The sequence below is a fragment of the Schistocerca gregaria genome, chromosome 3 (assembly GCF_023897955.1).
Source record: "Schistocerca gregaria isolate iqSchGreg1 chromosome 3, iqSchGreg1.2, whole genome shotgun sequence".
Classification (NCBI taxonomy): domain Eukaryota; kingdom Metazoa; phylum Arthropoda; class Insecta; order Orthoptera; family Acrididae; genus Schistocerca; species Schistocerca gregaria.
This window is the reverse complement of record NC_064922.1, coordinates 564,508,000-565,477,519: the sequence shown is the minus strand read 5'-3', so window position 1 is coordinate 565,477,519 and position 969,520 is coordinate 564,508,000. Positions and strand designations below refer to the sequence as shown.

Below are 969,520 nucleotides of genomic sequence, written 5' to 3'. Positions count from 1 at the left end.
TAATCAGTGGTACGGATTTCCAACTGAGCGTCTACGAAAAGAAACTGACAACTGTATTTCCACACTTAAGAGTACTCCAATTATTTTCCATGACAGGCAACCATCGTACGTGATTTCATGCCGAATCAGTTGATGTCTTCGTGCTTTATCAGAGCGTCATTTTTTTACTTAATTACTCGTTTATATTTCTACCTCTTATTTAAAGAAGGAGCATCCGATCCATGTCAAAATAAATACATATCTGAGTGATATGATCGTCTGACCGATAACAGCAAGGCAGGCATTATGCAGCACACTATTAACAAGTGGAATATAAATTTTCTAGGGCTACTAAATCTCCTAAACGTCTTTTGGTCGAGCAACCCACCGACGCACAGAACGTTATTCCAGTTTCAAAAGAAAACTTACAGCGTTAGAAAATCACAAATACCAATACCTAGCATTAGGCACACACAGCAGTTTGAAGTCCAGTAATCGACTGGAGTCAACTGATAATGAAGACAGCCCTTTCCTAACAGAAGATTGAAGTACCAAGCATAATATGAAAAAAATAGTCTAGAGACTTTAAGTGGACAGAAGATATCCATCACAGCATGAGGCAACATGTCAGGTATCAACCAGTGTGTTTAACCTACCTACCAGCCCGCTTTGGTAGCTCGGTTCGATCCTCGCCCGGATCGGAGACTTTCTCCGTTCGGAGACTTAACGTTGTGTTTTCCTTACACTCGTGACGTCATAATTGACTTTGCTGTTGAGATGGTTGAAAGGGCACGGCCCTAAAGCCAATTAACTGGGAAAAAACTTCTCCACCACAGTCACGATGCTCTAAAACTATTAAACCTTTTATTCTTCATTTATGACCCTCTTTTTTACTTTAACTGCTTTAATTAATAAGTGCTTATGGGCATTTAATTTAATAACACTCTGGAGTAGACACAACTGCGACGAGGAATTATAAGACCGTGATGGAGTTGGGGAACCCTTGTGCTGCATGAGTGGTCAGCTGTAGTTCACGTCCCGCAGAGATTAGTCAGAGTTGAGGCAAATGTGCTGGGATCCCTCTTCATAGGCTCCCAGTTACAACACGACTGATATCAGTACATTCAGGGACCTGGTAAGTACCTTTACATCAACAGTCAGCTTATGAAGCCAATGTGACACACTGCAAAGCCTATTGTAACGATGCTATATTCTTGAAAGTTACTTAAATTAACTTAACTTGGTCTGGAGTTCATTTGATGAAAGAATATAACAGTTTCCAACTTCACAAAATTTATTGAACTACATCCTCTTCACGTTAACAAAACACTGACTGACATATTTCACAGACCTCTTTGACTGACTGACAAAACTCAACTCAACAACCAACTTCAAATAACCCATTATTAATTTTGTACAATTCTGATGTTACAATTAAAGTTTACAAAACGTAAAGAAACTAATATTACAGCCAAATAAGGTATAAAATACAATATCGTATTACATAATTTTTTATAGTATCATCACTAGTTTTAAATATGAAAGTCGATCTGAACTTTAACTGCAACAATGTCTCCTGTATTATTTTAGTTACATAATTTATTACAGTTTTGATTTGGTTGCTAAATTCAGTGACAGTACAAATCTCGTGCTTTATCCGACTGCATACGAGAAAGTTACAAATAAGGCCTCAAATTCTGAAAATCGTAAAGTTGTGTGATGTAAACAATTGGAGACTTAATAATAAATGTAATTACAAAGGATATTAATTACAGAGGAGGACATAAAAATATAAAATAAATGAAAATACATCACTTGGTAATAATTTTTAAGTCGTTTCTCAAGATAATGAGGTTCTCTCTGTCAACCCACCAATCAACTGCAATTAAGGTGCCATGCCACTTATCACAACATTTCCACAGCCTCGTAACATTTAGTACCTAATACCTCTTACTTCAACTTCTCAACTAGGTTTTTCATTTGGAACCTATACATAATTTTGTAAATGACCACAATCCATAGACAATTACGTTAATATACGTTTTTCCAGAATAAAAAACTGTATTTTGGCAAATTGAACTGAAAATGCATCCAAGACACACATAAAAGTCTCCAGGAAGCACTGAATCGTCCGAAAACCACCCGGATGCATAACAGGTGGTATCAGACATTTCATATTAATCTAAGCGGAGGCTGTACCGTTATACTTTGTAGTGGTCCATTGTGTTATTGGACAAACAATTCTGCAGCAGGACGCTATAGACAAATAAAAGGGTCCACAGGATCTGTCAGTCCCTGTCTGTGGCCATCACATTTGTAGGACGACAGCAGACCTATAAAGGGGTCCATATGTGTCTCTTCTATTAACTGTATGCAGTAGCCTGTTCCAGTCCCAGGCGGTTTCAGAAGCTTGTTCTTATTAATGAAAACTTTGCCATTATCTACTGATTAATCCGTTGGCCACGTAAAAATTGGAAAAGGAACTTTAGCCAGCTGTTCATCTCAGATATTTCCAGAAAAGTTTAAGATATTGTAAATCTGTTTTTAGTCATATGAATTCGACTTTTCATGGCTTCACTAATCACAAAGACATCGGTATCAACTTCGCTTTTTCAGAGAGAATTATAGTATTGTATTAACTAAACGAAACACTTTTTACCTTATTTCACAACAATTTTTTTTTTTTGTACGACCTGATTTTCGGGCTATAAGTCCGTTTTCTAGTAAACAACTGATCCCAAACTGGCAGCCAAGCGTAAATAAACACATGTAACTTTCTTAATCTATCAATTGTCGATTCATGCTATTAAAAGTTATCGTCGAGAACTATTTTGACCGAGTTACATTTGTATTTTACAACTTTGTGGCTTTCATTAGAACAACGTTACAGTAACTTTAAATAAACTTAACCTGGAGTAGAACTATGTGCACAGAAATCAGTATTTCTACGAGTATCTGTTTAGAATGAGGATTCCAAGGCTCTTCTCCTGTGTAGAAGTTGTAAAACTATCTAAAACGTGCGAGTAATTGTTCTGAGTCATTCATTCGACAGTAAATCTGGGGATACACACATCGGAATTTTTAGTTTATAATATTTCTAAATGAGTCGACATTCCACCCTTTTCCTCTCTATTTAGGACTTCCGTATGTGGTATATTTTGTGGTTCTGGTTTAAACAATGTTCTTCAAAGGGTTTACTAATCTCCAGCTTCTATGGTGTTCTCCACGCTTAGTACAGGTTGACCCCCCAGTCTGTTCTATGTAACAGGACTTACACTCTTGGCAAATGATCTTATAAACCCCACTTTTCATGTTGGCAGATTATTTATCGTTTGAACTGCAGAAACATTTGCCTTATGACTGTGGAACGTAGGCATATACAGATAACTTCTTTGCCTTTACAATGTTGCTTCTCCTATTACAAATGTTACCCTTGAAAGACACATTTCACTATTTTCCCTTGGGTATGTATTGTTCAGTGGATACAGTAGGGACCTGGCTTGCTTCTTCAGTTTTGCTTGCAGATTTGTGGGGCAAAGTTTGCACACTTAATGCTTTAAGTGTCCCCACAAACGATAAATCGGGCGACTTTGGCATGGCGATGTCTTCTCGTGAAGAGAGAAGACGTCTAGGAAACAGCTCTCGCAAAATTTCTTGAGGATGCTGAGAAGTGTGACCTGTGGCTTCTTACTTTTCACGGTCCCCAACAAACTGCTTTAACTTAGGTCGGAGGCAGATCTCTATCAAGTGACAGTAGCGAGGAACTAACCGTTACCGTTCCGCCATCTTCTTCGAAAAAATACGGACCCCATCACCAAATTCAACAACGACGCACCAAACTGTCGCACGATGGCTGTGAAGTGGTCGTTGGTGAAGTTCCTGTGGGTTTTCTGTTGCCCTCCAGAGGAAATTTTGTTTATTTGTAGTACGTAACAAGCGGAAGATATCAAAACAGCGCCGCTCTAGTACGCGTCACGTTTGTCGGCGGTGTTAGTTCGAGGTCGGCCAGTAGGTTTTCTTTTCAGCGCAGAAGCTAATGCTTTAAAGTTTTATACCCAAACTAGAATAGTTTGCTATTAGGAACAGAATCAGATCGGCCAAATTCGAACCGAATGTGAAATGCTCGCTGAGCAGTAATCATTGAAACACCATTACCAACATACTCCTCCAACAAATGCACGGTGCTCATGTAACCAAGCCATTGCACCTACAGGAATACCGCTGTCAATCGGTACCGCCCCCACATCAGTAGCCGCACCACAGCTCAAAACAGCTGCCTCTACAAATAAAAGAGGTCTTACTGCCGGACCTGTATTTAAATTCTTTCTTTGTAGCTTTTGGTTTTATTGTATTAAATTCCTGGTCTTAGTCTTCTTGAGATAAGGGGGGTAGAAGGGAGTCGGTGGATCATGTGGTGAGATGCTGCTTGCCTGTAAGCCTTTGGGTGCAGAGAGGAAGTTGGTATGAATGTGTCAGTAAGGGGGTCATTTTGGTAAATTTTCAATTTATGTTTGCTGTAGTAATTTCAGCTCCTAGTGTTGTAATTTCGAAGAAATAGCAGAATTTAGGATTTAGCTTTTTTGAATATGAAACTAGTTGCTAAATTATAAAGATATTCGTCTTGTTACTACCCGACTACGATACACCTGCACTTGTCCTCCCGTGGCCGTTATCGGAAACTTTAGAGTAAAAGTGGTGACTAACGTAAGTTCATTGCACTGTGAATGATTTCAAGACGGCCACGAATGTACTCGTGTCCTTGTAAAATATCAAGATAAAAACTCACGATAAGCCGACTGAAGCGCCCTCACTGTACAATAATTTTGTGGTCAACTAATATATGATTCGATATGACAGTGCCTACGTTATTCCGAAAGAACATGCATGCATGTCCGAACAAACAGGCACTGCGGTAACTACAGCCGTTATGAAATACAAGAAATGTGTTCGTAGTTGCGATCATGAAAAACCATCAGCTGCATAATGGGATGACGACAATGAAAATTTGTGCCGAACCGGATCTCGAACCCGCATTTCCCGCTTATCCCAAGCGGTCGTCTTACTATTTTTTCTTTAGTTGTGGGAATTTTTTATTTTTATTTATTTATTTTTAAATATATTTGTAATTTGTATTTGCCTTATACCACATTGAAAATAAATGTACCTAGCATCGTATCGTACTCTGAGTAAACAAAACAAATATCTCGGTACTCCTACACCGAGGTAATATATATGCGGGGAAAAGAAAACGTGCTTCGCACACGATTCAAAAGAGTGTGTCGGTACTCTCCTGACGCTTTATCATCCAGGTACGTCTTCATGCATGTCGTATGTTATTCCAGCGATAATCGAGCATGTTCTTGTCATCTCAGTCAGATGGCTATCTTCTCCTACCTTTTAATGATACAGCTGCTTGGAGGGTCGCTTAGGGCAATCCCTAAGTAATTAGAAAAAATATTGTCCATATTTTGGGTTCCGTACAATCTTGCAATGAGATCCAGAAGTCCATCGTGAAATAAGTTTGTACCGCATGCCCATGGACCCACGTGACTGGGTTGGTTTCGCTACGCGGGAGATACTGTTCATCCGGAAATAGTAAAAGCCGAGGTGTGATGTGATCCGGAGTCAACCGTAGAAGATACGACAAAATTTGTCGGACCAGGCGCCTTACATCTTCGACCGCGCCACTTGTGAGACGGTGCATGTGCGTTTATGGTACTCCGCAGTCGGTATATAGAGGCGAGTCCGCCACATTTGTCTTGTGGAGGCGTGATCTGGTGATCTGTTTACCGTTGACTGTGATGTACCGTGTGGATCGCCCGCCCAGTTGGCCGTGCGATCTAACGCACGGCTTTCAGGGCGGGAAGGAGTGCCTGGTCCCCGGCACGAATCCGCCAGGCGGATTTGTGTCGAGGTCGAGGTCCAGTGAACCGGCCAGTCTGTGGATCGTTTTTAGGCGGTTTTCCATCTGCCTCGGCGAATGAGGGTTGGCTCCCCTTATTCCGCCTCAGCTACACTATGTAGGCGATTGCTGCGCAAACAAGTTCTCCACGTACGCGTACACCACCATTACTCTAGCACGCAGACATAGGGGCTACACTCGTCTGGTGTGAGACGTTCCCTGGGGGTCCACCGGGGGCCGAACCGCACAGTAATCCTGGGTTCGGTGTGGGGCGGCGGAGGGGTGAAGTGGACTGCGGTAGTCGTCGTGGGGTTGTGGACCACTGCGGCTGCGTCGGGGACGGAGCCTCTTCGTCGTTTCTAGGTCCCCGGTTAACATACAATAAAATACAATACAATACCATGTGGATAGGACTTCTGTATCCAGTGAAACCGAGAGTGCGTCCGCCACACCACCTTCCAACAAACCTGAAGGTTTTTGGCCTGCCCGATGTTTGGTGGGCGCCTCTGCTGTAGGACGCGACATATATCCCGCGCCGACGCCTGTTTCGTCGGTGGTACTGTATACGAACATAACTGTGTTCAATGTAAAAGTGCCCGAAGTAGTAGAAGGATGGGATATGTCTTGCGTCGTCAGTCGAGGTATAGGGGAGGAAGGAGCTAAGGACTCCAGCAACAAACCTGTCAAACTTTCCGAGTGGTGGCGCCACAGCTTGATGTGCGAGCTGACAAACAGGGCCACCGTTCTGTCGTGGACATGGACTAGGCCAACACCTCCCCTATCTGGGGGAAGGGTCAACGACTCATAACTGACTTTGAAGAGGATGCCTGTACTGACCTAGGCTCCGGATACCGCTAATAGACGTCGAGCCATCAGGAACAGTATTGGAAGGACACGCGCCATTTGCGGAAGGCGCACTGCTAGGTAAACATTGATGAAGTGCGTCCGTTGAAGAACGTCGAGGGCCAATAGACGAAGGTTGAAGATCTGGACCCGAATTTTTTGTAATAAGCGGCGGTAGTTAAGGGCAGCAGTACGCCGTATGTCGGCGTGAAACTATTCGGAGACATTTGATAGTGACACTAAAAGCTGTAGGGGTCGATAAAGGCCGGGGTCAACTTATGGCCATGGCGACCGATTTGGTGACGTTGAGACAGCTGCCGGAATCCACACCATATGTGGTAACCCATTCTAGTGCGTTGGTGACGTCGTCACGATTGCGGAGTACGTGAACTAGGTCGCCTGCTTACGCTGTACAGCGAAATGTGACGTCACGTAAGGTGAGACTGGTGAGGCGCTGGTGGAGGCCACGGAGGGCGGTTCCAGTGCCAGAGCGTGGAGTAAGGTCGACAGGGGGCAGCCTTGACGCACCGATCTGAAAATCGGGAGGCACTGCGTGAGACGCCCGTTAACGAGCACCTTTCGAAGTCGCCCCTCGGAGGAGGCGCATCACGAAGTCTGTGAATTGCTGTGGGTACTGCATGTGTTGGAGAATGGACGTTAGGTACGCATGATCCACTCTATCGAAAGTTTGGCTAAAATCTAGTGATGACAGCGCTTCGGGGATGCGGCGTGCCCTAGCGCTAGTGCTAGCATGTTACGGTATCGACACAGTGCTGTGTGGGTGTTATTGATACCCCCTATGGAAGTCTGATCTCGTGAAATGATGTGAGGCAGGGTCAGTCGTATACGGTTTCGTAATAGTCTGGTGAATATCTTCATGTCGCAGTTGACGAGTGTTAGCGAGCGGTAATTATGTATTCGGGCCGCACCTTTAGGTTTGTGAACCGCTATAATTATTCCTTCTGCGAAGGCCGCGGGGAGCGGCACTGTCATATTGGGAGAAAGTAAATACTGGAAAGTTCTATAAAACTCCACAGGGAGCTTTTCGGGCAGGAGACTTGTTCACCGCTCCCTTACCAATGGCGTCGATAACTTTGTCTTCCGTAATGTCGTTCAATAATTCAGTTTGTAAATCCTGTGGGACAATGCCATAAACCAGTAGGGTCGGAACATTGAGATGATTAAAGTGTGTAATGGCCGAAGAAGGCTGCACCAATATCGTGTTGTGTGGTGTGGTGACGGCGTCCGCAGTGGTGATGGTCTGCATCAGCGCAGGTCTTCGCAGTTTACTTTCTCGAATGAGGTGGTACATTGTGGGTCGTTCTGTTGCGAGTCTGTCATGTATACACGTTCGAACGATCATTCTTTCGAGGTGTCGGCGCCTATGGGCTACGATCTGTACCGTCATCTGTTTCTCCGGTGTGGGTGGCAAGGGGGCACATTTGCGAAGGACGGTGAAATAAAAATCGAGGGTCTGCCGCTTCCAAGCAGCGGTCTGACGACCATACGTAATAAGGTCCTCCGTAGGGTCGGCTTGGGGCAGTTTAATCACCAACTGATCGATGTACGTCGGACTCACGAACTCCATGTGTCCTCGATGGCGCGTTGACAATCTGGAGAAGCAAGATGAGGAAGGTGACGGCACATACATAGGCTTCTTGATCAGAAAAGACTACCGCCCACACCTCCGCGTCGCTCACTATTGCTGCGCGAGAGCAGGAGACATAAATCCTATCGATGCGACTAGACGAGTGATTCGTGAAATGAGTGTATCCCGGTAGATCTCCTCAGACATGTTCCCATGTATCTACCAGCTGGAGATCACTGATGAGTGTCCCAAATTCGGGGCACGGTGAATGGCGAGGCAGGTGATCTTTAGGTGCTTGGGTGTTATTGAAATCGTCCCCTAATACCAAGTCATCGTGCCTACCCTGAAAAAGCGGTGCTACTACTTCTGCGAAGAAGAGCGATCGGTAGCGACGGGGATTCATTCCGGAAGGGAAGTACACATTGATAAAATGGACGCCTGGCACCGTTACGGGCATTCCTCTAGCGTCGGGGAGATGTCGTACTTCGTCCGCCTCGACGCCCTCACTGAGGAGAACTGCGACTCCACTGTTAGTTAGCAATGCGTGGGACACATGAGCCGTATAACGACACATACCACGGAAATCGGCGACGGAGATTTCTTGGAGACAGACAATGTCAACGTCTGCTGCATTGAGCATGTCTTGGAGCAGCGACAACTTCGTACGAGTCCGAATGGTGTTAATGTTGGTGGTCGCTAAGCAACAGGTTTGGAGATCGTCTCCTGCAATGGGGGCCGCCGTCAGCGTCGCCTTAAAAGTTGGAGCCTGTGATCTGCATGCCGCGTCCGTGCCGTCATCTGTTGCTACTCGGGAGGGGCCGAGGTGTGGGAGGAGAGACCCCTCTCCTCATCCACTACAGTGGCCGTAGAATAGTCTTACATGTCGTCCGCACAAGGTCCGTAAGTTAAGAGTGGCTGCGGTAAAATACTTGTGAGCTGAATGAGCAAGGGTGAATACGTAGTTGCTTCTGGTCGGGTATCAGTGGCGGGCGCTTTTGCTTGTGATCTTTTTGCCCGAGAAAGCGGGAACAGGTGTGCCGAAATGAGAGAAAGTGAGTGGTGAGGGCGATCCTGTGTCATCCATTTTTATCGTCTCGTCGGTCGTCCGGAAGTCAACTGGCGAAGACGGCCGCTGGAGGCAATCGTCTGAGGATGTGCGATGTCGCTTTTTATGTTCCTTGGGTGATCTTTGTTTGCGAACTTCGGTTTCTGTCTCCGAAAGAGTATGTGGTTCCCACATCGCATCCCCCTCTGGGAGAAAAGCAGAGGTCGGTACAACCCTAGTGACGAGTTCCATTCTTTCGTCAGAATCTTCTTGTAGCGTCGATGGGCGGCTTTCTGCAATCTCTGTGGACTCCGTAATGATGTTGCTTACTCCAGGACTGGCGACGGTTCTGCATTCTAACGCTTCCTGTCTTGCTGGTGGTCTTTCGTCTGTCATGACGGTCGATCGTGTGACCCCTGCGAAATTGAGGGGGAGGGCCGTGAGCGTATGAGATGGTGCCTGATCACTTAATGGCATTTGTGCAACCCGATGTAGAAAACACGCCCAGTGTAAATGAGCCTCCTGTCCGCAACCAGAACAAGTACGAGGGTATCCATCGCACATTACGACTGTTCGACATCCACCTATGACTAAGTAGGATGGCACGTGTTCCTTTAATTCAATTTTGACTTGTCTGACGCCGTTGAGGACCTTGTATGTCTCGAAGGTGCTCCATTTTTCTGTCACGTGGCTAATTACCGTCCCGTACGAGCGGAAAGCTGCGGCAACTACGTCCGGCGGCACTTCGAACGGAAGTTAGAAAACTCTTAGTGCGCGTAATCCTAGACCTACATGGTCAGCGGTAACCGCCCAGACATGACTATGGAAGTGTTTGAACTTGAGGATGATACACCTGTTAACTATGGTAATGGTTCTACTCTTCTTCCTGCCAGAACCTTGAAAGAAAGGTGCACATCAAGCAATGAATGGATTTATAAGAGAGGGAACTAGGGTATAAAGATCGTTAAATTGTAACTCCGCGTCATTTTATTAACGTCAAGATACGCACTTACTCTACCGGTCATGAAAACTTGGCTCTGAGCACTATGGGTCTGCTGAGGTCGTCAGTCCCCTAGAACTTAGAACTACTTAAACCTAACCAACCTAAGGACATCACACACACCCATGCCCGAGGTAGGATTCGAACCTGTGACCGTAGAGGTCGCGCAGTTTCACACTGTAGCGCCTAGAATCGCTCGGCCACTCCGGCCGGCTTGAAAACTGATATATACTCTATTTCAATGTACAGACACATCGTACAAACTAAATAGATCAATCAAATTGCTATTTGCTCTCTGTCATTAAACATAACACAATACGGTTCCGATTTTAGCCTCTTCGAAGTATTCACCCTTTGCCCCGATAACAGCTGCTCAAGCTCTTGGTACTCTGGAGACAGCATTTTGTAGTGTTTTTGCAGATACTGCAATCCAACACGTCTGTAAACTGTTCCATAGATATTCCACATTAGATAATTTCAGTTTTCTGGTCTGCCTGTCAAGCTATCGCATAAGAATTCAATGGGATTTAAGTCACGTTACTGACCTTGCCCAAAGCATATTCTTCTGTTCCCCACACTTCTCTTTTGTTTTGACATATCGTCTGCACAATGTAGACGCGTGTTTTGGATTCTTGTCCTGCTGCAGAGTAACCGTATACATATATATATATATATATATATATATATATATATATAGCTTCGAGATAAAAAACAGTAACAAAGGCAGATGTTCCCGAAACAGCACATTTCAGTGGTATTCGAAATTCAATTGCGCATAAAAATACATACTTCGTAAAATTTTATGTGAGAAATATTTTAAATAATTTTGCTAGAAGACACATAATTTATCACTATTCCTTGTCACATTTCTTAAATCTAGTGCGTTATCAAATTATGAGAACGCAGTTTGAATGACCTTCATAAACGTATTGCGTAGTGAATAATCTTCACTACACGTGCTATCTCGAAAACTGAATGGGGAATCGCTTATTTATGGTGTGAATGGCTGGCAGAATGAACACAACAGTCTTCAGTTCAAAAAATGGTTCAAATGGCTCGGAGCACTATGAGACTTTAACATCTTAGGTCATCAGTCACCTAGAACTTAGAACTACTTAAACCTAACTAACCTAAGCACATCACACACATCCACGCCCGAGGCAGGATTCGAACCTGCGACCGTAGCAGTCACGCGGTTCCGGACTGATGCACCTAGAACCGCACGGCCATCGCGGCCGGCCAGTCTTCAGTCATTGGCCTCATCTTGTTTAAAGCAGAGCGCTTATACAGCTCGGAAATTTAAGTGAAGTAATTGACAATGAAATGTTGAAAGTAATGTCAACTGTTCGCTCTCATTTGCAACAACGTGTGCTGGATTTAGTGATATCTTTACGAGTGATAGAAGAATACTATTCTGTCAAAAATACGGGAAATCAGTTAATGCAGACCAGCGATTTCAAGTCTTGCAAAACTTACAAGGTAGTAAACACATAATGGCCGCTTCAAGTACAGCTTCTAGACAAATTCTTTTAGGTGAAACAGCTTCTTCTTCACATACCCCAGTTTCGGAAAGTTCCGCATATAACATAGATTTCAGCAACATTTTTCCTTTATATAAATTGAGAAGTCCAATGATCGGAAATTTTCTTACAAAAATACTCGAATTTTGAAGCACCAGAAGAATCAACATTAAGAAAATAGTATGTCGTTGCCTGTTACGAAGAAATGATGAGAAATATTAGAGAAGAATGTGAAAATAAATAAATAAATGTGGGTAAGCACTGACGAATCACCAAACTGTAGCAGTCGGAAAGCAGGAAATTTTGTGGTAGGTGTGTTAGAAATAGTGAAGCAGTTTCCAAGCCGTGTTTTCTTTAGCATGTAAAGAAATATCAGCATCGAATCATGTAATTATGGTTCGCTTATTCATGGAATCTCAGCAGTTGTTATGATGAACAGGGTGAAATTTGACACTGTATTACTCTTACTTACGGATGCTGCTCTATATAAGGAGAAGACAGCCGAACCATTTCTGTAAGCTTCCCACACACTATACAGGTAGAAACGAAACGTGAGCGCATACGTACGTACGAGGGTAATCCCAGAAGTAAGGTCTCCTATTTTTTTATAAGTACATAGAGCTGTTTATCTTTACAATGGCTCTGAGCACTATGGGACTTAACATCTGAGGTCATCAGTCCCCTAGAACTTAGAACTACTTAAACCTAACTAACCTAAGGACATCACACACACCCATGCCCGAAGCAGAATTCGAACCTGCAACCGTAGCAGTCACGCGGTTCCGGACTGAAGCATTTAGAACCGCGCGGCCACCGCAGCCGGCTATCTTTACAATGGTTTAATCAGTTTACAGCTTAAACATTTAGCTATTTTTCGACATAATCATCATTTCTGTCGATGCATTTTCGTAGACGCTGTGGCAGTTTTTGTATGCACATGCCGTACCAGCTCGCCTCCATGCTGTTCAGAAAGTTACGAACGTTTTATTTCACCTCGACGTCGGAGTTGAATCGCTTTCCGTTCTTTTAACCTAGAGAACAGGTGATAATCACTGGGGGCCAAGTCAGGACTATAGGGTGGGTGGGTGATTATGTTCCACTGAAACTGTTGCAGGAGATCAACGGTTTGCCGTGCGATATATGGGGGAGCGTTGTAATGGAGAATGTGTACGCCCTTGCTCAACATTCCTCTTCTCCGGTTCTGAAATGCCCGTTTGAGTTTTTTCAGAGTCTCAGAGTACCTGTCAGCGTTAATTGTAGTCCCAGCGATTCAGCTCTGACGACGAGGTGAAAGAAGAGGTTCATAACTTTCTGAACAGCATGGAGGCGAGCTGGTAGGACATGGGCATACAAAAACTGCCACAGCGTCTACAGAAATGCATCGACAGATATGGTGATTATGTCAAAAAATAGCTTAATATTCAAGCTGTAAACTGAAGTAAACCGTTGTTGAAATAAACAGGTCTATGTACTTATAAAAAAATAGGTGTCCTCACTTGTGGGATTACCCTCGTACATTATAACCTGAAGTGGACAAACAGATCTCAGATAGCAAAAAGTTGTTTGTGGAGATCTGACATGAAATGGTTTGTACGGAGCCAAAAATCCGGATCTTGCACTTCCACCTAGACCCATAGTTACTCATTGTTGAACATGATTGTAAGCAGCAGTGTATTATGCGACTAGTTTTGAAAATTTTAAATCCATGATTGCTGAACTAAATGACGATGATACTTCTTCAACCAAAATTCTTCAGAACTTACTCAATGACAGTAAACTAAAAATTAGTTGTCTTGCGTATCTGTAGATGTGAGTTTTTTGTTTAACTCTATCAAAATATTAGAAACATCAGCCAGCTTGTTAACTAAGACAGTTAATGAAGTGCATGACACTGAGAAAGCAATTAATTCACACAAAGATCCAAACTGGAATCTATTAAACAGAAATTTAAAAGTATTGGAAAAAATGGTGGATCGCCAAGTTTTTGGAAACGGAAGTGAAATTGAAAATATGTTTGACAGTGAGATTCGTTTGCTGAAACGATGACCATCATCATGTGATGTACCCTTCTCCCAGTACTGTGCACTGTTTCGAGACAGTCGACATCGGTTTGTGATGGAAAAGTGTGAAGAAAGTTTTCGTGGTTGATGGGAAAAGCGATTTTTTCAATCTTCCACTGCGTCAACATGATTTTTGAATGACTTTTTAACATAGGTACTTGCATTTTTTAAACATTGAAACAAAACATTTTTGCATTTTTATGCATGTTTTTTTTATATTTTCCTGCATAAAAATAAAATTAAAAAGATTTGTAGCACACCATAATCCGTTCCCTAGTTATCGGCACTTTGCGATATCCTCCCTTCTTTAATGTTCCATTGATTCTCATTAGATTACCGACTTTGTCACCCGTAGAACATTCCCACATCATGACCGGCCCTCCACGATGCTTCACCATTGACATCACACACTGACTCTTCTTGCGTTCTCCACGAAGTCAACGAACAAAACTTCGATTCGTCCTCGAACAACACTTGGACCATTGCTGCAGGCTCCAGTTTTTTGTTTCTGAGCCTGCTGCAATCTTTTCAGCATATTTTGTTTGCGCAATAAAGGTTTTTTGTCCGCTAAACACCCCTTTAAACCTTGTTCACAGCAGACGGCGTTGCATTGTTGAGACAGAGATTGGAACTGCTCGCATACCACTAATTTCCTCACGAATTCCAGGTGCTGCTCGAGTCCCCTGTGTTTACTCTATGCTCATATGGAACAATCTTTCCTGTATGGTGTTACTCGGGGTATTCCAGATCGTGTAACAACTTGAATTCGCACCAGTTTGCTTGAATTGCTACAACGTATACTCCAGGGCAGATTGGGCAAAGCCAACTTTTGTTGCTACTGTCTTACTAGAACTGATACAGAGCAACAATTACATCATGCTTTTCAATTCCAGTCTGCTGCTTCCATCCCATTAGGAAATAATGTGTTAAGAACCTGATCACTTAAACAAACACATTGCTCGATGCACACAATGTACTATCAACCAATGCGGACTGATGGCTACACAGACAGCAGAAGGATGAGGTCTATTCGAATGGAACCGTCTTAGGAAAAGACACGTCAGTGTTGTTGTGGACACTCATCAATGCCCCTCTAGGCCAACAACCAAATACACAACAGAAGAGCTTAGTCTTTGTTTCATCATCAGGATGGGAATACGATAGAATATTCAGAACGAAATCCCTGTCTTAATCACAAATCCATAGTTGTGATAGGTGATCGAAAACATTTGATTGTTAGTATACAGTACAAAATTACGTCAGCAACAGCAACAAATAAGAAGCACAAACATATGAACTCGTAGACACTTCCCTAAAATTCCATTTATGTCATCAGTTGTTGGAAATGCTCACTGTTTACTGCAATACTTGTTTGGAGACGCCGAGTTAAGGAATTATGGACAGACTGAAGAAATTCATATGATACCATTGGACTTGCTGCACTGATGTTCGAAATCCTTTTGAGACGTCGGAATATGTGCACATACTTCATCTTTCATTTTATCCCAGAGAAAAAAATCCAGTGGCGTGTAATTACGCCAAAGTGCAGACCAACTGATGAGGCCTTCACGGCATATCTAGTGACCATAAAAGGTCTGGGTGAGAGCATCCTTAGGCACAAGCGAGTAGTGAGTATCCTAGAACCACATACATCTACGTATTTAAAATGCTACTTCCTCTAGGAGAGCCGACAGGTAAGAATCTCTGTGTATCTTTTACCTAGTAAGGTTTCTTCAATGAAGTAACGAACAAATACGTAGTCTCCATTTGTCGTACACCAAACGTTCACACTTCACTGCCAGTGACATTCAAGCTGCCTCAGCCAGTACGGATCGTCAGCATTGCATTAAACCGTACTTGAAGTGGTGAGTTTCAAAACCTGCCACGTGACAATTTCGGTAATGCTGAGTTCTTGCGTGCCAACTCAGTATAATTACGCTACTGGCCATTAAATTTGCTACACCAAGAAGAAATGTAGATGATAAAGGGTATTCATTGGACAAATATACTAGAACTGACATGTGATTACATTTTGACGCAATTTGGGTGCATAGATCCTGAGAAATCTATACCCAGAACAACACTTCTGTGGCCGTAATAACGGCCTTGATACGCCTGGCCATTGAATCACAGAGCTTGGATGGCGTGTACAGGTACAGCTGCCCATGCAGCTTCAACACGATACCACAGTTCATCAAGAGTAGTGACTGGCGTATTGTGACGAGCCAGTTGTTCGGCCACCATTGACCAGACGTTTTCAATTAGTGAGAGATCTGGATAATGTACTGGCCAGGGCAGCAGTCGAGCATTTCCTGTATGCAGAAAGGCCCCGCACAGGACTATCAACATGCGGTCGTGCATTATCCTGCTGAAATGCAGGGTTTCGCAGGGATCGAATGAAGGGTAGAGCCACGGGTCGTAACACATCTGAAATGTAACGTCCACTATTCAAAGTGCCGTCAATGCGAACAAGAGGTGACCGAGACGTGTAATCAGTGGCACATCATACAATCACGCCGGGTGATACGCCAGTATGGTGATGACGAATACACGCTTCCAACGTGCGTTCACCGCGATGTCGCCAAACACGGATGCGACCATCATGATATTGTAAACAGAACCTGGATTCATCCGAAAAAATCACGTTTTGCCATTTGTGCACCCAGGTTCGTCGTTTAGTGCACCATCGCAGGCGCTCCTGTCTGTCATGCAGCGTCGAGGGTAACCGCAGCCATGGTCTCCGAGCTGATAGTCCATGCTGCTGCAAACGTCATCGAACTGTTCGTGCAGATGGTTGTTGTCTTGCAAACGTCCCCATATGTTGACTTAGGGATCGAGACGTGTCTGCACGATACGTTACAGTCATGCGGATAAGATGCCGGTCATCTCGACTGCTAGTGATACGAGGCCGTTGGGATCCAGCACGGCGTTCCGTATTACCCCCCTGAACCCACCGATTCCATATTCTGCTAACAGTCATTGGATCTCGACCAACGCGAGCAGCAATGTCCCGATACGATAAACCGCAATCGCGATAGGCTTCAAATCCGACCTTTATCAAAGTCGGAAACGTGATGGTACGCATTTCTCCTCCTTACACGAGGCATCACAACAACTTTTCACCAGGCAACGCCGGTCAACTGCTGTTTGTGTATGAGAAATCGGTTGGAAACTTACCTCGTGTCATCACGTTGTATGTGTCGCCACCGGCGCCAACCTTGTGTGAAAGCTCTGAAAAGATAATCATTTGCATATCACAGCGTCTTCTTCCAGTCGGTTAAATTTCGCGTCTGTAGCCCGTCATCTTTGTGGTGTAGCAATTTTAATTGCCAGTACCGTAGTTTATACTGATAATCATCAGTATCAGACTCTACCACGTGCTAAAAAGTAATGTTGTATAAGTCGGACACTTGCTGTAATATAAGTCTTTGTATGTTGGGACTAGTTTCAAGTTTTGCAACGTGAACAGAAGGATTTCATTTTTTTCCCTCAAACGTACCAATCACAATGCTTCGCGCCAGGTCGTACCACACTCGCTGTCTTGCTTCTAAGATATTAGAGCAAGCATCAGTCAATGTTTTGTGAGCTGTAATTGTGAGTACTGAGTGTGTTGACAGCCAAGATGGTGATTTCGGGAACTGCTACACAACGCAGCCCAGCCGAAGCGACAACCATATCCTAAAGAAATGCAAAACAAGGGCTTCTATGCGCCCAAGCCAATTGCCAAATTGGCACTCCTGCTGCAGAGGCAAACTTGGCTGACGTTCAAAAACTGTTGGTGAAGCATTTTGGTGTGCAGTGGGAAAATGATACTCGTCTTCAGTGCTATAAATACGTGACGGGAAACAGCCAACTGATTCGAAATGTGGATAGAGGTGTGGATGATGAAATATATGAACAAAGATCTGCAGACGAGAAAACTGACAACGGGCAAATAAAATACACAAAACACTTGGCAATAATAGTTTCAGATCTTCGAATATTCTCGATACTTTTGGAGATTACTAATGAAAATTAATTCACCAAATCTGAACTTTGTTAGTAAAACAGCATTAGGCAACGAATGACTAGAACAGGGGAAAGAAACACAATAGAAGATGAATGGATAGCTTTAAGACATGAAATAGTGAAAGCCACTAGGCTCAAAGAAGTAAAAAGAAAAAGGAAAGCCTAATAGACATTCTTGGATAACACAAGAGGTACTGAGTTTAATTGTTGAAAGGAGAAAATATAAAAATGCAGCAAAGGGAGAAGGCGAAAGGCAACACAAACGTCTAAAAAATGAGATTGACCAGAAGTGCAAAATGGCTAAGCAGGAATGACTACAGGACAAATGCAAGGATTCAGAAGCACATTTCACTAGGGGAAATATATGCTGAAGAACCAGAGAAACCGGTACAGGCATGCGTATTGAAATATAGAGATATGTAAACAGGCAGAATACGGCTCAGCGGTCGGCAACGCCTATATAAAATAAGTGTCTGGAACAATTGTTAGATCAGTTACTGCTGCTATAATAGCAGGTTATCAAGATTTAAGGGGAATAGGATGTCAAACGGGCCGATTTGGTGCAGGAGAGGCGTCACAGAACATTTTAACTTCCACTCTCTGTAATTTTACAAATATATTCATAAAACTTTGTCAGCATAAACAGGAAGGATTCAGGTTTCACACTCATAGCAGTGGAAGTTCAAAAACGTAACAAAATAGTGTTTTCTTGCATGTGAAATTTCAACATTTTTTTACTTACTATTGGCTGCATTTGTTGCTACAGGCACACTTTTCTTCATAAGTATGAGTATAGAATTTTCCAAATCTATTAAAAATTGTGGTACAAATTCAGATAATTAAATCTAAAATTTGACTTTTTCTAAATATGAAATTTAAAACGTAGCAGATCATTTATTTTCTCATAAATTAAATAAATTCTAGAGTTTCGAACACCTGTAAGTATGGTTTGTATACCGTGCAAAATTTATCGAAGAATTTCTCTTACTTATGAAGAAAACTGTACCTATAGCAACAAATGCTACCAATAGTAAGTGAAAAAATTATGAAATCTCACATATAAAAAATTTATTTTGTTAGTTTTTGAACTTCCACTGCTATGAGTCTGAATCCTGAATCTTTTCTGGTCATGCTGACAAAGTTTTATGAATTTATTTGTAAAAGTATAGGCAGTGGAAATTAAAATGTCCTGTGATACCTCTCCAGCTCTAAGTCGCCCCGTTTGACGTCCTACCCCCCTTAAGTGAGTCTGAACGTGGTGTTAACACCGGCGCATGGCGATGGAACACAGCATCTCCGAGGTAGCGATGAAGTGGGGATTCTCCCGTACGACCATTTCACGTGTGCACCGTGAATATCAGGAATCTGGAAAAACATCAAATCTCCGACATCGTTGCGACCGAAAAAAGATCCTGCAAGAACGGGACCAAAGACGGCTGAAGAGAATTGTTCAACATGAAAGAAGTGCAGCCCTTCCGAAAATTGCAGCAGATTTCAATGATGGGCCATCAACAAACGTCAGCGTGCGAACCATTCAACGAAACATCATCGGAATGGGCTTTCAGCGCCGAAGTTCCAATCGTGAACTCTTGATGATTGCACGACACAAAGCTTTACTCCTGGCCTGGGCCCGTCAACACCGTCAGTGGACTGTTTGCAAACATGTTGCCTGGTTGGACGAGTCTCGTTTCAAATTGTATAGAGCGGACGGACGTGTACGGGTACGGAGACAACTTCATGAATTCACGGACCCTGCATGTCAGGAGGAGACTGTTCAAGCTGGTGGAGGCTCTATAATGGTGTGGGGCGTGTGAAATTGATGTGATATGGTACCCCTGATACGCCTAGATACGACTCTGATAGGTGACACGTACGTAAGCATCCTGTCTGATTGCCTGCAACCATTCATGTTCATTGTGCATTCCGACGGACTAGGGCAATTCCAGCAAGACAATGTGACACCTCACACGTCCAGAACTGCTACAGAGTGGCTCCACGAACACTCTTCTGAGTTTAAACATTTCCGCTGGCCACGAAACTCCCCATATAATTACATTATTGAGCATATCTGGGATGCCTTGCAACGTGCTGTTCAGAAGAGATCTCCACCCCCTCGTACTCTTACGGATTTATAGACACCCTGCAGGATTCATGGTGGCAATTCCCTCCAGCACTACTTTAGACATTAGACGAGGCCATGCCACGTCGTGTTGCGGCACTTCTGTGCGTTCGGGGAGGCTCTACATAATATTCGGCAGGTGTACCGGTTTCTTTGCCTCTTCATTGTAGATACAGCCTAGAAAAAAATTAATAAGGCCTTTAGAGGAAAGAGAAGCAGCTGTATGAATATCAAGAGCTCAGGTGGAAAACCGATCTTAGTCAAAAAAGGAAAAGCTGAAATATGGAAGGAGTATACAGAGGGCCTATACAAGGGAAATGAACCTGAAACCAATATTATAAAAAGGGAAAAAGACGTAGATGAGAATGAGATGAGACATTTGATACTGCGAGAAGAATTTGATAGAGCACTGAAGAACCTAGGTCGAAACAAAGCCCCAGAAGTACACGCATTCCATCAGAACTACTGATGGCCGTAACAAAATTATTCCATTCGCTGTGCAAGATGTATGAGACAGGCGAAATAACCTCAGACTTCAGGGATAGCGTAATAATTGCAATTTCTAAGAAAGCAGGTGCTGGCAAGCATGAGAATGAACGAACTATTATTTTAATAAGTCGTGGTTACAAAGTACTAATACGAATTCCTTACAGAAGATTGGAAAAAACTGGTAGAAGCTGACCATGGGAAAGACCAGTCTGGATTTAGGACAAACGTAGGGATACGTGAAGCGAACTGACCCAATGTCTTACTTTAGACCATAGATTAAGGAAAGGTAAACCTACGTTTATAGCATTTGTAGACTTAAAGAAAGCTTTCGATGATGTTAACTGGAATACTTTGAAATTCTGAAGGCAGCTGCGGTAAAATACATGGAGCGAAAGGTTATTTACAACTTACACAGAAACCATAATTATGGCAGATATAAGAGTCGAGGGCCATGAAGGGGCATCAGTGGTTGAAAAAGGAGTGAGACAGGATCGTAGCTTATCCCCGATGTTATTCAATCTGTACTTTGAGCAAGTAGTAAAGGACACCAAAGTAATATTTGGGGTAGAAATTGAAACACAGAGAGAAGAAATAAAAACTTTGAGATTTCCCGATGACATCGTAATTCTGTCAGAGACAGCAAAGTATTTGGAAGAGCAGTTAAACGAAATGGACAATATCTTGAAAGGAGGATATAAGATGAACATCACCAAAAGCAAAACGAGAATAATGTAGTAGAATTATATCAGGTGATGCTGAGGGAATTAGATTAAGAAATGACACACTAAAAGTGGACGATGAATTTTGCTATGTGGGCAGCAAAATAGCTAATGATGGCTGAAGTGCAAAGGATATAAAATGTACACTACAATGGCAACAAAAGCGTTTCTGAAGAAGAGTGATTTGTTAACATCGTATATAGATTTAAGTGTTAGGAGACCTTTTCTGAAGATATTTTTCTGTTGTATAGGCATGTATGATAGTGTAACGTGGACGATAAACAATTAAGAAACAAGAATAGAGTAGACGCTTTTGAAATATGGTGCTACAGAAGAATACTGAAGATTAGATGGGTATATAACGTAACTAATGAGCAGGTACTGAACAGAACTCATGAGGCAAGAAATTTGTGGCACAATCAGACCAGAAGAAGGGATCCATTGGTAGGACACATTCTGAGACATCAAGGGGTCACCAGTTTAGTACTGGAAGGAAGTGTGGGTGCGTAAAAATAGTAGAGGGTAACGGCAGGAAGTGAGGGTGCGTAAAAATAGTAGAGGGAAACCAAGAGATGAGTACAGTAAGCAGATTCGGAAGGATGTAGGTGGCAGTAATTGTTTGGAGACAAAGAGGCTTGGACGGGATAGAGTAGTATGGAGAGCTGCATCAAACCAGTCTTCGGACTGAAGACCACAACAACAATTAAAAAAAGTATAGATGATAAACCTTTATATCACTATTCTTAAAATGTTAAGAAAGTTACTGGCAGATATTTCAACGCACCCCATCACTTACTACTTTCAGCTTCCGTGGTTTGGTAAGTTAGCTTGATCAAAGAAATTTCTTTGAAGAAACAACTTATTGTCTTGATGTATCAGAACTGAGCGAAAAAATTTCTTGTGTTTCGCGCTGATGAATCTGCTGGTGAAGTGACGTATGATACGGATGGAAAACGCAAACACAGCTGGGCTGACTTATGCCAGAGGCACTCGCAGTTTCTTTGAAGTCAGCATGAGAGTTATGAGTAGCAGTTGCCTTAACATCTTTTTTCGTTCTCTTCGGTCGTTGGAGACTTGTTCTTAGCTTCCGTTTAGTATTCCAGTTCTCTACCAATTACAGTTTTCACCCTTTCGCTGAGCTGCCATTCTTGTTGGACACCGTCTGTCGGGCTACCTTTGTGTGCACAACTATTCTCTTCGCTTTCTCTATACAGAAGAAGCACATCTAGTTTCTTTTAATTGTGAAAGATATTTATATCTTCGAAGTAACCAGTAGTAGACGTACGGGAACGACAGAGACAGACAACATTTCCTATGTGCCCCTTCGATATCGGTACAGCAACAGTGCAACAAATTGTCTTCTCCCTATCCGATGTGGCATTCATTTATTTGCATCTGAAATCACAAACTTTTGCAAAAGACAGCAACCGGCTTCATGTTGAAAACAGATAAATTCCAGTTTCTAAATATTGTAATTATACTGAATCTAGTAGCTGAAAAACAAAACGCCGTTGAACTCGTCTGTTTTTAGAATTACGACGTGAGCAGCAGAAACTGCTATAGATCCATGTTAAAAGCGATGTTGATATCGATATCTCTGTAAGTAATCAATCTATATACAAGGTGGACCATTTTAATAAATAATGGGAAACAACTCGGGATGAAGATGAGATGCACAAAATTATTTTAGATAGAAGCTGTAGGTGGCCTAGATGATCACGCATTTCTACATCCGGCCGTGACCTTTAACGTGATTTTCGAAGTGATTGTGATGCTAAAGCGATTTTTTCTTTAAATGGAAACCCTAATATTTGAAGCAAGATTTAAAAAGAGTGGCAAATTTCACGCTTGTGGACTGAAATAGTGTGTGAAAGTTTTTTTTTAAAAATGTGGTGCTGTTAGCAAAGGCACTCTCATTGGTCGTCTGCTACCACAGCCTATTCACGCCAGATTTCGTGGCCCTGTCCTAACGGATACGTTGGTCGTACGTCCCATATTGATTTCTGCAGTTACGTTATGTCACGAAGTGTTGCTTGTCTGTTAGCACTGACAACTCTACACAAACGCCGCTGCTCTAGATCGTAAACTGTTCGAACTGTTAAATTTGTGTCCAAACCGTGCCCTAATGATGCCGAGGCTGCATGCCGTCGCCCCACATTATGTAATCAAAAGTATCCGGACCCCCAAAAACAGCCGACCAGGGTGCCCCAGCGGTTCTAGGCGCTACAGTCTGGAACCGCGCGACCGCTATGGTCGTACGTTCGAATCCTGCCTCGGGCATGGATGTGTGTGATGTCCTTAGGTTAGTTAGATTTAAGTAGTTCTAAGTTCTAGGGGATTGATGACCTCAGAAGTTAAGTCCCATAGTGCTCAGAGCCATTTTTTTGAACCCCCAAAAACATACGTTTTTCGTATTAGGTGATTGTGCTGCCACCTACTGCCAGGTACTCCATGTCAGCGACCTCAGTAGTCATTAGACGTGAGAGAGCACAATTGTGCGCTCCGCGGAACTCACGGACTTCGAACGTGGTCAGGTGATTGGGTGTCACTTGTGACATAAGTCTGTACGAGGGATTTCCGGACTCCTAAACATCCCCAGGTCCATTATTACCGATGTGATAGTGAAGTGGAAATGGAAAGGGATACGTACAGCACAAAAGCGTACAGGCCGACCTCGTCTGTTTACTGACAGACACCGCCGACAGTTGAAGAGGGTCGTAATGTGTAATAGGCAGACATCTATACAGACCATCACACTGTAATTGCAAACTGCGTCAGGTTCCACTGCAAGCACTATGACAGTTAGGCGGAAGGTAAGAAAAATTGGATTTCATGGGCGAGCGGCTGCTCATAAGCCACACATCTTGCCGGTAAATGCCAAACGACACCTCGCTTCTTGTAAGGAGCGTAAATATTGGACGGTTGAACAGTGGAGTGGAGTGGAGCGATGAATCACGGTACACAATGTGGCGATCCGATGGCAGGGTGTGGGTATGGCGAATGCCCGGTGAACATCATCTACCAGCATGTGTAGCGCCAACAGTAAAACTCGGAGGCGGTGGTGTTTTGGTGTGGTGGTGTTTTTCATGGAGAGGGCTTGCACCCCTTGTTGTTTTGCGTGGCGCTATCACAGCACAGGCCGACATAGCTATTTTAAGCACCTTCGTGCTACCCATTTATGAAGAAAAATTCTGAGATGGCGATTGCATCTTTCAAGGGTGGGCCAACACCATATTGAATTCCAGCATTACCGATGGAGAGCACCACGAACTTGTAAGTCATTTTCAGTCAGGTATCCGGATACTTTTGATCACATAGTGTATATAGGCCTCTGGACCGTACACGGCGCATGCGCCGCCCGACGAGATTGTTGCCCCAAGACTGGACTGGTGGCGCCGCCGTTAGTAGAACACTGGCGCCAACTATTTTTTGCAATCAAAGACTATCTTCAAACACTCAGGCCTTCCGCACCAAAGAACTTTGTATTTTGAAGCAAGATAGTACAGGGTTCCACTTCCTGCTATGAAGAAAACCCTTGTCTTTATTAATCAAATTGTCTGCCAACCAAATTTCAATTGTCTCTTTACAGATACTGTCCCAATACTGGCAACTATCAGCGTATCATCAAATTTTATCCTGCGACCCTCATTTACACAATGTCCGCTGCCGCTGATATTTCAGGCTGTTGTAGCCTTATTACACTCCTGGAAATTGAAATAAGAACACCGTGAATTCATTGTCCCAGGAAGGGGAAACTTTATTGACACATTCCTGGGGTCAGATACATCACATGATCACACTGACAGAACCACAGGCACATAGACACAGGCAACAGAGCATGCACAATGTCGGCACTAGTACAGTGTATATCCACCTTTCGGAGCAATGCAGGCTGCTATTCTCCCATGGAGACGATCGTAGAGATGCTGGATGTAGTCCTGTGGAACGGCTTGCCATGCCATTTCCACCTGGCGCCTCAGTTGGACCAGCGTTCGTGCTGGACGTGCAGACCGCGTGAGACGACGCTTCATCCAGTCCCAAACATCCTCAATGGGGGAGAGATCCGGAGATCTTGCTGGCCAGGGTAGTTGACTTACACCTTCTAGAGCACGTTGGGTGGCACGGGATACATGCGGACGTGCATTGTCCTGTTGGAACAGCAAGTTCCCTTGCCGGTCTAGGAATGTTAGAACGATGGGTTCGATGACGGTTTGGATGTACCGTGCACTATTCAGTGTCTCCTCGACGATCACCAGAGGTGTACGGCCAGTGTAGGAGATCGCTCCCCACACCATGATGCCGGGTGTTGGCCCTGTGTGCCTCGGTCGTATGCAGTCCTGATTGTGGCGCTCACCTGCACGGCGCCAAACACGCATACGACCATCATTGGCACCAAGGCAGAAGCGACTCTCATCGCTGAAGACGACATGTCTCCATTCGTCCCTCCATTCACGCCTGTCGCGACACCACTGGTGGCGGGATGCACGATGTTGGGGCGTGAGCGGAAGACGGCCTAACAGTGTGCGGGACCGTAGCCCAGCTTCATGGAGACGGTTGCGAATGGTCCTCGCCGATACCCCAGGAGCAACAGTGTCCCTAATTTGCTGGGAAGTGGCGGTGCGGTCCCCTACGGCACTGCGTAGGATCCTACGGTCTTGGCGTGCATCCGTGCGTCGCTGCGGTCCGGTCCCAGGTCGACGGGCACGTGCACCTTCCGCCGACCACTGGCGACAACATCGATGTACTGTGGAGACCTCACGCCCCACGTGTTGAGCAATTCGGCGGTACGTCCACCCGGCCTCCCGCATGCCCACTATACGCCCTCGTCCGTCAACTGCACATACGGTTCACGTCCACCCTGTCGCGGCATGCTACCAGTGTTAAAGACTGCGATGGAGCTCCGTATGCCACGGCAAACTGGCTGACACTGACGGCGGCGGTGCACAAATGCTGCGCAGCTAGCGCCATTAGACGGCCAACACCGCGGTTCCTGGTGTGTCCGCTGTGCCGTGCGTGTGATCATTGCTTGTACAGCCCTCTCGCAGTGTCCAGAGCAAGTATGGTGGGTCTGACACACCGGTGTCAATGTGTTCTTTTTTCCATTTCCAGGAGTGTATTCAAGACAGGTGGGTGGTTCACCACAGTCACATTTGCAGAGAATCTAAAAATCCTGGGAGGAAGCAGCTTCTTACAGAAGCGCTACAAGTGGTTGCAAGAAATATCCAACTAAAATGTCTGCATTCTGATTAGCTGAACGGACTAAATCTAAATAATCTTGCGGATCGGTTTGGAGCTCGCGAAATGAGTTGACGACTGGCAGCCCTCATGAACTGTAAAAGTCGCGAGCCCTCTGGGTCGGGCGTGGTGTTGCCGTAGTGTATTTCAGAAGTCGGTAGAGGCTGATCCTTTTCGATCAGCCGAGTTATTTTATGCAGTATAGAAAATTGAGACATTCCGTAAGTCGATTCCCCTGCGCTGGCATGGATTTCCCTTTGAATCATTCCAGTTTTCTAACAGAGTGTTGCCGTTTAATGAATGTGCAGACGTTCGGTAGGCAGAGACTTCTATATAAGATTGTACAGCCAAGTAGTTAGATGTCCGATGGTGTTTATAGGGTGAGATGGACTTTAAGGTTTTCATTGAAGCCAGTGAACAGTATTAACTTCCGTGCAAATTTGAGTGTGATATTTTGTCACATTTTCCGTCATGATAATGAACGGTATTCTGATTTTGTTGTTGTGGACATTAGTGTCAGAAGTTGCTAGGAGCCAGTGGGAAGCGGTGTACCAAATATTAGTGGTGTAGATATTTCAGCTTAGCGGTCGGATCTTGGAATTTTCCAGAGACTAGTTAGATAACTACAGGATTTGTAATCATTAACTTCGCAGTAGTGAAAAGTTTAACGCTGTGTCGTGGTTTAACGCTGTGTCGTGGATCAGAGTCAGGCTGGCGACTCTTCCTTAGGCTCACTTTATCTGTGCACCAGTGCTACATTCTAAGGGTTGTGTCTTTGAATAGTAATCAAAACTTCCTGGGTCCCGTGTTCAATTCCAGCACAGCCTATACAGGGTTATTAAAAAGTATAGACCCAATTTCATTTGTACTTCATGAAGTATTTGCTGTACATGAACAGTCTACATTCATTTAAAGGAGTAAGATTCAATTTAAAAAAAAAAGCCTGTTGTAAAATACATCTTATGAATTTTCGATAAGCCGAGGAAACAGCCATAGTTCCATCATGTCCAGACATGTTATTCTACTTACAATGTTTTCGACAAAAAAGACTGACCTAGTTTGTTGAAACTGCTTAAACCAGTGACTTATGCTTTTCCTAGCTGGTGATTCGGTGCCAAATCGGAGACGAAATGCCTGCTTCACTGTAACTGCGACTCACTTCTTGAAAACTCAAGAACGCAGGAAACCTGCTGCAAAGAATCCATCTTACTCACAACTGCGTATTGGCGCGAGTAACTAGTGGCCGTTTGCGCAACTAGTGGTCAACGAAACAAAACTTTCGTCGTTTTAACTGGGTCCTTCTTTCTGTATAACAATATTCATCAGCAATGGTGGCCGAAGGCTTCTGGCATAAGTTTACCCTCATCAGCCAACGGTCTTGTTAAAGAGAGCGAAGGAGTGAAGAAAGGTTCGGGGCACTACATTACCTTTGGTATGGGAAACTGCCCCTTAAAGGAGGAAAATCAGAAATTGCCAGCGGCATAAGGATGCAGAAGATAATGGAAATTACTGTATTAAAGATACATGATGTACATCAAAGGGACGTGTGGCCTCTTGTTGGAAAAGCGTCATTACAAGAAATTTCGGATTAGTCCTCCATTCTGATCTCCGGGAGCATACTGCATCAGAAAAAGACTGAGTAACCTAAGGAAAAAGTAGCGCTCTGCAAGTCCGAGAGTGGTGTGTCAGAAGCCTGAATGTGGCAGGGAAGCTAGAAAATCTGAAAAAGAAAATGCAAAGCGTCAGTTTACATATAGTGGACGTCAGTCAAGCGAAATGGTACGAAGGTAACGATTTCTGCTCGGGCAGATGTAGGGTAATATCTAGAACAGCAGAAAATGGAGTAACGGTAGTGAGATTTATCGTGAATAGTAAGATAGGGCAGAGAGTGAGTTACGTTGACAATTCAGTGATGGGATAGTTCTCATCAGAATTGACAGAAAACCAACACAACAACAATAGTTTATGTACACATACCGATGTCATAAGCAGAAGATGATGAGGTAGAGAAAGCATACGCTGAACGGGTAATTGAGCACCGCTATTTAAAGGGAGATGTAAATGTAACAGCGTTGGAAGACTAGAATTGTAGGATAGGGCATGTAAGACAGATTTTACAGGAGAAAATGGGCTCAGTAGCAGGAATGAAAGAGGAGTAAGAAGACTGGGTTCTGCAGTAAATTTCGTCTAGTAATAGTGAATACGCTGTTAAAAAATCACAAGAGGAGGATTTATACTTGGAAACAGCCTGGATACATAAGAGTAGACTAGCTGGATTATGTCATAGAGATTCCATCTGATACTGGATTGTGAAGCGAGTCCAGGGGAAGATATGGATGAATCATAATATAGTCATGATGACAGGTAGGCTAAAATTCTTTAGAAAATCGTCAAGAAAAGTCAACTAGTAAGGATGTGGGGTACTGAATTATCGAAGAATGATGATGTGTGTTTGATGTTCTCTGATGCTGTAGCTACTGTGTAATGAATACCACAGTAGGCAGTACAGTTGAAGAGGAATGGACGTCCCTAAAAACATCAACCACGGAAGTTTGAAGGAGAAATATAATACCAAAGAAAGTAACTGCAGAGAAACTTCGGGTGACAGAAGAAATATTTCAGCTGGTCGAAGAAAGAAAAAACTTCAAGAATACAGGTATATACGGCATAAGTCCCTTAGGAATGTAATCAACAGGAAGGGCAAGGAAGCCAACTCCAAACGGCTGCATGAAAAATGTGGAGAAGTTGAAAATCAACTGGTCGTCACAAGGACAAATTCAGCATATATAAATATCAAAATAAATTTGGGGAAAATTTGAAGCAAGGGCGTCACCATTAAGACCTCAAAAAGACTTCTACTGTTAAAGGCTGATTAAAGAGCAGATAGCTGGAAAGAATACACTGGAGATCCCAGCGAGCGGGGGAACTCTCAGAAGCTAGGGGATTCAATAATAGAGTTTTACATAGTTTCTAGGGACTTGGGACCAAACAAGGTAGGGGGTAAAGACAACATTCCGTCGGAAATTTTAAAATCGTTGAGGCAAGAGGCAACCAAGAGGCTATTCAAATTAATGTGTAGGCTTTACGAGTATGTAGACTTTTGGAAGAAGATAGTCCACGCTATGCCGAAACTGCTGAATGCGGATAAATGCGAGAACTATCGCACAATCAGCTTAGCAGCTCGTGCATTCTAACTGCTGACGAGACTAATATATAGAAGAATGGGAAAAATTGTGCGTCTGTTAAATGACCTTAGTTTGGCTTTGGAAAAGGCAAGGACACCAGAGAAGGAACTGTTGCATAGTGTTTTCTATAGGAGAAACAAGACACCAGAAATATCGAGACATTTTCTTAGTCTTTGTTAACCTAGAAAAAGAATTAGCCATCCTAACATGGTGTGAGATGTTTGAAATTCTCTGAAAAATACTTTTACACTACTGGAAAAGGCTAGTAATACATGATATGTAAATGTACCAAGAAGGAGCTTTGAGAATGGGAGACAGCTAGAGAAATGCTCGGATTAAAAATGACGCTACACAGGTTTTTACTCTTCCTCCCTTACTGTTCAATCATTACACAGAAGAAGCAATAAAGGAAATAAAAGAAAGTTTCAGGAACGGTTCAAGGAGAAGGAAATCAATGATGAGATTCGTCTATGACGTAGTTGTTCTATGTAAAAGTGAGAAAGAATTACGAGATCCAGTAAATGATAGCTAGTCTAATAAGCACAGAGTATGGGCCTGAGAGTATGCCAAAGAAAGGCGAAAGCAATAAGGAGAAGCAGAATTGAGATTAGCTGAAAAATTAACATAAAATCTGCATACGATCTAATAGACGAAGTACAGGGATTCGGCTATTTTGAAAGCGAAATGGGTGACGGACGAAGCACGGACAATACAGGGTGATTCAACAGTCATGTCCCATGGGATATACTATACATCGTTGATTCAACAACCTTGGCCCATGGGAGAAAGTCGTATTCAGGGATACGAAAGGAACGATCATTGGGAGCAAAAAAGTGTAGTATACATTGGTTATAAGACGCATATCTTAAGAGCTTTGAGCACTTTTTCATCTCCGCTACTGTGAAACACGTCTCTTCTACCGAACAAATTCTCATAGCTCTTAAGGTATCCATTTTAGAGACCATGCTTACTAATTTTTTTTTTGTTTTTTTTGTTTTGGTCCATGGAGAATGTATGTCTGGAGCACAACATTGTACGGAGGTGAATCATGGACCTCGGGAAAACCAGAAGAGAACAGAATAGAAGCATTTGAGACTTATTGTTCCAGTAAATGCTGAAAATTAAGTAGACTGATAAGATAATAAATGAGGAGGTCTCAAACAGGATAGGTGACAAAATGAACATACGGAAAATACTGACTAGGAAATGGGACGGGATGGTAGAACATGTGTTAAGACATCAGTGAATAACTTCCGGGGTACTAGGAGTCGGAGAGCGACGGCATGAAACCAGTCAGAAGACGACTAAGAAAAGGACAGCATTACCCGTCTTAGACATACGTCGTGCCATCATCATATGGAAGGTCTGCTTGTGCCGTGTCGTCCACACAGCGACTAACTTCGATTAATTTGCAAAATCGACTTTGAACCAAACTGATAACGGTAAGCAGATAAGGAACAGCAAACTTAATCAACGTATTCGTGTGACCGGAAATGTGTGAACGTGTCTAACTGATAAAACTTGATTGAATACGACACCGTTACACACCGATAACTGAAGAGTCACAAAAGACATCGGACCTTTATCCCAAATTGTTGTGCAATGCGAACTGACAAATACTTGCCTCGTATTGCAGGAACGATACCTTTTCATCATTCACATTATTTTTCTTTCTTAATTGGGTCTATATGAACCCAAACACGAGTTGCTATACAAAACACCACAACTTCAACAGAAAAGAAAGAATACTGCTGACGTTACCTTGAGATCGTTAATCGACGTATTAATGCGCGAGCTTTTTTTTTTTTAACACGGAATTGTTTAATTACACTGCAGTTACTTTATCAAAATTTAGCAGCTTGGTGACATAGACGCATTTTACCATAATGATGTTCACCGGAAATATACCGAAGTCTATTTACCAGACATCGTCTGCAGCAAATTCTTATAACGCAATCTGAGATAAAACTAACGTGGTATCTCTAACAGAATCACCTCTTCCGTGCCAAACAGCATATACACCCAACTTGTGCTTATCGCACACCACACCCTGATAGCTATGAATCGAGGCAATCAGACAGATACTGTATTTATTTATTTCCGAAATGTATTCGGCTAAGTACTATAGTAGCAAAGTAACAAAAGTACAGTCATGTTCTTGTTGCGACCCTCAGTCCAGAGACTGGTTTGCTGCAGTTCTCCATGCTACTCTATCCTGTGCCAAGCTTCTTCATCTCCCATTACCTACTGCAACCTACATCCTTCTGAATCTGCTTAGTGTATTCATCTCTTGGTCTCCCTCTACGATTTTTGCCCTTCACGCTTCCCTCCAATACTAAATTAATGATTCCTTGATGCCTTAGAACGTGTCCTACCAACCGATCCGTCCCTCTAGTAAATTTGTAGCACAAATTTATCTTCTCCCCAGTTTTACTCTGTACCTCTTCATTAGTTACGTGGTCCACCCATCTAATATTCAGCATTCTTCTGTAGCACCACACTTCGAAAGCTTCTATTCTCTTCTGTTCTAAACTATTTATCGTCCATGTTCCACTTCCATACATGGCTACACTCCACACAAAAATACTTTCAGAAAAGACTTCCTGACACTTAAATCTATACTCGATGTTAACAAATTTCTCTTCTGTAGAAACGCTTTCCTTGCCATATCCAGTCTACATTTTATATCTTCTCTACTTCGACCGTCATCAGTTATTTTGCTTCTCAAATAGGAAAACTCATCTGCTATTTTAAGTTCTTATTTCCTAATCTAATTTCCTCAGCATCACCTTATTTAATTCGACTACATTCCATTATCCTCGTTTTGCTTTTGTTGATTTCCATCTTATATCCTCCCTTCAAGATGCTGTCCATTCCTTTCAACTGCTCTTCCAGGTCCTTTGCTGTCTCTGACAGAATTACAGTCTCATCGGTAAACCTCAAAGTTCTCATTTCTTCTCCATGTATTTCAATTCCTACTCCAAATTTTTCTTTTGTTTCCTTTACTGCTTGATCAATGTACAGATTGAATAACATTGGGGATAGGCTACAGCTCTGTCTCACTCTCATCCCAACCACTGCCTCCATTTCACGCCCTTCGACTCTTATAACTGCCATCTGGTTTCTGTACAAATTGTAAATATACTTTCTGTCCCTGTATTTGACCCCTGCGTCGTTTAGAATTTGAAAGAGAATGTTCCAGTCAACATTGTCAAAAGCTTTCTCTAAGTCTACAAATGCTAAAAACCTTTCCGTAATCTATCTTCTAAGATAAGTCATAGGGTCAGTATAGCCTCGCGTATTCCATCATTTCTACAGAATTCAAACTGATCTTCCACGAGATCGGCTTCTACCAGGTTTTCCATTCGTCTGTAAAGAATTCGTGCTAGTATTTTGCAGCCGTGAGTTATCAAACTGTTAGTTTGGTAATTTTCACGCCTGACAACACCTGCTTTCTTTGGGATTGGAATTATTAAATTCTTCTTGAAGTCTGAGGGTATTTCGCCTGTCTCATACATCTTGCTCACCAGATGGTAGAGTTTTGTCATGGCTGGCTCTACCAACGCTATCGGTAGTTCTAAAGGAATGTTGTGTACTCCCGGGAGCTCGTTTCGACTTAGGTCTTTCAATGCTCTGTCAAATTCTTCACCCAGTATCATATATCCTATTTCACCGTCATCTACGTCCTCTACCATTTCCATAATATTGCTCTCAAGTACATAGCCCTCGTATAGACCCTCTATATACTCCTTCCATCTTTCTGCTATCCCTTCTTTGCTTAGAACTGGTTTTCCATCTGAGTTCTTGATCAAGAGATCAAGTACAGTCGTATGGAATATAAAAAAAAGTTATGATTAGATTGAGAATTTCTTTGCAGGGAGAACGCAGCACTTTATCTCAGATGGAGACATATCGACAGACGTAGAAGTAACTCCATGCATGCCTCAAGGGCGTCTATTCGTGTTGCCATATTAATGGCTTGGCCGAAAATATTAAAAGTAACCTCACACTCATTACAAATGCTGTAATTATCTGTAAAGAATTACTATCAGAAAATACATCTGCACAAATATTCAGGTAGATCTTGATAAGATATCGTAGTGGTCCAAAAATTGGCAGCTAGCTTTAAATGTACAGAACTGTAAAATCGTACACTTCACAAATCGCAGAAAAGGAGAATCCTACGATTAAAAATCTGATTATTCACCACTAGAATGTCAGGTCTACGGTTGGAGACTAGATCGGGGCCAGTGGTAGTCGCTGTGGTGTTTCTGTACTGTCTATAGGTTCGTCATGCAAAAGTTTCGCGGAGAGAATGGAATTATACTTTCACGTAGCCAATGGAAGTCGTGAAAGAGAATTTCTAGAATCGAAATAAAACTAATTATCTTCTTCGCTGTTGTCATCAATATTTGACTATTTTTTCCGAATATGTCACGAATCACGAGTTTGTGGTTAAGTTGGGACCTAATAGCATTTTTTTTAAAAATGCTGCTTGCTCCTCTCGCAGTAATTACGTTTATAATCTTCGTTGTCACAAATACTTTATTCTTTTGTCCGAGTACGTCACGAATCACATGGTTGTAGTTATAATGAAATGTGACAGTGAAACGTCCCCTTTGGAAAATTATGAATTACTGTTCTGGTAAAATTCGACGTTATTTGATACATAGACAGCTGACAAAAACTGAACGTACTCAGACGTTTCTCATTTTATTTATTCTGATCATCAATAAACACAATGTTTTATGCGCAACGCAATCTGACTTTCAATAATCTCTACAAAAGAATAGCCCTGACTAACAATAACTTATACATTTCATGAATCACTCACCTCACATAAATCTTCGTTACCCGAACTACTGCAATACAGCGAGCGGAAATACAGTCAGCTAAATAAAAGGCTGTAACTACGGAAGACACTAACTACTGATAGGCATAGTTAGCAAACGAAAGATTTTGATAGAGAACAAACAATATATTTACCTTAATAATGTTCCAAAGTTCATGATACCCAGTCTTAGAAATTTCCTCTTTCTGACGGACACACGTCCATATCGTCCGCTCTCAAAACTCTGGCATCTCTGTCCTCACATCCACCACTGCTGTCGGCTCACCTCCAACAGCGCAACGCTACGCGCTATTCACATCCAACTGTCCAACACGACACAAGCGAATATTCCAACAATGAGTCCAACCAACCACAGACTGCACACAACACAGTCAGTGATTTTAATACAGAGCGCTACGTGGCGTTACCAACATAAAATCCTAAACAGCCTACTTACAACAGTTTGCTTGTGAGCTGTAGGAGCAAACGAATGTGACAGCAAAGTTACCTAGCTGTGGTGACAGATTAATCTCTAGCTTTGCTCGGGGCCTAGATTATGTTGTTGGATGGTGACAGTTTTACTCGCAGAAATTAAAGTAGTAATCTGTGTTGTCAGCATTCTTTTTTCTTCCAAATATTTCACGAATCACGAGGATGGGGTTAGATTGGGACCAGATAGCATAGTTTACATCAAATAGATAATCCTTATTGTCAAAATAATTGCCTGTTTCTTCCTAATGTGTGACGACTTCGAAAGTTGTGATATGTCGATGTGAAAATTATTCCTTCAAAACACGTCGTCTGTCTGCTGCTATCTCATTGGCAGCATAGACTCAGCTGCACACACACCCTCTTTCCTTCATTTTACACTCACAGCGAGCGCTGACGATACCCTGCACCGAACACCTAAGCACACCACTTGAATCAGTCAACTCATACAAACAGCTTAACAAAGAGGAATGATCACATAAGATAGATCCTAAATGAAGTGGGTGGTGGTATTCGATTCTCTGGCAAGATGCTAGGAAAATGCAAACAGTCTACAAAGAAGACTGCATACAAATATCTTGAACATCCCATCATAGAATAATGCTCAAGTGTGCGAGACCTGTACCAAATGGGAGTAGCAGCGGATATTAAATAAAGGAAAGAAGGGCAGCACGAATGGCCACATATTTGTTATATTCGAGGTAGAATCCCTCAGAAATGCCGAAAAAGCTGAATTGGCAGATGCTTCGAGATAAACGCCATCTATTCGGCGAACGCTGATTAGCAGACTTTCAAATGGTTCAAATGGCTCTTGAGCACTATGGGACTTAATTTCTGAGGTCATCAGTCCCCTAGAACTTAGAACTACTTAAACCTAGCTAATCTAAGGAATCACACACATCCATGCCCGAGGCAGGATTCGAACCTGCGACCGTAGCGGTCGTGCGGTTCCAGACTGTAGCGCCTAGAACCGTTCGGCCACACTGACCGGCAACAGAGTTTCAAAATCCAGTATTAAGTGAAGAGTCTATAAATACACTTAACCCCCTACATACTGCTCCCGTAGGGACCGTAAAGACTAATTAAAGGACCCACCAAGGGTTTTAAACAGTCATTCTTCCCGTGTCCCGCACAGGGTTGGGGCGAGGAGGTACCTGCCGCGCATTTCACAGTTGTTCGCAGAGTATGTGCATGGAACTGAAAGACATAAACGGCGGGGCTCTTGAGTGGTTTCTCAGGAAACGACGTGTAGAAATGCTTTGAGTAGTGAAAGGTTACAATAGTGCCCACCATCTTACAATAAATTTTTCTGGCAGGCCGCAAGTATATTTTTGTAGTCTGCTACCACTCAGTTGATCGAGACGTTGGAAGTTATCGCAGCGTGAGGACAAAGCAGAGCACTAATGCATTACAATAAATAGTTGCTTTGTAACGCGAACAGTCAGTAACATTTTTGGTAAACCTTGAAGCATGACGGCTGCTAGCGTGCAGACAGGTTCCAGGTGGCCCGCTTGGAATAAATGGAAGGTTAGTTTCTGAAGAGAGTTTATATTTCACTATCGGGGTCAACCCAAGAACAGGTACAGCCCGTCGGCTTTGACCAATGACGTCATAAATTGCAACACTTGATGTATCACAGATTTAACAGCAAAGACGAATGTTGAAAAACAAAGATATGCAGGACAGAGAAAATAGGTGGTAGACATGTATCACGCACATTCATTTTAACAAATGTTAAGTATATCGCTTCTTTGAGTCCTAGTATCCTAGCTTTCAGTTGACCTATATAGCTCAACTGAAGAATTGGATATTAGAGCAAAAAATAAAGAAAGAAAGAGGAAGTAACCCAAAGACTGGTATCTTACACAGGTCACACCAATACTCAAGAAAGATATTAGGAGTAATCCAGTAAATTACAGGCCCATATCATTAACGTCGATATGCAGTAGGACTTTGGAGCATATATTGTGTTCGAACATTATGAATTACCTTGAATGAAACGCTATCCCATACTTCAGTAATCCCCACTATCGTATATGTATCCCATCGATCTTCAGCTCCAGCATAAGCTGTTCGTCCGTCCTTGTCACTGTCGATGCTGCTGTACCGAAATGGATTCCACCCGTCAGCTTTAACCATAGAGTAAATATCTCTGGAGTGAGCATTGCGTTCTGCGCATGTTGTCAACATTAAACCAGGACTGTCACGTGTTTTCCGGACTTCGCTGTGCGTGTGTGCTTTCCGCACAATTTGAAGCTTACAAACAAGCGCTTCCTCTCGTAAATTTGCTAGCGGAACAGGAAAGGGAATGCTTAGTTGTTTTAGCAAATACTATCCTCCATGCATTTATCAGTGACTTGTAGATTATGTATATAGATTTGAAATACGGGAGACAGATAAATTCAATAGAGTGGGAGTCTGTAATTGTCTTCGTATAATATGTGTATCCAAACCTTTTTGTTTACTATAAAGTTACAGTAGGAGACCATGTTAAGCGTGTTTAGGACATGGAGAATGATTATGTGTGATTTATATTTTAGTTTCCCGAAGAATGAACAACGAGTAAAGATGTGGGTCCAGAAAATGAGGAGGAATAATTTTGTCTCCTTAAAATATTCCAAAGTATGTTCAAAACACTTTGAAGAGGAATGTTTAGACAGAGACAAATTTGGACGTGTGTCACTGAAGATAGATGTTGTACCAACTATTTTTAATTTTCCACAGCATCTACTACCAATTTCTGCATTCAGCTTAAATACATTTTCTGTACAAATCGAGTGAAAAACTCAATAGTGTACCTAATCGAAGTACACATTCATCTTCTTTGGTGTATTTTGCCTTCAATTTTCTTTCTTCGTCATTTGATTAAGAAGCGTAAAATATTAGTAAACATGTACCCAAACTCTTTCATTTGTGTCACTTTCCACTTCCCTTAATGGTGCTATATGAGTTGAGTGTTACATGACCAACTGTATTTGCTTTACAGTATATTTATTCTCCGATCGCCTCTCTCCCCCCCCCCCCCCCCCACCTTCTTATTCAGTCTATTATTTATTTAATAAACTGGGAGCAAGTACTTAAAATGCGTTAAATAAACACTTCAAAGTGTCACCAGTAAGAAAAATTGTGCTTTAGGTCGCAAAAACGAGAACATAAATAAGCATGAAATAGCAGAAAAAAGGACGAATTAGCAGAGATATAATCGCTAGTGTGTGCAACGTCAGTGTTTTCCGGACACTTACTAAAGTACTAGCGTACTGTCAAGCCGTTTTGCGTGACTATCACTGCAAAAATGTACGTCAGGCTCTGTAATACTACCAAAAATCGAGTGCATCTGAACTGTGACACCTATCGCAAAGAAGCAGAATGCAATATCACTTGCCCTTAAAAGTTACATAGCTGATTTATTCCCGGTATTAAATGGATACTGTTAAAATGTTTGCGCAACATATATAAATAATCCACGACACGTACGAAAAGAATCCGTCTGTACTAGGAATGTAGTAACATTCGAAATATACAGGGCGCTATACGGACAAACACACGACGTCCCGAGAACACGTGACCAGGCCAGCTATGTATGTTGACAACACAAAATCTGTTCTGCGCATGTGAATGCTCACTCCAGAGATTTTTACTCCATGGCTTTGACCAGTGATATCATACAGGATCCAAAGATGGAAAACACACAAGTTTGCAAAATGGCGAGCCACATTCGTCAATGTTTCCATGGTGCCGAAAAACAGGGCGTTCTGGTTAAATATTCGAGAACATAAAATGTAATATCTTGAGACTTAATTGAGGCATTTATTGGTGGTTTGCCTCTACGAGTATAGTAACTCAAACTGTTTTCTGTTTGCTTGCAGCAGTTGATACCGCGTACGCATGTGCATAACTGCTTTGTTCACGTAAACACGCGTTAGTAGCCTTGTGGACTCCACAGCATAAGGTGTTTTGTGTGCTTTCTCTCGCGGAGCTTAAGTCTGTTAAACAGGTACGACGAGCCTACACTTTGCAAACTGACTACGTTTCTACTTACGTAACAGTCTAGGAATGGGACAAGCGGTTTCGGGAAACTAAGGTTTTGTTACTATTGAATTAATCCGCACGTCCTTCCAGTGGAACCCTTGCAAGCCAATCTGACAACAAGTAGACAGACCTGCACCATCACATTAGTGCAGCTATCGCTAATGTTACGTCTGCAATACCGCAAAACACTCCGAAGTAAGTGGAATACAGATTAGATAACTGTCGCGTTACTAATGGTGCGTATGTCGAAGTTTATTAGGCGTGTAATAATATTTTCAGTTACCACACTTGTAGAAGCATACCATCGATAAATATCTCAATTACTTCTCAAATTATTACATTTATATATGTTTAACCGAAACACCCTGTGTAATCATGAATTATAGAATTCCCGGAATTCTTGATAATAAATATAGAAACCAATGGGACAACCATGGGAGAATGGCATTCTTGGCTTTTTGGATGGCGAGAAACTAATGTATAACGTATCGACATCAGATTCACGGTAATAGTGAAATATAGGAAACGCAACAGGAACAGGATATAGCTACAGATCACGAAAACTAACAAAACACATATCGACAACCTGATTTGACCTACATATCGAACTTGAATGATCGATACCGATGCAGAATACTAAAAGAAATTACAGTACGTCCTAATAGAAAATAACAAAAAGTAGTATCGACAACCTGAGTTGTTCTATGTAACTGAAGTAGTCATGGCGATGACAAAAAAATCCTAGGAGAAATAACACTATACAATTACCGAAAATTCACGAAAAGTAACGAAACAATGTATCTGACTAGACCGTGAGTGCACTTTAGAAAATAAAAGAATACATTGAAACTGACACGATATACGACGTAAAAACAAGAATACAGCAAGAAATAGAATACAGCAATAAAAGAAAAGATACAAACGTAGCGCAAATAACGATCACAGTTTACGCCATTTACTAAGACAAGCACAGATAACATTTTCTAACCACCCACTGACATCGTAAACACGTGACGTCTACATGGTGTTGTGGCTAAAAGCTGGGAATTCGATTCGTACGCTAGATTTGATTCCTCAAGTGTTCATGCAATATAAAGATCGACAATTAACAAGTAAGGTAACATTGTTCTTGTGAAATTGCACTATATTGTTCAATGATCGTTTCTAAGGACTGCACTGTTCACACGTAACCTATACACATGAATCTGAGACACTATCACAGTCAAACCACTCAAGTCAACTGATTGCCCATTTCTGAGCCTAATTATGATCTTACTGGTTCAAGCCACGTGGCGCATAGTCAATCCCAATTCTCATCTTTACGCGCCAGCCGCCACCACATGCAGGCTAAAAAAAATGCAATGCTAACGACGCTAATGCAATTATGGATATGGACAAGATGATATGTAGTTTATATTCCTCACAGACATATTTTCAAATTGTGAAGAAATTTTGAAAAATAAAACCCTTTAGAGTGGGATGGCAAGAAAGATCCTGTACCGAGGGTGATCCACAACCAAGGGAAAAAATTGAGTAATGACAAAGAAAACTCACGAACAACTCTTAGTACACTTGGCTTTTCAATCTTACGTTAATAAGCTCTCGTATTCGTTATGTAGTCTCCGTTTGCAAAAGATTCCGGATTAGACCCCTACTCATGTCTCTGGGAGGATACTGTCAAGGTGGATGTGCACATGAGGAAAAGATGAAATAACCAACAAAGAATAACAGTTTCCGAGTAGGTGCATGGTATGTCAGAAATTTGAACGTAGTAGGAAAGCGAGAAAATTAAAAGGGAAATGCAAAGGCTCAGTCCAGATACAGGGTGGTCATTGAAGTGAAATGGAAATAAGATAAGGTTTTATGGTAAGACGAATGCAGGGTAATAGCAACAGGAGCATGAAATGGTTTAACGGGGATAGGATTCTTTATGAACGGAAAATTAGGACACAGAGTGAGCTTCTATGAACAGTTCAACAATAGAATTGTTCTCATCAGATCTGACAGCAAACCAAAGCCAAAAACGATAATTCGTGCATACATGCCGACAGCGCACGCAGAAGATGAAGATACAGAGAACGTGTATGAGGATATTGAACGGGTAATTCAGTACTCAAAGGGAAATGAAAACATAATAATCATGGGAGACTGAAATGCGGTAGCAGGGGAAGGAATAGAAGAAAGGGCTGTTGGAGAATACAGACTAAGCAATAGAAATGAGAGAGGAGAAAGACAAACTGAGTTCTGCAATAAGTATCGGGTGGTAATAGCGAATATTCGGTTCTGGAATCACAAAAGGGGGAAGAATACTTGGGAACGACTTGGGACCACATGTAGGTACAAACGGGATTACATCATGGTCAGACAGAGATACCGAAATCAGATACTGGATTGCAAGGCGTACCCAGGAGCTGATATAGATCAGATCATAATTTAGTAATGATGAAGAGTAGACTGAAGTTTAAAAGAATCGTTCGGAAAGGTCAGTGTGGAAGGAAATGGAATACTGAAGTAATGAGGAATGATGCGATGCGTTTGAAGCTCGCTTAGGCTATGGATACTGCGATATGATATACCACAGTAGGTGGTTCAGTTGAAGATGGGTGTACATCTGTAAAAAGGGCAATCACAGACGCTGGACAGTCAGACGCAGGTACTAGCAAGGTAATCCAGATGAAAACTTGGGTAACAAAGGAAATACTTCAGTTGGTCGATGAATGGAGGAGTGCTAAAATGTTCAGGGAAAAACAGGAATACAGCAATGTAAATCAGTTAGGAATGAAATAACTAGAGAGCTAAATGGCTGTAGGAAAAATGTGGAGAAACTGGAAAGAATACGATCATCGGAAGGAATGACTCAGCTGACAGAAAAGTAAAAACATTAACAGTTCTGTGGTAATTCTCCTGGTAAATGCAGAGGAAAGAGCAGATAAATAAAAGAGTACATTGAAGGTCTCTGTGAGGTTGAGGACTTATCCGATGACTTGATAGAAGAAGAAACTGTAGTATAAAGTAGACACAGGGGATCCAGTGTTAGAATCAGAATTTAAAAAAGCTGTGGAAGACTTGAGATCAAATAAAGCAGATGGGCATACAATATTCAACTGGAATTTCTAAAATCATTGAGGGAAACAGCAACCAAGCAACTACTCAGTTTGATGTGTAGAATTAGACTTGGTACGTACCATCAGACTTTCCGAAAAATATTATCCCTACGGTTTCGAAGATAGTAAGGGCAGATGAATCTTAAAATTAGTGAACAATCAGTTTAATATCTCATACGTAGTAGCTGCTAACAAGAATAAGATACAGAACACTATACAGAAGAATATGCAGAAGAATGGAAAAGCAAATTGAGGATTTGTTGGACGACGATCAGTTTGGCTTTAGGAAAGGTAAAGATACCGAAGGGCAGTTCTCGTTTTGCGATTGATAATGAAAGCTAAACTGAAAAAAACTAAGATACGCTCAGAGGATTTGTTAACATACAAAAAGCAATGTGAACTGGTGCGAGATGTTCGCAGTTCTGAGAAAAATAGGTGTAAGCTGTGGGGAAAACCGAGTGGCATACAATATGTACAAGAATCAAGAGGGAGTAATAAGACTGGAACACCAAGAATAAAGTGCTCGGATTGAAATGGGTGTAAGACAGGGATGCAGTCTTTCGTGCCTGCTGTTCAACCTATACATCGAAGAAGCAATTGAAATAAGATAAAGTTTCAAGAGCGTAATTAAAATTCAAGGTGAAAGGATATCAATGATACGATTCGCTGATGACATTGGTATCCTGAGTGAAAGTGAAGAATAATTACAGGATCTGCTGAATGGAATGAACAGTCGAATGAGTGCAGAATATGGTTTGAGAGTAAATCGAAGGAAGACGAAAGTAATGAGAAACAGCAGTAACGAGAACAGCGAGAAACTTAACACCAGGATTGATGGTCAGGAAGTAGATGAAATTAAGAAATTCTGTTACCTAGGCAGTAAAATAACTCATGACGGACAAAGCAAGGAGGACATAAAAACCAAATTAGCACAGGCAAAAAGAACATTCCTGACCAAGGCAAATCTGCTGGTTTCAAACATAGGGCTTAATATGAGGAAGAAATTTCTGAGAATGGAAATCTGGAACACAGCATTGCATGGTAACGAATCATGGACAGCAAAAAAAGCAGAAATGTGAATCGAAACATTTGACACATAGTGCTTTAGAAAAGTATTGAAATTCAGATGGATTGATAAGATATGTAAAGAAGGGATTATTCGCAGAATCGGTGAAGGAAGGAATATAGGGAAAACACTGACAATAAGAAGGGAGAAATGGTAGGAGAAGCCTGTATGTTAAGGCATCATGGAATAACCTCAGTGGTACTAGAGGGAACTGTAGACGGTAAAAACCGTAGGGGAAGACACAGATAATAATACATCCCGCAGGTAATTGAGGACGTAGAGTGCAAGTGCTACTCTGAGATGAAGAGGTTGGCACAGGAGAGAAATTCATGGCAGGCCGTGTCAAACCACTCAGAAGACTCGAGAAGGTCTTTCAACCCAGAAATAAAAAAATGTGCATGAATAAGAAATTAAGGCAATGCTTTACATAATATACAAAAGAACATTTCTTAAACTCTAATAACCTCCAGTGTGGCTGCACAACTTAAAATAAAAAAAGTAGAAAAACCAAAAAAATTTAGGTAGATACGAAATTTCTTAACATAAGCACAAAATATACGAGGAAATAATAACATAGCTGGAAACAAACACCATTCTGACATCACAGATAATAACACATATTATACAGGCAGAACAAATGTCTAAAAACATTTTTTTTACGTAAAATCTCACAGCGCTAACACATGTAAATCCTACGTGTAAAAATAACAGCAAAAATTTTGTAACTAGATAAGAATGTCACACTCCTGATATACACAGTTCATACAGTCACAAAATCAGAAAGAAAAGCCTACCACCACACTATGTGTGTACCTAACATACGACTCATAATGGCATATGCACACACACTTTCACTATTGTACCACACCTGAGGGGTACAATGATCTTGACGTTGTAGCCCCAAAGTCATGCGTCGATGAAACTAGATGTGCACCAACTGCTACCCTTGAAGTCTCCACTCCAGCATAATTCTGGATCGCAGTGATGTGCCCCAAGAGGCCATGTAAAAACATATGGCGCCTCGTAAGTGACTGATCTATCTTACAACCTAGAAGAACACAAAGGAGATCTAACCAGCTGTATTATCGTTACATCAGTAAACGTACAAATAATCCACAAGTAAATGATACATATCCAGAGAAAGTAAGACGGCAATCAATATACTGACGTCGTTGCTGCCATCATCTACTACACTTTAACAGCTCGAGATCTATGAGATTAAAGAAAAGATCAATATTAGTGTGAAACACATTCAATTTCTGCATGACAGAGCTATCAAGTGGCCTGTTACTAAAATAAAGCCAGATAAGATTTCAGGGAACATGAGTCTCAACATTGGACAAGCATTATACTTCACAAAATGTAACACACAATATACAACACACAAGTAAATGTGTTAACATTCTTTGAAATATAAAAAAAACACAGTTTTAACCTTACTTCACATGATATGCAAGTAATGACATTAATCCAAGTGATAAATGGAATAATTTGATTGTATATGTAGAACCTTTCTTGAAACAAACTAAAATTCCTCAGATCAGTCATCCTTATAATACGGCTTAATATTCTCAACATGCTGCTTCACTTTGCCTGATTTGGCAACTTCTAGTTCTGCAATATTTGGGCATTTTCGAGTTTCGTCATACATCTGGCAGAGTTTCACTTTTGCCTTGATTAGCACTGTATCGTTTACTTCATTGTAACCAGATGAATGATCCGGTCATGGAACTCCTTTCTCAGGTTTGCTTTTTCTTTCAATATCTGCATATGTTATTGTATATTGTCTTCCCATACCTACTTTGTATTTGGAACATCTGTGATGATCTCAGCTAATGACTTTCCTTGTCCTCTGTTTCATAAAATTTACAGGCGGATGCCAGTAGATGCATGTGAGATACTTTTGAGCTAACTTTCAAAGTTCTTTATATGTTCTTTCCATCAGCTACGCTTGTGATGGCAATATGTCCTATACATGCAGTTACTCTTCTGCGTCATTCTTTCTGCGGAATTTGATGCACGCCTGTACTTCACTATCGATATTTATCCCATATTACTGTGATGTAGATTTTTTTCTCATTTTTTGGAATTATGGACCATTGTCAGTAATTACTCTTTAGTTTCCAAATATTTGTAACATAATGATTCACAGTCTGTGTCACCGTCACCTTACTGGTAGCCCTTAATTGTGTACACAATATTATGTATTTAGATATTATTACAGTACTGTAATTATCTGGGTGAAATTTCTCCATGCTTTAGCAAAGGTCCCATTGAGTCAATGGCAACTATATCTTTAATTCCCTACGATACACGTGGAAGCATTGGGCCTTGATACCTGACTGTTGTCGTTTCTGTGATTCTGTGTGCATCACATGTATGCAGTACCTTTTGAACTTTACTACTCACACTAAAAAATGTACATTCTTTTCTGTCTTCCAACACACATATCAGTGCCAAAATGTAAATTGCTAATGTGGGAGTAGTAGAATAATTCTTCTACTGCATGCTCAATTTATACATTTTCGCCTCTCCAGTTTCGACTCATCTACACGTCTGTACAAAATGTGTCAAATACTGTTTGTTAAATTTGTCCTGGCTTGCACAATTTCAATGTCAGATACAAGTTTTGTTTATATTCTGTGTTATTTATTAAGTTCCTCACGCAAGTTTCATGCAGTAAACCTCTCATCACATCAGTTCTCGACTCTTTTCCTTGTGGTTCATTCACATTAATATCTTCACTATCGTGTGACATTCTTAATAAAGTATCTGGCACAACGTTTCGATATCAAACTCAAGTTATTGTAACACAAGAGCCTATCTCGTCAGTCTGCTGTGATGCAATTAACTCTTAAGTGCGAAAGATAGCACCTTGCGGTGGATCACCACTTTCCTAACTCTGCCTGGCAGATAGTACCTGAACTTAGTAAATCCCCAAAACATTGGTAGTGCTTCTCATTCTCTAATTATAGAGTGGTATTCCCATTTCGTTAAAGCTCGACTTACAAAAGCTACGTTTCTCTTTTCAATATTAGCATTACACAATTAAGCCTTCATAGCGTCAAATCTTCACTTATAATCTTCATTCACTACCACAGTGCTTTGTACCTTAGTAAGTTCAACAAAAGTGTACCTTCCAGTGACTGGTCCTTTATGAATTTCGCGTAGAATCTGCACAAACCAAGAAACTCTCTTAATTGCGTGTTGCAGTGGAGTGAATAAAAGTCGTGTATAGCTTACAATTTTGCTTCATCTGGTTCATGTCCGTTTTCACTAATCACATGACCCAGGAAGCGAATTTTGCCCTTTCTGTCTTTCCTTTTTTATGTTCTCCGTTACACCTGTTCTCTCAAATACAGATAAAGCTCTCTCTAATATGTCCTTGTGTTCTTCTGACTTCCAGTATGTCATCAACATAACAGTTAACTTTTCTTAAAAATTGTTCACCCAGTCGCTTGTCCAGTGATCTGATGAAGGATAAACTCAAAATATTCAGGCAATTGGCAAAAAGCAGTATTAATAAATTTTGCCTATATATATAAAGGCAATATGTTGTGTTGACTCCTTATGTAACGGTCACTACCGATAACTGCACTTCAGATCAATGAAGCTAAATACTTTCGTTGCATGAAACTTTTGAAGGAACTCTGCATAGTTGTGTGTCATTGTGGCAATATCATTCTGTTTCCTAGTCGAGGGTCTAATACTACTCCGATGTCACCATTTTATTCTCTATGACAAATGAAGGAGTGTTGTGTTGGCTTCCTGATCTTATCCACTTCGGTGGATAAGCAAAAGAAAGAGATGCAAGAGTCGCCTGAATTGTTAAATCTTACAAAAAAGAGTTTCACTGCATTGTACGTGGTATGCTAAAAATTAGGAAAATTCCAAAACTGTTTCAGCGGCAGTGTACTCGCGAACGTACGTCCAGTAGAAATGGCAAAAGCGTTTGGTTATGATGACGCCGCGGAACACTTTAAAACATAGTAAAAAGTCGAGTTCTTCAAATGGAAACTAGCATAAAAAAGAAACTAAACAATTTATTTGCAGCCTGTCGCTGCAGTTCTTTTTGTGTAGAAGAGAGTACCAGTACTGATCGAACAGATATAGACAATTATCAATTTTTATCCACCTTTGTACATGAGTATGTGCTTTAGTTCTGTTATTCATAAGAACAGGTTTGGGTGTTTTTAACGCAGTTAAAAAGTCTGTTGACAAAATCAGTGGTTTTGAAAAGTGCTCTGCAATTTATACCTGTGGTGCACCAGCTGCGGTCCGTAGCAAAAATGGCTTTGTGAGTCAATTAAGAAAAAACGGAAAATTTCTTAACTTCCCATTGCATTATGCATCAGGAAGCGCCATGCGAGAAAAGCGTCAGGATGTTGTCCGCAGTAAAAGATGTAACGAAAATTACGAATATAATGAGGAAATCGATGACTGTCTTAGGGAAAATTTAAACAATTTATTGAAGAAGTTGGTGCGATATACGGTGACATTTTGCTTGATTCCGAAATTTGTTGGGTGTGTGCAGAAAATACGTAGCTTTTTCTGCACTCAGAAAATAGCTTTTCAAGTTTTTGAATGCAAAAGTAAAATCGGAAGCAGCAGAATCTGAAAATAAGTTGAAAGATTCCCTTTTTTAATCGAAGTTAGCGCTTTTAATTGTTGATCAAGTCTCCAATGTATTCCAAACTCATTTAAAATCAATAGAGCAAGTATCATTTTCTGTAATAGTCCAACGAAAATTAGTCATATAAGTGTACACTCGACAAAATGATCCGTTCATGCAACCCAGCACAGAGATGCAGCAATTTTTGTAGTCATGCCATAGGACCGGTAAACAAAACTAGCAGACTTCGTTAATCAAATGAAATCTTTTTCTCAGATTAATATACATATGTGGAAGTACATATTCTTCAATGATGTGCATTAAATCTGCTTAGGGTAACGCAGACACCAATAAATCGCGAGATTCGTTTCGCTACAATTGAAACTGAAATTATTGTAGACTCTAAAGTAAATATTTAAATATCTCGTTAATGTAAGTAAAAGAATTTGAGACAAATAACCAAATACTAATCAAAGTTTTGGCAGCTTATGCGTTATGACTTCTACATGTAGGGAGTTCCTAGGGCTCACGAACCTCGATCACTGACCTGTAATTGGCTATCGTGGTTGCGGATAGGCCGTGCCGACAACAAACGAGGCTAACTGGAGGGGAAAGCTCTCGACGGAAAGGAATGACTCAAGAACCACTCTTTTCCAGGCCTTCTTTAGGGAATCGCCAATCTCCTTTTTGCTCAACATAATTTCCGACATTTGAAATAGTGACCAGAAGGCTAGTGACTTCATCGAATCACTTGAAGCCAGTGAAGGTACTGCCTTGGTCTTTACTTTCTCCATCAGCACAGTTACTGGAATAGATATTCCATCACAGGTAGCATCTCTTACGGTTCTCTCACTTTCATTTTCGGTTTCCATTCGTTTGTGAGGTTAAAAAAATTCGCGATATCGGCCATTCTTTCATTTTATTCACTAAGCTTTTATGCCGGGTACTTATAATTAAACTTTTCCTATGTTACACGTTAGAACACGGAAACTAATTACCGTACGAGGACCAAACTTGGTAGCATTAATGTCAAGGACATGGGGAAGAGAAATAATGCAGAATCAATTCAATTGAAACACTTTTAATGTGCTGCTACTGTACATCATACCGTTATATACCGGTACGTTACTGATACAAAAGGGGCTCTATATGGTGCCCGTCAGTGTCCAGAAGAGTCTGAAAGCGCAAGATTGCATTCTGCGCAGCATAACGAAGCATGTCCTTAGGTATGCTGGCTACTTCTCTGGGTATGCTGCGCTTCAGGTCAGCACATGTGTGAATGTTCCCCTGGTAAACCCTGTCCTTCAGATAGCCCCACAAACAGAAGTCACAGAGAGTGAGATCAGGTTATGGTGCCTGCCAAGCATTTGGAAACGACCGGCTGACAATTGATCATTTCCAAATGTGTTTCGGAGAAGCAGGTGAACTTCACGAGCTATGTGCGGTGCGGCCCCATCTTGCATGAAAACTGTTGACTAGAATGCGTCTCTCTCTTGTAGGGCACAATCACTGTCTTCTATCTTCCAGTATTTACTACTTTTTCTTCTCTTTCTCACTCCACCTCTCTCAGCACAAAAAAGCGCGACTATGTTCGCATGCCAAAATTATTGGGAAAATTTTTATAGGTGCTGAGTAACGTAGATTGAGGCAGCTGGTACTCACTTTTCAATCAGAGTCTTTAAAGTAGGAGCATTTTCGCCTTTTATTGTACTCTGATACGAGCATTTTACCGCTGGTTCCCTTCTTTCCCGCCTTACAGAAGGGCATGTCACTCATATAAAAAGAAATCTATGGGTCAGTGAAATTTTGACAGTTTTCTGATGTGAAACGGAAGTAACGCAAAACTAGGTTTACGCTACAGAACACATTTTACGTACACAAAAATTTTCATACTACAATATGGGGTTCCCAGAATTATTCTGATGATATTGCAAACACTCTGCAGTACACTTCTCCGTGCTACGTGACTCTGTAAACTACGATTTTGCCTCACACTGGATATTCTGTGTATCGATAACTTTAAACCGATTGAAAACTCAAATATGTGTAAATTATTAGTTCCTCTGAGAACGTTGAAAAGATATTATAGATTATGTAGAGTTGATGTTGTAAACTCTCTTCCCCTCACCCCCTCCCCTCCTCTCCCCACGCTTCCCACTTTCGCAAATTTAAAACATACAAAATAAATGGGACTGTTCACATCACAATGACATATTTTTTTGTGGCGAATTAGCGTGCGTCCGTTTTTCGACCTTAAACTGCGCCCTGACGCTGTGCCAACTTTCATCAAAATCGAAACTTATTGGACGATGGGGATCGTTGTAGTTATCAGACCGTGCTAAAATTTTGCACGTATTATTTTAAGGTTGACTGAAACAAAATATGAAGGTAGTACCTAAACGTTTAGAAAGTTGAAAAATAAGGGCCACCATAATGCAGATGTGGGTGTACACAAATGAGTCCCGTTTCATAGATGACGATCGGTAACTGGAAGTATTTTGCAAGTACCAAATTTTCAGCCTCGGTACCGTTTCTTTTGTGACAAACTTCGAAATGATATTTTCTGGTAAACTGTTCATTCGCTGTCATCGAGTTAAACCCTGTTTACACATGCAACGAAAACCACACTGACCAGTCAGTTGGCCTGTGAAAACACCTTATAGGCTCCTGTCATGTCAGCTGGCCCGATAGTCAGAAAATTTGAAAGACGTTTAACTTGTTGTCCCCATGTACTTTTTATCACCTCCATCCAAGAGACTGAGCAACTTCTTTTAGTGGATCTGCTCTCATTCTGCTTTCATTTGTTTTTGTGTACCTGAAAAGTTAGCTTCTTGCTGACAAATGGGTTTTGTCTTCAACTATGTAAAAAAAACCTTAGCAAAGAGGCAAAAGTTCTTAAACTTTGTGGCGGGAATCTCATTCTAGCGTTCAGCAGTTCCTTAGTATCACTTATTTATCACTCAGTATCATAGCACTATTTCAAATGACGCAATATATTCCAAAAAATGTTGTAATGGAGAGTATGGACAGGATGAGGTTCATTTTAGTGCAAAACACTCAATATTGTAAGGGTATTTTAATTTCAGTATCATGATAATAACGAAGTGGAAGCAGAAAATTTATTTGTGTCTTCTGAGTTTTAAAGTTTCTCTTGACCTAATTAAACTCCCATGTAAATATAGTAATATTCCTGTCGAAACAGTCACTGAATGACGACTGTTCTGCACAGCAGTACAATGTTTGCTTACATAATTATGCAAAGGAAATATTATATTTACAGCACCTCTGACTATCAAAGCCATGACTAACTCCAAAAATGAAAACCCTCAGAGTACTGTAAAATAAAATAGGATTTTACACAACAACTTAGAAATTGTGTCATTAGGAAAGCAGTAAGAATACCACAGTGGCAATTAAGAGGTCCCAAGTTGACAGATATATCAGTATTATTAGTACGAGGGTAATCGCAAAAGTAAGGTCTCCTATTTTTTAATAGGTATGTAGACCTGTTTATTTCTACAATGGTTTACATCAATTAATAGCTTGAACATTTGGCTATTTTCGACATAATCACCATTTCTGTCGGTGAATTTTTGTCGACGCTGTGGCAGTTTTTGTATGCCCATGTCATACGAGCTCGCCGCCATGCTGTTTAGAAAGTTATGAACCTCTTCTTTCTCCTCGTCGTCGGGGCTGAATCGCTGGGACCACAATTAACGCTGACAGGTACTCTGAGACTCTGAAAAAACTCAAATGGGTATTTCAGAACCGGAGAAGAGGAATGTTGAGCAAGGGCGTACACATTCTCCATGGCAACGCTCCCCCACACATTGCACGACAAACCGTTGATCTCCTGCAACAGTTTCAGTGGAACATAATCACCCACCCACCCTACAGTCCTGACTTGGCGCCCAGTGAGTATCACCTGTTTTCTAGGTTAAAATAACATTCGGCCGGAAAGCGATTCAGCTCCGGCGACGATGTGAAAGAAGAGGTTCATAACTTTCTGAATAGCTTGGCGGCTAGCTGGTATGACATGGGCATACTAAAACTGCCACAGCGTCTACAAAAATGCCTCGAAGTAAATTGTGATTATGTTGAAAAATGGCTAAATGTTCAAGCTGTAAATTGGTGCAAAACCATTGTAGAAATAAACAGATCTATGTACTTATAAAAAAATAGGACATCTTACTTTTGGGATTACCCCCGTAACTTAATCAGCATACGTGTCTCTGAATTCAAAAGTAATTTTATTCTTCATTTAGTTTTCGAACGACACCATATTCTTATTTGTATTAGCTTTTTTGACACCCAAAAACAATTTATATGAGAAATCCATTTTTGTAGCTAATATTTGTGCTACTATTTCGTTTCGTTAGCTCTTGAGCTAAGGTTGAGAGTTGTAACAACTCTTTGATAATGAAGAAGTGTATCTATTTATTGAAATGATCTTGTAAAGTGTCAGAGATATTAAAACGGTCTATTAAAACATGACTTCACTCAGTGTGAGAAGTGAACATGTACTATCAGAATTTACTTGCTTCCAATGAATGTGGCTATGATATAAGACGTATCTGGTGACATGATGACACTACATTACAATTTTCGTTTCCAGATGGCTCAAAAATATTGGATCTTTGGGTGTTTCAGCAATTGCAATAGTGTCCTTAAGGAAACAGACTAAGTGACTATTCCAGTTTCCAAATAATGAGTACAAGGCAGTTGCATGGTCTATGGCTATTCTAAGGAAAAACTGGACGTTTTCAAAATACTCAGTTCTGTGCATCAAACATTCTGAAGAAAATGGCATAAGTGGTGTAGACTTTCTTGAGACTGTAAAGGAAATGTTCAAGAATTTCCTAGGAATAGGTATCAATTCAAACCGAGTTCAATACCAAGAACAAAAGTCATGGGATGCCACCTAATATCGTGTCGGACCTCCTTTTGCCCTGGATAGTGCAGCACCCCGACTTGGCATGGACTCAACAAGTCGTTGGAAGACCCATTCAGAAATACTGGTCCAAGCTGACTCTGTAGCCATCCGTAGTTACGAAAGTATTGCCAGTAAATGATTTTGTCGACGAACTTGGTGCGAGGTAATGACAGAAATTTGGTATTCTCGGCAGACTCTTGACGCTGTGGATCTCCGAATATTGAATTCTCTAACGATATCCGAAACGAAATGTTCCGTTTCTCCAGTTCCAACTACGAATCCACGTTCAAAGTCTGTTAGTTACCGTCATGCGGCCATAATCGAGTAGAAAACCTTTTCACATGAATCAGCTGAGCACGAATGACAGCTCCGCCAATTCCCTGGCCTTTTATATCTTTCGTACGCGATGCAACCGCCATATATATATGTATATATCGCTACTCCATTTCCTCTGTCACCTCCGCGTATAGGAAATGTCACCTTGTAGCTACTGGAGAATCAGTGGGCATATGCTGTGATGTTAAGTTCAAGGCGCTGTCAGCACTCTACTTTCATGTACCAGCTTTTCTACTGACTGTTTTGGTAAGTAGCACTCTAGTGCTTATATTCTATAAGGTTAATAGCAGCGAATACTGTGATGTGAACTGGAAAAGATGAAAACTAGTGCAGAGAAGTGGTTAAACACTAGTTTCTGTTTTGCTGTTTGCATATTTATACATCTGCAAAGAGGTATTAGAAGAAATGTATTGTACAAAGAGGTAGGTACATACGACGTAAAACACTTCTTACTCGGATTACGGCCTTCCTATACCATTTTGGGGCTAGAAGAACTAATTAGACTCCATTTATGAGTGAAGGCGGTCGAATATGTGTTGAGACCGGCAAACAATTTTAACACGAGATAATGTTTTAAAGTATTTCAACTCAATGAGATATGCGACTGAAAGAATATATGAATCAGTAGCCACAAATGCTGTGATGCTATAATAAACTTTATTGAAGTGAGGCGGACACCACATAATTTCGTATGATCTGAGAAATTTCCGTAGCGATCTGTCTTCTGTCAGCAGACACCTGGATAACAAAAAATAGTGAATGCAGAACCGCCGAAACGAAAGTTCCAACCTGATAGTTAAAGAAAATCAAGGTTAAGCTGAACGAAATATGTAACAACCTAAGGACACGGTTGCGTATCAAAGCAATTTTGCAACACCACTATAGATAGTTTCTTAACCCTCTTCCACAAGGTTGGGTGGGAAACTGATAGCCGGATCTATTTGCCTTGTGCACATGCCTGATGTAGCACAGGTCTCATCTCCGTCCAGTGCATCCTTCTTCTAGCTAGCCACGCTCACATAAATGAAATCCCACCCGGGTAGCATGTACCAGGGAACACCTGGTACATGCTACCCAGGTGAGATTCCATCCAACACTGTTGATAACGTCCTTCCAACCCACCTTGTGGACAGAGGGTTAATAATGCACGCATTCTCCTTTCTCTATTGTCAAATTAATAAAGTCGCATTATGTTTAAAAAGGAAAGAAAAAAGTTATGACTCGTTTCTCCAGGAGTTAAGGCTCACTAATTTTCGATCTAGGGCCTAGTTATGAAATGGCCTTGAAAAGTAACTGCTAATAGCTATAACACGATGTGGAAACTATAATCTACAATTGAATACAGACGTCGTAAATGTTATAACTTGATTACTTTAGTCAAAAGCGAAACTCAAGGAAGAAAGATTTTCTTGAATGAAAACAAAAACAAAGAGAACGCATAAATGAGGATGCTATTAGCTGGTCCGTCGCATAGAAAAAAAGACAATCCACATTTGCAGTTACTTGTTGGATTGCTTGCGTCGCCACACAGCCCTCCTCTGCAGAGCGAAGCTCCTGGAATGGAAGGACAGACTACTTGTGTCGAATTATCCTGTCAGCTCTGTGCGAATCAACACCGGAATCGGAGAGTGGGAGTGCTCGTTGAGAGAAGTGTGGATTTCTTCTGCGGCTGACTCCATTGTCGATGACGGGAGGGCGACGGTTGGAGGGTCTGATCGGCAAGGGGAAGACCTATAACAGCGGTAGCCAACCTGGTCCCCGTCGCTAGTAGTGTACGTTACATCTTTCAAGGTAGGCGGTACGCAGTAAAGATTTTAGAAACTTTTCATTAGATTTTCATATAATTTTGACAAAAAGTACACTGACGGAAAAAAGCACAGCGCCAAAAAAACAATTCATGTACGGTAATGAAATTTAGGGAGTACATTTGTCTAGATAACATATTTAAGTGATTAACACTGCAAGATCACAAGTTAATGAAAGCACGAGATACGACATGGCAAATGTAAAATGTAACTTTAATAACCGGTATAATCGCCAGAATGTTGAACGTAAGCATGCAAATGTGTTTTGCGGGTGCCGGATGTCAGTTTATGGGAAGGAGATCCATGCCCGTTGCACTTGGCCGTTCAGTACTGAGCCAGTTAATGCTGGTTGTGGGCCGGCCGGCGTGGCCGAGCGGTTCCAGGCGCTTCAGTCTGGAACCGCGCGACCGCTACGGTCGCAGGTTCGAATCCTGCCTCGGGCATGGATGTGTGTGACGTCATTAGGTTAGTTAGGTTTAAGTAGTTCTAAGTTCTAGGGGACTGATTACCTCAGGGATTAAGTCCTATAGTGCTCAGAGCCATTTTTGCTGGTTATGGATGACTGGAGTCGTCGTCCGATGATGTCACATATGTGCCCGATCAGAGACGGATCTGGTGATCGAGCCAGCCGAGGCAACATGTCGACTTTCGAAGAGCATGTTGGGTTACATAGCGGTATGTGGGCGACTGTTATCTCCCTGTAATGCCGTGAATGGCAGCATTACAGCTCAAATCACCAGATTCACGGTCAAATTTGCAGTGGGGGTGCGTGGGATAGCCACGAGACTGCTGCTGCTGTCATACGAAATCGCAGTCCAGAAAATAACTCCAGGTGTAGGTCCAGTGTGTCTAGCACGCAGACAGGGCGGTTTCTGGTCCTCAACTGACCTCCTTCCAACCATCACACGGCTACCACTTGCACCGAGGTAGAACCAGCTTTCCTCCACCCTGCCCTCCGATGACTTTCGCTTGATACCACTGAAGTCACAAATGGCGGTGGTTTGAGGCCAGTGGAATCCACGCTACAGCTGTCGTTGAAGTAGCCAATTTGTAACAGTTCGTTGCGCCGCTTTGGTGCCAACTGTTGCACAAATTGCTGCTGCGATGCAGTACGATGCACCAGAGTCATCCGCCGAATACGATGGTCTTCACTCTTGGTAGTGCCAAGTGGCCGTCCGGAGTCCAGTCTTTATGCAAGTGTACATTCTCACGACCACCGCTGCCAGCAATCAACTGCAGTGGCTAGATTCCTGCCAAGTGTTTCTGCACTACCGCAGAAGGAACATCCAGCTCATCGAAGCCCAGTTACAAGACCTCGTTTAAATTCAGTAAGGGATTGATAATGGCATTTTTGTCACCTTAAAGGCATTCTTGACAAACATCGACTCACCACGCCGACTCTCAAAGGTAACTGACGCTCACGGCCGTTACAGCAGGTACTTAAAGCATACCTGATTGCATCATCATAGTGACGCTACTAGCGCCACTCTCCTCCGACTGGTGCGAAATATGTCGCATGACTCCTTCTTGGTGTTGCGATTTTTCTCTGTCGGTGTATTTGGTAAGTACTTATTTCTATATTACACTACTGGCCATTAAAATTGCTACACCAAGAAGAAATGCAGATGATAAACGGGTATTCATTGGACAAATATATTATACTAGAACTGACATGTGACTACATTTTCGCGCAACTTGGGTGGATAGATCCTGAGAAATCAGTACCCAGAACAACCACCTCTGGCCGTAATAACGGCCTTGATACGCCTGGGCATTGAGTCAAACAGAGATTGGATGGCGTGCACAGGTACAGCTGCCTATGCAGTTTCAACACGATACTACAGTTCATCAAGAGTAGTGACAGGCGTATTGTGACGAGCCAGTTGCTCGGCCACCATTGACCAGACGTTTTCAATTGGTGAGAGATCCGGAGAATGTGCTGGCCAGGGCAGCAGTCGAAGACTTTCTGTATCCAGAAAGGCCTGTACAGGATCTGCAACATGTGGTCGTCCATAATCCTGCTGAAATGTAGGGTTTCGCAGGGATCGAATGAAGGGTAGTGACACGGGTGGTAACACATCTGAAATGTAACGTCCACTGTTCAAAGTGCCGTCAATGGGAACAAGAGGTGACCAAGACATGTAACCAATGACATCCCATCCATCACTCCGGGTGATACACAAGTATGGCGATGACGAATACATACTTCCAATGTGCGTTTACCGCGATGTCGCCAAACACGGATGCGGCCATCATGATGCTGTAAATAGAACTTAAATTCATCCGAAAAAATGACGTTTTGTCATTCGTGCACCCAGGTTCGTCGTTGAGTACATCATCGCAGGCACTCCTGCTGTGATGCACCGTCGAGGGTAACTGCAGCCATGGTCTCCGAGCTGATAGTCCATGCTGCTGCAAACGTCGTCGAGTTGTTGGTGCAGATGGTTGTTGTCTTGCAAACGTCCCCATCTGTTGACTCAGGGATCGAGACGTGGCTGCACGATCCGTTACGGCCATACGGATAACATGCCTGCCATCTCGACTGCTAGTAATACGAGGCAGTTGGGATCCAGCGCGGCGTTCCGTATTCCCCTCCTGAATCCACCGATTCCATATTCTGCTAACAGTCATTGGATCTCGACCAACGATAGCAGCAATGTCGCGATACGATAAACAGCAATCGCGATAGTCTACAATCAGACCTTTATCAAAGTCCGAAACGTGATGGTACGCATTTCTCCTCCTTACACGAGGCATCACAACAACGTTTCAGCAGGCAACGCCGGTAAACTCCTGTTTGTGTAAGACAAATTGGTCGGAAACTTTCCTCATGTCAGCACGTTGTAGGTGTCGCCACCGGCGCCAACCTTGTGTGAATGCACTGAAATGCTAATCATTTGCATATCACAGCATCTTCTTCCTGTCGGTTAAATTTCCCGTCTGTAGCCCTAGCGTTACGAGGGTTGTTAAACGCCAAAGAATCGGGTTTATGGTCCATGGAAGCAGTGAAGTGGCTTCGGAAACCTCGGTTGGGACAACCAGTGACCGCAGATGACGCCAAAAAGCGGAAGGTGCCTTGTCTCGAATAGTTTCACATTCCAGTATTTGTTGATTGCGGATATCCATCCGTCTGCGCCCTCGGTGAAGTACACAGTTCTTGTTTGTATATTTACCATCAGGAGGTGTGTTGCTCACCACACACAATAACTACAATAAAGATTGTTTGAGTCTAAAGCTCCAGAGGCGAAGACGAATTGCTTGTTATCATCTGAGATGCCACAGGCCTCGAAGGAAAGCTCAAGAAGTCGGAACCAAAGGTCAGATTGCTGCGGCATGTTCGGCGGTGAATAGAATTTACTACGCGGTGCGAAAGGCGCAATACAGCTTGGCGGCGAACTCTCTGCGAGTTGCAAATGCCACCAAGTGCCCAACACTTGCTCGGAGGTTAATACCGGTTGTGGATAAGTCTGAACGCCTCAAACACTTGATAAGCGTCTTGGTGACGTAGTTTCCATGTTAGTGGATGAACTATCTCGCTCTTGATTTGCTTATCGGTGGGTTACCACTTGTGGAAACTATAACCCATAACTGAATACAGACGTCGTAAATATTATATCTCATTACCTTAGTCGAACGCGAAAACAAACGAAAAAAAATACTATGGAGTGAAAACATGGAAATCTTACAAAGGCAAGGAGAACACGCAGGCAAAGATGCTGTTAGCTCGTCCGTCACATACACACAAAGATAGTCCACATTGTCAGTTACTTGTAGGTCTGTTTGCGTCGCCACAACGATGCAGTTTAGAAGTACACTCCTGGAAATGGAAAAAAGAACACATTGACACCGGTGCGTCAGACCCACCATACTTGCTCCGGACACTGCGAGAGGGCTGTACAAGCAATGATCACACGCACGGCACAGCGGACACACCAGGAACCGCGGTGTTGGCCGTCGAATGGCGCTAGCTGCGCAGCATTTGTGCACCGCCGCCGTCAGTGTCAGCCAGTTTGCCGTGGCATACGGAGCTCCATCGCAGTCTTTAACACTGGTAGCATGCCGCGACAGCGTGGACATGAACCGTATGTGCAGTTGACGGACTTTGAGCGAGGGCGTATAGTGGGCATGCGGGAGGCCGGGTGGACGTAGCGCCGAATTGCTCAACACGTGGGGCGTGAGGTCTCCACAGTACATCGATGTTGTCGCCAGTGGTCGGCGGAAGGTGCACGTGCCTGTCGACCTGGGACCGGACCGCAGCGACGCACGGATGCACGCCAAGACTGTAGGATCCTACGGAGTGCCGTAGGGGACCGCACCGCCACTTGCCAGCAAATTAGGGACACTGTTGCTCCTGGGGTATCGGCGAGGACCATTCGCAACCGTCTCCATGAAGCTGGGCTACGGTCCCGCACACCGTTAGGCCGTCTTCCGCTCACGCCCCAACATCGTGCATCCCGCCTCCAGTGGTATCGCGACAGGCGTGAATGGAGGGACGAATGGAGACGTGTCGTCTTTAGCGATGAGAGTCGCTTCTGCCTTGGTGCCAATGATGGTCGTATGCGTGTTTGGCGCCGTGCAGGTGAGCGCCACAATCAGGACTGCATACCACCGAGGCACACAGGGCCAACACCCGGCATCATGGTGTGGGGAGCGATCTCCTACACTGGCCGTACACCTCTGGTGATCGTCGAGGCGACACTGAATAGTGCACGGTATATCCAAACCGTCATCGAACCCATCGTTCTACCATTCCTAGACCGGCAAGGGAACTTGCTGTTCCAACAGGACAATGCACGTCCGCATGTATCCCGTGCCACCCAACGTGCTCTAGAAGGTGTAAGTCAACTACCCTGGCCAGCAAGATCTCCGGATCTGTACCCCATTGAGCATGTTTGGGACTGGATGAAGCGTCATCTCACGCGGTCTGCACGTCCAGCACGAACGCTGGTCCAACTGGGGCGCCAGGTGGAAATGGCATGGCAAGCCGTTCCACAGGACTACATCCAGCATCTCTACGATTGTCTCCATGGGAGAATAGCAGCCTGCATTGCTGCAAAAGGTGGATATACACTGTACTAGTGCCGACATTGTGCATGCTCTGTTGCCTGTGTCTATGTGCTGTGGTTCTGTCAGTGTGATCATGTGATGTATCTGACGCCAGGAATGTGTCAATAAAGTTTCCCCTTCCTGGGACAATGAATTCACGGTGTTCTTATTTCAATTTCCAGGAGTGTATATAATAAAAGCTTAGGAGAAAGTGATGTAATATGATATAGAAATCCTAACGACATAGTAGTCGTTTTTTAAATGTTTCACGTGACAGGATGGTAGTCTTTGGTTTACTTGAATGCTTGTGATGGTTACACTTCGCCTACCAACCACTGAACTTGTTCTGTTTCCATTTGGTGGAACGCAAAATCAACGACAACGAAACCAATATGTTAGTTTAGAAACTTTGTAAATTGTGTGCAGTGTTAATTATTTCCTTGTAAGATTTAACATTATGGAGATCCTATATACATCATCATATATATTATTTTTAACTTGTTTTGTCAGTACACCATATCCCCCGCATTACTTAATCAAATTAATGTTTCAGACATTGCTTCCTTAGGAACTTTATTTTTCGATAGAATCTTCTCTAATGGCAATACATGTCATCCAGCAGTATTTCAATGCCATTATCCTCCTAGTGTACTTTAGTGTACCTCCAGAAGTGCTGCAAAGTACCCATCTGCAGTCGCAATGGCCTCTTGCTTGGATGAAAATCACTGACCAGCAAGGAATTTCTTCAGTCCTGGAAACAGATAAACCTCCAAGGGAGGCAAATCTGGGGAATAGGGTGGATGTTATTGTGCAAATCCCCCAATTTCTCCATTTCCAATACACTTTTATGGGCATTTGCATTGTACTGATGGGAGATGATTTCTTTTCTCCTACAAGCCGAGCCTATTTTTACAAATTCTTGCATCCAGTTCCATTACAAGTTGATAGTAGTATTCTCCAGCTATCGTTTAACCTTTTTCAAGGTAGTTAATCAACAAAATTCTTTTCGCATTTCAAAACATTGACGCCATGATCTTTCCCACCAAAGTCATTGTCGTTGCCTTCTTCAGAGCTTCTGTCCACTGCATACACTGCTTTTTGGATTCAGATAGATAGTATTGAATCCTTGTTTCATGCACTGTCATGTTTCTACACAAATAGTCACTTATGTTTTTCTTAAAACACACCAACCATTTTTCAGAAAGTCTCGTGCAAATGTGTTTGCAACCTGCAGGCGGCATATGTGTCACCCATCTTGCGCAAAGTTTCTGCTTGGCACTTGATGAGCAACTCATCATACTTTAATTTTTGTAGGTACTTACCATTAGGGGAGTTATGAGCTCTCACACTCTAAAAGTTGTTAGGAATCGTAGATGGTTCAGTTTTGTTGGTAGAACTTGGTAAAATTTAACTGTAGTCACTCACTTAGAGCTGACTGATTCTACAACTGACAACATTCTGCCCCTACATCTGAGAATAATAAACAATTAATTGAACATTTATCCTCACATGTGTTGACTTGCATTCTTTGAAACTGGCCCTAAATCATAATTTTTAGAATTATTTGCAAGTGTTTTTGATGAACAATGTTTCCTGAACCCCTTTTTACATAGTGGATCCATAAACATTAAATAGTTGTCATCACATCTTGTTCAAATGCTGTGATAATATCGCTTAAGTTAATAAACATTATATTATTTTAAGCCCCAAGGTAGGAACAGAAGCAATACAAAGTTTCCTCTGACAAGTCTATTAATAATGCACTAAATCAAAATAGGTTGTAATTATAGTATATCATTATCAGATTTAAAGGATGTGAAATAGCATTAAATGCATTTCATCCATCTACTTGATCAGTTAAAAGTTCCATAAATGGCATTAATGATAGGCATTAAGATGTAGTGCATTCATTAATACAAAGCTCATAATTTATTAGGCATATGAAACTGTGAGTTAGTCTTGGATTTGTGCTACAATGATCGAATGGTTAAGGCTACCAATAGTAAAAAGCACAAACATAGAGTCAAGTTCCAATCTGGCACAAACTTTCATTGGTTGTGACATAATTATTACATTGCAGATTCAGAATTTCTTACTCGTTTTCACTGACATGATATAATGTCATATCATCTGTATCGATTTTATCGTCATTGGTCTATTCATTTAAATTTAGTGAATGTGTAGCTCAAGAGGAAGCAATTGCTCAGTAACTCACCTTACACATTTCTCCTGGCAGGATAACTATCCTTTTTGTCATCTTGTTTTTAAAAGTAAATATGAAAAATAAATCTTGAACCTTGATCTATTTTAGTATGAACATAGTTTTGAAGATACTTCAATTACATATGTGCCAATAACACTTAAAATAACGGCATAAATAGCAGGTTTCCAAGGCCTGATATTCTTTAGAGATGCAGGTCTTCAAAGTGCTAATGGGGTTGAGACACTTGATACCTTCTGCCTATGTAATGGCCTAATTGAAATAAAGATTTAATGACAAAAACGTTTTGAGGAATCACTCAGGCACCTGCAATAGACTCGTAAATCTAAAGGCTTATTTTATGTTTGTTTTGATATATATTTCCTTAAATGACAACAATATAAGGGAAAATATCAATCATTTTTTACGGTTATAGACTGTTTCCAGATTCAAACTTATCAAAAATGTAATATTTTCAGTAGTTTCTGATAATAACTCCTGTTTTCTGCAGTCCTGTAGCCTATTGTGCTTCGTGTCTTATTGATAGACTTATTCTAAGTAGATGTTAGTTACATGTACATAGTGAGTTACTGAAGAGTTACTTCAAATGAATATGTAAGAGACAGCAGAGGACTTGGAAGAGCAGCTGAATAGAATGAGTAATGGCTTGAAAAGAAGTTATAACATGAACAATGAAAGAAGACATTAAGAGTAGTTGATAAGTTTGGCTATTTGATAAGCAAAATAATTTATATTGGCCAAAGCAGAGAAGATATGAAATTCGAGGTAATAACAGCATGAATAGTGTTTCTGAAAAAGAGAAATTTGTTACCACTTAACATAACTTTGTCAGACAGTCTTATCTGAATGTATGTGTTTGGATGTAGCCTTGTATGAAAGTGTAAACTAGATGATAAATCAAGGAGAAGATGTGTGATTAGAAGCCGTCAGATGGTGTCCCAGAGAAGAAGTTAGAAATTTATATGAGTAGATTGACTACCTAATGAAGAGGTACTAAATCAAACTGGAAAGAAAAGAAATTTATGCCACAAAATGACTAATTAAAGGGATCGGTTAATAGTACACCCAAAGGAATCAACAAATCAATTGTTTGGTAACACAGGGCAGTGTGAGGTAAAATACCATAGAGCAGACCAAGATTCGAATATTTTAAGTAGGTTCCAGTAGATATAGATAGCAGTAGTTGTACAGAAATGGAGATGCAAGAACAGGATAGATGAGTATTGAGAACTGCATCAAACCTGTTTTCAGACTCGAGAAATTTAGCAATCAATATATAATTCCTGGACATATTGTTAGTGAATGCACACTCGACAGCAAAAAAAAAGGTGGTTCACCCTTGAGTTCCAGTGTGTAGGCCACACCTGGCTGTATGCAATCAACATACCATATTTCTGTTGCAGGTCCTGTAAACCCTGTGGTGTACAGTCATTTGACTATATCCAATAGGTACCACAAGATACTATAAACTACTAGAGAATGCTACTCTTTATGGCAATCAGTCCAGATATAAACCAATACCATCATGCAACAAATATTAGAAGACATATTATTAGAGTTGAGACAGTTCTTAATTCTTGTAAATTAAACTTCATTACAATAAGTGACACTTAGAAGTCTTATCACATCCATTAAATGTTATGACAAGTTATTGTTCATGATCCAAATTTGAGCCCACTGTAAATCAAATGAAGCTTGCGAGTCTGCGAGACTCAGCTAGGCACAAATAGGCATAAAATGTCGAAGTGTTCACCAGTAACAGTTTACAGGGCTGTATGTCCCAACATTGAAATAAATGAAGATGTGTTTAGCACTGTTCCTGGAAGCCAATGAAGCTTATATTGCCCCTGAGAAGTAACCACAAAACATATGTAATCAAGTGCAAAGCGCAAATGTGAACTGCCATGAAGTAAAGTTGTGGTGATGGATGGAAGGAGAACCCAGTACCCAACTGAATTGTTAACTAGTACAATCAGATATTAAATATGCTTACCAATAGTGTGATACTGGAATCTGAAACGACAGTACAAACAATTTTTTCTGCCCGAGGTTTGAACCAAGCACCTTCTGCTATTGTTGTATATCTATGAATAGACATGAAACATTATTGTTTCTTCATCAGTAGCGAGACATGCACAGGTTCGGTTAGAGGCAATGCAATGAATAGTTCTGAGCTGCCTGAAACTCCATCCTCGCACATATCATCGTTGCTAAAGTCACAAAAAAAGAGGTCAACTATCAAATTCTCTTCCACTAGTAGTTAGGATCGCGCTGTTTGTAAAGACTTGGAGGAGTTTGAAATCGTGAGAAAACAACGAAATGATGTGACAATATCATCTCAAATACAGAGATAAATTGGAATTGAAGTACGAATCCCAGTCCAGTACCAATATTTTCAAAATCTCAAGGTCTCTTTAAATAAGAAATGAAAGTTCTGTGACTATACGGGATGACTGGTTCATTTACTAAAATAACATTACTGGTGTAAGGAAACATACTACAGACAGAGTTTCTGACAGCCAAAACTAATCCACCTTTGTCCCAGTCGTTAGAGAATGGACATGTTTAATGCTGATTTGGAAACATGGCACAGTGATCCATTCCTTATTTGGCGTTACTGGAGGTGAAGAGGGTACGTTAGAGGCTGTTAAAAAGTGGTACTCCCAGTGGGAATCGAACCCATACCTTAACATTACAAGCTAGCATCAGTCGAACCAAGCACCGAATATCACATGTGTTAGCATAATGTTTTTGTCATAATGGGGTACGCAGCACGTGGTAAGAGAGGTGTTGACTTCCACTCGAGCTGTTGTGGTGTAGTAGCCAACGTCATACAGTTTGAACACAAAGCCATGATACCAAACTCATCCTTCCCCTTTCTTTTTTTTTCAACCATGTTTCGTATGTTTGGTAGGAGTATTGGTCTGACAGAAGGTCAGAGACAGTTCATCCATTTTATAACTTGCCAGTAATAGAAATTCTTGTGGAAACGTGTTTGTGAACGTTCGAAAATGGTTCAAATGGCTCTGAGCACTATGGGACTTAACATCTGAAACCATCAGTCCCCTAGAACTTTGAACTACTTAAACCTAACCAACCTAAGGACATCATACACATCCATACCCAAGGCAGCATTCGAACCTGCGACTGTAGCGGTCGCGCGGTTCCAGACTGAAGGGCCTAGAACCACTCTGCCACAGCGGGCGGCTGTGAAAGTTCTCCTGGGTATACGCCGTGGTAAGTTCAGTTTCAGAGCCATAAGCTAGCGGGCTCTTAATACAGACTGGCGTCCATGCATTGGGCATAGATCCTATGATCTCCAATCGACTTTTCTGCACTCGAATTAGCAAGTATAGCATTATGTAATGTTGGATATGATATAATACCATGGTTCACGTCCTATTTGGCCATTTTGTATGGTATGTTGTTATTAGCCAGCAGAGCAACATCCTTTGATTGGTATACCAGAGATACCCTACTTTCGCTGTTGGTACAAGGGTTTTCAATCTGGATGAAACCAATACCTCAATTGTACCATATAGGCTTCCAAAGGTAGTGGCACAAAAGGGAAGTAAACAGATTTCTCAAGCTACTAGTGGGGAATGTGGTGTCTTAGTGACCACCTGTTGCAAAATCAGTGCAGGTGGTACTTTCCTGCCCCCAGCAATGATATTTCATAGAGTACATTTTAAACAACATATGATAAGTAATGCACCAACAGGCACCCTGGGGTTAGCAACAAAGACTGGTAGGATGAATAGCGAATTTTTTGTCGATGTCATGAAACATTTCATCCACAAATCCAGAAGCAGCAAAGACAATCTTGAGCTTCTAATTTTAGACAATCATGAAAGCCATCTGTCAACTGATGTAATAGATGTAGCAAAAGCCAATCGGGTGATTATGCTAACTATACACCTTCATACCTCAAACAAACTGCAGTCTCTAGATGTAGGAGTGTTCTCTTCATTCAAGGGAACTTATTACTCAGCATTAAATTCAAAACTCCTACACAGGAAAGGCACTCCTCTCACTATTTATGATGTAGCTGCATGTGTCAAAATTGCTCATGACAGATCAATGACACCCACTAACATATATTTGGCTTTTAAGAAATGTGGAATATTTACATTTGATGAAGACATATTCACTGACGAAGACTTTATTGTCAGCGAAGTAACAGACAGGGTCGTGGAGGTAAACAGGACAACTTCAGATGTTAATTCTCTCCATCATATCAAGGATGCACAATCTGCAGGACAAGCCTCAGTCGATGTCAGCCTGTCAGAAAATCTGCAGCAAGCAGGACCATCTGCAGTACTTAACACCCAATTACCTTTTCCTAATGGAGTTTCTCCTGAAATAATTCTAGGGCATCCAAAAGTAGAGAACAGAAAGAAGAACAATAAACGTAAGAGAGGACGAAGTTTAATTGCAACTGAGACAGCGGAGAAAGATTTGTGCAAACTACAAAGCATCCAAATAAAAAGGTCAACCAGAAGCTTTATGAGCAGGAATCAGATGAATACGTTAGTGAGGCGCATTGTGAAGAGAGTGAAGGCAACGTGGATGGGTCTGGCGAATCTGAGTACAACTTTGAAGACTTGGACAAATTACCAGACACAGATAATTTCTTTTTGACCAAATTTGAACTGAAAAACAAGACACCAATTTTCTATATGGGGAAGATTTTGAAACCGAAGGATGACACAGGAGACTATCAGGTATCATTTTTGAGAAAAGTGAAAAAGTGGGATGGAAGTTTTATTTTCCTCAGGTAAGGGATGAAGCTTTTGTTCCAGCTAGCAACATACTTTACGTGTTCCCACGACCTGATTCTGATGGTGTGACAAAGAGACAAAAATCATATTTCAAATTTGGAATCAGCTTTCAGTCAATTGATGTTCGGTAATTCCATCATAAGTTACATGATTGTGTGCCTACAAATTTAATTATATGATTCACACGTGGAATATATGTAAACATTGTGTTTAAAGTACATTTACACTTACTTTGTATGCTAAATAGGTTCTTTCAAGGAACCTGTTTAAAGTGTGTCCCACATGTGGTGCACAATGAACCATTTACCAAATTTTCTTCAAAGGCATGCAAAAAAAAAAAAAACAATTAATGACAATGCAATCATATAAGGCCGTTTGATACTTCAATGTTTAAACTGTAACATCTGTAAATCACAATTCTGTAATAAAATTATTGGATGAGTAACAGAGTGAAATATTTTTTATGGTTCAATGTGCCCCACTCTCCCCTACGTTTGGTTTGAACTATCTGTCGATGTTTTGGAGTATTTCATTAGCTGTCTTTTCGATCTGAGGAGTGTGCAATTTTTTATTAATATATTTGTATTACCTGCAAAAAGAACACACTTTACATTTTCTGACGTCAGAAGATGTAAAGTGTGTTCTTTTTGCAGGTTGAACAACTCATTCTCTTCCACATAAGAACAACTACGTATATATTCTGAAATATAAAATTTTAGGATGTCTTACACTCAAAATTAACGCTCTAATACAATATGCCGAATATAAATTCATTTTGCTGTATTGCACTTAAATTAAATGTATGCTTTTGACGTTTTCCACATCCAAGAGACTAAATTCATACAATGTAAATTGTCAAAGGGTGAGTAATTCTTATCAGTGGATAGAACGTTAGATCATGGAGATAGGATAAATGTTGGGGTTCGATAAGTGTTTTCTGCGGATCGACCAGAGTACATTATTGTACTCGCTTTTCAACAACGCTGTTCATCTAAGTGAATAACCTCCTAATTAGATATAGATGGCTCAAAATAAATGAATAAAATAGCACAGTCGTACTAAAAGAGGGTACAAATGTGACAGGAGAGTACGCAAATGAAACTATAGCGACCAATGATTCATGTAACGTTAGTTATAAGAACGGTAACGATTAATACATTTAATTTTACAATTACTTAGACTTCTTGTAGTTCTTACGAAATCACGTGATCGGAGGAGCTTGTATTTACATGATAAGCTAAGAATTCCACTTATATCTGTGTTTTATCTGTGCGTATTGTGCACTTATGTATTGTTGCCTGGTCCTGCCATATGTTGGTTCTGTCGCTCAAACATTTATGTTAATGATCGCAGTGCCCTCGTGTCACAGGAAGGTCTATGGAACGAGTATTGTACATGCATAGGATAAACACGCGAGAACTTGTTGCTTGGGTATTGGCTACACTGAAGTGGGCGTGTGCGACACATTCTGAGAACATGTGTTTTGATTCATCAGGAAGAAGCGTAGGGCAATATTGCCACGGAGTGTTGACATTTGTGTTGTGTGTGCGTATTGTGTTTTACACCAATCTTGCCAAAGGTATGTGTGACAAAGCCTTCTGTGATGCGAAAGAGATTATTAACTCGCTCTGTTCTTTGTTAAGAACTTACGCAGATTGACATTCAGAACGAAACCGCGAAACTTGAACGTAATTGTTATGTACGTTCCGCGCAGGCTTATCAGATATTTTTTTATTGCTTCAGTAAATCTTGAGAAATCGTTCTTCTGTGTCCATTTAGTGTGCTGCATTATTCGTGAATTAAATTTTAAGAATCTCCCTTTACATTTTTTATCGTGCTTCAGAAATTATATGCATTTGTGATAGTTGGGAATAAAAATGTCAAAAGTCTGTCACGTTTCTGAGGAACAGAAGTATTTGCTCAGTAAACACTCTTTATTTAAATGATGTTCCAAAATTATGCTTTTTGTCTCAAAGAATTTCAGCTTTTCGTTTTCGATCCTGAAAATAAACTTAAAAAATATGTAGCTCTCTTTCTATTCCAATAACCGTTTCATTGTAAGTTTACAGCAATGTAATGCAATTGTTACATTTACAAATTTCACTCAGAATAATTAATCTGCAGAGAGCTGCGAGAAATTGGCTAGCATTTATGTTACAAAATGAGTCTGCAGTGTTGGTTAACGAACAATGCACCCTGCATGTGTACAATTTTTATACCCAAATATTAATTAGTGATTAATTTCTGACACCAACAGCAAACTATAAAACATGAGACATATCACCTACAGCAGATAAAATTGTATGAGAAACTGAGACAACACTTATTACTTTTTTTTTAATGAGAGGTTCAGTGTCTTTCTGTGTTAATGTGAAATTATTACTACTTGGTTGCTAGAAAATAATTTTATGTTTCTCTTTGATCATGTTAGATTACTTTTTCAAACTGATAGCATTCTTATTCATAACGTAGTTTTCAAATAAATTATTTTTAATGAGTCATTTCACTCTTATTTAACTGAAAACTAACACTTGAAAGACATAAATAAGGTTCACTACATCTAGAATATGCTCATCAATTTGAATTAGCCACACATGATAACTTGTCTTATACTGATAAAGTTGGTTTTCTAAATAATTTCAAGTTTTTGGTTCATATCGACGTCTGTACTGTGCAAACCACTGTGAGGTGCTTGGCAGATGGGACATCCAACTGTACAAGTTAGAGTGACACATTGAGTAAAAACTATTTTCCTTGTATACATCTGTTTGTAATAGTTCTGAAACAAGAGTAGTTTTAATAAATATTAACCCATGCATTTGTTGTTGATTATAGCTCAGAGATGCATAGTATGCCACTCTCAATTCTTTTCAGCAGAGATTTTACTTGTTTTGCTTCCCGGAATATGATTTAAAAAAGTAATAAATAAAAAGTGGTCCACAAAGATTATGTGATAGTAACGTGAATGCTTCATACATACAGACTGTTTTTAAATAAAAGTGAAGCACACTCGGTTTGTGAGTTGTGCAGTAGATACAATCTGTTTGAACTGTGCCCCTATCTCAGATGTGAAGTCCCACAGTGCTTAGAGCCATTTGAACTGTGCCCTTGAGGTACAAATGAAATTAGTGGTATTGTGTTTTGACGTCAACATCTTAGACGAAAGCACATATTTTTTTGTAGTGGGACTAAATTACTGTTTTTGTTTTGTTTTATGTATTACCGTAAATTCTGGCCAAAAGCTTGTACAGTTGACACGTTCCATATCCTGTGACACAATATCCTGTCACAATATGGATCACCGGAACTAGAGATAAATAAATAAGGGTAGTAAATTCTGTTCCCTAGAGGAAAAGCCTAGACTGGAAGCTGTAAAGTTGTACAAGAAAGCTACAGAAACAAAGAGTGTGAGGAAGGCGCAAGGGTGGGAAGGTAATAACCACGTCTCTCGCTTCCTATCACAATACTTTATTCATAATCAACTGTACAGCACGGGGTACAGATGGGAACTCATTCCCGGAAGTCAACCTACAAAGAACATCAATCGAAGATACTATACACGTATCATGTTTTGGCGTATCGATCCATGTGTCGACGCCACAAGTGAATAGAGAGACACAGTAAGGAAGGTGAGATTAAACATCAGCATTAGAATAACAGAGGAGTAGCCACCAAAAATCTTAAATGCTGGTGTTATTCAAAATTAGTAGTGAGGCAGGTAGCATTTGTTCAAGAGCAATCTTCAGAAATACAATATTGTAATGGAGTTACAGAAGTATAATGTAACAGGAAATGAAGGGTGTCAAGAAGGAAGGAGCCTTTTATTAAACTGCATGTAATGACTCACAAAGTACCTTCCATCATACAACCCGTACTTCTTCTTTCATATATTAATGATCTTTTAATATATCATATTGAGAAGTTCTTTTCTTTTTCTCATGATAGAGACATTGCAGTAAATAGCAAATCATCATTGGTATTCTCATAGACATGACCTCATAAACGATTCATGTGTAACTAAAGAAAGCATGAAATCCACCAAACAGTTCGAGAACATATGCAAAATGTATGAAAATGCTCAATTTCTACCTATTAATTACCTACAGAGATGCAGTTAAACAGAAAGGGAAAGAGACTTCTCAGCTCTAAAATTATGGAGACATTGATGGCAACAGTAGAACCAAGATTAACATGCCAACCACAAGTAATAGTACAACAACCACCACCAACTACCACAGTGAAACCATCAAAAACCACAGCAACAAAAAAACCAACTGTCAATATCACAAACAAAACCACCATCATCTGCTGATACAGCACAGCCCTCACAAGCGGCAGAAAAACCAGCATCGTCTGAAGCAAGACAATCCTCATCAGTTGTGGCAGGAACTGCAGATGTAGCATCATCTTAATCACCAGCAGAACCACCATCATCAGAGACAACAACAGAACCACTATCACAAGTGGTGGCAGCATCAACATTGCCAGAATCAGGGCTATCATCATCACATGAAGAAGCAACAACAGAAGAACCAACAATATCAACAGAAAAAAACAACAGTGGAAGAATCAATAGGTGCCACTCATAACAAGAGAAAAGCTTCACCACCATGCCATCTTAAAGGATTTTTTGGTAGAAACTGGGAGGAAAAAGCATTAAGATAAGTAATTAAAAAAGGTTGTGTCTTACCAGATTAGAGCAGTTAATTTTGATGACATCACATCTAGAATAGCAAATAATAATCTTATTGTGCATTTGAATATTGGAGGTTTATCAAGTAATCTGGTCAGTAAGCTTCATGACTTAGAAATATTTCTATACAGAACAAAATGGTCTGTAAAGGTTATTTGCTTAAGTGAACATTGGCTTAGAGACGAAAATATAAATTTATTGAACAAACTTACAGATTATGAAGTAGCAGCTAGCTTCTGTAGAGACAATTGGTATGGTTCATGTATTCTGGTTCATTCATCAGTAAAATACCAAATTAAGCAAAATTTCAATATTTTAAATGAAGAATGCATATTTGAGAGTTGCTGCATAGAACTTAAGGACTATAACATGCTGATATTCAGCATATATTGTACCCCTGGTTACTCAATCTCGTGCACTTTTCTGGCCAAACTTGAAAATTTACTCCACCCACTCAAAACTGAAAAGTTATGTAAAAAATTGTTGTTTTACTGATTTTAGTATACATGTGAGAAAAAATGACAAATTTGCCCCTAAGATGAACGAGCTGGTGTCCACACAAATGACAAGAATAGCTGCTTCGTCGGCATCCTGATAACATTGCTAGTAACTTAAATTACAGAGTAACAGAAAAATGTATAGTAAGCTTAGGGATCTCAGACCACAGTGCTCTATTAGTGTCATTACCTTGTGTTAGCCCAAAGCACACAAATAAGAAAATCAGAAATTTCAGACACAAAAATATAGAAATGTTTGTCTATAAAATCAACCTCATCTCATTACCATTTACTGCTAAGTCCTTAGTAAACAACAATTTCAATAACTTTCTGGAGCTCTTTTTGATGGTGTTCAATGAATGTTTTTCTTTTATAACTACAAAACTGACACACCTAAGGAGGATTCGTGGATAACGAGGGGTATTTGGATTTCGAGCATGAGGAAAACAGAACTTCATATGGAGGCGAAAGTCAATAGAGACCCTGAATTCTTAAATTATGTAAGGCAATACAAGAAAGTCTTTAATAAAGGTGTCAGACAATCCAAAAAATTAGCAAACAATAATTACATTTCATAAGCTAAAAATAAGTGTAAAGCAATATGGACTATTGTAAAGAATGAAATAGGTATCGAAAGAAAGCAGACAATGGAAACTTGAACTGATGGTTGAAGGTGAGACTGTTTGGGACACTACACAAATCTGTGAAGCACTTTACAGCCACTTCATAAATTCATGTAAAACTGATGATGTATTTTCACTGCCAAACGTGTACCCTGTTTCCAGTTTATGTAACCACACTAAATTTTAATTCACCCATATATCCTATTCTGAAGTAGCTGATATCATAAAGTCCTTGAAGAATTTAAATTCTGTAGGCTGGGTTGAAATTCCTACAAAAATAATAAAGGCAGTCACCCACAGTATTGCACATTCTCTGTCCCTTATAATGAATAAATCTTTCAAGGGAGGATGTTTTACTGATAGACTGAAGTATGCTGAAATACGACCCATTTACAAAAAAGGCAGACACGATGAAGTGAGTAATTATCTACTTGTCCCATTGTCATCAATATTTTCCAAAATACTTGAAAGAGCTACATGTAACCAGATAGTTAACTATAGTGATCTGCATAGCATTATCCAGAACAATGAGCATGGTTTCCAAAGAGGACACTGCACTGTGCAAGCCATTAATGAACTTATTACAAAAATTATTGCTAGTCTGGATAAAAATATGAATGTATTGGGCATATTTTATGAGCTAAATAAAGCCTTTGACACAGTAGATCACAGACTACAAGCATATGGTTCTAGTGAAAATTCACTGAGATTGATGTTATTTTACCTATTAAACAGGAAACAAAGATCAGTAATAGAAGAAACTGTTAAGAGATTCTTCTCAAGTTGGAAAAAGATAGAACAAGGTGTGCCACAAGGATCTATTCTTGGGCCAATATTGTTCTTGTATTATAAAAATGACTTGCTGACTAACATAAATTCAGACACTATTCGCTATCCGGATGTCTCTACAGCAATAGTCTGTTACAAGAAAAGTGGAAATTTAGTTAATAATCTTCAGCAGTCTTTGGCTGAAATTGAAGCCTGGGTGAGAAATAATGATCTGAAATTAAATCTAACAAAGAATCAAATCATTCACTTTACCACGAAACAAGCTGTACAGGATATACTAGAAATACCATATGAGGACAATCACCTTGCCACCACAAACTGTACCAAATTTCTAGGTGTAATGCTGAGCAAGAATTTGTCATGGACAGACAACGTAGATGCCATGTGTCACTGTCTAAATAGTCTAATATTTGCAATGAATGTTATAAGCAGTATAATAGAAACACCAGTCAAAAAAGTTGTATATCCTGCATATTTTGTATCTGTGATTAGATATGGTATAATTTTTTTTTTGAGGATCAGAAAAAACAAACTTAATGAGTGTCTTTAATCTACAGAAAAAAATCATTAGAGCCATGGCAGGTGCAGAAAAGACAGTCGTGCAGACCTCTGTTCAAGGCCCTTGATCTTATGGCTGTTCCTGGCCTCTATAGCCATGAGACAATTAAGTTTATAATAGAGGAAAATATTCCACGTGGGGAAAATATATATAAAAACAAAGATGCTTTAACTTACCAAATGAGAAAGTGTTGGTATGTTGATAGACACAACAAAAAACACACAAACACACAAATTTAAAGCTTTCCCAACCCAAGGTTGCTTCATTAGGAAAGAGGGAAGTAGAGGGAACTTTAAGCGTCTCATTTCCTAATCTAATTCCTTCAGCATCACCCAACTTAATTCGACTACATTCCATTGTCCTTATTTTGCTTTTGTTGATGTTCATCTTATATCCTCCTTTCAAGACACTGTCCATTCCGTTCTACTGCTCTTCCAAGTCCTTTGCTGTCTCTGACAGAATTACGTCATTGGCAAACCTCAAAGTTTTTATTTCTTCTCCCTGTATTTTAATACCTACTCAATTTTTTGTGCTTGCTCAATATACTGATTGAATAACATCGGGGAGAGGCTAAAACCCTGTCGCACTCCCTTCCCAACCACTGCTTCTCTTTTATGCCCCTTGACTCTTACAACTGCCATCTGGTTTCTGTACAAATTGTAAATAGCCTTTCGCTCCCTGTATTTCACCACTGCCACCTGTAGAATTTGAAGAGAGTATTCCATTCAACATTGTCAAAAGCTTTCTCTAAGTCTACAAACGCTAGAAACATAGGTTTGCCTTTCCTTAATCTTTCTTGTAAGATAAGTCATAGGGTCAGTGTTGCCTCACATGTTCCAACATTTCTATGGAATCCAAACTGATCTTCTCAGAGGTTGGCTTCTACCAGTTTTTCCATTTGTCTGTAAATAATTCGCATTAATATTTTGCAGCTGTGACTTATTAAACTGATAGTTCGGTAATTTTCACATCTGTCAACACCTGCTTTCTTTGGGATTGGAATTATTATATTCTTCTTGAAGTCTGAAGGTATTTCTCCTATCTCATACATCATGCTTACTAGATGGTAGAGTTTTGTTAGGCCTGGCTCTCCCAAGGCTGTCAGTAGTTCTAATGGAATGTTGTCTATTCCTGGGGTCTTGTTTTAACTTACGTCCTTTAGTGCTTTGTCAACCTCTTCACACAGTATCACATGTCCCATTTCATCTTCATCTACATCCTCTTTTATTTTCAAAACATTGTCCTCAAGTTCATCGCCCTTGTATAGACACTCTATATAACCCTTCCACCTTTCTGCTTTCCCTTCTTTGCTTAGGACTGGGTTTCCATCTGAGCTCTTGATATTCATACAAGTGGTTCTTTTTTCTCCAAAGCTCTTTAATTTTCCTGTACGCTGTATCTGTCTTACCCCTAGTGAGATAAGCCTCTACATCCTTACATTTGTCCTCCAGCCATCCCTGCTTAGCCATTTTGCACTTCCTGTCAATCTCATTCTTGAGACGTTTGTATTCCTTTTTGACTGCTTCATTTACTGCATTTTTATATTTCCTTCTTTCATCTATTAAATTCAATATTTCTTCTGTTACCCAAGGGTTTCTACTAGCCCTCGTCTTCTTACCTACTTGATCCTCTGCTGCCTTCACTACTTCATCCCTCAGAGCTACCCATTCTCCTTCTACTGTACTTCTTTCCCCCACTGCTGTCAATTGTTCCCTTATGCTCTCCCTGAAACTCTGCACAACCTCTGGTTTAGTCAGTTTATCCAGGTCCCATCTCCTTAAATTCCCACCTTTTTGCAGTTTCTTCAATTTTAATCTGCGGTTCATAACCAACAGATTGTGGTCAGAGTCCACATCTGCCCCTGGAAATGTCTTACAATTTAAAACCTGGTCCATAAATCTCTGTCTTACCATTATATAATCTATCTGATACCTTTTAGTATCTACAGGATTCTTCCATGTATGCAACCTTCTTTTATGATTCGTGAACCAAGTGTTAGCTATGATTAAGTTATGCTGTGTGCAAAATTCTGCCAGACGGCTTCCTCTTTCATTTCTTACCCCCAATCCATATTCACCTACTATGTTTCTTCGTCTCCCTTTACCTACTCTCGAGTTCCTGTCACCCATGACTATTAAAATTTCGTCTCCCTTCACTACCTGAATAATTTCTTTTATCTCATCATACATTTCTTAAATTTCTTCATCTTGGACTACTGTAGTAGGTGTGGGCCTCGTGTCTATCTTGGCCACTATAATACATTCACTATGCTGTTTGTAGTAGCTTACCCGCACTCCTATTTTTTTATTCATTATTAAACCTACTCCTGCATTACCTTTATTTGATTTTGTATTTATAACCCTGTATTCACCTGACCAAAAGTCTTGTTCCTCCTGCCACCGAACTTCACTAATTCCCACAATATCTAACTTTAACCTATCCATTTCCCTTTTTAAATTTTCTAACCTACCTGCTCGATTAAGGGATCTGACATTCCACACTCCGATCCGTAGAATGCCAGTTTTCTTTCTCCTGATAACGACGTCCTCTTGAGTAGTCCCCGCCCGGAGATCCGAATGGGATACTATTTTACCCAAGAGGACGCCATCAACATTTAACCATACAGTAAAGCTGCATGCCCTCGGAAAAAATGACAGCTGTAGTTTCCCCTTGCTTTCAGACGTTTGCAGTACCACCACAGCAAGGTCGTTTTGCTTAGTGTTACAAGGCCAGATCAGTCAATCATCCAGACTGTTGCCCCTGCAACTACTGAAAAGGCTGCTGCCCCTCTTCAGGAACCACACATTTATCTGGCCTCTCAACAGATACCCCTCCGTTGTCGTTGCACCTACGGTACGGCTATCTGTATCGTTGAGGCACGCAAGTCTCCCCATCAACGGCAAGGTCCATGGTTCATGGGGGTGGGGGGTACTTATTCTTAATTTTACTTTATTTACAATATGATTATTTTTAAGTCTTTTGTGGTATTTAAAATTACAAAATACCTGTAATTATTCTGTATACTTACAATTAAAAAGTAGCTTTAAACTGACAAGGCACCTATGTCCCAATCATCTGATTGTATATGACATGTTATGTGACAATAAAGTTTCTATTCTATTCTGTAGTGAATTCCCATGGCAGGAGCATACACCAGAATTGCTGGAACCCCTTTTTGTAATGCAAATACTGTCAATCGTATTCTATATCTTGGGATAACTCATCAAGCCAAGTCAGTCGTCCAGGTCCTCAAATATGTAATACACATTGTATGTTGTGTAAATTCAAGAACATATTACAGAAGCTTGTTCAAAGAACTGGGTGTACCAACAGCTTATTCTCAGTATATTTATTCCTTAATTAAATTTGCCACGAGCTCGGTACACAGAAGCACTGCAAAGGTTAAGAACAGTCATAGTAAATGACATTGTCATTTTGACCCAGATAGACATTCTCCATTCAGGAACATGCATTTTCTGTAGTCTGCAAGCAGTCTTAAAATTTTGAGCTACTGCTAATAAAGAGCGTAAATGATTCAATAGTGGATGGCTTCTTTAACTCTATTGATCAATTTCTTACCAAATCCAGTTCATATGCTTATGTTTAACTACACTACCTAACATGAATTCTGTGCAAGATTTGATTGTATCATGCATTCAGTGCAGTAATGAAGTATTTGTATCCAAGTCTTCCTAACTGTTTTTGCTTTTGACTGTGCTCGTCTACAGTAGGCATGTATTTAAAGTGTGCGCTGTAGAATGTATGCACTTGTTTACATTTTTAAATATACTTTTCCACATCCTTGAATAGTGTATCACTTAGTATTCACAGAAAGACATTTGCATATCAGTTCCTTTGGAAATATATGTTATGTATTTTTGTTTTTCTCGTGCATTTCACATGCTTGAGCGTCTGCTTACTATGGGTCTATGAAACAAACTGCATATTTAATATAATATGACAACCAAAGGAAATCTGTTCAGCAGAAATTAAACTTGTGTCCTTGGCAACTGATCCTACATAATAAAAGACTTTTTGCGTAGTAGAAAATAGTCAAACATTGTCTGTAAATGTCTTATATGAAGCCAGTTATAAATTGTGATGTAGTATGTGTCACTGTAGTACATAAGACTCCATTCACATCACAATGCTTATCTGAACTAACACAGGTAATAGATATCAACCAGTTAAGGATACACAATAGGAGGGACAACAGTTAATTGATCAGGTGTCATTAGAAGCTAAATATTGCTTTTAACCGAAAGCAAAACAGTTAACTGAAGATGTGACTAAATATGCCACACTCATAGAGTAATAATGATTTCCAGTGCTTTCCTGGATATTTGTATCAGTAAATACAGATATACATTGTATATGTAGTTACAGTGAGTGAAGTGCAGTTTGCAATACTGGCTGTAAGTATTAACTACTAACATAATGATAAGAGTGGCACATATTTGGAATGAAGGTTGTGATGACATACTTACTCATAGTAATTTAGGATGAGATGTGTGTTATGTGGTGAGGTGATACTTTGGTTGTGAGTTGGAAAAGCAAGTGCTAGTTTGATTATGTGTTGACGAAGTACCGTATACTTTGGTTGAGAGTAGGCAAGGCCAGCAAATAGATGTCAGGAGCAGCTTGGCTACAGTTAATAAGCAATTCAAGTAGTGATTCAGGAGAGCTTGTTCTGAGGTTATGCACACATTATAGATGGCTGCTATGTTGATGAAATCTCAGTTCAAAACAGGTAAACTGCATTGATATTCCCTCTTCACTCAAGTGTATCTCTATGAAAGCAAAACTCAGCAACTTCAACAAAAATATGAAGGAGTAGGCATTTAGCAAGTTCTGTGAAGACATTGTAAGGTTAAAGAAAATATAAACTTCTAAAATCAGTTCTAAAATATTGGAGCAGATGAGACCTGGTCACATAAAACTACCAGCAGACATTGAGTATATATAAACAAGGGTGCCACAACTTTTAACACATTAGTTTGACTCATGGGAATCTCACAGAAATGTTGAGAAACTTGAAAGTAAGTAGAAGAAGCTTGAAGGTAGATGCCCATTATCCTGGAAAACAGTACTTACAATGTTTCAAGAACAGGAATTTTGAAGAATCTAGAGATAGTCTTCATCTGCTTACATATCACCATTGTAGGACCCTGAAGATAGGTTAGTCAGCTATAGTGCACATAAAGGTATTTAAGAAATCATTTTTGTGCACACCGTATATGACTGGAGCAAGAAGAAATCTGTGTGGTACCACACTAAGTACTCACTGCCATGCAATTCACAGTAGTTTGCAGAGTGCATTTATAGATGTAACTATGCAGGTGTGTTGTACTTTTCTTAACATTACTTGGAAAACACAGAAATTTAACAGATAATACAGATGTTGATACAAGCAAATGTCATATTCCAGTATCACCATGCTCCCCACCCCCCTGTCACCCCATAAGGCACTCGCTGTTCTTTTTTGCATATGCAGTAGGCAAACGTGAAGCCCCACATAAGCTTTGCAGTGTGGTATTCTTAATTTTCTGTATCACAGCTCTAACCTCCGATTATGTTTTTATACTTCCTGTTGTGGCATTTGTGGCTAGAATAGCCCCCCCCCCCCCTCCCCAGTCCTCCCCCCATGAACCATGGACCTTGCCGTTGGTGGGGAGGCTTGCGTGCCTCAGCGATACAGATGGCCGTACCGTAGGTGCAACCACAACGGAGGGGTATCTGTTGAGAGGCCAGACAAACGTGTGGTTCCTGAAGAGGGGCAGCAGCCTTTTCAGTAGTTGCAGGGGCAACAGTCTGGATGATTGACTGATCTGGCCTTGCAACATTAACCAAAACGGCCTTGCTGTGCTGGTACTGCGAACGGCTGAAAGCAAGGGGAAACTACAGCCGTAATTTTTCCCGAGGACATGCAGCTTTACTGTATGATTAAATGATGATGGCATCCTCTTGGGTAAAATATTCCGGAGGTAAAATAGTCCCCCATTCGGATCTCCGGGCGGGGACTACTCGGAGGATGTCGTTATCAGGAGAAAGAAAACTGGCGTTCTACAGATCGGAGCGTGGAATGTCAGATCCCTTAATCGGGCAGGTAGGTTAGAAAATTTAAAAAGGGAAATGGATAGGTTAAAGTTAGATATAGTGGGAATTAGTGAAGTTCGGTGGCAGGAGGAACAAGACTTCTGGTCAGGTGACTACAGGGTTATAAACACAAAATCAAATAGGGGTAATGCAGGAGTAGGTTTAATAATGAATAGGAAAATAGGAATGCGGGTAAGCTACTACAAACAGCATAGTGAACGCATTATTGTGGCCAAGATAGATATGAAGCCCACACCTACTACAGTAGTACAAGTTTATATGCCAACTAGCTCTGCAGATGATGAAGAAATTGAAGAAATGTATGATGAAATAAAAGAAATTATTCAGATAGTGAAGGGAGACGAAAATTTAATAGTAATGGGTGACTGGAATTCGAGTGTAGGAAAAGGGAGAGAAGGAAACATAGTAGGTGAATATGGATTGGGGCTAAGAAATGAAAGAGGAAGCCGCCTAGTAGAATTTTGCACAGAGCACAACTTAATCATAGCTAACACTTGGTTTAAGAATCATGAAAGAAGGTTGTATACGTGGAAGAACCCTGGAGATACTAAAAGGTATCAGATAGATTATATAATGGTAAGACAGAGATTTAGGAACCAGGTTTTAAGTTGTAAGACATTTCCAGGGGCAGATGTGGACTCTGACCACAATCTATTGGTTATGACCTGTAGATTAAAACTGAAGAAACTGCAAAAATGTGGGAAATTAAGGAGATGGGACCTGGATAAACTGAAAGAACCAGAGGTTGTACAGAGTTTCAGAGAGAGCATAAGGGAACAATTGACAGGAATAGGGGAAAGAAATACAGTAGAAGAAGAATGGGTAGCTCTGAGGGATGTAGTAGTGAAGGCAGCAGAGGATAAAGTAGGTAGAAAGACGAGGGCTGCTAGAAATCCTTGGGTAACAGAAGAAATATTGAATTTAATTGATGAAAGGAGAAAATATAAAAATGCAGTAAATGAAGCAGGCAAAAAGGAATACAAACGTCTCAAAAATGAGATTGACAGGAAGTGCAAAATGGCTAAACAGGGATGGCTAGAGGACAAATGTAAGGATGTAGGAACTTATCTCACTAGGGGTAAGATAGATACTGCCTACAGGAAAATTAAAGAGACCTTAGGAGAGAAGAGAACCACGTGTATGAATATCAAGAGCTCAGATGGCAGCCCAGTTCTAAGCAAAGAAGGGAAGGCAGAAAGGTGGAAGGAGTATATAGAAGGTTTATACAAGGGCGATGTACTTGAGGACAATATTATAGAAATAGAAGAGGATGTAGATGAAGACGAAATGGGAGATACGATACTGCGTGAAGAGTTTGACAGAGCACTGAAAGACCTGAGTGGAAACAAGGCCCCCGGAGTAGACAACATTCCATTAGAACTACTGACGGCCTTGGGAGAGCCAGTCATGACAAAACTCTACCAGCTGGTGAGCAAGATGTATGAGACAGGCGAAATACCCTCAGACTTCAAGAAGAATATAATAATTCCAATCCCAAAGAAAGCAGGTGCTGACAGATGTGAAAATTACCGAACTATCAGTTTAATAAGCCACGGCTGCAAAATACTAACGCGAATTCTTTACAGACGAATGGAAAAACTGGTAGATGCAGACCTCGGGGAAGATCAGTTTGGATTCCGTCGAAATGTTGGAACACGTGAGGCAATACTGACCTTACGACTTATCTTAGAAGAAAGATTAAGAAAAGGCAAACCTACGTTTCTAGCATTTGTAGACTTAGAGAAAGCTTTTGACAATGTTGACTGGAATACTCTTTTTCAAATTCTAAAGGTGGCAGGGGTAAAATACAGGGAGCGAAAGGCTATTTACAATTTGTACAGAAACCAGATGGCAGACATAAAAGTCGAGGGGCATGAAAGGGAAGCAGTGGTTGGGAAAGGAGTGAGACAGGGTTGTAGCCTCTCCCCGATGTTATTCAATCTGTATATTGAGCAAGCAGTAAAGGAAACAAAAGAAAAATTTGGAGTAGGTATTAAAATTCATGGAGACGAAGTAAAAACTTTGAGGTTCGCCGATGACATTGTAATTCTGTCAGAGACGGCAAAGGACTTGGAAGAGCAGTTGAACGGAATGGACAGTGTCTTGAAAGGAGGATATAAGATGAACATCAACAAAAGCAAAACGAGGATAATGGAATGTAGTCCAATTAAATCGGGTGATGCTGAGGGAATTAGATTAGGAAATGAGACACTTAAAGTAGTAAAGGAGTTTTGCTATTTAGGAAGTAAAATAACTGATGATGGTCGAAGTAGAGAGGATATAAAATGTAGACTGGCAATGGCAAGGAAAGCGTTTCTGAAGAAGAGAAATTTGTTAACATCGAATATAGATTTATGTATCAGGAAGTCGTTTCTGAAAGTATTTGTTTGGAGTGTAGCCATGTATGGAAGTGAAACATGGACGATAACTAGTTTGGACAAGAAGAGAATAGAAGCTTTCGAAATGTGGTGCTACAGAAGAATACTGAAGATAAAGTGGATAGATCACGTAACTAATGAGGAGGTATTGAATAGGATTGGGGAGAAGAGAAGTTTGTGGCACAACTTGACTAGAAGAAGGGATCAGTTGGTAGGACATGTTTTGAGGCATCAAGGGATCACAAATTTAGCATTGGAGGGCAGCGTGGAGGGTAAAAATCGTAGAGGGAGACCGAGAGATGAGTACACTAAGCAGATTCAGAAGGATGTAGGTTGCAGTAGGTACTGGGAGATGAAGCAGCTTGCACAGGATAGAGTAGCATGGAGAGCTGCATCAAACCAGTCTCAGGACTGAAGACAACAACAACAACAACAACCTCCCCAGTAACTCCTGCGTGTCCTAAGGGATGACCTGTTGCTAGGGGAGCAGTCTCATTGACAGCTCGGCTATTATCCAGACAACCCTTTCTCCACCCCATCCTCATCATTCCAGGCTTACTCACTTAAGAGACCTTCTTAGAATTTGCTCTCCCCTTTGCTTGCTGTTCGGTGAAGGATGCCCTTACATGTTGCATAATCAGTCCACTTTGTGCAAATATATAGGGGATGATCAATAAGTTTCCATTTGAGGGTGTTGCTGCAGCGTATATGCATCTCAGAATCACTCCGATGCAGGTACATAGCCACAAATGCAGAAACATGAGCTATAGTGATGCTATTAGCAAATGTGTCCAAACAGTTGCGACTGCTGTTATTTTTTTTCTTCGCTGACATAGGACAAACATCGGTAGACATTCCACCAGAAAATGAATGCATGTGGGGAAGCATGTCTTGGTAAACACCATCATTGATGGATGGTGCACCAAGTTCTCTGTGGGTTGCAATTTGACACAAGATTCTAGGTGATATGGAAACCAGCCTCATCCATTACAGACAACAAGTGGGCAGCTGGTGATGCAATTAGGGCAGACCAGCGCATAACCATTCATATGGTAAACAAAGGGTCTTGGCATCAGCTTCCTTAGCATGCAACTCATTATCCAGAAGGAGTTAGGCCACCGTAAGGTCTCCAACCAGTGGATACAAGGGTGTTGAATATCAAACAAAAAGCAAACTGGATGGCTACTTATATATAGCACTTGCTCTCTTTCAATGCTTAAGGGAACACGTTCTTTGAGTGCAGTGTTGCAGGTGATAGAAGCTCGTGCCATAATTGGAAACTGGAGTCAAAAGTGTCGATGATGCAGTGGTGTCATCCATCATCCCAAATAGTTCAAGAGCCACCCATCTGCCCACTCTGTCGTTTGACTTATGGGACCGATTGCTTATTAATTTCAAGGAACCTGGTGTCTCCATCACCAGGGAATGGTATAGTGCAATGCTGGAGAAGTTACGGCATGCAGTTCAGGCAAAACTGACGTGGGCACCACTGCTTCATGATAACACACTTCCCAATATCCCAGAGTTCATAATGCAGAAGTTACACCAACTGAAGTGGAGACACTTGAGCACCTGCCCTATGAACCTAATCTCTCCTATGTGGTTGTCGTGCCTTCAGTCCCATGAAACAGGGCCTGAAGGGTTGACAGTTCTGTCATACGAGGATTTTCAGCAAACAGTTGTGGACTTCTACACACAGCAGGACATGATGTTTTACCAAATGGGTATCTTCAACCTAGTGTGTCAGTGGGATGATTGCCTCATTGTTCACGGCAATTTTGTGTGATTGGTGTACCAATTCTGGACTGAACAGCCTTCAAGTAGAAATTATTTGATCACCCCCTTATACGATAATGCATCTCTCATTGGAATTGTTTTTATGTTCACACATGAAATCCAGTGTGATAGAAAATTCATTTTAGATTCGTAAATGGGGATGAGGAAGAGGGAGTGTCATCATGTATGTCCACAGCTGTAGCCCCCCGCCTCAACAATGCAAGGATCACAATTTTGATGCCTGACTGCCAAACTCCATCTGTATATAGAGGAGTAGGTGCTTGTCAATCCAGGATTATGGGAAATGACTACTATTTCAGGTAACCTTTGCAGTGGTGGATTGGTGCTCATGAGGAGACCTTCTAATCGATGTGAGTGGCTTCAGCATGGATGACGCACAGTGAAACATATCAAGCTCACCCTTGCTAGTGGCCATGGTAATGTCACCATCTCAGCAGGAAAGAAACAGAATTTCAGTGCAGGGACTGATAACACTATAACATTCTAATTTTTAGTCATGCAGTGAGGCAGGAGCCAGGCAACAAGAAAAGGTGGTAGACAGTCCACCCAGTTATTGAACACTCCGGAACTGATGGAGAATCTTCTGCTACAACACAGTTATTATTTTTTGTGAAAATCTTGAGGATAAGTTCTGAGAAGTAGCTGCAATAGAGAAAAATGAGAAATGAAATTCTCTTCACTGAAACTCTTGACTGAAATGCTGAACAATTGCAGGCACTTTAGGTCCACAACAAGCTTGGAGATGTATCAGTCACCATTGCTCCTCATAACAAGGCCAACGTCGTTCAGGGTCTTATCTTCCACGGAGACCAAATTTTACAAACAGAGATAGAGCTGCACAGTAGTTCATATGAGATTTGGACACACGTCCTCCCACTGTACAATGGACATATCTGTGGGGCTTTCGGAATATCCTCACATAGGACAGACCTTGTGATCAACCCCATACTTATGTAAACCATCTTCCTTCTACTGTGTCCTATATTTAACAGTAAAAAGAGCACAAAATGCTGCACCAGTTTCCTCATCAAGACGCCAGGAAAATAATTAACGACTTTATCCTTCCAACAAGGCATCAAACTTTGCGAACATAGTGGTAAAATCTACATCCAAAACCACAAAGATGACAAGTTCTCAAATAACTCCAACTCCCAGTCCTAGTCACATGTGAAAGCACGTTGTCCAGTTGAGGGCTCCCATAGACTCCAGACCAGTAGCACTAGTGGTAATCACCACACTCGCAGCAAGACACACCTTGTTTCCCTTTGGCATCACCAGAGAGGAGAACACCTGGAAAGGACCCTCCCAAAACAAAAGAGGTTGTAATAAAGCTTGATCACCTTCATCTCCAAAGGCGAGAGAGGAAAATCCTCACAGAAGCAGAGACCTCCCAAGCACAAACAGAAAAAATCAAAAGTGAAACCTGATTTGATATTTTCCGTTAGCTTGCTCATATGATTTTCCTTCACGCTAGAGAGATAGTGGCATTATCGCAATCCTTAAGCCAGGCAAAAACCTAACTTCCAACAACAGGTTCTGATTGGTTAGACTCGCCTACATGCTCTGCAAACTACTTGAAAAGATGGCAGCCCAATGATAATGCTGGTTTCTTGGATCATGGAGCCTTTTGTCCTCCTAGCAATGTGGTTTCCGAGATGGCCGATCCATAATTAATAGTTTGATTAGGTTGGAAACTAATCTGACAAACTTTTTCTAAACACTACCCCATAAGAAATATGACACTGATTTGCACCATCACATTTTTACTCATCCTCCACAGCTGGCGCTCTCCCTGCTCCCTACCAATTTTTATTTTTCAATTTTTATCCATTGATTGTTTCACATTGGTGTTGGTATTTCACTGAATTCCTCAGTAGTCCAAGAGATGTTGTCCCTCAGGGTTCCATCTGAATATTAGACTCTTTCTTATTATTGTCAGTGTGCTTATCTGAGGCATGATTATTACTAGTTGAATACATTTACCAATGGGTCATTAGCCTCATTTGTACCAGTAGTTACCGCCACACTATATGTTGAAAACTTTTGCATTTGGTGTAGCTACCAATCTCCAGCCTTGGTAGAATGCCAGGAGCCATCCAAAGGACCTTCACTTGGACACTTTCTCATGGCTTTCAGTTTTCTCCCACAAAAATGCTTGTCATGACCCAGAACTTGTATTAGGTATCCAGAACTTGTACCTTTTTATGCAATCTCAATTTTTTGGGCTCGCTTTTGATAAAAAGTTGACATTTCTGCCACGTATGTGCCAGCTTAAATCAAGCTGCATGTGGAAGCCTGCCACTGGCTGCTTCCTTGCCCATTTCTCGTGGGCTCAAGCTATTCTACTTCATTCTATAATCTGGTCTTGTCTTGACTGGACTATAGTTACCAGTTTCACAGCTCATCGGCACCTTCAGCTTGGAAATCATAGTATCCAGTACTTAATTATGAATTAGGTCTGGCCTCTTGTGCCTTCTGGATTAATTTTGTAGGCAGTCTTGTCACTGAAGTGGAAGTCTTACTATTCAGTGCTAATGGCACCAACTCCTGCTCACTTATGCGATCACCATACGACAGTGTCCTAATCTTTGGGGTTATCAAATTCTTTTTTCATTTAGGGGGTGTCAACATCCTGACACTCACCCTTCAGGGGGCTCATGGTTCTTTTTTTGTGTGTGTGTGCATGGTGCACATGGGCCCTGAGTTATTGCAGCCCATTCTGTTTTTCTGGACTGCATTCCCTCAACTGCGCCCCTCTTCCCCATGCTCGCTCCTTCCCTTGTCCTTCCCTTGCCTTGGCTATCCATCTGGTTGCCTGTATTCCTTGCGGTTTTGTTCCTCTTTCCTGTTTTCTTTCATCCTTTTTGGCTTTTTTGTCTCCCCTTGGGGTTTGACCTCCACTTCTAAATTTTCTGTCTTCGGTGTGAACCATTTGCATTTGGGGAAGAACTCTCTCTCTCTCTAGCATCTACAGCACGGATTCCTCTCTCCTCCCTTCTTTCCCGTTCTCCTTCCTCATGGTAACCCCCCTCCGACCCACTAGATCACCAGCACGCGTAGCCAATACATATATTGGTGCTGTTATGTACCCATCTGGCTGAGTCGTCTGACAACACAGGGATCACACTACTGATACGTGAGCTGTTGCTTTCCCATGTATGCCAAGGAGTGCTTGTCATCCTGAAGAATCAGAATTGCTGGCAACAAACACCATGCCAGATGGCTGTTGCTGTGGCTGGGTGGCACCCAAGGGGAGAGCCCCTGATTGGAATGGGTGTTATCAGAGCAGATGCTTGGCACATGAAAAGTGTCACGCTGCAAAAATATGCCCATTCTCAAATGGACATCTCTTTGAGTGGTAAAGAATCATTGAATGCTGCTTCATATGACCCTGCAGCCTTTCCTTCCCTTCACCCCTACTGTCACTCCCCTCTTGCCTCACTCCTCACTCCTTCCCCCTTCCCTTTCCCCTTCCCACACTCTGGGAGGAGGGCCAGGCAGTCATTCCTTGCCTTGATGGCTTTATATTTATAGTAGGCTGGTTGTCATAATGTTCTGACTGATCAGTGTATTATGTTTTACTGTGAATAATTGTTGGGTAAGCATAGATTCAAGCATGTGTGCTTTGAGTAAACACAAGGGAAATGATTTTTTTATAGGCATGGTTCTAGAACATATATCAAAACAGTGGACTAAAAACCTTGCTGATAAAATGAGAAAAGTTGTACATTGTGATAGCTTATAAGAACAAAAATGGAAATAGCAGAGCCATGTTTCTTATAGTAACTTGTAAATTCTACCTACACTTGAGGCATGAAGTTCCCAATCCTCCAGACCTATCTGCGAACTAGATCGTAGATTGGCTTGATGCCATGATTAAGAAGTGGGAAGTCAAACCAGTTGTACCAATGCATTTAATTAAACTATAGCAAGTAGAGCAAGAAATATCTCGACTGTATTAGAGAAAAAAAATCTGAGATTTAAGTGGGAACAAGTAATGTTACTTATTCCCATAAGATATTAACAAGGACTGCCCAGTGCAAACCAGTGTAAATATAATCTATGTAAAATGGAGATGTTCTAGGATGATACGAAAGTGAAATTTGGGACAAATTTCTTGAAGAAAGGAGGATTTTTGTGCAGCAGTTGCAGCTCCCAGGTGCACATAAATTTTAAAGTTATTACTTGGTGCAGATGTCGGAGAATTGGATCTTGTTCATACTGTGTGTCTCAGTGGATATCTGGGGCACTCAAAGAGCGTGAGTGATGCAGAAGGCAGGGTGCTGCTCATAAAACATTTCCACACCAAGCTGAACCATAATCAGTGAGTGTAAACATGTAGTACGTCAACACCCAGTGTGTTATTCTGTGCCATGCAATAATAATAATAAAAATAATAATTTCATGTGACTTACTGGCATTGTGCAAGTCCTTCAAGTGGACACCACTTCAGTGACTTGCTTGCCCCTAACCTGCTCCAGTTATCCAGCCAGGGAAAGGAAACCTACAGTTTAATGTGGAATCCAAACAACATGTCATGGCAAATCCTCACATTATTGAAAGGTGAAGACTAGGTTAAAGCACAGGCTGAAGAACCATGGTCCAACGAGGATTTGATCCTGCGACCTCCTGGTTTCCAGTCAATAGCTTTACTACCAGACCACCTGGTCCGAGACCTTGTAATGTGGAGCCATAACATGTAAACTCTGAGCTCAGCTGCTCTATGGCATCCCAGTCTGACAAAAAGTGTGGAGGCAAGGGGAACTGACAATAATTGAATTACCACAATGAAGACAAAGCAATAATGAGAGAAAATAACTGCATCACCAGGCTTTGAGGTCCAACTTAAATATTACCATTCCAGAAGACTCAAGTCTCAGTGCCTGTTCATCCCATCTGCATCTCAGATTCCAACAGAATGACAGTCTTGCTAATTCCAGGATAACTTGTTTGGCAAATTGCTATCTGATGCCTGCTGCCGAGAGGAGACTTTGCATCCAAGATCACAACCATCCAGCTGTAGTGGAACTTAGCTGCTGTAAGCTGTGACTGCTTTTGGATCAATTCCCTGGCTTTTAAACAATGTAGATAGGCATGGGCATTCTGGTGAAGAACTGTAGCAAGTGATTGTATACAACCGCCTACATCTGGTATCGCCTCCCTCTCTGTAGGTAGTATCACCTCCTTGGCTGTATACTGGACTTCTGCATTCATGACAGCCACCATCCATGTTATGCTGTTGGCATATGCTTAAGCATATGTCCGTTTTCGAGAGCACTGGGGTGGTCCACATGAGTTATTGGCAAGCCACTGCAGGCTTGTGCCTACAGGCTTCTGTTTCAGATGCTAGCACTTCTCCTCTGGGTCCTGACATGTTGTAGTTGCAGCCAACAAATTGCTGTGTCCACTGCTCTTATCACACTCAAGTAAACAAATCGGCACACCTTCCTCTGCACTGGAAAAGCCACACTGAAAAACTGCAAGTAATAAATATGTTTCCAGACAAAGCTATTTCACTGACACCTTAGGGCATTTGACAGCCACCCGCACTGGCTCTCAAGCTTGGCCTTCTGGACCTATAGTAGTACCACCTCATCTGCCCACTTGGTATCATCTCATTTGTTCAGCCCCCATGCCCACTTAAAATCCTGGCGCAAGGGGTGACCGCTACAATGTTATTACAATTCAGTCAAATTTTTGCACAGTGTTGCTAACTCTAGATGAATTGTCCAATGTATGAGGGACTGAAACCACACTGTTTAACTCCTTAAACCTGCCAACCAATCACCTGCATTGTAGACTGGACTGTAGTGCAGGGGGCAGAGGGAGGTCTGGACCGTGATGTATTAGTGTGATTAATGAACGAATGAAAACAGCCCTGTGGATACTGTGCAGGATAGATGATCCAGTTAAATGCCTCTTACCAACAATGCCTGTCTTGGTAGCTGAATGGGCACATAAGTATAACACCTCAGTGACTTTTGCTGGTGCTGGCAGTGGTGTCACGAAGTAAGTTTAGCCCAATACTCACTTTGTGCCCTGCCTGTTGTGGATTGTTGCAATAGTATGGGCGACAGTTGATCCTCCCATTTTGTCATTATCTGGGAGAAAATGTGATCAATAGGCATGGAAACTGTGACATATGCTCTTACCATAACAGTATTTAGCATTGCTGCTTGCGGTAATCACACCCTGCACCGATTTTACTTGGACTATAGCAAACTTACTCACATATTTTGGCAATTTAACAAATCCATAGTTCAGACACACATTATTTGTCTGAAACTGTGTTTTCATCTTATAGCTAATTTCACAGTCTTAGTTTTCAATTTGGAGTAAATGGCCAAAGCCCCCTTACGTGAAGGATTTCAAAATTTTTCATTGAGAGCTCAAAGGTTTTCGTCATTTTTTAAGTAATGTCTTTCATTGAAATGTTAATCCTACATTTCTGAGAATTGACACTCTAGTTCAATAGATCAGACAGTACAAGGTATAGAGACTTCAAGAGATTAGGTATAGTCCTCAAGGAATTTCTTCCTAAAGAAAATTGTTCTAATTTCATGTAGAATTATTTTGAGAAGTAAATTTCATATAAAGCTCAGCTTTTTAGAGTTTATTCTCTGTTAGTTTCTTTGTGGGATGTGCAAAATATGGGTTTTAGGAAATGAGGGTTCTTGAAATAATAGGAGGCAAATTTTGCACCATAAATTTTTTCCTCTATATTTAGGTAATTTTAAACTCGTTATATATCTGAAAAGCCACCCTCGAAGCACGCCATTCATCAGAAACAGCATGTTTTCTGTATTAAACATGTTAACTTAGTTATTATATGTTTTCAGCTCTGGTCAAAATATCCAAAAATTGTTTATGCAAGTGTTCATTGCATTTCAAACATTGAGCACACAGAAAGCATACTGCATGTTGTTGCAGTAACACTCTCCTGCTCTGTACTGCTAGCTGTTTCTTTTGCATATCTTCAGATACCAATGAAAAAGAGCCCATGGTGCGTCAGTAGTAGTCTGGCAGGAGTGCACAAAAGTGAATGTGAAGGTCACGCTGTCATAAAAGGCACCAACAGGTATGCAGAAGAACTTCTGTGAAGTCTGGAAGGTAGGAGACACGAGGTACTGGCAGAATTGAAGCTGTGAGGGCGGGTCGTGAGTCATGCTTGGGTGGTTCAGTTGGTAGAACATTTGCCCGCGAAAGGCAAAGGTCCTGAGTACGAGTCTCAGTCTGGCACACAGTTTTAATTTGCCAGGAAGTTTCATATCAGCACACACTCTGCTGAAGAGTGAAAATCTCATTCAAGAAAAAGGATGTTGGAAGATCTCCTAAATTCATATGATGTGATGCAGACTGTGTTTGAGAACAGTAGCAGTAGCACAGAATATTTTTATTCATTCTTCTTAGATGGGCATTCTATTAGTAAAAGGATGAATGACCTTTCAGACCATGATGCACAAATTTTAACACTAAAAGGCTTTTTGTACTCAAACAACTGTTATATATAATTGCAAACTATGTAGAAAGCTAATCCAATGGCAATAGATAGTTTTCTAAACCTTATTAAGGAACAAGAGTGGCAGGATGTTTGTAGTGCCAATAGCATAGATGACAAATACAATGCTTTCCTTAACACATTTCTGATGCTCTTTGAAAGTTGCTTTCCATTAGAACATTCTAAACAGGGTACTAGCAGTAAAAGACAGCCTCAGTGGCTGACTAGAGAGATAAGGATATTGTGTAGAACGAAGTGAGAATAATATTACAATGTTAGAAGTAGCCACAATCGACCTGAAGTAGCCCATTTCAAACAGTATTGTAAGGTGCTTAAAATGATATTAAGAAGGCAAAGAGTATGTGGTATGCAAATAGAATAGCTAATTCACAGGATAAAGTTAAAACCATATGGTCAGTCATGAAGAAAGTGTCTGGTCAGCAGAACAAGGTCAACAATATAAACTGAGTTCGTAGTAAAAATATTTATATTACTGATATTTATATTTATAATATTTATATTCCAGCATCAGAATTTCATAGGGAGTTTCCCTACCCACCTTTCAGTGGGTGGGAAAGTCAGGACAGACATTGTTGCCGCAACATCCTCAACCCCAGCTTTCCCCTCGGTCCCGGCTTTCCCCTCGGTCCCGGCTTTCCCCTCGGTCCCGGCTTTCCCCTCGGTCCCGGCTTTCCCCTCGGTCCCGGCTTTCCCCTCGGTCCCGGCTTTCCCCTCGGTCCCGGCTTTCCCCTCGGTCCCGGCTTTCCCCTCGGACCCGGCTTTCCCCTCGGACCCGGCTTTCCCCTCGGTCCCGGCTTTCCCCTCGGTCCCGGCTTTCCCCTCGGTCCCGGCTTTCCCCTCGGTCCCGGCTTTCCCCTCGGTCCCGGCTTTCCCCTCGGTCCCGGCTTTCCCCTCGGTCCCGGCTTTCCCCTCGGTCCCGGCTTTCCCCTCGGTCCCGGCTTTCCCCTCGGTCCCGGCTTTCCCCTCGGTCCCGGCTTTCCCCTCGGTCCCGGCTTTCCCCTCGGTCCCGGCTTTCCCCTCGGTCCCGGCTTTCCCCTCGGTCCCGGCTTTCCCCTCGGTCCCGGCTTTCCCCTCGGTCCCGGCTTTCCCCTCGGTCCCGGCTTTCCCCTCGGTCCCGGCTTTCCCCTCGGTCCCGGCTTTACCCTCGGTCCCGGCTTTCCCCTCGGTCCCGGCTTTCCCCTCGGTCCCGGCTTTCCCCTCGGTCCCGGCTTTCCCCTCGGTCCCGGCTTTCCCCTCGGTCCCGGCTTTCCCCTCGGTCCCGGCTTTCCCCTCGCAGCTTTGGACTTTCCTTCCCCCCCCCCCCCCCCCACACACACAAACACACACACACACACACACACACACACACACACACACACACACACACACACCCTCGGAATCAGTCCCCGCTCCCCCTCACCCTTTGGACCCCATTCCCCCTTGTCTGGGATCTGGTTACCCTCCCACCCTTGGACCCAGTTATAACCACCCCCCCCCCCCCCCCCACCCCCAGATGTTTTTTCCTTCTAAATGTTGTTGGAAGGTGACTATTAAAAACCGTCAAGTAATATATAACATGCATGTTTGGCCATCAGCTGTTGTTTTAATTTAAAAACCAAATATCAACCAGTTTCAGTCACAGACCATCTTCTCAGATTAGGGTTAAAACACCTCAGTGTTGACGTTGTTGGACCCCGTACACCACTGTGGGGTTCGGCTTGCAACTGGCGCTTTCTGTACGAGCCCCATGGATAGTCTACTGGTGGAGGCCGGGGTTCCCCCGTTGCGGATTCACCGCCACCGACTGCTCGCTGACTATGCTGTCCATGTGCATTGCTCACCGGGCCATCCCAATCATCGCCTGCTTTTCCCTGCCAGGGTCCTCCCTCTGCCCGACCAGCGACCTAGGTCTGGGCTTTCCATTGCTGTCCGCGTCCAGTCCCTGCTGTCGGAACTGGGGTCGTTCCCTCTTCTGCCACCCTTCCGGGTCCGTGCACCCACGCCTCCCTGGTGTATGCCCCGGCCGTCCGTCCGCCTGGACTTGGCACGGGAACCCAAGGACTCGGTTCCGCATGTGGCCCTCCGTCGCCGTTTTCTTGCACTCCTCGCCTCATTTTCAGGCTGTGAGCCTGTCTACACTGATGGTTCCCTGGTGGATGGTCGTACTGCCTACGCTTTTGCTCACGCTGCCCCTGTTGAACAGTGCTCCTTGCCGGCTGGCTGCAGTATTTTTACTGCAGAGCTGGTGGCCATACTGCGCGCTCTTGAGCATATGCGTTCCTGCTCAGGTACGTCCATCGTCATCTGCAGTGACTCCCTGAGCAGCCTCCAGGCTATCGACCGCTGCTATACCTCTTCTCCTCTGGTATCCTTTATTCAGGAGTCTGTTTTTGCCATTACCCGCTCTGGTCATTTGGTGGTCTTTGTTTGGACGCCAGGTCACGTTGGCATCCCGGAGAACGAACGTGTCGACAGGCTGGCCAAAGGGGCGATCGACGCCCCCACTTTGGAGATCGGCCTCCCGGCTCGTGATCTGCAGCTGGCGTTGCGCCGTAAGGTGCTTGGGATGTGGCATGACGAGTGGCGTAGCCTGACTTCGCCAAATAAACTGTGGGCTGTTAAGGAGACGACCGATGCGTGGCGGTCCTCCCTGCAGGCTTCTCGCAGGGACTCTGTCATCCTGTGTCGGCTCCGCATCGGCCATACCTACCTGACGCATGGACATCTTTTGCATCAGGAGGATCCTCCCCTGTGTCAGTGCAGGTCCCGGTTGACGGTCGCCCACATTTTGTTGGAGTGTCCCCGACTGCGCACCCTCCGGCAGTCTTTTAATCTCCCGGGCACGTTGCCTTTGGTTTTAAGCGACGATGCCTCCATGGCTGACGACGTTTTAAATTTTATCCGTGGTAGTCCTTTTTATGGTTCCATTTAGGGGGGTCGTGCCCTTTTCCCTTTCTGTGTCTCTTGTCCTCGAGTCTCTCATTGGTTGCAGATTTTAGTGTGTATTCAGATGGTTGACTCTTTCCCTTTTTTTGTTCCCATGGTCAGTCAACCAGTCTCCGGCCCTCTTCTTTTCTTCTGTTTCTTTCTGTCCGGTGTTCGTCTGTACTCTTCTTGTCTCCAGCGTTCGCTGCCACATTGGTGTTCTTTCAGTGACTGGGGGGAGAGGCGTCTCCTCCCCCCTTGGGGTTTTACCTGCTCCGTAAATTTTCGTCTCGCCTGTTTTTGGAGTGAGGGACTGATGACCTTAGCTGTTTAGTCCCCCTTAAACATCCCAACAACCACCACCACCACCACCACCACCACCACCACCACAGTTCAAGCCACATCATCACATCTGGCATTGCTTAAATAATGGGCACATAGAGCATGTCATGAATTCCAGTATACCACACAAGACTATTAAAGGGAAAACAACTAATGGTATGCGAAACAAAGCAATACTGAAGAGAAGATCATTTTCCCTCCCCCCTCTCAGACCCAGTTAGCTGACTCCCCTGTCCTTGACCAGTTTCCACCACCCACCAGACCCACTTGCCCCTGCCCCCTTCCCCCTCTGATCAGGTTTCCTACAACCCTCGAACCCAGCTCTTCCCCCCCCCCCTCCCCCTCCGCAACACACACACACACACACACACGCACACACACACACACACACACACACACACACACACACACACACACACACACACACACTCATCTGTTTGCACTATCCCTCCCCTCCCCCACCCCCAACCCTAGTGTCCTTTTGCCATTGCTGAACCTAGCTTCCCCACCTCAATCTAAATTACAACCCCCTGCACCTACGCCCTCCTCCTCCCCAAACCCAGATTCTCCTAACCCCCTTTCCCCCTACCCCCAGATGCAGGTTCCTCTCCCCCAGAAGCATCTTGTCTCTGACTGTAGCTTTTCCCAAAGATTCCAATGATAGACATGTGTAATGCTTCTTCCTGTAAATGTACTTAATTTTTGGATGTAACCAGTGCACATTATTTAACATGTTCCAAAATAGGCTGTCTACTTAAAGGCTGAGGTATATTTGGAAAGAAAGAAACGCCTGTCATCAAGCAAGAGCACAAGTATTGTCTGGCAAAAAGCAATGTTCTATTGTAAGTGGAGTATATGGTAATTAAATTTTTTGTGGTATGCTGATATTTTGTGCTGTACTAGGACTTGACCTGAAGCTCTAACAGGCAATGGACCACCAATAGTACTATCCTGCATATGCCATGGGAAGTGTGAGAGTTTCAACTTGCTAGTTTTCTTCTTCCTCTTTCAAGTTCCAAAAATTTGCAATATTGATGAACTAATGACTGTGAGAAAAAGGAAATAGTATGACATATCCACAGTACCAAGGCTGTTTGTGAAGTTGGTCTATGAGGTGTTCATGAGTGACATGATTGGTAACTCACAACCCACAATGCAAGTATTCTGGCTATGAGTGAGTGCCAGTCACGTACACAATTTTAAAGAGGTGTAGAAATATTATGTTTAGTTCTGTTTGTTAATTTCAGTGTTTATTCCATAACATGCTAATTGAGGAATTAATGTACACAATAATTGTTATTTCAGATATGTCTTGATTCTCAGATAAGTGTGCTAATCTCAACAACATGGCAAAGTTTGTGCCAGGATCTGCATCTTCTCCGACAGCTGAAGTGGAGCTCAGTCTGTCATGCAGGTAAAAAAATTTTCTTAAGTTCTTACATATGTAAAAATAAGCATTTATCACTTACAGTGTTATTTTATAACTCTCTTTCCTTTAATAATAATAATAATAATAATAATAATAATAATAATATCAATAATAATACTTATTCAGCTTCAAGTAGCCCCCTGCGGGTCCGGGGTTGTAATAGGCCCAAGATATCCGTGCCTGTCGTAAGAGGTGACTAAAAGTAGTCCCACACTTTTTGGCCCTATAAGTTCAGGTCCCATTTTATGGTTTGATCTGCCACTTTCCAAATTCTACAGAAGTACAAGCCATATGGGGAAGGACGCCTTACGTGGTGCATGAGTTATCCATAGTGCCCTTAGATTTGATCTCCTGAACCTCTTGTTATGGCTTTGCATCTCCTCCTGCAATTCAACTATTTGGGCAAGGACACTTTCCGCAGTATGTCATTTTCTTCCATTGTCTCCTGTCCTCTTTTGCCCCCATGACTATAGGATTTCTCTGTACCCAATATCCAGCATTGTAGTCAGTCAGTTATGGTGGGGCCATCATGTACCCATTTGGTGCTAGCCCCCTGACAGCACAGGGATTGCACTGCTGATGCTGGGCTGTAAACTCCCCATGTATGCCAAGGATTAGATGCCTGTCTTCCTGGGGCATCAGGACTCCTGGCAACGGCCATCATACCAGGTGGTCTTTGCTGTGGCTGGGTGGCGCCCATGAGGAGAGCCCCTCATCGGAGTGGATGGCATCGGGGCAGATGATCCGCAATGAAGCAGACTAAATCATTTCTTGCTGGTGACCATACAGCACCATCAGTTTGTAAGAAGGGCAAGATCGAGTACAATACTGACAGATATGACCCTAAATCATTTCCCTCCCTCGCTGCACCATGGGAGGAATGTAAGGCTACAGAACGAAGAGTGCCATATTTGCCACGGTATTTGGTCTGTAGCAGAATGGAAGGGGCTCCTTTCTAGCTATGAAACCTCAGTTTTTTGTTGTACATCTTGATGATAAGTTTGGGGAAGTTACAGTGTTGTCCAAGATGAGAAGTAGTGCAGTCTTGATTCAGACAGCATCCCCAGCCCAATCCCGGGCATTTTGCACTTGTGACCAGCTGGGTGATATTCCTGTTTCCGTCACTCGACATTAGAGCTTCAACATTGTCCAGAGGATTATCTTCCATCGTGACCTCCTCTTGCAGTCTGATGACGAGCTGGGTGCCAATCTAGAGCGGTGGGGTGTTTATTTCGCCTGGTGTGTTTACATGGGACCAAAAGACAACAGGGTTGCTACCACTGCCTTCATCTTGGCCTTTGAGGGTGAAAAGGTCAAGGTGATGGTTTACCGCTGTGATGTTCAGCCATATGTCCCTTCCCCTATGTGGTACCTTAAGTGCTGGAAATTCGGGTATATGTTTCCCCGCTGCACTAACAACACCGCATGTAAAGACTGTGGATGTCCAGTGCATCCAGATACTCCCTGTGCGCCTGCTCCCACTTGTATCAACTGCAGAGAGCAGCACTCCCCTTGCTTGCCAGACTGCACAGTACTCCAAAAGGAGTGGAAAATCATGGCGTACGAGACCTTGGACCAGTTGACTTACCAAGAGGCTAAACATAAATTTGAATGCTTACACCCTGTTCGGTTGACATCCACATATGCTGCATGTACATTACCATCGTACCACAATCTGTGACAGGAACAGTGATCCCTCCGGGCCTCCAGAATACATCTTCCCCCTTGGTGGTAGGGGGAAAATCTCCTTCTGTTGCTCCCAAAGTACCTACTTTGGGAGCAAGCTCCCTCCCCCCCCCCCCAAAAAAAAAAAAAAAAATCAGAGAACATTGGTCCCCTCCCCCCAGCTGGACAAGCAACAGCCTCCTCTGGCTTCTCTCGTGTGGAAGGGGTCCCTTGGTATCCTCTCTCCCAAGGTCTCGACTAATGCCACTATGGACACTCGCCAGTGACTAAAGGAGCCAAAAGCTTTGGATGAAGAGCTTCACGGTATTCCTTCGTGACTGAAGCTCCTTTGGATAAGTCCTCCCAGCAAGCACCTAAAGAGAAGTGAGAGGGCAAGCAAACAAAGAAGTCTGCTAAGAAAAAGGACCCTCCGGTGGCCCCAACACCATCACTCCCTACCGATTCTGCACCTGCGGATGAGCTGGAGACTTCAGCATTCCCTGAGGACCTGGATCTTACTGATGCCGCATCCACAATAGTAGTGGATACAAATACTCATCAGTGGCAGTAGGTGACCCTGAGGCGTAACCTGCCTTCTTGTGTGCTTCATTTCTTAATAACAGCTCTAGTGGAATTGCTGCTGTTTTTTCCACCACCTGGCTGAGCTACGGTAACTGTTAAGCTTTACATGTGCTTTCTGCATTGCCCCACAGGAAACCTGGTTCCCAGCAATGCGGACCCGTGCCCTTCGTGGCTGTAGGGGATATTACAAGAACTGTATCGACTATAATAGAGTGTCAGGTGGAGTTTGTGTCTGTTCTGAACTCGATATGCAGTGAACTTGTGCCCCTTCAAACCTCTCTTGAAGCTGTGGCTGTCAGGATAAGGACAACGCAGAAAATAACTGTCTAAACGTATATCTTCCTCCAGATGGTGGAGTACCCGAACGCATTGGCGGCACTGATTGATCAACTCCGTAAACCTTTCCTACGTTTGGGAGGTTTTAACACCTGGAACCCCTTGTGGGGTGGCACAGTTCTTACTGGCCAAGGTAGAGATCTCGAAACTTTACTGTCTGAACTCGACCTCTGCCTCTTAAATACTGGGGCCTTCACACATTTCAGTGTGGCTCATGGCACTTACTCGGCCATTGATTTATCCCTCTGCAGTCCAGGACTTCTCCCATCTGTCCACTGGAGAGCCCACAATGACTTGTATGGTAGTGACCACTTTCCCAGCTTCCTGTCACTCCCCCAGTGCTATTCTCCTGGATGTCTATCATGATGGGCTTTAAACAAGGCAAACTGGGATGCTTTCATCTCTGCTGTCACTGTTGGATCACCCCCACATGGTACCATCGATGTGGTAGTTGAGCAGGTTACTAGACCGATCGTTTCTGCGATGGAAAACACGATCCATTGTTCTTTAGGGTGCCCCAGTGAAAGTCTGTACCTTGGAGCTCACCGGAAATTGCTGAGGCCATTAAAGAGCATTAGTGAGCTCTACATCAACATAAGTGGCACCCTTCCCTAGAGCACCTAACAGCTTTTAAATGGCCCCGTGCCCACATTTGCCAGCGTATAAAAAGATGGAAACAGGAGTGTTGGGAGAGGTACGTCTCGACCATTGAGTGCCATATGTCACCTTCCCAAGTCTGGACGAAGATCAGACGTGTTTGTGGGTACCATACCCCGACAGGTGTTACTGGCATTAACATCAATGGTGTGTTATATACCAACACAAACGCAATTGCCGAGCACTTCGTTGGGCACTATGCCTGATCTTCTGCATCAGAGAATTATACCCCAGCATTTTGCACCCTCAAACAGTGGGTGGAAAGGAAAGCCCTCTTGTTCACTGAACATCACAGTGAACCCTCTAATGCTCCATTTACAGAGTGGGAGCTCCTCAACGTCGTTGCACATTGTCCCAACACAGCTACTGGGCCAGATCGGATCCACAGTCAGATGATCAAATATCGACTACAAGCAACATCCCCTTCTCATCTTCAACTGGTGTGATTGCGTCTTTCCATCGCAATGGCGGGAGAGCACCATCATTCCAGTGCTCAAACCTGGTAAAAACATGCTTGATGTGGATAGCTATCGGCCCATCAGCCTTACCAACGTTCTTTGTAAGCTGTTAGAAAGTATGGTAAGTCGGCGATTGTGTTGGGGTCCTGGAGTTACATGGCTTGCTGGCTCCATGCTGGGGGCAGTTTCCGCCATTGATGCTCTACCATTGTTAATCTAATTTCCCTCGAGTCTGCCATCCGAACAGCCTTTCCCAGATACCAACAACTGGTTGCTCTCTTGTTAGATGTGCAAGAAGCTTTCGACATGACCTGGCAACATCCTTGCCACATTACATGAATGGGATCTCTGGGGCCCACTCTCGATTTTTATCCAAAATTTCCTATCACTCCGTGCTTTCCATGTCCAAGTTGGTGCCTCCCAAAGTCCCCCCCCCCCCATATCTAGGGGAATGGGGTCCTGCAGGGCTCTGTATTGAGTGTATCTCTATTTTTAGTGGCCATTAACGGTCGGGCCATTCGTCACACCTTCTCAGTATGCAGACGATTTCTGCATTTCGTACTGCTTCTCCAGTACTGGTGCTGACGAGTGGCACCTACAGGGAGCCATTCACAAGGTGCAGTTGTGTGTCATGCACTTCTGTCGGCATCATACCGTTCATCTGGAATCAGAACTTTACCTTAATGATAATCCGCTCACAGTAGTGGAGACATATTGATTCTTAGGACTGGTTTTCGATGCCCAATTGACATGACTTCCTCATCTTCATCAGCTGAAGCAGAAGTGCTGGCAGCACCTCAATGCCCTCCACTGCCTGAGCAATACCAACTGGGATGCAGATCGCTCTACGCTGCTGCAGCTCTACAGAGCCCTTGTTCAATCCTGCCTTGCCTATGGGAGTGTGGCTTATGGTTTGGCAGCACCCTCAGCATTGCATTTATTGGACCTAGTGCACCATTGTGGCTTTGGACTGGCAACAGGAGCTTTTAGGACGAGTCCAGGGACCAGCATCCTGGTGGAGGACAGAGATTCGTCATTGAAGGTTAGGTGTGCACAACTGCTTGCCAGTTATGTTGCACACATTTGTAGTTCTCCTGAGCATCAGAAATACCATCTCCTTTTCCCATCCACGGCTGTTCATCTCCAGCATTGGAGGCCCAGGTCAGGACTTAAGATTGCGGTTCGCGTCCGATCTCTTCTATCTGAAGTGGAGTCCTTGCCTTCACCACCTGTACTAGAGTTCCATTCACATACACCTCCATGGTGTACCTAGGCCGAAGCTTCGCCTGTACCTTTCTAATTGTCCTAAGGAGTCAGTTAACCCCGTGGCTCTCCACTGTCACTTCCTCTCGATTCTTGACATGTACCGGGACCATGAAGTGGTTTACACTGATGGCTCAATGGCTGATGGTCACGTTGGCTTCACATATGTTCATGGAGGACATATTGAACAGCACTCTTTGCCAGATGGCTGCAGTGTTTTCACTGCAGAGCTGGCAGCCATTTCTCGTGCTCTTGAGTGCTTCTGCTCATGCCCTGGTGAGTCATTTCTCCTCTGTACTGACTTCTCAAGCAGCCAAAAGCTATCGACCAGTGTTACCCGCGCCATCCTTTGGTAGCGACCATCCAGGAGTCTACATATGCCCTGGAATGGTCCAGTTGTTCCGTCGTGTTTGTGTGGACCCTAGGCCACGTCAGAATCCCAGGAAATGAACTTGCTGACAGGCTGGCCAAACAGGCTACATGGAAACCTCTTCTCGAGATTGGCATCCCTGTAACTGACCTGCGGTCATTATTATGCTGCAAGATTTTTCAGCGTTGGGAAACAGACTGGCATGATCTCAGTATGCACAACAAACTGCGTGCCCTTAAGGAGATTATGAACGTGTGGAAGACCTCCGTGTGGAAATCTCGCAGGGACCCTGTGGTTCTCTGCCGGCTCCACATTGGCCATACATGGCTAACAAATGGCTACCTCCTCCATCACAAGGACCTACCTCATTGTCACTGTGGCTCACATATGACTGTCATCCACATCTTGCTGGACTGCCCACTTTTAGCTGCTCTGCGGTGGACTTTTAACCTTCCCAGCACCCTACCTTCAGTGTTGGGTGACAGTGCCTCAACAGCAGATTTAGTTTTACGTTTTATTGTGACGGGGGTTTTTATCGTATCATCAAAGGGTGTGCATTTAGCCTTCTCTCTGATGTTGCCACCCTCCCTCCATTTTATTTCTGTCACACTTTCTTTGCATTTGTTTGTCTTGGTAGTCATCTTTTCCCTACGTGTGTTCATCTTGCCTTGTCTCTTTTGGGGTGGACATTTTAGTGTGCTGCAGAGTGGCTGGCTCATCCTCTTTTGTTATTGTGATCAGCCAGCCCAGACCATCTGCTCTAAGGTTTTGATACCTTCTGCTTTTCCTTGTGGTGTATGTTTTCCCCATTTTTTGTTCATCCCATTCATTTTCTTTTTAGGTGTGGTGGTGGGTGTTTCTGTACCTTTGAACCTTGCTTGCATCAGGAAAAAGGGACTGATGACCCTGTAGTTTGGTCCCTTTATACCCCAAAACATCCACCCTACCAATCAATTTCAAGCGATCAGTACAATCCCTACAATAATGCAGGTTCAGGACATGATTGATTTGATTTTGGCAGGTAAGCTAAAACAGCTTTGGTCCAGCCTGCCACTAACTGCACCGAAACTGAGTTTATTGTGTGGTTTCGCTTCCTGTATATCTAGTGAAGCCAACCAATGCCCTTAAATAGTGCAAGGAGTCCTTTTACCAGTTCTTTGTTGGACACAATTTCTTCAGGTCTAGTTGTCCTGAAAATTCTGTGTGTCTTGTTCTCCAATGCTGTGTATTTGAAGTTTAGGTGTGATGCAATTCCTTCACTCTCATCCTACATTTTTCCAATGTTTTAAGAATGATGGAGGACAGACTGCTTGGTCTCATATGCCCATTGTCTGTAGGTGTTGTTGTTTTTTAAATTCCCATGGCTGGTCATCAGTCCAACCATGAGTTTAATCTCTTTCCTTTTCAAGCCCAGAATTACAGAGTTTCTTTTAAAACATGACTTTAGCATTATTACCTTACCATGTTTTTATTTATAAACCTTTGTCCAGTATTCTTAGTGTTGTCTTCTAAGCCAGTTCCATAGTTCTAATTTGATCATAGCCTTGGTGATTGTCAGGACAGGTTCCGGTCCAATGAATGGATTCTTTGCCCCCTCCTGGCCAATCTGTTGGTTTGTTCATTGCCACTGATTACTGAGTGGCCAGGGACCCACAGTAGGTTTACCCTATTGCTTCACCATAGCTCCACCAGAGCCCTGTACATTATACAACAATCTTAGATCTTGTTGCAGGAGCTGCCAATGATTTCAGGGCTGCCTGGCTGTCTGAATAGATGTAGATGCTATGGTCCTTGTAGGACCTATGCATATTCTCCTCTGCACATGCCCTGATTGCAGTAATTTCAGCTTGGAATACCGAGGTCAGATGATGCCCTCAAGTCTTGGCTGAACCCCATACACCCCGGCCCCAGTGCCTTGGTCTGATGTTAACCCATCAGTGAACCAGACAATGTCCCCCGTACAGTGTTGAACTGTTTTTTCCCACTGCTCCCTGCTTCCAATTATTATATTGCTTGTTGAAGCAATTGGGAGTTGTTATATAATCAGCCGGCATTTCAGCATCCGTTTTTATCTTTACCTCACTCTCTGTTTTAGTGAGTGATTCTGGATATCCCAGTGAGATCCAGTTTTTACCAGTTTTGATTCTGCATGCTGCTCTTAATGTGGGGGGTCCATGTTAGTTTCTCATCTATGGTTACCCTTAGATATTTCACTATCCCCTTCACAGGTAGAGTTTTATTGAAAAGCTTTAGATTCCAACTTGAGTGTTGGATATGCTTTTTCATGAATGGTACCACAACAGTCTTATTAGGATTAACCCTTAGATCCTGTTTGATGCACCAGTCTTGCCCAATGTCCAGTGCACCTTATGCCATGTTCCTAACTGTGTCAGTAAATTTGCCAAGTACTACTATGACAAGGTCATCTGTGTATCCTTCTCAAAAGCATTGTGTGGAATTTAGTTCCTCAGTGAGTTCGTTCACCACTAGGTTCCACAATAGAGGGGACAAAACTCCCCCTTGTGGACAACCTCTAGTGGTGTTAATGCCCATCTTTTCATTCATCATGGTGGCCTCTACCTTCCTTCCACTAAGCTTGGTCCTAGTCAATCCACTAGGTCTTGCACCTCTGCTACCCTAACCATGGAATCGAAGGTTGTGTTACTAAAAGCCCCCTCAATGTCCAGGAAGATGCAGGGGGCTATTTCTTGAAGGTGAAGTGTTTTCTCCACACTCCCAGTGAGTTGATGGAGAGCTGTCTCACATGATTTACCTGGTTGATATGCATGTTGGTTTGAATGTAGAGGAGCCCTAGTTAGCCCCTTCTCCCCAACATGTACATTAACCAGTTTTTCCAATGTTTTAAGAATGATGGAGGACAGACTGCTTGGTCTCATATCCTTGGCCATGGTATGATCAATTCTCCCTAGCTTTGGAATAAAGACAACCTTTACTACCCTCTGGACATTGGGAATTATTCCTGCTGTTAGGCTAACCCTGAATAACCTGCACAGGACTCTTATAAGATTCACTCCCACCTGTTGCAGGAGAGCTGGAAAGATTCCATCTGGGGCAGGTGACTTGAACAGTTGGAATGTTCCCACCGGCCATTGGGTTTTACTGAAGTCGACACAATCCTTGGTCGATTCCCAGTCCTCTCTTTGAGCGCCTGAGAACCATTATCTCTCAGGGATTAAATTCTGGTCTATGTTATCCACCAGCGCATATTTAGAAAAGTGAGTTTTGAGGAGAAGTTCCAGTGTCTCATGTACTGTCTTTGTATATCCCCCATCCTCCTTCCTCAACATACCTCCTGGATTAGTTGGTACTCTAGTGAGGCTTTTGTGAAGTCTGGCTTGAGCAGCCGTGCTCTCCACTTCCTCACAGAATGCCTTCCAAGATGCCTCCTTTGCTTGTTTTAGTTGACAAGGACCTCAATATTTTCCCCATTGTCCTTTGCATCTCACAAGGTTAAACAGTCTTCGTATATGTTTTCTTTGAATTCCCAAGTTTTTATTGCACCAAGGCACACTCGTTATTTTTGAACTTCTTGGTTATTCAGCAGTTGTCCTGGTATGAGGTCACTATGACTGAGGTTACAGCTTCTGCTACTTCCTCAAACCCTATTGGATTCCTTATAAAGATATTAATTTCCGATAAGCTTAAGTCAAGGTCCCTCCTATATGTCTCCCAGCCTGTTTTCCTAGGATTCCTATATACAGTGGTCAGTCTGATTCCCATTTCAACCTAGAATTTAATATACATGTGGTCCGATGAGGATGGCTCTAATGCACATGCCATTGTTTGACATAGCTGCCCATCATCATGGAACCAAAGGTTATGTCAATTACTTCTTCCCTTCTGCAATTCCTCAATGTTGGTTTGTCGCAACTATTCAGGGCCTCCAAGTTGTTAGATAAGAGAAATTACAGAAAGGTACTCACCTCTATTGTTGGTGTCTTTGCTGCCCCACACTAAGTTGTGAGCATTGGCATCACATCCAACCAACAGTTGGTCACCTTGCCGATGGCAAGCTTCTGTCAGTCTCCTCACCTCCAAAGGAGGAGGAGAGCTGTCTTCATAAGGAAGGTCTGCTGAGGCCAAAATAATTTCCCTCATGACACCTTCCTCATGTTGCTGCATCCTGCCGGTCACCAGGTGCGTGGAACAGAAATTCATCATTGGAATGAAAGAAACTCCATTCCTCACATAGATGCATGTTCTGGAGTTTCTTAGATTTTGAGCATAAATTAGCTTATCTCCAGTGCCACAAAGGCCTGGTACACCCCCTTTATAAAGTAGGGATCTTCTAGCAGGGCCAAGTCCACTTCTTGTCTTCTCAGGCGACGTTTCTGGTCATCAGTGACCCCTTTTTGTGCTGCAGATTAATCTGCAGCATCTCAAGTCTCTGTCTTGCTGCCATCATTGCCTTTGAGGTCTTTGATTACCCTGAGGGCAATCTGCGAGAACCCTAAAAACAATTTCAGGTCTTGCTCTCGCATCGCCTTCAGGGACTTCTCTCCGACCTCCACCATGAGGGATCGTTCTTCTGGTACAGGCTTCTGGTTAATTACTCTCCAATCCTCTATCGAGACTTTCAGGTTCTGGACCTCTATTTTTTCGAATAGAGTCTTTGGAGAGACATCCTTAAGGATCTTTGGTACCCATGTTGATACCTTTGCAGTCTTAAGAAGCTCAGCTGCCGTCTTGACCAGCAGCTTCGCATCCTCTCACAGGGATATCATTGGCACCTTGTCCTTGAGCCATTCCGCTGTGGACATCGCAATCTAGATAGACCCTCCTGAAATTGGGTCCTGGATCAGTGTCCTCTCCTCCCCCCCCCCCCAAATCTTTTAAAAGAGGGCCATTTGTACAAGCTGCTCCTGCTTAGAGGTGATGCCTACCAGTGGATAGCCTTCTTGGATAACTGCCATCTTAAAAACTGAGACTGCAGTGCTATAGGTCTGTTTCCCTATTTCTTGCCTCGGCTTTTTTCTGGGCTCACTTATCCTGAGAGGAGGGAGTCTTGGATTCCTCCCTTATCCTCTTGTTACCTGTCTTCGACGCTGTAGATGTCTGCGTATCCCCTTCAACATGAGACAGTTTTTTTCTTGGTGGTCTTGGGCTCAAGGAAGTTGCCCGGTATCCCTGAGGCTCCATTTGCAACACATCTTCCCATGCGCCACGCACTCCTTGGCACGGATCGCATCACACCTTGGGTTGGGGAAGGGAACTGGGTAAGGACTAGGAGTGTATAAGGAAGACAGGGCGTTGTGGGACACTCTTAGTCTGATCCGTCAGCTTAGACCTTTCCAGCAGTAGGTCCTCTACCTGCAGCATAGCCCTCAGCTCCACACAGGTACACAAGCCTCTTCTCCACCCGCATGGACAGTGCTTCGCCAAGGTAGTGTCCCCTGGAGAGTTCAGGACATCATACACATTATTCTTCTGAATACCTTAGGTAATGATATTGAAGTTTACAGTTTAGAAACGGAAGTTTTGAGTTTAACAATAAATTTTACATTTTAATACATTTCAAATTTGCTAGTACATAAGCAACACTATTATAATTTTTTTTCAAAATTTATCATTAGATTGATTTTGAATCGCCAGATACTATGAGCTTGTAAAACTTGCAAAACAGAACATGTCTATTTATTTTTTGTTAAGAACAAGAATGCATGTAGAGAATAAAATGGATTTTCTGTTAAAATTCTTTGAAGCTGGTCTTTTAATTTGTTGACTGGAAAGACCGTGAGATTCTCAAAAAGGGCACTGGCTACCTGCACCCCTTCAAGAACTGCATTTTTTCATACAGTGCTGTTCTGTGGCTATTTGCATGGTATTTAAATTTTTGTCTAGTATTATGTGACACACAGTTTGGTTTGGATTCATTGTTTTCAGAGGAACACCTAATTTTGGAAACGAGCTATTGACACAGTTTGCTGGGTTTAGCTCCGTAAATAATTCTGAAAGTTATTTTCTGGATTGTCGGTAATGTAGTTAGGCTGATTTGTGCTGTTGCACACCACACTTCTGCATAGTTCAGATTCTATAAGAATGATGTTCAATTATATGCACTTTTCAACACATACATACAGAGTGTTTCAAAAATGACCGGTATATTTGAAACGGCAATACAAACTAAATGAGCAGCGATAGAAATACACCGTTTGTTGCAATATGCTTGGGACAACAGTACATTTTCAGGCAGACAAACTTTCGAAATTACAGTAGTTACAATTGTCAACAACAGATGGCGCTGCGGTCTGGGAAACTCTATAGTACGATATTTTCCACATATCCACCATGCATAGCAATAATATGGCGTAGTCTCTGAATGAAATTACCTGAAACCTTTGACAACGTGTCTGGCGGAATGGCTTCACATGCAGATGAGATGTAGTGCTTCAGCTGTTCAATTGTTTCTGAATTCTGGCGGTACACCTGGTCTTTCAAGTGTCCCCACCGAAAGAAGTCACAGGGGTTCATGTCTGGCGAATAGGGAGGCCAATACACGCCGCCTCCTGTATGTTTTGGATAGCCCAAAGCAATCACACGATCATCGAAATATTCATTCAGGAAATTAAAGACGTCGGCCGTGCGATGTGGCCGGGCACCATCTTGCATAAACCACTAGGTGTTCGCAGTGTCGTCTAAGGCAGTTTGTACCGCCACAAATTCACGAAGAATGTCCAGATAGCGTGATGCAGTAATCGTTTTGGATCTGAAAAATGGACCAATGATTCCTTTGGAAGAAATGGCGCCCCAGACCAGTACTTCTTGAGGATTCAGGGACGATGGGACTGCAACATGGGGCTTTTCGGTTCCCCATATGCGCCAGTTCTGTTTATTGACGAAGCCGTCCAGGTAAAAATAAGCTTTGTCAGTAAACCAAATGCTGCCCACAAGCATATTGCCGTCATCAGTCCTGTGCACTATATCGTTAGCGAATGTCTCTCGTGCAGCAATGGTAGCGGCGCTGAGGGGTTGCCGCGTTTGAATTTTGTATGGATAGAGGTGTAAACTCTGGTGCATGAGACGATACGTGGACGTTGGCGTCATTTGGACCACAGCTGCAACACGGCGAACGGAAACCCGAGGCCGCTGTTGGATCACCTGCTGCACTAGCTGCGCATTGCCCTCTGTGGTTGCCGTACGCGGTCGCCCTACCTTTCCAGCACATTCATCCGTCACGTTCCCAGTCCGTTGAAATTTTTCAAACAGATCCTTTATTGTATCGCTTTTCGGTCCTTTGGTTACAGTAAACCTCCGTTGAAAACTTTGTTTTGTTGCAACAACACTGTGTTCTAGGCGGTGGAATTCCAACACCAGAAAAATCCTCTGTTCTAAGGAATAAACCATGTTGTCCACAGCACACTTGCATGTTGTGAACAGCACACGCTTACAGCAGAAAGACGACGTACAGAATGGTGCACCCACAGACTGCGTTGTCTTCTATATCTTCCACATCACTTGCAGCACTATCTGTTGTTGAAAATTGTAACTACTGTAATTTTGAAAGTTTGTCTGCCTGAAAATGTACTGTTGTCCCAAGCATATTGCAACAAACGGTGTATTTCTATCGCTGCTCGTTTAGTTTTTATTGCCATTTCAAATACACCGGTCATTTTTGAAACACCCTGTATCTTTACAATGTTTGCTAATGATGTTTATATGTTTTTGGATAGCTTACAGGCTAAGTGATCTGTAGCCATGTGCCACTTGAGATTGATCTGGGTTGTGATTCTCACGAATTTTATCTACTTTTGCTTTGTTGTGATATCATACCCTGTGGATAATTTCATACTAAATATAGTTAGATATTTTTCATTGAAATACTGGACTATTTCATTTGTAACAGTGTTCTGCAGGACCACTACACTGTCCAATGCTTTGTCTTCGCACACAACACATTTGATGCTTTGTCTACATGCAGTACATATACTTTTTATAGAATTAGGAGAACAGTACTTCATACACGATTGTATATGCGCGATTGTATACCTGTCCCTTTTTCCCCCTAAGGTGAGTCTTTCCACTCCCGGGATTGGAATGACTCCTTACCCTCTCCCTTTAAACCCACATCCTTTCATCTTTCCCTCACCTTCCCTCTTTCCTGATGAAGCAACCTTGGGTTGCGAAAACTTGAATTTTGTGTGTGTGTTTGTGTTTGTTAGTGTCTCTATCAACATACCAACGCTTTCGTTTAGTAAGTAACATCATCTTTATTTTTAGATATATTTTTCCCACGTGGAATGTTTCCCTCTATTATATTCAAGTAAGAAATTGGTATGAATTGGATAACACTGCAGTAAGGAAACAAACCAAAAACATTTTATGTATGCTGGATGTGGAATTCCATGGCTGTTATTCACTTATTCATTTAAAATTAATTGGGCAAGACTACATTCAACTAGAAATACTTTTTAAGAAAGCAAACAGTGGAAAATTCAGGATGGAATCTAACAATGTTATGAAAAGGATAGTTGCTACTCACCATATAGCAAAGACGCTGAGTCGCAGATAGGCACAAGAAAAAGACTGTCACAAAACATTCTTTCAGCCAACAAGGCTTTTATGAAAACACACACACACACACACACACACACACACACACACACACACACACACACACACACCTACAGCCTCTGGCAGCTGAAGCCAGCTTTATTTTAATGTTATGACATTTAATAGGCCATTATGCCCATTTTCAGGTGACTATCCTTGTTTCACTGTGTGTCAGTATTGTCACCAGTATGTCATTTGCCCCTGTGCTGCTTAAGAATGTGTATGTAGTTTAATGCCAGTTTATGTGCTGTATCGATACATACATAATATACAAGAATGTGCTAACATGGTTTCAGTCGAAACCATAGCCACTGCATGATTTTTGTACACTTACACATTAGTTATAGTGAACAAAGTTTTGTTCCTATTTAATCCTTGTTCATTTTTGAGAGGAATCACAAAATGTTACAGGTTTTTTTCCACATTCAAAACATAAGACTTCCATAGATACTTAACAGTAACTAAATTTATTTCTATCAATTTAGGGACCTTTTGGACACCGATGTATTCTCAAAATCGGACCCAATGTGTGTCACTTACCTGAAGACGTATGAGACACAAGACTGGATTGAAGTGGGACGAACTGAGATGGTCAAGAATACATTAAACCCAGATTTTGTACGAAAGGTACTATAATGTTCTTGTTTTAGACCGACAAATCTCAACAGTTGTATGCCACACTTAGTCTGTAGTGAAGAATATCTTCAAGCAACTATAACAGTGATGTGAACTTCTTAAGAGTAAGTTTTTTGATTTTATTTACTACAACTGTTTTAACCATCATACTCATCTTCTTTCCTTCCTTATGATATATGGTATTCGTTAATTGTGAAAATCCATTCTAATTGAAACTTTATGTTAGAAGCTAATTGAGTTGTACAAACTGAACTGAGAGAGTCACTAGTTTTTTCTTTCATCTTCTGCCCCACTGTTTGGCCAAGTGATGTAGTCTTAGTTTCTTAATGCTAATGAATTTATTATTTCTGGTATTTGTCTGTTGCTATCTACTAAGTGGAAATATTTTGATGACTGAGTTTGTAATTTCACTTTGGACCATTATTTCCCGTAGGGAATATTTTGCAATGTAAATTTTGTACTAAAATTGTTCCTACACTATGATAAGTTTCGACCTGCTCAATCAACTCTGCTGAACTTTATGATCAGTTTATTACAGATGTGATCTTGCACTCAAAATATCATGTATGAGATCCAACACAAATTTGTGTTCATGCAAGCATGTTCAGTTAGTGATGACCACTTTCAAATTAGGATCCTGTGAATCCACATCACAGGTGTATGCATTTAGCTTTTAACTTGCCATGCTTGCCTGTTAGGCAGGCAAGCTGCCACACATTATCAGCAGAACAGGTGGGTTACTTTACTCCCATACAAACGAAGCTACGTCCAACCCAAGCAGGCTAATGGAATCTCGCTTGCCTGCCCATCCTCCTGCAGCACCACACTAAACAGCAATTTATTCTGTACACTTTCAGTGTAGTGTTGCAAGCAGCATTCCAAAGTTAATGAAAAGTCCTTTTTTACTCCTGTAGGGAATATGTTGCAATGTAAATTTTGTATCGCCATATAAGGCCCAATATAGCTATACAGGGTGTTACAAAAAGGTACTGCCAAACATTCAGGAAACATTCCTCACACAAAAATAAAGAAAAGATGTTATGTGGACATGTGTCCGGAAACACTTAATTTACATGTTAGAGCTCATTTTAGTTTTGTCAGTACGTACTATACTTCCTCGATTCACCGCCAGTTTCCCCAATTGAAGGAAGATAATGTTGACTTCGGTGCTTGTGTTGACATGCGACTCATTGCTCTACAGTACTATCATCAAGCACATCAGTGTGTAGCATCAACAGGTTAGTGTTCATCACGAACGTGGTTTTGCAGTCAGTGCAATGTTTACAAATGCAGAGTTGGCAGATGCCCATTTGATGTATGGATTAGCATGGGGCAATAGCCGTGGCGCGGTATGTTTGTATCGAGACAGATTTCCAGAACGAAGGTGTCCCGACAGGAAGACGTTCGAAGCAATTGATCGGCGTCTTAGGGAGCATGGAACATTCCAGCCTATGACTCGCGACTGGGGAAGACTTAGAACGTCGAGGACACCTGCAATGGACGAGGCAATTCTTAATGCAGTTGTCGATAACCCTAATGTCAACATCAGAGAGGTTGCTGCTGTCCAACGTAACGTTGACCACGTCACTGTAGGGAGAGTGCTACGGGAGAACCAGTTGTTTCCGTACCATGTACAGTGTGTGCAGGCACTATCAGCAGCTGATTGGCATCCACGTGTACACTTTTGCGAATGGTTCATCGAATAATGTGTCAATCCTCATTCCAGTACAAATGTTCTCTTTACGGATGAGCCTTCATTCCAACGTGATCAAATTGTAAATTTTCACAATCAACATGTGTGGGCTGACGAGAATCCGCACGCAATTGTGCAATCACCTCATTAACACAGATTTTCTGTGAACGTTTGGGCAGACATTGTTGGTGATGTCTTGATTGGGCCCTATGTTCTTCCACCTATGCTCAATGGAGCATGTTATCATGATTTCATACAGGATACTCTACCTGTGCTGCTAGAACATGTGCCTTTACAAGTACGACACAACATGTGGTTCATGCACGATGGAGCTACTGCACATTGCAGTCGAAGTGTTTGTACGCTTCTCAACAACAGATTCGGCGACCAATGGATTTGTAGAGGCGGACCAATTCCATGGCCTCCACGCTCTACTGACCTCAACCCTCTTGGCTTTTGTTTATGGGGGCATTTGAAAGCTCTTGTTTACGCAATCCCGGTACCAAATGTAGACTCTCTTCGTGCTCTTATTGTGGACGGCTGTGATACAATACGCCATTCTCCAGGGCTGCATCAGCGCATCAGGGATACCATGCGACAGAGGGTGGATGCATGTATCCTCACTAACGGAGGACATTTTGAACATTTCCTGTAACAAAGTGTTTGAAGTCACACTGGTACGTCCTGTTGCTGTGTGTTTCCATTCCATGATTAATGTGATTTGAAGAGAAGTAATAAAATGAGTTCTAACATGGAAAGTAAGCGTTTCCGGACACATGTCCACATAACATATTTTCTTTCTTTGTGTGTGAAGAATGTTTCCTGAAAGTTTGGCCGTACCTTTTTGTAACACCCTGTATTCATTTTGGTCCGTCCGGCTGGCCATGTGGTCCAATGCACTGCTTCGCGAGCGGGAAGGTGTGCCAATCCCCGGCACAAATCTGCCCGGCGGATTACTGTCGAGGTCCGGTGTGCCAGCCAGCCTGTGGATGGTTTTTTAGGCAGTTTTCCATCTGTCTCGGAAAGTGCATGCTGGTTCTCCTTATTCCACCTCAGTTACACTATGTCAGCAATTACTGTGCGATTTCTAGGTCCACAGTTCAATACATACATACATATTCATTTTGGGTCACTGTAGGCCAGAAAATGGTGGATTTTACTTGTCCTTTTTTTGTTTCGAGTGTTTTGGGCTTATTTATTTATATCCAAATGAATGGTCTTCTCTGCAACTTCACAACCTTTGACCTAGTAAACCTATTATTGGCTACTCTCAGTTCGAATCTTCATCAGGTCACATCAAATACATGTTTTTGTAGTAAGCACATCCAGTGTCTATTATACTGCAATGCCACCTAAGGTAAGGTTTTGGAAGTCTAGTTTCTGTAACCTTAGTATGTTATTTAAGCCATATATGACCACAGTTATACCAATTTTAATTACTTTCTCTAGAATGTGTTTTTTAGGTAAACTGAATTAATTCTAAGAGGCCAAAATAGTTCATTCTAAATTCCCCAAATGCATTTTAACGAACATTAAGTTCGTTTTTCATATTATGTTAATCTAATAAGTACTTGTTTGAAAGAACAAGCTTTTATTTCACACTGAGCTTTCTTCACACAATGTTGCATACCACCGGAATGTAGTTTTTAATACCCCCTCAACCCTTGTTTTTTCTATTTCATTAAATGTTTGCCCTAAATTTAGAAAGCCTGTATGCTGCTAGATAACCTTGAGTTCTTAGCACACATTCCAAAAAAACTTGTCAGTCACTAAGTGTTTGTCCTCTTCCAAAATATTTATGGAGTTAGGAAACAGCTGGTCAGATTTACGGATGCATCATAACATTTTCAAGATTTCTGAATGAGTGTTTAGTAATTTTTTACACAATTTGCATTACGAGACACCTACTAATTTATTTGAAAATGCCTCATAAACACACACAAACTTTTCTTCTGCTGAGCTTTGACTCTTTTACACGAATGGTATATATTCGATAATTCTTAATTTCTTCTCAGTCTCTTTTAAGTTTGGTTTGTTCATTTTGCAGCTCCCTCATTGTGATAAATGAGTTGCATTGAAACTAACTACCAAAACATACACCTGACTAGTCATGTTTCATTGACAGCAGAACCAGTTACCAGGTGCAGCAGGGTGAACAGGTCTCTTGAAGCTTGCCAGGCTTATCGAAACCCAAGTTGGCTCGCTTCAACGACTGGGCTCTAGTACCCTTGTACTCTTGTTTCTCTGGTGCAGAAAGTTGAGCTGCTTCAATCATTGCCGCAGAGCTAGGGGTAGACAGACTGGAAGGAGAATTTTTACACCTCTGGTCCGCATATGCCTACATTTGTTCCTTCGACTGTTCAGAACATATCTGCTTTTACTTTCTAAGAGGCTGTGCAAGAGCTTCACCATTTCTGCTTACCAGTGGAGCACAAGTGAGAACCTGTCTGTTTGAAAGTTCATTCATTGCCACCAAGGTGGTTGATTTTCAAGGAACCTCTCGCAGTCTACAGATGTAGTTAAACGAAGTCATTCACTAAGAGGTTGGGACGGAAAAAATCATTTTGTTTTATTGCCAATTTTGGTGTTACTTTGTGCCAATTTCAGTGTTCTTTGCCGAATCCTGATTTTTTTACTTTTATTTATTTATTTTGTACTAAATTCAAGGTTATTTTCTGATTATTTTGATGTTATTCTTTGGTATTTTCAGTGTTATTTTTTGCCAAATTCGATAAAATTATTCACCGAATTAGGTATTATTTTTGCCAAACGCAGTGCTACTTTCTTTCCTCCTCCTCCCCTCCCCCCTTCTAGATTCAGTGTTATTCTTTTTTTGTCAGATTTGGTCCTTTTTTTTTCTAAATTTTGTCATTTCTTGCCAGTCAATTGCTTCATGTCCTAATATAAATTTTTGTGTGTTTGTAGTGAAATCTAGTATTTTTATTGCCAAATTGGGTGGGTGTTTCGTTTTTTCCAATTTTGGTATTATTTGTTACATCACATCGTGATTTGTTATGGGAAATGAAATGCCATTTTTAGATTATACATAAACCCCAGCCTTTAGGGAAAAAAGGTAAAATGTAATTCAAACATTCAATAACCATCAGTTGGTAAACTTGTCCTCAGATTTACAGTATTCTTTTGTATGAGAAAAGGACAAATTTTATGATATTATGTAAAAATTACTGATTTTGCTTTATTTTGCAAAAACTGCCAGTTTTGCATTATTCTTCATGGTATCATTTTCACAAACTTTTTCACGTCCCCACTGATAGGTAGTATATATTTTGAACATAATGTAAAAAGCAGTTCAGGGTGGAAACGTGGTGGAATAAATAAATAGTTACCAATACTGGCATTTTATCAGGACATTTTCATCAATGTTCTGCAAGCCACCGTATGGTGCAGGGCAGAGGGTATCCTGTACCACTACTTGTCATTTCCTTTCCTGTTCCACTTGTAATTAGAGCAAGAGAAAAATGACTGCCTATATACTGCTGTCTTAACCCTAATTTCTCATGGATTAGCTTTGTGGTCCTCATGCACAATGTATTTTGGCAGCAGTAGAATCGTTCGGCAGTAAGCTTCAAATGCCGGTTCTGTAAATTTTCTCAATAGTGTTCTCAAAAAGAATGTCGGTTTCCCTCCAGAGATTCCCATTTGGGATCCCAAAGCACCTCCATAACACTTACGTGTTGTTCAAACCTTCTGGTAACAAATCTAGCAGCCCACTTCTGAATTGCTTCAATGTCTTCCTTCAATCCAACTTGGTATGTATCCCAAACACTCGAGTAGTACTCAAGAATAGGTCGCACCATCGTCCTATATGTGGTCTCCTTTACAGGTGAATCACTCTTTCCTAAAATTCTCCCAATAAACCAAAGTCGACCATTCACCTTCCGTACCAGAATTCTCACATGATCATTCTACCTCATATTGCTTTGCAATATTATGCCCAGATATTTAAATGACTTGACACTGTCAAGCAGGGCACCAGTAACACTGTATCCGAACATTACAGGTTTGATCTTCCTACTCACCTGCATTAACTTAAATTTTTCCACATTTAGAGCTATGTCGTCTTGCATCTTCCAACAATCACTCAATTTCAGCACCTTACTGTACACCATGGCATCATCAGCAAATAATCGCAGATTGCTGCCCAACCTGCCTGCCAAATAATTTATGTATGTACAACAGAGATTGACAGACGAGCAGTGCAGTAACAGACTGCAGAAAGAATTGTACAGTTGCAATTGCAGGTAGGAACCTGGAAGGCTTAAATGTCTCATCAACAACAAGACCATTAGAAAAAAGCTTCAGCTGAGATTGGACAAGGGTGGGGAAGGCAAACAACAATTTACTTTTCATAGGAACAAATGTGGCTTTCACCTTAAGCTACAGATGAAAACCACAAAAATTTAAATCTGGATGCCTTGGTTGAGACTTAAAACCTGTCCCTTACAGATTTCAGTCTTAAGCCTTATCTGCTGCAGTACACTTTTTGTTGATTGCTGTGGAAGTGTGCTACTGGTTCTTGAAACTTGAGCTTCTTGCAACATATCAGACCTTCAAGGAACTTACGGAAATTCAGCCAGATAATATCCTCAGGAACCACCTATATTCCAAATGTGAACGCATTGTCATTATCAAGTCACATATGCGAGAGTTTACTGTGTGTGATTCAGTGATTATAACAGAAGATATTGTGCAATGGAGAATGTATCTGTTACAAAAGTTGAATAAGAATACTTTGAAAATCTCTCCTTCTACCCCCCATCTCACCTCCTCTGCACACCCGTTTCTAGTTAATACAGCAAAAGACTGTCAAGTAATGTAATGATTAAATAATGAGTAACAAGATTAATAGTGTACTTTTATTATTGGCATTTAATTTTCATTAAATTTCTGTGATATCCAACGGTATGGAACTGGCATGGTGGTGGTGGTCCCATGTGTGTGTCATACATAGGGATATTAACTGAGCTTAGACTGGGAGCATTAATGAGAAAGAATGAATTTTCTTCCAATTTATTTATTTTGTTTTTGTTGTGAATGATAATTTAACGAACTTAACAAAAATTATAATAAGGTTTCTTCATAGTATGAAAGTTACTACTACTGTTGTTTTATATCACAGGTACATTTGACATACAGATTTGAGGAACAACAGTGGCTGAAGTTCGCTGTGTACGATATTGATACAGAATCACCCGACCTTGGAGAACATGATTTCTTAGGAGAATGTGAATGCACTCTAGGCCAGGTAAGGCAGTTATTTTTACTGGCTTGTCTAACTGCTAAGTGGATTTCTGGATGATTTAACTGAAGACGAGCAACAAAATTGAATCTTTGTAATAAATCAAAAGAGTCTGATAAAACTACTCTCTCTTCCTTCTGGTGGTAGTGCTGTAACACATGACCTATCTGAGCATAGTGCATGAAATAGGGGTTCCTTTGACATAGTGTATTTTCATTCATTGTGTGTGAACTGTACTGTTTGCTGGATTTTATGAGCATGGTCCATTTGTAGCTAGATAGAAAATTTCTCCCATTGGTCATCTGTCAGGATAGTTACTTAATGATGGGTTTAAGGGGCAAATTTTGCGCATGAAGCAATTGACTGGTTGTTACATCATGAAGATCAGTCATGTCAGTATAAGTACTGGTAATAGCAAAATGTGGCAGCTTCTTTCATTTACAAATTATAAACAGTGGTAAGTCATGCTTTGATGGAGCACATAGGAATGAGATGGCTACTCCGGGTAGCAGATGAACACTTATTACACATTATGCCTGTTGACACCAAGTCACCTGCCTGTCTTTGGGTTTGTATGCCATTCTGGATCTAATGAGTTTATTTTGCATTCTTTCCACGTATAATTCCTCCTGACAATGCCTAATTGTTTTAAATAAACAAATATTTCCTTGTGAACAGCAATGAGCCATTGACTGCTGGGCCTACTCAAATGATGTAATGGTAATATACTGGCTAAAAAAAAGGATAATTTTAATAGGAAATAGGAGGCAATGAAACTTAGTGACATACAAACAGTAGCTCTGCAGAACCGCTTGGCAGTTTTCTCTTTCACTAAATGAATTTTATTTCTGACAAGCATTGTCTCTGCTCGTCACATGTGTTACTTTGACCACGCCCCATTTCCTACAGTATTTGTGTCGCTCTCAGATGTTTGACCAGTCAGTCGGCAAGACTCAGCAAAGGAGTGCCTCTGAGGACATCCAGTGCAGTCCTGGATGAAATGCCAGGAACAGTAGAGTTTCTAGGACCATGACCTCGCATCTTGAAAGGCTTATCAGCAGTTATGCCGTCCAGTCATGAAAGCCTTCATTCTATGATTTAAAAAATTTAGAAAGCTGCTAGTGAGGTTATGGGTGAGCAGAAGGTACCAACCCACAATTAAAACAGAGAAATAAACTGTAAAATAGCCACAATATACAACCTATTAATGTAAGAAAACATGGAGCAGAACAGTGCTGACAATAAAACAGTCAATTGAAAACAGTGTAATTATCCAAGCAGAACAGAGATTTCGTTTTAATATATCTCCTCTAACCAGCATGTGACTAACTGTAAGCCTTTAAACAAATAGCTTAAAACATTAGATTATTAAAACCAGTCTAGCTCTGAAACAGAAATATTAAAAGCATTTACAATAAAACCAGTGGAACTAACTGATAGCTCAGCATGCAGAACTGTTTTAGAAATCATTTCTTTTCGTTATTAATACAACAGGAAGTGTAATAGCTAGTGATTGTGCAGTACACTGCTTATATTAAATGACAGTGCCTTGTAATCCCTTTGAAGAGAAATCATGACAATATGTCTGATGAATTTTTATTTATTTTAATAAAAAAAATTTAAACGATTGTATCTGGCTATATTAGAAACATGTTTATGCATCCAACACGCGATGCTCACCTTTATGAATGTGACTTTACAAACACACTTAGAATAGTTCCAAAACCTGTACCAATCATCAAAGACCGACATGCTGCAGATTGTAAGTGATGTCAAGTCAGTGCACACATTGATGGGTACACCAGCGGGCACTTCCTTCACTCGCTAGACATCATCTGTATCACACAAATCGTCAAATGATGCCAGATACACAGATCTATATCATTGTTAGAACAGATTAACCCTGAAAGTAGTAGTCTGTGGAACTTTACCACTACACCTGACAGGCTTGTAGTAGCTACAGTCAAAATTGTCACTATGTAACTTGCAGACATACAATCTCACTGTGGCACCACTAAACACAAGCTTAAACTCACAATAGCACAATAGCCAACTGAAGTCACTGGGGTTTAGCCATCAGATGGCCGGCTTAGACTGCAGGCAAGAGCCATGCTGCCTGTGACACGAAATCATATCATCTTCATGGAGCCACTGCAACGCTCAATTTTCGTATGGAAAGATATAACTGCTACTTGATTGTATGATATGTTTTATTACAGATTCAGGTTTTAACTGTAGGTCATTATCAAGTGTTACAAATGTCAAAAATCATCTGACTTATGTGGAACCCAAGTCGTCATTAAAATATATATCGTTGGGTATATAAGTCTGATGATTCATCAGTAAAAGTGAGAACATTTTTGTGATGTGTTAATTGGCTGGTGACATGCATAATTTAATATGATAAGGCTGTGAAATAAAATGAATGACCAAGTCACAGGTTAAGACTTCATTTCGCTATGTCTCAGCAGCAGCCAACATAAACATAAGGTGCTGTTGAGACACAGTGAAACGAATTCTAAATCTGTGATTTGGTCATCCATTTTATTTCACAGCCTTATTATGTAAATAAGTCATTCACATCAGCAGCCAGTTAACATGTCATAAAAATATTCTCGCTTTCACTTATGAGACATCAGGTTTATATGAACACGAGTGAGATGATTTTTGGTTTTGAAACTCTTGATAATGGCCTAAAGCTGAAATCTGGATTGTCTAATAAAGCATATCATACAGTCTAATGGTGGTTATATCTTTCTGTATGTTTTATATGACTGTAGCACCACATCAAGGAAAAATCGTCAGTGGTTCAACTTTACTGTTTTATTTAAAAGCAGTTGTCACAGAGCACACAAATATGGGAATCTGATCACAAAAATATAGTAAAGTAAATTGTTCTTAAAAGGTACCACCTACAGATCTGTGAATTTCTGTGGGCTGAGATTTGAGGAGATCAGGAAAATACATACAAAACAGTAACAAAAATGGAGGCAATCTTCTTGAAAGAGTACATCTGTGAAAGCAAAACCTGTTGCTTGTTACATTCAGTCCTGTGTTGTTCCACCCCTTGGGGATAATGTGCTTGAATGCTCCTCAGTATGCTGTCCATGAGGTGATGTAGGCATTGGCATTCACCTGCCCCATTCCTTGATAGAGGCCCTCCTAATGTCATGCAATGTGTGAAAATGATTAGTGCAATGACATGCTGCAAGTTTCAACCGGTCTCAAGCATTCCCAAATAGGTTTATGTGGGCTTACACTGCAGGCTATTCTATTCAGTTGATTTCTGATTCCTGGAGTAAGGTATTCATGATGTGAGCCAAGTTTGCTCATGTATTATCATCTTGAAAGATAAATTCATTGACAAAATGTTGACTGTAGGACATGTCAGTGGGCTGGTGGGTCCTGCCCTGAGACTGAAAACCCTCAAAGTACCCTCAGTAATAATGAGAAGAATCTGACATCAATACGTGTTACTGACCAGAGTATGACTGACTCACGTTATTCATTGAACTGATGGGACCAAGTGCTGCCTGAGATGTGCCTTGGGACTTCACATTCACACTCTTCTTTGAAGATCATCAGGTGCTGTATGAACATGCATTTGTTAGTGAACCTCCATTTATCCAGTTTCTAATCCAGATGTGCCTTGTCCACTTCATTTACACACCATGCTGCTGCTCAGAGAGGGATGGAAGGGGGGGAGGGTTATACCATTGTTCATAATGGTTGTAATACCTATTTCTACCTCTACATCTACATTTATACTCCGCAAGCCACCCAATAGTGTGTGACGGAGGGAACTTTACGTGCCACTGTCATTACCTCCCTTTTCTGTTCCAGTCGCGTATGGTTCGTGGGAAAAACGACTGTCTGAAAGCCTCTGTGCGCGCTTGAATCTCTCTAATTTTACATTCGTGATCTCCTCGGGAGGTATAAGTAGGGGGAAGCAATATATTCGATACGTTATCCAGAAACGCACCCTCTCGAAACCTGGCGAGCAAGCTACACTGCGATGCAGAGCGCCTCTCTTGCAGAGTCTGCCACTTGAGTTTACTAAACATCTCCGTAACGCTATCACGGATACCAAATAACCCTGTGACGAAACGCGCCGCTCTTCTTTGGATCTTCTCTATCTCCTCCGTCAACCCGATCTGGTACGGATCCCACACTGATGAGCAATACTCAAGTATAGGTCAAACGAGTGTTTTGTAAGCCACCTCCTTTGTTGATGGACTACATTTTCTAAGCACTCTCCCAATGAATCTCAACCTGGTACCCGCCTTACCAACAATTAATTTTATATGATCATTCCACTTCAAATCGTTCCGCACGCATACTCCCAGATATTTTACAGAAGTAACTGCTACCCGTGTTTGTTCCGCTATCATATAATCATACAATAAAGGATCCTTCTTTCTATGTATTCGCAATACATTACATTTGTCTATGTTTTGGGTCAGATGCCACTCCCTGCACCAAGTGCCTATCCACTGCAGATCTTCCTGCATTTCGCTACAATTTTCAAATGCTGCAACTTCTCTGTATACAACATCATCATCCGCGAAAAGCCGCATGGAACTTCCGATATTATCTATTAGGTTATTTATATATATTGTGAAAAGCAATGGTCCCATAACACTCCCCTGTGGCACACCAGAGGTTACTTTAACGTCTCTAGACATCTCACCATTGATAACAACATGCTGTGTTCTGTTTGCTAAAAACTCTTCAATCCAGCCACACAGCTGGTCTGATATTCCGTAGGCTGTTATTTTGTTTATCAGGCGACAGTGCGGAACTGTATCGAACGCCTTCCGGAAATCAAGGAAAATAGCATCTACCTGGGAGCCTGTATCTAATATTTTCTGGGTCTCATGAACAAATAAAGCGAGTTGGGTCTCACACGATCGCTGTTTCCGGAATCCATGTTGATTCCTACAGAGTAGATTCTGGGTTTCCAAAAACAACATGATACTCGAGCAAAAAACATGTTCTAAAATTCTACAACAGATCGACGTCAGAGATATAGGTCTATAGTTTCGCGCATCTGCTCGACGACCCTTCTTGAAGACTGGGACTACCTGTGCTCTTTTCCAATCATTTGGAACCTTCCGTTCCTCTAGAGACTTGCGGTATACGGCTGTTAGAAGGGGGGGCAAGTTCTTTCGCGTACTCTGTGTAGAATCGAATTGGTATCCCGTCAGGTCCAGTGGACTTTCCTCTTTTGAGTGATTGCAGTTGCTTTTCTTTTCCTTGGACACTTATTTCGATGTCAGCCATTTTTTTGTTTGTGCGAGGATTTAGAGAAGGAACTGCAGTGCGGTCTTCCTCTGTGAAACAGCTTTGGAAAAAGATGTTTAGTATTTCAGCTTTACGTATGTCATCCTCTGTTTCAATGCCATCATCATCCCGGAGTGTCTGGATATGCTGTTTCGAGCCACTTACTGATTTAACGTAAGACCAGAACTCCCTAAGATTTTCTGTCAAGTCGTTACATAGAATTTTACTTTTGAATTCACTGAACGCTTCACGCATAGCCCTCCTTATGCTAACTTTGACATCGTTTAGCTTCTGTTTGTCTGAGAGGTTTTGGCTGCGTTTAAACTTGGAGTGAAGCTCTCTTTGCTTTCGCAGTAGTTTTCTAACTTTGTTGTTGAACCACGGTGGGTTTTTCTCGTCCCTCAAATTTTACTCGGCACGTACCTGTCTAAAACGCATTTTACAATTGCCTTAAACTTTTTCCATAAACACTCAACATTGTCAGTGTCGGAACAGAAATTTTCATTTTGATCTGTTAGGTAGTCTGAAATCTGCCTTCTATTACTCTTGCTAAACAGATAAACCTTCCTCCTTTTTTTATAATCCTATTAACTTCCATATTCATGGATGCTGCAACGGCCTTATGATCACTGATTCCCTGTTCTGCACTTACAGAATCGAAAAGTTCGGGTCTATTTGTTATCAGTAGGTCCAAGACATTATCTCCACGAGTCGGTTCTCTGTTTAATTGCTCGAGGTAATTTTCGGATAGTGCATTCAGTATAATGTCACTCGATGCTCTGTTCCTACCACCCGTCCTAAACATTTGCGTGTCCCAGTCTATATCTGGTAAATTGAAATCTCCACCTATGACTATAATATGCTGAGAAAATTTATGTGAAATGTATTCCAAATTTTCTCTCAGTTGTTCTGCCACTAATGCTGCTGAGTCGGGAGGTCGGTATAAGGAGCCAATTATCAACCTAGCTCGGTTGTTGAGTGTAACCTCCATTCATAATATTCCACAGGACTATCCACTTCTACTTCATTACAGGATAAACTACTACTAACATCGACCAACACGCCACCACCGGTTGCATGTAATCTATCCTTTCTAAACACCATCTGTGCCTTTGTAAAAATTTCAGCAGAATTTATCTCTGGCTTCAGCCACTTTCTGTACCTACAACGATTTCAGCTTTGGTGCTTTCTATCAGTGCTTGAAGTCCTGGTACTTTACCAATGCAGCTTCGACATTTTACAATAACAATACCGATTGCTGCTTGGTCCCCGTATGTCCTGACTTTGCCCCGCACCCTTTGAGGCTGTTGCCCTTTCTGTACTTGCCCAAGGCCATCTAACCTAAAAAACCGCCCAGTCCACGCCACACAACCCCTGCTACCCGTGTAGCCGCTTGCTGTGTGTAGTGGACTCCTGACGTATCCAGTGGAACCCGAAACCCCACCACCCTATGGTGCAAGTCGAGGAATCTGCAGCCCACATGGTCGCAGAACCGTCTCAGCCTCTGATTCAGACCCTCCACTCGGCTCTGTACCAAAGGTCCGCAGTCAGTCCTGTCGACGATGCTGCAGATGGTGAGCTCTGCTTTCATCCCCCCAGCAAGACTGGCAGTCTTCACCAAATCAGATAGCCACCGGAAGCCAGAGAGGATTTCCTCCGATCCATAGCGAAACACATCATTGGTGCCGACATGAGCGACCACCTGCAGATGGGTACACCCTGTACCCTTCATGGCATCCGGAAGGACCCTTTCCACATCTGGAATGACTTCCCCCGGTATGCACACGGAATGCACATTGGTTTTCTTTCCCCTCTCTTGCTGCCATATCCCTAAGGGCCCCATTATGCGCCTGACGTTGGGGCTCCCAACTACCAGTAAGCCCACCCTCTGCGACTGCCCGAATCTTGCAGACTGAGGGGCAACCTCTGGAACAGGACAAGCGGCCATCTCCGGCCGAAGAACAGTATCAGCCGGAGACAGAGCCTGAAACTGGTTCGTCAGACAAACTGGAGAGGCCTTTCGTTCAGCCCTCCGGAATGTTTTTTGCCCCCTGCCACACCTAGAGACGACCTCCCACTCTACCACAGGTGAGGGATCAGCCTCAATGTGGGCAGTATCCCGGGCAGCCACAGTCGTAGTCCGATTGGGGGATGTGTGGGACGAGCTGGCCGTCCCTGACAAACCCCCATCCAGACTCCCACAGTGGTGCCCATTGGCAACAGCCTCAAGCTGTGTGACCGAAGCCAACACTGCCTGAAGCTGGGAGCGAAGGGATGCCAACTCAGCCTGCATCCGAACACAGCAGTTGCAGTCCCTAGTCATGCTAAAAACTGTTGTGTAAAGAACGTCTGAATTAATCTACAGAGATCACAAACAAATCGACACAAAATTTAAACGGTTATTAAAATACAAGATTGCCTAGTAAATGCAGTAATGTTGCTACTTGCGCACTGCTGACACATTGCTTGGCGGCGGAAGGAGACTACGCGATTTTACACTATTCAGGTACTAAAACACAATGCTACAACTCTCAAATACTATAATACGCCTGAAATGTATGAATTAAACAATGCAAGTACCAAAAACACGCAAAGAAATTAAGAATTAAACTATGTAACAAATGAGTGAGCTAGGAGTATATAACTTGCTGCTGCAGCTGCTTATCCAACGGTGGCAGGGAGCACACTGACTGTGACCAACCGACACTGGCCGTTCAAAACAAAAACAGAAGACAGACGACTATGCGAATTTACACTGTTCAGGTACTAAAACGCGATGCTACAACTCTCAAATACTATAATACGCCTGAAATTTATGAATTAAACAATGCAAGTACCAAAAACACACAAAGGAATTAATAATTAAACTATGTAAATGAGTGAGCTAGGAGTATGCGACTTGCTGCTGCTGCTTATCCAACGGCGGCAGGGATCCTGTGGAGATGGTTTTGTACTGTCTCAGCCAACACAACCCTCCCATATGCCTCCAAAATGGTGTACTGCAGTTCTGTTTCATTTTCCTTGGAATACCCACAAGCCATGTTTTGTCGGTAGTGGTATTACCTTTGTTGTTGACTGTGGGTGATTGCTAAGAGACAGATCTTCTCTCTCTCTCTCTCTCTCTCTCTCTCTCTCTCTCTCTCTCTCTCTCTCTCTATCTCTCTGTTTTTTTTTTTTTTTTTTTTTTTTGTTTTTTTTTTTAAATGGGAAAATAAGCCAACCTAGTTTTAAGTCCAGTTGTATGAGCTGGACAGAAATAGTGCGTCACCTTAGCAGTTGAATGTGTGCAAGATTTCAGTACTGTTTAAACCAATTCAGTGGGCAATGTTTGGTGCTTACAAGCTTTCTTGTCATAAAGTAACAGCAGGCACACTATCTGATCTTGAAGTGGCTCTTTGAGATCTGTTGGTAGACTCGACAGTGTATACAAGCTGCATTGTACTGTCCATGATTGGAAACACAGGATGCACTATTGAATTGCACTGTAGGTGCAGGTTTAATTTACGCCCATTTCACAGGTAATTGTACACTGTGATTTTTTGTTATCAAGCAAATATTGAGAATGCAGCTATGCAAGTGAAGTTACCATCACATCTCAGCAGCCATTTAGTATTGGCATATAGGCCTCAGATTACACTGTGTCTCCCTGGTACTACAGCTTATGTCATATCACACCACGTGATACTAGTAGAGTTCTGGAGCAAATGTCTATCAATCCCATCAGACATGATAGGTGATACTACACTATAGATATGCCTGTCTACACTTACACAAAGTGGATTCACTGCAAGCTGTGAAAAACAGGGCATCTCCATGTGGCAAGTCACGTGAGCTTGTCAACAAATGATTTAAGGCCAAGTGGCACTATGCACAACACCTGGATTTTTCATGTTATAACTGGACCTGTTTGGAATCTGAGTAAAATGGTGTCTTCCTGCCACAACTAACTTCTACTTTGGCAGATTGATATTCCATTCAGCTAAGGGATAGTTTGTCACCTTGTCTACAAATGATTTCCAGCGTGGTACAGTTGATTGTTTTCATTTGTAGTCCTGGGATTACAGATCAGTTACATGCATGAACAACTAAAAGGTAGTCATTCCACTTAAGGATGTTAAAAATATTGTGTTTGTAATTTTGGCATTTTTATCTTTCTTGGGCACTATGAAACCAAACGGTCACCAGATAAAGTACAGTAGAGTTAAAAATAAAGTTATGGAACTGTACAACTGAAAAAAAATAAGGGTACTTAGTCAGATGTTAAAGCCCATTCTACAACATTAAGTTCTGACATGCTGGAACATAGTTGTCAGCAGTCTGAATACAAATATTTATGATAGAATAAGTATATCTGCTCTTCCGCATACCTTGTGAGTGCTGAGTCATGTGGCAAGCACAATAAAAGCAGTCAGTCTGGATAAAAATAAAAATTATATCCACAGTATACACCAAAATGAATTGCTCGAGGAGCCAACATGTTTGTTGGCTTACAGTACCGACAGCAGTAAAATGACAAGGATGTAAATGCACAGTGTGTGTGAGCTTGCGAGTACAAAGATATTATTATGTGAAGTCGATATCATATGATTTGTAAAATGTGTACTCACAGTGAATCAATGCTATTGATGTATGTATGGTAATGTAAAAAGGAATGAAACAAGTAAAACTTTGATGTAGATTAAAAGTAGGTAATACCTTCATACATGAGTAATTGTACATTTAATCTTAACTGACATGTCATATGGTGAAAATGAAGCGACTTGCCTAGTCATGTTAAATAACACCTGTAACACGATCAAGAATCCTAAATCTAAACTAAAGGTAGAGGTTCACTTATGTAAAGCACATGCATACAATTTTACATGAGTGTAAAAGCTTGCTAGTGATGTGCCAGTATACATATGGAAATGGAAATGAAGTCCCATGCTTCTTGACAGAGCGTAGGGGAACGGTGCAGGAGACCTGAACCGCCGTAAAAGATGTGTACTCGCAGTGTGTCCTAATGGAGATGGTTTGCCGCTGGCTTCCTCCGACCGTAATGGGGATGAATGATGATGATGACGATGACACAACACCTAGTCATCTCAGGGCAGGTGAACATCCCTGACCCTGCCGGGAATCGAATTGGGACCCTGTGCTCGGGATGGGAGAACCCTACCATGAGACCACAAGCTGCGAACATTGTACATATACCCTGGAAGATTTAAAAATAGATAGTATTAGAAACAAGTGTAGCATGGCCAGGGATAAAGGCCAACAGTGCCCAAGTTCCAACTGTATCTAAAAATCACTGTCTTTTAAGATGTTCCAGAAGCAGTCTAAGAATATTCTATTTTTGAGTTCAGTGTGTTCATTCAAGGTATGTTCTGCATAGTTTCTAAACACGTAATAAATTTTGATCTTCACTAAGCAGTTAGGCTGTCTTTCCTTCCCATTGCTGTGAAGAATTTCTAAGAGTTATTGGTGCCATTCAACTTGTGTTTGATCACCTGAATATGGCTCCCAAAGATTGACAATTGTCACTGGTATTAATGTAATCTTTGAATTTAATGACAAAACTTCTACCTGTTTGTTGGATATGAAAGTTTTTGTATGCTTCACATTTAATTTTATAAACTCTGGGTATGTATATGTGTGGTTTTTTTTTTTATGTTGGGTACTGTGTCATGTGGCCTTACCTAACGTGTTGTTAGTATGGAAACTCATTCCTACATTGGCTAACAGACTAGCTATTCTTCTCAACACAGAACTGCTGTAGGGTAAAGACATACATTTAATTTTAACCTCTTTCTGTAAAGCAAGCTCATACCTGTCTTTGTTGTTGGAATAGTCATTATTGTATTGCGACCAAGTTAACACCATACAGTATGATATTGAGAGGTTCATCTGCACCTATCACCTATTTTTTAGCACTTACCGTATTTACTCGAATCTAAACTGCACTTTTTTCCCTTTTTTGTAATCCAAAAAACTGACTGCGGCTTAGATTAGAGTGCTAAGTAAGCGGAAGTTTTGAAAAATGTTAGTAGGTACTGCCACAACCAACTTCTGCCGTCGAATATATGTAGCGCTTCACAGGCATGTTTTACAGGCTCAAAGATAAATACTGGTGCCAAAACCTCTGCGTCAGTAAATAAATTTTTAAAAAAAGGTGGAAGACGAGCTTTTTTTCTCTGTCCCGAGTTTTGACCACAACATTTTCATACAGTATCCAATTAAGTAAATAGAAATTCCGTATTGTTCATCTCCAAATGTACCAGCCTTTCAAACATCCGTAGCAACAAAAATAAATTTCTTTACACAAAAATACCAAAAATGCACAAAGCTTTAGGATTGTTGTACGAGATGATATGCTGGATTTCATGTAGCGGCACCTATTGGTTCGTGGAATTTTGTGAAGTGCTTGTTGGTGTTGGTGCCATAATAAAGCACTTTCATTATAGTGCCAAATCCAAGAGAGGAGTTATTTCTTTTGGGGAACAAAGTTCTAATCGTGCTGCAGGTCTGCAATACGGGATTGATGAGAGCAACAGCAGGCGATGGCTTAGAGGGCCAAAGTGTGGCCGGTATCATGAACTAGAAGTGATTTTAAATAAATTTGTTGAGGAACAGCATCAAAAATTCTTGCCTGTGAACGCTGAAATTTTAAAAATTCAGGCACATTAAATTGCTAGAGAGCAAAAAATCTAAAATTTTAAGGCTAGTCGCAGCTGGATTAATCTGTTTATGAAGTGGTGGGGTTTTTCACTTCGGAGATAAACTTTAGTTGCACAGAAGCTGCCGAAAAATTATGAAGAAAACTTGTGAAATTTCAGCAGTTCATAATTAGGCAGCTCACAGAAAAGCAATACCTTCTTGGTCATATAGGAAATGCTGACCAAACTTCCGTATATTTTGACATGCCATCAAATTATAAGGATGATGTCAAAGGAAAGAAAGACATAAGTGTTCTGACATAAGTGGGTGAAAAACAACGGATGCCCGTCATGCTTGCTTGCACGGCAATTTACATAAATTATCCCCGTTCTTAGTTTTCAAGCGAAAGACTTTACCAAAATCGGAATTGTTTCCAAAAACTGTAACTGTACAAGCAAACGAATCTGGGTGTTTTTGGAGGACATGGTGCTGGAATGGATCAGGTGAGTGTGGAATCGTCATCCTGGTGCAATGCTTGGTTTACACAGACTATTGGTATTAGATGCATACGAAGGCCATACAACACCTGCAGTAAAACGAAAATTAGAGGAAAGCAAAACGGACTTGGCATTATTTACAGGCGGGATGACGTCAATTCTGCAGCCACTTGACGTCTGTTTGAATAAACCATTTAAGGACAAGCTTAAACTCATGTACACAGACTGGCTTTCAAAAAGTGTGGCTTTCAAAAAGCGACAGACAGCTGACACCAACAGGATGTGTAAAATGCGCAAGTTTGTTGCAAGGGTGCCAATGGATTTATGATGCATGTAAGTGTGTTCCGAATCAGACTGTGCAACAAGCATTTAAAAAATGTCCGCTATCCAATGCACTAGATGGTATGGAGGACGATGCTCTGTATGAAGAAATGAGCAACAAAGAATCGAATGATAGTGATTCAGAATCATGACAGATATTTTAAACATTTGGTATAAGATGTATGACAAACCAAATAAAATTTTGTTTTAAATTTCAGTGTTTAATTTCTAAGTTATTGTCATTATTTTTTTTAATAACTGTTGCTACTCTGCATTTGAAGTCATCACTAAAAATCTACTATGAAAATCTGACTTGCAAGAGTGTTTGGGATGTATGTCAATATGGCCAACTCTACGGTCTGAATTTTTTCCTACCTGTGACAAGAGATGGTTGCTACTAAGAACTTTTATGAATCGTGAATGACATGCAGTATTCTCTTCACCATAAGAATAATATGAATGTAAACATTCTGCCATGTATTCTTTCATGTTTTGCTGCTATCGCATTTAAATCCTGTCTGCCTAATAAACTATGAAGCTAGAGTGAGACAACAGCAAACGCGAAAGAATATACATATCATGTCATGTTTATATTCATATTATTCTTATGCTGAATAGTGATACAGTCAGAAATGAAGCAAGGCAACTGACTAGATTTTTAAATCGAAGATTAGTCTAATTTCTATTGAGAATGTAATGTACCAAAGGGGCGTCTGCAAAGATTTTCCGATGGACAAAAACTTGTGCTAAACTCTCGTTCAGAACATCTTCTATCATACGCAGTCTATTATTTGGTTCTTGTTGGTCGTTATCAAAGAAAGCAGCAGTGCAAGTAACAACAAATAGCAGTCTCTTAACAATGTTTCGCTAATGGGACAATTCCTCTCGTGTTTTTTTATCCTTTTTTTTTTTTTTTTTTTTTTTTTTTTTTTTTTTAAAAATCAGAATGTAACAAACAATGCATGACACAGTACAATGATGCATTTTCAGCTTAGAGTGACGTAAATACCTATAACAAAGAGAGCGGAACTTATTAGATCAAAGCAAAATAAGCAATCGATTCAACTCAGGTAAAGCACATGAAAAAGGAAGGGTACCTGTATAAGTACGGACGCCTGACACATAGCAGTGACTACCTGGTAAAGCTTACGACTCAAACCAAACTTCTGTAGCTGTATCTTCATCCATTCGACCTAAATTTTGTCTCGTGTTACAATGGACCAACTTTGTTTCGATTTGTAGATGCAGTCTAAAACTTTTCCCTCCCCTTGAATTTCAAGTCTAAAATTTCAGGTGCTGCTTAGATACAGGAAATTTTTTTCCCCTTCATTTCGAGTCTCATTTTTCAGGTGCGACTTAGATTTGAGTGCGGCTTAGATTCCAGTAAGTACGGTAACTTTCTGTGAGAATAGTCGCAGACATGAGCAGATTTCTCTGTTAGCTCATAAGGCTGTTCTTCAGAGTTTACGATGAGTTCATTATCGTTGGAATACAGTAGTTCTCAGACAATTAAATCTACATATTCCATCATCAAGATTAAGGAGGTATTAGTGAAAAGTCCCATATTAGAGGCAGCAAGAAAACCATGCTGAGAAGTATATTCAGATGAGGTCTGCAACAGCAAACAGCCTAGTCTGACAACTTCCTTTATGTCCTCAGATGCTTCCCCATAAATTACATGTTGTTATGGAAGACCATAGAAAGGGACAGAAGTGTAACAGGGCATTATATTTGCTTTTGTAGAACACTGTAAAGGCCTCTGCTGCTAATAGTATCAAAGTCCTTGTTTAGGTCAATAGCGACATTTTCCAATTCACAAAACATTCATGGCATTTTTTGTGTATCTGTCAGAGGGTAAATATCTTATTGTTCATAGACTGGTGCAAAATCCTCACGTGTCTCAGGGTAGATTAGTGCAGACAGAACCTTTTCCATTATTTGGCAAATTGACTTTGCTATGACCAGATGCTCTTCATGTTGTCAGGACTGGTTCTAGAACACTTTTTCACACAAGGGACTTATCATTTGGTGCCGTCTCCCCTTTTCCTTCATACATTTTCTTCCTTATGTGTTTTAGTGATATTACTCTGTTACTGTTGCATTTGTCCCTCTCCTTTACCTTTGTACACTGTTACTATGTGTACATTTTTCATATCGTGTTGTAATGTGTTTTGTTCACAACAGCTCACAGTAACTTGACAGAGGGGTTGTCACATATTTCAACTCCATTACCTCTGCAGGCATATTGCCACACACTGTGCAGTTTTCTCAGCTTTGATCCATAATGGATTACGCAAAGTTGACTATGAACAATGGGGTTGTCCAGTTCAAATGTTATGGGGACTGCTGATGTGTTATCAGTGCCTCATTTCTTATGCCATCTTGGATTAAAAGCAAGTCTAACGAAGTGTCGACCTTCATTGCGGCTCGATTTTTTGAGTGAGGAGCTTTATGTTTAGATCTTGGATTCATGATTCCTTCCTGGTGCTCTCCATTTGTATACCTGTGCTATATGGACTTGCAGAGATTTGTCTAGTGTTAGTTCACATTGTGTTAAATGAGACACTGAAAGTCTGCTTTAGCTTAATGTAACCAGATTCAGCGCAATCTGACTAATTTTAAGGGAGTAGTTTATTTTCCTTGAAGTAAGGGCATAGTATGTTTTGCAAACTAATCACTGTGATTCTTGACTTTTCTCCTGGAAGTATTGAGAGCCATTTGCATAATAGCCTCCTTCATCTGTAACCACATGCTCATCACTCTCTTTGCATAACACAGTGATGCAATATCAAGTTTTTACTTCAGTTTGATATTTGTAAAGGTTGTCATCTCAGGTGACTGAGCCATTGATTCTAACCTTGCCATATTTACTCCATACTGGGTGAATAATCTTTCATAACGTGAGCTTTGTTTCCTGTAAATTATGTAATCAAGCTTATACCTGTGACTTGAGTGCAGAAATTACAGTGACTATGTACAGCTATTTTCCTGAAATATGTGATAGTGATAGAGGGTGTACATAGAATGCAAACTTCAGGAAGTGCTAACCAGTCTTATTCTTCTTTCCAGTGTTGTAAGGTCTCATACATTTTGATCAGTTTTATGATTGTTACCAATTCCTGCATAGCAGTCACCACATTTTAGAAATCTGCCTCCCTTTTGATCTTTTATTAAACATTTCCATAAACTTGCATAGAAGATGTCAACGATTTCCAGTGGAACTTTCAAAATGAGTGTGTAAGTTAATATCCGTGTAATAGGAGCAGATGTTGTCATTAATCTCATGGGCAATAGCAAATCTAAAACACCTGTTGTGACTAGGTGCAGTCAACTAGGCACACCTCATACTTACCCCTTATTGTCCATTACATGTATAGTTATTCCCATACCACTTACTTTCTGTGTGAAGATGCAGTAGTTCTGATGGTGCAGGCCGTTTTTCTAGACATTGATCATCATGTGGGGATAGCAACAAGCTTTTTTTGATATTTCTCTTCCTGTTGAAGAAGTAATATTATTATTATTATTATTATTATTATTATTATTATTATTATTATTATTATTATTATTATTTGAAACTTCTTGACAGATGAAAACTGTATGCCGGACCAAGACTCGAACTCAGGACCTTTGCCTTTCATGGGAAAGTGCTCTACCAACTGAGCTACCAAAGCATGACTCACGACCTGCCCTCACAGCTTTACTTCTGCCAGTACCTCGTCTCCTACCTCCCAAACTTTACAAAAACTCTCCTGTGAACCTTACAGAACTAGCACTCCTAAAAGAAAGGATATTGCAGACATGTGGCTTAGCCACAGCCTGGGGGATGTTTCCAGAATGAGATTTTCACTCTGCAGCAGTGTGTGCACTGATATGAAACTTCCTGGCAGATTAATACTGTATGCCGGACTGAGTAAAGCTGTGAGGACGGGGGCATGAGCCGTGCTTGGGTAGATCAGTTGGTACAGCACTTGCCCGCGAAAGGCAAAGGTCCCAAGGTCGAGGCTCGGTCGAACACACACTTTTGATCTGCCAGGAAGTTTCATATCAGTGCACTCTCTGCTGGAGAGTGAAAATCTCATTCTTGATCATATTTTTTTTCTGTTGTTTTTGTTGATAGCTGCTAATAATGGTCATCATTTGATACCAACATAAAAATGTTTGGCACTCCACACACCTATAAAAGTGTCAGAAAAGAACTGGACTATCACCCAGTCAGTTGGGAACATCTGACTTGAGGTGAATAATAACTAACTGTTCACCTAGTAGCAAATAAAATAGAAAGAAACTTCCACATGGGGAAAAATATATTTAAAAACAAAGATTCCAAGACTTACCAAGCAGAACAGCGCCGGCAGACAGGCACAATGAACAAAACACACAAACACACACACACACAGAATTACTAGCTTTCGCAACCGATGGTTGCTTCTTCAGGAAGGAGAGGGAAAGACGAAAGGATGTGGATTTTAAGGGAGAGGGTAAGGAGTCATTCCAATTCCGGGAGCGGAAAGACACACACACACACACACACACACACATCCATGGATGGATGTGTGTGTGTGTGTGTGTGTGTGTGTGTGTGTGTGTGTGTGTGTGTGTACACCTGTCTTTTATTCCCCTAAGGGAAGTCTTTCCGCTCCCGGGATTGGAATGACTCCTTACCCTCTCCCTTAAAACCCACATCCTTTCGTCTTTCCCTCTCCTTCCTGAAGAAGCAACCATCGGTTGCGAAAGCTAGTAATTCTGTGTGTGTGTTTGTGTGTTTTGTTCATTGTGCCTGTCTGCCGGCGCTGTTCCGCTTGGTAAGTCTTGGAATCTTTGTTTTTAATATGTTCACCTAGTAGTGTAGACTGTGTTCCCACAAATAACTAATTATATTGAGAGTTGAGTAGCTTGCAGTAGTTACTGACACATTCATCTTAGACCCTAATGACTCCTAACAATACTCAGTATCTATTGCCCTCTCAGTATTGGTCGAACAGAATGATTCATTATTTCCACTGTTTCCGGTGAGGTGTCCACCAATAGCCTTGGATCAAGCTCCACATGACATACTACACTGTGTGATCAAAAGTATTTGGACACCCCCAAAAACATACCTGTTTTATATTAGGTGCATTGTGCTGCCACCTACTGCCAGGTACTCCATATCAGCGATTTCAGTAGTTGTTAGACGTTGTGAGAGAGCAAAATGAGGTGGTCCGCAGAACTCATGGACTGCGAACGTGGTCAGGTGATGGGTATCACTTGTGTCGTACATCTGTAGACAAGATTTCCACACTCGTAAACATCCCTCCCTTGGTCGACTGTTTCTGATGTGATAATGAAGTGGAAACATGAAGGGACACATGCAGTACAAAAGCGTACAGGCCGACCTCATCTGTTGACTGACAGAGGCCGCCAACAATTGAAGAGGGTCGTAATGTGTAATAGGCAGAGATCTATCCATACCATCACACAGGAACTCCAAACTGCATCAGGATCCACTGCAAGTACTAAGAAAGTTAGGCCAGAGGTAGGAAAACATGGATTTCATGGTCAAACTGCTGCTCATAAGCCACACATCACACCGGTAAATGCCAAAGAACACCTCTAAGGAGTGTAAACATTGTACAGTTGAACAGTGGAAAAACATTGTGTGGAGTGACAAATCATGGTACACAGTGTGGCGATCTGATGGCAGGGTGTGTGTATGGCGAATGCCCAGTGAATGTCATCTACCAGCATGTGTAGTGCCAAAAGTAAAATTTGGAGGCAGTGGTATTATGGTGTGGTCATGTTTTTCATGGAGGGGGCTTGCACCCCTTGTTGTTTTGCGTGACACTATCACAGCACAGGCCTACATTGATGATTTAAGCTCCTTCTTGCTTCGCACTGTTGAGCATTTAGAGGATGGCAATTGCATCTTTAACGCACTATCACTGTTTTAATATTAACATGTATGCTCATTTATTTTGGGAAAAAATATTATGTATTTAAACATTTCAAAGTCAATTGTCATTCCCATGCTCTCATTGTTGTTCTAATCTAATCTCCGACATCCATTACTTGCTAGCTCACAAGGCAGGTAGCAATATTAGTGAGGTGAGTGCATGCAGGCTTGTAAGAACAATGAAATTTCAGAATGTTTTTCAAACAAAGCAAAATTTTGTCATACCTTAAGAGGAGTACATTACTGAAAATATATGCAAACATTGACAGTGGTACTAAAAGTGTTAATATAGATTATGAATATAAAAAGAACACATGATGATGCTTACAAAGAAAATGATAGTGAATTTTTGGGGAATGAAAACTGTTGAGAAGTATTAACGTAGGAATGGGAGTGACAGTAATCTTGAAATTATATTTGTAAATTGTTTGCTTTATCACATTTTGAAAACTGGCGAAGGACTATCTGTGGCTGTTTGTATATAACAAAAACTTGGTAAAATGTACATTGGCTCAGAACTTCATAAACTTAGGGTGAAAAGCATGGAATGTGTATGTGTGAATAATGTGTGTTTAGCTAGTGATCATACAAAGAGAAAATATCTCATGGAATGCATAGAAATCATACGTACCTAGGAAATGCAGTACAGAAAAATGCATGCGTGCAAGTGAAATGTGGGGAAACTAATTATTAAAAAAGTAATTACAGTTGCTCCATTGTTCAGATCTGCATATGTAACAGTGTGAGGTAATGGCTGAATTGTAGCGCTCTGAAGATATTCTAAATTCGGATTTGGCATGGCCGCGGCTCGTTGACAGCCACATGATGCCAGACATTGGTCGGAGCGAGAGGGGTAGCCCCAGCATGTGGTCCAGTTCGACCGCGTGGTTGGGAATTCCATGTTGATGTGGTGCTGATGACTGTGCTTTGTGTCCATGAAGGAGATGTGTATGCTGGGAGTGCGAAAGATGGTGGAATTTGTGAAACCATAATGCAGACATTTCACAGCTCATGAAGAAATTAATAATAACCAGTGGAATCATGATACCTTAAAAAGAAACATGCACATTACCATTATCTGCACGACAATTCTGATGGTGTAATCAGCTTTTCAATATATTTCTTAGTTTAAAGTTTAGTATCTGACTGTAAATTATACAACTAACACCCAACAATGAATTTCCAAAATCTAAGCAGTTCATCCAATTTTGTCGATTGATGTGTCTTTAGAAAGCTATTAGTGTAATCCTAAATTGGTATGAATTACAGGCATGTAACTTGAATAATACATGAGTTATTGGAGGTCAAAGTGGCCGATTACTATTAATCGCGTCAGGCCACGAGTACTCCACAGTTACATGAAAAAACGGCAGCAACATGCTTATAAATATATTTATTCGTCTCTGTCTTTGCTTATATCCAATATATACTATTCATGAAGAAATTGGTCAAGTATTTACTGTGTTTTAGAAAGCACAGACACATTAGACTACTGGTCTTCTGTTGTTTCTTTTCTTTTGATATAAGTTTATTTGATTTGTTTGTAGATTTAATAATGTGTGTTAGAGCGTGTTTGTGGTTCAGCCATAGAAATATTTATTTAATTTCAAGTTCTTTAAATGTAAATCCAGTATTTTGTATGTGTTTCAATATGTTTGTGAGTGTGCATTGGCTTGGAGACATGGTGGGAGTGGTGTAGCCAATCACAGCGCTCTTTACTACGGTAGGTGACTATCCAAGAACGGAGAGTGTGTATGGAAGTGGGGGAAGAGCATTGAGTCGCAGAGAGGACATGGAGGGAGTGCTGCACGGGGAAGCAGCGACGTATAGTCACAGGAAAGACTTGGAGAGTGGAGCAGTTTTGCGCGTGGTTGTGGGATATAGAAATATTTCGTAGTGCCAGCTTGTGCACTTGTGAGGTTTCCATGGCTTTTGCATTGAAGACATTTTATGCATTTAGAAGTGACTATCTCGTGAGCTATGCTGTTGTTCATAACTAATTATGTGAAGTAGGTACCTGTTGTTTCCCTGTTATTCAACTTATAATTTATTCAATTGCTGGACCATCGACACCAATAAGTGTTTTTCAGTAATAAACGGCATTCTTAAAGGTACTTATGCTATCATACTCATCATTTAAAATAGTGCCTCCAGATTTTATTTAATTGCTATCTTTCATTTACAAATTCCTGTGTTACATTCAAAATTCGCAGTTGCCAATGATAGGAACCTTTGACCATTTGATTCATGTGTGTATTCATATTGTATACCATAGACTCGGCAATATTGGGCTTGTAATGCGGCAACTACGTATCCCAACCACTAGCCCACGAAACCAGCCATATCTTTTAATATTTCAACTCTGAGTCTGAGGGTATGTAGTTGAGGGTCACACCTCATCATTTTTAATTTTTCGAAAGCCCCTAACAGCTAAACAGGAATTATCATTCAGATCATATCCCATAGCAACTGAACTACATAAATTTAGTGGTTTATCAGTAGATAATATGCTTCATCCTGACCATTCATGCAGAAATATCATTATGTGTAGAGGAGAAGACAATCTTGCTCACTTCTGTGTAAAATAGGGTACAAACTGTAGTATTATAATGGATGAAAATAACACAAATCCCAATGAAACCTTTTTAATAGCACATGTATGTTTGTCTTTTGAGGGAGTTGCTTGCAATTATTTTTTCAATATTGTTGAACTGGAAAGTGGGGAAGGGGACGGTATTTTTGGTGCACTGTTTGCAGCTCTTGAAAAGTATAACATTAAGTAAAATGTACTAAAAATCCATCTCATAGGTATTGCAATAGATGGTGCATCAACAATGATTCCACCTTACACAGTCATAGTCACTCTACTATGTTATCATTTACATAAGGACTTCATTGTTGTGCATTCTTTGAATCATAAAACGGAACAAGCTGTCCATAATGTTATGAATAATGTGGTAGATGTGTATCATACACACTCATTTTTTGATTCCTTATTTTAATGTGTTCCCAAAGTCCCAAACATCAGAGACTAGTACAGGGTGTTTCAAAAAAATTATCCCTTGGCTATTATAACTAGGCCATGTTTTTCATGTACATTGGATTGCTTCACCCTTTAACATTGTTCAGGCTCTTACTGCAAGTCAGAGTTCTATTGTCCATCTATTTGAAAAACTGTGACATGATGCTTCCTGATCAGTTCTTGAGAGACCTAAATTTGACAGGTTGTTACAATATGTGATGAAGTAGTTGCTTATAATGAAATTATTTGTTCTTTATGAAACCCTAGAAGCTCTTAAAGTACTATCATTGTTTATGCAAAACAGAAACTCTTCAATCCGGAAAGCAAATAAGAAATTGACTTGGTTATAAAAACTCTTTAAACATAGCGCAAATGGCTCTTCATTCAAGTAAGAAGGTGGATTTTAAATTAAGTGAAAGCAAGTGAGCATCATTCATTAAAAATTTCCAAATCTATAGAGAAACTTCTCAATACATTCCCAATTAAGTGAAAGTACTCACAGAAAGATGCGTACATTATACCTATACCCATGGCTGAATGTGGATATGGATTTAGTCCCATGAATTTAACACTGACTAATCAGAGAAATCATTTGCAAATCCTGAAACTTTTGAATCTACTTTTTATTTAAGTAAGTGGATATCCACGGCATTGCTTCGATGCAGAAGAATTTACAGAAAGATGGATAAAGTTTCAACATCACACCCTTGGCAAACCAAATGGGAAATCCTTGAATCTTCAGAAGTCTCATTGATCTCATCTGTTGAGCTAAACTCTGTAAGGTAAAATGACAGGCATCTACTGTGGTACGATTCTGTAAATCAGTTTTATCCATAATGAGCTTCCAAGATACATCAAGTGGGCAACTACAAATTTTATGTAGGTAATTAACATGCATTACATATGAGAATAAGTGTGTAATATAGTTGCTATATCCATACATATTATAAAAATGTATGTATTGTTTAGGAATAAAGGAAATGAGTCATCAAAAGGGAAGGGCACTGCGTCATTGATAGGTACACAAACAAAAGGTACAGAACTTTGCTAGCTTTCGGAATGCACTTCCTTAGTCAAACGGAGAGCTGCATCAAACCAGTCTCAGGACTGAAGACCATAACAACAACAACATGGAAAAACACACACACACACACACACACACACACACACACACACTCACACTCCCCTGTCTCCCCGTATCATGCTTAGTCGACTGCCAGCTCTTTCCTGGCCCAAGTTTTACATCGGGGGCGGTTACAAGGGTAGGAGCCAAAGGGTAGGGAAGTTGGTTTGGGGATTTCATAGGGATGAACCAAGAAGTTACGAAGGTTAGGTGGACGGCGGAAAGACACTCTTGGGGGAGTGGGGACATGCAGTCTCTCATCCTTCATCAAAGACACCAACCACTTTCTCGAACGCCTGGAATCCTTACCCAATCTGTTACCCCCAGAAACCATCCTTGTAACCATTGACGCCACTTCCCTATACACAAATATCCTGCACGTCCAGGGCCTCGCTGCAATGGAGCACTTCTTTTCACGCCGATCACCTGCCACCCTACCTAAAACCTCTTTCCTCATTACCTTAGCCAGCTTCACCCTGACTCACAACTTCTTCACTTTCGAAGGCCAGACATACCAACAATTACAGGGAACAGCCATGGGTGCCAGGATGGCCCCCTCGTACGCCAACCTATTTATGAGTCGGTTAGAGGAAGGCTTCTTGATTACCCAAGCCTGCCAACCCAAAGTTTGGTACAGATTTATTAATGACATCTTCATGATCTGGACTCACAGTGAAGAACAACTCCAGAATTTCCTCTCCAACCTCAACTCCTTTGGTTCCATCAGATTCACCTGGTCAAATCGTATGCCACTTTCCTTGACGTTGACCTCCATCTGTCCAATGGCCAGCTTCACACATCCATCCGCATCAAACCCACCAACAAGCAACAGTATCTCCATTATGACAGCTGCCACCCATTCCACATCAAATGGTCCCTTCCCTACAGCCTAGGACTTTGTGGCAAATGAATCTCCTCCAGTCCGGAACCCCTGAACCATTACACCAACAACCTGAAAACAGCTTTCGCATCCCGCAACTACCCTCCTGACCTGGTACAGAAGCAAATAACCAGAGCCACTTCCTCATCCTCTCAAACCCAGAACCTCCCACAGAAGAACCCCAAAAGTGCCCCCCTTGTGACAGGATACTTTCCGGGACTGGATCAGACTCTGAATGTGGCTCTCTAGCAGGGATACGACTTCCTCAAATCCTGCCCCGAAATGAGATCCATCCTTCATGAAATCCTCCCCACTCCACCAAGAGTGTCTTTCTGCCGTCCACCTAACCTTCGTAACCTCTTGGTTCATCCCTATAAAATCCCCAAACCACCTTCCCTACCCTCTGGCTCCTACCCTTGTAGCCGCCCCCCATGTAAAACCTGTCCTATGCACCTTCCCACCACCACCTACTCCAGTCCTGTAACCCAGAAGGTGTACACGATCAAAGGCAGAGCCACGTGTGAAAGCACCCACATGATTTACCAACTTGAAGCTTTCTATATGGGAATGACCAGCAACTATGTGTCCATTCACATGAATGGTCACAGGCAGACAGTGTTTGTTGGTAATGAGGATCACCCTGTGGCTAAACATGCCTTGGTACACAGCCAGCACATCTTGGCACAGTGTTACACCGTCCGGGTTATCTGGATACTTCCCACTAACACCAACCTGTCAGAACTGCGGAGATGGGAACTTGCCCTTCAGTATATCCACTCTTCCCATTACCCACCAGGCCTCGACCTCCGCTAATTTCAAGTTGCCGCCGCTCATACCTCACCTGTCATTCAACATCATCTTTGCCTCTGTACTTCCGCCTCGACTGACATCTCTGCCCAAACTCGTTGCCTTTACAAATGTCTGCTTGTGTCTGTGTATGTGCGGTTTGGTGTGTGTGTGTGTGTGTGTGTGTGTGTGTGTGTGTGTGTGTGTGTGTGTGTGTGTGTGTGTGTGTTTACCTGTTCTTTTTTCCCCCTAAGGTAAGTATTTCCGCTCCCGGGATTAGAATGACTCCTTACCCTCTCCCTTAAAACCCACATCCTTTCGTCTTTCCCTCTCCTTCCCTCTTTCCTAATGAAACGACCGTTGGTTGCAAGAGCTTGAATTTTGTGTGTATGTTTGTGTGTCTCTCAACATGCTAGCGCTTTCGTTTGGCAAGTTACATCATCTTTGTTTTTAGATTAATTTTTCCCATGTGGAATGTTTCCCTCTAAAACTTTAAACATAATTTCAGCCCTCTATGAAACTTTTTCTCGCTGACAGCCCCCACAAAATGATGAAATGGAAAATGTTTAGCACTTATTACATTTTCGCTGTTCATGAAGTAAAACTGCTGCATCATGCATGACACTTAATTTTGTTATTTCTTTGCTGTGACTTCTGTTCACAACACACTTAGCAAACAGTATCCACATAAGCCTCTGAATGTGCATACAAAAATATACGATTGTACGATGCACAGTTCTGGAGAGGTGACGTCTTTTACTGAATTAATTAATATAGAGTAATGAAATTTTGGGAATACATTTGTCTAGGGAACATATTTAAAACATTATCATTGCAAGATCACAGGTTGATATAATTGTGAGATAAGCCTTGCAGATATGAAATGCTGGTACATTAATAAGCATTGTAACCACAGAATGTTGAATGCAAGTATGCAGATGGGCTTTCATTGTGTTGTACAGGTGCTGGATGTCAGGTTGTGGGATGGAGTTCCTTGCTTGTTGCACTTGGTCGATCAATACAGGGACAGTTAATGCTGTTTGAGGATGATGCTGAAGTTGTCTCCCACGATGTCCCACATGTGCTCGATTGAAGACAGATCTGATGATCGAGTGGCCCAAGAGAACTTGTGGGCACTCTGTAGAACATGCTGGGTTACAACTGTGGTATGTGGGGGAACATTATCCTGTCAGAAAATGCTCCCTGGAATGCATTTCATAAATGGTAGCACAACAGGTCAAATCACCAGTTTCATAGAAAAATTTGTAGCAAGGATGCATGGGATAACCACAGTGAAACCATAATTCCAAGTGTTGGTCCAGTGTTTCTAGAATACAGACAGGTTGGTTACAGTCCCTCAACTGACCTCCTCCTAACTAAAACATGGCATCACTGGCACTGAGTCAGAACTAGATTTCCTCATAAAAAGTAGCAGACCTCCTAGCTGACCTCCAATGAGCTCTCATATGACATCACTGAAACCATGGTTTGGGTTTAGTGGAATTCATGCTACAGGGCATCTGGCGCAGAGCTTTCATTGAAGTAACCAGTGTGTAAGAGTTCATTGTGTCAGTGTTGTGCCAACTGCTGTTCAGATTGCTACTGTTAATGCAGTATGATGCACTAGAGTCATACTCTGAACATGGACTGTCTTCCCTCTAGATAGTGCCATGTGCCAGAGCCCAGTCTTCTTGCAACCATACATTCTCATGACCACCACTGCCAGCAATCATGTTCAGTGTCTACATTCATGCCAAGTCTTTCTGCAGTGTCGCAGAAGGAACATCCAGGTTCTCATAGCCTTATTACACGACCTTGTCCAAACTCGGTGAAGTGTTGATAATGGGATCTTCGTTGCCTTAAAGGCATTCTTTACTAACATCAACTCACCATGTCTAATGTAAAAGGTAACTAATGCTCATGACCGTCACAGTGTGCATTTAAAACAAACCTGATTTGTATCCTCACAGTGGCACTATTAGCGGTGTGTGTGTGTGTGTGTGTGTGTGTGTGTGTGTGTGTGTGTGTGTGTGTGTGTGTGTGTGTGTGTTTTAAACTGTTGCTCAAATTGAAATAAGAACTTTGGCGGGAGTGGAGTTTTGGACTGGATAGACATTGACAAAAGAGAATCTGTATTCAAAGAAATATCAGATAACTGATAGTAGAAAGTCTGATAGGGCTACAGTAAGAACATCAACCACTAATAATGAATCCAATGAAGAATAAGAGTATAACTCAACAAACCAGATGTAATATGTGCTTTTACCACCTGGGGTGTCATAGTGTGTTAAAATGGCACACTGATTTGTTGCATCAGACCCATTATTTATAGTCAGATTCGATATCTGCTGATGGAAATTCTTGTTGTGGCCCTATCACCCTTTCTACTACCAGTCAGTCTGATATTTCTTTGACTACAGGTTCTTTATTGTCAATTTCTATCCAGTCCAAAACTACATCTCGCAGCAAAGTACATATTTTGGTGGAGTCTGTTTCTTCGTCATAGGCTTTTGGCCAGAGTTTTCACCATGGCTTCGGAAGAGTAGCAGGCTTAATTTTATTCCATGCTAAAGTGGTATCAAAATAGCATCTTTAATGTTAATTTTTTATTTTATTTATCAGCATTGTAGACTTGACTAGCAGCTAAGTTATGGTGTTTAACCATGTTGCAAAAAAGTGTCTGTATGTTCTGTAGCTGAATTTTAATCTTCTGATCAAAACTCCCCCCTTACACTAAGCTTCTGATTTTCCTAATGAGTTTTGAATTGGTATAGCGAACCAAAAGAACATACATTCAGTTTCTGACAACCCTATATCATCACAGAACTGTTTGCATTTTTCTGTAATCATAGGCCCAGTTAAAAGTTTTACTTCAGACCTTATGGCATAGATACACATGTACAAAATTTCATCCAACTGATCTAGTTTGGACTTAGTCAAAGTTTTTCATTATTCATAAAATAGAAAGAAACATTCCACATGGAAAAATATATTAAAAACAAAGATTCCATGACTTACCAAGCGAGAAAGTGCTGGTAGATAGGCACAATAAAATTACACACAAACACACACACAAAATTTCGAGCTTTCGAAGGAAAGAGGGAAGAAGAGAGAACGATGAAAGGATGTGGGTTTTAAGGGAGAGGGTAAGGAGTCATTCCAATCCCAGGAGCGGAAAGACTTACCTTAGGGGGGAAAAAAGATAGGTATATACTCGCGTAGACACACACACACACACACGCACACACACACACACACACACACACACACACACACACACACACACACACACACACACACACACACACATATCCATCCATACATACACAGACACAAGCAGACATATTTAAAGGCAAAGAGTTTGGGCAGAGATGTCAGTCGTGGCGGAAGTGTGGAGGCAAAGATGATGATGATGAATGACAGGTGAGGTATGAGTGGGGGTAACTAGAAATTAGCGGAGATTGAGGCCTGGTGGATAACGAGAAGAGAGGATATATTGAAGGGCAAGTTCCCTTCACCGGAGTTCGGATAGGTTGGTGTTGGTGGGAAGTATTCAAATAACCTGGACAGTGTAACACTGTGCCAAGATGTGCTGGCCGTGCACCAAGGCATGTTTAGCCACAGGGTGATCCTCATTACCAACAAACACTGTCTGCCTGTGTCCATTCATGCGAATGGACAGTTTGTTGCTGGTCATTCCCACATAGAAAGCGTCACAGTGTAGGCAGGTCAGTTGGTAAATCATGTGGGTGCTTTCACACGGGGCTCTGCCTTTGATCATGTACACCTTCCGGGTTACAGGACTGGAGTAGATGGTGGTGGGAGGGTTCATGGGACAGGTTTTACACTGGGGGCAGTTACAAGGATAGGAGCCAGAGGGTAGGGAAGGTGGTTTGGGGATTTCATAAGGATGAACCAAGAGGTTACGAAGGTTAGGTGGATGGCGGAAAGACACTCCGGAAAGACACTCTTGGTGGAGTGGGGAGGATTTCATGAAGGATGGATCTCATTTCAGGGCAGGATTTGAGGAAGTCGTATCCCTGCTGGAAAGCCACATCCCGATTCTGATCCAGTCCCGGGAAGTATCCTGTCCTTTTGGGGTCCTTCTGTGAGAGGTTCTGGGTTTGAGTGGATGAGGAAGTGGCTCTGGTTATTTGTTTCTGTACCAGGTCGGGAAGGTAGTTGCAGGATGCGAAAGCTGTTTTCAGGTTTTTGGTGTAGTGGTTCAGGTATTCAGGACTAGAGCAGATTCGTTTGCCACGAAGGCCTAGGCTGTAGGGAAGGGACCGTTTGATATGGAATGGGTGGCAGCTGTCATAATGGAGGTACTGTTGCTTGTTGGTGGGTTTAGTATGGACGGATGTGTGAATCTGGCCATTGGACAGATAGAGGTCAACATCAAGGAAAGTGGCATGGGATTTGGAGAAGGACCAGGTGAATCTGATGGAACTAAAGGAGTTGAGGTTGGAGAGGAAATTCTGGAGTGGTTCTTCACTGTGAGTCCAGATCAGGAACGTTTATTCAATAAATCTGTACCAAACTTTGGGTTGGCAGGCTTGGGTAAACAAGAAGGCTTCCTCTAAGCGACCCATAAATAGGTTGGCATACGAGGGGGCCATCCTGGTACCCATGGCTGTTCCCTTTAATTGTTGGTATGTCTGGCCTTCGAAAGTGAAGAAGTTGTGTGTCAGGATGAAGTTGGCTAAGGTGATGAGGAAAGAGGTTTTAGGTAGGGTGGCAGGTGATCGGCGTGAAAGGAAGTGCTCCATTGCAGCGAGGCCCTGGACATGCGGGATATTTGTGTATAGGGAAGTGGCATCAATGGTTTCCGGGGGTAACAGACTGGGTAAGGATTCCAAGCGTTCGAGAAAGTGGTTGGTGTCTTTGATGAAGGATGGGAGACTGCATGTAATGGGTTGAACCCAAACATCCCGGCCGCCCCATTGTAGCTGGTTACCAAGCCCCCACAGAACGTATCTCTGCCTACATAGATCAACACCTTCAACCCATTACATGCAGTCTCCCATCCTTCATCAAAGACACCAACCACTTTCTCGAACGCTTGGAATCCTTATCCAGACTGTTACCCACAGAAACCATCCTTGTAACCATTGATGCCACTTCCCTATACACAAATATCCCACACGTCCAGGGCCTCGCTGCAATGGAACACTTCCTTCCATGCCGATCACCTGCCACCCTGCCTAAAACCTCTTTCCTCATCACCTTATCCAGCTTCATCCTGACCCACAACTTCACTTTCGAAGGCCAGACATACCAACAATTAAAGGGAACAGCCGTGGGTGCCAGGATGGCCCCCTCGTATGCCAACCTATTTATGGGTCACTTAGAGGAAGGCTTCTTGGTTACCCAAGCCTGCCAACCCAAAGTTTGGTACAGATTTATTGATGACATCTTCATGATCTGGACTCACAGTGAAGAACAACTCCAGGATTTTCTACAGTCTAGGTCTTTGTGGCAAACGAATCTGCTCCAGTCCGGAACCACTGAACCATTACACCGATAACCTGAAATCAGCTTTCGCATCCCGCAACTACCGCCCCGACCTGGTACAGAAGCAAATAACCAGAGCCACTTCCTCATCCCCTCAAACCCAGAACCTCTCACAGAAGAACCCCAAAAGTGCCCCACTAGTGACAGGATACTTCCCTGGACTGGATCAGACTCTGAATGTGGCTCTCCAGCAGGGATACGACTTCCTCAAATCCTGCCCTGAAATGAGATCCATCCTTCATGAAATCCTCTCCACTCCACCAAGAGTGTTTTTCCGCCGTCCACCTAACCTTCGTAACCTCTTGGCTCATCCCTATGAAATCCCCAAACCACCTTCCCTACCCTCTGTCTCCTACCCTTGTAACAGCCCCCAGTGTAAAACCTGTCCCATGCACCCTCCCACCACCATCTACTCCAGTCCTATAACCCGGAAGGTGTACACGATCAAAGGCAGAGCCACGTGCGAAAGCGCCCATGTGATTTACCAACTGACCTGCCTACACTGTGACGCTTTCTATGTGGGAATGACCAGCAACAAACTGTCAATTCGCATGAATGGGCACAGGCAGACAGTGTTTGTTGGTAATGTGGATCACCCTGTGGCTAAACATGCCTTGGTGCACGGCCAGCACATCTTGGCACAGTGTTACACCGTCCGGGTTATCTGGATACTTCCCACTAACACCAACCTATTTGAACTCCGAAGATGGGAACTAGCCCTTCAATATATCCTCTCTTCCCGTTATCCACCAGGCCTCAATTTCCATTAATTTCAAGTTGCCGCCACTCATACCTCACCTGTCATTCATCATCATTTTTGCCTCTGCATTTCCGCCTCGACTGACATCTCTGCCCAAACTCTTTGCCTTTAAATATGTCTGCTTGTGTCTGTATATGTGTGGATGGGTACGTGTGTGTGTGTGTGTGTGTGTGTGTGTGGTGTGTGTGTGTGTGTGTGTGTGTGTGTGTGCGTGCGCGCGAGTGTATACCTTTCCTTTTTTCCCCCTAAGGTAAGTCTTCCCGCTCCCGGTATTGGAATGACTCCTTACCCTCTCCCTTAAAATCCACATCCTTTCATCTTTCCCTCTCTCCCTCTCCTTCTCTCTTTCCTGACGAAGCATCCGTGGGTTGCGAAAGCTCAAAATTTTGTATGTGTGTTTGTGTGTTTTTTTTAATTGTGCCTATCTACCAGCACTTTCCCACTTGGTTTTTCATTATTCAATTTCTTTTACTGCAACAGTTTGTGATGCAAACCTTTGAAGCTCGCCGTGGGGGGAAAAAAATGAATAGAAAAGGGCCTAGAACCAACCTTATATTCTCCCATTGTCTTATTTCTGTTCTCATCTTTCTCTCCCCAAATAAAGATGTCAAGCTTTTGTTGTATCATAAGTGTAACATGCCTATATTTCATGTTAATTTGTTTTGAGAGATGTTTGGTTAAGAAAACATTCCCGCAACAATACTCAGCACTGCTGTAATCATGGTATAGAAGAGCATTAATTGTGATTACACTTGAAAACACACTTTTTAATCACATAGATGATTTGTGCATGACAGAAGCTATCTGGCAAACAATTGCTGGCACTACATGGGTCAAAATTGTTGACCACTACAAAGTGCTACTGAGTGCCACCAAATGTGTCGGAAATATCCAGTATGTATGAAACAATACAAGGTTATTGAATGTGCAGGACTGTTGGAAGCTAGATATTATATATATAGTATATTACACTACCATAACAGTGAGCCGAATCATTTCATTGGCCACAAATATGTGTAACAGGAAACTTGTACCAACAGTTTGTTTCGTGCCCAGTGAATTCGATGTTTGAGGTACTACAACTTCATTTTGCCTGAGACGTGTTAAAAGACTACTGATTGTGCATCTATTTTAGTCTGAATTACCCAGTAGTGTACATAGACATTGTTCTGTTTTGGTCAGTGACAGAAATTCACAGTTGCGGATAAATTGTCGTTACATGTAATATACATATAATTCACTTTCAGGCGCACATGAAACAGCATCTTTGAACTGAAGAATAGGTTCCAAATCCCATCGTGGCTGTTGAAATTTAGGCTGCATGTGGTTCATTATGCAAAAGCTCACTGTGTTTTCCAAGGAAAAAAATATGGCCGATTTCTTCTATGTTCTTATTCAACTGAAGTAGAACTCAGTCATCCATTGCAGCAATGATGTTGAGATGTTAAACTGTAATCTTCTTGGAAGTCAAGATTAAGAAGAAAAATATTTCTGTTTCCCAGCATATTCTGACAAACTGCTGTAATAGAAGTCCATTTTTTCTGGTCTTATCAGATCAGGATATCCTTGTTTTCCACCAAAATATGTCAAACCACTTTCTTATTATACAAGATTTGAACATGCAGTAGTGTGTGCAAAAGCACATTGGAACATCCATTCTACTCTACAGCTTGGAATTGATAATAACTCAGGAGAACAAGCATTCTTTCAACACCATATTTAATGTCTATCAAATAACCCACACGTAAGACAAAGTTTAGAAAATGGAAATCTGTATCCACAGTCATCAAGATTAATTCATTTCTCTGTATGATGATTTTAAGGGTACATCTACAATTTTTTGTCAGGTATCATAAGTAAGTACAATGTTGGTGAATTGAGTTATGTGGTACTGTCTACTTTATAACACAATACCTTGAAAAAATTTAGTGTTAATATTGAATGAAAAAATGAGAAAGTGAAAAATAACCTTGAATCTGTGATCAGGACAGGGAAAAGGTCCAACCAAGTAGAGAGTTTTAAGTGAAAAACTTATAGTAAGTTTTGATGTCACACTTGCAACTTCCCTCTTGTTCTATCACCATCTCAACCTTGCTATGTCTTTCCCAGTTTCCCACCTTGCAATGGTATAGTTCGAAAAGTTCTGAAGGACAAAGGTTAGAAATAACTTATACTGAAACTCCATGTGAACAAGACTGGGACTCAAAATTGGACCGTTGTCTCGCGGATTGACTTGAAGCTTATATCTGCAGTAGCTTTTTCCTAATTTCCAAGTTCCTAAGAGACTCCTGTGGATCCCTTTCTGTAGTAGCATCCTTGGGAGAAAGGATGTGCTAAAATATGGTTTAGCCTATGTGAACTTCTCATGCTGTGGCAGAGTAGATACCATAATGATATTTGTTTAATGAGTTAACTGAAAGAAAAATGTAATATTCATATGTAAAACATGATGCTTACAAAGGAAATCTATTTGTTATTTTATATGGATTTAGTTCTGTCTGTTATTCACACAACTGGAAGAAAACTTTGTTTCTTTATTTGCTATTTTATATGGCGTTAGTTCTATTTGTTATTGGCACAACTGGAAGAAAACTTTGTGTCTTTATTTTTACAGGTAGTATCTGCTGGTCGCTTAGCTTTGCAGCTTCATCGTCCATCTTACACACGGGGACAGTTAATAGTATCTGTTGAAGAGCTTGCAACGTGTCGTGATGAAGTAATTTTACAGTTTTGTGGGCGTAATCTAGATCGTAAGGATTGGTTTGGCAGGTAAGAAAGCTGGCCTATATTTTCACAATTCTAACAAGTTGCAGCTTTAGAGGTGTAGTTTATCTCATGTATCATCCTCTAAGAATCGGAACAAAAGGAGGATTATACTAAAGTTGTTGAAATACACTGAAAATAATAAGCTAAAAGTTAAAGACTTAAAAATAAAATGTACTTAGTTAGCATTTTGAAAAGAGGACAGGTAGTTGAGAACACAAATTATAAGAGATCTAAGTGCTTGGTGGGGGGGGGGGGGGGGGGGGTGCAGGAAGAATCTCTACCGGGTGCCAATGTCAATGCTTCAGTCTTGTATGCTGCACCGACGCCCACCTCGTTTCCTCTCTCTCTCTCTCTCTCTCTCTCTCTCTCTCTCTCTCTCTCTCTCTCTCTCTCTCTCTCTCCCCCCCCCCCCTTCTCATTTGTGCCTGTATGCATACGCTTCTGTGGTGTTAACCTAAGTCCAGTTTGTTTTAAACATAGGATAAGTGGGTTCGGTCATTTTGGACAAGTCTGTAGCTATAGGTGTTTGTGAAATATGTGGTGCATCATTTTGACTTTCTAAAATGATACCAGAAAGTCCTCGTTATGATACAAATAGTGGGAGTAGTAAGAGTAACCAAGCGATTCAGGTGTCGAGCACTCAATAGCCACATAAACATGACTGAAATGTCTCTAAGATTTTGGACAATATTTTCCCTCGGTTCCCTTGGTTCTGGAGCCTGACTGTGGAGAGACATTGTGCTCGATGTAGTGTGGGTGGAAGGAAATTCAGGAGGAGGAGAAGGAAGGGGCAAAGAGGAAGACGAGTGACAACAAGGGAGGGAAAGCAGTAAGTGAAAGGTGATATAATTTGGTATCAGCATCTATTGGATATCATGCTATGTGAGGAACACCTCATCAATACAAAAATAAGACCTAGTGACTAACCAGTAGTATAGTATACAAAATTACTTGCCCTGAGCTTGATAAGCTTTATATTGCTCAATCAGGCAGAGTCATGGAAACTAGACTGGGCTTAACATGAATGCAGCTGGAGGTAGTAAAATTTTGACTCCACATTTGCTGAGCATGTACTGAATGACAGCCACAGCTACCATCCATAGCCCAATATCCCCCATTTAGCAAACAAGGGGCAAACACTTAATGTTTTGAAACCCTGGAAATCAGTAAAACATCTGTCCTACAGTCCTGATTTAATATTAAATAACCAGACACAGCTCAATACTTCTCCTCTTCTGTACATTATGTAATCCTCACATTTGTTCTTATTATTCCCACACTGTCAGTCTCATTCTGTTCCTCAATTTTTCTTGCATTTTTTTAAATTTTATAGTGATTGTATTCTCCATATTTTCTCTTGTTTTATACTATCTATATCTTTCATACAGTAAGTGAAATTCTTCAAGCTTGTGCATTTCCTGTTACAATTGTCAGTTCTATCTTGCGCTGTGTTCTACATTACCTCCCATTTATAATACCTCTTCCAGCTTATGTTAGTACTCTTGTCTTGTATTTATTTTGTGTTATTGTGAATGTTGTTTTAATTAAAAATTTTATGTAGGCTATTAAATTGTTACAACCTCGTCAGAATCAGGCACACTGTTGTGAAAGAATATGAAATAACAGAACCACCCCCATGGAATGCTTAATAATGCACAGAAAACTAAGGCTACCATATTTCTTCAAAATATTATAGGACTGAGTAACAGGGTAGATGATGTTCTTGCTTGGAAAATTTAGAGAGCTCTGAAAAAACTGGCATCCTGTGCCCATCTGAACACCACATAACCACAGTGTTAGATAAGTTACGTATAAAAGATTAAACTCTAGCAGCTTACTCATGCAGAACTAATATTTGAAAAGGAGGAGTGGCTGCATATATTAAGACAGAGCACAAGTTCAAAAACATTGAGACAAGTATATTTTGTAGTCATCAGCACACAGAAGTGTGTGCTTGTGAATGAATATTGAAAAATAATTCACTTTTAATTGTAATTGTATATAGACCAACAAGCAGTTGATAGTGGTGATTTCATTGTGGATTCTCTAAAGAAATCCGATTGGAAAAAGATCTGGAACCTTATTTGGATCCTACAATTTTATCTCAGTAATTAACATTCCAGCACAGGTGGATAGAGACAGTGTGACCCTACGTGATAATGTTTCCTTTGATGAAGCTCAAAGCATGAAAATAATTATTTGCCCAGTTACAAATGCTCTCTCTTATCATGATGCACAGTTAATTAGGACAAATAGCTTAGTGCCTGATGGTATGAATATTCCTCAGTGGAAATCAGGTAGAATAATTGATGACTTCAGGACAGATATTTTTAAGAACAGTCTAAAAAAGATCAAGTAAATGTATCTGTTGGCAAGTACAGGTAGTTGAACACTGCAAAAACTACTCGAGATTTCTCAGAAAAATTATTTCAAGGTCAAGGAACATGCACATAATGTTAGAAATCAGTAATTTCCACAACTGACTTAGGCTATATAGTATGCAGTAAAACAAGCAGCAGGGCAACCAGCCACAGAACTGGATGACAACTCTATTGAACTGAATGGAAGGGCTATAAACAATGAGTCACAGTTAGCAAATAAAAAAGTACCTCTTGTAAAATTCAGTCTTATGAGTGTATTACCAACTTCTCCTTCTAAAATTAAGAAAATTATACAGTCTCTCAAAAATAAAAGCTCATCTGGTTTTCATGGTGTTTCCAATAGAGTACTTGAGATTTGTTCCCATATAATAAGCCCAATGTTATCTGGAATGTGTAAGGCATTGCTAACTCAAAGTAGTTTTCCAGACAGACTAAAATATGTCGAAAATTGCATCTCCTCTTAGTGACAATAATGTCCTCAGCAAATCACAGTTTGGATTTCAGAGGAGTTGCTCTACTGAAAATGCCACATACATGTTCACTCTCCAAATTTTACAAGCATTAAATAATAAAATGGTTGGTATTTTCTGCAACCTGCGTAAGGCATGTGACTGTGTGAATCATAGTACTCTCTTTGATAATTTGAAGTTTTATGGGATTAATTGTGTAGCCAACCATTAAATGATCTTCCATCTGATATACAGCAAGCAATAGGAGACAATAATAGTATTGTAATCAATTCCAACGTTCATACAGTAACACAAGAAATGGTGAAAAATGTTCTTAAAGGTATCAATGACTGGTTTTCTGTGAAAGGTCTCACCCTCCATTTTAAAAAGACAAAACATGTTCAGTTCTTCGCATCCAGGGGTACTGCACCAATGGTAAGTGTAACACATGGTAAGAAGTAATAAATAGGATGGAAACTTCAAAATTCTTAAGTGTTCATATTGATGAGAATTTAAACTGGAGGAAGCAAATTTTGGAACCCCTAAAATAACTTAGTTGAGCCAAAACACATTAAGTTGCAGACAGGCCCAATTAATGGACACTTACATAAAGCTTAAGCCATGCCTTCATCAGTAAAAGAGAGAGACAAACCATTCATACACAGAAGCAAGCACACCTCATGCACATGACAGCCAACTCCAGCATATTGGGCCGTAATGCAACTATTACATCAGAGTGCAACTATCACGTGGGATGCTACCAGCACCCTGGAAGGGACGGAAAAGGAGAAGGGATAGTAGTGTGTGGGTGGGAAGAGAGACGAACGCTGTGTGGTGGAGGTACAAGGACTAAAATGCCAACAGGTGCAACATCAGGAGGTTGTGGGGCAGAGAGGTGGGTAAAAAAGGAGCAAAATAGGAGAGGAGCAGGGAAAGATGAGCAGATATGTTGGTAGAGGGTGGCAAATAAACAGGGTGGGAGTTCAGAACAAGGAGGTGGTGATATGACAAATGGGATGTAAACTGTTGGGTGGAGGGTTTTCGAACAGTATGTTACCATAGGTTGGGGCCGGGATAATTAATGGGGCAGAGAATGTGTTGTAAGGATAACTCCCATCTGCGCAGTTCAGAAAAGCTCGTGGTGGGTGGAAGGACACAGATGGCTCGGGTATTTAATTTTGCCTGTCTGCAACTTAACATGTCTTCTTTACGCCAAGCGACAATTTGTCTTTTACCTGTATTGTTGATACTCCTACCTGAAGTTTCCGTTGTTTAGTTCAGCCACATTTATACTTAGAATCATTGAAAATATTGGGGAGAGTCAGATCAGTAAGTTAACATATTTTGCATATTTTCTTTCACTAATGCCATACGGAAAATGTTCCCGTGGTAACATTTTCAAGAAAGAATGTCTTCATTGCTCAAAAACGTGCTGTAAGAAAATATGTGGTGCTCACTCAAAATCGTCTTGTAGACATCAGTTTAAGGAGCTTGCCATTCTGACTACTGCTTCACAATATGTTTATTCCCTCATGAGGTTTGTTGTAAATAATACACTTCAGTTCAAAAGGATCAGTGATGCACATAATTACAATACCAGAAGGAAAAATTACATTCATTACTCCACATTAAGGTTGTCTTAAAACGAAAAGGTGTGCACAGTGCTGCACCAAAAATTTTTGATCACTTACCCCAGTGACAGAAAATGTCTGTCAGACAGAAAAGTAAAATTTGGTAAGAAAGTGAAAAAGTTTCTCATTGACAACTCCTTCTGTTCCTACTGTTAAAAAGAATAATCTCTGTTATTATAATGTGTAAAAGGTGATGGGTAGGTAATTCACATCTGTAAATGTAAAATGGCTTGTTCCATGACATTAAAAGTATTATGCGTAATGAACAATGGAACATGAAGCTGTCCGTCTATCTAACTCTCTCTCTCTCTCTCTCTCTCTCTCTCTCTCTCTCTCTCTCTCTCTCTCTCTCTCTCTCTCTCACACACACACACACACACACACACACACACAAAATGGCTTTTATTCTGTGTACCCCACTCTTCATGGGTAGCATCTTTTTCAATGTTGTTCAACGGTATGGTACCCTCTTTGGTGCTTATATTCAGTTAAAGTCTGATGACAACCTTATAAGCCAAAAGCTGGCTAACAAAATAAATTAATACTGTAGAACATGTTTAAAATGAGTTCCTTGTAAACAGAGGCACAGTGTATGCCCTGTGTCAAGACTTTCTGTCACTCCACATAAATCCTGGAGTCATTCAGGTTCACAGTATTTTTTCTGACCAAGATTGCAAATGTAAGGCAGTTGATGGTTTAGAGGAGGTACTTCTCACCTCCCTTAAACAAAGTTCATACTCTCTTACTTCCATAAGATGGATCTTCTTAAACTCATTGGTCAATCCAAGTGTAGAATGGCCTGATGGAGACTGGCTGTGTAGAGCATTTTGGCATGTTTCATTTTGTGTTTTATAACACTCTCTTTTTGGTAGCTGCTTCTTTGTTGCTCTTGGCACTATGCAGAACTGTTTTGCTTTTCACCATAATGAAAGTAATGAGGGCTTTGCGTGTACTGTACATGCAAAGCAGATGAATGTGTGTGATTTGTTGGAACTATATATTTTATGGTTCAGCAACAGCACTCATTTGGCTATTTTTATCACTTGGAGCTCCTGAAATATTCTGTAGATTTAATTCCATGCTGTGTGATCACCAAAGTTATTGATGAAGAATTCTATAAGGAAGCAAGTAACTCCTGCTTCATGGGCTGGTTTGCTACACATTGCTGCCCTCTGTAAGCAAGAGTTTGGTGGCTACATTGCTAACACGTAAAACACCACAGCAGTTAGGGATGTATGGCCACTCTTTCAGGTGGAGGAGACCTGCCTTAACATATTCTGGCAGCTTTGGCAAGTCAGAAATTACAATAAAGGCACCAGTCTTTTGAAACTCCACTATTGATGCACTTCATCACGGTTCATACATCTGTTACACCTTTATCAGACCATTGCATCAGAAACTGCTTAATATCTGTGTCATATCATCATGGCAATAGACCACATTACTTGATTGAAGGGAATTATACTTTTCTGAGAAAAGAGGTTATTACCCTAGCCTCTGCACTTGGGCAGCGTATCAGCTTGTTCCTATTGGTAATGTCCCATTCCTTAGTCATTTCACTTAATTACACATTCGAGTACTCTCTGAGTATAAAAAGGAGACGCTTTTTTAAGTGTTCCTTCTTCCCTTTTAGAATTATAAACACGTTTTGGTAAAACTGTATCATGTTAATGTTTATATGTCAACATCATTGTTGATTGCTCTGGAGACTAGATTCTCAGGTTGTCTTCGATGGTTGGTAGTAGATACAGCCAGTAGCCCACTTAAGCCACTGGAGGGTTTTTGTTTTATGAAACATGAGCCATTTCCATCCAGTGACCAGTTAGGGAAATAAGAGTCCACTCAGTTAGGGTCCCAGTTGCCGGGGTAAACATTAAACAGCTTGTGTGTTGCATGTTCTGTTCCCTGATAAAGGCTGTCTCACTCAACAACCATACACACCATCAGCATGAAGCACACCTTGAGGATGAGGTAGAGGTATCTTTTTTAAAGGAAGTTTAGTCATCTCTGCGATCCAGGCAGTTACGCAAAGATGTCCGTTCCTTATAATAAACAATTGATGTGCAACATTCTGGTCACTAAAAATGCTCAGAGTTCATGGTTACAGAGGATTGGCAGTGCTGTGACCCCAACTCAGGAACCCTGGGTTCACCAAACCTGTACCCAGCCAACAAAGTCTAAGCTCCTCAAGGTGCTTGCCATTTGGCACAACTCACTAGCAGAGGCAGTGTGCATTACACCTCCCCTGTCCACCTTGACCCTCACTGTAACAGATGAATGGCGAGAAGTGGACCAGTTACTTGGCCTTTTTGTTATCTAGATCTGAAGCCCCTTTGTTTTTCTTTCTGAAAGCATGTTGGGATTTCCTGTGTATTGAACCGCAGCACAATATACAAAGAATCTTTGTTCCTATATTGTGGAAGTCAGTCCCCAGGAATTCAACAGCTCATGTGTGATTTGATCAACAGCAGGTTTTCATGCTTTTATCAATTCTAATGAATAGCTGTTTTAACATTTCACATAAAAAAGAATTTTATATGATATGTATGTTGTGGTCATGTTTTTTACTTACAATAATGAAAAGTTATAGAAAATGAGTTGTAACACTGACGTAAAGCAATCCTGGACCCATGAGCATATATATGACGAATGTCCCCTGAAAATTTGTACCTGTTTTTTTGTTATTCCCTGTCATCATCATCGTCATTCCCCACGTATTTCCATTTTATTTGATGGGTTGGCATAAACTTCCCTCCCTCCCTCCCTCGCTCACTCCAAATTACACTTTTAACTATTTGCTAATTGCTTGAAGTATGTAAGTGATTACTTTGTCAATAGAACCAGAATTGGAGACAACACTCCCAAGATATTTGAAACGACAGACCTTGTGTACCTGTTTTCCCTTTGTTTTGACTTGTCATGTTGGTTGCCCACATCTCTTTGACAGTTATCTCACTTCTCTCCCAGCTGAAGATGATACATATACTTTAGCAGCTTCTGCCCAGATGTTTATTTGTACTTGAAGGTCTAATTTAGAGGCATGCCACAGATACATATCATCAGCAATTAGCATGAATTTCAATTTTTTGCAACGCCAATTGTTTGATGTGCTTTTCTATGTATCTTTTTCATTATCTATGTCTGCATGTACAACTATAATCTGCAAACCAACATGAGGTGCACGGAAGAGGATACGTCTCATTTTACCAGTTACTAGGGTCTTTTCCTGTTCCATTCACATATGGAATGTGGGAAGAATGATTGTTTGATTGCCTCTGGGTCTGCAATGATTATTCTGATCTTATCCTAACAATCCCTACGTGAGCAATACGTAGGAGGTTGTAGTATATCCATAGAGAAATCATTTAAAGCCAGTTCTTGAAACTTTATCAACTGACTTTCTTGGAATAGTCTTCAAGAGCCTGCCAGTTCAGTTACTTCAGTATCTTTGTGGCATTCTCCCTCAGGTTAAACAAATCTATGACAATTTGTGTTGCCCTTTTCTGTATACGTTCAATAACCCCTGTTAGTCCTATCTGGTCTGGGTCCCACACACTTGAGCAATATTCTAGAACCGGTCACACGAGTAATTTGTAAGCAATCTCCTGTGCAGATTGATTGCACTTCCCCGGTATTCTAATAATAAACCAAATATTATCATCTGCTTTACCCATGACTGAACCTATGTGATCATTCCATTTCATATCCCTTCAGAGCATTACACCCAGGTATTTGTACAAGTTGCCCAATTCCAACAGAAGACTTATTGATATTATAGTTATAGGATACTCCATTTTTGTGTTTTGTGAAGTCGAAAATTTTAGATTTCTCAGCATTTAAAACAAGTTGCCAATCTCTGTGCCATGTTGAAATCTTTTCAAGATATGACTGAATATTTATGCAGCTTCTCTCAGATAGTACTTCATTATAGAGAACTGCCTCATCTGAAAAAGCGTAATTTTACTATTAATATTGTGTGCAAGATCATTAATATATAACAAGGGTCCAAACACACTTCCCTGGGGCACACCCAAAGTTACTTCTACATCTGATGATGACGCATCATCCAAGATAACCTGTTGTGTCCTCCACACTGAAAAGTCCTTAGTCCAATCATAAATTTCACTTGAGACCCCATATGATCAAACTTTTGACAATAAGCATAGATGCAGTACTGAATCAAATGCTTTTCAGAAATCAAGAAACACTGCATTTACTTGGCTGCCTTGATCCAAAGCTTTCAGTATGTCATAAGAAAAGTGCGAGTTGGGTTTCACATGATCAGTGTTTTCGAAATCCATGCTGGTTGGCATTGAGGAGCTCATTCCGCCAGGAATATTTTCTAAGATTCTACAACAAATTGGCATCAGTGATTGTGTACGGTAACTTTGTGGATTACTTCTCCTACCCTTCTTGTAGACAGATGTGACCTGTTCCTTTTTCCATGAACTGGGCATAGTTTTTGTTCAAGGGATCTACATTACATTATAGTCAAAGAGGGGATAACTTAGTCGCAAATTCAGTATAGAATGTGACAGGGATTCCATCAGGGCCTGGAACTTTGTTCAATTTTATTATTTCTATACAACCATGGTCCTTGGCGCTGGTGGGGAGGCGTGCCTGCCTCAGCGATACAGATGGCCGTACTGTAGGTGCAACCACAACGGAGGGGTATCTGTTGAGAGGCCAGACAAACCTCTGGTTCCTGAAGAGGGGCAGCAGCCTTTTCAGTAGTTGCACGGGCAAGAGTCTGGATGATTGACTGATCTGGCCTTGTAACAATAACCAAAATGGCCTTGCTGTGCTGGTACTGCTAACGGCTGAAAGCAAGGGGAAACTACAGCTGTAATTTTTCCCGAGGGCATGCAGCTTTACTGTATGGTTAAATGATGATGGGGTCCTCTTGGGTAAAATATTCCGGAGGTAAAATAGTCCCCCATTCGGATCTCCGGGCGGGGACTACTCAAGAGGACGTCGTTATCAGGAGAAAGAAAACTGGCATTCTACGGATTGGAGTGTGGAATGTCAGATCCCTTAATCGAGCAGGTAGGTTAGAAAATTTAAAAAGGGAAATGGATAGGTTAAAGTTAGATGTAGTGGGAATTAGTGAAGTTCGGTGGCAGGAGGAACAAGACTTTTGGTCAGGTGAATACAGGGTTATAAATACAAAATGAAATAGGGGTATTTCAGGAGTAGGTTTAGTAATGAATAAAAAAATAGGAGTGCGGGTAAGCTACTACAAACAGCATAGTAAACGCATTATTGTGGTGAAGATAGACAAGAAGCCCACGCCTACTACAATAGTACAAGTTTATATGTCAACTAGCTCTGCAGATGATGAAGAAATAGATGAAATGTATGATGAGATAAAAGAAATTATTCAGATAGTGAAGGGAGATGAAAATTTAATAGTCATGGGTGACTGGAATTCGAGTGTAGGAAAAGGGAGAGAAGGTAGGTGAATATGGATTAGGGGTAAGAAATGAAAGAGGAAGCCGCCTGGTAGAATTTTGTACAGAGCATAACTTAATCATAGCTAACACTTGGTTCATTAATCATCAAAGAAGGTTGTATACATGGAAGAATCCAGGAGATACTAAAAGGTATCAGATAGATTATATAATGATAAGACAGAGATTTAGGAACCAGGTTTTAAGTTGTAAGACATTTCCAGGGACAGATGTGGACTCTGACCACAATCTATTAGTTATGAACCGCAGATTAAAATTGAAGAAACTGCAAAAAGGTGGGAATTTAAGGAGATGGGACCTGGATAAACTGACTAAACCAGAGGTTGTGCAGAGTTTCAGGGAGAGCATAAGGGAACAATTGACAGCAGTGGGGGAAAGAAGTACAGTAGAAGAAGAATGGGTACCTCTGAGGGATGAAGTAGTGAAGGCAGCGGAGGATCAAGTAAGTAAAAAGACGAGGGCTAGTAGGAATCCTTGGGTAACAGAAGAAATATTGAATTTAATCGATGAAAGGAGGAAACAAAAACGCAGTAAATGAAGCAGTCAAAAAGGAATGCAAACGTCTCAAGAATGAGATCGACAGGAAGTGCAAAATGGCTAAGCATGGATGGCTAGAGGACAAATGTAAGGATGTAGAGGCTTATCTCAAAAAGACCTTTGGAGAAAAAAGAACCACTTGTATGAATATCAAGAGCTCAGATGGAAACCCAGTCCTAACCAAAGAAGGGAAAGCAGAAAGGTGGAAGGGAGTATATAGAGGGTCTACACAAGGGCAATGTACTTGAGGACAATATTATAGAAATGGAAGAGAATGTAGATGAAGATGAAATGGGAGATACGATACTGCGTGAAGAGTTTGACAGAGCACTGAAAGACCTGAGCCGAAACAAGGCCCTGGGAGTAGACAACATTCCATTAGAACTACTGACGGCCTAGGGAGAACCAGTCCTGACAAAACTCTATCATCTGGTGAGCAAAATGTATGAGACAGGTGAAGTATCCTCAAACTACAAGAAGAATATAATAATTCCAATCCCAGAGAAAGCAGGTGCTAACAGATGTGAAAATTACTGAACTATCAGTGTAATAAGTCACAGCTGCAAAATACTAATGCAAATTCTTTACAGATGAATGGGAAAACTGGTAGAAGCCGACCTCGGGAAAGATCAGTTTAGATTCCATAGAAATATTGGAACACATGAGGCAATTTTGACCTTACGACTTATCTTAGAAGAAAGATTAAGGAAAGGCAAACCTACATTTCTAGCATTTGTAGACTTAGAAGAGAAAGCTTTTGACAATGTTGCCTGGAATACACTCTTTCAAATTCTAAAGGTGGCAGGGGTAAAATACAGGGAGTGAAAGGCTATTTACAATTTGTACATAAACCAGATGGCAGTTATAAGAGTCGAGGGACATGAAAGGGAAGCAGTGGTTGGGAAGGGAGTAAGATAGGGTTGTAGCCTATCCCCAATGTTAACCAATCTGTATATTGAGCAAGCAGTAAAGGAAACAAAAGAAAAATTCGGAGTAGGTATTAAAATCCATGGAAAAGAAATAAAAACTTTGAGGTTCGCCGATGACATTGTAATTCTGTCAGAGACAGCAAAGGACTTGGAAGAGCAGTTGGACGGAATGGACAGTGTCTTGAAAGGAGGATATAAGATGAACATCAACAAACGCAAAACGAGGATAATGGAATGCAGTCAAATTAAATCGGATGATGCTGAGGGAATTAGATTAGGAAATGAGACACTTAAAGTAGTACAGGAGTTTTGCTATTTAGGAAGTAAAATAACTGACGATGGTCGAAGTAGAGAGGATATAAAATGTAGACTGGCAATGGCAAGGAAAGCGTTTCTGAAGAAGAGAAAGTTGTTAACATTGAATATAGATTTATGTATCAGGAAGTCGTGTCTGAAAGTATTTGTATGGAGTGTAGCCATGTATGGAAGTAAAACTTGAACAATAAATAGTTTGGACAGGAAGAGAATAGAAGCTTTTGAAATGTGATGCTACAGAAGAATGCTGAAGATTAGATGGGTATATCACATAACTAATGAGGAAGTATTGAATAGAATTGGAGAAAAGAGGAGTTTGTGGCCCAACTTGACGAGAAGAAGGGGCCGGTTGGTAGGACATGTTCTGAGGCATCAAGGGATCACAAATTTAGCATTGGAGGGCAGCGTGGAGGGTAAAAATCGTAGAGGGAGACCAAGAGATGAATACACTAAGCAGATTCAGAAGGATGTAGGTTGCAGTAGGTACTGGGAGATGAAGAAACTTACAGAGGATAGGGTAGCATGGAGAGCTGCATCAAACCAGTCTCAGGACTGAAGACCACAACAACAACAACATACATCCAGATGATTTTTATTGACAACCAGTTTCAGTCTTGTAATAGACCATCAGCACGTTCCCATAACATAATAAAAGACTCAAATGTGAACCTGAGTAACAGACACCACTACTGGAAAAACTGATGTAATGAAAGTGGCTTATTGTTGTGGTTTTTAGTGTGCTGGGTCATAATATGCAGCTTTAATCATATATATTTCATATACTGTTCCAATTAATGAAATACAAATTAGAAATTTTGGTAGCCGTGATTGTATTGGCTAAGAAATGTCATAACTGCTATGATAAGCTCTTGGGATACGCATCCTTTTGTGAAAGAAACTTGCGGATCTGAAAAAAAAAGGGAGCTACTTTGTGACAGCATTGCTCAAAGAAGAAGAATGTTTGAATTATTATTGTGAGAAGTCCCTTGTCAATCATAGCGAAAATGAAAGATTGGTTTATTGGAGGTTAAAAAGGGTATCATTTGAGTAGGTTGTTAGTATGTTGTGAAAAGGATTCACATTATATTTATGTTGTAGAGAACATGCAGGAAGGGGTCAAGAAATTAGACTGTTTTGATGAGCCTCAAAATTCACTTCTTAAACATTCATCTTACTTTATTCACTGAAAGTTTAGGTGATGTCTGTGAAGAACAAACAAAGTGTGTGTGTGTGTGTGTGTGTGTGTGTGTGTGTGTGTGTGTGTCAGAGTTTTCAGAAGCCAGTATCGGGGCTGCTGGAATATTGGTATGGTGGGAGACTGCTGTTGGTCAACTTGTGGAAACATGCAGTTCATCATAAAAAAGTAATATTAGATGCTTTAAAGAGAAGAGAGAAAATAAGATATAAGACAATGAACATATAATTCACATTGAAAAACTGAATTAATTTTCATTCCAAATAAGGTGTTTTGCTAATTTTCCAGTGTAAATTAGATGTTTTGCTAATTTCTCTACTTTATAATGAAGTCATGTTACGACAAATCTATGCATGATACAAGAAACTCAAATCAGATTTGGATTCAATACCCAAAAATTTGTTTGATCAAGTCTGACAATTTTTTTCCTCGTGTAATCAAGTGCCATCAAATTTGAGTGATGAGTTTTGAATTAATCTGTCAACTATAAAATTGCCGTGAGAATATCTGTAACGTGAAGCCCAGCTAATTACATTGATCAAAAGACTGCCATGATTAGCTGGGCTTCACAGTTTCAGATATGTACATGATAATTGTGTTGCTGACAGAGTAATTTTCTAAGAAAAAACTATCTATATTGAAACTTAACTTAACCTGTAAAACTGAGAATTCATATTTCATTGATCTACTACATTGTAAGGTGCAGAAAAGTACATTTTACTTTAATTGAATATGGCTAAAAAAGCTAGACAGATTAATGAGGTTGGAAACAAAACAGTCAAATTTATTTACTGTTATTATTTTTAGCTGTAAAAGTGGTGTAAAATTATTTTTATATCCATCCTTTGTGTTGATTTTCTTTGTTTTAGCTCTGACCCCTTTCTGGAGTTCCATAGAGTTGGAGAAAATGGCAGTTATCATGTAGTCCACAGGACAGAAGTGATAAAGTGGACATTGAATCCTAACTGGAAACCATTTGTAATGCCAGTTAGAACGTTGTGTGCTGCCGATATGGATCGCTCAATTAAAATTGTGTGCTACGACTGGAACCGCAGTGGGAGCCACAGCCTGATTGGTGAATTCTGTACAACACTACGAGAACTCTCAAATGGTCCAGGACCTGCCACTGTCTTCCACTGTATACATCCTCGCAAACAGGTAAGATGGAATATTGGCATTGAGATATAGTTCAAGAGTAAAAATAAATGTATATTTAATAGAAATTATTTTAGCTTTTTCTCTTAATGGTATTGCTGGGTAACTTGTGTGCCAGCTAATAAAAACTAAATGGTATGAGTTTTAAATGCTCAGGCATTTCTTTATTACTGAAACATTTTAAGAAACTACAGTACTGTATTTAGTCAATATCTTAGAAAATAAAATTTCAGAGTATTGCCTTTACAGTATTACTTCCAACAGAAAGTGTCACATACTTTGAGTTACATCAGAATTAATAATGATTGATTCTCTAGCTTTCCCCTTCATTCAGTAAAGCTTTGAATTGCATTTAAAACATTGTTTATGACTCTTCTCTAATGAGACTTAATTTGGAGTTGAAATGACTGCATATGTTGGCTGTAGGTCACATATTGGTGTGATTCCTGTTGAGTCTCTCAGTAGATGGGACTATGCTAGGTGTGACCTTCACCTCAACAGGAAAGGAAAGGGTAAACTAACTGGGCTAATAGCAGAAAATTTAAGGGGTGGTAAGCACTGTTATAACTGGTAAAATACCAATGGTTGTAGGTGTCACAGAAGCGCCTTTTTTAGGATAGGGGGGACAGAAAAAAGTGTGTTTTAAGAGGGGTTTGGATTGAAACAAATCTTCAGTTTCAGTTTGAGAAATGAAACAGCACAATTCTGGCATACTGCAATAGCACAAACAGTTGTTAGTTAAAAATTTTCAGCAACAAGCAGAAATTTTATTTCCATCCAATTTTATCTCAGTCAGTGTGAAGTGTCAGCTATCTTCATTGCATCAAAATATTCAAGGAGTAAGAAATAAAATTAATGAACCACTCTGCATTAATGAATTTGTCATAAAACCCAGCTGAATAATCTGCTCCTCTGAACATCATTTGACCACTGGTATAGTTGTGTTAAATGTATAGGACTTAGGTTAACATCTCACTTTTGTAGAGTAGTAGTGAAGAAAGGAGGAATTGCTGTATTTATCAGGAACTGTCATAAATTTAAGAACATAAATATTCAAAAATTTTATGTAGAGTGACATATGGAAGCATGTGCAACAAGTAGAATTTTGTGATATTTCCTCCACCATAGTAAGGTATTCTGAGCATCTACATATAACTTTAATCTGTTTATAAATTACCACATTTATCCAATTAAAAAACAAGGTTTTTTTCCTAAATTCGTCATTTGAAAATCATGGTGTCATCATATATTGGCAAATTAAACTATTGCAGCTGAGATCAACAAGTGTTTGATAGATTAATGTAGGGGTTGTCTTACATTTACAGTTGAAGCTTTGTCTGTTGAGGTTTCATACAAATTTATTTAGAAGAATTCCGAAGGTTAGGGCTTAGCATACAATACTTTTGTTTGAATACACTCGAGATTTCCTGACACGCCGAAGCGCTCAATATTATCGGTCTTGCTCGAACAATAACATGACATTTGACTCATGGCACTAGTGCAATGGATACATGAAAAAACCGTGAACTGGTAACTACAAAAATCCAATGCTCTGCATGAAAAAAATTAACAATTTTGTGAGGCATAAGAGGAAATAGCATTAAATTATATCAACTTACAGTCTTTTGTTGTATTTGAACAGGTTTACAACAAAAATTCTCTTACATGTATGGATACCCCACACTTACATTTATGTGCTGCTTTTTAAGTAAAGATACATTCAAAGGTGAAAAACTTGTATTTCAAAAGCCATTACTTGATTCTGAACCCAAGTCAGTTTATTTGGTTATTAAAAACAAAGGGGAGTTTGCAGATGAGAAAACTGTTCATGTATTAGAATACTGGGGATAAACGTTGCCAGCTTTTATCAGTCTTACAGTGAAATGTTGACTTTCAGATGAAACGAGAAAAGAAATTAATCCATAATTAAATGTCTAACAGTTGAAGCAAATCACATTAAACTGACTGCAGTTGTTACCACAAGAATAAAATACAGTGGAAAGGCCTGTTGTGGAAAAGCAAAAGTTTGAGATGTGGACTGAATCGGGATTATAATCTTTTATTTATGTATTAGTTACTGTTGTTACGTATGACTTGCACCCTAGAAGACGTTGCTGTCTGTGTCAAGCACAGCATTACGGAAGGCCTGAGGAGAAACAGTGACATCAGCTTGGCTGAGAAATATTGTGAGTATAGGGATGGGAGAGGTGAGTGGTCAGTGGATTTCATATGGGAATCTATACTGCATACTTTGGCTTGTTATAATCATTTTTAAAGTGCATTTTGCCTCAGTCCGTTTGTACCTGAAATCAAATTGATTTTAAAATTGGGCAAATATTCAGCAATAGTATACCTTTCTAAGGAGATACTAAAAATGTAGACTCGGGCCAGTGGCATATTTACATGTATCCCGCAGCATTGTTGCCAATGCTCACCTTGAGGTATGATTGGGAGCTATAAGAGGGGGGGGGGGGGGGGGTGTATCAGCTGCGGTTCTACACAGCCAACAAGAAGGTGACAGGCAGACGATATGTTTTTGTAGCAAAAGAAATTGTAAGATTCTCATGTCCACATAGAAGTGAAATATACTGTTTGTTTGGAAAAAAGACATCACAGCATATTCGGAAGAAACAACCAAATATTTGTGACAGTGAAGATACAAGTTTCATAAGAGTCCTGTTAGGGTGATGATTAAAAATGATGGTACAACAGATGACAGGCTAAACAAAAAAAAGACAGTGAAGATAAAAATAATGTAAACAATTTCTTTATGTAAACAATTTATTTTTGCTTATCTAAAAACAAAGATGATGTAACTTACCAAACGAAAGTGTTGGTATGTTGATAGACACACACACACACACACACACACACACACACACACACACACACACACACACACACACACACACACACACACACAAATTCAAGCTTTCGCAACCCATGGTTGCTTCATCAGGAAAGAGGGAAGGAGAGGGAAAGATGAAAGGATGAGGGTTTTAAGGGAGAGGGTATGGAGTCATTCCAATCCCGGTAGGGGAAAGACTTACCTTAGGGGGAAAAAAGGACAGGTACACACACACACACACACACACACACACACACACACACACACACACACACACACACACACATATATATATATATATATATATATATATATATATATCCGCACATATACAGACACGTGCAGGGGGGGGGGGTGGGGTGGGAGGGGGCAAGTGCTTGCTAATATGTTTTCTGCTCTGCCCCCACTACTCCCAATGTAGTTTGCCAGTTGCAGTGAGTCAGAGGAGAGGTAGGAGAATAATCAGCACCAGTTCTTCCCGCACTGCCCACAGTATTTTGGACATCAAACCCATGTGATGGCAGTGCGGTTGCAGTTTAACAAGCATTACAAGCACCCTTGGCAGTTGTATGCAGCCTAGACCTCTAATATTCAGGGTCTTTCACACAAATGTCATTTTGAGTGCCCCAAATGTGATAAACGCAAACTCGCTAATTTGGGATGTGATTGTCAGGGTAGCTCCTGATCATGAGTTTCAGACTAGGGTGTTGATGTTGTCCTATCCTTCTTTTGCTGACATTGCCCAAATAGCAGAATTGCATGAACTTAAAGCAGTTGCAAGGAAAGTACTTGCCATCTTGAAATTTCCATCATGGTTTGCTGCAAGGCATCATTCAACCCAAACACAAGAGCCTCCTGCTGATCAAACTCCAAATTAGGCACCACCTGTAGCTGCAATAGCACATCAGCATTTTCTAGCCTTTGATTTCAGCAGTCTATCTGGGTTGACTGTAGTATGTCTCTACATGGATCAAATGTGGCACAACTTTTTCCTCCTGTGTGATCGGCGTAGTGTTGTCCAGGGGTTCTCATACTTGCCACAGAGGAGCATGCATTACACTTGTTCAAGGCAATAGACAGGTGGCTCAATTCAGTGTGCATGGTAAATAGTTTCCAGTGCCCAGGATATCACCAGGTGGCCTCACCTCCCACCATGTCGCAGGATGTTGGAGCTGTTGATGTCAGTGCAGTGGCATCATGGGATTCACCCTCACTCATGCTGAGCTCAGTAGGTTCACACCACTTGCTCCATCATACTTCTCTTAAGTGGCATGTTTTGGGACCTCAGCATTATTCTGCTTATGCTTGTTGGGCGAGGCAGTGGTCCTGCCGCGATAGCCCTTTATAGCATATTCATGATGACTGCCTGCATGTGGAGGCCATGTTTGGAGTATGCAACAGTTTTTGACAGTTGACAGACTGTGAGTCAGTCATTGGACACCCTGTTGTTTTCATTGGACTTTGGAGTTGCCTTCAATGCCCCACATGAAACCCCTTGGCATATTTTGGTGACATTGTTGTGGATAGGTGGCCAGTCAAATTTCAGTTAGACACTGGAGCAACAGTCAGCATAATTAACTTAGATACATACAGGCTCTTGGTGCGTGGAGTTGCAACAGCTCCTCCATCACATTTTGTATTATAGTAAACAGTGAAGTCTTTTGCGGGGGCAATTCTCCATTCTGCACATTATAAGAATGTGGAATGGCAACTTACCTTGCTTGTGATCAATTCGTCATGGGCACATATTATCTTTGGGAACAACGTGTTTTCTGTTTTTGGCTTCCAGATTGTGGGCCAAGTCCATTTATTGTCTAAATCCATTCCTTTGAAAGACTTGGACTCCTTGCTGCATTCCTACAGCCCACTGTTTGAGAATACCTGGGCCAAGCAGAAAATTTTGAGGCATGTGTTTCTTTTAAGCTGTCGGTGGTACCCAATCCCCACCCCATATTCCCTTCACTGTGCAGGATCAGAACACCATTTCTCCTATTTTGTCGAGTTGGTGGACCACCCCTTTGGTATTGATTCAGAAGCCCAGCAGCACCATGTGCCTTTGTGGCAGTGTATCACAGATTCATATCCCATTCCATGGCAGGCAGAGTAGTTGGCAAAGTTGTTGGGGGGCAAGTGTTTTTCCTGTTCCGTCTTGTGTGATACTTACCTGCAGTTGCTGTCGACACGGTTTCTCCGACTTTTCTGGCCCTCAGCATCCCCTTTGAACTTTACCAGATTAATTGCTTGCCTTTTGGAATCTTGTATGTGCTAGGAATTTACCAATGGTTTTTGGGGCAGTTGATTCAGGACATTACCTGTTCTGTTAGTTACCTTGATGGCATTTGAGTCATGGGTCCTACTCAGGAGGAGCAGTTATGAAACATTCAGACAATTTTTCAATACCTTCCGGATAATGGCCTTCATTGCAGACTGGAGAAGTGTAGTTTTTTTTCCCTGAAATAACAGTTTTTATCATGCACATAGTAAAGATGGTCTTGTCTCCACAGACAACCACATAACCACATCTAGGCCATTGTCAACCTGCCAATGTCCAAGTACCTGAAAAAAGTACCCGTGTTTAGTGTTTTTTTTTGGGGGGGGGGGGGAGGAGGTGTAAGATTTTGTATTATGCTCAGTTCATTCCCCAGGCCACACACATTTTCCACCCTTTTAACTGGCTTCACCACAAGGGCGTTAAATTTGTGTGGTCTGTGGATTATCGACAGGCTTTTCTGTCTTTCTAGCAGCGTTTGTGCTTTGCTCCCTGTTTGGCTTCCTTTACACTGGGTAGACCATTAACCATGGCCTGTGACACCCCAGTATGACATTGGTGCTGTCCCATCAGACGCTGGACAGCACCGAACAGCCTATCATTTATGCATGAAAGACGCTTTATGCTGCAAAGCATACTCATTCACGTGTGGAAAAGGGGCACTAGCTAGTATGTTTGAGATCAAGAAGTTCCACATGTTCCTGTAAGAGGTGAAGTTCCTCCTCATCACTGACAACAAGCCATTGGTTTGCTTATTTGGCCCTCGTTCCAAGCTGCCAGGTAGGACTGCCCACCAGTTGCAGCATAGCCCCTCTTTCTCAGTAATTTTTATTACATCATTCATTACCTCACCACTGTCCAGCGTGCAAATGCTGATGCACTATTGCAGATACTGGTGGCACCCGATTTGTAGTTTGATCGGCAGGTGGCTCTTTTTTTTGTGTTGGATGATGCCTTGCAGCAAACCGTGATGGAATTTCCACTGACATAACACAAAGTCATGACCACCATGGCCACCAACATGTTTGTGTGGCTTTTCATTTCAGCAGTCCAGTTCAGTTGGCTGGAACATGTCTCTTTTGGTCTCTCATGCTTGCCACAGAGGAGCACGCATTGCACTTGTATGAAGGCAACAGCGCATCACCACTTCTGCTTTCCAGCGATTGATCGTGACATCGAACATCTGGGCCTTATCCATATAACCAGCCATCACTTCTGCTTTCCAGCAATTGATTGTGGCATCGATCATCTGGGGCTTGTCCATATAACCAGCCTTCACCACCATGCCAGATTTCTCCTTGGCCATTCCCAGGACATCCTTGGGACAGGGTGCACATTGATTTTGCCAGTCCCTCTTTGGGCAGAGTGTGGTTTTTGGTGATTGATGCATTGCCCAGTTTCCCAAGCTGTCCTCCATGTTGTCGACTGCCGTGGTTCACATGTTGTTGGTTACCTTACACATTGTGGGATCCACCGGGACCCTGCAGTTTGTGTTACGAGAGTTTGAGGACTTTTGCTTTCACAATGGTATCCAGCATCTGATTATTGCTCATTTCACCCATCTTCTAACATTGAAATGGAGTGATTCGTGCATACATTTAAGATGTAAATGATGAAGTCTGTGTTTGCCCCTTCCTGTATGGGTGCCTGTGGGGTGTCATGGTGGGCCACAAATGTCGGTAGCCATTTGTGGTGGATGTTGGTAAGGAGCAGTTGACCCACCATGCAAATCAGCTTTGCTTGCACCCTCTTGGTACATTACCACCATGGCCTGCTGGTCTGCTGAATGTCATGTTGGGTCATGATTTTGTTCTCGGTGAAGATTTCCACTAGCAGCAGTATGCTTCCCCACTGTCGCCCACTCCCTTGCTGTGCTGTCCTCCCGTTGCATGTAGTAGCAGCAGCCCCCAGTGAAGCTTGCACTGCACCTGCCAGTGTGGAGCCCATGGATTTCGGTCCTCTTTCTCTACCTCCCCCTCCCCCTCCCTCGGCAACGGAGGTGGTAAGCCAGTGAAACCTCATTGTTGCAGGTGCCCTTCCTCCTTTCCAGTGGAGCTGTCAGCATTGGATTTGCATCCTTTGATGTTAGTTTGCTGTTAGATTCACCAGGGGCCTCTCTAGTTCTGCACTGGAGGTCACATACCAAGCCCCATCATGTTTGGTCCGTGTGGCCTTTTCAGGGGAGAGAGATTTAATATCCACACCAGCAGGCATCACAATGGAGGCAGATGAGCTGACATGGGTAGTGCAGCAGGTTAGTGAATAAACCTGGCATAATGGTCCAAATGACAAATGACATGTAGGATGGGCAGACCCATCGATGGAAGTGGCCACCTGCGGGTGGCAGTAGGCCAGGTGGTTCAGTGCTTACTTGGAGTTCATGCGCCACGGCCCTCACTATGTGATTGTGCCCTGTGTTGTACTGAGTACTTAGTCATTAGCCATCCACACCAGTCAAATGCTGAGTTCTTCCTGTGCTCATTTCTGTGTGGGTTTGGAGTCTCTGCTTCCCACTCATGGGATTCTGGTCCCAGCCGCTAACGAGCAACCTTTGGCCCTCGAAGTATCCACACTGACTGTGTGGTGAACCAGTATTTTCATACTTGTGCAGATACTAAACTACTCAAACTGATAATTATGGTCAGTAGAACAGTTCATGGTGGGAGGGAACCTCCATGGTATACAATCACTGTAAAGAAACTTGTAAAGAAATAGAGATCACTGCATAATAGGTGTAAAACAAAGCTTAGGACTATAGATAGATTCAGAATGAATTATGTTTTGCTGTCAAGAGAGTAATGTGCGATGCCGTCAATGACTACCATAGCAGAATATTGTCAAATGAAATTTCACAAAATCCAAAGAAATTCTGGTTGTATGTATAGGCTGTTAGTGCCACCAAAGTTAGTGTCCACTACCTAGCGAAAGAAACAGGAACTGCAATTGTGGAGGAGCAAAGTAAAAGCCAAAAGGCTTAACTCCATTTTAAAATTTTCCTTTACAAAGGAAAACCCAGGAGAACTGTCCCAGTTTAATTCTCATACCACTGAAAAGATGAATGGGATAAGTATTAGTGTCAGTGATGTCGAGAAACAGCTGAAATCATTAAAATTGAACAAAGCTCCAGGCCCCAATGGAATCCTTGTCATATTCTATATTGAATTTGCAGCCGAGTTATGCCCTCATCTAGCTATAATCTATCGTAGCTCTCTCAAACAGAAAACCGTCCCCAGTTCTTGGAGAAAAGCACAGGTCACATCTGTCTACAAGAAGGGTAGTAGAAGTGAGCCATATCATTGACATCGATTTGTTGTAGAATCATAGAACGTCTGAGCTCAAATATAATAAGATGTCTTGAACAGAATCACCTCCTCAGTGCCACCCAGCAGGTATTTTGAAAACATCGATCGTGTGAAACCCAACTCACACTTTTCTCCTGTAGCATACTGAAAACTGTGGATCAAGGCAACCAGGTAGATTCAGTGTTTCTTGATTTCCAGAAAAGCATTTGCATCCATGCTTATTGTCAAAAGTGTGATCATGTGGGATATCAAGTGAAATTTGTGACTGGACTGAGGACTTTTCGGTATGGAGAACACAGCATGTTATCTTGGATGGAGAGTCATTGTCAGATGTAGAAGTAATTTCAGATGTGCCCCAGGGAAGTGTGTTGGGACACTTGCTGTTCATGTTATATATTAATGACCTTGCAGACAATATTATTAGTAAAATCAGGCTTTTTGCAGATGATAGAGTTATCTGTAATGAAGTACTATATGAGAGAAGCTGCATAAATGTTCAGTTAGATCTTGTTAAGATTTCAACATGGTGCAGAAACTGACAGCTTGCTAAATCTTCAGCAATTTGCTCTTCACAAAACAAAAAATGTGGTATCCCATGATTATAATATTAATGAGTCACTGTTGGAATCGGCCAACTCGTAGAAATACCTGTGTGTAACACTTTGTAGGGATATGAAATGGAATGATCACATAGTATCAGTCGTTGGTAAAGCAAGTGGTAGACTTCAATTATTTGGTAGAATACTGGAGAAGTGCAGAAGAGAGGAATAAAAATTGTAAAACAAATATACGAACATCTAGAATGAAGAAAGAATGCGAGGGGAGTGAACAGAAGTGGTAATAATACCAATTCATAACAAGGGTGACAAACAACAATGCAGGAACTGCAGAGGCATCTCATTAATTAGCACCACCTATAAAGTGTTCTACAAGATCCTCCAGAAAAAAATTAGAACCATATTTAAAAGAGATAATAAATGAGAACCTATGGGATTTATGAAGAATCATTCAATTACTAACCAGATATTAAAATTGAAATTAGCCATATCCAAATATTGGGAGTATAACAAAACAATGGCAATATTATTTGTTGATTTTAAGAAAGTATATCCAGACATAAGTTGTGGGAGGAAATACAGAAATTTGTAATACCGGAGAAGATTATAAATCTTGTGAAAGTGATGCTGAAAGTCTCAAAATGGGTATGAAAATGGATTAAGAATATTCCAAGCTATTTTACATAAAAACAGGAGTCAGGCAAGAAGATGAAGTATTGTAATAAAGGAGGCACTGGACACAGCAAGTGAAGCAGAAGAGGTAATTAAAATAGGAACAAAAATAAATATACTGGCCTTTGCAGATGATGTAGCACTAATCACTGAAAATCTGGATGACCTTAAAATACTGGCAAAGAGACTCTTTCAAAAAGCAAAGGAAGCTGGATTAGAAGTAAATGGTGAGAAAACAAAATTCATGAGGGTAGAAAGAAGTTACAGAACAAAAAGACAGGAAACTCTGCAGATCACCAACAGCATGTTTGAAGAAGTAGATGAGTTTGAATATCTGGGGGTAGTAGTAAACAACAAAAACAATGAGAAGCAAGAAATAGAGGTAAGGATCAAAGCCTCATCCAGAGCACCATACTCAGTTAACAAACTACTGTCACCTAAAATTTTTTCAAGGTGAACAGAAGTAAGAATGTATAAAACGATAATCAGACTAGTATTACTATATGAAGCAGAAATATGGAGAACAGATAAATAAACAGAGAGAAAGATAAAAGTTTTTGAAAATAAAATCCTGCATAAGATATTTCGACCAATCTATGAGGGAGGAGAATGGCAGAGAAGAAAGAACAGGGAGCTATACAGTTGTGGAAGCCAAGACAAGAAGACTAAGATGGGCCAGCCGTATCTATAGGAGAGAACAGAGAGAGAAGTCTCAGAGAATAAATTGTAAGGATGAAGACCTCCAGACAGGCCGAAAATGAGGTGGAGAGACCAGGTTGCCAAGGACCTCCAGGTACTAGGAGCAAGGAACGAAGATGCCGAAGACTGAATACTGTGGAAAAGGGCACTTGACAAGGCCAGAAACTGACTGCAGTTTGTGGGGCCAGGAGAGTAAGAAGAGTAAGGAAATAAGTTAAATGTTGTATCACTCTTTAAGTGGTGTGATAAGTCCTGGACTCTGTTGCTCCAGAGCTTAGAAAATAAAACAGGAGAGATGGATGTTCGTACATGAGTGTAAATGACGCATCACCCCTTACTCAGTCGCATCATATGCGGCATGGTACTGGTAATTGGCTGCTTGGGCAGCTAAATGCCAAAAGCATCCAGCCTGACCAAAGCAATACCCATTCCATCCCGGTGATTTCCATGTGATCACCAGGGCACCCTTTAGGGTAAATTCATCCAAAGTAAAAAAAGAAAATGCAGAGCTACAGAATAAATATAGTTACTGTAAAAACAGCTACTGCAGTGTGATTAAATTTGCTTGATAGTTAACGTCTGTTACTTGCTGCTACAGCTTTCCCACACCAGCTAATACTCAGTTATGAAATGGCGTTAACATGTTAACATGGAACACCTTGGCTGCCATGAGGTATGTCAGAAAAGCGAGATGCTCTTTAGACAGTTGATTTTAACTAACAACTGACTGAACTGCACAAGATGACATGTTTTGTAGCCCTGAATTTCAACTCGTGTCCTAAACTAACCACAGCCTTGTGATGTGCGATGTATATGAGAAAATGACAGTCAACAATCTGTGGAAAACTAAAATCATGATCGCTTTGTTCAAGGCGATTAAAGCTAATGTCTGTGAGCAAACTCAAGATAGAAAAAATTCAAATTTCAGCACTAAGAGCAAACTGTAATTTATCTTTCTCACTAGTTACCAGAAACTATCGGTACACTAACTACATGAGCTTCCATGTTACCAACTGATGAGCAATCCCATTGGCACATTGCTGCACATTATAGGTGACACAGGTAGATTCCAAATGAAAAAAATAATCATAGGAAAAAAATACAAGCAAATAAAAGACAACACAGTGATGAAAATGACATAACAAAGAAATAAAATTAAAAAAATTACTTTCAAATCAATTAATTGAATGAAAATAATGATCAGACACTTTTGATTAAATCCAAAAAAATTTTTAAAAAAATCTGTTATTTGACAAGATTTGAACCCATGACCTTTTACATATGAGGTATATGCCAACCATTACGCTACGACACGACACTACAGTTTGCAGGTATATTTATAACTTTGGTTCTCCGGTCGCAGTGATGAATTGCAGCCTTCAGAATTCAGCTTCACATAATATCATATGAAGCTTATCTAATGTAAGCCGATCTCTGTGATTATGATAAGTGTATATGTGATGTTGAATTGTTTCATGTTTGGAAGTGTCTGGTAGTGTTTGGTTAGTGCATTGGGTGAAACATAAGTATTAAATTAGCATCATTGTGTATGTATGTTGTTTTTGGTCTGTTTATAATGTATTATTAAATACAAAATAAAAGTGCCAGTCCCATGATCAAGATCCAAGCACATCAAGAAAGAATGCTGGACAAGGAATTGTACGTGAACTGACCAATTGTTGTGGTAGTCTGGCAACAGCAATCCATTTGGGCTTGATGTTGAGTGCTGTGAAGCATGTAAAATGTAAATGTCATGTGACTAGGGCCTCCCGTTGGGTAGACCGTTCACCAGGTGCAAGTCTTTTGATTTGACGCCACTTCAGCGACTTGTGCGTCGACGGGGATGAAATATGAAGTGTCAACAATCAAGAAATTTTAAATGGTCTCAGTATAACAAACTAATGCAGCTTGGACAAAGCCAAAGGTATTGAAAATGCATTTAGTGTCTTCCATCAAAACATAAGAAGCCATCTAAATAAAAAGAATGAACTTCTCATATCCATTTAGGAAAAGGAAAGGATGGAGGAAATTTTGGCAGACTTGTGCATATCAGAACACCAAATGCATATCATTTGAATTGAACAGTGTCATCTGGATGAATAAAAACTAAATCATACCACTGAAGAACCAAGAAGAAAAAGGGGAAGGGGTTTCATATTACGTACAAAATGGAACTAAGTCCCAGGACCATCAGCTTAGCAAATGTGCTCAATAGCTGTTTGAAAGCTGTGCCACAATAGTGGATCAGGTAACACTCAACCTTGTAGTACTGACAATTAACAGGTCACCAGCAGGAGATATCTTAAGCTTCATAAACTGGCTATAAATTGCTCTAATAAGGCTATGTAGATTTAATTGGAGAACCTTTTTTATGGAGATAGGCAAACCACCTCTAATGAAAGACCTAATCACTCCTTTCAAGCCTTTTAAAAGTGTTTGAGAAAGTGACGTATGATAGAATACTGATTTGTGTAACTGAGGAGAATTAACTGCCTCTCAGTTTGTCTTTTGTAAACTATTCTCCACAGAAAAATCAGTGCAAGACCTCCCAAATGAAATGCTAGCAGAGCTAAACAAGAAAAAATATCCGGTTGGTATATTCTGTGTCTTTCCCAAACACTTTGATTCACAAAATTGTACTTGGCAAACAAAAGCATTATCACATTAATGGCATCCACTTACATGAATAGAATATTATTGTCATAACTAAAGCAGAGTGTCACATTAACAGATTGTCTCTCAACCATGAAACTAATATCAGAAGGCAGTAGTTTCCAACTTTCATAAATGACCTTCCAGTGACTTTAAGGGATGGTTCAAAATTTGCAATAGTTGTTGATCATATAAGTATACTAATCAAGGGTCCAAACTCAGCCATAGCATACATAGCTTGGATGATACTTGGCAACACCTTCAATTGGTTCACTGGTAAGTGTGTAAGTTAAGTCTTAATCTATTCATGACTCATCTTATGCCATTTCAGGCCAGCAATAATGATCAGTTAACACCATAAGTAGACATTAATCATCATATGGTAAATGACATGCAGTGTCTGGGATTCCTAGGTGTCCAGCTACATCATCATCATCATCATTTAAGACTGATTGTGCCTTTCAGCATTCAGTCTGGAGCATAGTCCCCCTTATAAAATTCCTCCATGATCCCCTATTCCGTGCTAACATTGGTGCCTCTTCTGATGTTAAGACTATTACTTCAAAATCATTCTTAACCGAATCCAGGTACCTTCTCCTTGGTCTGCCCCGACTCCTCCTACCCTCTACTGCTGAACCCATGAGTCTCTTGGGTAATCTTGCTTCTCCCATGCATGTAACATGACCCCACCATCTAAGCCTATTCGCCCTGACTGTTACATCTGTAGAGTTCATTCCCAGTTTTTCTTCGATTTCCTCATTGCGGACACCCTCCTGCCATTGTTCCCATCTACTAGTACCTGCAGTCCTCCTAGCTACTTTCATACCCGTAACCCCAACCTTATTGATAAGGTACCCTGAATCCACCCAGCTTTCGCTCCCATACAACAAAGTTGGTCAAAAGATTGAACAGTGCACAGATAACTTAGTCTTGGTACTGACTTCCTTCTTGCAGAAGAGAGTAGATCGTAGCTGAGCACTCACTGCATTAGCTTTGCTACACCTCGCTTCCAGTTCTTTCACTATGTTTCCATCCTGTGAGAATATGCATCCCAATTACTTGAAACTGTCCACCTGTTCTAACTTAGTTCCTCCTATTTGGCACTCAATCCCTTTATATCTCTTTCCCACTGACATTACTTTCGTTTTGGAGATGCTAATCTCATACCGTAGTCCTTACATTTCTGATCTAGCTCTGAAATATTACTTTGCAAACTTTCAATAGAATCTGCCATCACAACTAAGTCATCCAAATATGCAAGACTGCTTATTTTGTGTTCACCTATCTTAACCTCACCCAGCCAGTCTATTGTTTTCAACATAAGCTCCATATATAATATGAACAACAGTGGAGACAGGTTGCAGCCTTGTCTTACCCCTGAAACTACTCTGAACCATGAACTCAATTTACTGTCAACTCTAACTGCTGCCTGACTATCCGTGTAAAGACCTTTAATTGCTTGCAAAAGTTTTGTCTCCTATTCCATAATCTCGTAGAACAGACAATAACTTCCTCCTAGGAACCCGGTCATATGCCTTTTCTAGATCTATAAAGCATAGATACAATTCCCTGTTCCATTCATAACACTTCTCCATTATTTGCCATAAGCTAAAGATCGGGTCCTGAAAACCTCTAAGAGGCCTAAACCCACACTGATTTTCATCCAATTTGTCCTCAACTAATCTCGCACTTTTCTTTCAACAATACCTGAGAAGATTTTACCCACAACACTGATTAAAGAGATACCTCTGTAGTTGTTACAATTTTTTCTGTTTCCATGTTTAAAGGTTGGAGTGATTACTGCTTTTGTCCAGTCTGATGGAACCTGTCCCGACTCCCAGGCCATTTCAATTATCCTGTGTAGCCATTTAAGACCTGACATTCCACTGTATTTGACGAGTTTCGGCTTAATTTCATCCACCCCAGCTGCTTTATTACACTGCAATCGATTGACCATTTTCACCACCTCCTCAAATGTGATCCTATTTCCATCATCATTCCTATCCCACTCTGCATCGAACTCTGATCGTATTTTCACCTACATTGAGCAACTCTTCAAAATATTCCCTCCATCTGCCCAAGGAATCCACAGGATTCACAAGCAGTTTTCCTGACCTGTGCAAAATACTTGACATTTCCTTCTTACCTCCCTTTCGAAGACTGCTAATTACACTCCAAAATGGTTTTCCAGCAGCTTGACCCAAAATCTCCAACCTGTTTCCAAAGTCTTCCCAAGATTTCTTCTTGGTTGCTGTAATTATCTGTTTGGCTTTGTTTGTTTCTTCAACATAACTTTCTCTGTCTACCTGAGTTCTGGTATGTAGCCATTTTTGATATGCCTTCTTTTTCCTTTTACAGGCTGCCTTGACTGTATCATTCTGCCAAGCTGTTTGCTTCATCCTACCTTTACACACTACTGTTCCAAGACATTCTTTAGCCACTTCTAGTATTGTGTCCCTGTACCTTGTCCATTTCTTTTCCAATGACTGTAATTGACTACATTCAACTAACTGGCACCTTTCTGAGATCATTGTTATGTACTTGTGCCTAATTTCCTTATCCTGAAGTTTCTCCACTCGTATCCTCCTACATATGGACCTGACCTCCTGCACTTTCGGCCTCACAATACCAATTTCGCTGCAGATTAAATAATGATCAGTGTCATCAAAGAATCCCCTGAATACACGTGTGTCCCTCACAGCCTTCCTGAATTCCTGATCTGTTATTATATAGTCAATGACAGATCTGGTTCCCCTGCCTTCCCAAGTATACCGGTGAATGTTCTTATGTTTAAAAAAGGAGTTTGTGATTACTAAGCCCATACTGGCACAGAAATCCAAGAGTTGTTTCCCGTTTCTATTGGCCTCCATATCCTCTCCAAATTTACCCATAACCTTTTCATACCCTTCTGTCCGATTTCCAATCCTGGCATTAAAATCACCCATGAGCAGAACACTGTCCTTGTCCTTTACTCTAACAACTACATCACTGAGTGCATCATAAAAACTATCTATCTTATCTTGATCTGTCCCTTCACAATGCGAATATACTGACACAATCCTAATTTTCTTGCTAGACACTGTCCAGCTACATAACAAGTTAAAATGGAGTCAGTACTTAGATAAATAGGTAAAGAAGCTCAGTTCAGTGTGTTTATACCTACAGATGCCTCTCTCATGTTATGGTGGCATAAGGACAAATTGTATGCTTGTTTTTGCATATTTTCTCTCCTGGTTGTCCAGATTGTTTATTCAGCAGAAGTAAGCAATAAGAGCATGGTGTACAGAAAATAACTACATGTTTTGTATGTTTTTAATGAACTTGGAATTCTTACAGTTGTTTCACAATTTGTTTAGTCAGTTACAGTTTTTGCCGCTAATAATAAAATTAGTTTCAACTGAATTGTGATTTACACAGTTAGAAACAGAAATAATGTTCATGTAAACTTTGTTCATTGCCTAGGGTTGAGAATGGAGTTAAATGCTCTGATGTGAAGGTATTCAGCAAGCTTCCATTTAACACAAAGCAAGAAATTTGGAATCCCTACCAGTTCAAAAGAAAGTTTTAAACATACCCATTAGCCACTCTTCATAAAAATTATCTGAATATCGAAGGATATGAAAAGTTTTGTTAGCTTCATGGTAAATAGGACTGTTTATTGCAGAGTTGCATGACAAGTAGTAATGTGCTGTAAATAAGGATGAAGAACACCATTGGGGTCAATTAATATTAAGCTACGAATAACAGATAAATGGCAACTGCACAGCGAAACTGAGGAGGCAACAGCTTTTTTCAAAGTAGTAGCTTTCTTCCTAATTGACTTGATTTAATTTAGCCATCGTGAGCATGAATAGCACTAATCACTATAGTAATATTTTGCTGTTAGTACAGTACATGGAGTAGGTTTCTGTGAGTTCCTCATCTTTCGTTAATACGTATGTTAACTCGTTCCAGATCCCTGAATGTTCTCCTCGTTGATGGTATCTATCAAAAATGATAAATGAATGAATGAAGCCAGATAAATTTTCCAAAATATGCTATTAACTTTCACAGAAACATGTGTAGTGTTTTTCCTGCTTTCACATTTTTATTCAATTTGACACAAATATTTAAACAATGGAAAGTACAGGTTCAAATATCAACAATAGTATGAAAGAATAGGTTGCTACTCAATTTAAAGATGACACACTCAGTAGCAGACAGGCATGACGAAACTACTGTTACGTGTAAGCTTTTAACCGAAGCCTTCTTCAGAAAAGAAAATGCACATACAAGCAAGCACACCTCACACACATGACACTCATCGCAACTATCTCTGGCCATATTGTGACTAAAACGTGTTCAGTGGGAGCAACAATCTAGAATGGGTGTGGGTAAGGGGGAGGGATAGCAGGGTAAATTGGATGAAGAGGAATTAATGCTGCCTGGCGGAGGTACTGGAGGTGGCAGGACATGGCACATCATCAGGAAGTTGTGGTTGAGGGAGAAAAGGGAAAAACAGAGAGCAGGAGAGGAGCAGAGAAGAGGGAAAGACAATTGGGTGCACTGGCAGAGAGCAGCACACGATGAGCGTGTGGGGAAGAGGACAGAGGGGACGGAAACAGTTGGGTGGAGAGAAGAGTGACAGTAGGTTGAGACCAGGATGATTTTGTGTGCAGGGATGATTACAATTATCAGCAGGAAGAATTTGAGGTATGAGATACTATACCAACAATCTGCAGGGTTAGGTAGCTGTGTGTTGTACATGGACAAGACTGTTGATACAGTGTGGCTTTGTATGTGTTCTGTTTGAAAGCTGTTGAAGAAACACAGGAAAGTAGAGAAAAAAGCGGATGCTGAGTAAACCAGCGACCAGCTGTCCCTATCCTTGCCACCCCTCCCCCCTCACCCAACTATTTCCACCCCCTCTATGTTGTCACCTCCTCACAGTTCACCTCTCCTCACACTTATTGTGCTCTCTACCAGTGCATCCAACAGTATTTCACCTTCTGCTACCCATTTTTCCTCCCTTCTTCCTCCCTTCTCCCTCCCTGTAGCCTCACAGCACTGATCCTGGCAGCCATGTTCTTCCACCTTCAGCCCTGCATGCTCCACCCGGCAGTGCTGATTCCTCTTCACCCAATCATACCCTACTATCCCTCCCCCTTCCCTACCCCATTCCAGATCACTGACCCCATTCAATATGTTTCAGTTGCACTCCGGCTGGAGCAGCTGGAGGTAGTGAATGTGTGTGTGTGTGTGTGTGTGTGTGTGTGTGTGTGCGCGTGTGTGTGTGTGTGTGTGTGAGAGAGAGAGAGAGAGAGAGAGAGAGAGAGAGAGAGAGAGAGAGAGAGAGAGAGAGAGAGAGAGAGGGGGGGGGGGGGGGGGGGGATTACACTTGGTTGTGTTAATGTGTGGGTTCTGAAGAACAGATTCGCTGAAAGCCTATATTCAACAGTCATTTCTTCATGCCTGTCTGCATCTCAATGTGACATCTTTACTGTAAGTAGCAACTATCCTCTTCTTCATATTGTGAACACCAGTATTTGCATCATGTGTAAAGACTAGTTTTCCCTTGGTAGCCAAAAACAGTGAATTATAGACACAATGTGAACACAGTAGTTTGGCCATAATCATACTCTGTGGAATGCTTATTGTAATTTCAGCATAATATTTACAATGAAACTACTATTTTACATGTTCGTTGGGTCTAGGCTTAAAAACCATAACACTGCAGTATAAGAACATAGAATCAAGTAAATTTTACTAGGAAGAAACATAAAACCAAGGAATTTTAGGATTGATCTTGTGGGTTTTTCACAGGGGCTATGAATTAATGATGTAGAATTGCGAAAAATGTAAAATCGGATAATTTGAAATCAAAGTATTACCCTTGTGTACAGAAATATAATTTTTTGGTGGCTACTGTTTTCAGTATATTTAGCAAACCATATTTAGATCTTCCAGTATGACAGCAGTAGAACTAATCACTTAGCATATTGTACATATGTTATATCAGACTGTTGTAGATCTGAATATGGTGTATTAAATAAACCAAATTGGTAATGACCAAAAGAATCTGAACTTGTGATTCTGACTGGCAATAAATAAATATTCTGAAACTTATTTAAGGCTGAAACTACATGCCAGGCCAGGATTCGAACCTGGAACCTTGCCTTGTGTCGAAACAAGGAATGACAATGATATTCTCCTAGGGAGATGTCTTTTTTAGCATTTTCTGTGGATCTCTCTGTGATAGACTTACAATCTTAATGTAAATTTCTGCATACTTTTTATGGTAATTAAACCAAGTATGTGCTGAATCAAATATTCCATAAACATTTATTATCTCTAATAGCAAAGAATGTAGTCTGTAAGTACCAAGACTTCTGTATCGCTGCTATTCTTTTGTTTACAATTGTTTAGAATTTTCATTATGAATGTTTAGAGTAGCCTTTTAGAAATTACTACACATCGCTAAGTGTCCCATTACTTCAGGGCTGACTGACAACCTTTTTCTCAAAATTTTTGAGAAATGATATGAGGAGACATACTGGCCAGTCAATATTGGCACTTGTGGAGTTGCCTGTCTTAAAGAAGGGCCTAATAATGGCGAACTACACCATTGTACCCGTAAATAAATAAATTGGAAATATGAAATTACCTCAGCTTTCAGAGTCCTAGAGGAATCTCCAGTATTGTGTTATAATTAAGAAGTAATGCAATTCTTTATTCTTTCTCATTCCTCAGGCAAAAAACCAGTCATACCAACATTCTGGAGAGGTGAGGCTTCTCCGTTATGAATACAAAAAAGTCTACTCTTTCCTTGATTATGTAAAAGAAGGAGGTACACAGCTGAATTGCACTATAGCCATAGATTTCACAGGTAAGAATGCAGCTGAGTAAATTGTTGCCTTGTTCTAGAGTGGGAATGAGAAATAATGTTCCCATGTGGTTTAATCTCATGTTAATAGAACGCTCAGATTTTGTTTTTTGGAAAGTGCATAACATACATGGCCTCCAAATAAAAACACAACAAGAATATCTGATCTGAAGAAGTACAAATAATCTGAAGTTCTTGTTGTCATAGATTCTGTTGTAATGCCACATGTTATAATGTCCAAGCAGACTTATTTAATAATTTACGTGACAAAAGATTTAATATCACTTAAAAAGGATACTTCAGAAATGTAAGCATGAAACAGTTTTTATGCTTTGCACAGGAACTCTGAATATTATATATTCTTCAGCTGATAAGGAAATAACGGAGGAAGGTGATAGTAGTAGTAGTAGTAGTAGTAGTTGTTGTTGTTGTTGTTGTTGTTGTTGTTGTCTTCAGTCCTGAGACTGGTTTGATGTAGCTCTCCATGCTACTCTATCCTGTGCAAGCTTCTTCATCTCCCAGTACCTACTGCAACCTACATCCTTATGAATCTGCTTATTGTATTCATCTCTTGGTCTCCCTCTACGATTTTTACCCTCCACGCTGCACTCCAATGCTAAATTTGTGATCCCTTGATGCCTCAGAACATGTCCTACCAACCGGTCCCTTCTTCTAGTCAAGTTGTGCCACAAACTTCTCCCCAATCCTATTCAATACCTCCTCATTAGTTACGTGATCTATCCACCTTATCTTCAGCATTCTTCTGTAACATCACATTTCAAAAGCTTCTATTCTCTTCTTGTCCAAACTAGTTATGGTCCATGTTTCACTTCCATACATGGCTACACTCCAAACAAATACTTTCAGAAACGACTTCCTGATACATAAATCTATATTCGATGTTAACAACTTTCTCTTCTTCAGAAACGCTTTCCTTGCCATTGCCAGTCTACATTTTATATCCTCTCTACTTCGACCATCATCAGTTATTTTACTTCCTAAATAGCAAAACTCCTGTACTACTTTAAGTGTCTCATTTCCTAATCTAATTCCCTCAGCATCACCCGATTTAATTTGACTGCATTCCGTTATCCTTGTTTTGCTTTTGTTAATGTTCATCTTATATCCTCCTTTCAAGACACTGTCCATTCCGTTCAACTGCTCTTCCAAGTCCTTTGCTGTCTCTGACAGAATTACAATATCATCTGCGAACCTCAAAGTTTTTACTTCTTCTCCATGAATTTTAATACCTACTCCAAATTTTTCTTTCGTTTCCTTTACTGCTTGCTCAATATACGGATTGAATAATATCGGGGAGAGGCTACAACCCTGTCTCACTCCTTTCCCAACCACTGCGTCCCTTTCATGCCCCTTGACTCTTATTACTGCCATCTGGTTTCTGTTCAAATTGTAAATAGCCTTTCGCTCCCTGTATTTTACCCCTGCCACCTTCAGAATTTGAAAGAGAGTATTCCAGTCAACATTGTCAAAAGCTTTCTCTAAGTCTACAAATGCTAGAAACGTAGGTTTGCCTTTTCTTAATCTTTCTTCTAAGTTAAGTCGTAAGGTCAGTATCGCCTCACGTGTTCCAACATTTCTACGAAATCCAAACTGATCTTCCCCGAGGTCAGCTTCTACTAGTTTTTCCATTCGTCTGTAAAGAATTCGTGTTAGTATTTTGCAGCTGTGGCTTATTAGACTGATTGTTCGGTAATTTTCACATCTGTCAGCACCTGCTTTCTTTGGGATTGGAATTATTATATTCTTCTTGTAGTTTGAGGATACTTCACCTGTCTCATACATTTTGCTCACCAGATGATAGAGTTTTGTCAGGACTGGTTCTCCCTAGGCCGTCAGTAGTTCTAATGGAATGTTGTCTACTCCCGGGGCCTTGTTTCAACTCAGGTCTTTCAGTGCTCTGTCAAACTCTTCACGCAGTATCTTATCTCCCATTTCGTCTTCATCTACATCCTCAAGTACATTGCCCTTGTATAAACCTTCTATATACTCTTTCCACGTTTCTGCCTTCCCTTCTTTGCTTAGAACTGGGTTGCCATCTGAGCTCTTGATATTCATACACGTGGTTCTCTTCTCTCCAAAGGTCTCTTTAATTTTCCTGTAGGCGGTATCTATCTTACCCCTAGTGAGATAAGCTTCTACATCCTGATATTTGTCCTCTAGCCATCCCTGCTTAGCCATTTTGTACTTCCTGTCGATCTCATTTTTGAGACGTTTGTATTCCTTTTTGCCTTCTTCATTTATTACATTTTTATATTTTCTCCTTTCATCAATTAAATTCAATATTTCTTCTGTTACCCAAGGATTTCTAGCAGCCCTCGTCTTTTTACCTACTTTATCCTCTGCTGCCTTCACGACTTCATCCCTCAGAGCTACCCATTCTTCTTCTACTGTGTTTCTTTCCCCCATTCCAGTCAATTGTTCCCTTATGCTCTCCTTGAAACTCTGTACAACCTCTGGTTCTTTCAGCTTATCCAGATCCCATGTCCTTAAATTCCCACCTTTTTGCAGTTTCTTCAATTTTAATCTGTGGTTCATAACCAATAGATTGTGGTCAGAGTCCACAGCTGCCCCTGGAAATGTCCTACAATTTAAAACCTGATTCCTAAATCTCTGCCTTACCATTATATAATCTATTCGATACCTTTTAGTATCTCCAGGATACAACCTTCTTTTATGATTCTTGAACCAAGTGTTAGCTATGATTAAGTTATGCTCTGTGCAAAATTTACCAGACGGCTTCCTCTTTCATTTCTTAGCCCCAATCCATAATCACTTACTATATTTCCTTCTCTCCCTTTACCTACTGACAAATTCCAGTCACCCATGACTATTAAATTTTCGTCTCCCTTCACTACCTGAAAAATTACTTTTATTTCATCATACATTTCATCAATTTCTTCATCATCTGCAGAGCTAGTTGGCATATAAACTTGTACTACTGTAGTAGGCATGGGCTTTGTGTCTATCTTGGCCACAATAATGCGTTCACTATGCTGTTTGTAGTAGCTTACCCGCATTCCTATTTTTTATTCATTGTTAAACCTACTCCTGCATTACCCTTATTTGATTTTGTATTTATAACCCTGTATTCACCTGACCAGAAGTCTTGTTCCTCCTGCCACCAAACTTCACTAATTCCCACTATATCTAACTTTAACCTATACATTTCCGTTTTTAAATTTTCTAACCTACCTGCCCGATTAAGGGATCTGACATTCCACGCTCCGATCCGTAGAACGCCAGTTTTCTTTCTCCTGATAACGACGTCCTCCTGAGGTGATAGTATAAATCGTAAATTTGAAGGTTGTATCACTGCCTTTAGTGTCTTCACATTACACCTGTTGTAAAGTTTAATGATACAAGCAAATTTTAGAACAGTACTGATAGAAAAAATCAAACTTTAGAATTGTACTGGTAGAAAACAGTTAATATCATTTATGAAGCATATTAAGCTTCATACTCACCTACAGAAAATGAATTATAGTGAATGTATTTGTGTGTTGATATTTTCTCCTGTTTGGGAATGTGTTTCATGTGTACAATTTTCTGTTTGTCATTCTTACTACAATTCAACAACTCTGCTTCATCCACTATTTATGATGGCGCAATCTTTCTGATAAAGTTTTATTTCAGTGCTGCTATTTTTATTTGTTTAGCATAGTCTTACAAGTCACATACTTTTCTTAAAACCTTTCACTGTTTTCATGTATCCTCTTATTGAACCTCTCAGTCATCTCTTTCCTTCATTAATGACATTTTTTTGGCCTGGTGCACGTCTTTCGCACAGTTGCTTCCTTCCTCCACATTTAAGCTTTCTTGTACATAGTTATTACACTTTCTGCCTTAAAATGTATGTTCTCTTGTAAGTATTCCCTGGGTGATCTGTAGTACATGCTATTCTAATGCATGTATTTATGAGTGCTACCAATTTGTAACTATTTAAAAGCTCAGCATATTGCTTTGCATGAAATTGATTGCAGCTGATACCTTAAATTTCTTGATTCCTTTAAGAAGAAATCCATATTTACTCATACCATTAGGAAATGGTTTTCAGACACTTGTACATTTCTGCTCTCATTTCTTTTTTACTTTCACGGTGAAATTAGTTTAGCATCAAGTGGTGAGTCACATTTAGTACTGTAAAGTATTCCTTAAATTTCATTTCATTTCATTTTTTAATAAATTTACGCTAACTATTGTTTCTCAGTGGTGCACAAATGGCCTAAGATCATTTTTTTCTTCACAGGAGGAACTTTATTGAGATCATCTCCTTGGTAAAGTATTTATTTCTGCTATTGATGTTTTAGAGAGCTTAAAGATGTTGCTGTTAGAGCTTTGTAGATGGTAGTTTAAATGCACTGAGTTGCATCTCTGGAGGTGGTTGTCTTGAGACGTAAACATGGTACTTTTCCTAAATAATTCCCATTTAACTGTAATTTTGTGGGATATATGCTATATACCTGTTGCCAAAAACAGTTTGTGTCGTCTGGAACTTCAGTTTCATGATATGTTGGTATCTCCCTTCTTGAATGGTGGCCACAGTAACAGTTTTATGAAATAATATACATTTTTGTCAATATTATATCTAAAAACAAAGAAGATGTAACTTACCATATGAAAGCGCTGCCAGGTTGATAGACACACAAACAAACACAAACATACACATAAAATTCAAGCTTTTGCAACCAACGGTTGCTTTATCAGGAAAGAGGGAAGGAGAGGGAAAGACGAAAGGATGTGGGTTTTAAGGGAGAGGGTAAGGAGTCATTCCAATCCCGGGAGCGGAAGTGAAGAAGTTGTGAGTCAGGATGAAGCTGGCTAAGGTAATGAGGAAAGAGGTTTTAGGTAGGGTGGCAGGTGATTGGTGTGAAAGAAAGTGCTCCATTGGAGGGAGGCCCTGGACGTGTGGAATATTTGTGTATAAGGAAGTGGCGTCAATGGTTACATGGATGGTTTCCAGGGGTAACAGATTTGGTAAGGATTCCAAGCGTTCGAGAAAATGGTTGGTGTCTTTGATGAAGGATGGTAGACTGCATGTCCCCACTCCACCAAGAGTGTCTTTCCGCCATCCACCTAACCTTCGTAACCTCTTAGTTCATCCCTATGAAATCCCCAAACCACCTCCCCTACCCTCTGGCTCCTACCCTTGTAACCGCCCCCAGTGTAAAACCTGTCCCATGCACCCTCCCACCACTACCTACTCCAGACCTGTAACGCGGAAGGTGTACACGATCAAAGGCAGAGCCACATGTGAAAGCACCCACGTGATTTACCAACTGACCTGCCTACACTGTGAAGCTTTCTATGTGGGAATGACCAGCAACAAACTGTCCATTCACATGAATGGACACAAGAAGACAGTGTTTGTTGGTAATGAGGATCACCCTGTGGCTAAACATGCCTTGGTGCACGGCCAGCACATCTTGGCACAGTGTTACACCGTCCGGGTTATCTGGATACTTCCCACTAACACCAACCTGTCAGAACTCCAGAGATGGGAACTTGCCCTTCAGTATATCCTCTCTTCCCGTTACCCACCAGGCCTCAATCTCCGCTAATTTCAAGTTGCCGCCGCTCATACCTCACCTGTCATTCAACATCTTTGCCTTTGTACTTTCGCCTCGACGGACATCTCTGCCCAAACTCTTTGCCTTTACAAATGTCGGCTTGTGTCTGTGTACGTGTGGATGGATATGTGTGTGTATGCGAGTGTATACCTGTCGTCCTATTCCCCTAAGGTAAGTCTTTCCGCTCCTGGGATTGGAATGACTCCTTACCCTCTCCCTTAAAACCCACATCCTTTCGTCTTTCCCTCTCCTTCCATCTTTCCTGGTGAAGCAATTGTTGGTTGCGAAAGCTTGAATTTTGCGTGTATGTTTGTGTTCGTTTGTGTGTCTATCAACCTGCCAGCGCTTTTGTTTGGTAAGTCACATCTTCTTCGTTTTTAGATATATTTTTCCTATGTTGAATGTTTCCCTCTATTATATTTTTGTCAATATTGTTTCATTTGAATCTTGGGAAAGTACACTCCGGGAAGCACAATATAAAATGAAATTTTGCTGTAATTTTACTGAAATGTTATGTTAATGCAGAAGTTTGTAGTACATGTTTACAGCCTAGCTGCATTACAATTGCAAGAAGTTTACTTATTATGTTGCTGCTGTCAGTGTTGTGAGTACACATTGGATTTCACCAGTTTTAAAAAGTCTTACACATTGGGAAACACACATACCTTTAACACATTCCACTGCTTCACTTCAACTGAGGAACAAGGAAGGAAAATGAGGTGTGGTCTAACACATTATTACAATGTTGTTGTTGTCTTCAGTCCTGAGACTGGTTTGATGCAGCTCTCCATGCTACTCTATCCTGTGCAAGCTGCTTCATCTCCCAGTACCTATTGCAACCTACATCCTTCTGAATCTGCTTAGTGTACTCATCTCTCGGTCTCCCTCTACGATTTTTACCCTCCACGCTGCCCTCCAGCGCTAAATTTGTGATCCCTTGATGCCTCAAAACATGTCCTACCAACCGATCCCTTCTTCTAGTCAAGTTGTGCCACAAACTTCTCTTCTCCCCAATCCTATTCAATACCTCCTCATTAGTTACGTGATCTATCCACCTTATCTTCAGTATTCTTCTGTAGCACCACATTTCGAAAGCTTCTATTCTCTTCTTGTCCAAACTAGTTATCGTCCATGTTTCACTTCCATACATGGCTACACTCCAAACAAATACTTTCAGAAACGACTTCCTGATACATAAATCTATATTCGATGTTAACAAATTTCTCTTCTTCAGAAACGCTTTCCTTGCCATTGCCAGTCTACATTTTATATCCTCTCTACTTCGACCATCATCAGTTATTTTACTTCCTAAATAGCAAAACTCCTTTACTACTTTAAGTGTCTCATTTCCTAATCTAATTCCCTCAGCATCACCCGATTTAATTTGACTACATTCCATTATCCTCGTTTTGCTTTTGTTAATGTTCATCTTATATCCTCCTTTCAAGACACTGTCCATTCCGTTCAACTGCTCTTCCAAGTCCTTTGCTGTCTCTGACAGAATTACAATGTCATCGGCGAACCTCAAAGTTTTTACTTCGTCTCCATGAATTTTAATACCTACTCCAAATTTTTCTTTTGTTTCCTTTACTGCTTGATCAATATACAGATTGAATAACATCGGGGAGAGGCTACAACCCTGTCTCACTCCTTTCCCAACCACTGCTTCCCTTTCATGCCCCTCGACTCTTATGACTGCCATCTGGTTTCTGTACAAATTATAAATAGCCTTTCGCTCCCTGTATTTTACCCCTGCCACCTTTAGAATTTGAAAAAGAGTATTCCAGTCAACATTGTCAAAAGCCTTCTCTAAGTCTACAAATGCTAGAAACGTAGGTTTGCCTTTTCTTAATCTTTCTTCTAAGGTAAGTCGTAAGGTCAGTATTGCCTCACGTGTTCCAACATTTCGACGGAATCCAAACTGATCCTCCCCGAGGTCTGCATCTACCAGTTTTTCCATTCGTCTGTAAAGAATTCGCGTTAGTATTTTGCAGCCGTGGCTTATTAAACTGATAGTTCGGTAATTTTCACATCTGTCAGCACCTGCTTTCTTTGGGATTGGAATTATTATATTCTTCTTGAAGTCTGAGGGTATTTCGCCTGTCTCATACATCTTGCTCACCAGCTGGTAGAGTTTTGTCATGACTGGCTCTCCCAAGGCCGTCAGTAGTTCTAATGGAATGTTGTCTACTCCGGGGGCCTTGTTTCGACTCAGGTCTTTCAGTGCTCTGTCAAACTCTTCACGCAGTATCGTATCTCCCATTTCGTCTTCATCTACATCCTCTTCTATTTCCATAATATTGTCCTCAAATACATCGCCCTTGTATAAACCTTCTATATACTCCTTCCACCTTTCTGCCTTCCCTTCTTTGCTTAGAACTGGGCTGCCATCTGAGCTCTTGATATTCATACACGTGGTTCTCTTCTCTCCAAAGGTCTCTTTAATTTTCCTGTAGGCAGTATCTACCTTACCCCTAGTGAGATAAGCTTCTACATCCTTACATTTGTCCTCTAGCCATCCCTGTTTAGCCATTTTGCACTTCCTGTCGATCTCATTTTTGAGACGTTTGTATTCCTTTTTGCCTGCTTCATTTACTGCATTTTTATATTTTCTCCTTTCATCAATTAAATTCAATATTTCTTCTGTTACCCAAGGATTTCTAGCAGCCCTCGTCTTTGTACCTACTTTATCCTCTGCTGCCTTCACTACTACATCCCTCAGAGCCACCCATTCTTCTTCTACTGTATTTCTTTCCCCTATTCCTGTCAATTGTTCCCTTATGCTCTCTTTGAAACTCTGTACAACCTCTGGTTCTTTCAGTTTATCCAGGTCCCATCTCCTTAATTTCCCACATTTTTGAAGTTTCTTCAGTTTTAATCTACAGGTCATAACCAATAGATTGTGGTCAGAGTCCACATCTGCCCCTGGAAATGTCTTACAACTTAAAACCTGGTTCCTAAATCTCTGTCTTACCATTATATAATCTATCTGATACCTTTTAGTATCTCCAGGGTTCTTCCACGTATACAACCTTCTTTCATGATTCTTAAACCAAGTGTTAGCTATGATTAAGTTGTGCTCTGTGCAAAATTCTACTAGGCGGCTTCCTCTTTCATTTCTTAGCCCCAATCCATATTCACCTACTATGTTTCCTTCTCTCCCTTTTCCTACACTCGAATTCCAGTCACCCATTACTATTAAATTTTCGTCTCCCTTCACTATCTGAATAATTTCTTTTATTTCATCGTACATTTCTTCAATTTCTTCATCATCTGCAGAGCTAGTTGGCATATAAACTTGTACTACTGTAGTAGGTGTGGGCTTCGTATCTATCTTGGCCACAATAATGCGTTCACTATGCTGTTTGTAGTAGCTTACCCGCATTCCTATTTTCCTATTCATTATTAAACCTACTCCTGCATTACCCCTATTTGATTTTGTGTTTATAACCCTGTAGTCACCTGACCAGAAGTCTTGTTCCTCCTGCCACCGAACCTCACTATTTCCCACTATATCTAACTTTAACCTATCCATTTCCCTTTTTAAATTTTCTAACCTACCTGCCCGATTAAGGGATCTGACATTCCACGCTCCGATCCGTAGAACGCCAGTTTTCTTTCTCCTGATAACGACATCCTCCTGAGTAGTCCCCGCCCGGAGATCCGAATGGGGGACTATTTTACCTCCGGAATATTTTACCCAAGAGGATGCCATTATCATTTAATCATACAGTAAAGCTGCATGTCCTCGGGAAAAATTACGGCTGTAGTTTCCCCTTGCTTTCAGCCGTTCGCAGTACAAGCACAGCAAGGCCGTTTTGGTTAATGTTGCAAGGCCAGATCAGTCAATCATCCAGACTGTTGCCCCTGCAACTACTGAAAAGGCTGCTGCCCCTCTTCAGGAACCACACGTTTGTCTGGCCTCTCAACAGATACCCCTCCGTTGTGGTTGCACCTACGGTACGGCCATCTGTATCGCTGAGGCACGCAAGCCTCCCCACCAACGGCAAGGTCCATGGTTCATGGGGGGAGGATTATTACAATATGCAAAGATAATTTTGGCAGTAAATTCCTATGAGAAGAATTGGTTAACCGTTTTGGAAAGGGTTATTTTGAGCTGAATTGTATTTGAGATTGAGGAATACTATTGTATGTCATCCTAAATAGTTGATGCACAATGATTTACACTCATCAGTCAGTAACTAAAATAATAAACTGTATTTGGTCTGTCATCATATGACATTTGTGTTTTGTGGAAATCTTGTATAGAATTAATCAGTCAGTTTGTACACATAAAGTGATGTTACATTGTTATACTATATGTAAACAGAAGAATCACTGCTAAAATTCAATACCAGAACCTTTTTTAGCAACAGTTCAGTAAGAAAAGTTGGAGAAAACCACATCAAATAATTACACAGTATGTATCTGCACTCTACTGTCGTAACAAAAGAGGTTAATTAGAAGTTCAGTAGTGCATCTGCCACACTTCCGCAAGCTTTCCTATTCTCTTTTCTGCAGACTCCATGGCTCTGTCTTTCAATGTGAAACTGCTCTTTAAACTTGTGTTTATGTTTTTCAGTGTCAGAATGTAGAAAGATATTTATGATAAATTTGTATCTTCCTTAATTGTCAAGTGTGTATGATGTGGAAACTTTTGAATAGATAGAAGATGTTACAAACTTATGCATCAACATAACAACACATGGCAGAATGTGATACGTAAAAACACATGAAAACTGTTACACAGTTTTTAGTTTTAATGGGTTTATTTGAGTTTTTGGTGTATGTCTGCTGAGTAGACATTTTAAGTATCTTTGTGTAGCTGTAACTGTGAGAGAGTTGTGTGTTATTTAGCTATAATGTAACTGGATAGGGAAAAAAATCTACTCACCTAGCTGCGGCAGGAGAACATGCATATGAAGGTACTAAAGTTTGAAGGCTTTTGGAACTGAAGTGTTGAATAGGAAGAAAGGGGGGAGGGGGTGAAGGAAAAGAACTCATGAGGTCTAGGGAAAGGGGTCAAGTTCAGAAAAGTCACCCAGAACCCCAGGTCAGGGGAGACTTGCCGGTCAGGATGAGAAGGAAAGACTGATTGTTGTGGACTGCTCTGGATGAGATTTGAAAATGTGAGACCTTAAAGATGTAAGATAGTGTAATATGCAATACAGAGATTACTGCCAAAACATCCTGCATGAGTTAAGGAGAGCAGAACACTAAGTGCTTTGTGCATTATCGAGGTGGGAGGGAAGCAGCAAAAAATAGACAGGTCAGAAATGAAAGATACAGAAAACAAAAAGGGAGTAAAGAAAGTAATAGTTACTGTGAAGATCTCCTGAGACCAAAGGAATTAACATAAGTTAAAGCCAGGTGGGTGGCAAGAACCAAGGTCATGTAGTGACAGTTTGCACCTGTGGAGTTCTGAGAAACTAGTGTATGGGGGAAGTATCCATAAGCATGTGTGGCTGAACATTGTTTCCATAACAGCTGGTAAATGACGTGTCATTTCACAGGTGGTTCACCCTTGGTAACATATAATTGCCAGGTACAGGGCTGATATAGGTGGTGGTAGGAGGGTGCATAGGGCAAGTATTACAGCAGGGACAGTCTCAGGGCTAGGAGCCATAGAGTATTGAGATAGGTGCAGAAGGAGCATAGGGTCTGACAAGGATATTATATAGATTGGGAGGTCGACAAAAAGCTATTCTAAGTGTGGTGGGCAAACTCTCGTACAGAATGGACCTCATTTCAGGGCATGATTTTAGGAAGTGACAGCTTTGTTGAAATAGCTGGATAGTATTGAGTGACAAGCGGGTACTCTTGAGTTGTTTTTTCGAGGGATCAGTAGGATCAAGATTGGATGTGATGGCCTGGGAAATCTGCCTTTGAACTAGGCTGATGGGGTAATTACATCCAGTGGACCTGTCTGCTTTTTTTCTATCCCTCTCCCACCTCTGTCACATACAGTGCTCTTAGCTTTGCACTCTTATTAACTCATGCTTGAAGTTTTGGCAGCAATCTCTGTCTTGCATATTAGGTATGTGAAGAGAGAATGGTGGTGTATTGCTGTGAAGATTGTGCATCTGAACAAACAGCCTTTGCATTCAAGCCAAACATATTTGTTTAGGTGCAAACTCTTTACAGCAATACTCAACCATTCTGACCTCGGCCTTCAGTGGACGTAATTACACCAACAGTCTAGTTCGAAATCAGGTTTCCCAGGCCATCATACCCAATCCTGGTGCTGCTGATCTACCAACCCCCCCCCCCCCCCCCGCAAAAAAAAAAAAAGAAGAAGAAGAAGAAGAAGAAGAAGGAGAGAGAGAGAGAGGAGTGCACCACTTGTCACTCAGTATTATCCTGGTCTTGACTGTATTAATTAGCTACTCTGCCAAGGTTATGGCTTCCTAAAATCATGCCCTAAAATGAGGTCCATTCTATCCAACATTTTGCCTACCCCACCTAGAACTGTTTTTTGGTTGCCCTCCCAACCTTTTTACTGCCCCCCTCCCACTTCTGTCACATACAGTGCTCTTAGCTTTCCACTCTTATTAACTCGTGCATGAAGTTTTGGGAGCAATCTCTGTCTTGCATATTACAGTGTCTTCCACCTTTAAGCTCTCAGGTTTTTAAATCTTGTCTGGTAAGTCTCTCCTGACCCAGGCTCCTGGGCAACTTTTCCAAACTGTAGTCCATTTCCTAGACTTCACCAGTACTCCTCCTTCACTCCTCTTCCTTCCCCTTCAACCCTTCTGCCAGAAAGAGGACCAACTGGCTCCAAAAGCTTGCAAACTTCAATACCTTTGTATGCATGTTCTCATGTCACTGCCGCCACTTGGGGAATAGGTCTTTTTATCTATCCACTTACATTATATATTCAAAAAGTGATTATATTCGGTTTTATTTAGTTAATAATTTGTGCCTGCCTCAAGTAAATTAACAATGTACTGGCAATTCTTCAATTTTTTTCATTTGTCACATTTGTTTGCTTATTAATTTAGTCATTGCATTATTATGCTGTCTGACAGAAGACTTCTTTCTTGAAGCACACGTGATTGTTGATTTAGCAATATTGACTTCAGTTCCGATAAAATCTTATTCCAACGTTCAAATATTTCATCTAAGAAGTTGATATTCTCATAAACATCACTCTGGGCATTGCATTTCAGTGGCTCTCATATGTAATTGTTTGTTTATTAAGCAAATACTAATTAGACACATTGCCACTCTTCTTAAAGATGGTATACCAATTAACAAACAAGTATAAATAATGCACAGTGAAGTACACACACTCACACACACACACACACACACACACACACACACACACACACACACACCTAATAGCAGTGACTGTTACATATACTTGCGAAAGGTGACCCTACTAATGACTAGAAGCAGGGTCCTTTATTACATTTTTGTACAGATTGAGAATATGAACAGAGCATATCCCAACATCCAGTGCAGACATTCATGCTGTGTGACTTTTAGTACTATAAAGTAACAGCCTTGATGACTTGATTTCAGGGGGACAAATACAAATTGATCGACCAATATGGATGGGCTGCTCACCAACCCTCATTGCAAATAACACAGTAACACATTGTTTGCCATTCACTGTAGTAAACACATTGCAGGTGACAGAAACACTGGTAAACGGCAATATGAAATGTATACTTCAGGTCCCTGTTGATAAGTACTAGTGGGAAGTTTGTAATTTGGGTCTGGCCAAGGCAGTAACCATTCTAGAGAATTGGAGCATCTGGGTTCGAGTCCCCATCTGGCACCAATCTTTAGCTCTCGCTATTGCATTCGTGCAGTGCCCTGTTCTTTTCGAAGACCTTACTTCCTTCCTATCTCTTTCCCACCCCATGCCCTTCTATTCCTTTCACCACAGCTGCTTTATTGTAAATGGTGTCTTAGAACAAACACGACGCATATCTTTGAACAGGTTGTGCCAATTGCCATCTCTGAGATTTAGAAATATTCGGGTCTGGATTGAGACTATTGTGTTCCTTAGATTTAGTTTTTCTAGCCCAGGTGGAGTGAGGAACTCGGGTATTGCCGTCAATCGATATAACATGGTTAGTTACTTCTACACCAGCACTTCATATTGCAAAGTTTGGCTAAATAGACAATAGCATGATCTTAATTATGTTATGAGTGTTGCAGTTCTTCAAATTTCCATGCTTGCTAAGAAAATTGGAGAGGAATTCCACCTTTCAACACAAAAATTGCTGAAACATGTATGGGTGAAAGCAAAACTATGTCACACGGAATAATATTTTGGGATAACTCACTACTTAGACAAAAAGTATTCACTGCTCAATAGAAATTGATTAGAATAATGTGTGCGGCTCATAGTTGCACATCTTGTAGGCATCTTTTTAAAACATTGGGAATTCTTACAACAGCCTCAAAGTACATTTACTCACTAATGAAATTTGTTCTCAATAACATGGACCAGTTTAACAACAACAGTGACATTCATGATCATAATACCAGAATAAAGAAAGACTTACACTATCCTTTACTCAACCTATCTTTGGCACAGAAAGGGTAAAATATGCTGCTATAATTTTTTTTGACAAATTACCAGATGAAATAAAGTGTCTGACAGACAGCAGTAATAGCTTCAAAAATAAATTGAAATCATATCTCCTTGACAACTCCTTCCATATCATAGATGAAGTCTTGCATAGGAATAAATAAAACTATAAATATAGTATATGACTGTTGTGCCTTTTAAGGGAATGGGGTAATAATAGAAATATTAAGCTTTATAATATATATATATATTTATTTCATGTGCACTTGAGATGTTCCACATCATAAATGGTTACCGTACTGTCCGATTGTTCAACGGAACACACAACCAACCAACCAACCAACTAACTAACTAAGACGGAATTCATCTCCAAGTATTGGCTTAGCGACACAGTTCCTTCGTCTTCTTGTCTAGGGGCAATAAATTAAAGAATTTTAAAATTAAAAAGGTCAGTGAAGTTGGAAGAGAAGTTAAATAAGAACAACTGGGTTATAGTACAGCTATCAGAAGCATGGCAAAAGAATTAAGACTAGATGAAATTAAAATTGGCACATGTTTTACTATAGAGGAATTTTAGTCTAGGATTTATAGTAAACAAAAAAATTATAAACAATTTACTGATATTGGAAGAATCTATGACAGAATAGCAAGACTTGTTTTAAAAATAAACAAAAGATATTTCAGGGCAATAATAATTCAGATCCATGAACAACATACTCACTTTCTGATGAACAGGTAGAAGACCTCTACAAAGAGTTACAGAAGCTGAAAGCTGATGAATGGCAGCAGATATCTTTTGATAATAGAGATTTTAATGCGGAAGTATGACCAAAAACTAAATAAGGTTCTTTATTGGGGAGCTCCAAATATGATAGACAAATAACAAAGATTGTCTGATACTATAGTTTGCTGAAATGAACAGCATATTTATTTGTAGCATATACTTCAAGAAGAAAATAATTGGAAAATGGTCATTGCAAGAATCAGTTGCAACTAGAAGGAATATTGACAATATTTTATGAAATGATAACAGAAATTGTACATGACTTAACAGCACTAATCCACTTTTGAATTGCAACTGATCACAGACTCTTTCATGTAGGATAAAAATAAGTCAACACTAGAACTTAACAGAACCAAAAGGCCAGAAGTTACAAATGTAGATTAAAATAAATAAAGTAAAGTCAGTGGTGCAAGCTTGTGACTGAGCTATGGCGTGATTGCGGATAGTGTACAGCCATTATTTGCTGGTACAGTAACTGATAACAGAGATAAAATTGTACAAGTAGTTATACATTTAAAAATATTTATATAGGTTACAGCATGAGTCAAAAACAAATACACTTAATAATGTTGAGTGCAGCTGCACCCAGTAGGACGAGGGGTGGTGGTGATGGGCTGCAAAGCCCAGTGGATACATTGCGGACCAAAAGAAATGCTTTATTCTATTTTAAACACATGTTGCATCATTAGCTAGATAAGTCAAACAAGTCTCACTGCGGTGACCCTCACAGGTGCTGGCTCATGGTCTTGCTTGCTTGCTTTTGTCCTGGTGAGTAGTTGCACTTACAAACACTCTGTGACGTCAACGAAAGGCCAACTGTCGACCAGCAGAGAATTACAAGCAAGCAACGATACATTCCTGCATGTCCTCTGGAGTTAAGGCATCCTCAAAGAAAAAAAATCCAAAGGATTTACATCTAGAAACCTAGCAGGCCAAGTAACTGTTCTATGGCTCACGATGTCGGCATGCTCCTTCTGTTGCAGCAGCGTCCCTCTGTGGAATGCTTTCTCCTGGCGACTCAATTCTGCATGCTTTTATTGCAGTGGTGCATGGAGACAGTTGTGCATGGGATGACCCACTGCACTCTGGCAAGAGTTTGATGGCGACAGGTGCGAATAGCAGGTCAGCAGTGCTGTTTCACCAACTCCTGCAAGGAACTCAGTTCTGGTGGTGTCTGGACCGACCTGGTCTCAAACTCGTGGCTGGAGCTGGCAATGCCCTGGCATGATGGTGGTGTTGCTGCTGGACTCCAAATGAATCTGCCTTAAAATTCAAACTTATTTTTATGGCTCTGAGGCACATTGTTAACTGAAACCTGCCCCCAGTCAGTTAGCTCACAAGTGTCTTGTCATGATGTGGTGACATCATCCTACCCACTTAGCTATTACTATTGCCTGGTGCAAGTTTTTGCTGAGCTTGGTTAGCCCAAAAAAGAATGCTTTTGTGCACATGTTATTCTGATCCACATTGTGCTATACTGTGCCTAGCAGCCTGCGATTGCTACTGCTGTACTTTACACAGCTTTGTTACCACTTCTTACTAATTTCACTGAAACTGGATAATGACACTACAATAATGAAAATAATGAAATTCCGGAACTAATGCCAGAGGAGATGTATCAAGCCATCCAAAATATGGAAAGTGAAGGTCACTGGGGATGGTGTTACAGTAGAAATAGTAATACAAAAGGTAGTTTCAACATCACTTGCGAAATGTCTTTGGAGGAAGAAAATCCTTGAAAACTAGAACAGTGTGATGATAGCTGTATTTCAGATAAAGGGAGACAAAAACTACTCTGTATCCATAAGACTCTTCCATGTAATGTATGTATGATATTTATGTGCACTATCATCAACAGCATAGGAAAAAAATATAGATTTTAACCTGGCAAAAGAAGTAGTTTGCTTTGGAGTGTATATAGCGCAATAGGCCAGTTGTAGCTCACAAACAAAATTATAAAATTCAGCCACGAGTATAAAATAACACACTACATGTGATTCATAGGGACTGAGATACATTTTAATTAAGTTGTACCCGAGATATATTTTGAGTAAGCTGTACTTTTTGTATCCCGCCTGGAAGGCGGTGCGTATGTCTGCTCATGTAAACTGAAGGGTAGGCCAATTGTAGGAAGCGAGTAGGAGCAAGTGAGGTAAAACTCTCGGTACAACTTTTTATGTAACAGTACATTCAATAGAGAATATTAGTCAGTGACATACGTAACTTTGCACTGAGGAGCACGTAGGTGCAAAGCCGGATGTATCAAAGCTCACAAAAGTTACACAGGCAAAATCTGTAGTAGTTCGCCCACTATGAACTAGAAACAATGTTGCTTGGTCGTCCACTCGGAATCAAATGGGTAGAATCTGGAGTGATGCTCGTAGAGCTGCACAGTGCCGGCTAAGAACTTGGCACAGTACTCACAGTTCTTGAGAAACAACACTTTGTTCAACCTGTGGTAGAATACTAAATAATATCTTGGCAATGCCACAGAGGCCATTAGATTTAATCAAGATAGTAAGAAATTCAGAATGAAAAAATGAGCCATGCAAGGATATTTTATACCATCACAGTTATTCACAGTAGTTTTTCTTCACTCTCCATGTCCGGTGCTCACAAATTATAAAACAAATTTATAGTTTTTTCTTGGACAGTTGTTATCATCAATGATGATAAAATTTAAGTTGTCACCACCCGCTTCAGTAAGAAGACTGGTTTGGTGTAGGCCTCCATGTTAGTCTGTCCTGAGCATTTCTGTATAACAACTGCATTCTACATCCATTTAAACCTGCTTACTGTATTCATCTCTTCACTTCCTCCTACATTTTTTAACCCCCACACTTCCTTCCATTACCAAATTGATGTTTCCTTGGATCCTATTAACTAATCCCTTGTTGTGCTCATGCTGTACAATAATTCCTCTCCGCCCATACCCCGATTTTATTCATTGTCTCCTCATTTGGTACTCAGTCTACCCATTTCATCTTCAGCATAATTCTGCAGTGTCACATTTCAAATGCTTCCATTTTCTTCATGTCTGAACTGTTTATTGTTCACATGTCATTTCTGTACAAGGCCTCGCTCAACAAAAATACCTCAGAAAAATCGAGCGAGGTGGCACAGTGGTTAGCACACTGGACTTGCATTCGGTAGGACAATGATTTGATCCCACATCCGGCCATCCTGACTTAGGTTTTCCTTGATTTCCCTAAATCGCTTCAGACAAATGCTGAGATGGTTTCTTTTACAGGGCATGGCCGACTTCCTTTCCCGTCCTTTCCTAATCCGATGAGACCGATGACCTCGCTGTTTGGTCTCTTCCCCCAAATCAACCCCAAACTTCAGAAAGGACTTATTAGTAGTTAAATTTATATTCAGTGCAAGTGAATTTGTCTTTTTGCATCTTTTTGTTACTTTTACTTTTGCCAGTTTGTATTTTATTTCTTTACTTCAACTGTCATCATTTATTTTGCTCCTCAAATAGTAAAACTTGTTGACTACTTGCAGTGTTTCTATTCCTAATATAATTCCCTCAGTACTGCATAATTTAATTTGACAATATTCTATTACCCTTATTTTATTGTTGTTTATATTTTAACATGTTTTTAAGACATATTGTTCAAGTCATTTGCCATCTCTGACAGAATTTCATCATTATTGGCAAACTGTAAGGTTTTTGCTTATTTTCCCAAACTTAAGTTCTTTTTCCCAAAATTTCTCCTTGATTTTCTTTATTGCTTGTTTACTGTATTGATTGAATAATGGTGGGAGTAAACTACAACCTAGTCTCACTCATTTCTCAATTACTTTTTCCCTTTCATGTCCCAACTCTTTAAGACTCTGCTTTCTATACAAATTGTAGATAACATTTCACTCTCTGTATCTCATCACAGTTGCCTTCAGAATATCAAATATTGTGTCCCACTCAACATTGTCAAAAGCTTTCTGTAATACTACAAATGCTATAAAGGTAGATTTGATTTCTTGGTTATGTCCTCTAATGTAAGCTTACCCCGATGTTACCATAAATGGTAAGTTATGTACCGATGTAAACACGATTGTTGAGCACTTTTGCTGAGCACTTTGCTCGAGCCTCTGCATCGGAGAATTACCCCCCAGCCTTTCGCACACTCAAACTGTGGCTGGAAGGAAATATCCTCTCATTCATTTCACGCTGCAGTGGATCCTACAACGCTCCTCGGTGCCCTTGCACATTGCCCCGACAATAGCTCCTAGGCCTGATCGCATCCACAGCCAGATGATTAAACATCTCTCATGTGACAACAAATGACATCTTCTCATCATCTTCAACCGGATCTGGTGCGATGGCGTCTTTCCATCACAATGGTGGGTGAGCACCATCAATCCTGTGCTCGAACCCGGTAAAAACCCGCTTGACGTGGATAGCTGTTGGCCCATCTGCCTCACCAACATTCTTTGTAAGCTGCTGGAACGTATGGTATGTCAGCGGTTGGGTTGGGTCCTGGAGTCACGTGACTTGCTGGCTCCATGTCAGGGCGGCTTCCGTCAGGTTCGCTCTACCACTGATAATCTTATGTCCATCTTGTGTGCCATCCGAACAGCCTTTTCCAGATGGCAGCACCTGATTGCTGTCTTTTTTTACTTACGTAAGGCATATGACACGACTTAGCAACAACATATCCTTGCCACATTGTATGAGTGGGTTTGCGGTGCCCACTCCCGATTTTTATCCAAAACTTCCTGTCGCTTTGTACTTTCCATGTTCAAGTTGATGACTCCCATAGTTCCATCCATACCCAGGAGAATGGAGTCCTGCAGGTCTCTGTATTGAGTGTCTCTCTATTTTTAGTGGCCATTAATGGTCTAGCAACAGCTGTTGGGCCCTCTGTCTCACCTTCTCTGTATGCAGATGACTTCTGCATTTTGTGTTGCTGCTCCAGTACTGTTGTTGCTGAGCGACACCTCCAGGGTGCCATCCACAAGGCGCAGTCACGGGATCTAGCCCACGGCTTCCAGTTTTCAGCTACAAATTCATATGTCATGCACTTCTGTCAGCATCGTACCGTTCATCTGGAAGCCGCACTTTATTTTAATGATGATCCACTCACTGAAGTGGAGACATATCAATTCCTAGGACTGGTTTTCAACACTCAATTGACTTGGCTCCCTCATCTTCATCAGCTTAAGCAGAAGTGCTGGCAGAACCTCAATGCCATCCATTGCTTGAGCAACACAATTTGGGGTGCAGATCACCATTCGCTGCTGCAGCTCTACAGAGTCCTTGTCCAATCCCAAATTGACTATGGGAGTGTGGTTTATGGTTCGGCAGCACCTTCAGAATTGCATTTACTCGACCCTGTGCACCACTGTGGGGTTTGATTAGCAACAGGAACTTTTATGATGATTCCAGTGACCAGCATCCTGGTGGAAGCTGGTGTCCCTCCACTGCAAATCAGATGTGCGCAACTGCTCACCAGTTATGCAGCACACATTCATAGTTCCCCTGAGCATCCGAATTACCATTTCCTTTTCCTGCAGTCCATCTCCCGCATCAGTGGCCCAAATCGGGGCTCACGATTGTGGTTCGCATGTGGTCCCTTCTCTCCAAACTGGAGTCCTTCCCCTTACCACCTCTACTTGCGGTCCGTTTACATATGCCTCCATGGTGTACGCCCTAGCTGCAGCTTCGTCTGGACCTTTTACATGGTCCTAAGGACTCTGTTAACCCCGCCACTCTCCGCTGTCAGTTCCTCTCGATTCTTGACATGTTCCAGCACTCTGAGGAGGTTTACAATGATGGCTCAATGTCTGATGGTCATGTAGGCTTTGCATATGTTCATGAAGAACATATTGAGTGGCACTCCTTGCCAGTTGACAATAGTGTTTTCACTGCGGAGCTGGCGGCCATGTCTCGTGCTCTTGAGCACATCCACTCATGCCCTGGCGAGTCATTTGTCCTGTGTACTGCCTCATTGAGTAGTGCTACTCTCACCACCGTCTGGTAGCATCGATTCAGGAGTCCATTTATGCTCTGGAACAGTCCGGCCATTCCGTGGTGTTTATGTGGACCTCAGGACATGTCAGAATCCCCAGCAACGAACTTGCCAACAGGATGGCCAAACAGGTGACGCAGAAAACACTTCTGGAAATAGGCTTCTCCGAAGATGACCTGCGTTCTGTCTTACACCGCAGGGTTTTCCGGCTTTGGGAGACGGAATGGCATAACAGCACGCACAACAAACTGTGTGTCATTAAGGAGTTTATGAATGTATGGAAGTCTTCCCTGCAGGCCTCTCACAGGGAATCAGTTGTCCTCTGCCGGCTGCGCATTGGCCATACATGGCTAACGCATTGTTACCTACTCCATCGCAAGCACTCACCTCAGTGTCGCTGTGGCTCCCAAATGACAGTCGTCCACCTCTTGCTGGTCTGCCCACTTTTAGCCACTCTGCGGCAGACTTTTAACTTTCCCACAGCAGCTTTAGTTTTACATTTTATCCATGAGAGTGGGTTTTATACTTCTATGTAGGTTGTAGCGCATGTCCTTTGTCCATGTCCTCCACCCTAGTGCTTTTAGTGTGGAGATTTTAATGTGTTGCAGAGTGGCTGGCTTTCCCTTTTTATTCTCGTGGTAGGTCAACCACTGTAATCTGATTTCATGTTTTACTACCTTTCATTTGTAGCGTGTCTCTGTTGTTTTCTTGTCCTCTTTTGTTCCTTTTAGTATTCATTGCCTTCCCTTCGTTCTTGTGGCTTTTCCTTTCTTTCCGTTTTGTGTTGTATGTTTTGTCCATTTAATTCTCAGCCTTGTGGCATTGTTTTATAAGGAACAAGGGACCGATGACCTCGTAGTTTGATCCCTTCTCCCGCCTTTAAACCAACCAACCAACCAACCAACCAAATACTTAGTACTTTCAACCTTCTTCAGTTGTTTCCTTCCAGTCCTTATTCTGCTAGTTGGTCTATCTTTCTTTCTAGTTATAATCAGGATCTCACATTTTTTGACATCAAATGTTATTCCAAACTGTCTCATAGTTTCTTCCCAAGCCTTCATTGTTTTTTCCCAAGCCACCAACTGTTCCTGAATCTCCTCCTCCCTGTTTCCGTGGATCATCAAGTCATCTGCTAACACCATTGCTTTCATCTTGTCTTCTCCAGCTTTTTCTGACACCTTAATATTTTTCTCCCCCAAAACCAGAATGTGGAGAAGAGGTGACAATGCACTGCCCAGTGTATATCTCCTCCACTCTGTTTGTTGTCTCTTTACCCACTCCCCTTCTCATGCTTCCTATACCTTTCTTTTACAGATGCTCTCAAATGCCTTTTCTATATTGAGAAGGTTTTATCCACATTCATAGTGGTGCTCCTGGAACTGTCTCACTGCAAATATAAGGTCGACAGTTGACCTGCCAGAGCTGAAGCCATGCTGTTTCTCTCTCAATTTGTTCTTGAGCCTTGTTCGGATTCTGCTCTTCAGAGTCTTTTCATATACTTTGGCACAGTGTGGTATCAATGTGACTCCTTTGTAGTTTCTACAATCCTTCCTATTTCCTTTCTTGAATATAGGAACAATTACTGCTATCTTGCAATCTTCTGTAGTCTTCTTCTCATTCCACATCATCAATAGTGCTCATTGCAACCAGAGATTACAGTGGTTTCAACAGTGAAACATAAATTGCAACAGCTTTATCTTCATAATAATGTACAATACATACTCCCGTGCAGTCTCTTGGTATCACATGCCCACTTCAGTGCACTACTGAGTGTAAATCCTTCTCTCTCTTAAACTTATTGATACACAATCTAATTTCCACTGCCTCGTTTATGTTTGAGTTCCAGTGGTTTGAAGTGGGGATTAAGTCTACGTCTAATCAAAAAGTAATTTGTGCTTATTTGTAAGACTCTGGTTGGCAGTAGCAGATTTTTATGGATTTCTGTATTTGATGTGCCATTTACATTCAATACTTTGCCAAGAAACAGCTCAAATAGACTGTTCCATGTAACTACTGCAACATTCACTAGGAGTAAAATAAACATCATTTACATCTGTGCAATTCCAGTGCTTCTACAGTCAGTTGCTTTCCCAGCAGAGACAGTGGATAATATTGTCAAAAGCTCAGATTTTCATAGAAAATATATGTGAAAATTGTATCAAGAACATTTAATCGAACAAGTTCGTTGTTATAGAATTCATGGCTGTATTTGCACTTGTTTGGATCATCACTGATCTCACTCAATTCGCAAAAAATATTTTATTGACATTTGTGACATTTTTTTGACATTAAAGTATTTTTTCCTTGTAGCACACACTCCACATTTATTAAGCCATTTCTCTGTTTGGTCATTCTGTGCTCACGTTTTTTCTGAAATTACATTTTTGGTGAGCATGTATATGCACATAAGAACTGTTTGCAGTACCTGTTGCTTGAAACAGCTTATCTGGTTATAATCAAACAACGGAAGGTTCAGGATGGAATAATAACCATATGGAAAGGGCAGTTTCCTACTCACTATGTGGAAGAGACATTGAGTTGGAGCCAGGAAATGTTGTTGTTGTTGTTGTTGTTGTTGTTGTTATGGTCTTCAGTGTGAGACTGGTTTCTACATCTACATCTACATGACTACTCTGCAATTCACATTTAAGTGCTTGGCAGAGGGTTCATCGAACCACAATCATACTATCTCTCTACCATTCCACTCCCTAACAGTGCGCGGGGAAAAACGAACACCTAAACCTTTCTGTTCGAGCTCTGATTTCTCGTATTTTATTTTGATGATCATTCCTATCTATAAAGGTTGGGCTCAACAAAATATTTTCGCATTCGGAAGAGAAAGTTGGTGACTGAAATTTCGTAAAAAGATCTCACCGCGACGAAAAACGTCTTTGCTGTAATGACTTCCATCCCAATTCGCGTATCATATCTGCCACACGCTCTCCCCTATTAAGTGATAATACAAAACGAGCTGCCATTTTTTGCACCCTTTCAATGTCCTCCGTCTATCCCACCTGGTAAGGAGCCCACACCGCGCAGCAATATTCTAACAGAGGACGAACGAGTGTAGTGTAAGCTGTCTCATTAGTGCACTTGTTGCATCTTCTAAGTGTTTAATGCAGCTCTCCATGCTACTCTATTCTGTGCAAGCTTCTTTATCTCCCAGTACCTACTGCAACCTGCATCCTTCTGAATCTGCTTAGTGTGTTGATATCTTGGTCTACCTCTATGATTTTTACCCTCCACGCTGCCCTCCAGTACTAAATTGGTGATCCCTTGATGCCTCAGAACATGTCCTACCAACCGATCCCTTCTTCTAGTCAAGTTGTGCCACAAACTGCTCTTGTCCCCAATTCTATTCAATACCTCCTCATTAGTTATGTGATCTACCCATCTAATCTTCAGCTTTCTTCTGTAGCACCACATTTCGAAAGCTTCTATTCTCGTCTTGTCTAAACTATTTATCATCCACGTTTCACTTCCATACATGGCTACACTCCATACAAATCCTTTCAGAAACGACTTTCTAACACTTAAATCAATACTCGATGTTAACAAATCTCTCTTCTTCAGAAACGCTTTCCTTGCCATTGCCAGTCTCTCTACTTCGACCATCATCAGTTATTTTGCTCCCCATATAGCAAAACTCGTGTGCTATTTTAAGTTCTCATTTCCTAATCTAATTCCCTCAGCATCACCCGACTTAATTGGGCTACATTCCATTATCCTTGTTTTGCTTTTCTTGATGTTCATCTTATACCCTCCTTTCAAGACACTGTCCATTCCGTTCAACTGCTCTTCCAAGTCCTTTGCTGTCTCTGACAGAATTACAATGTCATCGGCGAACCTCAAAGTTTTTATTTCTTCTCCATGGATTTTAATACCTACTCCGAACTTTTCTTTTGTTTCTTCTACTGCTTGCTCAATATACAGATGGAATAGCATTGGGGAGAGGCTACAGCCCTGTCTCACTCTCTTCCGAACCTCTGCTTCCCTTTCATGCCCCTCGACTCTTATAACTGTCCTCTGGTTTCTGTACAAATTGTAAATAGCCTTTCGCTCCCTGTATTTTACCCCTGCCACCTTCAGAATTTGAAAGAGAGTATTCTAGTCAACATTGTCAAAAACTTTCTCTAAGTCTACAAATGCTGGAAATGTGGGTTTGCCTTTCCTTAATCTTTCTTTTAAGATAAGTTGTAGGGTCAGTATTGCCTCATGTGTTCCAACATTTCTACGGAATCCAAACTGATCTTCCTTGAAGTTGCCTTCTACCAGTTTTTCCATTCGTCTGTAAAGAATTTGCATTAGTATTTTGCAGCTGTGACTTATTACACTGATAGTTCGGTAATTTTCACATCTGTCAACACCTGCTTTCTTTGGGATTGGAATTATTATATTCTTCTTGAAGTCTGAGGGAATTTCGGCTGTCTCATACATCTTGTTCACCAGATGGTAGGCTCTCACAAGGCTGTCAATAGTTCTAATGGAATGTTGTCTACTCCCGGGGCCTTGTTTCGACTTAGGTCTTTCAGTGCTTTGTCAAACTCTTCACGCAGTATCTCCCATTTCATCTTCATCTACATCCTATTCCATTCCCATAATATTTTCCTCTAGAACATCACCCCAGACCCTCTATATACTCCTTTCACCTTTCTGCTTTCCCTTCTTTGCTTAGGACTGGGTTTCCATCTGAGCTCTTGATATTCGTGCAAGTGGTTCTTATTTCTCCAAAGGTCTCCTTAAATTTCCTGTAGGCAGTATCTATCTTACCCCTAGTGATACATGCTCCTACATCCTTACATTTGTCCTCTAGCCATCCCTGCTTAGCCATTTTGCACTTCCCGTTGATCTCATTTCTGAGACGTTTGTATTCCTTTTTGCCTGCTTCACTTACTGCATTTTTGTATTTTCTCTTTTCATCATTTAAATTCAGTATCTCTTCTGTTACCCAAGGATTTCTATTAGCCCTTGTCTTCTTACCTACTTGATCCTCTGCTGCCTTCACTACTTCATCCCTGAGAGCTACCCATTCTCCTTCTATTGTACTTCTTTCCCCCACTGCTGTCAATTGTTCCCTTATGCTCTCCCTGAAACTCTGTACAATCTCTGGTTCTTTCAGTTTACACAGGTCCCATCTCCTTAAATTCCCACCTTTTTGCAGTTTCTTCAATTTTAATCTGTGGTTCATAACCAATAGATTGTGGTCAGAGTCCACAGCTGCCCTTGGAAATGTCTTACAATTTAAAACCTGGTTCCTAAATCTATGTCTTATCATTATATAATCTATCTGATACCTTTTAATATATCCAGGATTCTTCTATGTATGCAACCTTCTTTTATGATTCTTGAACCAAGTGTTAGCTATGATTAAGTTATGCTCTGTGCAAAATTCTACCCGGGGGCTTCCTCATTCATTTTTTAGCCCTAATCCATATTCACCTACTATGTTTCCTTCTCTTCCTTTTCCTACTGTCAAATGCCAGTCACCCATGACTATTAAATTTTCATCTCCCTTCACTACCTGAATAATTTATTTTGTCTCATCATACATTTCATCTATTTCTTCATCCTCTGCAGAGCTAGTTGGCATATAAACTTGTACTACTGTAGTAGGCATGGGCTTCGTGTCTATCTTGGCCACAATAATGCGTTCACTATGCTGTTTGTAGTAGCTTACTCGCACTCCTATTTTTTTTATTCATTATTAAACATACTCCTGAAATACCCCTATTTGATTTTGTATTTATAACCCTGTATTCACCTGACCAAAAGTCTTGTTCCTCCTGCCACCAAACTTCACTAATTCCCACTACATCTAACTTTAACCTATCCATTTCCCTTTTTAAATATTCTAACCTACCTACCCGATTAAGGGATCTTACATTCCACACTCCGATCCGTAGAATGCCGGTTTTCTTTCTCCTGATAACGATGTCCTGCTGAGTAGACCCCGTCCGGAGATCTGAATGGGGGACTATTTTACCTCCATAGTATTTTACCCAAGAGGACGCCATCATCATTTGACCATAGAGTAAAGATGCATGCCCTCGAGAAAAACTATGGTTGTAGTTTCCCCTTGCTTTCAGCCGTTCGCAGTACCAGCACAGCAAGGCCGTTTTGGTGAGTGTTACAAGGCCAGATCAGTCAATCATCCAGGATGTTGCTCCTGCAACTACTGAAATGGCTGCAACCCCTCTTCAGGAACCACACGTTTCTGTGGCCTCTCAACAGATACCCCTCCGTTGTGGTTGCACCTACGGTACGGCTATCTGTGTCATTGAGGCATGCAAGCCTCCCCACCAGTGGCAAGGTCCATGGTCCATGGGGGAGGATGGAGCCAGGAAATATGAAAAAGAATTCTAGAAGTATTCAGCCTTCTAACATAGTACTTCATCAGAGAAACAGAAAACTCACACACTCACACAAACGCAACTTACCCATAGGCAGCCATTGTCATCTCTGGGCGTGACGGTCTAACTACAGCTGGGGTGGGCAGTAGGGGAACGGAAGACGCAGGCACCAGGGCACCAGGGAGAGAGAGAGAGAGAGAGAGAGAGAGAGAGAGAGAGAGAGAGAGAGAGAGAGAGAGAGAGAGAGAGAGCATAGTACGGGTTGGGGGAAGATATAGTGCTGTCTGTGGGAGCATGCAGGGACATAATTGAGATAGAAGAGGGCTGCTAGGTGCAGCATTGGTTGGCTGTGTAAGGGGGAGGGGGGGGGGGAGTAGAGATGGGGAAAGAACAACTACATATGTGTGTTGAAACTATAGGAGTACCTGAGTGGAGAGGCAAGTGGAAGACAGGGACTAATAAAGATTGAGGGTAAGGGGATTACGGGAACAAAGGTAATGTTACAGGGAGAATTCCCACCTGTGCCGTTCAGAAAAGCTGGTGTTGGTAGGAAGAACCCAAGGGCACAGGATGTGAAGCAGCCAGTCAAGGACATCATGTTGGGCAACATGCTCAGCATTTTAGTGGTCTAACAATTGGGCGGTAGCTGTACATGCGGACAGACAACTTGTTAGTTGTCTTGCTCAAGTAGAATGCAGCACAGTGGTTGCAGCTAAGTTGGTAGAGCACATGGATGCATTCACAGGTCGCCCTGCCTTTGATGGGCTAGGAGTTTGCTATGACAGGACTGGAGTAGGTGGTAGTTGGAGGATGTTAAGAGACAGGCCGTGCGTATAGGTCTATTGCAGGGATATGAGCCACAAGGCACAGGGTTTGGAGCAGTTGTGGAATAGGGATGCACAAGGATATTGCATAGTTGAGTGGGTCGCAGAATACCACTATAGGAGACGTGGAGATGATATTTCTCATTTCAGGGCATAATGATAGATATTCAAAACCATGGTGGAGAATGTGATTCAACTGATCCAGTCCTGGGTGGTACTGATTTACAAGAGGAGTGCTTCTTTTTAGCAGGACAATGGGTCTGTGTGGTTGGTGGGTGACTGGGGTGACAAGACACTGGAGTGCAGGGTTGGGAGGGTACTTTTAGTCTGTGAAGGTCTCAGAGAGACACTTGTCACATTTGTAGAGGGATTGATTGCCACAATAGATGCAACAGTTGGCTAGGCTGTGTGGGCGGACTTCTTGGTGTGGAATGGATGGCAGCTGCCTAAGTAGAGGTATTGTTAGTGGTTGGTAGGTTTGAAGTGACAGAGGTACTGACATAGCCATCCTTGAGGTGAAGGTTATCATTGTTGTGGTGAGGAGAACTCGGTGAAATAAATGGGGAAAAAGCTATTGAGGCTCTAGAGAAATCTAATAGGGTGTCCTCACCTTTGGTCCAGGTAACGAAAATGTCAAGAATGAATCTGTTCCAGGTGAAGTGTTTGCGATTTTGGGTGGTAAGGAAGGATTCCTTCGGATTGGTCATAAACAGGCTAGCAGAGGATGGTGCCACAAAGGTGCTCATTGCTGGCCAACAGATTTGCTTGTAGATTATGTTCTCAAAGGCAAAGTAATTGGGTAATGATATGGTTTATCATGGTGACTAAGAAGGTGTTTGTAAGTTATGAGTCTATGAGGTGTTGGTAATGGTAATGTCCAGTAGAGTAAGGCCATGAGCATTGGGGATGTTAGTGTAGAAGGAGGTGGTATCGACTGTGACAAGCAGGGTGCTGGGTGATAAAGCAACAGGAATTGTGGAGAGACAGTGGAGGAAATAGACAATATCCTGTTCTACAATCCCAAATTCATACACCCCATCTCCCAGATTTAAATCTTTGCCCTCCAGGAATTAGAGCAGCATGCTAAGCTCAGTCTCAAGAAACTGTCCAGTCTGTTCACCTCCTACTCCCGTCACTGTGAAAGCCTCCATCCAACCTCCCCTGCCTCCCCTTATAGCCATCAGACCCTGTCTTGCAGAACTATTACGTTTGCCACACCCCAGAATCTCCCTCTCACCACTCTAAATAACCTGGAGTACAAACAAATCCACAACACTGTCATGGAACCTGTCTTCCAAAAGCCTCAGTCCCACAGAAATATCTGTCCTTTCCAAAGGCCCTATATAATTTAGTCATGCTGAGTGTTAAAGAGCTTCTCTCTTTCTCACAAACCAAATAGTGCAGAATCTTTTTTCTCCACTAATCCTACCACTGAAACTCTGTCCAAAACCAGTATTGGACCCTGCCTGACTCATTTTACTCATCCATCTAACTGTGATCCAGACCCACTGCCTCCAAACCATCCCCTGTTACCTATCTAGCATTTCCTAAAATTGAACCTCCTCACTATTATTCCCCAAATCCCTCAATGAGGTAACCAACCTCATATCCAAAGAAAAAACTGCAATGTCCCACCTAAAAACTGATACTGATGTTATAATATTATCTGCCGACAAAGATTCCGCTACTGTACTCAACTGCTATGGTCATGAACCTCAGGGATTGCCTGGTAGAAGAGCTCCACCAGGTGTCAGACATATCCACACACAAGCCCAGCCATTCCAGAAATCCATCACGATCTCCAGTCCCTCCTCAAATTCACAGGGCCATCCCAGAACAATTTCACTGAGTCTCTCTTTCTCTACACCCCCACCATTCCCTGTGCTTCCACTTGCTACATGCTTTCTAAGGCACATACTGCTAATCACCCAGGATTCTGCATTGTGGCTGGTTGCTGTGCCACCACAGAGAGACTCTAAACCCTTGCAGACTAACACATTCAACCTACTACCCATGGCCTACTCTTCTACATAAAAGACACTAACCTGCTCAACTACTGACTCTCCACAGTTTCTGTTCCTTCACCATCCAGTGCTCTACTTATTAAAGCCAATACCTCCCCCCTCTACACTAACATCCCCAGTCCCTGTGGCTTTTCCACTAATAGTCACAGTCTTTTCCAGTGCCCAACTAACTTCAAGCCTATAAGGTTCCATCTTGGTCACCATACCCGCCACTGTACTCTCAGCCACAGTCACGTCTTCTTTGGGGCATCACCTACAAATAAATCCATGGTACAGTGAATGATACCCACCTGGCACCATCCATTGCTAACCTTTTCACTGACAGTCTAGAGGAATTCATTGTAACCATTCAGAACCCATCACCTGGTTCATGTTATTGATGACATCTTGAATAACATTTATTTTGATGATTAAATTTTACTTACCATTTTCATAAAGTGTTGCCAGTATCAGCAACAATAGAAAACAATTCTTGGAGAATAACATTCACAGTCAAATGATAAAACTTATCTTTACAATGTATACAACAAAAGCAATCAATTTTATTCTTTAAGAATATGTGGTTCACCATTGCTTTCAGTCTTTGGTCTATTCCTGTTTATCCATTTTTCTCTGTAAAAAATTAATCAAAATACTCCAACTGGACAGTACCAAACATCTTCAAAATTTAGTTCATACCATTTATGTGCATCATGTAACATCCACAACTGAATCTTTCATCAAAGACTGATAGACGACATACCGGTCATATTGAATTCTTATATGATGTGTTGCACTACTGTAGGTGTAGCACTCACCACAGTACCATTTATTTACATCTGCAAAAGAGTTGTAGTTTCACTACTTTCAGTTTCAGGTATATTTGTGTTACTGTAATTTATTGCCTTCCCATGTGAATTTCACAAGTTTGCATAATCGTAAAATCTTTGCTTTGTGTCTAAACTGGGATACTTATTGTATTGATGATATTGGTGTGAGATGCAGTTCATTTTGTCTTCTTTACTGTTTATTTTGAGAATAATGGATCATTATTTCAGACTCATTGGTGAGGCAACATTATGATGATCTCAATCTATTAATCTCAACTTGTAATTAAGACTTAGTTTTTATTATTTGTAACATGTAACATAAAAGTACTCACTCCTGTGTCATCATTTGCAAAAACCCAATAAATCAATTTACTTATTTAACAAAATAACCTGATTTGTGTTTCATCAAACTTGGTTTGATGACATTGCACCAAACCAAGTGCTTACCACTTGAATTTATGAAACTTTCATCAAAGTAAATCAATGTCTTCCACCAAGAGAACATCATGGATTTTATGAAATTAATCTCAGCTATCTTAAGTAGTTATGTATTCACCAAAGTGAAGCAGTGGTTTTCCATCGAGCAACAAAATAAGTTATTTCTTTGCCTTACAATTAGCCTTCATGTATATGGCAAGAGGAACTAAACAGTTCTGTGCATTTCTGTCTTATTTAAGTGAATTTGCCATTAATGATGTCAAAAATCCTTTCACACTCTGAATGAGCATTGTCAATGATTCATCAGCTTGCTCTAATACACCTCACTTGTCAGCTTTACAGACTACCATTACCAAGTATTACATATATATTTTTGGTTTAAAGGAGGCCACTCACTGAAAGATGGGTACACACAAAAAGAAAGAAAACTTGCGAGTGATCGTTTTCGTGCTAAAGTAAAATGCAGGGGACGTAGAGGTGTGTGTGTGTGTGTGTGTGTGTGTGTGTGTGTGTGTGTGTGTGTGTGTGTGCGTGCTTTTGAGCAAGTGATTACCTTTAATCCAAAAATATTTAAATTCTACCAGAATTTTCCTACAGCATTAGAAATCAGTTATTATATAGTGTGTAGGTACAGTCAGAAACAATACTGTTTTATAATATCATAGGCCAATTAAAATCAAATATTTAATTTATTCATCAAAATTGTGACAGTAAAGTGCACTATTTTTCAGCAATAGCAGAGCTAATGAAAACACTTTCTATGACATTAATTCACATGATAACTGATCACACGCATACTTTCACAGGCACATTATTTCGCTCCTCTTTGGTAGACTTTCAACAACTATGTCCACTCAATGGCCATAAACAAAAATGTATTGGTGGGTATCAGTTATGTCACACCCAATACAAAGGCAACAGTTAATCTATGCCTTCCTATATGACTTAATGCTACCGTTTTAATTAATAGATCACATTAAAATACAAACTTATTACTTTCACATAAAAATTATCATCAGTATCCCCAAGATGTAAAATTTTCCTAACATAAAGTAATTTGTGGTGAAAAGCCCAACACTCTATTATTGGCATGTGTCTGTTGAATTGTCTGTGGTTGGTGGCTGTGAATTAGTTTGCCAGGGAAGCTCAGTTGTGTAGGTTGAATAATCCATATTAGAAGGCGTAACTAAGAAGTAAGTGCTATTATGGTTTTTTTTTTTTTTTTCTTTTGGATTCACCATCAGCATCCATGTGTACCATAGACGTAGAGCATTCTGAAAGAGATTGTTTCCTTACCTGCTATATTGTTCCTTCAAGAAACTATGTTACAAAGTTACCAGTTGCTCCTAGAGTAGGGAAGCTTGGCTGCTGGTTTATGTAGTCCATATCATCGGACATCATAGTAAAGGGTGGTTATAATTAAATATTTGCTACTTGAGAGGGCCCTCATGGAAAACGAGTGATCGTAGGACAGTGAAACTTTGTGGATACATTTGTAAAGACATGCAGAAGAGAAATAATGAATAAACTATTGAAAGAAACACATTTTAATATCAACATAGAAGAGTAACATTTCTTAATTGCATGCCATATTTACATTCCAGGTTTCAAGCATTGCTCAATGTGACAACTGTCTGCATCCACAACAGTCTAGAAGCTTGCATAGACACCATGTCACAATTTATCACAGCGCATTTTGAATCATGGTCCAGGGAATGTTCAGCTGTTGTGACACAACTTGTGTACTGCTTGAAGATCATACATTGCATCTGACATTCCCAGCCATGGCAACAGTAACTTCTTCAACAATTTGTGCCACAATTGAGTATTGGCCTCTTCCAGGAGCAATTTCCCAATCGCCATTTAAGTCAAACTTCTAAATCATGTTCTTCAGTCCCGGTGCACAAAGACGACCCCTCTGTATTCTTTAGTGTGTGAATACATGTGAAGAGCAGCAGCTCTGTTGCTTTTGTTTTAATAACCAGAACCATGTTGAGTGTATGCAACTGTAATGCGTGTGTTTCAACCCTATGTCACCATATCAGTGCCAGTACCTAACTGAAAAACTGTGACACAGTGTAAATCCTGTAGGGCATGGTATGAACACCATTCCTATAAAGTTGGGCACTCTTACAGTTAAAGTGTTCTGTCTACACTGGTTCAAGAAGCAAAAGTTCAATCATACCTGTGCTGTGTTTTTCACAAGCCTTAAGAGGGGATAATTCCACTTCACTGTTTGTAAGAGGCTTCTAGTTTTTTTCAAATTTTACACGTACTTGAACTCATTGGCAATTATTTCTTCTAATTGTTTTAAACTGTGACAATCTTCACTCTTGGAACCCACTGCAGAGTGACCTTTCCAACTGAACCATTTTACTATTCAGTTGTGTAGTAGCTTGATTAACTTGGGCCTTTGTGTCATCAACACTTATTTATTTGGACAAATTGAGTATTAATTTGATCTTTCATTTTATTAGAATAACAGTTCATTTGGCTACAGCTATCATTCATCTGATTTTGCATCTCTGTTTTCCAAACATCCTTTTGCAGTTACTCTAGCATTGTATTCCAATACAAAGACTTTCTCACAGCTAGGCTCACCTTTTACTGGTGATCTACACTCCCTGTACAGCTCCACAGCATTTGCTACAGTGGAACCAGATAAATTTGGCTTCCTTCATGGAAAAAGTCCGCTGTTGTATGAGTGTGCTGCTACTGTCGGCACACTGCGTAGCAGTCGTCTCCATAACACTGACACATGAGCTGTGCTTTGGCTCTCCCAGGCTACCCATTAGCAAATCGGCAATTCTAGTGGATGAGAGCCACTAGTTAGCAGTTCAGTGGTCAGCTGGTATGGTGGCTTGAATGCCGGAATTTCCTGACAAGTGCACAATATGGATTTCGTAAGCACCCTCTGCAGTTGATATCATGTTACTCTGCCATTCCACATTTGATCAATTTTCTGACGAAATGCCAGACTGTAGGTGCATTTTTTTGATTTAGAGAAGGCTTACGATAACTGCTTTTTAAATTGTTGTTTTCAGGAGGAGGGAGTGCCTCACGGCTCTGTGCTGTGTGTAGCCCTATTTGCCATAGTAATCAACCCTGTCATGGACTGTCTCCCACCAGGCATCTCAGACTGTCTTTTTCTCAATGACTTTGCATTCTGCAGCTCTCAATGGACCTGTTGAGTTAAGCAATGGCCCAACTGTCTTTACTCATGGAGCATTTACAATGGCTTCCACTTTTCCACTGAGAAAGCTATCTGTCTGAACTTTTGGCAACAATGGCGTTTCTTCCACCATCCTTACATCTCAGTTCTTTTGTTCTTCCATTTGTCAAAACTGCGAAAATCTTGGGGCTCACGTTCAATAGGAAACTCTGTTAGTCCCCCGATATACCTTATCTTACAGCACACTATATCCAATCTCTAAGTGCCGTACATGTTTTAAATGGTACTTCAATGGGAATGCTCATTTACTGGTCTGCATGACCATCCGTTTTACACTACCTCACCACAGTTTACCATCAAGAAATACATTTGGCCACTGGAGCATCCTACATTAGCCTAGTTATGAGTGTTTTCGCATATGCTACTAAACTACTGCTGTCATACTAACATGATGTTCTCCTCAGCAGCTACACATACCGCCTGTCCTCTATGCCCAACCATCCATCCTGTGCCTCATTTTTTCATGACTTCCTTAACTATCAGTACAGGATAAGTGCATCTTTTCTGTTACCTCCTGGAATTCACTTTTGCATACTGCTTTAAAAAGCTTAACTTTACATTACCTGCCAAGTTCCCAATGAGTGAGAGCCCTTCATTGCCTCTTTGCAGTTGGTAATAAACATTTTAGATACCAACCTTCTAGACCAGTGCTCAATTTTTACTGCAGAGCTTTTCGCCATGTGTCAGGTCATCCAGTTCATTCGATGACACAGGCTTCTCAATTGTGCATTATGTTCCAATTCCATTCTCTTAATTTCCGTCAGAGCCTCTGAGTACTATACACATACCACCCCTTTAGTACAACGAATCCATGAGTACCTCCACTCGCTCACTGATGGTGGAGTCAATCTGATGTTCATTTGGGTCCCCAGTCACATTGTAGTGTCGGTGAATGAAGTTGCCAATGGTGCTGCCAAGGCTGCAGTAGGACTACCTATGCCTTTTAGCTGTTCTGTTCCTTCAGATGAACTCTGTGTTGCTAAACATAGGAACATTGTGTCCCTCTGGTATGAATGCTGGTGTTCTTTACATGGGAACAAACTCCAGGAAATTAAACACCTCCCATTGGCTTGTATGACTTCCTCTCTCCCCGCTCGTCACAAGTAGGTACTTTAAGCTTGGCTGAGTATTGGGCACTGTTGTTTCAGTCACCATCATTTATTATGTGGAGGCCCCACACCACTCTGCTTACTGCAACCAGCTGTTGACAGTGCACCATTTTCTGACCCAATGTTGATTTTATAACGGTTTACATTTTAAAAGGCTGTTTGCCATTTGAATTATGATATATTTTAACAGACACAGCATGAGCAGTAGATCATGTTTACTTTTCGTTTGTCATAGTAATATGGTGAAGGAAATTTGATTTTCAGCTATTTGTGTACCCTCCTCAAAGGGGAAGGGATCGTTTTTAGCTATCCCTCTACTCCAACCAACTAGGCTATGAGTATATCGACTTCAGCTTCATCCGATAATTGATCATTTTAAGTTATGATATGTGTGCCTATGATCTCAGCTGCTCTGCACTCTAAAGAAGAAGCAGCAGCAGCAGCAGCAGCAGCAACAACAACAACAACAACAACAATTACACATTCTGGTATAGCTGTCACTGCTGTTGCCCCCCACCTACGTCATTGCTGTTGCCCCCCACCTACTATATGCATGTTGGCTTCCATCCTAGCTGTGCAGATTGAAAGGAGAAAAGATTCCTGTCTGTCTGTATTGAGCTGTCTGAAATCTTGCTTTATGTGCAGCCCTCACAAGGCAGCCTAGTTAGACCCGGTGCCCGCCCTCTCATTCTCACAAGGGATTACTGACATTTACCACTTTACATATACTTTTTCTCTTTAATAAAGTATTTCCTGGCTTGATGCTGTTTCATGGTACTCTTCAAAGCTCATATTGCAATTTATATTATAGTTAGAGGTATGACTTTATTATATCCTGGTAATGCGTAGCAAAAAAGCATAACGTCATAATTATTCTTCCTTTTTTGTGGATAATTTATGTATTGAATTTCTTGCTTTGACCACTCATTTAGAATGTTTTTAGTTCGTATGCACTGAATTAACACCAGTGGTCTCACAGATATGGATTTGTACAGTGGTCTTGTTGATTTGTTGCTAAGCTTGTTAGCACACAATTTATGCTTTGAAATTAAAGTAATGTTTTGGCATAAAATTATAAGTAAAGTTCACCTGTGCCTTTTTCCAAGAACTGGACACGATTTTTTGATCAAGGGATCTATGATAGATTATGGCTAGAAGAGGGGCTAACTCAGTCACAAATTCAGTATAGAATCTGACAGGGATTCCATTGGGCTCTGGAGTTTTGTTTGATTTCAATGATTTCAGCTGTTTCTCAACACTACTGACACAAGGACCAGCATGGATGTAATTAGCTGAAGACTGTGTGTGTATGGGGGGAGGGGGGGAGAGGTAGTGATTGACACTATGTGTAAATAACACCTTTAATAAAACAGCAATTTAGAATATTTTAAATCAGCACTGAAGTAAATGCAAAACAAATTGGATGAATAGAGTGGGGCAGACAGTGTGGGAAGGAAATTGAATAATTAGACACAATTCAAGTGAGGGGAAGCAATAAGTTGAGTTTGGCAGTTTAAAATTAAGCTTACATTTGAGGTGTCTTTTTAATAACTTCACATGGAGATTTATCAGTTATGAGTAAGAAACTTACATTGGAGTAATAAGCAGTACACAGCACCTATTTAACAATTCTGCAAAAGTTACATAATTGTCAGAGCTATCCTCAAAAGAAGAAAACCCATGAATGATGTAAAAGAAGAAAATTTGAAAGAAATACGTTTCATAGAAATGCAAAGAAAATTTATCCTCGTTATTAATTTGTTGAAATGCTTTTGACTTTCAAGACGTAACATTCATAACATTCCATGGCAAACTTTAACAACTGTTCATTTCTTGCTGCTTCAGCTTCCAATGGAGATCCACAGAGTCCAGACTCTTTGCATTATATATCATCAGTTGCACCAAACCAGTATGAGCAGGCACTGACAGCTGTTGGAGAGATAATTCAAGATTATGACAGTGATAAACTATTTCCTGTGCTTGGTTTTGGTGCTCGTATACCCCCTGATGGAAGGGTCTCCCATGAATTCTTTGTAAATATGCTTCCCAGTCCATTTTGCTCAGGAATTGCAGGTAAGCACCATATCATCCTTAATTAACAATGTTTTATTCAAACAATTTTGCTTGTTATTTTTAATTTATATTTTTAATTATTTATTTATCTAAGTTTATATGCATGGTTTTTGTAGGATAGATATGTAAGAGCCTAAAGGCAATTCACAATTTCTGTTTTGTGAGATTGTCCAAAATGTTTTCTAAGCAAGCTCTCATGAAACGCAAGGTACCTTTCTTCGAGCATCAACAATGTTGGAATTAAATGAGTAGCCCAGAAAGTTGCAAAAACAGCTAAGTGACCAAAAATTGAAAATTGAGTTAGAGGCACTTTCTTGTTCAGGTTTGCATGGTCTATATAATAATGCATCAATCAGGCTTCAAAAACAGTTGTAAGTATTTTAAAATAAGGTGCAAACACCACATGTGGGTGCAAAGATGGCTATGTTTTCTATGCTTTAGGTTGCAAAAGAGGCAGAGTCTTAAAGGATAATGGCCAACGACGAAGGGTACGGTTTGCAGAACTGGACATACCACCTTGTCACATGTAACACTTTCTAAAAATTCTGATTTTTAGCTACATGTGACAAATGTTTGGGTTGGCAGTAGTGGGTAGATTCTCGTGTGTTTTCGCTTCTGTTGCTGCATTGTAGGAAGGCAAGTGAAAGATGGAATTGTTATATGATAAAAAGACCTACCAGCACACGCGTTCCACCGTGTATTTTAAAACTACTATGTAGGCAAATTTATTGTAGCACAGTTCGAAATGGACAAGGATAATGAAGAGGAAATTTGTACTATACAAGTACATTTCAATGAACCCAATGACAATAGAGCTGAGATTAGCATTAATGATGAGAGGGAAGATGCCCCAAGAAACTCTACTTCCAGGAAGAGAAGATGCAATGTACAGCAATGGAAATGAAATGTCGAGAACTGGAAGAGGTAAGGAAGACCACTGCTTATAGTAGTATTTAAATATTCATTACAGGTTCTGTGTGTGTGTGTGTGTGTGTGTGTGTGTGTGTGTGTGTCCCAATTAACTATGTACCTTGTCGTTAGTGGGGAGGCTTGCATGCCTCAGCGATACAGATAGCGACCACAATGGAGGGGTATCTGTTGAGAGGCCAGACAAATGTGTGGTTCCTGAAGAGGGGCAGTAGCCTTTTCAGTAGTTGCAGGGGCAACAGTCTGAATGATTGACTGATCTGGTGATCTGGCCATGTAACACTAACCCAAACGGCCTTGCTGTGCTGGTACTGCGAACGGCTGAAAGCAAGGGGAAACTACAACCATAGTTTTTCCCGAGGGTATGCATCTTTACTGTATGGTCAAATGATGATGACGTCCTCTTGGGTAAAATATTCTGGAGGTAAAATAGTCCCCCATTCCGATCTCCGGGCAGGAACTACTCAGGAGGACGTTGTTATCAGGAGAAAGAATCCTGTCATTCTACAGATTGGAGCATGGAATGTCAGATCCCTTAATCGGGCAGGTTGGTTAGAAAATTTAAAAAGGGAATTGGATAGGTTAAAGTTAGATATAGTGGGAATTAGTGAAGTTCAGTTTGCAGGAGGAACAAGACTTTTGGTCAGGTGAATACAGGGCTATAAATACAAAATCAAATAGGGGTAATGCAGGAGTAGGTTTAATAATGAATAGGAAAATAGGAATGTGCGTAAACTACTACAAAAAGCATAGTGAACGCATTATTGTGGCCAAGATAGATACGAAGCACACGTCTACAACAGTAGTACAAATTTATATGCCAACTAGCTTCGCAGATGACAAAGAGATTGATGTAATGTATGATGAGATAAAAGAAATTATTCAGATAGTTAAGGATGGCAAAAATTTAATAGTCATGGGTGACTGGAGCTCAAGAGTAGGAATAGGAAGAGAAGGAAACGCAGTAGGTGAATATGGAATGAGAGTACGAAATGAAAGAGGAAGCCGCCTGGTAGAATTTTTTACAGAGCATAACTTAATCATAGCTAACACTTGGTTCAAGAATCATAAAAGAAGGTTTTATACATGGAAGAAGCCTGAAGATACTGGAAGGTTTCAGATAGATTATATAATGGTAAGACAGAGATTCAGGAACCAGGTTTCAAATTGTAAGACATTTCCAAGGGCAGATATGAACCCTGACCACAATCTATTGGTTATGAACCACAGATTAAAATTGAAGAAACTGCAAAAAGGTGGGAATTTAAGGAGATGGAACCTGGATAAACTGACTGAACCAGAGGTTTGCAGAGTTTCAGGGAGAGCATAAGGGAACAATTGACAGCAGTGGGGGAAAGAAGTACAGAAGAAGAAGAATGGGTAGCTCTGAGGGATGAAGTAGTGAAGGCAGCAGAGGATCAAGTAAGTAAAAAGACGAGGGCTAGCAGGAATCCTTGGGTAACAGAAGAAATATTGAATTTAATCGATGAAAGGAGAAAATATAAAAATGCAGTAAATGAAGCAGGCAAAAAGGAATACAAACGTCTCAAGAATGAGATCGACAGGAAGTGCAAAATGGCTAGGCAGGGATGGCTGGAGGACAAATGTAAGGATGTAGAGGCTTATCTCACTAGGGGTAAGACAGATACAGCGTACAGGAAAATTAAAGATCTTTGGAGAAAAAAGAACCACTTGTATGAATATCAAGAGCTCAGATGGAAACCCAGTCCTAAGCAAAGAAGGGAAAGCAGAAAGGTGGAAGGAGTGTATAGAGGGTCTACACAAGGGCAATGTACTTGAGGACAATATTATAGAAATGGAAGAGAATGTAGACGAAGATGAAATGGGAGATACGATACTGCGTGAAGAGTTTGACAGAGCACTGAAAGACCTGAGTCGAAACAAGGCCCCGGGAGTTGACAATATTCCATTAGAACTACTGATGGCCTAGGGAGAGCCAGTCCCAAAACTCTACCATTTAGTGAGCAAGATGTATGAGACATGTGAAATACCCTCAGACTTCAAGAAGAATATAATAATTCCAATTCCATGAAATCAGGTGTTGACAGATTTGAAAATTACCGAACTGTCAGATTAATAAACCATGGCTGCAAAATACTAACATGAATTGTTTACAGGCGAATGGAAAAACTGGTAAAAGGTGACCTTGGGGAAGATCAGTTTGAATTCCGTAGAAATTTTGGAACACGTGAGGCAATACTGACCCTACGACTTATCTTAGAAAATATATTAAGGAAAGGCAAACCTACATTTCTAGCATTTGTAGACTTAGAAAAAGATTTTGATAATGTTGACTTGAATACTCTCTTTCAAATTATTAAGGTGTCAGGGATCAAATACTGGGATCGAAAAGCTATTTACAATTTGTACAGAAACCAGATGGCAATTATAAGAGTCGAGGGGCATGAAAGGAAAGCAGTGGTTTCTGAAGGGAGTGAGACATGGTTGTAGCCCATCCCCGCTGTTATTCAATCTGTATATTGAGCAAGCAGTAAAAGAAATAAAAGAAAAATTCGGAGTAGGAATTAAAATCCATGGAGAAGAAATAAAAACTTTGAGGTTCACCAATGTCATTGTCTGTCAGAGACAGCAAAAATACCTGGAAGAGCAGCTGAACGGAATGGACAGGAGGATATAAGATGAACATCAACAAAAGCAAAATGAGGATAATGGAATGTAGTCGAATTAAATCACGTGCTGCTGTGGGAATTAGATTAGGAAATGAGGCACTTAAAGTAGTAAAAGAGTTTTGCTATTTGGGGAGCAAAATAAATTATGATGATCAAGGTAGAGAGGATATAAAATGTAGACTGGCAGTGGCAAGGGAGAGAATAGAGGCTTTCGGAATGTGGTGCTACAGAAGAATGCTGAAGATTAGATGGGTAGATCACATAACTAATGAGGAGGTACTGAATAGAATTGGAGAGAAGAGAAATTTGTGGCACAACTTGACTAGAAGAAGGGATCAGTTGGTAGGGCATATTCTGAGGTATCAAGGGATCACCAATTTAGTATTGGAGGGCAGCGTGGAGGGTAAAAATCGTAGAGGGAGACGAAGAGATGAAACACTAAACAGATTCAGAAGGATGTAGGTTGCAGTAGGTACTGGGAGATGAAGAAGCTTGCACAGGAAAGAGTAGCATGGAGAGCAGCATCAAACCAGTCTCTGGACTGAAGACAACAACAACAACAACATACAGGTTTAATGTTGCTGGAATTAAGGACCTAGCAACATTACCTAACCTTTTCTAGAACACATTTCTTGGAAATAGAAACACTGGACTTCTGATTGCATTGACATAAGACTACTATCAGTTGGTGTTCATTTTCATTTATCTGTAGATACCAACCGAAATGGTTTCCACATATGCCAAACTGTAAACATCCTGTTGGAAAGCTGAAATGTAAAGAATTCACTATGCATGACGTAAGATGGATCCATCAAAAATTTTATGAACAAAATAACTGAGAATGGTGGAGCAACTACATTTGACAGCATGTCACTGTGTCATCTCTTGAACATCTAGGCTTACAGGAGACGGAAGTATCAAGAAAGCAACTAACTACAGAGATTGTGCTCCCCCCCCCCCCCCCCCCCCCCCCAAAAAAAAAAAAAAATGAAGGAGTTTCTATAAGCATAAGGATTTGCAGAGCGGCTGTCATGGGGATTTTTCAGATCAAAAATATGAGACTCAACCAAATTTGTCAGAGTATAATGAACGGTTCCTCACCTGCAACTGCTGAAAGAAGAGGAGGTGACAGAAGAACAAAGTTGTACAAAGATAGCAAAAGTGCAGTTGTCAGATACATTGAATAATTCAAGCTGATTGAAAGTAACTATTCTAGAGAAAAAATGCTACATCACCAATATTTGCCTAGTGAATTAAATGTAAAAATAATGTGGGAAATGCTCCGTGACAAGCCTCCTGATCTGAACTTAAAGTATGACTACTACCAGAAAATATTCTGTAATAATTTTCTGCAATAATTTTAATATTGCCTTTGGAGCACCTTATATTGAAACATGCTCTACGTGCTCGTCCATACAAAGCATGATTTCCTTGGAAAATCAGCCAATGAAAAAGAAAAGTTTGGAACATCAGCTTACAGCTAACTAAGTTCAGAGCGATGTTTTTTTATGAAAGACTCAAGGAACACATAGAAGGTCAACTAATTTTAAGTTATAGTTGGTGGAAAAATGTAGTCCTTCTAAAAGTCCCAGATCAGGTGGCTTATTATCCCAGAGAGATGTACTTATATAATTTCATGGTTTGCCAAGGGTCCTTTATAAGCAGTTAGACAATGTGACCTCACATGTTTGGCTGGAGAAAAAATTTGCAAAGGGGTTGAATCATATTGCTTCACCTCTTCATCATCAACTGCTTAACACCAATTTACATGGTGTCGCCAAACTACACCTCTTTTTGGATGGATACGGTGGGCAAAACAAGAATACAATGATGGTTGGGATGGTGATGTACTGGCTCCTGTACGCTGCTCCAGTACATGTAGAGAACATTGAAGTGTGGTTCCCGATCGTCGGTCATTCTTTTATACCTGCTGATAGAGTTTTTGGAAACACGGAGAGAAAATTTTCAAAACTGAGCCTAATCGAAAACCCTGCAGTATACATTGGCATAATGGAAAAATTCGCCACAGTGGTGCATTTGGGGTTGGATGACTGCAACGTGAGAGACTGAAAGATCGCCACTGACGTCATCAAAGCTCCTGGCACTTCCAGATTCAAAAGTTGAAGAGAATTATCATGACGAAAACAGCAAACAGAAAATTATGTCTTGTGCAAGGAGAAGCAATCTTCAGTTTTGAAAGTGGAGAGCCGAAATCTGTTCTTAAAAGAGACAAACATATCATGAAATCCAAAATTATGGACATCAGGCAGCTCTTAGAACTACACCAGGGAGAGACATGGGCTGAGGAAGAAAAGATAAAATTCTACACTGATGTTTTTGAGCAGCAGAAGATAATGGAAACAGACGAATGTCAAAACGGCAAGGATGAAGGACCTGATTTTGAGCTCTTAGATGACGATGATTCCCCAAACATAGCTTAAACTCTGTGTACTTCATTTTACTTTGTAATTGTTTCTTTATAATATTTCATTTTTCCAAGATTTGTTACCAAAGATTTCTCACTTTCATGACTGGTGTTAAGACTGAATTCAGTGATTAAATCTGAGAAATATTAATATTGTACCTGGTAGTAGTTCGGGTTTAGTTTTTTTATATAAAGATTTCAATCTTTTTAAATATTTAAAATAAAACAGTATTTCAGCACTTTGTTTAATTGTCTTCCTTTCGCATTATTCTAGTATACTACTGTAGTCTACCATCTTACCAACGTATCCAAATAAATACCGGAATTAATTTTTTGGCAGGATTTGAAACAGACTGTGTTTCATCATGGCCGCTGATGCAGTTGCGAAAGTGGCTAACTGGCACCTTCGGTTGCAAGATGGGCTGAGTACAAAATTTTACATAATGATACTAATGAGGGGTTAATGTAGGATTATAGACACATTTATGATTTGGTCGCCTTTTTTTGACATCAACTGCTGTTGTAATATTTCTGTGAGAGCAAGGCTACGTTTTTCAGATTTTCCCGGAAATCTTATGAAATTGGCTTAGGTGCTTTTGCAACTGGGCTACTCAAATATCTGTTAGTGACAATTTTTCAATCGTTCTGTTACTATCTCTCACCAGACAAACAAGCCTTTGACCTTCTTTTTATATGCTTGATGTTTCCTGTTACTGTGACCCAATATAGATCACATACACTTAAGTAGTACCAATGAAACATATTGTGCTTTTTGCTGTAGTTGCTGGTGGATCTTTGTGTTTATTCCATTTCATATATCTGCGTATATGTACGGCATGTTTTAACTCCAGTTGTGACTCATTAATTCTGTAGCCAAAGGATACCACACTTCTATGTTTCATGAAGTGCACAAATTTGCATTTGTCTTCGTTGAGAGCAAGTTGGTAGTATTTGCATCAGTCTGATATTTTCTCATGATCTGGATATTACTGCAGTTTTCATCAGTTAGAATTTCCTCATTTATAATTACAATGCTCAAAAATTACTACCAATACTAATACTAATTAATGTATAACATGGTCCAATTACATGCCTCTTGAGAACACCAGACATGACTTCAGTATCAGTAGATGTCACTCTATCCAATTAACATGCTGTGCCACACCAATCAGAAAATTTTTGATCCAGTCGTAAACCTTGTGACATAGCAGGTGGTTTCTTCTTGTCTGTTATTTTTTCCCACTCTCATAAATAACATTTTTTTAAAAAAAATATCCTGTTTTCAATACATTTATCTATTGCAGTGCAACACTTGCAAAAAATCTCAAGATCTTATTTAGATTTTCTTTCAATTCAGTCTGTTGTTCAGATTATCACTTTGGTGGCTCTTCCCACACTGATGTAATTAATTGTGATCAAGGTCTCATAATTAGAAAATCCAATGAACTAATGTTAGTACTACATTCGCAACATACATAACCATGTGACCTAAGCAGTATATCTGAGAAAGGTGTGTCATACCACCAAAAAGTCTGGGGAGTCCCACTTTCCTTTAAACACTTAGAATTATCAAAAACTATTTAGTTGAAGAGATAATTTGCACTCAAGTTCATAAGTAGCCCCCATTTTCCGACCATAAACATTTTTAATGCCAGCAAACGAAAATGGAAACTGCAAATGTTACTGGAGGACCAAGAATTTAGAAGCAGTATATAATGGTTTGAATTCATATCATTGTAATGAATGTTGACATGTCATAGAGAATCAGTTTTTATTCAGAATTAATAGTCACAAATCAAAATATACATAGTTGCCGTTCAGTGGATGTGGTCTGCAGGCCACAAGCGTAGGACTATCAGCAAACCAACATTCTATTCAGCACCGTTCTTCCACAGGGGCGAGTGTCTTATTATGTGTCCTTGGATGGATATTGCGATTGAAACGAGTGATTGTTGGACACGGAGATGCTCATTCTGGACTTAAATAATCATACTCCATTGTAATCTTCTTTGATAAACTGTTACAGTATTGATTGCGAACATTGGCATTTTCATGTAAATATAAACTGTTTTTTGTGCCACTGGTCTGGGACTGTTAGGTGTTGTAGATGCTGATCTATTTCAGTGCCCAATATATTTTTGTAGTTGACAAACTGGTTAATAGAACTTACTGAAGACTAAATTTGAGTGTTAGTGCAGTCTAAATTACGATTTTGTAACATCTCTGAGCCATTGCCATCCTACACTCATTCAGACTTTCAGCTTAGCAGTGGTCAAGAGTGCTCCCAGGGAGAGACTATGACAATCAGTTCAGTGATGCTACAAGCTGGGTAAACATCTCAGAGGAATGTGTGTTGTTCAGAAAGTGTCAATCTAGTGCTGAATCAGAAACTTTTTGAAAATTTACAAATAGTTAATCACTAATTAACATGGTTTGCTCTATCCATGGCTCCTCATGGAGTTTGCAACTCTTTTGGAGCACTTGACTGGAAAACATGAGGTCCTTGGATTTTGTAGTACTGGTACTGTCCCTAGGGGTTCTGCAAGTGATGGTTGGGTACAGCTATGGTGAACCCAGAGTTTCCAAATTGTGGACTGGTCAGCCCCATCAGTACTATTATCATTGTAAACTCTTGACATACTTCAGCAGCCACCATGGAATGTGTTGGTGAAATGTGTTTTTTGCAGAGTGGCAGCTTTCATTTAACTCCTGGATCACAAGGATGGCACAAATCTGTATTTAAAAACATATATACTCAATCTCAGGATGTGCTTTGTGCCAGTGGGGGTGCTTAGCAGTTGAGTCAAAATAGTCACTAGAAGTCACCCTGTGAGAACCTCACAGTCTTCAGTTGATAAGGCTTACCAAGATAGATGGGGCTCTACGTGGGTGGAAAATATATGTGCTTGCCCATACAGGAAACATTTTTGGATCCTGATAAACACAAGAACAAATCTGTCAACAATATGGGTGGGCTTTTAGAGTGCCCACCTATAACTAAGAGTGTTTGAAAAAGAATCCATCTGGAAATGCATTAGGAAAATCAAACTTGATCGTGGTAATTGGACAGAAGTGTTGAACGTTTTTGTGGTAAAGGGAGTACAAAACCTGTCATAAAAGGGCACACTATCTGGGTGAATTACAATACATGTGGTAGTGAGAGGTTGAAGGTGGAAGTAGTATTCATCCATGGTATGTGCCATTCTGTACTTACTAACATTGTCATTCACCGTCAAGCTGTAGTTGTTCATGTGTACAGACTATTATGAATAATTGTGTTCGCTTGGTATCTCCCAACTTGTGAACCTGTGGATAATGGTGGTATCCTAACAACTCCTCAGTTCCTTTCTCCTCAGATATTTCACTGTAAGTCATATACAGTGGGCCTCTATGTGCACTTCCTCCAAGGTTGAGTAGTGAAGAGGTCCATCAAGGTGGCCACGTGGGATAGCTATGTAGTCTAAGGCACCATGTCACAGTTCGCTTGGCTGCCCCCACCTGGGGGTTTGAGTCCTCCCTCAGGCATGGGTGTGTGTGTTGTCTTTAGCGTAAGTTAGGTTAAGTAGTATTTAGGCCTAGGAACCGATGACGTCAGCAGTTTGGTCCCATAGTACCTTGCCACAAATTTCCAAATTTTTCCCTTGTGTCAAAAAATGTCTGCCTCCTCAATACAGGAAAGCAATACTCTTCACCACTGACATGGATAATCCTCAGCCATTGACCTTTCACTCTGCAGAGAACTCCCACTCCAGTGATCACTTTTCAGTTTATATCCACCTGACTGATATATCAGCTCCCATCACCCGACCACCTAAAAGGATGTATAACAGTAACAGCTGGACACTTTGCAGCAACTGGCCATATTTAAAGACCAATCCACCATGGTAGAGCATCATACTGCCATCAGCCACAGAGCTGCCAATGCTTGGATCCTGTAGTTAATTATTAAATATGGCAGCCTGCCAGTCCCGTGGCAGAGTAAATTGTACTGTTTAGCCAGCAGGGACAGGCAGGTGGGACTGCAAAAATACCATTGCAATCCATCTGCTGACATCCTCACAGCCATTCCCATCGCTCAAAGTTCGGTTCACTGTCAGAGAGAGCTGGAGACTCAGTGAGAAGAGTCACTGGGAAAGGTAATGTGTGCACAGTGGTTGTACTGGGCAATGCTCTTATCACTAAACCAAAGGCTGCAGCCCACATAATAGCAAAATACTAACAACAAATAACATCCGGTGCCAGTCAAGATGTCACCTTGCAATACTGATGGGAATTATTAGAGAGACCGCAATAAGCCTTTACATCCAGTGACCCCAAAATTAACATAAAGGGGGAGGCAGAATATCCATTATCTGTGACTCTAAACACATAATTTAGGAGGCCAGAGAACTTCTGTCAATTTTGGAACTGTTTTCATTGGTACTGTACATTCAAGAATTTAATTGCCCCGGGTAAGGTGTTAAAAAGGGTCTTCTTTGCTTTGGCAACACTTAATAGGAAAGTTTTTTGGCATTCAAAAGGCCGATTACATCACTTTGCAAAACAGTATTATCTGACAACTGTATGAATGGGGCTTCTGAGTTTGTTTTCCACTGTAGTGTAGTCTTCCTCTTAAGACAGTATCTTGGATTTAGAATTAACAGTTCATTCTTATTATTAGACCAACATAGTTAAGTTGTACATTCAGGCCCTAGACAAACCAACTGGTTTGGTCAGAATCCCACGTTATCCTCTGCTAGTATCGTCATCAGGTGTGTTTTGTAGCAGCATATCATCAGCAAATCACTATCCTGGTCATTGTCAAGTTTTCAATCTTTGAACTGCTACTGACCAATTGATTAGCTTCTCAGTTAGCGCCATGAGGCTGAGTGCACCTCGTATCAGTCCTGCCACCAGGAAAAATCCATGGCAGTAACAGGATTCGAACCCGGGTCCTCTGCAAAGAAATCAGCCATGCTGACAACTCAGCTACAGAGATGGTCTGTTAAACCAACATACCCAGTAGAACTGTGTTCCTCATGAGCTTCTTGCCTGTTCTATAATAGCCATTAACAGTATAGTGCCCATAGTTAGAGCTCTGCCTATTGCTACATTCTGTGGATGATATTTCAATGTTTTGCTTGTCTTTGTCTCAAGAGAACTGCTCAACAACTGTCTCTAACATCTAACATTTAGAATTCTAGAACCATGGACTAAAGCCCCAGCATTAAATAAACTCTGGGCTAAATTGCAAGCTTTAAATAAATATGCAGACATAAATTTTAATAATATACATCATATTTTTAATAAACCTGAACTATGATTGGGAGGATACTATTCTTAGTTTCTAGGAATTATTTAAGTTCCTGGTTCTCATCTTCAGTGACAAATATTCAGTCACAACTGGCCTATCTCTATACTGTATGTGTCTCAGCATAACTGTCCTACCCAAAGATCTGGGACTCTGTTCACCATGAGGATATTAGATTTGTGACAATAACCTTGAAGACAAGATCTATCCCCTGCTTTTGTGCTGAGGAAGTGTCCTCAAAGAGTCAACGGAAGCAAATTTTGTATTGTGGGCATCCACAGCTGTAGAGTTGAACCATGATAAGTAAGACCACTTAAGCTGTATGATAAATCCTTATTTCTGATCCAACAAGTTTCATGGCATTAGAGCAGTTATTAGTGCTTTGCTCGAATTAAGAAAGAAAGAAACCGTTTTGCCTCGTAAGGCAATCGATTGCAACAAATGTTGTATTGTGGACATCCACAGCTGTATAACTAAACCATAATGAATGAGAATGCTTCAGTTGTATACAAATTTTTGTTTCTGAACCAACTAGAGCCATATGTTGCTCTAAAACCATGAAACTAATTGGATCAAAAATAAAGATTCATCATACAGCTGAAGTGGTCTTATTCATCATGGTTCAGTTAACAAAAGTTATGCGTAGTGTAACATGCATGTAATGTTTAATCAGTCCCACAGCAGATCCTTCAGCAAAACACATACATTTAAATTGCAAAAAGGCTATCAAATTGTTTGAAATTAGAGTGAGGGAGCAACTTATTGAGTTCACTGTGGCAGACCTGAGTGATTTAACACATGGTTGGAACAGGTACTCTTCGTTGTTAGTAATGTGGCCCATGTTGTTTCTAAATTTGATAAAGTACAACATATCCTGCACACCACATTTTATTCGTAAGGAAACCTTTCTTTGCTTTTTGGTGAGTACATAATTTTGACTTGTTGACACTGATCTAAGCAGGATGATACTGTCAGCTCCTCAGTAGTTTCCTCTGACATCGTTTTTATGATTCTACTTCATGTTGAAACCAGCCTTTGGTGCAAAGCTCTATGCAATCCTAAAAGCAATCTTGAGGTGTAATTTACAGAGTAATGTTTTTGCCAGCTGTGATTCCTGAAGTTCCCTACAGCAAATTTACCTAGCAAGCAAAATGATGTAAAAAGTTCAAGATAGCATTCACGTAGTTTAAATGCAAGGGAAGGAAGTAACATTCTGCTGGATACCAGGGTATGTCGAAATCCAGTTAAATGAACATGCTGATATAGCAGCAAGGAGTGGAAATAATTTACTACTGTTTGTTATCCTAGTGGTTGATCCAGGATTTTGGTTTGGAAGGGACTGACCCAGCTGAGGATAGGCTTTATCAGGGTTAGCACTAAAAAAAGCATCCAGGATTTTATTTTGCTCTTTTAACACGTTTTAAATGATGATGAGACATGTTTTAAGGTTTTGAATGTTGTCCGACTCTTGCCTATGTTATTGGATTGCTTATTTTAATGTATATCATATTGACTGGCTCATTCTTTATGATTTTCCAACTTTATCTGAATCATAGTTTCACCATTTTGACAGCTTGTACATGTCTCTTTTAATTTAAAAATACTGTTACGTTTTTATTTCAACTAATTTTAACACCCACTATATAACTGCATGTGTTCGTGTATTAACTAGTTTGCACTTATACTCAAACTCATTCACTCTTTTCCCCATTTTTTATTAATGGTCAGTCAGCCACTTGTACCAGCAAAGTTGGACCTGGTGGTTTAGTACTAAAGCGTGTGCCTCAAAACTGGAATGCCACAGGATCGAATCCCTGTTGTCCCACGTAATATTTCAATCTGCCTTTAACCTAGCCTTCATATGTCAATGATATGAAGATGTACCAGAAATAACACACATGTAATTAAGATTTCCCGTTAAGCTTTAACTCCCCTTTTCCCAGTGTAATCACATTTAGTTAGATCCACACAAGTACCAAAGTGACTAATTCGAAGACTTGCACCAGCCCATTGAGACGTATAGAATAGCTGTTGTTACTACTACTACTACCACTACTGCAATACTAATACTATGTAGAGGGAAGTTCTGACTCTTTTCTTCAGCTAATTCAGTTTTCATTTGTCATTTTAAATCATGACTGATTATAGTTTTACCAAACTATGAGGAAACATACATTAATGTTCAGGTAAACATGCACACAATCATCTGTGGTTTTGTTCCCCACTGGAATTTACTGATATGCAACTGTTAAAGTGGCTTAGACTCATTCGTCAAGTGATGATTTCTTGGAATGATCGTAATTTAGCTTTTAGGGGAACCAATGATAAAACTACAACCCAACCATTTTAATAATGATTGCACTATTATTTTAATTTTTTTTATAGCTTAAGGTATCATCTTCTCCCTTCCCTAAAAGTCCGTGTGATTTTCGTATCTTAAAAGATGTCTGGTCAATTTCATTTTGAACATCCAACCATATAAGCTTGTTATAATTTTAGCACTGTAACAATAGTTTTTTTTTTCTTTTATAAAAATGCAATGGAGGGGATTAATTGCTTATTCATCCTCCAAACAAACAGTTCAGGTGATTTTTCTTCTGGCAACATATTGTATTAAACTGCTCTTCAATACTCATAACATCAGTCTTGCTTAAATGTTAGCCTTCTAGTGAGCACTATGAAACAGCCTCGACTTATGAAACCAGTGGAACAGGCAGTGTTGGTGTGAGTTGGGAAGGACAGGTCTTGCCACTAGTCTGCCCTCAAGATGTGGCCGTACCAAATCTCTCACACATTGTCATTGCTTTATTGTCTCGAGAAAGTGTTTATGTTTAATATGTATTCATACCATCACCATCACCACTTATCCATAGCACTCAAGAGATGGTCAGTTGAGTTTCACATAATAAGTGTTTTCAGAACCAGTGCTGATTTTAAGATAATTTTGAAAAGAAAAACAACATGAAAGGACAGGCACGAGTGCAACAGACTACATATGTAACATAATAAAATGACATACATTTGAAACTGATACTGGGTGTTTCAAAAATGGCTGGTATATTTGAAATGGCAATAAAAACTAAACGAGCAGCGATAGAAATACACCGTTTGTTGTAATATGCTTGGGACAACAGTACATTTTCAGGCGGACAAACTTTCGAAATTACAGTAGTTACAATTTTCAACAACAGATGGCGCTGCAAGTGATGTGAAAGCTATAGAAGATACCGCAGTCTGTGGGTGCGCCATTCTGTACGTCGTCTTTCTGCTGTAAGCGTGTGCTGTTCACAATGTGCAAGTGTGCTGTGGACAACATGGTTTATTCCTTAGAACAGAGGATTTTTCTGGTGTTGGAATTCCACCGCCTAGAACACAGTGTTGTTGCAACAAGACGAAGTTTTCAACAGAGGTTTAATGTAACCAAAGGACCGAAAAGCGATACAATAAAGGATCTGTTTGAAAAATTTCAACGGACTGGGAACGTGACGGATGAACGTGCTGGAAAGGTAGGGCGACCGCATACGGCAACCACAGAGGGCAAAGCGCAGCTAGCGCAGCAGGTGATCCAACAGCGGCCTCGGGTTTCCATTCACCGTGTTGCAGCTGCGGTCCAAATGACTCCAACGTCCACGTATCGTCTCATGCGCCAGAGTTTACATCTCTATCCATACAAAATTCAAACGCGGCAACCCCTCAGCGCCGCTACCATTGCTGCACGAGGGACATTCGCTAACGATATAGTGCACAGGTTTGATGATGGCGATAAGCATGTGGGCAGCATTTGATTTACTGACAAAGCTTAGTTTTACCTGGACGGCTTCGTCAATAAACAGAACTGGCGCATATGGGGAACCGAAAAGCCCCATGTTGCAGTCCCATCGTCACTGCATCCTCAAAAAGTACTGGTCAGGGCCGCCATTTCTTCCAAAGGAATCATTGGCCCATTTTTCAGATCCAAAACGATTACTGCGTCACGCTATCTGGACATTCTTCATGAATTTGTGGTGGTACAAACTGCCTTAGACGACACTGCGAACATCTCGTGGTTTATGCAAGATGGTGCCCGGCCACATCCCACGGCCGACGTCTTTAATTTCCTGAATGAATATTTCGATGATCGTGTGATTGCTTTGGGCTATCCGAAACATACAGGAGGCGGCGTGTATTGGCCTCCATGTCCGCCAGACATGAACCCCTGTGACTTCTTTCTGTGGGGACATTTGAAAGACCAGGTGTACCGCCAGAATCCAGAAACAATTGAACAGCTGAAGCAGTACATCTCATCTGCATGTGAAGCCATTCCGCCAGACACGTTGTCAAAGGTTTCAGGTAATTTCATTCAGAGACTACGCCACATTATTGCTGCGCATGGTGGATATGTGGAAAATATCGTACTATAGTTTCCCAGACCGCAGCGCCATCTGTTGTTGACAATTGTAACTACTGTAATTTCGAAAGTTTGTCTGCCTGAAAATGTACTGTTGTCCCAAGCATATTGCAACAAACGGTGTATTTCTATCGCTGCTCGTTTAGTTTGTATTGCCATTTCAAATATACCGGCCATTTTTGAAACACCCTGTAGAACTTCAACTTGTGAATTTTTTATTGAATTAATCTAATTTTTTGTCATTAGTATATATGAGTAATGTGTGAAGAATTATTTGGATAATTAATGTTCAGTCGAGTTAATGTACTTATTCAGCCATCCTGTATTTACATTGTGTATATGTTTGAATTTTCCAGTTTTTTAGACCAAAACCGATGAATTTTAGTTTCTGTGAAAATTTATTTCATTTCAGAAGATTCTTCATAATTTAAAAAGTGCAAGTATTTCTTTGAGTCCTTCATAACATTTAGTAACCACAGAACTGACAACACTCACATCTGATTTATCAAGCAATTTGTGCTGTTGTTAGGTATTTGAAAATTGTTAGCCATAAGATTGTCCTTCATTAAACTTATCTGCTCACTTTGTCTTCATATAGTCAGCTCCAAACATTCAACACAATAAACTGTGCTGATCATTCAAATTGTTTACAAACCCCTTAATTAATCTTGATGTACACTGCTAATTAATTATTATTACTAAAATTATTAAAATACACACACACACGCGCGCACACACACACACACACACACACACACACACACACACACACACACACACACACACACCACCACCACCACCAAGGTCTCTCTTAAACCATATTTACATCACTACATGCCACAAGACTCTCTCCATCCTGTATTTTGTGCTGTCAAGTCTTTGTTGATGTCTTCTGTTCTCAGTTTCTCAGTCTTGTTTATGTGCCTATTGACAACTGAATGCCTAAACTATAAGGTGTGTTATTACATTTACTCCTTCCATTATTTAAGTTCTGCGAAGGAATTCCCACTGCCATAACTTTCATATAAAATAAATTGACATTTTTTCTGTTAATACTTACTCCTTTGGGTTTGTGCTGATATAATACTTACAACCTTGTGAGACTACATCAGTGGGTATTCTAATAAAGTAAGAACTGCTGGTGACCCGTTGCTGAACCCTTATAGAGTCACTTATTGGCGTTATTTTGTAAGTAGCATTTATATTTGTTTTTCTGTTATGTTTTAGGCGTTTTGGAAGCTTATAAGAGTTGTATTAGACAAATTCAACTCTATGGGCCAACAAACTTCAGCCCAGTTATCAATCATGTTTCAAAATTTGCAGAAACATACTGTGATGGCTCACAGTATTTCATACTGTTAATAATCACAGACGGGGTAATCACAGACATGTTTCAAACAAAAAAGGTCAGTTTCATAACATAATAATATTATATGTAAGAAAAGTATAATCACTAAATTATTAAGGAGGTAAGATGTGAGATATTTGGTTTCCATCAGATTGACATTCAGAGAACAAATATGTTCTACATAATTTAACACATTTCATTATTTTTACACTGCTGTATTGTTCGATAAAACTGCAACTTAATAAGGAACATAAAACTGAAATGAAATACACAACATATTCCATGCAAATATGGGCTATGTAAGTTACTTTTTTTGGACAAACATGATAGCCTGTGCAGAAACTAAGATGTTATGATGAATCATGGAAACTCTATGGGAATATTGTTGGTGAAGAATGTGGGTAATTATTACTTACTCATTAGCTTTGTGTGGATAGTATGGTAGGCATTGTTAAAAATTAACAGAATTGAGGCAGTTGTGGTATTTTGGGAGGGACTCTTTTTTTGGGGTGGGAGGAGGGGGGGGGGGATACACTGTATAATGTGGCATTGAGTCACAGTTTAATCTGTGAGGTTCTTGTTGGACAAGTGGCAAGAGATTCAGTGGTAGTGGGCGTATATAGTCTATATATCAGGATTTGAGACTGCTAACAATAAGGGGCAAAGTTGGTGCCTACCAAATTGATCAAAGGTTTGTTTGAAACGTCTAATTTGGCTATTAGAAAGAATGCATCTTTCATGACTGCGATACTTTTTTACTGCTTATCAGAATTTTTTGTAATAGTTGCTATTTCACACAGTGGGATTCATAAACTGGCCACACTGTGCAACAAGTGTATCAAAAAATAAGGCAGTTTTGTAAAAATTTGAACAGGAGCAGAGAGTTAAATTCTGCTTTATCACATAGTGAAATTGCAGCCTGTATGGAGTGCAATCCTACTACAGTGATACTGGTCAAGTTTGAGTCTGGCAAGTGGTGTAGTTTGCATGGCAGGGTGGCGAATTGTAGAGATACTTCTTGAGTACTGAAATGACAATGAGGCAAAACTGCTGATCTGACATTTTATGCCCCAGAGGTTCATAAAGCATACTGGTTCGACACACAGTTATATTCTAAGATTTCAGTGAGTATTGTAGTTGACCCTGGCTACTCCAGATTGTGAACACATTCAGTAAGAATTCAAACGTCAAGGAAGTTGTCCCTCCCAAAGTAGTTCCTGTGGTTGCATCCACTGAGAGTGCGATTATCTAAATATTGCAACATATATTTCAAATTTCTTGTCTTCTCTTTTCTACTGAGGGCTATAAATTTCCAGGGAGCAATACATTTCCTGAACACATTGCAGCTTTGGTTAGTTATAGGTTGTTCGTGAAAACCCAGTAGCCAATAAAGAAGAAATATCTGGACTGTCGTTTCTCATGGACTCATTCAAAAGTTTGACCCCATTCCATGTGGAGGATATACTGTGCAGTGGCTTCAACAGAAATGAATTTTATTAAGTTGGTTTTTTTTTATTTAATTAAATAATTTTTGATGTCAACACAGACCATTTCTAATGATTCATTCATGGCTTTAAAATTTTTGCAAACAGGAGTGTAGATTCTCTACGAGAGAGATTCAAAGGTATAGGTATGACTGGAGCTCGTGTAGCTTGCATTTCTTCCTCCAGGATCATCATGCTGTGTAACCACTTGGGTCTTCACTACTGCCTGAGGAAATACTGTCTGCCAATATCTCCCCCCCCCCCCCCCCCCTTCCTCTTTCTCAGCAATTTCTTTTCTCTCCATTGTTTTTAAATGGTGGATTTAAGTGACTGTGCAGCTACCTGCTCTAAACATTGCAGAAACTGTTCTGGTGTTATAAATGGCCTAGAAAGGTGGCACTTTGGAAAAAAAACTCAAGTATAGAGGTGGTTTTCTTGTTTCTAAACAGCATGTTACAAAAATGCCCAAACAGAAGAAAATGTTAAAAAATTTGTGAAATTCTGCTTGAAAAGTGCCAATGGACCAAGTTAGGAATGAGGAGGAATGAGGAGGGATGCTGTGAAAAATGTATCTTGGATTTTGACTAACTAACAAAAAAGGTGTCATTCTGTTATTTGAAAGAATAGCTTCAAACTGACCCAGAATTTTTTCCCAAGATCATTACTGGTGACTACACTGCAATCAGAATTACTTTGAGACAGACACTTTGGCAGGGGTTCATAGTTGCTATAACCTGCAAAGGTCACACACATAATTTACTTTTTCATTCAGCTCATTCAGATTCACAAGTTATTCAGTACACAAAGATGAAACTGGCAACAGTGTGTCCTGTAAGAGGTGCACTATTTTTGAAATTTAGTTTTGTTTGTAGTAATAATATTTTAAGTTAACTCTGGGTAATTTTATGAGAATGCATTCCCTGATGACATTGCTAAATTTTTACTATTCTAGAAACTTTTTTATTTTAACATAGTCTTAAGAAGAAGAAAAACTTTATTTTCATCTGCCCAAACTGTAACTCTGTCACAGGTTCTAACATGAGATAATTTGGATTAAATTTGATGCATAATGCACCACTTCTGGATCAAGAGCTAAACAGCACCCGTTAGCTTTTATTGTGAGAAATATTGCTAGATTTTTAATTAACCTGTTGTTATATATCTTGAGCAGCTTACCTATTTCTAAGATAACAAAAAATTTAATTTCTGAGTGTTATTTAATGTGCAGAAATTTTATCATAAGCAAGCTGGTGAACGAAGAAGAGCAATACAAAAAAAGAACCTACCTCAATTGCTGTAATTATATTCAAATAGTGAGAGGGATTTCTTTTGTGGGGTAACGACTGAATTACTGAAATAAACTTCATTTGGCATCATCTGCTGTAATGGCCATATTATTAACATGTCAAAATGTACAGAAGTATAATGCACAACAAATAAAATACTGCATTAACACCTATGACTGTAAAATATGTAAACAAATAAAATAATCTGTTAATGTCTATGACTGTAAGAAAAGTAAACAAACAAAACCACAGTGCTCAACAAAAGTTCACAGAGGGCATCAAGCTGCATGAAACTGAAGTGTAATGCAGCAATGACGTATTGTTGTGGTGGGGATGTAAGTTTGTCAGCCACAGCTGGCTGCTGCAGCTACGGTTTTCATAACATTGCTTGATCTGTGCTTTGCCTCCCTCATGAACCACATCCCACTTCTTTCTTTGTAACTACAGACCTTAAATTAATTTTGAACAAATTGTAGTCATAGTGCTATTGTTATGAACCTGAAACCAAACCACCACCAAGTGATCAGAAGGTGTCACTGTCATCTCAACAAAAATTGTTTGTCTTTTCCATTTGGAGGTTATAAAAAGATTACAGAACAGTCTGCATCAAAAGGGTCACATTTTCTGTCAAATGGGGGACTGATATACCTAGCATGACAATAAATTTGTCTCCTAGCCTTCTCAGTGTACCAGGTTTTGGTCAACAGTGGCATGTCTCCCTGCCCTAAGTATGTATATGGACATGTAAAAAATCTACTCACAAAGCAGTGGCAGGATAAAACACACACACACAAACACAAAGCTTTAACTTTTACAAGCTTTTAGAGCCAATGGCTTCTTTTTCTGGCAGAAGAGTTGAAGGGGAAGGAAGTGGGGTGAAGGAAAAGGTCTGGATAGGTTTAGGGGAAGGGATGCAGTTCAGAAAAGTCACCCAGAACCCCAGGTCAGGGGAGACTTTCTGGAAGTGATGAGGAGGAAAGACATTGTTGGGGACTGCACAGATGAAATTTGAAAACCTTAGAGCTTAAAGTGGAAGACAGGATAATATACAAGACAGGGATTACCAATAAAACAGTCTGCACGAGTTAATAAGACAGAAAAGCTAAGTGTAGATAAAATAGAAAGAAACTTCCACATGGGAAAAATATATTAAAAACAAAGATACCAAGACTTACCAAGCGGGAATGCGCCGGTAGACAGGCACAATAAAATAACACACACACACACACACACACACACACACACACACACACACACACAAAATTTCAAGCTTTTGAAACCGGCGGCTGCTTCGTCAGGAAAGAGGGAAGGAAAAGGAAAGATAAAAGGATGTGGGTTTTAAGGGAAAGGGTAAGGAGTCATTCCAATCCTGGGAGCGGAAAGACTTATCGTAGGGGGAAAAAAGGATAGGTATATACTCGCGTACACACACACACACACACACACACACACACACACACACACACACATATCCATCCATACATACACAGACACAAGCAGACATATTTAAAGGCAAAGAGTTTGGGCAGAGATGTCAGTCGAGGTGGAAGTGTGGAGGCAAAGATGATGTTGAATGACAGGTGAGGTATGAGTGGCGGTGACTTGAAATTAGCAGAGATTGAGGCCTGGTGGATAACGAGAAGAGAGGACATATTGAAGGGCAAGTGCCCATCTCCGGAGTTCGGATAAGTTGGTGTTGGTGGGAAGTATCCAGATAACCCGGACGGTGTAACACTGTGCCAAGATGTGCTGGCCGTGCACCAAGGCATGTTTAGCCACAGGGTGATCCTCATTACCAACAAACACTGTCTGCCTGTGTCCATTCATGCGAGTGGACAGTTTGTTGCTGGTCATTTCCACATAGAAAGCGTCACAGTGTAGGCAGGTCAATTGGTAAATCACGTGGGTGCTTTCACACGTGGCTCTGCCTTTAATCGTGTACACCTTTCGGGTTACAGGACTGTACTTGGTGGTGGTGGGAGGGTGCATAGGACAGGTTTTACACCGGGGGCAGTTACAAGGGTAGGAGCCACAGGGTAGGGAAGGTGGTTTAGGGATTTCATAGGGATGAACCAAGAGGTTACGAAGGTTAGGTGGACGGTGGAAAGACACTCTTGGTGGAGTGGAGAGGATTTCATGAAAGATGGATCTCATTTCGGGGCAGGATTTTAGGAAGTCGTATCCCAGCTGGAGAGCCACATTCAGAGTCTGATCCAGTCCCGGGAAGTATCCTGTCACAAGTGGGGCACTTTTGGGGTTCTTCTGTGAGAGGTTCTGGGTTTGAGGGGATGAGGAAGTGGCTCTGGTTATTTGCTTCTGTACCAGGTCGGGAGGGTAGTTGCGGGATGCGAAAGCTGTTTTTAGGTTCTTGGTGTAATGGTCGAGGGATTCAGGACTGGAGCAGATTCGTTTGCCACGAAGGCCTAGGCTGTAGGGAATGGACCGTTTGGTATGGAATGGGTGGCAGCTGTCATAATGGAGGTACTGTTGCTTGTTGGTGGGTTTGATGTGGACGGATGTGTGAAGCTGGCCATTGGACAGATGGAGGTCAACATCAAGGAAAGTGGCATACGATTTGACCAGGTGAATCTGATGGAACCAAAGGAGTTGAGGTTTGAGAGGAAATTCTGGAGTTGTTCTTCACTGTGAGACCAGATCATGAAGATGTCATTAATAAATCTGTACCAAACTTTGGGTTGGCAGGCTTGGGTAACCAAGAAGGCTTCCTCTAAGCGACCCATAAATAGGTTGGCATACGAGGGGGCCATCCTGGTACCCATGGCTGTTCCCTTTAATTGTTGGTATGTCTGGCCTTCAAAAGTGAAGAAGATGTGGGTCAGGATGAAGCTGGCTAAGGTGATGAGGAAAGACGTTTTAGGTAGGGTGGCAGGTGATCGGCGTGAAAGGAAGTGCTCCATTGCAGCGAGGCCCTGGACATGCAGGATATTTGTGTATAGGGAAGTGGCATCAGCAGTTACAAGAATGGTTTCCGGGGGTAACAGACCGGGTAAGGATTCCAGGCGTTCGAGAAAGTGGTTGGTGTCTTTGATGAAGGATGGGAGACTGCATGTAATGGGTTGAAGGTGTTGATCTACGTAGGCAGAGATACGTTCTGTGGGGGCTTGGTAACCAGCTTCAATGGGGCAGCCAGGATGTTTGGGTTTGTGAATTTTAGGAGGTAGGTGGAAGGTAGGAGTGCGAGGTGTCGGTGGGGTCAGGAGTTTGATGGAGTCAAATGAAAGGTTTTGTAGGGGGCCTAAGGTTCTGAGGATTCCTTGAAGCGCCGCTTGGACATTAGCAATGGGATTACCTTGGCAAACTTTGTATGTAGAGTTGTCTGAAAGCTGACGCAGTCCCTCAGCCACATACCCCCGACGATCAAGAACCACGGTCGTGGAACCCTTGTCAGCCGGAAGAATGATGATGGATCGGTCAGCTTTCAGATCACGGATAGCCTGGGCTTCGGCTGTGGTGATGTTGGGAGTAGGATTAAGGTTTTTCAAGAAAGATTGAGAGGCAAGGCTGGAAGTGAGATATACCTGGAAGGTTTGGAGAGGGTGATTTTGAGGAAGAGGAGGTGGATCCCGCTGTGATGGAGGACGGATCTGTTCCAGGCCGGGTTCAATTCGGATAGTGTCTTGGGTAGTTGGATCATTAGGAGTGGGACCAGGATTATTTTTCTTCGTGGCAAAGTGATATTTCCAGCAGAGACTACGAGTGTAGGACAGTAAATCTTTGACAAGGGCAGTTTGGTTGAATCTGGGAGTGGGGCTGAAGGTGAGGCCTTTGGATAGTACAGAGGTTTCGGATTGGGAGATAGGTTTGGAGGAAAGGTTAACTACTGAATTGGGGTGTTGTGGTTCCAGATTGTGTTGACTAGAATTTTGAGGTGTTGGGGGGAGTGGAGCTGGAAGTGGGAGATTGAGTAGATGGGCGAGACTGGGTCTGTGTGCAATGAGAGGCGGTTGAGGTTTGTTGGAAAGGTTGTGGAGGGTGAGTGAGTTGCCTTTCCGGAGATGGAAAACCAGGAGATTGTATAGTTTTTTGAGGTGGAGGGTGGCATGCTGTTCTAATTTGTGGTTGGCCTGTAGGAGGATGCTATGAACAGCCGGTGTGGATGTGGGAGAGGAAAGATTGAGGACTTTGATTTGGGATAGTAGTTGACTGGTGTGTTCATTGGCCGAGTCAATGTATAGGTGAAGGACTAGGCGGGTGAGGGCTATGGATTGTGCAGCCTTGCCTCTCAATCTTTCTTCAAAATACCTTAATCCTACTCCCAACGTCACCACAGCTGAAGCCCAGGCTATCCGTGATCTGAAAGCTGACCGATCCATCATCATTCTTCCGGCTGACAAGGGTTCCACGACCATGGAGTATGTGGCTGAGGGACTGCGTCAGCTTTCAGACAACTGTACATACAATCAAGCCCAGAAGTGAGATGCATTCTGTCTGAGACTTTGCCCACCACACCTAGAACAGCTTTCGTCACCCTCACATTATACGCAATATACTTATCAGACCCTATGCTCCTTCTGCACTCATCTCCCTACCCTATTGCTCCCACCCCTCTGTCCATCACTGCAGCAAGACTTGCCCTATGCACCCTCCTACCACCACCTCTTTTGGCCCTGTACCTCGTAAAACACACACTATCAAAGGGAGGAGCAATTTGTGAAACGACGTCATGTATCAGCTGTTATATAAACACCCCGCTGTCAGCTAGGATGAATGGGCATAAGCAGAGTGTTTATATCAGCAACACACAATATCTTGTTGCAGAGCATGCTCTAAAACATGACAGTCACGAACTCAGTGCCTGTGTCGCTATATGTGCCATCTGGATTCTTCCCCTAGACACCTGAGTCTCAGTACTCCACAGATGGAAACTAGTGCTACAACATGTACTTGGTTCTGGGCACCATCCGGCCTTAATTTTTGTTAATTCCTTCCATTTCAGCATTGTTCACAGTAAGTACTCATTTCTTAACTGCACTTTAGTTTCCTACACCATTCATTTTCTGACCTGCCTATTTTTGCTGTACTGCCTCCCACCTCTGTTATATACAACACACTTAGCTTTTCTAAACAAAGATTCCAAGACTTACCAAGCGGGAAAGCACCAGTAGACAGGCACAATAAAACATCACACAAAATTTCGAGCTTTCGCAACCGGCGGCTGCTTCGTCAGGAAAGAGGGAAGGAAAAGGAAAGATGAAAGGATGTGGGTTTTAAGGGAGAGGGTAAGGAGTCATTCCAATCCCGGGAGCGGATAGACTTACCTTAGGGGGGAAAAAGGATAGGTATATACTCGCGTAGACACACACACACACACACACACACACACACACACACACACACACATCCATCCATACATACACAGACACAAGCAGACATATTTAAAGGCAAAGAGTTTGGGCAGAGATGTCAGTCGAGGTGGAAGTGTGGAGGCAAAGATGATGTTGAATGACAGGTGAGGTATGAGTGGCGGTGACTTGAAATTAGCAGAGATTGAGGCCTGGTGGATAACGAGAAGAGAGGACATATTGAAGGGCAAGTGCCCATCTCCGGAGTTCGGATAAGTTGGTGTTGGTGGGAAGTATCCAGATAACCCGGACGGTGTAACACTGTGCCAAGATGTGCTGGCCGTGCACCAAGGCATGTTTAGCCACAGTGTGATCCTCATTACCAACAAACACTGTCTGCCTGTGTCCATTCATGCGAATGGACAGTTTGTTGCTGGTCATTCCCACATAGAAAGCGTCACAGTGTAGGCAGGTCAATTGGTAAATCACGAGGGTGCTTTCACACGTGGCTCTGCCTTTGATCGTGTACACCTTCCGGGTTACAGGACTGGATTTGGTGGTGGTGGGAGGGTGCATAGGACAGGTTTTACATGGGGGGCGGCTACAAGGGTAGGAGCCACAGGGTAGGGAAGGTGGTTTGGGGATTTCATAGGGATGAACCAAGAGGTTACGAAGGTTAGGTGGACGGTGGAAAGACACTCTTGGTGGAGTGGGGAGGATTTCATGAAGGATGGATCTCATTTCCGGGCAGGATTTTAGGAAGTCGTATCCCAGCTGGAGAGCCACATTCAGAGTCTGATCCAGTCCCGGGAAGTATCCTGTCACAAGTGGGGCACTTTTGGAGTTCTTCTGTGAGAGGTTCTGGGTTTGAGGGGATGAGGAAGTGGCTCTGGTTATTTGCTTCTGTACCAGGTCGGGAGGGTAGTTGCGGGATGCGAAAGCTGTTTTCAGGTTCTTGGTATAATGGTCGAGGGATTCAGGACTGGAGCAGATTCGTTTGCCACGAAGGCCTAGGCTGTAGGGGAGGGACCGTTTGATATGGAATGGGTGGCAGCTGTCATAATGGAGGTACTGTTGCTTGTTGGTGGGTTTGATGTGGACGGATGTGTGAAGCTGGCCACTGGACAGATGGAGGTCAACGTCAAGGAAAGTGGCATGGGATTTGGAGTAGGACCAGGTGAATCTGATGGAACCAAAGGAGTTGAGGCTGGAGAGGAAATTCTGGAGTTGTTCTTCACTGTGAGACCAGATCATGAAGATGTCATCAATAAATCTGTACCAAACTTTGGGTTGGCAGGCTTGGGTAACCAAGAAGGCTTCCTCTAAGCGACCCATAAATAGATTGGCATACGAGGGGGCCATCCTGGTACCCATGGCTGTTCCCTTTAATTGTTGGTATGTCTGGCCTTCAAAAGTGAAGAAGTTGTGGGTCAGGATGAAGCTGGCTAAGGTGATGAGGAAAGACGTTTTAGGTAGGGTGGCAGGTGATCGGCGTGAAAGGAAGTGCTCCATTACAGCGAGGTCCTGGACGTGCGGGATATTTGTGTATAGGGAAGTGGCATCAATGGTTACAAGGATGGTTTCCGAGGGTAACAGACCGGGTAAGGATTCCAGGTGTTCGAGAAAGTGGTTGGTGTCTTTGATGAAGGATGGGAGACTGCATGTAATGGGTTGAAGGTGTTGATCTACGCACGCAGAGATACGTTCTGTGGGGGCTTGGTAACCAGCTACAATGGGGTGGCCAGGATGTTTGGATTTGTGAATTTTAGGAAGTAGGTAGAAGGTAGGAGTGCGAGGTGTCGGTGGGGTCAGGAGGCTGATGAAGTCAGGTGAGGTTTTGTAGGGGGCCTAAGGTTCTGAGGATTCCTTGAAGCTCCACCTGGACATCAGGAATGGGATTACCTTGGCAAACTTTGTATGTACAGTTGTCTGAAAGCTGACGCAGTCCCTCAGCCACATACTCCACGGTCGTGGAACCCTTGTCAGCCGGAAGAATGATGATGGATCGGTCAGCTTTCAGATCACGGATAGCCTGGGCTTCAGCTGTGGTGACGTTGGGAGTAGGATTAAGGTTTTTTGAAGAAAGATTGAGAGGCAAGGCTGCATAATCCATAGCCCTCACCCGCCTAGTCCTTCACCTATACATTGACTCAAGTCATGGCCTTGTCTAAGGAGCTGATTAATACATTCAAGATCAGGATAATACAGTGTGACAAGTGGTGTGCTCTGACTTTGTTGTTTGGAGGGATCAGCAGCAGCAGGATTGGATGTGTTCCTCCTAAAAACCTCAGGCCCCTCACAAAGACTTACACCTCAATCCATAGAACTTCTTATCCCACCCAAACCATACACCACACCTTTTGCCGTCTTCCTAAGATCCACAAACCCAATCATCCTGGCTGTCATATAGTTTCTGGCTTCAAAACACCATCAAAATGCATATCTGCCTTAACTGATCAACAGCTGTATCTCATAGTACAAAGACTTCCCTCCTATATTAAAGATACCAATTATTTCCTAGATTGTCTGAAATCCATGCCCGTCCTACTTCAACCACACACCTTGCTTGTCACCATTGATGCCATCTCCCTCTATATCAACATCCCCCACATACATAGCTGTCTGTCTGCTGCTGAATATTTCCTCATTCAACACCCACGTGTTCCTGAACCTGTGACATCCTTCTTGCTCACCATAATCAATTGTTTACTTACCAACAATTACTTGACCTTTGATAGGCAGACATCAGACATACAAACAGATCAGGGGTGTGGACATGGGAACCAGGATGGCTCTTGCTACGTCAACCTTTTCAAGGGTCACTTCGAAGGCCTTTCCTGAGATTCATAAGCTTCTAGCCCTCTGGTTTGGTTTAGATACATTGACGACATCTTTTCCAAATGGATTGATGGTGAGGCTGACCTGTTAAAATTGCTGTAATCTCTAAATACACTCTCCCAATTAAATTTCACATGGACCTATTCCGAATCCCATCCCACTTTTCTTGATGTTGATCTCATCCTCACAGAAGGCCAGCTATACAATTCCGTTTACATTAAAACTAGTAGAAAATAACAGTACTTATGTTTTGACAGTTGCCATTTTTCCTTGTCAAACATTCCCTCCCATACAGCCTTGGCATTTGAGGCAAACCCACTTGTTTGGATGCAGGCTCTTTACATTAATACACCATCACTCTCACCTCAGCCTTCACTCGATGGAATTATGCCAACAGCCTAGTTCAGAAGCAGATTTACCAGGCTGTCACATCCAGTCCTGGTGCTGTTGATCACTCCAAACACAATGTTGGATCACACCACTTTTTACCCTCTATTATCCTGGTCTTGAATATATCAATCACCTACATCGACAAGGCTGTGACTTCCTAAAATCAAGCCCTGGAATGAGATATATTCTGTCTGAGATTTTGCCCACCACACCTAGAATAGCTTTTCGTCACCCTCCCAATCTCTGCAATATCCTTGTCAGACCCCATGCTCCTTGTGTACCCATCTCCCTACCCTATTATTGCTCTAATACCTGTGACCGTCCCCACTGCATTCTTGTCCTATGCACCCTCCTACCACCACCTATTCCAGCCCTGTAACTGGTAAACCATATACTGTCAAAGTGAGAGCCACCTGTGGAACGACATGTCATATATCAGCTTTTATATGAACACTGGTCAGCCTTTTACATCGGCATGAGTACCATCCAGTTATCAGCCAGGATGAATGGGCATAGGCAGAGGGTTTATGCCTGCAACACACAATATCTTCATGCAGAGCATACTCTAAAACATGACAGTCATGACCTCGGTGCCTATATCGCAATACGCGCTGTCTGGATTCTTCCCCCCAGACACCAGTTTCTCAGAACTCCACAGACAGGAACTAGTGCTACAACATGTGCTTGGTTCTTGGCACCTCCCAGCCTTAATTAATGTTAATTCGTTCTATCTCAGCATTTGAACTCATTTCTTAACCCCACTTTAGTTTTTTACACCTTTTGTTTTCTGACCTGTTTATTTTTCACTGTCCTGCCTCCCACCTCTGTTACATACAATGCACTTAGCTTTCCACTCCTATTAAGTAGTGCATGATGCTTTAGTAGTAATCTCTGTCTTGCATATTACCCTGTCTTTCACTTTAAGCTTTAAGGTTTTCAAATCTTGTCTAGTGCTGTCCTCAACAATCAGTCTTTCCTTCTCATCCCGTCTGGTAAGTTTCTGATGGCCTGCGGTTTTGGGTGGCTTTTCTGAACTATACTCCTTCCTCTAAACCTCTCCAGTCCTTTTCCTTCGCCCTTCTTCCTTCCCCTTAAACTCTCCTGCCAGAAGAGGTGCCACTGGCTCCACACATTTGTAAAAGTTAAATCTTTTGGTGTGTGTGTTCTCCTGCCGCTGATTCGTGTGTTCTCCTGCCGCTGATTGCTGAGTAGAATTTTTATCTATCCATTTACATTACATTTTCAATAATTGATTACTTTCATTTGTGTGTGTGTGTGTGTGTGTGTGTGTGTGTGTGTGTGTGTGCGCGCGCGCGCGTGTGTGCGTGTGTGTGCGTGTGTGTGTGTGCGCGCGCGCGCGCGTGTGTGTTGTTGTCGTCCCCCCCCCCCTCCCCCCAAAATCTCTTCTTTCTGCAGTGATCTCTGTATAAATATCCTTCATGGAGAGTAATACTAATAACATTATTTATGTTGTATCTGACACTGTCAGCATTGTTGTTGGTTCAGTGATACACGCTGGTGCTGCATGCTGCAGACGTCTGAGAAAATACAGGAGCCTTATTGTCCATTCCATTATCCTCATCTTGCTTTTGTTGATTTTCACCTTATATGGTGTTTAACCAGCACCATAATGTCTGATAAAGCATACACTTATGTTAAATCATCTTCAACTGATTCATTCATTATATTTGTGGTCTTCACGTGAATGTATCATTTAAAACATTGGTGTTATCAGCCTCACTAGATTAAAATTCTTCCAAAATGTACCCCTGAGGTTTTGCACACAGACACCTCATTGGTTTTTAACATTCGCTGATACAGACTTCTCCATTGTTTCATTTTGCAGATTCTCTTTATACGTTGTGACCAAGTTTACACAGCATAAAATTGAAGTAAAGTGTTATTCATGTTACGTGTGTGCAAAATCTGCCTGTCTACTTGAGTATACTTCGATTTTCAAGGGCTTACCATAGACTGGGTAATATCCATAACATGGTAAATTTAACAGGTTCCTTGTTTCATGCTAATGAGACTACATATGAGAGAAGATCAATTAGATCCATCCATAGTTGTGTTGTTGTTGTTGGTGCTGTTGTGGTTTTCAGTCCAGAGACTTGGTTGATGCAGCTCTGCATACTACTGTATCCTTTGCAAGCTTCATCTCTGAGTAACTACTGCACCCTACGTCCTACTGAATCTGTTTAGTGTATTCATGCCTTGATCTCCCTCTATGATATTTATCCTCTGCGCTTCCCTCCAGTATTAAATTGATGATCCCTTGATGCCTCAGAGCATGTCCTACTAACCGATCCCTTCTAGTCAAGTTGTGCCACAAACTCCTCATCTCCCCAATTCTATTCAGTACCTCCTCATTAGTTATGTTATCTACGCATCTAATCTTCAGCATTCTTCTGTAGCACCACATTTTGAAAGCTTCTATTCTGTTCTTGTCCAAACTATTTATTGTCCATGTTTCACTTCCATACATGGCTACACTCCATACAGATACTTTAAGAAATGACTTCCCGACACTAAAATCTATACTTGATGTTAAAAAATTTCTTTTCTTCAGAAATGCTTTCCTTGCCATTGCCAGTCCACATTTTATATCCTCTCTACCTTGATCATCATCATTATTTTCCTCCCCAAATAGCAAAACTCTTTTACTACTTTAAGTGTCTCATTTCCTAATCTAATTCCCTCAGCATCACCCGATTTAATTTGACTGCATTCCATTATCCTCATTTTGCTGTTTTTGATATTCGTCTTATATCCTCCTCTCAAGACACTGTCCATTCTGTTCAGCCGCTCTTCCAGGTCCTTTACTGTCTCTGGCAAAATTTCAATGTCATCGGCAAACCTCCAAGTTTTTATTTCTTCTTTATGGATTTTAATTCCTACTCCGAATTTTTCTTTTGCTTCCTTTACTGCTTGCTCAGTATACAGATGAAATAACATCATGGATAGGGCTACATCCCTGGCTTACTCCTTTCTCAACTACTGCTTCCCTTCATTCCCCTCGACTCTTATGACTGCCATCTGATTTCTGTCCAAATTGTAAATAGCTTTTTGATCCCAGTATTTGACCCCCGACACCTTCAGAATTTGAAAGAGAGCATTCAAGTCAACATTATCAAAAGCTTTCTCTAAGTCTATAAATGCTAGAAACGTAGGTTTGCCTTTCCTTAAACTATCTTCTAAGATATGTCATGGGGTCAGTATTGCCTCAAATGTTCCAGTATTTTACAGAATTCAAAGTGATCCTCTTCGAGGTCGGCTTCTACCAGTTTTTCCATTTAGCTGTAAACAATTCATGTAGTATTTTGCAGCTGTGACTTATTAAACTGATAGTTCGGTAATTTTCACACCTGTCAACACATACTACGTTTGGGATTGGAATTATTATATTCTTCTTGAAGTCTGAGGGTATTTCTCCTGTCTCATTGCTCACTAGATGGTAGAGTTTTGTCAGGGCTGGCTCTCCCAAGGCTATCAGTAACTCTAATGGAATGTTGTCTATGCCCGGGGCGTTGTTTCGACTTCACGCAGTATCATATCTCCTACTTCATCATCATCTATGTCCTCTTCCATTTCCATGATCTTGCCCTCAAGTAAATTGCTCTTGTATAGACCCTCTATATACTCCTTCCACCTTTCTGACTTCCCTTCTTTGCTTAGAACTGGTTTTGCATCTCAGCTCTTGATATTCATACAAGTGTTTCTCTTTTCTTCAAAGGTCTCTTTATTTTTCCTGTAGGCAGTATCTATCTTACCTCTAGTGATATATGCCTCTACATCCTTAAATTTGTCCTCTAGCCATCCCCCTAAGGATTTCTACTAGCCCTCATCTTTTTACCTACTTTATCCTCTGATATCTTCACTATTTCATCTCTCAAAGCTACCCATTCTTCCTCTACTGTATTTACTCCCCCCATTCTTGTCAATCGTTCCCAAATGCTCTCTCTGAAACTCTCTACAACCTCTGGTTCTGTCTGTATACCCAGGTCCCATCTCCTTAAATTCCCACCTTTTTGCAGTTTCTTCACTTTTAATCTACAGTTCATAACCAATAGAGTCTGTCAGAGTTCACACCTGCCCTTGAATGTCTTACAATTTGAAACCTGGTTCCTAAATCCCTGTCTTACCATTATATAATGTATCTGAAACCTTCCAGGGTGCCGGCCACGGTGGTCTCGCGGTTCTAGGCGCGCAGTCCGGAACCGTGCAACTGCTAGGTCGCAGGTTTGAATCCTGCCTTGGGCATGTATGTGTGTGATGTCCTTAGGTTAGTTAGGTTTAAGTAGTTCTAAGTTCTAGGGGACCAATGACCACAAGCAGTTGAGTCCCATAGTGCTCAGAGCCATTTGAACCTTCCAGAGTCACCAGGCCTCTTCAATGTATACAAACTTCTTCCATAATTCTTGAACCAAGTGTTGGCTATGATTAAGTTATGCTGTGTGCAAAATTCTACCAGGCAGCTTCCTCTTTCATTCCTTACCCCCATTCCATATTCAGCTACTACTTTTCCTTCTCTACCTTTTCCTACTGTCAAATTCCAGTCACCCATGACTTAAATTTTCGTCTCCCTTCACTATCTGAATAATTTCTTTTCTCTCATCATACATTTCATCAATCTCTTTGTCATCTGCGGAGCTGGTTGGCATATAAATTTGTTCTACTGTGGTAGGAGTGGGCTTCGTGTCGATCTTGGTTGCAATAATGCATTCACTATGCTGTTTGTAGTAGCTTACCCATTTTTTTAATTCAGTATTAATACCCCTATTCGATTTTGTATTTATAACCCTGTATTCACCTGACCAGAAGTCTTGTTCCTCTTGCCACCGAAGTTCACTAATTCACACTATATCTAACTTTAACCTCTCTGTTTCCCTTTTTAAATTTTCTGACCTATTTTTAAATTTTCTGACCTATCTGCTCGATTAAAGGGCCTGACATTCCACGCTCCGATCTGCAGAACGCCAAGTTTCTTTCTTCTGATAACAACGTCCTCCTCAGTAGTCCCTGGTCGGAGATCTGAATGGGACACTATTTTACCTCCTGAATATTTTACCCAAGAGGATACCATCATCATTTAACCACACGGTAAAGCTGCATGCCCTTTGGAAAAATTATGGCTGAAGTTTCCCCTTGCTTTCAGCCATTCGCAGTACCAGCTCAGCAGGTCTGTTTTGGTTAATGTTACAAGGCCACATCACTCTGTCATCCAGACTGTTGCCCCTGCAAGTACTGCTGCCCCTCTTCAGGAACCACACGTTTGTCTAGCCGCTCCCTTGTGGTTGCACTTACGTACAGCTATCTGTATCACTGAGCCACACAAGCCTCCCCACCAACGGCAAAGCCATGGTTCATGGGAGAAGGTCCATCATTATACAAGTGTCAGGTGTTGACTGTTTAGGTTAAAGCTGTCACTGTTTTCTGGAACACATGATGTAATTGTGACTGTTTCCAGGAAATCATTCCATAAGCCACATAGGGAAAAAATTGTAGGGTAAATCAATTTTCTTCCAGCTTTATGTTTATTCTTCACGTAAAGCTGGAAGAAAAGTGATAGATGGATTTTAGCTCCATCTGCTACAGGGAACCAAAAACTACTAACATATTCAGTTATATTCCCTGTAAGTATTTTTCTAAATGGGTATACTAAAAGAATATACATGCAACAACTGTTTAATTGATTTACAATTCCGATTGGCTCTGTAGCTAAAAATGTAGATATTGCAAAATATGGATTATTATACATTATGTATATTTAATAATGTTGTAGAATATAACGTATTACTGTGTAGTCTCAAGGTTTTGTGACATTTCAGTGAATTTTTCAGCTCACCATTTAACCCTGCAGTATAATGTGTTTCAGATATAATTTCTTTTCAGGCAATTATCCATGCTTCATCTCTACCAATGTCAATCATTATTGTGGGTGTTGGGAATGCCGATTTCACAGCTATGAACGAGTTGGATGCTGATACGGTTCCACTCATGGTTAATGGTGTTAAGGCTGAGAGAGACATTGTGCAGTTTGTACCATTTCGAAATTTCCAAAGCATAAGGAATCCAACATTGGCAAAAGCATATCTTGCAAAAGAAGTGTTAGCTGAAATTCCTGACCAGGTAGTAGGTTTTATGAAGTCTCGAAACATAGCACCGAAGCCACGTCCTGCAATTGGGATTCCTACCGGTGATGTTGGTTCTGTTGTGCAATGACTGACCCTTGTTAACGTGCTCTTAAAGTTGTGCAGTCTTCTATCACTTAGGATAAGAATATCGTGAACATTTCATGGTATTTGTGAAATTTTTGTGAATCCATTGTCTGTGATTGTAGAACTACAGAGAAATAATCATTTCTTAGCTGAAATTATTGTCACTGAGCATAATCACAGTTTCTTTTAAATTAATAAATTTAGTATTACTTTCTAATAAACTGTATAAATCATTCCAGATAGAGATATAGGTCACAAGTATCTAAATTATTTATGGATTAATATGTCATAATATTAGTAACATCAAGATTAGGTATTTAATAAAATCAGAAATAATTTATGAGGAATATGTAGAACTCCAAAGAAATATGTGCTGTAATGATTCTTACTATTTAACACCATGACTTCAAATGTTTTGTAGATACAAAAACATATTCTTTTGAGACTGCTACTGTTTTTATACTCTTTGACTCTCTCTACTTGCTGCCTAGAGGACCAAAATGTTACCCGAAGAATGTATTTATATATTATATATGAACTTAATTCTGAGGTAAGTCATTGTAATGTCCATTTATATATGATGCGCATGTTTGGTATTACTTTAATATTCCCGATGTTCTGTACCATTTTCAAGTTCTGCCAGAACTGAACAGAGTATTGTGATGTGCTTTTAGTAAAATCTTAAATGTTACAACTAGAACTGTGAGTGAAAAATAACTACTTTCCATTATATAGCCAAAATAAGGCAGCCTTAGTTATTTTTCTCTCGGTAGCAAAATCTGCTTTGGTGGTACAATGATCCTGAATCATCATGCACAAATTCAAATTCTAATGAAACACTACTGCTAATTTCAGTAGATGTCCAGAAGTTCCTCTGTTCGTTTCTCTGATAAACATAACTGCCAGATAATGTGCCTTATGGCAAGGCATTCTAATCATGTTAACTTGAAAGCTGCACCAGGGCTTATACATTGCTTATCTCCATGAGCAATTACGAACAGCATGGCTATAAATTTGTATTGTGTTTTTATCATGTTATTGTTATGAAATGTTGTTCATTTATCTTTTATCATGCAGATTTATGATTGCTTGTATCTAAGGTACTCAGTGAGAAGTTGATATGTTTAGCTTATTATTGTACCTGCTCAGGTAATGCACTAAAATTTCTGAAGCACACTTAGATGCTATGCATATTATCAAGGAAGTGCTGAGAAGATGCAGTACCGCCATAGAGGAATATTTCCCAGATGGTTAGGAAAGGAACTGTGAAACTTGTAAGTCAGTTAAACTGTGTTTCATTATTATTGCTATTATTATTATTATTATTATTAATGTGCCATCAATAAGTGTGCCTTGAATGAAAATTACTCTTCATAAGCTGTACAAACGAACAGATATAAAGACATAAGAATCTGCTGAAAGTAATAGGTATGGGTATGACTATCTATTGTTTATTTAATTTGTGGTTTCTTTTATGGCAGAAAACGATAAAAGAAAAAGTGCCATAAGAAGAAGTATAACATACAAAAGAAATGTGACAAAGTATACCAAAGTGTTGTTTAGTTAATTTTAGCTTTTCATTGTAAATTATGCACCCACAAAGTTAAATTTCACAGCAAACAGTGCCTGTACATTGTGAAGTAAATGGTTGTGTTTATAACATATTTTGTGTGTTTACATTTGTCTAACTGATGCTGGTTGTACTAGATGTGCTGTTTACACACAACAACAGCCGAGAAAAAACACCAATAGGCTGTTTATTATTTGTAGTGTGAGATGTTATTGCTGAAAAATGAAGTGAATTATTGAATGACAGAGTGAAATACTCTGAAATGTTCACTACCTCTTTCTTGTTATGAGGGATGGTGTTATTATGATTATTATTATTATTATTATTATTATTATTATTATTATTATTTGATGGGAACTGTACAGATACAGCTGCTCAAACATAATGAAACTGGAGCTATTGTTGTGCTGTAGCAGTTCTTTTTTTGTGTTATTGAGTTATTAATAATATTATTTTCTCTATCTCCCCTCCTCACCGTTTTCTTGCATAACATACATCACAGGAGATCCAATCAATTTCATAAATCAATTTAATTATTTATGCAAGGATAGATCACCACTCACTACATAAATGGCACTCAGTGGCAAATGGGGCATGTAGAAAGGACAATAAATGATGAGCTTTTGGATAAAGTAATTTTTTAGAAGTTACTAGGTTGAGAGGCAGACTTTTCTAGAAATATATTGACCTTTCTAAATGCTTGTCTTTTGCTCAGTGCCTCTTCTTTTCAGAAAGTATTGATATATTCTCATATCCATAATTATACTCCATCTTGAGTTTCCTACTATCTCTAATGAAACTGGACTTCCCATCAGTAAAGGCTGTGTGACTGTATTATTGCTTTTATAGGTGAAAGAGAGAACAGATTCTTGCTTTTCGAGGAGGAAACTATCATTAAAAAGTATCATATGGCAAGCTGTATCTTTGTGAAACAGTGAAAAATGTATTTATTTGTGTGTCATTCAAACACAAATACACTGTTTCTCACTCTAGTAGTAAGGTCAATTTGATGTCTTAATATTAGAGCATAACCTAGGTATGCACATTACATTAATACTTGTTCTGTGGATCATATTCTGTTTCACCTGCTTCATTTACTGCATTTTTATATTTTCTCCTTCCATCAGTTAAATTCACTATCTCTTGTGTTACCCAAGGACTTCTACTAGCCCTCATCTTTTTACTTACTTGATCCTCTGCTGTTTTCAGTTTCCTACCTCTCAAAGCTACCCATTCTTCTTCTACTGTATTCCTGTGGCCTGTTCTTGTCCGTCATTTCCTAATGCTCCCTGTGAAACTCACTAAAACCACTGGTTCTTTCAGTTTATCCATGTCCCATTTTCTTAAATTCCTTCGTTTTTACAGTTTCTTCAGTTTCAATCTACATTTCAGAACCAGTAGATTGTGGTCAGAGTCCACATCTGCCCCTAGAAATGTCTTACAATTTAAAACCTGGTTCCTAAATGTCTGTCTAACCATTATATAATCAATCTGAAACTTTCTGGTGTCTCCAGATCTCTTTCACATCTTCTCTCATGGTTCTTAAACCAAGTGTTAGCTATGATTAAGTTATACTCTCTGCAAAATTCTACCAGGTGGCTTCCTCTTTCATTCCTTCCTGCAGTCCATATTTACTTACGATATTTCCTTCTCTTCCTTTTCCTACTGTCGAATTCCAGTCCCCCATGACTATTAAATTTTCATCTCCCTCAAGTGTCGGAATAATTTCTTGTATCTCATCACACATTTCTTCAATCTCTTTCAGCTGCAGAGCTAGTTGGCATATAAACTTGTACTTCTGTGGTGGGTGTGGGCTTCATGTCTGTCTTAGCTACAATAATGTCCTATTTGATTGCGTATTTATAACCCTATATTCACCTGACCAGAAGTTCTGTTCCTCCTGCTGCCGGACATCACCAATTCCCTCTATATCTAACTTTGACCTAATTACATTAAAAACAAAGATTCCAAGACTTACCAAGCGGGAAAGCGCCGGCAGACAGGCACATTAACAAAACACACAAACACAGAATTGCTAGCTTTCGCAACCGATGGTTGCTTCTTCAGGAAGGAGAGGGAAAGACGAAAGGATGTGGGTTTTAAGGGAGAGGGTAAGGAGTCATTCCAATCCCGGGAGCGGAAAGACTTCCCTTAGGGGAAAAAAAAGGACAGGTGTACACTCGCACACACATACACACACATATCCATCTGCACATACACATATTTAAATATGTCTGCTTGTGTCTGTGTATGTGCAGATGGATATGTGTGTGTATGTGTGTGCGAGTGTACACCTGTCCTTTTTTTTCCCCTAAGGGAAGTCTTTCCGCTCCCGGGATTGGAATGACTCCTTACCCTCTCCCTTAAAACCCACATCCTTTCGTCTTTCCCTCTCCTTCCTGAAGAAGCAACCATCGGTTGCGAAAGCTAGCATTCTGTGTGTGTGTGTGTTTGTGTGTTTTGTTAATGTGCCTGTCTGCCGGCGCTTTCCCGCTTGGTAAGTCTTGGAATCTTTGTTTTTAATATATTTTTCCCATGTGGAAGTTTCTTTCTATTTTATTTTGACCTAATTACAACGTATGTGGTGTTAAATTTGTTTTGTTTTTGTGCCTGTTGTGTTATCCTTAAACTACTTTGACTTGCTTTATTTCATAAATTACATAAATTATTCTCATCCATTCTGACAATGTAATCCATCTATAAATCATGACCCCCCCCCCCCCTCTGGTTGCAGTCAGTTCTGCATGAATATCTAGTTTGCCTATCATAAATAGGGAACTCTCATTCCAAGTGTGGCATAAATACCACAAATTGAAGGTGCAGAGAAGATTTTGTTGTAGCTATAAAGGGTGTTCAATAAAGACTGGCACTAATGCTTGTACAACAAATTATTGTATAAAATCACTCATACAGACTTGTGTCCCCCTCAAATTCTTCCCTCCAATGCAGTGCACTTGTCCCACCTCCTTTGCCATTTCCGGAAGATGTGGAGGATGGCATTCCTCACATCCTCTAAACGCTTTCACTGTGTTGGTCTCATTGTCAGTTTGATGTCCATGAAGATCCCTTTTGAAGCCACGTCAGAACATTAAGGTGGATGGGATATTGTAGAGATGCATTTTTGTGCCAGGAACTCTATAGCGCCGGCCGTTGTGGCCGAGCGGTTCTAGGTGGTTCAGTCCGGCACCACGCTGCTGCTACGGTCAGAGGTTTGGGCATGATGTGTGTGATGTCCTTAGGTTTAAGTAGTTCTAAGTCTAGGGGACTGATGACCTCAGATGTTAAGTCCCATAGTGCTCAGAGTCAATTGAACCATTTTGAACTCTATAGCAGCATTAGCAGCATGTGGCCTGGCATTGTTATGATGAAGCTCCCATTGTCCAATATATATGTAGGGGTGGAGGGGAGGGGGGAACACGCATGTGCCATCCCCTGGTAATCAGAATTGGTGACCATGACCTCGTTGGCTAAATTCTGTGTTTGTTGTTACTTTTGTGGTGGGGGTTGACCATGTGGCACTCATTCTGTACTGCTCCACTTCATCTCTAGGTCATAACAATATACCACTGTCTCACCAGTAGTGATGATTATTTGCCACCAAGCATCACTTTCATCCTCAATGCATTGTTTCCAATAGTGGCACACATCAATACAAGCCTGAGTTTGCTGTGGCTTAAGCAGTCGCAGTATCCACCATGTACACACCCAAGACATTTGCAAATGCTCTTTTAAATTTGTGCCAATGCTCTGATATCTCAAGTATGTGTGCAAGCTGTGTCACAATGAGATGTGAGTCATCACAAATAATGGCACCTGATCTATTGATTGTTGTTTCTGTTACAGCAGTAACAAGTGCAACTGCTCCTCCATGCAATTAAGCATTTTTCTGCCTATTTTGGAAAGCAGTATCTCAACAGAAACATGCTTGGCAAGGTATTGCAGAGTCCGCATAAGCTCTCTTCAGACTGTCATAGGTTTCAGTAGAAGTTTTCTTCAACAGAACACACAGCTTCATTGCAGAATGCAGTTAACAAAAATCAAGCATGACAATGTTTAGACCTGATTATGAAACACTTTCACTCTCACAGGGTGCCAGCACTTAACTGACAGAGCTATCACTGTAAAATTTGTAGTGACTGAGGGTTAGAATACATAGTTCAATGGCGCATGGACAGATGTGACAAGCAGGCACTTAATGGAAGGAAAAAAGACTTCAGTGCCAGTCTTTATGGAACATCCGTCATATGTAGACTTCTCATATTGGGACTTAATCTGATAGCTTGAAATGCTATATAATTTTTTTATTTGTTGCAGTTCCACAAAACAAATTAGAAAAACAGTTAGGTAAGGTACAAGTTTACCCCAAAAGTGTATAGAAATACTCTTCATTGGAAACAACTTCATTAGTTTTACTGTATTCTGTCATTGCACCAAAAACAAACTCTTATTTTTATGAACTGAATCTTTGTTTTCTGTGATGTTGCGTGTGTAAAAATGGTCTTGTTTGTCTATTATGCTGTAGTGTTATGCATCATTACTACCAAAATGTTAATATTCTCACTATCAGGGGAGCATTTTAAATGATACAACTACCGACCACAGGAAAAAAATTAACAGACTGAACAAAGTGAATGGCAATTTTATGTCATATGAATGTTCAACTATTAGAAAATTCAGTTTCAGGGTTGTACAGATTAGTTGTCATGCTTAGTATTGAGTGATATGATAACAATACATTCACCATGAAAATTTAATAGCTTATGATCTGAGTGATATGTGCTCTCCATACCACAAGCTCTTTCTTCGGCAGTGTTTGATAGATACAAGTATACATTACAGTGAATATAAGGTTTCACATATTTTATGTATTGTCTGATGATGATTATGGTTAGAAAGGTACAGAACGTTTGCAGTCTCCTCTTGATTACAAGATTTTCCTCTTCTTAATTTAGCATTAACATAACACTGTATTTTTGATTACAGAGTCATTGTTGCAATCCTGTGACGGATAATAGATAGCAGCAGTTACATACTAAAACAGTATTGTTGCTGGGGCGTAATGTTTCAGCCTATGTTTTGGCCTAGCAGTACTTGTTTTTACATGCCTTAACATTGAAACTGTAAAAAATATTAAATTGTCATAATGTTTTAGCAGCAGAAAATCGCTGAAAATCATAATTATGCTGAAGCTAGTTTGATATGATAGAATAATCTGTCCTGAAAATGAATGGCTGGTGGTTTTGACTTATTCTAATAGCCATTTCTTGCCTTTGCTACAAGAAGTGCTTCAATAGTTCAGTTTCATAATTCACAAATGTAACTGTTTCAGAATTAAGTGCAACTGGAGAACATGTTTCAGTTGTATATGGAAATATGCTGCTAATGCACACTCACAATGGTTGTATTCAAACTTTTCGTCAAAAAAACTAGGAGCAGGGTGTAATGTGGGAGTTGCGTGAGGTTAGGAATGGAGATATTCTTTTGTATGCTGAATTGCAATTCTCCGGTGCTGTTCATTTTTTGCTTAGTTCAGTTTATAGAATGTGAATGTAGTGTGAATGTGACTGGAAAAGCAGCACATGACCATTGAAAGGTATTCACACTTCTATTAACATTCACCTACATAATCAAAACATTGACAAAACTTTCAGCTTTGTGCTAAAATAGTGTCTTGTCTTATGCTGCCAGACAGTGCCACAGAGTACCTAAAAGTGTTACACACAAATCATCTATGCCTTTTTAACTGAAATAAATCCACCTGATGAGGGAGGTATAATCTTTCAAAACACTTAGTGGGAATAATAGTAATTATAGCTGGTTGCAGTAATTTGTATTTTCAATTAATATTAAGTCAGTAATAAATGACATTTAAAAAACAACTTAGAAAATATCAAGAGAAAAGCTAAAAAAATCACAGTCAAATCATTTCTATTTACGAATTCCTTGTACAAATGGCTAGCACTAGAGTGAATAGTCCTTAAAAAACTGTACAGTGTTTATATTCTTAAAGTACAAAATTGCTTTGATGCCTCTAAATACAGCAATAAAAGCTTTTTATACACAATGAAAGATTCCTATGAACATATGGGTTGTGCTCTGTACAAAAAGTAATTTAATAATAGCACTGCCATAAGCACAAGTGTGGTGAAGTGTCTTGCTTTTGTTGAATATGAGTGTTCTTAATGCACTGTGATACCCAAAAATTATATTATTTAAGCATAGTAATGCATTTAGTACTCTTCACTGAATCGTATTTTCTGTTGTGAAGATTTTTGTTGATAATGTTTCTAATATAGATCAGGAATGTAGTTAACATGCACTGGCGTGTAAAGATGGCAGAATGCTCTCGAGATGTATTTTGGTGAATGGAAAGTGGACTACTTTAGTAATTTTTCACTGTGTTCAGTGTTTTTGTTAAGAGGGCACAGAACATAACAAACATGGTTGCTGATGGAAATAGTGATAGTAGAGGAACTGCTCATCATGCACCAAATAGGGGTGGCACAGAGTAATAGGAACAAACATAGAAAAGATGAAACATTGCAGTCCAACTTTGAGGCTCACTTTCTGTATCACTTTTCATTGTAAATACCACATGCCACTTCCATTTTGTGATCAATCATCTATACTCACAGATTATGTGCCATCCTGGATTTCCCATCACTCTTAGTTTTTGCAGTCTTAGAAGAAACTGCATGTTTGGGAATAGTTGTCTCTATTTATTTCTCTGGTGCTTTTAGCATAAGAAAAATTGTAAAATTGAGCAAGTATGCTACACAGTTCCAAGTGTTTTGTATGGTGAAAAACTTATTTGATAGAGATGACTTTTTTTACTTTTTCAAATCAACTTTGAATTAAATCTTTATTATTCAGAGTAATTAAGTGTTGTTTACAAAGTAATGTTACATTTCAGTTAATATTTAAGCATTGATACATGTAAATCTAGTCAAAAACTTTGAAGAAGTGTTTGTTAGAAAAGTTGCTGGCTGTTATTATAGAATTTTTATTATACATGCATCTTGCACTTATTTGTTTCAATGAAATAATTCAGAAAATAGTATAAAATTAGTGTTTTTTTTTTTTTTTTTGCAGATACTGCATTTAGACTTACAATGTTTGTCATGTAATGTCATACTGAAATACCTACAGCTTTTTACTGGAAGTTGTGAAGTGCAGCAACCTAATCCAGAAACTTATTTCATATTTTCCCCTAGTATCCTGAACTCATTTCCGATTTGCTCAAAAAAAGGAACAGAAATCAAACAACAGCCAATGTAGAGTCATGGTTAGAACCCAAAGTGTTGCAGCAACACCTGATGAGGAGAGCCATTGTCACAATTTTGTCCTGTTACAGCAACAAATAAGTTCTCAAACATTAACAGTATTTCTCCTTACTCAGATTGCTGTGATTTGACATGGTTATTTTGGACCTGTAGTAGGCCTTCTGTCATTATTAGAATATTCATTAAATAAGTTATCGGTTGGTAGTTTGGCTTGCTTTGTAATAATAATTTCTATCTTTTCAAACTCCATCAGATAGTTTATTGTGGTAAACACAATGGCTCATACTCAAGGCGACAAATGAAACAAAGTTATTATGCAGTTTTTCGTAAACGAAATTTGTAATGCAGTTATTTATTTCAGTGTAGGTGCATTTGCAGCATTAAATTTTGTTCTCTCTTCAGTGACCACAGGCTTGGGAAAACTGTTGAATGCTGGTAATGATGTAGCTCTCCTGCATGTGTGTTTACTTGCTTACTACCCATTAACTTTTTATGATGGTCCTATATCACATTTCTTTGTTACTTTCAGAGTATATTTTACAAAATTGTTTCCATTTGCAAGAAAAGTGAATATTGCCATAAATTACAAAACTGTGTCATGGAGCTGCCCAGACAGTTGAACATTTGCCAGAATCAGATTTTCTCTTATCATCAAGTTTGATATTTTGAAACAACAAGAGACATTTCCTAAATGAAATTTGATAGCTTCCTTCCTCTCTGTCTGTGCACAAGTATGTTATTCTGTGTACTTTATTGAGACTAAACAATGCTTTTAAATGATATATGTGTGAAAAGAGATATATATATATATATATATATATTTTATGATTAAACTTTTTCATGACGTGTAATCTTTAATGACTGTTATGACCTGTTCACAATTTTTCTATTGTCACTAGTGTCTTGCAAAACTTCAAATGTGTACATTAATACTGAAAGTGCTGTTAACTAACTCACAAAAATATTTGCCATTGTTTGAACAGTACCATAACTTTGTTGTTGTTGTTTGGTCCTTACCTATCAGCCAGTAAGTGGTTTTTGTATGAATGTAATGTAAAATTCTGTTTTTTATATTAACAAATAAATCCTTCACAGCTACTTAACTAATGTGTTTTACAAAAATTATTTGTGTATAACTTGCATTGTGCTTCCTTTTTAAATGCAGATTAGAATTTTGTATACTCATGTTTTGTAATAATAAAGGCTATCAGAGACTTATTTCTGTGTTAAAACATACATTTCTTGAACAGGCATTGTGTGTAATGATGATTGAAAGCATTTGCATTGTTCAGACAGTTCATTATATCAGAAGAAAATTTTCCTGTGTTATGGATTTCATGGAAGACAGAAATCTGTTTATTCATAGAATGCCATAAGTTAAAAACTTTAGCATAAATTTCATTTAAAACTTACCTTCTTCCATCCTAGACCACATTTCTCAATTATTTTTGGAATTAATAAATTTAATTTCACTATACTAAATTAAAGTGCAAATATTCCATCAGAACTTTGCCAGCTATGACAAAATTCTTAAATTTGGTGTGCAAGACAGGTGAAATACCATCCAAGAATAATATGATATGCAATCTTTAATGACTTATGACCTGTTCATAATTTTTATATTGTCACTAGTGTCTTGCAAAACACTGAAAGTGCTGTTAACTGAAACTCACAAAAATATTCCAAAGAAAGTAGTTGCTGACAATTATCGAACTATCAGTTTTATAAACCATGTTGCAAAATAATTAAACAAATTCTTTACAGAAAAATGGGGAAACTGGTGGAAGCCAACCTGGGGGAAGATCAGTTTGGATTACAGAGAAATGTGGGAATACACGAGGCAATGCTGACCCTACAACTTAGAAGATAGGTTAAGGAAAGAAAAACCTACATTTATAGCATTTGTAGGCTTTTGACAGTGTTGACTGGAATGTTCTCTTTGAAATTCTGAATGTAGGGGTAAGACACAGGGAGCAAAAGACGATTTACTGCTTGTACGGAAACAAGTTGGCAGTTTTAAGAGTCGAGGGGTATGAAAGGGCAGCAGTGGTTGAGAAGAGAATGAGACAGGATTTTAGCCTATCCCTGATGTTATTAAATCTGTACATTGAACAAGCAGTAAAATAAACCAAAGAAAAATTTGGAGTAGTAATTAAACTTCAGGGAGAAGAAATAAATACTATGAGATTTACTGATGACATTGTAATTCTGTCAGAGACAGCAAAGTACTTGGAAAAGCTGTTGAACGAAATGGACAATGTCTTGAAAGGAGGATATAAGATGAACATCATCAAAAGTGAAATGAAGATAATGGAATGTAGTCAAATGAAATCAGGGGATGCTAAGGAAATTATTTTAGGAAATGAGACACTTAAAGTAGTTGGTGAGTTTGGTATCTGGGCAGCAAAATAAGTGATGACGGCCAAAGTAGAGGGGATATAAAATGCAGACTGGCAATGGGAAGAAAAGCATTTGTGAAGAAGAAAAATTTGTTAACATTGAATATAGAATTAAGTGTAAGTGTCTTTTCTGAAGATATTAGTATGGAGTGTTGCCATGTATGGAAGTGAAACATGGACGATAAACAATTTAGACAAAAGGAGAATAGAAGCTTTCAAAATGTGGTGCTACAGAAGAATGTTGAAGATTACATGGTTTGATCACATAACTAATGAGATGGTACTGAATAGAATTGGAGAGAAAAGAAATTTGTGGGACATCTTGAGCAAATGAATGGATTAGTTGATAGGACACAATTTGAAACATCAGGGGATCAGTAGTTTAGTATTACAGGAAAGTGTGTAGGGGTAAAAATTGTAGAGGGAGATCAAGAGGTGAATACAGTAAGCAACTTCAGATGGATGTAGGCTGCAGCAGTTATTCAGAGAGTAGCATGAAGACCACACCACCAACCAAGTGCAAATTAGTTTAGTCCCAGTCAGGCAACAGCACCAGAAGGAAACAATGGTTGGATGTGTGTTCTCTCTAAATAAATTTCCTCCTAAAGCTAAACCATTTTCTGCCCTTTATATGTGCCTGCCCACTGCATAGAACCTGTTCTGTCTGTTGGATAGTGTTCTACCTTCATATGCATATTTCTTACCTGTTCCTCATTATGTTTATCATTATTATTTAATATGTAACATTAATTATAAATGAAATATGGTTAAGTCCTTGAGTGTCAGGTAGGGGTTTTTGTTTCAGTGTGGTGAATGTGTGCTTCATCTGGAGTAGCCATTTTACTTAATAGTAATAGTAAGTATATACTAAGAAAACTCACTATATCTTTATATATGACACCATGATTAACTTAAGAATTACACTCACCATGGCCAGGTCTTCCCTTCAAATGGCAAAGTAACATTAATGTGAACAGTCACTTTGGAACTTTTAGTTACTTCCATAGGGAGGAAAGAGGAATAGTTTTGGGAAGGAAAGGCAGATCACTAATGTCCCAAATTTAAAGTGAGATAAAGATCTCTAGCAGGGTCACAAATTTAATATCCTGTGGTCAAGATGGTCTGTGAAATAAACTAAATTACAAATTATATGGCACCATAAACAGAAAGTTTACCAACAAAATCAGATTTTATAAAGGGATGTCAGCATATGTGTTGCATGTTGAGAGAAGAAAGAACAAGAGAGCTGTTGAAACAGTGGAAAAGCAGTTCCTGAGAACAGCAGCTTTGATGTACCCATGCAATTGAAGTAAGAAATGAAAACATCAAATAGGAATTTAAAATAAGTAAACATATAGAAGAAGACCACAGAGAGGAAAAGTAGCTAAGGGTATGATCATGTATTATAAATGGAAGGCAAAAGGTAGGCCAAAAGGCTTTGCTCTGCATACCAACAGATCAGAAGGATGTTGATGTTCGACATCCAAAGAAGAGGTGAGATAATGACTGTAGAATTCCTATTTGAATGAAATAGATTGCATATTTGCAAAAAGAAGAGGAAGAAAAGGCTATGAGAAGTTGGATAGCCAGTGGCCAACTACAGAGTGAAAAAATACATATGTATACAAAAGTTAAAAAATATGGAACAGTGTACTTGTTACTTTTGGTTAATAGTTGAGGTCTGCCAGCCAAATCAGCTCATGGTGTATACGTGGACAAGGAAAAAAATTCTCGGTTAAAAATATACTTTCTCCCAGGTGACAGAATGTTTTCCCTTATCAATCCTTTGAATGGTTATGGTTTTATACCCGGGGGTACAATATCCCAGCACTTTAAATAACGAAACTCAGGGAAAAAGACACGTTTTGGAAACATCTTTCATGTGCAGCAACGCTGCGTATTTTCGTATTACGAAAGTATTCACTGGAATTCCACCAAACACCGCATGTTACTTTCCGAATCATCGAAATCGAGATTTCGATGCGCTTTTGTAGCTCATGTCACGTAATCTCGCCAACCGATGACAGCGGATAATCAGAGCATAGTACACGTGTAGTCAGCCAACAGTAACATCACTGTTAAGTAGCACGAACACACAAATAGGGACAGTTAATAATTTGAATTAATATACATTGTGTTGCTACAAGAAAAGCAAAGTTTTCACATATAATATTATTCTCAAGCTGCAAGAGAAGCTAAGCTTTCGCATATACTGTTGATCTGTTTTGCACGTGTTATACTTTAAGATATATCACTCAAATGTGCCAGTAAATGTTTTAAAGATGACATAAATGTCTGAGGGTTCGAAATTCTTCTAAATGGCGCGTCATCAAGGAGTTGATTTTTAAATGAGAGTCAAACGCTCTGTGATTTAATAAATTCATAGTACATTCTTGCACATAGTTCAACTTACATAAAAGGATATTTACTTTCAAAGTAACGCTTTACAAACCACTATACGCAATATTTTCCCGCGACCTGTTAGAAATGGTTCGTTTCAGTAGTTGCCAGAAAGTGCAGATAACAGGCGACACCGCGCTTGGGTAGCTAAAGCTATCATGACGTAGGAAGCCCGTATGTACGTACGTGTAAAACATTGAAAGATCATACATTACGTCATAAAAGAACCAAGACATCAAAGGATACTGCAAGGGCATCGGAATTTCGTGAACAATATTAAAATGTTTACATTTAAAGTGGACATTCGTATGTCTGGATTCCCAATGATGTCGACCTTGACCCAATATTAAGCTCTTCAGTTTGGTTTTCGGGATGTAAATTTTCTTGGAGCACAAGTACCGTATTATATCATGTTTGGTTCTTTATTATGTCATAATGCCATCGCATCAAACAGTTGAAATTAGCCAGTACTGTGGAACTATTGTACAATTTATCTTGGCGGTTCCCGCATGCCCGCCCAGACGCGGGTGATTGCTGTGTTGCCAGCTGTACGCGCCAAGAGAAGCAGCGCCATAGTATAGTTCGCAAACTTACGTTTAGGGGGGAGCGCGCAGTTTATGAATTAAAGCCACCATGGCCACATTAACCCTTTCGTTGCTACAGAGACGTGCTCCCCCGCATTCCGCGATGTGCGCGATTTTGTCATCATTGCACTGCTTGCCTGTGCAGACACATGGTGTTTCGACTGCTTTGACACACTTTATCATTCGATTTCACAAAAACTATTTGGCCCAAAAATTTGATTTTTTTACACATCTTATTGACTGATACCTACCTACCCCCCCCCCCCACCCCTCCCCCCCCCCCAATAAATGAATTAATTTTGTTCTGAAGTTCAACACAGTTATTGTGCAGCTTTAGATGTAGTAAGCCATTGCACGAAATTTTGAAGAGTTTGCAGAGGTAAAAGTCCATAGCATATACTTTCCGTATAGTCGATTTAAGTTGTCACTAGAAATTTCACAAAATTGCATTCAAACGAATAAAATTCATGAATTAAGACACTTCGATATTGTTTTCAAATAAAGAAAAGATTTAGCACCAAACAAGGCTTGAACTCAGAATCTTTAGCTTAGCAGCCATACACTTTAAACATTACGCTAACACAGCTTTTGTTCAATTACTTTATTTATGACTGAAGGTTTCTAAAACTGAAGGCACTCGTCCGTGCTCTGCACTGCAATCAAGCTCTGGCAATGTCGTTCTCTGTTCATTGGACGACTGTGTTTTGTGACGTCAGATGCGCAGAACGAACCTAAACTCGGTTGTTGTTGTTGTTGTTGTCTTCAGTCCTGAGACTGGTTTGATGCAGCTCTCCATGCTACTCTATCCTGTGCAAGCTGCTTCATCTCCCAGTACCTACTGCAACCTACATCCTTCTGAATCTGCTTAGTGTACTCATCTCTTGGTCTCCCTCTACGATTTTTACTCTCCACGCTGCCCTCCAATGCTAAATTTGTGATCCCTTGATGCCTCAAAACATGTCCTACCAACCGATCCCTTCTTCTAGTCAAGTTGTGCCACAAACTTCTCTTCTCCCCAATCCTATTCAATACCTCCTCATTAGTTACGTGATCTATCCACCTTATCTTCAGTATTCTTCTGTAGCACCACATTTCGAAAGCTTCTATTCTCTTCTTGTCCAAACTAGTTATCGTCCATGTTTCACTTCCATACATGGCTACACTCCAAACAAATACTTTCAGAAACGACTTCCTGATACATAAATCTATATTCGATGTTAACAAATTTCTCTTCTTCAGAAACGCTTTCCTTGCCATTGCCAGTCTACATTTTATATCCTCTCTACTTCGACCATCATCAGTTATTTTACTTCCTAAATAGCAAAACTCCTTTACTACTTTAAGTGTCTCATTTCCTAATCTAATTCCCTCAGCATCACCCGATTTAATTTGACTACATTCCATTATCCTCGTTTTGCTTTTGTTAATGTTCATCTTATATCCTCCTTTCAAGACACTGTCCATTCCGTTCAACTGCTCTTCCAAGTCCTTTGCCGTCTCTGACAGAATTACAATGTCATCGGCGAACCTCAAAGTTTTTACTTCGTCTCCATGAATTTTAATACCTACTCCAAATTTTTCTTTTGTTTCCTTTACTGCTTGCTCAATATACAGATTGAATAACATCGGGGAGAGGCTACAACCCTGTCTCACTCCTTTCCCAACCACTGCTTCCCTTTCATGCCCCTCGACTCTTATTACTGCCATCTGGTTTCTGTACAAATTATAAATAGCCTTTCGCTCCCTGTATTTTACCCCTGCCACCTTTAGAATTTGAAAAAGAGTATTCCAGTCAACATTGTCAAAAGCTTTCTCTAAGTCTACAAATGCTAGAAACGTAGGTTTGCCTTTTCTTAATCTTTCTTCTAAGATAAGTCGTAAGGTCAGTATTGCCTCACGTGTTCCAACATTTCGACGGAATCCAAACTGATCCTCCCCGAGGTCTGCATCTACCAGTTTTTCCATTCGTCTGTAAAGAATTCGCGTTAGTATTTTGCAGCTGTGGCTTATTAAACTGATAGTTCGGTAATTTTCACATCTGTCAGCACCTGCTTTCTTTGGGATTGGAATTATTATATTCTTCTTGAAGTCTGAGGGTATTTCGCCTGTCTCATACATCTTGCTCACCAGCTGGTAGAGTTTTCTCAGGACTGTTTGTCCCAAGGCCGTCAGTAGTTCTAATGGAATGTTGTCTACTCCGGGGGCCTTGTTTCGACTCAGGTCTTTCAGTGCTCTGTCAAACTCTTCACGCAGTATCGTATCTCCCATTTCGTCTTCATCTACATCCTCTTCCATTTCCATAATATTGTCCTCAAGTACATCGCCCTTGTATAAACCTATATACTCCTTCCACCTTTCTGCCTTCCCTTCTTTGCTTAGAACTGGGCTGCCATCTGAGCTCTTGATATTCATACACGTGGTTGTCTTCTCTCCAAAGGTCTCTTTAATTTTCCTGTAGGCAGTATCTATCTTACCCCTAGTGAGATAAGCTTCTACATCCTTACATTTGTCCTCTAGCCATCCCTGTTTAGCCATTTTGCACTTCCTGTCGATCTCATTTTTGAGACGTTTGTATTCCTTTTTGCCTGCTTCATTTACTGCATTTTTATATTTTCTCCTTTCATCAATTAAATTCAATATTTCTTCTGTTACCCAAGGATTTCTAGCAGCCCTCGTCTTTGTACCTACTATCTGATACCTTTTAGTATCTCCAGGGTTCTTCCACGTATACAACCTTCTTTCATGATTCTTAAACCAAGTGTTAGCTATGATTAAGTTGTGCTCTGTGCAAAATTCTACTAGGCGGCTTCCTCTTTCATTTCTTAGCCCCAATCCATATTCACCTACTATGTTTCCTTCTCTTCCTTTTCCTACACTCGAATTCCAGTCACCCATTACTATTAAATTTTCGTCTCCCTTCACTATCTGAATAATTTCTTTTATTTCATCGTACATTTTTTCAATTTCTTCATCATCTGCAGAGCTAGTTGGCATATAAACTTGTACTACTGTAGTAGGTGTGGGCTTCGTATCTATCTTGGCCACAATAATGCGTTCACTATGCTGTTTGTAGTAGCTTACCCGCATTCCTATTTTCCTATTCATGATTAAACCTACTCCTGCATTACCCCTATTTGATTTTGTGTTTATAACCCTGTAGTCACCTGACCAGAAGTCTTGTTCCTCCTGCCACCGAACTTCACTAATTCCCACTATATCTAACTTTAACCTATCCATTTCCCTTTTTAAATTTTCTAACCTACCTGCCCGATTAAGGGATCTGACATTCCACGCTCCGATCCGTAGAACGCCAGTTTTCTTTCTCCTGATAACGACATCCTCCTGAGTAGTCCCCGCCCGGAGATCCGAATGGGGGACTATTTTACCTCCGGAATATTTTACCCAAGAGGATGCCATCGTCATTTAATCATACAGTAAAGCTGCATGTCCTCGGGAAAAATTACGGCTGTAGTTTCCCCTTGCTTTCAGCCGTTCGCAGTACCAGCACAGCAAGGCCGCTTTGGTTAATGTTGCAAGGCCAGATCAGTCAATCATCCAGACTGTTGCCCCTGCAACTACTGAAAAGGCTGCTGCCCCTCTTCAGGAACCACACGTTTGTCTGGCCTCTCAACAGATACCCCTCCGTTGTGGTTGCACCTACGGTACGGCCATCTGTATCGCTGAGGCACGCAAGCCTCCCCACCAACGGCAAATGACGCGCACTTTAAACATTTCGTTTCAAATACATTGACTGGCTCTGCGGAAAAGGTCAACAAAAGTCAAATTTCCTTAGTAAACATACAAAAATAACTTCGTTGTTCCGCAAGGCGATTAATTCTTGTCTGTCAGAAAGGTGGAAATAAAATTAATGACATATTTTAGCCTTTCGTAAATATGTGAATGTGTTTTAATTCATTCGATAGCTCCCGGCCACAGATATCAGCTTTGTTTTCATTTGAGGTGAGAGTAAACGAAGAGGAAACAGCAAAATCACTTAACATTTCTTTCTGCAAAAGAATCTATTACCTCATCAAAGTTCGTCACACATTTTGCTACATGAAAAATCGAAACGTCGTTATCTAATACTGAAAATGCCGTTAATACAAATAATACCCAATACTGGTGTAGTTTCTCGATCTGATTACGTCTGTTTTGTCACTGTCTGCTAGATAAAACAAAATAGGCCTTTCTAATACAGTTGCAATTTTGTAACACACCAAATAAACGAGACTGTTTCCGCCCAAATGGCCATTTTTGTAACACAACAGAATATAATCCATGAAGTAGCAATATCAAATGCCTATTAGGCCTACTACAAGCAAAAAGCTTTATGTTAGGAAATAGTTTCACATTTAATTCATACGCGCCAGCTTCTCAAGCATGAGATCGAAAAGTAGTATTATGAAATTTTTATATAAATATGGAATCGTCTTAATCTTCCATAGTTTGTGTGATGTCCTTGCTGCTTCTCCTTCGTCGTTCTAACAATTTTGTCACCACCGCTTCTGTAGCTACTCCTGCCATTGTCAAAATTTGTCAACCGATTAACTTCACTAACCCTGTCAGAATACAGGTTTAGTTATCCTGCGATGTATTTTCCGGATGGGCGTTATTACGTGTTCGAATAACACGTTTTCCGTGTTACTTCCGGACTATAACTTACGCGTCTCCTAGTCAGGGACTGTACAGCTGGTCTTACAAGTGTAGCGATCTGGCCAAAAATTTTCTGGCAAAATTTCATTTTCTTGGATACACCGAGAAGATAATACGTAATCTTTCTCACCTGTTATTCTTGTTAGCCGTTTATTTCCATTCTGGTAGTCTGAATCTATGGATTTCGCTAGTCATTATAACACTGATCATTCGCAAACCCAATCAACCACATAATCAGCGAGCGATTGGTATTCATCTGTTTACTCCCTCAGCTCGTATTGCCCCGCCCCCTTTTGTCTCCGGAAAGTTTATTTCTAGATGCGACGAGGATTCTCCTGACAGAGACACAACATACATTATGCATGCATTCAAGTCAACTTATGATTCATTCAGATATCAACTTAAAATGTGCTCAAAAATGTTCAAAAACCAACAGCGAAGCGTTTCAAAATCCCATGAATAATCGATAGACAAAAGTGCGCTGGATGCTAAGCGCTTTGTGAAACAAGTTTTTTTCCCTCGAGAATATTAATTTGGCGCCCCCTTCTTCTGGTAGCATCTAGCTGCTTGCTGCGACTGCTTGCACAGCCAACAGCTACATTCATGTAGCCAGAAGCAGAAGAATCTACTACTCATATGTAACAACTGCGCATGCGCATGAGCGTGCGCGTAACTGATAAAATATGCAAACAGTTGTGACTTCACGCTCATTGGAGGCAATTTGTTGTTATGAAGCAGTGCATAGTCTCCATAAAGCCTTTGACACATTTTCAATTGGCAGACGCTTGCATGAGCACTGTGCATCGTTGTTGTATATGGCGCATTTCCTTTGCAATTTAAGTTATTTTCGTTTATGTCTTATTGTTGAAGTATTATTCTGTAGTAACAGGATACAGTAATATCCTTTGTTAGAGTATCAGTTCTTACCAGTCACAATTACGAGAATTTAACTGAAAACTCAAACAATGAAAAATTCCCGGAATTCTAAAAATATCCCGGGTTTTTCTCGGTTTTCTCCCGGATGAAAAGATTCCCGGATCTCCCGGGTCGTATACACATTGGAGCTGTATACAGATGAATTTGGAATTTTAATTTTTGCATTGCTACAGAAGAATGCTTAAGATTAGATGGGTAGATCACATAACTAATGAGGAAGTATTGAATAGGATTGGGGAGAAGAGAAGTTTGTGGCACAACTTGACTAGAAGAAGGGATCAGTTGGTAGGACATGTTCTGAGGCATCAAGGTATCACCAATTTAGTATTGGAGGGCAGCGTGGAGAGTAAAAATCGTAGAGGGAGACCAAGAGATGAATACACTAAGCAGATTCAGAAAGATGTAGGTTGCAGTAGGTACTGGGAGATGATGAAGCTTGCACAGGATAGAGTGGCATGGAGAGCTGCATCAAACCAGTCTTAGGACTGAAGACCACAACAACAGCAGCAACAACAACAATTATAGCATCACTGGACTGAGTCTCTTTGGTATCTACATCTATACCCAGCAAGCAATCTTAAGGTGTGTGGTGGAGGTTACTTTGTGTAACATTGCCCCTTTTTGTGTTCTAGTCGCGTATGGCTCACAGGAAGAGTGATTGCTGGTAGCATTCATGTGGGCTTGAATCTCTCTAATTCTATCTTCATGATGTTTTCACAAAATATACTTGGAGAAAGCAATATGTGGGTTGACTCTTCTAGGACTGTACATTCTTGGAACCTTAGCAGTAGACCATAACATGATTGAGAACACGTCTCTTTCAGTGTCTGACACCTAAGTTGGGTGAGCATCTCTGTGATGTTTTCATGCTTACTAAATGAATCTGTGACAAAATGTGCTGCTCTTCTTTGGATCTTCACCATTTCCTCTCAGTCCTGTCTGTATGGCATAGATCCCATGACAGGCAATATTCAAATATTGGTTGAACGAGTGTTTTACAAGCTACTTCCATTGTTGATGGAGTAAATTTCCTGAGAATCCTTCCAATGAATCTCAGTCTAGCATCTGCCTTACTTGCGATTAATTTTGTGTTGTTGTTCCATTTCAAATCTCTACATGTGCATAGTCCTTGATGTTTTATGGAAGTAACTACTTGCAGTAATTGCTATGAAATTTTGTAATAGTACAATAAAGGATCTTTTTGTCTATGTATTCATGGTATGTTACACTTATTTTTAAGGTCAGTTGCTGCTCCATGCACCAAGCATCACTTCTCTGCAGGTCTTCCAGTGTTTTGGCATTTTCTTATTTTCACATCTGAAGACCACTTCTCCATTCAGAATGCCATTATGTGTTCTGTTTGCTAGAAACTCTTCGGTCCAGTTACATAATTGGCCTGATGTTTACTTCCTTAGGTGGCAGTGCAGAACTGTATTAGATGCCTTTTAGAAGTTAAGGAAATAGGTTCTACCAGGGTACCTGTATCTATTGCTTTCTGCATTGGAAGCAATATATTAAATGAGTCAACTGCCACCCTAAATAGTAAGTATTTGAGAAAAACTCCATAAAATTGTACTTGGTTAAATGTTGCTCATCTTTTGCCTCAATTTTTCAGTAAATTATCTGTGTTGTACAATTTTGTAGTTGTCTACTGATAAGAAATATACAATGAAACCTGGAAAACTGCCACAATTTGTAGTTTTAAGACATGCCTAATCAGTGCTCAAAACACCATAATGAAGTAATGCAAAAAACTTAATCATGATGATGATTTTAATGCTTTTTTTAAATTAGAAAGACCAGATTTAGCACTACATGAGACACAATGTATCAACATTACTTTCCACAAATTCCATTTAAATGAGAAGACTTGGGGGTGGTTACAATATATCTCTCAAATTAGGTGTTTACCCTAACTAATGCTAGTATTGTCATACTACCAGAATCTTTCACGTAACAGAAAACCTGCGCATCTAGGAAATAAAACACTACCAGCTGCATTTTTTTATTAATTGGCCCCTCACACTTAGGATACATACAGTTACACCCATGATTATGTATCATGGGGGAGTTAGTGATTTAATTTTTAGGGATTTGGAAACAGGTCCTCTGCTGAAGTGTGATCTGTGAAACAAGCACTTTCACTATCAGTTACTGTTCATTCAGATGACATAGTGGAACTATTGGAAACAAAGTGTAACTATTACTTTTTTTAAAAAAATATTTTTAGATTGCTCACTTTCTTGTTATATTTGTTGGCAACACATTAAAAAAATTTAGCACCAGTATGTGTAATTACTGTTTGATATTTGGAAAGATATATAATTTCGCTATGAAAACTGTTTTTTTGAAAATAGAATGCTACCTAATTTGCGCAAAACTGGTAGTTACAAACACTAAAAATCGTAACATGTAATAGCCCTAAAGAGGCAACAACATGTGCTTAACATCTCTACAATTTTCTGTAGGCTTACATTCAACTCTAAACATTATTTTCTAAATCAATAATGATTTAGACTACGCATATTGTACTAAGACCTTCATATTACTGTAAGCGAAGTTTATAAGCCAGAGGTCAGTTGAGCCTTCTTTGGGTGGAAATTTAATATTACATATAATATATTGGTAATATAGGGGCATTCATGTTAGACGTATACAAAAACATTTCTTTATATTTCAGTGCTTATTAATGTTTATAGGTTTATTTCTCCAGCAGTGTAAACAGGAACTCGAGACATTTTTATGTCCATTGGTACAGTTCAGTGTGGACACCATTTATAGCTCGACAGATATGCGAATGGCACTCCACTTCTCGCCACACATTCATAACCATGACAGTGTTACAGCCTCGCTGCAGCATAGATCTGTTTTCTCAGATCTACTAAATCTCAAATCCTTGTTCTGTATGCAGTGTCCCTGATAAAACCCCAGGCACTGAAGTCAGATCGGGAGACCAAAGGGGCCAGGATGTGGGGACCCCCCTCATCTTTCCCCTCTTCCAGTCAAATGCTAAGAAAACATCTCTTGGAGGATTGGGGGGGGGGTGTCAGTACCATTCGGTTGGAACATGTCATCGAGATGTGTGTGCCCTGTCACTGGTGTGCTTGTGCCTTGAGACTCAGTACTGTTCATGAAATGATGAGGATCACAGCTTGGAGATTGCACCTACTGACTGCATATTTACCCAACAAATAAAATATCAAGTTCTGAGGTGTGTGTAGCTGTAGGCTGAATACCCTTTATTGTGGCAAGGGTTTTTATACATTGTGGACAGCTATCCACGATGAAATCTCATTCACTTGTAATTATACTCATAATTATACTTTAAATAGAGAAAATTATAGAAATTACTACAAAGGAAAAAGAGGAAAAATAGCAAGTAAAAAATGTTTAGTTATTAATCATTATTTTATTTGCACTATCCTCCCATTTCTAATTTCGTTTTGTTTCTCAGTCGTTATGAACACATTGTGATATTCTGCCACTGGAAATTCATGGCAGTTTATACAGATATATATATGTACTTTTTTTTATCCATTGTCTATGTATTGTCCCTTTTCCTCTTATTACAAAACAGAATACATCTACATTTCAGAGTTTCAGCTCCATCCATTGGTTGTGTCTTTTAATTAAATATTTACAGTACTGAACAAAGTTTACAAAAATATATATTTCAAATGTGAACAGTAAATTCCATTCAGCTTGAGGCACTAGGCCAACAATAAAAGATTTGTTTGCAGTTATAAATAAAAAATTTATTGGTGTATCCCAAAATTCAGAATTTTGTTGGCATTAAATTACACTCAGGAACCATTAACATTTGTAACCAACCACAAAACAAAATACACACAAAGCATGTCAAAACATTACACTTAAGATACCCTCACAATGCTAATAACAAATGGGCATTTCTTCATATGCAATCTTCAGTTACATTATAATATGCAGGTTTGTGGGTGTGTGACTTACAATTTAGTATTGTCTGAGCTATGAGTAGTAGTGTGAAAGCATTGACATATAAGTACTTTCATAGTAATGACTGAAGTTTGTTACTGGAGAATGTTTGGATGGAACTGTGTATTTAAATAATAAAAAAATAATAAAAAAAACTGTTACAGTTGCACCATGCACCAGTACAAACCTTGAGCCAATTGTGTATATCCAAAAGGAAATGCAAGTTTCACTGCCATCCAGGGATGGCAGACTTAAAGTTCATACAGTAATTTCGGGGAATATGCAATTACAATGAAGATGATGCAAACTTTAACACTGCTCCTCATAAAGCAAATGGACTTCCAAGTTAAAAAATACAATCCTCGATTTTGTGTTTCACATATTCATTGTTCTCTGTTGCTAAGTAAACATAAAAACATCACCACTTGTTTCTTTTAAAAGCATTCTTAAAATCACATTTTACATACAATTAGAAAATACAAATAAAATAAAACTACCAGGAAGAATTCTGTACACATGGAGTATTTTAACTTATATGAAAGATGGATGATATGAGTGATTACACAGAAAATCACATTGATTTAGTGCAACTCATCATTCAGTAGTAATCTTCATGCACCAGTACATTTCTGTACTTACAATCCTAGCCTACATCATATTACTTTACAGTCCACAATTTCTGAGTATTTCAGAAACATCAACAAGTCACGTCACACTTGAGTCTTATGTGCAACTGTTAAAAATATACAGCCAAATATGTATTGTCAATCATCTGCAACAAGGTGGTTATTCTTGATTGAAGAGAGAAGTTAAATGAACATAAGCTGCTATTTTAAAATTTTAAATTTAATTAAATCTTATACCTCACATCCACACATTGATGAAAAGGGTAGAGAAGGGAGGACAAGGTTTGTCTGGGAAATAATGAAGAATGGTAATAAATAGTTTCAAAATGATACTTCCAATGAAGTCAATTTGACAACCTGACATATCCACATTTATACTTTTCTTTTTGTAAACAGGGACATTCTGGCAATACTCACTCACTCACTCTCATTCTTTCTTATCTTCTCTCTTCAAGCAAGTTGCACCATCAGCTCATATCATTGCCTTTTTGGTCCACAACTCTGATTTTATACCTGAGCTGGCTTCTGTGCACCAACAACCATCATGAGTTTCTGCGCAAGATGTGTTGCCGCTACTGCAAGAAAAAGGAGAAAATTAAGGATTTAGAGTAGCATACAGAGATGAGCCTTGGAGTTCAATTTTGAAACATATGATTGCTCTGTAGTAAATGTTTACATTTTCTTGCAATTGATCTGTATTAATTGCTTAAATGAGGGGCTTGATTATCAGTGGAAGTGAAGTTGTAAGACATCCTATTAAAAATTGGAAATTTTTCTAAAATACATTTTCACCTCATACTGAAACTGTGCAAAGCTGTGACTACCTGTTTTTTTCTTCTTCAGTGCAGGTGACAGAATATTCAGGTTAACCACAAAGTTTTGATCTTCCAAGGATATGCTAGTTTTGAATTAATATTGTCAGGTTTTATACAATTTTAGATGGTTCCTTGTCGTACAGACCAAGTGAGCTGCTTAATTTAATAATTTGTTTTTTAATAATGGATTTTAAATGTGTTAAGTATGCATATATAAAACTGTTGGACATTTTAATTTGTTGGGAACATTGTCAAACAGGTAGCAACAACTGTTAGAATACTTGTGTGTGTGTGTGTGTGTGTGTGTGTGTGTGTGTGTGTGTGTGTGTGTGTGTGTGTGTGGCGAAGATCTAAGTTATTGGGCTTTGACAACAATCATTACAAAGTGGCAGAAAAGAATAACTGACCATAAGAGTCACAGAGCAGCATGCTCATTACTTTGCCTGCATTTGGCTTGCCCATTCCTTTATTTCGTTTGTTTGTTTGTTTGTTTGAGGGTAAGGTCATGCATGCCCATTTCATAACCTTGGTTCGTCAAGAAGCAAAAAGGAACTATTCTTTAAACCCAATTTATGGATGGAAAGCGAACTAAGAACAATGAATTCCTCATGGAGAAAGGTCCATAAAATACACTGTAGAGACAGTGGAGGCCCCAAACCAAAGAGTAAATGCCCACATATTGCTAAGCTGAATAATAAAAAAAAAAAACCAAAACCACATTATAAATGGCGATGGCTAAAACAATGCCCAATATACAGTCTAGCTAAAATGATCTCCTCTCGGTAGAGGGTCTAATGAGGTTCACCAAGCCACTGGGAGAGGTTCAATTCCTCAGAGCTTGTTCCTTTGAAGAGAAGACCCGTGGTGGTGCCAAAATTACACCACCTTCTGGCAGACAGCAACACAGAGATGATCCAAAGGAATGAAAAACCTAGTGGACTGAGGTAGGAGGATTGCATGAAGTACTATCACTAAGTTCCACATGAAGGTTGAATCCAGAGTAGTTTCCTTAGGAAGTGAGTGAATTCCAAGAAGAATATGGGCCACTGCATTTAAGCCAAGGTGGTAAAAGGTTCCCACACATCAAGAACAATGGTAAGTAGCTTGAAGTTAAGCTGCCAGAGCAATAGCCCAAAGCCAACTCCGGGAGGTAACAGAGAAGGATAACGTGCTCCATACTAGGGTCAAGGAAGCCACCAAAGAATGAGGCGTATGATCGGTGGCCAGGCATGGCAGACAAATGGCATGTGTACCTGCTGAGAACATCATCATGTTGGTATGACAGCAGTAGTTCAGTAGCTTCTTTATTGAGGCTGTTGACCAGGCTCGTGTAAAAGTGCCAGTGGCCAATAGATTCCACGATGGTGGATTGTACGAGGTACATTCAAGTTCTAAGGCCTGCGATTTTTTTTTCTCCGGACTGGAAAGAGATAGAAACATGCGCATTGTTTTAAAATGAGGCCGCGTTCTTCATTGTCAATACGTCCCAGAGATGGCAGCATCATATGGCAGATGGAATTTTACCGCCAGCGGCAAGAATGAGAACTGTTTTAAATACTTAAAATGGCAACGTTTTGCGTACTTGAACAGCGTGCAATCATTCGTTTTCTGAATTTCTGTGGTGTGAAGCCAATTGAAATTCATCGACAGTTGAAGGAGACATGTGGTGATGGAGTTATGGATGTGACGAAAGTGCGTTCGTGGGTCCGACAGTTTAATGAAGGGGGAACATCGTGTGACAACAAACCGAAACAACCTCGGGCTCGCACAAGCCAGTCTGACGACATGATCGAGAAAGTGTAAAGAATTGTTTTGGGGGATCGCCGAATGACTGTTGAACAGATCGCCTCCAGAGTTGGCATTTCTGTGGGTTCTGTGCACACAATCCTGCATGACGACCTGAAAATGCAAAAAGTGTCATCCAGGTGGGTGCCACGGATGCTGACCGATAACTACATGGCTGCCCGTGTGGCATGTAGCCAAGCAATGTTGACGCGCAACGACAGCATGAATGGGACTTTCTTTTCATTGGTTGTGACAATGGACGAGACGTGGATGCCATTTTCCAATCCAGAAACAAAGCGCCAGTCAGCTCAATGGAAGCACACAGATTCACCTCCACCAAAGAAATTTCGGGTAACTGCCAGTGCTGAAAAAATGATGATGTCCATGTTCTGGGACAGCGAGGGCGTAATCCTTACCCATTGCGTTCCAAAGGGCACTACGGTAACAGGTGCTTCCTACGAAAATGTTTTGAAGAACAAATTCCTTCCTGCACTGCAACAAAAACATCTGGGAAAGGCTGCGTGTGTGCTGTTTCACCAAGACAACGCACCCGCACATCGAGCTAACGTTACACAACAGTTTCTTCGTGATAACAACTTTGAAGCGATTCCTAATGCTCCCCACATACCTGGCCTGGCTCCTAGTGACTTTTGGCTTTTCCCAACAATGAAAGACACTCTCCGTGGCCGCACATTCACCAGCCGTGCTGCTATTGCCTCAGCGATTTTCCAGTGGTCAAAACAGACTCCTAAAGAAGCCTTCGCCACTGCCATGGAATCATGGTGTCAACGTTGTGAAAAATGTGTACTTCTGCAGGGCGATTATGTTGAGAAGTAAAGCCAGTTTCGTCGATTTCGGGTGGGTAGTTAATTAGAAAAAAAATCGGAGGCCTTAGAACTTGAATGCACCTCGTATTAAGATGGTGTAAAATGGATTGGACATGCAGATGCATTAACAAAACACCTATAGTTTCAAACAAAGGAGGGTATCTCCTCTCTTAAAATTCTCTCTGAAGAAATTTGCTCTCTCCATTTAAAAGAGGCCTATGATCAAACAGTCATGTCCATAGCTCTCCCATGTCTTTAATTATTGCTGCCATTCAGACTCCACCCACAAAAACATTGCATCCATTACATTATTCCTGCTCATTCCATTCTTTTCCAGGCTGGCTACACTCAGTCAACCTGTAAATCAATTTTCATAGATCTGACTACTTTGCCTCCCAATGAATTTTCATCTGACACTTTCAGCCTGAATATCCCCACTGACATAATTATATAGGTCACTGTGGAAGCTTGTTAGAGATCATTTACAATGTGTAATTTGTAATACGTACTCCTTCAGTGCAGGATGATGATATCATCATACAATATGTGGTGTCCAGATTTTGTATGATGAGCAATGACAATTTTCAAACAATGATCTTGTCAGTATGTTTCCCAACTGGAGGTTATATAGTCAAAATCCTCCTTTTACTGGAGTTGTGGACAAGTTATTTTGTACACACATTGAGACACTGCCGTAGCCTTAAGTACCTACCTCTTAACACTAGATTGGCAGTGTTTCTGAAAATCATAAAATGCCATGAAATATTTTCATATTCGACTTGAACAAGTACTTTATTTTAGCTGATGTACAGTGTCAAAATTTTAACTTTACACACTTCCTCTAGCCCAGGCAAATAGAACAAATCGGATGCTTCTTTTGCATTATGTGTGGTCTAGAATGGACTTTAGGCAGCTTACAAAAGTACCATTTGTTCATGGGCAGTTTCTGAGAAAACCCCAAAGAAAATGATTTTTTTGGCACAGGAAAGGACCAACTGTGGGGATCGACACTTTTAAAATTACTACTCCTAGAAAATCCTTGAAATTTTTATCATATAGTCTTAAGACAATATTCTTGGGGAATTTTCAGTTTTTTTTAAATATCATTATCCATTACTTAGACACGTAATGTCCAATCTGAGGTGTAATTGTAGTTATAACTGGCATAGTGAACACATGGCAGTGGTTCTGAGGTCACCGAACTATGCTTTTAAATCACCATTTTGTCCACCAATAAAACTTTATGATACCCTGTCTCTCTACAATGGACACTAGACATCCATATAAATTTGCCTTAAGTGGCATTGCAGTGACAAAGAAGGGGTAAAAACGTTCTCAACATGCCTGAAAATAACTTAAAATGACTGTTGAAAGGTATGTAAAACTGGAATGATGGAAAAACCAGTAAAATATTTCTAACAGTTTTACTCTTAAGATAAAAGTAATAAGCCAGGCGTTTTCAATGAATTGGTATCAATGAGCAAAGTATCCAGAATCAATGGAAAGGAAACAATTTTGTGTTATCCTTATATTGTGCATAGTTATGCCAAAGTATGTAAATAAACTGTTAAAACTTTACTGACCTAAAGAATTTGTTTTTCAAAGCAGCACACCATGTTGTAATGGCAAAAAGAAGGAACCAGTAGGAAAATGCTCTTATTGGAGCACTAAAGGTGAATATCTGCCCCCTTATAAGACACTGACAGAAAACAGGGGAACCAGCTGCCTATGTTCTCATTATGCCTTCCTTACCAACAATGTAGCAGAGAGACAGCGTTGGCGGAGGAGAGAGGAGACAGCGATGGCGGAGGAGAGAGGAGACAGCGATGGCGGAGGAGAGAGGAGACAGCGATGGCAGAGGAGAGAGGAGACAGCGATGGCGGAGGAGAGAGGAGACAGCGATGGCGGAGGAGAGAGGAGACAGCGATGGCGGAGGAGAGAGGAGACAGCGATGGCGGAGGAGAGAGGAGACAGCGATGGCGGAGGAGAGAGGAGACAGCGATGGCGGAGGAGAGAGGAGACAGCGATGGCGGAGGAGAGAGGAGACAGCGATGGCGGAGGAGAGAGGAGACAGCGATGGCGGAGGAGAGAGGAGACAGCGATGGCGGAGGAGAGAGGAGACAGCGATGGCGGAGGAGAGAGGAGACAGCGATGGCGGAGGAGAGAGGAGACAGCGATGGCGGAGGAGAGAGGAGACAGCGATGGCGGAGGAGAGAGGAGACAGCGATGGCGGAGGAGAGAGGAGACAGCGATGGCGGAGGAGAGAGGAGACAGCGATGGCGGAGGAGAGAGGAGACAGCGATGGCGGAGGAGAGAGGAGACAGCGATGGCGGAGGAGAGAGGAGACAGCGATGGCGGAGGAGAGAGGAGACAGCGATGGCGGAGGAGAGAGGAGACAGCGATGGCGGAGGAGAGAGGAGACAGCGATGGCGGAGGAGAGAGGAGACAGCGATGGCGGAGGAGAGAGGAGACAGCGATGGCGGAGGAGAGAGGAGACAGCGATGGCGGAGGAGAGAGGAGACAGCGATGGCGGAGGAGAGAGGAGACAGCGATGGCGGAGGAGAGAGGAGACAGCGATGGCGGAGGAGAGAGGAGACAACGATGGCGGAGGAGAGAGGAGACAGTGCCAGTGGGAGAGAAAGAGGGGAGGCATGATGGTCTGTGATAGTGGTAGTAAAAGAGGAAGAGATGTATAGGCTTGGGAAGGGGGTGGGGGTAAGATCCTCCCAGACTGGCAAACTTTAATTCGTAGGTATAAGGGAGGGTGCATTTTGGACTGAATTTTAAACACATAGTTGTAGAGGGCAAAAAAAGTTGACTCCTCAGAATTTTTGAGCTTCTAAGGTTTGATGGAGATGGTGGCAGTTGGAAAGAAAGAATACATCAATGGGAGAAAGAGAAGACATAGGAAGGAGGGGAGGGGAGGGGGGGGGCAGATAGTGGCTGTGAGAAGAAACTGCTGACTATGAAGGCTTAAGTACACAGATAAATTGGGACAAAGGATTTAAAAGTATAATATCCATGTTAAAAGTGTGTGAATAAGTTCGTATGCCAAAAATTTTTGTGAGCTATGTAGAATGAGGATCGAGATTGAGGCAACTGGCTCCCCACCTTTCTATCAGAGTCTTTTAAAGAGGAACATCTTTGCTTTTCCACTGGTTATGTACTTCCTTATTTCAGCATGAAAATGCCTTACCTATGTATTGTTGCTCATGGTAACAAGTTTCATAAACTTTAGGCTTTCATACATTAACTTTTTATAGAAACCTCTAGACACATTTAGTGTACGTGGTCCATATCATACTTCCACTTATTCCACACCCAACTTCGTTGTTCTTTTAACCCAAGTCATTGGAATCTGCTAGATACACTTAGCATAGGTAATTTCAGTTTTACATACACATTTTCTGCACACGATTTTGTGGCACTTTACACAGTTGTTGCTGGCTCTGTTGCCTTTGGAGAGGCTGATATGGCACCTCAATTTTCTGCATGATTCTGGCCCCATATCCTCTTCTTATATCTGTTCTCCTTCCTGCTCTTTCATTCCCTCGAGTTCATCAGGTGCAGTATGACCTACTTCCTTTTAATTTTCTTGTTCGTTATTATTTTGTAGGTGATCCATGCATCTGCTGCCTTTGTATCCAACATGGAGTAGAAAACATGCATCGCCAATGTCCTACATGCAACATTTGTAGCATATTTATAGGTCATTTGATCTACCACGTCCACCTCATACAAAGTGTAGAATATTATCGTTTCCAGTTTTTTCTTTCTCTACTACTTTCGCATGTGGTGTACTCTGAAGTATGACATTTATACTTATCTTTCCTTGGTACACAGTCTTGGTGCAATCTGTGTTATACACTCTTGGTGCAGGATGTGATGGAGTGTATTTCAACATTTGGATTTCTTTTATCACATCAGGAATTTCATGACAGATCTTGTTCATTGTACCAATTAATGTTTTCTTTTCTTAGAGCTGCTTAGCAAGTTGAAGAGACGAGAAGTAGTTTTCTGGTATCACATTTCTTCCTTGATTTAGAAATAGTTCCATGAGACATAGAACAGTGTATTCTCAGAATGGATGCTTCTCTCTATGCATATCTTCTTCTCTGCGCTAAGGGAAAGCATTACACATACACTTTGTTCTCTACATGGGTAGCTACCAGAATTTGAGACCATATTTGTTGGGCATCTAATTGAGTGGCCTTGCATCTTGTTTCACTTGATGATAGATGCTCATCTGTGGTTAAATTTTCTTCAAGATTGTAAGAATGAACACTGCTTTCCATTAACTTTCCTCAAATTTCAGACAAAAGAACAAATTTGTTGGCTGGCAGCCATTAAGCTTGAATTGGTTTTTAATCAAAATGGAGAAATCTGAAGCTCTACAAATCTGTTCCTTGCTCTTCAACTTCAATGAAATCAGGCCCCTAATAATGTGGCCGAAGATCACCTGCAGACCTATCTTTTGTTCAAACAACAACAACATGAGTGTATGTGACAGTTATAAAATTTTTCAGTTTGTCACGTAAGATGGTCCAGTCATTGTTTATTACTACATTACGAGCATTTGATTCTGTGTGTGTCTTCATGAAGCATAGGACTGCTTCATCAAAAACAGGGTGGAATGCATTGATGATAGAGTTGTCTACTCATTGGCAAGTGTAAGTAGTGAGACCACCTCTCCCACTTAGTTCCATTCCTAGTGACCATCTTTGTAGAGGCATGCAAGTGGACCTGCTGCGGAAGGTGAGGTGAGAACTGGTGTAGATCAGTATTTGAATCCTGCTCTACTACTCCATCCTAATTCACAATGTCTTTATCTTCACTTGCCTCTGGTACAAAATCCTCATCTTGATCTGTGAAGTCAATTTCCTATTCAGCACTGGAATTCTCTAAGAGGTGTAACATTTCTTCATCACAAAGTCCACTCTTGAGCAACATGTTCAAACACAGCTTTCATCGACAAAGAGCATTACCTGGATGACTGAATGACACAATATAATCTGTGGCAGATGGAACTGTGCCTCTGCCAAGATGCAACAATAAGCAGCAACAAATCTGTATGATTACTAATTGTTTTAACTTCACTGTTGGATTATTTACATATATCCAGAAGAGAAATTACAGTGGTGTCAGATTGAGCTCTTCTGCCATTCTAAAAATGCCCAAGAAAATAAACATTTTGTAAATCTTAATACATCACCATAAAGAGCAGAAAAAATTAGGGCAAGTCATGTGATTTCCTGAATCAAGTACCAAAAAAATTGGATATGACAAAAGAAAAATGTATGACAGGGTCTTTTGATCCCATCCGCTGTTCTAGTGACTGGACTAGTCAAAGTTAAAAAACAGTATAGATCAACTAAGATAAAAAATTAATAGTGCCATCAGTACAATGAGGACTTAAGTATTCCTTGCCTTATAATTTGGTGAAAATATTTTACAGTATTTGACAGGCTCTGAATGTAGTAAATTGAAATTTAGCAACTACATGTAATCAGAAGTTCCTTGTGCATGTAGAACCACAGCAGCTTTGAGGACTACAAGCATCAATGGTTCTTTTATCTCTCCTTTCCACCTATTTCTTCATTCTATATAGAAGTTAAAAGTTGAAACAATATGGCTAATAAATGGATCACAATTTCACATTTTCTGATAAAAAATTTCATGTCTATTCACAACCATTACAAACATGTTATAATAAAACACTGATTTTACACTCCTGTAAATCAAGATAACATAAACAGCTTTAAAAAATTTTAAGTAGTAAATAAAATATGTCAACAGGCACTCTTCTAGTGTAAGACAGACAGACAGAGAGAGAGAGAGAGAGAGAGAGAGAGAGAGAGAGAGAAATATGGCACTTAGTTATTAAGATTATAATTATTTAAAGCAGCATCCAGTGGCATGGTTAAAAAGTATCAAAATTTATCACTGTAATTGCTATATGACTGAAACCAAGAGAGCTCATCAATATTGGTGATAACAGAAATCATCCAGATCTAAGCAATGTGTCATACCATCCACACACATCATCTTTGCCATTTTCAGTGGAGAGTATAAGAAACAAGCATCACTCTCCACAGTGAGAGTAATGGGAAGCAAAGAGTTAAGCACCACCATCATTGTAAAATATATACAGACCTATAAAATCAATGAAGCCTCCTGTAATAAAAGTTGCATTTTTCTCTCTAAGGAAGAACTGTGCCTGGAACCCTTTATATACACTCCTGGAAATTGAAATAAGAACACCATGAATTCATTGTCCCAGGAAGGGGAAACTTTATTGACACATTCCTGGGGTCAGATACATCACATGAGCACACTGACAGAACTACAGGCACATAGACACAGGCAACAGAGCATGCACAATGTCGGCACTAGTACAGTGTATATCCACCTTTCGCAGCAATGCAGGCTGCTATTCTCCCATGGAGACGATCGTAGAGATGCTGGATGTAGTCCTGTGGAGCGGCTTGCCATGCCATTTCCACCTGGCGCCTCAGTTGGACCAGCGTTCGTGCTGGACGTGCAGACCGCGTGAGACGACGCTTCATCCAGTCCCAAACATGCTCAATGGGGGACAGATCCGGAGATCTTGCTGGCCAGGGTAGTTGACTTACACTTTCTAGAGCACGTTGGGTGGCACGGGATACATGCAGACGTGCATTGTCCTGTTGGAACAGCAAGTTCCCTTGCCGGTCTAGGAATGGTAGAACGATGGGTTCGATGACGGTTTGGATGTACCGTGCACTATTCAGTGTCCCCTCGACGATCACCAGAGGTGTATGGCCAGTGTAGGAGATCGCTCCCCACACCATGATGCCGGGTGTTGGCCCTGTGTGCCTCTGTCATATGCAGTCCTGATTGTGGCGCTCACCTGCACTGCGCCAAACACGCATACAACCATCATTGGCACCAAGGCAGAAGCGACTCATCGCTGAAGACGACACGTCTCCATTCGTCCCTCCATTCACACCTGTCGCGACACCACTGGAGGCGAGCTGCACAATGTTGGGGCGTGAGCGGAAGACGGCCTAACGGTGTGCGGGACCGTAGCGCAGCTTCGTGGAGACGGTTGCGAATGGTCCTCGCCGATACCCCAGGAGCAACAGTGTCCCTAATTTGCTGGGAAGTGGCGGTGCGGTCCCCTACGGCACTGCGTAGGATCCTACGGTATTGGCATGCATCCGTGCGTCGCTGCGGTCCGGTCCCAGGTCGACGGGCACGTGCACCTTCCGCCGACCACTGGCGACAACATCGATGTACTGTGGAGACCTCACGCCCCACGTGTTGGTCAATTCGGCGGTACGTCTACCCGGCCTCCCGCATGCCCACTATACGCTCTCGCTCAAAGTCCGTCAACTGCACATACGGTTCACGTCCACGCTGTCGCGGCATGCTACCAGTGTTAAAGACTGCGATGGAGCTCCGTATGCCACGTCAAACTGGCTGAGATTGACGGTGGCGGTGCACAAATGCTGCGTACCTAGCGCCATTCGACGGCCAACACCGCGGTTCCTGGTGTGTCCGCTGTGCCGTGCGTGTGATCATTGCTTGTACAGCCCTCTCGCAGTGTCCGGAGCAAGTATGGTGGGTCTGACACACCGGTGTCAATGTGTTCTTTTTTCCATTTCCAGGAGTGTACAAAGAAATGGCCTGTGTACTTTCACACAATATTATGAAAACAATATATTGCTACTCACCACATAATGGAGATGTTCAGTCCGAGTCTGGCACAACAAAGAGACTGCTAAAGAAGTAAGCTTTCAGTCTTTTGGCCTTCTGAATATAAACAATACATACATACATACATGCACATTGCACATAAACACATGAATGTGTGTGTGTGTGTGTGTGTGTGTGTGTGTGTGTGTGTGTGTCAGGGAGGGGGGGGGGGGGGGTGAAAACTTACTTGTTTAGCAGTCTTTTCTTGTGCCTGTCTGTGACACAACATCTCCACTATACGACGAGCGGCAATCTATCATTTTCATAATACTGTCATTATTCCATCCTGGGTTTTCCAATGTTTTATTTTCACATAAAATATTCTGTTGGATTTACATGAGCATTAAAAGATACCACTATAGTTGCTAAATAATCACAGAAGTAAAAGGTTAGCAAGAGCTGGAACAAACACACTATTTTCCCAAGTATTCTATATGTATTAGTTCGGGACTAGGGATCTCAGAAGCGAAGAAAATGTGTGTGAATAGCACATCTTTTAGACTCTTCACATATTTATGAAAATCATTACTAAAATTATTTTATTCATTTATTTGTTCATTAAAGCAGCACTGGTGTTACCACATGGAGGAAATGGCATCAGAACCACAAGTAGTGTTTATTAACTTGCTGAGCCAAAAGCAATACATTAGTGTGCTGTACTTCAAGCTGTCTACTGTACTTCTATTCTAAAACACAAGCAGCCAGCATTAAGTCAGCAGTCAGGATGTAGTAATATCACTCTAATAAGAATTAGGTCAGTAAAAATGCCAGAAAGAGTAAGTGAATATGAACACATCTACAGATTCTCCTGTAACAAAGTTTAGTGCTTTGCTAGTGTTAGAAATAATAGGTGCCAGCACATCACCAAGTGCTCCCAAGTGTAGAAATTTTCATTACCTATACAAAGGTTGACAGAGAAAAGTGAAGAACAGATGGTGCTCCCATGCAGTAGTCACATTTTTCACTTTGTACTTTCCTTACAAAGAAAGAAAATTAATGTTAGTGGATAACAGAATGACTCAGTACTGGTCTGCTGAAATCACCTTAATTTGTAACTCAAAAGCAGGCTCACAACAGTTCATTCTGTTGTTCAGCTAGCTAACTTTGTTACTTTATTTATTCTACAATATGTTCATGGTGCACGATCTAAGCCTGATGTTACAGTTTAATGGTTTATGACAAGCTCAAGAGCATATTGAGAAATAAGTAGTAATTAAAGGTGTAAAAGAAATTTTGAGCCATTCTGTTGTATTAAGCAGAGATACATTAAGTGTTATCAAAAATGTGGAAATAAATTTTAAAAAAACCTTTGACTGTGGCCGAACAACAACCATGAGTTTTTGGAGGCAATGTGTTGCAGCACCTGGAAAAAGAAATAACCAGAAACATCTAACTTTCTTAGAAAAATTGAGAACTTAAAAAATTACGATGGCACAACTTAAAAATAAAGGAAGAGCCAATATACCATGAAATTAAATACTTTTAAGAACAAAAATCATAATATTAAGACATAGATGTTGGTACTTCATATGAACATAAAAAAAATTCCATAATATTCCCTCCCATCAGTCTGTCTTATGATACTGGCATGTTGCTCTAGAAGGCAACTACTACATTCAGCAACTTCTAGTTTTTCATATTTCCATGCCACTCCCATGAGAAAAAAGCACTAGTGACCATTCATGCTGCTCTTCTTTGTATATGTTAATATCTCTCTAAGTTTTACAGCGAATGTCAAATATATTCTGAAAGTACAGCATCTGGGAGCATTAAAGCAATCTCAAGTTCAGTGCTTCCCAATGAATTATTAGACTGTTCCACATGCTTATTAATTGAGATAAAGGTTATAATAAGAGAATGTGGTTGGGCGAGTGGCTACTATCTACAATTATGAGATGTAATTTGTTTGAAGTGCAAAATATTATGGTGATTTAAACCAACATCTTAGTTCACTATGAAATTATTCATTGCATGAATCATAACATCTATGCCAAAAAACCATTGACCCATTAGAAATTATTCATATGCCATAGGCACAAAAATTTGATTGCTTTAATTATGATAAGAGATCAATGAGGTATTTTTTGGATCAAGCTATTCACTCTTCATGTACTTCCAATAGATAACAGATAAATACTTGCTGGATATACACACACATAAAAAAAAAAAAAAGTTTTGCATCACCTTGGTTCCAGAACCTGTACAGAAAATTGGAAGAGAGACCAACATAAACATTATTTCCACCCTTTTTATTGCTCATGAAAACCACACATTGCATGTTGTACCACCATACAGCGAGACCTTTGGAGGTGGTGGTCCAGATTGGTGTACACAATTATACCTCTAATACCCAGCAGCACATTCTCTTGCATCGATGCATACCTGTATTCATTGTGGCATACTATCTACAAGTTCATCAGGGCACTGTTGGTCCAGATTGTCCCACTCCTCAACGGCAATTCGGCGTAGATCTCCGAGTGGTTCATGGGTCACATCATTCATGAACAGCTCTTTTCAATCTATACGAGGCAAGTTCAATAGTGTTCATGTCTGGAGTATGTACTGGTCACTCTAGTCAAGTGATGTCATACCCTGAAGGAAGTCATTCACAAGATGTGCACGATGGGGGCGCAAACTGTCATCCATGTAGACAAATGCCTCGCCAATATGCTCCTGACCAAGTTGCCTCCAAACACGTCTCCAACGATTGTCTGGTTAAGCATATGCAACACTCATTGGTGAAGAGAACATATGCCAATCCTGAGTGGTCCATTCGGCATGCTGCTGAGCCCATCTGGATCATGCCGCATAATGTCGTGATTGCAAAGATGGACATTGGGAGCGAAGTTGCACATAATGCAGCTTACTGCACACAATTTGAGTCATAATAAGATGTCCCACGGCTGCATCAAAAGCATTATTTAACATGGTGGCGTTGCTGTCAGGGTTCCTCTGAACCATATTCCATAGATAGTGGTCATCCACTGCAATTGTAGCCCTTGGGCAGCCTGAGCGAGGCATGTTAGCAACAGTTCCTGTCTGTCTGTATCTCCTCCATGTCCGAACAACATCCCTTTGGTTCACTCCAAGACACTTGGACATTTCCCTCGTTGAAAGCCTTTCCTGGCACAAAGTAACAATGTGGATGCAATCAAACTGCGGTATTGATCATCTAGGTATGGTTGAACTACAGACAACATGAGCCGTGTACCTCCTCTTCCTGGTGGAATGACTGGACTGATCGGCTGTCGGACCCCCTACATCTAATAGGTGTTGTTTACATCTTGGGGCGGGTTTAGTGACATTTCTGAACAGTAAAAGGGACTGTGTCTGTGATAGAATAGCCACAGTCAATGTCTATCTTCAGGAGTTCTGGGAACTGGGGTGATGCAACACTTTTTTTGTTGTGTATATTAAGTTTGTGTATAATATCATAGTGCTTCTGTTTTGCATGTGGGTATTCCAGATGCTATGGGCTTGTTTATTGAGTGTCGTTTTTTATTTGTGCTTCACTGTTGCTATTATTTGGCAGATAGTGAGTAGAGCTGTGGAAGCTAAAAAAATGGAGTGCCAAGTGAAGAAATCTGAATATTTCAAACATATTCTTCTGTCTGAGGTCAGTAGAGGGGTGACAGCAGCAGAGCCAGCAAGAAACATTTGCACTGTGTATGGGGATAATGCCATTGCACAAAGCATGGGAAGAAAATGGTTCTCTCATTTGAAGGAGGATTGTTTTGACATTAAAGACTCTCCACATTCAGGGAGACCTTCAGGGTTAGATGAAGATCACTTAAATGCATTAATCCACAATAATCCATGTCATTGTGCCTAAGAACTGGCAAATGAGATGAACTGTGATCATTTCACCATCATGCAAAATTTGCATGGAATGGGGATGGTTTAAAAGTTGGGAGTGTGGGTACCACATACTCTAAGCTAAAAACACAAAAATCAGCAGGTGGCCACATGTGTATTCCTGCTTGCTCATCATCAATTGGCTTGTGAACAACACCAACCATTTCTGCCCTGTATAATTACTGATGACAAAGATGTATGGGACAAGTCTTGCTTGTATCTAGTCCTATTGCAAGTATATGAGCCATGAAGCAAGGGGTTGGGAGCAGGGGTGGGAGAAGGATGGACAAGGATTTGTGTAGGTTCGGTGGGGTGTAGAATATCACTGGACTGGAGGAGTGGTGGGAAAGATATTGGGTAGTATATTCCTGATTTAAGAGCACGATGAGAGGTAGTCAAAACCCCGGCAGAGAATATGGTTCAGGTGGCCCAATCCTGGGTCATAATGGTCATGAGGGGACTGCTCCCTTGTGGCCAGACAATGGGAATGTGAGAGGAGATGACAGAGAGACAAGGCATGGGAGACCTTTTTCTGTACAAGGTTGGGAGGGTAGTTTTTGTTTTTGAAGGCTCTAGTGAACCTTTTGTTTATTTGGAAAGGGACTGCTCATCACTACAGATGGAACGACCACAGGGTGTCATCATTCTACCCTGGATTTTCCATTGTTCAACAATGTAATGAACTGAGAAGTCTATGAGATCTTTATCCAGCAACAGACAGCAAATGGATTACTGCTCCAATGACTTTTTCAGTGCACCTTCTCAAAAGTCTGAAGTCATTAATACAGTTCCCCTATGAATTATGCTCTTATTATTTCCTCTGTTGATTCATTAAGTTAATGTTTGTGTAAGCCTGCAACTAGCATGTCTTCTTTCCATTTTATTTTCCATATAGCAGCAACACACTGTACACTCCTGGTGGGTCTACTGGTAGTGTACAGCAGAATCAGGTTCTCCCTAAATATCTTTCTTAACTGTGTGTATTTTGCCCACCCATCATCATTTGCTGCCCTTCATCCATACGAATTTCTCCAGGACTACTTTTTCAGTGTCAGAATTATAAAGTCAATCATTTACTTTTTGGCTTAATTTTCATTATTGTCTTCTACTCTTAATTCTAACCTGCCTGTTTTAACAGCTGTCTCGTGAACCTAATGAGTGCTTTATTATGAGTTTTTTTTTCCCTCCTCCCCAAATGGGTTTCTCTATGTGCCTTAATTTGTCAAACAAATATACGATACTGTATATGATACAAGCTGAGCAACCTGCAACTCATCCCAATAAGTCTTAACCTGTCTATGTGCTTATCTCATTCAAGGTCTTCCTTAGAAGAATACACCACCTATATGAAGAGTGTAACAGCCATTGTGAAAGTTTTCGAGGAAAAGGAAATGATGATAAAAATGTAAGTAGGCTAACAAGCATGATTAAACACTTTGAACTTACCTAAAAATTTTTGTACTGGCTTTGGTTTATTCTTCCAATAGACAAATATCAGGTAAACAGGAACTGATGTGAGTATCATAAGACAGCCATAGCCTAGAATGTAAGAAAATAGTTTTAAGTGTCTCATGCCACAGAAACATTTTGCAAGAAAATATTTACTCACAAACAATTTCAAAACTATCTTTTCAAGAACTTTTCCAAGAAGAGATTTCAGCAACCTGCCATTAAACATCTAAGTAAAATGGTAATTCAGTCAGCCAGTAAAGCTTATCAACCAGTTCCATTGACAATTTAACATCCTTCAGAGCAAGCCACAGTGTCGATACAAAACATCCGTTCTTTTGATAATCTCATAACTATTCAACACATGAAAAATGAAAAATTAAAATGTCAAATTATCACTAATTGGATGCTACTGTGATGTACTTGGCATCAAGATCACAATATTTATTAACAAAACTTACTTTATGATACTAATTCAGTGACTAATTCAATCAAATAAACCATTCATTTTGTGTATCTCACAACAGAGAAGTATTTTAAGGAATTTGAAACAAGTTAAGAGTGTATTAACACAATAAAACAGCTATTAGAAATTAATAATAATTATCATTAAACTGCTATAAACTATTTCCATTTAAGCTTAGTTACATTTGGAGAAAAAAAACTTTTGTTTTATCGGCTGTAGAATTCTAATTATAGCTTAATGTCGACAAGATCGTATTGACATTTATTATAAAACAATAGTTATTTGTCTGCCAAAAGACTAAATGTATGTTTTTAATTAATGTTTCTGCTTGCCATGCAGTTATTGGGTGTTACCTATAAACAGTAAATTTTTACCAATATATAGTTGTCACAATGGACATCTTGTTTTGGCTATAAATTGCTTCAGTTCTGAAAGGCTACCAGACCCATAAATTAAAATAGAACCTGCAACCCTAATTTAAAATTATTTGCTTACTATTCTGCAAAATATTGCACCAGGCACAATGCAGCCCCCATGGCATATGCTTTTCTCAGGCACAGTAAGAGCTAGTTGCTGCAAATAAGCAGCTGGAAATCACTTTGATACTCTGAAGCAACTGGAAGGGGCTGTGAATGGGTGTGCTGGAAACAGAATCAGTCAATACTCATTCACTTGACAGAGTGGTGTCTCAATGGTAGGCCTATGCATCCTGTACAAGGGAGACAGGAAGCAGGGAGAACTCAGGGTGTTATACCCATCCCCCTATTTAACAAGTTCAAGATGCTGACTTGCACTGAAACTGAGCCTGTGAGATTCACTCCACCTGTTGCGAAATGTGCTGAGATCCATGTCAAGGGCTGCCAAATGCAAACTAGTAGGGTCTATTAACCATCAGCAGTTCAAACATATGGTGAATAATGGCACCTGTACACGCTGGGACAAACAATGAGCTGACAATCTGTAGTGATGTTCAGCCATGAAGTTATGATTTTTCTGAACTGGGGCAGAAACTTTATAGTAGAGCACCCTCTCCTTCAGTGTTTGAGTTATATTTTTTAAAACAACTCACAACTGCTGCTGGTTGAGAATTTTTGTGACTACAACAATAAATTTTCACTTTTTATTACATATTAACTAGTAACTTTCTGTTTCGTATGACATAAAATTAAACACGAGAAACAACCAGTAAAGACAACAGACAAGCAAGATAGTACAGGTTTCTTCAGTACTTAGGTCCCAGCATCTTTTTGTCTCTCTACAGCTTTACATGTCGTGCTTTCCTTCTTTGAAAGAATATATTAGCTCATCATAGTTTGTCTCATAGAAAGCTTTATTTCAGTGGCTATTCCTGACTCACTGGTGAATGCAGGTAGATTTTACTTATGTCAATTTGTTGAAGCTCTGCTCGTAGCTTGCAGATGTCACTGTAGGCATGTCCCCATTTCTCTGCAGGAAAGATTCTTTTCTAGATGCAACATGGATTTCCCTGGCAGAGAATCATGTCCACACTGCACGTGTCCAGAAATCAACTTAGGATGTGTTCAGAAACCAAGTGGGATGTGTTTCAAAATCAATTGAGTAATTGATAGAACAACTTGTGCTGGATGCTAGGCACTTTGCAAAACAAGGTTTTTTTCCTAAACTTGAATTTGGTGCCCCCTGAAATTGCTGTCCAGGATAGATACCCTTGTTTGTCCCCCACAGGAAGTCAGGTAGATGCAGTATTACTCAGTTTCTGAAAGGCATTTGACTCAGTACCACATCTACACTTATTATCAGAAGCACGATTGTAAGGGTTATCAAACAAACTTTGTGGCTGGACTGAGAATTTTATGGTTGGGAGGATGCAGCAATTTTTCTGGGATGGAGAGTCAGCAACAAATTTAGAAATAATTTCAGATGTACCCAGGGTAGTGTGTTGGGACAATTGCTGTCATGTCCTCATGGACACTATTTATAGTAACCTGAGACTTTTTGTAGATGATGCAGTTACCTATAATGAAGTACTGTCCAAAAGAAGCTACATAAATATTCAGTCAGATCTTGATAAGATTTTAAAGTGGTACAAAGACTAGCAAATTGTTTGAAATGTTCAGCAATGGAAATTGTGCACTTCACAAAAAATGAGAAATCATTGTACCCTTGTATTATAATATCAGTGAGTTACAACTGAAATCTAATAGTTGACTAATACCTGGGTACAACAATTTGTATGAATGTGAAAGGGAATGATCACACTGCCTCAGTTGTAGGTAAAGCAGGTAGCAGCCTGAAGTTCATAGGTAGAAGACTAGAAAAATGCCGTCTGAAAATGAGATTGCTTACAAATCACTTGTGTGACCCATCCTAGAATATTGCTCAAGTGTGTGGGACCCATATCAAATAGCTGAGACAGGGTTAGTGAACAGATACAACGAAGGGCAGGACTAATAGTCACAGATATTTGCGACCTTTGGGAGTGTGTCTCTAAGATGGTGAAAAATTTGAACTGGTAAACTCTTGAAGACAGACATAAACCACCCCACAAAAACCTACTTGGAAAGTTTCTAGAACCAACTGTAAATGATGAATCTAGTAATATATTACCCTATGTTCTCGTTGCATACAGATCATGAAGACAAGATTAGGCTAATTACAGTATGTTCAGAGGCATTTCAGCAACCATTCATCCTGTGAATGTAATGGGGAAAAAGTCCTAATAATAACTTTTACAATGTGATGTAACCTCTGTCAAGCACTTCATAATGGTCTGCAGCATATGGCTGTAGATGCATTACTCCACAAAACGGTAACAAGATAGCCCTTTTCTCTAAGTTAAACCTCCATTGTCACCATAGCTGTAAATACATTTAATACATTTACAAAATGTCTTCTCAGTTTTCCAAAGCAGAAAAAAATCATCATAGTAGATTTCCTTCCTATTCAGGCTGGAGCTGTTTAGGCCTCATGTTCACAAGTGAACTAATAAATTATATGGACTGTAGAAATGTACAGGGTGTAAACATGAACAAGGAAAAAAAAATTCTTGATTTTTCCCAGATTTCCCAGTTAAAAGTACACTTTCTCCCAGGTGGAAACACATTTTTTCCACGTTAAGTGACAGTACATTTTCCCTCAGAACTGCAAAACTTATCGGTCCTTAGAATGGTTATGGAGTTATACATGGGCATAAAATTTCCCGGCACTTTAGAAAATCAAATTTGGGAAAAAAAGACACGTTTTGGAATTATCTTTTATGTGCAGCTACATGTACACTGCATATTTTTGTATTACGAAAGTATACATTGGAATTCCACCAAACACTGCATGTTACTTTCCAAATCATTGAAATTATGGGTTGCTTTTGTAAGCCAGTCATAACTTATGTCATGTGATCTCGCCAGCCGATGGGATTGGATGCTCAGAGCACAGGATACGTGATGTAGTCAGCCAAGAGCAACATCAGTATTAAGTAGCACGAACACACAAACAGTGAGAGTTAATAGCTTAAATTAATATACATATGTTGCTACAAGAAACGGAAAGCTTTCACATATTATATTGGTCTCTAGGGTTGATAAGCTGCAAGAGAAGCTAAGCTTTTGCATATAATGTTGATCTTTTTTGTGCATGTTGCACTTTAAGATACATCACACAAATGTGCCAGTAAAATTTTTAATGACGTAAATGTCTGATCTTCAGGGTTTGAAACTCTTCTAAATGGCTCATCATCAAAGAGTTGATTTTTAAATGAGTGTCAAACGCTCTGTGATTTAAGAAATTCATGGTACATTCTCACACATAGTTCAACTTATGTAAAACGATACTTACTTTGAAAGTAATTCTTTTCAAACTACCATTTGCAATATTTTCCGATGACCTGTTAGATATAGATTTGTTTCAGCAGTTGCAGAAAGTGCAGATAACAGGCGACATCATGCTTGGGCAGCTAACATGGCAAAGGAAGCCCCTATGTAGGTATGTGTAAAACATTGAAAGATCATACATTGTGTCATAAAAGAAACAAGACATCAGAGGATACTCCAAGAGCATCAGAATTTCATGAACCATACTAAAATGTGCACATTTAAAGTGCATACTTAAAGTGCACATTCATATGTCCAGATTCCCAATGAAGTAGACCTCTACCTGATATTAAGCTTTTCAGTGTGGTTTTTGGGATGTAGATTTTCTTGGAGCATCAGTACTGTATTGGTTCTTTATTATGGCATAATGCCATATATGCTAGAAGATGAAAATGTATGCTTGAAATGCAGTGAAGAGTTGATACTAGCCTGTACTGTGGAAGTAAACATTTTGTTTCAAATACATTGTCTGCCTCTGCAAGAAAAGGTTAATAAAAGTGAAATTTCTTTAAAAAACAGACAAAAATAACTTCATTGCTGTGCAAGGGGATTAATGCTTGACTGTCAGAAAGGTGGAAATAAAATTAAAAATCTGAAACTAATAACATATTTTAGCCTTCCGTAATTATGTGAATGCATTTTAATTCACTTGATAGCTCCCGAGCACAGATATCTATTTTGTTTTCGTTTGACATGAGAGTAAACAAAGGGGAAACAGCAAAATCACTAAATTTAAACACGGATCACATGGTGGCTATCCACTATAACTCAGACTGCTCTGCGCACCAATCTACGATATTTGCTAACTGGGTCAATACTAAATAAAAAAAATCGAATTTTCAAAAATATGTTCACATCTTGTAGCACCCATCTTTCTGAAAAGTTGGGAACATAAAATATATGTTCCTGAGGAAATGTAAGACATGTTATTTCGTCTTAAGTGTGCCAAAGTGCAGTGCCACCCCTCATCATACAGCATTCTTCTATCGCACGTCACTGTATTTCGTTCTGTGGAATTGAAATATGTGTATTTTGTAATGGATGCCATCAAACAATATCCAGGACAGTGGAAATTTAAATGTCCTGTTGTGCCTCTCCTGCTCCCATTCTGCCAGTTTGACAGCCTGCCCCTCTTTTTTTAAAAAAAAAATAAATAAAATAAAATAAAATAAAATAAAAAAACCTTGCAATTAATAGCGGATGGGCTTATTTGTAATCAGGAGAACAAGAACTCTTCAGAAAATTTGCACTCTTTATTGCATATTACATAACAACTTGCTGTTTTGTGCGACATAAAGAATCTATTACAACGTCAAAGTTTGCCAAACGTTTTGCTACATGAAAAATCGAAATATCGTTATCTAATACTGAAAAAACTGTTAATACAAATAATACAGAAGACTGATCTGATTATGTCTATTTTGTCACTGCCTGCTAGATAAAACAAATTAAGCCTTTCTAATATTGCAACAATTTTGTAACACACGCCAAATAAACAAGGCTGTTTTGGCACAAATGGTCATTATTATAACACGACAGAATATAATTCATGAAGTACCAACATCAAATGCCTGGTAGGCCTACTACAAGCAAAATGCTTTATGTTAAGAAATAGTTTCACATTTCATTCATACACACCAGTTCCTCAAGCACGAGATCAAAAAGTAGTATAACGAAATTTTTATATAAATCATCTTACTCTTCCATAATTTGTGTGATGTCCCCATTTCTTCTCATTCCTCATTCTAACAAACAATCTTGTCATCACCAATTCTGTAGCTATTCCTGCCATTGTCAAAATTTGTTTGCCAATTAACTTCACTAACCCTTCCAGAATCACAGGTTTAGCTATCCTTCGAAATTCTCTGGTTAGGCGTTGTTATGTGTTCGTACAACACGTTTTCCATGTTACTTCCAGAATAGAACTTATGCGGCTGCTAGCCGAGGACTGTACGACTGGTCCTTGCTAGTGTAGCGATCTGGCCTATATTTTTCTGTCAAAATTTCATTTTCTTGAATACACCGAGAAGATAATACGTAATATTTCTCACCTGTTATTCCTGTTAGTCGTTTATTTCCACTCTGGTAGTCTGAATCTATGCATTTCGCTAAAATTATCACAATGCTGATCATCTGAAAACCCAATCAACCACATAATCAGACAGTGATTGCCATTCATCCGTTTGGCTTCACTCCACACAGCTCGTATAGCCCTGTCCCCTTTTTTCTGCAGAAAATTTATTTCTAGATGTGACAAGGATTGACCTGGCAGAGACATCACATACACTATGCATGTATCCAAAAATCAATTTATGATTCATTCAGAAATCAACTTAAAATGCATTCAAAAATGTTCAAAAACCTACAGGAATGAGTTTGAAAATCATATGAACTATCGATAGATTAACATGCGCTGGATGGTAGTCGCTTTGAGAAACAAGTTTTGTTTCCTCAAGAATATGAATTTGGCACCCCCTTCTCCCGGTAGCATCTAGCTGCCTGCACAGCCAACAGCCACATTCCTGTTGCCAGAAGCGGGAGAGTCTACTACTCAAATGCGACTCAACTGCACATGCACATGAGCCCACTCGTAAATGCTAAAACAAATCTAATGTAAACAGTTGTGACTTCACGCTGATTGGAGGCAATTTTTTTATGAAGCAGTGCATAGTCTTCGTAAAGCCTTTGACATATTTTGCTGTTGGCAGATGCTTGCATGAGCACTGTGTGTCTTTGTTTTATAAGGCACATTTCCTTTGCAATTTAAGTTATTTTCATTTTTTCTCTCATTAATGTTTTATTGTTGAAGTATTATTTTGCAGTAGTGGGATACAATAATATCCTTTGTTAGAATATCTGTTCCTACCATTCAAAATTATAAAAATTTAACAGAGAACTCGGACAATGAAAAATTCCCGGGTTTTTCCAGGTTTTCTCCCAGATGAAAAAATTCCCGGATCTCCCAGTTGTCCCGGGTCGTATACACCCTGAATGTATCATTATGACAATGGAGTCCATTTTAGAAAAAAATGGAAGTTGTACTCTTGAGGCTGCAGTTCAATTGCCAAACCACAAAGGGGTATCAACCTCAACATGATACCAATGCAACAAACATATGTGGGGAAACAACTCTGTTCAAAGTCAGCACTTTTGCTAACTCAAAATAATCTGCACTACATTGATGTGTTTAAAAACATTATTAATTGATTATGCTGTCTCAGAAGACAGAAATAACAGTGTACCAGTATAAATACGGAGATATTCAAAATATCGATGTAATAATTCCAAATTGCTCAATACATGCAGTTTCACACAAATGTAAAAGAGACTGAACTATTTTTCAATTCTGTAATTTTATTCATTATATTTGCTCTACATTAACTAATTCTACCTATTATTAAGATGGAAAATAATCTTGGTTAGAAAATAATGAGAAAAAATAAAATATTAATGACCCTCCAAATGTCTCATTACACTTACACACCACCTATCCATCTCCCCTCCTTCTTCTCCAATGGTAAAATTTGTTTCTAGATATAGACTGGTATTACCAGTGTTAATTTCACAGACATACATATTATGCAATTTCAAATAAGCAAAATGATCTACTAGAACCAGTGGTAGACATCAATTGGCCTGTCTGAAGAAGTGAGTAAATATGCAGAATGAAAAGTATGTGTAATGTTGCTCACAGTTCAGCTGAATAAAAACTTAAAAGTCAATTGCATTGATAAATTAGTAGAGAAACTCGGTTTGGCATATTTGGGAGTTTGAAACATTTTCTTGTGTTAACCCAAAAGCCAGAAGTTTACTCATTTTGCATACTTTCACATCCTGTTTTATGAAATCATCAGTTTTGGCTATGCACCTAATGTAACTAAAGTATTTATTCAGCAGAATCAAGCTGTATTGCACTGTACTGTATTTTTATATATCCACTCAATCATTCAATCTACAGCAGTGAATAACATGATACGGGAAAAATCAAGCAGATGATGACAAACACATATGCATACAACATTGTTACACATCATATACATCACACACAAGATATGTTGCACATGTTCTTATTCAGTCATTCAATACACAGAACTGTACAACATAATAAAGATCATATGGAAGCATAACACAATTTCACTTAGTATACAACATCTCGATTTATAGATCAAACTTAAGACAATACTTTATACTGTAGAAGCAATGCTTTGCTAACAGTGCTTTTTTTTTTTTTAATTTAGCTGGTTCTTGAATAATTGCTATTTCTTCTGGAAGATGGTTATGAAGTTTGATTCCCACACACACACAAAACAGTTACTGTACAGTTTGTATTGTTTTATTGTATTGTATGAAACTGGGGACCTAGAAATGACAGAGAGGCTTTGTCTCCGCCATAGCCCTCAGTGGTTCACAATCCCACAACAGGCTACAGCAGTCCACTCACCCAACTGCCACTCCACACTAAACCCAGGGTTATAACTGTACAGTATAGTTGAATGGGGAACTAGCCTCAACAATCTCTTCAAACTTGTGTCATGGTGATGACCATCCATGTTCTGGTCCAGGCTACTGATGTTTTGTTTAATAAAGCAGAGCAGCTCAAAAATGTATTGACTAGGAAGAGGCAATATGTTTAATTTTTTGAGGATTGGTTCATAGTTTTGCCTTTGATGCTTGTACAGGATTGTTCTAATTGTGGGGTTTTTTTCCCCTCCAATGTGAATAATTTCACTTACATGGTACTATAGCCCCAAAATATGATTCCATGACTCAGAAAAGAGCATGATACCTACAAGTTAATGTGCTAGTTTTTAGCTCATCCTTCACTGAGTGGGGTATAAAACAGACTTTGCTTAGTCAGAAACTAATCACATTAGTGTGGTCTTTCCATGTGAGCGTGTCCATCATGTGGATCACTAAAAATTTTGCCTCATTGGCAAATTCAACATTGCTGTCACTTAATGTTACTGTTGGAAGCTGGGGAGTTCTGTTCTGAATGGTGTGAAAAGTTAGGCATACTGTCTTTTTTGTTTTGAGGAGCAGTCAGTCTGATGCTAGCCATGAATGTTTGCTGTTTACTGCTGACTGGAAATATCCAGCTGTATTTGAGATAACTACATTTGCATTGTCAGAAAACAAAAAAGGCTTACTAGTGGATAGTATATTATTTGTTTTCACTAGTGGGTAAGATAGATGGGAGGTTGTTTATACAAAGAAGAAATACAAAAGAACCTAAAACTGAGCCCTTGGCACAGTATTTTTTATGACTTGGGTAGAGGAATGCACCACATTTTGGGTACCTGACTGATTTACTTCATTTATATGAACATACTGTGCTCAGTCATTAATATAACTACTGATCCAAATATGGGCAGTTCCCCTTCCCCCTCACCAATCCAATTTCTGCAATAGTGTGCTGTGAGTAAAAAAGAAAAAAGGGGGTCATACAATATTTTGTGTAATGTAATATCTTTTAATATCTTGTACAGACATCTTTTGTTAATCTGACACGTTCCACATCATTACAAAGTGTCGTATTCATTATCTATGGAACAAGTATTAATCTAATTAATCAAGAAAGACCTCAATAGCTGGGCATTTCTTGTTAAGCAGGTGTAGTGTAGAATCAAGGAATTCACATATTGCAACAGTAGTAGTTTTATTTTCTTGGAAACCATACTGAGCAGAAGAAAGAATGTTATTTTTTCTCTTAGAAATGAGTTTATTCTGGCAGCCATTGCATACTCAAATATTTTACTAAATACTGAGTGCACTGCAACTGGATGATAGTTGTCATGGTCTTTTTTAGGTCCCTTTTATGCATGGGTGTGATTTTTGCTGTATTAAGTTTTCTTGAAAATATTTTATCTGAAAATGAAGCATTTATTACATGAGGCAGCAGCTTAATGCTTCTTGGTCAGTAATTAATGTTGAATTTAGTTTAAGTTTAATGTTACTTATACTTTTCCTATTTCTATATTGTCATATGCTTTTGCTTTTATTATATGAAGACTTTAGAAGGATGTCATTTTGTAGTGTTTTAGGACCACTCACCACTTTTCTAAATATATATTTGTATGCAGTGAAATATTTCTTAAATTTTTCACTTTTGCCAAAGCTAGTCTGGCTGAGGGAGAAAAGCTCTTCCTCTTCACTGATGTTATGATACCAGCTGTGATCCAGTCAAAGGATGCTCTATTGTTACATATGGTTTTTGTTTTTAAGGAGAAATGATAGTTGAAATAGTAACACAAAATGTTTAAAAGAGTTCCAAATTTTTCATCTGCTGTTTGAGAGTGGTATACAGTCTCCTGTTTTCTCTTTGCATATGTGACAGAAAACCGAGTACATTGTTTTGACAGAAACTTCTACTTCATATTGCAATTATTTTGGGTTGACATTTAGAGTCTAGAAAGACTGTATGTATAATCAGTTCATAATGGTCAGAAAATCCCAGATTTATAGATCTAACAGGACAATCCATGTGGCTAATGAGTTGGACAAGAGTGCTTAAACTTTGACTAGCTACCCTAGTTGGGAATATGCCCTTCACATCAAAGTTGTAACAGTTCATAAAGTTATTAAAGTCAGATTGATCATCACCTTCTGTGAGGAAACTGATGTTAAAGTCACCACAGATTATGACTCTTGATGGTTTTCTTTTCATCACTTTTTCTAATACTGGTGTGAAATTTCTGTAAAAGGAGAGCAAGCTGCCTGAGAGAGATTTATAAACTGATATTACATGAACACTAATATCTTTGATTTCAATACCAGACAATTCTATGTCTTTCTCAACACAGTAGGAGATGCATATGCCCAGTGGAGTAGCCGCAATACTGTCTTTTACAAATATGCAATTTCCTCCACCTCTGAAGTTTTTCCTTGAAAACTGGTGCACTGGTTTGAATTGTGATAACACGACCAATTTTATTTTGAGAGACCTCAAAGTGTTCAGTAATATAGTTTTTGGCCATCTGATAATTCACTGTTGATGCTTGTTAAAAGTTCTAACTCATTTAGCTTATTCTTAAGTCCCAGCACATTCTGAAAATAGGTTTTTGGGGCAAGGATATATTTCATACTAGACAATACATTTCCATGAGAAGATTCTGGTATGGATTCACTACTTACAATTGAAGGTCTAGATTTATTTTCAGAATTGCTGGGAGACTCCACCTTAACTGAAGTTGTCACATTTTATCTTTTTTTGTGGAGGGGGGAGGGGGAGGAGGGATAAATGAAAAGCCCGTTTCTTGCAGGCCACCTTGGCCTTAAGTGGACACTTACTGTGGATTGTGTTTTTGGCCCACTGCTGTTGCTAGTACCTCTGCTGTTGGAGTCACTGGAGCTGATATTATTGCAGCTAGTGCCACTGCTGTTTGCTGGTACTTCTACTGGTGCTGCAACTGTTGAAGTCGTTGATGGAGCTGTTGGTGTCAGTGCTGCTGGTGGTGATGCTGCTGCAGTAATTACATGAAACTCCACATATGCTCTCCTTTCTTGTTTCTTTCACAGTAGTTGCTTCTGTTGATGGTGCCTCTTCAACATCAGGTTTTTGTGCAGAAACCACTTCTTCATTGGAGGGGGGTCAGTGAAGAAGCAGTCCTGTTTGATTTGTTTGATTCTGTTGCTGCATCCAATGCTGTCCTAAGTAGCAATATACCTGCTGATGATTCTCTATCTACTTCTGGTTGTGTTGCTGTTGTAGACTCGGCAGTTCTCGTCTGATGTCTTTCTGCAGATGCTGGGTCAGGCTTGACATATTAATGCTGATTTACTGGAGCATGCCAATAATGCATACCGTAAAATTTTGCAAAGATTTTCTTTTCCTTTGACACTAAGTGGAGCCCATGTTTTGTGTAGTCACTTCGTCTTCCTCAGATATTTGCATCCATTACAGTATCATGGTTATAGCATGACAGTCCTCATTATGTAGCTGCTCATTAGGGCAATTCTGTCATTCCATTCTGGTATGTCATGTCTATATACAATAGTGCATACAATCAATTTAGTGTGCATTATCTTTTTAAGAAAGTTTGTCATTGCCATTTTGAAGTCTGTGGTTGCATTCTTCACATCGTTTGTGCCACTTAAAATTATCAGACAGTCGCCTTTTTTAAAATATCTTGTTTTTCTCAATGTTACAAACCACAACCTTCAGCAAAGGTCACTGACAAAGCAAAGATTTCTGATTGTATGAACTGGTTCAGGATTCCTGCACAAAGCCAACCATGATTGTCTGATTCAAGGAGGATTTTTTGCTGTGTAGCTTCAAATCTTATTGTTTGTGGGCTTTGACATTACTGAACACTTTTGGTTACTTTTCCACAAACATGATTACAATGCAAACATGATTACAATGCTGTACTTAATAATCACTGTCACTTATTTGCTGGTACTTAGTCACAGAGCACTACTTAATTCTTCTCTTGATGTTTCTCAATTTGCACATAACATTATGTTCCGATTCCTTATGGATTTAATCAGGATATTCTGCAGGTGTGTGTTTGGTCTGAGGTTGGGTGATGAACTAGTGCTTGATTAGGATTCAGGATGGAGCTATGTATTCTAGTATGAAGTTCTTATACAAACTCCAACAGAAAATCTCTACAAATTCAAAAGGAAATAAAAGTTTTACCTCGTTAACCAATACTTCTACAAATTATCTGATTACGTACACTTGGCGATCGAAAATTCTGTTAGCTGTATGGAAAGTAATAATGTCCACTGAAAAGATCAGCATTTGACAGACCTATCTTTTAACAGATGAAGGTTTAGAAAACACCAGTGTAATCATGTAAGTATTAAGCTGTCAATAGGGGATACGGAGGACCTATTTAATAAAGCTGTTAAGCAGCATAAAGATACTTTATAATGACCCTGAGAGTTCTCCTTCTTGATGGGATCTTAGGAATGAGGAAAATTTTGTGTGCACATCAGAAAAGGGGGGGGGAGGGGGGGGGGGGAGGTTACTTTCAATTTTTGAAGTAAACTTCTAAATAATTATATAATTATATAAGTCAGCACAAGTAACAATAGAAACTTCTAAAGCTGAAAATATTTACCTGTCTCCACTGGACTTGCCAGCATTGGCACAATGGTTATGAATAAGCTGGCCAGGATGTAAATAATAGGGAAGAACAGGTTGACTTTGATCGGTCGAGCCAAGTTGGGCTGCGTCCATCGTAACCATGGGAGGCACAATACTGCTACACCAATACTCAACTGTAAAAGGCCATTAGATTAAGTTACTGACATTTATACAAATACAAACATAAGTATTAAAAATGAAAACATATTTGGAAGTATGCCAAAAGGTACATTCATTAAACTGCAAATTGTGAACATGAATATTCATGAAAGGTTATACTACAGTTCTGGTGAGTACATTCAAAACTCCCATCTTTAACAGTCAGTACAGTTTTTACAAGTATATTCCCCTACTTGATCTACACAAAGTGATGTTGAAAGACATGTGAACCAAAGCAGCAAGCTTCAGACTCTTGAAACACAAGAAAATAAACAGTCTGTGCTGCTCAGAGCAAACAGTGAAGCAAGGTATATGGAGTTTCTTGAGCATAACAGGAGAGATGATATACTGACTACAAATATAGATTACCCGGTTAAAAATACACTTTCTCCCGGATGAGAATACATTTTTTCCATGTTAAGTAACAGTATACATTTCCTCGAAACTGTAAAACTTATCAACCCTTTAAATGATTGCGGTTTTATATACCAGTGTAGAATTTCCCGGCACTTTGAAAAATGAAACTCAAAGGAAAAAACACGTTTTAGAAAGACGTCTGATGTGCAGCAACATGTACACTGCATATTTTTGTATTCCAGCAAACACCGCATGTTATTTTCCGAAGGATTGAAATCGAGATTGTGCGCATTTGTAAGCCGGTTGTAGCTCATGTCAAGTGATCTCGCCAGCCGATGACAGCGGATATTCAGATCATAGGACACGTGATGTAGTCAGCCAATAGCAACATTACTGTAAAGTATCGCAACCACACAAATAGGAAAAGGTAATGGTTTAAATTAATATACATATATACACACGCGAGACAGATGACGCTACCCATTACGCTAAACCAACATCCTTATTCATAGATATGTTGCTAATTGAAATTTAATTATAACAAATGTACCAAGAACAATGCGTTTTGGGTGGATCTTCAGTGTGTCGCTGCCTTCAAATAGTCTACTCTCATAATACGCAAGTTATAATAATTCTTTTGCCACGAATATGATGTTTCTCATCATTTTATTGGAACGAATCACTCAGTTAACAACGGGTTTTCCAGTGATTCTCAATTTGCTGGTGCTCAGAACCGACATTTGTAAATACAGGCTTGGAATGAATGCCAATATGGCGCCTCACAACTCTGCAACGAAGGGAGACGACGTGCTTGTGACGTAGGTAGAAACAGAATCGTTTCAGCAGTTGCCAGAGCGCGCCAAATAACAGGTGTCGCAGCGCTTGCACAGCTACGATGATGCAGGAAGCCCGTACGTTTGTACGTGTAAAATATTAAAAGATCTTACATTATGTCATAAAAGAAACAAGACAGAGGACACCCCAAGAGCATGGGAATTTTTTGAACTATATGAAAATGCATCATTCGGCTTAAAGTGCACATTCATATGTCCAGATTCAGATGTAAATTTTCCTGGAGTAACTGTACTGTATCATCTTATGTTTGGTTCTTTATTAAGGCATAATGCCGTACGTGCTAGAAGATGAAAAAGTGAACTTGAAATGCAGCAAACAGTTGACTCTAGCCAATAGTGTGGAATTAAATACTTAGTCTCAAATAAATTAACTGCCTCAGCAGATAAGATTAGTAAAAGTCAAATTTCTTTAACAAACCAACAAAAATAACTTCATTGTTCTGCAAGGCAATTAATGCTTGATGTCAGAAAGGTGGAAACAAAATAAAATCTGAAACTAATAATATATTTTAGCCTTCCGTAATTATGTGAATGTATTTTAATTCACTTGATAGCTCCCGGCCACAGAAGTCCGTTTCGTTTTGATTTGAAGTGAGAGCAATAAACGAAGAGGGAACAGCAAAATCACTTAACGTTAACGTAAACACGAGTCACATGGAGACTACCACCTCCCACTACAACTCTGAGTGCTCTGTAAATCAGGTCTGGATCTAGGATATTTCCGAACCGGGGCAATATTAGATAGTGGCACTCCCACCTCCCTTGAGCATTCAGGTAGGATGTCAAAAATTTAAAAATCAACTTTTCAAAAATATCTTCATTTAGTAGCACACATTTTTCTGAGGAGTCTGATACATAAAACATATGTATTCGAGGGAACATAAAGCATGTTATTTGGTCTTAAGTGTGGCAAAGTGCAGTGCCACGCCTCTCCACACAGCATTCTCCCATGGCACGTCTCTTGTATTTCGCTCTGTGGAATTCAAACGCCAGTGGAAATTAAAATGTCCTGTGGTGCCTGTCTTGCTCCCAGTCGGCTGGTTTGACACCCTGCTCCTCTTATTGACACCCTGCTCCTCTTATTGACACCCTGCTCCTCTTATTGACACCCTGCTCCTCTTATTGACACCCTGCTCCTCTTATTGACACCCTGCTCCTCTTATTGACACCCTGCTCCTCTTATTGACACCCTGCTCCTCTTATTGACACCCTGCTCCTCTTATTGACACCCTGCTCCTCTTATTGACACCCTGCTCCTCTTATTGACACCCTGCTCCTCTTATTGACACCCTGCTCCTCTTATTGACACCCTGCTCCTCTTATTGACACCCTGCTCCTCTTATTGACACCCTGCTCCTCTTATTGACACCCTGCTCCTCTTATTGACACCCTGCTCCTCTTATTGACACCCTGCTCCTCTTATTGACACCCTGCTCCTCTTATTGACACCCTGCTCCTCTTATTGACACCCTGCTCCTCTTATTGACACCCTGCTCCTCTTATTGACACCCTGCTCCTCTTATTGACACCCTGCTCCTCTTATTGACACCCTGCTCCTCTTATTGACACCCTGCTCCTCTTATTGACACCCTGCTCCTCTTATTGACACCCTGCTCCTCTTATTGACACCCTGCTCCTCTTATTGACACCCTGCTCCTCTTATTGACACCCTGCTCCTCTTATTGACACCCTGCTCCTCTTATTGACACCCTGCTCCTCTTATTGACACCCTGCTCCTCTTATTGACACCCTGCTCCTCTTATTGACACCCTGCTCCTCTTATTGACACCCTGCTCCTCTTATTGACACCCTGCTCCTCTTATTGACACCCTGCTCCTCTTATTGACACCCTGCTCCTCTTTAAAAAAGTGTCTCGGAATTAATACTGGCTGGGATTATTTGTAACCGGCATAACAAGAACTCTTCAGAAAATTTGCAGTCTTTACTGCCTATTAGCTAATAACTTGCTGATTTGTGTGACATAAAATTAAATATAGGATACATAAAACGAGTAAAGACAAGAGAGAAGCAAGACAATACACGTTTCTTCAATCGTTAAGTCCTAGCTTCTTTTCTCTCTAATCTTGCCACAGCTTTATATGGCATACTTTCCTTTCTGGGAAAGAATCTACTGCCTCATCAGAGTTCATCAACGTTTTGCTACATGAAAAAATGAAATGTCGTTGTCTAATACTAGAAAAGCTATTAATACAAATTGTACCCAAGACTGGTGTGGTTTCTCGATCTGATTACGTGTATTTTATTACTGCTATATAAAACAAAATAGGTTTGCCCAATATTGCAGCAGTTGTGACACACACCAAATAAACAAGACTGTTTTGGCACAAATGGTCATTTTTATAACACGATGAAACATAATTCATGAAGTACCAATATCAAATGCCTATTAGGTCTACTACAAGCAAAAACTTTTGTGTTAGGAAATAGTTTCACCTTTCATTCATACTCTCTAGCTTGTGAGGCATGAGATCGAAAAGTAGTAGTACTAAATTTTTAAATAAATTTCGAATCGTCATATTCTCCCTAATTTGTGTGAATCCCCGTTTCTTCTCCTTCCACTTTCTAACAAACAATCTTATCACTAATTCTGTAACTATACCTGCCAGTGTCATAACTTATTCGCTGGCTAATTTCGTCACTGGTTTAGTTATCCGGTTGGGCGTTATTAAGTGTTCGTACAACGCGTTTTCCATGCTACTCCCAGAATAGAATATTAGCGGCTGCTAGTCAGGGACTGTATAACTGGCCCTTAGCAGTGTAGCAGTCTGGCCAAAAACTTTGTCAAAATTTCATTTTCTTGGACATATGGAGGAGACAATACACAATCTTTGTTGCCTGTTAGTCGTTTTTTTTTTCCACTCTCTTAGTCTGAATCTATGGAATTCGCTAGTGGTTATAACAATGCCGATCATTTGCTAACCCAGTCAACCACAAACAGCGAGTGGCATTCATCCGTTCGGCTTTATTCAGCTCAGTTCGTATAGACCCGTCCCCATTTGTCAGCAGGAAATGTTATTTCTAGGTCGATGGGGATTCCCTTGGCAGAGACATCACGTACACTATGCACGCATTCAAAAATCAACTTATGATTCTTTCAGAAATTGACTTAGAATTTGTTCAAAAATGTTCAAAAACCAACAGGGATGCGTTGAAACTCATATGAGAAATCAATAGACCGACGTGCGCTGGGTGCTAGGGGCTTTGTGAAACAAGATTTTTCCTAAAAAAAAAATGAATTTGGCGCACCTACACCCCCCCCCCCCCCCCCCAAAAACTATCGCCAGGGGCAGATAACCCAGTTTGCCCCCACCCCCTAGTTCCGGGTTTGTTGCACATACATGAATCTGGTAGCTTAAGCGCATCAGTAAAATTTTTCTGAATAGCATCTGGCTGCTTGCTGCTACTGCTTATACAGCTAACTGCCACACTTCTGTAGCCACAAGCAGGAGAAGCTACTACTCATACGAGACTCAACTGCACATTCGGATAAGCTCGCTTGAAACTGCTCAAACAAATCTAATGTAAAGTTGTGATGTCACGCCCATCGGAGGTAATTTGTTGTTATGAAACACTGCATAGTCTTCCTAAAGGCTTTGACACATTTTGCTGTTGGCAGACGCTTGTAAGAGCACTGTGTTTTGTTGTTGTATATGGTGAATTTCCTTTGGAACTTAAATTTTAGTTTCGTTTCTTTTTCTCTTGTTCGTTTCTTATTGCTGCAGTATTATTCTGCAGTAGCGAGATACAGTAATATTCTTTGTTAGAGTATTGTTTCTTACCAGTTAAAGTTACAAAAACTTAACTGAAAACTAAAACAATGAAAAATTCCCCGGTTTTTCCCTGTTTTCTCCCGGATGAAAATATTCCCGGGTTTCTCCCGGTTGTCCAGGGTCGTATACACCCTGAATAACTAACCAGATGAAATGGTTAGTCTGCTACTCACCACATAGAGGACACACTAAGGCCCATTAGAATAAGATGTAGCACACACACAGTCTTCTTCCAATCTGTCAATGTGTCTTTCAGTCACTCAAAGCCTCCTCCATGCAGTAAGCAGTAATCAGTTCTGAACATGTTCTGTTATTCAAACTAAGATTTCTAATGCATTTGTTCTCACCATCGGTCTATTCTTCCTTTTAATTTTCTGTGTTAGTTCTTTCTTATTATGAAGGTGCAGTGTGGCTTCAGATGCTCGAGACTGCAGTCAAGCATGTGCGAGTTGTGTATGCGTATGCGTGTGTGTGTGTGTGTGTGTGTGTGTGTGTGTTAAAAATTGATGAAAGTTGTGGCCGAAAGCTTTATGTGAATGTCTTAATTGTGCCTGTCTGCAACTTGACATGTCTTCTTTATGGTAAGTAGCAATCTGTCTTTCCCTACATTGTTGATATTCCTACCTGGAGTTTCCATTGTTTGATAGACTGAATTTCATTGTCAAAAATATTTTGCTCTCATTTTCATATTGAGGAGGAAAACCTCTCCATGTCAAAGGCTCCAACAACATATAAGCAGTTATAGAGAGAAGTGGGATAACAGGGGCCATCTCATTCTCTGAAATTGTTTTGACAATGTCCTGTTACGTGATCCTATCCAGATCTGTATCTAGGGGAATAGCTGTTATACTCAATATACTCTACAACATAATATTTTATAGGCTATACCTCATATAAAAATTAAAGATGTGTAAAGTGCATATTAAGGTTGTTCTCACAGAATGTCAGTAAATCATTATATAGGGTGAACCCAAATTCCACCAAGAAAATTTCAGCAGTTGTTTGGAGATATTATCTGAATATTTTACTATGAGGAACCCATGGCCTCCAGTGGCACATTACCCCATTTGCCTTTGTCTCTGTGAAAATACCTAGATGACTGAAAATCCTGTAATAAGCAGTCACCAAAACATGCAACACAAAAAACAGAGTAATGCAACAGCGTGAGAAATCAAACAAAATGTCATTACTCTGTAATGAGCACCACAGACAACAGGTCCCTCATACCAAAATACTCAGAAATATCCCTGATCAACCTTCAAAATTTTGTCAGTGCAGTTCAGATTCACCCTACATCAGAGACTGAAATCAAGGTCTAATTAGAAGACAACTGTTTAAAGATTCACTTGTAAATGTGCAATACCATTGTCATCACTAATAATTGAAAAAATTAAATTTAAATATTGTGGCAACACAAGAAGAAAGTTGATGGATGTTTACAGGAAAGAAATTACAGTGCACTGTAAAGTACAACACACTCAGTCAGTGTAGAGTATTGTAAAAAGGAAATGCTATGGGTCACTGGTTATTACAAAATGGTTGGTCAAGCGAACCTCATGTTGAATGGATGTAATCTGTGAAATAAAGAAACTTCCACATGGGAAAAATATATTAAAAACAAAGATTCCAAGACTTACCAAGCGGGAAAGCGCCGGCAGACAGGCACATGAACAAAACACACAAACACACACACAGAATTACGAGCTTTCGCAACTGGCAGTTGCTTCGTCAGGAAAGAGGGAAGGAGAGGGAAAAATGAAAGGATGTGGGTTTTAAGAGAGAGGGTAAGGAGTCATTCCAATCCCGGGAGCGGAAAGACTTCCGTTAGGGGAAAAAAAAGGACAGGTGTACACTCGCACATGCACGCACGCACGCACGCACGCACTCACGCACTCACGCACGCACGCATATCCATCCGCACATACACAGACACAAGCAGACATATTTAAAGGCAAAGAGTAAGGGCCCTTACTCTTTGCCTTTAAATATGTCTGCTTGTGTCTGTGTATGTGCGGATGGATATGTGTGTGTGTGTGTGTGTGTGTGTGTGTGTGTGTGTGTGTGTGTGTGTGTGTGTGTGTGTGTGCGCGCGCGCGCGAGTGTACACCTGTCCTTTTTTTTCCCCTAAGGGAAGTCTTTCCGCTCCCGGGATTGGAATGACTCCTTACCCTCTCCCTGAAAACCCACATCCTTTCATTTTTCCCTCTCCTTCCCTCTTTCCTGACGAAGCAACTGCCAGTTGCGAAAGCTCGTAATTCTGTGTGTGTGTTTGTGTGTTTTGTTCATGTGCCTGTCTGCCGGCGCTTTCCCGCTTGGTAAGTCTTGGAATCTTTGTTTTTAATATTATATATAATATATATAAACACAAACAGAAATTTATGTAATGTATTCAATGAGAATGAAATTCATAATGATAATAATGGAGTAAACAGACTTAAGTTTGCTGATAAAATTAACAGAAATGAAAGCAGTATCTAAATATACATTCAAAATATTTTATAATATAAATATTGTAATAAATTTACCCAAGTTGCAAAGCCCACGTAGTTTATCAGAGCTCCAATGTCGGACACAGTCAAGTACAGCATTGACAGTAACGCCTGGAGAAAGAAGGAAAAAAAAGTAAGGGATAACATTATTAAAATAACATAGCTGAAAAACTATTTTACATTTAACAGTACATGTTGAATATATTTATTTATCACAGATAACATTGTCATCATACTCTAATCACACCATCAGCATCCACCAATCAGCAGACCAAATGGTCACTTGCAGTTTATGTTTGTCACAAAATGAATCCATGTTCTGTTTGGTCTGTCAGCATTTCTGCTCCTTCTTGTTCAGGATTCTGTGTGTGTGTGGGTTCGCCACTTGTTTGTAAGATTACATTCCTATAAGCTTCCAATGTTCCATAGTTATACAGATGTGGCGAACTGAATTAGCACCATATAGCTTTCACCCCTGTGATGGTGGGCAGTGTCATGCTATACACTCTGCAAGACATTCTTAGAGAGCCATCCTGATCCTTGACAACTCACCAGTCAACCACAACTTTCAGTGATTTGATGCAGCTTAGTCCAAAACCGCACACACATTGATCGATGATGCCACAGAAGTGCTCGAAATGATTTAAGTGTTGCACAACCAAATTGTTCACTGACTCCTGGTGCTTGTTATCTGGGTCCACTTACTTGTTCTGATGTAGAGAAAAGAAGCTGAGTGAGTATGACTCCAATGTTAAGGGTTGCATACATCAGCAATAAAGGCACCCATTATGCCATTATGGCTTCCTTCCTTCCCACTATAGTCCGATGGAAATGACGTGTGAGAATGGTGGCACTGTTGTCACTTTCTACTCATTAACACAGTCCCTCTTACTGAAGTGTGCAGCAGTGTAATAATAGCATTGACTTAATATGAAGCTGAGTACCCAGTCTTGGTGTTTTAGTGTAGCAGTGACAGGGGAAAAAAAAGATCAACTCTCAAGATTAGATGGTCTCTAATGAAGCTTTATTTTGTGGGACTGGAGGATGTAAGATGAAAATTAAGTGATTTAGCATCTAGCATTGCAAAGGTGGTGAACAGGAGGAAGAGTGATGTCTGGAAAAAGTCGCAAGGCACGAAGCAACATCAGCCATGTTCCTATAACCAAAAAGCAAGTTATACCTTACACCATTCAGTATGGTTCATGGTTCAGATTTCAAAAAGGTAGCATAAGGACTCCTATCTGTAGGAACTGAACTGGATTGGAAGTTGATTTGGAGGTTATACTAACTTGTCTGCTATGGTTAAGATTTGAGCCATTTCCAGTGCTTAGGCTATTAAAAAGGGGCTGATACTATGAGATACTGTTGCAGTTACCAATAAAACTGCCTCTTTTCAAACAGATAGTTGTATGTAAGGTTCATATTAACCCTTTGACTGCTGTGGAAGTGTCAACTCATCATGCCTCGCCATTCCCCTTGCGCACCTGACGTGTACACGCGTGGCCTTGGGTCTTCCCTACAGCGCTAAGGACGTGTTTATGTGACCTGCGCCACTGGCCTCCCCGCTGCTAGGGACGCATTTAGGCGCACTGAGTCACAGCTACCTGAGCACTACGAACATGTATACATGCATGCCTGTCTTTCTGCCCCGCTCTTCTGGTAGCTGTTCAATGGTCTGACTGTGTAGTTCGAGAGTGCATATATCTTTGTTGCTGTGTTCGCTCTTTGCAGAATTTGACTTAGGTTCCTGTATTTTCATCAGTTTTCTTGTTTTCTACAAGAGAAATGTCAAGTCACCGTGGTTGCACAGATAAAGAAATCCTGGATATGCTCACTAAGAGCAACAATGAGTGTGAATTATCTGACGTTTCTAACAGTGATGAGTCTTCAACAGAATCTTGAAGCTGTAGTCCTCAGCCTTTTACATCAGAGGGGAGAGCAAGAATTACAGTCAGCAGTTCCTCTGAATTAGAGGAATCCGAGGAATCAGACAGTGACAGTGAAATGGTTCAGAAGAGAGTGCACTTGAGTGACACATTTGACTGGAAAGAAACCGATTTCCAGCCATTGAACCATCACTTCAATGACAAGTTCAGCACACAAATGTCAATTAGATACTGACCCAAGCATTCTTTCATTTTTTGTGATATTTATGTCTCAAGAACTGTTGCAATTTATTGTAGACAAAACAAATCGTTTTTACGTTTACACCAGAGAAAATACTACAGAATCTGTGAATTCTTGACTGTCAAAGTAGAAAGACACTGGATTTGAGGAAATGTATTGTTTTGTTGCTGTTTGCCTTCTAATGGCACAAGTTAAGAAGTTAAAATTAAGTGATTATTGGTCCAGAGATACACTTTTGAACACACCAGTCTTCAGCAAAATTATATCCCAAGACCATTTTTGTCTACTTCCGAGAATGTTGCACTTTAGTAATAACTCTGCGAGTACTGGAGGTGACAGTCTATTTAAAATTAGGACATTGTTGACAAAGTTCATAAGACATTTCATAATTCATTTTGCCCACATCACAGGCTTTGTATAGATGAAAGTCTCTTGCTGTTCAAAGTTCGATTATCCTTTAAGAAATTTATTCCAACCAAGCAAAGTAGATTCAGAATAGAGACATTTGTACTGTGTGACTGTCAGGGTGGATATATATTAGATTTTATTGTATATACAGGGGCAACAACAGAGATTGCGTTCCACAATTTGGGAAACAGTGGCGACATAGTGGCAACTCTTGTGGGACCATATTTGGAACAGGGTCATATTCTATATGTTGATAACTGGTACACCAGCCCGAACCTGTTTCTTTGGCTTCACAACCATGGAACAGCTGCATGTGGCACTGTTTGTAAGAACAGGTGCAACATGCCAAAACTGCAGAAGAAATTAAAATGAGGAGAAACTGAGTTTAGGTCCACTGACAAGGTCCTTGCTATCAAGTGTGGTTCGATAAGAGAGAGAAGTACATGTTGACCATAAGTCACACAACACAAATGGTTGAAACAGAGAAGACTGACAGAAATACTGGTGAAAAAATAAATAAACTGCAATGTATTATAGATTACAATTCGAGTGGGTGGTCATTGTGACATGCAAAAAATGGCACTCGCAGAGTTTCACCTTTCTCTCGTAAGGGAGATTGTAGAAAAATATGCTACAGAATGGAGAAAAGCTGGCAGGGGAAGGCGCTACAATGACGAGAATTCTCTGCAATTCACAGGGAGACATTTTCCAACTGTTACCGTGAGTAAACATTTGCAGAAAAGTACGCTAATGCACAGATGCGTGGTTTGCACAGAACAGAAAGTGCACCAAGGAACTAGATACCAATGCAAAACTTGCAATGATCCATTATGTGTTGCACCCTGCTTTGAGACTTATCATACAAAGAAGCATTACTAATCATTGGGAACTAAACCTGAAAAAAATTATTGATGCTTCTGAATGAATTACTAAAAAAAGGCAAAAATATAAAAAAAAATATAAATCTATTTTTAACTTAGCCAGTGCCAGTCCAAAGCCAAGATCGACAAGAAGGATGGGAAATAGATGCAACATGTGTAAAATTATTCAAACGAAGCCTGACTTCTTCATATGTAGCTGTTTACTGGCAAATGAACGAACTTGGTGATTGAGATGGCGCAATATCTATACTGTGGTGAATGTAATTAGGCTGAGTACATTGTGCCAGTATAACAAAACCCATGCATTAATCTGCATATGATACATTTAAATTAACAACATGTAACATGGACAGTTATATTCTTTTATCCTTACTGAAGATTACATTTTGTCTACTTGTACAAAACATGTTTTCTATAACTGATTTAAATGCCTTCAATCAACGAGAAACGACATGCCAAAGTTAAAACTCTTTTTCTCAGTGCGATTTTTCTTGATACTTTGCCTCTGTTGTTAGCCAATATTGAAAATTAAACTCCTTTTTTTCTGGGGAGGGTGGGGGGCTTAAAATTTGTTGTTCAAATGAGACTGGCTTTGAAGCATTAATAGAAAATGGTATTTGAAAAAGAAGTATCTAATACACCCTGCTTTCATCTTTTCATAAAAATCAACATCTTTTCAACTAATTTGTAGATTACTGGAAAATAGCAGGGGAATAAAAAATTTTATTCCTTATCATTCTGCAGTCAATCTATTGCACCCCAAATTTCATTTTCATCATGCGTTCACACTACTAGACATGCGAACCCAAAGTTTACATTGTTTTTGGGCCTGATTTTTGTGCTCAACTTTCATTCCGGTTGTATAGCTTGGTGTGTTTTATGGAGCATAGTTTTCTAGCAAAATTGGAACTAAAATATCACATTTTTGACGTTTTTACAAAATCTTCAATTTTTTGCTTAATCGCAGCACAGGTAGACGGATTTCGCCTCAGGCTGTGGCACCTCAGTGCGCCAAGCAGGTGGCGTGCTTTCAGGATTAAACTATCTGCACGAAAATGTCTGTGTTCACTATTAGTGAAACATGGCATATGGATAACCTAGTAGTGTTTACTGCCCCATTTACCAATGAGGAAAAAACAGCTAATGTTTTATCAGAGCTCTGTAGCCATTTTGCTTGCTTACGAATTCCCGAGGACTTAATGAAGTCAGCACATTTTGTAACAGATCAGGATTTTAATATAGTTGCAGTTCTAAAGGACTTTGTTAGGCTTCCTTGCACTTGTCATTGTTTTAGCATTTTTCTTATACATACTTTTAAGTCACAGATTTTATCTACAGAGCCAGAACTAACCAGTTTAAGTGAGACATGCTCTTACAAAGAACTAGTGGCATGTTGTAAGAGCTGTGCATTCGAAGAGGCTCACAACATCACTCAAAGAAGATGTCCAAGTACAGTGAAAGACTTGGGTTAGACATGCTGGTTTCAGTACAGGATACTCTTATCAAGGTCAAGGAGTTGCTCCCACATAAGGAGTTAAGTAGATTTCATAACATAGATGAGTAGATCCTAAATGAGTTTATCAGGTCATTCAAAGATTCTAGTAATGATCCAAAGTGAGACAACTATCCAACTCTGTTTCGCACTCCTCGAGCAGTGTAACTTTCTGGATGATCACTTGAGCCCTAATGAATCAGGGATATGATGGCAGTACCTAAAATCAAGATGCAGAAGTTACATGAATGGTAGGAATGACAATATTAATCATCACAAAATCTTTCTTTCTCTCATATCATGATCTTTTGGTGCTGAGCACTCACTATGTGGATAATGTTTTCATAGAGGTTGGTGAGTCAGTAACTATATGGGACTATTAACATAGAGCATAATTAGTTGTCAATGTTGCTACAAATTGTAACCTTCATTCTGCCCATCTACTTACAGTTCACACAAAAGTACTTCAGGCCTATCTAAACTATCACATCTGTTGAAATTCCAGGAGTATGCAAGAGGTCTGGACCATATGGACAAACACTGAAGTATCATCATTGTACCTCTCAACTGCTGTTGCTGAGGAGAGTGCGGAGGCTGAAACATATTCTTGGATGATGGAAAGAACAAGAAAAAATAGTACCTTCTGTGGCACATATAAGGAGTGTAGTATATATTCCAGTCTTAACTCACTCTAGTGAGATCCTTATGTAATGGATAACACTTTATGGGTCACACTACACTGATCTATGAAGTTTGTGTGATTTAGATTAAATAATGTCACTACTATTCAGATCTTAAAGTAATATTATGATATGTTATTTGAATTTAATGATCCTTTCCAGTGCTCAAAGAGAGAGAGAGAGAGAGAGAGAGAGAGAGAGAGAGAGAGAGAGAGAGAGAGAGAGAGAGAGAGAGAGAGAGAGAGAGAGAGAGAGAAGCCTTTGTGGCACACCACTGTCTTTCAGAGATTCCTTAATCTGCTGATAACCAATGACATAGGTGTGTTCTTAAATGACATCAGGCTGATTTTCTAATCCACACAGCTTGGAATAGGCACATTCAAAGCTGTCTCTTCAGTTTCACATGGTAGAATAATATGTACAATACTAGTAGATAAGAGACTGTTAATGTATTATTTTGGCCTCGGGAAATTGCATGTATGGGATAATAATGAGTTGTGCAAGTTTTGCGAGCACTGCTGTAAAATTAGGCCATCCAAAAATTTCTAAGACTTATTTTATTCCTGACATATAAATGACATCAGTGTAGTAAAGACAGTGGCAGCTTAAAGTAACAACTTTAAACAACAGCTGCACATTTTACCAGTCTACTGTGAGCACGCACTGTTAAGGTGTAGTGTGTCAGTGTTGTCTTGTCACAAATCAGAATTGAGCAACATCTCTAGATCAAAAGTTCAAGTCATTCTCTGGAATGTTTTGAATAAGAGAAAAATGTGTGCAATGTTTGTCCTGCACACCCGAGCAAAAATGAAATATGCGTGCCTGCTATGACTTGATTGAAATGCAAAACATGGACAAATCTTTCCTGGAAAAAATCGTCAAGGGTGGCCTGACTTTATGTTATCAGTATGAACGTACCAAAAAATGACAAAGTGTAGAAATTCAACTGATGGATTGAAACTTTGATGAAATAACTGACATTCAAGCCAATTTGATGTGCAATTTGAACAACATCACATCACATGGTTGAGTGAATATTCTGTGCATTTTACCCATGTGGGAGTGGAGGTGGGGTTATGGGGAGATTATGTAGCACACTTTAGGAATTAAAATCATGCTGTTTCTCTATTTTTTTATTTATCCAGTGTAAAAACTTTTCGGATTCATTCATTCATTCATACATACATACATACATACATACATACATACATACATACATAGGCTGCAAGTTTGGATATGACATCATAGGACCCACTGCTCAGTTAAAATGAGTATACACAACTAATTTTTGAAATATTTATATTCTAAGGGGATTAGATTAATAAATGAGACACTATAAGTAATAGATGAGTTTTGCTGCTTGGCCACCAAAATAACTGTTAGCACAAACAGAGAGGATAGAAAAATACAGACTGATAATAGCAAGAGAAGCATTTCCGAAAGGGGCAATATCTAATAGAAATTTAAATGTTTGAAGTCTTTTCTGAGTGTATTTGTCAGAAGTGTAGAAATATATCAAAATGAAATGTGGATGATAAGCAGTTCAGACAAGAAGAGAATAGAAACTTTTGAAATGTGTTGCTACAGAAGAATGCTTAAGATTAGATTGGTAGATTGAGATTATATTGGTAGACTGAGTACTGAATTGCAATTATAACATAATTTGATATAAAGGAAAAGTCATTTTATAGGAAACAGTCTGAGGCATCAGGGAATTATCAAATTGGTAAGGAAGTGTGTGGGGTAAAAACTGTAGAGGGTCATATACAGTAAGAAGGTTCAAATGGATATAGGTTGCAGTAATTAGGCAGAGGTGAAGAGGCTTGTTGCATAGGATAGAGTAGCATGGAGAGATGCATCAAACTATTCTTGTGATTGAAGACAACAAGTGCAATTATAACAACACTCCACATGACAGTGGAAAAAAATGTCTTACCATACAGAGTACAGCTGGAGCAGGAGTCAGCTTTGATATTTGAATCATTGTTAAAATTTCTGGCATTTGTCCCTCACATGCCCCAGCGTAGAATAATCTGAAACATTAAAAAATAGGATTACTGTTTCTGAAATCTTTATAGCAATTGATAGTAACAGCCTGCAACCAAACTGAGGAAAATGTATTAATGCAAATATAGCATTTTTGTGTAGTCTTGTTTCAGCATACAACCACTTTGAAGAATTTAAGAATCTATTGGGGTATTCATTTATCTGACATTGCCAAAGTATCTACCTGGACAATAAATGTTATTGAATGATGATAGACTATCATATCACTGAATTTGGCATGGAGTAAGATACAATGTGTTATGGCAGGAATGCTGCAATCTTAGGCTCTCGTAATTGCAGACAAATCTTCTGACATATCCAAGATAGCCAAAAGTAGATGCCCAATTTATTCCTCCTGTGTCTACTCAATATTAATCAAGCTATCAGTTTTCATCCCAAAATATTTTGTTAAAGTATTAGTAATTTCTTAACTTTTTCTGCTAATTGCTCACACTTTTGCCAAGTCAGATTATTTGCAATAAATACAAAATTATTTCAATCCTTGTGAGACGAGACCTAAAGTGTACATCGCAAATTGGGAGTGTGTTAGCGCTTCAAATATAAACATAAAGAGTGAAAAATATGTGTAATCTACAGATCTCGCGGTTTGTATAGTATTCCTAAGTGTATTGTGTGTTACATTATCACAAAAATAGAGGAAAGGATGAAGTAGAAACAGTTAAACATAATGAAACAAATCAAGCAGCAAGTGCTCAGCAAAATAACCTTATGAATATAGCCAAGAATTACGAAAATGAACGAGAAGAGAGAGAGGTCAACAGGTGTAATTTTTGCTGTTGCAAGAGTGTTTGTTACGATATCAAGCTAGTTAAATTTGTATAAATTGTGGATGCAGCATAAATATAAATCATTTTATGTACTGGTACCAGTGAAAATCTTAGTACAGTTCTGAACTATATATTTAAAGTGCACAAATGAAATGGAAATGTAGACAGAACAGTGACAGTCTTCCAAGTATGTATCTGTCTGTCTGTCTGTCTGTCTGTCTGTCTGTCTGTCTGTCTGTCTGTCTGTCTGTCTGTCTCTCTCTCTCTCTCTCTCTCTCTCTCTCTCTCTCTCTCTCTCTCTCTCTCTCTCTCTCTCTCTCTCTCTCTCTCTGTGTGTGTGTGTGTGTGTGTGTGTGTGTGTGTGTGTGTGTGTGTGTGTGTGTGTGTGTGTCTCTGTTTTTTGTGAACCATAGCATGGAGAAGTAAACTACTATCGCCATGATGCGCGTTGTGTAAATTGGTCAGCAGAACAAAATAAACAGCTTGAAATTAAACAAATAGACAATAAAATAGTACAAGGAAATACTCGGGATGAAATTTCCTGACAATGAATGAAAGATGAAATTTTGCAAGTGGGTGCTCTAATTGTACATCTTGTTTGAATGCTCTAGAAGAACAATTAAACTATATGTGTGCAACAGATATTGTGTTGATTCATTCAGATGTCCAAAAATGTAGACCAAATTTGCAATGGAATTAGCATACCAGCAAGACAGGGTACAGACAAAACACTAGATCGCGTGTTTGAACAAGTACATTGTAAAAGCAGGGTGAACAATATAATCATGCCACAGTACTTGATGTAAACAGATTCCTAAGAAGACAAGATTTCACGTGCCAGGGATTGCATATAAACAAAAGAGGAACTATGCAGAGAATTAAAGTATGCAGTAACAACAAAAAAGCAGACCATGATCATGGGAAAAAATGTAGCAGTAACCGTCATGCAAGAAGTACAAAAATCCTCTATAGAATAAAAAAACCAGTAAAATGGAAAACTGGACCATCACATTCAAACAATGCAGTAGACCATGCTGAATCAATGAAAATAGAAACAAATGCAGCATTAAGAGCAGTACGGGAATCAACACACTGTAAAAAACAGGAAGATCACAATGTGTCAAGCGCAATAAAGGAACCATCACACACAGCACCACACAAAGATTGTGAAATACATCAAAGCATACAGCCAACAACTTCAGAAGGTGAACAAATAGAATGGAAACCAATGTGGACTTCACAGAGGGTATGAGCAGTTCCCCACTATTTAGCAAAAGATTGTTTATTCCACAGCCAACGAAAGAGAAGGACAAGATAAATAATAATGAATACAGCCTAGCCACATATCATGGTCTAACTACTGATATTCAGCAACCCAGAACTCATAAAGGGAAAAAAAGAACATTAAAATCTTGTACCAAAATATTCAGTACTTGGGCAACAGAAAACTTGAAGTGGAAGTGGTCCTGAATGAAACACAGCCAGATAAATTACACATCAGTGAGCATGGGCTAAATGAAGCAGAGCTTAGCAGCCTAATAATAAGAGACTGATTTGATTAAATATTTCTGTAGATCAAAACAAAGATGGAGGTGTCGCTACATACAATAAGAAAATTGGGAGTCTACAAGGTACTGAATACAGTAAAGATGTAATCCTTCCAGCTTGCATTGAAAAAGATTTTGAAATCACCAGCTTCACGAGAGAAGAGCTCAGAATTATCTGTGTATACAGGTCTCCAAGTGGTAATATTACATTTCTGAAAAACTAGAAAAATTATTACTGAAGATTAAAATGAATGATGATGTAATATGTGGAGACTTTAACATAGATATGGGTGAAGAATCAAAACCAAAACAAAAATTGAAAGAGACATTATTACAGTGTAACATGAAAACAATAACAGATGTACCTACAAGTATGACTGATCATAGTTAAACCATCGTTGATAACATTATCATAAATATTGAAAATAGTAAATGTGAAGCAAAAGTTCTACAGACAGCAATCTCTGAACATCGTGGGTTAATAATTCAGATCCACATAAACAGCAGCTCAAAAACAGAAGAAATGCAAGATAAGAAAGAAGTCGGGATTATCAATGTACAAAACATGAAAATCTTCAAAACACTGAGGAAAGAAGAATGGGCTGAAACAATACAAGCACTAGGTACAAATGAGAAGTATGATGCATTTCTTAACACACTAATGCATCACTTTCATACAGTCTTCCCCAAAGTAGCCTGTCAGAAAAAGCAAGGTCACAGAAATGGATTACAAAATAAATAACTGAACTCAGGACTTAAGTGAAGGAACTCAGACAAGCAGAGAATATGGAGACACACAAACAGTATCAGAAGAAGTACAGGCAATTAATAACAGAAGCAAAAGCCATTTCAGTAAACAGAGCCATAGCAAATTCAAATCAAAAAAGTAAAACAACATGGGATATAATCAACATTAAAAGATACAGCCAAAAAGTGTAAATGAAACTAAACGACAACTTTATAGATGCTGTTCAAAAGTTATAAGGGAAAACAGATCATCAATAGTCGAAGCATGCTAAAACACTTGGCCAGCCATCCCACTCAGTGTTCCTGGAACCAGTGACAAAAACAGAACTCATAAAAATAATCCAGAAATTAGAACCCAAGAAGTATGCAGGAGAAGATGAAGTATCAAATTATTTAATAAAACTTGTGAATGAAGAAATAATCAAACCTCTTTTGGGTGTTTGCAAACTGCTCATTTAGAGGAGTATTCCCAGAAAAATTAAAAGTGAGCAAAGTAGTACCAATATTTAAGAAAGGAGACAAAAAGGGTCCAAATAACTACAGATCAGTGTCTTTAATCTATAGTTTCTCAAAAATACTAGAGATGCTCATATATAGTAGGTTGACCACATTCCTGGAGAAAAACAGTATTTTGATTCGAGCACTACATGGTTTCCAAAATACTAAATGGTTTCCAAAATAAGGAATCTACAGAAACCACTATCTCAAGCCTCACAGAACTATCTCAAGCCTCACAGAATCCGTTATAGATGTGTTAGACAAAAGAAACTGTTTGCTATGTTCTGGGTTTGTATAAAGAGTTTGACACAATCACCCATACTACACTTATTGAAAAACTTTAAAGCTATGGTATTTGCGGGCATGCAAGTGGATAGAATCATACATCAGCAACAGAAAGTAGTATGTGGAAACAGAAACTGGATACAGATCTGAAATCAGAAATATTAAGTACGGAGTGTCTCAAGGATCTGTACTTGGCCCACTTCTATTCAACCTATTTGTAAACAATATTGATGTCACTGAGAAAGATAAAAAAATACTACATGCAGAATACAAGACACTAATGAATGTAGAAAAAAGTCTGGAAACACAGAAAAGAAGTGCATTTATGACAATAAATAACACTGCACAGTGGCTCATACAAAATAACTTCCTTTTAAACCTAAAAAAAGACATAATAAATGATGTGTGGTGTATATAAAAGTGTGTTTGGGGGAACAATAGAAAAGTTTTGGTTAAAATGACATTATTATTACCTTTTTTAAAATATGTATCTAAAAATTTGTAATACCTTGATGAAGTGAGCAGAATTCCATTAACAGCTCCAAAAGTGGATAATGCCACAAAGACTGGTATAGTCCATGCCATAAATCCAAATAAGCGGTTCGCAAAGGTCTGTTAAAAGAGAGCGCGTTTTAGTTTTAAAACACTTGTGACAGAAGAACTGAGCATATACAATGGAAAAAGATGTCTTTTACAACTAAACGCACCATGCTCACTCCAGAGACACAGAATTTTCTTTTTAACACCTATTGTTTACAGTCATCAAACTTTTTTTTTCATACAAAACAGCACTAACTGATCATTCTCCTAAAATAATCTGCAAGGAAGTTCAAAGAAGAGATAGTGCTTGTGTACAATAACAGAAACAACCACAATTCATCAATGATCATTTTATAGAATGATATAGACAAGTCACACAGGAATCATACTATTGAATATATGAAATCAATGCTTAACTATGTCAGGCAGAAAGAATTATGATTATATGCAGAATATAACATTTTGTAAGATTATACTTACCACAGCCACAGCTTCAGAGCCAAGGACTTCTTCTGGAGATAAAGTTGTGTAGAATGCTACGTTGGTCATGACATAGACAACAGTGACAAGCGTGCATGAAATTGCAATGGCCCGGGGCAAATTCCTTATAGGATCCTTCAGTTCTTCAATGATGAAATTCAGATAATTCCTATAAAGCAGAATAATGTTACTGGTTATAACAAATATTAAGACAAACAATAACTGTAAATTAAAATTAGACAGTATGTTGTAATCTGGTGCTTGAGTCTAAACTGTGTAAGAAGATTCCTGCCAGCTTGCAGCACTGTTGCCAGCTTTCAGCTGCAAAGTGCTAATGGTAGCAAGCAAAAACAGTAGCCATCTATGGGGCTGTGAAACACTGAGGTATTGCCATAGAGATGTTTGCAAAATCACATTACATTATTGGTTGAGGTAGGCCTGCAAAGCAGTGACAAGTAGCCCACTGTAACTGTCAGGGATCAACATATGCCAACTCACCTATAGTCAGGTCTATGTTCATAAGCTTCCTACAGATAAAAAAAGGATAATAGTTCTTACTCACAATTAGTTTTTATCTGATTTTTGCTATAAGTTCATATACCATGTAGTACAGATATATGTGTTAATATAATTTCTGGCTGATTAGCTGCACCAAAGAAACAACTTTCATCAAAGCATCATAGCATTCAAACTATAAAGAGCTCCAACAAACTTAAATAACATCTTGAGTTGTCAGTTTATATGACAGACTTCAGTTTTCATAAATTGATTTTCAAAAAGAATATATCATGGGTAATAAGTTTAAATTATGTGTAAATGTGCAAAGAAATGAAGAGATGTGAATAGAAATTTCGTCACTTTACAATTGTTGTACTCAATTTATGTAAGTTACCACTTACCATCCATTATATGCAAACAGCCCCGAATAGAATGACAGGGCCACAGATGTCACTTCTGATTTAGTATTTTCAAATGTGAAGTATTCTGTCTGGCCTAAAACAAATACATAAAAGAAAATTATATTCCCTCCAATACAAATAAGAGTTTTTTTCTTTCTTAAGTAACTACTGTGCATCCAATCTATTTAATGTTGCTAGATCTGACAGAAAATGCATTTTCCTACCAAACCAGAAATGATTTTTGTCATTAAAAAGAAAAGACTTCTTTGCTTACTAGCAGTGCTTACAGTAGTATTAAATCATGAAGGTTGAGAATATGATAAACAACATGATTATAGATGTCTTATGGTGTACATGCACAATTCATGTCTCATTTTTTGAAGTACAGTAAATGTGTTCATAAAGTCTTACTCATGAAAACTGTCATCATGAGAAGATATCTAACAATACAACTGTCTAATGAAGATATAAAAAAATTACTTATTAGACAAGATCTGGCACAGGGCACAGCAAGCTATCATTCATCTTAAGTGATTCTGTAATTTACCAAACAAAAAATGCTCTTGGTTTAGTGTCCATTTAATCCAAATTTTTGTTCATCTATTTTCCTCTTATGTAGAGGTTTATACTGTTTCAATTACTCAAAACAGGTATCTCTACTTACATGCTCTCAGTCTCAGTTTGTTTGACTTAAATTCAGTCCAATATCTTTTACCTGGTCAATTCCATAATTTCATTCATTATACATAGGTTTATTCATAAGTACCTCTGACATATGAAGATGACTGTGTAAAATCTACATGACATATGAGGTGTTATCCAGAATAGCCAAGAGTTTGACTGTAAAAGTCAGAAAACTAGACTTACATCCTAATGTCCTCTCTCACCTTCTAACTAGTCACATTAGGCATTTATTTAGTGGTCCCAGTGATGTTCAGTGTGTTCAGGATCTGTTGCAGTTCAACTTGCATGTTTTAAATTCAATCAATGCAATTTTCATCTTCAGGAACAGGTAGAAATCACACAGGTATAGGTCTTGTGAGTAGTGGCGGTGGGGGACCATTGTCTTTTTTTTTTTTTTTTGCTGGGAATTCCTTTATAGTGAGAAGAGGCGTGCGCAGATGTATTGTTATGGTGCACCAAACAGTCTTTCTTTTTCTGTAAATCTGGCAGTTATGCCAAATACTTTCCCTCAGTCACCTCAAAACCTCACAGTAAAACTGCCCATTGACAGTCTGACTAGGTGGACAAACTCCTTGTGCACTATTCCTTGAATGAAAATTTTTTTTAATAAAAGCATTGGTTTCATGTTGTGAACTTGACAAGCTGCTTTCAGCCTGGGAGAAGATGGCGTTTTCTGTTGCGACGAGTGCTGCTTCATTTCAGGGTCATAGCTATAGATCCAAGATTCATCACCTGTTATTACACTGGATAAGAATTCCGAGCACTCTTGAACTCTTTGTTACAGTTCAGTGCAAGACTGAATCCTGAGGGTTTGTTGATCGATGCTGAGAAGGAACAAACTTCACTGCAATTTGTCTCATGTTCAGTTCTTCAGCTAGAATTTATTGACATGTACCATAAGGCAGGCCAAGTCTGTGACAAACATTGTGAACTGTCTGCCTCTGGTCTTTGTGAATCACTCCATGTAATTTCATGGTCATTTGCGGTTTTGTTCAGATTGATCATCAACCAGAATGGGTAGCACCTTCTAGAAAAATGTCATATCAGTAAACAGAGCATTCCTACAGGTTTAGATTTGTAATACATGCCATGGTCTAACTTCAGAGTGCACCACTGAACATGTAAAATTACTGTGTATTGTCACAATGAGTTAATCATGCCTGCATATAGGCAAGCCAATGAAGAGATTTCCGTAGTGGGCTGCTGCTGTTGCACCTTTCCGAGCAATGAATTGTGGTCACGTATAGACTTTTCCCACATCGCCAATGGTCCCCATATTGAGCACCTGTAATGCGAGTTTAAGACTTAGAGAGATTCTCTATTCACTGACAGGTATTTTTGTATGTCTTTTAGTTTTCACACAGCTGTTTTCCATAAACTGGAGGTACTTATGTATAAGTTTGTAAAAGATGACAAATAAGTTGATGTGCAGAGTGCATGTAAGAAAAACAGTCAGAAAGTAAATGACTTTGGTTGGAGGATTAGTTCACTGCAAAAAGGGAGAGAAATTAGGATTTAATGCCCTGTGAATGATGGGATCATTAGAGACCTAACAGAAGTTCAGAATGGGGAAGAATGGAGACGGATATTGGCTGTGTGCCTCTCATAGGAACTGTCCCAGTTAGTTCAATGTAATCAATACATTTTTCAATGAGGTACTGTCCACTATCTGAAGAAGAAGAATTAATTTTTATGGTCATATAATCATGGTTGTCAGAGGAAACTGGCCATGGTCTATTCAAGGGAACCATTCATCTGGAAGGAAACCATGTAAAACATAAATCTGAAAAGGTCCCACTTCTTCCAGGTGGAAGTCCTGTACATCAATCACTATGTTTCATAAATACGAACTGTGTGAGAAAGTACATTTATGAAGATGTATGAAAACTAATGCTCAACAAGAACCAATACTGCTGTAGAGCACATATAATAGAAATAAGGTTCCCTTTCCTTCATAAGGGGAGAAAAAACAATTGGTTTTCCCCACCATTAAAAATTACATATGGATAACATTTACCACATTTTGCTTTTTTGAATCACTACCCCAAGTTTCAACATCAATTTCACTTGACAATCAGTCTCACTTGCTACATGACTTAATTGTAAAACACTATTGTTAAGTGCATTCAATGCTCTGCAACAAAAATAAACTTGACCAAATTTACAGAATTGAATATAATGACCTATATTTTCGAATTCTATTCTCAATTTAAATCCAGTTGCATGATATTGTCCCATATTTGAGTACATATGACCCAAGTGGGTCCACGCAGCTTCTGTCATTATGGCTGCTTCAGACCAGATACCGAAGCTGTAGAACATGGCCTTGTGGCAAGAATTACATGCTCAGAACTTCATTAGGTTTGCTGTGTTGCACTGTATACACATGAAGTAGTTAAATTGCTCAGGTGATCAACATGTTCATCTCATTTTATTGTAGCTTTTCAGTAATGCCCGGAATTCGTTGAACATAATCTCTTACGAGCAACGCATTATTCACAAGTACTAAACTCTTGAATATTCTGACTATCAAAATGCCAATTTAATTTTTAATTTTAGTCCTGTAGATACCATGTTCTGTTACCTCTTTCAAGTATGATGTCTTTTTAAGATTTTGCTTCATTTTTACATGTTTGTGTAACTTCCAACAATGTCACAACAATTCATTTTTTCAATGTTGACAAGAAAAAGCAATGCTCTAGGTGAAATTCAATTACATTTCTGAAGAATATTGCAGTAGCTCTAAGATGGTAACACAGCAATTTTCCTATATCAAAGAATGTGATTTCTTAAAGAAAAACATAGTCAGTTTAAATTAATTATCTATCCTTTTCATAATTTCAATTCAAACTTTCTATTAAGTCCTCCATTAACCTAGTTCATTTGATAACTCGCTTTACGCATGTCACACTACCAGAAAAAAGTTAGTACACCTGGAAATATGGCATCAATTTTTATCTGATGACAACATCTGCCACTTGGGGGATAGTAGATGTACTGATAATTGTTTCAACGTCGTCAGTTTATGGCTGTATTAGTGGTCATGCAGAAATTCTCACACCCATAGACGAGGTTCTGATGTACATGCTGCACAGTCGCCCACAACTATCGTCGTATTTTAAGGGAAGCAGTGGCAGATCATACAGCTACCACAGCACAGATAAGATGATGATGATGATGTCGTCGTCGTCGTCGTCGTCGTCGACGTTGTTTGGATTGTGGGGTACTCAACTGCGTGGTTATCAGCGCCCATACAAATTCTCAACCTTTGCTCTGTCTAATCTCGCCACTTGCATGAATGATGTTGATGAAATAATGAGGACAACACAAACACCCAGTCATGTCAAGGCAGGTGAAAATACCTGATCCCACCAGGAATCGAACCCAGAACCCCGTCCTCAGGAAGCGAGAACGTGACCACAAGACCACTAGCTGCAGACAGCACAGATAAGAGGGCTAGTGAGCCCTGATGTGTCAACATGAACAGTTATTAACAGTGGGACTATGGGCATGCTCACCTCTAGCCTGTCCACCATCGACATGCACAGCTCGACTTGTGCCATCAGACGATCACCTGGAAGATGGAAAGGCGCGGCATAGTCTTCAGTGAAAGTGATGGTCCTTTGCACGAACTATGTGGACCTGGTGAGCACTGTTTAGAAGAGTGCTTCCATACAGGACACTGGCCCAATCCCAGACCTTGCAGTCTAGGGTACAATAAGCTACAACTCTCGTTCAACTTTGGTGTTTCTTGAGGGGATGCCAACTAGCACTTGGTACGTAGAGAATATTGTTAGACCCATTGTTTTACTGTTCTTGAAGAATTGTCGTGAAACTCAATGTGCTCTGAAAGAGGTGCCAGCAACTTACCTGGCCAGCGCAGTCTCTGGACTTGTCTCCAATCGAGCACATACAGGATATGATGGAACAAGAAGCAATTCATGCGATATATCAACCTACAACTCTTACAGAACTACATGAAAAGGTCGAGCAGACATGGTATAACATATCCCAGGAGAGTATTCTCCGTCTGTACGATCGGCTGGATGCCAATTTGAGCACCGGGGAGGCTACACCGCGTACTAATATGGATGTTTCAGCATCGGTCGACACCTAATACCTCTGAACTGCTTGTGTTATTAATGTACAAATGTAATCATTTCATGTACTCCGCACCATTGTTGCAATAATAAATATTGAGGAACTGAAAACCTCTAAGTAGTACACTAATTTTTTTCTGACAGTGTACGTAATTTTTTTTATGTCATTTTATCAACATTTTCACGTCATTTTAGTATTAATTTTCCAGGTATTTGTAGATCTTAAAAATTCGGGCCCTGCAGTTACAGGTCATATTTCATATTCGTAAAGTAAATGAATTCTAACTAGGGGTAATTGCCCCCCTCCCACCACTGGCACCACCCCCTCCCCCTCCCGACCCAGCGAGTCACTGATTATATCGATGTGCAGCTCGATCACACAGGCGTTTTAACATCAGGCCGAAGTTTTTCTCCTCCTGGCGTTCGAAATAAACCACTATTTAGTCCAGCTGCTTTGTTCCCTCTGTATGTACCAATGTGTTCAGACTGCGACCCAATTTCTTCAGCTAAGCCACCATCACAGTCGTGACTGTCTGCAGACGAACAAATGGCCGTAATTTAGTAATCCGAAATCAAAAGGTAGCCAACGTCAGTGTCATTCCGCAAACAGTTATTTACGTCAACACTTGTGTCGGAGCGTCCTGAAATGTTTTAAAATGATGAACTCTTTCGTTATTCAGTGTACAAGTTACGTCAATGAACGTGCAGATGGCTGGTCATAGATTGTTCTTCCAGTCTGACACCGTCGAAATTCCAACTCCAAATCCAGTAGCATTGTTTTTCAAGAATTCTCCTTCGTCCATCCTATTCGGTGCACCATGAACACCAGCACCTTCTTTCCCTTTCAAGTCATTTTACACCCGCAACAAACGGGGCAATACAGCACTGTGCAACTTAACGTTAAGTCCAGAACTGAAACAGCCAGGATCCTTGTACAGTGGTTGGCTGTATCTTAAATGTAATGACTGTCGTCGACGATTGTTGCCGTTATTACTTCCAGAGTATCGAATGCTCTACAGTTATTTTACGAAACTTCCGGTTTAATGAGGGCCGGATAAACGAGGTTTCGCTGTAATTTTCACAGCCCGCACGACCATGGCACTAGCGTACTGTGTTGTCCCCGCAGGACATCAGCAGCTACACAGTTACAGAGAAATCTTATTCGCGAGAAATAACAAAATTTGGCGGAAACAGACGCGCGCGTACTGTCACAACATTCGAGAAACAAGAAGTGCCCACTATCTGGTAAGCTGGTGGTAGGTTGGTCAATTTAGCAATTGAAGGTCTGAAAGGCTTACTCGGTAAAGTGCGCTACCTAGCGGCGCTAACTGGCCGCTTCCTGCAAGGTCTGCGACCGCCTCCGCTCCACAAAGAGCTGCCAACAAACGCGGCTGGAAGTGGGAAGGAGGGCGGGAGAGCGGCAGGGACGATGGACGGGAAAACATCCCGACCTACTGTAGCGCTCCTGAGGGCTCCAGGACAATGGCCCAATCAGCTGCACTTATGCGCGTTGTGACTCACCGAGTGGCTGCCTAAGGAGACGTACATTACCTCAACAATTGAACAAAAATCTATGAGCATTGCTATTTCGGCTCATCTAAACTGTTCAGCTGGAAAGGTGCAAAAATAATCAGTTGCCGTAGGATTTTTTTGTATCAAATTTCCGCCATTTGATTGTAAATTGTTTGTTTATTTCACAATATCATGTTTTCAGCTTTATAGCCATTCTCAAGTGCATGCTGAAATATTACAATATATCTCACCTGCCTTTGACATGTCACTGTGCACAATGTCAGCCACATTATGTATCTTCACTATGCACTCACATCTTTAAATACGACAACTGATCTGTAAGTTGATGACATATCACAGACAGGTGAGATACATCGTAGCTTCTCAGAATGCACTTGAGAATGGCTATAAAGTCGAAATCATGACTGTGTGAAATAAAGTTTACAGTCATATGGTGGTAGTTTCTTTCAAACAATTCTACATGACTAGTTCCCGCACGAAGGAAAAAATCGTTAGTTGCCCTAGGGATTTCCAAACCGAACTTCGTTAACTTACTTCCACCTCACGTTATGTTCTAGCCCGTAAAAAAAACACTAGCTCGTCTTTGTTGTTGTTGTTATTATTCTTGTTCAGTCCGAGGACCGGTTGGATGAAGCTCACCACTCTACTATATCCCTTGAAAGCCTCTTCATCTCTGCGAAATTTCTGCAACCTAAGTACATTCGAACGCAGCAGAATACCATCCCCCTCTTCTGTCTACTTTCCTCTTCATTTCTGCGTATGTAGTGCTTCCCGCATCATTCATAATCTGCTGCGTGTATGACATCCTTGGTCGTCCCCAGCGATTCCTTCCCTCAATAGCTTCTCCTGACATTGTTTCAGTGATGGCACTGGGTCTTAAAATGTGCCCCAGGACGTTGTCGTCTTCTGTGGAGGCACATTCAGAGAGATCTGATTTCCTGTACACGTCTCAGCATCTTTTCATTGGTAGCTCTGTCTCTCCAGCTGATCTTTACTGTTCTGCTTCACCAATCCGCAGGGCATCTAGCTGTCTTCTCTCTTGTTTCCCTAGTGCCCAAGACTTCACACCCGTATAGGGCCACTCTCAAAACTAGTGCTTTCATAACCCGTTTCCTTATTTTAGTTCTTAAAAAAATTAAATGCAATTTTGACCTGCCGTATTCTGCACATAATTTCTTCCCGGTTTCTTCTATCCCTTGTAATCTTCCTTCCCGAATAGGCAAATTGCTCTATCATTTCCAGTTCCTCTCCTCCAATTCTTATTCTTAAAGGTTCATATTCTTCCTCAGCACGGCATACCGTTCTTTAATCTTTCCCGGTTCGATTCCCGGCGGGGTCAGGGAATTTTCTCTGCCTCGTGATGGCTGAGTGTTGTGTGATGTCCTTAGGTTAGGTAGGTGTAAGTAGTTCCAAGTTCTAGGGGACTGATGACCGTAGCTGTTAAGTCCCATAGTACTCAGAGCCATTTGAACCATTTTGAACCTTAATCTTTAGCTTGTTTGTTCTCATACCATACCGATTACAAAAAATACTTTCCACTGTACTGAGGATCTTCTCCAGATCTTCTTCTGTCTCCGTGACTACAATAGCATCCGTGTAAGCACGTCTACTTTCTCCCCATTAATTTTGCTTCCCACCTCAGCAGTCCAATGAACTTTGTCTATAACTTCCTGGATGTAAGCACTGACTACAATAGGTGAAAGAGCACATCCTTGTCTCACGACTTTTCTAATTTTTGCTTCTCGTTCCTGATGAAAATTTTTAATCACAGCCACTTCGTTCTTACAGAAGCTGTGTATCACCCGCGTGTCTAAAAAAGACTTGCTCTCTTCAGTACTCTGAACATCTCTTGTCGTGTCATGAATATCTTTTCTCCTCAGTTTGATTGAATAGCATCTCATTAGTTATCCAATCTACCCATCTGATCTTCAGCATTACTCTGTAGCACCTTTCAGAAACTTCTGATCTTCATGTCTGAACTGTTTAGTGTTCACATTTCACTCTCACACGAGACTACGCTTTAGACAAATACCTCCAGGAAATACTTCATAACACATTTACAATCGAAGTTAACAAATATATCATTTTTAGAAATGCTTCTCTTACTGTTCTACTCTGCATTTTATATCCTCTCTACTTCAGACACAGTCATATGCGTTGCTGTTCAAGCAAGAGAATTCATCCACTACTTTTAGTGTCTCATTTCCTAATATAGAGAGTATTTAAAGGCTTCAGATTTATAGCCTCTTAAACCAAGTAGCAAAGAGACATACACAGACAATGAACCCTGCTGACAAACGGCCCGAGAAGGCCGCAAACGTGTGAGCCTCCTGCAAGTGAGAGATGCCTAAGCTGCAGGCGCGCAATCCAGCCGGACTTCATCGTGGATATCACGCGCGTTTATACGTGTCAAGAAGAATTACGTACTGGAAGAAAGGAATGTTACGGATTTACGTCTCGTTGACAACAATGTAATTAGTGATGGAATAAACTAATTGATGAATGACAAGGAAGGAACTTTGCAATGCCTTTTTCATTGTAACCCTCCCAGTACGTGCTTCATGCGAGTTAAGGAGACTACGAAAATCTATATGTGGATAGCTGAACGGGGATTTCAACTACAGCCCTCCAGAATTCGAGTCCAGAGTCTTACCATCATGCCACGTTGCTTCCTATGTAATACAGACTCCAAATTCTAAAAGTCTGAAATTTATGGTTTGTTGAAAGTGCTTCTCTTCATTTCAGCCTGCTTTTACCATGTTAGATGGTTTCACGCACGAAGGCGGGGTTTATTCCTCTTATACAAAGACAGTACGTTCTTGGGGTCTATTTCAAACAACGATTCGTCAGAGAACCAGACACGGCTCAGTTTGAAATATTTCCCCCCAAGATGTGCTTACAAACAATTTATTCAGGTACACTGGTTCCACATTATTAACAGAATGTACCAAGGGATTCCGTGCATAAAAGACAACAAGAACCTGGCCGAAACCGATTGATTTGATATTCCGGGTTCTGGGGATATTTTTTGCAAGTTTACCGTTCTTGCTCCTCACAATTCGTAGAATCAGTTGAATGCATCACCTCTGTCTGTATCTTTTCCTGGAAAACTGTGTTCCATTGTTTGAAGAGCGTTGACTGTCTTAAAATAATACAGAGACAGCATTTTTAGCCTCACACTTTGGCTGTAAACTACTATCCTAGCAATATCTTTCCAAGTCACCCGTTCTTAGTAATCACGTTGCTGCGACATTACACCTGTTTTACTGAAACCGAAAGGAACGCCACCATACACCGAGGACTTCTTTAAGATATAATATTTCATTAATGCCCCAGTTATCATTCACACATTTTGCTGGCGCCTATATATATATATGATACCGGCTTCGACGTCCCCAGAGGTTATTTTCGTCATCAATGTACACTCGCTCTACGATGTCAATATGAGACACTCTACGTTACCTTAGGCAGCTAGTCAAACTATGAGATACCCATGGCGTACGATGATTGTCAGTGTCCTTCATAAAAATCTCTACCAATTTGTTTGTGATCTGTTTGGCAACAAATTCCTTGGAAAATAATGAATCGCGCCCTTGTATTGGATTTTGAGCGCAGAGCATGTTTCAGTTAACAGTGGCGCTACAAATCTTAGATTTTGCGACAAACTGCGTTTCTCGATAAAAACTTAGTGTTTCCCACCATCGCAGTCATCACCTTCAGTGATTGGCACTATTACTTCCATACTGATTTCATCACTGTGCTTCACGTATTTAGTTATAGACAGAACAGTGAACAAGTCCTTTCCCTTTCTTTTGCTCTGCCTTTATCCCGCATTGTGCGCAGGGTCAAGTAGGGATTTAGCATGGTTAATTTTAAGGGATGGCCGGATGCCCTTCCTGCAGCCACCCCATACCCCTTGGGACGGAATTAGTGTACCCCAGCTGTCTGCATCCAGCGTAAATTGTGAAAGAGAGTTTCAAATGTCTGCGAGTCGTGTAACTGAGGTGGGACTTGGGGACCAGCCTGGCATTCACCTAGTAGGATGTGGAAAACCGCCTAAAAACCACATCCAGGCTGGACGGCACACCGGCCGCCGACGTTAATCCGCCAGGCTGTTTCGATCCGGGGCCGGCGCGCCTACCCGAGACCAGGCGGGTACAGAACAGTGAATAAGTATCGGACAAAAATATGAAAACACAGAGAGAAATGCATGCTTGAACATAAGTGCACGTGGTAGCAAGTTGCAGGTTACGCTGTTACACCTTAACACGAATGGCACCTGTGCGGAGTCCTCATTACGTTGCACGTATCGGTCGTGGTCAGAACAGTGTCCTGTGTGGTACCTTATGTTGGAAGTAAGTGAATTCGAAAGTGGGCAACTAGTAGGTGTTCGTACGGTGGGTGCTTCCGTAACCAGAGTAGCCGAAGTGTTTTATGCCTCAAGAGGCACTGCACCGCACACAAGGAAAATAGAAAACACGAATCGAACGGGTGTGTGTGTTGAGCGATCGCGACAGACGCTCATTGAATACTGAGACAAAAAGTAAGGGGACGACAGCTGAAAAGTCACTGCGGAACTAAAAGTCACATTCGCGAATCCTGTCAGCGCCAAAACAACATAAAGGGAGCTCCAGAAGCTGAAAATGGCGGGGAGAGCTGGGAACTACAAAACCTGACGTCAGTAATGCAAATACCCGTATTATGAAAACGTAGTGCCGAATTGATAAAAGCTGGATTGTTATTCGGTCGAATGAGTCTCGTTTCGCACTGTTTCCAACTTCTGGCCGAGTTCACGTCCCAAGAGTGAAACGTTGCTGGGGCTCGGTGATGCTTTGGGCAGCCATATCGTGGTATTCTGCGAGATCGCATCACTGTCAAGGGTTATGATCCATATTGCCTGATCAGATTCATCACATGGCACAATGTGATGCTGTGGTCCAAGGCGACGCCTTTTCACACAGATCGCATCGTCCAAGACTTGTTTTGTGAGTACGAGGATAAATTGTCGCATCTCCCCTGGTCAGACCTCAGTCTTATTGAGCCTTTGTGGTCTACTCCGCAGAGAAGAGTGGGCGGTCGCTATCCATCTCCATAATCGTTACCTGAACTGTACACTATTTTGCAGGAAGAATGGTACAAGATTTTCTTGAAAACCATACAGGACGTACACCCCCGGTCAAAAGTTTTCGACGACCTGTCACAAACTACGGATTTGTGGTTAAAACAGAGATTTTGTTTCGAATACTGTATCATATCCCCATTCTGATAACAAAACAAGTATAAGCGCCTTTGTTGTGTATGTGGTTGTTGGCATAGAGCGGCACTGATGAGTATCCACAAGAACATTGTCGTGCCTTTACCTAAGACGGTACCATTTGAATAGCAATCATGCCTTCAGCTGCCTGTGTAGCAATCAGTTCACACTACTTCATAGTACGTTGTCTGATCTAGTAGTGTGTTTGTATACGTCATAAGTTTCATACCGTATTACCTGCTAATGTGACGGAAGCAGGAGACTGGAATTGAGAAACGTGATGTACTAGTAGCTCTGCGTCAGGAGGGCATTGCAAATTTCCTTCCATGTCATTCATCAATTACTCCGATATGGATCCCGAGTGACATCAAACATGGAAGATCAGTTCATGTGTGTACAGAGTAAACGTCATGGGACACTTACTGCACCTGAAATTCGCGAGAAAGTAAATTGCTTGCGAACAACTAATCTCAGTCTCAACAGTGCAACGCCGTCTGCGTGAACAAGGTTTAATGGGGTGCATTGCGAAATAAAGATTTCTTGGTCGCTAACAAAATAAGATGAAAAAACTACAGTGGGCACAGCAACATAAGAACTGGAAAGTGCGTCGATGGTACGAAGTGTTACTCACGGACGAATCCAAATTTGAAGAGAAATGTGAGGAATTGAAGAGTATGTCAGTCACATGAGTTAAATCCTAATGAAGTCTTAAGACTTGAACTTTACAGGGAGGTCAGAAAGCCGATATCATCTAATTTACAGACTTGTTGGCCTGCAATATCTGCAAAAACGCTATAATATCTGAATGGCAGGAGTTCGTGCAGATCTTTTGACGGCAAAGAATTGGTACTTTGTAGAGGCTAACATCAAGAAGCAAATTGTATTTTACTTAATGATAGTTGGTCTGCTTAATTTGTACGACGCGTCTACACATTTTCAGAGTATGTGACCGCATATGGCCTTCCTCAGATTGGCTACATGGTTCAAGTGGCTCTGAGCACTATGGCACTTAATTTCTGAGGTCATCAGTCCCCTAGAACTTAGAATTACTTAAACCTAACTAACCTAGGGACATCACACACATCCATGCCCGAGGCAGGATTCGAACCCGCGACCGTAGCGGTCACGCGGTGCCAGACTGTAGCGCCTCAGATTGTTTTGCTTATTAACAAAGCGGTCCCAGACACTGAAAAACTTTATTGACGGTTACAACAGCCGCAAAAGCCTGCGTTTACATGAAGTACACAGCTTTTATCATGTGAGATCGAAACTTTTGACTGGAAGCTATTTCGAATGCTAACGATTTTCCTACACCGTATTAGGCATGATAGTATGTTGTGTTTTTGGTGATTCCATATTTTTGTGCGTCCACTATTTAAAAGCTCAAGCCCTCGATTTCTATGATGAGGAGTTCGTAGTTTATTGCACTAATTCGTGAGAGACGCATTCAGAGTATTGGGGGCGACAGTGAAATTTGTGATTTCGGTGAAGATAGGGATGGGAGTGAAGGGAGGGGGGAGGGGGCAATCAGCCCACGCTCGCCTGAGGGGGTGGCAGCCGCGGTCCGTACTGACGAAACGTTGCGTCAGCCGCAGCAGCAGCCGCAGCGTGGGTGGAGAGGTGGGTGGCCGGCTTACGTCACCCCTCTGCTGTGCGCTCTCTGCCTCCCTAACGGAAGAAGGATGTTGGCGTGAGGAATCTTCAAGTGCAACACCCACTTTCGCCTCCATTTCGTGTCAGATCCGAATTTGACCTTTTATAATCCGAGAAGTAATCGAGAAACATTAATAAACTTGAAGTCAACGTAGTCCCATACTGAGGTAATGAGCGTAATGGAGCAGATGCAGTATCCTGTATCGCTGTTCGATGCAAGGATCTGCCAGAGGTGGTTCGCCGTTGCCTCCCTCCGACCTGTTATGAAGTGTCGAGTCGTGTGGATGAGTGATGAGCGCTTGTACCATAAGGTTTGTGTTGAATGGATGTAAGGAAGGAAGAGGATGAAACCCTGAGCAGGCAGGTAGCCCACTCTTCTCAAGTATCACTAAGGGGGCCGTAGGGCTTAATGTCCCCATCCGACGGACGGATCACAATCTAACAGTGGTATACACCATCAATTCATGAGACGTTACGCAGAAGTTTGGATTGTAATCCAGAACATTGGTGCCATCTCCCCTCCGCTTACTGAGAAATACTAGTAGTGAAAATTTTCCAGTACAGGATACGATGATGTTTCGGATTGTGGGACGCTCAACTGCGCTGTTATCAGCGCCCATACAAATTCCCAACCTTTGCTCAGTCCAATCTCGCCACTTTCATGAATGATGACGATGAGAACAACACAAACACCCAGTCATCTCGAGGCAGGTGAAAATCCCTGTCCCCGCCGGGAATCGAACACGGGACCCCCTGCTCGGGAAGCGAGAGCGCGACCGCGATACAGGATACGAACCGGTGTACCTCAGTTGACCACCACTGCACAGCTGTGCGTTACCGACCTCGGTATGGGGGCGAGTCGGCTAAATTTATGGTGTGTATTCTTTATTCCTACTGTTCACTTTCTACCACGGTATTGAAGATACATTTTAACAGGCGACCAACAACCTGTACAGTGTCACAAATCACTCATTCAAATGGCTCTGAGCACTATGCGACTTAACTTCTAAGGTCATCAGTCGCCTAGAACTAATTAAACTCAACTAACCTAAGGACATCACACACATCCATGCCTGAGGCAGCATTCGAACCTGCGACCGTAGCGGTCGCTCGCTTCCAGACTGTAGCGCCTAGAACCGCACAGCCACTCCGGCCGGCACGTATCACCCGTAACTCGAAATTAAGGTTATACGTACAGTACAATACAAGTACAACGACACATATAACTTTAATTTCGAGACATGAATATTAAGTGCAGTACAGTGCAAATTATTTAGACACAGACACATACAAAAGCATACATTCATGTTTGTTTTGTACACTTTAACGGCACTACATAATCTAATTTTCCATTTATTGTCGTCGACACACTATGCTCTGTTATGGCAAGCAGTGAAGTTAGAGTTACCGTCAACGACGACTTCTTTAGAAATGGAGGACAAGCTCAGATTGGACAAGGATGTGGAAGTAAATCAGACGTGTCCTTTTCGAAATCTGAGACCACAGGTAAGATGAATCTGAATGGCTATACGAGGATTTCAACTCCAGTAATCGCAAATGTGATCCCAGTGCTTCAATCACAGCACCACCTCTCTCAGTATAGTTTCTGTCATCTAGACAAGTTACCAAATGGGGAATGGAGGAGGAGGAGGAGGAGGAGGAGGAGGAGGAAGAAGAAGAGACAGAAGTAGCAGAGAAGCCTAGAGAATTAATAACAATAATAATATACTGCAAGAAGGAAGACTAGAGAGATGTGGCACTATTGGCGTCAATATGGAAGTCGTTTGATGGGATCTTTAGAATAGAAACCCGAATGACAATCATCTCGTAAACTTCTAAACTGCGAAGTGATCCACCACGTTTACTACGAAACTTAATTTGAACTTAGCTATCGCAACTGTCGAGGGCAGCAAAACGTTGGTAGCCATATGTGACAAAATCTTTACTGTCACGCTTTTGTATGAATCAGCTGCACAACGATTGGAATTCACGATATCCAGTTTTATGGCGCTATACGATAAGTTTATTGATTCGAAAAAAAGCGTTTGGGACCTGAAGACCACAAAATGAAGTGCCGAAACTGGCTGCTTTCAGGATGAAATAAAATATCTTAAAATGTACCGCTGTTGGTAAAGTTTATTGAATTGAAAAGTACGTACCAGCCGATGTTCGCTGGTCGCAATGGACCAACAGAAAAATCTTTTTTGTTGACTGTGACTATTTTATTGTTACATTTTGAGCCGAACTACGTCTTTCGATTGAACGCTGTTATAGTCACGTGTTCGCATGATATTGTGTGTCCATACTAAATTTACATTCATTGCTTTTCGCGTTTTTGTAGCAAAGGTATAACGCGCGCCTAAATGCTTCCAATTTAATTCCTCTACAAAAGTTGACATCGCCGCTCATGTTTAGGACAATCAAACCAGGGCATAAACTGAAGTAGGAAGATCGAATGGCTCTGAGCACTATGGGACTTAACTTCTGAGGTCATCAGTCCCCCAGAACTTAGAACTACTTAAACGTCACTAACCTAAGGACATCACACACATCCATGCCCGAGGCAGGATTCGAACCTGCGACTGTAGCAGTCGCGCGTTTCCGAACTGAAGCGTCTAGCACCGCTTGCCCACCGCGGCCGGCTAAGTAGGAAGAAAAATAAATATTAGGAAATTACATTTTTTTAACTTGTAAAGGTCGAGTAAAAAAATCCAAGATAGATCAATGTCTTCAAAAAGGTGTGCAACAAAGCTTCCTCGAAATGACTAAAATTTTAGAATAACCGCTCTCTTAGAAAACAGATTCTTTCTCCTATTAACCTCATTTAAAACATCGCATTTCGTGGCTCACAAAGTATCTGTGATATTTCTTCCCTATACGACTAAATGTCAACATCAAGGATACATTTTGTTCTCAGTTTTCTTGTAACAGCCAAATTCTTCAATAAGCTCGCTATGAAGTGAGTCAATGCATACAAATTCCTTTTTAGAGCGCACGGTCGTCTTTCTACACGTTGGACATCTTTCACGTGCGTAGTCAGACATGATTCTTCAGACTCTGTATAAAACGGCGTAGCACTTCACTGCAACGAGGTGATTATGCCAAATCAGTTGTTTAAGTAAGAATTCTCTCTACAAATATCACGCCCTGTGCACGCACAGTGGAAACCGAATGTCCAGTCTGACACGAATTCGACAAGAATTATTGTAGCAATTAACGTGTTCATAATCCGTTGAATGAATTCATGCTTAAACACTGGTTCGACAATGTTCTCGTTTGAATTCCCTCTTATACAAATGACTAAAAATTCTGTCCCTTTATGCACTTGGAAGACAGAGGTTTGGCGTTAAAACAGAAACACCAAAAACACACAACACTACCATGTCTAATACGGTGTAGAAAACCCGTTGGCATTCAAAACAGTTTCCAGTCGTCTCGCAAAGGGTAAGTACAGGTCCTGTATGGTGTTCAAGGGGCTTTTGTACAATTCTTCCTGCAAAATAGTGACAAATTCAAGTAACGGTAATGGAGGAGGATAGCGACCACTCACCCTTCTCTCCAAAGAAGACCACGAAGTTTCAATAAAACTGGTGATTGTGGTGGCCAGGGGAGATGTAAAAATGCATCCTCATGCTTACATAACCAGTCCTGGAAGATGCGAGTTGTATGAAGAGGAGCTCTGTCGTCTTTGACCACGGTACCACCACTGGGGAACGAGTATTGTACCATGGGATAGACCTGATGAGCAAAATGGTCACATAATCCTTGGCACTAATGTGACTCTGCACAGTACCTACGACACGGCTGTCCAAATCATTACTGGAATTCCAGGATGACGCAAACTGCCACTAGAGTGAAACAGATTCGACCAGATGACATTCTTCCATTGCTCCATTGACCAGGTTTATGGCTCCGGCACCAAATTTTCCCGTTACGCACATTTGCATTACGATGAGCGGTTCTGGAAGCCAGCTCGTCTGCAACTCCTTGCTTATGGAGATCCCTTCATGTTTTGGTGTTGACAGGGTTCGCAAGTGTGACACTTCAGTTCTGCACTGCAGTCCCCATATTTTCCCGACAATGATCGTCTCTCACGATCATTCAGCACACACTTTCTTCTGTGTTGCGACGTAGAGATTAATTCCGCTTTCCCTGTATGCGGTAGAAATATTCGATACGGTGCCTCTTGAAACACCAACGAAACTTTGGTTACTTTGGTAACGGAAGCACCCTACCATGAGCACAAACAATTTGCCCACGTTCGAATTCACTTAACTCAGACATAATGTGTTCACAACTGCTCAGAACACTGTTTTGACTACGACCAGCACTTGCAACGTCTGAGGGCACTGCAGAGGTACCGTTTGTTGTCAAATAAAACAGAGCAACCTGCAGGCTTGGTCAGCATGTGCATTGATGTTCGAGCATACATTTCTAGCGGTGTTTCAATTTTCGTCCAATCGCTGTACTTAAATAAGGCTGACACGATGAGTGCGTCTTTTTAATAGAAACGATTATGCACTGACGGACTTCATAGTGACACACACACACACACACACACACACACACACACACACACACACACACACACACAATAATATATATACAGGGTGTTACAAAAAGGTACGGCCAAACTTTCAGGAAACATTCCTCACACACAAATAAAGAAAAGATGTTATGTGGACATGTGTCCGGAAACGCGTAATTTCCATGTTAGAGCTCATTTTACTTTCGTCAGTATGTACTGTACTTCCTCGATTCACTGCCAGTTAGCTTAATTGAAGGAAGATAATGTTGACATCGGTGGTTGTGTTGACATGCGACTCGTTGCTCTACAGTACTAGCATCAAGAACATCAGTACTTAGCATCCACAGGTTAGTGTTCATCACGAACGTGGTTTTGCAGTCAGTGCAACGTTTACAAATGCGGAGTTGGCAGATGCCCATTTGATGTATGGATTAGCACGGGGCAATAGCCGTGGCGCGGTACGTTTGTATCGAGACATTTCCAGAACGAAGGTGTCCCGACAGGAAGACGTTCGAAGCAATTAATCGGCATCTTACGGAGCACGGAACATTCCAGCCTATGACTCGCGATTGAAGACCTAGAAGGACGAAGACACCTGCAATGGACGAGGCAATTCTTCGTGCAGTTGACGATAACCCTAATGTCAGCGTCAGAGAAGTATGCTTCTCAACAATGGATTTGGTGACCAATGGATTGGTAGAGGCGGACCAAGTCCATGGCCTTCACGCTCTCCTGACCTCAACCCTCTTGACTTTCATTTATGGGGGCATTTGAAAGCTCTTGTCTACGCAACCCCGGCACCAAATGTAGAGACTCTTCGTGCTCGTATTGTGGACTACTGTGATACAATACGCCATTCTCCAGGGCTGCATCAGCATATCAGGGATTCTATGCGACGGAGGGTGGATTCATGTATCCTCGACAACGGAGGACATTTTGAACATTTCCTGTAACGAAGTGTTTGAAGTCACGCTGGTACGTTCTGTTGCTGTGTGTTTCCAATCCATTATTAATGTGATTTGAAGAGAAGTAATAAAATGAGCTCTAACATGGAAAGTAAGCGTTTCCGGACACATGTCCACATAACATATTTTCTTTCTTTGTGTGTGAGGAATGTTTCCTGAAAGTTTGGCCGTACCTTTTTGTAACGCCCTGTATATTCAGGTGCGAGTAGGACCCAGGCGCTGAGCGTTCCGTACAAACTTAATTATGTACATAGAGAGTTCATACAGTCTAGGAATCGACACACACTAACATCTCTGCATGTTATCGACTTTGATAGTGGCACGACATCGATTCCGTGGATTCCAAGACTTTCGAGACTGTTTTAATATCATGTTTGACGTCGGATGACATGACGTCGCATGGCATGACATGGTATGATATAAATACAAATTTACAATTTTCGAATTTTTGTTTTGGTTGTACTCTGAAACCTTGCTTCTTATCAAATTTCATGATTCTAGGCCAATGGAAAGTAATCTATAGGTTTTGACGAGTATCAAAATATGTGTCATAAATGGCCTTATTTTATTATGGCTATTTTGAAGCTTACATTTATTACGTGGCCCTGGCACTATAAACCTCAGTGCGTGACATAAATTTCATCTTGATACGTCTATCCGTACTTGAGAAAAAGGGATTTTAACAGTCAGTTAGGCGGGCAGACAGACGGAGAGGCAAAGAAACTATCCTATAAGGGTTTCGTTTTTACCTATTGAGGTATGGAATTTTAAAAACTAATGTCTTTTACTCACACTGGTGCAGTACAAAGTTTTGGATACCTGTACTGTAGTAATGATATTTGCCCTACGGTAACTTACATTACTTTTCTCACAGTTGTACTTCACTCTCCATCTGAATAGCACAAGTTTAGGCATTATGGTATCAGGAGCCGCAGCTGTTGCCACCATTTTAAGTACTCTCTGCCATGACACCCTTCACGCTCACATGCAGTTTGAGGCATGACATACATAAGTAATGTACCTACGATTTATTAACAGGCTGTAAAGTGGTACACAACCCTACGAGGTTATCATTACTTATAGCTTGTAACTGCACCGTGACACAGCATAGAATATTTTTGAATACGTTCATGTTAACACATTTCCGATTCCATTGTTCATACTACTGTCATCTCTTTTATACTGGGTTGACCATTTCAATCCATAATGGGGAATAATTAGGGAGAGAGAGAAAATACAGCAAAATATTTTAGATAAAAGTTGTATGTGACAAAAAGGGTCACGTATTGCTGCCAATGGCCGTGACCTTGAACGTGGTTCTGCAAGTGATCTGGAGGTTAAAGTAATTTTTTAAAATGGAAACCCTAATATTTGATTCAAGATTTGAAAAGGCTAGCAAATTTTAGAATACATTATTCAAGGTCGTGGCTAGTTCAGTGAAGGTCAAATACGCAAATATGTTCTTAGTTCTGGTAGGGATTAACTTAGAACAGACGAGAGGTACAAACAACGAAAATACAATTTTACATACAAATTGGAAAGGGCATCCCGAGCAATGAGAGGCGAGGGGACTCACTCACTGACTTGTAAATCCACACAATCTACGTTTTATTTATGTTTGTTCTGTCTTGCAAATGCCACAGTAACATTTATAAGCTGTGATGTATTTATTTTTGCTCTTTCCAAATCCGACGCCACATATAGGGGTTTCCATGAAACAAAACTCAACTTTCGAATGACCTTCGATAAATACCTTTAAATCATGGTTACTGGTAGAGGTACTTGACCCCAAGTCCCCCTTCCAGACATCTAACATTCTATTTTGCTGTAACCCTTCTCTTTTCCGAGCTAATCGCTACCAGAACTAGAAACATATTTGCTTATTTGACCTTCATTGAACTAACTATTATCTTGAATAATGTATTATTTTATAAGTAAAATGTTTAGCTTCTTTCAAACTTTTAATCAAATATCAGGGTTCTCACTTTAAAATATTATTTTAACCTCCAAATCACTTCAAAAATCACGTTCAATGCCACGGCTGTTGGTAGCAATGCGCGGCCCTCTTTGCCACTTAACAGCTTTTATCTAAAACATTTTGTTGTATCTCAGCTCTATCCCGACTTATCCCCCATTATGGATTAAAATGGTCCACTCTGTATAACTAATGTGCTTATGATTTAGTAACAGGCTGTAAAGCAGTACAAAACCGTATAAAGTTCTGGTTGCTTACAGTTCCACCGTGATATGGTGTAGAATATATATTAGTACATTCATGTCAACACATTCCCGTGTCTATTGGTTATACTACTGATAGGTTGTATCACGTGTTTGTAGATGCTCGAAAGTGGCGTATCGCCGTAATTGCAATATTATAAAAACTTCTACAGCCTGAAGTGGAGATCGACGTCCTTCCGACAGTCCATACAGGCTGCGAACCATGTTGCAAGAGGTTACTGTGGCTGTTCATTAGAGAGGGTACTCACCTAGGCAGAGCTGGTAGCCGCCGGCTGCTATGATGACGAACAGCGCCAGAAGCTTGGCGTACGTGAACACGTCCTGCACGCGCGTCGCCCACTTCACGTCCCAGCAGTTGACGAACGTCAGCACCACTGAAACACGAGAAACACAAACCCACTGCCATCAGGTACGGAAACAGGGCACAGTAATTATCAGTCTGTTAAATATAGTGAAATGCTTTGGGACACACCGCGTTGACGATCAACAGCCGTATTCAACTAAGAATGAACTCGCGAACTGCAATTATACAGAATGGCGCAGTTATAAGTAACCCGCTTCCCCTTTGAATGCGAATGCAGTCTTCGAACTTCTGAAATAAAGGGAACAGTTACAACAATGAACAGTTTCACGCAATAATTGATTGTTGTCATTCTTCTGTCAGAATTTCAGTTTATTTTATCAGTGAAGTTAGACGTTTCTCATTGCCCTCTGCAAACTGACGTTCTCGATAGACGAAAGAATTGAAATTATGGAAGCATATGTAAAACAGGTTCTATACAGGAAACTCGCGAAATTTTAGGGGTCAAGTATTCGGACAGAGAACTACCAGCAACAAGAGAAATACAGCGTCTGCATAAAAACTGGAGCACCTACGGCAATGTGGAAAACTAAAAACGACAAACAATTCCTTCAGTTCGCATAGCAGATGTTATTACAGACTTTCGCCGAAGGATTTTTCAGAGCCCATACAAGTTTACATGCAATTACAATGAAATGAATACCCATGGCTGCATACAGGCGTTGATATAACTCAACGGGGCAGTTGAAAATGTGTGTCCCGACGGGACTCGAACCCGGAATCTCCTGCTTACATGGCAGACGCTCTATCCAACTTTTTTTTATAAAGGAACCACTTTTTTTCTCCTCATTTTGTTCGATGTTTTTCCATTGCATTTGTTCGGTGCAGGTGTTCCAGGACACCCGTTCAAGTTCAGTGTTGAGCCATTGACTCGATTTTTTATTACAGAGGGCAGCTAATTCTCTGACCGAACACGCTGAGCTACCGTGCTGACGTCCATCTGAGCCACCGAGGATGGTGCGACTGCATGGGCTTATCTCTGGCACGCAGGTGAGACCCACATTCGCAACTTATTGTCCCGCACTATATTCAAAGTGCCGCTGCCCATTATACTCATTACTCGCGGCTTTACTGCCGATTCCCGTAAAAGTTCGGGCACTGTTTGTGCATCTGCACAGAAGAATATGAGCCTTATATATATGTATAAGAAGATGGTATCTGTTCTGTCGGAAATGTCCGAAAGAACATATACCATCTTATATACATATAAAGTTTACATGTAAATTGGTCCAATAGGCGCATGTAAGGAGGAGGACTTAGTGGATATTGAAGAGTCTTAATTTGAAGCCATGTCGTGTGGCGGTTGTGCAGCAATTACAGGAGGAAGATAGTCGGAAACGTATAGATCACTGGACATGGTTTTTGAATAACCTCAACGATGGTTTGTTAGACCCTTCCCATTACAGCAAGAGTGAAGAAGCAAGATTTCATCTTTCCGGTCATGTGAATTTACAGAACACGGGGTACTGGGCAACGGAGAACCCTAATATTATGTGCCAGAAACCATGATGGGGAAAAAAAAAAATCTGCGGTGTAACAGGAACGCGCGTCATTGGGCCTATAATTTTTGACACTACCCTCAACACGGTTGCATATATGGCAATTTTTGATACATTCTGTGTTCAATGCACTGAATATGAAAGACAATACTGCTTCTTCCAGCAAGAGAGGACAACATACCACACATCATTCGAACTGTCAGCAAACATTTGTGGCCACCACGTTCGCCGCGTCTAACAACATGTGATTATTTCCTGCCGTGGAGTTGCTGCCATTGATATACGAACTTTACGCCGGGTGTATCTGAATATGCTTAGACGTGCTCAGCTGGCTATTGATGTTCAAGAGGCAAACTTTCAACATCTTTCATAAATGTATTTTTCACTGTATTTTCATTGTAAACAAATAGTAAGTCCATTTCAGCTCTTCGTTTCTATAATTTGACAGTATTTCGTTTATAATTACATAGGCTACTTTTATCTGCACCTCCCTGTAGTTCCGAATAAGCTGTAGTATATTTCAGAACAAATGAAGATTTGCGCCGGCCCCTGACTCGAACCCGGGTTTCTCGCTTTCGCGATTGGTCGTCTTAATGCGAGATTTGGACCGTTCCTGGAGGGGTGCTCGGATAGCCGAAGCGGTGAAGGTGACCGCTCGCGATATGCGGGAAATTTGAGTTTGAGTCCCGGTCGGGCACGAATTTCCGTTTGTTCTGAAATATTCTTAAGCTGATGAGGAGCTATAATCGCGGTTTTAAATTGTTAAATATACGGTTTCACTACGTAGGGCAGAGAGTTCTAGTCTTTAGTATACAGTTTGTATCACTTCAATGCGTTCTCAGTTAGTAACAATTTGTGCAAATCATCCTCGAGCTGTTAGCCCAACAATGGACTCCCTCCAGTCAGAGCTCTCAAAAAGAATCGCTTTATTAGAATTAATGGTCACTATAGCTCCTGTTCTAACTAAATTCTATCATAGGAGGGAGATCAAAACAACATAAGAATCTATGGCCAAACATTAACTTTCATGCCTCCTGTGAACTGTCGTAACTGCACTTACGTAAACGTATACTGTTTATGACGTCAGTCTCAAGCCAATTAAATCTTAATTCTCATAGTGAGCAAATATATTGCTGCCCCTTTTATATGCTGTAATGCCCTCAGGTACTTACTGTAAAGAATCTTTATTTAAAGCCAAGGATGTATTGTCCTCCAGATAGCACCTCATTAGCATACAGCATAAAAGCAATGTAAAATTCGTGAATACTCTGTTTTCCAATAAAACTGATGTACGACTTAATCTTGTTTGAACTCTGGACTTTTGCTCCATGTTTGCTCTCTCGAATGGACGTGGAGAGAAAGAGGTTCCGTAATACACTTAACAGTTGGAAATTCTCTTTGTTTCCATTCGTATTCATAATTATCATGATCCTGTTCTACTAACTGTGAACTATTTATACGTTTCCAGTTAATTAGGCCGTTGGAACTGGGTGGCTCGGTGACGCAACGATCGCGCGCGATCATCGCTCTGTCGAATGTACTTTTTCACAAATTGAGCCTGTAGTCTAATTTTACTTTTTTACGAAGTCCGAATCGTATTATTATTATGCGAGCCATTTGTTACATTGTAATTTAATATTAGCACGGTCCTGCATCACCAAGCTTTCCCACTTTCCAGCGATAACTTCAGCGCCTGGCTGTTACGATAATTTGAGCATCTCACGTAACGTAATACTATTCGACGCAGTAGGGGGCTGATTTTCTCACTGATATAAAAGTCTGCGTCTCTTTGCCCCTATTATTATAATACTTCTGCTGTTGTCATTGTGATGTGCCCACCTCTCCAACAGTTAACATTAACAAAAAAAACACTTCATCATTTCATATATTTCATTTTAGAAGGCTATGTTACATTGCTTAACTGTAAAGTTTGCCCAGTGATCTGTGCGTATATGCACAACTTAGAATATGCACTCTGATCACCCTATCGTGTTTTGTCAAAATTCCACTGTTACTCCTTCGGTAACAAAGAAAAAATTCTCTGTAAGACGTCTTGTAGTCCTTAAATAACAAACCCATCATTGTAGATGACGTATTCTTTCTGTTGTTAACATATTCTGCCACCTAGACGTACTCTTTGCTTACATTGGATAATAGTGCTCCGGCCGATGTGGCCGAGCGGTTCTAGGCGCTATAGTCTGGAAGCGCGCGACCGATACGGTCGCAGATTCAAATCCTGCCTAGGGCATGGATGTGTGTGATGTTCTTAGGTTAGTTTAGGTTTAAGTAGTTGTAAGTTCTAGGGAACTGATGACCTCAGAAGTCAAGTCTCATAGTGCTCAGAGCCATTTTTGATAGTAGTCCAAGGTCGGCATGGTTATGAGCTGATTTGACACGGTTAAGGTGTGGCCGTATACTGTTCCTGCTGCCACCCCGTTCCCGCATGACGGAATGTGTGTACCCTAACTGTCTGCCCGTAGTGTTACGCATGTGAAATTGAGGGTCTAACTAAACAGGAAATAAATTTTAAATTTTGCTTCTCACGCTTAAATACGTGGTGGAAAATTATGATTACTGTTATTTAGCTGTAATAATGAAATGCTACGCGAAACTAGAATGTGATCGTACTGTGTCTGATTCATAAATTGTTATCAAGAACATTTTATTTCGAATGATATGCTAAACAGAAAAAACATTTCATAATGTGTGTTAATAAATGTCTTTGATAAAGTAGGTCCACTCCAAGCCAAAGTTCCTTGTGATTTCGGCTTCTGGGATTTGAATAAGATCACTGAAAATGACTGACCGTGTCGACTATCAGGAAAATCATCGAACTACTTTAACCTTAAGTCGGAAACAGCAGATTACTTTTTCCGATATACATTGGGTACGTTAAATGTCGGTGAAGCCGACTCAGAACTGTCTCACAAAAACCTCGCCTTTAACATATGCCACTTGGCTCACAATATTTTTGAAATTAAGTTGTGGATGGCATCGCATAAATAATGCACATGACTTTGAACAACACTTTGCTTTCGTTTTAGATTTACAACATACGCTTACATTAATTCAGCAATGAACAGCAATCGGAACCAGAATAAAATTAAGAAGAGAGTAGTCACAAGCGAAAGTTTTATAAATATTTGCGAACTGTGTAACTAGTTAAGTTAAGGGGTGGCCTGATGCCTTTCGGCCACCACCTCGTTACCGCCCTCCCCCTCCCTTCCCATCTCGCCCCTTCCGCGGGACGGAATGTGTGTGTGGTGTGCCCCAGCTATCTACATGTTGGGGTTTTCAAGTAAAAGTGAGCGAAAGTTTTCTAAATGTTTGCGAATCGTGTGATTGGGGGCGAGACTTGGGTACCAGCCCGGTATTCACCTACTGGAATGTGGGAAACCGCCTAAAAACCACATCCAGGATTGTCGGTACACCGACCCTCATCGTCAGTCCGCTGGGCAGATTCGATCATGGGCCGTGACAACTCCCCGTCTTGAAGCGGTAGTTTAACGCGCGCGGCTACCCGGGCGGGTAGTTGAGATCTTTGCTTGTTGGGAAATAGTGATAACTTTGATTAGTGGGTAATCTTTACATTGTAAACAAAAATATTAAATATAAAGCACATGTCCAAAGCTACAACTGACTTGGAGAATTTGTGAAGTGATTACGTGCCACGGTTTTTTGTGCATTCTCCCAGAAACATGTAAGAAGAAAAAGTGAGGTGAAACGGCGTTCACTAAGGCAAAGGTAGGTGCACACAAGTCATCCAATTTATATATAAGCAACTGTAACATATCAGCATGTTTTTTATCATTTAGAAAAGTCATAAACACTGCAGATAAAGGAAGGCTAGCTGTGCAAATATTCGTATGCGGTGCAGGTGAAGACGAAATGTTACTGGACACTATGATACTGTGTTCAAGGAAGTGTGGCCATCTGAAAACGGGCTTTATAGCCCGAAAGCGGTCATGACAGCAAAATAAAGATTTTTAAGCGTTCGTTGCAGGTTGCGTTCTCTATAAACTATTCTTAATTGAATAACAGCAGTGTAGATCAAGTCCAGCATGGGAAAAATAACATTCCCGATAGTGTTCTTAAACATGTTTCATTCAGAACTATACTATCCTAGTCTTACTTAGACCCTCTATTTCCAGTTTTGGGCACTTTTTAAGCTGCCTCGTACAACTAAAAGACGTACAACTGGCAGACACAGACCCAAAAGTGTCGTTCTCACGGCCGGGACTAGAACTCGCGACCCCCACTTCGAGAGTTGTTCTATAGTCTCGAGACCTATGATTTTGGTCGATGAGGCCCACTGACTACGTTTATTAAGTTCATTAAATTCCCTTGATACCGCAGGTGCACAAGAACAGTGGTTCCTGGAGTTTCCGGACAGAAGATAATGCAGATCGTCAAAGGTATGGCTACGAAACGTAAGATGTTTATCACTAAGAGTACATTTTGATTCCACCAGAGATCGCAGTAAACTGCGATTTACGTTGGTGGCTCAAAATAATGTGGTTGTCTGAAGAAATTTGCACGTAAGCTACGTTGCGGCGGCATTCTCGTCTATTTTCGGATCACATGTTAACACGCAGAAGAGTCGTAATGGCGAAAACACGTTTTCCGCTATGAATGTAAGCGCAGGAACGGACTGCCGTCTGCGCACAGAGTTACGAGAGTTGCGAGCGTACAAATATTGTTTTGAGGTTGCTGTTTGTCGAGCTGTAAAACTAACATCTGTTTCAGTAGTTTGAGAAAGCTAACAGCTGGAAAGGCAGAGTGCTTACAGCGACACCTGGTACGTCAAAGGGACTGCGCAGATAAAGGGGCTCTTTTGTGAAACTACCATGAGAAATACGACAGAAACAATCCTGACACGTAGTAGAATGGCATTTTTCGTAAACCATGGAAAAACTATCCAACAGAAATTTATAGGGAGTGGCTGATATGGGTCAGTTGCTGCATTTTTAAACATAGGATTAGGAAATATTTTTTGCTGTTTTATGTTCGTAACTGAGACCACATTTTATGGTGTACACGTTTTCTTCTGAGCAATAATTGCTCTGATATTCTAAAAGTAACTTGGTAGTCAGTTCACAAATGGAAGAAAAGTATCACTGCGAAATTGGGTCACCATAGTTAAAATATGCTGTTTCCTATTACTATGCTTCAAACTGATAACATGAAAATTACATTGTTTAGCATCTAGAACCCAATCTCCCCTTCGAAAAAAGTCTATGACTCCCTGTGCAGTTACCCGGGTGATTATTTGCTTGAAAACCTTGTAGACCTAGAGTTTTTTGTAGCCACAGTTTCTATAGCGTGACCTGGTCCATGCTTCACAGTGATAGCTCGTACCTCTTTTTAGTAGAGGGAAATTATTGGGTGGTAATGTTGGTTTCTCTGTCTTATCCAATAGTGAAGGCGGCAGGAAACCTGACTAAACAATGCAATCCGTCCACACTCCCGACAAAGTTAGTCAAAAGATTTTGCAACATCTGACCACAGTGCAGAAGAACGAGTAGTTAACAGTTTCGCGAATTTGTACGAAATTCTGTCCTCCGTCTGGGGTAGAGAAGCAATGTATTGAATAAATGATTTAATTAAACCGGAAATAGCTGTCATTTGCAGGGGAAAACACACACACACACACACACACACACACACACACACACACACACACACACACACACACACACAGTAGTTCCTACCCCTTCAAACGCACAATGAAAACTCGCTCGAGACATTCAAAATTTGTGCCCCACTGGACAAAAAATGATGACCAAGTTGGGGGCGATAAAAAACACAGCGTCCCTCCGTGAGTAACCCGACCTGAGTTTACTACAAACGTAGGTTTTTTTACTTGAAAACTTGTGATACCAGATAAGGATGAAGTGCAAATTTCTTGTCGAGCACGTGGAGAATCTCGATGCACGTTCCGCAACTGTAGTATCGGTTTTTAATAACATGCCAGCGGTTGTTGCAGTTTTCTTTTTACTTTAAAAACCAACTCCTGTTTCGACTCCCAGGACAGTTATCCAGTGGCACATTTCAGGTGTTTTTTCGACTGCTTTGCAAGTGACCAGTTGTCAAACCATAAAAAGGTATAAAAGCAGGCCGACCTGTAGAAATCCACTTTCAAAATTAATGGTATTTCATGAGAGCAATCAAAACAAAATTGTAAACAAACTTCGTGTTATAATTTTTAGACCTAAAACAGAACGAACGTTGTATAACACTTACGGGTATAAATTGAAAACCACAGAAGATGATACATTGTTATCAAAACAGGTTTGGGTAACAGCAAAAAGAAAATTGAGTTTAAAAATCCCAAAAGTAAGTAACATGTTAATTGTAGGCAAAAACTTAGTTTTACGAACTGAATGCCATTCAATGTAACAAAACTTAAGAGATTAACAACAGAGATAATTGCCTCAGTAACGAACTTGCTAGCATTGTCCGCAATCCCAAGTTGGCTTCAACACCAGAGTACATTACTGCACATAGTTCCAAAGGGAGGTGGTATTCGTTGCTATCCTGTGATCTCCTAACTGAATTAGCCAGCTAGTTATAGTAGAACTTTCAGTTTAAATCTGTTGCGAAACCATCGTGGCACTTAGTATTTTTCACACATACAGACTAGTGTGATAAAAAATTCCTAGACTCTATTAGAATGAATTGTGGGTTTTGGATTTCTCTTTTCTCTAAGAGCTGTTTATGCTCACCTGAAGGGTTTTCGTAGTTCGCACGACACTTAAGTATGAGTAACATAGCATATTAACTAATCGATGGAAATAATGGAAGTACAGGATAATGTTGCCAGAGGTCTCCTAGTTGTCCAAAAAAGTTGGACGGGAGGTAAGAGTGACTATAGCGCCAAATGGAGCTGTCCCCGCAACACGAACGGGGAAAGACAGTGTGTTTCAATCAGTGAGCAGTCACGGTGCACAGTGGTAGTGTTCGTCATAACAACAAGGTCCGTAGGCAACAATCAGATGACTTCAAAGAGTGAGAATCATCGGGAAACGAGTTTGGCACAAGAGTTTGATGTGGAGGTCACCCACATTCACAATAGTAGCGCATGACTGCTACATTGTGCAATAGGCAAAAGGAGTCCCGCGTCAAACAGCGAGTGTAATTGTAGTCACATTTCATAGGAATGCAAGCCACGCAATTTCATGCTCCTTAGTGGCACGTTGACTGCTTGGGGAAACGGGGCACGGGTGGTCTCTTTGCCAGGCGATCAGTACATTGTGTTACACCCAAACATTGGCACTGTTGCGATGGTGCGAAGAGCATAGGGACTAGATCAACGAGGAGCGGATAGCGTGCTCTTCTCGGATGACAGCGGACACAGTCTGAGCAGCAGTTCTAGACATACCCTCGTATGGCGAGAGATAAAAACACGTAAAGCATCCACGAACATTGTCGAACATGATCGGATTTGGATTGTTTGGGGGAAGAGACCAAACATAGAGGTCATCGGTCTCATCGGATTAGGGAAGGATGGGGAAGGAAGTCAGCCATGCCCTTTCAAAGCAACCATCCCAGCATTTGCCTGGAGTGATTTAGGGAAATCACGGGAAACCTAAATCAGGATGGCTGGACGCGGGATTGAACCGTCGTCCTCCCGAATGAGAGTCCAGTGTGCTACCACTGCGCCACCTCGCTCAGTGAACATGATCGTTTAGATGGTCCAGGTATTATGATATGAGGAGGTATAATGTTGAATGAGCGTGCCGATCTCCAAATCTTTGAACACAATACACCCATTGGTCCATGTTGTTGTGGCAGTGTACTCCTTCCCGACGTGCGTCTTCTCAGGAGTGCATTTGGCTCAGACTATTTTTATAGATGACAGTACGCGACCACATCGAACTATGCGGATGGAGCAATTCTTGGAACGAAAGGAAATTTGGCGAATGGACTGGTCTGCCCATCCTCCCAACTTAAATCCGTTTGAGTACGTATGGGATGCGGTGGAGAGATGTATTGTCTATATGCACCAACCAGCATGCAGCAGCTGTCAGCCCCTCTGGTGGGGGGAATGGAACGCCCCCCATTCAGTGTAAGTCTTGTCTTTGAATAAAAGTCTCATTTATATTCGTCTCATTCCGTATTTCTCTCAGTTAGCTTCCATACTATTCTGTAGCAGTTCTTTCTAAGTTTCATCGAGCTACATGAGTTGGCAGTGACACGTCATACCAAAGCTACTGTCGTCCTTACGTTTTGCAAACCAGTGCATACCTATGTGTGTGACAGTTTTTTCTGTTCTCCTTTGGCACCAAATTCAGGTTGTGTAGTGAGTAAGAGCACTCTGATTACGTGGTTTCCTGAGATGTATTTCGAATTTGTTCTATTTTTAGTTTTTACTTCGAGCGTACTTACCGTTGTTCTCTTACTCGCTATAAATTTAATGGTGGTTGTATTCTAAGTTATGCTCACCTAAGGATAAAGAAGATGCAATGTTCGAACTTACATTTCGATATTACTTTTGATATTTATTACCGATAGTGAAAGTCGCTGCATGCTTGTAAGTAGTCAAGTATCTATTTCTCTCTTATGCAAAAATGGTTCAAATGGCTCTGAGCACTATGGGACTTAACATCTGAGGTCATCAGTCCCCTAGAACTTAGAACTACTTAAACCTAACTAACCTAAGGACATCACACACATCCATGCCCGTGGCAGGATTCGAACCTGCGAACGTAGCGGTCGCTCGGTTCCAGACTGAAACGGCTAGAAACGCTCAGCCACACCGGCCGGCTCTCTTCTGCAGTCGGAATGAATAGCCTAAAGATATTTTATGGCTGTGACTGATTCCTTTGAGACATTGTGAACGAACAATATTTGCTCTCTCGGTGCGTTATCTTGCTGAGAAAATCTATCTCCAGTCTTTACCCCACCACTGAAAGTTTTTGTGCTTTTCTTGGCAATTTTCCTACAGGAACTGTGAGCGATGGATGTTCTGCAAGAGACTTTTAATCTGAATGCCATACATGCTTAATAACAGGAATTGTTGTCCAATTACGGAGCAGAGCCTCCCAAGCAAGCTGGATACGTAATAAAAACTAACTGTTGAATATAACTCCGCATAGTGGGGCACAATTACCTGACGTACCGATGCTTAACCAAAAACGTATATCACTGTTTACTTCGCAGTTTACCAACCCCAGCATGAGGTGAAAGGTTTTTTTCGCCCAAACCTCTGTAGAACACGATAGTTACTAGTTCTGATAGTATTTCTCAAACCAAAGTCCCGCTACATTTATTTCTGCAAAGATTCCGCTCGATTTTCTTGCTGTCCGTTCAGAATTGAGAGAAATGGTTGCATTTAACTTGTCAGGCGGCTGATGGCCTGATTCTGATGCACTTTTTATGATGTGGTCGTAGCGTTTCTTCCAGGTGTTCCAGGTGCAGATCTTCTTATCTGAAGAAGGCGTCACACGGAGTCACAGAAGACTATACCTCTAAATACTTGAGCTGCTCTGCTACGACCGGAATATTCCCAGCAAGGTCTCATGCTTATCTGGCATTCTGGAAGAGGTTCAGTAACTGCTTCATGTAGACATCATCTTATAAAGATACAAGGACCGAAATATGGTAATTTCCAGATATTGCTAAGGGAGATCGCAATGACCAAGGATTAGAAGTCGAAAGGACCGAATAAAAGTACCAATACCAATGTTATCTTTTGGCGACCGTGGACTCCTCCAGAGTGTGATGGTATGTGGAATGTGTCTGCCCGCTTTCATGCTTAATGTCGCGTCCACCAGTTTCACAAAAGCTAATGCGACTTCTTTTAACAATAGGTCTGACGTCAGTGACACGGCATAAAGTATGACCAAACCCTAGGCCAGACAGTGACAGCGTTTTAAACAATGCGTAGTGACTTAACAGGCAACACGACGTCGAGAGCCGGTATCTCCCGTAAATAAGGAAAACACGGGACCGCCGAGATTTCCTGGATCCCCACCGCCTTCTGCTTCCTGTGACGCGGAAGCACGAGGCTGGTTGCCTAATCCACAGGGGCGCTGCGGCACTATTCAGTCGGCCGGGTGCTATATATCGCACGCCAATTTGCGGCCTTCGTGGCAAACGGAGCGGAGTAAATGTCGCTCCTGAGATTATATTGCATTCCTGATTTTTTAGGGTCACAATTTCGCAGTATTTAATTGAGAAGGTGTTCTTCAGGCTTATATGCGAGATAAGGCCGATTCTTACCGGACCGGCTGGTGGCTTTATTGTCAGGTGGTGGTGGTGGTGGTGGTGGTGGTGGTGGTGTGTTCACACTAGACAGGTCGTGAAGCCAACGTAACTTCGTTTAGCCCATTACCGAACGGTGAGAGTGAGATTATGAGATCCATTATACAAAAAGTAGGGATATAATTCAAGAATGATGGAACCAGAAATAGCAAAATGTCTTAATGGAAACTTCATAAAAGATGTTCTTGGCAAAAGATGAACTGCTAACCAGTGAAACAATAGGACTCTTGCCCAGACATTTCAAAATAGTCGTTTATTCGCCAGAGAAAGTAAACAAAGGAACACATCTAATAGTATTTAGAGTATGAAGAGTATGAAGATACGTGTCGATGACAGTGTCTCCAAAACATCAACGTCAGAAACTTCGTGCTGAGAAATCGCCAGAATGACGACCCGTGTGGTTCATGGCCTGTGTGAATTCAGCCATTTAAAATGCTTTGTGGAGTGTCTGAATCGACTTTTACACGCTGGTGCGTGACACAAGCCCACGTCGAGCAGTCGATCTTCACCAAACAGTCGCTCTGGTAGGATGGGCTTAACGTTATGAAGCAGGACGCTCCTACGAACAGGGGCTCTATAGACGCTGCCAAAGCACCAGTGGTAAGGATATCTGCAGAACAGAGCCCGTGCGTTACCGGTGCCAGCGTGGAAGTAATGTCTCCTTTAATGTCGCCAGCACCCACCATCGCGAGGTGAGAGGGGAGAAAAGGGAGGGATCCATTAGCAGCAGCTGCTGAGGGCGCTCTATCTCCGTGGCTGGTGCCCAACCAGCCTCGCCCACAAAGAGCCGGCCCGGCTGCCACAATGGCACCCTCCCTCTTTCTGCTGCTCCACTTCTTCCCGTCTACCTGCCTCAACACTTAAAAATTTCTAAATGGGACTGTTCACAAATGGGAAAACCAACATTCAATTTCTTTTGGTATATTTAATGCTTGGGTTCTGACTTCTAATTGTCCCATGTCAACAGATTACGTCTGTGTATGACTAATACACCTGTTTTTTTTTTAGAAAAAATGTTGATACTTTGTAAGAGTACTGTAATATCGCTGACCACCTCGGAATCGATAGTTGCTCGTTCTGAGAGTTCGGGGAGTGATTACTGTTCGTCAGCGCGATATCTTTAATCTCTTCACTTCCCGCGTCTCGTATACGACACACGAATCTGGTAACATTTGCCTGCGTACATAACCCATGTAACGCCAAAGATACATATGCCAATAGTTTTTCTCACCTTCTGCGATGCATCATGATCTGCCACAGAAAGTTTCAGCGCAATGATTACCAGTTATTGAAGTAGTTATCGTTTTCCTAACGTACGCAGTGGAAGAACCGCAAAACGATATCGAGATTCTGTAAGTGGGCGTTTTTATTCATTTATTCACGTCCTAACTATTTGGAACCGATGTTGTTTTATTATCAACAGACTCTTAATGGAATATTACCCCCCTTGTAGCATCAAGATAACATTTTTCAGTATTTTGCTGCACGAGTTTCACGTGTATCTCGTAAAAACGTTTTTCCCGCTTGTACATATTCAGCAGTAATTTGTGATTAAGTCTTGGCAATTTTATGTATTTTGAATAATAATAATAATAGTAATAATAGTTATAATAAAAGTCTAATGACTTGATTGAAGATAAAGTAGTTAAAAATTGTCCTTCGTATCAGAAGATCAGATGCGTTAAGAGTTTAAGAAACCATTCGGCTTTGATAGAAACCTATCAGAACTTGATGAAATGTCAAGCGATGCTGAGGGTGATGCACCTCTGCCCCGCCTATTGACACAGGATGTGTACCTTTGTAGTCTGGCGACGACTCAAACGTGACGGATCCACAACTACTTCTGCACATCGGCGAAGCAATCCTGCTTCACGCCATGCTGAAGTGTTTGAGCCCGAGCCACGTGCACCAGTTTCTGAAGAAGCAGTTTTCGAAGTGAACGACGATCACTCACCCCAGCAGTTCATAAAATACATCACAGCAGAGATTTTTTATTTCAACGTGAACAAACCCGATGCCATTCATACGTACTGTGAAGCCTCTAAACTCAACAGCTGATTAAATAAAGGTATTTTTGCAATCTCTATTTAGATGTCATACCGTCGCTATCTTAGAGTGCACGGAATGTCCTCTTCATGGAAGTATAGCTATTTTTTCCAAGTACAATGATGTAATTAAGTAATTTCTATGTACTGATTCTCTTTTCATGAATCCCTGCAGGATTCGTGGTGTCAATTTCCTGCTGCACTACTTCAGACATTAGTCGAGTCTATGCCACGTCGTGTATAAGCACTTCTGCGTGGTCGCGGGGGCCCTACACGATATTAGGCAGGTGTACCAGTTTCTTTGGATCTTCAGTGTGTGGAGTCAGTATATTACTCAACTCCATTTTTATAATTTGCTCTCCTTGCTTCTCAATGTGTGGTACACGACATCGTTTTTTGGAAAATCTAGCCAATATTTTTTTAAACACTAATATTTTTACTTAACCTTGTTGGTCAATGATTTACTGAAACAGAAATATTATAAGGATAAACATATTTCGCTGCTGGTAGGTCTGAAGTGGTTACGGATAAGTTAACATATACCAGCAGAGGTCACGTATGAACCATCTTGACTGTATGAGTCATCACAAGTCTCGCTTCCAGAACCATTGCTCCTATGAGCTCGTAAACAAAACGCGTAATTATACGTTTAGACGGGTAACCCGTGTTAGGAACCGTTAATATCTGTAGACGGTGAAAATATTTCTACAAACACCGGAGACTTGTAGAGTTTAAATGATAAATGCATTTCGCTAGTAATTTTATTGATACTGGTGGCGTTTATTAGTAGGGGGTGGTGAGAGTAGAGAAGAGGGCATCATAGGATGTGCAGCAGGAAAACGATGAGAATACAAAGAATGAAAATAATAAATTAATTTAAAAATGAAAGAAACTATGAATAAATGGTTAGCACGTTGAAGTAACTACATGTCAGAATTTCGCCGTTACTTTATCACAGCAGTCTACATCTTCTGTCATAGGTAACTCAAAACCTCACCTAAAGACAAAAAATTTAATCATGTCTTGGTGCTACTGTGCGCTTTTCGATGCAAAACAAGATGGCAAAATTGACGGAGAAGGTCTCTGTGGTGGAATTTGCAAGTAAAAGGATCGGAGAAGTTACATAGGTGCCGGAGTGGAAACTGCAAGAGCACGGGCCGTGGTCAGCCAAGCATGTCCAGGAACGCGAGACGTAGCTGTGGAACTTTTCTTTCGTCGCAGTGTCTCTATTTTGTTTTACACTTAGACCAGGTGAGCATGTCTGATCGGGTGAAACTGATTCCGCAACCGCAGCATGAGCTGAAAAAAACAGGGCATTAAGAAGTGAGAGGTTTGTTCGCCCAATGACGGGGTTTGGTGGATGTTTCGACTATTATTCAGGCTACGAGAAATGCCCAAGTGACATCTTTTGTGTCGAAAGGAAATGTAACTGTACTGATTTATTGACATTCCTTCCTGCACAAGCGTGAAAGCTGTTGTGCAAAAACGAAAGCCGTGAAAATTGTGCCTCTCTATGAAGTAGGCAGCCTATGTGACGTTTGTGCTTTGCTGGTTGCATAAGGTGCTTCCGTTTCTCGCATTACTGAACGATCCAAACTAGCACATGCCACACCTACCTCATACTGACTACAGACTTGGGAGCACTAGTTTGTAATTGGTCTGACTAAGTATTGTAGGTGCACCCCATTTCATATCGCATCTTAATTTTATGCTTTAGATATTTAAACTCTTACAATGTGATGGCTGGAGCTTTGGTAAGATGGTGCAGGGACAGTGAGCCCCTCAGTTGCCCGTGAGGATGAAGTCCATGCGGCAAACCGCTGCGCGAAGTTCATGTGTACAAAGAAAGCCCGTTATGAGGGGAGAACTCTATCTACTGCACACACTAGACGCAGCGTAAAGATAGTACCAGCAGCGCGAGGACAGGTACACACCTAGTTGAACTCTCACTGAGAGTGAAAAGTAGCATCGCTGCGTGCCCACAAAACGTTCTCTGGTTCGTAAGATGTCTTCAATTTTCAAAATCTTCTGTAAAACTAAACGTTTATCCTTTATGGATGCGGAACACTGCGGCTGCGGTGAATAAAGGTTTCAAGAAATTGCTGCAACCAATCGCCTTTTGTGATTCTCCAATTTTTATTCACCATGACCTGTTTCGGTTCATCACCAGATGATACATACACTGAAGAACCAATAGCTTAATAGCTTGTTTGTCCACTTTTGGAACGAAATACATCACTGATTCTGCTTATCAGGCATCCGACAGTTTGTGGCGCGCGCACACACACACACACACACACACACACACACACACACACACACACACACACACACACACATATATATATAGAGCGTGTGTGTGTGTGTGTGTGTGTGTGTGTGTGTGTGTGTTTTCCTGTTACATACGCATGGTGGACACTACAGTTGGAGAGAGATCCACTTAACGAGCATGCTATGTACGGAGTCAGTGTTGTAAGATGACTTTTTCGCTCGTTAAATATGACTTATAAGGTGTCGTACTAAAACTAAATACCTACATTATGGAATTTGCTGGGAGACAGAGTGCTAGGGAAACCACAGCACCTTTTCTCCAGAAAGACTGGTATCCTCTACGGTCAGTTTGAGTTTCGTACGTGTCGTAAACAAACTTCTCTCATAAAATTACATAATTTTACTTGCTTGAGAAAGTGGTGTGGCAACATACCGGTGATTATCAGTTATTCACGTATAGACGTATTTCATTGCCTCGAAACAGATGCGATCTGGTTTTCAGATGACGGAACGTTTATTCCGAAATCGATTACGTGTGCTTTATGCACAATCATCAGCAAAGTACAGCTTAAGTTTGCAACCTGTCTCTTAATAAAATTCTGCACCACAGACTGCGAGGAAGGACACTGCAGAAGTATTTATGGTCAACATTCCGCGTGACCGAGCGAGGCGATGCAGTGGTTAGCACAGTGAATTCGCATTCTGGATAAAAACGGTTCAAACCCGAGTCCGGCCTCCTTATGTAGGCTTCCCGTGATCTCACTGCCCATTTCGTATCGCATCTTAGTCTTCAGACAAATGTCGGAACGACCGCCTTCCTTCCCCAATCCAAAGGGACCGACGATCTCGTTGTTCGGCCCCCTCCCTTAAACCAACCAACCAACCAACCAACAAATCGGTTGCATCTACTGCCTTTGCTTGCCAAACCCTGGCGGTGAAAATTTCCCGAAAACCGCTGTTCAATCCCGCAACTTTCAGGTCGAACTCCGCCGCTTCGGCGTACGTTAGCAATGTCGGCAGAGAGGCGAGCATACACTTATCAGCCAGAACATTATGACCACCTACCGAATAGCCGGTATGTCGAACTTTGCTTCCAAGCCACGACGCATCGCCGCTGTTATCTGTGACAATCAGACCTTGGTACATTGCTGGAGGAAGTTGGTACCACATCCGCGCGCACATGCAGACACGCATAAACATGCAGACACGCATAAACGTGCGCGCGCACACACACACACACACACACACACACACACACACACACACACACACACACACACACACACCTAATTCCCGTAATTTTCAGAGAGGGGGCGATGAGCTCTGACGCCACGTTCAATCACATTCCAGATATGCTGGGAGACCAGCACGTCAACTGGAACTCACCACTGTGTTCCTCGAACAACTCCATAACACTCCTGGCTTGGTGAGATACCGCACTGTTTTGTTGAAAAATGCCCCTGAAGTCGGGAAACATGATCATCATGAAGGGGGTATACGTGGTCTGCAACCAGTGTACGATACTCTTCGGCCGTCATGGTTCCTTGCAGAATCTCCAGTGGTCCCATGGATATCCACATGAATGTTGCACGGAGCATAATGGAGCCGCCGGAAGCTTGTCTCCGTCTTGTACTACAGGCGTTAAGGAGCAGTTCCCCTGGAAGACTGCCGGCCGCGGTGGTCTCGCGGTTCTAGGCGCGCAGTCCGGAACCGTGCGACTACTACGGTCGCAGGTTCGAATCCTGCCTCGGGCATAGATGTGTGTGATGTCCTTAGGTTAGTTAGGTTTAAGTGGTTCTAAGTTCTAGGGGGACTGATGACCACAGCAGTTGAGTCCCATAGTGCTCAGAGCCAACCCTGGAAGACTACGGATTCACGCCCTCCGATCGGAGATGATGAAGGTATTCGGATTCATCAGACCATGTGAAGCTCTGCCACTGCGCCATCGTCTAGTGCGGATGATCACGTGCCCATTTCAGTTGTAGTTACCGATGTCATTGTTTAACATTGGCACGAACGTTGGTCGTCACGTGCGGAGGCCCATCGCTAGGAGTGTTTGGTGCACTGTGCGCTCAGGCACACTTCCGCTCTGTCCAGCATTAAAGTCTGACGTTAGTTTCGCCACAATTCGCCGCCTGTCCTGTTTTACCAATTTGCCCAACGTACTATTTCCGACATCTATAATGAGGCGTCGCTGCCCAATCCCACGACGTCTGGATGTGGTTTCTCTTTGATTTCACCACGTGTTGAAGACACTCACCATAGCACTCCTCGAACACCCGACAAGTCGTGCAGTTTCCCCCGAGCCATCACGATCAGCCCGAGGTAAAACGCAGATAGATCGCGCGACTTCCCCATTCTACAGACGGACAGTACACTCACTATACGGACGGTGCGTGTGTGACTAGCAGTCGTTCCTCCGCCAGGTGACACCGCTGTCGCCTGGTTTATATCGACGGTAGGTGGGCGGTCATAACATTCTGGCTGGCCAGTGTATTTTACATTAACAAAAGTTACAGAAGAAGCCACGCATTCAGGAAATGAAATGAAGAATTTGCGTGGTAATCGTCTGACACTTGAATGAGATTTTCACTGTGCAGCGGAGTGTGCGCTGATATGAAACCTCCTGGCAGATTAAAACTGTGTGCCCGACCGAGACTCGAACTCGGGACCTTTGCCTTTCGCGGGCAAGTGCTCTACCAACTGAGCTACCGAAGCACGACTCAAATCCGGTACTCACAGCTTTACTTCTGCCAGTATCCGTCTCCTACCTTCCAAACTTTACAGAAGCTCTTCTGCGAAACAGGAGTGCTAGTTCTGCAAGTTTCGCAGAAGAGCTTCTGTAAAGTTTGGAAGGTAGGAGACGGATACTGGCAGAAGTAAAACTGTGAGTACCGGACGTGACTCGTGCTTCGGTAGCTCAGTTGGTAGAGCACTTGCCCGCGAAAGGCAAAGGTCCCGAGTTCGAGTCTCGGTCGGGTACACAGTTTTAATCTGCCAGGAAGTTTCGTCTGACACTTGTTTTAACACGTGTTTGCGAAACAAGTTCGGTTACACTAGGTTACTGCTATCTTGTTTCTGTGGTAAACAAGTTATAGAGAGCCCAGACAGCAGCTATAAGCTTCGATGAGCATGGAAGGTGAGCAGTGACTGAGAAGGGAATGAGACAGGGTTGTAACGTATCCAAAATGTTATTTAATCTGTACACTGAGCAAGCACTAAAGTAAAACGATGAAAAATTTAGATAAGGTATTAAAACTTACGGAGAAGAAACAAAAGCAGAGGTTTTCGCAATGACGTTTTAATTCCTTCAGAGACAGCAAAGGACTTCGAAGTACAGTTGAAAGGAACTGACTGTCTAGGAAGGAGGATGTAAGATGAACATTAACAGAAGCAAAACAAATGTAATGGAATGTAGTCTAATTAAATGAGGCAGTGCTGATAAAATTAGATTAGGAAATGAGACACTAGAAGTGCTAGATGAGTTTTGCTCTTTGGGCAGTAGGATAATAGATGATGGCCGAAGTAGACAGGATACAAAATTAGGTTGCTAATGGCAAGAAAAGTGTTTCTGAAGAAGAAAAAAATGTTAGCATTTGTGTGTTAGGAAGCTCTTTTTTTTTTTAAAGTGAAGTGTTGAGTGTATACTTGTACAAAAATAAAACGTGGATGATAAACTGGACAGGCAAGAAGGGAATGGAAGCTTCTGAAATGTGCTGCAGAAGTATGCTATGTATGGATAGAACGCGTAACAGATGAGGAGGCACGGAATATAAATGGTGAAAAATGAAATTTGTGGCGTAACTCGACTAAAATATGGGACCGGTAGAAAGGACACATTCTGAGACATAAAGGAAACTATTGGAGGGGAGTATGTGTTGCCGGGAGGGGGGAGGGGGTGGTAAAGAGTGCAGAGGAAGGCTCAAATGGCTCTGAGCACTATGGGACGCAACTTCTAATGTCACCAGTCCCCTAGAACTTAGAACTACTTAAACCTAACTAACCTAAGGACAGTACACACATCCATGCCCGAGGCAGGGTTCGAACCTGCGACCGTAGCGGTTGCGCGGTTCCAAACTGTAGCGCCTAGAATCGCTCGGACACCCTGGCCGACTGCAGAGGAAGGCCAACAGACGAGTACAGTAAGCACATTCAAATGGATGTGGGTCACAGCAGTTATTCAGACATGAAGAGGCTTCCATAGGATGAAGTAGCGTGGGGAGATGCATCAATCGAGTCTTCGGATTGAAAACCACGACGGCGACGACAACTGGTAACGTAGAAAATAAAGCTATAAGATATTCACAAAAGACAATAGTGTCGTCACTGAACAGTTCTTGAGTACTGTTCATCAATGTGAGACCTTTAACGGTAAGATAAAGAGAAGATCCAACCATGAGCAGCTCGTTTCGTCAAGGGATCGTTTAGTTCGCGGGAGAGCGTTACAGAGATGCTTAAACTACTGTGGCATACGCTATACGAGAGGAGTGTCCTTCACGGACTGTTTACTTTCTCAACTTCGAGAGAGTATTTCCCGGGGAGAGTGGAACAGTGTATTGCTTCCTCTCAGCTACATCTCACGAAATGACCACAACAAGAAAAATTCGACAAATTAGAGCCAATACAGAGGCTTACCGACAGTCACTGCTCCCACACTTCATTCGCGAATGGAGCATGGAAAGAGGGAATCATCTAGTGGTATCAGAAGTACCCTCCACCACACACTGTCAGGTGATTTGCGGATTATATTTAGATGTAGATTCACAAAGTTATAAATGGAAGAAATATTATCAGAAATGTTTAAGAAGTCCTGTTGATCAACAAGAATGACCAATGAAGAAACAGGAAATAAACCATAAATGTAGCTTTACCAGAGCTGACGCCACTGTATTTGCCTATTAAGTTGCTTATCTGATCAGGTTACTGCTTTTATTGCACTATTTTCGTACCTTCTATTTTTTAGTGTCATCTGACATAGTTAATGTTCAAGCAACTGTGTTTCAGGGAAGAGTATCGGTGCGTGAGTAAACTGTAATCTTTTTTGACCTAGAAATTTCTCGTTTTGTTCTCTTTCCCAGCTCAGGAAATGGCATACTCTCATTACGACTGCTATATTTGGGTCCGTAGACGAAGCAGGGATTACCTTGTCTACAGTATAAAAGCTATCTTCTCTAGTCATTCTGTCGTGTAAAGCTGAATGTAGTCTCAGTAAGCCTACGCGTGCTTCGTTTGTCCACGAGCTAAAGGGGAACTGCCGTCGTGTTTACGTTGTGAAGAAGGGGATGGGTTATCGGCGTTGCGAGCATTCCGTGTGTAGCAGAAGCACATTTATGTCCTGTTGTAAGAGAGGAGAAGGCGTCTTGCAACAGGCGTCGGAATCTGCGTTGGACGTCCAGCCGGTCCTTCTCTGCAGCTCGATAAGCGATAATCAACCAAGCGACAGTGAACAGTTTGAAGATTCTATTTTTGCAAGGTTCTGCAGAGGTTCCTCCTCCACCATGACTGCAGGTCAGCACCGAAACCGCCGCTGTAACATTGAACCGCCTTAAATTTCCTGTGAACAGCGTGGCAACTACTTCAGTAGCTATTGTTGAAGTACAAATGTCTGATGAGCGCTAGTGGCCTTAGACTCGACTTCAGTATGTTAATGCCATAAGATCCTTGAACACTGTTAGGTTGCGGACACATCAATGGAAAAAGTATCTCCCAATATCCTTACTAGACTGTACTTATGTGGAATATAACTGAAGCATCAGTCCCAATGGAGAACATCTTTCAATGACAAACGATTTTCAGACCAACTACGGTTACCCGGCTGTCATCTTGTCTTCGTATTGTGATCATCTGTACCTAGGATTGGTCTTAGACCGTAGACGATAGGCCTATTGACCGTGCATGGCGTCATTAGTTTGAAACCAGCAACTCTATCAACTGACTAATGGTAGGCGACTTCTGTTCAGTTTCTCTTCATCTCAACTGTAGCAGTCTCAGTAAAGGTTTCTTTAATTACAATGGTGACATCTCGGCATCGTTTGTCTGCGCCCAAATAGCAGAGCTGCTGCATGGCCGTAGCAGTCAGCGTGGGGCAGGGCGACACACGTGTCGTTGCTGAAGCATTGGTTGCTCTTCGTGTTTTACTGTCGATGAAACGAATATCGCACCGCACTAGTTTGGGACTGTTCAGTCGAATGGACTCAAAAAATTGGGCTAGAATAATTTTATTTGTAACGGGAAATAAGCCGAAGACTGAGCAGTCTCGTGTGCTTCGTTTACGCTATGAGAACAACTGACTAATTTTATCTGGCGGCCCGCTTGAATTTGCGCGCGTAAGTGCCTGATAGGCTAAATTGAATGCTAATTAACTCGGAAACGGCTCAACATATTTAATTTTTTTCTTAACAATATTTCTCAGCACAACCGGCACTATAACATCTTTATTTGCTTTTCAAACTGTTTCTGGCCATCCTATAATATACCTGTATACAAGTGCAGTTGCTCACAGAGGTCCATTGTGGCTGTAATTATCGTTTGGCAACGAAACTTTATAGATATTCTAATGTGTTAATGCGGAACTGATTTACGGTACAAAAACTTAGTTTCAATTAAGCCCGTCAGTTGCAATTTTGGCGCTGTGAATGCAAGATTTATGTAACTGTTTCCATGTGTAATGGATTAGGAAGGGGACCTGGGCAGAAAAGGTCAAACAAGTGAGAAAGGCATAATATTGAGTTTATTACTACCCACCGCTTATACAATTTGTTCAGTATACGCAGCGGATACGTCGACGAGACGCTGCATCCATAAAACTATGTGATCAACAGTTGCTCGCGGCAGTTCCAGTGGAATCGGAGCAACATGTTCCTGTATACTGTCCATCAGATCAAGTACAGACCGTACGTGTCCATGGTAGACGCGTTCTTTTACGGTAGATGTCCCCTGGGCCAAAAGCCCCGTGGATTCAAATCAGGTGATCTTGCAGGCCATGCATATGGAAAATCTTTGGGAATAACACGTTTGAGGAAGGTTGCATTATGCAGATTTTTCATTGGACGAGCGAAATGAGGCGTTGCTCAATCTTGCTTGAAAACGGTGGTTTGCACACAGTTGGCGTTCTTCCAAAGCAGGTATCGAATGCTGTGGAAGGCGGTCTCGATAACGTGCAGGCGTCGCAGTATACCTGACAGTCACTCTAGGTGTTTTCTCTTCAAATCAGAACGGACCGAGAATAAAGTTGCTTGTGAATCCTCGCCACACAGTCACATGTGGCGAGTCCAATGGCTCTTCTTGTATAACGCGCGGTTTAACAGTATCCCCAATTCCGCAGTTCTTGGCCCATCACTCCATAGAACATTGCTCAGCCATATATCAACAACTTGATCCGTGCTAGAAGCAAAAGAGCAATTCAGAATGTTGCTGCGTACCTTGAGGTTCCAGTTGCTGCACCGTCTGAACTTGCGCGGCTGCCAGTGTAAAATAGACCACAAAACTTGCGGAACTGTTGACCGTGGGATGGACAATTCTCGTGCCAGTGCACATGTATTAGCATAACCCGGGGCACGTGCTGCATGGTTAGTTACTGAAACAGCAACCTCGTCAATTTCCATCGGGATAGGACGCCTTGCTCTTCCAGGTGTCACGTAAAACTCTTCCATGTTTTCGAATTTCATTATCATCATCTTTAAACCATTTAGTGATTTTACACTTCTCCCCAGACCTTTCAGTCGGCGACACACTCTCATTGCACCACCCTAATTGCTGCCGTTTAACATAAAACGGCTCCACTAACAGTGTACGGTCTCCCTTCTCGATAGCCATACTGTTCACTCACGTTATGGCATATCAAACGACAGAATAAATGTCACACAGTATGTAGCGCCACATTGTCCCTTAGTGGCCAAAATTGGAACTATTTTTTCCAGCCTATATCTGTTCCTCAGAAACGTATTAGCGTATCTACCAAATTTCGTTGCCTTACGATAAAAAATGTGTTACTAGCGCCTCCCGTCGGGTAGACCGCCGGGTGCAAGTCTTTTGGTTTGACACCACTTCGGCGACTTTCACGTCGATGAGGATGAAATGATGATGATTAGGACAACATAACATTCAGTCCCTGAGCGGAGAAAATCTCCGACCTAACCGGGAATCGAACCCGATCCCTTACGTTTGACATTCTGTCACGCTGACCACTTTTTTTTTGCATTTTGTTCGTTGTTGATCGTTGTGCTTGGTCGTTGCGGGCGTCGCGTGACATCCGTTCACGGTCGATTGTTGATCCTTCCACTCAGCTTTCTTATTACAGAGGGGCCAACCAGCTCTCTGACCAAACACGCTGAGCTACCGTGCCGGCAGTGGACAATAATTACGGCCCACACTGTCCCCCTCCCCGTCAGGAGTTACAGTTTGATCATAACCAGCCGGTATATACAAATGGATCAGTACAATGCGCTGCGCTTGCCACACTTCAAAAACATTGAAGATAGTGAAAAGTGACTAAAATCAGTGCCGAAAAGAAACTGTTACAGTAACATGGGCAGATGCTGTAGCACTCCAGAATCGAATGGACACAAATGCTGTTTCATCATAATCGCCTGCCTGATGGAAAGTCTTGTGAAGAAATACACCATACATGTTTTCTGTTTCGGTGTGCGTAGGCACATGGTCTGAATCTAATCAATGGCACTCAAGAAATCAACGATAATCTAGTTACTAGTATTAGTTGCATAAATAATGTTTAAGTGATTTGCGTCACTAATATATTTATGTCAAAAGGTTAATTATCTTCAGCTTTGTGGCTTTACAATACTTCCCGCTGCACTCACCAACGATAAAACTGTGCTTTTGTGGGATCATAATGATTTCTAGAAATATGCCAGGTTCCTGCAAGATTTCAGAGGGAAGCAACTGCCTCCTCTTGCAGAGGTCTATGTTTGTGGGTGAAGTCTACCCTGAGGCACAGACTTAACGCGAGGTTAAGCAGTTCCGGCGTGCAGCGCTGCCTAGCGCCCACGCGGTAGTGGAGTCGCGTGGCGGGGTTTGCCAGCCGCGGTGCATTGTGGGTGAATGGATGGCGCGCGTGCGCGGACGGCCGCGCCAGTCTGATGCAACAGACGGGCCAGGTTGCGCCCTGTCGACCGCTGCGGTGCGGCGTCGACAGTTCTTACATTGCCATTCCGCGGGCGGGCGCCGCACGTGCACAGCCCAGTGAACCATGCGAGACGCGCAGAGGGCGGCGAGCCAAAAGAATGTTCAAATAAGTTGCGGGAATACAGCCGGTTGATGTCGTCGATAGCTCCAAATCGGTTGTCGACGATGTCATCGAGCTGCATTCCCGTAAGTTACCTGAACACTTCATGCGTCTGGAAAAACTTAGGTCTCACAAAAGAATGTTGTCCCTAGGTTCCTGAAGCCTTACAAGACCGTCTTTCTGATAAAATCGTGTGCGTCGCTGAGGGTGAGCGTCATGCGTTAGCATTTAAATCAGCAGCCAACACGTCACTATTGGGTCGATGAGGTCAGTGACCAATTGACTGTGCCGAGTGTAGAGTTGTGAAAATGCCCCTCACACACGAATATTGGATCGGAGGAAATCTGCGCCAGGTCGCCCGATCTGTCTGTAGATCGCCTGTACGTGGACAAATTATATCCGCAGCGATCCATCACTGATCGATAGGAACTCCCAAGTAATCTGATGAATTACATGCGACGGATCGGAAGTGTATGGCATTATGGCTGCCCAGATGCAACGGCGTTTGTCCAATTTTTAAGATTGGCAGCGTCAATATCACGACATGCTGCAACGCCGCCCGCAAAATGTAGTCGAACTAAAGTATCCTGACGTACGGTGGCGTTTGGTGTGGAAGACTGTACACGATGCTATGCTTGATTCCGATGTTGTTTCCCCAATGGTACGTAGTCGTTAATGAGAAGCTGGTGACGCAAGAACGTCTTTACAATATCCACATGGCAGAATCTCCCAATTGTGTGGGTTGCAATACAGTAGATTCTGACGAGCACCGCCTCAGCTGTGGAGAGGCGGAACGGGTTTGGCACCTTGTGCAGCAGATGCTGGCTTATCTCTTGCGAGTTAGGCCGGAGCATATATCTGCACGCACGTTATTGTTTCCGGATGACACATTTTACTCTACGACTCGAACCAACTCTGTCACCTGGATACGTGGACATGCGGTCCATTACCTCTGTCGTGACGGACACAGGAACTTACTTGACTTCTGGCTCTATTTGCAAGAAAGACATCGTGCTATTTTCGGGCATACCAGATATGGACAATGCTTCGCAAACTACCTCTGGAGTGCCTTTCACAGCCCGCCGCGTAGCTGGAATGTTCCAGACAGTGGTAGATGAGGTCAGAACGAACTGCAAACGATCATATATTGAACAATCCTTATCAGTATGCGCAGTCGCTGGAAAGCCTAACTACGAAGTGGTGGCTTTATTTTCATGTTATTTATGTTTACTATCTTCGATGGTGTCCTTATTGTGTTTTAGTTTTCCAGGCTTGATTAACTATGACTGTTCGCACATTGATATCTATAAAAATAATAAAAATAAATAAAAACAATAAAAAACAAAAAATACCCCATTCCTTCCATCGTGTAAAAAAATAAAAAATAAAAAGTGACTTCTTCTGATCCAGCAATTCCGCTTTTAATGCTCCCGCCTCCCTTTTACTTGAGGGTCCGCCTGTCGTGATATCTAGTGGTCAGTTCTACATGACACAGTGGCGGAGTATTTATGGCCAGACACTGTATTACGTTGGTCCTCGGAGCTAGAAACTACAGTAACGCCCAGTAGTATTTTGACAAACATATTAATTGAATTAATTAAAAACAAATATGAATTACGAAAATCAGTAATTTATTCCATTGATGGATATTTAATGTTCTACAGAACAGTGGCCAAGTAGTCCTTGTTCGCAACATAATAGAGGGCCATTCTTTTTAATGAGGACAACGGTGACGCATATGTATTTCGATATTGTTAATAAAAAACATTTTGAACACGTAATTATCATCTACCGTGATTAGAAAATCAATATCTAGTGGGATATCGGTTGGATTTTATGACAGCCTCACACCGCGCCGGCACGGAGTCTACTAACTTTTGGAATCGATCCATCAGAATTCTGTCCCACTCATTTTTGAGAGCTTAAAAAGGAAAGAACTTTGACTTGAGCAGTCCAAAACCATGACTCTTTTGCGTTTTAAAAGAATCGCTAATGTACTTTGACTCATGCTTGGGATAGTTACCTTGTTGAAAATACCATCCAGCTGGCATGTGGAGTTAAACGTATAGTAGCATTTGAATCTTCAATACTTTTTCGTAAACGAACCGATTCAATTACCTTCAATTCGAATCAACGATCCAACTCCAGAGCGTGAAAAACATCCCCAAACCATCACACTGCCACGTCCATATTTGACCATGGGCATTTGGTACCGAAAGTCGTATCTTTTATTTCCAAGACGTCGAACATACTTAATATCATCAGAAGACATTAAATTAAATTTGCTCTCGTCACTCAACAGAATTTTAGACCAGTCTGAACTTGACCATGATCTGTGCCGTTATGCAAACGCATGTTGGGACTTACGGTCTTTCATAGATGCTAAAGAGTTTCAAGCGTCGTTTCACAGTGTAAACATTAATGTTGACGTTATATTTTTCTTTCAAGTCTCTTTGTATCGTTACAGCTGACTGACGATCGTCACTTCTTGATAACTTTTTATGGTATGATCGACTTCAGGAGACGTTTTTGGACGTTTATTACACAATTTTTCCCATGTGCTAACGACACTTAAAAATACGAACAACTTCGGTCTGTTTCAGTTCTTGGTTTAGAGCATTTATCACGGCGTTTCTAAAGTCACTGGATTATTCCTTACGTTTCGGGATATTGAAATGAGCACTGTAAGTAATATCTGTAGAAATCAGAACTAAGAAGCAAGTAACATCCACAAATTCACGGAACAAATTGGGTGGCAAAATACTTTTAACCTCTCTGAAAGTCGCATTCGTTCGTCAGCGCAAAGTGTAAACTAACAAGTCGCAACCTGACACCTCCAAATAATCGCTGTTCTACTACTCTTCACCATTCTCGAGACACTATCCGATAGTGTTTTATTTTAAGAGAAATAAAAGCGAATTTTATGTTCTCAAAATACTTTTAAGCTCTACTGTATGTATGGACGTTGATTTTATCAACATACTGCAGCAATATAAATGTAAGAAGTGTAAGCTGCTAGAATATCTGTAGCCTTTCTGGATTAAACAACTGTCACAAAATATAAATTTTTGATGTGTGAAATTCGGACATTGCGGATAGAAATAATTATCATTGCTTATAAAAGCGTAATAAATCATTTCACATGTGTTGTTGAGGAATCCTTCCTGCCAAACTAATATTTTTTTCATTATTCTTGTAGAAACGGTGAATTAAATTATTTTCAGTAAACAAATGCACATATTCACTGAAGAGCTGTAATTCTGTTGCTTGTAAAAAGAAGAAACTGTCAATACAGTGTTTCAAACTGGCTCTTACCCTTTCATTGGCTAGTAGTACAAACGATATCCACCCCATTAACATCGTGAATCAAGGAGACATTAGATTAACTATACTACTTTATGTGTAATGCTAATGTAAGTCGCTCAGTTGTTAAAGTGAGTGCAATGTTTCAGTTATAAATGCGAGAAACTTTACTGCCGGCGCCTCTTAGTATAGTGCATAATGTCACAAACTCTGCTTTTTTGCGCTGCATCACGTGACTTCGGCGTTGGTTTGGAACCTTATTACTATATGCACACATCAAAAATAGCTTTGCATCACCACGGTTCTGACAGTTTCGGAACCTGTACAGAAAATTGGAAAAGAGATCAACATAACCATCATTTCAGCCCTTTTTATTGCTCGTGAAAACCGCACATTGCATGTTATACCACCATACAGCATGACCTTCGGAGGTGGCGGTCCGGATTGCTGTACACACCGGTACCTCTAATACCCAGTAGCACGTCCTCTTGGATCAATGTATACCTGTATTCGTCGTGGCATACTATCCACAAGTTCATCAAGGCATTGTTGGTCCAGATTGTCCCACTCCTCAACGGCAGTTCGGCGTAGATCTCTTACAGTGATTGGTGGGTCACGTCGTCCATAATCAGCCATTCTCAATCTAACCCAGGCATGCCCGATAGGGTTCATGTCTGGAAAACATGCTGACCACTCTAGTCGAGTGATGTTGTTATCCTGAAGGAAGTCATTCACATGATGTGCACGATTGGGGGGGGGGGGGGGGGGGGGGAATTCTCGTCGATGAAGACGAATGCCTCGCCAATATGCTGCCCATATCGTTGCAGTGGCGGTCGGAGGATGGCATTCACGTATCGTACAGCCGTTACGGCGCCTTCCGTGACCACCAGCGGCGTACGTCGGCCCCACATAATGCCACCCCAAAACAGCAGGGAACCTCCACCTTGCTGCACTCGCTGGACAGTGTAAGGCGTTCAGGCTGACCGGGTTGCCTCCAGACACGCCTCCGATGATTGTCTGGTTGAAGGCATATGCGAAGAGAACGTGATGCCAAGCCTGAGCAGTCCATTCGGCATGTTGTTGGGCCCATCTGTACTGCTCTGCATGGTGTCGCGGTTGCAAAGATGAACCTCGCTATGGACGTCGGGAGTGAAGTTGAGCATCATGCAGCCTACTGCGCACAGTTTGAGTCGTAATACGGCGCTCTGTGGCTGCACGAAAAGCATTATTAAATATGGTGGCGTTGCTCAAAGCCATAATCCGCCGGTAGCAGTCATCCACTGCAGTAGTCTCCCTTGGGTGGCCCGAGCGAAGCATGTCAACAGTTACTGTCTCTCCTTATCTCAACATCGCTTTGGTTCAGCCCGAGAAGCCTGGACACTTCCCTTGATGAGAGACCTTCCTGTCACAAAGTAACAATGCGGACGCGATCGAACCGCGGTATTGACCGTCTAGGCATGGTTGATCCATAAACAACACGACCTGTGTACCTACTTCCTGGTGGAAAGACTGGAACTGATCGGTTGTCCGTCTAATAGACACTGCACATGCATGGTTGTTTATATCTTTGGGCGGGTTTGGTGACATCTCTGAACAGTCAGACGGGACTGTGTCTGTGATACAATATCCACAGTCAATGTCCTTCAGGAGTTCTGGAAACCGGGGTGAACATTTTTTTGATGTGTGTAGATATTAGTGTACTCGGTCTCTATGTATTTATGTTCCAAGATGTCTACAGTCGCGCTGTGCACCGACTCTAGCCGCAGCATTCGGCCGTCATAGATGGCGCAGTGATTAATGCTCTGGACTGGATCCTGGTGGAATGAGATTAAACCAACCTGATTTGAATTCCCAATGTTACCATAAAGATCATGTATTATGTTCGGTTTCTAAGCGTTTTCTCTGTGAGAGTTAACTCAAGAGAAACTATCAGATACGTCTACAGACCTTTCGTACCAACCTCGCCAAAGGATTAGCGTGAAGAGAGAGAGAGAGAGAGAGAGAGAGAGAGAGAGAGAGAGAGAGAGAGAGAGACTACGGGCTGATTATTTTTTCTATTTTTTCCTGCTTAGTGGATTTGCTCATGACGTAATTTACTAGCCAAGTTCAGCACCCACTCAAGAAACTGCAGTGCTTTTTAATGACAGGACAAACAAACAACACAACACACACACACACACACACACACACTGGCGCGCGCACGCACAGTCGGCGGACGTCCGGCATGATACACATCGAGAGGGGGAGCTCAAGTTTCCGGCGTATTTAATGGGCGGACGGAGAAATTTCGATACGTATCTCTCCACAGTGAAATATGTCATTCTGAAAACCAGTGTTTACTTCTTACACGTAGCGTGTGTCAAAACACTGACCATCATGTACACAGATGGAGACGCTATATCACAAAAAAAGAAAAAATACGAGTTTAAACGTGTTAACATTTAAACTATGCAGTAAAACAATAAAAAAAAGACGACGCATAACTAAGAAATTATCCGAATGGGACAGAAATCGGTATATGTGATCTGCATCTACACCGATACTCGCAAACCACCCTAGGTGCGTGCCGAAGGGCACACTGTACCACACCTACTCATTTCCCTTCTTGTTCTACTCGCAAATAGAACAAGAGAAAAACGACTATCTTACATGCCTCCGTGTGAGTTCTAATTTCTCGAATCTTATCTTCGTGGTGCTTAAACGCAGCCTATGTTGGTGGCAGTAGAATCGTTCAGCAGTCAGCTTCAGATACCGATTCTCTAAATTTTCTCAGTAGTGTTTCTCAAAAAAATCGTCAGCTTCCCATTTGAGTTCCCGAAGCATCTCTGTAACACATGTTTTTTGATCTTACAGGTAACAAATCTAGCAGCCCGCCCCTGAATTGCCTCTATGTCTTCCTTCAATCCGACCTGGTACGGATTTCGAACACACGGGCAGCACTCAAGAATAGATCGCACCGCATCCTATATGCGGTCTCCTTTGCAGGTGAACCGCTCTTTGCTAAAATTCGCCGAAAAAACGGAAGTCTACCCCACCACAGTTCTCACGTGATCGTTCTATTTCATATCGCTCTGCAACGTTACGCCCAGATATTTAAACGACTTGACTATACACTACAGGTTTGTTCTTCCTACTCATCCGTATTAACTTAAATTTCTTCCAAATTTAGTGCTAGCTGTCATTCATCACACCAACTAGAAATTTTGTCCAAATCGTCTTGTATCTTTCTACAATGACTTAACTTCGACACCTTACCGTACACAATAGAATCTTCAGCGAACAGCTGCAGATTGCCGCCCACCCTGTCCGCAAAATCATTTATGTATATAGATAACAACAGCTGTCCCATCACACATCCCTGGGACACTCCTTACGATACCGTCGTCTCTGACCAACACGCCGTCGAGGACAACATTCTGGGTTCTATTACTTAAGAAGTCTTCGAGCCACTCAAATATCCGTGAACTTATTCGATATGCTCATACCTTTGTTAACAGCTTGCAATGGAATACCGTGTCAAATGCTTTCCGGAAATCTAGAAATATGGAATCTGCCTGTCGCCCTTCATCCATGGTTCGCAGCATATCATGCGAGAAAAGGGAAAGACGAGTTTGGTACGAGCAATGCTTTGTAAAACCATTCTGATTCGTGGACATAAGCTTCTCCGTCTCAAGAAAGTTTATTATACTCTAACAGAAAATATGTTCAGGGATTCACTTACAAATAAACGAATGATTATAGTTCCAGAAAAACTGGATGATATATTCAAGACAAAGAGCTTCACAAATTGAGCAAGTCAATAACGCGCTGGTCCACCTCTGTCCTTTATGCGAGCACTTATTCCGTTTGGCATTGATGGGTAGGGTTCTTTAATGTTCTCTTCGGGGATATCGAGCCAAATTGTGTCCAATTGGCTCGGTAGATCATCAAAATACCGAGCTGCTTGGAACGCCCTGCCCTTAGTACTTGAAACGTTCTCAATAGAGGAGAGATCGTGGCCAAGGTAAAGTTTGGCAAGCACGAAGACCAGCTGTAGAAATGATTTTAGAATTAAAGCAATACAATGAAATGAATACCCTGAACTGCATACAGGCGTTGATTTACGTCAACGGGGACAGTTGAAAATGTGTGCCCCTGTTGGGACTCGAACCCGGGATCTCCTGCTTACATGGCAGACGCTCTATCCATTTTTTAAAAAATCTCATTTTGCTCTATATTGTTCGTTAAATTTGTTCGTGGCGGACGTCCGACGACACTCGTTCAGGTTGTTCGTTGATCCGTTTACTCAGTTTTTTTATTACAGAGGGTAGCTAAACCCTCTGACCGAACACGCTGAGCTACCGTGCCGGCTGCCTGAGCCACCGAGGACACAGAGGATAGTGCGACTGCAGGGATTTATCTCTGGCACGCCTCCCGTGAGACCCAACTTATTGTCCCGCACTATATTCATAGTGCCTCCGCCCATGGCACTCACATTACTCGCGGCTTTACCGATTCCCCTAAGAGCTCGGGCAATGTGCGCGCATCCGCACAGAAGACGGTCAAATGGCTGGTGAGCCTTTATATAGCTGTAGAAATTCTCGCCTTGTGCGGGCGGTAGTCATCTTGCTGAAATGTGGGGATGAAGGGTAACAAAACCTGGCGTACAGTGCCGTAGTCGTACCGCTGTGCTGTAACCGAAGGGTTGCTGCTGTGAAAAGAAATGCCGCCCCGGCCGTCACTCCCGGTTTTCGGGCAGCATGGCTGGCGGCAATCAGGTTGGTATCCCATCGCTATCTGGGACGACTCCAGACACATCTCTGGCGTTGAACCTCATTGACTGGAGCGTAATTGTCTTCAGTGATGAATCCCGATTCGATCCGAGACCTGATGACCAGCTAAGATGTGTCTGGAGACGCTATTCTTTCCCACAGACCATTCGTGAGCGGAACAGGAGTAGGGGATTGGTTGGTGCTCTCCACCATACGACGTAATGTGGCTTTTTGAATACAGATGTAGAAACAGAAAGGAAACACATCACTCTCCCACATTCTCTACATTTTGTGACGACGTAACGACTTAATAAGCAAATACACAAAGTGTATATCAAGTGTGGGTTATCCGTTCCTGCTTCAGTTTTGTGAATTGGTGTAGTTATGGATGGCCTGCATTTTATTGTGGAATTTGAATCACTGGGAACAACCAATTTTTTGCCCGCAAAAATTTTTGCTGAAATGAAAGTCAGGTCAAATGTATGACTGCGACACTACCTGCAAGTCTTTTGCTTCCATGACGAGCAAGCGAGATAAACACGTGGCAGTGTGGTACCAGAATAGTGTTAACGAGCGCGTTGCACCTATATATAGTGCAGCTCCGCAGAGTCTAGAGGAATATATATCCCAAGCTGATGCTAAGCAAAGCCGTAAGCCAAGTGAGCGTTGCATGGTGCGATCTGCATGAAGAACGCACCTTGCTTGCACAGCGTCGCTAAAGGTCATGGGCGGCAGAGGTAAGACGCTGGCGGGAGCGCAGAGCGGGCCATTAAGTGCTCGGGCTAAGTGCTCCGACGCAGTCCGCTGCCTTGTGCAAAGCGATCAATGTTCTCCGCATTTTGCATCACATCAACGTCTTAGCGGAGGAACCCTTCTAGGCTAAATGTACGTCGTTAAAAATGTACAAAGTAACAAGCATCTACCTCTTCACTCCGGAAGGCAGTCATTTTCTTCATTGTGGGCTACGCCACATCCGTATATTTATTAAAAGACGTTTTGAGTTTTCCACCTGTGCTCTTACTGAAGTAATAGCCGAGGTGTAGACCTTCAAAATGTCCTTTAACCTTACCATGTGTAGCAAAAGGTACACCCAAATCCTGTAGTTGTATCTTTTCCCCCTTTCCCGGTCCATTCACGATTAGCACATGGGAAGGGTGAAGATATACAGAGTAAGAATGAAAGTGATTGAGGTAACAGAACAGAGAACAATGACGCTTCACATCAAAACTGAGAACGACACAAAAGTAAGAAAAGAATTACACTGATGTGACAAAAAATCATGGCAAAGCGATATGCTCATATACAGATGGCAGTAGTATCCCGTACACAAGTTATAAAAGGACAGTGCTTTGGCGGAGCTGTCCTTTGAAGTCAGGTGATTCATGTGAAACGGTTTCCGACGTTATTATGGCCGGACGACGGGAATTAACAGACGTTAGACGCGGAATGGTAGTTGCAGCTAGACGCATGGGACATACCATTACGGAAATCATTAAGGAGTTCAATATTCCGATTTCCACAGGGTCAAGAGTGTGCCGAGAATATCAAATTTCAAGCTTTACCTCTCATCACGGACAACGCAGAGACCGACGGCCTTCACTAAACGAGTAAGAGCCGCGGCATCTGCGTACAGTTGTCAGTGTTAACAGACAGGCATCACTGCGTGAAATAACCGCAGAAATCAATGTGGGACATAACGACTAACGTATCGATTAGGACAGTGCGGCGAAATTTGGCATTAATGGGCTATCGCAGCAGACGTCCAAAGCGAATACCTTTGTTAGCAGCAGGACATCGCCTGCAGCGCCTCTCCTGGGCTCGTGAATAAATCGATTAGACCCTAGACGATTAGGAAACCGTTGCCCGGTCAGATGAGTGCCGAGTTTGACAGTAGGGTATGAGTGTGTCGCTGACCCCACGAAGCCATGGACCAAAGTTGTCAACAAGGCACTGTGGAAGCTGGTGGTGGCTTCATAATGCAAAATCGTGAGAGCCGTGTTTACATAGAACGAACTGGGTCCTCTATGTTCGGCTACTTGCAGCCTTTCACGGACTCCATTCCCCCAAACAACAATGAATGACAATGCGTCATGTCATCAGGTAGCAATTGTTCGCGATTGTTTTAAAGAACATTCTGGACAATTCGAGCGAATGGTGTGGCCACCCAGATTGCCCGACATGGATCACTTCGAACACTTATGGAACATAATCGCGAGGTCATTTTCTGCAAAAAAATTCTGCACCGGCAACACCTTAGCAATCATGGATCGCTTTAGAGGCAGAACGGCTCGACATTCCTGCAAGGGACTTCTAGCCACTTCGCCAGCCCTGTGACCGAGCGGTTCTAGGCTCGCGCCTGCTACGGTCGCAGGTTCGAATCCTGCCTCGGGCATGGATGTGTGTGATGTCCTTAGGTTAGTTAGGTTTAAGTAGTTTTAAGTTCTAGGGGACTGATGACCATAGATATTAAGTCCCATAGTGCTTAGAGCCATTTGAACAATTTTTTCTAGCCACTTGTTGAGTCCATGTCGTGTCGAGTTTCTGCAATTCCCCGGACAAAAGGAGGCCCGACGCGATACTAGGAGGTATCCCATATCACCCCAGTGTATTCCTACGGAGCAAAGTTAGAACAGATGAACGAAGCAGAATAGATAGAAGTAGTGTATTGGCTCAGGCAAAGCTTGCTTTCTTCCTTATGAAAGCCCTTGTGGTATCAGATATTGTTACGGAATTAGGAACGTATTCCTGCGAAGTACGCATCTGTAGCACGGCATTACAGGGAAGTGAAACGCTGTAAGAAATTTGGAGGAAAAAAAAACATTTGACATGTAATGCTGTGGAGGAATGTTTAAAACTAAATTCACGAAAGTATGAAAGCAAACAAAGGAGAGAATGAATGAGAAAATTGTGCGTGGTATAGCATCATAAGAAGGGACACGTTACTAACACATCTGTGACAGAGCGCGGCAATTACGAGGGCTGTCCAGAAAGTAAGAACCGATTGATCGCGAAATGGAAACCACAGTGAAAATCAGAAATGTTTTATCTGTAACAGTTAGCTACACCTTCCAGCTACTTCTCTACGTAGTCGCATTTGTCGCAGCGTTGTACCAACTGTCGAATACCCTCATTATAGAAGGCAGTCTCCAGTGCTTTCCGCCAATTCTCTGTTCTGGCCTACAGCTCGTTGTCTGAGCCAAAATGTTTTCATAGCCAGCGGTTCATGTGAGCAGAGATGAAACTCAGAGGGTGACCATTACGGCCTGTATTATGGGTAATCAAAAGTTTTCAACTGAAAACGGTGCAGGGGCATCTACATTGCCCTTGCAGAATGTGGCTGAGAATTGTCTTGAAGAAAAACCGCACGACCGTTATGTAATATTGGCTGCATAACTTCAGGCGAAATTTCTCACCAGGCCCTCGTACTTAGCGGGAGACACTAGTTTCTAGACATCTTTATGCGCTCACTGTGAGCTCAGAAATGAGAAGAGCGACGTGATGCTATCTAGGGTCATACTAAAGACACTGCCCAAAACACCTGTGCAAAGCTGTCGGATTTTCATAGTAGTTTCCATTTAGCGACTGATCGGAACTTACTTTCTGGACACATCTCGTACAAAAACATAGGAGAAGATTTACTTATTTATTCATTCTGTTACTGTTAGGACTATCAGTCCCACTGTTACATCCAGCCTGGCATTCTATACATTTTGCATAGCATTCAGTACTATACGAATGTTGAGAGTGACAGCTAAAATACATCATTAAAAAACATTTAGTTATTACTACAGGGTAAAAAAAAGGAAAAAATTAAGACAGTTTGCGTTCGTTCATGAGAAGTACAACAAGAGAGGCAAGTTACAGGAAGGTAGATTTAAACTGCGTGCGCTAACATCAATGGACTTAAGAAGAAGAAGAAAGAGAAAAAAAAATGTGATGAGACACAGTCCTCCTGCAGTGAGGGGAAAAGACAAAAAGCTTAAATGGGAGCATCTGCTTTACCGTCTGGGATGGGAAAACTGGCCATATTCGCTATATGTGTGGAAAACGTTATGAGAGTGGCAGAAGGAAGCGCCTCAAGTTCTTAAAAGCAACCTGCCAGAGGGACAATAGCATCATCAAACCAGAGTGACCGTAAAAAGAAAGGAAAAGAAAAAAATAAGACAATCGTTTCGGTTTCCATACACTGTCGATTTGGGGTTAGAGAGCTATAACTACCGTCACCTTCAGGTAGGCTAATAGTGCGTTATACTCGTAGAAGAAAGGGATTAATTTTTGAAAAAAAAAATCTATATCCACCTACACATTTGGGAGCCGCTACTCCCCGCCCCCCCTCTCTCTCTCTCTCTCTCTCTCTCTCTCTCTCTCTCTCTCTCTTATATATATATATATATATATATATATATATATATATATATATATATATATCGTACCACCATCACTGAGACTGCCGTAGGAGTTCATATTTCTGTAGCCCTACGTAGTGGGGTAGTGGTATAGACTGGTAGCGTAGCGCCTTGAGTTTACCGCAGATAAGAATATCGACCTTGTTATCAGAAAGGTCATACAGACAAACGACAGCTGCTGTTTTCAAATACAGGTCTGGCACTTTGCTGCAATGCCACCGTGCCTTGCGTTGTCCTGTTCTCGTGAAATCTGTATAGTACAGCGCGAACAATCTGGAAGCGCTTCTTGCCGTTTTAAGAGGCGATCATTGAGGTCTCGTGCTCTATCTGTGTATGGAAAGAGGGAGAGGACAAGCGGCGAGTAAGTACACCTTTTCAACGAGACACGAATTAGTGTGATATCGTGTTATGACACGCGATTAGACCGATTTCCGTGGTACATAGGCTGGTTGCTGTACTTAACAGGAAAGGTGCGCTCTACCACGAAGTGCTGTGACGTTATGGTAGCCTCCTATTTCTCGGGACAAGGCCGTCAGTAAACAACGCACGTAAGATCTGGTGAAGGAACTACAGGTTTCCTGGTACTTATCCACGTTGCATCACTCCCCTTCATCATCAGTTTTTTTTTTTTTTTTTTTTTTTTTTACATAACTTACGTTCCATAAAACTCTGTACGAAGTCCCCACACTAGAAAAGTGAATTTAATGAAAAGTACCATTCGAAAATCACAGTGTCTTTGATTGAGTATCAATAACATGAATGTATCGAGTGTGACAGGAACTGGAGTACTTTTACTTTGTACATAAAGCCGTACGATACTGTCGCCGGGGTATAACTTACAGCAGTGTTAGTATCTTACTGGAAATAATACCGCGTTTATTAGCACCTTTCGTTCGCGAACTTTCAGTGTTTTAAATACCGGCATCTAGTGTATACAATTGCTGACTAATGAGTGCTGACGGGGGACGTACGTGTGAGAGAGAGAGAGAGAGAGAGAGAGAGAGAGAGAGAGAGAGAGAGAGAGAGAGAGAGAAGCTCTGGCGAGTGTACTGGTAACGTTCGGCGTTTTCCTGAATGAGAATGGACCAATCAAGCAAGAAATTTTATCCATGTATCCATGTTAGCCTAATTTGGCCATAAATTGGCAGAGCGTGAAGATCAAAGGCCTCTGGTCGCCCGCTGTTATCATAAACAACAAAGAAGGCCGCAGAGCTTAATGGCCTATCCAAAAACGGTATCAGGAACAGCTGTGTGTTGTATACGCACTGCATAAGATACGGCGGGAGGTTTGTACTCGCAACGGGTGCGCATTCCGATAACAGAGCACCCCATTACCTGTCATTTCGTTTAGAGACCGTTTTAGTTGTCCACCGCTGAGATCCTACCTCGTTTCGTATGGTTAGAGTGTCACATCATACAAAAGAGCGGTACATCTCTTGTCTAGAGTAGAAGACTATACTTTTCGTTCCCAGGATAAAAAGTTCACGGTTAAAGTAGAATTAAAGTTCTCGCTGCAACTTAATCCAATAATTTCTCATCCAAGCACTCCGCCGCGAAAGACTTTCTAACCGTATTTTTCCACTCACTAACACCGAATATTCAGCGAGTTGTTCGGGCTATCACATCATTAGAATTGAGCACAAGTTCTGATATGGCAAGGGTGGGAAAGGAGAGCTATCGTATCCTTTTCAAAGGAAACATACTAATAATCTACTTATGCAACTTAGGGGTACAATAGAAAACCAGGACAGAGATGGTCTGGCTTTGATTTCAAGTCCTCCCGAACTCCATCTTGGTATGTATGATTTGTTATTGAGTGGTCATTAGAAAATAGAGGTACTTAGAAAGGCAGACTTTTCACAGATGCCTGAGCGACCCATTCTAACGAAAGCGACACACAGTTACGCGAAGAACGAACAGGCATTACCTAACGAGAGTCCAGCACACTGTGACCCACTAACGTGTCATTAGCTCAATGGCTGGCAAGGCCCGAGGACCGGGCCTCCCGGGTAGCGCAATTAAACGCATACGCACGCACAGAAACAATTAACGGGACGTAACTCGTAGTGATGGTCACCCACTGCACCCACTCGTCCATAGTGTCTTGGGAGCCTCTTCTGGTCGTCCTGAATGAAGAGGACGATGTAACTCAGTAACCTGTCTTAACTGGCACTTTTACCGGCAGCGAAACTGTTCAGACAGACCCGGAGGAACATCGGCCAAATTACTTGAAGTACAAGAGATTATTTTCTATCGACGTTTTCTGAACTAAAATGATATTATGGCATTATTGGCCGGGAGACCCCATCTGGACTTCTTCGCCCGCCTAGTGCAAGTATCGTGTGTCGACGATGATGAAATAATGGTAAAGACAAAACACGGCATCCAGACCCTGAGCGGATAAAACCTCCAATCTGGCCGGGAATCGAATACGGCTCCGCAGCATGACAATCAGACGCGCTGACCACTCAGGAACGGCGAGGGGGTCCTACGCGCATAATCGACCGCCATCCATATAGTCTCAAATCTTCAACTCCCATGGATATACTTGCCTTATTGTTGCCGTATCATCCAAGTTTGGATGTCTACGGCATCATGCAAGATCTGAGGCGATCTTCTAGGTTTGAATGATAAATAAATGCTTTATGTAACATTTGTTTTAAATCTCCATTTAAAAATTTTTATCCCCTGCGCACTAATATGGCCGCCATCAGTGTTGCCATCATAGCATTACTCAAGAATGAGAACACACTACCATCTCAAGTAATGCACAGCTGTAGCTGTCAAACCAACCGACTTCCGCCATCGTCACTCTGTCAGTAACTGCCGAGCTTCACCTGAGGCCACCTCTTTCGTGAAAGTGGTTTGCTACGTCAGTGTTTCGACGTCAGCCAAGCCACACGTCAGAATTACAAAATGCCTTCTGAGTCAAATTATCACTCTCAGTGAACCAAATTAGAATTCGGAGTCTCTTATAGATTGATGGTTCCGCTCGCATGCAGATCATATTTATTGCATATTGACTGGACTGGTTGACGCGAGTTGGAAGAAAAAGAAGGAAAACACAAAAAAGACGAAAATCGCTGCAAAACTCCAAAATAAAAACTGATCAAAATGTGGGCGATATACGTATCAAAATAATACAGTCAATTAATACAACTCATACCTGAAATTAGATTTTGTCAGTTTAAAGTATTTCGGGAACTGATTTATGTTTATCGATGTTCTAATAGCAATTAACTTATTGTCTTTTAGATGAAACAAGTTCCTGGTATGGAGCTATTTTGACCTAGTTCGTGTAAGCTATCCCCTATAAAAATTGCCATGTCACTACGAATAAGAGGGGGTTCCGGTTTCCAATAAACGTTAGTCGTCTGTGGGATAATTTGCAAAAAGGAGCCGAAAGTCCTAAACTTGAATCACAGGAAGAGAGCTGAAAAGTAAGCAGGAATTTTAAGAATTTTTATATTGTAGCCGAAAGTGGCCAGCACCATCTCTCGTTGTTTAGATTATGATAACAAGAAGTCTTGTGTCCGAAGGAATCTACTACATGTGGATGCTTACAATTAATCTTAGATTGATAAAAAGAGCGGAGACTTCAATTATGTTACAATACTATATAAATTTAGAGAACCAATACATCAGATGTGCTCGGTACTGCAAGCATAGGGGACAAGAAACCAAGATGGTCGTTCCATGTGAGAAATGGCATTTAATACATTTAAACAGTCATTTGTTTCCCCGTTTCATTGCCGAATCTACGATGGGCTTTCAATAACTAATGCAACAGTTTTCTCTCTGCAAATTTCGGTCCAAACAATGCAGAATGTTGTGGGACATCGTGGAATATTCCCGCTTCAGCCCCTATATTTCGACGAACTTCCGATACGTGGCTTTGCTACACGTAGCCTTCAAAATGGCAGTGTACTGGAGGTACGTTCCAAGCAGAGAGCTGTCGTTGCATTTATTTTGGCGGAAAACCAGAGCATCACAGGTATTTGTAGGCGCTTTTTATAATTCTACAGCAAGTCGCTGGGTGCGGTGTCTCATCAGCGCAACACGGTAGCACAAAAAATGGCTCTGAGCACTATGGGACTTAACTGCTGTGGTCATCAGTCCCCTAGAACTTAGAACTACTTAAACCTAACTAACCTAAGCACATCACACACATACATGCCCGAGGCAGGATTCGAACCTGCGACCGCAGCGGTCGCGCGGTTCCAGACTGTAGCGCCTAGAAGCGCTCGGCCACTCCGGTCTGCCAGCTCCTTATGCTCTGGGGAACATTCACATGCTATCCATGGGACTAATGGAGCTTGGGCAAAGAACCATGACGGTCGAGGAGTGTCATACACTGGTTGCAGACCACGTACTCCATGACGATTATATTTATCGAAGGCAGTGACATTTTTCAACAAGATAATGCGCCATCGCACAAGGCCAGGAGTGGGATGGAGTAGTTCCAGGAACACAGGTGGCGAGTTCCAATTGTTGTTTTGGCTCCCCAGGTCGCCAGATTCGAGCCCGATCAAACAATCTGGCATGTGGCTCAACATGGCACCAGACCTCATCGTCCTTTCCCCGCAAATTACGGGAATTAGTGTGTGTGTGTGTGTGTGTGTGTGTGTGTGTGTGTGTGTGTGTGTGTGTGTAGCTTCACTGCTCCCGTGCCACGACGCGCCTCCGTGTTATCCGTGCCAAATTTTGACATATCTATCATTAGGTAGGTGGTCAAATGTTCTGCAGTATCAGCGTACAGTTCATCCCAGTATGGTGGCGTAAAGCCGTCTCATTGAACGGATATTATGTAGGGTTTTGCAGCGAAACGAGTGGGGAATAATGTGGTGTACTGGAATCCTGACTAAAACTAATCTTCTTTCAAAAGAAAAAAATGTGTTGCATTATTTATTGAACGTGTCCCCCCCCCCCCCCCCCATATATTACTTAGCGTCCAACCACTCATGACGCTCAATCCCATTTACAGGTTGCCTGTTTGACGGCATTCAGGCACAATAAGATTTTGATTTTCAGTATTCCATATAATTACTAACCTAATTTTAAAATGTATTATGCTGTCATAATCTACTCTTCTTGAGTCATGAGTCTTCTGACTGATCTGATGCGGTCCACCACGAATTACTCACCTGTGCCGACCTCTTCATCTCAGAGTAGCACTTGCAAACTACGTCCTCAATTATTTGCTGGGTGTGTTCCAATCTCTACGTTCCTCTACAGTTTTTGCCCTGTACACTACCTCCAGTATCATGGAAGTCATTCTGTCTTAGATGTCCTATCGTCCTGTTCCTTATCTGTTTTCCACATATTTCTTTCCTCTTCAATTCTGCGCAGAACCACCTTATTTCTTACCTTCTCAGTCCACCCAGTTTTCAGCATACGTCTGTAACATCACATCTCAAATGCGTCGATTCTCTTTTGTTCCGGTTCTTCCACAGTCCATATGTCTACTCGTTACGAGATACAATCTTATTTTAAAGAATCAACAAATTAAAAAGAGTAATACAGGTAGAACTGCGTACACGTACTGAAGCAACGAAACTCACGCGTTCCAATTACCCAGACGACATTCATCCAGTCCTTCAGAATGAGAACATTTAACACTTCCAAAAAACTTGGAAAATAATTTCGAAACTTTTCTAAACTTTTTCGCTTACAACTTTAATGACAAACATTTAACATACTATAACTCATTTGTAAAGTTTTCAGACGTTTGAAGCTGTTTTATACATGAGAGTTCGAGTCTTTAAAGAATCGGGGATGGGTTTACTGGATACTTCTTTCACTGTTGGTTCAACATAGTCTTCGTTGTACACCATATTATCGGTTGTGAAGTGCGTACTGGAAGTTGATACTGGTGGCTACAAATAGTTATGCTATTATGTACGTCAGTAAGCGTGCGGCTTTCAACACAACCAAGCCATACTAACGAAGATCCGCCAGTACTTCCGACCACTACATTTCGCTGTACATGATTACTATTCTAGCAATGGCATTTATTACTTTCCGCAATTGTTAGAGCCGTTGAATATTCTATTTTCATCAAATTGTGCAGAATAACTCATTTCACAGATTTTCTCTATTTAAAAACTCAATGACACCAGATTATGCCTATCACTATTTATAGCCTGTTGACAGTTTTCAGCCACAGTGAGTGGAGGAAGCAAATGAGAGCGATGTAAATGAAGTCACGGAAACATGAGATGTTAAAGAAACAGCTGGCACCGGAGCATCGAATTCGTTCAAAACTGCGTAGCTAGCGCTGACATTGTTTCTGTCACACAAATGGAAAGAACAGCAGTGCGTTTACACAGCGTTTGACAATGAGAACAAACAGAGCATCAACAAAATCACTAAGTGTTCATTTGCCACATGGCAAAATTTACAGCACTTCTGAAACGAATATACCTTAACCAATACCATAATATTCTCTCAGGGAATTTATTCATTAGATTCTCGTTTTCACATATCTCCAACTCATGGTGATAGCGAAATTAATTTCATGCAGTTTTTTCCAGATGTGTTGTGAAAACGTGTCAGCTGAGCATATGCACGTTGTGTCCTGACTGAGTAATTTGATGGGTTTATAGTTTTCATACTTAATGAATTTGTCTAGAACTCGCAGACTGATGTACTTAAAGTTTCAGCATTATAACCAGATCCCAATTAGTTAACATAGGTGTACAATAATCAAACTATGGACTTGTTTTTTGTCCTATGGTACGAAACTCCTGAGGTAACCGGTCCCGAGGTTTACACACTACTTAATCTAACTTAAACTAACTTACGCCAAGGACAACACACACACACACACACACACACACACACACACACACACACACACACACACACACACACACACACACGCGACTGCAGTCTCAGGTAGCTGAAACCATACATTCTATTCATGGAGCAGAAGTTAACTTGACTCACAAATTCGACAAACCTATAGGCACTTGTCAGGGCCATTTGAAAAGTACTTTGACTGACGAAAACCAACATTTTGAAAGTATAGTAGTAGTTCAACATGTCTGCACACTCAGTTCAAGGCATCTCAGTGTTTCATCATTATCACAACACGCCGAATCTGAAACAGACCGTGTCATAGTTGCTACAGTTGTTTGTACAGACATCTGTGTTTATAAAGTTCAGCTCTTTGCTTAGCTGGTAAGTGAGATGAAAAGGAATTCTAGTAACTGGAGCTGTTCAACTAGTCACAACTAGCAACAAACTTAACAGAAATCAATAAAAATAAAATAAAAATGTTAGAAGCTTACAAACTATTTGGCACCACGCTCCCCGTTGCTCCTACGAGAAGTTCTAGCAGTCTCTCAATGGTTCAAATGGCTCTGAGAAATATGGAACTTAACATCTGTGGTCATCAGCCGCCAAAAACTTTGAACTACTTAAACCTAACTAACCTAAGGACATCACACACATCCATGCCCGAGGCAGGATTCGAACCTGCGACCGTAGCAGTCGCGCGGTTCCGGACAGAGCGCCTAGAACCGCTAGACCACCGCGGCCGGCAGCAGTCTCCCTCTCCCTCTCCCTCCCAAGTCTTTTGTTCACTTCGCATATTTACAAATGTGTCTGTGCGCTTCAACGAATTTTAATCCGTAAACTCAGCACGAGCTGCATTTCTATTGAAATGGATGTTTTACACATACATGAAGTTGATAACGTGCAAAGTCATATTTCAAAATGACATAAATTTAACACTCAGACTTCAGTGAGTTCGAAGAACTCTTGCCCTATCCATTTTTACTCTACATCAGTAGGTTAGTGTTTTAGATCCGCAAATCATTAATTTTTGAACATTTTAAAATGAAAGTTTGTTTTCCATTAAAAAGTATCTCTTTAATTTATTGTCTGATGGCGCCCTCCATCGCTTTTCATTGACATTACGTATATAAAATTTTATGCTCTATAGAACAAATCGAAACCGTATTTACTCTTCAGTTCTTACAGGTAACCTAAATGTAGAAAAGAAAAATGTCTAACGATTTAAATTTTTTTTCCATTTTGTAGCATATTCTACTTTACTGAGCATTTTTTAGAGCAGAGCTTATCAAAACTTGGTTCAATGCAATAATTTTTTTTATTAAAGCAGTTTTAATAGACCAAGTCCATTCAAATGTGGCAGTAACGCACGTCTTTTCTGTACTTCTGTTTCGAGTATTACAGTATGTAGAAATACATTATGTGAATGTACAAAAAAGTGTTTTAAACGTGAATTCTATTAACGCTCTCTCTCCCTACCGCTCCAGCAGAGTTCTCCTGAATTTCGAGAACCTCTGCTCTCTCTGAAGCCTGTAATCATACACGAGCAGCTGTGGACTTGTGAGGGAAAAGAGAGTGGAATCTTGGAAAACAAAAGTAATAGATGTCAACACATCTGTCACGTACATAATTAGTATCAACTTGCAGCTGCTGTAGCAATGTTAGGTGAAGTGTATGTGTGCATACTTTCTTTCCTGAACTTCCTTCTCATCACATAGATACAGATCTTTCACTGTGCAAGCAAACTCCATCCTTGGGCACGCCACCAAATATTCATTCGTCCGTGTTTCTTCGCATTCACACTGTTCATCTTCAGATCAGCCCCGCGTTGACCTGTTTCTTTACACTTTGTGACTCTTGTTCTTAATATATTCGGTGCTCTCCATGTATTATAATTAGGTCGGCCTCCTTGTGGAACTGTACTTTCGATAAAACTCTTCTTGGATCTGTTTTGTGGTTATACAATAACTGCCTTGGGTAAGCTTACTTTTTTTTTCCTTCTTTCTTTTTCACGTGCTACTTTTCGTCTGATATCTGGTTATGCTATGGCTGCAAGTCGGTAAATTTTGTGCACGGGTGCAAACTTCAGACATCCTGAAAGTGTCATTTAATGCGACGTGTACTTGTTTGGAGTTACAAGACTCCTCCCTTACTGGTGCCGCATTTTCTCCAGCTGTAAAACATTGCTGATGATGGAAGAACTTAAGACTGCGCTCACCATGTTGATCCAGTCCTTTACGTGTAATATTATTCCTGGTACATATTTTTTCTTAACGATGAATGCAGTATTTTTCAAATGGCATTTACTTCTTCATTTACTTCTAAGTATTTTCGATTGGTGCCATCAACTATTCTAACCCCTCTCCATTCTGTTTCCAACCTTCTTGCGGCTTCTGTGTTAAACAGGTAGAATGCGTATACTTGAGTTTTTCCTGGATTAGGTCGTAGATGATTTTCCTCTTAGTAGTTCCCCAAGACTTCCAAGGCCTCTGTCGTCTGCATACATGAATCTTATTTCTGGCTGACGTGACTGGTAATTTGAGTAAGTATTGCACAGAAGAAGGAATGTAACCTGTAAGTTACAGTGGTGGATGGCGTCTGACACGTATTTAAAAAACTAAAGATAAAGAAAAAAAAGAAAAAGAAAGAAAGAAAGAAAGAGAGAAAGAGAGAGAGAAAGAAAGAGAGAGCGAACAAAAATACAGCACTTCCGTTCCGGGGAAATGCTGGTCAAATCCCTCCCCATCAAAACAGAGTTTATAGTAACACAGTTTTAGGAACAAAACTGTACAAAAATTGCCCAAGGAGGTTGAAGATATAACATATTTAAACGCTCAGTTAAGAAATTACCTGTTAATGCTTAGTGAAGGCTTAGTAGGGGTTTGGTAATAAATTTAACAAAAATAATTTAATAAAACTCTCATTTCAAAACACACCATCGCACAACATTTTTCTTCTTTTTTTGGAAAACCTTATTCCAAAACTCTCCCTGAGCTCGACAATTCACTTGTCATGGAGGAATGCCGACTCAACTTTCAGCAACCAATTGGCACGTCGCAGTAAGCAAAATGGAAACCAAACATCTTTTCATGGTCCTGATGTCCACTGAGAGTGTGTGTAGTATTGCATAATAAAATAACGTGCATATATAGTGTGTGTGGTGATCTATATTGAGAAATGGATAAGAACTGTAACTTTAAAGTTATGTTAATTTTATTGCGAGAATGTATAATCAGAATAATACTTTGCACTAGGGAAAACCAAGTAATGAGCTTTTCCGTATATAGTAGCCTTGTACTCTAAAATCTTTAAATCTAAATTCAGCCAACCGTCATACAAGTGTACTAGTACAGTATCAGTTAATAAGTTAACACTGAGTTGTACAGCACCGCATTTCCCAGTTTGTTGCGAGTATAAAATTACATCTAATAGAAAGTAAGTGGTAATGTCCGTGATCAAAAAATTAGGTGCACTGCATAGGTGCCGAATTTATTGTTTTAAGCTGAACACACTTTTTAGAAGAGTAACCAGAAGTGAATTTAAGACTATTGTTTCAAACGATGATTCCTAATCAAGAAACAAACACAGTCTGCCCTTCTGTAGACAGTGATGATAGTCTTGATGGATTATCTAAGTTGGCCCTGATTATGAAGACCTTAGGACACATACAGAAGCAATAACGCAGCTGGATAGTAGAATAGTTTAATTGGAACACCAGGCGGAAACAACTACGGGCGAACTAATGGTGGTGAAACATCTGCATGACCCTGTTGTACATAAACGACATGCCAATCTGGCTCAAAATAAACGTACTATATCAGTGTATAAATCTCACTTTTTTCCGCCTACAGTATCAGTCAACAGTTATGTGAAAATAAGGAGTAATTTGTGCCTTTAACTGATGATAAATTTATCGCGTGTGTTTATGGCATTTATCCGAGTTTTTCTTTGTTCTGAATATCTGGATTACACGGATTACCCTGACATTCGACAGTCCCGAAGAGCTATAGTCCCACCAACTTTGGGTAATCGCCGTTCCACTATACTGCTAAAAGATACACAGAATTATTTACGTTTTTCACGGAGGAAAACCGGAAATTTCTGCCGTTGCTCAGCAACCAGGAATCTGAGAATGCAAATGATTGAATACGTGTTATAGCAAGGCACTCCTACAAGAGAGTGCTGACGAGTAGCCTGGCAGGGTCACAGCAATAACACGTTCGAAGGTCGTTTTCCGAGTTTTCGACAGTGACGCGTACGGGTTTATCGCGATATGAAGGCGCGAATATGACGCATGGCGTGCACCTGTTCCGCGGAACCATCCACAGGGACTCCCCGCCTGTGACGTCATGCGGCGCTAGGGCGCCAGGACCTGCCCCACGTCAAGGCTAGCCGCAGCAGCATCTCTGCTCAGCGCAGCGCAGCGCAGCGCGCTGCACGCGCTACGTACGTAGAAATGCAAGACCAGTATTTGACTTCGGCCGACGCAGCGTGATGTGATAGGCACGACAGCGGTTCTACAATTTTTTGGTAACTACAGATATTGGCAATATGAAAGCTCTGCATGGTAATGGGGGAAAACAGTAGAATGCTACCCGTATGTATGTTACTTTAAATTGCGAGGCATTGCAGCCAAATTTTTACGTTTTGATTGAAGTGAACCGCATTGGTTGTAAAATTCCCTTTTATTAAAAAATCACGGCCGGTTTCGCGTCCATTGACGACGCATCCCCAGGCGACAGAGATTCTTTATAACACCTCACAGTAGAAAGACAATTGCCTTAGAGCCACTTATCATTCATGTCAAGATGTTACCTTTCCACTATGATCTGTTAAAAAGAATCTCTTTCATCTGAGGCTGCGTCTTCCATTGACCTGAAACCAATAAGTTTACTCTTTTAAAGTAATTTGTTTATACATTAGAATGAATTCAATATTCGAATTCTTCGTCATCTTCATCACCACCATATTTCGAAGAGTTCACAATGTAGTGAACACTTCAGTAATGAATATTATAATCAATCATCGCAGACACACTTCCTACATCTACAATTCGTAAGCCGGTTTATGGTGCATGGCGGAACGAAATTGGGTGTGACTTTACGTCCTCCCCTTCCTCCTCCATCTCTTTGATGTTCCAATAGAGATTGCTGCACTGAAATAACGATTGTTCGTAAGCCTCGCAGTGATCTCCAATCTCCCTAATTGTACTTTGGTTATCTTTTCTCGAGATATAGGTAGGAGATCCATGGGCGTACCCAGCGACGGGAGGGGGGGGGGGGGGGGCAGCTGCCGCTTCCACCCCTAGAAGATATTCGAACTCGCTCGCAGACCCGAGAGTAATTTTTTCGTCTTGGGCACATTACTGTCGGCAGGGAAGTTTATAGAAATAATAAATTTAGCGATAAGCAATCCGCTCTGCTATTCGCAGGCATGTTACGTCGCCAAGGAACGGCGTATTCATTTGTAGGCAGTAAGGGATCATGACTATATGAAGTTTCTAACGAACAACATCGTTTCTCCTACCATATTTAAATGTAAAATGCTTTTCTGCTCCTAACTATTAATTTTTTAGTTACAGTTGACGCTAACTGTAGATTAATAGCAGTTGACGTGCAGGTTATGGGCGAGACATTTAGTGCAAGTGATTTATAAAACAATTTTTAGAACGTTCCACATAACTGGCCATCACCGAAAAAACTACCGGGCACTTCAGTAAAAGCCCCATTAGGGCTGCCTGAAGCCATTGCTCACTTGCATAATTTAATGAGTCCATTTTCTGGATTGTTACAAAGTGACGAAGAAAGATTATTTACCAAGAAATTATTGGCGCCTAGAGTGCTAGTGGAACGCACGTTCGGATTTTTGACGAGCAAGTTGCATATTCTCCCAAAGAAAAAAAAAACTCTCTTAGAACACGAAGGCATAGTTATTCTACGCATCTCCTCCTTTCACAACATATTAATCGATATAAGGTAGACCCAAAATCTCCCTTCAGTTTAGTTTTTACCAATACATAACCGATAACAGCGCTTTGAAGCATACTTTCAGAAGCAATCCACCATCCCAAAATGACAACGAATACTTGCGACGTTCGCTGGTAATACCATACATCGAATCATGTCATCATTAAATATACGATTTTCACCAGAAAATACACCTGCTTTTGCCCCAAATAAGCTACATGCCTTGAATATGGCCAATTCTAGTTTAACAGACTTCCTTAAAAGTCTAGGATTGTTTAAAACATCTTATGGTTTGAATGATATTGCCGGAGAACTGGAACTATGATACAATTTGTGGAGGAATCGGAATATAACTGAAGCTAAATTGAAGGATATGGAAGTCTTTGACCTGCTTAACGAGACCAATATCTTTTTCCCTAGCATGAAAAGAGCACTAAAAAATTTGAGCACTATTCCATGAACAACAGCGACGGTGGAACGCTCCTTCAGCACACTTCGAAGAGTGAAGACGTGGCTCAGAAGCACTATGGGAGAAGAAAGGCTCACAGGATTGTGCTTGATGAGCTACACCGCAGTTATGTAAAAGAAAACCGCGAGATGTTAGAGAAGAAAGTAATTGAGAAATTTGCGACAAATCCTAGAAGAAGTGTTGTATGTTGTCTCGAGCCCTTGTTTTCTGAGACTAGTATGACCTGCCCCCCCCCCCCCCTCCCCTCTCCCAGTTCAGATCCTGGGTACGTCCTTGAGGAGAACGCAATATATTGGTTGACTCTTCCAGGGTGTCAATGTTCAGTCTCGTAGCAACTACTTGACAGCCAGAAGATGCGACAAGCTCCTTTCCAAAAACATAACTTGATTTCATGAACATTGCTTTTTAGGTCCTCTTTTGTAGAAATTCGCGCGTGTTATACGGACATACTCAGATCACAGTCCCCAGTTGTAGTTCTGCGAAACCTGAGAAGTGTACTATAATTGCGAACTGTAAACTTAGTAAGCTGTATACAGGGTGTGTCCGTAAGAGCTTACAAAAATTTAACAGGACATAGAGGATACACTGAACAGTGCGACGTAAAGAACCTAGGGCCGAAGAAGCCAGCTTCAGGAGGTGTGGAAGTGAATTTGTCTACCACTTTGTCTAGCCTTAGTGTTTTCCAGCTTGAAACTTCCTGGCAGATTAAAACTGTGTGCCCGACCGAGACTCGAACTCGGGACCTTTGCCTTTCTCGGGCAAGTGCTACTGGCACAAGTAAAGCTGTGAGTACCGGGCTTGAGTCGTGCTTCGGTAGCTCAGATGATAGAGCACTTGCCCGCGAAAGGCAAAGGTCCCGAGTTCGAGTCTCGGTCGGGCACACAGTTTTAATCTGCCAGGAAGTTTCATATCAGCGCACACTCCGCTGCAGAGTGAAAATCTCATCCTGTTTTCCAACTTAATTACAACTAAAACGCGCACAAGTTTACACGTACTGTGCTGTTTATTTGCGTGTTCATTCTTATTTCTTACAAGGAAACAAGGAAGACGAGCTTGATTACTAGGAAATCATTATGCAGGTTTTGTTTTATGGGACCAAACTGCTGAAGTCATCGGTCGCTAAGCCTACATACTACTTAAGCTAACTTGAACTAACTTCCGCTATGGACAACACACACACAGCAATGCCCGAGGGAGGATTCGAACCTCCGACGCGGGGAGCCGCAAGAACGGTTACAAGGCGCCCCAGGTCGCGCGGCTACCCGCGCGCCAGGTTTTGTTTACTTTACTTGTCCATAACGTACCTCTGTTGTACTGTATTTACAATGTCCCGTGATGGAACCAGCTATGAATCAACGACAGACCCACTCATTACTCAGTGCTAATCACAGACGTACAGTACAATTCGATGGAGCAGTATTTCCTGGTCACTGCAGTGCAAGTGGAGGTCCTGCTCCATGTGCTGCGAGGTCATCTGACCTGGATCCCCTTGATTATTACCTATGGGAATATCTAGTCACTTGTATATGAGACCCCAGTGGATACGGAGATGGAATTAGTTGACACAACTGTAGCTGTCTGTGATGCGATTCGAAAAACACCAGGGTTATTTGTCAGGGTGCGTCGGAATCTTGTTCGCCTATGTTGTGCTTGCATTGAGGTTGATGGCCGTCAGTTTCAGCTCATTTTGTAAGATACGGTACAAATGGTACATTCATTGTGTCAGCGATTGTATTTGCAGTTAACTGCAACAAATTTCAATAAAAACGCACACAGTAAAGGGATTTTATTCCTATCAACTCCTGAATCTGACTTCTGCACCCTCAGGTTTCCAGCCTAAAATTGTTTAGTGGCGCATCTTCTATGTCCTGTTAAGCTTTTGCACGCTCTTACGAAATACTCTCTATAATGCATGCGTTTCTCCATAAGATGAGAAGTCTTACAATTATCAAGAATAACGCAGCTCCTCAAACAGTCAAAAGATGCTTAAAAATGTCATAATACAGGGAGAAAGCACATGTTAAAGCGAATTGTTTCCCGATGCACGTCGTGCGGAAAACAGAGAACTGAACGACTAATCTGGTGCACGGTGCACTGTCCCCGCTGCAGGTTGCCTGTCTAATGGATTCCGGAGGTAACAAAATTATCTCATAATATGCTCGTTGCGAGGCATGATTTATTTTATAGATTTAACACATAAGACAAGTATTACTGCTAGAAACTGTGAAAATGTTATGAGGCAGTGAAACTAACGGCGTGCAAATTACCCAGACTGTATTGATTCATTATTTGAGAATGGTAGTACTTAGCGATTTCCAAAGCGCACGCGCGCGTGCGTGCGTGTGTGTAAGCGCGAGAGGGGGGGGGGGGGGGGGGGAGGGAAAGGGGGGCCGGAGAGTCGAGCGGTTCTAGGCGCTACAGTCGGGAACCGCGACGGTCACAGGTTCGAATCCTGCCTCGGGCATGGATGTGTGTGATGTCCTTAGGTTAGATAGGTTTCAGTAGTTCTAAGTCTAGGAGACTGATGACCTCAGATGTTAAGTCCCGAAGTGCTCAGAGCCATTTGAACCATTTTTATACCGGGCTATGGGATTGCGGCAGTGTCACCCCACATTGCGGGTTGCCTGCATCTGGGGCAAGCGCACATTGAGGCAGTTACGTCATGGCTCAATCTATTGTTCTGCTTCATGTCAGCCTGTAACCTATTGTTATTCTCCACCACTTTATATGAAATTAATTAAATTGATAAATTTATTACCACTACCCCTCATGACGTCATGGGTTTTCCCGTCTGGCACATGGCCGCCGATACGAGCGCATTTTTCTTTGTTACCCTATCCTCTGGGAGATTCCCACCCCGCCCCCTCCGTCCCAGCCTATACGAGAGCGCTTTTGAATTTCGTGCGGTTTTGAAGGGGGTCTGGCGCACGTATTGTTTTGTTGCATGTCAGCGCCTTTCATACATAATTGACTAATTAATTAAGTACAGGTCTTACGAGCGACCCCATCAATACTTCCTGGCTGTCATTTAAATAGAATCATGCTCTCGACAATATATGACAAAGTTAAGTACTTTACACTTTACTGGGTACCTTTTCATTGGCATACTTATTTCCTGCCTCGCTCAGGATGTAGCCGAGCGTTCGCAATGTATGTCGGGCAGGGCAACTAGCGTGAAGCCACATGTTCATTGCGGAGCCTGTATTTCCCGTGGGCTTCGGCAGTCTATACTGTCCGATATTTAAGCCACGGCAGCGCCACAACAAGGTTAAGCCACTTTTACACGACCGACTTCCTGGTAGAAAGCGATTTTGTGCCTGCTTGTAAATCAGCAACCAACCATGACGTGAGTGTGTCTATAGCGCCAGTGATCTACAGGTTGTGCCGAGCTTGACGTTCTAAATTCCCAAGCACGCTGGACATTGTGCAAGCGGAGAAACATGGCTGCGTCTGACAGAATGAAAAGCTCACCTAGTGTGGCCGAAATCACTCCTATTATCCAAATGGATGTTTTGGTTTCGTCTCTCATTAATCTTTATTGATTGATTGTTTTCGTGACTCACTGAACAGTTACACGAAGTAGTTGTATTTTTTTTCCTAATAATGTTATCCTATAAGAGATGAAAAATCCGAAAGCAAAAAGGTATTTACGGTGTACAGAGAAAAGTCTACACTATACATAAATAAGAACGAAAACAAACTAGTTTTAATGAAAATTATCTCAGCAGCAAAGAAGTCAGGATTGTTTGACGAAAAAAATAATTTTCGCTCTCATTTGCCAATTTTACTTCCTTCTAGATATAGTTCGATGTTTTTGGTATATATTTTTTCAAGCAAATAAATGTGAATGCTTTCAAATATTTAGAAAACACTTCTCCAATTCTTTCACCTCTTAGGAGTGTGAAGAATTTACCATACGGCCTTTGACAAGAGCTTCTACTATTTACTCTACTTTGGTCATTAATAAACTATCATCATTGGTTGCTCCTACATTTAGTTACTTTAATTCGATTTTTTTTTCTTTTTAGGAACAATAGTCCCTCATAACCTCATTTTCAGAGTTCAGACTCCAAACTGCACATCAGGCACTTCTCACAACACAAACCATTTTGGCGCTGACGTGTAAACGAAAATGACTACTCGAAACTTGTTTCGAGTAGTCAACTGAGAGAATAAAGTCGATCGTGTAGAAGAGGCTTTAACAGGTGCGGGGGCGGCCGTCACCCGGACGGCCATATTGAGTGGGCGACCGCGATGGCCTGGCGTGGCGTGGCACCTGTCGCTTTACAGGACACTCCAATACATCAGCGGCCCACTCACCGCGACGAGGTATACTTGACCCCTCAAAAGTGCGGTGGTCGTATCAGTATCCGCGGTGCTGAGTGCTATTAGCGTTCGCTGATGTTATTACTTCAGGGAAACACCTCAGTTTGCGAATATTGCGAAATCATGAAGAAATAATCGCAAATGAATCAAATTAATCTACATACTACAATGCTACGGCACCAGTAAAAATACGCAGCCCTATATAACGAAATCTGAGTTACTGGATATTTCCTTTTTGTACCGATTGTAGTGAAAATTTACGTGTAATGGATCCTCCAGATGGTTTAGCATTTACTTCCACGAACGTGTAACTGAAGCGTGAGGTATGTACAATCGGCTCTTGCTAATAGAAACCATGAAAAATCGAATTCCTCGGGAAATCTGACTGTCTGGCCTTTTGAAAGAACTATATGAACCGAAGAAATAGTGTGTGTTTTTGTACATTCAATAAATCGAAGGGATTGTCATGACAGACTAGCTGCAAATCTCTGTATAAGAAAGGAAATTTCTAGACTTACTGATCACTGTCCAGCCCAAACCACTAAGGATAGAAACGTGAAATTTGAAGAGGGCGTTGAGTGTCAAACTGTAAGCGGCATTTAAGAAGGTATTTATCGAAATTCGTCTCCTAAGGGGGGTAAAATAAGGGATGAAAAGCTTTTTTACTAAAATGTTTCCTCAGTCAGACACGAAGCAGTACGTGTATCAACATTTTCGAAAAATTAATCCCTATAGGGGGGAAACAGTTGGTGAAAGTTTTTTGAAAATAAATCAATTAAAGAACCACTAAAGTACTTTTTAAATTAACACCTATGACAATTGGTATCTGGTTTCTCGGTGACTAATAAAAAAACCAAAAGGTGTGAAATAGGGAATTAAATGTTTTATGAAACTATTTCATTATGGAAACACTTTTAGAGCTGAAGCTACGAACACTTGGATTTAGTTTCTCGATTAGAAATAAAACATTACGTATTTCAGTGTTTCGGGAAATTCTACACCTAAGGGGGCGAAAGGTTTCTTGAAAGTATGACGCTATTAAGCTAATTTTGAAGCTACTGCTTCATCTACATAAAATTGATATTTGGTTGCTCAGTCAGATATTTAAAAAAAGTATAACAGTACTTTTGAAAATTCAACCCCTCAGAGGGTGAAATAGGGGATGGGATGGAAGGCTTTGCGAAAATATTTCATTTTTAACGTATTTTTGAAGCTAAATCTATGAACATTTGTATTTAGCTTCTCTATTAGAAGCAGAAAAATACCTATATCTTTTTTTTTTTGGAAATTCGACGTTTAAGGGGGATGAAAATTTTTATGAAAATATTTCCTTGTATGAAAACATTTTCAAAACTAAACCTATAAAAACTGGCATATTAAGACGAGCAACACATTCCTGAAAATTATTTTTCGTGCTGTTTTAAGTAAAATACCTAGTGGTAATCCTTATTTTCTTTCATAATAGCAGGAACGCACAGCTTTAACCATATTTCATTTTCTTTTGGCTCGACTATTCTTTAATCCAGAATTCACTCATTTTCTAACCCTACATAACATGTTGTATGGTCTACATTGTCGACAACATCTACATGTGTACACCACAAGCTACTGTACAGTCCGTGGAGGAGTGCATATCATACTAATAAACTGAAGGGGAAAAAAATCGCAACACCAAGAAGGAATTGTGCGGTATAAAGGAAAGTTGGTAGTCGTGTTTCTACGTTTGAAAGATGATGTCTATTCACATTTCGTGCCTGTCGCATAACAGTGGCAGTAGCTCCACTATGAGGATGCAAATCAGGTTTACTTTCAATACACACTGTAACAGCAGTGGGCGTCAATTACCTTTGAGAGTAGACGTGATGAGTTGATTTTGCTCGAGAATGCCTTTAAGGCGACAAAGACGCCATTATCAACACTTCACTGAGTCTGAAAGAGTCGTGTAACAGGGCTACGAGAAGCTGAATGTTTCTTTGCAATATTGCTTAAAGATTGGCATGATTGTAGCCCCTGTATGTGATTGGTGGCAGTGGAGGTCACGGGAATGTACGGTCGGAAGAAGACGGGCCCCGGTCGACGATGTGGCAATACCAAGAGGGAAGACTATCGTGTTCGGTGGATGCTCTGGCGCATCGTACTGCATCTGCAGCAGCAGTTTGAACTGCAGTTGGCATCACAACGACACAACAAACTGTTAGAAATCTGTTACTTACAGGACAGCTCCGAGACAAGCGCCCTCTATCTTGCGTTCCACTGGCCCGAAACCAGCGCCGTTTGTGACTTCAGTGGTGCCAAGCGAGCGCTCGCTAGATGGCAGGGTAGAGTGTGGTGTTTTCCGATGAAAGCCGGCTCTGCCTCTGTGCCAATGATGGCCGTGCGTTGATTAGGAGGCCAGTTGAAGGCCTGCAACCATCTTGTCTGTGCGCCAGCGTCGCTCATAACACGGAGTGGATATTCTGTCCACGTCGTTCTGCAGTTCCTTGGTAACGTCCACCCATAATACTGCCCTGTACTCAACAGCATCGTCAGCGAACAGTCTTAGTGTTGCTGATCCTATCTGATAAATCGTTATACAGGGTGTTACAAAAAGGTACGGCCAAACTTTCAGGAAACATTCCTCACACACAAAGAAAGAAAGTAGGTTATGTGGACATGTGTCCGGAAACGCTTACTTTCCATGTTAGAGCTCATTTTATTACTTCTCTTCAAATCACATTAATAATGGAATGGAAACACACAGCAACAGAACGTACCAGCGTGACTTCAAACACTTCGTTACAGGAAATGTTCAAAACGTCCTCCGTTGTCGAGGATACATGAATCCACCCTCCGTCGCATAGAGTCCCTTATGCGCTGATGCAGCTCTGGAGAATGGCGTATTGTATCACAGCCGTCCACAATACGAGCACGAAGAGTCTCTACATTTGGTACCGGGGTTGCGTAGACAAGAGCTTTCAAATGCCCCCATATATGAAAGTCAACAGGGTTGAGGCCAGGAGAGCGTGGAGGCCATGGAATTGGTCCATTTCTACCAATCCATCGGTCACCGAATCTATTGTTGAGAAGCGTACGAGCACTTCGACTGAAATGTGCAGGAGCTCTATCGTGCATGAACCACATGTTGTGTCGTACTTGTAAAGGCACATGTTCTAGCAGCACAGGTAGAGTATCCCGTATGAAATCATGATAACGTGCTCCATTGAGCGTAGGTGGAAGAACATGGTGCCCAATCGAGACATCACCAACAATGCCTGCTGAAAAATTCACAGAAAATCTGTGTTGATGATGTGATTGCACAGTTGCGTGCGGATTCTCGTCAGCCCACACATGCTGATTGTGAAAATTTACAATTTGATCACGTTGGAATGAAGCCTCATCCGTAAGGAGAACATTTGCACTGAAGTGAGGATTGACACATTGTTGGATGAACCATTCGCAGAAGTGTACCCGTGGAGGCCAATCCGCTGCTGATAGTGCGTGCACATGCTGTCATGGTATGGAAACAACTGGTTCTCCCGTAGCACTCTCCATACAGTGACGTGGTCAACGTTACCTTATACAGCAGCAACGTCTCTGACGATATTAGGGTTATCAACTGCACGATGAATTGCCTCGTCCATTGCAGGTGTCTTCGTCCTTCTAGGTCTTCAATCGCGAGTCATAGGCTGGAATGTTCCGTGCTCCCTAAGACGCCGATCAATTGCTTCGAACGTCTTCCTGTCAGGACACCTTCGTTCTGGAAATCTGTCTCGATACAAACGTACCGCGCCACGGCTATTGTCCCGTGCTAATCCATACATCAAATGGGCATCTGCCAACTCCGCATTTGTAAACATTGTACTGTCTGCAAAACCACGTTCGTGATGAACACGAACCTGTTGATGCTACGTACTGATGTGCTTGATGCTAGTACTGGAGAGCAATGAGTCGCATGTCAACACAAGCACCGAAGTCAACATTACCTTCCTTCAATAGGGCCAACTGGCGGTGAATCGAAGCGCAGTACATACTGACGAAACTAAAATGAGCTCTAACATGGAAATTAAGCGCTTCCGGACACACGTCCACTTAAAATCTTTTCTTTATTTGTGTATGAGGAATGTTTCCTGAAAGTTTGGCCGTACCTTTTTGTAACACCCTGTATATGTATACTGAGAACATTAGATGCCCTCTTACGCTTCACTGGGGCACACACGATGCTACTTTAGTTTTTCTACGACATTCGTCGTCCAGTATAATGCAATATTCAGAAATGTCGAATATCAGGTAGAGTGTTGAGCAGCTTTCGGAAATCAAGAAAGACGGAACCTACGCGTCCTCCCTGCAATTATTGTGCGCCCCAACTCGTGCCTGCGACATGCTGTAGTAAGAACAAGTTTGGAAAGCAGAATCTGCAGGACGACTGGTAGTATTTTTTGCCCGTTTGTCTGTCTGTTCAGTCTCACGCCCTGCGCCACCGGCTTCCAGCCAGACTGCGCTCTTTGTCGCCTTTTCATAGTGCCGCTAACGAACTGCCAACTGCCAGCTTCGCCGTGGGAACTAGAGGCACGGAAAACAAAGGAGACGTTTAGGTCTCTGGTACGACAGTTAGCCGTTACAGAAGCTGGTTAAAATTTCTCCGTTTCGCCCAAGTTTACTTTTTTATTTTTGGTAGTTTAGCACAATCAGCTTTTTCTTCACCGGTACTGCATGTACTAATTGCTTGAATTTTAATACCTAACTCCTGTAGCAGGGAAACACTTTTGTAAATCGAGCCTATATCAAAACTACGCCTAGTTGAAGTTAAGGGCATACAAGAACGTGTGAGATTTGCGCCCTGTACTTGGGGGCTCGGTGGTAAAGTAGCAGACTACTAATCCAAAGATCTGTGATTCGATCCCCGGCCAGTGCTCGCATTTTTGTCTATCACTTATCACTTTTCCACCTCTGGCAATGTTTGTTGATGTGGAAAATGCCACCTGTTACAGGGATTCGCAATGCACGCTAAACTGTAGGTCCCCCTAGAGCTGGCTGGATGAGTCAATTCAAAGGTTGGAGGAAGGTAACGACATATCACCTCCAACAGGACCATGCCTAGTAAAGGACTGTGGTGTACCAAACACTCACCGGTTGATGACTACTTTACACTATCCCCACTCACCAGAGGCGCGCTTCAGGGCAAGGAGCCCCTTGGGTAGAACCGAGCTTTTGCTTGCCTGACTCTCACCATTTACATTCGAGTACTGTCACAAGGGGGCAATGACCGAAGAGATGCAGGCTATTCCTCTTGAGTTCTTCCTTCCTCTACCTGCACATGTAAAATCCGGTACGACGTGAAAACATAGTTTTTGAAGTGACTTAGCACGGAGAAAGATGCTGCAAAGTGTCTCCGTAATCAGAAGTGTTCTGGAAAGTCCGTGTTTTGATACTGAAGCACACGTAAAATCTGGTCTGAGGTGTAAAATTATATATAGTTTTGTATTATTTTAATTTCACATAAGTATCGAAATTTTACTGGTCTGTAAAATTCTTTTCACATGAGTGACATGACCTGTGAACCAGCAGAGGAGAAGAGAAGCGAACCAGCGGAGGAGAAGAGAAGGGAACCAGCGGAGGAGAAGAGAAGGGAACCAGCGGAGGAGAAGAGAAGGGAACCAGCGGAGGAGAAGAGAAGGGAACCAGCGGAGGAGAAGAGAAGGGAACCCGCGGAGGAGAAGAGAAGGGAACCCGCGGAGGAGAAGAGAAGGGAACCCGCGGAGGAGAAGAGAAGGGAACCCGCGGAGGAGAAGGGAAGGGAACCCGCGGAGGAGAAGGGAAGGGAACCCGCGGAGGAGAAGGGAAGGGAACCCGCGGAGGAGAAGGGAAGGGAACCCGCGGAGGAGAAGAGAAGGGAACCCGCGGAGGAGAAGAGAAGGGAACCCGCGGAGGAGAAGAGAAGGGAACCCGCGGAGAAGTGCTCCTATTGGAGCATAAAAAAGGCGGATATGATCCTGTTTATTAAACAACTGAGTGAAAGTGGGGAACCAGCTGTCTCATTCCAACTTTTCCCAAAAATTTTGTCCTGCGAATATCTCTCACTTTTTTATTCTGATAGAGATGGAGATAATGCCAGTGGGAAAGAGACGGAAAAGTAATAAATACTGGAAGACAGTAGACAACGGCTGTGGTATAGAAAGAGCGAAGCAGGTAACGACAGTGTGAGGGGGGAAAAAGAGGGACACACTAAATATCAGAACGGAGCTGGTACAACTCTAACGTTGGCTTGCACACTTTACGAATCAATGCGCCGCTGTTACATCAGCGCTAGCCAGCTTCCCTCGTTCCCGTTGTAGTGTGGCACTGTGGCAGCTTCATACACGTCAACTCTTTCTCTCTTACTGAAACATGCAGGAATATAAGGGTAGTCGTGACTTACTGTTGGTGTGGAACACAACTACACGATATTACTGCTGTGAAGTCGCACTGAAGCCGAAATCAAAGGTTTAACAAAGCTGTGTTTTGTGAGAGAGTGGAGGATATACGATGAAAATTAAATTATGCGAAATGCACAATTACAAATTGTTCTATTAGAGAAGGAGTACTATCTGAAATAAGTAATACGCTATAACCTTTCCTTCAGACGAAAAACAAATTCCGTCCTTTGCAAACAGTATGGTTGTATTCTTGTTAATTGCACTTCCTCCATGAGAAAATACACGTTCTTTTTCAAACAAAAACTGGGCACAGAAGAACGTCGCTGTTATACCCTTGTGAAAGGAGAGCTCTATTTCTGTATTCATATGATCATGGCAACTTGCGATTTTGTTCTGACCGATTTGTGTAGTTTACCATTCATTTCTGTAATTTATTTTATAATTCAGGGGCTTATATCTCGAGTTCTATTGGTGACAGAAACGTAGGGTCAGGTGTTTTGGACAGCCCTTGAGCTAGGGACCATCTATATACCCAACAGAAGGCTCTCCATACTAATTATCCCACAGTACAGGGTCAAAGTTCAAATTTTACGGTGGTGGTGATTTACGGATTGATCTTCAGCCTCAGATCATGTTTTCTTTTACCGTTGTTACAAACTTGGCAACGACTCGAAATTGTATATACCTCAACGCTATTGTTAGACATTCTCCAAATAAATAGTAAATATTAAAATAAACTGACAATGGAATGGACATCACTGAAAAGGACAATCACATAAGCCGGCAAGAAAAGCATAGGCACAAAGAAGGTAACTGCGAAGAAGCCGTGGGTAACAGAAGAAATACTTCAGTTGATCGATGAAAGAAGGAAGTAAAAAAAAAAAAAATCAAGGACATTCCGGAGTGCAGAAATACAAGTCACTGAGGAATGAAATAAATATTATGTAATGCAGGAAAGCTAAGACGATATTGCTTCACGAAAAATGTGAAAAAATCCAAGAAGAAATGATTGGCGGAAATACTGACTCAGCATACAGGAAAATCAAAACAACCTTCGGTGACATTAGAAGCACCTTAAGAGCGCAACAGGAAATCCACTGTTAAATACAGAGGAGTGCAGATAGGTGGAAGGAGTACACTCCATCGGAATTTCTAAAATCATTGGAGGAAATGGCAACAAAACGACTATTCACGTTGATGTGAAGAACGTATGAGTCTGGCAACATACCATCTCCAGAATGAGATTTTCACTCTGCAGCGGAGTGTGCAAGGTTCGCAGGAGAGCTTCTGTAAAGTTGGAAGGTAGTAGACGGTGTACTGGTAGAAGTAAAGCTGTGAGGGTGGGGCGTGAGTCGTGCTTGGGTAGCTCAGTTGGTAGAGCACTTGCCCGCGAAAAGCAAAGGTCCCGAGTTCGAGTCGCGGTCCGGCACACAGTTTTAATCTGACAGGAAGCAACATACCATCTAATTTTCAGAAAAAAGTATCTTCTACACAATTCCGAAGGCTGCAAGATCTGATAGTGCGAGAATTATCGCACAATCAGTTAAAGAAAAATCAAGACACGTTCATAGAATTTGTCGATCTGGAAAAACCGTTCGACAATGTCAAATGGTGCAACATGTTCGAAATTCAGAAAAATAGGGGTAAGGTATAGGGAGAGACTGATAGTATATAATATGTACACGAGCAAAGAGGCAATAGTAAGAGTAAACGACCAAAAACGAATCGCTCGGACTGAAAAGGGCGTAAGATAGGGATGTAATCTTTTCCCCTACTGCTCGATACGTACATCGAAGAAGCAGTGATCGAAATAAATAGGTTCAGGAGTGGAATAAAAATTCAATGTGAAAGGATATCAATGATACGATTCGCTGATGACATTGCTATCCTGAGTGAAAGAGAAGAAGAATCACATGATATGCTGAATGGAATGAACAGTCTAATGAGTACAGAATATGGATTGAGAGTTAATCGAAGAAAGGCGAAAGTAATAAGTACCAGAAATGAGAACAGGGAGAAACTTATCAGGACTGGTGATCAGGAAGTAGATGACAAGGAATTCTGCTACCTAGGCAGAAAAATAACCAATGACGGATGGACCAAGGAGGACATCCAAAGAAGAGTAGGACTGGCAAAATGGGCATTCCTGCCCAAGATAAGTCTACTTGGATCAAACAAAGGCCTTAATCTGAGGAATACACTTCTCACAATGTACGTCGAACAACACAGTACGCTACTGAAACATAGACCGTGGGAAAACCGGAACAGAAGAGAATCGAAGCATTTGAGACGTAGTGCTAGAGACCAATGTTGAAAGTTAGGTACTGACAAGGTAAGGAAGAGGAGGTTCTGTGCAGAATCGGAGAGAATATCTATTAAGGCGTCAGGGAATGACTTCCACGGTACTAGAGGGACATGCAGAGGGCGAAAACTGAAGATGAAGACGGAGACTGGAATACCTTTACATCCAGCAAGTCACAGAAGACTTAAGTTGCGAGAGCTATTTTGAGATGAAGAGAGTGGCACAGCAGAGGGATTCCTGGCGGGCCGCATCAACCAGTCAGAAGACTGATGGCAAGAAAAAGCAGTCTTCTAATCCGCGATTCGTTTCTGGTGCCTAAAAACAATTTTTTGGATTTTTCTCAGGAAACGTCCATGTACTGAATGGATTTTTGGAAATTTGTGGTAAGATCCTGTGAGACGAAACTGCCGAGGTCATCGGTCCTTAAGCTTACACACTACTTAACCTAGCTTCACAAGGACAACACACACAACTATGCCCGACACAACTGACGGGGGGGGGAGCCGCGCGGACCGTGACAAGGCTCCATTTTATTCACTGGCACCGCGCGCGGCTGCCTGCATAAGCCCTTAAGAGGCACCGTATACCACATCTAATGCACAAAGAATCAACGGATTTGCTCCGTTGCATAATTAGTAACGCTAACCTTCTGTTAGGTATATAAATGGCCCATAGCCCATGGGCTATCCAAAACACTTGACCTTGCGTGTCTATCACCAATAGAACCCGAGGTATCAGCCAGGAAACATCTAATCGCACGCAAACCGACAACTTCCGGGAAACAGAACAGAAATGAATGTGGTCACGTTTTGAAACAGACTTAGAAGGACGGGACGACTAGACCAATGAATTCTTCTGTTTCTCTGGTCACGGTGGTGTCTTGATTGCGAAATGTGAGCACATCACCCGGAAGCGCAGCAGAATGGTGACTGATGGCTGCAGGCTGCAGAGATCGGCTCCAGCCGAGTATAGTAGTCGCGAGGCCGCTGGTGAAACAGCGATTTACGTCTGACACCAGCGGAGGTCTCAGGTGGCACGCGAGCTGTCTAAAAGCAGGGCGAGCCAGCCAAGGAGCTGCCCGCGGGCCGACGGCCGACTTTCCAGCGTCCACCGCTCTGCCGATCGCTCAGTCCTTCGCCGGGACCTCAGCCAACGGCGTGCAGCACAGTGGGGGGCGTGGCTCGCTGCTTTTGCACCGACAGAAGCGAAGGTCGACAAAGCGGACGCTGCACAGGGGGGGGGGGGGGGGGGGGGGGGGGGTTCGTTCCTCTTTTCCAGACACACGAAATGACCAAACAGGTCAATTCCAAGGCAGTTTCTAGCTGTGATCAACCTAACGGCAGTATTCAAGCGTGCAGTCATACAGAATTTCTAGCTATAAAAAGTATATGCCATCTTTTAAGTTACTCCGGTACCATTTTGTGAGGTACCACCTGTCTGCTCTTTTCGTCGTTTTCTTCCCCTTTATTTATTGAAGAGAAACACTCCTCGAAAGTCTCTCTTAGCTTTTGAAGCTCTGTCAGCCAACAATTAGTAGCAAAATTTTTGAGTCTTCATACTGATAACTTACTTCGATAGTTCAGAGAAAACCAAGTTCAGTTTCCTGTGCACGAGCAACAAACTAAAATGCATATTCCTTGCAAATAGAAGAATCGGCTGTCTCATATTCTAGAACCAATAATGAAACACAAAATGCGGGAGCAATTTTGTAAGTATTCATAATATTTCGTACATATTAATGAAACAAACTTTTTTCATCTTCGATTTATCACTCGTCTTAGCTATGTTTATCAGTTACAGAAACTGATAACTAAAGCAGGCGTGAACTTCGATGGTATGCATGTATTTACTTTCGGTGAAACACCCTACTAGCTAGCTAGGTACTTTTCAGGCCAACGGTGACACCCACGCAAAGGAAACATTTGAACTGAATGGAATGGTAGGCTAGATACACCAACAGTCATCTCTCTCATGTGGACAAGACCCGCGGCTGCTGTCAAAGCAGGAGGATTGTTTCGTATCCTACAGCACTACGTCTAAGAAATACATAAATTCAGGATGACAACGTGCCAATTTTTCGCCCCGAACTGTGCCGAGGGCAATTTTCCGAGATGAAGGTGTATCACTGTGCTGACTCAAGGACACATGCCTGTTTGTTACGGCAGTTATCTCTTGTGCAGTAAATATAGTTTTGAGTCAGTAGAGAAGATGGGTCGGACTTTATCGCTCCACAGTGAGTGGTGATTTATTTGTTTCGCGCTCCAGTGCACTTGCCCTCTAGAATCTATGTCACGAGGAGCTTTCGTACTCCACGGAAAATGGGGCATTGCAACCTGCTACAGAATTACGCCGGCCGGGGTGGCCGAGCGGTTTTAGGCGCTACAGTCTGGAATGGCGTGACCGCTACGGTTGCAGGTTCGAATCCTGCCCCGGGCATGGATGCGTGTGATGTCCTTAGATTAGTTAGGTTTGAGTAGTTCTAAGTTCTAGGGAGACTGATGACTTCAGATGTTAAGTCCCATAGTGCTCAGAGCCATTTGAACCATTTTTAACAGAATTACGAGGCAAGCAGTTACTCATTGTTTTAACGATGATAATTCTAAATTTTAGTCTTGGACTTATCTAGCTTGTCTCCAAAATGGATCAATGAAAACGCAACTATTGTCACTAGTAAATTTGTCTGGTGACTTTCAGTTCGTAGCAGCTGCCTTGTCGGGGCTCGGACGAGCGCACCACGTAGCGATACCTTGTTTTCCGCCCTCTACACGTCACACCGCGCCTCTGCGGAACTGAACTCGCGTCAATATCCCGCAAACGCATTTGTCCGCAGAACTGCTGCAGATCCATCTGTGGGCACTTCCACGTGGAATGCTACTGATTAATGATGAAACGAATTATTTGAATAAGGGCGACACCTCACTGATTAAGTCCAGTCGACGACCGGACAATTTGATACGTAGCACAAACTCTTGGCAGCTGAAGACTGGGAAAGGAAATCGGCAGTATTCTTCTCAAAGCAACCATCCCGTTTAAAATAAGTGCACTATACTTATTGTTTGTAGATCACTTGACTGCTGGACTCTCCACTTCTCAACTGTCAGAAAAATTAAGACTTCAGACTGCCAATGCTTTGCGTCTGAGTACTGCCACTAATGTTAATGTTGCGTTGTGATGTCCGTTAGTTACTTTATTGTTCCGAAGTCTAATAATGAAGCATTTTCTACCATAGTGCGGTAATTACATACAAGCCTGAGAAGGCATTTTCACGAGATATGTGATATATATGCCCCAGTTACACTGTCATAGATGCATGGTACAACATGTGCGTGTAGTTGGACTATGGGAGGAAGACGTTGTCCATACGCATTTCACAAACTTCAACTTCCACCAAATTTTGTCACGCGCTAATGCGTTTATTTGAAAAAGTAATAGGTAGCAATAATCTAATGATATAGTGATAGTAATGTTCTTTTAAAAGTAATTTACTTTCTTGACCGAAATACAATTTTACCTCTCAGGAAATTTAATTTCACCTCTAAAGGGTAATTACTCCCTAGTGACGGCTTTCGCGACCGGATACCATAGTTTATGATGAGTTTTCCGAGCTGTATGGCCTTGATCGAAGGAACTTCTCGGTTCTTTACGTTTCCTCGAGAGCTGCGCTGAGTTTTGCCGACTGACGAGTCGGACGTCGGAGAGCTATATGAATGCTGTTTCAAATAGGTTTGGTCAAGTTTGTATATGATCAGCAGAGATAATCTTTGTCAGAGATAAAACTTAAGTGTCGACTGTCGCCTGTCGAGGATAAAAACTTATCTATCGTTTCTGCAGAGCCACTGTCAAAATATAATTCAGTTTCATAGCTGCTTCTTTTCTGTTAAAATTATCACTACACTTATATATTTCATGTGATCATGTATAAACTCTACCATGCCCACTTTACACAGTATTCGTGTCACTCTCCGACGTCCGAATTGTCAGTCGGCAAGACTCATCATCGCCAGAGGCGACCCCGGAGTAGTCCAGCACAGCTCTGGAGGAAACAACAGGAACAGATACGGTTTCTTCGACCACGGCTATATGGCCTGGAAGATTCATCAGTAACCATTACCTCCAGCTTGGGATCCACTGATGTAGCTGGTACTGCAGCATCATTGTCGTAAGATCCAAAGAAAGCCCTCCCGCGGATAAGGCTTAAAATCCTGGTGATTAACTGCCACACCATTAGCAACATTGTCCCTAGAGTTTGAAGCACTCCTATGAAACAGCAGAGCTCAGACAGTACTAGGTACGGAAAGTTGGCTAAGAAACAAAATTTACGATAATAAGATTTTAGGGATGAATCGAAATATATCAAAAAACACAATCAAAAACGGTGCTATTGTATTACATTAGATAAGAATTCCAAATCAACTGGTACTGCAACTGGAGCTGCGTACGACATTGTTTATTCAAGCTCTAGTATCAAGGGTGAACATGAACTTATAATTTGACCTTTCTATCGACCGCCAGACTCTCCCTCAGACGAGACCGAAAACAAAAGAAAATCTCGCTGGAACGTTCATGTATTCCCCAATGATTAGTGAGTACGACACCATATTTTGCGAAACAATCCAAATATTTTCTCTGAAAATTACTTAGTAGTTCGGACCACAGTCAGTACGGAAATAATGTAAAAATTTTCGCAACATATTACATCTAATGGCAACGGGTAGACATAGCTCTTTGACGCAGTTGTAGCAACAATGAGTACCAAAGTACAAAGGGCACAATAAACAAGTACGAAATATTTCCGTATTCAGTAAATTGCACTGCTTGAAAATTGCTACAGAACAGTCGCCAATAGCTGCAGAACAACCTACTATTCCTGCAGAACAACATGCCATTGCTACGGAGCGCTCAACCAGTGACAGTAAAAGGAAAGGTATAGGGTGGGACGTGTTAATTTCAGCAAAGCCTGTTCACGAACGCTCTCTACGCATTCGACGTTCGCACAGTATGGCATTTGAAAAAGGTTATTTGATTAGTGCGTCATTCCGTGTGGTACAGGAACATGTCTGCGTGACATAATTTGAGTGCTTACGATCGTGGACGAGCAGTGGACGGCTTGAAGCCGGTCAAAGTATCACTACTGCGACCACAGTAATGAGTGCCAAATCGCGATTTAAAGAGGCTGCTGAAGCTGGAAATGCTATGCGAAAGCATGCTGGTGGTCGTACATGGACCACCACATCGTAAGAGGATCGATTCGTGGCCCAGGTGGCGAAAAGGAACAGACATTCACTCCTAAGCAGATCGCTGCCGACCTTGCAACCGCTACCGGTAACGTGCCCCAGCCAAGACCATTTTACGGTGATTAAATCAGGCTGGTTTGTATGCTCGGGATCCAATTGAATGCATTCCACTTCAGCCATGCCATCGTCGAAAAAGAGTTCGTTGGTTTAGGGAGCATGTTGGTTAGGGCCAGCAACAGTGGTATTCTCCAATGAATCCTGCTTCATTGTGGCAAGTGATTCTGACCAGTAGTTAGTGTGGCGAGAAGGGGAGGGGGAACACGTTACAAACCACAGAATGCTCATTAAAGTCATAGGCACTATGGTGTAGGTGGACATTAAGCACAATGGCCAAAAACCGCTGCGTAGTTTTATGCGAAGTAACGTTAGAGCACAGTAGTTTGCAAGGAGATCATTCTGGACAATGCCTGTCTACCTAGGGGCGCCATAGGTCCAAAGTTTTTGTTTAAGGATGACAATGCCAGCTCACACAGGACCGCTAAGTCGTCTCACACAATGAGAAGTGAAGATATTGATCATACGGGATGGCTTGTGTACTCCCGGGACCTAAAACATATACAGCATGCCTGGTATGCTCTTGGCATACCTGTTCCTCCATGAACAACCTCTCCCCGAACTGTGCAAGAAATGAAAACCGCCTTGATAGAGGAGTGGGACAATATTCTCCCAAAGACTCCTCAACTGCTCAGCAGCCAGCATGTATAACAGGTGCAAAATGTGCGTTAGTGCCTGAGGAGGAAAGATTCCTTACTGAGAGTCCGAGATCGACCTTTATGTTCGAAGTGTGAACTGTGTCAAACATGTACGTTGTTCATGTCTGTTGTCCTGCTGTTCAGTGTGGTTAAATCTATAAAATTTTTCGTTGTAAATGAACGACTCCACCTCTATTACGTATCTACTGTGTTTAACGTCGCCCATCGTTGCCTGTGATTATTCTTGTCCAACAGTGTCTTTGTTCCTTATAATTGTCAAGCAGTATAAAGAAATAGCAGTAACATATCTCAGTGAGGAACTCAAGACGTTTAGTTTTTACCGGGTGCGTGTAGAGAAGCTGTGGCTAGAGTTTAGGGGAAAGATTGGCCAAACATTCTATAGATTCTGGTGTAGTAGAACTTCGTGATGACAGGAATCCTCCAAGGTCTGAATAAAATTCTAAAGAAAACGCAACTACTGCGTAACAGGTGTAAAACCAAGGACTAGATATACAGACGCTAAATGAAACATGTTTTAAGAAGGAAAATCAAGAAGTACAGCACTAGCTTAATTCTCGCACAGCTCGAATACGAGTGAGATGCCAGTTACCGTCAGGGACGTTAAGAAACACCTGAAATCTCTTTAGAAGATCCTATGGCCCTATTCAGTCGCTAGCCGATTCTATTTATAATCTGCTGGTGAACGGGCTCCTTTGAACAATAACATACCGTAGATGCCCCGAACAAAGTACAGTGGCCACTGGTTTGAACAGAGTACAGGTCACACCTGTCCACAACAAGAGTAGCATAAATGAGCCACAAAATTACCATCCATTACCATTGGCATCTGCCAATTATAGAATCTTAGAACATACTTGGGCTCGAATGTAATAAATGAAATAAAACGAGGTTTCGTGTAACTAAACATACGGTGCTACGGTTAAAATCTTTCGCTGCACAATATTTTCAGTTGTTATTTTATGTAGTGTTACAAAATACTTACTGACACACAGCGCTCTAGAAGAAAAAAGAAAGCTGATGCCAAAGCATACGTGAACGATAAAACTGACGTCATCCTCTTCAGTTCTCCTGAAGACTCCATGTGTCTACGTTTCTGTTTCAGTTGCCCCACGTTACTCTCGTGTTTACAACGTTACACATCGAACTGCGAGTACCCAGATGTTTGCAAACTGTTCTATCGACGATCGTAGTTAGTTTATGTTGTTGCGCCAATAAGACCGCTGGACTCCTATGTCGCTGTAAAACAACTGCAGTGTGACAGGTGCATTCACAATAACAATTTACGCCATCATTACAGCATTATAACGCTATACATGCTTCCTAGTCATGTACATAGAACTAATGGAGTTTCATCGGTAAGGACCTAGCTTCTCTAAGAAACGTTAATTCTTATCTTCTCGAATAGCTACCCTTACTTGCACTTATTAGGAAGTCCCGGTATACTGTCTACAGTTATAACTGCCTGAAAGATCTGAAACTGAAATATTAGTGTAGGAAACTTATTTCAAATATTCCACCCGTTGAATGTGTCGGCCACAGATTAAGCGGTACTCACGATAGACACTGTGTGTCACCGTCCCTGTTGCCGCAGTAAGTACAGAAATTTGTTTTTCGACACAACTCGAGGTAATACTGACACACAATGGCGATTCATTCGTATCTTCTCGTTGCAGGATAGCAACGTCCACTACCTGCATCGGGTTACAAACATGAATATGTAATATTGTTAATAATTACAACCATTTTCCTCAGTTGCTAATTTCAGTTATGTTTTCTCAAAGAGATAAATCTTACGTACTATTTACTCTTGAGTACCATACGTGTTGCGTCTATTCATGTGGGACATCCCCAGTAGTGTATAATACATACAAAACTATTTGATTATAAATGTTTTGATATGAGATTTGTGGTGATTCTTTGGCAGTTTGAATCTACCTCTTTCTATTTGTAATTACGTGGTTGTTTTTTACTTACATTCGTTTTTGTTCACGCCTGTATCTGTCGTTCTATATGTGCCAAATGCATATTTAGTATACGTTTCTTCCAGTAAATGTTTTTCTGCACTTAACCTATACTGTAGTAAACTGCACATGCTTGCTCCGATCTTGGCCACATGATTTAGAGCTGATTGTGGGAGAGTGGAGTGAGGTGTTTGGGTGGGGATGGAGGAAGGATGGGTGGTGTGAGTGAGTGAGTGAGTTTTATCTTTTCTATTAATGTTATTTTTGAAGAATCAGTTTAGCCTAGATTGCTAGCAAGTCATTTTATTAATATGACCAGTTTCGACAGATCTAAGCGGTCATCATCGGATCTCGTAACATTATTAGTTGCACATGCTGCATTACTAGGTACTCGCCTCAAACCCTATTGCTCTTGAGTGCACAGTCTGTTTTCCTTGTGTGAAATGATGGAAAGGAGAGGACAAGAAATGCAGCGGCCATGTGAATGGCTAACATGTGTCCCACCATCGGTATTCGATCCTGCTGCTTGACGTTAGAGTAACTCAGTGAGTCAGAGAGGTTTAGTGACCATCACTACGGACGCAGAGGAGTAAATAAAAGGAAAATAGATCGTCGCCGAGAATTTAAGAGACGCTTGGGTGTTATCGGTATTTAAGGTCTGTCCAATTTGCTCTAATTGGAAAGGGATAACGAAGACGCCGGGTTTTTCACTTGTTACAGCAACGCGACTCGCGACCGTCTGGAGAAATTTCGCGAGCCTCCAGGGATCGTTATTAGAACAGCTTTTCTGGGAGCTGAGCGGATTGTGGAAGACCCCGGAGAGCTGCGGCAGAGATTACATGAATTAAAAAAAAAGGAGTAACAAGGAGCATCTTTGTGAGCAGAGTCTAAACTTTGACAAAGACTAAGTTTAGGGGATGTTCAAGACAAAGTAACTGTCGTTTATTAATTTATCAGTTACACTAAGTTTTGAAGTAGCAGTACGGGAAAAGCTGGGTAAAGTGACCACCCTAAGAAAAACGTTTTGTTTCATTTACCTTATTTGACATATAAGCATGTAGAATGTATCTTATTAAGCTGTGTAAATTCTAGAACCATAAAGAAGTTTTATTATTAATCAATACCTTGTTCTGTAGTAGAGAAGTGGACTTAAATGAATGTCTGCAAAATGGCCCTTTTTACCTTTTATCCGCCTGTGGCCACTTTGCCCTACCTGTTGGGCAAAGTCGCCACAGATGGATGAAAGGTAAAAAAGACCCAAAGAACAAGTTTAGGACACTTAACAGAAAGGAATTGCGAAATGAAGAACGTAGTCTACGCATTTACATAATGAAATTTATGTAAATTTGAGAAAAAATATTCAAACTTTTTAACAATTTACCAAATTATACAAAATGTTAATAGTTTTACTTTCCGAGTTACAGTGCATCATTTGTCATGAGATCAAAGTCAAATTAGTCTCATAAGTCACTTATCTCTACAATATCCACACACAAACATGTCATCTTCATCACGTCCTGCACATTCTTCATGAGCCCACAGTTTGCAATCAGGGCATCTAATCTAACCTTCATTGTCTTTAGATTTAGAGAAAGCCTCATTACAATAAAAACATTCAGTGTCCTTATCTTCCACGCTGTATTCGTCTTGCAGGATTGGGTGAATAAGGTGGGTGCGCAATAACTTCCCAACTAACTCCAGTGTAGTGTTTTTGTCAGTCTAGTAGAACACAGGCGGGCGTTATCGAGGAGTAGCAGTACTTCACGCGTTCTAACTGGTCATTGTTCTTGGACTGCTTCTGCAAGACGACTCAGTTGTTGACAATAAATGTGAGCAGCGACGTTTACGCTTCGGAAAAGCAATTCGTAGACCACCATACCGCCACTGTTCCAAAAGATGCTTAACACTGTCTTTTGTGGGTGGCAGCTGGTTTTTGCGTAGGGAGGTGCTGCTTTCTGGGCTCAATCATTCCTTTTTTCCCTTATTTTAGCATAAAGACACCATTTCTCGTCACCGGTAACGATACCCGGTAGAAACAATCGGTGGTGTTTAAGAGCCAGTTGATGACTAGCAAGCAGAGATGCACATGCGGCCACCCACTGATTTTTGTGATTTTGGCTGAGATCGTGAAGTACCCATACACCCTATTTTTGATTGTTCCCCACTGCATGCAACTGTCGGACGATGATGGAATGATCACAGTTCATCAGATTTCTCAGTTCTCGAGTACACGACGTGGATCATTGTGGATTAATGCGTTCGAACGATCTATTTCAAACCCCGAAGTTCTTCCTGAACGTGGAGAGACACAAACGTCAAAACAATCCTCCTTCGAACGAGAAAACCGTATCGTTGCCGTGGTCTGTTCAATGACATCATCCCCATAGACTACGCAAATGTTTCCGGCTGCTTCCACTGGTCTCACCCTCTACTGAAATCCAACAGTTCCAATTTTTCCACGTGGCACTCCATTTTCTAGTGTCCACTCACTAACTCCAAATAACAAAATTTAAACTCAAATAGCAACAAAGAACTTAAAAAAAACGACCATCGATAAATAAACTCATAGCAACGGGAATACCAATATTCACAACAAAAACTCTACGAACTTATGCAACAACCTAATAATACTTCATAAATGACTTTGCGCAGCTATCTGTATTTATATTCTTAGAATCTATGTACATACCTGAAATATGGGTCTGTGGGCTCGGAGCTCATTTATAGAACAATATGAACATTTAACAACCGTTTATACACCGAGAACTATTTTTTTGTGATACTTTTACTACGTCCATAGTCGATCGTGAGTGCCAGATAGCCTTACAACTGTAGTGAGCTGCGGCTGCACGCAGCGAAAAGCAGTAGTCCAGCTGTCTGAGCCGAGTGGTATCGCGTGCCAGTACTCTGCTGACAGCTAGTCCGAAGGCCACTATTCGGGAAGGGGTAGCGCAGGCAAACACAATGCAATGCTGCCGACGCCTGCTCATGACGCCGCGTAAATCAAAAGCAGTGGCGCGGTGACGCGTGGGCCGCGTGACGTCACCGGTCCCTCCCGTGACGTCACAGCATGGGTCGATAGCCGCCTCCCGGGGGAGGACGCACGCGCGCCTCGCGTATTAAAACAATTTACGATCGGCTGATTCTCTCTCCTCCCCCCCCCCCCTCCCCCGTGATCCGTGATGCAAACCTGCCAGATGGACAGATGTCTCGTCTGCGGGAACTCTATGGTACACTATTGTCTCCTCCAGAGATATAGACACACAGGGGATCTTGTGTTTCTCTTGCCGACCAAGGCGTCCTCGATACCATATCAAGGGAAGTTTTGTCGAGGTGAAACACTATTACTACTATTCGGGTCCCTGTGAATTATTCAACCAAGTTGCTCAAAAAGTGTGCAAAAACTTATTCTGCGCGTACTGGAGATATCAAAGATACGCCCGCAAGTTTTAGATACGGGTTGTGGACTCCGCGATCAGGCCCTGAAAACAGCGCTGTGCTGATCAACCACGGTGCCATCCTCTCACAATGACTTCAGTATGGACGCGTCGTAGGAGAGCGCGCACTCTACACATCATTACCCCCCCCCCCCCCCCCCCATCCATTGTCAGGTTTCACCCAAGTTTTCCTCAGCTGGCCGCACGAGCCTGAATGTGCCATATACCAGTCCTCCAGCCAAAGAAGATTCTCTGGTTTTACCAGGAATCGTCGCTGGGTCCTCCACTAGGAAGTCGGTTACGGAGGTAGATTCCCTTCGAACCAGACAAAGTATTATGCAAAAATGTGCAGAAATTCATTTCTATAGTATTGAAACAACAGCGTACAGTAAAGCAACTGAACAGTGGAAACGTCAAACGCTGTAAGGACAACGTAGTCAGGAGAATCAAGAAACAAAGCATCTATTTGTACGTAAGTGGTTTGTATCAAAAAAATTCAGAAGGTGTTCAAAAAAATAATGGGACAAACGAGAAAATAATTTATTAAGGACGTGATACGTGCCATATCTTGGAACTAACTGGTTCTAAGTGCCAATAATGAAGCTTTTGCTGCGAGGACCGTATATACTGAGACGCTATTTTTTATATGTGACAATACAAGCACAGAAATACATCAGTAAAGTCTTAATTGATAGAACTGCAGCGAACAAAAACCATTACCATTTTTTGAGCAATAAAATCAAATTCAAGAAAAAAAAACTCGCAGTATTGACTTCTGCCATTCTTGGCATCGGATGTTGCAAAGTTTATTGTAGATGTCCTTGTTACGTTCAAGAAGAAATGGAAACGTCAAATCATTGTCTTGCACATGATAAACATGGCTGGTTTTTCGGATGAAAATACAGCACGGCATACATCAGCAATGTTATTTCCTCATTTGAATACGTTGGCATTTTTCCATTCTTTTGTTTCAATGTAAGAATCTTTAACAGCTGTTTGGGACGGATGAGTATCAGACGCTTTGATAGTACCATAAGGGGTCTAGGAAAAAGTTTCCGTCCGAGTGCTAGAATCAGTAAGCCAATCAGACAAATTCACCGTGAGCATTGAGGCAATCACAACACAGACGCTCCAGGTTCGAAAACCCATTTGGTACAACACTGTGTCCTGGTGCGTGAAGAAGTCTACAACTGCTCGCTGCACATAATCGTCCCACAGGAATCTTAGACCCTTCAAACCCCGTTTTAAGGGACCGACGACGTGATGATCATATGGAGAGAGATCAGACGTGTAGGCTGGGTGCTCGCTTATCTCCCAGTGGAGCTGGCCTACTTCTCTGTTACCACTTTGTGTTATGGAGACGTGCGTGGGGACCAGCATAGAACTTTAAGCCAATCCCACAAAGGTGCTCCCCCATATGCGCTCTTCATTCTCCATTGGATGTCTACCGTATTTTCCTTTGACAGCCATGGAAGGAATAACAGCACGTTGGTCCTATCAGGGCACATTTGGCAATGACGTCGCCACAGATCACGTTTCCGTATTTACCGCACGCTCGTCGGAAAGACACTAACTCCACAGTGATTCCGTGTCTACATCTCGGTGCTTATATACCCGAACGCACTCGCACTACGTTGCATATATGCTGCAGCAACGTCTCCAAAAAGGAGTTTCTGACCGTCACTCCTACATTTCAAGATCTTACACGTCTGAATGAGAACAATCTTTCAGCGATATCTTTAAAATCAAAGAAGTCAGTTGAATGCCGTATAGTTACATGGAATGGTTTCATAGCTTTCGCTGATTCAACAGTCTTCTAAAATGAAATGCTTGAGCGTCATTATTGGCTGGGAGATCCCCTCTGTGGTTGCTTGGCTGCCTGGCACAAGTCTTTCTATTTGGCGCCACTTCGGCAACTTGTGCATTTTTGTGCTGAATACGAAATGATTAAGACAACACATCAGCCAGTTCCCGAGTGAAGGAAATATCCGACCCAGCCGGAAATCGAACCCCGCTATCTAGACAGTGAAGTTAATCACTAGACCACGGGCTGTGTAAATCGTGCAGAAGAAAGACCTTTCACACATGGCACTTAAAACTCCAGAGGGAAGCAGTGCTTGGCACAGATACCATGCACCGCCTAGTAGTTAATGTCAAAGATTTTCTCCATGATTTGGGTCTTGCAGCAAGCCTAGGGACATGCAACGCTGTACCTTGAACAGAATAGCTATAGAAACGCTTTCCTGATGACACTCAGAGCGGTTGACATTTCCGCTCTTCAACTGACTGGTATTTTCAGCAGTTGTGAATTGTCCACAATGTGAATTCGTACAAGATAATCCAAATATCCTCTGTCTTCTTCTACGGATGCATTAAATAGTCAGAACACAGCATGTTCGAGCCTATCAGACATCCCCAAATAATAACTAGGGCACTGGCGCGTTTCGATGAGCTGTTGATGAACCGCCCCACTGTTAGCAAATACCACTTCTTTAGCTAAATGCTTCACTAGAGTTATTTTACACAGTGGCTATCATGAACGAAGTAAAACTTCAACTTATTTTTTGTGCAGCCGAACAGCTTTCCGTGTGAAACATTTTACAAATGTATGCGTAAGCAGTTATCAGAACGGCCACTATTGGGCCACAGATCACCAATTCACTTATTCATGTACTGATGGAGGATGTTTGCCACAGTATCATGACGGCCATACATACAGTTTGAAGTAGCATAGTGGATACTTCACGAAGTAAACACACTTGTCAGATCTTTAACTGTGAAGTCCACATAGTAATATTTAACTAACCTTTACCCTACAGTTCTCCAGGTTAACCTTTTTACTGCTGTTGCCAGTGTTATCTAGGGTGGCTGAAGTTAATGACTGCCAGTAATTACATTCAATGCAGCGAAAAAATTAGTCCTATCTTCAGTGCGTCTCCTATGAGACGACAGATGAGCGAAACGCGTAGCGATGTTAGAAACTGTGAACACCGGAAAGCACTCTGCGCTACGCATTAGCTGGCGACACACGTCGCGTTGAACGACCGCGGAAAGTTTCGCGGGCCGCGGGTTGCGGTCATAAAAGGTGAATTTGGTTGAACACTCAGTCGACGTCGTCGCCATTAGGGACAGAGTACAAGCTTTAATCAGTCGTTTGGAAGTCAGCTTGCTTAGTATCTAAGATTTCACTAAAAAAGGAATCCACATTGCAGTTAATTATTTTGAATTCTGGTAACCAGTTTCGATCTACACGATCATCTGAAATACGTAACATTTATAATGTGTTACGTACGACAAAACTCACCGTTCTTAAAAGTTTAGGTAAAATCATGACATAAAATCGTGTCGTACCCAGAACACGTGGAGAGCTGACTCAGGGAGCCACTGTGTAGTATAGTCTGGTGTATATCACAAAATGCTAATCGGCTAGCCAAGGCTAAGCGTTACAAAGACGGGGCTGCGACCACCATTATGTTAGTTTTTAAAGTGGTTAAGTTTTGCCGTACATGATCCATTATAAATATTATACATTCACATCCTTTAGCCTGAAAGTGCATAATGTATTGCGATCTAGATTGTTCTTTGATAAAATACTGGCTTTTCACAACGGCTTCGCCGGCGTATGTGATTGACACATATACTGCACAAATCTCCTCCTCCACGTCCATCTCTTCCTCCCCTGTTTCTCTGTCCACCTCATACCCATCTCCTCGCGCCTCCCTCTCTTTGCACTGCTGTGCCCATCCACACGTATAGTCCCTGCACGGCATGCTGATACTACTACACCCCCCTTCTCTCTCTCTCTCTCTCTCTCTCTCTCTCTCTCTCTCTCTCTCACCATATCCTCTTCCACAATATCTCTCCATATCCTCCTCTACTCTCTCTTTGGAAATCCTCCTCCACCCTGTCTCTATCCAACCTCTCCCACCTCCTACCTCCGTCCATGCCCTCCCCTTCCCCTCACTTTGCACATCTCCTCCTCCTTCCCCTCAGTCTGCACATAACCTCCCCCCTCCTCTATCCTTAACAATCCACTCCAGCCCCCATCACACTGTCCATCCCTCCATCTATCCATTTCAACCTTTTCCCTGCTATGCCCATTAGCACCATCCTGCAAAACTGGTATACAAAGCAGACAATACTACCCCCACGACACAAATAACATACAGGCCAGTCTACACATCAGAGCTTGAAAAATATGTTTTGCTCGTGACGTAAAACCTGCCATGCCAAGCAGACCAATAAAGCAAGCTAATACTACTGCCGCTGAATATCCCCATTGGCAGGGCAGCCTACACTTTGGTCACTGGAAATCATTTCTTACCCCCTGACATTTAGGGTGCCCTGTAAAGCTCGTCAATAATGCAGCCTGACACTACTCCCACATAACATGTCTGTTTTGCAGGGCAGTCTACACATCAGGGACTGAAAAACCGTTTGTCTGTACATCAACTCCTATGGCGCTCTTAGCAAGATGTTATATTACTTCTGTGAAACCCCATAAAATATTTTATTTGTACAACCAGTTTCAGTTGTCTGACCATCATCAGATTCATAAAAGTATTCACACCATCATGTTAGGCAAAATATAAAATCGTTGTCATTAAGTAATAAAACCATCAATAAAACACTGATTCAATTTTTTAATATAAATTATGTCATTAATTCATTCAAACTGTTATATGAAGTATACTCATTCATGTTAAAACTGTAATTGACATTAAGACTTTCTAATTTTTTGGTGATGAGTCTTATTAATAATTTTGGACATCAGTGAGGAGCTACAACGATCATACATGACCTGTACAGAGATTGGCGTACCACTTGTAGCTATATAACACAGCATAAAAGATTCTGACAGGAGTTGGAGATGATTGTCACACCTTGCAGTTGAGAGGAACCCTTGCCTTCAGTGAATTCCGATTCATATCAACAAGGTTTTCGGTGAAAATTACCAGCAGAACTGTATGCAATGGACATTGGAACTTTATCACCTTGCAGAAGGCCATTCCTCATGTTGTTGTTGTTGTTGTTGTTGTTGTCTTCAGTCCTGAGACTGGTTTGATGCAGCTCTCCATGCTACTCTATCCTGTGCAAGCTTATTCATCTCCCAGTACCTACTGCAACCTACGTCCTTATGAATCTGCTTAGTGTAGTCATCTCTTGGTCACCCTCTACGACTTTTACCCTCCACACTGCCCTCCAATACTAAATTTGTGATCCCTTGATGCCTCAAAACAGGTCCTACCAACCGATCCCTTCTTCTAGTCAAGTTATGCCACAAACTTCTTCTCCCCAATCCTATTCAATACCTCCTCATTAGTTACGTGATCTATCCACCTTATCTTCAGCATTCTTCTGTAGCACCACATTTCGAAAGCTTCTATTCTCTTCTTGTCCAAACTAGTTATCGCCCATGTTTCACTTCCATACATGGCTACACTCCAAACAAATACTTTCAGAAACGACTTCCTGATACATAAATCTATATTCGATGTTAACAACTTTCTCTTCTTCAGAAACGCTTTCCTTGTCATTGCCAGTCTACATTTTATATCCTCCCTACTTCGACCATCATCAGTTATTTTACTTCCTAAATAGCAAAACTCCTGTACTACTTTAAGTGTCTCATTTCCTAATCTAATTCCCTCAGCATCACCCGATTTAATTTGACTGCATCCCATTATCCTCGTTTTGCTTTTGTTGATGTTCATCTTATATCCTTCTTTCATGACACTGTCCATTCCGTTCAACTGCTCTTCCAAGTCCTTTGCCGTCTCTGACAGAATTACAATATCATCGGCGAACCTCAAAGTTTTTACTTCTTCTCCATGAATTTTAATACCTACTCCAAATTTTTCTTTTGTTTCCTTTACTGCTTGCTCAATATACAGATTAAATAACATCGGGGAGAGGCTACAACCCTGTCTCACTCCTTTCCCAACCACTGCTTCCCTTTCATGCCCCTCGACTCTTATGACTGCCATCTGGTTTCTGTACAAATTGTAAATAGCCTTTCGCTCCCTGTATTTTACCCCTGCCAACTTTAGAATTGGAAAGAGAGTATTCCAGTCAACATTGTCAAAAGCTTTCTCTAAGTCTACAAATGCTAGAAACGTAGGTTTGTCTTTTCTTAATCTTTCTTCTAAGATAAGTCGTAAGGTCAGTATTGCCTCACGTGTTCCAACATTTCTACGGAATCCAAACTGATCCTCCCCGAGGTCCGCATCTACCAGTTTTTCCATTCGTTTGTAAAGAATTCGCGTTAGTAGTTTTCAGCCTTGGCTTATTAAACTGATAGTTCGGTAATTTTCACATCTGTCAACACCTACTTTTTTGGGATTGGAATTATTATATTCCATTTGAAGTCTGAGGGTATTTCGCCTGTCTCATACATCTTGCTCACCAGCTGGTAGAGTTTTGTCATGACTGGCTCTCCCAAGGCCGTCAGTAGTTCTAATGGAATGTTGTCTACTCCGGGGGCCTTGTTTCGACTCAGGTCTTTCAGTGCTCTGTCAAACTCTTCACGCAGTATCTTACCTCCCATTTCGTCTTCATCTACATCCTCTTCCATTTCCATAATATTGTCCTCAAGTACATTGCCCTTGTATAAACCTTCTATATACTCTTTCCACCTTTCTGCCTTCCCTTCTTTGCTTAGAACTGGGTTGCCATCTGAGCTCTTGATATTCATACACGTGGTTCTCTTCTCTCCAAAGGTCTCTTTAATTTTCCTATAGGCAGTATCTATCTTACCCCTAGTGAGATAAGCTTCTACATCCTTACATTTGTCCTCCAGCCATCCCTGCATAGCCATTTTGCACTTCCTGTCGATCTCATTTTTGAGACGTTTGTATTCCTTTTTGCCTGCTTCATTTACTGCATTTTTATATTTTCTCCTTTCATCAATTAAATTCAATATTTCTTCTGTCACCCAAGGATTTCTAGCAGCCCGCGTCTTTTTACCTACTTTATCCTCTGCTGCCTTCACCACTTCACCCCTCAGAGCTACCCATTCTTCTTCTACTGTGTTTCTTTCCCCCATTGCTGTCAATTGTTCCCTTATGCTCTCCTTGAAACTCTGTACAACCTCTGGTTCTTTCAGCTTATCCAGATCCCATATCCTTAAATTCCCACCTTTTTGCAGTTTCTTCAGTTTTAACCTACAGGTCATAACCAATAGATTGTGGTCAGAGTCCACATCTGCCCCTGTAAATGTCCTACAATTTAAAACCTGATTCCTAAATCTCTGCCTTACCATTACATAATCTATTTGATACCTTTTAGTATCTCCAGGATTGTTCCATGTATACAACCTCCTTTTATGATTCTTGAACCAAGTGTTAGTTATGATTAACTTGTGCTCTGTGCAAAATTCTACCAGACGGCTTCCTCTCATTTCTTAGCCCCAATCCATAATCACCTACTATGTTTCCATCTCTCCCTTTTCCTACTGACGAATTCCAGTCACCCATGACTATTAAATTTTCGTCTCCCTTCACTACCTGAATAATTTCTTTTATCTCATCATACATTTCATCAATTTCTTCATCATCTGCAGAACTAGTTGGCATATAAACTTGTACTACTGTAGTAGGCATGGGCTTTGTGTCTATCCTCATAGCAGCATGTAAAGCTAAATGTGGAGGCTTGTAGTGAGTGCATGGTGCACTTCAGGCCAGAGAAAATTCTCATCATTTCCGGTACTTTTCGGACCATTACTTTGCCCAACTCACTCAGGTTACTGTTAACAAGAACCATGGTGTTTATTTCAATATTCTTGGTGCCTACAAAGGTTTTCCCTTTCTTTCTGCGTGATTATCGCGCTGTGGCCACTCCCATCTTCCAATACAACAACAGCTGTGATCACAGGGTTACACACATACAGCCCTCTAATATCAATGATTGAAGAGCGCATGTAGTGTGTAATTTCATGTTTCTGAGGACTGTAGAAGGGAATTGGACCAATGGTGTCCCTTAAGCTCACTCCCTCACACAATGCCGAGAGGTTCGGACTTTAACGGGTGTCTCAACAGCTGAAACCATGATCTGCCTGACAATGGGAACACTTAGCGACTTCCAACAAACCCTACACATAATTTCAAATATTTTCTAAACTTTTTGCCTCGACACACCACACAAAATAATTAAAGAAAAAATGTATTGCTTATTACATTGTAGCTGTCCAACTGCAGCACAGGGTGTGAAAGTTTAATTTTTTGCTTCTTTATTATCAACTCAGTTCGAAACACATATTGTATACAATCCCTATAGTACCACTTAATGTGCGTGGAAAATTGTTTAACTGTACGACACATAGTTCACAGATGGCGAGATGCGTGAAAAACGCATTTAACTCTTTTATAAAACAATCAGACGTTCAAGCTGTTTTATACATGGGAAATCGATTCTTTAAAGAATCGAGGATGGCAGGGTTAGTGGTTACAACTAATTCAAGAGTTATCAGTTTCATAATTCACGCCCCGAACTATCAGTTTAGTAAGTCACAGCTGTAAAATACTAACTCGAGTTCTTTACAGACGAATGGAAAAACTGGTAGAAGCCGACCTCGGGGAAGATCAGTTTGGATTCCGTAGAAATGTTGGAACACGTGAGGCAATACTGACCCTACGGCTTATCTTAGAAGCTAGATTAAGAAAAGGCAAACCTACGTTTCTAGCATTTGTAGACTTACAGAAAGCTTTTGACAATGTTGACTAGAATACTCTCTTTCAAATTCTGAAGGTGTCAGGGGTAAAATACAGGGAGCGAAAGGCTATTTACAATTTGTACAGAAACCAGATGGCAGTTATAAGAGTAGAGGGACATGAAAGGGAAGCAGTGGTGGGGAAGGGAGTAAGACAGGGTTGTAGCCTATCCCCGATGTTATTCAACCTGTATATTGAGCAAGCAGTAAAGGAAACAAAAGAAAAATTCGGAGTAGGTATTAAAATCCATGGAGTAGAAATAAAAACTTTGAGGTTCGCCGATGACATCGTAATTCTGTCAGAGACAGCAAAGGACTTGGAAGAGCAGTTGAACGGAATGGATAGTGTCTTGAAAGGAGGATATAAGATGACCATCAACAAAAGCAAAACGAGGATAATGGAATGTAGTCGAATTAAGTCGGGTGATGCTGAGGGAATTAGATTAGGAAGTGAGACACTTAAAGTAGTGTATGAGTTTTGCTATTTGGGGAGCAAAATAACTGATGATGGTCGAAGTAGAGAGGATATTAAATGTAGACTGGCAATGGCAAGAAAAGCGTTTTTGAAGAAGAGAAGTTTGTTAACATCGAGTATAGATTTAAGTGTCAGGAAGTCATTTCTGAAAGTATTTGCATGGAGTGTAGCCATGTATGGAAGTGAAACATGGACAATAAACAATTTGGACAAGAAGAGAATAGAAGGTTTTGAAATGTGGTGCTACTGAAGAATGTTGAAGATTAAGTGGGTAGATCACACAACTAATGAGGAAGTATTGAATCGGATTGGGTAGAAGAGAAGTTTGTGGCACAACTTGACCAGAAGAAGGGATTGGTTGGTAGGACATGTTCTGAGGCATCAAGGGATCACCAATTTAGTATTGGAGGGCAGCGTGGAGGGTAAAAATCGTAGAGGGAGACCAAGAGATGAATACACTAAGCAGATTCAGAAGGACGTAGGTTGCAGTAGGTACTGGGAGATGAATAAGCTTGCACAGGATAGAGTAGCATGGAGAGCTGCATCAAACCAGTTCCAGGACTGAAGACCACAACAACAATTCACGCACTTATGCAAGAATCCTGCAACACTGCTTAATAGTTCAAGGAAGGATATCTTTCACGTACAAAAGCTCCAAACTGCATTTTTCTTATAAGATCATAAGATACCATGATAAGCTTGCTTACATTAAAGTTTTTATGACATTTGCACTCATTGCATGAAACCCAGAAATGTGAGCTCTTGAAACAGGAACTTCGTCGGTCGCTCTATTTTCTGCATCTGCATCTACATGTATACTCTGCAAACCACTTACATTTCTGTTCATTCCATTCATGTATGGAAGAATTATTGTTTAAATACCTCTGTGCGTGCAATAATTAATCAAATCTTGTCCTCACGTACCTATGTGAGCCACACGTGGGGGTTTGTAGTTTATTTCTAGTCATAATTTAAAGCCGATTTTTTAAACTTTCTTGTGAGGCTTTCTCGGGATAGTTTACGTCTATCTTCAAGAGCCTGCTAGTTCAGTTTCTTCAGTATCTCTGTGACGCTCTCCCACCGGTCAGACAAACCTGTAAACATTCGTGTTGCCCTTCACTTCTTTTGTTTTATATCCCTTGTTAGTTCTATTTCGTACAGGTCCCACACACTTGAGCAATGCTCTAGAATGGGTCGCACGAGTAATTTGTAAGCAATCTCCTTTATAAATGATTGCATTTCCCCAGCATTGTGCTAATAAACTGAAGTCTGCCACCTGTTTTATCTACCACTGAGCCTATGTGATCAATTCATTTCATATCCTATAAAGTGTTACTCTGAGGTATTTGTTCGAGTTGGCCGAATTGCAACCACGACTCATTGACATTATAATCATAGGATACTATGCTTTTCTGTTTGGGAAGTATACAGTTTTACATGTCTGAGCCGCGCGGGATTAGCCGAGCGGTCTTAGTCACTGCAGTCATGGACTGTTCGGCTGATACCGGCGGAGGTTCGAGTCCTCGCTCGGGCATGGGTGCGTGTGTGTTTGTCCTTAGGCTAATTTAGGTTAAGTAGTGTGTAAGATTAGGGACTGATGACCTTAGCAGTGAAGTCCCATAAGATTTCACACACATTTGAACATTTTTACATTTCTGAACAATTAAAGCAAGTTGGCAACCTTTGCACCACTTTGAAATCTTTTCAAGTTCTGACATATTTGTGCAGCTTCCTTCGGATTGTACATTATAGACAGTTTCATCACCTGCAGAAAGTCAGAGGTTGCAGTTAATATTGTCTGCAACCTGCTGCTTTACAGGACCAGGTAAGCGTGAAATTCGCCTTTTATTATTACCGTAATGCAGTGTATCAGTACCACAGCATTACTCTACAAATGATCGCAAAAAGTCTAGTATGGCAACAGTACAACTGCGTAATGTTTGCGTGATAAAGACGAGAAAACGGAATCCAATTCCACGATCTGTGCGACATTCTGCCACGGAGCCGCTTGTGCTGTGCTACACCAGCTGAACCTACAGGCAAACGACCCACATTTCGGACACCGCCAATTCCGCGCAGCGACCAGGGCGCCGGTGGCACCCCATTCACTCGCAATTTCCGCGATCGGAGGGCTCAACGTGGTGACAGGGACTGGCCGTGCCTCACTGTTTGTCTGCTTTCTGCAGAAGGCGAAGGAAGGTTCGCTGCCGTTACAGTACGGGCGACCCGAGGCGACAACAGCTGCAATCCCATTTCCCCGATAAAGTCAGTGAGCGCAATTTCATTTGCTCTACGGTGAATCTAGGGTTAGACTCCCAGCACGGTTGACTGTTCTATATACGGGATGAATAAGGACATCGACAAACGTCCAGAATTGTTCACGGATACTTCCAAATACTTTGGTATAAGGGACCCACTGCCTCCGGCAGCTCGTTGCTGAGCAATACTTTATTCGGTTTGTTATCCCAGTCATCCTTGCTTTTGTGAAAATAACTTCGCAGCAATGAAGCAGCACGAAATGAGCAATACGTAAAATGTACAACAAGGAGTAATGCAACATTCGTCAAATGAAACGCATACACTTTTTATCACAGTGTTCAATATGTTGTGTGAGGGTACCAATATAGGCACTTGACAATGTATTGTTGAAAATTTCGGCCACCATAATCGAGGCGGAGTGTACTGCGACGCACCACTGACTGTCTCACACACTCAAGAATTCCAGGGTCTGGTGTACTACTTCCGTGGCTGCGCAGATCCTAGCAACAAGGTCCGTGTGAATATCGGTCGGGGTCTCGTCAGTAAGCGAATGAACAAGTTTGTTTCTAAACAAGAAACACTGTACATAGCACCAGCATCTGCCCTGATGTGCACTCTTTTCAGGGCAAAACAGGCGCAAAGCAAATTTGGGCCAGAAAGCAAACGCAATGCAATAACTCTAACCAGCACCCAGAGACCGTCGCCGGCCCAAGTGGCCGAGCGGTTCTAGGCGCTACAGTCTGGAACCGTTCGACCGCTACGGTCGCGGGTTCGAATCCTGCCGTGGGCATGGATGTGTGTGATGAGCTTAGGTTAGTTAGGTCTAAGTAGTTCTAAGTTCTAGGGGACTGATGACCTCAGCAGTTAAGTCCCATAGTGCTCAGAGCCATTTGAATCTTTTTTTTTTGAGACCGTCTATCCTTTACACAAAAATACTCAGAACGTACCTCTGAATAACCACTGAAAGTTTGACCGTGGAGTTCTGTTTCACCCTTTAAAACAATGTAATCCATTGTTGACACGTTGTGGGGGCTACAATGTTCATTAAACTGTACGAAAAAAAAACATGCAGGACAACTGCTGAATCTTTCAGCTTTATAGCTTTCCCACAAACTTCTGATATTCCGCATCCTGACTCGTAGAGCGTTATCGCTGCGTTGGTCATTCAGTCTTTTTCTCATGATCACATACCCCTTTTGGCAGCCCAATGTAAATATCAATATATTTCTAGAATGAGATTTCCACTCTGCAGCGGAGTGTGCGCTGATATGAAACTTCCTGGCAGATTAAAACTGTGTGCCGGTCCGAGGCTCGAACTCAGGACCTTTGCCTTTTTCGGGCAAGCGCTCTACCAACTGAGCTACCCAAGCACGACTCACGCACGCCCCGTCCCCACAGCTTTACTTCCGCCAGTACCTCGTCTCCTACTTTGGTAGAGCCCGCGAAAGGCAAAGGTCCCGAGTTCGAGTCACGGTCCGACACACAGTTTTAATCTGCCAGGAAGTTTCATTTATATCCAAGTCAGTCACTATTCTATGAACTTCCATTTGCACTAGCAGAGGCGACGATGAAACCCGGGAACGAAAAAAGTAAACGGATTTTACTTATAAAGACGTCGTGTGACACAAATTATGGTCGTATAGTTAATTTTCAAGCTATAACTCAAAATGTATCACAATGTAAACGATTCACTTATGTTTCATTGACTGATGCCCTGCCCTATACCAGGCTCTAACGAGACGTATTCACGTCAAAAAAACGTACGAGGAAATGGAGTAAGAGTGATAAGAGTTGTGTGGAAATAAGATGTCGTGGGCGACAGAGACAATGCAAAAGCACTGTCCGGTATCCACGATGGATCAATAGAGATTGTGCAAAATGCTTGTCTGGAAATGCAGGTGAGGCCGTGACGGGGGTTCAAAATTGGGATGACTGTTCAAACCCGCGTCCGGACATCCTGATTCAGTTTTTCTGTGATTTCCCTAAATCGCTTCAGGCAAATGCCTTGATCGTTCCTTTGAAAGGGCACAGCCGATTTCCTTCGCATCCTTCCCTAAACCGATGTGACCGATGACCTCACTGTTTGGTCCCCATCCCCCAGGTCAACCAACCAACCGTTACGGGCGTGGTGAAGGGGGGGGGGGGGGAGGCAAAGGCTTGAAAATTCCGCATAGAGCGGCGAAATATGTCGAGCCGGCCCTGCATGCATAATCCGATGGTTATTTTGGCAATAAAAAATTGGTAATCAAATGTGTAAGTTAAAACTCACTCAAAATTTCTTTATTAATTTATGTAGAAGTCTTGTGAAATCAAATGATTATTTTAGACACATCTGATTAATTCAGCGTCAGTCGACTACGTGTTTCGACGGCTACAATCATAATCAAGAATAGGAAGAGTAATTTGACAAAGCTGGGTTTAGAGATGTAAAATACAGTGCAATTTTCTTTTTTTAAAGTTAGTATCTCATGTCGTCCTAATGTTCGGTTACACCCTACAAGTACAAGAGGTGCAGATGTTCGCTGCCTTCTGAAGCCGAAAATTACGCGTGCCTTTCACTATACCTCTGTCACACATTTTTATTTTTACAAAGAACAGCGCGTTTCGTCATGGGTTGGTTCAGAAAGCGTAACAATTTATAATTTCTATAAATCTAAACGTTTCGTTTTAAACTTTACCATGGCATTGTCTTCGAGAGATGACCAGTAACATAGAAACACGGGCTCAAAGGTCTATGTGCAACATAGACGATCTTTTGCCAGTCTTGTAAAACTCTTGAAAATAAAACATTTTTCATGCGACATCCTCTGTTTTGTGGGACAAAATCGCTTTTCCTTATAGAGCCTTGATAAGGTCAAAATTTCCGAGTCATTGACAATCGAATTTCGAGCATACGTCACAAAGAAGTATACATACCTCAGACTCCAACAACGAGGAAAACAATTCAACATTTAGTCTGAGAATTTTTTTCGTCAATGGAAAGGATTGTATTAATCATCGACAGAGAGTCAAATGTCGTCCATAAGTGTGTGAGTGTGTGAGTGTGTGAGAGAGAGAGAGAGAGAGAGAGAGAGAGAGAGAGAGAGAGAGAGAGAGAACAAATTTTCCCTCGATGGATGGATTCGGAGCTTCATTCCATTAAGTGGACGAAGTGTCACCCGAGGACGAGATGTCAGGGTTTGCAGGATGAAATTTTGTTAGTACCCTTGCTGTTCATTATGTATATTAGAGACTTAGCAGCCAATCGTGACCTAGGTTATGCAGTTATCTATATCGCAGTTCTGTTACATACAAAGTCAGATCTTGATAAGATTTCAAAATTATGCAAAAGTTGGTAACTTGCTTCAAAAGAACAGAAACGTAAAATTGTATGTTTCACGAAAGGCGGAAACTTGGTGTCATATGATTACAGTAAGGAAGCATCGCAACTGGAACCAGCCAATTTAAATTAATACCAGGTTGTAACCATTTGTGGCAATTGAAGTGGTATGAACACGTAGTCCCACTCGTAATTAAAGCAGGTTCAAATGGTTCAAACGGCTCTGAGCGCTATGGGACTCAACATCTATGGTCGTCAGTCCCCTAGAACTTAGAACTACTTAAACCTAACTAACCTAAGGACAGCACACAACACCCAGCCATCACAAGGCAGAGAAAATCCCTGACCCCGCCGGGAATCGAAGTTCACTAACAGAATACTGGGAAAATGCAATAAGTCTACGGAGACTAGGATAATATACCAGAGCGACTCTTCCGAGACTATACCTGGAGTATTGGGGGGGGGGGGGGGGGGGGGGTCAGCACCAACCATCACAGGTTTGTTTGACATGCGGAAGAGCATTAAGCAAACACGAATTGCCTGCAATTTTAACGTGTCAACTACCCCGCAAAGTCAGTTACAAAGTTCCAACACCAGTAGCAAGGAAAGAATCTAGGTGTATATACTTCTTGTCCATACGTATCGCTCCCGAAGAAAATTAGACTAATTACAGCATGCACAGTGGCACTTGAGCAGTCACGCCATAGGTGTTTGGAACAGAACGAAACCCTAGTCTGTGGTTCAAGTACCCTCTTCACAGGAATCTGCCGAGTATCTGTATAGCTGTTGCCAAATTTTGCACTCTCTGCGAAGCATTCCTCTCGGCGATGTCTGCAAATAGTTGGATTGTCCTTGAATCAGTAATATGCACTACATTATAAATTATCAAACTTACCAACGCGATGCTCTAGGAAACAAATCTCGTAACATTATTACACTGCCGTAAATAAAGAACTAAGCATCCAAAAGAGGAAAAGGTCTATTACAATCTTGCAGCAGTTTCACGCGGTGTTTACTTTGTTTTAAAGAATGCAAGGAATCTCTTGCACTTGTTTGCAACGTAACACGATAAGAAGCCTTGGGAACCTCGCATGCGAAACAGATCTGGAAGATCGTGGCACTTGTTTGTTCCTGTGTCGTTTGTTTCTCAGGCCATGTCCCTGAGCAAAGTCACCGCAAGGACTTTTGTTGGCACCGTTTGTCGTCCCGCCTGGCTCGTACTGCACGGGTCAGCGTATGTGCTTCGCGGATCCCTAGCTACGCGCCTCTGAATGGCTGTGTTACGTAATCGCTATGTGGCTTCCTGACGGCGGCGTCGCGGAGAACCTGTCTTACAGATGGAGGTAGCCTAGTGGTTACGGCTCTGGACGAGCGTTCTGGAGTAGCTGCGTTCAGACCCTGTCGTTCTATCCGAATGGCGTTTTCCAGAAATCGAATTTCTTTGAAAAGTACACTGTGTGTTTCACTATCGTTGTCCTATCAGAGCTTCTCTTCCACTTCTGATGGCCTCTGGCAAGAATATCTGGAACCCCCGCCGTTCCTTTTTGTAATCCAAAAATGGTTCAAATGGCTCTGAGCACTATGGGACTTGATTTAAAGGTCATCAGTCTCCTAGAACTTAGAACTACTAAAACCTAAGTAACCTAAGGACATCACACACATCCATGCCCGAGGCAGGATTCGAACCTACGACCGTAGCGGTCGCGCGGTTCCAGGCTGTAGCGCCTAGAACCGCATGGCCACTCCGGCCGGCTTTGTAATCGACTCCAAGCCTACAGGATTTCCGTAGATGCTGAATACCACTTCCAACGCAGTCTACCTAGGATCAGGAACCAAGGGTCGTGTGAAAATTTCGCTGCACATAGCATACAGATACTCAAGTCAGCCGACTGAAAATAATGTGATATCACTGTAAGGAAGCATGATTTACAGCTGTTACATATTTCTGATATTTACAATGTACCCGTTTTGTAATTGATTAATACTTTGCTGATACAACTGCTGCCACATGTTAGTAGATTACTTTGATGTATTTATCGCTTAACAGTCAAGACAAAGGTGTAGATGTTGTGCTTGTACATGCATGAGAGGAGCTGACTTATTACATAAGCTATTAGAGATTTCTTCCATCTCCTAATTACAAATTTTGTTAAACTGTAAGTATATCTTGATTTAATACAATCACTGAGTCTCATTCAGCGTGTGACAAAATATGACAACTTTTTGGTTGTTACGTAATATGTTTGTAAACATGTTATAATGAGTAACGTATTGATGTTTAATACTTACTTTACTTTACATGTGGCAAGGGCCTTATCAACCATACGCCTGCTCTATGAGCCTCTTCCACTTCTGCCTGTCCAATGCGCTGTTTGTCCAGTTGCTGTTGATGTTCATCCTAGTTGTGTCCTCCCGAATGTTATCCCGCCATCTGGTTCTGGGTCTCCCTCTTCCTCTCGTTCCATCTATTGTTCTGCTGAATGCCATTCTAGGTAGTCTATTCTCTGTCATTTTTGCTATATGGTCCGCCCACTTCAACCTTCTCCTCTTGAGCAGTTCGACGATGATAGGGTGTTTTTACAGCCCTCTTAATACTTCATTTCTTCTTATTCTCCATTCCATGTTATTTTCGTCGTATACAGGTGTTGATATTTAATACTCACATACTAAATATTGTAGTAAATAGTAAGTTTCATTCATTTACTGTTTTAAAAATAAACACGATCATGATTTATTTCTGTTTATTCTGTTCCAATCTTCGAATTTTCCATTGAAACGACGGATATTCTTTGTATCGCAACTGATTTATTCACAGCGGATTTATTAACAGCGGATTTATGAACAGAGAGCACCTTTGGAATGACTTCTTCACTCTGACACTGTCTGGATGCTATAAGACAACATGCTACCTTCAATCTGGCACTGTGCTTCGCTCTATTAATATAGATTATATCATAATATGTAAATCGGGTAATTTCCTGTACTCGGTAAGGTAATATATACTGTTGATCTAGACACAAATGTTTCGACTAATTATCTGTAATTAATGTTTTTCTTGCAAGTATAGGTCATATGGCGAATGTTTTCTGGATATTTGTTGACTGTGCTTGGTTTATGATTATTATGCCTAATTACGGTCTTTTTCAATACATATTAGTTCCTGAGTATGGTCTGTTTGACCGAACCTATTTGTTTTAATAAAGTGATATTCGAACAAATAGCACCGTCGGTGAAGCAAAGAAGTGTAGTAAATAAAACCATGCGACGGAGCCACTCATGGATATGATAGTAATGGACTTTCAAATTTACGACCTTAAGTTGCACATATTGTACTAGCCTCTGCAATCAATCTTGTGATAATCGCGACCGCTTTTGATGATAATGAATTAGGTTTTCTAAGTCATATCTGAATGGAACCTCAAATGGGACTAAGAGTAATAATTTAATTCAACGGCCATTGCCTGTGAACAGAGACGGTTCACAACAGTGAGATGGTCACCTTACGTCACATTCATTCGACAGTTTCACAGAACGGCGAACATTTATTAGAACCACTAAAATGTCCTGTAGGGGAAATGTGTGGAGAAGCAAATGAACAGCAGTGAAGCACGGATGCTCGGCTACGATGGAACGGTCTAGCTAGCGGCAAGGACACGTCCGCGGGGGAAAGGCGGTGTTTCATATCGCTTCGGCGTGACTCGGCCGTCAGCGCGTGCGGGGACAATAGACGCCCGCGGTCTGCAAAGCCCCCGTATCTGATCGCCTCCAGCAAGAACTGGCGAAAGTTCACTTCCGCGGACAACGGCATGGCGAACGGGAAAGTGCGAAACTCCCATTTTTGTGGAGTCTGCCGGCGCCAGACTGCGCAGAAGGTCGTCGACTCCGCTTTCTGTTACCCACCGGCAAAATGTCTCCCTGAAACTGCGTGTTTAAAGGCAAGTCTTCTATCATAATGCAAAAATTCGACGTCTAACGTCTCAGAGTTAACTGAATCAGGGCACCCAACAACCATGCTTAGCGGCATCTATTCACTGCAGCAAGTATTTTAATACGTGCGCATTTCAATGTGTGTGCCCCCGGGTGCTTCAGGCTTTCGTGAAACTCTTATTGCGTTATCGTTAAATGGTAAAAGTTATGGCGTGTGTGAAATTAAAACATGTTCATGATGATAGAAAGGTGGTCAACTGTCTAATCCTCTCGTGATAGAACTAATTAAAAATTCACATATTACTTTCAAAATTGGTTCTCTGCTTTTGGAACAGATACTGAGTGAGGCCATATTTCTAAATTTCGGTTGTTGATAGTTTTATAATCATTTTCAGCGGGATGTGTATGTTTCACTGGACTTTAGGAGGAATTAATTTGTACTGCAATGGCAAGACTACATACTCTCCACGCTGTAGTCTTCTACCCTGGACCTCCAGGTCTCTGGACTGTAGAGCATGTTCTACTGTTATCCTACACCTCTCCGCCAACGATAATCATCCGAATACATACAAATTCTGAAAGTTACAAGAATATAATGCAGGAAGCGGAAGAATATCTACACCCTGTATAGAAACGAAATTCAATTAAAAGAGCTGATGGACGTGAAGGGGAAGCGACAGTTGAAAAGTGAGAGAAACCGCGTTGTAGCCAATCGCTAATGTTATTCTGTCCGTACAATGAGCAAGCTGTAAAGGAAATCCATGAGAAACTTAGAAAGAGAACGAAATAAGAAGTCTGAAGTTCGCTCCTGATTAATTATGTCAGTGATATATGAATAAGAGGAACAGTCGAATGAATAGTCTCTCGAAAAGAGATCATCAGATGAACGTCGACGAAAGTGAAACAAGAGTAACGGAATGCAGTGTAATTTAATCTGGAAAGGGTGATGAAATGCGACATTAGAAAGTAGTAAATAAAAGTTCTTATTTCGGCAGCAGAATAACTGCCGAAGGCTGAGGCAAGGAGAACGTAAAACGTAGACTGGCAGTACCAAGGAAAGCGTTTGTAGAATGTCCGAATGTGTATGAATTCCTAAGGGACCAAACTGCTGAGGTCATCGGTCCCTAGACTGACACACTACATGATCTTACATACTCTAACTTATACTGAGAAGAACACAAACACCCATGCCCGAGGGAGGACTCTAACCTCCGGCGGGAAGGAAAGCGTTTCTGATGAAGATAAATTTAAGTGTTGGGAACTCTTTTGTAGGTTTATTTGTTAGCACTGGAACCTTATACAAAAATTTATGGACGATTAACAGTTCAGACTGGAGGAGAAGAGAGGCCTTCGAAATGTGGTACTACAGGAAAATGCTGAATATTAGATGTTATAACTTTTAAGACATGGGGAGGGGGGGGGGGGGGGAGGAAGGGAATTTATGGCACAACTTGAGTGAAAAATGTTACACATGCAGAGGTATTAAGGAATAAACAATTTGATAATGCAGGGATGTGTTGGAATAAAATATTTTAGGAGATAGTGGCTTGACTGTAGTACGAAGGTGCAATTGGATGTAGGTTGCAGTAACTATGCAGAGATGAAGACATTTGAGCAGCCCAGACTAGCATGGAAAGCTGTATCAACTGAGTCTTTGGACTGAAGACCACAACAACAATACTGAAAGATACAATGAGCATAGAAATACAGAACCCAAGATAGATCAACATTTTTACGACACTCTACGTGGCATATTAAATGCTTGTGTTGCTTCTCTGGGTAGTCACATTTGTTACCAAACAGTCTACTGTTCATGTCCACGTATACAACTCATTCAATAAGTGTGTTTCAGTTATTGCCATGTACCGCCACCATCTTGAGTAGTAGCGATAGAACAGACAGGTAAATTCTATCTCTGACCACGTCAAGGAAGAGAGAGAGAGAGAGAGAGAGAGAGAGAGAGAGAGAGAGAGCGCACCATCAGCACAAGGGCAACCTGGTTAACGTGGATTTGCGCTCTCAGCGCTCTCCAGCGGCCATTTTGGCAAGCAAACCGCATACTTCTTTTTTTTTTTTTTTTACGAAAATGGACGCGCTAAAATATCTGCGTTAACTGTGTTACCAATTGCGGCGAAGAGCGGAGAAAATCGTGAAGAAGATTTTGAACTCGTCGATGACTTTAACAGCGAATTGCTGGTAAAGGACCAGTACATAATGCTGCTCAACTGAATTTTCATCCCCTTTTCGGTTATAAATTGAATATCGTTAAGGTATAGTGTCTAAATGTCAGTTTACATATGCTTAATATACATTTTCTCGATGTTGCACTGACTACCAACATTCTGAAATAACCTACTGTAGATAGACAGATTTCAACATCGAGTTTCGTTTCGTAATTTCATTCGAATGAGAGTGTATATTTTTTCGAAACTACACACCATCATTAAAAAAGATATTTAACGGCAAGGTACAAAGGCAGAGATATATATATATTTCACAGAAAATTTCATGATAGCAAAAACTTCCAGCGTGTAATTTTTGTTTACGTTCAGATACAGACTGGCAGTCACGTTAAGATTTCTGGCCACTGGGGAAACATTCTAGTCGTTGCCCTTTGCAACAAGAATTGCGGCAAATACATTCTTTATAGCCGGCCGGTGTGGCCGAGCGGTTCTAGGCCCTTGAGTCTGGAACCGCGCAACCGCTACGGCTGCAGGTTCGAATCCTGCCTCGGGCATGGATGTTGGATGTGTGTGATGCCCTTAGCTTAGTTAGGTTTAAGTAGTTCTAAGTTCTAGGGGATTGATGACCTCAGATGTTAACTCGCATAGTGCTCAGAATCATTTGAAAATTATTTATAACAAAAATATTGACTTTTCAGATAATGCTTCTCTTAAATTAATATGAAGTTCCAGAATCTTTTAGAAAACAAAGATGAAAACAAAATTTGGGCGGGAGTAAAAGCGAACTTGCTACTTCTCTTCAAAACTTAAGAACACAGGAGGCAATCAACTGCTCTACAACTTCGACATAGCAGTTGGGTCCCCGTGAATGGCATACACTGTCTAAAGGGTGTATTTACAAATGCCATTTTTGGTATGCAAATAGCACCAAAAGGACGAGCTTTTGAAAAGTCTTCTTTGTGCCGCAGTATTGAAATGGTATACATTGAAATGGTATACTTTCGCAGCACACAAGTATAACACTAAAAACACGAACTACAAGAAGCCTTTAACTATCGATATGCCGTTTCCTGTCTTTTAATTATAACAAATCGAAGCTAAAAGACGCGATTTCGAGAATCGTAAATTTGATGATGCTTCGAAACAGCTTGTACTCGTACCACGTATTCTATCAGAAAGAAAAAGTACCAAATACGATGTTTAACGCCAAACAGTATCTGTGTTCTCATGGTGACGTGAAAGGATGTCGCATCTCATTGGCCACATTCCTCTCCAGGAGACAAAAATCTGACATGCCAGCTTCTTTAATTCACACTCCGCAGTGCATGGAGCCTGGAATTCCACGCTGTGACGTCACCAGCTCCTCGTCCACGTGTGTTTTCACGCCCCGTGAGAGGACGGCTTGAAGGGATGACGTAACGCCATTCCAGGGGGTACTGCGTCCGGTGGCGTGGGGTGAAAGACAGCGTCGGCACTGCGGCGGCTGATGCAAGAAGCTGGCGGCTTGCGGGAAGGTGGTGGGGGTGTCCGCGCTAGTGTGGAGGCGGTGGCCCGTGAAGGCGGCAGCGGTGTCCGGGGAAACCAGCGAGGAAAACCCGAGAACGCTTGGCTAAAAAAAGAACTCGGTAACGGGGCCTCAAAATCCCGACCAAAGAGTTAACGGAAAAAGTGAGATACCACCCCTAATCCAAAGCTTAGCATTTACTAATTCGTTCTTTTATATACTTAAAAACACACATTCGAATTCAATAAGATAATGTAGGTGCTGTGTAATGCATGCCTATATGTCTCAAAACCTGAGATGAGAAGTCTTGTATAAGCAGACTAGCGCCAAAATAGTAGAAGCCATCGTAACTTCTATCTGCTAATATGGCGCGTGGGTAATACCAAGGACCACCCTGGTATTGAATGAGGATAAACACAAGGTGCTGACATGATGTTTCGCGACTTTCCGTAATCGTCTACAGCTCTAGGAAGGTCGTGAAAGGTTGCAATATATCTTTTAAATGACTAACAAGAAGACAGAGGGAGAAGTACTGACAAGTTGTGAGGGCGAGTCGTGAGTACTGGCTGGGTACCTCAGTCGGTGGAGCATATGTCCGCGAAAGGCAAAGGTTGCAGGTTCGAGTCCTGATCCGGCACAATTTTAATCTGTCAGAAACTTTCGAATCATGTTGAACAGAGTACCTGTGAATAAGATAGCCAGTGTACTGATTCTCTAACATTTTCCACCGCATTCTCCCCATGATTACGAGATAAGTCTTGATATTAAATAATTGCTATGATGTCGGTAAATAACAGAGGCTTGTCAGAAATACTTTTAAGTTCGTCCGGTCGACTAGTAAATCTAAATCTCTCAATGATCAACATTCTTTGCTGCATGGCTCGCCTATTATTCAGAAACTAGACACAGGGCATTTTTGGATTGATTAGTAGCTATTCTGGCGTCACACTGGACTCTTAGCAGCGCGTACTGTTTGTGATGTGTGTGCACTCTAGTACAGCTTTCTAAGGCAGTAACCGCACATTATGTCCTCCACAGGTCCCATAATACCAGGTGCCGTTGTCATGGTATATGGCATCATGCCATGACTTACAGATACAATGATGGTAAGACCCTTGTGGCACCCTGTAACTTCGGTTATATTGTTCGTCGATTTGTCAGACGTAAGTGACCTTGAGACAGAAAAATCAGAAGGCACTGGACCTGACAGAGTATGCGAAAGAAAGCTTGTCCCTCTCCTAACAGCAGTGTACCTTAAGTCTCTGGAGGAACGAATGGTTCCTGACGATGGAAAAAAGCACAGGTAAATCCCACTTTCAAGAAGGGTCAGTGAACAGATGCACAAAACTGTAGGCAAATATCTATATTTTATAGAATTTTGGAGCGTATTTTATGCCCGCGTATTATGGTATTTCTGAAGACGGAATTCATCTCTGTAGGAACCAATACGGGTTCCGAAAACACCCAGCTCAGTTCCTGCACAGAAGCCAGAAATCGGTAGATATCGGCATGTAGGTAGTTGTCTTGTTCCTTGACTTCCGTAAGGAGTTCAAAACAGTTCGGCAGCGCCGTCTATGGACAAAATACGAGCGTACGACGGAACATCAGACCAAATGTTTGAGTGGATTTAAGATTATCTAGCAAACAGAAGCATGTAATTCTCAACGGAGAGAAGTCTTCAGACGTAAAAAAAGTAACGTAAAGCGTTCCCCAAGAGTGTCATATAAACTATGTGATCAAAAGTATCCAGACACCCCCAAAAACTTACGTTTTTCATATTAGGTGCATTGTGCAGCCACCTACTGCCAGATACTCCATATCAGCGACCTCAGTAATCGTTAGACTTCATGAGAGCAGAATGGTGCGCTCCGCGGAACTCACGGACTTCGAACGTAGTCAGGTAATTGGGTGTCACTTGTGTCGTACGTATGTATGCGAGATTTCCACACTCCCAAACATCTCTAGGTCCACTGTTTGCGATGTGATAGCGAAGTGGAAACGTGAAGGGACACGTACAGCACAATAGCGTACAGGCCGACCTAGTCTGTTGACTGACAAAGACCGCCGACACTTTAAGAGGGTCGTAATGTGTAATAGGCAGACATCTATCCAGACCATCACACAGGAATTCCAACCTGCGTCAGGATCCACTGCAACTACAATGACAGTTAGGTGGGAGGTGAGAAAACGTTAATTTCATAGTCGAGGGGCTGCTCATAAGCCACACATCGCGCCGGTAAATGCTAAAAGACGCCTCGCTTGCTGTACATAGCGTAAACACTGAACGGTTGAACAGTGGAAAAACATTATGTGGAGTGATGAATCACGGTACACAATGTGGCAATCCGATGGCAGGTTGTGTGTGTGGCGAATGGCCGGTGAACGTCGTCTGCCAGCGTGTGTAGTGGCAACAGCAAAATTCGGCGGCGGTGGTGTTATGGTGTGGTGTGGTCGTGTTTTTCATGGAGGGGACTTGCACCCATTCTTGTTTTGCGTGGCACTATCACGTCACCGGCCTAAAAACGTTCTTGCTTCCCATTTTTTGAAGAGAAATTCGGGGATGATGATTACATCTTTCAACACGATCGAGCACCTGTTCATAATACACGGCCTGTGACCGAGTGGTTACACGACAATAACATCCCTATAATGGACTGGCCTGCACAGAGTCCTGATATGAATCCTATAGATTTTCTCTGCCTCGTGACGACTGGGTGTTGTGTCATGTCCTTATGTTAGTTAGGTTTAAGTAGTTCTAAGTTCTAGGGGACTGATGACCATAGATGTTAAGTCCCATAGTGCTTAGAGCCATTTGAACCATTTTGAATCCCATATAACAACTTTGGGATATTTTGGAACGCCGAATTCGTGCCAGGTCTCACCGACCGATATAGATACCTCTCCACATACAACACTCCGTGAAGAATGGGCTGCCATTCCCCAAGAAACCTTCCAGCACGTGATTGAATGCATGCCTGCGAGAGCGAAAGTTGTCATCAAAGCTACGGGTGGGCCAACCCCATGTTGAATTCCAGCATTACCGATGGAGGGCGCCACGAACTTAAAAGTCATTTTCAGCCAGGTGTTCGGATACGTTTGACCACATAGTGTCGGCCAATTACTTTTCACAATGTGTATAAGTGACATATTGGACAACGTCGAAAGTTCCGTAGAGCATTTCGCGAGTGATACTGTTAGAGAGAGGAAGTTGCAACCCTGAAGATCGACGCTTGATGCAAGGAGTGCCAACGGACCCTCAGCAAAAATGTAACCAGTTGCGCATACATAGAGAGAAAGACCCATTTTTATAGGATTACACAACTGCAGAACAATCACTGGAAGCTGTTATTTCCAGAAAGTATATAGAAGTATGCCTTTTGAACTATTTAAATTGGAACGACCACATAAAACTAATCGTAGCAAAGACGTGTCCCAGACAGATTCATTGGATGAATGGAACAAAGGAGATAGCGTTCTTTCGACCAGTACTTAAATACTATTCGTGAGTGTGGGATCCATATAAGATAAGATTGATAAACGAAGTAGAAAAGATCCAAAGAACAGCAGCACGTTGCGTCACAGGTCCATTTACTAAGCTCAACAGCTGAGCGAACTCCAGTGGCAGACGATACAAGAGAGGCGTTCTGCATCACGGTTTGGTTTACGGTAAAAGTTCCGAGAGCGTACGTTCATAGAAGATTCAACAAATATATTGTTACCTCCTGCGCATATTTCGGAAAAATACAGTGAAGATAAAGAAGTGTAAAGGGGGAAATGATAGTGGTAAGCAAAGTTTACTCTACCGGACACCGCAAGCTGGCCTCCTGAGTGTAGATGTACACGACTAAATTGGTCTCGTTTTTAAGGGATTTTGAAATTATGTTTTAAGACAGACTATGGACCGATAGAGTGCATTGCTCTTAGGTAATAAATGCGTTAACTATAGTGACAGACTTCAGTAAAAGTACTTTTTGTGTATTAAAGTCCTACGTTTGTCGCAGTGATTAGTTTGTATGATGCCTGTGTAATAATATGTAGCAAATGCCTAACATGTATTTCTAAAAGGTCAGTCAATGTGCATTCCTGAGTCTGCTGCCAAGACATTTGAATGTTGGGTGCACAAATCTAAAGGTTATTTTGTGTTTCTCTCACAGACGTAAATGCGTCAGTTATCGGAAATGGCACAACCAATCAGTTACAGGGGTAAACACAGAAGAACATAGAACTCCAAACTGAGTGCGATTTCGTACAAAGTGCATGACCAGAGGTGTTTATAATGTCACCGGGAAGGGAAAAAAAAGTCCGAATGAAACGAGTATGAAACAAACTTGTTTAACATCTACCCGTGGAGTCAAGCTATTAAATATAAGGAATGATGAAGTTTGACAGCCAATCGTGGTAAAAGGAAGTCTAAGAGCGCTGGTCTGTCACTTCCAGACGGGAATCCAATTACGGAGCTGGAGCCGAGATGGGGAGGAGGGCACTGCCCTGCTATCCAGACGGCGTCCTTCTGGAACTCTCGCGGCGCAGTGAGGACTCGAAGGCGGATGGGAGAACAGCTCTCTCAGAGCTCCAGTGTTGTTTAACGGACGGCAGGGAACAGTGGACACTACTTCCAGGCCTCCTATTTTGTGTTTGGCACTTTGTAGGCTGAAATCGGCTCCTCGTTTTAAAATTATGCAACAATGTCTACAGCGAGTTACTTTTCAGCAGTTTGTGTTAGGGGGTCTAGAAAGTGACTACCTTTAAGTGAATATCTTTCTAATGAGAGCAAACCTGAACAGATTTTACTCATCTGCTGATACCTCGCTGGTAGGTATTCCACCCCATTCTTGAGTTACGTTAAGCGTTTAAGCCTACTACATGAAAAGCACAAGTTCATGTTATGGAAGTTAATGGATTCCGAGTCAGCAGATGCACTGGTGTGGTGTTAAATCTGACGTTGGTTGAAATGTATTTTTCTGAAATTTCAAATAAAACGTCTCGAAAAGCAGTTTACACACATTTCTTGTGACTCGCGAAAATGTCACGTAATAATCCAGCAGACCATCCCCGATTTGTACTTTAACTTTTTGCTGGTTCTTCCACCTGTGACATAGATTCAAGTATGTGCTAATTGCCAAGCTACATCGTACTGTCACGTTATGGAGTGGATGTTCGAATTAAGTATCCCTTATTTAAGTTTTCTCGTCCTCATGAACCACACCTCCTTATCGGAATCTCCCTGCGACACCATCTGTCATACCTGTGTACAAACGCTTCACGTTTTAATAAATTTTCTAGTAGTATACAACTTACTTCGTCCAAATAAAGCCAGTAGTTGTGACCAGAAATTTGAGTTCCGTGGTAAATGAAGAAAAACTGTAAACTTTAGGAAAGTGGAAAAGTAAATGCGTAGGGCTGTCGCTTATGTAGGCTGCAATAGTTCAAAAGAAAGCAACACCGCATGTTGATTGTCACGTTACTTTCTGTGTTAAATTTAATACAGATCACTGTTCTCTCACATTTAACGAGTGCTTTGTTCAGATTTTTGTCAGGTGAAAATCTGAAGCAGCTGTAGCACTGAAAACCACTTAGCTCCGGAACGAACAATTTCAAGTCTATCCGCCCATCGTTCACCCCTATCATGGCCCACGGTGCACCACACTTACCTCGGCGCCAGTTTTGGAAAGCGCCATTTTGCCATGGAAGATATACTTTAATCACGGTGGCATGCGAGCAATTCACTAGCCTAGGTGTTTCGGAAATACTTCCACCCCTTGCCCGAAAGCCAGTGATGTATCTTTCAGATAAATCGCTCCGTTTCCGGACGTTCGCCCGCGATAGCTGAGTCGTAAGCGGGACAGAATGTCTATCCTAAGGGCTCGGGTTCGATTCCCGGCTGGGTCGGAGACTCCACTTAGGGACTCGGTGTTGTGTTGTTCCGGCCGCGGTGGCCGAGCGGTTCTAGGCGCTTCAGTCCGGAACCCCGAGTTTACGACGGTCGCAGGTTCGAATCCTGCCTCGGGCATGGATGTGTGTGATGTCCTTAGGTTAGTCAGGATTAAGTAGTTCTAAGTTATAGGGGACTGATGACCATAGATGTTAAGTCCCATAGTGCTCAAAGCCATTTGAACCATCTATCTGGGACTGAGGGTGCAAACCCTTTAAACGCACCGTGGATGTCACTAAAGAGTATCACGGAATTCTCTGTCTCTCTTTCAGTAGCCAAATACTCTCTCACGTTAAAATTTTGCCCGCTAATGCTTCCAGGACTGACTGATGAAATTGCGAACGCCAATGCTACCACCGGCGGGATTAAAGACTGACCACTGCCATTCCACTAATGGGTCCTGCTAATAAGGTCAGCAGCAGTGGTGGAAACAGCGCGTAGTACACATAACAAAGGCCGAACTCCGCTAATGACGCTAATGGATGACAAACAAGCAGCAGGAAGGACCACGGCGACCAATCAATTTCCTCGAGCTCGCTCTCTGATACCAAAGCACGCACCGTTGTGTTCCGATGAAGCAACATAGGGAAAGTAGTTTCATAAAAGCCCCCGTAATGGAATACCCTCTTTATGTGCTCAGATAGCACCACAATAAGGTCCTTAGGAAAGAAAGTTCAACAAATATTCTCATCGCTTCTAACGTTTCAGTTGCCTGCTCTGGTTACAGCACACTGGGAACAAGTAAAAAGTCTAAATAGGTGAAAAAATATAAAGGAAAAGGGTAGTGGGTGGTAGGCAGAGTACGCAGAGGTGACAATTTAGATTACACTTTAAATTATGCTGCAACTAAATCAATGTATGTAATACAGTTACGTACATTACTGTAGCACGTAATAGGGCAACTACTATATAAATAACACTAAGAGTACCAGACAACTACAGAGAGGCGATAAACCTGTGGTAAACATTTGTACAACAGCTGAAACTACTCCACTGCGAAGTACGAAATTCGGCTTGCTCTTTTCACACATATATTGCGAACTGTAGACGAAGGGCCATAAAAGACTCCAGATTTCTAGAAAACATTTCACACGGGCCTCATTCCAGACTTAACGAATGTATGAGCATATGGTGTATGTTCCCAAATATCTGATCGCTCTAAGACTTCTCAAGTAACTGAAGTCGGCATGCTATCCTCGAAGGCGAGTGTTCACCAGAGACAAGGATATCGTCAGGAGTGCCCCCAGGGTAGTGTGACAGGACGGCTGTTATTTGGAATATACATAAACGATATGGCGGACGGAGTGGGAGCAACCTGCGCTCGTTTGCTGATGATGATGCTGTGGTGTCCGGGAAGGCTTCGTCGTTGAATGACTGTGGTAGACTGCAATATGGCTTACACGAAATTTCTAGTTGGTGTGATGAATGGCAGATAGCTCTCAATATCTAGAAACCCAAGTTAACGTGGATGAGTAGGAAAAACAATCCCGTAATGGTCGCATACAAAATTAGTTTATTACTTGACACAGTCACGTCGTTTACATATCTGTGCGTAGATTGTGGTAGAGAAAGCGAATCGTCGACTTTTGTTTTGTTGGGAGTTATTTGAGAAGTGTGGTTCATTAGTAAGGGAGACCCCAAATGGGGCGCTAGTGTGAACTATTCTTGAGTACTATTTGGAATCCGTATCAGGTTGTATTGAAGGAACACATGGAAGCAGTTCAAAGGCCGGCTGCCAGATTTGCTACTGGTAGGTTCGAACAACACGGAAGTGCAACGGGAATGCTTCGTGAACTCAAATGGGAATCCTTGGAGGGAAAACTTAAGTTCTTTTCGAGGAACACTGCTCAGAAAATTTAGAAAAGCGGATTTTGAAGCTGAATGCAGGAAGATTTTACTGCCGCCAACATACATTCGCTTAAGGACCACGAAAATAAGGTACGAGTAATCGGGGCTTATACGGAGACAGACAGACAGACAAACAGACAGTTGCTTTTCTCTCCATCTGTTTGCGAGTGGAACAGACTAGTAGTGCTACAGGGTACCCTCCGCTACGCACAGCACAACGGCTAATGGAGTATCTATGTAGATATAGATGAAATGAACCCCAACTCCGCTGACAACGTTTCTAAGATTAATGAAAGACATTTTCTGAGTATTTTGGTACAAATGCCTTTTGTCCCCTATCGGTCGCTACAGAGTAATAATTTAACTATGATTTACTCAGTCATTACTCTAATTGTTTTGATAACAGTGAAAAGGCATGTAAAATGCAATGGTACATCGCACAACACAAAACACCGAGTAACGCAACGCTGCTCGGACAAAAGAAGTGCACAGCTCAGCATAGCGTCGTGGCGACGCTCTTCCGCTTTACACACGGAATACGTGGACGAGGTGAATACCTATAACTTTTTCCGTCATTGTTTCATTGTGAAGTACATTACCACAAATCTGAAACAGAATAGAGCAGAGGTGTATTGCCGTTTCAGAGCGAAGGGTAAGGAGGTCACTGTCAAACAGCAAATAACATGAGTGAATGCCATAAGTTTCTTTTGAAATAAGAAACGAAGCGCACATCGTTGACATTTGACATGTTGTGCAGACACAAAGATAACTGCGGATAAGAAAAAAAGTTCAAATGTGTGTGAAATCTCATGGGACGGCTAAGGTCATCAGTCCCTAAGCTTACACACTACTTAACCTAAAACACACACACACACACACACACACACACACACACACACACACACACACGACCGGGGGAGGACTCTAACCTCCACCGAGACCAGCCGAACATGTGGATAAGAAACTGAACAATATGCTGTGATTGTGTAACAAAATATTGTAGAGCACTGGCGCCTTATATACCACACTACTCAGAAAATTTCCCGAAATAACCTTCGAAATTCAGTATAAGGTACTTTTGTTAGAAATTTTTTTTTTTTTTTTTTTAAATCATGAGTTTAATTTAATTTAGTCACGGCTGCGAATACTCGTCACTCTCCACCCTCTCCCACTATTCGCGTTTACTACTTCGTTTACATATTTTATGCTATGCTGTGGCGTTTGTACTCATAGACACTGGCCGGCCGCGGTGGCCGTGCGGTTCTAGGCGCTTCAGTCCGGAACCGCGGGACTGCTACGGTCGCAGGTTCGAATCTTGCCTCGGGCATGGATGTGTGTGATGTCCTTAGGTTAGTTAGGTTTAAGTAGTTCTAAGTCCTAGGGGACTGATGACCGTAGATGTTAAGTCCCATAGTGCTCTGAGCCATTCGAACCATATTCATAGACATTTCAGCTCCAAAATTTTCAGGCCTACGTTCTTTGTCAGAACAATTACTTATTGTTGTCGATGACGACGACGACGACGACGACGACGACGACGACGGCCTCGCATAAAGCAAACAGTGAATAAAGAAAATGTAAAATTTTCAAAGGTTGTTTTTATGATTCATAAGCATGACTTTTTATCCCAAACAGTGACAAAAGAATCTGTTAAAATTCTTCAGTTGTCCGAACTGTAATTATACTTATGTAACGGCCACTGAATACTATTTTTACTAAACCCGAGTATCAGTACTGCAATCCTTGTGAGATGCCAGAAAGGAAAATTTCAGCTCTGTCGTGTTCGGCAATACAGTTCGATGGAGGTTACGTAAGAATCAAACAGTAAATCACTGTTCAGATGTGCAATTGTCTTCGCACATGTTTACGATGACACTTGGATACAGGTGAGAATACCTGGTGTCCACAAGTGATACATTAAACTATGCTACGAGATGGTGTGTATCGTGAAAGCCACAGATGATTGACTAACATGTAATTTCACACGCACCTCTGTAACGCTGCCGTAATTTGGTATTACATTGCGTGGCGGCGCATCATCTGAAATCACTCCGTGTAGGAAAACCGTAAGAAAGAAGACAATGTTAAAATTTAACGCTTTGTCGACGTCGAGGCCATCAGACAAAGTCAATCTCATTTGGGACTAGAAATCGACTACAACTATTTTGAAGGATGTGAAGCGATTTGGAGAAAACGCGGAAACCTAAATATAGATGGTCGGCTGTGGATCTGAAATTTGACATCTTCCAATAAGCCGCCCCCCTTACAGTCAGCAGTTCATTTCGTGAGACGTATAATAGATCACTTCCGAGAAACGCATGATGACAGGGCAGAGGAATAGCAGGAGTTGATACTTAACTTGTTGATGGAAGAGGTGCTGTCGGGCAAAATTTATGACTCACTCTGAAGCGTAGTGTGCGCTGTTTTGAAATTTCCTCAGCTGTACCTTGGGTAGGCAATTGTCTTACTGGTTTAGCTATCAAAGCACGACTCACGACCTGCAGAATGTTTTGCGTGATCCTACAGGGCCTCGACGCAAATAATATATCTCACCTTCTTACAGCTTTAATCTGTCAGCACATTTTAAAGGAGTATAAAATCGACTGCAGCCTGAGAGATTCACTCTGAAAACAGCGGCTTAGACTATGGTTAAACAATTTGCCGTTCATATCCCTTTCTTCCCTTAGCAGTAGCCCAAAGGGTGCGTCAGAGATATTTTTGTCGTTCGGAAAGTAGGGAAAATGTGCTGGAAGAAGCCAAGCTGTCACATTTACTTTTACAGCATATAATGAAGCAAAAAAATGTGACAGGAATGGCTCAAATAAAAGTTTACACGGCTTACCAAAAAGTCTTGTGCAAAGTACTACAACAACTTAAAATACTGTACTTTAGGATATATCGTAAATGTGAGGACAGCATTTGATGACTCTTCAGGTATTCATTCACAGATGTTATGATGTTAATGTAAACGTTTATGCTGTTTCATAAATCATGAAAAAGCTTCTGACATTGCTCAACATAATAAACAGATACAAGTCTCACGCGAACCGGAGCTTGATGGTTGTGGCACCCGATAGATTGGAAATCTGTACTGGGACTAAAGTCCTCGTGTGCGTGTCGATGGTGATCTGTAAGAAGTATCGAATATGAAACGAGTTCATCAGGGCTGCATTCTCTCCCCATTAGTTTTCGATAAATATTGTGAAAAGGTTTTCCGATGGATAGAAAGTATCTAAGAGTGGCGGTTACTGGAGTTGTTATTAATATCATCAAATATACTGATGATACTCTTCCTTCCAAGCAGTCTGGAAGATATGGAAGAAAGACAGAGCACTGTTCCTAAAGAGAGCAATACCATGGGTTTACGCTTATACGTCAAGAAGACAATTGTCAGCAGAAACCGATATGAAATTCAAGGCACTTTTGCATTTTAAAGAACGAAAGCGTTTCGTTACATAGATATTTTGGGCGTAAAATCAAAGATAACTATGACTTCTCTGCTTCGCTGCACAATTGAACAGGCCAGAAGTTCTTTCCAGAAAATGAAGAAATTTCTGCCTAGCCTTGACTTAAGCCTAGTATTACACTTCACACCCTACTACCAGTACTTCGATACTACGTGTTCAGTATTCTACTCTATGGAGCTGAGTCATAGATACTTATCGCAGTGTAAGAAATTGGAAGGATTTTAAATGTGGTCCTATCGAAGAATATTAAGGTTACCATGTGGCATATGAACAAAGATTTAGAAATTGACAACACCATGAAGAGAAGAAAGCTATCGGTCTGGCCATATGTGTACCAACAAATAAAGCTTGTTGCTGTTAACAGTTCAAGGGAAGATCGACGGCAGACGTGGTTCAAGATTGAGGAATAACAGGTCACGTTAGCGGGAAGACGAAGTTATGAGGGGGGATTCAAAGTCGTGGCTGGATAGCTCAGCCGATAAAGGAATTGTTCGCGATAGCAAGGTTCTTCGGTAGTCGCGACGGGCATACAGTTTTAACCTGTCAAAATATCTCAGACCTACGGCCGTTTATGGAGAAGTAATAGCTTCAAGAAATTTATCGAAGATAATACTGACAGACTGTATTCAAACAAAGAAAAAGGAAGAAAACAGTTTTGCTATAGACATGCCATGTAACGGGAACGTTTTGAAGGAAGAAGCACGTGCATGAAGAAGTGGGTCAATTTTTTCTTAACACGTTGTGAGACCTTACAGTTACGGATAGACTGAACATTTATGCTTTTTAATAATCATTATCCAATAACAACAACGCTAACAACAACCATTACTACTACTACTACTACTACTACTACTACTACTACTAAGACGACGACAATAGTAATAGTAAAGTGATCGCTCAGACAAAACACTTAAGCAAGGTGTGTGTGGGTGGAATCCAACATCTCTGAGAAAGTAGCCTTTAAGTCAGGGTTCAAAAAAATTTGAAAGCCATGACCATTCACGGTATGGGGAAGCGACAAATAATTACCGTTCATAAATGCCAAGTACAAACGCTGCGTAACAATGATTGAGCTGAAGACTAACATGGTGCAGTGGGCTACGTAATCCATTACAACAACAACAACAACAACAATAATAATAATAATAATAATAATAATAATAATAATAATAAAGTTCTGCAATAATAATTTATCCGTGGGAGTGGATTATATTAAGAAATGTAGCAACCAGCCACTTTACGTATTTTTATTTTTGCTAATACGCGTTTTGTGCTTTCATCTATGTACAATCAGCGTAATACATCGCTACAACAGTTCGCGTGTTAAGATGTATTGCTTCTTATGTGTACTTACTTCCCACTATAAAAAAACTGAACTCCGTCCGAGCAGGCCATGGAGGCCCAACGGTACCGACCGGCCGCCGTGTCATCCTCAGCCCACAGGCGTCACTGGATGCGGGTTTGGAGGGGCACGCGGTCAGCACACCGCTCTCCTGGACGTATGGCAGTTTACGTGACCGGAGCCACTACTTCTCAATCAAGTAGCTCCTCAGTTTGTCTCACAAGGACTGAGTGCACCCCGCTTGGCAACAGCACTTAGCTTCGGTGATCTGACGGGAACCGATGTTACCACTGGGGCAAGGCCGTTGCCTACTTCCTGCTCTGCTTGTTGTTATCCGATTTCCGCGTTTGTAGATGTGGCACAAGCACTTTTCCACTTCTGTGTTGCTCAAAAACAGCCCTGTATCCGCCGTGTTGCAGACTGACATGGACATAATTTTCGAATTTAAGCAAAGATATCAGTCTGCAAAATAACGGATAATTGGCTGTTTCTGTGGAAGACAGACGTGGAAAAGTGTCTGTGCCACATCTATAAACGAAGAAATCGGAACAACGACAAACGGAGTGGATGCACATAACCAGCTGTACAATATAAATATGCAACCCGCGAAGTGTAGTAGCTAAACGAAAGTGTTATTTTGCACAGGGCAGCTGCTGCATCCAATTTGCGATGTTTTGACGATGGACATATTTTAAGCTAGCTGAAGAAGGATGAAAGCCCGAAAGATGTATTAACTTAAATAAAAATATATAAAAAGTGGCTGGTTGCTGTATTTTTAAAATAATAAACTTCTGACCAGGGCGTTTACTGGTAGAACAGATTTTCAACCTAAAACCAACACGAAAATATAAGGCAACACGGAAAACAGTCCAATCATTTGCACTTTTGTCGACTTTAACAAGGCTTTTGACTCGGCTGGCCTACATTCTGTTTTTGACTTTGTAGAAGGGCAGAGACTAAACGCAGAGAAAATAAAGCTCATCAAGTAACACTTACGAAGCCGAAGTCTAAAGTAAAATTTATGCGGGAAATATCAGAGCCCTTTGTAAAATAAGCCGGCTTTAGTCGACGGGATGGCCTGTTCTCATTCCTCTTTAATCTTATCTTAGGAACCTGCTCTACATGGACGAATGAAAGGTGGCAATAAAATGTGTCTCAGTTTTCGCAGACCAAATATTATAGAACCGTGGTTAGTAAAGGAAGCACGGAGTTCGATTACATAAACGCAAGAGAGGGTACGAGAGACAACAAAAAATAGTTGTTAACACAAACAAAGGTCAGGCATTAGAACAAGGAGACTGAACCTGAAGCTCCGTACGCGAGCGAAACTGACTGAACAGAAAAGGCGACCTCGAATATCTACTGATGAAGAGCGAAATGATTATGAGGAAAATACTTGACTCAGAAAAAAACGGACTGATACGGATTGAAATATCGTAAAGCAGGAGATAAAAAACGAAAATTAAATTTTTTTGGACATGATCGAAGACTCCCAACAGTGCGGCTTACACACAAGATTATGACATTTGTAGGAGAGCTAAAGAATATACCGCATATTCAGGAAGTTAAAAAGGGCGTGTAGAAAATTCGGATTACAGCAGCGGGAGCAGTAGACAAGAATCTCTTCAGCATGGAACGTCTTGGTTCTTTGCGACTTGTCATAACTAGGTCAAAAGAAGACTGAAAAATCCGTGGTCAAACCAAGATTCGGTCCTAGGACCTCTATTTACAGGAACCTGTACATTGCTACACTACCAGGCCTGACCTGCATGCACATAGCTCGTCACTAGGTTCCGATGAGTGAGTTTGCGAGCAACAACATATGTGACATATACAGCTATATCTTTAGTTTGCGTTGACTTATAAACTTAAAGGGACCGTCGACCTTAGTATGAGCCTACATTTCAGCTTGATACCTCTACCAGTTCCTGAGAAAAAGGGGCCTTGACGTGCGGACAACTAAGTGCTTCTATAAGGTTTCCTCTTTTTACCGATTGTGAAAAGGAACCCTAAAAAAGCAGTTTGGATTAAAAAGAGAAAAATACTACAAAAACATATGGGTATCTTGTGATGACGAATAAAAATACATCTTCTCCACAAAAAAAAAAAAAAAGAAATTCAGCGGTAGAGTTACCAGCTAATAAATAAGTGTGTGGCTCACTGGCCTGGTACAAGTCTTTCAAATGGATGCCACTTCAACAACGAGTGTGTTCCTATCTACCGCGTTATCCACCCGGGGAAAGCGGACATAGAGTTTAATGTGGAATCCGAACCACATGTCGTTTTTGGCACCTCCTCGCTTCGTTGAGAGGTGAGGGCTATGTTAAAACCCAAACTGAAAAAGCCAACATCTGCCCGATATTCGATCCAGCTATCCTCCGATTCCCAGTGAAGTGCTTCACCGTTAGACGTTCAGGCCCAACAATTACCAACTAAAAGCCATGAAGAAAACAGACAATATCTGGGCGAAAGACAGGAAGGAAAGAAAGAAACTCGTCGGAAAAAAATGCGGGGATACTGGGTTAATATTAAAACTCAAGCAAAGGAACTGTCGAAATAGCGTGATACACAACTGATCGGGCCAAGAACATTTGCGCTGACAAAGGGTAACGTTCCGGAACTTGGCGCCGCCAGCTGACGCAACACGGCTGCTCTGCGCTGGACTGTTGCGACAACCGGCAGACTAACGAGAACCAATCGCTCGCAATTGGATTTCTGTCCGTCCCTGTGAGGCACGCATAACTATCAACGCTGGCGGTGGACGACCGGGCCGGCTCCGACAGCAGCTTTGGCCTCGCTACTGGCGACCTCCGGGCGCGTTGCCTTCTCCGAGCTCCCACTGCCATCAACAGCGTCTGGACGCACACGTCCAAACACCACCCAGAAGTTCCAAATGAAGCTGCCGCCTTGCGCCACGTTACACAGCTTCACTCACGTGCTCCACTCTCGTGAGGAGAATCTACACATATTATACAACGTGATGTAATAACGTATGCATGTATGTTCCACATCTCCCCCTAAACCAATGGACCCATTTCAAAGAGACTTTGTACACACATCACTAATTGTCTGGAGATAATCACCGTGAGGGTAAGAACCACCTACCAGTCAGAGAGATGGGCGTGACGGATAAAGAGAAAAAGCTGTGTAGCCCATGACATGTGAAAATCCATACCTCATCCATCCAGTATTTGAAAATTAAAGAATTTACTGACTTTCAACAAACTTTAAACATCATTTCAGATATTTACGAAAATTTTTTTGCTGTTAACTTCCTCAAAATGATTAACGGAAAAGTCTATCGTCTTTTACATTTTCACTGTTTGAGCACGAAGCATGACGTTTAAATTTATCACTTCTTTACTACCAACTCTATTCGCAACACATTTAGCAACCAGTATTCACAAATGCCACAGAATGTACATACAAATGTATTTCATTGTACGACACATAGTTCAGGAAATACAACGTCCTAAACATTGAGCTGCATGAAAAAGAAATTGTAGGATGAAATTCGCTAGAGATACAGGTGAAATGTGTGTACAAATGCATGTCAAACATATATATATATATATATATATATATATATATATATATATATATATATATATATATATATATATATAAGAAATTTATTTGAGTGTATACCAGCAAATCCATGGCTAGGAAGTTCACCCTAAACCCCCGGAACGATTACAAGCAAAGTTTGTACACGTTATCTTCGACCTGGAAAGAAATGCTGTGGATGTGGGGATAAAGAGAGCGGGGTCGGGGGGGATCGAGGATCTAGACACACTGAAGGAGCTGGACTTAGAGGGGGTGTCAGAAAGCTGGAAAGAGGGAAGGGGTGATGGACTGATGAAAGACTGGAATAAATACATACCTGGGCAATGCCAGGTACTCACCTATTAAGGAATAAATTAGAACATTATTCTTTGGGTTCAGCAGCCAATTTGCCATGCAGTGATGACAGTGCAAAAGATGGCCTTATGAGATATTCAAATTTTCAAACAGGTCCCATTCTGGACTTAGCTTGGAGTGTACCATTTCTCGCCGCATCTGTTTGCTCATCGTCTGGATATTGTAAATGTCATAGCCGATTTCCGGTATCTGGGGACAGGCGGCCTTCGTCCAGCCTGGAGACGATGGGCCAGTCCTTCTAAATGGATTGTGGTCGGAGCACACTTTGCAAAGGGCGACAGATTTTCCCACGATGGCATGTGTTCATCAGCACCTGTTGGGGATAAACTTTTGAAAAGTTCTGGCAGCAAGCACTTCTTTGCAAAGGAGTCATCAGCGAGAACAGGAAATGGGCACTGACAAATTCCTGGACTCTGCATGTGATGTTGTTTTCGCGGTTGACAGATGTAAAAACCATTTTCGCGGAGCTGTTAGGAGCTCGTGAAATCGAAAAGTCGGCCGGCAACTCTCAGGTGTCTATGATTGAAGATGTGGGAATTATGAGAGGGAAGTGGCTTCTAAATGCTGTACATGTTACTGCATAAGTGTCAGACCAAGACATTGTGCAGAACAGCATTTCGCAATCGACGTCTCACGACACACTGGCGTGTCCCGAGATTTTTAATGTCTTCTAATCTTCTGCAGATAAATATCACGAAAGTAATTAAAAAGTGTACCAAAATATATAGAAATACAAATAGGTAAAATAAATTAAATATCTTTAAGAAACTGTACAGTAGAATGGACAGTAAACGTTCGCAATAGATTTCAGAGTTAATGAAGTGGTAAAGACTATATGGTATGCTACAAACGATGTAAAACAAGAGATACAAATGTAGAAAACTATAACTAAAACACTACAGCATAGTGGTAAGACCAGAATGTGGATGCTTAACGATTAACTATAAGCTGGGTGGAATGGAGACTTTTCACAGACGGATTATTGGAAAGATAATGGGTGCAACACAAATTATATATGATTGGAAAATGAGAAGTGACGAGAAGATATAAGAAAATATAGAGGACATATTAGGAGCAGTGGAAAGCTGGAAATTAATCTTCTTTGGATAGCTCTTCTGAATGAAGGAAAATAGAGTAACAAAACAAATATTCCCGTATTTCTACAAAAAAAATCGACAGTAGCATGGATTGCAGAAATAAAAGAATTAGGAAGATCATCGTCACTGAAGAATCGGAAACAGAAAGAAACCTTTCTGCGAATGAAATGCTAAATTTTGAAGGCTTTCAAGGCAGAAAAAATATAAAATTGGGAACAATGTGAACAGAACAAAGGGAAAGATAATATGGGAAGAGGATAAATACTGGCAATATGGGAAACAACAAAGAAAGGAGGGTAAGTGAAGGTCATAGTAGGTCAATATGAAGAAAAAAATTTTTGTGTTAACAAAAGGACGCTACATGATATACCCTCTACTTTTTTTTTGTTTATTGCATTTCGATGGCAGCTGGCAGCAGCGTAGTAGGCCGCTCTACAGCCTACAGAAAAGTTACAAAACATAATGAGAATATCAACAAACACTAAAAACAGGTGATAAACGCTGACATTGTAAAAAAACTGTAGAATGGCGGAAAGTTGTGGATGCAGACACACAGTGAGTAGACAGGCACAATTAAAAAAAAAAAAACACGGTGACAGTCTGGTTTCTGTTTGCACAAGATAATAAACACAACTAGCGACAGTATGGTGGCTCTTCGCAGCACTGACAAGGGACGCGCAAAACTGAACATTCACTTCAAACAGCACTACAGAGGCGACATGGCGACATATGGGGGCAGGGGATAGATCCAGACCGATGAGGGGGAAGAAAGGGTGGAGGCGAGGAAGAGAAGGGAAGCCAATGGAGGGAGAGGGCAAAGAAAAAGGGGGCAGGGAGGACGCAAGGAGGAGTGGAGGGGAAAGCAAAAGGATATGGTGGAGAGAAGGGAGAGAGAGTGTAGGCAGGGAAAAATGAAGGAAGATGGGGAGAGGGAGCCTGGGAAAGGACAGAGAGGGGGAGGGGGAGGTGAGGATCAGAGTTGATAGGAGGGATAAATGGAGGGAGGGAGGGCATCATCTGGAAGGGAGATTTGATGGAAGCCACCTTGGGAAAGGAGGTGGAGGATGTAGAGGTGTAGGGTAGGGGAGCAGGGGGGGACAATGGCGAAGGCACAGCAGAGGGCAGGAGTTGGAGAGGAGAGGAGAGGAGAGGAGAGGAGAGGAGAGGAGAGGAGCAACCAGGGGATGAGAAGGATCAAGTCAGTGAGAGGTGCAGAGGATGCAGATATGTCCGAGGAAAAGGAGCGGATGGGGGAAAGGAATCAGGTCGTGGAGAATCCACTTGGGGGATACCCTCTAAAGCCCATGATGGCTTTATCTTCTGTTACTTACTACTACTTCTATTCGAGATTACGCAGTTAGTTCACAGTTGAAACGTTTCTTCTGTTGTTTACCCTTACTACCTTTTTTTGTTTGAAGAATAATATGGTCACACTGCCAGGAGCCTTCCTTCCCTTGGCCATAATACCGATTAGGATAGTGTTTAAGTGCCATACACGCTTTTCCTGGGTGACATGACGTAGGCATCACCTTCCACTGAACTACAGACAGCAAAGTCTATCAGCAGCCAGCAGCAGCAGCAGCAGTCGAGTCCTCACGAGCGGCAGGGAAGGTTTCATGGCCATAGCAGTAAATGACTCCGGCCTTCACACCCTGCACCATGCCATATATCTTAGCCAACTGTCACTGTTTCAAGGTTTTTCCTCTTTTTGTGCAGTGCATGTCGTTAAGAAATAAGGCGGCACGACTTTCAAGTGCGTAACAAGGATGTCTCGTTGACGATCAGAGCGAGCTGGGTTTCACAAGGCCGTTGTTTGTGGAATACATGTTGATTCCTATGGAGGAGGTTTTCAATTTCTAGAAATGGCATACGGTTGTTGTTGTTGGTGGTGGTGGTGGTGGTGGTGGTGGTGGGCTTCAGTCCGAAGACTGGTTTGATGGAGTTCTACATGTCACTAAATTTGCGTAAGTCTCTTCATGTTCGCATAACTACTGCAACCTACATCCTTCTGAATCTGCTTACTATAATCGACTCTTTATCTCCCTCTATAATTTTTATCTTCCACACCTAACTCATCTACTAAATTGGTGATCCCTTGATCTCCCAGAACTAGTCCTATCATATGATCCCCAATTCTATTCAGTATCTCCTCATCAGTTAAGCGATCTACTTATCTAAGCTTTCTGCTATAGCACTAAAATTCAAAAGCTTGTATTCTTTTCTTGTCTAAACTGTTTATCGTTTATGTTTCACTTCCATATATGGCTACAGATTAAAAGAGGTGGAAGTCGTGCATTCTTTAAACTATCTTGGGTCAACCAGCCGTAGCACGGGAAACTGTGTAGATGAGATAAGATGAATCAGGCTCAGGCTTTTTGCTATGAAGAATAGAACCAAGATCTGGCAGAACAGACCAATAACGAATTCCACAAAGGTTAGGCTTCTTGAAAGACATTTTTTCCGTCTTCTATGATTGTGAAATATGGATCCTTAAAATCAAAGACATACAGCGCATCGATGTACACTCCTGGAAACAGAAAAAAGGACACATTGACACCGTTGTGTCAGACCCACCATACTTGCTCCGGACACTGCGAGAGGGCTGTACAAGCAATGATCACACGCACGGCACAGCGGACACACCAGGAACCGCGGTGTTGGCCGTCCAATGGCGCTAGCTGCGCAGCATTTGTGCACCGCCGCCGTCAGTGTCAGCCAGTTTGCCGTGGCATACGGAGCTCCATCGCAGTCTTTAACACTGGTAGCATGCCGCGACAGCGTGGACGTGAACAGTATGTGCAGTTGACGGACTTTGAGCGAGGGCGTATAGTGGGCATGCGGGAGGCCGGGTGGACGTACCGCCGAATTGCTCAACACGTGGGGCGTGAGGTCTCCACAGTACATCGATGTTGTCGCCAGTGGTCGGCGGAAGGTGCACGTGCCCGTCGACCTGGGACCGGACCGCAGCGACGCACGGATGCACGCCAAGACTGTAGGATCCTACGCAGTGCCGTAGGGGACCGCACCGCCACTTCCCAGCAAATTAGGGACACTGTTGCTCCTGGGGTATCGGCGAGGACCATTCGCAACCGTCTCCATGAAGCTGGGCTACGGTCCCGCACACCGTTAGGCCGTCTTCCGCTCATTCCCAACATCGTGCAGCCCGCCTCCAGTGGTGTCGCGTCAGGCGTGAATGGAGGGACGAATGGAGACGTGTCGTCTTCAGCGATGAGAGTCGCTTCTGCCTTGGTGCCAATGATGGTCGTATGCGTGTTTGCGCAGTGCAGGTGAGCGCCACAATCAGGACTGCATACGACCGAGGCACACAGGGCCAACACCAGGCATCATGGTGTGGGGAGCGATCTCCTACACTGGCCGTACACCTCTGGTGATCGTCGAGGGGACACTGAATAGTGCACGGTACATCCAAACCGTCATCGCTCCCATCGTTCTACCATTCCTAGACCGGCAAGGGAACTTGCTGTTCCAACAGGACAATGCACGTCCATATGTATCCCGTGCCACCCAACGTGCTCTAGAAGGTGTAAGTCAACTACCCTGGCCAGCAAGATCTCCGGATCTGTCCCCCATTGAGCATGTTTGGGACTGGATGAAGCGTCCTCTCACGCGATCTGCACGTCCAGCACGAACGCTGGTCCAGCTGAGGCGCCAGATGGAAATGGCATGGCAAGTCGTTCCACAGGACTACATCCAGCATCTCTACGATCGTCTCCATGGGAGAATAGCAGCCTGCATTGCTGCGAAAGGTGGATATACACTGTACTAGTGCCGACATTGTGCATGCTCTGTTGCCTGTGTCTATGTGCCTGTGGTTCTGTCAGTGTGCTCATGTGATGTATCTGACCCCAGGAATGTGTCAATAAAGTTTCCCCTTCCTGGGAAATGAATTCACGGTGTTCTTATTTCAATTTCCAGGAGTGTATCTGAACATAGGTGCTGACTCAGGACGCACCGCATAAAATGAACCGAAACAAGAACAAATGTGCCCATTATTGAGCAACTCAGTTGCTACAGGCGCCTATCTTTTCGTGTCAACCAAAAAGTTCTAGAGTTCCTTGGCCATAATGTCAGAAGCGATGGAAAAACCTTCGAGAAAATAATCATGGAAGAGAAGATCGAGTGCAAGAGATTGAGGGAAAGAGCACCGAACAGGCGGACTGATCAGGCTAAGATCTCTGGTCTACTTCAACAGTGAGACGACTTGATGATGATGATGACTGATGACATGACGTGCCCAGACAGATACATTCAGAAAAAAGAGTTCCTAACACTCAAATCTATATTCCATGTTTAATTTCTCTCCTTCAGAAACGCCTCCCTTTTCATTGCCATGTCATATTATGCTAGCATAATACAAGTTCCGAAATTCTAAAACAAACCGACGTCAGCGATACGGGTCTGTAGTGTTGCGCGCCTGTTCAACAACCAACTTCCTCAAAATATAAATAAATAAATGTCATTTTTTCCCATCATCAGGAACACTTCGCTGGTCCAGCGACCTCAGGGACACTGCTGCCAGCAGAGAAGCAAGTTCTTCCGCAAACTCTTACAGATGAAACAATTTAGTAAAAGTAAAACACCACTCACATATCACGCCTGAAGGCTGTTCGGACTTACTAACCGCCGGCCATAAATCAGAACAAGGCGCGATCTATGATCTTGGGGCCTGTGATCAGCATGTCGCCAGTCCCTCCAGCCCTTACTGCAGTAGATGAATCCTAATGATGCTGTTCCTTCTTCCTGATTTGGCCTCAAAAGAGCTGAGTGGACACCGCACCAGACCTCCATACTTCATTTTTAAAAAATCTTGAAGAGATGCCGGGAGTGGAAAACTGGTGTTTCTGCACCGAAGACAGCGACGCTAACCATTCGGCTACGAAGGCGGTCATGAACAATTATGGAAAACGGAATTTAGTATTTCGTCTTTCTCTGTCATCCTCCATTCCATTATGTGTAGAGAATGTCTGGACAGATGGTTTCGATCCGTTTACTGATTTAACGTAAGACCAAAACTCCCAGGTATTTATCGGATTATTCTAAAACGCTCAAAGACAAGTCTATGAAATTACCCCTTCTTTCACCCTCGTGCCTGTTCTGCGTTTCTAACGACCTCGTCGTCGACGGGGTGTTAAGCTCTAAATTTCTTTTTTCTTCCGAAAACACAGCGCAAGATACGTACATAAATTCAAAACGGCGAGACTACGTGTAGGTTTAGCGTTTCTCCAAGACTGTTTGTACTGCACAAGCAGCATTGGTTTAATTCAAACCATTCAGTTTTATACTGCAGATTAGACGTAGACGTAGATGTAGATATAGATGCTCGACATGTCTTCAATACGGAGAGTGCTTAAATCACTCTCATTTAAAAGTCTATCCATAACCGGCGTTCTACACGGAAGAGTTTACTTCCAAATTCCAATGGGAACGACGGACAACTTCCTTCGTGTTTCTAAATGGGAGGTGCTGTATCATCCGCCTTACAACACAAACTGAGGCCTAAGCGTATTTCATCTATCTCGCGGGATACGGAAATACTCGAAGGCAAACGAGAAGCTGCAGAAGAAGGCGATGAGCAGCCCCAGCAAAGAGGCACTATGACCGCTGTATAAAGACTGGTGCCCAACACCTCTGTCACATTCGCTCAGAATACGTATTTTCCTTGACCACAATTGCATATTATAAGTTAGTAGACACTTTGAAACAAAACAAATGTGAATAAGACTCGGTCACTGAAGATTCTGTAGGAATTTAATTTTGTATATAGATACGAACAATAATTTCGTGTGGCTCAATGGTCTGATACAAGTCTTTCTATTGGACGTCACTTCGACGACTTGCGTGTGCCTAACCTGCCCTAGTTATCCAACCGGGGAAATGGGACCTACACTTTAGCGTGGAGTCCGAAGTACATGTTTCTAGCGGCTCCTCACATTGTTGAGACACACGTAGGCTATGTTGCGGAATGCATGTTGATTCCTACGGAGATCTTTTTTTTTTAACGTGACTGTAAATCCGTGGTCCCACCGAGATGCGATCCCACGACTTTTCTATTCTCAGGCATGCACTTTACCATGTCAGGCCCGACAAATAAGTACATCATTCATCTATACGGTTTGTTGAGTGAGTTTACGAGCTTCGAACTTTATTGACTTAGAAGCTGAAATTATTTACGCCGCGAAAGGACCTTAGTGTTTGACAAATTTCAGCTCCATTTGTGCTCTCATGTGAAAAAAGGGGCAACGAAACAAGACAGGCAACTAAGTGATCCTGTAAGCGTTTCGTTTTTACCGACTGAGGTATGAACACTTAAAAACTGTTGAAACATCCGCTACCACGGAGATAATAGTTATTTGCGCCCAGAAAGCCCTAATATTGGCAAGGTTATGAGGGAGCTGTTATCGCTTACTTGCTAAGTACGATCGAAGAGTAATTTAGCAGATAGCATTGCCTGTACAAAAATTAACAGCGCTGCTTCCTTCTGCTTCACTCTCGGAACAGGTAATCCATGGAAAATAGACTTTTCGCACAGATCTTTTCAGAATCTTGATTGGATCCGTGTTGAATATTCATAACCAGTTTGAGATCGCTGATCTCGTGCTGTATCACAAAGGAGCGTAGATGGCAGCCTTAACTGAAACTCAGTGGCCTTCCACTCACTAGCAAGCCATTCGCCATTTGAACACTTGCGAGCTGGCGATGTTAGAAGGAAGGGCTGGAACGAGCATGTATCACAGACAGCAGACAGCAGACTTTCCAAATAAGAGTGTTTGATATACGCATCCTCCGTATTGAAAAGCAATTTGTCTCCATCGTCTAGCTCTTCAAGTCATAAAGGTGTGTGGCAGTGGGTACATCTGGTAATACTGAGTGTTCCCTTCCCTTCAGCGTTCCATTCACGAATGGCGCGAGGAAAGAATATTTGTCGGTAAGCCACCAAGTTAGCTCTAATTTCTTGGATTTTCTCGTTATAGTCATTTCGCGAGACGTATTTGGTAGTATATTGGCCGACTCTTCCCCGAACGGACATCTCGTGAGAAATCCACCGGTCTTCGTTGGATTTTTTTAAAATCTGTTGTTCTATTAATCTTAACTGACAAGGGTTCCAGAATGATGAGCAGTTCAAGACTGTCCAGCAATTGTCTTGTAAGCCACTTCTTTTGGGAATGAATTATATTTTCTTAAGATCCTTGCTGTCAATTTGAGCCTGCCATCTGAAGTTCTTACAATTTATTGCATGTGGCTATCACACTTTGGGTGGATCCGTACAGTTGCTTGCAGGTATTTCGCGGTGGTCACTATTTCAAGATACTTATCACTGACAGTGTAAACCTACATTTCTTCGTCTATTTATGCACAATATGTTACATTTATCTACGTTCAGGGTCTCTAGTACAATTCTCAGTACTCTGCAAATGTTCATGGAGTTCGTTACAGCCTTCTGTGCATGGAGCCTCCGGCGTTACCCATTAGAAACTATATCATTCATAAACAGTGTGATGATCCAATCGCAGTTCGACTTCTGAAATTACTTTTGCATTGAAGCTTCCCTTTCCATCCATCGTCGAAGATTTCGTGGCGTCTTACGAAGTCAAACTCGGGGACGCGACCATTAGGTAATATACGAGTGTGAGTGTGTGTGTGTGTGTGTGTGTGTGTGTGTGTGTGTGTGTGAGACAGAGACAGAGACAGAGAGAGAGAGAGAGAGAGAGAGAGAGAGAGACCAACTCTACCGATTTCAACCAACCATGGCAAACATATCCCTTACTGTCAGGCAACAATGAGCTGAGTTCATGAGATATGACATCACACACATTGAGAGGCATGAAAAACAGTCATACCATGCATTATGTTCAATTCAAGTTTATTATTTCGATACTAACGCTATTCGCATCACATTTCGCACACAGTATCCACATATGCCGCTAGATGTACCTACACAAATATATCATTTTACGACGTACAGAACAGGAGGGATGACGCCAAAGACTGGCATGCGTGAAAAAATTCCGCATCATTCATGAAATTTTAATACAATTATTCTTTACTATTACGACACCCGCCAGGCTAGCCGATCGCTCTGAAGCTTCCTGGACTCGGGTAGGCGCGCCGGCCCCTGATCGAATACGCCCGGCGGTTTAACGACGAGGGCCGGTGTGCCGGCCAGCCTGGATGTGGTTTTTAGGCGGTTTTCCACATCTCCCTAGGTGAATACCGGGCTGGTCCGCACGTCCCGCCTCAGTTACACGGCTCGCAGACATCTGAACACATTCGCACTATTCCATGGATTACACTAGTTGCAGACAGTTGGGGGTGCATCCGGCCACCCCTTCAACTAACATCGCCACATCCGATTACGCATGTCGACCCTGCGTATCCGCGGGAAAACGGCACAAACAAAACGAAAAAAAATTCTTTACTATTACGACACTCCTGTAGTCGAGTCACCTGGCAGTGACTGACAACTTTTATTCGAGAAGCCGCAAATCAGCTGCGCCCAGAGCGAAAACTATCCGGGATCTCTGTACGACCGTTTCATAATATCAAGCGTGTTCTCACGAATACATGGAAATTAAATTTTTTGGATATTACACTACAATCAATTCACTTTGTGTGTCCGTTTCTAACAGAAAATTGGCAAAATGTGTACCGAGGCAGTGCGGGATTCGTCAGCTAGCAGGCCTGTAATAATAACCATCTGTAAATGTACAGCCGGAGACCGATGGCGATCAGGGCTGGACTTGAGGTCCACGTGCGCGCTCCGGCCACGCAGCGGCCGCACGGCGGGGGCGAACTGCTGACTCGGCGGCACCGACCCTGCCCCCGCACAGACCGCAGCAGATTGGGTGGCGCGGCCGCAGTCAGCAGTGGCAACCGCACACCGCAGGCCACGCAGCGGCGGCGGCGGCGGCGGCGCGCTGCTGATAGGGAGCACAGGAAGAGGTCTCCAAGCAAGGGCTGCCTGTAAACACCTGTATGGCCTTCTGCACAAGTCGACGTTCCAGCACTTAAAGAAACCCAATGAAAAAGGACAGTTCGGGGAACTTTCAAAGAAAGAAAGGAAAATTCACACGAAAATTCTGAGATTTCAGGACAGTGATGGGATTTGGGAGAATAAGCTCTATAAGTACACCGTACAGACTACGGACAATGCGGATACGACAGTTGAAACATTATAGACACCTGGTCAGCATGGCCGGAAACCGACTGAGTACAAACGTTTAAATGTGTGTGAAATCCTATGGGACTTAACTAACCCTAAGCTTACACACTACTTAACCTAAATTATCCTAAGGGCAAACAAACAAACACACACACACACACACACACACACACACACACACACACACACACACACACACACACCCGAGGGAGGACTCGAACTTCCGCCGGGACCAGCCGCATAGTCCATGACTGCAGCGCCCCTGACCGCTCGGCTAAATCCCGCGCGGCCCGACTGAGTAAAAATATACTCAACTACCATAACGCCCACTGATTCGCACCCATAGACTACATTCTGCATGACTGTTTCGGTTTACTTTAATCGATTTTTTATGTCTTTTACAAATTACAAAACCTTCTAATTTTGTATCGCTAATTAAGGGCACAGTAGCATGGTCTTTCCCGAATGTACTGCTGGTAGTTGGGGGTCCAAAGTTTTTATTAATCACGCCTTTCGAGTTCTTGTGATATTGTCAGAGAAACTTTCATCCTCTTACATATTTCTTTACATCCAACCGAAAAGTGAAATACTAATTTTCATTGATTTAGCTTCACACTGTTTTTCATATGACTAAATATTTTCCTAATTTTCATCGTTTATTTCGTCCCTTTAGGGGTGGACTTTCCAAAAACATTGAAACACGCATCTTTTTTATTTGTAACCGAGAAATCAAATACCAGTTTTCATAGATGTAGCTTTAAAAATATTTTAGTAGTTCTTTTCTGTACGAGAAACCAAATACCAATTTTCGTATCTAGCTTCAAAAGCGCGGCAAAAATAATGCGAACACCTCTACTTATTTGGGAATGGTTTATTAATAAGGGACTGGACCCCCATTAGCCCATAATACAGCTGCGATTTCTCTTGGAATACTGGCATATGACGATTGTATAGTCTCCAGTGAAATGTTATGCCACTCTTCGATCAGAACCTCCTGTTACTCCTGCAGTGATGGCGGAGGCGGAAATCTGCTCCGGAGTCTGCACTCCAATATCGCCCATAAGCGTTCGATAATATTCAAGTCCAGCGACTGTGATGGCCAGGAAAGACGCTGCAGTTCAGTTGCATGCTCTTCATACCACGCTTGTACTGTCCTGGCTGTGTAAATGGGTGCTTTATCGTCCTGAAACATGGAACCGTTGTTGGGGGACAACATTTGCTTCTTGAGGTGCACCTGATCTCCTAAAGTGTTCACATAATCGTTGGCTGTATCACTGGCTTTGAGAGTAGTGAAGGGACCAGCAGAACACCATGATATGGCCGCCCGTACCATCACACTTCCACCTCCATGCTTACCCGTTGGAATTTAGCAATCAGGATTGTAGGCTTCTTTTGGCGTTCTCCAGACGTAAACCCGGCCAGGTGTCGAAGATAACGAAAACGTTGACTCGTCGAACCCTATTCAGTGTTTTCACCTGATCATCCGTCCAGGATTTATGCTCCTGACAAAGTTTTATGCTTCTTTGCGTTGCTTGTCGTCACTAATGGTTTCGGCGTAGCAGCTGGTCTATGAATATTCGCTTTATGGAGCTCTCGGCGGACAGTGTAGATAGATACGGGTTCTCTAAGATGGCTATTGAGCTCTGTAGTCACTTTAGCCATCGTAGTATTGTTTAGCGTACGACGATCTCTGTCATCTAGTTTTAATTTGCGCCCACTATTACGTTTACACGATGTCTTTCCATTTTTTGTGTAGGCTGTTGAAACAGTTGCTCTTGAAACATTCAATAAGTTGGCTATCTTGGTTACTGATGCTCTAGCTAATCGGGCCCCCACAATCTGCCCTCTTCGGAACACTCTTAGGTCTTTCATTGGAAGTCGACCTCGGCCTCTGAAAACAAATACGAAGTGTGCACTACTCGCAAACAACTTGCACTGATGCCTACTCCGTACTGAACTCGCACAGTCCAGTGCGACACGTGCCTTACCTGTGTTGTTGACCGTCAGACACTACCATCCCATTACTACCACTGTTCACACTATTTTGCCTATCCCCCAAAGTCTTCCACGCCTTATTTAAACCCTTAGGGATGAAATACCGAAAACCCCATCTTAAACGACGCCTACAGTATAAGATCACCAACCTCTGCCAATTTCCATGGTTTGGGCTGGGCGATGTTGAGTCAATCAGTCGGGACACTGCCTTTTATACACAGAGTTTCATCTCATCATTGAAGTTCACCTCAAGAGGGTAGAAGAGACCAAAAGAAACACATATGCAACTGGTATTACACTAGGGACGATCCAAAAGAAGGAAGAATTCAGATGTATGGTGAACTCCATGAAATAATTTGAAGAAAAACCGCTGAAAGGGGGGTCTTCACGTTTCTATTATCGCGAAATAGGAGAGAGAGTGTCACGGAGATAGCGAGTTGATATAGCAGTCATTAAAACAAGGGCGTTTTTCGTTGTGGCGATATCGTTTTAGGAAATTTCAGTCAACAACTTTCTCCTCTGGCTGTGAAAATGTTTTACTATAGCCGCTCTACACAGGGAGAAATTATTATCATAATAAGAGAAATCAGAGCTCGTACAAGAAGACTTAGGTGTTCATCTGTTATTATTTGTGTTCCGTCTTGAGCTTACTGCAGTTTAATTAAAGAGAATTACACCAGACGCGTTTCGCTTTTATCTATAAAGCATCTTAGTGATTATTCTGCAAATTGGGTACATACGTTTTTACATTTTTGGTTGTTTTATATTAAAAACAGCATTTTGTTTATAAAGTTGGTGTACAAGTTACTTACGGTGTTTCTTTACATATTCTCCAAACCTCTGCTTCTTCCCTCCTTGCTAGCAGCGGTTGATGCAACAGACTTCGGTTCACATATGCACTTGGCAGTTTTTGCCATTCTGCAGTATTTCTTGTGCTGTCTTATTTAGATTTCACTTTCGTAAATTGAACTGAAGTTGTGTGTTTCTCCCTCCGCACAATAACAGTGTTTTTGTCCGTTTGTTTTTGTTCATGTTGTGAATGTTACCATCCTGTGAAAGTTAGGTGTTCATTTTTGACCACGCTCTGTTAGAAAGTGGAAGGGTAGAGAAATAGTGTGAAGGCGTTTCAAAGGACCTTCTGTCAGGCATTAAAGCGCAAAATGCAGCGAAGTCATGTACATTTAGATGTACATTCCCGAGGAGGAAAGAAAGAAGTAAAAGAATGAAGGGATTCTGAGAAGAGAGGAAAGGAAAGGGTAACACCTTGTTCTACGTCTTCCATAGTTGGCCGTATTCGGAAGGGGAAATTTATTTTTACGTGTAGGCTGTTTTTCCTTTTTTCTGGAATGAAGAGTATTTCAGTTTAATAATAAAATCCGCCTGGTGTCTTGTCGATAGCATTTTCAAACACATTTCGAAGTCACAGTGGCGTCGTCACGACTTCGTTTCTTACTTCATCATGATGCCAACATGCTAGAAAAGCGTATGTGTAGAAATTATTCGGCCTTCTTAATTGAAATTTGACGAAATGTGTTAGAATACTGAATTACAGAAGAATATTTGTGGATTTTTGATAAACGCTTTCTGGTGTCTTGAAGTCGCAATGAAGGTCTTAACATAACTGCAGCCCTCATATCGAAACTGTAACACCGAAAAGTAGATACGTTGGCAAAGTGAAAACGCTATTGAAAATACGGTGGACAGATGACGTTATTGATCTGTCCACGACAGTTACAGTGCGATCTCCAGCATGTGGCCAGATGAGAAGCGTCGATGCCAGCCGAAAACCTGGATATCTGGATATCTGGAAATAATCACTTATTTACGTAAAAACAAGAAGTGAACTGTTTTATAATCCTTAAATGTACCATATCAAAACAAAACTGTATTATTTTAGATTCCGCTGAAGATGCCTTAAAGTAAAAGGCGAAACGTGTCTGGAACAAATTAAGGGGAGCCGGAGGTGGTCAAATCCAAAAAATTACAATTTTTTTGCTACCGAAAATTAATTGGAGCGTTCCTCTTTAATGTAAACTTTGAATTATTGTTCTACTCGCCCTAGAAGTGGAGTTATTACCATTTTCCCCACGCCTGCAGAGGAAATGGGCGGCCGCTGAATGCATCTAACACCCTCTCGTGACTTCCTGGCGAACTGCTTGGGATTTTCTCGGCCTGTTACGCATACAGCGCCTTAAGTTACGCATACAGCGAGTGTGCAAGGGTTGTAGTTGAAAAGTTGGAATGCATTGGGCATGTGCAAAAGAGTATGGGTGCACGGCTTCGAAGGTTCAAACAAACTTTGGGTTCAAAGTAAGCTCAGTGATGGAAAGACAATAGGAGGGAGAGGCAGGCTTACTGATAAGGCGATTGAACGTCTACAGAGATACAATGGGTATGCTATAAGGCAAAATACTAGTAATTTTAGTGACATGCGAAAAACAGTGTGGGCATTGTTCCTTCAAACTGCCTCTTCCAATGAATATCCTCAACACAGCCTGTGCCCAAAAGATTCCTGGTGCAAATATATTGCAAAAAATGACTATGATCACAAACATGGTTTGCCAGCAGCTGTAATAAATGCAATAAAACCAATTTTTCATGACTTAGCACAGCCAGAATTGTTACACAAATGTCTACACGGAAAGACGCAAATCCTAATGAGAGCGTAAACAATTTGATTTGGAAAGTGATTCCTAAAAGGGTGTTTGTAAGTATAAAAACACTGCACTTTGGCATTTATGATGCAATAGCAACCTGCAACCAAGGGAACAGTGTGAAGTGTGAAGTTCTGCAGGCATTAGGATTTACAGCTGGGGTGAACACTGTACGAGCACTAAGAAATATTGACAGAGAAAGGATAAGAGGAGCAGGAAGAAGAGAAAGGCATATGAAGTATGATGGAACAACAGGCCAGAAAAGAAGACAGAAGATGAAGCTTTTGGAGGATGAAGAAGAAAACCCTGATAATCCATCCTATAGTGCAGGAATGTATTCAGAAACTTTGATAGCCATTTCCCGTAAATTAGAATTTTTCGAATATAAGGAAGATTTTCTCAAAATTCACTCAAGCTAGAGAGATGGAATTTTTATACAGCACTCCTAGTGGTCAAACGTACATTGTAACACAGCCATCTGGCAATATGTTCAGTAGTTTCATTTCAGTTTAATTATAAAGCAATAATGTGTAAAAAAATTGGGTCATTAATAACAAAAATAATTGGAAGGAAACTAGAAAAGATGCTCCAAAATCCCTCAGTCACAACTGCAATACTGAACCACTCTATATGTAAAAAAAAAATTCAAATTTTTCTATTTGGTAATTTATTCATAAATGTTCCTCAAACTTAGTGATTTTAACATGGGCAGCATAGGCACCTCCGGCTCCCCTTAAGTACACTGCAGCAATAAAAAGGCGTTTTTATTTTCAAAACGAATATTTTTGTGGTTGCTGCGGTTGATGGCCGCACAAACATTCATCACAATGCTTTGCGCCGGCCGCGGTGGTGTCGCGGTTCAAGGCGCGCAGTCCGGAACCGTGCGACTGCTACGGTCGCAGGTTCGAATCCTGCCTCGGGCATGGATGTGTGTGATGTCCTTAGGTTAGTTAGGTTTAAGTAGTTCTAAGTTCTAGGGGACTAATAACCACAGCAGTTGAGTCCCATAGTGCTCAGAGCCATTTTTAAACAATGCTTTGCTCTTATACAGTAAACAGAATAAAACATTCCAATAACTTTATTTATTTGTAAATAACGTATCGTGGCACTAGAGAGAACCACCACTGGATTTTAGCTGTGTGTCGTATTCGCGTGCCCTTCGTGCGTCGCTATTATTGTGCCCACGATCAACTGCGGTGAATAGGCCACCCACACAACACTCCGGCGTAGCGATATTACAGGTCCCGGTGTGTAGCCTGATGGGAGTCACAACCTTCCCACGATTCGAGTGACTCCGGGGAGGAGCAGCAGCGGGTGACAGTGAATTCCGTGTTGTGATGCGCGCACCGACGTTCCGGGAAAATCAACTGACGCAACTGCGTTAGTATTCTCCGGTACCCTGGCCGGCTGTACGTGGTACTACGGCAAATTCTCTCCGCACCAAGACTATCCCAGTGACACTTTTATGCTTCTGCTAACTTGCTTACGTTAAGAGAGTGTCGTCCGACACACATGCACGTAACTAATAGTCCTACGTCGCTTTTGTCGATCTACTGTAGAACTAATTACGAAATCCTGGAAGACGAAAGTCACCTCTGTTGAAATGTACACAGATGCCGCAAATTGAAATCGCGTTGAAATTTATCATGAAATTCAGAGGACATGAGATAATGAAACCCAATGCTGTGCGGTGTTGCCTCAGAAAGGCTTTCTTTACTGTCGCCTAGTGAGCAAAATATAAAGTTATGGAATTCTGACTGCTATGTAACTGTGTACTGGACTTTGTTATACGTAAATGATCTGGTGAATAATGTAGGAAGCCTCGTGAGGTGGTTCGCAGATGATGCTATTGTCTATAGGAAAGAGGCAATTCCTTTATAATGAAAGAGCAAACCTTCATTAAACCGATTCGCGAATGTTTTTCGTTACTTTGGAATCCTTACCACATAAGGTTGATAGAAAAGAACCGAATAAGCGCGCACGTTCGTTTGTGAATTCGTTTAGTACTCCGTTGATAATGAGGGAAACCTATAGAAAAACTATCTCATATGGATGGTTAACGACAGTTTTTCTTCATACGCATCTCTCAGGAATGGAATAGAAATGGGAGAAACGATGGTGGTACCAGAAGTACCCACAGCCACACATCGTAGGCTGCCTTGTGGAGTGTAGATGTAAATATGGACTATACTCATAGCACGACTGCAGCCTTCATAGAAGGGCGAAAGATTAAGTTTTAACGACCCGTCGACTACAAACTCGACTTGGGGAAAGAAATGGACCGTGACCTTTCGAAGGAGCCGTCCCGGTATTCTCCTTAAGTGATTTAGAGAAATCACAGTAAAATCTATGTTGAGTTCTCTTTCACTTTTGTCACAAGTAGTGGTGTGTAGTTTAGTCTTTGCAACCGTATTCGGGTGCGCCTACCTATGCCATTATTCATGGCAGGCTGGTAGTTCAGAGATACCGCAGCGAATGAACGTATGTCCCAGACACGCAAGCACCGCAGTGGGAGGAACGCATTGCGTATCTTGCATTTCTTAGAAGAAAGATGATTTATCTGTCAAATACATTATTTTTTGTTTTATCATTCAAGTGGTAATAACGGCAGCACTCACTGCCCACCGGCAGCGAGTCCCCTCGCACTATACACTCGGAATTTCAGTGTATGACGCAGGAACCACACGTTTCCTGCGAACAGTTGCGTACAGCCTTTATCTGGGTGGCTAGAAGAAGGTTTTAACTACCGCTCTCCCGAATAAATGTCCGTTGTCTTACACCGGATGCACAGAAAATACTACTGTAGCGTTTGTAGGGCTGGAAGAGGTAGTAGGTACATCAGTTGCTAATTTTTTTCAAGGCGGAAAATCCATACTATATTATAAACGTGAAAGTAATTCTGTCTGTTACGTTGTCACGACTAAATCGCTGAACCGATATCCATGAAATTTGACGTGAGATAGTTTGAACCGGGATGACGAAAAAAATCAAGTAAAAATATTTACTCTTTGGAAAAGCTATTTACTCATTCACTTTTGAACTTTATCATATTTGTGAAAATGCTTTCTTTGGTTAATATGTTCGACGTAATATTATTCAAAGTAATCAATACAATGCTTATTCAATTCTCGACATATTTAATCCATACTTCCATACTAATACCAGCAGCCCTATTATTAACTGCGAAAGCAACTCACTCTGGTACATTTTCATAACTCTACTGCGTAAGTCATTCCGATGGTTTTTGGTATGTAGATTACTTGAAGCCTGAGGAAGACCATAGGCTACTTCAGACAGTTATATCGTTTTGAATGTTATTGACTTTTTTGAATATCTTACACGTGAGTGGTATGCAGACGACGCTGGTGCGATGGCCGGCGACTCCTAGTGTCTATAGATTATTCTGTGACAGCACAAATCCAGTGTTATTGTGCGCCTGGTTTATGATGTTTCTTTCCTACACGACGTGGCATAGCTGGAGAGTTTTGGTCGAGATACGACAATGAAATCCGACGGGAAGCCCGCGCAGCACATTAAAAAAATCTATTACTACAAGCCTCGTCGAAGTAACTCTGATTTAGTGCATAATTCTAAGAGAGCTCAACGTGCGAAAGTTACTGGAATCCAACAGACCTCAGAGCAATCTCTTGGATGCAGAACGACATGTAGTCTTCAGAGCTACAGAGACAATGGAACAGTTAGATGCCCGTCGCATTTTAGACACTGAGTGGCACGCGTCTCTTACAGCTTCCAAGACGCCTGAAGATTCACAACGACGCCATCATTTAAAGGCTGTACGACAGAGTGTCGACCTTTACATGTGGAAGGTGGGAGGTTTTTGGTGAGGCTGCATTTGATTGTGATCTATTAACTGACTAGAAAGAACAACGGAGACAGCTAAAAATGTGTGCCCCGCAGGGACTCGAACCCGGGATCTCCTGCTTACATGGCAGACGCTCTATCCATCTGAGCCACCGAGGGCACAGAGGATAGTGTGACTGCAGGGATTTATCCCTTGCACGCTCCCCTTGAGAGCCACATTCCCAACTTAATGTCCACGCACTACATTCGTAGTGCCCCTGCCCATTACACTCATTAGTCGCGGTAGACAATCTTATAGAGTCCCGTAAGAGTTCGAGCAATACGTGTGCATCCGCACAGGAGGAGGAGGTCATGGCCGGTTAACCTGAACTATATATGGAGATGGTATCTGTTCTTTCGGACGCAGGAGATCCCGGGTTAGAGTCCCGGTCGGGGCACACATTTTGAACTGTGCCCGTTGATGTATATCAACGCCTGTCGACAGCGTAAGGTCTTGATTTAATTATCATCTCTTTCTAAAGCTCTGCATGGTCACCGATGGTATCTGTTCTTTCGGACATGTCCGAAAGAACAGATACCATCTCCATATATTAAATACTTTAATCATAAATTAGTCACCACGGGACGATGGATCAAAATGTGGGCACCATAACGCAATAAAATGGAAGGGAGTGACGGCTGGTACGTGTTGGTCTGGTGGCAAAATCTCTCATCCAGTACTAAGTGAACCAGAGAAATTCCGAAAAATTCTAGTTCTGCACGAATGTAATGAATAGAAGCATTTTAAATAAAATTAGAGAATATAATGCATGCTTTCATATTCGACATATAGCGAAATAATAGAAAACCAATCATTTGTATCTACGTACTGGTAGAGCATACATTTTTATACATACGTGTCTACACCACTATATATTCAAACATCTCGTAAAATTACTAGCCTACCTATTCACCATCAGTCATCATGGCTGGCAACGCTGTGACCGAACGGTTCTAGGCGCTTCAAATAGCTCTGAGCACTATGGGACTTGACATCTTAGTTCATCAGTACCCTAGAAATTAGAACTACTTAAACCTAACTAACCTAAGGACATCACACACTCATCCACACCCGAGGCAGAATTCGAATCTGCGTCCGTAGCAGTCGCGCGGTTGCAGACTGAAGCGTCTAGACCCGCTCTGCCACCGCGGCCGGCCTAGGCGCTTCAGCCTGGAACTGCGCGACTGCTACGGTCGCAGGTTCGAATCCTGCCTCAGGTGTGGATGAGTTTGTGCTGTCCTTAGGTCAGTTAGGTTTAAGTAGTTTTAAGTTCTAAGGGACTGATGGCCTCAGATGTTAAGTCCCATAGTGCTCAGAGCCATTTGAACCACTAGTCATCATCATGACAAAACTATTGAGATGAGAGCGAAACAGCAGGTAACAAGTAGTACATTATAAAATGTACTCTTTTATGCCCGGAAACATCACTCTTAGTATAATAATGAAGGCTATTATCCTGTCGTCGAATGACTTTCTCGAGAAATCCTATGTTTCGTTCCCATCTGCAGATAACATCTTCAAGGGATGTTCTAGCTTCTATGAACATCTGATACAAAACGTGGCTCCCTAATGACTGAGTTGAAACATCAATTCCGTGTCCTCTCGGGCATACGAGGCGAACGAGATGACGCAGTTCCGTGAAGGGCCTACAGGAAACAAATATGTAATTGATAAGACAGTCACTAAAGGTCTTAAATTTTTCCTGTGCTATCTAGAGCTGACATGCATTTCAACAAGCAGTCAATAATTATTAAACTCGTCTGAATCAGTTACTTGCTCCCCGCCGAAGACTGCTGCTGGCTCTCTTAAGACCTGCAGTGTCACTTGCTGTGACGTACGCGCCACGGCCTGTCTTTCTCGTGGGCCTTGCGGAGCATAGGCGTGACGTCACATGTCTGCAAAACTCGAATGGAAATTGGCCGTTGTCGGTTGCTGTTATCGACGGTGTTTTCCTCTGTAGAGCGACAGCAATACCGGACCACAGCAAGTTACAGCGGCCAATTTGCATTCGAGTTCCGGAAACGTATGACGTCACGCCTGTGTTCGGCAACACGCGGAATCAAAATTTCATCTCTGTCACTAGGAAGCCAGGTTGTTTATCAGATTTCCACAGAAGCTACAGCATACCTTGAAGATGTGCTCCCCAGGCGGGTTGGAAACGTTCGGCTTTTCCAAGCAATTCTTTCGCCCAGAGCATAACAGCCCGGAATATTTTAATGTACGGAAAATGAATTATTTTCCGCTTCGATTCCCTAAAGACGAAAAGGGAACGAATACTATATATCTTCAGTGGAGGAAAAAAAAGCACGACTTGAACCTGTGCATTTAGCAAAATGGCTGTGAGCACTATGGGACTCAACTTCTGAGGTCGTAAGTCTCCTAGAACTTAGAACTACTTAAACCTAACTAACCTAAGGACAGCACACACATCCATGCCCGAGGCAGGATTCGAACCTGCGACCGTAGCGGTCCCGCGGTTCCAGACTGTAGCGCTTAGAACCGCACGGCCACTCCGGCCGGCTGCATTTAGCATTCAAAAACAAATTTCCTGCCACTGCTTGTATTTAGTAAAATGTTGCTTTTCAGTTTGTGAAAAAACTTTTCGATTGGTTGTTTTATCTACGTATTATTTTTTGTTTTCTGCACACTTCGTCATGCTGCTCTGAATGACGGGTTAGACAACGCCCGTGCGCGAGATTGGGACAGGGAGGGCAGACCCTCGCTGTGCGCTGTACCTTCAGCCGGCAGCGAGCTCTTGACAGGTTTACTATGAGCCAGTGACGACTGGAACCACCTGTTGCGGCGCTACGTACGGATGGGAAGATATCCCTCTGGAAGTTGCCGGCGGAGGGCGGAGTAGCGTGTGTGACGCAGAAACACTGTCGGTTGCTGTCCGGTAGTTTCTCAACTGAGGCCGCTATAGCATTACGCTTACAGAACTCCGCTGTAGAAGTGACCTGCAATTTAATCTTTGCGAAACAAAGCTGCTTTAAGTAAGAGTATACCGGACAACGTCTCTGAATGTGTCAACACAACGGAACGGAAGACGACGTCAACAGAACGTCTTTCCACTTAGACCAATACCCAATGGTGAAACAAAAAGTCGGAACATGCACTGTCGGAAAAAGGCAACACCCTCAAGCGCTGCGTTCAGTGGCGCCAGGGTATAGTATGTGCATAACTCAGGGGTTGATCCGTTTGTCATGGTCACCGGCACATGATTCTACATACACCACTGTGTACCAAGGGTTGCAGTTGGTCTTTACTATTGTCTTTACTCTTTATAATACCAACAGAATATCAAAATTTTCATTCAGTAGCAAGGACAGACTCCAACCTTCGCCGCATGGAAACACTGTGGGGAAGTATCTATTGGTCAGTCAAGCAGAGCTGTGGCAAAGAGATTATCTACACATGAGAGAAGATGGAGATTATGACAGAAAGATTCAACCTTAACCGGTCGTTTAATAACGTGAAAGTACTCGTATGATTATGCAGAATGTAAAACATCGCATTCTGTAAAGAAAAGTAGGAAGATGACCTTACTGGAAATAAGCACATGATACAATACATTCAAACTTATTTTCTTTTTTCTCCTTTAAGTTTTATAGTACGTTCAAAGTAAGTGGCAAATTATGACAGTTCATAACGAGCGAGTTGCCAGTGTTTGCTCGGAGCGTCAGTGGATATTTACAGTACAAATACAATGCGGCACGGAATCTTTCAGGTTCGCTTGATTGCGTGAACAGCAAGCCGCGAAAGCCGGCACTCTGCGATTTTTCTCAAACGATTTCAAAATAAACTATTTGCTAAAACTCTCATTCTCGCACATCTTCTAGTTCAATTTGTCAGCTTCAGGATGAACCACCTGTCATTTCGTTAATGGTCTTAGTGACTGCGATACTTTGATAGTAGGTGAAGTACTGCAAGAAATTCTTAGTTTGAAGAAAAAAAATGTATCGCTATGAATTAGCGTTTGGTGCGTGTTGGGTTGCATTTTGCTGCGTATTGAATGTAGATAATATGTCGAATTATTCTTTAAACTTGGAAGGATATCGCTGTCCGTTTCCAGCCTCGAGGAAATGAAATGCACGTAAAGCGGTGCGTCACGAACTCTTGCGTCAGTGAAAGAACTAGAATGTAATATTCATAAATTCCTCGTATCCCAAATTGTTTGAGACATCGAAACAAGGGTTTTGCAAATGATAGCGCGCAAAGACGGGCGTGTTTTGTTATACGAGTAACATGCAAAACTTCCATATCTAGCGCGATATTCAACCACCAAGACTTTTTTCAATGAAATAATATTATTGAAGGCCATCGATGGCTGGTGAAACGAGAACTGCTGTGGGTTTTGTAACAATCTAATCGAAGGAGTTACAAGTATTTTTATACTGAGAATGGGTTGTTTCGTAAACTACTGCTCTGACTTGAACTCAGTTGTTAGTTTAATAATAGATTATTTCAGAATTCTGCCGCAATTTCAACTGCATTAGAACGTTAACGAGATAAATATTAGTAAACTCTGCTGTGTTTGACAAAAGAAGCAGATTTTAACATGGCAACAAAAGTTACTTATTCCTCAAAACTCGTCACAGTCCTTCATGAATCAATGTGTCCTCAACTACCTTCTTGATATGGCTGACAACTTAAGACCAGTCCTGTCGTGCAACATCTGCAGTGGCTTCTTTTGTCAGCATTTCAGCCTCAGTGAGCGTAAACGTTTTGTTGTTTTTGTCCATGTTACTTTTACCTGGGTCCACACACTCCGTCGGGGAGCTTGATACGGAGGAAGCCTGATTAAACTGTTCTCTTTACTGCTCGCCTGTTCGTCGACGTGGTAGCGTGAAGTTTTGGCTTGTACAGCACTACAGGTTCCATTAACTTCGCCTTATACGTGTTAGGTTCAACTTTATCTCATTTCGTTGTACTCAGTGCAAATTATCCGCTTTCCTCCACTGCGTTGTTGGAGTTTTATGCATCACAACAGAGTGGTATGGCGTTTTGCCTATTACCATTGTCGAATTTCGAGGAGTGTTTTGCAGCATAACATCATACTCTCCGCTGGCAAACGTATTCTTGAATGACACTTTTATCACAAATCTTTTATTCTGATGTACCACATTGCTGTTATTAATGTAAGGCCACTACTGTTTACAATATCTGACGACTATAAAACACTTCAACGACCGAATATACGACTTAACAACGAGAGCTAACGAACGTTGATGCATCTCATATGCGCGGTACTGCTTAGTCACAGTGTGGTAACAGGGTGCTTTACCACCGGCTTGCCATTGCTATCACGTGGACAATGGCGTTACGACGCCCCTCCGGTGAGGTAGACGTCAAAAATAAGAACCAATTTTAACCGCACTATAGTTACCCACAGCATGGGCGTACCCAGCGAGGTGCAGGAGGGGGGGGACAGCTGCCGCCCCCCCCCCCCCCCCGAAGATATTCGCAGTTTTTCACTAGTTTACTGTTTTATTTAATAAGAAATGCTGCATGTGTTCTCGGATTGTGCAAGTGCGTTCTTGTATTTAAAATGTTTATTAAAAGCATTTCTCACTACCCCTCCCCCCCCCCCTACCCAATCAGATCCTGGGTACGCCCTTGACACACAGTAAGTTGAAATGGTAAATTCGAAATTATTTTTCATCAGTTTTCAAATTTTTTCACTTGAAAAACCGTTACTTTTTAAATTAATGTAATTATACCTGTGTGACAAAAATAAAAAATGTAATACTTTCCTCTGTAAACACTCCACGTCATTTTTGTATGTTTTGTACCTTCTGTGTAAATAATACCTGTGTAAGTCTAATGTCTGTGCAGAATGAGGGAGGGAAGGAATATGTCGGACAAGGAGAAGGGAAAGGGAAAGGATGATAGGACATCTGTTAAGAGATCAGGGGATGACTTCCATGGTATTAGAGACATAGAAGGCAAAAACTGCAGATGAAGGCAAGGATTGGAATACATCCAGCAAATAATTGAGGATGCAGATTGCAAGTGCTACTGTGGGATGAAAACGTTGGCACATGAGAGGAATTCAAGGTGGACCGCATCAAACCAGTTAGAAGACGACAGAAAGTTGCATGTTATTTTATCTGCGTTTGTGGCATTTAGTTGTTACCTGAAGATGGGTAAGAAGCTGAAAGCTGGTCTGTGGCCAAACAAAGTGTGTAATAAGTATAAGTGCAGATATTTTTATTGGTGACTGAGGACGGTGTACTAAACGACTTTGAAACAGTATTTATTTCATTTCCAGACTACTAATTCTAACTATTGCAAGTTTTATGTTTTTATGTTAGGTAGTAACTCCTAGTACATGTGGGAAGAGCAAACAAACTATTACCGCTTATTTTCGCCTAACAGAAGGTGAGGTGCTCAAGTGTGGAAGCAAAATGTTGCGTCTATAATGACAGGAGTAGTCCGTCTAGCCTGGTGCAGTAACGACTGACACCTGGTCCTAAAGTTTGTGATGTGTGGATGGGAGATTGTACGTCACACGGGAAAAACAACTAACTCACAGATGTGTGTACATTTTAAGATACCACATGTTAAAACATCTGCACCTATACTCGTTACGCGCTGTATAATTTCGCAGACAATTAGGAAGAGTTACTTTTGTAATATTATAAACATGTCTTTATAACTTTATTTATCTGCATAGCCGTGGGCTCTTATCCGCAAGCTTCAGCGCGTATCCGCTAATATGTCCGCATCCACCGTGTAACTACTCTCATTGTATTCTCTCTTTGAGAAGCTGAAGTCTGTTCGAAGATACAGCTAACGGCTAAACACTAGGAATCTGAAGATTAGTTTCCATACGCCGTGGTTGTTTCTACAGTGCATAATATGGGATGTCGAGGTTTCAAACTCTACGTTTTTAACGACCTCAGCTGTCTCCTGCGGCGAGATATGCATTCTATTTGCATATACGAATGTGAAGAAAAAAATATGGGGCCTTGGAAGATCTGGACCAAGCCGTCGATAAGGTTCGACCTCTGACCTGCATGTTGCGTTCGGAACTTGCGGCACCCGCGACACGACGTCAGGCATGTGCGATAAACACGCCGATCTGTCACGCAACACGGTCCGTGAGGCCTTGTAGCGCACATAGCCTCGCCAGAAGACGTCGTGCCACGAGTTGCACCTGGTTGTGGCACACGGTGAAGTCGTCGTGCGGTTACCGCCATCGTACGCTACTGGCCATTAAAATTGCTACACCAAGAAGAAATGCAGATGATAAACGGGTATTCATTGGACAAATGCATTATAGCAGAACTTACATGTGATTACAACCAACTCTGGCCGTAATAACGGCCTTCATACGCCTGGGCATTGAGTCAAACAGAGCTTGGATGGCGTGTACAGGTACAGCTGCCCATGCAGCTTCAACACGATACCACAGTTCATCAAGAGTAGTGACTGGCGTATTGTGACGAGCCAGTTGCTCGGCAACCATTCACCAGACGTTTTCAATTGGTGAGAGATCTGGAGAATCTGCTGGCCAGGGCAGCAGTCGAATATTTTCTGTATCCAGAAAGGCCCGTACAGGACCTGCAACATGCGGTCCTGCATTATCCTGCTGAAATGTAGGGTTTCGCAGGATCGAATGAAGGGTAGAGCCACGGGTCTTAACACATCCGAAATGTAACGTCCACTGTTCAAAGTGCCGTCAGTGCGAACAAGAAATGACCGAGACGTGTAGCCAATGGCACCCCATACCATCATGCCGGGTGATACGCCAGTATGGCCATGAAGAATACACGCTTCCAATATGCGTTGTTCGTGCAGATAGTTGTCTTGCAAACGTCCCCCTCTGTTGACTCAGGGATCGAGACGTGTCTGCACGATACGTTACAGCCATGCGGATAAGATGCCTGTCATCTCGACCGCTAGTGATACGAGGCATTTGGTATCCAGCACGACGTTCCGTATTATCCTCCTGAACCCACAGATTCCATATTCTGCTAACAGTCATTGGATCTCGACCAATGCGAGCAACAGTGTCGCGATATGATAAACCGCAATCGCGATAGGTTACAATCCGACCTTTATCAAAGTCGGAAACGTGATGGTACGCATTTCTCCTCCTTACACGAGGCATCACAACAACGTTTCACCAGGCATCGCCGGTCAAGTGCTGTTTGTGTATGAGAAATCTGTTGGAAATTTTCCTCATGTCAGCACACTGTAGGTGTCGCCACCGGCGCCAGCCTTGTGTGAATGTTCTGAAAACCCATTTACTTATCACGGCATCTTCTTCCTGTCGGTTAAATTTCGCGTCTGTAGCACGTCATCTTCGTGGTGCAGCAATTTTAATGGCCAGTAGTGTATATCTGGGATGCTGTTTCAGGACTCATTTCAGCGAGGTCACCGCGATTAACCGCACTATAGTTACCCACAGCATGGGCGTACCCAGCGAGGTGCAGGAGGGGGGGGACAGCTGCCGCCCCCCCCCCCCGAAGATATTCGCAGTTTTTCACTAGTTTACTGTTTTATTTAATAAGAAATGCTGCATGTGTTCTCGGATTGTGCAAGTGCGTTCTTGTATTTAAAATGTTTATTAAAAGCATTTCTCACTACCCCTCCCCCCCCCCTACCCAATCAGATCCTGGGTACGCCCTTGACACACAGTAAGTTGAAATGGTAAATTCGAAATTATTTTTCATCAGTTTTCAAATTTTTTCACTTGAAAAACCGTTACTTTTTAAATTAATGTAATTATACCTGTGTGACAAAAATAAAAAATGTAATACTTTCCTCTGTAAACACTCCACGTCATTTTTGTATGTTTTGTACCTTCTGTGTAAATAATACCTGTGTAAGTCTAATGTCTGTGCAGAATGAGGGAGGGAAGGAATATGTCGGACAAGGAGAAGGGAAAGGGAAAGGATGATAGGACATCTGTTAAGAGATCAGGGGATGACTTCCATGGTATTAGAGACATAGAAGGCAAAAACTGCAGATGAAGGCAAGGATTGGAATACATCCAGCAAATAATTGAGGATGCAGATTGCAAGTGCTACTGTGGGATGAAAACGTTGGCACATGAGAGGAATTCAAGGTGGACCGCATCAAACCAGTTAGAAGACGACAGAAAGTTGCATGTTATTTTATCTGCGTTTGTGGCATTTAGTTGTTACCTGAAGATGGGTAAGAAGCTGAAAGCTGGTCTGTGGCCAAACAAAGTGTGTAATAAGTATAAGTGCAGATATTTTTATTGGTGACTGAGGACGGTGTACTAAACGACTTTGAAACAGTATTTATTTCATTTCCAGACTACTAATTCTAACTATTGCAAGTTTTATGTTTTTATGTTAGGTAGTAACTCCTAGTACATGTGGGAAGAGCAAACAAACTATTACCGCTTATTTTCGCCTAACAGAAGGTGAGGTGCTCAAGTGTGGAAGCAAAATGTTGCGTCTATAATGACAGGAGTAGTCCGTCTAGCCTGGTGCAGTAACGACTGACACCTGGTCCTAAAGTTTGTGATGTGTGGATGGGAGATTGTACGTCACACGGGAAAAACAACTAACTCACAGATGTGTGTACATTTTAAGATACCACATGTTAAAACATCTGCACCTATACTCGTTACGCGCTGTATAATTTCGCAGACAATTAGGAAGAGTTACTTTTGTAATATTATAAACATGTCTTTATAACTTTATTTATCTGCATAGCCGTGGGCTCTTATCCGCAAGCTTCAGCGCGTATCCGCTAATATGTCCGCATCCACCGTGTAACTACTCTCATTGTATTCTCTCTTTGAGAAGCTGAAGTCTGTTCGAAGATACAGCTAACGGCTAAACACTAGGAATCTGAAGATTAGTTTCCATACGCCGTGGTTGTTTCTACAGTGCATAATATGGGATGTCGAGGTTTCAAACTCTACGTTTTTAACGACCTCAGCTGTCTCCTGCGGCGAGATATGCATTCTATTTGCATATACGAATGTGAAGAAAAAAATATGGGGCCTTGGAAGATCTGGACCAAGCCGTCGATAAGGTTCGACCTCTGACCTGCATGTTGCGTTCGGAACTTGCGGCACCCGCGACACGACGTCAGGCATGTGCGATAAACACGCCGATCTGTCACGCAACACGGTCCGTGAGGCCTTGTAGCGCACATAGCCTCGCCAGAAGACGTCGTGCCACGAGTTGCGCCTGGTTGTGGCACACGGTGAAGTCGTCGTGCGGTTACCGCCATCGTACGCTACTGGCCATTAAAATTGCTACACCAAGAAGAAATGCAGATGATAAACGGGTATTCATTGGACAAATGCATTATAGCAGAACTTACATGTGATTACAACCAACTCTGGCCGTAATAACGGCCTTCATACGCCTGGGCATTGAGTCAAACAGAGCTTGGATGGCGTGTACAGGTACAGCTGCCCATGCAGCTTCAACACGATACCACAGTTCATCAAGAGTAGTGACTGGCGTATTGTGATGAGCCAGTTGCTCGGCAACCATTCACCAGACGTTTTCAATTGGTGAGAGATCTGGAGAATCTGCTGGCCAGGGCAGCAGTCGAATATTTTCTGTATCCAGAAAGGCCCGTACAGGACCTGCAACATGCGGTCCTGCATTATCCTGCTGAAATGTAGGGTTTCGCAGGATCGAATGAAGGGTAGAGCCACGGGTCTTAACACATCCGAAATGTAACGTCCACTGTTCAAAGTGCCGCCAATGCGAACAAGAGATGATCGAGACGTGTAGCCAATGGCACCCCATACCATCATGCCGGGTGATACGCCAGTATGACCATGAAGAATACACGCTTCCAATATGCATTCACCGCGATGTCGCCAAACACGGATGTGACCATCATGATGCTGTAAACAGAACCTGGATTCATCCGAAAAAAATGACGTTTTGCCATTCGTTCAGCTAGGTTCGTCGTTGAGTACACCATCGCAGGCGCTCCTATCTTGATGCAGCGTCAAGTGTAACCGCAGCCATGGTCTCAGAGCTGATAGTCCATGCTGCTGCAAACGTCGTCAAACTGTTCGTGCAGATGGTGGTTGTCTTGCAAACGTCCACCTCTGTTGACTCAGGGATCGAGACGTGTCTGCACGATACGTTACAGACATGCGGATGCCTGTCATCTCGACCGCTAGTGATACGAGGCATTTGGTATCCAGCACGACGTTCCGTATTATCCTCCTGAACCCACAGATTCCATATTCTGCTAACAGTCATTGGATCTCGACCAATGCGAGCAACAGTGTCGCGATATGATAAACCGCAGTCGCGATAGGTTACAATCCGACCTTTATCAAAGTCGGAAACGTGATGGTACGCATTTCTCCTCCTTACACGAGGCATCACAACAACGTTTCACCAGGCATCGCCGGTCAAGTGCTGTTTGTGTATGAGAAATCTGTTGGAAACTTTCCTCATGTCAGCACACTGTAGGTGTCGCCACCGGCGCCAACCTTGTGTGAAAGCTCTGAAAAGCTAATCATTTGCATATCACAGCATCTTCTTCCTGTCGGTTAAATTTCGCGTCTGTAGCACGTCATCTTCGTGGTGCAGCAATTTTAATGGCCGGTAGTGTATATCTGGGATGCTGTTTCAGGACTCATTTCAGCGAGGTCACCGCGATGATGTTCCCGGCAGGCATGCTTTGGTAACCCCCTGCTTTATCACTGTCTTATTCCCATTTATTCTTTTCTATTTACACTTCCAAACATATCAAACTGCTGCCAGGTTAAATACCGAGTATAAACTTTTTCTCAGAGAAAAGTAGCTTCTTGCTTAATTTCTTCGACGATAAGTAGGTTACACATACACAGTGTGACGAAGTTCCAGAAAGAAGTTCGAACTTTGTCCAAAAGATGGCACTCTACGTGGATGCTGCTTTTAGTTGCCACTTGCGATTTTCAGTTGCGACAGTGATCGCAGCAGCAATACTATAAAGTTGTTATTGTGAAAATTGCGAGTTTTCAATCACTGTGAGTTTTAGCGCGTAGGTGATTTCTTTGCTCACCCTTGTTGTAGCTGAGATGTCGACACTACTGTGACAAGCGCGCGTGGTTCTGCTACTGAGAAGACCGCGCCAGCCCGCGGCAGAAGAGGCGGGTTGCATTCCTGAGCGTGGTCGAACCGTGGGTCGGGCTGGGTCTGCGGGCCCCGGAGGCAACCGCAGGTACAAAGCACGCGGGGCGAGGGATATCTCCAAGGTCGGCACTGCCACCGCGGAAGAGCCGTTCTCTCTGCTGGACAAAAGAGGCGAATAACGGAAAAGCGCGCTCCTTGGGCCGCGCGCGCGCACCCAGTAAGCGTCCTCACACGGGACGTGCCTCTCATCGTTCAGTGCGCCAGCCGAGGTTTCCATCGCGGTTGACATAACACACAAACTTTCCTCCTCAGTGTGAATTACACAGAGTACGCGAAGGAACATCCCCCCCCTTCTTGCAGCGGTGTACCGTAGGTCTCTAGAAGAGCGTAGCGCTCCAAAGTATTGGAAAAGGGCACAGGTCATTCCCGTTTACAAAAGGGACGTCGAACAGATGTGCAGAACTATAGACCTATATCTCTAACGTCGATCAGTTGTAGAATTTTGGAACCCGTATTATGTTCGAGTTTAATGACTTTTCTGGAGACTAGAAATCTACTCTGTAGGAATCAACATGGGTTTCGAAAAAGACGGTCGTGTGAAACCCAGCTCGCGCTATTCGTCTACGAGACTCAGAGGGCCTTAGACACGGGTTCACAGGTAGATGCCGTGTTTCTTGACTTCCGCAAGGCTTTTGACACAGTTGCCCACAGTCGTTTAATGAACAAAGTAAGAGCATACGGACTATCAGATAATTCCTAGATAACAGAACGCAGCATGTCATTCTCAATGGAGAGAAGTCTTTCGAAGTAAGAGTGATTTCAGGTGTGCCGCAGAGGAGTGTCATAGGACCGTTGCTATTCACAATGTACATAAATGACCTTGTGGATGACATCGGAAGTTCACTGCGGCTTTTTGCAGATGATGCTGTGGTGTATCGAAAGGTTGTAACAATGGAAAATTTTACTGAAATGCAGGAGGATCTGCAGCGAATTGACGCATGGTGCAGGGAATGGCAATTGAGTCGCAATATAGACAAGTGTAATGTGCTGCGAATACATAGAAAGATAGATACCTTATCATTTAGCTACAATATAGCAGGTCAGCAACTGGAAGCATTTAATTCCATAAACTATTTGGGAGTACGCATTAGGAGTGATTTAAAATGGAATGATCGTATGAAGTTGATCGTCGGTAAAGCAGATGCCAGACAGATTCATTGGAAGAATCCTAAGAAAATTCAATCCGAAAACAAAGGAAGTAGGATATAGTGCACTTGTTCGCCCACTGCTTGAATACTGTTCACTGGTGTCGGATCCGTACCAGGTAGGGTTGATAGAAGAGAGAAGATCCAACGGAAAGCAGAGCGCTCCGTTACAGGATCATTTAGTAATCGCGAAAGCGTTACGGAGATGATAGATAAGCTCCAGTGGAAGACCCTGCAGGAGCGACGCTCAGTAGCTCGGTACGAGCTTTTGTTGAAGTTTCGAGAACATACCTTCACCGACGAGTCAAGCAGTATATTGCTCCCTCCTACTTTTATCTCGCGAAGAGAGCAGAAGGTTAAAATCAGAGAGATTAGAGCCCACACAGAGGCATACCGACAATCCTTTTTTCCACGAACTGTAGGAGACTGGAATAGAAGGGAGAACAGATAAGGGTACTCAAGACACCCTCAGCCACACACCGTCAGGTGGCTTGCGGAGTATGGATGTAGATGTAGATTTGGGATGGCAACGCCCTCCAACGGCCGTTTTCCGATCCATCTGACTCGGGAATCACACAGTAGGTGTCCGAAAATGGACGGTCGAAAAATTCGTACGTTAACTTTATTAAAGCGCACATTCCCTACCTTGTCAGTATGCTAATCGCGTTGTTCTGTCGATAATATACATAGATAAAAATTCAGTATCCTATGGCAAAATGGAAATTTGCATGTCCAGTCACTAAAAACACCTTGCAACCATGGTTTCAACGTCGTCCGCGGAAAGATAGCGTACTAACGCAGCTACCAGAGCGCCAGCTGTGTGACTTAATAGGGAATGCCCTCAGCCAGAAGGCTCACTGTGGCACAGAAGTGTGAAGCAAGCAGACAACAGAGCCACGGAGATGCACTCGTGCTTCCTAAGGCCAACAGAGCGAGTTCCATTATGGATCGTGGGACGACGGTTGGCATGAACTTCTTGATGCAATAATTTACCAATAGCTGTATGATTTGTAGAAGTTTACTTTATTTTATGAACTTCTATGTGCTACCAGTTTCGGCATTACATTGATGCCATCTTCAGGCCCCACTCGTCATTGTCGTAAAATTGCTATACAAGGAAGGAGCCATATAACTGGATCCGTGAATCAATCGTCTTGCAACAGCTCTAATAAACTTCTACAAATCATATGGCTGTTGGTAAATTATTGCATCAAAGAGTTTTAAAGGGGTCAAATTGTAACCTTCCGAGTGGTGGGATGGTCATTTCGGAAAATTGGCACACCTCCTATTGGACGCGCTTGGTCAGCTGTGCAACGATGCTGGTATCAGTGGTCACTTGAACATTCTCACACCCGTGGATTACGTTCCGGAGGCCCACGCAACACGAACGCCCGCTAGGATCATCATATTGTAAGGGCATCAGTGGCAGATGGCAGATCAAACGGCTCAAGTGGCTCTGAGCACTATGGGACTTAACTTCTGAGGCCATGAGTCCCCTAGGAGCTATAACTTAGAACTACTTAAATCTAATTAACCTAAAGACATCACACACATCCATACCGGAGGCAGAGTGGCAGATCGTACAGATAGCACAGCACAGATAAGAGAGCTTGTGAGACCAGACTTGTCAACACAAACTGTTGCGAACCGGTTATTAGAAGTGGGACTACGAGCGCGTACACTTCTAACCCGTCTTCCAGTCTCGCCACAGCAACGACGTGCACAGCTCGACTAGTGCCACCAGAGGATCACTTGGAAGATAGAATGGCATGCCGTCGTCTTCACCACTGAAAACGGATTCTGCCTGCACGCAAGTGGTGGTCGTTTGCGCGTGGGACGCGTAGACCTGCTGAGAGCTCTCGCGTGGAGTGCATTCGTCCAAGACACACTGGCTAAAACTCTAATTCGCCTTTGGTGTTTCTGGAGAGGACGCTAACCAGCGCTGGGTGCGTGCGTAATGCTCTAGACCAGGGGTTCCCAACAAAATTTTCTCGAGGACCCCCTCATCGAGCATGAGTGCTACCTTGTCGTATCACAGTATCGAGTACCTAAAAAAGCCAAATTAAGAGTCTTTTTATACATTTTATATTTTTGTACTTAGAAAAAACATTGACATATTCATTTTTGAAAAAATATTGAGCTAAAAAGGTTTTTAACTTAGCCATCATTGTTATCGTTAAATTTTTAATTATTGCTCAAAATCTTTGTCTTCAAATCTGGGTGTTTAGTATAACAAATGCATTATCTTCCTCTTCATCTGTAGGCCTTTCTCATCTTAACGAACCACTTTTTAACCAACGGTCCATTTCTAACTACGTGAACTGTAGCTTCCAAAAAAACAACGCTTTACAAACACTACTGTTTTAATACAGAATATTGAATATGTAAGCACTGGAAATAAATGAACAATGGTTGATTGTCGTTTGAAATGAGATTTTCTGTGTAAATTGACTGCCAGTTATATGCAAAGAGCAGCGCGCGCTGTCTAACGGCACACAGCAGAACTATTTGCACCTACCTATTTTAGTTTTGTGCAAGAATGTGCTAGTGTCAGTTGGCTCTAGGAAGACGTTAGACGCAGAAGTTTGCGTTCGCTAAAGCTCTGCTCATGCAGGAAGCGGCCAAAATCTGTTACAACACGAAATATATTTAATATATTTTTTATTCTAATGGCATCTTACCGACCCCTTTGGCATAGCTCGCGGGCCCCTGGGGGTCCGCGACCCACCTGTTGGGACCACTGCTCTAGACAAATTGTTTATCCACTCTTGCAACAGGAAGGTAAGGTGTTGTTCCAGCAGGATAATGCTCGCCCACACACTGTCCGTGAAACACAAAGTGCTCTGCAAGACGTGCAGCAACTTCCCTGGCCGACGAGATGTGACACGTGAGACTCGTCAACCAACAATTCTTATAAAACTACGTGAACAGCTCGAGCAGGCGTGGCGTAACGTATCCCAGGACAGTGTTCGCCATCTGTAGGATCGACTGGATGCCACCGTCAGCACCTGCGTTGCCGCCCGTGGAGGCTTTACCACATATTAGTGTGTGGGTGTTTCAGGACGGATCGATACCTGATACCTTAGAACCGCTTCGACTATTGATGTGTAAATGCAATCATTTTATACACTCCATATACACTGTTGCAAAAATAAATCTTGCGTGAACTGGAAACCTGTAAGTGGATGTATTAACTTTTTCCGGAATTGCCCTCCAATAAATTTGCGGCTTTGACACCCGAGGTGAATAAGCTGTCTCGCAATTCGTTGCTCTATGTTTCTCGACATGTCCGCAAAATGGAACAAACTCACTCCTGAGACACAGCGCCCTTTTATTTACATAACTTCGAGTACTACAGAACATGCCCGCCCAGTTAGCCGATCGGTCTAATGCACGGCTTTCCTGAGTGGTAAGGAGCGCCTTTTCCCCGGCACGAATCCGCCCGGCGGACTTGTGTAGAGGTCCGGTCAGCCGTCTGTGGATGGTTTTTAGGCGGTTTTCAAAAATGGTTCAAATGGCTCTGAGCACTATGGGACTTAACATATATGGTCATCAGTCCCCTAGAACTTAGAACTACTTAAACCTAACTAACCTAAGGACATAACACCCAGCCATCACGAGGCAGAGAAAATCCCTGACCCCGCCAGGAATCGAACCCGGGAACCCGGGCGTGGGAAGCGAGAACGCTACCGCACGACCACGAGATGCGGGCTAGGCGGTTTTCCGGCTGCCTCGGCGAATGCGGGCTGGTTCCCCTTATTTTGCCTCAGCTACACTATGTTGGCTATTGCTGCGCAAACACTTTCTCCACATACGCGTACACCACCATTACTCTACCACGCAAACATAGATGTTACACTCGTCTGGTCAGATACGTTCCCTGCGTGGTCTACCGGCCGCCTAACCGCACAATGACCCTGGGTTCGGTGTGGGGCGGCGGAGGGGTGAAGTGGGCTGCGGTAGTCGTCGTGGAGTTGTGGACCACTGCGGCTGCGGCGGGGCCGGAGACTCTCCGTCGTTTCTAGGTCCCCGGTTAACATACAACCCAACACAGTACTACATAACACAATTGGTTTAAATTAAGACACTCTCGCAACCTTTCAGAAAACGCAAAAGTGAAGAATTAATTTTTGTCGTTATAGCAAGACGCGAACCTTCTACACTTCGTAGCTCTATCCACTACAATACGCTGAATCTGTATAACTTACCGCCACATCTTGCCTCGAAGAAAACTGCTTAGTGACGAATAGCCAACACGGATTTAGAAAACGTTCTTCTTGTGAAACACCACTAGCACTTTATTCTCAAGAAGTAATGAGGGCTGTCAGCAAGGGATTTGAGATTAATTCGGTATTTTTAAATTTTTGGAAGGATTTTGACACCCGTTCCTTACAAGTTACTTCTAATCTATTCTGTCTATGGAGTATCGTCTCAATTGTGTGACTGAATTAGTAATTTTCTGTCAGAAAGGTCACAGTTCGGTTTTATTCTATGACTATCTGTAAATTATTACGAAGTAATATCCGACGTACCCAGAGGAAGTGTTTTAGGCGTTCTGCTATTCTTGATCTACACAAACGACGTAGGAGGCTAACTGAGCAGCCCTCGATTGTTTGCACTTTATACTGTCATTTACCATCTTCTAAAAATCAACAGATGAACGAAACAAATTGCAAACTGATTTAGACGAGATACTTAAATGGTGTGAAAAGTGCCAATTGACCCTAAATAAGTGTAAAGTCATCCACAAGAGTACTAAAATAAATCCGTTACAGTTGGGTTACACGATAAATCACACAAATCTGTAGGCTGTAAACTCAGCTAAATACTTTGGAATAGATACTGTTTACACGACGCTTGTTCGGTAGCTTCTTCAGTATTGTTGCGCGGTGTGGGATCCACATCACGAAATAGGTCAAAGAGTGCTATGGATATAATACACGAATTAAGCTGCCATTGATTAAAACAAACGCAGCAGGAACTTCTCATGAAATTTCAATCACCAACTTTCTCCTCGGAGTGTGAAAATATTTTATCTGCTTCCCTCTACGTAGGGAGAAATTATCATCACAGCAAAAGAAATCAGAGCTCGCACGGAAAGATTTAAGTGTTCCTTCTTTCCTCGCGCTGATCTACAGTGGAGCGGTAGAGAAGTAGCTTTAAGGTGGTTCGACAAATAATCTGTCGTGCACCTAATTGTGAATTGCAGAGTAATCGTGTGGATGTAGATGTATACGTAGAATTATAACAAATAGAACCAAAAACAACGATTTAAAAAGATCCACAATGTACTGGTGGTTTGAAAAAGCATATATTCGCAAGTTCTAAAACCCATTAAACAAGAGGTTCAACTGAAAACTGCGAAATCCCATTTGGCATCTCTCAAGTTCTGCTTGTGACGTAGACTGCGATCTCATCTTTTATTGGCCACATGCCTCTCTACTAAACAAAAATTTGACTTTTCTTATTCAGTTCAAATGGTTCAAATGGCTCTAAGTACTATGGGACTTAACATCTGAGGTTATCAGTCCCCTAGAACTCAGAACTACTTAAACCTAACTAACCTAAGGACATCACACACATCCATGCCCAAGGCAGGATTCGAACCTGCGGCCATAGCAACAGCACGGTTCCGGACTGAAGTGCCTAGAACCACTCGGCCACAGCGGCCGGCTCCTATACAGTCTTTCACGCTACGGTGTGTTGTGGAACATGAAACTCAACGTTGTAATATCACAAAATTCGACCAGCTCCTCGTTCACAAACACTTTCTCATCCCTTGCGAGGACTCCTTTTAGTCCCTTTTACATGAAAACTGTCTCAGTCGGACTGCTATGGTCGCAGGTTCGAATCCTTCCTCGGGCATAGATGCATGTGAACTTAGGTTAGTTAGGTTTAAGTAGTTCTAAGTTCTACTGCTCAGAGCCATTTGAATCATCTGTCAAGCGAATGTATCGCGTATCGTACACGACAGAAATCGTGCATCGACTTTTACTTTTGGGGTCGTTCGAGATCGAAAACTGCGGTAGCCATTCTAGCAGACGTATTAAAGAAGTATCTCATAATATGTAACTTCGATTGGTACATTAATTGCTATTTTTGAGCTATTGCTGCCTTTTCTTTCCTTGAAATAATGCCAAGAGTAATGGAAGAAGTTTCCTTTTTTGAGTCGTCGTCTAACTGGTTTGATGCGGCTCGTCACGATTTCCTCTCCTGTGCCTTTACTAGTCTTCAGAGAGGTACTAGAAAGGTGAACCTATAGATAAATTAAGAGAAAACCAAATTTATATCTCTAAGCAAAAAAGATTATTTTAATATTGAATCACAAGTCAACTATAGGAACAATGCCAGCTCTGAAATACATAAACGAGAATAGTCCGCAAAGAAGTTCCGCCGTGGCCTTAAAAAACGCTACGGTCGCAGGTTCGAATCCTGGATGTGTGTGCTGTCCGTAGGTTAGTTAGGTTTAAGTAGCTCTTACTTCTAGGGGACTGACGACCTCAGAAGTTACGTCCGATAGTGCTCAGAGCCATTTGAACCTTAGAAAACGTCCGAAATTTAAACTACTGTTCAGAAAACTTAAGTTGTGAGTTACGATTTTGGGGAGGCGGGTGCCAACATGCAGGGCTTGTAACCCTTCCTTACATATCTGATCTTTTTTGAAACTAAAATTTTTTCGAACTGGCCATGAACAATTTCCCCATTTCACATGAAACCATCAATTCCCGTTTTGTAGTAGAGAAAATTAAATGAAAGACTAATAAGAGCCAATGGAATAGATTGGTGTTATATATGCAAAGTAGCACCAGGCTTTATTCAAAAAGTTTCTAACGAAAGTACCTTTTGTTTCACAACTATTATACAGGGTGTTACAAAAAGGTACCGCCCAACTTTCAGGAAACATTCCTCACACACAAAGAAAAGATATTATGTGGACATGTGTCCGGAAACGCTTAATTTCCATGTTAGAGTTCATTTTAGTTTCGTCCACCTACGCTCAATGGAGCACGTTATCGTGATTTCACACGGGATACTCTACCTGTGCTGCTAGAACATATGCCTTTACAAATACGACACAACATGTGGTTCATGAACGAAGGAGCTCCTGCACATTTCAGTCGAAGTGCTCGTACGCTTCTCAACAGATTCGGTTACCGATGGATTGGTAGAGGCGGACCAATTCCATGGCCTCCACGCTCTCCTGACCTCAACCCTCTTGACTTTCATTTATGGGGGCATTTGAAAGCTCTTGTCTACGCAACCCCGGTACCAAATGTAGAGACCCTTCGTGCTCGTATTGTGGACGGCTGTGATACAATACGTCATTCTCCAGGGCTGCATCAGCGCATCAGAGATTCCATGCGACGGAGGGTGGATGCATGTATCCTCGCTAACGGAGGACGTTTTGAACATTTCCTGTAACAAAGTGTTTGAATTCACGCTGGTACGTTCTGTTAGTGTGTGTTTCCATTCCATGATTAATGTGATTGAAGAGAAGTAATAAAATGAGCTCTAACAAGGAAAGTAAGCGTTTCCGGACACATGTCCACGTAACATATTTTCTTTCTTTGTGTGTGAGGAATGTTTCCTGAAAGTTTGGCCGTACCTTTTTGTAACACCCTGTATAAACCCAACGGACGTATTGTTTAAGTCTTTAGCGCTTGGGAGTGTTTGTGTTCGAGATTTTAGTGTCCCGAGGTTTCGTGTCTCCTAATTTCATGCACCACTGTGTGAAATAGTGAAATTCAGTGGAAGCCGGGCTAGTTAAAAGTAAATTTCTTTTCGTTTAATTTATTGTCAAAAGTATGAAAACTGACAGAACTGAGATAAATAACATCCAGCGAACATCTCAATCAGTTAAAAATCGATATCATTAATTCCAATTTAAGAACTTGTTGCCCAAGATACTACTCAGACATCACAAGGCAATTTGACTTGTGGTTATTGACCCTATCTGGACATTTATTGTCCAGCTAAAGTGTGACCATTCATAGTAGTGAATCATATCAAAGAAACTGTGTTAATAAAAATCGATTTAAGGAAAAGCTATAGTGTCCTACGAGTTCGAACAAAGTATCACGAGAAATGAACGTACATTGGATTATCTCTGGATGATGATAATAATAGTTTATTCCTCATTAATATTGAAGAGAAAAATGTTTTCGGACAAAACATCGTGCTGTGTCAAATGAATCGTGTGCCTTTTGAAGGAATTAATTTTGTATACATGTGCCACGCTGATCAAGGATATCAATTCATTTCGAAACTCGAATCGGCTGCCTAGTAACTGTTAATGAGCATCTTTGGTAGCAGCTGCTGAACAACGCAGACAGGCGATAGTAATAACTAGAATCTAAACTTATTAACGAAAGAGACTTTTAAAAAGGGTTATTTAACACTGAATACAGACTCAAATTAGGGGAAAAAGCGGACATTATCAACAAATAATGAATGCATAAACAAACACTGGTGTGTCGCCTCGCTTTCACGTATATCGACGAGGTGAAGAATTGTGGCTGAGCATAGAAAAAGGACATTAGACTTCCGCTGATCGTGGAAGTTTCCAGTAAGCAGCAATAGGAGGCGTTACGGGCGGGAACCTGAACACGAAATTCAAAGAAAAGCAACTTGGTACATAATAAACCTGTCACTTTCATTAGGATTAAAATGTTGGACGACGATGCAGTAATTTATTACTACGTAATTTGTCCGGTAAGTCTCAGCAAATCCTTTTAGAGTACAGAGTTGGAGAACACAGTGCTAGACTTACGACTAGGTGTCGCCGTTCGCGGCTGCTTTCGGTCTAGAACGTGACCTCGCCACGTGGCTGCCTGTGTGCCAGCCAGCTCTGGACTCCAGGGCGTGCCCCCCACCCCCGCCCCCGTGGTGACCCGATCGCCAGCAGAGGCTCGCCGAATTCCGCAGATGCCAGCGCGCCCCGGCAGCCCGTAATGAATTTGAGCCCACCCCCAGCGGCCGACGTAAAACGACTCCCCAGACGAGGGCGGCGGCTGGTCAGGCCGACAAAGAGCTGCCACTTGTCCTGCTTATACCACCCTTCCCACTGAGGATATTTCAATAAAGATGAGGAAACTTAACAGTACTCTAGGCTGGTTGACACATATACAAAAAATTAGCTTTAATTTTGGTTAACTTACTGTCTTGTCAGTAACAATACAAATACACCTAATATGCAATATTGTTTTCCTGCTTCTGTCACTATGTTACTAACGCACCGGTAAACAGTCACATTTCGATCGTTATTTGATTTATTGCAAGATCAGGCAAAGTCAAAACTTACAGAACTATAGTTGCTGTTGGCAATATACCCAAACCAGATCATATTTTCTGCACAAAGTAGTCCTCGTGGAAGCAGAGATTTGTTACAGTACGGTGAATAAAAGGTAATAAAGACTGCCTTGCTTTTTGGGTAGTTATCAGTTCTTTTAAAGTAGGTATGTAGAGTCTTTTAGTAGGTACAAAGCAAAGTAAGTATGTATTTCAGTAATGTCGGGCATATCTGTTACACAGGCAGCTTCATTCTGCGGCAGTGACTTAGTACAAACGCCCTGGCACCAGACAGAAAGACAGTTAGCCTGGTAACGCGCGACCCTTTTGTCTGGCGATGCGCCCTCCAGACGGGGGCAGACGCAAGAGGAGTCTGCCAAGGGACGCCGTCAATACCAGAGAGAGAGGGGGAGAGAGAGAGAGAGAGAGAGAGAGAGAGAGAGAGAGAGAGAGAGAGAGAGAGAGAGAGAGAGAGAGAGAGAGAGAGGGGGGGGGGTGGAGGAGGTACCAGAAAGACATTTTGCCTATGGAGAGGCATGGCTGACACATTACCACTTTTTATTTTAAAAACAGTTTTTTTTCAGTTCACGAATGATCAGTATTTGAAGATGCTGTGCGATGGCTGGAAAAAGTATCAACTCTTGGATTGGAAAGATCGAAACGTGACAGTTGACATTTACGAGCTGCAGCACAGTGAGTGTGGTACGATAACTTTGAAGTGGAAGAAGCTGCAATGAAGAACGTACAACTATAGCGGCGATGTTTCTCAAGCGGCAACCGCTTTTCATTTCCAGACTTCAGAATGTACAGTACCTGTACCTGTGTAGATAAGACTCTTTCACATACTACTTACTAAGCGCCTTGCAAAGCATTTGCAGAATTTACGACAAAGTATTTGAGAGTGCTTCCCAGCAGGGATGAGGTTTTCATCGATGTGGAGAGTGCAAGAATCCTGCTGAACCATAGACTTTGTAAATAATTTTATCAGACTGTGATGAAAAACCAATGTGCAGGAATCACATTAGTGCTAATTTTAGAATTTCTTCGCTTAGCCGTCTTCCACCTTTAACGAAGAAAAATGTTGGACGAAGTAAAATAATTGTCTTATGTCTGGAAAGCTTTTTATTTATGTAAAACGAAATCGAGGCTATAGAGTGGATATATGACGGACTCGAAAACGTTAAGTGGTAAACGCCCCAAGTAGTCATCAACGTCACAGAGAAAGATACCATAAGGAGTGCACCAATGAAGTGTTACAGGACCGCTCTTGCTCTTTGCGTAGCAAACGACCTGACGGATAGAATAAGCAGCAAACTGCAAGTCTACGCTAAGTTTGAGGAGGATACAGGATGACTTAGACAGTGTATCTATTTGGTGTGGTGAATGCCAACGCACTATAAATTTAGATAAAAAAAGAGTTTTATGCGAATGAGTAGGAAAAACCATCCTGCAGCTTTGTAATATAGTGTCAACGGTGCACTACTTTACACAGTTGCGTCCGTGAAATATCTAAGTGTAACGCTGCAGGGCGACGTGAAGTGGCAGGAGCACTTAATGGCTGTTGCAGGGAAAGCGAATAATCTACTTCAGTGTTTTGGAAGAGTTCTATGGAGGCGTACCTCATATAGGACTATAAAAGAGACCGCAGACGGAACAGATATGCGACCCAGTCGAGTGTTTGGGACTCCCATCAGCTCGGGTGAAATCTACATCTGCGTCTACATAGGTGCTCCGCAAATCTCATTTAAGTGCCTGGTGGAGGGATCATCGAACCACCTTCACAGTTCTCTATTATTCCAATCTCGTACAGGGCGCGGAAAGAACGAACACCTGTATCTTTCCGTGTGAGCTGATTTCATGGTGATCGTTTCTCCCTGTGTAGGTCGGCGTCAATAAAGTATTTCGCCATCGGAGGAGGAAGTTGGCGATTGGAATTTTGTGAGAAGATTCCCCCACAAAGTAACACGCTTTTGTTTTAATGATGTCCATCCCAAATCTTTTTATCATTTCAGTGACACTCCCCTCCCCCTCCCCCATATTTCTCGACAACACAATACGTGCTGCCACTGTTTAATCTTTATCGATGTACTCCGTCAGTCATCTGGTAAGGATTCCACAGCGCGCAGAAGTATTCTAAAAGAGAACGGAAAAGCGTAGTGTAGGCAGTCTCTTTAGTACATCTGTTACGCTCAACATTTTCTGTGTGTTCCCTCCAATTTAAGTTGTTCGTAATTGTAAGTAGTTGAATTTGCAGCCTTTAGACTTGACTGAATTATCGTGTAACCGGGGTTTAACGGATTCCTTTTAGCCCTCATGACGATTACCACACACTTTTCGTTATTTAGGACCAATTGCCAATTTTCGCACCATTCAGTATCTTTTCTAAATCTTTTTACAATTTATTTTGATCTTCTGATGACTTTACTAGTCGGTAAATGACGGCGTCATCTGAAAAACAATCTAAGACGGCTCCTCAGATTGTCTCCCACATCGTTTATATAGATAAGGAATAGTAAAGGGAGGGCCTATAACAATACTTGGGGAACGCCATAAATCGCCTCTGTTTTACTAAAAGACAAGGAAGCAATTTAGAGGCGTGTCGCTGTATATCTTACCGCTGGGCTCGGTCGACAGGCCTGTGTAACGGAAATGCTCTGCGATGCGGAGGAAGGGGGGGCGGGGGGGGGGGGGGGAGGAGGAGGAGAAGTTCTTTCCCCGAACCCGAAACTCTGGGTATGCCTGTAGAACCGCGACTTGCGACTGCCCGCAGCACGATCGTTCTGCCACCAACATCCATCTCGCATAAGAATCTGAAAACAAAAGAAATGTCGGCTAGTGCCGAAGCATGTACACAGTCTTTTTCCCTTGCTCCATTTGCCAGTGAAAGAGGGAAAGGAATGACTAGCATCCTTCGTCAGGCTGTTTATGATGGCTCGAGCACTGTATTTGTAGCTGTAGACGGAGTGAAGGCATAACAGTATAAAACTTTTGTATTTTGGAGGAGCAGTGCCAGAGTCGAGATGGTACAGCAGGACTGGGTACTCACTGATGCAGCACACGGCGAGCAGGCGGCCAGCGTCGTCCGGCGGATCGCACTCTGGGAAGAAGGGCTTGAGCACGTACACGCTGAACGTGAGCGCCACGATCGCCTGCGAGCAAGGCCGCACGATCATGCACTCGATCCACAGCCGCACGAACGCCAGAAACGGTCCGAACGTCTCCATGATGTACGCGTAGTCAGCGCCGCTCTTTGAGATCATGCAGCCCAGCTCGGCGTAGCAGTAGGCGCCCACCTGTCAACAACAACAAAAATCATGACGTCATTTAATCGCCGCCCGCCACCTTTAGTGCTGCGCTGTACGTAAGGCATCCTGCAAAACTGCGTGAACAACACAGCTTACACATACAGTGCGAGCTAAATAAACTTCAACTACTTTAATGGGTCATAACATTTGAACCAATCGTTTCACCGTATTCTTCGACGTTCTGTGAAGTGTATCCTCACCAGCATTGCTTATTTCGCGCGTAATAGCCTCAGGGAATTCTGCAGTTGTTCATGGTCTCTTCTTGTACATTAGGCTTTTAAAGATACCAAAAATGTTCAAATGTGTGTGAAATCTTATGGGACTTAACTGCTAAGGTCATCACTCCCTAAGCTTACACACTACTTAACCTAAATTATCCTAAGGACACACACACACACACACACACACACACACACACACATACACACACCCACACACCCGAGGGAGGATTCAAAACTCCGCATAGTCCATGACTGCACCGCTGTAGACCGCTCCGCTGTAGACCGCTCGGCTAATCCCGCGCGGCTTGAAGATACCCTCCACAAGAAAAAAAAAAAAAAAAAAGCCCAGCAAGCGCAGAATCATACAGGACAAAGGAGTTAATGCGCAGAAACGACAGTCAACTTGCCAACATGGAACGCTATTTCTGATTCTTCCAGAGCTACTAAAATCATTAAAACAACATTTTCCGTTTCCACGAGCTTTCCGAAGGAAATTATGACTCAATAAAGAAGTTCAGGTTTATAGGATCGCGCTGTACATTTGTTGAGGTTTCCTGGAAAACGTCAGTAGTAGTAGTAGTAGTAGTAATCGTTGTCTTCGGTTCTAAGGCTTGTTTCATGCAGCTCTCCACTTTAGTAAATCCTGTGCAAGCCTCATCTCTGCTAACTATTGCGATCTACGAGGCTGCAATAGCATTACGCTGTAGAAGTGACCTGCAATTTATTATCTGAGAAACAAAGCTGCTTTAAGTGATAAGAGTGTACTGGACCGGTTCTCTGAATTTGTCAACACAACGGAACGAAAGACGTCACCGTCAACACAACGTATTTCCACTTAGACCAATACCCAATGGTGAAGCAAAAAGTCAGATCTGCTGCACGCCAAATACGCCAGTTCTGCCCAGGGCGGACATTCACACAAGTAACGTAACTTGGAAATAATTAAATAAAGGAAACCTACGGACGATGGGGCAATAGCAGAGAAAATACTTGAGCAGAAGCTGTTAAAAAAGTGCGACCGGCGAAATGATGAAAGAAAGTACTTCGCCACGTCACATTGATACGAAAAGTAGTCTGATGTACTGGAAATCGCAAGTGGCAACTACAAGCAGCATCCACTGATCTGATGTACTGAAGTGCTTTAATTTTCTGCACCCGCAGCTTCGTCTGAATTTTTTTTTTAAGAAAGGCGTTTTGATCCACCAGCTTTACATACACAACGTTATTCTCAGTTATGATGATTGCTAAAACTGAAACCGGTTGAGAATAAAGGTGTACACGTACAGCTGGTGGCTCAAAATGCTTTTCTTCAAATGCTACTTAGGGTCAGTACCGCCATACCTGCTGCCGCTCGCTACCTCCCTGCTTGTGGCACGGTTCATTTTAAATAAGGATTACCAGAATGAGATTTTCACTCTGCGGCGGAGCGTTTGCTAATACGAAACTTCCTGGCAGATTAAAACTGTGTGCCGGACCGAGACTCGAACTCGGGACCTTCGCCTTTCGCCGTCAATTGCTCTACCGAGCTACCCAAGAACCCGGCACACAGTTTTAATCTACCAGAAAATTTCATATCACAGCTCGCTCCGCTGATAGTGAAAATATCATTCTGGAAACATCCTCCAGGCTGTCGTTAAGCCATGTCTCCATAATATCCTTTCTTCCAGAAGTGCTAGTTATGCAAGTTTCGCAGAAGAGCTTCTGTGAAGTTTGGAATGTAGGAGCCGAGGTACTGGCAGAATTGAAGCTGTGACGACGGGTCGTGAGTCGTACTTGGGTAGCTCAGTTAGTAGAGCACTTGCCCGCGATAGACAAAGATCACGAGTTCGAGTCTCGGTACGGCACACAACTTTAATCTGACAGGAAGTTTTATTGATTACCGATTTAGCGTGCTACTTGTTAACAATTTGACGTGAATGATCGGGAGTGGTTCTAAAGCAGTTACCTTTTCTTCAAGTACTTGACAGCTCCTCCCGCTGGAGGGCATGGGCGTGTATGTGTTAGTTTAAGTAGCGTGTAAATCTAGGAACCGATGACCTAAGCAGTTTGGTCCCTTAGGAATTCACACACAATTCAACACACACTTGACGGTCGTAAATATTTACCCACAAAATTACTGATTTTATCATTTCCTTATTCTGCAATGTCTACCAATTTGGTTCAGACACAAAGAGACGCAGATGGTTTAACTGAATTACTTCCTTTTATTAGTAGCAATAGTGGCAGTAGCCCGCAGGCTAGTTTTCGTGGAAGCCTATATTCTTGGGACCTGCATCTATCTAAATCTGCTAACAGCATTCAAGTCTACGTCTATAATTTTTAATCTCCTCGCTCCATGAACTTCGTTACTTTTGTTTGATATCTCAGGACGTTTCAATCAAATTCTGTTTAGGTTATAGAACTAAAATCTGCTACACGATTCGATTCTCTGACCTTTTCACTGTTACTCGACCCAACCATCCTCTTACACGTCAGCTACTGCCCTGGTATTGGATCCACGGAGACCTGCCGTTCTCTTCCACCCGTATTGTACCTTGTGCAGTGGGTTAGCTCCTCGGTAAACATGTTTCCGGCCGCCTCTAACAAATCTGGTTAGGAATCTTCAATGCTGACTCCACGCAATGCTTAGATATCTGTGTAGATCAGCTGCCGCCCTCCCTTATGCAAAATCCCAGGTTCTCAGAAAAAGAAACTATTTATTCAGGTACCTAACAGAGAGAAGCATCATGATTCCGGAGCTCATGGCCATACTATACAAGATACACCGATGAACCAAAACATTATAACCACCTGTTTAATGGCGTGTTCTTCCACTTTTAAAACACAGTACAACAGAGATTCTACTAGGCATGGATTCTGCAAGTTCTTGACAGAATTCCAGATGTATGTGGCACAGATATCTACGCACAGGTCAAGTAATTACGGAATGGTGGTTTAGGGTTACGCAGCTGGTGCACGATACGTGTTCGAATGGGTTCAGATCAGGCGCATCTGTTGCCCAAGACAATGTCAGTTCACTATATAACGCCCCTCAAACACCATAGAACGGAGATGATGGCGACGCTGCTGATGGAGATGGCGACGCTGCTGATGGAGATGGCGACGCTGATGATGGAGATGGCGACGCTGATGATGGAGATGGCGACGCTGATGATGGAGATGGCGACGCTGATGATGGAGATGGCGACGCTGATGATGGAGATGGCGACGCTGATGATGGAGATGGCGACGCTGATGATGGAGATGGCGACGCTGATGATGGAGATGGCGACGCTGATGATGGAGATGACGACGCTGATGATGGAGATGACGACGCTGATGGAGATGACGACGCTGATGATGGAGATGACGACGCTGATGATGGAGATGACGACGCTGATGATTGATTTGCGGGGCGCTCAACTGCGCTGTCTTCAGCACCCGTACACATGCCCAATCTGAACAGACAGTCCAATCTAGCCATTTTCATGAATGATGATGGAATGGTGAGGACAACACAAACACCCAGTCTCCGGGCAGAGAAAATCCCAATCCGGCCGGGAATCTAACTCGGGACCCCGTGATCCAGAGGCAGCAACGTCAGCCACTAGACCACTTGCTACGGACACACAGAATGATTCTGACCTTGCAACACAGACAGTAATCAGTTACCCTGCTGGAAGATGTCATCGCCTTAGGGGGAGACTTCAGATCTGAAGCGATGCATGTGATCCGCAACAATGTTCACGCTGTTCACTGTTGTCATGATGCCTTCGATTACCATCGCGGATCCCGTGGAAGCCCAACTCAATGTACCTTACGGCATCCCTCAACGACGGTGGCGCGGTGCATGTATCGTGCAACCCTTCGCCTGGATCGCGGCATGTAAGGACCCAACCGTCAACCTGGTGTAACTAGAAAAGCGATTCATTCGACAGGCGACACGTTTCTATTGATCCACAATGAAAACTCAGTTATGCTGTGCCCACTGCAATGATGACTGGCGATGTCGTTGGGTCTACACATGAACACGTAGGGGTCGTGTGATGTGAAGCTTCGTGTTCAACGAAGGCCTTTGGACAGTGTGCTCCGTAACACTTGTGCCTACAGAAGGACTCTTTCGTCAGATCTGCCACACATCACTACCTATCCTGGATTACACAGTGGGCAATCCTCCGACCTCTACAGTTTGTAATGAGACGTGGTCGTCCAATACCATACGGAAGGAATACTTGTTATTTCATCATCCTTCAGCTACCTTTCACAGGTGTTCACAACAGTAGTACTCGTAACAGGCGACCTGCTTCGGCGTTTCAGAGATTCTCATTTCCAGCCGCAGCGCCACAACAATGTTCCCTTTGGAACCTTCCTTCAATGGATTTCCGTATTAGGGGCCCGTATCTTCGCTATTGTGACTGTCAGTTCGTCTCTGTTCCGCTTACATTGTTTCCTTACTGTGTCTCGTGCCCTCAACACCACCGAGGCATTCAACTTCGCGGTGGACAGTGGTGATAATATTTTGGCTCATCAGTGGCTGTATCCATGGATAATAAGACCAGCTTCCTACGTCACACTCAGTAATACACTCGCTGTTCCAGAAAGTGTGGAAAAAAGGTCTTAAGCTCTTGTGATACGAAAAACTCACAGGATCATTCAAACTTTGGTATCGATACGTGAAGAAGGCAAACCTGTTGTCTTCGGTTTATAGCCATGAGACGCCACCTGTCTCGGAAAATGTTAAAATGGTTCAAGGGGCTCAAATGGCTATGAGCACTATGGGACTTAACATCTGTGGTCATCAGTCCCCTAGAACTTAGAACTACCTTAACGTAACTAACCTAAGGACATCACACACATCCATGCCCGATGCAGGATTCGAACCTGCGACCGTAGCGGTCATGCGATTCCAGACTGAAGCGCCTAGAAATGCACGGCCACACCGGCCGGCAGAAAATATTAAATGATGGCACTTTGCTATTGTCCTTCTTAACAAAAAGATACGAAAATCTCATTCTACAACTACTTTTAGTTGCACTCGAAAGCTGAAGTGAAGCTAACGCATGAACTACGTGCGACAACTCTTGTTTTGTGTAGGTGTTGATTTTTGGGCGTTAAATCAAGTCCTCCATTAAGCAGCAGAGTAACCGCGTCTTCAAACGTTTCTGTAAGGGTCACGTGAAAGGTTATCAGCCTCGCTCAGAGACGGAGTTGATGCCAATGAAATTTTATTTCTGGTATGTGGTACGTCTTGCTCAATATCGCATGTCAAGTGTTTATGGAATTTCTCTGTTTATAAATTGTTCCCTTTTTTATGAGTGTTGCGTGGGTGTCTGTACAGCGGAAGTAAAATAATGCATGACGGGCGAAGCACGGAGGGCAAAGCAGCAGTTTAGCACAGTCAGCGAGAACATTCCTCAAAGTCAGAAGCCTACTGGCATCAAACGTGGTCCTTAATATTTTTGAGAGAGAAATTGTCAGAAAGTACGTATGAGGCACGGTAAAAGTGAATCGTGGAGTGCGTGAAGACTGAAAAATAAAATGAAGTGAAGCGTTTGAGATGTTATGTTACAGAAGGATAGTGGAAATTAAGAGAGCTGATAAGAAATGAGATTTTGAGATGACTCGGCGAAGAAAGGACTATGCGTAACATAGAAGAGACAGGATCGTAGGGCATCAGAGAAAATCTTCCATGGTACTACAGGGAGCAGTCGACGGGAAAAAAAACATTGGGGGGGGGGGGGGGGGAAGAGGCAGAGGTGGGAGTATATACAACAAGTAGCTGAGTACATTGGATGGAAATGCTTCTCAAACTGTATGATGCAGAGAGTGGCACAGGAGGGGAAATTCTCACAAAGCGGCTAATAAACTCTCCATTACGCCAAGCAGAAACTCTCCTATGAGAACATTTTGTAAATGAAATTGCGAGCCTTTCTCCCTCGCCTTTAACGCTGAGTGTATGTGTAGGTAGGCCTGAGTGCAGACAGAAGTGGGGCGAGGGTTTCCAGTCCAGGCAGCTGCGCCCCCTTGACAGCGGCAGTCCCCCTGCCGCCATTATGTCGGTATCCTGCAGGACCCGCCTCCTTTATCCCTAGGGACGCCGCCGCTCCCCTCTCAAAATACCAGGTCAGCTAGCGACAGCGCGCATGCGCTCAGCAGAGGCGCGCTGCAGCACAAGAGTCCACTCTAGAGTAGCTACAGCCACAGCTCCTGCCTGTCGCGTCACTCTTGCCGTTACATGATTTCCCATCATCCAATTTACATATTTACACGCTGTTAATAATGATACTGTGCGGATGTGGCTGTGATCACGAACTGTAGTTATAAATTTTTTTCGTCGAGTATCTTGGGAGCTGCAAGAGATCGAAAGTCGTTGAAAAGAACGCAGTACTCCTGAATGAATTCCGGTTTCTATGAAAACTAAGTAATGCCATTGAAATTTGTTAACAGTATTTACGGCCAACTTGCACGGCGAGAGTCATTGTCCACCGAACGCCCGGAAATGCTCAACTTTTTACGGTCTAACTGCACTACGAAAGCCCTCGTCCACCACAATATAGATGGCCGCTTGAATGACCACCCTGCCGGAGTTGGCTGGTGCCCGTAGTGAGCTGCTGTATCGCCTTGTCTGTGCGATTGGCGGCGCCATGCAAATGAACTTCCACAGGGAAGGAGGGCTCCACCAGTGGTCGACATAACTCTTACATAGGAACTTGCACTGGTTCCAGTCCTTTTAACGTTCAAATCCTGGTTTTTCTTCTTTTATCATGAAACCTCTGTTCTGATATGAAGAAAATACGTTACGTTTTTTCACTTTTACCAATTTGTTTGATACACTGTCCAGTCACATTAATGTGACCTTCTCTTCAGAGCCTCACTGACAACTTTTTGCCGCGTCGACCACTGCGAGACGTGCTGCAAGAGAGTCGGTGAGGTACTGGAAGGTGCCGACAGGGATGTGAAACCATGCCGACTATAGTGCTGTGGTCAGCTGCGCTAAGTTTCTCGACAGGATCCCTGGTGCGAACAGCCCTATCGAGGGGATTTCACAGATTGACGATTGGGTTTTAATCCGGGGATATGGTGCCAGTGGAGTACGGAAAACTAATTCTGATGCTCCTCAAACCGCCCACGTGCACTGCTAGCTCGTGGATCCCATCCTGGCAAGTAAAAACAAACTACATGTCCTCAAGGACAGATGCATACTTGTGTCGATCCACTGTATCTTCCAGATTGATGAGATCTCTCAAGGAATGCCAGATCGGAAAGCTTCCTCGTCCGGCCTGGACCCTTCAGACGATTGTTGCAGGGTGTTTGCTTTGTGACGTTTCACGCCGTACACGCCAAAAGGCATCTGTCCGTTGGGGTATAAAACGTGATTCATCTGAGAAGGCCACCTGTCACCGCCTAGTGGGCGCCCAGTTGGGGCACTGACGAGCAAATTCCAGCCTTCGTCGCCAATGAAATGCAGTCAACACGGGTGCATGAACCAGGCGCCTGCCGCACAGGCCCATACGCAGCAAAGTTCTGAAAGTGTCGTTGAGGACACGCTGCTGGTAGTCCCTCGGTTCATCTGGGCAGTCAGCTCCTCAAAAGTTGCACGACTGTTCGCCCGTACATACCTCTGCAGATGATGTTCACCCCCGTGATCTATGGCACTTGGTACAGAACAGTTTCCTCCGGTCTGGTTTTGGATACTGACATTCTGCCATGCATAGTATACTTGAACCAAGGCAGCATGCGAAAAGTTTATACAAACTGAGCCGTTTCGGAAATGTTTCCAACCTTGAACGGAAACCCAATGCTGATGATGATTGGTTTGTGGGGCGTCAACTGCGCGGTCATTAGCGTCCGTTCGAAGTTCCAATTTTGGCACAGTCCAAATTTTACACAATCCATTCTAGCCACTGCTACGAATGATGATGATGAAATAATGAGGACAACACTAACACCCATTCCCCGGGCAGAGAAAATTTCCAACCCGACCGGGAATCGACCCCCTTTTGGACGTTAGGTAAACCGATCTGTTTATGGATTCCGTCAACAACTGCTCTGTTTAGCGCATCCCTCGCTACACGCGTTATATAGCCTCACATCTAGTCCTGCTACCTGCCTTCTGTGGGTGGTTATTGCACGTCGATGTTGAACATAGGAGATGGTCCCTTTAAAGTGGCCGGACCGCATACTACGTTAGCTATTTTATGATGTACACACCATTTTAAGTGTATTTTTCTTACTATAGAATTTTATATTGCGCACACCTTCCGCTCGGCAGTACTAGCATTCAGATGCGCAATCGTCAGTACGCAGCAAATTTCCATATTCCGAAGTCACATATGGGGGATGCGGACTGTAGCTCTAGGAGTTCTCTATAAAGGGTGAATCACCTAAAGCTTGCCCGACAAATATTGCGGAAATAGAAAGTGCTATTGATGTCAGATTTTTCACAAAACGGATTGGTAGTCAGAGCCAATAAACAGCCGGCTGGCCCGTTTTCTTCTCGGGAGAATTCCGTCAAATCTCATCAGTAGTCGCAAAAGGGACGAGAGCAGACGAATTCAAAGCATCTGTCATTGTCAATTAGCAATAACTCCAAAATTAATATAATAAATGGAAAAGTACGATAGAGAATGTGAAATGACACAAATACATTCTCTGAAGTCTTTGAATTTCCCTAACAGACACTTTGCCAGTGTCGATACGGACACAAGGGGAAAAAATTGTTGAGATTCTCGATTCTCTGGATGGAGTAACTACCTGTATACACAAATAAGTTTGTACGGAACCCTCGGACCGTGAGTCGTCTTCACACTTATCCGGTTTTTCAAATTGATTTCATGAGAAACCCAGTGTGCCGAGCTTCTCTGTGTGGTCGTAACTGTTGCCTGACGACATTGTTACCATGCGTCGTGGAGAACTGTTTCCAGAGGCAACAGGAGTGCTGTGAAGCCAACACTGCAGCTACCAGTATGTATAGTCAGGTTTAAAGTAGTTGACATTTAGTAGATAGCGCGCTGGACTGGAATAATAACCAAAGAGAGCCTGCCACTGACGACTCCCACACTGGTAGGAAAGGCACTTTGCCTGCCAATCTCAATGGACCGTTCCAAAAGGACTTTCGTTTGTTTTAAGTTTCACTTGGCTTAGGAAGTGCGACGAAAGTAGCCGAAAACGGAGTAGAAAGACACTGCAGTTTTACGCCATATATGAATTCCAGAATTTTTAAATGATCTTTGTAGGAGATACTCTGTAAACTTCATACAAAATAAATACTGACAAAATTGCGAAACAGCGACGTACTCCGAAGCTTATGCATATCAAACGCAATGCAATATGGAACTGTGGAAAGACTCGATGCCGAGCGAAGTAATCAAGTTAACGACACATTTCATTCCAATTAACCCCTCCCTGTTTGGAGAGCGCTGATGTTTCGGAACTGTTTGCTGAATTAATGATTAACCGCTTCAATTGCTAAAAAGACCTTTAGCTGACGACACGACTGGGCATGGCTTTAATATCAAAACAATTTTGTAGTAAAATCAGAAACTTACATTGTGAAAGTGTAAATTTGGTTCTTTCATGTCAAAGCCCAAACATTCATATTATGCAAGTTATTTATCTATTCATTATACCATTATGTACAACATCTTGTTCCATTTATAATGTCATTTTCATTTGACTGGGAAATAGCTTCAGTATAAAAGCCGAAGACGGTCATGGACGAAAATTAAGGACTTCCCAGCAGCTCGAGCGGTTATTCATCCCTGCAGTATTTCTGCACATTCAGTACTTTCCGAGACACACTGTGACGAGTTGGAAACTATTTCCCAGGCGGGAAAATTTCCGCCCGTTCCAGGAAAATTAACGTAATTCCGGCCCCAATTAAAATGAAGAGATTTTTAACATGTTTAGAGATAATGTACATTTATACCATGCGAATTTAAGATTTTTTTACGTGGTTTTTAAGCGTGGACTACAGCAGTTTCCTATCGGAGCGGAGGCAGGAGCACTGGGATTTCTGCGCGCAGACGGTATCTGTGGCGACGGCGACGCAATTTCGATTTAGAATAGATATGCACCTGACGTTTAAGGTCCAGGGTACTGATTGTTGATAACTGATCCTTTAGTTGTGCATAGGTGTCACAATCTAAATTGCACTCTCGAAACCAGGCTTTGGCAGATTTCTTATTAGACTGTTGGAAAGAGGTTTTGAAATTAATGAGAGTGACCTCTTTTTCTGTTAACCGGAATGGAGCTTTTTCGTGTCACTACAACGTCAAAAATTAATCCTTAGCCTCTTCTTGTCTGTACAAAGAGACAGTAGCCGAAAAATAAAAATTGGAATGTCTGAAACTGGGAAAAAAGACAGGACCTCTATACTGAGTAATGGTCCTGCCCGCTGCAGGGACGAGCAACACAGTACCAGCGAACGACCTTTATTTTTTCTACCTTTTTTGTGATTTCTTGAGAGCGCCTACAGAACATCAATTTCCTGCAGCGCCAGTATGGAAATGAATCCTCGGTCCGTATTGAGAACCACGGCAGTACCTTTATTACTCTAAGTAAACAAGCACGTACTCGGCAGACCGGTTTTTGCCTTAACTGCTGCGAAAATTGGCGAATGAAAAGTTACCGAGGCCGTCGCCTGTTCTGACGTAGTGGACGAGCCTCCGTGTTTCGCTGGTCAGGGAGGCGGTGTCTACGGCAGCCTTATGCCACGTAATCCTCATTACAAGTGTGAACCTCAGACGCTGGCGCACTATCACTCCATTTACTTGAAGTCAGTATTCGAAATGTTAGGGTGTTACGTATATTTTCGCTTGTCTCCCGCAAGTTTATGTTTCTAGAAAAAAGTGCTCTTTAAAAAAATTCGTGTAACCATGCCGAAAAGAACGAATTTTCTTTGAGAACCCCAACGTTTTAACCCATATGCAGAGGTCTGTAGAGAGATGGGGGAGGGGGTGGAAGAGGGGTTGTAACAGAGACGTCATCGACCATGTACCCTGGAGCTTGCCGTTGGTGGGGACGCTTGCGTGCCTCAGCGATACACATAGCCGTATCGTAGGTGCAACTACAACGGAGGGGTTTCTGTTTGAGAGGCCAAACAAACGTGTGGTTCTGGAAGAGGGGCAGCAGCCTTTTCAGTAGTTGCAGGGGCAACAGTCTGGATGATTGACTGATTTGGCCTCGTAACACTAACCAAAACGGCCTTGCAGTGCTGGTACTGCGAACGGCTGAAAGCAACGGGAAACTACAGCCGTAATTTTTCCCGAGGGCATGCATCTTTACTGTATGGTTAAATGATGATGGCGTCTTCTTGGGTAAAATATTCCGGAGGTAAAATAGTCCCCTATTCAGATCTCTGGGTGGCGACTACTCAGGAGGACATTGTTATCAGGAGAAAGAAAACTGACATTCTACGGATCAGAGCGTGGAATGTCAGATCCCTTAATCGGGCAGGCAGGTCAGAAAATTTAAAAAGGGAACTGGATAGGTTAAAGTTCGATATAGTGGGAATTAGTGAAGTTCGGTGGCAGGAGGAACAAGACTTTTGGTCAGGTGACTACAGGGTTATAAATACAAAATCAAATAGGGGTAATGCAGGAGTAGGTTTAATAATCAATAGGAAAATATGAATGCGGGTAGGTTACTACAAACAGCATAGTAAACGCATTATTGTGGCCAAGATAGATACGAAGCCCACGCCTACCACAGTAGTACAAGTTTATATGCCAACTAGCTCCACAGATGAAGAGATTGGTGAAATGCATGATGAGATAAAACAAATTATTCAGATAGTGAAGTGAGACGAAAATTTAATAGTCATGGCTGACAAAATCGATAGTAGAAAAAGAAAGAGAAGGAAACGAAGTAGGTGAATATGGAATGGGAGTAAGGAATGAAAGAGGAAGCCGCCTGCTAGAATTTTTGCACAGAGCATAACTTAATCAAAGCTAACACTTGGTACAAGAATCACGAAGGTTTTATACATGGAAAAAGCCTGTAGATACTGGAAGGTCTCAGATAGATTATATAATGGTAAGACAGAGATTCAGGAACCAGGTTTTAAATTGTAAGACATTTCCAGGGATAGATGTGGACTTTGACCACGATCTATTGGTTATGAACTGTAGATTAAAACTGAAGAAACTGCAAAAAGGTGGCTATTTAAGGAGATGGGACCTAGATAAACTGATTAAACCAGAGGTTGTACAGAGTTTCAGGGAGAGCATAAGGGAACGATTAGCAGCAGTGGGGGGAAAGAAGTACAGTAGAAGAAGAATGGGTAGCTTTGCGGGATGAAGTAGTGAAGGCAGCAGAGGATCAAGTAGGAAAAAAGACGAGGGCCAATAGAAATCCTTGGGTAACAGAAGAAATACTGAATTTAATTGACGAAAGGAGAAAATATAAAAATGCAGTAAATGAAGCAGGAAAAAAGGAATACAAACTTCTCAAAAATGTGATCGACAGGAAGTGCAAAATGGCTAAGCAGGGACGGCTAGAGGACAAATGTAAGGCTGTAGAGGCGCATATCACTAAGGGGTAAGATACACTCCTGGAAATTGAAATAAGAACACCTTGAATTCATTGTCCCAGGAAGGGGAAACTTTATTGACACATTCCTGGGGTCAGATACATCACATGATCAAACTGACAGAACCACAGACACATAGACACAGGCAAAAGAGCATGCACAATGTCGGCACTAGTACAGTGTATATCCACCTTTCGCAGCAATGCAGGCTGCTGTCTCCCATGGAGACGATCGTAGAGATGCTGGATGTAGTCCTGTGGAACGGCTTGCCATGCCATTTCCACCTGGCGCCTCAGTTGGACCAGCGTTCGTGCTGGACGTGCAGACCGCGTGAGACGACGCTTCATCCAGTCCCAAACATGCTCAATGGGGGACAGATGCGGAGATCTTGCTGGCCAGGGTAGTTGACTTACACCTTCTAGAGCACGTTGGGTGGCACGGGATACATGCGGACGTGCATTGTCCTGTTGGAAGAGCAAGTTCCCTTGTCGGTCTAGGAATGGTAGAACGATGGGTTCGATGACGGTTTGGATGTACCGTGCACTATTCAGTGTCCCCTCGACGATCACCAGAGGTGTACGGCCAGTGTAGGAGATCGTTCCCCACACCATGGTGCCGGGTGTTGTGCCTGTGTGCCTCGTTCGTATGCAGTCTTGATTGTGGCGCTCATCTGCACGGCGAAAAACACGCATACGACCATCGTTGGCACCAAGGCAGAAGCGACTCTCATCGCTGAAGACCACACATCTCCATTCGTCCCTCCATTCACGCCTGTCGCGACACCACTGGAGGCGGGCTGCACGATGTTGGGGCGTGAGCGGAAGACGGCCTAACGGTGCGCGGGACTGTAGCCCAGCTTCATGGAGACGGTTGCGAATGGTCCTCGCCGATACCATAGGAGCAACAGTGTCCCTAATTTGCTGGGAATTGGCGGTGCGGTCCCCTACGGCACTACGTAGGATCCTACGGTCTTGGCGTGCATCCGTGCGTCGCTGCGGTCCGGTGCCAGGTCGACGGGCACGTGCACCTTCCGCCGACCTTTGGCGACAACATCGATGTACTGTGGAGACCTCACGCCCCACATGTTGAGCAATTCGGCGGTACGTCCACCCGGCCTCCCACATGCCCGCTATACGCCCTCTCTCAACTGCACATACGATTCACGTCCACGCTGTCGCGGCATGCTACCAGTGTTAAAGACTGCGATGGAGCTTCGTATGCCACGGCAAACTGGCTGACACTGATGGCGGCGGTGCACAAATGTTGCGCAGCTAGCGCCATTCGACGGCCAACACCGCGGTTCCTGGTGTGTCCGCTGTGCCGTGCGTGTGATCATTGCTTTTACAGCCCTCTCGCAGTGTCCGGAGCAAGTATGATGGGTCTGACACGCCGGTGTCCATGTGTTCTTTTTTCCATTTCCAGGAGTGTAGATACCGCCTACAGGAAATTTAGAGACACCTTTGGAGAAAAGAGAACCACTTGCATGAATATCAATGAGCTCAGATGGAAACACAGTTCTAAGCAAAGAAAGGAAAGCAGAAAGGTGGAAGGAGTATAATGGGGGGGGGGGGGGGGGTGTCTATACAAGGGCGATGTTGTTGAGGACAATATTATAGACGTGGAAGGGGATGTAGATGTAGATGTAGATGAAGATGAAATAGGAGATATGATACTGCGTGAAGAGTTTGACAGAGCACTGAAAGACCTAAGTCGAAACAAGGCCACGGGAGTAGACAACATTCTATTAGAATTAGTGACAGCCTTGGGAGAAACAACCCGGACAAAACTACTACCTGGAGAGCAAGATGTATGAGACAGGCGTAATACCCTCATACTTGAAGAAGAATATAATAATTACAATCCCAAACAAAGCAGGTGTTGATAGATGTGAAAATTACCGAGCTATTAATTTAATAAGCCAAGGCTGAAAACTACTAACGCGAATTCTTTACAGACGAATGGAAAAACTGGTAGAAGCCGACCGCGGATAAGATCAGTTTGGATTCCGTAGAAATGTTGGAACACGTGAGGCAATACTGACGCTACGACTTATCTTAGAAGCTAGATTAAGGAAGGGCAAACCTACGTTTCTAGCATTTGTAGACTTAGAGAAAGCTTTTTATAATGTTGAATGGAATACTCTCTTTCAAATTTTGAAGGTGGCAGGGGTCAAACACAGGGAGCGAAATAATATTTACAATTTGTACAGAAACCAGATGGCAGTTATAAGAGCCGAGGGACATGAAAGGGAAGCAGTGGTTGGGAAGGGAGTGAGACATGGTTGTAGCCTATCCCTTATGTTATTCAATCTGTATATTGAGCAAGTAGTGATGGAAACAAAAGAAAAATTCGGAGTAGGTATTCAAATCCTGGAGAAGAAATAAAAACTTTGAGGTTTGCCGATGACATTGTAATTCTGTCAGAGACAGCAAAGGACTTGGAAGAGCAGTTAAACAGAATGAAAAGTGTCTTGAAAGGAGGATATTAGATGAAAATCAACAAAAGCAAAACGAGGATAATGGAATGTAGTCGAATTAAGTCGGGTGATGCTGAGGGGATTAGATTAGGAAATAAGAACTTAAAATAGCAGATGAGTTTTGCTATTTGGGGAGAAAAATAACTGATGATGGTCGAAGTAGACAGGATATAAAATGTAGACTGGCAATGGCAAGGAAATGGTTTCTGGATAAGAGAAATTTGTTTTCATCGAGTATAGATTCAAGTCCCACGAAGTCGTTACTGAAAGTATTTGTATGGAGTGTAGCCGTGTATGGAAGTGAAACATGGACGATAAATAGTTTGGACAAGAAGAGAATAGAAGCTTTCGAAATGTGGTGCTACAGAAGAATATTGAAGATTAAATGGGTATATCACATAACTAATGAGGAGAGAAGTTTGTGGTACAACTTGACTAGAGGAAGGGATCGGGTGGTAGGGCATATTCTGAGGTATCAAGGGATCACCAATTTAGTATTGGAGGGCAGCGTGGAGCGTAAAAACCGTAGAGGGAGACTAAGAGATGAATTCACTAAACATATTTAGAAGGATGTAGGTTGCAGTAGGTACTGGGAGATGAAGAAGCTTGGCACAGGATTGTTGCCGGCCGGTGTGGCCGTGCGGTTCTAGGCGCTTCAGTCTGGAACCGCGTGACCGCTACGGTCGCAGGTTCGACTCCTGCCTCGGGCATGGATGTGTGTGATGTCTTTAGGTTCGTTAGGTTTAAATAGTCCTAAGTTCTAGGGGACTGATGACCACAGAAGTAAAGTCCCATAGTGCTCAGAGCCATTTGAACCAGGATGGTTGCATGGAGAGCTGCACCAAACCAGTCTCTGGACTGAAAACAACAACAACCACCACTGGCTATATAACGGCTAACTGCTTTACTTCCAATAGTTAATTTTTCTAATGGAGGTTCTGTTTTCTAAAACTATATCATGGTGTTGGTACATGCGCAATCGTTTATTTTGTTAGCTTGAATCATATTCCATAGAGAGATTTTCTTTGCTAGGCTTGTTCAGTTTTATGTGGTACAAGAGCTGTGAATTTTTCGCGAAGTGCGTTTTCCTTATATTAGGCAGCAATTTTTGCGACAAACATTTATTCATACCGCCAATGTGATATTTATTTTGTGCACATCGCTTTTTCTTTAAGGTAGGTACTTGAATCTCAGTCCGCTTAATATTGTGAACCTTTTGCCATCTGTATACCTCTACGATTTAATCAACTTCGTCATTTTGCTTGCACTTTCCACCTTTCTATCAGCAAAGGCACTCGTCACTCATCATCGTCAGTAAACTTTAACAGTAAACGTTGACTGCGAGGCACATTGTGTGCCCATGGAAGCATTTTCCGCAATCACTTTCCATGTTTGCACAGCTGGGTGAGCTCACGCACTGCTGGAACCAGGCGTCGACCAGAGGCAGGGAGAAGGAATAGTAACGGTCATGGCCCTCCCACCCTTACTGTCCGCAAACAACATTTTACCTAGTTTTTCACATATCAGCTCCCAAGTCCCTCAGCTAATATTCAGAGAATAATAATTTCAAAAAACGGAAATGTATTTTATGAAAGAAGCTATGTTTGACACATGATACTGTTCAGTTGCTCGCCTGGAGGCTGGCCCCAATTGTTGAGTTTGCGGCGAGACCGGCTGCAAGGACCGTTCCAGCCACGTAAAGACAGACTCACTCAATCAATCAATCACCTCACTCACAGGATGACCACGCCTGCGGAAAAAAAAATCCGACCAACTAAGAGAGTCCACAGCTAGAATCCGCAACAACGTTCACACGCTGTGCATTTTTGCAGACCTTTATTTGCAGTCTTAGTACTCAGTGAAGTACTGGTGGATAGTGGTGAGCGCTCACTTTGATTTTATTTATACTAAAACTCTGTTATTGTTAGTAAAATCCTGAGCATCTGTCGTGCCTTAAAAGCAACGGTGACATCAAATTACATTGGGCGTGGGAGAGGGGGAGGTCGAGGACGAAGTAAGAAACTATCCCTCCGTCGAACCCAACCCTGGATCCTCGCTTACTAGGAAACAGATCGTGACTGCACCGTCGGAGATGAGCAAGTTACTTCTCGCTATGGCAGGGGCTGTTGTTCATTTCGTCGAGTAACAACAAAAGAAGTCATACATTCCCTATGCAGCTAAAAGGAAATGTGCTTACTTGGCGTCACGCCTTCGGAATTGCTGGAAGTTCTAGCTACGGGTTCTCCTCAATATAAGTTAGTGTTGCGAGAGGTTCTAGAATCAGAATTCTTGGAAATATATATGTATGCATGAGAGAGAGAGAAAGAGAGAGAGAGAGAGAGAGGGGGGGGAGGGAGGGGATAGGAGGTATGGTTGGAGGGTAGGGACAGGGGTATGGACTCATGTCAAAGAACTTTACGTATATACTGTCCGCTGGCTGGCGGAAATTAGAGACTGGAGGATCCAGCGATGTTGCGGAAATGTGTAGGGTGCGTGCGTGCAGCCCTTCATCACACTAGCAGCGGCGCGCCGTGGACCATAGCCCAGCAACTGCACAACCTCACTAACGTTGCGTTCTGATTCCAGCAATCTTCAGCGCAGTCACAAAAATGCGCTCCCTAAAAGCTCAGTTTTATTTGTAATTCACTTACATGTTGTGTCTCTCTCCGCATGAAACAGGCCGAAAGCGAGCCTGTACTGTCCGAGGAGGTAACAACTGTTGACGTCAAACGTCACATTTTCTACTTTTTTAGACACATGGTGTACGGTTTTGATACTTATGCCATTTCGAATAATTCAGCTTTACTGTACTGGGACATGGATGCATGAGCACGGTGCATGAACAGAAGATAAGATGCTTGACCATCGTCAATGTAATCAGTGGCGCGTTTGGTCGCCAGTCATTTGTGCAGAGCTGGGATATTCTTGTTAGAGATATTTTAGCGACCAGTTGAGTTTTAGAGAAGGAGATCTGATATATGTGAATCTGGGAAAATTTACTGGAATACTTTATTATGGAGATGACAACTTGTTTACAAAGCTACTTTATTGATTGTATTGATGCAGAACATCTTTGGAAGAATATTTCAAGGTAACCAATGCACAGCCAAGAATGAAATGTTTGTTTGGTATAATTATTTATGAGGGTAATCTTTGTCCCTTATATAACTAATAATATTCATGATTACTTTGATCTCTCTGTTTTCATTTTATGACAAATTGGGCAATTAGTTGAAATGTCTAATTTTTGTAATGAGAATTTCGTAATTGTTACAGTCTTCTTACGTTGTACGGTCTTTGACATTAACCAGAGTATAATTTTTCAAGAATGAGTTTCTTTTAAGTTTCATTCTTAATAATGTTTTGAATATTTTGTCGTGTGTGCATTTCACCTTACGCCACAAGCAGACAGATTGTTTCTGACAAGCAAATAAAAGTTTAGAGTAGATTATTTTTCTTTAGCTACTGCATCTGCCGATTTCAATTTGCTTTCGGCGACGTCAGTACACTACACACAAAACAGTGTGCTCAGTGTGAGGTAAGTTACTTTCATTTCAGGGCAGATCTCACTTTGGATTTTTGTGAGTAAACGGTACGTAGACAGAATTTTTAGATGTTGTGTTAAGTAGGCAGATTAATTCACAATGAACAGTGTGGGTTATCTGAAACAGTTATTTTCTACCGTCTTGACCAGTATTTTATTGTGCGGATCTTTCAAGTCAGATATTGTACTTCATGTTACGTAACTTTCAGAACGTACTGCAGTATTGATTTTCAGTTCAATAGTTTTCACTGAGTACATAATTAGTTTCTTTTGTGACAGATTCATTTTCATTATTTCAAATTCAGAATTTAATTAATATTTAAGTTTTTTTCACACCACTGTTCACATGCGCAACACAAGGTCAACTTAAACAGAGCGAAAGTTTTAAAAAAAAGAATATTCAATGTCTCATATGTAGATACCTTACACAGAAACCTTACAGAGGGAGTATACACTACCGTAACGGGAAAAAATCAACACAGGTACGAACAGGAGCAGAAACTTCTGCACAAAGAAGAATTAAGGAACATCATATGTACCCTTCCCCCTCCCCTTCCAACTCTATCTATCCATCTTTTCCTCACTCCGAAAAAGAAGGGACTACTAACTATGCAACTACATAAATGCAAAACCCCGGCTGCAGATTCCGTGTTAAGAGCGAAAATTTGAAATCCACGTATTATTTTCTTCGAGTTGTGTAGTTTGCTGAGGTCGTTTGCAAGTCTGTTGCAGCCTCTTTACGACTGACAAAGCTTTACATTGTACAAAGTATTGCGATCAGCGACAAATATCTTCAGAATGCTTGAATTGTACCATTACTGCCTGAGCGCATCATCAGGCAGCGTCGTTTTCTTGGCAAGTTTTACATTTGTGTCTTCATGAAAATCTCTCCTTTACAGAGAGAAGTTTTTCTTTTTCGACCCATGCTGATCCATTAGCTAAACAAAAAATTTTTAGTTTGAAAGTTGTAAGAGTTTTAAGGCGATTCTAGTTTCAAGCGCAATCGATCTTGTACTGTTAATACTAAAGTTATACCAAACTCCTCTGAAATGGTGTATTAGTAGTGGGTATGTCTCGCAGATCTACGCAACTGTGTAAGAATATATAATATCTACCAGACCTACTTATGACTACGAAATGTTCAGAATCGAAATACATGATTCCGAGACCCTTTAGAGAACAAAAATAAATACAAAAATGATATTGCTCGCGATGTTATAAACCATCGAAGTTACGAAATGATACAGCCCTTGGAAAAAAGATTTGTTAATTTTTGTGAAATTACGTTCTGCTTTATTTTGAGAAATTTAAGTTTATCTTTCACCAGAAAATATATATCTGAACTCTTAAGTATCTGTGCTGCCAGTACACTTGTGCCGGACAAAGGTCTCTGATTGGCCGGGATGAGGCTGGAGGCCGTTCCCTGGTCAGGTTTCTGTATCACTTCAGCTGTGTGCTTGTTTGCCACGCCACCTTGGACTGATGTATCCGATTTCGTCGCGGCGGCTGTCCTTGTCATATGCTAATCACCATCAGATAGGATATCCCTGTCTTCACATTCCAAGTCGCATATTCACGCTCAAAGAACTGAACGCACTACCCTTCCGCACTGTACTGCAATTATAAACGTCAACCTACGAAGCATTTTATAAGTAAAATAAGTTTTTCTTTAATTCATGTATAGCAGCTTCGATTGTCAAAACCATTTTTATATGGATTGACACGTAGATGTTGGTTTTATCCTGCACAGAGAGACTCTTTCGTAGGGATAAATAACGTTCTCCATCTACTTACGTCCTTTCAGCTACACATAAAAGTTGATGAAAAACATTTGGCTTTGGTTTGAAGACAGGTGACAGCTTTGGCATACGCTAATATCTGTACTGCTCTGATATCCATCACATATAGTGGAAGCATAATCACGTTACAACTCTGCACTAAGAGGTTAAAAAAATGGTGTTCGTGAAGAGGCTGAAAAGAATTTGCAGAGAATGTTTGACATTTAATTAATACAACACTGCGAATGGTACACACTAACATAATCTTACTGGACTGGGAGATGATAGGAGGGGGAGTGCGCAATAATATTTCGCAACATAACCTCACTGGAGTAATCAGCAAACATTTCTTTTGATCTTAACAGGAACGCGTGATGTAACAACCGTTATATAAATTACAGCTAGGCACCTGATGATAGCAGCACACTTCTGAAACGGGTGGTGCCAAATATTCCAGGATGGTCTGAAAAGTCCCCCACAGATTGCAGCAACAGGAGCCTGATTATTTTTCTTTCCCAGAATGAGAGTTTCAACACGCTGCGTTTGAATTTCTGAGGCATTCTGTCCAGAAGCTGACAGTAGGTAACACTCTGAAAAAGGTCAGATTCGTGAATTGTCGATAGTGGAGAAAAGTGAATACCGTCCAGTAATTAAGTTATTAAAAAACGCAGCTGCTCAATATAAACAAGGCCGTGAAAATGTCCGAGATGAGTCACCTGAAGGAAATCCAAAACTGCAGTCACACCACAATCGTCGAAAATGTGCACTTTATGATACTAAAAGATCAGTACACGAATGTGCATGAAACTGCACAGACTGCAAGGATTTCTAAACAACGTGTCGGCTTCATACTGCATGAAGAGTTGCGCTTGAGAAAGCTTTGGGCAAGATGGGTGCTATACCTGCTCACGGCAAACCGAATTCTCCCCTTCAGTTTCTGAATTTGGAGCGGTTCGGTTAAAACACAAGTGATTTTCTGAATCGTTAAGTGATAATGGTAGAAACATTGATTCACTACTACACATCATAATCAAAAGCCGGCCGCGGTGGTCTCGCGGTTCTAGGCGCGCAGTCCGGAACCGTGCGACTGCTACGGTCGCAGGTTCGAATCCTGCCTCGGGCATGGATGTGTGTGATGTCCTTAGGTTAGTTAGGTTTAAGTAGTTCTAAGTTCTAGGGGACTAATGACCACAGCAGTTGATTCCCATAGTGCTCAGAGCCATTTGAGCCATAATCAAAATAACAATCTAACCGGTGGCCAGTAATCGGTTCTTCAGCTCCAAACAGAGCGAAAATTATGTCGTCACCGGGAAAGGCCCTGGCACTGATATTTTGGGCTGCAGAAGGAATTCTGATAATTGACCATTTGCGAATTGATAAAAAGGCAACTGAGAAATATTATTCTAACATTCTAATGGATCCGAATGCAAAAATTCGAGGATAGAATCCTGGTATGGCGAAGGAAAAAATTTATCTTTGATCAACACAATGCAATCCTCCTTAGCACGAAAGTGTCTTGGCAGTTGACCGATTAAGGGACGGAAAATCCGCCATATTCGTCTGACTTGGCTCCCTCGGACTTCTCTATCTTCCCAAAACTAAAAAAGTCTTCCTTGCTGGTGACGTTTTTCCTTCAAGCGATTGCAGTTTACGAGTATTTTGAAGCAGTTCCGCAGACTTCTTACAGACAATGGAATAATGTTTCACAAAATGCGACTTAGTCGCGGATTAAATCAGTGATCCAGCAAGTGTAAAATAGATCCTTTTATTTTCGTCAGTGATCACAAAACTTTTGGTTCTTTGACTGTCGCTTTCGGTCAGCAAAACACCCAAAAACGAAAGACAACTAGTAGACAGTTTACATCCAAACACGATTTGTACCCAACACCTACTTTGCTTTATTTCATACCGTTTTAGGTCGTCTATTACTGAACGCCTCTTCTACGTGTATTTTCCCCCGTCTTTGACTAGTACAGAGTGCATTACGTATTAGATTTTCTTGCGTTGATCGTATTACTCTCTTGTTTGATTAGCCTTACATTAACAAGATAATCTTATTAAATGACTGGCAGAATGTTGTATTTTACTTTTCTTGGAACGGCATGTCGCAGGGCTACGCCAACAGAGGGCACTGACTACTTAGCTTAGTCTTGTTTTCATCCCTTTCGCTTCTTTCCTTAGCGACTTTATCAATTTTATATTTTATTAGCTCTGTAAGTTTGGTCATTTTAGTACAAAACAATTACATACCCAAGCACAAAGAGCTTCTCTTATCACTTAATCATTTCCTTTTTAACAATTTTAATTTTCTCTTTATGTGTGTATTTTAATCTGTTACATTTTATCACTACAATAACTTTAACACTTGGTAAGCCCAATATAGACTTTACCTATGTTATTCACGATTTTGTCGCATTCCGTACATTTTTATAATCGACGAATATGCGTAGACTTACAGTAGTGACATCTAACGAGAGTACGACACGAACATACGCTGTGGCTTCTGCACTGCAGTTTGGATGGACACTAGCGCTACTAACACTATGACTCTGCCGGCATTGTGGCTGAGTTTACACTATATTTCAAATATGTGCGACAATGCTAAGCTGACTGTGTGTATTTAGGGACGAAGGCACTTTGCCTTCAGTATATTAGGACATATAAAACAGGTATGCCTTGTCGTATTTAAAGAACATGTTTCTACGTGTATGTAAGCAATACTTTTCATTATCGCAAATTTTATTGTTTTAAGATGTGAAGTGTCTACTAGCTCTATTTCATTTTCAAATGTTTTGATGCTGGTTTGTAGGAATGATGTCACTGAAAACCCGCTGTATTAATTTTAAACGCGGTTGTATTTAAAAGTGAAAGATTTTTGGAAACAGAAATTCTGAGTTGCTCGTATCAGGCCGAGAACTTGTCAGACCACTCTCATATTAGAATTAAATTGTGACTGGAGCTAAGAATGTTTACATATGTAAAGTTGCTGACTTCATCCAAGTCCTCGCACTACTATGGGCGAAAGTATCAATGCTGTTACCACCAGTATCAGCAGCGGTGCAACTGTTACTTCGACGGATTGCGTCGCTGTAGTTTCAGTTATGTTTCGGCTATCGCTGAGAAGAGCGACTCCAGAGCACAGTAAATGAGAAAGCAGCTCTGGTGAATCACAGAATGGAGGCCCAAACCTCTCATCCGTGGCTGCACAGCTCCGGAGCACCTCGTCCTCTAAGCGTGCCCGTGCATCTCAGTGAAGACTTCTCGAGGCTGTGGCTGGCTGTCCGCCGCTCTCGCACGCGCCAGGGCTTTTTAATCGAGCCTCTGGGCGGGCTTTTGTGTGGGTCAGTCGATGCGCTCGCTGCGCCCCTCAGCCGATAGCGGCCGCTGCTGCTGGGCTCTCCTCGCGTCGAGAGGACCAGCTGTATCAGAACAGCGGCGCGACGCGCCACTAACGACGCACAGGGCAGTCGTTTGCCACTCCACAAACACTTGCCATCACCCAGGTGCTCACGCCCCCGGTACCGCCCGGGCACATTAGCTGCACCTTGTTGAACGCATTGGACTGGAGATTCACTGGGCCTGTCTGTATGCTTTCCTTCACTACCAGCTTTGAGGAAGATCAAGCAGTGAAATCAAATTGGAAATCGTCTGTTTCGATAATTCATTTCATCGAGAGAGGGTCATCAAGAAAATTGTTGAGGAAAATGGTTCAAATGGCTCTGAGCACAATGGGACTAAACATCTGGGATCATCAGTCCCCTTGGACTCAGAACTACTTAAACCTAACTAACCTAAGGACATCACACACATCCATGCCCGAGGCAGGATTCGAACCTGCGACCCTAGCGATCCCGCTGTTCCAGACTGAAGCGCCTAGAACCGCTCGGCCACTCTGGCCGGCTAATTGTTGAGGAACTACGTCTTAACTTCAAACGTTCTTTTTTAGACAGTCTGCACAATATTTCATGTTCTTTGGTACTGGCAGCGGCAGGAGAACACAGATATAAAGGTATTAAAGTCTGCAAGCTTTTGGAGCCTGTAAGATTCCTAGTTAAAGAAACACGCGTCAAACATTGCGATGGATGAAAGACTAATTTTTCTCATACCAAAGTGCAGATACCCGGACTATACTTTTGTTGTATTAGATAATGAGAACACTTAGCGAATTCCAACTAATTATAGTAATAATTTCAAACCTTTTCTAAACTTTTTCTCGCTTTCATGTTGAATATCAAATGTGTAATACATTTAATCATTTGTGAACTAATCAGGCGTTTGAGTCTGTTTTATATTTGGGTGTTCGATTACTTAATGGGCTGGGGGTTTGGCCGTTTACGATGCGATCCTAAACCAATATTTATTAAATATTTACCAATAGCTCTTAGCTGATCTTACATGCAATTTTTTTCTGTTCTTTGCAGTTAACCATAAATGATATTTCCTTGTAGACTACTGAAGACGTCTAAAACAACATGAAACATGTTCACTTAAAAACTTTATGAATTATAAGAGTATACAAGAATGAATATTAAGACTGTTTAAGATTTTCGCAAAATTTGAACTATGGCTGGAAGTAACAATTACCAAAGTGACAGACTGAAAACAAAGCACTCGTAACTATAAAAACAGGAAAAAATAAGGTGACATTATAAAAGGTATGGCAATTTTTACTGATGAATGAAATCTTCGCTGTCCAGTAGAGCGACAGATTGAATACCAGGTTACTGCACCGACACGAACATAGATACTACAAATGACTTACGCTTCGTTTGGTTCCGTCGGAACCACATTTTTTCGGGGCATTGCACGCTGTGCCGTAAACTTCCTTTCTTCCCTAATTCGATTCAGTATATCTACATCTACATCTACATGACTACTCTGCAATTCACATTTAAGTGCTTGGCAGAGGGTTCATCGAACCACAATCATACTATCTCTCTACTATTCCACTCCCGAACAGCGAGCGGGAAAAACGAACACCTAAACCTTTCTGTTCGATCTCTGATTTCTCTTATTTTATTTTGATGATCATTCCTACCTATGTAGGTTGGGCTCAACAAAATATTTTCGCATTCGGAAGAGAAAGTTGGTGACTGAAATTTCGTAAAAAGGTCTCGCCGCGACGAAAAACGTCTATGCTGTAATGACTTCCATCCCAACTCGTGTATCATATCTGCCACACTCTCTCCCCTATAACGCGATAATACAAAACGAGCTGCCCTTCTTTGCACCCTCTCGATGTCCTCCGTCAATCCCACCTGGTAAGGATCCCACACCGCGCAGCAATATTCTAACAGAGGACGAACGAGTGTAGTGTAAGCTGTCTCTTTAGTGGACTTGTTGCATCTTCTAAGTGTCCTGCCAATGAAACGCAACCTTTGGCTCGCCTTCCCGACAATATTATCTATGTGGTCCTTCCAACTGAAGTTGTTCGTAATTTTAACACCCAGGTACTTAGTTGAATTGACAGCCTTGAGAATTGTACTATTTATCGAGTAATCGAATTCCAACGGATTTCTTTTGGAACTCATGTGGATCATCTCACACTTTTCGTTATTTAGCGTCAACTGCCACCTGACACACCATACAGCAATCTTTTCTAAATCGCTTTGCAGCTGATACTGGTCTTCGGATGACCTTACTAGACGGTAAATTACAGCATCATCTGCGAACAGTCTAAGAGAACTGCTCAGATTGTCACCCAGGTCATTTATATAGATCAGGAACAGTAGAGGTCCCAGGACGCTTCCCTGGGGAACACCTGATATCACGTCAGTTTTACTCGATGATTTGCCGTCTATTACTACGAACTGCGACCTTCCTGACAGGAAATCACGAATCCAGTCGCACAACTGAGACGATACCCCATAGCTCCGCAGCTTGATTAGAAGTCGCTTGTGAGGAACGGTGTCAAAAGCTTTCCGGAAATCTAGAAATACGGAATCAACTTGAGATCCCCTGTCGATAGTGTCCATTACTTCGTGCGAATAAAGAACTAGCTGCGTTGCACAAGAGCGATGTTTTCTGAAGCCATGCTGATTACGTGTCAATAGATCGTTCCCTTCGAGGTGATTCATAATGTTTGAATACAGTATATGCTCCAAAACCCTACTGCAAACCGACGTCAATGATATAGGTCTGTAGTTAAATGGATTACTCCTACTACCCTTCTTGAACACTGGTGCGACCTGCGCAATTTTCCAATCTGTAGGTACAGATCTATCGGTGAGCGAGCGGTTGTATATGAGTGCTAAGTAGGGAGCTATAGTATCAGCGTAATCTGAAAGGAACCTAATCGGTATACAATCTGGACCTGAAGACTTACCCGTATCAAGCGATTTGAGTTGCTTCGCAACCCCTAAGGTATCTACTTCTAAGAAACTCATGCTAGCAGATGTTCGTGTTTCAAATTCTGGAATATTCCATTCGTCTTCCCTGGTGAATGAATTTCGGAAAACTGCGTTCAATAACTCCGTTTTAGCGGCACAGTCGTCGATAACAGTACCATCGGCACTGCGCAGCGAAGGTATTGACTGCGTCATGCCGCTTGTGTACTTTACATACGACCAGAATTTCTTCGGATTTTCTACCAAATTTCGAGACAATGTTTCGTTGTGGAACCTATTAAAGGCATCTCGCATCGAAGTACGTGCCAAATTTCGCGCGTCTGTAAATTTTAGCCCATCTTCAGGATTTCGCGTTCTTCTGAACTTCGCATGCTTTTTCCGTTGCCTCTGCAACAGCGTTCGGACCTTTTTTGTGTACCACGGGGGATCCGTTCCATCTCTTACCAATTTATGAGGTATGAATATCTCAATTGCTGTTGCTACTATATCTTTGAATTTGAGCCACATCTCGTCTACATTCGCATAGTCAGTCCGGAAGGAATGGAAATTGTCTTTTAGGAAGGCTTCTAGTGGCACTTCATCCGCTTTTTTAAATAAAATTATTTTGCGTTTGTTTCTGATGGATTTGGAAGAAATGGTATTGAGCCTAGCTACAATGACCTTGTGATCACTAATCCCTGTATCAGTCATGATGCTCTCTATCAGCTCTGGATTTTTGTGGCCAAGAGGTCAAGTGTGTTTTCGCAGCCATTTACAATTCGCGTGGGTTCGTGGACTAACTGCTCGAAATAATTTTCGGAGAATGCATTTAGGACAATCTCGGAAGACGTTTTGTGCCTACCACCAGTTTTGAACAAGTATTTTTGCCAACATACCGAGGGTAGGTTGAAGTCCCCACCAACTATAACCGTATGAGTGGGGTATTTGTTACGAGACTCAAACTTTCTCTGAACTGTTCCGCAACTGTATCATCGGAGTCTGGGGGTCGGTAGAAGGAGCCAATTATTAACTTAATTCGGCTGTTAAGTATAACCTCCACCCACACCAATTCGCACGGAGTGTCTACTTCGACTTCACTAAAAGATAAACCACTACTGACAGACAAACACACTCCACCACCAATTCTGCCTAATCTATCTTTCCTGAACACCGTCTGAGACTTCGTAAAAATTTCTGCAGAACTTATTTCAGCTTTAGCCAGCTTTCTGTACCTATAACGATATCAGCTTCTGTGCTTTCTATTCAGGGACTTTTCCAGCGCAACTACAACAATTTACAACTAAAATTCCGACTGTTCCTTGATCCAAGCACGTTCTGTAATTGCCAAGCACCCTTTGACATTGCAGCCCATCCCGCAATTTCCCGAGGTCTTCTAACCTAAAAAAACGCCCAGTCCACGCCACACAGCCTCCGCTACCCGTGTAGCCGCCAGCTGAGTGTAGTGAACTCCTGACCTATTCAGCGGAACCCGAAACCCCACCACCCTATGGCGCAAGTCTAGGAATCTGCAGCCAATACGGTCGCAAAACCGTCTGAGCCTCTGATTCAGACCCTCCACCCGGCTCTGCACCAAAGGTCCGCAGTCGGTTCTGTCAACGATGCTGCAGATGGTGAGCTCTGCCTTCATCTCGTAAGCAAGACTGGCAGCCTTTACCAAATCAGATAGCCGCTGGAATCCAGAGAGAATTTCCTCAGATCCAAAGCGACACACGTCATTAGTGCCGACATGTGCCACCACCTGCAGCTGGCTGCACCCTGTGCTCTTCATGGCATCCGGAAGGACCCTTTCCACATCAGGAATGACTCCTCCCGGAATGCACACGGAGTGCACACTGGATTTCTTCCCCTCCTTAGCCGCCGTATCCCTAAGGGGCCCCATTACGCGCCTAACATTGGAGCTCCCAACCCAGTACGTTGTTCTCGATTGCGAGCGTTGATCAGAAACAAGGAGATAGTCAGGAACGCCCCAAGGAATCTGACAGGTCCGCTCTGCTTCTCTGCCGGCGGGAGTGGCCGAGCGGTTCTAGGCGCTACAGTCTGGAGCCGCGCGACCGCTACGGTCGCAGGTTTGAATCCTCCCTCGAGCATGGATGTGTGTGGGTAGTTATCTGACCTACCCATCCAATCTTCAGTATTCTTCTGTAGCACCTCGTTTTAAAAGCTCCATTACTCTTCGCGTCTGCACAGTTTATTGCCAATGTTCCTCTTCCATATGAGGCAACACCACAGACAGCTTCAGACAAGGAAACATAACATTTAAAAAGATGATTGAAGCTTCGCGGCAAATTAAAATTTTATTTCGGACCGAGACTCGAACAAGAGACCTTTGCCATTCGTGGGCAATTGCTCTACCGACTTTAAAAATCTCATTTTGTTCGATACATTTGTTCGTTGCTGTCGTCCGCTCACAAATGTAGAAGTTCCTTGTTTATCCATTCACTTATTATTATTATTATTATTATTATTATTATTATTATTATTATTATTATTATTATTATTATTATTACAGAGGGGGCAACTAACCGAACTCAGACCTAGCCAAGCATGACTCACGACCCTTCCTCACAGTTCTACTTCCGCCAGTACCTTACTTCTTACCTTTCAACTTTCCGGAAAAGTTAACCACCTTCGATTTTTCTTAGAAACTTTTTTTTCCCCGTCATTAACAGTCTACAGTTTAAATCCTCTCTCTTTAGCCATGGTCAAGTATTTTGCTGCCTAGATAACAAACCCTGTCTACTACCTTTAGTGCGTTATTTCCTAACATATATTCCTAGATTTTCGGAAAGCGGTTCACATGGTGCTCCACTACATTCAACGAAGGTCCAACTATACCAATTAAGTTGCCCAGATATGTGAGTGGCTCGAAGACTAAGTAATACAACCCAGTACGTTGTTCTCGATTGCGAGCGTTGATCAGAAACAAGGAGATAGTCAGGAACGCCCCAAGGAATCTGACAGGTCCGCTCTGCTTCTCTGCCGGCGGGAGTGGCCGAGCGGTTCTAGGCGCTACAGTCTGGAGCCGCGCGACCGCTACGGTCGCAGGTTTGAATCCTCCCTCGAGCATGGATGTGTGTGGGTTGTCCTTAGGTTAGTTAGGTTAAAGAAGTTTTAAGTTCTAGGGGACTGATGACCTCAGCAATTAAGTCTAATAGTACTCAGAGCCATTTTTTCTTCTCTATACAGATTTATGATCTGACGGACAAGGTGAGTACCAATCTGTGGCTGTTTGCTGACGACGCTATGGTATATGAGAAAGTGTCCATCGTTGAGTGACGGTAGGAGAATAAATAAAGACTTGGACAAATTTACTACTTAGTGTGATAAACAGCAGCTAGCTCTACATGTAGAAAACTGCAAGTCAACGCATCTGAGTATGAAAAACAATTCCATGTTGTTCGAATAGAGCATTAGTAATGTGGTGCTTAACACGATCACGTCAATTAAATATCTAGGCGTGACCTGCAAAGCGATATGAAATGGAACGAGCACGTAAGGACTGCAGTAGGGAAGGCAAACGGTCGACTCAGGTTTATTGGGAGAATTTTACGGAAGTGAAGCTCTTGTATAAACGAGACAGCATACAGAACATGTCTGCGACCCATTCTAGAGTATTGCTCGAATGTCTGGAATTCCCACCAGGTCCGACAAAAGAAAGACATCGAAGCAGTTCAGAAGTGTGCTTATGGCTCTTGAGCTCAAATGGGAGACGACGTTCTTTTCACGAAACACTATTGAATAATTTTAGAAAATCGCAATTTGAAGTTGACTGCATAACGATTCTACTGCCGCCATCATACATTTAGCGCAAGACCTATATCATTGACGTCGGTTTGCAGTAGGGTTTTGGAGCATATACTGTATTCAAACATTATGAATCACCTCGAAGGGAACGATCTATTGACACGTAATCAGCATGGCTTCAGAAAACATCGCTCTTGTGCAACGCAGCTAGTTCTTTATTCGCACGAAGTAATGGACACTATCGACAGGGGATCTCAAGTTGATTCCGTATTTCTAGATTTCCGGAAAGCTTTTGACACCGTTCCTCACAAGCGACTTCTAATCAAGCTGCGGAGCTATGGGGTATCGTCTCAGTTGTGCGACTGGATTCGTGATTTCCTGTCAGGAAGGTCGCAGTTCGTAGTAATAGACGGCAAATCATCGAGTAAAACTGACGTGATATCAGGTGTTCCCCAGGGAAGCGTCCTGGGACCTCTACTGTTCCTGATCTATATAAATGACCTGGGTGACAATCTGAGCAGTTCTCTTAGACTGTTCGCAGATGATGCTGTAATTTACCGTCTAGTAAGGTCATCCGAAGACCAGTATCAGCTGCAAAGCGATTTAGAAAAGATTGCTGTATGGTGTGTCAGGTGGCAGTTGACGCTAAATAACGAAAAGTGTGAGATGATCCACATGAGTTCCAAAAGAAATCCGTTGGAATTCGATTACTCGATAAATAGTACAATTCTCAAGGCTGTCAATTCAACTAAGTACCTGGGTGTTAAAATTACGAACAACTTCAGTTGGAAGGACCACATAGATAATATTGTCGGGAAGGCGAGCCAAAGGTTGCGTTTCATTGGCAGGACACTTAGAAGATGCAACAAGTCCACTAAAGAGACAGCTTACACTACACTCGTTCGTCCTCTGTTAGAATATTGCTGCGCGGTGTGGGATCCTTACCAGGTGGGATTGACGGAGGACATCGAAAGGGTGCAAAAAAGGGCAGCTCGTTTTGTATTATCGCGTTATAGGGGAGAGAGTGTGGCAGATATGATACACGAGTTGGGATGGAAGTCATTACAGCATAGACGTTTTTCGTCGCGGCGAGACCTTTTTACGAAATTTCAGTCACCAACTTTCTCTTCCGAATGCGAAAATATTTTGTTGAGCCCAACCTACATAGGTAGGAATGATCATCAAAATAAAATAAGAGAAATCAGAGATCGAACAGAAAGGTTTAGGTGTTCGTTTTTCCCGCTCGCTGTTCGGGAGTGGAATAGTAGAGAGATAGTATGATTGTGGTTCGATGAACCCTCTGCCAAGCACTTAAATGTGAATTGCAGAGTAGTCATGTAGATGTAGATGTAGACCACGAAGTTTCTTCGCTCTGTTTGCGAGCAGAAAAGGAAATTAATAGTAATGGTACAAGTACCCTCCATTCTTGCATCATACGGTAGGTTGCCGAGCATGTACACAGATATAGATATAGAATGTAATTCCCTTAACATGGCGAAAACCGAAACAACTGCATTCCATTGCCTTTGATTGTTTGGAGCCCATCTTACCACCTGTCTAACAAGGAACACCTTGAGTGCCAATGATGATTAGACATTCGACGCCCCATATATTGTCTCCCATGCAGTCATAATATTGTGTCCTAATGGGAACAGGGTGCGGGGTGCGGGACTGGAGGTATCAAATGGTGAGCACAGCATGCAAAGTTGAACTGGTTAGTAGACGATAACTCACAACGGTGCTCCAGTGGTAGTGGTGTTGGTACAAAGCAGAGCAATGGCAACGACAAATAAAGTAAACATTGGATTGTATCTGGAACAACAGTTACCGAATTTGACATTTCGTCAGAAACGAAGCCAAAGAATATCGCAGTGTCAGTAAGAAGTGACGAATGAAATATTACCATTCCTGAGTCAATGGAATGTTTGGTGTACATTCTCGATTGTGCCAAAAATGTACGTGTGGAATGCAATGACGACGATAAGTGAAAGTGATACTGAAACAGGTGTCGAGCTATGTAGTTCATTATCCTTGTCGGACAGAGCCACAAATCACGTCTCCAGTGAAACTTAGTAAAGGAGCGGGTACTAAACGTAATTACATACTTGGAAGATCATCCGCAGCATAGTAAAAAAAAGCCAGTTACCAACAGATTTCGATAACGTCTGCAGCAATATGAGCGTGTAGTGCGTAAGAAAACTACGGATATTCAAGGGAGGACAAGGCGCACTTGTCAAAAAAACTGGTGTTTGAGCGTTGCAACGATGCTCGATACAATTTACATGACAGTGACCTACTACGTTATGCAGATCAAATACATAGAGTGATTTTAAGAGAAGCGGAGGATGAAAAAGTGTCAACTTCACGATATACATCAAACTGCGGAATCGGCCCGAAAATTTGTGAATGGGATAAACTTCTCACATCATTCAGTAAAGAAATTTGTTTTTAACTCCGACCAGGCAGGATTTGAGGATGAATGGAGTCCTGAAAATTAGGGGTACCAAGAGATTGTATCGAGATCAAATAAAACCAATGCCTTAATGCGTTCCTATACGATTATGCCGCCTGGCAATGTGTATGATAAATTGGCTGCATATTTGTTGTGCTGCTAGAAGTTGGAGTTGATCCGCACCCAATGATCCAATCTCGTGTGCGTTATCTTGCAAGGGCAGTTGGGAATATTTACGTCACAGCAAGGAAGAGGGGGAAAATGGGAGTAAGAGAACACGGCTATAATATGAGCACTGCTTTTGGCCAATAGCTGGTCAAAATAACTTGCTTTCGCTTGATCCCTAGTCTTCGTCTAAAAATCATACTCCTTTAGAGCAAGCTGTCTCTGAAAAGGACGTGACATTGCAGTTCATACCACCTGGAAGCATTGGAAAAAAAGCCTCTGAATGTTTGCTTTTCCGTGCCTATAAAACACATTATCCCTCTCCTTGCAGGATAACCAGTTTAACAATAAGCCCCACGACAGACTGTTTCGCACTCAGTTGCACGGCATCATTTTCTATCAGTTCTCGTCACCCCGTTATACCAATGTGTTTCTGTATCCGTTCTTGGAGAGTGGGCCGGCCGGCGTAGCCGAGCGGTTCTAGGCGCTTCAGTCTGGAACTGCGCGACCGCTACGCGGTCGCAGGTTCGAATCCTGCCTCTGGCATGGATATGTGTGATGTCCTTAGGTTAGTTAGGTTTAAGTAAAGGTTTAAGTAAAGTCTAGGGGACTGATGACCTCAGAAGTTAAGTCCCCATAGTGGTTCAAATGGCTCTGAGCACTATAGGACTTAACTTCTGAGGTCATCAGTCCCCTAGGACTTAGAACTACTTAAACCTAACTAACCTAAGGACATCACACACATCCATACCCGTGGCAGGATTCGAACCTGCGACTGTAATTGTCGCGCGGTTCCAGACTGTAGTTCCTAGAACTGCTCGGCCACCACGGCCAAGTCCCATAGTGCTTAGTCATTTACACCATTTTAAGAGTGGACGCCTAGCTGAACGTCCTGCACTGTAACTCTCAAGGAGTTCGCCTTCGACCTTGGTGATACGAACTTTTGTGATCACTGTGGCGCGGCATTTTTCATTCGGTATTGTTGGTGCAAGTGAGTGGTCTGTTTTGAACGTTTGTTGACTATTGACAATGTCCGTTTTGTCAAGTGTGCTACATATATCTCATGGAAGGTTAATACCTTCACCTCTTCGACACTCATTTTCTGTCGCCCTCTGATGCACATGGTATTAACCTGAACTTGTGACCTCGCACTCAAGAGCTTCCTAGTAAGTAGGAATAGGTTTTGCCGCAGTTCACACCTCTCCCTCCCTGACCCTGAGAAGTGTGTTGTGAGAGATTTTTGCGGTCGCCGCGGAAAGGCCTCCTTGGTTCCCTTCCGTAACGTCACAGTGGGCCGAGTGTCAGACCTGGGGCGACCCTGGCTGTCATTGACACAGTTGAGTGGACGGCGCCGCCGAGATGACGCAACGTACAACGTGGAGAGGCGTCCATACATAAACACACACACACACACACACACACACACACACACACACACACACACACACACACACACACACACACCGCGGTATCTGACAGGAAGACAGCTTGCGGTTACCACTGATAGGGCGTCGCCATATCTATAGGACACTTCCTGCGGCGCCGCTACAGGTTGTACTGTCAACGACACGCTTAACACGACACGGAAACAATTATCACTGACGTGTCAGACAAACATTGCCACGATATGGCTGTGGCTCACAATACAGATCCAGAGGACTGGACTTCGATCCCTGACCAGAACAACGATTTTCATCCGTCACTTGTTCCATTCACCTCTGGCTATGCCTGTTAATGTGAAGGTTGGTTGATTCGAAGGTCGGAAGAAGGCAAAGGCATGCCACAGGAAGAACGACAGTGGCTAGTGAAGCACTGCTGTTTCCAAATCAGCCTTCGGGTTTCTGCAGCCTAGAGTGCCCTGTTTCGAAACTTCCTCGCGGATTAAGAGGGACTCAAACCCGGACCCATGCCCTTCGTAGGCAATGCTCCAACCGGCTAAGAACTCCAGGCACAACTCAAGTCGCAACCTCACAACTCTGTGGCTAAACCATTTGTCCGCAGTATTCATTTTTCCAACGGTGCTATTCCGGCAAGGTGCGCGGGAGGGCTTATGTGAAGACTGGTAACTAGGAAACAAACGTGAGTGCAGGTATTGTGCCGTTTCTGGAAGGCTCAGTAGGTAAGAGCAGTGCCTGAATAAAGAAAAGTCTTGCATTTGAGTTCAGATCCGCCATAACTTTCAGGCTGATGAACACCTTTACTGTTTTAGTGTCTCAGGAGTTCAGTGAAATTGTTAACGAATACACTATGTGATCGAAAGTATCGGGACAGCCCTAAGTAATGCAGAATCGACCACTATATGTAATGAGACGAGGACTCCCCCGTAGTACTGTGTTGCAGCAGAGAACCAGTAACAGCAGGATCGGACGGCCGGAAGAGCTGAGTGAGTAGTGGACTAGTTCATTGGATGTCACCTGAGCAACAAATCCATCCGAGACATGTCAACCCTTCCAAAGCTGCCTACGTCGACTGTTGATGATGCTACACCAAGACCAAGCGGACCTCGTTTACTGACAGACGGGAACGTCAAGAATTGCTGGTGGCGGTTGTAATTAACAGCATAAAATTAGTGGAAGAAATCGCTTTTGAGTTCCAGAGTGCTGCCAGCAGGCCAGCTAGCACAGTGACTTTGCTTAGAGATTTAAAAGGAAAACTGCAGAACGACCGAGCAGCTCCTCATAAGCCTCACGTTTCTCCAGTCATTGCTTAGCGAAGCTTGAGGTGGTGTACAGAGCAATGAATCACGTCGTACCTTGTGGTAAGGATTCGGATCTGGCGAATGCCTGGAAAACTTTACTTGCCATCACGGGTAGTGCGAACAGTCAAATTACGTAGGTGGTGGTTTTACGGTTTTTTTTTTCTTGTTTGGTTTGTAGTCCCCCTGTTGCGCTTAAGAAAATGCTAAATGCTGAAAGGATATGAACACATGTTACAGTACTGTGTACCGAGTGCAGTAGAGGATAACTTCGGTGACGATTATTGTTTCAGCGTGACAATATGACCCTGTCAAAACAGCAACTGTGATACAACTATCTTAACAATAACATCCCTGAAAAGGACTGGGTTACCCAGAGTCCCTACCGAGTCAAATGGAACACCTTTGGCATGAGTCAGAACGTCGACTTCGTTCCAGACCGCAGCGCCCAACTCTCCTTGATTCCATGTCTTGAAGAATAATGGGCTTCCATTGCTCCACAGACTTTCAGACAACTCATTGAACGAGTCAGCAGGAGCGGTCAACCCATCACAAAAGCGAAGGGAGCATACACCCCACATTTATGTCAACTAATAGATGACCCCATACTTTTGATCAAACCATATATGTTAACAGCTCTAAACTGAAAGGAATTATTCGACGGAGATCGAATCAGTTAAGATGCAATGATATCAGTGTAAACCGTTTGGATACTCTGAGCATGCAATGTAATGAACATGCCCTGTCGACTCGAATTTCCTGCTTATCGCAAGCAGTCGCCGAAACCATTATCATCATTTGTATATATTCCCTACCCAGGCACTTGGTCGTAGTACTGTCTGGTGCCACTTGCGCATTGACATAGGTTTCACAGCACCTAGCGCGATCGGCGGTTTCGAAATGTTTTTTAAAAGTTTTTGTAACTTTTTGGAAAAATTGTTTGTTTTCTATATGTGTGGCGGAGTGTGCAAATTATCTCCCGTCTTTTGCTATTTCCAGTACGACACCTGAGGGTTGGCTTATAACAGTCCGAGACCGGTCGTGTGAAAATAAAGTAATTTACAACTGAAGCGATATTTTCAACCTCTGCTATGTTGCGAATGTTCTACCAACAAGATTGCTTGCAATAAAGAACTGTTGAAGAAAAAATGCGGTGCATTACTTTCTGAGCAACCCTCTTAGAATAATACTCGTGCCACTGAAAGACCCTCATACGGTGCTTTGAACAGAACATGAACTACTCTTTTTGCAAAGCCTTCCTCAAGCCAAATTTGTGCTGCGTAGTCAACGGGACGTTAAACTCTAATGTTCCTTTCCATCTGTCAGGTGCGTTTTGGAAAGCCCTCCACTCGCCGCCGTCTGTATGCGAAGGAAGAGCATGGCGCGTGGAGGCCCAGAAACTGTAGGACGACCAGATGTTCTATATTTGACGGCAGCCACGGGTGCGGCGACGTCCTTCCTGTAGGGAGGCGTGGCTGTCCGCTGGAGACTCTGCGGGCGGCCTTGGCGCGGCCACGTCCCAGAAGCGGTCGGGCACGAACCGGCCGACCAGCCCCCCATGGCTGCCGGTAGCCTTGCTCTTGGCACTCCCCGTACCAATTAGGACGTGGCGCTAGTTTCGAAATCTATGTATGTGCTACGAGCCTGCGTTACGTACGTGATCCAACAGTGCATCACCGGCCCGCTACTTTGCAGAGAAGTGCAGACGAGGGCTCTGCTGACCTTAGAACGTGTCAGCTGTGGGCGAACTGGCCTTTCAGCAAACATGTTGCTGACAGACGAACTACACTAGTACGTCGTGAAAATTACTACATGAAGATTAGTTTGATCGTTACTGTCCTTTACCTCACAGTCGTCTACTGGAGAGGGTTGGGTTGCTTGCGGGAGGAGACCAGAAAGCGAGGTCATCGGTCTCATCGGATTAGGGAACGAAATCGGCAGTGCCTTTTCAAAGGAACCATCCCAGCATTTGCCTGGAGCGATTTAGGGAAATTACGGAAAACCTAAATCTGGATGGCCGGACACGAGATTGAACCGTCGTCCTCCCGAATGCGAGTCTAGTATGCTAGCCACTGCGCCACCTCGCTCGGTGTCTACTGGAGAAGCTAAGAAATTAGTTCTTAGCATTCAACAAGAAAACCAGCACGTGTGTGTGTGTGTGTGTGTGTGTGTGTGTGTGTGTGTGTGTGTGTGTGTGTGTGTTCGTGCGCGCTATAATGAGAAATCTCTGTAGCCCTTATCGTCGATTCAATATCTCTTGTTAACTAGAGATAAAGGCAGGGGGCTGGCGGAGAAGATGGACAAATAGAGGGGGGAGGAGGAGATGGACAAAGGGGTGGGGGACAGAAGGACACTATGGCAATAGCAATGTGCGGCTGTTTGCTGATGATGCTGTGGTGTACGGGAAGGTGTCGTCGTTGAGTGACTGTACGAGGATACAAGACGACTTGGGCAGGATTTGTGATTGGTGTAAAGAATGGCAGCTAACTCTAAATATAGATACATGTAAATTAATGCAGATGAATAGGAAAAAGAATCCTGTAATGTTGGAAGACTCCGTTAGTAGTGTAGCGCCTGACAGTCACGTCGATTAAATATTTGGGCGTGACGTTGCAGAGCGATCTGAAGTGGGGCAAGCATGTAATGGCAGTTGTGGAGAAGACGGATAGTCGTCTTCTTTTCATTGGTAGAATTTTGGGGAGATGTGGTTCATCTGTAAAGGAGACCGCTTATAAAACACTAATACGACCTATTCTTGAGTACTGCTCGAGCGTTTGGGATCCCTATCAGGTCGGATTGAGGGAGGACATAGAAGCAATTCAGAGGCGGGCTGCTAGATTTGTTACTGGTAGGTTTGATCATCACGCGAGTGTTACGAAAATGCTTGAGGAACTTGAGTGGGAGTCTCTAGAGGAAAGAAGGCGTTCTTTTCGTGAATCTCTACTGAGGAAATTTAGAGAATCAGCATTTGAGGCTGACTGCAGTACAATTTTACTGCCGTCAACTTACATTTTGCGGAAAGACCACAAAGATAAGAGAGATTAGGGCTCGTACAGAGGCATATAGGCAGTCATTTTTTCCCTCGTTCTGTTTGGGAGTGGAACAGGGAGAGAAGACGCTAGTTGTGGTACGAAGTATCCTCCTCCACGCACCGTATGGTGGATTGCGGAGTGTGTATGTAGATGTAGATGTAGGGCGTATCTTTGATCCGCATACAAATTATCAACTGCGAGACATTGTCGGGTTCGCTATTAAAAAAAAAAAAATAGTACATTGGCACATGACAAGATGCTAGTACAAAATCCAAAGACCCAATCTTGCGGATAGTACCCTAGTAAATAATTTTTATTGAAAAACAAGGAACGAATTGAATTACATTCATAGCGATAACAAGGTTAACAAAATGGAAAATTTCATACAAAAATCACTTCACAAAGTATTCGTCCACTGACATTTTGAGCCTGGAAATCTTGTTCAAAATACAAAAATTTAGTGCGGGTTTCCCTTTGCTTGCAGTCGTTTGTGCATGGAGCTGACTAAGTCTGCTGTCACAGAGGTGGAATGTTGTCCCATTCTTCTTTAATGGCTCCTTTTAAGTACTTCTTGTGTCTCTTTTTCTGATGTTCTCTTCCAGTAATTTCAGAAAGTGTTCAGTGGGATTAATATCTGGACTCTAAGAACGAGTTGTTTCGGTGCAGTGTACAGGAGCGACATTCTCGTTTTTCTATCCGTATGCTTCGGGTAGTTGTCCTGTTGAACGATCTCATTTCCTTGGAGACATAATTTTTTGGCCTATCGTTTAGATTTAAAAGCTGTAATCTATCGTACCCTCTATAAAATCTAGATTTCCAACTCTCATACAACCCCACACCATCAGGGTACCACCACTGTGTTTCACCGTGGGCGCTTGGTTGTGAAGCAGCATCCCCGTCTTGTTCCTACGGCACACCATTCACCTGCCATCCGATCAAGTTACAGCAAGACGAACTTCACCAGAAATTATTATTTCTTATGTCTTCATTCGTGAAATTATGTTCCTGGCAAAATAAATACGCTATTACCGATTCTCTTCACCGACCGAATATATCTTGCGAGCTACTCTGCCATTATGTCCGTATTTTAAAATCAAACATGGCTGGGGGAGCAACTTAGGTTATGGCTACTTATTTAATGGACCTCCACAACATTATGCAATCATTGTGAAACACTGATCCTTCTGATGAGGACGTTTTTAAAAACGTAGAAACCTAAGTCAAAGGGTTTTCAATGAGCCTTCTACTATTACATCTGATTTGACTGTTTTTCACCTTTTGCTATAGGAATATCCGTACATCTTGCACGTATTTCTGTGTTAGCACATACCTCCTTGTCCCCTCGGCTCTAACTCTCCAGCCAACTTAGGAGCGCCAATTTTATGATTTTTCTTGATTTCCCTCACGTCTGCATCGGTCAGTGAAGGAGGGCGTCCGGTTCGTGACTGTTTTCTCAATGTTTCTGTTACGCGAGAGCGACCTGTTTTCGACTGAGTCATCGATATTGATCTACCGACTACTTGAGCTATCTTGTAATAGGATTTGCACTCATTATGCAAGCGTAGAATAATTTTTCTTTCTGTTTGAGTCGTCTCATTACCCTTACGGCCCATGTTACGTGCTGCACTGTCCCGGCGCCGCTCAAAAGAACAACAGTTAGCAGACTGCGTTGTGAACGGTTGATGCAAGCGTGTGTCGTGCATCAGCGTTAAGATTTCATCTCTGCGAGCGAATTTTAGGCGTGTTCATATGGTTGACGATTAGTTTATGAAGTACTGGTTATACTAAATTTTTTTGTTTTGTTGCCTTTGTTATCGCTGTGAATGTATTTTCTTACTTGTTTTTTAGTAAAAATATTTTATTAAGGTAATTTCCAAAGAAATTAGTTCTTATTTTCACTTTTCGGATTGTGTGTAAAGTGTTGCGTACAGTTGATATTTGTGTCACAGCGAAGGCTTGTCAGGAGATTTATGAGAGTAGATAATTTTAAAAGGAGAAACTTTTATGGCTATCCTGTCGCATATTTTTGGACAATCCTCCAGAGATTAGCACCATCATCCGCTCAGACTGAAAAAGGACGTAATGATGGAGGGGTTGATTTAATGGTTATAATAAGCTACTACAGTCAGAACGAAAATGAAGGAGATCCCCCACAGACGTTGAATGGGGTACTGGTAGTTAAAAGTTTGTGTAGAGTGTATCAGTATGTTATGTTTCTTGAAGCTCGCATCGAAAGATTCTGCTAAAAGACCTCAAGACTGTAGGCTCAGAACAGTATAGTGAAGCACATACATACTGGGTGTTTCCGTAACAGCGGGCAAAATTGTAACAGGATATAGAGAATGCTTCACTGAACAATTTGAGGTAGGAAACCTGGGGTCGGAGACGACAGATTAAGGAGATATGGAAGTAAACTTGCCTACCATTTTGTCCAAAATTACTGCTTTCCAGATTTTTTTGCAACTAATATGCATACAAGTTACAAGTACTTTGCTGTTTACTTACATGTACATCATTTCCTGAAAGGAAACAAGGGGCGACAAACCTGATTACTACGAAGCCATGATGCAGGTTTTGTTTACTTTTTGGTCCACAGGGTGGCTCTGTTGTATCGTACTTACGTTGTCCCATGACTGAATATGCTATGAATCAACGACAGACCCATTCATTACTCAGTGCTAATCATGGACGTGTAGTACAATATGATGGAGCAATACCGGTACCGGTACAGTTTTGCAGAATTTTCTGACATGCATCTTGTGTATGGGAAAGTAACTTGCAATGCTCTCCCAGCTGAAAGGCACTACAGGGAACGATTTTCTAACAGTCACCACGCATCGCGATGGGTGTCTACTTGTATCGATCGACGGATGGGGAAGACTGGTTCATTGGAAAGAAGAAAGGAACGTGTTGCAGCGGACCCCACTAAAAGTACTCGTGAAATGGGCGCTGTGGATGTCCGCAACCATCTCAGTGTTGTATTTCCTGATTGACGGATTGGAAAGGGAGCTTCCGTTCCATGGCCTGCGAGGTCATCTGACCTAAATCACCCTGGTTATTTCCTGTGCGGATATCTAAGTTTACTTGTGTGCGAGACCCCATTGTGTCAGTGATTGTATTTACTGTTAACTGTAACTAATGGAAATAAAGTACACAGTAATATGATTTTTTCCTATTATCTCCTTAAGACATGCAACAATGAAGCTTCCAGCAGTTACACATTAAACAAAGGTGTGTGCAGGGTTGCCAACTGCAGTTCATTCCAACACACCATTGGCACGATATTACGAATATTCCGGAATTTTTTGAAGACCTCTTAGTGTATGTGAATGCATACTGCTGTACATGCTGTACATGTTGCCCGCATGTGCAGTGCGTTTGACAATGTTAGCGTACATAACGTTTTAAGTAATTACGAATTTGCATTGGAACAGCGGAAACATGAATGGTCATTGAAGCGTAGTGTACTGGAAAGGCTCTCATTATCCATGGGGGAATCTATCAGTGTGAAAATAGCCACTTTACTTCAGAAACAACAATTCACTAATAACATTCGTGTTTTACATATATCAATTTTCAAACTTTTCAGCCAACTCTAGGAGATTCTTGAACACAAAAGTTCAACTGATGTCTACAGATAAAAAATAGCTTCATGTTGAGTAAAAAACGATGCTGTGGCTGTATATTTAAAGGGCACGACCTGTTCCGTGTTGTTAGTTACATCAGTAGAAGTCCGTTGCAATATGTCACTGGAGCACAGTTGATATTAAACTTGCCCCCAATTTCTAGAATTTCACTTTACTAGGGCCGTGCTTTATAAATATGCAACCATACAGCCATAGCGGTGTTTTTTACATAGCATCTTGGAGATTCATACGTCATAAAAAATAAGGTCCCGCTTATGGCAAGGCATTCCACTTAACTGCATGCCTGAGGGGTAGCGTATGTGGTTGTCCTACTGAAAACACACCAGTCAGCAGAAGGAATCCGTTCACAGGATGCCCACACTTTCTGCCAACAACAAATCTGACATTTGTGTGTCCAAGGAAGTTCTGTAAGGCGGGGCGGAGAGGAAAAGATATTCCACTTAGAAAAATAACGAGGTTTACCAGACGTAGGCTGGAACGACAGAAACAAACAGAATTCTCCCCGTTTACAAGCTTACACAGCCACAGCCTGCATATCGGAGTGCTCTAAGAGGCAGGCAAAAACGAAGGTGTGGAAGAATGCGTGGAAAATGTAACTGGGCATCTGGGAGGGATAAGTGACAGCTTGAGCAGTGCAGAAGAAAACTATTCGAAATCAGTTTCTGAAAGCCATATGAGTGACGTTTTACCATTAGCCTAACTTTTCCTCCCATATGGATCAGGAATTCTGGATGGATATCATCGAATCCAGGTGCCTTAAAAAGTTTGAGGTCCTTCAGTCCAGAGTCAATGTCTGAAGCTGTGAAGGGATGGGTATACTCAGATGAGGGAGATGCCTTCTTTTTCAGGTCACGAAGCTGTCGTCTGATATGTCTTATGTTTCTTGTCAGGAGGTACTCTTGAGGTAGAAATGATGTGGGAAGCAATTTGGTCTGGTGTTACTTCGGAATTTTTTCTGCATGCTGGTGCACTTCCTCCCAGTTTTCTCAGAAGACTCCATGCTTTCCTGCTCGAGTGGGTAAAGTCCATAGTTTTGAATGTTTCTGCCCATTTCTGCCTCCGAGACATGTCCAAGCTGGACAATAGTTCCGTAGCTATCTCTGGGTCACCACTTTGCTGGAAGTATTGGTACAGTGTTTCACTTTCCTCATTCCATCCTGGAACATATTCTTTTCGGTATATCGATGCAGGGATGCTGCCTGATCCAGCTTGTGACTGCGGGGCTCCATACCAGACTGTTCACCACATTGTCAGTGAATGCAGGATTCGAGCCTATCACGGACTTCCTGCTAGCAACTACAGATGCAGTGCGCTGGATTGAAGGACTGGATGTTCAGTTGTAAAGACAAACTTAAGTTTCTTGTGTGTCAATATGTACATATGTATATGTAATTTCATGATATGTCTTTATTAGCCATACGCTAAATAAAAATTAGGCTAACTGCAACATTCTCAGGAATTTAAGAGGCAAGCATATCTTCATCACACTGTGAACACTTTCTTCGGATTAAGCATAATACACTGATGAATTATTGTGTTGTGCAACTTTTTAAAGTCTGCATTACAGAACATGAGAATGTCAGACTACATTGCGAAAATAGTTAGCGTTTATATTGTATCGGTCCGTGGATGTCCGTGTACAATACCAACATGTGCGCGCGAAAATACTGCTTCTAATGGGTCATATCTCGTATTGTATTGATTAGCGATATAAAGGGTCAAGTGACCTGGATAACCCTTGGCCTAGCGACCATTTGTCTACCAATTGGGCATACTGTGCCGCGTCAAAATTTGAACGTTAGGCACTTCCTCCACCCCGGCAAATTAAGAAATCGCTGGTCTTCTTGCATTAGGTGTGGCCTAGAGTGAATCTTAGGCGGCCTATATTTGTTCATGGGCGCTTCCGGAAGAAACTCCGAAAAGTTTTGATTTTTGAGTACGGGAAGTGGAGGTGTGGAGTTGGTCACTTCCATAATTCTCATTAATAGCAGATCGTCCAAATTCTCTCATTTTCTGACGATGATATTCTCGAGGAACTTCCGAAACTTTGTTAGATATTAGTGACCGTTGCCAAGATACAGAGGTTCAAAGTTACCGTACTTACGCACGTAAAACATGCACGTAATGTCCGGTCTGAAGAGTACATATGGTTTTAACTGACGCAGTGAACAGATGGAAAGGATTCTAGGGTCATCGCAAGGATTCTGAGATCACCAAATTGGGCTTTAGTTACCATTTTTTCCACCAATCAAACGTTATCATGTGCTGTCTCTCTATAGTTTGTACTTCACGTGTATACACATACGCCAAAACTGGTACTGCAGTGACAAGAATCTGCTACAAATGGTCCTAAAATGCCTAAAAAACTTCACGTCACTGTAAAAAAATTATGTAAAACTAATAATATTTCTAATATTTTCGCCAATTTAAGACACATCATAAGCCAGGTATTTTCGATGAACTGCGATCGATGAGTAAAGTGTTCAGAACAAGAGAGCGGAGACAATAATGGAGGGAGAGACACACTAGCTTTAACACGTAGGTTATGGAGTGTGCATTTGGACCCGAAATTTTAAACTCAGGGGTACAGGAGAAAAAATGAGTTGGATCCTCCACCCCCATAACTTGTGAGCTCCCGAGGTATGGTGGAATGGGAAAGAGAGGTAAAAGGAGAGGGGAGGCAGTGGCAGTGGGACTTATTGTAAATCAGTGTCAGAGGGAGGAAAAGGAAACAGTGGGCAAGGGATTATATAGACACTGGTAGTAACATAGATCCTGAGTAGAAAGCCCAACTACGAAGAGAGGCTGGGTAAAAGGATGTAGGGTTGTGTGTGTTAAGAGAGCGTGAATGTGTTTGCATGCCGAAACGTTTGGTGAGGAAGGCGAAATGTGACAGCTTGTTCCTACTTTTTCATCAAACTCTTTTAATGATTAACATATCACCTTTTTTCTGCGCCGATAGGAACATTTTTCCGATGGTAACAAATAACTTCGTGGAATTTCAAGTATATTAGCCACTGAATAGCCTCTTTTTTTTAATTTTTGGAGTTTATATATTACAAGTAGTAACAGTAAATAAATTCACGCATACAAATACAACACGTATATTGTCGAGGCTTCTGTTTTTGCCGCTAGAGAACGCGAATATAGCGACTGGGAATGGGATGCCGTAAGCCACGTCCGACAACTTTACCGTCTGGCTGCCTGAATTGTCGATGCCTGTCATTCTTCTCACTGACTAAGTGAAATACTGGTTATCACGAGTACACAATTCAGTTTTGGTACGTGTAAATTATGACGTTGCCAAAGTCGTCAAAGCTTGTTGGTATTGTAGTTCTTAAATTAATTGCAGGACACATGAATATCTAAATTTTAACGAGCACTTTTTTCATATGGCATTTCTCTGAATTTTAGTTTCTTTGGAATTATGTTATAATGATGTTTTAAGCACCGGCAGAAATAAACTACAATATTAAAACATTTATATAAAACTTCCTGGTACATTAAAACTGTACACTGGGATTCGAAGTCAGGCCGGCCGGTGTGGCCGTGCGGTTGTAGGCACTTCAGTCTGGAACCACGTGACCGCTGCGGTCGCAGGTTCGAATCCGACCTCAGGCATGGATGTGTGTGAAGTCCTTAGGTTAGTTAGGTTTAAGTAGGTCTAAGTTCTAGGGGACTGATGACCTCAGATGTTAAGTCCCATAGTGCTCATAGCCATTTGAACCATTTAAAAAAAATTTTTTTTTTTGAAGTCGGGGCCTTAGTCTTCAGTGGGCAAGTGCTCTATCACTTCATTTCATATACTTTATTGTTATTTAATAATCTGCCACAGGCATCTGTGACATGTTTAAAAGTCGGGGTGATGGCAAGTTATATTTATTGTAAACTGGGCATGGATATTCTGTAGTAGACAAAACAAGAAAAGAAAAAAGAAATACTAGGTGGGGACGTCACTGTCGTACCCTTCTGCCGAACGGAGATACTTTAGATTAAGCATGGCATTAATTATGGACCCATCTGAAGAGAACGCTGGGTTCGCACCTGCTTGATTTAGCCACAAAGTAGTGAACACTAGTAAAATTGTATTTTTTCTCTTTGGTTCGTCCATTTCATTTTTCTTCTCCTATGACATTTCCTGCATTAAATATCACCAAGACTTATTTAACAATGGGTCGCTGAACTCTTAATTTACAATATATTATCGCTGACGGAATAATATTAAATATTGCAGGTGTAACCATTATTACAAAAGGCCACATATGATTGTGAAATGAGAATTTCATTGGTAACCAACGGTCCCATTTGACTACGCACTGCAGTGTATGCTAAGCATGAAACTTACGACTTCCTGAAACAGTGTACAGACCTGAAACTAAAACTTTAACAGCTTTCTTTCGAGGATAATATTCTTACTGATTAAACTATCCTCTTAGACGCTAAACAGACTAGAGTCACCCGAGGCTGTGACTGGCGGTCGAAGTCACTTTGCAACGGAAATGCCGTTTAAACTGATTATTTGACAGTGACAGAATTCCACAGGGAGCCAAATTATAGACTAGCGTTTCTACTGATCGAACTATTGAAACATGCAACGTTAAATGAAGTTGGACGTCTTTCCGTCAATCGGTTCCGTCCATTATCGTAAGGGATTCAAGAAAAAACAATTAAGGGTGTTGGCGTTGGTCGAAATTAGAAATGTAAGACAAGTTGCATGACAGAAAAAGGTAGGTATTTGCTGTTTTCGGCTATAGACAATTTCTCATTGTGTCAAAGGATGGCCATGTGAAGATGTTTGGGAGCAGAATGAATTCACCGAAACTCGGTGTGATCCATGAGGAGAAAATCGTGTAGAGGCACACCCTAGCCAAAAGAAGGAAGATGAAAATTATATGGAGGCTGTATCCATGGGAACCCCTTTATATAATTATAGTGTTTAGTACTCTTATGTCTAGCGTAAACAACTCTACTAAGGAACATGCACCATTCGCGAATGGAACACCCGTGCAGTAAAGATCTGCCAGATAAATATGAACCCGGGCGTAGACTCTTACAGTAGGATGAACAGAAACGTTGATGGCATTGTCTACTTAGGTCAATATTTGTTGCCTTCCAGTTCTTACAGTGAGAGGGGAACTGTTCTGTTAAACTCAGACGAGATTTAGTGAAACCTACGCCAATTTACTTTTAAGACCACAGAATAGAACGCATTTTGCTTTGCTTGCCAACTGAGGCTCAAATTTATCTCTGAGAAAGGGGCACTTAAGTTAGCGCGTCACGATGAGAAACGTTATGTGCCATAAATTTCAAGTAATGCCATAGTCTCATCTGCGCCTACTGCGTAGAGGTAATAAGGAATTCCAACTAGACGAAGCAGCGAGCTTTAAGAGCACTAATCCCAGTCTTCGGAATATTTATCAGCTGTGTACAAATAAATATATTTCATGGCATACAAATTGCTCTGGATGTGTCAACACGTCATTTCCTGCCGTTACACGCTTCGTCTATTTGCAAACGACATCTGTCAGATTGACACACAAACTATACACCGAGGTGACAACAGTCATGCGACAGCGATAAGCACACATACAGGTGGCGTAACATCGCACACGCGGGGTTTAAAAGGACTGCGCATTGGCGGAGTCTTAATTTGCACACAGGTGATCCAAGTGAAAAGGTTTCCGACGAGTAGTATCAGCGACACACCCGACTGAAACCAGCAAGCAAATCGGCAGTCGCCGAGCATTGTCTCCAGTGTAAACACGAAATCGAATACTTCAAGAGAGTAGTGCAAATACCCAGTTTCTGGGAAAGAGTAATTACGGGCATTTATAGAAATGAAGGTGTCAAATATAACAAACTGGGACGCAGGGTTCAACTGAAGAGACGTTAAGGATCCAGTACTCAGTTTATTAAGATCTAGTTAGCCATCTCGTCCACCAGAAAGTTGGAGAAAGTGGGTTACACGAAAACAAACAATGCGAGCTACGTAAGACAAACAACTGATCAGCAGTTACGGGCGTAGCGGGCGCCCGAAGTCTAGCTTGGACATAAACAGCAGCCCGACACCAACAATACTTTAAGTCTTCAGTCCAGGCAGCGACTACGCATATCAGAGCAGCTCGCAGCACCTGAACACAATGACTAGGTTAGCCGCCGAAATTTCGTGCAGAAAAATTGAAATATCTTTGCTGGAAACGAAATAACCCCGTTAATCAATCACGCCAAGAAAACCTGAGATATGACAAAGCAACCAACAATGTAAAATAGCGCAAGATCGGAACTTTCATGAAAATAGCTGAAAGCTACAGAGCGATGTACAGCATGTACAAGAAATAAGTGTAATATCAAGAAAAAGTGCTCAAATTACAAAAGATGTAAAACAGGGAAGCAAAGCAGCCTCCCTCCGTTATTTTCCAATATGTACAGCAAGGACCTAATGATGGAAATAGAGGAAAAGTTCAGGAGAGAGACAAAAATTCCGCATAAAAGATCGTCACTGATAAGAGTAGCTAATGACATCACTGTCCTAAGTGAAAGTGGACAACAGCTGCAGTATCTGTTGAACGGAGTGGTCTAATGATCACGGAAGGTGGATTCAGAGTAAACCGACGAAAGACTAAAGCAATGAGCAGTAGCAGAAATGAGATTAACGATGAATATAACATGAAAACTGGGGATGACGATATAGATGAAATGAAGGCATTGTTTTACTTTAGTACCAAAATGACATGGTGGACGAAGCACAGAGGGCATTCCTGACTTCATGAAATCTATTTGTATCGGCCTCATATTGAGGAAGAAATTTCTGAGAATGTGTTCAGAATGGTTCAAATGGCTCTGAGCACTATGGGACTTAACTACTGAGGTCACCAGTCCCCTATACTTAAAACTACTTTAACCTAAGGACATCACACACATTCATGCTCGAGGCAGGATTTGAACCTGCGACCGTAGCAGCCGCGTGGTTTCGGACTGAAGCACCTAGAACCGCTCGACCACAGCGGCCGGCCTGTAACCGCAAATAACTTGTTTAAGCACAATACTAACAATCGGTGGGGACAGATATTTCTGGGTTCATCTGTCAGTTAATTCATAAATTTCTGAAAAGGCGTAGAGTGGCAGAACATCTAGTGGCCGTTGGTTTCGAAAACCCACGCTAAGGGACACTTGTGTGGAAGGACACCGGGCTCTCAAACGGCACCACCCCAATAGAGCCAAACCCCAAGTTGGTTTTCCTTAAGCTGCATTTTACACCTTTCCAAACACTTGTCCAAGCCTGCGGATTGCCTGTGTAGTCCGAAATTGTGGACTGGTTAGCTACCATCTGTTTGTATCGAAAGTGTGTTTACGAGAATATATTTGATTTTCTTTCAGCTGTCTGTCATTGGTCTGTACTCTCCTCCGGGTCTTTTCAGTAACCAGGGAATGGAAATCCCTGCAGTGCTTGAAGAAGCATCAGACGCTGTCACAGCTCTGAGAGCAGCAGATCATCAGGTGGTGATCTGATGGTAGGGAAGAGGGTGACAGGAAGAACTCATTTACCTTCTTCATTTGTGTCCCTCCGAAGTCAAAAACAAAGCAAGGGAAGACAGAGACGAATATTTCCAACAAATAATTGAGAATTTGGTTGCATTCACTATTCTGAAATGAAGAGGTTGCCACAGGATAGACAGGAATTCGTTGCGGGCCACATCAAACCAGTCAGAAAACTGGTGTCTAAAAACCAGCTTCAATAATTCAATACAACGTTTATTCATAATGAAAAATTAGGTTTACTTTTCATGCCAGTGTCTTGTGGGTATTCTATTGTTCATAACTACCTCATGTTATGACAAGGCTGCAGACGAAGAAAATGGCAATCTAGTGGATTCAGCACCAAAAATGAAATTACAATAAGGTATTTGTTAACACAAATTAATCTAGCAACACTTGTTCGCTGTCCTGTGTTCTCAGTAGTCACAACAACCCCTAACCGAACTGTGTGCAATCTAAGAAATACATGTGTAACTAATTTTTATGATTTTCCGTATTTTTCCCAGTTTGCATATTGCTTTTAACGTACCTGTTGCTACCGCGGGAATGGCAGATTTTCAGTTCCATACAATGAAAGTGAAGTATAAAAAATACCGCGTAAATCAAACACGGTAGAAAAAGAGGCGTAAAATCCCTGAAACTGCAAAAAATGAAATAGCGCATAACTGGAATGTCAATCTCCGTGAGGGTCTTCGCGGACGATGCTGTTGTAAGCAGATAGGTCGCAAGCGCAGAATTTAGTATGGTGAAAGGGACGAATAGCTTGCAAAGGACTGACGATTAATGCAGCGGATGGCATCGGTCAATTACTCTCAAAACCAAATCTCCACTTTCAAACGCTAATTTCAAGTGAGCAACGATTTCTTTCTTTGTAAATACATCTATCCATTGCAGCCGTGACTCACTTTCCGAGACGGACATATGTAACAAGCAACAGCAATGTGCTGTAGCCGCGTGCGACATTGCACTGACGCGGCACATCTACAGTCATTTACACAGTCTCGTAGCTTCAACGACGGTACGTATTTCTGTGGCGAAGTGTAGAAACAAGTTTAAAACATCAGCCGCTTCTAACGGCGTGAGTCATGTGAACGAGGTGGGCTGTCGTGTACTGACGGGTACTTAATAGCGGACGCAGCTGTCCAGAAGTCGCGAAAGGCCGTTCGCGGGATTACGCAGGCGACCTTGCGGGTCCCAGCCACGCCTTCCGACCGGGTCGGTTACTTCTCAGACGGCAGGGTTGCCCCACCACGCATAACGGAGCGTTTACGACCGGAGAAAGTTCAAGAACGTAGCCACGTGCTGGCTTTTCCACCCGGCAACCGACGACTTGCCGATCCGCCTCGTTCTGCACACGACGCGAGCAAGGTCACCGTCCGGTAGACGGCAGGCGCTTGCACTGGAAAGCGCCGTGTTCCGAAATCAACCTTCACCAGCGAATTAACGGCCGCTGAAGTAGCAGAAATCGACGCGTTTACTGGCCTCGGCTGTCGATAGGATTTCTGAAAGAAACCAGCCGGAACTAAATCTTGCTTCTAACTGTATTATACTGGGTACAGTCACACGCACGTGCTTCTGCACCCTTGAATGTTGAGTACTGGTTTAAATCGTCTCCAAAATTTTAAAGTGAATCTGTTCTATTAAAAGAAGGTAGCACTATCCACTTCTGTATTAATATTTTTTTCGCCCAGAAAAACTGGAAAACGCTGACCTTTTAATAAATTCATTGCTGTGGTAGCTATAATGTAGAAGAAAAAATGAACCTATTCTCTCTGAGTTGGTATCACAGGCGTGAGGTACTTTGCCTCATAAAAACCTAAGTTTTTGGCTGCTCAGCCCAAGCTACGTATAAATTTAACAATTAGGTTACCCCCAAGTCAGCGTCGAGTAATCGTGGTTCTTGTTCCTGCGTATTTTTCATGTGCCTATCCTAAAGAAATATGCTTTTTATGTCGTGTTTTTGTAACAACCATCGACAGTAAAAACCGTTATACACCAATTATCTTTCATGGGGCATCAGTCCTCTCACTAGACTGATGCCACCCACGACGACTTCTATCCCTGTGCCACTTTCTTCGTCTCAGAGTAGCTCTAAGACCTGGCGTCCTTAATTATTTGTTCCATAACCAAGCTTACCATCCAACTATTCCTTCTACCTCTAACACTATGGAAGCCATTTCTTAACAAGTGTCCTGTCGTTCTGACCCCCCTTCTCAGTGTTTCGCGTATGTTCCTTTCTTCACCTATTCTGCAGTTCACCCCCGGTAGCTGAGTGGAAGCCGGCACGGTAGCTCAGCGTGTTCGGTCAGAGGGTTAACTGTCCTTTACAAAAGAGAGAGAGAGAGAGAGAGAGAGAGAGAGAGAGAGAGAGAGAGAAAGTGGTCAGCGCGGCAGATTATCAATCCTAAGGGCCCGGGTTCGATTCCCGGCTGGGTCGGAGATTTTCTCCGCTCAGGGACTGGGTGTTGTGTTGTCCTAATCATTTTTTTCATCCCCATAGACGCGCAAGTCGCCCAAGTGGCGTCAAATTAAAAGACTTGCACCAGGCGAGCGGTCTACCCGACGGGCGGCCCTCGTCACACATTTTACCCATTCTGCAGAGAACCTCCTCATTTACACTACTCGGTGTAAAAGTTGATCTGATTAAAATGGACCTGTGAAATAAAGTGCCAAAATATGATCACTGACTCATCTTCAGAATTTATATGTTCAATTGATAAACTCCTGCCTTTACCTTATCAGTTCACCTAATTTTTAACTTTCTTTGTAGCATCACGTCTCAAATGCTCAGATTCTCTTCTGTTCCTGATTTTTCCACTGTTCACGATTCACCGCCAAACAATGTGGAATTCAAATGTAAATTCTCAGAAATTTGTTCCTCAAATTAAGGCCTATGTCTGACGCTAGCGGACGTATTTTAGAGATTGTTGCTCCTATGGCTGTGTTACAAATTTTATGTCGTCCTTGCTTTGCACGTCATATGTTATTTTGCTTTTAAGATAGCAGAATTTCTCCACTTGTCTACTACGTGCTTCAGTTCTTTCGATGTAAAGTTTACGGATACTCTCCGTCCATATCCTGTGATCACTGGACTGTTTATTTTATTCAACAGGCCCTGTAGTTGTTACTCAATTTCACTTTTTCGGCGTATAGGTTGAAAAGTGTGGGTTAAGACTGCATCCTTGTCTTACGTCCTTTTTTATCGAAGCGTTTATCTTTGTCTTCGATTCTTATTGTTCTCTCCTGCCTCTTGCAAATAGCATACTACGCGTCTTCACTCACAGCTTATACACATTTTTTTCAGAGACTTTCGAATATCGTGCACCGCAATCGGTTAAATATTTTCTCTAAGTCTTCACTATTTAGTTCGTACGTTCCATGGTCAATTTGGGTCTCGTACGTGGAGTGTAGGATGTTTGATACGTGCGAAATTCTCTGACATCACGAAGAAAGCAGGTTCAAAAATGGTTCAAATGGCTCTGAGCACTTTGGGACTTAACTTCTGAGGTCATCAGTCCCCTAGAACTTAGAACAACTTAAACCTAACTAACCTAAGGACATCATTCACATCCATGCCCGAGGCAGGATTCGAACCTGCAACCGTAGCAGTAGCGCGGTTCAAGACTGTAGCGCCTAGAACCGCTCGCCCATCCTGGCCGGCCAAGAAAGCAGGTGCTGCCAAGTGTCAATATTACCGAACTATCAGTTTAATAAGTCATGGCTGCAAAATAGTACCACCAATTCTTTACATAAAGATGGTAAATCTAGTAATTTGGATTCCGGAGAAATGTGGGCTCACGCGAGGCAATACTGACACTACGACTTCTTTTAGAACATAGGTTAAGGAAAGGAGAACCTACCTTTATAGCATTTGTAGACAGAGAGAAAGTTTTTGTCAATGTTGACTGGAATAATCATTGAAATTTTTATGACAGTCGAGAGGCATGAATAGGGGCTGAGGAAATTAGATTAGGAAACTATGCGCAAAATAGTAGATAGATTTTGCTGTTTGAGCAATAATATAACTTATGATGGCCGAAACAGAGGATATAAAATGTAGACAGACAGGAAAAAGAAAAGCGTTTGCGAAGATGAGAAATCTGTTAACATAGAATACAGACTTTAGCGTTAGAATGTCTTTTCTGAAGGAATTTAGAGTGTAGCTTTGTCTGGAAGTGAAACGTGGACGATATACAGTTCAGACAATACGAGAACAGAAGCTTTCGAAATGTGGTGCTAGAGAAGATTGGTGAAGATTAGATTTGGATAGATCATATAACCAATAAGGAAGTAATGAACAGAATTGAGTAAGAAAGATATCTGTGGCATAACTTCACTAAAAGAAGAGCTAGATTGATGGGACACATTCTGGGACATAAAGGGATCACCAATTTAGTATTGTATGGAAGTGCGGCAGGTATAAACTATAGAGAGATACCAAGCGACAAATGCAGTGAGCAGGTTGCAAAGGATGTAGGTTGCAGTAATTTGCGGAGATGATGAAGCTTGCTCAGGACACAGTAACATGGAGAACAGCATCAAACCAGTTTTCGGATCAAAGACCACTACTACAATAGCATGTGCTGCAGAAATTTTTTGCACAACTTTATGTGATTTTACCACCGTCGTGAAGTGGTATAGCAGGGTACTGGTGGTTTCGGATATGCATCCTTTGAAGTTTTTTCACTGAATCCATTTAGATGTTATTGGTTTTTCAGACGTCAAATAATGAAATATGTATTCCGAACTGTAATATATGTTATATCAATAAAATCAACGAAATACAGTCTGAGGAAGTTGGTAATCTTTCAGATTACGAAGTACTGTTTTGTGTTACCAGCATGATGGGATATCGACTGTGTTAGCCCCTCATTGTTTTCTAGACGGAAAATTGCCATGCCCTGTCTCTGCTCGCCAACAAACATGTCTTGCATCTTTGTACGTAACATCATAAATCCAATTCCTATTCTGCAAGTGCTTCATGGTGAATTCACCACACATCTTTGAATGGGATAAACTGTGCGGTGAATAAGCACGCGCTCGAGTTGACAAGGGTGTTTTGTATTGTTTGAGGACGTCGCTGTGATTATGAAAACCCAACGTAATAATGAGAAAAGAAGCATCTCTCGAACAAGGTGTATTCATGAGTTCCAGCAAGATGAAAACACAAAGGCAACGTTTTAACTACTGACTTATCTTAAAATAAAGAAATCTCGCAGAAGTAGTATTTCGAAAGCATTTTTAATCAAGGTAGCAAAATTTCATCTTGAAAGTTAGCAAAATGTTGATAACCAATTCTATTCCGAATAGCCTCACAGCTACATGGATGTAATCGTCACACAAAACGAGTTAGTATAATTATGTGTCGACCTACGAGAATGTACTACCCAATCAGAATATTATTGCCCTTGGTCTCCAGATTATTTGAAGCTATCTCACTGAGAAATTGCTTCTGAAAGTTGGTTCTTTAGTGAGTAGTTAGCTTTATGTCTGCGGTAAGCAGGTGAATCGTCTACTAGCCAGGTTATGCGCTGACTGAGGAGAAGCAGACCGAAACGCCCACCCTCCCAGGTACAACAACATTGTGGTCCACTAATACTGTCACAACTTCAGTCACAATTTTATTACCTTTGCCATTGTGACGAAAAAGATGCTCTTTCATATGCTTCTGTTCGCCGATCTGCCACCAACGCGTCGAAACAGCACTACGCCACGTACTGTCAACATGGTCAATCTCGCTCAGATGTGGCTGTCGCGTCGGCTGCGGCGATCATATTGTGAGCTCGAGGACGAGCGACCTTGACCGCCGGCCGCCTGTGGAGAGCGGACGCAACAGCCTGTCTGCGCGTCGAACCGATGCGGAACAACGAAGGGACTGTCGTCTGCTCCAGTAGCAGGCAGAATCACAGACATCCCTCAGTCCTCTCCAATTGCCTGCTGCAGATAGCGTAAATTATCTGTACCGGACGAGGCAACAAAGACAAGCCACCCCAAATACATCTAAGAGCGAGTAAATACGAACATACCGTGGCGCTGTTCTCGCTAGGTTATAGTGGACATTAACTTCGGCAGTAAGCCCGGTATGTGGCCACCTGCCACCCCAAAAATGGTTTAAATCTAGGAAGAGTTATCTATGTACCAAATAGAACCTCACTGATACACTCTGACATGTCTGCAGAAAGAAAGGATCACGTACCTCAGTCTCTGGCTAACACCAACAAAGTCGCTCCGTGCTTTAGCGAACAGTGGACGACTTGGTAATATCTGCACATAATGCACACTGAAGCTGGAAGATCCCAAGAAAACACGTGTAGGTTGACTAGACACCTGCAAACTACCACGGACTTCTAACACTTGGACTATGCAAGGCTAATAGAAACGCAGTGCACGTGGCCGGCTTTTGGTTCAACAGAATACAACCTAATATACAGTATGATTCACCTGCCCCCAACGAGTCGTTTTATGCAACCCGCAATGTTACGTCTGTCGATAAACCACGCACGACCGTTTCATACTCTCTCGCTCGCTATGCACAAACTATTAGGCATGTAGAAAAAATGAACAGAACTTATCAGTACGAAATTTAATGTAGTTAAATTTTATACTGGGACACATTTTCGCTAGAAGTTTTCGAGATATTCAAGAAATACAATAAACACACACGAAATACAAGAAACACGCACAAAATACAGGAAACACGCACGAAATACAGGAAACACACACGAAATACAGGAAACACACACGAAATACAGGAAACACACACGAAATACAGGAAACACACACGAAATACAGGAAACACACACGAAATACAGGAAACACACACGAAATACAGGAAACACACACGAAATACAGGAAACACACACGAAATACAGGAAACACACACGAAATACAGGAAACACACACGAAATACAGGAAACACACACGAAATACAGGAAACACACACGAAATACAGGAAACACACACGAAATACAGGAAACACACACGAAAACAACGTTCAAACGCACCCTTCGTGACACTGCCTCCTATCACTGTACACAAATTTGCGACTGCACGAATTATTTCCCAAGTTCGACCTTTTTAGATAGTCATTGACTGGTTTTATTACGCCACCAATATAGTCCAGCACTTACAAATTGTAAAATTGATGTCTGTGTATATTTTACTTAAAAATTTTTGTGAATTTTAACCACAGAATATAAACAATTACATCGACATTTTCGTCAGGCCTTCTGACTATTTAACTACCGTGCTAGCAAGGGTTAAGTTTGGGTCGAATTTCCAACGTAATTAGTTTTAGCTTAACGTTTACGAAAGTTGTTTTGCGGTCATTACTCTCACGGGCTCGTTTAAATTAGTAGTGTTACGAAGCAGCCGACTATTTTTGTGGTGTAATAACCCAGTCAATAGACACAAAAATTGTCTAATACTGGGAATAGTTGGTGTAGTCAACAATTTTTTGTCACTACTAGGAGGGTGTACCATTAACAACTTACTAAAACTCTTAACTGGTGAGCGACGAGTGTCTGGTGGAGGTGCGCTTGGATGTCACGTTTGTATGTTATTCTTGAGTGAACCTAAAATCGTGGCCTACAGCGAAAATTTATCCCGGTACAAATTTTAACTGCATTGAATTTCTTTAAAAAATGCTGCTCGTTTTTAATATGAGTAATTCAAAATGTCTCATGAACGTTGCGGGTTGCACAGAACGATAGCGGTAGTCGCATCTGAAAATGGTTCAAATGGCTCTAAGCACTATGGGACTTAACATCTAAGGCCATCAGTCCTCTAAAACTTAGAACTACTTAAACCTAACTAATCTAAGGACATCACACACATCCATGCCTGAGGTAGGATTCGATCCTGCGACCGTAGCGGTCGCGCGGTTCCAGACTGAAGCACCTAGAACCAATCGGCCACAGAGGCCGGCTAGTCGCATCTGAACCACCCTGTATGTTTCCTATTATTACAGAATGTGCTTAGTGCTTGTGGCATGAGCAAATAAATAAAAGCAGTGAATGTAGCGAAATTTCTCGGGTCCAAAATATTTTTTAATTTTCTTAGTTTCTGAATTTGGACAACTTTTTTTAAAATGTAGCGATACACTATTTTCCATGGCGTTGGAAAGATTTTTGACTTCAGCAACATGTGTGGAAATTTATCAAACAGTAATAAGACAACATCGCCGTAGAGAGAAAAGGTCCCACAATCGTCTGCACTACTGTTCCGAAGGTAAGCAAACACTCAACTCACAGACGGTTCGTGTGTGTATTATTATTATGAATGCCATACTGAGTGCATTAAATTTTGACCTTCACCATTCCTACCTGATATAAAACGGTATCAGACAGGTAATATTACAAGGTGAATGTTATCAGGACTTATCACAGTACAAATCCGTGTTATACTACATGACTCCCGGAATGTTTCTAGTAGACCTCTTGCTATAATTTTTCACACATGAAAGTATAGAGATGCTAACTCAGTTAAAGAGCAGGCCATTTATATTTCCGGAAGACCCTATCCAAGGATCGAACTTTTCTATTAAGAAGGACCGCAATGATCTGTTATATTTATATAGGGTGATTCAGCTGCCCCTACCGATGGCAGGAAAAGTATCCAGACAGGCGAGGGCCACGTAATCGATGGCAATTCCCTCTCAGGGCTTTGGGCGACTGTTAGCAAACGGAATCGCCCTGTAAAAACTAGAAGTGAGGATTGGCCGTGAGTTACACGGAATTTTTGGACTAAGTTTCACCTTACTTTTGCCATACTTATCACATGTGCCATTTTTTTGTGTAATTAGCAGCGTAGTAATACAGCTCTTAGGTAAGTTTATTCCGGTTATAGTACCTGATTTTCCGTAAATGCTTCAGAAACGTTGCCTTATAAGTGACTTTCACCACAGGAAACAACGAAATCAACAGGAGATATCAAAACTGGAAATGTGACAATTAATGAGGTACAAAACACAGCGTAAAGATTAATGCAAAGACGGAAAAGTCGCAACACTATTGTACGACAAAAACGAAAGTCGGTGGGCATGGTTCTACATGAGAAAGATGATGTCTATTCCATTCTTTCGCCAGTCGCTTAAGCGTGGCTTTAGTAGTGCCACTGTGAGGATGCAAATCAGATTTGCTTTAAATGCACACTGTAACCGTCGTGAACGTTAGTTGCCTTTGACACTGGACGTGGTGAGCTGGTGTCACTCAAGAATGCCTTTAAGGTGACAAAGAAGCCATTATAGTAGCTCACTGAGTTCGGACGAGGTCGTGTAATAGGGCTAGGAGAAGCTCGATGTCCCTTCTGCGATATTGCAGGAAGACCTGGCAGCAATGTAACAACTGTACGTGACTGCTGCCAGCGTTGTGGTGGGAATGTGCGGTCGCAAGAAGACCGGGCTCCGGACGGACAAGTGATTCTAGCAGCAGTTGACAATACTTTGACAACTGTTACAAATGTTACTTCAAGAGCAGCACCGAACCAGGCGCCCTGCAGAGTGCATTCCACTGACCCCAAAACACCGCCATTTGAGACTTCAAAGGTGCCCAATAAGAGTTCACTGGAGGGCTAGGTGAAGGTCTGTTGTGTTTTCTGGTGAAAGCTGATTCTGCTTCGGTGATAATAATGGACCTGTGTTGGCTGAAAGAAGGCCAGCTGAGCCCCTGCAAACGGCCTCTCTGTGTGCTAGGCCATTGGGCCTACACCTGCAGTTAACGTCCCGGGCAAGGAGCACTCCCTTGGTGATCCCACACATCCTTACTGCAAATCTGTACATCAGTCGAGTAATTCGACCTGCTGTGCTGCCATTCATGAACAGCATTCCAGGGGATGTTTGCCGCACGAAAACGCTCGCCCATATACAGATGTAACTCAACAGTGTCGACATGTTGCCTTGGCCCAGATCTGTCTCCAGTTGAGCACAAATGGGACATCATTGGACGAAGACTCCAGCGTCATACACAAACGGCATTAACTGTCCTGTATTGGCCGACCAAGTGCGAAAGGCATGGAACTCAATCTCACAAACTGACATCCCGGAACCTGCAGGACCCAATGCTTGCATTCAACATTGGCAGTTACATGGTTATTAATGTACCAGCATTTCACGTTTCAAATGGCTTATCTATCTCTTACATTAACCTGTGATCTTGCAATATTAACCACTTAAATATGTTACCTACACAACTATTCCCCAAATTTTATTGCTCTAGGTTAATTAACTTTGGTGTTGCAATTTTTTTACGCCAGTGTATCTGACTCGCAGCCTAGATGTGCTAAAGCAGTTCATAAAAATAATTTGCATAGTAGATCTAAAGTGTCTTCGTATACTTCACCATTTATTCTGCGACATTTTGGCAATGTTCTTCACACCTCCAGAACGAACTGGTCACCAGTACCGTTCTGACGCATGGGGTGGCACATAAGAGGAATCAGTAGGAGCAGCTGACTCACCTAGCACTCCGGCACCATAGTGATTGCATTGTGTCCAGTGCCACTACTTCTAATCTCTGGCAGCATAACTGTTAGGAACTGTAGATACTTGTGACTGTTTATAGCCAGATCAATAAAAGAGACACCAATGACGCAATTCTCCAATGACCGCACCACAAGACACCGACCAAGGTGACAGTTTATCCTTTTCTCCCTGGCAGCAGGGATTTACAGCTGACCAGTAGACCATACTATCAAGACTGTAGGCTCTTTCAAACTGCGCAGAAAATAGTATATGGATCCATTAAAGAAGTGTGTCAATTCGGAGGTTACAAACTTAGAAAAAAAAATGTTTTCGGAAGAAATTTTGACACAGTGCCCGCTATAACTTAGCGAAAACCACACCTAGGTACATTTAATAGCTCTTGATATGTATATATGGGGTAGCTAGTCCTAGTTGCAATACAGTCTATAACATTTGCCAGTTAGGTATGATGTTCATTTCAACATTTATGTTGTCTTTCAAAACCGTAAAGGTTCTAAATTTGAGATGGCGGTAAAACGGTAGAAAACCAATATTTCAGGCAGTCTCGAATGAGCAATGCCAACCACACACATGTTTGAGGTGCTTTTGTTTCTAACCAGATAGCTACGTGCGGATCTACGTTATGGGCTCCACAGAAAAGCAGTTTTTTATCTTCTGTGCTTTGTCCTCAGTTGAGCTTATTGTTGTCGAAGGTGAAACATTACTTGTTGTTAAAGGGACGTGCTGATATGTATTTAACGTATAGTGCAGGAGGAGAGGGAAGAGAAGGAAGACGAAAAAAACGGGACGTGTATCCTTTGACATGTTGAGTACCTCGTGGTTGCGATATAGGACAGCCATCGTGATTAAGGGCCTTGTTGAAACCTTACAACCGCACGATGTTTGCTTCGGTAAGAACATGCCCAAAAGCTTCCCTCATCCCTACCTAATCTTAGCTCCTGCTTCGTATGTAAAGACCGAGTGAAGAATTAGCTCAACGAAACAGATAAAGAAAATACACACATTGTATACCCATAGGTGGCTGTCAAGCCACTGGTAACATGAGCTTCAAATCGGTGAAGTCACTACAACAATATCATTAGAGAGAAGAATGTACCAGCCAGAAAGTGCTCCTGTCGTAGCATATAAAGGCGTATAAGTTCCTCTTTAAAAGACTGACAAAAGTGGGGAACCAGTTGCTTCACTCCTTATTCCCACATCCTCATCAAAAATTTTGGCATGTGAACGTATTCGCGCTATTTTAAAACAGAGCATTCTAAATCATTTTACCCAGTCTCTCTTCCTAGATGAACCGTCATACTCAACGTCCCCCTTTCACTGTCAATGTCTATATACGTACCCGTATACATCCCTCCCCCTGCCTCCTATTCTCCGTCACTCTTCTTTTGTCTCCACCCTACCTCGGCACCTCAAAATTTTTTGGGTCCAGCTAATTGTTTTCCTCTACACACACGTGTTTAAAATTTCGGTCCAAAAAGCGTCCTCACTACATGTTAAAGCTCGCTGGTCTTTGAGGGTCAGGAACCCCCTCCCCCCTAATCCTATGGTTGGTTTCTACTCATCTGTATTTTTCATCTCTATGCTCCCAGGACTTCTAGCTCTATTCATCTCTCTTTCTATTTTTACTGAGTGTCACTGAGCACCAGCACCTCCTCGTATCCATCTCTCTTTCACTACCACTTCCTCTCTCCCAGCATCACTGTCTCCTTTCTCTTCCACTATTTATTTTCTCTCCCAACACTAAAAAGCGTGAATATGTTCGCATGCCAAAATGTTTGGTGAAGAAGACGGAATCCGTATTGAGCACCTGGTTCCCCACTTTTCTTTCAGAGTCCTTGAAAGAGGAGCACACTCGCCTTCTTTGTGCTCCGATAGGAGCATTTTTTCGCCGGTACAGCACGATATGCTGCTTATGTAAAACAAATTCTAGAGGTCAATAACCTTCCGACAGCTTATGTACATACTTCGACACATTTCTGTAATTTGAAACGTATAAACGTCGAAAATGTGCGCATAATACAAGGTTAACAGAAACTCGCTTGCTTTATATTTTTTCTGGTTACTTTGCTCATCGACCGCAATTAATCGAAAACGTCAGGCTGAAGACATATGTCTTAAAAAAGTACAAATGTTCATGGAAATATTTTACTGAATTTGCAGGCTTTCACACAATTTTTTAGTCATTTTAAGTTTTTTTTTTCTTTCTTAGCCTATCTTTCACTGCAGTACCATTTTCGGCATATTTGCTTAGGCATGATGTGCTCATTACACTGAGACAGCACGTCAAACATTCATTCAGTGGTGAAAACCGCCGACTAGAAACATAGTTTGGTGACCTCGTAACCCTTTGCGATTACCCTAGGACAATTGCCATGTGTTCACTACCCCAGTTAAAACTACACTTTTCCTCTGGATGTATATTTCATGCATTACGTTTGGTACCTTCTGGCTCTCGGTAGCGGATGATATCAAAAAAAGTTTTAGTGTTCCCGAGATCATCATCTCAAACATACGGAACAAATTTCGACGACTTGCCACTAATATAAATTAGACAAGTCCTCGTCCCAGCAAAAACCATCGTTTTTCAGATGTATCTTCATAATAGATCCATACTTTCGAAAACGGTTTGGTTCAAATGTTTCAAAAATGGCTCTGAGCACTATGGGACTTAACTACTGTGGTCATCAGTCCCCTAGAACTTAGAACTACTTAAACCTACCTAACCTAAGGACATCACACACATCCATGTCCGAGGCAGGATTCGAACCTGCGAGCGTAGCGGTCGCGCGGTTCATAGATTGTAGCGCCTAGAACCGCTCGGCCACTCTGGCCGGCACGAAAACGAGAAAATAACATTTTTAGATGAATATCTAAGGAATATTCAGTTAAAATTGGCCATTTTTGTGGCTATTTATTTGGAAACTTGAGGCCCACGGTGCAAAAACGGCTAAAACAGGTTACTGCGCTTTTTTTGTCTTTTGTTTCTTTTTATTAGTAGGGTAACTTTGCATCTTCGGATCTCGGTAAAAGATAATAATATCGACAAACATTTCGGAGTTCCCTGAGAACGTTGTCTGAAGAACATACGGTAAAAATTTCGATGATCTGCCATGAATATAAATTATAAAAATGGCCATCCCACTATTTGTTGTTTTCGTACCAAAAAATCTGAGTTCTTAGGAGGTTTCTCAGGAACCGTCTATGAACGAATGATGCTTTTATAAACCGCCTAAGGTCCACGCTACGCCGCACCTAATTCAAATGTTTAAATTCTGGTCCCCTCTTGGCTCTGTCATCGACAGAGTCCGACGCATGACCCTCTGATCGATTTGATTTTCGCGAGCGGCTTTCGGAACAGATTGGTACCGTGCACTGTCGTGCATACACCGAAGATTAAACTCGCGTATGAAGAGTTACTTTTATTCAGTTGATATATATATATATATATATATATATATATATATATATATATATATATATATATCGTCAACAAACAACTGACAGATCGATGAAGTCTGTAATTCAACCAGTCTGATTTTCAAACATGAGGCCATTGTTCCAGAAGCGATGCACGGCACGGCCACTGTCCGCCGCCTACGCTGCTACTGTACTTTCGCTGGTCGGCGTGGGAGGCCGCCTACCAACCTGGGCCCTCATTCCACCTCATCTTCCTCGTTCAAGTGGCGTTCGTCTAACAGACCTGCCAACGCTGTCTGCGTGCAGCGCCTTCCTCAGTACCTGTGCGTGCAGTGTGTCTACTCTCCAGCATTCTTTCTTGCTGCTGTCAAATCTTCCGTTTAGTATGGTAGTGGCGTGATGACCTCAACCCACAGAAAAAATAATTATCAAAATCTGAAATCTGAAGTCATCCAAAATTCTAGATGGAAAACCAAACTTTTTGTTATACTTCTCAGTTGGTCACGATCCCACTTTGTTTATGAACTGAAAACTCAGAAACTGCTCTGAAATCAACCTGAACCGACAAAATTGTGTATATATTCTCTGAAACTTCAAAGACATCTAAGAAAATATCTGACAGGAATTAGAAGAAGCGAAAAAATTTCGTGAATCACACACAATACTGTTATTAATTGCATGAAAATTAGGGGGTGGGGGGGGGGTGGGGTTCACCATACATCCACCCACTTTTGAGTATAACCAGTGTCTCTTAATACTACGACTCGCAGCAATACATTATCAAAAACTTATTACTGGGCAAACAGTCCCTACGTGATTTGACAGCTGACTTTCACAATTCACGCTCATGTCAGAAAATGCACCAATACGGGAACAGCAGCTTTTACGTTATTGGTCAGAACACAAGCAATTATGGCGTTCGCCGTAATTTTCGCGCGATGCCATCTTTCACGACAAAATACTCTTATTAGTCACTGTCATCTATCTAGTCTCATAACAATACATAAAACTACATAAAATAACTAAAATAATTTTGACATGCAAGGAGAATTAGTTCTATTGAGAGGAAGAAATTTATATTTACTAGTGTTTCAACAATGACTACAAGGCAACTTTTAATTCACTGATGGTAATTTTATTTTCGTTAGCAGAAAGCAAACAAACTAAACAAAGAATTTATTTGAATAGAGTCTAATTCTACTCTTTTAATAAAGAAAGAAAGTTTCTAGGTCAGGGGATAGCGTTCGCCGAAATCTCTTAACTTTTTGTTGTATACGAAGCGTTGCGTTGGGCAGCACGATGTCGGCGGGTTACGATGATGAGAGCAGGATACAGGCAGTTCTGCTGGTTAGTCTTCTCCGGCGAAACGCAAATAAAGTTCCGGCACAGCTGTATCATTAACCCCGAGGTGATTAACAAACCACAAGACCAGTATACGACCTTTGTTTAACATGTCCTTTCTTTCAAAGTACATTACATAGACATAGCTCGTTTTTACACTTTATAAACTGTCCGTGACGCTATGGTCCATAATTAAACAGTTCGTCACATTCATATAGTCTTAGCAATAAACACACAGTTCATAGAATTGTTCTCGTGTGTGAAGCACACCGTAAACAATGTCCACTCTCTTCTCGCATTTCAAACTTCGACAACGTCACTGAAAGTCATTTATATTGCACAGTTAATTAAAATCTTCACTTTCACTGCTTGATAGAATATGATAGACAACAGTGTCTCCAGAAGCCAAAGCTCTCACGTTCGAGTCCGGTCGGGCACACAGTTTTAATCGGCCCAGAACTTCCAAGTCATAGTACACTCCGTTGCAAAGTGAAAATTCATATATATTTTGTTAAGTAAGTGTGCTGTTTCCTGGCAGTTCATTTAAATTATCTAACTATTTACACTCGGTCGCGGGTTCGTATCCTGCCTCGGGCATGGATGTGTGTGATGTCCTTAGGTTAGTTAGGTTTAATTAATTCTAAGTTCTAGGCGACTGATTACCTCAGAAGTTAAGTCGCATAGTGCTCAGAGCCATTTGAACTATTTACACTTATGGTGTTGTCATTTATCACTTTCTTCTATTTTTCTATTATTTTCATGTGCGCATTGGGTCTTCTGCAAGAAGCACACATAGATTTCCAATTGATATTAGGTCACGGAAACAATTCATGACTGATTTCTAGACTACCATTAAAAATTAAAAATACTAATAAAAATAAAAACTGAAAAACCAAGAAGTGTTAAACTGCCTCGACCACCAACCTCCATCCTTTTCCGTCCTCACCCCAACGTAACACAACAAAAAACAACACCACACATCACTCTAGTTCACTCTCGCGCTCTACAGTTAACACGATTTATCAGTGAATTGTGCAGCTAGGGAGTAAGATTGACTAAAATATGCAAAATTTCACCATAGTATGAGCTCCAATTTATATTATTTTTTGTCTTGGCCGTTTCGTGAGATGTTCGAACATGTGGGAAGAAGTAATAAGCAGCTTGGAGAGTAGGCTCTGGAATTTCAATGGCATACCGATCCGTGATGTACATCTCATTTCTCGTAGAGTCTGTCCGTGAAGATATTTCTATGACGTTCTGATGCTTACTAAATGAGCCCGCAAAGAAATGCGCCGCACTTCTTTGAATTTTCTCTGTCCCTTTTATCAATATTGCCTGGTAAGGAACTCACACTGGCTAGCAATATTGAAGCACTGATCTTAGTTTTGTAAGCAACCTCTTCCGTGGTTGAGTTACATTTGCTTAGGACTCCACTTTAGTAGCTCAGGACTGATACTCTGATACTTTACTGTTTACAGTAATTTATCGCAGTACACTCCAAAAACAACCGCTCTTCTCTATTTACAAGCAATACATCCATATCTATTTTGAGAGTCAACTGCCATTCAAGGAGTCATCGCAGCGTTCGCCTGAATTAAGAGAAACCACGCAACACACTTATCGGGGAAACCAGAAGGAGATTTTAAATCTTCGCCCCTCTAAACCAGCCCAGAACTCTTCGACGGCTGTTTTTTCCTCTTATACTCCATTCCATCACCGCAGACACAGCCGCAGCGGTTTCTTAGCGTACTTCCTAACCACCGTTGTTTCCTGTCCTTCACATTTAGAGCGAGTTGTCTTTGCTCAGTACACTTTCAAAGGTCTTTTTTCAGTATCAGTCACATCCATCTAGAACGTATCATCTGTTGACAGTGGTTAATCTACAATTGAAGCTGCTGAGTGATCTGTCGGTTGGTGAGCTTCCAAGTCTCACACCTATAAGGAACCGTTTGTAAATGTTGACCACTACTCCAATCTTAGTCTTTGTAGAGAAGTAGCTATAGCACATTTTAACTGTGGCGTATGGTTACTGAATGAAAGTCAAATTGGGATGTTTAGCTCCAGATACCATCTGCGTCTATATGTTGTTTGAAACTACCCGCCGTGTGACATCAGTGTCACAACGTTAGAAGCATCGTGCTAGTCAACACTGCTGTCGAGCGTAGAATCCACAACAATCTCAGTCGTTATTGCGGAAGTGTTACAGAATGTCGATACAAATAACAGTTTATCGCTGTATAAAGAAAAGACTAATTTAAAGAGATTAAACTGACCTCTGTCTATAGAGAAATATAATTTTGACATCGGGAATCGAACCAAGGACCTCCGAGAAAACTTCTGTGACGCTTATCTCCTAGACTTCGAAGAGTTATCACGTCACGTGCCATTATGGGAATGAACACAGGCTGCTTCAATTCAATATAAAGATATGTCGGAACTTACGTCTCTCGATACTCTTCGCCTGTAATCAATTATCGGAAATACGTAAAACGTCCAAGAGATCCGGAAACATCTACTCAGAATTGCTGGCACACTATCAAGATGTTCATGTAAAACAACAGTATTTAACAATAGTGATTTATTGAGTGACGCAAATCAGTCTCATTCGCATAAGGGTTTAATGATTTTTCCTGACGGCAACTAGCGCTTGAAGCATTTCTGAAATACTCAAGGCAACAGTCGAGCATTGGTAAAATAGAAATGCGGGTTAATCTTGTACAGCTACCGACAAGTGTGGCAACCCTACGAATATTTTTTTATGATCCACATTCTCTTAGAAAATAAAGTTACGGGTGGAGGCTTGCGCCGTTGCTGTCGCCAGGTGAAACGGGGCAATTAATAAACAACCTTAACACTTGCAAATGAAGATAGCAACGAAAAGAAGAAGAAACAGACAACAGTGATATAGTACATTTGGCAGCATCTACGACTAGAAAACATGTTTTGCATCTTCGAGAGAGTAAACAGATCCAAGGGCAACTGGTCTCCAAGTAAACACCGAGTCAATACGACATGTACACACTTTGAATAAGCACATATTCTGCACTAAACCACGCACTGAAAATGAGACGATGCGATTTTACGCATCTGAAGTGCGAACTGAAAATTTGTGCCAGGGCCAAGATTAGAACCTGGAGTTCCTGCATTTGCGTGCAGTCGCCTTACACCATATTCAGTTTTTTTTATTATTTTTGGCCATCGGTGAAGTTCGTTATCATTCGAGCCGTCCAAAAATTACTAGTAAATTAATGTAGGTAACAAGGATTCTTGGACCAAAAGGATATCGGAACGCACCTCCTGGACGATTTAAAGTCGGAAAGTAACTTATCTATGCGGTCCAGCTACACCGGTCGTCCATACGCTGTGTTTTAATTACCGTTAAAGGTAAGTTGTAAGGCTAGGGTAACGTGAAAGAAAAGTGTTGCTGAGTGGCAGAACTAAGCTACAAGTGGGGGAACAGCTATTTACTAATATTTCTGATAAATGTTCTAGCAAGACTAACAGAGCATCACGCAGTAATTCGTCTCGCCGGTTAATTTCTGCTGGCCACACACGAGCCGATTTCCTCCTCGGGCCAGAATCGCTGGCCAGTTTCGTGGACATCTCTAACGGATTGGGCCAGCCGATCTGGGGTCCATTGCTTCCCACTAACGTTCAGGCCCTCTCTGTCGGATCTAGCTCTCTTATCTGCCCTTCCGCCAGCAGGCCGAGTCTGTGTGGGGTAAATCGGCAGATTTTCGCAATTCATCCGCGGATCCAGGACTTGTGCATCCACGACAAGCCAGAGATCACAGGCGACGGATTTCAGGAGTGCGAATGTATCTCACTGCAAGTACATTGTACAATGCGGCTTTTTATAGGCAATTTAATTATTGTAGTATATTTAAAAAAATGGTTTAAGTGGCTCTGAGCACTATGGGACTTAACATTTATGGTCATTAATCCCCTAGAACTTAGAACTGCTTAAACCTAACTAACCTAAGAACATCACACAACACCAAATATATTTTCGCACTTTGAAAGTAGTTTATATCTTCGAGAAAGCGTGTCGACGACGCTCGTACGAGAAATGTGGCGGTCGCCGGTTGTTTGTACCTTTGTAAAGAACTGTAAAACAATGGATATATGGGTAATGGCCTACAATAATTAACATAATACAAGCAACATGTTAATGGCGCACAGTACTATACTACACTCGTCCCCACTCTCTCCTTAAAGAGACACCCATCCTTCTGAGGCTATTTCTGAAACGACTGAAGGTATTTTAAATCAGTCTTTGCTGTCACCAAAAGCGTTTAGTTTTATTGGAATGAAGCATCATCAGTGATTTGTAATGAAACACATTTACAATCTGGCTCGTATTCTGCATCTAAAAACAGTTCTTTACAAAGTATTGTATCACTTACGATATATTATGTCCAATTTTCGCTCAATCAGAAAACGCTGTTTGCCCGTTTCTGAGGTATTGCCTCGTTTGGCACTGTTGTTCGTTTTTGTAACGCTTTTATCCACAGTTGGAATACTGTCTAACCACACAGCAAATAACTCCGCACCTCGTAAATGCCGACTTGCTTAATAGTAAGGCAACTGAAACTTCGTGGCAGATTAAAACTGTGTGCCGGACCGAGAATCGAGAAGCGAAGGTCCCGAGTTCGAGTCTCGGTCAGGCACACAGTTTTAATCTGCAGTTAGTTTCATATCAGCGCACACTCCGCTGCAGAGTGAAAATCTCATTCTGGATACAGGGGCTATATGTGTCAGTTTTCCCCGACAGTATAGCTGGGTAACTAGTCACCGTGAAAAGTTTAACATGTGGGCTTCTGTGACTTTTCAGACATTCCGACGGATCTGGCGCAATTATACTTCTCGGTTTTGCCGTCGGATCGTATTGTGTAAATCGCACGATATTTCATCGGTGCAACTGCTCGATATACAGTAGGTATTTACACAATACGATCCGACGGCAAACCCGAGAAGTATATTTGCTTGGGGGTTTTTGGTTTGTATGACTGCAAGTAATGAGATGATCACATGCGTTTTCTTTGTTACTTATGAGTGGATATGATACTATGCAGCACTATGTCGAGCTGGTGTTAGATTTTATGACTGTTTCTTTCTGTGTCCCATGTAAGTATAGCCGAAATGTGAAGCTCTACACTAGTTACGCATTGACAAAGGTCTGCTATGCAGCCACAGGCACATGTTTGAGCTCCACAATGAAAATCAACGAATACGGTAACGTTTCCGAGCAATTCTTCCATAAAAAGTATAGCACTTTCGTCTCATCGGACTAGCTTCGATGCTACGCCACTGTCAGCCATGCATTTGTCGGCTGCGTACACGTATAGTTAGCTATGAGCGTGTGGCGGTTTGTATGGAAGTCGAAGTAGATAGCTTTTATATCAGTCGCCGGAAGTTCTGCTGCACCTTTCTTTTTTGTGGGGTTTTCCTTACTTTCTGAAAAAAGTGTGTTTATTGCTGTAGGTGTCGATACAAATTTTTGACTATGGCTAAATAGCTCTAGTACCTTTTCACATTGGTGTTCAACGATTACAATTAGAGAAACGGCGGCTAGTATGGACCGGCAGGAAGTACGGTCCACTTTGTGTTTGTCAGTAGAGAGCGAACACATGCAAAGCTTGGAACAAGGCGCAGATATCACTTTGCCATTTGCTAGAAAACGAGTGATGTAGCTGTTCAGTTTGTGTCGCAATTTTGTTTTAGACTGTCGAAACTCGTGAGCAGGGCAATAGTGCAGTGTTCTACTGTCCGCAACACAGTAAATGAACATCTACTGTGCTGGAGTGAAGGTATGTAAATACAGTATATGCATAATTAAAAATGTGGACTGTACTTTTGTGCATGATACCTGACAAATCTTACGTAGCCCAGTGAGTTCTGTGTCATCCGGGAACTCTTCCGATTTGGAAAATTATTTTAGTTCCAGGCGATTCCGTTTTGAACGATTTTTAGTGTATAAGCGAATCTTTTCTTTGTTTTTAGGACACGATACCAACATACAAGTCGGAGCCTGTCAGTGAGCGTCGAAGGGAGTGGTCTGAGATTACAATGAAGTAAACGGTGTCAAGAGTTTTGGAAAGACCGGAAGTACTGCCACCGACCTTTTCAGTGTTCCTAGAACTAACTTGAAAAGGAGACTAAAATTATTTCCAAGGAATTAGTAGACATCTTTGACTCCTCAAACCGGTTTTTGAAACCAACATTGTTCGTGGGGATTTTTTTAAAAAATTTGGTCTAGTAAGGATTTGTTACATTACGATGAACATAGAATTTCTCTTTACTTTCGGCTTTGGAATTTAGCTAACTTGCGAAACCAAAATATTTTTTCCATTATAAAAGTTAACCTTTTGTTGCAAGTTTTTACTTTAACGTTTTGTTAACTTCTTACACATGAACGCATTACATTCGTTTGTGAATCACAAAACACCATTTTTATTATAAATGAACTGTATTATGTTGTATAGCCCATTCTGTTCGACACATATGAACATGTCTAATTCAAATGCCTATTTAGTCATTTTCATGATCAATTTTTATTTGTTAAACGTATCTAATTACACAAAATTGTGTCCACTATTATGAAAGATATGATTTAATTTTTAAAAGATAGACTGAAAGAAAATTAAATGATGGTAAATGTAATTTTGGATCCTCACACAGTATAAAGTTATCAGTAAAATCTTTCCCATATTTCAGGCTGTGATTATGGTAGTACTTTTGATACGGCTGGACAGATTGCATCTAAACTAAGATGATGGGTGTCGCTGCGATGTTCGAGTTTGTGGACCACTGGCCTACGGTGCCTCAGCACCTCTGACCCCGTCGACTGCTTCCGCTCCCAGACACCGTAGCTGGACCGGCCGACTTTCAATAGGCTGTATCAGATGGCGCCCCGGCATGAATGAGGCACCGTGACCTCGTCTACGCGGCCGGTTCGCCGCTCCAGTGACGGCCGGCGCAGAGCTGCCGTATCTGGGGGCCGGATTAACCCCCCCCCCCCCCCCCACCACCACCAGCCAAGATAAACACCGTCTGACGGGCGGTGATAGTGTAGAGAGCTGCGCCTGCCTCCCAGCGGAGGAAAAAGTGATTGCTTAAATGCCTCGGCGCCCGCTGTAATTAGCTCTGCCTCGTCTTCTTGATCACTACAAGAGCGATACGTAGTGAGTTAATATTCCTCTCTCAAAGCTAGACCCTGGAACTTTGTAAGTACGGTTTCGTGGGATAATTTGTATCTAGCTTCAAGGATTTTCAGCTTATAAGTAACGCACTCTTGTGGATTTGACACATATGTGTCAACATATATGCTGCTGCTCTTTCTATGTGTTGAATAACCCCTGTCAGTCCTGTTGGTACAGTCCGACACATGTTCTACATAGGATAGGTAGGACGAATATTTTTTTTAAGCAAGTCTAATTTTTAGACTCAACGCATTTCCACGGTATTCTACATAAGGAAAGATTTCTCAATTCTGGTCAAAAATTCTGCCTCGTCAGCATAATTATGCCTCGTTGGCATATTTTATCTCACATGTCCACACACAGCATTAGAAACACTCAAACATATTGATAAGCCCGCATCTCGTGGTCGTGCGGTAGTGTTCTTGCTTCCCACGCCCGGGTTCGATTCCCGGCGGGGTCAGGGATTTTCTCTGCCTCGTGATGGCTGGGTGTTGTGTGATGTCCTTAGGTTAGTTAGGTTTAAGTAGTTCTAAGTTCTAGGGGACTGATGACCATAGATGTTAAGTCCCATAGTGCTCAGAACCATTTGAACCATATTGATAATACTGTGGAGACATGTGAGAGAACATTTACTGATGAGACAGAATATTTGCTGATGAAACTACAATGTTAAATCAAAAGTATCCAGTTGAAAAGGGTCGTAATGCGTAATAAACAGACATCTATCCCGACCATTGCACAGGAATTCCAGACTGCATAAGGATCCACTGCAAGTACTACGACAGTTAGGCGGGAGGTGAGAAAACTAATTTCATGGTCGAGCGGCTGCTCATAAGCCACACATCACGCCGGTAAATGCCAAAGGACGCTTGGTGTAAGGAGCGTAAACATTGGACGATTGAACTGTGGGAAAACGTTGTGTGGAGTGACGAATCACGGTACATAATATGGCGATCCGATGGCAGGGTGTGGATATGGCGAATGCCCGGTGAACGTCACCTGCCATCGTGTGTAGTAAAATTGGGAGGTGGTGGTATTATGGTGTGGTCGTGTTTTTCATTGAGAGGCTTGCGCCCTTATTGTTTTGCGTGGCACAGCCCAGGCCTACAATGATGTTTAAAGCACCTTCTTGCTTCCCACTGTTGAAGAGCAATTTGGGGATGACGATTGCATCTTTCAACATGATCGAGCACCTGTTCATAATGCAAGGCCTGTGGCGGAGTGGTTACACGACTATAACATCCCTGTAATGGACTGGCCTGTACAGAGTCCTGACGTGAATCCTATAAAATGCCTTTGGGATGTTTTGGAACGCCGACTTCGTGTAAGGCCTCACCGACCGACATCGATACATCCTCTCAGTGCAGCACTCCGTGAAGAATGGGCTGCCAATCCCAAAGAAACCTTCCAGCAACTGACAGAACGTATGATTGCGAAAGTGGAAACTATCAGCAAGGCTAAGGTTGGGCCAACAGCACACTCAATTCCAGCAATACCGATGGAGGGCGCCACGAACTTTTCATCCAGGTGTCCGTATACTTTTGATGCCAGTGTATCAGGCTACTGCTGACACAGCAACTCATCCCTGCAACTAGGCAACCCAAATGCGCGTGTTGACTTAGTAGCTCTCTGACTGGTCTACCTTCAAGAAAATGCGACGTGGTTTAGAACGGGGAGCTTGGCTGGGGGTGGGAGGGAGGCTTGGCTCCTCTAGCGTGCTAGTCGTGTGGATTTATCCCAGAATCGGCACGGCATTCTTATTTCCTGCCATTGAGCAGAAAGAATGCCAGTTGCTGTACCTACCACTGAGTCTAAGTGATCGTTCCATTTCATATCGCTACAGATAGTTATGCCCAAATATTTGTATGAATTGATTGATTCAGTCGTGATTCACTGATATTGTGGGCATAGGATAGCATGTGTTTTTGTTTATAAACTACAGAATTTTACCCTTCTGAATATTTAAAACTGACTGCAAATCTTTGATCACATCTATAAAGCTCTGACTGAATATACGTGCAGTTTTTTTTTCGGTCAATACTTCACTGCCGATTACTGCATCATTTGCAGAAAGTCTGACGTTGGATGTTTGCGAGGTGATAGAACTTTGTGAGCGTACTGTTTAATTACTTTACGCCATAACTGATCATGTAAGTAGCGCGTTGACGCTTCTGATTTTATCTGAGAGCGTCGCCGCGGAGGTGGTCATTGCCCCAGCATGGGCACGAAGCAGTCACCATGAGTCGGGACCCGTGTGAGCAAGTAGACAGTGCCGCATCACAAAGTAAACAGCGTTATGCGAAAAATGGTGGGTATCTGTTAATGGTTTATTGCCTTGTGGTTTGAATCTCATGAAGAATCTGAAGAAAATATTTTTGTGGAACTGTAGTCTGTTGCCTAACAAATGGAGTGTTGTTTGCTTGCAGTACTTATATAAACGCGGACATGAATTATTCTCAAAATATTTGTGATTATCATTACGAAACTTCAGCAACATCAATATGTTATACTGTGGTTGAGTGTAGACTTACCGACTGTAAGAGACTGCAAAAATATTCTGTCAATCAAGAAATGAGGGCCGTTCAATAAGTAATTCAATACATTTTTATCGATATCTTGTTTTCATTCAGGATTTCAATATACCTTTTTATTCCCACTCTTTCGGCTGCAAAAGCCTATTTTTCATCATAATCTCACTTCAGTGTGACGCCCTTGTCAACTTACTGGGAGGATCTGTATGCCCGCTTGGTACTACTCGACTGGAGTCAACGTCTTGCTGTATCAACAACCTGCTGCCCTTGGAGTGTATCCTTCACTGGGCCAAAGATATGGACATCGGCAGGTGCGGGATCCAGATCGTAGATTGGATGAGGAGGAAATCATCACGCAACGTAGAGTGCAACGAATTATTTTCATTGAAGTATGTTTCAAAATATGAGCGAGTGGGTTTACGAGGTTATGTTATTCGGAACTTGCCTTGCTTACTACGTAATTAATCCTTGCTGTTGCAGCGAACGGCTGCAATTCACGTAGCGTTGAAAGTTGATTGACAAGAACTATGTCGTACTCTGGTCAGACATTAGTGAACATACAAAACGCACCTTAAATTTCATTTCGTCATTCACCATGCGTACGCCAATACCTTTCACTGTTCTGTTTTATTTCAGTTTCTCGATAGAACCTGTATTTTAAATGTCTCACTGTATTTGCCACACCATCGCTCTTCATGTGTCATGTGTCCGGCGTTCTGCGGGAACAATACCGGACAGGCAGGTTCTGATCGTTGCATATGCTCCGGCCCGTTAGCCTGAGTACAGAAGGCAGCTCATAGGTCTTATTTGAACTCTAAGATTTAGGAGCGGCGTTGGACGGGAGTCCTAGGATTTCGTTGCACCATTAGCAATTAAGACATATGTCCGTTGCAACTGCTTATATAGCGGTGTGTATAAAACCGAACTGAAACCGTAACAATGGCGTATCGATTGACAATTCAGACACTGTTGACGGACGTCATTACTGCGACTGGTTATTGCAGTCTGTGCATGCTGGAGAGATTGAATCTAATTTTTTTTCCATAATAAAGTAAGAACAGTCGACTAAGTTCTACGATGTCATCAGAAACACTTTAATACTGTGATGCCTTCGCGGCCCATGGGACGTGTGAAGTCTCACGCCGCCCGACAACTGCTACCAGCGCTGCACTTTGAAAGTACCTGAGTGCAGCGCCACCGCGAGTGACAGACAAGCAGTGTGGGATGTGACGGTGATGCGGCTGTAACTCGAGTAAGTATCGACGCCAATGGGTAGCCGCGGGAGAACACTAGTAGTGCAGCGTCGATCCACGGAAGGCGTGCAACGCAACCCAGTCTTGTTTACGTTCCGGAGGGTCTGGTTCCGAGAGTTGGCCAGCGAGCAGCGGCACTGCCTGGTCTCTTAGCAGGCGCCTGGGTAAACACACCAACAAGCTGACAAGCTGGGAAGAAGAGTGACGCTTGGATGCGGCTCCATATGTAAATGATGGGTGGGGCTAAGAGGCAGTCACTCTGTGGAGAGCTACCTCGGAAAGACAAGCAGGGAGTAACACAGACAGGTGCGAGCAGTACGGGCAGAGCTACATGTTCAGTACCGGCAGAGCTGCGAGTTCGCGTGGCCAGCAGTGGGTCTGCGTAGTGGAGTTCGGGCCTGAGCTAGAAACTAGCATGTTGTATACGCACAGTCACTTGTTCCGGGTGGGCTGTCGGTGCCTGGCGTCTCAGACCCAGGGGAGGCCATGACGACGAGCGGCGGAACATGAGGAGAGTACCGGGCCGATGGTGCTTGCGAAAACATCGGTTGTGCAGTGGCTTTCTATCTGGCTGTCGTTCACGTTCAAACTGTGCTAGCAATTGGGAGTTCATTGTTACCCTGTTTACTGTCGTTCCAGCAGTGAGGCAGCTGCAAGGCCTCAGAGTGGTTGAAATGCGTTTCAGTTGATGAAGGTTCAAAATGGTGCAAATGGCTCTGAGCACTATGGGACTCAACATCTGAGGTCATCAGTCCCCTAGAACTTATAACTCCGGCGGTTGATGACGGGTCATAAGAGATTGGGTTAGGGTTGCGCTCTTTTATTGTTGTGTTTTAATGGATTATCTATTTATACACAGGGTGTTTTTCGTTATATGGGACAAGGAAACTTTGGATGGAAACTCTTGCCTGAAACAGTCATGCAACGAGGCAACAGAGCATCCTGTTCATAAAAGACAAGGCCTGTCTATGGAGAAACTTGTTCCATCTCTCCACTGGTGATCGTGGCTATCACTCACGATCACTAAAAAACAACATTACGGATCCATCAGCATAAAAAATTGTTTGCTGCCGGATGTGTCGCCTAGTGCCTGTAACTTCGACGCTCCGAAGCATCGTCTGATGTCGTTCCCGGATACGGGTTCCCGTCCTCAATTCGTTCCTTAAGCCACCTATTATAAATGGTCGAAATTTGTCGGTATCCCTTTGTAACGTTCTGTACAACCAGGTGGCATAGAATTTTATTTTGCTGGACCTTACTGTCTTTTCTGTACTCTATAATAGTGTAAGGCCTGTTGTGCATTGCGTAAGTTATTTATTTCGTCCCGCCTTTACTTTATTGGTAGAATAATATTAATCTTAGAAGTTTGTTTGTCAGTTCTCATTTAATTTGTGAATTATATCCTGAACGTGTGTCCAGATATCACATTCCATTACGCTTCCTTCAAACTAGTAGAACTAATTAGTTGTTGGGTTGCCTTGCACTGTCTTTTCTTTAAGGTACATTTATTTTTAGGATCAGGAATTTTGCCGGGTTGGCGTTTTATGTTAGGTGTTAAGTTCAAGTGTATTCTTTGATTTGAGCGTAAATAATATAATTGTTTATGTCTTTTTTATTACAGCCATGTGCTCAGATTTGCTTTTTAAACTTTATAAGTATTTACGCTCCCACAAGCCACTTCAAACTCCTGAAGTTTCCTGCGACAGTATTATCGTATTTGCATTGACGGTATGTGCTCATGCATTGTCTTCCTGAAATAATAGATCCTTTCGGTAACCGTCAGTTCTTTGGAGACAGGTCGCAATAACTTTGTCATATACCTATAAGAAATTATGGCTTTGTGGAAAGCGATAGGCACAGTATTTAGTGATGCGCTGACTGCACACTACCGGTTTCCCATCAAAGAGAGGCTCTTCTTTCAATTTTTCTTTGGACAATGTCGATGGCACTAAGAGTTCATGCGCCCACAAAATCCAGCCATGCTTCGCCAGAGGAACAGAACATTTCAGAATCAACCTCTGTGAACTCCAGATCGTAATACCCATGGCGGATTCTCTGTAGGAAGTGTCTTCCACGCAGGGCCAAGGAGCATCGTGCCTGCACCCAGACGACAGAGGCGAAAAAGTTTCCCCTAATTCTTGGAAGAAGAGGGATTCTAGGAGGAGGTGATAAGTGTAGTGCCGATCTGATGGCTATTACTAAGAAATGTTGCAACGCTAGAGTACTGTAGCAAAATGAAGGACGTCTATAGAGAATTGATGACGGGAGCAAAAACTGGCAGTTGGCCCTGAACTTAAATGTATGTAACTTACTGCACATAAATAAGCGATTACATCCATTACTGCTGGATTACTCTACTGACGACAAATCACTGAAAACAGTACCTGTCGTAAAATACTTAAGAAAATTCACAGCACAATGCTATATTAATCTTTCTTTATCATTAGTACCGATTTCGGTAAAAGAGTAATATTAGACAAATATTACACATAGCCTGGAAAACCATATTTTAATTATAAACTCTTCCTAACAGTGCAACTTGTGCTTAAATTGCGGCAGTGTGAAGCGTTTATACTTAAAGTGTGGTTTTCCGGGGCAGTATGTGTCATAACATGTGAGTAATACACTGAGGTTACAAAAGTCATGGTATATCTCCTAATATCGGGTCGGGCCTCATTTCGTCCGGCGTGGTGCAGCACCTCGACGTACCCTGGACGCATCAAGTCATTGGAAGTCTCCTGCACAAACACCGACCCATGCTGCTTCTGCAGCCGTCCATAACTGCGAAAGTGTTCTAGAGTGCAGGATTTTGTGCACCAAATCACCTCTCGATTATGCCCCATAAATGTTCGATGGTATTCATGCCGGACATGGGGGCGGCCAAATCATTCGCTCGAACTGTCCAGAATGTTCTTCAAACCAATCGCGAACAATTGTGGCCCAGTGACATGGCGCGTTGCCATCCACAAAAAAATTCCATCATTGTTCAGGAACAAAACCCACGAACGGCTCCAAATGGTCCGCAGGTAGCCGTACACAACCATTTACATTTAGTGACCGGTTCAGTTGGAAAAGAGGACTCAGCCCATTCCATGTAAACACAGCGCACACATTATGGAGCCACCTACAGCTTACACAGTGCTTTGTTGACAAATATGGTCGATGGCTTCGTGGGGCCTGCGCCACACTGGAGCCCTGCCATCACCCCTTACCAACTGAAATCGGGACTCATCTGAACAGGCCACTTTTTTCAAGTAGAATGTTGACTTTGTAGAATGTTTGACTTTGTTGGAGCCACAACCTCCACTCTGCTTACACAAATTCATGACTATCAAAATGAAATCTTCGAATTTATTAAGTTTTGGAACGGATGAAAGTCGGATGCGGCCAAGTCGGGACTATGTAGAGGGTGATAGATGACAGCGAACTCAAAACGTCGGATTGCTGGAGATCTCTCACAGCAGTCGTGTGTAGTCTGGTATTGTCACGCTGAAAGAGAGGGTGCTCCATGTGAGAACGATCTCTCCAAATCCCCGCTTTCAGTTTTCTGTCTTCAGAAACTATTAGAGCACGCTGTTTCTCACGCACTGCCGTAATTACGTTACACACCGCCATGTTACACGCCGAAGTTCGGAGCATTCATGCAGCAGAAAGTTGCAACTTGCTTCAGCGAAGCGGGAAACTCGACCGAGTAATCTGCATGACATGTAATACCTCACTCGATATCGATAACACAAGTGTAAATTCAGAGGCTTTACTTTTCAGCACGTCCTCTTACATCACGCCTGTTGGTTCAAAATAGTTCAAATGGCTCTGAGCACTATGGGACTTAACTCCTGAGGTCATCAGTCCCCTAGAACTTAGAACTACTTAAACGTAACTAATCTAAGGACATCACACACATCCATGACCGAGGCAGGATTCGGACCTGCGACCGTAGCGGTCGCGCGGCTCCAGACTAGCGCCTAGAACCGATCAGCCTACATCTGTTGGAAGTCATCTTAAAAAGGTAGCGTAAAATACACAGCAGTAACTATCCAGAGAGACCCAAAGTGGAATGACCACTGAAAACTAATTACACAAAAGGCAGATGCCAGATTAAGATTCATTTGAGGAATCTCACGGAAATTTAATTTATCCCCAAAGTAGCAGCTTACAGAACATTAACCAGATTCGACATGTAAAGAAAGACAAAATCCAATAGACTTTGGCACGTTTCTCGACGGGAGCGTTTAATATGAGCGAGACTGTTAGGGAGGTGCTCAATAACTTGCAGCAGCAGACGCTAGACGCTGCTATAGAGGCGTTAAGCGTCACATGGAGGTTTACTGTTTAAGATGCGAAAGCGTGCATCTCAAGAACAGTCGGGCACCACGTTGCTTCCTCCTACATACGTCTAACGAAATGACTACAATGAGAAAAATCAAAGAAAGTAGCGGTTTGTCGATAGTCACTCTACCCGATCGCCATTCGAGAACGGAACACGCAAAAAGAGGGGGGGGGGGGGGGGAGAGAGAATCAGGTAGTGGTACGAGAAACACTCTCCACCACACAACATGAGGTGGCTTGCGAGGTGTCAGTGCAGATGAAACCGTTGATTTCTTCACAATTACATCAACTTCAGCAGCAGTGACACAGAAAATTACTGTTGGATTGGAAACATTCGCAACAAGAGGAAACTACCGTTTTTCTACATTTATTTTACACTTGGTGCAATGAATCACCATGTCAGGCTCACACTTATTGATCTGCCGCTCACAAATATTTACACACATTTGCCTAAAGATCAACGAAGATACTAGAGATGGCCCCTGCAAGCTCTTTCCTCGTACAGAAGACAAATTTTCAGATGAATTCTTTCCTTCTTTCCGCAGGCCGTAAGGACAAGATTAGCCTCTTCTGGACGCCAGCGGTGAGGTATGAGTCCGCCGGGAAGGCATTTACCTCTGAGTTCTGCCGCATAGCTAGCAGCAAGTCTCAGGTGTTCTCCAGAGATGGCGGTTAGACGCATTAGTCCTGCTGATGAGAGCTCCGCCGGTAGAGGTAGACACCCATTTTCTGTAACGAGATCCCTACTGGCTCTTAGGAACGTCTTTCCTGCGAAATCTTATACTCCTGCAGAAACCTTACTGCGGGCGACGACGTGGGGGCACAGGTTTGGGAGTCTGGTGCTGGTAGCGCGCAAAGAGAAGCGAGTGGAGGCATCTTCGGAACGTGTCCTCTTTGTCGAGATCCGAAACCTCGAAGATGCACAACCATCTACAAATGTGTTGAAATTTTGTACATGACTGGAGCAGCAACTGTAGGATGGAGTCTTCTTGCAGAAGTAGTAAACAGCCAATCAGTGACAAACTAGAAGGTTTATTAAAACTACTTTGCTTTGCTTGAAAGCAAGTTTATAAAACCGTCCCTGAAGGAAATGTTGTCAACCTAAACAAATTAACAGTGATAACATGTTACTTATTACGAATACAAAAAATCTAACATACTGGTACAATAAAAAGTACCCGAAAGGCGTCAGTCAAATACAAAGTTTCACCTCCATAATAACCAAAACACGCACAGCTTGGTATTTGTCACTTGGTATTTCCTCATCAATGTACAGCCAGTGCACAAGTGTCACGTAAGCAACGCTTGCGCTAAAGAAAGCTTATAGCAAGAGAGGGCATCACTAGTAAAAAAGGTTAGAAGTAACATCGGGACATTAAAAATCATACGTTTAGTTGTGAATATATTTAAATTAATAAAATGGCAAGAAATAATAAGTTACCATCTAAAACGGCCACTGTAGTAAAACCAGATTACTTCCAACTGAATAGTGCAAAAGGAGCAATAGGATGTCATTTTATTGATTTTAAATATACACGCAGATAAATATTTTTTATGCTATACTTTTAACTTTTTAAGTGAGTTCAGCATGAAGTTTAATTCACTATTGCGCAACGCCTTGCGAATAGAACGGTTGCCCTGTCTTGCCAGAAGCATGTTGTGCATGTTTTAATTATGGAGATGGTGTATTCTATGTCTGACTGAGGCCTTTTGGCTATACCTTAACGGACCGCTGCCACAACACGTAAGCTAGTAAGTCTGAATATTTTTTTTTATTCGGAACGACATATTGTTGATCTTTTGCAGATTCGAAGATGGCAATAGAGAATTGCTGAAATCGGTCATCTGTATGAAAAAATGGTTTTAGCGATCGCGGCAGTTTAAAGTTTGTTCGGTGTTCGTAGTTCTATAGATCGCCCGACGCTGCCAATGTCAGAAGTGAATATAGCTTGTGAATATTTCCTTCTGAAGAAGACGTTTTTATAAACGTTAAAGGTTCTAAAGGAATTTTAGTAAATCATTTTCCAACTGATTGGCTGTTTACTATTTCTACAAGATCTTCAAAAGTGGGTAAGAGACAAAAGTGGTACAAAAGTAAGCCAGGCGCGATTGTAAGCTGCCGATACAAATAAAACTTATGTCAAAAGGCATTATCAGCTGCCATTGCGGGATACTGTGCAAGTGTCCGCGCTCACAGGCTGCTACCGCAACTGCAGCACAAGCAACGGTACAAAGCGGAGTACACTTCAGTTGTTGAGGAACTTGCCATACCGTCTCTTTCTTTCGAAAGATCAGGGCCAACTTCCTTCCTCATCCTTCCCTAGTCCGATGAGACCGGTCACTTCGCCGTTTGGTCCCCGAATCAACCAACCAACCAACCAACCAACCAACATCGATGGGAGCATGAAGAATGTGCATGGGGCAGCATGTCCGTCGAAAACCACAGCTGTGGAATGGTGCGCCAAGTTCCGTGCTGCTTCATGATAACGCACGTGCCCATACTGCAAATGTCGTGGTGCAGAAGTTACTCCAACTCAAGTCCTTACTGGGCCTTCGGTCCCTTAAAAAGGGCCTTGACGAGCAGACGAGTCTTTTCGGACGAGGATGTGCAGCAGGCAGTCGCGGGTTTCTTCCCACAGCAGGACGCAGTGTTTTACCAAACGGATAACTTCCACCAGATGCATCGGCGGGATGAAAACCTCAATGCTCATTGCGATTTTGCCTGATTGGCATGCCGCTTCTGGACTGTACGGCCTTACAACGGAAACTATTTACCGCTCCTTATATTAAGTATATTTGATATATTGCAAAACATATATTATTATAATATTGCAGTATTTGTGTGTTAAATTTTGTAAGAAGTCACAAAATAACTTGAGAAATGGCTAGAGGGCTGAAACTAGTTGTGATCTGTTAAAATTATTACAGCAAATATAGAATATATGAAAAAATATTCATAGTAGTGATTGTTGTGTTAGCAATAATAATTTTTACTGTATTTTTAACCGTAAAGTTGCCATTTTAGATAAAATGTTTTTCAAAATATAATTTAAAAAGTCTTCTATAAATTATCAGGTAACAGGAAGTAATTCGGAGTAGGCGCAAATGAACAAACAATTGCAACATGTATGGTATTATAAAATTTCTCTAATATAAAATATGAAAGCCACTACCGATTAACTGTCGAAAAAACCTATTAAACGAAGTATCAAATCGACGAATGTTGTTGACGCAACTCAAAACACGTACTCATATTTTTAGCCTTCTGGAGTTCTTTACATATCGATATCGCGGAGCTGTGGCAGAGCTAGTCGCCACACAATTTTCTTTCATACAGTGGAAATACGTTTCGATCCTCCCCTGATTGACTGGTAAAAATTCAATCGGCATTTCAGATTCCATCCTTAATGCTTTTCTGAAAGCATAGATGGAAATGTTCTCAAATTTCTGGACCTGTGACATTGTACATTGGGCCATTATCCTCATGAGCGTGTCTTTCGTGACATATCAGCCCAATCCGTAACGTATATGCTTTGCTATCCGCAAGAAAATATGAGGGGACCGTATGGCGAGGAGCCATTTGTCCCTCAAGGTTTGTTTGCGTTTTCCTTCCGCGCCTAACCAATGAGGCACCACATCGTGCTCTTCCAGCAATGTGCCACTCTTTGAGAAATGGTTTTTCTCCAGGTCGGTGGTGCATGTGGCCCAGTTGTGTAATGTTGGTCCGCTGAGGGAGGTTAGTTTTGAGACTGTTTTTGAACCTCTTCTTCTCACTTCCAACATGTCGATTATCGTTAGTTCGGAGTAATACATTGTAACCATATGCCCAACCCACCGGAGCTTATGTTCAGCGCTATTATTGCTTTCGTTGCCTAGCAAATAACTTTCAAGAACTTTCTGAGATCAATGATCTCTACCACTCTAAAGTGTCGTCTCTAAGTTGTCTGCATCTCAGATTCGTACATGGGATTCTAAAGAACAACACTTCAATACACTTAGAAGCATACGGCAGTTGCTTATGTCACAGTTATTAAATACTTTGACACTTAGCCTTTCAAATATTGCTGTAGTATATCCCAGAGAAGGTCTAGGACCTCTACAGCACTATTGGTTCTCGTTGCATTGTTGGTAAACTTACACTAAGCAGAAGGTAGTGCAGGTGCTAGCTAGAACACAGTTTTCATCTTGTCGATTTTCAAGTCCCGACTTGGAATGTGCTTCGATGAATCCATTTACAACGGTGGTCTTCTTCGTCTTCTGAGTGTGTAAGTACCATGCCGTCGTCATCAGCCTACGGAAGCTTAATGTTTGATGTAACTGCAGTTTTCCATTTTGTCCTTAATTTTATTTTGGTTCAAAAATTTCTCATTCTAGTAATATGTTTGTTACTGTTTGAATTGGACGCTCAAATTGTAGAAAGATAGGGAAATCGACAGGAGAAGAAACGGAAAGGACAGTCGACAAGGGCAATTACAGACGGAGCATACTGTCACTAAAAACTTCGCTGGCGTTAAGCTATATTCTGTCGCTTACTAAAGACTGCTTGAGCTAGAGAGACTCACTATCTGGCTCCAGTTAATGTGTGGACACCCTTTTCTTTGTTTTCCAATGTGTTCTTGCTTTTAATCTGAACTTTTCTAAAATAGTTGAGACGAAGCACAGCATTTGCTGAGAATAGTCCAGGAAGGATCAAATCACCTAGAATGCAATGCAAAACGCGAATAAAGGATGGTGCAGAATGCTGTCTTCAGTTGGAACAAAATACTCAAAACTCAATGATAAATCTGAAGCCGTAAGGGCAAGACTCTTAATGGGCGGTGGAAACATACATGAGAACTCAGAACTGGAGCTCGGTTGAAAATCTCATTATATATCTCTTTCAGACTAGGAATATCTATGTTAGCTTTTCGTTGGTCTCCAGAAGGACATTCGGTTCCGTGAGCTCGCTCTCGCGGTGAAAGGTGTCGAAAATTGGAGGTCTAGCCCGTCTCCTTCAGTGGGCCACCGGTCGTGAGGAGGCAGCCTTCCCTTCCTCTGTTACAATTACCAGAGCCGTCAGACCACCGTGGCCGCGGAGAGTAATCATGTCAGGGACAAAGAAACTTGACGCCTTCTCTGTCTCCTCGCCGGCAACGGAAACTGACTGACAGGTCTTGGCATGTCTCGCCCGACAACGGGAGAAAAGGTAGTGACCGCGACATTGCACAGCTGCGTTTTGGCAAGACGGTAGTAATAATGTTTCATCAATGTTCCTGCGACAAAGAAGAGTAATTACTTTTCATAAGAATTAAGGGAAGGCACCAAATTCCCCCTCGACGTGTCTGCCTCGTCCGCGGGTTGTGGCTTGAAGTAAATTATCAGAAACTGAGTCCCTAAAAGGCAATCTACACACCAACACTACATCTGGGTGTTGATGCTACAAAGGTGCATCGGGTGATCGGGTGACCTTTAGCTCCTCGTACACCAGGAGAAGAAATAGAACAAAGAAGGCAAGCACTGACAGGTGTGAATATTTCATTGAAGTCCTTCTAGGAACTTCTGCGTAATCTTTTAAGACACACACAAAGTATTAAACCGACGGTTTGACCAGTTTAGGTCGGCCTTCCTCAAGCAAAGAATAATTAGCTGAGGAGTGCTTCAACATAGCTTTTTCTTTTTTTACGGTGGCTCTAGCCCACCAATGTTATATTTTTTACAGACTAGCCGAATACCCAGCATTGCCCACATACGTATTTATTCTAGTCTTCTATTAGTGTCTCCCCTCCTGTATCCCCTTCCCTGTCTTCCTCCCTCGCCCCCCTATCCCTCCTCCTCCTCCATCACTCTCCCTGTACTACTACTCCTGTGGCGTCCTTGTCCATTTCACCCTCTCTCATCTCTGTTCACTTTCTCCCCCTTGCTTTCTGTGTATCTCCTCCCTCCCCCCGTGGTTAAAATCGATCCCGCAAGTGTAACATACATTTAACATATTTCATATGTATTAATACATAAATTTCACTTGTGTCACTAGCAAATTTCGCCCTGCAGTTCAATTTTCACATGGCTCAATGTTTATGACATATCACCTGAACTATGTGTTACACACTGATAATTTTGCAGGTACATCGAGTGGTATAAGTGAATACTGTGTGCGAAACTTATTGGGAATGCAGTTTGTAGTAAAGAAGTAATAAATTAAAACGTAATTTTGTGGAAGTTGTCAGCAAGGAAAAAATTTCGTAAATGCTTAAAATTAAGTGTAAAAGTTGTTGCACATCACTAAGTGCTCTCACTCTCAAAGACTGGCTGAAAAGTCTGGGTAATCGTGCGTCATGGGCTACGCTCTCTCTCATCCCCAACCCCACCCCTTTGATCGGTAGGTGGTTCTTGTCCTCATAGCGATTCTTTCCAGACAGTGCTGCAAGTTTGGTTGAAATCGGTGCAACATATACACACCAGCGGAAAAATGCTCGTATCGGAGCACAGAAAAGGCGCATATGCTTCTGTTTATTAAAAGACTGACAATAAAGTGGGTCTCAGCTGCCTCATTCTACCTTTCTCCGCATTTTGAAAAAATTGTCCCAAAAATTTTGGCATGCGAAGATATTCGCGCTCATTTTAAGATGCAACTCATATCTCACTCCAACAAACTTCTAAAACTGTAACCCACAACTACAAGTCGATCGCTGTAAGTCGCTCATTCCCATCCACTCCCACTTGCCCATTCTCACTCACTCACTCACTCCATCTGATCGTGGTTATCTCTTTGTGATCCTCTGTCCCTGTCCCTTGTCTCTCAGCCAGTCTCCTCCGTTCTGTCCTCTTACTACCGTCTTCACTGTCTGTGTCTCCCTCGTGCTCTGTCTCACTCCTGCTATCTCATTCACTCCGTCCCACTGCTGCTGTCCCTTCTCACTGTCACTATCTCTGTCCCTCCACATCATTGCCAGAGGCTCTCTCATTATCACAAGCTTTCACCCACTTCCATTTTTTCCTTCTCTTTATTCCTCTTTCGCTAGCACTGCTATGTCACAATCCACTATGTTGCGTTGCCTTGTCCCTATCTTTCTCACGCAATACCTTTCCTTCGGTCTTTGCCTACTGTATTCCAGTAATTATTACTTCTCTGTCTCTTTCCAACTGCAACTGACTTCTCTTCTCAGCATAAAAAAGCGCGAATATGTTGGCATGAAAAAAATTTTAAAGGTACTGAGAAACGTAGGATGAGGCAGCTGGCATCTCACCTTTCAGTCTTAATAAACAGAAGCATATTCGCCTTCTTCGTCCTCCAACAGGAGCGTTTTCCCGCTGGTTCGCTTCTTTTCCCTGCTATAGCAGGGCATGTCACTCATAAGAAAAGAACTTCATGAGTGAGAAATTTTGATCCTTATGTGAAACTGGAATAACGCAAAACTACGTAATTTTACACCTCAGACCGTATTTTATTAGCACAAAAGTTTCGCATTGCTCGAGTACTATTGAAAGTTGCGAGCTCTATCTTCTTATCTCGTGTTTTCTACTGAAAATGTCGTGCTTGTACTTCAACTTTACTATTACAGAGATCGCCAAAACTTTATTCTTTTGTTATTGGTCCTGTGCGCAACAAATAACTTACTTGGCCTTTCTGCTGCCACTGCTTGATCTGCTGCATTCCATTAATTAACAAAAACGTAAAAACCTATTATTCATGCTGAGTGTAATGCATGTTCTGTACGCCGGCTCCTGCTGTAGCTGCTTAACAACTACATATAATTCAAGAGAAAGGGTTTGATCAAATCTAAACTGGATAAATGATGACCCAAACAAAAAACTATATTTTCAAAGCGATTCTTTCTCATTCAATTAACAAAATGCTAGAAGCTCTTTGAACAATCGCTTAGTTTGTAAATCTGCCACCAGTGACATTAAAGCAATATTACAAATTAATCAAACTCTTGAGACAGACTGAAATACTTCTCTATTGAATACATAGTGAAACAATTCCGTGACAATTACAAAATAAATCAATGACAAAAATCAATACTTGATCTAACAATGGTTTCCCTTAAGAAGTCAACTCCTACCATTATCAAAATTACCGTCTGCTGCTACGCACATACACAAACCCTTTTCTTTAAATTAAAAATCGCGCTGCCAATTATATTAAATTGGAACTAAATACCTAATCCTGTGTCGCTGCTGGCGGACACGGCAGTACGGCAACGACCCCTCGCACAACACACGTGCACATCAGAGCATGCGGGCTCCTACACTGGCTTCAAAACTGCTACCAGTTAATCCGTGCGCTGCGAGGCGCGACAACAATATCTTAGATTCCAGAGCTTTTGTATGCGCTGTAGCCAACCTTTACATCCTGAGAATATTGCCAACTCTCACTATAAAAAAAATGGGGTTCTCATATCTCCTGTGATGATAACGGGGACACATCATAGCATGTTTCTTTATAAACTACGTCTCACACCGGATTTTACATGTGTATTTTACCTGCACACCTAGGGTAACCTCTGTATCTCGGAAACGAATAAAGAAATCAAGAAAATTATCAGGACTCTCTGAGATCGGGATTTTAGAAATACATCACAATAATTTCAGCCATTTGCTGTGCATAGCCGGCTTGGAATCCGTGGCTCTATTTTGGGGTGCTTCTCTGGATCCGTCCATGAACTAAAAGGTGCCTCCATAAGACCCTTTAAGTAGCATCTTAGACCACATCTAATCCAACAAGAACCAACCGCAAGAAGTATGTACTATTCAAACTTTGACCATGTACTATAGGACAGTTACAAAAACTTCTCTTGGGCATACAAATGGACCCTGACCCAAGAGCTATCCAAAACATTTGATCCTACCTTTCTAACACGAACAGAATCCAAGATAAGCGCCCCGGAATGAAATACCGTTTTTATGGGCGGCGTTTTGTAACATCAGGTTGAGAATGCTGTTGCATGCGTACCGATAATTCATACTTACGTACGTACATCCATCCATCCATGTTTATAATATGTACGGTTTATTGGTCCTCGCATTGGTGGGTGTTAGGAGAGAGGGAGGCGATATATGGCAGGCCATTTGTGGGTTGCACGGCTTGCTGGCAATTGGTCACCTGCTACGACTGCGGCAGGCTTCCGAGGGCCTTGTTTCCCTGCCATTATATAGTTGAGCAGTAGCATGACGTCAGCCGATCGTGTCCAGTCATATAGCGACCGGCGACAGCTAGGACGCCGGAAGCCTGTAGCCGACTTTTTTGTTGTTGTCGTCAGGCTGCTTCAGGATTTCGATTCCTCTTATTTTGCGCGTGCGCATCCACAGCTGTCTTGCAAGTATTCCTGTTTTTTTAAACTCTTTGCTTAGAGAAAGACAGCTGCCACTTGTCTGAAACGTCACTTTTGTTTTAGTTTTTAAAATATTTTAGAAGTTCACGTGGCAGTACAACTAGGAGGATTTTAATGAGGCCGACACTGTCCGCGGAAGACTGCATGTTTCTATGAGGTGTGGAGACTATCGCACCATCGGGATCGTGGTAGAAAAATACAGACACCGATCGTCTACAGAAAAATAGAAAAGATTTCTGACATAAGGGAAAGATCAGTTTGATTTTCAGAGAAAGGTAAGAATACACGAATCAATATTAACCCTACGACTTACCTTATAGTCCGAATGAAAACCATGTATAGAATTTATGGATTTAGAAAATCATTTTGACAACACAACTCCAGTTAACTGTGTCGACCCCACAAACCGAAGTCTAATTTTGGTCTCGTGAAGTAGCCTCCTCTACACGTTGTCTTTGGCATCTTCTTCCATCGCTCCAAGTATCTTAAGATCCATGGCCACTTTGTCTCTCCACCTCAATTTAAGTCTGCCTGAAAGTCTTCGCGTTTCTTCTCTGGCACTTCTCCCAGTCTGGATCCCTCCTCTCGCCTGTACACAGGGCCACTCCATCTTGGTCTCATTGTCTTGGCTTGTGCAACAACAATTGGTTCACCCCTGGTCTTTCATCTTCTGCAGGATTTTATTTCCAAAAACCGACTTATTTCTGTATACGTATGCATTCTCCATATTTCTGACCCGTATAATATTACTGGTGTGATTATGTAAAGTTTTATTAGTCTTATTCTGGTTACTCATGAAAAAGAATTGTATGCCATTAATTTGTTGAGCGAATTTGTCGCTCTGGATGCAGCTTTCATCCTCGCTTCTTCTTATTTCAGATTATTTCTGTTGTTTACTACAACCCCCGAATATTTAAATTCAGCTGCTTCCCCAAACACCTACTTATCAGTCTGCATGATTTCCCGTCTTTTCATCTTTTAGTTTCTTTCTGCCCTCATGAATACTATTTTTTCGTCATTTACCTCTAATCCTACTTCCTTTCATTTTTAAATAGTATTCTTGCCAGTATGTTCAGATCATCTAGATTTTCAGTGATTAATACTACTTAATTTTCAACGGCCGGTACATTCATTTCTATTCGTATGCTAACTCCTTCTGCTTCGCTTGTTGAATTCAATTACGTTGAACAAGAGTGGTGATATTCCATCTCCTTGCCTAACTCCTTTCTATCTCAAAAGCCACGAAATGTTCTCCGTTCATCTTCACCATACCTTTCGAGCGTTCCAAGATAACTTTTACAAGATTAGTAATCTTCTTTGGCATCCTAAACTTCCGAATTTCTCTCACGTTTGTCCGTTTATGCTATCGTTAGACAACGAACAATATTGGCATTTTTGTTGTATTGCCAATGTTTTGATATGGCTTCTTTCAGTACAAGAATGTAATCGGCGGTGGACTGATATTCCTGGAAATTATGAAGTTGTCACGAATAAAATAAGCGGGGCGAAAGACTATTCGCAACTTGGACAGGTAACTGAGGACAGATTGAGACAGAAGTAACCTACCCCCACTTTGAGAAATAGAAGAAATTTTCTAAAGTAATACCAGTTCAGGGAAAATTAAATTTTATCGAAAACAGAGGTAGGCAATGGTGATAAGGAAATTTGGTCAAGAGAATTTGGAATGAAACGCTGAAATTAGTATCAAAGTTTTGTTGCTTCGGGAACAAAATAACTGACGATGGCCGGTATATGGTGTATATAAAATGCAATCTGGCAGTAAGAGAAGCTTTTCTAAAACGGTATATATGTTAACATATGAAATAAATTTAAGAGTATATATATATTCTCTGGACTTTTTTGCCTATGGAAGTGAAACATGAACGATGGACTTGCACCTCAGACTAACGTGAACACCTGCAGTAAACCATCTTCCGACCGAAGACTACAACAACAAAGACATTATTCAAGGTGTTGGCGAATCAAGAACATATTCAGGGAACATTTAACACAATTTCGCTTTAGCCACAAACGCATTTGTTTGTAACACTTTACTTGCCGTGCATACAAGCTTCTTCAAAGCACGCTTACGACTGTAGACAGATCAGAAATGTGGGTGTCTTAGCCTTTTGACGAGGCAGCGTAGTTTTAGATTGTTCACAAATACTTAATTTTGAAGTAGCTCTCAGACGATTGATTCATATACTAGAGTGGTTTGATACGCATAATTCCTTTGCAGGTGGTATGTAATTCAATGTGAAATGCGAAACGTTTTAAGTCTGAAGTGCCACAAACGAATTTTACGACCAGCAGAGTAGCCTATATTGAACCTCCGGATTTCTAGTTCGAAATACACTGAAGAGCCAAAGAAACTGGTACACCTGCCTAATATCTTGTAGGTCCCTGCCAGCACGCAGAAGTACAGCAACACGACTTGGCAAGGGCTCGACTAATATCTGAAGTAGTGCTGGAGGAAACTGACACCATGAATCCTGCAGGGCTGTCCATAAATATGTAAGAATACGAGGGGGTGGAGATATCTACTGAACAGCACGTTGCAAGGCATCCCATATATGCTCAACAATGTTCATGTCTGGGAAGTTTGGTACCTAGCGGAAGAGGATTCCTGGCGCCACTCTGCAGTAATTCTCGACATGTGGGCGGTCGCATTGTCCTGCTGGAATTGTCCAAGTCCGTCGCAACGCACAATGGACATGAATGGATGCATGTGATCAGGCAGGATGCTTACGTACGTGTCGCCTGTCTATACTTGTCATGTGTAAAAAAAAAAGTGCACACGCCCTCCGCCAGCTTGAACAGTCCCATTCTGAGATTCAGGGTCCATGGATTCATGAGGCTGTCTCGATACCCGTATAGGCCATCCCCTCGATGCAATCTGAAGTAGAACTCGTCCGATCAGGCAACATGTTTCCAGTCATCAACAGTCAAATGTCTGTGTTGATGGGGCCAGGCGAGGCGTAAAACTTTGTGTCGTGCAGTCGTCAAGGATACACGAGAGGGCCTTCGGCTCCGAAAGCCCATATCAATGATGTTTCGTTGCATGGTTCGCACGCTGACACTTGCTGATGGCCCAGCATTGAAATCTGCAGCAATTTACGGGAGTGTTGCACTTCTGTCACATTCAACGACTCTCTTCAGTCGCCGTAGGTTCCGTTCTTGTAGGATCTTTTTCGGCCACAGCGATGTCGGGGAACTGATGTTTTACCGGATTCCCGATATTCACGGTAAATCCGTGAAATGGCCGTACAGGCAAATCCCCGCTTCGTCCCTACCTCGAAGATGCTGTGTCCCACTGCTCGTGCGCCAATCACACCACCACGTTCATACTCATTTAAATGTTGGTAACCTGCCACTGTAGCATCAGTAACAGATCTAACAATTGCGCCCGACACTTGTTGTGTTATACAAGCGTTGCCGACCGCAGCACCGTATTCTGCCTGTTTATATGTCTCTGTATTTGAATACGTATGCCTATACTAGTTTCTTTGGCGCTTCAGTGTACAACCAACCTAGCCATCAAGGCAGGATTAGGATTGTAAAGATGGCACACCACTTTAACGTGTCTCATTGAGCTTTAACAGTATGTTTCTGTTTATTCAAAGAACAGTGCTGCACATCAATCTTAGCTATATTCCAATCCAATAACATTAATCACCGAAGTAACATTTTCATTAAGATAATCGCTGAACATTTCGCCTTATCGGAGAGACGGACTCGGACTGCTTCATATATGGAAACTACCGAGTACCAAAAGATTGGAGACTCTTGAAACTGTCAACTAACTAGAATTTCTGAGTTCTCATTACGCTGCTGTAAATCAAAGGCGCGTCCGCTTCCGTAGCCGAGTGGTTTAGGCGACAGACCCCTCAGGCGGGGGACTCGTGTTCGATTCCCGGTTGCCAGGGATTCGTTCTCGGCAGGAGGACTGGACCGGCATGCACTCAGCCTCGTGATGACAAGTGAGGAGCGTCCTGATCGAGAGGTAGCGGCTCCAAGGTCGGAAAGTCGATAACGGTCTTGAGTGCTGTGTGCTAACCCCGTGCCCCTCCATACCGAGCCCGATGATGAACACGGAGGGTGATATGGCGGTCGGTCGACTATCGCACGCTCTTTAGGGTTGATAGCGAGGGTTTCCTTTCCTCTTTTAAGCCACACGCGAGGCTTCTTAGCAAAACATTTCGCACCGTATATCGACGTCAGACAAAAGTACTATTTTACATCGCGTTAAGAAAATTAATATCTATCCAGAACACGTCACCAGTGATAAATACATCTAATCGAAACTGCGTATATTACTGTTCTAGCTTCTATCGTTACGAATGAGTTACACATACCATTTCCATGTTTACACATACAAGAAAATAAAGAAATATACCAAAGACGTTGTTTCAACTACAAGGCGAGCATGTCAAAGTAATGTAAGCGATTACCAAAATACCAGCTGCAGTGTTTATACCAACAAGGGGTTTAAGACTGGTTTAGTTACAATTACTGCAGTAGTTACTCATTTAGTGGATTAAAAGATGCTAGAAAGGACTGTCAACTTTTACATTGCTAAAACATCCGACTATGAGTGAGGGATGCAACTCAAGCTCTATATTTCTTCACAAGCGACAACTGATATTACGCCAGGAATGCAATGGGTGCCTTCAGTCGCAAAAGTAAACGCAGGTGTCACCACGCAGCACTCAGACGCGTATCTGCAGAGCTAAATGGACAGGTGTTCCAAATCGCCTGCCACCTGATACCAAAGCAGTCCTTACGGCGGCTGCAGCCAAAGCCGCGTTACACTAACTCAAAATCAATACTGACCTTCAGTGGGGCGACGCGACGATATGTAGGCGCGCACCCACCTTTCGACATTTTTATTATCTCTCCCAATTCCAAACGCGATGGAGTGCAGAAATACTGTCTGAAGTGTTGCGAACTCTCAGTACAAAGCCGCAACAATCTCACTTACGTCAATGGACGGCAAAAACGTCTAATTTCACTCGTGAATCATTTTGCTTTTAGAAAAAACAGTTTTTAAGTCAGGAAAAGGAAAGTATTTTCGTGATAATGGGTAATTTTGTGACTATTTTATTAACTCACCGCGACCACACCTACTGAGGAAGGACGCACCACTTCGGCTTTTATGTTCTTGGGATATCATTGTTGGGAGATATTGTTACCTATCTGCGCTCTACTGATCATCGTACAATTATCACGGAAACAACTTTACACCTACCACGCAGGCACCTATCAGTATTATGAAATTACCTGCCACAGCCTGTCCTACTTTATCATTTACAATTCCACTTCTAACATAAATGTTCATTTCTATTTGTAGTTTGTCCTGTTAGTATGATATATATATATATATATATATAAAACTAGAGGAAACGCTTTCATGTTAGAGAAAAAAACGTTGTAAATATAAATCTGTCACGAATATATCTCCCTTTCCCTTATTTCTCACGCTCCGTTAACAGGTAAAAATCAGGGAAATTGTGCCGGCTTAGCCATCTGTTGCTGTGCTGCAGTCACACTGATCTTGTGTTGCTCATCGCCTTTAGGCGACAGGATACATGGCTTCAGGAATTTCCTTCCTCCTCCTACCGGAAACCTTTTCTCAAATTTCTTTCTACCAGATGTATGGTAGCTCTTCAGGCTATTCACTGAGGTGACAAAAGTCATGGGGTACCTCCTAGTAATGTCAGGCCTCCTTTTGCCCGGCGTAGTGCAGCGACTCGAAGTGACATTGACTCAAGTCGTTTGAAGTCCCCTGCAGAAATATCGAGCCATGCTGTCTCTATAACTGTCCATAACTGTGAAAGTGTTGCTACGCAGGAACTGACCCCTCGGTTGTGTCCCATAAATGTTCGATGGGATTCATTTTGGGAGATCTGGGTGGCGAAATCATTCGCTTGAATTGCCCAGACTGTTTTTCAAACCAATCGCGAACAATTGTGGTCCAATAACAGGGTGCACTGTCATCCATAGAAATACCATCTGTTTGGTAACATCAAGTCCATGAATAGCTGAAAAGTAGACGAACATAACCATTTTCAGTCAATGTCCCATGTAAATACAAACACACCATTGCGGAGCCACCACCAGCTTCTTTGTGCCTCATTGACAACACTGGGCCAGGGTTTCCTAGGATCTAGAGCGCACTTAAAATCTAGCGCCAGTTCTTACCAACTGAAATCTGGGCTGGTCTGTCCAGGCCACGGCTTTCCACTCGTCTAGGGTCCACCCGGTAAAGTCACGTGCCCGAATGGTTCAAATGGCTCTGAGCACTATGGGACTTAACATCTTAGGTCATCAGTCCCCTAGAACTTAGAACTACTTAAACCTAATTAACCTAAGGACATCACACACATCCATGTGCGAGGCAGGATTCGAACCTGTGACCGTAGGAGTCGCGCGGTTCCGGACTGAAGCGCCTAGAACCGCTCGGCCACCGCGGCCGGCTCACGTGCTGTTAGCAAAGCCATTGTCGTCGGTCGTCTGCTGCCATTGTCCACTAACTCCAAATTTCTCCGCACTCTCCTAACGGATACGTTCGTGGCAATCCAGGATTGATTTCATCGGTTATTTCACGTAGTGTTGCTCGTCCAATAGCACTGACAATATGTCAACGCCTGTGCCCTCCCTCGTTAAGCGAAGTCCGTTGGCCACTGCGTTGTCAGTGCTGAGAGATAATGCCTGACATTATTCTCGGTAGATTTATTATTCTCGGCACACTCTTTACTCTGTGCCTCTCTGAATTTTTAAATTTCCGAAATGAATTGTCCCATGCGTTCAAGGTCTGCAGTTGCCTGGTTCATGCACCCCTACTGACTTCTGTTCATTGGCGACGAAGACTGAAATTTGAACGCCAGTATCGCAACGGGACGTCCAGAGTGTTGACCGGTGGCCTTTTCAGATCACGTTTATTGCTCCATTGGACTAATGGCCGTTAGCTTGTAAGGCGTAAAACGTATGAAATCATACAAGGAAGGAGCGTTATGGTCTGGGTATTGTTCCGTGGCATCCCCTGGTCGAGATTTCGTCATTCTGGAAGGCACAATGAATCAACACAAGTATGCATGGATCCTTGGATATCATGTCCAAACTTCATGCAGTTTTTCTTTGGGGCAACGGCATCTACCAACAGGACAATGCAACGAGTCACACAGTTCGCAGTGTATTTTCGTGGGTCGAGGAGCTGCAGGATGAGCTTACCGTACTCCTCTGGCCACAAAACTCTCCAGATTTAAACCCAAACGAGGATCTATGGGACGACCTCGATCGGGGTGCACGCGTCATGGATCCGTAACCGAAAACCTAGTGCAGCTGGTCACAGCACTGGCATCTGTAGGGCTTCACATCCCTGTCTCTACCTTCCAGAACGTCAATGACACTCTCCTGTACGTCTCGCAGTGGACCGCGCTGCAAAAGGATGTTATTCAGCCTTTTGATAGGTGGGTTGGACTGTGTCTATTCCTACATTCCTGTGTTATCTCTGGTTCTTGAAATTTTGGAAGTAGATTTTCGTGGAACGGCTTGCAGCTATCTTCAGGCATCTACCAATTCAGATTCATCATTACTGGCGGAAGTAAAGCTGTGAGGAGGGGGCGTGACTCGTGCTTGGGTAGCTCAGATGGTGGAGCACTTGCCCGCTAAAGGCAAAGGTCCCGAGTTCGAGTCTCGGTCCGGCACACAGTTTTAATCTGCCAGAAAGTTTCAGATTTGTCATTTATTTAGGCTTACCCTTTCTCTTTGTATAGGGACTGGCCTGGACCGCTGTAGAGACTTCAGGACTGGTTCTAAACGTCTCTGGAAAGTTTGTGTCACAGACTGTCACTCATCTTACTTACGATTGATCCTAACTAATCACCCCTTTCATATTCATACCAATTTTTATATCCAAATATTTGTATGAATTGTTTCCAGCAGCGCGGGATTAGCCGAGCGGTCTCAGGCGCTGCAGTCATGGACTGTGCGGCTGTTCCCGCCGGAGGTTCGAGTCCTCCCTCGAACATGGGTGTGTGTGTGTGTTTGTCCTTAGGATAATTTATAGGTTAGGTAGTGTGTAAGCCTAGGGACTGATGACTATAGCAGTTAATAAGTCCCATAAGATTTCACACTCATTTGAACATTTTTGATTTGTTTCCCATTTTGACTCACTGGTATTGTAGTCATAGGATGATGGTATTCTTCGTTTTTTGAAGTGCTCATTTTTACGTTGTTGGAGATTTAAAGCAAGTTAACAATCTATACAACACTTAAATCTTACCAAGATCTGACTGGATATTCGTGAAGCTTTTTTGATGGAGACACTTTATTATTGATAACTGCTTTATATGCGAAAAGTATGATTGCTATTATTATTGTCTGCAGTGTCATTAATATGTAACATGAACAGTAAAGGTCCCAACATTCCTGCATGGGTGCTACAGAGTTACTTCTGCATTTGTCCATGAGACTCCATATATATATATATATATATACTACGTTTACCCTATCAAGAAATCTTGAACGCAGTCAGAAATATTATTTTATTTCCTACGTGATCGTTCTTTCGTTAATCAGTTTTACGGAAGACAAGAAATACTACATTTACCCGACTGCCTTTATACATGGATTTCGGGATTTCATGTAAGAAAACCGCGATTTAGATTTCTCGTGGCTGATGTTTTTCCGTATTCCATGATCGTTGCCATGAAGGAGGTCACTGTATTCGCAGTCAGAATATTTTCTGACATTCTACGACAGGCAGATGTCAAAGATATTGAATAACAGTTTGTGAAATGCTTCTGCTACCCTTCTTGTAGACTGGTATCACATGGGCTTTCTTGCATCTACTGGACACAGTTTTCTTAGAGGATTCTTCAGTTTGATGGAAAGAGAGGCAACTCACCCATAACTTCTGTATCGGATCTCAGTAGCATTTCTTGGGGCACGTGTTCAAAGCGGATTTCGACCTCTATTCTGATCTCGTGCTGTGTCGACGAAACTTTAAACTCCGCCCTCACTGTAACTGCCCGGAGGAGAAAACTGGAATTTGTTTTCGACAGTTCTGGTGCGCTGGTAAATTCATCTTTACACACAGTATTTACTCGACTAGCAGCTTGCAAAAATCGAAAAGGAAGCCTTAAACCAGATATCTCAGAGTACATTCCGCACGTATAACCTGCTTCGTGTAGCGCAGTAATTCCTACATCGTAAATGAAAGAGGTTTCTGCTCAATCATATATAACTTCCAGGACGTCCTTCAAAACAAATGCATCACCTTCAACGTCGGACAAATTCTTTTCTTGCTCTCACATAATGACAATCTGTTTCACTTTGATTGCTAAGAAAAACAAAAAACGGGGAATAACTTTTGTAACTTGGTCCCTGAAGATGAGACACTGACACATTGACATACACAGTTGACCCATAAATGACTGGCAAAGAGGCCAGTCTCTGACAAGTTACAGCCGGCACAGTAGACACATTAGTCGGCGAGACAGTTTTTCCCTGAATTGACGATTCGTAACAAGTTATGGAATTCAGGAGAAACTGAGGAGCGTTTGTGGCATGTCTATGAGCTGAATCTTTCCGTAACGTACGATTAGGTAACCGAACAACTTTGATTATCGTCTATAGCTGCTGTTAAAATTTCTTTATTGAACCACTAGAGAATCTAAACTGATGTAAAGAAATTTTAACAGCACCTTTTGGAGGTAAATCATGACGTTCTTGAAGCACTTACGAACTTCTTAAAGTACCCTTATTTGTCTCAGTCGCAACAAATTTGCGTTCGGAGATCGAAGGTGCCTGTCTGTATATGACACTGTCATATATGGTGATGCGTAACACAAAAAAGGAACCAATATCTCTTGTCAGATCTTAGATTTCAATTTAGGACATGGAACGGCATTTGGGTCCAACGTCATTTGGCTTGTAGGTGTGCTTTTCATGGAAAGTCAATGTTTGTCAACTTTTCTACAGAATTATCTAGTCATGGTTCGTTAGCTGTACGAAAGACTAAATCCAAAGCACCCAGGTTCTATCCGCAATTGATACAAAGCTTTTGCTGTTAATCATAGCTTCTTCCACCTCCGGCCGAGGTATGTTGACGTCAAAAAATCATGTTTGGTCAGAGGTACGAAGAGTGCGGTAAATGTAGGTAGGTCCTCCTAACTGTGGTTACGGTCGGTCAGTTCGGTAGGACCATGCCTCGTCAAGCAGTGTGGCGTTCAAACAAACATTTAGATTAAGTACAACTTCACCTTATCTGAGATGCACATACGAGGGATTAAGAAATGGAATTATCATGTATAGTGCATGAATTAAGTGGCATACGTCGGTTAACGGGCAAGATACACGCTTCAGTCACATTAATATTAGACGTCAAAACTGTAATTACCAATCACAAAAAGCAGGTGGCAGCACTATAATTGAAGGGTATATAAAGTGTGTCGAGGGGGCTAATGCGGAAAACAGTGCAGTCGTATTTGTAATGCGAAAACGTACCAATCCCAAAGTACGCAAGGGTTGACAGATGTGATAATTACCGAACTATCAGTGTAATAAGTCACAGCTGCAAAATATTAACGCGAATTCTTTACAGATGAATGGAAAAACTGGTAGAAGCCAGATCACTTTAGATTCCGTAGAACTGTTGGAAAACGCAATACTGGCCCTACGACTTATCGTAGAAGAAAGATTAAGGAAAGGCAAACCAACGTTTCTAGCGTTTGTAGACTTAGAAAAGCTTTTGACAATCTTGACTGGAATACTGTCTTTCAAACTCTGAAGGTGGCAGGCGTAAAATAAAAGAACAAAAGGCTATTTACAATTTGTACAGCAAACAGATGGCAGTTATAAGAGTCGAGGAGCATGGAAGGGAAGCAGTGGTTGGGAAGGGAGTGAGACAGTGTTGTAGCCTCTCCCCGATGCTATTCAATCTGTATATTGATCAAGCAGTAAAGGACACAAAAAAGTTCGGAGTAGGCATTAAAATCCATGAAGAAGAAATAAAAACTTGGAGGTTCGCCGATGACATTGTAATTCTGTCAGAGACAGCAAAGGACTTGGAAGAGCAGTTGAATGGAATGGATAGTGTCTTGAAATGAGGATATAAGATGAACAACAACAAAAGCAAAACGAGTATAATGGAATGTAGTCGAATTAAGTCAGGTGATGCTGAGGGAATTAGATTAGGAAATGAGACACTTAAAGTAGTATATGGGTTTTGCTATTTGGGGAGCAAAATAACTGATGATGGTCGAAGTAGAGAGGATATATAATGTAGACTGGCAGTGGCAAGGAAATCGCTTCTGAATAAGAGGAATCTGTTAACATCGAGTATAGATTTAAGCGTCAGGAAGCCGTTTCTGAAAGTATTTGTATGGGGTGCACCCATGTATGGAAGTGAAACATGGACGACAAATAGTTTTAACAAGAAGAGAATAGAAGCTTTCGAAATGTGGTGCTACAGAAGAATGTTGAAGGTTAAATGGGTAGATCACATAACTAATGAGGAGAGAAGTTTGTGGTACAACTTGACTAGAAGAAGGGATCGGTTGGTAAGACATGTTCTGAGGCATCAAGGGATCACCAATTTAGTACTGGAGGGGAGCATGGAGGGTAAAAATCGTAGAGGGAGACCGAGAGATGAATACACTAAGCAGATTCAGAAGGATGTAGGTTGCAGTAGGTACTGGGAGATGAAGAGGCTTGCACAGGATAAAGTTGTATGGAGAGCTGCATCAAACCAGTCTCAGGACTGAAGACGACAACGACATCAACAACAACAGCGATTTATCTGACATCCAAAAGGGCATGATCATTGACTTGCGGGCCAAGGGTGGAACCATTTCCGAAATGGCTAAGTTTGTAAACCATTCGCGTGCAGCCGTCGTAGAAGTATACCGTCCCTAACTGAATGGATTTTTCTATCCAAAACAGGTACCGTGGCAACTGTGGTGCACCACGGGCTGTAGAGTCCGCATCTCGTGGCAGTGCGGTAGCGTTCTTGCTTCCCACGCCCTGGTTCGATTCCCGGCGGGGTCCGGGATTTTCTCTGCCTCGTGATGACTGACTGGGTGTTGTGTGATGTCCTTAGGTTAGATATAAGTATTTCTAAGTTCTAGGGCACTGATGACCACAGATGTTAAGTCCCATAGTGCTGTGAGCCATTTTTGAACGGGCCGTAAATGACAAAGGTGAACGACCGGTGAGGTGATGTGTACGCGCTAACAGACGTCCTGCTTTGACCAACAGCGCGTGTAATAGTCTCGTTGTCTTGGGCGTCTTGCCACGGCTCACCCCCCACCCCCAGCCCTTGACCAGCCGACCGCCCAACGAACCAAGGGGTTACCAACAATGCCTCCTCAAGGAGTGTTCAGAGAACGTTGCTGTGCATGGGCCTCAGCAGCGGGCCCCTGGTTCATGCATCCTTGCTGACCGTTTTTCATCGGCGACGAAGGCTGTAATTTGCACGCCAACGCCGCAACTGGACGTAAGCTGACAGGCGACAGGTAGCCTTTACAGTTGGATCACGTTGTGTGTTCCATCGGAGAGATGGCCGTGGCATGTATGGCGTGAAACGTTCGAAAGCAAACGCAAAGCCGGAGGATGGAGCGTTAGGTTCTGTAGAATGTTTTCGTGGCATTCCCTGGACAATCGCGTCATTCTGGAATGCAAAATGGCTCAACACATTTATGCATCTATCCTTGGGAACTATGTCCCCCTTACATGCTGTTTGTTTATCCTCTGCACGATGGCGTCTTCCAGCAGGGCAATACTACACCTAACAGCTCGAAGTGAACGTGCACGGTTCGAAGAGCAAAAAAGTTTACCATACTCCCCTGTCCACCAAACACTCCGAATTTAAACCCAATCAAGAGTCTGCGGGGGATCGATCGGACGGTTTGCGTCATGGATCCTCAACCGAGAAACCTAGCGCTGCTGGGCACGCCTCTTCAGTCTGTATGGCTACAAATCCCTGGTTGTACCTTCCAGAACCCAACTGATTCTCCTCCCGCACGTTTCGCGCTGCAAATGGTGGCTATTCAGGCTTTTTACAGTTGGTCACATTTATGCGACTGCGCAATGTATAAACTGCTGCCTATGCATGAAGACTTATCTGTAGAATGCTTCTGTGGCCTACACTTCATGCATACCATTAGCGAAACAATTAGAGTAACTTGTTACCAGGGATACCATCCTTGTCCTCCCAGTCCCCCAAGCCCCCCGATATCACCCCATTTCTTGATTAATACTCATTGCTGTTTCCCCTATTCGTTTACTGATAGCGTGACTTTGTTATAAAGTAAATACACAGTTCAACACTTTACGAAGTGCAGTTCAGAACCTGGAACAATAGAAAGTGCAGAGCAGAACAGAACTGCTTGCATCAACGAGGCGATTCCTTCTCATTGCTGCACTGCAGATCAATACAAAGTCGTAAGCGACAAACTCAAAATACGCTCTCTAGAGGCTCGTTGCATTGGCTCACTTGGTACAACGCGAGTGGTGCAATCTAACGACACAGCCGAATACTTTAATTACAATGGATGAGAGGGGCTGACACCCTACAGAATACGGATGGTGACTGTCTTCACCACTTGATCGGCCTGATCGCTGGGATATTCCACAAAACGTCTCTAAAGAAAGCTTCGAGAGAAACTAATCGCCTCACTAACAGTAGGTGCCTGAAACAAATACGTCAAATATTAGCTGGTAACGAAGAAAATGAAGCGAAACTCCGCGATCGAGCGACGTTGACCGGCCGCCGTATCGTCCTCTGTTATGCGGTGTCATCAGGACGCGGTTTGGAGGGACATGGGTTCGGTGCACGGCTCTCCCGACCGTTGTCCTCGTGTAGGCCTTGCAGCCGTTAACTTTGTGAGGTATCTCCTCAATTGGCATCCCGACGCTGAATGCGCCACCACCCAGTCCTCCCTCCGAGGAAAGATCCTTCGTAGTACCAAAATCGAATGCAGGTCCTTTGCAAGGCAGGCATCTGCAATGGTCACTCAGCTGCGGGGGCGGACACTGCCTGGTGCCAACTCCTGAAATATAGTCATCAATGACAACACGTTTCTAACGGCGCTTTCCTTGAAAAAAGATTACGTAATTCTGCCGAACCCCCGGTAGCATATCTTCTGGCGCACGGACTGGAGCAGCGCGCAGTTGTGCACCTGTTGCGGTTTGTATTTCTGTGACGTACTGCTTACGTTCGATTACGTGAACATGTTACTCCTATCATGTTAGCGTGCAGTAACGTAAACACGATTAGGCTTGCAATTCGTACAGAATGTCTAGCGCCGAGGGAACAACAGACACCGTCATGGCAAGTGCAATAATAGAAACAAAGGGCAACGCAGCTCTCATCATGCCTTAACTACAACACACGTTTCTTCGAAGAGCAGAAAAGTACTATTACAGCAATATTAAATAAGACGGCGGCAGCATGTGAAGTGTTTCTGAAGTATAGAACGCATGTTGCTAATTTAACTCTTTACCACTGAAATGTCTCACGGCGCATTGGGGAGGGGAGGGATTGGGCAACGGAAGATCTTTGAGGTTGTATGTATTTATTGTCGATGTATTTTTTCTCGTTTTCGAGAGACTCTTTATTATTAGTACAGCAATGTCCTTGCTGGAGAAAGATGTGAACTGTGGTCCCTTCAGTTGTTGCGTCAATAAAAAGGGCACATCTTGACACTCGCTCATAGAAACGATGTGATGCATTTTGGTGGACGCTCCGTAGTTTTGTGTAAACGGCCATCGTGGCTCTGTTTCGATAGGGGGATTAATGAATCCTCAAGAAGGAATTACCTGTTTGGTAGTGAAGCAGTCCTGAACCCTAAGGTAGGTTTGAATACAGCATTCCTTTACTAGGCACGCTGGAATGCCTTCGCCTTCATGTGGCTTTAAAACGGACCCTTGCAGAGAAAAGGATGACCTACACTTTAACGAGTGTTCCGAACCACGGTGCAACTTAGAATTTTTTCATACCAGTAAATAGTTGCACGAAATGAAAACAATGATGCAACATAAAATATCTAAGGCCAACTGGGAATCGAACCCTCGACTTCGGGATTGTAGTTCTCAAACTTATTCACTGAGCTAAGAACTATATCTACTTAGTGTGCATAATTTGCCATTTGTCTTAGTTTGAATTTTTAAGGCATCTTTTATGCCTCAAAATAATTTCCACAACTATTAGCAAAACTCTAAACTTGAGCTACTTAGAATGGAGTTTGATAACATCGCAATCCTGTCATGACGCTGACCCGTTTTTTAAGGGCGCGATGCAAGGTCTATTAATATTTAAGTGGTTAGCCCGTGAACTTTAACTTATTTTTGCGATATGTAACTGATGTAACTTTATATCCAAAAGAATATGCACCATTTCGTTCCTGCAGCTATTATGAATTAAGAAACAAAAAGAATTAAAGACATTAGCTGTCAGTGTGCATTGATTTCTTTCGGAAATGTCCGAAAGAACAAACACTACATATGTAATTACGGCGATGTCGTACTTGGGTAATTCGTGCGGTTGTGGCGTCCACTGTGTCCAGATGGTATAGTGGTCGGCGCACCCGCATAGTAAGCAGGAGACACTGGTTCGAATCCCAGTCCTGTACAAATTTTCAGCTTACCCCACTGGTATAAATCAATTCCCGTGGCAGCTAATTTCTTTAATTCCCTTGTGTTCTGCTGTAACTTTGATCTCTCGTTGTCGTCACCAGATAAAGACCAAGACAACTGTCGGACTTCAACACTTGCTAGAGTGACTTAGTAAATATACCATGTGCAAGAAAGCTCTCACTATATACTTGTGATTAATCTGCATATAATCTTGCTGTTAACAATTACCTTAACTTTTATGCTTTACAATTATACGCCTTCAAGCACACGCCACAAAGAAAGCTGAGATACAAATAAAAATAACGTGTATCAGGATTTTAACGTCTCATCGACGACCCGTCTTCACTGACAGGACTCGAAGTCGGATGTGAAGAGTATGGGAAGGAAATAAACAGCGTTCCTCTCCGTCTCCAGCATTTACGTTAATTGGTTTACGAAAACCGCTTAAAACCTAAATGTACGTGATGGTCTCCAACAAGAATAAAGTATCTTAACAACTGTACTACATCGCTAGATTTACAAGGGATACTTAGTCCACGACAGCATCGTCGTGACCACTTCTGACGGCAGACAAGCAGAGTTTCGTGCGTACGTTCGTCCGACTGCAGGGCTGGCAATGCAAATCGCTTCCTAACGTTGCGCATTTCGTAAAAAGAGCTACATTTCTTCGACTCATTTCAAGAGTTCCATGATAGTACCTACTCTTACTACAATGTGTTTAAGGGAAAATAGAAGATCTACATTTGCTGCGTAATTCATTTCGATGTCTATCGTATGATACTGAATTCTTATTATGATGATTTGTAATATTTATTAACATATCTTTCTTTCTGTAATTTCAGAAACACAGAGCTACAATTCGATGTGTCTCACGAACGTGTACAAAATCTAATAATCATTCTCCTCGGAGGCGTCCTCCCTTTGATTAATGACAAACGCAGACACCATTAACGAAGACACAGACAGCTTTTTAATGTCATTAACTAAATTTGTTGAGTAGTATGTGCACAAATGCACTTTCATATAAGGGAATGTTTTATTTACGTAGCATACTAGTCTTTCATTCGCGTCCCTAACGACCGGTGACAAACACAGTTTTGATATTTAGCACACTGTAGCCAACCGTGAGGACATCAAATTTAACAATAATTTAATTTTTCCTTTTATTTTCATAAACGTTTGTTTAGGTACATCAATTACAAGTATTGTTTGTCGTGGGGACATGACCCACATTTATATCAAACTGACGGAATCCTTTACTGAAAAAAATCATCAGCTCAATGTAAGTGTAATTTTACGTTCAGGCAACGGTATTAATTTAGCTTTTGTCTCCACTCATGCAGGGAAGCCCAAGTTTCAACATCGGAACCTAAGCTGCCTACACAGAGCACATTGCACTGAAGAGGATAGCCAGAGCTCTGAAGAGTCCATTGGCTGATATAACCATCAGGTCGGTAAACAAATTCATCGCAGTCACCTCATGGGTGTAAATGCAAAACCAAAGAATGAAATATATGCGATCCTTATCATAATTCGATACAAATAATCCATGCAAAATAAATGAAAAATTCTAATTGACTACTTCCGTATAAATAATTTATTTGTTCCATGAATTTGTGAGTTTTGTGTGTAACTTTTCTCTCTTTCTTATCATAATTGCAAGCCGTCGCAGAGGTGTCCAGCCACGGCCTAAACATGTTTGTTTGTCAGCTCAACATAATTGTCTTTGATATTCCAGTAAATACATGTTTATCATATCTTCGACTTCTGCCTCGTTCCGAGGTCAAATCAAATTCTCAGTGGAGTGGCTACGTTATGGTTTCTGGTTACATACGTGCTTCAGTTTGCACGCGATAGTTCACGATACCACGTGCGTGTCAGCTGAAATTAGTAAGTAAGAATTCTATTGTTCAGTGAATATTTGACACCTGCATTAGCGAAAGCTTCTCCATTCACATTTCCTTTTCAGGAAGCCTAACTTTTATAGCATGTCAAGAACGCACCGCTTTATTTCATCTGGTCAAAAATGGAGTAAAAAGTAATTATCGCAGCCGAATATCTAAAGGAAAAATAATTAACGTCTAGAAACATGTATAGCAAACTGCAAGAAGAAATTTGCGCTCGCAGCACGTTTAAAAAGAATATCAAGTCTTGCAAATTGTTGGTGCGAATGCAGATGTTCTTCCAATGATAGTAGAAGTTGATATACAGTAGCTTAAAAATTGGTACTTACCCGTAGTTTGGCATTAAAGATCATATCCATGCCATTTTCGTAAAATTAAACGTCTTGTTCCAACAACAGCAAGGTAAAAAGGATAAGCACATTACGATGAAAAAAAGCGTAGCACTTGAGATGCGAAGGTTAACACAAGACATTAAGAAAACATTAGACCGATTAATTGATCCACTATAATGCTTCGTGACTTTGATTTAATTACTTATTTAATTACTTGAAAAATATATGGTAAACACATTATTTATGCAGTTTTATGTATGCCAAGACGTCTTTCGTTTTTGTCCTCTCCCCCCCCCCCCCCCCAATCTTTATTTGATGTGGTACTTTTTGTATCTTCATCAGTGCAAAATTTGTGTCGACTGCGTTTTTCACTACAGCTGTCTGTACAAAATAACAATTCGCTTAGCTGCCACGTTTCCCTATAACATATTTACGTTCAGTTAGTAGTTAAGTTAGATGCAGTTTAATCGTTTAACTTTTATCTCCTTGCTTTCGCAATCATGCACAGCACAAACACTTTTAGCTACACCGATGCAGCGCAGCGGTCGTCCCGTGACCGATTTATGCGTTTGTTTGCATCTGAATGTCTTAAGTTGTTCACAAAGAGAATGATGCCACGTATCAGCGAAACTACGTAAATTCAAAATGGGGCGAACAAAAATTTTGTATTGATAAAGATATAAATGTATTCCCACACCTGAAGATGAGTGAAAGCCCGAAACGCCCCTCGGCATAAATGAAGCCTACAGGTAAAGTGTCTGTTTGCTGTACTATTTCAAGTAAGTACATTAAATAGTGACGAGGGACGACTTAATATTAGCTGTGAGTACAATTAAATCTGAATTTTGTGATTATGGTAAGAGTACAATTAAATCTGAATTGTATGATTATGGAAATAAATTACATAGGCGGGGGCATATATTTAGCTGTCTACGGGCACAGGCTCTGAGTACACATTTTCCCATCTCTGTATTGCCAGCGCGAGTGGGGCGTGTTTTGGCAGAGCGGCGTCTGCCGGCTAGCGAAGCAGGTGGCAGCAGGCGTGGCGCGGAGACTAGCGAGCACGTGGTCGCGGTCGGCGTAGCCGTAGCGTACTCACCATGGAGAAGACGCCCGAGGCGGTCCACACGATCAGCGACAGGTTCACCGAGCCGGTGTTCTTGAGTACGCCCGTGGGCGACACGAAGATGCCGGAGCCGATGATGCTGCCCACGATGACGGTGACGCCGTTGAGCAGCGACATCTTGGCTTTGAGGCGGATCTCACCGTCATCACCGCCGGCCGCCCCCAGCGCGGCCGCTTCCTCGGGGGCGGCATCTTTCATCTGAACCTCGTCGTAGCGCGCCTTGGGCGAAGGCATCCTACTCTCTTTCTCTCGGAGGACTGTACGTGTGTTTGTGTGAGAGAGTGGTCCTGCAGTTACGCGCGGGCAGAGCTACCAGCTGCGGTGTGCGGCTCGGCTCGGGACTGGAGAGATTTTGTGGCGCGTGCTTCCCGCTGCGCTGCCGCCGACAGACTGAACAACCCCTGCAGCCGTGGCGCGACGCCGCTAGCCCTCGCCGCTCAATGCGCGGTGCGCCCGCCCACCGCCAGAGGCGCCACAGGCCCCGCGCGACGCTCCACTGTCCTCGAGTCGCGGCAGCCGTGCGGCCACCCGGAGAGGAGCACGTTTCTAGTCGCCTTCCTCGCGGATATCGACATCTAAACTTCACAAGCCTCTACTCTGTGGCGGAGGCTGTTTCGCATACCACTGTTATTTCCCCTTCTCCACATTACATACCTACTATTCAGGCCACCTTACGGGAAGATACTTTCGGTACCATGATCATTCTATCTACGTCTACATACATGCTCCGCACACCACCACACTATGCATGGTGGAGGATGCCCTGTACCAATACTAGTGATTCTGTAACTGGGAAAAACGGTTATCTACATGCCTCCATATGAGCATAACTGAGTACAAGAACGTTAATCTATTAATCGATAATTAAGGAAGTTAACTTTTCGACTAACAGAGATTAATTTTAAGGAACTACAATGAACTCTTTAACTTCCGTTAACTTTCTTTGAGTCCGTTATTCGTTAGTGAGTTACCTACTCTTTATGACAAAAATGACGAGGCGCCGCCCGCGGAAATCATATTCTGACAATGTAGAGTTATGTAGGCTTTTGGGTACTCCTGGACGCGCGCGATTGAAGTAAACTATCGAGTGCGAGAGAAAATAATCAGGTCTTGGCTGTTTATTGCAGTTTGTTTACTGAGTTCGAGTTAAGTCTGCTTTTCGTTAGTGTATTGACTGTGGAGAGACTAAATCATGGAATCGAATTCTGTCTCTACAATTGATGAAATTTCGTGACCACATTTAAGTGATTACTTTTGTCTTCTATCCAGATCGGGAGAAAAAACAGCTTTCGATTGTAAACTGTGCTTGCCTAAAATATCAGTAATTGGGCATCACACCTCAAGCCTTAACTGGCACAACACTTAAGGAGAGCACACGAAGCGCTATATGTACAGTTAGCAGAAACAGGAAAGGCAGGGTCTGGTCGAGGAAAAAATAAATAAATAAAATTAAAAAAATGTCCGTCTTGGGCAATCAGATATAGACAGCTGAGCCAGTAGCAGTAATCTCGTTAAAAGGATGCGACAGAGGAGCACTAGAGACTTTTTCGACGTTGTAGCAACTGGCAGCGGTGCGTCTCAGGCTAGTTTGGACCAATACATCGTAAACGAACTAACGATTAACTTCCGGTAACTCTCATGTACAGTAACGCTTTCACGTTTAACGAAGTTAACTTTTTTACTAACGGATTAACGATTAGGTAAGTTAACGTTTTCATTAACGCTGGCCAACTATGTTTATGAGCCCCAATTTCTGGTATCTTATCTTCTCGGTCCTTATATGAAATGTATGCTGGCGGCAAAAGAATTGTTCTGCAGTCAGCTTCAAATGCCGGTCCTCTAAATTTTCTCAATAGTGTTCCTCGAAAAGAGCATTGTTCCTCCAGGTATTCCGATTTCAGTTCCTGAAGCATCTCCGTAACACTTGTGTGTTGTTCGTACTTACCTGTAACAAATCTAGCAGTCCGCTTCTGAATTGCTTCTATGTCTTCCTTTAATCTGACCTGGTGCGGATCTCAAACACTCGAACAATCTCAAGGGTAGGTCGCACTACCTCCTATATGCAATCCTCTTTACAGATGAACCACACGTTCACAAATTTCTCCCAATAAACCAAAGTCTACCATTCGTCTTTCCTGTTGCAATCCTCACATGCTCGTTGCATTTCATATTGCTTTGCAACGTTACGCCCACATAACGTAACTGTGTCTAGCTGTATCCGAACATTGTGGGTTTGTTTTTCCAACTCATGCGCATTAACTTACATTTTTCTACGTTTAGAGCTAGCTGCCATTCATCACACCAACTAGAAATTTTGTTTAAGTCATCTTGTATCCTCCTAAAGTCACTCAACTTCGACACCTTCCCATACACCACCGCATCATAGGCAAACAACCGCAGACTGCCGTTCATCCTCTCGGACAGATCCTTTATGTATACAGAAAATATAATGCTCCTATCACGCTTCCCTGAAGCACTTCTGATGAACACTCACCGTCGAGACAACATACTGGATTCTATTAGTTAGAAAGTTTCTAAACCACTCACATATCTGGAAAACTATTCCATGTTCTCATACATTTGTTAAGTCTACAGCGGGGCATCGTGTCAAATACTTTCGGGAAATCTAGAAATATGGAATATGCCTGTTGTCCTTAATACAGTTCACTCTGTAAGGGCAATCTGAGTTTTGCACGAGCGATGCTGATTCATGGACGTAAGCTTTTCATTGTCAGGAAAAATTACTATGTTCGAACTGAGATTCTGTTCAAGGATTCTGTAGAAAACCGATGTTAAGGATATTGGTCTGTAATTTGCCCTTCTTGTATACAGCAGTCGCCTGCGCTTTTTCCAGTCTCTTGGGTCTTGGCGCTGGGCGAGGGGTCCGCGATAAATGCAAGTCAAGTAAGCGGCCAGTGCAGCAGAGTATTGTTTGTAAAACCGAATTGGGATTTCATCCGTACCTGGCGATGTACTTGTTTTCAAATCTTTCACTTGTTTCTCTACGCCAAGGATACATTACTATGTCGCCCGTACGGGAGTCTGTTCGATGGTCAAATGACGGTATGTTTGTGCTATTCTCCTGCTTACTTAAAAGCGAAATTTAAAACTCCTGTTTTCTTTTTCCTATCATTACCACCATACCACATTGGTCAACGAGTGACTGGATGGAAGCCTTAGACCCGCTTAACGATTTTACATGGGACCAGAATTTTCTCGGGTTCTCAGCCAGATCTCTTGCTAAGGTATGACGGTGGTACTTCTTGTGTGGTCGCGCCTGGATCTTTTCACAGACGCCCGGATCTGTACTAACCTTCGCCTGTTGTCACTTGCGCGTTCTCTTTAGAACCGACAACGAAACAGCCTTCGCTTCCTCAAGATTTTCCAAATTTTCTTCCAACAGCCTTTGCTTCCTTGTTAAGCCAGGATGGGTCTGTTCTGTCCTTAGTCCACTTACGAGGCATATAGTTCTCCAGACCACGATTTGAAAATGAAGTCCCATGCTTCTTTACAAAGGGTAGGGGAACGATGCGGGAGACCCGCACCGCCTTACTAGGCTACGTCCTAATGGAGGTGGTTAGCCGTTGCCTTCCTACGACCGTAATGGAGATGAATGATGATGATGAAGACGACACAACAACACCCAGTCATCTCTAGGCAGGTAAAAATCCCAGACCCCGACGGGAATCGAACCCGGTTCCCCGTGCTCGGGAATCGAGAACGCCACCGCGAGACCACGAGTGGCGAACCAGACCACCATTTACGGCCTGTTTGAACTTTGTCCATGATACAAATAAAACAGTTTCTGCGTCAATCGCTTGTTTATTTTGCCACTACGCGTTTCGATGGTTCACACCATCAGTTTCAGGTGGAGAATTATTTATTTACATGGCTAGAGGCGGTAAACAGTACAAACGTCATTTCACAGTCGCAGACCAAGGCCAGTGTTAGTTATTCCGCGTCTTTTTCCAACGATAAAATTGTTTTTTTAGAGCCGCACTTTAGAGGTTAAAAAACATGTATTTCTGGCAGTGAATTGTAATTACGGGAACAGTAGAGTTGTAAAAAGTCTGCGTACTATTGTCTGATGTATGTCCTCTCCACTGCACATCACATTTGCACTGTCACATCATGTTTGTTTACATTGGATGCAGTGATTAAAGATTAATTGTTTTCTCCGCAAATATGTTCTTTTTATTTTTTAAATATAAGAATGGTCTGCTCCAGAATATTGACATCTGCACCAGTTATTATATTAGGTAGCTATATATACATTTAAAAAATATAAATAAGCTGCACCAGTGGATACAAAAATTGTTATGTACATAAATATGTTTTTCTCTTATCTTAAAAATGTGAATGGGTTGCACTTAAAATATAGATACGTGCACAGTTGAATTATTATATTAATTCCTTATGCACAAAAAGATTACAACGGATCTTGCTTATGTATTGTAGGTTGAAGTTATTGTGGGATGAGTGAGAGTGGTTATATTGATGGCTGTGCATTGAAATTATAAATCATCAGAATTCTTTAAGTACTTAGTCAAAACTTTCGAAAAAGTTGGTTGAGCCTGTTTCACTATTGCCTTTGAGTAGATGTTCCCCAAGTTTCTTTCTGCGTATGTAGATTTCTAGTTCTTCGTATAGAGACATTCTGTGTCCTTCGTTCAGTGCATGCAGTACTTCGTTTTCTACACTTCAAATGGATGTCCTGTACTTTTTATATGGGAGGCTATCGCAGATTTGTGTGGCGTGTTGTATCAGGAAGCGTTTACGGGTTCTTTGAATCTGGCGTGGAAGTTACAGAGCGTTTGATCTATGGACTGAGCTGGACATTCGCAACGCAAGATTTTATGTATGCCAGAGGATGAAGATTTATCTTCACTGCTTTTTAAGTTATGAAGAAGTCGTTGGCAAATTTTATTGTTTGTTTGCAAAGCAATTCTTGTTGTTTGTGTATTTTTTGGTTCTTTGCCGTTATTTTGTTCATTTTATTTTTTATTTTTTTTGACTAAAAAATAAAATTTAACTAAATTAGTGTGGGTTTTTACCTATTAGATGCAGCTATATTTTTGTGATTTTTATTTCATTCTGGATACCCTCATCACTTAGTGTCTGCACTCTTTAGCAACGCCAAGCATGTAAATAAGGAATTCTTCATCTGAAGACGATGGTGTGAGCCATCGAAATGCGTAGAGGCGAAATAAACAAGTGATTGAAGCAGAAACTCTTTGATCTGTATTTATCAACAGTCGCAGCCCTCATAATGCCGTCCCTTATGGACGAAATATTCGCTTGACCATGATTCCTCTACGTACATCTTAGTAGAACCAAGTGATGTCAGTTTATTGTCTACGTGCGATGCTTACAACTGCTTACCTGTTCTTTCTAGCGAAAACGCTTTCCTAGCCTTCTTGACTGATTTATTAACTGACACTGTGGATCTCTCCCCCCCCCCCCCCCTCCCACCCTTCCTCCCTTCCACCCTTTACACTTTTCCATTCGCAAATGGCGCATGAGAAGCACAATGATAAATCTGGTTATAAGCTCTAATTTCTCTTATTTCCTAGCAGAGGTCATTTTTCGAACATTTGTGGGAGGAGATAACACGCTATTCGACAGTTCTTGAAACGACGCTATCGAAATGTCAGTAGCAGTCAGATCTCCATGAGACATAACGCCTCCCTTGTAGCGGCTGCCACTAGAGTTTTTTGAGCATTTATGAAACAATCCCGTGATTAAGTGTTAGTATGCTCACTAAGGAACAGATTAAAACAGTAGGTTTGAGAGTGAAAATGAGAGATGAAAGACTTTTTTCTAAAAAAAACTGAATATTTGTTTGTACCCGACTCCCTGCACAGCTGGTTATGCGCTTTTGCTTGTTACCTTCTGTGTTTGATGATTTCTATGCAAGCGCAGAGCCCATTGGTGGACAGCAGTCAGTCGGGTGACGTGCGACCGCATAATATTGCAGTACGACGAAATGTACCGCGATAGCCGGTCGGAGTGGCCGAGCGGTTCTAGGCGCTACAGTCTGGAACCTCGCGACCGCTACGGTCGCAGGTTCGAATCCTGCCTCGGGCATGGATGTGTGTGATGTCCTTAGGTTAGTTAGGTTTAAGTAGTTCTAAGTTCTAGAGGACTGATGACCTGAGAAGTTAAGTTCCATAGTACTCAGAGTCATGTATCGCGATGTACGGCAATAAATCTTTGGACTTCCTTTTGAAAGCAAATAAGGCCGCAGGTTCTAAAAGGAGTGAAATAATGATTCATGTAAAAGTACGCGGTTGGCGCGCAGTCTCCGAGTCACCCAACTTATGCTTTAGAGCGGAAAATTAAATCTGAAACGGAAATTACAGGCACGTAAATAATCATGATAATGGAACAGGTATACTAAATAACCACAACCTCAATATCTGGTGAAATTAGGATAATTATTAGCAACTGATTAAGGACAAAAATTCTATAACTTTCATCAATGGTTGCCAGCTACAGAAAATGGTTCAGATGGCTCTAAGCACTCTGGGACTTAACATCTGAGGTCATCAGTCCGCTAGACTTAGAACTACTTAAACCTAACTAACCTAAGGACATCACACAATACGTGCCCGAGGCACGATTCGAACCTGCGACCGTAGCAACAGCGCGGTTCCGGACTGAAGCGCCTAGAACCGCTCGGTCACCACGGCCGGCGCCAGCCACAGAAAAGATGCAGATGAAGAAGACTTTTAGCCGAGCGGTCTGAGACGCTGCAGTCAGGGGTTGTGCGGCTGGTACCGGCGGAGGTTCGAGTCCTCCCTCGGGCGTGGGTGTGTGTGTTTGTCCTTAGGATAATTTAGGTTATGCAATGTGTCAGCTTAGGGACTGATGACCTTAGGAGTTAAGTCCCATAAGATTTCACACATATTTGAACATTTTTTTGAGGAAGACTTATTACACTCATTTGTTTAAGAAAACGACGAACGTTAATAACACGAAGCATTACATACACTGAGATGACGAATGTCATGGGATAGCGATATGCACATAAACAGATGGCGTTAGTGTCGTGTATACAAGGTAAAAAAGGGCACTGCGTTGGCGGAGCTGTCATTTGCAGCCAGATAATTTGTGTGAAAAGGTTTCCGACGCGATCATGGCCGCACGACGAGAATTGACAGACTCTGAACGCGAAATGGCAGTTGGAGCTAGGCACATGCGGCATATCATTCCGGAAATCGTTAGGAAATTCAGTGTTCCGAGATCCACAGTGTCAAGAGTATGCTTAGGAAACCAAATTTCAAGCATTTCCTTTCACCATCGGACAACGCAGTGGCCGACGACTTTCACTTAACGAACGAGAGCGACGGCGTTTGCGTTGAGTTGTCAGAGCTAACAATACTGCGTGAAGTAACGGCAGAAATCTATGTGGGAGTAAGACAGTGCGGCGAAATTTGGCGTTAGTGGGCTATGGCAGCAGATGATGACGCGACTGCCTTTGCTACCAGCATCTCAGTTGGATCCTAGACGACTGGAAAACCGTGGCATTAGCAGGTGAGTCCCGATTTCATTTGGTAAGAGCTGATGGAAGGGTTCAAGTGTGGCGCAGACCACACGAAGCCATGAGACCAGGATGTCAACAAGGCACTGTGCAAGCTGGTGGTGGCTCCGCAATTGTGTGGGCTGTGTTTACGTGGAGTGAACTGGCTCCTGTGGTCCACCTGAACCAATAATTGACTGGAAACGGTTATCTTCGGCTACTTGGAGACCATTTTCAGCCATTCAACGACGTAATTTTTATGGGTAACAATGCGCCTTGCCATCGGGCCACAATTGTTCGTGACTGATTCCAAAAAAGAAACAACATTCTCTAAAATTCGAGCGTATGATCTGGCCACCAAGATCGCCCGACATGAATTCAATCGAAAATTTATGCGATATAATCGAGTAGTCAGTTCGTACACAAAACCCAGCAGTGGCAACACTTTCGCAATTATGGACGGCTGTAGAGGCAGCACGGCTCAGTATTCCGAAGTCGAGCTGAGTTACTGCACTACGCCGGGCAGAACCAAGTCCGACACGATATTAGCAGGTATCCCACGTCATTTATCACCTCAGTATATATCAGTTTTACAGGAAAAATGTAAGAGACATCCTGGTGTGCAAAATGAAATCAACAAATGGAAATTTTGCAAGTGTGCTTTTATTTTGCCACAAAACAGTATAAACGGGTGATCGTAATGTAGAAAAAGTACAAAGAATTCAGAATGTAAGTAACTGGGACACGTATAACCGTACACAGGAATCTGTTACATAACGGTCGGATTTACGATTCCAGGTTTATGGCACCATTCGATAAGATTGTTATTACGATAATAGCGTATGGGACCTGAAGAAGGCAATATTGAGTTGCCGAAACGGGTAGCATTTGAGATATAAAATAAAATAAGCCAAAACATACGGCTGTTGGTAAAGCTTTTTGAATCAAGAAGTATACAAAAGTGTTCTTCGTTTTTTTTTTTCAAATTAACGGATTTGCACACACATCCCAACAACTGGTTAACCTGCTCAGTATGGAATGTGACCCACTCTGCCACCAGTACAGGCCTGAGAGCGAGGGGGCTTGCTGTAAATGATGTCAGCAGCCTCATGTCGAGGCAATAACGCCCATTCTTCCTGCAGAGCAGCTCACAGTCTTGGAGAGTGATTGGCGGATGCTGATGTGATGCAAGCTATCTCCCTAGTGCATCCCAGACATGTTCTGTGGGATTCAAATCGGGAAAGCAAGCTGGCCACGCCATGCGTTCAATATCTTCCGTTTCCAAGAAACCATCAACCACCCGTGCTCTATAAGGTCGACCATTATCGTCCCTCAATATGAAGTCTGGGTCCACAGTAGTTAAACCTTGACGATTCACTCGTACAAGTTCAAGAGAAGGGGTTCGAGTGGTAAACACAATCCCTGCCCACACCATTAGAGATCCTTCTCAATCTCACTCTCTTTCCACGATATTTGGTCCCAAAATCGTGTTCCACGTTCCCTGCAGATGTGAATCCATCGAGAATCACTCTCCAGACTAAATCGGGACTCATCTGTAAAAAGAAAGTTGGCCCACTGTTCGACCGCCCGGGTGACATCTGGATGACTCCACTATAGACGTTACCTTTTTTGAAGACGCGTCGTAGGTAGACATACAGCAAGTCTCCGACAAGGAAGGCCACTCTGCTGAAGCCTTCTGCACACCGTTTGCCTCGACACAACACGTCCAGTGGATGCTGCGAGCTCACATGCCAGTTGCCGTGCAGTACTAAGGCGGTAAGGTCGTGCCCTTACAGCCAAATGACGGTCCTCTCTTATGAAGTAGTCACAATGGGTCGGCCCTGCCCTGTTCTTCGGGATACAGTTTCGGTCTCTATAAACTGTCACTACGTTCGAGAAGCAACAGAATGATTCACACTAAGCCGTCGGGCCACATCAGTTTGCGATTGTCCTGCTTCCCTTCTTTCTATGACCCTTCACCGCAGAGAATTTGGTAGACATGTTCTTTGTGCCATACTACGCCGTCAGTGACTGCGCATTTACCAGGCAAACACTACCTTATTTCATAAATGATCTGACGTCATCGTTGGCATGGTTGTCCGTTGACCGGAATGACATCTCCCGTGGAAAACAACACCGTACGGACATCTGGGTGACAGTTTGGATGATTATATCGTGGATTAGACACTGGACGGGGAAATAACCGTTTTCGTTGCTTTAATTTTGGACACCAGTGCAGACAACAGCATCGTTGCGAACACTTAAAACTGTTGAAGAGTACGCGAAATCTATCGATTTTATACAGTTAAAAAAACGTGTTAGGTTCTGTCTGCTACGAAATCCTTAATCCAATCCCAAAACTGGTCCGACAATCTGTAACTTCGTATTTTCTTCATATGGCCCATGTTGTGTGACAGTACGCCTGTGCATGGGCTGCGATTTCTCTCATTTTTACCCCAGGCTCATTTTTTGAGCTGATTCAAGGATGAAGTAACATGTGGCATGACTCTTCTTGATATAACGCACCCTTAATGTACAACGACTCTGTAGTTGCGTCTGCTACTTGAACTGGATATATCTGTGACGCTCCCACGCTTATTAAACGAATTCGCGATGAACTGCAATGCTCTTCTTTGGCACTTCTCTTTCTATTCATCCTAGCTGGTAAGGGTTTCATACTAAAGAAATGGATAAATGAGCTTGTCAAGTCACCTTCTCCGAATTACATTTAACCTGATATTTCTCCAATATCTATCTATCGCTTGCGCCTTATCCCGCGATTACGCAGCGTCGGGCACGGTTAACCGGATTTGGCATGTTAATTTGAAGGGAAGGCCGGATGCCCTTCCTGCCGCCACCCCGTCCCCCAAGGACGAAATTAGTGTACCCCCAGCTGTCTGCGTCGAGTGTAGATCGTGAAATAGTGTGAATGTGTTTCAAATGTCTGTGACTCGTGTAACTGAGGAGGGACGTAGGGACCAGCCCGGTATTCACAAAGTAGGATGTGGAAAACCGCCGGAAAAACCACATCCAGGCTGGCCGGCACACCGGCCGCCGTCGTTATTCCGCCGAGCGGATTCGATCTGCGCCGGCGCGCCTTCCCGAGTCCAGGAAGCAGCGCCTTAGCGCTCTCGGCTATCCTGGCGGGTGAAATATTTCCAATATATTTAAATCTAATAAATCCTTTTCATTAGATCCAGTACATTTCCTTGCGAGTAGATTGTCTAACCGTCTGCTGTAAGTAATTGTTGGAATACATTCAAAACAAGTCACAAGAATCTTTGCCTCTTCTTCCGGTTCCAATGGCGGCCGAGCTGTTATCCCTAACTGTTTCCTATATTTTATTGTATCAATAACTTACATTAATATCTTGTTCAGTTCTATGAAAAGTACTGAATTCTGCACGCTGAATCTTATCATTATTTAACGATAATCCATTTATCTCGAATCATGTGTCGATGTATTCAAATGTATCCTTAACTGTTTTATCAGTAAAGGACTGGTAGTATTTCTTAGGAAACGACTGCAATAGAAATGGTCTCCATGGGTTTCTCTAATAAACACTGCACAGATAGTTACCTAAGAAATTATGAGTATGGAAATTACGACTATGACTTCGCACGCAACGTATAGTCGTTATACTAAGAAATTTGCCAGTGCATCTAGTAGACGTCCCCGTTATCTACCTTTAACGGAGAAATACTGTACAGCCAAGGCTTGGCTAATCGTCATATAATGAACTTCGGAGAGAATACCGTTGTTAAATGAGATATGGCATCCCACAAAAGCCCAGTCATACTGGAAATTACCACACCACTACCAAGCCCATTTATCAATTTAATTAGAACAGGACGCTACAGATAACCTTGGTTGTAATGGCAACATCCAAACAAATTACAGCTTTTAGTTGTTTAGATAAAAGTATAATTTATTTTTTCTTCATTTTACCATGATTACATTTTGTATGTACTATCTAGGAAAAAAGCACAAAACTTGTTGTAATTCAATTTACTCTTATATTTTTGCTCTACATCTACATCTACATCCATACTCCGCAAGCCACCTGACGGTGTGTGGCGGAGGGTACCCTGAGTACCTCTATCGGTTGCCCCTTCTATTCCAGTCTCGTATTGTACGCGGAAAGAAGGATTGTCGGTATGCTTCTGTGTGGGCTCTAATCTCTCTGATTTTATCCTCATGGTCTCTTCGCGAGATATACGTAGGAGGGAGCAATATACTGCTTGACTCTTCGGTGAAGGTATGTTCTCGAAACTTTAACAAAAGCCCGTACCGAGCTACTGAGCGTCTCTCCTGCAGAGTCTTCCACTGGAGTTTATCTATCATCTCCGTAACGCTTTCGCGATTACTAAATGATCCTGTAACGAAGCGCGCTGCTCTCCGTTGGATCTTCTCTATCTCCTCCATCAACCCTATCTGGTGCGGATCCCACACCGCTGAGCAGTATTCAAGCAGTGGGCGAACAAGCGTACTGTAACCTACTTCCTTTGTTGTCGGATTGCATTCCCTTAGGATTCTTCCAAAGAATCTCAGTCTGGCATCTGCTTTACCGACGATCAACTTTATATGATCATTCCATTTTAAATCATTCCTAATACGTACTCCCAGATAATTTATGGAATTAACTGCTTCCAGTTGCTGACCTGCTATTTTGTAGCTAAATCATAAGGGACCTATCTTTCTATATATTCGCATCACATTACACTTGTCTACATTGAGATTCAATTGCCATTCCGTGCACCATGCGTCAATTCGCTGCAGATCCTCCTGCATTTCAGTACAATTTTCCATTGTTGCAACCTCTCGATACACCACAGCATCATCTGCAAAAAGCCTCATTGAACTTCCGATGTCATCCACCAGGTCATTTATGTATATTGTGAATAGTACTTATTTCCGATTTCAAGTTGCATGGATACATAATACATATTCGCTTTATTCATTTTATTATAACATACACATTTTTGTGCTTATTCTTTATAAATTAATAGTTTTTGTAAATTACATTTCTGAGCGTCTGGTTAAATAACTATTTATTACTACATTTAGATATATACATGATAAAATATTTTTGTAGTTTCAATAGCCATTGTGTAAGACGTGTATATTTCTATTGTCTATTGTCAAATCAGAATTTATGAAAGATGTTTATATTTTATTAATAGGGTTAAGTAGGAATAATTAATATTTGTCCTGTTGGAAATAATAGTAGTAACAGGGAATGTCTGCACCAAAGTATTGTTGGCAAGAGAGACCGCAAATTGATATAATTTTAAAAAGGGTGGGAGAGACATCGTATGGATACATTTTAAGAAACGAGCGGGAAAGACCGCGCATTGATACATTTTGTAATGGTAGCAGGGATTGTCTGCACCAGAAAGCATTGTTGGCAGGAGAGACCGCACTTTAGCGTTCGTAGGAAGTCAGTAGTAAGCGAGATGTGAAGCGAGTTGGTAGCAGGTCTGAAGCGAGAGGTTGAGAGGAGTAGTGTGCCTGCCAGCCAGCAGCTATGATTTGCAAGAGATTATAAACGGGTGTACAGAGACATCAACTAACTATTATCATAAGAGGAACTAATATTATTGAATTATTTTCTTTGTGAAACTCAAGACTACTAAAGGTATGTTTGGGCAATGCTAGTTGTAAGATTATTGTAAAAAGTAAGTCCCATTTCAACGTTTCTAAAATCATTTCATTACCAACAGTAAATATCTGAAGCCTTTTCAAAATATAATTAATTTTTGCCAGCAATGTTGCATTACTGATTTTAATCCATCCCAAAAACCATCAACATAAAACTTTGCAAAAATTTTATTGTTGTCAAGAAAAAGTGTAACTATGAATTACGTAACTTCAGTCAAATTAATTAAAGAATAACGTCAGCTTTGCTATTAAAGAATAACGTCAGCTTTGGTAATAAATACAGCCACTTATTATGATAGCCCACCAGCAGTTAATAGAGTATAGTAAACCAGAGTAAGTATATCCATGTCGTAGTTCGATGTAGCAGTCAGATGGCGATCCAGTAACAGTAAAAAAGGTAAGGAACAGTTTTGGACTATTGCAGATAACGACTGAGGGCCACGACGACGACACATTCAATGTTTCGTCGAAAACATCAGGAAATCACTTTTAATAAGCAGCAATTAAATTTGTATGGGAAGATTGAGAAAAAGAATAAATTTCAAAGGGAAGCTTTCATTTGTTATTATTAAGCAAGAGACAGAAATACTAAGGAAAGGTTTCATAGGTTATTGTACAAGGGAAGGTTGCGTAACAACAAAGGAGACTTATAGAGGAGACGGGAAGGTTTCAATTGTAACAACTATAACGCTTTTGAATAAATTTAATATTGTCGGCCAGGGAGATCCCAATACTTTTAGGATGTTGGTAGTGCTGCGATTCGCATGTTAGCCACCTTTGACTACCCAATATATATACAACACATTGTCTGCAGTTTATATGATCTACGTACATAAATGCAATGACAATGAAAGTATGTGCGTTTTTATATGCAAATCCCTAGGCGTTTAAAGCAGAAAACAAAAGCTAGTGCAACAGATTTTACTACAGCGCAGTAGGCTTTACTGGTTCTTGAGTCATCTTGCGCCATTAAATGACACTATTCTGAGGCTCAATTTTCAGTTTTCCATTACTCTTCCGTACTGAAGAAATTAATTTTTACCATATTTCAGGTTCAACGTCGAACTTTAGGCATTCCCATAAGTGGCCGGACAAACAAGTTCTCAGATAGGATGGAAACTAAGGCGGAGGAACATGTTTAGTTAAGCATTAAGGATGTCAGTAACTGATAATTATGATGCTGATGTCATTGGTGGATTACCAACAAGCTGATGAAGTTTGAGGTGCAAATCAGGCACAGAAAATAGGTACAGGACTTGGTTTGGAAATCCCTATTCCTAATATAATCTTTTAATGTCGCACTTATAATTTTCAAATCGAATGGTGTTTCAGACGTGTCCTGGCTGTTGTACATTAGTTTTGCTACGAAGGGCAGTTTGCGGATGAGAAACGCGTGTATTAATGCGATAGACGTACCAATCGCACTAGCTTGTTTGTCAGACATGAAGCCAGAAGTTGATTACTAACTTCACCTACGCAATGTCTCTCTCAGTGGAATCCGAATATATGTTGTATCTTCGAACACACTTTCCCTAAGAAAACAAAAACCTTCACCGGAACCCGTTTCAGCAGCGTCTCTGCACAAAGAATAGGCTGCCAGAACAACCATCGCTATTTGAGCTCACTATTGACAGCAGATGTGCTTTTCGTAACGGTTCAAAATAGTTCAAATGGCTCTGAGCACTATGGAACTTATCTTCTGAGGTCATCAATCCCCTAGAACTTAGACTACTTAAACCTAACTAACCTAAGGACATCACATACATCCATGCCCGAAGCAGAATTAGAACCTGCGACCGCAGCAGTCGCGCGGTTCCAGACTGTAGCTTCTAGAACCGCTCGGCCACTCCGGCCGGCTTTCGTAACGGCAGACGATGGAGAAGCTCGCGTGACACACCACTCCATGTGATACGCACATTAACAACGGGAGTCAGTTCCACGAGGCGATGTATTTTTAGTCACCCATTATGTATGATCGCGGATCAGTATGCATTTCTTCGAATCCAAGCCCAAACTCGGTGTAGTTATCTCCGTAAGAGTGCTAAACGTCGTACCAGCCCGGCCTGTGTTACAAGCAGAGCATGCTTGCGCCGTTCCTTGCTCCAAGCCGAACGCTAAACAACTATTTATTTACTCAGGAGTCTGGAAGACGACAAAACAGCGAGTTATGATGTTTATTACAGCTGCAGTAACTAAAAACGTCAACAACTATGCCCCTAGAATTTACGCTTCTTTTTCTTGTCTGGAGCCGATACCTGCTCGTCACGACCATCTCTCTTACAACTGAGTTCTTCTAAAATACGCACCAATTGTTGACACTACGACTTAAAATGCTAGTTTGACTGCTGGTCTTTCAGTGGAAACAGAAGCAATTATAGACTTCGATATTGCCTTTTTGTACGCTCTTGAGCAATTTAATTAGAAAAAAACGCTACTGTGTTGGAGAAAAAGTGCTCCTTTTAGTGGTCAAGGCATCGACAAGACGATCACCACTGTGTTCACAAAGGCGATGTGAAGCACCAAGATGTCTAACTTTAGTGTACCATGAGATCCATTATTTACAGAAGTGACTTAATTGTTGTTGTTATTGTTGATGTTGTTGTGCTGTTCAGTCCGAAGACTGGTTTGTTGCAGCTCACCATGCTACACTATCCTGCACAACCCCTTTCATTTCCGAATAAGTGTTGCAACCTACACGATTTGAACCTGCTTGCTGTATTCATCTCTTGGTCTCCCTATAAAATTTTAGCCCCCACGCTTCCTCCTAGTGTTAAACTGATGGCCTTTTGTTGTTTCAGAATGTGTCCTATCACCTGATCCCTTCGTTTAGTCAAGTTGTGCCACAAATTTCTTTTCTCTCCAGTTCTATTCAGTACCTTCTCGTTAGTTACGTGATCTACCCATCTGTCTTCAGCATTTTTCTGTAGCATCACATTTTGAATGCTTCCATTATCTTGTAATCTGAACTGCTTATCGCCTAGGTTTCAGTTCTGCACAGGGCTACACTCCTACAAATACCTCCATAAAAGATTTCCTCACACTTAAATTTGAATTCGATGTTAGCAAATTACTCTTCTTTGGAAATGCTTTACTTGGTATTTCCACTCTGCATTTTATATCATCCCTACCCCGGCCGTCATCAGTTATTTTGCTGTTCAAAATACGAGACTCATCAACTACTTTTATTGTTTCGTTTCCTAAACTAATTCCCTTTGCATCGCTTGATTTAATTCGACTAACTCCATTACCACTGTTTTCTTTTTTGTTGCAGCTCAACTCATATCCTCCTCTCAAGGCAGTCCGTTCTGTTCAACTGGTCTTGGAAAGTCTTGCTACCTCTGTCACAATACTCGAAATACTATAATCAATAAGCCTCAGTTTTAATATCTTCTCTCTGAACTTTAACTTTTTCTCCCAATTTTTCTTTGGTTTACTTTACTGCTTGCTCAGAAGTACAGATTAAATAACATCAGCGATAGGCTACAACCCTGTCTGACTACCTTCTCAACTACTGCTTCTCTTTCATGTCTTTCGACTCCTATAAACTGCCGTCTGGCACTGTGCGGGCTGTGTACAACTTTTGGCTCCTTGTATTATAATCCTGCTACCTACAGAATTTCATAGAGCGTATTCGAGTTAGTATTGTGAAAAGCTTTCTATAAATTAACAAATGCTATAAAAACAAGTTTGTCTTTCTTTAACATGTCTTCTCAGATAAGTCACAGGGTCAGTATTGACTAGTGTATTTGCTACATTTCTCCGGAACCCAAGCTGATTTTTCTGGAGGTCGGCTTCTAACAGTTGTTCTATTCTTCTGTAAGTAATTCGTATCAATATTTGCAACGTTGACTTGTTAATCTGTAGTTCGATAATATTCACATCGGTCAGTACCATCCTTATTTCGAACAGGAAGCCTGATGGTATTTCGCCTGTCTCTTATTTCTTAGACACCAGGTGGAATGGTTTGGCCATCGCTGCTTGCTCCCAAGGATGGTAGTAGCTGAGGGAATGTCGTCTACTCCAGAAGCCGTCTCTTTTCTTAGGTTTTTCGGGTGCTGTGTCAAGTTCTCCTCGTGGTATCGTATCTCTCATCCCATCTTCATCTACTTCCTCTTCTCTTTCTATTCTATTAAGTTCAGTTCCGTTGTGCGTGGTACTGGTACTGTGTCAAACAACAACACTGAACTAGAAATTGTACCTCCAAAGATAGGTCAAATGAATGAACTCATACATATCGATCCAGACTAAATTCTTAGAGTCAGAAGCTGGGAGCGTTGATACAGCGTGTACAGTGTGATACATTGACCAGTTACATTAATGTCGCCAACTGTTAAAAGCACGCAAACCGCCCTCTGCAATGTGGACCGCTGCAAGACGTGCAGGAAGAGAGTCGATGAGGTTCTGGAAGGAACCGACAGGGATGTGGAGTCATAACGACTCTAGCGCCGTGGCTACTTGCGCTAGTTTTTCGGTCTAGGATCTACAGGTTCTCTATTGTGATTAAATCTGGGGAGTTTATGGCCAGGGGAGTACTGTTGAAACTTCCTCTTTGTAGGTATAGAATGACAGTGCTGGAAAAACTCTTATGTTATTTGATTTTCAAACAGTTGAGCAAAACGCAATGTACTCAGACAGTTTTCTCTTTACTTATTCTGATCATCACAAAACTCACACACAGTACTTTAGCGCAACGCAGTCTGACTTTCAATCATCCCTACAAAAGAATGGCCCTGACTAACAATAATCTATGTTGTTGTTGTTGTTGGTGTCTTCAGTCCTGAGACTGGTTTGATGCAGCTCTCCACCCTACTCTATCCTCTGCAAGCCTCTTCATCTCCCAGTACCTACTGCAACCTACATCCTTCTGAATCTACTTAGTGTATTTATCTCTTGGTCTCCCTCTACGATTTTTACCCTCCACGCTGCCCTCCAATGCTAAATTTGTGATCCCTTGATGCCTCAAAACATGTCCTACCAACCGATCCCTTCTTCTAGTTAAGTTGTGCCACAAACTTCTCTTCTCCTCAATCCTATTCAATACCTCCTCATTAGTTACGTGATCTACCCACCTTATCTTCAGCATTCTTCTGTAGCACCACATTTCGAAAGCTTCTATTCTCTTCTTGTCCAAACTAGTTATCGTCCATGTTCCACTTCCATACATGGCTACACTCCAAACAAATACTTTCAGAAACGACTTCCTGATACATAAATCTATATTCGATTTTGACAGAGAGCAAACAATTTATTTACCTTACATATATATATATATATATATATATATATATATATATATATATATATATATATATATATATATATATATATATATATATATATCAGTTCATGATATCCAGTCTTACAAATTTTCTTTTCCTGACAGACACACGTCCAGATCGTCCACTCATAGTAACCTCTCAAATCTCTGGCATCTCTCTCCCCACATCCACCACTGCTAGCGGCTCACTTCCAACTTCCCAACGCTATGCTCTGTTCACATCCAATTGCCTAGCACTACACAAGCGAATATTCCAACAATGAGTCCAACCAGCCACAGACTGCACACAGCGCAGTCAGCGATTTTCATACAGAGCACTACGTGGCGTTACCAACATAAAAACCTAAACAGCCTACTTACACTGTAAATTCAGCTAGATGCTCTTCGAACCACGAACATACCCTGCGAGCTGTGTGACACGTTGCCTTGTCCCGCTGGTAGATGCCAACACGCCGAGGAAAAACAAACTGCATGTTGGAGTGGAAATAGTCCTCAAGGCTAGATGCATAGTTGTGTATGTAGATCCATTGTGCCTTCCAGAATACACCACTCAAGGAGGCCACAAAAACGTTTCCCAGACCACAACGCTCCTTCAGCTGGCTTGGACACTTACGACGATTGATGTAGGGCCGTACACGCTAATGGCTATTTGTCCAATGGAGCATAAAAGGCGATTTATTTGAAAATGCCACTTACCGCCTCTCAGTGGAAGTTCAGTTGCTGCACTGGCGTGCAAATCAGAGCCTTCGTCGCCGATGAACAGCGTTCAGCATGGGTGCGTGAACCAACGCGCTCTGCGGAAGCTCTTATGCAGCAACGATCGCTGAAAGATTCTTGAGGATACGCTGTTTGCAGCCCCTTCGTTCGTGTAGGCGGCCAGTTGCTCAACAGTTGCTCGTCTGTTCGACTGTGCATATCTCCGGAGCTGTCGTTTACCCCTGTCATCTGTGGGCTGTGGTACGCCACATTTGCCGCGTCGTCAGTTTTGAATAGCGCCATTTTGCTGTGCACTGTATCCTTTAACCATGGCGGCACGTGAACAGTTTACAATCTTAGCCGTTTCGCAAATGCGTCCACCCGTGACACGAAAGCCAATGATCATGCGCTTTTGGATGACACATAAATCGGCAGGGGAGTGTCATAGGACCTTTGCTATTCACAATATACATGAATGACCTAGTGGATGACATCCGAAGTTCACTGAGGCTTTTTGCAGATGATGCTGTGGTGTATCGAGAGGTTGCAACAATGGAAAATTGTACTGAAATGCAGGAGGATCTGCAGCGAATTGACGCATGGTGCACGGAATGGCAATTGAATCTCAATGTAGACAAGTGTAATGGGATGCGAATACATAGAAAGATAGGTCCCTTACCATTTAGCTATAAAATAGCAGGTCAGCAACTGGAAGCAGTTAATTCCATAAATTATCTGGGAGTACGCATTAGGAGTGATTTAAAATGGAATGATCATATAAAGTTGATCGTCGGTAAAGCAGACGCCAGACTGAGATTCATTGGAAGAATCCTAAGGAAATGCAATCTGACAACAAAGGAAGTAGGTTACAGTACGCTTGTTCGCCCACTGCTTGAATACTGCTCAGCGGAGTGGGATCCGCACCAGATAGGGTTGATGGAGGAGATAGAGAAGATCCAACGGAGAGCAGCGCGCTTCTTTACAGGATCATTTAGTAATCGCGAAAGCGTTACGGAGATGATAGATAAACTCCAGTGGAAGACTCTGCAGGAGAGACGCTCAGTAGCTCGGTACGGGCTTTTGTTAAAGTTTCGAGAACATACCTTCACTGAAGAGTCAAGCAGTATATTGCTCCCTCCTACGTATATCTCGCGAAGAGACAATGAGGATAAAATCAGAGAGATTAGAGCCCACACAGAAGCATACCGACAATCCTTCTTTCCACGTACAATACGATACTGGAATAGAAGGGAGAACCGATAGAGGTACTCAGGGTACCCTCCGCCACACACCGTCAGGTGGCTTGCGGAGTATGGATGTAGATGTAGATGTAGATGTAGATCTCCGCATTACGACAACGACTGTACTGTTTTCAGCTTCCCCCTCCAGCACGCTTTGTATACCCTCCACTGCTGGCGTTTCCACCTCCCGCCCGTGAGTGGTTATTCCACGTTGACATCAAATATAGGCGGCGGTCACATTAATGTGTGTGTAATTGTTCTTAGGTCACTTTGGAAAAATGTTACTGTGAAGAACAAATAAGTATATTACAAATAAAGAGTGTCATAATTAATAGCGAGAACTGACAGGGTGAAAGTGTACCATAGTAGAAGAAAAACTTCCTAGCGTACATGGATCCGTTAACAATCCGTTCCTGAGATAATTTCGGATGTGTGGTTACGAGCCGCTACTGGCTTCAGTACCAAATACTGTCTTACTTAGAAGAAATGAATTTAAAAGATAAATTATTCGATTAAGTCCCATCGTCGTGGAAAGTGCTGCTGTGTGGGTGGTTTTCTTCTTTTCTTTTTTCTTTTGGAATGCTATGGAGTGGTGCTGAGAGATTATGGTCGTAAGCGGTGAAAGCAAGCTACCGAGATCTCCTGGCGAGTTTACGGGAATTTGTCAAGACGGAGCGCTGCAGGGAGCTTTTCCAAAGCGTGTTTTTGCTCAACGGTGCCTTCACTGCTCATTCTGCACAAGCCGGAGACACCCACGCTGCTTCTTTGGCCTTCCAAATTTGGCTCACTGCCCGCATTCTCCTAACATGGTACCTAGAAAATTCTTTCTGTTTTGTGGGATGCAGAAATTATGGCAGACATTTCCAGAATGGTAGAGGGGTCATTTTCTAGGGTGAACGTTACCTGAGCAACGAAAATGCAGACTTTAACAACTAAGGTCTCCGGCAAGACATCCATCGTTGGGAAAAGTGTATCACTTGAAAGCGTGAATAGGCAGAGGAGGACCAGTCTAGGTTTCATGGTCGCAGCTTCAGAGTTTCGAGGTGATAATTAAAACTTCGTGACCACCCCGCATACATAAAAATGTTACAGTCCTAAATTGTGTTCCCTGCCAATTCTATGAGCTTTTAATGTTATTATGTTGACATTTGAAGATAATCGTACTGAAATACATAGAGTACAAATAAGAACGTCCTTGAGACAGACTCGTCGAACAAAAAATTAAGTCACCTCAGTCGCACACACAGACGAATCGTTACATCTTTACAGATGATGCAGTCATCGAGTCACGTGCTCAGCCGCGCTTGCACTCCCTCGACGTGAGCAGGTGGCAGTAGCGTTCTGTGACTCGCGTTTCAAGCGGTCATTGTGCGTAAACGAAGGTAAAAGTAAGGGCGTGAGAGAGTGTCAAAAAAAGGGCTATAATGTTTGGCCGTGCCATGGCCACGAGGCGTGTGGAGTTGCTGGGTTTGATGGTGTTTCGCGGCGGGCTGATAAACGTGCACCTGTACACGAAACGTCACAATTATGGGCGGAGAAAGACCCTGGCTGGAAGAGACCGGAGACGCGTTTCACTGCTTGTGAATCAAAATCGCTTCCAAACCTTACATGAATTTCTGCAGGCAATGTAGGTCCATCCCAACATGTTAGCAAGAGAACATTGCGACGCGAACTGCACGCAATGCACGTTTTGAACCGATTACCTCGCAAGAGGCCATTGATACCCCTATTTTTCAATACGGCAACAGTAAAGTTCATCAGGCTCGACGAATAGGTGGCTGGTTTCCAGAACATTCCTCCACCCAATTACATCTCGACTGGCCTGCAAAATCGCGTGACTTCAACCTCATAGAAAATATGTTCGATATGTCGGAACAGCAGGTTAAATGCTGAAGTCAGCATCCCCTCAATTTGCTGGAACTGCGCTATCAAATTCACATCGAGTGGCTTAACCTCGATGCGGCGTGCTTACACAACCTTGCCGACTCACTTCCTAAATGAATCCAGGCAGTTATCAAGTCCAGGGACGGAATTAAACGGAATCAAATTATGTTTTTAATGGTTTATCTCGGGGTTACTAACTTTTTTTGTCCAGTGAGCTTATTAATAACCGAAAAACGCAATGCTAAATCTGGGCAGCTTACCTTATTCCTTACAGTTTTGGTTAAGTTATGGGAAAAAACATGTAAATGGAATAATGGAGACCGTTATGATATATAATTTTATCCACAATTATGTTACCAGATTATAACACTTATGTTCTTAAATTAAGAGAGCAACTCCTGCAAACTCACTTATTTTTCTAAAATAATTATTCAAATAGAAGTAAGTTTTTAATATACTATTCATTTTTAAATTGTACTAAAAAGTGTAAAATAACTCCTCGTAGCCCCATATACATTCCTAATCTCAAATAGTAATTAAAATTTGTTAGTTTTTAGTAGCTATGAAAACACTTGTAAATTTAAAACGAATAACATGGGGCACATGCAACAGATAATAGTAAGGAAGTGAAGTAGTCAGACATCAATTATGAGCTGTATGCGCCCCACGTTTTCCGTTTCAAATCTTAAAACTACTTTCATCGCTCCTAAAAATTCACAGACAGAAATTTTCGGGACTATCTGTATGAGGTTAGGAATTTGTATGAGGCTAGGAGCAATTATTTTACAGATTTTAGAACGGCTTAAAACTATGGTATATTAAAATTTTATTTTTATTGAAATAATTGTTTTCTGCTTTTTAGTCTCGTGCTTGTGAAATTGTTCAGTGGGTTTTAAACACTTTGGTGAAATTATAAGAGAGACCTGTATTAAGTTTCAGGTTTATTTCAGCGCCTTTCCCCTGATAACATCTGAAACAGAATACCTACCAACTAATAATATACATTTTGTGAACTTATTTTGTCCACGTAGATTTCTCTTTCATTTCGCGTGTTCATAATGTTTAGTGTGTAGAGTAGGATCTACAGGTTGACTTCAATATTTCATTTTATAACTCACAAGTAAGGAAGACAGAAACAGGTAGATTTGGGAACGTAGGCTAAGTTTACGCGTCGGTGTTTTCGGATAAAATGCTCTCGGATTTATTAATAAGTTTAGTTTTGAATGATCTCCAGCATTCGACAACTTCGTAGTCGTCAGGAGCTTACTTGAGCAACATGTTGTGCTGGTATTTTAACTAATATTGTGGTGCTGTTAGAATGTAACAGTGGTCCCAGCTGTGTCATGGTGTCGTCGTACAAAAGTAAAGGAATCTACATATGCTACCAGACAGAGATTAAGTCTCGGTATGTCCATCTCTTTTTTACAATGGTTGCGCGACTGGGTTGTTCTGTAGAGGATGTCAAATTAAACACCTTTCAGCCGTCAATTTCCAACTTTATTTTATTGGGCAACAAGATTCAGCGTTTTCCTACACCATCTTCAGACCCCTGACAGGCGTGTAGGAATAATCTACCTCGCTTGTGATCAAAACAGGGCCCAGGAATACTGGAATTAGTAGATATTTGTTACAGTGACCACTTCAACCATCACCTGCCTTTCCAAGTATACCTCCCATTTACATTTAAATAATACCAAGTATTACAGAGATTATTTCCATTAATTTCGAAAGAAAGCCATACAGTCGTTAGAAAACGTAAAGTCGAAAAACAAAAACAAAAAAAGTCAGACGCAACTGGACTCACAGTTAGATCCCTCCACCGTCTACATCTGTTCCGTAACGGATTGTCTCTACTCGCTACATTAAACTGCAGCTTCGTAATGTTTGATTTGGTGTCTTTTATGTTTAGTCTTCAATCGGTTTTAATTGTCGAAATGATTTATATTTAATTTACATTTAATTATAAAAAATCCTAATAAGAACGCACGTTCTTCATGTATCTTCAACGTGCCGTTGTCTTAGAACGGCTTACCGTCATCAGACATGAGTTATCCTCCTATCTATTTGCCATGCGTAGCGTCTTCATAGATTTCACATTTTAGTTGTGAACACTACTCTTGTTGCGTCGAGATGGTAAAGTCTGCACTGAGGTGACAAGTCATGGGATACCTCTCAATATCATGTCGAGCCTCATTTTCCAGGCGTAGTGCAGGAATTCGACGTGGCATGGCCTCAACACGTCGATGGAAGTATCCTGCAGAAATATTGGGCCACGCTGCCTCTATAGCCGTCCATAATTGCGAAAGTGTTGCCGGTGCAGGATTTTGTGCACGAACTGACCTCTCGATTATGTGCGACAAATGTTCAGTGGGATTCACATCGGTGTCCAGAAGGTTCTTCAAACCAATTGCGAACTGTTGTGGCCCGGTGACAATTCCATTGTTGTTTGGGAACATGAAGCCCATGAGTTGCTGTAAATGATCTATGAGAAGCCTAACTTAAGCATTTCCAATGATCCATTCAGTTGGACCAGAGGACCCACTTCTTTCCGTATAAGCAGAGCCCAGATCATTATGGAGCCACCACCAGCTTTCACAGTGCTTTGTTTACATTTTTGGTCCATGGCTTCATGGGATCTGCGCCACTCTCGAACCCTGCCATCAGCTCTTACCAACTGAAATCTGGACTCATCTGACCAGACCACGGTTTTCCAGTCATCTAGGGTTCAACCAATGTGGCCACGAGGGCAGGAGAGGCACTGCAGGTGATGTCGTGGTGTTGGCAAAGGCACTCGCGTCGGTTGTCTGCTCATTAACATCAAACTTCGCAGGTCTCTCCTAGCGGATACGTTCGTCCCACGTCCCATATTGATTTCTGCAGTTCTTTCACGCATTGTTGCTCGTTTGTGTGCACTGACAACTCCATGCAAACTCCGGTGCTCTCAGTCGTTACGTGAGAGGTAGTGCATGAAATTTGGCATTCTCGCCACGCTCTTGACAGTGTGGATCGCGGATTATTGAATTCCCTAACGATTTCCGAAATGTAATGTCTCATTCTTAATACTTATGCAAGGACATCACTGAGGTATCATGTAAACTTTAATTGCTTTCTGGCTGACCCATATGAATAATTCGCACTCTATCCTGATCAGTCACTGACGGGTGTCGGCACCTATAGCTGAACATTTCTGTTACTGTTTTAGTGGAATTAAAAAAAGTGGTTAAAAAAGTGGTCAGTGCGACGGATTGTCGTGCCAAGGGGCCCGGGTTCGATTCCCGGCAGGGTCGTAGATTTTCTCCGCTCAGGGACTGGATGTTGTATTGTCTTCATCATCATCATCATCATCATCATCATCTCATTCTCATCGACGCGCAAGTCGCCGAAGTGGTGTCAGTTCAAAAGACTTGCACCAGGCGACCGGTCTACCCGACGAGAGGCCCTAGCCAAAAGACATTTCCGTTTTTCATTGACAGGTAATACAGTAATGGAGAAATTAATAAATCCAAGTGTTTTTAATGAAAGGTATCACATTTTGAATAGCAATGTACGTACATTTGGTCTATATCACAGTCACTATGTAGTTGCACTCCATTGTCTGTAGGGACAAGACGGCCAGAACAATATGTTTTTGTACGTTTACGTAGATGTGCTAAAGCACCAATATTTTGATGGAAGTGAAGTAAGTCTCCAACAGAAAGGCGTTTCTGCAGTAACTCTTGCCGTTGATCATTGAATTTGTCCTGTATGTTCGCTCTGAGCTACTCAGTGTTGCTGGAGTCGAAGTTGTCTTTGTTCGTCATTTTGTCTGGCATTGCTTCTTCTTCGATCTATCATATGTTCCAGTAGTGTGGAACGCCCTCAACTTGGACATCCACCTCTGGGTTTGCATGTTATGCCCCGTGGCGTCGTGGAATCCTTGAAATACGGATGTAAAAAGTTAGCAGACATTTGAAAGTTTTTGTTTTTTTTGCAATTATTCATTTGTTAAGAAAAAATTGTAAGAAACGAACATTCCCGACAGTAAATGTATGTTTTACTTTTGCTGGTGATGATGATTAACGGAACTGGGGTTTGGAGAAGTGTACGTAACGTTGCAAACGCTGTAAAGTAATGAAAAATTAATTACGAAAATAAATATGCAGATTAGTAGTACTGAGGTTAGGAGAAGTGTAACGTAATGTTGCTGTAAAGTAATGACGAATTAAAAGATAAACAAATTCAGTTATCAACCTATATAAATAAAAATCAGTTACTGCATGTATGAAAGATCATCTGAGTACGGCTTGACCGATTTGGTTGATTTGTTGTACATTCGGATCGACATAGATTATTTATTTTTGTAATTTAGTACATATAGAAATACATGTATATGTATTAGATAGAGGGGAAATGTTGTTACCAAAACTGTAGAAAAGATTTTGACACATTTACTTCAAAGTTTTACACAATTCTCTACTGAACATTCAGACCCAAATGGACATAGAGAGAGGGAGGAAGAGATGGACAGATATATGGGGGAGGAGGTTACGCACAGATATGGGGGAGAAGGAAATGAATAGAGCCACTGAACATTCATATGGAAAGGAACACAGAGAGGGGCGAGAAGTTGGGACAAAGAGAGGAGGAAAGAAGTTATGCACAAGCAGATGGGGGAGGAGGAGATGGACGTAGAGAGAGGGGGAATGAGAACATGGGCAGAGAGAGGGTCGGGACAAGGAATTTATGATGTATATTCAATTCCTATACGTATTTAGAAATGTGAAGTATTGACGGTTTCGCTAGCTAAGCAATAAATGTAAATGGCACTTCCCTTTGATGATGAACGTTAGAGCAATTTGTGCAGAACACGACGCTTGCTCAAAGAAAGTAAACAACTCCAGCCGCTGTTGTGTAAGATTAGAGTAGCATATCAATAGATGTCATCTTCTATATTCTTTGCGTAAAGATCTATGACCGAAATCACATGACAGGCTATGCTTGCATAATGAATTTGAACAACTCCAACAGCTGTCGTGCATATTAGTCAAAAGATTTTTCAGCAGATGGCACCTTCTACATTGTTTTCATAGAAATATTTTCTAAACAAAAGTATTTTTAACGAAAACACTATCAACTTTTTTTACTGTTTTCGTCGTTAGTGGTGAACAAAATCTTAAAAATGATGTCTCAATCATTAAGTTGGTTTAGTAATACGGGAGATATGGCATACTGAGAAAAACCACAGTTTAGGGATAATATATATGATTACATTTCTCAGTATATAAGTTAAAAACTCTGACTTACGGAATTTTAAAACTAAATGAATAACTTTTTATTACTGCATTTAAGAAAAAAATCATACTCATATGAATTGCAGATATGTGCATCCACTTTATTTGAGTATAAAAAGTAATAAGCATTTACAGTACCAATGAAGTGGGCCCATTTTTCACAAGAAAAGTATCTTAATAAATAATGGTAGTTGGAACTTAATTAAAATAAAAATTCTCAATCTTCTCCTTGTTAGTATTATGTACACTAGACCAAACACTTTTAATATCTTCCTCGTTATGTAGGTATCCCTCTAGCTTTCTAGAAAACACCTTTTTCTTCATATCAGTTGGAAGATTACTGGACTATGTTCTGTTTTCTGGCTCCGTAACGGTGTTGGGATCACAGTTTAAAAGCCTGAATGAGCGACGTACATGACCATTAACTTATTGGCTGGCCGTGACAACATCATAATCTCGAGTAATCTAAGTGTTTATATTGTGATATGACCTCGAGGCACTGCTCTACCGTGAGATTCAACGGAGAGGGCTGACTTACGGAACTTAAAAACCAGAGCAAGTCCTTACGATCTTACAGCCACAGTACACAGCATACTTAAATGGTAATGGTAATGACGTATCTATTCTTCAATTTTCACTTTGTCACATAAAACGGAATTGTAAAAAGGACAGAGGTTTTTAAAACGAGCCAATTCAAGTGCTGACTCGAAAACACGGTTACCGTCACCTGTGATTTTCTATTTTGTTAAACGGATATGTGCTGTAGTGGACTCCAAGTAAAATGGCTGTCCCATTTTATGGGGGCATTCGAATTAGGATTAACGCTCAGCTTGAATGGAATTCATTTATTGGCCACACATGGAAACAAGAGTTTAAATGCTGGACTGCCAGGAGGACAAATAATTGTGCATTTTTAAAGGATACTCCATCCTATGCTTATCTTTTCTTAACTAAAGTGATTTGTGTAAAACCACACTTGGTGTGGAGCGTGGTACTTTATAAGACTGGAGTCTCATGATAACTCTTGCTCTTCTGTCCGAACTGGTGCGGCTCAGTCAGCTAGAATAATATTTCTCAGCGTATACGTGGCACACGTTACATTAATTAAGTTACTGCACATTTCATTTGTTTTTTGGATATTCTGGCCTGTACGTGTGCCCAAGGACAGTGCTGTAAGCAGTTATATGGTACTCTTATGCAGCAGGCTGTTAGTATAGTTTTAATTTTGTAACTTTTTGTCCTGTTAATATTTTGTAATATTAGCTGGGTCCGCTGGATAACAGTGTGCACCTTAGTTATCTCATGGCAATAGTTTTTACAATTATTAATGAATGTTATTGTTTTACATGTTTTAGTCAAAAAGTTTTAAATTAAGCACTGGGTTCTACACTGCGTTTTGTTGTAAGACGTACGCACAGCTATGTAAAGAGTACGTTGTGCAATAATGTTGTCACTTTATTAGGTTTACTGGGGAATTTGTAGTAATGTTAACCCATAAGTCGTGCTTTGAGTGGTCATATAGTAAGGAAGTTAAGGTCACTTAAGCAAATTGGTTTGAGGCTGTGTAATTTGTAGTAGTGCCAAACGCTAGTAATGTAATAATAAGCATCACAGTTGATAGCACAAACAAGTTAGTAACTCTGTAAACAGGACATCTGTCAAGCAGATGTATACACGGCGGTTGCAGTACCTCACAATCTGCCGCACATTATATCCAAACCAATGTTCAGAGGTGGATCCACCACACGTCACATCTGGGATGGGGAGCGAAGATGGACCAGTCATGTGTCTACATCTACATCTACATGACTACTCTGCAATTCACGTTTAAGTGCTTGGCAGAGGGTTCATCGAACCACAATCATACTATCTCTCTGTTATTCCACTCCCTAACAGCGCGCGGGAAAAACGAACACCTAAACCTTTCTGTTCGAGCTCTGATTTCTCTTATTTTATTTTGATGATCATTCCTACCTATGTAGGTTGGGCTCAACAAAATATTTTCACATTCGGAAGAGAAAGTTGACGACTGAAATTTCGTAAAAAGATCGCGCCGCGACGAAAAACGTCTTTGCTTAATGACTTCCATCCCAATTCGCGTATCATATCTGCCACACTCTCTCCCCTATTACGTGATAATACAAAACGAGCTGCCCTTTTTTGCACCCTTTCATGTCTGAAGATGTTTCTATGTTCGAAGCTGGGTCCACCAGTGGGAAGAGCAGATCTCGGGGGCCATCATGTCGAGTTTCCTACTCGATGAAGTTATCCGAGCTTCTTTAGTTCATAATTTTTCTCTGTTGAATAGTACAGTATAACGACAATAGACTCTTGGGGTGATAGACGTGAATGGACGCTGAGGAACGCCCATCTGCTTTGATGTTGAGTCTTCTTAATTTTCCCAATAAGAAACACCACTGCGGTGACCTTACATATCATACAGGCGCTGACCTTACATGTCATACACGATTGGTGCAACTACGACAACATATTCCCATTTCCACCTAATGGTCAAAACACGGACCTGTCACACTAACTCAGCTTAGCCTGTTCCTACACAGGTCGCAGAACGTGGTAGATACACCTCTCTCCAACTTCTGCTCTGTTGTGACTTAAATTGGAACAATCACATGCGCAAAGCTGCACAGATGGTAGGGCAGAATCTGAGGATCAGTTGTAAGATGCATAGGGAGTATCTATATCACCTTCGAATTTCGTCTGCAGAAAATGGCGCACAGTGCTCCCACACTGGCAGCAGCAGGAGCTTGATGGGTAAATTCAGCAAGAGACAATCAAAATGCTCCATTCATTCACAAGATGTCCTTTGTTCTGGGGCATAGGAAACTCAAGATACTGGTTTGAACAAGGTGGGGACAAGGTATCTATGGAAAGTTCTGGGAGTAACGTGATGCCTTCTTTGTTCATGTGTTCAAAGACAACTTGAAGCAGACGATCCATCACCGGTGGGATGCTGTCCTCATCCGCCATTGTGGCATTAGGACATCTCCAGACCAGTAGCTGTAGGACACCGAAAATTTCAGCCATTTTTCTCTTCTGTAGGGCAGTGCTTCGAATTCTGTTTGCATAATTGTTCTGATTTTCCCATCTATGTTTAGACAGTGCTCTGTTCCCAAACAAGAAGAATTCTTTTATGGTTACCCATGTTTTTGCAAGCACGCACAGACATGATACCGGCTTTTAGCGGCGAGAACATGAGTGAATGTTTACTGTTTTGGAGATGTATGTAGAAAGCAGGACTTTACGATTTCCAGGAAGAGTAACATAAGATGGGTGGGGTACCTGTTTAGGACCATCAGGCCATTCGGTGCTATTCTGGGTGTTCGTAAACAGGTCCTGTTAGGACAAGAATTTCCATGCATACAAGCTGAGCCAACATCGTAGCTCCTACAACAACAAAAGCGACCGTTAACCATTTCTGTGGCACTTTATGATTTCCAGGAAGGCTTGATATGTAATAGATGGATTGTCCTGTTAGGATCCTAGGAAGAATGCATCCTGTGTTCTTCTGGGATATTTTCGTAAGCCGGCCGCGGTGATCTAGCGGTTCTAGGCGCTTAGTCCGGAATCGCGCGACTGCTACGGTCGCAGGTTCGAATCCTGCCTCGGGCATGGATGTGTGTGATGTCCTTAGGTTAGTTAGGTTTAAGTAGTTCTACGTTCTAGGGGACTGATGACCATAGATGTTAAGTCCCATAGTGCTCAGAGCCATTTGAACCATTTTTTTAATATATTTTCGTAAACAGTTACTGAAAGCATTCTATAGGGTTCCAGAGGGAGAATTTTCTGTTATTTACATAGGCATGAGATGTCAGTATAACACTGACAACGTTTCAGCTGCATCTGATAGGGTTGGTCGATAGGCAAACAAACATCTCACTCTGCAATTAGGCTGGCACTGGATCCGCAGGTACAAAGGCGATGCATCAGCGCACTGGCAATAGTGGCCAGGTAAAGACGTGCATGGTCAGATGTGTCTCGCATGTGCGACAGGCTGGACCGGCGAGTTCACCCAATTCATCTGGTCATCATTCCACGTTGGACCACTGTAGGGAACAGATCGCTGTTATGTTGTGGCCAAATTTCTTAACGATAGTTGGAAGCGTTTTTATATGCTTTGAGTTTTGTGCACTGCATTATTTGGCTGTTTAAGCGTTGTGAGCGTGTTTGCAGAGCTTTGTGTATGCATTATTTTGACAATTTTACGCATAGTGAACATGTCTGTACATCAGTGTACTCGACTACTTCGGTAATTTACGAGCATTTTGGAAATCTGTAGGATATTTATTGTGCCCCAAAGCATGTCATGGCGAGTGTTTTGTATCAGCACTATAAATAAACCACATGAAATCCATCCCTAAATAAATTCTTCCAACTGCAAATAAATAAAGTACACTCCTTACTCCAGTAACTGGACCCAGACTGAGTCCTTTTGCCGCCATTTCTTTCCCAGACCGCCATCTTTGATTATGTCTTGGGATGGACGACAGTGTCCTCTGGTGGCGGTACTTTGTACTAGGTTAACTGGACTCCAGACCTCGTAGTGAACACACTGGATGGAGCTACTGCCTATGACAGCTCAAATTGTTTAAAGAAGCAATTCATGCAAAATATAGAATTACATCCATCCATTCCAGCAGCCCAGCACAGACTGAGTTCTCTTCCCTGCAATTCCAAGGCAGAGGTAGCCCAAGTGACCTTTTCCCCATCATTTTTTCACCAAAATTTTCCTGTCACTTTCTTGGGGAGGGGAGGGTGCTGGGTTAGTGGAGGTAGCTCAGTTGGCCTATTTTCCGGTCAAATATTTGAACTTGATGCTAGGACGCCTTTGGGACATTGCCGCATCTATCGCCGAAATCTTCGATCCGCCATTTTGAATAAATTTGGCTACAATGCAAAGTGGGGTCATATCCTTGTTGCTCTACTACTTGTAACTATTATTTAATGGCCAGTCTGAAACTAATACGATAGCCTGTGATTGTAACTGCCTCAGTCGAAACCACGGTGTATACTTGTACTGAAAGGCCTAGTGGAAATGAAATTTCTTTGAATGTGTGATCGTCTAATGTAACCTATTAATTGAATGCTTGCATGAGGTATACTTTTTTTGTCTTTTTAGCTGTTGTATGAAGTTAATATATGTTTGAAAGTGTTACCCTGGACTCATTTCACCCAGAACTCGCTCCACATCGTCCTGTGGTACAAAGTTTAACACAATAAGACAAGTATTGCAGTTAGAAACTGTCTCTTTGTTTTGAGGCAACGTAACTGACGGCATGAAAATACCGGTCTTTTATTCATTCAGTATTTGGGGATGAGAGCACTTAGTGACTTCCAACAAACTTTACGCATAATTTCAAATTTTACGAAACTCTTCCTATCACTCAAAATAATGGTAGGAAAACTTTTTATCTGTTACTCCATTTTCGCTGTTCATGCATTTAAACCTCAGCATCAGACATGTCGTTTAAATTATCACTTCTCTGCTAATAATCTTAACCGCACCGAGTGCGGTGGCGCAGTGGTTAGCATACGGGACTCGAATTCGGGAGGACGACAGTTCAAACCCACGTCCGGCCATCCGGATTTAGGTTTTCCGTGGTTTCCCTAAATCGCTTCAGGCAAATGCCGGAATGGTTCCTTTGAAAGGGCACGGCCAATTTCCTTCCCCATTCTTCCCTAATCTGAGTTTGTGATCCATCTCTAATGACCTCGATGTTGACGGGACGTTAAACACTAATCTGCCCCACCTCTTATTCGCAACGCAGTTGGCAGACGGTATTCACATATGACACTGAATGTACTTGAAAAATTATGTCATTGAACGAAACATAGTTCATTAGATATGACGCCATAAACGTTGAGATACGCGAGAAACTTGCTTTTGATTAAGATGGAGCGCAAATTACCCAGACCATATTCATCCAGTGTTTCATAATGATAGCACTTAGCGACATCCAACAGATTTCAAGCCTAACGTCAGAGCGTTTCTGAACTTTTCTCGCTTGCATGCTTAGAGTCAAATATTCAACATATTAACTTATCCGTAAAGTACATACAGGGATGTTCAATACTTTAAAGAATCGGGTATTATCTGGTTTTCTCTTACATCGGAATGACAGCCCTGCGATAACCGTACATGTGTGCTTCCTTGAAGTCATTTTTGCAACTGATTTATGTGTCGTAGTTCACTGTCGATTAATAAAATAAGTCATGAAGAGCTGAACGTAATGGCGAAACAGTTACCAAAATAGCTGATGAAACATTTAAACGAGCAAGCGTTAAATAGCCATTGACTTCGAACTGTAGAGAGATCTTTCGTGGGATATCAAGAAAATCGCTTCGATATACGAGTATCGCCTCTATCAAAGCACACAGGATACCTTCGATTTATCGCAACTTTTTCAAAGTACAGGACAATTAGCTCTATTCATCGAAAAAGTCGATTTATTAAGTTTTGAATCAGCAAGTCGACTGTAATTCTCTCTATGTTTCTGAGAGAAAAGTCGAACCTTTTTCCAGTGCTGAAATTATCATAGTATTTTCTTTACGCACACTAAAAATGTGGACCTGAACCGACGGATGAGTTACGCTAGTCCTCGACTGATATTATTTACCCTTCTCCGATATCACCCCAGTCTTATTTCGTTACAAACTGCTATTGCGCACTGGACACGTTAAGGCCTAGGAAGACACGAACCACGGACCGCCATCTGTCTGCTACTTAGGCGCAAACTCTCTCTCAGGAGCTCTTGAAGGACGGCCAGTTAGCATCGGTCAGCAGCGGTTACGCGGAAGCGATAAAGCCGACCGGGAACGCCACAGATACGTCTTTCCATCCGGGAACGGGCAGCGATTCCAAGTCTACGTCGTCCTCGTAATGTGTCAGGTAGTGGAGTGAGAGGGGGGCACAACGTGGCAGGCGGATACGGGATACAAAAAGACAGTAGTTAACAGTCATTCACAACGATCAGAAAATACACTCTTCGCTCTACCGACATAATCCGAACTCTTACGCGAAAGCACCACTGTGTGTGGGAACAGTGAGAGCCCCTAACAACAGCAGCCAGTGCGACAAATTGATATCATCTGACAAGTTAATCATGGGTTCAGTTTTAGCTACTTTCATGTTTAAAGGAAGTTTTTGCTCGATAAATCTTAATGATGTGGAACGGGTCATTTTGAAAATTAACTTGTAAACCTGACCACACGCCGAAAACTACAAGGCCTTTTTATTTATACACATGTGAGTCATTAATACCTACTCACCACTATTTACACGTTACAATAATAGAAATTTTTCTACGGAATAGGAGTAGTTGTCAAGAGAAAACATTTTCAGTTTGTATACAAATTTTATGTTCCTGTCTGTCAAACATTTTATATCACTAGGTAAGTTATCAAAAATTTTAGTTGCAGCATGGTGCACCCCTGTTTGGGCTAAAAGTAGCTTTAGTTCGGAGTAATGAATGTCATGTTACCTTCTGATATGGTAGTTGTATATTTCATTATTCCTTTTCAACTGTAACATACTTCACGATGGAATGAATATACTGTGAAGCAGTAGTCAGAATGCGGAACCCCTTAAACAGATGTCCGCAAGATGATCGCTGGTGAACACTACATGTAGTTTTACAGCACGTTTTTGAGCAACTAAGACTTTCTTTCTTGAAGATGAGTTACAACAGAACATTATTATATATGACATTATTGGATGAAAACATGCAAAATTTGTGGAGTTACTGATTTGCCTCCCCCCAAGATTAGCGACATTTTAAGTGCAAATGTGGCTGAACTAAGTTGTTTGAGGAGTTTCAAAAAGTTTCTTTTCCAATTTAAATTCTTATCAGTACGGGCACCTAAGAATTTTGAAGTTTCGACCCTTTTATTATTTCCTCACCATGTCTGACACGTATCATTGGCGCAGTACACCTAGGTGTCTTTTTAAAATTGAAGGTGAGACCATTTGTAGAAAACCATTCAATGACACTTTTGAGTACGTTTGTTCTGTTTCTGTATGTATGCTTGGATTGATTACAATGTTAGAGTCACCTGCGGAAAGAACTAATTATGCTTGTTGTATTTTAGATGGAACATTGTTTACATATATGAGGAACAATAGTGGACCTAAGATTGAGCCTTGGTACTCCACATACGTGATATATCCCCAGTCCCCGGGCTGCATTAATTGAATTAATAAGGACGTAATACTTCCTGCTTTCGTTTGGTTAGATGCGGGATTATCGTTTGGTTAGCTGTACCATCAATCCTTATTCTAACTAAAATATTGAACAGTATAATGGGACAGATCACAGCCCGCTCTGCTTCACCAACAAGGCAAGATGGATGGGAGAAAGGAACATTATAGGGCAAGGCAAGATGGATGGGAGAAAGGAACATTAGGGCTTTGATCTTCTCGACGACGATACCATCAACGCCGCAGCGCAAGCTCGGATTACGAAAAAAAAAAAAAAAAATCACCCACGTTCTTCTCAAAGGAAGCAGCCTGATATTTGCCTTACGTGATCTAGGGATCCATGGATAACCTAAGTTTGGATGACTGTCCTCACGAATGCGAATCCAGTTCGTGACCATTGCACCACCTCGCTCTCTAAGCCTCCGGGAGCTGTTCTGTCTCATTTCCTTTGCCTTGCTTCCTGCTTGTACCGTTTTTTTTTTATTATTTTGCTGTCGATATGTTAGTTCGGGATCTCAGGTAATGCCTGACATTATCTGTACGGCTAATACGGCTGCCTCGAACATTCATTGTGCCCAGGATGCAATTCTTTTGAGCAAGATGATGGAAGTATTTAGCATGTAGGTACCGGCTGGTGTGGGTTTTTCACAGACCTTGTGCTCCAGTTGCTGTTACGAGTCCTATAAATGAACAGCAAAGGAATCGCGCCATTACTTTTTTGTCCTCAAGTTTTCCTGTTATGGGTATTTGTATCACTGAGGTGAGATTTTGGAATTCTAGCTCGCCCAGCAATTCCCAGCACACATTGCTTTGGTGCTGACAAAGTTGGCGAATGCGATATTCAATTCTCCTGTGACGTTTGCAGTTGTCGTCTTAATTTTTCGCCACATTTCTCTTCAATGACCGTCTGTCACGATCACTCAACACCCACTTTCGTCCGTGTTGTTACTAAGCGGATGATATATTCCCGCTTTTCTTGTATGCGGTGCCTCTTAAAAAACTAAACACCTCGGCTACCTTGGCTACGGAAGCGCCCACCATAACAGCACAAACAATTTGTTCACTTTCGACTTCACTTGTATTCGACATAATTCACTCAAAACTACACAGAACGTTGTTCTGACCAGGGCTGACACTTGCACCGTATTGAGGGCATCCCAAGGTGCCAGTCGTGGTCAGATGCAACAACGCATCCTGCAGTCGTGCCTACCATCGGCCCTTATATGCAAGCACGCACTTGTCACCGGGTTTCCACATTTTAGTCCAAGCCTTCTATGTCTATCAAGCCTCGAAAGATCTCCGTGACGTTAATGTAACAAACGAAAACAGACAACGCTTTGTTCTTTGTTCTTGTTATGGTCTTGAACCCTTGATGTCTCAGAATGTGGCCTGTCAACCGATCCGTCCTTACAGTCAGGTCGTACCACAAATTTTTTTCTCCCCAGTTCTGTTCACTACCTCCTCATTAGTTACGTGAGCTACCCATCTAATCTTGAGCATTCTTCTATAGCGCCACATTCGAAAAGATTCTGTTCTCTTCTGATCCAAACTGTTTATCGTCCGTGTTTCACTTCCATATATGTTTGTACTCCATACAAAAACTTTCAGAAAATACTTCCTAACACTTAAAGCTGTATTCGATGTTAACAAATTGCTTTCCTTTTAATCGATTTTCTTGCAATTTCCATTCTACATTTTATATCCAATATACTCGCCCATCGCCGGCCGCGGTGGTCTCGCGGTACTAGGCGCGCAGTCCGGAACCGTGCGACCGCTACGGTCGCAGGTTCGAATCCTGCCTCGGGCATGGATGTGTGTGATGTCCTTAGATTAGTTAGGTTTAAGTAGTTCTAAGTTCTAGGGGACTAATGACCACAGCAGTTGAGTCCCATAGTGCTCAGAGCCATTTGAACCATTTTTTTTTTACTCGCCCATCATCAGTCATTTTGCTGCAAACTTTCTCGTCCCTAATCTAACTCCCTCAGCATCACCTGATTTAATTCGATTATATTTCATTAGCCTTATTTTGGTTTAGTCGGTGTTCATCCTTTCAAGACACTATCCATTCCGTTCAGCAGCTCTTCCATGTCTTTTGTTGTCTCTGACAGAATTACAATGTCATCAGAAAACTTCAGAGTTTTTATTTCTTGTTCCTGAACGTTGTATCCTACTCCATATTTTTCTTTAATTTCCTTTACTGCTTATGCGTGTACAGATTGAATATCATTAGCGACGGGTTACAATAATGTCTTATTCCGTTCTCAGCAACTCCTCCCTTTCATGGCCCTCTAATCCTATAACATCCGTCTGGCTTCTGTACAAGTCGTCAACAGCCTTTTGCTCCCTGTGTTTTATCCCTGCTACCGTCAATCAACAGTGTCAAAAGCGTTCTCAATTCCACAGATGCTATAAACACAGCTTTGCCTTTTCCGTAGCTAAGTCGTAGGGTCAGTATTGCCGCGCGTGTTCCTACATTTCTCCAAAATCCAAACTGATCTTCGCCGATGTCGGCTTCTACCAGTTTTTCCATCCTTGTGTAAGGAATTCGTTCTAGTATTTTACAGCCATGAGTAATTAAACTTATAGTTCGGAAATATTCACATCTTTCAACACCTGGTTTCTTTAGAATTGGAATTATTACATATTTTTTATGTCTGACGGTATTTTGCCTGTCTTTTTCATTGTGCACACTACATAGAAGAGTTCCGTTATGGCTGGCTCTTCCAAGGCTGTCAGTAGTTCTGACGGGACGTCATCTACGTCCAGGACCTTGTTACGATTTATGTCTTTCAGTGCTCTGTCGGCAGTATCATATCTCCCATCTCACCTTTGCCTACATACTCTTCCATCTGTATAATATTACCTTCATCTCTCTTGTATACACCCATTGCATACTCCTCCCACACTTCAGTTTTCCATCTGAGCTCTTGATATTCATACAGCTGCTTCTCCTTTCTCCAAAGGGAGTATCGTCACGAATACAGGGATGAGCGACCACAAGGCAGTTGTTGCTAGGCTGATTACCGTAACACGTACAACCATAAAAAAGAAACGCGAAGTGTATCTATTTTTAAAAAAATGCCGATAAAAATGCTCTTAACGCCTTTTTAAGATACAATCTTCACTCCTTCCGATACGATCATTAGAGCGTAGAAAAGACGTGGAACAATACAAAGATATAGTATCGACGGCAATCGAGAGATATATACCACATAAATTAATAAGTGATGGTACTGATCCCCGGTAGGGCCACAAAACGGGTCAGATCACTGTCGCAGAAGCACCGAAAAAAGCATGCTAAATTTAAAAGAACTCAAAATCCCCAAGATTGGCAAAGTTTTGCAGAAGCTCGAAATATAGCGCATACTTCAATGCGAGATGCTTTCAATCGAAATCTGGCAGAAAGCCCAAAGAGATTCTGGTCATACATAAGGCTACCACTGGCAAGATGCGATCACTACCTTCACTGTGCGTTAACAACGATGATATCATTGATGACAGTGCCAATAAAGCAGGTTTATTCAACACGGTTTTCCGAAACTCCTTCACCAAAGAAGACGAAGTAAATTTTCCTGAATTCCAATCAAGAACAACTCCCAAGATGAGAAACATAGAAGTAGATATCCTCGGTGTAGCAAAGCAGCTTAAATCACTTAATAAAGGCAAGGCCTCCGGTCCAAACTGTACACCAGTTAGGTTCCCTTCAAAGTACGTTGAAACATTTTTTCCACATTTAGCAATTATATACAACCACTCGCTCACAGAAAGTTCGTACTTAAAGACTGGAAACTTTCTCAAGTCACACCAATACCCAAAAATGGAAGTAGGACTAATGCGGTGAATTACAGGCCAATGTCAGTAACGTCGGTTTCCAGTAGGGGTTTGGAACATATACTGTGTTCGAACATTATGAACCTCCAAGAAATCGATTTATTGATACATAGTCCGCACGGTTTCAGAAAATATCGTTCTTGTGAAACACAACTAGCTCTTTATACTCATGAAGTAATGAGTGCTATCGACAGGGGATGTCATATTGATTCCATATTTTTAGATTACCAGAATACTTTCGAAACCGTTCCTCACAAGCGTCTTCTAACCAAACAGCTTGCCTACGGATTATCGCCTCAGTTGTGCGACTGGATTCGTGATTTCCTGTCAGATAGGTCACAGTTCGCAGTAATAGACGGAAAGTCATCGAGTAAAACAGAAGTAATATTCGGCGTTCCCCAAGGAAGTGTTATAGGCCCTGTATTGCTCCTGATCTATATTAACGACATAGCAGACAATCTGAGTAGCCGTCTTGGATTGTTTGCAGATGAAGCTGTCATTTACCGTCTTGTAAAGTCATCATATGAAGAAAACAAATTGCAAAGCGATTTAGATAATGTATCTGTATGGTGCGAAAAGAGACAATTAACTCTGAATAAAGAAAAGTGTGAATTTATTCACATGAGTACTAAAAAAAAAGAAACCTGAGTTTCTATTACGCGATAAGTCACACAAATCTGAAGGTTGTAAATTCAACTAAATACTTAGGGATCACAATCACAAATAACCTAAATTGGAACGATCACATAGATAATGTTGTGGGTAGAGCAAACCGAAGACTGCGATTCATTGGCAGGAAACTTAGAAGGTGCAACAGGTCTACTAAAGAGACTGCTTACACCACGCTTGTGCGCCCTATTCTGGAGTACTGCTGTGCGGTGTGGGATCCGTATCAGGTGAGACTGACGGATGATATCGAAAAGTGTAAAGAAGGGCAGCTCGTTTTGTATTACCGCGAAATATGGGAGATAGTGCTACAGACATGATACGTGAATTGGAGTGGCAATCATTAAAACAAAGGCGTTTTTCGTTGCAACGGGATCTTTTCATGAAATTTCAATCACCGGTTTTCTCCTCCGATTGCGGAATCAATCTGTTGGCACCCGCGCGCTGTTCGAGGGTGGAACGGTAGCGAGACAGCTTGAAGGTGGTTCATTGAACCCTCTGCCAGGGACTTTATTGTGAATAGCAGAGTAATCACGTAGATGTAGATACAGAAAGGCCTCTTTAATTTTCCTGTCTGCCAGTGAAATATGCATATGTTCAAATGGTACAAATGGCTCTGAGCACTATGGGGCTTCTGAGGTCATCAGTCCCCTAGAACTTAAAACTACTTAAACCTAACTAACCTAAGGACATCACACACATCCATGCCCGAGGCAGGGTTGGAACCTGCGACCGTAGCAGTTGCGCGGTTCCATACCCTAACGTATGTCCTTTACTGCTTGCTCACTGTACAGACTGAATAACATCGCAGATAAGCTACAACCGTGTCTCACTCCTTTCTCAACCACTGCTCATCCTTCATGTCCCTCGACTCTTTATCACTGCCGTTTGGTTTCTGTGCAAGTTGTGAATGGCCTATCGCTTCCTGTGCTTTCCTCTTGTTTCCTTCAGAATTTCAAAGAGAATACTCCACTCAAATTTGTTAAAAACTTTCTGAAAGTCTACAAACGCTATTTACGTTAAATAAAAATATTATTGTAATAAACGCATTGGATCCAATATATGTAGTATCATACGAGTTGCAGGCGGCGAAGTTCTCTGTGATATTGCGCAACATATGTATCACGACACTTATGGCTTTGGCAGACTAATGCTGAACATGTATTCCAGATGCATACAGACACGTGTGAAGTGCGTATCTCTGCACAAGTGGCTATTCGTGGGACTTGTTTTTCAGCGACTGTCTGCTTAACTCGGAGTGCTAAAACCAAGAGCCTTGTGGCGGGCTGAGAGGCGAGAAACCCTGTGCCAGATACGTCTTTCAGTGACAGCATTAACAGGTAGCACGTCGAACTGGCTGGTACGGAGTTTTCTTATTTACCCCTGTGGCTCATGGCGCAATGCAATCATTTGTAGCTGCCACCATTTTAACAATTTGTGTATCAAGCAACTTAATGTATAATTAAACGAGCGGTTTTAAAAGCTGCAGCAGTAGGGAAGGACAGCAAGTTATGAAATTTTATTTATTTTGCGTATCCAGCTTAGTAGGTAGAAGATATTAAATTCTTAGGAAATTTCGGGGTATGTAGGTTGCGGAAAATAGTACACAATGGTTGTAACCCGACTGGGCATCGAATCGAAATGAGCTTAGATGACCACCTAAAGCTGTTTCAACACTACGCTAGAGTTCATTAATCGTTGTGCTCGGCTAGTGCTGGATTGTCAGTTTCTAAGCAATCCATGTCATGCCCAGGTGGTTTCAGTGGGTGAGAGTTTTGGAGAAAGTACTGACCAGGGAAATAATCGAATAATGTCTGTATTGAGGTCCCACCACTGGCCTTGACACGTCAAAAATGTAGCGTTTACTCTGTAAATTACTGTCTATGTGGAACAGAGGTGATCGTGTTGTGTACACACACACCATCACGCCTGGTGCTGTCTCCGTATGACAATGACGAATGGAATCGAGAGATTTTAGTTCTCCTTAAAGCTTCCATCATGATGCTGAAGGCAGAAACGGGATTCGTCAGAGTGGTACCACTCCCACATCTAGTGCATTGGCGGCCAGTTATCATGTACTAACGTCAGGTGTGACTCATTGTCTAGGGGTAGCCGGCATGGAAGCTCAGCGTGTTCAGTCAGAGAGCAATCTCCTACAGGCACAAAAAAAAAAGTCCAAACGTCTTCGGTCATGGGTTCGAAATCCCCCCACCTCTCAAATTCTGAATAATTATCACTTCCGGCACAATAAGTTACCCTGATTCTGCCAACGGCCTCGTCAAAGAGGGCGGAGGAGCGGACAGAGGTTTCAGGCACTCTCCTGCCCGTGGGGTGAGAAACTGCCCCTAAAGGCGGAAGAATCAGCAATGATCAGCAGCATGAGGATGCAAGAGGGAATGGGAACGACTGCGTTAAAGACACATAATGTGTATCCATAGGCCACGTGGCTCGTAACTGAAAAAGTTTCATGATGATCTCTCCGTTGGCAAAAGATTCCGGAATAGTCCTCCATTCCGAGCTCCGGGAGAGGACTATCAAGGGAGAGGTGACCATGAGGAAAAGGCTGTGTAACCAACGAAAGGATAACGTTCTGTGAGTCGGGGCGTGGGATGCCAGAAGTTTGAACGTGTCAGGGAAGCTAGAAAACCTGAAAAGGGGAATGCTAAGCCTCAATCTACATATAGTGGAGGTCAGAGAAGTGAAGTGGAAAGGACACAAGGATTTCTGATGCGTATCGTATAACAATAACAGCAGCATAAAATGGTATAATGGGAGTAGGATTCGTTACAAATAGGAAGGTGGGCAGGGAGTGTGTTACTGTCAATAGTTCAGTGTGAAACGTCCCCTTAGAAAAACTATACGTTACTGTACTTAAGCTGACACACAATATTTCTTGGCGCAACGCAACCTGACTTTCAAAAATCCCAACAAAAGAATGGCCCTGACTAACAATAACCTACACCTTTCACAAATCAGTGACCTCACAAAAATCTTCGTTACTCGAACTATTGCAATACAGCGAGCGCCACTACTGCCAGCTAAATAAAAGATTCAAACTACTGAAGGCACTAACTACTGATAGGCATAGTTAGCAAATGAAAGATTTTGATACAGAACAAACAATGTATTTGCCTCAATAGTGCTCAAAAGTCATTAATGGCATCCAGTCTTACAAATTTACTGCCTCTGTCCAAAACTCCGCCATCTCACTCCCCACGTCCACCACTGCTGGCGGCTCACCTCCAACTGCGCAACGCTACGCGCTGTTAACAGCCAACAGCCCAACACTACAATAGCGAATATTACAACAATGCCACCTAGCCACAGACTGCACACAGCACAGCCAGTGATTTTCATTCAGAGCGCTACGTGGAGTTACCAATATAAAAACGTAGACAGCCTACTTACAAGTAAAAGGGTAGTTCTCATCAGATTCGACAGCAAACCAACACCGATGACGATAGTTCAGGTATTCATACCGCCGTAGCAAACTGAAGATGAAGAGATAAAATATATGAGAATACAAAACGGGTAATGTATTAGTTACAGGGAGATGAAAATCTAAAAGGGGGTCTGGAATGTGGTTGTAGGGGAAGGATTAGAGAAAAGAATATTTTCAACATTTCGCGGCCCTGTCAGCAACTGTATAAATATTAATTTTTATTTTTATTTTAATAACCAACAGCCTAAGTTGCAACGTTTACCTAGGTTTCAGTCGGGATAACCCAACCTTCTTCAGAATAAAAGTAACTACCGTTTGTCAATAGTGGACTTCGTCAAGCTAAAACTACAAATCCATAAATTATCGTCAGACTGTTTTATTCTGAAGAATGTTGGGTTATCCCGACTGAAACCTAGGTAAATATAGGTAAACGTTGCAACTGGGGCTGTTGGTAATTAAAATTAAAATTAAAATTAGTAGAGAAAAGAGTCACTGGAGAATTAAGTTTGGTACTAGGAATGAGAGAGGAGAAAGATTAATTAAGTTCCGTCATAAATTTGAGCTAGTAGTAGCGAATACTGTTATTCAAGAATCAAATGGGGAGGAGCTATACTTGGAAAAGATTTCAGTTATATTAGATAACGATCAGACAGAGATTCCGAAATCAGATACTGGATTGTAAGCCGTCCCTGAAGGTATAGACTCGGATCACAATGTATGAGTGACGAAGGGCAGGCTGAAATTTAAGAGACTAGTCAGAAAGAATCAATACACAAAGAAGCGGATACGGAAGTACTAAGGAATGACGAGATACACTTGAAGATCTCTATGGCTATATATACGGCAATAAGGAATAGCTCAGTAGACAGTACAGTTGAAGAGAAATGGACATCTCCAAAAAGAGCAATCACAGAAGTTGGAAAGAAACACATAGGTATAAAGAAGGTAACTGCGAAGAAACTGTGAGAACAGAAAAAATGTTTCAGTTGATCGATGAAAAAATGAAGTACAAAAATGTTCAGGGAAATTCAGGGATACAGAAACACAACTTACTGAGAAATGAAGCCGGCCGAAGTGGCCGTGAGGTTCTAGGCGCTGCAGTCACAGATCGCAGGTTCGAATCCTGCCTCGGGCATGGATGTGTGTGATGTCCTTAGGTTAGTTAGGTTTAACTAGTTCTAAGTTTAGGGGACTAATGACCTCAGAAGTTGAGTCCCATAGTGCTCAGAGCCATTTGAACCATTTTTTTGAGAAATGAAATAAACAGAAAGTGCAGGGAAACCAAGACGAAATCGCTGCACGAAATATGTGAAGACTTCGAAAAGTAATGATTGTCGGAAGGACAGACTCAGCAAACAGGAAAATCAAAGTAACCTTCGGTTAAATTGAAAGCAAAATGGCTCTGAGCACTATGGGACTCAACTGCTGTGGTCATTAGTCCCCTAGAACTTAGAACTACTTAAACCTAACTAACCTAAGGACATCACACACCTGCGACCGTAGCAGTCGCACGGTTCCGGACTGCGCGCCTAGAACCGCGAGACCACCGCGGCTGGCCAAATTGAAAGCAAAAGTGGTTCAACTGGCTCGGAGCACTATGCGACTTAACTTCTGAGGTCATCAGTCGCCTAGAACTTAGAACTAATTAAGCCTAACTAACCTAAGGACATCACACACATCCATGCCCGAAGCAGGATTCGAACCTCCAGACTGTAGCGCTTAGAACCGCACGGCCATTCCGACCGGCAGCAAGAGTGGTAACATTAAGAGTGCAACGGGAATTACTCTGTAGAGCGGAGAACGAATAGGCTGAAAAAGAACATTGAAGGCCTCTATGATGCGAAAGAGTTGTCTGATGGAATAGAAGAAGAGAGAAGAGCAGATTTAGAAGCGATAGGGGTTCAATATTAGAATCAGAATTTAAAAGGGCTTTGGATAACTTAAGATCAAATAAGGCAGAAGGGATAGATAACATTCCATTAGAATGTCTAAAATCATTGGGGGAAGTGGCAACAAAACGACTATTCACGTTGGTGTGTAGAATGTACACGTCTGGCGATATACCATCTCACCCTTGGAAAAATATCACCCACACAATTGCGAAGACTGCAAGAGCAGACAAGAGCGAGAATTATCACACAATCAGCTTAATAGCTCATGCATCCATTGTACAGAAGAATGGAAAAGAAAATTGAGGATGTGTTAAATGATAATCAGTTTGGAGAGGCAATTCTGTCATTGCGGTTGATAAAGGGTGCAAAGCCAAAGAAAAAGCAATACACTTTCATAGGATTTATCGATCTGGAAAAAGAGTTCGACAATGTAAAGTGCCGTAAGATGATCGAAATTCTGAGAAAAATAGGGGTAAGCTACAGGGAGAGCCGGGTAATATACAACATGTATAAGTAGGCTGTTTAGGTTTTTTTTTTATTGGTAACGCCACGTAGCGCTCTGTATGAAAATCACTGGCTGTGGTGTGTGCAGTCTGTGGCTGGTTTCCATTGTTGTTGGCTATTGTAGTGGGCAGTTGCCTGTTAACAGCGAATAGCGTTGCGCAGTTGGAGGTGAGCCACCAGCAGTGGTGGATGTGGGGAGAGAGATTGCAGAATTTTGAGTGCGGATGATCTGGACGTGTGTCCACCAGAGACAGTACATTTGTAAGACTGGATGTCATGAACTGCTATATATTATGACCTTTGAACACTATTAAGGTAAATACATTGTTTGTTCTCTATCAAAATTTTTCATTTGCTAACTATGCCTATCAGTAGTTAGTGCCTTCAGTATTTTGAATCTTTTATTTAGCTGGCAGTAGTGGCGCTCGCTGTATTGCAGTAGTTCGAGTAACGAAGATTTTTGTGAGGTAAGTGATTTGTGAAAGGTATAGGTTAATGTTAGTCAGGGCCATTCTTTTGTAGGGATTATTGAAAGTCAGATTGCATTGCGCTAAAAATATTGTGTGTCAGTTTAAACACAGTCATATATAATTTTTCTAAGGGGACGTTTCACATGTACAAGAGCCAAGAGGGATAATAAGATTGGACGACCAAGAACGAAGTGCTCAGCTTAGAAAGGGTGTAAGACAGAGATGTAGACTTTCTCCCCTAGTGTTCAATCTGTACATCGAAGAAGCAATAATGGAAACAAAAGAAAGGTTCAGGACTGGGATTAAAATTCAAGGTGAAAGGATATCAAAGTTGCCATTCGCTGATGACATTGCTATTCTGAGTGAAAGTGAAGAAAAATTACATGATCTGCTGAATGGAACGAACCGTCTAATGAGTACACAGTATGGGCTGAAAGTAAATAGAAGAAAGACGAAAGTAATGAGAAGAAGCAGGAATGCCAACAGCAAGAAACTTAACATCAGGATTGGTAGACACGAAGTAGATGAAGTTAAGGAATTCTGCTACCTGGACAGCAAAATAACCAATGACGGACGGAGCAAGGAAGACATCAAAAGCAGACTAGCACTGGGAAAAAGGACATTCCTATCCAATAGAGGTCTACTGGTATCAAACATAGGACTTAATTTGACGAAGAAGTTTCTGGGAATGTGCGTTTGGATAACAGCATTGTATGGTAGTGAAACATGTGGTCTATGGGGAAACCGGAATAGAAGAGTATCGAAACATTTGAGATGTGGTGCTACAGACGAATGTTGAAAATTAGGTGTACTATGTCGCACCAGCGTCCTAAGGCGTCTCCTTTACAGGTGAATCACTCTTTCCTAAAATTCCGCCAGTGAATTGAAGTCGGCCATTCGCCTTCCCTACTATCATCCTTAAGTGCTCGTTCCATTTCATGTCACTTTGCAACGTTAAGTGTACATATTTAATCGAGATGATTGTGTGAAGCAGTATATTACTAATGCTGTATTCCAATATTGCGGAGTTGTTTTTCCTACTGATCTGCAATTACTTACAATTTTCTGCATTTACAGCAAGCTGCCATTCATCACAGCAATTAGTAATTTTTTCTAAGTCATCTTCCACCCTCCTACACTCACTCGACGACGACAGCTTCCCGTGCTCCACAGCACCGTCAGCAGACAGCCTCAGATTGCTGCTCACCCTCTCCGTCAGATCATTTATGTGTATAGAGGATAAGAGCTGCCCTATCGCACTTCGCTAGGGAACTGCTAACAATACCCTTGTGTCTGATTGACACTCGCCATCGTGGACAATGTGATGGGTTCTACTACTTAAAAATCTTCGAGTCACACATATATCTGTGAACCTATTACAAGAGAAATACGCAAGAATAAAATTAGTATGCCTTTCGCCACTTTAATCTTGATACTGAGGTGACCGGCAATGAACGCGTGGCGGAACCGAGGATTATTTCCATTCGATTCTAGTGTTCCTAGAAAGTTAAACTGCAAAGCCCCATTAAACCACTCTCCCCTAAAGCTCGTTCTCGAAACTTTTAAAATAGGCTTTCACGGGAGAGTTCGCGTCTGCTTCTTAGCATCTGCCAGTTCAGTTTTTTTCAAGCTCTCCGAGCCGCTCGTGCGTGAGTCAAACAAACGCTCGCTTCTGTTATTTGTGTATGTTCAGTATCCCCTGTTAGTCCTGTCTGGTGCGAGCCCACACATTAGAACAATACTCTGGTTACATGAGTGTTTTGCAGGCATTCACATTTGCAGTCTCATTGCATTTTTGTAGTATCCTACCAATGAACTGAAGCCTACCATATGCAAGACTGAGCCGATCTGATAGTTCCATTTCTTACTCCTAGAAATTTCTACACCTAGATATTTGAATTAGTTTACTGATGCCAGTTTTGAGTGATTTGTGTTGTAGGAGCGACTTATTTTCACTCATCTGTGTGGATACTAGTTAACTTTCTTAATTCCTTGCATGTTTGTGTGCTTACCAGGCACAGTATAGCGTTCTAATAATCCCGCATTCTAATAACTGTGTAGTGTACAGTTTTCCCGTCTTTGGTATGGAAAGGTACTGTGAAAGTTGTGTTCAGATGCGAGGTGAGTTGATGACTCTTCGTGCACAGCTCCGGGCAGTGTTGGCTTCTGTCACAGCTTGAGGCTGTTGCCAATGGCGTCACTGTGGGGACCCGGAGGTGGAGATCTGGGGGAGATTCAGTACATCCCACATGTGGCCTGATAGATCCACTACTGTGCCCATCCCGAGTACTGCTCGCACTGACGTTGACCCCACACCTGTTGTTGAGTTGGAGATCACCCCAAGGAAAGGCAGGCACCAAAAGACTTTCCCAGCTGCCGATCAGAGGGCCACCCTGACGAATATGTTTCAGGAGCTGTTTGTGGCTAACGAAGTCCCTGAGACAGATGAAATCGGTCGCCCTGTTCCGGAGGAAACCTCTCGGCCCACAAGGTGTGGTAATACACAGAGGGAGCTCCAACGTTAGTTGCGTAATTGTGCCACTTTGCGATATGGCTGCCACGGAGTGGAAGGAATCCAGCGCGCACTTTGTGTGCATACCGAGAGGAGTCATTCCAGGTGTGGAAAGGGTGCTTCCGGATGCCATGAAGAGCAAAGGGTGCAGCCAACTGCACATGGCGGCTCATTTCGGAACTAACGATGTGTGTCATTTTGAATCGGAAGAGATTCTCTCTGTTTTCAGGGGGCCAGCTGAAATAGTCAAGCCTACGTGCTTGTGAGATGAAGACAGAGTTCGCCACCTGTGGCATCGTCGACAGAACCGACTGTTGTCCTTTGATCCAGAGAGTAGTGGAGGGTCTAAAGCAAAGGCACCGACAGTTCTGCAACAGTGTAGGCTGTAGATATCCTAAGATGGGTTTCTGGCTTCCGCTTAGTAGGTTAGGGGTCCACGACCTGAAGGAAGCGGGGGCTGTGTGAAAGGGTCTGGCCCGTTTTTTAGGTTACAGGCTCGCAGGAAGCTACAGATAGGGCGTCAGTCTAGAAGAGTGCAGGTCAAATACATCCAAGCAGATATTGTAGTTATAAATTGTCGTAGCTGTGCGGGAAAAGAATCAGAGCTCCAAGCGTTAACAGAAACCACTGAAACCCAACTCGTTATACGCCATGCTCAGAAAAAACAGAACATCTAGAATGACTACAGATAGGACGTTGAATATTCACAGGACAGGTACATTAGTACGTTATGCAAAAATGTCGTCCCGAGTTTTCAAGGTCAACATCGATATCGTGGCGCACCACCACCTACTGGTAAAATGTACCTGCGGTTCTCGTTGTCACTATGATCCGATGGTAATGGATCAGTGTGACTTGAGCAGACGTGCAGGATGCCTCGCAGACGTATGTGAGAACCGTAATGTCAAGTCAGTGAGTTTGAGAGAGGGCGCATTTTTGTCATGAGAGAATGTGATGCATTCATCCTAGAAATTGTTGCTCGTGTGGAACAAAGTGTCTCGGCAGTGCGACGGGTCTGTGCAGAATGGTTCACGGAAGGCTGCAGAACAAGACAAGATGGGTCACGTCGCACCACCCAGATCACCCCCTGAGGTGGTCGACATCTCATCCGAATGGCATTGAATACAGGTCTACGTCCTCCTCGGCTCTGGCGTAACAGTGGCACAGTGTATTACATCGTACGCTATCGCATACCTTTGACGAATGTGCAGAAATATGCTAGACGGCAATGGTACATGGAACAATGTCGCTGGGGACAAAAAATGACGTCAGATAGTGTATGAGGACGAATTCAGGTCCTGTTTGTTTGAAAATTGTGGCCGCATTTTGATTCGTCGCAGACAGAGGGAGTGATATCACAGTGTCTGCATTCGCACAAGACGCGCCGGCTATTGGGCACAACAAAAAATCACAGTTGGTTAGTGTTCAGGCCACTATGGCCAGTGTGACCCACATCCTGCTACCCGTAGCCCTATCATTTCTGTACAACACACCAGACGCCATTTTTCAGAGGGTGCAGCGCTGTGACCGAATGGCAACTACTCAGATGAACTTTGGAACTAGCATGGATGGCTATACCACAGGACGCCATTCGCGTCAATGCAATGTGCATGGAACAAGTTATCATGGTTCATGGTAAACCCTGTGCCTACTAGCGAACAGAACATATGCTGAACCGAAGATCTGCAGGCCGGTCGTGGTGGCCGAGCGGTTCTAGGCGCTACAGTCCGGAACCCCGCGACCGCTACGGTCGCAGGTTCGAATCCTGCCTCGGGCATGGATGTGTGTGATGTCCTTAGGTTAGTTAGGTTTAAGTAGTTCTAAGTTCTATAGGACTGATGACCGCAGAAGTTAAGTCCCATAGTGCTCAGAGCCATTTGGACATTTTTTTTTTATTTTAAGATTTGCATTACATATTAAGGTACATGTCCAGTGAATATGAACGACCTGTCTCTAGTCGTTCAACGTGTTCTGCTTTTTCTGAACATGAGTGTAGGTACAGAGAGCTGGCTAAAGCTGGGAATCAGCCTAAATTTTTACGAAGGACCTAACCGTATTCATATAGGACAGATTAAATACAGTTTGTGGTGAAGTGAAATCGAAGTAGATTGTTCCTGTGAATATGCTTAGAGGTTATGCGTGACAGTTGGAATAAATTAATAATTTGCTCCTTTTGCCGATTCCCCCCCCCCCCCTCCGCCTCAACTCATACAGTTATAATTGGTGGTGACTTCAGTCTACAAATCTACCCACGATATGTTGGAAAAAATACATATTTAAAGTCGGAGGTAGGCCTAAAACTCCGTCCGAAATCGTTTTTAACGCATTCTCAGAAAATTATCTTGAACGATTGGTTCAAGGCCCCACCCTAAGTGTAAATGGTTTCGAAAGCATACTTTACCTCTTTCTAACAAATAATCCAGATCATCATGAAGGATACAGGGATTCGTGATCGCGAGGTTGTTGTAGAGAGACTGAATAGCTTAACATCCAGATCCACCAAAAATAAACGCAAAACACGTCTATTTGAAAAAGGAGATGACAATTCGCTCGAGGCCCTCCTAAGAGACAATCTCCGCTCCTTCCAGTCTGAATATGTAAGCGTAGACCAGACGTGGTTTGGATTCAAAGAAATAGCATCGATGGCTACTGAGAGATGTATAGCAAGTATATTAATAAGAGAATGTATTGATACCCCACGGTACACAAAACAGATCAGAGTACCATTGCAGAAGCAACGAAAAATGTATGCCAAATTTAAAAGAACGTAAAGCCCTCAAAATTGACGAAGTTTTACGGAAGCTCGCAGTGTAGCTCGAACTTCAATCTGAGATGTCTCTGATACTTCCCACAACGAAACTCTGTCTCTAAATCTGGCAGAAAATCCAGAGAAATTCTGGTCATATGTGAAGTACACCAGCGCAAAGATGCGATCAATACCTTCACTGTGATGGCAATGTTGATGTTAGTGAGTTACTAAATACGGTTTTCCGAAATTCCATCACCAAAGATGACGAAGTAAATATTTCAGAATTCGAAGCAAGAACAACTGCCAAAATGAGTAACTTAAGAGTGGATATCCTCGGTGTAGCAAAGCATCTCGAACCACTTAATAAAGGCAAGGCCTCCGGTCCTGATTGTTTGTCAGTCAGTTTCCTTTTAGAGAATTCTGATACTATAGCGTCATATTTAGCAGTCATATGAATCGATCGCTCGTTGGCAGATCCGTACTTAATTGTTGGATAGTTGCACAAGTCATACCAACATCGAAGGGAGAAAATACGAGTAATCCAGTGAATTACAGACCCATACCGCTAACGTCGATTTGCAGTAGGATTTTCGAACATATATTGTGTTCGAACATTCATAGTTAGCCAGAAGAAAACTGTTTATTGACAAACAGCCTTTAAATTCCCAGAAGGCTTTTGACACCGTTCCTCACGAATGACTTTTAATCAAATTTCGTACCTATGGACAACTGGATTCGTGATTTCCAGCCAGGAAGGTGACAGTTCGTAGTAACTGAAGAAAAGTCATCGAGTGAAACATAAGTGTTGTAGGCCCTCTGCTGTTCCTGATTTAGATAGACGATTTAGGAGACAATCTGAGCAGGACTCTTGCAGTGTTATTGCAAAACGATTTAGACAAGACATGTGCATGGAGCGAAAAGTGGCAGTTGAATCTAAATAATGGAAAGTGTGAAGTCATCCACATGGGCAATAAAAGGAATTCGCTAAATTTCAGCTACACGATAAATCACGCAAATCTAAGGGCTGTAAATTCATTTAAATACTTAGGGATTACAATTACGAATAACTTAAGTTGGAACGCTCACGTAGATAATGTTGTGGGAAAAGCAAACCAAAGTCTACGATTTATTGGCAGAACTCTTGGCAAATGCTACAGTTCTACTGAGAGACTGCCTACACTACGCTTGTACGCCCTCCTCTGGAGTATTGCTGTGCGGTCTGGGATCCGCATCAGATAGGATAGACGGAGGACATCGAAAAAGTTCTAAGGGCGAAATAGAGGAAAGAGCGCCATAGAGATGATACGTGAATCATTAAAACAAAGGCGTTTTTCGTTGTGGCAGGATCTTCTCAGGAAATTTCAATTACCATCTTTCTCCTCAGAGTGTGAAAATATTTTGTTGGCGCCCATCTACATAGGGAGCAATGATCATCATAAGAAAATAAGAGAAATCATAGGCCTCACGGAATGATCTAAGTGTTGGTTTATTTTCCGCGCTCTGTTGGAGAGTGGGACAGTAACGAGACAGCTTGAAGATGGTTCATTGAACCCTCTGCCAGCAACTTAATTCTGGATTACACAGTATTCACGTAGATACAGATGTAGTCATACGATACCACTTTCGTGAAGTGCATACTTTAACATTTCTGAGCATTTAAAACATATTTCCAGTCATAGCACCATTTTGAAATCGCATGAAAATATGACTGAATGTTTGTGCAGCTTTTTTCAGACAGCACTTCTTTCTAGCAGCGATTCTCAACCCATTGGACGCGCTTCCACTAGGAGGCATGATAAAATTAAGTGGTGGGCGCGAGCTAATTGAAAAGAACAAAATTATTAGTTAAAAAATTGGTTAATTTAGTGGAGGGAAGCAAAGCAAAATCAGTTTTGATACAATAAAAATTAGCTTTAATATTTCCATTGGTGTAATGCACTTATAAATACAAATATAACAGTACTGCACTAAGCATTTAATAATCGACTTCCAATACCAAATCAAAAGCAAATTTATTAATTATTAGCGACTCCCTAGAGGCCTAGCCTGCAGAGCAAAGATTTTGAAGGAAGATTTAATGATAGAAATAGACACTGAGGTTTTTTTATGTTTAGCTGAGATGTATATTCTCAAAGTAGTCAATGCAGAAAATTCGGTTTCGCAAAGATAGGATGTTGAAAATTTTAATAGTATACAAAATGCACTTATTATCAGTGCACAAAACTCATCATTCACCTCAGCTCAAAATTCAAAGAGTGATTTACACGGTCCAGTCATATTAACTGACCACCGCCTATGTTCGACACCAACCTGCAGTAATAGCTCACATACTGCACGTGGCAGCACTGGAAGTGGAGGGTGTATTAAACCATTCGGAGGGGCGCGGTAAACAGAGCAGTCGTAATGCAGTAACCGGAGGATTTATCTGACGTGCAGAAAGGCATGAGCATTGGCATTCTGGCCAAACTGTTTGCGTGCCGCAGTGGTTAAGGCATAACATGCGTGCGAAATGGTCGCTATCCAAAACCAATACCGAGGCAACTGTGGTGCATCATCACAGACCTAAGACGACAGGGGTGAATGACGGCTGCGTAGATGTGTACGGGTGAATAGACGTTCAACTGTAGAGCAACTGACCGCCCAGATGACACAAGGAGCTACCAAGAGTGTCTCCTCAACGACCGTTCAGCGACCGTTGCTGCGTATGGGTCATCGCAGCAGGCGCCTCGTAGTACATCGATGCTGACTGCAGTTCATCGACGACGAAGGCTGGAATTTGGACGCTAGTACCGCAACCGTATGTCCACTGAATGGCGAGAGGTGGTCTTTCCAGATGAGCCAAGTTTTATGCTCTATCGGAGAGATAGCCGTTGGCGTGTACGGTGTGAACCACCTGAAAGCAAACACCTTGCAACAATCATCGGCGTGAGACTTCTGAAAACAAACGCAAAAATGGTTCAAATGGCTCTGAGCACTAAGCGACTTAACTTCTGAGGTCATCAGTCCCCTAGAACTTAGAACTACTTAAACCTAACTAACCTAAGGAGATCACACACATCCATGCCCGAGGCAGGATTCGAACCTGCGACTGTAGCGGTCACTCGGCTCCAGAAAACAAACACACTGCAGCTAGGAAGGAGCGTTATAGTCTAGTGAATGATTTCGTGGCAATCTCTGGGTGATCTCGCCATTCTGGAAGGCACAATGGACCAACACAAGTACGCATTTGTCCTCGGGGACTATGTCTCCTCCTGTATGCTGTTTGTTTTTTCTCGGCACGAAGGCATTTACCAGCAGGACAGTTCAACGTGTCACACTGCTCGCAGTGTACGTGCGCGCTTCGAAGAGAACCAGGATGACTTTACCGTACTCCTCTGGCCACTAAAAGCCCCGGGTGTAAACTAGATTTAGAATCTGAAGGACGACCCCGATCGAGCTGTAGCGGCATGGATCATCAAGTGAGAAATCAAGCCGCAGCTAACCACGGCAGTGGAGTCGCCATGGGTCCACATCCCTGTCGTACGTTCCACAGCCTCACTGACTTCCTTGCTACAAGTTTCGCGCTGCAAAATGTGGTTATTGAGGTTTTTGACAGGTGGCCACATAAATAAATTTAGTATACTACTAAACTGTCTTTTGGTTTCACCACTTGCCATGAAGTCTATCAAGATTTCTAAATAGGCAGTTGTGAGACCTCTGGGAGTATTTTGAAATGCACCCCTAGCCTACTGGTGACGTGCAGCAGTCAAGTACTGTCAGGTAGAAAATACTTTTTAAATTACTTTCCAGCACCTTTAGATGATTTACAGTGATTACGTAAACAGTTTTCACATGTTTTTTTTATCTTATAAGTTTTAACACATCCATCCACATTGGCGAACATTTATATATATATATATATATATATATATATATATATATATATATATATATATATATATATATTGCTTTTAATTGCTCTGCCACAATTCCAGTTTTCTACAAAAAGAAGTAATTTTTCACTCGTTTGCAACATATGTAGATTCAAGGCATTTAATTTTTCGAATATGTCAAACTAGTAGCTCAATTGCATCACAAATAAACCATTTCTAATCTTCTCGGCTGCTGGTCAGCTTTTTTTTCTAGAAATATGGCGATTTTATTACTTAATTGATAAACACGTCACAAAAATTTCAGTACACACGCACAAGAACACACACACCCACCCACCCACACACACACACACACACACACGCACACACAAACACATGAGGTTTGAAACATATTTCTCGAAATTTAGAAACTGTAGAGGACCATCGACTCCGGTTTTGTCGATATAGGAGGTCGATGTTACGAAATGGCAACAAATGTACTTTTTCTTGGTGATTTGTAGGACTTGTAACTATAACGTTAAAAAACTTAATAAAGAACGTATTTGCAGCCCGGGATTGGCCGAGCGGTCTTAGGCGCTGCAGTCACGGACTGTGCAGCTGGTCCCGGCGGAGGTTCGAGTCCTCCCTCGGGCATGGGTGTGTGTGTTTGTCCTTAGGATAATTTAGGTTAAGTAGTGTGTAAGCTTAGGGACTGATGACCTTAGCAGTTAAGTCCCATAAGATTTCACACACATATGAATAAAGAACGTATTTATATTATGAGGAACGTGGGTGAAGCATTGCACCTATATGACTGTGTGTGCAGAAGGCAGTAGCAATCAGTGAGACACCTGCGTTTAAATCAGCAATTGTACGTAAACTTTGGTAAATGTAAGGACATGACGGAATAACAAAAAGGGGAAATCCTATTTGGAGGTGTCCATGACCATCCGATGAGCGAAGTTATTGGATCTGTTGGTGGTTTGGCGGCAGTCTGTTCAGCGCGTCTGCAAGCAGTGGTGTAACATTACATCACGAAGCACGACAACAGAACTGTGGTCGGAAGCAAGATCCTGACTGACAAGAGAGGGACCGGATACCCTTGCCACGGTTTGTGAATCAAAATCCCTTCCAAACTCGACGTGAACTGCTGATGGCAGTGAAAAAAAGGAGTATCCCAATCTGTTAATGAAAGACGAGAGACGAACACAAGCAATGTTGACACGCAACGACAGCATGAATGGGACTTTCTTTTCGTCGGTTGTGACAATGGATGAGACGTGGATGCCATTTTTCAATCCAGAAACAAAGCACCAGTCAGCTCAATGGAAGCTCACAAATTCACAGCCACCAAAGAAATTTCGGGTAACCGTCAGTGCTGAAAAAATGATGGTGTCCATGTTCTGGGACAGCGTGGGCGTAATCCTTACCCATTGCGTTCCAAAGGACACTACGGTAACAGGTGCATCCTACGAAAATGTTTTGAAGAACAAATTTCTTCCTGCACTGCAACAAAAACGTCCGGGAAGGGCTGCGCGTGTGCTGTTTCACCAAGACAACGCACCCGCCCATCGAGCTAACGTTACGCAACAGTTTCTTCGTGATAACAACTTTGAAGTGATTCCTCATGCTCCCTACTCACCTGACCTGGCTCCTAGTCACTTTTGGCTTTTTCCAACAATGAAAGACACTCTCCGTGGCCGCACATTCACCAGCCGTGCTGCTATTGCTTCAGTGATTTTCCAGTGGTCAAAACAGACTCCTAAAGAAGCCATCGCCGCTGCCATGGAATCATGGCGTCAGCGTTGTGAAAAATGTGTACGTCTGCAGGGCGATTACGTCGAGAAGTAACGCCAGTTTCATCGATTTCGGGTGAGTAGTTAACTAGAAAAAAAATCGGAGGCCTTAGAACTTGAATGCACCTCGTACATAAGAGGCAATCAAAAAGTTTCTTTTTTAGGGCGTTACTGTAGTTTATATCCAACATAGATAGGCTCCGATGCAGATTTATAAGCACCAACGTATGTGTAAGGTATTAGTGTGGCACTTGCATCTTTCTAGCATGCGTGCGGTAAATACGGAAGTGTGAATTACGGCCAAGTTATTACCAAATGTGCCTAAACAGAACGATCGTGCTGATTTTTTTTTTTTTTTTTTGGCTGCTGAACAACAAACAGTAGTAGAGATTCGCCGGAGAATGAAGAGTGTGAGTGGGCAGCATATTTGTCGAAACCACGATTGTGGATCGGTGCACCACGTTCCATGATGGTCGCGGTACGACACCTGACGCCGCTCGATCTGGGAGGCCAACTCAAGTGGGAGATATTCGAGTACGAGCCCTACAGTCCTGATGTCGCCCCCTACAATTATCATGCCTTCGGTCCATTAAAAAAGGCTTTGAAGGGTCAAAGATTCCTTTCGGGCGAGGACGTACAGCAGGCAATTATGTATCTCTTCATGCAACAGGCCACTGTGTTTTACCAAACTTTTGTCTTAGCGTGGTGCGTCGTTAGTATGACTGCCTCAATGCTCACGGCGATTCTGACTGATTGACGTACTGATTTTCCACTGTACGGCCTTCGAACGGAAACTTTTTGATCGCCCGTTAAACAATGACTGATTATATACTCCTTTTCTCTACTAACTGTCTGAAGACTGAGTCGAAACGAGTAACTGTATTGTGAAATGCTCATGCGATTTTGTTGAAAAATATAAAAATTAAAGAAGCAAAAACGACTCACCTCCCGCATTGTCCGCAGTTACCCATTTCTATAAGTGATCGAATGTTTTCTTTCAAGATAGCGTAAGGAAAGAGCTAAAGTACAATGCTGTTTTATCACAGTGTTTTGTGGTATGCGCTGTTTTCCATTGACAGAAAGAGATACTCAGAACGAACCTTTTAACACTGTAGCTGAGCGTGTGCTGTTCTGAACGTTCGTAGCATACTAAAAACTGTGTACCCGACCGGGACCCGAACGCAATACGATTCCTTTGACTGGGAATACCCTCTCCCGGCAGCGACGTTTTGAAGCAGCTCAACAGGTAAGAAAACAAAGCTCTGTGCTAGTTAGATACAAAAACTATGTTTTTTGTACCTCTATAATTTATGGTAATAACATAAAGACTAATACTGACACAAAAAGTGTTATTGGCTGCTTTATGAAAATTGTTTTCATTATATCAACGTAGATAAAACCACATTCTTAACTCGCCCGTTCAACATGGAAAAAATGAGCGACGTAAGCGACACGTGCAGGAACTCATTAACTCATTTCTCAACCATTCGCCTGTCACATAACGGCGATACAACAGTTTTTCAACCGCAAAGAAAACAGACGATAACATTATTGTTTCATGTTAAGTTTCACGGCGCGTGCCTACACCTGACTGGTAGGTTACCCGCCATGATCGTACCGCAGCAGTTCTGGTAGACGTGTTCCATCTAGCGGCTAAACGACAAACAACTTAACGGACTCTTGTACACGATGCATGTAGTACCGCAAACGCAAAATGCGACGAAAGCAGACGCTTCATTAATTCTAAAAGACTGAATTCGCCGTAATGACCTCATTTCTTCCTTCGTTGCATGATTTGTTGTTTGTGGCTAGCCGTCGCAAAAATTCGCTCTCACTGTCGTATAATTTCAGTGTTCCATATGTTATACACTGAAGCGCCAAAGAAACTGGTATAGGCATCCGTATTCAAATACAGAGATATGTAAACGGGCAGAATACGGCACTGCGGTTGGCAACACGTATATAAGATAAGTCTCTGGCGCAGTTAATAGATCGGTTACTGCTGCTACAATGGAAAGTTATCAAGATTTAAGTGAGTTTAAATGTGGCGTTATAGTCGGCGTACGAGCGATGAAACACAGTGTCTCCGAGGTAGCGATGAAGTGGAGATTTTCACGAGCATACTGTGAATATCAGAAATCCAGTAAAACATCAAATCTCTGATATCGCTGCGGCAGGAAAAAGATCCTACAAGAACGGACCAACAACGACTGAAGAGAATCGTTCAACGTGACATAAGTGCAACCCTTCCGCAAATTGCTGCAGATTTCAATGCCGTGCCATCAACAAGTGTCAGCATACGAAGCATTCAACTCAACATATGGGCTTTGGGAGCCGAAGGACCACTCGTGTACCCTTGATGACAAAGCTTTACGCCTCGCCTGGCCAGTCAACACCGAGGTTGGACTGTTAGTGACTGGAAACATGTTGCCTGGTCGGATGAGTCTCGTTTCAAATTGTGTCGAGCGGATGGACGTGTACATGTTTGGAGACTACCTCATGAGCCCACGCACCCTCCATATCAGCAGGGGACTGTTCAAGTTGGTGGAGGCTCCATAATGGTGTGGGGCGTGTGAAGTTGGAGTGATACGGGACCCCTGATGCGTTTATATATGAGTCTGACAGGTGGTAAGCAACCTGTCTGATCACCAGCATCCATTCGTGTCCATTGTACAGTCCGACGGGTTTGGTCAATTCCAGCAGGACCATGCGACACCCGACACGTCCACAATTGTTACAGAACGGCTCCAGGAACACTCTTCTGAGCTTAAACACTCCCACTGGCCACCAGACTCCCCAGACATGAAAATATTGAGCATATCTGGGATGTCTTGCAACGTGCTGAACGTGCTGAACGTGCTGTTCAGAAGAGATTTCGATCCCCTCGTGCTCTTACGGATTTATGGAAAGCTGTGCTCGATTCATGGTATCAGTTCTCTCCAGCACTACGTCAGATATTAGCCGAGTCCGTTTGTCGTGTTGCGACATTTCGAATGAAAGACGCAATTATGACTGTACCTGTGCTGAAAGTGAAGAGGATGCGGATGGGACACGTTACCATTCGAAAGGTTGGTACATGAACTAAACCATTTCTTATTGTATTCCGAGACGTTAATTAATGTCCCAAATATGTCTTTTGATCTCTAGTGCTTCGTATTGGAAGATTAAATGTGATGCAGTTTCATCACCCTTACCACTTTAGTGATTATTTTCTCTACTCCTATCATGTGCAGGTGTTCCCTGGAGTTCACATAGCCAGTCGTTAGACCTACAATGGGCTTAATCTGCCTCCTGTTCAAGCACAGATCAAACAAATTCTCTTAAAACGTGGTTTCAGCATCATTTGCTTGCTGTGTTTTTGTGGCTTAGCCCAGTTCCCTACGTGCTGCCTCTGTATCCATCTACGGAAGTTTTACCATCGTCTTAATTATGGTGAAGACCGGCTCCAGTCTAACAAATGCAGTCGTCGCCGCTGCCCTAGTTAGCTTGACTGTTGCCAGCAATTCCTGAATGGCAAAGTACCTAAAGCAGGTTTAACCTCTTGCTTTCCCTTAGGCATTCTGCAAAGATCTTCCATTTCGTTGTAGTGGCTGACAGAGGGTTCAGAGCAGTTTGGCTGTCTGAATAAATGTAAAAGGTGCGATCCCTACGTCTCCTCTGCACATACTCTGATAGCCACTATCTCCACACGGAATACCGTAGCCAAGTTCCCTACAGAGATTAAGTTCTGCATATACCCTGGTCTCACCACATTCAACTATTATCGATTCGTCAGTGAACCAAACTATGTCGCCTGAACGATATCATGGTTCTTTTTTCCAGTGCTCCCTGCTTTCTATGGTTACATAGAGGAGTTTATTGAAGAAGCCGGAAATTGACCTGTAGTTAGCCAGCATTTCCCAGAACATTCATTATATTAGTGTAGGATTCTGAAATCCTAAGGATTTCCAGTTTTTAACCTATTTGCCCCTATTTCAGCCGCCATTGTAACCCAAAGGTGTAATAAGGACACGCGGAGCCTGGGCTCCAACTCAGTAGTGGAAGTGTTGCTATTTCTACCCATTATGGCAAGACAGGCAAATCTCTACAGCAGCTTGAGCTTCTTCGCAGCCACCTTATATTTTATTTCAAAATGATATAGCGTCATAAATCATCATAAGTCTTGTGATTTGATGCTTTCCAGGCAAATAGACTGCTTCCAGGATTCTTGGATATAGATTCCAGATGCAGTTATCGAATGGCCACGATATTTCGGCGGATAATGGTTCAAATTCTGACCCTACGGCTTATCTTAGAAAATAGATTAAGGAAAGGCAAACCTACGTTTCTAGAATTTGTAGACTTAGAGAAAGCTTTTGAAAATATTGACTGGAATACTCTCTTTCAAATACTGAAGGTGGCAGGGGTAAAATACAGGGAGCGAAAGGCTATTTACAATTAGTACAGAAACCAGATGGCAGATATAAGAGTCGAGGGACATGAAAGGGAAGCAGTGGTTGGGAAGGGAGTGAGACAGAGTTGTAGCCTCTCCCCGGTGTTATATCATCCGTATATTGAGCAAGCAGTAAAGGAAACAAAAGAAAAATTCAGAGTAGGTATTAAAATCCACGGAAAAGAAATAAAAACTTTGAGGTTCGCCGATGATATTGTAATTATGTCAGAGACAGCAAAGGACTTGGAAGAGCAGTTGAACGGAATGGACAGTGTCTTGAAAGGAGGATATAAGATGAAAATCAACAAAAGCAAAACTAGGATAATGGAATGTATTCGAATTAAGTCGGGTGATGCTGAGGGAATTAGATCAGGAAATGAAACACTTAAAGTAGTAAAGGAGTGTTGCTGTTTGGGGAGCAAAATTACTGATGATGGTCGAAGTAGAGAGGATATCAAATCCAGACTGGCAATAGCAAGGAAAGCGTTTCTGAAGAAGAGAAATGTAACATCGAGTATAGATTTAAGTTCAAATGGCTCTGAGCACTATGAGACTTAAGATCTATGATCATCAGTCCCCTACAACTTAGAACTACTTAAACCTAACTAACCTAAGGACAGCACACAACACCCAGCCATCACGAGGCAGAGAAAATCCCTCACCCCGCCGGGTATCGAGCCCGGAAACACGGCGTGGGAAGCGAGAACGCTACCGCACGACCACGAGATGCGGGCGTAGATTTAAGTGTGAGATAGTTGTTTCTGAATGTATTTTTATGGGGTGTAGCCATGTATGGAAGTGAAACATGGACGATAAATAGTATGGACAGGAAGAGAATAGAAGCTTTCGAAATGTGGTGCTAAAGAAGAATGCTGAAGGTTGGATGGATAGATCACATAACTAATGAGGAGGTGTTGAACAGAATTGGGAAGAAGAGGAGTTTGTGGCACAACTTGACTAGAAGAAGAGATCGGTTGGTAGGACATGCTCTGAGGCATCAAGGGATCACCAATTTGGTATTGGAGGGCAGTGTGGAGGGTAAAAATTGTAGAGGGAGACCAAGAAGTGAATACACTAAGCAGATTTAGAAGGGTGTAGGTTGCAGTAGGTACTGGGAGATGAAGAAGCTTGCACAGGATAGAGTAGCATGGAGAGTTGCATTAAACCAGTCTCAGGATTGAAGACTGCAACAACAACAACAACAACAACAACAACAACAAGCTCTAAGCACTATGGGACTTAACATCTGAGGTCATCAGTCCCCTAGACTTAGAACTACTTAAAACTAACTAACCTAAGGACGTCATACACATCCATGCCCGAGGCAGGATTCGAACCTGCGACCGCAGCACCAGCGCAGTTCCGGACTGAAGCACCTAGAACCGCTCGGCCACAGCGGCCGGCTTTTCGGCAGATAACCGTTTCGCCATCATCAGGTAGTGCTGATGGAACGATGTATCTATTGCATGGTGGCGGTATTTGTCCCGGCCGCTCCAGATTTCGGTCATCGCTAGCCCCGCGCCGTGCTTGGCAGTGAAGGTGGGAGTTGTGGGAGCGGAGGGGGAGGAGGGGGGGGGGAGGAAGGTGAGGCTGCGACGGTTGTGGGAGGAGGGGGAGGAGGGAGAGTGTCATTCGCCTTCTGCCCGCCGTCCCAGTCCGGAATTCACGTTCTGCTTTGTGTTGGCCCTCATTCTTTTGTTCAGTTGGAAGCCCTTGTCCCATTTGATTAAATAATGAGTCACAGGGATTTCAGTCGCTTCTTTGGAGTTCCAAAATTTCCTGGTAGGTAATTGATTTTATGTTCGTTTTTAATGCAGTGTTCTAGTATTGCACAGTTGATGGGCTGCAATAAACGGATGTAGCGCTCCGGAACTTGGTACACCCCGTCTTTTTTGAGACTGTGATCATAATCCACGGTTCCTAATAAAGCTCGTAGTTTCGGTGGTGGGCGGAAAACGGTGGTATTTTCTGAGTGGTCTGCATTTGATGATAAACTGCCAACAGACGGTATTAAGTGGTCGCCTTACCGTCTTCCATATTTCCGGCCTTCGTGTCATTCTTGGCGTCGCAGGATCGTCCGAATTTGTCGGTTTCTGTATTAATTATTCGTGTGAAATGGAATATGTCCTGTGTACTAGAGTGTTGAGCACGCTGTTCTTCTACGAGAGATGGTGGCAACTGGAGGTACGGAGATTTAAATCCATATACATTAGCACAGGTATACACTGTGGCCAAGCGAGCCATCGGGACTACGCTGAACTAGGACATCGAGAAAACGAAGTCTGCCATCTCTTTCTCCTGTTGGATGTTTTCATGGATAGCTTTCAGATGTTCTAATAATTTGCGTAATTTTTGTGGACCATGTGGTCAGATGACAAAACTATCGTCGACATGCCAAAAGAAACAAACAATTTTTAGTCCGACTATTTCCAGTGGTCTACTCTGAAGCATTCCATGAATTAGTTTGTTACAAGTGGCGAAAGGAGGCTGCCCATGGCTATGCCAGCATTCTGCTCATAATATTGTCCATTGGAAATAAAATAAGTCGATGTCAGAACGGGTTGGGACTCAATCCGTTTGATTGATAATTTAATCAAGAGGGACCCAGGCTTCCAACTGAGCAAGGCATGGGTGGCAATAATATGTTCCACCAACGCAGAATGCGACGTCTGGACGCGAGATGCGACATGGACGGTGGGCAGAGGGCAAATGAGATTCTCCTCCCTCCCCCGCCCACAAACCATCCCACCCAACGTCCTCTCCCCATCAAGTACAGTGAGGGACTGGCGAGGCCCGAAATCTGGACCAGTCGGTATAAATACTGCCAGCATGCAAGAGACACATCACTTCATCAGCACCGCTTGATGTTGGTGGGATGGTTAATCGTCGAAATGTCGTGGACCTCTGATGATTGAATTCAGCAGTATGCTCCTTCATTGATTGGATCCGGCAGTACATCCGACACTCTAGGACGTTGACGCTTAATGACGGGCCTTTTCTTAGCCGGAGGTGTGGCTGTCCACGCTTATTGCAAGCGACTCTTGCCGTTCCTCTCTGATTGGTGGCTGATGACCTCTGTTGACGGATTGACGTCTCTGACCTGTGGAGCTGAAAAGCGAATAAAATCATGGACTGCTAGCAGGCTAGCGGTTAAGAGAAGACTTGATCTTCTACGCCTTCCTCTTCTTCTTGCTAATCTGTTGGAGAATATAGAGTTCTTCTGCGGTGGACGTCCTTCTTATTGACCGGTGTTCCTCCTTTATCCACTGGGGCGATACTTCGATGACATGTATCCAATCCTTATGGGCGAATACAAGTTGCTCGTTGATGAGCTTGAGATACTTTTTTGAGACGACGTCGTACGTGATTCCTTGTCATTCACTGAAATAAGCGGCTCATGGAGGAGGGGAGATTTGGGACATTAGGAAGGGTGAAGGGATAGGGATTATGAAGGTGAGGATAGGTTCGGTTACGAAGCGGCTCGGAAGTCTTGTTCAGCAGTGCATGTACGCTGTACTGGTCAGGGAGAGGCAAGCAGGCGCCTGGTTGCTCCGCCGACGCAGCCTCTTCTTGGAGGGCTGTCGCCGTAGACTTCTCTTTCCCGTGTCTGATGCGCGACCTCCCTTTCGGGAGGGTGAGCAGACGCCTCTAGCTCCATGGACGTTTCCCCGGCCTCTTGCAGTTCTGCAGGGGTCGGAGGTAGGGTGGGGGGCGCCAGTCCGTGTGGCGGTGTCCGCCATGGCGGGGGAAGACGTTTCTTCTTTTTCTGCCCGCAGCTATTTCTTTAATAACTGCAACTGGCGATGGACATCTTCGACTTCTGACCTTAGTGCCGCCCTTTCCGCCTCCATAGCAGATTTGAGGTCGGTCACCGCATCGTCGGAAGCCGCACGCAATTTGGCGTGCATGTCTTCTTCTTCTTCGTGGCACGCTTCCCCCTTTTGGTGGGGGGTCGGGGCGGCTACTGCTTATTGTTCAGTGCAACCTGATGCCAACTCTTCATGCTTGGAGTCATTGCGTTTCAACAACGCCGCTTCTCGCCACAGCTTCAGCTCTTGCTATAGGTGCAACTGCGCGGATTTGTGGCGTGAGCGCCGCCGCAGTTCATGCATGTGGTGATTTGACATATTCGCATATGTAAAGTGCTTCAAACACCCGACTGTGCCACTGCAGAACTTAGCGACGTGTCCCAACTTCCAGCAGCTCTGGTTTAGCCCTCCTCTTCTTGTCGTCGTGATCGTTCCCGGCCACCTTGAGCAGGAACTCAACCATGGCCGCGACTTTGCCTCCTTTCCCTCGTCCAGACACGTCGCCGATGTTTAGGTGAGCGACAGCAGCGACAATGCGGTCAGCAGCGAGTCGAGAAGCAGAACAGAATGCGAGAACCTAAGAAGCATCATAGGCCTTATTATAGAAGTGCATGCTTTTAGGACTAAGACCTCGGTTTCTTCTTTTTTTTCTGCGCAGGACCTTCTAGTACACATAAGAGCAGCTTTTTACCTTGGCACATATGTTCTTTACGGGAGGGGTCCGTATGAGTTTTGCGTCCATGGTTATCTCTAGAAACTTCACTATCCTCGCTACTAGTAGAGTTTCCTCGAAGAGCTTCAGATTCCAGTACATGTCCTGGATACGCTCCCTCGTGAACAATTCTACCACAGTTCTCCATGGGCTGATCCTTAGATCTTGCTTCCTACACCAGTTTTACGCAATGTTCGTAGAGCACTGTGCCAGTACTTTAACAGCACTTACAACTTTGCCAAATATTTGACTAAATCGTCTGTAAATCCGTGGCAAAAACTAATATTTAACATTTAATTCCCAAATGAGTTCATTCATTAGTAGGTTCCACAGCAGTGGGGACAGGATCCCACCTTTCGGACACCCTCTAGTGGTACAGAATTAGATTTTCACTCTGCGGCGGAGTGTGCGCCGATATGAAACTTCCTGGCAGATTAAAACTGTATGCCAGAGCGAGACTCGAACTCGGGACCTTTGCCTTTCGCGGGCAAGTGCTCTACCAACTGAGCTACCCAAGCACGACTCACTCCCCGTCCTCACAGCTTTACTTCTGCCAGAAGTTTGGAACGTAGGAGACGAGGTACTGGCAGAAGTAAAGCTGTGAGGACGGGCGTGACTCGTGCTTGGGTAGCTCAGTTGGTAGAACACTTGCCCGCGAAAGGCAAAGGTCCCGAGTTCGAGTCTCGGTCTGGCACACATTTTCAATCTGCCAGGAAGTTTCACCCTCTAGTGGTGTTGATCACCATTTTTACATCAACATTTTCACTTGTGGCTTCAACCTTTCGTCTACTCACCATGAACTTAATCCACATACATACAGCGGTCTTGATGTCAAGCACTTCTGCAGCTTTGACGATGATTTCGAAGAGTGTGTCGCTGAAAGCCCTCTCAGTATCGAGAATAATGAAGAGCGCCATTTCTTCAGCATGTAGTGCTTTTTCCACCCTCTCAACTACTTGGTGAAGAGATGTTTGTACGGTTGACATGCATGTTGGTTTTCATGTAGAGGAACCTCAGCTGACACTAACCAGCTTTTCCTAATGTCTTTAGAAGAATGGAGTACAGATTAATTAAAGTCCTTAGCCTGGCTACGAAATGAAACCAACCTTTACACTCTCCAAGCATTATGAATGACCACTGCAGCTAAACTAACTCGCAACAGTTTGCATAGGAGTCTGATTAATCTCTCTCCTGCTGGTTGCAGCATAATTGAAAATACATCTGGACCCGGTTACTTGAAAGCCTGAAACGTTCCCTCCGTCCACTGAATTTTCTTGAATTCCACAGATTCCTTGTCAACCTGTACTTCACAGAGGCTGAATCGATCATTTGCCAGAGTGCATTCGAGGAAGTGAGCCTTGAGAAGAGCTTCTAATGTCTCATGCGCTGAACTAGTGCGTTCATCATACTCTACTTTGTGTGCCTTCTGGATTTATTGGTATCCTGGATTTTGTGAAGTCCGGCCATCTCTTCACAGAATACTTTCCAGGATTACTGTTTCGCTTGCTTAACAGCATGATATATATATGGTAAAGCATAATTAAAAAATGGTTCAAATGGCTCTGAGCACTATGGGACTCAACTGCTGTGGTTATCAGTCCCCTAGAACTTAGAACTACTTAAACCTAACTAACCTAAGGACATCACACACATCCATGCCCGAGGCAGGATTCGAACCTGCGACCGTAGCATAATTAAAGCAAGATTGTATTTAGCAAAGGCTTCCCGATATTTAGTCCTTTGCCCTTTACTTCTTGCAAAGTTAGAGTCTTCTTACACGCTTTCTTTGCAATTCCAGATTGTCGTTCCACCAAGGAACGTTCTTGGATAGTTTTTAAATAGCATGTCATGGTAGCAGCCTTTACTTCCTCCAAGCCTACTGGATTTCTTATCGAAATTTTAACTTTGGACAGAAGTGAGTTTAGATCTTTCTTAGTCAAATCCCAGCCTGTTTTCCCAGGATTCATATGGGTCATGATGTGTTTTAACAACTTAAACTTAATATACATATGAAATTACAATTATAGGATTATATATTAATACATTTTTTTGTTTTAGCATTTTGTTCATTGTTGATCGTTGTGTTCGGTCGTTGCGGACGTCTCAAGACATCCTGTTCAAGTTCGATGGTCGATCCTTCCACTCAGTTTTTTATTACAGAGGCCAACTGGTTCTCTGGCCGAACATGCTGAGCTACTGTGCCGGCTGTACCTTCGGCTGTTGACGTGCGTTTATATACATCAACGGGGACAGGTAAAAATGTATGCCCCGACCAGAACACGAACCCGGGATCTCCTGCTTACATGGCAGACGCTCTATCCATCTGAGCCACCGAGGGCACAGAGGACAGTGCGACTGCAGGGACTATCTCGCGCACACCTCCCGCGAGACCCACATTCTCGCCTTGTATGTCCACACACTACATTCGTAGTGTCCCTACCCAACACACTCATTACTCGTCGAAGACATTCTTATCAAGTCCCGTAAGAGTTCAGGTAATATGTGTGTATCCGCACAGAAGGAGGAGGTCATGGCCAGTATTCCCAGAGCTATATACTGTATCCGAAAGAACAGACACCATATCCATATAAGTAATATACATATGATCAGAGGGTTCCATTGCCACATGCCATTGTTTGACGTAATTACCAATTAAGATGGTCCCAAAAGTTATGTCAATCAATTCTTCCCTTCTGCTGTTTCTGAAGGTAGGTTTGTTAACGCTATTCAAGATCTCTAAGCTGCTTTCTATTAGGTATTCACCTGTGCTGTTGGTGTCGCTACTTCCCCACAGCATTTTGTGGGCACTGGTACGGCAACCAACAGCTTTACTCATTCACCTACAAACAGCTATCAGTTTCATCATTTCTTGGTGGACTAGAGGGGTTTGGTCTTCGTAAGGAAGGTATGCTGAGGCCAGTACCATTTCCCACGTGGTCTCTTCCTCCATTGTTCCGTTCTAATGCTCACTGGAACAGAAGTTCATCATCGGCATGAAGGCCATTCCATTTTCAAAATAAATGCATGTTTTGCGAGTTTTCAGATTCCTCGCGTAAATCAGCTTACTTCTATTTCCTCTGAGGCCTGGTACGCTCCCTTTACATAAGTAGGGTTCTTGAATCAGGGCCACGTCCACTCTGTGTGCTGTACACCGGCCATCCCTTGGTGCAACCGGTCCAGGAAAGCTTTCACTTGCTCACTCTTGGAGGAGCTTCTGTGACTTATGCGGGTTCCTGGTAACGTCGGTCTGACGAGCAACGAGGCTGTTGATGCTGCTGCCGAGGCTGCAGTCCTCGTACCTCGACCCACTAGCTCGTCCATTCCCACCGATGATCCGTGTGTTGTCGTCTGCCACCAGATCATGTCACTTTGGCATCACCACTGGTCTTCCCTTCATAGGAACAAGCTCCGGGGAATTAAACCTCTCCCAGCGGCTTGGCCGACCTGCTCTCGGCCCTCTCGCCGCGAGGAGATCATTTTAGCTGGGCTGCGTATTGGGCACTGTCTTTTTAGCCTTCGTCATTTGCTAAGTGGTGATCCTCACCACTTTGTGCGCATTGTCCTGAACCTTTGACGGTTCGCCGTTTGCTCACGGAATGCCCGTTTTTTCACCACCTGCTTTCTAATTTATGAGTTATCGCCGTTTTAGCGAACGATGCGTACGCTGTCGACCGCGTTTTACTTTATATCCTTCGTTGCAATATGGTGGAGGACATTTACTCTCTCATTCAGGACCTCCGTTGTCTTTATGACGTATTTTATGGCCCTTTCTCCAAGAGAAAGTCCCGGTGTTTAGCTGCCTTTCCTTCCGTCCATTGGGCTTTTAACTCCTTTTTCGTCTTCGTGTTCTAGGGTCCTGACATGGGCGCGTTTGACCTTAGCTGTTTTTGCGCCCTCAAACAGAACGAAACAAGCGCCACGTCCACCTCTTGTCTTTCCAGAAGGTGACTCGAGGCGGCGGCTACTCCCTTGCCGATCTGCAACACTTCCAGCGACAATTTGCCGTCATTGTTATTTTTGATATCTTTTATCACCGTGACATTAGCTGCGAGAACTCTAAATATCGTTCTAGATCATCCTTAAGTAGTTTTGGTACACATTTACTTTTTAGCGTTGTTGAATGGTTCCGCTACTGTCTCGTTGACTTCCGTCCTTCCCAAGGTCTTGTGCCATCTAAACTAGATGCTTCTGTTGCGAGATGGTGTTAACCAGAGGTTAGCCTTGTTAGGTAATTGCCATCATAAAAAGCGACACTGAAGTGCTATAGGACTAATTCCCTGTTTCTTACCTCGGCTGTTTCAAGATGCGTGTTTCCTACGAAGTGGAAGTAACAGACTCCTCCCTCGATCTCTTGTTACCTGTCTTAGAAATAGAAGGAGTCTGTTTTCTCTTTTGACTTTGAGTCGGTCTTCTCTTGAAGGTCTTAGTTCCAAGACCTTTTAGTTCCATTTTTTCTTAGGAAGGCATTCCTTACATTCCTTCCGTTCCCCAGGAGGTTCCTCCTCTGTGCCCAAACAAGGTTTTAATTTTGATCTGGAACACCTCCTCAGTAACGTTTTCCGCTCCTGGAGGTGGTACCTCCCTCCGTCCAGTTGCGGCAACAGCTTCCATACGCTTGCCGCCAAATGACTGGTTTCCGAGTTATCTTTAAAATCAAGTCCCTCAGTTTTTGTTTTTGTCAATCTTTGTTTTTTTTAAACTTATTCAGCTCTCATTCCTTTAATTTGCTACCTATCTTTAATTTCTTTGTTTTAATCTATTATTCATCAACAAAGAATGACCACCCATATTCGCCCGACGTGGTGTAGGGGGCAGGGAGGTTGCACGGTATCCATGAGGCTCCGTTCATAACACATCTTCCCATATGCCACGCACCCCTCGGCAAGGACCACGTTGCACCTTGGGTTAGACGAGTGCTTCCTCTTCGTCCCATTTGTTCCATCTGATGATCATTTTAACGCGCAACCTGATAATCCATTACCTCTGAAACATGGGGTCAGACTCCCTCAGACGAAAGCGGAAGCACCAATAACGGGGTTCAAATGGCTCTGAGCACTATGGGACTCAACTGCTGTGGTCATTAGTCCCCTAGAACTTAGAACTACTTAAACCTAACTAACCTAAAGACATCACACACATCCATGCCCGAGGCAGGATTCGAACCTGCGATCGTAGCAGTCGCACGGTTCCGGACTGCGCGCCTAGAACCGCGAGACCACCGCGGCCGGCAATAACGGGGTCCTTCAGCTCTTATAGCTGCAGTATTCTTTTCGGTACAATATGTAGATAGCATTCCGCTTGTCGTATTTCAGCCCTCTTACCTTTAGAATGTCAGAGAGCATATTCTAGTTAACGTTGTCAAAAGGGTTCTGTATGTGTACAAATGCTATAAATGAAGGTTTGCATATCATCTAAGATAAGTTGTCTGTTCCTGCGTTTCTCCGGAAACCAAACTGATCTTCTCAAAAGTCGGCTTCTAGCAGCCTTTGCGTTTTTTAGTAAATAATTCGCGTCACTATTTTGCAACCTTCACTTATTAAACTAATGGTTCAGTAGTAATCACACTTGTCAGTAACCCTTTTGGAATTATTACATTCCTTATTTCCTATCAAAAACAGTCTTGATCACAAATTATTTATTCCGGTGACCGCTTTCGACCACAACTGTGCTCATCTTCCGACCAATGAGTAAGAACCTCCTTCTAGTGGTAAATCAGAAGTGCGAGTAGTGATTTACCACCAGAAGGAGGTTCTTACTCATTGGTCTGAAGATGACCACAGTTGTGGTCGAAACCGGTTACCGGAATAAATAATTTGTGAGCGAGACTGTTTTTGATAACAAATATTTGTAACAACATTGATCACTGTTCACTTCCACAATGTATTCAAAAGTAATTAATATTACATTCTTCTTGAAATATGAAGGTATTTCGTATGTATGATGTACGTTGCACGCCAGGTGGAATAGTACTGTCATCTTTGCCACACCAGCCCAAAAAGTCTACACGTCTATATAAGTGAATTACTTTATTTTTCCCCCCATGAACCATGGACCTTGCCGTTGGTGGGGAGGCTTGCGTGCCTCAGCGATACAGGTGGCCATACCGTAGGTGCAACCACAACGGAGGGATATCTTGAGATGCCAGACAAACATGTCGTTCCTGAAGAGGGGCAGAAGCCTTTTCAGTAGTTGCAGGGGCAACAGTCTGGATGATTGACTGATCTGGCCTTGCAACATTAACCAAAACGGCCTTGCTGTGTTGGTACTGCGAACGGCTGAAAGCAAGGGGAAACTACAGCCGTAATTTTTCCCGAGGACATGCAGCTTTACTGTATGATTAAATGATGATGGCGTCCTCTTGGGTAAAATACTCCGGAGGTAAAATAGTCCCCCATTAGGATCTCCGGGCGGGGACTACTCAAGAGGATGTCGTTATCAGGAGAAAGAAAACTGGCGTTCTACGGATCGGAGCGTGGAATGTCAGATCCCTTAATCGGGCAGGTAGGTTACAAAATTTAAAAAGGGAAATGGATAGGTTAAAGTTAGATATAGTGGGAATTAGTGAAGTTCGGTGGCAGGAGGAACAAGACTTCTGGTCAGGGGAATACAGGGTTATAAATACAAAATCAAATAGGGGTAATGCAGGAATAGGTTTAATAATGAATAAAAAAATAGGAGTGCGGGTAAGCTACTACAAACAGCATAGTGAACGCATTATTGTGGCCAAGATAGACACAAAGCCCATGCCTAATACAGTAGTACAAATTTATATGCCAACTAACTCTGCAGATGATGAAGAAATTGATGAAATGTATTATGAAATAAAAGAAATTATTCAGGTAGTGAAGGGAGACGAAAATTTAATAGTCATGGGTGACTGGAATTCGTCAGTAGGAAAAGGGAGAGAAGGAAACATAGTAGGTGATTACGGATTGGGGCTAAGAAATGAAAGAGGAATCCGTCTGGTAGAATTTTGCACAGAGCATAATCATAGCTAACACTTGGTTCAAGAATCATAAAAGAAGGTTGCATACATGGAAAAATCCTGGAGATACGAAAAGGTATCAAATAGATTATATAATGGTAAGGCAGAGATTTAGGAATCAGGTTTTAAATTGTAGGACATTTCCAGGGGCAGATGTGGACCCTGACCACAATCTATTGGTTATGACTTGTAGGTTAAAACTGAAGAAACTGCAAAAAGGTGGGAATTTAAGGACATGGGATCTGGATAAGCTGAAAGAACCAGAGGTTGTACAGAGTTTCAAGGAGAGCATAAGGGAACAATTGACAGGAATGGGGGAAAGAAACAGTAGAAGAAGAATGGGTAGCTCTGAGGGATGAAGTCGTGAAGGCAGCAAAGGATAAAGTAGGTAAAAACACGAGGGCTGCTAGAAATCCTTGGGTAACAGAAGAAATATTGAATTTAATTGATAAAAGGAGAAAATATAAAAATGCAGTAAATGAAACAGGCAAAAAGGAATACAAACGTCTCAAAAATGAGATCGACAGGAAGTGCAAAATGGCTAAGCAGGGATGGCTAGAGGACAAATGTAAGATTGTAGAAGCTTATCTAACTAGGGGTAAGATAGATACTACCTACAGGAAAATTAAAGAGACCTTTGGAGAGAAGAGAACCACGTGTATGAATATCAAGAGCTCAGATGGCAACCCAGTTCTAAGCAAAGAAGGGAAGGCAGAAAGGTGGAAAGAGTATATAGAAGGTTTATACAAGGGCGATGTACTCGAGGACAATATTATGGAAATGGAAGAGGATGTAGATGAAGACGAAATGGGAGATAAGATACTGCGTGAAGAGTTTGACAGAGCACTGAAAGACCTGAGTCGAAACAAGGCCCCCGGAGTAGACAACATCCCATTGGAACTACTGACGGCCTTGGGAGAGCCAGTCATGACAATACTCTACCAGCTGGTGGGCAAGATGTATGAGACAGGCGAAATACCTCCAGACTTCAATAAGAATATAATAATTCCAATCCCAAAGAAAGCAGATGCTGACAGATGTGAAAATTACCGAACTATCAGTTTAATTTGTCACAGCTGCAAAATACTAACGCGAATTCTCTACAGACGAATGGAAAAACTGGTAGATGCGGACCTCGGGGAGGATCAGTTTGGATTCCGTAGAAATGTTGGAACACGTGAGGCGATACTGACCTTACGACTTATTTTAGAAGAAAGATTAAGAAAAGGCAAACCTACGTTTCTAGCATTTGTAGACTTAGAGAAAGCTTTTGACAATGTTGACTGGAATACTCTCTTTCAAATTCTGAAGGTGGCAGGGGTAAAATACAGGGAGCGAAAGGCTATTTACAATTTGTACAGAAACCAGATGGCAGTCATAAGAGTCGAGGGGCATGAAAGGGAAGCAGTGGTTGGGAAAGGAGTGAGAGGGTTGTAGCCTCTCCCCGATGTTATTCAATCTGTATATTGAGCAAGCAGTAAAGGAAACAAAAGAAAATTTTGGAGTAGGTATTAAAATTCATGGAGAAGAAATAAAAACTTTGAGGTTCGCCAATGACATTGTAATTCTGTCAGAGACGGCAAAGGACTTGGAAGAGCAGTTGAACGGAATGGACAGTGTCTTGAAAGGAGGATATAAGATGAACATCAACAAAAGCAAAACGAGAATAATGGAATGTAGTCAAATTAAATCCGGTGATGCTGAGGGAATTAGGTTAGGAAATGAGACACTTAAAGTAGTACAGGAGTTTTGCTATTTAGGAAGTAAAATAACTGATGATGGTCGAAGTAGAGAGGATATAAAATGTAGACTGGCAATGACAAGGAAAGCGTTTCTGAAGAAGAGAAAGTTGTTAACATAGAATATAGATTTACGTAGGAAGTCGTTTCTGAAAGTATTTGTTTGCCATGTATGGAAGTGAAACATGGACGATAACTAGTTTGGACAAGAAGAGAATAGAAGCTTTCGAAATGTGGTGCTGCAGAAGAATGCTGAAGATAAGGTGGATAGATCACGTAACTAATGAGGAGGTATTGAATAGGATTGGGGAGAAGAGAAGTTTGTGGCACAACTTGACTAGAAGAAGGGATCGGTTGGTAGGACATGTTTTGAGGCATCAAGGGATCACAAATTTAGCATTGGAGGGCAGCGTGGATGGTAAAAATCGTAGAGGGAGACCAAGAGATGAATACACTAAGCAGATTCAGAAGGATGTAGGTTGCAGTAGGTACTGGGAGATCAAGAAGCTTGCACAGGATAGAGTAGCATGGAGAGCTGCATCAAACCAGTCTCAGGACTGAAGACAACAACAACAACAACAACAACAACTTTATTTTTGTTGTTCTTAAATGTTAATATTAAGACATGTATAGCATCCTTATAAAAGAGATCTACAGATGAATAAAATTACTATTACTACTACTACTACCACTAACACTAATACTAATTCTGAGAGATTGTCATCTACTCCAAGTGCTTTGTTTCATCTCAGGTTTTTCAGAAGCCTTTCAAAATCATCTCACACAATCATATCTCCCATCTCATCTTCATCTACTTCCTCTTACACCTCCAGAATATTGTCTTCGCCTCCTTGTGTAGCTCTTGTGTATACTCCTTCCGCCTACCTTGTTTGTATTCCCTCCGCCTTCCAGCTCCCACCCGAGCTCTTTAATTTTCCGTACAGCTGTTTCCCTTTTCTTCAAAGGCCTCTTTTCGTATAGCCGTTATCTACATTTTCCATAGTTCTGTGCGCTACAGCTTTGCATTTATCCTCTATCCATTCCTGCTTCGACGTTCTGCACTTTCCGCTAGCCTACTTTTTTCAGACGTCTGTATTCTCTTTTGCCTGCTTTATTTGTTGCATTTTTATATTTTCTCCTTTCTCAATTTAAAATTAGTATCCTTTGAATTACCCAAGGGTTCGTATTTGGCCTCGTATTTTTGCGTAGATATTGCTTTCACAATTTGATCTAACAAAGCTATTCATTCATATTCCATTACATTTCTTTCCCCTTTTTCTGTCAATCGTTCCCTAATGCGCTACCCATTCACCTTCTGTTATATTCCTTTCCCCTGCTTCCTCTATCGTTGCCTAATGCTCCTTTTGAAACTCTCGATAATCTTTGTTTTCTTTCAACTTATCCAACTTTAATCCAATTGATTTTTCCTATTTTTAATTTCTTCAGTTTTAATTTGCAGTTCGTAAACAGTAGATGATAGCCCACGTCTACCGTTCGAAATTTATGTAGTTTAAAGCCGAGTTTCGAAATCCATGTCTTACCTTTACACGGCCTCTCCCAAAACTTCCGGCGTCAGTACTATTCCGCGATTAGAACCGTTTTCATGATTCTTAAACAAATGTAAGGAATGAATAAACTGTTTTCTGTACGTAATTCTACCAGACAGTTTAACATTTTAATACTTTCAAATAAAATAGATTATTGTCGCTTTTGTTTTGCAGTATTCCACTCTTAACTGCCTGTGTATTGTGTTGAGAGGTTATTCTAGCCAAAAAAACTCTCATATGTGTACCACACGTACGCAAAATATACCAAGTATAGTGAACTGATAATTTGTTATTGTAAGTACCTATTGAAATATAACTTTACTCGCGCGGACAAATGACGGGCACAGTTATGTACTCGTAGTTCCAAAATCTGTCGTATGGAATAGTCGATATTTCGTCTCATGTGTAGCCTCCTGTCTTTGCAGAGAAATGTACTGTGAATTGCTCGTGTGTACTTTTGCTTTGACACGTCGCTTCTGAGAAACTGTCAGCTTATCTTGCGACGCTAAAACTAACGTCCTTGAGTCACCGTGCTAGCAGCTGTGTCCTATATTTGTATGTCGGCAGCAACACGCAACGGGAATAACAGTTGCAGGTTGTGTAAAGGTCTTGGATGTACTCGTACTAATGTGCTGTATCGACAGTTCGTCTGATTGTGCATGTGCGCATATGTGAGTGAAAAATGGAATGAAGCTATTTAAGAAGCACCACTACACTACATCTGTACTCAGGTAACAGTACGGTGTGTTGTGGATGGTACACAGTATATCAGTTATCTTTTCTTTCCCTTCCGTTCGTGGACGGTGCGCGTGAGGAAAGTTTGTTGATACTCTCTAAGTGAGGCGACAAAGATTCTTCGAATGTCAAGATTTTAACAGAAAAATTGCCAAAACATTCATAACATAGTCTCCGAATTTGCCGACCTCCAGGGAAGCAACTGCTCTCAAGCTATACTTGAAACCGAAAGCTGGATGAAACGTGCGGCGCGAAGCTCCCAACTGTTTAACGGGCCATGAGGCGTATATCGAAAAGACAGGTTACACGTCATGAGAGAGTGTTTATTGAAATCCACATAATTATTATGTCTATCGATATCGAAATTGAGTCTGACTGGGAAGTTTTGTGGACGCGAGTGATGAACTCAAATTAATCTTTTTTTACCGACCGCCTGATTCCGCTGTAACATTTGTAGAATCATTCTTCGAATGTATATTCGTAGTATTCTGATCATTGGAGTGTTAGCTGAAGACGTCTGCAACCAGTCGAGAGCAGAGTCGGACGTCTATGGATTATTTACAGGTGATACGGATAGACAAACTCTCAGTTCACAGAAGAACGCAGAAAAATCTCGACAGGAAAAAGTTAAAAGAATGTTGTGCCTCTATAAACATCGATGCGCGAAGCGCTCGTTCACTATCATCGTCCTATGTTAACGAACGATGCTGCCTAAAATCCCAGAAAATTCTGGTCCTACATAAAATCGTTAATCCCATCGAAGGCTTCTGTTCAGTAACTCGCCGACCAGTCTGCTGTGGCAACTGAAGAAAGCTGAAGCTTTACATTTTGCGTTTAAAAAAATCATTCACGCAAGAGTATCGTACACATATACCATGGCTTGACCGCCGGCCTGGACTCCGGTAGGGAAGTAGAAATAGACATTCCTGGCGCTGAAATGCTGCTGAAAGAGTTGAAAACTGATGAGTCAACAAGTCTAGATGGAAACCCAGTTCAGTTTTAGGGAGGGTACTCTTCGGCTGTCTTCCTTTCTCTGCACTTGCAGCGCATCTGTCACCTAGCGCCAAGTCTTAAGAGACGGCAAAAAAGCGCAGGTGGCTCCAGTATGTAAGAAGACTAAGAAAACGGACGCGCAGAATTACGGGCCAACATCCTTAACGTCGTTCTGCTGCTGCAGAATTCTTAAGGATATTCTGACTTCAAATTTACTGGAGAGAGAAAAGCTTCGAAATGTTGAAGCCTTTTTAAGCGAACATTTTATATTCCAAGATAGTAATCGTTTCTACAGTGATGAGTAATTTTGACAAATGTGAATTGCCCCTTTCAAATCACATTAGTACCAGCAGTAGCGTCTACAACGACCATTGTAGGCAGAGATTTACTCTCAATCTATAATAATGGTACGCAAAGTATTGTCGACTATGACAAAGTGTCTACCTATAATGGTTGTCGCAGGCGCTACTGCTTGTACTAGTTTGATCTGAAAATGGCAGCTAAAATTTGCCGAAACTAGTCATCACTGTACGAACAGATGCGGCCTTGGCCTTGTTATTCCGAGAAGATTTCAGCATTTACAATTGCAGATCGCCTCCTACAAGACTGACTGCCAGGTAATCGAAGTAAAGCTTCTATCCACAAATCAATACGGATCTAGATAGGGTCACTTGAGTGAAAATCAGCTTGCCCCTTTCCTCGCAAAATATTCCGCGAACTATGGAAGAAGGGTGTAAGTAGGCTGTTTAGATTTTTATGTTAGTAATGCCACGTAGCGCTCTGTATGAAAATGACTGACCGTGCTGTGTGCAGTCTGTGGCTGGTTTGCATTGTTGGAATTTGCTATTGTAGTGGGCAGTTGGCTGTTAACAGCGCATAGCGTTGGGCAGTTGGAGGTGAGCCGCCAGCAGTGGTGGATGTGGGGAGTGAGGTGGCGGAGTTTTGAGAGTGGATGATCTGGACGTGTGTCCATCAGAGAGAGTAAATTTGTAAGACTGGATATCATGCTAACTATGCCTATCAGAAGTTATTGACTTCAATAGTTAGAATCTTTTATTTAGCTGGCAGTATTGGAGCTTGCTGTATTGTAGTGGTTCGAGTAAAGAAGATTTTTGTGAGGTAAGTGATTCATGAAAGGTATAGGTTATTGTTAGTCAGGACCATTATTTTGTAGGGATTATTAAAAGTCAGATTGCGTTGCCCTAAAAATATTGTGTGTCAGTTTAGTGATGATCAGAATAAGTAAAGAGAGAAATGTCTGAGTACGTTCAGTTGTGCTCAGCTGTTGAAAATCAAATAACGTAAGGGGTTTACCAGCACCGTAATTCACAATTTTTGTAAGGGGAGGTTTCAAGGGCAACAGCAATATTCCGTATCCTTGGATTTCCGGGAAGCGTTTCACACGCTGCCGCATTTCAGACTGTTAACGAAGCACACAGTAAGTTCACAGATACGTGAGCGGCACGAAAACCTGATAAGTAATAAGAACCATTACACTGACCTGGACGGAGAGTGTTCATCAGAGACAAACTTATTGTTACTACTGGCCCCAGAGAAATGTGATTAGACCTCTTGTTCTTCATACACATAAATGATACGAGGGATAGTATGAGCAACGTTATGCAACTGTTTGCTGATGGCGCTGTAGCGTGCAGGAAAGTCTCGTCGTTGAGTGACGATGTGGGAGAACACAGGGTGCTTGGACACAATTTCAATTTGGGATGCTCCTAATATACAAACATGTAAGTTATGTACAGAGTAGGAAATCGAAGCCAGTAATGTTCGAACAGAGCAGTGGTCGGAAAACTCATTCGTTAAAAGAGACAATAACAATAGCCTAGTGATTAAAATTTTTTTTCTAGAACAATGCTTTTAGGAGTTGGTTAATAGTACTAACAGCAAATAAATATAGAGATCACAATTAATGATAACCATATTTATTGACTAATAAAATACAGTAAACAATATATGACTATGAATACTGAATGCGAGCGGTGGTCTTGCATTTCTTTGGAAAATTTGATTATGTCCACATAGTATGTTGTTTTTAACTTCAGGCAGGATTCCAGGTTCTCATCAATAAGGTGATTTCCCGGGTTCTCAAAGTGTGTAAGTCTATACCACGCTTTGTTATATACCAAAAATTAGATAGTTATTAGTTTCATCTTCCATGTATCGTTTGCACCTTAAACCGTAATGATGTCGACCGAGTTATTTTATATTAATATCAGTCTTTTAAATATGCCTCCACGCTGATAATTTATTAGTTTTCTGTTTCTTAATTAAAGACAAACACATTAGTCAGTAATTCTACTATCACCATTTACAAATTACAATAATAGATAATCTTCTGTGGAATAGGAGCAGTTGGCAAAGAGAAACGTTTTCAATTTAGTTCCAAATTTTACTTTGCTGTCATTCAGGCATTTTACACAATGGGTAAGTGATCAAAATTTTTGTTTGCAGTTTACAGCATTGTGTTACAGACAAACTTAATGTGGTGTAATTAAAGTCATTTTTTCTTCTGGTATTGTAATTCTCTACATCATTATTCCTACTGAAGTGCAGTCGTTATTTACAACTAAGTTGATGAGGGAATAACTATACTGTGAAGTGGACAGATTGCAGCACTCGGGCACAACGAAAAGTGTGTTTACATACGTTTGTAGTTGTCGTCGAGAGGAATTTAAGGAATGGCATACTGTATCAAAAATCAGCACCGTCTCGTAACCGTGCCTTGTGAGGGAACGAGACCGCTGATACAGTGTGGATCGGACGTCGGACATCGCAATGGATGTGTAAACAGCTGTTTATTTACTGATAAGACAGTCATAAGAAATGAGGATAAACTGATGTAAATAGGCTACCCTTACAGTTTTGATATAATGATCGATATATGCGTCGTATTTGGCTGTAATTTTTCGTACAACAGACAGAAGATACAAAGAAAGGAACATGTCTCAATGCTTCAAATTTGGAATTATGAACTTGATATTGTTCTCATAACACGATTCAACAATGTATATGTTAAACTAGTACAAAAATATTTGCTCGGGTGCAAAACATGTTTAGACCAGTTCGTAAAGCTTACAACGTCATTTCGTTGTAGAAAATCTTAGTAGTACCACATACAAATTTCGTGACGCCGCGATCTTTTACCTCACCAAACGTCAGGCATCAGGAAAAGAGGCGGCTGTGCCAGTCTAGTAGTGTACTAGGGTCGTTCAACAAGTAATGTCTCACATTAAAAAACCGATAATATACATAGACAAACATACTTGTTGGTGCTTCACATTTGATGTTTGTTCTGTCTGCTGGTGAAGTTTCGAACCGTTCTGGCAGATGGCAGAGACGTAGTACAGCGTCAAAATGGCTTCAACACACCACTCACGTTACAATTAGCATGCTGTTATTGAATTCTTGTGTGCAGAAAAAGAAACAGTGGTGAACATCCACAAACGCTTGTGTGCAGTGTATGGCGATGCTGCAGTTGATAGGAGTACATCTGGGCGATGGGTAAAGAAAATTTCAGACTCAAGAAATGTAGAGACCGAGCTCCACGATCAGCCACGCTCCGTACGTCCTGTCACAGCCACTGTTCCAGACATGCTGATGTGCGGATGCCATTATTCGTGAAGACCGGCGCGTCACAACTCGACAATTGGCTCTACAGTTACGGGGGACGAAACTGGGTGCACCACTTTGTGCCAGAAAAAAAGGCAGTCCATGGAGTACCAGCATCCTCATTCATCACAAAAGAAGATACTGAAGATCACAATAGAAGGAACTGAAGACAACCACCTCTGTCGGAAAAGTCACGGTGACATTCTTCTGGGATTGTGGTGGCGTCATTCTCGTGGATGTGATGCCAAGAGGGTCAACCATCAATTTATAGACATACGTGAAGACTCGGAATAAACTCAAGAACCGTTTCCGACGTGTTCGATCTGAATAGGAATCCAGCAGAAATCTTGTTGCAACATGATAATGCACGCTCACACAAGAGCCTGAAAACCCGGGAACACATCGCCAAATTGGGTTAGGCATCATTGCCTCATCCACCCTACAGTCCGGTCCTACCATCATCGGACTTCCATATCTTTGGACCGCTTGAAGATTCTCTGCGGGGAACATACACTCCTGGAAATGGAAAAAAGAACACATTGACACCGGTGTGTCAGACCCACCATACTTGCTCCGGACACTGCGAGAGGGCTGTACAAGCAATGATCACACGCACGGCACAGCGGACACACCAGGAACCGCGGTGTTGGCCGTCGAATGGCGCTAGCTGCGCAGCATTTGTGCACCGCCGCCGTCAGTGTCAGCCGGTTTGCCGTGGCATACGGAGCTCCATCGCAGTCTTTAACAATGGTAGCATGCCGCGACAGCGAGGACGTGAACCGTATTTGCAGTTGACGGACTTTGAGCGAGGGCGTATAGCGGGCATGCGGGAGGCCGGGTGGACGTACAGCCGAATTGCTCAACACGTGGGGCGTGAGGTCTCCACAGTACATCGATGTTGTCGCCAGTGGTCGGCGGAAGGTGCACGTGCCCGTCGACCTGGAACCAGACCGCAGCGACTCACGGATGCACGCCAAGACCGTAGGATCCTACGCAGTGCCGTAGGGGACCGCACCGCCACTTCCCAGAAAATTAGGGACACTGTTGCTCCTGGGGTATCGGCGAGGACCATTCGCAACCGTCTCCATGAAGCTGGGCTACGGTACCGCACACCGTTAGGCCGTCTTCCGCTCACGCCCCAACATCGTGTAGCCCGCCTCCAGTGGTGTCGCGACAGGCGTGAATGGAGGTACGAATGGAGACGTATCGTCTTCAGCGATGAGAGTCGCTTCTGCCTTGGTGCCAATGATGGTCGTATGCGTGTTTGGCGCCGTGCAGGTGAGCGCCACAATCAGGACTGCATACGACCGAGGCACACAGGGCCAACACCCGGCATCATGGTGTGGGGAGCGACCTCCTACACTGGCCGTACACCTCTGGTGATCGTCGAGGGGACACTGAATAGTGCACGGTACATCCAAACCGTCATCGAACCCATCGTTCTACCATTCCTAGACCGGCAAGGGAACTTGGTGTTCCAACAGGACAATGCACGTCCGCATGTATCCCGTGCCACCAAACGTGCTCTAGAAGGTGTAAGTCAACTACCCTGGCCAGCAAGATCTCCGGATTTGTCCCCCATTGAGCATGTTTGGGACTGGATGAAGCGTAGTCTCACGCGGTCTGCCCGTCCAGCACGAACGCTGGTCCAACTGAGGCGCCAGGTGGAAATGGCATGGCAAGCCGTTCCACAGGACTACATCCAGCATCTCTACGATCGTCTCCATGGGAGAATAGCAGCCTGCATTGCTGCGAAAGGTGGATATACACTGTACTAGTGCCGACATTGTGCATGCTCTGTTGCCTGTGTCTATGTGCCTGTGGTTCTGTCAGTGTGATCATGTGATGTATCTGACACCAGGAATGTGTCAATAAAGTTTCCCTTTCCTGGGACAATGGATTCACGGTGTTCTTATTTCAATTTCCAGGAGTGTACTTTGAAGGACGAGGGTGTCAGTCATTCAGTGATAACTTGGCTACGCCTACAGCGCAAGAGGTTTTACCAGCAGGGAATACATGCTCTTCCACAACGTTGGCTTACGGCCGTAGAATATGATGGAGACTACGTAGAACAATAGGACATGGACAAGACATGTTGATGTATATTGTCAACAAATTCTGACTCTTAACAATAAGTATGTTCTGAGATAAAAATGAGGGGCATTACTTATTGAACGACCCTCGTATGTTTCAGAATTGTAATATCAATGAAACACAACTAACAAGCTGACTAGCAAAGATGGCAGTGTAAACATAAAGCATCAAAGAGAATGAACTGTCAATACACCTTTCAAAAGTATTTGGGTTGCGGGGGTTGTTAAGGAGAGACCACCAGACAGTGAGGTCATCGGTTTCATCGGATTAGGGAAGGACGGAGAAGGAAGTCGGCCGAGACCTTTCAATGGAACCATCCCAGCATTTGCCTGGCGCGATTTAGGAAAATCACAGAAAACCTAAATCAGTGTGGCCGAATGCGAGCCCATTGTGCTAGCCACGGCTCCACCTCGCTCGGTCAAAAGTATTTCACGAAAACATTGTACACAACTAGAACTTACGTGATTATAACAATCTAGCAATAAATACATAATCGACATTTTTCTCACTGATGTAGTATGGGCATCTATTCCAACTAGAGGTAAGTATACATGTAAACTGACCTTTATGTACAACAGTTATAAACGTAAGTAGACTCACCAAATGTAACATCCACAGGTTTACTTGAGAATGACGACTAATTAAACTATTGCAGCTTACCTGGAATTAAGTCATCACACAAATTTAGTAAAGGTTTGTGATCGTATTTCATATTGCATAATGCACTGAAATATAAGTACGATTACTGTTATTACTCAATCATCCGCTTACAAATACACCCCAACAACAGTTAGTTAGCCAATTACAGCGTCACTACTTTGGTGTCGCTTAAGATGGCAGCAAAGAGAAACATAGAACAGTCGACACCAAATGTTCCAAATAGTGCTGGCTCTTAACTATCAGCAGTTGAGGACGGCGGTCAGCTTATCCCGACCTAGTCTGTTGACTTCTGAGCCAAAATTCGACGACCATGGATATTGCCCTAGCCCAATCTGCGAGTCAAACAGCAAAGGGAATGATTACATGTGGTATAAAGTACCCTTCAGCATGCGTCGCTTGGTGGCTTGCGGAGTATGTGTGTATATTTTCTTGTAGAAGGCCCGAGTTTCTCTGGTTTTAACTTCTTCGTCATTATGCAGATTGCATCTTGGAATAAGTAATAAGATTTCAGTTCGTTGTGGAACCATTGTTTTCGGAATTTTGTAAACTTCTTCGTGACGCGCAACGGGTTTCTTGCAGCGTCTACCACTATACTGAATCTGTGTCGCACTCAAGCTGCCTAAACGAACCAGCGATGTAGCACGCAACGCTTCTTTGAATCTTCTCTCTTCCATTGATCGATCTTGGTATGATTCCCAGACCGTCGACGAGTAATCAGTTTGACGAACTAAATCAAAAATATGTAAGCGCACCAAGTCAACCAACCAACCCGCACACACAAAACACTATTACGCAGGCACATATCCGCACAACGTGATGCTTTGTCAGCAGTATGGTCAAGTCTGGACTTCTGACAAGAATTATGCCTCATCAGTAAACTTCTTCTCTCTCTCTCTCTCTCTCTCTCTCTCTCTCTCTCTCTCTCTCTCTCTCTCTCCCCATTTTTCTATCTCTTTTGTGCATATGCATTTAGATCTCTCAGTCAGATTCAAGTGTATTGCCATCTATTAAAACGAAACAGCCAATCGCTGTGTAGTCCCTGAGCATTCTGTCTATGTACAAATGTATTCGAATGATCTGATTTTTAAATCACATTCAAAAGTATCTGAACGAGGTGTGTTATTTATCAAAATAAGCAAAAAGTGTAACTTACAGGTTAAGCTGCACCTGTCAACAATCATAGTTTGATTATTGTACCACACTTGGGATGCCAAAATTAAATATTTCCATGCATAAAATGTCAGTACTTACTAAAATACACGTGACCATCTGCTGATCGAACTTATAATTTAATCTGCAACTCTCGACAAGTTTAATTAAATTATTGTACCACATTTGGGTAGACCGCATTTGATTCTTAAATATTTTCGCATCGAAATAGTCTATATTATTTATCAAAACATGTAAAGAATTTCTTCTATAACAGTACAAACATATGTGTTTAACATAACTCGCTAACCAATCAATATGGTAAGTTCTGACAGTTCCTCCTTCGCTTGAAGAGTCCATGTACAAAAGTGAATCTGAGCAAGCCCATAAATGTACAAAAAACATGTTGGCTAAACTAATATGCTAACAAGGCAAACAGTAACAGTTAACACAAACAAATAGGCAGTCTGAATTAATGTTATGGTACTTTCAGTGTAAGTAGTGATTGAGGAAGAGTGCAAATAATGCGTAACTTACACTTGCTGCCAAAAAGTTACTGTGCAGTCTCAAGGGTCACAACCCTCTTTATACGTCCAAATTATCTATGTTATTGTCATATAACAACACAATTCCAAATTATATGTGGCTAAAATGATATGCTAAGCAGATAGTTGACAGTACATTTTAGGCTGACAAGGCTGTAACTGTGCAAAAGGCATATTGCTAAAATAGTATGCTAAGCTGGAAACGAGTGGTAGTTTAAACAAACGAACAGGCGACTGAATTACTGTTCTAAGACTTTCAGCTACTGGAAGAGCGCAATTCATGTGTAACTTAATCTTGATGCCTAAAACATATCCATGGACTCTCAAATTATTTCCCATAATAATATCTAGACGTCTAAATTGTTCTGTAACAGTGCAAAACACGTGACACAGATAATACAGCAATATTTGACAGGTCCTCCTAAGCCTAAATGAGACTATTTTACTGATAGCACAAAAACGAATTGACCAAGCACCACTGTAGGGGTGACGAAGACAGCGCGTCTAGAAAATAGTAATTGCCATTATTGATCTCCTAATACACGGGGGTCAGAAACAGTGTAAAGAGCTTGTAAGGGTGTTGCAGGGTAGGTTGTGCTGAGAAATAGCTGTTAAGAAAAAATTCTATACGTTGCACCATTTCTGATTTAATTAGCATTGGAGTTAGTCTGTCAGGTCGTTAGGCGCGTAAAATTCAAGCAGTGTGCCAGGGACGGTGCTGTCAACATTTTTTTTATATATTTAAATGGTAGGGTAAAAGTGACAGTGGCAATAGTTACTTTGTTGAGTCCGGATTTTGTGGTAGGTCGGGTAATACGGACACTCATTCACAGCAGCACTTGTTGCCAAACGTGTTCTTCGTTTGGTTTCCTCAAGCCGAACAAGAGAGCGATCCAAAAATTGGACATTGGACAGTAGTAAGGAACGAAACCTAGCGAACAGTTAGGCAGTCGACTCAGTTTTCCCTCAAGTGAATAAAGGCACTGAATGTAATTCAGATTAAAGGTTGGTCTTGCCAAATCAAAAATCTTGAATTCTGATAAAGGGCGTTGTGAACTTTAGGGCAAACCATTCTGCATAACAAATCTCAAATTGCTTAACTTACTAATAGTGCCTGTTAACGCATTACTCCGCTCTTGAGTTGCATCCACGAGGACAATAAAATTCACCAGCCAATACCACACGTCGCTTCCTCAAGATATGTTTCTGTTCAAGCTCACTGGTACAATAACCGGAAACTAAACGGAACTTATTCCGATTCTAAATCATTGTCAAAGAAAAAAAATTAAACAAAAAGTGTTTTCAAAAATACAGCCATCCACGAATAAGCCTTTAAGAATCCAACCAGTTATTTCAGTTCCTTAATTACATTCGTACTAATCATGACCACGAATTCAGTTCAATCTCAGAACGTGGTAAAATAATCATACGAATCCATATCAGTTTCTCCAGAAATTAGTCCAATCAATCTATTGAACAACAACATTTAAAGGTAGCCAAGCTGTCGCTCTGTGGTGTCAACCCGACCGTGTCCAAATCGACATTCCCCTGCATCAAACAAGTTTGACCGAAACCTTACTGCTAGAAAATCGCCCGCCCGGTTAGCCGTTCGGTGTAACGCACTGCTTTCCGGGCGGGAAGGCGTGCCGGTCCCCGGCGCCAATCCGCCCTGCGGATTAGAATCGAGGTCCGGTGTGCCGGCTAGTCTATGGATGGTTTGCAAGGCGGTTTGCCATCTGCCTCGGCGAATGCGGGCTGGTTCCCCTTATTCCGCCTCACTTTCACTATGTCGGCAATTGCCGTGCAAACATTGTCTCCACGTACGCGTACACCATAATTAGTCTACCACGCAAACATTGGGGTTATACTCGTCTGGTGTGAGACGTTCCCGGGGGGTCCTCTGGGGGCCGAACCGCACAATAACCCTGGGTTCGGTGTGGGGTGAGCCGACTACTGTAACCTGTTGTGGGGTTGTGAACCACTGAGGGCTACGGCGGGGACGAAGCCTCTCCATCGGTTCTAGCTCGCCAGTTCCATACAATACAATACCAGAAACATATTAAAATTTTTATGATTAATTAAAACGAACAAACCAGCAGCGCTAACATCACTTTTAACAATTAACGTATTTTGCCTGTTGTCCGTCGTGTGTCTTTCACACGACCAGATACGGTGTGAAGTATCCTCTTTGTCGCTCAAGAAGCATGGCTGGAAAAACCCAACAGTTTGCAGCATCTTTCCATTCTCCTTTATCTAGAACATGAATGCAGAACAAAGTACATAATAACGACTAGATTTTAATGAACGATTAACGTACAGTAGAACCTAAATACTACGGACAAAATATCTCAACGCCAAACAAGGAGTTGTGTGACGTAAACGAAAGTTGGTAGACGTGTTTCTACATTTTCTCCACGTACGCGTACACCATAATTACTCTACCATGCAAACACTGGGGTTACACTTGCCTAGTGTGAGACGTTCCCGGGGGTCCTCTGGGGGCCGAACCGCGTGGTGTCTGTTCAAATTTCACGCCAGTCGCTTAAGAGTGCCACTAGTAGTGCGCCTGTGAGGATGCAAATCAGGTTTGCTTTAAATACACGCTGTAACAGTCGTGAGCCTCAGTCACCTTCCAGACTGGATGTGGTGAGTTGATGTTCGGCAAGAATGCCTTTGAGGCGACAAAGACGCCATTATCGACCCCTCACTCAGAATGAACGAGTTCGTGTAATAGGGCTACTACAAACTGGGTGTTCCTTGTGTAATACTGCAGAAATACTTGGCAGTAGATGACTGCTGGCAGCGGTGGTCACGGGAATGTACAAAGCAAGGAGACCGGGCTGCAGACCGCCACGTGGCACTACAAATCGGGAAGTCCACTGTGTTCGGCGGATGGTTCTGGCGCATCGTACTGCATCTGCACCAGCAATCTGAGCAGCAGTTGCCACCACAGTGATACAAGAAACTGTTACAAATCGGTCGCTTCAAGGACAGCTGCGAGCCAGATGCCCTGTAGCGAACATTTCACTAACCTCAAACCATCACCATTTGCGACTTCAGTGGTGTCAAGCGGCAGATCATTGGACGGCAGGGTGGAGATCTGATATGTTTTCTGATGAATTCTGGTTTTCTGATGAATGCTGCCTTGGTGCCAGCGATGGTCATATGTTGGTTCGAAGGAGGCCAGCTAACTGCGTGCAACCAACCTGTCTACGTGCTTTACACACCGGACCTACACCTGGAATTATAGACTGCGATTTCGTACGACAGCAGCAGTGCTTTCGTGGTTGTCCCACGCACCCTAACTGCAAATTTGTTCGTCAGTCTGGTGATTCAACCTCTTGTGAGACTTTTACCGGGGGTCCTCTGGGGGCCGAACTCAAGAACAGCGTTCGTGGCTGTTTTCCCACAGCAAACCCTCGCCCACATACCACTGTTTTTAACCTTCATATTCTACAGTGTCGATATGTTGGCCTGGTCTTTTTGACCACTAGATCGGCTCTAATCGAGACATCATCGGACGACATCTCCAGCGTCATCCACAAACAGCATTAACCGTCACTGTATCGACGGACCAAGTGCAACAGGTATGTAACTCCATCCCAGAAACTGATATACGGCAGCGGTAAAAAACAATGCACGCATATCTGCATGCTTGTATTCAACATTATGGTGGTTACACCGGTCATTAATGTACCAGCATTTCACATTTGGAATGGGTTATCTCGCACGTACATTAACCTATGACCTTGCAATGTTAATCTCTGAAATATGTTACCTAGACAAATGTGTTCCAGAAATTTCTTCATTCGACATTAATAATTTTTGGTGTTGTGGTTTTTCCCCTTCAGTACATGCTAAGGCGATATCTTTTATCGTAACAACCACCACGTGTTTTGGCACGTCGCAACTTCATAGGTAAGTAAGGGCAGGCGTACAAGTCGTCAGCGTGCTGATAGGCCACACCTGACCCCCACAAGGAAACATCGCCGTGTTGTGCACCAGCCACACTGTAACCCCTTCACATCTGTGTCTGCCGTCCAAGAAAAAGAGATGGACTTCTTGCAATATTCTGTGTCACTATTTGATGTAACTTCCTTTCCACAGAATAAATACTTCAAATAATAAATTACTTATGAAGAATTAACACATGAAGAAAATCAGATTCTGCCTGTATGTATAAACAACAACATGAAGTTAAATGTATTAACAGACTATGAATTCTTCAAGAAAAATAAATTCTCCTTACTGTTACAATCATTCAAACAGAATAACTCCAATGTTTTAAATCAGCCACGAATGTAGGAATAGGGTACTCGTTTACTTGAATATATGGTTTAAATTCCCAATACTTTGATCGTACCAAACTTAATCACACTGGTCTGGCCATCTCCCGTTTTCCCTTTTTTTTTTTTTTTTTACCACAATGACACACGAATCTCGTGTCAATCTTCGCAGAGTAACGGTGAGCATGAAACTTCACCAAAACAGTCATTTACATGGAACTCGGGGTGATTAGGAGGCCCTCGAGATTGTGGAGGATTAGTTGTTGGTCTCGTTCGATTTGACCTGTTGGCATCTTCTTGAATCTGGCCACGGTTACTAAGAACTATCGAATGAGAAACCTCACCATGCTCTTGGCTGGAGGCTAAGGGTGTAACATCTTGGCCATTGAGATGTTTTTCAGCCTCAGAACTATCATAAAGAAGGCCGAGCTGTCATTACTTTCAGCGTAGTTAACGTCTGACACGTCGTCATCGGAATCCGTAGAACAAAATTCAAATCGACGTTTGCTAGGATTTTTTTTTCTCTTTCGACCTTTCAAGCCATGTTGCGCTTCTTGTCTCTTCATGGAATTTTCTTCTTATTGGCCCTTTCAGCAGAGTGTAACGTTGTTCCATTAATTTATTCTGAAAGCGGTGCTGATAGACAATAAAAGCGGGTTAAAAGCCGTGAGCTGTCTGGGGAAGTTAACCTTGCATTACTGAGCAACTGTTTCACCAGGTATCCAGTCTAGCTTACCAAATTTCCAACCACACTAACATTAATTATAATCTTTTAATAGTCATACGACAACCGGTGATATATACATATATAAAAGAGAATTTAAATAAAAAGAAATAAATCAGTTTATATTTGGAAATTTATTTTAACATTGATCATTGAAATTTCAGCATATCAAACTTGAGCCATAACTAAGCTGGTGCCTTATTTAGGATTGTGAAAATGTGAGTTTGTAATCTTACGGAACACATCAAATATGGAGCCAAGGAAGTTACGTTCGTAGCGCAATCCTGTCCGTCATGAAATTAGCACACACTGGTATACTAAATTCATACTAACTCTCTGTGAAATCTTCCAGAAAAGAATAACTGAGGGCTACTTTGATGCTTACGCCACATGCTTCATGTGGTCAACTTGGTTTACACAAAGAGTGTCACTCCACAATAATTTTGATAATTAAAGTAAATTACATCGAAACGCAATTTACAAAAGAAAACCACGAACTGGGTACTATCGTCTTACTATTAACCTGATGGGTCAAACAATTGTATAAGCACGTGGTACTGGTCTCACAAAGTACACCGCACGTGGGTTGAACAAAAAGAAAAGTTGCTATATTGAAAAATATTGTCAAGACGAGACGTTATAATCTCACGCACATCAGCATTTAAGATTGATGATCTTAGTTAGAGTTACTGATCAACACGTGGTTCCATTTTACTCACAAAGCAGTGACAAAGCAACTACCGGAAGATATTCTGAATTTCACACTCGAATTACACTGCGTTGCAATTTAAGATAACATTAGATATTTTAGAGCTAAATCTGAAATGAAGGTGATTAAATTTTCATTTAGGCTGAACTTAAGAAATCCATTGTCCTACGGACTTAGCAGACACGCGCTTAGCCGGAAATCTTACCACTTCAGACGCTCGCCGCGGACAGACTGACCTGCGGGGCTCCTACCGAGCGTGCTTCACAAATACCAACGGAAGTGGCCAGAGAGGCAGCTCCCTATACCAACATGACAAGGGACGGACAGGACCATACTAAGAATAGAAACCTCTTTGCTTCTAGAAAGCGTAGCTACCTGTTCCGACGTTGGTCCTACTGTTCTCTAGCAGACAGGCCTGTCTGCTACCTTCAAGCATGCAACTAGAAATACATTTGCTCATTCATCCTCTCACACAGAAAGCAAGGGGGATGACAGTATCTTATCATATACAGTATATAAAAAAAAGCGGATGTAGGTTCCGTATAAGACTGTGTGACATGAATTACATATAAACTGTGTTTTAAAGTGTAGTAGTGTGACAGATCGTTCTTGTTTATGTGTAAAAGTAACACGTTTCACTGCTCACTTTCCTCCCAGAGAGTCAGAAACACCACAGTAAATTTAGAAGAGGAATTTATGACGTAACTGACAACAGATTTAAGAAATTAACATGAAAGGAATCCAACAGAGACCTTTCAAGAGATTCTATCTTTGATGCCACTGTCTGTTAGAAACCTTTCTTTTTGGTTATGTTTGGACTGCTGCCGTGGCCTGGTATTGGGTAAAGGCCGAATTCCTCCTGGGGTAATGTGTACGTGTTCATTTTTCACACATAGTATTTTTTAATGACGAGTGCTGGAGGAGTTAGCTGATCTAGATGTTGGACGAGTCCTCATAACTATGCCGATTGACCCCATACCTAGCTACATCAACTAGCCCAACAGGAATGTCAAAACCAAAATGAATACCACACAATTCCAAACATGAGGCATGTAAGATTGTGATACACGCATGCAAACATAGATAACCACTCTTTCGAAAACGCCATCAGTAGCGTCTCAATTCGAGCTACAGGCTCACCAGAACAAATAAAAAGAAAGTATGATGAAAACATTTCCACAGCAGTCAGAAAAACGATGAGACAGGGGTTATACCTTCGCGACGCTTCCAAATGGTTCAAATGGCTCTGAGGACTATCGGACTCAACTGTTGAGGTCATCAGTCCCCTAGAACTTAGAACTACTTAAACCTAACTAACCTAAGGACATCATACACCTCCATGCCCGAGGCAGGATTCGAACCTGCGACCGTAGCAGTCGCGCGGTTCCGGACTGAAGTGCCTAGAACCAATCGGCCACCACGGCCGGCATCGAAATAGGTTAACTTTATTTTCATAAACGTTATTCTCTGCAGCTTTCCTTTGTCTGGCGGTGCAAACGCATCTGAGCAAATCTACGGAACCTGACACTAAACGTAAACATGCTCTAAAACAGCTGTAGGTTCGAATCCTGCCTCGGGCATGGATGTGTGTAATGTCCTTAGGTTAGTTAGGTTTAATTAGTTATAAGTTCTAGGGGACTGATGAACTCAGATGTTAAGTCCCAAAGTGCTCAGAGCCATTTGAACCATAAGACAGTCGTAGTCGAAAAAAGTTACCTGCAGCAGCTGTGCGGGACTCTCCGTGAAGTAGGTTGATGCTGATAATTACTTTCATTTTGTTCTGTCACCTCACTATTTTTCACAAAATAAGGTTTGAGTAATTGAAGTAAAAGTAAAGTCGTATGGTATGAACGGCTGACAGAGCCCGAAGGGCAGATTCAGCCGCCTTATTGGAAAGGTCCTTTCTATTCTTCGCCCCCCCCCCCCCCGCCCCCCCCAGGCACCTTTGCGTCGCGAAGTGCAAGAGCTGTATGCACAAGTATTCCTTTTAAGTGTGGGTGAAGTAAGGCTCGGTTCATTCTGAGATGCTGCAGTATGCAATACGACACGTTGCAGTAAAGGTTGCGCGAAGCGACGCTTACCGGTGCGACGCTCGCCTTCCCGCCGCTACGACACGTTATACGATACAATGCGCGATACAACAAGCATCAGTCCACGAATCACGTTTCTTTTGCAGCTTCAGTTACAAACGTGAGATCTTGCGAGAGGACGTTACTGCGGCTTATCACTGCTTAAAGCTAAAGAAACTGCAAAAGAAAAAGGAAGCACTGGATGCAGCAGTATATTCCTATAAATATCAAACATTGTTCACCGGTGGTTTCTCGTGGGCTCCCCCAACACGAACACAAATTCCAGGAATTCTGCAGAAGGAGACCAGACAGTTTCTTCTTTTTGGAGCAACTAGTATCAACTACTCTGACAAAGTGGGGAACAAATTATCTGCTTGTTATTTCTGCTCCTGGGAAGATAGCCATTACAGTAAGGTAATTTTGTGAAAGTGTGTGAATGACTTTCAAAATACAACTATAAGACCACCCAGATCAGTACCTTATTCAGTGTGGTACATAGCCTGCATAAATAATGGTTAAAGACTGATAAGGCTAGAATATACAGGATGTCCCAAAAAATGTACACACTCTTTGAAAATATCTCTTTAATTAAAGAAGACAGAAATACAATTTTTATGGTTAATAATTTAGAAGGCGGTAAAAACATAACAAAGCTTTCTTTTGTTTGAGGATTGTCAACAAACATGGCGTTATCGTTTGAACAACGGAAATGGGTGATTAAGTGTTACTGGAAAGCAGAGAATGTGAGTGCCATACACCGATGTTGGAGAGTTGAATTTGGAACACCACCACTGACTAGAGTGACAATTACAAGAAATAGAGATACGTTTGTAGTCGAAGGGACTGTGCACGATATGAAGAAGGGACATAGAGGACGAAAAAGAAGTTCAACAGATGATGAGAGTGTTGATGCAGTAATCCAGGCATACACACGATCCCTGAAGGAATCAGTGAGGCAATCCTCTGGTGAGACTGGGATCTGCAGAAGCAATGTTCATAGAATTTTACGGTCTCAGAACTTTAAGCCTTACATTCCAAGACTTCTCCATGTTCTTAACGAGAATGATGCTCATAGGCGAAGTGAATTTTGTGAGTGTTTCATAAACAGTTGTGAAGAAGAGTAACGTTTCCAAGATCGAATTCTCTGGTCAGATGAAACGACGTTTAAACTCCATGGAACAATTAACCGCCATTGTTGCGTGTACTGGGCCAGGGAGAATCCATATGTAACCGAGTAAAGGCATGTTAATCCACCAGGAGTAACAGTCTGGTGCGGTCTGTCTTCTAGAGTGTTAATCGGGCCGTACTTCTTTGACAAAAACGCTACGGGAGACTCTAACTTGGAAATGTTGGAAATGATAACTCTTGGTCTTAGTATTGTGTTTGGAAATGAAGATTATTACTTTCAACATGATGAGGCGCCACCTCACTTTCACCTGGATGTGAGGCCATTTCTCAGTCGTACATTCCCTGCCAGATGGATAGTACGAAGAGTGAGTGTGGCGTATCTACATCTACATCTACATCTACATCCATACTCCGCAAGCCACCTGACGGTGTGTAACGGAGGGTACCCTGAGTACCTCTATCGGTTCTCCCTTCTATTCCAGTCTCGTATTGTTCGTGGAAAGAAGGATTGTCGGTATGCTTCTGTGTGGGCTCTAATCTCTCTGATTTTATCCTCATTGTCTCTTCGCGAGATATACGTAGGAGGGAGCAATATACTGCTTGACTCTTCGGTGAAGGCATGTTCTCGAAACTTTAACAAAAGCCCGTACCGAGCTACTGAGCGTCTCTCCTGCAGAGTCTTCCACTGGAGTTTATTTATCATCTCCGTAACGCTTTCGTGATTACCAAACGATCTCGAAACGAAGCGCGCCGCCCTCCGCTGGATCCTCTCTATCTCTTCTATCAACCCTATTTGGTACGGATCCCACACTGTTGAGCAGTATTCGAGCAGTGGGCGAACAAGCGTACTGTAACCTACTTCCTTTGTTGTCGGATTGCATTTCCATAGGATTCTTCCAATGAATCTCAGTCTGGCATCTGCTTTACCGACGATCAACTTTATTAGATCATTCCAGTTTAAATCACTCCTAATGCGTACTCCCAGATAATTTATGGAATTAACTGCTTCCAGTTGCTGACCTGCTTTTTTGTAGCTAAATGATAAGGGAACTATCTATGTATCCGCAGCACATTATACTTGTCTACATTGAGATTCAATTGCCATTCCCTGCACCATGCGTCAATTCGCTGCAGATCCTCCGGCATTTCAGTAAAATTTTCCATTGTTACAACCTCTCGATACACCACAGCATCATCTGCAAAAAGCCTCAGTGAACTTCCGATGTCATCCACAAGGTCATTTATGTATATTGTGAATAGCAACGGTCCTATGACACTCCCCTGCGGCATAACTGATATCATTCTTACTTCGGAAGACTTCTCTCCATTGAGAATGGCATGCTCCGTTCTATTATCTAGGAACTCTTCAATCCAATTACACAACTGGTCTGATAGTCCATATGCTCTTGCTTTGTTCATTAAACGACTGTGGGGAACTGTATCGAACGCCTTGCGGAAGTCAAGAAACACGGCATCTACCTGTGAACCCGTGTCTATTGCTCTCTGAGTCTCGTGGACGAATAGCGCGAGCTGAGTTTCACACGATCGTCTTTTTCGAAACCCATATTGCTTCCTACAGAGTAGATTTCTAGTCTCCAGAAAAGTCGTTAAACTCGAACATAATACGTGTTCCAAAATTCTACAACTGATCGACGTTAGAGACACAAGGTCTATAGTTCTGCACATCTGTTCGACGTCCCTTCTTGAAAACTGGGATGACCTGTTCCCTTTTTCCAATCCTTTGGAACGCTACGCACTTCTAGAGACCTACGGTACACCGCTGCAAGAAGGGGGAAAGTTCCTTCGCGTACTCTGTGTAAATTCGAACTGGTATCCCATCAGGTCCAGCGGCCTTTCCTCTTTTGAGCGATTTTAATTGTTTCTCTATCCCTCTGTCATCTATTTCGATATCTAACATTTTGTCATCTGTGCGACAATCTAGAGAAGGAACTACAGTGCAGTCTTCCTCTGTGAAACAGCTTTGGAAAAAGACATTTAGTATTTCGGCCTTTAGTCTGTCATCGTCTGTTTCAGTACCATTTTGGTCACAGAGTGTCTGGACATTTTGTTTTGATCCACCTACCGCTTTGACATAAGACCAAAATTTCTTAGAATTTTCTGTCAAGTCAGTACACAGAATTTTACTTTCGAATTCACTGAACGCCTCTCGCATAGCCCTCCTCACACTACATTTCGCTTCGCGTAATTTTTGTGTGTGTGCAAGGCTTTGGCTATGTTTATGTTTGCTGTGAAGTTCCCCTTGCTTTCGCAGCAGTCTCCTAACTCGGTTGTTGTACCACGGTGGCTCTTTTCCATCTCTTACGATTTTGCTTGGCAAATACTCATCAAACGCATATTGTACGATTTTTTTGAACTTTGTCCACTGATCCTCAACACTATCTGTACTTGAGACAAAACTTTTGTGTTGAGCCGTCAGGTACTCTGTAATCTGCTTTTTGTCACTTTTGCTAAACAGAAAAATCTTCCTGCCTTTTTTAATATTTCTATTTACGGCTGAAATCATCGATGCAGTAACCGCCGTTATGATTGCTGATTCCCTCTTCTGCGTTAACTGTTTCAAATAGCTCGGGTCTGTTTGGCACCAGAAGGTTTAATATGTTATCGCCACGAGTCGGTTCTCTGTTTAACTGCTCAAGGTAGTTTTCAGATAAAGCACTTTAAAAAAATTCACTGGATTCTTTGTCCCTGCCACCCGTTATGAACGTTTGGGTCTCCCAGTCTATATCCGGCAAATTAAAATCTCCACCCAGAACTATAACATGTGAGGAAATCTACTCGAAATATTTTCCAAATTATCCTTCAGGTGCTCAGCCACAACAGCTGCTGAGCCAGGGGGGCTATAGAGACATCCAATTACCATATCTGAGCCTGTTTTAACCGTTACCTTCACCCAAATTACTTCACATTTCGGATCTCCGTCAGTTTCCTTCGATACTATTGCACTTCTTTTCGCTATAAACACGCCTCCCCCTTCACTGTCCAGCCTGTCTCTGCGGTATACATTCCAATCTGAGTTTAGGATTTCATTATTGTTTACGTCTGGTTGCAGCCATCTTTCTGTCCCTAGTACTGTATGGGCGTTGTGACCGTTTATTAATGAGAGCACTTCTGGGACCTTTCTATAGACGCTCCTGCAGTTTACTATTAGTACATTAATATTGTTATTCCCTGTTGCATTTTGCCTACTCCTACCTTGCCACGTCTCAGGAGGCGTCTTGTCGGGCCTAGGGAGGGAATTCTCTAACCTAAAAAACCCTCATGTGCACTCCACAAGTATTCCGCTACCATTGTAGCCGCTTCCGGCGTGTAGTGCACGCCTGACCTATTCAGGGGGACCCTACATTTCTCCACCCGATAGCGGAGGTCGAGAAATTTGCACCCCAGATCTCCACAGAATCGTCTGAGCCTCTGGTTTAAGCATTCCACTCGGCTTCAAACCAGAGGACTGCGATCGGTTCTGGGAACGATAGTACAAACAGTTAGCTCTGATTCCACCCCGCGAGCGAGGCTTTCCGTCTTCACCAATTCCGCCAACCGCCTGTACGAACTGAGGATGACCTCTGAACCCAGACGGCAGGAGTCATTGGTGCCGACATGAGCAACAATTTGCAGTCGGGTGCACCCAGTGCTCTCTATCGCCGCCGGCAGGGCCTCCTACAGAGTGAACGGTGGCCTTCTTCCCCGACCTTCCCGCTATTTCCCTTAAGGCGTTCCATTACCCGCCTAACGTTGGAGCTCCCAATCACTAATAAACCCCTCCCACCTTGTGCCTGCTCGGACCTTGCTGAAGGAGCGGCCACATGTCCACTCACAGGCAGAGCGGGCCTTGCCACACGGCCAGCCTCCACATTGACCCTCCGCCTCGTGCGCCGTGAACGCCGCTGAACCCGCCACTCCCCTTGGGGAGAGGGTGGCTCAACCGCTCCCGGTACCCGCGAAGATGTCTCGACAGCAGGGACAGTGGGAGAAGCATGTAACACCTGGGGTGTACCATGCGACGCACCAAACTCCCCACTGCCGCTACACTCCGAGGCAGCAGCCTGAAGACGGCTGACCGTGGCCATCAACACGTGCAGCTGTTCGCGAACAGTGGCCAGCTCCTCCTGCTTGCGTACATAGCAGCAGTCACACATCCTATCCATCCTAAGAAATCAATTTACTGTAGAGAGTTAATCAACTTTTAACTGGACTGCTAATTTACTAAAGGCGGCTGATTGTTGACTAAACTGTAGTTACTAGCCACTTCTCGTAGAAAACAATGAAAATAGCACTACCTGTCTCTGGACTGTATTCAAAACAAACACTAGCACTACTGGCACTATGGTTGACTAAAGGGACTCTCTGACTGTATTCAAAAGAAACTCGACAATTAAAACTTCCTAAAAGCAAAAACACACGGAAGGAGAAGTGACAAGTAAGGAAAATACAGTTAATACTTAAATTAAGGTAGCTAGCGGCTCAGCAGACGTGAAGCAGACGGCAGTTACGACGGCACTGACACTACTGGTACTATGGCTGACTAAAGGGACTCTATCTCTAAATTTAATTCCTCTTGACTTTTTTCTGTACGGTACTCTCAAGAACACAGTTTACGCTGCGAGACCACACACACTGGATGATCTTAGAGTGCAAACTGAACATCCTGTGTTGCTATTCCGTTGGAAACAATAAAGTTGGCATGTCGCTTAATCGTAAGTCGTTGTCGATGGTGTATTGCGATGGACAGACACCACTTTGAGTATTTACCACTTTAAGTTGGACCTTGAGGCACCTAATACCACTAAAATTGTATTTAGAACCCCTTTCATTAAAGAGATGTTCAGTTTCAAAGAGAGAATACATTATTTTGGGACCCTTGTATACGGAGACGATCAAAAAGTTTCCATCTGAGGGCGATGCAGCAGCGTAATATGCAACATACCGCGTCTCCGATGGTGGTATACCAGTATCGACGTGTAGACAATGGATTAGCGTGGCATTCCTGTCTTTTTGACATGCGTGCTGTAAATGAGGGAACGTGAATTATTACCAAATGCAGCCAAACAAGATCAACGTACTGTTATTTTTTCTTGTCTGCCGAAAGATACACGCCGGTAGAGATCCATTGCAGAATGAAAAGTGCCTGTGGGGCAGCATGTTTGACGAAAACCACCATTGTGGGGTGGTGCACCAAGTTTCGTGATCATACTATTGTTTCTTGATAACGCACGCTCCCATATCGCAAATATCGTAACGCTGAAGTTACGCCAAATCAAGTGGGAGACACTGGAGCACCCATCAAAACTGGCTCAAATGGCTCTCAGCACTATGGAAGTTAACATCTGAGGTCATCAGCCCCCTAGACTCAGAACTACTTAAACCTAACTAACGTAAGGACATCACACACATCCATGCCCGAGGCAGGATTCGAACCTGCGGCCGTAGCAGTAGCGCAGTTCCGGACTGAAGCGCCTAGGACTGCTCGTCCACAGTGATAGGCCGAGCACCCGTCCTTAAGACTTGATCTCTCCCCATACGATTATCAAAACTTCACTCTAGGGCGAGGATATGTAGATGGCAGTTACGAACATCTTCACGAAGTGTTTTACCAAACGCGAACCGTCCACCTGGTGCATCTGTGGGATGATTGCTTCAATGCTCACGAAGATTTTGCCTGGCATGCCGATTCTGAGCTGCACGACCTTCGAACGGAAGCTTTTTGATCGCCTCTTGTATTTCTACAACTGTTCAGTTTCGCAGAGTAGTGCATGATTCAGTTTGAGATGAGGAGAATTCGGAAGAAACGTTGAAGTGAGACCACTTACATCGATATTGTAGCAACGGGTGGTGAATTCTTTGTAGAGGTGCATACCGTTTTTGAAAAAAATGGGAAGCGTCTGACGATAAGGAAAATCCTGACGTGCTCTCCGTGGCTTCTTCCAGCTGCTCATTCAAAAGTAACAGGAACTTAGCTTTCACTTCAGACTGAAAAACCGAACAGTCAGCATCATCAGCTGATGACTCCCAGTGTCTTTTCATATTACTAGTTTTTCATTTACAGCTGCGGCTTGTATTAGTAGTAAACGAAAGGAACACGAGGGAACTCCCAAAATGGCTGCACTTGGCACAAACTGGCCTCTCAATTACGTCCCATAAATATTGGATGGGATCACGTCCGGCGATCTGGGTGGCCAAATCATTCTCTTGAAACGTCCAGAATGGCTGCAAATGGTCTCCAAGTAGCTGGAAATAACCACTTCCATTCAATTATCGGTTTAGTTGGACCAGAGAATCCAGTCCATTCCATGTAAACACACCCCACACCATTATGGAGCCACAACCACCTCGCGCACTGTCTTGCTGAGAACTGGGTCCATGGCTTCGTGGGATTTGCAACACACTGGCCGTACCAACTGACATTGGGACTCATCTGACCACGCCACGGCTTTCCAGTCGTCTAGGTCCAACCGATATGATCACAAGCTTTGGAGAGATGTGCAGGTGATGTGCTGTTAGCAAAGGCAGTCGCGTCGGTCGTCTGCTGCCATAGCCCATTAACACCAAATTTCGCTGCACTGTCCTAATGGATACGCTCCTCGTACGTCCCACATTGGTTTCTAAGGTTATTTAACGCAATGTTGCTTGTCTGTTAGCACTGCATTGTCGTTAGTGAGAGGTAATGCCTGAAAGTTTGTATTCGCGGCACACTCTTGAATAATGAATTCCTGTCGTGCGGCCATACCCACGTCGGATATCTTTTCACATGAATCACCTCAGTACAAATGACAGATCCAGCAATGCATTGCTCTTTAATACTTTGATACACGATAGTACTGCCGTTTGTGTATGTGCATATCACTATTCCCTGACTTCTATCGCCTCAGCCATATCAGTGTGAACCAGTTAAGTCGCTTCCACCATGTTTCTATACGCTCCACCGACACGTGTTGCTTCTACGTAATATCTCACCACATACCTTGTCGCATACCGTATCGCCTCAGTGTGAGTAGTGAGTGCCATGTTCGTGTTGGAGATGATGAGAGAAGGGAGAGAGTAAAACGCGGTACCGGCCCATAGTCTGCTCCTCTCGAACGGCACCAAGGGGACCGCCGAGTTTAACGTCCCAATCCCACGGACAGATCAACAGTGTCGCATGCCTTTACTTCATGAGACACTGCGAAGAGGTTTGGAACTAAATCCAGAACCGTGGTGCAAGAACTGGTGATCACAAGCTCTACGCCACAACCCCTAAAAGAAAATTTCAGTCAGAGTCTATATGTTATGACAAAGATTAGTTCTTTTAATGCCAGCCAGAGTGGCCTTGCGATTCTAGGGGCTTCAGTCTGGAACCACGCGACCGCTACGGTCGCAGGTTCGAATCCTGCCTTGGGTATGGATGTATGTGATGTCCTTAGGTTATTTAGGTTTAAGTAGCTTTAAGTTCTAGGGGACTGATGACCTCAGCTGTTAAGTCCCATAGTGCTCAGAGCCATTTGAACCATTTTTGAAGTTATTTTAACAACACTGTAAGTACTCTGTTACATTTAATTTTCAAACATTCTTTTTCTTAATTGCTCGCAGAACCTTCACCTTTACTGTCACTCTTCAACTTATAACAAAAGCCACCCATCGTACTTTCATCCCATCATTCTTTCATTCAATCATCCCTGGTACCTCTTCACCATATCCTTGATGTCCCACTGGAGCCCTTCTTCGTGATATTCACACAATATCTCAAGTTTCCACGAATGTAGTGAGTATATGACTGTAAAAACTGGAAATTTACACTCATATTAGAATATAGAATCTTGAAATTTGTCAGTATGGTTCAGACAGTGTTATTTGGAAGTTATTCGTACCCTAGAAAGTTCTCACTAACAGACCTAAAGGTAGTCCATGATTCCTAATCTCTAACACTTTTTCTATTTGTAGATTCGTGACCCTCCACCAGTTACGAACTTAAGAAGCAACAAATTTTACAGCTCTCAGTTTTTCGTGATTGATGAATGGCATTTTCAGAGCATGCATCTCGTGGAAGAGAACTTACAAACAGCTCCACCAAGCCCAGTTTTATATGTACTCGTAAAAGTGATACATATTTTTGCAGTGTGCAAGAGGTTCATGCTTCATGTTTTTTAGTCTTTGGCATGAAATGTCTCCGATATTACCAAACCTTTAGAGTACTGTGATTTTGCTTTGCCCAGCAACCTCATTCACATTTTCGTGTATCCAGATAGCTGTCCTAATAAAATTCTTATGAATTAAAGTAAAATTTACTTAATTCCATTAGGGAAAAACAGTACGCGATAGAAGGAAACTAGGAATAGCTTTGAAATCAACATACGAAGTTAGTTAAAAACATTTTTATTTTTAATCATATGATACCATGCAGAATGGTGTAAGCAATGCTGATGGTATCTGGAAGGTGATAAAAAGTGCCACGACGGACTCCGATCCCGGATACCGATAGACATGTAGGTCTTCGGGTTCCCATCCCAAAGGGAAGAAAGGGAGACACGTCGAAGTTGTTGTAGGTGGGACCAAAGCTCGCTTTCAACAAGGATGGGAAACTTTTTGGAAAACGTCATATTTAAGAAGCACAAATAACTGCTGATGATATAATTAACATTAATTTATTGTCACCTGCTAATCTGTACAACAACGTAGAAAACACATGATATACATTTGACCATTACCTATTCTTGTAATGATATGTGATGAACATGCTCACGAAACTCGTAATACAACATACCCACACAAAATTATTTAGTTAGTTGATTACATTTTCCATAGACCAACTGAAAGATTTTTTAAATCAAAATGATGTGAAAATAGCCAGTTTGCAACATACGTATAGATAATTGATTGACTACATGCTAGGAATTTAATAGTTTCTAAATGACTCATCGGTCTTCATTTAACGTTTCACATCTACGTATACGTACATACTCCGCAAGCCACCATACGGTGCGTGACAGAGCGTCCCTGTACAACTATTACTTATTTCCTTCCCTCTTCCACTCGCAAATAGAGCGAAGGGAAAACGACTATCTGTATGCCTCCGTGTGTGCCCTAATTTCTCGTATCTTATCTTTGCGGTCCTTGCGTGAAATTTATGCATGTAATGAGCATATTGTTTCTCTGTCCTATTCATGCAACTACACTTAAAACTCGTGGTTTCTTAACATGCTATCAATTTTTTTAAAATCGTTTACAGAATAGTACGAGTGGCCCAGAATAAATTATGTATTGGTATAGATTTAAAACTTTGTTTGTTTCCTGTCAGATGTTTTGTGTTATTCTAAAGGCTGGCGGCATAACCTCTACTCTAATGACACTTTATTGTGTAAGTAGGATGTTTACGTTTTTATGTTGTTAACGCCACGTAGCGCTCTGTATGAAAATCCTTGACTGTGCTGTGTGCAGTCTGTGGCTGATTTGCATTGTTGGACTATTTGCTATTGTAGTGTTGGGCAGTTGGATGTTAACAGCGCGTAGGGTTGCGCAGTTGGAGGTGAGCCGCCAGCAGTGGTGGATGTGGGGAGAGAGATGGCAGACAAATATTGATGGTGTTAGGACAGCAACCAGCCACAAATTTACTTTCAGTTCCTTTATTCAAAGAGCGCCGTTACCGGTTTCGAATCGTTGTGATTCATCCTCAGACGGTTTACACGCTTTCTTTATGACATGTTGTGTGTTTTTTACAGATCGATTTTCCTAAAATAAAATAATACATAATTATAAACATGCCACACACAGATGGTTACGTTACAGATTTTCGTTGCATGCGACTTACGTGAAACGTCGGTTTGGAGTGTTCGTTTCCATAACATGCGTCCAACAGATGTAAATGCATTTCCACTGCATTCTTATTGTTGCACACGTAAATTGTTCTCGCTAAACACTTTAGATTTGTCACTGCGAAGATTTCTACCACGCACCACATGTTTTGATACATACAAAGAGCTTACAAACATATGACTATCACAGATGCTATGATATATCGTAACATTTGACGATTATGGCCTATGTTTGGAAAGGATCATATATTCATTTACGCAACTGTATTATCTTTTACACTAGTACAGAGACATTGAATTTTTGAGTTAATATTTTTATAAAGTTTTTTTAATACAACTATATAGGTAATATAGTATATTATTTAATTACATTTAGCATCATGAGAATTATAGTAACATATAAATTTGCTACTTGATCTTGTAATGGTAGTTGAATTACGTAACCATTACGGCACCTCACCTGAACCTCTCGATACCAGTAATATTCTACTGTGTTTCTGTAAAGTAGTTGACATATTTCTGAGACAACATACACATTTGATTTCATTAATGTAGAGGTACTTTGATACATCGATATGATTGTATTGCAATGATATTATTGTTATGTGTATTCTTTCTTTTGTCACTACGATCTTTGACGTACTTGTAACTCTTGTTTTTGGGCGCGTAAGCGATTATTAGTTTGTAGTTAGAGAGTCGGACCTTGAGAGAGTCAAGTCTTGGATGTCATGTTGGAAAGACGCATATTGTCGTCAGCTTATAAAATGTGAACTTTAATAGTGAGGAAGATGTTTTCAAGTATGTTTTGTATTGTGAAGTGATATTGCAATAAAAGCAATTAAAAGGAAGTGCAACTTAAATTCGGAGTGCAGATTTCTCTTTTTTTTTTTTTTTAGCTTACCATTGTCCTGCAAAAGTGTAATCTTCAAGAATGGTTTGTGAAGCGCCTCTATGAAACTTTTGAATATAGAAGAATAAAACCTAGGCCTCTTTGCATCCAAGCTTGGAATCATCAGCACCTAGATTTTCGACGATTGAGCCATGATTTTACAACGAGACCAGCGTGGGAAATACGAAAAGATGAGTCCCTAGTTTATTCATTATTACATCAAATGACTTTATTAACTGTGCTCTAATGACACCTGCCAAATAATAACTTTGTTGTTGCCCGAAAATGCAGTATTTAGCAGCGTGAGCAACACCACAATTATTATTAAATTTTGACCTTTGTTGTGGTAGGGTTGTTAGAATCTGCAGATAGGTGTACTAATATTATTTGCTTTTGAGGCTGGAAAGTAATTTTTGGAAATTTTTCAGGAAAGGGGTGTTAGCTAACTCTGTTTATTCATGAAGGATATAGTCTGGGGTGCTGTTTGTGTGTGTGTGTGTATTTCTAACTCTTCTAATATATTCATAGTGGCTCCTTTTTCTGCTAGATGCAAATTTTTTAAGTTGTCCTCAATGTTTCCCATTGAATGGTTCTCTTCAGCAATACGGGCTACAAATGCTGATTTGTTCAAGTTACCATGTCTTAAAGCTTCAATATGTTCTTTAAATGGCAGAGTTTTGAGAGTGGACGATATGGACGTGTGTCTGTCAGAAAAAGGACATTCGTGAGACTGGATGTCATGAACTGATATATATATATATATATATATATATATATATATATATATATATATATATATATATATATATGACTTGAACACTATTAAGGTAAATACATTGTTTGTTCTCTATCAAAATCTTTCATTTGCTAACTATGCCTGTTGGTAGTTAGTGCCTTCAGTAGTTAGAATCTTTTATTTAGCTGGCAGTACTGGCGCTAGCTCTATTGCAGTAGTTCAAGTAACGAAGATTTTTGAAAGGTAAGTAATTCATGAAAGGCATAGGTTATTGTTCGTCAGGGCCATTCTTTTGTAGGGATTATTGAATGTCAGATTGCAATGTGCTAAAATTATTGTGTGTCAGTTTAGTGTTGATCAGAATAAGTAAAGAGAGAAATGTCTGAGTACGTTCAATTTTGCTCATCTGTTTGAAAATCAAATAATGTAAGAAGTTTACCAACACAGTAATTCACAATTTTTCTAAGGGGATGTTTCATATGGCGACTCTGCCATTATTCGAACCTGGGATATTTCTACTGTAATTTCTCGACCTGTGAAATTTTATTTGTATCGAACTCTCACTGCCGGCCGCGGTGGTCTCGCGGTTCTAGGCGCGCAGTCCGGAGCCGTGCGACTGCTACGGTCGCAGGTTCGAATCCTGCCTCAGGCATGGATGTGTGTGATGTCCTTAGGTTAGTTAGGTTTAAGTAGTTCTAAGTTCTAGGGGACTAATGACCAGAGCAGTTGAGTCCCATAGTGCTCAGAGCCATTTGAACCATTTTTTTGAACTCTCACTGTAGTGAATACTGCTGTTGTAAATATGTCGGTAAGGAAGGTAAGTGACCTTGACGTAATGCACTGTGGGCGTCCAGCTGCACCACAGTCGCCTGAAAAAAAAAATCCTTTAGTGCTTACCTTTCAGAGTGACAGGTGGAGGAAAACGGGGCCATTAACCTTGATATTGACATTCCTTTGTAGAAAGCATCGCAAATACGATACGCTCATACTTGAAAACATATGATTACAGTTTGGAGCTTTTACTTTTTGATATTTACTGAAATGCCTAATGAAATGATGAGAAACATTTTACGACTAATGCCTTTCTAGTTGAAAGATATTTTACTGCGTTATGGAATGCCATATGGCTAGTGAATAACGTTTATGCCTTGCTTTATGTGTATATTTGCCTATTTTGTTTAACATCTAGTTTTTAGTTGCACTGCAGTATTGGTTAAAATATAATTTAATAGATGACTAATATCACTATTTCCTGTCCACAGATGTATTAAATAATAATTTTATGATCTACTTTCTTAAAAAAAAAGAGAGAGCACAAATAGCCATTTCCCTTCACAGAATTTGCATACATAATTTTTTCAACGATTTGGTAACTTTTTTGGCAGAGTAAGTTTTTGTGATGCATCACTCTAGTCTTAAGATCTGACATAGGTATTAGGCATTTCCTATCTTTACTGTCATATTCTTTCTGCTTGAGCTTTATCATATTTAAGTATAAGTTATTGCATTTGTTGCTGCTGTTTGCCAGGCATAGTTCTACTGAATTTTACATTGTATTAAGCCAGTTTTACTACTGATTTGTTTTTCATGTTGCTGCACATTGGCTCATATTAGTTGTAATGTTGCATTTGCTCTGCTAATTGAGATATACTGCTGCTTGCTTTGCGAATTTGCATTTTTTGGCATTGCTGTTTGTGTTAATTGTTTTGTGCTGCTGCATTGCCTCACCCCTTAGTTTATGCGTCTAAGCTCAGTAGATTTAAGTTAGCTTAAATGGTGTAGGCTATATAAGAGAATGAGTTACGATGAATTGGAAGAAATGCATTGAGAAGTTATATGAAAAAAGTTTATAAAAAAGTAGTGTTCAATGAAGAAAAATTATTTTGAAGGTGGATATGAATAGAATACAGAAAGCAGGTATAGATAGGACTTTTTGGGAATAATGATTAACTGAGGGAGATCTCCAAGAAGTAAAGAAAGTTTTGTTTGCAAATCAAATACGATGAATAGGGCAGTACCAGATGTCACACTGAAAACAAACCCTGTCCTTTCCTTTTGTGTTATTCCGCTATATGGTTGTGTACCGTTGTGTATTTGTGTTCTTCCTGTTTTTATGTATTTATCTGATAAGAGTTATGTTGTAGAAATTTTCTAATACTATGTTATTTGCTATGTAAAGATGTTTAGACATTATTTATTCTGTTTTGTTTTAATGCTCATGTGTGAAGTTAATGTATCGAAAGTATTCTCCTTTTATATTTATTCACTTATGTCATAATCCCTGTAACACTGATGTATATGTTTATTTCTATTCTTTTGTAAAGCCTGTATTACCACAAATGTTATCTGTATTGTTAGTTCCCTAATGATGATTTCTGTACCTTTATAATTGTATTCTTATGTTGTAAATTTATGATTGTATAGACACCAGTTCTTCAAATTAAGTTTCATTTCACTGCACTCAATTCTGTTGGTCGTAGTATATGCAGAATATGTGAAAAAAAGGGGAATGTTAGTGCTCGCATGTGTGTTGATAATTCAGCAAGGGACTGGTTAACAGCATTGCTGTTTCTAAGGACATTTCAAAAAAAAAAATTGTGTGAGTGCACAAGTGGTGGTTCATGGACTTGCTATATTACCTGCAAGACACTTCGATGGTGATTGTGCAGCTGCACAATCGTAGCAGATGGCCGCTGGCCATCTCTGCAAGGACTACTGTGGGCCTGCACCTTTGGTGGCCCACCAATACCATTATTGCTACAAGGACTGCAGTGGGTCTGCACCTCTGGTGGCCCAGCAATACCACAATCTCTACCAGGACTACAGTGGGTCCGCTTTGTGATGACCTACCTACCAATATTCTTCAAAACTTCAACTGACTCTGCTGTGGATTCGCTCTGTTGTGGCCCATTACCTGTCTGCATGTCAAGAGTCAGCACTGTTATTCGCTGGAAGGACAACACTACTTCCTCAAGACTGCATGGAAATCCACTACTTCCATGTTCATTTTCTTTTACTGCTCAGACTTTGAGAAAAAAGTGCAATTACTACTGCGATGAATGATCAGGACTGTCTTTATGGACAGTGGACAATTTTTGCTTTTTACCAACATTGTATCAGTAATTGTGCGCATTTGATATCTTTGTTATTGCAATTACGAAAAACTTTTTCAAATCTGTATTGGGATCTGCCCAAAATAATTTGTAAATTTCTTTGTGGGGAGCATAGGGGCTATGTAAGTAGGCTATTTACGTTTTTATGTTGGTAACACCACATAGCGCTCTGTATAGTGCTAACTATGCCCATCAGTAGTTAGTGCCATCAGTAGTTAGAATCTTTTATTTAGCTCGCAGTATTGGCGTTCGCTGTATTGCAGTAGTTTGAGTAGCGAAGATCTTTGTGAGGTAAGTGATTCATGAAAGGTATAGGTTATTGTTAGTCAGGGCCATTATTTTGTAGGGGTTATTGAACGTCAGATTGCGTTGCGCTAAAATTATTGTGTGTCAGTTTAGTGTTGATCAGAATAAGAAAAGAGCGAAATGTCTGAGTACATTCAGTTTTGCTCAGCTGCTTGAAAATCAAATAACGTAAGAAGTTTACCAACACAGTAATTCACAATTTTTCTAAGGGGATGTTTAAATTGTTCCAGAGACATTTCAAATCTCAGACATTTGCGATGTACAAATGCAGATTGAAGAGACAAATGAAAATTTGTACCAAGGCCGGGATTTGAAAGCGGGTCTTCTGCTCAGTAGGCAGACGCTCTAACCACCTCACCACTCGGGTATAATTTTCTCTGCACAACGGCACGACTACCCTAGAATGCCTCCCTCCTCGATTCAAATTCCCATTCACACCTCATTCCACTTGGTAGCCTGCCCAAACTAGAGTAGTATCGTCTTGGGAGCAGGAGAATCGGGCTCGAGTCACAACCTCAGTACAAATTTTCTTTTTTCGCTTCAGTATGAATATGTGTACATCGTAGATGTCTGGGACTTTAAAATGTCTCTGGAACCATACAGTTCCATTTGATTAAAGCACTTATACCAGGGTTTCAGGCAGGATTCCTTGTTTCATTCGATGCTGAGGAGCTATTCCAATATAGTTGGAGAAGCTCTGTAATACTGTTAGAGTTTAGGGGGAATACCAATTGGACTGAGGCGTGAACGGGAATTTGGAGATAGGAGGGAAGCATTCTAGGGTAGTTCATGCAGTTATGCAAAGCCACTGTGTCAGTTTGGTATAGTTGGTAGCGAATCTGCCTGGTGAGCAGGAGATCTGTTACCGTTTCATACCAGCCTTCGGACAAATTTTCATTCGTCGCTTCAGTCTGCATATGTAACCTCTACTGGGGCAGGGGAAATGGGTATGTAAGAGTCAGAAAATAATGCCGTCCTCTTCGCCAGGGTGTGTGTTGTGAGTGGCAGTCGACTAGCAAGATACCCTTCGTTGAATTAGGTTTTTATTCGCGTTAGGTATAGAGGGGTGGTCGCCGTTGGAGGAGAGGCAGTCGACCCCAGGATGATCGCAGAGCTCAGTGAACCGTCATCAGCAGGTATGCATGAGCAGCAGCAAGCATAAGCAGTGTCACACATCAGCCTCAACATGGCGGCTGTAGCTGGTAGGGAACGCACGCCACTTTCAATGCATGACAACCTCATGCAAGCTTGTGGCCCGCCAGCATATGGTACTCAAACCATAGTCCTCAATATGACAGATGTCTATAGAGTTGCACGGCGTCCCACTAGAGATGTGGCCGCCAGCAGGAGGTGGTCACCCAGAGGGTGACAGCACAGGTGGTTAACTGCTGCTACTGAAGATGACGTCCTTGGTAAATGACAGTATACTTTATCTGGCTGTGTAGCAGCCCACACCTCTAAGTCAGCAACTGATGGAGACAGCAGTGGTAGGCATCACATACACACACCAACAAGGTCGTGTAAAGGGAGTGTCGGCAGCATTTGAGAACATCTGAGAGTGAGAGTCTGATTTGGGGGAATAGTTTTGAGAGTCTGCTGCTCAGTACTCCTTCAACAACAGCATTCTCACCCCAAAAGACATAACAGACTGTAGCAGCTTGGTGTCTCCAAAGGGTGGGAATGACTTCATTCGTTCTGTTCTTGTTGAGTTAGCTCCAGGAGGAGCCTAGCCAGAACTGTTGTATTGCACAGCTTTACCCTTCAGAGACCGTCCTCTTCGCCAGGGTGTGTGTTGTGAGTTCTTGCCCTTAGTCAGCATTCTGAATAAACGCCCTTTCACTTTGAATATGTCTTCTTATTTCACAGTGCATGGTCATCACAATGAAGGCATCTCTCTCCCTGCGACACTGTTTAGATACATTGGCACCAGATTGTTCAATGCTCCAAACTAGGGCACAGCGCACAATTATGCAGCAAATGTTCAAGAATATTTGTTGATGCATACTGAACTCATTTCTGTAAGTGCACAAGGCCAGCCAAAAGGGCTTAATGCCATAAAAATGACACTTTCCACACTGGCACAGCCTTACGCCACGACACCTATTGGGCGCTACTGTCCACCTGCCGCTCAGTTCTCAGCTAGTTACCGCAAGCAGGAGCACTTTGGTACTAGGCATACATGACGTTTGTGGCAGCAACACTACAGCATATCTGGTCATCTCCAGCCAGACAGCTCACTGAATTGATGAGTCATTGGGTTGGCGTCTACCACAGTGTTGGCTTCTGCTTTGAGCTCGCTATCATTTCATCACACTACCACCTGACAAGGGGTCTAGCAGCAGCATGGTCTGAGTTTCGAACTGAGGTCCTCCTAGCCACCGAGCCATGAACTTCTGCCAGCGCCACATGCCACCAGCCAGGCACTGGACACTTAAAGCGCCTGTTACCCTGCACATCTGGGACCAGCTGCCAACCCATTCAAAACTCTGTCTGACCATATGAGTTTGCGCATCAGCTCCTGACACAGTGCAGTGACCAGCTGGGAGTGCTTCGCCTGGGCTGTATTGAGTACAGCAGCTGCAGGCATCTTCATGAGAATTCTTCAGCACAGAGGCCTGTGGGTCAATACCTGCCTTCAAGCGTCCATCAGAGATGGGATTGTTACTAATATGAACTATCGGAAAGTAATCAAGGAATTCTACTGTCATCCAGCAGCTCTTGACTCACCCCAACCCACCATCCTCCGCAGGGGCACATAAACACCCTCCAAAAGTGGTGTCACGCTGCAATGATGGTTCGATATTCACAGCAGCAAAGGGCAATAATGACAGCAACAACGGGAAGTCACCAGTACATGGTGAGTTCAAGTTTTTGTATGGATCTGTAGGGTTGTTTCCCACTCCTTCCTTTGAATTTGGAAATTTTCTTACTTTAAGCTTTTTGTAGTAAGAGGCGGTAATCGAAATGGGATCGGATGAAACGTTTCACCTCAGGAAACAGTTCACCGCCTGTTGGATGAGGTTTCTCAAAACCGAGTTGATAGCTTAGAATTACGTAGAAAGTTTGAGAGTCTCCAATGGAAGAGGATGGGCTGATCCTCTCCTACATGTCTCTGCTTGTCCTAGATATCTGTACTGCTTCGTTGGTAATTCCCGTTTCAGCAGATCAGGGAAAGATTTTTGTTTTAGTCATTTTATTGACAACTGCAAAATTTAGGGGATGTGTCACTCGGCTGAAGAGCAGCTAAATAACATCGCACGAAGACAGGGAGTGTTTGTAGAATGTTTTGTTGATCAGATTCAGCATTAGTACTTAAGATTTAATGGACGACGATAAAAATCAACAAGGCAGTTCTGCAGGAGGCAGAGCAGAGGACGCTAGACGCGTTCATGCAGGGTTTGCCAGCCGAATTTTCGCGCAAAGCACGAGAGGAATTTCCGGAATCCTTAAACGAAGATGTAGTGATTGCGAGAACGCTGGCAGAAATGTATGAGGTGACCAGGACGAGAGAAATGAAGGTGGTCTATAACGCAGAAATCGTGTGTTACCATTGTCGTCAACCTGGTCACAAGTGGTGGAGTTTGAGGAAACCTCTGTGTCGGGGTTAGACACTGTGATTGGGTGACTACAATTATAGGGAAGGTCGTCGCAGGGCGGAGCTTGAACACCAGAATTTTGACGAAGAAAGGAATGTTGCGGCTACTGAGCAGCTTTCCCAGTAAATGTAAGCACAGGACACCCACTACTGGGTTGGTGCAAACGTTCGTGGCGTTTTTCCATAAGTTTAATTAACAAAACAGATACAGAGATACAGATTACAGAGACTTTGGTCATCAATAATACACTACTGGCCATTAAAGTTGCTACACCAAGAAGAAATGCAGATGATAAACGGGTATTTATTGAACAAATATATTATACTAGAACTGACATGATTACATTTTCACGCAATTAGGGTACATAGATCCTGAGAAATCAGTGCCCAGAACAACCACCTCTGGCTGTGATAACGGCCTTTATTCACGTGGGCAATGAGTCACAAAGCTTGGATAGCGTGTACAGGTACAGCTGCCCATGCAGCTTCAACACGACACCACAGTTCATCAAGAGTAATGACGGGCGTATTGTGACGAGCTTGTTGCTCGGCCACCATTGACCAGACGGTTTCAGTTGATGAGAGATCTGGAGAATGTTCTGGCCAGGGCAGCAGTCGAACATTTTCTGTATCCAGAAAAGCCCGTACATGACCTGCAACATGCGGTCGTGCATTACCCTGCTGAAATGAGGGTTTCGCAAGGATGGAATGAAGGGTAGAGCCACGGGTCGTAACACATCCGAAAACATAACTTTTTGCCATTCATGCACCCAGGTTCGTCGTTGAGTACAACATCGCAGGCGCTCCTGTCTGTGATGCAGCGTCAAGGGTAACAGCAGCCATGGTCTCCGAGCTGATAGTCCATGCTGCTGCAAACGTCGTCGAACTGTTCGTGCAGATGGTTGTTGTTTTGCAAACGTCCCCATCTGTTGACTCAGGGATCGAGACGTGGTTGCGCAATCCGTTACAGCCCTGCGGATATGATGCCTGTCATCTCGACTGCTAGTGATACGAAGCCGTTGGGATCTAGCACGGCGTTCCTTATTACCCTCCTGAACCCACCGATTCCATATTCTACTAACAATCATTGGATCTCGACCAACGCGAGCATTAATGTCGCGATAGGCTACAATCCGACCTTTATCAAAGTCGGAAACGTGACGGTACGCATTTCTCCTCCTTACACTAGGCATCACAACAACGTTTCACCAGGCAACGCCGGTCAACTGCTGTTTGTGTATGAGAAATCGGTTGGAAACTATCCTCGTGTCAGCACGTTGTAGGTGTCGCCACAGGCGTCAACCTTGTGTGAATGCTCCGAAAAGCTAATCATTTGCATATCACAGCATCTTCTTCCTGTAGGTTAATTTTCACGTCTGTAGCACGTCATCTTCGTGATGTAGCATTTGTAATGGCCAGTAGCGTATATTCTCCTCCATTCTTTACAACAGTCCGTCAAATCTGGGGTAACTTTTCGACTGGATAACTTAAAGGCGGCTAGTGCGCAGCCCAGCACAGCAGTGCATTGCGTCAAGGTCGCATATACTCTTTACCAAAATATTTACGACAGCAGTTTCAGCTAGAATGGTAGTTCCATACAAATAAAAATTTCACAAGTTGAAAAATTACAGGGGAAGTCTGTGGAAAAGAAATCTCACCAATAGCAGTGATCAAAAATTCCGTTGGCACTCTGGTACTCACATATTTACAAAAATACCTACTTTTTATAACTTCTAAAGTCCATTTCTTGGTTTCCAACATTCTTTTCCACAGTAGTCGAATTAAGTCGGATGATGCTGGGGGAATTAGATTAGAAAATGAGACACTTAAAGTAGTAAAGGAGTTTTGCTATTTGGGGATCAAAATAACTGATGATGGTCGAAGTAGAGAGGATATAAAATGTATACTGGCAATGGCAAGGAAAGCGTTTCTGAAGAAGAGAAAGTTGTTAACATCGAATATAGATTTAAGTGTCAGGAAGTCGTTTCTGAAAGTATTTGTATGGAGCATAGCCATGTATGGAAGTGAAACATGGAATATAACTAGTTTGGACAAGAAGAGAATAGAAGCTTTCGAAATGTGGTGCTACAGAAGAATGCTGAAGATTAGATGGGTAGATCGTATAACTAATGAGGAGGTATTGAATAGGAGGAGAGACGTTTGTGGCACAACTTGACTAGAAGAAAGGATCGGTTGTTGGAACATGTTCTGAGGCATCAAGGGATCATCAATTTAGTACTGGAGGGCAGCGTGGAGGCTAAAAATCGTAGAGGGAGACTGAGAGATGAATACACTAAGCAGATTCAGAAGGATGTAGGGTGCAGTAGGTACTGGGAGATGAAGAAGCTTGTACAGGATAGAGTAGCTTGGAGAGCTGCATCAAACCAGTCTCAGGACTGAAGACACCAACAACAATAACCCCTACTCATTATTCACTGCCTCATTACACGTAGACAAACGATACTTCTTCAATATTTCATCCTAGTAAACATTAAGCATAATCATATTCCTCATAGCATCACCTTATTGACCATAAGCATATCTCAGCATCATAATAAACATCGTCGTCGTAATAATATCATCATAACAGTTCAATAAAATCTCAAAATTGTCGAAGCTTCCTTCAATAATCTCAAAAATTCTAAAAAATGCTCTCTGCTAGTTCAGTAGTGTCATCTACCTGAAACGTACTTCAAAAATCATGATCCCATACAATATACATCACTCAAAGCTCTCGCAGTATCACAACGGTTCCGAAAATATATAAGAACAGTTCACAAAATGTAGACAAGGAGCAAATTCATAAATGCAAAGCAACCCAACTGTGTAATGTAATTCTGTGTTAGAGAAATATGGTATCGATGTCACAGTAGGCGCACCCCCTTGAGGGACCTTACAGATTAAAACTGCGGAATGACCTCTATCATCGTAAACCTTCTCTGTGTCATTGTAGTTCAAAAATATCTCTAATAATGTTTCAATTACAAAATGTAATCACTCAAATGCGTTTCATGTAGCTTTAAACTTTTATACTCCCACTTTGTTGCTGAGGGACTTCCCTCCAGGTTTTATATTTCACACAATACTACAACCCCTAAGCATGAACTAAGTACACATACAATAATTTAATAAATCTATACTGCCAAAGAACACAGTTTCAAAGAAGACATTTACTAAATAAATTCTAGGTGGTTGGTTGGTGGTTAGTGTTTAACGTCCCGTCGACAACGAGGTCATTAGAGACGGAGCGCAAGCTCGGGTTAGGGAAGGATTGGGAAGGAAATCGGCCGTGCCCTTTCAGAGGAACCATCCCAGCATTTGCCTGAAACGATTTAGGGAAATCACGGAAAACCTAAATCAGGATGGCCGGAGACGGGATTGAACCGTTGTCCTCTCGAATGTGAGTCCACTGCGCCACTTCGCTCGGTGAATAAATTCTAGTTACATGATGTTACAGAGTAATAAAAATTATTTCCATATAAGTCAAAGAAAATATATAACACAGATATTACAGTATCCATAAGGAACAGTATCCATGTTCTGAATCAGAGGCGGAACATTGTATAATTAGCTGTGTAAGATGAAGGACATGTAAATTTTTACTGGGTATGGAATCACAGGTATCCACGATAGCAAGGTGAAGGAATGAAGCCTGCCTCATTGTAGGTTAAATTGCGTATGTGGAGGCAATATGGATTCACTCAGTTCGACATGGATGAATATTTGAGTTGAAGATAAAAACTTCGAGACTTACGTGGAGGTAAGTCCTAGGGTTGGCAAAAGCCGTGATGTTGTACATGGACTGGATTTCCTGAGTAAACATCGCTCCATAGTAGATCCATAATGGCGTGTAATAGAGTTGGATGGGACGTTGTTCTGTTTGCGTTTTACTGCTGGAATAACCGTGATGCCACAAGGCACACCCGAGAAGTTGATGTAAAATACGTGCACGCTACTTAACTGCACTTGCGGTATAAAATACCGACGTGTATAGGTAAGATATTCTGGGTGGATGTAGGAGCAGATTTGCCAGTTAACATGGTGTGGATAGTTGAACTGTTGGCAGAAAACAGAAACTGGACACCGCACGCTGCTTTGTATACCGTAGTTTGTCATATGTGTAAGGCATTAAGGAAGTCAGGTAATGCTCATCAGTAATTTCCGATCAAGGAAAGTGGAGCGATCATGAGGTGCTCTTACAATCAACTTGAAGTGATAAAGGAAGATGAATTCGATAAATTTTTCAGTCTAAAGTGTTCTAAGCCAGGACAGTCTGTCGATTTAGCCACACTGCGATGGAAAGTATCACATTTGCAAGAAAATGATAGGGACGTAATGGAAAAGTCGTTAGTGGAACACGTGGAATCATTCAACCCTCTTGGACCGCTGCCAGCTATGTCAGTAACACAGAGTGGGATTCCCACTGCGAATGAGCGGCTAGTGTGTAGGATGCCATACTGGATTCCGCATCACATCCAACAACTGATGGAGGAATGGAGGCATTTGTGAATAAAAAACTTCATGATGGAATAGTAGTAGAAAATACCAACTTTTGGGATGCTCTGGTAATTATTGTCTCTAAAAAGAGCTCAGATAGTTGGTGAGTTTATAGATCTGTTGTGACTGTTGATATTTGGATCGACGTACGATCGTAGGTGTGTACCCTACATCTAAATTTATATCTGCAACTATACTCCGCAAGCCACAATGTGTTGTGTCGCGGAAAGTGCTTTGTGTGCCATTGTTACTTCCCCCTTTTCCTCCAGTCGCATGTGGTTCGCAGGAAGTACAATCGGCGGGAAGCTTTCGTTTTCAATCGAATCTCTCGTACTTTATCTTCACAGTCTTTTCTCGAGATGTATGTAGGAGAAAGCAATATATTGTCTAACTCTTCTAGTAACGTACACTCTCGGAATTTTGTAAGTAGACCATACTGTGATGCAGAAAGCCTGTCATCCAGCGTCTGCCATTAGAGTTGACTCAGGACCTCTGTGTCGCTTCCACACTTATTATGCCAAACATCACAGAAATCATGACTAACTTGGGGTAATGTCATTATTTTCCTACAAAAAATGATTCAAATGGCTCTGAGAATTATGGGACTTAACATCTGAGGTCATCAGTCCCCTAGACTTAGAACTACTTAAACGTAACTAACTTAAGGACATCACACACATCCATGCCCGAGGCATTATTTGAACCTGCGACCGTAGCAGCCACGTGGTTCCGGAGTGCCTAGAACCGCTCGGCCCCAGAGTCCGGCTATTTTCCTATACATTAAAGGACTATTTAAATAACATGACGTATGGTTTGCTAAATATTAAAAAACCTCTTCTATGGTACAATATACTATCATTGCATGCCGTATGTTACTGCAAAATTGTTTGCCGAAGACCTCCTTTCGTCTTTAAGAGCTCAACGCCTCATTCCTTACGGAGGTATATTGACTCAGTTTTTCTGACAAACAAATGCAAAAGCATACCAAGAATGTAATGAAGAGATGCAAGAGCATTATCTTGGGCCCGAGTTAGGCGAAGAAATGTGTTGACTTGTTCTTTGTGGACACCACAGCCTCGATAAATTAAAGAAAATATCATTTCTACCAGGTTATTTCGATCAACTAAGTATTTTATTCCTATTACCGGTATTGGTAAATAAAGCACATGTTTTAACTAAACCAACAGAGCAAAATGATCTCTTGCTTTGGAAAGAATGTGTGAAGTTTTTTGTGATGAGAAATTAATAAACATCTAACATGAGTTTTGATATTACCTCGACCTGTGAGCAATTATACAGCTGAATGTTTCCTACCTTTTAATTATGTTCATCGGTGTGTTAAGCTGATATCTCTAATATCATCGTAAAATCATCCGTGGATGAGCAAACAACTAACTATAGGAGAGGGGTTCCTAAGTTATGCAAGCTACCTGTCAGCATTCCTAGCACTCCGTGACGTCAAACTACGACGTCTAACATAGAGTTTCTTATTTGGCATCTGTGTCGATTATGTAATCACTGACACAACTCTTATCGTAGCAGTCCTACTTAATCTGAATAAACAGTCCAAAGTCACCAGTGGAAGCTTCGCAAGCGTTCCATTAGCAAATAAATTGTCGATTACCACACAGTGTGTTATCGGTCAGGGTTAGTGGAGGATGACAAATAGCAGACATCTAGATGTTCACCTACTCTAACTGCGAACTCTGTTACTAATAACGTTCAACACGCTCCAAGCGGAGAGGATATGAACGTTAATACCAACGTTCAGATATGTCGGCATTAAGAAATTAGGTGAAGTTATCGCACATTATAAATCTCTTGCCGTCCATTGAACAGCTAATTACTTAAGAGGGTGTTTTGACCTTCAGTGTGGTTGTGTAACTTTTTTGGCAACTCTCCAACTGGTGCTGATAATCTCCAGCGGCATTAAACGTCCCGAGATCCTCTAAAGAGCGCTCCACTCATCAGCAGACAGACTCGCTGCCTGTTTGCTCCCTGTTTAATTAATTGAACTCAATAATTCATTTTGGACTTTAAAATTATTTGACCTTTGCGAGTTATTACTTGCATCTTCATCCACACCTGTATTCCGCAAGCGATCGTACACAGTATGGCAGAGGATGCATCATAGAATACAGGCAGCAGTGCTATTCCTCTCCCCCCCCCCCCCCGCCCCCCTTTCCTAGTTCATTTGCGAACGTTGCTAGACGGAAGGAAAGACTGGTGATAACTTTCTGTGTGAGCTTGAATTTCCCTCATTCTGATGGGGTGGTCAATAAGTTGTATCTATACTTGCTCATTGGGTAAGAATTAAGACACCAAGCGATTACAGACACTGGCTGCGAGCGGGCATTGATTTAAATCAGTGGGGAAATTTGAAAATTTGTTGACTGGCGACTCCATGGAGTGCTGCGTGCACAACGACCATATATGTTAAATTAAACTGACACTGAGTGTCTGAGTTTAATTTGACAACACTGATGATGATAACTATGTGATCGAAAATCGATTCTGCTATCAATAAAACTTCAATATTACGTCCAACGCTGACCTTCCTTTTAATTGAAAATTTGTGCCGGATCCTGATTCGAATCAGTGTCTCCAGTTTACTAGGCAGATCGCTCTGCCCACTAAGCTATAGGTACACAGTGGTCATTGCAAATGCACGGACTACCCACTCTCGCCTCCTGTCAGACCCAAATTCTCAGTTAACGCACACTCTACTAATGCACTGCCCCTTGCCCATTGTCACCAATGCTCGGACGTTTCACCTATTCCCGTAAGAGCTGAAGAGATCATTGGCGATCTCGCCTTAACTTTATGTACACTACTGGCCAAAAAATTGCTACACCACGAAGATAACGTGCTACAGACGCGAAATTTAACCTACAGGAAGAAGATGCTGTGATATGCAAATGATTAGCTTTTCAGAGCATTCACACAAGGTTGGCGCCGGTGGCGACGCCTACAACGTGCTGACACGAGGGAAGAACTGTTCTCAGCGGGAATCATCAGCAGAAGCAGCATTTTCCTGAATATGGCGACCAGTTGGTTCGCCGAAATATCGAGTCAAGTTGATTTTTACGATCCGGCAGCAAACCCGAAGAGACTTTCAAGACTTATTGCGCCGGGAAAGCCTACGTAATCACATAGGAAAATTAAGACTACTTATTTAAAATTAACTGATTTGAATTGCACGATGCAGATGATTTGCAAGCTGAGTCAGTTAAAAGACTATCTATCCTGATCGTTGTATTACTTCACCAGGTTTAGTGTGAGATGGTATACTGCGTCGTACTCTACGAGAAATGAAGTTAATAACCGCATTGAGTACCATCCATTTTTCTGAACCAAATTTTAAATAGAATGAAAAAAAAATAGTTAGCGGACGGTTACGACTAGCCTATCTTCCACCGAAATGCATTTCATGAAGATGAGTTGCTTTACAAGGTCACCATGAACCATCTAGAGTACGAAAGAGAACGTTTCTCTCTTCATTCTCATATATTCGTAAAACTTGCCTGGTTGTTGCCATAACTGAGGGTATAGTATATGCTATTCAGTATATTGTTCTCTAGAGAGATATAGCTTATTCACACAGTGGGCGTCGTTTTAACAGCAAAAGCCGCAATTTAGGATGCGTCTCTTGGCAGAAAAGCATCGTGGTATGCATTCCACCAAGATGTGACGACGGAGATCGGACGCACTGTGAGCAAAACTCTGATGACGTCGACATTGTGAGGCAGCCTTTCTCTGCGAGGCACGTCGTCTCCATTGTAACGTTCCCCGCTGCATATCCGTGACACCCTCCCTTTGACTAAACAAACCGACGGCGAATCGAGCAAGTCTTCTTCGAATCTTTTCTATCTCTTCCGCTAGTCCAATATGGCAAGGGTCCATGACCGACGAATAACACTCAAGAACAGGTCACGTAAGGTTGTTACAATTGACCCCTTTCATGCGGGAATTTCACTTTCTTGGAATGCTTCCAATTTATCTGAGTCTGCTATCTGCCTTCCCCAAGGATAAATTTATTTGATCACTCCATCTTAAAATCACCCCGGACAGGTGCTCCTAGTTACCTGAGGGATGTGATTGATTCTGAAGCTTTAGTGCTTTTACATACAATTCCTTGGTTTCTTACTGGTACTTGTATGAAACTATTGTACTTCTTCTGAATTAAGTTCACACGAATATTCCTTACAAACTTCAAAAGAGAGCTAACGGTCCACCTTTCATTACAACAGCCGTCTCTCCCACATTGTGTGCAGCTCACTGTCGCCAGTCCCCTTCGACCACAAATTTCCCCTACTCCTTTTCGGATGAGTTCTCTGTTTACATTCTGTTCTTCCCCAACAGCCACTGTCGCCGTCATTTCAATCGTCTTCCCTTCCTTTATCCATTCCGCTTCTAAGAAGAATAAACATGGCTTCAAATATGCTGAGCTTATCTGTACTATCCCAAACCCCTTTTCTGTCATTATTATTATTATTACTCTGTTATTATTAAGCTCAGTTACTATTGTCATTTTTATTAACAGTGTCAATTATTATTATTATTATTGTCCTTGTTCTTCTGCACTTCAAAGCTTAGTCGCTTGTGCCTATTCTGTCTTCACTTTTCACTGCCACCTTATTGTGAGTCTTCCTACATCCCTTCTTCCTGGATGCTGATAAAGCGTGGTCAGGCGTGGGGTCCTCTCTGCACTCATTCTTTTTGGGTGATGTTTCCGTAATACTTTACTTTGTTCAACCTTTTCATCAATTTTATAAATATCTAGTTCACTGCTAATATCTTCATTTCTTATACGGTCTTCCCCAGTGACACCTTTCACCTTCGCTGCAGCTTGTAGTTTGCTATTATCGCCTTTTTTTGTTTTGTTTTTAAGGAATCATGTCTCACTTTCATGTAGCAATACAGGTGTAGCCATGGTTATATAAAATTTTAATTTTGTTCTAGAATGTTTTGTTTTTCATTCAGCAAACTATTCCCTATAAACTAATGAAACATTAAAATAGACCAGGGAAAGATACTGCAGAACTAAATATAATTAGCGAAGATCAGTGCAAAGAAATTTATAAAAAAAAATTGTGGCAAATAGAAGATCCAGAATTGAAGAAGGAGGAGGAGATCACATCACGTAATAACACGGTGGATTTAATCATAGTTATTATTGTTATTATTATTGGATTATTGGAAATGTTTTGTAATATCTTTGGTATGTTTTGTTGCTCGTCAAATGTCATAGATGGGCTTATGGTCCTAATCTGGTCAATCTAAATAAGCAGTAAATAAAGAAATAAACACATACTCTCTTTACAATGCAGGTTGAAAGTTGGACGTCTATGATTCAGCTATGTGCTTACACAAACTCTGAGTCTGCGATATTATTATCGGGTGTAGTAACGAGCTGACAGTTGCTGACGAATGTCGGAAATAGTTGGACGCAACTTGCGGTGGAGAGGAACGCGCTATATGAGAGGTCGCAGCATGCCGTGATCGTGCTGGTGGCTCTGGAGGCGACTTTGGCATTAGTTGAGGATTTTTGGTAGTTTGCCGTTTTGCTGCACGTAGTTGTTGGTTCCTTGCCCACTGGACGGATTTTTGTCAGATTTGCGTATGCATTCACTGAGAGTAATATTCAAATCTTTGTTGTGATCAGAAACAGGTTTTTTGAGGACAGACATAGTGAAATGTTAAAAAGTCTGTCTAAAGTTTGTCAGCGTTTGAATAATATATTTCAAATATAACAGACTACAGACATTATTCGTTTCTTTCATTTTGTTTTTCATCGTTTAAGGGTAGTTGACCAAACTTTTCCTGATCATTCAGTTGCAATGTATAAAAAATATAGCAATAATTGACGCTATTACTCGATGCATCACACTCTGCATGGATTGCAGTACTGCTTTTGAAATATTTTAGCATGCTGCTGATCACACAGTTGCAGCGACCAAGACAATGTAAGCTGTCTCTTGGGTACAGGAGCATTTGCAGAAGAATTGTTAGAGGACGTCAGAGAATCATTTTAAGACTCGCAGTCAGATAGTCGAAAATTGATTACTCCTCTTACAATTCGTAGGAGGAGTAATTAATTTTTTCCTATTTCTCGATCAGAATTCCATTATTGTCAGAGACGGAGCGTTACACACATGATTCCGTACGTCTTACATCATAATCTAACCAAAAGAGTTTCACCTGTCGACGTGCCTGCCAGGATTTCGTTTCATTGGAGGATTTCCCAGTTAGAGATGCTTCGTCTTGCTACTGCATTTGCCAAATTTTATGCAATAGTACTTAGTCAGTAGTTGTTCGATAGCATTTTTTTTTGCTTACACGCTGCTTTGCGTTAATTCAAAACTTTTTATTCCAGCAGTTTTCTAACAGTGAAGTTAACAGTTTTGTGTGAAGATAGTTGTTTTGCATTTTTATGATTTTTTTGTTGCTACAACGACACTGACAACTAGAGCACTGGTACGAATGAACAAGACAGTGGAAGTGGCTTCAAATGAGGTTCGGAAAATTTGAGACATAGTGTAGAAAATTCTTCTCAGGATAAAGAAGTCAGGGACCTTTCGTACAATTCTGTGAATAATCAGAGTGTAGACTGTTATCTGCCAATCATGGGTGATGAACTGCAGGGAATTAACACGCAATTCAGGAGATCAAACTGCCGTGACGCAATTCGATCTATGAGAGATTCATGTATTGCTTCAACTTCTGTAGAACAAGGTAATTTTGTCTTCCCCTCTTTCAGTAATGAAGTTACACAATTAATCTAGTTCGATTTAGTGAGATTCAAAAATTGAATGATGAAATGTGTGGCGAGATCAAAGTATATAGGGAGGAGATTAATGACAATTTAAATAGAAAATTCGAAGAAATGTCAGAGCGGTTGACCACGTACAGCCTGTTGATAATGTTGAGTTGAAACTACAGACGTCACATCAAGATTAGCAAATAGAGGAATTAGCACAAAAGTTCGAGTTATTACGTTACAGAATAACACTGAAGCCCCGAAGACGCAAAATCAGTTGATGACTGTTGCAAAAGGAGCTGAAGAATTATCAGAGGATGTGACACAAATGAAAAATTACTCAGACAACAGGTTAGACGATACTCGGCCGATTCCGTTCACTGATATCGAAGAATTTCAGTCTCTGAAACGTTTTAAAGAAGGGCAGAAGATGATTAATCAGCAGAATGAACGTGAAGAAAGAAGATACCAGTAGGTTCAATCATTATCACATGGGAAATCACAATGAACACACTAATTTTGGTAATGCTGATCACTTCTTTCGTGAACGAGATATGTTTGCAGGACACAATGACTTTAATGCGAGTTACGGTGTGAGAGAAAACTCATCAGTTCAGAAAAACGATGGTTTTGATCACAAATATTTTCTGGAAGCTGAATTCCGGGATATATGTTACTTCAGCAATATAAAAAAGCGAATTCGTAGTGTCTTAGATAAATGCTAACAGTGCCTGAAGGCAAAACCGCCTACCGCTGCGCACAGAACACTACTATTTCCAATCATTCTTGTGAAACTAAGAGAATAAGCTCCTGTTGGCGCTTTTGGTCCTGTTAAGAGATCTAAACGTGGTCAATCATTTGCTTTTGTAGCTGTTGAGCTTACATGTAAATAAGCGTCGTTTACACCATTACGGATTGCTACTGCAAAATTTGTTTGTATAGCTTTCGTAAAAAAATTTCCGAAAGAGGTAGAGCATGTTAACAAAGTAATTGCTGCTAATGACTCACAGTTTCGTCCTATCATATGGCTAAAAACTTTGAGACGTAGAAGAATTAGACCAATATTTATATCATGTTTTACACAATCCTGTAACCCCGCAGAACGCATGAAGAAAGAATTAGATAAACTTCGAAGACCGTATTGCTATCGTCAACACAGAAATTAGGATTCACACCTATCTTACTTTCAAAATATCGTTAACAAACTACCGAATGATTCTACAACTTTAGTTCCACTCACTAAAGAATAAACCAACATCGGATGGTATAAAACACTTAGTAGTCTTCCCGACACCACGATGTTTAGGACACCGTGAGATAGTTAATTTAGCATTGGAAAACATCAAGAATGCCGCAGAGAAAAGGATGAAGCCGCACAATACACGAGTGAACATCACGAGTTTACAGCTAGGTCAGGAAGTGTTGCTCAAATCGCATCATTTATCTCATAAAGGAAAGTCTTTAACTAGCAAGTTTTTCTTGGTGTATGGAGGTTCTTTTTGTATACGGCGAATCGCACTGTGGAACTTGAAGCCTTACGCACACATAAATGACAAGGTGTTCATCATGTATTGAACATCAAAGTATACAAACAATAGTACCCTAGAGAGCTTACCGTACTTTGGTAAACACATGCAGTGGCGGACATAGGTGCCCCAGCTGTTCCAATGCATTTTCTTATCTTGGCGTTTTTCCCCTTCAACTAATCTGTGTATCTGTTAATGTATCTCTTGCTGTCAATGTATTCAACATCGAATTTTAATGAATATTGATGATCTATGATTTGTGTTATGTGAAGAAATGTACTCTGATTTTGCTAAGCATAATCTGACAAGCTTATAATACAGGGCAAACAGACATTTTTTTTTCACTAAGAGAATATGGACTGGTAAGCCATCTGTGAACAACTTGAATTCAGCTGGTATTATTCTGAATTTACTGGTGAGCTATCTGATTGAAATGTAAAACTGTTATCTTATTTCATGAACTTGGAATTTTTCTTTTGAGATCTTGGTTTTGAAGTTCTAAGACACTCTTTTTTTCTTCAGAAAGGAAGTTCACACAAAGGATAAAGTTTCTTGTGTCTTGTGGTAAATTGTGGTGTACATTTTGTTCTACTTTTGCCAGATAGGTGTTATTTTTGAGGAAAGTGCGTAGGATGATTTTTTTCTGTAGGTACATACGAATTTTGTGAAGTAGATCATGAATTGTAAAGGTATAATTGCTGACTTTATTTTGTATAAGAGACTATGAGTGGTTCTGAATTGAGGAAGGTATTTCTGATGGGATGTAGCTTAACTAGGAACATTTCTGACTGATGCTTGTTCTGCTACTTATGAAGTATTTTGAAGAGTGATAATTTCAGAGTTGTATGCATACAGATGATGAATCTAAGGAATAGAAATGGAATATGATGAGGAATTTAGCTTTAGGATCGCCATATGAGGCTTGTGATGTTAATATGGGTTATTATGGTGCAGTTGTTGTGTATTATGGTATAGAATGTGAAGTGGATTATGAGCGATATGACATTATGCTGTAGGTTAATGAAATATGTTGTTCTGAGGAAGACAGACGAGGCATTATATACGATTTAGTGATAAAGCAGTTTTTGCATCTGTTTATGGAACAAGACAAGACAAGGAATATTTACACTCTTTAATCGAAGCAATGCACAGCTGTACTACATACATTGAGGAACTGTTTGTGCACACTTTATTTGAAGGTAGGGTCACAGTGATATCTTCGTAAGAGACTTGCCATAAAAGGATTTCTGAGAGGACAGTACTACTGAAGTTTTGTTGCTACTGACGAGATGTATTATGACGTTAAGAGCTATCGATTATGGAAATAAAAAGAATAACAGTTTGAGATACCAATCATACCTGCTATAAACATTGTAAACTCTAGAAAACACCAAACTTTTACTTGTATGAAACACCAGCGCTTGCAGATGACACACTTTCTTTTCACCTCTTTAGAGATAAGAGTTTGCATGTTGATTTACCTGTGGAGTAAAGAGCATGGATAGCTTTACAAAGATTTTTTTCTCAACTGTTGAATTGTGTGAGGTATGCGAGAAATGAATCGTCAAGCTTTGCGAAGTTGTGGAATGAAATTGTGACAGTAAAAAATTTTGTTTTTCTACATATTATTGTTTGAACTCTCAACACTTAATTTTTTGTATGCACATGATCATAATTGAATTTTTCTCTATTGCAGAAGTAATAAAAAAGAGTACAGAACTCTATGCATTTGTAGGAACTAAACAATATTTATATACTGTACGCATTGAGTGCATCACATTCTCACAATACGAATCTTACAGTGATCTGTTACAGAGAACTAGACATTCCAAAAGTACCCAATCGCCTAAAAACACTGATTCATGACTTGTATATAAATATGTTATGCATTTTGACAACCCTTTCTTTTCAGCTTGTAGCATTTTTCAGCTACTACAGAACAGTTTGAGGATAAATCTTCTACATGTTGCATCTTACAGTAAATTATATAATTATTAGTTGCTTTATAAGATTTGTCTTTTGAATGTCATATTTATTATGCTGTTGTGACTAACTACATACAGCAATACAAACACAGATAAGTTGTAATTTGACCTTGTGCTGCTACCTGCTATTTTTTATTCAATGACCATCATGTAAACAGTAGTAGAATTATTGAGAAATGAAATATGTCTGTTGAAATAATAAGGAAGTACCTGTGATAATCACAGACCCATTACTCAATGATTGAATGTGTGATATGTAATGAGAACTAAACTGAATATACACTTATAAGAAATGGCATTCTTTACTAACTTATAAGGTGACTGGAGCTCAAGTGACTTATATTGTATAAGAAGGAATTGCGTGTATATTCACATATATTTTTTCTTAAATAACTATCACAGAAATTGGATTATATGAATTTCATACCTTGAGTGTTTACCTGTAATTTGTACTGTGTATGTAAATGTATCTTCGAGAAATAACTCAAATGACATATAACTATTATGATTGAATCAACTCTGGGATTTATGATTAATTATAACCTTTTTTAGATGTGTCACCATTAATGTCCTTGGTCAGATCTGTATGTGGTTAAGTGATGTTATGAGTCATATATTTTGTATGTTCTGGATCAAAACATGTACTTTCTGGCACACATGTACTGTACCACCAGAAAATGAACTTGTATAGAACAAGTCTGCCGCTATGTGACTGGCCTTCATATTTACAACTGTACTTCAAGGAACTTGCCACACTTATGTAATTATCTGTGGCCATACCTATTTTGAGTCATTTACTAAGCACCGAGCTCATGTGCCTATTCACGATGAATCAAAGGCGTGTGAAAGAACGCCAGAAATTGGCCAACTGGAGCATGGAGACTAATGAACAGATCTTCAAGAGCGCACACACTATGTAACAGCGCTGTAAATCGTCAATGACACCAAACGATAACTTCACATCACGAAATTGTGCTACAAAGTTTGATTCTAAGCTAAAAACAAGAGAAAAACATATAATATGTTTATTATATGTATAAAACGAAACATGTATTCCAGGCCACTAAATATGATTGACAAATAAGCAAAACGCGTATAGCAATAAAGAAACTGCATTCAATTAGTTGCATAAATGGAACATACATCGATGCCAGAAATATGTGTTTATCTTTCTTCAGTCTGTCTTTGAAGATAAGCTGCAGGGTTCGCGACACCGTTAGAGTTTCTATATTTCTCTGGAGTCCAAACTTGTACTTCCTGATGTCGGCTTCTATGAGCTTCTCCATGCTTTTGTAAATAATTGGTGTCAATATCTTGCAGCCATTATTTATTAAAGTAATAGTTTGGTCATATACACACGTGTCAGCACCTGCCTTCTTTGCAAAGGAATTAATACTCTTTAAAAAAAATCTGAGGGTATTTCTAATATACCTTGCATACAAGGTGCAATAGTTTTCTTATGGTTGACTTTCCCCAGGAAGTCAATAACTCTGAGGTAATGTTTCTTACTCTGGAGGACTTGTTTTGACTTCAGTCGATCAGAGCTCTGTCAAATTCTTCTCACAGTACCAGTTAACCCATTATTTCCATGTTTTTTGTATATTTTTCAGAATCATGCCGGTTATGGCTTTTACTTGCTCAAAGTGTGTTGATTAATCAGCTACACTTATAATGACATTGTTACTTTTTTCTGTCTTTCTTTCGATGTACTGATTACACATTGCTTTTGTGTTCCTGTAGTCAATTTACATAATCACTTTCCTGATTTAATTCATTTTTTGTGGAATGTCGTCTGCAGTCAAGGCAAAAGAAACCATATCATTCTTATATTGAAGATGTTCAAAATAACAACCACTCGTGTTGAATCAAAGACTGATAAATGTAGATCTTTTCTCTGTAAATAACGGCAGCCAGCTGCACTTTTCTAATGTTAATGTTTTTATTTTCCCATTATTAAGAACTGATCACAACCTTATGTCGTCGTTGTTTGTTGTTGTCTCATTTTGCTACAAAAACGTGTAACAGCCACTTGTTAGCGTAACATGGCACTAAGATTGTTGTTGTTGTGGTCTTCAGTCCTGAGACTGGTTTGATGCAGCTCTCCATGCTACTCTATCTTGTGCAAGCTTCTTCATCTCCCAGTATCTACTGCAACCTACATCCTTCTGAATCTGGTTAGTGTATTCATCTCTCTGTCTCCCTCTACGATTTTTAACCTCCACGCTGCCCTCCAGTACTAAATTGATGATCCCTTTATGCCTCAGAACATGTCCTAACAACCGATCCCTTCTTCTAGTCAAGTTGTGTCACAAACGTCTCTTCTCCCCAATCCAATTCAATACGTCCTCATTAGTTATACGATCTACCCATCTAATCTTCAGCATTCTTCTGTAGCACCACATTTCGAAAGCTTCTATTCTCTTCTTGTCCAAACTAGTTATATTCCATGTTTCACTTCCATACATGGCTATGCTCCATACAAATACTTTCAGAAACGACTTCCTGACACTTAAATCTATATTCGATGTTAACAAATTTCTCTTCTTCAGAAACGCTTTCCTTGCCATTGCCTGTATACATTTTATATCCTCACTACTTCGACCATCATCAGTTATTTTGATCCCCAAATAGCAAAACTCCTTTACTACTTAAAGTGTCTCACTTCCTAATCTAATTCCCCCAGCATCATCCGACTTAATGCGACTACATTCCATTATCCTCTTTTTGCTTTTGTTGATGTTGGGACGATGATTTGTGGAGAAGAATGTTGGAAACCAAGAAATGGACTTTAAGAGTTATAAAAAAGTAGGTATTTTAGTAAATATATGAGTACCTGAGTGCCAACGGAATTTTTGATCACTGCTATTGGTGAGATTTCTTTTCTACCACTTCCCCTGTAATTTTTCAACTTGTGAAATTTTTTATTTGTAGTGAACTACCATTCTAGCTGAAACTGCTGTCGTAAATATTTTGGTAAAGAGTATATGCGACCTTGACGCAATGCTCTGCTGGGCTGGGCTGCGTGCTAGCCGCCTTAAAGTTATCCAGTCGAAAAGTTACCCCAGATTTGACGGACTGTTGTAAAGAATGGAGGAGAATATACGCTACTGGCCATTACAATTGCTACATCACGAAGATGACGTGCTACAGACGCAAAATTTAACCTACAGGAAGTAGATGCTGTGATATGTAAATGATTAGATTTTCGGAGCATTCACACAAGGTTGGCGCCTGTGACTACACTCCGTTATCGTTGTTTTGCTTTTGTTGATGTTCATCTTATATACTTCTCTCAAGACACTGTCCATTCCATTCAACTGCTCTTCCAAGTCCTTTGCTGTCTCTGACAGAATTACAATGTCATCGGCGAACCTCAAAGTTTTTATTCTTCTCCATGGATTTTAATATCTACTCTGAATTTTTCTTGTGTTTCCTTTACTGCTTGCTCAATATACAGATTGAATAACATCGGGATCCAAACTGATCTTTCCCAAGGTCGCCTTCTACCAGTTTTTCCAATCTTCTGTAAAGAATTCGCGTTAGTATTTTGCATCCATGACTTATTAAACTGATTGTTCGGTAATTTTCACATCTGTCAGCACCTACTTTCTTTGGGATTGGAATTATTATATTCTTCTTGAAGTCTGATGGTATTTCACCTGTCTCATACGTCTTGCTCACCAGATGGTAGAGTTTTTTTAGAGCTGGCTCTCCCAAGGCCGTCAGTAGTTCTAATGGAATGTTGTCTACTCCCGGGGCCTTGTTTCGACTCAGGTCTATCAGTGCTCTTTCAAATTCTTCACGCAGTATCGTATCTCCCATTTCATCTTCATCTACATGCTCTTCCATTTCCATAATATTGTCCGCAAGTGCATTGCCCTTGTATAGACCCTCTATACATTCCTTCCACCTTTCTGCTTTCCCTTCTTTGCTTAGAACTGGGTTTCCATCTGAGCTCTTGATATTCATATAAGTGGTTCTCTTTTCTCCAAAAGTCTCTTTAATTTTCCTGTAGGCAGTATCTATCTTACCCCTAGTGAAAAAAGCCTCTACATCCTTATATTTTTCCTCTAGCCACACCTGCTTAACCATTTTGCACTTCCTATCGATCTCATTTTTGAGACGTTTGTATTCCTTTTTGCCTGCTTCATTTACTACATTTTTATACTTTCTCACTTTCATCAATTAAATTCAATATTTCTTCTATTACCCAAGGATTTCTACTAGCCCTCGTATTTTTACCTATCAGATCCTCCGCTGCCTTCACTACATCACCCCTCAAAGCTAACCATTCTTCTTCTACTGTATTTCTTTCCCCCATTCCTGTCAATTGTTCCCTTATGCCGTCCCTGAAACTCTGTACAACTTCTGGTTTACTCAGTTTATCCAGATCCCATCTTAAATTCCCACCTTTTTGCAGTTTCTTCAGTTTTAATCTACAGTTCATAACCAATAGATTGTGGTCAGAGTCCACATCTGCTCCTGGAAATGTTTCACAATTTAAAACCTGGATCCTAAATCTCTGTCTTACCATTATATAATCTATCTGAAACCTGCCAGTATCTCCAGGCTTCTTCCATGTATACAACTTTCTTTTATGATTCTTGAACCAAGTGTTAGCTATGATTAAGTTGTGCTCTGTGCAAAATTCTATCGGACGGCTTCCTCTTCCATTTCTTATTCCCAGTCCATATTCACCTACTACGTTTCCTTCTCTCCCTTTTTTACTACCGAATTCGTCACCCATGACTATTAAATTTTCGTCTCCCTTCACTATTTGAATAATTTCTTTTATTTCATCATACATTTCTTCAATTTCTTCGTCATCTGCAGAGCTAGTTGGAATATAAACTTGTACTACTGTAGTAGGCGTGGGCTTCGTGTCTATCTTGGCCACAATAATGCGTTCGCAATGCTGTTTGTTGTAGCTTACCCGCACGGAATTTCTAAGGAATGACGAGATACGTTTGAAGTTCTCTAACGCTATAGATACAGCAATAAGGAATAGCGCAGTAGGCAGCACAGTTGAAGAGGAATGGACATCTCTAAAAAGGGTCATCACAGAAGTTGGGAAGGAAAACATAGGTACAAAGAAGGTAGCTGCGAAGAAACCATGGGTAACAGAAGAAATACTTCAGTTGATTGATGAAAGGACGAAGTACAAACATGTTCCGGGAAAATCAGGAATACAGAAATACAAATCGCTGAGGAATGAAATAAATAGGAAGTGCAAGGAAGCTAAGACGAAATGGCTGGAGGAAAATGTGAAGACATCGAAAAAGATATGATTGTCGGAAGGACAGACTCAGCATACAGGAAAGTCAAAACAACCTTTGGTGACATTAAAAGCAACGGTGGTAACATTAATTGTGCAACGGGAATTCCAATGTTAAATGCAGAGGAGAGAGCAGATAGGTGGAAAGAATACATTGAAAGCCTCAATGACGGTTAAGATATGTCTCATGTGATAGAAGAAGAAACAGGAGTCGGTATAGAAGAGATAGGGGATCCAGTATTAGAATCGGAATTTAAAAGAGCTTTGGAGGACTTACGGTCAAATAAGGCAGAATGGATAGATAACATTCCATCTGAATTTCTAAAATCATTGGGGGAAGTGGAAACAAAACGACTATTCACGTTGGTGTGTAGAATACATGAGTCTGGCGACATACCATCTGACTTTCGGAAAAGCATCATCCACACAATTCCAAAGACGGCAAGAGTTTACAAGTGCGAGAATTATCGCACAATCAGCTTAACAGCTCATGCATCGAAGCTGCTCACAAGGATAATATACAGAAGAATGGAAAATAAAATTGAGAATGCGCTAGGTGACGATCAGTTTGGCTTTAGGAAAAGTAAAGGCACGAGAGAGGCATTTCTGACGTTACGGCTAATAATGGAAGCAAGGCTAAAGAAAAATCAAGACACGTTTATAGGATTTGTCGACCTGGAAAAAGCGTTCGACAATATAAAACGGTGCAAGCTGTTCAAGATTCTGAAAAAAGTGGGGGTAAGCTATAGGGAGAGACGGGTCATATACAATATATACAACAACCAAGAGGGAATAATAAGAGTGGACGATCAAGAATTAAGAAGGGTGTAAGACAAGGCTGTAACCTTTCGCCCTTACTCTTCAATCTGTACATCGAGGAAGCAATCATTGAAATAAAAGAAAGGTTCAGGAGTGGAATTAAAATACAAGGTGAAAGGATATCAATGTTACGATTCGCTGATGACATTGCTATCCTGAGTGAAAGTGAAGAAGAAATGATCTGCTGAACGGAATGAACAGTCTAATGAGTACACATTATGGTTTGAGAGAAAATCGCAGAAAGACGAAGGTAATGAGAAGTAGTAGAAATGAGAACAATGAGAAACTTAACATCAGGATTGATGGTCACGAAGTCGATGAAGTTAAGGAATTCTGCTACTTCGGCAGTAAAATAACCAATGACGGATGAGCAAGGAGGACATCAAAAGCAGACTCGCTATGGCAAAAAAGGCATTTCTGGCCAAGAGAAGTCTACTAATATCAAATACCGGCCTTAATTTGAGGAAGAAATTTCTGAGGATGTAAGTCTGGAGTACAGCATTGTATGGTAGTGAAACATGGACTGTGGGAAAATCGGAACAGAAGAGAATCGAAGCATTTGAGATGTGGTGGTATAGACGAATGTTGAAAATTAGGTGGACTGATAAGGTAAGGAATGAGGAGGTTCTACGCAGAATCGGAGAGGAAAGGAATATGTGGAAAACACTGATAAGGAGAAGGGACAGGATGATAGGACATCTGCTAAGACATGAGGGAATGACTTCCATGGTACTAGAGAGAGCTGTAGAGGGCAAAAACTGTAGAGGAAGACAGAGATTGGAATACGTCAAGCAAATAATTGAGGACGTAGGTTGCAAGTGCTACTCTGAGATGAAGAGGTTAGCACAGGAAAGGAATTCGTGGCGGGCCGCATCAAACCAGAAAGTAGACTCCTATTTTTTTATTCATTATTAAACCGACTTCTTCATTACCCCTATTTGATTTTGTATTTATAACCCTGTATTCACCTGACAAAAAGTCTTGTTGCTGCTGCCAGCGAACTTCACTAATTCCTACTATATCTAACTTTAACCTATCCATTTCCCTTTTTAAATTTTCTAACCTACCTGCTCGATTAAGGGATCTGACATTCCATGCTCCGATCCGTAGAATGCAAGTTTTCTTCCTCCTGATAACGATGTCCTCCTGAGTAGTCCCCGCCCGGTGATCCGGATGGGAGACTATTTCACCTCCGGAATATTTTACACAAGAGGACGCTATCATCATTTAACCATACGGTAAAGATGCATGCCCTCGGGAGAAATTACGGCTGTAGTTTTCCCTTGTTTTCAGCCGTTAGCAGTACCAGCACAGCAAGGCCGTTTTGGTTATTGTTACAAGGCCAGATCAGTCAATCATCCAGACTGTTGCCCTTGCAACTACTGAAAAGGCTGCTGCCCCTCTTCAGGAACCACTCGTTTGTCTGGCCTCTCAACAGATACCCCTCCGTTGTTGTTGCACCTACGGTACGGTCATCTGTATCGCTGAGGCACGCAAGCTTCCCCTCCAATGGCAAGGTCCATGGTTCTTGGAGGGGCACTAAGTTTATGAATCTTAAATGGCGATAGAGCTATTTACAATCTGTTACAGTGCAAATCTTTACTTACTCTGCCTCACGCAATACGAAGAAATAACATAAATAAATCAAAGATTTTAACAATGGAACAATATAGTGCCTCACCTTAGATACCATTCATTACTAACTTACATTGTGGACCTTAGATACGTATAACAATTACAAAATTGTTTCATTCTTCTCTTTGTTAAAAGCATTACTATTGCAAACACATGACTGTAAAGACACAAATAAAAATAAAATAAACATATGGCTTTTTCATTTAGTGTGTTGTGTCTTTTTTTTTGTTTGCGGCTTTTGTTTGTTTTGTGAAGGGTTACTAGATTGTCCTCTACGTTGTCAAATGAATGTTCTGTGTCCTGAAAGTGTATAGCTATGGCAGATTTACTGCGTGTGTTGTATCTAGATGCATTAACAAGTTCTTTAAATCTAGTTCTGGAGCTTTGTCCGCTCTGATCCACATATTTTATCTTGCAGGAGTTCGAGAACTTACCGTTACTGGTTATCGCATTGTGTGGAGTCTGTTACCTAATTACTTGTTGGTGTGGAAAGCAACTCCTGCGTTGTATGCTCTCAATACATTAGCAGTTTTTTTGTGAAATGTCACCAAAGTAGAGTAGGCAAACTGTCCAAATGTTTGTCTGCTTGTTGTTCTTACTGTTTTTGGCGACCTCAATTTAAATTTTGGAGCATTTCGTTGCTTAATGGTATTTTGTGTGTGCAGAGTGGAACATGAATCTTTAAGCTGATAATTTGTGTGTATGCAGAAAGAAATGTGGCATAAAGAAATGTGGATGATTACATTAGTAGCTGGGGGTCTTCTGTAAATACTAAGCACATGTTCACTTTTTTTCTGGTGATGGTGAGGTCCACAAAGTATATTAAGTTATGACTTCCATATTCAGAAATGAAGTTAATGAACTTGTGCAAGCTGTTTCACATTTGAATTATTACCACAACATTTTGTTTGTTTCCCCCCTCCATTATTAGAAATGTGTCACCCACAAATCTTATCAACATGTCATTTGTACAACTGAATGGCTTGTATACGTAACCTCTTGCTATTGAATAATTTTTTTGCTCGTGTCGGTTAAATATGCTAGCCATGGTCCCCTGCAGGCTGAAGCCTATTGCTAGACCATTTGATTGTGTGTGTGCTTTATTATTAAAAGTGAAATACACTAACGCGGAAAAATCGGAGCACCAAGAAGGAGTTGTGCGATATGAACGAAAGTTGGTAGGCGTGTTTCTATACCTGAAAGATGACGTCTATTCAAATTTTATGCCAGTCGGTGGCTTTCCAGATCGGATAAGGTGAGCTGATGTTAGTCAAGTATGCCTTTCAGGCGACAAAGACGCCATTATCAACATGTCACTTAGAACGAAGTCACGTATTAGGGTTACAAGTAGCTGATGTTACCGCTGCGTTATTACAGAAAGACTAGGCAGGAATGTAACCAGTGTACAAGACTGCTGACAGCGGTGGTAACAAATGTATAGTCGCAAGATGACCGGGCTCCAGATGGCCAAGTGACGTTACTGAGAGGGAAGACTATAGTGTTTGGCTTATGGTTCTGGCGTATTGTACTGCATCTGCAGCAGCAATCTGAACAGCAGTTGCACCACAGCGATACAAAGAACTCCTGCAATACGGTCACTTCTAGGACAACTCCGACGCAGACGCCCTTTAGCGCCCGTTACACTGAACCCAAACCACTGCAATTTGCGACTTTGTGGTGTCAATCGAGAGGTCATTGGAGAGTGGGGTGGAAGTCTGTTGTGTTTTCTGACGAGATCTGGTTCTGCCATGTTTTGGTTACAAGGAGGCCAATTGACGGCTTGCAACCAATCTGTCTGCATACTACATACAGGAACTACACCTGTGGTACAATTTCATTTGCCAGTAGGAGCACTCTCGTGGTTATCCCATGCATCCTGATTGAAATTTGTATGCTAGTCTGCTGAATCGACCTGTTGTGCTGCTGCCATTCACGAACAGCATACCAGGGGGTGTTTTACGACAGGATGACGCTCAGCCACATATCGTTGGTGTAATCCAACATCCTCTACAGAGTGTCAGTATGTTGCCTTGGCCTGCTTGACTACCAGTTCTGTCTCCAATGGAGCACATCATCGGACGACAGATCCCGCTTCATCCACAACCAGCATTAACCATCCCTGTACTGACTGAGCAAGTGCAACAGGCATGGAACTCATCCCACAAACTGATATCCAGCACCTGTGCAGCCCAATGTATGCCCATTTGCATGTTTGCATTCAGTATTCTGGTGGTTACACCAGTTATTAAGGTACCAGCATTTCACATTTGCAGTGGCTTACCTCAATCTTTCAACCTTAATCACTTAAATATGCTAGCTAGAGAAATTTCATTTCTCTACATTAATTATTTTTTGGTTCTGCGATTTTTTTTTCCGTCAGTCTAGCTCTAATAAAATACCAGTTCAAACAAATCAATGAATTTGACTGTTTCAGTTACTGATAGCTTTTTGTGTTTTATGAGATAGTGTTTAATAACATCCACTGTTTCATCTATAGTGATGTTTGTGTACAAAATAGTTGATATCAAGTGACAGCATCTGGCAGTTTCCTGGACCAGGCGTGTTTAGTAGCTCTTGTGCTGAAGTTTACTGTTTTCAACAGATACTTTACATCATATGTATAGGTATTCATCAGAATCTAATATAGTTTATATGTCAGCCTGTAGCCTAGACTGCTTCTTGTGTTAACAATGGGAATCCTTAACTGTGACCTCAGTTGTGGTACATTTGGGTTAATGAATATTCATCTGTACTTCCGGAGTAAGTAAGAATACAGTTTTCTTTAAGAGTGCTTTGAGGTCAACTTGAAATCTGTTGCAGCTTCCTTCATCTGTACAGTACTGTTTTTCTTAAAGAATTTTAATGTTTTTCTCAATATAAGTTTGTTCATATACAATCACCAATGTATTGCGCTTGTCTGCTTTTGTTGCTATCGCTTTATGTTCTACTGTTCATTCCTTATGGTGTTTTACTGTCATTGTTCGAATTAAAAGTACTACATCTTATACCATTCAGCTCTCTTTCTAATAAACCGTTTACCTTGTGTCCTATTGCACTTTTTGTGCTATTCTCAACCTTGGCAGCATTTGCTGCATTCCTTGTGGCTGCTATGTGTGTGTTGCTAACTGCCTTTTCTAGACAGCATTTCAGACATATCTGCTGTAATGATGATACGATATAGCTTTGCTATAAACAAATGCATATGGCACAACTGCCTACTGTACAATTTTTTTTCATATGTAATTATTTGATCTCTATGGGTAACCAGATTTTCTCATCTTTTCTCGTACTACGGAAGCGGTTTCAGAATTTCCACAATTAGTAACTTTAACATATTTCGCTATGATTCCACACTGCAAACATTCTTTATTAAATTTAATACCAATAAGAGTCCCCAACATTTTCAATTTTGTTTATTCATATTTCAAACCTTCCTTCACTGCCTCACTAGGTAAACATAGACCTTCATCGTCCATCTAGGGCTGTTGTAAGGAACTATGGCTGTTAAGAAAAAAAAAGTTCAAACAAAACAAATATTTGCGTCAGTCACTCTTTTTATTTTATCCCACGATGCGTTCCGAGAGTTTACACTCTCATCTTCAGGTAAAACAATTATGTTACATTTTTGATAGCTGGATACAGCCAGTTGTTTGCTGTGGTTTCAATTTGCCACAAAACCATGTAACACGTACTTGTTAGCGTAATATGGAGCTAGGATTATAAATTTTAAATGGTGAAAGAGTCATTTACAATCTGTTCTGGTTCATGGAACCATGCATTGATAGAATTACTTACAAACTCTTCTAGAGCATAGAACCATGTAGTTCGTCAAAAATGTAGATTTTTAACTTAAATTGCCTCACAGAACACAAACAAATAAAGTAAGCAAACCAAGGATTATAACGATGTAAAATATAGTGCCTTGGATAACAATCATTCTCATTAACCAACATGAGCAAAAAAATTATTCAGTAGCAACAGCCCATGTAAACAATACTTTTAAGTTTTACAAAATATGTTTGGATGAGATATTAATAATAAGACAGGGAAAAACAAGGCTTTGAGCAATAATGGAATAGCATGCACAAGAAAGTGGGAAATCGATAAGCGTTTTGGGCCTCACCATCCCTAGAAAAACAGTGAAAAGGTGCTTAGCATTTATAGAAAACTCACAACTACAGATATAAATATCCATGCCTTTCATGTCACCCCCTCCCTTCTCCCTCCCCACACAAATTAGCAGCTTATACTATCCACTATGCGAAGATCACACAAAATGCCATTAAGCAATAAAAATTCTCCAAAATGGAGGTCATCAGACAGATAACGCTAGTAAGTGGGTTTATACCTACACTCATAGAAAAAACTCTAAGAAAATTAAAAAAGAACAGACACAAAAATAAACAAGAAGAACAAGCAGACAGTCACCACAACCATGTGCCTTCCCTACTTTGGTACCATTTCACAAAAAACTACTAATGTATTGAGACCATAAAATGTACCCTGTACAAATCCCGATCAGAGTGGACAAAGCTTCAGAACTAGATGAAAAGAACATGTTAGGGCATTTAGATATAACACAACCAATAAATCTGCCATAACTATACACTTACAGAACACAAGACATTCCTTTGAAAGCATTGAGGACAATCAAATAAAACTTCACAAAACAAACGAAGGCCACAAACTCAGTTTTGGAAATTTTCAGAATTTTCATTCACAATAGAAAACATGAACAGAACAAAATAAATGAGAAAGCTATACTTTTTTTTCTTTTATTTGTGTCTTTACTGTCATGTGTTTGCAATAGTAATACTTTTAAAAACCTGTTATAAAGAATGAAACAATTTTAGAACTGTTATGTGTCCACAATGTAAGTTAGTAATGAATGGTATCTGAGGCTAGGCACTACATCTTTACAGCGTTAAAACCATTGGCTTGGTTTTGTTACTGTTTTGTATTATGTTAAAAATATATATTTTGACAAACTGCAGGATTCTGTGCACCGGAACAGATTCTGAGTAACACTATCTTCATTTAAATTCATAATCTTAGTGCTGCATTCCGCTGACAAGCACCTGTCATACGTTTTTGCTGAAAAATGAAACCATAACAAATAACTAGCTGCATCCATATAGCAAAAATGTAACATAATGTCATTGTTACACCTGAAGATAAGATTGTAAACTCCCGAAACGCGTCGTGGGATGCAATAAAAAGAGTGACTAACGCAGAAAATTGCTTTATTTGAACTTTTATTAACGAATCTTCACAGCTATTAGTGACTGTTCATCGCATTTGGGAGTTTTTGCATGGAGTTACTTGAATCCATAAAATTAATACTGATTCACATAAATCATGTTGCTCACGTTTTACATTTATGTTAATTGCACAGCTCTACATAAAAAATTCCACAGATATTGTCTGCCACGTGCTTTACAATATGTAAACAAACCCAAGATCCGTTTTTGATGTTTTTGGTGCCATTGCCGAATGTGCCTGCTTCAGTTACTCGTCGATGAATCACACAAGAAACGAATCTAAATTATATGTGTCGTTGTTTGGATAGATCAAGGAAGGAAAGGTGGGGATATTAGAGTTTAACGCCCTGTTAAGATTTTCGTAAAATATCATTCACACAATCCTGAAGATGGCAAAGGCAGATAAGTGCAAGAACGACTGTACAATCAGCTTATCATCTCATGCATTCAAGTTGGTGACGAAAATAATATATGGAAGAATGGAAAAGAAAATTGAGGATCTATTAGATAGGGATCAGTTTAGTATTAGTGAAGGTAACGGCATGTGAAGAGCAGTTCTGACAATGTACTCCTTAATGCTACCAAGACGTACCAAAAATCAAGACACATTCGTAGGATTTGTCGACCTAGAAAAAATCTTCAACAATGTTAACTAGTTCAAGATGTTCAAAATGTAAACTATAGGGAAAGATGGGTCATTAAAATATAATATGTACAATAACCAAGAGGGGAAAATAATAATGGAAAACCAAGACCGAATTGCTCGGATCAGGAAGGGTATAAGGCAGGAATGTACTTATTCATCGCTACTGTTCATTCTATACATCGAAGAAGCAAAGACGGAAATAAAAGAAATGTATAAGAGTGGAATTAAAATTAAGAATGTTAGAGTATGAATGATAAGATTCGCGAATAACATCATTGAAACTGAAGAAGAATTGCAGGACTTGTTGAACAGAGTGAACGGTATAATGAACATACATTATGGAATGGAAATAAACCGAAGAAAGATGAAAGCAGTGAATGACAGCAAAAATGAGTTTAGCGCTAAACTTAACATCAAAATTGGAGACAAAGAAGTAGACGAAGTGAAGGAATTCTGCTATCTTGTAAACATGATAACACATGATGGACGAAGAAGAAGAACATAAAAGTGGGCTTGCACAAATAAAGAGAGCATTCCAGATGAAAGAAGTCTACATCTATCAAACATAGGCTTTAATTTGGGGAAAAAATTCATAAGAATGTGTATGTAGCGTACAGTATTGTACGGAAGTGAATCTAAGACTGTGGAAAAAATGGAAAACAAAGTAATCAAAGCGTTTAAGATGTCGCACTGCAGAAGGGCGTTGAAAATTAGTTGCACTGATAGGATAAGAAGTGATAAGTTTGTCTGTAGAATCGGTGAGGAGATAAACAACTGAAAACAATTAAAAGAGGAAGGGACATGTGATGGACATGTGTTCATATATAAAGGAATGACTTTTGTGTTATCTGCGGGTAAAAACAGATGGGAAAGACAGAGATTGGAAGAGACCCAACAAACAGTTGAGGACGTTGGTTGCAAACTCTACTCTGAGATGACGAGGTTAGCGAGGAAAAGAATTAATGGCAGGCCACGTCAGGAGATTGATAGGAGAAGGAAATCCTTTTTATAGAAACCACAGAAAATCCAAATCTGGAGGGTCGTTCTTTCTAGTGTTGTACAACAACTATCTCGTTATGGTTGGGTGTTACATCTATAATGTGTCGAGAATGGTTCAGTAAGTACCGGTACATGCTAGCAAAGATCCTTACAAAAAAAAGTAAGAAATTGACAAAGAAAGAGAAATCGGGATGTTAAGAAACAAGGAAAATTAATCCCACTCCTAGCTGCCAGGTGGCACTACATTATTTTCGTATCGACGACACATCAATTAATTAGGATGATGAATTCGTGGAACATGCACTGCCGTGAGTATACTGAAAATGCACCAAGGTTCTTGTGCAACTTACCTGTATATCCTCATAAGAAACGACTTACTGTAATTTTTGTGTTCCAAAAAGAACTGGGACCAGATTTCTGCCTTCCACGCAAAATCGCCCTTAATCAAATGAATTATCTTAAATACATATGTAAAATAAATACAGCACGAGGAGGCTTCTTGCTTAGAATTTTTCCGATTTCTATTTTTAATTTATTAATGTCATGATTTTAAATCTCATAAGCACTGTCTTGGGCCGTTGCATTGTGACCGGTGGTGCCCACAGAGTCAAAACTGTGGTATATTTGTTTCAGGTCTCACAGAAGACTCTGTATACATAATTACGCAATTATATCTTAATAGATTACTGAAAAGTATCGATGCTGAGTTCATTTTAAACAAAACAGTGAAAAACTTACTGACTGGCTGCGTATTTTTCATTTTTGTCACTGTAGAAACAGTACATGACAGGGAGGCTTCAAGTATCAGAAAACTATCCTCACATTTAGGTAATCACTGTGTGTTTTTTCTTCTTTTAATTGTCGCATTCTTCATTTTGTGGGACACAATGGAATTTAATCCAATGGAATTTAATTCACCGCAGCGATTCGAGAAAATACCTGTGATTTCTATAGTGCCTTGGCCTTTGAGTACAGAACTTCAAGGTATCTACAGATTACTGTCGTCCGTCATTTAGTACTCAGGTAAAAGTTTCAGTTTATCTGTTCACGTGCTTATTTCTATTATGAACTTTATGCAATTTACTGGAACAAAATCTGAAGCAAGGAAGCGTTAGGTCGGCACGACACAGCAATGCTTCGTTGGATGACTCCAACACAACCGGAACAATTCTTTCCATAATATAAACCTGTAGAGAAGACGGTCCCTTATCCCAGAGTATTCAGAAAATATCCCCGAACAATCTCCGAAATTTTGTCTGTGGAGACCGTGTTCACCCCATGGATGGTGATGTAGACTCTGGCCAGGTTAAGTACGGTGAAGCAGTTGTCGAGCAGTACACGGCACGAGTTGCGCTGTTCCTTATTTGTCTTGGACTGTTGTCCAAAAATGAGAACTAAAATACAACAGGTCAGCCGTAAAGTTTAGGTTTTATTAAATAAGCTAGAGCAGCGGTGCTCAACCTTTCCGAAGCCATTATCCCTGAGTACAATCAGATATTAGCGAGTACCCCCTCCGCCCCTCCACCATCATCAACAGTTGCGTTTTAAATGAAGTTTCTTTGAATGTTTTTGTTTTTAAAAAGATGAAAGATACACGATATTTAGTTTTTGTTGGTTTTTATTAAATCACGAACCAATGAGTCAATGAGGCAGTTGGTACCAATTATTTTATCAACCTCTTCTACAGCGTGGTGAAGCAATTCTCAGGGCATCGCAGGTAAGACTTACAACGCCTTGTGAGAAAAGAAATGTAACTATCAACAGCGAGCGTAGGCATTTTTTTTTTTTTTTTACAAAAAACATGCTTCCTCTTCATCAGTTCTCTCACTAGCAATATTTGCTTCGATCTTACTCTGCACCTCAGCTTAAAATCAATTAAATTGAAGTGCATGCAGTCCAGTGAACTTACGGTTTGTAAATCACTTGATTTCTGGACTCATTATATCCAAAGTAGCAGAAATTCGAGTACTTCAGGCTGCCAGTACATTGCGTCTGACCATTGGCACTAACCATAACAATACTGTGTAGGCCCTACAGCAATATAGTAACCACTACATAGTTACTGGTGTGTTGTGCTGACAATTTGTTCGTGTGTATGTTGCAAAGTCAATAATGAAGTAATTTCTGGTCCATTGTGGGAACTACCCACAACCCGGAGAAGGTATTTTTCATTAGATATTTAAGCACATATGTCTCGGTTTACATACACTCCTGGAAATGGAAAAAAGAACACATTGACACCAGTGTGTCAGACCCACCATACTTGCTCCGGACACTGCGAGAGGGCTGTACAAGCAATGATCACACGCACGGCACAGCGGACACACCAGGAACCGCGGTGTTGGCCGTCGAATGGCGCTAGCTGCTCAACATTTGTGCACCGCCGCCGTCAGTGTCAGCCAGTTTGCCGTGGCATACGGAGCTCCATCGCAGTCTTTAACACTGGTAGCATGCCGCGACAGCGTGGACGTGAACCGTATGTGTAGTTGACGGACTTTGAGCGAGGGCGTATAGTGGGCATGCGGGAGGCCGGGTGGACGTACCGCCGAATTGCTCAACACGTGGGGCGTGAGGTGTCCACAGTACATCGATGTTGTCGCCAGTGGTCGGCGGAAGGTGCACGTGCCCGTCGACCTGGGACCGGACCGCAGCGACGCACGGATGCACGCCAAGACCGTAGGATCCTACGCAGTGCCGTAGGGGACCGCACCGTCACTTCCCAGCAAATTAGGGACACTGTTGCTCCTGGGGTATCGGCGAGGACCATTCGCAACCGTCTCCATGAAGCTGGGCTACGGTCCCGCATACCGTTAGGCCGTCTTCCACTCACGCCCCAACATCGTGCAGCCCGCCTCCAGTGGTGTCGCGACAGGCGTGAATGGAGGGACGAATGGAGACATGTCGTCTTCAGCGATGAGAGTCGCTTCTGCCTTGGTGCCAATGATGGTCGTATGCGTGTTTGGCGCCGTGCAGGTGAGCGCCACAATCAGGACTGCATACGACCGAGGCACACAGGGCCAACACCCGGCATCATGGTGTGGGGAGCGATCTCCTACACTGGCCGTACACCTCTGGTGATCGTCGAGGGAACACTGAATAGTGCACGGTACATCCAAACCGTCATCGAACCCATCGTTCTACCATTCCTAGACCGGCAAGGGAACTTGCTGTTCCAACAGGACAATGCACGTCCGCATGTATCCCGTGCCACCCAACGTGCTCTAGAAAGTGTAAGTCAACTACCCTGGCCAGCAAGATCTCCGGATCTGTCCCCCATTGAGCATGTTTGGGACTGGATGAAGCGTCGTCTCACGCGGTCTGCACGTCCAGCACGAACGCTGGTCCAACTGAGGCGCCGGGTGGAAATGGCATGGCAAGCCGTTCCACAGGACTACATCCAGCATCTCTACGATCGTCTCCATGGGAGAATAGCAGCCTGCGTTGTTGCGAAAGGTGGATATACACTGTACTAGTGCCGACATTGTGCTTGCTCTGTTGCCTGTGTCTATGTGCCTGTGGTTCTGTCAGTGTGCTCATGTGATGTATCTGACCCCAGGAATGTGTCAATAAAGTTTCCCCTTCCTGGGACAATGAATTCACGGTGTTCTTATTTCAATTTCCAGGAGTGTAGATTCATGGTAAAAAAGAACAAATTATGTGTGTGATAGGTGGACCATGTAAGGAAGATGTTCATACATTCGTTTCACAAACTGTAACCTACATTCATCAGTAAACACTTCCGGGCTCAGTTGCCGTGGTCGATCTGTAGAACTTCTTCTCCCTGACGTTTCGTTCTCAACTACGGAGAACATCTTTTGAGGTGAGTCGACGACTGGCTGCTAGGAGCTGGGGTCGCCGCTTATATGGAGATCGTAGAGGGCGCCACCACACGTCACGTGGCGTCGATATGTAGCTATCTCTGGCTATCGTCTGTTCTCTCGATTGCAGGCAATCGATTGTCACGTGATTGATGCAACGTCGACTTCCATATTTTGTCCAATTTTAATCCTTCTTCTTTACGATTAAAATTGTATTTATGTTTGTGAATTTCAATTGCCTCTCTATACATACGTGTATAATAATGCGACGTCCTCACTAGCACGCTTGTCTTACTGAATTTTATTTCGTGATCTCCATCCTTAAAAACATGTTCCGCTACTGCCGATTTGTCGATATGCCCCAAGCGACAGTTTCTTTTGTGCTCCGTCAAACGTGTGTTATGGATGAAGGGCATAACATCACGGATCGCATTGGGAAAGTACAAGCCAAGTTTCAGGTGGAGACTATTTACAGACCTACTAAGAAAATTAGTGAATGCCTAAGATCAACAAAAGATGATCGTCACCCCCTTGCCACCCCAGAGGTGTATAAAATTCCGTGTAGTTGTGGTAGGGTTTACATAGGAACTACAAAAAGAAGCATCAATACACATATTTAAACAACATGGTTCATTGACTATTTCCTAATGTTAACCCAGTACATTGGCAATTGGTGCACTAGGAGCTTAGATGATCTGACTGTTTCTGCACTAACTACCTCAGATGGTCTGACTGTTTTTTTTTCTAACTACAGAGACACTTGTAGCTTTGTTTCATGTACATAATACATTAATTTAGTCAGAATATCATCATCTAAAGTAAACGTGGTGCCACAATACTTTCATTGGTGTCGAGTCATGTACATTCCACAAAGTTGTCATATATCTGCTATTCCACACACCACGTCACCTGTCCACCACATCAATAAGTGCCCTGTGTTAGAATCCTATTATCATAGTGTCTTTTAGTTACATACTATTCACACACACTCTCTCAATGCTTAGTTGTGGAATTCTTGTGTGGGGAATAAATGGAAAAGATGTGAACACAGTTTTCAAAGTGCATAAAAGTCCCATCAGAATAACAACCAAAAACACTAATCAGACTCACTGTAAAAGTCTGTTTAAAAGATTGGTGATACCATTTGAGAACATTTATCAATCTGTTACGACATCAAAAATAAACTTCGTAACTATTGCTCAATCTGATCTGCACATGATCATGGAACAACTTGCACTTACTAAGAAGGAATAAACATTAAACTCGAAACAGAGTGCAACTATTTCCCCGTAGAGCTTAAGGAAATTAGAGGAAAAATCATATTTAAAAAGGTAGTAATGTATGAGCACTACTGGTCAAGCATTACAGACTATGCAGTAAAGAATTGCTTAGATGAAGCAGAGCATGGATTTGGTTAAAAATTGTGGAACACAAGTTAACAATAATAAATTATCTCTTGTACTTCACACAACGCTTACTAACTATAACGTTTATTTTTTTCTTTTTTGCACAGCAGAATACATTTACTGTGCTATGGGATGAAGCTACAGAAATCTACTGAGACTGTGCTGCTAATATGAATGCCTGGAGGGAAACATGAGCAATTCTTCCTCTGTCAGTTGGTATTAGGTGTATGAACAATGTAAAATTCTACATGGACACTCTCAGAACATTCCTGTAGCTTGGGAATTTGATTAGAAATTGATACTATATAGTCAAAAGTGTTTGTACAAATCCAGTTTCGATTAGATTAAAGATGAGATAGGGCATGACATCATTGTATCGAAATCCACTTACCAACTAACAGATGGTTAGTGATTGCAGGTGGCTTGTGGTATACTGCTTACAGGCTATATGGTATGATTATAATGTTGGAGAATTACACGGTGTTTGGTTGCACACAAAAATATTGGAAAAAGAAGCAAGATTTCATTCCAATATTTTAAGTATTCCAATATTTTGATAACAAATTTTTGCATAACGTATCTCATTGAATTATAAAGGTAAACCAAAGAAAGATACCATTACCGACCAGATGCGAATGGTCTGTTTACGAGTATCTGTTTGTGTATAAATGTTTTGATGTTATTGCTGAATTTCATTACATATCTGTCTCATAAAATTATATGCAGAAAATTATTAAATATTAATTATATTGTCTTTTTCTGTACATCCTGCGAAACTTATAACTTTTTTACATAGTCATCTCTAGAGCTGGGCTCTTCATGACCTAAAACTCACAATAATATGCACAATATTATGACCAAAAATATGCACAATAACATAAAAATATGATATTAAAGTGAGATACAGATTCTGTTGTAAATTACACTACTGGCCATTAAAATTGCTACACCACGAAGATGACGTGCTTCAGACAATAAATTTAACTGACAGGAAGAAGATGCTGTGATATGCAAATGATTAGCTTTTCAGAGCATTCACACAAGGTTGGTGCCGGTGGCGACACCTACAACGTGCTGACATGAGGAAAGTTTCCAACCGATTTCCCATACACAAACAGCAGTTGACCGGCGTTATCTGGTGAAACGTTGTTGTGATGCCTCGTGTAAGGAGGAGGAATGCATACCATCACGTTTCCGACTTTGATAAAGGTCGGATTGCAGCCTATCGTATTGCGGTTTATCGTATCGCGACATTGCTGCTCGCGTTGGTCTAGATCCAATGACTGTTAGCAGAATATTGAATCAGTGGGTTCATGAAGGTAATACGGAATGCCGTGCAGGATCCCAACGGCCTCGTATCACTAGCAGTCGAGATGACAGGCATCTTATCCGCATGCCTGTAACGGATCGTGCAGCCACCTCTCGATCCCTGAGTCAACAGATGGGGACGTTTGCAAGACAACAACTATCTGCACAAACAGTTCGACGACGTTTGCAGCAGCATGGACTATCAGCTCGGAGACCATGGCTGCGGTTACCCTTGATGCTGCATCACAGACAGGAGCGCCTGCGATGGTGTTCTCAACGACGAACCAGGGTGCACGAATGGCAAAACGTAATTTTTTCGGATGAATCCAAGTTCTGTTTACAGCATCATGATGGTCGCATCCGTATTTGGCAACATCGCGGTGAACGCAGATAGGAAGTGTGTATTCGTCATCGCCATAATGGCGTATCACCTGGCGTGATGGTATGGGGTGCCATTGGTTATACGTCTCGGTCACCTCTAGTTCGCATTGACGGCACCTTGAACAGTGGACGTTACATTCAAGATGTGTTACTACCCGTGGCTCTACCCTTCATTCGATCCCTGCGAAATCCTACATTTCAGCAGGATGATGCACGACCGCATGTCGCAGGTCCTGTAGGGGCCTTTCTGGATACAGAAAATGTTCGACTGCTGCCCTGGCCAGAAAATTCTCCAGATCTCTCACCAATTGAAAACGTCTGGCCGAGCAACTGACTCGTCACAACACGCCAGTCACTACTCTTGATGAACCGTGGTTTCATGTTGAAGCTACATGGGCAGCTGTACCTGTACACGCCATCCAAGCTCTGTTTGACTCAAAGCCCAGGCGAATCAAGGCTGTTATTACGGCCAGAGGTGGTTGTTCTGGGTACTGATTTCTCAGGATCTATACACCCAAACTGCGTGAAAGTGTAATCACATGTCAGTTCTATTATAATATATTTGTCCAACAAATACCCGTTAATCATTTGCATTTCTTCTTGGTGTAGCAATTGTAATAGCCACTAGTGTATTAAGTCAGTTTCTGATGGAGTGCTATCTTAAAAATAAAATGAACATGAGAAGTAAGCTCAACTATAGATTTTGATGGTGTAATATGCTTTTCATAAACATTATCATAACATAGATAACCTGTGATGTGTTTTTCCACACATGCTCATTTTATTTCACTTTATGGACCCTGAGTTGAAGTATACAGATAAAAAAGCTTTCATATTGGCAACCAACGAAGCCTTATACTTCAGAAAACTTCTTTGCTCTTGCACTGATACAACAGGAGCATGTGGTGTCACCGCCAGACACCACACTTGCTAGGTAGTCGCCTTTAAATCGGCCGCGGTCCGGTAGTATACGTCGGACCCGCGTGTCGCCACTATCAGTGATTGCAGACCGAGCGCCGCCACACGGCAGGTCTAGAGAGACTTCCTAGCTCTCGCCCCAGTTGTACAGCCGACTTTGTTAGCGATGGTTCACTGACTTCTACGCTCTCATTTGCCGAGACGGTAGTTAGCATAGCCTTCAACTAAGTTATTTGCTATGACCTAGCAAGGCGCCATTAGCAGTTTGTATTGATATTGTAAATCAGGTACAGTCAAAACCAGCGTTCGTCATTAATGGATTAAAGTTAAGTATTCCACCAGCTACGTCCGTTTTTCTCAATTCTAATTCCCTTTCCATGTTCCAGACCTCACGCTAGCTTGCGTGAGCTAAAACGCGTGCATTTCGGCCTCCTTTAGTAATACAGTGTTGGCTGTCCTGCCAACCACAGTATTGGCGACGAGGCAAAATCGCGTTCTTATCGATATTGCCCTGATTTACTTGTGTAATGGCTTCGCCACAATCTCCAGATGTACTGTCCGAATTTTATCGCTTACAGAATCAGCAGACGCAGGCCTTACTGGCTGCCCTTGGACAGCTCGTCCAGGGTCAACGTGCGATGCAAAACGATGCGGCAACAGCCGCTTCACCGCTAACGCAGCCACAACACGCTGTTGCACCCACTTTTCGACCTTTTGATGCTGCACTGGAAACCTGGACGGAGTGGTCCCGCCAATTTTGATTCCATCTCGCCGCCTATAGAATTCAAGGTAACGAGCGGCAGCCTTTTTTGTTATCGTCGGTCGGCGTGACCACGTACTGTGTGATAGTCAAATTATTTCCCCGACGCGACGTAGCAACACTGTCCTACGAAAAAATTTTGTCTGCATTAGATGCATATTTCAAAGAATCAGTCAATGTAGTTGCGAAAAGGTATACCTTCTTTCGTACAAAACGTACGGCAGGTCAGACTAATCGGGAGTGGGTTGCAACCTTGCAAGGCCTTACTAGGGATTGTGCTTTTGCGTGTCAATGTGGACTCCTTTATTCAGATACTATGGTACATGATGCAATTGCACAGAACGTTTCTGATGTTCGTATAAGGGAACAGATTTTGAAACTAGTAAATCCCTCCCTTCAACAAGTGATGGACATATTGGATCTGCAGGACACACCTGACTTTGCTCAGGAATCATTTGAAACTTCGCCAGCAGTGTGTCAGGTTAACCGGCCCACCGGGCGAGCTGCACGGAGCAGTAAACAGTCCTCGCGCCCGGCCGCGCCGCTGCCGCCAGGCTCTCAGCCACGTGTGCCGCGCTGGCAACCAAATGCAGTAATCAAATCATGCCCGCGGTGTGCTGCTAAACATTCGCATGAGAATTGCCTGTCACGCCAAGCTATTTGCTTTTATTGTAATAAAGAAGGACATGTTCAGAGTGTTTGCCAGAAAAAGCTGAGAGTGGAAGCTCAAAACCGTTCCAGGCCCTTTGCTTCGCGCCGGAATCGGAATCGAACCAAGGATACTCAGGCTCGCGAAACTTTCCCTATGGAAATTCATGTAGTTCATTCCATTCCGCGCAGTGCCACTCTCTCTAACAGTGACTGTGTTCGTCCCAAAAATAGTGTGCGTCGACATCGCCGGAACTCCTGTCAGGTCGCAAGTAATTATGTACCAGTGTCAGTTCACATTGCACAAGACAGTCGCGCTTGTCGTCAGCAGGACAATAAACTTTTTGTGGACTTGGACATTAACAGCAAAGTGATACCATTCCACCTCGATACCGGTGCTGCAGTTTCACTGATCAATCGAGACACTTACAAACTGTTGGGCACACCTCCATTGCGTGCCGCAAATGTTAAATTAAGTAGTTATTCAGGTCAACGTATCCCTGTGTTAGGACAGTGCAGCCTTCTTGCAACATACAAAGGACAAACAAAACTTGTGTCATTTTACGTCCTTCGTTCTTCTTCTGCAGTGAACTTGTTTGGTTTCGATTTATTTGAGTTGTTTAACTTGTCTATAGTAAATCAGGTCCTATCAGTGAACCAGACTGTGCCTTCAGACAGTGTTTCTCGTCTAGGTGAAGAATTTGCAGACATATTTGCACCGGGCCTCGGTTGCGCTAAGACCTATAAAGCACATTTGGAACTGAAAGTAAACGCGCAACCGAAATTTTTCAGAGCGCGCAATGTTCCCCACGCATTGCGTGATGAGGTCGCCAAAACATTACACGATTTGGAATCACAAGGTATAATTGAACGTGTGCAGGCTTCTCTCTCGGCATCACCCTTAGTAATTTTGCCAAAACCTTCAGGCAACAGGGAATCCACAACTAGTGATTGCAACTTTTCCTTTACCCCGCCCGGAAGATCTTTTTGACAAACTGCGCCCGGGTAAATATTTTTCGAAGTTGGACCTCGCAGATGCGTACTTGCAAATACCGGTGGACAAAGAATCCCAGCGCGTTTTGGTGGTTAACACGCATCTTGGTTTGTATCAATTCAAACGAATGCCATTCGGGTGTGCATCCGCCCCTGCATTGTTTCAGCAATATCTACAAACTGTTTGTGCGTCGGTGCCTACTGCAGCAAATTATTTGGACGATATTGTGATCTCCGGAAAGACGGAAGAAGAACATTTGGCCTATCTCAGAACATTCTTTCAGGTCTTTCGACAAAATGGTCTTCGCTTGCGGAAGGACAAATGTGTGTTTTTTGCTCGGGACTTGCCATACCTGGGACATGTAATCAATGCTCAAGGCATACATCCCAGTCCCACGCACCTTCGTGCCATACAAGACTTGCCTTCGCGGCAGAATTTGAAGCAGCTACAGAGTGTGCTGGGAAAAATTAATTTTTATCACCGTTATATACCACACGCCTCTTCCATTTCAGCTCCGCTTCATCGCTTACGCCGTAAAGGTGTTCCGTTCGTCTGGACGACGTAATGCGAACGCGCCTTTCGCCAGTTGAAATCGGCGTTGCTTTCTAATACTTGCCTTACGCCATTCGATCCCCAGAAGCCCCTTTTGTTGATGGTGGATGCATCGGATTTCGGGATCGGTGCTGTGCTTGCGCACAAAGATGGATTGCACGACCGCCATATTGCCTTTGCGTTCAAATTGCTCTCGTCTGCTCAAAGAAATTATTCACAGATCGAGAAAGAAGCATTGGCTCTCGTATTTGGTGTTGCAAAAGTTTCATTATTTCTTGTATGGTCGTCACTTTACCATAATCACAGACCACAAACCTTTCACATCGCTTTTTCATCCGACCAAGCCTGTACCTCCACGTACAGCGCAGAAATTCATTCGCTGGTCTATTTTCCTCTCGCAGTACCGCTACGATATCTTGTATCGGTCCACTGCTAAGCACGGAAACGCCGATGCGTTGTCCCGCTTGCCTGTTGCTGACGATAGGACATTCGATTCCTCCGAACTTGCTTGCATGTTCATTGATGCGAAAACCGATTACGTGGTCGAATCGTTTCCGATTGATTTTCGTCGCGTAGCTACAGCCACAGCTGCCGACCCTGTCCTTGCTCCCGTTCTGCGTTTTGTTGCTACGCAACGGCCCTTGTCAAAGTCACGGATCGGGTACCCGTTGGTTCGCCGATTTTTTGCTCACAAGGAAAGACTTTTTGTAGGACGTGGTGTTTTGCTGTTGCGTTCTGATAATGATCAGTCCAGGGTCGTGGTACCACGCTCGTTACAGTCCTCTGTCTTACAGCTTCTCCACCAAGGACATTGGGGTATAGTGAGAACGAAACAACTTGCTCGTCAGCACTGTACTTGGTTCGGAATCGATGCTGCGATTACGAATATGTGCTCTTCTTGCATGGTGTGTGCCGAACAACAATCAGCACCACCGCGGAAATTCTTTGCATGGCCAAAAGTCACTTCCCCTTGGCAACGCTTACACATCGATTTTGCTGGTCCATTCTGGAATGCTCGATGGTTGGTAGTGGTAGATTCATTCAGTAATTTTCCTTTTGTTGTCCGGATGTTTTCCGCGACGTCATCTGCCACCATCCAAGCGTTATCCGCTATTTTTGCACCGAAGGTTTTTCGCAGACTATTGTTTCCGACAATGGCCCACAATTCATGTCCGCAGAATTTCAGTCATTCTGCAAGGCCAATGGTATTCAACATCTGACGTCCGCGCCGTTTTCGTCACAGTCAAACGGTGCCGCTGAACGATTGGGCAGGACTTTCAAGTCACAGATGTTGAAGTTGAAAGAGTCGCATTCTCGGGAGGACGCGTTATTGCTCTTTTTGTCCTCGTATCGCTCTCAGCCCCGAGATGGTCGCTCGCAGGCTGCGTTGCTCCACGCTCGTCATCATCGAACCTTGATGTCTTTGCTACATCCGCCCCATCAGGTTCCTGTGCAGCGGCAGACACCTGCTTTTGCTCCAGGCGACGTTGTCTACTATCGCCACTATCGAGGTTCACGGCGTTGGCTCGAAGGGCGCATTCTTCGCTGCCTCGGCAGCACTATGTGTCTGGTTTTGGGGGCCTCTGGTGAGGTGCGTTGGCATCTCAATCAGCTGCGCCTCTGTCGTCGCACGGGATCTGCCGCTCGCCGTCTGCTTTCAGCGACGGTGCTGTCCGGTCAGCGCCCCGGGGACCCATCTACTGGCTCGCCTCAGCCCCAGGTGTTACCGACGCTGCCTTCCATTTTGCCCCATGGCGACGCGCCGCCGCCACCGCCGCCGCCGCCTGTTCTCCCGCCGGCGACGCCCGCAGTGGACGCGTCGCAGCAACCGCCGGGCGCCTCCCTGGGTCACGCACCGCCGATCGCTTCCCGTGACCAGTTGTCCTCCGACATGGAACTCTTGCCCGCTCCGGACCATATGTCGTCTTCGCCCGTCGGGTGCCCCGGCCAAATGGAGGTCGACCCTTCGGCCCCTCCTGTCTCTCTACGGGCGCATACACCGCATGTTGGCGTGCACCCTGGAGCAGGTTTTCAGGCGTTTCCTAGCTCCCCGCGGTCCGAATGGCAGGGTGCGGGTGGCACAGCCTGTTGTTAGGCTCTCCACCTCGTCGCATACGTCAACATGGGGTCCTCCCCACGGCGGGCGGAAGCCTTATGCCACAATCGTACGCCGATTTGCGGGGGTGGAATTGTGGTGTCACCGCCAGACACCACACTTGCTAGGTGGTAGCCTTTAAATCGGCCGCGGTCCGGTAGAATACGTCGGACCCGCGTGTCGCCACTATCAATGATTGTAGACCGAGCGCCGCCACACGGCAGGTCTAGAGAGACTTCCTAGCTCTCGCCCCAGTTGTACAGCCAACTTTGCTAGCGATGGTTCACTGACTTCTACGTTCTCATTTGCCGAGACGATAGTTAGCATAGCCTTCAGCTACGTTATTTGCTACGATCTAGCAAGGCGCCATTAGCAGTTTGTATTGATATTGTAAATCAGGTACAGTCAAAACCGGCGTTCGTCAATAATGGATTAAAGTTAAGTATTCCACCAGCTACGTCCGTTTTTCTCAGTTCTAATTCCCTTGTCATGTTCCAGACCTCACGCCAGCCTGCGTGAGCTAAAACGCGTGCATTTCGGCCTCCTTTAGTAATACAGTGTTGGCTCTCCTGCCAACCACAACAGAGCATACTTAAAAAAGAACTATATCATATAAATCTAAATCTAAATAATTAGGAGAGAACTTTCCACCCAATAAAATCACTGAAATAGAATACAATGTAGGACATCCTTCGTTTTTTTCTAACACCTTTTCGATTTTCTTTTACACCTCTTTTCCCACTTGACCACAAACAATTTAACATTTTTTTCATTTTTTCTGTCTGCTTCTGTGGCATTTCTGATCGCTCTGAAGTAGTTGTGGCAACAGGATTAAATCCAATATTTGATTTTATGTATGAAAGTGCTTTGGCTAGTCCGACTGAAGAGGCTTTACTGTGGTCAAATGAATCAGTGATGCCTTTCACAAAGTTGAATTCCTGGCAGTAATCGTTGCAGACATCACTGCAGGACCCTTTTTTGTCATAATGGGATATGGTGGTAAGGAGATGTCTGGAGCTGTTGCAACACGCGAAGGGGTTTCGAGATCCATTCGGAAAGCAAGTTCTGATCCGTTGCGAAATGGGAACAATGGTGAAAATAAAAAATGTTTACCTACCTGTTGTCTACACCTTCCACCTACTTCTCTACATAGTCGCCGCTCCGACTTAGAAATTGGTCATATCGTTGCGCCAGGTTTCCAATATTGTCGTCATAGAAGGCAACCTCCTGTGTTTTTCGCCATTGCTCTACGCTGGTCTACAGCTCGCTGACTGCGCCAAAACGTTGTCTTCACAGCCAGAGGTTCATGTGAGCAGAGCTGAAACTCAGAGGCAGCCAGTTACAGGTTGTATTGCGTATGATCAAATACTTCCCATCCAAAACGCTGCAGGAGCATCTTCATTGCCCCTGCAGAGTGCGCTCGAGAATTGTCATGAAGAGGGAACTGTGTGACAGTTGTGTTATGTGGGTTGCATGATATCAGGCGAAATCTCTCACCAGGCCCTCATACTTGGCGGGAGGCGCTATTTCCTAGGCATCTCTACGTGTCCACTGTGCACTCAGAACTGAAAAGAGCGACATGACGCGATCGACGGCCGTATTAGAGACACTGCCCAACAAATTTGTGGAAATCTTCATCGGATTTTCACAATGATTTTCAATTTCGCGATCGATCGGAACTTACTTTCCGAATAGCCTTTGTACCTTTTCGATGCACCTAATAAATTTGTCAGTATCATTGAATTTACTAGAAATCTCTTCTGGAACTATGGGTGATACGTGCACTAAACATACGATCTGCACCATTTTACTGTATAATGCTTCTAGTGAACCGGCAGGTTTCACCATATAAGAGGCAGCATCCATTACGATAAGCAGTATGATCTAGTTCATAATGTGTTTGGCCCATATGGCACCAATAGATCTGTCGAACAATTTGCTAATGGTAAAAGAATTTACTTTTTCTAAATGCTTGCAGTTCATTAGGAACTTTTCGCCTGGACTATCTTCTTCCAAAGTTCCCACAATGACAATTTCAGGACACATATATTCCCACAGAGTCTGTGGTTTCAGCAGTTTATACACATTTTTTATTTGTAACCTGTTGTATGATTTGTTGCATTGTGTTTTCGCTGCTTCCACTGACGTATCTTACCTTAATGTAGAAGTATCAGTAAGAGATTTGCCTGTGGTTATTTTCCCTAATAATTCACGAAATTTTGGATGATCGAATTTATTTAAGAGAATGTCAGCACAAAGGACAGCCGTGCAATCACAGTACGATGAAGAAGATTTGCTGTACTGTTTTTCCATTTTCAGTCTGTTGACCCAAACGATTGTATTATGGTGCCACGGCTTGCTGCTGAATGGTAAAATGACTTCTCTGCAGTTACGCTCACCTCGAACAGTTTACAATATAGTGTTTTACCATCGGTCGAAAATCCTTTCTCACCATATGGAGATACTAATTTTTGTAATTTTACTTTAAAGTTTGCATTACTTTAAGCATTTTTCCTGAACTGTACTGCGCAGATTTCCGACTTCAGCATGATTGAATAACACATTGAGACACTTGTCTGCTATCGAGAGTGACTTGTGCAACTACCTGCTGGTAGAATATCTGGACAATAAAGATCTTAACACATGTTTCATTGGTTGATGGTTTCACATGAAAAATACAATACCCTTCGCCTCTCCATATTTTAATTTAGCGTAAACCACATGGTTCATTGATAATTTCTCAACATTAATCCAGCTGCCCAGTCAGCTGTTTAGAGATATCTCAGACTTCTGTTTCATGCAACTAGGGTCGGGAAGTATGGCTTTTATCACAATCATTTGGCTTTTTTATTTTATTTATTCGTTTAGTTATTATTTATTTATTCATTTTTTTTGCTGTAGGAAAGCATTAAAATCCACGTTCGTCCACAGAAAATTATTTGGATTGGATTAAGATACCAAAACATGCTTTAATATCCCATCGAAATACGTTATTAGATTGAACTAAGAAACATAGCAAAGTATATTACAGCTGTATTAATGTGAGGTCTGGGATCATCGAAGTGCACATACAAAAGACCAAAAACATATCTACAAAATATAAACAGCTGAAAGTGTTACCGGAAACGCTGTTTCCGCATAGTTGACACCACCGAAGTGTCGCAGCTTCACAGCAGTGGAGGAAGCTGTTCTCTGCAAAGTAGCCTCTCATTTATGCACGTTGAATCAGATGTCCTACGCATCACAGTTGCAATAAGCAATTTTCCAGCGACTGAACTGAGGGAGAGGAACAGCGAGCCTCTGCAGTGTAGTAGCTCGCTAAGCATACCAAATAATGTAATAAAGTGCAGATATTGTGAAGTTTTGTACTGTAAGTATTTACATTTTTATTGTAGGGATAAGAAAGTCGTGTGAAATAAATTGACAAGAAGATATTTATTTAAGCACAGTTTTACGTCAAAACATGGGCTGATATTTTATGTCCATATCGTAGAAATAAAATCGCAAATTTTTATATCTGTATTCTAAGTACAACTGCACGCTGAAATTATTTCTCTAATGAGATGCACAATATACGTCTCTAATTTTTTTGTGATTTCCGGAAACTTTCCTTTTTTTGAATGTCTGTACTTTTTTCTACAGCTATTAAAACTATTAAAATGAAACCGTGCACACATTTAGGGCATAATGCAAAACCTAGTGAAACAGTTATTTCCTGAAGTTGTTTTAAACCGAATTACATAACTGATCTTTGAAAATCTGATTAAATTATTTTGTAAAAACTTGATTCCAAAGCGAAAAAAATCAGAGTAATATGGGATAAATTGTCACCAATTAAATGGAACCAAATGTCCAACAGTATTCCATTATGGGGTCAGTTATAAAAGTAAAATGTGCGACTGGAGAAAACCCATTAGAGGTGTTGGCTTCTTCGGCATTACGCTCGTTCTTGCGTGGGCTAATAGGGAAGATAAATTGTTTAGACAATTGAATGTAACTGAAATGAAACTTCGCAATAAACTGAGATCTGAGAAGCGGAATGCTATTCTTATAGTACGAGCAGGACTCCAAAGCCACAACAAGTGTTCTAGAATTGCATTCTTCCATCTTCCATTGTTAACACAGTTGAAACAACGCAGTGTATTGTAGGTAAGTCAACCTCACTGCACTGGCAGATGATTTGGATGAAGCAATACTAAATGTAGGTCACGAATTAATGTTTAAATCAACTTGTATAATGATGCATGTCGTCTGTTTTGAACATTTAAAATGCAGGTCTATTGTTTCATTGTCAAGCATATGTAATTCAAATAATGTTATGCATTAACTGTGAGTCGTTTTTGTTACTGTAATATAATTACAGATTAGTAAAATAAATATAAATTCATGGTATTGTGTCACAAAGTGTAAATATTGCATTATTCCAGCTTTTTTCGTAGACAGATTTAACCTATTTCTTTTTGGGCACTTGGTAACACTGGTCCATAATTTGAATCCAAAAGAAAAAGGGGAGGAAGGTAGGTATATTCCATTTTCCAGGAAACAAAGTGAGATATGTAATTGTGACAAACGTAACACAGAAGAGAGAAATAGGACGAGAAAAAGTTATTTACTACTTCTAAGAAAGAAAATATAACGAATGCGACCATTGTTGGAAGTCTTCTCGGATTTGCTGCTGGATCCTAAAATCAATATGATTTAATATTTCGGAGATTCATCTGTCCGCCATATTCAGAAGAATGATAATGCTGCTGAGTCCCGCTGAAAACTGATGCCAAGACTTTTTTTTTCTCCACACCTAGAAGTGAAGCGCTGTTCAAGACCTGGCCCATTGAATAGTCGGTTTCTAATCATCCAATTAGCAGATAACTTAAAAGTGGGGCAAGTGGAGAATCCCAATTGGGAATCAATAGGAGCGGCTTACCAGTTGCGGCAAATGCCTTACAACCAAGCAAAGCCTCCAAAAAATCTTGGTCAGAACCGGGCATTGGAACCATATTAATTTACTTCTAGGACAAGGCCTTTCGATGAGAACATTGTCTCAGCCAAAAATCAAAATATTGTGTATGTTTAAGATGTATCAGCTATTAAAACACGTAGAAACCTTTTCATTTTCAGTCATTTAGATTCATAGGCACTCATGTCATATCTCAAAGAGATACTTAATCATTTATCTCTGCGCAGTAAATATAGAAGAACTGTGGCTCAGTTGTAAAAGGATAATTAATCGTTCTGTGTGTAAAAGGCTCTAGAATGAACACCACGTATTATCTTTCTTACAAGCTTCTGTGCAAAAGCCCTTTTTTCTTCAATGATGAATTATCCCAGAATATGAACCGGAAGACGTTATTAAACGAAAATAGTAAATATTGGTCAACTTTTTAACATTTCCATCTTCAAAATCTGGTATTTACCCTAACGTAAAAGTTACAGGGCTTAGACATTGAATAAGATTGCGACGTATGTCTTCCAGTTCACGTTATTATCAGTATAAACACCTAAGATAATAAAATAATTTATTTCATTTATTGATATACCTTCTTGGGTTATTTATAATAGTGTGGTGTAGCCTTGAGCAGTAGGATTACGTGTATTGTGTTCTATTTAAATTCAGCGTCACTTCATTAGCAGAGACTCTGTTATTAATTACAATAATACGTTATTGACCCTTTCTGGTGTTGAAATTACCCGATTAGGATTATTGTAATACTTGAATCGTCAGCAAAGTGAATTATTTCTGCTTTTTGGATTTATGATGAAAGAGTAGTACTAAGCCCCACGTACCGGTCAATCATCTCTAGTCGAATTGCTTTTGAACTGGCAACACTGTGTCGGAAGTTGGCTGCACTGAATTTTATCGGAGAGCTGAATGCAGCTGCACAGTCTGTTAGACTGTGGCAGCTGTGTGTTCGTGGGGTAGTTGTTGTGACAAGTTCGGATTGTTGACTTATAACAGAAATGGGGCAGTTTGCTTTATAACACCGAAGTGATATTGTGGAGTGTTACCTGAAGACAGGCTACATCAAGAAATGTAAAGATATGTTTCAAGCGAAGTATCCTGGTAGGAAACTACCCACGACCAGCACTATTCAAGGTCTGTACAAGAAATGGAGGGATGTAGGATCCGTTCAGAATATGCAGAGGGATAGGTGATCGACAGTGAGGACTCCTAAAAGTATAGACAGAATTCACTTGGATATTACGAGAAGTCCCTCAAGTCGATAAGGGGATGAACGCAGGAGATGGTGTTTCTCGTACATCGTGGGAACGTATACTAAAAGATATCAAATTAAAAGCCTGTTGTGTGAAATGTGATGCAAGGGTTGAAATTTGAGGATCAGGAGAAAAGAGTTCATTATCGTAACTGGCTATATACATCAATTGCTAATGGTTACTTGCTCCACTCGCTTTTGTTCACCACAAATGAGGCTTGGTTTCATTTGTCAGGTTATGTAAACTCGCAGAATTGCAGATACTGGTCACAGGACAAGCCACATATTCTGCATGAAGAACTTCTCCACTCAGAAAAGATAGGTGTTTGGTATGTTGTGTCTGCCAGTGCATTATTGGCCCCATATGTTTAAATTAAACCTTAAACAGTGCCAGATGTCTGGAGGGTTTTTTACTCTTTCTATGAACCATTAACAAAAGGAGAGAAGCTATAAATAGTATTCCAACGAGATAGAGCAACCACTCACACATCCAGCCAAGTGTGTTTCACACCACTGACGTGTTCCCTGAAGACAGATTTGTCAGATCCCCGGACTTAATATTGTGTGGTTTTTATTTATGGGGCACATCAAAAAGTAAAACGAATGTTGAGAATCCTCGCACGACAGACGATCTTAAACGGAAGACAGCATCAAGCCTGCAGAGTTTCTTAATACAACACTCTACACCCTTTTTTGAGATAGGTTGAAAACCAGGTACGAGCAGTTGTCTCCGACACCATAATATTCGAGCTTCTCTTGGAGAATACAGTGACTTGCAAAATCAAATACTTTTGATAGGTCACAGAAAATATTAGTTGGCAATATGATGAATCGAAGAGATAAATCGTTTGGGCGGAAATTACTTTGAAACTGAAATGATATCTAGGAACCCCCAAGAAAGTGCTCTTCTTAACCTGTATGAACGAGCAGCCGTCTTAGACTGTTTGCAAACAATCTAAGAGGGCTGCTTAGGTTATCTCCTTAATAGTTTATATAGATGATGTCGTTGTTTCCGTCTTCTAAAGTCATCAGAAGATCAAACCGAATTGCGACATGATTTGGACAAGATACCTGCATGATGCGAAAAGCGGTAATTGACACTAAACAATAAAAGTGTGTGGACCTCTAGAACTAAAAACTCTGGTAAAATTTTGGTTACGCGATAAATCACAGAAACTTAAAGGTGTAGATTCAACTAAATATCTGATGGTACAATTACAAACACCATGAATTTGAACCATCACTCAGAAGGCGAACAAAAGGCCGTGTTTCATCGGCAGAAGACTCTGAAGATGCGACAGATCTACTAATCAGGTAATGTATACCCCGCTTGTCCGTTTTCTTGTGGAGTACTGCTCCTCAGTACGGGATCTTTACCAGAGAGGATCGTCGGAGGACGCTGAAGAATTTCAAAGAAGGGCAGCGCGTTTTGCCTAATGAGAGTGCGACCACAGACGTGATAAGCAAGCTGAGGTGATATTTATGAAGTCAAAGTCTTATTTAGTTGCGACAAGATGTTTTCTCGAAATTTCAATTATCAGCTTTCATCTCCGAATGCCAAAATATTTCGTTGATTTCTACGTACATAAGGAGAAACGATCATCGTAATAAAGTAAGAGAATTAAGAGCTGGTAGTCATAAACTAAAAATGTTTATTTTTCACACGGGTTAATCGAGAGTGGAAGGGCCGAGGAATAACTTCATATACACTATCTGATCAAAAGTATACGGAGAACCTTATGTAACGCGTAATTGACGATTAGGTGTCGCGAAAGGAGAAATCGCTCATCTAAAGGAGATGAGGGGTACTGTGTTGTCAGTAGAGACACAGTAGCAGTAAATGACTCGGTCGAGAGAGCTCAATGACTAAAAATGTGGACTAATCCTTGGGAGTCACCTGAACAACAAATCCGTGCCGCCCGCTGTGCCCGAGCGGTTCTAGGCGCTTCAGTCCGGAACCGCGCTACTGCTACGGTTGCAGGTTCGAATCCTGCTTCGGGCATGGATGTGTGTGATGTCCTTAGGTTAGTTAGGTTCAAGTAGTTCTAAGTCTAGGTGACTGATGATCTCAGATGTTGACATCCCATAGTGCTTAGAACCATTTGAACCATTTGATCAAATCCGTCAGAGACAGCTGCCCAAGTCGATTGTTGGTGATGTTATTGTGCAGTGGAAACGCGAAGGAACGCCCACAGCTAAACCAAGACCAAACAGACGCCATGAACTGATGAAAAGGGACTATTCTGGAGTCTCGCAATCGAAAGTTGCTCTAGGATTGGCAAACTGTTGTAAGTAGTGAAGGAAAATATATTATTGGTGACTAAAATCTCTGTTGCAGGTCTCTGTTGTGTTTATTAACCCTTTCGTGAGCCGTGGGAAACATTGCGTGGCAATGAACTCGCTCCTAGTCCCGTGGGATTCACAGTTCCCACTTCTGTACGGTGCTACCACCTAGTGAACAGTATAGAGTACTACTTCCAATTGGAAGTTCCAGCCGTTTTTGCTGTACCTTCGCGCGGAGGCATTGTATAGCTGAGTGTTGCTCTGTAGAGGAGCCTTTCAGTGCTGTTTGCGTGACATTTTGTGATTTTTTCCTCAAAGCTATAGTATTTACCCAATTTTATGAAGGAAAACGTAAAATTGGATCGAGGAGAATTCCAGTTTGAAACAAAAGGAGCCATTTCTGCAGTAAAATGGATAGATAATCGTCCAGTCACTTTCCTGTCCTCAAGTCATGACCCATTAGAAACAGCCACAGTGAAAAGGAAAAACAAGGATGGTACTAATACAGAGATTCCTTGTCCTGAAGTTGTGGTAGAATGCAACAAAATAATGGGTGGTGTCGAAAAGTTATATCAATTACGAGAAAGGTGTTCTATTGGCAGACGTTCTGTAAAATGGTGGTACAGAATATTTTATTTCCTGGTGGACGTTGCTGTAGTGAACAGTTTTATCCTGTGGAAAATAAGTAAAAGAGAAAGTGGACACCATGATCAGCTCACATACAGGATCCATCTAGCCAGACAACTGATCGCTGGTGTCTCATCCCAAAAAAGGCGTGGACAAAAAACCTGTCTTTTTCGCAAAAAGGGGTAAAGTACCCGAAGATTTTCGTCATGTGGCTATAGGGGAGCATCAACCCATTTTAGGAGAAACCTACTGGACGTGCCGTCATTGTAGTACCAAAACTGCGGAAAGGAGCACTCGCTGTGTTTGTACATATTGTCAAATACCACTTTGCATAGACCCACGTTTCAGAAAATTTGATGGCAAGGAATTGTGAACAATCATTGTAATAAGAGAATATAAATTTATCAAATAAATATGACATATATTGAAAAGAAATGTTTTGTCATTTAACTCCAAGGAAGGGCAGTGGGAGGAATACTTCCCACCTTGTTGTGTGACCTCACTTTCACAGTTGGAGCAAATTTGATATTCTGTATGATAAATATACCTATCTGTTAACTACTATCTGCTCTCCATTCATTAAAAAAAAACTACTCAATAATTTTGCCCACGAGGGGGTTAAACTTACGCAGAAACGCTACGAACTTATGCACGAAACCAATAAAAGAGGAACAGCTGTCATGTTTCGGATATACTGTAAGAAGACAAGCGTCTTTACAGCGAATATCGTCGTGCTGCCGGTCGTGCGAAAGCACAAGGCGACGGTGGACCTCCGCGGCAGTGCAGGCACAGGTGAGACAGCAAAGCGCTGAATGTTCTGTCCGGTCTGTGGCAACCGCGCCACGTGTTCCGGCGCCGGCGACCGGTCGATCAATAGCCACAGCCGGAGGCGCCGGTTTGGTACCCGCCAGCAGCTGAGGGACGGCCCACGTGCTAACTCCTGCCTGAATTCACCAGCAGCTGCGACTGACGGAGGAAGCAGTCAGTGGCGTGGAGCGACGCGAGCGCTTCCGTGCACTACTGGCTCGACGTGTCTCGCGCATTTGCTTCAGTGTAGCACGATGGCTTCGTCTGCACGTAGGCTTTCAGTATCACACCTGAAAGTCCTGCAGAGTTAACTCGCGGGTCTCATGTTGCACGTCCGAGCAGAAGTGAACCCTTCACCGAGCGCCGAATACATTACAGGGGATAGGCAAAAATGATGTGAACGCCTGTACTTGGGAATGCTTGATTAACAACGGGTTCGACCCCATTTGCCCATTATACAGATGCGGTTCTTCTTGGAATACTGGCATATAATGATTGTCTAGTCCAGTAGAATGTCATGCCACTCTTCGATCAGAACCTCTTGTAACTCCTGTAGTGGCAAAGGAGTCGGAAAGCTGCTCTGGGGTCTGCGCTCCAATATCGGCCACAACAATTCGATAATGTTCAAGTCCGGGGACTCAGTAGCGCGCTCCTCACACCACGATTGTATTATCCTGTCTGTGTGAATTGATGCATATTCCTCCTGAAATATGGCATCACTGTTGGGAAACAACATTTGAATCATGGGATGCACCTGATCACCTAAAATGTTCACATAATCGTTGGCTGTAACAGGAGCTTTGAGGGTAATGATGAAGCCAGAAGCATACCATGATATGGCTGCCCACACCGTCACACTTCCACCTCCATGCTTAACCGTTGGAATCAAACAATCAGGATTGTAGGCTTCTTTTGGCGTTCTCCAGACGTAAACCCAGCCCGATGTTTAAAAAAACAAAAACGTTGACCTAACGGACCATATGACGCGTTTCCACTGATGAGCCATCCAGGAGTTGTGCTCCAGTATCATGCTTCACTCTTCTTTGAGTTGCTTGCCGTCACTAACGGTTTCGTCCATAAATATTCGATTTGCCGCGTTCTCGGTTCACAGTGTCAATAGATACTGGTCTCAAAGATGGCTATTGAGCTCTGCAATCACTTAAGCCGCATTAGTTTTGTAATGTTTTGACACAATTCCTGGTACCGTACGACGATCTCTGTCATTTAGTTTTGATTTGAGCCCACTATTACGTTTAAACGATGATGTCTTCCCATGTTTTGTGTAGGTTGTCAAGACTGTTGAAAGAGTTGCTCTTGAAAAATTCAATAAGTTTGCTGTCTTGGTTACTGATGCTCCAGCTAATCGGATACCCACAATCTGCCCTCTTTGGAACTCTGTTAAATCTTTCATTGTACACTACTGGCCATTAAAATTGCTACAAAAAGAACAAATGCAGATGATAAACGGGTATTCATTGGACAAATATATTATACTAGAACTGACATGTGATTACATTTTCACGCAATTAGGGTTCATAGATCCTGAGAAATCAGACCCCAGAACAACCACCTCTGGCCGTAATAACGGCCTCGATACGCCTGGGCATTGAGTCAAATAGAGCTTGGATGGCGTGTACAGGTACAGCTCCCCATGCAGTTTCAACACGATACCACAGTTCATCAAGAGTAGCGACTGGCGTATTGTGAGGAGCCAGTTGTTCGGCCACCATTGACCAGACGTTTTCAGTTGGTGAGACATCTGGAGAATGTGCTGGCCAGGGGAGCAATCGAACATCTTTCTGTACCCAGAAAGGCCCGTACAGGACCTGCAACATGTGGTCGTGCAGTATCCTGCTGAAATGTAAGTTTTGACAGGGACAGAATGAAGGGTAGATCAACGCGTCGTAACACATATGAAATGTAATGCCCACTGCTCAGAGTGACGTCAATACGAACAAGAGGTGACCGAGACGTATAACCAATGGCACCCCATACCATCACGCCGGGTGATGACGTCTACACGCTTCCTATCTGCGTTCACCTCGATGTCGCCAAACGCGGATGCGACCATCATGATGCTGTAAACAGAACCTGGATTCATCCGAAAAAATTACGTTTTGCCATTCGTGCACCCAGGTTCGTCGTTGAGTACACCATCGCAAGCGCTCCTGTCTGTGATGCAGCGTCAAGGGTAACAGCAGCCATGGCCTCAGAGCTGATAGTCCGTGCTGCTGCAAACGTCGTCGAACTGTTCGTGCAGATGGTTGTTGTCTTGCAAACGTCCCCCTCTGTTGACTCAAGGATCGAGACGTGGCTGCACGATCTGTTACAGCCAAGCGGATAATATCCCTGTCATTTCGACTGCTAGTGATACGAGGCCGTTGGGATCCCGCACGGCGTTCCGTATCACCCTCCTGAACCCACCGATTCCATATTCTGTTAACAGTCATTGGATCTCGACCAATGCGAGCAGCAATGTCACGATACGATAAACCGAAATCGCGATAGGCTACAATCCGACCTTTATCAAAGTCGGGAACGTTATGGTACGCATTTCTCCTCCTTACATGAGGTATCACAACAACGTTTCACCAGGCGACGAAGGACAACTGTTGTTTGTGTATGAGAAATCGGTTGGAAACTTTCCTCATGTCAGCACGTTGTAGGTGTCGTCACCGGCGCCAACCTTGTGTGAATGCTCTGAAAAGCTAATCATGTGCATATCACAGCATCTTCTTCCTGTCGGTTAAATTTCGCGTCTGTTGCACGTCAACTTCGTGGTGTAGCAATTTTAATGGCCAGTAGTGTACGTCGACATCGGCCTCTGAATGCAAATACGAAGTGTGCACCAATCGTAAACAACTAGTCCGATCTGAACTCACACTGTCCAGTGCGACACATGCCTCACCTGCGTTGCTGGCCATGAAACACAACCATCCTATTACTACCACTGTTCACAGTATTTTGTCTATCCCCTGTACTTATCGGAGAACCACAAGGTTCCAGTTCCGTGGATTATCCATATGGCCGATCTTCTGCGTGTATCTCAAATGGAAGCAATGGAGCTTTATACCTCATTCCAATCTCGCCTTAGATGCAAGTGTACAATGATCTCTTCTCCTCTAAAGTTAACAAGCTGATTATTCTGGTTCACAATACAATTTCTGAACTGTCACCGGGAAATATATAGCTTTTGTGGAGGCTTGAACTATTTTATACCCTGTACCGACTGTAGGAAGGAATCCGTAAATTCAGTGAATCAGCTTATCGTTCAGGTATGAGTTTGTGGCAATATTACACTCCACATGGATTGTGCTCACTGGAAGTATATCTACAGCTTGATATGATGCGTAAAATTTACTGGCGTCCTTCACCAAAACACAATCCTTTTCAAAACCTAGCAGTGGACCTACTGAATCTTTCTGTGTGAAGTCAATCGTAGCACTCTCTGTCTATATTTCAGATTTAAGGGTATTAATGTTTGCCTGTAGTTCAATACCTTTTCCTGACTGTTTTAAGACTTCATTTACATCATCAATATCGTAGGCATCAGCTTGTATTTGTAGAATCTCCTTCTGGCATTCAGTTTCAAGATGAAGTTTATTGTTGCTCTTTGTGATATTTGGAATGCTGTTATACGTCTCTGGACCAATTATCGCAATACTCCACACCCCTGCACTTAAATCAATTGGTGGAAAGTAATTTGCACTTAATACTGATCGTCGCTCTTTTGAAGTCAGAGTGTACGAGATTGCATCTAAACATGAAATGATCGTCATCCGTTTTATAGGTCACACACCTGCTCTGACAAGTACAGGAGAAAGCGCACATTCGGGACTTCCACCCAATGGGTCCCTGGACCACAAGCAACATCTAAATTTACAATTCCGCACTCATTAGTCTGCCACATGGTCTTCGGTAACGTATTGCACATAAAGACCCCTCGGAATGCGGGAATGTGAAGTTTTTCTTTAACAACTTTAACTAGATCTTTATTCGTGAGCCAAGTAGGATAAGTAACGGACTTTTTTTTATTTACGAGTAGACCTAGTCCTTACCTATATGGTTTTAAGTAGAGACCTTTTCTGATGGCCGCTGCCTCCATAGCGCGATTATGTCTTTTGGCTTCCTCTAGTTAGGCCTGTGCATTCTGCCTGTTTTTCACCGTTTTGGAGATAGCTGCGGTCCCACCTGTAAGTGAACATGCAGTGGACAGGGCTGCAAGGGCTGTAACGAGGAACGGGATAGTTGCACCTGAAGTCTTTGGTAGTGGTAGGACCCTAGGCCATTTAACTGAAGTCTTGTTCTTCTTCCTGGTCCCACCGTTCAACACACGTTTAGGTGCACACATTGAAGTGAGAATACAGTTTTTCAAACAACCAGGCTTGTTCTTATTGTTCTTCGCCCTCAAAGCTGTTCTCGCTGCTTTCATAATTCGTTTGAAATTCATCACTCCCAAGCCCAATTTAATTTTTCCACGCATTGTTTTATCAACTACGAATGCAGCAACGCGTTGGCTTATTCTGAGATCTTTTCTTCCCCTTATTTGCTTGGTTTATCTGCTAATATTCGGTCGGTGACGTGGTGTGCTGGCAGGTCCTTATTTGCAGCTTATAATGCGAGGTCGTACTCAAGGCAGGCTTCGTCTAGAGTATCACCACGTGCCAGGCGTTTCTGAAGCTTCGTTCCAGGCCCACAGAAGTTATATCCAGGGGGGTGTAATACAACAGGCAATTTGTCGAGAACACCACCTCCACTTCTTATTACGATGTGCCTCCTATGGTGCATGGTACGTTATTAAGGAGATAGAGGTCTAGCCTCCCTGTTATATACCAACTTCTCGGCGTCAATCCACCTGTTTTCTGGTGATGGAAATCCTAACCATTTAACTAGTGCTCTATTCCCGCGACGTCTTATCACGCGTTCGATGAGAAATACATCTGCTTCAGAACTCTTCTGCAATTCCTCCGTGTAAAAGCATCCTGCAGCTTCTTCACCCTTGCCGTCTTTTAAGATATATGTCCTAGGGTTCATTCTCAGCACTTTGGATACTGTGAATATCTCCGAGGACCAGTTTTGTAAGTATAATTTCTCGAACGCTGTCTTCTGTTTTGAAATACGTACTAAGTCGCCAACATTGAACCTCTGTTTGCGAGGGCCCAGCATTTTAATGCGGAAATATACTGTGTCCATGAGTGAATTATCGCGGACGTCGAGCGGTCTCATTTTTATTGTACTATGTTTGGTTCGATTATACTGTGCAATTATCTGTGAGAGTTTATCTAGCCACTTGTACGAACCCTGAAGATTAAACCGCATCCACATTTGAACTTTGACTGTTCTGTTCAAACGCTCCACGGAGCTAGCTTTCAAGTGGGTAAACGTAGAGTAGTGATGTATCTCGTACCGCTCCGTAGCAGTCTTGAAATGTTCATTGTAAAACTCGCCACCGTGATCGGTTTGAAGACTGTCAGGGCATCAATTCGTTCGTGTCTGCAGCAAACGTTCAGACACCGAAGCAATATCTCTACCAGCTTTAGTTTTCGCAGGTAATGCCCATGCGAATATAGAGCATGTATCAATAACCATTAAAATGTATTTGAATCCATTATTATCATGTGAATATTGACTCATATCTACAAGATCAGCTTGCCACATGTCATCCAGACCTTAAATCATAACATGCCTGTGAGGGTATGTTCTGCGTGCTGTGTTGTGCAGTTCTCGAGCTACTGTCTCCATACTTATTCGATGATAGCTCTCTCTCGAAGCTCATAGATTATCAAAACAACCTCATTCGAATGAGCTGTATTGCCCGCAACAGCCGAAGCCATCAATAGTCGAAGTCTATTAGTTCATCTGGTTCATCGAAATATATATACTGCGGGACTTGTTTGCTCACGCCTTCATGCTGGAACTCTACACCCTCACCGATGCTTTTAGGTTGTTCATTCAGTAAGGGTTGTATAATGGTCGTGTATTTAGAGTTTTCCGGCTTTCTCAATGTTCCATCAGGATTTTTATACAAATCGGTCACGTGAAGTATTTCACGATAGGCTTTGCGATCACCAGCAGTGTATTTTAAGTTTTTTGATGGCATTAGGAAAAGGTTCATTAAGCCTGGCGTTCTTTTAAAATCTGTATCCCCGATGCGTATTGTGCTATCGGATAAACTTATAGTTTGAGAGCCTAGCATGTACAGTCTCTCCCTGCTGACACCAAATGTTCTATCTATCTTAATGGGTGGATACTGGTTAGTGAATTCTGCTAATGGATCATTATCACGCGAAGCCATCTTGGTGATAGAGTCGGGAACAGATTTAAAAGTTTCTTTTAGTGTTTGCTCGCGATCGATATGTCCCAACTTAAGCAAACGTAATTTATGTCGAACTGCTTTGCGCGTCTGAATGACTTTATGCTTTGTCGACATCTCAAAGGATACTAATCAGAGCTCTGAATATCATGTGGTTTTATATATTCTTTGTTGTTCTTCTTTTTCTTGTTTCCTACACTACCTTCTTCAATAACAACAGCCTCGACTTCTGTCTGCTGCTCAATTGCGCTAATTCTGTTCTCTATCCGGTTTTCGTTAATCGCAAGAGGTTTCTGAGTGTCCTTTAATTCCCTTACAACCATAACGAGTCTCGCCTCAAGATTGTTAAATTTGAAATCAGTGTAGATGTGAGCATTCTGTCCATGTACATCTAACCTCTCAGACTGAGCGTGCGCCATGCGAGCGAATTTGTGCATGCTGTAGTGTCAACTGACGCACTAAGCTATTTTGCACGTTTATATATGGAGAAAGTCTTGGAATTTCTGGCTATACCTATCGTCATTCAGTTTGCGAGTTTTATCAATAACGAGAAACTCATATTGTGAGTGGTTCCAACAATCAGCACATATCTTTACAAATTCATTGTATGACATGTTGGTCGCTACGTGAGCATGGTAAATGAGCTTTAAATTGAGATTGTCTTGTCGGAATGCTATAATGCGGTTGGCGTTATCTCTCACCAACTATTTTGGGATCCTGAAATACATCAACGGCCGAAGCAGAAATAGTTACAGACTTAATCTTGCTTTTCAACAGCGACATCATCAAATATGAGGGGGGGGGGGGGGGATGTCGCCGCTTTCACTGAATACTCTGTACGTTACACCATCTACTCCATCTAATATTTTCTTCAGTAACTGGTACTTGGGCTGAAAGAGCGTTTTGGAGAAGACGAAAAGGTGCTCGAAGCGGACTCCATCTACACTCCTGGAAATTGAAATAAGAACACCGTGAATTCATTGTCCCAGAAAGGGGAAACTTTATTGACACATTCCTGGGGTCAGATACATCACATGATCACACTGACAGAATCATAGGCACATAGACACAGGCAACAGAGCATGCACAATGTCGGCACTAGTACAGTGTATATCCACCTTTCGCAGCAATGCAGGCTGCTATTCTCCCATGGAGACGATCGTAGAGATGCAGGATGTAGTCCTGTGGAACGGCTTGCCATGCCATTTCCACCTGGCGCCTCAGTTGGACCAGCGTTCATGCTGGACGTGCAGACCGCATGAGACGACGCTTCATCCAGTCCCAAACATGCTCAATGGGGGACAGATCCGGAGATCCTGCTGGCCAGGGTAGTTGACTTACACCTTCTAGAGCACGTTGGGTGGCACGGGATACATGCGGACGTGCATTGCCCTGTTGGAACAGCAAGTTCCCTTGCCGGTCTAGGAATGGTAGAACGATGGGTTCGATGACGGTTTGGATGTACCGTGCACTATTCAGTGTCCCCTCGACGATCACCAGAGTTGTACGGCCAGTGTAGGAGATCGCTCCCCACACCATGATGCCGGGGGTTGGCCCTGTGTGCCTCGGTCGTATGCAGTCCTGACTGTGGCGCTCACCTGCACGGCGCCAAACACGCATACGACCATCATTGGCACCAAGGCAGAAGCGAATCTCATTGCTGAAGACGACACGTCTCCATTCGTCCCTCCATTCACGCCTGTCGCGACACCACTGGAGGCGGGCTGCACGATGTTGGGGCGTGAGCGGAAGACGGCGTAATGGTGTGTGGGACCGTAGCCCAGCTTCATAGAGACGGTTGCGAATGGTCCTCGCCGATACCCTAGGAGCAACAGTGTCCCGAATTTGCTGGAAAGTGGCGGTGTGGTCCCCTACGGCACTGCGTAGGATCCTACGGTCTTGGCGTGCATCCGTGCGTCTCTGCGGTCCGGTCCCAGGTCGACGGGCACGTGCACCTTCCACCGACCACTGGCGACAACATCGATGTACTGTGGAGACCTCACGCCCCACGTGTTGAGCAATTCGGCGGTACGTCCACCCGGCCTCCCGCATGCCCACTATACGCCCTCGCTCAAAGTCCGTCAACTGCACATACGGTTCACGTCCACGCTGTCGCGGCATGCTACCAGTGTTAAAGACTGCGATGGAGCTCCGTACGCCACGGCAAACTGGCTGACACTGACGGTGGCGGTGCACAAATGCTGCGCAGCTAGCGCCATTCGACGGCCAACACCGCGGTTCCTGGTGTGTCCGCTGTGCCGTGCGTGTGATCATTGCTTGTACAGCCCTCTCGCAGTGTCCGGAGCAAGTATGGTGGGTCTGACACACCGGTGTCAATGTGTTCTTTTTTCCATTTCCAGGAGTGTATGTGTGTTAACAGAGCCATGAGGACATTTGTCTTACCACAGTTCGAAGGGACTACAATTATCGCTCGTATGCTGTCAGGTAGGAGTGGTCCATTCTTATTGACCTTCTGGTCTTGATCATCATCACAGGACCAGTCACCTACAACAAAGTCCCTGCGGCGAGGTTGTTTCACCCATCCTGCCATGATACCTACTGTGCTAGGTCCTGGCATGCAGTAGGATTTCATATGATAAACAATATGTATGTGTGTAGCCACTATAGCGTAGTCACTTTACCAACTGAGCTACAATGGCTACACAACAGAATAAACTCCAAGTGGTATATTTAAAGGGAACGTTGTCATATAGATAAACGTAGGTGATATTTTGTCTTGACAAATAAAAACACAAAGACAAACTTAATATTATAAAAATATTTATTTATTAAAATATTTACAAATATGATCAGCATGAGAAAAATTACTTGATTCTTTTTTAAATGGTGCAGAAGAAATACAGTATTTGGAAAATAGATGCTTTTTGTACACTTCAAATTCAGCATGTATATCTCGTAATGTTATTGGTGCATCAGTAAATTTGACTTCAACATTGTCAGCACCTATTCAAGGAATAGCACAAGACTTGGGCACTGGTGTTATACAGGTACTAAAACAATGTTCTATATCTTCTACGTGGATGCTACATGTATGAAGCCAGTTAATGATATAACTGTATACTGCTTGAACATATGGACAGCATCTGTTTAGTCTCTCTATCATACTAGTTACAGCCATGTCTACATTGAACAAGTTATCAACAATCGAGTGATGCATGAAAATACTATAACCGTCCACACTTTTAATTCTTACTGTAGCATCATCATACATTGATAGAATACTCACAGTTAGAGTACCACAGTACATGTCCTGGTAGGATTGGGATGGATAATATATGTTTCTTGATCTGTGTTTTTACACGACACAGTTCATGCCACTCGTAGTCAGAACATTTCACTTTAATATTTTTGAGCACGTTTTCCAGCACTAAAACAGTTGACAGGCTACCCGGTATTGTGAAACTTCAAGTCCTAAATGAAGATGTTTTGAAGCACTAACTGTTAACACATAGCTTGAGGCGAATAGTAAAAGTTGAGGTGCACTGGCGGTCGGTATCTTCTCATCGATAACATCCTCATCATCACAGTTAGCCTGCTGTTCTTGCACTGATGGCGGCAAATCTCTTAGGCGATGATCAAGGGATGGTGTGTACAAAGGAGCCCAGTACTGTGAAGCTCCATGAAGTGTAGCCTCCGGAACCGACATTACCACCTCGCTATCCTGCTCCAGAATGCTGAGAAGCTGCGCTACAGCATCCTGCGTGGACGACTCTGAGGTCTGAGGTCTTCACGTGTGTGTACCGGGGCAGGTTGGAACCTGCTGATGCTGATGTCACGGGTGCAGCTAACAGACAGGGCTGAGACAGGTTGGAACCTGCTGATGCTCACGTCACGGGTGTAGCTACAGGATAAAGGCGAAAATCATAATATGCTGTTGGCACAGAAATAATAATAATAGTAATAATAATAATAATTTTGGGACTTACTTTTCTGCTGCTTCTTCCTCCTATTCTGCTGCGGCGAGTGACGCTTCATCTTGACTGATTGATTGGAACAGAGGCCGAGGAGCTGCTGAGTCCTCCTTATATACAAGCCACCTACCTCACCATGATGCTGTGCTCCTATTGGCTGAATGATGTGTCCACATGACCTATCGAAGTTAACTCTAGCAGGAAGCTCGAGAGCTAGATCAGTTCTTCACTCTGCTGGATGAGAGGCAGTCATCTCTTCTGAGCTGGGAGCTTATATGTAGGCTTTAGAAAAGACAAGCAGTTGCAACAGTAGCAGATGTTTCCTTTAGATGGGTAATGCATTTTATAGAATCTCGCTGCAAAGAATTTTTTTGTAGAACAGTATTTTTGTTCATATGTTCGAGCATCAATGAGTGCTTCCATTCCACATGTAGGAGGTTACAGAGGCAGTCCTCAGCTGTAAGCTTCCAAACTACACAGCTGTTAAACTCATCAAGGTCAAACACCAATAACTCATCGGTAGAACACATTCTGCAGTATCGTCTTCAATGGTATATATGGAGTATACGAATATGTTTAGACCAAAGTAAATTGACTTCAACTGGACATCTCTCGAGTATTGGGAGAGTGAATGCTTGATGGTTAATATCTCTGCAGTTTGCACATGTGCATGAGCATATGCTGGTTACGGGATGCATCCTGGCTCTATTCCTCTGCATTGCCGAAATCTGCTGAACAGAATTCTTGTACTTATCCATCCGACACTCCTCTGTTATCATACACTTCCATACATCATGTAGTGAATTGTGGCTACAGCCCTCCCTCGATTGTCTACATGTAATGTAGCTATTGAAAGCTACTCTAGCACCCATATTCATCTCGATGATCAAACACATGGCGATGGCTTGACAATGACAGCTCAGCAAAGACTGAATGTGCAGGAGCATTTAAGCTCATAACCGTAGTTGAGTGGATGTGGCCCAATCGACTTTCTTCCCGCCAAAATCCGCCATCTTGAATGACGTCACGACGGTGCTCCCTGGTGACTGAGATATGAACTAAGCCAGTTGGACTGCGTACACATGCGCTTGATATAAATAATAGTAAATAATAATAATTGATAATAAATGATAATGAATAGTAATGAATAATAATAAAGACAAGTACGGTTTTGCATACATTATCCTGTTGGAATTTGAATTTCACGCCAATTTTTTTAGACCAAAGCGAATTGACTTCAACTGGACATCTCTCGAGTATTGGGAGAGTGAATGCTTGATGGTTAATATCTCTGCAGTTTGCACATGCGCATGAGCACATGCTGGTTACGGGATGCATCCTGGTTCCATTCCTCTGCATGTTAGTGGGCATAGCCCAATTGACCTATTTTCGCGCCAAAATTCGCCATCTTGAATGACATCATACACTGTTGTCAAGTCTACACGCCGCTATCTTGGATTACGTCATCGCCGCCATTTTGAATAAATTTTGCAACAGTGCAGAGTGTTCCTGTACACAGGCAGTCCCACTACTGATTACTACTTGTTTAGGACAGCTCTGAGCACAGCTCTCTATTTACCAGATTTCTGGAGGGGAAACCCTAGATGGCAAAAACGACCCAATTCAAGTAAGGTAGGGCTTGCAGCAAAGTCAGGGCTTTCCGATGTCATATTACAGCTGATGTAATTGTGCCTGTTATTTAAGGTTACTCTCAGGAAAGGAGAGAGGAGAGTAGGAGGGAAGGATAGTAAGTGGGAAGGGAGGGGAGGTGAGATTGGCCAACTGCATACTTCAACATCATTATGGTCTCAGCAAATCACCAGGAGACACTCACTGCTTTTGGTCAATAAGGGTTATTTGAGGGCTCCGTTCTGTAATGAAAGGATCGTCCCAAAGTGCTGTCAGCAAAGATCAGGCAAAAAGGAGAAGAAGATTGAAAGTAAGTATTCATCCTGCGATGCCACTACCCGAATTTATTGTATCATTATTAGACCATGCGACATCGGACTTCCAGGAAGCCGTTCTCGGGTTAATAGGTTTGAATAGACACCCTATGGTAATCCAACTACTACACGGAATTTTTGGAATAAATGAAGATAATGGCGCGTAACCAACTTATTTTTATGTCTATGTTTGATTATTAGTAGCACTGATAATCTCTTTGAAGTGACTGAACAGGGAGCACTTAATTCTGTATGGATGATATTGCCTTGCAGGAGGACATTATTCATTTAAAACAATACCACAGCCTGAAATCGTTTCACAATACATAAACACACATGATAAACACTTGAACTTGTTTTAGATTATATAAACTACACAAATTGTAATTACTGAATTTAATGTTATTGAGCTTGCATTGTGCTGAAGGCACAATGTGTACTGTGGTGGCAGCAATTTCCATGAACGCTTAATTAAAGAACAATATAGATCTGCTTGTCAATGTGATTACTGAAAACACGGACGGAACCGAGTAATTTTTGGCTATGGCAATGTACTGAAGAGCCACCACATCGAGCTGAATAGTATTTAAGGTGTCACAGTACCTGGCATCTTCCATCCGTTGCATGAAGCGGCGTCTACTGGAAATTTCGGCGTTAATTCTGACTATTTTCTCTAAAAATATAGCTACGCCGATACTCACCCGCCATAACTTTTTACTGATGTTGCAGTGCATAGAAATCACTGCATTTGGGGTATTAATGAGTGTCGTCGTAACTGCCATCTGCTTCACGTCTGCTGTGCAGTGAGCTATGTTAATTTAAGTATTAACTGTATTTTTCTTACTTGTCACTTCTTGTTCCGTGTGTTTTTGCTTTTAAGGAGTTTTAATTGTCGAGTGCTAGTAATAGTGTTCCATAGCTTTCGTGTTTGTTTTGAATACAGTCAGAGAGAGTCCCTTTAGTCAGCCATAGTGCCAGTTGTGCTAGTGTTTGTTTTGAATACAGTCCAGAGAAAGGTAGTGCTATTTTCATTGTTTTCTACAATAAGTGTCTAGTAACCACAGTTTAGTCAACTATCAGTCGCTTTTAGTGAATTATCAGTCTAGTTAAAAGTTGATTAACTCTCTACAGTAAATTGATTTCTTAGCATGGATAGGATGTGTGAGTGCTGTGTACGAACACAGGCAGAGCTGGCCACTGTTCGCGAACAGCTGAACGTGTTGATGGCCGCTGTCAGCCATCTTCAGACTGCTGCCTTGGAGTGTAGCGGCAGTGGGGAGTCTGGTGCGTCACATGGTACACCTCAGGTGTTACATGCTTCACCCACTGTCCCTGCTGTCGAGACATTTTCGCGGGTACTGGGCGCGGTTGGGCCACCCTCTCCCCAAGGGGAGTGGCGGATCCAGCGGCGATCCTGGCGCACGAGGCGGAGGGTCAATGTGGAGGCTGGCCGTGTGGCATCGCCCGCTCTACCTGTAAGTGGACATGTGGCCGCTCCTTCAGCAAGGTCCGAGCAGGCACACGGGGGGAGGAGTTTATTAGTGATTGGAAGCTCCAACGTTAGACAGGCGATGTAGCCCCTTAAGGAAATAGCGGAAAGGCCAGGGAAGAAGGCCAGTGTTCACTCTGTCTGCTTGCCGGGGGTCTCATCCGAGATGTTTTTTTTTTTTTTTTTTTTTTGGGCCGTCAGTCGACTGACTGGTTTGATGCGGCCCGCCACGAATTCCTTTCCTGTGCTAACCTCTTCATCTCAGAGTAGCACTTGCAACCTATGTCCTCAATTATTTGCTTGACGTATTCCAATCTCTGTCTTCCTCTACAGTTTTTGCCCTCTACAGCTCTCTCTAGTACCATGGAAGTCATTCCCTCATGTCTTAGCAGATGTCCTATCATCCTGTCCCTTCTCCTTATCAGTGTTTTCCACATATTCCTTTCCTCTCCGATTCTGCGTAGAACCTCCTCATTCCTTACCTTATCAGTCCACCTAATTTTCAACATTCGTCTGTAGCACCACATCTCAAATGCTTCGATTCTCTTCCGTTCCGGTTTTCCCGCAGTCGATGTTTCACTACCACACAATGCTGTACTCAAGACATACATCATCAGAAATTTCTTCCTCAAATTAAGGCCAGTATTTGATATTAGTAGACTTCTCTTGGCCAGAAATGCCTTTTTTGCCATAGCGAATCTGCTTTGCTGTCCTCCTTGCTCGTCCGTCATTGGTTATTTTACTGCCTAGGTAGCAGAATTCCTTAATTTCATTGACTTCGTGACCATCAATCCTCATGTTAAGTTTCTTGCTGTTCTCATTTCTACCACTACTCATTACCTTCGTCTTTCTCCTATTTACTCTCAAACCATACTGTGTACTCATTAGACTGTTCATTCTGTTCAGCAGATCATTTAATTCTTCTTCACTTTCACTCAGGATAGCAATGTCATCAGCGAATCGTATCATTGATATCTTTTCACCTTGTATTTTAATTCCACTCCTGAACCTCTCTTTCATTTACATCATTGCTTCCTCAATGTACAGATTGAAAAGTAGGGGCGAAAGGCTACAGCCTTGTCTTACACCCTTCTTAATACGAGCACTTCGTTCTTGATCGTCCACTCTTATTATTCCCTCTTGGTTGTTGTATATATTGTGTATGACCCGTCTCTCCCTATAGCTTACCCCCACTTTTTTCAGAATCTTGAACAGCTTGCACCATTTTATATTGTCGAACGCTTTTTCCAGGTCGACAAATCCTATGAAAGTGTCTTGATTTTTCTTTAGCCTTGCTTCCATTATTAGCCGTAACGTCAGAATTGCCTCTCTCGTGCCTTTACTTTTCCTAAAGCCAAACTGATCGTCACCTAGCGCATTCTCAATTTTATTTTCCATTCTTCTGTATATTATTCTTGTGAGCAGCTTCGATGCATGAGCTGTTAAGCTGATTGTGCGATAATTCTCGCACTTGTCAGCTCTTGCCGTCTTTGGAATTGTGTGGATGATACTTTTCCGAAAGTCCGATGGTATGTCGCCAGACTCATATATTCTACACACCAACGTGAATAGTCGTTTTGTTTCCACTTCCCCCAATGATTTTAGAAATTCTGATGGAATGTTATCTATCCCTTCTGCCTTATTTGACCGTAAGTCCTCCAAAGCTCTTTTAAATTCCGATTCTAATACTGGATCCCCTATTTCTTCTAAATCGACTCCTGTTTCTTCTTCTATCACATCAGACAAATCTTAACCGTCATTGAGGCTTTCAATGTATTCTTTCCACCTATCTGCTCTCTCCTCTGCATTTAACAGTCGAATTCCCGTTGCACCCTTAATGTTACCACCGTTGCTTTTAATGTCACCAAAGGTTGTTTTGACTTTCCTGTATGCTGAGTCTGTCCTTCCGACAATCATAACTTTTTCGATGTCTTCACATTTTTCCTGCAGCCATTTCGTCTTAGCTTCCTTGCACTTCCTATTTATTTCATTCCTCAGCGACTTGTATTTCTGTATTCCTGATTTTCCTGGAACATGTTTGTACTTCCTCCTTTCATCAATCAACTGAAGTATTTCTTCTGTTACCCATGGTTTCTTCGCAGCTACCTTCTTTGTACCTATTTTTCATTCCCAACTTCTGTGATGACCCTTTTTAGAGATGTCCATTCCTCTTCAACTGTAATGCCTACTGCGCTATTCCTTATTGCTGTATCTATAGCGTTAGAGAACTTCAAACGAATCTCGTCATTCCCTCCGCTATAGGGTGGAGAAATGTAGGGTCCCCCTGAATAGGTCAGGCGTGCACTACACGCAGGAAGCGGCTACAAGGGTAGCGGAGTATGTGTGGAGAGCACTTGTGGGTTTTTTAGGTTAGGGAATTCCCTCCATAGGCCCAACAAGACACCTCCTGAGACACGGCAAAGTAGGAGTAGGCAAAACGCAACAGGGTATAACAATATTAATGTGGTAATAGTAAACTGCAGGAGCGTCTATAGAGAGATCCCAGAACTGCTCTCATTAATAAACGGTCACAATGCCCACATAGTACTAGGGACAGAAAGTTGGCTGAAACCATATGTAAACGGTGATGAAATTCTAAACTCAGATTGGAATGTATACTGCAGAGACAGGCTGGACAGTGAAGGGGGAGGTGTGTTTATAGCCATAAGAAGTGCTATAGTATCGAAGAAAATTGACGGAGATCCAAAATGTGAAATAATTTGGACGGTTAAGGCAGACTCAGACATGGTAATTGGATGTGTCTATAGGCCCCCTGGCTCACCAGCTGTTGTGGCTGAGCACCTGAAGCATAATTTTGAAAATATTCTAGTAGGTTTCCCCACCATGTTATAGTTCTGGGCGGAGATTTTAATTTGCCGGATATAGACTGGGAGACTCAAACGTTCATAACAGGTGGCAGGGACAAAGAATCCAGTGAAATTTAAGTTTTGTCTCAAGTGCAGATAGTGTTGAAGATCAGTGGACAATGTTCAAAACCATCGTACAATATGTGTTACATGAGTATGAGCCAAGCAAGATCGTAAGAGATGGTAAAGAGCCACCGTGGTACAACAACTGAGTTAGAAAACTGCTGTGGAAGCAAAGGGAAGTTCACAGCAAACAGAAACATAGCCAAAGCCTTGCAGACAAAAAAAAATTATGCGAAGCGATATGTAGTGTGAGGAGGGCTATGTGAGAGGCATTCAATGAATTCGAAAGTAAAGTTCTATGTACTGACTTGGCAGAAAATCCTAAGAAATTTTGGTCCTATGTCAAAGCAGTAGCTGGATCAAAACAAAATGTCCAGACACTTTGTGACCAAAATGGTACTGAAACAGAGGATGACAGACTAAAGGCTGAAATACTAAATGTCTTTTACCAAAGCTGCATCACAGAGAAAGACTACACTGCAGTTTCTTCTCTAGATTGTCGCACAGTTGACAAAATGGTAGATATCGAAATAGATGACAGAGGGATAGAAAAACAATTAAAATCGCTCAAAAGAGGAAAGGCCGCTGGACCTGATGGGATACCAGTTCGATTTTACACAGAGTACGCGAAGGAACTTGCCCCCTTCTTACAGCGGTGTACCATAGGTCTCTAGGAGAGCGTAGCGTTCCAAAGGGTTGGAAAAAGGCACAGTCATCCCTGTTTTCAAGAAGGGACGTCGAACAGATGTGCAGAACTATAGACATATATCTCTAACGTCGATCAGTTGTAGAATTTTGGAACATGTACTACGTTCGAGTATAATGACTTTTCTGGAGACTGGAAATCTACACTGTAGGAATCAGTATGGGTTCCGAAAAAGACGATCGAGCGAAACCCAGCTCGCGCTATTCGTCCAAAAGACTCAGAGGACCATAGACACGGGTTCACAGGTAGATGCCGTGTTTCTTGACTTCCGCAAGACGTTCCATACAGTTCCCCACAGTCGTTTAACGAACATAGGAAGAGCATATAGACTATCAGACCAATTGTGTGATTGGATTAAAGAGTTCCTACATAACAGAACGCAGTGTCTCATTCTCAATGGAGAGAAGTCTTCCGAAGTAAGAGTGATTTCAGGTATGCCGCAGGGGAGTGTCGTAGGACTGTTGCTATTCACAATATACATAAATGACCTGGTGGATGACATCGGAAGTTCAATGAGGCTTTTTGAAGATGATGCTGTGGTGTATCGAGAGGTTGCAACAATGGAAAATTGTACTGAAATGCAGGAGGATCTGCAGCGAATTGACGCATGGTGCACGGAATGGCAATTGAATCTCAATGTAGACAAGTGTAATGTGATGCGAATACATAGAAAGATAGGTCCCTTATCATTTAGCTACAAAATAGCAGGTCAGCAACTGGAAGCAGTTTATTCCATAAATTATCTGGGAGTACGCATTAGGAGTGATTTGAAGTGGAATGATCATATAAAGTTGATCGTCGGTAAGGCGGATGCCAGACTGAGATTCATTGGAAGAATCCTAAGGAAATGCAATCCGACAACAAAGGAAGTAGGTTACAGTACGCTTGTTCGCCCACTGCTTGAATACTGCTCAGCAGTGTGAGATCCGCACCAGATAGGGTTGATAGAAGAGATAGAGAAGATCCAACGGAGAGCAGCGCGCTTCGTTGCAGGATCATTTAGTAATCGCGAAAGAGTTACGGAGATGATAGATAAACTCCAGTGGAAGACTCTGCAGGAGAGACGCTCAGTAGCTCGGTACGTGCTTTTGTTGAAGTTCCGAGAACATACCGTCACCGAGGAGTTAAGCAGTATATTGCTCCCTACTACATATATCTCATGAAGAGACCATCAGGATAAAATCAGAGAGATTAGAGCCCACACAGAGGCATAGCGACAATCCTTCTTTCCACGAACAATACGAGACTGGAATAGAAGGGAGAACCGATTGAGATACTCAAGGTACCCTCCGCCTCACATCGTCAGGTGGCTTGCGGAGTATGGATGTAGATGTAGAATAATGAGCTATTTCCTTTATATAATTGATTACACTCGGGGAATGCAATTTAAACCACAAAATTAATATTGCCTCCAAACTTCACGCACTGCAGAGAACTTGGTTTGACTATTACACAAACTGATTTACAGAATATAAATGTAGTGGTAATGGCGTCGGTATAACCACCACTGTTCATAATAATACTCCTGTAAGATAACTTCTAGTTCGTTGCTACCGAAGTAAGCTTACCAATGGACCTCATCAGTTATTGAGATCACAATACGTCGTTGGATGCGGCTACTGGTCCCTTCACACCTCGTCGTTGCCACAAATAACTCGTCGCAATTAACGCAACATTGCACCATGCAGAACCATGTACCCCAGAGCGGGAAACCGTACTATTTTGCCGCTCACAGTCCATCTCCGTCTAAATACCGCGTCTTACAAGCTTTAGTGCCCATTAGGTTGTAGCCATACGATAAACGAAGTCCATATCTGTTTTCAGATCACTTCTAAATGGTCTGTTAGCAACGTTACCGTAGCACACACCGGCAGTCACTTTTACGCCACTTAACACTTGTTCTGCCTCAGAGCGACGCCAACTTACTTCTACTGCCAATATTTAGCGCCAACCTGTACACTGTTCTCATTCTTGGGGATTCCCCCCACACCTAAACATTATTTTACATTACTTCAAGTTCTCTATTTACAATTAAACATACCATAGCATTACAATATTCAATTATAGTCATTTTCATATATTAAAGTAATATTACATTTATATTTTTACTACACGTAACAATATTATTTAGTTTAATTCTTTTGTTATTTCGCTGTCAGAGTGCAGCACAAGCCAGACACTGTCTCCCACATAGCGTTCTTTAATTTCTACATCTCCACCTACATCCATACTCCGCAAGCCACCTGACGGTGTGTGGCGGAGGGTACCCTGAGTACCTCTATAGGTTCTCCCTTCTATTCCAGTCTCGTATTGTTCGTGGAAAGAAGGATTGTCGGTATGCTTCTGTGTGGGCTCTAATCTCTCTGATTTTATCCTCATGGTCTCTTCGCGAGATATACGTAGGAGGGAGCAATATACTGCTTGACTCTTCGGTGTCTAAGGCACTCTGAGTCTCGTGGACGAATAGCGCGAGCTGGGTTTCACACGACCGTCTTTTTCGAAACCCATGCTGATTCCTACAGAGTAGATTTCTAGTCTCCAGAAAAGACATTATACTCGAACATAATACGTGTTCCAAAATTCTACAACTGATCGACGTTAGAGATATAGGTCTATAGTTCTGCACATCTGTTCGACGTCCCTTCTTGAAAACGGGGATGACCTGTGCCCTTTTCCAATCCTTTGGAGCGCTTCGCTCTTCTAGAGACCTACGGTACACCGCTGCAAGAAGGAGGGCAAGTTCCTTCGCGTACTCTGTGTAAAATCGGACTGGTATCCCATCAGGACCAGCGGCCTTTCCTCTTTTGAGCGATTTTAATTGTTTCTCTGTCCCTCTGTCGTCTATTTCGATATCTACCATTTTGTCAACTGTGCGACAATCTAGAGAAGGAAGCACAGTGCAGTCTTCCTCTGTGAAACAGCTTTGGAAAAAGACATTTAGTATTTCAGCCTTTAGTCTGTCATCCTCTGTTTCAGTACCATTTTAGTCACAGAGTGTCTGGACATTTTGTTTTGATCCACCTACCACTTTGACATAGGACCAAAATTTCTTAGGATTTTCTGCGAAGTCAGTACATAGAACTTTACTTTCGAATTCATTGAAAGCCTCTCGCATAACCCTCCTCACACTACATTTCGCTTCGCGTAATTTTTGTTTGTGTGCAAAGCTTTGGCTATGTTTATGTTTGCTGTTAAGCTCCCTTTGCTTCCGCAGCAGTTTTCTAACTCGGTTGTTGTACCAAGGTGGCTCTTTTCCATCTCTTACGATCTTGTTTGGCACATACTCAACTAACGCATATTGTACGATGGTTTTGAACTTTGTCCACTGATCCTCAACACTATCTGTACTTGAGACAAAACTTTTGTGTTGAGCCATCAAGTACTCTGAAATCTGCTTTTTGTCACTTTTGCTAAACAGAAAAATCTTCCTACCTTTTTTAATATTCCTATTTACGGCTGAAATCATCGATGCAGTAACCGCTTTATGATCGCTGATTCCCTGCCACCAGGCGGAAGCACTTCTGCTTTGCCTTCGATTCTGGCCCACAGATGGTATAAACGTCCACTTTCTCTACCGTTACGCATTGACTATGCCTGGCCTTCACTAAATGGCACATTAAAATCTATCAAGTAACACGTAATACTATTCCTATTATTTTTAATATATTCGAATATATTAATGTTTTGTTATTTTTTCCAGCACCCCAGTGGGTCTCTGATCCAGTAGTAGTTGAAATACATCAGTTCACAGATGATCTTCTAGATTTATCGGCCTGCTGTCGTTTAACTAACAATCATTTCTTAATCCCTCTTCCTTTAGGGCAACTGCGAGTCAGGTCACCGTAATGAGTGGATCAGGACAACCAGAAGGGATCATTCGAGGGCCATAATTAATTTTGTCAATTGGCATGCAGTTGCACCTGCTTGATGTGCTAAAGCATCCTTTCTTGTAGAAAAGATCCGTGCAGTACACATTCTAAATAAATAGTTGCCTAATGTTAAGATAACAAGTTAATTCCAATATGTGCTCTTACCACGTGTCGTACGCACATCATACCGGCGTCGTACCAATATCATACTGAAGTCATATCCACGTCGCCCCACGATACCCTATGCTGATGTGTAAATCTATCCATTCTTGTAGACGAGATACGCACAATGCGCACTTTAAAGAAACAGCTGCCTGACGTTAAGACAGCAAATTAATACAACCCTGCATGGCGGTGCATTTATACTTCATAGTGAAGCATTGAGTTCTTTCGTAAATAGTAATAGTGGTGTATAACAAAATATTATGAGGTAAAACACTTTGGCATTATCAAACAATTATCTCGTAGCTTACTCTGCAAAATGGCGATAAATATTACCGTTAGACACATTGATGTCAGTAAGGGAATAGGGTATGTTCAGGTCCAAATCATCGATATCTTCATCCAGTGCTCTGGCAAACGCACTTGCTGCATTTCGCAGACATCAGCATCAGCAATCCCAGAATTGATTATGTCCGCCTCAGCGTTCCCAGAATTCCCCCTTCCCCTTTCCCTCCTCTTTCCTCTTGTGGCCGACAGCATTACATGTTTGTGAGAGATCGGTGCTCCTCAGGGCACCAATGGTGCGCATGGTCAGTTCCTCATACTTCTAAGACTTTTAATATTTATAATTCAATTGTGTGAATGCCATCTTTTCTTCACTGTGTGTACTTCATCAAATGTAGAGTGCTACCAGCAGCGTCAGTAGCTTGGAAGAAGAAGAAGACTATTAGTAATTATTTTATCTATTTATTTCTAATTATTATTATTTTTATTATTGTGTGTATCATTATACTTATGGCTCTGTTATTATTGTTACATATAAAGACACTCAGATATTCTTGCTCGAACTACAGCAGTCACTGTCCATAGTATGTTCTCCCAACATTTCCACAGTTCTGAAGATGCTCTTGTTGGTGAAGTAAAACATGTTATAGTAAAGAGAAAGTTACATGTGGCTGCTTCACAATTTTAATTTTATTTCAAAGTACTTCGTAGAGCTGTGGATCATCAACAGTGTTTGTTCTTTCAGAGATGCATATAAATAGAAATTTACTGGTTATCTGTTTACTTTGAAAATCAAGGAATAATTAGTTGATGACTATATAGTTTTAGGAAAACCCTGTCAACTGTTGATGCTGTAGATTATGTAGTTTCATACCTGCTTCAAGTGTCTGAGGATAGAGGCTTTGCTCAAGTATCTTTTTGTGGTCTAAGCAAAAGCCCTTTGATTGTGTAGGGTATATACCACAACAAGAAAAAAGGGACTTCTATGGCATCAAAGATAAATTATGAAAATCATATCTACAGAACCGTAAGCAAGTTGCATATGCTCATAAGGAAATGTCCAATAAAGAACAAGTTATCATAGGTGTTCCACAGGGATTTGCAGTGGGCCCTTTCTTATTCCTGATAATGATTAATGATCTGTTATCATTTATGAAGCCCATTACATTAATATATGCAGGTGACAACTTTTCTTCATTGTAGCAATGATTTCAGTAGCCTTCAACTTGTGTTGCAAAGACAGTTGCTCAAGCATTCTATTGGTTCAAAGCAGATGGATTATTGCTGAATGAAAGTAAAACACAGCAGATGGCTTTTGATTAAAAAAAAGACAAGCATCCTTCAGATAATCCAAGTTATGTTAAGCTTTTGGGGGGGGGGGGTATAATTAGATCAGGGCTTCCCAACCTTTTCAGCTGGCGGACCCCTTCCTCAGTTGAAAATCCATAGCGGACCCCTAGTCAGTCAAGAGCACAGTAACTTTCAATTTCAGAGCGAAACCCATGTAGACTGAAAGCTTCTTAATGCAAGTGCCATGTTCCCAATGACCCCCTCCCCCCCCCCCCCCCCAAGTATCAATAGTCTTTGGTTTGGAGATGAATGAAAACAATTTGAAATTAACTATCAAATTTGAATCCTCACTGTATCCATACACTTACTAGTGGATTTACTCCCTTTGTTCAACACACTATAGCATGATTAAAATTACTTGGTAATTGACATTTCACCAAAGTTTAACTTCCGCTAATGACAACACACACACACACTCACACACACACATCTACTCAAGGCAAGACTCGAACCACCGGTGGGAGCGGCCGCGCAATCCACGACGACATGGCACCCTAGACTGCGCGGCCATTCCCTGCAGCTGTGAAGAAAAGAGGCAGACCCATGATTCGGAATACGAACACATCACGAAAGAAAAGAGGCCAAGGAATTGCCTTTAAAGGATTATTGTTGCATCCGTTGTGCAATGTGTGGGAATACATTCACCCAGTTTACATGCGTTTCCAAAACCGGATTTCGTAAGCCGATGTCCCAGTTCCACTTCTGGTTGGTCAGATAAACACTTCGAAATCGATTCTGGAAATCTGCTTTTATAAAGCCGTTTTCCAGTTCCACAATCAAGTTTCGTGCCCATGTAAACAGCTCGGAAAGTCTAGTTATTTTCACGTCTTTGCGTATCTGCTGAATGGCAACTGTTACGCCATAGGCGGCAGCTAGCAGGCGGCGTTGCAACAGTGTACTGTCAGTTGGTAGCTGGCAACTGGCAGGCGGCGAGGCGACAGTTTAGCCACAGCTGACAACTTCAACTGCTACTTGGACACTAGATCGTGGCAGTCAACCTTGACTGTAAAGAAATTAGGAAAACAAACAAACACTCTGTTATTTCTATATAAGAAGACAAAGCAGTTCACAGAACGTAAGACTTTTTTTCTCAGAGGAAACAATTCTGGCAGAGGAGGTTTACCTTTTACAAGGCGGCCCATGAAAAGTCCTCATTTGTTGACGCATGCAGCCAGTTGCCACTATATAGTCTCAGAGTAATAGCAAGTAATTGTAATTGAAGTATAGGTAGGCCATATTTTTAACTGAGAGGACGGAATATATTATAAAGAAAAGAAATTAGCTTTAGAGATCATTTTAATTTTTGTAACAAAAATATCAATACCAACAGGATTCAATTAATAATTATTTTGTAAATGATGGAAGACAGAAACAAAATTCCTACAGAGTTATAGTTAGGGTGCGTTCACTGAGTATCTACAAATAAAATGCTGTTTTCTTTACTATAGATGAGTCTGTAGGAATAATAATGGAATCCTAACGTGATGGTTGAGGTGCTTCTGGTGACACAATTTTGAAAAGTTGGGTTCAGTTCTCGACAACTGGAGACGAATGTCTGGTTCTGCATCTAGACAGCTTCGGTACTTAGTTTTGTGGGCAGCATAGATCGAGAATCCACATTCACACATGTAAGTTGTGGCAAACGGAAGAAGTACACGTTTTGCCTTTTCAACAAGGGGGTAGTATTTCTTGTTATCCAAACTGATCCAAAAGTGTGAGTAACTGTCAATGTAAAAATTTGATTTCGAGGTAGGGTCTGTGGCAATTTCTATCAACAACTCATATTCATTTGATGATAGAATGTTCGGCTTTTGGATACAGTGAATAGGTTGACCACCCATTCGTATTTCTTCAGCTTCTCATCTTCAGCTGTTGGGAAATAATGCTCCAGCAATGATATCAAGCTTCAGAGATGTTCCAGGATTTCATGAAACAAATTCTTCCCAAGCGCCAATGTTTTGTTTTTCAAAAACTCCTTGAGAACAGGAAAACACTCGACCCCCCCTCCTCGACACTCTCTGCCCAAAAATTGATTTTCCTCTTGAATGCTCGAACTTTGTCGATAGCAGTGACCTTTGTTTCACTTTGCCCTTGGAGTGAAATATTCATTTCGTTCATTTTGGAGAAAATATATGACAAATAGGCAAGTATACACTGCCAATTTTCGTTATTAATAAGGTCTGCTAATTTGGTGTTTTGCTCCAAAAGGAAAGCTAAGACTTCCAATCTTAATTCGTACAACCGAAAGAGTTCATTCCCACGTGAGAGCCACCTCACTTCTGTGTGAGGAAGCAGGGAACGATGAAGGCTTCCCATATCTTCACACAGTATTGTGAAAAATCTTGACTTCACAACGGCCTTAATTTAATGTAGTTAACGATTTCAGTGAATTCGTCTCAAACTTTCTTGAACGAAACAGGCATTTGTTTCGTAGCTAAAGCATATTTGTGCAGAGCACAATGACTATTGCTGCAGTTCTTGGCGTTTTCTTTTATTTTCGTTATTGCTCCGACTGTAGGACCTGTCATAGCTTTTGCACCATCTATGCACACATCAATGCAAGTAGACCATGAAACTTCGTTAGTCCTTAAAAAATCATCCAATAGACGGAATATTTCAGCACCTGTTGTGTTGGCAGGTAGTGGTCTGCACAATAAGAGGTCCTCCTCAAAACATCCAGAATATTTATAACGGACAAAAGCCAATAAAATCGCTAATCCTGCAACATCAGTGGATTCATCTATCTGCAGAGAAAATCAATTGTATTGTATGAGAGAAACAAGAGTGTCTTTCATATCATTTGACATGTCAACAATGCATCTCTTCAAATGGCTCTGAGCACTATGGGCTTAACATCTGTGGTCATCAGTCAATGCATCTCTTGACAGTATTGTTTGATAATGGCACTGAAGATACAAGCTTTACTGCCTTTTCGTCCAGCATGCAAGAAAGAATATCATTAACAAATGGCTTTATGAGGTTTTCTGTAATGGTATCAGCTTTGCCTGTTTTTGCCACTCGATAACTGATCAAGAAAGAAGCTTTTAATGAATTTTCATTAATTGTTTTTGCATGGGTTTTCATGCAATGCTGAGAAGCAGCTATTCCAGCACTCTCCCTTTTGAAAAAAATCGTTGTCTTTAGCCTGGAAATCCAGGTGAGTACCTTCAAAATGACGGCGCAATTTAACTGGAACCATTGAACTGTTCAGAAGGACTCGTTCACAATTACACACTGAGGTTTACCCTCCTTTGTCTCAATAAAGCCCATTTATAAATAGCTTTCGTTGTACTTATGCTTCTTGGTTATTCTACTTCCACAGGATATTGCAACCAATGGAGTACTTGTAGCGTTTTCACATAATAAAGCCGGCTGTGGAGCTTCTTGTGATTGTTGTTCCTTTGGTCGTCCTCCCTCCTCATTCATTTCAACTGGAAACTTCCCTTGTTGTGAAGGCGATGGAGAAACTGCATCCTTCTTCAATGATCCTGACTTCAGCCACCGATCCATGTTAGAAGTAATAAACTGTTCAAAAATCGACTTATCAAATAGGCAGTGCACTGAAAAAGCAAGTTGAACATTTAATTATGCCTGGGGCCGCATAAGTGCCAGCAAGCGCTATGATTGATCGACAAAGCTCGCTCCGCGCATGCGTAAAAGGTTTCAGCTCATCTAGCACCGTGAGCCGGCGCACAAACGACCCCCATATTGTTGCGAAATAGCCGATCAGAGAAGCTGTATTATTCGGCACTAAACTGTGTACGTGTTCTCACTTAGGAACCGCAAAGTCTGCTTGGGAATACGACCTGATGTAAAAGAACACATGTTATTCACACGAAAAAAAGTGACGAATTTGATTTTCACATTTTTATTCAATAATTATACTCATTACTTTACACGATTTAGTGAAAGGCGGCCGCGGACCCCTTAGAAAGAGCCGGCAGGCCCCTAAGGGGTCCGTAGGCCACACGTGGGGAAGCCTTGGTTTAGATGATAATTATCTTGGGATCAATATGTACAATACAGCCTATTAGTGATAAGTTGTCAAGAGTAATTTATTTGTTAAGACAGCTTAAGGATTGTGTAACTGAAATACTTGTTAAAACATCCTACTTAACATTTTTTGCAAGGCATAATAGCTCATGGTATTACGTTATGGAGAAACTCTTCTTTTCTGCATGATATCTTAATAATGGCTATTAAGGGGAGTTGGAACGCCCTATCCTGACAATGTTAAATTTAGTGACTTGGCTTCTCTGTGTATTTCACTGTAGCCATTGACATGAAACTTTTACAGCACATTTACCTGTATGTTCTGAGTCTACTGAACTACAATAACTGAATTTCAGCCACTGCTTTCGAAAATACAATTTTTTAATAACATGGTTAAACTTTTGTGTGCTTTTTTTGTACGTTATCCTAAATAATTTTAATTTTACGTAACATTATGTTCTTATTTTAGTTCAGTAGACTCTGGATATATATGTTATTACTCTCTGAAAATTTTAGTGCTTTAGTCAAAGTGATTTATGAGATTTAGGGAAAACACAACAGAAAATGTAAATTTTCAGGAACAGCTTCTAAAGTTTCAAAAGACTGTAACTCACTTAATATATGCTTAATTTTTTTTATTTTTAGTCACCCAGAAGCACCCTGCCCCATACTGTATATCGTCCTCTCGATCTTTTTCCAAGTTTTTCTCTTTCTGGTCTCCTTAGTGGCCAATTGTGCTACATAATCTGCTTTATCAATGATAACCTTGTCCCTCTGTTCAAGTTCTCTGATGCAGTTTCCTCCAGGATTAATTCCCATATGCTGTAGCACTCTCACCCCATCAATGTTGCCATCATTAAAAGCAATAACAGCATCGCTGATCCCCCACTATAGTGTCTTCATTCCAACAAAAACTTTTTTTTTTGTAATTGAGTCCATAGAAGATTATTGAACGACTCACTGAGATTTTGAGTCTGACCATGCAGACACTTCTTCAGTAATTCAGAATTTGCCAGGTCTCTGTAAATAGGTTTTATTACATCTACGACTGTTGCTGGAGTAGAATGTTTATGGCTGTATGAACTGTTTGAGTACTGGGCATTGCAGTAATTGCACCTTGAATCAGGTACAGAAGGGCAAAGGTGGTGTTCTGGTTTTTCATCAGTTGACAGTCTATGGAAGAAGGTAGCCCATACTGCCTGCTTCATTTTCAACAAATCCTCAGTATTAATTCTCTGCTTCATGTTCAACAAATCCTCAGTATTATTTCTAATGGCCATTCCATAATATTACTGTAGTTCATCAGTTATTTTGTCTGTCAGCCTGCCTTTTAAGGTATTACTATCAGAAAGTTTCTTGTCTCTCAAACTTTGTTTCAACTTCCTCAACCTCAACCATCTTCTTCTGGGCATGACCTTTATAACACAGCAATCAACAGCCTTTCATATAAAAAAAATTACAGATTTTATTCGATCTTGAACTAATGCACGTAAAAATTTTTACATTTTTGACCGGTGTAGATTATATTTAAAAAATAAAATAAAATACCTTCCATGTGAGTGTATATATATATATATATATATGGTTTTAAAGTGTGTGTTATGTGAAGAACGAGTAATTACATTAATATATATACTGGGTGTCCCAGCTATCTTGTCCACCCAAAATATCTCTGGAACAATAACAGCTATTGGAAAACGACTTTCACTGGTATCAATGTAGGGCTGGGGCCCATGAATGTACATATTTGGAAACATTCTAAAACGAAAGCATATGTGTTTTTTTACCACAAACTTACGTTTTTTTTTAAATGGACCTCCTATATTTTTTCTTCGGGTATACATAGCAAGCCCTACATTGATACTGGTGAAAGTCCTTTTTGCAGTAGCTGTTAGTAATCCAGAGATATCTTGGGTGGACAAGTTAGCTGGGACACCCTATATATATATATATATATATATATATATATCGGGATGTAATGGGAAATTCCTATATATATATATATATATATGTTAATGTAATTACTGGTTCTTCACATACACACACTCTTTTGTGAACATACAGTATATACCGCAGTCATGATTTTTCTTCACAAAAGAGTGGTTTACATGTGTGTTATGTGAATGTTTTAATATATATGAAGAAGAAGTACCCAGATCAAAATGTAGAGAAAATCTACATTGATATATATATATATATATGTGTGTGTGTGTGTGTGTGTGTGTGTGTGTGTGTGTGTGTGTGTGTGTGCCCTGTACACAGACTGTCAAGTGTCAAGTTACTTAATAGCTATGAACTCATCAGGCAAAAATTATTTAATAAGTTTTCACAGACTGTACAAGATTTATCGAAACAAGGGTTCAAACAAATACTTCATGCCTTGTAAGATGCCCACCCATACTACGATATAAAGCAATTTATCAAAGGTATTATAATAAATGTAATGTTAATAACTATCCTTTTTTAATTATCTGTTGTATTATGCTATGTGTGTGGTGTGGTTTATTGCTCTAATGGCCTAATGATAATTGCTTCACGAATGGTCACAGGTTTGTTCCAGTCGAGAATGTCACAGAAATGCAGAAGAAACTGAACTGACAGTCGCTCAAAGAAAGACGAAATTTTTTCCAAGGAAACCTACTTACAAATTTCGGGCACCAGCCTTAAGTTATAAATCCAGGGATGTACTACAACCTCTTACCTGTCGGTCCCATAGGAATAGCGCGGACAGGACTTATTACAGAGTGCACAAAGGCATTTCCTCCGTGCTCCTTATGTGGACTGATGGAAAGAGCCCTATTAACTTGTACAGTGGGAAGTAGAGCCTACTCTCTACCATTGTGCTTTGTTGGTGCTGCACATTTTAGAGATTTTGATCGAGATAAACTCAGGCTGCAGTGTTCTTCTTCAGCACGCAAGTGTAGAAGAGTACACAGAATTAACTAATTGAAAAACCCGTGCAATTTGCATGTTTATTTATACATAAAAGCAGGCTTAGGAATTTTCCCTTATGTGAGACCGTGCATGCCGATTTATAGTTCTAGATTCGCATATTTTACTGTTTGCATCGTTTCTGCATAATCTTTCATTGATTGTATCAATATCCATTTGTACTGTGATATATTGTGAAATGTCGAACATTCACGAGAGCCGCGATAAACTCTCTGTTATCGTCAATTGTAGGCTTAAACTTAATTCTGCTCTGTTAAAATTTTTGAGAACAGTAGACCTATCCTCTCTGAAAACAATGTTTCTCCAATTTAATTGTACAATTACGTTAAAAAAAGGCTATTCTGAAAATTTTCGGATGCTTACATTACTATATTTTCGCATGTTACCAGTACGAGTATTTTGGATACGTATTGTATTTCGTAGCAAGTCAGCATTTGTTTTTCGCAGCTCTGCCAAAGCATACATCAGACTTGAACTTTAATTGTACAACAAGGCAAATAAACCCCCGTTTTTGAGAACTTTCGGATGGTACCACTGTCCTTTGCATAATCTATGAGCAGTCTGCAGCAAATCGGATTTTGTGATTTGCTTAGTGTATCAGATTTTCTGACTGACAAATTCGGTTGCAACCTGTTTCCTTTCAAAGAGGAGAAGCCCTATGTATTATCAGCGTTTATGGTAAATTAATTCTGTTTTAGAGTTTGTTAACAACTGTAATTAACATCAGAACGTTTTAGGAAACTAGTAATTTTTACCACAGGTTTTTGTGTTGCCTTAATAGAAATATCGTTTTTTGTATTTGCTTCAATTCTTACAGGGAATTGGCAACTTCTTAGCACAACAGATTAATAGATAATCAATGCACTTAATTTAAAGTTATTTGTTCACTGTCTTGAAATACATTGCACCAGCCAAAATGGAGCCCCACTGTGAATGCTATTCTTGAACACGGGACAAGTTGGAAATCGCCTTGACTACTATCAAATGATAGCAAGATGCTGCGAATCGGTGTGTTGGAAGTGCTCCTGAGAATCGTTTACCTGTGATACTGCATCTGTACCAGAGGTACCTCAAGTACTATCCTGTCTTGTGGATCCTGTGCCCTCTAAAGAAAGTACAGGATCTGTCATCAGTTGTCCACTTGATTGGGAGTAGCGTGTCAATGATAGATCTAGGCACCCTTTACAGGGTGGATGGGTACCAGAGAGGATTCATCATGTTGTACCCACCCCTAACCAACAAGTTCGAGGTGTTGTCTTTGCCTGGAACTGAGCCAGTGGAACACACTTCACCTGTTTTGGGAAAACCTGTTTTGTCCGCTGTCAGGAGGAGGTAAAAGCAAAAGAGTAGGGGTCTAATAATAGTCTTCAGTTCAAACATATGATGTTACCCATTAGGTAAAGGGCAGGGACAGGAAAGGACACCAGGCTTCACTCAATGTGTATGTTTGGGGGCCTCCTGTTAAAAAGGCTATTCCAGCAGCCATTGAAGGAACAGGGTGCAACCAACTGTAGATTAGGCGCACATTGGAACAAACGATGCCTGTCGTTTGGGCTCCAAGGTCATTCAGGGATCATTACAGCGACTGGTAGAGAAGGTTGAGAAGACCAGCCTTGTTCATGGAGTTTCAACGAAGCTAACACTTTGCAGCATTGTCCCAGAACTGATTGTGGCCCTTTGCTTCTGACTCAAGCGGAAGGGCTGAACAAGAGACTTAAGAAGGTTCTGTGACATGGTAGGTTGCGACTTTCTGGATTTGTGCCATAGGATTGAGAACTGTAGGGTCCCCTTAAATGGGTCAGTTGGGCATTACCAGAGGCTGCTATTCAGGTAGCTGACTGTGTGTGGGATGCACACAAGGTTTTTTTTTTAGATTAGGCAGCTCTCCATTAAATCCAGATAACGACAGCTGTAGGAAACCCAGAAGGATCAGTTTAAGTTCGAAAGAAGTGCCTCCCACAGATGACAATATTAAAATCCTATTCGTAAACTGTCGAATACTGTCTCGATAAAGTGCCAGACCTTGATGTATTTGACACTCACATAATACTACCTACAGAAAACTTTTTCCAAACATGAAATTGATAGCAGTGAGATTTTGGGGGAAAATTTAAGTGTTTATCAAATAATAGGCAAACGGGAAATGGAAGTGGTGTAGCTGATGCAGTAGACAAGAAACTCAAATCCACTGAGATAGAAATTGAAGCTGCATGTGAGATCGTTTGTGCAGGACTCAGTATCAGGGGTGGACATAAAATGATAATTGTTTACTTCTATCACCCACCAAACTCATCTCCTGCCATAACGAAAAACTTTAGTAAAAAACCCAGTTGACGTGTATGTAAGTTTCCCAATCATACTGTAATTATCAGTGGAGACTTTTATCATTCAACAATTGTTTGGGAAAATTAGTTAGTGATGGGAGTGATAAGACAAATTTACTAAACGCCTTCTCTGAAAACTACCTAGAACAGTTAGGAACCCCTCTCTTGACGGAAATATATTGGACTAATGCTAACAAACAGATCTGACCTCTTTGAGGATGTTCACATCGAAACTGCTAACAGTGACCATGACATAGTTGTGTCAACAATCATTTCTAAAGTACAAAGAACAACTAACGCAAGCAAAAGATATAAATGGTAAGTAAAGCAGATAAAAAATCAGTAGTGTGGTGTTTTAACGAGGAACTTGAAACTTTAAGCACACAATGTAGAGGAACTTTGGCTCAGGTTTGAAAGAATAGTTGACAATGCACTGGGTAGATATACACTCCTGGAAATTGAAATAAGAACACCGTGAATTCCTTGTCCCAGGAAGGGGAATCTTTATTGACACATTCCTGGGGTCAGATACATCACATGATCACACTGACAGAACCACAGGCACATAGATACAGGCAACAGAGCATGCACAATGTCGGCACTAGTACAGTGTATATCCACCTTTCGCAGCAATGCAGGCTGCTATTCTCCCATGGAGACGATCGTAGAGATGCAGGATGTAGTCCTGTGGAACGGCTTGCCATGCCATTTCCACCTGGCGCCTCAGTTGGACCAGCGTTCGTGCTGGACGTGCAGACCGCATGAGACGACGCTTCATCCAGTCCCAAACATGCTCAATGGGGGACAGATCCGGAGATCCTGCTGGCCAGGGTAGTTGACTTACACCTTCTAGAGCACGTTGGGTGGCACGGGATACATGCGGACGTGCATTGCCCTGTTGGAACAGCAAGTTCCCTTGCCGGTCTAGGAATGGTAGAACGATGGGTTCGATGACGGTTTGGATGTACCGTGCACTATTCAGTGTCCCCTCGACGATCACCAGAGTTGTACGGCCAGTGTAGGAGATCGCTCCCCACACCATGATGACGGGTGTTGGCCCTGTGTGCCTCGGTTGTATGCAGTCCTGACTGTGGCGCTCACCTGCACGGCGCCAAACACGCATACGACCATCATTGGCACCAAGGCAGAAGCGAATCTCATTGCTGAAGACGACACGTCTCCATTCGTCCCTCCATTCACGCCTGTCGCGACACCACTGGAGGCGGGCTGCACGATGTTGGGGCGTGAGCGGAAGACGGCGTAATGGTGTGTGGGACCGTAGCCCAGCTTCATGGAGACGGTTGCGAATGGTCCTCGCCGATACCCTAGGAGCAACAGTGTCCCTAATTTTCTGGGAAGTGGCGGTGTGGTCCCCTACGGCACTGCGTAGGATCCTACGGTCTTGGCGTGCATCCGTGCGTCTCTGCGGTCCGGTCCCAGGTCGACGGGCACGTGCACCTTCCACCGACCACTGGCGACAACATCGATGTACTGTGGAGACCTCACGCCCCACGTGTTGAGCAATTCGGCGGTACGTCCACCCGGCCTCCCGCATGCCCACTATACGCCCTCGCTCAAAGTCCGTCAACTGCACATACGGTTCACGTCCACGCTGTCGCGGCATGCTACCAGTGTTAAAGACTGCGATGGAGCTCCGTATGCCACGGCAAACTGACTGACACTGACGGTGGCGGTGCACAAATGCTGCGCAGCTAGCGCCATTCGACGGCCAACACCGCGGTTCCTGGTGTGTCCGCTGTGCCGTGCGTGTGATTATTGCTTGTACAGCCCTCTCGCAGTGTCCGGAGCAAGTATGGTGGGTCTGACACACCGGTGTCAATGTGTTCTTTTTTCCATTTCCAGGAGTGTACATCCAGTAGAACAGTTCATAATGGGAGCGAACATCCATTGTATACAGTCACTGTGAAAGAAATTTTAAAGAAACATAGATTACTGCATAGCAAGTGAAAAATGAAGCCTAGAGCAATAGATATAGAGAGATGCTGAATGAAACGCATTTGGCTGTCAAGAGAGCAATGGGTGATGCCTTCAATGACTATCGTAGCAGAATGTAGTCAAGTGATCTTTCAGTCTGTTAGTGGCACCAGAGTTAGTGTCCAGTTCCTAGCGATTGAGACAGGAACTGAAATTGAAGGCAACAAAGCAAAAGCTGAAATGCGTAACTCCGTTTTCAAAGTGTTCCTTTACAGAGGAAACCCCGGGAGAATTGCCCCCATTTAATCTTTGTAGCACATAAAAGATAAATGAAACAAGTGTTAGTGTCAGTGGTGTTGAGAAACAACTGAGATCATTAAAAATGAACAAAGCTCCAGGGCCCGATGAAATCAAGGCGGTTTGCAGAGTGTGGATGTAAATGCATTCCACAATGATGTGTGGAGTGTGTATATAGATACCTTTTATATGCTGTTCGAACAACACCATTAGACCTGTTTCGCGAATCCTATAATCATTCAAAAATTGCGGCCGATAGCCTGTTACTTCTAAATACGAGAAAAAGTTCCGAATGTGTAATGTTGGCACAAGTGTTTAATGTGAAAACTTTGGTCGGAACACCACAAATATTATCTGTGGATACAGCATTATTTTGGTGTCCGTGTATTGTTATTGGATGGCAGAGGAGAAGCACAAGGTTGTGGAAGGTGGTATTTTTTGACCGAGTTTGTGCTCAAGTGTCTTTCAGCTTCTAGGTACAAATAAAAATGGGTGTTATCAACATACAGACGAAGACTGAATTCGAGGATGTTGCAAAGTGAGTGTGAAACATTCCGCAGTAAAGATTGACAAAGTTTGTAGTCATTAATTTCAGTTATTCTCTCATAATGGATTAATTGTTTCCCTCGAAACGATGTTAAACCCAAGTCGTTACCATTAATTTCACTCCAGTAATGATACATTGGTTTTTGGTTCATTGTAGATTCAGGAATCTGTCAACGTATGATCGTACTCGTTAGCAATAATTTTCAGTACTTAAGACAACAGTAGTAAATACGTGTCCTCGGGCCTAAAGTAACCACGTATTTTATTTTCCTAACAAATAATCCAATTACCTAGAAAGTAGGAAAACAGTAGTACACAAATATTTGCAATATGCTGAATAGTAAATTAGTATGGTTTGCATACTTAGGCCAATTTAATAAACTAAATAGTAATATGAACATCAGATTTTGATTTGTCCATTACTAAATTACCTAATATATTATTGGGCCAATGTAATTGAGCAAAGGAGGTGTGGTGTTGTGGTCTTCACTCCAAAGACTGGTGTACCTCTCCATGATACTGTATCTGCTGCAAGCGTCTTCATCCCTGAGAAACTGCTGCAACCTACACCCTTCTGCATGTGCTTACTGTATTCATTTCTAGGTCTCCCTCAAAAATTTTCCCTCCACCCGACTACTAAATTGGTCATCCCTTGATGTTTCAGAATGTCCCCTTCCATCTGATCCATTCGTCTAGTCAGGTTAGACCATAAATTTCTTTTCTCCCCAATTCTATTCAGTTCCTCCTCGTTAGTTACGTGATCTACCCATACAGTTCTTAAGTAAATAGTGGTTGCATAGTCCATATCTGTTCAGGCAGGATAAGGTAAAAAAATCTAAAATTTATAGCCTTGGATGTTATTGAATTTAGCATGTGTTACATCTCAGGAGTAACTAAGAAACCTGTATATTTACATTTTGTCCAAAAAACAACCCCTGGCTTGAGATACAAGCTGCCAAAGATGCCTCGACCACCATTTCGCACATGCGATTTTCTGGGGAAAATTTTAAAACACTTTATCTTATCTCTGGAACAGTTTCAATATTTTGTAAGTTTTAAAAAAAATTGAAAGGTGACTATTTTATGATTACAATGATAGCTTACACATTGAGCATATGTGTCAAAGTGCAGTATTCTGATTTTTGTTTAATTTAAGAAAAAACTTTTTCTCCAAAAAATACTAATCCCCCCCCCTCCTTTTTTTCTGTTTATTAGTATCAGTACTAAATACCCTGCAAAGGAGCACCACTGTTAAGTTGAAGAGATTTTACAGATAATTGAGAATTTTGCCTTGCATTAAACCAGTTTCCATAACCACATCATGAGTTAATGAAACCATATTTTTATAACAGTGAATTTGATTTCTTCTGATAAATGAGAAAGAGGCACATGTTTTAAACATTAAATGATTCCAAAATAGGCTATATGTGAAAGATGTAAAATCTGGCAGGTTCCAAAGCATACAACTTCTGTGCATTTTGCTTTGAACTGAAATCAGCTATTCAGTGAACAAAGGTGTGTTCCACTGCATCAGTTTCTTCCTTTGATATTGAATGATGCCTTCCTGATGAACCAGAAGGAACTGGGGAAGTCACAATCTTCAAAACATTGTGAACGGGAAGTGGACACCGATTGTGTCATTGCTGTCGTAGAAATGGAAACCCATATCCAGGAGCCAGATTATGTGGTTGAATTAAGTTCACAAATGTTTCATTTAACTCATAACTGATGTCTTTAACCTCTGTGGTCTGCCAGTCACAGCCTCACACACATACCACAAGCATCCCTTTTCTCAGGTAGTCAATCTGAATATTCTCATGCTGTTTGAGATGTTGTCTGGACAAATGATATTTCTTCTTGAATCTTGTTTTTTAAAGTGCACTCAGCATAATCATAGCTTTGAGTGGAGCTATTGGTCTTCTGAATTCCTTTCATAGGGATAGTTTGGTTGGACCAGTTGTGCTTTTATGCTGGCAGAATTCTTCAATTTCCTCTTTGGACAAAAGAATAAGAGCTGTAGATGTGTATGATTCCATCGGTCTTGTAAAGTACTCGGCATTCTAAATTGCAGCAGCTGTGTTTGGGCTGGAAAGATTGTTTTGTAACATGATGCTTCAACGAGCCTCCTACACTATCAAAAGGCCCCTTCCAATGACTAGCAGCTTTGTATGTCCCCATAACAATATTTGAAGTGACTGGAAGGACCACTAGAAATTATGATGATCTTTTCTGCCTTTGGCTAGAGTTGTAGGATTTTGAGCATTGGCAGCAATGTGTGTGCTGAGTTGTGTCGTGTGTCATAACTTATAACTGCAACACTTATGGTTCTTTTCTAAAAATATATCACTCCTGCAAAAGAACTTGCTCATTACTCCAGTGGTACCCTTGTACTTTTTGTGGGAGGATCGGAGACCAGTTCTTGGCAAAATCACGAAACATAGTCCTTCAGCATGTACACATCCCTTCACTTCTGCAGTGTGTTGCATTTTCTTCATATGTTGGTGTGTTATTGCTTTCACTGTCCATTTCCTAAGTTCATCAATGGCACAGTTAATGACAACAATTTTCTTAGTTTATTTTCCTCCCATGTTGCATATGTAACTTTTGAAGAATCATCTTCTATGTCATTCAGACAAAGTGTTTGTAAAGAGAATCCTCCCTTTCCAAGACAGTCACCACATTCCTCAAACAAACAAGACTCTCGCTTTATATTAGAAACTACTACTGACTTCACTTGCTCAACAAAGGTGTCGTAAGTCACATGTTCACATAGGTTCTCCAAAGTTGCCACAGTAAGTTCAAAATTTGTACAGTGCACACATAAAGAGGCATCCCTAGGTTGTTGTGGAACCACTTGGGATATAATGCGTAAAATTTTGATCTTGAAGTGTCTAATGTTGTATATTCGTTCTTGTATATGACAAGTTTCTTATAATACTGCAAATCCTTGTCTTTCAGCTGTTACAGTGTCCTTTCTGTTGGCACTGTGCTGAGAACAGCTCCATTTCTCTCTCAGGTAAAGTGATTGTGCTGTTTGAATGTGTGCTGCTTCTACAGGATAACCATAGTAGGGATCTGGTCTTCCAAACACTCCGTTTACCGATCTCGCATTTGATTTCTCCATGTATTTTGGTGCTGATGGACTATGGTGCAAAATTGTTTTCTTTGATAATAACTCTGGGATGATAGTTAAAGCTTGCATCTTTGCACTGTAAGATGCACACAATTCAACAGCTAAATTGATGTGTGTGAAAATGAAAAATTTGTACCAAAATGGTGGAAGCTTGATTTTGTTCATTTTCTTCTGCATATGGAATTTCTACTTTGAAGAATGGTATCAGTTTTGCTTTGGTGTACTCCCTCACCCCTTCAGTAATTTCTCTGCACTTTCTTGATGGATGGAGCTTATGGTTTGAATTCACCCATCATGGTTTCTTAGCAGGGGTAACATTAACCTCTGTAGCTGACTTATTCAGGGAATGTAGTTCTTTCTCTCCCTATGCAAAATGTGCACCGTAGGGGACATCACTTTGTTCTTTTACTGCCATCATAGGTATTCTGTCAGAGTATTTAGAACTTAGAAAGTCATCACTGGAAACATCTTGACTTTGAAACAGCCTTGAAATGAGCACAACTATTCGCTACCTGAAGAAACTCTTTGTTATGAATGTGCAAGTAATCAGCACAATTCTCTCTTCTGTGGCCCTGTCAACGTTAATTTCAAGCACCCTACAATGTATCTATCAGCAGAATCCTCACAGACACAGAATTCCCTGGATGGTCTAAGGCTCTACAATAAAGAAATTAGCTATGAACAACTGCAATACAGAAACCAGCAATGAACAATTGTGACAAAGAAATTGACAGAACAACAACTCAATAAAGATCTTAAAAATAAACAGAGCAACAAAGAAATTAGTAATAAAATATAAGGTTAATTTTAATCTTCTTGGTAATAAACACCCACAGTAAAAAAAATGAAGCCTTGGAAGTTAAAACATTGTTTATTTAAAACCTATTCAACTTAGAAGTGAAGGTTGTCTTTTTCAGAGAATGTAGCACTGAATGTCGCAGATCAACAAAAAATAAAACTTATGACTAGCATTTTAGAAAAAGATGCTGCAATTGAAAAGAAACCATTAGAAGGCTACAGATTGACAGACATGTTCAAACTGAGGATATCATTGTAATAATAAAGTAAATGTCTTAAAAAAGAAGAAAAAAACTTTGAGACCATCTGTTATGGACAAAACAAATATACAGATTAAAATAAGCTAAATTCAATAAATTCGGGAACAGTGAAGATAACTGCCCTGCATGAATAGGATTATGCAGTGACTTGAGGTATGATGGAAGGGATGGTGCCAGAAGATTCCGGTGAAATCTTAGGCATTAAAGGTGGGTGAACAGTAATAGAAAAGGAAAATTATGTTGAGAATGACTGCAGTGTAAGACTACGTAATAACGTGGCCACTGTTCCACTTAACAAGAGAGACAACATTAAAAATGTACATAGTTCTGTAAGCTGCCTATAAATAATGCACAATATGTTCACGAAATGAGCACTAGGGGAAAAAATCATATTTAACCAAGCAAATAACAAACTGTAAATGAAATTTTACAATGGAATATTGCATATGAATCACCACCTTGTCTGGGACTCACAGATTGAGAACTTTTGTCTCAGTTTTCACAAGCTGTAGATTTAATCATGGTAGTAAGAATTGCATAATTGAATAGAAAATCAGGCAGAGAGATTCCACATTATCATAACTATTTTTAACACTCCTGGAACAAGTTTGTAGATCCCTGACATGAGAGAGAGGAGGAGGAATACAGGTTAATAGAATGTACTGAACCACTATTGTGGAGCTAGATAATTAGCATCATAAACTAAACTGTAACTCATACAACTCTGTTAAAAAGCACAGTGAACAACAGACTAAAAGATATATAAGAACGAAGAGAAAACAGAAGTTAGTGACTGCACCAAAGATACTCATTGAATATCATTTGCACAAAGCATTACACAGCACATAACACTGCACTTCACCACCTCGGGCATGTCGTCCAGACCAGGTAACAAAGGGTCATGCACAGACTGCTGATGGCACATGTGAGGTCACCTGGGATTTCCATTGTGGCTGATCAGTAACACATGATAGAGAATTTTTTGAGTCCTTGATGTGTTAGATGAGTGCAGAAAGCAGGTTTAAGCCTGTCAACAGTGACGGTGGTTGGCGTACGCCTCATATCGACTTTGAATATGTTCTCGTCCCTACTGATGACATGGTAAGGTCCATCATAGGGTGAGTGCAATGGGTTGCATACTGTGTCATGCCAAACGAAGACATGATGGCACTCCCGTAAAACATTGAAAACAAAAGTGTGGCGGGTCTTAGTTGCTGGGTTTGTGTATGCAGCATTTGTACAAAATCTGACTGGTCTGTGCAGTCATCTAGCATGTTGGCAAAGAATTCGTCAGGCAGTTGTATCAGCTGATCATATACAAGTTCTACAGTCGTGGCTTTCAGGTCTTCTGTCAGTGATGCAGGGAGGCCCAGGAGAACGATGGGCAACGTCTCTCTCAGCTGCTGTGTGTCGTGACATCGAAGCGACACTTTCAGTTGGCGTTGCATGCATTCAACTACACCGTTCACTGCTGGGTGGTCAGCTGTAGTTCTAATCCACATTTTACCTAGTAGCACAGTGAGCGCATTTAACAGATACAACTTAAATTGTCTTCTCTCGTCTGTTGTAACTTGTAGAGGCACACCGAAACAGGCGATCCATCCTCAGAAGAATGCAGTCACGAAAGTTTCAGTGGTAATGTTGGCGATAGGTGACACCTTGGCCCAGCATGTAAAATGATAGATGGCTGTAGGGCAGTAAATGTATCCTCCTGATGGTGGGAGATGTCCTATGAGATTTAGGCGGACAATTTCAGATCGATGATTCAAAGGAAGAAACATGCCAACAAGTGACCTAATGTGCCAGGCTGACTTTATTTCATTGACAGGCCACACATTGTTCCACATATTGCTTGCAATCTTTGTCCACTTGTGGCCAGACAAAAGCTTGCTTCTCCATGTTGGTAGTGGCTCATACTCCATGGTGTGACATGTTATGTAAAGAGGCAATTGCCTGTTGGTGAAAGTCAATTGTCACAGATATATCAGTAATGAAGTTCTATTTGAAAGAAGCTGCATAAATATTCAGACAGATTTTAGTAAGATTTCAAAGTGGTGCAGAGATTGGCAACTTGCTTTAAATGCACTTCACAAAACAAAAAACCGTGGTGTCCTATGACCATAATATCATTGAGTCACTGTTGAATCGATCACCTCGTACAAATACCTGGGTGTAACACTTTGTAGGGCTGTGAAATGGAATGATCACGTAGGTTCAGTTGTGGGTAAAGCAGGTGGTAAGACTTCGGTTTATAGGTAGAATGATGGGGAAGTGCAACAAATCTACAAAGGAGATTGCTTACAAATCACTTGTGCAACTGGTTCTAGAATATTGTTAGTGTTTGGGACCCATACCAAATAGGACGAAAGGGAATATTAAACTTATTACAAATGGTCACAGATTTGTTTAATTCATGCGAAAGTGTCACAGAGACACTGAAGGAACTGAACTGGAAGGCACTTGAACATAAACTATCCCGACAAAGTCTGTTAACAAAGTTCCAATAAATGGCTTTAATGATTATGAATGTATGAATGTATTACAATCCCTACATATTGCTGACATAGGGATCATGAGGATAAGATTAGAATAATTACTGCACACACACAAAGGCATTCATTGAATCAATCATTCTTCCAGCACTCCACATGTGAATGGAACAAAAAGAAACCCTAATAACTGGTATAAAGGGATGTGCCCCTCTGCCATGTGCTTCATGGTGGTTTGCAGAGCATAGATGTAGAAATGGCTGTGGTTTATTAGCAGTGATGTCACAATATAGCAGCGCAGTTGTCAGTGGCAGTGTAATATGGCGGTTGTAGGCCTGAGGGTAGCACTAACAAATCTCATAATTCAGTATCTGATTGATGCGGTGTGTTGAGAGCGTCAAAATCAACTGCATCAGTGATTGCTTCAATCCAAGAGAGAGCATCAGCTGACTTGTTTAGTTCTCCATCAATATGAACAATATTGGTATTGAATTGTCCGATATAGTCTGGATGTTGCAGCTGAGAAAGTGACGTTTTCTTAGGATGCCGACAGAAAGTATTTGTTAGTGGCATGTGATCTATGATGAGAGTGAACTGCTGGCACTCCAACATGTGACAACATTTCTTCAGAGCAGCATCAATTCACGATCATAAGTGGACCAGTTCTGTTGTGATGGCAATAACATTTTACAGAAAAAGGCAGAGGGCTGCCAATGGTCATTTATTTGCTGTTGCGGTGCAGCATCAATTGCAGTGGCAGACACGTCAGCCATCAAGGCAAGAGGCATCTGCAGAACTGGGTGCACTAACAGTGTAGCTTCTGCAGTGACAGTCTACAGCTTGGTAAATGCCAACTCGGCCTCACTACTTCACTGGAGTTTGTCCTTTGGCTTCAGTGAACTGTGCAAGAATGTATTCAGTGGTGAAGCTAGGAGAGCATGATTCCAAACAAACACCAGGAAATCATCATAATTCTTTGACTGCCGTAGGCTGTGGAAAATTAAGTATCACGTCTTCTTTCTCTTGTGGTCATTGTATGCCGTGCATATTGATAGTAAAGCCGTACTGTACTTCAGGTGCTCCAAAGACACTTTGCTGGGTTAATGAGCAGGCCATGTGCACATAGGTGAATGAAGATTTGTCGTAAGTGACTGGTGTTCTGCCTCTGAGTTTGACATGACCAGGACATTGTCAATATATACATAACAAAAGTCCAATTCACATTTAACTTTATCCATGAACTGTTGAAATGTTTGGGGAACATTGAAAAGTCCAAAAGGCATTTAGTTATATTCAGATAATCTGAATGGTGTACAGACAGTCTCAGCAACGTCATCTGGTGCCACAGGTATCTGGTAGAATTAACGAACTGTCCAATGTTGAAAATATGTGCTTGCCATGGACATTGAACGTAAAAATCTTCAATATGCAGAACTGGATATCGATTTGGAATGGTTCTGGCATTGAGCTATCTATAATCACAACATGGACGCTATCCATTATTCTTTTTTGCGATAACATGTGTAGTGGAGTTGACCAACTACTGCTTGATGGATGGCAGATTTCTTGTGCAAGCATTGATAAGAATTCCTGCTTAAGTATCTTCAGTTTCTGGGGTGTCAAGCAGCACAGTCAAACATGAATTGATGGTCTAGGAGTAGTCAAAGTACAGTGCACACTAGCACGCAGGCTAGTGTGCTAGTGTCGGATTCTGTCATGTGATTTGTGCGAACTGTCTGTGGAGCTCTGTGAATGGAGAATCACCAGTAATTATCCCGTGCTGCTGTCTCTCCCACAAAACTCACTCTACATTGGCTTGATAGGTTGGTAATAGTGTTCAGAAAGCATAGGTAATGGAGGTCAGGCAGAAGTCCACTGAACGATAAAAATTCTGCCAGGAGTATCGGGTGTGTCGCATCTGCTGCGATGAACTGCCATTCAAATTTGTGCTGTAGGCCAAGTTCAACAGTCATGTGACATGACCATACGTCACAGTTGTAGAACTGTTGGTGGTAAAAAGGTGCAGTTATCACCGTTGGCACTGGGCAGGTGGATAGACTGACATGTCAACACCCATGTCTACTCACTCATGTCTACCAAAAACTTTAGCTTTGTGCCATGTTCTGTTACGTACTGTCGACGGCTGCTGTCTGGAGAGCCAATGACAGTCATCACTGACTTCCTGCTAATTGTTTGTACAGCAGGCTACACTCCTATGCCTCAGAATCGTACAATTGGTGGTACTAACAGACTTACTGACAAAGGTGAGTGGCTGCATTTTCCCATTGAGTGGTGATGACGAGATCAGCAACTGGCAGTCTGGTTCCGTAATGCAGCAACTTGTGCAGTGAGCTTAGCAACCTGTGCTTGTAGCACGGCAAGGGTGTTATCTGCCTGAGGCTGTGGGCAAGCAGTTGAGACACATATGGACAGGTACATTTCCACTGTGTGATCTGCAGTTCGCACGAGTGCATCTAGATCACTACCGCACACAGTCAGTATCTTCTGCGCGTTGGCTGTCAGGTGCAACACCAAATATTCCACAGATTGTTGTCACTGACTGTGTTGCTCGCTAATGTATTCAGTTGGCATAGTAGCTGCAATGGGGTGCGATCATGTTGCTTTTCAGTGTCAGAGTAGTTTCTCCAATTTCTTTGCCATGAACTGCAACAGCCGGGTAATCAGGGTGTTCTTGATTGTTGAATAATGATCAGTGCTAGGTGGCGACACCACAATGTCTTGTGCTTCCTTCTGTGGCCTCGCCTTCATTAGTGCAGCAACTATATGCGTTAGCACAAACTGACTTTCTAGTTGCACAAACCACAAGATGGGATTCTGTTGCTTTCTGTCAAGCACTTAATTACTGTGTCAGTAGACACATCTATAGTTGGCGGTGGGTCTGACATCGTGGAGTTACAGTGAACTCGGACGTGAAAGATGTGCTACACAGTTCATATGAATGTTTGTACTTAGCATGACATGAAGTATCAGTGACCATCAAATTTCATGTCAGTAACCATTAGATATCACTTTGGGGTCACCAATTGTTGTGGAGCTAGACAATTAGCTTTATTGCAGCATAAAAAACTAGACTATAACTCATACAACTTGTTACAAAAAGCACATTCAATAACAGAATAAAACACATACAAAAACAAAGAGAAAACCTAAGTCAGCGACTGCGCCAAAGATTATTACTAAAAATAGTAATCAAATGCAGGTAGCATTACATAGCATGTAACAATGCACTTCACCACCTTTATTTTGCTGGTGACGTACCGCTGGCCTCTAGTGCAAATAAACTTCTGTTGGGAGTAGAAGAACTAATTGTGCAAGTCTGACCTAGGTCTGGTAGTCAGTTACACGAAGACTAAAATAATGAGTAGTCAGTGTACAAAAAAATAGTAGTACAAATTAACAGTGAAGTCAGAGAACCAGTTTACTAGATTTTGTATTTAGGGCAATTGAAGATAAAAGAATGGTTTGCAAAAGAAATAAACAGAAGGGTAAGACCCAAAATGCTTTTGGTAAATTGTAAACAATGGAAAGTCTAGGATGAACTAATTACAGTATTATGAAAAGGATAGATTGCTACTCCTCATATAGAGGAAGTGTTGCCTCGCAGACAGGCAGAATCGAAAGGCAGTTATACATTTAAGCCTTTGGCCAAAAAGCTTTAGTCAGAAACAGAGCACACAAGCACAATTCTCACATATGTGATCACTGTCTCCAGCAGCTGTGGCTGTATTGCAGGCAGCAACTGCATCTTGACAGGAGCAGAACCTGGTGTGGTGGCAGGGAGGAGGCATGAGAGGAGAAGGGGAAAAGATGGCTGGTTAAGAGTGGGGGGGGGGGGGATATAGTGCTGCTTTTGGGAGTGTGCAGGCATGTGGTGAGGTCAGAGTAGGGCTGTTAGTTACAGTGTGGAGGTTTGGGGGAGTGGAAAAGGAGAAAGAGGGAAAAAAAGACTGGCCTGTGTATCTTGCTGGCAGCATAGGTGTCTGTGATCTGGAAATGGACCAGAAATGGGGATAAGTATGTGGAGGATAGGGCCTAGTGAAGGATGAGGCGAGGGAGAGATCCTCCTGTGCAGTTCAGAAAAGTTGGTGTCGGCAGGAAGGGTCTAGATGGAGCAGGCTGTGAAGCAGTCTTTGAAGAGAAGTGTGTCATGTTGGGTAGCACATTCAGCTACTGAGTGACCCAGCTGTCTCATGGAATAGTTTGGCAGTGCCCATTCATGCCTACGGATAGCTAGTTAGTTGTCATGTCCGTGTAGAAAGCAGCTCAATGGTTGTAGTGTGTTTTGTAGATCACGACTGCTTTCACAGGTAGCCATGCCTTTGATGGGATAGGAGATGCCTGTGACCGGACTGCAGTAAGTGGTAGTGGGAGGATGCATGAGACAGGTCTAGCACTTAGGTGTACACACCCCAGGACATCAGGGAAAAACCAGGGAATTTTTCCGTCTGGTAGAAAACCAGGAAAAATAAAGGAATTTTTTAGAATTATGGTAGTTTTGAATTAAATTTTTGTAGTATTGAACTGATGAGAACTGATACTCTAACAAAGAATTTTACTTTAGTCCACTACTGCAGAATAATACTGCAGCAATAAAATGTAAAACAGAAAAACACCAATATAAAACTTAATTTGCAAAGAAAATGCGCCATTTACAGCAACAAACCACAGTGCACACACAAGTGTGCATCAGCAGCAAAATGCATCAAAAGCTTTGGGATGAAGACTATGCAATACTTCGTAACAACAAACTGCTTTTGATAAGTGTTGTGTCACAACTGTTTAAATCGTAACAGGTAGCAGGAAAATATTATGAATAGTGATTCAGAGAAGCTTTACTCTCAACGTAAATCTCCTTTTGCACAAGATGAATTATGCTACATGTGAGTATGTGCTGTGAATGTATTAAAGCACAGAACATTTGATTCGTATTCAAAATGTAGCACTTTGAGAACCAGCCACTTAAAGATTTTCGGTTCCCAAGACCAGACATTTATGTCATCACTTAAAATTTTACTGGCACATTTGTGTTTTATGGATTTTTAAAGGGTAATGCATGCAAAAAAAAGATCAATATTATATGTGAAAGCTTGACTTTTCTTGTAGCTATACTGTATTTATATTAATTTAAACCTTGAAGTTTTCCTATTTGTATGTTTATGCTATTTAACAGTGATGTTGCTATCTGACGTGATGTGTCCTATGCTCTGAATATCTGCTATCATTTGCTGGCAAGGCAAGGTGATGTGACCTATGATTGGCTGACAAAAGCGCATTGAAATTTAAATTTCAATGCTTCGGAAACTAGCATGCTGTGTTCAGTGGAATTCATATTTATACTTTCGTAATACGAAAATATGCAGCATACATTTTGCTGTGCATCGAAGATCTTTCCAAAATATGTTATTTTTTCTGCTGAGTTTCAGTTCCTAAAGTGCAGGAAAGTTCTGTACCAGTGTGTAAAACCTTTACCATTCAGAGGTAGATAAGTTTTACAGTTCAGAGGAAAAATATACCGTCATGTAACACAGGTAATCTTTATTTTCACCTGGGAAAATGTGTGTTTTCGCCAGGGCAAAAGGGTATTTTTAACCAGGAAATCTGGGAGCTTTTTTCCTTGTTCGCGTATACACCCTGTATGAACAATGAGGCAAATGGTTGGGAGCAGGGGTGGAATATGGATGGACAAGGATAGTGCATAGGTTGAATTGGTGACAGAATACCACTGTGGGAGTAGTGAGGATGATAGTGGATAGGATATTCTTCAGTTCTGATGAGAGATGTCAAAATCCTGGCAGATAATGTGATTCAGTTGCTCCAGTCATGGTTGGTACTGAGTCACAAGGGGAGCTCTCCTTTGTAGACAGATGGTGGGTATATGGGTGGTGATAAGTGGCTGGAGAGACTAGGCTCGGGAGATTTGTTGCTGTGTAAGGTTCAGAAGGTAATTTTGATCTGTGAATGCCTCAGTGAGCCTCTTGGCATATTACCACCCGGCCACCCCACTGGAGCCAGTTACTATGCCGTTACTGAGAGAATCTCTGCTTTTATGAGCCAGTACCTTCAGCCTGTTACCTGTACCTATCATCCTATATAAAAGACACCAACCATTTCCTCCACCGACAACCACAGTTCCTTTACCACCTGTCGCCTGGCTTGTCACCTTTGATGCCATCTCCCTCAATGCCAAGATTCCCAAAGCCCATGGCATTGACACTACTGAACACTTATCTTTCCCAAAACCCAACTGGCTCCAGACCTGTAACCTCTTTCCTGGTCACTATGATCAACTTTATCCTCACTCACAATAACTTCTCCTGTGAAAGCATCACTGACAATAAAATCTGTGGTACAGCAATTGGTGCCTAATGGCACCACCCTATGCCAACATATTCATAGGCCATCAAGAGGAATCTTTCCTAACTGCCCAGAATCCTAAGCCCCTCACCTGGTTCAGTTTCATTGACGATATTTTCATGGTCTGTCCCAAAGGTGCGGACACCCTATCCACTTTCCTCCAAACCACCACCACCTTTCCCCATTTGCTTCATTTGGTCTTTTTCAATCCTTGATTTTAGCAGTCTTTCAAAGGTGCCTGTCTGCGACTCAATGACTTTTTTTGGGAAATCAGTGTTTTGAAAACAGGGCTTCTGGCGTGTCAGAAATTAAATGCAAAAAGAGGATTCCAAGAACAGACTAAAGTTGAAGAATAATTATGACTAATGAACATGGACTGGAGGTAGGTGGTTTGTGGAGCCAAGCATATCATTGGTAGCTGGACTGAAGAAGTTCTTTGCTAGACTTCAAAAGATTAGAAAATATTGAGGCAACAACCTGCTGTCAAATAGGTGTATAACATTAGAAAACAAACAGTAGCAATATACTGCAGAAGACTGCACAGCATAGAGAGAAGGCCTTCGTCCGTTATTGAATGTCAAATGGCTGATTGTGATTACAGATGAAATTCATCTGAAATAAGAAATGACAGCTGCAGCAGAAAGATTATTTATAGACACCCTGCTTTCCAATATATTTGTGTGTTATGATGATAAGTATTTGTTTTCTTCACAATAACCAAGTTAATGATAAAAGAGCAAAACAAGTAATGTGAAACGCCCACCATTAAGTAGAGACCAGGAATTGTTTGCAAGCAGATGTAGTTTCACAAAATTAATTGTAGCTGAAATAAAACTAAATACATAGCAGTTAATGCACAATAAGCCCGTAGGTTTCTATAGCTAGTGTCAATTTGAATAAAGTAACACTTACATGTAGTTTGAACCTACCGGTAACAAATCTAGTAGCTTGTCATTGAATTGCTTCAGTGTCTTCCTTCAATCCAATGAGGTACGGAAACCAAACACTCAAGCAGTTCTCAAGAATAGATCTCATCAGCGTCGTATGTGCAGTCTTGTTCACAGGTGAATCGCTCTTTCAAAAATTCTCCCAATCCATAGCCTCTGAGCAAGCGCACAGGCAACTTGAAAACTGAAAGATTGGCTACTGTCCAGGTGGTGTAAGGCTATTGCTGATTTGTGTATTCAGTGACCACAGGATATGAGGAGGCTCACGAAGTATTTTGTAGCCACACTCTATGCTGCAAGCCTTTATGAGCATGTGACTGCATCTGTGTTGACAAAACTTAGAGACATATTCTATTATCATTCCAATTTAGGAGGGTGAACATCATGTGAAAGTGGGACAACACAGCTGTTGGTTGGTTGGTTGGTTGGTTGGTTGGTGTGTGGCTGATGTACAAATTTTCAAGAATCTTGTATGCTTAAAATATAAGAAGATACTAAGATAAATGCCATGGCACAAGCTATTGGCAGCCTTATTGCCAGTGAATCGAGTTGACCCAGCTTGTGTCCTTGCCAGCCAGCACATCACAAGCTAAGCTAATCAAAAAACACACTAATAATCATAACAACATTACTGATAGGTAAATGCAGCTGCAGGCAACAGCTAGTGTATATATTATGTAGCAGCTGCTGCTATCAGTATATGTTCTAACAATGAAAACAATCAATCTTTGACAGTATAATATAAATGGATAGATAAAAAAAAATCTGCTTCACCAAGCAGCGTCAGAACACACACTGAATGTTATAATTAGGCAAGCTTTTTGAGCCAGTGGCTCCTTCTGGCTGAAGAATCCAATTACATATATCTGTGTATATTGGCAGACAGTGTTAACAAAAATTCCACTTTTCATTTAGCTATTGATATTTCCTATACATATAAACTGTTTTAAATTCTGATGTTTTGTGTGCACTAAAGTTAAATTACAAGGCAAGGCACTTGTGATTGTGTAATAATACAATAATTCATTTCAGATCTAATAACCTGGTTGTGGTTCACTTTTATGCCGATTGGGCCACACAGTGTGAAACAATGAATGAGGTGCTTGAAGAGCTAGCAAAGCAGCCAGAGTTAAATGTAAGTTACTATAAGATAGCCTTACTTTTAAGATGGGCACTAACCTCTGTCAGTAATGTGAGTGACCTTGGAAAAAATCCTCGGTATTAATATACTGCACTCACTGTGATTGGTTTTCATGGCTACAATGTTTCATTAAAAACACAGTAAAATTAATGCTTCTCTGTCAATTATATGTTAAATGCTTCATTCAGCTTGGCAAAACATTGATGTCTTTCTCATCATGTTTTCATATTTACAGAAACAGAATTTTCATTGTATGTGTATCTGGAATCCACTTATAAATACACTAGATCTTGGTGTTAGCTGTTGAATACTTTTTATATTTTAAATACTCAAGACTTTCAGGCGAGCAATGTTTTTTTTGAAAAAGTTGTTTCCCGTAAAATGTGTGATATTATCTTTGTGACAGTATATGTTATCTCCCATACCTGTTATAGAAAATTAGTGAATGAAGTAAATTTTTTATTTATTTTTATTTTGTTCAACATTTTCAGTGTATTGTTTAATGATTGTGACTTCCCAGGGAGTAAAATTTGCTAAATGCCCTGCTGAAGATGTTCCAGAAGTTTCAATGAAATATGATGTATCATCTGTACCAACATGCCTGCTGCTAAATGGAGACATTTTACTTGATCGAGTTGATGGAGCCAAAGCTGCAGAATTGACAAAGAAAGTGAACCAATTGGTTTGTACCATTACACTTAACTGCTTGTTGAGGTGCTACTGGAATCTGATTATTATGCTTTGGCACCAAATAATATCATAGATAACATTTGTTTGTGATTATTTTGTCTGAAAATTGCAAAATATGATACAAACTACATATTAAAATTTATTTTAATTATCTATGGCATGTTCAAGTGACCCACGTGAAAATATCGCAATGTGTCAGTTTTAAAAGATTGTTGTGATTAAATTGTGTGAAAGTATGTCAATACTGCTAATCAGTGTCAAATTAAATTAGCTACAGAAATGTCGTTACGGCAGAGTACATCCAAAAAGTCTTGGCAATTTATCAGTAATTCAATGTAAACAATATTTTCCTTTTGAAAATCTGGGACCGACCTCTTGGGGTACAGGGTGTGAAGTAACAGAAAGTTTGGGATTTATGTAAAAGCAATGTTCAGTAATAAAAAAAAAACTCAACCAACATTTTTGTTGATAAAAGTACAATTTTGTCAGATTAAAAAATTAAGGAAAATGCTGATTTTTTTTCCAGGTTTCGAGTCAGCCATTGTTGCCACCAAAAGTTGAAGAACAAAGCTCTAAAGAAGACCTCAATACAAAGTTGAGGAAGCTGATAACAGCTGCACCAGTAATGCTTTTCATGAAAGGAACACCAGAAGAACCAAGATGTGGCTTTAGTAAAACGATAGTAGGCATTTTGGACAAACATAATGCCAAATACAAGTCTTTTAATATACTTGCAGATGAGGAAGTAAGGCAGGGTCTAAAAACATTTTCAAATTGGCCCACCTATCCACAGGTATACCATTAGTAGATATGTATATTTTCAGAACCATGTAAGAAGTATTGTATATTAAGTAGTAGTCCCTCAAGTATGAAGTGGTATCCAAAAGTTTCTGAAATGAATTAAACTTATTAAGTCATATAAAGATCTTATTTGGTACCATCACACTCATAGTGGTTCCTATGGGAATAATACACCAATCATAATATTTTGCCACCTTTGGAATTCACCCCGCAGGCCCGTCTTTGTAACAATCTTCAGTACCATCGGTGATTCTGCTTGAGCCAGCAACGCTATATCAAATCTCTGCCCCTTCAACTGGATTTCCATTTTGGGGAAGAGTAGAATTCACATGTAGCTAAGTATAGTGAGTGCAATGGGTAGAGAAAAGTATCATGTTTGCAGAAAGAATTTTCATTCTGCAGTACAGTGTGCCACTGCTTTGAAACTTCCTGGCAGATTAAAACTGTGTGTTGGACCATGACTTGAACCTGTGACCTTAGCCTTTGTGGGCAAGTGCTCTGCTGACTAAATAGATAAGCATGATTTGTGACCCATCTTCACTTCCACCAGTAACTCATCTCCTACCTTCCAAATACTTGCTGGTAAAAAGTGAAGGTCCCAGTTTTGATTCCTGGCCTGGTGTGCAGTTTCCAACTGTCATCCTGCTTTTTAGTAAGAAATTCCTGAATAACTTAGACCATTTGCAGTTGTGCATTGTGTTGGTGGAGTACCCAGTCATTCCTACAACACTTCCGTGAACTTTCACCTCGAGCCCTCCTTCAAACACTTCAGAACATCGTTATAGAACTTTTTGTTCTTGACTGGCAAGAAGGGGCAAACTTTTTATTAACAGTCCTGTTCACATCTTCTGTCTGAAAAATTCCTAGACTGATTTTGTTCCATTTATATAAGTGATGTAGCACAATAACTATGGTGGCAGATTGAACTAACAACTATAAACACCACATGGGCATTTTACTGGCCAGTTATGAGCAGACAGTGTTAAGTAATGCGTGGCTGTAATGTTGTTTTGTCACAAATTGCAATGGAGCTATAAACTGGGATAAAATTCCGTGTTTTAATTGGCAAAATGGCTAAGGAGACATGTGAACCATTGAAAAGGTTACAGCGATAATTGTTGAAGTCTTGGAAGAATATGTGAATGGTTCAAATATTTTAATGAAGGACAGATGATTTCACAGATAATGAGAGGTCAGGATGCCCACCTCAATTTAATTCAACAGAAACATTGAAAATTCATGACCTTTTGAAAACTGAACATCATATCTCGTGCAGAGCTATCACTTAAGAATGTATCGACTTTAATCAATTTTGCAAGACATTCTCTAGAATGTTTTGAAACAGAAAAATGTGCAGAGTTTGTTCTGCATACGTGAGACAATGATTCATGGACTCCTGCTGTGAAATGAAAAAAGGAGGCAGTTCTCTTTTGCAAAAGTCATCAGGGGTGATGATACTGAGGTTATCAGTCTACTACAAGATGACACAGTGCTGAATGGGTTTCTGATTGTTTGCCAAGACTGAAGAAGGTGCAGAAGGTAAAATCAAAAGTGAATGTAATGCTCATGGCCTTTTTTGAGGCTCAAAGCATTATCCAGAGGTCCACTGGCACCACTGTAAATTCCCAGTTAGATTTAGACGTCACTGACTAATTGCGGAAGAGGATTGAGATTGCTCTCCAGAACAATGAAGGGGAGGTATCTCTTCTTCTTGCACAACAATGTGCCTGTTCACAAGGCTGCAGTTGTAGTGCAGTCTCTAGTGAAAGTAGTAGTGCCAGTTCTTAACTATTCTTCATATATGGTGCCAAGTGACCTTTTTTTATTTACAATAATAAAAATTCACATAACTCAACAATTTGACAAAATAATTAATGTTCTAGTCATTGTGATGCACGAATTGAACAACATCCCAAAGGAAGGAATTTTATAACAGTGTCGCATGGCTTATGAACGTACTAGGACTTAATGTTACTCTTGACTTACCAAGAATAGGATAACACTCAATTGCAATAATTGCTACTTAGTTTCATCAATTCTGACAACCTTTGAAAGTAAGTTTGGACTCACCTTGGGGAATTCATCCTCATGTGCCATAACTTACTCCCACAGTGTTTTAGAAGTCTTTAATGGTCTGTCTACAGTCTTGCAGAATCATATTTATCACTTACTGAACATTTTCTAGAATCATATCCCTCACTTACTGAACATTTTCTGGTGTGATGCCAGTTGACAGCCGGCTGGAACGGTTTCATCAGTCAATATTTGCCAGTTTTCAAAATGCTTGTACCAGTTGTACTGTATGTTTGTATGGTGCCTGATGAATTTCTCCAAAAGATTGTTTCAACATTTGGTGCACTTCCACGGTGATAATGGAGTTCAAACCAAAACTATATAAACTTACTGCATCTCAAGCTGTTCTTTGCAGAATCACCAATTAATGGAAACATGGCAATGAAAATGTACTCATAAACAACTAACCAAACCACTCATCTAGTAGCTACTTGCCACACTTAGTCAAGAAAAAAGTATGACAAGATACTTAGTAGGATTTTCATGTATTCACAACCATTTGTGAGCAAAATTCAAATTCTTGGAACTTTTGGACATCAACCTGTTTTGTGTGTAACTCCAGTGTGCTGTTGTGTGTAAGAACATTGAGTACTAAGCAAAAAAATGGACACCTTTTAGTCAACACAACTGGTGTAAAACTTCCTGGCAGATTAAAACTGTGTGCCGGACCGAGACTCGAACTCGGGACCTTTGACTTTCGTGGACAAGTGCTCTACCACCTGAACTACCCAAGCACGACTCACGCCCCGTCCTCACAGCTTTACTTCTGCCAGTACCTCATCTCCAGTTGGTCGAGCACTTGCCCATGAAAGGCAAAGGTCCCGAGTTCGAGTCTCGGTCTAGCACACAGTTTTAATCTGCCAGGAAGTTTCATATCAGCGCACACTCCGCTGCAGAGTGAAAATCTCATTCTGACAACTGGTGTAATTGTACACTGTTGCGCGCGCGCGACCACACACACACACACACACACACACACACACACACACACACACACACACACACACACACACACACACTACTACAGTGTCCCAATTCTGCAGTCCGACTCTGTTGGCCTGCAGTGCAAAGCTGCATTCACACTGGATGTGCCATGTACAGACGTATGGTGCAAAGCTGCACAGAATGGCACAGGCCAGGACAGAACTGCAGAATGGAGCAGCATTTGTAGGTGTGTTGCAATGTTCAAGTATCCCAATAAAAATTGAAAGCAAGAAACAGAAAAATAGAGCATGCACGAATGGGCCATTTCGTTTGATGTATTTACAATGTGCTATGTATCGACACTGTGTGAAGTTCTTTGTTGTTGCACAGAATGTGTGTGTGTGTGTGTGTGTGTGTGTGTGTGTGTGTGTGTGTGTGTGTGTGTGTGTGTCAGCTGCTCAATCCCTCAGTTAGGAGTTTTTACTTATACTCCTTCCATTACCTGTATTACACCAGGTCTTCCAAGTGTAATATTAAGGATTTACAGCAAATAACTTTTAATGAAATATTCTAGTTGTTAGTACTGCCAAAATAACAATGGGGTTGCAAGGATCCTAAGATATTTTATTTAAGAAAGCATTTTCCCATTTCAATTTCTGACTTTTATGTAAAATATTATAACAGTATGTACTAGTAATGATTGCACTAATATACACACAAAGCTTTCATTACTGCCAGTACACTTGCCAGGACAAATGGTACTTAATGTAATGTTGTATCCCTCTATCACCAGAGGTTTCATTCAGAGTAAAGATGTAACATTCAGTTCTTATGTTGTATTACAGGTAAATTATGTCTCTCCTTTAATTATTCTTGTGACCTCTCCAAAACTTTCATCTGTTGTTGGGACTTCCAAAAAGTACCAAAATCTTCTGCTGACGTGGTAGCACTCCATTTGTGTTGTCTTTGTCAGGAGTCAATGAATTAAGATGTATTTCCTGAAAGACCAAAATATGTAACAGTACCACTCATTTATGAAAATGGAAGGAAGAATGATACATCTAATTGTAGACTAATCTCCATCTTTCCCATGATTTCAGCAAGTCTTTAGGAGAAGCCTTATACCAGTATGTTAAACATCCTTTCTGATATTCTTTTACTGACAATGTTAGCCTTCTGTGAAGCTTCTCTATGTAGAATACAATGCATGATCCCACAAACCCCACAAACTCAGTTCTGGCAGAAATAAACAAGAGTTACCCTGTTGACATGTTCTGTCTTGTTAAGGGTTTCAATTGTAGACCCTAAAACTCACCTTGGAAAATTAAAAGGATATGCCATTAAAGGCAGTCTCCTTCATGGATGCAGTCATATCTTTACCTTAGAAAACAGAGGGCCACATTAATAATTGATATCACAAGACTAAAGTTCAGAGAATGGAAACATTAAATATGGTGTACCGCAATATTTGGTGCTTAGCTTGCTCCTGGTCTTTTCCTACTTAAATGGTTGGTCCAAGACATTGGAGGATTCTTCATAATCATACAATCAATCATTATTATACAGTTGCCACTCATGACTTGAAGATATCACATCTAGATAGCAATGGGCATGCACTGGATGAGACTCCATTTGTGAAGTTATGTTAAAAATGCACATTCGTCAATAAATACAGCCAAAGTAGAAACAAATATGCATTTAAAAATATTCTTTCTTAAATGTACTTTGCAATAACCTTGGAGATAAGTTTTGTGAGTGTGTACTTAATTCTTTTCTATTGGAGGCATATGTGAATGACATGAACATTTTGTGCCAAGTAGTGTTGTCTTATAAAGTGAAATTCTCACCTACTTAAATTGGCATGCATAAGGACATGCATTAGCATGAAAGATAATCTCTTGTTATATATACATAGTTCCACATCAAAACCATGTATGACTTTGCGCACACTTAAAAGTTACTACTCCACACCACACAAGCTTAGATACCTCCCCACCCAAAGCAGATCTTTCTGGTTGTTCAAGGTGTGATAATGAAAACACATCTGCTGCCATTTTGCCTGCTGTAACAGAACTTTTTCTATAAGAGAACTAGCGTTCATTGATCTACAGTCCAGTATTCATAGTGGCATCCCCACTTCATTTCCTCTCTCTGGTTGGGAGTGGTACTGGTTGCCTTGCATACACATGACCTTTTAAAGCCTTATGCATTTAGTGTTATAAGCTTTTGCTGTGGCTGGCATAGGTGCTGAACATAATTTGAATGTGGTCATGGTTGTATCTACATTTTAAAGTGCATCACAGAAAATATTGGTCATGTTGCAGCCCTAGTCTAAGCCTATTTGGTAGCATACCTAAGATTAACAGTGGTTCTCACTCTGTGAACAACACAAGGAAGAACATTTGATCATCTGAACATCATTACTTAAGTAGACTTCTCTGCAGTGTGGAAGTGGCTCATCTTTGAAGTTTTGAGTGGTGACCAATAGCTTGATACCGTTCAGTCTAATTGGCTGTATTAGCTACCATTTTTCTCTCAGCATCTTACTCTTTATTTTTAAGTTTTCTCCTCTTTACTAATGTCACTAACAGACTGCAGTATTGCTGGTATATGCAGTTCTAACGTGGCACTGAAATACTCAACATACATGTCCATTTCTTTGATATCCTCAATTTTACCGTTTTTCTGTGAGGGGTAGAGACTGTTCATTAATATTACTGTCTTAAACCATAATTTTACAATTGAAATTACTTTTAAGGTATTCTAGTATCTTCCAAATATTATTGAATGCAATCGTCTGGCAGTAATTGTGATTCATTCACTGGAGCAAGAGTCATTGTTTCTTGGCTTCAGAGATTTAAAAGTTATAGGCACAATGGAAGTGAAGCTTTTTTGTAGTATTAAATAACAAATACATACAATTGAAATTACTTTATCAAATATCAGTAATTCATTTCCTGTAAGCATTTTTATGCCATTGAAATTAGTCTGCAAATAACCAAATTGTGTAATGGTTCCAGCTGTACATCAATGGTGAACTTATTGGTGGCCTAGACATAATTAAAGAAATGGAAGAAAGTGGAGAGCTAGCTGGTTTGTTACCAAAGAAAGTTGATGCGAATAGGTAAGTGGCAAAATATACTAAATAGCTTGCCCGTACTTATTTCAGGAGGCAAAATACCAGTACTGCCAATAGGTACATATAAAAATACGTGGTCTGTCTTAGCTTTTGGAATCAATAGTTCCTTCTTCTTGGAGGAGAGAGGGGTAGGTAGGGGAAGGTTAAAGAAGAAGGGCAAGCCACTCAGACCCCATTATGAGAGGGACCATCCTATCCTTAAGAGGTGGCTCCCTCTCATGCTGGGGTCGGAGTGACCAGCCCTTCCTTTTTAACCTTCCCTGGCTGATCCCTCTCTCCTCTGCGAAGAAGAAACTATTAGTTCCAAAAGCTAGGCTAGCATCACATGTTTTGTATCTGCCTATCAGCATTACTGGCATTTTTGCCTCCTGGCCATCAATTCTGTCTCATAATTGTATAGTTTTCTAGAGGATAATTTTATTTTTTATGTAAAATAGACTTGTCTCCTGCTTGATAGTGAGAGAGCATCCTATCCAATGTTGGCCTGCTACCGGGACACACAACATATACAGTGCAAATTGCAGAATTCTGACACTTTCACGTTTGTGCGCATGTATGTTTTGTTAATAATAGCAAACAATACACTGTTACATTTTTATACGACAGTTATTACTAAGATCTGTTGCAGGGCTGAGAAACTTAGCAGATGATGTGATAATGTGGAACTGCAAAGTAACACATTGCTACCACCCTATTTGTTGCTAGTACCTCAGCACAGGAACTTAAATGTATGATTGGATTTACCTGATTTTGGTTTGTGGGATATAATCTATAGTCTGATAACAATCACTTGTTGCTTGACACTTCACACTTTGTAACAGGTTTCCTCCAACCTGAGCACTCAGCTGTTCACTGTTGTCAAAGTACCAGAATAATTTGTTAGTTTACTTGCAATGCCGCGCCCAACTTTCTTTCTTGATATGTTTCGAATTTTGTATCCTGATTCCTGGGCCTGCCCCTTTTCTTTTGCATTTCACCAGACATGTTAACACACACAATGATACTAACAATGAAATACGCACTTTTCGTACACCGCACCTACCAAACATTACTCAATCCTTTTGCACAAGATGTGATTTGCTGTCATATACACAAATATTATCATCACAGGGATCAGCTTAGATTAGATAAGCTTCATATAAGATGCCAAACTTTTTGAAGGTGGCACATCAGCTTGTGACTGGCTATGGAAAATCATAACTGTATCAGTGTAAAGTGTAATGCAGGGTAGTAGTGTAGTTCAATGGTTAAGATACATTTGTCATCTAGAAGGTCCTGGGTTCAAATCTCATCACATGCTTTGAAATTTATTTCTAACCTTATCAGAATGACTTTGATTATTATTTTTATTCAATAAACTGATTTATATAAAATGTTTTAATTTCTAATACTTTGCCACATCATTTTCATCATTATATTGACTCTTTAATGTATTCTTTTTTTTCTATCATTCATGTGTCTTGTCTGTAACCTATAACCGGGACTGCCTACAATTGGTAATGTGGCGGCTCATGTAGCCAGAGCGAGTATAGTTTCTGGTGACCAGTGAGAGCAAGAAATTACAGTTTGCTTTCAACACTCAGACTGAAATTTCTCTATCTTGAGTTTGCTCATAGAGGTTAGCTTTAATCATCATGAACAAAGTAAGCATGATCAGTAACTTTGCAACAGATTGTGAACTGTCATTTTCTTGAATTCATTGCACATTGTAAGATCATGTTTGGTTTAGAACATGAGTTTAAATTTAGGGCTGCAAAATGCATTGTCTAGCACAGATCAGTTATTGGTGACAATCGGCTGTCGACAGAATATCTCCTGTACCCGCCATAGCTCTCGGTGACTGCTTCCAACATTGCTCCAAATTACACATTAGATACACATGTTCTATTTGACCTTGAGTGGAGGATGCTGGAAGTAGAAGATTGAGATCGGACCATTGCACATTGGCTGCTCAGACCACCACACCTCCCTGTCTCAGAGAAGCCAGCTTATAGCTTATCAAAGAAACAGACATGTAATGGATTGATGTATATCAGAAGTGACATGACAGTTTATACTGACTCACTAAGACTAAGTACAGCCTCGTTACTCATTCTTGTAAATAATATAACAATCTGAATGCACAACACATTACACAAAACACAATGGTTATTTATTGCTATGGTGCACAGTAATGATGTGTAGCTAAGGTTGGAAATGAACGTAAACATTCTGGAGCAGTAGCAGCAGCAGCAGCCAACTTCCACCTGTCACAGAAGGTACAGGAGAAAGTGTGCTACAGCACTTTCGAAGTAACCAGATACATTTGGGTGTCACCTATAACTGAGCGATAGCCAGTAGCCGATGTGCCATCACTATAATGGCAAGTTAGAGACATCGACTGACAAGTAATTGTAATAGGACTGTAGTGACTGGCAACACTCGGCTGCAAAACAGTTGGTGTTTGAGAAGATTACAAGTTTATACTTTATTTGCAGACTTAATAACTGTGATTTAAATGAGATCTTAGCTGGATTCTTTATAAACTAGGCAACTCAATAATAACTTTAAATTAAAATTGTTTATTCATCAAAGCCACAACAGTACTAGTGGCACTTAATTATAGTAAACTTTAGCGGGCAGTAAAATTCACAAAGCAGACTCAACACAGTTATGGGTTCAATCTGTTAGTGTGTTAATCCACTTTCCTTGAAACTCTGCAGTCCTTTCAAAGTTCACACTCACTGAAAAATTGCAAGTCATGATGGGCTCCTGAAATATTCAAAGTCTCAAAGCTCGACTTATATTTGCATCCTTGAGATGGAGCTTATCAGCCTTTTGACAGTAAACCCCAAGATCCCTCATGAAAATATCCTAAGTCACAAGGCTAGCAAAATAATAAGTCCCAATAACTTGACTACATGGCTACTTACCGCCAGATATCGGTCACAAACATTACTTCTTATGTATTTTGAATATAAACTCAAAGTTCTAAACTCCAAGTCTCCCCTCGTCTTCACATACAAGCTCAGCTTCCATCTGCCCTCACTATTTCTTTCTGGTGCTTTTTCTTCATTAGCTGCCACTGTTCTCTCCTTCTTACCACATATTTCTGTCCTAATGATGTTCATTTTATTACAATATTTTTCACAACTTTGAGTCAATTGGCTAACATTCATAAATAATAGATTGTGCTCAAGTGCCAATCAAATGATACAAAACACTTCAGTAAATATTAAAAATGAATAATTCCTCATTAACATTTGCATGTATCTTACATTTGGAAAGTACAGTGCATTATATGTGCATGCTGTGGTGTTGGATTGATGTTGGTAAGTGTAAATCTGATGGAAATTCCACCCAAGTCACCCTTGGCGCGCTTTTTGCTTAGAGACATGCTTGTGGCCACTTGCTAGGCCATTCGAGACTGTCCTAGATTACATGATACTACGTGCTCCACCCATTAAGCTCGCAACCTCTGCTAATGGCATACCAGAGTGTGCCTGAACAAACTTCATAAACTTTTAAACTTTCCAAAATGAAAATAGTAGGTAGTTGCATTTGCATGCAGCAACTGCTGCTCAAAGTTTTTCTAATGCCTTTTTGCAAACAAATGGCTTAAATGGGTACTTCTCTTGCTGGAATTCTCTAAACATTGTTAAACCACAATCTGTAGTTCCCCAGCAACAATTCACATGTCTTGTCTTGGAACATATGTCCAAGCTATTCAGGCTCATTCGCTTCACTGCAATCACCAGTCCATTGAAAACAAACATAGGTGTCTACTGTATTATTTTTTGAAAGGTTGGGGTGGAGAGGGGATGAGGGACTGAAATTACATACATCACTATGCTCTGTGACTGGCGAACTGCGACACACCTTGTTTGCAAGATGTCTTGTGAACAAAAAGATGTCTGAATTCTGGACTGTAAATGATCTGCTCAAAACTGATGAAAAATCTATTCAAACTGCTGAATTTTTGACTTCACAGTTTGATCTCATGCGTTCTTTAAATTTCTAATATTATTTCATATCTCTGATACAATACAATAGGCCTCAATATTTATTAGTTATGGATCAGGGAAATTCAAACTCGTCAAGACTTGCTCTTCTTCCTGCACATAATTCACATATGAAGCAGGAAAGGGCCGGGAATAGTAGTACCCCCTTATACACAAATGGAGGGTTTTGAGAATTGATGTAGAAGTCCATCATTACAAATGAATTTATCTGTATCAGTTCACAATTATTTAATTAGTTTATTGGTTTATATGCCTTTTTGAGTGGTACCAAATTTACAATTTCCAAAATAAAGTGTCTCAGTACATATTAAAGCTTATATCACAGGAGGGTGTCACCTTGGAAATAAAGAAATAAAGAAAAATGTTTCTTGAAATAATGGATTTTGAAAAAAAAAAAAGCTAATAAGTAATCGAGATGACAATATTCATATTGGTCATAATGATGGACTTGTTTCATTTACAAATAAAAGCAGAAGTTCCATTTTTGTTGCACTCTTCCAACTTGATATGAGTACTAAGAGTACTACAGAATTGCTGTGGAGAATATAGTGGCACTGGCAATTGTAATTTTTGCATCTAGGAATCCTACATACTCGGTTCGCTAGACAATCAGACAAGTCATATTAATGAGTCTAGTAGTTCATATGTGCTACGATTCAGCAATGTAACAGAGGCACCCATGTCCAACTGAAATTTCTCACGTTTTCCTCTAATACACAAATGAACAAAAAGTATATTGGACTGGCATAGCACTGAAGAAACTGTTTGCTTGCTAGTTTTGCCAATGTCTGCAGCAGGTTTTGAATAAACTGCATTGAGGTTTTGAATAAACTGCATTGATTACATGGGCCTCATGACTAGATTTTTGGGAGTGGGCAGAATTCTTATGTTCGTCCCATTGCAAACATACAGATTGTATGTGACCTTTCTTGCCACTATCGTAACACTGTGCTTGTCGGAACAGGCAATATTGGTGTTTGTACCATAAATAGCACCAAGGGCATGACTTAATTCTGTTCACCTGTTTAGAGAACTGTTTATGCGGCTTGGCACATGCGTGTGTTGGTGCTTACTGGTTCGGTTGTGAGGAAGGGACGACTCAACCCAACAAATTGTTGGCTGCTCAAGTGGTATCAGCCACTGTGGCACCTGAATCATACTGATCTAGAATTTGCACTATGTGATTAAATGATGAATCTGACTGTTTCAAAATCAGTTCTCCAAGTTTGATATCAGTAACATTGTACACGATCGCATCACGCCAACAAAACATCTATATTCATTTACATTCAAAGCACCACAAGCACATTTGAATTTGCATTTCCTCACCATACCCTGCAAATATGTTACCCACCCACAGTAAGTTTGTTCTGACCTTTTCTTACAGTCATAGAATTGGTACCTAGCAACCACCACGTTCACTTGTCGGCCATAATAATTAGTTAGAGAATCTACAACCTGATCATAGGAAAGTCACTTGGAGTAACATTGGGGAACAATTTCTGAATGAAGCAAAAGACTGCCCTTCCTACGTTGACAAAAATGTAATGTAGTTTCACAGTACCTGATACTTTGTGAGCAATAGTGTGGTCTTCATACATTGCAACTACTTGAGTCATTCCTCTTCTTTTTCGTTAAACTGGTGAAAAGGTGGTGTGGCTCTTGGAGTTACAGTTGTTGCATGCACTGTGTTCGGTCCTTGACTTGCGAGTAACTGCTGTATCATGTTTAGAAGGGTGTTAGCTGCATTTCATCTGTTGCTTGCAACTGAGGCGTCTGAGAAGGGAATGAGATAGGTGAGTTGCTAATTTTGGAATAGACTAATGTAATAAATAGACAATGCAAGCAATAAAATTAAGCACACACACACAAAAGAATTCTACAATGCCCACCTGAAAACACTAAATAGAAAAAACACTGATACACCGTTAAAATGTGTAAACACAACCTTGCAAAGCAAAGTCAAGGAAGAATTAAGGTGCCAGCAAAACACAAAAGCCCACAACAAACAAAATTATATCAGCCAAGCTCTGGGTTTCACTATGGGATTTGTTCACCTCGTCGCCAATGTTTTTGTGTCTAGGAAGCCTTTATACACGGTTCACTAGACAATCAATCAAACAAGTCATATTAATGAGTTTTATTACAATAAGAAAAGATAAAATACTTAACTTTGACAATTACACAGATGAGTTGCAAGCAAAGGGCGACATTTGAAACAAGCAATCTTTGCGTGACTGCTGATCTCTGACAAGCCTTTCCTGAACTGCTATCAAAGTGCCTATCGTGATGCTGCTATCCAAGTCGCTAATCTGGAAGCTGCTGTCGAACTGAGCTGTCACCAGTCAGTAGCGGCACTTATGTCCTCTTCACATAGGGGCCACTGCTGTCGCATTGTCATCCTGAGGTCCAGTCAATGTGCAGTTGGTTTATTTCTTCTCGCAGCCTCTCTGCTTTGTCGTTCTCGACTGGCGTGCCGGCGCTTGGCTTCACGTAGTAACAGTTATGAGATGTATCATTCATTGACCTTGAAAGAGATGAATTTAGAAAACACATACAGTAGAAGTGGGCAAAGGCTCGCACTTTGCATGTCTAAGAGTTAAAAAGCTTTGTCAGCTACATTTGGCAAACATGTTATTGTTGTGAATATAAACACTCAAATTTTATGTACAAAACTATGCAAAAACCTTTCATCTACAATTTGTTAAATTTATACTTTTCTGGTATGGAGTCTTAATCAATATTTTAACAAAAGTAAACCTGCTGTGGCTGTGTGTGCTGCCAGAACTTTGCAAGCGAGTGGTAACCCTCCGTGCCCCATGCATGAAGGTGATTTTTTTTTGGAACTGCAGGGATTAGTTTTGAAGATATGTTTGTCTAAAAAGGGCATTTGTTCGTAAAGACGTAATGAATGTAAGTGCAGTTTGTCTGTGCCACACTGCTATAACTCTGCCGCACACTCCTGCAGACTCATTAGGGTTATCCCCTATCTATGAAGAATGTGTGGTTTGAAGATACGGATGTCAGCTTAAGGCATTACACCAGTGGACTCCATATGAGAAGATAAAAATGTTTCAGAATCTTTCAGCAGATTCAAGAATGTTCTAGATCTTGGAGGTAATGTGGAATTAATGGTGGGTGTGTTACTTACACATTCTGGAATTCTTGGCAAACCCTTCCAGTTATTCAAAAACGTGCTCTAGCAGATGCATTGATTTCATATTGGAAGAAATCATTTCTTTGGTCTCTAGTGAGGAAAGTACAATTAAGAGCAAATATGAGAGTTCAACTTTCCAATGATGAAGCAGTGAAACATTTTGGCAATAAACTCATACAAATTAGTGAAGGCACTCGCTCAGTTGATTTTGTAACTTGGCCAAATTGAACTTATAAATAATTGATGTAACATTGTCAGTAGCTCCAATGAATTAATGGATAAAGTTTTGCTGAGCATTGTTTAAAGTTAGTCAGTTGGTTATGTGAAAGACCCATTTCATCAGCAACAAGTCAGATAGTTGATGCTATTAATTTAAAAAATCAATACAAGAAATGGTCATAAACAGTTATCAAACAGAGTAATTGAAGCAAAAACAATGTCGGGAGAAGATAAAGGAAAAACAGCATTTATTCAGAGGATTCAACTTGCATCTACCTGCCATTTCAAGTCAGGACTGCAGTATCCAGTAAGATGAGCATTTAGTGTCACTATAAATGAGGTGTTATTAATGTAAAATAATCATACAACATGGCCAATTACAAATATGTAGCTTGGTCTAGGAATGGGAAACTCAAAGAATTTATGTATCTACTCATCAAATAACAAGATGACAAGTGTAGTTCACAACAAGTATTGTGGTGAGTTAATTAAGTATGGAATATAGTGAAAGCAAAGAAATATTTTCATTCACTAAATTGTGTCTAGCTGTATTAAGAATGTTATGAATTAGTATAGTTTTATAATTTCTGACTTCACCACCTACCACCAGTCACTGATTTTTGCTAACGTGCTACCCTGGATTCATCTGTTTTTTACTGGTGTGGTTGTGCAGTGATAGATGATGTGTTTCTGGAGATAAGATTGTTGGAAGTGGTTGCTATCATATTGTGGTGGTCACCAGGAATTTTTTGTTCCTTTCATATCAGCATATATATTTTAAGGGAAAAAGTTAGAGATTTACCTTGGTTTTGAGCCTTTGTGAATACTTTTGAATGTTAATTAATGTTTTTGAATGTTCTAAAATATTCTCGAATGTTCTAGATTTCAGTATGTTCTTGAAAGCTCCAGATTTTTTAAATGTTTTGAAATGCTCCCAGAGTTCTGTAAAGAAGTGATTGACAGAGTAGTTTATTTCAAATTAGGTTATTGTTGAACATCTTAATGGATTTAAAAGTACTGGAGTGTGTTTTTGAGCATTCAAGAGTCTTTTTAATGGGGCATTCTAATGTTTTTTACAGTTTTTTGACTCTTCATTTTCTCTGTGTTTTCGAGTGATCTGGAGTGTTTGCAGAAAACAAATGAAAATAAAAACCATGTGAACCAGATTTATCCAGCTGATTATCATAAAATATAGTAGTCTTCTAAATGATGCCTTTATTTACAGGTTAAAACAGTTGATCACACGAAGCCCCTGCATGGTGTTTATGAAAGGTGATCGATTCGTGCCACAGTGTGGTTTTAGCAAACAACTGGTTGATATCCTCTCAGAGATAGGGTAAGCTCTGTCCTCATACTGTGTGTGTGTGTGTGTGTGTGTGTGTGTGTGTGTGTGTGTGTCAAATTTAAAAATTAACTTCTGTAAGATAATTGGTTGTGTGTGTGCGTGCGCGCTCTTGCGCACATTGGCAACTGTTTGTGATGTATTTCCTTGTGGTTATGAATTTCCCTTCCCTCTTGTCAACAAATTACAAATCTAAAAGCTGAGAATATTGTAAAAAATTGTCACCATGAATTAAATTTCCACGGAGTTTTCCCTCAACTTGTATTTACTTGAAGTACTATTAAAGTGCCCACTTTGTAGGTATTGTTATTTCTAACAATTTTCCTTCCTTTTAAAGTTGTTCTGTGTAATTATCAGTTGTGTCCAAACAAAAAGAAAGTGAAATCAAACAGTATTCCTTTACTAACATCCATTACCAATCCCCCCCTTGTTAGTTTTGAATGTTTTGCCTGAATTGTAACTTTTTGGTGCCTTAGCTTCCTCCTCACCAAGAGATGGAAAGCCACTTGGAAGAATTACAAACATGACAGGGTATGGAAAGTAGCTGAACTGAGAATCATTCTGGTGATATGGGTCACAAATAGGGAACGCCACAGATGTAAGTGACTTTCAAAGGGCAGATTGTTATTGTGTTGTGCCTGGGAACAGGCATCTCAAAAATGGTGAAGCTGGTTGACTGTTCACAGTCTACAGTTGTGAACATCTACAGAAAGTGTTTGAAGAATGCTGAAACCACAAGTAGGCAAGTTGGGAAGTCCATGCTTCATTATCGAATGTGTAAGTCAGATGCATGCCCACTTTGTAAGATGAGGTATCTTCAAGAGATGAGGTATCTTCAAGAGATGAGGTATCTTCAAGAGATGAGGTATCTTCAAGAGATGAGGTATCTTCAAGAGATGAGGTATCTTCAAGAGATGAGGTATCTTCAAGAGATGAGGTATCTTCAAGAGATGAGGTATCTTCAAGAGATGAGGTATCTTCAAGAGATGAGGTATCTTCAAGAGATGAGGTATCTTCAAGAGATGAGGTATCTTCAAGAGATGAGGTATCTTCAAGAGATGAGGTATCTTCAAGAGATGAGGTATCTTCAAGACTGGATTGTGGAACAATGGAAACCTATTGCCTAATATGATGAATCATGTTTCTTTCGTTACACCAAGTGAAAGGCTGTATCTGGATCCGCTCTTGGCTGCACTGTCATAATGGCTGTTCAAAAATGTACTGCACCAGATACATTATTATGCTGTTGGGACGTCCCAAGAGGTCAGTGGTAGTGATTGAAGACAGCATGACAGCAGAGTACTGCCTGCATCCCTTCATGCTCGATACTTTTTTGACAGAAATTACATCTTCCAACAGGGTAACTGTCACAAGACCCGAATCGTACTACATTGGCTTGAGGATTATAGTAGTGAACTCATGTTCATTTCTTGGCCACCAAATTTGATTTGAAATTGATGGAGCACATGTGGATTCTATAGGGCACCAGCTCAGTGTGCACTAATACTGGCTCGTAATTTGTGAGAACTGTGTCCAATACCTAGAGAAAACTACCAAGAGCTAGTTGAATCCATGCCATGCTAAACTGCCACTATCATGTGTTCAAAATGTGGACCAACACATCATTAAGCAGGTGGTCATAATGTTTTGGCTCATTTTATGTGTGGGGAGAGGGCAATCTGTCCAGTTCACAGTCTCAACCAAACTGTGCAGAATCATTATTCCATAATTAAGTGTATTGAAACATTTGCATGTATCTATCACATAGCAAGAAAGTTAAAATAAACTATCAGATAAGTCATGTAAAATACTTTGTACACTTTTGCAAGCAAATGCATCACTGAGAAATGTACCTACAATTATGTCTTCCTGTTGTTTCAGTGAATGTTATTTGCAGTTAAAATACATACTGCATCATTACAAAATAATGTTGATTTGTTGTGCCATGCCAAAACTAATAATAGGAAGTTGTTTTATTTTCACTAGATGATTTCTGAAATAACATGAACATCTTCTGGCTTTGTTTCAGAATTGATTACGATACCTATGATATCTTAAAGGATGAAGATGTTCGCCAGGGTTTAAAGGAATTCTCCAAATGGCCAACGTATCCCCAGGTGTATGTAAAAGGAGAACTTATAGGTGGTCTGGACATAATAAAAGAACTGAAAGCAAATGGTGAACTAGAAGCCACATTAAAGTGCTAGGAATAGTTCTTTGCTGTATCTTTTATTGAATTTGTCACCAGTTATACAGCCAAAAGATGAGTGCGTGTTGTGCATTATAGCAGCTGTGACTTTTAAATTTAATTTCCATATTAGGTTCTTTCAAGAGCAACACTGTTGAGATCCTATTCATATCCACCAAGCATCAGGTAGAAGAAAATGATTAAAAGCTAAAGAGGAAGCTGAACCCTACTGTAAGAGTGATTAAATTATCATGCTATGAAGACTTCAATGTGCTGCTTGTGAGACTGTGAAAACCTTGTCTGCTGAATTTTGCAGGGACTAAAACATATGTACAAATCTCAAAAAGAGTGGTTAACTTCACTAGTCCCATACTATCACCTGTGAAAGTTCATACTTTAAGTGTGTTACGTGGAATGAATAAAGTGCACCCAATTAACTGAACAAGTGTGTTACTTCTTCACTGTGACAAGCTCCATAACCCTAAAGCTCTAATCAGTTTACCAACTCAGACAACATAAATGATGCTCACTGAACCCTTTATTTGGATGAATTCAGGAGTACGATGGTTCAAACCCGCATCCAGCCATCTTTATTTAGGTTTTCTGTGGTTTCCCTAAATCACTTTTGGCAAATGTCAGAATGGTTCCTTTGAAAGGGCACAGCCAACTTCCTTCCCAATGGGACCGATGACCTTGCTGTTTGATCTCCTCCCCCAAATCAACCAACCATCCTTATTTGGAACAGGGTTCGAATTCCCATCCAGAATTCCTGGTATATGTTTTCTGCGCTTCCTTAAGTTGATGAAAATTAATGCTGGGATTGTTCTTTTTGCCCTCTCTCTGCTTGTTTTGCTGTTGTGGTCTTCAGTCCTGAGATACTTTGATGCAGCTCTCCATGTTACTCTATCCTGTGCAAGCTGATTCATCTCCCAGTATCTACTGCAACATACATCCTTCTGAATCTGCTTAGTGTATTCGTCTCTTGGTCTCCCCCTACGATTTCTACCCTCCACACTGCCCTCCAATACTAAACTGGTGATTCCTTGATGCCTCAGAACATGTCCTACCAACCGATCCCTTCTTCTAGTCAAGCTGTGCCACAAACTTCTCTTCTCCCCAATCCTATTCAACACCTCCTCATTAGTTATGTGATCTACCCATCTAATCTTCAGCCTTCTTCTGTAGCACCACATTTCGAAAGAGTCTATTCTCTTCTTGTAAAAAATATTTATCGTCCATGTTTCACTTCCATACATGCCTACACTCCATACAAATACTTTCAGAAACGACTTCCTGACATTTAAATCTATACTCGATGTTAACAAATTTCTCTTCTTCAGAAATGCTTTCCTTGCTATTGCTAGTATACATTTTATATCCTCATCAGTCATTTTGCTCCCCAAATAGCAAAACTCCTTTACTACTTCAAGTGTCTCATTTCCTAATTTAATTCCCTCAGCATCACCCGATTTAATTTGACTACATTCCATTATCCTTGTTTTGCTTTTGTTGATGTTCATCTTATATCCTCCATTCAACTGCTCTTCCAAGTCCTTTGCTGTCTCTGACAGAATTACAATGTCATCAGCAAACCTCAAAGATTTATTTCTTCTCCATGGATTTTAATACGTACTCCGAATTTTTCTTTTGTTCCCTTCACTGCTTGGTCAATATACAGATTGAATAACATTGGGGAGAGGCTACAACCCTGTCTCACTCCCTTCCCAACCATTGCTTCCCTTTCATGTCCCTCGGCTCTTATAACTGCCATCTGGTTTCTGTACAAATTGTAAATAGTTTTTCACTGTCTGTATTTTACCCCTGCCACCTTCAAAATTTGAAAGAGAGTATTCCATTCAACATTATCAAAAGCTTTCTCTAAGTCCACAAATGCTAGAAACATAGGTTTGCCTTTCCTTAATCTAGCTTCTAAGATAAGTCGTAGGGTCAGTATTGCCTCACGTGTTCCAGTATTTCTACGGAATCCAAACTGATCTTCCCCAAGGTTGGCTTCTACTAGTTTTTCCATTTGTCTGTAAAGAATTCGTGTTAGTATTTTGCAGCAGTGACTTATTAAACTGATAGTTCGGTAATTTTCACATCTGTCAACACCTGCTTTTTTGAGATTGTAATTATTATATTCCATTTGAAGTCTGAGGGTATTTCGCCTGTCTCGTACATCTTGCTAACCAGATGGTAGAGTTTTGTCAGGACTGGCTCTCCCAAGGCTGTCAGTAGTTCTAATGGAATGTTGTGTACTCCTGGGGCCTTGTTTCGACTCAGATCTTTCAGTGCTCTGTCAAACTATTCATGCATTATCGTATCTCCCATTTCATCTTCATCTACATCCTCTTCCATTTCAATAATACTGTCCTCAAGTACATCGCCCTTGTATAGACCCTCTATATACTCCTTCCACCTTTGTGCTTTCCCTTCTTTGCTTAGAACTGGGTTTCCATTCTGAGCTCTTGATATTCATACAAGTGGTTCTTTTTTCTCCAGAGGTCTCTCTAATTTTCCTGTAGGCAGTATCTATCTGACCCCTAGTGAAATAAGCATCTACATCCATACATTTGTCCTCTAACCATCCCTGCTTAGCCATTTTTCACTTCCTGTCAATCTCATTTTTGAGACGTTTGTATTCCTTTTTGCCTGCTTCATTTACTGCATTTTTATATTTTCTCCTTTCGTCAATTAAATTCAGTATTTCTTCTGTTACCCAAGGATTTCTATTGGCCCTCATCTTTTTTCCTACTTGATCCTCTGCTGCCTTCACTACTTCATCCCGCAAAGCTACCCATCCTTCTTCTATTGTACTTCTTTTCCCCATTCCTGCCAATTGTTCCCTTATGCTCTCCTTGAAACTCTGTACAACCTCTGGCTTAGTCAGTTTATCCAGGTCCCATCTCCTTAAATTCTCACCTTTTTGCAGTTTCTTCAATTTTAATCTGCAGTTCATAACCAATAGATTGTGGTCTGAGTCCACATCTGCCCCTGGAAATGTACTACAATTTAAAACCTGGTTCCTAAATCTCTGTCTTACCATTATATAATCTATCTGATACCTGATCTCCGGGATTCTTCCATGTATACAACCTTTTATGAAACTTGAACCAAGTGTTAGTTATGATTAACTTGTGCTCTGTGCAAAATTCTACCAGGCGGCTTCCTCTTTCATTTCTTACCGCCAATCCATATTCACCTACTACGTTTCCTTCTCTCCCTTTTCCTACTGACGAATTCCAGTCACCCATGACAATTAAATTTTCGTCTCCCTTCACTATCTGAATAATTTCTTTTATTTCATCATACATTTCTTCAATTTCTTTGTCATCTGCAGAGGTAGTTGGCATATAAACTTGAACTACTGTGGTAGGCATGGGCTTCGTGTCTATCTTAGCCACAACAATGCGTTCACTGTGTTGTTTGTAGTAGCTTACCAGCATTCCTATTTCTTATTCATTATTAAACCTTCTCCTGCATTACCCCTATTTGATTTTGTGTTTATAACCCTGTAGTCGCCTGACCAGAAGTCGTTCCTCCTGCCACCGAACTTCACTAATTCCCACTATATCTAACTCTAACCTATCCATTTCCCTTTTTAAATTTTCTAACCTACCTGCCCGATTAAGGGATCTGACATTCCATGCTCCGATCCGTAGAACGACAGTTTTCTTTCTCCTGATAACGACCTCCTCTTGAGTAGTCCCCACCCGGAGATCCGAATGGGGGACTATTTTACCCAAGAGGATGCCACCATCTTTTAACCAAACAGTAAAGCTGCATGCCCTCGGGAAAAATTACGGTTGTAGTTTCCCCTTGCTTACAGCCGTTCGCAAGGCCGTTTTGGTTAGTGTTAAAAGGCCAGATCAGGCAATCATCCAGACTGTTGCCCCTGCAACTACTGAAAAGGCTGCTGCCCCTCCTCAGGAACCACATGTTTGTCTGGCCTCTCAACAGATACCCCTGCTTGTGCTCCATCTCTAAATCTGCAATGGTCTTAATCCTCAACAGTACATTAAACAGTAATCTTCCCTCCTAGTTTGAATATATGCAGAATAAAGTGTCAAGAGATGTCAAAGGAATTGAAAGCTAGAACCACTCAAACACCAAGTGGGGTAGCGCAGTAGTTCCTTCTCCATCCAACTCTAACCTTCCCTAATACAAGCTTGTGCTCTGTCTCTAATAACCTTGTTATTTACAGGATGTTTAACTCTCTCTCTCTCTCTCTCTCTCTCTCTCTCTCTCTCTCTCTCTCTCTCTTCTCTCTCTCTCGCCCCCTCCCCCCTACCTCCTTCCCCCCCTCTTCCTCCACGTCTCAGTAATAATGAAAACATAACACTTATGTTTTGTATCCAATGGCTCTTAATTTATCAAGGGATAGGTTTAGCATGGAAGTATCAAAATATGCCACAGGTTCATCATATGTTAATCATATGAGTTAATTTTTTGTTACACTGACACCTTGGAACAACTTGAATTCCCATGAGATGACATTAACAGTGTCTGATGCAGAGGATCGTGAGGGATGAACAGTGTTTTGTAAATGGCATCACTTCAGGTAAAAATGAATGAAGGTAGCGTTGACATGCCTTATTTCAAATTGATGGGCAACATCACAGCCTGTTAGCATTGTCTACATCTGTATGAAGGTTGTGCTTGTGATAAAAAGACAAAATTAGTGACAAGAAAAAGTTCACAGAAGAGTTATGGTCTGGAAAATGAAAATCTGATCAATTCTTACACTTCAATCTACAATAGGAGGAAGATTACTTGTTTGTTGAAACAAAAAACAACTCTCAGTGTTTGTTTTGTAATATAACATTATCAGCTTTGAAGAATTTTAACATAAAGTAACATTTCTTATTGCTACATGAAAAATTAGTCACTAATTAGAATACTGAAGAAGGAAAGCCACACTTCTCGAGCTAAGACTGACCAGAGAAGTATCTGTGTAGATTATATACCATTTTTTGAAATTAATGCTATTACTGATAATACATTATGTGATGTCCTTTTTCACCCCCCCCCCCTCGATACATGTTTACAGGAGGAAAATGGTGCAATGCATAATGATGCTGCAATGAAATTTTGTCTCGCAATTGACGCGTTTCACCAAAGTCTCGTAACCGGTTAAGATTCGATCTAGTAATGAATCACCATGTTTGTGGTGCGCCTCCAGAAATGTTAACATTGCCTCCATTCGCTGTTCTTTATGGTGCTCTGTAAGCATTTAGGGCACCCATCATGCACAAAATTTGTGGTAGCCTAGCTTTTGAGTGACAATTTCAAACAACAAAGTCTGTGAAACTTGTGGAAAAGAAAGCAAAAGCTCTGTTAATGTGCAGCGACGGCTTTCACGAATTATTTCATCAACTTTAGCGACAAGATCGTCAGTCACAATGCTCGGGTGTCCACTTTTCTCTTCATCATGAATGTTAATTCGACCATTTTTAAGCCGAATGCACCATTTCCGGACAGAACATTCACTCATTACGTTGTTTCCGTACACTTCACACAGTTTATGTAAATTTCTATAGGTTTTAGGTTTTTTGCCAACAAAAACTACACTCCTGGAAATTGAAATGAGAACACCATGAATTCATTGTCCCAGGAAGGGGAAACTTTATTGACACATTCCTGGGGTCAGATACATCACATGATCACACTGACAGAACCACAGGCACATAGATACAGGCAACAGAGCATGCACAATGTCGGCACTAGTACAGTGTATATGCACCTTTCGCAGCAATGCAGGCTGCTATTCTCCCATGGAGACGATCGTAGAGATGCTGGAAGTAGTCCTGTGGAACGGCTTGCCATGCCATTTCCACCTGGCGCCTCAGTTGGACCAGCATTCGTGCTGGACGTGCAGACCGCGTGAGACGACGCTTCATCCAGTCCCAAACATGCTCAATGGGGGACAGATCCGGACATCTAGCTGGTCAGGGTAGTTGACTTACACCTTCTAGAGCACGTTGGGTGGCACGGGATACATGCGGACGTGCATTGTCCTGTTGGAACAGCAAGTTCCCTTGCCGGTCTAGGAATGGTAGAACGATGGGTTCGATGACGGTTTGGATGTACCGTGCACTATTCAGTGTCCCCTCGACGATCACCAGAGGTGTACAGCCAGTGTAGGAGATCGCTCCCCACACCATGATGCCGGGTGTTGGCCCTGTGTGTCTCGGTCGTATGCAGACCTGATTGTGGCGCTCACCTGCACGGCGCCAAACACGCATACGACCATCATTGGCACCAAGGCAGAAGCGACTCATCGCTGAAGACGACACGTCTCCATTCGTCCCTCCATTCACGCCTGTCGCGACACCACTGGAGGCGGGTTGCACTATGTTGGGGCGTGAGCGGAAGACAGCCTAACGGTGTGTGGGACCGTACCCCAGCTTCATGGAGACGGTTGCGAATGGTCCTCGCCGATACCCCAGGAGCAACAGTGTCCCTAATTTGCTGGGAAGTAGCGGTGCGGTCCCCTACGGCACTGCGTAGGATCCTACGGTCTGGGCGTGCATCCGTGCATCCGTGCGTCACTGCGGTCCGGTCCCAGGTCGACGGGCACGTGCACCTTCCGCCGACCACTGGCGACAACATCGATGTACTGTGGAGACCTCACGCCCCACGTGTTGAGCAATTCGGCGGTACGTCCACCCGGCCTCCCGCATGCCCACTATAAGCCCTCGCTCAGTCCGTCAACTGCACATACGGTTGACGTCCACGCTGTCGCGGCATGCTACCACTGTTAAAGACTGTGATGGAGCTCCGTATGCCACGGCAAACTGGCTGACACTGACGGCGGCGGTGCACAAATGCTGCGCAGCTAGCGCCATTGGACGGCCAACACCTCGGTTCCTGGTGTGTCCGCTGTGCTGTGCGTGTGATCATTGCTTGTACAGCCCTCTCGCAGTGTCCGGAGCAAGTATGGTGGGTCTGACACACCGGTGTCAATGTGTTCTTTTTTCCATTTCCAGGAGTGTATATTACAGTACGCACCTCACAACTGGCAAGATTTTCGATTGCAGCCCACATTTCAGATTCAAATATCGAAAAAACCAGACGCACAGAGACGTTTCCGCTGTCACGGATGGGTGCCGACTGTGCTGCCGATCATGCACAGCGCGTGCCTAGCAGCGTCAGACGAAAACATTCCCTACGTTCTGAATAGCCCTTGTACCATCCTACAGATCCTAAAATCTGGGGTATGCTCTCTGGCCAGTACTAGAATTTTGTGTGCAGTTATCACTTCTTTCACTTCTTGTAGTATTTGCTATTGCGAAAAATGCCAAGTTGCAAGTTTAACTATAGGCCCCCCCCCCCCCTCCCCACCCACTTGTATCCTATCAGTGGTTTCTTGACACTCCCACCTACCACTGTACAAAAATTTGTGACTACACAATTTTTCCCCTAATTTTCTTGTGTTGACGAAGAATTTATTTCAGGGATTTGAGAAAGGTAATGGTATATACCACACACAAAGTGGTGTTCAAAGCAACCTCCAGGTTGATGACAGAATTACCTGTATGCTTTACTTTCTTCATTCCCAGTTTCCCCTCAAAGGTAAATCAAACAGAAGATTATAGCCATAAAAACTGTTGGCTGTTCTCCACACAGCAAAGAACTTAAGAAGTGGAAAACATGATCACTGCATGATCTGTTTGATTTAATCAGTGACAACATAGAACAGTTTGTTGTTGCATGGAAAGTCTGCTTCCTATTGGACCAAGTTTTCAGCTCTATCATTACTGCCATTCTTCTGTTTTGATTACAGTTACGTAGAGCAGAGTTCTTAATAGTTTCAAATTAATTCTGTGTGTAACACACATACCAAGAGTGCTTTGGTTGTTTATTAGTTATTGAGTTGCATATTTTAGTGGAAAGTTTGATATGTTTTAACTACAACTATGAGAATCCATATTTCCTCATCTCTAATGCTTTGCACTCACATGGGCTGTCATTTCTGACGCTGAAAGGGGAGAATTTTTGTTTCAGCAGTCGGAGTTCTACTTTCATGTTCATAGACTTCGGCTGTGTCAGCAAACGCAGATATAGAAGAAACTGTCTAAGAAATGACAGTCCACATTCCCTACACAGTTGCAGTAAAAATAAAGAAAAAATATATATATATATATATATATATATATATATATATATATATATATATATATATATATATATATATATATATATAAACAGAAAGAAACTTCCACATGGGAAAAATATATTAAAAGCAAAGATTCCAAGACTTACCAAGCGGGAAAGCGCCGGCAGACAGGCACATGAACAAAACACACAAACACACACACAGAATTACAAGCTTTCGCAACTGGCAGTTGCTTCGTCAGGAAAGATGGAAGGAGAGGGAAAAATGAAAGGATGTGGGTTTTAGGGAGAGGGTAAGGAGTCATTCCAATCCCGGGAGCGGAAAGACTTCCCTTAGGGGAAAAAAAGGACAGGTGTACACTCGCACGCGCACACACACACACACATATCCATCCACACATACACAGACACAAGCAGACATATTTAAAGGCAGAGAGTAAGGGCAGAGATGTCAGTCGAGGCGGAAGTACAGAGGCAAAGAAGTTGTTGAAAGACAGGTGAGGTATGAGCGGCGGCAACTTGAAATTAGCGGAGGTTGAGGCCTGGCGGATATCGAGAAGAGAGGATATACTGAAGGGCGAGTTCCCATCTCCGGAGTTCGGATAGGTTGGTGTTGGTGGGAAGTATCCAGATAACTCGGACGGTGTAACACTGTGCCAAGATGTGCTGGCCGTGCATCAAGGCATGTTTAGCCACAGGGTGATCCTCATTACCAACAAACACTGTCTGCCTGTGTCCATTCATGCGAATGGACAGTTTGTTGCTGGTCATTCCCACATAGAAAGCATCACAGTGCAGGCAGGTCAGTTGGTAAATCACATGGGTGCTTTCACATGTGGCTCTCCCTTTGATCGTGTACACCTTCCGGGTTACAGGACTGGAGTAGGTGGTGGTGGGAGGGTGCATAGGACAGGTTTTACACCGGGGGCGGTTGCAAGGGTAGGAGCCAGAGGGTAGGGGAGGTGGTTTGGGGATTTCATCGGGATGAACCAAGAGGTTACGAAGGTTAGGTGGACGGCGGAAAGACACTCTTGGTGGAGTGGGGAGGATTTCATGAAGGATAGATCTCATTTCGGGGCAGGATTTTAGGAAGTCGTATCCCTGCTGGAGAGCCACATTCAAGGTCCGATCCAGTCCCGGGAAGTATTCTGTTACAAGTGGGGCACTTTTGGGGTTCTTCTGTGAGAGGTTCTGGGTTTGAGGGGATGAGGAAGTGGCTCTGGTTATCTGCTTCTGTACCAGGTTGGGAGGGTAGTTGCGGGATGCGAAAGCTGTTTTCAGGTTGTTGGTGTAATGGTCGAGGGATTCAGGACTGGAGCAGATTCGTTTGCCACGAAGGCCTAGGCTGTAGGGAAGGGACCGTTTGATATGGAATGGGTGGCAGCTGTCATAATGGAGGTACTGTTGCTTGTTGGTGGGTTTGATGTGGACGGATGTGTGCAGCTGGCCATTGGACAGATGGAGGTCAACGTCTAGGAAAGTGGCATGGGATTTGGAGTAGGACCAGGTGAATCTGATGGAACCAAAGGAGTTGAGGTTGGAGAGGAAATTCTGGAGTTATTCTTCACTGTGAGTCCAGATCATGAAGATGTCATCAATAAATCTGTACCAAACTTTGGGTTGGCAGGCTTGGATAACCAAGAAGGCTTCCTCTAAGCGACCCATAAATAGGTTGGCATACGAGGGGGCCATCCTGGTACCCATGGCTGTTCCCTTTAATTGTTGGTATGTCTGGCCTTCAAAAGTGAAGAAGTTGTGGGTCAGGATGAAGCTGGCTAAGGTGACGAGGAAAGAGGTTTTAGGTAGGGTGGCAGGTGATCGGCGTGAAAGGAAGTGCTCCATTGCAGCGAGGCCCTGGACGTGCGGGATATTTGTGTATAGGGAAGTGGCATCAATGGTTACCAGGATGGTTTCTGGGGGTAACAGACTGGGTACGGATTCCAGGCGTTCGAGAAAGTGGTTGGTGTCTTTGATGAAGGATGGGAGACTGCATGTAATGGGTTGAAGGTGTTGATCTACGTAGGTTGATCTACGTAGGCAGAGATACGTTCTGTGGGGGCTTGGTAACCAGCTACAATGGGGCGGCCAGGATGTTTGGGTTTGTGAATTTTAGGAAGTAGGTAGAAGGTAGGAGTGCGAGGTGACGGTGGGGTGAGGAGTTTGATGGAGTCAGGTGAAAGGTTTTGTAGGGGGCCTAAGGTTCTGAGGATTCCTTGAAGCTCCGCCTGGACATCAGGAATGGGATTACTTCGGCAAACTTTGTATGTAGAGTTGTCTGAAAGCTGACGCAGTCCCTCAGCCACATACTCCCGACGATCAAGTACCACAGTCGTGGAGCCCTTGTCAGCCGGAAGAATGATGATGGATCGGTCAGCTTTCAGATCACGGATAGCCTGGGATTCGGCTGTGGTGATGTTGGGAGTAGGATTAAGGTTTTTCAAGAAAGATTGAGAGGCAAGGCAGGAAGTGAGAAATTCCTGGAAGGTTTGGAGAGGGTGATTTTGAGGAAGAGGAGGTGGGTCCCGCTGTGATGGAGGACGGAACTGTTGCAGGCAGGGTTCAATTTGGATAGTGTCTTGGGGAGTTGGATCATTAGGAGTGGGATCAGGATTGTTTTTCTTCGTGGCAAAGTGATATTTCCAGCAGAGACTACGAGTGTAGGACAGTAAATCCTGGACAAGGGCAGTTTGGTTGAACCTGGGAGTGGGGCTGAAGGTGAGGCCTTTGGATAGGACAGAGGTTTCAGATTGGGAGAGGGGTTTGGAGGAAAGGTTAACTACTGAATTGGGGTGTTGTGGTTCCAGATTGTGTTGACTAGAATTTTGAGGTGTTGGGGGGAGTGGAGCTGGAAGTGGGAGATTGAGTAGATGGGAGAGACTGGGTCTGTGTGCAATGAGAGGAGGTTGAGGTTTGTTGGAAAGGTTGTGGAGGGTGAGTGAGTTGCCTTTCCGGAGGTGGGAAACCAGGAGATTGGATAGTTTTTTGAGGTGGAGGGTGGCATGTTGTTCTAATTTGCGGTTGGCCTGTAGGAGGATGCTATGTACAGCCAGTGTGGATGTGGGAGAGGAAAGATTGAGGACTTTGATTTGGGATAGGAGTTGACGGGTGTGTTCATTGGCCGAGTCGATGTATAGGTGAAGGATTAGGCGGGTGAGGGCTATGGATTGTGCTGTTTGGAACTGGTATAAGGACTGATGGAAAGAAGGATTGCAGCCAGAGATGGGAACTTTAAGTGTGAGGCCTTTGGGAGTAATGCCAAATGTCAGACAAGCCTGAGTAAATAAAATATGGGAGCGTAATCTGGCTAGGGTGAAGGCATGTTTGCGGAGGGAATGTAAATAAAATTTAATGCGGTCGTTGTAGGGATGTTGTGAGGTTGACATGGTATTGGTAGGTGGAAAGGGTAATATGAGGTTAAAGTGAAAGTAAAGAGAGATTTATATAGGGAGAGATAAAGGTGTGAAAAAAGTGTTGGTTTGAGATGAGCTATGTTGATCATGTGCTGAACTTAGGTTGGTGAACAACAATGGGTGCAAAGGTTGGGTAGTTATGTTGTCTCCAGATCACGTTAAAGGGTGGGGAAATTCAAGAAAATTTCGAGAAATTCAAGAAAATTTCGACAAAAAAAAATTTTTCGAAAAAAGTTACGAAAAAATAATTTGCGAAAAAATAAAATTCGAAAAAAATTTTTGAATAAAATCTCGAAGAATATGTGTGTAAATGTATTCAAAGGACTGGTTATGTACTGGCAGGTTATGATAATGAGGCTAACAATTGTTTGATGAAGAAATAATAACGTGTAAACCTGTGGGAAGCTGCTAAAAAATGATCGGTTTTGTGGGAAAAACGGGAATGGAAATAAAACGAAAGTTGTTCGAAAAAAACTGAGATGGTTGTGTAATGGGTGAAAGGAACTGAAGCTGTGAAATAGTATTCACGAGTTTACACGAAATGTTTGTAAACTTGGAACAATGGATTTTATAGCAGCGGTTATGTTGAAAGCGTTGAAAATTTTAGGTTATGGTTTGGAAGTAAATTACGTATTATTGAGTATAATTAGGCAGGATAAAATGTATGGTAGATTACGGAAAAATGGAAGATGAATACAAAGTGGAACTTCTTGTACAAACGAAAAGAGAAAGTAAGACGATAGAGAAGATTTCGAAATGTAACAGAGACAATAACAAACGTAATTGTTGGGTTCAAATTAATGATGATGTAAATAAAACAGAAAGAAACTTCCACATGGGAAAAATATATTAAAAACAAAGATTCCAAGACTTACCAAGCGGGAAAGCGCCGGCAGACAGGCACATGAACAAAACACACACACAGAATTACGAGCTTTCGCAACTGGCAGTTGCTTCGTCAGGAAAGAGGGAAGGAGAGGGAAAAATGAAAGGATGTGGGTTTTAGGGAGAGGGTAAGGAGTCATTCCAATCCCGGGAGCGGAAAGACTTCCCTTAGGGGAAAAAAAGGACAGGTGTACACTCGCACGCACACGCACACACACACACACACACATATCCATCCGCACATACACAGACACAAGCAGTCATATTTAAAGGCAGAGAGTAAGGGCAGAGATGTCAGTCGAGGCGGAAGTACAGAGGCAAAGAAGTTGTTGAAAGACAGGTGAGGTATGAGCGGCGGCAACTTGAAATTAGCGGAGGTTGAGGCCTGGCGGATATCGAGAAGAGAGGATATACTGAAGGGCGAGTTCCCATCTCCGGAGTTCGGATAGGTTGGTGTTGGTGGGAAGTATCCAGATAACTCGGACGGTGTAACACTGTGCCAAGATGTGCTGGCCGTGCATCAAGGCATGTTTAGCCACAGGGTGATATATGTTTAGTGAAGTATTAAAGAGCACACTCCTCCTGTTACTGGTGGTCGTCCAACAAGGTCTCACATGCTTGTCTTTCTAGTCATATTAATTTCTGTCGTGATAGCTTTATCACATTAAGAAGTCTCTTGTGTCAATTTCAACAGCTGTGTGGCCAAATTAAAATGTTGCCCTATGACTCTCATACTTTTATCTACACGAAGTATGTCCTAAAACTGCAAACACAGATGAAAACATTGGAAAAGTGCACAGCAATGTGGTAGTTGACAATTGGCAATTACAGGAGTGTGAAATCACCAGTACCTTAGGTACACAAGATGAGAAAATGACAGGTTTTAGAATTAACTATAATAAAGCTTTCTGCATGATGGACACTGCTTGCATGAATAATGACTGATTCATAGAAAATAAAAGAAAAATCTTCAGCATTATTTGTGCTATTACAAAAACAATACTTTCACTCATTCTGTATGCTGATCTGTTATGAGGATGAATGAGGCCTAAGTCAATTGCTTGATGATAGAAAAGAAACGAATTAAAGTAACGGGTGGAAGCCAATTGCTCCACACCAAGAAAGACAAAGTTGATTTCACTTGTCGTATGCATTAAGGTCAATGTTTTAGAGATGCACAAGAAATCTTAGTGAGTAAAATAATAGTTGGTGATACTATGTTTTAGATGTTCTGAAACAACCACATCAAAAAATAAAGAGGCTCCTGAACTTTGACGATGTTTTCCCCACAAGTTTTCTCCTATCGAGGCTACTCCCAAACTGTCTAGTTCTGAGTTGCAATTTATCAAAATCTAGGATGCAGTGGAAGGGAAGTGCTGCATCTTGATACTGAATGTTTAGGAAAGTGCAGCCTTTAACATTACACTGCATGTTGTGTTATTAGGGTGTCTTTGATATTAAAAAAGAAGCCATTCTATCTAAAGTGTCTGAAGTTTGTTGAAGACAACACAATCTGTTTGGCACTCTGCATACTGTAGTGGGTTATTGATTTCTAGTAGTGCAGCCTTTTCTAAACCATTCTTGATATTGGCTGAGCTGTTTGTCCAGGCTCTCTTAAATTCTTTTGAAATTCCTGAAGAGATAGTTGTTGGTAATTGGAAAAAAGGGAGTAAGGTATAATTTTATGCATGTCCCACATTGTATTGTCGAAGAAATGCTTTTAATTTCCACTACTGGTTTTGTTTTCTGAAATCTTTAACTGATTGGTGTCTAGGTTCCAAAGAGTGCTGTGATCCGCATGAAAACAGTTTCAGCAGCATATGGATTTATGCCAAACCTCATGATAGAATACTAATATTGGTACATTGGTCAGTACCTAATTTAATTAAATAACTGGCATAAGATTAGCTAAAATTGAGCATGTGGGAACAGGCATATTAGGTACTGGCACAATGAATTATGTTCACAAGAGGTTTAAGGCGAAACAAACTGGTTTATTGAATCAATTAAACTACTGAAAGGATCTATAAAATAATCTAAAGAATTAATAATTCTTAATAGTTCCTGAAATGCTGAGGCATGCTATTATTGTCACTTGCTAACATGATGAACACTAAAGAAAAGAATGATACCACGAGGTTCAGTAAAAATAGCATCCTTACCAGTAAATGGTCCAGAAAGTAAACACACTACACATGTCCCAGCATGAGTGTGGAGACACTAACTCAGCAACTTGAGCTATCAACAAATGTTGTAACACCATGAGACACGGAGAAAAAATAATGTTGGGCACAGGAGCGTGAAATATAGACTAAACAAATGATGTTGGAAGTGATGCGTGTAAATAACAAAAGTCATTCAGTGTTCACTAGCACTAGGATGAATTTACTGCCACAAGGTGCAGGACTGACTAATGTATCTCGTTGGGGAAATGACCAGGGCCGGATTAAATAGATTGATACACAGTCTTAGAACGAGCATACTGGCTGTGATGGGCTGGAGCTTGAATCTCAGCTAGTACCCACATGCGCACAAGCTATATTGTAATTTATACACTGTAGTGGGAATGGTGGTGATATATTGGTGTGACTATTCTAGGAAGGTTAGATGATGATACAAAATTCTTACAATTGATTTCGGAGTCAAATTTTTGGAGTCCGCATATTTCGTTAAAGGTGTGTTCTTCTTGTATTTTCTTACCAAGAACTTGTGCAGTGGCATTGTTTTGTGCATGAGGAAATTTCTTCTGAGGTCTTTTATAGCCATGATCTCTTCTTTTGTGACCGTGTCACCTGGGTTTTGAAATAATGAACATTTCTTCTCAGCCTTGCTCAATGAGAAGGACCAAATCTAATTTTATTTATTTTTGCAACTGTATTCTTGATATATACTTCATCTGACTCTGTGCTCGTACCTAATGATTACTGCTAGTGTAGCTGCCCTACCAAACGGCAAAAGTCAAGAGTCGTACTCTGGAGCACGTTAAAGCCTCTCGAAAGATAAGCACCTTTGGAAGTGCAGCCATGGCCATTCATCACCGAGAATCAATCACCTCCCCAATCAAATACTACTCTCTACCTCAGGAAGGTCTGCCTTTTTCCAGAACTCATTTAAAATTGTCCAGAATTGCTCCCTTGAGCTCTTCACCAGGAAAATTACCAGTCCCTACTTGACTCTGGTGTGCTTTTCTGTTAGCTGAAGGCTATCCCCACCAAAAATACATCATCCTTAAGCTCTAAAGACTTAATTTGACTCAATATAACCACTTTCCTGCAATAAATGAATAAATTACAACACTATTTAAATAAAAAATGTTATAAATATTAAATCACACTCAAACCCTTCCCAATGAATATAAATAAAGATCTGTCCATAAATAAATAAGCCAGTATCCTTGTATGAGTGTGCTCACAATAAATGATAACTGAGTGTTGAATAAATGATAACTGAGTGTTGTTAATTATTATTTAAACAATTATTTATGCCTTTTTGACAGAAGCATCTTTTGGTTCTGCTTTCATTGTAATGTCCACTAACACATGCAATTAACCAGTTTTAAATTAGCACAGTCTTTTAATAGCACTTGCAATCAACATTTAAATAAAGTTACTGGCAAAATAGTAAACTGTTCATTAAATAAATACACAAGTATGACAAAGTATGAGGTGGTCATGCTGTATTCATTTGTTGTTTAATTGTGGAGTATACAACGTTCTAGTAAACAGTTGCATAGATGTAAAAGTCATAAATCAATAAATAAAATAGATACAGTTACGTAACTTTCAGACATGATAGTTATAGTGTAATGCTATCTTCTGAGATATCGAACGTTGAAACTGCATGTAGTGTTTAAAAGTTGTTAATTCAGAGGTACATTGTGAAAATGTTTATTGACTGTGAAATATTAATTTCTGTAGTTTTGAAGACATTGAAATATTGTTGTATCATGGGATGCACCTAACTTATCTGAGATCACTTATGAGATTGCCGATGTATTCAGACTTGCTTCAGTATTTGATCTTAATTAGTATATACTCTCAAAGACAATTAAGAAGTTATCTTTCAGCTTGTTTGACATTCTACCATGTCTTGAAGCATTCTCTCCTGCACAGAAACCATGTGAGGGACAGCCATCAAAATATTTCCGTATTGGGATTTTCCCTATTTCTGGCGACGCTGCTAGTCTTTGTACCTGGACTCACTCGTACTGGTCATCTAGCTGGAAGCCAAAACTGCCATGGCCTGCCCTGAGATATGAGCCCTCTAGCATTCAACCTTACTACAAATTCACCTTATTTTGTACCAGTACTGCACAGCTGATAGCTTGCCTAAATATGTGCAACGTTACAAATTTGCTGCCACAAGATGCAGGACTGACTAATGTCTCTCATGGCGAAATGACCGGAACAGGATTCAGTATACTGATACAGTCTTGACATGAGCATATGGGCTGTGAGGGGCACGAGCTTGAATCTCAGCTAGTACTCACGTGGGCACAAGCTATACTGTAATTTGTACAGTGTAGTGGTAAGTTAGATGTATGCTACAAAATTCATTACAATTGATTCCTGAGTCAATTTTTGGAATCCGCTGAGGTTGTGTACAGTATCTTATATTTTCTCACCAAGCATTTAGGTAGTGGTTTTATTTTGTGTGTGAGGAAAATTCTTCTGAGGTCTTTTCCTAGACCGTGTCACCTAGATTTTGAAATAATGAACATTTTTTTTTTCAGCATTGCTTAATGAGAAGGACCAAACTTAATATTCTTTCCTTTGCGACTGTATTTTTGATATAAGCTCAGCAGCAGTACATTACATTACAACTGATACACTTTTTCACATCTGTGATAAATTAACTTGTACTTATTATTCATAAAACAGCTTTTTTTGCATAGCAACTTCCATAATGTTCATGAGAAGCAGCTCAAACCATACAGCATAAAATTCACTCTACTTCATATGATACCACATCTTTGAATATGGAATAAACTACAATGTAATCTAATTCTAATAATTATTATTTCATTACACAGACCGTTTATAATCAATGCACTTATAACACTTTTCAGATTTAATAAAAGTAAAGTTTGGAATATGATTGTTTTTCTTTTCTTGCATACTTACTGCCGATGAGAGTTTGTCAAAAAAAGGTCATATAATTTTAGACGTTAGCCTTCAGTAGGCACTGTATAATTGAACGATACACTGTACTCGCCCTGTCTGGAGTTTTTATAGATTACGGCAGACAGCAGGTATGTCCATTATAAGATACATGTGTTTCAGGATTTTACACAAAGAATACAGTTACTAGTTTTTTCTTACATATTTTGAAAATATAGTTGTGGCTTTGCTATTGATGCTGATGGATTCCACAGCTAGAAGTAACTGATCTTTTACATACACTTTATTAGTGCTCACTCGATCATTCGAAACATAAGAGCATTAGAACAACAAGAGTCACATTGGTTCCAAAGCTCACTGACTCAGAAGATAGCACACTCCTTGTTCCAGAGCCCTTGGCAGTCAATGCTCACCACAGGACAACTCCCCTCCCCTCAAGTGGGAGCAGAGCACTGGCGGGATGTAAATGGTCGTCGAATGCAGGGGTGTTGTGGGCTGCTTGATGGGTGTTGGTTGATTGTGCAAGGTAGTGTTACCACCCATGCTGTGGCTGGTCCGAATGCAAGGCATGGATGGACCATTTCTGGTGGAGTCATGGAGGTCGATGCAGGGTGGACTAGAGAAGGTATAGTCCACCATCCGGTAGAGTGGACGGACCAGTTGATCTCCATGTGTAAACTGGACCGGCACCGGATGTGGCGGTGCTGCAGGAGTTTCGCAGATTGGGAAGCATAACTTGAGTGTCCCATTCGTGCTGTGTGTCGCTGTTGTTTCAGCTGCATCCACCCTATCTGGAATGGCTACTGTGCACAGGATGGTTACATATGAAGTAGGTGCGACCTCATGCGAAGTGTCCCTCACATGGATGATGGAGATTGCTCCTTGGAATTGCAAGGAAAGCTCGTCCCATGGACACCCATAAGTGTTTATAGAAAAGCAAATCTCACTGATGGTTGTCATAGGGGGCACTGTAAGGAGTAGGGGAAAAAATATCGTATCTTGGGAAAAACCCTAGAACAAACTGGGGAACAGCAAGTGACAACATATAGTGATAAGGTAATGTCACATGAATCTGAGGCAACAGATCTTCACATTCTGTGAGGCAGCAGAGGAGGATCATCACACACAGCCATTGAGCTACTGACAGGCATATGCTCACTATCTGGGTGGCACACTGGCAGAGGGGTGGTATGTGTGGATTCAGGGAGGCCATCACACAATGGTGGAGAACTTGACTCGAGAAGTTGTGGGACAGATTGCTCTATCATCCAGGCTGGTGTAACTCCTGAAGTAAAACTCTCCAACACCAGTCGTTGGGATAGCTGGTATGTGCAATTAGACATGCTTGACAAGAGTGTGGAGGTCTGATTGATCAATGGTTGCACCACCATCAATGAACTCAGCTGTGAGGACCAATGTCCCACCTTATAGGATCTCAGCAAATGATGCCTGGAGGTCTGCCTTATAAGCCATGCGCATTCCTAACTTGAGCCAGGGAAGGATGTCAAACCACTCACCATCATGGCACGAGTGTCTGCTTTCAGGTCATGTGCCAGTGCTCAACGAACCTGTTGCTCTGATGGTGGTACACTGTACTGCGAAATTTATCCACACCACAGAGCATGCAGAGTTTGTTAAACAACAGTAATTCGAACCGCCTACCCTGATCGGTTGTGATGGATGTAGGGCACCCAAATCCAGCTATCCAGGAAGATACAAATGCTTGTGCTACAGAATCCGCCATACTGTCTGCAAGAGGGATCGCCTCCACCCACCATCTAACACGGCCGATGATAGACAAGATAGATCTGAAACCGTCAGATGCGATTAATGGTCTGACAAGGTATAGGTGCACATGTCAGTAGTTGCCTCTTGGGATGTCAAATGTGCCTACAGAGGTCAGTCTATGTTTTCCTACTTTGCTGTGCTAAAATGGCACTCAGGCACGAGCCCACACGTGGCAGTTCCTGACGCCTGGCCACACAAAGTATTCCATGACGAGACTCGAAGTAGCATTAGTGCCAGGGTGTGAAAAATTATGCAAAGCATCAAAATATTGGCAACTAAAGCAGCCAGGACAGTAGGCCGAGCAATGCCCATGGATGTATCACACCATGGAAGTATTGGATGGCCTCGTGCTCCATAAGAAGTTCACTGTCAAAAGCCAGCCATAGATCGTTTTTTTGGAAAAAAAAATGAAGTGGCCATAGGTAGATTGTCTGAAAAAATTGATGGCCCCCAAGACCCCACACAACTTGGGAAAAGTCACTGGAAGTGATATCGCGAATGAAGTCAGGCTGATCTTGTGGAGGATGTGCACCCTCACTGAAGACGGTCTACCCAAGAAAGGTAACAGAGGCGTGTTGAAGTTGCAGTTTATTGTGATTAACGCCGACTCTGTTAAATGCCAGAAAATCCCCATAGCCAAGTGTAGCTCACGTTCTTCTTCAGAGGAGGAGAAAATGAGAATGCCATCTAAGTGTGTGTAGCAGTAAGAGCAGTTAAAGAGAAGTGTTTATGAAATATTGCCAAGTTTGGGCTCAATGTTTGAGAACGTAGGGCATGTAACAAAATTCATAAAGGTCAAAGAATGTGATCAAGATTGTGTTTGGTATGTCACCCCTTCCATTGCTATTTGTAAATATGCCTTGCAGCTGTCCAAAACACTGAAAATGCATGCTCAGCTAAGTAGTTGGGTAAAGCCTTGGATGTGTGGGATAGGATAACGTTTATTACGCTACATGCATTGACACAATGATACTCACCACAGAAATGCATTGTGCCATCCTTCTTGGGGACTACGTGTATGGTGGAAGACTAATTTCTGTCCAATGGGTGAGCAATGCTTGCCCACAAAAGTTCAACCACTTCAGTCTTGGCAAGATGTAGTTTGTGTGGAGGGCGGCACTGCGGGAGCTGTCTGTCATGACAATTTTGGTTGTTGTCCCTTTCGTAATAGAGTTCATTTGCACCAACGAACATGACATGGGGGCATCTCAAGCAGGAATCAGTAGCACGCAAGTTACTAACCTGAGACAGCATCGGTCTGGGTGAAGGCATACACACTGGAGTCGTAAGAAGTGCATTGCTCGTGTCAAGATGCAGCAGCATAGACGGGCAGCAGTGAGGCATAGTGCATCAGTGAGGGCCTGCATAGCCATAGACTCAAGAGCACCCGGATTGGAGCTGAACGGCGAAAGCGGCAAGGTAGTTCACCAGAGAAGACTGCTCAATGAGAGATGTGCCGGGGGGGGGGGGGGGGGGGGGGGGGGCTGAGGAAGTGACTCAATATGCAATATGTGTAGCCGAACCACAGTGACAGAAAACCAACAGGAGGTCAGGTGAAAGGCCGAAGTGAATCAGGAAATCAGTTCGAAGACTGGGTCTATGACTTTGGCCACTGGGAAGGACCATGTGAACGGCTCGTCAGGAATGAGTTTAATAGGTAACATGACCATGCTTTTAGATGAAGTACTGGTTTACTTGCTGCTCAAAGGAAAATTTGGTTGGTATCACATCCACTGCAGTGAATGAGAGTGGAACGACATCAGCTTCAGTGTTGACAAGGAAATGACAACACAAGCTATGGCATCTACTGCAACTCGCATGAAGCATTTGCGCAGAGGAGTCAGCAGTTGCTGGAACCAGAATAGAGAATATACTGCATGGGGTGTTGAGCATGGGTCAGCTGGGACTGCTAAGCCTCCTGCGGCAGCGGGAGAGGGGAACAGGGGGAGGGCACGTGCTAGTACGGCTGTAGTAAAGGAAGTTCGGTGAGAAGCAGCTGGTGGTTCCCACTGCTAACCACTAGGTAATTGCAGTTCATTGCGTGGTACAAGGTGAGCCTGGACCCGGCCTCTACCATCCAACTCAGAAAGTATAGGTGCTGGCATACCAATCTCAGTAGCAGATGCTGCACTGTGTGAGGGAAGCTGGCAGCAGTGCCGAGTTATGGTGTATGCCTTGTCAACCACCCACAGTTTATCCTGGCATGATGATGAGGTGTGAGCAACCAACCATAATTGTAGTTCCTGTGGCAGTTCAACTAACCACAATGCCCCAAGCACTAAGTCAGGCATGATCTGTGTCATGACCTGACCACACAGGTTGGGAATGGGTTCCATCACCTGAACACTCGTCATAAATGATACTGTGATTTGCATCTGCTGATGTATGTGAAAGACACTCAATTAGAAGTGCATGAGCAAAAGCATATTTGTTATTCTCAGGTGGGTTTAGCAATACGTCACTAAAAAGATATGGATGGTCATGCAGATGGTTCACCAAACAAACAAAAAAGAGTGCTGTCATCTATGAAACCGCATGTGTCCAACATGTTGTCAACCAAGTTAAACCATATCGGGGGGTTGTTGATTTGCATCAGCGGCAGCTTCGGAAAACAACTTGGAGGCAGAGCTTACGGCAGATTCAGCTGGGCGCAGAGCACGTGAGGGTTTGTAAAAGTAGCATCTACTGGTGTCGACTGTACAACGGTGGCAGGAACAATGTTCTGATGAAAGTCCTGTACTTATGTTGGTGTGACATGATGCCAAACACTCACAATTTGCATGGAGGAGGAGGAGGAGGAGGAGGCGGAGGCAGAGGCGGAGGCCTGTGTTGCCACACAATGAATACAGCATTGCCAGCATCGGAGAATTGTTAAGCAAGACAAGAGAAACAAAAGCAGCAGTGCCAAGGTGGTCTACCAGAGATCCGTTGTCTGTGTAGGAAAGTGCACCACATGACCACAAGCAAAACCCGGCATAGGAGCCACAGAAGTATCGATGACTGATGTGTATGGATCTGTAAAAGAAGGCACAAAATCGCAATTGAGTGGCGAGGCGGACCACAGCGAGTATGTCGCTCAAGGTCTGCGCAGCACAATAGGTCAGGCAGATGCAGGGGTATCCCACTGTGCTTGACTCTAGTATCCCTTCGGCCTGTGCAGAAGTAAGCACATTAAATGACAGAATGCAACTGGCAAGGAAGTCAGTGTCAAAGGTGTGACATGCATGTAATAGCGAACCACTGTGCGGAGAGGGGAGCTGTGCATATGGACCCTGAAACTGTATGACCGAGCTGTCCATAGTACAGTCTGGTAGAAGCACTGGGCAGAGGAAACCAGAATCTCATTTTGGATAAACTTTCTGGCGAACTTAGAATCCAGTAGCAGGAATCACTGCAGCTGTGTGTTGCACGCAGTGTGGCGTGACTAAAGAGGTTAGTCGTCTGTTCTAGCAAAATAAACATTGGAGAAACTAGCATTTATGTATTGGTAGTACTTCACAGTTCGAAGTCAAATCCACGATAGTGATGTCATGCACTGCTGGGAAGGTTGGAAGTTAAGCCATTGCAAACAATGCTGGTTTGAAACTGGCAATAAGTAATGCACAAATTGAAATATATTCACTCAATTCAGGGACACCAACGAGAGTTTTCTATTGATGCTGACAGATATAGACAACCAACCTTTTACAGTCAAACACGCTTTATTAATGCACGATCACACTGAACACAGCAGAGTATTAGAAACAACAACAACAACAACAACAACAAGAGTCACACTGGTTCCAAAGCACACTGATTCAGAAGATCGATAATTGCCATGTACTTCTATCTAAAATCTTCTTTTCATTCAGAAATCCTTTATTAGGCACCATTTCTTTGAAAATACGTGTCTGTTCAAGATCTCTTTATGCATAACGTACATACTAGAAACAAAAGTTAAAAATGAAGTAAAATAAGATAGTAAGTCATCATATTCAAGTATCCATTGGCATATCCAAACATTTCCAAGTTCAAATTTTCATCCCATGTAGTTTTTATAGTATGTTTAATACAATGTTTATCTCATAAGAATCTCTATATTCAAATTTTCAAAAGTGTTTTGTGGGTTATTGTCATTCATGCTACATTCCCAAATCCAATTCTTGACCAGAGACTCTCCATTCCCAGTGGTAGTTGCCTCTGCAGTATAAAAGGCAAGTAACCATGAGCTGATTATAAGCCTTGGTGCCTTGTCAACATCAGGAGAAAATATTTCTTTCTCAGTGTGGACTTACAAAGCCAAAGAGTACCCAGCACACATCATGCCAGCTGCAGAATCCTGTCTGGTACGTATCCTGATCATCCTGTTCTTTTTTGACATTGTCTTCTGTGTTCACGAAGTTCCTTAAAATGTGCATCCATTCATCATTGATGCACTGATCAGCAATTTTTTTCTAACGGTAGCTCACTTATCACTTGACATGGCATTATGGCATTTTCACGCATACCTTTTCATGTAGCTTGTGCTTATAGTTTTTGATCACTCACACTTTTCTTGAGTTTTGAACATTAATTTCCTGCATGTACATTACAATAATTACAATCAAAATAATACTTTCAACACAATAACCTACACTGATGAACCAGAACATTATAACCAACTGCTTAATAGCTTGTTTCTTTGTCTTTAGAACAAAGTACATCACTGCTTCTGTGTATCAGAGATCCAAAAGTCTGTCAGTATGTTTATAACGGGTGACTCATTTGTGTATAGCATGGCTCTGAGACATGGACAATTATACTGATGAAAGATGACATTGCCATCAGGGAAGACATCAAGCATGATGGGATGCATGTGGTTCACAGCTGTCAGCGTGTTTTTGATTACTACCACAGGTGCCACACAAGTGCAAGAGAATGTCTCCCATAGCATAATACTGTTCCCATCAGCCTGTGACCGAGGCATGCTGCTTGTTTTCAGTCGCAATCCATCTCGATGATGGCATTTGTGGATATGACCATCGACAAAGTGTAGCAAAAATGCCTTTCACCTAAAGAGCAGACATGTTTCCATTGAGTGACAGTAGAGTCCCAGTGGTCCACTGCAGTCACAACTGATGACATTATTGGGTCAACATGTGAATATGTAGGGTTGAAGCCCCATATTCAACAATGTAAGTTGAACGGTGTGTTCTGAACCACCTGTGCTTGCACTAGCACAGATCACGATTTGTCCTACTTTACAGAGCAGAGAAGCCTCTGAACCCCACGTTCTGTGAACATTCTTGGATGTCCAGTCATCTAGCATTTGGTGGTAGTTTCACTGCCTCTACCTCTTTCTGTAGACATTAAAGACAGTGGCACATGATTTTCAAACAGCTTCCCGATTTTCAAGATACTCATTCACAGTTTCTGTGCAATAATAATCTACCCCTTGAAAAGTTGATTTTCTCAATGGATTTCACCATTTGCAGCCCATGTCTTCGCTAGCATGATCCCCCATCCATGTCTGCTTCACCTGCATGCTTTTGTTAGCACATCATGTGCCTGTAACACCACCATTCGGCATCCAATATCACAGTGAGCCGTAGTCATAATATTTTGGCTTATCAGTGTATAAATTTACATTTACGAACAGACACACAAATATAATACTATAATTCTGCATATCTATCTTACAGGCTAGAACAAGTTTTTCCATCCCATGGTCATATCTGTGCACTATCTCAACATTCCATATCCCACAGCAAAATTAACAGACTCATTTGCATCCATTGTATTTAACTATGGAGCATATGCCTTTCTACAATGTTTGGTATAAGAGACTATATGCTACAGAGATTACAAAGAATGAGAAGAATTACCATTCACAAAAGAGAATAGAACCTTTTCAACATGATGTTCTTTATATCGTCAACCAAGGCTTACCTGATTGTCACTACTTCGCTCATGCAGGTTATTCAGTATTTCACTGCACCCATGTGGTGATTCAGCAGCACACTGTGTTATTATGTCTTCTTGTGTGTTGCACCATAATGTGTGACAATTTTTTTCTTGCACCTTTCAAAAACATAAGTCAGTACAGGACAAGATAACATATGCAAATGTATTTTCCTTGTACAACTAATTATTTCTCTTTTATGTATTGATTCATCTAGAGTAGTGTTTGAAACAGCACTGATTCATGTAACTGTTGGTATGTTCAGTGTTCTCAGCAAGTGCAGCTAAGACAATCTAAGAAAACTACATATACTCACTTCATTTTATGACTTCTTGTCATAACACTGTATGAGATTCATATATATGGGGGTACTTGCATTTGTGCACACGCGGAGTTATGTAGATTTTGGAGTACTCTGGTAACTCGTTTGGCATTTTGTGTGCCTTCAAGGCTAAGGTAAAATATTCTTTCTGCCCCTCCTAGCAGTCACATTTATTTTTCCTTTGACAGGTGAATATACCGATATACTTGGGTTAGCTAATCAGCTGCTTTTTAATATCATACAGTATAAAAGATTATTGCTGTAGGTGTAATATTTACCTTAGTATTAACATAGTTGTTAACTTAGAATTAGTCTGCACATTGTATTTACCTAGATCTAGTTAGTTTGTAGGTTGTTTCACTGTATAGCCAGCCACTGCGGTCGAGCGGTTCTAGGTGCTTCAGTCCGGAGCCACGCGGCTGCTGCGGTCGCAGGTTCGAATCCAGCCTTGGGCACAGATGTGTGTGATGTCCTTAGGTTAGTTAGGTTCAAGTAGTTCCAAGTGTACGGGACTGATGACCTCAGATCTCAAGTCCCATAGTGCTTAGAGCCATTTGAACCATTTTTGCATTGTTGTTGTTGTTGATGTCTTCAGTCTTGAGACTGGTTTGATGCAGCTCTCCATGCTACCCTATCCTGTGCAAGTTTCTTCATCTCCCAGTACCTACTGCAACCTACATCCTTCTGAATCTGTTTAGTGTATTCATATCTTGGTCTCCCTCTACAATTTTTACCCTCCACACGTTGCCCTCTAATGCTAAACTTGTGATCTCTTGATGCCTCAGGACATGTCCTACCAACCGATCCCTTCTTCTCGTCAAGTTGTGCCACAAACTCCTCTTCTCCCCAATTCTATTCAATACCTCCTCATTAGTTATGTGGTCTACCCATCTAATCTTCAGCATTCTTATGTAGCACCACATTTCGAACGCTTCTATTCTCTTCCTGTCCAAACTATTTATTGTCCATGTTACATGGCTACACTCCATACAAATACTTTCAGAAACGACTTTCTGACACTTAAATTTATACTCGATGTTAACAAATTTCTCTTCTTCAAAAATGCTTTCCTTGCCATTGCCAGTCTACATTTTATATCTTCTCTACTACGACCATCATCAGTTATTTTGCTCCTCAAATAGCAAAACTCCTTTACTACTTTAAGTGTCTCATTTCCTAATCTAATTCCCTCAGCATCACCCAACTTAATTCGACTACATTCCATTATACTCGTTTTGCTTTTGTTGTTGTTCATCTTATATCCTCCTTTCAAGACAATGTCCATTCCGTTCAACTGCTCTTCCAAGTCCTTTGCTGTCTGTGACAGAATTACAATGTCATTGGCGAACCTTAAAGTTTTTATTTCTTCTCCATGGATTTTAATACCTACTCCGAATTTTTCTTTTGTTTCCTTTACTGCTTGCTCAATATACAGAGTGAATAACATTGGGCAGAGGCTACAACCCTGTCTCACTCCCTTCCCAACCACTGCTTCCCTTTCATGTCCCTTGACTCTTATAACTGCCATCTGGTTTCTGTACAAATTGTAAATAGCCTTTCGCTCCCTGTATTTTACCTCTGCCACCTTTAGAATTTGGAAGAGAGTATGCCAGTCAACATTGTCAAAAGCTTTCTTTAAGTCTACAAATGCTAGAAACGTAGGTTTACCTTTCCTTAATCTTTCTTCTAAGATAAGTCGTAATGTCAGTATTGCCTCGCGTGTTCCAATATTTCTACGGAATCCAAACTGATCTTCCCCGATATCGGCTTCTACCAGTTTTTCCATTCGTCTGTAAAGAATTCATGTTAGTATTTTGCAGCTGTGACTTATTATGTCCTCAAGTACATCGCCCTTGCATAGATCGTCTATACACTCCTTCCACCTTTCTGATTTCCCTTCTTTGCTTATAACTGGGTTTCTATCTGAGCTCTTGATATTCATACAAGTGGTTCTCTTTTCTCCAAAGATCTCTTTAATTATCCTGTAGGCAGTATCTATCTTACCCCTAGTGAGACAAGCCTCTACATCATTACATTTGTCCTCTAGCCATCCCTGCTTAGCCATTTTGCACTTCCTGTCGATCTCATTTTTGAGACGTTTGTATTCCTTTTTGCCTGCTTCATTTACTGCATTTTTATATTTTCTCCTTTCATCAACTAAATTCAATATTTCTTCTGTTACCCAAGGATTTCTATTGGCCCTCATCTTTTTTCCTACTTGATCCTCTGCTGCCTTCACTGCTTCATCCCTCAGAGTTACCCATTCTTCTTCTACTGTCATTCTTTCCCCCACTGCTGCTAAACGTTCCCTTATGCTCTCCCTGAAACTCTGTGCAACCTCTGGTTTAGTCAGTTTATCCAGGTCCCATCTCCTTAAATTCCCACCTTTTTGCAGTTTCTTCAATTTTAATTTGCAGTTCATAACCAATAGATTGTGCTCAGAGTCCACAAATGTCTTACAATTCAAAACCTGGTTCCTAAATCTCTGTCTTACCATTACTTGATCTGATACCTTTTAGTATCTCCGGGATTGTCCCATGTATACAACCTTCTTTTATGATTCTTGAACCAAGTGTTAGTTATGATTTAGTTGTGCTCTGCGCAAAATTCTACCAGGCGGCTTCCTCTCTCATTTCTTAGCCCCAATCCATATTCACCTGCTATGTTTCTTTCTCTCCCTTTTCCTACACTCGAATTCCACCCACCCATGACTATTAAATTTTCGTCTCCCTTCACTATCTGAAAATTTCTTTTATCTCATCATACATTTCATCATAATCTGCAGAGCTAGTTGGCATGGGCATTTGCATTGTACATACCTATATTCATACATGTATACTTGTATATATCTTGTGGCTTAACATAGTAGTATCTCCTATATCATGTTCTAAAAATATGCTAAACAATTTGTGTGCATCGATCGATTGCCTCTCATAAAATATTTCTGACTCTCATCATGTCATAACATAATGGCGTTCTTATGTATTACACATTCAATTTACAATTGCCATTTTAGCTGGGTGCACTGCAAATTGTTGACATGTGTTGCACTTCAATTGATTGTTTCGGATGACAAATGTGTGGTATAACTGTGCTCAATGAATATGTAATGTGATTTGTCAGCTGTACTTGGTATATGTGCAGCAGATAAAACAATGAACATTCTTTTAACACAAAACAATTGAAATGAACAATTATAATATAGAACTGTTGTTTTACAATTGAATACAACAGCAGTGCAAACATTTAGGAGACAACGGTACATTCTTTTTTAATATATTCTTCTTGAGGAAAACGTAGGAAATGAAGAAAACAACTGTTCTGTTAAGATTTAATAACTGAAGCAAACATGTAATATATTTGCTATTAACACATTCTTCCACAGAGGGAAAAAAAAAAAAAAAAAATTTCGATCTAATAACTTGGGTTGGGCATGCAACAGATAAAAATACATTCCCTGTAAATACATTATTCAACAGGGAATCATAAGAAATGAAAATTAAACAGAAATTGGGGGAGTCCCAGGAATCACATCTAGGAGCAATTCAATTCACCACAGTGGGCCCTCATTTGCAAGTAATGGCGGAAGGGGAGGGAAAACAAGTTTTAGAATTACGCATGAAAATCTATACCATTAAAATAGTGAACAAATACTGCCAACTGAGGTAGTTTTGTAGGTACATGATGAAATACCCTCTGGATATTGTAATGTTAAAATTTATTACAAACAAAAATGAAACACCGATTGATCATAAGCGTTGACAAATACACTAATTATGAATGCGCGGTAAGGTGCAGACAAATGGCAAAAAAAAAAAAAAGGCATCTTTCATTTTTTGTACATGATTTTGTCTCACACCTTCTTGTACGTAGAAGTTCTGTTAAGAAGTGCCGTTAGGAGGATGACGGGCTACAAGTGTTTTGTATCATACATGTTTCAAAATAAGAAAGAAATTGGTACCATTATTAAGTATTTTTTTATTCAAGTGAAGTGAAACCACGTAATGAGTATTTTCGTAATTATGACACGCACTGGTGTACTTGGAGTCTGCTGTCTGCATCTTCAATTGAAATGTAAGAAAAGTAGTCCTATAGCCTAAAAATTCATACAAGTGCAGAAAATTTCTAATAACACATTTGTATTATCCCTTTTAATTGTTTTTCATATGTATATTATTTTATTTTATTTGGTTAAGTTGAAAATACACAGTGGAGTGGACAACACAAGTGCTTACTTCCAAATCTTTGTCAAAATGACTTTGATGATTGTATTATTAAATCTTGTATCAAAAAAGACATTTTTGACCATATTGCACAACCAACAGAAACAGATTATTCTACTTTTGTTTTTTAACCAATACATCGCCATTTTCAAACATTTAAATAATATGATGGATAGATAAAAATAATTAAAATCACATACACAAGGAGTCCAAATGAAAAAAGAAATGCAGAAACAAAAAAATGTGACCTAGTGAACAAAAAGTTAATACAATATTTTCAACAATCTTTGATCCGTATGTAAGGGCTGAACATCTAGCACTTCGCACACAATTTTGCCACATCTGCTGACTCGATAGAGCTGTTGCATGTCCGAAACAGCTGTCTCTGTCAAGTCTGCCTCGTCCAATATATCCTGAGAAATACACAACAAAATTTCACTGTCACTTCCTGCATGAAGTTAAATAATTATGCTCTCAATAGCTTCGTCCATCACTGCTTCTCTGTGCCAGTATTCATGCATAATAGTTTTCGCTTTAACACATGCCTTCTTCCAGTCATCTTTTGTAATGCTCCATATTGCAGGTGTAATCCTTTGTTGAAGTTGGGAAATGGTAACACTACTGACATTGTTTGATGAAACTGTGTTTCATTAAGTTTCAGATAACACTGTAAGTCCTTTCCCGGATTCTTTCAGTATTCCATCTGTTGTATATTCTGGCTTGGGTTTGTAACACTTCAGTTTCCAAGAGCTCATTGCATGTTAACTCTGCACTGAATGGAATGTTATGTTTATTCAGCCATGATTGTATAATCTACTTTATGAGAAGATGTATTAGGCACTTTATTTTTGTGAATACAATAGTAGGCTCCATTGTTTAATACCACAATACTTCAACCTGGAATATTTGCTATTAGGTGCTGTTGCAACCATTTTATACAAATTTCCTGTTCATTTCATTGTAATAATCTTCTGATGTTGATCCTGAAATGTAGATGATTTCTGCATCCTCAGTGAACCCATTTCTCCTCAGACATAAACCACTACCACTCATTGTCCAGAACTTTCATTTTTCTGCACACCTGATACCTCACTATGCTGTCAAAATTTATGGACAGTATAGTGTGTATGCACTCATGTTTCCTTCTCAGCCAGAAATTTTCTCTCCGTTTACTTTTTTAAAACAAAACTCCACTGTAAAGCTTTTGAAGAGTGGGTGTTTCTCTTTTAATTTCATAATTTCCCAAGAACCTTCTTTTCAGTATCCTGCTTCTTGGTTGACTAGGTTCTCTGTCATCTTGATTTTGATAAATTCAGTAATCACACTATCCCAAAATCTGGGGGTCTGAGCCAGTGCTGGGAATGCACTTCACGGGTATGGGCTTTGTACGGAACGCCTTGGCATAGCCACCACTGGGAAAAACAGCAGGAGTGGACAGAGACGGAAGACAGAATGCCTAGAGATGAACAGCACTGCCAGAAACGGCCGCAGGGGTTCCATGAGATGACACTGAATCACTGTGAAAGTCTACAAAATTACAGATAGTATATGTCTTTTATTTAGTGCTTGCCCCCAGATAATGTAAGGCCATAGCGATGTTGTATATTACATATATAATTTTCAGGTATCTTCCCTAGTAGTGGTGCAAAATGGATCTTTATCCTCATACCTTCCTTCTGGACAGTGCTCATAATTTAAACTTATCTAACTATTTGTATATTTACACTCATCTACCTTTTATCCCAGGCTTTGTGTGTTCTCATATTGACTGAACAAACTTTTTCATATCTTCGTGTGCACACAGTCATTTGATCTTTCCTGATATGGGTAAGCTAACAAATAGTATACTTGATGTGGAATGTTCGTTACCAGGAAAGGTTCTGAATATAGCATCTCCCATTATTTACCTTTTTAATTCTACTAGATTTTGTGTGTGTTTGTAACAATACCTAGTCTCCTATCTGGAAGGTACAAGTCTGACCTAAATTCTTGTTGTTCTTGGCCTTCCTTTTTGTGCTTGTTTACTCAGAATAATTGCCACTTGTGTTATTCTCTTTGAGTGGAGGTTCATGTTCCGGTATACATGGCAAAGGTTTTGGTCACTCATCAAGTTCATTTTTCCCTAACATTAGATTTTTAGGTGTAAATCCTGTAGCTGGGTGTGTAAATTATTAGCTATGTGTTGAAATGGAGTAATGTGCTCCACCAATTTCGTTTGGTTGTTTGGTATATAAGTCCTAACATAGTGATTAAACACTCTGAATATACATCCAACTGTACTCGCTTCAGAGTGAAATTGAGCTACTGAAATGGGTTTTACTTGTACTTGTACTTTTAGAAATGTTTCCCACATATGATTTATAAAATATGAAACACTGCCTTTCATTTATCTGTTAAAGGAAAATAGTCCTCTACTATTTTTCCTCTACTATAGTATGATGTAAATAAAATAAAATGTGTGTGTGTGTGTGTGTGTATGTACCTATCCTTTTTTTCCCCTAAGGTAAGTCTTTCCGCTCCCGGGATTGGAATGACTCCTTACCCTCTCCCTTAAAACCCACATCCTTTCATCTTTCCTTTTCCTTCCCTCTTTCCTGACGAAGCAGCCGCCGATTGCGAAAGCTCGAAATTCTGTGTGTGTGTTTTATTCATTGTGCCTATCTACCGGCGCTTTCCCGCTTGGTAAGTCTTGGAATCTTTGTTTTTAATATATAGTATGATGTAATTCATTCAGGTGAGACAAATTCGAGTGCCTGCACTTCTGACATCTATGTATATCTGGATCCCGCTCCAGCTACTGCTGGGTCTGGGTGCTGACGAGTCCTCTCCATTTGGCTCGGTCCTCCCAACACTTTTCTTCCTCCACTTGCTGCCAGGTCACACCTCTCCTTTCCACAGGTATTCTCACTCCCATTTTTCACCGTGTTCTTGGGTGCCATCTAGGTCTTTTTCCATGCATCTTTAGTTCTTCCGTAATTTTGGGGAGTCTCTGCCCACGCATCCTCTTTACATCCCCGTACCATCTTAATTTTTTTTTTTTTTTTGTTGATTTCTTCTCTCATACTTTGTTGTTTAAGGTCCTTTCTCATATCTACATTCCTTATTCTGTGCACTCCTTTTTTTTCCCTTAACTGCTCTGAGAAATTTCATTTTCCCTGCTTGCAGTCTGCTCCAGTCCCTTTCTGTCATTGTCCATGTTTCTCCTCCATAGGTGATAATAGGGAAGTAATAACTTTTATACATCAGGAATTTTGCTTTTGCTGAAACTTCCTTATTCCAAATCAGGTGTTTTATTGTTTGGTAGAAATTGCCTCCCTTCTGTAACCTCCTATTAATTTTGTTGGTTATTCTTCCATCACCAGATATTTCATTCCCTAAATAAGTGAAACTGTCTTACCACTTTTATGGGATCTCTATCCATAATAATATTTCCGTTGATCGCTTTGTCTTTTCCAAATATCAGTACTTCACTCTTATCTTAATTTATTTTTAATCCACACCTTTCCACACGTCAAGCTGTAACTATACATCTACCTCTTTATCGCCCCATATTATCACATGATCTGCAAAAATCATATTTTTGTCTTTTTCTTTTACTGTATCTTTAACTGCCCTATTCATTCCCTCCATCACAACATTAAAGAGTGCTGGAGATAGAATACTTCCTTGTCTTATTTCGAAGTACACAGAGTTCCCTAATGGTGTTCTAATTCTACAATTGTGTCCTCTGTACATTGTCTTTATTACATTAATATATCCTCCTCCTATATCTATCTTCTTCATTTCTTCCCAGAGTCTTTCCTGTTAACTGAGTCATACACCTTTTCTATGTCTATAAAAACCATTATCACCCTTTTGTTACAATCCCAACTTTTTTTCCATCAGTTGACGGATAGAAAATATCAGGTCGATCGTGCTTCTTCCTTTCCTAAACCCATGCTGTTCTTTACTCAGCTCCTTCTTTATCTTTTCACTTATTTGATTTAGTAAAATTCTTTCAAAAATCTTGGCTGTATGACTCATAAGGGTTATTCCTCTGTAGTTTTTACGTAGTCTTTTATTGCCTTTTTAAAGGTAGGAACAATGTCTCATCTTCTCCAATCATCAGGTATTGTACTATTTCTCCACACACTTGATAGCACACTATACAGCCACTGCATTCCCACAGGACCTGCTGCTCTTATCATGTCCACTGATACTTCATCAGGTCCTGAGGCTCCCCCCCCCCCTCCCCCCAATTCATCTTCGTCACAGCTATTTCCATTTCTTCCCAAGTAATTTTTCCTAATTTTGCTTCCAAACTTCTATCGATTTCTCCATTATTTGTCGTTTCCTCGTGTACCTGCTCCTCAGCATTTAACAGTTTCTTAAAATATTTTCTCCAGAGATCTTTTATATTCCATGGATCTTCAGTCACAGTACCGTCCTCTGTTTCCATCTTTACTGGTACTTCAGAAGCCTTCCTTTTATTTTTCATCATTTTATAGAACAATTTCTTATTGCTCTTCACAACTTCAAGTTTTTTTTTTTTTTTTTCTCTTCCCATGCTGTTTCCACTATTTCTTGGCACTTCTTCTTTTCCTCTATGTATCTTTTGTGGTTCTCGTCACTTTTAGTTCTCCACCACTTTCTCCATGCTTCATGTTTCTTCTAACTGCTTTGATTGTGGTATCATCCCACCAACTTGTCTGTCTTACTTTTCCTTTCCACATGTTCTACCACATCTTTTTTGTGCTGCTGTGACCAAAGTGTCTTCAAATAAACTCCATTCTTTTTCTACACTACAGAAAACTTATTTTGGAAATTTTTGTGTGAATGATTCTGTATACTTCTCAGCACTTCCACTCTCCTTCAGTTTCCAATCCCGTATCCTCATCAGTTTCTTGTGTTTTCTAGTTTTCACACACTGATTTACTTTCTATTGTCCCACCAGTAATCTATCGTCTCCATTTGCACTCTCACTTGGAATTACCTTCACATTTGTTACTTTCTCTCCCCATTCCCTATCTACTAGAATATAATCAATTACACTCTTGGTTCTTCCATCCCAGTTGTATATGGTGATAACATGACTTTCTCTCTTCATAAACCAGCTGTTTGCTATTTTCATTCCATTCCTCTGGCATAAATCAAGGGAGTCTTTCCTTTTCATCATTTCTGCCTCCATATCCAAAACATCCCTTTCTGTCTTTGCCTACCTGTGCGTTAAAATCTCCCATCACCATATTAGCACTCTCTATATGGTTCTCTAACTCATTTTCAAAGTCCGTCTTCTCTTCTTCACTACATACCACTTGAGGTGCACATATCTGGATAGCTTTTAGGGTTTCTTTTTGGAATCCCAGGTTTAAGATTATGATCCTGACTGATATATATCTCACACTTTCAATACAGCTGTGTACATTCTTATTCACCATCACTGCCACACCATTTCTTCCAAACCCATTATTTCCATTCCAGTACAGTTTTCCTCCTCCTCTCAAATTCTTCTCACCTTTTCCCTTCCACTTCGTTTCACTTAATCCCAAAATATGTAACTTTCTTTCTGTTAGTACATCTGTCATTTCTTCCATTTAGGGTTAATATATTATGGGGGCCAGTATTTAGGTTATTTTTTGGTCCTTTTGGTTTCATCTTCTTGTACTGACGAATATCATCAGGTCTCCCATCATTTTCACCAGTACTTGAAGAAGCAGTAGGGTCAAATCCCAAGCAGTTCGTGCCGAGGCTCTTCTGTGTTTTGAAAGCAATATATGAAGACTTTCCTACTGGCTTGCTAGGCCTAACGCAAGAAAGGATTTTCTGTTGGGATTGTCTCCCTTAGCCTTTGGAGTGTCTCCTCCACCACAAGGCAGTGGTTCCCTTCTCATTTATTCCCCAGAAAGGAGGGTTGCCTTCTGATATATGATACATATTTTTATTACTCTTCGCAGTTTTTGGCAAAAAAATGGAGAATAATGATATGACATACCTACACCTCTTTACTCCATAATGACCCAATGTGTGACATGTGAACCTAATAAAAATGAAATAGCACGCCTTTGTATATCGTATAATACTTACCTAGATTTCCATATTCCTTGTTATTCAGTTTTCTTTTAGCTTCCTCCAATGAGGATCCTTTTCTTGTAAATCGTGCCTTCTTGACACAGTTTTAAGTAATCATCATCATCTTGCATTATTAATACAGGGTGTATAGGTGGCCGAGGAAAAAAAAATTCCCGGATTTTTCCCGGAATTCCCGGTTGAAAGTACATTTCCTCCCGGCTGAAAATACACTTTTTCCGTGTTAAATGAGAGTATACTTTTACTCGGAACTGTAAAACTTATCAGTCTTTTGAATTGTTATGGTTTTATACATGGGCGTAGATTTTCCCAACACTTTAGAAAACGAAATTCAGGGAACTAAACACGTTTTGGGAAGATGTCTGACGTGCACCAACATGTACACTGCACATTTTCATATTACGAAAGTATAAATTCGAATTCCACCAAACACCGCATGTTACTTTCCAAAGCATTGAAATCGTGATTGCGATGCGCTTTCGTAAGCCAGTCATAGCTCACATCACGTGATCTCGCCAGCCGATGACAGCGGATATTCAGAACATAGGACACGTGATGTAGTCGGCCAAAAGCAACATCACTGTTGTTAGGTAAGCAAACACACAATAGGGAAAATTAATGGTTTAAATTAATATACATAGTGTTGCTACAACAAAAGAAAAGCTTCCACATAGAATGTTGACCCTTTTTCGTGCGTGTTACACTTTAAGATAGCTCACACAAATGTGCCAGTAAAATGTCTAAGAACAACATAAATATTAGATCTTCTGGGCTCAAAATTATTCTAAATCATCGTACTCAAAGAATTGATTTTTAAATGAAGAGTCAAAAGCTCTAGAATACATGAAATTCATCATACATTCTCGCACATAGTTCATCTTGCGTAAAAGAAAATTTACTTTGAAAGTAACACTTTTCAAACCACCACTCGCAATATTTTCCAGCGACCTGTTAGAAATAGGTTCGTTTCAGCACTTGCCACAGGGCCCTGATAACAAGCGTCTTACATAATGTCATAAAAGAAACAAGACATTAGAGGACACTCGAACAGCACAGGTATTTCGTGAACCATACTAAAATGCATAATTTGGCTTAAAGTGCACATTCGTATGTCCAGATTGGGATGTAAATATTCTTGGAGTACCAGCGTATTATCTCATGTTTGGTTCTTTATTATGGCAAAATGCCATACGTTGTAGAAGATGAAAACATGCACCTGAAATGCAGTGAACAGTTGAAACTAGCCAATAGTGTGGAATTAAACACTTCGTTTCAAATAAATTGGCTGGATCAGCGGAAAAGATTAATAAAAACCAAATTTCTTTAGCAAATCGACAGAAATAACTTCATTGTTGCCCCCCCCCTCCCCTCCCCTCGAGCATTTGAAGTAGGACATTGTTTGGTCTTAAAAGTGCCAAAGTGCAGTCCCATGCCTCTTCACACAGCATTCTATCGCACGTCACTGTATTTCGTTCTGTGGAACTCAAACACGTAACATTTTGCAATGGGTGCCATCAAACTGTATTCAGGACAGGTGTCTCTCCTGCACCCAATCGGCCAGTTTGACAACCTGCCCCTGTTTTTTAAAAACACTCACAATAAATACTGGATGGGATTATTTGTAACCGGGAGAACAGTAACTCTTCAGAAAATTTGCATTCTTTATTGCCTGTTAGCTAATAACTTTGTTTTGTGTGACATAAAATTAAACATAGGATGCAGAACAGTACACATTTCTTCAATCCTTAAGTGCTTGCATTGTTTTTCTCACTAACCTTAGTACAGCTTTACATGGCATGCTTTCCTTGTAATTTGTCACGAAATGGGTCTGCCTAATATTGCAGCAATTGTAACACACACCGAATAAACAACACTGTTTTGGCACAAATGGTCATTTTTATAACACAACAGAATATAATCAATGCCTATTAGGCCTACTACAAGCAAAAAGTTTCATGTTAAGAAATAGTTTCACATTTCATTCATACGCTCTAGCTTCTGAAGCAACAGTACGAAATTTTTATATAAATTTGGAATCGTCATATTCTTCCATAATTTGTGTGATGTCCCCATTTCTTCTCCTTCCTCATTCTAACAATTTTGTCATCACTAATTCTGTGAATAGTCCTGCCAGGGTTAAAACTTATTCTCCAGTTAACTTGACTAAACCTGCCACAATCACCATTTTATTTATCCCGCGTTTTTTCTATGGTTAGGTGTCGTTAAGTGTTCGTACAACGCATTTTCCGCGCTGGTCCCACAATAGAACTTAGCTGCTGCTAGCCGGGGACTGTACAACTGACCCTTACCAGTGTAGCATTCTGGCAAAAAAACGGGAGAAGGTACTACACATACGCGACTCAACTGCGCATGCGAATGAGCTCGCTAGCACCTGCTCAAATGAATCTACTGTAAGCAGTTGTGATGGCATGCTAATCGCAGGCAATTTGCTGTTGTGAAGCATTGCATAGTCTTCCTAAAGCCGTTGACACATTTTGCTGTTGGCAGACGCTTGTGTAAGCACTTGTTTTGTTGCTGTATATGGCGCATTTCCTTGGGAACTTTGTTTTATTTTCGTTTTTTTCTCTATTTCAAGTTTTATTGCTGCAGTATTATTCTGCCGTAGCAAAGCAGAATAACATCCTTTGTTAGAGTATTGGTTCTTACAGGTCAATGTTACAAAAATTTAACTCAAAACTGAAACAATGAAAAATTCCCGGTTGTCCCGGGTCGTATACACCCTGTAATATCATAAAATCTAAGGTTCTTCATTTAGTTCTGTAAATTTATGTAATCATTGTGGAAGTCTAGATAGTGCATCACATTAATGTTTTGTTCATCACATTAATGTTTTGTTCCCCTTTTATATGTATTATTTCAAAACTGAGTTCCTGTAAAAATAAAAACCAATGAGGAATCCGCTTGTGTAACAACATGCAAGCCAACAAAAAAGATAAAACTTGGTTGTCACAATAAACCTTCATGCGTTTTCCCCACATTTTGGCTAATGCTTCGAGTTTGGTAGCCAAGTATGTTCTTTCATACTTTGTGAGTGTTCGGCTAACAAAACTAATTATACAATTCATGCTCTTTCCATCTATTTCTCTTATTTGAAACAGACAAGCACTGAGACCCTAAAATGACACATCTGTGCTTAGCCCTTGAGTGGGCACACCGATTTTTGTAACAAGAGTGAGTGCCTAACATGCTTCATAAACATGTAAAAAATAGCACTTTTTATCGTATCAAGGTGCAATGTATGAGCAAAATTCACAGTTTAATCTTAATTTAATTAAATAACAATAAAATAAACTTATGTTACATGAGCTAAATTACTGTTTGATTAAACAATGATAAATAAACTTTCATCATGTCACTCTAAGGCCATATACAAGTGTTACACCACAGCAATGACCCACTCATAGCTTTAAATGGCACAGTTGCACCAGATCCAGCCCGAACGCTTATTCAATTACTAATTGTCTTGTAGACAACTACCTCATTGTGGGATTGTGCTGCTAGATCAGAATATGGGGTGTTTTCTTGCATGGGTCATAAATTTTTTTCTCGCCCAGCTTGCTGTTTATTTTGTATAACTGCTGTTCACTTGGACATATGAGAAAACGACTTATCACTGTGTTAGAGGAAGCTAATGAAGGAACAGGTACGGACTCACAACTGTAAAACAACAATGGAATGGTACACGACAAAGTTATTTGCAGTTGGCATGCTTTATACACATGCGTGCCCCCACAAGGCTTCAACAAAAATCTTGTCATGCCTGGATAGTGTAAAATATTTGCATTTAGTAAAGTTTCCTTTATGGCTTGCAAATATTTTTGGCATTATTCATTCCATAACCGTGTATTATTTTTTGTTAACAAGTTCAGGAGGGGACCATTACTTAATGCCAATGTGAGAGATATTATGGCCTAAAAACTTTGTCGCTTCCAAAATTGGACTTCTGTAAATTAACCGAACACCATATTCAAGAAATTTCTTAAGTGTCACCTCAAACAAATCGAAATGTTCCCTCCATGAACTTGTTACAATCAATATATCATTGACATACAGAGTGATTCTCTTGCACCAGTGTTGGTCCCAATACAGCATCCATTACTGCTACAAACATTGTATCCAATATGTAAATACACAAAAATGGTAACTGTGATCAGAACATACAAATACAGTGTATTTCCTACTTTCCAGATGCAATGACACCTACCAGTACAAAGGAAGTTAAATACTTAACACTATGAAATTTTAAGAGCTGTTCGTCAATATATTCCGGTTTCACCCTTAGAGAAACAATGATTTTGTTAATGGATCATGCATCAGCTACTAACTGAATACTACCATTTGCCTTATTGACAACCAATGTGGAGAATCTGAAGGTTCTATTACTTGCCAGCTTAACATTCGCTATTTTCTTATTCACTGCTACTTTCTTCACCCAAGGGATTGAGTAAGAATTAGGACAGGAAGTTTGATGTGGATATACATCAATTTTGTAACTGTAATCTATTATAATCCCTGGCTTTTTACAAAACATATGTCCATTCTGTATGAGTAATTTACATAACGCTTTTCTTTGTGTCTCGGCTAAATAATCAGACTCCCAAACTTTTCACTGATAACATGATGTGGTACCAGGATATCCAGCCCCTCCTCACTGCATTGCTCATTTATGAAAAGTATTTGAGGATAGATAAGATGAACATTTACTGAATTATTATTTAGAGTATGATTTTCCTTCATCGTAACCAAATTAATTCATATAATCTCTTCATCAAGCTGCAAGCAGCATTTACCAGTACCCACATCGAAGTTTGCCTTAAACCGTCTGAAAAACTCCATCACTAGAATGCAATTAGTATTTATTTCTTAACCGCAAGAAAACTGTATTTTATCGTAGTAGTATTATTTAAAGTAATAGGAATATATGCTTGAAATTGACATTTTGTGTCTTGTTTACTATGGCTGTTAATTTTTTTGCTGTTGTGTGTAGGGAAAGTAGATACATGCATGTCCTCTGTTACTGTGTCAAAGAAACTTTTGGACAAAATGTATGCACACACTCCTGTACCCAGAATTATACACACTGGTATACTGCCTACATTTTCATGTGTTATCACTTGTACCACTCCCTCTTCATCCTTCTTTTTCTCACTGTAAGATAACTCCTTCCTCTCAAAATGTGTTCATCATACCTCAAAAAATGAATAGTTCCTTACTGCACGCCGCCCCCCCCCCCCCCTCCTCCTCCTCCAAATCCAGGTTCTGGAATGCTCTCATTACTTTTAACCACTTCAGCTATTTGAACTGGATGTTCTTGAGAATGCCAATTATTGTTTTGATTACTTATCTAATGTTGTTATTCAAGACAGGGTTCATGTGACCATTAGAGTTTCTGTGATAACCATTGCTACTGTTTTAAGATTCCTGTTACAGGGTGTACCATACCAGTTTTGTCTATTCTGGTTATCAACATTACCTCACTTGGGGGGTAATCTGGGTTATATCTATTCCATCCCCTTTCTCTGTGTGTTTCTAGCTGGTGTTACTGGCTGTTGCTACCTTTGTTGGTGGTTAGTATTATTGCTTTGACCTGCCATAGTACTATTATGAAAACTGTGTCAAATCTCTTTCTTTTTTACATAAGTCCCTCCTCGTAAATGAGGTCAATGGCATGCACTACAGAGAGAAAATACTCTACATCATTTTCTAATAAAGTGACTAATTTGTCCTTGTGTATAACCTCCTACATAAATAATCTTCTGCGATTTATACCAAGTGTGCGATAGAATAAAGAAAAGATCAAATTAATACTGCAGGATGTACCTTTTTTTGTTTCCGTAGAAAATACCCGGAACTGTCTATGTTGTAATAGGCTTTCATCAGTCACGTGTATGCAGTATAGTTGCCGGTGTCACACAGATAATTTCTTTCAGTACATTAGTTACTGGTAACTACCCACATGTCCCATAGTCTCTTTGGCTTAAGTTATATGTAATATTAGGAGAAAAACTGTTGTTTTGCTTCTTTACCATTTGTCTTCTTGTTAATAGTGATAAATGGTTCATTGGTTCCTATGCCTATTTCGTTACGTATTTGTTGAATAACAGTTTTCAAATCAGTATCGGGTTTGTTAACAGTCTTATCCTCCCTTTCAACTTCTGCACGGTGAGTGTCATGTTGCTCTACCACATTTTCTGCAAATGTAGTATCATTGTCAAATAACTCAACATCAGCGCGATCATTTAGTTTTTGTACGTAATTACTGACGCATTTCTGCTGTAATTTACGAAATCCCATATCATCCAATATTTTTTGTACCTGATCCGGTAAATCACTGTATGTGTTGTGTATCTGACATGCTAGTTTGCACCACAGATACTGCCTTTGCTAAGCTATCACATTCCGTCTGTAAACTATTTTGGTTTAAGGTACGGTCGTCAAACTGGTGAGTATAAGACTGTCACCCCAGATGGCAGTGAGACAGGATTTCCCACTTGTTCATTTTCAATGGGTATTTCCTGTTCCAGTATTTGTAGACTTACCAGGAAAGAGATGTCATTCACATAAACCAGTACGATAAGAACTATCGCACAAGAATGTGCTTATGGGGGTCGATCAAGAAGTCCACTCATCAAAAGTTATCATTGTATCATATATTTTCAGCAAACCATAGTTTGTTATTTGACTCTCAGTGCTTCCTTGTGTCACTGCAGTTTCCATTGGTGACTCATTATCAACTCCCAGTACATTCACTTCAGTGGATTGCCTCCTGGTAGCTGAATGGTCAGCGCGACTGAATGCCTGGGTTCGATTCCCGGCTGAGTCGGAGATTTCCTCTGCTCAGGGACTGGGTGTTGTCTTGTCCCTATCATCATTTCACCCTCATCGACTCACAAGATGGCACCAGGTGATCGGTCTACCCGACGGGAGGCCCTAGCTACACGGCATTTCCATTGGACTGCCTTATTTCATCTGGCTTTTCAGTAATATTATTCACTTCTATCAGTGATGACTATATTTGCTGGAGATACTACTTATTACTGTGTATACAAGTAGTTTATTGGCAGGGTGATTTCTATTTACACCTAGAATGTAACAACAATACAAATGTATACACCATCCATCACTGCACATCATACACTACTCTAATAAGTGAAATTAACTGTACAAAAGAAAGAAAAATTATTTAGCTAGAAGTATTAAGAATATGAGGTCTTCCCCCCTCCCCCCCCCCCCTCCAAACCTCCGATAGGCTATAAATAAAAGACAAGTTCATAGAAAACAATTATTTTATTACTGAAAGTTTTGTACACTTTATGTTGAAAAGTAACAATATCACTGAAAAGATTGAGACATTTATCATACCTGTGGACAAACTTTGCAATACCCTCTTCAAAAACTGTTGCCATCAATGAGTGCAAAAATGAGAATTGACATTGCTTTGAAGATTTTCGTTGGTTTGAAAGTGCTGCCCTCCTAGCCACTTCTTCAGTTTAGGAAAAAGGCAGAAGTCACTGGGTGCCAGGTCAGCACTGTACAGCGGATGATCGAAAATGACCCATTCAAATCGTTCAAAGGCCGTTGGGTTGTGCCGCAGTGTGTGGACAAGCATTGTCATGGATCAACACAATTCCTGAAGTCAAATGCAAATTTTGTCATTCAAAACAAATGAAGAGGAATGCTGACTGAAGATGTGGCTAGGACATTAAAACCAACAAACATCTTCAAAACAATATCGATGCTCATCTGCAATCATTGGCAGCAACATTTTTTTGAAGAGGGTATTGCCAAGCTTGTCCACAGGCAAGATAAATGTCTCAATCTTTTCGGTGATTATTTTGAAAAGTAACCATAAGTGTACAAAACTTTTGGTAATAAAATAATGTTTTCTATGAACCGGTCTTTTATTTATAGCCTATCGAAGGATGGGGGAAGAAAAAAAAAGCCCTTGTAGATTTCCAAAAGAGACGTACAAGTGGATGCAAATGTGCCTAGTATGATTCGGTTGATATTACTAACTGAATATTTACTCAGGTATTCCATAGACAATATGTTCATAAATGCCATTGCCTGTAGTACGTATGCTTCCTTTGATTATTATATTCCTAATTATTGATATTTTTCCAAGATTCTTGTTATTGCATGAATATATTTCATTTATCTATTGAAAAGTTTTTTTCATGAAATGGAAAATTATAGGCATTAGTACATTTACAGTCAAACAATTCTGGAAAATTATAGTCACATAATAATACTTTATCTTTAAGAGGTCAAAACTCTTGCATGACAAAAGGCAATTTTATACAGGTCCTGTCATACACGGACGCCATTATACTGTAATTTATACAGTATAGTGGTAATGTTGATGGTACAGTATTGTGACTGACCTAGGAAAGTTAGACGTATATTACAAAATTTGGGAATCCTTGTACGTCCTTAGCGATGTGTACAGTTACTTATATTTTTTTATCAAGTGATTTTATTTTGGAGATGAGTTCTTATGAGGTCTTTTAAAGCAACAATACATATCTCGTCTCTCACCATTTGAAATAATGAACTTTTCTCTTGTCAATACTGCTTTACAAGAAGGAACGAACTTAATTTCTATCTTTTGCAACTGTATTCTTGGCATATACGCAGCAGCGGTGCATTACAAGTGATACACTTTTCCACATCCATGATAAATTAACTTCTACTTATTATTCATAAAACAGCTTTTTTACACAGAAACTTCCATAATGTTTATGAGAAGGAGCTCAAATGTTATAAAATTTGTAATACCTCACGTGAGTAAGCTACAATGTAATCTAATTCTAATAATAAAATATTCCATGACATAAACATTCTATGATCAAAGCACTTACAATATTTTTCAGATTTAATAAAAGTAAAAATTATTATTTGTTTCTTTACTTGAATGTTTATTACTGACTGACCTTTTAGTGTTTATCAAAAAGAATCATATTATTTTAGACTTTAAACTGCAGAAGATGTTGTACGATTGAACAATCCACTACATGTCTTACAATGCCATGGACTGTTTTACGTACAGTGTTGAACAATTGTAGAGGTTGTTCAGGTCACTACTTTTGCAAGAAGCATATAGTGGACCCTGGACTGTGTAATGCACTATTAGAGATATGAAGAATGTAGTCTGTAGTGTGTCAGTTGTGGCACATGGGAAGAAACAAACTTCAGTGTTATTGACTCTCAGAACTGAGGGCAAGGTTAGTCCAACAGAAGTCTCACTAATAGTGTGGCTAATGTCTTGGTCCCTTTAGCTAGTGACCATTGTAGACAGATGTTTGGTTGCATGTGCTGCATTAGCAGATGGCCTTAATGAATTGGGCACATATGGAACAGGGCCAGACTGCTAAAACCAATGTGTGACAAAGGGCTGCCACAGTGAATTGCAGACTTAATTGCGTAGATGTAGATGCATCAAGCAGTGTGCTGTTGGTGGTGTGTGCCTGCGGTGTGTTGATGAGGGCAGCGGTTGGTGTGAGTGATAGTTCAGGCAGCATACCAATAGAGATGCCGCGTAGATTTGGTGCAAATGTATTACAGTCTCGCTTCAGAACCCACTGTAGGTTGGCATAGTAAAGGTGAAGTGGGGGCTGATGTGTGCGGGTTGTGCCTCTGGCAGCTCAATGTCCAGTTCAGGTCAGTTCCACAGAGGTTCATCAACATGCAAATTGGCACCCATGGTCTCTTGTGATGCAGCGCAGGCAGCTGAAAAAGGCAATCCACACGGAGATGAAGGAAATGGCTACCACGGCAGCTGTGACACCAGGTAGTGGCCACCATTCGATGGCAGAGTGCCACAATGCTCATGTAAAGTATGAGTGGAGCAGTGCCTTGCATCAGGAAAGGTAGTAGCACGGACATATGCGTGGGGGTCAGTCTTGGAACACTGACAGGCAATATAGGTATGGTCCCAGATCTTGCTGTCCCTCTGAACACACAGCCACACTACATGCTGCAACACCATAGTGAGGGAAGCACATATGCCTTGTTTGGCCAGGTTGCGTAATCAGTCAAATGTGGCCTTGTGGATAGCAGTGGACAGGAACATGTGTGGTGAGGGTGTTGCTATGTCACACCAGTACTGCTTTCTGAGACAGAGACAGACTGACATACACTGAAGGTGGAGCGCATAAGTTGCACCCAGGTGGAGGCATGCGAGTTACAGGTTGGGTTTTGGGGCAGAGTCTTGTAGGGATGAAGTGATTGTGCAGGAGAAGCTGAGGCAGTCTGCAAAGACATTGTCAATTCTTGTAACATGATATACGTCATCATCAATTGAAAGATGAAAGACTGCTTCCAGAACTGACTTGGGGACATAAAGTGACAGGTCTTCACTGACAGCCGAAAATATTTGATTACCTCATAGATGTAGAGCTCGGTTGTATGCACTCCAGTGCCTTTGGATGGTAGAGAGCTTGCAATAGAAAAAGGTGGGGACTGCTAGATGTCACTGATATGCTGCTGCAGAATTGCACCAACGGCCACCTGAATGGTATGGACCACAACAGCAAGTGGCGCGATGGGAAGCAGGGTGTCATCTTCATTTGGGATGTCCGTGACACTGACTCATTCCATTTTGTTTTGATGTTGTGAAGGACAACAGTGAGCAGCTCCTCTCTAACAGTGGCATTCCTCAGGTGGTGGCTGAGGAAGTTAAACATGCCAAAGAAGCTGCACAGATCCTTGAATGTGTTATGGAGTCTGAAATTGAGGATAGCTTGCAACCTGTCGAGCAGCAGATGTGTGACGGCAGAGACCATATGACCCAGCAATATCACCTTGCCAACACCAAAGATGCACTTGGCTGTGTTCTGGAGACATTCAAAGAGTGCAGAGGTGCTCGTGCTGCAGAAGATGCCATCCAGGAAATGTTGCCATGTTGGACAGGATTATTTAGGCTGATCACAAAAGAACTCTCATACAGTTCAAATGGCAGTCTTCTGGATATCCTAAGGTGCTACAGAAATATGTATGAAAGCCTTGGAGCAGATGATTCTACTGAAGATAATAATTCGGCTAGAGCATTGTAGCCAAAGGAGAGCCTTAGGAATTGTACAGGCATTTAGCACCCAGTAATCACCACCTGGGTGCCAGTAGTCATCGTTCTTGCAAGGTAAATGGCAGACCCCATGGGCTCTCCCAAGAACAGTGTGCTAGTGGCAATCAGCTTGCCAAACACATCCTTGGGAATCTTGAACTTGTCCAGTAGTAGGGGCCATGGCCCGAATAAGATGGGTGGTCCTGGTGTGGTATTGATGCAATGGACAACTGCACTGGCAGACCTCCCAAGCACTCTGGACAGGCATGTGAAATCAGGAAAATGCACGAAAAGTTCAACATACAGGATAGTGTATGCCACCTACCTTACATCGAAGAAGGCAGCAAACTGGGTGGTGTATTTAATTATTCTCCTGGTATCGCTGTCAATGAGGTGACGCGACTTCAGGCAACAAGCAGTACTGCCAGTGAAGTCTGGTGACAGAGAAGGCAATGGGAAGGTCCCATTGCAGACTGAGGTCAAGGACACAATGATTTATGCCATGGGCAGTGATGGTAGAATTGAAACTTCCTGGCAGATTAAAACTGTTTTCCAGACCAGCACTTGAACTCGGGACCTTTGCCTTTCATGTGCAAGTGCTCCACCACTCCAACTACCCAAGCACACTCACAATCTGTTCTCACAGATTTACTTTCACAAAAAGCAAAGGTGCCAAGTTCGACACTTAGACCGACACTGTTTTAATCTGCCAGAAAGTTTAGTATCAGAGCACACTCCATTGCAGAGTAAAAATTTCACTATGGTACAGTTGTTCACCGCCATCAGGAAGATCACTACGGCGATGCCATAGTCACACACAAGCTGCATGGAAAGATAGACAGCTCCAAGCTGGTAATGATCAGAAATGGCATACTGGAGCTGGTGTCAAGGATGCAAAGGCTCTTGGAGACTGAGCAGCAGTGGGGCAGGACTAATCATAGCAGGTGCTGGCATTTGGGGGAACAAGCACAGCTCTCTACAACTGCAGCATCTGAGCCAAAGCGCTCATGATACCAGCAGAGATTAGTCACGTTACTGGAAGCATTGGCAGTCTGGCTGGAGCTGCAGATGGTAGCCATCATTGTGCAGGTGGCTAAGTCTGTGCACTCAGCAGGGTTTGGAGTTAAGGCAGGTAACAGTAGCCTGCAGCGTCAATATGTTGACACTGAACCAGATGAGGAAGCCACATACTTCCAGCTGGATTCCAGCCTGCTTGAAGAAAAGGAATACCCAGATGTGCTGCATCTCAGAGGTTGTGAGTTGCATCACGAGGCAGGGTCGGAGTATCTGATAGTGGTTGTTGGTTGGGGACAATGAGATAACATCACGGACCACCACTGCATATGTCAGCTCAAGCTAACTGCTCAACATCGTGAACTTGGTGGCACTGTGGGTGACTGCAGCTGTGGCAGGGGGCAGCTCAGAAGTTGGCTCATTGTGGGCAGGTGGAACAAGCAGATGTAGGGGACAGTGCAGGTGTCAAGTGTGTAGTCCAACATCGGGAGGCCAGGGCGACAAGTACTACGGTGCTGCAAGTTATGCGCACAGGTCGTCACTGCAGTGTTCCAGAGGCAGACGATCAGGTCTGTGAGGATATCGGGATGTGCTGGAGCAGCAACCACAGGCAGTTAGGTGTTGGTTGGACTGGTGGCAGAAGCCACAACCCCTATGTCACACAGCAGGCGGACACACGAAGCACACAAAAGAAAAATAGTTCGTGGTACAAAGCAGTAAATATGGATTGTGGTGCAATGGTGTCCATAGCATGAACACAATGTGTCATGTGAAACACACAATAATAGCCTTAGTGTGATAGCTTTCATAGAACAGCAAAGGAAGTACCTAGTGGAATGCGCGCATGAGCGAGAGCCTGTGACACACACCTTATGGAATGGGTGGCTAGGACAGATAGCCAGCAATGTGCCAGATTTAAAAATTGAGTCATTTGAGATTGTCTGGTCACCGGTCTGGGAACAGTGGTCCCTGCCTAATTAATAAATTAATGCACATAAAATTACCTAAAATTAAGCCTGTGGTGACAGGTGTGTTTGCAATGAATAATGTTCACAGGAGGTTTAAGGGAAAACAAACTGGTTTACTGAATTCACTACTACAAGGAACACTGAAATAATCTCAAGAATTAATACTTCTTAGTGGTTTCAGAAACCACAAGGCACACTATTAATATCATTAGGTAATACGATAAATACTGAAGAAGAGATTGGTGCCACAAGGCATGGTAAATACAGTGTCCTTAGTAGTGATTTGGCCTGAAAATAAATGCTCTACGCATGGTCCAAAAGTGTGGAGACGGAGAATAAAGTCACTAGCTCTGCTCAAGCTATCAGCAAATAACCGTAAGGTATGGAACAAAAATAAAATCTCTCACGGGAGCTTGAAATATATACTGTGCCAAAGATGTTGGAAGTGGAATTTAGGCGTAATAACTAGTCACTCAGTGTTTCCCTTCACTAAAATAAATTTGCCGCCACAAGGAGTGGAACTGACTAACAAAAATGGCCAGACCGTGTTTCAGTAGAGTTATACAGTGTTTACATGAGTGTACTGGCCGCATTGGGTGGGAGCTCATATCATGGCTAGTACCTGCAAGGGCATGCATACTGCTCAAGGTCTTTTCTTCCTATGTATATGTGATTATTTATTAAGAGTTCTGAAGAGTTTGTGATGTTGGAAAGGCCATTTTGTTTTAGCTCCCGAGATGTTTCACAAAAGTGTGAAATTAATGCTGAGCTGGAGGGAACACCTTTGTGGTCTACAGCATCATGTGACACATAGTAAGGCCATTCCTGCTGTGGGTTCAAACCCCCCCCCCCCTCCCCCCCCCCCCTTCACGGACATGGATATTTATGATTGTCATTAGAATAAGCTAGGCTAAGTAGTGTTGTTGTTGTTGTTGTTGTCGTTGTCGTTGTCGTCGTCGTCGTCTTAAGTCCTGAGACTGGTTTGATGCAGCTCTCCATGCTACTCTATCCTGTGCAAGCCGATTCATCTCCCAGTACCTATTGCAACCTACATCCTTCTGAATCTGCTTAGTGTATTCATCTCTTGGACTCCATCTATGATTTTTACCCTCCACACTGCCCTCCGATACTAAACTGGTTATCCCTCGATGCCTCAGAACATGTCCTACCAACCGATCCCTTCTTCTAGTCAAGTTGTGCCACAAACTTCTCTTCTTCCCAATCCTATTCAGTACTTCCTCATTAGTTAGGCGATCTATCCATCCAATCTTCAGCATTCTTCTGTAGCACCATATTTCGAAAGATTCTATTCTCTTCTTGTCCAAAATATTTATCGTCCACGTTTCACTTCCACACATGGCTACACACCATACAAATCCTTTCAGAAACAACTTCCTGACACTTAAAATCTATACTCAATGTTAACAAATTTCTCTTCTTCAGAAACGCTTTCCTTGCCACTGCCAGTCTACATTTTATATTCTCTCTACTTCGACCATCATCAGTTATTTTGCTCCCCAAATAGCAAAACTCATTTGCTACTTTAAGTGTCTTATTTCCTAATCTAATTCCCTCAGCGTCACCCGACTTAATTCGACTACATTCCATTATCCTCGTTTTGCTTTTGTTGATGTTCATCTTATATCCTCCGTTCAACTGCTCTTCCAAATCCTTTGCTGTATCTGACAGAATTACAATGTCACCGACGAACCTCAAAGTTTTTATTTCTTCTCGATGGATTTTAACACCTACTCCAAATTTTTCTTTTGTTTCCTTCATTGCTTGCTCAATATAGAGATTGAATAACATTGGGCGGAGGCTACAACCCTGTCTCACTACTTTCCCAACCACTGCTTCCCTTTCATGCCCCTCGACTCTTATAACTGCCATCTGGTTTCTGTGCAAATTGTAAATAGCCTTTCGCTCCCTGTATTTTACCCCTGCCACTTTCAGAATTTGAAAGAGAGTATTCTAATCAACATAGTCAAAAGCCTTTTCTAAGTCTACAAATGCTAGAAACGTAGGTTTGCCTTTCCTTAATCTAGCTTCTAAGATAAGTCTTAGGGTCAGTATTGCCTCACGTGTTCCGTTATTTCTATGAAATCCAAGCTGATCTTCCCCAAGGTTGGCTTCTCCTAGTTTTTCCATTCGTCTGTGAAGAATTCGTGTTAGTATTTTGCAGCTGTGACTTATTAAACTGATAGTTCAGTAATTTTCACATCTGTCAACACCTGTTTTCTTTGGAATTGGAATTATTATATTCTTTTTGAAGTCTGAGGGTATTTTGCCTGTCTTCTACAACTTGCTCACCAGATGGTAGAGTTTTGTCAGGACTGGCTCTCCCAAGGCTGTCAGTAGTTCTAATGGAATGTTGTCTACTCCTGAGGCCTTGTTTCGACTCAGATCTTTCAGTGCTCTGTCCAATTCTTCAATCAGTATCATATCTCCCATTTCATCTTCATCTACATCCTCTTCCATTTCCAAAATATTATCCTCAAGTACATCGCCATTGCATAGATCGTCTATACACTCCTTCCACCTTTCTGCTTTCCCTTCTTTGCTTAGAACTGGGTTTCCATCTGAGCTCTTGATATTCATACAAGTGGTTCTCTTTTCTCCAAAGGTCTCTTTAATTTTCCTGTAGGCAGTATCTATCTTACCCCTAGTGAGATAAGCCTCTAGGTCCATACATTTGTCCTCTAGCCAACCCTGCTTAGCCATTTTGCACTTCCTGTCGATCTGATTTTTGAGACATTTGTATTCCTTTTTGCCTGCTTCATTTGCTGCATATTTATATTTTCTCCTTTCATCAATTAAATTCAATATTTCTTCTGTTACCCAAGGATTTCTACTAGCCCTCAACTTTTTACCTACTTGATCCTCTACTGCCTTCACTACTTCATCCCTCAAAGCTACCCATTCTTCTTCTACTGTATTTCTTCCCCCCATTCTTGTCAATGGTTCCCTTATGCTCTCCCTGAAACTCTGTACAACCTCTGGTTCTTTCACTTTATCCAGGTCCCATCTTCTTAAATTCCCACCTTTTTGTAGATTCTTCAGGCCTAGTAGTATAAAATCATATGTAATGACATTTGCAATCAATGGTAAATAAAAATCCATAAAAACAAGCAAATAAATATTATATTCAGGTTTGTTCTTCCCTTACTTTTTTTGAGTGATTCTTCTTATCTATTTAGCTGCAGCGTTATTTCATTATTTTTTCATTTGCGATGAACTGATAAATGTTTGTTTCCTTTATAATGAACAGTGTTAGCATCCAAGACAGCTCTCAAATAATGTGAAAATATTTGAGGTGATACCTCTGTTTTTCGAGACTGTTTATTCAAATGTGGATTGGATTTTTGCTTTTAAAACAGGGGCGATAAGGGAACAAGTTTGAAGACAGAGGCTATGGCCTAATGAAACATGTTCATAGGCACTGGAGAGAGGTGCTGTTTTATTTGTTACAGGTAATGGTGAATTGAGTAGCACCTGTATAATCAGATGAACTTAGTAGCTTTTTAACCCCCAACATAAAACAAGGGGTGGTATAAGTTGGATGCCTTTATCTCTGTGTAAGCCTATCTGTGACATCTTAGCTCCGAAACAATTGGACCAATCTGAACACAGCTTTCTTTCTTTCTTTATCTGTTTTAATTTGAAGGCTGGTTTAATTGAGATATATGATTAAAATCTGCTCTACCGTTTGAAGGACATCAGCTCTAAAAGGTAAATATCAGTATGTTGCCTAACATGTAAGAGGTACATCATTTGAAGTAACACTAAAGTGTCGGTCTCATAATAACCTACATTTCCACCGAATGCGCATGGAAACACATACAGTAGTAGCCAGGATAGCAATGGAACCCAACTGGTGTATCAAAACTAAACATATTGAAGTATTACGTCCATTTTATTGGAGTTGCAATGATGGCAGCCCATCGCTGATCTTGCAGGAAGAATTGATTTGTTTCACCAGTTTCAAGTTATTCACTACAGAAATTCCCTTCTACACACAAAATGATAAGTCATTTTACAAACTCAAAATAAAAGATTTTACAGAACAATACTGAATTGTTATAACTGGAAATAGAAAATTACCCAATCTACAGCAAAAATGTACAAAATATTATGAAACATTTATCACAAATGTTAGTTTAAATATCAGTTTATTTTGTTTAATATGCACTACAGAATGGAATATCTCCTTAATAAACCTGTAGGCATGTCTTTTTATTCCTCAGCAACGTACTAGATCAAGTCCGTAACATGTACCATATCATAAACACAGTTCTTGTCAGCTGCTTTCACTTCTTCTGCTGAAATTTAGCTTCCCTTGGATGTATTGTTGTTATGAACAATCAAAATATCATTTACCCTATCAGAATCTATACAGCTCCTTTTCCGAGACACTAGCATCCCTGCCTTGCAAAAATTCCTTTTTGAAGCACTACTTGCAGGTATACAGAGGACCTCTTTGCTGAGTTTTGAGTTTAGGAAGTGTACCAGCATTTGTCTTCCAATATGAAAAGCTTGGTCAGCTTATTGTGCAGACTCTCCATGTTTGTATATTTCTCGAGTTCATTTCTTGATTTTAAGATAGATGATTGCCAGTTTTGGGATTTTCTTGTGGAGAAGACATTAAATCTTAATTCACTCTTGTCATATATGTTGTTTAACATTTGCCAGACATCTTGATAAAATTTTTCTCTGTTCTCTTTAGGTTGTACTAGCAATTCCTTGAAAGATGGTTGCAGGAAGGTACTGAAGATCATGAAGCTCAGTTAAAACTTTCTCTTTCTAAAACAGTGTTGCCCTTTCCTTTAGTCTCCTCATATTCACACTGTCTATTTAAGTTCAGCAATGACATAACACTTTAAGAATCCATGCCACAACAAATGGTAGCAATGACTCCTTTCACATTCCAAATTGTCCATGGCTTTCTTGAAAAACTGCAGAAACTCCCCCTTTCCATAGTTACCTCTAATAAGAATTTATCACCTTGTATTTTTTAGATCCATGCATAATGATCTCTATTTGGTCTTTATGCAAATTAGTCTAGTGTTATATACACACTGTTGTACCTACTTCCAATGTCCTGGCCCAATGTTTCCTCTAATCTACTGACTAAGCCAGACCAACTCGTATGCCCTACCAATTTATGAACAGCTAGGATGGATTCATATATACCAGGAATTTCATCGGTTAAAAATACTTTGTTGAAAGTGTGCTGCATTGCTCTATTGATATAGTGCCACACATGGGAGATGTTTATGTGCTTCTACAGCTTTCTTAATGTCAGCCTCCTGATCCATAACAAAAGTAGCCTTTGCTAGTTCTGGGACAGTGACAAGACAGTTCTGCCATCTGTTCATACACTGCTGTAATATTTTTGCTAGTTTTCATCACGTGGGGGAACCTTATAGTTAGCAGAATATAATTTTTCCCCCCTCTCCATGTGTCCATTGGCTCATTGATGCAGGATGACATAACAATTCTTACCGGTAGCTATCAATTGAGAGGTCACATCATTGCACATTCGTGTTTAGATATTCCTCTTTCACTTCAGGTATAAGCTCACTCCTGATCTGCTCAGCCATATATTCGATGTGTCTTGCTACAGTCCTGGAAGAAGGCAGAACTTCTTGGGCAGTGACCTGTCCATATTTTGCTCCTATATTTATGAGTTTTTGAGCTAAGGTAATGAATTCTCCAGTTATCATATTAAAAGGGAGGAGAACACTTGCACACATGAAAACATATTTGTCTCTAATTGCCAGTTTATCAACACTCAAAGATACAACATTTAATAAGTGTTAGCCTTAACATGTGCCACAATCTTCATTTTGGCACTGAAAAGATGAGTGTCCTTTTCCACAACTACACGAAAACACCATAATAAATAAGATTAATGTACTCATATATTTAATGAAAACAATTTCAATATAATTAGCTTTTGGTCCAAAAGCAATAATGCTCAAAAATAATAAAATGAAGAAATCAATCAACTAATACAATATTATAATGTCCATAATTTGTAAGGTATATTTTATAGGTGTATAGTAGTCATAGAACTGCTCACCTTAAATTTTACCCAACTACAACCAGTTTCTCTTACTCCCAGACTATTCAGTAGAATGTACAGTCCAACAGCTAGTTTACTGAAAAAAGTTTCTTTCGTGATTGCCTATAATGTAAGCATTCCCGCTTATAGACGTAGCTTCACTATTGCTTATGTTCAAGTAAATACTCTGAACATCTGGAAACTAGCGCAACAACAACTAATAAAAGCTGCTACCTGATGTAAAAGCAGGAATATCAGCTACCTTGGGAACTTGCCATTTTGTGCCAATTCAACAGTTGTCAACACCAACTCACTTAAGCGATGTTACGTCAGCCATCCCCACTCAACACGTCTGAGCTGGTGGTAAAGAGCCACAGCTATGGCAAGAAGCGAATGGGACTGACAGACATTTTGACTAGCTCTACTTGCCTTCCTGTGATCTTAGAAATGACTTTACAATCCCATGATGCAACTTGATGGTCACATACACAAATCCTTGCCACAAGTGAAGGAGAAATACTTGACAGATCAGTGGAAGTAGCATGAGGCAGAAAATGAAACCTACAGAGCATCAGTTACTCATCTTGAAGCTGAGTTAAAAAAAAACCTCTTATCCATAATGAAATACAGTACAAAAAAGTCTGCCTACTTTCAAATTTGATGAGGCATACGGAAAAACACAAACTTGCAGATTTCACTGTCAGAAATAGACTCGTAAACTTAACAAGATGATTATTGAATTTTCAAATGTGTGTAAGCATGTGAAAACTATACAATGACTGACAAGATACTGCATACGTAGAAGCTGAGAAGGAAATGAAATGACATTTGTAAATGCAGAAAGGTTATAGGTTATATAATCAAGTGAAACACGTTTTTAGGATGTTGCCGTTCCTTCTGGCAAAATTTAAAGACAGGTTTCATTCAGAAGGATGTCATACTATTGGCGACCCAAAGGTAATAAGAATTATTCTATCAAACATTTTGTATATGACCATAAAGTCTTTCATGATGGATTGGTTGTATTAAATGTGATTGGTACGCACATCCCATATAATACCTCATAATGGAAAGAAATATGCTTCAAGTAATATTTCACTGTTGGTGCCAATGTAACCTCTGGATGCAGTGGGCACATCTGCAGTCAAATCTGTGAAATCCTTTACTTCCTTGACAGTCAGTTGTTTTTGTGACACAGACAATGATAACATTGTTAAACTTCCAAATTTTCTTGAAGAATTAATGCAACAAGTGCACTGAGAAGATTTCACACAGAGTTTTGTTTGTTGTAAAATTGCAGCTTGTTCAGAACAGTATCCTTTGACCCTAATATGTGTGTACCAATGTTTTATCTCTATAGGAAACAGTTTTTTGTAAGTCATTTGTAATTATGCTGCATGGTTCATCCAGATATATTGTTTTCTGTGCTCAAAAATTATTTTCTTTGAGGTCCCTTTTCATTATAAAGAACAAGAACTTACTGGTGTACAAATCTGGTGAATAACGTGGGTGCAGAGCCATTTCCATTGCCATTTTCATTTTGTTTTTGCCTCAACACAGCCTGACACATCGTGCTGTGTTTCTGAGAGCTTTGTCACAGTGGAAGATTAAACCTTTTGGCCACTACAGTCCTGCATGCCTTTTCTCTAACAGCTCTTGCAATTATTGTAGCACTTGAAGATGATTAACTGTGTTACCTTTGGGAACAAATTTTTAGTGGACTATCTTCTCTATGTTGGAAAAAAAAAATGTTTTCATACTGTTTTTCATTCGATTTGCTTTCTTCAGCCATGCTGTTAAAACAGTTTTATATCGGCTCAGTTGTTGCTTGGTTTCTCGGTCATACCCATAACACCATATTTTGTCACCTTTAATGATTTCTGATAAAAATTTGGAATCAGTTTGTGACTTCTTTAAATTCCTGACTCTCACAGTACAGATGGCTCTCTATTCATTGGAAAGTACATGAGGAACATATTTTGAAGCCACATGTTTACTCTAGGCCTTAAAACAAAATGCACAGATGCTTTGTGAAACCTGTGATATCCCATCTGCCAACATGAAAGGAATTGTTGTTACTTTTTGGTTCCCTTTTTGTAGAGCTGCTGTATCCTCTCCTGAGGTAAGTTGGCCCACAACTGTCATAAATGATCCTCCGTATCTGGATACAGATGTAGGGCCATAGTTAATATCTAAGCTGGTCTCACATTCTACTGAGGGCAGATGATGACGGGATCTTGTTGGGGAATGGGCTACCTGAATATCATGTACACAGTTCATAGATAGGGCAAGCATTGTCCATTTGAAAGTTGATGGACATAGAAATTACCATGAGGTGTAGCACATAAGGGGATAGGATGCCTGTGTCATCATTAGGAGAACATACCGCCATATATACAGATGGTGGTCCTCCAAAGTATTCATGAAAATAGTTCAGTTCCATTAGTCATAATTTCATCCTTCTCAAGTAAAACACTATTCCAAATGTTGCCATCTGTTTGTGATGTTATTAGAAGCCTACATCCAGGGTAGTGATTCTGTTTTTAGGCCACTGAGTCACTTTTCCAAGTATAGGCTAATATTAACATGTCTCTAACCAATGGCACAGTATGTTGTGAAATAATGTCAGTTCTGGTGCATATGTGCAATGAGCTTTGGGTGGTCACTCTGCTGACTGAAATCTTCACATGTGCGATTAGTCTTACATTTCTAGTGATTCTGACATCAGACTCCTGTCACATTTGCATGGAGATCTGCCATGTGTAGAATCTTTCAAAATCCATTAAGTTTTGGTAACGTTATGCCAAATGAGCATGTGGCATTCTCCAGACTTCTTCACAAAATGCATCCCTTTATATATCATGTCATTTTAATAATGACAGATGATTGAAACTCTAATAATTAACATATCCATCACCAGTATTTACATGTACAAAATCACATAGATAGTTAACAATTCCTTTCAGGTGTTTTACTTTTTGTCAGTATATTCTGTGACCACGTGTTTATCTTGTACTTTCTCACCATCTGTTTATATGCATAATTTTTTCACCATAGTGGTTCTGTTTCTGTGTTATAAATCAAAGATTTTTACTTCTGTTATCACTAATGTTTTTTGCAAGAGCTTATTCATATACTTACCGTTTGTAATTAAATTGAAGATTCCATTGGATTTTCTGTTAATACTGATGGAAATATAAGATAAAATTATTTTTATTTACAGTGTCAGTGGAACTCTCTTCCTTCACACCTTGGAGTTATGTCCTCTCCCTTACATCAAAGCATTTTATGAATTTCTCTCTTAACTGGCCATTGCTCCATTTTTTAAATTCTGTAAGAATTCTGCATACTTCTCAGATGCTTGTTGAATAGCACACACGATATCTTCTATAGTCCACTTCTCAGGTTCAAGCATGTCATCCTCCGTAAATGGTCCATGCTGTATTCTCCGTAATTCAGTTACATATGCGTAGCTCTTCAGGGCTGAAATTAACAAGTGGAAATGTGCTTAAGTCATCTGAACAGAAGAAGACACAATAGTATAAGATGAGCTTGTAGAGTCAGTCCAAGATAAAAGTAGCCCTGGTTTGCGACCAATAAATAAGATATTTTAGTTACCAGCTTGCTTGGTTGAGTGGTAGGGTGTGATTGTCACAGCTGCAGTTGTTACTGTTGATGCTTATAAGTGTGTGTGTGTGTGTGTGTGTGTGTGTGTGTGTATGTGTGTGTGTGTGTGTGTGTGTGTGTGTGTGCGGGGGGGGGGGGGGGGGGGGGGGGGGGGGTGTTTCCTAAATTCATCTCTTGCATCAAGGCCAATGAATGATAATCTCATAACAATTGCCACAGCCACTTACTTTATGAGTAACGAAACTTGTTTCCACCTTTATGGCCTTGGAAACAGCCAATTGATTTCTACTGGTTCACCAAAAATTCCCACATTGTGACTCAAATAAAAAGGAGTTTGAGTGTGTGGGTTCTGGTAGCTCAATTATCTGCTTGATCATCTTTAAAACCCCTATCAATATAGATGTATATCTTCAAATTTTCATAAACTTGTACTCTCAGTTAAAGGAATACAGAATGCAGTTCAGCTTTTTTCCAGAAAAATGGAGCTACGTGCCACACATCTCCTCAATTGCTGTCTCTTATTCATAAGAAGAATGCACAGTAAGCAGACGTTTGTGGATATCTTGTTCGCTACGCTTGTCTGTCTGTGACCTTTATCTATGGTAGGTGTGGCAAAGTGTGGCTTATAAGGCATTCCCCTCCAGCAAGTGCTTTTCCCTCCAACTTGCATGGTGACATCATGGGCAGATGACAGCATACAATCAGCTGTTATCAGCAGTTGAGAGGGCAGTGTTTCTTTGACTGTTTCCTCAAAGCATAGGCTCTCATGCCTTCACTCACTGTTGAACAGGCATTGCTTGCTGTCAACAGCTTATTCGGAGTTACTCTCTACAATATTATGCTCTCACTCACGTTGTTAATTTGGTTCTTACTACAGCTATTATTCTAGTTATCATTGTGGTAATATTTCAGTTATGGTTCTTGAGAATGTTCAAAAGAAAAATACTGAAAACCATGTTTTCAATGAGGACGATTAAGTGTCTTTCAATGAAGCCCAAATGTTTAATATTTAAAAAATGATTATGTCAAAACAAAGGTAGTAATCTCAGTGAAACTTCTCTTTGCCCCATGAAATGCTACTCTCGTGAAAATGATGCGGTCTAGTGAACAAGTTAAAAATGGAAATACAAAAGTTACCTGTGCCATTAACTCTTAGAAAAGGTGTGTAACTGCAAACCAGCAAAAATTCTTCAGTGGAAGCATACTTTTGAACGGATGTGTAAACAGATATCGCAAAAGCATTTGGTTGCAACACTGTCACTGAACATTTAAAGACAGCTGCTTTCTAGTATAACACAGTAAAAAGTCAAATTCTTGATAAGGACCATAGCTTAAAAAAAGAACACAATTTTGGTTGTAAACTGTTGGTCGAGGGCACTTATAGGACAGATCTCATTCACATTTTAATATTTGCTTCCATAAAAATTTATCGCGTTAAAAATTCTCTTTCATGTTTGCTAACAGCCACGGCTAAATTTTCTTCGGGTGCTCTTACAAGAAATATCATACGTATTCGACCGTGAAGACATCCATCTTATTCACAATGGATTAAAGAAAACTAATATTATGTGATAAGCCAACTGAAAACTATGCTTAATTTTTTTTCTGTCAGGCTTGATGCTCCAGGACAGCTGCCTATGTGCAATAGCAGCATACAGATTTATAGAAATTACTCGTAATAATACTGGCTAAAAAGGAATTGGAAAATATTACAAGATACCGTTTTGTACTTACTGAGATTATTCTTTTTAATACTTTTAGCATTAAATGACTATTAAAATAGCATATCATTTTTATCATTAATGGCATCACTACAACAATGAGCCTATACAAAAGGGCCAGGGCAACATTTAATTATTACGTAACTGAATCATGGGCAGGAAAGGTACTCACTACCGACGAAAACACAATTTTTATAAGCAGTAGTTTCATATAAATTCAAAATATTACTAGTATTACTACAGATAATTGTATTAGTTACAGGCCATGAACAATGAGTTTCCATCAGCTATAACATCAGAACCAAGAAGACAATGAAACAACAAAGGTTCATTCCTTTTTTTTAACTAAATGACAAAGATACTACAAATTACTATTCTGAGAGTGCATATAGTGCTTCCATTGCTGAGTATTAACAATTTAATTTATACTCTTTTTTTCTGGAGGCTATGCTGTAAACTGATGACCCTTTCCGTGGTGAAAGAATTACTTGCTTTAGTTCTGTTACTCAGAGTAACAAGTTTGGTAATTTTTAATGCCTTTACAAAGGAAGTATTGGTGGGGAAAAGTGTTAAAATGGTGTGTGTCATGAAATGTGTTACAAAAATTATGAATATAATAAACTGAGGAAATTGATCACACTATTTCATCATAAATGAGCGCAATTTTTGATACAAAAACACACAGAATATGGACTTACACTTCCTTATTCCAAAATTCATTGTCTGAGTACAGGAAACATGTTTATCGGAATGAGAATTTCACTCTGCAGCGGAGTGTGCGCTGATATGAAACTTCCTGGCAGATTAAAACTGTGTGCCCGACCGAGACTCGAACTCGGGACCTTTGCCTTTCGCGGGCAAGTGCTCTACCAACTGAGCTACCGAAGCACGACTCACGTCCGGTACTCACAGCTTTACTTCTGCCAGTTGGTAGAGCACTTGCCCGCGAAAGGCAAAGGTCCCGAGTTCGAGTCTCGGTCGGGCACACAGTTTTAATCTGCCAGGAAGTTTCAAACATGTTTATCTCATTTTTCTTTTCTTGTACATAGAAATTTACCAGTTTTTAAACAGAGTAACAATATCACGAGGCTGAAAGCTACTCACCATATACCAGAGATGCTGAGTTGCAGAGAAGCACAACAAAAAGACTTTCACACTTAAAGCTTTCAGCCAATGGCCTTCATCAACAATAGACGCACGCACGCACGCACACACGCACGTGCAGACACACACACACACACACACACACACACACACACACACACACACACACACACACGTGTATGAGTTGTGGTTTGCGTAAACGGGTGTGTGTCTATTGTTGACGAAGGCTATTGGCTGAAAGCTTTAAGTGTGAAAGTGTTTCTGTTGTGCCTATCTGTGATTCAGCATCTCCGCTATATGGATTCATTTTTTAATCAGCATAATAATTTCTGACAGATTTTAAAAATCATGTAAATAATCTGAATTTACATTTGTGTATAGGGAGTACATAGGGCTCATGATCCAGAACAATTAATATCTGCAATTGGTGTAGTTATGGCTGTGATGAAGCATAACAGCTCTTCATGAGGGGAGCTGGTGGGGTGAAAATGAGCCATGTTTCACCAGGCCTTATATATGGAGATATTTACAGGGAAATATGTATGAAAGCAAACCCTCAAATGGCAAATCAACTCAAGGAAAAGATACACCAGAGTACTGAGACAATCAGTATTAGAGTTCTGTATAAAATTAGTCCGAAGGTAATTTCACAAACACAAAAATGCGTAGAAATGCAGTTTTAGCTTTTTTGACATATGTTTTAAAAGTTATCTGAAATACTTGTGTCTTTCAATGACTGAATATGCATGTATGGGACCAATTTTATCTTGAACTCACTATGGTTTTTAGCAATCTGCGTGTCTTTGGCTCTATTTACTGGTAACAAAGAGTACATAATGGTGTAGTTACTGTTGCTTTTCTCTCTTTCTGATCTCAGACTATAAAAGACGTAATTGGAATAGGAGATTAAAACTGCCTGCAAATACTGCTCATCACCTTACTTGGTATGTTTGGGGTATACATGGTGCATTGCAGTTCACAGAGGAGCCACACAGAATCATTTGGGAAATATCAACACTGACCATGCCTGCCATTGACGTGCCAATCGGTCTCTTACTGCTATCTTTGAACCACAGCTGTATGAAATTCACAAGATTCTCCAAATCCATACCTGTACTTATTTGTGGTCCAGCATATCTCCTGCATCCGACAAGACTTGTCCCAAATCTTTAAAATCATGCTTTCACTCAACTATCTTAACTCTATTAATTTAAAAATTGAGGACAAGGTTGTGAATTTACAATACAGGACTTACACTCACACTTTACGTCTATCATGTATCCCTTATCATACCCTTATACACTAATTAAAACCTTAGAACTAACTGTTTCCCCGACCAATATCAGTCAATCATTCTACTTGAAATTGGTGAGTCGGCACGTCCACAACATGTGCTCTCTTGCATCTTTCCCAGAAGTAGAGAACACAAAAGGTTGCTAGAAACACACCACAATGGTCAATGCACTCACCCTGTTCTTCCCAGAAATGATGTACATGCTGCCACACATGTACCTTCGAATTTTCCCATTGCTGGGACTCTATTAATCAGTCTAAGGACTGCAAATGCTCTGGGTTGAATGTGTCATTTAAATATATTAAATTTTGAATAGGTGATACCATCAGAGATCTTTCTGGCCAATGTCATAACAGTTGGACCTGTAAGCATAGCTGGAAGACAAAATCCATCCCGACTACCTCACAAGTTATGCCATTAATGATCATACCGCTTTTCCCAAAACTCGAGTTTTTTTTTTTTTTTTTTTAACTCTACTGGTCTGCCTTCTTAGCAGCAATTGAACCATACATTTTCCAGTGTGAATACGAAGTATAACAATGTGTACCCACCCTCTGAAAGTATGTTCAGACTGGCTGAAGCTCCTTCCCACAACTCATTCCATTTACTTTCCCCAAAAACAAACTCTCCTCATGAGTCCACTTATCAGTCCATACTTGGTCACTCGGATCGATCACAACCTTCCCCTTTACACACAATTCACAAAAAAAGCAATATCATTAATAATAACATGAAAAACTAACAACTCCAGAGAAAAAAACAACAAATATCCCAATGGCAATAAAAATACACACTCCCTGATACTCTACACACACACACACACACACACACACACACACACACACACACACACACACACAATTACGCAACTTACTTACACGACCTTTACCTATAAGGCACATCATGCATCTTAAGATGCTCACCAATTCCAAGTTCATTCTTTTACCCTTTATAACTTTCCTCTCCTGGTTGGTTGCTGACATGGTATCCTCTCTACCAATTCTTTAAATGGTTTTATGCAACTGGTGTGTATAATGCACATTCTTGTGGGGAACTGTGTCTTCATGTTGACCAGTGTGGTCATTTCCATGACTCGTATGGTCCCTAGTATTTTGTTAAATTTTTTTTCATTTTTCCTCTTTGATGTATGGGGACTAGTGACCATTACCCACTGCCCCACATGGTATTAGAGCAATTTACCAATGCATTTCTTCAGTTGTTTGTGGCATTCTAGTGGCTTCGTGTTCACCTTTTGCACATTCCTCCAAACTTCTCTAATTCTTCTGGCAAACTTTCTCACTGACTCACCATATGCACCTACTTTAGGAATCAAAACATCAAAGGGAGATGACATTTTCCTGCCATACACCACCTCAAATGGCAACGAGCCCATTGCAGTATGAACCTTCGAATTATAGGCACGTTGTACATAAGGTAAATAGGCATCCCAGTCATTGTGCCTGGAACCTATGTAATAGCTCAACATCTTTGCAGTTGTCTTGTGTAAGCATTCTATTCTTCCATTGGTCTGCAGATGAAATTGACTTGTCAGTAACTTTCATATACACAACATGCAGCATAAAATTCATAGCCTTGGTCCATAATTATGGTCGCAGGCATCCTAAACTTTAATATCCAGTTGTTTACTAATGCCTGAGCTACAGAACTTGCCCATTGGTCCTGCACTGGCACAATTGCCAAAAATCAAGAAAAATGATCTATGGTCATGAGAATGTACCTGTTTCCTGCAGGTGTTTTATTAAATGGTCCGAGGACATGCTATCCTAACACAGAAAATGGATGGGATGCCTCTGGTAATCTTTGCAATGGCACTTTTGTGCATAATGTCGGCCACCTGCACGCATGGCACACAGTCCTTATTATACTGCTCCACGTCACACTTCCTGTTCCCCCTCCAAAATTGTTCTACTTTCACATCCGTCCATTGCACATTGCCCACTGTGACCTGACATCATATGGTCATGAGCTTGCTGCAAAGCTTCCTTCTGAAAACCCTCTGAAACCACCACAAATGGTTCACACCTCATCATTCTACACAACAAACCCTCTTGCATAATAAATTGGGGCTGTGACTTAACTGCCTGGCACTCCTTACAAATCTGCTTTTCCATACGATCTCCCTGGCTTATGGATTACCTCTTACTCTAATTCACATTTCTTAAGTGTCCATCGAGTTAATATATGAGATGGACCTTTCAAACAAAGCAACCATTTCAACAAGACATGGTCTATCATGACCTTAAACTTCCTACCACACAGATAGCTCCAAAAATATGTATACCATATATTACTTCCAACATCTCTTTCCCATTGTTGAACAGTTATGCTCTGTCTTGTTTAACTGCTTTGAAGCATAAGCCACCGTATGTTCCTGACCATCTACCATCTGTCCCAAAACACAACAGACAGCCTCATTTGAAGCATCACATGAAAGAATACACTCTTTCTTAAAAATCTGGAAAAATCAATATTGGGTCTGAAACTAATATTTCTTTCAATTTTTCAAATGCCTCCTGACATTCCTGCAACCACTGTAATTTTGTCTCCTTCTTCATTAGTTTGTTCAAGGCTCCAGCTATTTTTGCAAACTTCTTCACTAACCATCTGTAATAATTGCAGAGGCCAATGAAGGACTGTACCTGCTTAGTTGTTTGTGCTATCGGATAATTTTGAACTGTGTCTCTAAGATGAGAATCAGTCTGTACGCCACATTCACTACTCACATGCCCCAGATTTACCTGACATTGCGCAAAATGGCACCTATCCCCACTTAATGTCAAATGTTCCAATCATATTCTACTAAAGACACACTCCAAACACCTCACATGATCTGGTGAATTCTTTTAATACACAATTATGTCACTGAGATAGATTAAACAAATTTTTGGATTTAATCCCCTCAGTACCCTACATAACAATCTCTGAAAAGTTGTTGGTATGTTCTTTAGCCCAAATGGCATGCGTTTGTAAAGAAAATGTCCTGCTGGGATGCTAAACGCTGCTTTCGGCCTATTTCAGGTGCCACCTCCATTTGATGATCAGCTCCTTAGGTCCATAGTTGTAAAGACACTAATCCAGATTATCCAAAGTTTCCGTGGTGTTTGGAATTGGATAAGGATCCGAAATGATTTGCGCATTTATATACCTTCAGTCACAGCAAAATCTGTATTTCCGTGTCCCATCCACAGATTTCTTTGACATGATGACAATATTTGCACTCACGGGACTATCATTTGGTTCCATGATCCCATCCTGTAGTTATTCAATAAATTCTTCTATCAGTGCTTGCAACTGTTTTGCTATATAGTCTTCTTACAAACTTGTGTGCTATCCTTTGTCAGTGTACAGGCTCGATCTATTGAAGTCCCCAGACTTCCGGAGCGGCTATTATTCCACCCCTTGAAGGTTATCCACATGAACTGGAGTCATCTGTCCCCCATTAATGTCATTCACTTCTGCTGAAGTCCTGTGGATAAAACAATGCAAACTACCCAACTCTTCATTGCTTAAGAAGGGTTCAACCACATATAATGTTTCCCTCGCAAATCAGTATCCACTAAAACCTACACTATCTTCCCCGTACCTGCTGGTATTTTATCCTGTTGATCAGTCTTTATTGAAAACATATGCAGTTTTGCTGGTCTTACCCCCATGATAGGTGAACCCTGTGACATTGACTCAATTACAACTGTTTCCTCCATTTGAAACAAAATCTCCCCGAGTTTCACTGTGCATTGCAAGAGATCAATCTTAGCAAGATGTTTGTCAAGAATGTCTAGCCCGAGAATAACAGAATAACCTTCGCCTATGGATGGCAACATTTCCATGAGTTCGTTGAACTTAGTTTCCCTGACCAATAGCTCCAGTGCCATCTTCAGGCCCAATACACCTCTATACAAATAAACAAACTTGTCGTATAGCACCATAAATCACTGGATATCGTGAATTCCAATCTTCATATGAAGACGAGACAGCAACTCAGTGAGTTGTCTTTTTGTATTGCATTCTGGGTCTGTACATATCTCTTTGCATTAAGCATACGGATTCTATCTGAGAACAATTCGACAGGTTAGTTGCGCTGCATTGACAACGTACTTAATTTCTCCCAAAAAGATCTCACGCTGTTCTGCTTTTGGTAATACTGGCACAATCCAGTGGCCCACTCCTGGAATGTTAAGTGCTTTACTCAATGTGCCCTAATAGACAACAAATGCTTTGATGTCCTCGCCAAACACATTTTAGAAACATATAGGGTTACATCATCTGACTGCCCATGTATTTCTGCAGCATCTCCAACATCCTGTTGCCTTGCCCGAGAAGGGATTAATCAGTTCGACCACTGTTGGGTCACACAGAACAGAAGGCACTCTCAATCCAGACTTACTCTTCCATGACTCTGATTGGAACTCTCTTTACAAGCCTCTAACTCATGACTAAGTTCAAAATTTCTCTGTTCCATGCCCTTCCAAACTGCACTTGCTGAGTTAAAGTAGCAACTGCGCCTTAGGTAGTAGCATGTGTTTTCACCATTTTGCATATTCTACTTCCACCTTAATTCAACTGTCTTTTTGAAAACAAAAAACAAACTCCCATTTAACTCTACAAAGAAAATTTAAACACAAATTAATTCCTCCAGCGAATCACCAGCCATCTACACTCAGTACAACTACTAGACAGATGGCCAGTATGCCTACATACAGAACAGCTGCTGCAGCTCTGGTACATGGCAGCTCATGCCCAGTCAAATTACAAAATGAACACCTCACTGCCACTAAACTATCACATTCACTATTACCTCTAAACAAAGATAATTCCATAGGTTCCTGTGGTCTCAAAAAAATAACTCTATAAACATCTTGTACCCCAGCTCACGCAACAACTCTGACAGGGAGAGCAAACAACATAAATAAATCACTGCATCATATTGTGCTGAAATGGTGACACCAAACTTACATAAAGCGACACTGAATCGCTCAGCATTCACCAAAACCAACTCTTTCACCAAAATGTAGTGTTGGACATTGACAAACACTTTCCAACATAATGTATTGTGTTGGAAAGCAAAACAACCACTTTCTGAAACTACATTGTTAAAATCCCACAGGCTTAGGGGTTGTAATATGTCTGAATGACCGAGAGGTAGAGTCTGGGAGAGAGGGGCAACTCATGTCAAATCATGCAGCAAAACACCAACAAGTGTGTCATTGACTTTATTGCATCGAAGGTACAAAGCCAGCCTTTTGCCGATTCTGGTAAAGGTGCTGTGTGGCATGCCTGCATGGGTCAGCATCAATGCCAACCTTGGGATCTGCAGCATCAGCGTCCGGTCACCCAGACTTGCAGAAGTAGCACTCCTACTCTTGCCACGGCTATGAGGCCTCAGCACATGTTCGCGACGTGGTTGACTACTCTGTCAACCGCAACTCGTGGACCCCATGTAGAGCACTGTTCTTGTAGTGAGCATCAGCAGCACTGGCCATCTGCCCAGGGCAGCTCGGTCAATGGCCACAAATGGCTCTGCACCCGCGAGTTCACGCCCTGGCCCCACCTGTGCAGATGGCAGCTTGCAGTCCAACAGACAATGTCACCCAGAGAGCATAGGCCACACCTCTGACACAGTTCTTCTAGAGGGGACAAGTGCACAGTGCTTTTTAATAATTACAACATCGGCTTTCCTCAGCCCAGATTGGCCCCAATACACAGATAACTAGACATTGTTGTAACTGCAATATATGGATTCCTCACAACACCTCAGTGCCCTGCACTGGCCTGGTTACTTTGACACTTGTATACAGTGCTGGTCGGGCCTTTTCCCCAGCAAGTGGTGTCATAACCTCACCTCACAGAATTGTTTCCAAAATATCAACGCTGCCCGCATGTGCCAATCAGTCCCCAAGTCAACACCTTTATTTATTCATGGTGCAGCACATGCTTGTGTATCAGGAATCATGTGGTCATAACAATCATCATATTTCATAAACGGTTCAAGATATCAAAAGGAGGTTTCTTGCAAATGATAGCCTGCAGCAGTGCCAGACGTGCATATGGTAAAAACCTCTTTATTCTGCAGAACAAAAACTAATCACCTCACCTCAACAACTCAAGTTTTTATCTTATGGAAAAACTGTTGTCTGTTCTTGTAATAATGGTTACAATGAAACTGAAAAACACACTGCTGTTGTATTGACTAGTGACCACTGATGAAAAAGAATTTAATATTCAAATAGAGATACACTTTAACCCCCCAGTGCTTGATAGCAAATTTACATCAATTTATTAGTGATTTTATGGTGTGATGTCAAAATTTAAAAAATAAAAACAATAGACCTACACATTCTGCATTTAATTTTAATTGACTTTTGATTCCATAGATATAATGACATTATGATATGAAGAGGGTCAATACAGAATTAAATCTTAATAAACTGATGTATGTTTGTGACCACATTGGGAGTAACAACAATTAAAATCAGTATTTCCTCGATTGTTCATTCTATTTGAAGTAATACTGTTGCAGCTCCAAAGAGCAAAACACTGTTTGTATTCTTGATGCACTGCAAGGTGACTGATTAAAATTAAATGGGAAAGTTTTAACAACAATGGTCATGTTGATTCAATCATGTGCATGTATTTCTGATTCTTCATACATTTGTGTGTAGTTATATGCTATTTGAGTAATGAAAAGACTATTGCAAATCAACATCAATTTGTAAAGAACCAACATAATTAATGTCATCATTCTGATACTCTGTTTAACAGAACAGTAAATACACTGTCCCTTCTAAGAATAATGGAACATTCACAGTTAAATAACAGCTATAACTGTATACAGCCACTCTCACAACGCACAGGTAAAGTTAAGATGACATGCTGCATTAAACCGGAAATAAAATAACAAATGATGGCAGATTGGTTCATGTGTCACCTATGGCATAAAGAGCTGATGCTAGTGTTTTGTGGCCCTGACAGTCATTTTATGTAAGAAAGATGCACTGCATCCCACATATCTAGTCATCTAGTGAATGTACGACTCTGCATCAATATAGTAAAGTTCTGTTCAGCTGTGTATCTTTATCTCCTTGTAAAATGAGGATGGGATGGTACACCACTAGAGGAATGTTGGTGCACCTAATGCAGGAGTTATCCTTCACCCTTACAGTTACTTCCAATAACTTTTCAGCACCAGTACACTAACCATGATTTTAGGATGATGTGTTTACTAAAGTGGGTACAATGTCTGATTCCCACAAAATGCGAAGTCCAGATAGTTATTTCGAAAGGTAAGCATCTGTCCGATATGTGCAAGTGAGTCAGTTAAGAAGGTAATATTAAGATGCACTATGTATAACAAATACTAACATGCTTACCAAGTCCTAAGTCATGAACCAAACTTCGTACATAAAAGCCAGGTCCACAAGACAAAGCAAGTTTAAAAAATGGCGGGTTGAAATCTGTGCACTTCACATTGTAGCACATAACGTGTCGTGGTTTCATTTCTACGTTGATACCAGATCTGTAAATGGCAAAGAAAATCAGTTATCACAATCATCTACAACTACTGTTTGAATTGTTATATTTTGTAAATATAAGTACTACTAAGATAAAGCATTAATGTAGCCAAAATTTTGCGGATTAGTGTCTCCCTTTTGTCCACAACTTGGACACCTCAAATACGTTGTAAACAGTTCTACCGACTGAAATAGTTTTGGCAAATAACAATACTCAAAGGAGCAAGAAATTTGCTGTTTTGGTATATCAAAAGGAAAATTCGCTTGAGAAAAATATAAAGTTATGACGCAGAACTGCTGGCCTTTACTTAACTTTAGAAGGCAAAATTTTTAGTACTGTTGACAAATGTGTACAAAAGAAAGAAATTATTCCAGTTTATGGAACTGCTATTTCCTTACTCATGGAGGAATGAGCGGTAGGCTGGATAAGATTCAAAAGGAGTGGCAGGTGACTTGGATCCCAAACTAGAATTATTTTGTACTTTTATATGCATCTACTGGCAACAGTAAAAAAAAAATAAAAAATTGCCTTCTAATCGTGCTTCTGGCCAGCATCTTCTTCAGTTTGATATATACAGTGTAGCAGTTCACCTACTTTGTTTCTTCGTTCATTGTCCTCTGTGTCGACATACTGGCTGACATACAGATTGAGGAAGTGGTACTACTGTCTACTGTAAATGATGTAGCTGACAGATGCACATTTGGGTTTCACTGTTATTTACTTTCACTTTTCACAACCCCCACATACACATGTAATATGACAAGTGCACTATTGTTTTACTTTTGATAAGCATCATTAATAGGTTGCAGGCGAACTTCCACATACTGCTACAATAGTTTACTGTTGAACATCTACGAGCAGTAAAAGGCCAACCACAAAGTTCACAGTTCTTGAAGAACAGAAAGGTAAGTATGGAGCAGACACTGTCATTGTTTTAACACACGGCCTAATTGCATAACATTTAATACACTGTTAAGGTAATGCATTGTTGTTGTTCTAAACAAACAGGTTCCTCATCTGAAACTCAGACGTGGACTATAGTCATAGGTACTGAAACTACAAATTGATCGAAGTTAAATTTACAGGAATTACAATTAAAACTTAACTAATTCGATTAACTGAATACATCGAAAAATTGGTACTTTTTAACAGTTTCTTCTACTACAAAAGTGAATTATTTGTTTAAATCATGGAATTAACATATTTAGTTATGCAAACAATAATTTTGACAAAAGTTAATTACTTTGGAATTAATTAAGAGCTGGCTTTGCTAACATGTTTTCGAGTAGAACCAAATAGATACCTTAAGATTACTAGCATTTTGTCTTCCAAATGTTTATAATTAGTACAGAATTTATATTTGTTTATATGTAACAGTAGAATTTAAGTTACAAAACTAGCTAGGAATAGTTGAAATAAATTAGAAAATCAATTACATAAATAAAACTATGCACAACATTAGATCTGGTGTTATCTCCTTTAAACTCAGGGCCAACCTTTCTACTTTATGAAAATGCAGAATGGTAATTAGTTAAAAGTGAAAAATCGAATATAAGGAGGCAGATGGTAAAACAAGAGGGGAAGTAAAAATATCGCAGCTTGCTTTGTCACAACAGGGTGTTTGTTTTATCTTGTAACAACTAGATATTTCAAAAAATATTCATCATATGAAAAAAGAACTGTGTCAGATATAAAGTTTACGGACATATGTCTGTATTAAAATTCACCACTCCAACACCACCCACTATGAGAGAGACTCAGCTTTTTATTTTCAAATGCAGACCATCATTTTAAATGTAGATTCAAATTCTATGCAAAATATATCCAGAGTTTACCTGAAATTTTTTTACCATCTGTGGCAGATGTTGCTGCAATCAACTAAATTTTGGTTTTTGTAATTAAGTACCAACATATTTGATTCCAAATTACATTTGCAATAAAATGTAACTTCTTGTCCTAAGCAGTTCATATTTTTGTTAAAATTTATTTCAGTTTTGCTAATTTGATTGTACAGTTAAACTTTTACATTTAGACATTTAATAGTCTGGCAAATAAAGCTACTTTTAACACAACTTAGTTTTCTGTTAAAAGGTACTTTTAACATAACTTAGTTTTTTGTTGACTTCGTTAAGTTCCTGCACCATCAGGATGCTTGATTTTGATGAGTCCCCCATATCTCACCATCCTGGTGAATGATTTCGGTGTGTTCTTCCATCCAACAGTCATAACACTGTCAGCCACTATGTAGCTACTTGTGGAATACAATATACAACCACCGTTAGAGAAAATGTTCCAAATACTACAGACAGGTGCACCTGCCATGGACACACACATATGGAGTGAAGTCTTACACACATGCCCCACTGCTCAACACCCTAGCACAGTGCCAGGGGTTTACAGGCTGGACACTTTTAGCACTGACATGTCTCACTCAAAACTTCAATAATGTGAAAAGCAAAGTTGCTGCTCAGAATACAGCGGAGATGTTGAGTCACAGATAGGCACAACAAAAAGACTGTCACAAATATAGCTTTCAGCCAGGCCAGTAATGCCTTCGTCAAAATTAGACAACAAACACACACACATACACTCACACACACGATTGCAGTCTCAGGCAACCAAGGGCACAAAACTTCAATATCTTCTTTTATAAATTGTGTGCAAATGGAATCTGTTTCTGCACTGTTGACTTCTTATTTTCTTATAATAAAGCATTACAGACAAAATGCTTCAAAGATCGGGTTCTTTCTTCTCCATTCATATTATTATAATAGTTACAGCCATGCTTAATTATGTTTCTGTTAATATTTCCCGTTTCTCCATTATTTCTTTTGTAAAGCTTAGATTTTTAACCATTTGTGATAATCTTTTCTTCATTCTGAAATGAAACAATATGGTTCCAGAGACCTTCTCAAGTCTCAAACATCTATTATGCATATATGCAGACTCAGCAATGAATAAAAATTTGTACCATGGCTGAAATTCGAACTCAGGGCTCCTGCTCAATAGGCAGATGTGCTAACTACTACACCACCCTGGCACAGGGGCTTTGCACAACAGCACGTGCTACCCTACAGTGCCTCCCTCCCTTGGTATTTCCCCAAACTTGAATAACATTGCAGAGGCATTCTACTCCGTTTCAAATACGCTGTTCAAAGCAGAGAAGATTCATGGAGAAGGAGAAAGGACTATGCAGGTGCATTGGACAGATAGGGTGCGTGTGTAGCACAAGAGTTGGAGCAGGAAAGAGGAAACGCACATGGAGGACAGGGTCTAGCAAAGGCTAGTATTCAAATGCGTATCTTGTAGCCTTACCTTTTAAGTCATAACAAGAAAGTATGGAGCAAGAAGGTCTATGTACTGTGAAGATTATAACTGATTTTTTTACAAATATTCCATTAATTGACTGGTGACCTAAAAACATGTATAGTAATGATGAGATCACCAAACCTCACTACAATTCTATTACTTAGCAATGAAAACTGGTTACCCGACAATACGGGGAAACTAACTTGGTCACATGACTAGGTACAGTCACATGCAGTGATCACGAGACATACCTTCCCAGAAAGCTGTGACAACTTGCAATTAATGTCACCTACATGGCACAGGAATTATAATGGTGCAGTGACAGTAAATATTTCATTGATAATATAAGTAAATAAGATATTAAATAGTAATTTCTGCAATATTACCAACAATACAAGGAAATGCCATCTTGGCACAAATTTCGCAACAGTTGATGCACAGAACTAAATTTCCAGGCAAACAAAGAAACACTCAAAAACAACTGTTTCATCTATTCGATTTGATTTTTAAAGGTGCCAGAATGAGCGAGTCATTATGTGCAGACTTGCAAAAAGAAGTATCAGAATTAAAGTGGCCAGTGGTTTATTTAGATGAACTGTAGATTTGTATACAATAAATACTATGAATAAGTGACAGTGTATGAAGAGTACTCACAATGTTTCACTATTGTGAATACAGAGTGGTGTTTCATCTTCACTTTTCCTGCATGACTACAACAGAAAAACTTTGGACTATATGTAGAAATGGACAGGAAAAACACACACACACGGAGAGAAGGAAAGCTGAACTTAAAACATTAATAGAGAAGCACCAGCATTCTCATCTTTATTCCATTCACACAAGTTTGCAATAATATGATTCCCCTCTTACTACTGCCTACCATCTAGACCCAAATACACTGCCTGACAAAACAAAGTTAAGTGCCTAGGAGTCATGGTTGGGTGTCAATATGAGGTACTACCCAAAATATCCGAGAATTTCAATGAACCAGTAAAATCAGTAGCAGTACGACATTTCCACCACTACATGTCTCGAGGTACAGTCTTAGCTACTGCGGCACAAAGCTGTGTCATCTTTGGTGCATGCAGTTGTGGGTTGTAGATGTGTGTGTCAGGATGCATTTCAGAGCTGTAGCGAATTGTAAAATCAAAAACATGAAGGAGCAGTGGATTTTCATCAAATTCTGTTTCAAGTTGAAGACAACAGCAGCTGAAACCCATCGCATGCTGACAGAGGCATTTGGTGAGAGTGCACTAAGTCAACCATTAACATTTGAATGATTGAAGTGCTAAAGGGAAGGCTGAAAATCTGTGGAAGATGACACACACTCTGGTCAACCGTCAACATGCACAGCAATGGAAGTGATCATGAAAGTGCATGGCACAATTAACGCAGACTGAAGCCACACAATTCATGTTGTTTGCAACAGATGCAGTACGCGTCAATGAATTCTAGCTGACAAACTGAAAATGAGAAGAATTCCAGCAAATGTACCTCGCCTTCTCAGCATCGACCAAACAAAACCTCAGGATTCAGACAGGCACTGAATTTCAACAAAGAATTTGAAAGTGTTCAAAATTCTTATCCTGAGTTATAAAAGGTGATGAATACTGCATCTATGGTTACGACCCTGTAATGAAGCAGCAGTCATTAAAATGGAAAATGCCATCTTCTCCAAGGCTGAGAAAAGTTTGACAAATCCTCAGCAACATAAAGCCAATGCTGATATTTTTTTCCACATTCAGAGAATACTGCAAAGGAGTTTGTTCTAACTGGTCAGATTGTAAAGGTGCAGTTTTACTGTGAGGTTCTGGAGAAAATGTTTGGCACCAACGGCCACAGTTGTAGAAAAAGAAAGACTAGTTGGTGCACCATGACAATGTATTTGTGCAGACTTCGCCTGTGAAAGAAATCCTGCCAAAAACAACACGGCAATGGTACCCTACCCTCACTACTCACCAGGCCCTAGCCCCATGCAACTTCTGCCTATTCCTGATGATGGAATTCATGTTGAAGGAGCGACATTTTGACTCCACTGAAGACATCAAAGTGCAATCACAATGTATCCTCAACACCCTTCACCATGCAGACTCCCAGGAATGATTCCAAAAATAGGAACAACGCTGGGACCATTGCATACAAGCTCAAGGAGACTACTTTGAATTCGATGGAAGGCATCAGGACACAAGTATGGCTTTCTGAGTTTTACTACAAAATTCTCGGATATTGTGGGTAGCATCATGTAAAAGTCTATATACGTGCACTCTGTTGGCAGGTATGTAGAGACATTTCCCTGTGTCAGGAAGAATGGCTACTGGAATGTGTTAGTGTTGTTCATGTTTAGCGCTGTTATCAAGCCTGGTAGGGTATATAAGGGCACAAACAGCACCAGATGCTGGGAGATCACTGCTAGGGACACAGATAAGCTGCACTGCTAGGGACACAGATATGCTGCATCATGTGACAAATCATTATCGGCAGCTGATACAGTTTGAAAGGAGTCTCACTGTGGGTCTCCACTTGGCTAGGTGGTAAAATTTTGCAAGAGCCAGAATTGTGGGACATTCAGATGTAACACTGACCCAATGTTGACTGCATGAGAATTGAGGAAAGGCATACAAGTTGTCAAGTTTTAGGTTGACCACGTCTGAACAACACAAGAAACAATCGCTGTATTGTGCACTAAAATGGTGTGGAAATTTTTAGACTACAGGAACTTTAAACTCGCCACACTAAAATTTCTGCTCCCTTAGTGTTAGGTAGGAATAAATGAGCGTGTTGGTTTATAATGTTATTCCTGTAGTGATTAATGTTAGGTAAGATGATGTTTTGTAAATCCATTGTAAATATTGAACACATTTGTTTTGGCTTTTGTGCACCTTCTGTTTGATGTATTCATTGGGCTATAGGTGGCTTCGGGGCGCAGCAACCAATATTATGAAGTCAGAGCAAATGCACAGAGGCTTCACTGCCAACTGCAGCTCCAAGGAATAAACCAGATGGAAGAATCTGTGAACCAATAATAAACAATGCCGAAGAAGATAATATCAAGCCTGGATCTCTTATGATGGCATCTCATGAGACATCATACACTGTGTAACAGAGTCTAAGAACAAAATAATTTATCAGCAAGAGCCGCAGCCTTCTGATTTATGTACATTAGGTAAACAACTGTTTTGAGAACTGTGTGGGAGTACTGCAAGGCATGGTCATAGTACAACACAGTAACACTAACAGAAATTCATGTGGCATCCCTGCAGCACCAAGCAAATCGTAACTCCTAACATCTGGGCCTGCCATTCAAGAACAAGTAATGGCAACCCGGCAACATTTTGTGTCATCCTGCACCATAAGTCAGAGACTAGCAACAGCCGGATGTGAGGAAATTACTATACCAACTGAAGGCTGCAGTTAACACCACAACACAAACAGCTGCATTTGGAGTGGTGTCATATATAGGAAACAAGACCTACTGATGAATGGCATCACACTGAGTTCATTAATGAATCGTGGTTCTACATTACTCCACATGACCATCAGTGGCGGGTATCGCAGCACACTGGGGAGACATCCAATTCTTCCAATGTTCTGGAGAGGCACAGCACTGTTATTTCCTTGCGCCCTGGTGCGAGAAGCCTCTGAATATTACTTCAGGTCACCTGATTAGCACTGGAGACCATCAACCAATAAGCCAGTGAGCATACCGTGTTTCAGCAATGGAACGTCGAATAACTTGCGACAAGGTAGAGAAAATAATGAAGAATGACATCATTCAGCCTTTGCAGAGCCCATGATCATCATCAGTGGTCCTCGTCAGGAAGAAGGACGGCAGTTGGCGCTTTTGTGTTGATTACAGGAAGCTTAACTGAAATGGATGTTTACCCTCTTCCACAAATTGACAATACACTAGATTGTCTGAAGTGGGCTAAGTTTTTCTCCGCCATGTACATGTATTTGGGATACTGGCAAATCGAAGTAGATGCGACTGTTCATGATAAAACTGCATTCATCACCCCTGAGGGCTGGTATGAGCTTAAGGTAATGTCGTTTGGTTTGTGTAATGCACCAGTGACTTTTGAACAGATGATGGATTATCTTCAACTTCACCTGAAGTGGACGATGTGTCTTTGTTATTCAGATGACATACAGGGTTCTCAGAGACATTTAATGAACATATAAAAAGACTGAGGGCCATTCTTAAATGTCTCCAACAAGGCGGACTGAAACTTAATCCAAGAGAGTGTCTCTTTGGAGCAAAAGAAATCAAAATACTTGGACACATTGTGTCAAATGAAGGTGTGCAGCTAGACCCAGAAAAAGTGGGATCTATAACGGAATTTCCTATTCCTGAAAGTATTAGAGATGTGAGAAGCTTCCTTGGATTATTCTCTTATTACCGTCATTTTATCAAAGACTTTTGTATCAAAGCCAGGCCACTCCAAGAGTTGTTCATTCACTTTGTTGGTTGACAGGTCTTAAGGATCCAACAGGACGACTTGCCAGGTGAGCACAATGTCTTCAAGAGTATGACATTACCATAGTGAACAAAAGTGGAAGAAAACACCAAGATGCCGACTGTCTCTCAAGAAACCCTGTGCAAAATCATCAAGACTTTGATGAAGATAGTGACTGCCTCGCTGCACTCCAGGATCTGTCTGCTGAGCAGAAGAAGGATGCCAAGATATCTCAAATTATCCTTGCCTTAAATCGGTCAGAGGATGTGAAAGGACAATTTAAGGTAGTTAATGGATTACTTTGATCTGTTTGGAAAGAGCTGGCTACTAGTGATTCCTAAACACATGTGCTTAGATGTTCTACAGAAATTCCATGACACACCTGACTCCAGACATTTCTGATTTATTAAGCCATATGATAGAATCCGTAAAAGATTTTTCTGACCAGGTTTATTTAGGAGTGTCCATCACTATGTGTCCCACTGTCGAGAGTGTCAGAGAAGATAGGCAGTTCCTCAAAAGCCACCTGGCCAACTCATACCAATTCCATCAGCCGAAACGCCTTTCCAGTGTGTTGGGATTGACCTCCTTGGACAATTTCCAATGTCTGCTAGTGGCAAAAACTGTATTATTCTTTGCACTGATTATCTGAAATGCTATGCCATTACAAAAGCCATGAAAACAGCCAAAGCATCCAAGGTAGCCAAATTCATCATGGAAGACATTGTATTAAAGCCTGGTGCCCCAAGGTCGTTAATTACGGATTGAGGGAAAGTTTTTAAATCGAATCTTGTGACAGAGATAAACTGTCGGTGCAACATTACTCATCACATGACGACTGCCTACCATCCGCAAACTGACGGGCTTACTGAACATCTTAATAAGACCTTGGCCGACATGCTATCAATGTTCGTCAATGTTGAGCAGAGCAACTGGGATGAGGTGCTACCTTTCGTGATGTTTGCCTACAACACCGCCAAACAAGACACCACAGGATTTACGCCATTTTTCCTGGTGCATGGGTGTGAGGTGACTACGGCGATGGACACTGTGTTTCCCTTACATCCTGATGACATGGACAACAACTACATTGGCCAGGTGTTAATCAGAGATGAGGAAGATCAGCAGTTAGCTCGGCTCAGCATGCTGCAGGCCCAAGAAAATGATCACCGAAGGAATGACACGAGCCACCGCCCTGTTGACTACCAGCCTGGTGACCTCATCTGGATCTTCACTCCTGTTCAAAGTTTGGTGCCTCTGAGAAGCTTCTCAGGCACTACTTTGGGCCTCATAATGTTGTAAGACAGTTGTCTGTTGTAATTGATTAAGTTGAAGATTTCGACTGCGACGCAGGACAACAAAAGATCAAAGATACAGTCCACATCCTTCGAATGAAGCCCTACAAGGATCCTGCCACCCAGAGTAAATTCGAAGCTCCAGCAACAGGCAACAAGCGGAAAAAGAAGTTCTAAGAAGATCACCACCATGGCAAGCATCAGTCATCGAGAGTCGGAGTTTGTAGGACCAATGACTCATTCCTGGACTAGAAGGATATAACACCGAGACGCTGTTCTCTTAAGGAGGGGGCAATGTCGCAGAAGAAGCTGAGTAGCACCGTGGTGTAGTGGTTATGATACTAAACTGTTTCATGGAGGGTCGTGAGTTCAAAACTCACATGGACTGTACAACTTTAATTTCTATATTTGGTCCGAGTACATTCTAAAAGTATCCACAATTGTCAAGAATCATTGTACTGGAATGTTCTGTAGCTGTATACATACTGTATGTGTTCTGGCCGAAGGCAGTTCGGTCCGCGCTCTTGTATGTGCTAGGGCTGAATAAACCTTTGTTAAATGAAATTAGTGCTCGTCATTCATCTAATTACACATTCTTTTACATGACTATCTTCTAGATCGGTCGCATCAGTGATTTGTAAGCAATCTCCTTAATAGACTGATTGCACTCTCCCACTCCACCAGTAAACCAATGTCAACCACATGCTTTACCCATCACTGAACCTATGTGATCCTTCCATTTCATATTCCTACAAAGTATTACATCCAGGTAATCATATGACTCAGCTGATTTCGGCAGTGGGTCATTGATATTATAGTCACAGGATACTATTGTTTTTCGTTTTTTGAAGTGCAAAATTTTACACTTCTGAACATTCAGAGCAAGTTAGCAATCTCTGCACCATGTTGAAATCTTATTCAGATATGACTGAATATTCATGCAGCTTCTTTCAGACATTACTTCATTGTAGTTAACTGCCTCATCTACAGAAAGCCTGATTTTACTATTAATATTGTCTGCAAGGTCATTAATATACAACATGAACAGCAAAGATCCCAACACTCTTCCCTGAGGCATGCCCGAAGTTACTTCTACATCTGATGATGCCTCTCCATCCAAAATAACATGCTGCATTCTCCCTACAAAAAAGTCCTCAATCCAGTCACAAATTTCACTTGATACCACATAAGATCATACTTTCTTCAAAAGCTTTTCGGAAATCAAGAAACATTGAATCTACCTTATTGCCTTGATCCAAAGCTTCCAATGTCTCACATGAGAAAATTGTGAGTTGGGCTCCACATGATCAATGCTTTCGAAATAAATGCTGGTAGGTATTGAGGAGATCATTCTGCTCAAGATACTGCATTAGGTTTGAGCTCAGAATATGTTCTAAGATTCTACAACAAACTGATGTCAAGAATATTGTACAGTAGTTTTGTGAATCACTTCTACTATCCTTCCTGTAGATGGGTGTGACCTGTGTATTTTCCAAGAACTGGGCACAGTTTTTTGTTCCAGGGATCTATGAGAGATTATGGTTAGAAGGGGGTTTAACTCAGTGACTCTATTGGGCCTGGAGCTCTGTTCAGTTTTAATGATTTCAGCTGTTTCTCGACAACACTGACGCTAATACTTACTTCACTTATCTTTTCAGTGGCACAGGAATTAAATTGGGGCCATTCTCCTGGGATTTCCTTTGTAAAGCAACATTTGAAAATAATGTTAAACATTTCAGCTTTTGCTACCCTCAATTTCAGTACATGTTTCATTCACTAGGGACTGGACACTAACTTCAGTGCCACTAACAGCTTATACATACGACTCAACTTTCTTTGCACTCTGTGGAAGATCACTTGACAATTTTCCTGTACAGTAGCCATTGAAGGCATCACACATTCCTCTCTTGATAGCCAAATGTGTGTTTTTCTCTCTACATGTTGGAGAAAAGTTGTGTCACGAAATTTTAACCCTGGATAGCTGATGCCAGTAGGAACCAAAATTACTAATGTTGTGCAGGTCGACAACGCATAATTTTTAAACTACGGAAACTTAGCGCCACATGCTCCAATTGGCCGTGGAATTGCCCTATTTCCACATGCTCTGGACAACGCATGGCTGCGAATGCTTTGCCTGCTGGAGATCGCGATGTATCCAAGGCAGTCCACATGCTCAGTTGCAGTGTGCCAGCCTTCCACTCTGGGTGCCGGTGAAGGGAGGGGGGGGGGGGGGGGCAAATCTGCCGGGTTCGTGACAAATCCATTGTAGTTTCATGGAATACATAGTGAAAACAAACACATCAACAGCTGTTAGTTTGTGTACAGAAAATTTTATAAATTGTGTCAGCCCTGAAAAGGGCCTTTTTTCTAGCTAAGACATCGTTTACTTAAAGCAAGTGCTCGAACAGTGTTTTGTCAAACTCTTTCAAAGATTCCTGGCATTGCCCTGATGTGATTGGCGGCATGTTGAATGTGATCCATTAATTCCTCTTCAGTTCTAGGTGGTTCACAAACCTTGAAGGCTTCCCAAAGCAAAAAGTCCGATGGGGTGAGATCTGGTGATCATGGCGGCCATGTCCTATGAGCCCCTCTGCCAATTAGCAGGACACCAAAGAGTTCATTTAACTATCCATGCACAGCATAACTGTTATTTGCAGGTGCCACATCATGCTGCAACCATATTCATAGCTGTATGTCCAGAGGAACATCTTCCGGCAGGCCAGGTGGAGTTTTTTGCAAAAAGTGGAGGAAATCTGTGCTGGTAAGTTGAACAAGCAGATGGACCAGCCCGTTCAAATGGTCACCACACTGCATGCCCAACAGTTGAGCAAAAATAGTTCCTGATGTATGTGACGTGAAGATTTCCCCTTGGCCACTAATGGACATTTCGAGTGTTATAGAGGCCATCCTGACAGAAGATGCACTTGTCGGTAAACAACACAATGGCGGGGAAGTCAGGATCTTATGCAACACGTGGCAGAAACCACCGGTAAGACCCTAGCCTGTGTTTATAGTCTGCCAAAGGATTTAGGTCATGGACAGGGTGGAAACTAAATGGATGCTGGCTGTCATCCTTCAAAACCTCCAAGACTAAACAATGAGTGACCCCCATAGTCTCTTCAAATGCAGCATCCCACCGTGTTTGAGGTCTTCCAGCATCACCATGATATCCCGCTAATGAGCCTTTTACGCCAATTCGCCGATGAATTGCTGTAAATGTTTGCAGGTGTGGGTGGCGTCTTGCTGTGTACCGTTCCTCATATAACTGTCGAGCTTCATGCACATTACCCTCAGCTAGTCCATAAACAAAAACCATATCTCGTTGTTCTTCAAAAGAATACTGTACCGCCATGCTTACTGTATGACTAAATTGCAGGTGACGTGCGTGCGCTCCGAAGCAAAGCTTGCGTGAGAATGCCTATGACATGAGGTGGAGACAACCAGCAAGATCTATTCGACATGTGTGTGTATCACGTTGGGGCAGTGACGTTTGTTTGTACAAGCCGACAACCACAGCGCTGCCCGTCAACCAATGAACGGCAACAGGGCAATCCCTTGGTCAATCAGAGCACATGGTGCCAAGTTTCCATTGTTTAAAAATGATGCTTTGTTGACCTACACAACATTAGTAATTTTGGTTCCTACTGGCATCAGCTATACAGGGTTAAAATTTTGTAACACAATTTTTCTCCAGCCTGTATAGCCTTATGCTTTGTTTTATCCCTATTACACAGTAATCTCTGTTTCTTTAAAAGTGCCTTTACAGTGACTTTATACATTTTATACCAAGGAGGTTCCCTCCCATTGTGAATTGTTCTACTGGGTACATATCTATACAGTGCATAATGAACTACTACTCTAAACTTGAGCCAGAGTTCCTCTACATGCTCCGCCCTGTGCTGAATGTTTCAGGTTCCTCACTGACTTATGACACTACTGATTTTTTATCTGGCTTACTGTGTGTGTGTGTGTGTGTGTGTGTGTGTGTGTTTCTGCATGTTTTAGATGTCTTTTGTACTTCGAAAATCATTGTTGCCACAACTGGCATCATGGTCACTGATACCAGTTTTGATGTGGACATCCTCAAAGAGGTTAGAGTTGGTTGCAGCCCATTAGATTCGATATATTTCCATCATGAGTGCTGTTCCTAACCTGTTCAAGGTAGTTTTCCGAGAAGGCATTTAGTAAAGTTTCACAGGATGTCTTATCATGCCCTCTTATAACAAAACTGTAATTTTCCTGATTCGTTCTTTCTTTCTAACTTATTTTTTATATTGTGGTTTCAGGGCACAAAACAGCTATGGTCATAAAAAACAGGAATTTAAATCAGCAGCTATGGGAGTGAAACTCAAGACAGAGAGAAACTTAAAATGGAAGGAAATTTTAGAAAAGTGCTATTGAAGGGGAATTGTTTTCCCCAAAAAGAGCTTCAAATGACCGATGTCATCTCACTAACGCTTATAAACTCAAGAATGCGATCAGGTGAGCACACGTCATTTGCTAAAAGGAAAGATATCAGGAGACAGCTGTAAACATGTGCATAGCGGATTAAAATAGGGGTACTGAAGTAAAAGGTGTCTCACCGTCCATGATTGATTCAGTAGGGACAAAGTGGGGTAGGGTCCCCACATAAAAGATGTCAATGGCTAAAAAGACAGTGCCCAATCCGGAGTCCAGTTAAAATTATCTTCTCCCGACGACAAGGCTGGGAAGAAGAGGTCCAAGCAACAGGGAAGAGGTTATATTTCCCGTAATTTATTATCCTGAAGTGCACACCAATGTGTGCCATAAAAGAGCAGGACCACGACCACATAAAACACTCTCTAGATGGGCAAAGGGAATCATGGCAACAGCGGGCCGAGGAAGAGAGACAGCAGCCTTTGCCACTATATTGGCTGCCTCATTTCCACGTATACCAACCTGTCCTGGGATCCAGACGGATTCCACAGTGATGCCCCCCAAGTGGAGCATGTGAAGGCAGTCCTGAATCCAGTGGACCAGAGGATGGATGGGATAAAGAGCTTGGAGGCTGAGAAGAGAACTGAGTGAATCCGAGCATATAATACACTGTACCCACTGATGACAACAGATGTATTGGGCAGCCTGTAACAGCGTAAACCTCTGCAGTAAAAACCAAACACTGGTTGGGAAGCCGAAATCTGATACGGGTGTTGTCAATAATATAGGCAATCCCAACACCAAAGGTGGTCTTGGAGCCGCCAGTGTAAATAAATGTAGCATCCTCTATTTGTGCGTTTAGAGCAACAAATGCCTGACGATAAACTATAGGGGGGTACTATCCTTGGGAAGCTGGCAAAGGTCATGGAGAAGGCAGGTCCAGTGGCGAAACCAAGGTGGCGTTGTACCCCATTTATCAAGAAAGTTTTAGGAACTGGAAAGGAACGTGAGTGTGGCAGTTCACAGTGGTAGTAGAGAGGAAGGGCTCACTGCATACCCTAAATCCACGGAGGCTAAAAAAAAAAGGGCATGGGTCAGATGAGCAGTCATGGAAGACAGATGACTAGCGTAATGACTCAGAAGGACGGCTCGCCAATTGGACAGCAGAAGTTCAGCAGTCACAGTGTAAAGGCTCTCCATGGGGCTAATGTAAAAAGCTTGAGATGCTAAACGCAATCAACAGTGGCGGACAGAATCTAGACACTGAAGGATAGACAGCCATGCAGAGGAGTAAACTATGCTTCCGTATCTCAATTTCAAGCGCACTAAGGCACAATATAGGCGGAGGAAGACCACTTGGTCTGCTCCCCACGAGGTACCACTCAGAACACAGAGGGTACCGAGGGATTGCAGACAGTGAGCTTAAGATATGAAATGTCAGCACAGTTTTCTGTCAAATTTAAGTCCCAATAATTTGGCGACATCTGTAAACGGAAGGTCAATAGGGCCTAGATGTAGTGAAGGTGGATAAAACATAATACGATGCCAAAAATTTACACAGACAGTCTTACTGGGAGAAAATCGGAAGCTGGTTTCGATGCTCCATGAGTGGAGGCGATTGAGACATTCTTGAACACTTCTTTCAAGAAGACTTGTCCATTTAGAAGTATAGTAGATTGCAAAATTGCTGATAAAGAGGGAGCCTGAGACACTGGAAAGGAGACAATCCAAAATTGGATTTATGGTGATGGCAAACAGTACAACACTTAGCACGGAGTCCTGGGGCACCCCATTTTCTTGGGAAAAAGTACGGGATAGAGTAGTGTTCACCCGCACCTTAAATGTGCGCTCTGTCATAAATTCACAGATGAAAAGGGGTAGCCGACCTCGAAAGCCCCAAGAGAAAAGTGTGCAGAGGATACCTGTCGTCCTCCAACAGGTATCGTGTGCCCTCTCCAGATCAAGAAATATAGCTACCGTTTGGCGTTCCCTGAGACAACTGTTCGTGATATAAGTGGAGAGAGCAACAAGATGGTCAACTTGTGGAACGATGCTTTTGGAAACTGCCCTGGACAGGTGTCAAAAAGATTCTGGGACTCCAGCCACCAGCCTAAACGGTAATTTACTATATGCTCCAACACCTTACATACACTACTCGTGAGAGAGATTGAGTGATAGTTAGAGGGGAGATGTTTGTCTTTTACAGGTTTCGGAATAGTAATGACGAAAGCTTCCTGCCCTCTTCTGGGAAAGGTACTGTCAGTCCAAATTCAATTATAAAGGAGAAGGAGGTAACACAGACTAAGGTATGATAAATGCGGCAACATTTGGATGTGGATGCCATCTGGTCCTGGGGCAGAAGTGCGAGAGGAAGAGAGTGCATGTTGGAGTTCTCGCATAGAAAAAATAGTATTATAGCTTTCACGACTTCGAGGGAGGAAGCAAGAGGTCACTCTTCCGCTGCTCGTTTCTTTAGGAGAAAGGCTGGTGGGTAATTTGAAGAGCTCAAAATCTCAGAAAAGTGTTGACTAAATGAGTTAGAAATTGTGATTGGGTCCACTAAGGTATCTGGCATCACAGTTAGCCCAGAGATTAGGGAGAAACTAGACATGCCAGATAACCACCAAATTCAACTCCAAACTACAGATGAGGGCGTGAAGGTGTTAAAGGAGCTGATAAAGAAATTCCAGCTTGCCTTCTTGCTATCGCGTATGATACAATGGCATCGCAGCTGTAATTGCTTATAGCAGATACAGTGGCCAATGTAGGATGATGGAAGAAAATGTGAAGAGCACGTCTCCGCTCGCATATTGATGTCACGGCACACCTCGTTCCACCAAGGAACTGGGGGGTGCCGGCCCAAAGGGGAGGTACGAAGTATTGAAAGTTCTGAGGCTGTAAGAATAACTTCCATAACATGAGTGACCTGATCATCGATGCTAAGAAACTGACAGTCATAAAATGTTGCGAGAGAGGAGAAAATTGTCTTGGGCCCTTGGACGGCAATTGTGGCCGTAATCGAAGGGCACATGGAAAATGGTCACTCGAGTGTGTATCAGCAAGAGTGAACCATTCAAAGTGCCGAGCTAGCCAAACAGTACCGACCGAAAGATCCAAATGAGAGTAGGTTGACGTGGAGGCAGACAAAAATGTAAGTTCCCCAGTGTTGAGACAAACAAGATCCACTTGGTGGAAAGGGTGAGTCAATAAGGAGCCTCTCCAACAAGGACGAGGAGATCCCCAAAGCGGCTGGTGGGTGTTGAAGTCCACAACCAGCAAACAGGGCGATGGGGGCTGATCAAGAAGATGAAGGAGATCGGCTCTTGCCACACCAGAAGGTGTATCCAGATAGGGAAAAATGTACAGCGACAGCTTGGAATGAACTGTGTATGGGGATTGGATGATAATCGATAGTATCATCGAGAAGAATCGTAAGTCCCTCGTGTGCCACAATGCCATCAACAGAGAGGAGATCAAACCGGACTGACTGGAAATGAGGGAAGACAAAACAATCATGGGGATTAGCTTCATTTCCTGAAGGCAGAAGATGACCAGGGAGTAGGATTGTAAGAGGATCGGCAGCTCATCCCAACTGGAATGAATTCCGTGGATGTTCCAAAGGATAACTGACTTAGGGTGGACTAAAAAGGGAAAATACTCACCACAGTTGCCATCAACTCAGTGACTGCTGAGAGTGAGTGGCCAACAGCATGGATTGGCATTCAGTCAGAGGCAGAAAATCCTGATCCATAGCTTGTTCGGGGGCAGCTCTTGCCGCCAGTGATCAGCTGGTTGATTGGCCGCCGGCGGTGCATCTCGGTGACATGTGAGATAGCAGAGGGCAGTCACCGCTGTGTGGCGCTGTAGAAGAGACATGCCTTGGTGGAGAAGGAGAGGAACTGTGTTTGTTATGAACCTTCTTGGAAGCAGGGCGTTGAGATGGAGGAGGAGTTGGCGGTTGTGAGCTCTGGAAATGTAAAAAATCTTTTGGAAGTCCAGGCATCCAAATTAGGGGCCCACAATTTAGCAGGAGCCAATGAAGGTTGATCCTTAGAGTGAACAGGTGAAAGTGGGGAGGTTGAATGGGCGATCTTTGGGCTGGCCAATCTGACGACTGTGGTGCTAATGGTGAGATCGCTAGTCTGCGTGGCCACCTCCTTAGCAGTTCAAGGAAAGGCGATGACAGCGCAATATTTAACCGATGGGAGCAGAATGGGCTTTATCTCCTGGAAAATAACTTCCCTCATTTGGATTTCCCGAATAATTCGTTCATCTTTAAAAATAGGGCAATCTCTAGAGGAAGCAGCTTGGTCGCCCATACAGTTGATGTAATGAGGGAATGGGGGTGGACAATCACCATCATGGGCATTCCTGCCAAAGGTAATGAATTTGGCTGGATTGGAACACAACTGGCAGGTACGATTAAACCTCTGACATTGATAGCAACATGTAGGGTTGGGGATCTAAGGGTGAACTGAAAGTATCTCATAGCCCATTTTTCTGTTCGATGGAAGTTGAACTCTGTCAAATGTCAAGAAGTGAGTGCGGGTCGGTACCAATTCCTTTTCAACCCTTTTCATTACGCGATGTATGGCCATTACTTCCTGATCAGATGGGTAATTTTGAATGTCATCATATGATAATCTGTCGAGTGATCATGTATAAACCACCCCGCCCAATGAGTTTAAAGTATGGTGCGCTTCCACTCGGTCAGGGAAGGTGTGTAGCAGTGTAGTTTGAAGCAATTTGTGTGCCTGGAGTGCATTGTCTGTTTCTAACAAGGTGACATTTCGTAACCTGAAACAAGACTTTACAGGACCTGCAATTGATCGAAAACTTTCTGAATAATGAAACAGATTATTGTTGAGAAGTCTTGACCTTCGTCAGACCTAGAAACAACTAGGAACTTTTGCACTGATGGAAGAATTTTCTGTGGCTGAGCCTCATCTAGCTTCCTCTTGTGGGCTGAAGTTGTAGTAGTAGAAAAAACCATTGCAAAAGTATTGCCCATGATTACTGGTGTCTCTGATGGTGCACTCCTTCCTAGTGGGGGACCTCTCAGAGAGCACTCTTGCCTTAGGTGATTTTCCACACCTGAGGAATGGATGGAGGGACCAATCGGCATGTTTGGAAGGTACCAGTTTGAGTAATCACCCTCCCTGGGCCTGGCCTTTACCAGGGGTACGTATGTGTCTTACTTGTCTATCTGGGGCAGGGAATTACGCATTGCCCCATCACTGGCTATGCGTGGGAACGCATGGGTCGGCCTTCAGACATGCACAGGGAGGAAAGAGAGGAAAAGGGAGGAACAAAGAAATAGAAAGAAGAGAAGAATTCTCAAATGCTGCGGTGGAGATGAAGGTAAAGAGAAGAATCAAGGAAAGAGAATGACAAAGTAAGGACAGATACTTGACACTGTAGAGACAAAAGAAGAGAAACCACTTCATTTGTTCACAAGCATCCGTCTCCGGGTGTAGGCATAAGGAAAGGTAAGGGGCAGGGAAGGATCTGGGGGGGGTGGGGGGGGGGGATGTGGAAAGGGAAGGCATGCAGGAAAGGAAAGAGGGCTGCACAAGTTGTGGACCCCAGGGGAGGGGGGGGGGAGGGGGGGGCAATTCATTATTGGATGATTAAAGTCTCCACCAGGGATTACAGTATGACTGGGGAACTCATGTGCAAGTGAACTGAGGTTTTCTCTAAAGTTTTTGGTTTCATCAGGACATGAGTCTGGTGGGCAACAGAAGGATCTAATTATCGTTTTACGCCCATCCCTGATACTGAGTCTTGCCCAAACAATCCTACATGCAGCTTCAACTTCTATCTTGGTGGATATGAGTTTCTTGCCTACTGTGACAATTATACCACCACCATTTCCTCCAACTTGCCTATGTTTTCATTATATACTTAAATTTTCCCCAAAAATCTCACTGCTCTCATTTTCATGTTTCAACCTGCTTTCTGTACCTTGTATTATGTGAGCTTCCCTGCTTTGCATGAGCACTTCAAACTCTGACATTTTGTTGTGAATGCTTCGGCAGTTTACCATTAGGATTTTAATACTCTCACCTGTGGCAGGTATTTCTTTAAATCTTATACTGATACTTCTTGGTGGATGGAGAGTCGTCTAATCTAAATGCGACTCACAGTTTTACTGTAGTGACATTATAGAACTGGAAATGCCACACATCAAGCAAAAACATGTGTAATGACTCCAAGAGAAGAGTTAATTTGGCAGATGAGGAAATTGAAAATACAGTAAAATCAATTGGCATAAATTTGAACAAAGGAGTACACGTTAACCTCTGCAACTGAAACAGCAGACAACAAATCAGCTGGGGAATATAGTGATATCACTGGGGAAGGGAGTTTCATGGATACAGCAAGTGAAGCATCCTGAGCAGTCAAGGAGAGGTGTATTGTACATTTTGTTTCTGTTCTTCTTGTAAATGGGCAATACATTCAATGGTGCACACAGATGCATAGCATGTGACAGTGCTCAGCTTGTGTGAATACTGAAGCTTCTCAGGCTTAAACACAGTCATGTTGCCACCCTGGCCAGATAACCAGTTTGCTTGCCCAGTAATACATGTATTTCTTTTAATATGTTTACATTGTGTCTTTATGATGGCACATGCAGCACATTGTAATAATATTAATATGACTGCATCACAATCCTTAGGGACTGAACAGCTTTTTGCTTCTTTTATGTGGTAGAGTACCTAGTATTTTATACTCTGTGGCAGTGTTTTTTTTTTCACCTCAGGATTACAATGCTGGAGCTACATATGTCATATCTCCAGAGGGTTACTGATTTCAGAAAAGTATCCTTCCTTCTGCTGCAGAGAGAGAAAGCATCTCACAACATGTCACCATTCTCCTAGGACTTTGTTAAGGTGACAAGCTGATGATCACAAACAGTCTTTTGAAGATGATTATTAATTATTTTGAAGACACTGCTATATTACATTCATACAGTCTCAATGAAATTTACATAATGGTAGCTGCTGGCCATCACAGACAATTTTTAGTCATCATGGGTAATCACTGCAGCTGTATTATCCATTTACAAATCCAAAATAAAGATACCACCCAGCTCTATGATGAATACCATACTTTTTATGCACAATTTTTGTCGTTTAAGACTGGAATAACTAAACATTGCAATAGAAAGCAGTACTTTTTCCCTACAAGCTTAATGCAACTTTTCAAAAGTAAACATAAACAAAATTTCCTCTCTACCTATTCATTCTTGTCACAGCACAGAAAACACTACATTACTATCAAATGAACAGCAGTAATGCATCTTATGGATATTTTAATTCAACCATGTTTAATTCAATTATTCAATGTACATGTTTGCAATTATCAAGAAAACTGTGAAGGGGGAAGAGGACAACACAGTCTTCACTGGTCAATCCTTGTAAGTAGTATAACTGCTAAACATTTTTGACATCTTTTAGCCTACTGCCTCGCCACTTTAATACACTACCTTATAACAAGGCACAAAGATGCTTCACCTTGTCAGATCAGCTATTCTTCTTCCACCCATCTTTAGCGCAGAATATTTTGGAGGTGTCTGCAATATTTTTCCTCTAAATGACATCAAAGCTTCCTCTAATGACTCTTTTGATATGTGATCTGTTTGGAAATAGTATTGAGGTATATGATTATCTTCAGACTGCGCAGAAAAGTTAATACACAATAATATAAACATCCATTTACCATAAGGTGCTGAATTGACATGAATTCCAGTCTCGTTATATGTAGTTGTTTCAGAACCCAAACATCCTGTTACTACATATTTTTTGTTTCCATGTAGAAATCGTGCTAAAAGCTGACAGCCCTCACCAACACCTACAACTGAAATTTACGATTTTTAAGTAATAGGGGACAGTATAACAAACACTTGTTGTGTCAAAATGTTTAATACTAATGATGTCATTAAGTTAAAGGTTGCAACTATCAGCTTATACACTCCTGGAAATTGAAATAAGAACACCGTGAATTCATTGTCCCAGGAAGGGGAAACTTTATTGACACATTCCTGGGGTCAGATACATCACATGATCACACTGACAGAACCACAGGCACATAGACACAGGCAACAGAGCATGCACAATGGCGGCACTAGTACAGTGTATATCCACCTTTCGCAGCAATGCAGGCTGCTATTCTCCCATGGAGATGATCGTAGAGATGCTGGATGTAGTCCTGTGGAACGGCTTGCCATGCCATTTCCACCTGGCGCCTCAGTTGGACCAGCGTTCGTGCTGGACGTGCAGCCCGCGTGAGACGACGCTTCATCCAGTCCCAAACACGCTCAATGGGGGACAGATCCGGAGATCTTGCTGGCCAGGGTAGTTGACTTACACCTTCTAGAGCACGTTGGGTGGCACGGGATACATGCGGACGTGCATTGTCCTGTTGGAACAGCAAGTTCCCTTGCCAGTCTAGGAATGGTAGAACGATGGGTTCGATGACGGTTTGGATGTACCATGCACTATTCAGTGTCCCCTCGACGATCACCAGAGGTGTACAGCCAGTGTAGGAGATCGCTCCCCACACCATGAAGCCGGGTGTTGGCCCTGTGTGCCTCGTTCGTATGCAGTCCTGATTGTGGCGCTCACCTGCACGGCGCCAAACACGCATACGACCATCATTGGCACCAAGGCAGAAGCGACTCTCATCGCTGAAGACGACACGTCTCCATTCGTCCCTCCATTCACGCCTGTCGCAACACCACTGGAGGCGGGCTGCACGATGTTGGGGCGTGAGCGGAAGACGGCCTAACGGTGTGTGGGACCGTAGCCCAGCTTCATGGAGACGGTTGCGAATGGTCCTCGCCGATACCCCAGGAGCAACAGTGTCCCTAATTTGCTGGGAAGTGGCGGTGCGGTCCCCTACGGCACTGCGTAGGATCCTACGGTCTTGGCATGCATCCGTGCGTCGCTGCGGTCCGGTCCCAGGTCGATGGGCACGTGCACCTTCCGCCGACCACTGGCGACAACATCGATGTACTGTGGAGACCACACGCCCCACGTGTTGAGCAATTCGGCGGTACGTCCACCCGGCCTCCCGCATGCCCACTATACGCCCTCGCTCAAAGTCCGTCAACTGCACATATGGTTCACGTCCACGCGGCATGCTACCAGTGTTAAAGACTGCGATGGAGCTCCGTATGCCACAGCAAACTGGCTGACACTGACGGCGGCGGTGCACAAATGCTGCGCAGCTAGCGCCATTCGACGGCCAACACCGCGGTTCCTGGTGTGTCCGCTGTGCCGTGCGTGTGATCATTGCTTGTGCAGCCCTCTCGCAGTGTCTGGAGCAAGTATGGTGGGTCTGACACACCGGTGTCAATGTGTTCTTTTTTCCATTTCCAGGAGTGTATGACAAAGCGGTTCCAAAAGAACGTAAGAAAAAGACAATGAATGAAAATAGGATAGCTCAAAACTATTGCTATTGTATATACTAGTCTAAACACCATCTCCTCAAAATAAAATAAAATAAAAAATTAATAATTCAAAGTGTAAAATAAAAACTACAAAAATCATAACAGATTTCACTTGCTTGGGTTAGTGAGAGGTATTTTAAAATCTACAACTGTTTCTCAATTAATAATGAGCATATTATAAAAAGGAATTCTTGATGTGTTGTTATTGTGGAGTTCAGTCCACAGACTTGTATGATGCAGATCTCCATATAAGTCTGCCTTGTAAAAGTCTCTTCGTAATTATTGCTACTTACATCCACTTGAGTCCTTCCAGTATTGTCAATCCTTGGTCTTCAACAACTTTTACTCCCTGCACACTTCCCTCTATTACCAAATGTGGTAATTATTCATGCTTCAGCTTACACCTTCTTTTGGTCACATTCTGTCACAAATTTCTTTTCTCCCCAATTTGATTCAGTGCCTATTCATTAGTTATTTATTCCATCCATCTAATCTTTCTGTAGCAGCACATTTCAAAAGCTTTCATTCTCCTCCTCATCTGCGGTGTTTATCATTCACAGTTCGCTGCCATACAAGGATGAGCAGAACCACATATACTATTTTTTTATTTGTTTACTTTTGTTCTCTTGGACTTCTACCAGTGATACAATGTGGTAAAATACATTATATTACATGTACACTGAAGAGCCAAAGAAACTGGTACACCTGCCTAATATATTGTAGGCCCCTCCCAAGCATGCAGAAGTGCCACAACATGATGTGGCATGGACCGACTAATTTATGAAGTAGTGCTGGAGGGAATTGACACGATGAATCCTGCAGGGCTGTCCATAAATCAATAAGAGTATGAGGAGGTGGAGATCTCTTCTGGACAGCATGTTGCAAGGCATCCCAGATATGTTCAATAATGTTCATATCTGGGGAGTTTGGTGGCCAACGGAAGTGTTTAAACTGGGAAGAGTGCTCCTGGAGCCACTCCGTAGCAATTCTGGACATGTGGTGCGCCATATTGCCACATTGGAATTGCCTAAGTCCGGCGGAATGCACAATGGATGTGAATGAATGCAGGTGATCACACAGGATGCTTACGTACGTGTCTCTTGTCAGAGCCTTATCCAGACGTATCAGGGACCCCATATCACTCCAACCGCACACACCCCACACCATTTTAGAGCCTCCACCAGCCTGAACAGTCCCCTGCAGACATGCAGAGTTCATGGATTCATGAGGTTGTTTCCATACCTGTAAACGTCCATCTGTTTGATATAATTGGAAATGACACTCTTCCAACCAGGCAACTTGTTTCCAGTCATCAACATTCCAATGTTGGTGTTGACAGGCCATGGTGAGGTGTGAAGCTTCATGTCATGCAGTCATCAAGCGTACACGAGGGGCTCTTTGGCTCCGGAAGCCCATATCAATAACGTTTCATTGAATGGTTCACACGCTGACACTTTTTGATGGCCCAGCATTGAAATCTGCAGCAATTTGCAGAAGGGATGCACTTCTGTCATGTTGAACAATTCTCTTCAGTCATCATTGGTCCTGTTCTTGCAGGATCTTTTTGTGGCCACAGCAATGTTGGAGATGTGATGTTTTACTGGATTCCTAATATTCACAGTATACTGGTGAAATGGTCGTACTGGAAAATTTCCACTTCATTGCTACCTCGGAGATGCTGTGTCCCATCGCTCATGTGCTGACTGTAACACCATTTTCAGACTCACTTAAATCTTCATAAGCTGCCACTGTAGCAGCAGTAACCAATCTAACAACTGCACCAGACACTTGTCTTCTAAAGGCGTTGCCAGCCACAGTGCTGTATTTTGCCTGTATCTGAATATGCATGCCTATACCAGTTTCTTTGGTGCTTCAGTGTGTAACTTATTGAAAGTGAAAACAGATTAATGGTAAAATTAAATATGAGACAGTAAATAAAACTTACTAATAATAATGACAACAAGAATGCCTCAATCAAGTTCCTCCAATACATTATTCCAAATGATATCACGGAATGAAAGTATGAGACATAAAAACAAATTTCAGTCTATTACTGGTGTTGACTGTGGAAAATATTTTAATCGTGAAGACAGCTGCAGTCAGCTTATGTTGTCATGAATATATATCATTCACAAGCTCTTTTTATTCATACAAAGTCCCAGAAGTGTAGTGTTGTCTGCTTCACTAAATTTTACTAGCATAATAAGAACAGTGAATGCCACACAAATAAAACTGTGTGTAAGGAACTGGATGTACTGTGCTTTATTCAAGTCAAGTGCTAGCCTATTAGCTGTTAATCACAAGTTTTGTCCAGCACATTATTGCTACTTTATACCATTACAAAAGTGAATCTGCAACAGTTATTCTGCATCACTCAAACACGAAATACCATTACTTGTTAATTTCTTGTAATATGCCTCAGCTTCTGTGTATTTTGTAAAGGGTGTAATATGGGCTTTTCGTTGTTACTGTTTTTATTTCACTGTTGTAATTTCAGCATCTGCAATTTTCAGACAACTACAAAGCATAATATAATGCATTGAGAAAAATAATATGAATTATAATTTAAGAGTAAAACACACACACACACACACACACACACACACACACACACACACACAGAGAGGCACTGGAGTCAGATAGTGCAGTAGAGGAGTGGACTGGGAGGCCGTGGCAGGGCAGAGTGAGGGAATATTGTGTAGAGGGTGTGTGCGCAGTAGGTTAACAAGATTCAGGACAGAATGATGATGGAAGCAGAAGGTTATTTTGCAAGGCTAATTCCCTCTGTGTAGTTCAAAAATCTGGTGCTGGAACGATTTCAAAGGACAGAGAGACATGTTGAATGAAATGGAAGTTAATCTGAAAAACATATCAAACAAACTGCACTGAACTGCGTATTTTCCTGATATTTTTGTACATCATGAATTGCAGTTTTAATTAGAAAGTCTACAAATGTAAATCATATCCAGTTCCATATAGCACTTAGCACTCAAGCAACTTTTATGAGTTCTCATAATGAGAGCACATAATTAAATAACGGGAGTTTCATTCTAACTAGCAGAAATTTTTGTTACATTTATTTATTTATTTATTTATTACTATGCAAGCTTGCTTTCCTACACACTTGATCCACCTGTCTATAAATGCACGAGTCTACTTGAGGGCACAAGGGGGACAGGGGGATGGAACACCTTACATCCATCCCATCACCACTTGACCTCATCAACTGTACAAAGTTCTGGCACAACAAATGTTTCACTGAATATTCAAACATGGTGCCAAATCTAGACTTTATGATGGATATTTCTACACCTGGAATTTCAGACCACCAAGAGTATACATTGCCTTATGAATGTGTGCAATGTGAAGTATGACAGGAGCAGCATTTACGAGAGAAGTTTCAGGTACTTTATAGTCATACAAATATCTTAGCAACATCTAAACATAGTAAGCACAAGTCACAATTTGCTCCTTCTCCTAAAAGTTTCCAACATAAAAAAACTTGACATCCAAAAAGGCAGCCAGCAGGACATTTCTAGTCAAACCTGTATCTTAGAAGTTTTTCTTGATTGGAGATGGTGGGTGAATCCACCACAATGATTACCTCCTAAGCCTCTGGTTTGTAATTGTACATCCAGGTCTCATCTCATGTAGGTTGATTAAGATCATCTCTTTCATGCCCATACTGCTACAAAGTGCCCTATGTACTTATGTTTGACAGATGTTCACGGTTTTACAAATTGGAAATCTAAGAGACATAAGTATAACCCCAATGTGCCTCCTGTAATCAGAGCTATCCCACAACACAAACTCTTCTAGTACCTATTAGACCAACAAATGAAGACAATGAAACAGGTATTGACAATGCAGAAAGTGTAAATGAAGAATTGACATTTTCTCCAGAAAAAAATTTAAAAAAAAGACCATCATAACTGTTGACAAGCTCTTTGACTTAGCGTTTCATGACACAAGCATGTTTGAATAACATAGTTTGTGATTTAGACCTACGTAAACAAAAAGCAGAACTATTAGGTCAAAGACAAATTACTCCATTCCATTTTCACCTGATGCAGCGACAGTGGTTCACAGTTCCAAAAATAAAAACTGTCTCTAGCATAAGTGCTTTATTAATAATGATATTTCATGTGATTAGCACATCTTCAGATTATCTGTAATTAATGATAACAATTACTGTAACATTGCACAATAAGAACATTAGAATTCCCAGCAACCAACTTTTAGTTCACTTCCATATAAAGGAAAATAAACGCACACCGAATGATGCAGTAATGAGTACAAGGACACAAAATCAGGGGTTACATGTAGGCATATTCTAACAGTGGAGTGTTTAATAGTTACAAAAACATTAGAGTGCTTGAGAGCCCAGTGCACCAGATTCTGTACAGCTGTCTGCACATGGTGCAATGCTGGCTGATGTGAGGTAGCCTCTTTAGGCTGGCTGTGGAGGTGTGCACTGTTTAATTATGATTGCTCTTTGTACAGGGTTACAACACTTCTACACCCTGGGGGAAAACTGTTCACTGTGGAGGTGTCCATATTTTTCAGAAGGGGTGACTGCTTGGATTACTTGGGCAGGTGGTGTGCCGTCACAGGAGAATGCAGCTTGAAATGGCACGGGCATGGACAGATGTGGTGCCCACTCCCCCATAAGAGACTGTAAGGGAGCACTGGTGATGGAGGTACCATATCCATGTCCACCTCCAACCAAGTGCTTGGCTACGGATGCAGCAGAGAAGACAAAGGTGGTGGTGGTGGTGGTGGTGGTGGTGGTGGTGGTGGTGGTGGAGACAGGGCCCACAGAGCCTGAGGCACCTCAGCACTAACTACTCCACCCGGCGATGGTAGCACCCAAAATGAAGACAGCTGAGGAGGCTGAAGGGGGTGGGGACTGTGCCCTGTGGCCTGGCACAGACAGTGGGGGCGGCCACAGGGACACTGAAGTCTATGGCAAATGGTCAGTAACAGGTGGGCGGAGCTGGTTGTAGTGTCAGGACACCAAACAATCGGAGGTACACGTGACACAAAGGTGGCAGCCTCGGCAGTGATAGACAACATTCAGTATCCACTTAGGGCACTGGCAAAACCTGTGGGCCCAGAAAGCTCAGCCCAGATGGAATTGCTGTGAAGTAGACAACAGCAAGTGGTCGGACATCAGCCAGAGCAAGTGAAAGAGAGTAAAGGGCTGGCAACCATGAAGCAGTACTGCTGGGCTACAGTCAACACCTGGAGTGAGCCTATAGAAACTCAAGAACCTATCAACGGATTTCTCAGAAGAAGACTGGATGATGTATTTTTTCATCTGAGTTTTGAAAGTACGGACCAGCCATTCCACCTCACAATATGACTGAGGATGAAATGGAGGGGGCATACCATGTCAAATGCCAGTCTTGGTACAAAAATCTTCAAAACCTTGACACAAAAATTGTAAGCAGTTGTCTGTCACAAACTTATATGGTGATCCTTCCAAGGAAAACATCTTTGTACAGGGCCATGACCATAGCTGCCAAGGATATGGATGGGTGTTGACTCAAACAAGAAAATTCTGAGAAAGTGTCAACTATGACAAGCAAAGAGGCATTATGGAAAGGACCCACAAAATCAGAATGAATGTGCTCCCGGGGGCACTTGGGGTATAGGCTATGGGGAAAGCGAGATCCATGGTGTCGCCTGATGGGTGGCGTCCTGCAGGCAGATCGACAAAACATGTATGATCTCATTGTCAACACCTGGCCACAACATGTGGTGGTGGGCCAGCAGTTTTGTACGAAAAATACCCCAATGGTCCAGATGGGAGATGACGCATGATGTCCTGCTGCAGCACTGACAGGATCACAAACCTGCATACCAACTCTTCAGTAGGCAACAGTAACAAACCATCAAGAACTGAGAAGTGATGGCAGAGAGCATAATTATGGAAAGGATCCAAAGCTTGGCCCAGTGGTTTACCCAGCCAGTCATGGTGGACACATGTACAACCTTATGTACGACAGGATCAGTCACAAAAGCCACCAATAACTGGGAACTGGCAATGTGTATCAATGGCAATCAACAATGTTTTGGGCTTCGATATCTAAATGAAAACACATCAGTTCATCCTCATCAAATGCTGGATTGGGGGCAATCGGCAACTAAGAAAGAGCATCTGCATAAGTGTGTTGTGCTGTGGGGCAGAAGTGAATCTCATAGTAACAGTTTGAAAAAACAAGAGGCCAGTATTGCAGGCAATGTGTCACTTTATTTGTAAGAGATGTCAAAGAATGGAAAAGAGAAACCAGAGGTTTACAATCTGTAATCAAATGAAATTTAGAACAGTAAAGGAAAACATGAAATGTTTTGAGTGTGTACACAACAGTAAGGGCTTCTTTTTCTATCTAAGAGTAACATTGCTGAATCTGATTCTGGGTTTTGGAAGCATACACAATAGGGCATTCGGAACTGCCTACATATTTGTGCACAAGTATGTGTCTGTGGCCCAAACAAGATACTAGCCTGGTTGGAAGGTAACCAGGCAAGGTGTCAAGTGTAATTTTGACTTCAGCAGAGTAAAAGCACAGTCCCAGACTGGCAACCAGTGAAAAGGAATACTTTTATGTAAGAGACAGCGTGTATACGCGGACAAGAAGAAAAAATTCCCGGATCTCCCGGTTAAAAATACATTTTCTCCTGGGTGAAAATACGCTTTTGCCATTTTAAGTGACAGTATACTTTCCCTCGGAACTGTAAAACTTATCCTTTGATAGGATATGGTTTTATACAGCAGCGTAAAATTTCCCGGCACTTTAGAAAATGATACTCAGGGGGAAAAAACACATTTTGGAAAGATCTTTGACGGGCAGCAACATGTACGCGGCATATTTTCGTATTACGAAAGTATACATTCGAATTCCACCAACAGGATAAGTTAATGGTTTAAATTAATATACATAGTGTTAATACAAGAAAAGAAAAGTTTTCACATATATATTTGTCTCGAAGATCAATAAGCTACAAGAGAAGCTAAGCTTTCACTTACAATGTTAATCTGTTTAACGCATGTTACACTTTAAGGTGCATCACACAAATACGCCAGCAAAATTTTTAATATCGACATAAATCTCTGATTTTCTGGGCTCGAAATTCTTCTAAATGGCTTGTCATCAAAGAGTTGATTTTAAAAAGAGACCAAACACACTGTGATTTAAGCTCATCTTGCGTAAAAGGATATTTACTTTGAAAGTAACGCTTTCTGAACAACAGTTCGCAATATTTTCCTGTAACCTGTTAGAAATAGATTGAATTTCAGCAGTTGTCAGAGAGCACCAGATAAGAGGCATCACTGCGCTTGCGCAGCTCCGGTGATGTAGGAAGCCCGTATGTGTAAAACATTAAAAGATCTTACATTATGTCATAAAAGAAACAAGGCATTAGAGGATACTCCAAGAGCGTCAGAATTTCGTGAACCATACTAAAATGCATAGTTTGCCTTACAGTGAACATTTGTATGTCCAGATTCTCAATGATGTAGGCCTCGACCAGATATGAAGCTTTTGAGTGTGGTTTTCGGGACATAAGCTTTCTTGGAGTACCAGTACTTTATCATCTTATGTTTGGTTCTTTATTATGGCATAAGCAACACGTGCAAGAAGATGAAAATGTGCACTTGAAATGCAGCGAACAGTTGAAACTGGTCAATAATGTGGAATAAATTGACTGCCTCAGCAGTTGTGATGTCACACTCATCAAAAGTGATTTGTTGTTATGAAGCATTGCATAGTCTACCGAAAGCCTTTCACACATTTTGGTGTTGGCAGACGCTTGTAAGAGCACTGTGTTGTTTTATATGGTGCATTTCCTTTACAATTTAAGTTTTATTTTCATTTTTTTCTCACGTTGATGTTTTAATGCTGTAGTATTATTCTACAGTAGCAAGATACACTATCCTTTGTTAGAGTATCAGTTCTTACCATTCAAAATTACAAAAATTTAACTGAAAACAAAAACAATGAAAAATTCCGGGAATTCTAAAAAATTCCCGGAGTTGTACCGGTTTTCTCCCAAATGAAAAAATTCCCAGGTTTTTCCCGGATCTCCCACATTGTATACACCCTGAAGAGAGCATTACGAGACTGAGTTACAGTGGCTGCTACAGGAAGAAATTTATGCTAATACACAACATTTCTGAGAAAGGCTAGCAACTCTTTGACATTGGTAGGGTGTGGCAAAGCCATAATGGCATCAACATGCTGGTGGAATAGCTTGACATCAGCTTGCGAGGCTTCAAAACCAATATAGACCATAGACGATAGATGATAGACAGATGAAAAAATTGCGGTTTGTCCAACTTATATTTCAACTCGGCCGCCTGCAACACCATGAACAAGTCCCGAAGGTTCCATATGTGTTCATCTGTTGAGGAACCAGAGACCACAATATGGTCAAGGTAGTTAATGCACTCCAGCACAGATGCCATGAGTTGCTCCAAAAATCATTGGAAAATAGCACGGGTGCTAGCTACACCGAATGACAGGTGCCGGCATTGGTATACCTTGAAGAGGGTATTCACTACGAAGATACATTTGGAGCCCTCATCCAGAGGCACTAGCAAGTAGGCTTCAGATAAGTCTGTTTTGAAAAAATATTGGCCCTTAGAAAGCTGAGCTAAGAATTCAGCCTGATGGGGTAAGGGGTAGGCATCAATAAGGGGCTGTGAATTTATAGGCTATTTAAAATCGTCACAGAGCCAAAGGTTGCTGTAAGGTTTTGAGACAATTACCAATAATTAGACCATTCACTAGAGGAGACAGGGACACCACCACCAAAGGGCATAAGTCAATCAAGTTCTGCTTTGACTTGTTCCTGTTAAGAATTGTTATTGAGCAGGCATGAAAAAATGAGTGTGTGCCATCAATATCATTGTTGTGAGCCTTGAAATTGGTAGGACACTCTAAACTGTCTGAAAATAGTGAGGAAAATTCCAATCAGAGCATGTCCAGTTGTTGGTCCGGTGGTTCGGAAATTGATCTGATACCACATGCACCAAAAATTTTGAAGGCGTCATCTACCATTGGAAAGGCCAAAGGCTGCACAACTGTTTTATACACTACAGGAATAGAAAACTGCCCCAATATGGGTATTCATACTTTGTTGTTAATCACCAAGCAATGAGAGACAGAGGACAACACCAGTGACCCAAGATCCACATAGGTTCGAGAATTTAACAAAGTCACAGCCACAACCATGTCTAATTACATTTTTAACATCTTGTCCATAACACGCACTTCGATATAAAGTTTGTTTGGAGCTACCATCAAGTGAGAAACAATGTTCACATCCATGATTATGACTGATAAATGAGATTGAGAGTGCACACAGATGCAATATGTCCCTTTTTTCTCTTTTTTTTTTTTTTACAGTAGTTGCAGCACATCACCCAATGTTTTGGGGATGCGGTCCGTCCATGTTGAATAAAGCAATAAGGGCACGGTGGGGAAGGATGACTTGGCTACTGTCGTGACACTGACTGCTGTAGCTGTTTAGCACAGCGTTGCCCCATGCAACATGGAGACAACAATTGCATGGCTGTGATGTCATATTTCCTCTGTGAGCTAACTGACAGTGGCTGAGAAGCAACAGCAGCTACTTCACACCAAGCTTCAACCTGATTTCCTGCTCCCCTAGATACTTTAAAAGACTGGCCAATGCTGTCAGTGTTCAAAATCTCCATGAGAGCGAGGTTTTCACATTGTAAAGTGCATTCACGAACTTCTCTATCAGAGTCCAAGCGTATTATAGCACTGCGAACCACTGAATCAGCATATGAGTCCCACTGAGCTTCAGTAACAAACTGGAAACAATGGCTAAGCCTGTAAGTTCCATTGCCTAAGCTCTGTAAAACTGTTATGGCAACTTTTGACAATGGGCAATGCAAGCACCAACATCAGAAGTATGTTTGCAACGATAATTAGAGAACAACTGACACATTTCACCAAAAGGGTGACTGGCAGGTTCCTTCAAGGGAGCTAACTCACACAGAAGGGGATAAACACTAGGAGAAATACAAGACAGAAAGAGAAAGCCTTACAAACGCTGGGTTCGGCGACACCAACAGGCTGGAAATGAACGCATTTTTTGTATGCTTCCCAATATTTCCCATTGTCATCATATAGGAAAAACAGCAGGGGTTGCGTCGACAGTGGTGAACTCTGGCACGTCAATGGAGCTGCCAAATTGTTTAGTGCCAGGGAGAAAGCCTGCTAGTGGTTGATGAGAGCTTGCTGCTGTTCAACAAGAGATTGAAGAATTTCTTTGACCAACATATTGGCCATAGTGACCCACAAAATGAGACATGCTGAATAAATAGCACACTATTTGCCAAAAAATATTGTAATATTGTACAAACACAATATCAGAATTCCCACCAGCCAACTTTTAATTTGCTTCCAATACAGACATACTGAATGACATACTAATAAGTTCAACCACACAAAATCAAGGGTTTTATTTAGGCAAAGTCTAACAGTGAAGTGTTGAATAGTCGGAACACCACTAGAATGCCCATGGGCCCAGCGCACTGTCTTATATATGGCTGTTTGCACATTGCGCAATGCTTCCTGCACCGTCTGTGCCAATGTCAGGTGGCCTCTAGGTGCATTTTTTACTTATGCACAGTCACTGTCTAATGTTACAACAATAATCTTGCTACATAGCAGTTTATTCGTAAACCTAGCTAGCACCAATTAATGGGATCATCACATATAATCATAGGAAATCCTGAAATGGTAAGAGAAAACCTCAGTGTGTAAAATTATAGTATTAATAAGAAATTAAATCTGCATGAGCACTGTATTAGGAGTCAAAAAGGAACTCCCCAAACCAAAGCAATATGTGGTATGAAGATCGGTTAGCGATCACAGCCATGAATCCCAGTGGTAAACAAATAGTGATCAATATAATATATATTCCAAAGCAAGTTAGACCATGCAGTAGATTGACTTGAGAATTAAACTTACTGAAAGCACAGAAGGCAACACTGATTGTAGAAAAGGATTGCAATAAAGTAAATGCTGAAGAGGGCCAATTAAAATAATGGAACAGAATAAAATACTCTTAAAAATTAAAAACAGACTAACTAGTAGTGATGTGGAAACTAACCATTTTATTGAACTGCCAAGTATTAAGATGGATTGAAATGTCAATCTAAATGAAGAAGTGGGAGGAGGGGGGGCAGGGAAGGTGAGAGATGTAAAGATAGGAGATGACAAACTTAGGATGAGAGAGTGGGGAGGAAAAAGTTAAAACACACAAAGCCTTAAAAATATTGGGAAAACCAAACACAAAACTACAGTGGTAGGAGACAAAGGCTGAAAAAATGAGCAGACCCAACAGTCACAAAGAGAACAGAAAAATCTACTTAAATTTTGACAAAGCTCATATCATGGTGTCAGAAAATTTGGTTTTTAGTGATCAACCACTTGAGAAATTTGGCTACCTCAAACTCCTACCAAATAATTAATTTTTTCCCTTTGGGTGCCACACGTAGGTCCAGTATATGTATGAAGGTATTGGGCAGAAGTGTCTATAGACTCGTGAGTTGGAAAAGAAATCTTTGACTGGTAGTTCATTGTGCATGAACTGGAACTGGATTCAATTACAGACAGAATAGATTTCAACACCACTGCCTTTGAGGTTTAAGGTTGCAAGAATGTAATCTATCAGCATCAGACACAAAAATAATGGAGTTTGGACAAAGCAACAAACTGTCATGATGACATACTGCAGTGATGTTTCTGGTCTCATGAGTGCTTTGAAATTCAAACAGGAGACACAGAAGTGGAAACTTTTTATAGAGAGTTCCAAATTCAGTTTCAAGTGAGTTCTCCTCCACAATGGAAACACAATGCATTCCGTTCCAGCTGTGTACGCTACTATGGTAAAGTTCTTATAATGTTTTGAAAAATATGTTGCAATTTATTAAGTATGAGGAACATAAGTGGAAAATGTGTGATGAGTTGAAAACAGTTACCATGATAATGGGTGTGCACCAAGGCTACATGAAATGCGGGTATTTTCAGTGTGGGTGGGATAGTCATGAACAGTAATCCCCACTACAAATTCACTAGGTCTAAGATGTTTGGCAAAAGAAGAGTAATTCTTTACAATGCCCATTTTAGTGAGAAGGTGTTCCTGAAACCACATTTTAATCTCGTGACCTGTTTGTCCAGTATGTGTACGAAGGTACTGGGCAGAAGAGATGTAGTGATGTTCCTGGTGAACATTTTGAAAGATTCCATCAAGAAATAATGTTCTTGGAAAAGCATTGTGAAGGGAAATGGATGCCTGCAATGCTAACCAACTAGTGCTCGAAGATTATTTGAGAGTGCAAAATTGTTTACATGAGAATAAAATGAGCTGTCTCTGAGGAAATACAATTGCATATACAGGGTGAGTCGCTTAAGACGGAACACCCCCATTATACTGTTGGTACATGCACATTAACCACAACGTTTATACTGACCGAGATAGTGAGGCAAGTACATGTTTTTTTAAATGGGACACTATACCTTTTTTACCATCATTCAAATGCTCTGGAAAAGACGCATATAGTGATGTAACGGATGTTGCTATTGCGATTCAAACTTTCCTTAAAAGACGCTGGGAAATATTGTACAATTGAAGGTCGAGGTGATCGGAAGCGGCTGCAGACTGTAAACCTGCCTCGCACGACCCGCGGGCCGAGTTGCCATGCTCTATTCAGAATGCACGGCCTACACTACATAGGTGCCCTCTTTTAAGCAAAGTTTGAATCACAATAGCAACATGCGTTACATCACTATACGCGTCTTTTGCAGAGCGTTCAAATGATGGTAAAAAACAAAAAGTACAGCGTCCCATTTACAAAACATGTACTTGCATGATTATAAACGTTGTGATTATTGTGCATATACCAATGTATGTGCCCCATAGTCCGCTATGATTCGCCGAAAACCGCATGCTGATATGTGCAATTGCCCCCACAATAAGGAGGGTGTTATGTCTTACGCGACTCACCCTGTATATATATTTTTTTTATTTCAAATATGTAATTTCACACAGCAAATGATAATGTATAGGTCTGCATATGTTTTTGTTTATACACTGAAGGACTGGTTTCAACATCATTATGTAAGTGGATAGAATGGTGATACTTGTGTTTTTTTGTCTATATAAATACACACAGTAGGGGGGAAGAAAAAAAAAATCGCCTATAACTGGAAAATTGTGTCGGGCATAGGAAAATGAATTATTGACTTGAATTGAGGGGTATGTTTCTTTGAGAGTCACAAATGAAACCCCCAGAATTTTTTTTAAATGTATTATTTGCTAGAAAATTAATGCACACAATACAAACCACAGATGGTTGGAAAACAAGATGGAATGAGGAGATTTACAAAAATACAGCTAAAATGGAACAAGTAATGGCAAAGAAAAGGTTATTTTTCCTTTGGATACTTGTATTAAATGAGTGACAACAGGCTAACAAAACAGACATTCCAGTGCATCAGGAAAATGAAATGGACAGTAGTGTGGATTACAGGAACAAGAAAGAACTAGGCAGAAACAACATCAAAGAATCAGAAATTAAAAAAAAAAATTTAAAAAAATTACAAGCCTTTCAAGGAAGGTGAAATAAGAAATTGGAGCAATCAGAATAAAGAAAAAGATAAATTGGTGAGAAAATGACTGAGTACTGGAAAGATGGAAAACAAAGAAAGAGAAGGAATTGAAGTTGTTACATATCTCAGTTGGTCAATTCAAAGAAAATAAATTGATTGAAAAATATGCATGACTTTCCAGGCAGACTGTGCCACCTTCAAGAAAGTGTTACCTAAAACTCCAGTTGCAGTATCATCTAAAGTACCACCATGACCTACTTTGAATGGGTCTGGCAAATATCTTTCATGAACACCTGAAAAAAAAAGCAGAGATAGAAAAATATTAAGAGTATGTATTTTATAGTCACCATCATTAACAAATAAAGTGTTCATTTAGAAGTTATTTAGAAAGTTAGTTTATTACATTCCCAAAAGACTTGGACTTGCATTGCAAAAAGGTAGAGCATATGCAGGATGTGCCTCTTTTATGCAACAGAAGACATTTAATAACTGTTAACACAGTTACAACTGCTAAAAGTGCAGCTCTTGATTCTTTCTTCCACCATATCACAAGTGAAGTATGTAACAACGCTTCTTAAGTGCAGATTGTAGCATGAATAAAAATTTATGTTCAGCTATGTTTAGACCTACTCAAAAATCAGTTACTGCATTATTGACACACACAGTTTTCCAAAAGTTGTCACAATGTCTCTGATGAAGAACACAATAGTGTGTCCATTCTCTTAAATGAGGACCTCGCATGAGCAGATGCGACAGCACACCCTAGACAATGATTACAGAACTTGGCAGCCATCCTGCTGTGCTGTGGTATTAACAGCAGCATGGGATGGTAATTCCTTAGTGTGGCTGCTGCTAGACTTGGGGTGCGAGACAACACAGAATGTTCCAGAGTCCATAACCTGTTCTCCCATAGCAGGTGCAGATTTGATGGGAGTTACAATGTGCTTGGGGTACAATACGGTCTTCCATATTGTAAATGATTTAGTAACTCATTAATCATCCAAATTATGAAGGTAATTGTGTCCAAAAATCAAGTTGTCACAAACTGTTTTACTATGCTGGCTTAATAGACAATACTGTAGTGAATGTTATTTGAATTAATAATATTCTCCTGCCTGTAATAGATTTTTAATTCATTATTTGTCCTGTGGGTCAAATCAGTATATGGCTTGTACAATTGATACAGGATAACTCAATACAAAATACATATTTTTAAATGATACAAGACAATACAAAAATACAGATTACAACATGAATATCATACAGCATTTTCACAAAATTTTACTAAAGACCCTGTACAAACAGCAGATAGGAACATTATAATATTGGGAGTGTTATTTTTATCTATACAGCACAGGTTCTAATTGCTACAACTTCATACAGTTTATCATTTTATTTACTTATGTGCTGCACAAATGGGAAAGATGACTTAAAATACTCAACTACTAACATTTTTAATTCATAGCGGATAGCAGATGTGAATGACAATAGCTTGGGTGGTTATTGTGTTTGTTTTATTTAAGGACAGGTCAGATTCCAAATATTCCTGGATGGTGTAAAGACAGTGTTTTTTTTATTATTATTATTATTAAAAAGAGAGATTACACATTCACTTTAAATTTACTTACCTCCTAAATTTCTTCTGCTGGAACGTGGGATTATATAATTTTATTCTCATACATTTAACACCATTATTGTAAAGGTTTCTTTAGTGGGGAGTTATTGTTAAAGAGGCTTTTGGTCTCACGTCAGGAAGGTGGCAATCCATATATCTGTCAAGTTTGTTAATGTTTTTTATAGTGAAATGTAATGTTTCTACCGACCAAGGTGGCACAGTGGTTAGTGCACTGAACTCTCATTCAGGATAACGATGGTTCAGACCCACTTCCAGCCATCCAGGCAAATACCAGGATGGTTCCTTTGAAAGGGCACAGCCAGTTTCTTTCCCCATCCTTGACACAATCCAAGCTTGTGCTCCATCTCTAATGACCTCAATTTCGGCAGGATGTTAAACCCAATCTTCTTTCTTTTCTTGTAATTTTTTTTAATATGTAGTGGAATGGAAGGGGGAATATATTCAGCTTCTTAAAAGATAGTTTACTTGTTTCTCTTTGCTGTTTGGAAAAAAAAAAAGTTCTGACTGCTTTCAAGTTTAATAACTTAACTGATTCTGAATTTTGACCCCAAAAATAATTCCACATTTAAGTATTGAATGGGAAAGAGTATAATACACTGATATCAGTATACTCATTTTTAAAACATTTCTTATTGATCTGATCATTAAACATACTTCACTGAGTTTCTTTCTACTTAAACCTAATGGGTTTTTTCCAAGAAAGAGTGTCAGTTACGGAAACCCCCAAGAATTTAGTTTCACTGCCAAATTCAATGCTGTCATTTCCCACTGATACAGTTGGTACAAGTGGATGTCTATTTTGGGCAGTCCGACTGTCTCATTTACATTAAGATGCAGCCTGCTTTTGTTAACGCACGAGTTTAATTGACGTGTGGTTCCATGTACAGCAGACTGGGGAATTTATTCTGTAGCAGATATTAGAACAGTGGTTTCATCGGCAAACAGAAGAGTTTTTGTGTCCGACAGGCTATGTGGAATACCATTTATGTAAATTAAAAACACAAAGGGGCCCCAGACTATGCCTAGGGAACACCTTGCTTTATGGTGTGTGGAAGAATGTGCTGCACTAGTTGATCCTGAGTGGTTGATTTTATTTAATTCAACATACTGCTGTAGTTTGTAAACCAATAATGGGTGGTTCCTCTTATTCCTTAAGAATACATCTTTTGCAGCAGTATGCTATGATTAACCATGTCGAAAGCCTTCATGATGTCTAGAAATATATCTATGGCCGGCAGTCTTCTGTTGATGAGCTCCAGAGTAAGACCTAATAGTTCGTGTTTTACATCAGCAGTAGTTTTCTTTTCTTAGAAGCCAAACCGAGGGGACCGATGACCAAGCAGTCTGGTCCCCTTCTCCTTCTCCTCCCCCTGTTTTAAACCAACCAACTAACCAAATTGAGCAGGTGACGAGATTTTTGTTTTGCTTAGAAGCAAATTAAGTCAGATGGCATCACATATTCAAATACTTCATAAAACATTGAGAGCACTGCAGTAGGTCAGTAGTTGCTATGATCTCCTTTTCTTCCCTTTTTATGTACAGGTATGATTTTTGCAATTTTGAGCTTGCTAAGAAATATACCATTCAGGAATGAGGAGTTTACTACGTAAACCAATGGTTTATTGATAATGTTACACCAATTATGCAGGAGAAAGTGCAGGATTTGTTCTTGGCCCGCAAATGAATTTTTTATTTTGCTATGAATTACTTTTGCTATCCCAGTTTCTCATGCTGGCATTAAGAATAGTCAGTCGGGGCATAAATTTGGTTCTAATTTTAGGAGATGATTATTTCTGAGGTGCAGGTTTTCAACTGTTTTTGTGAATCGATTGTTTGATGTGGTTACCATTTCATAGCTTTTTGGCTGCACTAACTGCATTTCTACATATCTTTTTATATGAAATAAAGTATTTCTTAAATTCTTCACTACCGCATTGTTCTGTTTGGCTTATAGAGGGATGTTCTCTTTTCCTCTGAGTTGATCTGATTATTCCCGAGGTGATACAGTTTTGAGGGTTGTGTGTCCCTGTTTATATTATTTGTTTGTAATGATAAGTGACAGGTAGGATAATAGTAGAAAATGTTTTCTTTTTGCATATCAGAGAGTAAACTGTGCATATTGTTTTTATTGAACTTTCTCCTCCATACAACTTTTTAGGTTGAGGCTTGTTCAGTGGAAACTTAACCTGAATTATTAATGCATAATGTTCTGAGAATCTTAAATGTAAAGAGAATACTGTGCAACTGATGTTATTGGCTACTTAGTCCAGACAGCTAATAATATAGATTGGTAGTCTAGTTGGAGATTCAACCATCAGTCAAGGCTATAGCTGTGCATAAAATATTCGAAGCTTAAATGTCTGACAGAAAATTTATGTTAAGATTGCCTCACATTAAAACACTAACATTTTCTTCTACTTAATTTTTCAGTTAGCAATGCTAGATTTTTGTAGAAGGATGCAGGCTGCTGTTATACAAACATTCACGTCTGTAAGCTCTACACTGACAGTTCTGTGTGTGTTTGTTTCTTTCTCAGATCTACATTATTTTTCATTTCTGTGATGTTTTGATACGCATAAGCTATCTACATAAGCAACACTGTATTGAGTGTTTATTCAGATTCATAATTTTCTCCAGGTTATAATAAGTTTTTGTTTGTTTGTTTCTTTCAATATGGTTCGACTGGATGTTTTTACAACAAATTTTCGGATGCTCCATTGAGTAGTTAGGCTTCAATACTGTATCTACAGACGTGTAATCCCATTAGTCAGACATACATACGGCATACACGACCTTAACCTTATCTACAAATGACACTATCTACTTCGAAATGGACATTGTGAATGTGAACGATGGAAATTTAAAGAACTGACTGACGTTTAATGCAACAATTCGTTGTACTGTCACAAAAGTAAAGAGGGTCCTACAGAGAAATGCGATTGTTGACTTAAGCGAACTAGAAGCGTACACAAAATACAAGACTAGGTTACGTACCCCTACGTATGGTCTCCTTTAGCTGTTCAACAACTTCTGCTGAAGTGAAATATTTTATTTTATTAACTGCAAATATCCCCCTATTCAAAATCTTGTACAAGTCATACATGTTTAGCTATTGTCGACGTTTCACACGAAAACTAAACCCTTGGACACACAGGCGAAGCACTGCAACATCGATGTAGTTGGAGATTTCAGTTTAATACAACAAATGAGTTTCACTACATTTATAGAAGCATATCTACTTTTAGTACCAACACACCGGTGACTGCATCAACAACTGATTGGGACAATGTTGTACATAATATTTGACGATAAAGCATCTCAGAGAAATAGTGATTGCCCTTCGTTGTCTCTCTCTGTGACTATTAAATTTGTTTGGGCATGATATTTGTACAGACACATCAGCGTAAAACTACTATCTGCTTCTCGTCTTCCTTCTTACGCTATATGCACAGTTCTCCGTTGAATCTACCCGGCAAAGCAGCGTCCCGCCCGCTCGGTACAGTGGAAGTACATATTTTGACGTTGACAACGCCATCTCTTAGAGATTGAAAGCAATACAGAAAATGTAGCCGGAAACCTTATTATTCATTAATTTCAACTAGACAAAAAACTCTACCTAAACTAATTGATGCTAAACAAATCTGTTGCAAAATACGATGCGAATAAACTCCATAAGCATTCCATAACACAAAATAAACATACAAACATACGTTATTCTCAACACATGTTTTACATTTACAAAGTAGTATATAATAAAACGTCAATGCAGAGTAGATCAGGGAGGTCCGGTG

At 41.6% G+C, this 969,520-nt stretch overlaps 4 protein-coding genes across 9 annotated transcripts; 2 read left to right on the top strand and 2 right to left on the bottom strand.

Annotated features, from left to right (window-relative positions):
- The first annotated feature begins 68,215 nt into the window (after positions 1 to 68,215).
- LOC126356066 (copine-8-like) lies at positions 68,216 to 261,344 on the top strand. The gene is made up of 10 exons (XM_050006765.1): positions 68,216 to 68,524; positions 96,469 to 96,577; positions 110,980 to 111,121; positions 117,964 to 118,089; positions 151,455 to 151,609; positions 165,384 to 165,672; positions 185,398 to 185,533; positions 223,057 to 223,284; positions 240,192 to 240,370; positions 257,509 to 261,344. The coding sequence occupies exons 2-10, from the start codon at positions 96,510 to 96,512 to the stop codon at positions 257,836 to 257,838; spliced, it is 1,653 nt and encodes a 550-aa protein (XP_049862722.1). The 5' UTR covers positions 68,216 to 68,524; positions 96,469 to 96,509; the 3' UTR covers positions 257,839 to 261,344.
- Positions 261,345 to 281,211: 19,867 nt separating this feature from the next.
- LOC126356065 (large neutral amino acids transporter small subunit 1) lies at positions 281,212 to 623,001 on the bottom strand. The gene is made up of 12 exons (XM_050006764.1): positions 622,474 to 623,001; positions 513,229 to 513,475; positions 354,381 to 354,506; positions 333,178 to 333,271; positions 332,279 to 332,447; positions 331,767 to 331,870; positions 327,284 to 327,380; positions 319,796 to 319,870; positions 312,084 to 312,243; positions 298,705 to 298,797; positions 294,711 to 294,766; positions 281,212 to 282,814 (listed from the first exon to the last, which is right to left on the bottom strand). The coding sequence occupies exons 1-12, from the start codon at positions 622,732 to 622,734 to the stop codon at positions 282,812 to 282,814; spliced, it is 1,485 nt and encodes a 494-aa protein (XP_049862721.1). The 5' UTR covers positions 622,735 to 623,001; the 3' UTR covers positions 281,212 to 282,811.
- A 200,363-nt stretch (positions 623,002 to 823,364) lies between these two features.
- Positions 823,365 to 857,719, top strand: LOC126354076 (glutaredoxin-3). Of its 2 annotated transcripts, XM_050003452.1 has the most exons (7): positions 823,365 to 823,589; positions 838,632 to 838,734; positions 839,261 to 839,422; positions 839,957 to 840,223; positions 846,249 to 846,352; positions 854,970 to 855,080; positions 857,116 to 857,719. In XM_050003452.1, exons 1-7 carry the CDS (start codon positions 823,540 to 823,542, stop codon positions 857,291 to 857,293), a joined length of 975 nt encoding a protein of 324 aa, XP_049859409.1. In that variant the 5' UTR covers positions 823,365 to 823,539; the 3' UTR covers positions 857,294 to 857,719. The 2 variants fall into 2 exon arrangements, with proteins under 2 accessions (XP_049859409.1, XP_049859410.1); XM_050003453.1 differs by lacking the exon at positions 823,365 to 823,589 and having other exon boundaries at positions 838,650 to 838,734; positions 839,232 to 839,422.
- On the bottom strand, positions 851,605 to 969,238 carry LOC126354077 (pseudouridylate synthase TRUB1-like). Of its 5 annotated transcripts, XR_007565263.1 has the most exons (8): positions 968,986 to 969,238; positions 968,724 to 968,891; positions 964,306 to 964,386; positions 948,710 to 948,847; positions 948,505 to 948,625; positions 927,390 to 927,535; positions 915,506 to 915,738; positions 851,605 to 852,895 (listed from the first exon to the last, which is right to left on the bottom strand). XR_007565263.1 is itself a non-coding variant. In XM_050003457.1 (7 exons), exons 2-7 carry the CDS (start codon positions 968,830 to 968,832, stop codon positions 915,557 to 915,559), a joined length of 777 nt encoding a protein of 258 aa, XP_049859414.1. In that variant the 5' UTR covers positions 968,833 to 968,891; positions 968,969 to 969,238; the 3' UTR covers positions 915,453 to 915,556. The 5 variants fall into 5 exon arrangements, 4 of the variants coding, with proteins under 4 accessions (XP_049859414.1, XP_049859413.1, XP_049859412.1 ...); XM_050003457.1 differs by lacking the exon at positions 851,605 to 852,895 and having other exon boundaries at positions 915,453 to 915,738; positions 968,969 to 969,238; XM_050003456.1 differs by lacking the exon at positions 851,605 to 852,895 and having other exon boundaries at positions 915,453 to 915,738; positions 968,978 to 969,238.
- Between the last annotated feature and the right edge of the window lie 282 nt (positions 969,239 to 969,520).

Excerpts from the sequence above, each read along its gene's own strand:
- LOC126356065 (XM_050006764.1), bottom strand. The coding sequence starts at position 622,734 with ATGCCTTCGCCCAAGGCGCGCTACGACGAGGTTCAGATGAAAGATGCC. Across the intron at positions 331,871-332,278 it reads GCTCTGAAGCTGTGGCTGTG|ACCTTTGCGAACCGCTTATT; the intron begins GTAAGTATAATC and ends CTCTTTTAACAG. Across the intron at positions 319,871-327,283 it reads CTCCAGCTGTACTCTGTATG|GCGTTACTGTCAATGCTGTA; the intron begins GTAAGACATTTT and ends TTCTTTCTCCAG.
- LOC126354077 (XM_050003457.1), bottom strand. The coding sequence starts at position 968,832 with ATGTATGACTTGTACAAGATTTTGAATAGGGGGATATTTGCAGTTAAT. Across the intron at positions 948,626-948,709 it reads TGTCAATTCAGCACCTTATG|ATCACATATCAAAAGAGTCA; the intron begins GTAAATGGATGT and ends ATTTCCAAACAG. Across the intron at positions 927,536-948,504 it reads AGAATAGCTGATCTGACAAG|ATCTGGTATCAACGTAGAAA; the intron begins GTGAAGCATCTT and ends TGCCATTTACAG.
- LOC126354076 (XM_050003452.1), top strand. The coding sequence starts at position 823,540 with ATGGGTGTTATCAACATACAGACGAAGACTGAATTCGAGGATGTTGCA. Across the intron at positions 839,423-839,956 it reads CAAAGAAAGTGAACCAATTG|GTTTCGAGTCAGCCATTGTT; the intron begins GTTTGTACCATT and ends TTTTTTTTCCAG. Across the intron at positions 846,353-854,969 it reads AAGAAAGTTGATGCGAATAG|GTTAAAACAGTTGATCACAC; the intron begins GTAAGTGGCAAA and ends CTTTATTTACAG.
- LOC126356066 (XM_050006765.1), top strand. The coding sequence starts at position 96,510 with ATGGCAAAGTTTGTGCCAGGATCTGCATCTTCTCCGACAGCTGAAGTG. Across the intron at positions 111,122-117,963 it reads ACCCAGATTTTGTACGAAAG|GTACATTTGACATACAGATT; the intron begins GTACTATAATGT and ends TTTATATCACAG. Across the intron at positions 151,610-165,383 it reads CGTAAGGATTGGTTTGGCAG|CTCTGACCCCTTTCTGGAGT; the intron begins GTAAGAAAGCTG and ends TCTTTGTTTTAG.